The sequence below is a fragment of the Mastacembelus armatus genome, chromosome 13 (genome assembly GCF_900324485.2).
Source record: "Mastacembelus armatus chromosome 13, fMasArm1.2, whole genome shotgun sequence".
Taxonomy (NCBI): Eukaryota; Metazoa; Chordata; class Actinopteri; order Synbranchiformes; family Mastacembelidae; genus Mastacembelus; species Mastacembelus armatus.
In genome coordinates this window covers 924465-1995028 of record NC_046645.1, presented here as the reverse complement: position 1 = coordinate 1995028, position 1070564 = coordinate 924465, and the positions used below count along the sequence as shown (strand labels likewise).

Genomic DNA, 1070564 nt, shown 5'->3' with positions numbered 1-1070564 from the left:
ATGGAGATGGAGCATTCCTGAAGCCCCTCATCAGAAACAATTCTCTGATTTGTGAGAGCTGTGTGCCTCAGAAGAGAAAAAGTAAGCATTTCGGTGCTACACATCAGATTAGTACCCAGAAACAAAGGACTCACTCAGGCTACCTAAAAACAAGTGCTATAACCAATCTGGTCTTGATATTGAAAATCCATCTGCCAACAACATGCTTCCACTAGAAAGTCTTCCCCTGATGAATAAAAAAAAAAAAATGCTTGTTTTGCAAGCATTATACAAATAGAGCCATTTGTGATGGATTTGACTAATCACAGAGACCCAACTCATTACTAAATAGATCTAGGCCAGGCATTTGCTTACAGTATCGCTTTAAACTCTCCTTGGAACTAGTTATTGGAAGGCACTAATCTTTCATTCCTCCCTTTCCTGACAAAGTAGAAAGCTAACCGAGCTCCCCGTGGGCCTCACCTCTTCCAAGAGATACAGTATTGTTCCAAAATGACTCATAAATGACTGCATCCTTTCAAATGAGCAGTTATAGCAGGATACTACATCATGAATTACCTTGGCAGATAATTGCATTTGGAATCCAATTTAACAAAGGCACAAATTTAGAGTGAATGGCAGACTAAGCGTTTGGTGCACCGATGCACTCTATTACAAAATTATCTACACGCAGGTATTTACATGGCATGAGAGAAAAAGTGGTAGGAGGTACAGGGAGAACAACGGTTTTTGTTGAGGTCATTATACTATTCAGTACTAGCAATCACTTACATTCAGACTAAAATGGTTCTGCTTTTTCTCTGCATTGGCAGCCTGATTAGGTTGTCAGAGATGTGTCATTCTCTCCAAACTGTATACATTATGGTCTAATAACTATGTAAAAAATTGTGTTGAGTGACACATTGAACCAGGCTACACGAAACTGCTACCTTGATGTAATTGCCTATGAAATGCCTCCTTTATAATCATTTGTTTATTAATCACAGCTATTTCAGCAGGAAAGTCACTCAACTAGCATCTGTCTTCAGGAGAAACATGAAATCTAAAGAGCTGGAACATAATTGCACATCAGATAGAAGGGGTAGATAAAGAAAACACTTAAAATTTGCTGTAAGCATCTTTGTTTCAAGGTGCTGCATTTCAGAAAATCTGGTTTCTGCATGACACCTGGATATGGCTTTTACTTGCCACTTGATAAATCTTTCACACCAGGTAGGATTGTAGTGTTTGAGCAGACACAGCCATTGCCTGATACTTTCTCACCAAGGTAACTTGTATGTGTGCACTGCAAACACTAACTGTAGCATAATCCCCACTCCACAAACACTTCTATCCTTTGATTTGCTCTAACCCCTTTTTCCTTTTCTTTTGCAAAGTTTCCTAAAGAGATGTTTAGCTCCCAGTTGAAGTGCTATTAAAGAGCTGCTCCTTGGTAGCTCCTTGGGGGTAAATAAAACAGAAAAATCTCGAGGCCTTGTGAGGCCACTGAAAATCGACCGAGGTGGCGTAATGTTTTTTTCTACCTTAGGAATGTGGATTTAAAGTTGGTTAAGATAAATAAATCTCCCCTCCTGATTACGAGGCAAGTGCAGAGTCAATCCCAGGGAGCATCTTAAATGAATTATTGATCCCATGACCTTTCCCTGTGTTAAGGTTTTCACTTGTTCATTCCAGCTCTGTTGACTGGACTCACACTATGGTCAGTTTGGATTGATCAAACACTAGCTTTCCATATTAGAGTTAATTATTCTGCTTGCATTTGCAGATTATAACAGGTGAGGAAAGGGGCAGTGAGCATGTATCATTACACCATGCCTCAGCGCGCACCAACATGAAAGTGTCTATGCATGTCTGAGCTCTTACTTTTGGAATTACTGTCAAACTGATTAAAGGGGTGTTTTCAGCAACATAATTGCACAGTGTCCTTGATATATGAACACAATAAAAAGACAAACTCAACATACAATCTTAAGAGTTCTTGGGAAAAAAAAAAAACACGTGACAAACATTAGACTTAATTATATTCTACATCATACACTGTTTTTGACAAGGCTTGTTGACAGAGAATTATCTAGATTGGGTCCTATTGTGCCAATTTACTGGAGAGAAATGTCAACCAGTTAATCTTCTGCCAATAATGTGATAGATGTATTTTCGCTACAGAAACCTTCTTTAATTTAATCTCCAGCAAGATGACATTTTGCGGATGTTGACAGACTGACATAAATGGTCAGAGGCGGTATGGTCAGGTATAAGAGAGTTTTTCTAATGGTTCGAGCTCTTAAATTGTCTGTCATCGGAGTACATTCAAAACAAAACGGAACAGCCCACAGGCTTGACATTTGGGGTGCAAGCTTTTCTTCTATTGCAGGTACGTTTATTAGACTTGTCCCAAGATGTTGGAAGCATTAAATCTTAGCACATATGAATATTAACACATGGACACTGGACACAGAGGCAGCTTTTTAGAGAACAACATGAGTGGTTGCTGGCAGTTTAAAACCCAAGCTTATCTAGTTAATTACTGTACTGTAAATCATGATGAGACATCATTTATTGCATTTTGATGAAAGGCTGTGATGACCTTTATTGCAGTTAATCCACTGAAATAAAGGATCTCTTTCCCAGAGCTATAATACAGAAAACAAGACCTTGCCCTCTGATGTTATCAAGAGAGCGGAGCCGGAGCTGCTTCAGTGATAAAGAAGAAAGGGATGAGTTTTTTTTGTTTTGCTGTTGATCAGCTTGGAAGCAAACTGGTTGCACAGATATTGACTTTACTCCCATTGTTTAATACATAAACAATTTTGAGCAGGTTACTTTCGTTGAGCATGTTACTTTTTTGAGCTATTAACTTTTTATGTTCTTACAACTTTTACACTTGGCACACACTTAATAATGAACAAATTCAATGAAGATTGTTTTGGCTGATGAATGGGACTCTTATATAAGTTTTTTTTTTTTTTTTTTTTCTTTAGAAGCTGGCAAAACACCGACTCCAAAAGAAAAAAAAAAAAAACTGTTCTTGTGTGAAAAGAAAGATATTTGATGCAACAATGCTAGACCCAGAAAAACAACATGATCCAGCAGAATGCTCAAGGTGAGAATAGTGAGAACAATATCTTCAAAGTAACATAATAACTGAGGAAATTGTAAAGATGGCAGGAGAGAGAAAAAGTCAAAGATGGTCAGCTGTGGATCGCAGCACCCTATGTGAAAGGGAAGATGTTGAGTGACAAAATGCAAAAGCATCACAGACAGCTTTAGATGAATGGCAGTATGCAGATGGATTCCTTCATGCAGCGCTAAAAGAGAAGGGAAAAAAAAAAAAAAGAGACAACAAAAAGGTGTCCATACGCCTTCAAACACTAATAATGCTCACCCTACCCCCACCCAGCTCCACGACACCCATAACACAGCTACTGGTGTTGCCGTGACTCATGACGCCATGTTTCGGCCTGCTGGATTGAGACGACTGAGGGGGTGGTGAGTGTGTGCAAGCAAACCACGAGACCTTCACAGAGATAGTTTGTGTGTCTGGGTAGAACAGGACACATGAGGAGTGTAAAATGGGTCAGGGATAACAGTAGCCAAGACTTCACAGAGGGCCTGGATAGGAATTGGGGTCAGGCCAGGGCCCTTCTGCCCCCATAATTCACCCTAGAGCATGAGGTCCAGCGGAGGGTGTAATAATGCCTTAATTGTGCCATGCATGGGAGTTTATTGAGTTATTCACACAAGCATGGAAGGAGGGGGTGAGGCCCAGGGGTTGTGACCAAGCCTGGAGTCAGCGAAGGAACAGAGAAAGGACAGAAAACAATGAGTCATTTCTCTAATGAGCTCAACATACCCTTTAAGTGCGTCTTAGTCAGATGCACACCATTCACATTACAAAACAACCGCTGATGACATGATGTGAGCTGAAAGTTAGCACACAAAGCAAAAACCAAAGATTCAAAAGAGCAACAGAATGAGTGTTAATCCTGATTAGACTTTTACTTATTATATTGCTTTTTTATATATTTCTCACCTTCAAATATGACCTTAGTGTTTCCTGCAAATGTAGAAAGTCTCAACTGGTACCATGTGAAAATGGCAGATTAGAGACATGGCAGAGGTCAGACATTTAAGATCAGGTAACAAACATAGGGGACTTGCAGATTTACTGTTTAGAAAAGCCTGAACTCTGCTCATATAAATGAGGATGTCACTCATGTGATGATGATTCCATACTGCCCCCCTGTGTTCACAAGCTATGACAACAATTTTGTGTCAACAGATCGGTTCAATGTTCTGTACATTGGTTTGACCAGCAAGTAACTGTAGCTCCATAAAACTCAGCGATAACACCACCATAAATAAAGTTGCTCTAACTTCTATAACCTTTTTTACAGAAAACTGTATTGTCTTGTTACAACACTCCTTTTGAATCATAAATCATACACGTTATTACATAGAATGAGTCATATGTTGTAAAAGGTTGTCCTGGTGCATCACAAACGTTACGAATCTTATTTGCATAATGAAGAAATTTTGAACGCAATCACACACACGGAGAAAATTTTTGACACTCAGGAGTAAAATGTCAAGCGTAATCAGAGTGCAGAATTAGGTGATTGAAGAACACCTCCGTCTGTGACAATAATTAGAGGTGTATAGATGAAAGGAAACTGATAAAAAGTCAGTGAAACACCTTTCAGGTGCTTTAAACAACTTCATTCCTGAGAAGCAATTTTCATCCAAGTAGTCACTTATTTAATTATCTCTCGTTTAATTAACTTTTCTAAGTGTATCATTTATCCCCACACAATCTTATTTATCAAGTCAAAGAAATATCTAGTTTAGGATGGTGGATGTTTGTGTTTCACAAGTTACTTGACTGTGGTGCTTAATAAAAGACTCTCGGAAATTAATATTCATTATGTTAAAATCCCCATTAACTATGTTTCTAAAAGCTTAGCTGGAACAACAACAACAAAAAAAAAAAAAAGCCCATGCCTTGAGTTAGCTTATCAGTGTTATTAAAACACCATGATGTGCGTTTTTTGTTTTTTTGTCAGGCTGCTCCCAAAATCGATTTTGGAGATTCCACATGGAAACCATATAGCGAGAAATTATGTTCAGTAAAAACATGTTATCCTGTACATTTTGCTATCTCTCCACACTTTGCGCTAAAATGGTCATCTCCATTTGCACAACTATGCAAAAACCACTAAGAAAGAAATGCATTTGTCTCAAAGACGTTTTGAAAACCGATACAACTGAATAGTAAAACACAAAATGTACATCAAACCATAGAGAACGTTATGAGAGTTACTAAAAACAAATACATTGGTTAAGGGTTAAATATTACCTAAACCCACTTATCTCCTCACTCACCATATATCCAAACCCAAACAATAACAGAGAGGGTAAAAACTATGGAAGAAAGTAAGGCTCAGAGCTCTAAAAGTAAAAATAAATATGGTTTCTACTGTATGTGTATAATTTCACTGGAGGGTATGATGGAGACAAAGGGTTACACATGGTGTCATGAGATTCACATTCTCAGTAAACACCAACTTTTACTGAAGCTACAAGCCACAAAACACCACGAAGAATGGCCAGAGCGAGATGGGGGCCTCTAGAGGATGAGGGCATCCTAGTTCAGTTTATAAATGAGCACTGCTCTATGAAGGCAACAGCTGACAAGAAGCTGAGTAGATGATAAAGGCTTTAGCAAAAAAAAAAAAACGAGAAGCAACGAAAAATCAGCAACATTTGCAGCTCACACAACATCGATACCAGGACCGGCAAGTAGAAAAAACAAGTTTAAAAGAAGCAGCCTGTAGAAGACAACATCAAGAGAGTGTGGGAACATAATAGGTCAAAATATCCTGCCATAAGCAAAACGAGAAGAAGATATGAAGAAAAACAATGTTTGAAATTTACAATGTCCCAACATCAATTCAAAAAACAGTATTAACAAACATATGGTGTGATGCAGACATGTATTTCTCAGTACAGAGGTAAGTTAAAAAAAGGCAGCTATATATTTTTCATAAAACTTTGAAGTGTGGAAAGTTTTCTTATGTGGTTTGATGGAGGCAATCCTCAAGTCATGGACTGCCCGAGCCTTGCTACCTTTCTGAACATTTCTTACCTCACTGACCTTTAGAAATGAGATTGTTTGGTAGCCTTGTTGACAAGCAGTTCTATAGGTCAGCAAGAAAAAAAGAAAAATTATGTCACTACAAGCAATCCTCATTTAACCAACACACACAAAAAATAAAAGAGTGAGGCAAAACCAGTAAACTCAAAAGCTCTTGTATTTACTGTTAGATAAGTGCAGGAGGCAAATTGGATAATGATCAAATATAGTACTATTGATTGGATTTCTGTCTATGCCAAGGTCCTGACTTTATTTGCACGTCAACATGGTGAGCGATATCATGGCGAGTAACCCATTACACAAAGAAACACACACACACACTCACACATGCTGCCCCAAAGCAATCTGCTGTTATATTTCAGTATTTCGATACGCGCACTAAGAGGTACAGTATCAGACCTCAAGAACATCCACTAATTCACACCACAGTGCAGTGGGTGTGAGGCAAAGGCAAGCCGTCTGAAAGAGATACCTGACGAGCCGAAAGGCCTAAAACTCAATACTGGCAGAGAAGTCTGTGCAATCCTATAAAAAGGAATTAAGAGCTGTTGGAGGGCTAGAAAAGGAAGAAGAAAATGGAACCTGGTTGTATCTGACCAAAACGTCTGCAGTACAGTACTTCACAGTAAATAGAAATTCACTGGAGAAAGAAGTCAGTACTGACAGAGAAATTGATTCAGCATGCCTGTTTCTTGACTTGCAGCTTCTTCTGTTTAATTTTCCCCAAGTATATGAAACTGTGCTTACACAGAAAAGAAGATTTTACATTAATACATTGTACAATGATACAACCTTGGAATTCAGGCATGTGGATATTTAATTTTTGGGTATCACATATTATTAGTCTTTCTTTTGTTTGCTATATGTAAATTCAATAAGAGAAATGAACAGTGATGTTTTAAATGATTACATTTTCATTATATAAAATCGTCATGATAATGTACAGCTGTAATTTACTATACATAAATAAACCTGGAATTTATACAACACCTGTCTAGGACTGGGCATTAACATAATCTCATCTATTACAGTAAAAATACCTTTGAAATGATGAGTGAGTGATATAATTAACACAATTTTCATCCATTAAATGTGTCTGTTCTGGATCTGAGCAACTTGCTACACAAGGATCCTGTTTAGACCATCACAGGTTTTACATAGCTGACACATGGAGGACCAAAACAGGGAAAACACACGTTGTTGAAAATGTAAACCTTAGTGACAGGATCAGAACAGTGATTTGTAAATGGCTCATATTTTTAAAGCTGGATAAACCACAGAGCAACATTCACTGTAAAATATGACCTGTGTCAACAAAGATAATTACATAAACAACAAATCTTTCCCAAATTTGAAAAGGGAACATTATCAAGCATACAGAAAGACAAAGTCTGCAGGCAAGCTTGCTAACAGTAAACCCCTTAAGATTAGCAGTTATTCTAAATCCCAGCAGCAGTCGTGTCTGGATAACAAAAGCTCCAAAAGAAGCAAAAACACAGCAAGGGCAATTTCATATTTCATGGAAAAAGGTATGACGTCCATTAGAACAACAGAAAGAAAAAAAACCAAGTCTGAAAAGTTAATAAAAGAGGCTGCCTCATTGTGTAAAACAGCAGGACAGAAAAAGAAAGTTCACAAACAGCGCTGCCTCAGCTTTATGCACTATGCAAGGGAAGCGGAAGATCAGCTTTATGCACTTCTGTCACCACTTCCATGGGCAGAGTAAGCATCCAAAGGCAAAAACAAAAGGCAAACACACACAGTGTTTAAAGTTTAAATAACTAACACACACAGATACTTTAACAATGACACAGGAGATAGTTCATCCCTACTGTCATCAGGCTGTACAACACCTTAACCCAGTGATTCTCAAACTGTGATTAGTGGGCATAACAATGGATGAATTTGTTACACGGACCCCTAAAAGAGCAGGCGACTCCACGCCAGCAGACAAAAGCACGACAGACAGTAAGGTAAATCAAGCAAAAAGCCAGCCAAAAAGAAAATACGATGACGCCTACCTGGGTCTTGGATTCACAGTGGGGCTGGTGGGGTCAGAGGAGAGACCCAAGTGTGTTGTGTGTCTTAAACCGCTGGCAGCAGACAGCATGAGACCCAACAAATTAAAAAGACACTTAGAAACAACGCACCCCAGTCTCGTCAATAAACCACTCGACTTCTTTAAAAGGAAATTGGCAGAATATACCGTCAGCGGGAAAATCGAATGGTAAATGGTAATCTTTTTTTTTTTTTTTGCACAGAATGCAACATGTATAAGTAATTACACAACTGCACTTTCATTTTATTTATTTTGAACTCTGTATTATTTATTTAGAAGTTATTTTGAATACATTGGAAAATGTTAAGTTCGAAATAAGTTTCATTGTCATTTTTGGGGTGAAGTGGGGCTTGAAACTTTATGCTCGGCCTTAAGTGGGGAATGGCAGGAAAAGTTTGAGAACCACTGCCTTAAACCAATAGCAGATTATGAAGCAATATAAACTGGACTGATACTGACTAAGCAAACTTTTTACCTTTCACCACACGACTAGCTGAATTTCCCTTTGGGGATTAATAAGTTATTAATAAGGTTAATTAAGTTAATTAATGAAGTTTATCTCGATAAAATTCAAGTGCAAAACAAATAATGTGGTTAGTTAGTTCTCAGGAGTGTGAATTCAAATTCAAGTTTGCTTGAAAATGTTCCTGTCCAGGTTTTAACTCACAGGTAACGTCACGCAAGACAACATTTCAGTTCATTGTCTTACCTGTCCTGGCCTCTCGATGACTTGTCTCACAACTGTTTGTAATTACTCACCAGTCCGCTGAAACATGAAGCATGATGAAACTTTTGGCGACGGAAACGCTGAGTGGATTCACCGTTGCTGTTGGCAACCAACGACCTGTCGCCAAAAAACGAACCGTCGCCAACCAACCACCTGTTGCCAAACAACCACGTGTTGCCATGGTCGAGCGAAGTTCGTCTGACGTTACTTTCTCAAAAGCCCTGGACTTCCCGGACTTTCACACTACACTGCCATTTTTACGACCCGCCTCGCTCCTCTGTAATTGGGCTGAAAACAACCGATTAAAATCTATGAATGTCAGCTGAGACAACCTGTTACACTCGGGGTCTAGTTTGCCACAAACTAGTTTCAATTAACTTTATTAGCACCTTGAATTCCCGAACACAGTCACGTGATTGACTCTGCTGCCACTTAGCTTGAAGTGAATCCTGACATGTCAAATTCTCCTCTCACCTAGTGTCAGCCGGGATTGGCTCCAGCTCCACATAAGTTCTGGGTATGAACGTGAGTCAACCTCAGGGGTTTTTGTGGAATTTGCATGTTCTCCCCATGTCTGCATAGGTTTTCTCCAGGTACTCTGCCCCCCCCCCCACACACACAGTCCAAAAACATGCAGACTAGGTTTATGAAAGACTATAAACTGCCCATAAGTGTGAGTGTGAATGTTTGTGTGTTTCCTATTATCAACCCATGTACAGTATAGAATAAGTGTTATAGATAATGGGAAAATTGATGCCAAAATCTTCTGGACCTCTTGATGGCAATTCCAGATAGCAAAAGTTTTCTGGTGCATCTTCTGGCACAATATCTTAATATATCAATATATCTTGTGGTTTGTTAACTGCCAAGTAGTATAATTCATTATTTCATGTAAAGAGATATTTCACCTTGGCAGCAGCTATGTTCTTGTGTGATATCATAGGCCTATTGGTAATAAAACAGTTTGCAGTGTGGAAGCTCGTTCAATTAGTTGCAGCTGTTGTCGGTGATGGAAAGCTATCTGCTGTGTCTAGACAGCCAGATAGAAAGGGAGAGCAAAAGCTGAAAATACAGCTAAAACTCATTAAAGTAAATCTTTTGTTGCTGAAAAACTGCAATCGCACTCGCTTACATTTGAACAGTTGCTGAATTAATCTTCAGTGGTGGCATGTACGGTGTTTATGTTTGTTATTTATTAGTTATTCAAACAATCATATAGAGGAAAATAAAACAACTTCTTCTCAAAATGTGAACATTTCCATGACATATTTCATGCATTGTATATTCTTAGGTGCACTGGTGCTCTTAAACAGTAGGTGACTTACACAAAGCTCTCTAAAAAGCTTTATGTAAACCAAGGTTATACAAGAGCACAAGATTGAAACTGCCACACCCCTCTCATTGTATTTGCATGTGGGTGATATTAAAGACAAGCTGGCTTCTTAAACACAAAAGCCTTCTAATTCAGGTTAAAGCCACGGTCAATAATGACGTATACCTCCAATTGGGAGAATGCTGCAGGTTTTATTGTAGGTTTGCTTCAACGAGACAGTAAATAATAGCATCACATCAGTACGTATATGATATGATATAATATTAGTCTGGATTATACAGAAGCATAAGCTTTGATTCCTGCAGCCTGTTGTGTCCAAAACAAGCCAGAACCAAAGGAGATGCAACATCTGTAGTTTGAAGGATAATTATCAGTATAATTGGATAAAATGAAATCCAAGGGATGAGACGTCACCCCTGCTATATAAAACTCAAAGTGAGGAAAATCTACACAGGCTTTTATATATTACCTGTGAAGATGCTAAAATACATACTAAGACTTTGGCATCTTTCCTGCAAGAAGAGGAGAGCAAACTGATCTATTTGCCTCTTTCGCCGTGCCAGAAGAGGGCTACTGAAATTGCAAAGTTCCATTGCCAGTTCATTTTAGGCTGCCAGACATCTACGCTAAGATAACAGAAAATACCATCTGAGAATGAACTAACCTCGTTTCAAGTAAAAATGACATAAGAGGAGCAATCTGCCAGTCTGAGCCATGGCATGATGGTGCTGGTGTTAGCTGAACTGACTGAAACATGAAACTGATGTTTATCGCATGCAGACAGGCTGAGCAGGGAGCATAAAAAATATGTATGTGAGCGTAAGGAAAAATGAGCACGTATCCGCTGTGCGTGTAATTAAAAGCCAGAGAGTCGTGTAGACTGGCAGATATTGTCCACCTCTGTTTGCAGGTGCCCAGCATGGCACTGTCACTGTGTTTCAGCAGCTCCAAGGTTAATGAAAAGAGCCATCGTCTCCTGGCCGACTCTGCCAGGCTCCAACGAGAGGGCACATAATTAAACTGACACCTGTTCGTTCCCATTTGTGGGCCCCTCACAGCACATCCTGGACCACAGCACAGAGGTTTGGCAGTGGCAGAGAACATACAGCTGTAGAGCATGAGTGGGATCATTTTTAATGTTCGGTGGCATCTACGGGATTCAGTCGTGAAGAATGATGGCAGAGGTGTGTATATGTAGCTGCTGGATGGTTAGCATGACTCAGCTGTGTTCACACAGACGTAGTTTGAGCTCTTGAGTTATGACAATCAGAAAATTGCTACATCCATCAGGTTAAATTACAAAAACATTCTGTTACATAAATGAATTCAGTTATTACATTTGTTCTATTATCTTAAGAGCTTCTGGACATTATGAGAGAAATGTCTGCGAGGCAATATGGCATCCTTTACTTTTGGAGTTTTAACCATTTATCTTTCCGCCTGACATCTTAAACTGTCAGCTGTAATCTCCATAGTGTCGTTGAAGAGTCTTGACTCACTGTAGTTTGTCAAATATAAACGGGATATTTTCATTGAGTACTCTCATAACCTTTAAAAGCTGTCTTTCTGTGACACTATCGCTTGACCTTTTCTGTAGTGTCTTAACACAATAGTTGGTGCTCTGGAAGACATCTCACTATTGTGCACATATTGTTAAGTCACTGCTGAAAATATCCCAGATGTTAAGACACATTTTCCTCATGTCATTTCCTACATGATGGCCCTTGCACACTACCATGGATTGTCTGGCAATAGAAAAGGAAAGCTAGGGTTCATGCTGTGCTGTTATGTCTCGCCAGTCCCTGGTGTGCAATATTCCACTGTGCTGTGTACAGATTCAGTGACCCAGACTGACAAAGAGAGGCCCAGTGGGAGCCAATGCCCTACTCACTACACAACAGGTAATTATCACCACCATCACCCAATAAGTGCTGTATTCAAATGAGGAAAATTGATATGTAGATTAGTAGCTGTGCCTGATACTACCCCATGTGTGCACACATTTGCCACATGCATAAACAGGAATGGGCACAAGTGGATGTTCACACAAAACAACACGCACACACACGTACAACTTAGCCCTGAGATAACTGCCAAGTAGGTAGCTGCACAGAGATGTGGAATCCTAGGCGCGTACACACACACACACACACACACACACACACACACACACACACACAACATTAATTTTGACACCAGCAGATTAGGATGCAGAGGACATCCTGCAGTGCTTTTTATTAACATATGCCATCACACCAGGGGTTCAGCGTTGCTTAGCAGAGCATCACCAGTACTGCAAAAATTATTTGTCAAAACAACACTGCCTTTTTCATCTCTTACTGCTTCCTGTTTTGCTATTTTGCCACTTCCCACTCAGAATCTGAGGGATATGAATTTAAGAGGGGATGTCATACTCAAAAGGTTGAATCTAACTTGTGTCGACTATTTTAATGCAGCTTTAACACTAAAAAACCACACAGCAGCTCATTATCATACACTGCTCAGTTCAGATAGTTCTTTCTTTCCTCAGGCTGGACAGCTTGAAGCTTAATATTTTGTAATTATAAATGTTTGGCATAATGAAGATAAATCATAGCTTGACTTCACCAGAGATTACAGGCAATGCTGTTTTTTTCTACGCAACAGTGGTGTTTTTTTTAGTCAAGTCAGAGTTTGTTTATAAAGCCCAATATCACAAAGCACAAATTTCCCTTAAGGTACAGAACAATTTATACAGCATAAAAGCACCCTCTGAGTTTAGGGTGTAAGAAACCTCATGGGGACAGCAACAAAGAAGAAATCCCTCAACCAAAACAGACAGACATACAAAACATGTTGTGTATCTAGAATAAAATGCATATCAAATGTTTAATAAGAAACATAAGGGCAGCAGTGGTCATCCATGTTGGTCAGGTACTTATGTCTGCATTTTCCTGTTGTTATTGTTATTATTTATTGTTACTAGGTCACTCATCTTTCCTCGTAGGTTGTTGGGAACAATAAGGTTGAGGCAGTATGAAGATAGCTGTGTAATATCACTGTAAGGAATCTCAAAGAAGCGGTTAGAGTCAGTTTTGGGGTTGATGACTGTAACATGGTTTCCCATCAAATCACTGATGTTTCAGTAGTTGTCAAATTATTATATATTAACCACAGAGATGCAGATCATGAAGAGTGGTTTCACTATAATCTAGCTGTTTTGAAACCATGCAAATTGTTGCAGCCCAGTGTGTAAAACCAAAAGCATTGTCTATAATATACCCACCGTCTTGGTGTGTGTCCTGTGTGTGTTTGTGTGTGTATTCTTGTGGACTGGACCTCTTAACAACATCTTACTCGGGACCCTGAAACAGGAAATATCGATCATCATTTACATGTACCAACTATGGGTGTACCAACTATGGGGCTCCTGAATTATTTAGCTTTTTCCTTCCCGTTCAACATCCCCTGGGTAGAGCCCATAAAAATGTTGCTCTGGGGCTGGTCATAACTTTCTGCCATTGAGAGTTGGATTAATATAGAAACATTATCACTGCCTGTGGGAGGAGCTGACATGATAAATAAATTGTTTCTATCCACTGAAAGATAGTCTGCAATGAAAAAAGTATAATATTTTTTTCACATCTAGATTTCCATTGTTGATGTTATCCAGAATTACATTGAACAGAACAGTTACACACAAAGTTTATGCTGAACTTAAAACTCAGGATATGCTTATACACAAAAATCTTTAAAGTTTTACTGTTGTTGACAAGTTTTTGTCTCAGGACAGATTTCAAGCCTAATTTGTCTTCCCTTGCTCCTTTACACTGACCTCAGGTTTACTTCCAAGGATGTATTGACTTTGATTAATGAGCCAAACTACAATTTACTGCCTCGAGGATATTTAGCATAATGAACTGAAGATGAGCATGTCTGTTCAGTCATTGTATATTAGAATATTTTGAAGTTTTACCTGTAAACTTCATTTCATTCCTTGACTCAAAACAGACCTCAGTTGTGTTCTTCCAGTTTCAGTCTTAATTTAATCGGTTTTTGTGTATAATTCATCAAATAAACTACCACAACCGTTTACCTCATCTGCCGTCACAAAGCAGTTTATATTCTGCTTCTCAACCATGGTAGCATCCCTTAATATTCTCACTGGTGGTCATGGTTACATACCATGTGTCTCTGTTGGCAATGCGACAGTGATAAGTACTAGAGAAAGAACTAGAACTAGAAGTGCTTCTTTGGTAATTTTTTAATCTTCCATATTCCCTCTCACACATGTACACGTCTAATTTCTGCTTGGGAATACTAGGCAACAGTAAGTGTTTAACTATGGGAGTGTGTGTGTGTGTGTGTGTGTGTGTGTGTGTGTGTGCATGTGTGACGGTGTTGTAGTGGAAGTGTCTTGAAATAGTTTGTCATCCTACACAGCAGACACTGAGGAGAGGGGCAGTAGATGGAACAATGTGTCCATGTAATAAAAGCCTAATAAGGGCTACAGAGACTTGTTAGTCAGACACGAGGCCCTAGTGGTGGTTCAGCTAAGGGTCTAACGCTTGTGCTCCATAGCAAAAGACGAGAATGAATTTGTTGCCAGGAGTAATGTCATACTGGGATTCCTGAGGATGTAACATTATTACATTGTCATAATGTTAGCACTAAGTATAAAACAACTATCCATCCATTATCCTTATATGCTTAGTCCTATTTAGGGTCACAGGGATCTGCTGGAGCCTATCCCGGCTCTCTTTGGGTGAAAGGCAGGGGTACACCCTGGACAGGTCACCAGTCCATCACAGGACTGTTAATAGGTATATTCTTTAAGATTCTGCATGTAAAATTTATATCCTTGCAGTGATAGGATATAAAAGCATATCCTGTACTAGCATGAGGTGTATTTTTTCCTCCACATTCACGTTTTAAAACTTTTTAAAAATATATTTTAAAAGCAGTGGAGCTTTAAAAAAATTTGAATACATCTCTGAGTTTATGTTTTGAAACAAGCATATTGCAAGAAAAATGTTTTTTACTGTAAAACACATGCATGCTGATTCCTACCCTATGTCTCACCTACACAAACATATAGAGACATGAAAGGATACCGTATAGGAGTCACACACATGCACCCTTAATAGCAAGCCAGATACTGGTGGGTGGTAGCGGACTGGACTGTGGCTTGTTGTGCTCACTTAGCTTCATCAACAGAAAATGAAGAAAACATCAAGACACTGTCTGCAGGGTCCAGGTCTCAGGTCACTAAGATACCTCCCCTAGAGAAAAAGACAGCCACCATCAAATAGGATTAAATTGTTTTCGCCTTGACAGGTACTCAAGAGTTTTCACCTTTTTCTTTTCAAATGATAGAGTCTCAAGAATAAAAATACTATGTGATCACAGAGATGAAATTAGAAAAAGAATAAGAAAGCAGAGCAACAAGTGAGTGCAATAGTGAAAAGCACAATAGCGCAATAATTACACTAATAAACACAACACTTTTCATAAAATGTCATATATTATGCTTTTAAAAATATAGCTATACTGTACACACGTTATTTTATTGCTGATTTATTCTCTCTCTCTCTATATATATACATATATATTTATGTATGCATGTAATAAAACGTAAGTTCAAATTAAGATTAAAAACCCAATTATTGTTTTGACAGCAACGTACTCTTGTGAAAATCAATCCATTATATTAACCTAGAATAGAATTTGCTTCATTTAAATAACTTGCTCGATCATGGACTCACAGTGGAGCATAATGACTCTTTGAATGGGCTCCTCTCTGTGTCTCAGTTACATACTGTAAGGGTTAGGCTCATCACCTTAAGCTGTCAAAATATCTGGTTTAGCCACCTGATCTAGTTGAAGGCTTACCCCTGTGCTCCTGCTCATGCCCCTCCAGCGCTGTCCCCACAGGACCTCCCATAGACGTTATAGTTCAGTGATCACGGCTTGTTCATCGATTCATGTCTTCTGCCATGCTGGCACAAACTAGAGGCACAGAAGATGTCATAAGATGTCACATGGTGCTGCATTTTAGACGTGGTGAGACCAGAAATCATCAACAGTGCACTTGAATGGTAGATAGAAAAATAGCAGTTTGAGGAGGTGAAGGTGAGACCAATGGCACTTGAAGACAGGTGGCTAAAAATAAACACAAGAACACAAGGGTTGTTCCTGTATGGATGAAATGTATGTACGGACACGTGGATTGATGACTCACCCCTCTCCAAAACACAAGGGGGGATTTCCTGATCTACTTTGCGTGTAAAACATGAAAAATGGAAGTCTGACCACAGCTGTAACCGTTGGGAGCTGCAATGATGCGAGACAGACAGATAAAAGAAAGGGTGCATAAAATCCAAGGGATTCATTTTGTTGCCAGGAGTTACCAGACAAGCTAAGAAATCAAACCATAACCACCACTGGTTGGATGCACAGTGCAGGAGTGTTATATGTCTTTCCCAGGGAATGTCCTATCCCCATGGTGGGTTTATATCTGTGACATCTACCAGATCCTTTGAGAAATCAGGGCTCTGTCATGAGAATACACAGTGTAGCTTGAGGACATGTTCAATTATTCGTTGATAATATGCCTATAACAGTATAATAAAATATAGGGGACAAAAAATGTGCTACTAAGTATACAGGGATTTCTCTGGGAGATGGTGCACATGATTACAAGACAAACTATGCAGCTTCTGCACTGGGACAGTCTTTGTGGGATTCCTAAAAAATAATCTGTATCTCTCATGTCCACTGTAACATGCAACAGAGTGGTTCACTCATGTCTTATTGAGAGAGCTGGAAATACATATAGGCCTGTATCACAGAGTCATAAGTTGATTATGATAACTGTAACCATGAGGATTGAACCAGTCTTGTTAGCGTCATTCATTTTCATATTGTATAAGTACACATGTGCACACTGACAAATGCTTAGCAAGATGTCTTGATGGCGGTGAAGCTTAGAATACAAGCTTCATTTTGTAATTTGTGGATATTGTGATATTTTTTTAAAATGTCATTTATTTTACATTTGTTTTAAAAGATTGAGAAATTATGTGAAAGAACAATTCAGAAACACTGTTACACTCCTGGGGAAAAAAACCCATGATGTTTTGAGCAGCACCTAATGTGAGACAGCTTTTTTTAGAGACAGATAAATTACTATATATTAAGTAATAAACAAACAGTGCAGTAAGTTACAGTAAGTAGGAAAGTTAATGGGAAGGATTTAAGAGAAAACAGCACAAACTCACTCATCAAGGAAAGACAGCAAATGAAAGATTGCCAGACAGAAATCCCACATGCCCCAAAAGAGCTCATTAGGAAACACAGAATCGATAGCTGGATTGTTAGACGGAAGCAAAAATGAGCACTGTACAAGGCCAGTCCACCGGCTTACTTTGGATCACCGCTTTAAGCCAGTTTTGACTTGCAGCACCTTTCACCACCTTCACACCTTCAAGTCCATCCCCCGCCTTCCTCAGCCTCTGCCCGTCCATCCGTGTGACTAACCAGCTCTGTGGTTTAGACCGTATCTCTTGTTACAGTGTCTGACCACAGGAGTGAAAACCATCCATGTGCAGAGGATGTTTTTATCCACATTCACCCCTGCCAATTCCTGCTGGCTTGAGATGTTTTTAATAAAAACCCAGTACACTTTCTAAGAGAGAAAAAGCAGGTACATGGTTGTGTGGTGAACTGTAGAGCACAAAATAAATTGTTGCTGTCAGAAAAAATACCTATAAATGTAATTTAGGGGAGGTTGTCTTCATTCTGAAGGCAAGTATTTTTAAGTTTCTGAAAAACATTTTTTGAGGACTCAGGTTTGATAGAAGAGAGAAATAAATGAAAGAGCCGTGTAGGTAATTGTATCACAGAGAAAACAGATAAAAACGAAAACAGAGATAAATTTGGTCTTTTTTTTTTTCACCATACACTCTTACTTTAACACCTGCAGTGACTTTACCCTTACCAGTCACTTTAGCCTCAGGCGACATGCCATTTCAACTTATCGTCAGGATGAGTGGCAAGTGCTAGGAGGTGAACTTTACCAGTTGAGGGAGAGTAGAGTAACATGCACTATGGCACAAGGCGAAATGTATTTCTGCTGCTAAGGTGTAAGCTTCAATAAATATGAAGCGTTAAAGCCTGAGCGAGTCACAAAACTTTTATTTCACCCTCTCATACCAATGAACAATGGACTTGTTTTGCACTAAATGACAAGCTGTTTGTGTTAACATCAATCAGATGGAAGACAGCGTTCACATTTTCCCTAGCAGGGGGTCAGATTGCTTCAGGTTTCATCATGTCTTGGCGTTCACCTTGACTGGTCCCTTATGGGACCAGGGGAAAAACCAGCTGTTGAAGATTGAATCATTTGTAGTACTGTAAGCACAGGGCCTGTTAATTATTCAGTTCTCTGTTTTATGTGATGACTTTTTGTCTGTCCATCTGTCTTTTTATCTGTCTCTATCATCATTGTTTTGCTTGGAAAGTGCCTACTGTTCTCTTATGTTGGATGTATGGCATAAAAAAAGAACAAGTAAGAAAATGGATAAGAGATAAAATGAGTTCATAAAAACAGGGAGGAAAAAAATGAAAAGTTGAAATAAGTTAAAGACACTGCATGTACGTCGACGCATCTGTTGTTGCTAATTATCTTGCATGCCTCATTAAATACATGCTTACGCAACCGAGAGGCTGCTAGAGCTGATGGTGGGACTTACGCATGGGAATCGAGAGTGGAAACCATTCTGGCTCTTGCTCTCAGTTGAGTCATGGGCAAGACATAGCAGCCTCCTTGACACTGTGTTATTCCTCAGGTCATGGCCAATAAGCGAGGGCCCATCCTGGCTCCACTGTCTGTGCACTTTGCTTAAGCAGGGACTCCAGTCCATTAAGCTCATCCTGCCTGTCAGGAGCAGCGCTAAAAGCTTACCTTGGTGACCCATGTCAACCATTAAGATGTAGACTATACTAAAATCCCATGGATATTTACTGCCAAGGTACAACATTAAACTTATATGGTGTCATATACAAATGCTATATTATCACCTCCTGCCTGGGAAGCGCACATAAAGGCAGCCATAGTGCTCGGGCTTGTAGCTGAGTACAATGGAGCTGCTGACCTCAGCCGACACAAGATGATGTAATCTGTCTTTCTGTCCCCATCAAGAGCAACTCAGAGCACAACAAAGACCACCAAAGCTTTATATAGGTGGACATGTGGGATTGATCAATCCAATGATTTGATAATCAGCATCATCACAAATTCTACCATCCTGTGCTGCTTCGTATGTTAGCTACACTCACAGCTACTGCATAGCTAGTGCATCTTTAGAGACCAAATGCTTCCAACATAATGTGAATTGTCTCTAAAATGTAGTTTTGCATAATTTTTCCAGCAAGTTGTCAGGTCTTAGCCAATTGAAGGTGACAAAAGACATTGAGTAACCTTCCATTTTTCAAGCACTCTCCCAGGCTGTTCACAATCTCAAAGGTCAGGTAACTTCCCTCTAAGCCAGATATTCCTGCACATGATCTAGTTCTACTTTGCGTGTCAAGTTTCACTGAAAATACAGTAAATTCATATGTAAAGTAGTTTTGTAAAGCCTGAGCAAGTCACAAAATGTTCTTTCACCCTCTCATACCAATGAACGATGGACTTGTTTTGCACCATAATTATTTTTACTTGTTTGACATTTCATGTGTAAAAGGGGGACTCTAGCATAATTGGCACCATGAATATATTGGTGTTTTTATCCGAGGTCATCATTCCGGCAGCACTTACTTTGTAATCTTTGAGCATTATTATTGTAGGTCAAGTATACTCTGAATAAGAATAAGCAAAATAGCTTTGCAACTGAACGATTGAACTGCAACACGTGGGTACCCACCTGTTCTGGGAATAATTACATACCGTGCATGCATCCGGCCCTCTACTAAAATCTCACACTCGAATACTCAAATTGCATCAGTGATTTGTGCTCGGGCCCTCGCTTCATATTTAAAAGTGTGACCTGACAAAGTGGGTGGGCAGTGGAGGTGTAATGTGTGATGATGAGAAAAGTCGGGTGTTGGGGAGGAAAGAAAGAAAGAGATTGATCGTCACCATCATGCAGCTACTATGGGTAGATAGCAATGGATTTTGGGGCACTTTCCACACAGAAGGGTCATTTGAGGTGGGAGACTTATCTTCACCAATTCCCCGCTCCAACAATTATGAGACAGGGGATCACAGAGGCCATGAGTTGAATCAGTCTGAAACTCTGGCTGGGTCAATGCATCCTGAACCTGAGGCTGAACTGAGCCTGTAGGTGAGTCCATGGACATCTAAAAGAGGAGAGATGTCTGGTACAAAGCAAGCTTGTGTTGACTCCACCTGAGGTAGTTTCCAAACATTAATATATTTTTCAGTCATTTTAACTCAGCTATTTTTCCATCTATATTCTATAATTACAAGAGAACACAGATCGAATGCTATTTTTGTTGTGTAACTGGGCTGCATTATATTGAAAGGACATAACACTTCAACATTTCAACGTGATACTGTTCAAGCTAGGGTCTCAAAAAATATCTTAGGGTTGCATTAACACCTTTCTGTCAGACTTTCAGCAAACATTTCTGAGAACTGAAATTTCATAAAGGTAAGAGAATGTATTTGTTGCAAGGCTGTGGTTTTTTATTTTGCTGCTTACAGAGTAGTGTGGTTCAGGCTTGGATTTTTATCACCCAACACATTTTCCAATTTTTAGCTAGTTATAAAACTCCCACAAATCCAGTAAAACAAATATTTAAAGTTCTTGTTATGAAGTTTTCATAACCTACCCATAATAAAGATTTACTAATAGTGTAAAATTAGGTGTTACACTGTGCTTTATCACTTCAGCTTTCAAAAGTAGAATCAGGTTTACAATGAAGTTATTTGCTAGAATTATGTTCATCTCAATGAAAGATGAGTGAACGTACGTTGTAGATGAGACCAATACACAATCCAAGAGTTTGCTACTGCTTACAGTTTAACACAAACCCCAAAATATACTGATAGGCCTCAGCCGATCAGCGTTGTTTTGAAATTGCACTAGTCATCAGTCTGCACTATAAATGTCTGTTTTGCTTATAGTGGTGTTAACCTTTGACAAACCTTCAGCACAGTAATGCACTGACTTTTGGAAAACGCAGCTGCTCTAATGAATTCCTCAGCTGCTGTTGGGTCCCACTTGCTCTCAGTCCAGTGTGTGTCTTGTCTACAAACAACAGCTCTACCATTTCTGTTGAAATGTCAACAGGTGATGATGAAGGTGCATTCACTTCGGTTCTAGAGAGTCAGACAGTAGACTATGTCAAAGAATCTTAATGAACCTCTGCTGCTCATGTTTCAAACCCTGATTCAACCCTTTCTCTTGAGCAGAAATCAGCTGTCCCATCTAGCTGTGCTAAGAGAAAACATTTGTATGAACAATAGACAAACAAGCTTTCAGGTTTCATCTTGGATATCTATCAGCACTTTTATACAGACCTACCGACCCATCCCCACAGAATTTCAAGACATGTTTCTCGCCGAAAATGAAAAAAATAAAAAAAAAACGACCAACCCAACATCTAACTCAAAGCCTAAACCTAACATCTCTTTTCCCAAATGTTTTTCATTTGAATGCTTGTCAGGGCAAGTGTAAGCTGTTGAATCTCCTTCTACCCCTCTTACCCTTAAACAGTGAAGAGGTTGTCAGATGATGCAAAGAAAACCCTCGTACAGCATAAGCATTAGTGACAGAGCAATAGAGAGCACGAGAGGGAAAAGAGAGAGAGAGAGGAAGAGAAGAACCTGTCAATGAGGTTATTAAGAGAAAAGAGCAATTCAGTTTGACTCTGGGCAGCATGGTGCGAGAGCTGGCAAGAAATAAGCAGAGGGTAAAAGGCACTTTAAGGCATGATTGGTAGCTGATTCCCTTGACTTCCCTACTGCAAATAAAGCGTAATGTAACAGTCTCTGCAAGCAACGCTGAAAACGAGAATAATCCTGCACCGCATACTCAAAGGAGCCAGACTGAGAGGATGCACATTTTGTTGGAAGCTAAATAAAGCACTGGCTGATTTCTACTGTGACATTTTAAGTGAATCAAGTACCAGAGAGCAGCTTAGTTTGACAAATATGACAATAGCATCAGGGCGTAAAAGCACCAGCTTTTCTCTCTTTAAATGCTCACTGACAGTGGACTGCCTCCACTGTTGCTTCTTTAGAGCCCTTTAGGCAGAATATAATTTGAATCAGCTGTCTGATTAGTACGACCTTGGGAACCGTCTTCATTCCACATGGTAACAGACTGCAGCTGAAGATTGGTGTTAAGTTTCATCAACACTCCTCGGAGCAAGTCTAGAATATGTTAATTAACTCATTGATTGAGGTGGGTGGTTCATTTTAAAAGCAGGAGTCGAGGTCTCTGGTGTGGGAAGACAAAAAAAGAAAAAAAAACTGCTGTGCATATCAATGGCTAACATCATTAGCTTCTGCAAACCATATTCTTTCACTGCAAGGACAAACCTAATTTCTGTTTCTCGCTGAGGCCCTACTTACAAAACAGACCAACTAAGAGTCTTTTTGCCTCCAATACTCTTGCATTAATTACTAAATACGTGGTACTTGCAAGTGGGGAAATACAACGGGGAGTTTTGCTTTTGAACTCATTTAAGAAACTGGGTTGAACTTTTATCTTCAGTGCCATTGCTTGCTTATGCAAACATAAGGACAACAGCCACTTTGGAAAGTCAGTCAGCCTTCATCAAGGGGGTTAACATATATTTGAGCTGCATTTTAGCCAGACGCCTTGGAATGTGATGAATCTATGAAGCATTTCATTTCTTTTTTGCGTCAACAGGGTACATCTTGTTTTCTGCTGCTGTGGCATACCGTGTGGGAGATGGACCTTTACGTCATGCAAGAAGGAACTGAAAAGTGCACAAAACAAATCTTTTCAATTAGATTTCGAAGCCATTGTCCTCTCACTGCATGCAAATGCACCAATTGCAAAACAAAACATGTCACATTTTGCATCAGATAACAATGCTAATGTGTTGGGAAAATCACGTAAAGCCAGTCTTTATGGGATGGTTGTGAGTCTTCTGCGGCTTGTTTGTTTCCATATATAAAAAAAATATGCATATCACGAGCACATTCAAATCCAGCCTTCGGAGATGACTTTTTTTAAACTACTCTCATGCTCAGTTCATCGTTCTGTGGAGGAAGTCGTTCGTTATTGCACGAAAGACTAAACAGCTATCAGCATGCACAGCCATGATGATGACTTCCCAGATGTGTCAAATTCCTCAAGCTCACCATGACAGTTTATACACAAAGAGTGGGATTTCCTCAGCCCCTCATTTATCCTTTGGGTGTTCAATATTACATGATGCGTAACACTATATACATTTTTTTTTTTTTGCAACAAAAGTACAACAAAAGACATAAAAAGTTGAGAACCTACTTAATGTTTAAGATGTCTGTGGATACTTTAATTGTTTGTCAGGATGCTTAGCCAGATTTCACATCAATCACATTCAGATTTTATGCATATGTGCATGGACTGTACACTAATTGGACTTTTAATGTATATTTATGAAGACAAAACCAACAAAACAGTAAAATTACTGAAAGTACAGTGTCAGAGTGATTTATGACAAGTGTTTTTACCAGAATGTAAAGGTGTGTGCTGTCTTTCAGGAGCTGCATGTTGATGAAGGATTTTATGTGAATGTGTGTGTGTGTGCTGTCTCTGTCTCTGTCTCTGTCTCTTCTGCGTGACAGGAAATATGAGTCAGTTTGAGATGTGAAAAAATAGCAACATAAATGTCATCACAGAAACAAATCACTTAAACCCACAGACATATTGTTACATAATGTACAGAGACAAAATGAGCTGAATGCAGCTAATTCCCATTAGCATAAACACTACACTCTGTGAATATGTTACAGTTTACTGGCATCGTGTTCAACTAAAATTGTTGTATTTTGAAAAACCTAAAACATGCAACTAATTTGTTTTTCAGCCACAGTCAATTATAATTTCAAACAGTTGTACAGCATATCTCTTTTCACAGTAATAAGCTTAAAGCTGGAGATAAAGTAATATTGCGTAGAGTTAATATAGATTAAAGGGAATGCACTCACCTACAGGCTCAGTTCAGCCTCATGGTGAAAAATACAAAGAAGCTTTTGTGTGAGGATGATATTTAAGGCACGATTACAAAAGAATAAGATATTCTGACTATATGGCAACACAAGCAATACAGCACACAGCAAACCTGTGTATATACAAATGTCACCTCCACAGTTGTAGAGGAAGCTGCTCTTCAAAGTCCTACTTTGACCATCAGTGAAGAATCTGCCTGACAGCAGAGCTAGTGCTGCCTAATGCAGCACTAGCTCCATCTGTAGGAGCAGCCAAGGATAACCACATCACCTCAGACCACAGTTTTTTGTTATGAATTAAAGTGGAAAGGAAGAGAGGTTTATTATGACCCAGAAGGAGGCCAGAAACACTCCTGGGGAACATATTCTACTGTGTGGTATTTTGATATTGTATCTTTCAGTATTGTGTGCAGTCTATGCTCACATGTGTGTCCCAGTGAGCTGATAAAAGTCAGTCTAAGACATTTATTTAAATTTGAATAGTTTATAGGTAGTAGTATTATAGTAGTATTATCTTGCAAATACTAAATAGAAAGTTTATACTTTTCTAGTTATTATCATATTTCTTGTCAATATAATTATTCATGTTACTAGTTACATATTTTTGTTACATTTGATTCTCACTAGGACGGCACAGTGTTGCAGTGGTTATAACTGTGGCCTCACAACAATAAGGTTCTGTGTTTGAATCCAGTGTTTCTCTGTGTTGTTTGCATGTCTGTCCTTTGTCTGTTCACTCTGGCTTTCTCTTGTACTGACTTTAAATTGCCCATGTCTGGAGCTAATCCCAGCTGATCACCATAGTCAACTGGGATTAGCTCCAGCCCCCCACAACCCTTGACAGGATAAGCTATAGATGATAGATGGATGGATGATTCTTCCTTAACCATGGTAGTGGCTGTCATTTCCAACCAGGCATGGGTCCATGGGGGTAAGTGAAAGCTTTAGTGGAAAGAGGCAAAGAGAGTAAATCTTTGCGACCTGCGTTTGATCTTCTTTTTGTCTGAGCTTAAAGCATTTTGGAGAAGAAGATCAAGGTCAAGCTTTTTATTGCTTTACAATAACAGAGAAACCTTCTTGACTTCACAGAGATGGTTTGGTTAGAGCAAGTGTTCCCATGTGCTTTTCTATAGGTGGTGATTTCAAATTATAACCCCACCGTTTGCTGGATCTCATTTAAGCACGCACTGCCTCAAATGGAAATTATCATCACAAGATTCTGAATAAAAGCACTGTTCTCTCAAGGATTTAGGGAATTTTTTAACATGTGCAAACAGTTTATGAATTTTGGAAGGTGTAGTCATTGAATACATTTCGTGCCAAAGCAATGAAACAGTTTAGTCCACCGTGTTCTTGCTGTATTGAATGTGAAGAGACCGTGAATACGTGACTCTAATGAGAAATATATTGAGAAATGTGTCACTAGGCTTTGCTCAATTTGAAAATGTTTTCAGCACAGTTACAACCCCCCGAAAAAGAAGTTTAGACAACTTTCTTAAAACCACTGATCTGTGCCTTGTTCTTACTGTACATAGCTTAGCATCATCCCCCAGGTACTTTTTTTGTTAAGCAGAAAATAACTGATGGCAGATATAGTACATCTGTTGCCAGAGTGATTGTATAACTCCTTGGAGGATGGCTGTTTTTGGACAGTTAGTATTTTCAGGGAGTGCACTTCCATATATGAAATGTGTGTTTTGCTTGTTTCTATTTGCTCAACTGAAATCAGAGTTTCAAAACTGCACAAGGTGACACCCTTCTCTTATATATCTGCTAAACTGGCATGTTTATCAACATACTGTATGTGTCACTATGTAAGTAGTGCATATCCCTTGAATGAATACTTTAAGTGAAGATGTTTGGTGCTGCTGTCCCGGTTTAGTAGTCCTAATATCTGCATCTAAATCCAGACTAAAAGAAATGAAGAATACTTATAATCCATCAAGCATTACTGGGGTCTGGCTGATGTCTACTGTCTGAGGACTAGTTAGCTTCAGGGGTTTACAAACACACTTTTTTTTCTCTGCACACTATGTGCAAATGAACAACTCCCAACTCATAGTAGATAAATACCAGAATTAGCCTGGAGGGATGTGTTCATCTCTAATTAAACGGTGCAGGTGTAAAAACTAGGCTTCACATCTGTTTGCACAAAATACAAATGTTCACTCAATGGAAACCAGATAATGCTGTGTACCCAGCACTGTCTTTTCCCCTAATGATTTTTCAAGAGTGAACAGCTGAAATTATCGTCGTTTTTACAGACAACACTGCATCCAGTAATTCGCTGTGATAATGTGTACACACAGATGTGTAAACAGAGATTTGTATTTTCTCAGGTGTATATTTAAAACTAATGATCTTGGTTTGCCCTGCATACAGGGAATCATGTAGCCAGTGTTTGAAGACTTTACTGCAAAGTGTGAAAGGAAGATGAGTGTTTGCCGTGTACTTTAATTGGAGGTACTGCAGATATTAAGTGTACTCAACTTGTCTTTTAATTGCAGTTCATATTATGCTAAAAGCTACTACAGATTGGTTTTTGGACCTAGTGTGATTCATTATGAGCATAATAACTAGAGCTAAGTCTCTCCAGTTTTACCATTAATTCTAGGTTTGTTTAGAGGGCAATTAAAAACAAGAATCTGTCCAAACACTGCTTCCTTTCATGTGTGAATGCAATCAGTGAAAATATTCACGTTGACTGCAAATTAAGCTTACCAGCGAGTGCTAACAATGCTTTAGTGGTGCTTGAATGCATAATAGCACAGTTACTTTAAGGTTTTAGTGACTTTAGAAGAGGTGTCTATACCTTCAGTTAGAAAACATTGATTTTATTAACTCATTAACAGGCTATTTGGTTTCAAATAAAATCAGTCACTATCATCCTCAAAGCTTTTTATTGGACTGTGCACAGAAACAGGGTCTAGTTACATTAACATCTTTCTTGAGGCAGACATATGTTGCTCTAATACAAGGCTTGTGGTTTTAGAGGATTGTGCACAGAAAACCACGAGACAGCTGGTGTTTCAAAATGTTTTTCTGCTATCTCTGAACAGCTGAGAGTGGCAAGGGACTATTTGTTCTCTTCAATGGCCACTAGATGACAGAGCCACTTGTGGGCCATAGGCTGCCTAATTACTCCGGGTCCTCCCGTCCATGAAAGTGACGATAAATGCCTGAAAGAAGAATTCTAATATGTAAGTTGACGCTGGTTCTGTGAACAGGTGAATTTTAATCAGGCACAAAGAAAAATATAAAGGGTGGCTTTAGTTCTTGGATTTCCCATTGGCCTGTATGCTGAGATATGAGGGTAAAACAAAATACGGCCAGTAGATGGCATTACTGAATCACTCCAAACTGACAACAGCCGCAGACATATCTACAAAGGCTTGTTCTGTGACATCTCTGTTGAAGATGTCTCTGGTTTGACGTTGTAACTAGCTGTATATTCAAACTAAAGTTGTGTTTCGTTTGTGGAAGTAGAACTAAAAATCAAACCGCTCAAATGGTGCTGTAAAAGTGTTTAAGATACATTGCACATAGTGTGGAATGAAAGAGGATACTAGTCATCTCTGCCCGTCTTAGAGGAGCAAGTTCAGACAAACACCTCAGACATCCTAAAACCGCCCAAGACATCCTTTACCTTAATATCAGTGAATGTAAACATGCTTTAGAAATTGCTGTGTTTTTTTTTTTCATAAAACAGTCTGTTGATTAAAATTAGATTTACAGATTTACATCCTCTTCGAGCACAGTATATTGCTATACCCCCCCTCTCCAGCAAGATAAAGCTTTTTAATCCCTGAAGGGAAATCCAGATTTAAAAAGATTAAGTCTCTGACCACAGGATCACAGTGCAAGATTTTAATGAAGTGAACTAAGGGTCTAATTGATGACGGTATTTACTAAAAGATACAGTATTAATTAGTAAAACAAAATTCTACAGTGGTCTGAGGTTTTTAAAAATCTGTTTAGTATCCCATTTTCAAAACATTTGCTATTGCATCCTCTCTTAACTGTAGCTAATATTTATTTTTCTTTTCCTTGTATTTTTACAGACACTAAGAAGCCAATCATAAGCTCCGTTGTCAATTTAATTATTTTTATTTGGAAGTTTGAAAAAAAAAGGTCTGGTTTAGTTTATTCCAAGTCATAAAACAGAGTAGGTTGACTGTGACTTGGCATGGAGGGCCTGTGCCACAGTCCCCTCAGCATTTGGCGACACTATCACACCCAGCCCACCCCTTGCTGATCAGAGTCAAACTTGCCGACGCCACTGTGTCGCATTCTGGGGATAGCTGCACACAGGGACGCTGTGATGTGCCACCTGGCTCTGGGGTCCGCTGGTCAGAAACTCTCCCTGACCTCTCCATTAAAACTAAAACTTGCCATTGAGAGCCACGTCAGGGAGGGTCTCCGAGGACCACTTGCGTGCATTTTCCTGGTGATGAGGACAGACCAGAGGGAGATTGCCGACACCTATTGGGGAAACTTTGCCTGCCTCTTCTTCTCAATGGGCTCATGAAACCGCCTGGTCCCATGAACTACATAGCTGCAGATCAAAGATTGCCCATTTGGTCTGCAGCCAACAGACCACTCTGTGCCTCATTGCCCCATTACTAATAACCATAAGCCCTAAAACATGGTAACAAAGCATGGTATCTGATAGATGCAAAGCCAGAAAGATTTTGAAAGGAATAATTGTTAAACCTGATGAAGAAGTGCAGGATTTTACATTTAAGACTCTCGTTGCTTCTCAGTTTAGTCATATTTCATAGTTGATGTTTATGTTTTTGGCATTAGAAAGTAATTTGAATTTCAAATTAATCATTTTGCAAAGTCCAAAGAGTCATATATGTAATCTCTATAATATACAATAATGTTATTACAGTAGTGTCATATCCACATTGTGTTCCTAAAGACTGAAATTATTCACCCCCCACCCATTTATATATATTACATGACAGTCACTACTCGAAGTTTATTGTCCCTGAGAAATTGTAGTAAGTTCTCCTTTGTCTCTGCGCCCACACTTCTCATTGGCTTCACATTATTCTGGAGAGTTCTAAGTGCAAAACAGGTGTTTGGTTTGTTTTCCACATTCAAGCACCTACTCGAGACCCCTGCTAGTCCCAGACACAGCATTTACACCCAAAATAATGGGTGCTATTCGACCTCACATGTAGTCTACACCATGTTTGCCTGAGTAGTCCTCAGGAAAATGATAATATTTGTCTAAAGGGCTGAGAGGAGATGCTAGCAAGCCCCTGACACTTGGTCCAACTTGTTGGAAAGACACTGTCTCCACCTGTTGCAGGTCAGAGGCTAATGCCTTAAGGTCAAAGGTTGTGTCCACAAGGCTGGTCTGAAACTCTTGCTTTCTCTGGCTGTAACAGAGCTGTAGCCACCCTGAGAGCCAAATGTTTGAATCAACATTTAAGACCTATCAGGGACATGTACTGAAATGGAAGCTTAAGCATACTGTCTCAAAGGCATGCAGCACACACTGCTGTTAAATTCCCACTGTTTTTAGGGCTATATTATATGACTAATACGGTGATTTGCCAAAATATACATGTAATACTGGACATGTTAAATGTCGTCACAGTTGACACCACCCTGTTTGTTATATAATCCCTTGAGCTAAGTCAGAGTGACGATTGTGACAAGGGAAGACATTGTGAGCTACCAGCGTAACAGATAAATGGACCACATTAGAGCAAAAGCAACTGTTGAGTGCTTACCGGGCTCCCAGAGTACTGGGCTATGTTCAACAGAGCAATGTAATGAGCAGATAACTTGGCCATCGTTGAACACATCTCCAAATACCATGGACTTGTAAGGCTCTCTTTAATGGTACCAGGGATGTATGCCACTTTTAGCTGCATTTAACTCCAGGATTGTACACCTCAGAGGATTTGGAGATATGGCCAGAGGCTAATTAGCTTGAAAAACAATAGCTCCCTGATCACCATTCCACTGTGCGCCCCTGTATTGTGCGGCAGATCTGGTTACAAACTTGTGATAAACACAGAGCTAAATTAGATGTGCAGTTGTTGCCATTGTCCCTGATTTCTGATACCTAGACCCCCCCCCCAGCTTCTTTGTACGTGGTATGTATGAGCCAAAGCGGACAAGCCTGAAAGAGTCACTAGTCCCTGATGGAGTATAAATGTATGGTAACTGACAGAGAGGGAGAGCTGATATAGTTGCTTTGCTCTCTGCGGTCACCTTCTTCTGGCAGCTCCTGAGGTAATTAGGACCTTGAATGCAGTCCAAGTAGTGGGCTGCTTAAGACAGAATATTAATGTAGCTTTGATTGATGGAGTCAAAAGTGATTTCTTGCAGCAGAGCGTGGGTTGGGAGCCAGCTGGTCTTGGGTCAGAGAGCTGGATGGTGGGCAGATGCTTACAGGCCCTCTTAGCCTCTGCTGATGGAGCTCAATTGATTAATGCCCCCCAATTAGAGAAACATTAAAAGCCACGTTTTCCAAAGCACAATTCAGTGTCACATAATTCATGTGGGGTATTTTGTGTCGTCCCAGGCCAATAGAGGATGGGGCGGCTCAGTTTGCATGGAATCTACACTTGGCAAATTTCCACCACATTAACTAAATGGTATGTAGAGTGTTGATTCTTAATGGTTCAGGTTTTAGAGACAGCAATGTAGTGAGCATTTTGATTATAAAGACATCATGTCAACATAGATTAATGGTGTTCTGATTTTTAAGCCGTGTACTGTACAACTCTTAAACTTCAAGTCCTTGACCTCAACTGATCCTGATGAGAAAAATGCTAGTTTGTCACATGGCTCATCACTTTTATTCACTGTTCTGTCCGTGACTGTAAACTTGTTTTAATTAATTATTTTGGTATCCTGATTTCACCTACAGCATACCCTTCACAACAGATTTATGATTTTGGCAAAACTGAAGCAGCAAAAACATTAGCACAACATGTCTCTTCCTCTTTTCACTTTTATTGTGGAAACATTTGTAAGACTGTAGGCCTGTCAGGCCCAGGCTTGAGTTGGTTTGACGCTTTATAGCTTCTAAAACATTTTAAAATAAAAACAGCTGTATTAGTCATCCCTCATTTACTTGCTTACATTCTTATTGACTGTATTAGTGTTACACAATGTGCATAGTTCTGGTGAACAGCTAGCTTTGATTGAAGTACAGCTCAAAGGATCCATTACTGAATGTGCTTCAAAATGTTTTTTCTTTTTTTGAGACAAGGTCTAGACAAGCACCCATTTTCTTGCTCCCACCTTTTCATCCTGCTTGCAACTTACATTACTGATTCCTGTACGTGATCCATGGCCTCCCAGAGGACGCGCAAGGAGCCAGGGAATGTGTCCTTGTTACTCACCAAGCAAAGTCTGTTATGGTCTTGTAACAGGAAGCCCCTAAGCTGAGACATCTACTGACCTGGGTGTCAGAAATCCCCAGACTTTCTCAAGAGAAGAGGCAGCAAGAGAAAAAGGGGCGGAATTACAACTGTATCTATCTATCTATCTATCTATCTATCTATCTATCTATCTATCTATCTATCTATCTATCTATCTATCTATCTATCTATCTATCTATCTATCTATCTATCTATCTATCTATCTATCTATCTCTATGACAAATGATGTCTTTCACTCTGCACCAAAATCTCCTTCATACCATGTAATGGAAAACTTGTTATAAAATATCTTTAATGTAGATATTCTTATAGTATGACAGAGTGTAATTGATCATGTCTCTAAGGCTCTCTCCTGTCTAAGCTCCATATGTGTCTTAAGACGAGACAGGGTCAAGGCCAGGGACAACTGCAAGGCGCTTGTTAAGTGTTGGAGGCTCGTGCCGCTGGGACCTCTGAGCCATTCCTGGCATCCTGCTTGAGCAGGCCCCCTGCAGCACGCCTGTGGGGTCCTGCCCCATGCTGTGCCTCTCATCCGTTGTCACCGTCATATTATGTCTAGGTCTCTCCGCACTCGGCGCTCAACAGGCTCTTGATTGTATAGAAACCAAAAATAAACAAATCAACAAAACAAAAGGGGAAAGGTGGACAAAGAGAGAAGAACAGGCGGGCTTTTCCATCTGTTTGGAGCTGTCAGCATTTGAGCTTTGGAAAGATTCCACTCACCAACGCTCAGCCACACACCCTGTGTGTAACTCTGGCACTGTCAACTAAACTCTGACTGAGCATGTAGTGCTTTCACCAGTATGATACAAAAAACTGAGGTAAACAAGTGGAGGGCACGTTAGATCACAGCCACATTGTTTTATCATATCTGTTTTGCTAATTGTTATAGGGTGCACCAGTGACGCATTGCAGCTTTTTTTTTTAGCACGCCAACTTTTAAAATCAAAACATTAAATGTCTGAGATGTAACATAATATGCTGTTTCTGTATGTTTTCATGCAACATCACGCATTAAGAAGTTCTGTTGCTTTAGAGTTTTGTTGCTGGGCTTCATTGGGCTTTTATAAGGACTGGTACAACGGGACATAAACCAGTCCGTCAGTCAGAGAAATCTATGTTTTGCATCGTTCATATTTGCATAGAAAAATAAAAACAGTATCTCCCAGCAACTGGAATCCATAACATGATTACTGATACAACAGGATTTAGCTGCTTGTGTCATATCTGCTAACACTTTTTAATGTAGTACCCTACATTTATTTGTAAACAAAATAATTCAATCCCACAAAATGATTATAAATGTTCGATGAGATGATGGAAATTGTTACAGAGATGTTTGTTGTTGTGGCTGTTGCCATGGAAGTTTTTTAGCAAGCTTATTGAGATGGTTGTAGAGCAAAGTGTTAAGACCTATTAGAGAAAACATTTCATTGGGTGCAGGTTTATGCCTTTTTATTATGTAGATTATTGGAACACACTATTTTGTAATTACTTGGGAATAAGACAGATTTGCATTTCCAAGTTTTCTATGGTTTCAATATTGTTTTTAAACACACTGGGAGGTCAAACTTGGTCCGGATTAAGAGGTCAGTTATAAGAGTCGTCCTTTATGTGGTTTAAGCACAGGCATTCACGGCATACAATTTGCCTTTTTTAATCTCCTGATGATGGATGACTTGACATTCAATATTCCATTAAAAAAGCTTTGTTGAGCACAACTCATCTCTATGGGCCCACAGAGGATAAAGTATGTCTGCCAATCGTCTGCATTAGTAACAGCATGAGTCTAAAGTTTGTGAATGAGTCATGGTAGAAGATATTTTTATATTACATCAAACTTCCCTTTATACACAACTGTGTAATTATTAGTGTGTTTTCTACAGCCTGTTTATTTGACACAAAGGTGTATTGGAAGATTTACTGCCTGTATAAGGTAGCCATAAACTCAGTGTTTCAAAACAGCCAACCATCTGCAGGACAATATAAATTCCCAATAAAAGCAATGAGGTATTGTGAAGATTGATTATTATGTAGAGATAGATAGTTTAAGGTCAAACTCCTGCTTCAACTGGATGTTGTACAGACTGTGGAATCTTTAATGAAGGGTTATCATGCCCCATGTTTGTTACCAACATAGCACACCTGGTAAAGACCCCCACCTACTCATTTTGCAGGCCTGCCTTTATTAGACACCTGCTGTTGTTAGTGTGACTCAAGAGCACTGTGTCAACAAAGGACAAGGGCAATTAATAAGCAAAGAGAAGAAGCGTGCCCTGGCTGTTGGCATGTTACATCTGGCTGCAGATTTTTAGAATTACAGAATCATGAGTGCATTGCACATTGTGTTTCTGATGATTGTTATCAGTGCAGATAACTTGTATAAGAGTGGAAATGTTTTTTTACGGCGTTGTTTACAGTTATTAACAACAGATCCATCTGCTGAACTTTGAGCTCTTGAGCAATGAAAATATGGGCTGTATAAATTGCCCTTTAGTTTATGTGAGTTTCCATTTGATTGGTAGTGTCCACTGCAGGTACAGTATGAGATATGAAGCACTGACATAGTGTAGGCTGCAAATTATCTCTTATTAGTTAAACCTTACAGGGAACAAGTCAACCTGTCATGTCTGGCTACTATAGTTAATGAAAACAGTGACATATCAACCCCATTCAACAGAATCAATTTCTATTTCTCTTTTTGGAAGTAAGCAATATTAAGACACCAGCATTGGCACCAGCCCCTAAAACGTTTGTACTGATGCCATACAGGTGCCTTATGAAGAGATCCAAGAAAAAGGATCCTTGGAGAAACCTGTAATGCCTCAACTGGACCATCACAACAGCACAAAACAATGCCTCTGCCACATCCCTTTCAGTCCACTCAACTGATGGGTAACTGGAGTCGCCTTTAGAGGAGCCCCATGCAGCGTTATCAGGGGTGGGAAGGGGGTGTGAACAGCGGCAGAGATGCCTCCGAGGTCAAGCCTTTAATAATGATTACAAACTGGAGCTGGCTGCTGGAGCGACAGGCTGCAGCTGTGGGCCGGCCGGCCTTTGAAGTACCCCCCGCCTGTTGCAGGGTCCCAGGCCCCCTCGTATGAGGAGACGCTGGAACTATGTGGCTGCCTGTGGGAAAGAATGTCATGCGACGCCAGGGTGACGGAGCACAGGATGGCTGAAGGGTGGACGGCTCGGCTGGTCCTGCCGATGGGCTTGTGGGTCGAACACTGGGGACCGCTGGGGATGGCACAGTAGGATGGGAGAGAGAGAAAAAGACTGTGTGCATGTGCTGCTGTGGCCAAAGTCTGTGTTCTATGGTTACACACACACGGTGGGAGGGGGGGGGGTCCATAAAGACACTGCCAAAAAGCCACACAGAAGCGCACTGTGACAGACACTGTGGCTGCACAGTTAATCGTATTTTTTTCTAATCAGTTTTATAAAAATTAATCAGTGCTTCCGAATTCGGAACATGACGTCTCTCACTCGTAAAAGTCAAGCTTTCTCTTTTTTTTCAAACTTTCCATCATAAACAAGTTATATTGTTAGACTGCACGAATGGAAAAGTGAGCAAGAACGCTTGATATTACGGTCATGGCAAATAATTCAACTCTTCAGCCGACTGCAACAGTGTCCTACAAATGCTCATTCAGACATTTTACTGTTGAGAGGTTAAACGTCGACTGTCTTAAAAAAGCACATTTACTACTACTTAAAATAATGATTATTCATCAGTATTTCAGTTAAACCTAAAATTCACGCTGCCTTAATTTTGTGATACATAAATACAAATACAAATAAATACATGAATTCCATACAGCGTCGACATATGAAGCCTCACACACTGTATTCCTCTCAAACATAATTTATAGCACTCAGCAGGGAAAGAAAACTGAAACCTTTTAACCTCTATTGCAAGATACTTCTAACATGAAGTTCATGGGAAAGATTTATGACTGATCTATATAATTGCTACCTGCCCAGTGGTGCTGCAGGTGAATTATTATACACACAACATACCAAATTATTACTTTGCAAAATGAACACTCACAAAAAGACTGCCATGATTTGCTGCAGTGATGATGCTGGTGGGGAAGAATGTTATTATTTAATTGTTCTGAATGTGTAATAATGTTGGAATCCTGGATTCCAGTATGGTTTCACATACAATACTTTATTTTACGCACATTTTTAAACATATTTACACACCAATAAAAAATAAAATCCCTCATAATCAGTTTGAGATACACTTTGCAATACAACAGGGCCATACACATGACACCTCAATATCTAATTTAGGTTTTCATCCAAGCACCTCAACAAGCACAGATTGGTGGAAACCTTTAATGGACTAGAGACATGACATAATCAAAGATACATACGGATACAATAGGGCGATTTTTCAAAAAAAAAAAAATAATAATAATAAGATTGAGGAAGGAGCAGCACTGAGCACAGCACAGCCATGACTTCATCCATTCCATAATAATGATCCATTGTGTTGTATAGGCTTCTGCTGTCTGGCAATGGATGCCCGTAAGTTTTATTTGCCATTTTATAGCTGTTAGATCACAGCAGCTCAGTGCCATGCTCAAAGGTGGCCACTTGCTGATAGTCCACTGAGACGGCTGCAAGGGGATGGGAGTGAGGGTGGTGGGGTGATGGGGTTAAGGGGATCTAGTGAGGGATTCACTTCTGGAAAACATTATTGAGAGAAAGTGAGCGTGTGAGCGTGTGAGCGAGAGGGATGAAAGAAAAGCAACGAAGAGAAGAGAGACCACCACGGGTAGCCCAAACCCTGGGTTTTCGTCTCAGACTCTCTGATGCAAGAGCTGCTCTTTCATCTCCTGCACAAGGATTTCCAGCATATTTCCCCTTTAACAGACACGTAATTGCAAAATGACAGTGGAGCAAAATGGCTTAATGCACAGCAAATCCTTTCTTCTCTGTAAAGGAACAAAGGAACGTTAGTACGAACAGGGGTTGTTCATACTGGGTTTCATGTTCATTTGAAATAGAACTAGGACTTTCAGAAGAGATGGCCAGGATATTCTGAGGTCACTGAGGATTTCAAAATAATGTGTATGTGTGTGTGTGTGTGTGTGTGTGTGGGTGTGTGTGTGTGTGATGGCATAGTTTTGTCCATGAATATCCACTCGTGACAGCTGATAAAAAGGCTCCTATGCTACTTTAAATACTAAGAATTAGGCTCCTGATCTGAACTCAATAATAATAAATTGTATCTTATTGAGGAAGTAATCACTAATTATTAAATACATTCAAACTCAGGCTGAAATATCCGTCTTAAACAAGTCTTCCATTTTACTCAGCATAATAGCCATGGCTAACTTTTTGACATCATAAATACTTTAACTTGGAGTTAAAATCCATCCAACTCAAATACAAATGCAACCAAGGGCACTTTGACTGTCTCTGTTGTTGTTGGAGGGAACAAAAATCTGTCTGAAATTTGCATGTGAAGTGACCAATTGGACCCAGTTGAGGAAAGTTGTAAAGTTTCACCATCACCAGGAAAAATAGTCCAAAATGCATTATTATGCTGAGGCCAGGCAAACTGCTCTTTTTTCTTTCTTTTTCTTTCTTTCTTTCTTTCTTTCTTTCTTTCTTTCTTTCTTTCTTACCGCATAATCTGTCAAAGTCCTGTTCAGTTTGTTGTCTTATTCTGGAATAATCCAAATCCATTTTAAAAAGCAAACAGAAATGAAAAATAAGAGAGCTAACTTAATGTCGTTACAGCAATGACATGTCCCCCTGCGCAGATATTTTTACATGCCCTGCTACACCAACCCAAAACCCAACTTTTTACGACCTGCTTCATAAATGAAACCATTCTCCGCAAATGTGCCTGCGTCCTCTCCTGTGACCATTAATAGTCTGCATACTGATTGAATGTGCAATAATGTCATTTGGATATTAGACTGGGTTAGCCACATATGTATTGGCTGACCTCTGGTTTCTGTGCTCAATTCAACCACAGGACTTAAGGATAATGTTTCCCCTACCACCATTAATATCAGCGGCTTTAAATACTGCTGAGACTCTGACCAACAAGTAACATTGGGCTACCTGGCACCTCTGTCAGCTGACATTAAATCCTGTTTCTCGTTCAATCTGGTATGATGGCGTTTTGACATTTTCCCTAGTAACACAGAGTGTTTGCTAATACACTGACTAGGGCTGTCTTTAAATCAAAAGGAGGGTGATTTTACACACTTGTGGTTAGAGATTATAAACAATCACTTATTGTCAATTGCAACATTGCTCTTGTATTGCAAATCTTTGGGTTTCTACTAAATCTAGAGCAATGAATGAGTTCTCTAGTAGTTAAAGCATTAAATCATAAAGCAGAATGGGATGAATATCATTTCATCCATTCATCCATATTTGTAATTACATTTATTATGTTTCATATATATATTCCTCATTGATTTTCTTGTTCATGGTAGTTTAGTTAATGTATTGCTGAAGTCATAAGTCAATTTATATTAAAAGCCTTAAAATAGTCAAACATGTTTACTCATAAATTTTTCTTGACTCTCTTCAAAGTTTGAGCGTAATTGTGAATTATTGACAAAGGATATATATTTATTTTTCTCAAAGTGACCTGAATAATATTTCACACTCTGCACCAAAACAATAGGCCCATTCTGAGTTTCCTGGTGTGATTACACCCAGTAATCAGACAGGGTGTTATCAATTGCTGTATAAACAGTTCCATTTCAGCTGTGTGACTCATTTGATGCGTACTGTGTAATTCAGGCTTGGTTTAAATGTACCCTGTTTAAACTGACACTGACCAGCTTTCATGACAGAGACGGATGCATTATCTAGGCATCATAATTCCAATTTACAAGGACCAAATCACATGGTGGATGTTTTTGCTTTAGTAAATCCCACATTAAATCTGTCACCTGAAAAAAAAACATCCACTTCATTTCCTCATTATGGTTGGCTCTGCATGCACCTGCAATAAACTTTGTTATTTAAAGGTCACAGATTGTAGAAACTTGCATGCGTAGCACACATGTATTACTGTAGTTATAATGTGAGGAATGATTTATGGGAGCGATTGGCTGAATGAATCACTGATTGCCCGGCTGATTGATTTATTGATTGAGTAATGATGTTTTTCTTTTTTTGTTTCGCAGGAGACTACTCAATGACAAACACAGTGTGATGCCCCTTTGTGGCAATACAGAGTATGGCAGTGTTAACACCGCATGTGTAAGAAATGTGGCTAAACACAACAAGCCTGATCCGCAGTGACTTACTCAAGAGTCTCTGTGTTTTACAGCTGGCTTTAGACAATAAGTTATAAGCTCAGAGCTTGTTGCTCATCAGACTCAGTGTGTGGGTAAATGCTGTGTGACTGTGTGGACAGTGAAAAACAGAGATTGAGAAGACAAAGAAAAAAAATACAGGAAAAGGTGAGGAAAGGAGAGAGAAATGATAAATTCATAAAAGCCCACAACCTCCTAAGAATTGTCTGGAGGTGCTGTAACTCCTTTTGAGGAGTAAAAGGGAAATAATGATTGTTATGTTTTACCTACTGCAAAGTCACCCCCCCCCCTGAAAAATATAAAGTTTCTCTTCATCTCCTGTAGTGAACTATAGTACTTAACCCACTATTACATCACTCTAACTGGATTTGTGCCAGACAGAGCATGGCCGCCTGCCAACTAACTCTCCGTCTTTCTTTCTTTTTTAAAGCACTGCACATAGATGCAGTCATTTCTTCCAGCTCTTCTTGCAAACTCTTACGCATTTTATCGCCTGATAGCCACCACACTTTCTCCGTGGTGTTGACAGTTTGCCAGTCCTCCATGTAAGGTTGACAGGTTGCCTTTTATTTATGCCACCACACACCTTATATGTGCCACTTGAGAGACAGGTGGACGTGTGTAACAGCAGATTCTCTGCTGAATGGTGAATTGTATGCCTCTCTAAGTAAGCCCTGCAGGAGAATGCACGCTGAAAGATGCTCTCCTCCTTATCAGTCAATGGGCATAAGTCTATCAGCAGCTATGGCCTGGAGGAAGGGGTCTGTTTTTTAACTGTTATGAATAGCTGCTTTTCTTGCTTCCTTGTCCTTGAACACTTTGCCTCAAGGCAGATACTGTAGATGTCTTTGTTTGAACTAAACAAAAGGAAATAGAAGTAGAATAAACACTTTGCTTAGGTATAATGAGTACAAGCAGCCAAAGAAGAATGAAAGAAAAAATTAATGAGGTGTTTTAGTCCATTAAAGACTAATTTAAAAAATGAAAGTAACAAGTAAAAGCCCTGCATTCAAAATTTGGCTTGAGGAAAAGTGGAGAATCAGTGCCTGGCTGTCAGAAATGTACTTATCAGTAACAACTATGCATTATGCAGAAGTGATTGAATTTATCTAAATGTGGTAACTGTTTGCATTGAAGCTAATTTAGTTACTTTATGTATTGTTGTTATCAATATATAAACTGATCGTGTTTTAAATGCCTTCAAACGTAAAGTCAAGTCAAGTAAAATGTACCTCAGAGTTGTACTTAAGATCATGTACTTCGTTACTTTACCACCACAGGGCCCCGTGGAGATTATAAACCACTGACTCCTACGACATTACGTTTTGCTTGTCACACTTTAAATGATTTTCTTTTCATTCATATGGATCACATGGACAAAAAAAAACTATTATTATATTATTATAATAAAACCTTTTTGTTTATTTTTGCTAGTGATGTGATTTGATCACTGAACTCTAGTACTGTAAAACCCACAATAGCAATAAAATTAGATTAGATTTTCTATAGCACCCATGTTATGATAAAGTTACATGGTGATTAATATACCTGCTGACTGAAGCCAAGTCTTTACTGTACTGCGTTTGCTCAGTGAGATGTCCAAGCATCAATCTGTCTACAACACGTTTATCAAACTCACTATACTAAGCAGTATCCTTTAATACTCATTACACTCCTGTCAGAAAACTCCAGTTAATCTCAAATATGCAACTACTTGCACATGGCAAATATTGTTCATTGTTTGGGCAGGATTTTTTTTTTTCCATTGCAGCATATTATTCAGTTCCTATATGTGACTCCTCTTTGCTTGTCAAATAAAATCCTGGCTGATGCCTCCAGATGAAAACTGGTAGATTAACCTCAGGGACCTTTTGTGTTATGATTTTCATGCAGGTTTCTTAGCAATAACTCCTAAATTCCCCTGCATCTTTTGTCTGTCAGGTTTCAGGGGACATAACAATGAGTGGCATGTATTGATTAGTAATGAACTGATCCACTGGGAAAATTGGCATCACAGTGACAGGAGAGACATGGTGGAAAAAAAGCACCATAACCTTCTTGTAAAATGAAGACAACCTTTATTTCACCTGGTGAAAAAGAAGCTGAGCGTGTCCAGTCCTGAGGATCAATGCCAGCGCAGTGATGTCACCAGTTTGATCGAGCTCTTGGAAAATAGTTTATGCTTCATGACAGATTGTCTTAAGGCATTGCACTGCAGCATAGTTTCCTTGTGGCGCTTTGATAGTTTTTGTCGACATCTGATGAATTAATAGCAATGAGTGGTACTGTTAATACTGAGATAACATGAAGAAAGAAAATGACTGCAAAATGACTGAAGTCAAAGAGCTAGTTAGGTATTGTGCAGCAAAGCAATACATCTATCTCGCTTTCTCCAGGGAGGATGATTTGCAAACCAGTGTTCACACCCAGCCCGAGGTGATGACAGCCATGCTAAACTGTCAAACCTTACACATATGCACAGACTCCTTGCTTTGTCAGTCTAGTTGTGTAATTGCTATTTAATTTATAGACACAGAATGCCTTTCAGGCAGACCTCAAGATGCAGGCTGTGAGCATTTTGCAGGGTGTAGTGATGAAGGATTTTATTCATGTGTGATTTCACGTACAACACATATCTCAGCAACTGATGTTGATTGATGCTCTTATTCTGGAAAAACATAAATAAATAAATGTTACATTACATCAAACAGGTGTGTCCATCTCCATGAATTCTTACATTTATTTTTAAAAAGATTTGTCTGTGGTTTATGGTGCAGCTGTTTACCCCCACCCCATTCCACCTGAAGGCAAAAACAGGAACACCACAAAATTATTACTACAACAAAGATATTTTTGACTGAGCTTGCGATTTCTCATTTGTGAGTAAAATAACTTAACCCCTATAAGCTTGCAATGTGTGTGTGTGTGTGTGTGTGTGTGCCAAATGTAATTTTTGAAGATGTGAAAAAAGGTTTTAAAATAACATAACTCCATAGAGAGTTGGAATAATGGGAATTGAAGTTGCACATCTGCTACAGCTGCTTTAAGGGCCTTGCAGAACAGCAAAATGAGCAGCGAAGGAGTGAAAGTTCCACTTGAAGGATACACCTGGGCCTTTAGGAAAGACTTGTCAACGATTCACAAGTAGATCCATGAAATCTCCAGGGATGCTCTCTCTTATGAATGGCTTTATTAGTGCCTCTGCAGTCACTCTGGCTTCTCTTAAATGCAGCAACACTTAGAAGTGCGATGAAGTAACATGGGGCCCATTAGCTCACTCTGCAGCGCAGCACCACACCGCTGGTGCCGAGTGATATTGCCAGCAGCTGGGTTGACAGCATCCAGCACGTATGAGGTTGGGAACTATTATGTGACCAACAAAAGCAACCACCATAAGCCCTTTACTGTGTATGTTTGCTTCAACCAAAGCAGTCAAATTAGCCATCTAATACTTGAAAAGTTAAAATTAATTTAATAAATAACTTCCAGAATTACACTTTTCTCTTTCATGTTCTGTCTTTTTCTTTAAAGAGTCCTGCATGCCAACATTGATTAAATCTATTTCAACACTGCCTATTTACTTGAACTTCCCTTCGGGGATTAATAAAGTTTATCGATCTTTCTATCTAATCTATAAATAGTACGTGATATTTATGAGGATGTTCTTATGATGACTGGAATCAAGCTTTTCTTTCTAATCTCAGATTTAACTTCCTTTTAACTTTTACCTGAAACTCAACTTTGTGAGTGTGTGTCACACATTGAAAAGATACATTGAAAAGGTCAGCAGCAACAGTGAACAGCAGAAGGTGTGTGTGTGTGTGTGTGTGTGTGTGTGTGTGTGTGTGTGTGTGTGTGTGTGTGTGTGTGTGTGTGTGTGTGTGTACATAAGTACATAAAACTGTCTTTTTTTGCACATTCCTCAGCTTAACTTGTCAATAGGAGAAACACATTATGAGATGCTGCTGTTTCTGTGGGTATGAATTAAGAATGTGACAGGGGTGTGTGCAAGTATGTTAAAGTGTGCCCTGTTCATTTGAGGAATGTCCCCAGTCAACCCGGTCAAGTGGAACCGCATCGAAACTGGAGAGCAAGTATCATCTCAGCTGAGCGGTGAAACTGAGAGGCCATGGTTAAGAACAGATACCTACATCTTGCGTTCACTTCACTTTACCCTTTTAACTTGTCTGTCAGCCGCTGGAGCAACTGAAGTGGAAAGAAAATTATATACTAGAAGCTGAGTTGACGCATCACGTAAGGTTCAACTCTGTATTGGCTGTACTCAAATTTGAAAAGCATATCTTTAGCTTCAAGAGGTCAATGAAGCTGTTAACCTTCCATGTGCAAAAGTGAAATGGTTTGAACAAGGCAAGAGAGCAGCAATTTAAATTTATGGCTGAATGCGACAGGCTAATTTGAAGCTGCCACTTTTCCTGAAAAGAGACCTGCAATTGAAATGGATTATGGGTGACTATATTTAACAAAAAAAAAAAAAAAAGTGTATTCACCCAGTCGTTACATGTACAAACTCATCACACTCTGCAGTGCAACTCTAAAATACTTTAAAATATTATGATGTTAAAACGCTTTAAATATTTTTGGAAAAGCTGCGTGGAAAAAGAAATACTGCAAGACTGAATGACTTTTAATAAATACAAGCACCTTAACATTAAAGGATTGATATCTCAGAAAGTGATCTGCATTTGCTGCCCTGTTTCACAGAAGAAAGAGACGGATGGATAACAAGAAATCGAGAAAGAGGAGAAGAGAAACAGAAGGGGAAAAGGTAAACGATTAGTTGCTGGTATTTCACGCTGGATGATACTTGGCTGGGCCTCCCTTGTGAAACTGGCTCTCTGTGCTTCAGTGACTGGGCCCTTGTCCCTGCAGGCTGATTTACACCCAACTACTTCTTTTCTCTGCTCTGTTTGTTTGCCAGTTCCTAAGCAACTGCAGGTTGTTTTTTTATGTACTGTTACCTGTTCTGTTTGTCTTCTGACAAGCAGAGTAAATTGTGTCATCTTATTTATTGCCTAATAGCACTGTTGTTTTTGGGGACAGTACTACTTGATACATCTTAGTGAAGAATGAGCTTTTATATCCCTTTGGACTCACTTGCTGAGTACTACACGTTTGTTACTAATGCCGTGTAGTTGCAGTACTTCAATTAAAGTGTGCCTTGTAATTTGTTTTCTATAAGAGCTTTTACATTATATCATATCCTTTGTTTTCTTCTCATCAGGACAGAGCAAAAAGCAGAGCACTGCTTTGACTGACAAGCTACGGTGCTCAGTGATTCACCCACAGTGCATTAATGCTAAACCATTACAAGCGTGCTCATTCCATGACATGATTAAGGTTTTGTCACTGGCCGTGTAAATACACCTCTGGCGAGTAAAGTTGTTTTAAGAGTTAGGTGGGGCCATTTTAAGGTTGAGCACTGTTGCATTGCAGACCTGCAAAGCCAGAAGGGCACGATCAGCAAATGTCCCTTTTGATCTCATTGTGTTATGAATTCATTTCTAATGTTAATATATCATTAATCTGCAGTTCCTATTTCTGTCTCAGCATGTCCTCACTCGCTGAGACAATAATGTTAAGTCCAGTGGGCTATACTTTTGTTTTGTACAGTATTTCCTTGACTGCAGACTCCGTTGTAAGACACATTGGAAGATCGAGAAATGCAAGCGACCAGTGACTTCTCATGTTTGATTTGATTTTATTCACAGGGCTTTGTAGGTTGCACCTGCAAGTCGGCAGCATTTTTAAGAGCGGTAGTTAATTGTGAGCGCTCACTCTCACCTTCCTTCCATTACAGCAGCATTAGCAGTCATTAGCACAGTTATGCATGTAAATAACTCCCATTTTTATGAACTTTTCTTAACACCGTTTGTTTGAAATTGCCTTTTTTTACAGTCCACTTTTTCAAGATAATTGCCTCTAAGAGAATTACTGCACCTACAGCTGGCTGTAAAGTGCTTACAGGGATAATAAAGAACCTCTTGGGTCATGCACACATTCATGCACTGTTGGAGACATCTTTTGCCAGAGTATGAAGTAATGTTATAAAATTCAAAACTTATTTCACATATGGTGCTTTAAAGTGAAAATACTACTTTGAAAGGTTAAAACAACATCACATTTCATGTTATAAATTGAAATTATTTTTTATTTTCCTTTTTTGAAAATATCCACGATGTATCCTAAATTAGGGCTGGACCGTCCACATCCAAACAGTGGTGCGGTGACAGGTGCGGCCCACTGCCTTCTCTGATGGATATAATAGCTGATCTCTGGCTGGATTTCTCAGAGGCAGTGTAATCCAGCCCTAATCTCCCTGTAATTCAGAGAGGATTGGGTTCTTCAGATGAGCAAGTGGAAATCTTTTCTGCTGTGTGAGAGATGAATACGTCTAAATTGGCCCTACATGAAAACCAAGCACTTTTTTGTTTTTTCAACCATGTCTCTCCTGTTTTAATACACATCCAAACTCCATATTCAGAGATATAAACTGTCAGTGTAGTGTTGCTACTGTCTCAGCATGCCCTTATATTTAACTCTTAAATACTGTATGTGTTTTACATTTGGATATACACTACCACACATGGTTCTTTACTTAACACATTAACACTAATGAAAACTGGGGCTTTCTTAGTGGGAATAAAAGCATTTACCTTGCAGAGATATTCTGCTATCCATGTTAACTTCAGTTCACAATATTAAAAAATGATCATACAAATATAAAATGTGTTTATACAACAACTTCAGTGGAGCAAATTAAACCTACATTTTTGGTCATGTATTTTAGCGTTCTTAATGAATTGTTTAAAACATTTCTTCTGACCCTATTTAAAATATAGCAAAGCTGTTTTTATTCTTGATGTCTTTTTTCTTTTTGCATCTGTCTTTGTACCTCTATTTTTCTATGTATTTGTGACCTTTCATCACCCAGAAAGTAAATGCTGAGTGTTTATGCTACTTCTGAACACGGCTTTTTTCCAAGCTTCACGGCATTCAAAACCAGCTATGAGTCATAGCCATATTTTCTATCATGCACTGTTGGATGAACATGAACAGAGCGGTCACGGCTGTAATGACTTTGCTCTTCTTCTCACAGGTGTCCACAGCAGTTAGCAGGTTACACAGAAAAGTCCAAAAACATGTATGTCAGGTTGATTGGTGACTCTAAATTGCCCATAGGAGTGAGTGTTCATTACCAAACAACAAATATTACACCAGACAACAACATTTTAAAGGATTATAACATGGTCCAATGTAAATGCAGAACGCTTTGGAGAAACTCTCATACATAATGTACATGTGCAGTAAACAAACAGGAAAAAAATATCAGGGACAAAAACTCACTAGTCAATATGATCAATATAATCACATATTTGATACTGATATGATCAGGATTATATTAATATTCTACGAAGTGAGATACAAACCATGGTTATGCCATTCTCTGTAAAGCTGTTAGAGACTGTTTTAAAAACACACATTGCAAAAGTTCTGCATTTTTTTCAGCAGCCTACTTTGAACAGGTTGTCATTTCAAGCACGTTCTTCCTCGTCAAAAGAGAAATGAATAAATGCTCGATGGTATGTTTGACTTCCTGAGTGTGTCTGTTAATAAATAGTTACAAACAACTGCTGAATGAACAGGATGCTTTCTGCTGACATGTGTCAAAGTGCCATCAGTTCAGCTCATTCTGAGTACTAAGGTCACCTAGCAGGTTGCTGTCAACGCACAAGTTCCCAAACCAAACTCACACAAAGACACATATGCAAATGCACACACCTATAAATACACATAGTACACCCACATCAGCCAGGATTACACTCAGAGCGGTTAGTACAGCGTGACTGACTGAGCAAACCATGTTCATGTGCCAACAATTTCCTTTCACTTGGAAACAAAAAAGGGGGAAGGAGGAGAAAAAAAAATGAGAAGATGATGGAGATACCACTTGTTTATTTATATGGAACATCTTTTCCAAGAGGAAGAAAGTGACAAGAAAAAAAGGTTGCATCCTCTTCTGTGTTGTAGAAATGATAGATTTATTGTCTCAATAAAACAAAGAATTTGTAACAAAGATCCTTGCCTAATAAGTGTTGAGAAACTGAAGACCTTCTGAGATGGAAATCTACAATGATCCGGCTTGCTTTCTCCATTGTCTGGATGTGGGAGGTCTCCAAACTCACTTTGAGGTTTTAATCAAATTAAGAAAACAATAATTTATGTGTGCATTACGCCACAAGAGTCTGCAAGACCTTTGTTCTCAGGGACTAATGCTACTTGTATAAATGAGTAGAGTAATAGAGATCTGCACTGACTGAACATTGGGAAAAAACACTTAAGAAACCCAGCATAGCACAATTATTTAATCTCTGAACCATCAGGGACTTGGATTTAAATTAAACCCTAAGCCTCTTTGTAGGACAGTAAAAGCAAAACAGCCAGAAATAAAACCCATGTATTTCAATCTGTGCAGAAACGTAGTATAAAGACATTTTTCTCAATGTGCGGAAAGAGTTGAGTGTCATGGATGACAGTTAATGGAAAACACAGAGGTATCAGGTGTTATTCTCTGTATCTCTTGGCTGTTTCTCTGTTTGGGTAACCCTGCACACAGACAACAACCTACAACAACACTCCAGAACGCCATCATTCACTGTGGGAGTAATGCATGAAAAGGTCCATTATGCAAGACCGAGCATGTTTGTGTGTGCCTGCATGAGCATATATACATGGAGCATATGTCACTGGCATGAAGGGTGCACGCTTTAAAGTCAGCACACGTGTTTGTCAAATACTTGCAGGTTATTTGGAAGTGAATCTCTATAAACCTGTGACTATACAGATACAGTATATTCTTGCTCATCCAGTGTGTCATCCAGCCTAATGTTGCACATGCACAATGCCCAGCCCTGGTATTAAAGGCTGAGTAAATCATTTATGTCTCACAGATTGTGTCAGTCAATAGAGAACACTGATTTCTTTGTGTATGGCTATTCAAGCTAACAGAAATTTACCAGATCTGTTTTGAAGCAGTGTTGATGAAGATAGCAACCATTAGTTTGTATCCAAGGCCAGACCTGAACAATGGCCTCTATTGTAGCTTTTCTTCTACTAACACAACCTGAATATCAGCTAAAATGATAAAACGCCATTGACAGCATTTCACCTTGAAAACTATTTTTCCAAAGTATGGCATGGCATACACCTTTGTTTTTAATGCTTTACTGCATTATAGCAAACTAAAATTAATAATTATTTAAATTAAATAATGCTTCTACCAAATTTTGCAATGGTTTGGATGCCCTTGGTGCATTAGTATCTATGAAGTCATAAGAGAAATTAGCAACAGTGCTTCATCTCATAACTTTACTACTGAACAGTCATTCTGCTGATGAGGATGAGTGGAAGTGAGCCCAGGAAACCGTGGTGCTGACAGCACCGGAGTGATATAACAGCAGGACATGGACAGATTCAAATACCAGCAGTCGCTGAGAAAAGAGTCAGTCAGAAGTGGAGTAGAGTGGAAAACAAGAACAGCAATGAGGCTGAAAATGGTGTTATCTCTGACAAGATGTCAAACCAGGATTATAGGTGTGATTTATTTTTGCATATTACACGTGATAGTTTTTTGTTTTTTGTTTTTATTCCTAACTAGATAAATATGGTCATTCTCATATAAATATTATTCTGGTCAGCTATCAATTTATCTTCTATCTGGCAAAACAAAAAGAAAGTTTCCTTTGGATTAAACCTAAAGTTGAAAAAGCATTTTCTTTAAGACTCACTGAAACTGGAGCTTGTCAGAGGTGGGGAAGGGTCAAAGTTATGTTTGGATAAGTACGTCTGACAACCTGACCTTTGACACCAGCACCCTGCCACTCCGATTTCTGGATGAGAATTAAAACTAAGAAAACACCGTCTTCTACACCTTTCTGTTGTCTTTGGTCTCATGCTCCTGTCCGGCATGAAATTCGTTTGCCCCAGATTCAAGAGGTGTCTGTGACTCTTGGATGAATTTTTGTGTGTGTGAACGTGTGTTTGTGTGTGCATATATCTGTGCATACATTTGAGGGCCCACAGGGTCGTCGGTGTCTGCCATTCTCTTTCTTCCCTCTCCGCCATCCCTGAATGCCACAGCACATGAGAGGACTGAGGATTAGAGAAAGTGTCCTCTCAGATGACTCGTCCATCTGTCCCCAGGATCGAGTTGTAAGGAGTTGTGATATTGGGCTGATTCATTTCAATCAACAGCAGATCCAATTCAAATAAGCCCCTCAACTGCATGGAAAATCCCCCCCTGAGCCTCTGTTATTGGTGGAAGAAAAATAGCGCAGTGACATTTTTTCTCTCTGTCTCTTGTTCTTTCATCTGGTGATCAACAAGCCTGACTGTTCCTTTGCTCCATCATACCCAAACCTAATAGTAAATTCTGTTTCTTCATGTCTTCTTCCCTTTTTTCCTCTCCAGTTCTGTCACTAATCAGGAAGCACCTAGTCCCTATTTATCATGGAAATTGAATCATTACCACCCACACTACAGGAAAGAAAAACATCATCATTGCCTAATGCATTTTGTGACTGCGTTTATAGTGATCCCCATTATGCAATTTAACTAATGCAAGGGGTTAATGATAATGCTTTGATCTTCTTCAAATGAGCTGGCTTGAACTGTGACCTTTGAATATTTCTATGTTTCAGCTCTATTGCAACTGTCTCCTGGGAACTGTTCCTGAATCCCTCTATAAAACTGATTGTTTGCACACTATTAAATTTATATCTATATATAACATATTTAAAACAATCATATATTATTGATCCATTTTCAATTCACTGTCAGTTATTGCTTTTACGTTATTTAGTTGCTATGCTAAATGTATGATTTTTAAATTATTTTAATTTGTGGTTCCTGAAGCCTCAGAAATGAAATAAATGAATTACAGTTTCAGGTTTGGTCAGCCAGGTATACATTCTTTTTTTCAACACTGACCTAAATTCTTCCTTTGCTTATGTGATAATTAGGGCCTACGGGTAACCAAACAATATTGTCTTATTGTTAATGTCAAAAGAAGTTGCTTAGACAAACAACATATAGACTCATTCTCAGCTTTTTGTGCTTTTACAGTGGTGGTAGATTTACACTCAAAATATTTCAAATTTGTTTTAACAAATTTCAGTTTCAGAGTCTGAAATGACAAATGTCACTGGCAGATTTCATCATCTGCTGCTAGCTTGATAATAAGGCTAGTGTTAACTCCATGAGTTGGTTTCCAGCTGATTCACTGTAAATCACAAACCCTCTTTTACATATGCACTTACTACATACATACATACATGATAATACAGCGCTAAAAAGATGTAAAGCACTGTAGTGTTAGGATTTTCCTGATAAATATGATTTTGTTAGATTACAGGCCTAATACTAATGCAGGCTCTAAACTGCCAGCGTATGACCAGTTTTGGACCTATGACGGACAAGTTTAAGTTTTCATGTCCAGGGTGTTTCTTTCTGCCTTCGGCTCAGTGTAGGCTGAGATAAGCACCAGTTGTCGATGTTAGATTAAACAGACATACGTAAAATTATGAATGACCAAAAAAGGATTAAGTAAGTAGAAAAAAGTGTTGAATGTACGGAGGATTGGATCAGGTCAATACAACACTGACGAGTACACGTGTAAACAACATGTGAGAACAGAGCTGCACCAGTGAAAAGGATTAAGATGCAGAAAGATTCAAGGAACAAGCAAAAAAAAAACAAACAAAAAAAACAATACTAATGTTAATGTCAGTGTAATGATGTGTAACAATGTAATGTCAAACAATATATTTCTTTCACTTGTTTTCCTTTTGGCACCTGCTAATACTGTGGTAAAGTGAGCCTGTCTTTTTGTCAGTTAACACACACACACAATGTAGGACATAAACATCCTAAAGTATCTCTGTTCCATCTGCCGTGCCCTCGTATTTCATCACCTTTAGGTGCTTATGAAATTATCTATATTCAGTGATGGCTCAGAGCCTTTCCCTTTTGCCTCACCAGCTAGCAATGTTGTTTGTGCAGTCAATCCACGGAAAAGAATATCTCGTCTGGGCCAAGAACACAAATACCATCTTCTCATTCTTGAAGCACTTTCCTCCTTATCTTTGTTATTTTTCTCCAGTTTTAATTTTCCTCTGCTTTCTTATATTTTTCGAGCTCATTAATGTGTGTTTGTGTGTGCGCGAGTGACTAATTGTGTTATGTGTTTCAGCCTGTGCTTAAACCCTGAGTGCATGGACTGGCGCCAGAAGCTGGCAGATAACATCTTGAAGGAAACAGTATTGCATACTCAATTCAAATTACTCAAATGTTTATAGCAACCAGTGCCACAACAGGTGGAGAGGGATGAACCTTTGGCAGGTCTTGCTCTTCATGGATCTGTGGTTTCTGATGCCTTATGACAGCGAGTCAAGTGGAACTGACTCACTTGAGTATGTCACATATAAAGAAGGTTTTGTCTGCAAGAAGGAAAGACTTAAAAGTGCAACTTAAATGTGCCTAAATGCATACTCCCATATTACTGAAGCTGCAAACAGCTACAATGATTTGATCTACATTTTTTTTAATGCAGGCTTGAAACTAAACGTAGAATAAATTGTATGTTTACATTAATATAACTATTATTGTTATTTCAGCAATTGGTTCTCACCTGCCACTTGTCTTCTATAATCTTTTCAATTATTCTTATTATGGGAATAATTAAAACATCTAAGTGTGAGTAACTTCACTGATGTTGCCCACAAAAACACATAATGTCAACTTCTGTCTAGGATTTGTAATTCACACTTGTGATTTATGACAATCATGAGTAATAGGTGGTATACAGTATTCTTCTGTGAATACCCACAGATGAGTCACATATGCATCTGTCTCACGTGTAGCAGCTTGTATGTGCCTTGGCCATAGGCACAGCTGTTTCAGCACATCTGACTCCAATGGAAGAAGGACAATTATCTATAACCATTAATTAAAATGTTATGATACAATTAAAAGAACATTCTGTTTATTTCATTCATAAAACCACATATGGGATTAAGTGACTAGCAAAGCATGCCTGTTTGCCAGCTCCACCCCTCCCTCTGCTCCACCTCTCAAGCTGATGGCTGACCCCTGGCTGCTCCCTGACATCAGTTTGAGGCAGAAAAGCACGAAGCCCCTTCACGGGATCACTGACATGTGCTGCTGTCAAAGCAGTTGACAGAGGAGAAGCTAAACATGTTGGGAAAATAAAGGCTGCTCACATCTTGCCAATCACTAATACCCATCCTCTGTTTTTACTCTTATTTTTTTGTTTTTTTTACTCTTGAGTGGAAATTTTGGAATTTGAAGAGAGGACAGATCACTCACCTGAGCTCATTACCTGCATGCTGGCCCAACACAATGCAATCTAAGTGACATTAAATCCTTCAAAACAGACACACACACATTTCCACCCATAGTGAAAAAGAAAGAGGCGATTCTGTCAGCGCAGGAAAGCATCCCAGTGCGGATTTGTGTCAGAAAGAAGTCTTATTTTAAAGACATTTTAACAAGGAGGAAGTTTTCTTTGCTCTCTCAAAGAAAAGAAAACATCAGCTGACAAGAAGTGCTGGGATGAAAACACAGAACAAGAAAAACTCTGGGCTAAGGAAAGAAACTCACTACACACTTAAATACAGAGTCAAGCACACACACATACACACACACACACATTGGTCATTTTATTTCAGCTGGGCACAGACCTATGAAATGGGCTTTCAACAAATACGTAATTGCTCAGTCATTTTGCCACTCAGTTGATCCCACATTACACAGCCGGCACAATTGCACTTTTTCCCTGACTCCCTTTGACATTTCCTTGGCTTTTATATGGGCTTCCTTTATAAACTCAAATCTCAGTGTAAAATGTGGATTACAAGCTTATTGAGCTCAGTTTTTCATGTAGCCTAAATTAAGTGCATTAGGAGTTGCTCTTTACAGTTAGGAAATACCCTGAGTGAAAGAAAGAGCAGTGTGAAAGACAGGCACGAGATGGAGTAGAGAAAGAGAAGTTGAGAAAATGGTTTCTGTGATGATGAATCTTGTGTAAAAGTATACAGAGTTCTGAACGCCTGTGAAACAATTTACTCAGGTTTCAGCACAGCTTTTTGGGTTGTGTAAAAGGAAAACCGCTGCATATAAAATATTAAACACTAAAGGTTTACGCAAAGTTGGTGAATATCAGGTACGGCCATTACAACTTTCAACTCTGCCTCACCGGGGAAGCTGGGGAAATACGACTCCTATAGATACATTGTTCAGCTATCGATTTGCCGCCAGCTGCAAACATTCTCCCATATACAATATTTTCTCTTCCTGTAACGTTTGATTTGTGGCCGTAAAGCAAAGCAAAGAACGGAACCATAAAATTCCCTGTGTAAAGTGGTAAACGAGAGCACAACTCTCAAAGGCCAGATCAGGTCACGGCAGAAAAAAAAAAGGAAGAACAGAACAGTAGGCTTTGCTGGATTTTGTATGGATGTCTCCCATGTATTCAGCTGTGCCTGAGAATGAGTTATGATCACAGTGAGAAACTGTGACAGTACCCACCACCCACATGGTCCTTGTTCATTTAGATTTTTTTCTATCCAGTTGTCGCTGTTTGTTTGTGTTTTGTCATGCTGTAAATTATGGAGCACAGGCACAGGTAATGACAGAAAATATTTAAAACCAATGAACTAACAAAGAATGTTTTAATCTCTGGTTGTTAGTTTACACTATTCTAACATGAATCCTTTACTTAATACAGTATCTGCAGATAAGGAGCTAAAACACACAGTGGTATGGTCCTTTAAATCCACACATTTGCAGCCTGTCACCAGTATAGAGGTTAAGTCACTACTAACGTATATTTTCGTGGAGGTCTCTGGGGTAATTTGGACACTGCAGCACATGGTATCTCTTGGCTAAACTCAGCTGGCAGGTCCATTACCACCCATCTCATCCACTGGCAGATCTACACTCCTGGGCCAGCGATCATGACTCCAGTAACGAGCCTTTCAATATCCTCGCAGCAAAAACATGCGTGGAAACACACATACATGCTCACTGGTTGATTTATGAGCTTTAGAGCCTGAAGGTGGGAGGCAGTGTTGTCGTCTCCCAGACATGTTGACCAGAGCATGAGCTATTGAGAGAAGACAGGGAGGCGGGAAGCACTGTAATTAACGCACTAAATACATTAGGTTGAAAGATCCCACAGTACATCAACAGAAGATGCACTGAAAAATGATTTGGGCACTTATTGCTGAAGCATCTGTTTCAAGGGGTGATTGCGTAAATGACAGATTCAAAGAAAATCTGATTCATGAGGTCCTGGCAACTCATGAATGCTTCTTTGGTTTGTTTCCCGGTTGTGAACATAAATTTTAGATGCTTTTTGTAAAGCAGAAAAAAAAAAAACATGCATCCACCATCAGAGCTGATAGGAGGCCTTGCACTGACAGGTTGTACTTTTTGTTTTTGGTTGTTATCCTAAATGATCTTAGTAACATTCTGCCTATTGACTGCGACTGAACAGGACCAAATGACAAACCTGAACATGCTTATTGACTTCCACACGTGGAATGCATATTCACTAATAATACCCTATATCTGTTAGCCAAGAAAAATAAATAAATTACAGACAGTAGTGTGGTTCCTGTACATGACAAAACAGCTTGTCATGACTGCAGACCCGTTTAAATTCAGCTGGATCTCGCAAACACAAGACTGTTTTTTCCACACAGAACTGGGCTGATATGAATTTAACAGTAGATTTTAGATAGCTTAATAATCTTATATTAGTTTGGCAGAGGTCTGCTGGTGCAAATACATACCAGCAACCACAAGAGCAGCAGGACCAACAAGTACCAACCCTGAGCATTAACTCTGAGTGTTGAGGCCGCCACATATTTTGTGTTAACACATTGATGAGACCTTGTGCAGCAGCAGCCACTGAACTGAGACAAAAACAGTCAGGGAAGAACCAGAGACTTAACTAGCTAACTATATTATATTAAACCACAGGTTAGCTAACTAGCTACCAACGAGCAGGATAGACCGCCATGCACATTATTTTAAGAAAACATGAGATGAGATTAATTAATTTTTACCACTAAATTATTGACATAATAAAAGATAATTTTAGTTTGAAACAGGAAGTGACGTCAACACGCGCCGGCGGCCCGTGCTGCGTCATAATGGGCGACAGAAAAAAAAGCAGTAGGTGAGTGTCCGAAACTGTTAAGATAGATAGATACATAAATACTTTATCAATTCAGAGTGTTAGCTAATCAGTGTTAACTAATTCAGTGCATTATGTAGTCCTGCACTATCATAGACGGGCAGAATAGACCGTCATGCATTACGTGATGAAAAAATGAATTAAAAAAAAACCGAAACTTTAAAATGACTTATAAATGTAAGTATTAATATCAAGTTACACCTTTTAAGAAAACATTAGGGATGATATAAATGCATGTGCCTGACTAAATTATTAAAATAACCGTAAAAATAATTTCATGTTGAAACAGGAAGTCCACCTGATGACGTCTACATCCGCCGACTGCCCGACACCCGTGCTACGTCATCATCGGCGACAGAAAAAAAAAAGTGTGTGGGTAAGTGTCCGAACACGTTAGCGAAGTTAGAGTCCACTATATGGTGACTGAGGGGGTTACGGACTAGGGTGGACATTCAGCCCTAGTCTTAAGATATATGCTAAATTTAGCACTAGCTCCTACGAGGGTCTACGGTCATGAGAAAGCCATGGCCCGGACAGCGGGCCTGAGCTGGACGCGTCTCATTTTTGTGTAGATGCTGCTGAATATGCAGCAGTCACACCCTTCATAGCCCCGCCCCTCATATCTCTCCCCTCCATAGTGACAGAAATCTGAAACTGAAAAAAATAACTTTAGCATTGAAAATAAACTTATACCAACAAAAACTAAGAAGAATGTAATTATTTTTCTGTATTAGCAAGTTTTTCTATGTCAATGTTTTTTCTTTTCAGCACAAATGTTCCAATGCCAGTGTTCATTTTTCAGTTTCGATTATGTTTTCACTGCCAAACTTCAACTGTCACTGTTCTGTTTCCATAGACATCTGGCAAAAGAAACTCAAGGTCATTTTTAAAAAAAATCCTGAACCTTGTCCAGCCTTTGCCACAGCAAAATGTAGCATCGTACAGAAAAGCAATGCATTGACCAGTGAAGAATGCAATCCACACATTGCTGATAAACTACTTTTGTCTACATTCATCACTGTCTAGATGAGTGGGGTAGATGACTGCATGTCATCTGTAGCGGTAAAACAAAAACACTGCACATGACAACATCACTATGCAGTTTACCCCACTGTTTCAAACCAATGTTATGTTTCTGGTAAATTATTAACGATTTCACATTCAAAGGTAGTTTGTGCCAGCTCTGCACACATATGTTTACTTTGGTCATGAACTCTTATGTTGCTGATTTATAGGAGTTATAAATCCACAATTATAAATGAAATGTATGCATCATAATGTTGGCTTGATTTGTATTTTAAAATTGACAACAAAAGTCAAAATATTCCATTAATAAAAAACTAACACAAATGTTACAGCTGTCAGCTAATGTAACAGATGAATCATAGAAACAGCTACAGTCTTAAACATGCAGATGTAAAGGAGGTAATCCTCATGCCACTGCATATGGTGCCTGGAAGACAATGTGGAGCATTGTGCATGTCCTAGAAAGCATCCACCTTTATTGACTTAGTTAAGCCCTGCTGTTGCTCCTGCACTCAACATTTAGAGATAACTTCCTCTGTCATAACGCAAATGAGAGCCAAACACAGTCAGCTATGCCCACTCCCCCTCTCACATCAGCCTGTGCTAATTACCTAAGCATACGCTAAGCTGACAGGTGAAGGAGTGTGATGGATGTCTTAGTAGGTGGGGGAAAGGAACTACAGTTGATACCACTTCACTCTTGTGACCTACAGCTGAACTTGGACCTGTGAGAAAATAACAGGTTCCCCAATTAGGCCGCCAGTGTCTCACCGCAGGGCTGTTTCTGGAAGTCTTCCTTACCTCTCCACACAGCAATTAGCCTGTAGGTGCTCACCAGCCTGTGAAGACATGCAAAGTGCAGTTCCTTGAAGACGTGCCTCCCTGCCTGCCAGCCAGATCCTCTGTTATCACAAGCATATTTAGTAGGAAAATGTTTGTGCTCATTCCCTGCAATTAATGCAGACACACTGTACCTGCTCCAAAGGCTTTTGTTTTTCAGTCTTAATTAAACCAGGTGCTGAGGCTGAGACAGAGCTCCATCTACGTGTCACAGGCCAATTCTAAGCAAGCAAAGTTGATTACCTTTCAAACAAATGATTACTTGCATATGCAGTCAGTTAATAGCTTTCATGATCGTCGTTGTAATGTAGTATGATGTGTTACTGTCTTTACTCAGGCATAGCTTCTTTCAAAATTATTCTGTACTGTACTTTTTTTTCATTGACAGAACATATTCATGTCAGTAGTAAAACTGCTTAACATACTAGCTCCTACAATGCTAACCTCTAGGGCGTTTATTATTATCATTTTAAAAAGTAAAATATTTATATGGATTTTTGACAGTTTGACAGGATCTTTTTGCTTCTTACGTAATACACACTGTTTATTGTGTAAGGTTCTTGATTAAAATTAAATTCTATTTATATTTATAATTAGGCTTAAACAGAAATGTAAAAACTATTTTGAAAAATAATTTTCAAGGCTGATTCACTGGATTCAACTTGGACTGTATGTATAGTACATGAAAATAGAAAAAAAATGTAATTAAAGACAACCCAAACACCCATATTTTATTTTCTATACCCCTACGCTGCAGAAAAACAATAATTAAAAGTCATCTGTCATACTTCCCAGAAGTGTTAGGCGTTTTGCTGTTGAACGTACACAAACCAAACAAATGTGAAGTGTTTACACAAGGCGTTAAAGCACCGTGCACATCACTCAATGATAACCTGTGATGTTTGATTTAGAAGGCATCCATGTCCGGTATCAGCCACTAAAGCACACTTCAGACTGTCCCTCATTTGCTTACGGAGGAGGTCACGGAGGAGCCCTTAGGTGCAGCCCAGGACACCTTGTTTGCTGTACAGATAAAGATGATAAATGTCACATTGTGAAGTACTTAAATGCTTTGTTCTCTTGAATGAGATTTATGGCAAACTTTGACTATGGCTTATACAGCTTCAAAAGCTTCCTCAGTAATGGATATGCCTGTACAGTAAACTGCCAAAGCTACTGTAACTGTTTGATTTACATACATTTAACATGACAGCACATCTGAGAATTATTAGGAAAGTCATACAGTAAAATCCTGTAAATGACTTTAATTTACTTTTGAATTGTTTCATTGTAGGCAGACCAAAACAAACGAGTAAAAATAGTTTGAGTGTTTGCTTGAATGTGCAAAGTAGAATAAGCTTACAAAATATTTTGCAGAGGTAGCAAAGCCTTGTATAGAACACGATCATGCCCATTGAAAGTGAAAGCAACTGCACCATAATAATATCAAGCAGAACGTAAATGAAAGATATTTATTAAGTGTATTTAAATACATAAACACACACGTGTATATAGTAAAAATGACTTTAAACAAGCCTAAAAAAACTGCAAACAAGCGTACCAAACAAGCACTATTTACATCAGAAAAATACTGCACTTTTCATATGAAACAATAACAAATAAAAATAAATCTGTATAATCCAAAAAGCAAAACTCTTTAAAATTACAAATCTTTGCAAGAAAAAAAAAAAACTCGGGTTTGAAGCACATAGAGAAGTTAGTGACAGTTGAAGACAGCGTTATGTTAATGCGGGTCTAACATTGACCGCGGTGCTAATGCAAAGCCTGCAGGCTGAAAAACGCTTTGACATTTTAAATGTTCAGCATTTGCCCATGTGCATCTCCAGCACAGGCTATGATTTATTCCCTCTAAGAATCTCTGACAGCTTAAGAGTCTTAGTGGCCTCGTGGCAGAAAGCAGAGTCTTCCCGACTCCCATGAAAGAAAGAAAAAAAAAATCATCATGGACGGCTGTAACATTATACATACAAACTGTTTTAATCCAATTTAAACAGCATTTAAAGATACTGTTGTACATATATATCTGAAAGACCATATATTTTATACTTTATACACATTTATACAGTATGATACAGTGTATGGCTTGGCAGAAACATAGAGTTTTAGATTGAAAAAAAAAAATTAAAAAATGCTAAATGTACTGAGCTAATTATAAACACACTTGTGACTCGAAGCTGTACAGACCTCCAATCTGAACACAGATGTGTTCTTTTTTTAAACTTTACAACTCTCTCTCCAAAAAACTGGCACTTACAATCAAAATCACTGTAAAAATAGAATTGATACTTATTATTATCAACACTTTTAAAAGCTTTCCTCTGAGATTGACAAGGCACCAAAGCCATTTCCATATTGTAGTTTATGGCAGTGAGTAGTGATTTATTATACATATACAGACACTACAGTAAGGCGAAGTTTGGCACATGCACTATGCGAGGCAGCTCTGAGGATCAGTGCTGTGTGTGATCATTCATGGCTGAAAAGTACAGCGAGTTGATGCTGTGTTACATGCCACTGTTTTGTTGATTAAGGCTTGACTGACCTGTTTGGATCTGACAGATTTACACTCCTTATACTATGTACCAAAGGCCAAAGTTTTACCAGTGCAACCAGTGTCTATGCTATTTAGCTCTTTGTATGGTACATTTTCCAGTACACAAAAAATAAAAGGCTACATTAGGTAAAGACTGGATGCAGCTATTATGTTTCCAGTCAAACACCACACAGTTTTTTTTTTTTACAGTGATCCTGAGGCACACATTTGTTATCAGGTTGGCATTAGTCTTTCATTGCTTTGTTCTGGCTTAGCTGGCTCCGTGAGTCTCTGACTGCATCAGGAGCGGCAGTGCTCTCTCAGATTCCTCCACTGCACCCGCTGAATTATGAGTTTCTGAACTGAGATCCTGAGGTTCGAGCTGAGATGCCTCTCTGTGAGCCAGCGCTGCTTCTTCGGCCACACTCCTCATCCTGTCCTCTTCCTCCATCTTCATTCTTCGCTCTTCAGCCTCTATTTCTTCTGTGGTGGGAATCGAGTTCTTCTTGGGTCTTCCTTTGGGCTTAGTCGGGGCCTCGTGACCTCCTTTGAGCACCTATAATAACACACAGACAATCTTAGTGAAGTCTGGTAATAAATGGCAGCAGTAGTCAAGGGCAGTTCTTACTATTATAGCAATTAAGAGAAGACATATTGCTGCTGGCTGCCCCTTGTGCACCCATTTATCTTTAACGATTTCAGGTCTTTTTTTGTTCTCCGAGTTGTTGACCCTTCTACAAAAGTGTTTGCTCTCACTGCCGTCATCATCGGTCACACCTCGAGCGACAATTTGTCTTTCCACACCCTCTCTTCCTGCTCAATCGCTACTTTCCATTCCATTCTTTCCTGATTGTAATCCAAAAGTAACATTACAGGCGGCATCTGGCTGAAAAACAGCATGCTGTATTCTCAATTATGACAAAAAGGATCAATCAAGATAAGACGGCTAAGAGGATATTGCACACGTGGAAATCATCATCCAGTTTCTTGAATAACTGAAATCATTTGGAATTTAAATCTAAAACCATAATCAACTAAGATAAATGGCTAAAACAAACTTAAGCTCAATTTAATATTAATTTTCCTTTAACATTATCATCTCCATGAACGTCCAATTTACTGACAGGCTCTTTTAAAGATTTTACAATTTTAATTGGAATATTTTGGCGCAGCAATATATACGTTACAGTAGCAGGGCAAATTCCCTCACTCTGACAGCTGCCTCAGGGTCTTATTGCTGGTCGCTATCCAAGCTAATATTCTCTCATTTAATATCTCCATGACTGTCACGTCCTCTTGACCGCCTCTCACATTAGTCATGGACAGCTTATAGAAAGACATTTTTAGCATTTAAAGTAATGTAAAACCATAGTTCTCTCACAGGACAGTGCTGTTCATTACAGGCTGTAATATTAATATTTAATAGTTACTTCAGTCGACTGAATAAAAACTAAAAAAAAAAAAACCAATACATACAACCTTCTCTTGTTTAATGTACTGTATGTAGCAGGGCGTTGAATAAGGGCCTCAGCCCAAAACCTGTGTTCTTAGTAAAAACAACTTATTTATTTTAGAGGCGCACTCTCCTATTATATTCCTTTAATCTTATTGTTTGTTGATTTCTGAAGGCAGGACCTGATGTTCTATGGGATGAAATTGTCTTTGGTAACATTTGTGTGGATGAGATCTGCAGAGTATAAGCCTATATTAGCAATTTCAAGGATGTTGAAGACGCTAATGATCAAATCTCATGACTGTGCAGGTACTGGTACTATTTCTCACCATTTTCTTCCACTTCATACGCCTGTTTTGGTACCATGTCTTCACTTGGAGTTGTGTGAGACCAAGTGACTGGGCCAGGTCTAACCTGCAATGTGAGAAACAAAATAGACAATCAACAATCAGATTAAAGTTCCATATAGCCTAAGTAGAATCAGTTCAGGTATTGACAGGAAAATCTAGAAATGATAATAATCTTGACTCTATTTGCAACTTCATGTTCTTCATGCAGCTTTACGTGCATGGGATGTAGATGTTGCAACTTACAGTGTGATACCTCTCTACCCATAATGCTGTCTGTGAATGTCACATCAAAGCTGTGTGCTAGTAACTGGAGTTGGACACAGTACACCTGCAGCTAAGGAAACATCTGGAACATCTGTACTGAAGTCAGTAATCCAATCACAGCACTTGATGACTGCACAGCACAGGGTGATCAAGGCTGTTGAGGAAAATTGTGAATGGATCCACCACATGTGCTGATCCGTGACTAACATGGCTATTGGTTGGTCTGAAATCTGATACCTCAGGAAGGGACAGCTAAAGTGAACACGGCATATATTTGTAAAGGAAAGGAGCGGCTATCCGGGTATTTTAGATGAGATTTCCTCTTCCTCGCTCTTCTCAAAGTCTTTAACAGTCAGATGAAGCATTTGGCCACCCTCCACCCCCCCCCCCCAACCCGTAAAGGACCTGAGTTTCATCTGATGGTAAAAGTGGAAGCCGAGACAGGGAAATAGTGTGAACAGAATCTAAAAAGCAGAGCATTAACAAATCCCTGGGACTCATGGGATCATCTGCATAACCAAATACATTACATGAAGTGCTGTGTGGGTGTTTTTTGTGTGTGTGCGTTAGAAAAATACATCAGACAATCAAGCTGTCTTTCAAACTTCGCTATCATACATGCCTCAGTCTGTATCGGGGCAACAAACTGTAGGCATGGAAAAGTAATTGCAGAAAAGGAAAACACCCCGTTTATTTATGGTCATTAGTTTTCAATAGAGAGAAACCACACACTTACAGCAATAGAAACAATGTTTGAGTTATTTCCTCCAGGCTACTGCAACACCGCCATTTTGTTCCACTCATACACAAGGCCATCTTGGGTATAAATGAATGCCTCTCATAATAATAATAATGGTAATGAGGACAGTGCTAGTGTGGATTATTAAGGTGCTTAATTATTTAAATTGGAAGCAAAAAATGATTATTACTTTATATTATAAATAATTAAAAGTCTTTTTCAAGGATATTTTTGATTTTGGTTCTTCCCACCTACGCACATAGTGTCAATTCAAGACCGCAGAGATTCCAAGCCAAGAAAAAAGGGGAAGAAAAAGTGAAGTTATCTTTGGATCATAACAAACCAAAGTGGGGAGCACGCCACATCTTTGATGTGTGATTTTAAAAGGGGATTTTCTTTGCTGATGTTTTTCCGCCAGCTGGGGCTTTAATTAATTTTCAACACAGTGTCAGAATCAGATATTTTGACAGGACACAGTATTTTGGCACAGTCATTCGTGCGGGTGGTTGGTTTTGATCACCGAGCTGTGCTCTGCCTTGGGGCTTCTGCTTAAAGATGAGGCATGGCACCAGTCCAGTGGCTCCAGGCAAGCCAAGATGTGATATATTTAATAATGCATGGTTGTAGTTTTCCCCACAGATGGGATGTAAATGGAATAACAAATAAATGTGCTTTATTCCAAGTATGCTAATGCACAGATTAGATGTGGTAAGTAGTTACATTGCAAAGAGGATGCATTGTTTTAGACATGTAGCTAATTGCGTGTTTCAGTGAATAAACATGTCGCACATGAAGCCAGATATTTATGTTTTCAGTCACCACTGATTTACTCGTCATAGCTACACCATGGAGTGTGTAAACATTCTCTAGTTAATGCAAAGGTTCACAAGCAGTTTGAAGTTCTTACTGTGCATGTGAATAAAAGCTTTTAACAACATTTCTGGTTCCATACTGTTCTGGGTTGTACTGGAAAAGTAGCCCACAGGCCAAATATAAGAGTGAGACGTACAATAAAACTGGAAAATATAGTCTAACCTCATGTCAGGTCCTAAAAATGACCCACAGAATGGAACTTAAAACACAAATATTAACATGTAGATTACTTCATGTCATTGTAGAAAGCAAAATGTACTTTATATACACCTGCACGTGTGAAATGATTGGCAGTAAATCAGTGTAATACATTTCAGTTTGCTTGCATTGGCTGTGGTCCCTGTTTTCTTGAATAAGGCAGTGTTTCTTCGTTGGAGCGTTTTGCTCTTTGAGAGTTCAGGGTTAAAACGTTACGCTTGTCTCAACCAGATTGCTGAGGTAATGCTCTGGCTTAGAAAAATTCACATTACACGATACAGTCCCCACAGGATGAATCAAAAATTATGAAGTTAGGTTAACCACCGCTTGGTAATTACAGCTGTAACTTTGTGAATAGTTGTGCAAATGTGCAGCACGTACTGTGCTTTCAAAACGCACTCCAGGTATGCAAGTTATCGAGCTGTCACAGTTGAGTGACCCTTACGTCAGCTTGAAATGTAATAACTCTGGTATTAGTCATTGGTTTGTTCTCGTTCAAGTTAGTCACAAAATCATTTATGTACCTGTCAGATTAGAAAAGTCATTTTGTGTTGTTATATGTGCTGCTCTGTTGTGTACTCTTTCAGCTCTGATCACATGATTATTTTGGTTTCTCTCTTTAATTGGTGTATCTGCCAAAATGTGTAACACCTCTTTTAATACAACTCCAATTTGCCTATACCAGTCTATCTAAAATCTGTCCAGTCAGTTTCTCAAACGTACTGACCTGTCAGGTGTGGACAAATACTTCTGTTTTTGGAACTTCTTCTCCAGGCCCATCAGCTGCAGCTCTGTGAAGATGGTACGGCTGCGGCGTGGCTTCTTCAGGCGAGGCGTGCTGTGTTCCGTTTCTGACTCGCTGCTGATGCTTAGGGGTGTCTGGCTGGGCGAGGGCTCGGAGCCGCCTCGCGGGGAGAGCAATGACAGGTGCGAGGGCGCCCCACCTGGAGACGATGGCTGAGGGAGGTGAGGTGGCAGGTTGGGAGGCTGGCGGGTGATCACTGAGAGAAGCGGGTAGGCACGTAGTGACGAGGAGCCTGGAACAGCAGTGACAGTACAGTCAGATGACAGATATAGAGAAAAATAAATTAATGTCCAGTGCAAAGAAAAAGATTAGAAATCCTGAATCGTGGTAAATTTTTAGTAAGCTCTTACAAGCTCCTCAGGATCATTATCGACCACCTGTAATTGCTTAGACAGGTTCATTTTCAGTTGCCCGGTGTTTGCTGTGAAAAGTGTTTTGCTTTTGACCTCCTCCATGTAGAGGGCTGTGATCTTGATGACGCAGGTTGTGTTTTACACCGCTCCTCTGAACCCTCCAAATGAATGATTATTTTTCAGAGCCGAGTTCCCAGCACAAAAACACGAGCACACACCGAGTCCGTCAGCATGATGCACAGACACACTCAGACACATTCAGACACAGAAGGGGCTGTAATAAAATCTGAGCAACTAAATCAAACACTGTTCAAGTAATAAACTTTTTTTTCCCGGTCTCCTCAAGATCTCTTTTGCTCTTGAAGACATATAAACACACACACACACATATTTCTGCTCTTTATCAAAGCAGACAGAAGCAGCAAGACGCCAGAATCAATAAAAAGTAACATTTGTCTGGAGCCGAGACAGGAGGGAAGTAGACCTAGGAGGTTGGCTGAGAGGATGTGGTGGGTCAACCAAAGTGAATATAATATCTGCCAGAAAAATCCTTATGGGTTCAAATATAAAACCAATCCCTAAACCAAAATTTACAAGCAAACAGGGCACAGTGCAGACTGTAACGTGTTGGCTGATAAGAAATAGCAGAGGGGAGAGGGGGGGCGGTTCATAAAAGTAGATGAGGAAGCTATAGAAAGAGCAGAGAAAAAAAGTTTTCACACACCAACACACACAATATGTGTGATTGTGATGTTGTGCAGTAGGGATGTCTCCTTAATTTCCCCCTCGACCGCAACAGACAACATAAATGTACTGACGCACACAAACGCTAACACACATAAACTCCAATGCCAACAGGAAACAAAAAGTCAGGCCTTGACTTTGATTTTTTTTTTTTTTTTTAATGCTATTACTTGATTTTCCATCTTCTTTTTTACTTTCTGTCATTTTCAGCACTTGTGTTTTCCCCTTGAGACTAATAAGAAAATGATATTAGCACAAATGGGAATAATAAGAGCAGGAAAAAGAAGGGGGAGCATATCTACTTTTCTAATCGTACAGGGGAGTAAAACACCAACTTAGCTGCTTACATGTATGCACTGTGCACAAATATGCCCCACTATAATACTGTTCAAGCATGAATACTATAAGCACTGCATGCAAGTACATACACAGGTGCGCTACACACAGACAGGCACACACACATCCACACACCAGACACTGCCTTGGGCTTAAGGTGACATCATAGTAAGGCACTGAGGTCACCACTAATCCTTCAAAGTTAGACTGTTAGACAGGTACAGACAAGAAAACCTCTTTTTTTTTTTCTGGTTCTGTGGTATCTTTCTCCATTTCTGTGTGTTCTGCTCTGCGTTTGTCTCCCTCTGAATCAGATCTGTCAAATGTTGATATCAATGAATCGTCAGATTCATCCTCTCTGCGAGGAATTTCACAAAAATATTTACTGAATTACAACTAACAGTATGGTACAAAAATGAAGTGTCAGTCATCATTCTGAATGGGGGGGGGGGAGTCTCAGTTCGTCTTCACAACTGTCAGGAAATCTCTTGTCAACAAAGAGCTTGAAGTTGTCTCCGGACAGTCCCTCAGAGGGAGTAGGAGAAAGACAGAAAGTTAGAGAGGGGGCAGGAGCAGAGGGAAATGTCAGCCCTTGTGGTGAATTTCCACTGACAGCAAAGCCGTTTCTCTGACATACTGTTGACAAGTGCCAGTGTCCTGTCAATAGTCTACAAATAAACTGTTTGAGTAGCTGCAAGAGCGCAACGCAGCCCCGACGCAAAAGCACACTGATAACACTGATACTGTTGATAATCACAGCTGGTATGTAGGGACAGGCACAAGCGCTTATGGTAACCATTACAGAAGACATACCTGCTAAAAATAGATCAAGACGTGACATTTGTTAAGCAATTCTTTTAACGCCAACAATTTGTTCTACGCAGCTTTTATGGCATAATGCAGCAACTTTTAGCCCGACTTTAAACAGTATTTCCTTCGCTCGCCCACTCCCTCTCATTACATCTACTTTCTTTTTTTCAATGGGAAGCTGAAATAGATGATTCATGGCTTAGCTATGACAAGTGTACGTGAACTTTTGCCATGTTTTGGGTATAAAATCTGTGATGACAGCTACAGAGCCTCCTCAGCTAAACAGGTTTTTTTTTTTTTTTTTTTTTTTTTTTTTGGCTGTGCCTTTTGAGTGCAAATCAAACAGTGTTGGGGTGGGAAGGGCAACAGGCCACACCAGCCACTTTATATGTCCTAACTTATTGCTTTAATTAGAATCATTTACCTTCAGGACATGACAGATTGGAGCAATTTAATGCCAGTTCTCAACAAATGGTAAAGGGAAGGTGTTAAGAGCATCTTGTTAACTGTAATTGTCAGCATTTTCCCAGGCATGCTGACAAACTTCTCCAACTTGAGCTGTGCGTCTAGCAAATGCACTACATTAAACATAAGTATTAACAATTCAATCTGAAACCTGATCCACACAGGTCTTCCTTTGGCAGCTGAAATCAGCCTGTAGCATAAACTACTTTTAGAACTGAGTTATTACTGATCCTTTGTCAAGATAGAAAAAAACCTGATGGCAGAGGTTGTGCAAAAACGGCAGGGAGATGACAGCTTGTCAAACATTACTCTTAACTGAAGACAGAAAATGTGTGTGCATACTTGCCTGTGTGTGTGTGTGTTGACATGGGTGTAATCAACCTTCTCAAGGTAGCATTATGCTTAATGGGAGACTTTGTCTGCAGTGGCTTAGGGTGCAAGATGGGATGAAAATCCTTCTGTTCACTTCGATTTCTACTATAAGCCAGTAACAAACCAGTAAGCAGCAGCCCTCAGGCAGCACACACTCCTACCTTTTTTGCTTTGTTTTTATTTTTCATCATGCTGTCAGGTGAGATTAGAACAGAATTGATCTTAATCTCTTTCACCTCTTCCACTAAAACGCCACTGAAAGCCCTGCCCTGGCCCTGCTGAGAGATGGGGCTCTAAATGAAATATCGTAACCTGCCATTATGTTGTTCACTGCTTTCGCCTCTGCTTCTGCAGTAACTGACAGAGAATTGAAACCAGCCACCTTTACTGTACAGGATTACGGCCTGTATTTCATCACACATAAGCAGAAACAGACTGGGATACGATCAGATTCACAAAACAGTCAGTCAGGGTAAATACAAGAAGAACGTTAAGTTGGTATGTTTAAGTGGCATACCAGTGAAACAATGCAAGGCCAACAATTAATTTGTTATGATCTCTTTCAGGTAATGTTATTAGCAGTACTGTCTTTTAGTGGCCTCCTCTGGTAGCAGAAGGTTATGACATCCCTTATGAAGTCAACTCTCACTGTTAAGGGACCATGCAGGGGACAGCAGTCTCTCTTTGGCTCAGGACCTGTAAGCCTGCCAGCTTCTATATCAAGCACTAAAAGCCATTGATGTTGGTGAATATACTGTGTCTCACACCCCCACAGCTACAAATAAGTGGTGGGCATAGTGTTCTGAAATGCAGGGCGGGTTACTCTATCCAGCCGAACAGAGGGGTGCCAAAGCCCAGTCATAGTGCCCTCTAGCACACACCAATCCATATCAGAGGGATGAGGGAATCGCTTCCCCTATTTTTATCCAGCCACCGCTGTCATCATCAAATTGCAGTGGCTATTATTTCAGACTTTGGAGCAATTATCCTAATGGTTCCAGGAGTGTGCAGTAGTGTTGCAGTTGTTTGGATTCATCTGGAATTACAATTAAGAATGAGGGAAAAGGTTTTGTTTTGATAATAAATCATGTACCGTGTCAAAAGAGATTTGTTGTACTGCTTTAATTTTCAGTAAGTACAAGGCAGTTTTAAAGAGATACGTTAATCATAAACTAAAATCTATCTATCTGTCTGTCTATATCTATGGCGGTCATCTTGTGAAAAGAGAGTGCACTGCATGATATAGTCATTTTTTTAAAATTAAATTAACAAAAAGCTTTGAAGCTTACTGTTGTGGTAGTAGTTCGTCAGTATCTCCTCCGTTATCCAAGAAGCCAATGTGCAGTGTTATTTCTAATTATAAGCATTCTTACAGGCAGACTACGCTGAAAGCCCCAGTGTTTTTGGTGAGCTGCTTTAATTTGTTCTGGGTCACATATATTTATGTGACATTGACGCACTAACAAAACACAACCCTTCCATCTGTCCAAGTATGCCCAAAGCCCAAGTACAGCAAAAGTCATTAGGGGAGGCCTTTGGTTTAGCAGAGCACACACCGGTTATTAATCAAAGCAAATGTGACCAAGAAGAGAAACGGTTAAAGCTTAAGAACCACAGGTTTTATCTTTCTTATCTGCCCTACTGCCTCTTCATTGACTTTTATGTGGGCCTATAACTACACCAGCTTATCAATACAGTCATTTATCATCTTGCCACCAACAAAAGGCCTGAACGATCATTAATGATATCACTGATGATAAAGCTGATTCTGATTCCGGCTCTACAGCATGTGTTTGAATTTCAACACTAAACACTTAACCTGCTCTGATTTATAATGTAAAGCAATGAGGAAGATAAAGTCCTGGTGCAACTTTAGGGCATAACTCGTAAATTAACCGTGGATTATTTTTAAACTGCTTGAAGTACACCTAATGATGCTAATCCATGATATTTAATTAAGCAAAGAATATATGTACTTGGTACAAATAACAATATTTTCTTTTGCACAGTTGTGTGCACGGAAATTGTGATTAAAAAAATAATTATAGCATTCTGGTACCACGCAAATCCTTTCATTACGCGAACGTAACCGACCACACACTTCGCTGCAGACTACACTGCACATTTCACCCATTTGATTTGCAGCAGAGCACTGTAATTTATAGTTCAAACAATAAATAAAACAAAATAAAGTGAAAATGTCATATAGATATACATAGTCTCACAGTTCATAGTGTTACGATTTCACAATTCTCATGCGTAAAATAACATCTCGTGATTTTATCAATAATGTCCTACTGCTAATATTCATATTTGACTTTTTTTTAATAAAGTTGCTACCTTTATTTACTATATTACAAAAGAAAGTTTTCTTACCCGAACACGAATGAAGAGGCTTCGGACGAACAATGAGGGAAGGGCACACAGAGTAGAGAGAAAGTTTCTCAAAGTAATCACAAGTCTCCTTAGAGAGGATCTCGTCAATCATGAAAGTCTTGTAGCGCCTCCTGGCAGCCTTCAGCTGCCCGGGGGAGGAGAGCCTCAACTCGGCTTGACAGTGCATGGTCTGTCCCTGTGCGTCGTGCGCTCTCTCCGCTGCACAATGTGGTGTCTCCTCACTAATAACTAAGCTTATGCTGGTTGGACCGTGTGGAAAAGGCGACTAGTGGCGTTCATGCGCTTAAATAACTCATTGTTTATATTTAAAAATGCAGCGTAGCTTTCCCTGAAGTGTCGTGGTGAAGCTCAGTAGCCTTCAACTTGAGCTGCGCACAGCGCCACAGTTGTGATAAAGTGACTAGGATCGGTGCGCACACCCACTGCTATATAAACCATCCGTGCACACATCGCTGCGCGCTCTCTCTCTCTTTCACAGATAGGCCTACACTCATGCGGTGTACATTTACACACAGCCACCTCCCAAACACCACATCCTCCAACGCAAAGCCCCGCAAAAAAACATTTCTTCTTCTCGCAGGATAGTTGCGTTTACACTTTAGTTCCACAGCTTGTTAATGCGACTCTGAAAGTTTTATTTTTTCGTCCGTTTCAGGTCAAATTTTGACAAAAAAAATCCAATCAGCACAACTCATCTATTTTAAAAATATTTCAGATTAAATCCAAAGACTTCTGTGATATTAATGCATTTGAAATTAACTAACTTCTTTGTTTAACACGCTTTATTCGAATTATTTGTCCCAGTCAATTTAACTATTAACCAAACCGAGTCTAACTTCTTCTTAGGTTACAACTTATTTTATTCAATGTTTAATAAAATGCACCATCAGGTCTATTCGATGTTTTAAGTTCAGAGTTTAAGCACCAGCTGTGTAGAATAAACCAGTAAGGCTAATGGGAGCGAACAAAGCCTTTTCTCTCTCTCTTACTTCTTAAAACACCACAAGCTCTGTGTCTTGTGTTGAGGACAATTTTTAAGGTTTAAGCTTTTGTAAACATTTATTATTTATTATTTTCCTATAGTTGTTATTCTTGTTTATCAGAAAATACTGAGACATTGTCAGTTTTGCCCATAAAAAACATCACAACTGATTGAAGAGGATAAAGTGAGCAAAGGAAAAACTCCTGGTAAAGACTAAGTCAGAAAACTTTACTTTATTAACTTTAGTTTCTTGCTGAACAAACAGACGCAGTTTGCATTTATTTTTACTCAACCAAAGCGCGCACGGCCCATGCCATGAAAACGAAATACCGCGAAATAAAAGCTGTAATTCTTTTTCCAGCTCCTGATTTTGGCACAACACGAGTCCGAGTCAATGAAAACATTTATTTTAATAATATTGTATGTCAGTCAGATTTAATAGGGTCCAGGAAAATGCAGCATCAGTGTCGGTCACCGGCTGATGAGTTTGACATGAATGTGAGGAAATGCCTCACATACCAGCACGTTTACTTGACAGGCTGAATCTCCACATGCTCATTTCCTCAAAGACCCTTTGTGCCTTTTTATTGTTTTGTTTTGTCTAATCTGCCTATTAAAAGTTAATAGAAGAGCAAATATTTATTTTTTTACTTCTGTGAGACTACATCCATATTTTGCAGTTTTGACAAAGTAGCTACTATGAAAAGGAGGCGATAAACGCGTAATTTCACTAAAATGAACAACTGGTTTCGGTGAGAAAAGCCGGTGCAGGGAGAGCTTCATACTTTCAAACTGTGAGGCGTCGGTGTGAAACGATCATCATCACAGGAACTGGGAATAAGTTTAACCCTCTTGCGTCTTGTGCCTTCCGAGGCGGCCGTGTTCAAAGTGTGGAGGAGGATTATGGAAGCGGAAACACGGGAGCTGTGCATGGGAAAGCTCGGCTTTTTTGCAGAGGTTTTGATGCTTGATCGAAGTGGGAGCTGAGAGTAGGTGTTGTGGTGATGTCTGTCGGAAATCACTGCAAAAACGCAACCAGAAAATTAGAAAAACAAATTTGTAAAGCGGAACATTTCAAGGCCTAAATCACATTTTCTTGTTTTTATCAGGGTCATTTCCTAATTGGTTTCAATGAGGGGAGAACATGCTGTGCAACAGTTCAACTTCAGTAAAGCGTTTCAGAAAGCCTGATAATATGTGGGATAATTCCAACTGATTGCGATAAATTTTCACCTGTTTTGGACATTAAGATTGCCCGATAACACGGACCGTGGCCTGAATCTCGTGGCTGCTGTAGAAACAATGAACCCAATAACCTGAAGCGGTGCCAAGATCCGGGGGTCACGGCTGCAGGCATCTTGTCCCTTGTGGTTTACGTTTCAGGGTTGCTACAAGAGATTGGGAGGTCTGTGTGGGTGTTTGGAAGTGGATCATTTCAGGAGACACGCTTCTATATAAGTCCACGCTGCAGCAGCTACTGAGTGGCCTCTCTAATCCGCCCGCTCCAGGGCTGGAGACGCCAAGCAGATCAACCAATTAAAAGAGCTATGTCACGACCAGAAGCGTAATAAGGCCCTTCCTAGTACTGACACCGAACAGAGGATACTCTCTATTAGAGTGATTTGGGAGCATCAGGCTGCAATCTGATAGGACGCAGATTTTAGGCAAGACAGAGCTTAGTTAGAGAAGGTGCAAATGCACATCCACTTTTGGACACTGGGAGATTTATTAGGAGGGTATTGTTGTCGATACAGCGCTAGAGCCGCTGTTAGTGGCATAAGCACTTTCGGAAGGGTAGATTATAACCCTAACAGGGACATTAAGGGATCTGATCAGGACTTTGTTGTAAACAAGCCCCAACAGAGACGGTGGGTGAGGCATTAATGCTGAAGCGATGATCGCAGTAGATGCTAAGGATCGAGATGCTGCTTGTGATTGGACAATGTCTCTGCTTCTTTCACGTCTCTAAACATGCGTCGTTTCCAACGTGGTCTAAAGAGTCTGAGAAATATCAGTGGTCAACTCTGGTTAACAAGAAATAAGCCTAAACGTAATTACGTGTACGAAATGAACAGTGTCACACCTGTGTCAAGAGTTCAGCCCTGGAGGCATTCTAATCCTGTGCAGAAAAGTCAAATGTAAGAGCTGATCATGTGGCTCAGTTATATATATCGTCTTAATTGATTCAATAAAAGGAAGTGTGTGTGGCGCCACCTGTAGATTACTTCATAACCCTCTGCACAAGCATATTGGTTACACTGGGCCATTTATAGGTGCAGATGCATTACAGCATGTAGCATCAACATACAATAGCTCATTGAGATGACTGAAAGAGCTGTTAATAGCATTCATGATATACCGCCAAGCCCCATGCATTTGTGTTTTGGTCAGATGAAAGACAAAGAAAGAGTCAAATGAAAAGAGCTTTATAAGAATGAAAATGTTCATTTTAAAACAGTCAGAATAAAAAAAATAAAATAAAGCCCATCTTTAGAAAGTACAAGTTCAACTGATCTAATTAGAAAGGATGGTGCTCTGTTACAGTAAAAGATGCTGGTGGAATCTTCAGCTGAACATTTTGTTTTTTTTCTTTGCAAAATAAGAATTTAAAATTCTGAGAGCACCATTTGCAGCCTAAGTATAAAATAAAAACTGGCCAATAACCTAAATCTTTTTTTTTTTTTTAAATACATTTTTTTTTTTTTTTGTCTTCCAAAAATGGTTACCAGTCATATTCGATTTGTTGTCCTTGCTCTGCTCGCAGTGCAATAATTTTCTGGAAATATTTGCAACATCTGTAAGGAAAATCTCACATGAAAGTAGTGTACAAATTTAAAAATGCTTTAAAAGTAAATAAAAATCATCCTACGTTACTCAATCTTCAAAATCATGTACAAACGACCTGAGTATACATGTGAATTTGTCAACATAATTCATGATCTTCTTTAGTAAGCTGCTCAGAAATTTGTGAAGAAATAAAGTCTTTACAGACATCCTTAGCCTCGATCAGTACCGTCGCCATCTATTGTCTTGGTAGCCGCGGTTGCTATCCCTGTCATCATGTCTGTCTCCGCCTCTGTTGTGGTGGCGGCTGCCGCTCCTGTCGTTCATGTGGTGATAGCTGTCTCGGCTGTGCTGCTGATGACGGCCGGAACCCGCTTCATCTGCGTAGCGCTGGTTTCTGTTGCCCCGGTTCATCTGGGATGAATGGTGCCGATAGGGGCTGCTGTTGTGTTGCCTTGAGCCACTCCCGCCTGAATTTCCAGCTACAGGTGTCTGCCTTGGCGAAGGCTTGGAGAAAGCACCATTCAGCTCTTCAAGCTGCTGCAGGTGGAGCTGCCACATCATGTTGTTCATCTACAGATGAATGAAACATGATACAAATACTATTTTTATACAGTTCACTGAGGGCAAACCATATGCTGCTATTCCTGTCAAATGATGCCAATTTCTTCATTTTTTTTACTGAGGAACAAAAACATTTTTAACTAAATAACAGGTCAATACAATGCAAGAACATGTATAAATAAGGATGATAAATGTTATGTTATTATGAAAGAATAATAGAGCGACCATGACATTCTTCTGCAGATTATCCGGAGATGAAAAGGACCTCTGCATTTGGGGCGGCGGAGTATACACTGGAGAACTGTACTGCATCGGGGTCCTGTAAAAGTAAAGCAAAGAATTCATATGTTCTGTGATGGAACATTTGAGGAACAAGTCCATCAGGACCATAGACTGCATTTAAAGATGGAGGGCATGTCACCATTTCCTGCTACTATGCAAAACCTAAACCAAAATACTGCAATACATGGGCTGACATCTTGCTGTTGTGATGCATTTTTCCTCCAGATCCTAGACAATAGAGACCAGTGGTGGAGCTGCAGTAACAGGCCACCAAGCAAAGCAAATAGATGACTAAAAACACATTTATCAGACAAATTACCACTTTTACACAAACCAATGTGATAAAATCTACATAAAACAATGACAGTCACCTTTGGGAAAAATACATTGGGTTTGTATTTTTAGTTTAGTTCATGCCCCATCTGCTAACAGGGTTTATGGTGCAGGGTTTGTGGCCTTTACTGCAACCAGCCACCACTGGGTGATTTTTTTTTTTTTTTTTTTTTTAACACAACAGGTCATTGGCTAACCCATTAATCTCACTTTGTGATACAGGGCCCTGGTGTTATCTTTGCCAGCTTGCCATCTACACTGTTCAGTGTTTTATCTGCTTTGGTCAGTAACTAAAACGAAAAGCAACTGGTCATTCCTCTCTCGACAAATCTTGTTCTATTGTGGTTTAGACCTGTCAGGGAATCAGTTATATAATTGGTTAAATATCAGTAACAAACAAAAATCTAATTTTCAGGTTGTAGTAGATGGCTATATGTAGACAAAGATACATGAATTGAAACAATAAAGGCTAGTTATTTTTTAACTATTACAGTTGACCAAGGTGCTTGTTTAAAAAACGACCGTATCTTTTTTATCATTTTTGTAGAACAATCTGAAGGAACTTATGCAACACAGAATGCTCTGTATATATTCATTACACTGCACTGACACAGACTATTCTAACTCTACAGCCAATACTGTTTCCTTTGACAATATGCAGCACTGCTGCATGAGACATGGATACTTGGATATAGTCTTCTATAAATGGTAAATGCAGACAAATCCTATTTCACTGCATACAGAGACTTTTTAGTGCATTCCTACAGTTTTACAGATATAATCTATGCTGCGGTACAGGGCATGGACTGCTTATTCTCTGCAGACTTTCACAGATGGAACTGACCACTTGACCTCAATCAAAAACATGTTGGGAAATCAACACATTACTTTATTAGCATGAAATCCTAGAGCTAATAATGAGCTGTATTTGCAAACTAAACTGACAAAGTTCTATTCAAGTTGAGGCTGAGAGAGAACAGACGCAAGTTACTGTATTGCTATACTGATGTTCATATTAACCAGTTTATTTCTGGAGAAACTGTTTGTTAGATATTCTTACCTCTGCCCATGAGGATTTGGGGTATTTGCAGGACTTGAATTCTGTGAGTTCCCTGGACTGCCTGAATGACTGCTACCTAAAGACAGAAACAAACAAAACAGTAGTTTATTTGTAAATACAAAAAGGATCTAAAACTACTACCACAAGCAAAAAAAAAAGCTGTTTCATTAATAATGTCATGTTTGCGTGGATTTTCTGCGGGTACTCCGGTTTGGTCCCACAGTGGCATTCGTAAATAAAAATAACATGGTCTTTTAGTGTGCATTGGACAGAATCTTCTGGTCTATATCACCTTAGTACCAGTAATACAGCAGGAACATCTGCCATATTGTCTGGAACTGCTCTCCACTTATTAGAGAATAGTGTATTGAGGATATCTGCACTGTCTGGCATAGACTGAGCGAGTACTGATGCATCACATTTTCTGATATTAAGTTAAATAATGAAGGGAACAGACTTTTAGCCAGCAGATCAGCAAAGTCACATAAAGACACAGAAAGAAAGCATATCTGGGACCATTATAACAGCCATAGTAAGACCCGTGAGGGAACATTCTTCTTCATGTGTTTCCGGAAATAAACTCATCAAATTATAACCACATTATATCAATACTAAATACACATAACGTTACATGTTTGGAAATTAAGGGCTTAGAAGTTTAAGTTACATTACTTCGTCTACAAATGCACCTCCATTAGAATAAAATGTTGTCGATGTCACAAAACGTTGACAACAACAACAATAATAGTGTCAACTCACCTGATCTAAACTGCACATGAATACTTTTGCCAAACAGCGGCGTCCCGTTGAGTAGCTGCATGGCATATGGTACAGACACTTCATGTTTGTACACGGCAAAACCAAAGGTTTTCTGTTTCCCGTCCGGGTCTTTTGGGATTTTAGTTTTGATGAGAGGCCCTGCCTGCAAAAACACCCAGTTAATGCAACGTTACCCAAACATAAACAAGCTAAAGCTAAGCTGAAGCTAACCTAAAGCTAACCTAAAGCTAAGCTAAAGCTAGCGACAGCTAACAAGCCGTAGGTGAATATTTATTAACACAGTCCACAGCGTGTGGACAATAAGCACTAGAGTATTTTGGAAAGAAACCACGGTTAAAGCAAAACAGCCTTCCTCATTGTCGCTTCAGCTCTTTCTGTTTGTTGACATTTGCTAAGTGTTAGCTAGCGATCACAGCACCTGTAAAAACAGCTCGAACAAAAGCTCCTCCGTCACTCTCGGATCTAAATTTCTTATGAACAGGGTCCGGTCTGTTTCATCCGCTATTCCCATTGTATCTAAGCAAATAATGTAAATTTCTCCACAATGTGAGCGCTAACGTCCAGCGTAAAATAAAAAAACTTATGCAAAACATAAAACCCTAGGCCTTATGTTGCCGGAAAGTAAACAGCCACTACTTTACGGCAGGGACGGCTTTTTTCAGCAATGGCGTCACACCGAGCTCCAGTCTCCCGCAGCGGCGCTGTAGAGATTTCAGTGTAATGTTGTAAGATAGGAGTTTAAAGTCAGACCTGGTTATTTTATATTATATTTTAGAATGTGGCACTGACTACAATAGGATATTAACATAAAAATAGATGGATAGATGCATTTTGTTCTTTGACTGAATGGCTGGTGCACACGGATGAGGGTTTTGACTTAGTGGCTCAGGGAACTGGTCATTTCTTCTGATTCTGGCAACATCACTGAGCATGGAGGTCAAGTGAGCGGTGTGATGCTTGAGTTCCGCCCTAATCGAATGCACCTTAGAGTCTGTCCTCCATATTAATTGGATGAATTTAAACTGTAATGATATTGTCCTTCATGGTCAGGGGTACCACAGGGATGGCACATTAGCACATTATCACATTATTCTTTGAGTTTTCTTACTGTTTAATTAATAAAAGATAAGAGTGGCCCAGAAGTTATATGTTATACAAGGAATGTACACTTTGCAGTTCTTCTGACATATTTATTTCATGCATTATTTCTGTTTCCATCCCTCATATAACTCACATGGCAATAAACAGTGCAATTTAACACCAGACTCCTGGCTGTCATGTCTTACGGGAATTGTGCTGTTGTGCCTATAGTTAACATTTGACGTATTGGATGTATTGGCGCCTCTCTACAAAATACTTATGATTTAAAATGCTGCAAGATTGCAATGGAAGTAGTAAAAAAAGCCTGAACCATAAAACCACACCTGTGCAGTATAGTATTTGATGACTAAAGCCCTTGAATCTATTTTTGGTCCCTATACTGCCATTACCCCATTCATCTCCCTGATGTATTTCCCCCTTTCATTTTATAACCATTGGAAGGAATTCAGGAGAGCACTGTGAAACTACCGCTCCACAGGACAAAGTATACAGTGTGGAAATGTGGGGATGGTGTAAGTGAAATGGAAGACAGAACAGTCAGGAAAACTGCCCATGGAAACTGACTGGATACAAAACCATGTATTTTTTCTTTGCCAATAAATTTGTGATTCAGAAATCAATTAAATATGCTAACACTAACCCTTTATTTTAAACACTGTAAAATAAGCTGAAGAGTTTAAAGTGAAGCAGTAGATGGCAGCATTGATCCAGTCATAATGTTTATGGCAGAGTTGCACTAGCAGGGACTTCATCTCTGTGGGGATGTGAGACAGTTGCAATGCACTGTGGGAAAAAATGCTGAATTTAAAGAGGTTTTTTTATGCTGAGAAGGGAACTGAATTGAATTGTCATAGGAATATTCTCTTTTCATGTTTCTTCTTTAGCCTGTAGCCCACTTTCAGCTTTCCTATTAACAGTAAAGGGCTCTAAATGGCTTGTTAGGGAGATGGTGTTATTGTCCATTGAGATCCTTTTCTAACGTGGTAATTTCAGAAGAGAGCTTCTGTGTGAAAAGCCAGTGGAAAACATTATGCATTTGGGAATATGTGTATACCATAACATCTTTGTGAATATTGGAACAGTCATACTGTACGTTTGACTCAAAGATCCAAGTTTAAATTCTGGTCTGATCAGTGGTTTGTGTCAAATGTTACTAGAATTATTTTTATTCTTCTGAATGCTCATTATTTTTCATTGCACATGTGCATTCAGCTGTTCAAGTTTAATGTACTGTAGAAAGTCAGAATTGCCCAACTTTCACTTTATGATCCAAGACACTGACAAGCACAGCACTGCCATGCCTTTTAATCTGTCTGGAAACAAGAAGGGCTCAAGCAGAAAGCCATAGTGATAATTTATGGCAATTACAGAAGGACTTTGAAATGTGTATGTACTTTAGCTTGAAAACGCATAACATCCTCAGCATGCACACATCAGCCTCTGTTTTTATAACTGGGCTCATGGATCCCTGCACGCATTAGACTTGGCCACCTTGTTGTAGTTAATAGAGAGGGAGAGAAGTACATGACAAAATGGGAGCAATGCTCAAGGGCAAGATGGTAGCCAGTGACCATTCAGGGAGGGGAGAAGTGACGGGGCAGGACCCCAGAAATAGGCCACCACACCACCAGCCACAGATCTAGGTGGAATTTTATAGCAGTTTATTACTTCAACACAAGGCTGCTATAATGAGGCTACACACACATACACACACGCATATTATACTCATTTCCTATTGCGACCTTTGGCCTGGAGCATTTGGTGGGACTGTGAAGATTGACTGATGGCTTTGTACATTCTTTTCCTTCAACAATATCCACCTTCACTTTAAGCTCCAACCTATGCACACACCCTTGTGCTGCTGTTCCCTCCTGTTCATTAATATTCATAATTCATGTGGAATAAAGTGATTCAGGATCATTAAACGCACATGAATATTGGGTCAGATGAAAGTTTAATTAAGCCATCCCTCTTTTAGCGGCATGATGCCACAGAGAAACTTCCTTTCAACTGCACCCAGTGCCCGATTTAATGACCTGTACCTTTATAAGTGCTACTCAGTGCTTATCATGGAAAAATCCCACACACCCCTCATCTCACCTATATGCAATCTTATTTCACACTTCCTGTGTTGCTATTGGACAAAATCAGTTGTTATTTGAGTGTTTCCTACAGGCCCAGTGGCAAAATGTGGATCAATCATACTGTAAAGCAGGAGAACCAGTTATCTGGAGATTGTCATTTATTATTCAGGAGTGTGAACTCCACATATCGTCGTGATTTTAGATAGCTGAGTAAGTGGCATATGCATTCTGCATACAGTAGTCTACTGTATTTTATGAATAGTCCATTTACAATATGCATAGGATCTGGTATGTCTGTATGCAAGTTGGTGAGTCAGAAAGATTGTTAGATTTTCACAAAGGCTTGAGTATAATGGAGCAGGAGAAAAGCTCCAGTGCACAGATTCAGCCACACAAGTCAAGCATTAGTCATACTTTGCCCAGCAGAATACTAATCACTTTCAATCAATCAATTTCTACAGGTTTGCTTCAAATATTAAGTATAAGACATCGGGGAAATGTTCTCTCCTCACATTGTAAGACACATTTGATGAACTGACTTCCCCTAACCCACACTCACGCACAAAGAGCTCATCACTGGCACCATGCCATCCCATTTCACCACCCCCTAAAACAAATGGATGCAAAAATCTTCTGAGAGGTGTCTGAGACACTTCGTTTCTCCACAGCTCCACGTCTTTCTCTCCTTCTGCAACATACGTGCTTGTTATCTCAATATTGGTGCTGCATGTTGCTGTTGCTGTGACATGCTGTGACTTCATTTTCATTTCTGTGACTTGCGTTTTGGGTCCTTCTCTCAAACAAGCACACATTAGGAGTGAGATCCTTCCTATTGCTACAGTGCTGCAGTGCTGAGTAGTAGCATTAGAAAGAGAGAAAGAGGAGGATACCTGGCATCAGCCCCACACCACAGAATAGGCTGCAGCAGGGTATCCAAACCCGTTGTTTGTTCTGTCATGTAACTCAAACAGTATCACCATATCCTCCACTTCCCTCTAGAGAGGCTGTCCAATAAGCAATATTAACTTACAATGTATGATTAAGAGCATTGAAAGGAGCATCTGTTGCAATAAAAAGAAGAAACATTTCTTGTGCTTACACTAACCCATCTAGCCTGCTCTCCACATTACTGCTACTCCTGTAACTGTTCCAAAAACTGTGGTGTCAGCACATTTCAGATGGCCAGGCTCACCCCTGATGCCGGTCTGTTGAGGAGCAGAATAATGCCCTTTGCCAAAGGTGCCATATGGAAGGTGTTTTATTGCTGAGGAATGGAAGTGACTGTCCTAGAGGCATAATTAAGAAATGCATCCCCACAGTATAAAGCCCATCACATCACAAATTTTCAGCCTCTCTGGATATTCCACCTCAATTTCCTCTGCTTTCCATATCTCTCTCTCTACTGCTGCTGCTTTTTAAAGCCTCAAACACCTTCAGAGAAGATAATGAGCTCTGCCAAAAAGAGACTGCTTCTCTGTTTTTCCCTCTTCCAAAAGTAAGCTTTTGCCGTTTGCCCCACTTCATTATAATCAACAGTGGAGTGTCCCATATTCTTGCTGCTGAGCAGGGCATGCCCTCAGAGACAGTTAATATTGAAGCTCATAACCTGCTACTCTAAGCTTAAACCCCAAAGAAGAACATTTTGCCTCTGAAGATTCTCATTGCGGTGGCGATCGGCTGATCAGATGATGTTACTCCAATTTACCTTACATGCTTAACCTCTAGATTCGAATGCTTTCTCTAATTTGACCGTCAGTGGTGTAATTGCACTAAAGAATTTATGGTCACTAGGTAAAAAAACACTGCAGTCAGTCAGACCATCAGTATACTGAAGAAATTACAAAGGCACTGTAATGTGTTCAAATTTATAGATTTATAGAAACATGAAATGTTTGTGTGATAACACAGCTGTTCTCAAACAGGAGTTCCTCTTGATCAAATACCATTTAAGTGATGGTGTTGTTATCCTTGTATGTTTTATGCGGTTCTAAAATGAAGAATGGACTCCATGCATGACTGGCAGTTAAGCAGTTGTTAAACTACCATGGGCACTGACTAAAATTGCCAACCTCCAAGAAATCTGTGATGCAAAATAAGTAAAATTGAATTTAGCTTTGCCATTTCACAGAGGCTCTGCATGAGTGTTTATGAAGAGCATAAGAAGGTCAAGGCTTTTGTGTATATTTGTAATGCTCATGGTGTACATTAATTGCTTATAGTGGCTTTGTGGAGTACTTGAATTTAATATTGGTCTTATATGCATAAAACTGCACAGCTAACCTTCAAATTCACAGCAAACACTCTGGAGACCTTTGAGTTGTTGTTTTTTTCCTCCTTACCCCCATCCCCAAGCCCTTTATCTTCACTGTCAGGGTAAAGCACATTACTTCAAACATGCACAAGCTGCTCTAGGCTGTACTGTGTTCCTCACTGCAAAATAATCAAAAGAAAAGTTCAAGAGGAGTTTGACAGATCCAGCAAGATGGGACCATGTCAAATCTACTGAAGGCTGTTCCTGGATCTGTCATTGTCAGAGCTAATGTTGTGTGGTCCCTCTTTCCTTGGCTTGTGGGTTTGTCTGTACAGAAATATTCAGCATTTTCCTTGACTTCATCTAATTTATTTATTATGTAATATAATTGTAGACAAGCTACTTCAGAATGGGTTGAGACAGACATTGTGTAGGGCTCAGTGCGAAAATGTACCAACAGTGTAACTGTTATGTTTATATTGTCTGTATGACAGTGAAAACCTCTTGACCTTGAATCATTGTCCTATTGAAAATGAACCATTTCTGTATAGGTACTAGATAATGGATGAGATGATGGATCTATAGGTACTCCATTTGTCTTAGTAACCCTGTGAGAAGTACATTGTCTGTATGCTTTTCATATTAAACAGAACCAAGTTTCTGGTTCAACACTGCCCTTTTCTTTAAATTAACTGACTACTAACAAAGATATTTTCCTATCAATAACTTTAAGTTACAGCTTATATGAGATTATGCCTTAAGTCACAGACTCTGTCCATAAATAATATCCAGACTTTTAGATCTTTTGAGCCTTTACTAAGGCTCCTTTACTAAGAGTCCAGATTTCATGGATGACCATGGGCCTTCAGGCAGCCCTCTGGACACATGCGCTGAGCCTGCAGGTGCAAGACAAATGTCACTGAGGCAGAGAGCACATGAAAAACATTCTCAGTCCAAACGGTCTCAGGATAAGCCAGTTTCAGGATTAAGTTGTACTAGTTATTAGTGATCCTAACTGTTTTGTACCTAGATAATAATACCTCCTTAGGCTGTTCTATTACCCTGCTAGAAAAAAACATCAAAAGCAATTAACAATGTAAATAAAAAAGTCTGCATCAGTTACAGAAGACTATGTGACGTGTTAAACTCACTGATCAATAATTTGTAATGTAGCTATTACTTTGATTTACATATACAGTATTTGGATTGAGTATTTTATGAATAGGATTGCGTCATCTTACTCAGTGGTATTTAGTCTGATGTATTAGCATTATGTTTTCTAAAATTAGGTGTAGCATTTGGTGTTACTTTTTGAATTTTATTTAAAATCAATCTAGTTTATATCAATATTACAGAGCATTTTGTTAAAAAGTCAGTCAGTCTTTACTTTTCAGTCTGAACAGGTCATATGTTGGCAAGGTAATCGTAGCTTTGTCAGCTCCACTGTTGTGCAGATGAACCAGCACGTAACTTATATATATAAAACTTTAGATTCATAATTATCAAATTTACTGATGAAACAATGTCAGATACAAGCCAGACGTGATTGTGCGCAGACTGTGACAGATATAGAACATTCCTGTGACATTATGTCCTTCTGCTTTCCATTTTCCCGGACCACACTGATTCATGAAACAATACATCAGTTGGCTTCCCCCCTAGATTAAAGGAAAGAACTAGGGATCCTCCAAAAATAGCGCTTGTATCAACACTCCCACCAGCTGCTTCATGCTCCACCCGGGGACATCATATTCCATCAATCTTTCAGCGATTTATTGACGGGATGTCCACATAAATTTGCCTGACGGGTGTCGGTGCGCTATGAAATATTAATTTTATGTTCCCTGTCTGATGTTCCTAGATGTGGGGGCAAGTTCTGTCCCTCTGGCAACAAAAAGCAGAGGTTCATGCATTAACTAGCGGATAATGTTCAGGGAATACTGAACAGTAGGAAATGTAATAATGGCACTGACTCAGATCCAATATGTACACAGTGTACAGCAGCTACAAATAACACAAAGGTCAGTAATATGTGCGATGTGGTGTTATTAGAGAAAATTTGTATTGCAGTTACATGTTTGATTCTCTGAACCACACAAGCCTTAACCAGTTTACTCAATGTGCTGTCTGAGCTCAAATCTGTCAGAAGACTGGAGATCTCAGCCATTCATTTCTTTGCATGAGAGAAATGCCATAAACCCACTGAGGTTATCGCTCAAGGAATGTCAGTGTCACTTCAATCTGTTTTTGAGGCCATAACTGACTGGACATACAATTTCTGGTCAGAGTAGTGTCAACAAACCTGATAACATTTGTTGTATTTTCTAATATTATTACAATAAAAGCACCAGAACTGCAGTGGCTCTACTATAAAGGAGCAGCAACACATGGCTCCACTTTATTTTACTACATTATGATCATACAACCAGGATCCTAGAAGCACGTCAGACTGCAGAAGAATATGAAAATAGTAGATCTATTGTTTTCTTCAATCTGTTTTACTAAGAGTCCAGACCAATCATAAACTGCAGCACAGACATATATCAACAGACTGTCAGGCTTTGGAGAAGAAAAATATATCATCGACCGGTACAGATTAAAATTGAAATTCAACACATTCTGAGATATAGCATATGGGGTGAGGAAATTTTAATGATGAAGGACTAATCCCAAATCAATTCTTTATTCAGCAGTGAGGTCAGGAGAGTGTCAGGCTGAGTTTTTGAGGGAACTACAGTGCCTCACAAGAATGAGCAGCAGAATAAGCTGTGCTTATAATGACACATTACTTTAGTAATGTCTAGAATGTGAAACAGGGAAGGGTTGGGACCATCACCACTCTGGTATCAACACGTTCCCCTGCAATCCCAACCTCTGCTCCCAGTGTTTTAATTCCATTATGATGCAGGGATGAGATAAGCATGCTGCTCGGTAGGTCAAAGACCACCAGCACTGAAATCAATATTGTTATCCACTACACAGCAGCACAGTATCTAAATTAACAGTAAGAGACATAAGCATTGTTCATCAGAGTGGATTAAATCTGATTTCAAATTTAACAGCAACAAAAATACTTATTACTTATTAAATGTAACATTCCTTAGGTTGGAATTTACTTGTGAATATTCTTTAATATTCATCTTTGTAAATATAAGCATCTTAACACATGCACATGGGGTGGTCTTCTTATTATGTTATTTTAATCATGTCCATATGGATAATGAGGGCTCATATCCAGAGATGCACGTTTCTATTGTTGTTATTTCATTATTTGGTTAAATGTTAATTGAGTTTTTCCATATCATTTGTGCTGAGTTAATGTCTCACTCAAAGGAATTCTCTCAAATTAGCTGTAAGGGTCTCTGCAGGTGTTGCAATTCCACTCACAGTTCTGGGTTCTGTGCATAATCGTTTGTTGTTTAACCATGTTTCTTTACTTAATGAGCTGCCTGTTAGGTTTGGAACAGTACACGGGACTGACCTACTGACTGTCATAGTAGAGCTATCACTTACTTGGTCTAACCACATAATAGTTTTTATTCCACAGTGTAATCAGGCCAATACAGGATCTCCTTGATTTTACAACCACACCCTGCTTGCCTTCACACATTCACCAGCCCCCACACATTAGATCCTTGCTGTTTAACATAATCAATGGATTGCATTTTCATAACCCTTCTATCTTGTGGCACTCTCATTACTCCAGAGTACTTCACCTACAGCCAAATTAACATATGCTAACCATGCTACAGCTAATGGAAAGACATGTTTGGAATAGTAACAGCATCTGACAAGGGTCTGCATTTTGTTGAACGCTCAGTCAGTATTACACTGTGCTTAGCTCATATACTGTAGCAGAAAAATACTACAGAAGCAGACTTTACATAGAAAGACTTTATTTCACATGGGTAAACATGCGCTACCTGCAAATGGATTCCAAGCTCCGCTCTTTTATAACAATGGGAGCCTCAAGTGGTCTACATGTTTATGATGGGATTTCTTGCTATGGGGGCAGCAGTCAATTAACCAAAATAGTTATGAACATCGGCACTAGACTAAACATGTGCTTCAGCAAGTTTTTATTCATGCACTGCATCATTGAATTTATTCATACTTTCTTTGACTTTGGGCAGATTCAGTGTGTTGAAGTAAGAGCTTCTTGTAAACTTATTATAAAGCCAGTCTTTTAACTGTAAGACACAGAAATAAGTGAACAGAGAAGGATGTCTGAAGAGCATCTGTGAAAGTGAATCTTGATAATAGCACTGTATTTACTAAATGAAATCTCTAATTATCTTGGACGAATGGGCATAATGGGCACGGTGCTTGAGTGGTTAGCACTGTTGCCTCACATCAAGAAGGTTCCTGGTCTGAAACCCATCAGGGGCCTTTCTGTGTGGACTCTGCATGTTCTCCCTGTGCTTGTGTGGGTTTTCTCCAGGTACTCTGGTTTCCTCCCACAGTCCAAAAACATGTATGTCAGGTTGATTGGTGACTCTAAATTGCCCATAGGAGTGAGTGTGAGTGTGTGAGGTTGTTTGTCTCTATGTGGCCCTGTGATGGACTGGGGACCTGTCCAGGGTGGACCCCTGCCTTTCACCCAGAGAGAGCTGGGATAGGCTCCAGCTGACCCCTGGGACCCTGGTTAGGACTAAGGGGGTATAGATGATGGATGGATCTTGGACATATTTTAATTAGAAAGGCTCTGTCAGTATTTTATATTTAATAATATAAGTTCTAACCAACAACAGATGTATAACCTAAATTATGCTTTGCTACATAAATGATAAATATTACTTCCTAATATTTCCAACAATTCAGTGTTTTGTTTTGTTTTTTGCAATGAAATGTGTTAATTATAATAAAATAACAAAATAAAATGAGCCTGACCCTTTAAGTAATAACATTTCATATTACAGTTTCCATTGTTGTTGCAAAGAGTGACCCATGAAATTAGGGCTATACTCATATATTTATAGATAAGCCTAATAATTGCATTACTACTTGGTACAATTAAAACAGTGTCTGGTAATACAATACAAGAATGGGTAAAGAAAGATAGAAAACAGGTAATTACAGAGAAAAGTTAGAGAGGCAGAGACTAACAGGAGCAGTGACCCTCAGGCAGAGAAGTGTTGAGGGAAAAGTTGCTCTGAGCATTGCCTAAGACATGCTCAGGGCTATGAACATGTGACTAAGGCAGTGGAGATACTGCAGTGGCAGCAGTTGGTAATTGCCACTGTATCAGCAACATGTTCTCTGTGTCATCCATTTCATTAGCTATGCATCCACTCTTAATATAGGATGGGAGACGCATTATTACAATCCACCCTCCCCTTTTTTCTTTCATTATTCCACCTCTGGTAAGAGTTAACAAGCTGTGGATGAAGAATAAGCTAAAAGCCTTTTGGAGATATATTTTTAAAGATGTCCAAATCTTTTTCTCTCTCTTCCACTCCCCTATACATAGTCTACACCAGTGTGCAAGCAGCCTCCTTCACTTTTGACAATGAGATATGGCGGAAAGTTTTGTTTAAACAACAAGACCTCTCCAAGGACATTCCTCTGGGGTACGGAGTGCGGCTAAGGTACCTGTGAGTAGGTTGCACAGCCACGAGCAAAAAGCCACAATAAGCAACAGCAGAGGAAACTGCTATAACATGAATAAAAACATAAATGCCAATACTAATGCACACACTTATACACAACCTTATACTCGACCACAGTCACATGCAAAATGTATGGTTGCATCAAAGATTCAAGGGTTTAAAGACAGAGCAGAGTAAGTCCTGTGAAATTACACAAATATAACAGTGTCAAAAAATTCTCCAATGAGAGGAAAATGCCAATTAAAATAATTTAGAACCAAGTGCTCAGTTGCAGTATTAAATAAAAGGAGCTGTAAATACACAGCATAGTACATTATGACAACCTCTTAAGTGTGTGAATGAATCTTGTGTGAGGGGGGAAGGAAAAGTGTTGGAGGAGGGCTAGGGTGAAGTGGTGCAGTAGGTGTCCCTCTCATCATTTCTCTCTGTACCTGACATAAATCATCCTCATCCAATTATGATAAAGTCTGTAGCCTAGATTACATGGTTTTACCGTGGGGCAGGGAAAAGATCATTTTTACAGACGTTTTCTGCAGTGAATGAGAGTGAGATTTCATTTAGGCTTCAACCGGGCATGTCCTTTTAATTAATGGGGCTCAGCTGAGTTGGAGATGGTGCAGCTATTTAAAATGCTAAATGGTTTTTTGGATCTTCTCCCCTTCTTACCCCCCACACACACATATATCCACTCACACACACACACACACACACACACACACACACACACACACTACCTCTGGCTTAATGCTCACCCTTAGTGGCAACTGTGATTAATTTTGCCTGAGCTGAAAGCAGGGTTAGGTTGTTATTACATGGCATCAAGTGTGTGTATTGGTGTAGGTATATTTGTGTAGTTGAGTTGGAAAGAGGTATTGAGCAGTGTTGGGTCAACGGACTGTTTCCTAATGTCATATGAAATCTTGTATTAGGCTAATGTTTGAAACTGGTCCAGATATCAGGCATCTGATGAATTTGTCCTGAAGGAAGCAAAGGACAGGACCTTATGTAGGGCAGAGACTGACAGAGGACTAGAGAAATGGGAGAGTGTCGAAAAAGTTAAAAGTGGGGAAATGTGGTAATGAAAAGTAAATGAGAAGCCATTATAATTCATAGCTATGAAAGTCTAGAAGTCTGGAATTATTGAAAGGTCTCTATATGACTGAACAGTATGAAGTACAGGGCCCAGATGGTAGAACAGCACATGGTAGAAGCTATTAGGAACATGTGTTCAAAGGGATTCCCTCTGGATAAACTGCAAGCCTTTCCGAATCATCAGGATGACAAATCATTGGAAGTAATGATAAAAAGCATAGCAAATTAATCTGGCTATGTTGCAGTTATCCTACCAGGTAGAATCAGTAGGTGCTGCCGGCTTAAAACAGGCTGTTTTATTCAGTGTTTTCAATAATCCTATTGGATATTGCTCTTTAAAGGAATGGCTTTAAGAAAAATGCTTAGCAGTATTTGTCTTCTTGCCAAGGGTTCAGTGGGACGATCAATACCACTTTTCCATCTGTCCACTAAATATGAAGATACACCTAGAAGCCATTTAGCTTAGCTTAAGTCCAGATATCTGCCTAACAGAACTCCTTCACATCTGTTTGGTCGTATGGGGGGTTATGTGCAGGAGTGTTGGCTTGCTCAGTAGCTAGCTGCAACAACCAATTTGGCTCTTGTTATGTTATTGAATAAGCATTATCAGTGTATATCAGTGCCACATATATAGGTCAGCAGGGCTCTACTGCACCTACTGGAGGAAATGAGACTCTGCATTCAATGGCAATTAGCAGCATTAGCACTGGCATAAATATAGTCTGGAAGATTGTTGCTAGTTCTAACTTCATGTTTACCAGAGAGTGGTATTGGTTGCCTGATCAAACTAATTCTTATTTTCACACAGTACAAAACTGATATTGATGAATTTTTACTTTAAGCTTGAGTAGCTTGAAGGCACCACACACGCAGGCATTTGCCATTGACCTTGAATGTTACCTTCCGTAGTGAGGACGTCACACAACTATCAACATGAGTAAAAGTGTTTCAGATGGGTTTTTTCATAGGAAATGAACTAATAAACAATGAATTCTTGAAAACAGTGTTATGTTGAATCAGTCCTATTACCACAGAGGACAGAGAGACAGAAGGTGAATCCTGACTGCACTGCAGATAGGTTACCCTCACTAGTCCTTGATAACCTCCCAACCGGCCCTCCCCAGCATGCACCGTCACCCCCTCACCCCATCCTACCTCCTACCCCCCTACCCACTGGTCCCTGGGGCTACCATTTGTGAATTCATCTCTGCCCTCACAGCCCTGCTCAGCTGTCATATCGCATCTCGCACTCGCAGACAGTCAACGGTAACAGTGTTAGGGCATTTCACATTCCCTACACCCAGTTTCCACCTCCCTCTATAGTGACATACAGTGTTACCCACAGTCTCTCTTTTTAATATTACCCCATCAGAAACTGTCAGCTCACCCACCACCCTGACTCTGGTTAGGTGGTAAGATTTTAGCTTTTCCCTGCTGTTTCTTTCTGTGTTAGTCCTTTAACTCTCCCCCTAAAATAGCTTGGGTTTTATTTTGACTGGGATCTTAGAAACTATGGCCTCACGGTACCTCTGCTACTGCTGCTACTGCTGCAACTGCTGCTACTGCTGCTACTGCTGCTACTGCTGCTACTGCTGCTGCTAAAAAAGTAATTAGAATGAATATTGAATAAATCACCTTAAAAATAGAAAATCTAGGAGGTTTCATGTAAAATAAAAACCTAAAACATCATGGCAACCACTGCCAGCATGCTTAATATAAAAAAACAATTTCTAATGAAGCTGTGAGAGGTGGAAATGTCAAGGATAGGCTTTTATTTTTATGTGATATATTGAAGTGTTAGCATTGTGTGATATGTGGACACTGCCTATCTTAAACCTGAACTGAAAGAAGAAAATTATTTACACATTTTATTGATTCATAACTTTTCTAATGATAATTAGAAAGGCACAGTGCTCAACATCACTTATGTGCACCAAGCTGATTGACAGTGTTATTTTTACCCCATATGTAATACGGATAAAGTCATGGATAATAATAATATTATACTCTTTTTTTTTGGTGTCACTATACATCAGTAGTATCTCTAAAAGAACAAAGTGTCCTATTTTGTTCTAGTTATATATATGAGCGAGAGAACATCAAAAACGTCTAATCAAAAACCTTGGGGATCTGTGTTTAATGGAAAGTAAATTTAGGGCAGAATACAGAAGAATGGGCTTAGCTAGGGGAATGAAAATGCTTTGTAAGGGCTGGTCAAATGCATTGTGGAGAGTGCAGTGTGGGGACAGAAGGCCTAGTGGGATATGCTAAAGTAGAGGCAAAGAGATCTTGAAGGTTTGACAGAAAATGTGAAGCAGGAAATGAAAATGAAACAAAACAGAAAATGCCTGTTTAAGTGAAGATGGGGCAAAATAAATGTTTCATAATTTTTAGTTTTAGTTCAAATATTTATGTTATTCTCCAACTCAAAAGTTAGTCTTCATCACAATAGATAGAATACATGTGACATACTTCGCAGTAGCAACTCACTCATGAATAAAAGGTGAATATTGAACTGGAGATACTAATAATTTTCACTAAAAATGTTGCTGTTGGATAAAAAAATAGAAAATGCTAAATTTATTTTGTCAGTACGTCCCCCATTACAGTATCAGAGAGAGAACACTGCAGGTCAGTAAGATGGAGAAAGTTTAAAGACACACTGTGTGCTGCGGTCTGTCAAAATTGATAACACCTCCAAGTGCATTTCTGCCAAAGCTGTTCCGCCGATTGCACGAAAGGCATTCTGTGGACAGCACAGGAAACTTTTCCTACATGTCATGTGAGCACAGTGGTTCAATTTAGTTTTCAAGTCACTGAACCTTGCATTCAATTGTTTAGAAAACATTTTACTCTAACATGCTGCCAAATGCAAGTGAGGCAAAACTAACTTACCTTATGACCACTGAGCAAAACTGAAGGACCCCTCATTACAGCTCTTAAAAAGGTTCTGGGTGGGCAATGAAGATGTTTGGCATGCAGCAGCTATTTACAGCTATATAACTACCTTTTTACATCTGTAGTGAAAAGGTGTAAGACGAGGAGAAAGTAGGAATCTTCAGGGAACTCCATGGAATTGCTCAAGAGTTTAATAATTTATAGAGTATGGGTGTCTCTGGTAGGCTCCTGCAGATCCCCATGACCCTGGTTACAAGTGGGTATAAATAACGGATGGACGGACGGATGAATGGATGGACGAACGAATGGACGGACAGACGAATGGACGGACGGAGGATGTCCGGACAGACGAATGGACGGACGGAGGATGTCCGGACGGACGGTTGGACGGACGGACGGATGGATGGACGGAGGATGGACGGACGGACGGATGGACAGACAGATGGACGGACGGACGGATGGACGACAGATGGATGGATGGATGGATGGACGGACGGACGGGCGGTTGGATGGACGGACGGATGGATGGACGGATGGATGGACGGATGGACGGATGGATGGACGGACGGACGGAGGACGGACGGATGGATGGATGGACGGAGGATGGACGGAGGATGGACGGATGGACAGACAGATGGATGGACGGACGGATGGACGACAGATGGATGGATGGATGGACGGACGGACGGACGGTTGGATGGATGGACGGATGGATGGACGGATGGACGGACGGATGGACGGACGGAGGACGGACGGATAGATGGACGGATGGATGGACGGATGGATGGATGGACGGACGGATAGATGGACGGACGGATGGACGGAGGATGGACGGACGGATGGACGGAGGATGGGCGGAGGATGGACGGATGGACGGACGGATGGACGGACGGACGGACGGACGGATGGACACTGGATGGACAGAGGATGGACGGATGGACGGACAGATGGACGGACAGACGGATGGACGGATGGATAGATAGACGGATGGATGGACGGACGGACGGACGGAGGATGGACGGACGGATGGATGGAGGATGGATGGATGGGCGACGGATGGATGGACGGATGGATGGATGGGCGACGGATGGATGGAGGATGGATGGATGGATGGATGGAGGATGGACGGATGGATGGACGGACGGATGGACGGACGGATGGATGGATGGATGGATGGGTGTCTCTGGATTAGAGGTCAGGTCCAAAATATTTTTTATCTATGTTGCCACTCATTTGAATTGTATGAACTAAGGCACGTAACACAGTGAACAATTACCAAATTTACATGACAACCAGAATCAAATTTTTGACACAAGCCTGGAATTTACTCTTCTGAACCCAGGTAGATTCTGTTAGCTCAGATGAATGCATTATTTCAGAGATAAAGTCATGCAAAGCAGTGTTTGAAAAGTTGTCGTTGTGAATAACTACTAGGACGTGGTGAACCACTGAACCGTTGCCTGCATTGTGTCCTCTCCTGCTGATATTCATTTTTGCTGACAGTCCCTTCCCAAAACCCCTTTATCACCCATTCTCCTGGACATATTTTTGTTGCATGTCAAATGAAGGTCTCTCTCCCTCAATCACAGGGATGCAACCTTCCATATTCGGAAACAGGTTTTTCAGGTGCCATGAAAGCATGTTTCATCAATCAGCTGTCGCATTCAGTGCAATGATTAGGAAAAAGTTAGGCATCAAGGAAAACAATAACACGGCGTCACTCAACTTGAGTGAGGGACTAACTCAACTTATTATTGAACTGTGCAAAGCTAACAAAAAAGCAGAAGAAAACACAGTATGTCAGTTCTTCAATTTCATGCAAGACTGCCTTGCATCATTGCAGTGTATCCCTATAATAAAGAGCCTTTGCGTTCTGAATAGTGATCACCTTCTCCCTTTTCAGTGTGCCACACAGCTGCTCATCCACCTACTCCAACTCCAAGGATTTTTCACACAATCTCACAATTGACCTCAGTGCAGTCATACAAGGACACCTTGGTGTGTTTTTTTTTTTTGTTTTGTTTTGTTTTTGCCTTCACATTTATATATTTATATATAGATATAGATATATAGATAGATGTACTGAAGCTACAGGTCACTGGTGACATATTAAAGAGGGAGCCACAGAAGCAGGTGTCTTTATTTTTTACCTTTGTCTCTGTCTGTGCTTTCCATACCAACTGGGACACACAGACAGCCCTTTAGGGTGCTACGCCCCAGTCAGAAAATGAGGAGAGGGAGAAACAAAGCAGTGTGCAAGGACTTAGGCCGACAAGGACACCTGTCAAACTAGCAGGCAGGTCGCCCAACATGGTCTTGCAGCTGTAAATGTAATCGATACTGGGCTGATACACACACAAACAAGCAGACACGTACACCAAGCCACAACTATCTCTACTCCCTGATTACCCTGACTCACTTATTTACATGTCCACTTATGCCAGCAAGAAAAATGTCTTGCATCAGCACTGTGCCACTGAGTCGTGTTTGCCATTAAGCTTCTGATTGCATTATGGGACATAAGCATGATTGATGCAGGTGGGGAAAATGGAGATACTGCAGAGAGAAGACAGTGCAGCTCTAAGGCTAAATCCATCCATTTGCAGATTCATTATTTTAATCACTGTATAAATGACTGTTGATAATTGTGAAAAGTGTACAAGGAAAATTATAAATACATAAAGAGCCAATAAATCGTATTTTTAGATAGTAGCTGTATCACATTTAATTCTCACCGATTCAGTTTAGACTAGTAATATGTGATCTGAGAAGTCTGTAAATTTTACAAAATGATCAAGCCGTACTCATTTTGATATGGTTTTAGTTGTGGTCTTTTAATGAAAATATATATTAGTCTATTATTATTATTATTGTTATATTTAGTCATATGTAGTTTGGTCCTTGCCCTGTCATTTCCCCTCCAGTCACCAGGTGTCCCTGGACTTTCCTTTCTCTCCCAATCACCTGACTTCCTGCTCACCTGATTCACCTTCAGCCTGCATATATACCAGACCATTTCCATTCACTCTTTGCTACACGGTTAAGTTCAAACGCATGTTTCACTGAGGACACCTTCTGCTTTTGGTTTCCTGGACTTTATGTAAGCCTGCTTGCTTTTTTTTTTTTTTTTTCAATTAAAAACAGTTTTTCCTCAACTGTTTGCCATTTTACACGAAATGTGACAAATTTATTTATGGAATTATTGTTACTTTTAACCCTTTTTTAGACTAGTTTGTGAAAACATAGGTAAAATCCATCTATATATAATTGCTCTTTGTGCAGAAAATATTTGGGTTATTTTGAGGGGTTTTAAGGTTATAGTAAAAATAAGTTTGCTCAGAGCAGCAACACAGGCTGGAAAAGTAACGATGAACTATTTCAGACAGACTTCACCCTTACATGATGCAGTGGTGCCTCAGGATACCATTGCACTATAAGAAATAATCCCTCTAATAATGTCTTCCAATAATCCCTTTGTAAAATCATTAATTCATAGCCTGATCAGCTGAGTAAGGAGTAATTTACTATTATAATATGGCATTTGCCCTTTAAATTAGACTTGGGTGCTGAGTCATAGCATTATTCTACATTGTTGCTGCTTAAGTCTGATCCTTAGGGCAGGGTCTGCCGATGATGACCACGGCTGACGACTTGGTTGTGCTGCATTTCTGTTTCTTAGACCTAATAGGAGGATTACTTCCATTTCACTTCTAATTAAATCATATATATGCCTGATGTTCTGTTTTTTTCTCTTTCTCATGGTAGCTCTGTCACATTCACTCATCATTGCCATTAAATGTACTCCACCTCTCTCCTGTAGATCCTGTTTTTGTTCTTACAGCTGCAGCTAAACATCAGGCACATTGTCATTGTGTTTGGATGGATATGGTCAAATCTGTAGTTGGGTTCACAAAAGCATTCTCCATTTTGCTTCTCTGCAACCCATTTCCCCCTCTCCTTACCCTGTCTTTGCCTTCTCATTCTCCAGTTAGGGAGAAATGACAAGCTGATGTTCTGGAGCCAGCCAGACACGCTCTAGTGGACGGACCTCAGTGTAATGAGTGACAACTGCATGCTAGTCAATCCCAGCAAATCAACAGTGAAAACAGAGAGAGCTGATCCGCGGGCCTAATGGAAACCACTGGTCCTGTAAGTGCCCATCAAATGGGTTGGACTCACAAATACACACAAACATACACACCCTCAGAACACAGTAAGTCAGAAGGAATCAAATCCGAGGTTACTGTCCGTTCCTGCTAAAAAATATCTCAAATTCTACAAATTTCTGTCACTAGTCCTGGTTAGCAAAGTAAGAGACCTTTTAAAATAGCTGAATGTACCTGTGCCAAGGCTCAAGAGTGCCCATGAATATTTCATAGTCAGACAATCCAAAATGACAGGTTGTCAATTATCAGATTTTTTTTCTTCACAGTGTGAAAACGCAGGATACTCATTGCTGCAGGGGAGGGCGACTCAACACTTTTTATTTCCCCTCAACTTACTCTATTTTTTCATGATGGACCATATGACCAAATCATTTTTTGGTTCCCTAGGCTAGCTGGTGGCAGACAAAGGTCATTACTAACTGTCTGGACATCCTCACCAAATACCTCCCACTATGGGAAAACCACCCAATATTAGGCCGTGCACCTATCATATTGTATTTCCTGCGAGCTGGCGATGGCTGACACCTCTCTTGACAAGTGTGGACTCTTATGTCCCCCAAGCCCCACTCCTGACAACATCCTGAAAATACTAGACACCTTGTCTCCAACACCCATTCAATCATCCCTAAGAGACACAGAGCAATAGTTGGGGATCCAATGAACCACAGAATTTGACTGCAAATCAACTTAATAACTCCTTTTCCCCTCATTTTGATACACAGGACTCTAGTTAAGCGGATAATAGTTTATGTGAGTCAGAAAAAAAAATCTATAATGACTTAATAGTGAGAGAAGATACAGCATAAGATCACCATTTTGGAAATCATTTGGTGATGGTTGAGCTGAGGGTTAGTGGTGTGACACACAGGCAGCATGCAGTCCACATTTCTGTTCTGTTTTGACCGTCAAAACAGCTCTTGTTGACCACTAAGGCCACTTGATTTGACATGGCAAGGCCTGTACAGCACCATTTAATAAATGATGATCTATAATGGTGGGGGCTCACGAGTACATTTAACCTCTGACAAATACTGTCATTTTCTCACTTGTGTGGGTGCTAAAAGGCAAGAGTCCCCATTTGTCCTAAAGGACCAGTGAAAATGGGTAGCTCAGTACTTGGTTTGTGGTCTGTGACTGGCTTTAGGCTGAGCTAAATTGAGACTATCTGTAGGGGGAAACCACTGATCTTCTACTTATCCCAGCTGATGCCGCTCACTAAATGTAAACTGGGAGAAATCCTATCAGAGAGGCATGTAGCGAAACAGTGAGCAATCTGTGTGCCCACCGGCCCAACTTGAGTGTCTATTCCAATTACAACGCCCACTTTAACCTGCTATGTAGAGTGTGTTGCCCTGCTTGGCTTTTTGCTTGTTTGGTGCCATAAAGTAACTGGTTCAATTACAGCTCTCATTGAGAAAGAAAGTGTCAGGTTGTAAATTAAACTGTCTCAAAGAATGAGTGACAGAATAAATAAGGAAGAAAGAAATGCTGTAAAGTACACAATTACCTTTGTTTTTGAGTGGGAACTACTCAAACGTAACCTGTCTTAAGTCATTTTGATGAAATGCCGGCACATGGTTCAGGAAAATAAGGAATGCACTCTGTACCTATGTAAGTAGTCAAAGCTGATCAAGCTGTGTGGTGCTAGTTTGTTCTGTGTTCCCACTCAGCATTTGCATGCATTCACCCACTACATCATATGATATCCTGCTAGTATCAGCAATTTTATTTGCTGCCTCACGAAACTTCTATTCTCACCTTAACCTTCTTTACATCATGAGTTGAATTATGCATGATCACTCCACCTCACGTGCATACAAAGATGCACACACACACATTTAAAATATTAGGTACATGTAAACTGTGAAGGTGAAATCAGGATGAGTTTAAGATAAGTTGACTAATCATGAGCAACTGAACAACATTACCTAAACATTTATATGGGCATCAGTTTAATGTTTGTATTGACCATAGTTTCCTTTAATAAATACACAGTTAAACAAAGTGAAAGTTAACAATTAGTTAACAAAAGAGAGATGAGATCATACCGTAATTAATCCAGGCAAGAACATATGATATAATAATGAATATAATTTATCAGTGTTATGCTCAAACCTCCATTTGCATAGTACATCAGCTCTTTTGTTATATGCCTTTTAAATCATACTATTCCTACATTCTTTTGGTGGACCACTTGGACATACGTTTAAACTGTATAATGAGCAAAAGGAGATTTGTTAGAGGTTTCTAGCTTCTCTGGTGCCCTGTTTGTTGTTTAATGGCTTTATTGACAAATTCTACCAGCAACACACAAGTTGGTCTTCATTTGCGACTGAAAAGCAGAAATTGGTTTTTGGAAGAGTAATACTCAAAAGGAAAGCCAAATTTACTTTACCTTTTACTTTAGTTTTTCTTACAACTACTGTTCATTAATATGAGATGTTGAGTCTACAACAACACAGCCTCAAGCCGTTGGCTATGGTCCATGATGCAATTTGGCTGGCAACATCAAGTAAACAAAAAAAAAGAAAAATGACTGGAGGTGTAAGGAAATAGTAAATCTCTATTAGACTGATGAAAAATGTTGTTAGAGTTAATGTCAGGGTTGCAAAGATTAATAGGAAAATGTGATTTTTTTTTTTTCAGAGATTACTGATTACCTGACGAAAAATATAATACCTAATTCTGTCCACTGAAAAGGTCAGATTTAGTTTTGCTATATGACAGGTTACACATTGGTTATATAAATATACAAGAGCAAGGCTGTGTCTTATTTATATTGCAGGTGAGGTACTGAAAATGACCATTCTCACTTACACTGAACTGTCCCTGTAACATACAGGATAATCAGAGCTAAACGGCAGAGTTTACGTTAAGTGAAACAATGGATTAAGTGTAAACAGAACATTTCCTGTCCTTCTTCAGCTTTTGCTTTCAGTCACTTAACCTGCCATGTAAATGGAGCCCAGTGTCACACTGTGTGAAAGAACACTGTGGCATGTACAGAAAGCCCAGGTCTCTCAGCTCTCTCTGTCTTTTCTCAGCCTCTTCCTCTGTATCTGTCTTGTGTATGCTGACATTTGTGTGAAGACAGCAGAAAACATAGTGAGAAAAGACAAAAAGAGACAGAGACAGTTGTCCTCATATGCCTCTGAAACTGAAACTATTCCTTAATTCACATATCTACAAGGCAAGACTTCAGTTTTATGAAACAGTATCATTAGAGTTGCCATGCCCTCGGGGTCTCCTTTTTCTCTGTAATTGCTTTCACTGCCATTGGGCCGACAAGCTCTTACTATTCTGCGCAGGACGTTGCCTGTCACTGTCACAAGCACAGCACTGACCAAAATAAATAGCCAAACTTTCTTCCCCATTGGCCCATCTCTCGGGACGCCTATACAACAGTTGTCCAGGGATTACCGCATCCCAGTGGAAAGACATGGGCTCTGTCTTTGTTTGCGAGATAACTTTACTCAGTCTAAAATGTCTGGTATTTTTAGACACGACTGTGCTGAAATGCTGGATGAGCTGGCTGCACAGAACACATATCAACACACTGGTCTTCTGTTCTGACGGCAGGTGATGCCTCGTACCAGGTCTCTGCTGCAATGTGACAGCGGTTTTATTAACTCCTCAAATGTGTGCACTGTATATTTTATGCACTGAAATGGTCCATCTCAAGTAAATACGGGCATTCAATCCTGCACATTGTGTGCAGAATTACACAAGCTTTATAGACAGTAAAGACATGTTGCAGCAATCTAATCTAAAGTCTTTTCATTTAAAGTCAGGAATAACATACATGTCTGCAAGACTAACTAGACTAACACATAAATTAATATTATAATTAAAGTGAAATTTGTGTTTGTTTTTATTTATTTGCTGAAATTAGTAGCTATGAAATGAAATTTTATTTTTAGGCTGTTTATTTTTCTATCATGTTCCCAGTGCATTAGTGTTCTCCAGGGGATGTGAGGTTTTGGTTCCAACTGACAGTGTCTGTAGGCTACCGTGATATAATCGGTCCAATATCAGTGTAGGCAGGCAATAAAAAATAGTTCATACTATCCAGTTGTGCCATCTTAGTGATTTTCTCACTACATTTGGCAACTTCTAAGACCCCTTTAGCGACTTTTTGTTGTTTTTTTTTTTTTTTCAGCAAAAGTGTCTCATGGCAAATCTAGCAACTCTTTGAGCAGACTTTAACGCCTTTCATTTTTAATATTTCTCAGTGAACGTGCTCTCGTGTGGCTGTGTATCCACAGTCGGTGCTGGATACACAGCCGCACACACCAGTCCAGTTATTTCTCTTGTTTTTGTTTTGTTTTTTTTTATCTTGATTTTTTTTAAAAAAAAAAAAAAGTAAATTAAGGTCATTCTAAAAATGCACAGTTTGTTTAGTATGAATAATTCGAATGTTTGGGTCCTCTCTGTAATGGATATTTCAGTCTGTAGCTATTAGCTGTATAGCCTGTAAAACACATATATAGCTATTTTGAAAATAGTGGGCAACCCTAACACAGTTTCAACAATCCCACACGCAACAAGCTGTGGGGTGTCATCAGCCATCATTGTAAGTCTTATCTGTGATTTACTCTGTGACTTTGCCTATTTAATTTTTTGAAGAGACACTTAAATCACAACAATGCACAGTCACACTGTTTGGGCAAAAACATCTTGTATCAGCATTTGTAAGCTACAGGGCTATGACTTGCTCCAGACCACAGAGACTGACAGTGTGTCTCCCAGCATCGTCAGACCTCAGACATCACTCAAACGCTGCCATGGAAATCACATCCCAGGAGGCCTAAAGTAGCAGCGTCTCCAGAAATAGTATATGTGCAAAAAATGATTTTATCCCCATTTGAAATTGAACATTTATGCACAATAGCAGCAGTATCATTTTAGATTGTATTTCTTAAACATAGATCAATAAGTTTCATTAGCTGCATATAAGCATGTGACAGCTAACTATTTTGCAACTAGTAGAGTAAAACCTATTTTAAATATGCTTTCTCAAGTAGGCATATAGATATACATATATATGGATATATATTATATAGAGAGAGAGAGATATTTTTTTGTGTAGGTTGTGGTGTGTTCATTGTTGCTTCTGATTCTCCCCCTCTGTCCCCTCTGTCTCAATCTGTCTTAAACGCTCCTCAGCCTGTCAGTTATTCTATTCTCATAATCACTGCCTGTCATATGTCTGCTATATTAATACTGATTAGTGCTGGAGAGATGTATTGCATTGTAAGAGAAAATTTAGTTACCCTTGTCTCATGTTAGAATCCGTTTCTGGCGTGCAAGTTCCTTTGTAAGATATTGATGTTCCTTGCCTCTTACACACCTATTCACCTTTTGTTTCACTCAATTGAATTTGCAAATGATTCTCTTGTGAAGGCAAATCCAAAGATTTCTGCTGGACAGAGGTAATTTTCTGTCTGGCACTGTAGCTGTTTGAAGCAGTAGCTTGTGTGAGGCTTTGAAAATGGTTGTATGGGTGTGTGTGTGTGTGTGTGTGTGTGTGTGTGACAATAAATGCTGTACACACACTCCGGTAAAATCACTCATACTCTAAGAGTTGCTGCTTCAGTAAAAAAAAGAAACAGGCAGGCCGGCAGAGAGGTGACAGCATCCAAGCAAGGGTGACCCTCATAAATCTATCAGCTGCTTGTAAGTGTGTGCACGACTGAGAAATACGATGTGCTCCAATGCAGCAGCAGGCACACCAAGTGTGGTTTCACTCCAGTATAGAGAAATGTGCATCCAGCTTTGGATTAAAACCTTTAGCAGTATACAGATGTCTCATTGCTTAAAGGCTAAAAATGCTGTTACAGTATGGTATGTTTTACTGTGGCATAGGGCTGTTTACATCTGTAGTATATTATATTAAATGTATAGCATTAAAGCTGTTTATATTAAATATTTCTACTGTGTTGCAGGGGCTTAAAGCAGTAGCTGGGCAGTTATAGCCTGCAGCCAGTTAGCTTAACTAAACCTGTAATTTGTTATTCCTAACAATTTAGTGACAGCTCAGATTTATCTTATCAAACCACTGGTTGGGGACTCACTAAATTAGCAGGTTGTTTTTAACAAATATTTACCAATAAATATATTAAAGTGCAGCCAAATTAATGCCTCTCAGCCAAACCGTTCCTTTAATACAGTCATAAAGACTTACATTTCCTTCCTTTAGATGTAATTAAAGTGCTCGTCCATTGGGACTTTAAGTCAAGTCTGCTTCCTCTGATAATTGAGATAATAGGTCAAAGGGCCCCCTACAGTGCAGCCTACAATCAACTTTCAGGTACTAGAGGTTGTGGTTGGTAGTACTATGTTGACAGAGGGATGAGAGTATATTTAATGAACCTTAACCCCTCTGGTTCAGTTTCATTCACGTGGCTGTCCTTGGGTTGTTGTTGAGGGAGGACTTCTATAAGTGATGGCATTTTTCCTGAGTTTGAGCTTATCCTGTTTTCCACGCTTTGAAGCCGGCTCTTCTCTCTTTTCCTCTAACTCATTCTTACCCCCCACTGATGAAAGCACTGGCTCTTTCCTCTAGTTGCTTTGAGCAGACTAATTATAATAACTACACCTACGGGATCCTTTTTTTTTTGTTTTTTTTTTTGGTTTGACACATCGGGTAATAGAGAGCAGCAATTAACTGCTATGATTCATTGTGACATGAGGGAAATTTGGTCTTCCTTCCTGCCCAGTATGAGTTTTTTTTTTTTTTAACTGTAAGCATTATTTATAATCAAACATGTTTAATGCCCATGTTACAAAAAATTGCGATGAGCAGTGATCTAGAGAAAAATCTCTAAGAATATTAACATTGTGTTTCTGACTAATACATAATTTAATATCATCAGTGGATGCCGTATAAACCAACCATAAAATAATATATAAATTGTGTCCCTAATGACATTGGCCAGTGGGCACAATAATGCATTCTGTAATTGTACGCACTAAGTAAACAACACTCAAGCTGAGAAATTAGCCAGAGGAGTGCATAAACAAAATGTGTCCCTAAGCTTGTTAGCCCACCTCCCATCATAAACTAATTAGGCTACAAGAAAGTTGGACTTTTCAATAAAACGGTCACAGCATCTCCCTAGAAATACAAACACAATTGGTCCTCGTGAGTGACACCTGCCAAGAGGCAAGCATCTCCCTACATTTCCATTTAGGTAGATTCTTCAGGGCAATGAGCTCCCCTTCTTTTGTCCTTTTAAAATCAAGGAGGTAAAAAAAATCAATTGTGCTTTACTGTGGCTCTTTGTCCTTACATACCATAGTACAATGGTTAAATAGGGTAGCATCACTAGGGAAGGGGGTGGTGACGTTAACTGCAGGAACTCAATATATTGTCAGTAATAATACTTAAATCAATGAATGACACTACATTGAATGTATGAATATATTTTACTGCAGTCTTTTGTTGAAAGCGTACCTTTTTTGTTTATTGATTTCTAGATACTTATATTTACACCTATTGCAATGTCAGAATGACGAAAGAAAATGTTGAGCTGCCAAAAAAAAAAAAAAAGCACTGCAGTCACTTTGTGTCTCATACATGTTTAATTTTACCACTCCACTAATGGCAAAAGGAATTTGAATTCCTGCAGTCACTCAGAGGGCTAGTCATATCTGCCAAGCTAGAGGTGAAGAAACCTCTTGGTAAGAGGTGAGGTTCCCTCCATAGAGAATGAAAACACTGACAATCAGCTCTTGAATGAAAAGAGATAAGAAGTGGAGAACTGAAGATGTGTGCTGCCAGGGTTTAGCCCACTGGACCTCATGGCCCTTTAGCCCCTAGCAGACAAAGTCAAAGAGTGATGCTAAAGTCATATCAGTCTCATTTGAGAGGACTGTGGATTGTGTCTATGGGAAAATTCAGTGTATGTTATGCAGAAAGCATAATATGCACCATACACAGTTCTACTTCAGCAGTATGTTCAGTTCCTGGATCTTATTTTTACTCCACTACTGTTAGCAAGTCAGCAACAGTGTGATGTTAAGGAGTCGGTCAGCTACTATTGTAGAAACTGCACTAAATGAGGCTGTAATGTTTAGTGCACATCAGAAAAATCATGGAGAATAGACAGAAATCTTTAAATGCAGTGACGATTGAAACAAAAAGGGCTGATTTTTAGGGCTTTGACTGTGTGATTTATCTCACATTGTATACAGTCCTCATAGGTTGAAACCGGAGCTCGAATTAACAGGATTAGTCATTTACCTAATATAAAATCTTGTGCATTTACCTACTTTCCATCCATAAGACTTAAATTCTTCAGTGCCCAAGGACATCAGCCAGCCTGTTAAAATCTCCATCTGTTCAGTCCCATCTGTGTAGAAGATGCTCTCTCTCCTCTTGCTCACAGGTGAACTTGAGTAGTGATCAAGGTGAGCAACCACCTGCACTGTGTGACAGTTGGTCTGAATAGCATTTCAAACCAAAAATGGGATTGAAATGATGAGTCTTATGAAACTGTGCTGTTCCAAAGGTATTATAAATCAGCTGCTATAGTAGCTACTGTACCTTCTGACCATATTACCTGTGTACTGACAGGGTCAATACATATCACTAGAAATCCATATTCTTTTCTGGAGAAATCTCGCTACGGACGACACTTTGTACCTTCCTAAAGATTTCTGCTGCATTTTCCACGTAACCTGGAGATTCCCAGGGTCATTACTAATCTGTACTCGAAATGTGCTGAGAAGACAGAGTGCTACAGGGCTTTTTTTTTTATTAATGTCAGCAACGTGCCAACATGGGGACAGTTCATCAAATTTTCCTCCTAAAGCCATAGTCCTGCTGACTAAGCATTATGATCTTTTTCTTTTAATTCGACTGACTAATCCAGCCATGTTGCTGTATCATTCAGCACTTTTTCCATTTCAGTAGGCGCAGCTGAAACAAGACAAGGTTGTGCAGGAAACCACCTGGCCTTCAACTTAGTCCATAGACACGTTATTGAATCAATCAGCAGCCAGATGCTTTGAAACTTGTCTTGTTCTTTGACAACTATCGGCAGAGGGACTTTTGGATTTAAATTGCAGAAGCAATCCACGCCTCAGTCTGTCTAAATATCTGTTAATGTGCTTTGGATGATGATGCATTTATGTCCAAGCGAATTACTGAACATTGTCTCTGTTTGCTTTGCATTTTGTTTTTAGTGTGGATAGATCTCTGAGCTCTGTTGTTGTCGGTTGTATTTCACTCACCAAACTCTGAGCTGTCATTGTGCCTGTTAGAAAACAAAAGTCTTACAGATTTTAACAAAGTTGCTGTCACAATGTAAAATGAGTGACTCATTTACAGTACATGTAGCTGTGGATTAAAGAGGAGACTGGAACATGGCCTGCAGAGTTTTTTCACTCAGCAACAATCTTACGTATCTTATGAACTACTTTCCACAAGAGCTAACAAAGACGGTCCCTGAGGGGGAATGACTTGAAACAGTTTATCCTAGATTTTTACACTGTTCCAAAATGTTAGGTAGATTTGCAAGAGTGCGAGGATGCAGACTTTTGTCAAGAACGGCCTAAATCATTTCTGGGTCAAAGGCTTTGACTTTTACACTCTTGGTGAGCCACTGTGAGATATCTGAAATATAATCCAATCTCTTGTAGACTTACAGAACCTAGTCAGTATATGGGTGTTTTTGACTTCTACTGTAAATGTTCATTTGCTAGATTTGAGAAAAGGCACTTCTTTGATTTGTCTCTCAGCCACTACACTCCAGGCACATAGTGCTGATTCTTAGTGGTATCAACAATACCAGCAAAGTGTCTAACTTGTCTAATTCTATGTTAATATAAATATTTGCAATTGCATTTACAGCATTTATCTGCTGTGCTATGCACATAGCAGTCTTTTGTTTGGGTATATACAAACCTGATTTCATGGTTAGACCTTTTTTTTATTATTATTATTTTTTGCTTTATTACTGAGATCAACACAGGACTTCAAACATGTTTGTAGGTCCATACTTGAACAATCACACAACCGGGTTTGCCTCTGGCTCATGAAAGTGGAGTCTGTTTGTCAGGAAGTGAAGTTTTAAGCCCCACAGAGGACCAGACTGGAGCCTCATGGCAGCTCTGCAAAAGAGAGCTTTATTTTTAGCAGTTGAACAACAGGATTGAGAAAAGGAGGCCAATTCTACCTGGCATGCTATGTAGGAATGATGACATCGGCTCAGTGGAGTGTAAACTGAGCAAGGGGAGGTTGGTACAGTTTGATAGGTTGAATGCTGTTGGGAGATAGAATAGGGTGAATAGTGAAATGAAAAGAGAAAAGACAGTGGTGCAGGTGACAGATGTCAAACAACATATGACTCAGGTCAGAAGGTTCCTCTGATGAACAACCACAAGAATGATTTATAGGATTCCCAGCATCGCCTGGCAAAAGAAGAAAGAAACATAGAAAAAGTGCAATTACAGTTCATGCAAACATTGGCTCACAACCCCAAAGTCATATTCTCTAGAAGCTATTTTTATATCAATTTAAATATCAAACACTTCTCTCTGTAAACAGCGAGGAGAAAAGTTATAACAAATATTATTCAAGAAAATAAATCCCAGAGTAAACAGCAAGATGGCTCAATGCTTAGCATCCCAGATAACATCAGCATATTTCAGGTTTGCTAATCAGAATATGACCTTTTACTGTGGGCTAGCGTTCACATAATATTACACGGAATACTTGCTATCAAAGTAACATCAGAATATATATGTACAAGAAGTAAGCACAATACATTTTGGTATGATCACCCAAAGTTTTCCCAGAATCTAGTCTATTATTTAGCAGTTGTTTACCTTTGACCTCTTTTTTTTTTTGTGTACATACATGAATGTACCATGCTGAAAGCTCTCTGTATAATCACATTACACGTATACTAAAATCTCAAACCTGGCTCAGTATGTGATTGGTGGTACTGCTCGTTGGAGATAGTGCTCATCTCAGTGAGTTCTGCTTTTTAGCAATTCGTTCAGGTGCCGCAAACAAGTGAATTCAATGCTCCCCTCGTGACAGGCTGCAGATACTGTGCCTTTAGGGTTTGGCATGACAGGCTTTTGTAGCTTTGTTAGTAGTTTTGTTGTTTTGAGCATTGGTGAATTAGTGGATATGGGAAAAATCTGAACTTACTACGTTAGCACTCACCTGCATGGAAAATGCAGTATATGCTTTTAGGAAACCGTTTACGCAGCTTTTTATTTGTCATCCAAGATATCCTACCATTGTGCTTAGAGCAGAAGGAGTGCATTGTTAAAAGCATTTGAGGTTTGTCAGTGTGAGAATGGGGGAAAAAATCAGTTTGACATTCAACAGCCCACAGTAAGTACTCTCCAGTGCACAGCACAGACAGTATGTTCCCAATCCCAAACAATCACAGAGGACCTGCATTATCTTAGCATACATTTCAGCTTGTGTTCCCTCTAAACCACCTGTATCCAGCTAAACCTCTGACAGACCCAACTACACCCAACCATCCCCTTGAAATGCCACCAGCAGTTGAGATGCAAACAACACATCAGGCCAAACTATACAACAGTATGTTTTGGAGGCATGTGTGTAGGTTAGTGAGCTATTTAATGACAAATCCAATCTGCAAGTCACAGGGGTGGCAGGCGTGTGTGTTTACTTGGCTTACAAGGCAGTGCTACACAGGAAGGGCTTCTCTTCTTTCCATTACAATGGGCAGATTGGGAAACGGATCACACTCTGCATTCATTAGTGAGCACACGAGTGATTATGGCGTACTGACCTCCACCTTTCTCATAGGGAAGTATTTATCAAGGGGGAATGAGTGTTCCCCCTTATAAACACCTTTGATTTCAGCTTTTTCCAAGTATGACCACCATTAGCAGTTAAGTCGCATTAGGTGCAATTAAAAGAAATGACAAGGAGGTAATCACTGGGTGCCCAGAGCAATTGACTCCAATGATGTGTCAGAAATATGCATACAGAGAAGAAGACAGTGGCTCTGGACCCAGTTCAATTCAATTCAATTCAATTCAATTCAATTTTATTTGTATAGCGCCAAATCACAATACAAATCATCTCAAGGCACTTTACAAAAACTAAAACTAAAAACCCAACAATTCCCTTATGAGCAAGCACTTGGCGACAGTGGAGAGGAAAAAACTCCCTTTAACGGAAGAAAAAAACCTCCAGCAGAACCGGGCTCAGTTTGGGCGGCCATCTGCCTCGACCGGTTGGGGTGAGTGGATAGAGCAGAGAGAAAAGAACAGCAACAATAAACAACAAATAGACACTGCAAGTTGGTGGGGCCAGTAACTGCACATCAGCGATATACAGCTCCAGGACCAGGGACACCTGCAGAAGGTACAGAGAGAGAGAGAGAGAGAGAGAGGGAGGGAGAGAGCACAAACTAGGGGAGAGAGAGAGCACAAGGTTAGTAACATTCAATGGTGGAATATACATGAGGTCGGAGAGAAGGGGGAGGGGGGGGGGCGGGTAGGGTAGGGGAGCTCAGTGCACCAATGGTCCTTGGGCAGTCTAGGCCTATAGCAGCATAACTAACTAAGGGATGGTTCAGGGTTGCCTGAAGCCAGCCCTAACTATATGCTTTGTCAAAGAGGAAGGTTTTAAGTCTAGCCTTAAAAGTACAGAGAGTGTCTGCCTCCTGAACCCAGGCTGAGAGCTGGTTCCACAGGAGAGGAGCTTGATAGCTAAAGGCTCTGCCTCCCATTCTGCTTTTGAGAACTCTGGGAACCACAAGTAGGCCTGCACTCTGAGAGCGAAGTGGTCTATTGGGATAATATGGTACTATGAGGTCTTTAAGGTATGAAGGAGCTTGATTATGAAGGGATTTGTATGTGAGAAGAAGGATTTTAAATTCTATTCTATATTTTACAGGGAGCCAATGAAGAGAAGCCAATATAGGAGAAATATGATCTCTCTTGCTAGTTCCTGTCAGGACTCTGGCTGCGGCATTCTGGATTAATTGGAGGCTTTTTATTAAGATATTAGGACATCCAGATAGTAATGAGTTACAGTAATCTAGCCTTGAGGAAACAAACGCATGGACTAGTTTTTCTGCATCATTTTGAGACAGGATGTTCCTAATTTTGGAAATGTTGCGCAGGTGAAAGAATGCAGTTCTAGAAATTTGTTTTATGTGTGAGTTAAAGGACATGTCCTGGTCAAAAATAACTCCAAGGTTTTTTACAGTAGTGCTGGAGGCCAGGGCTATGCCATCTAGAGTAGCTATAATTTTAGAAAAGTTATTTCTGAGATTTTTAGGCCCAAATATAATGACTTCTGTTTTCTCCGAGTTTAAAAGTAAAAAGTTACTGGTCATCCAAGCCTTTATGTCAGTTAGACAGGCTTGAAGTCTGGTTAACTGGTTTGTGTTAACAGGTTTAATAGATAGATATAACTGAGTGTCATCCGCATAGCAGTGGTAATTAATAGAGTGCTTCCTAATGATATATCCTAAAGGAAGCATGTACAGGGTGAACAGAATCGGTCCTAGCACAGAACCTTGTGGAACTCCATAACTAACTTTTGTTCGTGTGGAAGGTTCATCATGGACATGAACAAACTGGAATCTGTCCGATAAATAGGATTGGAACCACTTTAACGCTGTTCCTCTGATACCAATCACATGCTCCAGTCTCTGTAATAAGATGTTGTGGTCAATGGTGTCGAATGCTGCACTAAGGTCTAGGAGGACAAGTATCGAAACAAGTCCATTATCTGAGGCTAAGAGAAGATCGTTGGTAACTTTCAACAGTGCTGTTTCTGTACTATGATGTGCTCTAAATCCTGATTGGAAATCTTCAAATAGTTCATTCCTGTGTAAGTGGTCTAATAGCTGCTTAGCAACAGCTTTTTCTAGGATTTTAGAAATAAATGGCAGGTTGGATATTGGTCTATAATTAGCCAAGACACCTGGATCAAGACTAGGCTTTTTGAGTAAAGGTTTGATTACTGCAGTCTTAAAGGCCTGTGGTACGTAGCCTGATACTAGAGATAAATTTACCAAGTCCAATAAAGATGAGTTCATTAATGGCAGGGTGCCTTTAAGCAGTCTAGTCGGGATGGGGTCCAAGAGACACGTTGATGATTTCGATGAAGCAACTACTGATGTAAATTCAGAGAGATCTATAGGAGAGAAGCAGTCTAAACATAACTGAGGTCCTACAGATGATTCAAGAGCTACTGTAGTAAAAGATTCATTTATTGCAGGTATAGGAAGCATCTGCTGAATTTTATCTCTAATAGTTGTGATTTTATTTGTAAAGAAACTCATAAATTCATCACTGCTGAGAGCTAAGGGAACACTGGGCTCAACGGAGCTGTGACTTTTTGTCAGCCTGGCTACAGTGCTGAAAAGAAACCTGGGATTGTTCTTATTTTCCTCTATTAGTGATGAATAGTATGCAGTTCTGGCTTTACGGAGAGCTTTTTTATATGTTAGTAGACTGTTTTTCCAGGCTAGAAAAATTTCCTCTAAGTTTGTGGAACGCCACTTCCTTTCCAGCCTTCGTGATGCCTGCTTTAAGGTACGAACATGTAAATTATACCATGGGGCTAGTCTTCTCTGAATCACTAACTTCTTTTTCAGAGGGGCTACAGAATCAAGCGTTTCACGCAGTGAGGTTACAGCGCTGTCAACAACATGATCAATTTGGTAGGGAGTAGGATTAAGGCAGCTGCCCTCCACTATGTTTATACTTGGCATAGATGCAAATAAAGATGGAATCATTTTCTTAAATTTATTAACAGCGTTGTCAGATAAACATCTGCTGTAGTGGAATTTTCTTCCAGACGCTGCATGATCCATCATTTTAAATTCGAAAGTTATTAAAGAATGATCTGACAAAACAGGATTTGGGGGGAAAATTATTAGATGTTCAATTTCGATGCCATAGGTCAGAACAAGATCAAGGGTGTGATTAAAACAGTGGGTGGGTTTATTAACGTTTTGAATGAAACCAATTGAATCTAATATAGAATTAAATGCAATGCTGAGGCTGTTATTTTCAACATCTACATGAATGTTAAAATCTCCCACTATAATGACTTTATCTGATCTAAGCACTAAATCAGACAGGAAGTCAGGGAATTCAGTTAAAAACTCTGAGTAAGGAACAGGTGGACGGTACAAAGTGACAAGTAGAACTGGTTTTTGTGTTTTCCAGTTTGTATGTCCAGTTCAGGTTCTAATTTAAAAAAAGAATGCCCCCACTAACTCAGATGTCATAGAAACAGCTTAATGTTAAAAAAAACCTCAGGGGATGAAAGGCCAAGCTTGAAACCCAACAAATAACGACTATATTTACACAGGGTCTGTTGCAAAGATCTCCGGACCACACTCTTCAGCCAATTAGAATAAAAAATGTTGTTTGATTGTGCTCTGAGAAAAGCTGTTGATTTCTTTAAGATTACTTTAGTAATAATCTTAATCTAAATCACTCAATGATCTTATTACCCATCTGATATTATACAATTCTTCTCCACTTGTATATTTTTCTTGTTTCAGAATGTTATTCATAAATAATGCTGGCGGCCTCTGAGATAGTGACTGAAATGTAAATGAGAGATGGTTTCTAACTCCCTTGTTCCACCCTTGGTTTCTGGTCTTCCAGGGAGTTATTTTTGAGGCAAATTTAGGTCACGACTCTTAAGGTGTTATTTTTAAACATCAGTCTGAGCCACAATAAATTCAAGCATGCTTGAATTTGCATTTGTAAAAGGACAGCTTGGAGACTGTGTGTGTGTGTGTGTGTGTGTGTGTGGTTTCTTAGCCTATTCTTTTTTTTTTTCTCTTTATTCCTTAGATGTCAATTATTTCAAGAAGATGCAGACAACACAAGCGAATAGTTGTTTCTGGCTTCGCTCGGAACAGTTGTGATGTGGAATGAGACGGTGCTCTATCTGACACCCTCACTGTCAGGATATTGAAGTAAAAGTGCCTGGACACTGTGTGTCATGGCTTTTAGTTTCTAGATTCCATGTTACAACAATCCTCAGCGTTTATATTTGGATTTTGAGGGGCTTACTTCTATTTGTTACAGACTTTAACTTTGCCATTAGTGTTTGACTGTAGTGACTGACCACATTTTGGGATGCGGGTAAATGATATGCAGAAAATGACTTTCGAGGCCACAGCATGTCGTTGATGGCTTTTCCATTTGACCCCTTTTCCATTACTGAATTTGACAGAGCTAGTATTTAATACTGTGCCACTATTCTGGGCTTTTCAAAAATCCAATTAGGCTCCTGAATTTACTGGATTATGACACAACCATATGGGATTTAAAAAGCCTCAGTTCAAGCTTTGCAGAAGAATTATCATAGATATTTTACAGGGAGAAATTAATTGGTGTTCTACTTGTGTGTAAAATCATACAAATGTAAAATAAACAATCAATTTGCCCTCTGGTGTGATCACGCACATGTTTTTTTTTTCTGCAATTTTTACATTTCTCAAAAGAGAGACTGGGCTTGGTGTACTGTATGGCTGTAATCCTGCAAGATGTAAAAAGTGTTTAATATCAGATGACATTTGTACTTTTCCTGCAGAAATCACTGTAACTAACATCAGTGGTTTGACTCCGTTAGGAGACAAGAAAAGTTTTGGTCATTTTACGTCTAACTATTCCCAGGACTCCCCAGAATGACCTTCTAATAAACCTGATAATAGTTAAAGTTAATTTGCATTATATTGCAATTTGCATTCAGAGAAAAAAAAAGTATGCTTGATTTTGCTCCTTACACAAACTAATGTCATTCTGTAAACAAAAAAATTCTGGCCTTAGTTGTTATTGTGGAGGTAGGGAAAAGTGTGGTTCACATATTAACGACAACGTCTACACCTCTAAATTACACCACCAGATGTTTTATTTTCAAAAACTATTATTGCTTTACATTGCCGAGGCAAATAGCAAATTACAAATCTTATTGCCTGTATTTGTTTTCAATCACTTTCTGAATTTCATCTGCTGTGCATGAATGATGCCTCCCTTTAAGTGGCAAAGGAGCCCAGACCATTTGTCTGAGTTTCTCAGTTCTTTATGTGCAGAGGAGGTCTCGCCGCTTTTTTTTTTTTTTTTCTCCTGTCACAATTTGAGTAATTTGTTTGCTGAATCACACAAAAGCCATTCTCAGTTCAAGAAGCATCCCTCATATTCAGCCAGGGAAAAAAAAGTTGTGCTCCTTCAAGCGCAACTTTTATGTCCATACAATGTTCTGATATTCTGATATTTTCCCCAGTTGCTTGCCATGCTCGATGGAAAAACACATTGTGTATTCACCAATCACCAATAGCAAGTGACAGAATATTCTGCCACAATAGCCAGATATGTAAAATCTCTGGAAATGGATTTCAGCCTGTGTGGGCAACAGTGATCTGCAAGTATAATGTCTCTGGCCTGCATGGGTTTATCCAAAGTAAGGGAAGTATTTAATGAATTTAAAAGACCTACTTAGTATTGTGCAGGGAGGCATCCATCATTTGTTGGACTATTTCCTCACAGCCTTCTCTATTTGACCATGACATTGCTGCTGTAGTTGTACCTTAATATGGATGTACAGTAATTAGAGTGATTGAATTTGACAGCCACACAATTAAGTGACCAAAGCATCTGATGCTTTCCTTTTAAAGGTTATCTTCTAATTCAGCTCCTTACTCAGCCTGTGCTTTGATATTCAGCCAGCTTTGCTGAGGACGTCATGCCAGTTTTACCTTCCTCTTCCTCTCCGTGTGCTTCATTTGTGTCTTTTGGAGCTTGTTAAACAGCACTAGGGAACTGAGGAGGAAGCCTGCCTTCCAAAAGCATCACTATAACCTAGCACGTTTATCCTCCGAGCGTGCTGATCTGCCTCTCCCCACTATTGGCCCTGACTTGTGTGAGTGTATTTGCTATTATTAGAAGGTGAACTGCTGGAAGGTATAGAAAAATCTAGAGAGGAGCTATTTTTAACAACTGCTGCTTGGCCCTGATCCTTCTTCTCCCCCTTTTTTTCTTTTCTGACCATGCTGTGTGCTCTCCTGTGAATTGTGCCATGTGCTTGCTGGAAATCAGTGTATACCCCTTCACATAAACACCATACCCTGTCCACTGTACTCCATACCCCTGTGCTGATAAACAACAAAAGGCTATTCCATGTCTTCTATTCCCCACCTGCCAACAGATGAACAGACACAGAAGATGGCTACAGAGAAAAAGAAGACACAACAGTTAGACGTAGAGTTGGGATATCATAGGTTTGTACAGGTGCTATTTTTAGAAAACATATCTCACATCTTTTAATTAATTTCACTCAGCCAGAGGCAAATTAATGAGCTGCATAGCAGGACTTTTAGTTTCTTGCAGGAGCTATAAAAAAATCCATTCATACAGTCAGTAATACACTAGTCCTCACTGACATTGCGGTGCTAATGCAGGCAAGAGAACCCCTCCTCTTCCACTACAAGCACCACAAGCTGAGAGCATCAAGAAGAAATCATTCTCCCTCACGCCCTCTCTTCCTCTTTGTGTTCCTCTTCCACACATCTGCTCTCTCGATCTCTCCTCAAACATTTGTCTTCTCAGTTTTGTTTGACTATCATTTCCTTCGCTCCGTCCTAAAGATACAAAATATTTACCTCTTTCCATTCAGTTTTTTTTCTTTCGCCCTTTCCAACCTGCCAAAGGAGAAAAGAAAGGGGGAAAAAAACTCTTCCCTTTTCCCAGTTTCAGCTGCTCAAACACACAGAGCACAGTGTTATCAACCATTTTAAAAACCATCAGATAAGATAATGTCTTGATTGTTTTCAACATATTGCTTCTGTGGCATATTTGAAGAGAGACAAAGGCACAAGAATGATATGACTGTGATTATATCACCCTCTAAAAATATCCAAATTGTCACTCCAGACCTAGAGAGTAGCAGAACAATGGAACTGTTCTACCCATTCATCTGTAAGAACTGCTTTAACCATTCTGCATCCAGAGAACTATTTTTGGTGCTGAATGTGACGGGTATAATTATGGCAGCCATATGGTGTTTTCTTATCTATATTTTGATGGCAGCACAGAGGTCAGTCCACCACCCATGTTCCCTGCTGAAGTTAACGGTGTTGTCAAGGCTACCACATGCAGGATGTGAGCCCAGTGCAGAACACATCATTTTCTCATTTGAGTTTTAAAGCACAGTCTGCACTTCAAGTCTAACCCCAATGTATTCTCTATCTTCTACGTATCTCTATCTTTATGCGGCTGATCGTTAACCCCACGTGAAGTTAAAAGCAGCTGCAACATCTGTCTCATTTCATTGGTGGTTGTTGGATGCAGGGGGTCAAAAAATACAAGTCCAGATTTTCTGTGGCAGTGACAAAAGGGTTTTATCAAGACTTCATCTGTTACATACACCATAGCAGTGAATGTCATCTCCCACAGAGAGAGAGAATATAGAGTTTAAGAAAGACTTTAAAGGGAAAATGGAAGAGGGAGGGGAGGCTGCACAGCTGGCATTAGCCCAACAAAGTAATTTTGGGGGGCCACAAATCAGTCAGTGTTGTGTGAGTCAGAATCCACAACTTGTGTTTGCAGTGAAAGAGCAGCAAGTGCTCACAGTGTTGGAGCACAATCAAAGTGGACTGCAGTATAAGAGAACACACCCACTGGAGTGGACCTGGAAAGCGTTTTGCCTTTTTATTCACTTAGATTTCTTGTTTGGCTTATTTAATGAGGACTTGTGTTAGAAGCATTAAATACAGCACTGTTATCCACCTACAGCACAGCAGCTGACCCTACATGTTGCAGACCAGTCATGCATAAATGTCAACTATCCCCAGGGGGCATGTCAAATACAAAAAAAATACCTTGTTTAACCTCAACCTGGGAGTGTACATTTAGTAAAACTGACTTTCACCCTTTTATAGAAGAGACTAGCATTAGACCTGACACTTCCTTTAGAAGTGTAATATAAAATTAATGAGTATTGTGTGTGTGTGTGTATATATATTGTATATAGTACAATTTACTGATTCAGCTGTCAAATCAAAAGATGAAATCATCCTTTCTTAAATGCAAGGTGAATACAAACCAGGATTTTTTTGTAGTACTTCAGTGGGTCTTCATTAGAAATACCTCTAGAATGGATTTTTTTATGTTCAGTGCTCAGCACAATAATGAACTAGGTGTTATTTAGTGGGTGGCCCTCCTGACTAAAGGAAAGTGACAGTTGCATGCTAGGTTGTAATTTGTTTCTTATAAAACCCCAGTTCGGTGTCCAAGCTCATTACATGTGAGAATGTGTCACAAGCTGTATTTCACCAGTAGGTAAACAGCAGTTTCAAGCTCAATACCTCACAATACCTCAACTCTCACAGGCTGATGTAAGATGCAATCACATCTCTAAGCTATACTTGGCAAAACTACAGTGAAATGTATCTGACACCTCACATCTCACTGTGTGCTGTCGAAAAAATCGCATTGGTGTAGATGTTGTTTGGTCTCTGAGAATTAAAAAGATCATATTATTTAGTCATTCAGATTTATGCATCCGCCCTAATGATCTATTCCAATCTGCTTTCTTAGATAAATATTTACACAAATGCCACTTAAGAACATGGATTTGTTAAGTCTCCCCCCCAGGGCAGTTTATTCAGTGTATATAAACTTTCACTAGTCTTTCATGATGTTTGAAATCAGAGTTGTGAAATCACTGAAATGTAAAATCGAGATCTGCTCCTACAGACGCTCATATTAAAATGCACTGTAACTCAAATTATACATGGGTAAATAAAATACAATTTAAACCTAAATTAGGTAAATAACACAGTCAGCGCTCCATTTATTTCCCATGGAGCACTGCCAGATTTTACATTAAACAAGAAATGAGACATTCACTTACCACTTTGGCTGATCCGTGGTAAAGCCAAATGTCTTATTTGGGTTTTGAAAGCTTCATTTTGAGGTTTTTAACCACAGCCCATGTTTTTGACGAGTTCTAATGTTGCAATTGCACCATGGCGTCTCTCCTGCCAATTATTTTCTCTCCTAAAAAATAAAACAAGTGTAGAAAGCCACAAAGATACACTCCCTGTCACTAAGGCAACAAGGACATGCATCAGGAACAGATAATCAATACATGACACTTTGAGAAACACCCCACTGAAAACCTAGCTTTAGAGTTTTAAATACTCAGAGCCTGTAGGCTTGAAAGGTGAAGGATTTAACTCAGCTGTTACTAACTTCAATTTAAAGCAGTAAGGATGTAAACTATGGCCAGGAACTTTTTGTCACAGCCACAAAAACTTTTCAGATCTACCTTCTCAGCATTATTTCACATAGACTGCATATTCCAAATACACAGCTGGCTAAATACAACATGCTGGCTATCGACAACATGTTACGGTTTCTACTCGTCATACATGCATCTGTTACGGACGTGTTCACGTGGTTTGTGCATTTGAATGGCACACTGTTGGCACTATGTGGTCAATACTTAGAGGTAACTGCTGGGCTCCGCAGAAGACCATGGACCTTAAAGCTGCATTTGACTGTGCTTCTTCTGTCCAGGCCTGATGGCGTCTATAGTACATGCCATTTTACCTGACTGACACATGAGGCAGACCAAACCTCCATTATCATATTCATTGACTGAGCTTCCCACCGCATATGCAGGCAAGCCTTCCCAGGAGACAAGAAGCTGACCACACCTCTTTTCTCTAGATGATGTTTGTCAAAACGACTGGGTGTGCAGGTGGAAATGTCCCATCAGGAGGTAATGACAGGAAAGAGGCAGAGAATCATTTGATTTCTTGACCTGGATAAAACCAGACTGATGCTGCTAACTGTTTTTAACAGAAAGAAGACTTTTTTTTTTTTTTTTTTTTTTTTTAGTTTGTTTTTATTTTTTCTCTAAGTGGTGATAAATGAAACCTGTACCCATCCCAAAAGGTCAGAAAAAAGATGGGGACTTGTTTTTGCAGCCAGAAAGGTGATAAATGGAAACCGTGATAACCAGAAACTTTTTATCTGGATAGTTGGCTGCTGTGTTCTTGCTAATCTGTTGTTGGAACATCCCATCCATCAGCAGAACCAGATTTGATCTGAGTTGCTAGACGATGGTAATATTTCACACTGTTTGCTGACAACATGATGGAAATGAGAACTGAAAAGAGAACTCTTCTTTACCTTATTAAACCTTATGTTTTTCATTTCCCTTCTCATTTTTTATTTTTGAGATTATATAATCCCCAGACAGTCATATTTTATGTGTGCCTGTGTGTGTTAAATCAACTGCTTGTGAGAGCTGAGGCAGTAAGTCATGTGGAATCAAACGCCACTTTGGTTATGTTATGAATGGACAGATCAGTTAATTGATTTGTGTAAATCCTGGTCACCTGCAGATGGTCCTACAGTCCTTTCAGCATGATTAGAAGCTTCCTACAGAGTCTGCTAAGTAGCACAAGCAGCACACAGAGCTCAGACAGAGAGGTTAAGTATGTGTGTATGTTGAGTTACCGGTTTAGGGTGTTGGCAACCTTTGGTGAGGAATATGGTTCTTCTTTAACCCCTGAGAGGTAAAGATAATTGTAGAACGTCACTGATGTTTTGTAGAGTAACCCAGATGATCATCTGCAGTGTGTGTGTGTGTGTGTGTGTGTGTGTGTGCGCGTGCGCACGTTGTCTACTGCTGCTCAGTAAGGGTGTCATTGCTTTGTACTTAACTTTTTGTTTCTTGTCATTCTGTCTTGGAAGGGCTTGTGAAAGAAATAATCTTGCTTCACTGGTCACTGCATCAGTCATGCCTTAGCGCATTGATGCTATGAAAAATTCTTACTCTTTCTTAAAATAGTTCCCAGCCTGTGTGTGATGACTGCAGGTTTTTTTTCTTTTAGAAATGATATTGTTTCCAATTCTGGGGTTATTCAGGCAGCCTCCTAAAGCAGGGACAACATAACCCTACATCATTCTTTATATCTAGTTACAAAAGAAACACAGTAAACATGACCTAGTTTATTTATTTGTTTATGTTTTACATGAGACATGCTTTGTCTTTATCAGAAATACATGGCCAAAAGCAAAAAAGCATGCACATGTATTGGCACACCATAATCGTTAATACAAAGTGAGGCAGTCACTCCTCACTGTCAATATGTAGCAATAATGCGACTCTAGTACAATAATTCATAAAAACTCATATCTGAATAATAAGACAAGGCATTTTACACTGAAAATAGAAATTTACATATAAACTTTAAAACCTGTTTTTATTTATTTATTTTTTCATATATAAATGCCTTTGGGTTATGTCTGATGTTAGTGACAGTTCCAGTTGGTTCTTTTCTAGATACATAATGATTTTGCAACTTATGTTGGGTGGGATGTAAAGTGACGGCTAATAAAGTCTCAAAAACCTCAGCTATATTCACCATTCATACCTGCATTTAAACCTGCATTAGCTGACGTTTGGTCACTAAAGGGCAGCTGAAAGAGGCTTTAAGTGCACTGGTTGGTAATCAGCTTCAATTGTATGTTTAATCCGGATATTAAAAGTAATTAGGAGTTATATTTGTTTCACTAAAGTCCAATATTTACTCTCCTTTTAGTTCTGTTTTGTTTTCTACCTTTTCCTAAAGGAAATTTCTAGCTGCTAAATGTTTCACTAATAGTATGTGACCAGTATGACTAGTAGTCTGATTGTCCACTTGGTGCTGGACAGGAAGTGTCAATCTGTTCGAGAATTTAAGAAAATGTTTTACCCTCAAGTTACCTAATCCACCTTACTCTAGTATAATTGAAACCCTGCTGAACAGTAATCCTAGAACAGATTGTTCTCACCTTGACTTTTTTGATAAAGTGGGAAATTTCTGTTCACATGACCTTATTTGTATCACACCATTAAAAATTATGTGACCCTCCTGCTGTTCTAAGTTGTTGTATGAAACTTTAGTAAAACTTCTATGTAACTTACTGAAGTTCGTCCTCTGAGTCTGTTTGTCTATTTGTTAAAGGAATTTACCTAACAAACTTTGGGGGCTCGTCCGGGATCCGCAATATCTCCTCCTTCTTCCAGGCTTGGACTCGATACCGTGCACGAGGGAGTCTGGGACTCCTGATCTAAAGACCTCTGCATCGTTCTCTTAAGGGAATGGTTTGGGTGAGTTGAGAGGCCAGGAAATGCTGCTGGAGGAGAGAGGAGTGACGCGATCGAATTTTGAAAAGGGAGACCAGTAGAATTTACCCAACACAATCATAGTGCAAGTCAATCAACACAATAAAGTTGTGTGGCAGAAAAGCAAAACAGCGAGTAAAAATATGCTATTTCAAAGTTTCATAAACCTGAGAGTCAGTGATACAAGTGACTCTTTTCCCATTCAAGTGCCATGTGAACGATGTTATATAAATACATAAGGAGCATAAGTGTTTATCAAGGCTTTACTTATCAGATCACCTTACATCTGTAAACTGAAATAAAGTGGCCTTCACTAAGCGAAGAATCTTTTTGTACAACTAATTCTTTCAAATGGGCAATTACAGATTTGACCTTGCAGGCTCTTCTGGCTTACAGAGGCACCATAAGGTCACAAGTGGAACAGGTTTGTCTAAAAGCCACTTGACATCACACACAGCTAACTCTCTAATGACCAGCATGGAGACCAGGACTTAAAGGAGAGGGCAGTAGTAGTAAAACTTGTGAATAGAATTGGACTGTTCGCTACAAGCTTTTTATCCTATGTCAATAAGCCTGAAAGCAGCAGAGCAATGAATGAAAGTGAAGGCATTCGATTTATATTCAAATCTGAGGATACCCGGTGCATTTGTTTGGTTCAGTACGGTTTCCTAACAAATCTTCTGCTAATGAGCATAAAAAATGTTTTCTAATTTTCCATTAGTCAGTTAACTGTGGTTGGAGTGTGTCAGTCATGCTGCTGCTGTAGTTTCCCATTCTTATGAGCTTATCTGAAGAATATGCCCTTTGAATGGTGAGGGAACAAGAAAACAGACGATGTGGTTTGAGGGCGGGACAAAGTGAGAGACAAAAGATTTCATTAGTGTCCTGGTTGTATTTTTGTTATAGATTATGGCAAAAGTGTACAAATTAGTTTGTTTTACAGAAATTAGGCCTGTCTGTCTTGGACCAGCTTTAAAAATTATCCAGCTTTATTTCATCTGTAAATGTGACTGATTTTGATAGTTCGTTAAATTGAAGATAATTATGTAGAGAAGACAGAATTTCATCTTACATATGACACCTAGATGATGGTAGTATAGTGTTTGTTTATAGCAATGTAGTAAAAAGAAATACTGCATGTCTAAGTCTCCTCTAATTATTACTTTGGTTTACTCTTTTTGAGTCATTTCTATAGACAGGCAGTATAGAGAGTTTTATGTGGAAAATGATGTCGACGGTCATAAAACCAAATGCACCGTGCTATGTGGTGGAAGTCATATCAAAATTTGACTGGTCTGTTTATCCTGGGGCAGAGCAGGCTGCATGATTACCTTCCCCAAAGTCAGGATCATGAGTTAGAATAAATAACCTTCAGTCTTATTTCACTCTTGTTCAAATGACACTATTATGTGTGTTCGCTTTGTTTAGCCATTTACTCTTGCTTTGGGTGATGGATTCATTTGTTCAGTCATTCATTCATCATTCAGGCCCCCCATTTGGCTAATTCAGTTATGAATTTAGAACACACTAATAGATGTGAAATTAAACCACATATGCTGTTGGGTTCCTAGATGTAATTGTATAATCTGTCTGACCTTTTATTAAGGCATTAGATGAGATGGGATAAACTTTATTAATCCCTGAAGGGAAATTCAGACTTGACAGCAAATTCTTGAACTTTATCTTTCTGTGCCTCATGTTCCTTGAGAAGAGCGCATAAATAAATTGAGAATGAATATCTGTTTTTGAAACCATTGAGCTTTTCAGTCCAAGGTATAACTAATGTGATAATCGCAATCAAAGTTTTAGATTTTTATTTATATCTAAATGTCCCATGATCAGGGACTGTTATATTTACAATGGTTTTATATGGTTGTTGATCTGAGAACTTTTTATTCTGTCCACAAATTGTATGTAAAAGTCCTATGACATAGAAAAAGGAAACGCAACATGTACATCAATTCTTTTTATTCATGTTGGGGTCCCGCCACCACATGGCAGTGCTGTTTAATACATTTCTGACTGGCTGTCAGGATCTGCTCTATGTTCAAAAGGAGACAAAAGTAATGAACAGTGAACTGGAGTATATTTATTTTGTTGGCATAAGAGGAAGTTGACAGTTTCAATGTCCCCGAGGTGGGGTTGCATGGTACAGTAGGGAAAGAGCATTACTGGCCATAAACAAACATCAGATTTTTATCAATAAGCCGAGGGGCCAATGTCGCCTTCAGATACTCGCCATAAATCTCAAAGGGCCGCCCTTTCCCTCATTAAATTATAAAGGATATGTGAGCCGTGAAGCACAAACAGTGAAGCATCACACTGGTTTCTAAAAATAGAGAGAGCGAAACATTTTTTCCCCCCTCCACATCCATATTGTTACTCAAGAATCCTTTTAACTATCCACTTCTCTCATTCCCTGAGGTCAGAAGAGATAGGTGGCCAAGCCTGGCAACCCAGCGTGCTGGTGTGTTTGCAGGGTGTCATCCATGCGTCAACAAAACACTAACACGTCTCTGTGATGTCATGATGAGGGAGATACAGCTGTTCCGGCGGACGGGAACACTCTTGCTGAATCTCTCCGTCTCTGCCAGAAGGTCCAAGGTGCTTCTTGTTGCTCAATTTAAATTGCAAATCCACTTAAAGTACATAAGTCAGAAGTGCTCCCAGCTAAAATGCAAGCCGTGTTGGGCCTGGAAGATTTTTAAAAAAATCATGGACCTTGCACTTAGGAGGATTATATTTTCATGTGCTAAGAAAAAAGAAGAGTGAGAGTCCCAACACATCATCATCATCATCATCATCGCCGCAAAACTGAGCAGTCCACAAGGCAAATGATATTTATTCTAAATCAATATCATGTATTTCTCGTCTTATAACGCACCAGTCATGTTTTCAGTGCAGTGAGAAATGAGTGCGTGGTGATTGCTGTGGCTTTGGTGATGTGAAACTAATGCACACGAGTGACTTTTCAAGGCCCCATGGTATAAATATCAACCATCTGTGAGGCCATCTGCATTGGGGTGCTATATCATGCACCAAGGCCAAGCCACCAAACGCAGACAGGTTGCCTCCCATGGCACTATCTACACTGCATGTGTGACACAGAACCTATCACAGAATCATTACTGTCTACAGTGGATCTGCTGTCATATTGAATGCTTTGTGGCCGTTCGTTTATATAAGTGAGGTCACCTTTTAAAGGAGCAACCATGATGGCCTCAGTGCTGCATAAAACACTGTGCAGCTACAGACTCTGCCCTGTCTCCACAACTCATGTTTCTGGAGAAAAAGGCCTGTTCATTCATGGAGACAATCGATTCAATATATGATACATTACATCAGGTGTGTGCTTTTTAATCAAGTATTTTTTTTTATTTTTTTATTAGATTACAGTAGGACTGTTGTGATTGCAGGGGCAAACATGTCTGTAACAAGCAGCCATCCATCATAGTTTGACAGTTTAAAGTAGTTTTTGCTTTTTGTACTTTACTACACTGTGGTCTGGCTCACTTCTTTGAATACCATCTTCTGCAGAGATGAGCTGCAATGAGCTCGTGACCTTTAATAATCAGCTGGAAATGCAAAGGAAAACAGAGCAAAGCAAGCAAAAGAAAAATATGCCAAGTGTTATTATGAACAAAATACCTGACCACACAAGACTGAAGACATCCTCCCACTGTGTCTCATTTGCCTTGTGTAACCTTTTGAATTAGGTTTTGTATCTGTTGCACCCTCATCAACTGTTTCTTGGTGCATGTGCACGTGTGTCACATTGTAAAAGAGAGAAAAAGGAGATGTGTGTGTGTGTGTGTGTGTGTGTGTGTGTGTGTACTTGTGCATGTTTCGAGCTATCTGGTCACTGGAACGGAAAGGAAAGGAGGAAAGCTGGTGCTGAAGAGCAAGCTACTTGAGGGTGAAAGGACAAATGAGAGCGGAGGGGCCACTGGCAAGTGAAAATCCTTTTGTTATTTTTGTAGATTGTTGAGACACAAAAGGGAGAGGGCAGGGGCGGATTAATTTGTCTAAAGGTCTGAGCGACTTCAGCCATCAGTTGCCTTTTGCCACTTGTTTACCTCACTTACACGATGCTGCTGTAGTAAAATATCTTACCCAAAGCTGATGAAGGAATAAATCTGGCATGGTGATTTTGAAAAGCTACTGGACAAATAAAAGATGGTATGCAAAAAAAAAAAAAAAAAAAAGCCTTCTGGTTTAAAGCTGATGTTTGAACTGCCTTTGATCACAAGTGTGTGTCATCATAGCCTGCAAAACATAAATAACCCAGAAAATGTGTCATGCTTTTGAATTTCAAACATGCAACTTTGCCTTTATCTTCTTGGAAAATCACTGATTGACAATCAAAATCCTTATAAATAATAAGACAAACAGTAATCATCGTAGCTTTAGATCATAATAAGGCTACAAATAACGATTATATTCCTTAATGATAGATCTGCCAATAATCAGTTATGATGATTCTAATGATATTAGATTGTAAAGTAGCACTTTCTTTATACTAACAGTGTAATTAAGTGTCAACTCTCACTCAGTGCCATATAAACCCTCCTATGCAGTGCTATATTACTGAACTATTAAAGGTAGCTTCAGTTCCATTCATATAAAAGAAATCAGCTCATTCACTCGGCACCTCGGACCCACAAGCTGCTGGTGTTTGTGGCAAAAATGCTCGAGCTGTGTAAGAGAACTTCAGACTCTAGAGGTCTCCATCCTTCAGCATCCCCTACCATCCACCTATTCGCCCTCCTTCTCCTCCTCCTCCTCCTCCTCCTCTCTGGCATTTTGTGCAGCGGAGGAAGGCAGGAGGAGACACTGCTGAGGAGGAGACAGAGAGGACCCGGAGACAACACGTCCCACGCCAGAACCAGACAGCCAGGGAACTTTGATTTGACGCCAAGTAGCCTGCGATGAAAATGACGATGAAGAGAAAGAGCCACGTTTCTTCTTCTTGGGAGGCTTAGATATGTCGGGCGTGTGCAACATATGATGTCCTTCGACTCATATGCTCAATGAAGATTTATTTCTCTCTGATTTCGCTCCTCAATTTGCTGATGGTGCCGCTTCGTTGTGCCTGCACTTAGGTCAGCCGAATGAATCCGAAGGCAGTCTGAGCGCATTGTTTCCAGCTCCGTTGCATATGGGATTTCCAGCCGTGATGTCTGCAATATTTCGCTCTTTGTTTCTGGGTAAGTCACTTCCCATTCCTTCAAAAGACAATTCATTCACCGTGTTCGGCTCTTCATTGTCATTGACGACGTGGACGTTGATGTCCTTTGTTATTCTATTTACCTGCGATTGTTTTTTTTTGTTTTTTTTACATGTAGAATTTTATTGTTTAACTCGCTCTCAACAAAACATCTGACAAATGTTTTCAGCCTCGATTTAAAATGATGTCAGAATATTTTTATTATTTGTTTCTCTCTGTTGTTTTTCTCACCTTTGTATGTCATGTCATATGTTGAGGAATTCATATTTGGGTTTAGGCATATATGAAAAACAAAAGCACAACTTCGATTTCCCAACCATAGGACGCTCAACTTGAGGGACCTCACAAACAGGGGGAATATTAAAGGGGACAAAAGTTCTCCTGACCTTCTCTTTACATTTGCTATCCAGATATAATGACTATATAGTACATGCCTTCAAATGGGTTTTATGCACCTACTGACACTTGCTTGACAGGCCTTCTGCAGAAGAACAAAATGCTTTTTGCCACAATTTGCCTTTTAGTTTTTAGTGGAACATGAAAAGGTAAATTGAAAATCTTTGTATTTCTCATCATAAATCAAAGATGTCCCTCTCTCCTTCAGAGGAATGAAATCTTCCTTTGCACTATGTCTTACTGCTATTGATACTAACACTGCCCTTATTACCAGTGCTACTAATGCTGCATTTACTATTATTACAGTAATGCACTGAGAGCCTGGAGGAGCTTCCAGGTATGTTTGTTTTTTAAAAAAAATTCCACTGTGACTCCACTGACTGGAAGTTACTGTGAGACAGTGTTTAGAAATGACTTCCAGTAAGAGGTTTCACACTCCTCACTGCTGCCGCCTCACCTGCAGTGAAACAGGAGGGGGGGGGGGGGGGGGGGGATACACAAATTCCCTTATTCGGGTGTAACTGGGGGTAAAACAGAAAAGGGAATTTACAGCCTGAAGTGTCTCTGAGGTTTGGAAAGTTTGGAAATGGCCATATGAGGACTAATGTACCTCAGCCAGGAGGGCTTGTTTGTCCTGGTTTGTGTCCAGAGAGTCATGATGTAGGCTACTTGTTGTTCATGGTGTTGCAGTCTAATTAGAAATCAAAAGACTTTATTTAACATTTGGGTTTTTCATTCCAATAGTTTAGACTGATGTGAGTGATTAGTTGTACATTGTGTGGCTTGTTAATGCCTAAAATGTTCGTTACCTTGCCATTGTTCATTTATTTACATATTCCTGTGACCTCTCAGGACTATATCATACCCTCTAACTCAGTGCTTTCTTGAAATCCTTTAGTAATATAGAGAATGGAAAAACTGACATATTTTGTGGACCTGCTCCAGTGGTGTAGCGGTGGATCCACAATGTGTGCTTAGTGGTGACGGTCACTGATCCTTGGTTTAGCTAAAGCAGCTGACTCGGCAGTGGACTCTGCATATCAACACATTTCTGTTTGGGTCATCAGCTTCGTAGTGTTAGATAATTGTAATTAAAGCTTAACATGCTTATTACCTAAATACCAGTGTCTTACTGATGACGATGACAATGACGATGGGGATGATGATGATGATGAAAACAAATCAACTTCTTAGCTGGCAGAATTGAGCCAGGATGAAAACACTACATATAAAATGACGGAACAGCATTTTATTCCCTAATAAAAATAATAATGGTACATTTTTCTTAAAATAGCTTGTGCCAAGAATATTAAATTACGTGTTGCCATGGTGAGGCATTTTCTCCTTCCTCTATCACATCACAGGATATGATTTTATAAAACAATTCATGCAGCTGAAAAATTATATGAATAGGCTGAATGTTCCATATTTTTGCAAGCTGGGTAATGTATTTTTTAGCAAGAACAAAATATCTACCAGTCAGCTACAAGCAGATGTATGTATGGATATAGGCTAGGCTGCTTTGCTACCCCAGACAGAAGGACATTTTCTAAAAGTTATAGCTTGTATTAATTCAAGATCAACACATGGACCGTGCAAAGAGAGGAAGTGGCTGTTTTATTACAAAAAAAATCAATAGTCATTAATAGGGACTCATTTCCTTTTTATTTGGCTTCGGCCTTGCAAGTCCTGAGACATCCTTAATTTAATATTTGCTGGAGATGTAATATCCACTGTTCACATTACAGATAAGTAGCGCAATTAATTGCCGCAGAGACTTCTGTAACTCCCTTTGGTACTCTGTCGGTACGAAGTAAGAAAGGGAACAAGGTCAAATAAAGTAACTGTGTAATAGTGTGGTACAGTGGTAGATTCCTCCAGGTAAAGACTGGTGATGGATTGCCTATCTGCTTTTGTGCCAAGATTAAATGATTCTGAATGAAGGATTTTTAAAATGACTGTCCAAGAAGTAATAACATAGTGTTAGTCACTTGACAGAAATGTAATTGAAAAGAATGAGCAGCTTTTTCATGAGATCCCAACTCCTGCACCCTTATTTAGTGGTGTTCATTTTTAGCATCAAGCCGAAGACGCAGCGTGTATACAGTAGAGTCACACATTAGTGTGTATCCACTGGTGCTCACGTGTCTACGTGGACGTATATACTGTAGATGTATAACAGTGAGAAGACAGCAGAGCCTACGCATGTATGCTTGTGTTTGATGTAGATAAAGAGAGCAGTGGCTCCAAACAGAAATTCTGTCCCCATTCTATATTTAGCATGTCTGCCGGGGTAGGCAGAGGATCTCTGAAATGTGAAGATGACAGGAGCCTCCTGAGCCAGAGGTTATGAAGTGACATCTTGATGTGTTTGCGCCTGAATCACACTCCCACACACACCCAGCCTCAGACTTCTGACATTCCAACAAACTCGCAGATATTTTGATGTTTGACGTCTAGTTACCATACATTAAGGTTTCGTTTTGATCTCCTTTTGGCTCACATTACTGTATTCTTCAGCGTTATCCCCTATACTCTCAGCTTTGAAAATGTCTGTGTTTTCGAGTGCATGCAATGAATTTGGCAGCTTTGCTTTGTGGCATCACAACATGTGGGATATTTAAAGCATTTGTCAGTTACGTGGAGAGAGTCAGTGTGTGTTGAAGTTAACCTTCGTTTCACTTTGTGAAGAAATAAATCTTTAAGCAACTTCCAATCTCACTTCAACTGGCAAGTAGCATATATTTCCACAGAATCTATTTGATAAATGTGATGTGCATGTACCAAAGCATCACAGTACCTGTATGTTCTCATTAATCAATATATTGCATTCAAGATGTAGAATACACAGTAGGCTACAGTATATAGGTGCAGCCAGTGAGGGGAAAAATAGCAATAGCTAGCTGTGCATTGCTTCAGGCAGTTAAATGACTTCCTTTTCACAGACAATGTCAGCTATTTGACATGCAGAATAAAGTGTAAACAGATTTCCATCAAGAGAGGATTGTATTACTGAAAAACAGAAGTAGCAACTCTGAATGGCTCAGCAAGGGCAGAGCACTCTGGAATACAAAACCTTTGCCAAGAATGACTGTATAGGCCTGCAGACGAGTACAGAGGTCCAGCCGTCCTGAAAACAATTGACCCATATCATTAACAAACACTGATTTGCCTTCCAAGCACTTTCCCCCTGATGTGTATGGCCTTTGAATGACAGCATGCTTCCCTGAATAACAAGCCATCCTCCTTTTGCACCTGAGGCATTCTTCATGTTTCATTGATTGTCGTGCTTTTAGTCAGAAGGTCTTTCTATTCTGTCACAGCAAGCTGGATGCCATGATTTGAATCAAAGTGTTTGGAGGTGAGAGTGTAGCTGCTTTTATTTCCACTAGTGGGGTGGAGGTAGTCTTTTAATTTATCTGTTGTTTCTAATGCTTCTTCATCTTTCTCGTCTGCCTCTTTCTTTCTGCCACACCCATAACTTCCAGACTATCTGAGAATTATTCTGTATGAGCTTTTTGTCACTCGTATCTTGTAAAACACGAGGCACATGCCTAGACAGAGCAGGGTTTGTGTAGTGTTTCTGACCTATAAACCCTCCCCCTTTTCATCCTTCACTGCGAAAATTACTGCCAGATTATTTTGGAACGTATGAACAGGAACTGCCTATTTCACTTTACTTCTAATCTTTGACAGATGTTCTGGAGAGGCTCACATTCACATCGACTGGAGCCACATGCACACTCTACACATGACATGACTCCACACCGCACGACTATGCTGTACTGCTGTAGAGCACGCAAACAATTATAGACAGTCGTTTAAACCAACATGTAACAGCTTGAATCTTTAGTTTTTTGCAACAACCAAGACACTTTTATTTGTTGGAAAAGTTTTCCTGATATTTTGTGAATTACATTTCCGTGCTTAAAGAATTAGTAGATTTTTGGATTACTCAGTTGGTATAAAATGAATCATGTAGGTCATTTATCATACAGCAACTCTGTCTCTAAGAGATCTCTAGATAATTAGTAACGTAAACAATAGCTTTTAGAAACAGAAAAAATACTCGTCTCTGGTTCTCTGGCCTGTTCCTCAGTGGGGTAAATCCCTGAACTAAGACCCTAGAACTGTTTGGTCCGAAAGCACCAACCAACTCAGGTGCAAAATGGCTTCACCCAGCTGCAGTTAAGTTGTTCTTGTAAAATAAGGAACTGACTCTTTAAAATGAGAAATGACTCAGACTCAAACACTTGAGTTCAGTGAAGTTCAGTTTCACTTTTTCATATTTTATCTTCATTTATAACTCAACTTAGGTTCAAGTTTACATTTTCAAAGCAGCAGAAGAGCTCTTTTAAGTTGAACTAGTTGAAATGATTCATAGTGTAATAATATCAAGTGAAGAAGCACCTCAACGCGTTGGTGCCGGTGGCCCTGGAACTCCATAATTTGGAGGAGGAAGACCACACACAGGTTTGCTCTTCTTCTTTAGTCAAACACAATAATGTTGAATTAAAGCCCAGAGTTCCAGCTGACAGGACCAAAGAGGAGTATAAAGTATAAATACCTCTTCATTCACTTCATGTTGTGATAATATGCTCAATTTGTAAGTCCAAAATGTTTCTGGTTTGAAAAGCATTAGATCCAGATTACCACCCCACTTATGGCAATTAGCTTTTTTAATGCCTGGAAAATATAACTTGTATTTAGTCCATGAAAACAATCCAAGAAGGCTGTGATTGATTTCAGTCCATGTGCTGTGTAGAAACTAGATATTAACTAGACACTGAGACAGGTGTCTTCAAAACTAAATAGGTAGCTTTATAGCACTTTTGTTAGTTGTGGCATTGTCATCTCTCCAGCCATGACCATAGGGAGGATTTCCGCCTTATTCGGAGTATGGAATCATCATGAAAGCCAATGGAGCAAGTACAATTACATCTTTCTATTTCCTTAGAAAACATGAAGTGATTTGCTGTTTGTGAGCATAAACATCTTAATCAAGGCCTATGATTATTTTTTTATGCAAGCGGTGAGGAGATCAAAGAGTGAACAGTGGTGAGATAAATGCTGATGCTGTCAGTGAGGTGGAGCATGGAATTGTCTCTCATTGATTCATCCCACTGAAGGTCTGTCCTGATATTTACCTATTTACCTAACTGGCATTGCTGGAAATAGGATTCAATCTATCACTAAACGGGAGCTCTTTGGCTGTAGGTGCGAAGGTGAATAAAATTCATACATCTTAGGAAAATACCATTTAAAATGATTAGTTCATCTGGAGTATGGGTTGAGATGGTATCATCTCAGAGCTTCCAGCCCTGCTCTGTTGCTTTCAAATGCTCTCTGCCTTATTGAAAACTGGCAAGGCAAATAAAGCTGGCATGCTTGTCTTCTCTAAGCAGAACATGCTTTTGATCTATGTTCTCCGTCTCTGAAACCAGGTACATCTCTGTTTTCTGTGCAGCTGTGCGATCCACCTGTACAGGAAAGTAAACAGCTCAAAATGTAAAAGCAGCTTAGCATAGCGCTTACATCACTGACACAAAGGAAGAAAGAGCAGCGGTGACATTTGTTGCGTTGGAGTAGAGGTCAAGCTGTGTGTCTCTTCTGAGATTTTGCCTATTAACATATACCAAGGTGGAACAAGCCTGTTCTTGCTGATTGCACGTCAAGTCAAGAGGATATGACATCATTCTTCTTCCTTTTTTTTTTTGCTTGGCTGACACGTTCAGGAAACCAGTAAACTGTCTCCCGATAACGGATCATTTCTTACCAGTCACTTAGCACTTTAATCGGTCATGGGGAGCACCTGTCAGACCCCAACCTGTATGGTACCTCATCTCACACTGTGTGCATTGATTATCATGTCCAAATATCAATTTGAGCATTCAAACAGCAAGAGAATAGAGCTCACAGCACAAAACCTCGGGAGTCCTTCCCATAAATCTTACAACAAAGGATTGTTTGTGCAGAGAGAGAGAATTCTGAAATATACATTTATTTTATTTGTTCCAATCTGATGTGAGTGCACAAAATATTGACTTTACTTTCACTCAACATGGCATTCAGCTGTAATTCAATTCCCAGAATTGATTGCAGATAAATAAAAGGAACTTGCACTGCACCAAACAATGGCAACCTATGCAAGTTTTTTTTTTTGTTTTTTTTTTTTCACTCTGTCCCTCCAATTCCAATTAGGAACTGACTGAATGAACAGGAGGAAATGTTCCACGTCGCTCTATTTAGACGCCTGCTGCTCCTTTCAGATTGAAGCAGTCTATTAGGCCGGCAAGCAGGACACTCCATTAGGTGTTTTGAACCCGCATGCTCCATTGTCTCACTCCATTTCCTCTTTTGCTTGCCGGTCTTCCCTAAAGCATTAGAGTCTTTAATCAGTAGAGGCCCTTCTGCCCTTCAGACACTTGTCTTCAGCCATGTTGGTCATCAAAAAACAGCCTGGAAAGACCTAAAAGATGGATGTTGTTTGGAAGGTAGAGAATTCCGTGGTCATTGATTAAAGTTGTGGAAGATAAAGTGGTTACTGACACAAGACCTGAACACCATCTGGAGAATCCCCTCCACTCTTATGTTAGCTGAAGTCGGGGCTCAATCAATTTAGATCTACACTGAGTATGAGAAGGAAAAGGATGTTATTGGAGTTGGAGACTCAAAAAGTCAATCCTGCAGTAACTGAGCTTAATCTGTATATTGACTGTAAAAAAAGAAAAAAAAAAAAAAAAAATAGAAATGACCTTTAAAGCTCTACGAGATATGCAGTTGTGCTGATTAATTCTTTACAGGGGTGAGATCCTGGGTCACCAGAACCTTACCTTGTGTAATTGCCATTCAATAAGGACTGTAAATGTAAAATCTTAGCTTGAGTCTTGGGTTGCAGTGCTGTTGTCTTGCAGTGGATGTTATGTGATGGATGGTTTAATTATCCTACCACAATGCCAGCCTTTTAGTCTTTCATAGCACCATGAAAACATTGAATATCACTGATCAATTGTTGGGTAGTCCACTAATTAAGGATGTAATGTCACAGGCTGTACTACAGCACTCCTTTCAGTATTTCATATTAAAGAGCCCTTTATCAGTGTTGAGAAGTTTGATTGCACAAGAGATAAAGTTGCTTTCTCAGGTGCTTAGACTATGAACAGAGTACAGCATGTATTGCCAGTGGAGAAAAAGCTTTTTTCCCCTTTGGTCCTCCCAGTTTTTTTCCCCTTTCCCAGTAAAGTGGCTCAGAACAGATGGCACCACCACCTTTGTTTTTTCCGACTCGTTAGACGTGACTTGTTGATGAAATGGAGCCTCTATGCAATGCTGCCCATGCAGATGTGTAACTATATTTTTAAATGTAGGCCCTGTTGTAAAATGGCCTATAGAAATGGTAGTATAATCTATAACCTACAGTACCCAGAGGGAGGATATCACATTTTTACCTTACAAGGTTCTACTGTATATAGTGTTTTTTTTTTCTTTCCATATTAGGACTCAGTTTCTCCATGATCAGGAAAACAGTACAACAGTACCATTACCTAGACATAAGTGACCATGGAGTGTTTGTTGCTGCCAGACAAACACTGATACACAAGATGGTCTCTGCAGCTGCCGGCTAGTGGTGCTCATGCGGTTGTGTAAACGCACTACAGTAATGGAGTGTACCTCAGAGACTAGCAAATTGATGCCAGGAACTTTGCAATCATAACTTGCAGCTAATTCAGTAAAGATATCAGCATGTTTCCTTCATGTGTTTTTGCAATCCTCTCCATTTCTGTGTGGTGCATGCTTCTGTAGCCTGACCCATTGTGCAGTTTGTCAGACCCAACTTATAGAGCTTCTCTTCCATAGACAGGCAGGGCCTTAGGGCTGCATTCAAGATGCCTGTCATGGTTTGGCATTGTTGTGCAAGCTGTCACATTTGAAATGGTCTTATTGTGGCTGCTGGATGAAGATGGCGGTGCTCTCCACTGTGTGAACGGTGCTTTAGTCTGTGACAACTGGGCCGTACTCTGAGTTTGATGTCTCTCTTAGACTTATTAAACATGAGGCTTTTTTGGACCTCACTTTTTTTTTCTTAGCAGTAGACATAATTTTTATTTTGTGTGTCTTTCTTCAAGAGGGAAATCAAGAGTGTTAGCATTTGGCTTGATTTACTGTCAGGGTTCCAAAGACACTGTGGAGGAGGAAATAGCAGAGTTTGCAAATTCAGGCTCTTAAAATAATTAAAGTTGGCATGATGACGCTGCTTTCTAGATGAGTGCAGGCTGAAAAAAAGACAGCTTTGAGAGTTACCACACAGCAACAGCAAGCTGCGTTGTGCTCTGACATTTGCAATAATGCACATTCGAATATTCAAGTGTGCAGATAAGATGGGATCAACTTTCACTGCTGAGTGAAATGAAGCTTTGGGCCACTGATCCATCATAAAAGAAAACAAACATTTTTCCATCTAGGAGAGGGGCATGTTGTTTACTCTATTAACCTTTCCTCCCTGTTGCACTCTTGACATTGAACAATGTGGAAGAGGCCGATCTTTACTGGCCCTTTTGCTAATGAGGCAATTAAGTCTATCCTGCCTTGGTTGAGCAAGGGGCCAAGAGAGCAAGGCAAGTCATCTGCTGTCTCAGCAAACACCAAGCGTCTTAGCTGTGCTGCAGCCAGTAAACATAACAAGTCCTGCTTTATTGTAGCAGTTGCCCAGTCGTTGTGGTTCTCCCCTCGTCAGTGCCACAGATCAGAAGCGGCATCAGGCCATTTTTATCCATGTGCACTGAGAATGAGAGAAAAGCACTGAAATGATATTTGTGCTCTACTTTTGTGCAATTATGAAGTCATGGTGGGCGGCATAACATAGTGTAACATAGCCACAGCTATTTTCATATTATTTCACACTAACACAATAAGACACAGAGCATTGTTTAGGGAACTGAAAATTAAAGTGCATTTCAGAATAATGATAATAATGACGCTTAAAAATACGAATACAGTTCACCTTTGAAATATTACTTATGGAAAGCAATAAACATAATGCATTTCTAATCATATTTCAGCAGGGAATGTGTGTCTGTGCTGCCTACATTTTCATTACAGCTTGATGCCTGTGTTATTTCTTATATATCTGTATGTCCCTTTGAGTGTTTGCTACATTTCTTTTGTGTTATTCATGCAGCCAGAAGAGCCGTTGCTGTATGAAGCCAGAACAATGACTTTAAACTTTAGTCCTGAATAGTAAGACTTGGCACTGAAAACAAAACCAGAACTGAAAAAGCACTGGCATTGGGAGAAGTATGAAGTAGGGTATATCACGAGAACATAAGAATTGAACGTAGGAAGCATATTACATTATACAACTGAATTTCAAATAATTAAAATAGTGAAATATGAATTAAATAACTCTATTCTGAAGTCTTAAGTGTTACAGGACACTAAGACACTAAATTTGGTCAACTCCAAATAAATAAAACAAAATCTTAATTCAATCTTGAATCTACAACTAAAATATTAAAGCTTTCACATTTTACAGGAGAACAGAAAATAAATTCTTTGCTCACTAAATAAATTAGGTGTGTTGTAGTCATACACGGGTTAGGGCGACCACCAACATTTGCTTGGTCTTTATGTGCTCTAAAAGATGGCAGTGCTTTAGGTGGTAAAAATCGTAGTGGTATTAGCTGTTTTTTTGTGAACATTTGTATATTCTTGTCAAATTTGCAATGCATGCTACGCTGCTTCTTATCAAACTTTAAACATCTGAACTATTTCCACACTGCTAAGGTCCTCTAGACATCTTTTGAGTCCTGGACTGAGTTTGTTTAGGTGTTTTTATGGTTAACGCTGACATTGTTGTCATCAACATTTTCATCTTCTATTGCGTCAGGACCCCACTCCTGACGAACTGGCCATCACAGTGATGGTAGCCCAAACCTTAGCAACAAAATCTGAGATTGTAATTTTGAGATATTTTTCCAGTAATAATACTTTTTGTTTGTGTTTTTATTTTCAGTACCAATGCTACAGTGTCAATGACTAAGTTCTGGTCTTGTTTTCAGTGCCAAGTGTTTTTTTTTTTTTTAGCACCAAAGTTTAAAGTCCTAATTCTGGCCTTGTGTTGCTGGTTGACTGAGATGATGTTGCACTACAGAAGGCCAGTGCCAAGAGTAGTGTGCACTGTGGCTGGAGATTTAATGTAGATAAATGGAGTGACAATGTAGTACTGATCCTGGTCCCACAAGACCCGTGGAAAAAGTGCATTTCCATTCAAGTTGCCTCTGTCTTTCACCCTTGTACTGATAACTGGAAGACAAATTTTGTACTCTATTTGTGTATGGTAGAAACAAGGAGAAAGACATGAATGTACAATCATGCACATGTATGCATGATTGTAGTGGCTGTCAATGTGTGTATGCATTGGTGGTTTTATCATCAGATTCCCTCTCTGACAAGTTGGAGGGATATCCAAGTGCTATCCAGGATAATGTTGATTGTTGCAAAATACTCTGCATACATTAAAAAAACACCTTTGTTACCCAGTGAAATGAGTCTGACAGCAATTAGCATGTTTCTTCCCTCTTAGTTTAGTGGCTTGCTGTTATGAGCAGCTGCTGTGTCATAGAAAAGGGGCCAGCATTAGGGCCTAAGTTAATGTGTTTAAAGGATGCGCAATTCTAACAAATGATAACGGAAGGCTTACTGCTGCTCATAAGGGATTAGGGGACATAGTTGTCTGTCTTAAAGCTCAGGCTTAACCATCATACTCTTTTCCCCTGCTGCATCTCTTCTCCCTGGTAATGAATTGACGGTGCTTCCTGACACAAGGCATAAAAAAAGAACGTCTCATTTGGCAGGGAATAGGGACGGCTGCTCATTAGCCATGGAAAGGGGAACCGAACCTGAAAGAGAAGATGTCCAGACAGATTTGCTCGAAATCAATGTCTGTCTTCTGAAGCTTCTTCTAAAGCTCATCAAACAAAATGCATAGGAGCAAAACCGTGTTTAAGCCTTTTGTACGGTATACAGAATTAAAGCAAATAGAACAAACTGAGCACTGTGTCTCATTTTACCGTCTGATTTCAGCCTGTTTGTACAGGTTCCACTGTCCACTTTAACATTATTTGCCTTTGCTACATGACCGGATCAATTCTGCCTCTGCTTGGTGTGAGATACCGATGCTTCTAAGGAGGTGGGACTGGACAATGACAGAGCTGATGGTTTTCAGTTACAGGACACTAAATATGCAGAGTCGCAAGGGCGCCGGAAAAGTGCACAGTTAGCAGTGGCCTGCACCAGCATCTGACCACGTGGGCTCACTGCTGCCTAAAGTTACTGACACTGAACACGACAGGTTACATGCCTTCACTGCAAGATATACCAAATAACACAAAAACAACCACTGTCACACACACACGCATGCAGCTTTTTCTGTTTCCAGATCAAATCTTTTTCTCCTCATACTGTATACTTATATAGAAGAAAGACCATTTTCACTAAGAAATAGCTTTTTCATTTAATATTTAGCTCACAAAGTACAGAAGCACCAGACAATAGAACACTTGCACATTCTCTTGTATTGTGCATGTGCACTGAGTTCAACTCACTGCTATAGCCAGTTGCTACAACCCCCACGCAGATGATGTAACTAACCTCCTGACATCTTCTGAAGATAGATGGACCTGAGTGCTGTCACTTACCCCTGTGCTGCCCTTGTGAGGTGTAACAGGAGACCTTTTCATTGATGTGCAGGTTAGCACCATTTTGTTACCTGGTCTACAGGGAAACCATAATGCAACAGCACCAGCAAATTTTTGCTTACTGATGAAGGTTATTGCGTTGAAGCACAACCTCTCATTGTGACCTAGTTAGAGCAGCGCCCACTCTGGCATCGCCTTTCATTTCCTTGCCTCACTTCTCTATTGCTTCCCTCCTTCTTACCTAGACCAGCTATATAATCACCTTCTGCAGCTGATGGAAGGGAGATTGGTGGTTAAGTTTAACCTGCTCTGTTGTGCAGGTAAAGATTTTTGATATACTAATACATGTTACCAGATAAATGCATTAGAAGAACAGAGATGCTGAAACATTTAACATATTTGACCTGTAGTTTTGCTCAAGGAATCTCAATTTTTCTTTATTTATTATACAGGATCTGTCACAGTGTACAGGATTTGATCAAAGCATAGAAAAATAGTTTTTTTTTTTTTTTTTTGCACTCCTCATGTTTTCTGTATCGCTATTGTTTTTGTCTACATGGTATCGGAACGCAATAGAACTATGAATGATGTTTCGCCACACTGACCAGCATGGTCATTAATCCTTATATTTAGACTGCCGCCATCCACTCCCAGCCGCGGCTTTACTATAAGTAATCATAGCTATACACCCGTGTGTATTGTGCTGCAGGAACGACACTACAAGTGCAGAAGCTTAGTCCATCAATCTAAGAGACCATTCGTTTTTATTTTTTTTTATTTTTCTTTTTGTCCAGCCCAGTGTTGGAGGATTTTACATGGTGCCCTCCCCCCATCCTGAGGGAATATGTTTATGGGCCTTTCTTTTACTGTCCCGTCTCTTCCAAAGCCCCTGTCCCTGTTTTAAGACGGGGCAACTGAGCGGGCAGAGCATGTATAACTGTCCGCCGCAGGGTCGTGATGGATGCCCACTCAGCTGTACGAGCCTTGCTCACTAGAGGCCAGCCGTATTTCTCCTTCACTCTCTGCATCTGCATGTGGACTGTCAGGGATGCAGCTTTCTGTGAGTTCAGCAGGGCCTTGAAAGAGTATTTGATTAGATGTAATGGAATTACAGTAATCTGATTCCAAACCAATGACATCTGTAATCTGTTGCAGTTACTGTAAATATGCAGTAATCAGATCAAAGATGCGTGTGATGCTTCAGACTTATTGAGTTGCTCAATGCTATAGCAGCTAAATTGTACATTTTTCATGTTTTGCGTAATTGTAGATTCAAATGCAATCTATTGAAGATTTTATAGGATGTGTGATGTGAAGGCACTATTCTACCAGCAGTACTAGCTACATTTTTTTGCACAGAATGAGAGAATGTAGTCCGTCTCATCCTCGTATCTAGTTATGAAGCTATGAATATATTGTGTATTAGCAATGGGATGACCCAAGGGCCTAATTGGAGGCTACTGCTCGGTCATAGAAGGAAAAAATACTGCAGGGTCTCTGTATGACAGCACGCTGCTGCTTTCGGGGCAGAGAAACGAGGGGAGAGAGTGAGAATCTCTCATTGATCCTGTAGCCTTAGCCTGGACTGCAGTCATAATGAATCCAGCACTGTATGCTCTATGTGTGTGTATGTATGTCTGTGTGTAAGTGACAACTCCTGTAAATCTCTTCAACTGCAGTGTTTATATGCCAGTGACTAATTATAACTCATGTGGACACAAATAAATCACTCAAAGTGCATGTGCACATGCATGTGTTTGTTTATTTCCCCAGATGGCCTTGTGTGGGCACATTTATATGTATGTTTAGTATTTGTGCAGGTGTGTGAGTGCATATGTGTATATTTCTACGTGAGCTATGCAAACATATTGCGGGGTGTGTATTGTCATACACACATGATTGTACTATGTGCACGTATCTTCCTGGCTTTTAGTGAATTTCTGTGTGTGTATGGGGGGGGGGGTTACATGTTTATGTATGTGTATTTGTGCAGACTTGTGTGTGTGTACGTGTATCTGTATACACAAACTCAGTGATGAAACAGGAGAGGCTGCTTGGCGACTCATCCATCATTTTTCCCCTGGCCTGCGGTGCCCTCAGAGGAGCGCTGTGCTGTCACAGTGACATTGGGCTCATTTTGGACGAGAAAAATGGTGCATCCTCCCCCATTGTTGCCACTGCACATTGCCTCCCCCCTCCAGCCAGCCAACCAGCTTAGACACCGCAGTAACAATCTCTCTTAACAGTCTCAGACTTGTTCTCCCACCGTCAGCTTTACATGCCATATCCTCGGGGACCGATTGCTAATCAGAGCCAGCTCACTATTGAAGAGCGTTCATTTGTCTATGGTCATTTACTGAAGCTGCTTCAGGTGGGCTGTCACTTTCTATGACCCTCCCCACCCCCACCCCTATTACCCTTCCACCCCCTACCCCCTGCTGGATAACCTTGGAAATGTTGGAGGGGGGGACACAAATGAGGGAGAGAAGGGTAGATAAGACCACTTTATGAGCGTCCAGCAGTTTCTCTGCCCTGTCCTGTTTCTCTCCCTCACTGGTAATGTACAGGGTGAGTCAGCATGAGCAACTGCAGTATAGCAGTCCAATCAATCTGTTTACGCTCGCCTCTGCAGAGACAATGCCAGCGTTGCGCCGCCAAGTCACTGCTACTGCTTCGTGACTCGATGTGGTTGTATGTGTGCGCATGTTTCCTTCAACTCTCCAAAACAGATATGACAGACCTTCCATTATGGCTGGAGACTGATATGTGTCATGGCCAAGGAAACATTCTGGATAATGAATGTCTACTTTAACAAGAGAAGAGGGAGTGAGAATGCAGAAGCACTGTAGCAGATTGTAAGAAAATTGCGTGCTGGTATGATTTTCCTCAGTTCCAGGTGCTGCTGCATTACAGCAGGCCTTATGCAACACACTGTGCCTCTTTCGTTCCCATTAAGTTAAAAAGCCAGTCTATTGTGCATGGATGTATAAATGCGTGTATGTCTGTTTTAAGTGGGGCATGTAGTGCATGGTTTGTATTGCAAGTAGGCAGCTCTCTAAACACGATACTCTGAGGACACCATATAAAGAAATGACATTCCTTCATAATCTTATACACACAGTGGTGCTATCTACACATACAAAAAGACCCCGACTGTTAGAGCAGACACTGTTAAGCACATAAAAACATGCAGACGTGTTTCAACCACCAGCTCCCATTATGTAATTGCAGTCACCACATTTTAATGCCATTCCTCCCAAAATGGTACCTTGTTGTTGGGATGGATGAGAGGGAACCAGAAACAGAGATAAAAAAAAAAACCAACAAACAAAGAGGGCCAAATAAGGGCATAAAGAGAAAAAACACAGGAAAAGAAGAAGAGTGGAGTGAAGAGGGATTGCAGCATGTTTGCTACTTTCCATTCTCGTGTGTGCAGCTAATACAGTTGCTAATCAGCTCTGCCATAGAGAAAAAACACACATGCACTGTATACACACAAATCTACCAACACATCAGGGACACACACAGCTTTTCCTCAATAAGCCTCCTTTCAAAGATAACCCCTCAGCTGACAATAGCAACAATAGCATAAATACTGATCCCTACAACAGCAGCAATGATGGACAGCCCTGTCCTTCACCAAACCCACACCAGCACATTCCCCCCTCTCTGCTTCTTCAATCCATTTTTTATTTTTTTGGATGGGATCAGCTTCCAGAGATGCAAGCATCTTGTTAGGACGTGCCTGGTTGGTGGCCAGTTGATCAGTTTGTTCTGTCGTGATAATTTGCCATTCGTCCTTTGCTATTGAAGATCTTGTTTCTTCCATTCGTCTGTAACGGTGCACCTGAAAACCTTATATTCCCACCTGACCTGACCTTTCCCATAAGTACAACCGAAGGTCAGCACCTGTAATTAATTTACATGACCTTGTTGACTGTAATGTCATATTGAGCCACTTTGCTGTGGTGGGTCCGTATTGTCTTTCATACAGCCCTGAGAATAACTTCCTTCCTGTGGTGGGGATCAATAATGTAGCATGGGTCATAAGAAATATTATGCCATTTTCCTCGCAATAATGACAGGAATCGTGGCCAATATATGCTAAGCAGCCTGGAATCAATAGCTCTAAGTAAATCTAAACTCTTCCCTACCTGTTTCACTCTTTAAGTGCATTTCTATACACTTAACACAGATTTCTATCTGAGAATGCTACACTGGGACATTTTCCTCGGTAGGGTTGCAAATAACACTCTCTTCTTTTGAATATCTCAGCAAGGCATTATGATGCATTGCAATATGGCCTCTTATCACTGACTCTCACTATGATGCAATGGTGAATAGCACATTTCAATCACTCTGTCATGGGAGAACTATAATCTTTTTCTTCTGCATGGCATATGTCCTTCCACTTCTAACTAATCCTTATTATGCCCCAGAAGCGAAGGTCATTGTCAAAGCCGAGGGGTGATTAAGTTAATCCACTTGTTTTCTGAATCCGATTTACCTCATTTTCCAAACTTGGGAACAATGTTCCAGCACAAAGACATCAAGATGATAGTGCAGCTCACATTAAGGAGGAGGGTCCCCTGTATTGGAGAGGCTTCTATTATCTCGCTACATCACCTGCATCCCATTCTGCTTCTCAGTTCTATCAGCAGATTTCTAATGACTGCATTCAAAGCTATCTCTGCCATATGGACATGAGAGTGAAAGCGAGAGGCAGGCACACAAGTCTTATTTGTGAATCGATCTATGTCTCTGCAGTATGAGCCACTAGCAACGCAAGGCACAGTGCCCTGGTGAGCAGGAGCCCCGTGCTGCGGCCGACCAGACTCAGTGAGTTACGCAGTGCAGTGGCATACAGTTGACTTCATTATTAGGGCCCTCCCTTCAAGGGGAGGGGTTATTTACTGCCGCACTGGGCACGTACAGATACTCCACTGATATTATACTATAGAGATTTGTGTAAGTGGGTGAATGTGTGTTTCAGGAACAAATCTGATTGTATCCGCTACAGTAGGTAAATCAGGTCTAACCTATAAATACTCCTGAGCCAAGTGATTAAAATGCATCCATGTGTCAGTGGGTTAATATGTGTTTGTGTGTGATTGTTTTTACCGTAACTCTGTATGTAAGCTCACACACAAGATGGCAAATGCACACTACATGGCTGTGTGTTGTACTGTATGTGTGTGTGTGTGTGTGTGTGTGCGTGCTCATCCATATGTCATGCACATCTGCATTGATGAAATTTGTTTATACATTTACTGTCAGTAAAATAGCAAAACCATTATCTTCTCCCTCTCTCTCTTGATGTTTTCACAATTTTCTGTTTCAGTTAAGTCTCAGTTAAGTTTATCATCACTTGTGATCTTATGAGCGACTCGAGATGGAATGCAATAGTAATATAACGAAAGAAACTGCCAAAAAAGGCAAAGAATTATTACATTTTCATGGGTTTGGGTATCATGATATTGACAACAGTCAATTCCATTGGTATATTTACAGTAACTCTTTCAATATACTTTCAATATACTCTTTATGTATAGTCATTTTGGTAGTTTGGTAGTTTTCCTACACACAAATACTCACTACACTGTTCACAGTATTGGCCTAGTCTGTTATTACACAGGCATTAAACTTTCCATCGCAAAGCATCAAGTAATTAATGAACCAACAGTAAATATTACAATATGGTGAACAATGGTGACCTGGCAAGGTTTGTAGTTAGTGATTATGTTAATCATCAACTCATTCTTTCAATTAACTGATTGATCACTGGATCTGTAAAGTGTATGGAAACATATATATATAGTATATCATTTCAGCACCGTCATTGTGATGTGCACACAGGCAATAGTCACATCGCACAACATGCAACAAACTTTACACATGTACACAAATGCAGATGCTTTGAATTATGCAAGACTGCATCACTGTCATCGTTTCCTATGTCGTCGTGTTTTTCATTGTGTCACTTTGAAATTCTACACGGTGAAAGAGCGAGCATGAAACAACCAGAGACTGTTTACCTCTTCTGCTCCAAACAACCATGGAAATGTTCTGCAATAGGTGTAATGGAGGCAAGAAATGGAACAGACAGAGAGCGGGGCTAAAACAAGGGTAGAAAGTACGACTAAATGTGGAGCAAATGAAAAGGATGAAATCAAAAAGAACAAATGAAATACACATAAAAAAAAGTGCAGATGTTTAAGATTATTTAGCAAATCCTGGTGTAAAGCTCGCAGTCAGTTATAGTAAACAGGACAAATGCACAATTAAAACAACTGGAGCCCCTCCAGCACTTATAAAGTCAAGGTTATAATAACTGGGGGGCAACTCCACTTCAACCCTTTAGCTATGCGTATGTATGTCTGTCACTCCCATGATTTTGCAATTCAAGGTGTGCCCGAACCAAAATGAGATCTCTCCCTAGCCAGAACAAACACCATAAGAGGGATTTCAAGCACAGACCCTGTTATTGTTCTGTAACAGCTGTGCTGAATTTTATGTGATGGCTCTGATTCCTCAGGATCTTTTCTTCAGAAACACCCACTTTTGTCCTTGGACAATTTGAATCATAAAGTTCTTGTCCCTTCATGTACACGTCTTACTCCTACACTCAACAATAATGGTTATATAACAACAAAGGCCTGATCACTTTGAGGCTTGGAAAGAAATATATAAGACAAATTTCATTGAAGAGAAACTGGAGCAAATCAGGGTTTTAACTTTTACTATTTTTGAACCTTTAATTTCACAGAAGTGCTAAAATTCAACATCAGACACAAATTGTGTAATCCAGTATTATTAGTCGGTGTCAAAGCCGTAAACCAATGAGAGAGAATTTTTCTGTCTGAAAATGCCAGACTTTAAAAATGTCTGAGCTACTTCAGGGTTTTTGGGCAAACATCTTGAAATAGAGTTCTGATTTTGGTGCAACAACTTGACAAAACATGACACATTTGTTCTCATTTATTTCAATTTCTGAGGGAGAGTAAACCACATGCATTTTTCTTGGCGTTGGACTGTGAGCATTATGAAGCAGTTAGCATGAGGTGTGTTTGACTTGGACTTATGGAGGGGAAAGCCAGAAGCTTAGCATGTAAGTACAAATGCTCACAAGATACAAAGACCCTCTGTTCTCTGCAGTCCATGACCTCATATGTGCTTGCTATATAGTTTTTGATTATGTATATAGCCTCTGTGGGTAAAAAGAAAAATCATTCAGCAAAACTTAGGGGGTAAATAGAAATACAAAAACCTTTTCTTGTTGCTGAATTTCTGATTTTTTTTTTTGCAGTCCAACACCCAGGGTTTCTGTCTCTGCTCCACTGGGCAAAGCAAGTTGGCTAAACAAACCCTTTGAACTCTGGCTGACTTAGGCTCATTTAGACATGAGGCCAGACGGAATAATCAATCCTAAGATGTAGGAGCACCAATGTAAATATTTTATTACCTCTGATTCTGGAAGATAGCTGAGTCTGAAGCATGGAAAGTGGAACTTTAGCCTCGCTACAGTTTCTCCAAAATCCCATTAATGCAACCACCATGATTATGACTCATTAACTATTATGGAGCATTTCATTAGATAAAGAAACTACATGGTAGGGGCAGCTTAATTGCAGCACATTTCCTTGCTTTATTGTTTTCCGAATGACTGTTGATGAAGTATGAAGAAGTAATGCTGGTAGTGGGAGTTGATCCTTATCACTCCAGTTCCCATGGCTTTTGCCAGATGGAGCTCTTGGTGGCATTTTCTGAGCTACAGCACATTGAAGTAGTCAAGATGACACACTGATCATACAGAGTCCATGGTGCTCAACCTTGTGTCCACACAGTCTTATGGGTTATTAGAGTATATGTTAATTAGCTTGTCTAAGAGCCCTGCGGTTTTAGGTGTGTGTGTATATGTACTTCCCTGAATCCTGCTGCCTAGAAACCATTACAGGTACTTTAATAAATCATTTGGATTTTTAAAGAGGCTGTTACATTACATTAGACCTTTTGGTGAGGTTGGGATGACTTTAATTAACCCATTCCCTTCATCATAAGTTAAAGCACACTAAAGGACCCTGGATATCCAACTAAATCACTGTCTACTTTGAGACTCTGCCTGTCCCTGCAAATTATCTCTTGCCTCACCCTGGGAACTGGAGTGCAATGATCCATTTGAGCAAGAGAGACACCTCCCCCATTTCTCTCAGACTGAGTGTGGCACCCTTCATACTGCCATGCCAGTTGTCGACAAAGCAGAGAGGAGCTTGTGTGGATGAAAATGCATTTAAGTGCATTAATCTGCACTTAGTTGATAAATCGGGTAAGTTCCAGCAGCTGCACCTACATCCTAATCAGACACGACACAATTTACGAAAGCTTTTGCTTCACCGCTGTGCCTTTGCTAATTACAAGGCATACAAATAAACAATGACTGCAAGGCCTAAGACCCAAACATGACTGGTTATCAGATGATTTAGTGACTAACCAAGAGAGCTAGTGAAGACAAGCCGCAGAGAGTAAGAGTGTGTGGTTTACAATGCTTCATCCTTGCCTATCTCTCTGGAAAAGGAAGAAGACACTGCTCAAGGTTTGTGCTTTTACTTATCAAGAGAACAGAAAAGATCAGGGAAACTCTGGTCAGTAAAACACTCTTCTTACAATATCTCTTAACCCCTTCCCTTGTTTCATTTCTGTCTGTTGTTCATTACCCAGCAAGACACCATCAGTTTGGCAAATGTAATTTCTGCAATTATGAAAACAGTGTCTGCAGCAGGGATAAAGTAGAGACAAAGTCACATAAGGGCCTGGAAGTGTATCAGGATCAAGCTTTGCATATTTGACACAGTTACAGTTTACTTCTGTGAAAGCTACTGGTTTTGACACCTCAGCTCCATAGCATCAGTATAGTTGCTAATTTGCTAATCACAATTAAAGCTGCTAACAGTCCTAAAAGGACACAAGAACCTCTGGCATGGAATCAGGGGATTTTTTTTTTGTACTTCTTTTATTATTGTTAATATTATTATTACAGCTCTTCCACATCAGCATTAATCATTTCCTTTAGGTATAATAGTAATTTTTTAAGTTGTTACAAATCATGAATTCACATGAAGCAAACATATACACGGTATATTAGAATTCAATGCAGTGTAACAAAATGAAACGATAAAATAAAATTCTTTAAGCACTTAATGTCATAACGAAACTTTTATATTTAGTTTGAGTGGATTTAATGTTGTTAGAGAGGAAAAGTTGAGACTTTCACTTAGCTGGTACGTTTGAAGGAAGGAGGAAAAATCCATGAGCGTGTGACTTTGTGAAAGCCTTTGGAAACACTAAATGAGAACCCCAGGGGCTGAAAGAATTTGGTTTCTCAGTCACTGATGGGCTGGGATTGGTCAGATGGATTGGGTGCCAGATGTTTGTGGACATGCAAGGAATATGGCAAGGGTGGCTCTTGCAGCATGCTGCAAGATGTGAAAAAGCAAAAGCTTGGCACAGTCAAGGTGGCTGTCTCCTTGGCACAATATGTGTGTGTGTAACTTCGTCTTAGTCCCAGCTCTCCTTTTCCCCAGCTTCAGCCCCAACCCCCTAATCCAAACACATTTATTTCTCACTGTCATATATTTAACTGTTTAACTTCTTTTCTCTTGATATTTTTCCCCTTTCTATGTATTTTTCCTTTTCTTTCCAAATCATGATTTTCTTAAGAATGCCCAAGGATTGTTTTCTCTCTAAAAAGAAATCAAAGCCATATGCCTAAAGTTATGATAGTAGTGTATTTTATTACAAGGGTATGGTATTGTTGGAGCACACCCTTATAAAATAAAGAACGTTATCTGAATTCTGGGAATGGAAAGATGGAAGCCAATCAAGGCAATTAGTAATCACTGTCTTGACTGCAGCACTCACTTCTTACTGTACTGGCATCCGGTGGATCATTGCAATCATCTCAGCAGAGACTCCCAAATGATCCTGATTATTCCTTCTGTCTCAAAGTGCAGAATCAACCTATTTTACAACTTTAACCAATCGTACTTTGACTGCTTGCAACTAATCCAACAAAGAAGAGAGACTGAGTGAAGGTCTATGTCCATTGCACACATCCATCTTGCAAATATCTGGCCTCAGGGTTGTTAGTCCTCTTGACGCATGATTATTTCATCCAGGGTTTATGGTGTAGCATTTTGCTTACTTGTCACTACTATGCCTATGGGTCAACCAGAGGGCTTGATCACTGACCTTCCAGGTCTATACAGCCATGCTTTGACCACCCCACTGAGACGATGAAGAATGGCCTCATGGCATGACAGGGAGCAGCCATGCGCCCCTGAAGCTGATTAAAACACAGGTTGATGGGCATTATTTACTGCAGGGAGCTCAAGTGTGTGTTGTGTTTTCCAGTTACGTGTGCATGCAACTCAAGGACTCTGGCCCCAGCAGGCTCCAGGGCTCACAACTACCACCCCCACCCCCTATTCTTCAGATCATGTGAGGGAATGAAAAATGGGGGGGGGCGTGATTGCTTGTCATTTCTTCCTGCTAGATGTGTCACCTCTTTAGCCTTGGTGAATAGCAGCTTAAAGGTTGAAGGCTGCTGTCTGATATGCCAGAATAAGCTGTGTTTCTGTGCATGTGTGTGTGTGTGTGAGGGCGGTCGCTCATGATGGCTTTGTATGGCCTTTTAGTATATACTGTAGGTCTTTGTACGTGCATGCATGTGCATGTGTGTGTATGTGTGTGTGCACCTTAGACAACATTGCAGCTGATAGCTTGTCACTGATAGTGTCCTCACCATGAAACGAAGGTCACCATACTCTGGGTTTCATCTGGTCCTCTCATAGGAGTAGTGCTGTAGCTGTCAGCTAATGAGACAGTGGAAACAGAGGATAGATAAAAGCACTGAGAGAGAAAAAGAGAGGGGGAGAGGCTAGGTTAATGGAAGACAAGAAAAGGAAAAGCGAGGAAAAGAGAAAACCAGAGAAACACAAATGTAGAGTCATGAGGAGAAATGACTGCAGAAAGGGAAAAACAAGAAAGCGAGAGATGAAGTGCAACAGCGAAAGGGGGGACATCAGAGAGAGATGTTTGCTCATGAGAAAACAGCAGATATTGAAGACAGTGGGGGAAGGCTTGATGAAAATTAAAAGCAAAACTCTGCTTCAACTCCATTTTCAAGCAAACTATAAAATGTAGTACCACAGAGCAGCAAAGAGCTTTTGCAGAAACAGTATGGGAGTGGCCTCCTGCAGTCTGCCATGCACCACGCCTTCCTACTGAGAACATCCTGCCCTATCTCCCTTCTGTCTTCTTGACTTTGCCTCTACGACTCATTGCCTTTCTGTTTTGCTCACTTTTTGACTTCTCCTTTGTTTCCCCCTCGTTCCTTTAGAGAGAGCCCCCAAACAGTGCCACCATACTCAAGAGTGATGGATTGGGATGGAGGTTGCATGGAAGCAGAGGGGGTTGTGGAGAACTGCAGTGTAGCATGACTGATGGGAACATGCATTATTTTCCTGGAGGGCTCCACCAGCAAGGGGGAGTATGTAGTATATAGCTGGCACATGCAAGGCCTGCAGCACAAGCAAGGGGGTGCTTTTTTAATGGAAATTCTGTATCCCTGAAATATGACCTTAAATTCCTATCAGTGTGTATTGGCTTATGGCATTGACAGAGGAGGACATTGGCATGTGTTCAAGGCTACTACAGCACTGTCTCCTTGATGATGCACTAACCAACTCTTGTTCTTCTCCAAAGACTTCAGAGCAGTTAGTGTATCAGTAAAAAGCTGCCTGGCTGAGACAGTATACAGTGACTCACCTGCACCATGGTACATCATCCCACACCCAGTTGCCTCACTGTCATGCATCATACAAATGCGATTCTTTGGCCACCACCTACCTTCGATTCTCAATGTTTTGTTTTTCCTTCTCCAGGGTGAGCACCTAAGGTGGAGTCATTTAGAAAATGGCCATAAACAACCACCCGGCTGCTCCTGCAATGCTCTTAAGTCTCATAATGATGTCTTAACCTAAAATCAATATTCTAGACTGTGAATGTCCTGCTCCTTGGTTTAAAAAAAACATGTGCCCGTCGTGCTGTGCACAGAGTGTATGTACTGTAGCCTCAGCCCAGCTCATTCATTTATAATTAGTCGGTTATGACTCCCATGAGTCATGCTGGAGACTAGTGTCTTACTGTTCAGTCAACCAGAACCTCCTGTTGGAGCAGGAAAGGCAGGGATGTGCCACCGAAACACCATTTGTAACAGAAGAGTGGAGAAATGCTGCTGTGATATTAGCATCTCATGCATAAGTGGGCTGCAAATTGCTGTTCTGTTTAGGACACAACACTTGGTTATAAGTGTAAATTTATCTTCACAGAGCAGGAAAGCTTTTTCAACTGTTTATTTGAAGTGAAGCTTAACATAACCCATTTGAGTGAATTTCATTAAGCCAGAATCTGAAAACCCATAAAAAAGATTTAAAGACCAGTAGGCCTGTTTTTCTAAGATGCTATATTTAAAAATTAAGTCTATACATAGTACACAGCTGCTCTGCTTAAGAGGAGTTGTTGGTATACACACACATAACACTATTTCTTTAATACACTTGCCTATAGGTGATTGATCTATATATCTCCAAGTAAAAGCTTTTAGTTTCCTATCATTGCAGGCTTTTTCATGGCTGTCTGACTTTATGCTTGAGTCATTAAGGTGTAAATTCATAATCAATATTACAGGAAGTACTAAAGGAAATTCACAAGTTTCTTGTCCTTGTGCTTCTTCCTATTAATACATATCTACAACTTTTCTGTCAAATGTGTGCTGTTTGATTTATCTAACATACATCCAAAGCAGTGAGCTGAAAGTGATGTTTTATTGATGGCCTCTGCTTCCTCACATGCTTTTCAAATACTCATAGGTCTTTCCTTCATGTTTTTCAAATGATCTCTAAGGACACCTGAGAACTGTCTGAGAACAGAAACTCATGGGAGCAAAACATGCCAGCCTTTCCAGAGAGAGCAGGATTCAAAGATTGTACTTCTGCTTTTAGGCTGTTTGTATTTGAAGTTGCACTTCATGTGAAGAATTTAGTTGAGTAAAGAAATTTCAGCCCAACTTGCTGTTCCATTTTAGAAACAGGATCATATCCTATAAAAATAATCCAAGAACAACACAGAAAGATTAGAGTTGTAAAAATCAACTGTGGTAGATCAGAAGCGTAGCCAAATCAGATGGCAATTATTCCACACACAATAATAGACATAATAATCACAGGGGTAATAGCTGAGATACAATCTGCCAGTCACATTAACATTGGAAACAATTCAACAGTTCCCAACCAGAAATATCAGATTATGTTAGAATTTGAGCCAAATCTAAAACGTTTACCCATTTAAGTGCTACCACCTACTGTAAATCTTTAATATGTCACAGTGTCAGTTTCTTTGGCTCTTTAGCTGCTCCATGGATTCTGCTTTTGTTTACTGGTATCGAAAGCCCAAGAATGTTGGGTTTCAGCAGGTAATGATGTGAATTACACTTTCCATAGTCAAAAAGGTGTGTACCAATAATGGACTATGGCCCTTTTGCCTCTCAGGTAGACCTTTTTGTCTGATTAAGCTAACCTACTTTAGCTGATAACATTTCAGTGTACCACTGGGACGCTTCTTTGAACTTTCTTCCCTCGAATTTTCTTCTTCCATATTTTACAGAATATAAGTCGCTTTTGGCAAAAACAGCCTTGTTGAACAGAAAAAAAAAAACATATATCCTTTCACTTCGGTGTATTAGTCGAATTTCTAATTATACTAATTATAGCCTAAATTAGCTTATGAAGAACATAGGCTAGGCATTACAACAAGCAGAAGTGCATTATGAAATGAATTTATCTGTGTCAAGTAACATTAGCCAACGTTGGGGTGGGGGAGGCTGATGAAACAGCGTCTCCTCCTCTCTCAGGTTGCCTGAATGCCGACACTCACTCCAAACCGTGTTCCAGCTACAGACTTTATTACCTGCACTTTAAAGTCACAGTATGACTCTTTTGGGTGGCATTTTCTCTTGTGTTACACTTGGAGTTAAAGTTTATCTTCATTTAAGTCAAGAGTGCCATCTAACGCTAGTGACTACTCGATAAAATTACATATAAGTCGCAGTACAAGCCAAAGGAGTAAAAAAAAGTGTGACTTATAGTCCAGAAAATATGGTACTCCTTTAGAAACCAAAATACCAGGTCACTCTTGTTGGTAACATGATACTTCTGCTTAAAATGCATTTTTATTTGAGATATATATTAGTTTGAGCTTTGCCATTTTCCTTCTCAGGTATGCACTGTCAAGTTATTCTAATCTTTTACAATAAACTATATCATGTTTATATAGTAGGGATGAATTTGGCAAGATATTTAAAGTTCTAGGTTCGGTGTGTACTCCAGCAATGTCATGTCTCACTATTGTTCTTCCCTACACCATAACCAGTGTCTGTGCTCATCTGTAAAAGGATAACATCAAATATCTTTACTTTAGCTGTTGAGAAGTTGAATGCACACTGCTGTCACATTCCAGCCAACCCCACCTGGCTTGGATCTGTGGGAGTCTCTCAGGTGTTTTGGAGTCTGGGAACAGAGGCTTTGTGAGGGGAAGAAGCTGGTGCCAAATGACTAAAACCTAAACAGTACGAGAGCACACTTCATCCACTCTATCTCCTGCTTTGTGTTCCTTCATTCTTTCATCTCTTCATGCCTCTAAAATATGCCTCAGAAATAAAACCTTCAGTGACTGGAGTCACAGAAACTGCCTCCTACTGAACACCTCTAAATCAAAGGAAATTGTTGTGGCATTTTCATGGTCTAAGCCTCCCCTCTTCTCGTCAACATGTGTGATGCAGACATTAAAGTAGTGCCAGCCTGTATCTGGACAATAAGTCGGACTGGTCACTGAACACAGACCTACTCCTTAAAAAAGGGCAGAGGTGCAGTGGACGACTCACCTCACTGCTCTGAAGGACTAAATGATATAGGAGACCCTCCGTCCCCACTGCTGTCAGAACATGTAACACCTCAGCCAGTGGCAGATAAATAATGAACATGAATTGAACTGTTGTTGACTATTTATACTACTTAGTGTTTATTACTTAACTTTGTTACTACAAGATTACCTGAATTTCCCTTTGGGGAACAATAAAGTTTATCTTATCTTATCTGCTCTCCCATCTTCACACGTACCTTCACCTATACTCTCTTCCTCCATCCTTACTCAAGATTTTTTTATGTTGCTCCATTTTCCTCTCCCAGTCCTTCTCTCTCTCCATCTCTCTTTTCCCACTGTGAAAAACGTGGGCTGCAGAGAACACAGAGCCCAGGGTGTCAGGAAGTCAGCTCCCATGAAAGGCAATGGGTCACCACCATGCCTCTATAAGGCTAGATGACTGGCCAGTGTGTGTTTGTGCGAGTGTTTGTATGTGCACATTTATCTGTGGGTGTTTGAGTAAATTTACTTACCACTGTGTGTGCTTCTGCATGCGCAATAGTTTTTTGGTTTGGGAGTTTATGTGTGTGTGTGTGTGTGTGTGTGTGTGTGTGTGTGTGTGTGTGTGTGTGTGTGCGTGTGCGTGCATGTGTGTGTGTCTGCCCAGCAGCAGGCTGACATGTGCCATGCAGCCATAGGGACCAAAGGGTCTGCTCTCTCTCAGCCTATCCAAACAAAACTCAGGCTGAGCCAGAATGAGGAATGTCTGCACTGTTGCTCATAGACCACAGGGTCAACCAGGATGAGTGTGCGGGTGGATTTAGTGTGTTTGTTTGTTTGTGTGAGTGTATGTGTGTGCGCAATAGACCAGCTTTGTGTTTTGTCCTTGTATTCTCCTGTATTTGAGGGTGTTCATGCAATCGTATATATGTGAGCGTGTTCGCCCTGGCTGCAGTTCAGTATTCTCTCTGTGTGCTTTAGTCAAAGTGCTGTGTTAACTCGCAGGAGCCGCTTGGTGAGCAGGCTATTCTTATCCCAGACTTACCTGATTGCCATGTATAGTCACAGGAAGATTCACCCTTACTGGAACATATTCTGTCTGAACCACACTGAATGGAGAGAAAGGGAAAAAAAAAAAAACCTGCACATCCAGATACACGTACACACACAGAGGCATGAGGCTTGTATTTCTCACACACACACACACACACAATTTTTTTTTTTTTTCTTATGTTTGTTCTTCAGGTGTTTATTTGAGTGTTTCCTCAGAGACACTAGGTTCTGTATACAAAAACAACTCATTTTATTTCCTGAAATGGAAACCTCATCTAATTTTTTTTTCCATCCCAGTGACATTTGCACAACACATTCCTATTTGGCTCCCTCCTCAGATTCCTGTTGCATTTCAAAACTCTAACCACTGACAGTGGATATGCAGTTTCCTCAGAGTGACTGGCAAAATAAAGTTGAGGTTTGGAAACTTGAATGTTTTCCTGAGCCAGAAGGATCGTTAGCTGCTTGTCAATGACACATTTATTGCATGTCATGGGTTTTCCAGAGTGCTAATGGGTTGTGATGAGCACACTAGGCTTTGAATTCACAGCTAACCCAATGTGAAGATCACAGAAACTGTCACAGCACAATACAGCTTTGTCTTTAAATGAATCACATTATGAAAAGGAGGATCTTACTGCTTATCCTACCATGTGTGAGCAAATAACCACTTCACTGCAGTGTGCTTTAAGCACTGCTGTGGTCAAGAGGCTCTTTTGAGGCCAATAGTCTGGCACAAGTGGATCCACCCATTGCACACATTGATGTCATTGTGGTCAAATGGGAAAAATAGCCCGGCAAGGAGTTTTTTTTATTTTTTCATTTATTTTTTTGTCCAATGAAGTGACACAGTTGGTGTATGGCCTTGTGTGTATGAATAGAATAGGGGCCAAATGGATTGCAGGAATAATGTGGTAACATAACAATAGACATCTAATACATAGCCCTCACTGATCCAGTTAACATTGTGAGGATTAATTCAGTCTTGGAAACATGGCGGTCATGTAATGCTTAGTTCTATAGGCCTCACCAGGTTCTTTTTGTGGTCTATAACGTCACTGATGTCCTTTTTGGCTTTGCAAGGATTTGTACTGTGTGTGCATTCAAGCTTGAGACAGCATGAGACAGATAGTGTGTGTGTCTTATTAGTCTCCATGTGTCTCTGGAGCCCATCAGCCATGGACTTTAGAGCAGCTGTGACTGGTTTGACCTCTGACCTTTGCATTGTTTGCTCCCAGCTTACATACAAGGCTACTGCATTTGTTTCCATTGACTGCATTACCAGTTCAATTGCATAATAAGTCCTATGATTTATTTTGCTCTATACATCATTATTTGTATTGCACCACTGAAGTGCTAGGGGTCTATTAATACAGAACTTTGAGGTACATTAGTGGCCCTGCAGTAGGCATTAATGTGTGATGTTTGGCACTGAAAACTAAACTTTTACATTCTGTGCACTTTCTTTCACACTTCATCGTATAAACTTACTGGCAGTAAGAAAACAATGCCGCAGTGGAGCAGCCCATTTACAGTAGGGACTGGTCTATTTGCGATGGCATATGTTCAAACACTTTTACTACTGTAACGTAGCTTGGTCCCAAAACTGTAACTATGCAGGATAAAATGAAACCCCAGAAACTTTATGTAAACTCCCCTCCCATTCATTCTTAGCTCCCAGTCACAAATGAATCTGCCATTTCAGAACCAGGCCAATTAAACACCAGTGACATTCAGGTGTCAGACACAATGACATTAAAACTAATTCCTGTTAAAACCCAGTGACATTACAACAACAGTCAGCCAATTACAGCACAGGAACCCTTTGACTATCTTTAATTTACTGTGTTCTTCTCTCTGTAGCATTTGTGCTTATACCAGTTGAGATGACCTACTGTAAAGGGGAGCTGGGGGATCATGATTGTGATTGTAACTTAAATACACATGTTAATAAATAGCATTAACATGTTATGCATTTGTGATACATGTATTTAATAACATATGAATACGACTATACAGTACATTAGCTATTCGATTTGGATCTGCCCAGAAAGAGGGGGAGTACCCTTCACCATTTTTCTGTTATATTCTTACTCATGCAGATGTGACTTCCTACAGTAAGTGGGAAATGAACAAGACTGCAATAAGGGACGTTTCAGAGATGAAGGACATTGGGACTTGAAGGTTGTACTGAGGAGTCGGCGGCACATTGCTTAGGGCAGCATTAGTCTCTAACTCAAGTGTTCGTGCACGTGTGTGCTTAGGAATCTGCTGGGTATGCACAATCACAGTACAGGTAGTGTGTATGTGAGTGCATGTACCGTGCCTGTTAAAGTGCTTGCACACATGCATAATTAGGTATGCATGCTCTATCTAGTATATGGGAAGAGAACAGGACATTCTCTCAATACTCTGGATGTGTGTTTGCTCCCAGAGACCTCACTCAGGGCTGAAGTCGTCTGCTCATTAAACCATACAGGAGAAGTCCTCTTCTTCATCACACATGCAGCCAAATAAATGTGCAGTTAAAGGTCCAGTAGATATATACACGTGTATGCTAATGTATATGTAGTGCATGTTAGTACACACATGCACACTCACACTAGCAGTTGTAGAACAAAATCTGTCTCTCTGACCTCCTCTTCTATTCCCCCTTTTAGTCTGGCTTCTCATCCAGAGTCACAAGTGTCACATCACATCAATGGGAGGTTATACCAATCAAAATATTAATATGGAGAAGAGGAGAAAAAAGAGCTTTTTTGCTTCCTCTTGCTCCTCCCCAGCAAACAAATTAGTGCAAAATCCACTGGGGATATGAGGAGATAAATTGTTCCTGATTGGCTACATTGGGATAAGTAAATACTGCTGCAGGTCTACACTGCAGCAGTAATTTCATTTCATGGTTAGTCTTAGAATGTTACTTTCTTTGAGAAATGCACATCCTGCTGACAAAATAACTCCATCTGCTTTCTGGTGTAGTTTTGCTTGTTTTCAGATACATTTGGTTACAACATTTACAGACACATTTCCTGAAACAAATATATTTGCACATGATTCAAATAAAAATATAAAGATCATTTAACATGGAACTTTAACTCTCTTCCTGAGCATCTGCTAAGAGGTTTGGTTGGTCTTTCTCTTGGCTTGGCATTAACAGGGCTGTATCACCACTTCAGACCCTGATACCTCCTGAGATAAAATCAGTGATTAGGGATGTACCAGATCAGCATGGGGCACATAGGAGCAAAACTAAGATGTCGGAAAGTTTCTTTTTCTGGAATAAGGAGAAAACATTGTCATCGCCCTGGCATTGGTCCAGTCATGCATGGCACAGGCATTATGCACTGTTGGCTGAGCAGGCACCATGCAGGGGGGAAAAAAGAGTGTTTTTACGGTGATGTGTGTGTTTTCTATGAGTTCTGATTTACAGCGAGGCTGTGAGATGTGAGAGATATAAGATGGATGTTGATAATGATGGAGGAGAGGGCAACGTGTTGGTGGTAGTTACCTCTTCCTTTAGGTTCCTACCCCATGAGAGAGCAGATGCACAGGGATGGAGAATGGGTTTTGAGACACCATTGCAGTGTAATTCGCAACAGAGATCGGTCTGAAGGAATTCCATGTGGCCAGCGGCACATTTCCTCTGGAGCAGAGAATCACATACAGTGGAAGAGGTTACCTCTTATAACACTCTGTCTCAAAGGCTGCCTGGGATTCGCTTTTTATTTAACTGTGCCTGAAGGTTCATGGTAATCTTGAATATTGTTATTGTTAGCCCCACTATAAGATAGATGCTTACAACTTACCCCGATATTCTAACATTTCATCAGTTGCACCACAGTAGATAAGGACAAGTGTCTGTCTCAACAGTTGCAATTATGAAGTAAGCTTCTGAGGCTCTATCCACCCAGAATCCTCTTGGTTTGCCATAAGTTTAGACGTGTTACCTTGTGTTCCCACAACACAAAAAGACAGACTGTTTGTAAGTCACCTGACACTGACCAGACCGGCAATCGGGACATGTAATTTTCTCCAGGCTCTGTGAATCACTCTTCAAGATAATAACAGCCATGCCAGTCTTCTCCGAACATAGACCATACATTACCCTAATTGTTGTTATGAGTATCCACATCCTGGAAAATGCAACACATAGAAACAGAAGCACACACATAGTGGAAAGAAAAAAAATCTCAACATTAAGCATTTAGGCTAATGGGATTCATTTTGAGGACTGAAATTACATTTGCCAACACAAGAAACACTGAGACAAACATAATAATAGAAAATAGTGTGAAATATTGCTGAGCTTTACTTTGGTATTTATTTGTTGTTCTGGTAAAAATGCAATAGAAAGTGTAGGTTGAGAAAATTACTTCCCCAGGTGAGCAGAATGTTCTCAGTGGTGCACCACATAAACCTTTCGCTGGTCAGAGGCTGTTTTTAAGCTTTGTGTGGGATCCAAAATGCCAAAGAGCCAAACGTTTTTCATTAATCTCAAGACAAAAGCTCCTTGCATCAGCACAACCTGCAGTGTCGGCAAAGTGAGACTCATAGCCCAAACTTTTTAGAGAGAAAGATACATCACCAGACCCAGGCTCCTCCCACCTCTGTTAGGCACACTGACTACACCGTTTTCCTCCTGCACCTTCTTCTTTTTTTAATTAGGAAGGAAATACTGCCAGAGGGGTGATGCATAAGGGACAAAGCACTTAGCATGTCTGGCCCTAACTAAGATTCTACATTCTGGTTCCTAAAATAAATCCATTTATTGCCTTCTCCTGGGTATGCTTTCTCATGCCTAAGGGAGCACGATGTTGATTATAGCTTTAGCTGCCACACTCTGTAGACTACCCAAGCTTAAGCTGTGTGGCCAAATTTAAATGAAAGGACTGTGGGACATTGAATTTGCATAATACAAACATGGAGAAAAAAAGAGTGAGCTTGACGGTAAAGCCTGTGAAAAGTGACTGCTTTTTCTACGAAGCAAAAGTTTGTTTGCTCCCTCCCCAATTCCAGATGTTATCATCTGTTAAATTACTACCTTAACTCAATGACATATCCCCAGATACACCTCATACACATTCATCCTAATGTTTAATTCACTTGAAAGTTGAGCAGAGGGCATGTTTTCCTTTCTCTCCGCTCCCTTTTCTCCATCTCCCTGTGGCGATGTCACAGGGGATTAAGTCACTCAGGCCAAGGGACTTGTTTATGATTCATCTGGAGGGAGGCTGGAGCCGGTAGTGGTACCCACAGGGCAGGCAGCTACTAGGCTACATCCCCCACTTCCCTCGCTTTCCTGTATGCTAACAGGAGACCAAGCACTCAGAGGTGTCTAATGGCTCTCCCAGAGATGGTGTAGAGGGAGAATTCTTATAAAGTCAGTTTATATATTTTCAGGATGGTGTCCAATTCAATGAAAATAGTCTGTTTTGGCAAGAGGATAAAGCATACATTCATTTTTATTCATTGTTTCATCAGTCATTTTTAGATTGACAATAGATTTCCTACTATGCGGGAATCATTGAATTTTCTGAAACCATCCTTCCACCATAATGAAGGAAGTTAAACGTCCAAACACAATAGTTTATTATCTGTTTCTCCACAGAGGCTCACTTTACGGCCATATTCTTAAAACATCTTAAAACACATTTTCTGTAATTCTTTATATCAGTTGATCCTACTGACTAAAATATGTTAGTGCAAAAAGTAAGCATTCTATAGATTACATTATGAGAATTCACGTTTAAAATAACTATATTGTCAATTTCCTGTTGTTTTCTTCGGACTTGTTGACCTAAACTCTCCTTGATTTTTACTTTGTTTTATTTGAGCATCACAGGTTGATTCAAATACAAATGCATTATCCTTACTGGTGACATTTAAAGCTCTTCCAATCCAGCTCCAGCTAATTGCATGTCAAGTTTTTAACTTGTTGGAGTTGATTAACTGCTGTAATAAGTGTTTGTGTGTACTGTGGTGAGGCTTGTGTTTAATAAGGCGCCTCACAGTAGGTAAACCACAGCCTGTGCTAAAGGTTACTTTAAAGCACATGCTCAACCACAAAACAAGCTAATCTGATGCCAGTTTTTTTCTTTTGTTCCACTATTACTAGTCTCTTTTGTGTGTAATGAAATGGGGTTTGTTATTAGTGACAGACTACACTAGAATGGAGTTGCTCAACATCCCTGTGTGTCAAGGGAACTAACATATTACCACAGTTGAGTAAGACTTACTGTCTTCTTTTAATTGCTCATTTAATTAACTTGTGTCTAGCCTTCGTCTTGTCAGAGGATGCCCAGTCATGTGGTTTTAGCACATGGTAATGAAATTAACCTCTTGTTGACCAAGCAAATGTAGATTAAACATTATGGCAAAATAAAATGAGCTGGGGTTTATTTGCTCGTGTGTACTGGCAGGCGGCAAGCAGGCGAGCCACAACTCTCTCAGCGGTAAAATAGCTAAAATGTCAGGGGGGATAGAGGGGAGTGTGTTTGGCATTGAGTCACAAGTGTGGCCGACCAGCTGCATGGGAGAAGAAAAAGAGAGAACTCAACCAGTCCTGGAAAATAGTATGAAAATTCTCCCTCTCTTGCTTTGTTATCTCAGGAAAGGCGACTGCAGACAGTTGATGAAAACAGGTCGCTAATCAGTCAGTCACACTCACAAGTGTTAATCTCCACACACAAACAGACACACATTGACAGCACCCAGGCTCCCCCTCTCTTACTGTCTGGATTTACACATTTACTCAGAAAGAATAAAAATGACACCCTCTCAATCCATTTATGTTATATATACATAAAGACATGCTCATCGGATGAACGTGCGGTTAAGGCAGGAAGAAACAACGCGTGGCATATTTGGCTGTTTTTTCTTTTTCTTTTTCTTTTTTTTTCCTCTTTTCAAGTTAATTCTTGTTGAAAGTTTGCAGTGCTGCTTAACACAGACTGTAATGCCTGTGGACACAAACATGAACATTATGTCTCAGAGATCTTAAAAACAGAGTCACATCCTCTAAGCATTCAGGAAATATTCTTAACATGCATGCTACATCCTGTTCCTCCTGTCTTTATAGGTTACATAATGATTTAGAGGACCCCCCCAATACTTTTAGAAATATACGCTACATTCATAAAAGGGCATTATTTAATCCAGCAAAGGTCCTCTGGTACTTTAAAAAATTGTTTCTAAAAGATGGATATATATTTTTGGAATCCTGTTAAAAATAAAATATGTAGCATAGAGACATGTTTTGTGTATATCACATTCTGTAAGTAACTTGTTTATGATGCTAATAATTCTTGCTCCACAGTTCTTGCAGTTTGCCCTTGTTTCCTTTGGCACACCAGCTAACACATTCCACACCAGTGGCCTACTTTAAACGTCCTCCGCTACTGTACCATCTCAAACAAGCACACACAAATGGAAAGTTCTCTGCGTTTTATGTAGAATCGAATTCGGTCAAATATATTTTGAATGATGAATCATTAGTGTGGATTTATTTATGTGTGAAAATGTGGGAACTGGCAGACACTGAGGAAACCTACGGGGACAGTATGAGCCAATTGAAGCGACTTTAGTTGTGACCTTCGCTCCATTTCCCCCTTGCCCATGATGTCACTTCAAGTAAATGTCCTTCTCCTAGCTGGAATAAGCTTCCTTGGCCCAGCTAGTGCCGCACCTCGTTTTAATCAGGCTTTGGGGAGTGAAATATGGGCCCAGTGAGCAGCCTGTACCCGAGCTCCATTCATCTGGTTTCAATCTTCTCTCCGCCCTCGGATGTGGCCGCGTGGGCATTCGTTTTCTAAACGCTTGAGGGGGTGGGTAGAAGTGGTGCTGAGCAGCACAAAGGGCAGGCGTATTCGTTTGAAAGAGCGTCTGTGCATTTTTGTTTCACTTGTTAAGTGGCTGCAACATGCGGACAGGGACTTAAACAAACTCTTACAATACTGCTGCAAAGTGCCCATGCTGCTCATTTAAAATGTACAAGAGGATACACTTAAACTATCTAGACCCATACTGTAGATTCACTTGGACTTTTCTTAGCTGACCTTTAACATTAAAGATATGCTTTGCATTGAAATGTATTCTACACACATGCAATTACAGCCAAGATGAACATTATATACTGGAGATATTTGCTCTGTGTTTGTTCCACTACACTAATACCAATAATATAAGTGTGTAGCATGTGAATAAAGTCGGATGAATGTGCTTAGCTAATCATAAGGACAGATGTTGTGTAGGTTGGTCCATTACCTGTCCCAAATGAGCCTAAGTGAGGCCTTTCCTGGCGGCTTTGCAGCCTCTGTTAACTTCCCTGGCCCCCATACAGTCACCACTCTGCTTCACTCAGCTGCCCCACTGGTCAACACCTTCCAGTATACAGCTGCCAAAACAGACGTGGCATCTGCTCACCTCTGGGGAAATGGCAGCCATCGACATGTCCTTGCTAGTCACAGGGTTGGCTGAATAGGTTATCTCTTTGTCCTTTGCAGCAACAGCAATAGTTACAGCATGTGTGGCTGTAACAAAATCATCCTCTTACCCCTGCTTTGTTATTTTCCACTTAACTGATCAAGTAAAATCATATGTCAGATGCATGCCATAAGACTGACGACAGCACTAATATGTCAGTGACGCAGGGCTGGGCGGATGGAGGGAGGGAGTTAGTGTCCCGTCTGTTTTCAATTAGCTGATGAAATGTACAACATGGGAGCTGCTCTGTTGGATTTAGTAACTTTTCTCCTGTGGATATAGTGAGGCAGAATGAGTGTCTTTTCTGAGAGACTTTCCCGTATAACCCCAGGTGAACCTAGACTTTAGACAGTGACAAGTAATTGCAGCCACCTAAATACTGGGTTAAATCCAAGTGTGCAGAGAGGCAAGGAGGAGAATATGGAGGGTGTCCAGAATCCCCCACCCCCCCAACACACACTCTTTATTATGTGTTTCCATATCGGCATTGTGGTTATACGATATACTATACATTTCTGCTAAAGCCTATAGCACTACTGCAGCTGTTTTTTCCTGCCATTCCTCGTTTGTCACGTGCCAACAAACTTAACCATACAGCCCATTGTGGCTCTTATTGTCTTCCCACAAGTTGTTAAATGCTTCTTTGAAACCCGACTGCAGTATTGAGTTGCATTTAAATAAAAGTCAGAGGTGTAGTAGTTAATAGCACATGGGGTAGATAGTATTTGAAGTTTCCAGTGGTCTCACACTATCGTGAAGCATCAATCATCAAAGGGAACCTGGGCAACCATGATACATTCTGCTTCCTGTGGTCATACACCTAGTCAGCTCTATTTTCAACCTAATGGACATAAAAAATTGCAGATTGCAGCAAAATGGACTTGGCAGCACAAAAGCTTATTATGTATTGATCCGCTGAGGTCAGTGCCATGTCCAGCCACTCCAACAATGTGAGAGGAGTTCGTTCACACTCTTGCCAGCCACAAATTGAGATTAGACCACATAAATAACTGGGGAAATTGAGAAGCATTTATTGTTCTGGGGAATGGAGAACGGTGCCCGCGTTTGCCTGACGTGACTTGAAAAGCTATAGGAGAAAAGGATTGTTTATATGTTTACTGTGGGCTGTTTATATCATAACTGGCCTGTAATCTGTTCAAACTCCAGCTGTGCTTAACTGATATGATAGCATGCCATACCAATGCCCAACAGGAAAGCTTTAAGTTGATTAGCAGCAGGCGTACCTGTCTTCTACAGTGTTTTAATGAATACAGCTCATCATTTTGCACTGCACCATCTGTCAGCCATGCAGGGTCAAACAGAGCTTGAACTCAGCAAACAACAACCTTTCACTGAGGTGTCTGTACCTACAATGGAGCTCTCTGTGATGAACATTTTCCACTCTTATTCACAAAAATACCTTAATGCCTCAAAGACCAAAGAATAAGCTCAGCCCTGTGACAAAATACAAAAGAATTGGAAAAATGCAGAAATGGAAATTTTCTTTGGCAGAGAAACCAGATTTGACTTTCTCTTCAGTCTTAGATTAAAAAAAAAGAAAAAAAAAAGCTGAATTTCAGAATGAAATATTTTTTATAATCTTAATATATCTTAATTTGTCTAATGTCTGTTGTCCATTGAAATGTGTTTTCTCAGCGGGGAACAGTACACTGATTCAAGACTGCATATATGCTGCAGGGAAGATTTGCCCTTTACACACATGCACGTGCACACAGAGCTCTAGTAACCTTGGCGATAAGTTGCAACAAGATATAAACTCCCTTCGCTTCTTTGCCGCGTGTTTTCCTATAGATTCATATTTGGAGACGCTCATGCAGAACAAAGTGAATGTGCACACACATTGGTTTGTTTAGGCTTTGCCAGATGTTGGGAGGATCTGTTGCTGCAGCAAAATAGAGAGGTCACTGTCCAAGCCCCATTTAACTGAAGCGTGTTATCTCGTGCAAAACAGACTATTTGACATTTGGACCTTGTTCAGTCTAAACACGTTAAATGGAGGAAAAATGAATGGTGTTTTTTGAAGCTGAATGTAGCTGTGTAACACCACACAGCACACAACACACAAGTCAGGCTGAAGTCACTAAGATGCATTGCTGTAATTAACATTTTAAATGGAGACCATCCTTTTCAAAATGATGAATTGGTTTTTAATTAAGAAAAAAAAAAAACTTCGGCCAATAACAATCATTGTTTTCTTTGTGCAAGAAACTGGCGTTAATCTAAGTCTTGATTGTCACTCCTTCCACTCAGTCATGTAAGCCGTACATAAATGATAAAATGGTTGTCAACCAAGTAGCATCTGTTGTGCACCTTGGTGAAAATGGTGCACGAGTGAAAACTGAAAGACAGACAGATGTGTAGCTAATACTACTCTGCTCTTTGAACCATGTCAGAAAGTTTATGGAATCGCTGTAGCATCTTGGACAGACGAACCCCTGAGTATTTGTGGTTCTTCCAGATGCAGCATTGATAAGATACCTATAGCACTGTAAGCAGGTTTAACTGGCTCTCCCTCCCTGGGGGAATGGTGTAATTAGCTTTTTTTAATCTCCTCCTTACTTCCTTATTTTGCTGAGGGAAAATGCAGAATACTTTGGAGGAATTAAAAGTGCTTGTTGTGAAACTAATTTTAGATCTATTCTGGGGATATGTCAGCAGGAGGGCATCCCTATTGCTCGACATGACAGAGGCCATGAAAGAGATGCTAATGAAGGCAGTAAGATCGTCACGAGGTGAACATTTACCGGATCTTTACACTTTTCAGACTTTTGTGGTATTTCATCTCCCTTTTTCCATTCCCATTTGCCCTCCCTCTCTTCCCCGTTTGCCTTCTCTCAGGTTTATAGGATTGTCATGGAAATTATTCCATCCCCTTTTTTAAACTCATCAGACTCACCCGTTACTGCTCCAGCCAGAGTTCTTAAAACCCACTCATCAAAGATAAACATGAACAGGATCTCCCTAACTTTTAAAACGATTCCTCTCTAGATTTAAACTCTCAAAATGCTACAAATGCTTGACACTGGCTTGTATCTAAAGTGGCTATATTAGATGAGAATAATGTGATTTTTTTTTTTATTATTATTATTTTATTTTTATTGATTTATTATTTGTTTTGTGTGTGTAAGAACTGTCAGTAAAAACTTACCAGATGCTTGTCAGTAGGATTTGCTGCTTTCCTTGAGGGGACACAAAACTGGAAAGATACAGTAAGAAAATTCACAAAGAAGTGACAAATATCTACTATCAGTTCAGACTGTATCTTAAGGGTGGCTGAAAAATAGTAAGTTGTATTTAAGGATGAGGTGTAAGGAGAAAACAGTATTTAGGGACTACTTGTAAGCTACTGCTAATGAACAGTTAGCCCTTATTTGCTCCTTACTCATTTCTTGGTAATGACTCTATGAACCTTATTGTAAAATGTTACCACCAAAAGCTCCATGTCAGCAGACGGGAGCATTGGTGGCTGGGTGTGAGGCAAGGAGGATTATGGGATTTTATCCCTTCAAAGTGCCAGCCTCCAGTCAGGGAAAAAAAAACAGCCCTTTTGATTTTCACAAGCTCAATATATTCATGAGTTAGTCCTTGAAGCTACAAGGGGACTAGTGTAGTGTCCCATATGTAAGACATGTGTTTTAATGGGGCATGATAGCTTGGTACATTTAAAGAGACTTACCCCTTAAGAAACCCTAATTAAAAAGGGAACTGTGGATCTATGAATAAAGGACTCTCTCACAGTGGGTGCAGGGGGGTAGTTTTTTTTTAGGTACTCAATTTGCACTAACAACTGGAGGCAGCTTCTGAGGCATCTGAAGAGTTGTGGGCATTTCAAGCAAGTTTGTCCTTAAACCCTGACAGACACTGAAAAGAGAGCAGGGCTAGATGTAACCTGTGAATCTCAGTGCCCTATTGATCAAGTAGAATATTGATAGTATTTGTAGTTTAAATGCATGTTCGATATTTGAATGTCCTCTTCAGGCCTCAAAACAGTACTGACAAATTGGTGAGAGTGGATGCAGCCTTTAAAAAGCACACTCAGATTTGAGTATTTTACAACCCTCTGCTCCTCTGAGCAACTCACCAAGTCACTGTAACTCTATGTTTCTGTCAGCAGTAAGAATAGATGAATTGTATTTTGGTAGTAACATGCATGAAAACCTTAATTTCAGACAGTTCAGATGGAGGCCTTAGCCAAAACATGTATTTTCCCCCTGCATTTAGTCCTGTTCATTGATAAGCCTGTAACTGACAGAGAATAGACCGTTATTGTAGAGTGGCAGGACTGGGAGATGATTGTTGCTTTTTCCTGCTGCAGAGGGGCTGTATACATTACTCAAATCTGTCTGTATGCCTAATGACAGCAGCTTGTATTCCAAATCACTGGTCTGTGTGCTGAGGCACTAACTTACTATTGGCAGGTGATTTTGCATATCTGTTATGCAGATAGGCCGTGGAAGTGCCTTTCTGATGAGCATGTGTTCCCATGAAGTACACCTTGTAACAGTCATGCATTTGCATAGAATATAGATGGGCATTCCTTCCATAGGTGAAAAGCAGTGTAAATGCACATTTCAAGACATTGTCAGAAGGAAAAATAGTAATATTGCCAGTCATTTTCACTTTTTGTGTGTTTGCTAACCTGTGTTTAAAACAACCTTTGTGGTGGTATAATTCTCCCTTCACACCAGTGACTTAGTCACAATAAGTTCTGTACTGGACCATCTCTCTACTCTCCCCTTAACCCATTTTTTAACTTTTCTTTTTATTCCTTTTCCTCCTCTGTCTCACATCCCGCTCTTCCTTTCTGATCTGCTGTGTTTGAGTACCACAGGTCATAAGCTATGAACATGGCAGAGACCCCAGCCAAGCCGTTGTGCTGACTGAGGGGATATGGGGCTTGACTTTGGGCAGTGTGAAAGATCCAGGCCTGCCTTGTTTGTTTGGCTGTCCGTCTCACTGGCCACACTATAATAAGATTGCAGGGCTCTGTAAGGCGGATTTACTGGAGCACAACTCCCCCTAGGGCCTTTTCATAGAAATTGGTTCCCTCTATATTTCACCCTAGCTTCTCTCTCTCTCTCTCTCTCTCTCTCTCTCTCTCATTCTCTCATTCTCTTTGTCAAATGTGTCCACTGTTCTCTCTCTCAAAGCCACTCTTTCTTCTAAACCTCTGGTGTTAGATCCCACTTTCTTTTGTTAATTATGATATGCTTCTTTCTTAGCTGCAAACATTCAGCATTACGCTGAAGCAAACAGAGCTGAGAAAAGCAAACACAATGGAAGATAAAGAGAAAAGGAGAATATGACCTGGGATCTGGCACCAGCTACCATATCACAAATCCCCCACACATTTACAGTGTCTCTCCCTCAAGATGGGCATGTTTATTTACATGGCCTTTTGCATGACTTCATGGAATCTCGAAGAGACGTGTGAATGCATACACGGCACTGTGGCCGGGAATGTTATCTCAGCATACGCTAATATGATTCACAGTTTTTATTATTGTTACTAGGTCACCTTACTGCACTGACTCAAAACCAAGGTCATAAACCCAAACTTGACTGACAAAACAATTTTTTATACTTCGTGAGCATAGCTGCCGCAGAGATGGAGCCTGTTGTGTCTCATAGTTGATGTTGACACAAATGGGGTCTTGCAGTCCAACCATCCAAGCTGTGCACACGGTGGATGAAACTAATCCAAATGCGAGTGCAAACTCACATTAAGGCAGGCTAATTTGGGAACACTGTGTCATCCATTCCACAGCACAAAAGCCCCTCTGCAAGACCATAAATAAATGGGAAAGTAGGGAGCAGTAACTGTATACTAACCAGCCCCACCCTCAATTTCTCTGCCAACATTTTCTGGCAAAAAAATACTCAACTTTCTTTCTGTTGGAGACACAATATATTTTCTATTTTTTCTGTTCAATAGATACAATTTATGGCACTCAAAGCCTCTTGGACAGCGAAGCGCACCAACAGTACCACATTTAGTGAGCTGACCCCAGTCACTGTTTGAAGATCAATTTAAAGTCAGCTAGTTGAAAGTCAAATACTTTGTGAGGAAAAAAAATGGACTGCAATGCCTTTTTGTCTTCGGTCACTCTGGCCCTTTCTATCTTTAAAGTAAACTCCATTTACAGAGCCTGTACTTTAAAAAGTGGGCAGTTAAGGATAAAAAGGGAGGTGAGAAAGGAAGCAGGAAGTTCTTATCAGGTCTGCTAGTCAGTGCTGAGGTCAGCCCCAGGATGCTGAAGATTGTGATTACAGAGGCAGGTCTGGGTAGCCAAGATGAGACATTGGACCTAGGTCTCTCAGCAGACCCATATACCACCATCAAGCATTAACTCACAGCATTAGGTCCAACACAAGCACACACATGGTCTGACCATTGTCTCTCTTGAATATTCTTTACACTGCAAAGCTCTCTCCCTCTTTCCTGACATCCAAACTAATATCAGTGGGGAGCCCACCAGATGAACAGCCCTGCAAAAGCTACATTATAAAGTCCTAGAGGGGATATACTTTCAGGTTCCAGGAGTGCTTCTGTCAAAAAGGTTGGCCCTTATTTTTCTGCTGACTAATGACGTGAACCAAGCAGGTGGTCCAATAGAGCAGACAGACCTCAGCAGTTTGTCCTGTCACTCCTGGGCTATACAAACACTCTGCCAAAAAAAATGAAGTGCTTGCTTTCTTTTCCTCTCAACCAGTGAGTGCCAATGGAAAATCTTCAGCTTGATTGACAGAGTAGCCTGGAGCTTGGGTACATAGTGGAAGGCTCACAAAGTAGAGACCTTAAACAAAATTTGAAGAACTGATGAAATCTACCAGATGATGTCGTCTGTATGGGTGAAGCCTTTCTGGAAGAAGTGGTTTATGTGAGGCTATTCTTTGCCTCTGTGTCCTGCATCAGCACTGACTCATTGGTTTCAGAGCACAGAGCTGACATTTTCATTGGCCCAAAGATCACTTACGGGACCGGGTGTTGGCTCCTGTGAGGGTGGACCAGTGAACAAATGCACAGGCATCCAGTGAGTGCTGATACATTGACAGGCCTCATTTGGCCTCCTGTGGAACATTTGACACATGTCATTTTGTCTGCTGTGCACAAAGGCATTCTTTCAGTGACTAGCTTTGCATAACACTGACGAATGTACCTTTGTTTTTGCTCAAATAAATGTCCGACACCATTATATTTATTTATTCTGTGCAAACTAGAGGAAGGTAACTGTTAAATAGCATCTTGTACATTCCTGCATGGCTCCATAAAAGCTTCTGCCTGACCAGATAACTTCCCCTGGAGTTATTAGCTCATTCAGAGATTACATTAAAGGCAGGTAGTTAAGTTAAATGTTGTAGAGCCAAACGTGTCTGTCACATTTGAGTGTGTACACTCAGCAAAGGTGGATCTCTGCAGTATTGCATAGACTATGTACCAGGTGGAGAGAGTCAAATGTCTCAGCAGAGCTCTACCCCCAAAAGACACACACACAAACACACTAACGTTATCCAAAGTTTCAGCTTCCAGCAATCCCCAATGACGCCTGTGGCTAATTCCACTCAAGCCCACTAGGCTGTCCAGCATCCTCCAGTAAATTAGCTTTGTTGCTCCCCCACTGAGACCCAGGCCCTGCCAGTCTGGCCAGGTTACTTGTGCACAGACGTCACAACTGTCACAACACAACCTTTTCACTGAGACTAGATAGTGATGTTTTAACTTCTGTTCTGTTAGGACACTTTTGTAATATCTGTGGATACTGTCAAAGAGCAAACCTACTTCCAGTTTGTCTATTTTCTCACACATGATAGTTAGAACAAGTCCAGGGCTAAGTGGAAAATCCAGTAAATTAATTGACTGTAAACTAAGTAACTGTACCTCTTCAGTGTCATACCAATGTTATCTATGTACAGGCCCAATAGCTCCACTGTAGTCAAAAGCTTTGTACATGACATTCCCAGACCACAACTCCCCAAAGCTGTTGCTGTGAATAAGAATGTGTTTTTTGACTGCCCTTGTCAAATGGGGGTAAAAAGATCACCATAATGCTTCTCACTCTGACCCCTTATGCCAAACTCTATTTCCTGTAAAAACAGTCCCCATTCTGTCTCTCTTCAATGTCTGGATGACATATCTCAGCATCTGTCAGATAGTGACTGGAATTCTGGGTCATATATCTTGCTGAGTTTTCCATCTCGATTTCCTCCATCGGCATGGTTTTGCTTCCTATCTGCAGCATCTGCCTCTTGTCTCACATTTGGATCAAGCTAGTATCCCTATCTGACATCTCTCTACCTCTCCTTTTCTACTCCCCCCTCTCTTCCTCTCACTCAGTTTTATTCAGCCTGCTGTCAGTGGGTGCCCAGACGGAGATGAAGAAGGTCGTCGGGGACAATGCCACCTTGCCGTGCCACCATCAGTTCCCGTCGTCCAACTCTCTTGACATCGAGTGGCTACTGCAGAAACCAAACTCCAAACAGAAAGTGGTGAGATAAGATTCCCTATGCTTTTTATCCACACCTTTCAATTTCCTTACGACGCCAGTACAATAGTGTTACTGTTAGGATGGTAATACTGACTTATTGCTTTGGCTTTTAGTTCAAAGTAAAATTAGAAAATATGCTGCTTCTGATTCTCGTCCCTCAGAAGAAAAGGTAAAATGGTTTTTATCCTATAGGATAAATGAGAACAATGCATTTCTCACGACTTTCAGTGTTGGAGTTAGAGACATTACTCTTGCTGGAAAACTTAGGAAACAGTAAAACCTTTTTGTATATAAACATTTTTTTATATACCTTAAAGATATTTTTTTTCTACCTCTATCCCTCTCTCTTTTACACACACACACTCACACATTTCACCTGTCTTCCATTTTTCCTCCATCTGGGTCACACTGATTGATTTTCAACAAGTGCCATAATTGTTAGGGTTAGGGTGAGAGTTAACATTAACTAACTCGTTACTCTGGCACTACAAGGTTTAGTGCTTCCCACAAAGGAAAAATCATCCCACAGAGAGGTCCCCAACTCATTTAGTAGTTTTAACATTGGACCCTTTACTGTTATTTCTACAGGTATGCACAGAACAGCCTGAATTGATTTTCAATTTACAGACTTTCAGCACCTGTAACTTTCAGCACCACAAACACTTTGGTTTTAGTTGTTTTTCACTTGAGAGGAGGCTGTTAGCTCATTAGCATATGTAATATTACATAACTAATACTGTTAATGAAGAACTGGGATGTTAAACCAGCTTGTTAACATTAGCTACTGTAAAAGACTGAATCATACTGCAGTATTTCTCCCCCCAAAAAACTTCAGCAGTGACTCCAGGTTCTCTAGAGATTTTTACTGCACACTGTTTAACCAACACACAACAGCTGTGGTAGGACCAAGACTGTGCACACACTCCTTTATAAGCTCTGAGGAAGACACACTGTTTCTAAAATGTTTGGTCTGTGAATAGTCTATACTGCAAAATGGGCTCTGCTTTCTTTGTGTGTTATATATCTGTGTCTAATGATTTTAAGGCTTAGCATATGAAGCATCAGCTATACAGTTATTTTTATTTTATTTATTTCATATTAGCAATTAGGATGTGTCCAACTGAAAGCTAGAAACAGAAAACATGAAATCAGAGAAATGGCACTGTGAGCAGCACAGCTATTCTGTTCTAATTTAAGCATCACCTGTATAAAACCCTTTAAATAGCCTTAGCTTGTCTTTGTGTGTCTCTGAGGAGATTTTGACACCAATTCACCAGTAGTACTCAATTGTTCTTCGACCAACACAGTGTATGACAACAGAGCTTATAATCTCACCAGCTCTGTGTTGGAGGAAATAGATTTCCTCTCTCTTTGGAAGACAATTGTTCGTGCACTGATGTGTTGGTTAGAACAGACAACTGTAACACTGGAAGACAGAAAAGAAAGGGGGGTGTGGAGCAGAAACAGGGGTTAGGAATGACAGAAAGGGGAAAACAAGTGTCTTACGCTTTGATGATTTGGGGGCGCTGCCACATTGTCATGAATATTTAACAGGAAAATAACATTGAAGGCACCATTAATTAAAATCAAACGTCTGAAAATTTGATTAGGAAAGAGACTGTGCCTGTAGCTGAATGAATAAAGGATTCTTTTGTTCTGCTAGAAGGCCGTGCTGAGAGGGGAAGAGCATCTTGTCAACATTTAGCCTCTCTTAACAAACATACAGGCGATATATTTTAGGGACATTGAAGGGCATTGGATGAACTTTACTAAAATCCAATTCCAAAGCTGAAAATCTTAACTTTTTACAAATCACCTTCCTTTGTTGGAAAATACACCAGCAGCAGTGTGATTTTAGGTAGGACTTCCTGTGTGCTCTGCAGTTCAGTGCAAAATCTTTGCCCCTCCAGCATCCGAGTTTTAACGTACTTTCATTACCAGGATAATTGTTGCACACAGAGCTGATTAATATTCATGAATAGTAGAGTACAAAAGTGAAGTCTCAGAAACAGTAGTAAAATGTGAATTGGTCTTCATCTGCATCCACTATACTAATGGATAATTTAAAGATATATTCATTAAATATAATTATAGACAGCAGATTTAGCAAGAACAATTACAGATACTTAAATGAGAATCTGATGCTTTTCCCATACGCCCAGATTTCTGGTTCTGGAGCACATATGCATACATGTAAGCAATACATGTCCAGAGCTTATGATAGCAGCAGCAGCAGCACTGTGCTCATAGGCAGATGTTTTTAAAATACATCCTAATTTATTTAGATGCCAGGGCCATGTTGCTTTGTACCTGTAGCTGTAATTTTTATGTTTGTATTCATAGTGTGTTTGTACTCTACATGTTTGCTTAGAAGTTACCTGTGTGTGTGTGTGTGTGTGTGTGTGTGTGTGTGCGTGTGTGTGCGTGTGTGTGTAAATAGCCAGTTGTCACCTGTAATCACAGCAGGTGCCCCTGTTTCATAGGCACTGATGTACTGTGGCACCGGCATTTAGCAGTCCCCATCTGCAGGCTCTCACTTGCCCTGAGTAATAGGCCACTGTGACAGCTGTGTTTGTTTGTGTTTGTGTTTGTGTATGTGGATCAAGCAAGAGAGAAATTGTGAGAGAGAGAGAGAGAGAGAGAGAGAGAGAGAGAGGCAAAAAGGAACAAGAAGATAGAAATAAGCAAAAATCTGAACATCCAGAAAAGAGAAAACAACAGCGTTCGTGTGTAGGTTTACAGATGTTACACGTCTACAGTGAAGTTTCAGATCATATGATTTTTTTGACTTTGATAACATTCTGAAATGAACCTTGTGCTAAAAATAGAAAAAAGAAAGTATTGTTTCATTTGCAAATTCTACTCTTTTTCATACGAGCCTGCTGTGATAAAGATAGCTCCATCTGATCATTGGTTCTTTTATGATTATTTTATTTGTTTTGTGAAATAGATAAAAAAAAAAAAAAGCTCTCTAATAAGCAAGACACAAAAATTAAATAACTACATATATACCAAAAAGAAAAAGCCCAGATGTCATAATGCATATACCTATATGCTTAATACAAGCCCAATTCCAAAAAAGTTTAAAAATCAAATGCAATTATTTGCAAAATATATAAACCCATATTTTACTCACAGTAAAACATAGGAAACCGAGAAAATGTACCATTTTAAGAAAAGAATAAGATAAACGGCTGTGATTGGCCCGGCTCTTTTGAGGCCTCTCTATGGCAGTGGTTCCAGACCCACATTCTTTCACTAAGAAAGGCGTGGGTCCTGCTGGCCAGCCTACCTTTAATATGTAACTTTCATTATTTTAATGTGATTCATTATAGTTTTAATTATCAAACATTCCCTTTTTTAATGAAATGCTCTCATTGTTATTGGACTTTGACTAAAAACAAAATACCTTAGTAAAAAACCTCTTTGGCAGCAGTACATAGTAATATAATTTATTGTTTGAACATACTGTGTAGAATAGGTTACTATTACTTTCACTATGATGGGTATGAGACATTGGTGTAATTTTCTAGCCAGAGCATTAACATCACATCAGTGCCACCGTGGGTACTTACATTTTTTAGCTTGGCCTCAGAATAGATTTTTATTTGGTCAATTTGACAGCTCCGCTTGTAGAAACAGCGTAAGGAGATAACAGAGCTCAAACATAATCAGCAAATGAACACTGGCAGGATACTGGCATTCCAGCAAAGGCATTCATTTGTAAAATATTATTTCCCAAGTGATAATTAAGAAGTGATCGTTAACAATGTTACTCATGAGGGCCAGTATTATGTTTTTTCTCAGGACGTGCACCCAGACTATGTGGATATATCTGTGCTGTGCATAAACTATCATTTGGGTTATGTAATAGTAAATGTTAATGGCATGCTACCAGGCAGATACATGAAAGGTATTACTGTTGGGATGTAGAAATGATCTTAGCCAGGCCTGTTGTTAAGTCATATGAAAGCTTTATTTCAGGATTGGTCGTGTTAATTAGATCAATATTCGCATCATTAACAATTGAGTTTATTTAACACGTGGAAGAGAAAGTATAAGAACATTTACTCTCAAGAACACATCAGACAGCAATAACCAACGTTAGAATAAAATTCTAACTTTGCTCTTGTCCATGTCTAGATCATTACCTTCTTTGGGGGCCAGGTGTATACCAATGAGGCCACAGGCACTGAGGCCAGCCGCCTGTCCTTTGCTGGGGAGTACCTGGGTGGAGACGCCTCACTGCTAATCAGTGACCTGCTGCTGACCGACTCTGGGGAATACTACTGTAAAGTCAAGACTGGGGGAAAATATCACTGGAGCCAGGTCAACCTCATTGTATTGGGTGAGTGTCCTCAGACAATACACACACACACACCCACACACACACTCATAGACATGCTGCAGACGCGCACAGGTGTATGTCTGCACACATTCCAAAAGTTATGAAGACACACAAATCCATTTGTACATGGAAAAATGGACACACACACACAGCCTTTCTCTCACACACAGTGCTAATCACTGGATCATTAGCCTGGCACATTTCCTCTGTCATGCTGACTGATCTAATGATTCAATTTGATTCAGACAGTGTGATTTGATTTTGCTCATGCTGTTTGGGTTCGTTTAGATTGGTTTGCTGATGGGGTGAGACCAGACATGCGATGGGTCTGGAACAGTACAGAAGTGATTCATTAAGTTTCACTGAGTTACATGGACAAATAAAGTTGAATTCTATTACACATCTCTGTCCTCTATGAAATCTATGAAAAAAACTGAGAATAAATTTGGGGTACAACGTGTAATCAAATTTAGTGTTTAAAAATTACATTTAAAAAGTCCACTGCCATCTATCTGCTACAGATAAGCTACTTAGGAAAATTATTTTTACAAGTCATGTCATAGCTCTGGAAACTATAGAAAAAGCCTGTTTTGGCCTCATAAGCCAGACCAAAGTCATGATGTAAATTTAATCCCCCGTCTTTTCATTCTTTTTGTTTCCCTCTTTTGCCCAATATGCAGATGGTTATAAATGGCTTAGCTTTACAACCAGCTCAGTGGTAATATGCGTCTCTGTCTGCATAACTCAAATAGCTAAACAACTCTGAAGGACAGACAGCGAAAAGGGAGCGGCTGTGCCACAAAGTCCGGCGGGAGGAGTAAGATCGTTCTCAATGTCAGAACTGCAGACGATTTATTAAAACATCATGGGAGATTAGTCCAACCCGTGGTTATTGGTTTTCTAATGGAACAGTCTGTTAATCCTCTCGCTCTCACTCTCTTCTCTCTTCCATAAAGACATTTCAGTGAGTTAGTGCCTCAATTTTTTACAAATTGCCCTCAGCTTTGCAGTGACACTTTCGATTTGGAGAGAGACGAACATTTGCATTTTTCCAAGATAATAGCTTGGCAGTCGCGCTGGTAGCTGGCTTTGGCGTGAGACAGTGTGCGATTGTATGCATTTGTGTGCACACCACGGGTTTATGAATGCCTCCAGTGGTTCTGCATGTGCAACCCTGCATATTTGTGCCCAGCTGCTTGCAAGTATGGGTTGGTTTGCATTTTTGTGTGTGTGTGTGTGTGTTATGTGCTTAAACTGCTTCTTCTGCAGTTAGGCTTAACTGACCCTGACAGAGCTCCAAGATGCACAGATGAAGCAGTGGTGCCCATTCAGCTCCTCTTATTATATTCTTTACTGAGTGCGTGAGCAGAGTGCGCTCTGCTTCTGAGAGCAGGGGATGAAGAAATGGAGGGTTAGATACACACATAAGCTATCTGGATTTATGTACTGAATACTTCTAAGTCACTACATCTTAGCGTTAAGTATTACTTATACTGCAACTATGATTGCGAGCAGCAACTTTCAAATACACAAAAGTTGACGGTGTAACAAAATACAAAATAGATGTTTAAATTTAGCTCACCACTGATCTAATAATGTGTCACTTGGGAGGGAAATCAGTGTTCTGTTTCCTTTTATAGCTTTGCAGTGCCCGTTGCCATGTATCTAAACACAGTATCTGTACATGTTTCAGCAGGCTCTGTCCCCAGTAACAGATCCTCCGACCTCGGCAACTGCATAGGTTGTTTGTCCCTGCCTTAGAACATGATCCGTAGGATCCTTCAGCAGCATGCTTAACCCAATCTTTGTCATAACTGTTGGAATCATATGCTTCATACCACAATACCACTTTCAAGTGTGCCGGAGTGTCATTGTCATGGAAACAATCATAAACTCAGTTTAGCCTCCTGTTAACCCTGTATGGCCTAACTTCCTCCTTTGCTTGTGTCATAATTACACTGGTCATTAGAGCTCACCCAATTATAACACATAATGTTGGTCCTAATAAGCTGCCGGGCCAAACAACGTATGGACTCGTTTTTACAGGAGGACATTCTCAACTCCAGCTGCTGGACTATGACCAAAACCTTTGACCTGTGTAGAACATGTTACCACAAGCATTCCGGGCCAGCTTTGGGGTCACATTGATCCATTCCCTATGACAGTGATACCAAGATACTGTAGATTCAGTTTTCCTATGTTAAAACAGACACCAGTGATGGATATGCATAGACACATTCAAAATAAACTTTATAATTGATGTTCAGTTTTTGTCACACTTTTATTACTTAGCCTTACATTATAGAATAACTTACTTTATGCTTAAGTAAATTTTCTATTTCAAAGAAAATCCATTGTAGAAATTTAGATCGATGATCAATTAAATATCATCAGACCCGTTTATTAACAATTAATGGAACATTTATTTTATTTATTGGGATATTTGTTTGAATTTTAGAGTCAAATATAAACAATTTACAGAATATCCTGTATTGTCACACAGTCAGTGGAACAACTGCAAAATAAATAAATACATTAATAAACACAAGGATAGACTACTATACTCTAAATCCACAAATTAAATAGCTTGACAAACAATGTGATTTAAATTGAACTAATATGGCAAGAATAAGTGTTTTTCTTATTTGATTCACGTTTGTATCAGACTGTTTCTGATTCCCACGTGTTCTTACAGTCAAGCCTTCCAAGCCGAGGTGCTGGATGGATGGCAAACTCTTGGAGGGCAGTGATGTCAAGCTGAGCTGTAAGTCCAGTGATGGTTCCGACCCCATCAGCTACAAGTGGGAGCGAGTACTGGACAAAGGCAAGAGTCTGGGCAAACTGCCAAACCTGGCACTGATAGGTAAGAAAAATAATTGGCACCACGGTGACGTGCTGATTCACCATCCAGTCCTCTGCGGAGAGATGTTATGAAGATTCATTTTCACATTAGCGATTTTTCTAGGCTGCATTTAAACAGGGAAGTGTTTTGCTGAGCACACCACCTTTTCGTCACCTCGTCCCATCTTCACATTCATATGTCTTTAAACACTGTCACCTAAATCTCCACAGTACTGACTTCATTCTTCTGCTGCTGTTCCTGAGATGCTTCACTAGAGTAATTAAAAGTTACAATGCTTTGCTCAAGGGCACTTGGAAGGACTGATCTTGTCGTTATTAGGCCTCTATTATCTTTAGACTACTACCATCCCATTCCAGTCCAGGACCACATTATGAACGTTACATTTTTTTTTCCCCGGCAGTCAAACAGAAAGCAGTGCTGTGGTTTCTAGTCATACTCTGTTGGGGATGTGTTATATAAACACAAGAAGCCTGACTAATACTATGATCTGATGAAGATGTCTGTGACACTGAAATGTCAGCCTGGCTCAAGTGAATTATACCTGCACACATGAAGGCAGTGCACACCGAATGTTTTCTTGGGTTGTGTGTAAAGCATAGAAAATCAAATGTGATGCGCAGAACTGGACTGGCAGCTCCCACTGCATTCTGTACCAATAAAGACATTGACTCTGTAGTAGTCCTGAAGCACACTTCATGCACATTGTGTGGATTCTGGTATTCCTCTTGGATCATAACCAGACATGTCTGCCTCTAAATAGCAACAGAGACAGTCTGTAGCAGAAAAGCTAATGATTGGGCAATTCTCCTAAATGTGTATTCTCTAAACTGGCACAAACACCCCTGGGGTGCTGTTTTCTCTCCGGTGTTAAACTTGCATCCGTGATGGCACGTGCCCAGACAAAACCTTCAAATTAATGACCTCCACCGAGCAACACCTGTTCAGTCTAATTAGTTTTCATTGGACGATAACACACAGCGTCAGCAGCCATTATTTATGGGTCTGGTGAAAGGTAATATCACATGGGTGTCATGGTGCGGATGACTAAATATCCCATGAGGCCGTGAGGCTCCATCACTCTCTCAGACACACACTCCACCCACTCTTTTCAAGTCTTCCTCAATGTGATGGGGCTCACTGTTAAACAAACACTATCACCATCTCTTTCTCTCTTCATCCCACAGCTCTCTCTCTTTTTATGCAATGATTTACTGTGCATTGTTATTTTCTTTCCTGTGCTGTAAATGTAATTGACACTGAAGATGGAAAACATGCAGGGATGCATCAAACAATTTCCAGGAGTCACTTGCATAAAGTGATTATTTGTTTTTATTCCCCAGATCTCAAGAACCCAGAGATTGTGACCCTGAGGAATCTCACCATGGACAGCACAGGTGTCTACAGGTGCACAGCAAGTAACGATGTGGGAGAGGAAAACTGCACCATCGAGGTCACAATGCAGCGTGAGTTTTGGGAAGAAAAGGGGGGTCTCAACCTCATCTCAGACTAAACTACCATACTGACTGATGGTTATTGTTTCAAACTGCAGCAAGAAATGTTTTTATTCCCCTCTCTGACTTTCTATCTACCTCCCCACACCCTCACCCTTGCCATTTTTCCCCACGTGTTCCAACACTAGGGACTGCACTAAACTTAAACTGGTGGCTTGTGGTCACCACCTCTGTCCAACAGTTATGGTTCACTGTCACTCTAATACATTTCCCAAGAGACGCAGGGCAGTTGGGGTCATGTGTCAAGAAAATGGCACATCTAGTAGCTCAGCAGAAAAGTTTGATCTCTCTGGAGTGTTTATGTTTTTTTCCAGTAAAATGACCATAAACCACGAAATGTGTGACTGTAAGGTTAAGAATGAAAACAATATTTGATAGTAAGTGACTCACCTTCTGCTTTCTCTTCACAGATGTGAGGGATGTGGGAATGGTGGCAGGTGCAGTGGTGGGAATATCCCTTGGTGTCCTCATTGTCATACTAATCATCTGGCTCGTCTTCCGGAAGAAAGAGAAAAAGAAGTATGAAGAGGAAGAGACTCCAAATGAGATCAGGTTGGCACATTCTATTTGATTTTTTAATTTTATCTTTTCATTTTTTATCATTTAGTAATAATTTCTTGTTTTAGTTTGTGTTTTCATGTGTGTATGTTTATTTACCTTCCTCTATGAGTCAGCACTGTATCGCTGTATCTCTCTGTTAGCTTTGTTGCGGTTAACATTTGTTCATTAGTTTAAATCTGGGTGGGTATTAAGGAGGTACTATGCTGCAGCATCCCAACTTCTTGCAAGTAGGATAGTATTATAGACTATATATTTATGCAAATCAAGTCACTTGTATCATTTAGATGAATTATCAGTGGAGCAGTAAAAAAAATCAAATACAAAGAAAGTGAACAATAATAATAATAAACAAAGTCCACTTTCCTTAATATTTGATGTAGGTTCTGCTGCAAGTATTATATTATAGATCCACTATTTTGGCCAGAAGAACCTGACTAAGTGAAGGTAATGAGGCCAAAAACTTACTTTGTTTTATAATTATATTTATATATATTTATATATTTATGTTGACTTGCAGGGGTATACATTTTGGGGAATTATATGGGATGTTATAAATTGTATGTAAATTATTAATAATTGTTATTGTAAAGTGGAGTGACTATTCACAGCGTAAAAATTTAAAGGTGCAATGTGTAACATGTAAAAGATATGGTGGCATCTAGTGGTGGGACTGCAGAATGCAACCTACTGAGCACCCGTCACACCCCAGACCCCTGTTTACAGGCACGTCAGAGGGTATTGTGGCTGTCGCCTTCAAACAAAACACTCTATAGAATCAGTCTTTGGTTTGTCCATTCTGGGCCCCTATAGAAACATGGCAGTGCAACATGGGTGCCTCCATGAAAGGAGACCCACTCCCTATTATATTTATTTTAGGGATTATTGTGCCAGCACTTTGGTCAGTGGCTGCTGTATTGTAAAGTGCTATATAAATAAAGTTGGCTTGGCTTGGCTATTCAGATTTAAAAGGCTCACACTAAGATTAAGAAAATGGCACTGTTGGTAATTTTTGGTAATTGCACACTTATAACTTAGAATTTATAATTATTGTCCCAATGTTGTGGTGACATCCCAATGCATTTGTCTCATTTAACAAGGTTTTCTGACTTTCATGGACATTCAGCTCCCCAGTGAAATGTGTGTGTTAAAGAGTATAACTTCAGTTCATAGTACATTTTATTGGCCTGCAGTTCTGCTTAAAACAAACTTATTTTGGTGAACCATTGATGGTGATCATAGTCATAGCTGTTCACACCAGTGGTGATGTGTGTGGCATCCTTGCCGAACTAGTACACTTCAGTTTATCATATTTTTGCCTGTTTAAGGGACTGTTTCAAGTAAATAATGTAGTTATGTGTTTTCTGCTTTTATGCCATGTTAAGACTCCAAGCTGTTCCAGTAATCTGCTCAACCAGACACAAGCTTTAGTGACGTACATCTCTTGGGTATAGATTTAAAACCAACCTGAATGCAGTTTAGAAATTTGATTTTTTTTTTTTCGTCCAAGACTTACGGACACCTCTCTAGTGTGTCTGATGAGGTACCAAGTTTCCAGCAGTGCACAGCTGTGAGATTTCTATTTCTGACTTTCTGTATAGAATCATAAGCCTTACATCAATGGCATAATATTACCTACTGACTTACCTCCAAGCTCCACACACCCTGGTGACCTGGTGAAGCAGTGATTTATAATAACTGCAAAGAGCCCCTGCAATACAACACCATCCAGATAACAGTCATTGCACAGATTAGCAAAGTTTTGGTGATTAATGCTACTCTCGACTGAATTCTTTTAAGCTGTTTTGCGGTTTACAGTTTCTATTCTTTTGTGCTAATTTTTCATCTCCTGTCATGAAAAACAAAGGAAAAAGTAGAATTGTAAAAAAAAAGTTTTCATTGTGTTATCAGCGAAAACTTTTTTTTTTCCTTCTACAGTTGTATCTTGGGAAGTAGTCATTTCAGCAGATTTCATTATTCCATGCAAATATGTTTCACAAAACTCAAGGGCTTGGGGGTATCTCATGAATTACATGAGGTCCCCACATAAAACTAGTCCCATGTGAATACGGCTTTAGGATAGTAGTAGGAAATGGTGCTGTATTGTTCTGTTTTGCATTGTGCATATGTGTGTGCTCATCGTTTCTATTTTTACTTTTCCAGATTATATAAAATATGTGGACCTTTATCATGGTTTGTGTGTGTGTGCGTTTCTAACCACAGGGAGGATGCGGAGGCTCCCAAGGCCAAGCTAGTGAAGCCCAACTCCCTGTCCTCATCCCGCTCGGGTAGTTCACGTTCTGGTGCCTCCTCCACTCAGTCCATGGTGCACAACAGCGCCCAGCGTGGTCATCGTCCTCGCCCACCTGCTGTAGCAGCGCTCAAGGAAAATGGACAGCCTCCAGGTTTCCCCCAGTCCCCTCCAGCCTACAGTGCAGTGGTGCCCCCCAAGACCCCTGAGCCCCCTGCTACTCCCAAATACAACTCGAGGAACATGTCAGGGCCCACACCCCCAACCCTCATGGTGCCCGCCCAGACCAAGGCCTTTCAGACTGTGTAGGACTGAAAGTCAACCCCTTCCTGCAGCCATGTGAGACTACCATCCCTGTCCAAATCCCCCTAGCCCCCTTCCAAAGACTACAACTCTTCCATAAACAAAGAAATGCAACTAATTAAGAGGATGTAATTAAAAGAATCAATACTATGAGTCATAAACTAAAAGTACTTTTAATGAATGCGTAATTAAAAAGGGAAAATAAGACATGTTTGCACAGGGAAGCATGTGCAGTGAGGAGTAAGGAGCCCCCTATTAGAACATTTATTTATTTAACAAATCAAAGAGTTAGGCATGCAGCAGAGATAAAGATGAAAAAGAGAAAACAGTAAAGCGTTGAAATTAAAGTGGATCCAAACTCTGAGCCAAGTACTTAATGGCGTCATACAGCTGTTGGGCTTCACTTGTCAGCAAAGACGAGATGAATACAAGCAAAGCAGAAACAAGGTGGAAGAAAGTGTAAAATTGTAAGAGCTACTGTTTTTTTTTTCAATTGGTGATCGCAGGGTTGGGGTTTTCTGATTCATGTCACCCTGAACCTACAAAATTGCTGCTTCCAGCACCTGCTCTGAAACCACAAAACCCCTTTGCCTCCCATGGGCTGGACCAATTGTGCCCATCCATGTGGACAGACACGGTGCGCAGCATGTGCATCATCTGCCTCAGTGCCCTCGGTCTTTTCATGCTCTCATAGCAAACCCACGAGAAACCAAGGCAGTCCTCAGACTGACTCAGCTGGCTCATCAGCTTTACCAACAGCTCAACTGCTGCTGTTCGTCTACCAACCATCAGGGGAAACTTCAGGTACAAGGATGTAGCACTGACAGCAGAATCAAATCAATGGAGTTGTTACCCCGTCCCACATCCTATCTACACCTATGGATATCCTTTTCTTATCCTAAATATCTTCCCTAAATAATTAAATAGTATGTATTAGGCCTGTAGCAAATCAATACTTTAAATATAGAGGATAAGCATCTACAGTAGTAGACCAGCTAGACTTTTTAGTTTTTTTTTACTTTCTGTTCTCCTGTGTCTCTTCTCTGAACAGGTTGTAAAGGGTGACAGACAGCTGTGTTCATTCATCCATATTAAAAAGTGCCACCAATCCCTAGGATGGATTATTATTGTTTTGTTTTTAAATCCCTATAATTTGTTATTATTGTTCAGTTTGTTTGTTTTTTACTCTTTTACGTACCTGCTACATTTCTGACTGAAACCAAAATCTGTCACCATGAATGTGTGATGTACAAAGATGATGGATCCCAGTATTTGCAGCCTCCTATAAGGTACTGAATCAATTTTCAAGCTAAGGCACAAAGAATTGACTCTGACATTCAGTTTTACATTTCCCATGTCTAAATGAAGGGAGCAAGGAAAATTATTCTAGAGACTTCAGCTGTATAGCGTGTGTGTGGTATAATTTTCAGTACTCTCACTTGATCCATAACAATGGAGTGGCACTCGATCGCTGTCTCGCTGAATCACTGCTTGGTTATTGGTCGAGCTGTGCTATCAGCCAACCCCTCCACCCCACCCACCCCTTTCTTGGTCACATCCTGAGACCAAGTGCAGTTTGATTGAAAGTAGCTGAAAAAAGGGCAAGTAGCCTATCTAGTGTGCCTTTGCAGTCCCTCATCCCTTTGATGGTTTCTTTCTTTGTCCTTATCTTCAGCACACCAGTGGTTAAGTCTCTGCTCACATCTAGCTTTAATGGTCAACAGCAGCAAATACTAGATATAACTTCGCAGACTTGCCCTAGTAATAAAAAAAAAAATTTAAAAAAATGCAGCCTAGGGAGCACCAAGCAGAGTGAACTATCCATGGTGAGAAAGCAGTCCCATGCCACAGAACAATGTATTGTACATTCTGTAATCAGTCTTGTTTTATATTGTACATACAGATAGATATACGCACATGATGTCATTTAAATTAATAAATGAGGGTATGTGAGGGGAGATTTTCCCCCTTACAAAAGAGTCAAACTGGAAACCCAAAAGTGAATTTAAACCATGTGGTTGTTGCGCTCACATGCTGTGCTCTAAGTGAACTACTGAGTTCCTCTTTTCAAATGTCACATTTACCATTTTTATATTTGAACTATATTTGTTTCATATGAAACAATGATTATAATGGCAAGTGTAGAAAAAACCCAGATTGTTTAGTATAAGGCAAGATATTATCACAAGTGCTGTCCAGATTATCATGGGATGGTGCATAGTTTATATTGAACCCTTGAAAATAGTGTCTTATGAGACACCCATTGATCTTTACTCAAGCAACATCATGAGGACAAGTATTTCCTTTTAATTAGCAGCTTTCTTCCATAAAATCTTCTATGAACATTTCTAATAAATAATAAATAAATTCTAATAAATTTCTAATACATAAAGAATATTTTGGTGAACTCTGACCTTTAATCTGGCTCACTCTCCGGCTTCCACTTGTGTAGATGCTATATCAAAATCTAATTTGTGAGCATTTCCAAATAATATAAGCTTTTATTGACTCCATGACCTTTAGTCTCAGGACAAAATTAACAATTTAAGCTCCACAATAGATTTTAACAGTAGCAAATATCAGCATGTTCAACCTTTTTATATTGTTGCCTGTAATGAACATTGCTAGTCTCTCTGGGGCTTAAGTCAACCTGAGTCATACTCAGTTAAAACAGTAAAAGTAATTTAACCTCAGAAGTTCTCTGAAAAGCGCATGGTTTGACTTCACATATGGGATTTCACATGTGACTTCAGTGAAAGGGAAATTAGAAAAAAATGCCTTTTATATATAAGTAGAGACAACAGTTCACATTTGACCAGGGAAGCTACTGTGTGTATACATCAATGCGTGTGTGCTTGCGTGCATGCATGCATGCATGCATGTATGCATGCTTGTGAATGTGTGAGTGTGTATGTGTGGGTGTGTGCATGTAAATTCAGTATAAGCCCCTGGGTCACACCCACACACATTTTCTTGTTAGCCATTCAGTGAGTGAGAAGGATCCAGTCAGGCAACGGCACCTCTATCCACATTGATAGGACTGGAGACTGGCAGTGCTTATTTTTGTTTTCGCTGACTTATATGCCCACTGAACTTGGCTTCACAGGCAGCAGTCAGGTTTTTGCTTGTGGGGGTGGCGTCTTCAGACAAACTACGTCCATTATTCATAACTGTCGTCAGCTCTGGAGGCCACTTGTACACACTCTCTGTGCTCCTGATGGCTCTTAACACTGAATACACTCAGCCCTGGATGTACTGATGACATCTGAGGGTACACAGGCACACACTACACAAACAGGTGAAAGTTGTGTGAGTGTGTGTGAGTGTGTGTGAGTGTGTGTGTGTGTGTGTGTATATATATATATATATATATGTATGTATGTATATAAATATATACACACACATATACACATAAACAGGTACACATGGTACATTCAGTTGCACACAGCAACACAGGTGTGTACGCTTCCTGCACATTCACAGTTCATGCACACATGCACTCATGAACACACACACACATTTGCGAAAACAGCAATCCTTGTTATTTCTGCTCCTTCAAAATCAATTTGATGGATAAACTGTCTGAAGGTATTATAACTGACTGATGGAACCAAGACACTATATGCAGAACAAAAAGGGACACTCCACACTGCATAACCCAGGGACAACTGCACACATCACAGACACACATTCACACATGAGCATACACACATAAACAAAAACAGCTACTGTAACACACACACTGTTGCATGCAAACACACATGCACACAGAAACTGCTATGCATCTTAATCGGGATAGGCTATGCTCCAAGACTTTTCTCATGGGAATCTGCAAGAGAAACACTAGGAATCAGGAGAGGTATAACAGGATTGATATTGAGCCAGGGCTTCAGGCTTCTGTCATTGAAATTCCCTCCAATATACAGACGAAAGTAGCAATGAAGGAGGAGGAAGGGATGCAAGTCTTCCAGCTGTTAAACTCCTCCAACCTTTTTGATTTGCTTTCCAGCAACTGCAAGTCTCAGGTGGCAGATTCCCCATTTTATGAGCTTTCGTGTTGCATCTCTCCTCTCGTGTGTGCAGCTCTGTGGTCTGACAAACCTGTGCTCTTTCCAAAAAATAAATTTGAAGGAGCTTTTGTCAGTTCAATAGAAAGTGGAGGAGGAAAAGTCTTAAGACACCTCAGAGTGATAGCAGCACATCCAACATCTTTAAAACAGTATCCATCAGCACTATATATTGTCTTATTATCAACACTCAAAGGTGCAGTAAACATTAATGGTTATCCTGTGTTATATGATAGGAGTATGAATCTCATGTAGCCACAATGTTTTATGTTCTCTTAAGCAGTTTTATTTCTGATTAAAGCTGTTGCAGGGGCAAAGTAATGCTCAGATTTGTGGTTTGGCCTTGTATATCAGTATAAGGGAATGTGATGTGTTGTTACGTTTAAGAGAGAAGCTGGATGGGGCTGACGTCAACCTCAAGAAGGAAAGCAAAGGTACCTGCATGTCATAAGAGACTGATGAACGGGAATGCTTTGCTTTGATGTAACATAACTGTATTCGGCTAAAAAGAAAAAAAAAAAAAGAAACTCTACAATTGTAAATATATTTACAGAAAAAACAATTATGACGCTTTATTTTTGTCTTCTTTATTTTAAAAGTTTTTCTTCCATGTACTTTGCACTTTTTTGTGTGCTTTGTTCATCACCAGCCTGTGTGGGATCTGTGTGGTTGTTTCTCTTGAATGCATTGTTTCAATGTCAAGAGGATACATGCTCAGCACGGCGTTACTGAAGGGAAATGTAAGACACTATTGTTTTCTTTACTCATCTGTTTTTTCTGCCATGGCTTCTCTTTAGTTTTGTAAAACAGTACAGATTTTTCTTTGTTCATTAGTTTGATGGAAACAATCCATGTAAATATCACAAGTTAAAAAATGTATATTTTTACGACTTCTGAGTTATTACTCTTTCATTTGCAAATAAAATATTCAATGACAACTTAATTGGTCCTTTGGCATCTGATTTAGAGTTCAACCATATATCAGTCCCTGCACTTGCATTATCAAACTGTATTATCAAGGTCTGATAACATAGCATTAGTTTATACTGTATATTATTAATATGGATGTTGCATAGTTTCTCTGACTAAGCCCATCATGATCTAAAGCCTCTCATTAGCTGAAAATGAAGCATGCAGGGGACTCTTTCATACCATTTCTTCTCTACAGCCTCTCCTGGTCCTGAACCTCTCAATGTGACACTCACCTCCATGGCAACAAGGTCAGCAATATCTACTGACCTGTCAGCCACTTATTGACTGACACGCTTCACCTCCCACTGAAAATTTCTTCTTACATCGACTACATCTATGGAGCTGCTCAGATGGAGTGTCCATGTCAGCTTTCTTTAAGAGATAGCATGTGACTTTATCTTCAGTCTTCAAGGATGCAGACAAAACGTGAGACCCAAAAGTGTAAACAGCAGCTTGTGTGAAAGCACCTGAATGAGCTATAGGGGATATTACAATTTCTGGTGTGTTCTCCGTCTGTTTGACAAGATGTTGGTTGCAAACTGTTTGCTAAAGCTTTTCAAAACATTCCATCCATATTAAGCAGACTCAGATTTTCAAGGCCAGATCACATTTCTCCACTCCCTGCTCCATGCTGTGCATTGTCCCACATGGTTAGCCATGTGTGATGACACTGTCTGAAATCTTATCTCATTTGGTTATGGTTTGAACCAGAAGAAAACTGAAGTTGGTGGTTTCTAGTGTAATACATGTTATTTACACTCTATATAGAAAAATGTCATCACACAGATAAGAAATTTTTTGGCTCTGGAGCAGCTTTGTAGCCTAATTAATACAAAATTTTGCTCTTGGTCTCCCTCTGTAATCTGCAAAATAAATACTTCCGAATTGAAGTTACTTATATAATTGCACCCCCTGGTGTTGACTGGGGATAACTCGTATGTTATCTGTATAGCTGATAGGCTCTTAATGAGACGAGAGAAACCAACACTACACATCAGCGGTTGAAATACATGTGAATCAGAAATCTTATATGTAACCTGCAGTGAAAAAAAAAAAAAGGTGGCGATGTTTGGTGCATGATGGTCTGTTTCAGGATGTTTGATCCCTTTCTTCAATGTTCTTAAGTCTGTGAGGCCTGTATAGATATTTTATTTTTTCAATTTTAGATATTGACCTTATTACTAATCTTTACAGCTCATTTCCCACTTGCGCACAGATAACAGATTACTGACTGTGAAGATTGATTGTTCAAAAAAAAAAAAAAAAAAAGAGATAAACAAAAGAATGAAAAAAGCTATTACTTTATGCAGTGATCCACTGTCGTCTTTTCTGGTCCAATGAAAGAAAACAAATGTTTATGAGCGGCTTTGCTTAAAGCTCCCTCTGGTGGAACCTAATGTTTGTACAGGTACAATACAGACAATGAAGATTATAGAAAATGCTAATAGATGATGTGGAGGCTGATTTGCAATGTACAGCAGCATGTATCTACAGGCTCAGGCTAAAATAAATATGCATTGCATCATCTCACCATGTATGTGATGTGTACATATTATCATGTTGTTATTATGCTCTGTTTTGGGTTCCAAGTTCTGATTTGTTATTTTTATTGTGATTGTTTTTTTTGTTTTTTTTGCTGCTGTGGCTTCAGAACTTTCCTGACACGGGATCCATAAAGTGTCATCTAATGTAATGTAATCTAATCTAATCTAATCTAATATAGTCTGATTTGAAACTACTTTCAGGCAGGTGTATTTTTTTTATTTGACTAAAACCTTCAATGTCAGTGTTTCAAGTATTTGCAAGTGAAGCATTTATATATTTTTATTGCTTTAAAAGGATGATGTTAATTTACTTCCAGTGTTGGCAGTAACTTGACTTCACTATTGTCAGTGGGTATGAATAATACTGTGGACTTTTACCAGTGCTTTGTGGGTCTTTGCACTTATCTCTCAGTAATGAACACTGCACTCTGTCCCACATTTAAACTAAATTTCCCTCCCTGACAACTATTCTAATTATAAAATCAGAAAGAGAGGTTAATAGCATGCTATTTTTGACATCCATTCCCCTTTAAAACACGAGTTGTTTTTGTATGTAGATGAATTATAGAGAAAGAAATATGAGGTCAAAATTGAAAACTAACTGATGCTATTCAATCTGACTGCACTGATTTAGTTTAATGCACCTGTGTCATACCTGCTAAATGTGAACATCTATGATATTGTGAATGGCTGAGAAAAGCTGATGCTCAACTGTAAAACTGTGATGTGTTTCATGTAGAGTTTGGATTTCAGTCTGCTCAGCATGTGCCACCTTTCATTAGCACACTCACCGAGTGTTCACAAGCTACATAGCTAACAAGATATCTTACTATTCAATAATTAAAGCATTAGATTTTCTTTGTTTTACAAGAAATGCAAGAAGCGTGAATATCAATTTAGTAAACTCCAATCTTAATTCTGAAAGCTATTAGTCTGTCTAATTGAAAAATTAAGGAAATAATGATAAAGTATAGTTTAATGGAGCATGCAAGTTAAATGAACTGTTGGCTAAATTAGACAAATGAGATCCATAATTCCTTACTCATTCTAAATGAGCAAAACTACTCATCTCAGGAATAACATTTTTTACGTTGACTAAAAAGGTTTGCATCATTTGAGAATCTATTTTTAACATCACACATCCACTTTGACATGATAGTGAATTTCATTGGTGCACCTGGGCACAGGCAAAACCGAGGAACTACTGCTTTTCTGTTTATACTGGCCACAGAAATTAGTATTGATGGTTTTTCAGTAAGGCGTGCAATGTAGAGCACAGCGTTCTTGTGCAAAATGTGACCCAGTTGCCTGCATAAATCTTTAAATGATCTCACCCAGTAGTGACAGTTTAAATAATAATAGGATTGTAAACTGTGTTATTGAACTGGTGATATATTTTATTAAAATAATCGACTACTTTCAGGCAGACAGCCACTAAAAAAAAAAAAATCTTTTAAGAACTTTTTCACCTTGAAAAGTGCCGGGGGTATATCATGTGACACATTTCAGTCAGTTTAGGAAACTTTCTTGTTTTTAAGTAGTTGCAGCCTTTGAAATGCCTTTGTACTTCTGCTCCTCTTACAGTGTCTGCAGTCCTGTATGTCAGATGTACAGCTGCATAATGAGGACAGTAAAGCCCGATAGAATAAAAAGATATTTATATTCATAATGACTGGAGTAGCAGGAAGTCGGTTTCTCACTTCACAGGGAGCCTTAGCAAGGACACCTGCAGGTCCCCATACTCTCCAAGCAGCTCAGTGCAGGTTAAAGCCAGTGCAGCCCACAGCAGGTCGCAGGTAGTCTACTCTCTCTAGTGTTTCCACTGTCAGAGACTTAGCGGTCCAGTACACATCGCCAACACCTGGTCCAGGGGACATGGCCTTTGGGCATTTGATCCCTCAGTTGAGGCTGGAGGAGCCAGCGGAGGACGGGCTGTTCAGGAGCATCGCCTTCCGCCCCTTCCTGCATGGACACCAGCAACGAGGGAAGTCAAGTTCTCCCTCCAGTGACCGAAAACGACACAAGTAAGATTTCTGATCAGCACCGGGCTCGAGGGATTTTAAAACGAGAAAGTTATTAATTCCCAAGGCGATTATTGTGGCTGATGCTGAAAGGATTAAATGTGGGCTTCAAGAGATAGACCCTAGTCCCTTATATACTTTAATGAAAATAAACCAGAATATTTATAATCACCATTTACAGGTTCAGTCTTAATCCGCGGTGTTTGAAATGTCAGACATTACTGAGACACCAGGGAAAGAGCAGGTGAAGACTAAAAGTTTGTTTGCTACCTGCCCAGTGACTTAGCAAACAGCAGGGAAGCTACATGCTAACGCCTGTCATAGCACGTTTTAAAATGAAATAGATTTTACATTTGGACTAGTGCAAAACTACAATGCAATCTAACCCAGTCTAATTCAAATATACCCACAATGACGCTTTTACGTTTGGTCACAATTTGGGATATCCCGAATGGCGTCAGTGACGTCATCGCGCTGCTTTAGCGTTTGTTAATCCGATCGAAGATTACACCTGTAATTTACTTAGGGTGTCATTGATTGACGGTAGCTGCGGGTATCTGTTTGATAGATTAGATCATTAACCCTTTAACATTCACATCAACCATTTGGTAGAGCACGTTCTTGCTGAGAAAGTTTGTTTATAGGATGTTAAAGGGTTTTAAGATAATCTCTTTAATGTGTCAAATTACTGATGACTTTAATGGATTTAGGACTAACCAAAATGTAACCATAGATATTTGGAATTCACACTGAGGATAGTCACGATTCAACTGTAGATGTCTTAAAGCAGTTTTCCCATTCAGGTCAATGAACAGTTATCTATCTTAAATGACACCTTTTGTCATAAATACATTACAGGTGTCTTAAATGTGAATCCTGTCCATCTGTTGTCAACAGCAGAATATTTTAATGGAGGAGCTGGTGGAGACATTGTAAAATGTGTGCTTCGGTGGCTTTGTGTGTGTTGGATGTGTACAGTAAGTCATTAGGTGACTATTTGCTAACACATTTAACAGTAACTGCCAGTTCATGGTGATATTTTTCAGCCACCTGGAGACCAAACGTTGATTAATGAAGCTTTAAGCCTTCTGTTTGCTAGCTAACGTCACTTAGCCTCTCAAATCTGCCTTGTTAATTATACCGGTCTACAGTTCCCCATTTTAACTAAGGACTGTCTTAAATAGTCTGCATACAAATTGCCTTCCTAATTGTGTACCAATATTTGCATTAAAAACACTCGTGTGTGTAAATTGCTATTGATTAATGGAGTCCCGTTCAGTGTGGATGAGATCCAAAGTCAGCCGCAGCTTCTTTTGAGCAGCTGTTTCTCCTTGTCTTGATGACAGTTTCACTTATTGTAAAGTTGTAATTAAATGTGGCAGATTGCCTGTGCTTTAATTAGAAACGTAACAGAACCTGCAAGGTTTAATGAAAATGAATTATGCTCCATAGATTGTCTCGTCACGTAAAAATTATCCTGAGGGAAAAGCTGTGATTTTTTTTTTTTTGTTGTTGTTGTATATTCTTGCCTGAATTTTACACTGTACGGTTCTACTAATGTTTTGACTATGGTGTTAACACTGCAAATATGAAAATCCTGCCGTGTGAATGAACGTATGATTTTAGGTGTCCTGCAGTAAAGGTTCCAATGAGTAAATATTCAGAAGCTACATTCTTGGCTACTAACATGAGTACATAGTTGATTGTGTACTTTATATTGATATATTATCTTTTTTTCTTTTTTTTTTACATAATGCGGTTTGTATTGGCTAGGCTTGATGGAAAGATTCATGAGCTGCATTTCAGGTTTGAGAGTCCTGACCTTTGCAAGTTGTTACAACATGGCGGTGGTAAAAGATATTGCTGTCAAACCGTCCCCGGCTGTTGCCATGGGAGCTATCACCTGGGACAGATCAAGATCTAATTGGGGCTTTGTCTAATATGAAAACTGGCTGTTAGCAGCCGCAGCGGTATGGTGATTAGGCATCCATCTCTTCCTCTGTTGAACAGTTATCATACCCTCCAATGCCATGAATCTATCTTGTGATTCTCTTGGCAGAAGTGATGCATGCCAACTGTGTCAGAGCCAGATTACACACCTCAGTGATAGTGTTAGAGCATTTGTCTAATGATGTGGCTTCTAAAGGAAGCCTCAGGGCTGAAAAACTTTGTTCTGCACAGTGATCACATTAAACCAAAAGTGTGAAATATGTCAAATTTCTTATGACATACACTAACTCTGGGCAGAAATTCACAAGGGCACTTTCTGGCCTAAGGAGCTGCTTCAGTTCAGTGTTTTTGCTTTTATCACAAAGAAACTGTTACCAGGAAAAGAAACTTAGTGTTTGTGTGTGTGTGTGTGTCTGTGTGTTAGTTAGTTAGTTAGTTAGTTAGACTGTAGCTGGAAGCAGTGTAGTGCTGTCTTTTCTGGTCAAAACAACCCTCATCATTACTGCTCTGCTGTTAAGTGGTAGACTATTTATAATAGCACAGAGAATGTCTTCAGACTGGCAACTTTTGGTCATCATGGTGTAATGTATTGCCGCTAATTGCAGAAAGGGTTTCCAGTATCACGAAGTTTAACATCCCCTTCACAGAAGGAATAGGAGACAGTAGTTATCTGTGGACACTGACAGCTCTACCTAATATTAGTGTAGTTGCCAGGTGCCTGTGCTTGTCTCAGGTGAAGGTAATTTCAGGTCTTATATAATTGGTGCCAGTCCCTCTGGCTGTCTCTGTGGCAGTACATGCTGAACCGTCATTACTGCCCTGACTGTTTTTTTGGGTTACGTTTCTCCTGTTTCTTGCTATAGGCTACTTATAAATCTGACATTATTCACCACTGGCATTTTTTTGCATTGCCTGCAAATAAGTTCAAGCAAATGATGGGCAACTTGCACCTTACAAAACTCACATTATATAAGTTTGTGTCAATGCAACTTCTTGCTTGGGCATTATTCAGAAAACCTCTAGATTTTCCTCTGCTGTCTCGGTGCGTACTGTGCAGCTTCAGTCAGCGGGAATTTTACTACCAATTGATTAAATTGCTCTTTGGGAAGCACCAATAAAGCATTCATCTGGTCCATCCCATAACACTTCACCCAGGGTGGCATTTTTCCAAATGGAAAAGTATGGATGCTTTCTTCTTTGCTTTCTTCACTTCACCTACTCATTTCCAGTCAGCAGAATTAATAGCCGTTGCTGTCAACCCCTACTGTGATTTTCCACCTGTTGAGATACTGACATCCTGACAGGGAAGAAAGAGGAATAATTACAGTAAAAGAGCAGTTCCGATATAGTAACTTCTTCAGTGGTACACTATGTTGAAGTACTGCTGTAAATTAAAGTTGGATATTTAAACATGTTTAGTGTTGGTAAGAGGTAAATAGGTTAACCCAATGGGTACAGTAAGGAGGGGGCTATTTAAAGCCCACTGTTGCGTCATCAAACATAGCAAGTCATATACTGTTGGAAAGGCCTCATCATTGGCTGCAAGATGCGTCAGTCATCATTGACGAGCAATGCGACTGGCTGATTCTACTGTCAATCGAAGTTAGACTATGCCCCCTGACTGGGATTTGCTCTGAGGATGTGAATTCTATTGGTTTTACCATTAGTGACGCTGTGAAACGTAACAAACAGGTTTGATTGAGGCCTCATGTGGTTCACAGAAGCTTGCTATGTCAAACTTTATTGAATAAACGGCGAAATCAACCGTAAAACGAAGCGGATGGGGGGGGGTATAGTGTGTATTGCAGTCCAGTTTTTGTCATTAATGTCAGCACCTCTTTGTCTTGCTGCACTTCATTCAGAGCATTTAATCCTTGAACAACCAATGAATTCAGCCACCTCACAGGTAACATGTTTTATCCTGATGGCAGCGGGTCTGGCTGTGGTGATGTGACACACAGGCTACATTAGACAAGGTCAGACGATCCCCACATTGTCAGCAACTTTCTGCCTCAATTGTCATACTGTAATGAGTGTGTTCAGTCTGGTGAGGCAGAAACAGTTAAGGATCTGCTGAGACCTGGCCCACAAATGGATTTTTTCCAGTGTCATGAGTCAGGCCAAATGTTGTGGGTAGTGTGGGACACTTGCTGAATTCAATACTGCGTGTTACATGTGTAGCAAAAGAAAGTACGAACTGGAAGTAAATGAAAAAGTTTTGTGCCAAATAGCATTCATAGGATGAAAAAGGAACAAGGAAGGTCAACCAGCTGCTGCAGCTTGGCAGCTAGTTCAGGTGACCAAAATTTGAATCTTTAACTACAAACATTCGGTACATTATCTGTGTTTACTCAGGCTTGGAGAACGATATGCATGTGTGTACTTAAAGTGCATCAGACGGATATGGGAATCTGTGCATTTCTAACTCTTTGAGCTCTGCAGCAGATTCCGATGCACATTCTCTTTCTCTGTTATAGTGCCCTGCATGGATGCTGTGACAGTGAAACCAGTGTATGTATAAGGATACTAATGAGGACTCAGTCAAAGCTGTGACTGGCAAATGAGGCAGATCCGAGGCTTGGTGGAAGAATTGATCTTTTCTTTTATCCCTGTGGAATCTCATGCAGAAGCTCCCTCTGATAATCCACAAACAGCTAAAATCAAAGCCATGACAGAGCATTTTAAATCTGGGTTTAGGAAGCAGGCTCCCCTGTCCTTTTCTATTTTGGCAAGCAAAACTATTAAATGTTCAACTGTTGACAATAGAAACAAAATCAATTTCATTGCAGACATTCTCATTCAAATGTTGTACTTAAATGAAAATATAAGGCAAAGCAGTTTTTTTTTACCACAGTAGTTGGTGCAAAGTTTTCTTTCATAATACATTTTGTCTAGTACATATATGTTAAAAGAGTTCTGTGCTACATATCTTACTGGTACTCATTTGCATGCTGCAGTGCTGTGTTGGGTCTTAAGTCTTTTTTTCTACAATGCTCTGTGAAGCCTGCTGGGAAGCTGGGGAAAACACTTCTTAAATTTCAAACTCCTTGTGTTTTGAGACCATTACAGGCTTTAAATAAAATGCTTTTTCAACTCCCACAGATATTTCCTCATTTCGGTGGAGAGTCAGATGCTTTACCTTGCAGGTACCATTAAATATGTAGCTTAGTTTTTCAGCTGTCAGTTCATCTGTTAGCCCTGTTTCCTATAACATGGGACACACTTATATGTTGGTGCAAGGAATTAGCTGATCAAGCATATGCAGTGCTTCTATCCAAAGCCCTTTATGGTTTGCCACTTGTTCAAACACACTACGGCAGCATGATGGTGATCTAAGAGGTTTTAATGAATTTATGGTTCAGTCTCTTCCCCAGTAAGAGTAATCAGTTCAGTTTCAGTTCTGTTTTCATGACCAGCATTTCCTCTGACCTAGGCTCTATGTATAAGTGGGTGTTCATTTTCCACATGTTGCCTACTGTTTTCCCAGGTACATCACTCTTAATATCCTGCTTTAGACTAAAGTATTTCGAATTTTTTTCCAGACCAGAGACTTATACTATAAAAGAAGTTTATTTCTGTAAAGCAATAAATTTTTAGCCAGTCTGTTTGGGCCGGTCAAAAACTTCTCACTTGATCCTGGACATGCCTGATCTTGTTCACCTGGTTCACACCTGGTTAGTACTTAGACAGGAGTCCTTCTCGGAATAGGTGTTGGGTGTTGGCCTACCAACCTGTCCCTGTAAAAATCTCATTGCTGCAGAAACAGTGAGCATATCTTTTGAAGAGACCTTGATGTGTTCATCAGCATGGGAGGAACTCAAAAACAATAAATGGTTTGGTCCTCAGTAGTCAGTGAAAGCAAAGCAATAGGCTGCAGAGTCAGTTAAGCTCCTCTGCAAGGTAATTAAACTCAGCTAATCCAAGCAACAAAAGCCATAATCCTAGTCAAATTGACAGCATTCTGTTGGTGTTGAAGTGGCAGACCTGCTAACAAACTGGAGCCAAAGATTATAAAGTTTTATTGTATTACCAGGCACAGGTGTACCCACAGGTATAAGGTTATGTCATATGGCGTAGTGTGAACTGATTAACTGTTACAGGGATGTACTGTATTTAAGTTTTTTACCTGTATGTGTTTGATATTTCACACAAAAACTGTAATGGTAATCATTCTCTTGTATGTGTTGATGAACAAAATTGCAATGTAACTTGTAAATTAACAAATTAATAATAATAAATAATGTCATAAATAATAACAAAGATAATCATTGCTTTGATTGATCGATTTAATCTTTTAGAGTCTTTTTGTGATTATTGCAAGCAGATGTTTTGCATCTTGAAGATGCATCTTGAAAATTTCTTACAGTATTTACAGGTTAATGGCCAGCCCGTAATAAACTGGTCTGTCCAGGGTGCACCCTTCCTCTCACTAAGTGTCCGGTGGGATTAGCTCCAGCCCACCGTGACCCTGAATTGGACAGTGTAGAGAATGAATGACTCGTTGATGGATGGATGGATGGTTTCATGACCTATGGGTGTATTCTGTATCACAATGTCAGTTTTCAGTTTTGTAATACCATGCATTTGCGTTTCCAGCCCCCTACCACCTGGCTCGACAATCCATTCTGCAAGTGACTTGGCTTTGTTTCTCCAAGGGCATCACCACAGAGCCTTGCTCACCCAAGGGCTCCAACTAATGAGCCAACGCAGGGAAACTAATTTAGCTTCCACCTTCCCATCTCCATCTCACACGGGCCAAAGATAAAACAGGGTGAGTCCCCAGGGTCTTGGCTCAGTAAAGCCCTCCAAAGTAATTTCCGTTCCTTTGATTGAAGAGCCAGATTAATTATAGTCCAATAAAACTAGGATCAGGTCTAATTAGAGAGCATATTGAATATATACAAACCTGCTCTACTAGCAGGTATCTTAATGGTTGTAAAGATGCAGCTGTGCTCTAAAGTAATTCCATGCATGTTTCCTCAGACTATTGTAATTTATTCCTCATGTAATGAAAAAAGCTTTTCAGTATTCAGAGCTATTTTTAACCAATACTCTAATTGATCTAAGATGGTAACACGCCTTTTTGCTGATGTCCATTAAAAGCTTTCAAATAAAACCAAATCTTTATTATCCTTCAGGGGAACAGTTTGGAACAGTCACCTCCACCAGCAATAAAATATTTTGCTACAAAAAAACATTATGCAAGACGCATAATAAATAGTAAAAGTAAAAATAACAGGTTTCTGTGGTAGGCTGGAGACAGAGTCCTGCAGGACAACCACAAGTACAATAAACCCAAGCTAGAAGGCCAGAGAAATGTAATAAAATCTATTAGTTTTTCATTCACATCTTGAGAAACATAGTATGGATGTACTACAGGAACAACATTACATTATTAGTCAGTGTTTTCCATGTGATGTTTGTCTGTAATATTGAAGGAAGTAAAAAAAAAAGAAAAAAAAATTAGAGAAGAATATGTAGTTTTAAAAATCTGCAAATATATTTTTAACCTGTAAGAGTTTTGTCAGATGAAAATGAATAAAATGCCCAACTTTACTCAAACCTTTAGCTCCCTTTCCTAAAGTAGTCATCATCACTGTGGTGTAGAATACTGCCCACATGGTGGCACTATAGCATTACTCTAACTTGCTAAGAAATACTAAGGAGTGATTTATGAAGAGACGAACAACCTCAGAAAGTTAAAATCTTGCAAACTCTCAAAGTGAATGAAAAGATTTAAGCTGTTAAGCAACAAATGCAGACCAGGTAACCCTTCAGGTTATCTTCACATAGTGTTATAAATCATTCTGCCCACATTGTCAAACAAGTTAAATGATGTTACAGCCATAGAGCAAACAATAATGCGTCTTTCCCTGTGTGAATATCTGACATCCCTGATAGTACAGACTGTTTCATAGACCAGCTCTAAAAGGTTAACTAGAGTGTAGGAAATGGTCACGAACGTTACCTTGACACACCTTGACACACGTCAGGTACTATAGGGGGTGAGATGCTCTCTGCCTGCTGCTTTGTTGTTTTGGATTATTAATGAGGATCAAGGGCAGCATATTAAAAAGATGCCCATTTAAAGCAAATAGATCATATTCAGCTGCCAAAAAATTCATTTGCAAATTAAAGTAAAGTAAGCCAAGTTTTTAGCAGCATTGAGCAGAATATGCGTCAGTAAATATACCTGCACTCAATGAACCTGTAATTTCAGCAAAGGCTGTCATGACTCCAGTGTCCTCTCAAGAAGAATTCACATTGCGTTCCTCTGAATCAAACAAGATAACAACAGGCTCAAAAGGCATATGAAATATTAATGAAAGATCTGTCTTGTTCTCACTGCAGCTGCTATTATATCATGAAAGCACAACTCAAAATACTGCTGCAGTTAGCAGCTAGTCTTTCAGTTCAGAATCTGTTTGCATGTACGCTGCTGGTGAGGAAGAAAATGATTTGGCATTAAAATATTCAATATAGGTCTGTTTGTCACACTTCAGATTTAATATATGGGTAGATGTTTTGGCTTGTTCTGTATTCATCCTATGGGTCTAAGTAATCAAAACAATTTGTACTGCTTTTATAATGTGTTTTACATATTCCCAAGGAATATGTTGTGAAAGATGAAAGAAATCACAACAAAATGAACCCTTTTTCACCTGCCCTCTCTTTAAGTAACCGCTTTTTTACAGCACATGGATATTTTCACTTTCATGCCGGTGTCTTACTTTAAAGGAACAGTAGAACATATGAGGAAATATGTTAATTTGCCTGTGGGGCAGAGCTGGATAATAACATCAGTACCTCTCATTGCGTAAATATCAGGAGCCAATCAGCTTAACTTACCACAAATACAAACTGATAGATGGGTAGCCGGGCTCTGTCTGGTAACAAAATTTCACCCACCAGCACCTTTCAAGTTCACTAACTAATTCACAGATGAACACAACATGTTATAGGGTTTTGTACCAGACTATTTCTATTTCAGTTGCCAGGCAACCCTTTGGTAGGACATTGGTAAGTAAGTATTTTAAGCTAAAAAGTATTATCTACATTACCCCTTGTAAAACAGCAAATTGTCTTTTTTTTACACTTTGCCCGGATTAAACAAATGAGATATGTGTGAAACAGCTTAATTAGCTTTAGACATGCTGACATTGTTTCTGCAGACAGACCCAGACTGCTGCTAGCCCACTGCTGACTCCCTTATATTTAACGGACACACACGGAAGAAAGTATTATCCAAGATGTCTGACTATTGTTTAAGGCCTTTTATTTCTCGGTCTACTGTCCTGTCATGCTGTCCCAGTCTATATATTTTGTGGATGCAGATGGATCAGTTAATAAACAGGTGATGAATTACTTTAAACGGCATAGTGGTAGAGAACCATAATAATCTTATGTGATTATGTAAAACAAATGGCACAGTGACATGTTGAAACAGCAGTTACCCGTTCTTGGTTATATGTTAGTGTGTTTTCTGTACAGAATTTATTCACCTCAGCTGAGCTAAAATATTTAGTATCTGTCAGCGGAGCCTATTGAAAACACATGCTCACATCTTTTCCCTCTGTGCTTCTTGCGCTACCTTACTCTTCAATAAGAGCACACCAGGACACCTAGTATTATTTAGCTCATGTACCTACGGCTGTAATAGCTTCTCTGTAATCAAACACCATTCATCTACTGTAACAGGAATCAGACAGTTCTGATTATACCTGTCTTAACACTAAATACCAGATTGTGTAATCTAGTACAGAACATAGCACCTCAACATAGCTACAGCATCATCAAGCATCTAATTTTATTCTCAATGCAGATATAATGAAATGCAATGAGACCAGTTTCGTTAATTCTTCTTAAATATATAATATTTTTTTTATCTCTTACCAACACATTCAAGAGAAGAAGGTGGAATAAAGTTTCATTTTGTAACAGTATTTTTGTAGGTGCCATCACATTTATCCTCCTGGTGTCTCGACTGTAATTATACTCCCACACTTGCTTCCCTCTTTCATTAATTTGGAGAGAGAGGTCATGTCAATTATGGTGCTGTTGAATTGAGGGATTTGAGATTGGAGGCAGGTCACATTCATCGCTGATTTCTGTTAAAGCAGAGGATCAATATTGGCACATTTATGTGGACAGCAAAAGTCTATAAACATTTTAAACATTTAGGTGCAGTCAGAAGTTCATATAAATTATTACCAAATTGAAGAATCTAGATTACAGTCAGGTGGAAAAGGCTTAAAAAACAGTGAAGAGTTGGGTAATATTGTTTGGATTTTGTAAGTTGTTTTAATATTTATATAGTAATAACATTCGCCATTGCAGCTTTAAATATAGTCGTTCATCACAAACAGCAGGACATCATCACAGAGGACCAGTGTACTAATCAGCTGACAGTTGGTTGTCTGCCATGGTCTTTTATCAGGATCACTAAGTGATTTGATTGAAAGGACAAAGATGCTGATTGCTATTTTGCCTTTCATTAGTAATTAGGACTTTTTTTAAATAGCATGAAGCTTTTGCACTGTGAGTCCATACATCTAGGTAAGGAGGAGTTTGTTTTGTTTTATTATGAGAAGACATTCCCAGCAAGAAGGTTACAAGTTTGAATCCTGCTCGAACCTGAGTGGGTTTTCTCCGGGTGCTCCAGCTTCCTCCCACACTCCAAAGACGTGGTTAGGACTGGTGACTCTAAATGGCCCATAGGTGTGAATGTGACTGTGATTGTCTGTCTCTGCGTTTCAGCTCTGTGATAGACTGGTAATCTGTCTAGGGTGTACCCCGCCTCTCAGTGTCAGCTTGGATTGGCTCCAGCTCCCTTGTGACACGGGCAGCAGGATAAGATGGATGTTTGAAATTTAAAGTTGCCTTTTAACTGTTTTTTTTTTTTCATTATTCATTTGCGATGATTTTGTATTTAAGACATTTAATCATTATGAGATGCTCCAAACTGCATCCCCACAGGACTCCACAGATTCTTTTGCTCAGCATGTTTCGCAATTTCAGGCAATAAAGCAAATACAGCTGTTCAGTACAATAAATGAAAAATAGTAATACGTGATGTTAATATTTTCGTATTGTTATTTTATGTTCACAGATTTTACAGTGAGTGAGTTTATCTTAATACTTACGTGTTTTCTCTTGATATAACCTATTTCCTGATTAGTCTTCTAACAAGCATCAAGTCGTCAATACCGTCATGAAAGGACATGTTCAGGACATTTTCATTAAATTCTAGTTCACAGGGCAGATTGTTCCTTGACTGTTTTCTATTAACTGTGTGAGGAAAATCTGCCCTCAGCTCACGTCAGAGAAATGAATTTAACTGTTCACAGCTCAGACAAGAGAAACACATTTTTACACTTCAAGAAAGACTTCATAGGAACTGAGTTAATAATGGCCTGTATGTGATGTTGGTTCTGTGCAAAGGATGCACATTAAATGGTCAGTTTAATAAACCACTGCATGTATTTGCTTAGCTGAAAAACCTCTGTGATATATATAACCTCTATCTTATTTAGCTAACTTTCTCTATTTTCTCTGGAGTTACTGTGTTCAGCTATTGCACTGCACTGCAGTAAAATCTAAAAACTAGATTTTGAAAGGTTTTCGGATACAATAAATACAGTGCAAATGGATTTCCCTGCTGAGAGAATGTGATCTGCCAGCATTAGTCTCTTGCTGATTGTGGGAGGGAGGACTCATGCAGACGACTTCCATCGCCGCGTAGACTTTTTAAAGCTTGACCTGATCTAGAGATTAGAGCTGCCATGCTTTACTTTTTAACCACAATGAATTCTTTGTGCTCTTTTAATTCTTGGAAGAATTTTGCAGATTGTTTTTACATGCATTTATTATTTTTTTTAAATGGCCTTATACCTATCTTTGCATACTGGCTGTTTGTCTACATCCAGTTTATTGTTTGAATGGTTCATAAATATCACTGTGCAGTGGGAGGTCAAATAGAGGCTACAGACATTTGTGTATTCATGGGTTTGCTCACATAAAGCTGTGAGCATACAGTAGATGTAAATTGCATGTTCCTTGGAGATTATAATGCATACCCTTCACAGAAAGACCATTCATTATGCTCGTCACATCCGACAGGTAAGGAAATATTAATATCTTTGAGTCAATAGTAATGACCTGTTTGAAATGTCACACCTTTCCTTATCTCGCTAAAGGGCAATGACTTCCCTCTGGCACATTTTTAAGACTTAAAGTGTTGCTATTTATGTGCTGAAGGATGTTTAGTTGAGTCAGATTTTTGAGATTTGAGATTTCCTACAGTGTTTCAAACTCCACACAGTTGCCATAACAATCTGTAACCGCGCCACAACTGACAATCCATCAAAATCTGTGCATTCAGAAAGTCGAGCAATTCAGTTTGTGTCCTCCCTGACATGTCTCTGCTCAGAGGGATTGCATCAGCTGAATCAGAGCTGGCACTATCTTGTGCTCAACAGTCAACATTGTGCCACATCTGCACATCTCACCGCTTTATTGAAGTGATTTTCACAACATTTAAAAATAAATTCCAGAGTGAGTGGTCCAGTTTCCAAGCATAATGTTGTAACTACCTGTCATAACGTTAGCTGGTGGACCTTTCCCCATCACTAATGTCTGTGGTTACTCCAGTCCTATTTATATCTCTTGGATAACTGTGTCCCTCCTTCCCTCCTGCTGTTATCCCCTTAATGCATGGAGATTTTCAGCATGGAGGAACAAAGATGGGGGGTGGAGATGGGAAAAGGGGTGGTAGAGCCTTTAGGGGAGAATCTTATATTACTGCCTTGCTGTCCTCTTTCCTCTGCTGTGCATTACAACTGAAGGCTCAAAATAGAACATCTCTAGAGAGTATCCAGTCGTGCTTATGGTAGCGTTATGTACACACGTAAAAAAATGTAGTCCTCTCTTTTATGTGGAAATAGGATTTGTAAAGAAGAGTTTACTGTACAATGATTCATTGAGCTGGATGTAACCAAATAGGTTTTGGAAAAAGCTGACAGGAGTTTTTATGCATGTGTCTGTGTGTACAGTACAGTGTGTGTCTGTGGGTGCCTGAACCACAGTGGATAAGAATGCACGCCACAGCGAGTGAGCGAGTGAGCAAGTATACAACTGGAGCAGGATCAGGAAGGAGAGAGAAAGAGAGCAGAGAACGAGACAGAAGAAAAACATTTATATAGAGAGAAAGGGCTTTGTGCAGTGGCAGATAGTGCAGGAGGAAATCGCGATTCCCCGGGAAAAGGGAGGTGCATCCTTCCATCTTCTCAAGGGGGATTTAAGCTGGCTTCAGATTGGTCTTCAGTCTGATGGAGGATTCCCCTGCTTGTGTAGTACAGCTCTCTCCTCTAATGTAACACGGGACTTTGTTGTGAAGCGAGAGAGAGAGAGAGAGAGAGAGGTGCAAGGAAGAAGGGAGAGGGACACTTGCTCCTACTTCAATTGTACCCAACCTGCTTGACAGATGGCACTGGCAGAATGATCTTTGACTCTCACCCAGCGACCAGTCCCTGCTCTAATCACTGAGGTAACGTATGTCAGCTCCCCTCCACGGCTCATAGCAAAAGGCTGCGTGCTCATACGTGCATTTTGCTATGCTGTTTACTGTTTGCTTTGGATGTGCTTGAATGAATGGACAAAATAATGTGGCAGGTGTGTGTGTGTGTGTGTGTGTGTGTGTGTGTGTGTGTGAAAATTTAGTTCACATGCAATGCCAAAAGTGATGAGAGGACAGGACATACTGTAGCTTGACCACCACCTCATCAGCACCTACTGTAGTAAGAGTGGAGTTATTTAACATGGCTTAGTTGGTGAAGATGTTTTATTTAGCTTCCTTCGTCAGAGCAGTTTGTTGGTCTCTTGCTGAATGCTGGGGTAACCTGAGCTATAGACTGAAGGGTGGGCATGGCAAACTGAAGGGCAGCACTTTACCGCCAGCACTTTGTTTCCCCTGAATCTGCACCCACCTGCACCATTTTTTTTTTTTCTTACTAGCCAGCTTCCGTAAAGAAAACTGATGTTGCTGTTCTCTACATGCGACCTGCTGTAACGGACTTACAAATCACGGTGGCACAAATTGCAACAGAAGCAGGTGCTGTGTTAGAAGTAACAGGCACTGTCCCTGGAGTGGAGTTGTTGTTGATGTAGTGTGTTGCCGGTTTAGCATTTGGGGTGTGACACTTGGAGAGTTTGAGATTAATGTGATTCCCGTCATAGAAGAAAGGTAGGGTCCCCTTTTAGAATGCAATAATAACTGCACACCTACCAGATGACTAAATCTAAATTCTATAATTATTAATAAACGATCAAAAAATTGAGATATAACAGATTTAACAATTGCACTGTACTTACATTATACAAGTCTCTCGATCATAAAATGACTAAAACTGTTATATATTTAAGATAATCTTTATTCTAACTATAATTATATACTAGAAATATTTGTGATGAAAAACACATAACCAGAGCTATTTTGTTCTACTTTTGTGCTCTTTCAAGCTCATGATTAACATCAGGTGGCTGTTTGGCCACTTGCCAGCCTTTCTTTTAAAACCCATGTTCTCAACACAATGCGCTAGCCTGTCTCAAGGAGCCAGCATTGTTGGAAATGTATTGTTTAAGTTCCTTTGAAAAATAGACGACAGTCTCTGTAATATCTCATGAAAACTGGAGATTTTTTAATGTAGGGAAGTTTGTATCTGAAACAATAGCGGGGTAACCAAGCCTGGTCTGTGTGTAGTAGTTCAGTCACCTTCACTTTCAGTGGTTCTCACTGTCTCTGTCCTATAGGTCTGATCTCAGTGTGAGTTTGGTGTTTAGAGGGATCCTCAGAACTGTAATTGTAGGTAATAAATGAAGGCTTTTAACAGAACTAACTTGTTTATTGAAATTGCCACCCACATTGAAGCTCAGTCTTCCCACTACTTGCGTTGGCTACATCATCACTTACTGGATTGAAGAAACACAGTTTACTAACATTTAGTAGAAAAACTCTTTTCTATTTCATATTTGATAACACACTACAATGCTATTTTTTGATGTTTTGTGATTAATGAATCCCTAAGAATTTAGATGAACAAAAATGAGCACATGACATTGATCACAGGTTCCCAAGGTTCAGTCCCCAGGAGGTTTTGTATGTATCTACAAGAGAGTGGAGGGAAATGATTCCCCACCTGCACACCCACTGCATCATGTTCATGTAGAGAGTCAAAGCAAATTCCAAATTGGATTAACGCAAACTAACTTATCTCAAGACCTATAAAAGTAACTGAATGAGAATTACAAACAAGGTGGACCTTTTCAGATTGACTGCCCTATGCGACCGCATTAAACACTATAATAAGACAGGACCTCATCCTTTTGAGCATTTGAAGAACATCAGTCTAAGTTGAACTAAAGTAACAGGGACCGTCACTGTGTGAAGTGTAACCAGAAAGAGATTGACCCATTGTGCCTCTGTTACACTGCAGCATTGTTTAGGGTTAGGGTAACGGGGAATTTAATTACAGTAGTACAGATTTGCAACCCAGTTCATGATGTGTTTATGTGCCTATCATCAAATAATCTTTTGTATAAAGTCAGTACACCTCTGATTTGAATTTCAGTGAACCCCTGGATTTTTCCTTCTACAATGTTAAACATCCAAAATGTGTAATAAAAGATGAATAGCATGTAGTAAGACCCCAGACTTATTATGCGTATCTGTTAAGGTTACTGAGGCACCAGATTATTATAGAGCCATGTGAGTCCTTCAGCGCTGAGACCGTCTGCATGCCTGTGAAATAGAAATACTATACTTTGAGGTAATAAATATTTAATAGACATGGTGGCCTAGATGTCGGACCCTATTCAATCAGGTATAAGACTGCTCTGAGGTTAATTCTGTATGGGAATATAAGTCAGAGTTTGCAGAGCTGCCTGTCATCACAGGTGAGTGTTTTAATATTTTAGCATGATTTTGCATATTATGCAGTACAATAGTGGATAACACATCTTACAGTGTTCTTAATGTAGCTCCCCCTTTTATGAAGAGGTACAGGTAAATCAGAGTGTGGTGTTTTATCCTTGTCAGTTCAGTGTGTTTATTTTTAGCGTCCATTGACCCCGGTCAGAATGAAGATTGATGTTGGATTCCCTCCGTCCTGCATTCCTAGGGTCGTCCTTCTTCTCGCTAGTAACCATGAGATTAAGGACACTGTGGTTTCCTGTCTTGTAGACAAAGTGCCAAAGCAGGTGATTTGTCGTACTGTATGTGCAGTGTCGTAGTTCAACCAATTCCAGCCTAACAGATAGATCCTTTAGATTGTGTCTGTTAGAGAAATGAGGGTATTGAATGAGGTCAGTGGTAGTGTTTTCTCTGGATAAAGAAATATATTATTTGTCTCACAAACTAAACCTATATTGTGATGTGATGAAATTTTAGTTTTGCATTTTCTCATTTAATTTCTACGGTGTAAGAAGCTGACACATGCTGACAGATTTTCATTATTTTTCTTTTTGCATTTTTTTTAAGATTTCATATAAATAAAATCTTTCTCTCAGCCCTTTGAATGCAAAGTTTAATATTAATATCACCAGTAAACAAGAGAAACATATATGCGTAAATGTGTATTGCAAAACTAAAAACAGTATATGAATTAATTCACATGCTGACTAATTTGGTGGTCATGTCTTTGTTACTTTATGCTATTTGCCTCTTGCTGGACTGTACTGTGTTGATATATACTGTTGTACAGTACTTGCCTTACCTTGCTTTGTTCCCTCTATAAGCTTGAATCCATGTATTTTCTTATACTTAAACTTGGACTATGAAGGTTACGGGCTCAATCATGAACTGTGATACCCTCTATTTTATTTTTGACACTAATTTATCACTTTCCTCACCTCACCCTGTGAGTGTCCACATTATTATTAACTCAGAAACATGTGCCATCTGGAGAGCACACATTCCTTTTGTAAGATTTTTTTTCCTGTTTAAATGTCTGTATGAAGCTCAAAAGCAGTACTTCTCTGGGGTCAGACTTTCTGGTTGCTTAGCTCTAAAGTCCTTTTCCTTCATATCGAGTGACATAGTATGAATTTAATAAACTCCATCACAAGTGGTCTGCATTGCACGTTATCCCCATGTAATCCCTATACTTATAAACACTCTTTATTAGCGTTCTCTGACTAATCAACTGCTTACACCCTAATAAAAATCAAACGCTCTGTGGGTTAGCATAGTTGGCATGTTTGAGTGGTATTAACAAGGGTTACCATAAGCCACACTGAGTTTATTTGTAGGGATTCATGCTGAGTTTTATATAGTTCACAATTAGTACTGCTCTTTGCACACAATGGATAATGACACGTTGATTTACTTTACTGCTAATTTTTGAATTAGTGCGTCTGTAGTCGGGTTCTTTGACGTTTCACACAGGACATGTTCAGTAGATGTGTTCTTATATATTGTGTCAATAATGATGCTGTAGATGTTATGATTTGCTAACAGTAGAGGCATAACTTGAAAACCTGATGAATATAACCTGATTTTTTCAAAGTTGTGTCCACATCAGCACCGAGGATTTGTAAAAGTTACTACTTTATGTTAACATCAAATGATAAAAGATGGCGGTTGTATTTTTTCTCTGTTTTGAAGCATCTGATAAAGACTTTTCCTTGTCTTTTTTTTGTTGGCATTACATTATTATTTTACTAAAGTAGAGATGAATGAATGGAAAACAGGTTGGATGTGGCTCTCAGCTGAATCTCTGGAGGCACTAAGTGAAGTGAGAAAACGTCTTAACATTGATGAAAGAAAAAAACTCTATTTTACATTACAGATCAGTTGTGCTTGAACAAAGTGAACTCTAACTTCAAGCATTTTTATATATAACATTACAAACACTATAGAAAACACCACCTAGAAAACCAACAAAGAAGATGTCAAGTTCATCTACCTCTAGCCAGCGGCTGTTTTTGGTTTGCATGTTCGTTTGTTTGTTGTTTGTATGTTGTGACTAAGTACAACAGAAATTGTATTTGTTTCCAGATATAGTCCGGATATGAGAAAACATATTAGTTGAGTTCTGTTGCTCTGTGCTCTTGAGTTTTTCATCTAGTCGAACAAAAATTATAACATCCAGTGATCATTTAGCTAATGCAAGGAAACTACTTACTTTACCTCTGGGAAATTAACAAGCAACTAATGAGCAAAACCAAATTCCTACATGTCACACAATGGAGAGAATGAGACAAAAACAAAAACGGGCATTGGGCACAGCAAATGCTGTAATTAGGAGATGTCATTGTGATGTGTGTGCAAGAAGTGGTTTTTATATTTTTGCTCACAGCGAGCGGTGGTTGTCTCCTAGAGCCCCTTTAACAACAGTAATTTACTCTACAAGTATTATGTACATTGATGCTAAAGGAACATGTTTGACAAATGAAATGTCTCTCAGCCTTTGTGCATGTGTTGGACTTTTACCATAATACAAAATTAAACCCTTTTCCACTTTGCAGATAACCTCGGTATGTTATACTGCTAGTCATCCCACACAAGAGGACAGAGGAGTGGTCAGTATGGCCTGTAAACACAACACGTCATGGGGTCGTACACACTTGGCATGCTAAAGACTAGATTTAGATGCCCAAACAGATTTGGAAGCTCGCTGCTCTACAGCCTCTGCCGAAAGTAGAGTTGACATAATTAATGGCAGGCTTGGTGTTACGTAACATCTGTTTGAAGTGGCAAATTTCAGTGCCAGATGATGAGAATGGTGATTCAGAGCAGAGAAGGAGTTAGAGGAGGAAGAGGAGGAGGGGTCCAAAATAGAACGGCTGCAGACACTGTCCAACAACTGTTAATCAAGAGATATTTTAAGGATTGAATGTCTTTGTGTCTTTGACGATCCGTTGACTTTACCATCACTATCATGAGAATCACATTTGCAGTTAAGAGAAATTATTGAATAGGTTGGCACAGATTCATCCCATGACAGTCACACCCTTAAACTTAAAAATGCTTACTTGAATAAAATGCCTTCACTTCACAATGTGATTTAGCCCATGACAGCATTAGCACTTTGTTTAAAGGGAAATAAAACAAAAGCAAAGGTGGGTGAAAAACATAAAACATAACATAAAAAAGAACTGAAATTCAACAGAAATTATTAAATATATTGAAGAAGAAATTAATAGAAAGGTGGTTTATAGACTTAATATCAACATATGCCTTTTTTGGAATCTAGTGTAATGGGCTTTGGGTCAGTCTATCAAAACTGTATGGAGCGCTCATTTCAAATATTTAGGTGTTGTTTAGTTACTTTCATATAGATAAAACCTCTTAGTCAACACAGGTATTAACCATTATTTTAAACAAGGTCCCTTGTTCCCATTTTCTAGTTAACCCCTCATTCATTGCTCCAAGACCCAAGCTTCTCATTTTTGTTCACATTTGAGAGAAATGTTTGCCGGATAATCAGTAGTGTGTTGTAATAATCTCCCTAAAAGAACATTTTTAATGTGCACCAGGTGTTAAAAAACATCAAGAGGTAATGATATATGTTGCAAATGTTTCATCCACCATGCGCAGCTTTTTGGAAATAATTGGAAAGATACAAAAATAGACCTGAATGTGATGCGGTGGGATGCAGTAGATGGTTGTAGAGGTTATATGCAGCTGAGTGAATATGTGTAAACATTCAGAAGTGGAAAGGATTCAGGGCGTGACTTTTTGGAGATTTTATTGAGCCTGGGAGCAGGTTCCTGGCCACCAGTTACCTGCAAAGCAAGACTATAAGCAGGCCCCACACACTAAGACAACTGAAGCAGATCCAAAGCTGTCGCATAAATCACAAATGTAATAAAATGGATCGATGACATTGTTCATTAAAGTCATCTAACGTTGGTACACTGGCTGTTGAGGAAGACTAAGGAATTTGCTCAGGACTCTTCCATCTCGTGTCTCTTCTATTCATTTGACACCAGCAAATCTCATAAGTCCCTTGTGCAGTTTCTGGCTCATTAATACAACATGCATAGGCTATCTGACTATGCATTAGTACTATCATGTAATACTATATATATATATATATACTGGGATTATATATATATATATATATATATATATATATATATATATATATAATCCCAGTCAACCTTTGATAAGTCTCAATTTTGACTTGCTACTGTGCTGGGCAGGTTTTTACAGAATGTTCTCACACTGAAATCAAAGTACATAAGTCATTTTTATTATGTCTTGAGGGCCATATATTATCCTGACCGATTAGAACGGTTCACACAGCAGGCTGGTATTAGAAGTAGGAGAGGCCTTTTATGTGGAAACTTTCAGATGAATTGAGTGGACGGATTCCTCATTTTCATTCTGACTCAGAACCAAGGAACGTGATGATTTTTTTCTTCTCCTGGGAGAAGACCTCTGTGAGTAATTTGAAAGAACTGCAACACTTTTAAGAACTGACACTCACCACAGTGATGTTTGTCACAGGGACTGAAACCACACAGTATGTAGCTGTCCATCCAAAATCACACTGAATGAGTGTTTTCTTTCTGGGAGACTGGCGAGAAGGATGGCTGACAGACGGCAATAAGAGCAGGAGGGCTTGTAAAATAACACCGTACATACAGAAGCTTTGTGTTTTGCTCAAAACATCACGTTCTAAGCTGCAGGAGAAGTTTGTGGTTCTATATGCATTTCTATACTTCTTTGTAATGTGAAAGATTTTCACTGTGGGAATCTTTTGTGACTGACATGTTTTCATACTGATGATAGCATAGGCTCTCCTTGAGAGTGAAAACACACTGAAAATCAAAGTGAAAAACTGAAATCACAGGCTCATCCAAGCTACGTCAGTTTCATCACAGCAACTCATAGTGAAATTCAGAGTTTGTATGGCCATCATGTACCTGTATGCACTCCCAACATACAGGGAGTCAATGAGCTCCTGGATTGTGCTGGAACTTGATGGTGTCTGATAGACAGAGACATAATGCCCCATAGGTGGATTTATGTCAAGGGAATGTAAGGGCCAGTCAATGGCATCATTGTCTTCATCATCCAGGAACTGCCTACACACTCTGGCCTCATGAAGTCATGTATTGTCCTGCAACAGGAGGAACCCGGGGCCTCATTTTGTGAAGCGAGCCAATGGCAGATCTGCCAGTGTTGGTGTTCTGTGTCAAATGCCAATCGAGCTGCATGGTACTCGGCTGCTTCTGACGGATCTGGCAGTTTGGTCAGAAATGTGCACATGTCATTTTGTAGTGATCTTGCAGTGCTCCGTCTGTTCCTCCTTGCACAAAGGAGCAGAGTCCTGCTGCTGGGTTTTTGTCTTTCTATGTCCCTGTCCAGCTCTCCTGGTTTATTAGCTTGTCGTCTGGCATCTCTTCCATGTCATGGAGACTGAGCTGGGAGACACAGCAAATCTTCTTGCTTCTGCACATATGGATGTGTGACCTTGGACTAACTGGACTGCGTGTGCAACCTATTCGGGCTGCAGGTACTGTCTCATTCAGTGGCAAACACACTAGCAAAACACAAGACCTGAGAAGAATCAGTCTGGAGGGTCAAGGGCAGGGCATTTGTCTGTGGCCACCACACACAAACCCACTCCCTTTAGGGGGTTGTCCTGCATTTGCCTTTCCATCGCACCTGTTTTGTTTGCACCAAAGCAGATAAAACTGCTTGTGCAAAAATCATTTGTGCTTCCTAAATGAGGAGATTGATATCCCTTAAGCTTAGCTGGCTTGGTGTCGATCTGATTTGTTCTTGTTCTGGCTGTTGAACTAAACAGTAGAGCTAACATGGGGCCATGATGGCAGATTCATGTGGACAGAGAACATGTTAAATGGCAAAGATCCTACGTGGGTCTGAAAAATGTCTTTGTTGTCAATTAGTTAATCATCTGGATGTTGTACTGACACCTCCTCCCCTCCATCTGTCAAGCTTTCATTGACCAGTACAGTATGTAATTTTGACCAGCATAGGTGTCCAATCAAGAAAGATTATGTTTGAGCTAAGTGTTGTTATAGAAATGTAAATGCTTCACTTGTAGTAATTCATCAGGAACCTAGCATTGCTGCATGGTGCACGTTAAAAAAGTAATGCTGCGTGTTTTAGCTTGTGTGATCACCGTCTCTTAAAAACAGCTGAAACGTGTGGCCATTTTGTCATCCTGCTTTTCTGACTCACTGTCCATTTGGTTTTCATTGTGCATGTGCTTTGTCATCGCCTCAGACATACTCACAAATCAATAACAAGTATAGTGTTGGCTAGAGCGTCCTGTACCTTTTCTTCATCTCTCTGCTTTGCATATTCCATATAAATTGTAACCACATTTAGACTAGCAGGGCACTTTCTGAGCATTAGTTATTACTGTATTTTCATATTCAACCAATTACAGCTCATCTCAATGGATAGTGAAAGTAATTGCGACACATTTCATGAATTAATTTTGAATGAATTAATTATACGTCCTATTGGCTTGCAGGTGATACACCTAAGGGTTCATGAATAAGAAATATGAGTTGAAATATTTGTCTTTTGAGAATAAAATGGCATGGATGCCCATTTTTCTGGCACACAGTGTCATTATCATTTGTACAGTGATCTCATAATTCATCTTTCATCTACTGCTGATCCTTCCAGGGTTTGGGGCGTGGGGCCCTTGGGCCAATCCCAGCTGTCTTTGGGTGAGAGGTGAGGTACGCCTTGGGCTTGGGAACATACAAACTCCACACAGAAGGACCCCAAGGTCAAACATGAGGGAGACAGTGCTAACCACTGTGCTGCCCTCTACAGTGCACTACTGGAAAGGTTATACAAATCCTGCACAGTATTGGCTGTGTGTTCTTCTCTCATAAATCAGTATGTCATTATAGCAACAACAAGAAGACTATATATAGAAAGATTGAGTAAAATTGGAGAAACATATTTGTTACTGTCAAAAAGTAAAGCCTTTCTCCATAAACTTCTAATGAGCAGCTGATGCTGTGGACCTCAGAGAGATGCTGACTATAGATGACATGTTCCACGGCTCCAGCTGTAAAAGTGCCTGTTTTTTCAGCTCTAATTACCTACTGGTAGCTGCTTCCAGATGGCTGTTCACTTTTAACGGTGGCTGCTTAATCACCTGTCACTGCCCTTTTTTGCACTGAAACTTTGAGGCCTCAGGTTGCGACTTGATACCGTCGATGTCAAACCTCGGTCTAAAATAGAAATAATATAGAAGTAATTTTAAAAATCTAACTTCTGCATTTACGTTTCTCATAAACTGCTAAATACATTGTTGTTAAAATGTTCTAACAATTTATGAAACGAGTATTTGTAATGTGACACTGATTTGATTATAGCTGAAGTAATTTAGTAACCCAAGGACGTTTTCAGCCTCTAATGTAGAAATGTATTCTAAAAGAGAAGATCCTGGTATATCAGTGTTTTATATCTGATTTTGCTGTTGTACATGGATGACATGTTGTGCCAAAGAAGCAATAACTCATTGACCTCATTTTCATATTATTATTGTAGAATATCTAATTTAAAATAACCCTAACTTTGTTACGAGTGAAATTAGACTAAATTAGATCATGCTAAATTTTGTCTGCAGCTGCACAGTTAAATGTCTGGGCCTCAGCGAAGGGTCATTTAAGGACACGGGTAATTATTTGTATTTATACTGTAAATGCATGTGATTACACAACAGACAATTTCTTGCACTTCTCACGCTATTTTAGTTGTGGCCGAGTTGCAATGGCAACAGACAGTCCCCAGCATCCATTTTCTACATTTAATGGGATTCCAATATTTTAAACAGCACATGGGTTGTAATTTCATCAAGCACTATGAGGACTTCTTGTAGATGTTGCTGGTATTTAAAGGTTCAAATCAAAATGAAAACATATAAAAATCTTATTCAAATCATCAAATGTGCAGTTTGACATGTCATTGTTATCAACAATTAATATTTTGTAAATCAACATCTAAGCAATAATTGAAAGCAACACTGCACAGCATATACAAACTATTAAAAGCTGTATATTCACCAATAACTTACCCCATCCAATCTATCTCAACCATGTCGATTAGACCAAAGGGGCTGTAGGTGATCCTCAGTAATAAACAGTCGGCTATGTAAAGTACTGTAAATTCACACTGTCAGAGCAATTGTGTCCCATTAGTCTCTCACTTTATGCTGGTACGTATGAGGGAAAGGTGTGGAGGGCAGACACACTTGGAAAGTTCAAGGCTCATTATCTGTACAGATGTGACACCCCTGGGCACCATAATGTACGTAGGAGTTAGCCTCTAGTCACTAACAATTAAAAATCAATTTCTCCGATAGCACAAATAGTCCCACCTTCAGCCTGCCAGCCTGACATTAAATATTCAGGAACTCTTCTGTCATTCTATTCAGTCAGCACCTTTTTCTTGATTATTTTCAATCCATGATAATTTAGGCTGATAGATGTGTCACGAATGTGTCTAACAATTCAAGCTTGTGGTAGCTCTGCTATGGAAGATATAAATCATCAGTTTAGTCTGTCCCTCAGCCCCTCTATGATCTTTAGAGAAATGGGAGAAGGTGTAGAGACAAAAGAAGGCCAAGAAGACATACATGTCTTCATCAGATAATAGTCTACATTTATAATGACACAGCCTCTGAATCAGAATATGTTTCAGATATCACAGAGCTAAAATGTCCTTTTTAGAAAGTGCAAAATACACATAGACATAACCACACTAAACATATTGAGCAAAATCACACCTCAGAGTGAGATTTTTGCTCCTGGGACTTCACAGCTTATCAAGGAATATTCTCAGAGTGTTGTTGAGACAACAGATTGGCCCTGTCTGCAGACTCAGCTGCACAGTCTTTGTCATTCTGTAGTGGGAAAAAAAGAAACATTTAACATTTTCCATCACTGAAAGGGACTGGAATGAATTCCTACTGAGTTATTGATTAATCATCAGCTTACTCAAACAGTGGGCAGTCACATTCTTGGAGGTGCTTTACTCTGCCACTATGACACAACACACCAAGGTACATGCAGAATACAGTAGATTTAAAGCCTGTGTGTGTTAGCTGGCCCTGCTATAAGGCCTGTGTAAGATCAGTCATTGTATTGTGGTGTCAGTCCGGTGTGAGAACACAATGCTTTGTCACTGAATAGAAAAAAAACTTAATCGGCTAGTTATCTTTTTCGCCCAGTGACTCCCACCTGGTTCATCTGTTACCGTGGCAGGATATAACATCCAAATGTGATTTCACCATACTCCTAAGGATTTATGATCTCTATTGCACTTTGTAAGGAACCATGGAAGGAGATCAGTATCAATCTCTCAGGCAATACTATACTGACTTCTTCAGGCACCTTCTCATTGCTTGTGTCAGTAGAAGAGGATGTGATAAATTAGACTCTGTCCTTGCTTTGTGGGGCTGCTCGATTCAGTTTGTTTTGCTGACTCGTTAGCAAAGAAATTTGCATATATTTTTGAGCACACTCTGTCTACTCTACTGGCATGAAAACATAAAGAGACGCTGATTTTCAAGATGAGTGAAAACCTGCATATCAGATGACTTCCCCATTCACTAGTGCTGAGACAACAAGGCAAATCTTTATGAGAATGCCTAAATATTCAACTTTACTTTAATATCATGTATTAGTATATCATGTAGATTCATGTCTGTCAAGTGACTTGCTGATTTCAAGTATGTTATTTTCCCTGCTGTCTCTGACCATATTTCTATGTTTATTCAGGTTTTTGTTGAAACGTCAAATTTAGTAGCAGCTGTCAACACTCCTTATTACAGCAAGCCAGATAGCTGCTCATATACTATAGTCAGTTACCATGAGAACATCCATCCATCCATCCATCCATCATCTATACCTGCTTATTCCTATTTAGGGTCACATTGATCTGCCGGAGCCTAACCATAAGAACCTGATAAGATAAGCTTTATTCTATTCATCTCCATTCAGAGAAATGACAAGTTAAATGTACCTATTGATACATTTTAAGAACCTAATTATTATCATTAATATTATTACTATTGTCTATATTTAGACTATTGGCCAAATAGCCCTAATATAATAAATAATATTTGCTTTACATTGTCATTTTATGTAAAACTTACTGAATTTACCTCACTAAAAGGGTCCACTCCACAGCTTGTACTGTTTGTCTATAACAGGATGTCCCAGAAAACAAGTTTACATTCCATGAAGTTTAACAGGCAGATGGGACATGTAGGTCTAGGATTTGTGCCAGTTGGTATATAATTAACATAAAATTAAACAAGACAATGTGTCCAAGGTTAAGAAATCCATATGGGCATTATAGTAACCTCTATTGGTAACCTGTTGGAACTGCAGCATCAGTAACATCATCGTCATATGGCCTTGTTGAAGCTAAAACCAGTTTAGTCACTGATGTTCTAAGTGTTAGTACATTATACTGTGAAGTGTTCCTGCTATTGAGTCCTCCAAGTTGTAGTGAGTGGGCAGATGGAAGAAACACTACAATAGCAGCACCAGCTGAATCAGCACCCTTTTTTATTAGTTTCTCAAATAGGATAGTCAAAAACCAAATTACTTTGCTGACATTGGAAAAAGCTAAAAGACTACATGTTTTAGGGATAATGTCCAGTGTCCCGAGGTACATCTTCTGTACCAGATTTAGTTTTTATAGAATTTGGCTCCCTGGCTGTGCCTTGGTAGAGGTTTTATGACTTGTCTCTATGAGACAGCAAAGATTAAGAAAACAGCGTGTTAATGGAAAAACATAAAATATTATCTTATCACTTTCCTTTCACTTTCCTTTTATAGCTGAGTCGTTGTGTTAATGTTGATTCAATACAGTTAAAAATAATTCAGTCATACTCTTTTTGCAAAAAAGGATAAATACAAAATACATGTGACAACAAACTTTAATGAGGAAAGTGATTAAATTCACCATTTTCCACTGTTGCCATGGAAATGCCTGCTCTGTATATTTATTACCTCATATTTTCTACACAAAACTTATGTGAGAGTCTTTTCCTGAATCAGTGTGGGGGAAGTAGAAAATAACAACTTCAGATTACTCTCTCTCCGTTCCTTTGGAGCTGCCAGATAAATGTGGTGTATGAGCTTACTGAAATGACTTGGTGCAAAGCCTGCAGGTCTCCTACATCCACTCTGTGGGTCTGTCTCATCGCCCTTCTCCATCTGTCTGTTTTTCTTTTTCCGCCCTTTTTATTTCTATTTCCTTCCTATTTATTTATTTATTTGTTTTTGTCTGTGGTGCTGGTAGACTAATAAATGCATTGATCTAAACAGTGCAGCAGGATGTGCGGTATGAGCAGCAGTTTAACAAAGTACATATAGATAGCCTGGCCTGTTTACCATACCACTTGTTGTTGTTGGACGCTGCCAGTACGACAGCTTGAAACCTTGATGGGTCCATGATAAGGTAAAGCCTGACAGCACTAAAAGCTGTCTCAGAAATCAGGCAAAGAAGCTGAGGCATGTTCAGGTTAATGACAGCTTGATTCTTATCACGTTACTCATTGTGTGGCAGCATCGACTAGAGGTTCACATGACTGGTTTATGACCAGAGGAGCCAGTATTCATGTGGTCAGCAAACAGTGACTGGAAGGGAGATGCATCATTGGAAATGGCATCGCTGGCACGATCTCTAATAGCTTGACCTCTTGCAAGTCGTGCCAGAAATTCTAATAGGTCATTTTATATATTCTGCAATGAAATGATAATTGAGTAACCAACTCATTTCTAAAAACCTGAACCTGCCCTGAACTGTCACAGGCTTTCTCCACAACACATTATCCTTTCTGTGACATTAAATGGCAGCACTGAAATCTCATGATGATCACTGATATAACCAAAAGTGGCAATTTAAAGGGGATTCCACCGAGCCAGCTGGAGCGTAGAGGCAGCGGAGCTGTTGCCTGTTAAAAATGCAGCCCTGAGTCATTTATTCACTACTTCCTATAAAATACACACAATAGTTTACTCAGAAGTCAGGCAGTAAATGGAGACTTCAAACACATATAAATCATTATCATTTTGCATCATCGCTCATGGGTGTAAAGTCACACGGTGATGAATGGGTTCAAAAAAGGTTGCACATTGCAGGCAGGCGACCTGTCCAGGGTGGACCCCTGCCTTTCACCCAAAGAGAGCTGGGATAGGCTCCAGCAGATCCCCATGACCCTGGTTAGGACTAAGGGGGTCTAGAATGATGGATGGATGGATGGATGGATGGGAGGCAGGATTGTTAGAAGAAACTGGTGCACAGTACTTGCCAAGTTTTTGTTCCATTGAGAGCATTTCAAAGCAAATTTAACAAGGTTGCATCACACAGTCACTGTGTTATATTGTGTTACTCATATGTTGTTCGCTTTACATGCAAACACGCAGCAGCCACTCTGTAAAAACTAAGATTGGTGTTTTATAAAGGTGTTGCCTGGTTGGAAGTAATGTGGTGTTGTGAATGGCAGTGTAGTCACTGAATATATACCATGAATAACTGTATCACAGCACAATATAACAGCACCTGCAATGATCTTCTATCCCTCATAACAGAATCCTTTCACAGCATATAACTGGAGTCTCGTCAAACAGCAGCTATTTCGGGAGAACCCAACTTAAGAAAACGGACCATCTCCTGTAGCTCTCAATCACAAAAGACTCTCGTACACAGTAATTGGGGTCACGGGCAGTTTCTTGTGATTCAGCCAATCTACCCATGAGAGCAAAAGTTATGTTAAAAGTTGACTGACACTTTTGGGCTGTAGTTTTGGTCAGTTTTCCCAGAAGCAGTACTGTTCCAGTCAGATGTCTTTTTTTTTTTTTTTTTTGACAGTGAATAATGGTGATTGTGATCAGATAATAACTGTAGATCTGTCTCTGCCTATTCTGATGCACTGTCTTTCTCTCTTTTTCTTTCACTTTCCCATCAATAGAAACATTGTTCAAGCTTCTCCATAGAGCAGAAGCTTGAACAAGAAAGAGTGTTTTCTGCCAGACAACACCCGTTTGCATGCTCCGTGCACAAGGCACCAGAAAAAGGCACACTCAGAGAGGGAGGTGTGGACACAGAAACACACAGTTCACTCACACACTGGCAGACAGACTGCCCACACTTTTGTCTGTAACCTTTAACCCTTTGTTCCCAAATTGGCAGAGAAGGTCAGGCTTCATGATGTGTGTCGTAACAAGTCACTACAAGCCACAGTCTTCACATTCTGTCCCGTCTTATACGAGTGATGAGGGTCAGTTTGACTGTGCCGACAAGGATTAAATGAAATTCGGATCAATGTGTTTTCAGTTATCTCTTCGTTTCACACAGAACCTGAAAGGGACACGTGATGGAACATTCAGTCTGGATACAGGAATGTCCACCTGCATTACAGGAACCTGAGTCTTTACATTCGAATGGAAACAGGCAGAATGTGAACGATGACATGAGCGTCTCCAGTATCTCATAACGAAAACATAATGCAGGCTGTTAGAAAGCCTGTTTGATTTCAGGATCAACTCTGAGTGAGTGTGCACCCTGCTGGTGGGTTTCTGTCTCTGTCCGTCACATACTGACACCACACTATACACTACAATGTTTTACTGCCTGTGTTGTGCACCTCGAATATCTTTTTTTTCACTATCCCTGTAATATAATTTTGCTAGAAATGTAATTGTGTTCTTTGAAGCGTAACAAAATCTGCAGTCCCTAGACATATGTCATATATATAAGATATTGAATGAACACTGAATATAATTGGGTAACTGCAGTAGCAGGAGCATTAACATCAGCAGTTGAAGAAGAAAATACTAAGGATTTTTATCTGGTATGTACTTTCACATTCACTTTTAAGGAGAAACACAATAAAGTTGATGCTGGTTTATAAGGTCACCATTTGGAAGAGTTGCTCCGATTGTTTCTTTGTCTCCATGGTTGATGTTTCACTGGTTTATCAAACATTGGCCCTTCCATAATCCACTGACCTCTGTGGGAATATTTATCAAATTTATTATTCGTATACTGGTGAAAATCTCCATCCCAAACCAAGCAGCAATAGTGCTGTACTGTGTAAAATGTGCTGTAAGTCAGACTGCTGATGGTTTTCATGTGACCATAGTTGTGTGTGCCAGTAGTCCCCTGCTGTTTTGACTGAGAAACAAAGATTTTCATCCGTTCATTTCCCAGTGCCTGATGATTAAGAGTTTGGAGGATGCCCCTGAAATCCCCAGTTCGTTGTTTAGGTCCCTCCGGCTGCACTTTGCACACACTGACCCACACCCACTGAAATAAATGAATAGTGACGTGATTAACGAGGAGATGAATAAAGCAGGAGCAGCGTCCGAGCCACTAAGAGGTTAAAAGAAGGGAGGTCAGCTGTGGTGTTTGTCGGGCACTGATAGGTCACTGCTCAGTGGTCTGCTCTCTGCGCCTCTCATCCCTGAAGTAACGGGCTGCGGGTCTCCGCCCTCAAAGATGCACTGATTTGAGTAGAGAAACAAGCAAAGCGACCCAGACTTTCAGCGGATGTTTTGAACCTGTCGGCGCGGATGAGTACCGTCTCTGAAGTTTATCCTCCGGGTTTGGACGCGTGTGTGCGCGCACTGCACGGACAGCTTGGTGGAAGCGGGCGAGAGCGAGTCCAAGGTAAAGACGCACCTCAGTCACTGAGGAAACGTTGAGGACTTTTAGAGGAGTTTTCTCAGCTTCACTGACACCAGTCAAACCGAAACGACGCAGTTAAAGGAAGCGCGTTAAGAAACAGATGGAAACGCAGCGGCGCACATGGAGTTTTATGTGAAATAGGTTAGACGGTGTTTAGTTTCCTCGACAGCAGTCGGATGTGCCGTGATCCGGGCCGAGTGTAGACTATAATTTCCTGTGTATTGACTCTAATGCATTTATGATGCTCCCATGTCACCAAACTTTAGAAAATGTCAACAAATGTCAGTCTGCGTTTGTTTAAAGCCCCATGGCTTTAAAACTGCACCTTAACCCACAGGTTATTTACAGGTTCGATCCCCGGCTCCTCCTGTTTTCAAATGAGTCTGTTTACCTTATGAGACCATAAACTATTATCTGAGCTGTGATGTCTCATGTGTACAGATTCACTGAAAGTCAAAGTACAATGATTTGCCTGGAACTGTTTTAATTTGGGGTCGTAGATTAAGTTTAAGTGGCCAATATATGGGACTAAATATTTTTTAGTGTAGAAGATTTACAGTCTGATGACTTCTAAATGTGCTGCCTCGTTAAATGCTTTCTCATATTTCAGCTATTTAAATACTTGAAATCATTTCCACAGCAGGCTGCTGATCCTACATGTGGTCCTTACATAAAGGCCATAACTTGTTTCCTGTAGCCCACCAGTCAGAAAATGGTTTCGCCTGGTTTAATCTTGACCGTGGCTACTACATTTACCTGGCTTACCTGTGAACAGTGGCTTGAAGTGTGACATTTTGTTTTTCATCTAGTCTATAGACACAGATTTCCCTATTTGTTCCTGACTCGGACCATAAATCCTGTATTTGCTGCCTGGTTTGTCGCCACCTGTCCAAAGTCCTTGTTGTGAGGGTCAAAGTTAAGAGTAAAACGTACAGAGCTCACAAAGAATTGACTTTGTTAAGGGCTCACAGACTAAACTGAGTTGCGTTGCCATATAGGTAACACATATTTTAAATAAAGTGTGACAACACATGTTAACCTTGTTCCCTGTTTTCACTCTATTTTAAGTTTTTGTGGTTTTCATTCGTTTTTTAAAAGTGTAACAATCTTGTGATCAGTTTACTTCTTCTTTCAAAGAAGCCCGGTCTAAAAGTGACATCTGTTTAGTCCCTAGAGATACCCATCTGTTTAATTTGGACATAGATCTGGACCTTAAGGTACAGAACTACCCTGGAGCGGAGAACACAGCCCTGTATTACCTGTGTTCTGCAGCAGAGCATAATCAGTGCTAAGATGAGGGTCGGTCTAGGGATGGAAATGCATTGAACCTATAGATACCTGCATCATATACTATAACAAACAAAAGCAACAAATGTTCAGCTATATGAAGAGTGTATGGTGGTGACTGACACAGATCCTCGGTTGTTCGGTGTTGATGATGTGACTGCAGTTTGCGAGGATGCATCTGCATCTGTTATGCATGCACATGCAGCACAGCACATGTTGGGAAAATCTCCTCTGAGCTGACTGCAGTTTATCCCTGCAGGTCTGTGTGTGTATGTGTGCGTGTGTGTGGCCCTGTACTTCGGCTGCTTGACATGTAGGAAATGACACTAAAACGTCAGACCAACCAAACGCAAATAAGAGCCACAGTCTCAGTTTCTTCTCAGTATCCAGTACATAGGATTCAACAGCCTGCTTATGCATGTAAAACATGTTGTTTTGGAAAACGCAGGAGCAGCGCAGTGACTGCAGCATCTCAGACAACCTGTCATCACAGTAGAGCTGCCACTTTTACACCCCTACCACAAGCTACTTGCAGGACGCTACTGAGTGTACTGCTGTTTGTTACTGTGAAAAGGCCTGCAGATCAGTCGGAGCGAAACAACATGCCCCCAACGAGAGCTGTTGGTACACTCAACGGTTGGTGACTGCCACTGAGGCCGGCTTTCTGTCTGAATGAGACCACTTTGAATGCACCTCACGGTTTCACGTCTTCCAGTTTCCGACAGCCTTTCTTCTCAGCTGTTTGTGACTGTCGGCCTGGGAAAATGCCTCTTAACCCCACAGGAAATGACAGTTGGTGAACAAACTGAACTGTTTTTTGCACTTATCTTTAACTCTGTGTTACTGTAGACAGAGTAGTATTGTGTTCAAAGAAGGAATTCTTCAGGGTGATTTCAGATGGAGGGTTTTATTGACTTGCTGTGTACTGTAAAACTCTTTTCAACAGCTGACAGTGTAAATTATTTATTTGTCTATTCCTCATAGAGTTCATTCTAAACTTACTATCTAACTTACTACCTACAAATACCTTTATTCTTATTATATCCAGTTCCATATGTATTGATACCAGTCTGTTGACAGTTCTGTTAGCCTGCAGTTGACATGGCTGTACAAGCTGGGGGAAGTTTTTTTGCATCATGGATTTGTGGTTTAGTTATTTTCTTGGGTGTCGGAGGTTACTGATCTGGCCTGTATTTAAATGACTGCACTATTGGTTGTGGGGATTTTGCTTTAGTGTCTTTTACACCAGTACTGGAGAATTTGAATGTCCTGAGTTGGGCTTTTTCTGTGTTTTGCGATCTCTGTGGTTTAGGCATGAATTTCCAAAGTACTTATATCTGATCAGCTATTTTCTATATCTGATGGCTCTCACCCTAGTGTTGAAGAGGATATTGTAAAAGCTTCTGGTAATAGTCGCTGATTTCTCACTGGGCCACACTGTAGTAATGAGAATTTTAAAGGGTTTTTGACAGTCAGCTGGAATACCTATCAAGGGCAGGTTAATACGGTAATTCAGAAAGACAGTAAAATAACAACAGCCAGCTATCTGCATCTGTGCAATTCAGGCCATCATGAGTTAAACTGCAAATTTGAAGCAGTGTAAGTTGTGAAGATGAGTTATGAGCAAGGAAATAAAAACTGGCACAGTTTAACACCAGCATATGGGAAAAGATTATTACATTTGCTGCAGCATACCAAGCAACACCACCTGCTGATTTTTCATTTATTTTAGGAAAATGAATTAAAACTTGGATGTTCTCGGGGGGGGGGTGTACAGCACGTTCCTGTTATGCTGGAATTAGATGATGCATCATCTTCTAAACCAAAAATGAACCTGTCAGTTAAAATTTAATTTCAGACGAGGCGACTTTTAAACTGTTAAACAGAGCTCAGAGATTTCATCACAGTTTTAACTGCAGTTTGGGGCCGATTATATAGGGTTAGTGCTTTAGTACAGCCAGATGGAAATCTACAGCTACATAAGTACGTCACCTATATTAGCAACACCAAATGTAAAAGGCAGGATTGCATGACCATAATCCAAACAAAATGTTTCTCTAAGCACTTCACTAACTAACCTCATTTATTGCTTCTAATTACCGTCATAAAAGTGAAACGTAATAGAGCTCTAATTCAGACTAATCCTGCTGTCAGTGTTAAACTAGTCCAGAATATTACGTTACAATTAATTAATTTATAAACTAACAGGCTGTTTTACAGGTTCATATTATATTGTTATTATTTCATTATTATGCTATTCAGTTAAAATGAACTCATTTCACATTCGGTCATTCAGTCAAGATTTCTTTCAATAACTGACTCAGTTTGTGTCGACAGTTGTGACTCTGATTTAACTTAGATGCATCTTCATTTCATATGACATTCACCAAACACCTGTGTCTGTTTCCATAGTGTAACGAGGTTATTTTTAGAAGGAAGGGTGTGGAAATAAGAGCTCGGGTTGTGATCAGTACATAAAGTCTCTCAAGGCATGGTCGAAAGAGAAGGAGGAAGGACAGAGGATACACTCTGGGCACGTCGTAACACTAAAAACTATTTAAGTAGCTCCATCTTTAAATTTGTTCACAAAATTGGAGGAAACCTTCAGCATTTGTGAAGATGCCTTGTAGGGTAGCATGCTTTGAATACTGTTAATGTAACTTTTATTTAAATAATACATTACTAATATGACTTCTGACTGAAAATAACCTAACTTCTATATTGAATTTCACAATGAAGCCACCAAGTAAAGAGCGTAACATCACAGTTGACGTCCACGAAGAAACACCTGATGTGTTTTGAATTTGTAGCAGAAATTGTTCCTTCGTTCTTCTTTGCTGAAAGTTTACATGCAGTTATATACAGGTTAGTCTTACTGAAGCATTAGTAAATTCATACAAAACCATGCAGAAAGGGAGGAAGGTGTAATGAGGTGAAGCGTGGTGAATATAATCTCATCATAGTTTCACAGTGCATGTAATGTTTCCCTCAGTACTGGGATGTGTTGCATGACACACGCCTACATGCGTCCATTATTGCTGAATGATAGGATTATATATGGAGAGCAGGTTGTTTAGTATAGATGTAGCATCATAACAGCAATGAAATCATGGCCGTTAGAAAAACACTATGTAGGCAAAGAGTAAACATTTTTAATGTGGAAATATTTCAAGTTGTCTCAGTTTGTTGTATTAATTCCCTTTATTTAAGGAGGATACCAGTCATCAGAAGTGATTAACATAATTCATTTTAATGGGAGTTTGCTGCTATTATATTAAATGAATCATGAGTCTTTGAATCTTCTTTCTGTAAAGGGACAAATGAAGTACGTCAAACCTTAGGAGCCAGGCTGCCTTTAGCACTTCCTGACTTCATAAAGCTCCTGTCCCATTGCTAAACCTCTGTATCACCCTCTTGGCAATCCTCTGTCCAGACCTTTGCTTGTTTTTCTGCAAATGTTTTCTAACAAAATTTATATGCTAAGAAGAACCATATCTTTACTATTTACAAAGTAGTTTTCCAAATCTCTCCCTTTTCTTTCTGTTAATACTTTATCCAAACTGACAGAGGTTTCAGTGCTGCCTGCTTCATGCCTGTGTAAAGAATTCATTTGACTAATCGGAGCACTTTATGCCGCATGTATTTTCATGAGTGTTCTTTTAATCAGCATTAGCATGCCTCTGTAATCTGCCTAGAGTCTTTGACATTGGGCTGATAGGGACACATTGCTAAGAATAGAGAAGCAGGGAACAATAGAGCTGAACTTTGATGGTCAGTAATGACGCATGAAAGGCAAGTAATCACATGATTGTTGTGTGCCATGTACCCATCACGGTGATGGAAAACTGTCTCAGCTGTAACAGCAAAGCTACTCAGTGGTGGGTCCATCTGTTGACTTCACTGATGTGCACAAGGCACAGAGACACAAAACGGCTAAATCATTAGGGTCCTTCCTGCTGCACACTCACTTTGTTAATATTATTACAGTGCACTTAAACTACACAGGTGTATCGACACAGGTACAGTACAGCATCTCTCTTTTCTGATAAATCAGTGATCTGTTAAGCAAATCTAAAAAGTAGTGAGACTAGGGCTGCACCTTTCGATCATTTTTAAAGTCGAGTATTCTACTGAATATTTCAGCGATTACTTGAGTGATCGGAGAAAATTGACTTTGCGCCGGCTCCGCTGGGTGATCCGGTCTGGTTGACAACTGGATGATTTCTGTCCAGATGTTGAAGCGTTGACAAAGTGCTGTTGTTGTCCAGCTGTTCCACTTCACAATACACGCATTGCACCGTGTTGTCATCGTTTTTAAGTTTGAAATGATCCCAAACTTTGGACATTTTCTGCCTTTTACGGACGGTTTCGCTCTCTGCCACAGCGCCAACTTTCCCATAAAGCAAGTGACAGTGATTAACCGAATCCTTCTCGAGGAAAAGAATTTTTTGTAATCGAATTCATCTATTTCCTCGATTATTTGTTGCAGCCCTAAGCGAAACATACATATTAACTGGCATCACTTGAGTTCAGCTCAGTGATGCCAGTGATTAATCTGAGGCCACTAGAACGTGTGAAACTGTAACAAGAAACGTTGACTTGCCATGATTTATGTACGATGTTCCCCACTGACACACTCAGCCTCCAGCTCACGTGTGTGTGTATGTTGTTGTTGTTGCTGCTGCTGCTGCTGCTGTGTAAGTGTCTCTTTTACCGGTGCAACAACTCTTAATCATTTCTGAGGTACAAGAACAAAATAACATAAGTAATAATGGTTAAATCTTATGTTTGTTTAATATTCAAGAAAAATACTAACTGCTAAATACAGTTGGCTCTAACAGAGGTTTAATTTTGGATCTAGTTTGTGATAGGTGGTGAAATACCTACATTGACTATACTGTTAAAATCTTAACAGCTACAGTGTCTTAATGAACCTTGTATTGAATCCTGTTGTCTTTTTTAATAGCAGTGTGTAGAATATTAGTAGAACAATTTAGCCAAATAGTGATCGTGACAGGATGTAGCACCCTAAAGAATATCTGACTACTGTGCCTAGCAGTAACTATTCCGCTTGAATATTTTATCTATGTCACTAAAGTTTTTGTTCTTAACTCCAACTTTTGTAATAACATAGTCTTTTGTTGCTGTGTATACAATGATAGGCCAGTTTTCTATTGTAGGAATTAAAAGAATAGGAAATGCCCTGTATTCTTGCCTTTTAGCTTTGGCCTTTAAACGGGCCAATTGCTTTAAGTCAAATATTTGTGAATGAGTCGGTGCTGGCGTAATCCAGTGGCTATCTCTGTGACACTGATAACAGTGTTTACATTTACAGCTTTATCTGCAGAGCCTCAGAATAAATGAAAAGAATGAATGAATAATCTGCCTCTAGTAACTGTTCCCTATATATTTTGCTAACAAAGCTATCGCTTCCCAGTCAAAGGAGCAGACAGTCTCAGTCCTACCTCTGTCAGTAGTGCTGCACTGATTATGCAGTGCTCTGTGGCTCGACTGACACTTTGATGGTGATTTTTGAGATGATTGAGTGTTTGTTCTGTGTCGGTGCTTCTTGATCTCGGGGCAGCCTTCAGGGACGCTGATCAGGACACACTGAAGATATGACTGACCGGTCTGTGTCCTAGAAACAGGGTTCAAAGTGTTTACTTCTTAAGGTTTAAGTAGAAAGCGTCTGGTGTATGGTCAGAAACTATATTTGCGTGCTTTGAAAATGACTTGGAGTAGCTCAATTCTGCACGGTTGGTGATGATGGCAGTGTCTGTGTTGAGACCATGATGATTCAGTAGGTTAAATGTTGTATTGCATATTAGAACCAAAAAATGATAATGGTTAGTTTGTTTTGTGTGATGATTTTTGTCTTCTTATATTTCAGAAGTCTTCGATATCTATTTTTAAAGTCCAAGTTTCAAGATACGAGATCTGAGTTTTATAATCACTTAAGCTTCTTGGCTCGTGCTTCTAAACCCTTTGCCAAAGCCCTTGGAGTCATTTTTGTCTTGGCCTTACAGTGCTCTCTGTAGTCAAAGCCACTGAAGTCTTCAAATTCTATTTGTATTAAGCCTCCTGGATCTTTTCTAAGACCAGGCCTCGTCTTACCCTCCCCATTTAATAAAAGACATTTTGATGCTTTCACTTCCTCTAATCGACATCATCACCTGGGTGGTTTCCTCAATAAGTCAGGGTGGCAACAATACTTAGATTTACTGTAGAGATCACACTCAGACAGGTATTACTGTAAATCAATTACACTAACCTTTTCCACATCTCTGATCTGTGACGTCCATAAAGGTTTCTACAGAAAACTTACTGTCTTTTGTTCAAGAACATCCTATCTCAACCTTTAGGCCAGATTGGAAACCTTGATACTCTTGTAAACTTCTTTTAAGTTTTTGTTGACTAGCTTTAATTGATAGTAAGTGTTACCTTTAGGTTTTAGAGTATTTCTGTGCAAACAGGACACACTCTCGCGTCTGTCACTCTCAGCCCTTAACAGTCCACCCTGCTATTTGTTTCTGACCTCATAGCCACCAGCTGAGAAAGCCATATGTGCAGAACAGTCAAGTTGAGTTTTTCTTGTGGTGCTAATGGCACAGGCTGTTTTTCTTCTGTTTGCATGGCTGCTTGCACCTGCATAAAATCAGAGGAAACCTTCCTTTGGCCTTGGCTCACATTCAGCAAAACATCAAGGGTTTATCATTAAACAGACAGGCAGCACATTGTCTCCTGAGTCAAGGTCAAGATGTGTGCTTGTTGTTTTCTGATTTGTAAAGACTCCTTGGGTTCCGTGTAGCCCATGAAGTAGTTGGCGTTCACTCTAGATGGCCGGTGTACACAATGGCAGTGATCTATAGAGGGTATCTGTTATCTCGGATGTGCCTGGGTTTAAAGGTCTGCGATACATTTGAGTGTTTTTTTCATGGTAGAAATGTTTTAGAAATGGATTAATTTGGGCTGGTGAATGGTGGTGGAAAGGCAGGCTACATTTAGTAGATCAGTATGTGACCATGTGTGAGTGTGTTAGATCATCTTGTTTCAGGTACAGCTTGTTTCCTGTGACTGGTTATCAAGTTATCTGCCTGTGTTCCTGTACGCTATGTCTACCTTGTTTATCCTGTGTTTTTGCTTGTGTGTGTGTGTGTGTGTGTGTGTGTGTGTGTGTGTGTGTGTGTGTGTGTGCGCGCGCGTGTGCGCGCGTGTTGCTGCTCAACTTGGTCATTATCACCCTCAGCCTTGCTTGTACCTTGCAGTCCTATCACCTCCCTCTAACCTTTAGGCAGAAACAGCGTGGCGACAGTGACACACTGGGGCACAAGACAGACCTCATCCTCCAACGCAACCTGAGCCAACAGTGTCTTCCTTTGCTGCAGCAATGCCATAACGTAGCATTGCAGTAACCTCCCAGCCTTTTACACAACATCAGCATCAATATTCAAGGGCTGACAGTTGGTGCCTTCCTCTTTCACATTAGCAACAGCAGCTAAGGTAACAGCTTTGGTAGCTCGGACAGTAGCATTGCCAGTGTGTAAGTGAGTGTGTGTAACTTGGCCTGCTAGTCCCCAGGGAGGACCAGCAAAGGAGTTGTGTTACACCCCCTGATAGGACTTATACATGTTTCATCTGCTGCTCTCTGAACAGAAGCCCCCTTTGTTATCTAATCCAGCCCTCTCCTCTCCAGTCTGAGAGACCAAGTTTACAGCCACAAGACTTCTCTTCACAGACTGTCAGCCAGCCACCCAACTGATACATATCAACCAACAGCTGAGCAGCGGCAGAAGGACTTGGTCAGGGCCAAGATATCTGCTATCAGGACTTCTCAGGCAATATTTCAATCCACTGCTTGGTGCGGGGGCAGGGCTTTAAAATAAACGAGGCTGAGGAAGCTGTGTGAGGTCGACCAAAGATTGTCAAGGATCTAAATTTTACCTGTGCAACACTACACCTCAACAGCCAGTCAGCCCTTCAGACTGCAGAATAGCAAAATCTTGTAAGGAGCTCCAAAAATAAGAATAAGAAGTCCTAACATATTTGCAATTTAGGACTATGAGTGACACTCTTAGACCTCCTTCGCTGCAGGTGAGCGTCCCAAATGATGCTCCAGCGTACTCAGACGGAGGAAGCAACGCTGTGTCAGATGGTTCTGTACGGTCCAGTTCTTCGACCCCGACTCTTCGCCGCAAGCGGTTCAAGATGCGCCGTATGAGGAATGTGCCCAGTGAAAGAGAAGCTGAAAGAGGGCGCCTGACTGACGGTCACCTCACAGTGCGATCACACTCTGGCTCCAAAGAGTACCTGCAGCTGCCCTCCATAGAGATCACACCTTCCAGCGATGAAGACACCCCCTCTTCCTGGTCCAACTGCTCTACGCCCAGCGCCTCTCCTCGCCGCAAGCGTTTCCTGTTAAGGAAGTGGCTGAAGGTTCGAGAGAAGAAGGAGCAAGGCAGTGAGAGCAGGTTGGTATGGGCCCTCTCTACTCACCTGTCTTCCCCTCGTCTTCCTACATCTTCCCTAATACCATCATGCTGCTTCACGGCTCCTGCTACCCTCACTAATACGGTGTATCACTAACTAAATAAGAGTTAAGTTGTTGTCATACTGATTCAGGTATTTTAGAAGATTTAGACATTTAGGCTCCTGTTGAGTTTGTTGTTTCTTTACACCTTTCAGAATCTGATGCTTGTTTAACAGAGTGCATACAGTTTAATATGAAAAACCTTTCTCCGAAACCCTGTGTTCAGTCGCAAGTGCTAAATAACTTCATCACTTCATGAAACTGTTGCAAGCATCTGCAACAGCTCTGAGTTGTATGTATGGATGCACTTCCCTTTGGGTTGTGTTTCAAGTTGTTGTGAGAACTTAACTGATGTGCAGCAAGTGGAGGGTAAATTGATTTGATGTCATGATACATGACAGCAGAAAGTAGATTTAGTTCTTGCCTTTAAAGACCTGCTACAGTCTTCATTCCTGTGTTTGGATTGTTGATGGCTAGACTTTACATTCTGATAAGGGAATGTCTGCTAAATTATGTAAAGATTAGAGAACATTAGATTCAGGTTACATTTAGAAGAAATGGAGAGTTCACGCACTTAAACTGCTGAAGTAATAATAATGGTACATATTGATAAATCTTGTTAACAAGAACGGCCTCAGCAGAGTGCAGAGTTAGGCAGGATGCTTCCTCTTGGTAGTATAAAAATAAAAAATAGACTAGCTTCTGTGTATTTAAAACAAAAGATTCAGGAGATGCTGTGGGCTGACTTTAAATGTTGGCCTGACAGCAGTACTGAAGGAAAAGTGATTGGGTTTACAAAATCAATAGGTTTCTCCCTTATTAATGCATGATATGACATACATTACGATGACCTCTGAGATATAGCATGTGCTGGTGGCTCTAGAGTAAAGGTCATAAGGTTGGTAATGTCAATCTGACCTTTCAAAGTTACAGTATTTTAAAAGTTTATGTGTCCTTTTCATTGAAATCCCAAAAAGGGCTAGTAGTTACTGAACATAACAAAAGACTTTAGTAGTGTGACTGAACAGAATGAACAGAAGTACTTGTATCTTGATATACTGTGTCCCTACAAACCCTACAAATTTGAATAAATCCTACAAAAACTTGAAGATTAACTTGAACTGGATTCACTAATGGTTCTGTGAATGAGCGTGTTTGTAGGACTCACTTCACTGTGATTAGTGAAGGCAAATCAGTGACAAGTGCAGGTTTATTAGAAGAAATTTGAATGTCTAGTAGTTCTCTCTCTCCTTGTGTTATTTTTATCACCTGTTTTTGCTGTATTCTCATTCCATCAGTGTGTTATCGTTATATCGGTGGAAGCCACTGTCTCTCCATAGGTACGTGTGCATAACCCAGACAGTGTCCCTAAGTACGAAACGCTGTCATTATGTGCCACACCAGGAGAAAAGCTCCACTCCCCCCTCAGGGTAAAATGTGGACTGTTCTAACAAGCGTTCCTCAGCTTAATCTACTACTGTGGCGCTAAGACGACGTGGCTCCTCCTAAATCTGCTGCTTTTTACTAGCTGCATGTAGCATATAAAAACATTTCCAGGCTTAAAGCTGTGTGGGGCGACATATATAATCCAGCTTTTATTGTTTATCTTCATTTAATTATTGATGAATGACGATGCGGAACACGCAGGTTTCGTCACATAACGTTGTGGGGACACAATGTGCTGCCGTACACCCTGTTGTCTCTGATGATTTTCTCACAGTGGCAGAATTGCTGCCCACATCCCTTTACAGGCTGTTTAATGGAAGACCATTCTATAATAGCAACCTCTGCAATATGCTCTTTGTGACACTTTACATCCAGTAAATATGGATTTTGCTTGAGTACCTGTGATCATGTACACAGATAGAAGGTGTACATCATGTAAATAGAAAATGTGCCTGCACATTCTTCACTACCTATACTAGTTTCTAAGAAATACTGGATAATGTACTTTGCATAAACTGTGAATTGGTTTATACAATGTTGAATGGACATAATCAAAACAGCACTGACACAAGAGGTTTCTTACAGTTGTGCCTTGTTCTACAAACGAGGACGTTAAGTGAAAAATATGATGATGATCTGTGGCCTTGTGTTGCTCAGTGATCCCTTCACTTTTTCATCTAGCTCCACATCAGAAACCAAGTCATCCAAAGCTTTGTGACTGATGAGTGACACTAATGATGATCCAATCAGACTTTGTATGTAACGCTTATTGACAGGTGTCGGCATGTTGACAAGTTCAACTAATATGCTGAAAGCAGTAAACACTGTACTTGATGAACATCCATCCATCATAGCATGCTGATGTTAGCATTTATGTCAAGAAATTACTGTGGCAATAGGAAGTACTACCTTACAGGTGGCTGCAGACTCCTAACATTGCTTTATAAGCTGATGTTTGAGAATAAAGCAATGGAGAAAAATGCTGTACCTCAGTCTGATGGTTAGAGTCTAACAAAAGTGGATGGAAAACCATGTCAGTTTGAATGTTCTGTGTCAACCCGGTGTAACGCTTACGACAGTACATTATTTTTAGCTGCAGCATTTTTATCAGTTCCACTCTTTGAGCTGGACACTGGACTTTATCTCCACCAGGAGCGACACCCATGGCTGCCCAGCACTTTGTCACAATGAATTAGCTTCTAAGCCATGGACCGTCAGAGCTGAACGAATATAATTTGGCTTTGGCTGAACCTGAAAGGTGTGTGGTATTATGACAGATTCACAAATATATGTTTCAGAAATGAAAAATCTCTTAATTTGTACAGTTGAAGAGATTTAATGTACTAATTGCAAAGATGTAAGAACTGAACTCCAAAGGGATTATAACAAAATCATATCTTTAAGCCATGTTCTTCGATCATTGCTGGTCATTACGTGTTTTGTGACTATGTACATGAGCACAAATTGTGCAGTAGCTTCTGCTTAATGTGCAGCACTATCAGATACTCTGGGTTTGTGGCTTTAAACCTGCGGTAATTGCCCAGTTAATATACAAACACGGCAGAGTGGTTATAGTTAGCCAGTGTGCTGGCGAGATCAGGCGCACTCTGAACAGTTTTAACATGGTCTTGTCATCATGGAAGCAATTAAAAATACTGTAAGTATTGAAAAGGTTAATGTAAGATATACATGAGAGGCAATATGCTTTTAATATATATTGTAATTATACTGGCTGCTACTGTGATGGTATGAAATACATTGAGGAATGTAGTTTCTGATGCAGCTATAGCTCTCCTTCACTGTCATTAAACAAGCAGTTTTCCACTAAGGTTGGTTTAAATCCATGAAGCTGTTGTGATGATGGGATAAAATCACGAGTAGTTTCAGTGACGCTCGTGAGTGTCAGTGTTTTTGATTTTAATCTGCTCTGACCTTAAAGTGGATCCTCAGTAAGACGTTTGTAGTCCACCGTGTAATTCTAATTGTTCTTTTATAATTCGTTACATTTATCACCATAGCATTAATCCTGGCATTCTAGTGCTTTTCTCGTTGTATTTTTCAAGCTGCATACCATGTGTGTGCTGTAGGTACTGTATATGTGCATCTGGGCGTATGTGTGTGCATGTGTGTGTCTGGGAACAGTGGAATCTTGCAGATATAGTGGAATCAGCTGTTCTGCAGCCTGATAAGACCAAAGCTATTTTTGAGGAACTGATGCAGTATCTTTGACCAGGCTTCATTTCTTCCACCTTCTCCAAGTATTTAAATATTTCACACATAACCTCTTACAAAGTGACATACGAAAATGTATGTTAGAAACTTTAGTTAAATCTAACAGGTCTTCAAATACTAGTTTTGATTGCATTTCATACTACAGTATGTTATAGCTTATAATAATTTTACATTAATAATATATTTTAAAAACCATGTGACTAAGAAATTCCTTCAAAACTTGTTTCAGACTGGTTTCCTACTTCATCTACAGTAGCTCTGTACTCCCTGTGTTTTTGTCTACTCACAAATTGAGAAATAATGTTATTTCACACATTTTCTGGTATTTGTACTGTGTAGTGTCAGAGGCTATCATTGTTTTAAACAGGATAGTGTTTTGTTACACCTCCTCGCTATCATGTTGTCAAAGTGCATATTCCATCAATTGTGTATGAGTGATGAATAATTCAGTGAGACCCCATGCCATGTCAACTTTCTGTTTATGTGATGTCAGATGAGTATGGCCTGAAGGAGCTCGGGGTTACAAGTATAAACATTAGTATACAGCCAAACATATACGGCTGCTTTTGCAGCAGATATGTTTTACCTTTAACTTTGCATGTTAAACATTGACTTTCTGTCAGCTGAAAGGTGATTTTTTTTTTTTTTTTTTTTTGCAGAGAGCAGCAGCATTTTCGCAATAAAGGCACATCCTTTAACTTTATGTGAAAAGGAACCCTAAATGGTTAGGCAGTGGTTTACTGCTGTATGCAGTATATAGTAATACAGTAGCTGCATAAAAGTTTTGAGTTTGCAGAGTTTGCAGACTAGAGAGACAATTAATTAATGTTGAAAATTTGTTTGAGAGTGCATCTACAATATACCAAAATAATCTCAACCTCCCAAAGTCTGCATTTTTCATACATTCCTGCACCACTTCAGTCTAGCCTATTCCTGCTGTAGGAAACAGATGAGTGCATTCCACAGAGTAAGTGAATTAATGAAGACCTTTCTAAACAGGCCGGCTTTATTCTTAAATGTCAAAGTGTGGACTGGATCGAGAATAGAATCATAAAATAAGGAAATAATCCACTGAAGAAAAATGACAGTCGTGAACTGACATCAGACATTATAACTATTTGTGCATTTTTTGTGTTTCTTACATCCGTGTATCCATATAGCCGTGTCAAGCCTCTGGCATATAGCCCCCTCTAGTGTTATTATTGGATATATGCATAGGCAGCCACACAATTAAAGTAGAGCAAGTTGCTGTATACATGTTGGCAGTTGCTGCGTATCTGTATATTTACAGGCTGTTGGACAGATGATATCAGGTGTATCACCAAAAAATGTATCACAGAAACTGACATTTTTGCCCAGTAGGTCCCTTGATAATATCAAAAATGACCCGTTAGACTTTTATACTAAATTTTTTCTACTTTTATTTTTCTTGTTTCTATGGACAAAAACACCACAGCACGTAGCAACCTACAACTTTAGAAACCCTGTTTATGTGATTTTCTTACAAAACAAATAATGTATATACAGTGTACTATCACATCTACATTGCAGTTTAGTATAACTATAGTGTAATGACTGATATTCCTACTTTGCTCTTGCTCCTCTGCAGCCAGCAGAGCAGCCAGCAGAGCAGCCAGCAGAGCAGCCAGCAGAGCAGCCATGAAGATGACAGCACTCGCTTTTTGACGCCATTAATTCGTGAAGAGAGGTGAGCAATATGTGTGTACCTTCTGCTGCCACTACATGGGCCTTGTTTTTTGAAGACATTTTCATGTTTTTTGCTTGATTAAAAAGTTGGCATTGAATATAATAACAGAGATATGTGAGTCCAGGAAGGATGTAGAATACACTGTGTTTGTTTCATGTGTGCATGTAGTCTATCCGGGCACATGCATGCTACTGGAAGGAAGAATCATCTGAAAATGTCAGAGTATTTCAGTTTTTCTTTTTCAGCATCATTAGCTCTTTTTTCACCTTGGAATTTGCTGCAGTTGTCACAGCTGTGCCAGTGACAGGTCCCCACATTGAATCAGTTACTGAACCTGGTGTGTAATTGCATGCAGGTACCTGTTAAAGTGTGTATGTGCCTTCTGGTGTGGGGTGTGTAGTGTGGTTTCATAATGTTTTATCAGTGAAGTAAAGCCAGGAGGAAACTCAGTGAGTGATCGTTTGCCATCCCAGAGAACCAGGAACATGATGCATCAGAATAGTGAAAGTACAAAACTTCATGCTGTCGTTTTGGCCTGAAACACTGTGTTGTTAACTCTATATGATTAGCATTTAACTAGTGCCTTCTTGCTTGTTCCCCAGCCTAATTTCAGACAGAGTGATGGTACAAGTGAAAAGCAGAGTAGAACAAAGCAACAAATTACAGTCCTCATTGTTGTCTGTGTTATCGGTTGGATTCTACCAGGACTATACTTAGCAGTGCTGCTTAGCTGGGAGCATGTTAGATTTTGCCACCAGCACAAAAAACAAACAAACAAAACAAAAACAGTCGAGTAGTTTCAGGTGAAATCAGCATATAATAGATATCAGGTGCCACAAATGTTGGATGTTTTGATCACAGTTGCATTAACAGCTAAATTAAGCACATTTCATTGTGCTTAATGCAGGAAAGGTAGAACACTTCGTAGTGTTTCATATGAGACAACCACAGCCTTTGTAAAAAAAAAAAAAAAAAAAAAAAACACATCCATACACGAAGGTTTCTCCTTTCACTCTGGCTAATTTCATGCTTTTGATGATGCAAATAATTATGATGCAGTAAAGAAGCTGCAATTTGTTTTCATACAGAACGTCCCAAATTTATCCAGAAACAGTCTTGAAATGTAATGTGCACAAATCTACCTTTGTAGTCTTATAACAACCAGCCACTTAGCTGGTTTTGTCCTCAGCTCTGTCTTTCGTTCACTACACCTCCACTGTTTCTCTCTGTCCTGCACTCTTCTCCATGTTTCTCTCTCTGGCTCTCCCTCCCGCACACTCTTTTTGCTCAGTGTCTGCACTCGCTCGAATTAGGAACAGCACCTGTCAAACCTATGGGATTTCTCACTGTTCTTCTCTTTGCTGTGCTGGTGATAGCTAGTGAGGGGCGTCTGCAGCAGCTGCAGGGAGAGCAGCGTTCTGTAGCCGGCTTTAGAGGGCACGGAATGTCATGTCTCCTCTGCAGGTAAAAACAGCTGCATTTCTGCCTGGAGGATGCACCGCTGCATCTCCCAAACTCTATCTGTCTGGTCGTCACCGTGTCCGTCAGTTTTGTTTTGCTCTCACTGCATCTGTCTTTTGTGCTGCGGTTTGCTCAATGTGCCGTGTGCAGCTGCATTTTCCAGTGAAGTGACAGTAGGTTGTCAGCTAATACTTGCCACTAGCTGTGATTTTAGCTGCCTTTGCCGGATTATCAGGGCGTCTGTGGTGGTTCAAGGAGAGAAGCTGACATAAGGTCAAGTTTGCTCATTTGTTGTCATTTTCCTGCATTTGCATTTGGGGTATCTACTAAGTTCAACTCCTCCAACTGCAGAGGGATTATGTAATAGCACAATGTGACTGTGCTAAGTCAGTGTAATATGACTCATCAGTGAAGATGACGCAGAACATGATTGTGAGTGGTGAATCTGGATTACACACTGCCAGACATGCCATCACTTGGTCAATTCAGTCTGTTTATAGCATAGCAAATCTAGTTACATAACCATAGTAAAACTGCAATGTTTTGCCTTAAAGGCATATGGCACTTTCCTATTTAGCAGGCATTTTAGCAGGTATGATAACATTATATACTTAACACTTTAGTGTATTTGTAAGCACACATACAGGCATATAGTGTGCTTATTACTGTACACTATATCATGTATAATTATGTATGATGATATCTTCCAATTAAGCAACTGCATCTGAATTATGATGAGCTATCTAATTAATAAACTAAGATAACTTTTATCATATTTAATGTATATACTGTATATAGGTTAATTATACACATACTGTGTATTATACAAATCAATTGATATTGATTGATATTATCAGCAGTACACATTTATCATGCATATAATATAATGCTAACAAAGAATTACAGTAATTTACAATCATAAACTATACAAATGGCCTGATATATATTTACAACCCCATGATACTATATTATATGTAATAAGGTATTTGTTTATATGCCATTACTGTTGTTTAAAGCAGTAGTGAAGAGAAATGTGCTAAATTAAAAGTATAATCATTAGTAGCAGATGCAGCACCCCATGACTGAACTCTCTTTTTCTTTTCGTGTAGGTCTGACAGTGCAGCAGACAAAATCAGGTAAGTCTGATTTCTGACTACTATACACACTGTTTTACCTATAGAAAAATACAAAGGTGCATCATACCTTGGTGGAGCAGAGATACAGTGGGACTGGCCTTGTTGTCACCCCACTTGCGATGGCCCACCCATGCCGCATGTGACACAAATTCACAGCTTTGTCCACCAACCAAGGTGTCTGAATGCTCTTTACATTTAGAGAGGCCAGCACTGAATACAGTTGCAAGCCATGGAATTCCATTGTTTGCTGTTATTGGACAAACAACATCAGACACACACACACACACACAGGGCTTTGTGAGTTGGATACTGTTGTGAAGCTTTTCTTCTATGAGCCTAGTTAGCCACAGTTAGGTCAATACTGTGGACACACACTGCGGGTAAAGACACTGTTCTTCAGGGTGTGAAGGCTTTGCTGTCACCAGAGACACTGTGCCAAAGAGGCTCAAGGCACAAGCTGAAAAGGTGAGTGACAGGTGATGATGTTTTTAGTCTGTCCAAATGTTGCCTGGAAACATCTGGTCCTCCATGCTAAACAAGTTGGAGGAAAACCTGAAATATATATTTATTTAGTATTACATTTAGATAACATTTACAGTATCAAATATTGAATGTCCCTTTTAAACTCTTAAAAGACTCTTACGGTATACCGTGGAATCGATAATAGGAAAAAAATAAAGGGTCAAAGCTTTTACCTGGGTTTCCATCACTACAGATCCAATAGGGGAAAGTGTCTTTGATGATACCTACACTTCCCAAATGATGTCTGGTCATTATTATTTAATTATAGCTGTGAGAAGTGCTATCCACAGTTTCCTATGAAGCCCGGAAACTCTTAGCTTTTGCATGTGTGTTTGTGTGTGTAGACTTGTACTTCTATCTTTGGGAAGACATTTTTGAGTGTAAACCTGTGGGAGTTGGGACGTTTTGGCAGATTCATTTTGGTCTTGTGTGTGTGGTATGTGCTGTCAGGCAAAGTGTCACGTAGTCTAAACTGAGTGGACACTGTAACTTTGGTGTATTTTTTTGTGTGTGCGCTCTAGCATGTGTGTGTCTACACTGGTACGCTTTGAGCGGTCAGTTGTGAGTTAGAAGCGTATCAGACCAGGCCAGGTTTGAACCACTAGGAGTCTCTGTACTCACACACACAGCTGGGAGATGGTGTATTGATCCTAGTTTGTGCTGTTTGTGTTCACCACTACAATTGATATCATTTTGTTTTTTAACAGTTCAAAATAACCTGTTAGAGTTAATTGTAAAGTCTGTCTCTTCTGCTGGATTACTTGTATACATTGTCTTTCTTTAATGATATTATGTGAATCGGTGTGATTTTTTGGTTTTGTGTTTTAAGCTGGTAGATTTGCTTTTTGATGGAAATGGGGGGAAAGTCGGTCAAATACATTCTTAGAGGGTGTTGACACAGATCCTATTTGTGGTTTCCACGTACAGGCTCACAGCGAGGGGATTGAGATTGCCTGGCTTTGGGAACTTACAGTGCTTTTCTTCTTTTTGCAGCACATGTGGTGGTGCTGTTGTCCAGGGTTCTTCCTGGACGCCTTCTTATTTTTTGAAATAATGTATGACTTTCACACATGCTGCTTTGAGAAGAACAAACAAGAGCGACGGGTGTAATCAAATGGTTGCCATTCAGAATTTCTATGCCTTTGATAACCGAACAAAAGATTTAGGTAAGTTTTGCACCAATTAAGAAGTGGAGAACTTGCTAATGTTTTTAACCAAAGCCTTTCTCCTCCCATCAGGAAGTCAGATCAACCAAGTGATGTGCAGGTCATGCAGCTTCACACAACACATAGTGTTGGGAGGGTGGGGGGCACATTTGGCTGTGCTGCAGTCCTCAGGGACCTACGCTTACCCATAAACCTCTTTGCTGCATAAATACACGTCAGTACCTACACAGAGTGTCACATATAAATATAAACCTACAGTATTTCTACCCGATAGCAAAGTATTTTTCAGTGCAGTGAGCAGGGTTATATGCACACAAAACAAACTAATTGCATTATTTTTTATATTTTTTTAGAAAGTCAAATAATTGTTGTACCATTGTCTGTACAATGGCCAAGGAGATGGAGGTATTTAAGAGGAAGCAAAATCCTACTTAATATACATTGTTTCAATACAATATTGATATTTCAGAAATTATGGATCTGCAAGTAAAATTATTCCGTCTACCCAAGCACATCTCTGGTTTTGAATCTGTATCCTTTGTAACCCCACTGCAGGTATTTCCTAATTGGTCTTGATTCACACAAACTACGCTACTAGATCAATCCTTTTCATAAGGTGTACTGTAAATAATGGATGTAAAAATGCCCTCTGACTGGATAAAGTGGACAAGGCGTAAGTGCGTTGTGGAAACTTTATAGTTTGCTGTTGGAAGGAAAAGTTTGAGTGAGCTGGTGTCAGTATGTCTACAAGGCAGGAAGAATCTCTGATGTGTTTTATGGCTGCTAAAATGAGCGGCTGCTGAGTCGAATAATGTGACGGTAAATTGTGTTGCCCTTATTATGACTAACACATACAGTGATTCTGATGGCAAGATTCTCCTGAACAGTCCTGCATTTGTACTCTCTGCCCTTTCCGTCTTCGTTTCAACGCCCGCATTGCCCTTCCGCCTTCTCAGTTGCTGGATTATTGATCACTGTCTGTGGTTTGAGACATTAGCTTCTAGTGTTGGAAATCAGCATAATCTGATCTTGCTCTTTACTTGGTGTGTGAGCCTTGGAAAAGCACAGATCCAACATATTGAAAAACACGATACTCAAAAAATGAGAAAAGTTCATTGCATTCATATTTGTGCTAATCTACTATACTGTATGCTGTCACAAATGTTAATATTTTTGAAGTCTGTACAGAACCACATTATTGGGTAACACTTTCCCAGTCCCTAATGTAGACACATCCTACATAATGCTCAAATAATGTTTTATATTTTGTTGTTTTTGGATTATTTCAGGCTACGTTAATTCTAACTTCATCTGAATGTATCATATTTCTGATTAGGGCACATTTTAACTGGCTTTATATGAGCATCATTGTTTTCTGTCTAATCTAATTCCAGATTTGTTAGTAGTATCTGATTTCTCTGGGAAATTTTATCTGATGATTCCTGTAGTTCTTCAACATGTCCACCTCTAGAGTTCTGGAGTTCTATGAATTCATGAAGTAGCTTCCACCACTAATCTGTATTCGTGACTGTATGTGTGTGCATTGGCACGTGTGCAGCTGCCATATCAATAATGCGGTTCCCCAGAAAGACGGCATGAGATTTTGGTCGGGGGTCGTGAATGCATGCCTGCAGCTTGTAACATAGACAGCGAGACAGAGGAGGAGGAGAGATGCTGAAAGTGAAGGAGAGCCAAGTAAGGGAGGCTGATAAAGCAGGGAGAACAGGAAAAGAGGTGAAGGTCCACCCTTTTTAAGCGCTGTCGTTCTCAGGGAGCCTACCAAAGGGACCTTCCCACACACACACCATGGCCAGCCAGCCAATCAAATCGCTCACATCCTTGACCCATCCTCCCCCTTACAACTGTTCATCCATGGCTCAGTGAAGCAGATTTGAGGTTATACGCTAGGAAGCAAGGCTACAAACAACCTGGACAGCAAAGTGAAACTGACTGTTTATAAAATGCAGAGAGGAAAGACAATGGTGTGGCAATAGCTGTGAGGGATTTTCAGCAAGGAAAAATACGCTGCTTTAGGTGCATTTTTAACAGGTTAGTGACATCTAGTCAGTCTGACATCCTGCAGGTTCTGAACAGCTGTTTTATACCTGATACAGACAGATGTCTATATCACCTCTGCAACTTTCTGTGTCTGAGCTGGTGACATGATTTTTCTTCTGGCTGACTGTGGATGTGCTGCATAAGAAGAGGAGGAAAAGGAGGATTTGATGAGGCTTGGCAATGATGACAAAGCACGGTGGACAAGTGACAATCTGACAACGAAACAGAGGGACATTGATTGAAGAGAAGCCATGAGAGCCAGGAGAGAGGCCAGGATGGTGTCTGCCTGTTCACCATGCACAAACATAAGGTCGGGTCTGATTTCTCTTACCTTTCTTTAGCTGCAGTGCATTCTCATCCTTGTCTTCTCAGACTGGAGAAGGTATACGCAATGAATCTGAAACTTCATGTTTTATGTTTGAAAATCGCTGATAATATTTGATAATATCCTGTTATACTAAACTCCACCCTGGTTATTTTCACATAGAGTACTATGTATGACTACATATGTAATCCAGAATTGATCTTCAGGGCTGTATGATTTTCATTTATCTGATTATGTGCTAAGTGTCAATGTAGCTTGAACTGACCAAATCACACAACCTGGCTGACCCTGGTGTTCCTCTGCAGCTGTGACCTTTTCTGTTTGACCTTTGTAGAGAAGATGCATCTGGTGACTCACATACACATACATGCATATAAATGCCTAGCAGTTAGAATAATGGTTCATTGTTAAGTTACTTTAAAAGCATTTAAAGACAACTTACGCTAAACATACATGTTTGTTATTTTATGTATATGCAGTGTGCTGCTATTCAGTTTTACAAAGCTTCAATACACAAATCTGGCTATTTAAAAAAAAAAAAAAAAAACTCATTTACATAGAAGAACATGTCAGAAAGAATAATAAACACATTTACCTTTGCCCGATGAGCTGGCAGGATAATCCACACACATTGGTGTAGGAGGGATCTTCCACCTGCCTCGCTGGGCCTCATAAAGTTCCACGGTGATCCCTGCTCCCCAGGTCCATTAACGGCAGCTTAGTTAGATTAACTGTGCCTGTCAATGGGGATACAGGGCAGTGCATGGACTGCTTTGGGCTTCCTCCCTGTAATAAATACTCCTGGCATGTGTTACCCTCACATAAATATCTCTTTTGCTCTTGACAAAGCACAACTTAAAATAATTAGGCATGACAAGAAATTCCATATTTTATTATGGGGCCAGTAGTCCATCTGTTTAAAAAGTAACTTCTGGACAGACTTTCTCTGTCACATCTCATTTATACTGGGAAAGATAATCCAAAATTATATAATGCTTATATAAGATCTTGTACCATTCATACAGTTGGACAATGAATAATCTTTTTTTACTTCTATTTATTAAATCCATCAAACACTGATTATTGATTTTATTTATAAAATATATAAAATGATCAGGTTTTTACATAATTCAGTTTCAAAGTACGCATAGTTGTACAGGTATAGATTCAAGAGATTATATTGTACTTTTCCATTTTTCCAGCCTTTTCTTCAAATTATGGTAATAAGATCAGGATTTCATTCTCAAACACTCACTCTTTTCCTTTTATCATCAGTGGGAAAATCTGCATAGCTAGTTCAAATGAGTATTTTTAAATGATCTTATCTCAAACTTGGTGTTTAGATTGAACATTATTTAGGAAATGAAAATATGAAGAACCCCTTGTCAGTGCATGCAGTACCCTTTTTTTTTTTTTTTTTTTTTTTTTTTTTTTTTTTTAGAAACAAAGAGTTTAGATAATGATTTTAGATCTAAACCTCAGAACAGGACATGTTATATTATATATATATTCTCTATCCAATTTCAGACAAATCCTAAAAAACTAAAAATAAAGCTTGTTTAGATTTTTAACTTATGTGAACCAGGGAAGTCATCATTATATCATAATCTGTATTTCGGGTAAGCTGTTGACATCTCTCACTGACAGTGATTCATTAAGTACCCCTGTCTGTAGACAATCTGACTGTCATTGGCACACCCACTTAGCGCTTTTGTGAAAGGTCTTGTTTTCTTGCTGGGTGGACATCTGGCTCACTGTAGAGTTACACAAGGAGATATGCCATGCACATATGTCATCTAATGGTATGAAAACTAAATATAGGCACGACTTTGTCTTTCAGTGACAGTTTGTCTGCATCTGTCCACAGATGGAGCTGAAATTGCTTCCAGCCCATTTATTTGTCCAAAACAACTTAATACACTGTCCTGTTAGTGGAGAATTGGTTGCATGGGGGATTTGAGTGTGAGATAATGAAGCAGGGGTTCATTCAAACTATTGAACCTATACCTACTGTATGTGAGGAAGGCTGAGTTTGCCTTTTTTATACATATCAATTTTTCAAGATCCAGATCTTATTATCAGGTTTTAGTAATCAAGTGGTGTTGTTTCTTTTGCATCTTGCGGTATTTATGATCACATACCCACTTTTAGCTTCTTATAGTGAATATTGAGGTGTTTGCATTTATTTTGCCTCTGTCACATAGCAAATGTCATTTAGTCTCAACAGGAAATATCTGTTATTCACTGTCTCCCAGTGTGAAAATATTGAAATTGATTACCTCACTGACAGGCGTAAGATCTGTAGACGATGTTGTACAGCCAAAGAAACTCCTCAATAGGTGCCAGGAAGCTCAGTCATGGGTAGAAGAGTGGGAAGAAATTGCTCTGGCTCGAAAGGCAAATGTATTATCAGGTGTCACTGCAAAAATGAATTGATTGAATAGATGGAGGAGTGGTTCAGGGCCTGTGATCACAGTGATTCATGGTACATGTGGGCGCTCTGTGTTGAGTCACTGGCGGCAGCAGCAGCAACTGGAGCGAAAGGATTGCACTCTGCAAGCCCAATAATCTATTGCTTTGCACAGATGCACATGTAGATGTATTTTTTTTCTAAAATGTTCAAGTCTCAAGCAAATATTGTTTGTTTTAAATGGTGTGGATTGGAATAAAGCAGTGATAGTCAGTCATTTAATTTCCCCAAACAGCTGTACTGAGGTTACTGAAAGTGTAGTCCTTGGTTTTTTGAACAGAGCCTGTGTTGTTCTCTTAAAGTAAAGTAAAAAGGTCATCTGCAGAAAGCCCAAAATAAAAGACCAGTGATAATAGATTACAACAAAGAGTAGAGTCACTTCATGAGAACTGAAGAAGAGAATACCAAAACCTCTCATTTACTCTTCTCTACCTTCACTGATAGGCCAAGCAACAGAAGTGGAAGAAACTGATATGGAAACCTCAAAGGTAGGCTATAACTCACCAAGCAAAAGACACTCCACACATGAGCAATATGTGGCAGCACAGACACACTTCACTTCATGCTCTACACATAGTGTGTATAGTCCTTAAGACGGAGGTTATTAGTCATCAGTAGTTAGCGGAAGCCCTGTAAGTTAGAAAACACCTCTAAACAGTATAAATCCCACAAGGACGACCAGCTCTTATTCACTTTCTTCTGGTCCTTAGATTTCACGGTGTGTGAGACCCAGCAACAAAACTATCATCTCTAGAAACACTGTCAGCACTGTTCTCTGCAGTAGCACCATAGTCATTTTGTCTTCGATACTTGACCGGTCTGTAGTCTACGATATAAATACTTAAAGCTCTGCTAGACGACGACCTTAGTGAGACGGGTGAACACTCAGCTCTGACGTGAGGTACAACGGGTAACCTTAAAGATGCAGTCCACTCCAACAAGGCCAGTCTGCTAGTCAAGAGGCTCTATCATCTAATGTCTTCCACGGGTCTGGATCTTTGACGCAAAAAACTAGAAATGCTAGGTGGACAGTAGTGTACTGTTGAGAATTAAAATTAAGTTTTAAGATTTGAAGGAAAAACATGATTTTAAAAAAGATTTTGGAAAGACGTAATGTGTTTTCACATCAGCTTGTCTGACGTGCAGACAGACGTGACTTGCTGGTTTGAGCACTTCCTGCATGGGATTTACAATATAAAGGCACTTCAGCTCCACGGCACTATAACAGGGCTGAGCAGTCCAGCTCAGAGGCTCAGTGTACCCCTTTAAATCTTAGTGACAATGATCAATAAGGTCAATAAGTCCCATAAACTTTCATTGGAAGGCCTAGCATTTTATGGTACTAAGAATCAGAAAGAAAACTTCAGATAAATGGAAAGTGTATTTGCATCCTGTATGGGAATTGTCATAAACCTGTTCAACCACCTGAGGGTTTCATAAAACAGAGCTTTTAAGTGTGTAGGTTTTGGCCTTAGGACATTAGAGGACATTTTACCTGTCTAATATTTTACCTTGCTGGTGTAATCTAGGATTTCATGTGGAAAAAGCAGTGGGTTCTCATTGTAATTCATGACATTAGCATTGCAGATATCAAAAAATGGAAAGTTGAGGTATTTGAAAGTCTGAGGCCTTGCTGAGTGATTGTTGCTTTGTCACCATGAGTGATGTAGATCATTTTTAAAGCTCAAAATAGCTCAAGTGCTGTCCTTGAAGGCCTTGTGGGTGGTAATGGCATGGCAACCAGTTTTAAGCAACTGTGAAGTCGGTGTGCCTATGTCTTTGTATGTGCTTTTGTTGGATCTGGGACTGTGCACCTGAAGAGAGCTGCCCTCTAGAGTGGCCCTGAAGCAGCAGTCCAGACCACTCCTGGCTTCAGTCATAGCAGGGTCGTCTCTGTGGCCTTGACTGACCAGATGGAAGGTTTGCCTGGGATGTGACAGGCAATATTGCAACAACCACAGTCGTTTAACATGAATAAGTCAATCAAGTCTTCGGAGCATAGGAGTGTGAAAAAATGAGTGGCACTTACGGGAGGGACATGGACGTAATTTAGACGGCATTGTCAGAATTGATGAGCGAACTTCCCTGATTAAATCAAGGTTAAACAAAGGTTCCACTGAGGACAGAGCATGAGGACACAGATGGGGTTGTTCTTTCACCCGGGCATATTTGAGTTTTAGTGGAACCGACAGTGAATAAACCCCTCAGCGACAGCAGATATGACTACGTTGGTTTCCAAACCAAAAAGCCTTATGCTCACTGAGGACGAAGGTGTGCCGGGCTGTTTCATAACTGTGTGGAGACTGAGCTGGAGTCACGTAACTGGCTATAACAAGAAAAAGGTGTACACATTGGGCATTTTTTTAGACGAACACAATTTTTTTTAATACATCACGTAAATATCTAATTCCCCCTTTTTTTGCCGCTTAAGTTGTGTAGATTTATATGACAAAAAGACATTTTAAAAATGTACTAAGTCTTTGAGACTTCTTTTCCAGTAAAGCAGTGTCAGCATCACGGCGACTAAGTGGCAGCTAAAATTTATACCACATGGAGATCAGCAGAACCTGATCTCTCTGTGTCTTGATGTGATTTTTCTAGACAGAACAACTGTGATCAATCAATATGAATGCAGTGTGAGGGTTCTTGTTATCGAAGAGCTTTGTATTGAAATGGTGCAGTAACAGCATTAACACTGTCATGATTAATATCATTTTTTGAATTGTCCATTTAAAAGACTATTTATTCCATTAACAGTCTTTAAATGTGTCCTCTAACCTAAAATCACACATGCATTAAAAGCTAATTAGCCTGAAGTTAATTAGCTTTTAATTATTGATATTAACAATAAAGGTGAATTAAAAAAATATATTAGCCAAGCGTGATTTGCTTTGTTAGCATAAGTTTACTGGATAAAATTCTTTCAATGCTGCTGTTACAGTTTTTACGGTTAGAGAGTTTATACACATAGAAATAACATCACATGCACTCGCTGGTATGATTTTTGTTATGAATACTGGTATTTATTTTTTAATTCTCAGTGATAAGATGATCGTGTTTTCAGTTAAGATAGCCAGACACTCACCCCTTTCTTAATTTTGCCAAATCATTGAAGGTTAAATAAAAAGTACTGTATAAAACTTTCTTACTTGTTTTTGCTCTACTTGCTCATTTTACCAAAAAAAAAAAAACCTTTTGCTGTATCCAGTGTCTTATTTATCAAATTAATAGTGATGGGTCACTATTATGAAGCTTTGGAGCTTTGTTCCCTGTTTGCTTCAGGGCCTCAAACAGATTATTTACAGTGACATCTGGCGGTGTATAAAAGTTGTAACAGCTCCTAAAACAGACTGTAGCTTGAAACACCTCAGAGGTTTTATATGTGTAATAAAAGTCCAAGAAGTCTGCATGCTGCTATTACATCTATAATACTTTTGCTCAGAAGTGCTTCATTACAGGTAGACGTCACCGTGCAATATGTGACAGTGAAATAATTAATATTTTGTCAAAAAGCCACTAAATATTAATGTAGTTGCTTAGTGGAGTTTAGAGTTTTAGTGATTATGGCCTGATGCTTTTTAAATATGGTTAATATTTGCATAATATTTCATTTAAGCTGTAATGTGAGTGTATAATAATATTCAATAAGTGATGCTGTGACTTGACACCAAGTAGAAATGTTGCTATGCTTATGTTATGTCTTTTCAGCGATTATTGATTCTTATTCTACTCATGAGCTTTGAACATCATCAGTCACATTTTTGTTTAATTTCATACAAGCTCTGAAATAATGTCCAATACACACGGTATCGTCTGAGTAAACTAGAGTAACGTGCTTCAGAGCTCATCTCTACTGATAACCTATTTCTACAGTTTGTCAACTTTAGGGCTTTATATGTACCGTAATAAATAAAACCAAAGGTTAGAGTATAATTTAAAACTAACTGGCACCATGTTATGGTACAGTCTGCAGGTTTAGGTAGGAGTGCTCACTGACTTTACTTCCATAACCACTTATGGGAGGTCTGTTGTTTCTCTACCTTAAATTTAGGTTAACAGAGGTAATCCCAAACTCCATTTTCAACATCTCTCGTCCTCTCTACTTCTGCTCACTTCACTTTGTTTAGTAGCTGTGTGGGTGTGTGTGTGTGTGTGTGTGTGTGTTGGAGGTTTATGGAAAAGGAACCTCGGCCTATTTTCATCCTGCTTGCTGCAGCAGAACCAGGAAATCGAAGGCTTTTTTAAAATAAGTGCTTTAATGTCAGCACGTGCTGCACTTTGTTCTTTTATTCATGGTGCACGTGACAGACAAACAGAAGGCCATCCATGTTTCGCTTCGCTTTATCACCTTTTTGGGTCCACCTGATATCGAACATGATATCGATCCATTGCAGTGGTTCTTGTGTTTGCTGTCATTCGTCATCAGTGCCATCATCCTGTCTTTCACCCTCCCTCCGTGTTCTGGTTTTGTGTTTTTGCCAGTGTTCGCCCTGTGAAGTGTCTGTTTGCATAATATTAAATTTACTCAGTCCCCCTGTTTAGCCAGTTTCTGTTATGAGTTGATGTCCCATGTTTGCATCTGTTTCTTTGCTGCTTTCCTTCCTGTTTCCATTTTAGACTTTGTCTGTTACCTGCTAATCAGTGATGTCAGTCTGTCTTACTACTCCATCTGTCTTTAATCCTCCTGATTCAGAAACATCAAGCAACTTGAAAGGTGCACCCTGTAGGCCAAATGCAAGTCTGACATCAGCCTTATTTAAATAAGAGTTAGATTTCATTCTGTCTCATTTTCATTTTTTGCTTCTCTTTTGCATCATTTTTTATATTAGAATAATTTGTGGTTACTTTTATGGGTAAACACAAATATGTTTACCAGCCATGAACGTTGTTCTCTGTACCGCCCACTGTGGCCTTCAAACATGGTCAGGTAATCAATAAACAAACAGCCAGCCAGTCACATGCTCACTCACCATTTCCCTCTCTGATCAGATAGTCAAGATCAATAGCTATACATGTTAAAGGAAAACTGTGTCCAACTGTGACAGTGTTACAGGCTTAGGAAAGCCCACCTGGCAGAATGGGAGAGTCCTACTCACCACGCTATCTAATCCCACAAAGCGTTGTACAGGGATTAATCCAGATTATCTGACAATGCTATTCTTAGAAAGAAATAAAAGAATCTCTTCGCCAGATTAGGCTTCAATGAATCAAAAAAAGATGATGCAGAAATTCCATGACTGACGTTTAGTAATGACTAGTATTAGTCAAAGCATATTAGGTCACTTGGTGATATGAGCTCAAGCATCTTTTCATATTTGCTTGAAGCAACGTTAAAACACAGCGACCTATGTAATCGTGTATTTCCGTTACATTCATTAATGTAAAGGTGACAATGAGAATGAATTCACTGAGAATAAACTCAGATTTGCATGTTGTGCTTGATGTCATTGCAAACACCTTTTCCTCAGTTGATATGCACATATTTTCACCGTGTCAGCGTTCAGTTGTGCTCTGGTCAGCAGGTGGCATCAGTGAGAAGAAACGTCTCTTCTCTAGAGGAGCTGTCCATTCAGCACCAGTCTGCAGCTGCTTCTCCTCGGCAGGCTGGTCAGAGGAGGACATGAATGAAAGTACAGTCACGCACAACATGGACGGAAGACAAGAAAAACAACACAAATACAGCAGGCTAGGCAGGCTGATGTCTCCATATGACTATTTTTCAAGAGATGGCATCTCATTCTTAACATTCTGATTTCAATATTGAATATCTAGTTTTCAAAAAAAAAAACAATCATTAATTCATTTCCAGCAGACGTAGCACAAAAGGTGCATGCTTTCTACAAGTTTTCTGAAATATAGAACCACTAAAATGAAATGTTGCTGTGACCCCTCTGGTTGCAAAAAAAAAAAAAAAAAAAAAAAAAAGCAAAATACAAATATAATAAGATACAAAAATTACCAATGCACACTTCTGGATGTATCAGTCACATTAGCTAGGTCAGCATGTCCTGCTTGTCCGTTACAGTGTGAAATTCTCAGTAGGCAGGTGACATAATACTGTCTGTACTCAGTGGCCTTCCAGCATGTTCCCAGGAATTGTGTCCGGCAATCATCCCTAATGTAGTTTATATTAACTTTATTATGATGCACCCTGGCCGCGGGCATTGTTGTGTCTTGCTTTTTCCACGAACCTGTTCGTAAGCCATGACTAGGTGAGCACCAGATGCACTCTGTGTGAGATGACTTACCATGAAGCCCAGGATACAGCACTCCTTGTCTCACTCTTGGAAAGGATTAGAGCGTATCTTTGCCTTTTTTTTTTTACTATCCTACCTTTTCTCTCCTTCCAGTCCCCCATATTTGCAGCAGCCCATGAAAAGAGATAGTGCTGGTTAACAATAGAGAAACTCTTTTCTGAGGTACTTTAAGGATGGCTAGTTATAGACAATCATATGCAGCCCTGGAAATCCAAGATAGTGAGTTTGGCATGACAGTGACTCTCATGCTGCTGTTTTTCATAGCACCTGTGTCTAATAATATTTGTAAAAGAGCACATACCAGATAAATGTAGATAAATAAAATCTAGGTACAATTCCATGCTACAAGTAGTTTTTAATTTCTTGTACTGTTATACCTGAGACAGGTGTTTTTGTGGGATGCTGGGACAGACTGCAATGAGAACTCTCCAAAAGCTGTTGTAACATAGATAATGTCATCAATGACAGATGGTCCATGTAAACATTACCTGTTCTCGGAGCTTGAACCAGGTGTGGGTCTTTTTTTTTTTTTTTTTGCAACAGAAATGGGAATATTTCCTTTAAGACCAAGAGCCAAAGCAAAACTGCATTATCTGTCTGCCATTAACTTTTCTGATGGGTTTGCTGGCCCTCTATCAGCCAGGCATGCGCTCAGTCTTTCCTGGCACTATCTGCATCTGAAATAGCAAAGTGAATGGATGAAAGTCAGTGACTCAGCAGGCTAAGCTCAAAAACAATAAAAGCTTCTTTATATCGTGCTATACTAAAAGTGATTACTAAGTGCTTTACTGGATATTGCCATCAAAAAACAAATGTATATCAATAAGGGAACCAATGAGGAGCGAACAGTTCTAATAAATCAAAATAAATACCTGGACCATCGGTAATTGTCTGGCCTGGGCAGTCCTGATGTTGGAGAGTAGTTTGCATTAGTGACAGTATTAGCCACTCCTAAAGACGTTTGATTGTACTCAGTGCCTTAAGAATAAAGAATGTGTTGCACTCTAACACACTGCCTGTGGTCAAGGCGGCCATTGTTTATGATGACTGCTTTTATTTAAGCGAATGGTGAATGTTTCTGTCTGACCTGTCAAAAGATTAGATTAAGCAGTTGCTTTTACAGTTGAGAGCGAACAGGTTAACCCGTTACAAATGGTAGTGTGTGCAGTACAGATAATACAAACATACTGCTATAGCCAGTTAGCTGGACATGCTAATCTTTGCAGCTTATGTTAGAGCAGATAAACATGTAAATAGTTTAATCCATTCCTTATGCTTCAGCTTTTGTGTTTTGGAAAGGCTATAAAAAGAAACCATCATCGTAACTCCTGAGATACAAAGTAATCCTGTCATTAGAGCCCCGTGCACAGTGTTGCATGTGGTGAAATCCAAAGCTTGCTGTGCCAGTCAGTTAGATGGATGAGGATGATTTACAAAAGTCCCAGGTTCAATTAAAAATCAGCATATTACAGTTAAAAAACACTGTAAACTCTTAACATGCTGAGTCACCATGATATCCATCTGATTCATCTTGTATGCAGAACACATACACGGCACATAGCTATAAACATAGAGAGGACTTCATTACACATAATGCATTAAGAGATTGACAGGCTGAGCTGCTGACACTCGTCAGGGCTTCAGTCCAATATGGGAGGAATGAATTGCAGCAGGTCACCACAGTTAAGACCCTTCCCATATATAGCATTAGGGGTGGAGGTGGGGCAGGGGTTCGTTGCACAGAGGATGTTATGGCCAGAGGCTACCATCCTGTGTTGGCGAGAAATAGAGAAAGAGAGCCATCTAGGGAAGAGGACAAAGAGAATAGGAGGGAGGGAGGGAGGAGGAGGAGGAGGAGGAGGACGGTAGAGCTCCTGCGCCTGCTCAATGTGAGCGCAGCAAGTGCAGCTTACATCTGCAGCAGAAGCGGAGGGAGAGACGGAGAGAGTTTGAGCCAGCAAGCAGAAGCTTTCCTGTACAATGCTAGACTTCGATAGAAATGACAAAGTTAGAAAGGAACAATTACCAGACATGTGGGCATTTCTTTCAATTCTTTGCAATCGCAAGTCCTTCTCTTTTTGCTGCACGCAGCAGTTCACAGTGTGAATATTGCAGTGCAAGTCACCTCCTTCTCTTTTGGGAAAACTGAAGAACCCCAGAGAGGTGTGAATTTCTGGCACAAGTGCTCAGCACTGCGGCACCTTGAAATAAGCGAAGGAATACAGTGGAAAGGCTGGCAAAGCTGCGGAGTATCTTTCAGGACCTTGGTCCTTAACCATCCATCTGTCTCTGCATCCACTGCTCCCTTATTCCCTCCGTGCATCTCTCCTCTTCTGTGTATGGGAGGTGAGGCTTTGGCAGTCTGTCAGTCAGCATGCGGTGGTGTGAACGGGCAGCCCAGTGCCCACAACATGCTATGGATGTCAGGCACTCATCTCTGTACTAATGAAAGGCTTCAAGCTCGCTTGGTAAGGCTTAACACAGAGCTAAGACTGCGTATGCTTCTGCTTATGAATGTCAAAATGTAACTTCACACTGTATTTTTTTTTTTTTTAACCACAAACCAGCCGGCGGCATGATGGTTTCTGGTATGTTTTTGTACTGGGTCTGCATTCCTCTGTCATTTTAAGGTTATACTCTCTTAGCATAGCTGGACGAACTGTCAAATATCTCTGCTTTTTAAAGAGAGCATGTTAAATTCCATGTCAGTCCATCTTCACCTGTGCATTTCTAAATGGTTATGTAAATCACCCGCATATAATGAAGGCTGGATCAGGACACTGTGTGTGCATGCAGTGCAGTCAGTGTGGACTAGCGTGTTTTTTGGGGGGTTTTTTTTTTTTCACTGTGACTGTGGCAACCCAGCTCTGCTCCCCTCTGGCAGGCTCAGTGTGAGCAGAGCAGCTGAGGAGAAGTGCTCACGTGGCTGCCTGGAAAAGAGCAGGCACATGCTCCCTCTGTCTCTCCCCGGCTTTCTCCCTTGCTGTTTTCCCAAGCTTGTTTTCCTTGTTATAACACATGCAAAAACAGATCCACAACCAGGTGGCCCTACTCTCAGTTTCTTTTCTAAACTGTTTTGCTACAATGTGCGCTCTCTCTACACTGGTCTGTCGTCCCTCATTCCAGCCTCACTTCCCCTTGTGTTTGTTTATGCTCCTCCTCCTGCTGCCTGATATTTTTAGAGACGAATTACAGAGCACTGCAGGAGGAAAAAAAAAACCAGAGGGGGAGCAGTTTCGACCACGTGCGTCCTGCTTCCTTCCTTCTCACTTTATGAGGACCTTTTAGTTTCCCTGTAGGACCGCTTCTTTTCCCTGACGTCTTTGTCTTTCTTTTCTCTGTATTTGTCTGTGTCCTCTCATTTGCATCCCTCTCTTCTCTGTTCTTTTCTTTTATATCCCTCTCAAATATAATCAATTATTCCTCCAGTCTTGTTTTTGTCTTTAGAATGTGGAATGAATAGCTTTGTAAATTTCTCAGCTCTACATAAGACTAATGCATGTGTGTGTTGACCAGTGTGTCTTCCTGTTTGTGTGAATCTCAGACATCCATAAATATCCTGTTTCTCAGTATGTCGAGGAAACGATATTAGACCTGAGTGTGTATTCACTGACTCTGTTTGCAGCACCTTGACAGACACGGGTTACTTGGGCACTGAATCGCCATCTGTTATTGTCCCATAGTCCTGTACAGATTACCTGTGTGTCTGGCTGAGTACGGTTTGCATGCCATGCTGTTACAGTATGTAACAGTATGTAACAGCATTTACATGAATGTGTGTGGCATCTGTATATATACAGTATATATATAAATATATATACTGTATATTCTTTTTACTTTTGAATGAAGAATTTGTTTTGAAAGGCTTTTTTGAGCACTGACAATGGTCCAAGGCAGAACTCTCTCTTGTTATTAGTGTTTAATATACTTCTATCTACACTCTCAGGGACAATCTGCTGTCTAGGCAAAACGGTCACTCTAGCTATCAGTACCTCAGTCAGCAAATTTGTTGTCTTGACTGTTATAAACTACCAGCTGACAGTGAATGTAGCAGTTTATTTATCTACACTAGAAACATTGAGTTGTCTAACTTGTTTAAAGCTCTGTGGTGTCTCAGAAGGACTAGTTAAATAGTCCATAATGATAATATCAGATATAGTATGAAACCAATGATGTGATGTGCTGACTGAAATGGTCATTATTGAAGACGTTTTGTTTTTGCTATGGTTTCTTTTATGATTTACTTTCTATTGAGTTGGTGCTTTTGACACACAGGGTTCCAAAGTAATCTGTACAAATACTAAAACTGCTGAAACTAAAAAAAAAACAAATAAAAACAGTTCTAAAAAAATATTGCTCTAAGTAATAAAATAATCTTAAAGGACATGACTGTCAGATTTCAGCGTGGAAGCCAGGCTGCTTTTAGTTGTCACAGCACATGCTGTGATTGAGAACCAGGTCAGGGGATATTTTTGCAATGTTACCTGCTTGTTAAAAGACAAGGAAGTGATAAGAATAAAAGCAAGACCATGTGCGTGCATGTGCATATGTTTGCATGTGTGTGATTGTGTGTGTGTGTCTGTGTGTGTGTGCGTGCGCATCACAGAGAGAGGGAGATAGCTCAGGGTTTGGCTGTGGCCCCAGTGTGGGGATGTTTGTTCTTGATATGACATTTGGCGTGCCTTAAATCTGCACACAGATACACACACACACACACACACACACACAGATGTGCATGCACAGCCAACAGCAGCAGCTGTAGCAACAACAAGGCACTGACAGGAGGCTCAAGCTGGAGCTCACCCTCTGCACATGGCACCATAGACAAGCCAGTTGTCCCTGCACGACCGAAAGAATGTGATGCAGACGCACAAATGCCTGTGTCTGTCTTTACCTCAAAGTTGACTTTTGTCTGTGACTTGGCGATTGTTGCCGAACAGAGTAGGCAGCTTGTGAGTTCTCCATGTCTTTCTGCTGTTACACCCCTATCACACTGCAGCCACATGTGTCGACATGCACATATACGTGTGCAGTGCTGTGCACGTGCAGTCTGAGTCCGTCAGGCTGTCATACATGCAAACAAAACATCAAAGACATTTGGAAAAGTTTCCACCTCCACCATATACATGGATACTTCAGATACTCACATACATACACACAAACTACTCTCCCAGGCATGTGTTTTCCAGTGCCGCACCACAAGTATGTCTCTGTGCTATTTTAGCCTGACTAGAAAATTGTAGCTTCAAATTAACTGTTGAACTGATGATCTGTTAGTTGTTCAGCTGGTGCTGGTCAGAAAACAAAATCATGAGTTTGTGAGGTCTGTACTTAGGAGGCTTGGACCTAACAGCAGCCTTACAGATAAAGTACTGCACCATCAGACTGGGCCACAGTGGACATCCTAGTTCACAGCAGGGGCTCTGCAGTAAAAAGAACCTGCAGAATTGCTTCCCTCCTGGCCACAGCTTATTAACTCACTCTCTCTCTCCTCTCCTGTCCCCTTTTCTTTTTTATTACCGCATCCTTCCCACTAGCCATTTGTCATCACTGATTATACTCCATATTGCTCCCTACTACACTATTCTACCTGCTCCCAATAGAGCTAACTTTTTTTCAAATGTTGGAATGTGAGGGGATATGATTTTCTTTTATTATTTTCCACAAATCCTGCAGAGACTAAAACCAAAAATAAATTGTGTGTACTCATTATCATGTTGGTGAATACAGACCTTGAACAACTGAGGTCTACGTCAGACAAATAAGCTAAACCAGGGTCTGGATTCACCGACATTGTGATGAGTACATGAACTTATATAACTCGTATAGGATTTATGGCAAATATCAGAAACAGAAAATCATTGGCTTTATCATTTAATGATAAGGTGTGTATTAAGTCTTCATTCATTTTAACATATGATGTACAACTTGCATAAATCCCACTGTGAGGAATAGTTAGACAAATAATTTTTTGTTTTTAATCAGTAAGAAGTTATAAAACACATTTTGCAGACATGTCGTGCTGTATGAGAACACGTCCATGTTTCCCTCAGCTTCTATCAGTCATACTTGACTGGAAGGTGCATGTAGTCACGGCCATGTGTGCCTCTCTCTCTGATGGACGTGTGATGAAAAGGCTTTACATTAGCGATCCATATGCCTGTTACTCCAGTGAAGCCTGTCCAAACAACAGGGCCATGTTTCCATTTAGCTTTTTGAAAACACAGCCAGAACCAGCTCCACTCTGCACTTTCTTGAATCACTAAAGCAGCAAAATAGAATCTTGTTTACCAAGGCCATTTTCTTGTAATTCAGTAAACATTTGTGGCTTTTCTGCGTAGGTATGGCTTGTGCTTTTTTCAGTAAAACATATAGTTAGTAAGGTCAGAGTAGTCAAAGAGACCAGTAAAGTACAGCATCACCTGATGAGGAGTTAGTTTTTGCCACATTACAACCAGCCATGGATCTAAAATACAGGAAGGTGTGTTTAAATACTAAATGGATTTCATAACAATGTAAAATTCACCTGTTGCAGAAAAGGCAGATTTCTTGACCAAAATGTCTGTAAAAAACACAGTGTACTGGAATTCATCCGTTCTCTTTGATACTGGGCTTTCATCTGCTCACATTGCAGCGAATGTTTTCATTGTAAGATTGCAGTATTCTGAGTGTAAAACATAAAGGTATAGTCAACCTTAAACCTCCTAACCTCCCACTCTTTTTTCTGTCCACCCCTGACCCCCTCTGTTACCCAGCCTGTTTCCTTTTGCCTGCGTATCCACTGCAGATGGCAGTGGCTGTGTCCCATCCCACTGGGACAAAGTCACCCACAGGGGCGTAATCCGGTTGCCAGTTTCCTGCCTCCTCCTGCCTCTCTCTGACATCTCCACCAAGTCCTTAAATTACCTCACCGGGTCGAGTTCTGCTGTTGAATTTAAATCAGTGTGTTTAATTATAGCTGCTTTTTAGCCAGGTTCTGGTACCCACAGGTACAGTACGCCACAGTTTTAATGAGAACCCAAGAAGCCTATGTGTGTTAGGTTGCCACACAATCAGGATAGCTAACTATTTTAATTAAGTCTGGGACTAAATGTGTAAGTTCTGCTCTTGGGGCTAGTTCTAAATATTTTTAGGAAATGTAAAGACATACAGCGTAAAGGTTTGACTGTGTGTTTGCTTGTTTTTTAAGATCTGCTTGATGTGTGAGTGATGTCTGAAACTATCTTCTTGCTGTGAATAAAATAGATATATAAAACTCCAGGGCTTTGCAGAAAACTAATCGTGTGTGTGAAGATTCTATGTGGCGGCATCATCCCGTCCTCTCCCCTCGCCCCCCACACCCAAACACAAACACACAACCACCGACAGCTCTCCCTTTCTCCCTCTACTTGGGAACTCTTCAAGTGGCAGTGCACATGAATGGCTTGACGGGCTGCCATGGTAACTGCACGGCCGAGACACAGTCAGGCTGACAGACATTTCCGACCCAGCCAGGCGTCACCACATTGGTGTTACCTTGACAACTCAGTCAACAGCAGTTTTTCCTCTCAAAAACATAGATGAGTCTTTAACATTTGGGGTGTGTTTGATATAAATCTACACCGTAATTCACTGGAAATAAATGAAATTGTTTTCAGGCCTGTCACATCTGTCAATTATCAGTGGTTAAGATGAATGAATCAGCAGTTACATAGCCGTGGATTTTCATTATATATCATGTCTGTCTGTGTGTGTGTGTGTGTGTGTGTGTGTGTGTGTGTGTGTGTGTGTGTGTGCGTGTGTGTGCGTGTGCGCGGTCAATTTGACCATCTTACATGCCCCATGGGTCCAGCAACAATGACTACACAGGTCCCCTAAGTAGGTCAGCTGTTGGTGTGAGGCTGGGCAGGCTTATCTGGGCACATAGTGGTCCAGCTCAGTGGACCAGCTCCCTTTGTTCCACAGCACGCCTCCACTCAGCGCTCCCACAGAGTCAGCCAGCATTGCTGCAGGCCCCAGGGTCAAGTCTTTCCAGGAGCACAGCTTAGGGCTCCATTTGCTTCCTTATAGAGAATACAGGACAATGTAATCCATATGTATGTGTGAATTAATTACCTAGTCAGTATAGGTTAAGGGCTGATAGGTGGACATGCTATAAATATAATTAATTTATTTATTATTTAGTAAAAAAAAAAATTTTTTTTACTTTAATTACATTAAATTTTACTATAGCTGTCATTTATGCAACTTGGTTGTGCAGTATGGAAACATGTTCAACACTTCATAGAGGCTTTAGCCACTACAGTGAATGTGTAATTCACCATAACACTTGTGACCCAACAAGATAAAGCCTTTCAGGGTACGGGTGACATTTTATTTCTAACTTCATTTATATGCATTAATGCTGTGACATATTACTGACACTGCCTTAAATACATAACAGATTTGGATAATTCTGCACTTTTCCTTTGAAAAACTGCAGTTTGAAAATGCTCAAATAAAATTACATGTTCAGTGTAAAGTGACTATCATGAAAGTCATATAAAGCCATTGAAATGCTGGAAGGGAATGCAGGTTCATCTGAATTTTAAATTACCATCACGTTATATATTAAGTTCCTGTTCAGCTAATGAAGTAGTCGTTCCCTCACATACAAAATAAATATGAGTGAAATCAACTGAGCTAAGCACTTTCCTCTGCAGCAGGAACGACTAATGACCAAAGTTGCACTTGGCGAATGCATTATATTGCAGTTTGATTTCTTGTGGGTTTCAATGCAACACAGTTTAAAATAGATGTTAATGATGCATGATGATTAATGTTTCACATTTTCTTTTCTTTTTCTGGGAGGTGAAGTGGAATGACATCCTACAAGTTCAGTCCTATCACACAAAGAATTAACAATCATTTGTTTTTATTAGAAACATTTATTAATTATTATTTCTGTGTTATTTGCAAGGTACAAATCAGTGAATCAGTCAGCAACAATCTGAATTGATATGTTGACCCCAGTGAAATTATATTTTTGAGTCATATCTGGTATAGTTATGTCTTACTTGCATTTCATTTATAATTTACTTATTTATTAGTCCACCTGTCCTGGTAATTAATTTAGCCTGCTGCCTGTTTTCTTTTCTAGTTTTGAAAAGAAAAGGAGGCTGATTTATGCATGTGTCTGCGTGAAACCATGAAATGTGCTTACAAAGACTGGGCTTTCTTATTGTGTAATTTAGAAGGAGCTTCAAATGTAAAGTGACCTGAATGCCGGTGATGTCAGCCCCTCATTCATGAATCACATGAATAATTGAGGAAGCAGCAGGCTCAGTGCACCAGCACCAAGTAGAGGTGGAATGCAAAATGAAAGGCATCTCTTTCCTCATTTGCTCTGTGTCTGTCTCTCACCCTCTCCCTCCCTCTCTCCCTCCTGGCTTGCACATTCTCCCTCAATCTCTTTCCATCTATTGTCAGTCTGCACCCGTGAAATTTTGTGAACGAGGATCAGAAATCGCGAGAGGAGAGCCTTGCTTGGATACTAGTGGCCAACGGGCAGATGATCCAACGGCTGGGAGGGCAGAGGAAGAAAAAGGGGGAATGGAAAAGTGCAGGTTGCTAAGAGAGCATGGGAGCTTATCAGCCTCAGTTAGACAAAGGCGAAGGGAGTAAATGATAGAAAGGAAAAAGCAGAGCGTGATCACCAGCTTCAGTGGTTTATCTTCGACCGTCGGGGAAAATACATTCTTTTTATCTTCTGCTCCTGCATCTGCTTCCACCTCCTTTTTCTCCCATCCTCCTGGAATGCTCCGGAACTTATCCGCCCTCCTCCCCTTTATCCCTCATCCCTCACTCTTCTGTCGTTTCACCCCCCCCCTCTTTCTCCTCTCTTTCCTCCCATGCCTCATCCACGGCTCCCACTGCGTGAATGAAGCCATTTGAAAAGGGCTGATCGCCGCGGAGTGGCTCTCTACATGGCTACATCCAGGTTAGTGTTGGGAACAACTGCCTACCTACCTGTCTGCATTCAGGCAGAGTTACGTGGAGTCTGCATAATGAGTAGGTTCCCTTCTTTGCAAGATCAACATGTACTATTTAGAAATAGAGTCCAACGAAGGGGGGCGGCAGCACCTCAGACCACCAATGGCTCTTCTTTGACAGGTGGTGTTAAGGGCTATGTAAGCTGGTTATTAGGAGATCAGAGCTGGCCAGCGAAGATCAGTGGCCCTAAGCCTCCTAAAGAAAATCTCCCTTCCTCCCTCGTCCATCGTTTCTCTCTCTCTCTCTCTCTCTCTCTCTCTCTCTCTCTCTCTCTCTCTCTCTCTCTCACTCTCTCTCTCTCTCTGTCAAGCTACCGTTCTTCTTTTACAGTGAGAGATAAAAGTGCAGTGTGCAATCCGTGAGATGATCTGGTAGATCAACAGCTCATTACTAGGGGCTGCCTACGAGGACATGGTGGTGTTTGAGTGTGTGACAGTGGTCAACGAGGGCTGTCGCTGCCTTGAGGGCTGCTACGGCGAGATGTTGAGGGACTCTGTCTTTCAGCAGCGGTATGCCAGGCACTGCAATGCATGTACAGGGGTGTGTGTGTTTATGTGTTAGTGCCAGTGTGCAGAAAGAATGGATGGGTGGGGTTTGGTTGGATAATATGAACAGTTCATAGGAGCATTTAAATGTGGAGGTGGGTGGGTTAGTAGTATTTTGCAGACTATGTGTGCAGTGTTTCTTAGTTTCTGATTTCTGTAAAATCTTTACGAGCTGCGATGTATTTCTGCAGTACGGGGGCGTATGTATTCTGTGTCCATGCGCGTGCCCATGTTTATGTCTGCCTCTGTGTACTGTATGCGCATTCCTGTGTGTGCATGCGCAGTGGATGCTTATGAGCGTGGTGCCTCCTCATGGCCTTTTCAAAGCAAAGACAGCCAAAGGGCTCCTGCCAGCCAGATGGGTATTTTCCAGGGTCAGCAAAACTGTGAAAACAAGTGGGGCCCTCAGAAAGGCCCGGAACTCTGTTACACTGTGAAGCTCAGCGTTTGGACAGCTTGAGCTGCTTGGATTTAAAGCTTTAGAGGTTATTTTAAAAAAGACTATAATAACACGGCACATACAACATGCTTGTTCGTCTTTTTTTTACTCTGTATATAAGAGCTTGACCTATTTTGAATGACTCAAACATGCGGGGATCCAATTTGATCAACACCTTGAAGTCGGTCGTGTGTCGCTCTGCGCAGATGAGCTTGAGCCTCTGGGACCAATCTTCCTCATACAGTATGCTAATGAGCACGCTGTGCTGTACAAAATTTGTAATTCTTTAATAATCAAGTAAGATGTTAACAGTATCATATGCATAATTTATCTGGCACTGGTAAATTAATGAATCAAAATAACCACACTCTATAACCCCTGGTCTTTGTTTTTCTTTTTGCAGGGTAAATTACAGTCATAAATTCCAGAAGCTTATATTATTGACTTTGAACTATGTGAAGTGACTGCTATATATCACAAAATATTGTAATTATTCTGTGCAGTATCAAGTTTGTTTACCTAGGTATAACATCCTTGAATTCAGTATTATTATTAATTTATTATTTAAAAATGTTGCATGTTCACATTAAAAAAATTTTGCACACAACTACAAAATGAACACGTGCGAACAGAAAAGTTTGATCAAATATGCACAAGTTTAAATTCTGCATATTTGAATCACAAGCTTTACAAATCAGTGATCAGATATGCAAAAATGAAGCATGGACATCCACTGTCCGTCACTTAGTCTCTGCTGTATATTCTGCTCACACAGCATCTCTGACCGGAGAGCTGGTTTGACTGTATTTAGTCATACTCTTTGAATATTTAAATGTTCATTGTTGCTATAGCAATATTCATTTTATGCTGTGCTTTGTAGCTGTGTGGGCAGTGCCATAAGTGATATGGCTTTTGAATTATTAAATAGTTTGTCAGCTCTCTCTTTACAGAATGCAGTATAATTATAGGTAAATGTCAACTACAGTCTTCGTATCACTAAATGAGTGCAGCTCTATAACTCAGCATCTCATGAGTGTTGCAGGAAACACATAGTGATAATGAAGAGCACTTTCCCCATCATGGACTCCTGGACAGTTATTGTACTTGTAGCAACAGCTGTGGCTTTTATTCTGCAGCTGAAGAAGTCATTGTCCCCGCATTACAGACCAGAGACAAATGCACCGGCAGGTACTGCTGCATTATGTCAAACTGTCCATTTTCTTTCATTAAGCAGTTACTATCAAAGAATCAATGATAGATGCTTTTGTCTACTTCTCTGCAGGATAGCCTCAGCCACATGTTCCCTCCATCTACACCACCAACGCACAGGTTCAAAGAGCCAACTGAATAACTGATTGGGCTCAGTCATTCATATGCTAATGACTGATCAGTGTTGTCGTTGTTTACTGCCATTTATCTGGAAAAGTGAGTTGATCCGTGAATTTCTCCTTTGCCAAAAACATGAAGGGGAGGCTCATGTACTAGAGAGATCATATTAGTTTATGCTTGGAGGGGAAGTATGAGAGGTGATTTTATGTAACACTCGTTTTCTCTTATATTTTTATATTTAGGGCTTTTTTCTATCTAACCACATCTCTTAATCATAAAAGACAATGGCCTTCAGGCAACATTTAAAGAACTTTCCTCATTTTGCTGTTATGTCTGTTTCTGAGTATATAATCAAAGCTGAATGAGACAGAAGTTTCACAATAAATGATAGATTATACATTATTTTTTTGGATATGCATAAAACACAGCAGACATGCACTTTTATTTTGGCTTGTTACACATTTTTACCCAAGTGACCAACCTTTATTCATGTCATTATTTTTAAAGGTGCACTTGTTGGTACTTTTTAAGTTAAAATGGAAGAGAACAACCACAGAAGCTGCTCCCAAGAGTTGATGACCTTGACAAGACATTTGGAACGTTCACAAGCAAATAGACAGGATGCCTCCAGTATACGAGGCTGAAATTATCCTGGGAGAAGATAACACGTTTTATTAATGTGTTGCTCAGACCAAGGAGAACTGTGGCCGTGTAAGAAATGGTTCAGTGATAGACAAACTGAACCGGAGGCCTTCCAGCAGGTAGTAACTGACATGTAAAAGATGTGGCCCGGGGTTCCCTCTCTTATGCGCTGCTGCATGACCTGAATGGCAAGCATTTGCATTATAGACATCCTCTGTGTATATATAGTAATTATAGTTAGTCAGATGTCTCTCTGTGAAATATAACACTGTGTAGCCAAAAACAAGATTTGTTCCAAGAATTTAATAAATTGCACCACAGGGTTTCCCACAGTGCCGTGTTTCATAGTGGAGGCAGGCCACTGGACCTGAAGTAAAGACCACCTCAGTGACCATCAAAATTAGTTCGTACAGCTGGAAATGAAACATTAAGCTTCAAAGAAAATGCACAAGTACTCTTTCACACAACAAACGTCATATATGTAATGATTAATATTGCTGTTGGTTACGACATGGGATCTGAGTGGCTAAACAAATTTGTGGGGGAAACCCTTTCCTGGTTCATTTGTTTGCCACCTTGCATGTGGACTATATTCATGTTTAACCCAGCCAGTCTTCCAGTTCAGAGATTATCATACATACTAAATGTCAATGCTCTATGCTTCCTACCATCTTACTCTAAGCTGTTTGGACTTTAAACCCCATGAGAAACCAGGGATTTTTACACAATAGTTGAAAAGGTGTGCCAAAGTAATAAAGGCATAATATAAACCTGAAGATGACAGTTTTTAACCTCAGCTTGGCAGAAAAGACTCTGACATTCACCTGCCACTGGGCTGTGACAGTAGTGAATGTGCAGTTAAAGGAAAATTTCCTGCAAATTTACTTCTAATCAGGTCATTAGGAACTAATCAGCCATCAGTGCAGAGTAGAAAATGTACAGTGCATTCAAAGTGACCATTCACTGAACAGCAGACCCTTTGGTAAACACATAAATTAATGTCAGAGGTACCTTAATTTACTGTTCTAGACATGCATTGCCTGTCCTCCTGCATTAAAGAGACGTGTCCTTCCTTTTAAAATCAACCAGCTACTGGTACAGCAGACCCTGACAGTTGGACAGAAGCTGTCCACACTTCTCTGTGTGATTCTGTGCTCTAAGCTGCACTGAAGCCCCGGATGTAACAGTAGATCAGTAAATAACATCGGCCATTGGCTGGCAATGACGTAATGGCTTGCATAACGCCATGTCAAATAACCAGGCCTGGTGGGCACACTGCCACACAGATCACTTGCAGAGCCTTTTGTTAGAGCTTCTGCCGTTGAGAGAAGAAGGTTCTTACTGAGCCACTGATGTGTGTGCAGTGTGTGTAAGATAAGGGACTACCTGTCTTAAGACAAGAGTCCTCCCACTTGGCTGGAGAGGCATTAGAGGAGGTATTAAAGCAAGTTTCCATGCAAAGCTCTACATGTATATTCATTTGAGTTAATAGTATCTCATGTTTACAGGCCTGCTGTAAGAGCCAGAATCATGCTTCCCACCTGGTATTGGTTCTCTGATCATTTACTCTTTGTTATGGTTTCCAGAGTTCATGGTTCATGGGAACTGTTTCAGGGAAAAGATCCTTAATTATTATAAGTTCTCATTTTTGGGGTCCACAGCATCAAAAACAACCATATCAGTTTCTTTTGCTTTCAAATTGTGGCATTAGTGAGAAAATCCTCAGGTGGTTTATGGCTGTGTCTTACTGCGTGTTTTCCTAATTACTGTTGCTGCTGCTGTTGTTGTACAGTAGTTGTTGGTTTCCCGCATTAGCTTAGCTGTTATTAGCCCTTTTAGCACAAGGTACTTCAGGTTCTTAAGCCTCAAGTGATGTAAGTCTGAGAAAAGGGGTGTGTGTGTGTGTGCTGTGCTGTGCTGTGCTGTGCTGTGCTGTGCTGTGCTGTGCTGTGCTGTGCTGTGCTGTGCTGTGGCACCATGTCAATATCCAGGTTAGACTATTCTTATATTTGATTTAAGATGCAACAATGAATGACTTTGTAGATTTTTTCCTTATCTCTCTTTCTCTCTTTTCTTTTAGCACTGCCAGTAACTCAAACAAGAGCACACCAGCCTGCTCACCAGTCCTGCGTAAACGCTCACGGTCTCCAACACCCCAGAGCCAGGAGGGTGAGAACATGGTGGAGAAGGGTTCAGACCACTCCTCTGACAAGTCCCCCTCCACGCCAGAGCAGGTCGTCCAGAGAACATACTCCCTGCAGTCAGCACGAAGCGGGGGAAAGAACTCAAAGGTGAGTGACCAGGAGATGCTACTTTTCACCAGCCTGACCCACTGATTTCATACCTGCTGGATAGAAGTGGTTAGCTTCACAGACTGAAGTGTGTTGTTAGGACACTAACTGCGCTGAGTACTAGGTTCCACCGACATAAACAATGGGATAACTATGAATTATCTCTGACCAAAGCACCACACATTGACTCATTATTATACATCCACTTAAATGTAAATGTGAAAGCATCCAAATGATGCTGCATGTTTAGCTTAGGTGCTACAGCCTAAATGTTAATGTGAACTATAAATATAACAAATTATTCCTTTCTTGTGTAGAGTAGAAACAAATCGATAGATTATTTGAATTTCTGATTGATTTTTTTATTTTTTTTCAAGTTGCATTGCATTAGATTCTGCATCATCTGACTCAGGGTGTAATGATTGTTGAGGTGATGTGTAACTCTTCCATGCAGCCATTCATAAACTGTGGCTGTGACTATTGAAGACCCACTGTAGTGACGTGCACGTTGTTATTGGTTATCGACTTCTACATACTGATACGTAACTAGTGAACCATGACCATCACCCCCCTCAGGAGAGATTGCACCCTCCTTTCCATTCCTGTCTTTTGTTTTTACATCTCATTTACTCCTCAGTCTCTAAAGGTTTTATTCCCCCTGCTAAAACCTAAAACGACTTGTTTGAATGACAGTTTGTTGAAACAGTTTGTTATTCATTCAGTCACTATTTTCTAGATTTGGATGTTGAAGCTAATGATGTTGCACAAGAGATGAAGGAAGACCTCTGAACTCTAAGCAGCCAGTGAACCAGGGTCTACAGGGATACAGTTTGGTGCACACAGATCAGTAAGATTTGCTGTAGCCAACTAATGATCGTTCTTCACAGATCTGTTGCATCAGCGTCACTTAGATGAAGGCATTTCCTCAAAGGTTAGTTTTAGGTATAATTAAAAACTTACCATATTAACTTAATATGTTGTCTACACCATACCCTCCCTAAACTTGAAATGTCTCAGCCAGTGTGAATTTGTTGTGGATGCATTAATTTAATGGACATTTCTGAACACATTGCATAGACAGGCCGTGAGCCAAGGTTTTGCTGTTAATCCATGTGTGATACTTAAGATTTTTTAACTAACTGAGATTAATTTTAGTGCTGTGGGTTCCTCTTTTTTATTAAAGATTATTTTTTCCAGGTCTTTTGTACAACAATACTCGGGTGCTCACATGAACCTTCAAACAGAACCTTTTTATTGTCTTACTGGCCGTCAAGCTGTCTCTAGTCACTGGGAGACGTTTTTTCCTAGTCCAGTCTCTGTGCAAAAACACAATCCAAAGTTTATATGAAGCCAGAATGAAAGAGTCATGTTTTGTACGCCAGACACCTGAGCTCCCATAATGTTAGAAATCAGTCACGTCCTTCTCTCCTTCTTTTACCTTCTCATCCTGTTTTCATCTGCCTCTGCTGTTTTCAATCACACTTGTCTTTTTATTTTAATGATTTTTCTCTCTTTGCTGCTGCAGCTACATGCCATGTGATAATGTGTGCCATCTGATAATTACTCTTCAGCTCTTCTGTTGGTACTTACAGCTGTTTCTTCTTGTAGCTGGTTTCTTTTACTTTCATTTTTCTGATTTTTTTTTTTTTCTTTGTGTTTCTCCTGATTGCATGCTAGTCTCACAAGCGACTTTCCAAAGTAAGAATTACTTGTTTTCTGTTTGTCAAGTGCTTCTGTGGCCACCTTCCCCTGAGTGACCCACCTCTTGTCTTGTGAGCCAGAACCTGTTTGCAGTTTTACACCCTGAACCTGGCTTGATCCTGTGCAGCAGTTACAAGCCCCATCTGCATCAACAGTCAGAGCAGATGGACATTTCTTGAAACCAATACAACCTCAATCACTTCCTTTCTTCCTTTCCTTCCTCTCCCATCCCATCCCTGCCTTTCTTTTCCTTTCAGGTGACATGCAATGTGGCAGATTCCTGATTATGTTTTGTTTGTACATACTGCACACGTATTGTACGTAAATGGGAATTTTGTTTAATGTTGGAATAGGCTCCTTTTTGTTGTTCAAGCTAGTAGAAATAATAAAACGCAAATAGACACAGAAAAACAGAATTGAACATTTGTTAATCAAGATTTTATCGGATTTTATAAATGATTGTTTCTGGTGCATAATTGCTGGGCGGGGGCTTAGGGCTGTTTCTCATCCTCCATTTATAAAGCTGTCCCGTTGTTAGATTGTGGTAACGAGAGCTTTATATCTGTCGTGCTGTGTAACTTCTCAGCTGCAGAGGGATAAAACTCTTAAAAATCCTGCCAGCATCCCGGGCCAGAGCTCTAGGACAACATCATTATGTGAGCAGCCTCTCTGTTGCCACATGAGAGAATCCCTTTTGCTTTTTTTTTATTTATTTTTTTTTGTGTGCCACAAGCCCAAAATCTCCTCCCCATCGAATAATTGCACTACAGACTGATGTCACGTTTCAGTGCATCGTCCATACCATAAGTCCATAAGTCCAGTTTGTCCGAGTTCATCCCCACATTTTTGTCACTGTAAATTTACTGCTTACAGGGAATCAGTATATAGCGTATCAGCTGTGTCCTAATTTTACGTACAGATGGTGAAATGGATGGACACAATAAGTTGGAGACTGACGTAAAGAGCAGCTTCATGATGCTCCGTTTGCTGCTATGCATCTGCTGCACACACATAAACACACACACGTCAATGACTCCTCATTTGTGTGCCACTGTCAAAGCACCACTACCCCCCACTCATCCTCCCCACACACACACACACACACACACACACACACACACACACAGCCCCAAACTCTACTGCAATCCTTCCACGTGAGTCTCTGGTCAGCAGTAGTCACATGACCCCAGATATGGCGTGAGGTCATCCCAGAGGCATGAGCTTGATCACCCCAGCCCTAATGCAATGCAAATCAAACAGTGCATTCAGCGAGAGAAAAAAACAAGTGCCTCTCTGCACCAAGGGCTTCGAGATGATAAGGATACAATAGTAATCAATCACGCTTATATGAGATAGATGAAACTTTAATCACTAACACATTCAGACAGTAATCTACTTTGGACCCTCGGCTTCTTCTCCTTCATTTTCTGTTTCTTTCTGTGCTCATGTTGTTCAGTGCTTTGGTTAACATTTTGTTTTCTCTTTAATTTTCTTTCAGTATGACAGACTAAACCTGATTAAAGTAAGCATTTCTTCTTGTATCATTTGACCCATTGACAATCCCTGCTGGCCCCCATCAAATCCCCCCGGCTTCTCCACCGCCTCTGTAGCTGTGCAGGTGTAGGATCCCCTTTGGTAGTTTCAGTCCCTAGTGTACTCTCCAATGCTTTCCATCCCCCAAATTAATGTGAAAGGGCATTGATTTTATGAACAGTGTAAAATGATTTATTTTGGTATCGAAATGCCAAGAAGCTATTGTAATTCAACATTCTCATCAGATTCCTTGTCTTTTTGATTTAGTGACATAAATAGTGACATCAACATTTCTTGAAATGCGATCCCTATTATTACACATTCTTGTAATTCACAGCCACATACGTGGTGATATTTAAAGCAAATAAATGTCATTTAAATTAAATTAAATGCCAAGTAACTGGTAAATAGTCTCTTTCTTGCTTTCACTCTCCCTCTCTCTGATGGATTCATTCAAAATAAATACTCTCTCTCTGTAGACAATGGCTTCATAAATCTCACAAACTCGCTAGCATGGCAAAGTAATTCCTGTCTTGCGTCTCTGTCACCTTCAAAATCAGATTAGCCCACATTAGCCCGGCTATCGTTGTTAACTGCTCGCTAACACACCATAGATAAACGCTAAACCCTGAAAACTCAGACAACGCCAGGCACAGAACAGCAACTGAAAGTGTGTCAGGTTTTGAAAGGACGAAATTAAAATGAACGGTGATGTAAATATGTAGAAATATGGGGAGGCTTGTTTTTGTTAAATGTGATCATTTTATTTATTGTTCAACTGTAATCAGACACTGGATATCATATTTTATCTTTCTATTCCCTCTCTTCCCTCCTTCTCTCACACTCTGAATGATCACATGCATGTTTCCCCCTAGAACTTTTGCTCTTAGACCATTATAGCAAACTGTGCATTTATGTGGCTGGAAAATGTTGTGTCATAAGTGTGTTAAGACATGTCTCTGTCGCCCTCTGCTGTTAGAAAACAGCCACAGACTAAGTCAGTTGTTTATGGTGAGCACACAAAGTCATAGATGTACCACTGAACAATTTCATGAACGTGAACAAACACACATTATACATAATTTAATATGGTGTGGAGTATTTCATCTCAAATCTCTCACACAGAGGGGTGAAATTATTTCACATGAGGCTGACATTATTTATTAGTTTTTAAAATCAGATGATTGTAAAATTGTGCATAGAGACTTTTTTTTTTTTAATAATTTCACAGCACTGGAAAAAGTCAGAAAAGTGATAGATGATATAATGATATAAATGATCTCTTCAGACGGTGAGACAGACATATTGTAATGAAGATATTGGGATAAATGTCTGATTTAAAGGACTTTGTTCTGTAAACATCAGTACCATTTAAGTACCAAAGTGAGTGAAGTGAAAGAGAATTTCAGTCTGCATTTGCCAGCACTGTGAGGTTAAAATCAAGCACAACTGACACAAACAGACACACTCTGGTATTTAGTGTCGATAGCTTCCTGTGATTCCTGGCAGTAAGGAGTGTGAGGCACAGTTTGACCTTCACGCCTGCTGTTGACTGTTACGATCAGGTTGATCATGTTTCACAGCCGAGTCCACAAGCCTGCTGCAGTATTTTGATTCATACGGTTAAATTTATCCTGTGTGTTTCTCTCTCTCTCTGTCTCTCCACAGAAGAGCCAAAGCTGGTACAATGTAAGTCAATCCTTGTTTTTTTTTTTTATTTTGTTATCATCGTATGTGACTTTGTACTTTGTTCTGTATGGGTGGATATGTGTTCACGTCATGTGGGGGACTCCTGAAGTCTCCTGGAGTTAGTGACAAGGGACAAGTGCTCACAAGATGGAAGTTTGTTGTCCTTTATTTTTATTTGATCAACAAATCACTAGTGTGGGTTATAGGTCCTCCTGGCATGAATTAGCATGGGCTTGAAAGAGCAAGATGTGGACCTTTTGGATGCAGGGTATCAAGGGAATCAAAAAATACAGATATAAAATACTTTAAAATGTTAATCAATATTAAAATTACTAGTTGCTTTTTCATGGTTCAGACACTCAACAGCACCAAAGTATTGCAGTTTTTTATTGCACCACCAGATGGTGAGCTAACACTGTATGGCCACCATAAGGCTGGATGGTAATTTGCTGATTAGCTGGTTGTGTTAATTGAGCTTACAGAATGTGTTGGACTCGATATTGTCAAACCCTACTTTATTCAGAAGTATCATTATTGGATCTTTTTATCATTTTGTTTTGTTTTATTCCCTGTATGTATACTGTTCCCCTCTCTCCCCAGCATGAAAGACAACACATCCTGAGAGTAAGCATGACTTGTGTTCTCGTGCAACCCTGGATATCTATATCTGTCTGTATGTCTTGCTCTGTCTCTTGGTTCTCAGACCGGTGGGATGATAATGTCCCTCCTGCCTGCCTGTTTATCATTCCATTGACTTCATTTATTGCTGTTACCACCTAATGCCAAAGCTAAACTTTTAGGGGAAGTGATTTTGACATTTCAAGGTGGACATACATTATCTTAGATGGTTTACCTAATACCCTTTAGCTTCAGAACAGTTCCTGGATATTGCGTGTTTTTGTTACATCACAACTTGGGTTAATGTTAAGGTTGTTCTGGATTTGTATCTCGCAAGTTCCTCAGATGTGGTGACATGCCTGTTACCACACAAACGTCTAATTCTGGTACACAACAGGTGGTAGCAAGCATACTGAGGGCACTAAAGCATACTAAACAAACCGTCAAAAGGGCTTCTGGACAAGCTTTGGATGCCTTTGAACAACAAAAATATGGGGCATGGTGCTTTAAGGTCTCGCTTGGTGCAAAATGTCCTGACAGCTTCTTGAATATTTCTCTAATGCACTCTGCAATAACAAGCCTCTCACATTTCCTCTACTGATCCACTCTCTGAAAAGGAGCATAACAACTACCAATCTGAAGCTGATGTTCTTACTTGTACCTCGTCAATGTCTAACAGATGTAAACGCCACATTTACAGATGACAGCTGGCATCGAGTGCACAAGATACCAGGACCATAAGATACCAGGACCATCTGCTCTTGTCTTCAAATACAATGCAAATATATATTCCCCACTATTGAGACCCCAAATCTTTTTTAATGAGTATAGGTAGTGATATTCCAATTTTGTATTGTCAGCAAGTCTCATTAAAAGACCAAAATCAACATTAAAATGATTCTACTAACAAGTATTACCATTGTGGACAAATGGACCCTTAATCTCTTCCTGTCTAATTCCTCTGTGCCTCCATTGTCCAAAAGACTATACAGATGCACTGGTGAGCCAAACTGTTGCACTGACATTTCTTTAATTACCGTAAACAGTGTAGTTTAAATTGACTTAGTCTTGTTTGTTCCTCATGAATTCAGCTTGTATGAGGAAGAATGTTTTCTCAAATATTTTTGTAGTATCACTATTATCATTTCTACCCTTTTCCAGAGGTGTGCGCTATCTGCACCAATCAATGGGCTTGCAGCCAGTTATTGGTTTTGGTCTGGGATTTGTTGACAGTAAGAAAAATATGAAGTAACACAAGCCTTCTCTTTTAAAAGTTGCCCACTGTTGTAGAGTGTATCTTCTGCTTGCGATGCAACTTGTTTGAAACATTCTGAAATCAATTGAAAACTACATTTATCAAAACACAGATTATATGTGACCACAGTGACTAATAAATAAATGATGACAAATGTTTTGTGCTTTAGGGCTGCGTTCCTGAAATCTTGTACACTCATCCTTACTCACACAGCAAACACAGTATATTAGTCAAAAAATGCTATTGTTTCAGTAGAAACTCACATAAGTTAACGTTTAACTGTATGTGTAGGTGGTGACACCTATGAGGAAGCTGTGTGTCTGTCTGTGTATGTGTGCCCCTCTACATGGCGATGATGACCTCCCATGGCACTGAAACCACAGTGATTAAAAATCTGTCCGTCCTAATGTGAATTCTGAGCCTGTTAGAGATACACACATTGGCCATGTTTAAAAGCGCCTGTTAATTCACTTTGCATCGATGCAAAGCCGTTTCCATCTCCTGTTGTTTGTCCAGCAAGTTAATATTTAACTAAACCCATAAACTTTTGTGTATCCACCTCGCCCCAACACAGATACTGTCACCTGAACACTGTTTGCTAAATCGGCCACAGTGGCTTCTTTCTTTGCTTGATCTCTTGGAGAAAATAAGTGGAATCATCAGGAAATAAAGGCTTATTCCACAAGTAATTTTGAGGAATCATTTTTTTTCTGGTGGAAGTTTTTAGTGTTCCACTGAATTTCATTCACATGAAGCAAAGGCATTCTCAGCGGGGTTGAATGCCTTCTTAGAGCTGCGCGTGAATGATCAGCACTGTTTTCCAAGAGCCCTGCGACTGGAGATTGTTGTGCTGCGTCACGTTGTCTCCCCAGTGTGCAGTTGAAAGGAGGACTGGAAATGTCAATGCCGAATTTCACTGCACAAATCACGCTACACATTTGGCTTCAACAGGAAATTCAAGGCATAGTTAACACTAGTGTTTCTGTTTTGTATTCTCAATCACTGCTGGAACCTCCATAACTATCTCCATCTTCTCGACGCTTGAAATATTTGTATTTAAGAATAGTGGAAGAACACAAACAGCGATTGTGTTTTAAGTGCTTCTAAAATAGGATCTGCGAGCGTTGCATCTTTCTTGCCTTATAGGAGTAAGAGAAGCAGATCAAGTGTCAGGAGCACATGAATGACCTCACTGCTATGGCTGAGAGAAAGAAGGGCATGCCTTCATATCTTCGACACCTTCAGCGCATTCAAATTCTTCTTTGGGGACCTTTAGCCTGATTGCAGCACAACACAATCAGCTCTCTTTACATGAATTCAAGCCAAAAAATATTTACAGTATGTTTATTAAAGCACTTCACCCCAGAATTGATGCTCTGACCTGCAGACACTGTCAAGATTGATGGTGTTGTTTTGCAGGAGGAGGTAACTGGAGGTTATGCTCACATCTGTTCTGTGTAACTCAATCACTCGGCCGGACAGCAAGACGAACCGAGCGCACACTTCGACCGAAGACATTCTTTGTTTATATTAGTCCTCCTCTCAACAAAGTAAACTTGCTTCTCTCTTAGCTGGTCATAAACAGGGTAATTACAAGACCCTCAGACCTGGACAGAGCCACACACTCACACACATGCCCAGTTCACACACTACTAGGAGGAGTAAGCAGAAAAAAAGGAAAGAGCTACTGGCATGATAATAAAGGACTTGTTGGCTGGGGTTACTACAGGGCAACAGCCGTAACTCCTCTCCCTGTGTGTGTGAAAGGAAGAGAGGGAGAGCCAGAGAACGACAGAGCGAGACAAGGATCATGTGGCTGGAGTGTGTCGTGTCCACCGCTCAATGCTGAAAGGAGCAGCACCCAAAACAGGGGGCGGATACTGCAGCTTCCAAACCACTGGACTCCCCAGTTCTCTCTACTCTTATTTTCCAAATCTGCTGTAACTGGCAAGTCCTCCAACATCAGAGAAGTCCACTGGGGCACGTTGTGGAAAACCTGCTTCCATCTGGGCGTCAAAAAGGATCAGGCGCAATGAATATGGAGGATTGTACAATGTCAGACTGGGAGGCTGTTCTGGAGCTAGATGAGGCATTGGCAGGGTGGCTCCTTCAGGGTCCAGCTAGAGGGGAGTGGGGTTGGGAGTGGGGCTGGGCTGCCTCGGACCTTCAGGACCCAGAGTGGGACACTGAGGAAATCCCTGCTGTAAGTTGTCCTGCACTTGTAACATCCAAACGTAGATACAATAGGAGGGGAGTGAAGGAAGCGATGTGGGGAAGTTAGTAAATGCTGTGGTTTGCACAGTTGTGGTCAGATCTAAAAGGAGAAAGCAATGTCATCAGAAAGAGGAGGTCGACTAAAAGGCTTTGTCCTTACTGTGTGCTGCTCGCAGCGTAGTTCTGTGGTGATTCCCCACCACTAAAGGAACACAGCTGGTTTGGTTATGAGTCATAGCTCTTTAGGTTCTCACAGGGCTCGTATAAGCCTGTTGTTTGAGAGCTCATGAGCTGACAAATCATTTGCTGCAGGACGTGTCAGCGTGGATATATGAATAAATGGTGAATAAATGGTATGTTTGTTTATGGATACAGATACAGATGATGGATTTATAAAGAATCACCATGACAGTGTGGACTGTTGAGGCACTCCAATTCAATTCCAGACAGTTAGTAAAGGCTTTGAGATGCCACCCACATGATTTAGTATATCTCATCACACTTGAGAGGTTGTACACTCCCAAACAGTGTCTACACTAGTGATTGTTAATGTGAACGAGCTGCTGCTTCCCCATTATCCCTCATCCAAAGGAATATGTTTTTCTTTGTTTCAGCGTAGCTCTTGTTACTATATTCGCAGCTTTTGTTTCCTGAAAGCTTTCCTGTTGAAGGAAAGCATCTGGCACGGACAGCGAGAGCTCTCACTTCAGCACACATTTGGAGATTTTACACATTGCAGGCTCACTTTGTAAATAATCAAGTCTGCTGAAGACAAGCAAAGGAAAGTGTGATCATATTAAACAGGATGTTCCTGATAGTGCTAAAACGCTTCGCCTCGGTTATTCAAATTACTATGTGCAGTTTTGTTTACACTTCAGATTTCATCAGTTGTCATTCTCCTTATCACTAAACAAAGGCGTCATTGTCAGAAACATGCTGCTCTGTAATGCTTATCTGGGAATGTGACTCATAAATGCTCACAGTCGCAGCAGCATGTGTATTGAATGATGTGCAGCTGACTGAATGTTTTTGGATTGCACTTTAAACCACTCTATGATTAAGTATCATTAATGGCTACAGAAGAGTCAGACCACATACGTGTGCTTGCCATTCACTATATGTCCATTTCTGGCACTTGTCAAAATCCCCCACAGTATAAAAGCCGTGGCAGGATTGTGGTTAAGCAGACGTCCTTTTCAGACCTGTGGGTGGTTTTCACAAGGTTATCTCACATGCTCTTTCAAACAAATAACCCAGGCTGTGATAGAGACAACACTTGTCAATGAGTCTGAGAGCATGAAGAGTGCAAGTTCTGGAAGCCTGTGTGTGTGTGTGTGTGTGTGTGTGTAGTGTGTTATTTTTTTCTGACTCTGGTTGTAACTGCAGGTGCTGAGCCCAACGTACAAGCAACGCAATGAGGACTTTAGGAAACTCTTCAAGCAGCTCCCTGACACAGAGAGACTCATTGTGGGTGAGTGGACTCCATAGACACACTGAGGCCATCTGAGGACTGGCAGGGTCCCTCTGGGTTGTTAGTAATTAGAAAATGATTAATCCTTACCAATATTTGACATTTCAAGTGTCTAACATCACGACATAATTGTAAATATACCTAAAAAAAAAAAAAAAACTCCTCAGCTTTCACACACTTTACTTTTCCTGTTTTAGGGGAACTTATTCCCTGATAATGAACTTTTCCATTAACATATAATGTCAGTAGATGATTTGTGACTGTGGGATTTTTTGAATGCAGTCATTGTCTAAAATGCCTTAGAAACTAAAGCTCTAGTGTGAAGCCTAACTCAGTGTAACACTGACTTTGTTATGGTTTGTGAGTGATGAGTTCACAGCTAATAAATAAGACATACGCTTGACTGCTATGCTGAAATGTCCCACAGCAAAGTTTATTTGTGATAGTACATGGAGTACTTTCACGTCTATTGAAGTGATTTTGATCAAATAACATGTTGTTAGGTTTGATCTATTCATTGATTAATTAATTATTTGCCAATTTGGTTTGTTAATGATGTAGTTTCTCTGCAATTTGTCATCTTGCATCACACTGTGTGTGTTTTGATTCTGCGGCTTCTTTCTGTCTCAGACTACTCCTGTGCTCTTCAACGGGACATCCTACTTCAGGGACGACTCTACCTCTCTGAGAACTGGATCTGTTTCTATAGCAACATCTTCCGCTGGGAAACACTGGTATGCTTGTTAACAGCTCTGGACCTCCATGTATTTCCATGTTTTTTTATATGAGCAGCACTCAGTCATACTTTGAACTACAGTGTGTGTGTGTATTTGTCTGTGTATTTGTTTGCATGTAGCTCACAGTGCGGCTAAAGGACATCTGCTCGATGACAAAAGAGAAGACCGCCCGTCTCATCCCTAATGCCATCCAGGTCTGCACAGACACTGAAAAGGTAAAAGATGCAAAAACACAACATAGTTTTCATTGGGGGGTAGTAACTAGTGTGGACATGTGTAAGACTTGAACAGTAAATGTTTTAAATATAAAGGAAGCCATGATGTATGAAGTTTGAATGGGAAGAGAGATAGGTGATTTAGTCTGTGCTGCCAACAGGAGAAACATGTTCCTGTCTCCCAAGGGTGCCAGGAGGTTAGTCGGATATTAACACATCACTCCCAAAATATATCACAACCATTTAGAACATATCCAGGCTAGAAAGGGTTTTAACTATGCCTTCAACGGTGCTATGTGAGATTTGTTTTACATGATCTCATTCAGGGTTCCGGGTTTGAATCCTGTTCAACCCTGGTGTCTTTCTGTGTGGACTTTGCATGTTCTCCCTGTGTTTGTGTGGGTTTTCTCCACTTTGCCTCCACAGACCAAAGACATGCAGTTTGGGGTTAGGATAATTGGTGACTCTAAATTGCCCATAGGTATGAATGCGAGCGTTTGTCTGTGTGTATGTGTCAGTCCTGTGATAGAAGCTGTATAGAAAATGGATGGATGATCTCATATGTGACGTCCTTTTATTCTTCACAGCACTTTTTCACCTCATTTGGAGCCAGGGATAGGACGTACATGATGATGTTCAGGCTATGGCAGAATGCACTGCTGGACAAGGTCAGCCAATCTAAACTGTGATTATATTCATCTACATTTGCATCATGTAGGTTGATCATACAATAAATTACTGCATGTCACCACTTGGTTTTTCGCTAACTGTACTTTAAAGTGTTTCTTACATTGGTTGATGTCTTTTGCAGCCCCTTTGCCCCAAAGAACTGTGGCACTTTGTTCACCAGTGCTACGGCAACGAGCTCGGCCTGACCAGTGACGACGAGGACTATGTTCCCCCTGATGACGACTTCAACACCATGGGGTGAGTTTGGTTACTCTGAAGCTCCTCCTTTACATGACTACACCTATAATTATGTCTCAGGTTGTTACCTAATTATCTAAATTACAAAATAATTAGAGAGCATAGTATGATCTGAGACAAGGATTACTATCATACAAGCATGCACATATATTCTGTCTCTCAATTCACACTGTGATTTGTGATGTTTCCTTTAAACATATTGGGTTACCAACTCAGCAACTAGAGAGAACCTAAAAGATGAAAACAATGACACACAATGTTGTTTAAAAGCTAAAAAGATTCTTCTCCGTTCTGTCTTTTCCCTTATTTACATGTTGTCTTCAAGTCTGAACTAGATTTTCAAGGTGAACTCAATTTAAGGGCTTGGTGTGAAGCTTGCTTTTGAGGAAACGTGGGCTACTATGGACAAAATAATCTTTTGTCAATATTCAACTGCCTGTACCCTCAAACTGACAGAGATTAATTCACAGGCTGAGCAGAAGTCAAATTCATGCTACGCTGAGGTCCTGGAGTGATTATGGCTTTGTTACTGGGGGATAACAGTCAACATGCAGTATGTCTTAGTGAAGGAAAGGAGAAGTCATTTTCATTAATTTCACAAAAATTGTAAATGAAATCAAAAACATATCTACTTTACAATGGGTTTGATGCCATTTCATCTGTAAACAGATACAAATGCACGTGAATATAGTCCATCTAGCACATAATTAACCCACATCATACTGTAAAAGTCTGCAAACACAATATGAGACAAATTTTACAAGAGCCTCATGCAGGACGGCAGATGGGTGAGTACTTTTCTCTCTTGTCACTGTTCTCTGGTGCCTCTAGGTTCAGTGAAGAGATTCCCAATGAGGAGAACGAGATCAACAATGACAACTTGTCTAAGAGCAGCGCTGAGGCCAAGCCTGAAGGGAGCCCTCCTCCGCTGCATAAGAAAATCATCCCTAACAGCACCATCCCCAACCCAGGCAACCATGACACACCTATCACAGTAAGTAACATTAAATGCTGTTCATCAACACAGAAACACACATTTCCAATGTATTTCCAATGCAGAGCAACATCTCTGTGAGTCAGAAAAATTCCAGGTTATTTGTTTGGTGACATTCAAGAGTGAAAGATTATTGAGGAGATTTATGCCTCTCTTCTACTTTTCCCCAGTTTGACCTCCCAGCAGAGGAGTATGCAGACTGCCTACCAGATGGTGAGCTGCTTACTGTGCCACTGGAAGTGGAAGAGAAGAACAACGATACTAGCGGGCCTGGTGGCCCTGTGCCCTCACCCTCACTTGACTTCAATGACAATGAGGACATCCCCACTGAGCTCAGTGACTCCTCGGAAACACATGACGAAGGTAACATGCACAGGCCTTTTCTCATTAATACATAACTGAATGAAAAGGCTGCTCTTTTATTGATTTAACCGCTCACAAACAGGATTATAACGATGATGCTGGTGAGAAGAGTTAAAAGGGCATCTCCGATTTCTGCCACTGCAATTTCGTCTTTGTCTCTCTCTCTCTCTCTGACATGCAGGTGAAGTACAGGCCTTCCATGAGGATCTTAACGGCAGGCAGTACATCAATGAGGTCTACAGGTTCAGTGTGGACAAGCTGTATGACATCCTCTTCACAGAGTCACAGTTCATGAGTGATTTTATGGAACAGAGGCGATTTTCAGGTCTGTGTTTCTGATGTTTCTACAGCTGACTTCACCGGAAATGGTTCTCCCCCTGCACTGCTTATTCATTCAGTCATGTCTCTCCCTCTGTCATCTTTCTTTGGTTTAGATGTGGTCTACCACCCATGGAAGAAGGAGGATGCTGGGAACCAGACTAGAGAAATCATGTACACAATCTCTCTGTCCAACCCTCTGGCCCCCAAAACAGCCACAGTCACTGAGACACAGGTACAATCACTTCCCATCATTTCTACTCTTTAAAGCTCGACATGACTTAAACACACACACACACACACACACACACACTGTGCTTTCCTTCTTCTATCAGACTCTGTACAAAGCCAGCCAGGAGAGCGAGTGTTACATCATCGATGCTGAGGTCGTCACACATGACGTGCCCTACCACGATTACTTCTACACTCTGAACCGCTACATGCTCACCAGGGTGGCCAAGAACAAGTGTCGATTACGGTGAGTACTGAATTATTTTTCACACCTTCTTTTTCTGATTGTTCTAAGGGTTTTTTTTTTTGTTTTTTGTTTTTTTTACAATATGCTTTCAATTTAATACTTTACCATTACAGGTTTTTATATATCTTATCATACAAGAGTGTGCACTATCTATAAATAGAGATCTATTTCTGTCTGTCTCTCAGGGTATCAACAGAGCTGCGCTACAGAAAGCAGCCATGGGGGCTAGTGAAAGGCTTCATTGAAAAAAACTTCTGGAGTGGGCTTGAAGAGAACTTTCGCCATCTTGGTAAACTATAAAAATCTCATCAGCCATGAAATCAGGCTGTTGGTGTTGTTGATAAATAGAAATGAATAACAAATAAGAGGAGAAAATCTGAATTCATGCTTTAACCCTGCGGTATTGTTCAGCAGGTTTACAAAATGCAAGTATTTAAATTTACTTTTGATTTACAAAAGTATTTGGTCACTGTTAAAGACAAGAGGTGGAAATGAGGAGGATTAAGTGAATAGATAAGCTACTTCCTAATGACGGTGGCGTGTAAATGTTTTAACCATGTGTAGTAGTCTTTAAATCAATCTAGATGATACATCATATACATGTGTTTTTTTGTCTGCTTTACACTCAGAGTTGGAGTTGTCCAAACTGGAGGAGGTAATGATTGAATCCCACCGGCTGTCTCCGAAGACGAAGGTGGTGAAGAACTCCACGGTGAGGCGGAAGAAGAGGCCACTCCCTCACATGCGCAGCCAGCATCTGGACGAAGCCCTCAGCCCTGTTACCACGCCAACAGATGAGGAAGTGATTCACAGGATCAAACAAGTGGCAGGCTCCACACAAACCAGATACCAGAGTCCAGAAAACCATCACCTGCCCGGAGGCCTCGCTCTGTACAGCGTCTCCAAACTGCTGCTCATCATTAGCTTTGTGTACGATCACAACACATACACCAGTGCACAGTCATGGATGTCTGGACAACTCGCCATTAAACATTCTGACACAACCCATGCACATGTCATAGATTTCTTGATTTGATTGCATGACTTCATTTATTTTTTTAGTATGCTCAGTAGTGTTTTTGTCTGCTTTATGATTGAAAATAATGTCCTTATAAATATCTCATTGTTGTGTTGTGTTGTCGAGGGTAACTCCTCTCTCCTCTCCTTTCATTGCCATCCAAAGGATCTGTCTAAGGTACATATGTTGTGTGATTAGCCAGCATGGCCTGACGCATATGTTTACAAAGTCTTCCCATTAGAATTCAGATGTCAGTTTTATTTAGATATTAGCTAATTAAAGGCATCATGAATTAGAGTATAAAGGTGCAAAGGGAATAATTGTTTCTGTTTGTTTGTTCCTCTCTCGCCCTCCTTCAGCCTGGTCCTGCTGGTGTTCCTCAACATGATGCTCTTTTACAAGCTGTGGATGCTGGAGTACTCTGCACAGTCCTTAACAACCTGGCAAGGTCTACGACTTCAAGAAAGGTAAACACCCATACACACACACACACACACACACACACACACACAGATGTGTTTTACTATAGTTTATCTTATAGGACACCCCTTATCCTTTTACCCTAATCTTAAATGCCCCAACCTAACCCTTACATACTAACCTAGCAACCTACCTCTAACCTTAAATCCATATCTTAACACAAACAGTTTGGTAAAGCTCTCTCCACACACTGAGAAACAGGCAAAGATGCACATTCAACACGTTTTCTGCTGTGGTTATTTGACTGTTTACCCAATAAGTGTTTTCACACAAATATATGCACATGCACACACACTGTTACCTTTGCATATACTTTGTGTGTGTGACAGGAAAACACTGAGCTTCTAAAATTACTCCTGCATAGCTCCAGATTTACAAAAACAGTTTACCAGACTGTTTGTTGGCAGTTATTCAAAATGGAAGTCACGCTTCAGTGGCCTCACCCTGATGTTGCTAATGCCTCCATATGTGTGTGTTTCCCAGTAAATTGCCTCAGACACAGATGGAGTGGGCCCAGCTCCTGGAGGCGCAGCAGCGTTACCATGACGCTGAGCTGCAGAAGTGGAGGGAGATTATCAAGTCATCAGTAGTGCTGCTAGACCAGGTGCTCAGGAATCACGTCAAAGCTATGATGAAGATTGCTAATGAATCAAACACTTTACTCTGCACTGTGTGGGTTAGAGGAATGTTGCATCTAGTTGTGTGCTGCCATTTACTATCTACATAGGAACAGAACAGTACTGTCTGCAGTACTGTGATACTGGCCAGTCACATAGTGGGCTCTACACAGTCACCTCAGGTCCAACAAGGTATTTTAGATATTAGGTATTTACTAGTTTGTTTGCTAAGTTCACTGTTAATTAGTTACTTTGAAAGGCATTACATCCTCTACTGAAAGAGAACACCTGTGAGCCAGTAAATGTGATCTACGGCAGGGGTCTCTAACTCCAGTCCTCCACAGTCACTGTCCTACCCACTGCTGATTACCTGGATCAGGACTGGTAAGGACTGGAGTTAGAGACCGCTGATCGATGATTTACACACTACCACTGAGAAGTCTGAACACACTTTTTCAGGTAGTTCGGTGGCAAAGTATTTTCAAACATGTGACTGGTAGTGGATGGCAAGAGGAATCAAAACCAGGCTGCACGTAGTAAAAGCAAAGATCAAAAGAGAAAACACACATTAACACACAGTGTGAAACAGCGAGTCATTGACGCCTGTTGACTCTCATCCAGCAATACCAAATGTTTACTGTGTAACATATTTAAGATTTCTGATGTTTGTTTTCTGCAGTCAAAGTCCTTGTAGCTGCACTTATCACTTATGAAAATATCTTACCATTATATGTTATTGTGTACATCATAAAGTCACGCCAACCAACAAATGAATGCCATAAATCTGTGTATCTGACACTGTATTTGCATCGTGCTCAGTAATAATAAGTCAAGATGAAAGCAAATAAGAATCAGGGCTTTAATGTAGGTCGGTGTAATTGAACTGTCTTTTTATAAACAAGCCACCATGTTTTTTTTCCATCTTGTTTATCTCTCTTTGTTTTAGATGAAAGACTCTTTATTGAACCTGCAGCGAGACATTGGCTTGAGGGACTACAGCTCAGAGACTGAGGAGAAAAGAAGTCACTATCACTGACACAACACTGCAAGGCCATGAGGGCATGCTGTGCAATATAGGACCTGTTTTGTTGGTAAACCAGTGTGCACTGCAGCAACAAGACAGACAGAGGACAGAGGGGGAGGTGGGACCAATAGTGAGCTGGTCCAACAGAGACAAAAAAAAAAAAAAGTAACAGTCGTCTCCAACGCACAGAGGAAATCATAGACAGAAAGTGCCCCTGACTCACACACACACAGGAACTGAGATACCCCTATCATCACTGAGGCATTGTGAGGAGGTGCGAGCTTTGCCCGTTCTCTAAACCTGTAGGATAACTTTTTCCTTCTACTATCTTCATTTCCAAGTGCATCCTACTGTAAGTCGTGTCCAACAGGGGAGTGGCCGAGAGAAAGAAGGAAAACTACTGCATGCATTTAGACAACCTAGCTCCCTCAGTCAGTGTTAATGTGGTCCAGTTCCAGTCTATGTGTGTCAAAAAAAAAGAACAGAAGAGGAGGAGGGATCCAGTACAAGGAAGTGGGGGGGGGGGTCCTTTCGAGTCATAATGGCTTTCTACACTCTCTTGACTGTTCTAAACCAATCACCCCTGAGGTCCTCGCTGCAGTGTCCCTTTAATAAGCCTGCAGGTGATCAGAGAAGCAGTATCATCCCACAACCAAAAAGGAAAAGATGTATTGTAGCTGGAAGCTCCTTGCCTTGTTCGACCCTGGCCTATATCGACTCTGTCGGGGCTGGTCCCCTGTCAGACTGTCGTGTTGAAAGGCTTAGTGTTGAATCTGAAGGTCGATATAAACCATGTACACAATTTACATGGCCATTTGCCCCTACCACAGTCACATTGCATTACTCCTCATCCTTCTAACGAAGTACTGTAGAATGTATTAGCTGGACAAAAAGACAAAAAGACTTTGATCACAGCTTCTTAATCTTGGGAAAAGGGATGCTGCAGCCAGACCAGTATGGAGATCTGTGTTCTTACATGTTTTATTACTAAACTGTGACTATATCTCTTTAAAGATGTTTCAAATTAGAAAGAGTTCTATGAATATATTTGAAATATATAAGAATATTTCATTATTTAATATATATATATTTCAAAATATATAAACATTACCTATATTTATTGTTAATTTATGTACATACAGAAATGATCAGAGCTCTAGACCAGTTAAAGAATTTCTAACAAAAAGTGTTTTCTTCTAAAAATGCATGCCAGATATGTCTGTGACATGTCCAGTGTGCAAGTATGATCCTGCATTCGCGCGATTATGTTCGCGCATGTGTTTGACCGTGTGAGTGTATGTGTGAGAGCGCGTGCATGTGTGCGTGTGTGCACAAGTGTGTACTGTAAAGTGTGACATTTTTACCATTCCACACTTGTATGTTTTTTTTTTTCCTTCTATTTTCTTTTCTGGCTCCTGCAGCCAGGCTGCCTTCTTTAATGCTAATGCATTTGGATGCCGCCTTGCATTGGCCCCACCAGGGTACAGTTTACAACAGAAAATTTTGTTCCACAATGAAGTATCCAGCTTTTGAAAAAAAAAAAAAAAAGTTACACCTACTTTTACACAATTGTTGATTTCTTAAACTGTTCATTAATGTCACATTTTGATTGACAAACGTTTTTAGATTGAATGATGGACTTGATTTTTCTCTTGTCAATGGATATATATTATTTTGAGGATTCATTCTTTTATCTGCCCTCTGTGATCAAGTCTTTGTCCATCTTACCACATTAGTGGCTTGACTCGCTTTACTAAAAGCAGCTCGACATTTAGATATAATTCCCCAATTGGCTTTCTAGTTGAAACTTAAGCAAGAAGATTGACATGAATCTTATGACTGTGCACTAAATATAAATCGGCAGCTGTTAACTAGTCTGATAAGCTTCCAGTCTTTATGCTAAGTTAACCATCTCCTAACTCCACTGACCAGCAACCATTTAGTTTATCTTAGCATAAAGACTAGAAATTGGAGAAACAGACACCCAAGCAAAGAGCTTTCCTGTTTCCTTTCTGTATTCTACAGTAAACAACCAGCTCCTGGTTTCATATTTAGTGTGCAGATGTGAGAGTGGTATTAATTTTGTCATCTGACTCTCAGCAAGAAAACAAATACATTTATTTTCCAAAACATCAAGCCATTGCTTTATAAACTCCCCATTCATCTTAAATTATTCTCTCCCTTGTCCATTTCAAGTGTCTGTTGTGGATGGAATCAAAGCATGAGAGTTAACTTTACACAACCAAGTTGAACCAAAAGAGAGAAGTAGAAATGTACCTTTATGAATTGATGTTTTTTTTAAATGAAGTATTGTTCATGTGTGTCATGTACTTACAGCAGACTTAAGAGATGAAAGCACATCCAAATAAGAAACACTTCCTTGTCTAAAAAGAAGAGAGAGTGAAGCACTTTAAGGCCTTTTCAGAAAACGAATGGTAGTGAGAAACAGCAGTGATTTAGTTTGGAGGTGAATGCAGGACTGATGAAACTGTTTTACCAATGTGTTTCAGTTAATTTAACAATCACTCTGGTGATTTCCAACATCCAAGCTCAATAGAAAAAGCTGGACTTTAATCCCACTGGATTGTTACTGTTCAAAAACTGTGTTATTTTTGCCCAAACGGAATATTGTTGAGATGATCACACGTGAGCAACTGCAAACTGGCATGTCTATTTCAGTGAAGTACATTTAGTGTGCCTAAAGCTTCAGGATTGGACCTCTGCTGTGTGTGTGTGTGTGTGTGTGTGTGTGTGTGTGTGTGTGTGTGTGTGTGTGTGTGTGTGTGTGTGTGTGTGTGTGTGTGTGTGTGCGCGTGTGTGTGTGCGTGTGTGCGCGTGCGTGTGTGTGCGTGTGTGTGTGTGTGTGTGTAAGGCATTTAGAGAAGGCGCTTGACTAATAATAGCACATAGAAACCTTAAGACCTGAATGTGAGTGGTTGGAAGTGTTTTCTGTTTTATAGAAATCATTTTCACAATCCTGATGACAGTTAAGAGCCAAGTTTTTAGTGGAGCTCCATCAGTCACTTCACAAAGTTTTCAGACCCCTTCAGTTTTTTTTAAACAATTTGTGTTGTAGATTTAGTTTTAAATTCATCAAATTGACAGATTTTCCCATCTTCACTAAATAAGGCACAATGAGAAAGTAAAAATTGATGATTTAGAAATACTCGCACAGTTGCATCCTGTTTTCCTCCTATGGCAACATAAAGCGGAGTCCAGGGAACGACTTGTAGGCTTCATGCAAAGTTGTAGTGAGGCATCAATCAGAGCGAGTGCATCATGTTATGGTTGGTGCTTCTCATTATCAGAAAGACTAGTCAGAATTGAAGGAAGGATGAAAGCAGCCAAACACCGAGGTGACAGTTGACCTTTCAGCTGACATGGGCCCAAAGTACCAAATAAAATATAAAATGCAAAACATCAGTTACTGAGCGTAAACTGCATTTAAAATAGAGTCTACAACAAAATAAAATGTGCAAAAAGTGAAGGGGCATTAACACTTTATGAACATATGTGACGGTCCAGAAATGTCATATATATGAAATGCTTTAAAGAATTTGTTTGTTTTGTTTTTTTTAAGTGATTTTTTTTTCTTTTTCAGATGCTTGAATTATTATTTTTTTGTCTAAAGAATGCAAACAGTTTTGAAGGAGACGTGGTTAATACTTGATAAGGTTGGTTTTACTGACACCTGATTTTGTTCCTCAGAGTTGAGTGAAATTTTAACACTGAACTGCTGTAAAACTCAAATCCCCCTCAGGAACCATGATACACGAGACCTGAATGTCCTTTTCTCAGTCTCCCCAGGTGTGCAATTTAAGTTTGTTTCTTTTACCTCCATCATTCCCTTCATTCACTCCCTTTCCTTCGTTGTTGCTACCAGATTCGGCTTAAACCACTGCTAAGACTTTATACCGATAACACCTTTGTTGTTTTTTGCTTTTATTTTTGTTTTGCTTTCAGTCTATCTTTTCTGCGTGCATGCACGGTTATCTGCATTACACCAATGATTGTATAATTGGCATCACTGCACAGCTGTGGAACCAAGGCAACCTGAGAGTTAAAGGTGCCGTCACTACACTACAACTCATGAATTATGCACTTCATTAACTGTATTAATTGGCATTTCCCTTGCTGTCACAGAGCCAGTGAGACATTAGTGCCACCCATTCAACACAGTACTAACTAACATTAAGAATCACAAACAAGCTCCTGGAAACAAACCACTGATCAAACTCATAGTAATCAAACTCTTCTTCAACTGTGTCTTGATTTTAAAAATGTACTGGTGTAGTTCTGTTGAAAAAGACTTCTACTGTCTGATTTTTTTTTTTTTTTTTTTTTTAGAAAATGTTTTGATCTCTAGAGAGACTTTTAGTCAAATTTATACATGAGATAAATATACTGCAAGTATACGTTGTGTGTATCTTAAGTGTGCACACACACACTGACAAAAGAATCCAACCTGCGCTGCGCGTAGGTGTCGACTCGATGAATTTTGCCTCATAGAAAATGAAGATAAAAGTGGCTTTCTGGTTCATGTGAAGTAGAGTTTGGAAGTATGAATAAAAAGATAATGAACTATGCTCCTGTTTGTGGAATGATTACTTTATTTGGACAAATCACTCCATAAAACCTGTTACTTGTTTTCCATTAGATGTGTTTGTTTTCCTCAACGTAAACACATTCGATATCCTTCAAAATCCAGTGTTTGTGTTTGTCCTCGAGAGACTTTGCAGTGAGTAGTAGGAGGAAGATTGTACCTGGCACCAGGATTACATATTCATCTCTTACTGCACTTTAAAGAGTAAAGTGACTGTTATTTTGGGAGCTGTATTTACAGTACACGACACCGTATGTTCAGAGAAGTCTGTTGCTCCTCATTGTTGCACTTTAACTACAGTTGCATATAATCATTTATCAGCAAAGATGAATTCAGGTGATAGCTATAACGCCAGTCCACTCTCACGCTGTGCGAAGGGAATTTTCTGAAATTATCCCCAAAATTAGATTGGTCCTGTTGCATTTCTCCATTTTTGCACAAATATAAAGTGAATGATCAAAACTTATCCTATTCCTTGTTATTTCTATCCCTAATTAGTCCAATTGTTCATGCTGAAACGTTTCCCTTACAGGAATCTGTTCATCCAACTCGGCTTCCTGAAGAAATGCAGCAGCTGCAGTGAGGTGAAGATAATCAAAGCCTTTATTTCTGCTTTCATAATCAAATACGATCAATCAGTATTAATCACGCAGACCACACAAATCTATGATTCATGCCAAATGAATCTGCCAGCCTGTCTAATGTGTCTGTTCTGTCATGGCTTATCAGTATACAGTCAGACTTGACTCCAGTGACTGATGCAGTCCCTACATTGTACTTCATGTCTTGCAGTTCCTAAGAAGTATTTCCTTAATTTACTGCTACATGGTGACTCTAAAACGTTTCAGGATGCCAGTCTCAGTCTTTCACTATACAGCCCCACCACCACCACCACCAGTCCATTAGTCCCAGGCCAAGATGAGACGATGGGTGAGGTCGACGCGTCACTGTAATGAATCAAGGGGGATGGGACAACGGTACTCGCAGCACCCCACCAGCTCTCGCATCCAATAAAGGCTGAGATTGGATTTGCAAAGGGGCGGATGAGTCCCCACTTTCTCGCTGTGGCTGGTCGCAGGAGGCGGAGTTCCGTGCCCGCATCTGACAGCTGCGAAGCAGAAAATGTATAGCGCATAGAAGGTCTGGGAAACCATGCTGCTCCAAGGCAACCACAGTATCACAGGGAATGGGCTGCAGCATGGCCTTTTATAGCCTACGACTGCTCCCGTGAGTGTGTTCTAACTGGAGAAATACAGTCTAAGGGATTTAAATCGCTTTTTATTGTGCAGATAATCCTGCGATTCTGGAGGCATGCACCGGGCGTTCTCGTTCCCGGTGACTGTGGAGCGCAGTCGGACCAAGGAGCGCCTGGAGGCGAGTCTGGCCGGGTTGTGCGAGCTGGAGCTCCGCAAGCAGAGGCAGGAGTGTCTGGTGCTGGGTGCGCTGGCACTGGGTGACCCTCTGCCGCAGGACGACTCCAGGGGAGACCTGGCGTGTTTCAGCAGCTGGGGGCAGGAAAACTTGACACTGAGGCGTCAGCTGGTGAGAAGTTTATGTTGCCTTTTATTGCATGTTTGGATTCCAACAGCTCTGCCATGTGGACTCCACATTAGCACATCCTGAGCTGAACACGTCTTCTCTTGCATGCATGCATGCATACTTTCAGAAATACATTTGCATGAATGTGAATAGATAGCCTTTACAATCCGCTTGACCGCAGGATGGACTCTGGGTTTGGGCTGCGCCTTTTGTGTAGAGATGACCTCTGTCCGCAAAAAAAGTTCCTCCAGTTGATTAATAGAGTCTCTGTTTGAAAGGATGTAACGCGTTTCTGTGCGTTAGGCTGAGATTAATCCCTCAGGGTAACGAAATCAGGGGGTGGAGCACCCGCCGTTTGTGGCACTAGACAGACTATTTAATGGCCCATTGTTCCCTCATCATGCACTTTTGTAGGTTTAACCACTCAACAAGCTTTTATTTGTGCTCTCCACTGATACTAAAGGAATGAGTTATTCCTCCATCTTGCATGTTGTGGCTGCAGTGTCATAAATATCCTCCAGACTATTGCTCACATTGCTTTTAGCTTAAATAGACCTCAGCTGTGTCATGTTCCATTGTGGCGCAGTGACGCTCTATTAACATGAGAAATAAAAACTGGGTTAATAACGACAAATAAAAGTTTTAGTGGCAGCGTCTCCCAGAGAAAGTTTCACGCACCACTGAGCAGCCTGTTAACCCACATGTACATATATATTCCTTTGATTTTTCATGCTGCTTGTGTTAAAGTTTGGGCTCTGGGAGGTTTGTTTGTTTGGCTGCTGCCTGAAAACTGTCTCAACATTGCGACAATAGGAAGCCATTATTAAAGAGAGTGAAAAAGAAATTAAATCAACCGCCTCCTCTTCACACCTCCCTCCCTCCCTCCCTCTGCTCCGCCAGGGGCCTAACAATAGGCGCATATGGAGCTGAATACTAATGATGCTGGGACTCGAGGCCCCAGTGAGAGGATAAGACACACAGTCGGGCTTGAACCCGGGCGTCAGCTACGACAGAAAAAACAAAGACTCAGCTAATGAGAAAAATAACATGAAAGTTGTATAATAGAACAAGTGGCCGAGGATCAAGTGTTTGTAATGTGCCACACGCACGCGTCTGAAACTCATAGCGCAGTGCGTTTCAGCCAGGCTGACGACAAGCAGCCATTTTCAAGGCTGTGAAGGAGTGACGCGCGTTTATCCCGCAGGGCCACACATTTCCCCGTTTTCATTTTCTGCTCATCGGATCGATGTTTATTAACTGTTACGCTTATCCAAGCGTGTGAATAATTACATGTAAGGTTCCTCGGAGAGTAGTTTTGCCCGACAGGACTCTAATTGAAGTCTCAAACTGACTCTTCATAATATCAGGTCACCATCTGCGTTCCAGAGACAAATCCCCAGTCTCATCTTCCATGCGGGTTAAAGCCTCCAAAATGTATAGTTCACAGTGTGACACAGAAACAGCTGACCCATGAGGCCGCCGGTGGGCGTGACTGTACGCGTGCGTGTAGCTGCCTTGAACATGAATGTGGCCCCAGTCTGAGAGGCCCCTTTCCCCTGGATACAGTGTGTTGTGTTGACAGCTGTGGGACATCAGGCAGCAGCTGTGAAAGCAGAAAGCTCTGACCTCTACCCTGCTGAGGAGAGTGGAGCAAAACACATGAATATCTCAGATTGTGCATTTCTTTGATGCATCCTGAGGTCACTGGTGAAAATGATTAATGAATAACAAATGCAAGCTCTTACATTGTGTATTATTATCTGTGTGTGTAATGGCACATGCAAAAATTATGAACGCATTTGTACATGGGTGTGTGTGTGTGTGTGTGTGTAGTTTTTGCTTTTTGTGCCAGGTTGTGTGTGTCCCAGCAGCACATCATCAGTGTGACTATAGAGCTTGTTAGGCCACTATTCAGTCAAACGGATCATTGCATGGTTTCCTCCACAAACACCTTTCTCTACTTTGGCTTTTTTAAATCAGAAATGAGCGTTTGAATAATCTTGCACATGGCAGTACAGATGCATGGAAACAAACCAGGCTGTCTGATATACACTTTCAAGCATTGTGTCCACAGGCACTCTGAGCTGTGAGTCCAGCCTGAATGACTTCATTCACAGCCAACCCACCCTGCCGTCCTTTCTACATGCCACTGTGCACACAGCATGAAGCCCGTGAATGCCATTCACTATGGCTATGTAAACACGGTGTGCACCTATGTGTGTGTGAGTGTGTGTGTGTGTGTCCGCTATACTATTCAAAGTTAGAAATGATAAATTATCAAAATAAGGTATTTTAAATGTGTGTGTGTGTGTGTGATTTTGTGTTTCCAGCCTTCCACACGCTTCTCCATGTGAAGCCAGTCATAACGTTGCTTTAATTATTGAGAGTCCAGCAGTTCCAGCGTTCCTGTTAAATAGGTTTCTATATCCTGGAAGTATAGGTTCACTGGTCTCGTACCAATCTATTCTACCAATCACAGTCTGCTTAAAAATACCTAAGGTCTATAGGTATTATTACTACTCAACACCCCATCCCATTTGTCCATTATATGCACTCACTTTTTCACATACGATAGGACGTTAGAAGTGATGTCACTAAGAAATCAGTCATAATGGTGTCCTGGGTTCACCTGCCGAATGTACCGGTGGTCCTGATGTGTTGTACCAGTAGTGTGTTAACAGCTTAAAGACGAGGTGAGGCTGACTGCACCGTGTCCTCTGTCTCCCCCATCCCCCACCAGCCTGGGGCAGAGGATGCCATAAAACACTAATGATACGTCGTGCAGTGTCAGGGAACCAGTGTGAGACCATTAATAATAGAGTGCAATCAAAGACCAGCCTGCGAAAAGGTCCTGGCTACAGGATGAACCAGTTCTGGAGCTGCTCAACTAAATGTTCTGTATTTTTGTATTTTGTTTTTCTTTGTTTGTTTTCTGCAGCATAATAATTTAATAATGAGCACCATGACGTCCACGGTGTGCATGTGTGTCCATTTGTAGGCATGGCCACGAAGAGGCAGCGAGCAATCAATTGTTTGAAACAGCATCATTGATTAATTGATTTACAATACTCTTCCCTCCTCCCAGCTATTTCTTTACCTCGTGCCAGTGACCCCAGGCGAAGCTCTCCACTCTTCATTTCTGCCACACAAAAGCATATTGATGAAGTAATGCTAAACCTTTGTTTATAGTGAGACAACAAACAACCCACCGAGACAAAAAACCAACAGTGTTTGGAATGAGGAGGTTGTGTGGGAAGCATTTGTCTTTTTTATCTACAGGACCAGGAGATCAAATTTAGGAAAATCCAATTTTCCATTTCATATAGGATTTTTAATTTACTTATTGCCGTTTTAAGTATCCAAAGTGTTGGTTAAGGTTTAATTTTGAGCTGTTTGAGCTATTTTAGAAGAAAAGTTAAAGAAAAGTACATTACAATAGATCTAAAGGTTGTGTTTTTAATAAACGTCACTCAGAACTAAAATGATTAACTTAACGAGGGCGCTACAGCAAAAGTCAGGGGCTCATCAAAGTCAGTATCCTGAGGGCAACATGAATGTGTGATGACCCGAGCAACACACCAACTATACCACTAAATTTCTGTAGGCGAAGACAGTGCACACTAAATGAGACTGTAGCAGTTTTCTGACAGGTGCTCCATCATAGCAGGACTGTAACGCAGAAAATGTCATCTCGTCATGAGGACATGCTCGATCTTCTGGTAACGAAGTCTCCTAATGAGACTTGAGTGTCACAGTATTGTTTTTTATTTTTTATGTGAACCCCAGGAGTATTAGTGACGACTCTGTGGAAGCTAATGAGGATCCACATAAAGAAAAGAATAGGTATCACATCCAAAAGGACAAAATGCAGTACGCTGGTGTACGTGTCCGCAGATGTTAGTACGTGTGCCCGATGACGTCAACATGAGACGCAACTTCACTCTCTTACTAATGTGTGTGTGTCCACGTTTGTGTGTGTGTATGTCCCCGTCGTCCACATGACACGACATCCCCATGGACTTGACAGAGCCCTGAATTATTCATGTTCCAAATGACTGCTTCCTTTGTAAGCCTGCTCACGTAAGGAAGTCCGGTGACAGATATGGATGCTGTACACAGACGCGCTTCAGTGAACACATTGGTGACCTGCAATTTATATTTTTGTATTCTATTAACTTTGAAGGAAAACCTAGATGACAGTTTGTGATTAATCACTTGGGCCTTTACTCTTTACTATCTTATCTGGCTGAAATGGCAGCTACTCTTCTGAAGTATTCCCATTAAGAAAAATACAGTTTTTCCTGTCATATATATATTTACATATATAATGGAAATACTTTATATACATTTAGTATATGTATGTATGTATTCTGAACTAATGTGAGCTGACATGCAACTGGAGAAAAAAGCAGTGAAGGATTCACAGCTGTGCTTCTGCCATTTGCATTTCTTCAAACCAGTAATTTGTAGTTTAAAATTCATGTTTTGTTGAAGTCACTGATTGTTGTTTCTTACCATCTACTTAAAAATGACTTCTCAACAGCACAATCAATTAAACAGCAAGAAAACCGTCTCTTGAATGCCTGTGCGTTTGTGTTTCAGAGCGCTCTTCAGACGTCCCCGTGGGACCTGATGCAGACGCTGGAACAGCAGGTGGGAGAGCTGAGGATTGACACTGACTGTGGCTGTTACGATGGAGCTCAAGGAGACACAGGCGACAGTCGGCCAAGTTCTGGTACTTTCACTGTTTTAAACCTTTTCTTTCATTATGGTGCAAGTTCAGAGATTTCTAAATCTGCACTTTGTAATTTAATCACTTTCATTTTAGCCAGTAAGTGTATTTTTGCATTAAATTGTTGCTTTATACAACAAAAGTCAGATTTTCTCTTCATATTGTAAAATACTTTAAATGAGTTTGAAATTTATTCAGCTCTTCCTGTTCCTTCATGCCCCAGTTGGTTGCGTTTTTTGGGGTCTACTTGTGGAACGTGATAAGACACTGCAGTTATCAGTGAGCCATAATAATTAAAATTGTGATATCTTCTCTCTCTACATTCACTTTAATTTAGGTTTTTATGAATCTAGTGAGGGTCAGTCGCCAAAAGGAAGATCTTGTTCCACCGAGCCCCCAGAGGTGGTCTCATCCTGTCTCGTTACCAATGACAGGCCAAAATCTGTGGGTAAGAAAAACTAGCAGATCTGGAAAAACTTATTTTGCCTTAAAATTCCCACATGCATTTCTGAGGTGTCAACGCATCTTATATAATGCAACAAATGAAGCTTTCTGGTTTGTGCAGTCATTCATGGAAGTACGGTAGTTAAAGTAGTTTTAGGATATAATTTCAGAATTTTAAACATTGAGAGAGTAGTATCTTAAATCTGAGTTTATCTCTTTCTTTGTCTAAAGTACAAAAAGTTTGTTCAAAGATAAAGAAGGTGTGAAGAAAATTAACCAAAATGAACAAAGCCATTTTTCTAGGTGAGCGAGGTAAAAAATAGAATACTATTATATAAGCACATCACATTATGCATTAATGTTTATATCCTAAGTATATGTTTTTATAATGATGCAATATTATAATGAATTATTTCTGTAATTAGAAGACTCCCTCATGCTGAATGGAGAATCGGACGTGCCAGTCTTACGCACCACGTTACCCCGCTCTTTTTCTGCTCCTTACCCACCTCTGGAGGGCATCGCTGAGGAGGGCTCAGGAGTGGACTCCTGGCACTGGGACCTTAGTGTAGCCAACCAACCATGGCCACAGCAGCCCACAGAAGATCAGGTCACTGAAGAGGACTACCAGCAGGTCTTAAGGGTAGAGGGTTACATCCTAAGTCTCATCCAGCGCCATACCCTTTTACCACGGCCTTGTCAGCCTCGCACCACCCTGAGCCCTGAACCTCCATACTGTAGTGCCCCCGGACACAGCTCCCTACACAGGAGAACTCCTTCCCTTACCACAGAGCAACACCTTCCTGACTCCCATTACCAGCCCCAATTTGACCTTTCAGCAAACCCTCAGAGCCAGAGCTGGGGTTGTGACCTGCTTGAGAGGGAGGCCGGTGGGGGAGAGGCCCCATCTTTGGAGGAGGACTGTTATCTGGCTCTGCCCTACCCCCCATCCAGACCACATTCACTAGCTGGTAGGCTGCCATCACCTTTGTCTTCCCTGGACTCCAGCTGTGGTGTTGGGGCGCTTGATCTTTGTTGTGAACCCACATCTCCCTGGCATCCACAACCTCCTGTTCATCACAAGCACAATTTAGTCAGTGCTCAGTATATCCCCGGACAAGCCTGCCATGCCCCTGTGTGCTCCCCAAGACATTACAACCCAGAGTATCCAAAACCCACCCAAGGTATCCCCTCTCCTGGCCACCCAAGCTACAAGATTAAAACCTCCAAGAAGAGCCACAATGAGCGACAGAGAGCCAAGAAATCAAGCAGTAAAACAAGCAGATCCCAGTCTGAAAACAGCCTCCTGGACCACCAAGTACTGCCTGAGCGCAGGTACAGCACAACTGAGAGACACCAAACCAGAGGAGAACACACTGGACCACAGGTTGTCAAAAACAGCCACCATTGTAGCCGACGCTGGTGCTCAAACCTGGAGCTCAGCCAGGACGAGGGGGAGAACCAATCGGAGCAAACACATAGACGACCACCTCGAAAGGTTCGCCACGGTCATACTTTAGCCCACTCCCAACCCCAGAACTACCAGCAGCAGCAGCATCACTGGCATCCAGACTTCCAGGAGAGAGCACCTCTCTGCCAGGGAGAGGAGGGCTATGCTGCTGCCGCCCCTGCAGAATCCGAGTCCAGCATGAGTGAGGTGTATTCCCCGCCCTCCAGCTCCCTGTCCAGTGATTCAGATGAGAGTGGGGGGCTAGTGTGGCCCCAGCAGTTGCCACCGCGACTTGCTTCTACCTCCTCCTCATCCTCACCTTCACCCCAGGCCACTGCCAGCACCCCCTCTCAAGCAAAAACATTTGTCAAGATTAAAGCTTCTCATGCTCTCAAAAAGAAGATCCTCAGATTCCGCTCAGGGTCTCTCAAAGTCATGACTACTGTATGAAGAAATGCTCTGACCTATTTTAAACCCACAACTGGTGTGTGAAGTGATTGTCAAAGTGACACTGTGACTGATGATTTTGGTTACCAGTCCTATCTTACCTAAACAATCCAGTTTTTATACTCTACCTACCTCTAATTACATTTTTGTTCTTAGTGAAACATTTACATTCATGGGCATGATCACAGATTTGCTAGAGATCTTAAATCTGTAGTATGTGGGTGAATTTATCTTGTGACAGACAACCAGCACACATTGGACTAATAGACATTATCCTGCTCTAATTGATTGTAAGCAATGTGACTCCAAATTACACTGCCCTCACTGCACTGAAGATAAGTGACTGAATCCATCCCCCATTTTCCGCATGTCTGTTAGATAGCTAATTGATTAGAGATATACAGCTGATTAATTACTACAGTGTAGAGTTGACTAAATGCAAGTCTACACCGCTATTATGAGAGTCAGATGAAGCTTTTCTAAACAGCAGCCTCTAAAAAGAAGCTGAAACATTTTCATGGCATTAATTTTTTAAGTTCAGCAATTTTTAAGTTCAGGTCAGCAATTTTAAGTTCAGGTCAGCAATTTCCAAGAAAAGAACAATGTATTTTGGTTCTGGTTATATGAGTATTCTTGAAAGAACAGCTCCACTTAACCTAATTAACTGAAATGATTATTGTAAACTTTACTCTCAAAATGTCACATTCCAGGTGATTAGCTGACCTCCTCTGCACTGATTAAAATACTGTGAGATCCTGCCAGTTAATTGGAACGAATTAACCAGAAGTCTATCATCTGAACACTGGTTACATCAAATCTTCCCAGGAAACCTCTTGGTTGCATTATTAAAAATCTAATGTGCGCTGGAGTGAACAAACATGTCAGTGCACAAATGTATGTTTATATTTGGTTTTCCTACATCCTCAAACCTCTGAGCAGAGAAGTCTATGTCCCTTTATTGCCACTAGTTAATATGCTCAGCTCTGCCTTTTATAACCCATTGAATCATGTTGAAGTCGTCACAACAGTACCTCTGTTCTTCAGCCAGGTGGGTTCAAGGCCCTAGATAAAGAAACATCTGTGAGACTGGAATAGGCCTTAGAGGCCCTGTAGGGCCCAGTGTACATATGTGTGTATATACAGTGTGTTGAAGTGGCCAGGATCAGTGACAGAGGGACAGACTATTACACTATTGCAAATGTGTATGTTTTAATACATACCATCATGTGGCCTTGTTTGAAATGAATGTAGTTTGTAAATAAAGGCATTTTTTTTCTCTTGAGTTTGAAACTTTAACCCATTTTATTGTTTTGTTTAATCCTGAATATGTGAGACTCTTATAATATACATATTTATATACATCGGGCCAAATATTTATCCTCAGGCTTTACCCTAAAGCGATGGGTTAGAATCATTTTCGCTCTCGACAATGAATAATCACAGTGTGTGAGTGTGGCTCCCTCTTGTGGTCTATGAATTTCACTGTTACACAAGAAAACGTGACCCACTTACGACTGAGATAAAGCTACTGGCTCTATACGAGCAGGTATTTCTGTGTGTGTGTGTGTGTGTGTGACACGTGCCTTATTGTATTGTGAGCCGTGTGAATATGCATGAAACACTTACAACATCAATCACACTGATGTTAGACGCATTTCCCTGTACAATCGCCGTCAGAGGAAGTGATTGCGTGTTTTCCAAAAACACGGGTGACCTACTCTTAACGTGGTCCCTGAACGCCTCCGGTTAGACACACGGAGCACCGGGCCGTCAGGTGTGCACGGTGTTGGCAAGGTTTGTTTGTTTATCGCCACATGGCCTGTAATATTTGGAAATACTGATCAATCAAAGCCTGTTGGTGAGTAACAAACAACCACGTCCACAGTCTTTTCCTCTGAATCATCAATCTGACACATGAATCCACTAATATTCAGGCTGAATTATCACTGTAACCCGCTTCCCTGCTCACAGTTTGGTGCAGTCGCTGACTCAAACACGGGTTTTACAGTCTGATCTGTTAAAAGGGAGCGAGGAAGTTGTCAAAGTAAAAGACACAAAGCTGAGGAGAAAGAGGAGAGAGTGACAGTTTTCCGTTCATTTGGACTGATTAGAAAACTCATTGACCAGTTTTACTTTAAATATAAACAAGAGAGTTTGTATAATATCAGAAAAGATAAACTTTATTAATATCCAAAGGGAAAACTCAAATGATATACTAATAAATAACGTGTCTGTGGTTAAATAATATGGTAAGATAGTGGATGTTGTTCAAAAGACCCGATTGGATGTGACTTATATTGAACCTGTCCAGCTGCAGTTCACAGCTGCTAACCACTGCACCACTAAAGTGCACTGACCTACATTTCTGTTAAAAACAGACCTTGAAATACTGAAAACCAGAAGTGATGAGATTTTTGTTGCATGTAAGATGAACGTCCGCAGGAAATGTTGTAGATTTTTCTTTCTGTCTTCTGGCTTAGCTGAATGTAGAAAATGCTGGAGGTTCAGTTAGACCAAGTCATTTACTTTTACACTTTCAGAACTCAACTTTGGGATGATGCATCTAGACAGGCTCTGTTAACTCAGATTTCTAACACAACAATGTCACACAGTTAATTGTAAAAAGATCATTTATGTTAAAAACCAAGTGCTTGGTGTAGCTCAGTGCAACCACACTTCTTATTTCTAATAAATGTGATTCTGATTTCTAGTAAAAAAGTAAAAATCACAGCTTCAGGACAACTGTTAGACTGATGCGAGGATATCGTATCTGCCCAGTATATACACAGTCAGGACACTGTTAAATTTTAGTCATCTCCTTTCCATTGCTTGTGCTCTTGGTGTCATTATTTGTGATGCTGACTTTGGCCATAGGGTCCTCGCTGATGAAGTTGAGCATGTTGCGCAGGGAGCGGTTCATACTGTCTTTGAAGCCTCGGCCCAGACACACATAGAGCAGCGGGTTGAGGCAACTGTTGAAATACGCCATGCAGAGCGTTAAAACATGTGCCAGGTAAACTTTGGGGCTGTGGTCGGACTTTCGGGGGGTAATCAAGATCAGAAAGTCCACAATGTGAAGCGGGAGCCAGCACAAGAAGAAGCTCAGTACCACAGCAATGATCACCCTCAGTGTTCGCTTGGAACGTGTCCGAGCACGTGACATTCCTCTCTGTGTTCTCCGGTACACCACCAAGTGACACGCTACGATAACCAGGAAAGGGAGGAAAAATCCCACCAGGAAGCGGAAAGAGGTAATCAGCCAGGCACTGAGCACAGTGTGCACGGTCACACACTCACGCTTGTATTCACCTGCTTGGATCTCCTGTGTGTAGATAAACTGGGGGATGCTACCTATCACGGCCAGGCACCAGACACCGATGCAACCGAAGGCAGCCTGTTTGGGTCGCCTGTTGTTCTGGCACCAGATGGGTTTGCAAACCAGCAGGCAGCGATCCACGCTGATCAAAACCAGCTGCAGCACACTGCAGTACATCACCAGGTAGAACAGGCCTTTGACCAGTGTGCAGGCCAGCGGACCAAAGTGCCAGTGGTCATCATGGGCTAAAGGGACCATGAGGAGAGGCATGGAGAGGCAGCACAGAAGATCAGCCAGAGCAAGATTGAGGAACCAAATGGATGTGACAGAGCAGCGCATGCAGAACCCCGTCACCCACACCACCACAGCATTTCCAGGGACGCCCAGTAGGACCACAATGCTGTATGAGACCAGAGCCACTATTTGCATTGGTTGAATCTTAGGTTTCAGAGGGTCAAAAATATCAGTGTAATTGTAGTCCAGGTCACCAAGATCACTGATGTTAAAAGCAGAGTAGTCTGTGAAATCCATGGTTGGTTAAATCTGTAGATAGAAAAATTGCCAAAAGTATAGCATTAACGTTATAATCTCATCAACATTATAATTAGATGAGTATTATGGATTTATTTGATGTGAGACAGATGTTCTATGTAAAACTAATTAAACAGTTGCTGTAATAATAACCCAACACTGTCATGCAAAAATAAATGAAATAAAACTAAAGAAATATATAACATGTAGTTACTAAAGAGTAGAATATGATTTAGATAATATTACAACTTACCGTCTCAGGGACCTGTTGATATGTCATCTACAACGCAAGCAGGAAGTTATGCAGCTGTTCTGCTTTTAAGTGTCTTTTATACCACACCACCCCTTACACACACAAACACTTGCACAAGATTCCTATCACTGCTTCCACTTGTCTATATATGGTTCAGATTTGGTTTTCCAAGGGAAAGAAGTGTATTTAAGTATTTAACAGATAAATGGACACAACATAGCTGAAATCTTAAGTCTGCTGTATTAAAAACATATCTAATTCACCCTTATGCCTTCAGGCAGCATTAACATTTATACAGGAGACCTATGTGTATTTCTAAAGTATAGTTAAGGTGTAGAAAATACACTTCATATTTTTATATAAGTACTACGTAAATTGTATTTTGTGCTTCCTTTGCATTTATATACTAGTTGACAAATATGCCTCAATTTTTCTGCTGCTGTTTCCTGCTGATGTGCTTACTGCTGCTGTTTGTCCGCCTTGAGTGAATTAAGCTGATCTTATCGTATCATGAACCTGTTGTAAGAACTTGGTTCCTTTCTGGCTCACTTTGCATAATTTTATAGTTTGGAGAATTATTGAAGATATTGAAGAATTTTTTTTTTTTTTTACTGGTGTAGAAGAGAAAGATTTATTAGATATTTCCTATAAATAAAATAAAAGGTGATACAGAAAAAAGTCACTTTAAATGGGACAAAACACTTTATTGTCAAATTCACTGGATTCATTTTACAGAAACATAATAGATTTTTCTTATATACAAGTTTATTCATAAATCAGCCTACACACAAAATTAGATTATTATTAACAAGTACAATTCTGAGTGGCTTCTACGTATGTTATGAAAAGCAACTCAAGCTGACATTTCTTTTTGGTTGAATATTAGCACACTGAATGTTTAGTCCAAAAAGTAACATCAGCCTGCATTTGTCATTCACATAATGCCTAACAAGACTCCTAATATGTGCTATGGCTTCCTCACTGAGAAATTTAAATAAAATAGTGCAAGTTCTAAATGTGAGCAAATAAATCCCCTTTTAAAAAAAGAAACAGTAAAAATTCAAGAGAACAGCCAACACATTTTATAGTATTTTAATAACTACTGTACATACTGAGTTTATAACCAGATATATGTTCTCAAAATGATTATATATATATATATATATATATATATAACAAGCAAAACTTGTATCAACAACAGAGTTTAGTTTTAGAAAAAAAACAAAACATGAGCTAAGGAAGATTTACTGGCATTGCAAGATGTCTTTTAACACTATGATATCACGGAGCCCTTAAAAATGAGGAAATAAGGGGAATGAAAGTTACCCAATCAGCAAGACTCTCTTAACAAGCTGACTCTCTGTATCTGCTTCAGAATCCCAGTTGCTATGTTTGAACACATTTATTGACATACTTGATGTCAAGATGTCCTCCCATTGTGTCATCTGCTGCAATGCAGAATTGTCAGGGCCAAGTCAGTTGAGGGCTGGAGCGCTGCTCGGGGGAAGAGTAGGTGTGTCATCTCTAAATGCATCTGACTGAAGGTCTGCAGAGAAAAAAAAAAGTGCAAAGTGTTTGTTGTGTTATGTTTTCGAACATTTCACATCTACTTTTAAGCACGTACTGTGTATCACATTCCAAAGTTAAAGCTAAATAAATAAAATTAGCATTCTGTTTTTTTCCTCAATCTTAGTAAATGTAAAATAAATAAATACATATACATATAGATATATATATTTGTTTTTTTGGTTTTTTTTTTTAACCTAATGACAACATAGAAATGCCTGCAGAGTCCCAGAGAATATTAGATTTAGAAACTCTTTGTGGTTATTAGTCTACTTTATATGTTTTCGCTACTCAAACATAATTTCCCCAGGTAACCTAAGAATATGAGCATATTCTACTAAACACATCCATGTAGAGAATTCTAAAACTATTTTCCTGTAATAAGTAACAGCTCACCAATAAGTGTAAAACCTTGCTGCTGGTTTAGTATCACCGATGTCTCCTCTTCCACTTCTTCTTCTCCCCAGTCTGCAATGTTGGCTGGGGGGATGCACTGCTCTAAAAACAGGTCCTCCTCATCTTCCTCCATGTCCATGTCCTCTGGAGGCCAACGCAGCTCTCCACTCTCCACCTCGCTCACCTCCGTCGGCTCCACGACGATGGAGGGTAGACGCTCCTTCTCGTGATTGTGGTCCAGACTGTTTAAGAAGGTCTTTGGGCCCAAGACAACTTCAACAGGGTCAGGGAAGATCTGGGAGAAATGGGTCAAGAGCTGACACACTCTCACACTGAAATAAGGTCAGTTTACAACAAAATACTTCCAAATAGATTGTGAGAAAACCATGCAAATCTGTCTTAGTAGTTTTTAAAATAGATGTCTTTTGACAGCTTTCATACTGAGTAGTAATCCTATAGATTGCTCTCTCTCTCTCTCTCTCTCTCTCTCTCACACACACACACACCTATCTACTCAACATGTGCACACAAGCGTGTTGTGAAACCTGTTTTTTGTTATTGTCTTGTGTGATAAATATAAAACAGATTAATGGTTATTTGCGGTGGTCTCAGTATCACAGTATGATCATGGATCATACCTGGAATGGCAATTTTTGTTCCTGCCTTGGCAAATCTTCACAGTCTGGGTTTTGACCACTCATCTCCTCCGTTCCCCTGCAAATGAAACAAGGACATAAGGAGACTAGAGCAGAAACTACAAACACACACAGTGAAGAATTAAGTGTCGGCTGAATGAGAACTATAGCAGGATCCTTTTCTCTTTGCATGTTTGAAGCCTGTCTCTTAAAAAATTAAAAAATCCTATAACAATTTGTTTTATTGGCATCTACTTAGCAACTCTACAGAGATTAAGTTTTGAATTAAAAACATTAATAAATACTGTCACATAGAATCTTTCTTGATACTTCAGACAGGCTGAGATTTGCCAACCCTTTTATTGACCAATGCAGATATTAAAAGACCCATTAAAATCAATTTAGGTCCATCAATCAAATCAATTAAAAAACACATAAACTATTTGTATTCAATGAATAAGCAAATCGTTTGTCTGCTGATTGTGTTCTTCATTTATATTTAGTTGTGTGAGTAAAAAAGGTTACTGTCGTTTGGAATAATAATCTCATTACACTAATTGTAGCACTCTACAATCACATGGCTTTCTGCTTCGTTACAAAACCACTAATGTCCAATTACATGTGCGTCTTTGGATGTGAAATAAATGATAGTCACATCTACGGTAATAAAACAAATGACAGGAATCTGATGTGACTGCCGTGTGCTTGGATGTTGTACAGGAACCTGACTTGTTACTTGGCCTTGTTATTCACACGCTCACATTTGTCTGACTTGTCCACAGCGCTGAGGCCCTCAGTCTGAGATTCATCTGCACTAGGTGAAATCTCTTTATCCGGTTTTCTATGAAATAACATCAGTGCCCTCTTATCCTCCAACACCAGACCTGAATGTCAGTAGCACCACAGTATCTAAAGCCCCTGCCGTTTGATTGGACAGAGATTTTCCATCTTACATCCCATTGGCCAAAGCTGGGCTGACGATCTGAATTACATCACGGGACTTTGTGCGAGTGTGTGAGTCTTCTAACACACACTCTGAAACGCACACTCTAGATCAGAGCAGAGGTCAAGGGTTTGATACCAGAATGGATTATGTCCTCTGATGTGCACATTTTATTTTTTGACAGAACAAATGTGCTGTTTTGTCTCTGTCAGCTCTTGCAAAGAGCTGTGAGCCTTAGTAGCTGAAGCCTTTGAAATCTCTGTCATCTCTCAGCAACAGTTTGCAGGACAAGCCTTCACCTGTACAGCATGCTCTCTATGATCATGATCACTGTGGAAAAACACCAGCATCACATATGTTTTTACAAAAAACCATGATCCTGTGAACTTCATCAGACCTGTGTGCTGGGCCAACAGTGCGTCTGCAAAGTAATCACCTGTTTCAAATACATGCATGAGCCTGTTTCCAGCATCAGTCTGTTGTATGGTCTCCAGAGAAGCTGCCCACAGGATTAAGAAAGACTTAGGATCTGTCTGGATCCCCTTTTTATCCCTGTCTCCTCCCCCCTCTCTTTTTCCTGCTGTGTTCTATCCATAAGTACCAATGATGGTTTGTTGTTGTTCAGTGGTTCTTGTTTGATTTATTTTTTATGTTGAGTGTCTATAATTTTATAATTATCTATCTATCTATCTATCTATCTATCTATCTATCTATCTATCTATCTATCTATCTATCTATCTATCTATCTGTCTATCTATCTATCTATCTATCTATCTATCTATCTATCTATCTATCTATCTATCTATCTATCTATCTATCTATCATCTATCTATCTATCTATCTATCTATCTATCTATCTGTCTGTCTATCTGTCTGTCTGTCTGTCTGTCTGTCTGTCTGTCTGTCTGTCTGTCTGTCTGTCTGTCTGTCTGTCTGTCCGTCCGTCCGTCCGTCCATCCGTCTATCTATCTAATGACATAGTTTGTTAAGTCTTGCTTGCACACTTTAATTAAATTTCAGTTTAAAGACAGATTTTATCCTTAGTCTCTCTATTTTTAGACAGTGGACGTTTAGACCGGTACTTTTTGGTATTTGGTAACAGTGAAAGCAGTCACAGATTACGCAAATCTAAAACTATTTTGAAAGTGCTTGTGAATTCTTCCTGCCCATGCAGTGTTCAGATATTTTGGTAGAGAACAGAATTGATTTAGTGCCACAAACAGGTCAGATTTTTAATATGTCCAGTACTTTGGCTATGATATTGGGCAAAACTGACATTCTCAACAGACTCAACTTTAAACAACATAATCACTAACCACTATCATCATCACAGGGCTGAGTGGGAATGACTAAACGAAATGTCATGCATATATGTGAAATGTAGAAGCTCAGCACTTGTTGACTCATGCCTCAGATGAACCTAAAGCAGTCATCAGGGTGATACCAACACACTAAGGTGGTGACCATCACACTTGCTCAACATTAGCATATTTACCACGTTAGCACAGAGCAACACCTCACTAAACAAGACTAGATTATAGATTAGGTTAAAAACTTTATTTTATTTATATGCTAGTGCACATAGGCCCTCTGTAACTCAATTCAATGTCTGATCTGAGTAGCCAGTTTGAAAAGCATTTAGTAAACTCTAATTTAAATAGCCTAGTTAGTAGTAAAGAAGTGATGTTCATTAAAAGTGTGAATTTCAAAAAATTGCACCCACTCCCCTTTTTCTTTCTCACTGTTCACTGTCTCTCAGATCAAACTGCTCTTACAATTGATTAATTTTAACTTAACTAGTTTTTAACTAGTTTTTAAGTTTTTTTTTTTATTTTAACTAGTTAATTTTAGCTTGATTTTTTTTAGCTTTTTTCGTTTAGGCTGATTGAATTTGACAGATTTTAGACTCAGTGTTTCTAACCAACGTCTGTATTCATTGTATAATCAAACAAATGAGGAAACTCTAAGCCAGTTTGCACATCCGTCAAAACCAGGACGCCCTGTTCTCTTCTAAATAGGATCAGCTCTGGGAGGATGGTATCATTTTTGACCCACTTGTAAACATGTACAGCCAAACAATTCAATTTCTGATATAATGCTGCTGACAACTGTGTCACACTAAGCTTCTTTGTGTGCCACCTGGAATGGAAACTTTCAGCAGCTATTATGATGAAGAAGCTTAACCTCCATGTAATCCCTCTCATATACACATCCACTAAACACCTGCACATTTAAGCAGTCAATAATCAGTCTTTGCACATTGTACTATATTTAGCATGGCAACAAAATCTGTAAAAATACACCATAATAAAAATACGCTATAGTAAAATAATTTATTACAAGATGTATTAAAAAGGCTGGCATGAACTGCTTATTGTAATTCAGTGGAACCATGTCAAAAGCCTCATGAGTATATTTACAAACTTCATTGCATCAGCCTCTTCTATCACTCTTCTGTCTGTGGGCAAAACAGAAATCCACATTTTCAAAATGACTGAAAAGATAAAAGTTAATATCTAAATTCAGATAGTCTAAGATAGTCTTACCAGGAAGAGTAAACTGACAGTTAATGAGTCCCCACACTAAGAGATTTTAAATATATGATAATGAACTAAATACAGAACCTTTTCCTAGAAACTATTTGGTTATCATGCTCTCGATTCTAGTCTTTTTTTTGTTTTGTTTTTTTTGTATTTCTAACTTCCCTATTCATTCAGAAACAAATGTGAGATAAATGGGCCACAATCTGAAAATATGTGTTTCTTTTAGTTTCCTTCCACCATGATCTCATGGCACGGTGTCAGAAATAATTCACCATATGGTATGATGGTTCCCTGTTTCACAGCTGTGTTTACATTTTCACTTCTACATACATATAACCAGGATGACCTCCAGAGAATTCAAACCCCTAGTCAAACTTTAAAACAGTGCCTGAGCAGTTTAATTTGTTGACCTCTGCTAATTAATTATCTCTAGTCTCTAATTCCTACACACACACAGGCCTAATGTTTCTGACATAAGTTAGTAACAACACTGGCTGTAGATGTATGTCCATGCTGTCTTGCTCCTCAGTTGATTCACTTTTTACCTATGAGTTAGCATGTTGCATCTAAAAAAACCTCACACATGAAACACACCCATGAGCACCATGAAAATTGACCCTTTTTACTGTGTACATCTCAATCAGTTAAAGGGCATGTTGATGGCATCAAGAATAAATTGTAGTTCTTTCCTGTATCTAGCAAAAATAGCAAAAATAGACACGAACATCTGCAGCTTCTTACCCCTCAGTTGCAGTCAGGCAGATGTCTTCTCCATCTTGGCACAGCTCCACAGAGGTGAAGCCCGGCTCCTCCACATGTACAGATGACACAACAGGGGGTGCAAGAGGAGGTGAGCCGCTCCCACAGCATTCCCCCTCTGCAGTGCCCTCACAGAGGCTTTTGGCCTCCAGGGCGAAGTCTTTATGGGTGGGAGTCCTAAACCCTTAGGGGTCCCAGAGGAAGATCAGTGTGGCTTCCTGTGGCAGTCAGGACGGCACCTGTGTCACTTGTCCAGATCAAAACTGAGGATGCTAACCTAAAGCTTACATCCCCTGACTCCCATATCCAACTTCCTTTCTCGTGTCTCAGTATGCTTTTCTGTCCTACCCCTGCCACTGCCAGGCTTTGGAGAGGAGTAGGATTAGCGTCTCGTTCGATTACAGAGGCTGCGTGTGTGACGTCAACCGGGCTTGACAGTCCCCTTGATGAGTTGGCACAGTGAGTCGCTGGTGCATCTGAAAAGAAACATATAAAGGACACACAGATGGCACTTGGCCCCACTGTTGACGGATGCTTGATTGTCTCATTGGGAGTATAACTACTTACAAAATGGTCAAAGAGAAGTTCTACATAATGTAATATGAGTTCCTTCCTATCCTCCCCTACCCTGTCACTTTGTCCACCATGTCTGTGCTCTTTCTCTTCCCAACTGTGTGTGGATTTAGATTTGGACGATTCATGGAATTAGCCCAGGGATCAAGAGCTCAGGGTTGGGGAGGGGATATATATATATATATATAAGATAGTCATTAAAATGTGAAGTGAATTAGAAATTACACAAAGTGACTGAGTTTGAATCTGAGTGACAGCAATAACATATTATGCAAACACAGAGAGGAAGAGCTGTCCTGACTGTGCAGAACAGGCTGATGACAGATGTTCCTAACTTTAAGAAGTAAAAATCATTTGTACTTTGTGACCACAATTTTTCAGTTTACACTGTTTACACTGTTCTGCAGAAGCAGAATGCCCTTCATGTTGCATTGCATCCATCACTATCTTCTAGCTTATAACGAAGGGACTACACAATGCTGCAGTGCTCTGTGTATATATATATATATATATATATATATATATATATATATATTATATTATTATCAAGATATGGATGGCAGCTATATACAGCCACTATATATATATATAGTGATCTAGTGATCTAGTGATCTATAATGTTGTACCCTTTAAATTGAAATTGCACATCATGCACTTTATGGCGTGCGTGGTCGTTTATGGTTGTAGACAGTGTGCAGTTTTTACAAAAATTGGAAGAAGGTTGTGTCTTTATATTTCACCAGTCATAGATAACAGAAACCAGTATCAGCAGTGTGGTCAAACCTTCTGAAAAGATCTGACCTAGATTAATTAAACAACTTCCTGCTTGTGTGGCATTTTAACAGGACACAGTCAACAGGCAAGAAGCTCTTTACTTCTGAGTTAGATTTGTTTTATGAAGACCAAAAGTAGCAGCGACTGTAATAAGATTAATAATTGCAAATTATTTTGGAGTTTTTAGTATAACCTTTTTTAGCATTTATTCGAGAAATGCAGCTGAGTTCAGGTTTGTTTTACCTAATATTGAAATGACTTGTGCAAGGACTTGCATAATATTATAGTATTCTGTGTATTGTTTGATGAAATGCATGTGTGGTTAACACTTATGTTAAAACCATTGGCATATTTCACCTCTTTGATTATTATTTTTTAAAATAGCTGCACATCATCAGTTTTAGTCATTGCTTATACAGTAAACAGGACAGCACTTTAAAGATTATTACTGTAAATCTCTTTAGTGTTTGCTGTCCTTTCATAGATCCTGTTGCTTTAAGTTGGAAACAGTGAGACAAACTGTTTACTATAAAAACAGGAGGTCTTTGGATAGGCAGTGCACCCTGCTGGGTGATAAGGCGTTTATGTGACGTGTTTACTGAACAACTTTTTGATATACTTTTGGTTTGGATTATAATTATGTACTGGAACTGTAAGACAGTTAAATTTGATTAAAATTATAAGTGAATGAGACATGCTATAAGGAAGTTATAACCTCTTTGTCCAGTTTGCAATTCATTGTGCAATTTAGTCAGGAAATACAAAAATGTATTTGTGTGTGGCAATTTAATACTTATTTAAGTTTTAAATCTAAATCATTATATTTCATATTGCTTTGGATCTCTTTATTTGAATGTGCCAGTGAAAGAGCGACCCTGGACGACTGCATTTTCATTTATTCGTCAGCTCAGTCTTTTAATTTAATGTTAAAATTCAAGTGGAAATACAAATTGTCAGTCCTGGCATCAAACTGTGTCCCCATCTGGTATGACTCACATGTATTTGCTTCTAACCCCAAGCTAAAATAACCTAACCAATAAAGACACCCTAACATTTTTATGTCAATTCACTGTATAATTATTAGGGTTGTAATGAGAGTTTAAATTAATTACATGGTGAACTGGTTTCAATCTGTGTGCTTATTTAAAAAGTTTTAAGTTTGTTTTAAAGTGTCATGTGTTGTGGGTTGTTTCATTGTTAATAAATGTGCAATGTTTGCAATGTTTGTGCACTGTTGCCTCACAGCAAGAAGGTTCCTGGTCTGAAACCCATCAGGAGCCTTTCTGTGTGGAGTCTGCATGTTCTCCCTGTGCTTGTGTGGGTTTTCTCCAGGTCCTCTGGTTTCCTCCCACAGTCCAAAAACATGTATGTCAGGTTGATTGGTGACTCTAAATTGCCCATAGGAGTGAGTGTGAGTGTGTGAGGTTGTTTGTCTCTATGTGGCCCTGTGATGGACTGGGGACCTGTCCAGGGTGGACCCCTGCCTTTCACCCAAAGAGAGCTGGGATAGGCTCCAGCTGATCCCTGGGACCCTGGTTAGGACTAAGGGGGTACAGATGATGGATGGATGGTAGTTTCACTGAAATGCACTGGGGTTTTCACTTGCCACACACCAATAATACCAACGTTTCTGTCTTCCCGCCACATAGGGGGCGCTGTCTCTGTCATCAGCACATATTCGATAGTACACGCATGCGCGTTTGGGGTAGATGCGATATCCGCTTTAGAAAGTCAGAGAGCATCACATTTTCTGTATTTGTTAAGTTTATCTTTCTTTAAAAGTCTCCCTGATGGATTTAGACGGTGGAAACTACGAGCCGGGGTTTGTTGGGATACGGTTTTGTCAGGAATGGTGAGTCTGTGAGCGGATATATGTGAAATCACTTCGCCTGGCTAACTTACGGTTCGCTACGTGTTCGTGCACGTTAACGTCATTTTGATTTACGTTAGTAACTTTGTCTGTGCTAAAAAAAAAGAAAAAGGAAAGAAACCACATTGCAAACGCTGATTCTTTCTTCCAGTAACAACATGTTATACCCTAAAGAAGACAAAGAGAACCGGGTCCTGCTTTATGCGGTAAGTGTTTTTGTTTTTGTTCCCATTTTTCTCACAGTAACGACAAGTGTTTGGTCTACACAGCTGTGTGCCATCAATCCTCTGCCCTGGAACTATTTGTTTTAGACAAACAGCTTATGGGATGGTTTAGTGTAACACAGGAAGTCAGTGTTTTACTTTTTCCATTGTATAATTTTGCTCAATATGCTGTTTTTATTATCATTATTATTATTATTATTATTATTGCTCTTTGAAATTCCGCCACCCCACAGTGCAGGAATTGTGACTACCAACAAGAGGCAGACAACAGCTGCATCTACGTCAATAAGATCACCCATGAGGTTGAGTAAGTGAAAGAAAGCATGAGTTATTAAGATGTTATTTATTTGAACTGAGCTGTTATATTGTTATGTGATCTGCGTCTTATACAAATCGAAGTCCTCAACCATCTTTGCTCTTTCTTGTAGTGAACTCACACAAATCATTGCTGATGTATCTCAGGATCCAACACTACCAAGGACAGAGGACCACCCCTGTCCCAAGTACGTTTTTCCAGACCAGTCCATTTCATCCATTCTGTCTGGACAGCCCTAATTGTACATTGGTTTTTTAAATGTAGTAATTCTTGTTTTGTTTGTCTGGGGTAAACGCCTATTAGAGCTGAAAACATTTTTGACATCCAAGCACAGAAATCCACCCTCAACAGGCTTAGTTTGTGATTGGCAGAAAGTTGACCCCCAAATTTCTAATTCACAGCAGCACACCTAGCTATAACCTGTCCTGTCTGATGAGTCTAACAATTGCCTGCAGTGTTACACCAATCTTTACTTTGCTTGATGATAAACTGTCTTCATGCAGTGATGGTCTGCTGGGGCAAATGCAAACAAAGTAGACCGATTGAATATAGTTAACAACCACATTTATGTTCATGATTTTACACACAATTCACATTGATTCATAGGGTCATTGCCACAGCTATTAATCATCTCACTACTTGCTGACTTTACACACGTGGTCATGTATTTTTCCATATTTAAATCACTGCCCCTTTGTCATCATTTTGTAGTTCTCTAAATATTTTCTATGTTTCTCTGTTCTCTTTATTTTTAGTTGACTTCTGAAAATTTGGCTTAGTCAGCAAGTTGTGCTCACATAAGTATTACCTTAGTATATCATCACAGTCTGCATATGCCTTACGATATTGATGGATTACAAAGATTCATTGAGTTTTTAACTTCAGGCACTCATACATGTAGAAGCAACTGATTGCAATATGAGACAGTATAACATTGAATAGCTGTTTGTAATTAAGTACTTTCTAACATTGTGTACATGCCATGTGTCTTTCCAGATGTGGTCACAAGGAGGCAGTGTTCTTCCAGTCTCACAGTATGAAGGCTGAGGTAAGGATCACTTGTCAGTAATTACAGTATGGATGACATAAACCTTAGGTGGTTTGTCTATCAATATGCCTAGCAGGCTTCTGTGTTTAGCAGCATGCCAGTTTTGACTCAATTGCAGTAGTATGCATGGGCTACTTCCTTCCAAACACACCTCACATATTGCATTTCTGCAAGACTAGACAATGCAGACACCAAATCTAAACTTCTGTCCATGCACAGCAGTAGATAAAACGTGTGATCAAAAAGTTTAATTGAATTATTAAGGTCAAAAAATGCTAAGCATGAGTTATTATCTTCCTGACAGGATGCAATGAGACTGTATTACGTCTGCACAGCCCCTCACTGTGGACACCGATGGACAGAGTAAGGCTGGTGATGAGGAAGAGGATTAAGCTGCATCTCAAATAGTTCTGGTTTGTTCCATCTTACAAGTCACAAACCCATACAGTCAAACTGATAGCTGTAAATATAATATAATGTGCAGTTTGTTGTCTAATAACAGCACTGCTCATGTTTGCAGGCCCTGAATTGATCTTTGTATGATGATTTAGTGTTCGTCAAACACCATCTCATGAATATAATGTGTTAATAGTTTTGGCAACATGTATTAATACAGTGTCATTTTGTTGTATGAATAATGTTCCACTGAAATGTTTAGTATACATTACCCATTTAGTATACATTTACAAAAACTGCTTTTAGTAGTAGTACTGAGAGTATAATTTGTTTGGTCTTTCCTTCAAATGCTGAATTGCTACTGCCTTGTTCCTACATTTAAGTACCAGTAGGAACCAGTATTTTATTGGTACCTGATTTATATAATTATATTATACTTTGAATTGCAGGGTGGACTATGAATAGTTTTTTTAACACTTGTCATTTACAAATGTGATTTGTTAGAATAAAAGAATGTTTTTTTTCAAATGTCTCTTGAATACTTCATGCAAACATGGAACAAATACTTTCTTTTTGCTCAATGTTTACCTCTTCGGTTATCATACATGTATACTTATTCAGGGTTATAGTACTTTTATTTTCCTTATATTTAAAAACATACAAACTGCTGATATTGCAAAACAGATGGTGCTGATTTCCTCTTAAAGTCACATGATGTTTAACAATTTTCAGGCAGTCATGCCTGATCTCTGGGAAAGGATCTGCCAGCCTTGTTCACAATATGGTAAACTGAGAGTATCAATTCAACTTCCTCTTTTTTCAGACGTATATTCCAAACAGGTTGTTGGGCAAATGTTGACTGTTACTTAGCCAGCATGACCAGTTGGAAAACCTTTTGTGTGCTCATTAAAACGACATGCATCCACATGCCTAAACGAACAAGGTAAGATGTACTTCCCATGACCACACCTCCTCTTTGATAAGGCAGCCACACAATTTGCTGCTGGTCAGTCATCACAGCCAAAGGCAACCGTGTACAGCCCTATGGACTCAAAAGGTATGAGAACAAACAGCTTTATACTCTTGGAAACCTTGTTGCAGTGGTTGTTGTGCAATAGATTTGCAGTTATATCAGCCAACCTTTGATCATCTTTTAACTGCTTTTCAGTGAACGTCATTTCGAGGCTGCAGTGGGGAGCAGCGGCCCCAAAACAGAAGGACAAGCTGAAAGGCTCTGCACAGAGAGTTGTCATACACCACACTGCCCTCCCCAGCTTTAAAGGCTTGACCGAGTGTAAGAACCAGCTTGTCAGCATTCAGAGAATCCATGTGAAAGAAAGAGGCTTCGATGACATTGGATATAAGTGAGTGACTGTTGTCTTTACTCCAAATGGCAAAAGATGTCACTACTTGATTTGTGAAAAAGTGATTTTGTAGTAATTCGTATGTGTTTTTATGTACATGATGTGCATATTAGGGAAAAGAGATATTCTGTCCAATGAGTTCAACTCCTAAGAAACATAACCAGGCTGTATGTTTCAGTTTTCTTGTCGGAGGAGATGGCACGTTGTTTGAGGGCCGTGGCTGGGGTGTGGTTGGGGCACATACCAAAGGCCACAATCATGACTCATTGGGGATTGCCTTCATGGGAAACTTCAACAGTAAGTGCACATATGGACTTTTTTTTACCTTGTGACTGACCTGGACAGTGCCCACAGACACAGGTAGAGTGTATATACTTCATATATAATGTCAATGCTGCTATTTTTGATTTCAGATGACACACCAAGCAAAGAGGCAATTTCTTCAGTGAAAAAGCTACTGCAGTCTGGGGTTTCCCAGGGCTTTTTACGTCAAGACTTTGTTCTGTTAGGCCACAGAGATCTGGGAAGCACAGAATGTCCAGGAGAAAAACTTTATGCTGCACTGCCAAAACTGAGAGAAGTTAAGTAAAACTGACTCAGCTAGATGCTTTTTTATGAAAATTATTTCCCCTTTGCACACATACTTTGGAATAAACACAGTGGCAGGATGAAAAACTTTATATTTGAAATACTTTTTGACAAAGGGATGGTTTGTGGTGTTAACAGGAAGAGTTTTTTTCTGAAGCAGAAGAAGAGGGGTAACACTAATAACATTCAAAATGCTAAGTCACAAATGCTTTCAACATGATTTTTAAGATTGTCTGTAGGTCTTATGTTTGAATTAGTGATGTTGCCTTTTAGTTAATTAAGCACAGGGTGAATGATTATATACATATATATATATATACTACATATGAATCCACATATGGTCTTTGCGAGGGTTTTTGGTGCTTCGGGATGCTGTTGCAAAATCATTCTAAACAACACAAGAAAGCAAATATTGAACAGAAGAAAAAGATCCAAGAGGATTACAAATGTTGAGACTACAGTACGTGCTTTTCGCAATACTAGAAACATTCCCAACAAGCACTCACATGTGCAGCATTTAGATTATGAAGGGAGGCCATCCTGAGATCCTCAATTCCAGTCATCATGTCTGGCATATGAATTAAAAACAATAAAAACATAATACTTTTTGACTGTTCTGTGTTGTACTTGAAAAAGTAAAAAATGGAAATGAGAGTTAAAAAAAATAAATAAATAAAATGGGTGTATGGTGATGTTTAAACCGACAGTGTGAAATATTGAACATAATATAACACAAAACCCCAGCTAAACTTTCCCTTTATACCATGTTTCTTGTGGCCCTGACTAGATCCTGTATGAGATTGCAGGAGTGCTGAAATTGAGTGTATACTGTCTACTGTGCAAGACAGTGAAGTATCTAGCTGTCCTAACATGCTTCGTCTGATGAGATGAATCATTGTCTTCTAGGAAACAATCATATGGTAGCTATTTGTGCTGAAATTATATTTCCAAACATAAATCATTTAATCTAATTAACAAGACATGGCACTAAGAGATCCTGCAGATGTAAATATACAGTATGGCCACAAATGAAGGAGTGTTGGGCCCAGGCCTGTTTCCTATAGTCACTGATGCTCTTTCATTATTTTGAAATCTATTGATTTTCAATGTGTTGACACTTTAACACAACATCCATCTGTCGTTCGCGTTTTACTCTATTTGTGTAGACCTATTACCAACAAGGTCATTTTAGTCATTTCTTTCGACTGGACCTTTTCCAGGATGTGGTGTCAACAGAGGTGCGCGGGGAGAAACAGATAAAGACAGAAAGATTAGATCAGCCCCCGAGGGCAAGGCGCGTGCGACGGGGTTGAGTTTCATGAGTCACGGAAGTGTTTTAATTGAGCCAGAGAGTTCAACGACCAGTCACACAGATTGACAGCACACATGTTTTATCCCGCGCTCAAACGTCTCGTGGCACGCTTTGGGTGGTGGGGGCCGTGGGTTTGGTATAACGGCACATTCTCATTATTGTTTTTACTTTGGATTTGTTCATTCTGGCTCAGAAGTGTCGATGCCACTAAAACATTTTAAGGAGCTGCATTGTGTTCCTTTTTATTGTTTTGTTTTGTTGTTGCTGCTTTCCGAAAATTATGATTTCATATATTATTATTATTATTATGATTATTATTATTATTATTATTATTATTATTGTCTTATATTGAGCTAAAATAGTTCTCTTGTTCCCTCCGGGCCGGTGGAACACGCACAAATTACGCTCCCAAATGTTTGACTTTTTGATGTACGGCTCTTTATAATGCAGTGCGCTACTTTTCGTTGGTAAGGAGTGAGCTGCTGTGATCATGCGCATTGGTTGTCACGCTGTCTGACCAATGCGACTTAAACTCCTCCACTTTGAATCGGCGCGTCTGTGAGTTCAGTGAGACACTCTGCGCTGATCACCTCAAACAACTTTGAGGATTTGCGGGGTGATTTTAATCACTGAGATGGAGAATCTGAAAACCTCGGATCGAGTTGCCCACAAGTCCTCATTCAGCATCAGCAACCTGTTGTGGAGACGAGAGGGGTTGATGAGTGACCAAGAGTTTCCTTCTCCCCCCCAGAAACTGCGCACCGCACATCCAGACAAATCCAGTCAAGAGGAAAACTTTAACAGTGAACAGAAGTGCGAAATTTCCAAACAGTGCGCTAAAGTAGACACCAAACCGGTGAGTGCAAATGGAAAACGAGAAGGACATAACGGCGAATCAAAGAAAAGTGGTGGAGCGGAGGAAAGCGTCACACATGAAAAACCTCCCTTCAGTTACAACGCGCTCATCATGATGGCGATTCGTCAGAGCCGGGATCGACGGCTCACACTCAATGGCATCTATGAGTTTATCATGGACAACTTTCCATATTACCGACAGAACCGACAAGGATGGCAAAATTCAATCAGGCACAACCTGAGTCTGAACAAGTGTTTTGTTAAAGTGCCGCGTCACTACGACGACCCAGGAAAAGGCAACTACTGGATGCTGGATCCCTGCAGTGAGGATGTCTTTATAGGTGGCACATCTGGAAAACTCCGGCGCAGGGCCCCATCTGGCTCCAGGGCAAAGCTGGCACTGAAAAGAGGAGGAGGTCGTCTGATGTCTTCCAATACTGCAACCAGTGTGACTTTGGCCGCAGCCGGTTCTTTTTACTGGCCGGTGTCGCCGTTTCTGCCTCTCCAAACACCAGTGCGCACCCAAATTGGCACGGGGCCTTATCTGAGCGCTCACCCCCGGTTCTCCAACCATACCACATCGGTTCTTTCACAGCGGTCCCGGTTGGCTGCAACAAGTTCAGTAGACGCCGACCGGTTCGTTCAGACTCACCAGGAAATGTCTTACATCGGAGTCAGGTGCGCGCAATCCCGCCGCCATCAGATTGGCACTGCTTGCACCGCGTTCTCCGCATCCCTCCCTGCATGCACCCTGCCGCTGTCGGAGCCCTGCTCCTTTAACATGATCTCCGGACAGGCCAGCTACTTTTACTCTCACCAAATACCATTTGCTGCAACTTTTAATCCGTGTCAGGAAGAATGCGCAACGACCCAGAGGTCTCCGGGGGCATTTTTATCTAAGAGCTGCCACTCGGACCTCGGGGGATGCTGTAATGACTTTCCAAATTGCTGCACTCATGTCAGTTCAAGCCCGTCCTGGAATATTGAAAAATAGAGCGCCGTTAAGCAAAATACTGTAAAACTTTAAATATTGCTGTAGAAGTTCGATGACAATTATGTCAAATAGTATAGATCATAAAGATCTACGAGTTTAAGAAATGCCCGGTTAATAAAAGAATAGACCGCAATATTTGCCTCATAATTTCTGTGTGTTACAGTGATCTAAAGTAAAATGTTCCATCTCTTTGTGGTGCAGCTTAATTTGTGAACATGTAGGCCTAAAAGAGGTCGGGCTTTATAAGTTAATATACCTCATTTTAAAAAATGTGTATTTACTCACCGGTTATTTCACAGCAGTGTAACTTGGTATCTGTTAATCAAATCAGTCTATAGTCCTATAATAGAAACATTGCTGTCCATTCCTTTCTGTCTTTCTCGTTAATTAGTTTTTACATATGTGTATGCACTTGTCAGTACAGAAACAAATAGGCCTAATGTTTGCATGTCACTGTTTCAGGCCTAAGACCGTCATCTGAAATTATCCTACAGTACAATGTCGATTTTAAAAAGGAAATAAAGTAAAGAAATGTGTGTGTGAAGTGATTTTAGCCAACACCTTCAAAAGCCGCTAAGATCTGATATGAGTCAAATGACTATTGGCATGAAAATCATCATTTAATTTAGTTGTATTGTTAAATGACAAACTACTAATTTTCTGCATGTCTTCCACTTTAATATTGAGACCAACAATATCAAGCCTAATTAACCGAAATGTAATTAAAGGATAAATAATGCTTTTTAATTGAGTTTTCACTTCATTCAGATTTACTGTGGATTGTTCTTATGTGGTTGTATTATGAACCTACATATTTCACTCTCAGGCGATGGGGATCCAGATTAGAGCCGCTTTCTGGACGTCACCCTCCGTTAAACAAAGGGCTCTTTGTATCCAAAGACCCCAGGCCGTCACCCTTCCGAGCCCAGTCACATTCACAGTCGCCTGTGGTCGAAACAGACTGGGCTGGATCAGGTAACGTCACTGTTGGCAAACTAGACAGATAGGAAGATGATAATATTTTCATTACTGGTGTGACTAGGAGTTGTGAAGGCAGGGGAATCAACAGGTTTGTGGTGTGAGGTACAGTTTTTAGCCCCAAGGAAGGAGTAAGAAGATACTGTTTGCTGTTACTGTAATAAATAGTCACCTTCCTCTGACGGCTTTAATAATACGGAGCCATAGGCCCGACATCACCCCTGCAAACATTGTGTCTCTTTAACGGACCTGCTGGCTTTGGATTAATATGTGTTGCTGCTAATTTTGTTGATCATGTGCATAAAGTTGTGCCAGTAGCACATAAATATCAGGATGGTTTTATCATAATACATTTTAGTTTTATTTTCATCTAGCCTATATCGTTTAAGGTTAAATTATGTGAGGGGTTGTACAATAATTGCCTCATAGCATGAAGGCTCTGGGTTCAAATCCAGTTGTAGCCCAGGGCTCTTTCTGTATGGAGTTTGCATTTTGTGGGTTTTCTCAGTGTAATCCAGCTTCCTCCCAAAGCCCAAAGAAATGCAGTTTCTAAACTGCTCATAGGTGTGAATGTGAATTTGAGTGTTTGTCTTTCTCTGTGTGTCACTGTGACGGACTGGTGAGCTATCCAGGGTGTACCCCGTCTCTCGCCTGACACCTGGGATTGGCTCCAGCCCCCTCCCCTGACAAATATAAAAATTGCATGGAAGTATTGTATGTTTTTCAAGTGAGCAGGGAAAGGTCTTTTCATTTTGCTACTCATAGAGATGCAGACTCATCAAGATGCAGAAAAGGTGTGTTTAGCCATGTGAAAGAGACACTTGTGCCGTCTCTGTGCCACCACTTCATTTTATCTATCAAGATCAGATTTCAGAACCAGTATGCCCATATTGAAAAACAGAATAGATGTGGATTTTTAAATTTTGTGATTGAATGCTATCTCTCCACATGAGGTAAAGGAAAAGATGTAAAAAAAAATAAAATAAAATAAAAAGTTGTATACTTAAGTTTTCCTAACCAGTGTTATAAAAAGTATTACAATACATCTGGGAGAGGCTTACTTTTAAAATATCAAATAAGAAGATTTAGCCCCCCTCCCAACACAATACTTGTTACTCGGTCCCTAAGTCTGAAGTCAATGTAGGTTTTGGCTGAGCTGTTTTATACAGTTGTAGTACAGCTCTGAAAATCAATCCCCCACACTCCCCTCTCTTACCAACACAGAGGCTGCCATTATCTGCTGCAAGTGGCTTCCACAGGTAGATCCACCACCCTGTGAAATGAAGTGGGTGGGTTGTACACCCTTAGGCGTCTGTCTGTCTCTTTCCAGAAAGCCAATCTCAGTGTCTTATTGCTGCTGTGTAGATAGTGTAGCCTCCACCCCCCCCCCCCCCCCCCCCCCTTTTACACAGACACTTTCCCTCGTTCTTGTGTTAAAGAGCAAAACAAAGACTTATCTGTTTTGGTCTGTGATATGACTTTGGCTTCTCCCTCTGTCATCTCTTTTCCTGCAACGCTGTCATTAATTCGATGCATCTATGTGTTCAATGTGTATAAGGTGACAGTCACTAACCCAAGCAACAATTATAATTATAATAATAATAAATTGCAAACTACTGATGTGAGGGATAATAAAAGTTGTGTGGACAGATTTACGACACTGTGGTGACCCGGTTGTTATTCCAACATTTTGAAGCGCGTACTCCTTGACCCGGAAACAGTTCGTTCCACTCGAGTCCGGTGGAATCGTCGTGGATACGAGTGGGTTAACGTTGCGATCTAAGAAAAGTGTTTTTACACCACCAACCATGTAAGTATCTACCACGACCAGCTTCTATTTGGGAGAATATTTGTTTTTAGGCCTTGAGCCGAAGTAGATCGCAGCTACGATGCTAAGCTGCTTAGCATTTTATGGAGGCAGCTATAGGAGCCGAGGCCAGCTAGCTTCATTTGATCAACCCTTTATATACTTTCTGCTGTGTATTTCCAGACCCAGCTGTGTTACAATAGTCTTAACTGTACTGTTTGAAAAAGCCAAATTCATAATTTTAAGTTTAAGTCTAAAAGTTACGTGTCTGGTGTCACACAATGGCACTGGTTTAAGCTAACTAGCCATATGCTAACAGCTAACATGTTGGAGCATGTGTTCTCTTGTTTGGCATTAGTCTCTTTATTACAACCTCACCCCCACTAAACAAATAAATAATAATAAACACACAAATAAAACGGCATCCAGCAGTGTGAGTGTGTACTTGTACTTCTGTTTTTGTGAGGACCATTTTCAGTATTTTTCTATCGCAGTGAGGACTTTTTTTTTCCGGTCCTCACTTTTTTCCAGACTCCTGTTTGAGGGTTAGGACTTGGTTTTAGGGTTAGGGTTAGAATTGGGTTTAGGTTAGAGTTAGGCATTTAATTGTGATGGTTAGGGTTAGTGTCTAAGGAGTGCATTATGTCTAAGTGTCCTCACGAAGACATAAACACAAGTGTGTGTATTTGTGTGTGTGTAAGACAGCGAATAGGTAAAATCACATGGTACAATACGCTGATCCATTTTCTGATAAAACTCAATTAATTCAAACATTTCTTTATTTATACTAGTGTACTGCACCAGTTGACTTCTGAAGTGTGTATAGTTTCTACATGTGCTAACTAGCTGGCAGCCACATTCTGATATCTAAATTTGATGTTTATTTCATTTTCTCGTGTAAAACGTGACTCAACAAATTATAAAAAAAAAATAATTTCCAACAGAATGACACGGTAATATACGTTAAAACACAGTAGCACAATGGGCAATTTTCTGCAAGTCAAAAAAAAGCAAAGGCTTAAGCAACAGTCTGTTAAGAAGACTTGCAGTGATCATTTGTTAATTCACTGATTAGGTGATAAATGTTTAACTATTATGATAATGAAAGTGATTTTGTAGAAAAATACATATTGTTTGCAGCTGCTTAATTAGTACTTTCTGTGTTTCTACCATTTCAATATAAAAAATGCCTTTATTACTTATTGATTGGCATTTGGTGTTTTTCTTCAGGAGTCTGTTAACAAAACCTAAGTCAGAGATGACCCCTGAGGAGCTCCAGAAACGAGAGGAAGAGGAGTTCAACACTGGCCCCCTGTCTGTACTCACCCAGTCTGTGAAGAACAACACACAGGTTCTCATCAACTGTCGCAACAACAAGAAGCTGCTTGGAAGAGTCAAGGCTTTTGACAGGTACTGAGCCCAGTCACTGACCTTTTACTGTATATAAGTGTATAATATGAGATTACCACTTATTTTTAATAGTTTTGTAGTTGTTCCCCCTTTTCTTTCTTTTTTTTCAGATTTATTAAATTCTGATTCAGTTTTTACTGGTAGTAATAACAAGTTTCTTTGGTTGTTTTTTTATACACATCTCAAACAAAACAAACAAAAAAAAATATATATATATATATATATAATTAATGTACCTCATTGTGCTCACCTTCACCAGTGGATTTCACCTGCTGTAGCATTATAGCTGCAATGCTTATACAATACAAATCCAGATGCCTGAATACACTGTTTTTAAACTCCTGTCTTGATTATTATTGAAAAATATCAGATAGAGCTGCACATATTTAAAGTGAAAGATTACAAGTATATTATTTTTCATCTTTAAACACATTTGTCCCACTGGAAAAAATGCTTTCTTGTAAAATCCAGACATGGGATGTTACTTGAAAATGTTATTTTTGTCATTATCAAAGCAGGAACATTGTGGTTTTTGTGAAGATTTCAAAAGCTTATTAAATTGCACATAAATTCATGCATGAAATTGATCATTTGAATTCATTTGTTGTGTCTTCACTGACATTGCAGACACTGCAACATGGTTTTAGAGAACGTAAAGGAGATGTGGACGGAGGTTCCCAAGAGCGGAAAGGGAAAGAAGAAGTCTAAGCCTGTGAATAAGGACCGCTACATTTCTAAAATGTTCCTCAGGGGGGACTCTGTCATTGTCGTGCTAAGAAATCCTCTAATCACAGGAAAATGAACTCCCTAAAGGCGCCCAGCTAAACTATCTTTTTCTAAAACATTCTTTTTCTGTTTGCTTTGCTTTTTTTTTTTTTTTTTTTTTGAAGGTAATAGTTTATTATTGTTGGATTACTGTTGAGACTAAACTATAGTTTCAACAAGATGATGTTTGTAGTATTCTGAGAGTTAATTAGATACAACAAACCAACTTCATGTAGAGAAGTCTTCTTTTTCATTTTAATAATAAAAGTGATTCAAAGATTCTACAGTTGTGAATGTGTTAACTTGCTTTTAGCCTCTGAGACTTTCGCTGTTCTTACAATCACATTTTAAACTTTAATTTCAATAATAAATACCGATTTCTATAATAATTTATGATTATTATTTGCATTTTACTAATGCTACTCCTACTTTGTCTAGTTATTCAGTACACACTAGATCAGATGCAGAGAGCAGAGAACCTCAGTGAAAAGTTTTTTTCCTCACTTTATTCTTGCCCACCTCCTCCCCCCTCTTGTCACCCTCCACTCTCCCCTGACAGCATCTAAGGTGTCGGGTTTGATTTCAGTCAGCAGCGCTCAATATGCGACAAACTGCCGTTTAAAGGCCCACTGCATTATTGATGAGACCAGATGTGCTGACTGTCACTTCACACCCTCATCTCTCGCCATTTTAGACTGTTCCTCTCTGCCGCTCGGCCCCTCCTGACCACTTTGTTAATTGTCTTAATAGCTTAACAGCTAGTCTCACCTTACCTCTCTCTCACAGTTGGCACCTAACCTCTGCTCTTTAGTGCTCTCAGATTTAGTGGTTAAGTGTACAGGCTTTTTCAATGTGCAAGTAAAATTCTTGTCAGTGTAATACACTGAATGGCTATTTCATTTGCTGTTTTATATCCAAAACATCCTATATTCACTTGATTAAATCTACTATATTCCTTTGAAGTAGCTAAAACCTTTGCTCCTGCTAAAGTCCTCCTTATATTTGGTGTGTCATATGTTCTATTGGACACTTTACCCCTCTCACTGTTAACCCTAGGATGCCTAAGGCCAGCACCTGTGGTAGAGCTGTGTGTGGGCTACAAGGATTCCCTGATTTACAGCTCTCAGGTGAAGCCTGCTGGGGTGGAGAAGGGTGACTAAACCACCAGAAGAAATGAGCTGAGCACTCAATTTGAAATTTGATGAAATTGTATGACCCTCCTGACTAAGGTAATTGTACTTATTGCACTCCTGCTTCGGGCAAATCTTGACTTTGTCTAAAAGTTCGACTGAGATCATGTTGCAGGGGCCGGAAAGCTGACAAGTTTTTGCATTGGCCGCCCAAGGCATAGGGAAATACAGCAGCTGCTTGGTAGGCTCCTAAGTGAGTCATCTCACATCTTTCAAAGTTCAAATACTGAATTTAATTCATCTTTATTGTAAAGGGGAAATCAAAGGGGAAACTTAAATAGACATTAAGCTCCACTAGATAACTAATCCCTCAACAGTCATATTCTGTTGCAGCATTCTGGGGCAAAATGCTGTTAAATAGTTGGTGGGTGTATTTGAAGATAAAGTCTGAGATTAAAAAGAAAAAAAACTCAGTTTTCTTCATTCATCACAAAGACTTTTGTGATGAATGTCCCTCACCTTTCAAATTTTGGGGAAGTGAGATGAGCGATCCATGAGCAGGAAGGCAGATGTTTTATTCAGAAGGTGAGCGATAAGAGGGGGGAAGTGTGTGATTATGATAGCGATCGGCCGTGCATCGATACTCAACCCCCAAAGTAACAAGACACCCTGCAACGCATCGATTGGGCCCGGTAACCGGAGCCTCCGCCACAGTTTGTTTTCAAGCAGAGCCACGGCCCGGGTGTCAGAGCTACCAGGCCAAGTGGAGAGAGAAGAAGAGGAGTAGTTGGGGTTGGTGGTGATAAGGATGAAAGAGAGAGTGTCATCTCTCTAAACACAAATAGTGACTTTACTCATCTCTCTTTAAGTCTGAGTGACAGTAACTGCAAGGATACACTCAGTTACAGCCAAAACACAAGGGATCAGGTGTATCTTGTGGCTGTATATGGACCCAGACCTATTTACAAACAAGCACTGCTGCAGTGGAGAAGCTTTACAGGGTCTACTGGTTTGTTTGAATAAAATAAGATAATAATAAGTCTGTTTTTATAAGCAAACTTTTAGATGTTATGGATTAACATGATTATCTGATGGCTATTCATTGTGAATGTGAAATCACTGACTGTCCATGGCTGGCAGGGCCTTAGCGGGAGTTTATCCATAATCAGTTCAAATTTCCTGTTCAAATACTATCAAACTATATTCTACATTTCACTAGGTTTCACATTGCAGTCACTAAATTTGACCTTTGAATGACATTTTCTACCCCTGGATGATATTTTCTAATGTTGAGTTTTGTGACCTATCATGACAGAACAATCTCAACTGAGGGTCCACTGATTCCCTCTGGGATCTGTCATGGCTCTAGCATGTTCAAACTTTTCAATGTCCTTTGCATATTAAGGACATATCATCAATGCTGGGATTGTATGGTGCAGCCTAATGACAGATTAATGTCCAGATTTAAGATATTTATACTAAGAAATGAGGAACTTTGCCAGTTAAACACAGATTTAGCTTTATAATATATTAAGGCTAACCTATACTGCCATCTAGTGGAACAAAAAGAAATGTACCTAGTTTTGCAACTAGGCCACAATTAAGCTTCACTTGACAATTTTTTTTATATTTAATTGCTTTTAAATATGACATACATTTTGAGACTTATCACAGAAATAACAGACTGTCACTGCTGGAATTTCCCTATTTGCCTTGTGTATAAGTAGCACAATGTTCTGATATTACAATTAAAACATATATTTAAGTTCTAGATAAAAAAAAGCATTTTGTATTCTTCACAACAGCAGATAGCAGACTGTGCCTAATAGTCCCAGTTTGCCCAGTTTGAGAAGTTCAGGGCCTACATTTTAGGACATGTGCTTTTGACTTCTCTCTACAATCCTCCTCTGCCACTTACTCAACTGGCTACCAGCCCAGACCTCTTAGTGGACATTTGTGTCTCACTCCCATTTGCAAATTTTACCCTCTGTCACATTCCTTCCATGTGAGCATTAAAATACTTGAGTAACACATTTTTTCCTTGTGCATTGGATTTCCTCGAAAATACTGCCAAGCTCTGGAATAGTTAATGAGTGAACGTGACTGACACGTTCCCCTGGATTTAGGTCCAGTTGTATAATTCTCTTTATACTCTGTCTTTATAGTGGAGACTTTAAGACACAGCCTTAGGACAGTATGTTTCAACAAAGCCTGGACGCTGATGTAAGTTGCAGAAGTGCATGTTGACATAATAGCCTGTCTGCAGACGCACAGTGATAGAGATATGCAGAAGCATTATTCAGCCTGGTTCATCAAGCACATTCAGTCTGACAAAATCCTGCTGCTATGTGCTTCCTCAGCCCCCCCGCTCCCCATTTTTCAGTTTCCTCATCTGACACATATACACACTTCTATTTTAGTTAAGACTTGTAACACTGCTGCCCTGTCGGGTTGCCAGCTATGGACAGTGTTAACTGAGTGATGGCAAACTGTGAAATAAAGCTGTGGTAAAAAGGAGGAGCGCAGGAGAAACCTGAAATTACTGCATGACTGTTTCTAATTTTTACAGGCTGCTTTCTGGGAACAGGAGTCAAAGCTATAATAAACCAGAGTAAAATGTCCACACATTCCCACACAGGATCTGCTGTTAATGTTTAAAAAACTGCACACTCAGTAAACTGCAGAGTTAACAGGGGACACATGGCTAAAGAAAATGCTAGACCAACATTTGCTCAGAGCTGTTAACTTGTATGTCTAAGTGTGTGTGTTTGTGTGTGTGTGTGTAGTGAGACTAAAGGCATATTGGCTTTCTGGATGTTTACACATGCCATGCAGACATAATGCATTCCTTTCTCATCCTCTCTTTCACTTCTGTCCCCAATAGGAAAATGGAGAGCTTTTAGTCTGTACAATATTTCAGTGTTCAGAGCTCTAGTTGTATGAAAACCTCTTTTTCCATACATAGTTAACAGAGTTAGAAACAACTACTTCTAGGTTTTACATAGGTCTTTAACATATTTCTTACATTCCACTGTTGTTGCTTCTTGTCTCAAGATCTATTTATTGAAGTAAAGTGGTTATTTATTTATTTTAATGACAAGAACGTTACACATTAAATGTTAACAGAACAATCACAAAAGCCACAATAGCTAAAAACCTGAAGTAACCCAGACATCCAGTAGGGCGAGGTGAGGTGCTTGGCTATAGGGCTTTGGATTGGATGCTGCCTTCAGGTACTATTGGGAAAAAAACAACCACCAAACTTACTAGTCTGAATATGAATTGTAAGGGGCAATGGAATGTATGGGATAATATTATTTATCTAGCAAAGGAATGAAAAGAGGCCCTGTGTGACAGTATTTGGTGCCAACACCTACTACAGTTTAAAGGTTTTTATTAACTATTAGATTCAGTATCAAAACATGACAGCCCATTTTATTATCCCATTATAGGCTTTGTTAAATGTTTATTTCTATTACATGACAGTTATCCTAAAATGTTATTCTCTGTTAGAAATAGCACAAAGTGTATAAGATGAGGAGAAAGAGGGTAGCACCATGATAAAAAAAATAGTAGACCTCATTACGTGGCCTTAAAAAGGCACAGCTGTCTAAAATGCATGTAGAAGAGTGTGAACTATGTCAGGGAATAAAATAGTAATCTAGTCTATGTATACTCAGGTTTTTGCTTGAGTCTGACAAAGTTAAGTTTTTTACAGGCTGACCTACTGTCTTCCTTTGTTAAAAGCTTAGCTTTATTTAATTCTTGCACATAGAGTTTAGTGAACCTGTGAAATTCCTTGTTTTTGTGTGCAAATTTGGTCATTAAAGATGATTTCATTTTCGTATTTGTGTCATCACTTTGCAGCATTTGTGTTTGTTTTCTCACTCTCATTAGAGTTCCGGTTTTTTGTGGTTATCAAATCTATTTGTAGCTGATTTGCATGCATTTTTTTCTGCATTGTGTTTTCTCTAGCGCTTCCTGACCCCCTTGGGGCCCTGAGCCCGTCCCCAGTAGGCCCATTAAGTAATCTGTCCATGAAAATATTTTATTTTGTAGTGCAGTGTAGTAGATGTAGTTATTTGGGTGATGTGTCTGTGTGTGTGTAAGGGGGTAGTGGTGCACGGGTGTAACTTTTTTCCGAGGCGCCCCTGAAGGCCTCGTGGGATTGTCGCCTACTTTGAAGCGGGTTGGGCCAGACTCCGGTGAATTTACAGACCTACCGAGCAAAGTCTGGCGCAGACACGCGGGTTTAATCTCCAGAAAGCGACGGGAAAACAGACACGGAGTGTGAGAAAAGAAGTTCCGCTTTAGGCTGAGGCGCCTTTGCTCTTTGCTTTGCCTTTTTTTGTGGGATAGTGATTGGAGTTGACAAGCTCGCTTCACCAGCGTTACCGTATCCGCCCCCCCCCCCTCTCTCTCTCCCGCTCCAAACCAGGAAATCGTCGAGGTGTGCTTCTTTATCCCGCTACTAGCTACCCCGTCTGCGGGTGTAGATGCGCCTTTTCTTTCCCTGTTTGTTTTTTTTAAAAAATATATATATATTGAATTTGTTTAACTTTTAAAGCCGGGCTTCACCTGAGAAGTCAGCCCAACTTGCCTACGAGGAGAGGATCTCCACTCTGGCCGAACAATGAGGTGGGTAAAGCGGCTTGAAATCTCTTCTTCTTCGTTGTGTTTCGACTACTAGTTTCACAAAGGCGACTGCCAAGTGCTTGACCCTGTAGCACCTCTCAGGAGTTGGCCTCGTACTTTTATCTGACTCCGCATTAAATCCTATTTCTCACTCAAGAAAAAAAAATAAATAAAGCCCAGGCTCCTGGTGTTTCGGCTGCAGGGACCCACATGTCACCGCGTAGCGGGTTTTTGTGATACTTCGCTGAACATGATGGTTTGTGTGTCGGTTTGTGTGGTCACTGTGAAAGCCCAGACCCGCCTGTTCCAGCGTGGCTGCCTCGAAGAAATCGTTTACAAGTTGGGGGAGTTAAGCAGGTCAGATGACAACAACGTGTTTTTTTGGATTTGCCTCAAACACTCCACGTTTTGCTCTTTTGTTCAGCTCAGCAGTTCAGTGTGATCATGCTTGTGTCTGTGTTTTACCACTATCATGCAAAAAAAAAAAAAAAAAAAGAAGAAGAAATGATAGCCCCCAGACTTGTTCAGAACTGGGATCAGAGTAAATCAGAGCACCCATGAACGGATTTCAGGGTCCTGCTCAAAGGCACCAAAGCACGGTGTTGGACTCTTTTTGGGCGCATTGGGCTCCTTTAGCATTACACATTAAACCACTGGGCCGCCCCAAGTGCATGTGCTGTTTATATCATGTCATGCATTCCACACACAGCCGCACATTAAACATATCCATCTGGGAACACAGAGGTTTGCACCGGGATACAAAAAAAAAAATTGCTCTGTGGAAAGCTCATGTCCACGAATTCCACATCCTGTCACAGCCTGTGCAGTTGGCAATTACATGCTTTGAAGGCACCGCTCCTAGCCTGGGCTTCTCTGGGCTGACTCCCTTTTTCTTAGCGCCCCACTTGTGTCACAGAACAGCTTTTGTGATTTAGGAACTTAGAGGATGCAAATTTTATTCAGGACCAAGAGGTGCAGCCCAGTATGTGTGGTGGTACAGGGCCGGTAACCTGTGTGACTGGTTCTTTATCTCGTATCTATTGCACTGCCCTTTCTGCAACAATATATCTCAGCTCAAGCCCATGGGTTGGTCCAGGGTTTGTATTTGTTTTGCACATATTTCTGTGTAGTAGCTTTGATTACAGTAGGAACAGGAGGAAGTTGAGCCGCCTGAAAACTTGCCACAGTCACATCAACACATTAAACATACACTGCTTGTTGAGGCCAGGCATTAAATTAACGAAATAATCAGCAAAGACCACGAAGGATCACAAGAAAATGATAAAAGTAGCACAAAAAAAATGACGACTTTGTTTTCTTTTGGATAATCCTGTAACTATAACTAACTCATGATATTTATTAATGTCTGGCACGACTTAATATAACACTGTCCCGCCGTTATGGCTTATAATAAAGTTAAACATCACACAGTGAGATTAGAGACCTGTTTTATTGTTAAGTTGCATTCAGAACACATCCCCAGCTATAAACCATTGCAGGAATTAGACTTCACCACAAACAAGCAACAGAGTTTGTCTATATTCAGATTTCATGCTGCCTGTCAAGATGGTATCTCCTAGAAGCTGATGGGGTAACATCTGATTTGATGATTTTAGTTTGTTCCCCCACTGGCCTCCACTTGTAACCTAAACAGTTTATGTCACCTTTTCTAATAGATAAAGACTGGAATTCAGCATCGTTCATGTTCATTGTCATTTGTCCCTGAGGAATGTAAATGTTGACACAGACGTGCACTCATTTGGTTAGAGTTCAGGAGTTTGACCCAGTTGTGAAAATGGTGCAGCAATGGCCCTGACGTTTAAAGACATTTAAAGATAATAGAGATGTCCTGCTATGCCAGTCATTTAGTGTTATTATTACCTCCACTGACCAACTCCAGTGCCAGTCTATTTGCTGGAAGCATATGTTTCCCAATGAAAATGGATGCTTTTGTGAAGTTAAACCAGCGTGCACACGTGCAATTTTGTGTTTGTCTTTTAACGCAGAAATTTTAGAATTTCACAAGTTAGCTTTACAAATTTACCTCCAGTTTTTCCATGTGTATTTTTGTCGCACCGACTGATTGCATGAATATGTGTTTGAATTAATATATTAGCCTTTCAGACTGAGACTCTTATCTGCGGGCAAGGTGGCACGAGAATTGCATTTATCAGCATTATGATTCTTTGTTATTGTCAGTGAGGTAACTCCTGTCTCCCAGGATGACTCACTGACTGGGTCTCTGTGACTAAAAGACCTGTCCTATCTGACACCAGCGGAACGGCTGCCCGGGGCTCAAGAGTTAAAGCATGTGACGTGAGCATACACAGACAGGTGTAATGCATCTGTTTAACACACAGTTCGCAACCTGTCCTTAGATTTTAGAGGCTGTGCATGCCTGGAAGCGATGCCAAGCTGAGCTCCTCCGCTGATCTCTTTACACTGTTGCATGAACTTATTATTGATCAGCCTTAAAAGCAGGGAAATGGCCTCACCCTCAGACTCCTTTGTGTCTGGACCCCAGCCTGTTTTTTTTTTTTTTTTTTTTTTTTTTTTTTCTGCCTCAGCAGTAACCAGAAGGGATGCAACTTTAACTGTGATCTTCGCCGTCATAACTTCCTCTGTTTAAATGTTCTTTTTCTTTTTTAAATAAGTTTAGCAATATTATTGTGTGTGTCCATGTAGAGATAACAAGATGAAACTCATTGGTGTTGCGAGAGCTGTGTGTTCATACCATGGTGTTGTGTAATATTCATAAGTCTGTGAAGTGTGTGGGGATACTGAAATTGATCATGTCTCCACTTGTTCGCCTAATTCCTTTGCACTCCTTTTTTTTTTTTTTTGATGTCTGATATCACTGGCACAGGCTAAACATTTATTTTGCCTTCGTGCAAGAAATGTTACCCTCTAAATTTAATTTAAAAATTCCAAATATTAGGCAGACTTGCCATTCAGTTTTTACTCTTTGCTCAGAAAAACTGCATTCTTCATAGTGTAGATGAAAAACGTTCTGCACACCTGATGTTATTGCAAATTGCTTTGTGAACATAAGCAGATTTTCATTTGTTTTTCAATCAACAACCCTCTAATATCCACACGTACCCCCACGCTTCATAAGCAAAAGCAATTTGAGATAATTGGGGTGTGCTTGAGAGAACTCAGATTTATAATGGATTATGATTGATAGCCGTATTTTATGCATCGTAAAGAACTGCGTGTTGACGTTGCACTTCAAAAGGCTCCTCAGCGCGCCGCTTTACACTCCACATGCTCTGTTATTAAAATAGTCCTCCTGCCTTATGAGTTCATCTCCAACGACATCACATCACTGGTGCCCTCCCCTCTGAAAGTATTCTTGATCCTCCCACCTCTCATACTCATAAATAAGCCATTATGCCAGCCTGAGTCTTGGATTCGACACTTTATGGCAGGAGTTGCAACAACTCAACATGCAAAACTTTCTGTTGTCTACTCGGTGACAAATCCAGTTTCCTTAGTGGTGGCTGATGTTTTTGTTCTGTAATTGTGACTCTGGGCTGTTAGGTTCATGGTGTACACAATACAGAGCTGAAACAAATACATGAGTTTGTCAACAGACAAGACAAGCACTTTAGAGACATCGCCATGAACTCCAGAATAATAAAATGCAAGAGTCATTCATTTTTTTGTACTTAGTCAAAAATGAATAATTCACTGCCCATAATTATTTGTTGTAGCACATATTGTCATTAAATCTGCTTATGGTTAATTCATTTAATTGAGTATTTAACTACTCATGGTTCTTCACCAGCTTCATAAACTGCATGTTCCTGAAAATCCTTTAAATCCTGCTAAAGGTTTTTCTCATTGATTGGTCTAATAGAAGACCCAGAAGTTTTGCCTTGGGTTAAACAAAATCGTCAGTTTTTACATTACCCTAACTAGCTTGTTAGTCATGTCTTACCTTTACTGACTAGTAGATGAGTTGGCAAAATGAAGTAATTCACATTCTAATGGTCTTGGTCTAATGAGTCATAGGCCATTTTTGATAAAGATGGAAGACAGGATGTAAATATTTATTTAGAGGCTGCCCGATGTCCAGATAAACATTAAAGTGATGTGAAACAGAGGAAACTACACCAGTCAATTTCCAAAGCTTCCAATGTGTAGAACCTCAAATTACAAGCAGGATTTATTGGCCTGATACTCAGCCTGTAATACAATTTAATTCCTTTTGGTCAGGGTTATGTTCTTTTTATGATCGGATATTTTTTGTGTTGTTTTCTTTTTTTTATAATTTTACACAGATGTAGCTGAAAATGATCTTCTATACAAACACTTTGTTGTTGCTTAAGTCTGCAGAAAGAAGACTGCAGAAAGAGTCTCAGTGGACTGCACAGTTGCTCAATGTCTGATCCCATTTATTTTGGTATTTTAGAATATGAATTACTTCTATTCTGGGAAAAGATCTACCCATCATCAGTGTAACATTGAGCCAGGCCCTGCACAGTGGTTAAATTAAACAGAGTGATGTAATCCCAGCTGATGGAGACCCTGGATCCAACACTGCAGCGAAACCAAAGCTTGTTGTGGGCAGAGATGCTATAGTGATGTATTGTATGGCCAGTGCAGCTAATGGGCACAAAGATACATTGGGTTCATCAGAGGGTCCAGTGCTTAATGGAGCGTAATGGATGTTAGTTAGTATAAAAACTGTTTTATTTTGTCAGGCAGCTTATACATTTCTACATTCAGGTCCTCAGAACTTCATTTATCTGGGAATGATGGTGGTTGGTGTATTAGACTGTATTAGATAAAATGGTACTAGAAGAAAGTTAGTAACCGCTTTAGTTTCCTTGCATTATCATTAGCCACCACTTACACTCTGGGCTCATAAGAAGGGATATTAGTGCCACAGGAGACTTTGACCTGATATGGACTGAGACAGGCTTAAAAGGGGAAACTGTTTTGGCTTCTTCTGTTGAGGACCAAACCATTTTCTGCATGGGTGATATTTTTGCGCATGAGTGGTGTTGCGCATAATCCTGTTTACAAAACAGTTTTTTTTGTTCTGGATCGTGCATGAAGCTCCCAGTCTTTGTCTTTCTGACCATTTGTATTATGAGAGACAAACTGGTCTGTCTGAGCGCTCAGTTTGGCAGCTTGGATTTTAAAGTCATTAGAGTAGTTTATTGAGAACCCTCTTCTTTGTCAGTTGTTGAAATATACAACGCTAAGTCATAGGTGAATTTTAGCCTGGTTGTTAGGTGTCTGTACATAGTTTGAGTCAGTAACAAAGCCAACATGGAGAGTTGGCCTGTTTGTGTATACAGTACTATGCAAAGGTTTTTGGGGATAGTTCTTTTAGATGTAAATAGTTTTATAAAGCTGCGGTAAGCAGAAACTCAAATCAGCATCTATGTGATCACCTGTTGACTTCAAAAAAGTCTCCCGGGTCCACTAGTGCAGTTTTTCAAGGTAGTTGGCAGGTAGGTCATTCCAAGAATCTTTGAGAACATGCCACCTATTATTTTGTAGATTTAGGCCTTCTCAGTGTCTTTTCATGTAATCCCAGACTGACTTGGGCATGTTGAGATCATGACTGTTTTTATTGCTGAAGGTAGTTCTTTTTGACTCTGGCTGGATGTTTGGACTCCCTGTCATGCTGCAGAATAAATTTGGGACCAATCAGACACCATCCCCTGATGATATGCGATAAGAGTTTAAACAGTAGGCATGCAATGAATGGGTATTAATAATTAATCAGATGATTAATGTACCATCCATCCATCCAAATGCCTGTTACTGTTTCCCACATCTTAAGATTTTCAAATAGCTTATTTTTATCATCACCCAGTGAATATTTGGCAGTTTCTTTTGCAAGTCTTCTTTAAAGTGTGTCTGGTAGTTATGGTACAGATGGGGGAGGAAAAAGCACAAACCTTCTTCTTTGGTGTGCGAATGTCTTTCACCTTTTTTTTTTTTTTACCAAGGTTGGGTGTCAGTCAGCTTCTTTTTCTTCTTTGAACTCCGGATATTGATTCTGGTTATGTGAAACCCACATCCATGCCTATTTTTTTTCTTCTTAGCTTTAATTTGAGTTGAATGCAGTTTTACTTCCTTTTTTAATCTAAAGAATTGCTAAAAATGATTATTACAATAATTGCTATTATTTTTTGTTTTGCCTAATTGTTGTAACACTACTAAACATCTAAACTGCCTAAGGCATTTGCACAGTGCTGTGTATTTTTGCCATTGTTTATTTTTTTTATGAATAGTGCAAATTATAAGTTTATGGTTGTTTGCCTATATAACAGGGCCTCGTTTATTGTTGATAGTAAAGCTTTCACGCTTGAGGAGCAACAAGAATTATAGAGGTCATTACACACTTATTTTTACTTTTTCAGTCATACATCTGCTTATTGGTGAACAAGTAGCTTTGTTGTCTTGCATCGCAGTGTAGGTAGATTTTAAAAAACAGGCAGCAGTGCAAAGTGGAAGGAGTGTCAGCTGGCCCACAACTGGCATGGCTAATGGGGAGGATTATCTAAGTAGCTGCTATCTGTAAAGTATACTATTGTAAGGGCAAAGTCTGCACACTCATGCCTCAGTGTCAGTGGTAAACAGGAAATATGGTGAAGGTGTTGGCTTCTTTCTTTGTCTCTTCTCAACTTTGGGCTCAGAGTTGAGCAAAGACATCCTGTATTTGGTGCAAAGGAAAAGTGTCTAAATGTCAGGGCAGGAGAGAAAATAGGGAGGTTTCCTCAGTAGATTGTTCTTCTGTAGAGGAGCAGCCTTGCCTCCTCCTTGATCGGACTCTGTGGGGATATGCTCCAACCTGTAAAAGGAATTGAGCTCTGTGAGAAGAACAGAGGTGAGATGGTTCCAAATATGGACATCGAGTGTGCCAGTTGTATCCCCCACCAAACACACACACACACACACAATTCAGCCTCACACTGCCTCAGAAGAAGGAAGAAATTCATCACGCACTTGAAACGGTCAAACAACAAAATTTCTATCCAAGCTATTCAGCTTTTCCACCATGCTCGATAAACGATGCCATGCGAGGGATGAGTCAGCACCCAAAGGGTCCTAAGGTGTTTTCTAAGAATAGGAGGTCCAGCTGAAAATGCCCCACTGCATTTACAAATACATATAGTGGGAAAATTTTTAAGCTGAGATAGCAAGGATGCCCGTTTTTGTGTGGCTGAAACACTGAGGCTGAAAACACTATCCTGCAGCGTGTGTGTGTGTGTGTGTCCGTTTCTGTGCTTTTAGTGGCATGCTGGGACCTGTGTGAGAATAAATGTGCATTGTGCAAAGAGACAGACAAAATGGACTGAAGTTAGATGAGTAAGATTAGGTTCAGTTTGGAAGTTAAGTGCAATACGTGGAAAATAGGACTGCACGATGTATCGTTGAAATATCTTCATTGTGATTTGCCAATGCGCAGTAGTCAAATCTCATGACATGCAATGTGCAGTGGGCCTGAAATGAACTTCACACACAGACTCACATGACAACAGCAGTCCTAACGTGTTTGGTGGTGAATGGTCAACAAGCGCACCTATGGAATGGTACAGTCCACAGGGGTGATATTGGCCAGTTAAAGTGCAGAACGTTCCCATGGTTGTTTTGAGCGGAAGTTAACGCAAGAAGAAGAGGTTGTTTCATGACCACTATCATGACCCCAGTTCAATCTGTGTAATGAGGAAGGACTATACAAGACAAGTGAAAAGCTTCCTATAAACCCTCTTTTAAAGGAAAGTTCAGTCTGTCGCAATGAGAAAATAACTATAAAGCGAATGTTCAGCTCCCACAAACGAGTAACAGTGCAACCTGTCCTGCAGAATAATGTGTACAGAGGAACATTCAAGTGCTGGCACGTGCTGGTTTTCTCACATTGCCTGTCTGCATATGCAGTGACTTCTTTTACTCATTTCTGTTAATGGTCTTTCTGGAAAGTTTTTCATGTCAGTTTCAGGTGCTCTGGTGGAAAGTGTACGTTTCTCACTGAACTTTTCACACGATATTTGACGTCAGCGAGTCTCGTGAGCAATAGGATTCATTTCCTTAAATCAATCAAAAGAAAAAGCTACAGAAAACTTCACTTGTAAATTATTACTGAATGTTCTTTTAAATAATGTAAGGCTTTTAAATGCCTGGCATTTTTATAATATCAGTCTTTATCATGTGTGACTGTCATCTGTGAGATGTGTTTACTGTTTTTAGCAGGCCAAGAAGAAGAGGGAGGAAGTTGTTTGGTTGCACACAGATACTATAAAGTGACTTTTGAAGTATGGTTTAAATTAAATGTTATATATTAGGGCAAGAAGAAAATAAGTAATGAATCATTTCCTCATTTAAGTGGCAGCACAGCTATCTAAGGCTTCTTAATTTGGAAGAGACACCTGTTCATCATCTTTTATTACAGATTTGGCTGAGCGACGTGTGAATCAATTCTCAAAGGAAAAAACATTCTTGACATGGAGCTGTGTGGTTATTTTTGTTTCTTTACAGTAGCTTGTCAAATGTTGTGCATGAGCTACTCCTTCGGGCTTCTTTGCTGTCTATTTAACACAGGGAAAGATCCTTGATACAAAAGCCAAGAGATGCTGAAAAAGCCTAAACACCATTTTTAAAATATGATAGTTGGCTATAGCTATAAGGGCAAAAATGGCCTTTGGTAATGAGGTGCTATGGATTTCTGGTTGGAAAAGCTGTACAATTGTGGATGCAGAGACAAATGGCATTTACTTAGTGTCTTGACAATCCTGTGTCACTTTAGTCCGTCTTTTCATAGCCTCAGGACTGATGTCTTTGTTATGTGTGCTTAGTAAACTATGAAGCATAGGTTGATTGCACAGTTATGTGAACTGCAAGTCAGGTCTACTTGTTCAACAACATATATATTACAGTATTATGTACTGCATGGATGGCACCAACAGGGATACCGGTAATTATCCTATACTTTGTTAGATTGTTTGATTTGCAGACAAAAGCAAAGAGTGGCAGAGCATGGTGGGAGGGTTAGGTAAGGGGAAGAGGAGGGAAGCCACAGTCATTGGGCCTGACTGTACTTGCCAGCACATTTGGGAAAAGCTCTGAGAGCACAGCCTTATACAGACATTTCCAAGTGAGCATGTGCCCCGGCTGTGTACTGCGGCTTCCTGTTAACCCTTTATTCACCAAGAAGCCACACAAGGATGAGGGAACTCACTTAGGCTGTAATAATGACAAGAGAAGATGGGCCAGGTTCAGATTGACTTTTTTTTTTTTAAAGTATAGGGGCAATTGGATCATTCATGTGCTTAAGTATTGTAGGGCTTTTTTTTTTTTTTTTAAAGGTTGATGGCTTAAATCTTCCAGGGCATCATACAGTGACCTATTTGTGCTTAAGAGAAAACTGCTTAGGTCACCTTGTTACTTACTTAGCTTAGCTTCACAGCCAGTGCACTGGTGGTCTTCAACTGATGGAGGACGGGAATAGATTGTTTCTGACTGTTCTTCAAACGCAGACCAATCAAACCCAGCCGCAAGTCTCTTGCAGCCTGTTACACCCATTGGTCTGGGTCAACACATGGACAGGTGTGGGCAGGTCGACAGGTGTGGGGATATGTGCAAGTCCTTGTCTTTATGCGCATACACCACACACGCCTTTAGAGTCTCAGTGTCCGTAGGTCTATCAATAATGCAGCCGCTCACTCTCAGTCCTGAACCCTCACTTTCCCTGCCATTAAATATGCATTCATTTCCCAGTTCTAAGTCTCTGTCCCCTCCCAGTTCCCATAAGCCTGGTCTGCCCCTCACAACAACAGGCTTGATGCAGATGAGATCAGAGAACACTGCAGGACTGCATTTGATGTACAGTCCAACCAGCCATGGGTGATTTTAACCTGCCCTGAAGTGATTGGTTGTCATTTGCCTGCTGAAGGATTTTAGTACGTGCTAAATGCGAAGACCATTTCCAGTGTGCCTTGTAAAAATTCTGTCCCTACGTACTATTGTCAAAATACTTGTGTGACCTAGTTATTGCCCTATTTGGAGACTTTCTTTTAATTTAAGCTCAAGTGTATGGGATATATCCATGTGTATGTGACTCTGGGAATTAAAAATCATAATGTTGCAAATGAAAAAGTAATTTAATTTCATACATTTAATTTTGTTTTAGTTATTGCACATCCTTGGTATTAAAGCCTGAACATTATTGGACATTCACTGTTGGTGCAATTATAAGTCGTGTGCCAAATGACACAATCACAGGAAGCCGTTTGAAGTTTATGTAATATACCTTTTGTGACTGACAGCACACTGAAAGCTGTCTGATGTGTCGTCAACTCCCATATGAGAGACAGGTCACATGTAATATAACTTGTTAAGTGATTCGCTGCTTCTACCTGGAATACCTGAACAGTTTCTAGGGGTGTTTCTAGACCAGAGAGTAGTTCCTGGTTGGAGACGAGCCACCGCATGTTTAATCATTAATCATTAAAATGAATGAATCATTAAAATCATACATATTTCCCTCTCTCCTTTATTTGGTTTAGCCTTGCTGTTGGCAGTGAATAAAATAATCTCTAGTTAACATGGTCATTATCTACTTTAGACCAAGTGTGTGTGTGTGTGTGTGTGTGTGCACACTGATTGTTCAGGCTGAGTCACTCCATATTAGGTAGTGTTGGCAGAAGGAAGTGGGTTGTGGCTTTGGTGTTGTGTCACAGGAAGTAGCAGATTGTATCATGGGTGGGACAGATGGAGGGAAAGGGGGAGAGGTGGAAGAGATGGATTATGGGACTATAGGGAGAGCATGGGGGCAAATAACGAAAGGAGGGGGAGGAAGAGGAAAAAAGATTGGAATTGACAGTTGGCCATCTTTATTTATTTATTTTTCTTTGCCTTCTGTACTTACTTTTAACAGTGTATTTATTGAGCAGCTGTGTTCTTCAAATTTGTTGTTGGCAGAACCTCCTGCACATATGCATGAAGATTTTAAAAATTTGGTGACCAGCGCAATAATACATAATAAAGAAATGTTGATAGTTTTTGTAACCCCTAAAGTGTTTCTGCGTGAGAAAAATACAGATACATACAGGAAACTGGACAGATGGAAGGATAAATAAATGCAAACTGTCTACTTTTGACTGATATTTATTTAATTTATCAGACAACTTTGCACCGTATGTGTTCCAGTTTGTATACACTTAGGAGCGTGCAAATATTTGTGCTGGGTAGATGTGATATAGAACCGTGGTGTTGTTTTCTGTAAGAAAAGATTTGTTTATCTTTAGATCTCACTGTCTGAAATGCAGACGGCTTCCAGTGCTGCTAAACTGCAGAGCTTGCATTCCTGAATGTGTTGTAACTTGTGCGGTTTCTTCCTGCATGGAACTATAAATAAGTGCGTCGTCATTGATCTCAAAACACGTGTCTGTTTTCTTACAGTGTGTTGGAGGTGGAGGTTGATATAGCGCAGGTGGAAGATTCCATAGCCTCATCTCTTTGGCACAATTCGGCACAACTTCCTGTCTTTGTCGGCCTCAATTGTTGTCTCGCCTCCCGTCTTGTTTGGGATCTAATCTCTTTCGCTCCTCAAAGCAACACTTTACTGCATCCCTTCTCTTGACCTTTAACTTCCTATGTCATATATTCATTCAGTGAAAACATGATATTTTTTGCACATGCTCTGCCATGACTCCTTGCACTGATGGTAAACACAGGAATTCTCATGTAGTCAATGATCTGTGATAGCAGTACTGTATGTTGGCATGCTAGCACACTGTCAGACGGACAGTATTGTGACATTGTGGGTGAGATGTGATATCTTGGGGCTACTCTGGCTCTCATTTCTAAAATGGTTTGTTATGGAGTGTTTCTGGTCTGTTTCTCCATCCGATGTCTCCAGTTCCTCCTGACTTCCCTTGTTTGTTTCTTGCCTTGCAGCTGCACATCATCATTTCATAGCACTTAAAACTGGGGGGAAAAAAAGATGGGAAGTGATCACTTTTTTTTTTTTTTTTTTTTTCAAAATTAAGATAAAATAAAGGTTTTACATTATATTAATTAGCATTTAAACTGGGAAATTGTTGGATTCACCAAAACTCAGGTTTTTCATTCTTACAGGTCAAAATCGATCTCTAGCTATAAGAATCTCTTAATCTCCATAGATCTTTAGGAAGTCTCTAGGGGAAAAAAAGTAAACCAGATGTTTGTGGTAGCAACCACAAAGATTGCTTGTTTTGTGTTTGTACATTGGGTGTGGAGTGGTTTAGTTTTTGTGACCATACTTTCATCTTGCAGTTGCCAGCTGTTGTCAGCACATACCTTATGCAGGTATCTTCCTCTTTTTTACGTAGTGATGTGTCGTGTTGTGCATGTTTGCACATGCAAAGGAAATGATACACCACTTAATGTCATTTTACATATAAGTAAGAAGGTTTGTTGTCAATAGCTACACATTAATTCTCAGTTTTGCTAAATGTATCCTCCAGTGAGCTTCTTATACTCTCAAGACTTGGCCCTGCTGACTAAATTGTAAATTAATTTCTATCTTGTTGTATCTTTTGCAGTGAGTCAAGTATTTGCCAGGCTCGGGCCACTGTGATGATCTATGATGATGGCACTAAGAAGTGGTTGCCGGCAGGCACTGGACCCCAGACCTTTAGCAGAGTCCAGATCTATCACAACCCCACCAACAATGCCTTCAGGATAGTGGGACGCAAGATGCAGACAGACCAGCAGGTATGTCTGACTTCTTTTGACACACTATTTGTAAGACAAACTTTGTGATTGGGGCATGTGTGTCTGAGTGGCTTTGCCTCAGGAAGTGGAAGGTGTGTGTGGTTCATTCATCTGTCTGTCATATGGCCTGCCGGCGTCTGTGTTCTTTGAAGGGTGTATGAGTAAGCAAGTGTCTGTCTTTTTGAGTGTGCGCAGTCATTCACATTAACACTCTGATACAACACGCTGGAACTGGGTGATTATAGAATAGTTATACATGTGTATACTGGATATTCTGCTATATGTTATTATATTGTCAGATCCCACTATAGTTTTATTGCTTTTTATGTGCATTTATTTGTGTCAGTTATTTACTTTAAAGGTAGGTTAGGTGATTGTTTCAGAAGCATCTTGTTTTTATTGGCACTGACAATATAAAGAATCTGGTGCAGCAGCTCATAAAAGCCTGACCAATCGAATTATTCAGCCTGAACAAAAACCATCGGATGGCCGACCTGCCTGTCAGTGTACTCGTGCTTGTGCACACTCTGCACTTAGTCTCAAGATGAGTGAAGCAAGAGTTTCCCACAAGGCATTGCACATAACTGTTATGCATCTATTAACCCAACGTTAACTTTAGCCAAGTTACATCAGTATGAGCCAGTTGCTGTGGTCCTCTTCTCAACACTCTGACCTGTGGTAAAAAAAACATTACTCCTTAGACAGTGCAGGTTCATGTGTTCTGGAGGAGTGGCTTTGGAGAGAAGTCTGAAGGTCTGCTGGTTGTTCCAGAATTGCCTACTCTATGTTTAACACTTAGCCTGGGCAGTGTACCAACAAGACATTTAAAGTGCCCTGATACAGCTATTGCCATAAACTGGTGACCTACTGAGCTATTACACAAACGTCCATCACATCAGCAGACACAAGAGCACATGGCCTGGTTTAGTTTATTTAATAAATCTTAAAGTTAGGAGAATCGGTGAGACGGTGCATGGGATATAAGGTCTCTCGCTTGCTGAAATTCCTCTGTCCGTGTGAAAGAAATGACAGGGAAATCCCATTTGAAGGTATTTTCAGAAAAAAATACACGAGATATATAAATAATAAACACACTCAGCTGAAGCTGACTTTCTGTGGAACATGACAGTGTTCATTTTGGGCATGATGTTAGTGTAGCGGGTAGGGAAACTATCCATTAGGAAAGGAGAGGAAAGATGGTTTCCTTGTTGTTATGAGGAGGAAATGACTCACCAGATATCAGCAGATAAAGGTGAGTAGATTTCTAGCTAAAAAGCTGGGTAAACTCAGTTTGGGTGGCTCTTTTCTCGACTACGCCCCTGCTCTCTCTGCTGACTGCGTGTCTTGCTCTTTCTTTAAACATTATTGACTCCATAAAGTGTTCCCCAGAGACACGTCTTAAAATGGATGTTTCCTGTGTGATAGTTAGCCTGTTCAGCCATTTCCTGTGACAATTTAGGGAGAAGCCTGATACCCAGTGAAGGCTCTATATTTGTGTGTGATGGACTTGCAACTTGGTTTAGGATGGCGGTGGATAAGAACAGCAGCTTGGCGCTAATAAACTGTTTCCATGTTCTTCCCTGTTCCTCTTATCCTCTGTCTGATTATCTGGTTACAGAGCAACTTTTCTTTCCAATTTATTTTTTGCATCCTGGGGTTGTTGGCTGATTAAATTCCATGGCATTAAGGCGTTTTCTGCAAGTGTTCACTGTGTTTGAATGTGCTGCTTATGTTGATTTTGAATATATTTCTGGTCACATTCTCAGATTCTCCCCTACTGCCTTTTCCTGTAATTTGACAGGATTGTGGACAATTTAAGAATACTGCTGTTTGCAGTGGCAGCTGATCTTGCTGGCCTCTCTTTTCAGTGCATGTTGCCCTCAATGATATTCACCCTGACAGGGTCTTCTCTCCTCCTCTTTGCTCTGTGGAATCCAGAGGCTGTTAAACAAATAATGAAATGGTGCGTCAGCACATTCAGGCAGTGCTTAAAGCCTAAACATTTTTTTTTTCTTCCTAGTTTATGTACTTCACGCCACCTGCTGGGTGGAATATAATCCAGCAAAAAAAAGTGGACACTAATCCAGTGCATACATGAGTATGGATTTGTGTTTTTTGTTTTTTTTAAATTAGTTTTTCCATTTTTCTAGTAAGCAATGTCCCTTCTAGAAGTTACCCTTTGCTTGTCTATTTATTTTAAACTTCTGACCTACAGCTTTGTTTTTGGTTTAATATTTTCATTCTGAGCTTTAGAAGTATCACCTTTTGTTTGATTACAGAGCCACAAAAGTAGTCATTTTCCTCATCACCTCTACCAGAGGGATCATTGTATTGATCATCTGTCCTCTTCCTCCTCCAGGTGGTTATAAACTGTCCAATTGTGAGAGGTCTCAAGTATAACCAGGCTACACCCAATTTCCACCAGTGGCGAGATGCCCGCCAGGTGTGGGGGCTTAACTTTGGGAGCAAGGAGGATGCTGCTCTCTTTGCCAATGGCATGGCTCATGCTCTGGACGTGCTCAACTCCATTGCAGACGCAGGTAAATGAGTTCTCGCTAGATTTCCCTGATTTACATCAGCAATATGGAGCTACATGGTGCGTTCTTCCGCTTGCTTACACACAAGTGTATGTGGGGATTCTCAATTATCTAGGTCATGGTATATCCAAAGTGTTAAAGATGGCAACTGTGTTTGCTTGAGGTTCTTGAAGATGTTTTACCTCTCATGCAATAAGCTTCTTCAGTTCTCAAAGCACTGGCAGGCAGCAAAGAACAAAAATTGTAAGTGATGAATTATATTTTCAAGCCTTGGAATAAGAAATAAAACACTTGGAAAAATGTTTGGTCCAGATTATGGTATATGAAAAGTTAAGGTCGGTTTTAGGCCCCTTCTGCTAATTCAGGTCAGTAGTCTAGTACCTGTGTCATGCAACTCCTGTATGGCAGAATATACCATATGCATAATAAGGCTTCTTATCACTAGCTTCAACTTTTGAAAATGAATATATTTCTCTGGAAAGTGTGTTGAGAACAAGAACAAAAATGAATCAACACTTTCTTTCACACAAGAAAAACAAATGACTTTTTGTCTTTTGCGGTTTTTAAAACTGCTCCTGGTCCAATCTGTGCTTGTGTTGGATGCAGTTGTAATGAATTTGAATTTGCTCACATGTTATCAAGTAAGTAAGTAAGTGAGTTTTATAAGATAATATAAAATTCCATCAACACCTAGCGATATCCTCTCTTGTTGATTATCCTTCATGAGCCCTGTCTTGGTTTCCTCTGTGTACATTTATTCACACCTGGAGGCTGTTAAAATACAATCTGACCCTTTGTATATCTTGTACTGGTGAACCATGAATAAAGGAGAAAAATACATATTTGAAGAGCTCTGGTGCTGTCTGACACCTAGTGCAGTTAAAGACTATAAATTCCTTTAAGGTCCAGTCCTTGGCTGGTGTAACCAACCATGTTTGGTTCCTTTTTGGTCATGTTGTAGCTGTCTACTCCGGCTTTGTACACTCACCAGCATAAGTAGGAAGGAGAAAAGCATGCAAATTAATGGATACCATTCAAAGCTTATTTAAGAGTGGTTATAGTAAATTGCATGCTCTATACATGATGTTTTTGTGCTATGTTGGCAGGCTATGCAACTCTCCCCCGCCCAGTGTCAAATGGACCATCTCCAGAAGAGCTTGAGCAACAGCGAAGGTACCTTTTAAACTTTTTCTATGAAAGCCACCTCATTTTTGCATTGGTAATTCTAATTAACATCTGGCCACATTTTATTGTGAATCCCTTAACATTTCCACAGACTGGAATAATCACAAGACATTAGCATTGTCATTATTTGTTTAGAGCTGTTTTATAAGATATTTGTTTAACCATGTAGACAAGGTAGCTGCTCTTTCAGGCAATGTGAAGTTTATGTTACTAACAGAAGCAAACTGTCCCCTGGGCTAAGTTGCACAACAATCAATTTCAAGTCAAGCTGTCTTAGCTTTGCATTAGCCGTGTTGGCACAGTTTTGCACACACACATATGCAGAGGATTTGATGGCATTAGCCTGACCATGCTAAACCCTCAGTCTTTGCCTTGGGTTAAATGACGACAACGAGGCAGGCACCCCACACATCAAACTCACCTCCTCTCCATTCATTTATAACCCAGTGAGACCCATTATGTTGACACAATGCACACCTGAACAGGCTAGGCATTAACCTTGTAATCTAATTTAGACTAAAATGTAAAATGTTGCACGGTCAGGAAGCTTTGTGATTGGGCAGAGTCACTGTCTGTCAAGTCACTAGCTATCCCAGTGGCTGCCTACAGGCTGTGGCTTAGGGGGCAGTTAAAACCACTGAAACCCAGCATAGATGTGGGTATATTCAGTTGTGTAGAACATAGATTCATAATATTTATTGGTATGAAAATGTGTCCCAGTCTTCCTTCTCAATTTCCTTGGCTCAATCTCTCCAACTCTCATGTTGCGTGTATATTTACATTAATAATCTGTGCATTTTTGAGTGGCTGTGTGTGTGTGTGCTGCTCTGTGTACAGCTGTTGCGAGTAGCAGATGTGTTTTTGGAGCAGAGAGGGAGCAGAAATGAGGCAGTTGAAATTAGGCCGTCTTGTCCAGCTGTGGACTTTTCAGTTAGAGGCTAATCAGAAACCGTGAAACCCACCTCTCATCCTTTTACTAGAGTTGGTATATCGAATACAAATGTTTTTTTTATGCAATACTGTAATTAGTTCAAATTGTTTCAAAACAATGGCTGTGTCATTAATAATTCAGTAATCTGAATGGTATTTACATGTTAAATAAGGGATAGGTGAGATGTTACTTATTAGGTACCTTTACCTATTTTCAGCTTTATGGTTAGCCTGTCTTATTCCAGCACTCAACTGAGTTGACCTGCAAATTAATTTGTCTCTTTCATTCAGTTTTTTTCTGCCTCTCCTCTCCAAACCTCACCTCTGTTTGTTGCTGGCACATATGTTTGTACGCAGGTTGGAGCAGCAGAGATTGGAACAGCAGGAATGGGAGAGACAAGAGAGAGAAAGGCAGGAAAGAGAGAGACTGGAAAGAGAAAGACAAGCTGCTGCAGGTCAGTTAACATCTGGTCAACATTACTGGACTGAAGTTTAAACCATTCCTGTCATAGTAGTTCCTTTTTTAAGTTCCTTTTTTTTTTATTTCTTAAGTGAACACCATTTTCTGTGATCCCCCACACTGTGTGATTGGGATCTTTTAAAATAAGGTCAGACTGTATGATACCATTTCTGAGGCTTATGCTATAAAAGTCATTGTGTGATGTAAATAGAAACAATGAATACACATTGTTTCTATTTACATCACAGAATGGCATCACAGAAGCACATGAGCAGTTAACAAAAAACAAGCACATATATTCCAAAATGTTGTGGTTTTGTGCTTGGTCTTGACAGAATCAGAATTTTGATACAGGCCTTCTTTGGACACCTATCAAATCTGCCATTTGTGCACGTCTTACAGTACGACTGAATTTTTGACCGGCATTTTCACCACCTTTCTCCCAAACCTGTCAACTTCTATGTTACCTGTGTCATACTGTTAGTTGGTGTCTGCCTCGATTCTCAGTTCTAAATTGTCAGTACTTACTGCTAGTCCTCTTGGTTTTTTCTGTTTTTTTTGTTTTTGTTTTTTTTTTTAAAGTCCCTATTCCGCCAGCTCCACCATTGGCTTCTGGGGGTCCTCCTCCTCCACCGGCCCCTCCTCCACCCCCTTGTCCTCCTCCAGCCCCTGGCATCCCTCTTCCTCCAGCCTCTGGTATCCCTCCTCCTCCAGGACCACCACCCTCAGGACCTCCACCGGCCCCACCCTTGCCCACTGCAGGAGGAGGTGGTATTGGTGGTGGCGATGGTGGGGGAGGTGGGGGATTGGCAGCTGCCCTAGCAGGAGCTAAACTCCGAAAGACATCCAAGGTAAGAACGTAACAACAATTTTATAGACTTGGACTTCACTGTTACTATGTTTCTGCTTGTAAAGTCAAGATTAATATAACAGTCACTGAATCTGTTACGTGCTTTGCAAATGTTACAAATGTGTTCTTCTTTTTTTGGTTTGTTTTTTTTAAAAATCAGTCATAAAGTCGTCCTGCTCATAGAGCTATGATCACTGCTTCATCAGTATTTGAGTCATCCTGTCTATATTTTTTGGATTACTGTATCTTTTTGCTATTTGCTGCCCTCAGCAGGAGGAAGCAGCCCCTGCAGCTCCAATAGGGAGAGCTGACCCCTGCCGCACCAGTAATTCTTCCATTGGAGGAGGAGGAGGAGGAGGAGGAGGTGATCTGATGGGTGAGATGAGTGCCATCTTGGCACGAAGGTGGGTGGGTCCTCACAATGAGACTTACTTTATTTCAGGCTTTCTGTTAATTAGTTTCACCTTCATTTTAAGCCTACTTCATACTTAAATTAATCATGTTTATAACCGTACACTTTATAACTAAGTCTTTTTACATCAGGAGAAAAATTGCGAACACTGGAGAGAAGCCACCTGTAAAGACACAAGATAATGTAAGGGTATGCTTCTTGCTATGTTATTTTTCAAAAACATGTGTTTTACATGTAACACAACACTGTAAGTGAAAGGTACAGTGGGTACGGAAAGTATTCAGACCCCTTTAAATTTTTCACTCTTTGTGTCATTGCAGCCATTTGCCAAAATCAAAAAAGTTAATTTTATTTCTCATTAATGTACACTCAGCACCCCATCTTGACAGAAAAAAACAGAAATGTAGAAATTTTTGCAAATTTATTAAAAAAGAAAAACTGAAATATCACATGGTCATAAGTATTCAGACCCTGTGCTCAGTATTGAGTAGAAGCACCTTTTGAGCTAGTACAGCCATGAGTCTTCTTGGGAATGATGCAACAAGTTTTTCACACCTGGATTTGGGGATCCTCTGCCATTCTTCCTTGCAGATCCTCTCCAGTTCTGTCAGGTTGGATGGTGAACGTTGGTGGACAGCCATTTTCAGGTCTCTCCAGAGATGCTCAATTGGGTTTAGGTCAGGGCTCTGGCTGGGCCAGTCAAGAACGGTCACAGAGTTGTCCCGAAGCCAGTCCTTTGTTATTTTAGCTGTGTGCTTAGGGTCATTGTCCTGTTGAAAGGTGAACCTTCGGCCCAGTCTGAGGTCCTGAGCACTCTGGAAGAGGTTTTCTTCCAGGATATCTCTGTACTTGGCCACATTCATCTTTCCTTCAATTGCAACCAGTCGTCCTGTCCCTGCAGCTGAAAAACACCCCCACAACATGATGCTCCCACCACCATGTTTCACTGTAGGGATTGTATTGGGCAGGTGATGAGCAGTGCCTGGTTTTCTCCACACATACCGCTTAGAATTAACGCCAAAAAGTTCAATCTTGGTCTCATCAGACCAGAGAATCTTATTTCTCATAGTCTGGGAGTCCTTCATGTGTTTTTTGGCAAACTCTATGCGGGCTTTCATGTGTCTTGCACTGAGGAGAGGCTTCCGTCGGGCCCCTCTGCCATAAAGCCCCGACTGGTGGAGGGCTGCAGTGATAGTTGACTCTGTGGAACTTTCTCCCATCTCCCTACTGCATCTCTGGAGCTCAGCCACAGTGATCTTTGGGTTCTTCTTTACCTCTCTCACCAAGGCTCTTCTCCCACGATTGCTCAGTTTGGCTGGACGGCCAGGTCTAGGAAGAGTTCTGGTCGTCCCAAACCTTTTCCATTTGAGGATTATGGAGGCCACTGTGCTCTTAGGAACCTTGAGTGCTGCAGAAATTCTTTTGTAACCTTGGCCAGATCTGTGCCTTGCCACAATTCTGTCTCTGAGCTCCTTGGGCAGTTCCTTCGACCTCATGATTCTCATTTGCTCTGACATGCACTGTGAGCTGTAAGGTCTTATATAGACAGGTGTGTGCCTTTCCTAATCAAGTCCAATCAGTTTAATTAAACACAACTGGACTCCAATGAAGGCGCAGAACCATCTCAAGGAGGATCAGAAGAAATGGACAGCATGTGAGTTAAATATGAGTGTCACTGCAAAGGGTCTGAATACTTATGACCATGTGATATTTCAGTTTTTCTTTTTTAATAAATTAGCAAAAATTTCTACATTTCTGTTTTTTTCTGTCAAGATGGGGTGCTGAGTGTACATTAATGAGAAATAAAATGAACTTTTTTGATTTTGGCAAATGGCTGCAATGACACAAAGAGTGAAAAATTTAAAGGGGTCTGAATACTTTCCGTGCCCACTGTAGTTTGAAAGAAAGATACACAAGCTGAGGATGACTAATTCTTACCAGATGGTTTTGGTCTTTTGTATACAGGATGATTCAGAGCCTCAAGGTCAAAACGGTAAGAACTAAACATTTTCATCTGTATCATGCCACCTACATTCATTCAGGTATTCATTACACAATATACAAAATGAATGTAAACAGCACAGGTTTTATACATTTTCTCTCTCAGACACCATCAGAAGACCTTGGGAGAAGTCTTCTATGACCAGGTAATCCCTGATTTGCTTATTTTTGAGCTACCGTTATCAGTAAATCTCTAACCCCCAGGCGTTTGGTGTTGCGTGTTTGAACACATCTTGAGGAGTAGTTGATCATCGTGAATGTGGTTGTGTGAACATATGTGTATCTGTGCTTGCCTGTGTGTGTGATTATCATCCATTTCTGTTCTAAGTGGAGAGTGTGTGTGTCTCACTAACAGGAATAACTCCATCAGCAAGAACATGGACTCCACTTCCACATTGTCCCAAGGTTCCAGGTATACATACCTCCCTGTTCACTCATGACCTTGGCTCCCCTTGCTTTTCTCTTCAGGTTAGCACAGCATCACTGCAACCTACGTGCTAGGGTGGCATATTTCACAGTTGATAGCACCATCTAATGGATCAGAGAATGGCATGCACCCAAGGGACTTACAAGCCGACCAGCAGAATGCGTTATCTCTGAAAACTAAATCATAAGATGGAAGTCTGACAGTGTGATTAATGTCTTTTCTCAGTGCTGGGGCTGGTGCTCTCTTACTGTGGTGAACTTTCTGATGGCTTAGCTGGGTTTTCCACATATAGTATAGCTGAGGTGTTTGTACAGAACTGTAGTGATTAAAAGATGAAATCTAACTGGTATGTATGTAAATGCAGACACTCATTGTTTTCATAATATCAACAACTAGGTTTATGTATACCTGCACCATTCAGTTAAGAATTGTTGTTTATTACTTAAGGGCAATAAGTTAATGAGCTGAGATAGGTTCACTTTCATTCCATCTCTGGGTCTGTGTTCATGCTAATTTCTGTTCTCTGTCCCATCCTCCTTGTGGTCCTTTGGTGAGCTTGATTGACAGTGGGCATGTCAAAGCAGTGCCCTGGTCCTTCTTGATTTGTTTTTTGCATAAAAGAAACATGAAATATTTGTCTGTATTTGTCTATCCTCTTCTTACAGGGTGAAGCCTGCAGGCAACAGTAATGATACTGGTGGAACAGATGACTCAGATTTAGAGAAAATGAAACAGGTAAATTTGCCATCAGCCAAGTGAACCAAAAGAGGTGAACTTGAATGAAATGAGATGACCAACGCACCGTCTTCTATAACAGCAGAGTTTAAAGTAACCAAACCATGCTTCTAAAATATGGTTGAGGGCAGGAGAGATACCCAATCAGTCAGCTCTTACATGTATACATGGACTTACAGTAACCAGGTTAGGTGCACGTAAACCTAATCTTAAATGACATTCATAATCTAGTTTTTCTGGGTAATGTGGTTATGTGCATATTAGCATCACATTAAACCATTGTATCGTCGTCACTGATGGTCTATTTTTCTGCAGGAGATCCTGGAGGAGGTGCGGAAAGAGCTACAAAAAGTCAAGGAGGAAATTATTGGAGGTGAGATTTACTTAAGAATGTATTTAAAAATTAGTTTTGCCTTAGCGTGTGGTGTATAGCATTTGGGGTTCTTAATGCTTGTTTCTCATCTCTCTTGTCACAGCCTTTATTCAGGAGCTGCAAAAAAGAAGCACATAGTTCTGCTGAGTATCAGGTGTAACAGAGGGATATGAAAAATGGGGGTGGGACGTCTCCTCCATTACACCTCCCATGTAGCCCAGGGATTTCTTTTTCCTACACGTTTTGTCTTTTCTTTCTCTTACGCAAACACATGAGGATACTTGCTTATGTGTACAATGTGCATATTGACTTCATGTAAATGGTAACCCAGGGAATCTCCTCACAATGCCAACGGGCACTTTTGCTGATCACACATTAATATTGCAGCGGTGATCCCATCTGTCCTGTTTATCTTTTGTTCATTCATCCTATCCCGTGTTTTGTTCATTTGAACCTACTCAGAGCACTCAGCTCACAGACTTTGTCACAGTTGTTCCAATTCGTCATGTACACTCGTCATATAACCCTTTTTTTTTCTGCAGAAATCCTGCTGCTTGTGTCTTCTTCCTTCTGCTGTCAGATACAACACTTAATGAGCAGTCTTCAGGGACAATGTATTAGTCACATTTTTACTGTAATGGCAAGATCCTGGCATGCTAGGGTTCGTTACAGGAAGAGGAGACAAGCAAAGGGAATTTGGACAACCTGAGTGCTGTGAAAGAGGAGTGCGTTGTAGTTTTATGATGTGAGAAATTTACTCTCTTTGCATTGCACTTGTACCAGAGGAAGTGTGTCTGTGTGCCACACTGCCTTGACAGACTATTCCCTCACTCAAAATGAGATCCTATTTGATGGCCAGTGCGGTGGTCGTACACTGTGCGCCTGCTGGTGTTTCTTCCATTCTAGAGATGTTTTCTAACTATGAAACATGAAAAATGGCCAGGATGAGGTCAATTGATTTGGCCATGACCAACTGCCTTGAGAATAAATATATAAATAAATATATATATATATAAGGAAAATATATATTTGTTTAGAGGGAGAATGTTAGTAAAAATGAAATGGTGTTTCTATTTTAATTGAAAATAACTGGTGAATGGGGAATTTTTTTTTTTCTTTCTTTTTTTTTTTTTTTCAATGATTGTTTTCTTATAAAATGTTATTTTGGGTTTACTGTTTCTTTTTTCTAATAGAAATAGAGGCTTTTTACACTGAAATATAAAAACAGCTTAGAGACACTGGATTAGAAATGCCTTTATAGTCAAATACAACTGCTTCTTAAAATGCATTTGTTTGTCTTGAGTCATCTTTTGCATCTTGTTCTAAGATTTCTTTAGATTCAGCATAAATGATATTTTATTGACTGTGTTGTACACTGAAATCCAAACTCACCTGTTTGGTAGAGATCTTTAAAAAAAAAAAAAAAAAAAAAAAAATAGTGAACTCGATTTCTTTGCCTTATTAAACTAATGTTAGGCAAAATTTTTGTTAAGTAATATTTGATCACAATTGGTATTTGGGGTGCAGCTGTAAAAAATATACTCAGATTTAAAAAAAAAAAAAGTAAATATCAAGTATGTAATGGACGTGGATGGTTGAATTGTAAGCTGTCCTGGTTAAATCCACTCAGGCTGTGGAGCTGAAAAGAACAGAGACCCAGAAATGTGTAAGATTTGCCAGAATAGAGAAACTTAGTTTCTCATAGCCATCCTAAACACGGGGCCAGACCCAGTGTCCTTCCAGAGCTCCCTGGATGCTTCCGGACTGGGAAGGCTGTGAGCCGTTTCCGCCGCCATTGCGGGTTTTGGACTGAAGATCAGCCGCTGCTATCCATCGATGCAGTGCGGACGCACACACAGAAGAGGGGGTTTATTTAGCGTTTTTACTGGCACTGGGTTTTGGAAACGATTGGCAGTAGCCTACTGAATATCACCTTTTTATTGTGTTTTTCGTTTTCACCGTGTGGCTCCGACCGACACATACAGTGAGGAGGTCGTAGCTAGCTCGGTGCTTCAGCCTAGCTAGCTAGTTAGCTGTAGAGGCTAGGACTCCGGAGAAGCTCAAGGAAACCACCATGGCTCAGATCCTACCTATCCGCTTCCAGGAGCACCTGCAGGTATGTTGTGTAATTGTTACTTGCAGATTTCTCAGATAAACAGTGGTTTGACAACTCACTAGCCAGTGTCAGTGTCAATACCCGCAGCAAATGAATGACCTCCCCTCCCCCGTTTAGCCAGCAGCTAGCTACTAGCTTTCCAGGCTAGCAGCTCTCATTCATTGCACTGATGCTGTTAGTGTAACGTTAGCCGACCTAACCTAGCTGTCAGTGACTGAAGGGGGCGGCATTTGATAACATTTAACACTTAATATTTTTATTCACCAGTTTTTTTGTGTGTTTATAGTCGTATTGAGTGGCTTCGTTTGAGGTAGTTGGCTAATACCGACCGTTATTTGCATCGCTAGCTAACCGTTAACGTCAGGTCGTCGTGAGGGATGTTGTAGTCACGTCATCTAATCGTAGCTATATAACTAACGTTAAGCTGCTGGTTAACATGGAGGATTATCGGTGTGATGGCTGTTTTTGATGCAGTCATGGTGTAATTATATCACACCGACTCGCTGATGGTGGTGGTGTCAAGTGGTTGTACCACTAACGTTAGTTGGTTAGAGTGTAAACCCGCTGCAGTCTGGCTCGACCCTGTGCCATTCACGCCAAACGGTGTCACGACAGGCCATTGGTACAGCCATAGGGAGACTGTAAGATGATTCTGTAAGGGTTTCCAGCTGTAAAACTGTTACCTCCTCCACCTATCCGAGCTTTGGTGGATCACACATCACAGGATTTTTGTCTCATACTTGCATCATATTTAAAAAAAACACCTGGGGAGGGATTAGAGTCCGTTCAGGCTCAGCTGGTGTATCTCAGCCTAATTATGTCCATGCACCTTGAATGACCTTTCCTTGTGGGACAGTATAAAGCCATTTGTGAGTTTATTAGTTACTTCAAGCTAAAATAAATGAATTTGTCCTGTAAAAATCTCAACTTTATTAATGTAACAGTGTTGTTTCAACTATATTATCACTTTGGGGGCTGCACTCTGTTGGTGCTGATAAACTATTTCCTGTTCCTGAGTTGTTTTGTTTAAATTTGCATAATATGGGTAAGCTGAGTGATTGAAACTCCTGTCAGTCTAGCACAATTTTAGTTTAACAAACTACTGCTCTCACGGTGACTGTACACAGCTGAATTAACAGCCCCTTTAAACAATTTAGACAAAACCTGTGTTATAAATTTCATGAAGGCTGAATTTATTGCAGGCCAGTTTTGATATGTTGCATTCATTTTAAGTAGATGTGGCTGATAAAGTGGTAGCTCAGCCTGTTGCATAGTCCATAACAAGGGAGGGTACCCTTCAAGAATACATCACATAATAAAAAAAAATAATAAAAAAACACCTTTTGTAAAGGAGAGATTTTTCCCACCAGTCTAATAATAATGAACCTATGGTAAAGTTTATGTCTGCTGTTTACTACAGCATATTTACTATCTTTACAAAAATGAATATAGTGTAAATGAAGCTTTAATTCTTGATGTTTATTGTCTAAAACAGTTCATGTATTCTTCACAGCTCCAGAACCTGGGAATCAACCCAGCCAACATTGGATTCAGCACACTGACCATGGAGTCTGACAAATTCATCTGTATCAGGGAGAAAGTGGGTGAGCAGGCCCAGGTTGTCATCATAGACATGGCCGATCCAAACAATCCCATCCGCAGGCCTATCTCTGCAGACAGCGCCATCATGAACCCTGCCAGCAAAGTTATTGCCCTTAAAGGTAAGTCCTAGCTAAAATGCATATCTAGCACTCTTAGCACATAAATGTATGTGCTACAGAAAAAGGAGTGCGCTAGATTTCTGCAGGCATGTAACTGAAACGTAAACCGTTAAAGTTTTGGTCAGTCACATACCTTGTTACGATGCTTTTCAATTACATTTGGCCATTTGTGTAAATTTTCTTTGTGTTGTTGATGAGTTATGTAGCTGTCACAGTCTGCTTTTCATTTTTGATCTTCATATGTAGACCACCCCATTTGTTTGTCAAAAAAGTTAAGTAGTGTAACAACTTGAAATGTACAAGACACTGATATTTTAGGAAATGTAGCTGTAGTACCAGTGCTAGTAAAATGTCATGCTGTCATGAATGCTTTGTCTATTTTGCTTGTTTTTGCTCTTTTTTCATTTCTTACTGCTTGCTTATGTTTGCAGACGGTGAGTTGAATTTTACATATCATGAGTTGTTAAAGTGTAGTCCTGTATGCACTGTCTTGAAATGTTTGCACAGTAATGATGGTTATTTTAATGAATGCTTGAATTTACGACAACACAAGGAGAGCATAGTAAAATTGCAAAGGCATCTTAAAGGGCTGCATCTTTCTCCTTCGTTTTTGTGGATGTGTGTACTTGTCCTATTTTCTTTGATATACATATATTTTAAATTACAGCTGACCGTTTTCTAAAACGTGTACAGTGGTTTGCATTTTTTAATGCTTTCTTTTTCTTTTAAGTGCAACATGAAAATCAGTACATAAAGGCTTAAAACTACCTTCAGGGTGGTTGTAATGACAGTAAGCATTCTTTCAACAGATGTTTTCTGTCAAATATTGTTGTTTTGGGAAATTTTAGACTGTAGAAGTTATTTAGTTAAATATATAGACTTGGTGTTAAAAACCTAAAAAAAAAAAACAGAATTTTTATTCATTTATTTATTCATTTTTAAATGTAATTTTAGGAACTCGGTTCTAGTATGAAGAACTCACTACCGTTCATAAAACCTCTTTACTGAACTTATATTGTGAATATATTTGTTAAAAATAATATTTAAATGAGCTGTGATGTAGTTATGTCTACCAAACCTTTCATTGCCATATGCAAAACTAGAAAGATTTCCCATCGTGGAGCTCCCAGTGGCACTTATACAAAGGATGCTGTAGAATTTAGCTAAGCGCAGAATAATGACATTGGAAATGTGCTATTACTGATTAATTAATAAAAATATATAATCTATCTATAAGAAACGAGGTTGAAAAGCACATGTTAATCATTTACATTGCTTTCAACTTAAGGGTCTGTTCCACCTTTCAGTAATTAAATGAAACAAACCTGAAGCTTCACTGAATACTGTGCTTTAACACTATCATGTATGCAACTACAGATACAGTGCAAATTTCCGGCCTGTGCTTGGACAGTGCTCCCTTCATTATTCTTCTATTGCAGATAGTAATATTGCTTTTGGCTCATTAAAATTCTTACGTGTTTTTCTCCCTATGTTGCCAAAGTATTTATTCAGAAATTTCACTCTATTTCATTATTTAGATCACGAGGCATTGCTATTCATCAGCTGTATTATGTAATGGTTTGGCTTGTTGAGGCCTGAGTGAACCTAAAATATATGTCTTGGGCCCAAAGAATTGATGTGTCATTCCTCTGAGATTGAACTGGAGGAAGAAAACCGACTTGGTGTCAGTGCATCCATCTAGCATCCTTCCCATCATCTGTTTCTGTGCTTTGTCGTCTTTTGCTAATCTGCATTCAGACCCAACCCAAAATCCCATATAACTCATTTTTGGATTAAATTATGATGTGACTCCCTTAAGAGGTATAATAATGTGGGGAGGTGGAGGACTGGACACAGGCCATAAAGCCTCAATTTGACATGCACTGAGTTTCAGTTTTTTTTGCAGACATTGATTACTATATCTGATTACTATATTGATTACTTGATCTGGTTTTGGTTGACAAATTCAGTAAAGAATTGAACCATTTTACCAAAGCAACAAAGATCATCATTATTTATTCAATTGAGAAGGTGCTGAAAGTAGTAGTAGTAGTAGTAGTAGAAGAAATAATATTTCCAAGTCAGCTTTCAGGCCTAAAATAGTACTGTTAAAAAATACAAGGGACTGCATTGATGCATGTTTGTGTTTACAGGAACTGTTGAAACTATGAGATTAGATTCAGTGATTGCATATGTAGCAGCTGCAACACTCCATTCATGTTGATAGTTAATCAACACAGCTCCTTGCTTTATGATGTTGCAGTGTGTCAACACAGTGGACTCAGTGAGAGGAATGAGCACATCACATTTTTTTGATAGTCTGAGCACTGTCAAGTCTGTGTGAGCTTCTCAAATCAAAATTTGTTTTGTAAATGAATGATGATTTTTACAGAATGTGTCACATTAAAAGTTTCTTGCATCAGATCTACTGAATGCAGATACACCACCTAAGTGGTTGCCCCTTTGTTAGTGTTGCCTATTGCTTTGACACTGGTATTGGCTTTTTGTATGGTCCTTTGCTGTTACTCAGTCCAAACCCTGACTACCAACATTTCTCCAGCATTTGGAATTTGGTATGCCCAAATCGTACGTTTCCTCCTGAAGTCTGCTGTGGTTTGTGGTAGCTTTAGTCGCTGGACTGGTTTGGTTCATTTTTTTTTTTTTTTAAAGAGAATTTTTTGATGGGGGTGGGCGTGGTCACACCATTCACCTGTGTCATTGTACAATAACCTTGGCTCTGAATATTTGCAGCGGCAAAGACCTTGCAGATCTTCAACATTGAGATGAAGAGCAAGATGAAGGCTCACACGATGACAGATGATGTGACGTTCTGGAAGTGGATCTCCCTCAACACTGTGGCCCTGGTCACGGACAACGCTGTCTACCATTGGAGCATGGAGGGTGACTCTCAGCCGATCAAAGTCTTTGATCGTCACTCCAGCCTGGCAGGCTGCCAGATCATCAACTACCGCACAGATGCCAAACAGAAATGGTTGCTACTCATTGGCATCTCAGCACAGGTAAACAAACTGTGACTGAAGAGCAGCATTTTGAAAAAAAGCCGTGAACACGTTTAATAAATACTGTCATTAGTCTTGTATTGGAGAACAGCAGAGCTGCAGCTTAATAGTATTCTGTGTGCCTATTAATTTGCTGTTGAAGATTATGTTGTGATTAAAAGCTTGTGTGTAGTTTCAACTTCCTAAAGTGAGGAATTATATATTTGTATTGACATTTCATGTTGCATTTTGAGTTATGTAATGAAACGGCAGCTTTCATCAGATTTCAGTGGGCTCAGTGATCCTGGAAGCAAAGGCAATGAAGAATCAATAGACATATATCCCAGACAGCTCAGGGCTAACCTGTGAGCCCTCTCTCCTCTTCAGCAAAATCGTGTTGTCGGAGCCATGCAGCTTTACTCGGTAGACAGGAAAGTATCTCAGCCCATTGAGGGACATGCTGCTGGCTTTGCACAGTTCAAGATGGAGGGAAACACGGAGGAATCAACTCTGTTTTGCTTTGCTGTGCGAGGACAAGCGGGAGGAAAAGTAAGATTTACTGGCACTGCAAACAGCAAACAAAGTGATCAGGATAGACACATTTGAATAGTGGAAATCAATGTAATGAAAGGTGTTTGAGAGAATCTTGTAACTTGACTTTGTCTGCTTTTTGTATATATTTTTTTTTCTAGCTGCACATAATTGAAGTGGGGACTCCGCCGACTGGGAACCAGCCATTTCCAAAGAAAGCTGTGGATGTTTTCTTTCCTCCAGAGGCCCAGAATGATTTTCCTGTTGCCATGCAGGTACAAAAACCACCTCTCTTTGTCTTTGTTCTTTAAACAGTAGTGTTACGGCTAGTGTTCATCCAACAAATGCACTGAAATGTCACATTTGGAAGGGGAGGGTCAGTGTGAGCAGTTCTGCTGGACAGTTAAGATAGTAAATTCAGTCTTGCTTCCTAAGGCCAGTGTGACAGTGGTCTGTCTTTTTATGTGCCCTAAAAGTTCTGTTCCTATATTTCTAGATCAGCTCCAAGCAAGATGTCGTTTTTCTCATCACCAAATATGGCTACATCCACCTGTACGACCTGGAGACTGGAACTTGTATTTACATGAACAGAATCAGTGGGGAAACCATTTTTGTCACTGCACCCCATGAGCCGACAGCTGGTATCATTGGAGTCAACAGGAAAGGACAGGTAATGTTCTAACTCTGCCACTCCCAAAATACTTTTACATTTATGGTTGTGTAATATCCCCATTAAGGACTGTATACAGTGCAAAGGCACAAACACACATAAACATAGGTGCATGAATACCGCTGGAGTAGTTTGTCTCATTCAAATTTTTTTTTCTCTGAATGTCGACGTCATGTTTGCTTTGGCATATTGGTTTTCAAACTGATGTTTTTGCTTTAGGTTTGAAAATGGACAAAAATAAAGCCAGTTATATCTGAGTCTTGCACTAAAAATTTGTAAAAGGCATAATGTTTAAAAAATATTTGAATGGACATCTTTTATAAAATCAGCATAGTTTTGCACACAGATGACTGACACATGAATATTCATGATTATTTATAAATCAGTGCTAGTATGACCACATGACTACACTACATGTGTTCATACTAGATTCCTCTCTGTTTTGGTCTGTTATTGCTGACATTTGATAGTGATTCACATTGCCTGTGATATATCAGTCCTTTTCTGTGTCAGCATGGGTCATTCAGTTATGTAGTGTTGTGACCTTGACTGAGGAAGTGGAGCAGCATCTTCAGTGTGAGGCAGCATGTGAATCACAGCGGGGGGGGGGAAGCTTGGCTGGGAAGACTATGCAGTCTAATCCTGTTACTGACTCTGACCTGCAGGTCAACCACATACAGCTCAGTGTATTCTCACATACACACACGTTCAATATATAACACTGGACTCCACAACATGAAGTTATCCCTCATTGTAGTTTAGGAATGTGACAATCATAGGATGTAATACACTTAAATCTGTTTTTGCATACAGAGGTGTACACAGAGAACTTGTGCTTGGTTTTATATCCGAATGTTTCAATATTTCACAGTCAATTAAATGTGCACTCTTCACACAGGGTGTGTGTTCTCTTTCATGGGTTAGCTTGTCCACTCTGGGTGTTCAGGGCAATCAGTGATTCCTTGTGGACATGCATATTACTATACATGTTAATTTGCTATAGTGGTAAATGTTTTTCGAGTGCACTGAGGAATAAAATAAATATTACATGAATATTGACTCTTTGTGCCTGCAGGAATAAATCTCATTAATTAGGTAAGCTCTATTCTCTACAGATAATAAAATATTGCAAATGTGCTTTTCCAGGTTCTGTCAGTCTGCGTGGAAGAGGAAAATATCATTCCCTACATTACAAATGTACTCCAGAACCCTGACCTGGCCCTTCGCATGGCTGTTCGTAACAACCTTGCTGGTGCTGAGGAGCTGTTCGCCCGAAAGTTCAACACACTCTTTGCAGCTGGGAATTATTCTGAAGCTGCTAAGGTGGCGGCCAATGCACCCAAGGTACTGCCACTACACTCTCTGAGGGGTCAAACAAAATGACACTGCTTACAGTTCAACTAGTATAGGCTACAACTGAGCACTTGTGTACTTCAAAAGCATGTATAAGAAAAAGGTTTAACCATGATAAGAGACTATGGGATATTTAAAACTAAAACAGAATAACTAGCGAGTCTTTCAGTGGTGAAAGAATCTTCCCACTGTCATTTAAATCCTTAGCCTCTGCATCTTCTTTCAGGGCATCCTGCGGACTCCAGACACAATCCGTCGGTTCCAAAGTGTTCCAGCTCAGCCAGGCCAGACATCTCCCTTGCTTCAGTATTTTGGCATCCTGCTGGACCAGGGCCAGCTTAATAAGTTTGAGTCTCTGGAGCTGTGCAGGCCTGTTCTCCAACAGGGCCGCAAGCAGCTACTGGAAAAATGGCTGAAAGAGGACAAGGTATGTCAGTACTTGTCAGCTTGAGGATTACATATAATTTTCTTCTGTGCCATTGTTCTGATTTTCCCAAATTGAGTTGCTGAATTGCTCTTATACCTGTACTCAGTGACACTGTGTGTGTGATTACAGTTGGAATGCTCTGAGGAGCTTGGGGATTTGGTGAAGTCTGTAGACCCTACTCTTGCCCTCAGTGTCTACCTCAGAGCGAATGTCCCCAACAAGGTCATTCAGTGCTTTGCAGAGACTGGCCAATTCCAGAAGATTGTCCTTTATGCGAAAAAGGTATGTGACAAGGCCTTACTTTCTGTTATTCCATTTTTTCTTACATTAGACTAACGTGCTGGAGAGTCGTATGTTGTTTTAGTGTTGTCCTAACATTAATTTACATTTATTTTTGTTTTATGTGGTTTTGCAGCAGTTAGGACACACCCCAGTTGTAGGGCTATTATGATTAAAGGTCTGTTGTCCCTGTAGGTGGGCTACACTCCAGACTGGATCTTCCTGCTAAGGAATGTAATGCGAATTAGTCCAGAGCAGGGCCTTCAGTTCTCCCAGATGCTGGTTCAGGATGAAGAGCCACTTGCTGACATTACACAGGTAAAAACACATGTAGCATATAATCAGAAGCCCTCACATGTCATATTAGCAACAAACGGTTTTATTACATTGGGTGATGTTCAGCAGTTAACAATGTAATAAAGTAGTCAGCTGTTATTTGATTAAAAAGACCACAAAACATGTGTTTTTGAAGCGTTTTCATCTGTGATTAATGCTTTCTGTTTTGTTTTCAGATTGTGGATGTGTTCATGGAGTACAACCTGATCCAGCAATGCACATCCTTCCTACTAGATGCCCTGAAAAACAACAGACCCATGGAAGGACCACTGCAGACACGCCTTCTGGAAATGAATTTGGTTCATGCACCTCAGGTACAAAAACGTGTATACATCAGATCTAAAGATTCAAGTTACTTCATTTTAATCTATCTGTATAGTTAAGTAATCAGATTTATTAGACTTTTTTTCATAATTTTTGACACTAACCTCTCAGGTTTGTTTCATCTTTGAAAAGCACCTCACTGTTACTTTTTCTGAAAAGCTAAATTCCCACTATTGCAGTGTTTCCTATTCATAGCAATTGAAATGTCTCTATCCTTTGTTGTAGGTTGCAGATGCCATCCTGGGCAATCAGATGTTCACCCACTACGATCGTGCACATGTGGCACAGCTGTGTGAGAAGGCTGGTCTCCTGCAGAGGGCGCTGGAGCATTATACAGACCTGTACGACATCAAACGTGCTGTGGTGCACACACATCTTCTCAACCCAGAGGTATAACCAGAACAAGGAACATTAAAAATACATGAGACATGAATAACGTGTCACTCTAATTCTGCTTTCTACATATGCTCATATGAAAAAGGTGTTAATTTATTTTATTTTAATTTATTTATTTAGTTATAATACTGGGTGTTGTATTGCTGACATTTTTTTTTTGTTTCTTTCTACAGTGGTTGGTGAATTTCTTTGGCTCCTTGTCAGTGGAGGACTCTCTGGAGTGTCTGAGGGCCATGTTGTCCGCAAATATCCGCCAGAACCTGCAGATCTGTGTGCAAGTGGCCTCCAAGTACCATGAGCAGCTCACCACTCAGGCACTTACTGAGTTGTTTGAGTCGTTCAAAAGCTTTGAGGGTAAGCTGGGAATATAAGAAGTTCAAAGCAGCCTTGCCTTTCCTGTTAATTCTGAGAAAACAGCAACAGTTTTAAAAGATAGCTGCTCTTAGCTCTCCTGTTAATGTTGCCATTTTTGTTTTCCAGGTTTGTTCTACTTCTTGGGATCCATTGTGAACTTCAGCCAGGATCCAGAGGTCCACTTTAAATATATCCAGGCTGCCTGCAAGACGGGACAGATCAAAGAGGTGGAGAGAATTTGCCGAGAGAGTAACTGCTACGACCCTGAACGTGTGAAGAACTTCCTTAAGGTTGGAACTGGTCTAGTGCAGAATAAACATTTAACTATAAAATCACTTCACTTTTCTTTAGAACGTTGTTGAGCAACACTAGCATGTATGAGCCATTTCCAATTTAATATTTTGTCTCTACAGGAAGCCAAACTGACTGACCAGCTGCCTTTGATCATTGTGTGTGACCGCTTTGATTTTGTCCATGATCTGGTCCTGTACCTGTACCGCAACAGCCTGCAGAAATACATTGAGATCTATGTGCAGAAGGTATGTTATTAGTGGAAAATTGTTCCAGGCCTATGCAATCAGAAACCTTTCTCTACCAATTCTGTATTACATTTTTAACTGCAACACTGAGTTAAGAAATAGATATGATTTGCGCTACTTAACATCAGCTACTGTTGTGCGTTACTCTTTTCCTGAAAGGTAACGTGTGAAAATGTTATAATTTATTCCAGGTAAACCCAAGCCGTCTTCCAGTAGTCATCGGAGGGTTGCTGGATGTAGACTGTGCTGAGGATGTGATTAAGAACCTGATCATGGTGGTGAGAGGACAGTTCTCTACAGATGAACTGGTTGCTGAAGTAGAGAAAAGAAATCGGTAAGAAGAAAAGAACAAGTTAAACTACCAGGCTGCAAAGATCGTGTAGCCATAAGTTCAGGCAAACATGCCTCAGCAGTTCGAGTTGAAAGAGTAATGACAAGTCCTTATGTGTGTCATTCTCCAGATTGAAGCTGCTGCTGCCTTGGTTGGAGGCTAGAATTCATGAAGGTTGTGAGGAACCTGCAACCCACAATGCTCTGGCCAAGATCTACATTGACAGCAACAACAACCCTGAGCGCTTCCTGAGAGAGAACCCCTACTACGACAGCCGTGTGGTGGGCAAGTACTGTGAGAAGAGAGACCCCCACCTTGCCTGTGTGGCCTATGAAAGAGGACAGTGTGACCAGGAACTTATTCATGTGAGTTTAGATTGCAGTCATATTTTTATTAAAAGCTAAAAAAGGACAATGGGAAATGATTGTACTTTTTTCTTATGTTCGTTTTGTCTTGTTTTGTGACATTGCACATAAATTATGACTTGACTTGCTAGGTTAACACTTTGGTTAACACTTTGTGAATGTCATCCTTCAGGTCTGCAATGAGAACTCACTATTCAAGAGTTTGTCCCGCTACCTTGTACGTCGCAAGAATCCTGAGCTGTGGGCAAGTGTCCTGTTGGAGACAAACAATTACAGAAGACCACTGATCGATCAGGTGGAAGTCTTTGCTTTGTTTAATACCTCTAAATTATGCTGCCTGTGTTAGTTGACTTAGCTTGTTAATGAAACATAGCTGGCAATGTATTGAATTTCATTTTAGACCTGTACCGTTTTGATAGTAGTTGTAAGTTTTCTAACTACATCCATCTTTACTTTTCTCCTTTAATCTTATATCTGCCTGTTTTGTTGTAGTTTAGCTAAACTTTAAAGTAAGTAAAACTATTTCACCTAAAATACCATATCTAGCATTGTCCATCTCGACTGCAGGTTGTGCAGACAGCCTTGTCAGAGACCCAGGATCCCGAGGAGGTGTCTGTCACTGTCAAAGCCTTCATGACCGCCGACCTTCCCAATGAGCTCATCGAGCTTCTTGAGAAGATTGTCCTAGATAACTCTGTATTTAGTGAGCACAGGTAGGAAAGAGATGATGCTACCTGTGTACCACCAAATGCTTCTGTGACTGTGAATCTAAAGAATACATCTGCAATCGCACTATGCAATATAAGGCACAGTAATCCAGTGTTTTGAGCCTGTTTTTAAAATTTTGATCATATTAAACAAAGCACCCAGTTGAAAATGTGTTTGTAAGATCCTCACTGAAAATCATCTGTCTTGGTTATTTCAGAAACCTCCAGAATCTGCTCATCCTGACAGCTATTAAAGCTGATCGGACACGAGTTATGGAGTACATCAACCGTCTGGACAACTATGATGCCCCAGACATTGCTAACATCGCCATCAGCAATGAGCTGTTTGAGGAAGCCTTTGCTATCTTTAGAAAATTTGATGTCAACACCTCTGCTGTGCAGGTAAGTGCCTTCCTTCTTCACTGTATATGTTTTAGGGGTGTATACAGCTTAAGGCAAGGCATATTATTTTGGAATCAGAACCTTGACCTAAAGCTGGATTTTTGTTGCTGTGTTGTTCATCTTGATATTCACTGATTTTATGTTTTCCTTGTGTCCAGGTTCTGATTGAGCACATTGGTAACTTGGACAGAGCGTATGAGTTTGCTGAGCGCTGCAATGAGCCTCCAGTGTGGAGTCAGTTGGCAAAGGCTCAGCTTCAAAAGGGCCTAGTCAAAGAAGCTATTGATTCTTACATCAAGGCTGACGACCCTTCTGCCTACATGGAAGTGGGACAGGCTGCAGCGCAGAGCGGTAGGATTACCTTTGTTGTAACTATATTGTATGTGCAGATCGGGTGCTTAGACTGAAGAATTTTGGATAAATACCTAAGTGTGTTGAATAGTCTTAAATTATGTGTTGTGGCAAATATATATATATGAGACTAATGTGCTCATGACACTGATGGGATCTAATTGTGTGCAGGAAATTGGGAGGACCTGGTGAAGTTTCTGCAAATGGCCCGCAAGAAGGCCCGCGAGTCCTATGTTGAAACAGAGTTGATCTTTGCCCTGGCCAAGACCAATCGCCTGGCTGAGCTGGAGGAGTTCATCAATGGGCCCAATAATGCCCACATTCAGCAAGTAGGTCCTGGGAAGCACAAAAACATGAAACTCACTTGCATATGCAGTTGTTATTTTGTTGACAATTTCTACTTTGCTGATCTGGCTTTTTGCATTCTGTAGGTGGGTGATCGTTGCTATGATGACAAGATGTATGAAGCAGCCAAACTGCTTTACAACAATGTGTCCAACTTCGGCCGTCTGGCCTCCACTCTGGTGCACCTGGGAGAGTACCAGGCTGCTGTGGACGGAGCCCGCAAGGCCAATAGCACCCGCACGTGGAAGGAGGTGAGGAATGACAACACAGTGCAGTGATGGAGTACTGATTTCAAATGAAACACACGTTTGTGCTTCTCTGTCTGCCACCAAGCCTTGTTATAAACAGAACAAACTAAAAAACCTCATGAAGAAAAATGACTGTAGACAGTGTGTATGTGGAATATATAGTTTGATTTGATTCTCTTCCCTTCCAGGTGTGTTTTGCTTGTGTGGATGGGAAGGAGTTCCGTCTTGCCCAAATGTGTGGCCTGCATATTGTCGTCCATGCAGATGAACTGGAGGAACTAATTAACTACTACCAGGTACATGAGTTAACTGGAGACAGTGTTAAACATGTCACATGCGCTGTCAGTTCAGAGTAATCAGTGAACACAGAGTACCTGGAAACAGACATGTTCCCAGCACTGGACAGTAGAGTGTTACCTTGAGTTGAATTTTAATTTAAAAGGACAGTTATGAACAATATTTGATTTAATTTTGTGTGTGTCCTTTTTTTTTTTTTTTTCAATTGTCTTATTGAATCCATCTGTATCCTGCAGGACCGTGGTTACTTTGAGGAGCTGATCACCATGCTGGAGGCTGCTCTTGGTCTGGAGCGTGCTCACATGGGTATGTTCACTGAGCTGGCCATTCTGTACTCCAAATTCAAACCCCAGAAGATGAGGGAGCACCTGGAACTCTTCTGGTCCCGCGTTAATATTCCAAAGGTATGCAAAGGAAACAGCTGCAGCTCAAATGAATCATTATTTATGATCAACTTCACAGCACACGTGACAACTCCTCTGGCATGAGTACCTGAAAAGGCATGGAACAAGTTATATTTGAACAAGTCTTAAATAGCTCCCTCTCCATTCTTGATTAGTTAATTAACTAAGCTGTGTGTGTGTGTGTGTGTGTGTGTGTGTGTGTGTGTGTGTGTGTGTGTGTGTGTGTGTGTGTGTGTGTGTGTCAGGTTCTCAGGGCAGCAGAGCAGGCTCACCTCTGGGCAGAGCTGGTTTTCCTCTATGACAAGTATGAGGAGTATGATAACGCCATCATCACCATGATGAACCATCCAGCTGATGCCTGGAAGGAGGGCCAGTTCAAAGACATTGTAACCAAGGTAAAAAAAAATAATAATTAGTGGCAACAAGTTCTTCTGTGATAGGCTGCAGCAAATCCCTGTGACCCTAAATAGGACTAAGTGGGTAAAGATAATGGATGGAGTTCTGCTTTTAACAGCAGTGTCACAGCACAGTTTTTGCCACAGAAATATGTATAGCTGCTATGATGTGCTTTTCTTATTATATGAGTGTATATTTGATTTTTGTTTCAGGTGGCCAATGTGGAGCTTTATTACAAGGCCATCCAGTTTTATCTGGAGTTCAAACCCCTGTTACTGAACGACCTCCTCATTGTCCTCTCTCCAAGGCTGGACCACACACGTGCTGTCAACTACTTTAGCAAGGTCCTGATACATTATTGTTTTTTGTAAACATATGGCTGCTTTGTGTTTTAAATATGTGAGATTAGAAAATTCACATAGTTGATTATATTTCTAATTGTTTGTTCAGGTGAAACAGCTGCCGCTGGTTAAACCTTACCTAAGGTCTGTCCAGAATCACAACAACAAGTCAGTAAATGAGGCACTCAACAATCTCTTCATCATTGAGGAGGATTATGCGGTATGATGTGATGTGATGCTAATCTTGTCTGCTATGTATTGTAACTGGTGGTATGGTGATCTATGTCCTTTAGGTGTTTTCATTTTTGGTAAAGTTTGGATTTGCTACTTCCAGCAGCAGTTCTTCAGATGATCTAAATTTTAAAAGTTTTCACAGAGCTACTTTTTCAGTTCTATATTTTAATCCTGCCTTCTCTTATTCAGGCCCTGCGTACTTCCATCGACGCCTATGACAACTTTGACAACATCTCACTGGCCCAGGGCCTTGAGAAGCATGAGTTGATTGAGTTTAGGAGGATCGCAGCCTATCTCTTCAAGGGCAACAACCGCTGGAAACAGAGTGTTGAACTCTGCAAGAAGGACAAGCTCTACAAGGTGTGTGGCCACTGAAAAATAAACATAACTTCCAGTATAGATGCTGGTAAATCATGTCATCACATTTCACTCCATAAACCAACAGAGCAAGTCTAATTGTGCCCTCTTCTCTGCAGGATGCCATGCAGTATGCATCTGAGTCCAAAGACATTGAGCTGGCAGAGGAGCTTCTGGCATGGTTCCTGAAGGAAGATAAGAAGGAGTGTTTTGCCGCCTGCCTGTTCACCTGCTACGACCTGCTGCGACCTGATGTGGTGCTAGAGACCGCCTGGCGACACAACATCATGGATTTCTCTATGCCATACTTCATCCAGGTCATGCGGGAGTATCTCTCTAAGGTGAGTAGACTAGCGGTAACCAGGGTGTGTGATTTTCAGAACAAAGTAAATACTGTAGATCTGTGAGAAGGTTTCTCAGAAGACAAAAGTGTATTAATGCGTGTTATTGATACCTACAGTGAAAAAAGTCATTTGAAGGTAGATGTGGTCTTCATGTTGACTTTTTTCCTCCTGCTGTTAGTTATTTACACTTGTGAAATAGTATTTGCCAACCTGCACGTATCTATCAAGACCCACAAGTCTGAGGTTGACAGTGCCAGACCTGTTCAGATGGTTTCCTACAGACCTCTTTAACTTTTAAACTGAAACTGTAAATAATTTTTCCCTGATTGATGTCAGGCATTTCCATCCATCTGAAATCTAATAAAACTATCAACAGATGCTGAGATGTTTGCAAATACTATTCGTTGACAGTGTCTCCCCCAGACTGTATCAAAGACAAAGCCCCCTCACTACTTGCCCTTTCTTTCTGTCATATGTCATCACTGGTGATTTCTTTTCTGTTTGGCTTTTCATCCATTCAAGCTACTTTTCCATACAAATGTGTTCCATAAGAGATTCATAATTTCTGTGTTGCTCATCACACCATCTCTTTGTTACGTAGCAAAAGTATGACCTATTGCTTTTATAGCTGAAAGAAGAGAGTTATAGATTTGTAAAATTTATTGCATTTAATTGCCAAATTGGTGCATTTTACTACATCCAGCGAACTGTCATTTAATCAGTCAACTTTATTTTAGACTCCATATAAAAAATGTTTTGTAATTACTTTGATTATTTCTTGGCACTTGATTGATTATGACTGAGTATGTGAAACAGGGACAAACATTTTTTTTTTTTCCACTTATATATTATAGACTTAGTTTTAGTAGATGTCATTTAAATGTTTAGACTACCTGGTCATATTAGTATTTAGTTTTTTACAATACTCTATATAACAAAGTAGAATTCACAGTACTAGACTAATCTCAAGTTTGCATTTGTATCAAAAGTGGCGTTATTACTCATGTCTCTTTTCAGGATTTTTGCATTTTTCTTTAAGTGACCAGTCCTGTTTGCTCTTTTCTGTCAGTTTCTATTTTGGGAGACTTCCATTTGTTTTTTTCCTCCTTAAGTTGCCTCTCTGAATTTCCTTTCCAGGTTGATGCGATAAAGGAAAAGGTGAAAGTCGAATCCATTTTCTAATCATTCTTTTTGACCCCTCTCCCTTGTCCTACTTAGCTTGTAGATTGGAGGAGCAAAATTAGCAGAAACTGCATGCCCCCCTTCCTCATGTCACTCTGCCGCTTCTGAATGTAAACATCTCCACTTGACAACAGACCAGCCCACAAGACTCCAGAGTGGAGCTCATCATACCCACCCTGCTAAGTTTGCTGGTGTGTGTGACTGCCTAGAGTTTGCAGCTCAAAACGAAAAAATAAAGAGCTAATCATTGAATTAGACAAAACTCTTGTGGTGTGAGCAAGAGGAGGTGTGAAAGTCCAATCTGTTTAGGAACTATTAATTCTGTTCCTTCTTGATATCACATCCAGTTTATCATTAGTACTAGCTAATAGGATTCATCTACTGAGTAATGACGTGTTTAACATTGATCAATGGAAACAGCTGTTTTGTTGGTGGTGTGTTGCTGACAGGTGTCCATATTTGCCCAGGTATAGAAATACAGCATCCATCAGTTTTGATGCTTTGACTAATTATTCTCTGCAAGTTCCTCACTACAAAAAACCCCTTTTGACATATTTCTGTCAAATGTGCCCCATCACGGCCTTTCTCCTCAACCACACTGAGCAATCCACTTAAACCAGCATGCCCATCAGGTGTGGGGGAAGAGCACCGCTCTGGAACTGCGTCACCTGCTGTGGTCAGGTCCTTTTCTCGCAGACTTGTAGATGAATTCTAATGTTAAACTGTCTTATAACAGCACTCAGCTGCAGTCTGCTCCTAGCCATTATCCTGACTTGGTTCAGGATCATTTCAGCTACAATATGCATATTTGTAGTCATTATAATTGTAGTTTCAAGTTCTATTACGAAGCTAGTTATTAGTTGTAATTTTATACTATACCAAGATGGGGTGAGGCCATGTTTATGTATGTTTAGACCATGGAGGAGGAGCACAGACTGCAGCTAAGTGTAAGACTTAATTTTAGTAATAAAAGAGCCAACGAGGCATTTTAATGAAGTGACCATTCTTTCAGAGATCTTTCCATGTCTGTCTGTACTACTGAATTTATCTGCTAAAGAGCACAGATGATACAAACCATTAAAAAGTAGGTACAGGAATTTTGGGAGGGGGGTACGTGCTTCTGAGTATTCTCTGCCACTGTAAAGCATGGTCTCTTCAAGCACCGAACAACTTGAGTGTATGGGAGCAAATAATATGTAGTTTGAGTGTGTTCTTTGGGGGGAAAAACACAATCTACACAATGTATAGAGCGACAAGCATGCCCCCTCCCCTGGTAGCATCAGCAGCACTCAGGCCAGGCTAGAAAATATTGTTGTTGGCTGTGCCTGCTTCTGGAAACCTTGAACTGGCTGTATAAAACCATCCCCTCCACCCTCTTTCACTCTCCCTCCACTACGGCTCTCTGCTTCTGTCTCTCTTTCTCATGCACTCCTCAAGAAGAAAATAACTAAACTGCCGCTTCAGCATGACTCTCAACCCTTCTCTTCTAAAACCAAACTACAACCTGTCTTTTTCTTGAAACAGCCTGCTTTAACAGACTTGAGTGACTGTAGTAGGAAATCAGATAGTATGTAGAGAACTGAACCCAAAACTGCCATAATGGGGTTTGGGGGGGTGGGGGTCCTGTCCTTTGGCAGCATGTATCCCTGTCCTTCACTGATCAGTTTATCTGTATTTAATCTGCACACTGTCATAGCTGAAGGCAATATCTGAAGCTTTTGCTGGCTGCTTAATCTCTAGTACTGTCTTTTGTTCTCTCTCTGAAGCCATCTGCCTCCACACTCCCTAGCATTTAATAAAGCACCACAGAATAACCAGGCAGTGTTGAGATGCTAAATGCTTCTTGTAGATATTCACACACAGACATTGACTTTACCTGGGCCCATTGTAAGACTTACTCTAAGACTGTTTTAAGCAAACACAGAAAGTAGTTTTTTTTAAATACAGTGGCAATAGGAAACGAAAGACTAAACAAATGGAGCAATGATTGTTTGTAAAATGTTCTTTTGTCTGCAGATATTTTTTGATATTTTCAACTACAGGTAAAACAAAATCAATTACTTGATTAATCACCAAATATGTTGTTGATCAGTTAATTGATGACTTTTAGGCAGAGTTTTGGAGTATGTGGTGATAAATTGAAGATCTTCAGGTTTTGGACTGCTGGTCAGACAGATCTTTTATTAGTGATCTTTTCTTTGAGTACTACACATGTCCTGTGAATGTTTCGGTATGAAGTAAGTCTGGATAAATATTTGTTTATGGCACCCACAAATATAAGGCATAAACACAGGCACATGAAGCATTTTCTGGCCTCAGGTTTTGCTTAATAACCACATTGTTACTCTGGCACGTTAGTACAAGGACACCTCTGGACATCAGGTTTTCAGAATCATGTTTCATGGTTACAGCTTCAGCTACAGCTGAATCCTGATTGCTAACTGAGGGTAATCAAGTTATGTCTTGGTCTTCTTCACCTTTACTGCAAACATGGAAGAATGTTTTGATATTCAGCTGAGAGATGGAAAGACTTATGGGGTAAACACATGTGTATTGGTCGTAGTGCTTAAAGGGTTGGTTCTCTACATACTCTACATTTCCAACATGTTAGAGTAGATGATTTGGGTGGCTGGATGGTGGGACCATTATTGCCCAGTAGCTGTTTGTCATTGTCTTCCCTCCTAATTCCCAACACTTTCCACAATTAAGTGGATGTCTTTCTGACAGACTGTAGTAGCCAAGCTCAGTAGGGTAGCCAGTTTCTCCGTAGTTCTAGTTACTCCTTTTGCCTTATAGAGGGCCTACAACATATTAGCAAGGCCTGTGTCCCGCAGCCTGTTTCTATTTAATTCGGGACTGTATTGATCTTCGCCTGTCAGGAATGGTCCCATCCGTCAGCCAGTGAAATAACCCAGAGGTCAGTTGTTACAAACCCGGCGTCTCAGCCCTTGCTCTTCAAGACCTCATCACTGACAGTGTAGCCGAAGTCTTGACACCGTCACTGTTGTTGTGTTTTCCCCAGGTGGACAAACTCGAAGTCTCTGAGTCTCTGAGGAAACAGGAGGAGCAGGCTACAGAGTCTCAACCTATTGTTTACGGTACAAAAAATCCCCACACAGACGATAATTGTGTTCCTGTAATGCGGTCTTCACCGGTTTCCAGTACATTTCAAGGAAATCTAGAGAATATTCATTCCAGCGACCAAAGCTGTACTCATATAACTCGTTATTGATGTTTTTGTTGCAGGCACACCCCAGCTCATGCTCACAGCAGGGCCCAACGTGGCCATGCCTCCCCAGCAGCCCTATGGCTACGGCTACACAGCAGCACCAGGCTACGGCCAACCGCCACAGCCCAGCTTTGGTTATGGCATGTGAAGCCTCAACAACCCTAACCCTCATGACAACTTTCCCTCCATTTGTCCTTCTCTCTTTGTGTTCCTCACCAGCTTCCCATGGTCTTCTACTCACAACAGGGGCCACAAGCAAGCAACAAACCACTCTCGTTTTGAGTGCTGATTTTTTTTTTTTTTTTTTCTATCATGTTGTCCTGTTATAAGAGAAAACATTTAACTGCATTGAAGGACTTTTATTTGTATGTTTTGAAAAGAAATTGAACCACTTGTTTCTTTGTATTTAAAACATTCCATATTTATGACTACTTGTTTAGATTTTGTTTGTTATTGTCCTTTTTTTTTTTTTTTATCAGTTTGTTTGCGCAGAAGTGGACTTGCTAAAGCTCAGCGATGAACCTTTGAAGTAGGTGGAGGAGCATTGGATTTTGCACTTGAAAGAAGAAATTGATGTAGAGAAGCTCTTACTTTTAATGTACTGAACATGTGAACAGCTTACATTGTCTCGTTTGTCTGTATAATGCATTCCTCATTGTATATTCTGAAAAAGGTTACATATAATATTTGAACATATATTGCCAATTCAATGGCTATAGCTAGCAACACTAAGTAATGATAGTATATTCTGCACAGGCGTGTAGCTTTATGGAGTTTTAAATGCATACAGACGTATGTCACTATTTGAATGAGGGTGTGTCTGTATGTATGTATGCGTGTATGCACGCACGTGTGCGTGTTTGTGTGTGTGATCTGATGTCTAAATAAGAATTTTAACCCCCTCACAGCCTGTACTGGGCTACCAATCCACCTTACTAGATGTTAGCTCTCTTTCATTGGCGCCATGTATTTAGGTGACCTCTTGTGCCGTGTACAGTGGTTGTGAGTGAGACTGTAACTGTATATGTGCAAGGATGGGATCACGGCTACCAAACCCCTGTGCCCTTAACCGTACCGTGTGTGTGTGTGTACGTATGTATGTATGTATGTGTGTGTGTGTGTTATTTACTCTGAACCCTCCTTGTGCTGAGGTCTGTGTATGCCAGGTGTTGTGGTGTTTCCCCTCGGTCATCATTACTTTTTTGCGTGTACAGAAGTGAACATGAAGAATTGAATACTTTTAGATGGAGACCCCATCCATATGTCCTCCATCCATTCCCCTGTCCTGTTTCCTCCACCGTTAAAGCTAAGTGGCAAGAACAAACACGGAGGAATAAGGCAACAGGCTGGTGGAACCTTTGGTGTCTTAACTACAGCTTGAATAGATCCATAAACACTCCTGTAGTTTGTGTGTTTAGGTGGTTACGATGAAGAAATTAGGTCTCAGTACGTCCAGTTCTTTGTCAAGAATGGTCTGAAATAAGAGCTTGTATTTACCTTGATGTACTTAACTTCCTTACATGCTTTGAGCTGTGTATGTAAAGTGTCATCCTAACCCTAACATAAGTTGAATTCCTTTCTGTTGTCATGCATATTAATAATAAGGGGGCTCTCTCACTGATAAGTGGAAGAATATGACTTAACTGAAAGGGAAATACTAGCGTAAATAAAAAACAAAAAATTGTATCCGGTTTGCTCTGGACTCAGTTTGTGTGAGGCAGTAGAATTGTCTCGGGTCCCATTATACTGGTGAGTTGTTTTTTCACATAGTCTAAAACACTATAAACCAACAAAACATGCTATAGTAATGATCAAAACTTCTAAGAGAATTGAAGTTTAACTGAAATCTTTATTGGTAGATTGAAGTTATATTTCGGCTTGAAATGTGTTTTTCCTCTTTAAGTTAAACCCTGTAAAATGTGATGGAGTCAGTCAGATTAGGCAGGTCTGGACCTTCCTCTCCACTTCGCTGCAGTATTTTTCAGAGAGCCCTGTAGCCCTTTAATAGAAAAATACATCAGGTTTATAGTTAACATCTGCTTAATATAGAGTGAGATTATGTTGTTCAATAGCATAGTGATGTCAAAATATCAACCACAAGAAAGGTCCATTAACCTGCCCATACTTACTTGAGCTCCTTCAGTTTCTTCTCTTTGATCTCATTGAGACGTGCACGTCTCTGCCGGGCTTCCTCGTTCAGCCGATCAGCTTCCTCGAAGATCTCTCTACGCTTGGTTATGGCTGAGAGTTCACGTTCTTTCATTTGTTGTCGGATGGCCTCTGAGTGACGAAGAGCTTTCTGATGCTGCTTCTCCTCCTCCTCCCTTCGTTTGACTATGGCTTCCTGTTGTGCTCTGTGGGGATAAATGTTAATACACAATTCATACAATGATACAGCTTGAATGCATCAAATAATATTAATAAATGGAAACTAAATATTAAAGCCTTAATAGTTAAATATTTTTAATACAAGTAATCTAGGCTGTAAGTAATATTTTCCTTTGCACTAAATCTTAAAGGAATGTCATTTGATGATGTGAAAATTGAAGTTCCTTACTTCAGCACCCTCTCAAACGTGGCCTTCTCCCGGCCAGCCTCAATTGACAAGAGGTGCTCTTTGCGCTGAACCTGCTCCAAGCGAGCCGCCTTCAGCATTGCTTCTTCCCGGGCTTTCTTTTCAGCCAGTTCTTTCTCTTTTTTCCTCCATTGTCTCTCTGTAATTTCTTGGTTCCTCCGAGCACGGAGCTCATCCTTCCAGTTGTGCAGGCACAGGAAATTACGACATAGTGAATGCTCAGAATGCTTTAATGCCTATGAACCTCTGAGAATGTGATTGTTGGGTTTTAATCTATAAAAGCAGCTGGTAGTTTTTACCTGCTCAGCCTTGTAGTCTTTTACTTTTTCTTGCTGGGCCCTCAGCCTAGCAATCTCCAACTCTTTGTCCTTCTTGATTCTCCTTTGCTCTGCTTCATATTCAGCCTCCCGCTCCTTCAGAGGTCATGTAATGTCAATATGAAAAATATATATATATATATATATATATATATATCTTTTAATGATGAAATTAGCTAAAATGTGTGCATGTGAATACTGACAGTTGCTGAACTGAACCTCATGTATGTATTTTCCCTCTTTCACTGGTTTGTCTAATTGTTTTTTGTGAATGTGTATGGTGGTAATTTGCTTTTCTTCTTACCAGTTTTTTTTTGACAAATTCCATATCTCTCATGTCAGCCAGCTTCTCCTCTTCTCTCCTCTGCAGCTTGGTCCGCATGGCCTCAGCATTGATACGCATGACCTCCTCATGTAGACGCTGTTGCTCTTGTCTCTTTTTCTCCAGGGCCTGGAAGAGGACAATCATGAGTATGCATGCGAATTTTCTTCCTTTCCTGTGTATTTTATATATTGTCTCTGCATGGGCTGTGTCTCCCCCTTGTGTCTGCACCTTGAGGTCTTCCAGGTTTATTTTGTCCTGGTTCTCTCGTATCTGCTCTCTCTCCTGCTCTTTCACCTCGTTTTCCAGTTGCTTCTCCTCCATACGTTGCTGGATCTGGTTATAAATTTCCTGCATTCCACTAGAATTAAGACATGCACAACACACACAATAACTATGCTAAACATTGTCTACAAAAAGACGCTGTCAGGTTAAAAAGTTTTTTGTTTTTTTTTACTTCATTCATGTGCAAATGTGCCCAAGAATTATTTTGTCTTAATGACCCAGCAGACCTCCCATTACCCGATCCTCTGCTGTTTGCGCAACTCAGCGATTTTCTCCATGGTCTCCAAGGCCTTGCGCCGCTCCACCTCCATCATGGCATCCAGACGCTTCTCCTCCTCTAACAACTCCACCTGGATCTGTTTTTTCTCTTGGATCTGGGCATCACGAGTGGCTTGACACTGAGCACTGAGAATCAGCTGGAGGCACCACACACACACACACCACAACACATAATCATTAGTATCAGTGTTCACTGTTTTGTGAAAATCAGTAGTTCTTCTGAGCACTTCTGAGTTACAGATACATATTGAAATGTTCACTGTCTACTTTATTGAGATTTTTAATCTCATCCTCTTGCTCCATCCTCAAGGTGTTGGCCCGCTCCACCAAACGCTGTGCACGGTTCTGGGCCTCTAGCTCCAGTTCAGTCAGTGCGTAGTTCTCTTTACGGCACTGGTCTGCCACATAGATTTGATGTTTCCTTTCTTCTGCTGCTTGCTGGAAGACCAGTAGATGAAAAAGGTGTCGGAGGAGGATCATTGTTTTATTGTTGTTAGGACAACTTTTATAAGAGTTTATTTATGTTTCCTACCATTTCCTCTTCTTTCCTCCTCTGATAAGCCTCCTTCAAGGCTTCCCGGTCCTCCTTACTGAGAACCTGGGCTGCTGAGTTGATCCTCTCAAACTCATCTGTTGGAAGAATGATGGACTCTCCTGATGGATCCTTCAATGGGATTCTGTCAAATTAACATGATGGGATTGTATGTTAACTGTCCATGTTGGGTCTCCTGATTTGTCTGTATAGTATATTTCTCATTTTACTCATTTTTACTTCATTTACTCTGTCGCAGAGATTGAATATGTATCAGTGCATGAAGCTGCTCATTCTCAGTCAGTTTTAATTTGTATCTATTAAAATCTGCATGGTGCTTTCAGCAGGTGCTCCTTGCTGACCTGTGCAGTTTATTAGTGGGTGTCAATCTACCTGAGATTGCGAATTAGGTCTTTGGTGATAATCTGAACAGTCTCTTCTTCTTGTTTCCTCTGGGACTTCTCCTTGTTACTGAAGGCTGAATGTCCACGCTTGTCTGCTGATACCTGGACAGAGTTCATTTCAGAAACCCTCTTATAACCTGAGTGATGTCTCCACTTTTTCAACTAACGTTAGTACTGTACTTGTACTGATATATCACCCCACTGATGCTAGAAGACCAATTACAATGGTCTAGAAATATAACTACCTTAGAAATATAAAAACAGACAGCTAAATTTTTATTGGCTGGTCTCAGCCCAAAAAAACTCACCGGGTTTGGACTCCCAAACAGGGTTTCGTCCACCTGAGAAGTGGGTGCCCGTGTACGGTACTTCTGGGTATAAGAGCTGCTCCTTGAGTTCGTGGAGCTGGATGCTAGTCTCTAAACGGATTGGCATTAGTTAGTTAGCTACTTATAACCACCCTCCATTACCTACAACAACCTGAGTTAGTTAGCGTTAAAGGTTAGCATGTCATGTTTCTTATTTCAGCCCAAAAACTTACCATGGTCCTCTGTTTTTTGCTATCCAGGACAACGGCGATAGAGAAAATGAGTCTAGAAAAAAAGACTAAAGTTTGCAGCCGGTTTACTCACAACATGGACTTGAATTTAACGACACAAGTTGAAACCTGGGAGATGTTTGTTGTCCGTTGCCATGGGAGCAAATGCTAGGCTAACGTGTGAGGGGGTGGGGGACATAAATTTGATTAGTGGTTCGTAATTAACGCTAAATATACCTTTTTTTTACGTGCTAAAATTGAGAACAAGAGCAGTGAGTTAGTCTAAATGTATGGTCCTTATCGCTAGCTTAAAATGCAATATTAAATTAACAGTCATTATTTAGCTAATAAGGTTAGCTAGTTAGCTAGCTAGCTCTCATATTAAATTTATTTCAAACACTAACGTTAGTTACTTTGCCTGGAAACGATCAGGTTTAACGCTTATTTATTTTTCACAGCGGTCTGTCACAGTTAAGATGAAAAACTTAACTAGCTAGCTAACTAACCTAGTTAACTGCCGCAAAAAAAAAAAAAAGTTCATTACTGGGCGGCGCCTGTTTACCCACGTGATGCGGAAACTTCACACACTGCCCTTCTCTCCCATGCCCTAAGCTGCCGAGGCGAAAACATGAGGTGGTTCAACACTCACACAGCTGCAGGCGCATAACCTTCCTGCACACTAATTAGTAAGAGCTACACATACACAGGAGGTGGTTTGCTTAGGCCGCTGACTGTGGCTGCAGAATAAACATACGTAGCTAGTTACTTCAGATTTTACACGCCTAATGTTTAGTATCCGTCTGTGTGTAAAGTGTCATGTATTGCCCGGACACTTAAACTGGGTAATGAGCTTTTTTAATACTGTTTATGTTGGTACTTAATACCTTCTTCAGATTCACTACACACAATGGTTGTGTAATCTTTTTCAACCTTTCACACAGTTGCAGGCAACAACAGATAACTACAAAATCCTGCTGCCAGGTCTTTGGCTGTTGAGGACCACCATCATTCATATACCCCTGCACATGGAGGGGAGGCTACCTGCGGTTTGCAGCAACTACCAGACGCCCCAGTGAATCATTAACTGCATTAATGTGAGGACTCCATTCCATTACATCCTCAGATGGACAAATAGCAACAGGGGAAATGGCACCAAGATTATTCTCCAAGTATAAATTGATGCCTGAAGTGAACAATATAGCATAGACGGTGTCGATGTCACAAAGTGAGATCCTTTTCCAACTCCTCTGGCTGGCCTGCAGCATAAAAGCAGCTAGTCTGATTAAATCAGTTTTGGAGCAGAGAAGTTGACCATTAACCTCCCCTACTGATTGCAAACTCCTCTCCGCTCGTCAGCAGCTGCTTCTGTACAGTGGATCCTGAAACAAAGTTCACTGTCACAGACAGCCGAAGTCTGTGAAGAGGCAGCAGCGTGTCTCTCCTCTGGATTGTCATATATTTTTCTCACATTTTAAATCTGAAGTCATGGCTACCACAAGTTATGGGTACTACAGAACAACTATATTTCTGGCCATGTTTGTTGGCTACACACTGTACTACTTTAACAGAAAGACTTTCTCCTTTGTGATGCCTTCTTTGATGCAAGAAATTGAGCTGGATAAGGATGACCTGGGTATGTGATGTCTGGATTTGCATTGACTTTGGACTTTCATTTGCTTAACGATTTTTTTTATAGTTGATGAATTATTTCCCCCTGTCATGCCAACATCATAAGCATAATGTCTGACAAACCTCTAGCTGTGAGTTTTGCAGGAAACTATATATATTTAGAACTACAAAATCCTGCTGCTTAATTTGCCCTATGCACACTCCTTTTCTCTTGTCCTCTCTTTGTTCAGGCATGATCACCAGCAGTCAATCTTTGGCCTATGCTATCAGTAAGTTCATCAGTGGTGTGCTCTCAGACCAGATCAGCGCTCGCTGGCTCTTCTCCATTGGCCTGTTCATTGTGGGAAGCATCAATGTGGTCTTCTCTTGGTCTTCCACTGTCACACTCTTCTCTATCTTGTGGTTCGTGAATGGCCTAGGCCAGGGCCTTGGCTGGCCTCCCTGTGGCAGAGTGCTGCGCAAGGTACTTGAGCTACACACACAAAAAATAAGACAATTTATACTACTGAGAAAACACAGAATATGGTATAATATCTGTTAGATATTAAAGATTTGTGTATTTGTGTTTTACTTCCACCAGTTAAAATCAAAGTATAACATATAATTAGTTATTGTGATCTATTTATGACATTAATAACATTAATTAAGAAGAACAACACCATAATAAAGCAAATCAAGTTTTCATGCCTGAAAGGTGTTTCAATTTGTACTCTGTTTATGAGGTGTGTTCATCTTCAAAAGCCTAAAATACAGCATATGCTGTATATTGCAAGTAAGATCATGTTTATAATGTACACAGCCAACTATTGCCATGTTAGAATCCAACCAGGCATTTTAATGCTGGAACAACAATGACTTTATTACATTTTTTTATTCCAATGTTGTGGTTAAATGTGAAATGAAGAAGTAATAGTGGAACAAAATAAAAACAGTGGATCAGCAAAGGTCAAGTGGAACTTGTCCACATTAGTCACATACTCCCAAAAGTACTTTTCTTTAAAGTCCCTGAAAATCTTATGTCTTTCTGTATGTCATTAAATAGTCATATTTGACAGTGGTAGAGCAACATCAGAAAATAATCTCAAAACTGGTAACACCAGTGCTATATTTATGTGTTTCTTCTCCTCTGCTGTCAGTGGTTTGAGCCCTCTCAGTTCGGGACATGGTGGGCAGTTCTCTCCTGCAGCATGAATCTTGCTGGAAGCTTGGGCCCCATTATTGCCACAGTGCTTGCCCAGAGTTACAGCTGGAGGACCATACTGTCAGTCTCAGGGATTATTTGTGTGGCGGTCTCTTTTGTCTGCCTACTGGTCATCAAGAATGAGCCTAAGGATGTGGGGCTGCCCAATATTGAAGTAGCAGCCAAGAAGAGCAAAGGAGGTAAGGCTTATTTCCCCCGTTTCTTCAGTCAATCAGAAACAAGTTTTTAGAAGCTACTCTTCTCAGAGGGCAATTAAAATCAGGCCTGGTATGCAAAAAACAGGCAATACTCAGTAAACGAATCACAGCATCATCCAGATGTGTGTTTTTGTACAGCATGTGACTCTTGTGTTGTGACTAAAGGTCAGTGACTCACTGGACTCCGTACCCAGTTTGCCCCTCACGTGCAACTTGTGTGAGCTGTGTCTACCTCATGTGCAGGCACATTGAGAAAGTAGTATGTGTGGTGAAGAGATGTTCTGTGATTGACTTTGATTACAAGAGTTATGGGGATATTATGTTGCACCCACTGTGTCACCTTCATGGTATCATGTCATAAGAAGAGCTTTAAAAAAAAACACTGGCTTAGCAAATAAACTCAGCCTTCTGTCTGCTACCTGTTAAGGAACTTCCAGGGATGAATGCACCCTGTCTGAGTTCCTGCTCTCACCCTACCTGTGGCTGCTGTCTGTGTCCTACCTGGTGGTGTTCGGGGTGAAGACGGTCTGCACGGACTGGGGACAGCTTTTTCTCATTCAGGACATGGGCCAGTCTACACTCATGGGTATGGAAGAGGGGTAGAGTGGACACCTTATATATCTGTTGAGAACTCAGTTTGGATACCTTACTGTTTCTTTTGAATCACTATGTTCCTCTACACAGGTAGCTCATACATGAGTGCCCTGGAGGTTGGAGGCCTGTTGGGCAGCCTCGCAGCAGGTTACCTCTCTGACAAGGCTGTTGCCAAAGTGAGTTTATATATTGTACACCTCTAAATTAATTACTTTTCTCATGTTTTTAAGACACGCTTTGATTATAACTGTTCCCACAATATGACAAAATTCCCCTACCTCAACCTACATTCATTTAGGAAATGAGATATCCTAAAAGTAGCATCTTCTATCCTAGTTCCCTTTTATCTATTTACTGACATGAACTAATTAAAACTAGATTATTTGTGTGAAGAACACACTGGTTACTTTTGGATTGTCTTGTAATAACCTCCAGTGAAATTCTGCTAATTTTTTGTTGTATTTGTTTTTTTTTTTGTACAGCAAGGCATTAGAATCTATGGGAATCCTCGTCATTTCATTCTGATCTGCATGATGGCTGGAATGTATGTGTCCATGTACCTGTTCAGAGCCACAGTTACTCCTGACAGTTCAAAGGTAACACTAACATCCCACTGAACAAAAGATGCCTGCTGATATTAACACAGTGTGCTGCAAGCCAAACATCCTCGTTGACGTTATCTTTCATCTGTTCATTCAGATGTGGATACTCAGCTTGGGTGCTGCTTTTGGCTTCTCCTCTTATGGACCGATTGCACTGTTTGGAGTTATAGCCAATGAAAGCGCCCCATCCAACTACTGTGGGACATCACATGCTATTGTTGCCCTAATGGCCAACAGTAAGTTGACTGGTTTTTGTTTGAGAATCATCACATTGTCTATCTTAAATTCTCTAATATGCCTCTCCCCATTTATGTTCTGCTCAGTTGGTGGCTTCCTGGCAGGACTTCCATTCAGCACTATTGCAAAGCACCACAGCTGGGATATGGCCTTCTGGATAGCAGAGGTCATCTGTGGTGCCACTACTGTTGGATACTTCCTAATGCGCAACATACGAACCAAGATGGGTCACGTGTCCAAGAAGGCAGACTAAAGCGTCTTATCCTCTGCGCCCAGAGGAAAACTAAGCCATGACTGTATTTTCATGTATTTCTTGTGTTTTTTATATACCACAGTGTTTTCTCAGCCAGCCTTAGAGGACATACAGTACGTACAAATGAAGCTCAGAAAATTGAGCAGTTCAAAAACATGTTATGCTGGGTGCTTCTCCACAAACAGTGTTTATAATCTGTAAACAGTGTATCAGTTACTCAAAGGACTGTAAATGACTATACATTTTGTATGTCATACAATAAAATGTGGCAAAAACACAACTAGATAGGAGTTTCTCTCCTAAGGCCACTGAAGTACTTAAATGATACAAGCACAAACAGGAATCTGATTTATAAACTGGTATGTTATGTACAGTATCTGTGTTTCTAAAAAAACATTGTTATAATTACGAATGCAAGACCGTCATGATGTTACTTTTTACCGAAAGCACATTGTGTGGTCTTCATCCTGAGAGCAAGCAAAGACTTTAATACATTAATGCTTTTTTCACTCATGTTCGTAGTTTTTGCTGAATTCTCACTAGACCATATTCAGATCATGATGAAACTCAATATGCATGCAGCTGTGAATGAACTCTCTTTAAGTATTTACAAACATCTTATATTTACAATGTGTCAATTCCCGATCCAGAATAACAAGATAATCCACTTAATTCCCCTCAGGTGCAAGTGTCAGAGAACTTCAGACCAAACAGATTCATGTCGCCTCTTCACTCCTCTGATTCAAGATCCAGCTCCAAAGTTACTGGCTTTCTCAGTTACCTCCAAGGCACTCTTCAGATTCTGATCGAAGAGCTCACACCTGAAAATCACACAACCAAACATTTACAGGAGCCACAAAGTAGTGTGAGATGTTTGTGTCAAACCTCAAACACTGCAATATGTAAACTGAAACATCATCTCTGCAGATGTGGCCATTTACCTAATTGGCATTTCCAGAGAATAAAACGGATTCTTCAGGGCAAAATCTGAATAGATCTCATAAATCTTCCTCAAGAGCGCATCGATACCAGACTGTCGAGGGTCTGCCAGCACGATAAACTTTATCCCTGAAAGAATGACCAGTGAGAGAGGCATCGCTTGAATAAGTCAGATATGAAAATAGAAAAGCTCCAACTGAAACTACTGATACTTATGTGGTCTTTCTTTCACCAATGATGACACTTATTTTCCCCACTGACCCGTGAGAGTCTGGAAGCAATGGAGTTTGAAGACATCCGTTTCTAGCATCTCGATCCCTGAGCTGCCGACCTCAGGGGACAACTGGGAGCCGATGGCAAACAACCTGGTGGGGGAAAAACAAAAAAAAAAACAAAATTAAGAGACAAGACCCAAAGTTCTCTTGTTCAGCAGAGCACAGACAAAAAAATGTAATGTTCACTAAAGCAAGTGCTCAGTTTATCTGACCCATGTCCACAGAAAGACTAAAGAACTAGATGCAGAAAAAAAAAAAACCCTTGAGCTTGTGAAGGTTCACCCAGTTTCACTTCATCAGGGTGACTGCTAAAGTCCAGGGTGTGACTTACGAGTGGAACATGGATGCCAGCATCAGCTTCTCATTGGAGCTCAGCCGGGCCCGTCCAAAGCGAATAGACACTGGATAATTAGAGGCATCTTTCAAATATTCAAGGATGTCTTTTCCATCCGCTGTGCTCTTTCCAATCACATCAACTCCATTGATAGACAGCACTGCATGACCCACTGCAGAGAGACAGCACAAGCGCTTTAGCTTCAGAAAATACACGTCAGGTTCTAAAAACGACCGAAACTACAGATCAGGCGGGGTCATTTTATTAGTAACCTACATTCCTTTTCCTTGAATCGTATAGCTGACACATTTTAACTCTTACATTCCCATCGCAGCTAACAAGCTAACGTTACAAATAAAGTTAGCCTCTACCTCTAATTCCGTCCCGCTGTCCAAACGACACGACGACCTTTTCATCGTGGTGTTTGAGCACCAAATCTAGAGGATAGCTAAATGTTTTCTCGACCTCCGTTCTCGGGACGTAGTTGTCATACTGGTAAATTAAACCTCCAGCCTTATTCACCACATACACACTGAAGATCACCATCTTTGCAACGTCCTTCCGGGTTCTGTCATGTGACCTCAATTGAGTCAAAGGGCAGGGAATATCTAAATCACCTCCGGTTTTTTATTATTTATGTCTTTATCTTAATGTCATAACTATCCGTGTAATAGTTTGGTCAACTGATATTAAGTGTCAAAATCGACGAAAACTACGAACGATAGGAAAAACTCAAGTTCCCATAATTCCTCACCGCGTTTCCGCGTGTACAGGTTGTCTAAGGGGCTTTTGCACGGGTGAACTTCCTTTCGCTCCGACATCTTGACGAGGAAACATGGTGAGCACAGTTATTGCACGCTTTGCCGAAATAAAGTGAAATTCCCTTTGTTTAGAAAACGTTTCCTAAGTCGTGGTTGTTGGAAGCATCTTCCGATAGTACTGTGCTTTTCTGCCTTGGCACAACAGCACGTTTAGTTTGACTCATTTAGCTTCGATTAGGTTGGGCTAGTTCAGCTAGCTAATTTGCTAATTCCACCATGCTTTGCTGCTGTACTGTGCTGATCTGATCGATAACAGGCCGAACAAAAGTGGCCACATAAATACAAAGTATGCGGACGTAAGGTTAACAACAAGAACCACTACGGTGTCCGCTTATCGCGAGGACGAGAACAGCTCGTTGTGAGGCTTAAAGCTTTCAGAAGACAAGGCCTTTACATGCCTGCCGGCCCCGCTAACGCTAACCTGCGGTGCCGTATTTCCACATTCATACATATATGAACACACGAATGCTGAAGACATACTCAGACATCTGTTCTTGTGTCATTAGCCTCCTAAACAAGACAAGAAGAAGGACACTGGGAAGTCCAAGAAGGACAAGGATCCAGTCAACAAGTCTGGAGGCAAAGCCAAGAAGAAGGTAGGCACTTGTTAGTATTTATCCATTGATGGCCTTTCTATGTGATGTGTTACTGGGGAACAGCCATGACTAGATGTGCTGTGTGATTTTTGTGAATACTAAAACAATACTCCTGTGTTTCTGAGCAGAAGTGGTCCAAAGGAAAAGTGAGGGACAAGCTCAACAACCTGGTCCTCTTCGACAAGGCGACCTACGACAAGCTGTACAAAGAAGTTCCCAACTACAAGCTCATCACCCCCGCGGTTGTATCGGAGAGGCTGAAGATCCGTGGTTCCCTGGCCAGGAATGCCCTCCAGGAACTGCTTGCCAAAGGTGAACTTCATGTTTTCAGTTCTCAAACCCCAAATTATGTTTAATGAAAAAAAAAAAAAAGGGTTCAAAATAAGTACAGTGTAAGGTTGTTTTTTTTTAAAGGTTTCTTTGATTTTTTTTTTTTAATTCTTAATTTTGGTAACAAGTGGTATTTGAGCTGAGGAAGTCAGTTTGGTTTTTTGCATGTTGTTATTTAAATAAGTCAATCAAGTCAGTCAAAATCCATTAGGTAGTGTTAAAGAAGACATGCAGAGTAATTGGAGTAATTTCATCTGATATAACTGAATGAATATGGTTCTAACTCTACAAAACAGTAACATGCTTTGCTATTTTCAGTATTGCGATACATGTAGCTCACGTGATCTGTATCACACAGTCCTTCAGTCTTGTTTGGTGCCTGTGCATTTACACACTGAGTACCAGGCCTAAGTGTTTCTTTATGTGTTGTGGATGGTACATGTGCAGCGGGACCTCTGCTGACAATTCTCTTGAATGACAAATGATAAATTGCTCGATGAAAGCGAGGGTCTACGAGCGAATGCCATTTTAAAGTGGGCCTTATTCCTTGGATAATTGTGATATTTTCTTATGAGCACTGGCACCTTTATATAATGAATACACGTCACCTAAACTACATTAATGTGTAAAGACTGCACAACTTTGTTTTGAATTTGTAATTTCTGTCCCATGGCTGGCAACATCATTTGAAGACAGTCCAGTCTTGACACATGGAAGATGCTCTGCATCATTTCAAATGGCTAAATTTGGGGTTAATCTGCAAAAAGATCTATTTGACATCTTTTTGCCAACATTGGAGATGCTGTGGCTGAACCCTTTGCAAATCCAAAATAAACACTATAATCTCTCTCTTCCTTTATTATAAAACACGTATCCTGCTAGCACAGAAGAGAAATATGCTGTTATGATGCTTGAAATCATCTGGATTTCAGGCATTCAGTGATCAAGTGTGTGGCAGTGCAGACTAAATAAGAAATGAAGACATTAAATCATTAATGCGAGTGAATGGATGAAAATAAGACTGTATTGATGGAGAACGTGGTTCTGTTTTGTCTTCCAGGCATGATCAAACTTGTGTCCAAACACAGAGCACAGCTGATTTACACACGTAACACCAAGGGTGGCGATGAGGAGGCAGCAGCAGAAAAAGCATAATCAGGTACAACTGCAGAAACTACATCTGCATGCATTTTATCAGCTCTGGGTATTGTTTAGCTGCTTTCACTGACCTACAGCGTTTTTGTCTTGCAGGTTCTCCTGTTTGTTTCCTGTTTGTAATGAAAGGTGAATAAAAGCTGAAAAGACAAAATTTGTACTGTGTATTTGTCATTAACTGATTTATCTGCTTATTTGGTAAATGCAGGTAGATCTTTTTTTTTTTTTTTTTGTCATATTTTGGTTGAGAAATTAAAGCACCACACTGTTGACATCTGCTACTAAATGTGTGCAGTGTCCAGGCAGCATAGTATTGTAGTTTCCATCATCATCCCTGTCAGAACTGGATTTGGGCTACATGTGATTCACTGTCTAATGCTCCTTAAAGATGGGATCTGTTTAACTGCAGGAAGAAATGAACATGCAAAACATACTGTAAGATGTGGGGAGGAGGCTACCTGGGTCTGGTAGCAGTAATAACTCAAACCGTGCCCTTGCAGTAAACATGTTGGCCATCAACCTTCCATGAGGAAGGAAACGTTCCTCCTTAAAAAAGGTACATTGCTTAATGGACAAAGTTAGGGCAGTTGTGGGCACAATGAGTCATGGTGGATTTTATCTCTGCACAGTCCAGTCCATTTCCCTCTGCGTGGACACTGGAAATTAAAAACTTAACTTTACAACAGACAGACATTCAAAGCTCTTGAGACATTATTCTGTTCAGAACAACACACTTGGGATGAGTGTCGTACCAGCTTGAGCCTGTGCTTGTGGATGTAGTCACAGCTCATTAGTGTACCTTGCATTCAATTACCATTGAACACATTTTACTATCTTTGGTAATCAGACTCCTGCGTTCTGCACCTACACCGTGTACTTAATGTTGTCATCCAATAAATTATGTCCTGCCTCAACTAATCATGTTTTTAACTTAAATGGATCCTTTCTAGCTCGATGTGAAAGATTAATCATTTATATCTTCCATTTCTGTCTTAAAAGCCACAGGCAGTAAGTGGTTATGGGATATTGAAAAGAACTGACATGAATTGAATAAGCTATCTCTGTTGTCAGGTGTTTGCTCAGGGCATGATACACACTGGAGTCTTGTGATAGATGCTGTTAAATATCCTTTTGTGGCTACATGGAGCTACCTCTAGCTGCCAAACAAACTGCAGGATGTTCTCCTCTGACAGATGTCACCTATCAGCTCCTCCGGCCTCTCCCTGCCAGAGCCCAAAGACCTCTGTTTTTCATTGGAGGTTGCTTATCACTGATTTTTTTTCTAGACTAGAGAATACTTTTTCAACAGACCAGCTTAAATATTTAACCGAGTTCTTCATAATACAGTTTATCTACAGAACAATTTTATACTGTGCACCCACAATGAAGGTGCATGTTTGGTTCAGACGAGTCATTTTAACCTCAAACTTGCATTTCTGTTATTGTTAGTGCAATTAGTGTTTGGGATCATGTGAGACCTTTCTAGTAATCAGCAATTTAGTAATTTCCCTGTGGCATCACTAAAAATTAATGGTGGGCAAGCTGTGTGATTTCTTTATAAATGAACACGTTTTAAAGGCCCTGCACACCCACAGTGGTGTTTTCAGTTTAGTGTCTGTGTGACTTACCATTGATGTGCAGTGCCTTTAATGACATTTTTAACAATTACATATATGGTTTTGAATAGAGAAGAGCCATTGCTGATGTTATTAAAACCTGCTGTAACTAGTTCAAATAGATATTTTTTCACAGATTTCTTTATCTTGTCATAGCAGCCAAATGCCAATGAACATTGATGTATTTTCAGGCTTCTAATATTGTTCATCATATTGTTGATCACTGTAATCACTTACTAGGACACAGGCATCATTACTGAAATGCCTTTCACCTGTGCCTCTCCTGCTTTAAGTCCAGCTGTGCAGTGTGGAAAGGGTTTGTTTCCAGCATATCTCCACAGGCCTGTTCAGCCAGTAACTGAGAACACCAGTGTGGTTTTTATTAAGGAAAAATGCCTTCGGAACAAAGCCCCTCAGCCCGGCAAGTGCGAAATGTGTTTGCATGGTCAAATGTGGTTTAATTTCTCTAAATTTTCTTAAAACAGCTTTTGTTCTTGAACATGTGTGATGACCTTTATAATGGAAGCTTGTTTTTCTATGGAAATCAGAAATGGTAAATGTAATTGATTAGAAAGAGCCTTTGCAATGAGCAAGAAATGGGTGTAGACGAGTTGTATCTAATTTGTGATTTATCCTAGAGGCTTTCTGCACCTGGTGCTCCTAGTCTGTTCTCTATTATACATGTCTGTAAATGTATCTAAAACTAATAAGTGGCTCTACAGAATAAAGGTTTTCAGAATATATTTTAAAGCCATTGTAGATTTCATCTGTCCTGTCCTCTCACCTTGTTTTCACTAAATGTTCTCTATGGTTTTGCACCAGGATCTCCTGCTTCTGCTAATTCATTAAATGAGTCTACAAAAATCTTTCTAGTGTAAACTGAGAAATCCTTCGTGTACACACACACACACACACACACACACACACTAACGTAACAGAATGAACCTTAATTAAAATCACTAATGGGGTTAAATTTTGAAAGTTGGAGTCCAGAATGTGTCAATACTTCAATCACCTATGTTGTAGCAATGTTTTTAGTATGTTTACTGAAACATCTCTGCCTCCTGTTTATCGCTGTGTTTACTGCCCGTCTCTTCTGTTACTCTGACCCAGTACCTGCCCTCTTCAAGGTCCAGCCGTCATGCTGCCTGCCAGCTGACACAGACCAGCTTAACTTCATGTTGAGAGCCATGACTGAAGTCCCAAATTAGACCGTACTGCATCGAGCCTTGGGTTGGGCAGTCAAAGTGACTCACTGGTATGCATGACAAATAACTGCCTCTGTTATGGATGGTCTCTCTGTATATGTATGTATTTGATTGAACCTCTAATTCTCCTCCTCTCTCTCTCTCTCTCTCTCTCTCTCTCTCACTGATGATATTCAAATGACTGCAGACAGGCTAAAAAGGCAGAGGGAGGCAGAGAGAGAGAGAGAGAGAGAGAGAGGGAGGCAGAGAGCATGCAGGGGAGTGGGAGCGCCGTCTTGTGGTGATTAGCCAGGGCACTTCCAGTGCTGGATTTATGGCACGCAGCTGTTGAGTGGCTGACAGACGTGTGAGGAGCTCAAGAACTGCTGCTTCTCAAGCTGCTTGTACCAGCTCCAGCTCTGCATTCAGTCGCATAGGAAAGAGGACTGCTGAGCCTCAACAACAAGGGTGAGTACTCTGCCTGTTCTTACAGAAATAGTCCTTTGTTTCTTTCATAACCTCCCCATTTAGAAAGTTTCACTGCTTTTGTAAACGTGTTTTTATAATAGCAACCTTCAACCTATTGGACGTGTTCCCCCCACCCCATTCAGGACATTAGACTTGAGTCTAATGTTGTGTTGTGATTACTTTCTAGTTCTTACAGAGGTAGTTTGGGATTTGGAAAAATGTTTTTAGTTGCCAGCTGTCAGCAGTTTTACCATACATGGCCAGCAACACTGAAATATAAAAATAACTCTGCCAAAGAGCTTCTCACTAAGGTTTTGTGTGTGTTATGAGTGATACCCCAGTGTTTAATCGTTGTTCATTAGTTACACCCATGCAGCATGTGTCCTTTGGAGCTTTTTTTTAAAAAATATATATTTAGTTCACAATCCTGAGCCCTATTTTTAGCAGTTAAGGCATCACAGTAGAGTGGAGACGTGATGCCGGCTGCTTACTAGACAGACAAACTTCAGCCCTGTGCTCAGCTTTCGATCTCACTTCCCTCCACATGCCGGGCTCCTCTGAGTGTTCCTCTGCCAACAACCTCCAGCTGAACAATTTGAGCTTTTCTGACTCACTGAAACTTCTGGCATTTGGTCAAGTGAAGCCTCAGCTCAGAGGGAAGCCCGGATTCTCAATTCCAGCCAGTCCATGTGGGTTTAAAGTGAACAGTTCACCTGTCCGGCCCAGCCTCTTACTCACACTGAAAGGTCAGAGACAGAGCCCGGCAGGGAGCATCACTTCTTCAAGCTTAATAGAGAGGATGCACTGGGATAAATAGCCCTGCAAACCACTGTTTTAGAGAACAGGGGACTGTGTTAGAGGTCTGCAATGTTTTTGAAACTTGGATTTAAGTTTCTTTCATAGAAAAGCTTAAAAAAAATAAAGGCGCCTAATTCCTTGAGGCTCTATGGTCAGGCTGTATTTCCGATCATAACATCCCATAAATTGAGCATTCCTGGCACTTGAGCAGTGTGGCTGTTCAGGCAGTGTTTATTTGGGTTGCTATGGAAGGATCGGTCTGTGGCTGAAGGGCTAGTGGAAACTGCAGCTGGAAGACGCCTTTAAAGATCCAGCCACAAAGCTGCTTCCTCTTCCAACTGCTGCTGAAGTAAGGAGGATTCTTAATGCTTTCATTTAAAGCAATTAGTCTGGGTTAGATCAAATCCATTAACATTATAATGAACAAATCCAGAGCTCCTTCATCTTCATTTCTCATTTGTCCAAAGCTGAGAGTTGGGCTGATCAACATGTAAACATGTAAATACATAAATGACCCGGGGTTGTTAATAGGTATAATGTGGGGGTAAAAAAAATAAAAAATAAAACCCAACTGAATCAGTTTTAATGAAATGAGCAGTTATCAAAGTGTTCCCTTCACTAAAAGTTGCTGCTGCATTGCTCAGATGCAATTTGTCATTAGGACTCATTCACACAAGTGGTTAATAAATATAAATGATGGGAATATTTGTGCAAAAAAAAAAGAATATTTCTCACAACGTTCTCTTTATCAGCTTTCACTCTTCTCCCCCTGAAAAGAACTTTTTTCCTCCTTTTTCATTCCTTTGTTTGGTTGTGAAATAAGGGCTATTTATCACAGCTGGACCTGCAGGCTGTGTGACGGGTCTTGTGGAGAAGCAGATTTGGACATAGAAATGCTCTCAACCTTTTATGCTGATCCAGAAAGAGATGAGCTATGGAGACTATAGGTTTTCATCCTCATCTGCCTGAAACATCTTCTCCAGAACCTCAAAGAACTCAGAAAGCAGTAGCAAGCGCCCTTTGGCTTTGTCCAGCAGCCCTTGTTGTGAAGGCAGATTGATGATTTACCTCCATCACTTATAGAAGCACAAAGTTTTTGCTTTTTATGCAAGTTGTTGCTCTCAGTCTTCTGCTTGTATCATCACTGTCTACATGGGAGTCACACTGGAATTTTTATACCTGCCTGAACATCTTAGTGTCAAAGAAGAAAACTGGCTCCTTTTAACATGATGGGAAACATGTTTAGTGTGGCAGAAAGATGCAACATCTGTCCAACATCAGCCTGGCTACTGGAGTTTGGGGCCATCAAGTTCAGAAAACACTGCTGAGATAACTTGGATCTAGCTTTGGTTCTTATAACTTTATGGATAATTGAGATGTGGTGGGTCCAAAGAATTGAAGAGTTGGAGCAGTTTGTTGCTTGGAGAAAACTGCAGTCCGTCTTTGTTTTTTGCTGTTTTATTGACTCATCATAATGACAGCATTTTCTTCAGGCCTTGTCCTCAGTGAAAACAGCTTTCTCTGCAGCCTGTGTCTAGTTATTAATGGCCATTAATCAATAGAAAGCGCTCTGTCATTCCTCTCTGCAGCCCTGTGAGGCTGAGCAGTCCTTGGCTCCACTGTACTCACACACACTTCCTGTATTGTTGTGAAATCTGTCCCTGAGGTTCCCTGTTGTCACTGTGTTGGATGGTCTAAATATGCTGACTGGGGGGGGGGGTTCACAGGTTCTGCAGTCCTGCAGTTAGAGCTCTTTCATGTGAACTAAATACAGAGAACTTCAGGTGTCATAACTTATACTTGCTGTGTTTTGAAATATGCTGACATTCACCTTTTTTGATTTTTGTCATTGCTAGCCTGCTGCTGTGTGGCCAGAAATTACACAGCAGAGTGCCATTTTTCTTTGCCTTTTTGCAGAGCTGCTGGAAATTCAGTCAAGTTTTCCATTGGTGCAATGAGCCTGTTATCCACTGGGTCTGTGGACGGGCTCTGGGCTCATAAATGACATACTCTGTGAACAAGGCAATGTATAGAGGTGGAATTAAGCAGCATGTACACAGTTTATTTTGTAGTCTGGACAGGTGAGTTTAAGTTCTTCAGGACATGTGAAGGCCATTTGTCAGGGATATTTTACCCAGAATCAATTCATCCTTCCTCCTTCAATAAATTATTAAGAGCTCAGACAAAGCATTTGCCTGAAAATAATGAAAGAGCCTCAGAAGTGCAAGAAAAGATTCATAACCTTCCACTTTGGCAATAAACAAATACAAGAGGGCAGAAATTCAACTAAATATTGTTACTAACCATGTACCATCATGTTATTAATATTGCTCTGACAGACTTTGCAGCTATAATGAAATATAGTATTTGTTTTATTGAACAAATGTCTTACTATATACTGTTAGTATATAAAGTTGCTTTCGATGTCTTTTCTCTCTCACACACTCTGACACGTCACGTCCGATATCTCTGACCAGCCCAGATGAATGTCTGTATTTTTTATTTATTTTGTTTGTTTGTTTTTTCCCCCCTTCCTGTTGCCCATGTACCTGTCTCTGTGTTGAGCCCAGGCAGCAGATGGTGCAGGAGCAGTACGTCACCACCACCGAGGGCAGCAGCGTGCCCAGTCCGGTGCCTGACCATGATTACAAGATTGGCATCTATGGCTGGAGGAAGCGCTGCCTCTACCTGTTTGTCCTGCTGCTCATCATCATCCTGGTGGTCAACTTCGCCCTCACCATCTGGATCCTCAGGGTGATGTGGTTCAACACGGTACGCGTGACTCACCTTGGCAGCTTGTGTTTTCAGCGGGCATGGTTTTTGCTCCTTTCTTCCCTCTGTGCTCTTCCATGTATTTTAGTATAATTTCTCAACAAGCAATGTCAGGCCTGTTTAATTCGTTTTCTAGGTTTTGACAATGTATCCATGACATTCAGTAATAGTGTTAGTATTATCCATCAATACTTGGCTGTCTAAATATGATGATGATTCATATGTTTGTCTTGTCTGCTTTCTGTCTAAACTCCAGATGGCATTCATAGATTTATGCAGAAGCAGAACAAGTGATTCCACAAACACACATACACATATATATATATATATATATATATATATATATATATATACCGTGTGCACAGCTAAAGCACACGGCTGCTTTATAATGAGACAGCCCTAAGTCCAGCAGCAAACTGCTGCATGTCTTGAACCTGCCTCGCTGAATACTTGTCTAATTTTGGCTGCTATTGCAGGAAGGGATGGGACTATTACAGGTACACTCAGACGGGGTCAAGCTGGAAGACGGAGAGTCAGAGTTTCTGTTTCCTGTCTATGCTCAGGAGATCCACTCCAGAGACGTAAGATGATCAATAACACACATCTTTGCTCATATTGTAGCCTTATACCCCAAAATCTAGTGTTGTAGAGACTTTTTATCCAGCTGCATATCTGTGACTTGTTTCCTGAGAGATGAGTCAGAACAAACTGGATTTGGCAGACCCACACAGTGCACGTGGTGGTTCAGTGAGCTCTCCATTAACCTCAGGATATTTGTGGTGGAAAGTAGTTTATGGCCTGCCTTCTAGCAGCAGATGGGAACACTTTGCTGCAGTTGTTTACATGTTATGGCTTTTCTTGCTCATTGCAGCAATTTTTTTAGCATTCCTTCTTATTTTATGGGTCTCATTAAAAAGGCAGTGTGTTCCGTGTTTATGGATGGACACTGTCTCTCAAGTATTCTGTGGATTTCTAGTGAGAGTCAGGATGTACTGTGCAGTCGTCTCACCTTAGACATGTAAAGGCAGTTTCTTAGACCTTGACGTCCTTACAACTGTGAAATAACAGAGGTGGCCTAAGGCTGCCTGATACAAACATCTGAAGTCTACTTTCTAAATTACCTGGTGTTGTATCTTGTGCTAATATTTCTATAAAGAGCATCAGTACCACTTATAATAAGGCACCTTCATGAAGGCTTGAAGAAGGAACTGATAACTATAAATTTGACTCTAGTCAATTGTTCAATTTATACATTTTTATAACAGTTTAACGAAATGCTAAGACACTAAACGCATTAATGCACAATTGTTTCATTGCTATGACATTACTGATATTTGGGTAGATAATGTTTAGTATTAATATTTTCACCGTCATAGCTGAGTTTATTTTAACATTTGCTGATTAGCATAAAAAGTGAACCACAGCTGAAGATGATTTTTTGCAGGCACAGTATTTATTGATTTAATCATTTTCAGGATTTATTTTTTTATCTTTTGGTTCAAATCCATGAATGTGAATGTCTTGATGGAACTAGAGGGAAAGGTCAGGTGGACCAATAAATGACATTCCATGCTTTCATGTACTGGGAATAAATTTCCATTTTTATCATGTTTCAGATGTGCAGTGTATTAGTGAGATTGCCCCCCCCCCCTTCCTTCTTTTTGCAGGACACTTCACTTCTTGTGCACTCGTTGGAAAATGTTTCCCTTAATGCCCGCGATGAAAACGGTGACGTCACAGGGAGGACATCAGTGGGTAAGAGCCTGACAGAGGGTTCATGTACACCACCACACACAGCAGTCATGCATCATAACAAAATATCCCACTGATGTATGAGGGTAATAGTAAAGTCATTCATGCACTTGCCCTGCAGCAGTTTCTCATCCCATATTAACAGTGACAAGAAACCGTCTTTCCATTTATAATCTCTTAGATTTTCATTTAAAATCCATAAAATGCAACATCCCTCTCTCTACCATGGCTGCTGGGTTGTTTTATATTACACAGAGGGCCAGAAGCCTGTGGAGGGTCATATCTGTGTGTCTTTTATGGCTCACCAGCGGCTGCATTGGGCTACTTTGTCATACTTAAAAGGCCAGCAAATGACCCAACTAATTGCTGTGTTCCACAGGGCTGTTGTGTGTCCTTGATCATTAAGACATAAAGACCAGAGCCTGTATCCTCTGTCCTCTGTGAATAAAATGCTTTTTAGCCAAGTTGTGTGCGCTGAACTGGGTTAAATACTCCACTGGTTGATTTGCCTGCTTTATATTTGCTTGTTAAATGACTGCAAACACTGATGTAGTGTCGGGAACATTTGGAAAACCTTTATTTCATTTTAGTAGGTGCTTGTTGTTCCGCTTTTCTCCCACCACATCATGAGTAAGGAGGCTCAGATTTTCACAGTAAAACATGTCTTATTACACTTTCTAAGCACATGTTTGAAAATAATTATATTAAAAGAAAGATTTAATTTGGATTATTGTATTTAAGTCCTTCATGTGTTCTTGTTGTTGTTGTTGTTGTTACAGGTCCAAAAGAGGCTCAGGGACATGTTCGAAATCTGCTCATTAACTCGCACAATGACAACATGCTGTTCACTGCAGATGGTGACCAGGCTGTGATTGGACCAGACAAACTCAGAGTCACAGGTATAGCAATGGCTGCCACCTGCTGTTTCCATGGAAATATTGCATACTTCTGTGCAAAAATATTTCCCACATTTGGAAAAAGGTGATACTGACAACAGATGTGAACTCAATAGCAACAGTTTGGTTTGATGGGGGATAACCTGTGCTACAACCCAGCAACCAAGGAAAAGACTAATGCAGTGAAGTAATAATGTCATACACCTGAGTGCATTCATAGCTCTTAAGTACACTAGATGAACAAAGTGTCAGGAGCTCGGCTGTTTAAACCTGAGCATGCATTAATGCCACGTAGGTGAGACACATCTCATTACCTGAAGGTTTTCATTTATTATAGTTTTAAACCCACAAAAGAACTATCACAGAACAGCAGTCAGGTTTTCTAAAATCCATGAAACAAAGCTTTGTCCAGTCCAGTGGTTACAGTCTCCTGTAGTCTCCTGTAGTCTCCTGTAGTCTCCTGTAGTCTCCTGTAGTCTCCTGTAGTCTCCTGTAGTCTCCTGTAGTCTCCTGTAGTCTCCTGTAGTCTCCCTTTGTCCGATTTACGAAAGTCAAGATGAGCAGACAACCCACTCTTTAATAAAAATGTTTGTGTTTAAACAAACCAGTATGTTAAGGTGTGTATAATCGTCATTTAGGATATTAAGATTTTCTAGTTGGCACAATCCAAGTGTCTGAGGATTGTATTGGGTCGTGTGTGTGTCTTCCTGACTGCAGCTGAATCTGTAACACATGTTGATTTGACTTCAGTTAAAGTCTGTGTGTGTGTCTGTCTCTGGCAGGTCCTGAAGGGGCGCTATTCCAGCATTCAGTGGAGGTGCCTCTGCTAAGATCAGAACCTTTTAAGGACTTGAGGTCAGTATTTCAGGCGTCTTGTATGGGTTATATTGTGTGATTTGGCAGTAACTGCCTCAGACTTCACAGGAGAGAGAAAAATGACGTGTAACATATTTCAGACTGTAATTTCACCTTCATAAGGTTAAACCTAAGGGCCCTCACTTTGACTGAATCTGAAGATTAGTGCTTCATTTAAAAAGCAGTAGATGTTGATGTTGATGAAAGCTTTATTTATTTTGCTGAGATGTTTTTTTTTCCCTAAGGTTGGAGTCTCCTACTCGCTCCCTCAGTATGGATGCACCAAAAGGAGTTCATATCAAAGCTCTGGCTGGCAACATTGAAGCTGCTTCCAACATGGATGTTATTCTGCAGTCGAGTGTGGGACTGGTAAGAAAAACAGGGTCCACTTCCTGGAGTCTGCTATACACTATCTTTGGCTGTGTTTTCTTTTTTTTTTCTTTCTTCTTTGAGTTAGCAAGGGAATATATACTGTATGTCTTTCAGCACCGTGCTGCCTCATGCTTCTATAATCTGAGTCACACCTGGGAGTTCAGGTTTTAGCAGCAGTTTCAGCTTTATCACATTTATTGGACAGTTTTGTCCAAAGTACTTTACAGACCCTTGGAGAGCTTCTGAGTTTTACTTTAGATTTATCTATGTATCCATCCTGCTGCAAAACATAACGTGTCTGTTGCTAGTGATTCTTACTGACTGAAAACTGACATTACATTGTTCTGTGTTAACTTGTATTTGTGAACATGAGTTTTTACTCAAAGAAATGAATGAGACTTGTATATAAGCCATATTGACTTTGTTGCCTTCTAAAAATACCAAACGTTGTTTGGGCTCTGAGTCCTGAGTATTCGTTACTGCTAACAAGCTGAACGACAGAAAGCGTTTATGAAATAAATTCTCTGACGAGATAGTTGCAGAGTACTTTTTAATTTATTTTTATTCCTTTCCACTGGGAAGAAAAATGGATGTGTGAACATGTCATAGTAGTAAAAATAACTCTCGTGTGTGTGTGTGTGTGTGTGTGTGTGTGTGTGTGTGTGTGTGTGTGCGCACTCAGCTTATGTAGAAAGAATGACAGTGACATTTCCTTGTTGATTCAGTTCTTTTAATCGTCTTTGGTCTCCACGTTGTCTGTGTGTGCAGCTGGTGCTGGATGCTCAGATGGTGCGCATGCCGAGCCTGCCTGTAAGCAAAGAAGGAGTCCCTGGATATGCTGAAAATCTCTACGAGGTCTGTGTCTGTCCTAGCGGCAAGCTCTTCCTGTCCAAGGCGGGGGTCACCTCTACGTGCAGTGATAACCAGGACTGCTAAATAAACTCTGACAAGGTAATCGATTATAGATGCATCTTTTGGGAGGCAACAAGCACAACAGTTTATATCCAGACAGTTTTTTAAAATCTTTATGCCACAGTGGATCAACAATGAGCTCAGTGCTCAGATCCCACTGGCACATTGAGGCCTGTAAAAATGCAAATGCCTGCTGGCATAAATGAAAGGGATGTCATGAAATGCATTCTCTGCACTTATGACCTAACTATTCAACTGAAACAAATGGGCAGTCAACTTCAGAGTTTTGTGGAGATCTTTTATTAAAACACACAGTTTCATGGCTGGGCAATGAGGAGCTGGTAACGGCTTACATCCTATGCAATATTATCTTGTGGTGCAATAAATGAAATTGACAGATATGAAAGGTTTGAAATAAGGCCTTTATTTGTGTCAATACAAAATGAAGAATAATGTTGGCAAAAAATATTTATTTTTGGTTTGTGTGTTCTGGCTCCAAGCACTTATACCAAGTGCTGTTACCAGTAGTGCTTTTGTTTTGGTGTTTAGCATGTTTTTATCTGACTGACTGGGGAAAATTTTTTTTTTCCACTTTATCATAAGGATATCTGTTGTTTTTAACCCTTTAAAGAAAGTGTAATCATACATTAGCTACAAAGCAGACAGGTTTTATTTCAATTAAGCTGTTCTGTTTGTTCAATAACCTCATCTACGGCCAAAGGGTCTATGACTAATAAAGCATCAAATTTGACCACAGCAAAAACAAAACAGTTTTAGTAAAGGTACTTTGGATGTGTGTGGTTTATGAATCTAAGTGAGAAAATGAGGTTAATCAGTTTTAGCTTTGCCATATGGAGCAAATATTCCTTGAATTTATTTTCTCTGTGCAGAATGTGCATGAGAGATGGTTTGCCTGCGTTTAGATTTAGTTCATTTCAGTTCATTCAATCAAAAATGGCAATAATTTGAAAGGATGGTTATATTGAGTCTGGCATAAAGTTTTCCTACATCTCTTTTCATACCATTATCACTGTTAGTGTTAACACAGTTAAATGTAATTGTCACCTATGTACTGGCAGATTTTGATAGTGTGTAATGTGTATTTATTAATTTTGTATGTTGAATAAACTTTGTGCTATTCTTCTATGATGTGTCTGTCAAATCCTATGGACAGGAGGGCACCTAAGGGTGGACAGCAGCTCCCACTGTTTACTGCTGTGTGCTAAAGCTGCATAGTCGAGGTGCATACTTTTACTTCCTATTCATGCTTTTTGGGGTCAGTGCAGCACTTTAGTGGAAGCCTCTGCAGTACCACCATGATGTACAGCAGTCAGTCTGCCCATTAACACAACTCTCTGATCTTACTCCTTAAACCATAGTGTGTATGTATGGCCTTTTTGCACATCCACGTGATACTGATGAAGAATGAAATAATTTGGCTCTAAAAATAATTCCACAATTTAACTTTTAGAAAGTCTAAAATCAAACAAAGCCAGTTCTGCAGGCTGTGAGAACCTGATGTCAATAGTGTCAATCACAGTAAATTATTACTGTTAGTATTTGTTCACTGTCTTTTTAAACTTGGAGTACAAAAATTGTCTAAAGTATTGACACATTTATTAAACTTTAAAATAACCTTAGTAACAAAGTGACACAATTCACTTAAGGGGATTTTATTAGGCCTTCTTGTGGCACAGTGTACATCATGTATGATACATTTCTCCAGCTTTTATTCAAGGTCACAGTCTTGACTGAATTACCTTAAGCTTGAGGTGTAATAAGACAACAGTTGCCAAGAAGCACATTTTAAGTTATGTTTCAAAATGACATTTACAATATGTGGTCACTGTACAGATAGTCCTTCAAATCAAAGGTAAAATAAAGCTGTTAAAACAGTCTGGTGACGTTTTGTTCCTTAAACCAGAAAAGTTCAAATTATCAAAAGGACAGGTTTAATGCTGAGAGAGGTTAACATGCTTAATGATTGTGCCCAGATTATAGCATAAATATGGCTTTTTATTTTATTACTGTCTTAGTGATTATTCCCAAACAGGCCATCACTGCTTGAAAAGACTTTTGGATGACTGTTTAAGCAGAAGCTGAGCTACAGTCGCCACTGTCCCATCTAAAACCTTTAATAATCAATGCAGACTTTGCACTACACAGTCCACATGTCGGTTTGAACGGCTAATGATTCAGAATAAACACCAGCGTACAACAAACGTTCAACATAGTTATGACTAAGACAAACATATCCCCAATTAAATTAAAAGAAAGAACTGCATTTACAGTAAGAGTTTTCCATTCACAGTTGCTGGAGTGAAACGGTGCTACACAAGTGCAAGTGTAAGTATATGAGTTTCAAAAAAGTGCTTTATCCAACAAGTAGCTGGCTTTGTTACAGAGAATGTACAACTTTTACAGAAATGATATGAAATGAACCATAAAAATACAAAAAAGAACATTTTACAAACATGATTGTATTTCCTTGTATTTCTAGTATTTCCTTTCCTATCTCCTTGCTGAGATCTTGTGAACAGGACCCACTACACGACAGTAACCGCAGTACTGACATTTTCTTCAATAAGCGCATTGTTTAGTACACTGAACAGGTTTTTTTCATAGCAAGAAAAAAATATATATTTATTTATATATATGTTTTTATAAAAGATAAAGTAAAAAAGCAGCATATTTTAATCTAACTCAGAGCAAATAGGTTCAATGCTTTGGTAAGCAAACATATTGCTGAGGCATTTGCATGTAGAGCATATGCAGATGTTTTCACATATTACAGAAAATGCCTATTGACACAGCCTAATGAGTTATGAGAGCCATACATTTATGCACTGTGCATGGGCCACAGCACCACCATCACAGATAGAAACTGCATATGTACCATCAGCTGCCAGCTTGATACTTCAATTCAGAGTGATATACAGGATCTGTATTGCACAAAGCCACGGGTGTCCTCTAGTCCAGAGGATCTATGCATACTGTAATTTCATTGTCATCTTTTAAACCTATTATATTTTTTGCTGCACAAAGGTTTCAAGCTTTATGATAATCCGTGCAGTACATTCCATCACTCTCATTGCTACCTCAGATGTGTATCTGTCATTGGGAATCTGTGGAAATGGCAGGAGATCAGGGTAGCGAGTTCTCAAACTGTCCACACCATATCCTTCGAGGATCTGAACGTCATTAGCCAGGCCAGTTAAATGGGAGTTGTACTCCTCCACCTTTTGAGCCAAAGCAGTTGGTTTTACATCTTTGTCTGACTTTCCTCTGACTGCATAGTCAGCAGCTATCAGTGCAAGCTTTGTGGCCAGGTAGCATTTGAAACAAACCCACTCATTAGCATTTTTATGAAGATCATTGCGAGCAGCCGAGTAGTTCGCTCTAGCTTGCCTCAGCCACCTGCGGGCTTCCACAGGGTTTCCAACTGTCTTGAAGGTTGGGGGCACAAAGAAACGATGAGAGTGTGATGAACCCACATTACTTGTATAATGTTCCCGGAACTGTTGCCTTTCTGACTTGTGACTTGTCGCTTCTTGGTTCCATGATGAATAAAACCTTTGAAATGAGAACTTCTCTGACTGGAAGCGGGTTGATGATGTGGAAAAGGTTCTCCTGGAAGCTCGGTCTGTATTTTGCTGATCAGCCAAAGACTGTTTCTCCATCCTGTTGATCTCATTCTGCAAGTGCTTAAAAACTTCTGTGGCAATATCCAGATTCTCTGCATTTTTGTCCGGATGCCACTTGAGATACAATCGGCGGATAATCTTTTTTCTCTCTGTCTCAGGGAGTTTCCAAGCTTGTTCAACTACTAAGGTCACTTCTTTCAGAATTTCAGGCAAAGCATTAAGCTTGATTTTTTTTGGTGATTGTTTTTGAGGGGGGGGTCTGAGGTTTTCTTTGCCAGCAAAAAGTGGAGGAACCATTCGTAGGCCGGAGGAACGACTGTCAGAGCTTGTAGAAGTTGATGGGGCACTGGTGTCTCGCACATGGGTATTTTCATCCTGTCTTGAGAATTTGTACAAGTCAAGGGAACTGACTATTTTATATTCACTGTAACCAATATCAATCTGGAAGCATTTTCCAAGGAAACTTGTGTTGTCTTCCTCATCTCTTTCTACCTCTTGAACAATGATGGCGTATGTGTAGGTAGGCTGGTAGGATCCATATATGTCTCCACCCTCAGAGTCTACAAGGTAACCCACATATTCCCCTGGATAGAATACATTCATTGGATCCATGAGGAGTGTGTGATGTATTTCAGGTGGTATAGGGGTTCCAGGGAGGGGTAGCTCGAGTTTTGAAGGCTCTGTTGAGTCATATTTAACACCAAGGTTGTCCAGCTTCTCTGTGATTCTGTAGATGTCATTGCAGCCAAGCATGGCAATCAGATATGACGTGTCAGAAATCAAATTGTCTGTAGCAGACTTTAATGTCATAGCAAGTGCTAAGAGAAAATTGATGTCTTTGCTGTCTGAATGCTGAATATAGAGGTGAATCACAGCTGTCCCATACCTCTTGAGGAAAGCAAGTGTTTCACTGCGGCTGTGTGGGATGGGGCTACATCCTTTCACTCTTAATGTTGTCTGGAGTTTCTCAAAACATGAAACTTTCAGTCCTTCACAAAGTGCTTTGCAGAGACGTATGGCTTTTTCCTCATTCACAAGGTATGCATTGTCATTCTCATGTTTCATTATTCTTATCAGTCCTGTGATGAACTGCTCCGAAGACAGTAACAGCTGAAGGCGACCTTGAAGTGAGCAAAGAGCCCCAAACTGGCACATTTTTGGAGAATCTTCATCTAGTTGCTCTTCAAGAATGCTACTTAGCAGTCTAGGCCTTAGCTTCTGTGGAAGAAGCATGATCAGCTTTGTGTGGAAGGCATGATCTTTGCCGAGATAACATTGGCTCATGTCCACAAGCATCTGAACGCCAACATTACCCTGAATTCTGCTCTTGTAGTGTGGGGCATCATCAAACACCAAGCCATTGGATTTTGCCAGTCTACCATCATGGCTTGGAAGATAAAATGGCAGATCTTTGAGACACTCCAGATCTTTGCGAATTTCCACTGGGTCATTATGGAGAGACTTGAACAATCCTGAAACAACCCTTTTAACAGTTCTCATTTCATTTGGGTCAAGCTGCTTTCCCTCTGAACTTCTGTAAATTCGCCATAACACTTCAACGTATTGTTTGGTTGACACAACATCTTCTGTTCCAAGAAGTTTGAACAGCTGATGAAAGGTACCAAGTTCTAGAGGTAATTTATATAAGTATGGTTTGAAGTCAGATTCGTTGTCCAAATTAATAACAACCTCTTCAGGTTTCAGCAATTTCCAACCATCTTCAACCATGACAAAAGTCACCCCACGGAGCTGGTAACGGAAATCTCTTTTATCTGCATTGAGAAACTCGTAAGCGGACCTTAAAACTTTGTTCCTGGTTTTCACCATTTCATCATCTGGACTGGATATGTTGCAAATGTTCTTGCAGTTGCTTATAACTTTCTCCAATGGTGGGTCCAAGTTGACACCTAACATGTTAAGCACTTGGTCAAGTTGTTCCTGTCCAGTTAGCGTGCTGCCCTCCTGGTCCTTTATGCTGGATGGTGTAGCTTTTTCAGGTAGAATCGGGCAAGATGTCCAAAGCAAGTGAATTATATCTGTTTGCTTGAATTTTGGATTCACCTGAGACCCACTGAAGCGAATCAGAGGAAGTGTGCCACTCATCTCTTGGTACTGAGAATGAAGCTTGATGAGTTCTTTCGGGGCTCTCTCAGGACACAGGAATGGTATCATTGAGAGCTCTTTGAGAAAAGTACCCTGGAACAGGTCTGTCCTCTCTTTGAAAATATGGTTCAAGAGAACATCGACAATGGTCTGCACTTTTTCTTTGGTCCAGCTCTCTGTTTGGGCTTTGATACTGACCTCTTTTGCAAACTGAAGAACTTGCTGCTGGGACACTTCATACTTGAGACCAATGTTTCTCAGAAAGGTTATCCATGAGGTGAGCAACAATGTTCCATTCTTGGGTTTTGACACTTGCTCAACTTTTTTAAAAAAGTCACCAGGGATGAATGACTTTGCAGGTAGCATGACCTCAAACACCTTCACTGTCTCATCATAGAAAAACTTGGCTGGTCTGAGTCTGTTTGAGCAGTCATTTATGAATGACAGTCCCTCCAATTTCTCATAGAGCTGATCCTTCATCTCACATTGTTCTTCCATTGACAAAAGTCTCTCCTTCAAGTAGACAATGTGTTCAACTTTGGCATCAAGAGAAAGGCTCTCCAACTTTGGAAGGAGATGTTGAAGGTAGATCTCTAAATCATCAATAGGCATGCAACCAAGGAAGGTATACAGTTCTTTCAGCTGTGGACTGTCAGCAAGGAAGGCAAAGGAGGCTGTATGAGCCCATTTGTCTATGTCTGCAGTGGGAATAGTTTTTGCAAGGACATAGTTTGACCCATAGTTTGCAATGCTGATGTATTTCCCACTAACTGATTTAAAGCATGGGAGGAGTTTTAGGCTCTGTGCATCCTGTTGCGTAAGGTTACCTAGGTTGCAGTTGAAATACAACAGAATGGCCTCACAGTCCTTGTCGGTCAGATTTGCGGCTTTGAATGCAGATGTCTGAATCATGTACTCTATAGCTTTCAGAACACTTGATGGATTTTCAATATTTGCTGTGTGTTGTGCCAGAAAGGGAATGATGGGATTCTCTTTGACACAAATTTTGTTCACTGCAAGTTGAATGCACCCTGCTTTCATTAGGGTGTGAAAGACTTTGTCATGTTGGCCATGTGGAAATATGGCTACGTTCATCAAACTTAGAGGTAAAAGTACATCATGTTCAGGAACAACTATCTTTTCTCTTGCTATGAATTTCATTCCAGGTAGCAAAGCCCAGTCTTTCAAAATGTCAAGGACTGTGTCGAAATTGGGCTTGATGTCTACCTGATCCTCCTTAACAGCGATATTCTCACTGATAAAGTTCCACACATTTTTCAGCCAAGATTCACTTGCAAAGGTGTCTCTCCACTTGACAGGAATCCTTGTTCGATACTCCCTTGGAAGAACGGATCCAAGTAGGTCACAAAAGCTGCTGATGTCAAAGATCTTTGCAGCTCCTGTCTTCAATAAAATACTACTGTACCTGGTGTACAGTGTATTCATGAACATTTCTTTCCTTGATGAGATTAGCTCATGATATGTTGTCAGGAACTTTGGTCTCTTGGAATCAAACACCTGAAGCATGTTGTCCATTGTTATCAACAGAGGTAAACCCTCAATTTTGACTTCATCTGCTTCTATGTCTTTGAAGCAGTAGTCCACTAGAAGCTTTAAGTTATGAACTAGCTTGTAGTTAGACTGTTGGAGACGACAGGGAAGTTTTCCAATATGACAAGATGTGTCTGGTGATGAGAAAGTGTGAAGAAAGCTGCGAACATCCTCTGGTGTCACATGACTGACTGGTATACCCGCATCTTCCAAACAGAAGTAGAGATTTGCAGTCTCATCACAACTGTGAACCAGGTTGAAACCAATATCCAGAAGCAAGGTTTTCAGTCTGTAGACATTTTCAGCCACAGACTTCCTTGAGGTGATATTGTACTCTGTGTTTTTTAAGTGCTGAAGCTCATCTTGAAGCAGATTATCAAAAAAGGCTCTGCCTTTGTTTGCAGTGGATGTATTCACCCATGAAATGTAAATGACAGAGTGCATGTCAGAGTTGTCAATTTGCGCTGCTCTGACTACAGGCAGAAGACGCTTCAGGTCAGCATGGATACTGCTGTACACTGCTTTAACCAGACAGTACCAATCTGGTTGTATATCAAGTCTGTTGACTGGGAAGAAGAACAGGTATTTTCGCAATGTATCCTTAACAGCGTGAAGTGGTGTTCCTTGTAGTACTGTCATGGTGGGATCAGGACCTGGGAAATATCGACGCTTAAGCTGAGTCAGCAGTTCCACACAGGCAGGGGCTATCAGTGATGTCATTAAGTTGTTATTCCAGTCACTCCTGACCCCCACTCCATTGTCATCTCTCCACAGGTTTCTTCTTGCAGAGTCTAGGGCAAAATGCCCATTGACATGAAAAGGTAAGCCAGTCTCTAGTGAAAGGGGCAAAAAGCAGAAGGCCCTGTGGGCTTTTTTGTAGTTGTGGCTTACACATGCAGCTACCCCTCCACGTGGAAATAAAGTTATGTCTTCATTTTTGTGAGCTGAGATCACACTTTTTGAGACATTTTCAATGTTAGGGAAGCCAGATCGGTTGCAGATCATCCATGTAGTCAAAGTTCCATCAGTATCCTCTATGTCCATTGTGTAAGTTATCTGTTGGACTGGGATAGCACTGAGCTGTTTCTTTTTGGTCACACTATCAATGACTGAGGCATGAAACTGTTTGCGTTTTAGTCTATCACCATCTGTTATTTTAGCAGTCACAGAATAGAGCACTTTTAGTTCTCCAGATGCATTATCAATTTCACAGATGGATATTTTCTCCATGTGGTTGAGAAACATCAGCAGCTCTGCACCGTCGGTTTTAAGTTTATCCAAAAGGTTTTGCACCATTCTGTCTGATGCAGGAACTGAACTGATCTCTGATGACTTTGCCATAACTGTAGAGCGAATGGGGAATCTGAACATTGTGCTGCGTTCTAACTTGAAATGAACTCCCAAGTAAAGATTTAGAACATCTGAAAACTGAGATCTGAAGTCAGAGTCCAAGTCTCGAAACATTCTTCCAGGACTCACAGATGTAGCACCAGGTGCATATTGTGCATGTGGATCAAAAATGCACAAAATGTCATTGTTTGAGATGAAGGACGGGCAATCAGTGATGTGATAGACAGAGTTGAATCCTATGCCATACTGACCAGTTTTGCCTGGATTTGCCTCTTTTGTCCCTCTGCCAAGGTTCTGTATACCTCTAATATCATCCTCTGTGAAAGGCTGGTTGTTATATACACAAAGTGCAGGCCCTTGCATGGGGATCCATTTGTCATCAAATATTCTATCTGTGGGGTGTGTTCTGGAGTCAAAAACAAAGTAAATTTCAGTGGCTTTGGCATCATCTGCATTTTGAAGCAGCTCTTTTAGCATTTCCTTTTCTGAGGGGTAAGCATTGAGAATGCTTTTAATTCTGCTTGTAAGTTTTTCTTTCTGTCCAAACTCACTCCCAAGTGGAGTGAAGCAAACATTTGAGGCATACCTCTCCAGGGCTTTGTGACGTTTTGGTACTGCTCCTAATTTCACAGCAACCTCTCTTGGAATATCCCCGTGACAGTATTTGACAGTGGTGTCTCTGACCTTTATCCAAGGGCAGTCATTGTAGCAGAGTGATTTTGATGGCTGCAGTGTCAGATTAGAGTCAGGTAACAGAATCCCACCAAAATTTGCTTGGCAGTATTCTTGGCTCTTGTCTCGTATCAAGCTCCATATTCCCTCACTAATAATTCTGCGACACAACTGGAAGTTCTCCTCAGTGAGCACTCTTCGTCCACATTCTTGCTTCACAGTTTCAAGAACTGTGGACAAGCCTTCCACTGTGAAGCTGGGCTGTACACCAACATTTTCAAAGAGCTCACGACAGCTGTTTCTGTACTTGTTAGGGAGCTGATAAAGATGTGGAGCTGCATCAAAATTCAGGTGGAATGCAACTTTTGAGGGATTGACATAAGTGTTCTCAACCAGGATGGAACTGAATGCTTTTAGTTCCTCGGATATTTGCCCTCTGTCATTTTCATCCTGTAGCATTTCCTCATGTAGATACTTGTAACAGGCGTTTGTTATGTTTTCCTGATAGAGTGTGACACCATCAAATGACTCAGAGAGTTTCTTGAGTTGACTGATGACCAGTCCAATTGAGGGCTTCCTTATTAGACCAAGACAGTCTTTCACAGCCAGTGACATTGCCCCACAACCTTTGAAAGAGGGGGAGTTCTCATTCAGGATTGGCTTCATCAGACACACTGTATCCTGGTGCTCAGTTGTAAAGAGCTCCCTAGCAGAGAACATTGTTGTTGGGGAGAAGTTGTTTCCATGCCATGGTAATGAAAAGCCTGCAGGTCTTGTCAGGAATGGAAGGAACCTAATGTCCTGTAGCTTTTCTAAGAGCTCAGCTGCTGCTGCATCTCTCATTTTCAGTTTCTCATCGATGAGACTGAGTAATATACTGCTTCGAAAGCATGCAGCTGTGTGATCAGTTTCATTGAGATCAATAACAGACTGGGCACGTTCAATCAAGTCCTCCCACGAGAGATCATCTTTCACCATGCCTAACTGCACCAGTTTCACTAAACACACTGGGTTTAGGTAGTCTTTAGAAGTCCCTTCTGGAAATCTTCCATCATCACTGTTGTAGAGCTTAGCAACTCTTCCTTCTGGATGAATGAGTCTGGAAGGTAAAACCAGTTCCTTACTGGGACCAGAGCATGGGATACAAGGAGTTATCCTGAGGATTGATGCAAAATCTTCCAGTTTCTCATTTAAAACATAATGCATTAGGGGATCACAAAGTTCTTTGTCAATTTCCTGAATGTGGGGGAAAAACACATCTGAAAAGAACTGCTTCTCTGTCAAAGTGTTTTCCATCAACTTCCCTTTACATCCAGCATCTTCAAATCCCTCCTTCACCCAGTCAGGCAGTTCAACAGCACAGAGGTTCTGGGAGCTGCTCTTTTTGAGGTATTTCAAGAATATTTTGAATGCGGCAGAACCAATGTCTGGCCTACACAGTAAGGCATCATCCAGGAATCGGACATGTTTGATTGAGACCCATGTTTTACCATCTGAGAAAACCTTTGCATGCTCACTATCACCTCCTTTGGCAATTTCTTGGTAGACACCCTGGCTAATCAGTGTGAAGTCATCATGCACCTGACTTGGATCTGGCCATGCTGCGTAGTAACTGTACTCAAGCAGTTCTCCACTTTCAGCCATGGAACGTAGCATTGTGAGGGCTGCTAAATAGGCCTGGACAATGACATGCCTCATGAACACAGAGTTCCATTGTCCTTTGGTGTCAGTCTTCCAGATTTCTTTGCGATTGGAAGTCACAGCAAAGCAGCCATTAATATGTACTGGCAGGCCTGTTTTGATTCTGAGAGGTAAGTAACAAAACACCTCTCCAATTGGTGTGGTATTTGTCTTTACTTTCCACTTGCGATTCTCTTCCTCTGAGAGTAGAACAGCCACTCCTCCGCAAGGCACAAGTCCAAGTCTTTTTCCACTGTCACTGAGGGAAAACTTGAGTGCCTCAGTTACATCCATGCATGAGCAAATGAGCCAGTTGGTGACCTCGACTGCCTTTTGGGGCATTTCATCTGTGAGTCGTCTTGTCTGAATACCTTTAGCAGCCATCTCAAAGTACTGGTTAGGATCTTCCTCTGAGCCTCTGAACAGTGGGGAGTGGAGATCGACAATGCGCTTGAACACATTATGAAACTCCTCCACCAAAATGCGTATGATACAGCCAGACTTGGGAACATCAGCTGGTACTCTGTTGGTGCTAGCTACTTTTTTCATAACCTTTGCTGCTGATTTTAGGATACTCAGAGGTCCATATGAGGCTTTGGAAGGCCACACACTTTTGTTGATACTGACAACATCTTGTGCTCCTGCTGGATTTGGTTCCTCATATTTCAGGTATTTTAAGACCATACTTCCAACATGCTGAGTGAACAGAATGAACCGATGACCACATATGCTGAACTCATCAACCAGGGAATATATGTCTGTGGTGTTGTAGTACAGACTACTGATTTCACTTACAGAAGCTTCCTGCTCTGTCCTGAATGGGAGTCTGAACAGTGTTCCATTGTATTTGTATGGGGAGTCCTGAGCTAGAGGGAGCTGGCAGTTGAAGACATTAATGAAAGGTTTGAACTGGTTGGGGAATTTTCTCAACCGTTTCTGTTGCTTGCTCCAGTTGATTTTAATTCCTGGATTAGACCTGTCTCTGATGTGTTTGCTGATGTGATTGATGTTTGGATCAAACATGATCATGAACTCTCTGCTCATTATGATGGGAATATCAGTAATATGATAGACTGAGTTAAAGCCTAAACCAAACTTGCCCACTTTGTCTGCTTCACATCTCTTGACTGATCCACCTAGCCTTGTGATGTTGAGAAAATCTGTGTCTGAGAATACAGAGTTATTGAAAGACCACAACGAGGGCCCGTGGCAAACAATCATGCCAGGGTCAAGGAGATTCTCTCGAATGTCTGTGTTTTTTCTCATGTCAATAAGGAAACTGCACTCTGTTGCACTTGCATCATCAGCATTCTGGAGGAGCTCTTTAAAAATATCTGCTACAGATGGATATTCCTCCAAGATGTTCTTTATTCTCACTGTTAGAGGTTCTCGTTGACCTGACTGTTCAAAGCCAAGGTTCTCTGGATTTATCAACCTTGTACTCAAACATGGCACTTTTAGCCACTCTGCAGTTTTCATGGGGATGTCGTCATGGACTAATATAATGGGCTCTGAGGAATCTTCAAGCAAGTCATTCAAATCATCAACCTTGATGTCACAATAGGTACATTCATGAATGGGTTTCATTGCTAATTTGCTTGGATCCTTATAAGAAAGAATTGGCACATGCATGTTTGTATCCACAGGTATCTGATTGTTGTACAGCCATCTCAGGATATTGATCAAGAGTAAGATATCATGTTTGCTTTCCTCCTTGGTAATCTCACCTTCAGATCTTTGTTGGATGGTACTGATGACTTTGAACACATGGCTCGGGACAACCTCTTCAACTGAACCACAGAACTTGAAAAGCTTGTGAAACTTTCTGATTGTCTTTGGCAGCGAGTACAGGTAAGGCTGCAAATCTAAATCAGGGAGAGGTTTTAGGACTGTCTGGCCAGGTGATGAGAATGTCTTCCCTGTCCAGACCCAATCAAAAGGCAACGACTTCATTGCTTCTCTTGCATCCTCAAGATGAGCCTGCATGAAGCCATATATCTCAAACAAGATCTGCTGGAACTGATACCAATCCTCTGTGGTAAATGCTTGAGATTTATGCCAGTCATTCACTGCTTTCAGGTGTTGTAATACCTGATCCACCTGTGGCTCTATAGTTAGTTTCAGTGCCTTCTTCATGCCAGCAGATGTGTGCTCAACAAGTGCTACTGAAGACCCTACAAGCACTGCATGGGATTTGTCACACATCTCAGACAGGGAGCAGATGTTAAGAGTATCCCCAACCCAGGCTAGTGACTTAGGGTAAGTCAGGGGTCTTTCCTTGCAGACAGGTACCCATTTCAGTCTTAGCAATGATGTTTGAGCATCAGCTGATTTTATCAGCTTGGTTTGCCTGTTAAGTATTTGCAGGAGTGTTTTTGCCTTTTTGATTATGAAGTCCCAGTCCGGTTCGTCACTGCTCTGTAACTCTTCTATCTTATTTGCCACTTTGAGTACATCTTTTTCACTGAGCTGTACTTCATTTCTTAGTCCCAGTTGTCTGAGTGAATGAAGAATATCAGGGGAAGATGTGAATGTACTTGTGGGAAACCTGATTTTTTCTTCCATGTAGAACAGATTTTGTAGAATCTCCAGCTCAGGATCAAAAAGATCAGAGGCTTTGACTGACTTTCCACAAGGCAACTGAATAAATTTAAGAGCTGAAAGCCATGTAATCACATGTGAATTCTCATTCTTTAAAAACGCCAGATGTTTAAGTGACCAAAGCATGATTTGGGTTGTCTCATCTGTTGTGTAGAAGCCCCTCTCAATATCCTGAATGATCATCTTCAGACATTCTGTTGTTTTCACTTGTTCTATATTCAGCATCTTGATGAGGCGAATTGATTCTTCGTCACAGCAGCCCACAAGATTTACAGATAATTTCACATCTGGCGGATACTTGGATCTGTGATGTAAAGCTCTGGCTCCTCTCAGTGATGTAAATGCTGAGATGCCCTCAGTACAGGTCCCCAATTTCTCAAAAATTGAAAGCTCAAGTAGGGTATGTTTTTCTTTCTCTGTAATATCAGACAGTCCTGCAAGAAAGTTTCTGAGTGTAATCTTCTCTGTGACTGAGAAAGAAGAGACTTGGCTGGATAATCGCTGTGTTGACAATCTATCCATAATTTGCAGGAGCAAACCAGGAGAAGAAGGATGGATGTAGTTCTTTAGCAAAGGGTGCTGCAAACATGAATCCAGACTTTTTATCACTACTCCTCCAAGCTTTTCCATGATATCCAGAAGGGTTCCAGACAGTGGTACCTCTTCATCATCCACAAGAATTATGGGGGATGGAGTTTTGAGACGTAGAAGTTTAACTGTGTCCATGCTTTCCTCCAGGGGCACATTTGGGATCAAAGGCATGTCGTCAAACATACTTAGGTCATCAGCAAAATGTATATATAGATGTTTCCAAATCATCTTTAGCCACAAAACTGAAGGATGCTTCAGTTCTCTGTTTCCAGGTTCCCACTGGACAATGAAGTCTCTAGTTGGCCAGGCTGTTGATAGGATCTCTTTGATGAGTCGAGCTGATCGTTCAGGGTTGAGCACTTGTAGCTGAGTGCAGGGTCTCCCTGTTTCAATAATGACAATAAAAATTTAATCAAACTCAGTTATTAGTATAAAAGTTACCAAATGTTAACTGTCATAGGTGGATTAGTCCAGATTGTTATTAAAACCTACAACTACAAAACTTAATCCTACCCATGCAAAACTGCTAGTGTTTTCATAATCAGTATGAAGATGTTTTATTATTATTTTTCTTACACTCAGTTTTTCTTAACTAATTTATATATGACAAGGCACATTTTTCTACAAATGCAAAACTTGCTGGCTCGTGACCAGTCTTCAATTTAAAACTGAAAAAACATTGCAGCTGTTTTGGTCATAAACATCTTAATCTATCATAATATGTTTCTAAATAAATTAGACAGCAACACTGCACAAAGATTCACTTCAAATACATTTTGTTAAAAAAAGTAGAAATCATTTATTCATACATCACAGTAAACAATTTTGCAGAACATACTTCTTATTTAAACCATGCAAAAAAGAGTTGCACAAGCCATGTTTTAACCACACACACACACAGTTTGTTAAATATATTATATTTGTATTAAAACATCAATTATGAACCCATGTGTATCACTTCAGTGCAGGGGAAAGCATTTTTTAAAGCAACTAGTAACTAGTAAAGCACTGTCAGTGATAAAGAGCACCATGACTCACTACAGGCAACAGGACTTAAAGCAAAATGTTACAGTCTACACATGTAAGTTGATTATTTTTCTGTGAGCTCTCTCACCGCAGATGCCATAGTGCTCATTTACAATCATGCATTAGTTTAGGTTAATAGTAAAAAAGTTTAACATTTGACACTCTTTGATAAACCTACCTGAGCACCCCCAGAGATATTGTTGCACTGTAATTCAAGTGAAAGTTTTTAGAGAATGGCATGAATTTTACACTGTTTCCTTGTCTTATTTGTATTTCAAAAACAAAAAAAATATGAGCAGACATTTTGATTTGCCAGAGTCAGTATGGAAAATTTAGAAAAATGTCATGAATGACAGAGGAAGATTGGGTGGAGAGAAGAAAGACAGGTGATGTCTGAGGATCCAAGTAACTCTAGTGGGACTCTTACATCATGAACAGGAATAGGGTTGGTTTATTTAAGTAACTTAAAAAAAATCAACATCCAAAGTCAAATGAAGAAGAATGTATGTGTGTATGTTTATTAAAGTAAAATATTACCTATGTGTAATTTTAGAGCAAATATGTTACTCAGTAGGTTTTCTATGCCTGGCCAACAGCCCTCTTGCCATGATCATGGCTGAGTATGACAGGGAGTGCAGTCGGGATCTGATCTTGTGGATCGGGTGGAATGTGTGGCACAAAAACAACTCTTCCATAAAACAGCATGCTCAATCTTGTCCTTCTGTTGCTGGCTCCTAAATTATCTGTCAGCCGTGTGCCAGATTTAATGCCCTGCTGGCACTAGAGGAGAGCAGGGTGACCCAGTGTTACTACAACATGACTGAAACCCAAATAACCCATATAATCACCACAGGGACTGCATTTTACGTGTTATACTGCAGTATAAATCATACTGTGCACAGTGCTTTAAGCTAACCCTAAAAGATTCAGTATATTCACAGCTTCCCAGTCAGATCCTATTGTTAATATTACAAATTAAAAAACATCTTACTGTTTAGAAGTCTCCCAGTCAGTGTTTGGGACCAGAAATGTATTTAAACGAAAGAAATTTCACATAAGTTAAAAACGTTACATTACCTCTGCTTTTGGCTGCTTTCTTCAAACTCTGCATCACTGAAGGTTTAATGCTCTCCAAAATAAACCGACCCTCAAGTCCCGGATACAGAGACCTTAAGACAAAGAAAAAGAAAAGTGTTACATGTGTTTTAATGTTGGGTAATTTCCAACAATATATAAGTCTCTCTCTCTCTCTCTCTCTCTCTCTCTCTCTCTCTCTCTCTCTCTCTGTTGTTAAATAATTTCATTCCAATTGAAAAAACAAAAGAACAAAACAATGCCACAGAGATGGTCAAAAATACTATATAAATGAATAGTGGCAAGAAGATACATGAAAACATACACATAATTTACACATAATTACAAATTTTTAAAAGCAGAATCTTCCAATCTTCAAATATGGATCAGTAAAGTGTGTCTCAAAATGTTACCTGGGGTATTCTTCAGATGCAATGTAAATGGCATCCTTCTCACTGACAGAGGATGAAAATGTTGTAAATGTTTCATCTTGCAGTGGCAGGAGCTCCAGTCCTATGAGGTCATTGTAATTTTCATCGCTGAGGACAAACTCCAGCAGCAGCAGCTTCTCCTGTGAGGAACCCTTGTGTTTATACTTCCTGATCACCTGCCGCAGCAAAGATGAAGTCACCTTCCTCACTTCAGTAGACTCGGGCATGTATGCAGCCAAGACAGAGTCCACAGCGGCAGGCACTTTTGCCACATGCTTTCCTGAGCTTTGGAGGTAGTTGATCACTGTCTCTGAAATGTCCTTGTCTGTGTCCAGCTCTGAGAACACAGCCTGATCCACCCGGATCCAGCTCTCACTGAGGGAATAGATGACTTCCTGCTGTAGCAAGTCATGAAACAGTGGCTGGAGAATGGGTTTCCAGCGGGACTTGACCTCCTTAGGGTCTGGCCAGGCCCCATAGGTCCCAGTAGGGGACAATGGAAAGTCTTGGTCCTTTTTTGTCTGTACCCTTTTGATGGCCTCAGTGATGAGGGTGAAGTACGCCCTAGGGATGACAGTGATTATAAGTAGCTCATTCCACAGGGCAGCTGGATCCCTCCACTGGTCAACCTCTCGCCACTTAATGCTCCTGCGGTTGTCTGTGAGACCAAAGAAGCCACTGACATGAACTGGAAGCCCTGTTTCACTCTCCTCGCCGGGTGGGAGAGGAAGGAAGCAAAAAGCTCGTCCTGAGAAACCACATGTGGCACCTATGTCCTCTTTGTTGATCAGAGTAAGAGGCAGGGCAATGCCAATGGTGGGCATGAACTTCAAATCATCAGCCAGAGAGTCTAACTCAGCACACATCCCTCTGCCCCCAACCCCATTACAGACCAGCCAAGTTGCTCTCTGAGTCTCTTTAGCTGTTTCATCCTGAGTCTCTATGTTGACCTGGTAAGTGACACAAGTGATGGCAGAACTGGCAACACCATTGCTGTAGCTGTCTATCGCCTGACCGAGAGTCTTCAGTGCATTTGGTCTTTCCAGCTTATCATCCGTATTCTCTGTTGCTGTAACCCGAAACAGCATGCGTTCTGTACCATCAGACTCACGCACATGCAAGGAGATCTTCTGAACACTCTTGAGGAAAAGGAGCACTGTGTCTGCATCGGCTTTGAAAGACTCAAAAAGCTCCAAAACCTTTTCTTTGTTGTAAATGTTGCCACTGAGCTGGGAGGGTTTCATGCGGAGCGGGAAGCGGAACAGTGTCCCAGGAAAGCTGCCGTCCTTAATGGTTTTCTCAGAGCTCCCAAACATCCCAATGAAGGGAGCAAACTGGTCAGCCAATTCTGTGATCTCCTTAATGTCCGTCTTCAAGTTCCAACACTGTCCAGACTCATTCACTCCAAACAGGGTCTGATGAGGGTCTAGCATGGCAATCTGCTCTCCACTGAATATACTGGGAACATCTGAAACATTGAGAAGAACAGCATCAAACTATAAGCTGCCATATACAGGACTTATCTTGCATTCTGATGTGTATACTATATATAGAAGTTTATGCAATATGATATGTGGCAACCAGCCAACTCCTTCCATCATATAAAACCACACTGTTTCTGTCTAAACAAATTTGCTTGTGGTTTCATGTAGTTTTTTTTTTTAATCTTGACCCAAGCCTTTGGATCTAAAGGAGCAGATGACGGCTGTGTGGATGGAGCTGCAGCTGTGCAGCAGATGATGTCCAGTGACTCGCTGCTCACTACGTTATAGTCACTTTTGAGCAACCAAATGTAAGTCCTTAACAATTTGATCAAATCACTCTTAAGATGGTACTTTCTCACATTATATGTCATATTATGGGCAGTTGATATGCTCCAACTGCAGTTTGGCCTAAATGAATATACAGACGAACACCGACACATATGTACTTAAACTGCTTTTAAAAGGCCTTCAAGGAAAAAAAATGACTGCACAAATTATTTCAACATGAGAAAACAGGCCTTAAGCAAACATTTGGTGACATATATGATCATTTGCATTTCAAGAACACCTTCACCTGTTATATGGTAGACAGAGTTGAAGCCAATCCCAAATCGTCCGACTTTCAAAGGATCCTCTCTCTTCCTGCTCCTCGCAATCTCCTGAATCCCGTTCCAGTCTTCCACAGTAAACACAGCATCATTGTAGACGTACAGTGCCGTACCTGTGATACAGCGAGGTGGAGGTCAGCATAAACAACAGAAACAACAAAAATACATATATTATCAATGTATTGTGTGATCATCTATTATTTATAACAAGCTGTCGCTTATTACTTATTAACTGGAAGCAATGACCTTGATGCTGAGCCATGTCAGGCGACCACAGTGACTCCACTCCGTACTCTGTCTCATCGTACATGAACTTGACTTCTGTGGCTCCAGCATCTTCAGCATTTTGAATCAACTCCTTGAAAATAAAACAAGAGCAAAGACAGGCGTTTATGAAGGCAGCATGTTTACAATAAACGAGCACAAGGACACTGGTCATTGTTGATAACCCCACTAAGACATCAACCCTTTTAATCTGGCAATAGTGCCACCAGATTTGATGATATTATATATAGAAAAATACAGGCTTCACAAGATTTCTCATTTCATATGAGAAATATCTGTACAGAACTGCTTATTATTTTGGGTCTCTTCACTATGCTAAGATTAAACTAAATAGATCAAGTCATACTTTTTCCTCTTTGAAGTGATTATTTTAATTGATTGATAGGGGAGAGTTTTAAGCAGAAAGCCGCAGCATAACTTTAGCTTAGACATCAGAGTGTGAGGTGAGTGAATGCAAACCTTTACTGTCAAAAGTTCTCTGCTCTTTCTCATCTCACCAATACGTAAAATGTTAAAGTGAACTTGCTTTTTAATGTTTTTAAAGGCACAATTCTGAAAATGCTGATTTTTATCACTTTTACTGTTGCTCAGGCGATTTGTCAACTAAAAAGCAGTCAACACTGCAGAACATTCATAAACGCTGTTTTTCAGTCAGTACATAATGCAGAATGATACTTACTTTCAGAATCTGTCCACCTTCAGGATACCTCCTCAGAATATCTTTCAAAAATTCGACCAGTGGTGGTGTAGTCTGTCCAAACCTCCCTGTAAAAGCAGAGACAGGTGAGCTTCACTCTTGTACAAACTAGTTTATTGCAGAGATGTGGTGGTTTTAATCCTACCTCCCCCTTTAAGGCCTCTTCCCACCAGGTTGACAGATACTTCTGGGCTTCCAGTAGGTACCAAGGAACCAATTTGTATGCTGTCATCCAGCTACGAAGCATAATTTAAATTAGAAAAAAAGCTTTTTACTGGACAAAATATTCATAGCTTGGTTTATTATATGGAGTAAATGTCATATAGAGATATATAGAATAAAATAACAGCATAAATTGGATTGGCTCAATTAAAAAATGCTTTGAGAGCCAATAACTAATTTCTAAGGTCATGAATCTTATGAAAGATGAACAAAATTTCCCTCTAGCCTGTTTTATTACTCAGTGCTCTCATAAAACTATACGTGATTGAACCAACTTGTCCTCCCATCAAGATTAAAGCCTCTCCCTGCTACTGTTAAAACCTTTCGGACAGTGTTAGAAACATTAATCTGACTGATGATCTTTTCTTGGTACATTTTTCAGACCACGTGCAGCAGGAAGCCAGAGTCCATACCAGACCGGATACTGCTACTGCTGCTGCTGCTGCTGCTGCTGCTGCTGTTTGAGGCTTATCCAAGGTGACACTGTGACCCGCTGCACTCAGCACTCTTTGCACATCAACATGCTGTCTGGCAAACTGACCTCTTCAAAAAGCAAAACTCAGTCATCATCCTCATCATGGTCATTGTACCATGCAGTCATTATTTGTACATTTCAAGATGAAGGACTGAAGTGTTTTAATATCATATTAATATTTAATACAGGACCAATATATGGTGTTTACAGCAAAGATACAGTTAAAGTGATAAAGTGCATTACACTGAAGATGCTGAGGCACTGTGGTTAAAGTAAACATTCTTGTGTAGTCAAAGCAAGTGAGAAAGAATGAAATGTTGTAATATAAAGCATATGATATTTCTCATGTTATGTACATTTAATTATACATTTGTCTCTCCTAACAAGGATGTATATACACAAACATAATGGTTTGTAGTGTTTTGCTCAGTTTGGCTTCTGCGTCAACTGTTGTATTGGATTTAAAAGCATCAATAGACTGATGATGAATAATGCTTATATTACTCACAGATAACAGGATGAATTTGCCTTTCAGCTTCTCCTAAAAAGCATACCACTCCTCTGCTAAGTACAGTGTGTGGCACAGTGCCTCCTCCATCAGTACTGAACCAGCCAGAGCCGGTTCCATTTTGGTTTCGGAAAACTGGTGAAATTCCCAGATTCGTTAAGATTTGCAGCCCTGTGTTTATTTCAGACTACACAGAGACTACAGGTATTGTAAAGTTAAATGGGAAATTTAAATGCTGGGTCTGAGGGTCATTAACAGACAATGTAGTGACAAATAAATGGAAAACAGACGCTAATCACAAAATCATACTATTAAAAGAAACAAGCTGATTATTAATAGACCATGTGATAAGTGCAACAACTTCAACCTCGGGTAACAGTACATACACGGTGCATGAAAAAAAAAAAGTTATTAAAGTCAGTTTTATTTTATATTACTGTTTTTCCCTACAGCTCCTGCAGGATTCACAGTGGTGAGGAGCAAACGTAGCAAAACAAATCCTGTAGAGGTTGTAATGAATGTCACAGAACTCTTCAGCACAGCAGAATGTCCATGGCAGCAGGTCTTGTAGTGTACATGGCATTAATCTGTATGCATGGCTTGCGGCTAATTCCGAGTATGAGATCAGGGGGTCTGTGAAGCTCTAACCACCACCTGGTGCTTTCAATCAGCGAGCCACAAGATACTGGGTCGACTGCAGTCAGCCCACACACAGAGGATCAGTGTGTGATCAGTGTGTGATCATTGTGTGATCAGTGATCACAAAGTAGCACGCCAGAGCTGTGCTGTAGCTTCATCTGCCAAAAAATCAAATTAACACTATCCGCTTTTATTTTGTAAATATTTTTATATCACAAAAATTAACAATCACAAAACCCATCTATCCATCATCTAGACCCCCTTATTCCTAACCAGGGTCCCAGGGATCTGCTGGAGCCTATCCCAGCTCTCTCTGGGTGAAAGGCAGGGGTCCACCCTGGACAGGTCCCCAGTCCATCACAGGGCCACATAGAGACAAACAACCTCACACACTCACACTCACTCCTATGGGCAATTTAGAGTCACCAATCAACCTGACATACATGTTTTTGGACTGTGGGAGGAAACCAGAGTACCTGGAGAAAACCCACACAAGCACAGGGGGAACATGCAGACTCCACACAGAAAGGCCCCTGATGGGTTTCAAACCAGGAACCTTCTTGCTGTGAGGCAACCACTCATCCGCTGTGAGGCAACCACTCATCCACTGTGCTGCCCAATCACAAAACCTTAACTTATAAAACAATTTTAATTAGTTTTTAACATGGCATGTTCACATAAATGATTTTGTTTAGTAAGCTATGAATGCAGTAAGTAAATTCTTTCGTTCAATACACTGATGATGAGGTGCCTAGTCATCTTGCGCACAGCACGAATTAGATCATTTGACTGCAGTCATCCCAGGATTACACAGCATTACTCTACAGATAGATAGATACTAGATGGATGGATAAATAGACAGAGCGGACCATCACCATGCTCAAATTAGTCATAAGATGAATAAATAAAAAACAAAAAAGAACTATTAATTACTCATGGAAATAAATCTGCAAGGGAGACTCATGTCATTTCTAACAATGAAGGCTCTGTTAACAGTTCAAATGACTGTCACATCATTTGCCCTGTAGTTATGGCATGGGGTCAGTGTCATGGCTGATTTCTACTCTTGTAGTTATCTACCATTAGAGAAAGAAACCTCAGTTCCTCTTGTTTTTGTCTGATACCACTGATACCAAATGTGACAGAATCATAGACCAAACAAACTAAAATAACAAATACCAAATTCTCCAGTTTTAAAACAACCAAACAAAGAGCAACAAAGAGTTACTTTACCATTTTATCTTTCATATAGCTCTGGCTTTATAGAATTATTTTGTAGTATTTAATCGTGTTTACAGTAACAGCACTTAGCAACTTTAAACCATGTCTGTCATCTGGATAAAAAGCCTGTTTGTATGAATTTATACAGCTGCTTCCGTGACCTGCCCCCTCTAATAATTTTGTATCTGAAATTAGTTTAGTAATGCTTGTCCAGTTCACAACAAACCAATAAATGAGTAACCAGAAAATGAAAAGCATTTAAAACAACAGTCATGGAGTATATGAATTCACTTAATCACGTTTCTGTTGTTGATATGTCTCTTTCACAGAGATCCAGCACGCCAATGATGAAAACTGAGGCGTATCCTACGATGATGTTTATGCTCTCACCTCTCTTCCATTGTGGGTAAGCCTTTGCTCTTTGACCGGGAGGTCTGTCTCCTCGTACAGCAACTGTTTGACATCTTGAACAGATGTGAAGGGAGTTACCTGGTAGGACCTCAGGCCAATATATTCATGACGGACTGTCACCCATGGCAACCTAAAAAATAAACTAATATGTATTAGTGGTTTGACCAGAAGCAAAATCATTATGGAAAACATATTACAAGGCTATTACCGTAATGTTTTTAATAAAGGTTTCAAGAGTCTGTGTATATACAACAACAGTTAAACATAGATATAGATTTTAATCCTTTACTTTTGATTCACCTGGAGCATTTCCCTGAGTGCACAGTTCAACAGCAGAGAAAAGGTGTCAAATGTTATCTCTACTGTAAAGGACATAAGAGTCTCAGAGTCCTTATTGATCAAGGTTTAGATTTGGAAGAAACCTGAGAATAGACACCTCAGCAGATCCATCTGTTACTGCTCCATTAGTGACATATATACTGTATTAAGTGTCTAGATTAAAGTTTTGAGAACATAACTGTATACCTGAACAGTGAGCCATATTGCAGTAATGCGCAGGAGGCTGATATGCAATTGTTAAAGAGTAAAACCTTTAAAAATGTTGTAACTGTGATCACAAACAAGATTCACCCTGAAGAGCATGTTTGTTTGTGTGATGGGGACCTGCCATCTCATTCTGGTGCATAGGACAACTATGACTTCATGGACAACACATTGGCTAGTGTCACTCTGTGCAAATGAATTGTACTGTTACGTGAAACAATTACTTATACACAACAACCCAGTGAGTTATGCTCCAAGCATATCAGCTGCAGCAAATCACCCATGGACCCATGCAGCCAAGTCTACCATGGTGCATTCACTGGCAAAGGAGTGGGGTGGGGCAGCCTGCACTGTAAGGCTGAAAATCTCCTCAGCCCAGACTCAATCATCCTGGACTAGATGGACCTTGCATCATTATAATGCATGAAAAAAGCACAATTACAGGAAAATGCTGTTGCTGCTTTTGTATCTTTGTTGGTCAGTTCAGTTGAATTTGACCAACCAGGACAATCACAATCAGCGGATGATCAGGTGCTAACCTTCAATGTGAGATCATGTTTACAGTAAACTCACCATGGGACTGGACAGTTGGCCATCTCGTTGCTCTTATGCGCCCCAGCTCATCGGACTATCTCGTGCACTGCGCGCAGGAATACTCCACCGGGAAAACAGCTGTCGCAAAACCAACAATCCCGTTATTTTCACACCAACGCCGTCTGTTGAGAATAACTGTTTTATTCAATACACAGCACAGCCCGTTTGGGATAAGAGGCTTTGCATTTGACCGCCGGTGCCGGGTGTTTTGTTTATCCCGCTATCCCAACCAAACCGCACTTACTTGTATCGGTCCAGTTGGTGCCGTTGACGGTCCCGTCGAAAAGCGGATTCATGTCACGACAGCCTGTGTTCCTGGAAACAATAGCAGCAGCAGGTGACATGCCTGTTTCCCTCTAACAACATGCTGACTCCTTCAAAGGCCATGTTCTAATAATAATGAATTACACTGAGACCGAGAGCACAAACTGTGCGGGCGGAGCGAGAGGGTTCCCTGCCGGTTACTTCCGTGTCGTCTTCAGTCCAGACTGACCCGCGTCGGCTATCTCGGTGTTTTACTGAAAATATTCAATATGTATTTTCTTTTATTGTGTAATAATAAACTATTTTCTCCTCATAAAACTCCCATACCAATGTAAAAGCAGTATACACGGTGAGAAATATTTTGCGCATGCGTACTAGGATAATATTCATAATATCAGAATAAATACCGACTCTTGTTACTGTGCATTAACTATTGAAGGTTAGATAGTTAGAGCTCCTTCTACATGTATTTTAACAATGTAAACCTACTAACTAGTGTGCACATAGTGCGGGTTTATCTGTAGTTCAGTTAAAGTCACACGGTCAGCAGAGACCATGAGGAATCAAAGAGGTCTCACTCTGTCCCATTCTGCTGGCCCAATGTTCCGAAAGTAAAACTATTGATATTTTGCATTGACAATGATAAGTGAGTATTGAGCATCAAGCCATTCAGTTAAAACAAGGAGCAGGATCAAAATCAAATACGAGGTGGACTGTAACAGGCAGATATGATGTAAACAGGGCACAGTAGGAAACGAAAAACTTTTTACTAAAAGTAGCTTAATAAAAACGTCTATTATTATGAATTATTATTATTAATAATCTATTGTTTTCTGTTTCAATCAGCATCCAACTAAAAGCTGTTGACATAACACCGTAGATCATGGGTGGCACTGCAAGAGGGATAGTGACCTGCACTTGCCGCTGAATTGTGGGACTTGTAGTTATGTCATCAGATGCCAACACACTGCAGTCAGAGATGCGCACAAACAACTTTGCAGAATCAGTGGCTGAACTAAAGGCCTGTCAGCATCCTTCTGACCCGCCACATCTGCTAAAATAAGATTAAACTCATATAACCTAAATCATATTAGACATATCAGTCTATATTTAAAAAATCTGCTCTGATTTCATCTTGGATCTTACACATTAACCTCTGCAAAATCTTTATAGGCCCAACTATGTTTGGAAATCAAATCACAGTGTTGTGCAAATAGTAGGATTAGGTGGAAAGGTGACATTTATCACTTCAATGCACCTTAAATATAAACCTGCTCTGAGAAGCATCATACTGGGATTCCCAAAGACCCTACTCAAACCTAGTGAATACCATCCTTCTATACCATCAGAAAAAACTGTGCAGCAGTCCTATAATGATAAAAACACGATTAAAAAAGACAAACCCGGCATGAGCAGAAATACGTCAAACTTACCAGAGTAGTGTTTCAACCACGCAAAGCTATATTATAGACTTTCTCCGAAGATCTTTTCTATTCAATGAGCGAAAAAGTGTATTGTTAAACATCCAAATGCGTTATGGTTAAAAAGCCATTCCTCACCAGAGGAGACCACATCTCAGTGCCGCATTGGAGAGAGAGAGGGAGAGAGGACACTCACATTAGGAAACCAGCAGGCTGGCAGCAGCATCAGTGCAGCAGCATCAGTGCAGCAGCATCCCCGTCCTGTCCTCTGCACCGCAGGGGAGGGCGAAGGTTCCTTTAAATTATGGCTGAAATAGCACGGTGCACTTAAGACGTGGTATACTTCTGACGGAATCTGCTGTGAGACGAGATATATCGAACAGCCGTGGACACCTCTGGATGGTTTGGTGCAGGTTTAAACGCACGGGACTCTTAAAGAGACAGCTGCTGTATAAAGCTCAGAAAGGACACAACATGCCAGCAAGTTTGGGATGGGCGAACAGAATAAAAGTCAAGGAGAGATATGGTTAATAGGCTGAATAAAATAGGTTTGGAGTCCACTTGTGACAGAACATTATGGGCATGGAGGATACAAGAATATAAAAGTATAGAATAGAATCAGTCCACTTTAGATTAAATAAAATAAACACTGTGATAATGTAGATTAGACTGGAATTATATAAAATGAATAATTCAGTAATCTAAAATTAATGATTTAGATTTAGCAAAAATATGATATAATATAGTGGAATAAAATAGGCTGATATAAATATGTTACATACATATTAACTGCAGTGTCTTTATTATAAAATTATTATAATGTAAAAAAAAATCACTCATCCATTTGAAGCATGTGGTGACATGAAGATATTACTGGAGAATAGAGTAGATAGTAGTAAATAATGTCCTAACACTTTTTAATGACAAAGCAGCTCACTAAACACACACACACACACACACACACACACACACACACACACACACACACACACACATACACACACACACACACACACACACCCACACCCACACACACATAGAGTAGTACTAAGATTTTAGGGGATAAATTGACTAATAAACAATGACAGTAACATCCAGTAGATGGCGCCAACAGTACAGTTTACAGCTCCTGCTGTAGGAGGTTGAAGCTCCGGCCTCTCACCACTAGATGGTTTATGTCACATTGACACATTCATACCAGTTTACACATTTGACCTCAACAAAGTGGGAAAACAAACAAGCATCACCAGGATTAGAATACGTTTATATTGACTGCTACAGTGTGAAACTACTGTTTTAAAAACAGCAGAACTCATAAAGGTGACTCAAAGTATTTTAACTCAGACTTCCATGATTGTGCATGATTATGGAGTAATGTTATATTTGCTGTCATGCTGAATTTGAAATATGAAGCAACTGAAAATAGCTGACAATCCACAGCAGGTTCGGTAAAAGCTAATTACATCTGCAAAGTGTACAGACTGATTTCTTGGAATTGATCTCCAACATGTCCAGACATGCTCAGTATAATTGGCCGCTTTCATTGAACGCAGCACTGAACTTTTGTCCTTTGTGTCTTTGCTTTGGTTCATGCACACACCAGCGCGCACACAGCGCATATTCTTCATGTACCTTAGTGTAAAATCAGTTGATGCACTTCTTGCTACAAACGAGAGCAATGACGACAGTTTTCATTCACACCTTATGTTGCTTGCTGTTTTGATCCTAATGCGCATGAAGAACTTTACTATTTACTTGCAAATCTAACATTTTATAAAACAGTGACTTGACTGACTTGTAGAAGTACCAGTGAAGTATGAATGTCCCACCGTGCTACCACCAGAACCAGTTAAGTGTGAACCCTGCTCTTCTCCAGCAGATGTGAACCAGCTGAGGGAGGTGCGCACTGACGTCCTGACATCTGCAGCTTATAGTCATGATCTTCCCAGATGATTTAATGCGGACAAAAGTTGCATTATATGTCATAAGGAGTCACGTTTCAAAAAAAGAAAGGTTTGCGCCTACATATCTTTAGAATTTCGATCTTATGATTTGTTTTTGGCTTCACTTTCAGTCATTACGGTAAATAACATGATTTTGCATCTTTTTGTCAGTGAGGACCGCAGGGAGCCTGTCCGGGTCCAGTTGAGGTCCCCGGACCACGGTTTGGAGACGGTTGGCTTGTGCTCAGAATCAGAGCAGAGAGAGAGAGAGAGAGAGAGAGAGAGAGTTGCTCAGGAAAACAGACATTTTAAACATTTTTTTCCGCCTCGACTCTGTGTAAACCACCTGAATGTAAACGATCGATATAACGACCTGCACACTCCGGCAGGGCTGAATCAGTGTGTTTGGCTCTCAGTGGGACCGGGTCTTTGATGTAGGCAGGCTGATCACAGATCAGATACACTCACATAAGCCCATCCATAAGCCCTCCCCCCCCCCTCTCTCTCTCTCTCTCTCTCTCTCTCTCTCTCTCTCTCTCCGCCTTTGATCTCGGCGCTGACTTGGTCCTGGCTGTGCCGCCGCGGCTCTGTGCGCGCTGGGCTGGGGCTGCGGCGCTGACATGCTGAGCAGACCGGTGCGGGAAACACACCACCACACCTCTCACCGGTCTGCTTTCGACTGTTAGGAACCAGCACTTTGATCAGCAGGCTCCTTTTGTAGCAGGTAAGGAGGCATTTTGCACAGTGTGAAGTATTATAGCGACACTTTAAAGACGAACTGAAGTTACGCGTTAAGCTGTGCACGAACCGCATGGACATTTTTGTGATTTCATGGTGACACTGATGGGATTTGAGACTTTTTATGCAATGGTCTTATGACAACCACAGTCTTCCTGCTGTAAAGCTTCTAAATCCGGCTGGTTTTTAATCTGATTACTAATCAATCGGCATCAATTAGCCCAGTCTGCACGTGCGTGTGGTTATATTTTAACCAGCGCTTCATAGCACGCGCCTCTTTATTATAGAAGACATGTCTTTAAATCCAGCTGTCCTCTACATTGTCTCTTTGCCTTTGTGGTCTAATGTCATCATGTTCCATATTATATGACAGAATTCTAGTTCACCACTGAAACTATATGATATTCGCTATAAATATCAACAGATCTGTATTTCAGCATTTGCTTTGTTTATGATTTGTGAAGTGTGTGTGTGTGTGCGTGTGTAGAAACAATATGACAACAGTCTCCTGTTGTTGTGCAGGCAGTAAGTGGCTCATCAAAATGGTCTGGATGCTTCATTACACCTTCTCACTTGTACTGACTGTACACGTCATGTATTCAACTCTGGTAAGTGTTTTATTTCATTTTTCTTTCATTGTTCACTTTGGTGCTGAAGGTTTGTCTGTTTTAGTTCAGGCTCAGTGTAGCCTGGTTTTATTGGCTGAGTACTGTGAATGTCTGTTACTCAGATATTTTAATTCGGTTGTGCTCTGTCTGATGTTCGTTTGTGGTTATTAAAAATCAGTCAGAACTGAAAGCCCCCTTTACTTGTTCTTTCTGGAGCTTTTAAACGCGTCATGTTTTGTCCACATGAAACTAAACTAATCCCATGTACAGGAGTGAGCTGTGATTGAAATCTCTGTGCTAATCTCATCAAAAACACAACCTTTCACAATTGTGTGATCACATTCTCTCACTTATCGTCTGTATTTCTGAGTTGTAAACCTTTCACTGTGGGGACAACATGTTTTTAGTTTTTTAACAGGACTTTCTCTCAAAACCTTTGCAGGTGACACCCTGACAAACCTTAACTCCGTCCACTGTGCTGTCCTCACTGATGGTGTTTGTGACATAGACTCTAGTGTCTGGTGTTGGTTTTCCCTGTACCGCTGCTTCTGACTTCTGTTCTGCTGCTGCGTCTATGCGATTTTCCCACAGGGCTCATTAAAGTTTCATCTTATCTCAGCCCAACAGAATCAGACTTGTTTTCACGAAGACTCCAAGGCGGAGGTTGACCCCCTAAAAACTATTATAAAGGAAATTATAATGCATATTTCTGGATTCAGAGAGTCGGCTTTATCTCTTATGGATGAATGTGGTGATGAAATGCAGGAATTTCTAACTTTCACCAACCGACTGTCCCTCTCAGATTCCTGTGAGGGCCGAGGACGACAGCAGAGAATGCAGAGAACAGGAGTACAAGGACCGGTTTGGGAACTGTAAACCCTGCAAGCAGTGTGATGCAGGACAGGAGCTCTCAAAGGTTGGAACACCTCTTTACCTGTATGAACTGAAATGTGTTTTAAGCAGATTTGTATAAGTAATGCCTTCAATCGGGAGCATTTCCCCATAGATTCACTTGTTTATTTGGGAAAAGGAAAGTGTAGCAACACAAGGGATTCATCAGATGAGCTGAATCAAGTTTCTCAAGCTGAAGGCAGATGGATTATATCTGTGATGGGGAAAAAAAGTAAAACTGTTGAGCTCATGAAAAGAATGGACATCACTGTTTATTAAAGTGTACCTTATTCAGAGAACACACATTATTTATGACTTCCTCTCTTTCATGCTGAGAACAGCCAAGCTGTTATTAGCTTTTGTAGAACACCGACCCTTCTTTAATCAGTCACACCCATACTTTTGACCTTCGGCAGCTGAATGGCTTCCATTGTTTTTCCCCATTGCACCCATTCCAAGTTATTGTCTTCACTGTTTGAAGCAAGCCATGCCTAAGCTTGCTGCTCTCTCGGCTGGGAAGAGAGTTTTTTCCACTATCTTAGCCACAGGTTTTTGTGTGCTTTGTACAAACAGGCCTCTAAAGTGTTAGTTTAGGATGGTAAGCAAAGGGTTTCCTTTGTTTGCAACTGCTATGCACCTACTTTTGCAAGTGTAGGCAGTGATGTAAAGACAAGCAAACTATAAGAAATAATCCTTCTGCAGAAACCTACATATTTTGTTAGAGAACTAAACAGTGTGACTAATGGCACGCTGTAAAAAAAAAAAAAAGTGTTTTTACGTAAATATTTGGCTAATTCTACCTGTTCTAAGTCTACGTTTCCTTCTCATACTTAACAAGCTTAGTGCTAGACAGCAAAAGCCAAGTCGGTGGTATAAACATAACGTGATGTTTTATCACCATTTATTTTGGAAGAAAGTCAGATAGTCTCAATCCACTATAAGATTTTTTTTTTTCCTTGGTTTGTGTTTTAAAGGCACAATCTTTCAAAATAAAAGAACAAAAGAGGAGTAATCGTCACCCATCAGCAAAATTTAAAACATCTTACTGGAGCTTTTTGTTGCATTTAAACCAACTCACAAAGAGTTGAAAGAAAAACGGAACATTATAACCTTCGTAATGTGCCATAACAGACAGATTCAATAGTTTCAGAAGCAAATTTTTGCCTCTATAATGTAATTTCAGTTCATTTTTATTAGACAAACGTTTACATCATATACACTGATTGCAGCCTTAAGAAAACGGCGTTCTTCACATAAAGAGGCTAATGAATGGACTTAAGGTGGATTTGTACTTCACTGCATCTTTGAGTGCAAATGAAAAACTCTGTGTCTCATCACCCTTGACATCTGTTGCACACATGCATTCAAAGCCCAGTTGCCTTTAATCTCAGTATACACAGACATGCACTCTGTGGTTGGTAAAACGCTTCAGTAGTCCTCTGCCAGCCCAACAGGCATGAATGCTGCTAGCCACCCTGGGGTCCTGGTTAATAATTGGCTGCCTCATTCTTTCTCTGAGGGTAGCGGGATACTGGCTCACAGAGGAGACCTAGACCCGCACTCGGGGAAAGTTTCCCAGAGAAACAACTTCTGATCCGAGCTCTGTGTAACCAGGACGATCTGTCCATATTCTGAAAGGCAGGTCTGACTCTTGGGAGGGAAGCAGACTTTTGGAGTCCCTCTGTGCAGCTGCCATAGAGATCCCAGAGGAATGTGGCCCAGTTTGCTCTGGAAGTTTGCCTCTGGAAGCTGCTCTGAGGCAGGCTGACAAACATCAATTAGTCCCTTCACACCAACTGTAGCTAAAAGAAACACATCCACTAAAACCAGTTATTCTTTTTTTTTTTTTTTTTTTTGCAGACATATTTCATTCTAGGTTTCATTCATAGGTAGCTGCTTAACCTCTTGTGTTGTGTGAAGAGTAAAGGAGCAGGGGTGAGTTGCTTTGCAGTGCAGGCTGGAAAACTGCCAGTTGCAAAAAAAAAAAAAAAAAAAGGCAGGAACACAACTTTGATGTGTCAACATTTTGTAGTTTGTAGCAAGAGTGTTACATTTCCTTCAGTCCAGGGCAGAGAGCTACTGGATGGTACGAGCTAAAGAGGCAGAGGGAGTTGCAGGGATTGCATTAACAGCAGTGTCCAAATGTCCAAGTGTCCAAATCACAGTGGCAAGACAGAAACTGCAGAATTTCATGTGTGTAGAGAAGCCACTCTGTGATAAAAGTCTCAATAAGTATAACTGGAACAACGAGCTTGAGAGAGTGTTTTGGCCCAGACAGAACTGTTTCAATTAACTTGCATTGTTTTCAGTGTTGTTTCATTACCAGATCAGATGGCTGTTTGTGCCCTGGCCGTGATTCCTTCCTATCTCAGAAGAATATCTGCATCTGAATATGTGTCAGGTCCCAGCCAGCTCGGCCCCCCCACTCGCCCCGTCTCGCCCCTCCACGCTCCTTATTATGTTTGGCAATCTCATCCAAAGTAGATCAGGAGATAGGACAAGCAAACGGGATGTTAAGCATCTGGTTTTTGGATGGCTTTGAGGTGAAACCACCACAAAGTAGGATATGAAAATGGAGTGACTGCCACACATGCATGTTGATGTGCTTCATTTCCACTTTATTTTTTAAGGGTGGATTCCTTTACTGCTGGTGTCCTCCCCTCCCCAAATGCTTTATCTCAAACATTTAAATAGACACCTACAATGATCATTTATACCTGTAGAGGAACATAAGAAATATTTCTCTGCCAGCAGAGGTTTGATAGAGTGGCTTGTTTTGTGTGTGTGTGTGTGCGCGTGTGTGTGCACGTGTGTGTGTGTGTGCGCGCGCGTGTGTGTGTGTGTGTGTGTGTGTGTGTGTGTGTGTGTTGTGGTATTTTTGCCACTATAACATGTACACACCCTAAGAATCTGGCCTTTTCAGGGGAGCTTAGCAGATTGAATATGTATTCTTTTTTTCTTTTATTGATATTCTTGGCTGTTATGGTAATTTACTACTGCAAAGGGCTTACATTGTGCTCTAATTTGTTCATAAAAGACTAACTTCATAACATCGCAGATTACCACAGGGTATAGTCTTTGTTTTGGCTGCAAACTAGTCTCAGTCAGTACTGGTTGTAGCAGGGATTAAAGAAGAAAGAGATCCCTCCTTGATGTTCTGTACTGCCTGGATCACAGGGGCAGAAGTTGGCTCCATTTTCCCTTTGTTTCCTTGCTCTGACCTGCTTGTGTGTACGTGGCATCTGCCCCCATCCTGCCATGTGGTGCCACATGGACAGTGCTAGTGATGGTGCCAAGCGGCTGTGAATTGTCCCTGGGCCCCTTCATGTGGAAGTGGGTCATGGAACCACTGTGAGCTACCCTGACAGGGCTGGGTCTGCAGCACCTTCAGGGTTTGGTGATGTGGGACCTTTATTGCCTCCACTGGTGCAGTTGGAGCTTTTTTTTTCTTGAGAAAGGCAAGATCATGGCTTGTAACTTTAGGCAAACGTATCTTTTTTTTCCACCTTTCCGCTCCTTATCACTCATCAACCACCCCCTCTTGTCTTTTCACTCTTTCTCTGTCTCTTTCTTTCCCTCCTACTGCCCCCACCTCCATGGTTCCTTGCCCTGCTGGAAAGCAAGGCCTTATATGGAGAGTTCATAACAACAGCTGCAATAGTCCAACCCTAGCTGGTCCACCTCAGGCCAGCCCTGGCCCGAGGGTTCAATGTCAGGCTTACATGTGTTTGGCTGGAAGGACCGAATTCCTCATCTTCTAGCCCGACTCCTCGGTGCCATCACGAGATCACATCTTTGCCTCTAGCCTCTCTTTTCATTTCTCGCCAGCCTGCTTCTCCAGACCCAACCCCCATATCAGACTCTTGTGCCCACATTCCAGGAGGACTGCATGCCCAGGCAGTGAAATGGGACACGGGTGAAGAGAGAAAGAAGAGAGAAGCCCTGTTTGAAGCTGACCTTCACTTTAGTAATATATGAGAAACACTGGACAACAGCAGGGCAGCTGCTGTGGAGCTGATAACGGATGATCAATGTATGAGGTCATCCCTGTCCTTTCACTCAGCGTGGTGTACAGTAATGTCAGCTGTCATGTAAATGTCAGTTTGTCATTGAGGGAATCAGCCCAGTGATGTGACAGAGATCCAATTAGGAAAACGACAAAAGAAGAAGAAGAAATGTGCTGTAAATTAGAAATAATGTTCTGGTTGTTGATTCAGTGTTGAGATTTTGTTCTCCTCACTAAAAGTGTGTACTTCACACTACCAGACTTCAGTGTATCTACATTGCCAGCTGCTGTAAAAAGACAAGTGGTGTTAAATCTGAAAAATAATGAACCTGACTCTGAAATCCATAAAACAAGATCTGTCTATATTCTTTTCTTTCATTGAAAACAATACTAAATGCTTTATTTCATATTCTTTGAAATCTCTTCCATAAATTAGGGTTTGCTTGGTTCAGGTGGTTCAGCATTAGATCATTCACACAGTGGTAGGAAGCTGTGCTTTTAACTGCATTTTCAATTGCTGAGCACAAAAGAGTATTCACCTTTTTTCTCCATATACCTCTCCACAATCCTTGCCCCCTTGCTGAAGTGTTTCCTTTGCTTGCTGGCCTCTCAATCAACGGGACACTCACTGAGTCTGCTTGGAGAGGGAGTCACACAAAAACACAGCAATAAACTTTCAATAATACAACAGTGGGTGTCCCCCCGGGTCTTTATTATTCAAATGCCTGGCCTTTCTGGGTCTTGCAGCGGAAGGCCACTCATTTATACTGAGAGAGTCAGGGAGATTATTGCCAGTGTAAGATGGACTCTCAAAAGAGGCAGGCTATTGTTCTCTTCTGATCCTGCAAGCCAAGATCATTCTTTAATTCCAGACCCCCAATAGTCGACATTCAAGTCCTCTTTTCACCAGCTGTACATCACCCCAAACCACCGACCCCACCTCTTACCCGGTGTATTTCTACCATTAATCCCCTCAGGAATGTGGCTTTGGTTATGGAGAGGATGCCCGGTGTGTGTCCTGCCGGAGTAGTCGCTTCAAAGAGGACCGGAGCCTGCAGAAGTGCAAGCCCTGTCTGGACTGTGGACTCCTCAATCGCTTCCAGAAGGGAAACTGCTCCACCACCACCAACGCAGTGTGTGGCGACTGTCTGCCGGGGTGAGAGGCGAGACACAACCTCCCAGACAGCTGTGTTAATAAAACTAATTTTTCACAACAATAGTCCTACAAAGAAAGGAAACCTGTTACAACATGCGAATATCCAAGTTTCTGTTCATGACTTTGTTGAAAATGTAATTTTGTCTCTTCAACAGATATTACAGGAAGACGAAATTAAGTGGTTTCCAAGACATGGAGTGTATACGATGTGGAGACCCCCCACCTCCTTACGAACCTCACTGTAAGCATCTTTCCTTTGTTGTACCTCTTCTAACAGTTGGCCCAACATCACTGGGGTATTCTGGTAAATATTCTGATGAATACAGGCTATTCATCCCAGCTCACAATAGGTGATGTATTAAGATGAATCAATAGTGATACAATAGTCTAAAAGCAAACCATAGCACACTATTGAACTCTGGGCACAATGCTACTAGAACCAAAACTCACAATAGCAGTGCCACGGCAAAGCCTCTATACACACAACATGTCCGCACAACGCACTTGGAGTAACCAGAACCACAACCTTTAAAGGGTGGAGCGAGTCATAGTTCATTCACCAAATCTCACTGAGCCAAGCCACTGTGCTATATGTGCAAATAAATCCTTGGACTTACAAGCTGTGCAGACGTAAATCTGATATTAATATTACTAACACAATGGCTGATTTGCAAACACTGGATTATATTAGCTCAGAACATGTCAGTCATTTTCAGCACTCAGTTTGGATTAACAACCTGAAGAAACATTTCCAGACAAAATGAATAGGAAAAGTTTTTTCTTGTTTTTTTTTTAAACTATGACGCTGTAGAACATGTTTTTGTCTCAACAGAGTAAACATCAGGGAGCGTGCGGGTTCAAGCAGCATAATTTATTACCTTTTGGCCACATCCATTGTGTGAAAAGGAGTCAGGAGGTGTGTTGTAGTATTTCCACAAAGTGGGACTCACATTCCATTAGACTACAGATCCAATTAACGTCTCTCTTCTGGTCATTATTAGTGGTTAACAACCTCATGCTTTCCACATAAAACCATCACGCGAGTGAACTTATACCTTTGGTAATTGAGTGTGACTTCCTGATGGCAGAGGAGGCTGCAGCTGTTTCTGAGGAGGTTTTTGGCAGTGTGAGCGTTAGAGCAGACCCAGACAGGGTTAGCGCCACTGTGTTAAATAAATGGAGACAGCTCAGGGATATCAAAACTTGTTTGCGCTTTTCTCACGAACCCTAAATGTAGAGAATTATGGATTCATTAAACCGTCCACTGAGTGTTCGTTTTTTCTTATTGTGGCTTTTACAGTCTTTTTTTTTTTTTTTTTTTTAGAATATATTATATAAACCCATGTTACAGTTTGTAGAATGAACACAAGCCCTGGGAAAACAGGCTTCCCTGTGTCTGCTCATTTGTTCATCTGTTTGATACTGGAGCAGGCCTGAGAAACAAAATGTCCATTGTGTCTGAGAACACACATTGGTAGTTAGCTCCTACAGGGACTCTTGGTGGAGTATTTCCAAATGTTTCAAAGTCTTGATCCCTCCTTCTAGTTTTATCTTCGAGGAGGGTGGTGAAAACTTAAAGGGCAGATCATTGTAATAGGCCACACTGTCTTGGGGCAATGGTGCAGCTGTGCAGGGGAGGCGGTCGCCGTCCGGGGTGGACTGTAAATCTTAAACCACCCCGTCTTTCTTCTCCTTCCTTTCCCCAAGTGGCTTTTTAGAGAAGGGAAAAACGACATTGTGTTTTATGGATTCCTCCAGCGTCTTTAATGTGTTTCATCTGCTGGAGTTTTTCACTGTCACTGCAGATCTCATAGAGCTGCCTAGACCATACGGACGCATGCACACAGGGAGAAATATTTCTTACCCCAGGATTGCAATTATAATAATTCTAACTAGATTCACCCAGAAGTTTTAACTACTAGTTCAGTGATAAAGACAAGTGTAGCCATGTAGCCCAGTTATATATATCATATATCTTTTTACAAATGACTTTGACTTTGTAAATGTTAACATGCTATTGTAAAGTTTTAAAATACAGCATAGCTGTAGAGCTGATAATTAAATGGTTTTGCTCCAGTACAAGACCTAGGGCATAACCTTTTTGGATATTCATTCCTGCAGACATGCTGTTTTATTTTGAAAGAATGCAGAATAGGGATTTAATATGCTGTTGCTGTATCTTCTTTATTTGTCTCTCTATCACTTAAGTATTTTTTTTTTTTTAAAAAGTATCGCTGGATTTAAATATTAAAGTTGTCTACTCTCCTGAGAGAATTGAGATGTCTCCAGCCACAGCTTATTTTAATGCACAGCCCTCAGAGATGCTTTCAAGATGCCTGTTCTGCCCAGGAAAATCTCCATATGCCAGGTGTTACAACTAGATCCACCTTTCCTTTATTTTGACATGCTAACTAACTAACAGATCGATCAATTAATAATCAATTGATGAACTCATAAATTGAGGTTTGAACCACTAAAAATGGCTTTGCAAAAGGTAGAAAACACTGTCGTTAAAGGAAAAAAAAAGTTTTTAAAAAATTAAAATTTCTCTTTTCTGAGTAACGAAGTGCTGAGTTCTCATAGAGAACATCTTAAAAGAGTTTGCTCAGACAAAAAGATCCTTCAGAGGTGTAAAGAGGTGCTTCTATTATTTGAAGTATGTGGTATTTTTTAAAGACAACAGGCAGGGAGTCTATTGAAGGCTGTGGTTTGTTGGTCTGGTTTGTATGGAGATAATATCAGCAGGTGATGTCTCTTCAATGGACCAGTGTTTGTGTGTGCTTGCTGCAGCTGCTGGGCCTCTGATAACAGGCTGCCTTTGTGTTTGTGGGGCAGATGACGCTCACCTTGGGTGAGCTCAGTTTGACCTTGACAGAGAAGACTGGGCTTAAACACTGTGGTCACTCATATAGATTAACAGGGTCGTGCAGTGTTTGTCTCTGAAGATGACCGCTAACCACAGAACATGGTGATCCTCTGTCTTTGTCAGAGATTTATAAGTAAAATTTGAAATGAAATCATTTTAATATGCATATATATATATATATATTATTATGTTAGGTTCTTTGTTTCTCTTCTGTGGCTTAATATGCATTTTAAGTCTACATGGATAACTTTAATAATTTGCTGTTCAGTGTGATCATGATTTTTAAATGAAAATAAATGATCAGCTTCATTGAACATACAGCCATTTCATGTTATTTGCAATGATTTTGATGCACCTTGTTGGCATTTGTGACAGTTTTTATAATCTGGCACCAGAAAGTGGCATTATTTTTTAATAAGAATTCATAATTCATGTTATGACATTATGTACCTTCAGTGCTTATATCAAAATGCTCGATTACTGTGCCCTCTGGGTCAAAGTAAGTTTGGAAGTGCTGCTGTGAGTTTTTCTTTTTGTTTCTTCTTTCTCATAGAAGGAATGTTAAAATACCCTTATCCCCTATCTGGCTGAATAAAAATCTGCCCAGAGCTAAAGTAATGTTTACATTGCATAACAAAGAGCTCTTGGACTGTGAAAAGGTTGAAACCAGTTCCCTTTATGATTCATGTAGTGAAAAGCAAACAGCAAGGCTCACTGAAAAAGATTTTCTCCAACAAAACGAATTTATTATATTTGCCGTATTCATAAAAACGTCTTTCAAAATGTATTTTTCCCACATGTTATTAACTGGTCGGTTTCACGGTCATTGATGCGTACTTTCAGTGTTTGCTTAGTATTAAGTCACACCCTCTCTGTCATCCAAACATTGATCAGGAAAATTATGTTTGATTACTGATAATTACCAGAAACGGCTATGTTAAGCTGCATGTGCATGGCCTTGGAGAGAAATGTCACTCAGTTTTAAAATTCAGGCACGCTGCTGTTTTTCTTCCAAATCTGTCTCAAAGCTACAAACCTGTCTGTATACAGTTTCTGTACTTCACACTTTAAGATACTAGTTAGGATTTCCATAACCCTTTTCCTCCAACACAAAATGTTATCTTTCTATCATGGTTCAGTCTCAACCTGCATTTCAGGAAAAGCATGTTACTTACAAACCTCAGATTACTTGGAAACCTCAGAACCATAATGTAGTTCAGTAATTCAGTATTTTGACACCAGTGATTACTAGACTGAACGATTTGTCCTTGACTGGAATGTAAGGGATTCATTCGAAAAGCATTCCCCCCTGCGAATATGCATCATTGGATTGTTGTGATTTCATAACTCCTGATTTAAAGGCAAGACAAACCCACAGAAAAGTATCACCTGACTGCAGTTCCCATCAGCTCTACAGAATCCTTAACCTTCTTTTCGCTCATTATTTTGGTTTTATGACCCTCCAGCTTTATTGGATAAGTGAGCAGGAAGAAGCAGCAGGGAGCTAGCTGTGGAGCATTTAGCGTTGGTAGAGACCAAAATAGAGCTAAAAGGTGAGAAACTATTGGACTGACATCATTCTGTCTGCACGATATGCAAACTAGCAGTTGTTTCTAACATATTTGCACAAAGTGCCCCAAAAAAGTCAAGTAATGCTGCTTTAAACATTTAGTTTACATTTGGAGCAGATTACGCCTTTCTCTCTGATGAGTGTTTGAAAGGATAATTATATGTAGCAGAAGCCAATTTCAACAGTGCCAGTTCAACTGTCTTACATCTTGATATCTAGTGTTAAGCCACATTAAGCCTTGATGTTCTGATTTGTGGGAACTTGTATAATAAACACCGTTCTTGAAGCCAGAAAGTCTTTCCATGTAAGTGTGTGTTGTGCAGGGTCCTGAAGGCTGGGCGAGCAGTGACATCACATCTCCTCGGACAGGATGAGAACTGTAACAGCAGCTTTTATTGTGAAATCAGCACGTGTTCACACAACCCAGACACCACGACACTCAGAAGCATAACAACACACCATGTCTGTTCATATGTTTTCCTGGGTCCACCACAGACACTCATATCTGACCTATTTAAATCTTAAGCAGCGTGCCTGCGTCTTGACTTCAGCACTGTGTGAATACATAGCATGTGAGGGAGCTGGGGGCAGTGCCTGTAAATCATCTCCTGTGGGGAACGAGGCAGAGGTAGATAGACAGAATCCACCACAGGCATTTTCCCTTTGAACTCCCCTGCTTATTTCATTAGACTTTAAGCGAAGAGATAACTAGCTGGAGGCGAAAAGGAATAATTTTCTCTCGTTACCTTGTTCTGATTGGCTGAGGTGTGTTGGATAATATGAAAAGAACACACTCTGTTCTTTTCATAACTATTTTTGTTGTTTAAGGCACTTTTGTGTAAAGCTCTCAAATAAGTTACTTCTGTCTGATATTAACAGGACTCATCATCTGGCAATAAACTGTCATTATGGTCAGAGAGTGAGTCATTTGATCTCCCACCACCTTTCTCCACAGGCAGCGGGCGCGTGAACCTGGTGCCGCTGCCCTCGGTGGTAACCAGCTCACGGGACGTGGCCCTGGCCGCGGTAATCTGCAGTGCTCTGGCTACGGTGCTGGTGGCGCTGCTGGTCCTGTGTGTCATCTACTGCAAGAGACAGCTGCTGGAGAAGAAGCCCAGCGGTGAGTCAGGTTGCTGGATGCACCACGTTTTTCACAGGTGTTGAACAACACATTTCAGAATGAAGACACATTCATTACATGGCAAGGACCACAAGAGCTGAGTGAGAAAAGACTTAAAACCAGTATAGAGGCCTAAGGTTAGGTTTTCTACGGAGACAGGGGTCCACCCCCACCCCCAATAAATTAGGGTTGCATGCATTTCTTTGCAGCAACTACTGAACTTTGTACCCACTTCCCAGGTGCCACTGAATTCTCAGTACAATTTGTACTCAAGTCAAGATTTCTGAGGTTAAAAGCTCATACTATATGTTCCAAAACGTATTTATACAAACAAACAGTGAAGATAAGATGGAGATAAGTTATCGCAAATGTAAATCACTTGTGTGCTTTGAGATTTGCTGAGCAGGTAGTTGCATGGTAGCTGTAGTTCCAAGGATATTTTGTGAGTTTTGACTCTTTGGTAACTGCAGAGGCTTCAATTTCTGATGCTGAATATATGAAGTAATTATTATAGCCCCTCATCAGGCGAATGAAGAACAGTATATACAGCTGGATAAGCATGGTTTCATTGCTGCTTTAATACATACAAATAATGGGGGCCAGTTAATCTGTCAGTTGTGATCTCCAGTGGTGAGCCTTATTAAAGCTTGATGCTGCATATTTGTGGGAACTTGCATAATTAACAGCATTTTTGAGGCTAAAAGTCTTTGAGTATGTGAAAAATGTCCTGAGGGGGAAAAAAAAAAACTGATATTGAGTGACATCATGTTTAAGCTCACCTGAAACAACTAGAGTGGTAGAAGTTTCTAAGGTGATATTTTGTCAGTGGTTTCACTCAGTCTAAACATGCACCCCACCTTTAACCCAAACCTCTAAAGCACAGTTGTTGTTTTTTTAATTATCCAAAGGAATTTTGAGGCATTTCCCAACACATAGGAAAGTGTCTGTGTTTAGTCAAATAACCACAAGTGAAGTTGTAAGGATTTTATTTGACAACAGCAATTATACTTCAAGAAAATGTCATAACAAAATGTTTTCCGCCTGTTAGCCTATAGTTTATTTCTATTGAAGTGGTTCTAATTCTAATTAGGCACCTTTTGTAAAGGGTTTATAAGTTAGAACCAATGGATTTAATGATTTTGGATTTATTGCTAAAGTGATCAGCTAGCAGTCACTGATGAACACAAATTTGGAGTTTCCAGGTTGTTATCCCTTTTGTTTGGTAAAGGTAGTTATTCAATTCAGTTCTATTTGTATAGCACCAAATACACAATACAAACAACACAATCATCTCAAGGCACTTTACAAAAAAAACCCAATAAATCCATTATGAGCAGCACTTGGCGACAGTGGAGAGGTAAAACTCCCTTTAAGGGAAGAAGCCTGGGCATTTGGAAATGCTGACAAGCTGTTACTAAATGATTAAAGCTGCTAATAAACCTGAGGAAGACAGTGCTCATGCAGTCCATACAGTTAGAAAGTGACACCAGTAGATCTGTGCTTTGGGCTGTTGTGTGTATTGTTGTTTGATTAGGTCCAACATGTCTCCACACTCCACAGCGACCTCTCTGAGGTCCCAGGACTGTCCTTACAGTGGGGCCGAGCTGTCCTGCCTGGACCCTCGCTGGCTGCACGACTTTCCCCAGAGACCCTGCTGCCAGTGTCACCTGGGCCCTGGACACACCTGTGGTAGGTGGCAGTTCAGACTGAAGAGACTTTATGCTACAGCTCTGTTAAAATGTACTGCATGTAAAAATACAATGATGTTTCTAGTACTGTTTCATGAACCCACTGTGACGTGGCCTCACTATCCCTTAATACCAGGGATGGAAAGTAACAAATTACATTTACTCATGTTACTGTAATTGAGTAGGTTTTTTTTGTGTACTGGTACTTTTTAAAATCTGTAATTTTACTTTAAAATATATGTATGTGTATATATATATATATATATATATATATATATATACATATATATATATGTTATATTGGTTATAATAATTAGTAATTTCCTAAACCAAAACAAGACGTTTTATTTTTTAACCCTAACCCAACATGTTTTAAATACGCCTAAATATAACTTAGTTGTTGTGCTTAAACTTGACATGACTTTACGTAATGAAGACAATAAAAATCTGTAGGATAAAAAAAAAACTTCTTTTGTATGAAAAGTAACTTTTACTTCGAGTACATTTTAAATTGGCTTTTTACTTTTCCTGAGTAGATTTTTACAGATAATTTTACTTCTACTTAAGTAAAATTTCATCAAAGTAACAGTACTTTTACTTGAGCAGAATAAATATTTTTGTATTCTTTCCACCTGTGCTTAATGCTGCATCAAGGACTTTAGATGGTGATGAGAAAAAGACAAAATTTCATGTGTGTGATCTTCAGGTCCAGTCCACTTGATCCCATCTCTGTGCTGTGATGAGAGCTGCAGTCTGGGCCGCAGTGAGGACAACAGTCCCTTCCAGTCCCAGACGAGCCTCAGTGACAGGTAAGGACAAATTCTGCAGCAAATGTATGCAGGACCCCATTGTGACTGACATTTATAACACTATCAATACTGTCTGGATGGAGTATGAACTATAAACTCTTGACGAACAGCTGCTGTCAAACTTCACACTGCATTTATTAGTATGAAACATAACACTGTTTGACGAACACCTTTATCCAAACTGACAGAGGGGCTTTATAGTTACTTCTCTCTGGGCTATGTTTACGCTACACTCTGCTGACTGAGCTGGTTAATGGCTAAACTCAACATTAACCTTCTAACAAACCTTTGCATGTTTTCTTGTATAATTACATAATATTCTCTGATGGTTAAATGAGTTGAGCTACAAAGTAGTTATTCACATTACAGACACATATGTCTGTTTACAATATACATATGAAAGAAGTGACAGTCACAGCACTGGCTCAGCCTTCAGTAAACCTGGAAACCATGGGCAGGTAAACACAAAACCACTGCTCATCATTTTAATTTCTGTTGCTATTCAAGGTGCTGCAGACATAATTTAAGGTGTTTAATTAGATTCTTTGAAGTGCTGAGAACAAACAGAGGCATCGTGCCTAAAAGTGAAACACCACAGGGTATGGCTATAAACAGAGATTGTTGTTGATAACCACAACTTTCTTTATCACGTTCCTCTAGAAATACAAACCCAGATGAGGAGGGCACCCCTATGCAGCTGGAAGGACATCCTGAGTCTTTCTGTAACCAGGCAGGTTGGATGGTGGGGAGCTCAGAGCCTGCAGAGTGTTTTGGACTGCCCGAGTGCACCCCCGAACCTGCAGGGCTATGGAGGTTGGAAGGGGAAGAGGAGCATGAGGGTGTCGTGGAAGCAGAGGAGTGCAGTTCAAAGGAGAAGTCACCTGAGAAAGCCATCCAGAGCTACAGTGAAGCTGTGACAGATGCATTTCTGGCCAACCAGTACTCATCGAGTCAGTAAGGTGAGCAGACGTTTTGCCAGTACGGTGTAGTTTCATGCAAAAGATCAGAAATGACAGGATCCACATGTTCAGGAAACTGATGGAACTTTTTTTTTTTTTTTGGTAACTTTTATTGACACACATGCTTTTCCTCACTTTGACATTTCAAACCTTCACTTTTTACTAGAATAAGCAACGACTAAATCACATGGCAAGATTCAGCACCGCTCAAAACGCTACAAGCATTTTTCCAGCAGCTCTACTCTGTAACTCATGGGTTTCTATTTTATGGGCTGGTTCGTTGCTCTGTGTGTCCACAAAGAGCAGCTGGTAAAAGAAACGAGATAGCACAAGTTATTTGATGTAGACAAGACTATCGTGTTTTAAGTCTGCCCCTCACTGGCTCTGGGTAGATAAGTTACTAATCACTGTGTGTCTATGTAACTCTTCCTCCTCTCTGTACAGGATGACATGGATTTCTTTGGCTTGTGTTCCACCCTTGAACCACCCTGGACTCAACAGCAGCCGCGGGCCAGATCCCGTATCAGATTACTCACAAAGGCTCAAGTGTGACTGCGCTGCCTTTTTTGAAATGCCGGCCGCTGACCTCCGAGCTTCTTGTCAAAGGAACAGATACATACATGCAACATGAAACACTGCTGAGGAAAGCAAAGGCATAGAGAAATATATACACACACACACACACACAGAATATCATCTAGCTGGCCCAGAAGGTGAAATCATATGAAGTTGGAACATTGAGGAGTATTGACTTATTTCTGTGGACAAAGGGAATCAAAGTGAGCCTGTACCACTTACATATCTGGTGTTATGAAGCATTTGTGCATAAAGGTAACAGCTACAAAATTTGAGGTCTGTAGAAAAGCATCAAAAGTGAGTATATTGCACATTGAAGACAATCTTAATATGGGACACGTTAAAATGAGGAATGTTTGGTAAATATGTTGTAGATACTGTAAAATAGTAAATAGGTCAATATTTTTGTAACATAGACTTGACTGTTTGCTTTTCTTCGCCAATTATAGTGTTGATGGTTGTGCATGGTCACTTCCGTGTATTGTTTTTGTAAATAAAGCACTTGAACACGTTTACATACTACAGGGTATATATGGTCTCAAGTCTGTATTGAATTCATTAAAGCAAGAGATAATGAAAATAATAATCATTACTTATAGCCCTACAACGAAACTGTCTTCTCAGTCTGTGTCTTTTTAAACCCCGAATTTTATTAAACTTGTTCCCTCAGTTTGTAACTTTGAGGAGTTCAGAATAAAAATTCATCTGAAGTAAAGACTTCTCCTGATATAATTTGCCTCAGGTTCAACTTTAGATAGATCACAGAGGTAAAAGAAAAACACATGACAATAAGCCATGTTGGAGAGATATCGTAACCAAATAATGTCAACAATCAAACTGCGGTTGCAGTCGCTGAGGTTAGAGCCACCCAGCATGCTCAATCTCTCTGATGGCGTGTTCGCCCGTTAAAAAAACCATTTGAAGCAGCTCCTCACAGGCTGCCTCAGGTCTCGTATCCAAGCTGGGCAAGCAAGGACATTGTTACAGGGAGCAGCTGCAGCCCCAGCTCAGCTGATAATTACAGTCTGAGTGTTCTGAAATAGAGAACGTACAGTCTGCTCTGCTTTGTTGAGGAGGGTGTACGTTCTGGGGTGTCTGTGAAAAGGCGACAAACTTTAAAAACTCAGCTTTACAGATATGTGACAGGTTTAAAGCAAAGTACTTATGGTTTAAGAACAAATGCAGCTTCTTCACATATTTCTACACTCTGTCAGTGGCAGCTATGAATAAGAATCTAGATAGAAGCAGTCGTAACTTTCCTGTTGAGTGAAAATTCATAATACAAACTGCTGAATTTTTAACCTTCACCTTTTCTACCCACCTTCTCCAAAAAACTCCCTACAGACAAAACAAATGAAGCAGTATTAATTTAGAGCCTAAACAATGAGCACGTGACAGGAACAGCAGACTAGTTATTCTTCCTCACACTGATTTGATCAGGAAAAAACAATGTTCTGCCATTAAGTACACAGAAAGGGATATTTAATGAGAGGATATGAGTTAAATTTGATGAATTAATCAGAATTAATGCAGATAAAACTACATACAGTATGAAACTGGTAAAACGTATAGGGGTATGCTACGTAACGTATAATTTTTAAACTTCAGCTCAGAGAAAAGGTGAAGAAACATACAAATCTAGCTTGTTTTCTGATATTTAATGAGTTGGAGTATGGAGCCTGGCTCATATTACTGGTAATCTGCTAAAATACTATTAATGGTGACAAACAACTAGAAAAACCAGGGGATGGGAGAAATCATTTTAAATTAATTTATTAATCTTAACAGGTTTGGCAAAAAAACAAAAATCAATTAAGTCAAAATAATGTTAAACGTTATATAAAATGCTAACTATTCATTTACAGTCAACGATGTTTTAGAAAGACTCAGTGTGTCCCTTACTGCCACGTCTTGTCCCAGCACCTGTGTGCATCACTGGTGCTTACACTTCACCTTGTAAAGGTTTAAGTCCGTTTCCAAGCCAGTAGAAACATTTTTCAGCTTTCTGAGTCCATGATGAAGGTCTCAAAGTTCGGGTTGAGCTCGGACACCAGTGCGTCCACAAAGTCCTCAATGGTGGGCTGTCTCTGCAACATCCCTGTCACAGAGAAAACACAGAGCAACAGCCTTTGATTTTCTGTTTTCCATCTTGATAACAGGACAAGCACAACAATTATGAACATCTCCAAGTCTTTTACATAACCTAACCCTAACTCCAACATTAAACCATAACCTAACCCATAACCCAACCTCAACCCTAACTCTGTTAAACAATAACCCAACCCTAACTTAACCTAATCCTAACCCTAACCCAAAAACCCAACCTTAACCCTAATTCTAACCCCTAACCCCAGCCCCCTAAGGCTGGGTTAACGTAGGTTATCCTTGGGTAAATCAGGCTAAAAGGGACATTAAAAAAATGCTTTGATGCAAGTGAGATTTTTCTCCCAAATTAAATTAAAGTCCAATTAAGTCCTGGGATACCGGCTGTTGCTCCTGAGTGATTATTCACTTTAGAATAATATTAAAGATTGTTCGACTTTTAATATTTGAATCTTTCAATTTGAAGTTTATATTGAGCAAAATGTTACATTCTAAATAAGTAAAAGTTTAAGGAAATGTTTATTTCATCCAATCACTAAATTGCATAAAATATGTATGAAGCATGGTTTGTTTTTCCAAACTATACCCTCACACTTTCTCCCCACATTGACAAAAGTAAGCAGCCACATTAACCTTGGGAAACCTTTAACAGGCCTAAAAATGGTAGTATGATCCACTATGATCTGTCATAAAACAAAGCTATAAACTTCTCAACTGCTTCTATTCCTGCCAAAACTAAAAGCTATATTGCACATTTTATAGGTCTGCATACTGAGCTCACATCTACACGTGCTGCACAAGACTGACTAGGTGCTATGGAGCAAATAGGACTATGCAGTCGTGAGCAAGCACTGGGAATGTCTGTCTGTGTTTTGAAAGCTTGTCTGCCAGCTCATGCATGGAGGACTCCCATGCTCGCTTTTCAATTCAGCTACACAGAGGCTTTGAAGTCAGTTCATTTCCCCTTGTGTTACTGCCAATGTAAATACATGCTCTCTCCCTCCCCCTCTTTCCTGCATGGGTCAACTCCCAACACGCACACACGCACGCACGAACACACACACAAACACACGTACACACACACAAGCATGTCTGCACAGTCAACCATGAATGGAGATGCAAAGAGCGATCACAGTGATCCTGAACGTACAGACACACACATCAAGATATGGCCAAACACACAAACTGATGAATTTACGACGCTACCCTCCTGAAACTGGCTCAGCAGGTAGGAAAGTGAGAGCAGGTCTGGCCCAGCCTGCAGTGAAGCGTTTTGCATTAGATCACTGGAGAAGGGATTATCATCTCCTCTTACCCACCAGTTGCACCCTGCCCCTTGGCTACAAGATGATATCAATGTTTGGGTGTCCCTAAAACACCACAACCACATGGGCCCTGGATCTCTGGGAACAAGGCCGTCACATGAAAGCAATGATGTCCAACCGATAATGATTGCCCTAATTAAAGAGCTGCAGGATGTTTTTGCTGCGGACATCACTGATGCTATGAACAGCTAAAGCTGCATGAATAAATGTAGACAGAGGACACTGAGGCTAACTTATCAAGCCTCAGTAGTGTATGAAAACGCTGCTCAGGCACCTGGCTTTTTAACGAAATGCAACTTACAGAACAGGGAAAAGTCTAAGTAATTTAATTTCTGTTTTGAATTTCAGTCTAAGATAAAGTCATGGTATCTGAGGTGAAAATGCACAAATTTAGACCTACATTCCTGCATAGGACATCTGTCTGTTCAAGTTAATTTTTTTTCATACCTATTTATTGATGAAAAACGTTACAGGGGGTGGAGGAGGATGAAATACTCCCCGAGGTCGCTAATTTAACTCACCATTCCGGACAGGATTTTAAACTTGAAACTACCGGATATGGTGTGAAACAAAAAAGGCCTCCCAGGTGACACAGGAAAGACAAATGCTGCATGAGGTGAATTTGACTCAAAAATTACAATCCTCAGAGTGAAAAGTCAAACATGAACACACACATACTGCTACTGATCGTTAACGACCCCCCAACTCCACAAATTATACAAGTGCATGACATGAGTATTTAAAACAGAAACTAATATTTTACTTGTGCACTGTCTGAATCATTTTTGTAGCTTTGAACTTGAAGGTTAAATGATCAAAAGTCCCTGGCTAAGGAAGGATCATTTATGGCTGGTCACGACTCATTGCATATCGATGGGTCACTTTACTAATTTTTGCTTGAATATCTTGTTTTCAACTGGTCAGAGGTCTGGGTCAGTCACAGCTCAGAGGTGATGACTGAACAGCATTCATCCCCAGTCACTACACATGCATGCAGCACCAAAACAGCAACAAAACAGACACACACACATTCTGACACGACAATTTGCGTTTTACAGTATGTGAGTAAACTGAGCTGTGGGCTCAGTTATTGATTTGAACTTTTCATACAATGTCCTCAGCATCACTAGCATTTTCTATAATATAAGTAATTTCCCCTGACTGTCTGCACGAGGGGATCTGATGTCTGAAGCCTCGCCTGCCACAGGTTAGTGTGTTGAATAAGCAAAGTTAACAAGAGTGATGAGAGATGAAGAAAAGAGTGGGAGGAAGGGAGAGAGAGAGAAAGCGATGGAAAGGCAGGAAAGATCATGAAAGTGTGGTTTGTGCATCTCATCACCAACAAAACCAAAAGTAGACGAAGAAAGGATCAACAATAAGCAGCGAGGAGTGAGCCTTCTCTCAGCCCATACCCCTGGGAGAGTTTGAGAGGAATGCACAGATAACCTCAAAGTCAAAACAACGCTGTGGACGAGTATCTGATCTGAGAAGCTGCTTTTATAGACCCACACAGGGAGGTGGGGCTGAGTCAGACAAAACAGACCGGCAGGGAACAATCAGCACACGGGAAAATGGATGCATGGCTTTTGCAATCACTGCAAAACAGAAAAATAGTGTCCACAAAGGGTAAACTATTCTTTGGAACATATGAACAACATTTACCCAAGTGACCCAAAGTAAAAAGAATTATTGGTGATGTAGAGATTTAATGGGACTCTTGTAGGTTATTACCATTACTATAAATTACAATGTCAAATGAGATGGCAAAATGAAAAACTTTCACTTTTTTTTTTTTTTTTTACCTAGTGTTGTTCCAAAAACACGTTCTGACAAGAGAGCGATAACAACTAATTATTTGATCAGCGATTAATCAGCCAATTACATATTTTCTCAATCTGTAAATGCTTCTTGTTTTTTAAAACTGAAAAAACACCATTCACATTTCACAGACCATTCCATTAATCCACTAATCGCAGCTTTTTTTGGGACGACCATTTGCGGCGGAGCTCGACAATACAGGCTGGATCAGAGCAACTAAAATCTACCCTACAGATTCACATCCAGACCATCCAGCTACTTGTGGGTTACTGTGTGAGTGTGTGTTTGCTGTGAACAGCAGAACAGTGCTCCTGGCTACACACCAAGGAAATAACAGCGCCAAACTAAACACAGGCTGTGCTCTGTGTCCATTGTTGGGAGAGCCTTAGGACAGAAGCTCTGCCGTGTGACTCACCTCGTATTTAAGAGTTTCCATTTCCATTCATAATAGCACTGAGACAGACACTGAGGACCAAGGCTCCCATTACAGTTTCATGGCCCCCTGCATTAGTAAACCTGGCCAACAGAGTTTGGGTAAAACAGAAGGTGCTGAAAGACTACAAACAAGGAAGATACCAAAACTATCTTTCTTAACTGGACCTTGAGACAAATTACATTTTTTCCTTTTCACTTTTCAATCCAAACCTTGAGAAGAGAATCAGAAGAGTAACTGGCAGGAAAGCACCTTAGGCCAGGGTACTTCAAGAGTACGTGGAGGACAGAAAGTGCACTACTCAGTCCCCATCCCTCCCCAGTTTCTTCCAATCACAGCCCATCTTCTTTAACTTCCACATCTCATTCTTGTCTATAATATCAGGTCATCTTCATCTTTTCAAACTTAGCTCTTGGCTTTCCTGCGTCTTACAGGAGTACATGCACAACATGCACAGAATAACTTGTTTATTTATTTAAAGGGTGGTGGGTGATGGGTATCAGTCGAATGAAGCCCTTTGTGGCTGGCTAACAGCTCTGAGTCTTGGTAATGACAGCTCTGGGGACAAGAAATCAGACCAAATGTTTCAAAATTGCTGCCCAGCCTGCAGCTAATGCTAGCTGAATATGTCAAACATCAGAGTTATCTCACACATGAAGTTCAGCTATCATGAATAAATAAATGAGGAGTAAACTGCTTGATGACCCACATTCTTCTATGAACTGATAAATACAATGGTATAATTTAAAGGCTTAGTTTTTTTTACTTTAGTGTTTCAATTGGTTTTTCCATTGCAGAATGAAAGTGATGTGTAGCAAAGCAATTATTTTCTACCCACATCTTGTTGTTACAGCTCTAATCATCGATGTTCTGCGTCTTAGCTGAGGGTGGCTGTTATACAAGAGTTACTGATCCCATTCCCATGGGCTTGGTTGTGTTCTGCTCATAAATGATTTAATTAGGAGCTTTCATAGGCCAATTACACCCACTTGCAATGTGAAGAGAGCAGCAGTGCGCCACATCTGTACATTTAAAATCTTACCAAATTGTAGCATGCAGTAACATGGGCCTCAGCCTCACCCGCTTTCTAAAATCATATTCACTGTGTGTATCAATCAATATTTACATTCTACAACTAGCACACAGAGGTCCAAGGATTTTTCCAGTAGGTGACTTGAAAAAAAAAAAAAAAAAAAAAAAAAAAAAGTTTCGGATCACACATTTCAACATATTTCTGGCTGCTTCAGTGGCTGTGTAGCTGCTCATAACCATTCAAAACATGTCAAGGTGTGAAAAGCTGTTACCCCTGTCAGACCTGGAGGCAAACCCTCGGCTCACTGCCTTTGTAATTACACCTTTGAAGTTCAGGAAGCTTTTTCTATAAACCACACTTAAGACCGGCTCAGAAAGCAAGCAAGACAAGGGTGATGACAAACACTGAACTGGGAGGCTCTTTGTTGAATAAGTGCCTTCACAAAAGAAAAAAAAGAAGAAAAACCTGCACAGTTAATGATGATTAACCCTACCAATCTAAACTCACATAAAACGAATATATCTTAAAATACTCAATCGCATTATGCAGCTTCATTTGTTTACAGCCTGAGAGTCTAAATGCTAGGATACTGCACAAAAACACAAAAACTAGTGCACCTGAAGTGTTTTCTGGCCTTCTCCAAAGACGAGCAAGACAATCAAAGAGACCTGTAATCAAGTAAATACAGATTGTTTGACATGATCTGAGTCAAACAATCTGTACTGTAAAGTGCTCTGGGTGGCATTCAGCTGTCCACAAAAAGTGCCAGAACAAATAAAAAGGAAACAGAGAGACAAGTTCAAACTGCTTCCTCTCTCACCTCCACACATCTGGCCAATCGCCGTGTGAAATGGGTCTGACTGCCAGTTTTGGAAAGTTACTGAAATTGGGGATGGGGATGAAGCTGTGACAAGCAGTCTCTAAGAAGTATACTGGCACGTTAAGCATAAGCCTATAAATGATGTATTTTCTAGCTTTAAATCTTAGCTGTGTAGTTCATCCAAGCCTCTCCTCACACTCAGACAGACATACATATATCACTGTCATAAAAGTGCTGTGGGAGTGGACAGACCACCAGGCTCTTGGAGTTTATTATCAACTATGCAGGCAGTCATACGAACTATTCAGTCAAGCTGCCTCTAGACAAAGAAGTATCAGGGTCCTGGGACTCAGCTACAGAGCCCAAGTGGATCCATTGTGAGTGTAGTTCAGACTATGGGAACAGTGTGGGCCATGAAAGCGCTCTCTATAGCAGGACTTGAGGTTCAGTTCAGTCAGTCACCTTTCCCTCTCTCCTTCCAGTTCTCTCCTTTTCCTTTCCTGCTACTCTCATTTTTTCTCTGACTCCCTCACCCAGTCCTGATGCTGCTGGTCTTGATTTCCTGCTCAGGTTTACATTTCAACACCATCTTTCCTGGGAAATATCCAGTAGCGGGCAGGGAGCCATGGAGATAAAGACTGGCCTCTGATTAGCCTTACCACCTTGCCAAAGTGGATAGCAGAGTAAATGTTACACACCTCCATTTACAAGGGTCTTTGTTAAAAAGTATTATGTGCAATAGGTTGGATCTGGACTCAGTGTCCTTCCTCTAGTCTTCTGGTCTCTTCTGGCCTAAATACTCCTTTAGATATAAAAGGGCCCTTCTTTTTCACATCACAATCCTTCTCCATTCCCCAACAGGAATTCAAGATGGTTGCTCTGAACCTCTCAACCTCACAGCATAGAACAGTAAAAGCTAAATGTTTCAACACATGCACTGATGTGGTTTTATAACTCTGACTTTAGCTTTCATGATGTTAAATGATGGTAAAGTAAATTATGATGACGCATGTAACCATGAAAATGGCGAGGCGGCTGAATGAGTCTACTTAAAAATGGAGCCTGTTCAAATTTAAGCTTTTCTCCAGACGTGGAACATATTTTATTATAAGAAAGAATTGTTTTAACATGACTATCACAAATGCAGATGCAGAGTGTGAAACCTGACTAAAAACTGTATTTTCAGACTCTGCCAAAAAGACTGGAACTAACATCAAGCCACTTCAAGGCTCTCTGAATATGATCTGCAGTTTATGTTATAAACATGAATAGTTTTGACTAACTATGTTTCCCAGTGCAGACATTTTTATAGTCTTCAGGCCTGTACAATGACTTATGACTGGGAAAGACAACCAGAGGGATCAACATGACCCTGATAAGTATTCTTCACAGAGGACCATGGCCTATAATTAGAGTAGCATTCACTTCAAAGAGACTCATAAAAGCAAATATTGTCAGTCCAACAACAGTTAACTGGACAGTAGATCTAATAACACAGATGTGATCTGTTAGCGGCTGTAATTTCAGAGGCTGGGCACAGCCCTGGTTGGAGCTGTCAGGGGGACAATCTGATGGAGGAGGGAGGAGGTGACCCTGAGGGAGAGATTTACAGTACACTCCCGAATGTCACCTGATCTTACTGCTCCCTCTCTCTGTTTCCCTCCTTTCACCTTCTCTTCTGCTGGCCTGCCCAGACATGCCATAGTGACTGTTCAAGGATGGGAGGGAAGGAGGGAAGAGATGGGAGGGAGAAGTGAAGAGGGCAACAGAAGGAAGTCGTTTCTCTGCCTGTCAAGGCCACATAAACTATGGCTTCTGTTGCAATGGCCTAAACTCACTGACTACACTTTGATGGTTGCAGACTCAGGGAAAAGAAAGTCAGAGTTAGTATACTAACATCCATTTTTAGTTTGTTTTTAGTTCAAGTGGTAATTAGTAAAAGCACAGCTTAGACTGATGGAAATCATTCTAGTCATAAACCAACCTCCTCCTGACAAAGCATCAATGTTTGTAACAAATTTCATGGTAATCTTTCCAGCACTGTGGAGTCAGCAGTGTTTACTACTTAAACCCGTAATCATCCATGTCTGTCTTTTTCTACTCCTGGTTTTTGTATCTGCACAGAAAAGCAACACGATACCGTACATAATGTCATTTAGTTCGGCTTTTTTAAAAGCAGATGAAATAACTGATGTCAGAAAACGGCTGGCCTAGCATGAATAGTGTTTGGTTGCCAGTTGGAGCTGACTCAACAATTTATAGCAGAACAGTCCACGACAGAAGGACTGGCCAAGTCTCTTGAGTTGACAGAGCTCCTGTAAACAAAGATATGAAACCTTGAGATTTGTGTTAAACTGATAAATATATGCCGTCGTAGAAGCTCAAGCACAGTTTGAGCCAAACCACAACAACAGCTGTGAATGCCTGAAAAAAATCTCCAACCTGACTCACAGCTGCTCTGTCTGATGACAAACTCAAGTTAACAATAAGACTCCTGTCTGGTGATGGGTGAGGTCAAAGAACATTAAGAAACCAATACAGAAACATCTAGTTGTCCTTAATAATTGCTGTTGATTGATGTTCCTTATCAATCCAAAACACTGCATCTTATTTCTATGCTTAAAGGTTTTTAAGCATACACATTTTGTATGGATTTATCAATAAGGCAAAAGCCTGACCCTCCAGCTGTCCAGGATGTGACAACTAATACAACAGCACTATGCTGCAGTAATTCATAAGCATATTTTCTGTAGGAAATGAGAGGACTGACACTTCAATCCCAAACTGGAGGAAACCCGACGCTCAGGGTAAATCTAAAACTAAAAAATAAAGCTGTGGTACTAACCAAGGAAACATGCCAGGGGGTTGATCTTGTGAAGATGGGATGACCTAAAAGGAGAGGTGTCTCATAGATCTTGTGCAGAACTTAAAGTGCTAAGTCCTAAGTCTGATGCAACCCAAGCATTTAAAGACTAAGAGCATCACTGTGAGATTAAAGTGAAAAGATTCATTTAGTGTTTGGGGAAAAGAAGTTAGATGTGCTAAGTTACCTTCCACCATGAGCATGGGCTCCTTGGCTCCTCCATGGGCCAGCATCTCCCGACGGTAGCGCTCACCCATGTCCCTGATGAAGACAGAGCAGATTGGACATTTGAAATAATAATTAATAAACAGTATATATCTCCTAGGTATGATGAGAATGGTCAGTTTACTTAAGGACAGATTACACTGACTCAAATTCTCATTTCTGAAAGCTCAATCTGAATTTTGTCAGTGAATTTTGTAGCCTCAGCACTTGTCTCACCTGTTTAAAGGATCCTGAATGAAACACTGCTTCCAGACCATTGAGGCGACAGCCCGTGACATGAGGTAGGAGTAATACTTGGCTCCGTAGCTAATCAGGTGGCTGAATCTTAACTGCCATGCCTATACCGAAAATGAAAAACAAACAAACAAACAAACAAAAAAAAAACATCACTTCTACTTGAGTGAAAAGGCACCACAACTTAAAATAATCTTAACATCACTGGGTTTTATTTCACCAGACTTCATCAAATCAAGAAATCAAACAAAGAGAGCATGCAGTTACCCTTCGGCACTATATTAGCTCTGATTAAAAGAAACAGGTGATATAGCTGTTGTATACAGTGTTTACACCCAGGGTGATGTGTGGCAGAGGGTAGGAGGTTTCAGCTTGTAAAACCAGTTGAGAGAAGCTGTTCCATCACAACTGTAAATCACTTCCATAATAAACAAACCATCCAGTGACCCCTGGTGACCTAAGGGTGGGGACTGTGAGCCTGGAAGACACAACTCCCACCAGGATAGAAATTTTTCATCAACACCACCAACAACAATGAAAACAAGTTTCACAACCTTAAAACTTTCGACACTGCAGCTAAAGTGAAGTAGATATTAATAAAGAAATCCTAAAATTATTCATGTGCCGGCCTTTCAAACATCTGCTTCCATTGTGTTTAATAATAATAAAATAACTATATATCATTACGGTGGAAAATATACAGCTTTCCTCCAACAAACCTTTATAACAGAATATCACAACCTGCGAGCCGCTGCTTTAAAGAACAAAATGTAAATTCCTAAACAGGAGGAAGCCCCCTTCTCTTCTCTTCTCCCCTGTAGTTGCCTGCAGGGGCCCCTGTCCATATCTATAAAGACAAACTCTTTTATGATCTCAGCAAACGGGGACTCTGGGGGAATTCAGCTGGCAAACACTCAAAACACTCAGCCTTGCAGAGAAAATAGCAGCTGCCATAGTTAACAAAACCGTAACAGACTGCAGACACCTCCATCTCTACATTTAAAAATTCTTTAAACACGTCCATGATTCAGACTCCGTTTATAAGGTAGTAAATAAAGGTTGCACTGTGTTTGTACTGAGATGAACATGCTTCAGTACCAACGTTTTATTGTCTAGTGACTTCCTAGTTGGTAATTTTGCCTGTCTCTCATTTGGTGCAGGGCTGATAGTGTACAGTGGGTTTTAGAGCATTTACACTGAACCTGCCAGTTATGGCTAACCCCTTTAATTCTAATAACATATTTATAAACGTATTTTAATTACATTTCGAAATTAAAATACCGCATAATTTAGCTCATTTAAAAATACCTGACAAAATCATTAATAAACATGTGATCAAAAATAAACTTTCACAGTAAATAAATAGTGTAAAAATAATGTCACAAGATAACAAACAACGTAATTAACTGTAAATGCTCATCTTTACTGTTGTGGGAGAGGGCTTAGGGGTCTGATCTGATCTCAGTGAACCAACCAGCTTTAAAAACACTTAAGCACCAAAGTGTTGACTTGATGAGAGTCTTCTGGGCCATAGTGGCTATAATAAGACTAAATAACACTCCTGAGAGGAATTATAGCAGAAAACTGCAGGAGAGCTTAAGATGACTGAGTCTGCTTTGTCAGCTGAACGCAGCCATGATACACTGCCTGAGGTCATGTAGGTTAGAAGTCTGCTTTAGCCATTTAGAGTCATATTAATATAACAGGGAAAGTGTGGGACTTACTGAGAAAAGCTGTTCCCAAATCCTTTTGATTAGGAACTAAGTTAATTGATAAGATTATGCCATTTGTGTTTTTGTGCTCAAAATTCATTCATGTTTTGAACCTATGGATATGCCATCCTTTCATTTGAAGACACTTTGATTACTGTGTATTTTTTATGTGGTTGATGATATTATGGAAACAAATGGGCATCTATTGAAGATGTGTTTGGTATGCGGTATGAGTCTTTGACATGACGCTTTAAACACTTGTCACAACGTGCCATGGAAATGATTTTCAGACTTCCAAGCTCCTTTTTGTTTCCAATCCCATTGCCACACATCAAATGATTAATGTCGACTTCTGTGAGAGAGTGCATGTGGGTCACATGTCAGGAAGATATCCTTTTGATCCTCATATACAAAGAAGACAAAGTCAGCACAGGCTTTTTACTCAGTTCCTCTTGTACGTGAGATAAAAGCCTGCTTTCGTTCTTTCCAAACTCAACTCGTGATCTTTGTTCATGGTGCTAAGGTGCAGCTACATATTTATCCAGGGAAATGAGGAACAATATAAGCACTTAAAAAGAGGAACATCTTTAAAAGGAGGCGCAAACACTGGGTCCTAAAGCATTAAAGAAATGTCAACACAGAGAGAAGAACATCTTGCTTTCTGCTATGTCTTTCCAAATATTATCTTCGGTTCAAGGGTGAACATGTGGTCTCTGTTACTCACAGCTGATCCTCTCTCTCAGCGCACAGCAGGAACTGATAGCCCTGCTCTATAAACTATACACATGTCAGCGTCACCCTTATGTTTATAATCTGTGGCTCTCTGTAACCTATTAGCCACTCAAACTTCGCATTACTCTGGAAACTTTCCCTAAGATGTGTTTCCATGAAGACGTGCACAGAAAGAGATTCAGAGGAGGAAAAAAAAAAGTTAAAGAAGGGTCTGTCATTGAAAGATCTAAACAAGTCTGCTTTCACTTGCTCCGATCCAATGATGATTCTATCCCTGATACTCAAACACTGCAATCATTCTTATTTCAAATGAAATGAAAATGATCCTGTTGTGGTTAGCTGCACACACAGAGTCAAAAGTAGCTGTTAGAGCTTTCAGTGTGGTTTGAAAAGTTGAAGAAAAATTGACTGTGACAGAGAGAAACTGTATAACATTAACCACAATATCTGGAGAGGGAGCCACAAAGCAAGACACAAGCAGAAGTGTGGGAGGACTCCTGTAAGAAGAAACGCTGGCTAGGACACTGACGTTTGGGAGAATATACAACAGTTCTGTAATCTCTATTCCTGATGGCACCCCACATAATTACAGCTCGGAGTAAATGCTCTATGAAGGCCATTCCTGCCTAAATCATGTGGTGTTTTTAATTCCCTATTCCCTCCTAGTCCCATCCCATCACCTTGCTGCAAAAGCTGGGGAAATGGTGAGCTTTTTCATTAAAGGAATGGGAAGAAAAGTTTCAAGTATTTCCCTGAGGGAGAACACATTCAAAGTATACCTCAGCTTTGTTATTTTAGCAGGGCTTCAAAAAAGGCTTTAATCCCTTAAATGCCGCTGTGCCTGGGTAAAAGATATAAAACCAGAAAAAGAAAGGAAGGAAGGAAGGAGAAAGGAAAAATTGAGTCGAAAGCTGAAAAAGTCCTCAGGTTTCTGTAGTTTCTGTACTGTGATCAACTGAGCAGTGACAGACGTCTTCAGGGAACCTTGCTTTCCCTTTCCCCAAGCTATCATCAAACTCTAAAACTGTTATTAATCTGAAAATAGGAGACCCAGTTCATGAAAGAAAATAAGTCTGTACATTAAACAGCACAAGATGTACCGTATTGGGCATGTAAGGCAAGCCGTAAAATTTCTGCTGCATCTCCTTCAGGATTTCTGTGGTGGAGCGGTTCTGTGGTTTGCCATGGTAGATCTGGTCCAATGCTGCATAGAAAATCTGCCCAGAGGAAAAAAAAAAAAAAAAATTCAGTCCTGCACATGTAGTAGTGACTTAACAACAAAAAGAAAAGGACACAGCTTAAACCATGTCCAAGAGCATAAAACCAAAAGTCTACTACAAAAATAATAATATAAAAAAACCATTGAACTGAATTGAAATGCTTATACTTGTTTATCATAGGTGGCATTTCTACATCGTTCATCCTCATCCTACTTAAATAATTATTAAAACATCATATTTTCAGCTTTCTGTCTTTAAGAAAGACTGCAGAAGCTAAAGGTCAGTGATGGCTCTCATTCTTTCTTATTAGGTGTTTCTATTGTCATATTTACTCCTATTTGCTTGGCATATTCAAAGCGTTTTGGGGACAGAGCTTCAGTAAACGTGAAACACCCCAAACCAAAAGCTCCTTGTAAAACTCGACTTGAAGGCCACAAAAACAAAAACTACCAAGCAGAAGTTGTGAACACATTCTGCAGTTCTGCGTTTCTGTGAAAGTGACATTTCGGAATAATTGCGAGCTCATGTGTGAGGTTGGTGACTGTACCTGGAGCTGGGTGTCTGCAGCGCCGCACACTTTCTTTGACTCGCACAGGCGAGCAACCATGCTCTCAGGCAAAGGCTGAGGAGACAGTGACACAGATTCTGTAAAACTTTCATCTAATCTCTAAACCCAAGTCTACTGCATCTTTTAAACATTTTAATATATCAGAGTTTGATGAATAGAGCACTATAATAAAAATAAATTGAGTGATTTGCATAATATCAGCTCATTTATAACATCACAGCTAATACTGATATCACTGCAATTAAGAGGCACTGGAAAGTGTCTTTGTACAGCCATTAAATATTTTTAATACAAATCTGAATTTATTTTGGACTTTATTCAAAGGGCTTAGGTGTACCTGTCCAGTTTCATAATGACGTGCAAAATGGCTGATGACTCGATAGTCAGTGGCAAAGTACTCCATGAGGATGGAAGGGACTTCAGCAAAGTCAGTTGGGCATCTGGTTCCTGGAGAAGAGACGTGAGATCTTAGAAGAACGTCTGGCTCAGTTTATTCTTCCCGTGTGGACAGATCTGCTTTTTACAATCACATTCATACTAAGAGACAGTGTGGTGATAAAAATGTAATCGCAGTGTTTTGCAATGCAATGAGAAAATCAAGATCAGGTCTTTAAATCCCCTGACACAAAACCTTTGTCATTCCTTCATATTCTGACCTTTCACAGATGTTTGACTGTAATATCAAGTGCAACATATGATACATTTAAAATATATCCTCAGAGTGGATATAGAAAGTATAGCATAGAGTTACTGGTAATGCAACTGTCTTGGGCTTCCAGCCACAATATAAACCTCAGGTAGCATGTCTAAACGGGTGTAAACACGGTGTCCACTAAAGAAACTGCCTCAGGCTGAGTTAAGGGATACTGTTATTAGTGTAAAATAAATACTTTTGGGATCTCGAATTACTAGTAAAGGTATCCATCAACTTTATCTGACAAATGAAAAGGTATCATATGTCGGCTCAGGTAGTCAAGTATAAGTCTCTCCTCAGGGCTTACATGTAGTCGGGCTTACTCTCTATTTTCAATTCACCACGCAGTAATGAATAACCTATAGCTCCATATCTAACTACATACAGTGGGTACGGAAAGTATTCAGACCCCTTTAAATTTCTCACTCTTTGTGTCATTGCAGCCATTTGCCAAAATCCAAAAAGTTCATTTTATTTCTCATTAATGTACACTCAGCACCCCATCTTGACAGAAAAAAACAGAAATGTAGAAATTTTTGCAAATTTATTAAAAAAGAAAAACTGAAATATCACATGGTCATAAGTATTCAGACCCTTTGCAGTGACACTCATATTTAACTCACATGCTGTCCATTTCTTCTGATCCTCCTTGAGATGGTTCTGCTCCTTCATTGGAGTCCAGCTGTGTTTAATTAAACTGATTGGACTTGATTAGGAAAGGCACACACCTGTCTATATAAGACCTTACAGCTCACAGTGCATGTCAGAGCAAATGAGAATCATGAGGTTGAAGGAACTGCCCAAGGAGCTCAGAGACAGAATTGTGGCAAGGCACAGATCTGGCCAAGGTTACAGAAGAATTTCTGCAGCACTCAAGGTTCCTAAGACCACAGTGGCCTCCATAATCCTCAAATGGAGAAAGTTTGGGACGACCAGAACTCTTCCTAGACCTGGCCGTCCAGCCAAACTGAGCAATCGTGGGAGAAGAGCCTTGGTGAGAGAGGTAAAGAAGAACCCAAAGATCACTGTGGCTGAGCTCCAGAGATGCAGTAGGGAGATGGGAGAAAGTTCCACAAAGTCAACTATCACTGCAGCCCTCCACCAGTCGGGAGTTTAATGGCAGAGTTGCCCGACGGAAGCCTCTCCTCAGTGCAAGACACATGAAAGCCCACATAGAGTTTGCCAAAAACCACATGAAGGACTCCCAGACTATGAGAAATAAGATGCTCTGGTCTGATGAGACCAAGATTGAACTTTTTGGCGTTAATTCTAAGCGGTATGTGTGGAGAAAACCAGGCACTGCTCATCACCTGCCCAATACAATCCCTACAGTGAAACATGGTGGTGGGAGCATCATGTTGTGGGGGTGTTTTTCAGCTGCAGGGACAGGACGACTGGTTGCAATTGAAGGAAAGATGAATGCGGCCAAGTACAGAGATATCCTGGAAGAAAACCTCTTCCAGAGTGCTCAGGACCTCAGACTGGGCCGAAGGTTCACCTTTCAACAGGACAATGACCCTAAGCACACAGCTAAAATAACAAAGGAGTGGCTTCGGAACAACTCTGTGACCGTTCTTGACTGGCCCAGCCAAAGCCCTGACCTAAACCCAATTGAGCATCTCTGGAGAGACCTGAAAATGGCTGGCCACCAACGTTCACCATCCAACCTGACAGAACTGGAGAGGATCTGCAAGGAAGAATGGCAGAGGATCCCCAAATCCAGGTGTGAAACACTTGTTGCATCATTCCCAAGAAGACTCATGGCTGTACTAGCTCAAAAGGGTGCTTCTACTCAATACTGAGCACAGGGTCTGAATACTTATGACCATGTGATATTTCAGTTTTTCTTTTTTAACAAATTTGCAAAAATTTCTACATTTCTGTTTTTTTCTGTCAAGATGGGGTGCTGAGTGTACATTAATGAGAAATAAAATGAACTTTTTTGATTTTGGCAAATGGCTGCAATGACACAAAGAGTGAAAAATTTAAAGGGGTCTGAATACTTTCCGTACCCACTGTAACTCTAGCCTGAGACATTTAGGAACTGCATCCCTGTGGTTTTAAGATACAGGGCTCATAAAATGCCAATCCCATCCCATGTTTTTGGACTGATATTACTTGGTAAACACTTTCAAAAAAGACAGGTGTCCAAACCTAGCTCGACTGAAATGTCTTACTTTTGAAAGTTGGTGTACATTAACGTAAAGCTTATAAACTGTACAGTGTACAAGCCGTTCAGTGTGTGTGTGTGTGTGTGTGTGTGTGTGTGTGTCTCAAGCCTAACCTGTAACATGCTGGTAACGTGTGCGCCCAAGCATGGAGTGCATGGCGTGTCCCATCTCATGGAAGAGGTTCTCCATCATGCCAGGAGTCAGCAGGGTGGGGGCACTCTTGGTGGGATGAGGGAGACTCAACATCAACACCACAACCGGCAGCTGGTACTGACCTGTTTCCTGGCACCAACGGCCACCACGAATGGTGAAGTGACAGTCCTAGGAGGTGGACATGGAGGTGAGACCAAAGGTATGTAGGGAGGCAGATTCTGATTTAAAAAAAAAAAAAAAAAAAATGCATGAGTATGTATACACACCTGATGAGGTTTACCTGGTCGGTGGAAAAAGTCACAGTAGATATATCCCAGTAATCCCTCTGTCTCATGCACCACAGCCTAGGCACAGACAGCAACACACAGTAAAACACAATTTTTGTTTTTGTTTTCTGTAGTGATTGTATTGTAAAATGGCGCTATACAAATAAAATTGAATTGAATTTAAAGTGTCTTAAAACTGTGACCTTTAAAAACTGTCTTTGGCTTGAAGGATATAGCATCAAACAGACCAAAACACAACAAAATCTAAGAAAACATATTAGAATGAGGGACTGAAGCCTCATTAGCACAAGAGTCAAGAAAATACCAGACATTTTCATCTACATAGTAAGATTTACCAGTTTGCGGACATCTTCGCTCCACACCTCTCCAGCGCTCGGATATTCAGACATGAGGGAGACACCATACAGCTGAGAGAAGAGGTTGTTCAAACCCTCCATACAGGTGCCCAGAGATAAGTAAGGACTGTACAGACTGGGCTCTATGTTATACCTGACAAAAAACATAGCACAAAATATAGGAATGAAAGAAAGAACCATTTTAAATCCTCAATCTTGATCCTCATACTGACAGTCAAGGCATTGATATTAGTATCTAAAATAAAACGTGCTGTGTTTTCTTGTCAAAAAATAGACTTTCATCTTCAAGCATACTGCGGAGAGTGTCGAACTATCAGAGTGAAGTATTTTAAAAGGCCTTTCTTGTTGCAGAGCTAATATGCACACAAACAGGGCCAGATAAAGAAAGAAGAGCAAGCCTACCCTGTTTAAATCAGGCAGGTTATTAACTGTAAATGTTATGTTTCAGCCCACTGAACAGTCGGGCTAAAAGTGTGTGATCTCCACTACTATGGCAAAGCCACAGACCTGGCAGAGCTCAAGGTAGAGGAGCTGCTCCTGCCCCAGGGCCACCCAAGCTTCAAATGACTGCATTCATGCTGCTGTAAGGTACATTTAAATAGTTACAGAGACAAATACAAAATGACTGAGTGAGTGACTGAGACAAAATGAACGAGCTTGTTAGTACTCGTGGCTCTACATGTGTGTGCAATAGAGAACAGAAGCAGTTCTGGGGAAACCTTTTTTTTTTTTTTTAAAGCAACCAGAGCGAAACTTCAATTTCTTTAGGGATGTCCTGCCAATTAGCAAAACACAAAACCGCCAACAGGAGATGACTAGAAATTTCCTCTGCTGAAGGCAGGACAGGTTGAAAGAAAGAAGGACAAACCACAAGATCATTTTCTCCTCAGAAATCCTGGGAACAGTCACCAACACATGTTAATATGCACATCCAATTTGGTGGCTGTTTAAATTCCAAGAACTCACAAGGGATCTATAATGTCTGCTTTAAAGATCTACTTAAAACTTCTCCAGAACATTTGGCCTGCGGCGTTATTAGTCTACTACGAGTGCTGGAGAGGAAAAACACAGTTCATTAAGAACAGATACCTGTAAAAGGTGTGACATACTCAATGGCACTAATAGCAGCTGAACTTACAGTAGAGGAGCTTCAGTGTTTAAGATTGAGTTGCTAAGTGCCAAACATGATCGCTGTTCTGAAATGGGAAACAAGTTTCAGTGCCCATGGTGGCCTAGTTTCCCATCTTTATCTCCACGCTCATCTGCTGAGGTTCTCTAGTGTTTTTACAACATAAACTCTTACTACTTTGAATTTTTATTTTCTTAATTAATCGTTTAGCGTAACACTCCAGGAAAAACAAAAACATATCACACGGATGTGCAAAAGTCAAGTAACCATATTCAGTAACCATATCATCCATTAAGAAAGTTATAAAACAGAAAAGCAACGACGTCTACACTTATAAAATATTATAAAAGCTAGAATTCATGGCTGATGTATCCAAACAGATTACACAAAAATAACCAAAACTGCAAACGATAAAAACGACAAACTGATTATGCCAGACTGTATTGTCCTGAATCAGAAAAGGAATATAAGAGAACACTCCAGCAGCTCCCATGCACGTTTGAAATGTATGACACCTGAGAAAGAGCTGCAACTCAATAAAAACCTGCACCATGCAGGAATATGAAGTTACAAACATCTAAAACTATCACAAAAATCCAGATTAAGATGTCCTGATCAGAGATGATGGCAGACTGAAAGATAAAGTCATATGGTGGCAAATACTCACCTTTCAGCACGCAAAACTCCACTGAGGAATGGATGATCCCATGGCATGAGCTCCTATAAATCAAAATCACAAACATTTTATTTATATGTGACAGGAAAAAAATATTAAAGGGAATCTAAAACTAAATTGATATATAAAGTAAGTAAGCAGAAAGTCAAAGAGATGGATTTAATATATAAAAGTTCAATGTCTAATATTTAGAGTGCTCCTTTTGCATAAGCGGAATCTAATATTCATAACAATGTGGTCATTACTGTGTAATCACTGGGAAATAACAACCAGTGCATTTTCTTAGAATGAACCTTTTAAATCTCCTTTCAGGAAGGCGGCCATGTTGTGCCCCCATGTTTCTACAGTAGCCTAGAATGGACAAATCAAACACTGGCTCTAGACAGGGAGTATTTTATTTTTAATGGTGATGTCCACGGTACCCTAACCCTAACATGAAAATTGGGTGGGGGTGGGGAGTGCAGAAGGTTGCATTCTGTAATCTCACCACTAGATGCCACTACCTCTTTCACGTTTACACGTCACACCTTTAATATGTTACAGTAAAACTAACATATCAAACCTTGGTACAATTGACACTGATAAAGTGATCAGAGATAATGTGCAATATTTGTAAGAATCAAGATACACTAATATTGTGTAGCTGGAAATATGAATGATCCTTATATGTAAAGAATATGTTCTGAACAAAACAAAATACTCACAGAGTTTCGAGGACTGAGTTTCTTCTTCATGTACCTCATCATCTTAAAGTCTGTGGCTGTTCTGTGAGATAAAAAGGGAAAACATGCAAAAAAAAAACAAACAAAAAAAAACAAGTTATGAGTTAACTGACTGGAGGCACTCATTCCAATCTTCACCCACCTATTTCTACTGTCAAGGGGGGACAGGACCTATCCCAGCATGCATTTGGCTGAAGGCAGGGAAACACCCTGGACAGGCTGCCAGGCTAACAGGCTAACATTTATACATATATATATGTGTAAGTTAAACTCCTAGGTCCACCTGACTTGCATAAGTCTGGACTGTCCAAGGAAGCCTGAGCTTATACTAGCAATGAAAAAATAAAAACAACAAGCAAAAGCAGAAAAAGCCTGAGCCCTGCTAAATGTGACTCAACTGTGTAAATGTTATGGGAACTAATAAAATCATCTCCCATAAAAGTGGATGAATGTGCGTGTGACTCTCAGGCATCATGTTTAATGCCCCATCAATTTACAGGTAACTATAAAAGGAATCATTGACTTAATGGCATTTTTAATGACACTGCAGGTTTATTAAAAAAAAAAAAAAAAAACGAAAACCAGGTCATGATAACAACCACTTACACTGGCCAACTGAGAACTAGATCTTTACATCTTTGGGAAGATATTTAAGTGGACACTGTACCTTTCTGACAGCTTGTCTGTTAACAACTGAAGAAAGCTCATCACCGTCTCTGCAAAGGGAAATAAAAATAAAGCTGGAGCATGTAACCTACTTGAGACAAGAGCATGCAGCTTGTATTGAACCTCCACGATCAGAATTAACGCCCATCTGCTCAAGTCATAAGCAACTACTATACAGCAAATACTGACACACTAGTGAAACACTCACACAGCAGTGACTAATGGTAACAACTGTATTTTGAGTTTGAACCATGCATTAACCTGGTGTTTTGGCCATTGTTCCCTTTAGGGCTCTATGTCCATAGGACTCATAGCCCACCAGTTTGGCCAGTTTGTATCTGCATTTCAGCAGCTCTTCCAGACAGTCCATCATATCTGCATTGGGATAGAGGTAAATCCGGTAGGCAATCTCTCGCACCTGTGAGTGAAAGACAAACAAAGTGACATTTATGACACAACATATTGTGTCAAAAGGAGCTAAAACACCAAACACATTATCTACGAATGAATAGTTAGAAGGGAAGGCTTACAGATCCTTGGACACTCTGATGAAAACAATAATCACTTTTCTGTACCTGCACTATCCAATTTTTAGGATTTTATGCATAATTGCATCCCTTTTTTTAAATCAGTGTGCACTGTTGTATCATACTGATCCCATCTTTGTGACAGTATTGCAAACGCTGACAGGGGGATGGAATAAATATCTTATTTATAAAAATGCTCTAAAAAATAGTTAAGACAATTTGATGCCTTATCAGAGCAGGGTAGGCTACTAATAACTTCAACCCCACCTTACATTCAGCACTATCATGTAATGCACAAGGCTAATGCGCCACCTGCTGAGCAAAAGGGAGAAATATTTGAGCAACTCAGGCTAAATACAAACCAAGTCATCAGGGGAATCAGCATGTAATCCGCCAACTTGGATGAAGCTGCCTTCATTTTCAAAATACAGGTGTAGATGCTCAGGAATTGCAGCCCTCGCAATTCTGTTCGGCATGTGAGAACCGACCAGAAACTCGTTGTTCAGATCCAGCAGCTTCACATGCAGAGCGACTGCCTCCTTCCTCTTCAGGGAACAGAGCAGAAAACACAGTAAATATGTTACACTGTTTAGGATTGAAGGGGCTGTGTTATAATGGTGTCTTTATGTATTGTTGATTACTATGTTCACATCCATCTGCTTTAAGTCTATTATGAAGCTGGACAGTCTGACTAACTCACCAGGTGGTCATCTAAATGGATTCCACTGATCTCAAAGTCGAACAAGAACAACTCTGCCACTCGCCTAGAAAACACAAATTAATAATACTCAGTGACGCTTAGAATTATCGTTAGACAATAATACAATTGTGGAAAGACCTAAGTAATAAATACCCACAACGGTGTCAACGCCTTTTGCAGATCCTAAAGTAGAGTCCCAGACTAATACATTTAAAATTACCTTGTGTCGGGGTCAAGCTGAGCCACAATGTCCGGGTTGTCCAGCAAATTTTTTAGGCTCTTGCATAAGTCAACATTAGTGTTTAGCCTGAAAAACAGAGTTAACAATCCTGAACATCTCCAAAGTGCTAATCAAGGTGTGTCTCTACCGTTTAATGACCAGCAGTGTCTCGGTGTTGTAAGCAGCATGTGTTCTTTGGAATCGTGCAGCTTTGAAAGACATTTGTAAAAATTAGATCAATATATTTTCTCTTACTTCTCAACAACTGTTCCAATCTCTATGCAGGTTTTCTCTGCAGCTTCTCGGAACGCAGGATCTGGATGAGCTATTTTGACAAAGTCTGCCTGGATATGAGAAGTAAAATCAAATATCACTCAGAGCTGATTAGAATAATGAGAATTTACAAAGTATAACAGCCTTGCTTTACAAATAATGATGCTCATGTACTATAGCTGTATTTGCAAATATCAGACAGTACATCATTCCAGCTAATTTATCACTCCAGTCAACCTGGTAACCAGTGCTGAATGACATCTTCCTAAATATCATCTGGGTAAACTGGGGTGGCATGATATATAAATAAAATCCTGATGCCTTCATCAAATGCTTGGCCTGTTGCTGTTCCGAGTTTTCGTATATTTGGGATGTTGAACTCACCAGATCTGCCACTTTACATAAACCATCTGAGAGCTGGTCAAAGGTCTGGACTGTGTCAACCCCTGGAGGACACGAACAGGCTTTTTCCACCAGGAGCTCAGTGTTTTTGAGAGCGATCCTTGTGGCTACCTGGAAGCCTGCAGGACAGCTGAGCTCTGGCACCCCAAACAAACCCTGCAACCGAGGTCACACCAATATCATCATATGTTTTTCACAAACTGTTGCAGCCCCTATTCACATTATTTCACTGAGGCTCTAAAGTGAAATAGTCAGAACAAATACGAACCACGTTTTTCTCGAAGAGGTCCAGTCTCCTGTGAGGCTTAGCGTTGAAAGCAGCACCAACAGGGGTCCATGTGGTGACATTTCTCCGGACATGCGCCCACAAGCTCCTGTTCTTCACAATGAACGACAAGCTTTTACACGCAGACATGCTAAACTTTAGCTTCGTTGTTTACGTTAGCCTGTTTGCAGAGGCTTGTGAATTATGTTAATATATGCTAACCCCTTTCCTCCGGGGGAAATATAAGATAACTGTTGTTTAGTCATGCACGACACGACGCTGCCATCTCAGTAAACAAATAATTCACACGTTAGCTCCACAGCTCGGCTAACCAAGTAAAAGCTAAATGATGTTTGCGGCTCGCAGTTTCAAAACATTAAAAGCAATAAATAGATATTGAAGAAAAATCACTATCACGGCACTGACGTGGAACTACGTATATCGTTAACGCTGCGATTTTATAATGTTGCAAAGAAACTGATAAAAAAAAATGTGCATAACAAATCTGTCGAAAGTGCGATAAGCTAACGGAGACCATTTACCTTAGATGACGCTATACGTCACCGCGGCCGCCATGTTGCTACGGTCAAGCCAGTGTCCACTTCGTAACAATAAATAAAAACAAACTACTAGATAAATAAAAAGTGGTGGGTTTTATTCTTGATCCTTTGTAACATGTTACTGATAATGTCTAACTTTATAAATATATTTATATATACAAAGCATTTTAATTCAGCTGAGTTTATGACACTTCATGACACTTCAATAAATAGACTTTAATGCAACATATAAGGTAAAGTCTTACCAATGAAGTGTTTGTCCCGGTTGCTTGGCCTTGGCATTTCTTTTCAAAAAACAGCTGAGATCGTGTTTTAAAGCTCCTTCACACACACACACACTAAAAAAAACAGGTTAAAGCCTGATAAGTTGGGCCCCTATCCCAGGGCCCAGCTGTGTCATGATACAACATCCACAGGTATTTTAATGAAAATAATAAAACAATTTCCATCTTAAATCTTAAGAAGTGAATATGCGTTTTAGTAAATTGCTTTAGGAAACATTTTGTGAAATACAGTTAATAAGACTGTTAACATACATTTCCCATAAGCAGAGAAGCAATCAGACTGTATCTAAAGCACCTCTCTGCAAGCAATTAAGATCTCTTTAAATAATCCATTTATTTCACTTACTTCTTACTGCTAACTTTATACCCATACACAAACTGTACAAGGTAATTTCCTTACTGTGTAACTCAAGTTACATTAGTTAAATGACAAAATTAGAAACATGAAAATTATAGCTGAGACCTACACCCACATAAATGATTTGCCATAGTGCAAAATTATGAGCAGACAATGTTCATGGTGTCAGTGTATAAGATTAAGTCCAACACATAGAACACCTTGAAAGGGCTGTCTTTATTAATACAAGTGTTAACTCATTCTTGCACTCCACAATCACACAGAGTTCAGTTTTACCTGTGAAATCTGTTTATTAAAGGTGTAGTACGAAAAACATTAAGCAAAATGTCATAAAGCGACTGTATTTAGAAACCTCCCCATAAACAAAACTAAACCACGACTGGAAAAATGTTTTAAGTCAACTCTGAAAAAGAATTTAATACTGAAAGTAGGTAACACAGAACAACAATAAAGGGTCTTCCCAATATGAGAAATCACAGTATTTTGCAATAAGTACTTTTGGTTACTTGTACTTGGCAAAAAGGTACCAATTTGTGACATATGGCAAGACGATGCAGTTAAATGTAAAAAAACCAAAAACAAAACAAAAAAAAAACTCAAAAATTTAAATAAACGCTTTGCTACTTACTAAATCACCGAACCTTTCAGGAGCCATTCTTGTCTCAATCACATATTTACATCTATTCACTACAATACAACACAAAACTAATCAAAAAAATGAAATGGTATGGGGGGGATTCATATTCGTTAATTTGGCTCATATCAACTCATAATACAGTCAAGTGGATTTACAAAGGAGTGCTGTAGTCAAAAGTCTGAACATGGATTCAATTTGTCCCAGTGAGTGTGCTCGGACATCTGCCGACCTGGAATTGTTTCTCGTCTTACCTTAGCTCAAAAAACAACTGCATGTCTGAGACTACAGTAAACTTTGTTGACCCCTGAGTTTCTAATGCAAAACTAGTGTATGAAATACCTCATTTACAGTGTATCTTAGTGCAAGCCAGCAATATGCTTGATTAAACAGAGGTAATATTAAATAGCACCCAAGCAGACAAGATTCCCCAGAATGGTTACTCCGCTGGCCAAATCACAACAAGCAGTATGGGAGGTGGTGTTTTGCTCTGTATCCTTGTGAAAACCAGCAGCTCAAATGCTTGAATTTGTATTAACGTGTTTTGTTTTGTTTTTTTCATAGAAAATATAAATATCCCTGAATGAAACAGATTCACAGCATTTTCTCTCGAGGAGTCCAGTGCTACTACCATAACGTGGCCATCAAGTGTCTAAGGTCTCCAGTTAATGTCTGTCCATCTTTCCTCTAAAGCCTGTAGCCGCTATATCCTTCATTCGCTGTCGTGGTAGGTTACCGTTCGCTTCCCCCTGTTCCGGGTGTTCACGCGCGTCTTTCGCAGCGGTTTGCCACACAATCCATCGCTGTACTCCTCCTCTGAGGCAGCTCGTTGGCGGCGCTGCCTTAGTTGGCGGCTCGTAGTCCTTTCACCAATCCTAGACCATACCTGACTTCTCTTCACTGGACCGCTTTGGGACCCTGAGCTGGTGAATGAGTTTTCAGAGGCTGAAGACGAATGCTCGCTTTCGGAATCAGAGCTGTGGTTGCTGCTGCTGCAATTTTCCTTTTGTTTTGGCTGCCTCACATTCTTCTTCTTCTCTAAACGTTGAACATGTTCCTCCTCCTCCTCGCTCGAATCAGACTGGGAGGAGGTGTCTTCTGTGTTGCTGTCACCGACTTTGTGTTGAGATTCCCTTTTTGGATGTTTTGAGGAGCCCGACCTGCTACTTTTATTGTTCTTGGGCACTGGCTCCTTCAATCCATGCTCCCCTCCATCTTCAGAGTCTGAGGTGTAAATACGTTTTCTCTTGGAAGACAGCTGATTCCTGGTTTCATTAGGAGAGGTCCTGTTAGATCCTTTCTTGTTATACATGTCCTCCCTAGAAGCTCTGGCTGTTTTGTTACCGTTCTTCTGTTTACCCTGGCTTGCAGAAGCAGAATCTTCCTCAGAAAGAGAGTTCTCACTGATGTATTTCTTTTTTGGTAGGGCTCGGAGACTAAAACGTCTATTTGATGTATTATCTGAATTATCCGACTCTTCGTCCGATGAACCTGTGGAGTATTTCCTCCTCGACTTCGTCTTGGGTTTGTATTCCTGTTCTGAACTCTCTGAAGCCGAGGTGTCACCGTGAGGTCGTTTTGACCTACCCCTGTTTTGCGTCGACCTCTTTGTCCTTGTTTCCACCTCAAACTCTTCACTGGAGTGATTGCTTTCTACTTCATGTTCATCTTTTTTCAGCCTTCTCTTGCGTGTGCTGGATCTCTTTGGAGAATCACTGAGTTCTTCTGATTCTGCACCTTCCAGTTTATTAGTTGAGGCAGATTTTTGTTTTTCTTGGCTTTTTGACGATGCAAATCTAGTCTTTTTCTTCAAGTCCGTGTGGATTGCTTCCTCCACATTTCTACCATTTTGCTGTGGGTGTTTCTGGGATGTGTGTTCTTTGTCCTCATCATCTGAGCTTACGGGAGGTTTGTGTCGTGTGCTCCTACGTTCAATGTCCTTTACCACCTCCTCTTCCTCCTCACTTGTAATCCTCTTCTTCCTGACTGCAGTGGTCGCTGTGCTTCTAATAGGTTTCTGAGACATGGCTTCCTCTTCCTCTCCAGAAGTCTCTGCAGCTTCCTCCTGCTCAGAGTTGCTGTCAGAATTGTGATGTTTCGCACTGTGTCCGTTTACATGGGACAAAGTATCTGCAGAAGATAGAATAAAAATGATGAGAAACCTTCATCACAATTTAAAGCACAACCAGAAATTGAAAGCTTAAAGTAACTAATGACACTGCTCACCATTTCCCTTAGTCTTAGCAGCTTGTCTTGACTTCTTCTGTTTGTTGGACCTTGTTTCTCCGTTCTGCTGATTTTGGGAGGATGAAGCACCACTGCCATCGTCCTCGTTCTTGGATTCACCATCTGATTCTTTTGTATTCTGAGAAGCTAGAAAGAGAGATGACAGCAGAATTATCCAATGGTTGGTCATAATCCAAAATAGAAGCTACTTAAAACGTACACGTGCATGAAGGATGGTGTACATTTTAAAGATCTGTACACAAGCATTTGCTTACCCCATGTTGCAGACTCTCCATCTGAATCTGAGCTGCTCTGGATCACTGCTGTGCGTTTGCTGGCCCGGGTTGTTTGGTGGAGGCGGCTGCTGCTCCTTCTTGGCTTCTCCTCCTCGTCGTAGTCTTCATCCGACACTTCAAGGAGTTTCATCTTATTCACAGCTGCCCTTGCCGTCTTCCTCTTGAGTGACCTGCGGCCCGTGATTTTCTCTTCCACTTCATCCCTGTCTGAGCCCTGTGGTGTGGCCCTGTCAGAGTCCCGGTGGTTACGTCTCTCCCTGCGAGATGCCCGGCTGCTGTGACCATTCATCTCCACTCTGCCCTCTGAAATCAAAAAGCAAGTTTAATGCACTGGCTGGAGAGTTTTGGGTTTGATGTTGAAGACAGTGGTCATTAGTGTTCACCTGTTCGCTTTCTGTCCGCAGCAGCACGGTTTCTGGTCAGCCGTGTACTTCTGCTGCTCTCTCTACTCCTGCTAGGGTAGCGATGACCTGAAGACTGGGAAGACAACCCTCCATCGTCTTGCTCTTCACTCTCACTGTCAAACTCCTCCTCCTCATCATCATCATCATCATCATCTTCCTCCCCTTCGCTATCACTCTCTGTAACTGGTAGCAAGAAGATAATTCCAGGGAAATCACTTTTGGGTTCTTGTTTGAAATCTTGTCTTTATCCAAACAGAAGTGAAGACATGATATTTGAGAACTGTATATTAACTGGAAAAACTAATTCCTGACCTTTTTTCCTCTGTTTGGCACAACTCCTTCTTGTAACTCTCACTTTCTGTTTGAGTTGATGGTGCCTTGAGGAACCTGGATGTTTTTCTTCCTCAGACTCACTCGGCTCACTCTCACTCTCAGACTCTGAATCAGAAAAAAAAAAAAAAAAAAAAAAGCTTGATCATGTCAAGATTCAAACTGAGTTTTTCGACACAATGCTTATGATTACTATTTTTTGTTTTACTTTACTTTACTTTACTATAAGACCATAATGCATTTCTCATCAAAAGTCTGTACCTGGTGTTGAAGAAGCAGCTTTGAAGTCATCCTCTGTGGAGCTGTGACCTGAGCTGCTGCTTCGACGACTCCTCGCTCTCTCAGGAACAGACACTTTGGCTGAGGTAGATTTGGTCACTGAGACTGACTCCACTTTTTCCTGAGTTTTGACTGCAGGCCTCTTATGACTTAAGAAAAGAAGAATGCAACTTCTCGTCAGACAGTGCCACGGAGAAGTATTTGACTGCAAGTGTTGCATCACATGAGCTTTAAACCCAAGCCATTCTGACTCCCAGACAGCTATGCTGGAAAGCTTTTTTTTTTTGCTGTATTAGTCAATGCACAATGATGACAAAACAGTTACAGCTAAGTACTTAAGACAGGCAGCTTTTAATCCATGGTCTTATATGTACATAATGTGTACAAAGTGTGTCCACTGATCTACTCATTGTTAATTATATGAGCTGAGGACAGGCAGAACTCAAACCTTGTGGTGGTGGACTGATCTTGTTGCTGCATTTTCTTGCGGAACCTCTGACTGCGACGTAGCCTATCGCTACTCTTGACAGCAGTCTTGTATTCAGATATGATTATTCTGATTTGCTCTTCGAAGAAAGCAGAGAGCCGCAAGGTCATGCTGTAAATCTATAACAGAGCAAACGAACCAAAATCCCAAATCAGTCAATATAATCGTGCAGTTAAAGTATAAAATCGCTTCTGAACCCAGACTCTAGCCATTTACATCATTATGTCCTGCAGGGCAGTTATTCTGATATTCTACCACAGACTTCAAGTACTTCCCTACCTTGGAGCGTTTATTGGGTGTGTAGGCTTTAGCATTGGCAAATATTAATCTGGTGTCTTTGCAAAGCTCCATAGGGTTTTCGTAGTGGTCCTCCCCCAAGGTCCTTTTTACCGTGCCGAAGTCCATCGGCGTATCAATGATGTCATGGTAGTCCTGAACATGCACACAAAACATGATTTAGATGTCCCGTTTACCCAAGCATACAAACACACACAACAAAACGTAAAACTACTGATGGTGCTTGATTCGACCGCATGACCTCAATGTGCTGCATTAACTTACTGGATAGTTCTGAGGATCCACAGGCTGTCTGAATGGCTCTGAGTCCTCACACTCAAGTATGTAGTTGAGCAGATTCTTGCACTGTTCCTTCCAGGAATCTCTGTCAGGCAGCACATCTACAGAGCGCTGAATAGATTGGGAATAGTACTGCTATTGAATCATTGACAGCAAAGATAATGCAGTACACAGTATTTATTTAAATATTTACCTGACGTAATCGATGTCCAGAGGAGGTTCCTGGTGCTTCAGTATCCTCATCCTACAGACATAAATGTAAATTACAGGACTTTGGACATTGACATGTTATGTTTCTGTCAATTATTAGCCGATTAAATATTAAAATGTTCTAACTATATATGGGCAATCTGTGTATCCCACATTATCTCATCATTCCTTCTATAACTCAAGAAAGAAATAAATCACAACACTGTATATTAAAAAACTGAAAAAGTACTTCAGGTGCTCCTCATGAAATCATTTCTACATTTGCTGGTCAAACTAAAATATAGCAATCTAACCAGTACAGTAATGTGACCAATACGACACGTGATTTATGACAGTTATTTAAATGGAGACAATACATATTAATAAACATGAGCATTATAAGTCACGTAAGGCATGTAGATACGCCAGATTTAGCCATACAAGCTAATTTTTATCTGCAGTCCTATGTGGTACATAAAAATTAATAAATGTCATTAGACTTAACAATAAAGTTGCTGACTTATCTAGACTTACCTCTTCATCATCATCCATCTCTTCAACAGCATTGTAAATTTCCATGATATCTGTGCAGCTTGGCTTACTAAGGAAATTAGGAAAATATTAGAACTTTCAGTTTTGTAAAGTGTTGCTGTGCCCATACTTTGGGTATCATCACATACAGGATATATGTTTACTAGCCGACACTAGCCTAGACAAAGTAGAACTTACTTGACAAATTTCTGAAGGACGTTTGTGATAATTTTTGCAGAGTGGGCAATCTTGCTCCTTGGCTCATTGAAAGTGCGAGCATTATGTGCAATATACCGGGCATCCCAAATTAATGCTGAAAGGCGTCTGTGGATCACCAAATGTGAGCAAATATAAAATGTCACTCAAAATACAAGTTATACAATTTCCCAAAAGGAAAAAGCAATACAAGGGCTGACTGAGGGATCAGCCAATGATTACAGAAATTAACTCTGACCAGCATTTTCAGGTAGGTAGAAGAAAGACTGGTGGGTCTGACCTGTAAAATCTGTGGATGAGTCGCAGTCTGATGGTGCCCAGATCAGTGGGGTAGGCAATCACAGTGCAGTACGCGGGATACTGGGTCAAGTCCACAGGACCAGAGAAGGGAGCTGCGATCTCTGTAGCAGAAATGTAAAAAGTTTACAGTATACAGAAATTCATTCATAATTTAAAAAAAAAAAAAAAAAAAAAGATGATTTCCCCTATGTGACTGAATGACTGAAAAGAACAGTGACCGCAAATATAGTGACTTAAAGAACATCTGTGTAGGTCTACGCACCGACAGTGATGAGGTGGTTGATGCCAGCAATGATGCGTTCACACTCCTCATCCCTGCTCCTCTCCCCCCACTCTCCTGGTAGAGGCTTGTACATCAGTTCACTCATCTCATCTGCTGTCACAGGGATGCCGCCTCCTTCTGTCTCTGGCTGCTGGGCTGCTCAAGCAGAGAGACTTGCTCACTATGCAGTGAAACCTGGTAAACCCTACTTTACAACAGATGCCAGTACAATGATGTCTGAGTGCTGATGTGACAATTTACCATCATCTGGAATAGGTTCCACATCCCAAGGACTTAGTTTCTCAGTTTCTCCATTGTCCCATCTGGTACAAAAATAATTAAATAAATAAATCGATCAATGTTGCCAGAGTATATAGTCACACCCTGTTAATATCATACTGTCATTATTATGTTTGATTTGTTGATATGAAATAATACTATAAATAAATAAATATGTCATTATTAGAAGAATAGTGTCAGATACTGTAATGCCTCTAAATAACCACTCGGGGACAAACGAACTAGTCATGACTGATCATTGGATATGTTGCAAACTGGAAGAGTATTTCTAAATATGCAACAATATAAAAAAAAAAATGTTACATCTAATATCAAATACAGTTTTGGGAAAGAAAGTGTTTGGGAGCTGTTTGTATTTAGTCCTCACTTCGATTGTAGCAGTCTAAAGTCAGCCAAAAGTTTCACTTTACTGCTGTCGGGCATAATGTGTCCAAGTCTTACTTCAAACACTGAGTAATATGTCGTAGAGAGTGGCTCATATTTTGCACTGGTGGAATTTATGTTTTCTCCACCTGACTTTGAAGCACTGGAAGAGGCTGTCTGGGTATTCTGGCTGGTATGGCTCCTGACACACAATGGTCCCAAACCACCAGGCGTCGTCTATCACTGAGCGGAACCTGTCATCTGCACCAGAGAAAATATGATCCATTTCAGGTGAAGCATAAAAAAAATAAAATAAAAGCCTGACACTTATTTAGAAAGGCAGCTACCCTGACAGATCATATGAAACAGAACACCACCAAAAGGAGTGAGAGAATGTGCAATGCAGAAATTATAAAGCATCCGCAGACTGGTGTGTGACATGCTGGCAATAATTCACCAGAGTATTAGAACTTCTGGATCCGTTCAAACAGAGGATGATGCTGCTGTGTGGGTGTCGAGACAAAAGAAACATCTCTAACAAAGAATATTGCACTCGCTTACTTGGTTGCCAGTTTCGTCGGAGCGCCTCGTCATAACTCTGCCTCAGCACCAGGAAATCAATCACATCTGGCATGTCGTGATACCTGCAGTAGAAATCAGTGTCACTTTGACTATAACGTGTAATAATCATTCAAGGATGTCTGGAACTGATGCTGAATGAAACAGATTCATAAAAACACTGTGCATACTAGAAACTTTGCCAGCAAAACCAAAATCTAACTTCTATTTTTTTGTACTTATCCTTACCAAAATAACAAACCATCAATTGATTATTTTGATGTAATAACATTTTCATACATGTGCAATGTTTTCATAAGGGCAAATATCACCTTGAGCCTGGACTTTGAACAGATTAAAAACTGCTACCTAATGGAAACTGAGCTGCTTACTTGACAGAAAATGACTTGTCTGTAATTTTCCCTGTGCCGTGGTCAATAAGAGTCAGCTTCAGACAGCAAAGTGTTGGGGGGCAGACTTCATATTTGATCCCAGTGATCTTCACGAACTCTTGGTCCTAGGAAACATACGAGATTTCCATTTAATTTAAACATCCCAGAGTTCTACTTGTATTGTACATCATGTTGATTTTTTTCTTGACCTCAGTGAAGACTGTAGATTATTCAACATCTTGCACTGAATCCTTCAAAGGTTTATGTGTCCAAACTCTTCTACCAGCAATATTTTACAATTGCTACTAGATTGCATTATACTTACCCGCAGCTCCATTTTCTTCCATGGCTGCTTGTCTAAGTTGATGGGGTACAGTTCACTCCGGCTCACTGCCTCAACGTAGGCCTCGTGGCCCTGCCGAAAGTAGATCACCTGGCAGACAGAGATGCTGGGTTTAGAAAGTAAATGATCAATGTGATGCGATACAGGCTGATAATTGTGATGTCCTGCTAAGCTACCCAAAGAGCTGCCAAGTGTCTACACCACATCTGTTAGGCCACAACATATTTTTTAAAAATGGCCATATTTCTAACATCTATAAATCACGACCTGAGCTTTCCAGTTTTGCAATCTGCCTTACATGGTAAAATTGACTACAAAATATTTTTATGAAAACTCACATTATTATGTTTAATGTATAATGTTCATATGTTATTTTTTCCCCCATTTTTTAAACAATGCTTCTGTTCTGCTGTGGCAGTGTCCTTTTATTCCTTAAAAATAATTAAAAAATAATAAAATCTAATTATATTGGAAGAGCATAATTTCTTTTTCTTTTAAATAAACAAGAGTATAAAATGTTTCTCATTGTCTCCAAGTGACTCTCCAAATGTCTATCCAACATACCTCATCGCCCATTTGTGGAACAAAAGGAGACTTCCTGGGAAAGACATCAGTGATCCAAAGTGAGGGTCTGAACTCATTGGAGACTTCTCTGTTAATGGATGGTCTGGCCTTAGGACGCTGATCAGAGAACCATAATGCAAAATGTTAAGAGTGTAAACATAAACCTATTTGTTATAAAAGCCATCATCTAAAGCAGAATCTGGGTCACGACGACTCACACAGTGACACATCAGTTAGTCATCTCGTGAGTGGAGTAGAGTCTAACAACTCACCCTGAGCGCCTTGCTCTTTGCTTTCTTGCTCTTCTCTCTGCTTTTCTTCCAAGGTTTTTCTTCCTCGTCACTCTGCTGCTTCTCCTCCTCTTCCTCGTTCTCTTCCTCCTCCTCTTCAGAGGTGCTGAGTCTGCGCTGCACTCGTTTCCTTGACGACAGAGGGGTGGAGGGCTGCAGGTTGATACCAGCGTCTGCTGTCCAGTCTGAGTACTCACTGGATGTGTGGCTGTCAGAACAAACATATAGATGATAACGGGCCACACAAAGAGTTAACTTGAGTATCATAAAGTTTGAACATAAAAGTGAACTCAGGCTATATAATATTTTTAAGGTTAAGAAAGCCATTTATCTGGTGCTCCAAGTTCAAACAAATGCTAATAATTAATCCTGCATAGTATAAGACCCTTGGCAGGTAAACGTCACACCTTGAGCTGTCACTGTTCCACTCCTCCTCATCATTGGAGGAATCCAGGTCACTGCCATCCAGTTCATTGTCCTTAACAGAGTAAAACCAAAAGCAATAAATTGCTGAAATTTGAAAAAGGTGCTGTTAAAAAACACTTTTTCCATAGTCACAGGAGAGTGGAAGATGATACCTCAGTGTGTACCTCTGAGCTTGCAGTCTCCTCTCCCTCTTCACAGGACAGATCGATGAATTCCAGCATGTCACTGCGGCCGTGTGCTCGCTTTGTAGTGGGAGTCTCATCATCTGAATCATCCTGGGGGCACAGAAGTGACTGACTCAACACCAGTGCAAACATTTTTGCAGCATACGGGGGAAAAACTGAAATGTCTGCTTATAAATCAATAAAAAAAAAAAAAAAAAAAAAAAAAAAAAAAAAAAAACATGACAACTTCCTATATATGTACATCATGCATTCATCATTTCAACACAACAGTGTGAATATACCGTTATGTGCAAACTGCAGATACTATTCCATTTCAGATGTCTTATGGACAAAAGAAACCTACACGACAGCTGCTGTAGATAGTGCGTCTCTTCTTTGCATTGTACAGAGCGACCTCTTCATCTCCTCTGGCGGTTCGAATGTCCTCCTGATCCCTGAAAAATCGTTTCAATAATATTTTAAATGCAGGCAGCAAAATTAGAGCAAATTTGATTCAACCACACTCCTTGATGTTTGATGGGCAGTTTAGCCATAAGCGCCTGTCACTTTTCTGTTAATGTTAATAAACCAACAGTCCAAGAACTACGGTATTGAACATATTCAAATGTAAGGCTGGTGTTTTTTAAGTTTTGATTAAATTCAAATGCCATACAGAGACCAACAATGACATTCATGGATTCATTATGTCGGGGAATCCACACCATGGTTGGTCGTATTCATCTCTGACATCAACCTCAACCATTGTCTAAAAACTATAAAAAACACTGAATTTACATGGGTTTTTACATGAACTTTGAAATTGATGCAACATGGACACAGTATAATGGGAATTACACCGTTTTCCACTATTAAAATAATAAATTCCACAAATCAACCACTTTTTTTGTATCTTGAAAACAAAACCTAATATGATGCACTACAAAAGAGTCTGGTTCAGCTGTTGATAGAGCTAATACTGCCATCTCATGTCTCTACCTGTAGCTGTTAGATGCCAGTTCAGGTACCACCACCCTACGTCTCCATGCCTGCAGGTCTCTCTCTGTGGCCATCTGGCTGCGAGGAGCATTCTGGTGCATTTGCCGAACACCCTCCACTTGTCCACTGCGACGCAGACCCACATTAGGTGGAGACTGCACATCTGCTCGATCATTCACAGACACTGTAAAGAAAAAAAAATATATATACACATGTATGTATGTATACGTATATATATATATATATATAGTGAATTATTTTGTGGTATTTTCGGAACAGTGTGTGAAACTTTCACAGAAGAAACTACACACAGACAGCCTCCAATAGATCAGATCAGTATGCATACTAAAACGATCCAATACAAAACCAGTTGAGTATGAATACCTCTGCGTGGTGTGCTTGGTGCTGGTGCCAAGGCTGGGCCCTGTGCCTCAGCTTGCCCCTCTGGTCCTGCTCCAGACCTCAGTACTGCCTCCGTTCCAGGCTGGTTCTGGCGGTCCTGTTGCTCTTGAAGTTGTCGGATGGCCTCGTCCAGAAGGCTGCTGCGTCTTACTGCAACCTCCTCATGTTCTGCGGTCTGCTGGCTGATCACCTGCTCCACCACCTCACCATCACCTAAAGACACCATCGAACAAGAACATAAGGCAAATGTTGCTACAGCTTCATAATGACCGAAGACTGACAGTTGACTGTTTTAGTAAGCTTTTCATGTTCTTAAATCCAGCTGAGTGAGAAAGGTGGATTATGGACTTCATCATTTAAGACCTAGTTAAATTCTCAGTAAGTCTTAGATGGGGATAATTATAGTCAAGCCTCTCCCCCAGTGTCAACTGTGATTGGCTCCGGCCCCATAGTTACATTCTACAGGAAAATCAGTATAAGCATGGATGGATAATCGTAGTCAATTTAAGGACTTACTTGTGGCTACATATCCCAGCTGTGGAACCAGATGTTCAGCAGCAATGTTCTCTCGACCTGGCACAAGACGCTGGTACCTGAACAGCAGGCAGAAAAAAAAAAAAAAAAAAAAACTAATTTAAAGACACTGCATGCATTTCAGATTTTCTTAATAAAAACAGGAAAGACCTCACTATAAAGCACATACATATAAAGGTAAAAAATGAAATTGATGGGAAGATTAAGACTTGTAAACCAATCGAAGAATTTAACTGCTGTAATCTACTTAGTAAGACATTATAGTGCCCTAGGCCATAGAGGACCACATGACTACCTTGGTGGATGCGGGTTTCCATCCACATCCACCAAGAAGGGTGGGGGCATGAGATGGGGTGCTTGCTGTGTCTGTTCATCCAGCACAAAGCCATTGGCATCCCTGATCAGCGGTCTGTAGTCTGTGTGGAAAAAGACCTGGTCTGGAAGCTGTGTGGAAAAGAAACAAGGTAAGATGTGGTGTGGGATTATTACACGTTTTTCTCACCAATGCTACATTCTGTAAAATCTGTAATCTGTAAAATTCATAACTAGACATTTAACAACAACTTGGCAACACTAAAGTGTTAACACTGAAATATTAAATTTGTGTGATTTATTCTTGCCTTTTCGTAAGGTTTGGAACTACCAAAGCCAAAGATCAGTAGATGTCCATGGGAGTCTGTGCAGGCAAACCGTTGGCCATCAGGAGTAAATTTGCAGTCAAAAACAGCTCCATGACCCTGGCCCTCAATCTAGATATAAAACATAAAAGTCAATCCAGATACACAGAATTGTAAACCAGGGAGACACTAAGATCAGCATAGCTTAAATGTTTTGTTTAACTGCAGTTCAAATGGGTTTTTTGCCTTTTAGGTTTTCAACACTTGTTCAGAATGTGTCCCCAGATGATCCTGCAGGACTTGAAGGTTTAAAAAAAAAAAAAAAAAAAAAAAACATTTTGTGCAGAGAACAATAAAAAAAATACACAATAATTAGGCAGTCATACTCGTCAAACCACACAGAGAGATGAAGGTGAAAACAAACCATGCTGTTTATTGCTGTGCTTATTTTCTATGAGGGTGTGTCTCTAAATGAGTCTTGTTTGTCATGCTGCAGCACTTTGTCGATCACCCAGTAAATGCCATGTTCTGACAGTGCTGAGTGTCTGTGTACCATGTTGAAGTAGTGCTGTGTGTTGGTCCCCCGCAGCAGGTCCCATATGTAGACGTTCCCATCGTGGCCAGCAGACAGGATGATTCTGGGGTCAAAAGGATGCGGTTCCAGGACGAACACTTCAGCCTCATGGCCCTGAAAACAATGTTCATGTTATGCTCTTCTTTAAAATTAGACCATTTGTGGAGGTTAAGTTGGGTGATTTTGATGTCCACTATATTTTACTAAGAGAAAGGGAAAATTATGGTAATTACTTTAAGGACATGTAGCAGCTGTCCTGTGTAGGAGTTCCACACTTTGAGGAGATGGTTGTTAACAGCCGTGATGACTGTATTGTCATGGCGATCCCACGCTACCATGGTGACTTTGGGTTTGAAGTAGGTTTCCTCTTCACTCATTGGTTCAGCGCTGAGAGGAACAAAAATAAACATAAAATTAGAAAATAAATCAGATACATGTTGAAGCTCTATTCAAAAGAAAAAACAGTAAAATAACACTGTGCATATAACGCTGCAGTGGAACTGTAAATTAAAGCCTTGATGTCAATGCAATGAGCATGTTGCTACATGTCCCCACAGCCACCCCCAACAGCATTATTCTGTTTAGCTGTGTTTTCTCTTTCACTTCTCTTAAGGCAAGGTAGTACTTTTGTTTTTACTGAAAGTTCATTTTTTTAAACCACAAAACAAGCCAGTCCGACAATCTAAATCTCTAACAGACTCAATCTATGTGGTGCTGATTACTTACACAATTCTGGCGTTCAGACTGTTACAAAGTAGATTAACAACAAACAAGCAAAACTTATTTTTAAACTGGATTATTTCATATCTCACGATGAATACAGATATCACAGTGACTGCCTTTAAAATGTAACACACAGCACCAAATTGAATGTACTCCAAAATGTGACTTATTTTAGCCATTATCAAACATTACTTGTGACAGACAGAGAAGCTCTGGGTGTTTTTGAGCATAGTGATATTTATATTTTAGTGACACACTGTGCTGGCACATATTATTGTGCATCTACAAACAGACTGAATAACAATGAAACGAGCCCTGAACGGCTGGAAACACTCCAGGTTTGACACTGAACAAACTGTCCAAAAGCACACTTGGCTAGAAAGGTACACTGCAGAGAACACGAAATCCCTCCGGTAAGTCAGCATAACCTCAGGTTAACTAGGCCATGATAAATATAACATTTTAATCAATATTTTATTAAACACATCAGAACCAATAACCACTGTTTGTTATAAAACTCACAGCACAGTTAATACAAAGAATCTTTAGTCAAGGTTTTCAGAAATCTTGATTTCATATAATTATATAACCCGTTATACGAACAGATGAGAGTGGTAGGACTCATGTCATCTGACAGATACACAAAACAAAAATGTGAGCAAATGGATTCCTTAGCTAATATCAGCATCTGGTTCACTTGGGCATGCTCTGACAGCTCTCTGAGGAACCCTAAACAGCAAATGGTTGCGACTCATTTAGCAAATTTTCCAGGTACTTGTTATAGCAAATGAGAATCTTGTTCTTGCATATTCGGCAGCATTTCTCCATTTTCTTAGGCACTTAGACAACCCAACTCTGAAGGTGTTTGCTCCAAGACCAATTCATTTGCATCCCCAATAGGTAACAAAAGCAAAGTTGGCCCTTACCCTGGAAGAGTGGCAGACATGTTGAGCAAGATGCACCTCCACTGTTGCCGCTGATGGAGCTTCCAGATACGGGCTGTTCCATCACGACTTCCACTCACAAACCTGAGACAGGGCAGTCATTGTTAAATGTATTGTACTTTAATAAATGCATGATGCAATGGTCAGGTGAATATACAATCACTTTGTCATACCTTTCACTAGTGTGGCAGAACTGGATGCTGTCAACTTTGTCCTACAGAGAGAGAGCAGAAATATGAAGGAGGACTGCTATACACAAATTAAAGTGTATGTGAATATGTGGGAGATTTCTTACCGTGTGCTCGTGGAGCTCTGATATCTTTTCTGGAACCCCACTTCCCAAGTAATAGATTCTGATCACATCATCGGTACTGCCTGTTACTAAGAACATCCCACCTGAAAAATGTTTCAAAAGGGAAAAACAGTTTGTTTAACCACATATTCAGAGGTTAACCTTTATATGTTGATAATTTGCCATCTATATAATCATAATGAGAACCGTACGATGCTAAAAACACATGAAGTAGCAAACATGCAGGTTTGTTTCACAATCAGCACCATCTGTCTACCCATAAGGACTAATTACCTGGACTGAATGAGGAGCACACAGTCTGAACTCCTGGCCTCGGCCGCTCTATAAATTTGTGTGGCCGATCACTTAAGGGATAGCAGAGATTTAAAACGTTACTGACAGAAGAAGTAATGTCATTCAAACGTTCATAGTATAATTAGAACAGTGTTCATGTGGCAGTATTGTCTTTAGAGGATTTGACTTGACAATTTTCTCACATTTAAAAAAAAAAAAAAAAAAAAAGATCTAGTCTTAGGTAGCTAGTACCAGGAACAGGACCAAAACCTTCAAAAAACACAAAGTTGCCATCTAACCGAACCAGCATCTCAAATTTGCAGTAACAGATGTGATTACAGTCAGGTCAGACACTGGGTTTAGTTCAATTCTCTTCATAAATTACTAGTTTAGTTCTTTTTTAAGTTTACCTGGTTATTTGCTGCACAATTTGCTGCTTTCTAGTTCACATTATGAATACTGAGCAAACACTCAGTATGCACCTATAAGAAGCAGCCTTGTTAGTAACCTACTGTAACAGTCACTGTGAAAACATATGAAGTGTCAACCCAGTTTGGGTTGTTTTCCCAGTGTTTGATGTAGATCTACACTGAACTTACATTTGGAGTGATGCTTTTTTTTAAACTCCCATTTGACAGCCTACATCTTAACATGCTTTCTAAAAGCCTTGCTGTTTTAACTGAAACAAACATACATTTCTTTTCTCAAATATCCAGTGTGTGTCCTTTCCATTCTTGTTACATTTTTCATTCCCTTCTCAGAGATTTTTTGTAATAGTGCTAAAGCCACAGTATTTATAATGAACATTATTCAAAAAACGGATTATTTATTAGATTATTTGTAAAAATTCACAATTTCAAAAACTCACCTAAAGTTGATATTGTTGACGTCCCACTGCCAGAAGCAGACAGTAGCGTCAGTTCCAGTGGACAGCATGTAACGTTTTGAGCCCTTGGCAAATGGTGAGAACTGAAAACACAAGACATTCGGAGATCAGGCATCTGAATCCCTCTGACTAAACTAAACAAATCAAGACTTTCATTCTACATGAAGAGTCACATATTAACTGACTGGCCTAAAAACACGATTGCAACAACAACAATCTTAAATTCTTAATGTTCAGCCATGACAAATAATTACTTAGGTCCACTGGACCCAAGTTATTTTTTACTAGATTCAGACCAGAGACCCATCTTTAATATACTGACACCCAACAAGGTTATGGCCGCCCAAACTGAGCCTGGTTCTGCTGGAGGTTTTTTCTTCCGTTAAAGGGAGTTTTTCCTCTCCACTGTCGCCAAGTGCTGCTCAAGGGATTTGTTGGGTTTTTAGTTTTTGTAAAGTGCCTTGAAATGATTTATATTGTGATTTGGAGCTATACAAATAAATTGAAAGTGAAGAAATTGTAACTTTCTGCTCCATTATAAAACTTTGCCTAGCTGGGACGCAGCAAAGAGATGCACAATGTGCCAAAATTATATACACATTCTTAATTATTAAATCTTTTCATAGGGTAGAATAAAGATATTAACCAGAGGCAATATGAGAGCTGCATGGCTGGAAATACTCAAAATATATAAGGTAGTTTTGAATCTTGCTCCTTTGCTTTGATACCAGCAACATACTTATAGCTGTAAAGGTCATTCAGACAATTTAGTAAAAGGAGGCAACATATCTTATTTGGATCATGATAAATTATTTTTGTGCAGAAAAATGCACCCTGCTCTAGTTTGTCTTTTTAAACACAGGACAGTCCTCTAATTAAAATGATGAGTATATATTATCATGACATAGAGCTCTTTACCTGTAGAGAGGTAATGGATCCACTGTGCCCCTGCAGCACAGCCATAGGGGCACAAGTACGAAGGCACCATACACGGATGGTCTTGTCACAGCTTCCTGCAGCAATTAGTGTGTTCTCGTAATTAACTGCTAGATCTGTGATCTCTGCAGAGTGTCCTCGCAATGTCGAATGAAGCCTTCCATCAAACGAAGACCAAATCTTCACCAAACAGTCATCTGAGCCCTGACAAATAAAAATTTCAATATTTAATACTCTACAAAGTTAAGTAGCCTGGCATTTAAAGACATAAGTGACTTGGATCTGACCCTAACAAAGTTTAGTATGCACAGTTAATAAACAGTGTTCAAATTCACTAATGTCATTTTAAAATGCAATGCTAATCTGTGTTTTAAAGAGCCAAGGCAAAGTTGAAATCTCCAATCACAGCTCACTGTATTGGAGGTTATTTTTGAGCAGGCAGGTATGTTGACATATTTCATCTTACTGTGAAGATCCTGAGACCAGTGCGATCAAATGCAATACAGTACACTGCTGACAGATGCCCCAGGATCCGTCTGTGCAGCCGCATGTGCTCATAGTTGCTGACAGGATTGATGGAGCTGAAGCACTGCACTCCTGTCAGCTCTCTCCCTTGATGCACCTTCACTGTTGATGATAAGATGCCAGTCAACTGAGGAATGATGAAATTAGTGCAACAGTACTGGGATCAGCACAAATACAGTGAGCATGATATATATACACTGATGTCTGCAGGAATGGGGGCACATTATAAAGACAGGATGAAATGAAATACATGAAGATGCAAAGGACCATTATTCTTGGGTTTAACAAAGCATGCCAATTCATCATCTTAGGTTTTTGTTTAATTTGCCTCAATAACTTGCTTTATTATTTTACACTTATGTTGCAGCTGCATAAATTATATGCACGTAGCTCAAGTGGTTTTAAGCATTTATAACATGGCCAGTTTGGCTAGTGCTATGGCATTTTTAAATAAGCAGCTGTTGTATTATTTTCCCAGAGGATGGCCAGGTTTTAAAAAAGAAAACACCAGCCAGAACAAGAATCTATGCAGCAGAATGCTTGAGACAAGTGCCTCGACTGTGGGAGTAAACAGAAATCTGTAAAAATCCTGATGAACTGGATGGGTAAAACATTGACAAACATAATTCCAGGAAAATTTCTGGGTGAAATTATGACTTATGATCAATTTAATATCAATAGAATACATCATATCAACCAATATGACTAAGTCCTGGCAGCATAGCAGAGTGGTCTTTTTGTAGCCTGACAAAATGCCTACTAGTCAAATTGGAAAAAGACAAATAGTTAGGAGATGTGTTTTGAAAATAGTATGTGACAGCTTCAAGGACATACATTTCTCCAAGCAATTTCTTAACACACACAAGAATATTGACTGAGGCTGCACCTACCAAGGTGCAGAGGTGTGTTGCAGTTCAAAGGCCTCTCTGGTGGTCTGCCCCGGTGAAGGGCTGCATATGATGTAGCTTTAAACCACACACTGTCGCAGTCTGAAAAACAAAATGAATACCTCACATGATGATTCAGCTGTATATGGGGAAAAAGAGCAGTATAAGTTCTGCCAACTGCAGAAACCAAGAAACTCAAAACCTTTATGCCAAACTAATACAGTATTCACTTAACAGACATGTATAATTTCCTAATTAAGGACTGTATGGAAAAGAAAGCTTATTATAAATGTATGGCCCCAGAAATAATAGGTGTCTTAAAAATTGCGTACCTTTTGCGGTCCTGAGCATTGACTGCTTTCCAGACCCCAGAAGAGAGTGCACACCTGGGACACATGATGGCACCTCTTTGTCAAGAAGTGGTCCAATCTGCTTACATATCTGTAACAAATGGTCTGGTGCAATATGTCTGTTGGCTGCAACCTATCATGGCAAACAAAGACAGAGGAGTGTTACGAGACTGAACATAACAGATGCCTGCTGAACCATGCAATTAACTGATGAAGAGATTAATCAACAACACTTTTGATATTCGATTACGATGAAAATGTTGATCAACCTCCTGAACTGTCTTATATCATTGTAATCGGAAAATGTTTTCATGTTTCCTCAAACAAAACAGGCATTTTAAGGACATTTTTTTACTAAGATTGGTTTTCAGGTGAAAAACAGTGTGAAAACAAAGTGCCTGAAGATGATTTCATAACAGAAAAACCAGCCACCAAGAAATCACAATACTTATGAGATATGCTGCTTATTTTGCAGCTCGTGTATATGTAATCGATAATACGTTATGCAATACTAGCAGTTTAAATATTTTGTGAAAATACATGTCTGACCAGGTTGGTCTGTGGTTTCCTCCTGAACTCATATTCAGAGGAGGCGTGGCTTCTTATGCAAAACGTTTTGTTTTTATGGACCAATCAGAGCGCATGTCACATGCAAAACAACGCAGAAACAGCGCATCTCGGCCTCTGATTGGCCAGCGCAGCAGTCTCTACGTAGCGAGAAGCCGAACGACCCACCCTATCTGCAGTACAACAGTCGGGGCTAAATATTATTAAACCCTACGCTAAAATACCAATTCCTGAGCGAACATGTCACAATTCAGTCTGAAAAGAGAAGCCTGTGGGCACGAGTTGTGACCTTGTCCAACATCCCAACTCAAGATTATTCACCAGTAGCCAGGTAGAAAAAAAAAAGAACAAAGCCCGTAAACAAGCAGAGAGCGTGGACACACAGTCCCCCTGTCACAAGACAATAACAACCGCCGACAATCACAGAGATGAAGTTCAATCTCACCACATCTTCATATGTTCTCGGGTGCTCGTTTCCCAGCCAGTCCAGTCTCCCGGGTAAGAGCTGTGGAAAACAAGAGTCGGGTAAAATCGGAGTCAGCAGAGAAAAGAGCAGCAGCTGCACATTAAGCTAGTAAAAACCGAGTGATGTCAAACGAGTGAGACGTAGAGAGGTATTAAAAAGTCGACTGAGTGAGGCAAGTTTATGCCCGGAGCGAGTCGAGACCGACGGACAGCAGCTAGCAGAAAACAAGCTGCGGAGACACCGAGCATACACACCTCATATTCCTCCAGTTCGCTCGCCAGAACCTGCAGCGGATTAAAAGAGGCGATTCAGACTGGATTGTCTTTATTAACTGTGTTATCGAGTAGCTAGTCAACTATTTGGAAATACAACACACGGTGCCAGTCAAGGCACGCCAGCTCACCTCAGCCGCTCTCCGACATGGACCCGTTGTTAGAAAACGAGAAATCAAGTAATAGAGCTCTGAAATTGAACAGGGAGCAGGTTAACCACAAGAAAAGCAGCTGCCTTTTCAATCAGCACGAACCGTATCGCTGTAAATTAAGCTATCGTTTGGGTTTACTTCTGCGGCTTACCCGACTCAAGGAGCGAAATGTTCCGATTTTTGGCCATTGAGTCGGCCGTGATTTGGAGAGGTGAAACAAATTTTAGGCTAACTTTAGGACTACAGAGAATAAGATATATTTATTTAATTTCGGCTACACAACTCTGACCCCCTCCACGGTTGCTCCCGCTTTCTATTATGCCCGTTTGCAGTCGCCATTGGAAGGATGAGGCCTCGGCGATACGACTTACTTCCGCCACAGCGGAGTAACACAGGAAAAGGGGGGTGGGGAGGAGCACTCACTCCGCACCACACAAGTATACGTTCGCCCGTAGGATAGCGACCTTTACATTATTTCAGTGCGGCATCGGATATCGATACGATTTCCAACGTAATGTTTAATAAACAAATAAATGTATATTTTTTTAATTACAAACGACGCGGTGGCCAAACGGTCGCCCCCCGTTTTACTGACCAAGGTCGTGAGTTCTGCACATGACGTCATAGGCGGTGATTGCCAATTTGCTGAATCAATGTGTGGATTGATCAAGTTGTTTTATGAAAAAGCTATTTGCAAAACAGTCAAACGTGCACTCTGGAGGCGTTATATTAGTTAAAGTATAGCTGACCTCATTCTGTTTGTAGTACTCGTCAGTGTGACAGTAGTTTTTGTTTATAACTTGAGGGGTCAGAAGTTAAGCAAGGACGAGTTTTTCAGGATTATTCAGCGTTTTACAGATGCAGTGTAAACAATATTAAGAATGAAGTTATTTTTAAAAGTGTTCTACGATTTAATTTATAACCCCCACACACACCTATATATGCAATTACTCTAAGTGACAAAGACAACTGGAATCCATACCCAATTACAGTGACTTGTCTAATTTAAGGTTGAATTGAACCCTATGTCAAATGAGCTAAAGCTGCTGTTTCATTTAAATTGATGTTACTTTCATTATTCTCCCATATTCTTCAATACGCATTAGGTGTTACAAGATACTACTTACTGTTGTTTCCAGTTATCAACAGGAAATGTATGAAAAATTCTGTTCACATTTTTACATAAATTACATCAAGTGGTAGCTATTTTTGCTGACAGACCAGGTTTGGTTAACAGGCTCCTTAATTACTGAACCCCCAAAACAGGGTTCAGGAGATGACACATTCTTAAATGAATTCATTTTAAATTTAATAAAAATAGCACACGGCAAACCTGGGACCATATGGAAACACACTGAACAAAAAATCCAGGGGATGACAAGGGGCCAGCAGTTGTTTTTTTTAAATAGTGTAACACGTACAGTATTCTGGTTCCACTGCTGTACAAGACTAAAGTGACAGATTTTCAGTCAGAGGTATGATGACGCTATCAATTTAGTTTTACCTAACTATTCTTTACAAAAATTTTACACATAGTAATATGCATGTAGCATCTGATTTTAGATACTTTATCAATAATGTATTCTGATATTCAGCTTAAAACAGCCGCTATTTTAAATTGTTGAAACAAAGACACGTTTTAGTTTTACATACCAATAAAACTGCATTTGAATTGTATATAAAACTAAACTAACGGGTACATAACCAGGCATCATCTTTTCTTTTCATTATTTGGACAGCCTGGCACTTAAAGCTTAAAAAGTGACAATAATTCACTTCAGATTAATCACTGTACACGAATGCAATAAACTCTTAAAAGAAATCCCCACTTTAATAGGAATTTTATACCATTCTTAAAGAAAACATATTTAAAAAAGGAAACTGTACATTTGGTAGAGAAATCCCCAAACCACCATGGATATATCCACAAATTAGTGGTATGTACATATTGTTGACTCAAGTGACAATAGTTACCCTAAAAGGATAAAGCACACCAAGCATAATTAACTTTGTAATGAATTCTGTTGAGCATGACTGAGATAATTGAATGTAACTATAACTCGAAGAAATAATAATACAAACATATTGTATGTTTTTTTTTTTCCTTCCCAAATTCCAAAACACAACAGGTTACAAAATCCCTCAACATGCCTCAGGAATGACACAATTAAACACTCCCAGGATTAAACACCAAATTCCCGATACAGGTATGACTACATGCCATACAGAAACTACAATCTAAAAGAAAAATAAGAAGCCAGAATGACATTAAAAAAAAAGACCAAAAACTTTCCCTTCACAGAAGCCATGAAATTGCATGGAATTTGTAATTAAAAAAAAAAAAAAAAGCTTTGCTGCAATTACATCCCTAAAAACATCACAGACTTAAGAAAATAGTAGATAAAATATTTTCTGGATTTTACAAGGAGATACAGGGAGCACTGGCAAGTGAGTTTAGGGGTGTTACTACTACTCTGCTGCTTTATCTTCAGTCTTGGCCTCCTTTTTATCTGCCTCCTTTGCTGCTACAGTCTCCTGCAGGACAGAGAAAACATGCTTAATCATTTTGTTCCATCGATATAATACAAACTTTATACATAAAGAGTCAAACTTATGATACCTCGTCAGCTTTGGTCTCCCCGTTCTCTGCAGGAGCCTCTTTCTCTGCCTGAGGTTCTTCTTTCTTCTCCTCTGGCTTGGCTTTTGCTGCCTCCTTCACCTTTTTGTTTTTCGGAGGAGCCTAACATTTTTCAAAGCAAAGCAGGCAGCATAAAATGCACTGTCAAATGTGTGCAAAACACACACACACACACAAAAAAAAAAAAAATAAATAAAAAATCAGTTGATACATGCACTGGCAAAAACTCTTTTACCGTTGTCTTCTCTGGCTGTGGTTTTGGTTGCGTCTCTTTCTGTAACACAGAAAAAAAATATGCAATGTGTAATTTAAAACACCCCCCCCACCCAAAAAAACATGTATAGTAATAGTCCAATGTGTACTAATTTTAAAAAGGCCCCTTTGATTCTAGGCTTGGTACAACTTACCTCTGACAACCTCTGAGACTTTCTCCGGGGCTGAAGAACAGAATAAGGTGTTACTTTAGTCGTTTGAAAGAACAGAGGTTCTTGGTACACTCATTCACTTTTCCTGTATCATTGTATTTTGTACTGTCTTACTAGGTGGGTGAAACGCTGCAAAATGCAATGCTTTTACTCTGGACTGAAAATGAATTGTAGTCTTGTTAAATATAAAACAAAAGAAGTATGCCACATACAGTAAGATTCTTAACTCAAAATCACAACAAACAATTTAAAGTGCAAAAGTACCAGTGACCAATAAGGACTGCAAATTAACCAGCACCCCCTAGAGGATGTGCAAGTTCCTCAACCCCAACAGAGTGATTGGATCATAACATGAGAGACTGACCATCATCCTTAGAACCTCTCTTCCTCTCTTGCATGATTAAAACAGCACTGCATTATGTAAACTGCATTTTACTAATGAACAACCGTTCTTTGTCTTGGCATACAGTCAGAGATAATCTGAGTTTTAAGACACGAATACTAACCTCTGCACTTGCATCTGCATCACCAGTAGCCTGTTAAAGACAGAAAGACATTAACAAGCCAGGAACAACCACCATTCATGACTGAGCTACAGTGGGTGTGTAATGCAAAGGGGGGGGATGGGCACCTCTCCCTCCCCTTAAGTCACAAAGAAATTATGCAATCAAAAGTGGGGAGGGGAGTCTGACACGCTTCTGGTTTGATTAAAAAGGTCCAACTCTAGTTTAGGTCCATGAAGGACTCCTGCGCATCACCTCAATAGACAGAACTGTTGCGTTCACTAAGCATGGACAGATAGATACTTTATTCATTCTCCATGGGGGCAAAATTATGTGCATTGAACGACTGCTGGTCCCTCTACCTTCCAACAAGCATTTCCATGCAATACAGTAAATTGGCTTTATGTTCCAAACGTGGATAAATCTCACAAAACGTGCTTACACGGGCTTGATTTAAACGTCCAGATGCGTCGCTGTCTTCTGAGCTGCCATGACGCTCTTAAAGACTACACCTCAAGGGTGACGCGCACATTACGCGCAGAGGTCAAAATCTCATCGCCTACGAGTTGAAAATACTCTTCTAAGTGCTCCACGCATCTTAATCTTACGAGCCTCAAGATGCCCGAACAGTAAACGGGCACAGACCAGGTAAAAACATACCCGGGCAATTACGCATGAATTTAAACAATTTCCTTGAAATGGCAACCTGTACATCGACGGCGGTTACACCCCTGTCTTTGATCTCAGCACACAACGAAGACTAACCGTTGTTAGACCACGACTAGTTATATAATAGTCGCATTAGTTAGAGGAGACTAAACAATTCGCCAACTTGTCCGATGAAAACGCGTGTTGCGCCGAACTAAGTAAAAAAAAAAAAAAAGGCGCCACTTCCCTGTATCGCACATGGATATTTGGACCATCTCAAACACACACACACACACACACTGCGTCGAAAATAGAAACGCGGATCATGCTTTTAAACAGCCTTATCTCGCTGTTTACACTGACAACCCGCAACGTTTTACTTACTTTTTTCCTTCCCATCGTGTCTCAGCGCAGCAGCGGTAGAAGAACAACACAAGCTTTTTTTTTTTTGTTTGTTTTTTTTTTTTAGTTGGTGTGTGTGTTGTTTTGTTTTTTTACCGTTCAAACTAAAAAAGCAATGAGTCAGCCTTACACCTCAGCCTACACCTCCACAGGAATATGTAACTTAACATAAACGCCTGACCAGTAACAGAACCAGCTCAAAGCGGATTGGTTCCCTCTCTCGGTATAGTTTATCTCTTATCCTACCAACTAACCAGGAGGAGCCAATCCCCGCCCCGTGTTTGCAGTGATTGGCTTTGAGGTTGAGGCAGCACATTTTTGAACCATAACATTTTACCTGTGTGGGCAGGATTGTTTGCCAATCAGTGAGACCAGCTACCGCTCACTTTTTAATCACAGGGTGTGTGCAGAGATTTGAAAAAAAAAAACAACAAACAAAACAAAACAAAAAACAGCAAAAATATGATGCTAAATATGAGTAATGCATAAACAGAATAGATATTTAAAGAGCATATGAAGGGTTTAGGTGTTATCTTGGTTTAAAAACTTACCAGAATCATACTTGTGTGGTTTTTAATAATATTAGGTAACATTAAGATGATGTGTTTTATACAATCTAACAATATAAACTGAATTAATCCTGATTATTAGGTAACTAGACTGTCTCGTAGCTCCACCGCTGCAACAAGGAGGCTGCCTGGAGGGGAAAAAACATGGCGGCTGGCTTTGCCTGGTTCCTTGTGTTGGGGTCCGTTTTTCTGTGCAATCTCATGAAAACACTTCTCCCGAGCATATCCTCTTTCGTAAGTATAATACACACCGCGTCTGGCCTCTGGGTACAGGTTGTACATTCGTATCACGGCCGCCTCGATTCATTGTTGACTAGCTCGGCGTTAGCTCAGTGTGCGGCTAATGAATAATGCTATACGGCTAGCTAGCTAGTTAGCCTTAGCTCGAAGTCAGGTGGTTGCTCTGCTACAACCACAGGGTGGGGTTTATTCAGGATCTCTGTGTAGGTGAAACACATGTACTTTGACCTTTTGTGCTGAGGCATTTTAACTAGAAGAGGCCCACAGCAATGTTAGACAGTTGTGTGCGGTGTAAAGGAGTTAGCGCTAGTGCTAAAAACAACGTTACCTTAAAAATCTGTGGACTAAAACCCTGGGACATTAATAATTGACGCTTCTATTGTCTGTCGCTTTAGTATTGATGCGTTCATAAACAGCAACGTTAGCCTACTGTACAGTGAGAGAATGCCTCTTTGCTATTTCAAAACCGGTGTGTTTTATTCTTTCAAGCTGTCAAAGATGGTGCAGAAAGACGCGGAGCAGGAGAGTGAGATGAGAGCTGAAATACAGGAGATGAAGAAGGAGCAGTCCTCAATCAGCATGATGGATGAGTTTGCTCGATATGCCAGGCTGGAGCGCAAAATCAACAAGATGACAGACAAGCTGAAGACACATGGTGAGAGACAAAAGTTCTTTGACTGACAGAATATAGGCATTGTTACATTTTTAATTAAAAAATGAACATGGGTGTTTATTACACGGATGTTCTTAGGGAATGGCTTTAACTTTAGAGGGTACATACTGTGTCTTCCACACCTTCACGGTTATTTTGTGCATTATTCCTATGTGACATTAATGTACAGTACAGCAACGACTGCTTCAGATTGTTTCCATGCTGGTATCTCCCACCAAGCTGTATAAACCCTGTCGTACTCCATAGAATTTCAATCAATGTTTCAACCAAACACTATTTTCCTCTAGTTTCTGCTGTGCTCATGATCCCTAAACAGCTGACCCATAGTGGAACTGTGCTGTTTTTCAAAAATGATTAAAAAATAATAATTTGGAATGTACAATAAAAAGTGCTTTTAGTTTTAAACCTCACAATCTTTGTCAGATATTATTAGATAGTGTATTGAGTCTAACAGTTGCATATTTACTTTTTCAGTGAAGTCAAGAACTGCCCAACAGGCCAAAATGAAATGGGTTGTGAACATTGCCTTTTATATACTGCAGGTATGTAGCAATTGTCAGTAGAAGCACAAATGCATTTAGTTGTAGGTTCTAGTGTAAGAATGAGACCCTCACAGTTTCAGTACCATTGATATAAACATGGACTAATGCTTGATACAGAATCTACAGTCAGTGGTTTTTAAGTACCATTATTCAGACCATTTGGAATTCATGTTAGAGTTGACACTGCAGCATGATGAGCTATTAAAATACTTATTTATGAACACATGCTTTCTGTTATTTTTAGGCTGCTCTGATGATCTCTTTGATATGGAAATATTACTCGGATCCAGTGACCGTGGTCCCCAGTAGATGGATTGCTCCTGTGGAGCGCCTTGTGGCCTTCCCAACAGGAGTTGCAGGTAATCCAGTTTTATTTTATTTTTATTTTTATTTTTTTAAATAAAAAACTAAAATGTAGATACAAATATATAATAGGCTTTTCATAGAAACACACTAACTGGGTTTCAACTCCATGTCTGTGCTGTTGTTTTCTTTCAGGTGGAGTGGGGATTACATGCTGGTTGGTGGTTTGCAACAAAGTAGTGACATTGGGTCTCCATGCTGTCAGCTAGTCGTTTAAGACGCTTGATCCTGTTATCACAAATGTTAAACTTATTGTTTTTCTAGCTCATTGCTCAACATTGATGAAAGCTGTTGTTTTCTGTCATCTGCCCCCAGTCAACATGTAAAAATACAATGCATTTTGTTATAGCCTGTCACATATTGAAATATACAGTAACAATTTTGTTATGATTTGATTTTGTGACAATTGTTTTAGCTCTGTTATTTAAGAATGTAATTATTTTGAAATGCCTTTTAAATAAAAGATGGCAAAAGAAACAATTGTATTTACATTAATCTAGTTTTCTTAAAGTAAAATTGTAATGGATTATAACAAAGTAGGTAAGCACATTTTGCTCTAATATATGTATATAATTGTATTATATTATGTATATAATTAATATATATGTATATAATTTACCGTTTCAGTGACCTCAGATGGACCAAACATTCATAGTCTGAGCTTTCTGTCTTTTACTCCCACTGAGGGTTGCCTACTCTACTAGTCCTCTATTTCCCAACTGGTTTACAATAGAAAGATCACAAATGTCACTGCTCAGGGTTTCCACCTTTATAGGTTTGATGGTGTTTTTACAGGGACTCAGGTCCACACTGCTATAGGCAGGTTTTCCACTGTGCAGGTTCTCAATAGTTTGTTTGAAGGTGTAGCTGTGTTTGATTTTAGGGAGCTTGTATTCTTTTTTTTTTTTCTTGGGTTCAGTTGTATTCAGAGACTGTTCTGAAATGTAGGACACCTTGCTTTCATGTTCCCCTGTTTCCTGTTCCTCATCTAACACCTGTGGGACAACTGATGTCTCATTTTCTTCTGTGCAGTCTCCCTCAGTCTGATGCTCTGGGCTCTCTACTAAACAACTGTTCTGCACATCTATATATATGGAAACATTTGTTTTGACTTTTTTATTTTAAACAAAGGTGTTTGGTGGTGTTATAATGTCTGGGTGACATTATGTAAGTGCTCAAATGTCTTAGTATCTTGATGGCTGTCTTCTGACCTTTGTAGAAACCTCAGCCTGTCTCATTTACAGAGGCTTTCTGGCATAAGAATGACATCTTAAATTGTTTGAATTATGAATCAAACTCATACAGGGCAAAATATAGATTTGAAAAAACCTCAGGAAGAAATATCTTCCAATGTCTTATTGCCTCAAATCCATTCAACATACATCAACAATTGTAGTAAATGTGGATAAATAAGTAAAATAGATTTTAAAAACCTTAAAGAAAACCCTGTATGCATTTCAGTCACATACCAAATTCACAAAGCTTTCCTGTTCCAGTATCTCCTCAGTCTCCAAATATTCTAACTCCAAAAGTCTTGTGGCTTGAGTGGAGTGCAAGGATAATCCATCTGTTTGAAGCATCTTACTTTTACTGCCTTTACAATCAGACAAAAGTGACAATTTGAAATTGGCCAAATTTGGAGTAGTACTCTGTCTGCTTGTTCCTTTTAAGAATCTGTGGGAGTAAATATTGTGCATGTCCAGTTCTGCCTCTCTGTTCTTTAGGCTAATGGGGAAAAACAACACCAGCTATTTATTGCTGTCTTTTATTAGCCAACTAAAGTAACCATGTAACACTTCATTTGGGATATCATTAAAAGTTCTAAGATATTTTAAAATATATGCCTACAAAACACTTGAAGCATTAAGATCAAATTATAATGTTTAGTTTTTGTAGGATCATTGAAACACAAGCCCAGAGCCCTTGGTTTCTGCTAATTAATGGCCATCTTCTGTGGAAAATAATGATCTGCACATCTTAACCCAATTCTCTCATCAGTGGCTTTAGTTGACATGTGCGCATCGTTATTATTGGATGGCTTGCAGACAGGGACATTGTGTTGTGAAAGACACTGATACCATCACTGCTCCATACCCGTATCCTCTTGTCCTTCTCCTCCAGCTCAGCAGTGGTTTTTTTCAGCCTGAGGGTGAGCTCCTCCCTCTCCAGCAGTCTGTGATCCTGGCTGAGAAGCTGCAGGTGCTGGGGCCTGGCTTTTGTGTTCAGCACCTTATTTTCTGTGGCCTGTAGCTGCTTTGCCAGTTGGTCACGGCAGGTGTGGGTCTCACGAAGCAGCCCCTGTAGAGCTTGGGACTCATTGTTGTGCTTAGAAAGGATCTGGGGAAATTGGTGACACCAGGGTGCACACAGTGACTGGGGATGATTAGAGAAGGACTGAGCAGAGAGAGCAGAGGGACATAACCAGGCAACCAACCTGTGAAATGCTGCCACCATGTGGTGAGGCTGCAGTCTCTTCAACAGATTATTCTCAGTCAGGGCGTCACTCAGCTGCTGCTGCAGATCCCATACCTGGCTCAGGTGAAGTTTAAGCTCAGTTCATCAGGAATTTACTTTAGACTGGGATTATTATAAGTTGCTTTCTTCTGTAAATGTTGCTGGTTTAAATAACAAAACCATATATGTAGAGCCGCCAAGCTTATCTTTAAGCAGCTTTGGTGATCCTGGAAGGTGCATATAATTGACGGCGCATTAAAAAGATGGATGTTCAGCTGCTCAATAACATGTTTATTTATTACCTTGTGCATAGTGTGTATCATACAGTGTGGTATATTGTATAGTGAAGCAAAGCGGTCAAAAACTGTGAACACCTTCCCTCCAAAAACACACCAAGTGAGGGAAGGTTCCTACCTTTATACCAATTTCCACAGTGACACCTAGTGGTGGTTTAAAATATTATCATTTCTACATGGCTCTTACAATATATATTTTGTAATTACACTTAATATATACATTTATTCCTCCTGTTGTTTTCAGGTCAAAAATGACAGTAAACTGTGTTTGACAGCAGAGAAAACCCCTTAAATGTTGTTTTTCAGCTTGAAATTTTTTGACTTTTCCTGAAGTGTCCCCAACATTAGAGAAATGGAAATGTTGCCTTTATTCATATTTCCATGTAAGCTGCACAAAGATTGTCTTTGGGTCACTTTTGACCCGGCAGTTGAAGTCCCAGTCAAGGAGTCATTTAGAGTCAACAAAACAAGCCAGTAGGTCAGTGTGTGGTTTTACTGGGTGGTTTCCTGGAGTGAAGGTGTGCAAATGTGATTGTGGAGTGAGCAGGGCATTCCTGGAAAACAGAGGTGGCCTCTTCACAACAGCTTTAAAAGCTTGCTACAATGGTGGATGTACTTGCTGAGACACAGAGGGTTAAACAGGATCTCCTTCCATCGCAGGGCTGAAATATTCCGTTACCTAGATATTAGTATTGATATAACTCCAGCAACCAGTGAAACTTTCACATCCTTCTTGACTCTTCCTCAGTCTGTCAATGCTCAGTGTGTTTCCCACTTGCCACACAAACAAAAAGATCCCAGTTAAACTGTTAACAGCAATACTTACGTATTCATCCATCCATCCATCCATCCATCATCTGTACCCCCTTATTCCTAACCAGGGTCCCAGGGATATACTGGACCCTATCCCAGCTCTCTTTGGGTGACCTGTCCAGGGGTACATCCTGGGCAGGTCACCAGTCCATCACAGTATTTACATATTCATAACATCAGCTATTTACATTTGTCCCACTTAAAACTTAGAAAACAGAAACAGTAATTTAGTTTAACTTTGACAAATGAAACAAATCTGGTAGAAAAAGCAATTCAGTGTAATAAATCCAGTATTTTTTATTATAATGAATGACAAATTTATCAGTGCAGACAGATCTACTGAATTTCCAGATGGTGGAGTGATGTGGAGAGGATAGGAGTTTAGGACCAGGACAAGAGGAAAAGGAAAAGGAAAACTTGGACTGGGCACTAGAATGGGGTTTGAACTGTCAGTGGGAAAGCCAAAGTCATTTACTTTACATGGATGTGTTTATTCCTCCCAACCACCACCAACTCTTATTGGTTATTTATTGCTATTTATGTTTGTTTATGTATTGTTGAAATTTATCCAGCAGAATTTCAGACTGAGATAAATATGTAGTTACACAGCAAAATAGAAGAAAAACAGAAGAAAACAGAAATTTAATTTGATTATTTTATTGATGCCAGTTAATTGAAATGTGGGAGTAAACCCATCATGCAGCTGTGTTGAACATGTGGCGGCCTGGAGAGCTGAAGTCCTGGTCAAGTCCACATCCAGGTGATTTCCTGCTTTAGACAGAAGGTCACCTGGATGATTTTTACAGAGATCCAGTCTCCTGGTTTCACTCTAGAGTCAGGTTCAGGCTCAGGACCCTCCTGTTGTGCATTAATCACAGATACAACATTTTTATTAGTCAACATTTTTGCCACGTAATCAGTAATGGTCTCAGTCATGTGAGCATCATCCTTAATGAATGGTTTTAACTGAGGTAGATGGTAACACTGCAGTAAGACGTTTAATTACCTGGTTTTCAAAATATGTACCATTATCACAATAGATTTTCTCTGGATTTCCAAGTCTGGGAATAATAGTAGTTGTCAGTGTTTTAGCTGCTGTTAGTGCATCAGGATGCCTTGCTGGAAACACTTCAGTCCATTTAGTTAATGCATCAATGATCACTAAACAGTATTTCTTTCCCTCACAGTTATTTAATTCCATCCATGCAAATGTGTTGAATGGATATTCAGATAGTGGAAATGTTCCACTATTTCTTGTCGCAGTCTGTCCCTGTGGGTTATTTTTGCACATATTTCACATTGTTAATTTTATTTTAGAGTAGTTTGTAAAACCATATGTTGTAAACACTATGTTTACTAATCTACCATCCCTCCTGCTGACGTCTGCACATTAGCATGCGTCAGTACAGCTGTGTATCTAAATAAACTTTAAGGTAACACTACTTTTAATCTTTACATCTTCAAACGTTATTGTCATGTAATTCACACTGTTTTCTCTTTGTTTTTGTTGTTACCCATGAGCCTTTTCATTTCTAAGGTTCACTGTTCTGCACGTCTTTAAGTATCTGCTCATCAGGATGTTCAACTGTAACTGTAGCTTGTAAAGCCAGTGGTTTCTGTGCTGCTGATTTAGCAACTTCGTCAGCTTTACAATCACCAGAAGAAATCATGTCTAGTCCTCACATTTGTGTCACACTTACAATTAGCAACCTCTTTAGGCAGCTGCACAGCATCTAACAGCTGGAAAATAAGATCTTTGTGTGTGATGGTCTTACCAGATGATGTGATCATTCCTCTGTTCTTCCACTGCTGAGCAAACACATGTACAGTTGAAAATCCATAATTGCCATCAGTGTAGATATTAACTACTTTTACTTCTCATAATATACAAGTTTCAGTCATGTGACCATTCTTACAATCAACAGTTTGCATAAAACATTTTTCACAGTTAGGCAGTCCAGTGTTTCAGTGTTTTTAAGACCATTAAAGGCTTTTCCTGTAATCTCAGTCATTTTATTTTATCATAAGTTGCCATAGGTGTGTCATAAATCAGTTTCAACAATAGACTAGACAACTCTGAATAGTCTGGTATCCATGCTCTGCAGACATTTTTCATACCTAAGAAACACATCGTCTGTCTGTTAGTCTGTGGTTTTGGTGCTTTAGCTTCTTTTCTGTCTGAGTCTAGAGCTCTCGCTTGCTGTGAGAGGTCGTGACCTAGGTATTTAACTCAGATACCTGGGTATTTAACCAACCTTTTTCCACAACTGTAGTTTGGTCTTGTGTCCCTATTCTGCTAGAAACATAAGAAGAGCTATGGTGTCTGCTTTTTAGTGTTCCTGTGTTTCAGAGCATATCAAACTATCATCTACATACAAAAGTATTTGACTTCCTGTAGGAGAAAACTTAGCTAAGAATTGATTTACAAGCTTTTGTACCAAAAGGAATCTAATCTTAAAGCCTTGCACCAGCAACGTTAATTCAGCTTTTTAAAAAAAAACATAATTTAAGTTACCTCTTCAATTAAGCAGAGGAGAAATTCTTTCAATTCACACGCGAGTTTTAATTTAATTGAAATTCCAAATGCTTGTACAAGGACCCATTTCCTGATCACATGAGAAAAATCATCAGAGGATGCTCTTTATATTGCAAAACTAAACTATAAGCTGCATCTCACTGCGCAGAAATGAGACGAGACTTCTATCACTACATGTGTCTCTCTCGCCTCTGTAAAAGTTCTTTGTTCATAGCATCCCTCAGTTCGGGCTCCCCCTATCGGCCTGGCGCACTTCCGTTGTGTTTTCTCTATTGCGCGTTTTCGTTATTGCAGCATTTCTTTCTTGCAGGTGTTTTCGTTGTTGCAGCGCGTTTGCCCTTGTCAGCCACCGTAGTTCAGGTATCCTCGTAAGAGCCTAATTCTTTCACCACACACTTGCACGGGTAAAGCTGTATAAATAGTAAATCTTCCTAACACCAGCGTGATTATGGCTTTTGTTTGATTGAAGAATTGTCACAGCATCTTCTTTGATTCTGTGGGACTAGAGAGACAAGACAATATTAAAAATGCATTTGATTTAGTCATTAATTTAACTATATTAATGCATTTAAACATAACAGGGAAATAATATAATTCATAATACATAAGTGCATCATACTATTTTAAAAAGACAACAGTAACCTATGAAAAACATTTTGTGTACTATGGAATGGTCAATTGTTATGGATGCGCTTTGTATATCACTTGAATTACTAATTGTTCTATATCTTTAAATGTACTTAAACTACAATGCACCAAACACACTTTGCATTTGATTTTGTTTTGCTTTTTGAAACAAGTGTGAGTGTGTGTTGTTTACATTTTGTCAACGTTTTCCACAGTCATGGTTTCAGTAAATATCCACATCTCACTGCTTTTTCTGCCTCTTGTGTGGTTTAGGAAATAAATAACTCTGTGACGCTCAGCAATTGCATGATGTGACTACTTTTTTATCTCTGCCTAAAATGAGCACAAGGAACAACTTGGTTTAGATTCCCTTCTGAATAACAACAATATTCCTCATATTCCCCTTTCTATCATGTCAGAGTCAATTAGTCCTGTCATTTTTCTGTCACTGTTTACGTAATATTAAAGAAGATACATTTACTAATTTGTGCAGAAACTACAGTTATTTCTAATGACACTAAAATTTGCTATATCTGTTGCTATATCAGTTGCACAAAGCCAATCTTTAACAATTTTTTATTATGGCTTATAGTTTAAACAACTGCTATTTTTAAAAAATGTTCAGCACATTGTAGAAATGACTTTATTTTACAAAGAGAAAAAGTTTTTTTTTTTTCATGTGTTATTGAAGGGAAAGTGGAAAGATTCCTGTGGTGTGTCAAATGCCACCTCTCACTCACAGCAGGGGGCTGCATTGACACTGTGCTGCTAAACGATGACTGTCCAGACCTGGAGCCAGGGTGATATCAGACTGCAGACACCTCATGCAATAAATGCATTGTTGATGGTTGTTCACAGCAGAGTAAATTGGATCAAGTTTCCTGTTTGTCAGCAGCAGATATTCAGAATTCTATCTGGTATAGTACAGCTGTTAGGAATTAAAGCAGTGAGGAAACAGCACCATGTTAGTGTGACTTCTTTCTAATCTCTTTACACAGGCTTTCAAGCATAAGAGGGCAGACGAGGGAAGGACTGATCCAACGTGACTGATTTACTTCTCTGGTCCAACAAATAGCAGCTGTGTTTCTACACTGGACTGTGTAGATAATTTTTAACTCTTTGATGAAACACGGTGCCAATAATGCAACAAGTTTCCAAATATTTTCTACTACTGAGCATAGATTTTCCTCCTCTCCAAGGTAAAGTATCTGTCTATTACACATTGTACTATTTAGTATTATGCACATATTATTAAATAAAAGTACATCTGATAACGTATATATTGTATTATGTGACATTACATTTGACTGTGTATTCTGACTAGTGTCTCCATCCTGTGTTTGTTTTGTCTTTAGTGTGGGCAGATTGGTTTTACAAGCAGGTTGAATGAACTCTACGTCTTAGGCAATAGTAGCTTTAGAATTACAAACAGGCCTTGAAACTCGGATGACCAATGCAACACCTACACACCAAACAAGATAATAGACCGGCCTAATGCTACCAACATATTACATATTCATAATGAAATACTGCAATGTGTCTATAAGCTCAGTATTTTAAACATGTGTCATACACTTTATGTGAATGAGCTATAACTTTTCCTGTGTCGGTGAAGCCTTTTTCATTCATGAATGTGGTAGATGTTACATCTCTGTTGTTGAAATCTAGAGGCCTCATGACCAAATCCATTTAATGAAAATTCAAAATTTAAATCAAAGCTAATAAGCAATAAAATAAAATAGAATAAATTTAAGATACTCAAAATTCAAGCTGAGAAAGGAAGAACTGTGGAATAAAAGGGGAAGTTTCAGTATCATAAAATACTCTTTCCACTCAACCATCCATCCATCTTCTGTACCCGCTTTTTCCTGAAAGCCAGGGTCACGGGGATCTGCTGGAGCCTATCCCAGCTCTCTCCACTCAACCATGATTTTCTTTTTATAACAGTGTCCTTCTTGAAAGGACATGTCCTGTGACCTGTAAAGAATTACACTGTGCTTTTTTAAAATGTCCATTGTGTTCATTTAATAAAAATGCTTTTGTTATGTCACCAGGTCCTAACATTTAACTGTGTACATTAATAAACTATTATCTTTCTTCATCTCTATCTTTTAAGTCTTAAAAACAGCAAACAATAAAGAGCCTTCACTGTCAGGCACTAAAGCTGCCCTGCTGTGTCCCCATTCTTTTCTGATTGTGTGTATATGTGAGAGTGTGGATTATTTTATGATTAAACAATAGTTCGTGGTGACAGGATGTCAGCCTCATTTTACTCCTGGAATAATTTAGGTTATCTGAGTTCAGGGTAGTTTTACTTGGTTTGCTGGCAAGCTGTACAACCCACAGGGTGATGCAACCTACAGTGACACCCTACGAACCAGGGCTTTGGTCCAGATATCTGTATTAAAGCAGAAGGGACCTCAGCAGATGTGACATTGCAAAACTTGTACATCTGAAGTGGTGTGTGTGTTAGAGAAAGTGAGAGCAAGAGCTCCACACTGTTGCTTACAGCTGAGATAACCACCCCTGCTGGTTTGAGAACAGCGCTCCATCATGGAGACAGCTGGAACAATGACGTGACCTTTGAACCTCAGCCAGAGCCTGATCAAATGGTGGATTTGCTGATTAAATATTTATCAGCTTGAAGCAATTACCCCACATCTGTCTAGCTGTGTGATAGTCACTGTAAAAACTGATTGTTGATCATGTGTTAGCCTGGATATCCTTATTTTTATGTAACTAGGAAAGACAGTAGAACTAGACCAGCCTCTTATTTAAATACATTCTTGTATCTGTTCAGCAAATATATTGTCTTGAATTAAACCCAGATAGTGTCTTAACCCTTTGGTTTTGCTACCAATAAGATGAATTTGTAATTTAATGCAAAACCATTATAAACCAGGAAATATTCTCCATTTAATTGTTTGAAAGTGTCTCTAATTTACATGTTCCCAACAAATTTGACCACACTGTGAATGTGCTTCTCACCAGTCTTAGGCATGGATGATTCAGTTGTTTTAAAGTGTTATGAAATATGGAACCTTAGAAGCCGTTTTGCCAGCTAGCAGTTCTGAGGTCCTATTGATAACAGTTATGACGGCAGTAATCTAGACAGACGGCTCCATGTGAATGCTGAATCAATGCTGCAGTGCAAGCAGTCTCAAAGGTTGTTGTTCCAGATAAGAGTCATTCTGACAAGGTCTGTTTCACTCTGGGTCAGCTGCTCTGAGCAGCTAATATGTAGAACACACTTATCTCACAGGCCAGGGCAAATGCCCTAATGATTACTGTACAATGACAGAACAAGCTGAAGCCATTGAGTGGGCTCATGTGCTTGATTTATTCTACCCCTTACCGTGCTTCATGTGCATAGTGGAGGCCTGCCACAAACCCTTATTTTCATTATTGATTTATGGATTCATATGGATATAGATTTTTTAACAACTTCTTGAAAAATGCCCCTCACAAAGTCCAAGACAGCATCTTCAAGGTGCTTGTTTTGGTAAACGAATGGTTCAAAAGCCAAAGTACGATTTAAGGGTCTTCAAAGTTCTCATGAGATCTTATTTTGGTGACTGACCTAACTAGTATAGTTCTTCTGTCATTACATTTTTTACTTTGTCTGCTGTGATTTGCTAATTGGTGTCAGACGAATGACTACAGTTGTCACTGAGTTGTTAACCTGTTGTGTGTTCATGTGAGGTGTGCATAGGTGACAGCACTGTCACCTCAGAGTCTTCACAGAGTCATGGGCTCAGTATGGCTCCTGTCACATCTCACTCTACGTGAAAATGCAGTGAGGTTACTAGTCTGGGATCAAGAGAAAAGACTGACATCACAGTGTCAAAAGATAAATAACAAAGATAAACTCAACTGGGATAAGACAAGTCGTTGCTAAAATATCATCTGGCTTTTGCACAGAGGAATTGCTGCAGACAAACACTAAAAACTATCACAAAATGAAACCAGATTTTTTTTAATTTGTAGTTCAAATAGCAGAAAACAGAGATTCCTCAATAATGTAACAAAGCCTACTGAATGCAACAAATAATACCTTTAGAGACGGGCACACAAGAGACCACATGCAAACAGTTTGATCCACCATATAGGTACGTTTTCTATTACTTTAAAGTGCAAGTTCAGCATCACCTGTAAATATTCAAAAGCATATACCTGGTACACTGCTACTGTTGGCTGCACTCTAGGAAGCAGTTGTTACTATTTGACAGTGTTTTCTGTAGAGTTACTTAAAAGAGTATGAAGAGATTTTTCCAAGTCTTAAACATTATTGAGGAATTGCTAAATCCATCTTAGTCTGTAGTTCAAATCAGATATGGGAGGATGTTAATCCACCCCATTTTGGAACTAAATTTTAGACATGTTTTCAGTGTACCATCAACATTCCCAAAATTGATGTTGAGTCAAAACCTTCCTAAAAACAAAACTGAACATAATTTTTCTAATCACTGTGTGTTAGAGATAGAGTGGGGTTTTTTTCTATAAAAACTACAGTAAAATCTTCTTGTATAGTCTTAAATACTGTAGATATGTATGTATTTTTCACATCCAGGCTATAATTTAGTCTTGTTGCGTGTTGTTAAAAACATGCAATGTTGCAAGCAGAGCGTGTTTTTCTAATCCTGGACTTTTAAAGCAGTAATAGAGAAAAACCTGACTGTGTCCTGATTGTGTGTAGGCTACTGCAGCTACGTTATGCAAGAAAGCACAGACCAAACTCTTGCTTACAATCGATTTCCACTGACCACTGATGACAATGATTAACCTTGTACCTAATAACCCTGTGCTATTAGACTACAGTAGCTTACACGCTGCCGATTACTGGGTTCTGATATATAGAAATACTTTTCCTCCCATCTCGGTACAGCCATTGGCATAATGTATACAGACGCTTGTGCAAAGGGATTTCCACACACAAGTTAATAAAACCTTTTGTCAGTTTTTTATGTTTTAAGTAAAACTTTTACAGAATTTTACAGAAGCAGAGAATGTCTTAAGATATTTTTCACTAATTACTCATTATACCACACACTTTAATTTTGCATCTGTTTTTTTTTTTCCATTCAATCTTAAAATTATATGCACAAGTAGTAAATTTCTATGGATAGTGCTTGTTTAACAAAAGACATTATATCTATCAATGGTATGGGCATACTTGTGAATAATTACAGATTACTCTATATACTATAATCATTCCTATTCCTTGAATTACATGAAGCCATGGTGACAAAGTCCACTGGTGAGAGGACAACAAATAACAGCATGGCACACACAACTCTTTGACCTAATAATCATTGTGCACACACCAGCTACAAATTTAGCTATCTGTAAACTGCGATACATGTCCTGATACTCTGTTCTTTCTAGATTACAGCACTATGTCACACAGTATTCTTAGTGTTTGTAAGTGTGTGTGCCTGTTTCAGAATTTCTTGAGTGGATATATTACATTTCAGAGGGCTGATTGCATCAAATCGTTGTCTTCTGTTTGCTCTTGTTCTTGTGTGTTTTTCTTGGCACCCATTTGGGTGGACTAGGTCTGTAAATAACATGGCTCTCCTCCTCTTCTATAAGAACACAAAGAAAACCATTTAGCGGTGTCACACTAAGATGCCTATGTAATTATATGTTGCAAATAAAAACAGGACAGAGCACATTTTTTCAACACCTATTCACCTTTTTTCTGTAGCTTTTGCTTGTTGTCCACTTTTTGCTCTGCTTTTGAATTGTTTGTCTTATCTTTTACCCTTTCCCCTATTTTCAATTGACATGTCTTTCCTAAGTTAACTATCACCATAGCTCCAACTTCACACCAAGTTGGTTTTAATGCCTTTAAAGTCTTTCCCAAAATAAGAAAAGCTGTGAGAAAAACAAAACAGAAAAAAGTTAATACCAACAGAAAAATGCTTTGTGAATTTTGTCTTTACAAGAAATGTTTGTACTTGTGTAAAAGCTGCAAATCATGTATCGTATTGATGACGTATAGTAAATCTGTGACTGTGCGTGCACCGAGTGATCGCCTTCTAGCAGGTGACCATTGAACTCCCAACTCAGTCCCCCTGCTGAGGGAGATGACTGGGGGTGAGGTCCACCTCCACGGAGACACATAGCACTCAAACCTCCACCCCACCCCCTTTCCTCCCCACGACGACTCAGCCCTCACTTAGGCCCTATAAAAGTCTGCTCTTGCTGAAGTTGTTCAGTCGCGTCAACAACTCCATCAGGTAAGACGAGACCACTGGTTTGACTCTAACTGGGAATGAAAAGAACGAGTCTTGGAAAAGTTTTTCAGCTGGGCTCTGATGAATATGCGAACTAGTGCCAAAAAAGGTTTCGCTAAATGGAAGATAATTTGTAGTGGAAACTAGACTTTAAGATATTTCATTTAATTCCTTTCAATTTAAGAAGAACGGTGTTTAGCTTGTGATACTGTTTAGCAGTTATCTTTATTTGAAAGAGATGTAAAAACCAAACTCTAAACTTAGTTACCTCTGAATTGAGATTGGATCTGAAGAGCCACTTTGCTCATTCTGTGACTTAGTCTTACTGTAAAGCCTGGATCAGGATTACACAGCAGTTCAGAGCTAATCTTCTTGAACCGTTGTTCTAATCTACTCAGATTAGAGGTTCTTTTAATAGATAGTCATATGTTTAGTATGAACTCCTTTAGGCCAAGTCACAGATGAGTGTGTAGCTTTAATGGTGTGTTAAGGCATTCTTACTTTTAAGTCTACTTATCTGGTGTTCACATTGCCTTAGGTGTGGGACTTTTTGGATTAACAGGCTTCTGTATTTAAATAAAATTTTTGGTCATTTCTGTATCATTTAAAGATTTGTGTGGAATCTCCCTAAATGTAATATCATGAGTGTAACGTGTCCACTCAAGTAACGTGTCCACTAATGTTTCCCTCTTTTTCTACTCTAGACCACCATCATGAAATTTGTGGCTCTTGCTCTTGCTCTTCTGCTGGCTGTCGGTGAGTTGTGAATATGCCTTTCTGTCAGTAATTTAACCTACATGTACAGCTTCATTTAGCCAGTAGATCTATTTTACAAGACAGTTGAAATATCTAAAATATAATTTCTCTTTTGAATCACGACTGCTTACTGTTTCCCCTCGTCTCTCTTTCGGTTCCTCTCTTCTTCAGGCTCTCAGGCCGCTTCCCTGCAGGCTGATGCACCAAGCAGCTTGGCCCACGCCCGGGCTGCTGTTGATGTCTACCTGATCCAGGCAAAGGAGAGTGTGAACAACGCATTGGCCCAGCTCGATGACGCTGAGTACAAGGAGCTCAAGTAAGGCTAATAATTCTCCTCAGGCAGTCTCACTTTCTGTAAGTGGCTGTTTCTGACTGTTTCACTCCACTTTCTGCCTTAATTACTTGGAACAGTTCTCACAGTTTACTTGTTGATGTGTTTGTTATTTATCTCCCATTTTTGTTCTCTCCCAGAACCAAGATATCTCAGGGCCTGGATAACCTGCATACTCAGATTAAGACTTTGCAGGGTTCAGTTTCCCCCATCACCGATAATGTTGTCTCTACCATCGCTGATGCCACAGCCGACTTCCGTGCCAGTGTCATGGCAGATATTGAGAGTGTGAAGGCCGAGCTTCAGCCAAAATATACTAAGCTCAGGGAGGTCATCGACAAACACTTGGAGGAGTACCGCACCACCTTGGATCCCATTGTCACAGAGTACTATACCAAGCACATGGCCGAGATGGAGACACTGAAGACCAAGCTGGAGCCTGTTCTGGAAGATCTGCGTACCAAGATGACTACCAACATTGAGGAGACCAAGACTGCCCTGATGCCCATTGTGGAAACTACACGTGCCAAGATCCAAGCGCGTCTCGAGAATCTGAGGGAGATGATCAATCCCTATGTTGAGGAATACAAGGAACAGGTGAAGCAGGCCGTCAGCCAGGCACAAGCCGTCAGCACTGATGACCTCACTGCCATGAGGGAGAAGATTGCACCTTTAGCCGAGGAGATCAAGAATAAGTTCCAGTCTATCTTCGAGATCATCTCTGCTGCCTACGCCAAGAGCTAAATCCTCTCTACCCTGTTCCTGTAACTAAACTCATCTACCTGTCTGCCCTAGATCCATTCAACCTTTCCCCTAATTTCTTCTTTCTTCCCATGCACATACAGACCACCTCCCACAATGAAGCCAATGCCTGATGCACTTCTTTGCAGAAAAATGGCAGGACTCTTATTCTATCTCTCTCCCAATGTGCACATGCTCAAGCATATGCAAGCAAAGACATACACAGACACATATAGCACTCACATGCTTTACTCTTCACATGGCCAACTTCGTATATGAATTGTAACAAGTGCTCGAATCTGTGTAATGATGCTTGTCTGATAAAAACTGTGCTTTGACAAAATACGGCTCAATAAACATCTGACTGTTTATACTATTTTGCTCTCGTGTCTCTAACTTGAACAGTTTCATTAACCAGTTAGAATCTGAAATTGTTTTCCTAAATAATCAGCCTTTAATGAAACAGAATTGTAAATTATAACACTTTGTAATTCACTTGGTTATTACAGCCCGGTCCTCCTCATTGGAAGCAAAGATTATAATATGGTTCAAGTTATCTACACTATCAAAATATATAATGCGGTTCAACACCTGATATAACAGTACACCTTCAGCATTATGGGGTGTTTCTGACCTCAGTGAGCCTCCAAGGCCATGACACACAGGCAGCATTTTGAGAGGTCATCATTGAACTAAAGGTCCATTGGAAAAAAACAATATTAATACCATCAGTTTAGCTTAAGACAGGCAACCAATAACATATTCCTGTCTGCGGCCCTCAGAGCTGTGATTAATGAGTTGATTGGGGGTGTGAATTAGCCTATTGACAAACTTATGTCTAGTTGTGTTTTATTAGGAAAAAGTCTTCCTTTTTGTTTTGAAACACCTCAGGCTGGAGCCCTTCAGCACCATTTCATTATAGAGTCACATGAGAATAAAGACACGTGTACACATATATCAACCACAGCCCATCACCACAACAAGTACATGCACTCACAGTTGTAAGGAGGCAACTTTATCTACCTTATATCATTTGAAAAATACACTTTCAGCAATCTAGCATTAAGCATGCAAGAGTTGAAAAAAATATAATAGTTTATCACTGTATCCCTAATGCAGCCTGATATATGGTGTTAAATATTCTCCTATATATATATATATATATATATATATATATATAAATATATATAAATATGCAACAAAAAAACTAAGCCAGAAATATCCACCCTAGTTTACGTGAATAATAGACTCTACAATTAGTATGGTGTTGAAATTGTGCTTCAAGAAAATAAGCTATGAATAATAAAAGCAGTTTGTTGCTGTCTGCATCTGTCCACACCCAGCAACAATGGGCTGGTTAGGATGTTATTAATGTGCTACTGGTTGGACAAGTCAAGCTCCACTGATGCCTCCAGGCTAAAAGAAACAATAGAAAATCCAGAGAGGTTTTGTGTGTTTGCAAATTTATGTATTCAGTTCTTGGGGCCACATGCATGCCTGTGTGTGCAGTTGTGATTAGTGCATGTCAGTGGCACTATGAGTATTGTAATGGATGAGGCCAGCATAGAGGTCCCTAGTGAGAGCCTCATGGTGTATAAAGCCAGCTTGTTCCTAGAAACAACAGTCACTCCTATCGCCTGGATGTACATCTACCACAGCACCTGGTACTGGACTAAAAAGAACCATAAGAGTCGCCACTTGTGATTAGATTATACTATTACATCACACATTATAACTCACCTTGAAGGCGTTCAATTATGGATGGTAAGTTTATGACCAAACTTTACACATTCATGTAATGAAGATTTCAGGCAAATCTGTGGTCCAAGCGACAACTAAAATAAGATCTCTCCTCAGGTCCTCAGCTGTCTCAGAGCTGTGAACTATCGCTGCCCTCCTGTGCAGACGGGGGGTCACTCTCGAGCACAAAGGCCCCTCAGATCAGCGGGATCAGAGTTCAGCTAGAGATGCAAGCACTCTGGCAGCAGTTCGACCAGCTGGGCACAGAGATGATTGTCACCAAAGCTGGAAGGTGACAATGATCCTCATAATTACATGTCTTAATTACCATATATTTCACTTTCTCTTTCTCCAATGTCTCTCACTACTTTCTGTTCCTTTATGCGTTCATACATTGCAGGAGGATGTTTCCAACATTCCAGGTGCAAATTTCTGGGATGGATCCTGCTGCTGAATATGTCCTGCTCATGGACTTCATCCCTGTTGACAACAAAAGATACAGGTCAGACAAACATACAATGACTTGTCAGTGCGTATTGTGCAACAGAGAGAATTATTTCTTCTAGTATTACTTCTCATTCGTGATCTGTTCTAGTATTTTGATCATTTTATTCAAGGCCATTGTTGCCTATGTACAATCCCAGACTTCAGCTAACCTTACAAGTAATTATCAAAAAATGCATGTGTATGTGTGTCAGATATGCCTTCCACAGCTCATCCTGGTTGGTGTCAGGGCGAGCAGATGTTGCAGCCCCAAGCAGGATGCATTTCCACCCAGACTCACCAGCCCATGGAGCTCAGTGGATGAAGCAGACTGTGTCCTTCGATACTCTCAAACTCACCAATAACCTGCTGGATGACAACGGACATGTCAGTCAGTGTCTTTAATGTGACTCCTGTCATTCAGCGCAGAAAAAGGAACATAGAACATGGAAAACAAAGTGCATTATTTTGATTTCCATTTCATAATGAACATATAGACGTGTTTCTTTTTTCACTCTGGTGTTTTTTCCCTCTTCCTCATTGACAGATGATATTAAATTCCATGCATCGCTACCAGCCACGCTTTCATGTAGTGTACGTGGATCCAGCACCCAACAGCCAGCTAAATGCATACAGAAACTTCTGCACTTTTTCCTTCCCAGAGACACGCTTCATGGCTGTCACGGCCTATCAGAACCACAGGGTAGGAAAACCAGAATCAGCAGGTTTCAAATTAAAATGTCAGCTATCTTTTTGGCATCCTTGTATTAAGCAGCTACTACCTGACAAGAATAAATCATTATGCATTATATCTATTAGCCTACTAGCATGACATTAGAGAGCAATGCCTTTGCTTTTTGTCTTTAGATCACCCAACTAAAAATTGCTAGCAACCCGTTCGCTAAAGGCTTCAGGACTACAGACCCCCAGGATTGGTGAGTGACATGCAGTCAAGTCTGAATACAATTTGCCTGATTAAGAAACTTCTCTTGGATAGGCCAGTTGAAATCATGAATACATCACAGTGTCTCTTTATCAGTGTTATCAGCTGGTAAGGGAGCAGCCACCCTGACAGCTAATCTCTGACCTTTGTATGCAAAGGGGGTTCACACAAGGGAGGCCATGTATGGTGAACAGTGAGGGTCATAATCATTGTGACTCATAGGAAATTGCATATATATTTGTATATCTGTATGGCGTGAATACTTATCTCTGTGTTGGGCGTTTGCCTGGTACAGCTCACATCATGGAGACTGAAATCTGCTTACACCTTAACATTGTAGGGGCTCAGCCTCCCTTGTGGGGACCAGGTGTAAACCACTGACTCTTAGCCAACTTAAGGCTAGACAAGTGGTGGTTATGGTAAAGTTTAGGATAACCTCTGGGAAATTAATGTAAGTTGATATAAAGTCCCCATGACGCAAACAAATGTGTGTGTGTGTGTGTGTGTGTGTGTAGGGTGGGTAATTCCAGGCCCCTGGGAATGTGGTGTCCACCAGAGGGCAGAGCTGAGCGCCTCACTACCAAACCTGAGGAGCAGAAAAGCAGTAGCTCAGCTTCCACCAGTGAGTATCCCCAGTATATGCAACAATCCTGTTCTGCTCTAGTTGTTACCTTTTTTACTATCACTCTTTTCAGTCATTTTCATCTACAGGGACTGTTTAAGGTTATTTACAATTTTCATTGGCTTTTGGAATAATAATTTTAAGTTGGCTGTATTTGCTGAGTAGATACCTGTTACAATAGGCAGGTTCTGAAACACAGACACAATATTAAAATTTTGATCTAAATACTGATCAATTTACACTTGTCCAACAATCTTCTACTGCAACCAGGACAGGAGGATCTTGCCCCATTGTCAATGGAGCAGTGTGGACTGTTTCAGCACTGTAAGGACTCAGTGGGACTTAGCATGGACAAGAAGGATGAAGACAGCTTATTAGCACCTGCTTCTTTCCTCCCACTCAGTTCCTACTGGGACTGTACAGGATCATCTCGGGATAGAGACAACCTGTCATAGGGAAAGAAAGACTAAATGAACCAAAAATTTGTCTTGCTTCTTCTTTTGAGAGCAAACAGCTTCGTTGTGTGTTTATAATAATTGTACATTGTTTCTAGTCTCCCTCTACAAATAATTTTTATGGATACTCATTATGCAAGTTGTTCATTGTGCAGGTGCTAGATACAGGCCTATGGACTGCAATGACACCATGTGTTATAAATAATGCCAGAGCACATGATAAAAACACACTAGTAAATCTCATCTATTGTTTTACCATTTCTGCAACAGCAATGCATCTATAACCTTTGTTCTCTGCCAATAAAATGACATAAGATGAACATTTTGGTCTCACATCATTTACCCTAAATTTTGTTTATAAGTACTGTTCCAAAAAAATACAAACAAACAAGGTTTAGCTGTAGTTGTTCTGGGTGAGAGCAAATGACATGGGAATAGAAATCCCTATGGTCCGAAGAGTGAAAACATCATTACCCAGAAGGCTTGGTATCCCAGGTTATTTCCTTGAGGAAATGGCAAGAGCCAAGACATGACAGCGAGTCTGCTTTCAAATTAAAACACTTTATGACTAAAAGAACAACCTATGCGCGAATTACGAACAACAATACGCGTTAATTTCAGTTTGTTAATCTGCTACCTAATGTAACAAACAGATTTTAGGGGCAACTTTGGTTTTTCGCTTTTACAGCTGTAGTCTGGCTAGTTCACCTAAAACTAGGTGAGGGTTTAATCGCTGTCTTATTTTGAAAAGGATTACAGGAAGTCATGTGGTTTGTGTTTTACCTTGATGGCTCTCTCGCAGCTCTGGAGGATGCAGCGGGGTGGATGGAGGAGGAGGAGGAGGTGAAAGACTGGAAAGCGGAGAACAGAATGAACGGATCGGATAAAGAAAGGGGAAGGATGCGGATTACGGTAACCCGCCGTCCGGCGTGTCTACCGACGACGGTCCCGGGCGTTTGACACGAGGATGTGCGGAGAAAACGACACGGGCCTGCGGTTTGTTGATAAAAGGAGCTCGGAGGGAGAGTGTAGCTTACTGACGTTATAAATCATCCGTGACAGGGCGACCTGGCTTGATTTGGTTTCACAGGTATGCTGCTTTGTATTTCTTCGTGTTGTCGTGTTCTGAAGTTGCTTCGTTGTTAAACTCAAGAAACACACACACACGCACACGCACACACACGGTGGCCCCATCCCCGCTGTTATGGTTCAACTGCCATGATGGGTCTGTCCGTCATTTTAGCATCACCGCCGCCAAACTGAACGGAGCCGAGTGAAACCCGAACGAAATCTCAACCTTACCGTGCGTCGACATGGATGCGTCGACGTTACGGCCTCGCTGGCTGACAGGTCTCCTCGTCTGGGCGGCTCTGTGCTCGCTCGGCCGCGGTCAACCCGCGCCGGACGCCTCGGGCCTGCCCCTCGCCATCCGCGTGCCACTGCGGCAAGGCGCTCGCGCCGCACAGTCGCCCGCCACCGCCGCAGCCGCGGGGACGTATCCCGCGCGCAGGCGGAGAGGAGCGGCTGCGGGCGCCGTCAGCTTCGTGGATATGATCGATAACCTGCGTGGGAAGTCCGGGCAGGGGTACTACGTGGAGATGGCCGTGGGCTCCCCCCCGCAGAAGGTAAAAGTTTCCTCAGCACGAATCCACAACCATGTGCTTTTCTTTAAGGATGAGTTTTTGTCTCTGGGCTGCATGTCCATGACCTGTCCCTGTCAAATGTCCTCTTCATCTTTGACCCCTCTGTGGTTAAATTATCCATCTAACATGAAAACCAATGAAACATGGTGCATTACAGTTTTTTTCACCTGCTAAAATTAATAAAACTGGAAACCACTTGATCTTCATCATCACCTTCCCTTGTGTGCAAATGTCTGTTTCATGCATTTTCCACCACAGATCTCATTGGAAGTTGAACAACATCTATTCACAGCTGATAGAAAGAACTGGCATAATTATAAATATCTATTGCAGCTGCATGAAACTCCTTTACACAACTATTCAATCAGCAATCAAAGGATGGATCAAAGAGGTGAAAGGCATGAAAGTGGGTTATTACATTTTATTTACAGTAGTGCTATGAAAACATATATAGTGTTAAAATATTTATAGTATTTGTCTGTGTTCAACATTTCTCAGCGGTATTTTGGATTTTGTTGTCCAACGTGCAGTGATTGATTGATTAACTACAGTAATTTGAGCACGAGTTGTAGAGTCTGGTGGAAACGTGAAGTTTTGTTTTTGCAAACAAAATGAGTCACTTTGGCCAGTGAGCTTCAGTTTCAGTTGCCGGTGTGTTAACTGTTTTGAAAATGAGAAGTCAGAGCGGACAGGTGTGTTTAAGCAACTGAGAAAAACCATAACATTGAAGACATTTAACTTTTCATGTGGGACCTCGCCTCAAATTTGTAAAAGTGTTTCTATCTGAGCAGGAGTCTCTTAAAATGTTTCGACCATCTACATATAACAGGTTATAACAGTGTGAAAACACCAACAGCTCAACTTAACACACTTTTTAAGTAGCACAGATACACTCCCGGGGCACACAGTCGTACTATAATTGTACTTTAGAAGATACTACGCAACTGAATGGGAGGTGAGATCACTATAAACTTATGACACCTTGAAAATTAAAGTCAGTTCAAGGAAGAGTACGTCGAATATATTGTCCAATTTGTCTCTTGTCTCTTGTCTTGCAATGACAGATGGCCTGTCTGTGTGTGTTTGTGTGAAAGTGAGAGAAAGGACTGAATGACACAGGCAGATAATGGCACCATTAATTCTGCAGAGTGAGGCGTGCCAGCTGGGTGCAGCTGCGGTGTGCAGGCCGGCACACAGAGGGTGACGGATACAGGGAAAGAGAAAGTGATGAGGTGGTAGAAGAGGAGAAAGCGCAGAGAGTGAAAAACTGATGAATGGCAGGAGAGATGCATGGAGTGAATGAGAACTAGAGAAGAAGGAAAAAGTGTGGGAGTGAGAAATCACTGTGCCCACTTTGTGTGACAACATACAACGTGGGCGTAAGAAGCAAAGGGAAGAGTAGAGAAGGATCATGAGCACCCTAGGGTGCTAAGTGGAGGTGTCATTCTGATAATTCCAAGTCAACAGTGTATCAGAGAGTGAGAAGCAAAGAAAGAGGGAGAGATCTGCCAGACGGTTGAGGCCATTCACCCTGCTGGATGCCATTTGAAATCTTCTATTTTGATTTGGCAATATTCTACCAGAAATGTGATGTTCATATTAAATAAATGATTTTTTTTTAACATATTTTTTGTAATGACTGTGAGACGGTTTCACATTTTTATCACAGGCAAAAAAACTTTGCAATATACATGGGGAGTGTTTTGATGGTTTTTCATTTTACCATTTTAAGCTGCAAAAAAAAGAAGTTTCTCATGTCTGACAACACATTTAAAGCCTCTGAAAACCTAAAAGTCTTTGTATTTGTAAATACATAAATTATTTATGCAGCACAAAAGTGCTAGTCAGGGGGTGTTCAAATGACCGGTCAGGATAACGATGATCCATTATCGTGCGCTAATAGGCCATTGTCTGGAGAGACATCCTGAATCAAACTTAGATAAATGTATCTAAGGCTTTAAGAGCTTCTGCATCCATATTAGAAAATATTTATATGAATAAATAAATGTACCTGTGCGTAAAATAGAGTGGCATTAGATCAGAGCACTGTCTGCTTCAATGGCTCAGCAAGGGCAAAATTTCCTTGAACTTTTAATTCAGATGCAAAATTGTAGAAATGACCTTATGTCGTTTAGAGTGGCTTTCAGATAACCTGTGTTCTGTCTGCGTGACCACCATCATTTCTCCTCCATGGCAGAGGGGGGAAGGGCAAATGTAATGGCTGCAACAGACAGGCACTCAGGACAGGAAGAGAGAGTAAGCAGGGAAAGACATGTGGTCTCAAGAGTGTCAGGATGCAGCATTTACCATGTGTGAGTGTTGTTTTTGTGGCCGTGCGGATTTTTATGTCCAGATTCAGTGTGTGTGTGTGTGTCCACATGGAAAACAACATCTATTCAGAGCAGTCAGCAAATTTCTCTCCAAGAGAGGCCTTAGTGGTGTTTGTAGAGGGTTGTGTGTCGTTGACTTTGATATCATTGTCATGGATCTACTTTATATGTGTATGGTAGAAAAATGTGAATTAGATGGAGCATTTATTCTGGGCTTTCAGGCCCAACCCTTGAGACACTAGCACTTCTGTGGATATTTAAAGAGCCAATCCATTATTGAACACTTTGCTGTGGCTCAGTTGCTGTCTCTCTTCCTCTCTCTGTGTAATTTCTCCGCTGTGTTGGGTCTTTCACCGTATTTTTCATTCAGTGGAATAGTACCATATCTGATTATGCTCATCTGTGATTGTGTTATGGATTTTTTTCTCCAGAAATCAAATTTGTAACCACACTGCTAGTGCATGTTATTCAAAGCCATATGAATGAAAATGTGTTCATTCAGTGTTGTCATGATAGGATGTAAATACATGACTCACATACAGATTGTGTTTTAAAGGAGCAGTACAACAAAAAAGGGATCATAAAAGACATTAATGGCTCCTGTGATGATCAGCACTTTGTGTAAATTGACATTTGTGGTCTTCATTGAGATGCATTTACGATATGCAGTACAGTATATAGTATATTTCTGCATTGTATTTCTCATTGTGCTCCATTCACACTTTCAGTAACTGTTTGGACTGATTGTACAAAATCTGATACTCACATAGAAATGCAGAAAGAAGAGGAGGAGAGGGGAGAGAAAGGCAATAGAATGGGCAACCTGAGAGGAGTGGAGGGGTAGAGTGGAGACACACAGGGGACAGAGAAGGACATATAGGGCACCAGGAAACAGCCAAGGACTATACAAGGAAGAGAAATACATAGGCAATGACTGAGAGATGAAAAATGAAAATTTGTATGATAATTGTTTTACAAATGACCATATCTGTTTCCAAGGAAGCAGAGATACAGAATTTAGTCCATTCAGAGACTAAACATAATCAGTTTCACAATGTAAACCCAAGCATCCATTTTACAAATGTATTGATTTCTGCAAAATGCACACAGCATTTATTTAATAAATTGCTCTCTGTCTCCTCTGTCTGTTTCATTAGTTGAACATCCTGGTGGATACAGGAAGCAGTAATTTTGCTGTCGGGGCAGCTGCTCATCCCTTCCTCCGCCGATATTACCATCGCTCACTGTGAGTATTGTAAAAAAAGAAGATATGTAAATATTTCACTCATCACGTTCTGTTATTTTCTGTATTTAATGATGTTCAATGAATTTTGTTTTTACACTGTGCCTATGAGGCAGTTTCAAACTAATCTAGGTGAAATTATGAATGAAAACTTCTGTGTGTTTCTGCTTGTTGTCTTGCCATCCTTTAATAGCTCCACCTCATACCGTGACCTTGGCAGAAGTGTGTATGTCCCCTACACTCAGGGTCGCTGGGAAGGGGAGCTGGGCACTGACCTGGTTTCTGTGCCACATGGCCCCAATGCGACGCTGCGAGCCAACATCGCAGCCATCACCCAGTCAGATCGCTTCTTCATCAATGGATCCAACTGGGAGGGAATCCTGGGACTGGCATACGCCGATATAGCCCGAGTAAGAATGGCATATGTGTTGGTCCTTCTAATAAATTGTTGTTTCATGCTATGCAGGACACTTTAACACGCTGGCACGTCAGTTGGCAAATAACTGGATGTCAGAACTTAAAAAAATTTTGCTTTTGAAAAACAAAAAACATTTACACTACATTAATTTAAAATATTAACAGTAATACTGTTGTAACTGCTGGAGGAAAACAGGGGTTAAACTGGATATGACAACAAATATGAGTTTGGGTTAGGAGGAGGATGTTTTATAGGTGGAGGTTGGTTTACTCTTCCAGAAATTTAAAACCCATGGCTAAAAACAGCAGCTCGTTGTGGACGTCTGACTCTTTCCTTCTCTCTGTCACTCTTTCCAGCCTGATGAGACACTGGAGCCTTTTTTTGACTCTTTGGTTCGCCAGACTCCTGTCCCCAACCTCTTCTCTCTCCAGCTGTGTGGAGCTGGCTTCACCCAAAACTACTCCCTGGGCAGCGCTACTGTTGGCGGCAGCATGGTGAGACATGTACACACAGACACACAAATCGTCTGGTATTATATTTGGATTATTGGGTTATATTTCCTCTGCGCTCTCAGATCATCGGAGGGGTGGACCCATCACTGTACGTAGGAGAACTTTGGTACACTCCCATCCGCAGGGAATGGTACTATGAGGTCATTATCGTACGTATTGAGGTGAACGGACAGGATCTCAACATGGACTGTAAAGAGGTGAGATCTGATAGATAAACGTGCAAGTTCACAGAAAGAAAGATTTGAGTTTGTTAATCTGTGACTGTTTCTTTAACAGTACAATTATGATAAGAGCATCGTGGACAGTGGCACCACCAACCTCCGACTGCCTAGAAAAGTCTTCCAGGCTGCAGTCAAAGCCATTGAAGCAGCCTCTTCGGTGAGTTGGGATGCTTTAGATGTTCTTGTATCCTAAGTTTAATCTCTATTACAGAGTTGTGTTCCTAATTTCCCCTTGCTTTCACTGCCTCAGTTATTACTTCTTTCTTGAGATATCTGATGAAAACAGATGATGAATGCATATCAATTGATGCAAAGGCTGTATGTTGTCCTTGTCATGGAAGATAAGAATCACAGTCCTTATGTGACTGAATTATTTATTTTTTTTGTAAAAGCACCAGATTCCCCTCCTGATCCTGTAGTCTGGTATAGGTAAGTAAAGAGCTGAACATCCTCCTGACACTGTTTTTCAGACGGAACAGTTTCCCTCTGGATTCTGGCTCGGGGAGCAGCTGGTATGTTGGCAGGCTGGGACTACGCCCTGGCACATTTTTCCAGTCATCTCCCTCTATCTGATGAGTGAAAACCGCAACCAGTCCTTCAGAATCTCCATCCTACCCCAGGTAATGCACAGTATCTCGTACAGGATCTGACTCTAGTTTAATAAAACAAGAGTTTACTTGTGTCATCAGATAATATGATAATAAAAGTGTCAAATTCTGTCCAGATGAACATGGCTACTATCTTTTCCTTTACCTGGATTGAATATGTGCAAATTGAATCAAATTTTTGGTCCAGTGCTTAAAAATGTGTTAAATACTGTTAGAAGACCTTTTTGATATTTACTTAAAATTAATAAATAATTTTGTTCTTACTGTGAATCCAAAGTTACACAGGGTATGTCATATACATCCTCTGGCAGCCTACAATAAACATCTTTAATAAATGTAGAGTTTTCATTCCATCCTGTCCTTCAAACACTCTTTTATTTAGTCCTTAATAGCTTAGCTAGGTGCAACAAGGAAACAAAAAAAGACTACATATCAAAGGTTTTCGCAGAGACATAAAAAATTAAGTGGTGTTTATTCAAAGGCACTCAGAACAGCCTTGATGCCAGTGGAATGAATAGAATATGAACATATAGAAGCCAAGGTTGGTGCTTTAAACCTGGGGGAGGCTTGTGACCTTGGTTCCTATGGTGTGAGAAAAGTTTTAATTTTCTTTGACTTTTCATCTAATATATATAGCAGGTATGTAGTAACAGTAAGAGAGAGTGAAAGACTGACAGTGCAGTTATGAGAGGACTAACTCATTTCCTACTTTATACAAAGAATTCTTTCACTAAAAAAAGAGTGTGTCTGGCTGGCCACGCTAAAGAGGGAAGACAATATTTGACATTTAAAAAACTGCTGACATACTGGTGAAAAATTTGTTTTTAACCTGAAAACACAATATAAAATGACAAGGATGACTTAAACTTATTTAGAAAGAAAACCAAACAATATGGGCTGAGCAGGACATCTTACAGTTGGAAAATGGACATATCAGTGGTCTCTGGTGGACAAACTGTGTAATGGTGACACTATTTCTAGATTAACTCTGAACAGAACCACCTTCCACTATACCTTTGAACATAAGGTACTGGGACATTTCTGCAAGCTATTCAGTGTCTGGTAGTGAGTGTAATTTTGTCTAGTGTCATATTGTGGACAAGGTCCACACATTCTCAGATTATCTATCAGGGCAACATACACACTGTGTTCTGGACATCCCATTAAGCAGAGCTTTGATAAGGGTGTTTGGTTGCCTTCCTTGTTTGTAATGTTTCAAGTCTCACCCTTGTTCCTCTTTCTGTTTCTACTTAGCAATACTTGCGGCCAGTAGAGGATGTGGCCTCTGCCCAAGAGGACTGCTATAAATTTGCTGTCTCCCAGTCGAGCACTGGGACTGTGATGGGGGCTGTCATCATGGAGGGCTTCTATGTGGTCTTTGACCGTGAGAAGAAGCGAATTGGTTTTGCTGTTAGCACCTGCCACGGTGAGGAGGAGAGGAAGCAGGGATGATGGGGAAGGGACAAGGAACATACTGTAGAATAAATATCATGTGAAAAAGAAAGAAATGTCCTGTAGACACTGCCAGGAAGAGGAACTACCTAATAGATGAGAAAGAAAAAGTAGAAAATGTAGGATAAATCTTGAGGATATCTCATTGAAAAACTTTTTTATAATAATGATATCATCCATAATTGGTTATCCTGTTCACTGTGTTTCTCAAATATTTGAAAATTCGCAGTACATGATGAGTTTCGCACAGCTTCTGTGGAGGGACCATTCCATGGCGTCGACCTGGAGGACTGTGGCTACAACATCCCTCAGACAGACGAGTCCACTCTCATGACCATCGCCTACATCATGGCGGGTATCTGCGCTCTCTTCATGCTGCCACTGTGTCTCATGGTGTGCCAGTGGCGCTTTGCCCGCTGCATCCACCCGCATGGGGACTTTGCTGATGATATATCACTCTTAAAGTGAATAGGAAGAAGAGAGAGACAAAAGGAGTCATCGAGATCTACACCTGAAACACAGGACAGAGTTGGATTATGGTCAAACAGATATATGTACAATGTTACGAAACATTGGTGCTGCTGAAAGACAGCTTTGAAAATGTTTTTATATATAAGATAAAAAGTATAAAAGATGGCGACATACAGTGCAGTGAAGAAATATGGTGCTGGAGAGAATGTGGGGATAACTAGAGAAATGTTTAACCTGAAAGAATAAGTTGGTGTTGTCATTGTCAACTTTGCTTGTTTAACCTACCTATGCAGATCAGCATAGCTAGAGGAACAGAAGTAGAAGTCAAATGCAAAACAAAAGTTTATCTCTGTTATAAATATTGAATTTGGAACGATTTATGTCTTAACATTAAAGAGCTCCATACAAAGTGTTTGGGGATTTAGGGCAAATTAAGGAGCAAACAGATCAATTACAAACATGAACAAATGAAGAAACTCCCAACCTGAATGCGAGTACAGGATGTGAGACCATTATGTTGGATGTGCAATGGTATGACATGAACTTGTGAACGTGTGGTTACATGTGTATTTATAGATCTTCTGTTTGTGGCTTATGAGTGAATGAAACATGTTTGTGTGAGCATGCCTGTATGTGTGCAAAGCTGTACTGTAAGTGAAGCGTATACAGAAAGATTTAATGAATATGAACAATGATATTAGCATCTATGAAATTACACTATTTTGCAAATGCCAGCAAATAATTGTGCAATGTTAATCAAGCAAGCATAAAGAGGCCCGTTTGATGAAATATCAGATTGTAATGGCACTGATATAAACTCAGTTTTGCTTAGTGTGGAACTGAAACTACTGAACACAGTCAACATCAGGTATCGCTCTGATATTGACAGCTTAAATCTGTTGTACAGAAAATCTGTACATTCCAAGATCTTACACACACACACAGAGAACACACATTGCTTATCCTACTGCTGCATCATTGGACGATTTGCACATGTAACAACACATTATATGTTAATGAACCAAGACTTAATAGGGCTTCTTTCACATACACAGACACAGCCTAACTCACCACATTTTTCAAAGGGGACCATATATGCTTCAACAAGGAAACCAGCCCAAAGTTATGTTATACACTAAAGAACACTATGTATGTCTACAAACGACAGTTTATGTTGTCTCTCAGCAAGCTATACATAGATAAAAGTCAGAACTGTATATTTATCTGTCAGGCGCTGGCAGCACTGTTGAACCAATAAAATAATTATTGTAACTGTAAAATCTGGTGTCACTTTGATTTCTTTCCACAAAGCATTACCCACAAAAACAAAAATATGTTACAAAAATAATATAATATGTACAAACGATTTGACGCATTATGCTGTTGTGGGTTCATTTTTCCTCTGGACCAATCAGGGGGCACGGACGACGTTTGCGTAGCAACTGACGTAATACGTTCGGGTTCTAACTTGCTGGTTGCGGAAATGAGATGACAAGCTCAACATTAGTCAACGTTACTAATAAATTTCCCAGGGAACAGATGAGACAAACAAATTCAGCGCAGAGGTGAGATATAACTGTGTTATCGCAATAAACAGGCACAGGAGCTAACTGTGTTATTTCACAGAAGAACAGCGATCTTTATAGTTGGCATCGGGATACTAGCTAACTCACTGAGCTTTGACAACAACAACAAAAACGTTTCGGCTGAAACTCAAGTTCCGTTTTTCTGAGTTTAGTTATTTATTGTTCTCAGCTAATCCTGTCTTATGTGTTTTATTAAAGCTGTATAAAGTCACTCAAAGCTAATTGAAAGGCTAGCCCAAGCTAGCTGCCCAAATAGCTGTTAGCTAACTTACTGGCCAAGGTTAAACAAAAACTAAGCAATCAGCACATTTGAGGTAACTAGCTAACATTTGCTGACTACGAGCTAAAGACAAACTGTAGCTGGTTAAAATCCGGCTTGTTGTTGTTTTTAACATATTAATATTATCAGTTCTGGATCTGGATCGCAAACTGTTTTATTTTATGTGGCTATATCACAGTTTAAGCAATAATATTTTATTCAACATTATCGGTTGGTTTTAATAGTACCACGGTTACTACGTTTCTAGACAGGTTAAGTGGATTATTTAACAAGGTAACCTGTCTTGTAGGACATGTTTTACTTCTTTTGACTGTGGGTGTGGAAACTGTGACTCTGAAGAGACAGCACCAGGTTTATAGATCAGGACTTTCATTTAAATCCAGAAGAAAAGTTCATTGATAGTGTCCTTCTCTTTCTTAATACTATTTGTTGTCAGGTCTTTAACTTTCTAGCCAGCCATTGCTAATAGAGTAGCATTCATATGTAAAAGGTTCTTTACTGTAGTGAGTGCTACAACAGAGTAGTATCACATTATCATCAAATGGCCTGTGGCTACAGCTCTCTGAACTGGTGTCCAGTCAGCGGGATGCTGTGAATCTAATAAGTAGTGTCTGAATGCAGCACACAGATGATAAGTAGTCAGCCACATATTCTCAGATTGTCCTCACAATTAAGACCTTCTTTCCTCCCTGTCTTTGTCTGGCATCCAGGTTGCTGTTCAGATGAGAAGGGCTCACCTGGCTGGTGTTGTGTGTTGCCTTCCTTTGCCATGGCAACATCCTATTTTCCCACATTCATCTTCCTCGTGTTTCTGTCCTCCTTCACCCTCTTGCTGCTGACCCTCCTGCCCTCTGTCTCCACACTGATTCCCTTTTCTTCCTCATCTCGTCCCTCATCTTGGCCGTTACCATCCTGTGGTCCAGGTCAGTCTTGGGCTGTCCGGCTCCACTCTGACGCACATCATGAGGAAGATTATGGTGAACAGGGTTCTGTGCACCTGGATGCTATAGCCAATAGGGTACAGTACATCCACATCTCTTTCTCAAATGGGTCTGATTGTGGTTTGCCAGTTTTAGTTGATGTTTACTTTTCTGTATATATATATATATATATATATATATATAGCTTAATGCTGTTATTTAAAATTTTCAATGTATATTTTTTATGTGTATTAAATGCATATTTTTTAATTAAGTCTCCCCTGTAGTAAGCCTTTCCCCAGACAACACCATTACTTCATGTTTTAAAGCCAATTAGTTTTAAAGATATTGGATTTAGGTAAAGAGCATACGTTGCCCTGTGTTTGAAAAGTCTTGTCCCATTTTCATTTGTACTTACCGGTATTCTTTTTTTTATCCCAGGTAGCAGAGCAGGCAGGTCTTCAGAATCAGGGTCAGATTGGACAGCTGGAAGGTCACTATTTGCTGTGTTCTGTAAAGCCTCATCCTGGATCTGTGGGAGGGATCTGGAGAAAAAACGTCCAGCCAGGAGATGTTCTTGCGGCCCACCCTCACGTCCTGTGGTACTCCCAGGAGAGAGTGCTCAGCCGCTCGAAGAGATCAGTGGCATTCAATGATCCCCGCTACCCCAAACAATGGCACCTGGTGAGAATGCATCACAGACCTAACAGGGGGAAAGTTTTATAATAATTAACACACCAAAAACTTTATCTAGCCAGCCAACAAATGTAAGAAGTCAGGCTTATTTAATAGTAAGCACAGTTTAAACAAATAACATTGGTATTTGGCACATCAGACTCTGTCAGAAAGTAAGTTTGCTGCAGCCTCAAATTGTTAGACTGGTATTTCCCATGATTCATGTAACATATGGTATGTTTATACAAAGCTTTCTTTGCGCATACAGGTCTGGGTGCAGTGTAATTAATCATTAGCCCCTTTAGTTTAGATATTTCTAAACATTAGGTCCTTGTGCCAGTGTACACTATGTACAAATGACATTCACAGTAGCAAAGAATGTGCTTATTGTACAGCAGCTAGGAGTTGGTTGTGTCAAATGAATGTGGAACTGACAATTGCCATGGCACATTACAGGTTGAACAACTATTTAAAGGCAGCAGAATGGGTCCTCTGTTGTAGAGATCAATTGCAGATGAAGATTGGTGCAGTCTAAAAGCAGCAGATTACATACACCAATAACCATATCCCATTAACCTTTAGCTAAGTATAGACTGCTTCACTGGAATTCCAGTTATACCTGGCATAGCACTGAATGTAAAGCTGGTTTTTTTGGTTGGACAGTGTGTCTCTTGGAGTAAAAACACATCAGACAACTGAAGTACATTTCAGGATAATGAAAATGCTTTGTCTCTTATGCTGGCAAAGGTCACATCCTGCATTTTTGGACACCCTTTCCTTCACATTATAATCTCACTCTTTACATCCTTGGCTTTTTTAGTCTGTCTTTTTCTCCTCCATCTCTTTACATTATCTCCACGTGGGCCTGCTTTTCTTGTTGCAGCACAATGAACTCAATAAGGGCATGGATATCAACGTGACAGGATTGTGGGAGCACAACATCACTGGCCAAGGCGTTACAGTGGTGGTGGTAGATGATGGGGTGGAACACACCCACCAAGACATTCAGTCCAATTATGTAAGTTAACACTAACAATGGCTCCATTCTGTTCTTATTAATGTTATTTGCCTATGAAATATGTATTTATTCTTTTTCCCCAAAAAATATAAGTCCTAGAGCAAGGGCTGTCTTTTATACTTTTTTCTTTTCTTTTGTTTTTTTTTTTTTCCACTTGTATACCCACAATTATTTTATGGTTTCCTCAGTGTCCAGAGGGAAGTTATGACCTGAATTCTAACGACCCAGACCCCATGCCTCACCCAGACATCCACAGCGACAACCACCACGGGACGCGATGTGCTGGGGAGATCGCAGCTGTCCCTAACAACAGTTTTTGTGCCGTCGGGGTGGCCTATGGCAGCAAGGTGGCAGGTGCAGACGAGAGAATTTAATTGAGCACTGTCGAAAGGTTCCAGAGTTACGAATTGACATGTAGTCTGCAACTTCAGTTAAATATCTGTGGTGAAGCACGTCTCTCTTGTTTGATCATTAGGCATCAGAGTCCTAGATGGCCCACTAACAGACAGCCTTGAGGCCATAGCCTTCAACAAGCACTATCAGATCAATGACATCTACAGCTGCAGGTAAAAACATGTCTTTCTCCAGTCATACTTGGTATTTCCACTAGGAAAGTCATGTTTCTAAACAACACAATAACACAAACGTGTATGTGTGTTGGTTTTCCTTGCGGCTAAAAGCATACCTTCACTTGATACCCTGCTTTTCGATAATATATGTGCTCACATATTTGTTATTTCGGTAATTCAAATGTAATTTAGTGTAATAATTTTTAATGCCTTAATGTTACAGTAATATTGTAAAAGTCTTGCCTGGATTCTGAGTTTGGCTGTTATCATTTCTAGCTGGGGTCCTGATGATGATGGACACACCGTGGATGGACCTCATCCCCTGGGCAAGGTGAGACACACTTTGTTTGCAGAACCTTTGTGTCCTACAGAGGGCAGTACACTGCCACAGATCAGCTGTGTAAAATAATGAGCACCGTGTTTTCACTCATTTCTTTAAAACTTTTCCTCCATAGGCGGCACTGCAACATGGGGTTATTGCAGGCAGACGAGGGTTTGGCAGCATCTTTGTGGTTGCCAGTGGAAATGGAGGTCAATACGATGACAACTGCAACTATGACGGTTACGCCAACTCCATCTACACCATCACAATCGGTAAGACACACAGACTTTTCAGTGTGTTGAATCCCTGTCTCTACCAGCTCACTTCTGTTTTGCATGTGGATATACGCACGTTTGGGCATAGATAAGCATTATATGAGTGTGTGTGTTGCAGGGGCGGTCGATGAGGAAGGCAGGATGCCCTTCTATGCTGAGGAGTGTGCATCTATGCTTGCTGTCACTTTCAGCAGTGGGAGGAACAAGCTAAGGAGCATTGTACGTCTCACAACAAACACACACACACACGAGATGACAGAACACATAAATCAGAAGATTAGAACGTGTGACCTGACCTGCTGTCCATCACATGATTTTACATTAATGGTAGTTGAAGTGTTAAAGAAGTTTCAGCCAGTGAAAGAGCAGCTCCGCAGCTCCACATTAACCACAGCAGAGACTGTTTTCATCAGAAATCAATGATGGATGATGACAGGAATAAGTGCCTGTTGAAACTCTCATGACCTCTATCTCCCCACTGTTTGTGGTTGTCACCATGGTAACATGGAGTGGACCATGCATGTCATCTCCCGGGAGGAGAAGAGCTTAACCAGGAGAAGAAGATCCAAAAGTGACCACAGCAGACTCACTGGCCAAGTCTTACTATACACTCATTGCCCATTAGCATATTAAGCAGGACTCAACAAGAACAACTGCCTCTTCAAATATGTTTGATCTGATTTCTGAGTAAACTGAGTCTGTAGAGCCTGGACAAGTTGTGGGAAAATATGAAAATCAGTTATCGCTTTTGATTAGTTGTTGGCAGCTTTATTCATTTTATGTCCCTGCCAGACTGTTCTGCTGATTGACTGAGGTTCTTCTAGGAGTTGATTCATTGAATGTTTGAGACCACGTAGGCCTTAAGGAATGGTTGTGGCTAAGTACAACAGCCTGTCTGTGATGCATATGGACATTAGATGGACATTATGGACATTAGAAACACAAAAATGAGTATAAGGTGCAGAAGCATCTCTAATGATTTTTGTATACTAATGCAACATAAACATCTGTTCCAGTACATTCACAGCACTGAACCTTTTACATGACTGGAACAGCTGCTGGAAAAGGCCCAGATTTCCTCTCCATGTAAACACAGTCACAGTGTGTGTGCGTGGGAGGCATATGTGTGTTTGTAGGTGTAGGCTTTGCAAATGGTGATTGGAAAATTTTCCACTAGATTCTACAGTTATGATAGAGAATAAGTTGTAAAAGTGTTAAGAGTTGGCTTTTGTTGAAATGTGTGCTTATAAAGTTAATCTTCTCTCTGAAGTTTTACTTTCCTGGCCATAATTTGTCAGGGTGTCAATCTTCTCTGTGTCCACTCTCACTTTATATACATTTTAAAGTATCCATTTTGTTATTTTTATTGCTACAACTGCTTTCTCCTTAAGTCCTTGACATTTTCTTAAAGCAGAACCTTCCCAGGGCCTCTGCCGTGTCTCATGTACTCCATTAACTGCATGCAAACACTGTTGAACTCTGCCCGCCCGCAGTAAATATGTCGTTTTGTCAAGATGGCTTCAAGATGCTGGAGCCTGAAAAAAGTTCATGACACAAACCTCCATGCTCATGAATTAGATCATTTGTTTTGGATATACCCTGTAGTCGGTATGTGCCTATCTGTAAATGTATACCTATGTATGTAAGTGCCCTTACAGTTTATATCTGGACTGCTGCCACAGCTATTATCCCCTCAGCACTGTTTCTAGATGAATTGCATTTCGTCCACTCAACCCATATGTGTCTGCAGGTGACATCAGACTGGTCCATGCAGCAGGGAACTGGCTGTACAGAGGGCCACACCGGCACGTCCGCCGCAGCCCCCCTGGCGGCAGGAATGGTGGCCCTGATGCTGCAGGTCCGACCCTGCCTTTCCTGGAGGGACGTCCAGCACATCATCACCTACACTGCCACCAAGGTAGAGACTAATGGTTTTGTTGTTAATGGATGGGGTTTGTTGGACCAGTTACAGATTCCCTTTTCTTTTGGTTTCAGTCTTTCCTCATTCAATCATTTCTTTCCATCCTTCCATTTTATTGTCTCTTCTTTCCCAGGTGTTTCTATTCTGTTTTATCTTTCATTCTTTCCAGTCCTTCCTTTCTTTTTTCTATTTCTCTATCATCACTTTCTCTCTAATGTCATATCATCTGTGTGTAATGTGCAGTGTCTTGCAGGAGAGAACCTGCTCCATATAGTCCTAGTTCAGTTTTCTGTCTTTTCAAGCACTAGCAACTCAGATAACATTAAAACACTTAATCAGACCGAGGAATAGTTTGACATTTTGGGATATACAGTGTTCCTTATTTTACCCAGTGGTTGATGTGTGAAGTTTGATACCACTCTCATATGTGTCCAATAAAAATGGAGCTAGCTTAGCAAAAAGACTGGAAACAGTTGTTTCTTTAAAGTGGGTCATTGTGGCTGTCTTTTAGCTCTCAGGGGAGGCAATGGTTCTGATTTGTTTGTGTATTTTTATTGCCTCATAAGAGCAAATGTGGCCACATGTCAAACCTGTTTTTGTTGTAACAGTGTGACAGCAGTGTGGACTGGAAGGTGAATGGAGCGGGTTTCCATCACAGCCACCAGCATGGCTTTGGTCTGCTGAACGCATGGAGACTAGTCAATGCTGCCAAGGTATTTATATGCACATAACTAGGGGCTGCAACTTCTAGCCGTTTTAACAATGAATAAATATATTGATTGTTTGTAATGAATCTTTCAATATGAGAAAAATAATAATAATCTTTTCCACCCCCTACGTTTTCATCTCTCTCAGGTGTGGGAGTCAGTGCCGTTCCTTGTGTCCTATCAGAGCTCAGTGATTAAAGATGAAACGTCCATCCCGACCCATCCTGACAAGCTAATCCATACCTGGAAAGGTGACTTTATCTGCTCCTCTCTCTCAGCTCGCTATTGACAGTTGCTTGTTGAGTTTACACTCTGTGCTACGTAGCTGACTCCCCCCCTGCTCCTAAGTCAGGCTGCCTGTCCATATTAGGTAACGTTCTCTTGCTGGTGAGTTCCTGCATCCTGGAAATACTGGGTGCGTTTTTTTTTTTTTCCCCCAAGTTGATTTTTCTTTTTTCTCCTTTTTCTTTCTTTTTTTTTGCCTCATCTGTCTCTGCGTTTGACAGCGTCTCTTCACTAACTTTCTCCTTTTCCACTTTGATTCTCTTGTCTATGTATGAGATCTTTCTTCTTGCTCCCTCACACACTTTTTCACATGATGACCTCATAGTAGCAGAACCATTTCCTTCATTTCCTTCATCTCTTTTCCTCTCCTTTTCCCGATCTGTATCTTCCCTCTTTTATGGTTTAACTTGTAGTTGGAAGCTCAGTGTGTATGAAATCTGTCACACAAACAAATGGAGCCAAATCAAACCATGATAACACACATTTTCTCAGTTAAACTGCTTTAAATCATTCATGGTCAAACCCCTGACGGGTTTCTTGTCACTGACAGTGTTCAGGTCTGCCTGTTGAACTATTCAGCTGTGTTTGTTGTTTTAGTTCCTGTGTGATTTGGCTGCCTTACTGGTTAATGCCCTGCCCCAGAAGTCTTTCAAACTGCTGGCTTCCCATGTGAACACAGCCATGACAAATGTGTGTTTGTGTGCTTATGCACATGTACACAGTGGCTGGCTTTGATCTGATATTGACTGGAGCGTCCACATGGCACTGTCAGTCTAGTTCTCGAGGTGCGGGTCTAACTGTTGTATGAACAGAGTGTCTGAGTGAGAAGTGTGCATGTACAGGCAGCCATGAACCTGGTGTGTGTCTAAACTGAAGGAAAGGAGAAAGATTGGCATTGAAGATTGTGATAAAAGTTAATTAGAAATATGAAAATGTTCAATGTTCTGGAATTTGTTCTCAGAAAATCAAAAACACATGAGGGAACAACATGAACAGCTGCAGTGAGCATCTCCTTACTGCTTAGTGCTTATGATCACATTACGTTTATTTTAGTGACCCACCCAAATTTTTCCTCATTGCAAAAAAAAGATTTTTAATCTTTTTGTGTATACAAATCTTCATTTGCAGACCAATATGACAGCTGCAAATATGAATGTTTTTCAGGCTCATATACTGCACACCTACCCACAGCCTGTAATAAACTAAAGTGTAATATACTTTTTTTTAAAATTTGCACTGGTGCATGTTAGCACATCCCCAAAGTGGTAGGATTTCGCCTTATTAATCCTGGAAGTAGACGGCTCGAGTAACAAAATGTCATCAAAATATCTCAGCCATTTTCTGGTGCTAAGACAGCTGCCGTATTTGGACTTAAAAGTTTTTTGGTGGCTACTGTTCATGAGTTAGCAAAGTCGGTGTGTATGGTATGTCCATGGCTGTTAGCTCCCACCTCCCGTGTTTATGACCAGTGAATAAAGTTGGCACATCCTACTATTTGGCACGTGTCTCATGCAAAACCTGTTGATATTATTGGGTTGTCTGGATGGTAGTTTGCCCTCAGAGAGGGTAGGAGGGGGGTATTGTTTATTTTTAATGAAACAAAACCAGGAAATCACATTAAATGCATGACTTAATCACAAGTTAAATAAACTCTGCAAGCTTGAAATTACTACACACCACCACAGAAATGTATCTCCACCAAATCTTTCTTTCTTCTTCTCTATTTCTGAATTAAATTTTTTTTCTCCCTGCAGTCAGATTTTCTCCATCCCTCCCTTCTTTCCTTGTAATCATCCCTGTAATGTCTCTCCTTCACTTGTCTCTATCTCCTTCCTCTCACTGTACGTCTGTCCCCTGACTGTCTGTCGACGACTTCCACACCTCTGTTTACTCTCATCCCTGGGCCTCCCTCCCTGCCTCAAGGATGTGTGCAGCCCTACATGGTCAGGGAGCACCATGGCTCATTAATAGTCAGAGCCAAGGAAATGCCAAGAAATTACCAAACACTTGCAGTAGGAGGACGGGAGGTTGTCAGGAAGACTGATAACAATTTCATGGAAAGAAATTCGAAATCCTCAGTCTGGTAAAAGGTTGAATTTCAAGATTACTGATTCCCACTTTAATGAACTGGAGTCTCTGCCAGATATAAGTCAGTCTATCAGTTGTTGACATCTGGACAAAAACCATGGACCAACCATCAGTGTCATGCTGCTAGTGTGGCTGAAACATTTTAGGTTGTTAGTACGATGGGTCATATTTTGCCATTGACAGGCCTGTGATTGTCCTTATCGGTCTGAAATGGAAACACACACACACACACACACACACACACACACACACACACTCAGACTAAGCTGCTCTCTCCTCTCCCTCAGTCTCTGCTGCTGACCTGCGACAGTCTGGAATGCAGACACTGGAGCATGTGGCCGTTACAGTGACAATAACCCACCCTTGTCGTGGTAACGTGGAGATTGTCTTGGACTGCCCCAGTGGTATGACATCAGTCATCGGAGCACGCCGTACCATCGACAAGTATATACACTCAAGCGTGCACACACATAATACACACTGGAGAGTAATGGATGTTTAATTAGAGCATCTGCAAAGGAAATGAGAGGAATTAATGATCAAACTATATTTACCTCAGATGTTGAGCAGTTGTTTGTGTGTGATTTTGTGCAGTGACCCTGCAGGCTATCAGGACTGGACTTTCTCCACTGTGCGCTGCTGGGGAGAGAGAGCTAACGGACAGTACACCCTCAAGATATCTGACCACAGTAAGATGCTGTTACACACACTCAGGCTACCAAAACTCTCAGCAAACAGATGAGTCAGAAAGACAAACAAAGATCTTTTTATTGGAGTCGTTATTATACGTGTGTTTTGCCTGATCCTGTAGAAGAGCTGTTGTCTGAGCAGTGTGCTGGTGTGGGAGTCCTGAAGGAGTGGAAGTTGACCCTGTATGGCTCTTCTATGACCTACGCTGAGGTCAAGGACAGACAGAGGTAGGCCTGATCTGTTTTATGTTTTCCTAATATGCTGAAAGTTTCAGCGAGCCTTGTTTTTACTGGAGTTGTGTGCTGCCATATAAACTATTCATTGATTTTATTTCATAATACAGCAACATCAGCTTTCATCAGCTTTCCTGTACTAGTTGATGCTGTATAATAAAGACTGGCTCAGTGTTTTGAATGACCCGCCAGCTAGGAGGTTGTTCTGTGCATTGATTGGCTGTGTACTGATTGACAGGCTGGTGGAAGAGGCTATGAGTGGCAAGTATCTGGACAGCAACTTCTCTCTGCCCTGCCCTCCAGGCCTGGACGTCCCTCCAGAGATCGTCAGCCCCTTCACTTCCAACAGCCTCAAGGTAAAACCAACACCCATCACACAAGATGTTTGCCACCTCTATGGCACTTCAGCCGTTATATCTTATCTTCCTCATCCACACATCTGCCAGAGGCAAAAAAATTCAATAATTTACTAACAATTTATTTGATAACTTCTGACATTCCTACCTAGCGGTTCTGTGATCCTTAACATGTGTCAGGTATACATGTTTCCTCATCAGGTAGTTTGTAGAATATTATTGATTTCCATCCATTTTCTTCCACTTTATCCGTGGACGGGTCGTTGTGGGCAGTAGCCTAAGCAGGCATGCCCAGAATTTCTTTTCCCTAGATACTTCCTTCAGCTCTTCCAGGGGAATGCAAAGGCGTTCCCAGGCCATCCGAGAGACTTAGTCCCTCAAGCGTGTCTTCCCTGGGGTCTCTTCCCGGTGGGACATGTCCAGAACACCTCCGCAGGGAGGCTCTCAGGAGGCATCTGAGCCACCTCAGCTGCTCATCTCAATGTGGAGGAGCAGCAGCTCTACTCCAAGCTTGTCCTTGGTGACCGAGCTCCTCACCCTATCTCTAAGGGAGCGCCTGGCCACCATGACCCAAAGCTCATGACCATAGGTGAGAGTTGGAACATAGAGTAACCACTAAATAGAGATCTTCGCCTTTCGACTCAGCTCCTTCTTCACCACAACAGACTGATACATCGACCGCATTACTGCTGTCGATGCACCAATCTGTCAATCTCACGTTCTGTCCATCCCTCACTCGCAAACGAGATCCCAAGATACTTAAACTCCTCCACTTGAGGCAGGGTCTCTCCCCCCCTGACCTGGAGAGGGCAAGCAATCTGGTTGAGAACTATGGCCTTGGACTTGGAGGTGCTGATTCTCATCCCAGCCGCTTCACGCTCGGTTGCAAACCGCCCCAGTGCATGCTGAAGGTCCTGACTCGAAGGATCCAACAGGACATCATCTGCAAAAAGCAGAGATGCAATCCTGTGGTCCCCGACCTGGACTCCCCCCGGCCCCTGGCTGCACCTAGAAATCCTGTCCATAAAAATAATGAACAGAACCAGTGACAAAGGGCCGCCCTGCTGGAGTCCAACATGCACTTGGCACAGGTCTGATGAACTACCGGCAATGCGAACCAAGCTCCTGCTCTGGTCGTACAGAGATCGGACAGCACTTAGCAGAGGGTCCTGGACCACATACTCCCAGACCACCAGACCCATTTCTCAGGCCACGATTTCCCAGATCTATATTCCCCACAGTAAGAAGTCAGACTTTATGAATACTCTGAAATCAGACAACACAATAAAATTGGGTTAGATCCAGTACTAATGATTCACTGTTTTCTTTAAAGTGAGCTCAACACACTGGAAACCACTTTGCAGACTTTGTTGTCGTAACCTAAACATAGCTGGTGGAGCTGTTGAAAATAAGAGAGATACCAGCTGAGAGGATGTTCTGCAGTGCCAGTCTGGTGGAAAAAATGTTCAGACAGATTAGTGTTTCAAAAGTTAGGTTGCAATGTTAACTGTCGAATTTATACCATCTGTGCATCTATGAAGTATTAATGTGAATTTCCATACCTTTTTGCAGAGATGTCAGTTAACGCCATGAACGTTCAGTAATAGATCCCTGCTACGTTAATCTCTTCCTTCTAACTGCATGTAGAAAAATAAAAAATATTTGTATGTGTCTGGTTCAAAAGGAAAATTCCTCAAATGATCTCTGGATGGAATAATAACATCATGGTCATTTAGTGCTGTTGTTATTGGGATTTCCTCCTCTGTCTGTCCTCCCATCTAGTTCCTGCTATTGCTGGGCTGCTTTGCTCTCTTCTGGTCTCTCTACTACACGCTGGAGGTCGTGCTGGCCCACCTGGACCTCAGGGGCCTTTTCTGCCTGGATAGGAGATGGGGAGGTCACCGGGCCAAGAGGGGGCGCCGAGGGAGAGGGGTGGAGGAGGCACTGGTAGGGGGAGGAGAGGAGGATGGGGAGGAAGATGAGTGTGACTCAGGGGTGGAACTGAATGCAGTGTTGGACTCTGAGGCCCAAGCGTCACCTCTGAATGGCGAGCAGCTGATAACCAAGCAGTAAAATAAAGACGTATCTGTTTGTATTCCTGGGGATGTGCTTTCACCTTGTCCGCCACACCCACCCAGCCTCCTATACTGCTTCTGACCCAGCACTAGCTGCTGGCCTGGGTTACAGAGTAGACTGTAAACGAACCCGACTCAAGAGTGGACTCTTTCTCCTTCTCTGCATTCCCAAAACCTGTGGCCTTGATTGATGATCTGTGTGTTTTTGCTATGACAGCGTGTGTGTGTGTGTGTGTGTGTGTGTGTGTGTGTGTGTGTGTGTGTGTGTGTGTGTGTGTGTGTGTGTGTGTGTGTGTGTGTGTGTGTGTGTGTGTGTGTGTGTGTGTGTGTGTGTGTGTGTGTGTGTGTGTGTGTGTGTGTGTGTGTACACTCTCCTGATGGTACTCACACTGTAAAGGATGAAACCTGTTTACACATTCATTGTTTCAACTTAACCTTCCTTATGGGGACCGGTATCTGGTGCCCAACATTAAGTTTTTGACAAGTTGGTTTCCATTAGGTTGGGGTTTGTTTAATTACGGGGTTGGGGTTAGGCAGGTAGTGGTTGGTTCAGATTAGGATGAGTCTCCAGGAAACGGAGTCAATATAAAACTCCCATGAGGAATGAAACAAACATATTTAGGTGAGTGGATGCCTTTCGTACACCAGCTCCTCTTACTAATGTTCCCACAAAGAAAACAAAACATGTGAAAAATCCTCCAAACTGGGAATATCCTTCCAGATCGGGGTTATGGCTCCCCTCAGGATTAGGCTTAGATTAGAGTAAGCACCAGGCATGAACTGGAGAGGGAACTTATGGGCTGTAATGTATATTTCAGCCTATAATGTATACATGTGCGGCCTTGTCTATGTGTAAATCTTCACCCACTGTTTACAGACTGAAGGGATGCAATGTACGAGCATCTGTTGGGTCTTTAAAACACTAGGTAGATAAAGGTGATAAAGGTATCGTGTGTGTGTGTGTGTGTGTGTGTGTGTGTTGTGACAAGAGTGCTTGTAATCTGAAAGGTCTTCCTTGCAGTGTGCTCGAATGTGAGGTTTTAAGAGGGTACTGATGTATTTTAAGAAGAATATTTATTTTCTGAGGTGTTATTAGATTTAAAGTCGGGTTATTTTCTGTGGCTTATCAACCAACTACTGACAAACTTGAAGTGGTATTTTCCAAGTGTGGCATTTACATAGGTATTTTTATAAACTATGATAAACACACAGTGTGTGCCTGCTGTACAAACATATACCAACTTTAAAAATGTTTATGCAAAGTATTTTTAAGAATGAAATAAAGATTTTTTTATTTTTGAATGTAAAGTGTTTGGAGTCAGTGGTTTGAATGATGATATCCTTTTACATTGTTCATATGCTTTGTGAGCACAATTGCACTCAGCTAAACTCATAACGACTTGATCCCAGGAATTATGGCTGAAAAAAAGATGGTAAATATTAAAAGAAGCAACACAATTGTTGTCTAAAATATTATTATTTGGCTTGTTTACATTTTATTTCTCATTATTTAAATGTAATATTTATATGCGGTGTAAGTGTACACTTTCTGATAAACCAATTTTTTAAGTACCAAGAGTAGAGGTGCATCTCTATAGAAAGATTGTCTGGAAATGTAAAACCTAATGGGATCTCACTCCTTCCTTTTGCCATGTGTTTCAGTCCAGTCCTGTCACAGAACTAATGACAGCTACATAAATCTGACCAGCTGCGATTTTAGTGTCATTTCTCCTCAGTGCTGCCGTCCATGTCTGCCTTTTAACCTTATTCCTCTGTGTTAATTTTTGTGTTGGATTTTGATTTAATTTTAGATTTAGTCTTAATAAAAAGTATATAAGTTTTAGTCAATATTATACTGTAGATACTATAGTGTTTTGATTTTTGTCAGGGCTAAACAAGTGAAGTGTTTAGCAGAGAACAATAAACTCACTAAACATTCAGTGAACGGCTTAAAGGGTAAAATCACTGCTGCAGCCACAAACCTGTTTAAACACTTTATGGCCACTTAAGACAATATAGTCACAGCTCATTGATATCATTTACAGCATGTCACTAATAATATCTACTGGCACAAACCCTAAACACCAAGTACAGTTTGCAAGTATTTGCTACTAAACCAATGCATTGACAGTAACATATTAACATTTCCATGGCACTTTGCTAACACAATTAAGATAACAAACACCAAAAAACACAGGGATGTATTTCAAAGTCATTTTTTAATAAGACAATGTACAAAAATATTGGCGCTGATACAGCAGGCGTAGCATTGTGGAAAGTGTTGGGTATTGACCATTATTGTAACAGTATACTTGGGAAGAACTGGTATGCTGCTCAGGTCCTTTGTAGGTTTCATGTAAACAAATTGATACTTGTGTCAAAAATCCAAACCCGGTATTTCTAAAATGTAGTAAACAGATGCCACGATTCATTGTTACATACCAGAGAGGAAACGTGTCAGTAGCTAATATAAGAAGTAACAGCTCGACTTTGGCACATGGTTATCTTGGTATTTTTACTTCCAAGGCAACGTGTTGGACATTTTTATGATTACAGACTGCAAATGTTCAGTTGTACTAGTCATAACTGTAGTGGCGAGGTCAAAGCATGGTGAGCTTTGTAGTTGTCACCAGCGTAAGCACAGAAGGGGGTCAAGGAAAGTGCCAAGAGGGGGGTACTTGTTAGAAATGAACTGAAAGGGGAGTTGTAGTAGACCGATTAGCAACTACAGGCTCTAAGAGGGGGTCAGGGCCTGAAGAGGTTTTGGGTATCCGTGGCTCAGTGATTTTACAGAATCTGTCGAGGTCTTCCATAGCTCATGCCCTCCTGACTGGCTCCCTTATTGGACCCCATCTGTAGACCAATCACATTTTTGCCCGCCTTCAGCTGCTCATCACTGAAATCACGCTTGTTCTCCTGTGATTTCCTGCAACACGTAATTGAAAATGTCACTCAGTTATTAAAACTAAAGTCCAGTGTTTGATGAAAACACGTTTGAATTGACATAAAACAGGTTCAATTTTGTGACAGGACTCACTTGAAGAACCAGTTGGGGTCTCCGTTGTATGTGCCTTCATCTTTGGTGATGGCCAAGCTGCCCAGAGCTGACAGGGTCCTCTGCACCGCTGCCATGTCCTTTCCTGTCCCAGCACATGCAGACGTACAGTCACAGGTTTAGTGACTCTAGCATTTGTCACATCATTATTTTACATTGCAACACCATATTGAAACTCAGCCAAGCTTTTCTTTCCTGTTTCATTCAACCAAATGCTTAAAGCCAAGCTACACTTCGTCTACGCTACGTCTTCTAGCAGTAAACAAGGAATGAAAACCATGAAACCCCTCTGACCTTCCCAGAGGTCCACAGTCTGGAACATGTCAGTCTTGGTGACGCCGTACTTTTCCGCAGCATTGAGGAATTGGGAAATCTGCTCCATTTGTTTGAAGGCCATGGGAGAGCTCTGGATCCTCTTTACAGGTTTCTCTCCAGCAAACAGAGTGTTAATCAACTCAGACAGGACCTGGGTGGATGAGATGGAGTGACAGAGGGTGGAGCCGGAGAGAAGGGCAAGAAGGTGAAGCAGAGAAAGATAATTAATCTTCATGCAGCTTCTAGTAAAAATAGATTAGTTGGATAGATTCTGGGAACTCACACATCCATCTTTCAGCCAGGCCTGGAAGCCCATTTTGCCAGGCTCTGGCCTGCCCACACTAGATCCACACTGACGGGTGATCCACTCCACCAGGATCTGCTCCAGCTCAGGGTCATACTTGCTGTCGATCTTATCCTGAACCTGCCGGCTCATGCCGTAGGATGGGCCTTTGTTAGCCATGCTGACTCCCTGGTGGACGTGAGTGTTAGATGGAGTAGGTGAGTTGGACAGAGAAGGTGGAGAATACAGTAGATGAGTAAGAAAGTCAGAGTGGGAATAAACAGGGATACAATGAAACAGAGACAAAGAAAAAATGTCTCACTAAGGCAAGAAGCTTATAAAACATCAGTAAATGTGATTATCTGTAGTTGGATTCTCATCATCATCTCCCAGGATCTACCTCCATAACAACACACAGATACTATAGACTTACTGTTTTCTTTCGCATATGCAGTATTCTTACCTTTTATAATAATATTATTACTGTAGTAATATAAACAGTCATTGCAATAGGATAATTTAATGTTGCTTTTTGCACAAACATGCAGAGGTGTGTGAATAACCTAGATGACAGCATTTTAACGTACAAAGGCAAATCTAAATATTTATTCCATAACTGTATGCAATGAACATAACATAGACTCATACAAACACACTGAAGTCATGCAGGTCACAAGCGTGTATATAAGCGTAGATGCTCAGCACTCAGTTTCAATACCCGCCCTGGAACAGGAGCGATAACAGCGTTGTGTCTCCTAATGCACATCATTAAGCTCCATCAGGACACGTCTCCGAGGCCAAGTGATGTACAGTGGGAGCTCTGTTTCAGCCAGCTGTCATACGTCATGTCACTGCCAGCGCTGTTACTGTTTTATGCTTCTGTATTGCCTTTGGGCCAACAGCCAAGTGCAAAACCCATATCAAAGTACTGTCTGCATCATCCAACCTTTGCTGCCATCTTGATCTCAGGTCACTTCAACTTCCTGTTCCTGGAGAGGTTCAAAGTTCAAACGTTAAAGGGTTAAACCCTGGACCTGACTGGAGGAAGTTCACCTCGGGTCTGGGTCGCTGCTCTGTGATGTACTGGTTTTGGTGGTTACTGTATTTTTTCTAGCATCCAGTGCCAGAATATCAAGTCAAAGCAAAACTGATGTATTACATTTTATTTATTAACTTGTAAGCTGCTCACAAATGGCTACACAGACATGGAAAGTCATTTGTACCGTAACGAATACTTAAGTATTTCTTTCTTCTTAATTGCTGTTGTTTTGAAGTACTAATAAATATTTGAATTTGGATGTTTGTTCAACTACTGCAAACAGATATATCACATGTTAGAATATCAGAGTCTGCGTGCCAACAGCATTAATGGAGTCCTGCCCAGAGTGTCCACAGAGTCCAACCCTGTTTAATATTCTTTGCAGTCCCTGTGGTGCTTTTTCATACCGCAGGAAACCAAACACATATGCTGGGCAACATGCTCACTTACATGCAACCACTGGTTCAGATACTACATTTTATCTTCATCTGCCTCTCTCTCTCTCTCTCTCTCTCACACACACTCACCCACACACACACTCATAGCCCTTTGTTATCCTCCCTGACATGAGTCATTATATAATCGTTATTACAGAGCAATGTTTGTCTGGTGTGTTGTTAACTTCTCTCTTTTTCCATTGGCTCCCAGATCTTTTCCTCATGAACTGCTCTGGACCACAAATGCAAATCACACACACTGCGCTCTTTGTAGGAACAGAAATAAGAGCTATGTCGACCATGTTGCGTACTCAATGCCTTCTTGTGTCTTCCTCACAGAAGAGAAGACATTATGTTCTCTTCCCCCATAGGTTTTGTTGGCATGTTCTGCATGATAAACATACAAAGATCACATAATATTTTTAGAGCTTTAATAAGCCTGTTAGGGCCTCGCCTCTATTTCTGGTATTTATGTGTACCAAGGGAGCTGTTGTTATGTTTGGGACCCAGCCCAGGTCCAATAACTCAGGATTATCAAGCTTCTGTGCTGTTTGTTTGCTTCTCCTTAAATATTTACCTTAATATTAACAGTATGTTAATGAATAACCTACAAAACTGCTACCACTGTATTAGTACTGTCATTTTTATTCAATTCTACTCCTAATAGTAATTACAGGAAAAAGTATTTATACATAACACTTATATTATTTTGTGTTATATTTCTATGATTCACTAAAACAGTGAGTGAACACTAAATAAAGAAAAAGGAATCTAAGAAAAATATAAAGGAAAAAGACCAAAAATAGGACAAAACCACAGATGTCAAATAAAAGAAAGCCTCAAAATGCTGTATCCACCAAAACCATGACTTCATCACCTCCTTCTTTCCACCATCCGTCTCTCTCAATTGTGTTTTTCCTATTTTGTTTTGCTATTGCCATGGTAAATCTGCCTAATGCCAGAACAGGAAACCACAGCGAGGGCTGTGGCTGTTCTTGTGGCGTCCCACACAGCCTCACCTCCTCTACAGCTAACCGCCAAATAATCATTTCTTCTAAATAAACTGCCTGGGGCTTGTCCAGGTACTAGTCAACTTAAACCTTTTCATGTTATTAAAGGCTGGGGGGTTAAAGTAAAAGTACTTAGGGGCAATCCAGCAGTGCTGCTGCCGCTTGACTAATGTCCTCAGATGTCTTTTGTTACATGAGTCTGGCATCTGTCAACTGCACAGAAAACTACTGCTTTGCTCTGACCTGCCAAACTTTTATATGCAAAGAAAACATTTTCTTCAGCCGCTGCCAAAAGGCGTCATGGCTCTGATTATTCTGACAAACTGCATGTCTGAACCGATGTATTCCCACTCACTGCGATGCAGATAGTGCTGTCTGACTGAGCTCAGTGCCAGGGCCCCTTCGTTGTTACATGGATGTGGTTAGTGTCTGTCTTAATAAACTGTGTCTCTGTGTTCTGCTGTGTTTATGTGCTGCCCCAGGATTGGCAGTGCAGATAATGTTATCTGCTGGTGCTGCCTGGAAACCCAAAGGCCCACTTCCCCTCCGCTGTTACTGTTACTGGGAATTACCGCGTGTGCCGTCATCTTTAATGCAACAGTAGTTGTCTTCAGTCCAAACGTCACAGCAGGTTTTTGGACTTTACAGCTAATGTTCATGTTTCTGCATCTGCACCTGTATCCTCTTTAGGAAGCGTGGCTTCCTTTCCCGCATTGAGAACGCATGTTTCCAAAGCCCATGTATGGCAGGGGCTGATTTGCTTGTTCAAACAAAAGTATGTACTCTGACAAAAAGATATGCAGCACTGTCTGGCTCACCTCTCTGCTTCCTCTCTATTCGCTTCACATGGAAAACCTTCCCATAACATCTGAATCGTATTAAAGGTTATTAAAGTTCACTTGCAATGAGATAATTCTCTGTCAAAATGAGGTTATTGTGGAAAATCCAATAAAAGCAAATGGGCTTTATTAAACCAGACTCTATGTCAAACACCAGATGATTGTTCTTACAGACCTAAACACCTACGCACGACTGAATATATGATTCCCATGTATCCACACAAAGAACTTGAGGAAACTTCAAACCAACTTGTAGGTATATTAAACAACCTTCGATATTCTATGTGTTTCTGTTCTTCTCATTTTATTTTCGAGCGTATATAATAGAGACACATGCATATTTTTGCTATGAAGGCCTCCTGCATACAAGTATAGACTAGCTGTGACGGCCTCTTGACAAGCGACAGTTTCTGAAGGTCCTAAATCCACCTCAGGAGCTTCGTCCCACATCGAGGAAGAAAAGAAAAGTATACTCACTGTGTGAAGGAATAGGTCAGTTCTCTGCTGGCCACTAGTGCAGCGTGTGGGCTGAGTGTGGATGCTTGACTGAGTGTTTGTATATGCCTCGAAGGGACCTCCCTCTCAAAAATGCCAGCTTAAAAGGAGCAGATGAGGCAAGATGACTTCACTACAGTCTACCAAAACAGAAGGAGGGAGGGAGGGAGGAGAAAGGGGGGAGAGTGAAGGAGAAAGAGGAGGGAAAAAGGGAAGGAATAAAGGAAACTTCATCCTTAAAAGGGCATGGCCTTTCAGCAGCTCTCTCCCCCAGTCTGTGCGTCTTTTCCCCTCACAGCTAGTTAAAAAGCCCAGCCTTATTTGGGTAGAGCCGTTCCATGTAGAGGAGGGAGACAGCAGCCAGGCAGCTTTGGTTTGGTCAGCAGGAATTCTCCAAATACTTTCACCATGGCCCGCCTCGTTCAAAGCGGCTGAGAGACGGTGAGGGAGAGGATGGAGGCTGGAAGGAAAAGGGGGAGAGGGAGGAGTAGAGTTGAGAGTTAGAGAAAAGAGAAACTGACTGGGGTAAGGAGAATTAAGGAGAATTAGGGAGTCAAACCTAGTCCACATTGTAGGAGAGGAAGAAAGTCCAAAAAATGGAGCAAAATTACATTTTGGCACAATGAGGCGGGAGGGGAGCAAGTAAGACAGGAGGGAAAGAGTGACGAGGAGACGAGAGGACGGAGTGATGGAGAGGAACGGCCAGAGGTGGAGTAGAGGAGGAAGGAGAGGGGAGACAGGAATGGTTTGGAGTAAAAGAGTCATCATTCAAACGGAGATAGCTCCATTTAAGTCTCGGGTGCTCGTCAGTAGATGTGCCCAGTGTGTGTGTCTGTGACCGTTGTGCTTGTACTGGAAATCAGCTTCCCTTTGGGGACACAACGCAGATCCCCAGAATGTAACCAATACATTTTAGGCTCAAGACTTGGTTTAAGGTTAGGTTTAGGAATAGCTAAGTCACGATCATGGTTAGGGTCATCCACAGGAGATAAATGTAAGTTAATATAATATCTGAAGTGAAGGAAACGTGACTGCATATGTGTACTTCTGTCTTTGTTAGGACCAGTTCATTCTGTGGTAATGAGCATATGTTTGTCCTTAGTTTGTCACACCCCTGTTTGAGGATTAAGACTTGATTTCAGGTTTAAGGTTAGAATTAGGGTTCAAATCTGAAGTTAATTCACACTGAAACTACCCTGACTCTAACATGAGTGAGATTTTATTCATTTCCAATCCAGTGGTTAGCAGTGTTGCCTCACAGCAAGAAGGTTCCTGGTCTGAAACCCATCAGGAGCCTTTCTGTGTGGAGTCTGCATGTTCTCCCTGTGCTTGTGTGGGTTTTCTCCAGGTCCTCTGGTTTCCTCCCACAGTCCAAAAACATGTATGTCAGGTTGATTGGTGACTCTAAATTGCCCATAGGAGTGAGTGTGAGTGTGTGAGGTTGTTTGTCTCTATGTGGCCCTGTGATGGACTGGGGACCTGTCCAGGGTGGACCCCTGCCTTTCACCCAAAGAGAGCTGGGATAGGCTCCAGCAGGTCCCTGGGACCCTGGTTAGGACTAAGGGGGTCTAGATGATGGATGATGGATGAGCTACTCACTTTTTTCTTTATATTGACCATTAAATGCATTAACTCAATAAAACAAGTCTCCATCACTTGTATTTCACAATGTGTACAGAACTGCATTCATATACACACAAATTAATTGATACCAACTACTGACTCTTAAAAACAACCTTTTCAGGATGTGTCTCTAATGATCATCAGGAAAACAATATTTTTAAATATATTTTATTGGCTTTATATTATGTTGTGTTATTGGTTTTCCATTGGAAGTGGAAAGCTATGTAAGAGTGATAATCATTGGATAATAATAAATGACATTATTTCACAGTAGTGTGGAGTAACTGTCCTCAGTTATTCAGTCTTTTCCAGTGCTAAGGTAACATTTCTAAAACGTAAACAGGAAGATATGAGCGTTATCATCTCTATCGTCCTTCTCATTGAACTCAGTAAAATATTAATAAGTCGAGGACAAGCTCTTTTTAACGTGACATCATGGACGCCTACATCATGTGTTTATTCTACGCAGGGATTTTTTTTTTTTTAATCTGACAGTAGTTTATGTTCATCTGTAATGAGCTTCCATGAAAGGTATTTGTTTACAGTATTATACAATACTGTCATAGGCCGAATGAGAGCAGTAGCAGCGTTATGATGTATTGCTACCATTCCCAAATTATATCCACCTCTCTGTCTGCTACCCATTTCCATTCATGGGCCATGTGCATGTGTGTGTGTGTGTGTGTGTGTGTGTGTGTGTGACATACAAGTCAACATTAAAAACAAACATCACCTGTGAAATAAATTACGTCCAAACAAACACGTACACAGATGAATTTATTTAGTTGTGGTAGTTTATTCACAACCATGTAAATGTTTCCAAACACACATCTGTCTCAATATTATTCAAAATATACGTACAGCTTATCTTATGTCTACTGCAGGGGTTCTTAAACTATGGGCCTGGTCCCATGACAGGCCACAAACCTACAGCTGGGGGGGTCAACATGTGCCAAAGAGAGACAGACTGTTGATCTCAGTGTAGCAGGAGTGTAAGGATTCACAGAATAGGAAAGTTTAAGTGGCTCAGACATGCAGCTCATATATTACTCATTAATGTAGGGGTAGATTATGTAACCAGTGAAGATATTATACTCCAGGTATTTACAGATCCTCCTCCCAGATAGTAGCTCCACATAGACCTGATCGCCTCTTTGCAACTCCAGTATCACGACCTGAGAACATGCAGAGTATCATGTTACAAAGTCATATCCAATCCCACAGCTTTTCCCCATATTTTCAATCTGATCTATAAGTGAAATGTGCGTGGATTTGTTAGTAGCAACATGTGTGCACTTATGTTACCCCAGCCTTGTTTTCGTTAATTACCTGAGTGGCACTGTCTTCACTATCCTCTCGATTGTTTTCCCACACGCTGACTATCGGCCTCCCATTCCAAACCAGCTGGACCTACAGATACAACAAAACACACACACAAAGATACAAATGACTTGCTCTGCAGGTAAAACAGTTGAATGTATGAACCCAGATATTTATTCGGCATGATTTGGTTCGTTTACTTTATGGTAGAGGCGTCCATTCTCTTCCACAGATGAGTAGACTGTGAAGGAAAACACGTAAACGCCAGCACGGGGGGCAATGAAGACACCTGCAGAGGGAACAGTTAATAGAAATGCAGTGGTGTGTGTGTGTGTTACCTGGGCCTTGGTAAAGAGTTCATAAATCATTTGATTTTATTGTGTTTTACCCAGTGAGGGGTTGTAGCCCCTGTCATCATCAAGAGTGACGATGGCGTAGGGAATGGGCACATTAGTGTTGAAAGGACCAAAGCAACGTTCAGTGGTTCCAAGAATTGTGGTGCCAAGATTTGGGTCTATGGTGGCTTTAAAAGCAACCCTGATGCTCCCTGAGAGTAAGACCGAGAAAGAGAGCTTATTATACAGGACACTGTTGAGTGATTTACCACACATTGCTTTGTCTTCCCATCTATCGGTATGACTGTGTGTTTACCTTTGAGCGCCTGTACTCTTCTACTGAGTGAGCTGATATGCTGCCACAGATATTTAATCCTTGTGAATGTGTCGTCTTCTAGCTGGTACAGCTCATTGGCGGCACAGCAGCAGCTGCTCTGGCGATTGAAAGCACAGTTGCAGTCCCATTTAGCACAGGTCAGACTTCCCTTCCACTGGACTGGGATGGGATGGAGGAATAAAAGAAAGAAAGGAAAAGGGAAAATAGCAGAATATTACACGAAGGATGGGTTAAACATGCTGTAGCTGTCAGGAGGTTGCTGTGTATGAGCTTCAGCTGGATAATCGAAAGAGAAGTAGCATATTTTTGAGTTGCAGAGCAGCTACAAAAGATAGACCCAGGAAAACATGAACCATGAACCTGGACTAGATATGCATGTACTGTGGATGTGATAGTTTAAAGGTGTGGCTTACATGCAGCTTGTTTCAGTAATTCAGTGGTGGACTGGGCCTCCACATGACTACAGAGAAACAGCGACCCCAACAGGAACAAAACTGGTAATACAACCATCTGAAAAAATCATGTTCAGGATGAGTTTTTACCCTAATGGTCAGAAAACACATAATAAACTGATAAAAATAATCGGCACCTGATATAAATGTAAAATAATCCAAAAATAAGTGCAGACATCACAGCTGATTTAATGGTTAATGCACTAACTGTGCTCTGTAATATAATCTAGTTAAAATGCATCACATTTAGTAAATGGACCTTAAATTCCAGATGTGTCGTATTAACTGTTAAGCCAGACCCGTTTTTGTGTCTCAAATCTACATCCCTTTATTATTAATCAGCAAAAGTCATTGTAAATGAATTATTTGGTGAGTTCCATCTAAGGATAGAAACTTAAAACTTACTGTTTTTTGTTCCTCCCTCCTCTTGTTCTGAAAGACTCTTTGACGTTCTGGTGAGTGGGTGAAACTGAGGACAGGTTTTAAGCAGGTGATGGTTTTAGCTTCTTATTGATGCGCTGCAGGTGATCCTCCCATTGAGGAGGTGAATGCCAGAAGCTCCACCTCACACATGCACATGTTTGTTTCCTCGTGTGAGGTTGACTTACACACTGATCATCTGGAGACTTGACCTTTAACCCTAACCGCTTACCCAACTTAACTTAAAATTCAGTGATTTACAGGGAGAGGACCAGCATCAAGCCCTCATTGTTTCAGTGCGTAAAAAGGTTTTGGGCCACACTGCATGAGTAGTACCAGGTGCACAATGTGGCGCGTACACACACACACACATGCACATACACACATCTGTCAAACACTCATGATCCAGTTTCCTCCTCCTGGTAATGCAGTACACAGTTTTCCTTTATTGTGAAAACAATAACACTCTTGCTGGGAGATAATATCCCTTATTAGGACAGTGGTGTCTGGTTGCCCTTCATCCAGAAGGATCAGGGCCCAGAGACAAGAAGATAAAAGAAGCTAATGTGAAATTGTTATCAGTCCATCAACAAAGACCTGGATTTGACAGCAATAAAACAGCGTCGCCTGGTTCTCATGCTGAGATAGAAGGAAGAGCGATGTGATACGGAGGGTCACAACAGATATTGTTGGACACACAGGTGTTAGTTATTGTAGCTTGTTGTGGGCTATGTGATAGCTCCTTGGATAAAGTACGCTCCATGTTCTCGTGTTCTGCAGCAATATTAATGCAGTAATAAGACACAGAATAGAAGGTGTTGCCATATTTTGTTTTTCAGTGACAGTTTTTGTTGGTTGGTTTGCACTGATGCTTCATAGGAAGAAGGTTCTGGTGGATGGACACTGTCTGTCTGGAGTTTGCATGTTCTCCCCATGTCTGTGTGGGTTTTCTTCAGGTACTGATGATCAGTTTTAGCCCAAAACCCTTCATTATTTATAAAAAAGCATAGACCCACTTTATTTTATATTATATTTGTGAAGCAAAATATCATGTGTGTGTGTGTCCAGCAGCTCCTGCTGTCATTCTTCTCTTTTTTCTTCATGAAAATTGCACAGTAATGTTTCCTTGTGTTTTCTTCTGGCCCTATTAAATAACCAGGTGTTTTCTGTGTTGACACTTACATTTAAAACCATCTTGGCTCCAGTCACAATGCATTGTTTGCCAGCTGACCTGATTCTTCACATAGCCTTATCTGCTAGATGGAGGCCATGGTGAGTGTATCAAGTGTTTTATGTCTGCTTTGTGCGGAGCTCTTCAAACCAGTCTGCATTACAGCATGAGATAAAAGTGACATGACACGCACTGGACCTTGACCCTGATGGGATTTCAAACCAGAGCTTTGAAATCCTATACATATTCTACATAATAGTGAAAATAATAGTGACCATCTTCCTGAGATCGACTGATATGGAGGAAAACATGCCAGGGTTAATTTCTTTGTAATGAGTATTGAACTAATTTCTTTTAAGGGAAATTGCTTCCTTCTTCCTAACTTGGGTCGTATGTTTAAAAATGATTACAGCTGCAAAATAATTATTTTCTCTAAAGTGGTGTTTCATTATTTTCATGACTTTATCCACTGTGTATGAAATATATGGTAGACCTGTCTGACACAAGCTAAGCTTGAACATTTATTGACATGTTTGTTATTACACATATGGGAATATTTCATGTTATGTGTGTTTTATGGTTTATACATGAGGAAATAGACATGAGGGCTCATGATGGTCATAGGCTCCAGATAGATGGATGGATTCTTGAGGGGCAGCAATGCTCAAAAAGAAGCATGTGTGTATTTAACCAGTGTTTCAGTCTCCAAGCAATAATACCACCTGTACTGGTTTGGAAATCACAAGTATTATTACTTTCATGGTACCAGTCGAAGTTGTTTGCCATTTCTGCTCTTGTTCTCACAGTCCTGACAAAGTTCCTTTTCATACCCAGTGACAGCAGCATCTTCATTCTCACCTCAAGAACATCTGCACTGCCATGTTTCTTTATTTGTTGGCTTGAATGGATGTGATGTAAGCTGTTTTTTAATTAGTCTATGGGTCTATGGGTCTATGGGTCTATGCATCTATGCGTCTATGGGTCTATGGGTCTATGGGTCTATGAGTCTATGGGCCTATGGGCCTATGGGCCTATGGTTCTATGGGTCTATGGGTCTATGGGTCTGTGAGTCTATGGGTCTGTGAGTCTGTGGGTCTATGGGTCTATGGGTCTATGGGTCTATGCATCTATGCGTCTATGGGTCTATGGGTCTATGGGTCTATGAGTCTATGGGCCTATGGGTCTGTGGGTTATGAACTGAGCAGCCAGAACATGTTTATTTGGTTGGGGTTACAAACAGTATTTCCATGATAATAACAAATGACTGGACTAATTGTATGTAAAAGGTGCTGCTTATAATGATGAGCCCAGTGATCATCGTTCAGCTTATTGTTGTTTATTGAAAAGTACAATGGAACATTCACCAAATAAAGAATCTGATATTTTCCTCAGTAATTTGTTGAGACAACAGAAAGTTCTGCAGTGTTTTAATATAGAGAACATTCAGCACATGCAACTTAAAATGACTAATTAATCTCATATTAACTAATTGTATAATTATTGTATGTATTATACTGTAATCTATATTGTACACCATGAGGCTGCTGTTTAATTTCATACATATACACGCTAACCAAAAGTGTAAATTTAAATCAGCTAAAAATGAAACAGTTTAGCTCAATGAAAAACATTTACTCTCTTTCAAAAACAGGCAGCAAAGTAATATTTCATAACTTTAACTTAAAATGACAGTTACAATGCCAAATGCTGTGTGTAAACCTTTTATTTATTCTGGAGTCATTTTACAGGAACATGGGTGTTTAGCATAAAGTTACACTGCATCACTTCAGCAAGCAAAAGATAAGCTGTTTAAGGACAAAGACATTGTGAGGGGTGTAAGCTTTGAAAAGATATGGTCTGAGTGTGTATCAGCTTCTAGCAGGTTCAGCTCCCTGACCTATTCAGTAGGATACAGCAGAAAGCCACTGAAGGTGTTATAGTAGCTGTCCTCACAGAGGAAGCAGCCTTTGGTGAGGTTGACAGCCACCTGGTTCCCAGCCTTCAGCTGCAGGACTACAACAATATTGGCACTGTCCTCTTGGTCGTTTGTGTTTTTGTCAGTGGATGCAGCCACTACCTGGCCATTAACCTGCAGGCCAGCACAGGCAGCCAGTGTGTTACCAGGACCACCAGCGTCACTGTAGACAGTGACAGCCAGGCTGTAGACACCAGACTGGGGAACAGTGAAGATGCCAGTCCCCACGTTGTAGCCGCCGCCCTGGTTAAGGAGGACGTTTCTGTAGATGATGCTGCTGTTGTCACTGAAGGGGCCGTAGCATTTAAAGCGCTCGTCACTGAGCAGAGTGACAGAAAAGGCTGCGCGACTCGCTGGAGATGCAGGAGGGAGAAGTTAGAAATGTAAAACATAGATTTGTGTTGTCTCATTAAAATCAGGAAAGGTCTAAAGTATGTGTACAGATATGTCTTATTCTTTCATCTGCAGTCCTTCCTGCCTTGTGTGACTCATGAATGTGCCACTCACCTTCAGTATTGTTGAGACTTTGCATGGTCAGTGAATATTCCTTCTCCAGCTTTGTCAGGCTTGTGTTGAAAAACGCCCTCAGCCTGTTCACCTCTAGCAGAGTCAGGCAGCAGCCGCAAGAACCTTGGTCCGTACTACAAGCTGAACGCAAACACACGTTATAACGTACATGCAGGTACAAGAGATATGCATCCACAACGATTGTGTAGCCACAGTATCCTCACCATTGGCTGCGTTGGGGTCTGGATCTGGTGCTGATTTGCCAGGCCCGTCCCATGAATAAGGTAAATTAGCAAAAGCTGCTTGCAGCATACACAGCAGTACCGTAGCTGGTGGGTGGGGGATAAATAGCAAAGGCAAATACCATCAGACAGATCTTTGCATTAGGTGCCTGTATATCTGAAACACTATTAGCTCTGTAAGTGTATTTAGTCTCACCTCTCATGTTGAAGCTAAATGACGACAGCTTCAGAAGGATGGAAGGTGTGATAGACTCATCAGACTCATCAGGAGAGGAAGTGTCATGGATTTATATTTTTCTCAAAGCTCCTCCCTTGTTAATTCCTCCTCTTCTCACGTTGCTCCTCCCTGTTTAGTTTTTGGGTTTTATCCATCTGTTTCCTTTGTGATTGTAACTTGGGAGGTTTTATCTTCATCACCAGGTGCCGACTCTTTCTAATTTCATACACACACACACACACACACACACACACACACACACACACACACACACACACACACATCCTCCAGGGTTTTATGTAGCTGATACAGGTCAGGTGTCACCTGTGGTCTGGGGACAGGTGTCTCTGCAGGTTCATCAATAGACATAAAGTACTGCCCTGTCCAGTTTGATGGAATGAGTTCACTCTTTTGCTCAAATTATATTTATCAGATCTCTTGCTGTTTCAACAATGAAGGCAGTTAAGCATGACTCTATGAAATGTAGAAATTTCTAAGTTTTATTTAATCCTGGCTAACTACAGACGTGTGTGTGTGTGTGTGTGTGTGTGTGTGTGTGTGTGTTCACAGTTATTATAAAGAGTGAGAGCCCTTAAACATCCACAGTAAATATGAGTTATTGTTAGATAATAACAATGTGTTTGGTTACTGCAGTTTATTTAATAAAGCATCCATTTAAGTCAGTCATCAGTCTGTGTGATGAAGGTGATGACACTAATTCAATAAAATGCTTTATAATGTGTTTATGATGCTTAAACCCCCCAAACACCAGACCATCCAACAGTGTTAGATATTTCTCTTTTATTTGTTTCTTGCTTTTCAATCCAACTTTGTCAACAGCAACATCTGCACAGGGAGACTTTACTTTCTTACCTTTAATTTATTTAATGAGGATTGAATAAAACAGTTCACAGTGTTTGTTCAGAAGTTTATTTTATTTTGTTTGGTAGGTTCAGTCATATTTCTATCACAGTTTATCACATTAAAGTCACAGTAAATAAAATCTAAAATCTTTTCCAAACCAACATACTCAAACAGTGAACTTTATAAAAAGACATAACTGTTTTGATGTTACTGTCACTAAAGGTAATATGATATGGAAGAACTGCAGTCAGCTGTACCCTAATCAGGAGAGCATTGTGATGGTGTGGGTCAGGCAGAGATCATGGCTGTCACCATTTTTCACTGAGCAGATTTAAACCACGTCAGCACAAGATCCAAGTTTGTACAGAGCCTGAAGCTGCTACACTTTTCTAACTCAGTCAGTAGCGTAGAGCAGGAAGCCAGTGAAAGTGTTATAGCGGCTGCTGTTGTCGCAGATGAAACATCCTCTGAGCAGGTTGACAGCCACCTGATCCCCGGCCTTCAGTGACACGGCCACGACAGCGGTGGCACTGTCTTCAAGGTCCTGGCCATTTTGCTCAGACAGCGTAGCCACGACTTGGTTGTTGACCTGTAGATTAGCACAGGTGGCCAAGGTACTAACGGAAAAAGCTATGCCGTAGATGGTGACACTGAGGCTGTAGACACCAGAGCGGGGAACGGTGAAGATACCGGTCTGGATGTTATAGTTGCCACCCAGGTTGATGAAGACATATTTGTAGATGACGAGCTTGTTGGTAGGGAAGGGGCCATAGCAGCTCACAGCCTTGTCGTTGTTTAGAGCGACGGAGAAGGCACTGCGGCTGGCTGAAAACACAGAAAAGAAGAGGTAGTGAGTTTAGGGGTTTAAGGTCTGAGTCAGTTTTGTTCTTTAAGGAACTTTGATGATGCTTTGCACTGTCTGCTACATGATGAGAGTCATGGACGTGCCACTCACCTCTGATATAGTTGAGGACCGTCTTAGACCCTGTCAGCTCCTTGTTCAGTTCTTCAGTAGTCTGGTTAAACAACAGCTCCAACCTCTTCATCTGTTTTTGAATTAGGCAGCAGCCACATGAAGCCTGGTCCACAAGGCACACTGCACACACACACACACACACACACACATTAGGATTCTGATGAGAGCATTTGCAGACACAGTGACTATATAGCGTATTGACAGCAAAGACAGAATTATTTCATAAACAATCTCTCACCATTGGTTATATCAGGCTCTGTTTGCACTGTTGTTCGGCTCGGTCCATTCCAGGAAAACCCCGGGTCCCCACCAAAAGCTGCCTTCAGCAGACACAGCAATACAATACCTGCAGGAAAAGGTGCAAAGACACTGTCACTAAAGCGCAGAAAGATTTTTCACTTTGCTTTTTCAAAGGAATAAACTTCAGTATTTTCCATTTTTTTCAGTTTTAAACTTTTCATTAATTTAAAAATGGTAACAGCCTTGAAGAATTTTATTTGACATTTTAAACTTTAAACAACCTTCATCAGAATCTTTCTACCCTGAGCTACACTGATAACATCGTATTTTAGTTTTGAATAGTCACTCTGGAGTCTAACTTCTAGCTTGCCTCACCTCTCATGGTGATGTGAATGAATTAGTGGCTTCAGACGACTGGACGGTGCGAGTGGTCGACAGATGAGATTCAGGAATATATAGTTGTCTGAGAGACCCTCCCCTGTGACCTCTGTTTCAATCCTCCTCTTTTCACATTGCTCCTCCTTGTTCTTTGTTCAATCTTCATCCTGTTTGCTTTTAGAACTGGAAATGCATTTCTTCATCACTTACGGGCTCTCACTTACTAAAAGCCACACATGAGGACACACACACCTCCTCCGGGGCATTGTTGTTGATTCCATCCTGGTATCGTCTATCTGTCCCCTGAGTTGAAGTGTATTGTATGTGGAGTTCAGTTTTCTCATCAGCAGCCAAGTGTCAGGGCTGGTAGATCTGCATGGTTGAGCCTTGTGCACATCATTTTTTAGCCTGCACTGTCTGACACAACCACCCACTGGTCCACAGTTAAGCAACAACAGACTCGTCTACAGAAACTGCAGCATATTTCTAGCTCTATGTTCCTTAGCCAAGTCCAGACTGTGTTATTAGAGGTCGTTCTCTTTCTGAGGGACAATCTCAAAGTTGCAGTTAAAGCACGCTCCTCTGTGATCTTTATATCTGCAGGACACTCTCTTGCTACTGTGCATTTCAATTAAACACAGTCTTTTTTTAGTAAGGAGAGAAGGTCAGAGCTCATATACAGACTAACATAAATAAACGGTCAAGACTGGAACCATCACCAGTCGGAGGACTGGTGACACTTTAAGAGATGTTTATTTAGAAACCATCCCTAAAGAAAGATAAATAGATGAGATGTGTTTATTATTCCTTTATTAACACATTTTAGAAGCTTCACATAGACATTCACATAGACTATTAAGAAAATCAAGCATTTCCTGAACATTTGTTTTTCTTATCTAGAAGAGTCTCTGGATCAAGCTGAGACATTTACTTTTTTATTGAGGCTTTAAATGTGTCACATTTTATAGAAGTGGGTGAGAAACAACAGCCATCACGTGTCACGTACATTTTAATCCAACTCACAAACAGTCACCGTGGTCCCCACTCCAGCCCCCAACCTGAACCCTGGGTACAGTGGGCCTGTGAACTGGCTCTGGTGCCGGTGGATGAGGTCAGCCTGGTTCTTGGTGATCCGGTAAAAGGCCAATATCCCTGCATGCTGGTCCAGATAGACACCGATATGTTTGGCCTTAGGTGAACCTAGCAATTTTTCCTGGCCGTCATGCCAGAAGGAGAAGCCGGTCCCAGACCAGTACAAGCTCCAGGACAGGGAATTGTGGCCCAAGCGGCTTTTATCGTCAGAACTTTTTCGCTCCATCTCCTTGTAGGCCACACCAACAGAGATCTGCATGGTGCAATAGAAAAAAGTAGATTGGTCAATTATGATGACAGGGGGGGGGGGGGGGGGGCTCTAGAGTCAAATAACAAATCTACTCTTTCAAGTTTATGATAAAGTCTGTTTTTACATTTTGAAAACACCCATGTCCCCAAAGGAGGAACTATCAAAGGATTTACCTTTTGACCAGTCCACTCCACCTCCCAGTAGTAAGGGCTCCCTCCCAGGGGCTCACTGCAGAGAACCTGTCTCCAGAACTGGAAGCGTTCTGGATGGTCTGGTGGATTGCGGTTCTCAGCCTTTAATGTGGCCTTATGACCTCTATTTGAGAGCTGCACATGCCGATACGCTGTGTTTGGGTCCATGGTGGGTTCAAAGCGAACTGAGAGGAGACGACACATTTTAGTGAAGACTCTGGACTGTGGTGGACAGTATATTCTGTTTTATGTTAAAATCACAGACTCACATTTCAGCAGTTCTTCTCTAGATGTCGGCTGTGGATTTACAAGACCCACCGTTGCTGCAGGAGGTGCTAAAAGTCAAAATGAGCAAATCAAATCAGGGGTCAAAACTCAACCATGTCAGACTAGCAGTTTCCATGCTAAGTGCATACCTTGTGGTTGACAGGGAGGCATGGTATGGAGGGGGACTGGAGGTTCATGTCCAGGGAAGAGAGAAAATAAAGAGAACAGGTAAATCTTTATTCTTACCTTGAGGACATGCAAAGTGTTTACAGCTCAGAGTGTCTATTTCACACACAGACTGTACTGTACCTGAAACTTACCTTGAGGTCGTGGGGGCAAAGGTGGAGGGTTCATAATTTTACATGCTACAGAAAAAGAATAGATGAGTTATGAGAAGCACATCTCCTTCAATAGTTATAGATATTAATCCAAACACTGTGTGATTTGAAGTTACTGTACCTGTATTTTCTGCAGCGGCCTGACCTCTGCCTGCTGTGTCATCTGCCGCTGTGCCATTGGGTGTTGAAGTTATGGGGTCACGATTCACTACAAAAATGAAACGTTTTGAGGAGGAGGAGAAGGAGCAGAAGAAGAAGAAGGAGCAGAAGAACAAGAAGAAGAAGAAGAAGAACAACAACAACAACAACAACTGACCTAATGTGATGATCCTGGCCAGGCTGGCTTTGCAGAGGTCCTGTATTGACTCCTGCAGTTCCTTCATGGCTGAGCGGACAGAGGCAACCACTGCTTCCTCCTGACTCAGCACTGACTCTGCTGTGGCACCAGTCTGACCAAGCGGCTCCATGCACAGGAAATTCTTGAGAAGAAATGACATAATGACAGTGGTTTGATGGTGAACCATATCCTTGATTTGTCCAGTGAAATCTGGATTAACATCCTTTTCTAGTAACTCGCTGCTTGACACTCATTACCTTCAAGAAGCAGATGTGGTCCTGCATGTCAGCCAGTTTGTTCAGCTCTTCGTTCTTCCAGCGAAGCTGCACCATCTCCTGCTCCAGTTTTTGGATCTGCCCCTCCACCCCACTCCCCAAGGAGCTCTCATGGGTGCTGAGGAGCTCACTGACCTGGGTGCCTGTTAGATTCACATCCTTAGCTAACTCTGAAAATAAATCTCTGCTCTCTTGCTCTAGAGCCTGGACCAAGGCCTGGGTGTGAGAGAGAGAGGAAGATGACCAAGGAAGCAAATGACAAAGAAAACAACAACACAATGACAAGCAAAACATTAGAAACTGACTTGATATAAAGGCTTTAACACCAAACATTTGTAATTGTTACTTACTTTGTGTTGGCGAGCAACATGTGGGAGCACCTTCAGATTCTTTTCAGTCTCCTGGATTCTCCTTTGTACCTCTGCCTGCATCTGAACAAGCTCTTTCTGCTCACACAACAACACACACACAGGCACACTTGGCTTAGGTCACACACACAATAATAGCCCTGGATCAGGGGTGGGCAGCCCATGTTTCTCATTTGTCCCTGCCCTAACCCACAGCTGATTTCCAGGTGGGTTCAGTCAGTCAGAAGCTGGAAGATACCATGTCAAATGAGGGTGGAGTGTGGGAAGACAAAGTGAATTGGTATCTTCCAGCTTCTGATTAATTGAATCAGCAGTGAGCAGGGATAGTAGGGAAAAAAGGTAGGACAAATGACCTGCCCAACTGTTTCTTAGTTTGTTCTTATTTGTGACACTAAAAATATTTTAGGCAGAAAATCTCCACAAAGAAGAACAAGTTTCATGTGCGGCATGAATACACATTCAGCATAGTTGTTCTACAAGTACTTCAAGTTCAGCTACATTTTGCAAAAGTCATTGTTTTATCCGCACGTCATCTAATACACCGTGACTGACATTAGAATAAAGAAAAACTACAAAAACTGCTCGATTATTATCCTGATGAACATTAGTCGTCTCCATTTCATACCTGTCTCTCCTTTCTCTCTTGCTGTGGTTTGAGCACACGATGTCCCTCGTGGCCATGCTGGTAACACACCTCACACACACACTCCTTGTCTTCATGGCAAAACAGGTCCAGGGGCCGTTTGTGTTGAGGGCAGAGTAGTGTTGGTTCCACTGTAGGAAGCTGAGGGTACATGCTGCCGTGTTGTCCTGTATTTGGCAGGACCTCCATGTAGACATTTGTCGATGGTGGGGCCGAGGAGGCGGCTGTGGAAGAGCTTTGCTTCAGGCTGTTTGTTCTCAGTTTCTCCATAGCCTCCACAAGGACAGTGCTCTTGGCCAGCGAGGGTCGAGGATTGAAGACCTGCCTGCACTGAGGGCAGCTGTACTGACCTTTGCTGTCTCTCTTGTCCCAGTGGCTCTGGATACAAGCCAAGCAGTATGAATGTCCACATGGTAGAGTGGCTGGGTCCTTCAGGGGGTCCAGGCATACTGAGCAGACAAAGGTCTCCTCTTCGGTCCAGGCTGAAGCCATATGGTGAGGAAGGTCAGACCTGGATATACAGAGATAACCTCAAGGTTCCCTAATCAAGTAGTCAACAGAAAAAGGAAACACACACAAAGATGTGACGTTTAAAATGCCAGTACAGATGAATCAGGTGCTGCTTAAAAATGGAGGAAACCTGGGCTCTGGGAGGGGCCAGTAAAACAGGTGTGGTGAGGAGTTTACCTCTCTGAGGTCATAGGTGCTTCCCAGTGTGTCTTAATATATGTTAAGCTTCATGAACTAATGGAAAATATATGTCCCTAAGAAAAGGAAATACTACTAATACTACAACTACTACTAATAATATTTATTTATAAAGCACTTTTCAAACTATATAGAACCTGCAGTACATATAAACAAGTAAGGATTCAAATGAAAGAACACAGTAAAGGCATATAAGTTTCCTAATAACGACATTAGGGTCTTTATGCTCTAAAAGTGTCAGGAAGACTTGTTTTATTCCACCTAATAAAGGAAACGGGGACTGACAGATTGAATATATATTAATGGTTTTGTTAAATGTTGTAAACCTACTTTCTCACCTCACACTCATTAAAACGAGCCAAACGGAAGATTTGAGGTTTTTGTTTTGACGTTGTGGCTGCGCAGTGAGGGCAACGGTGACGCGCATGAAGCCACTCGGCGCCATATTGGTTAGTGGCAGCCTGCTAACCGGGGCAGAGAGTATCGCGGTGAACTTTCAAGGTAAGTCGTGTTTTCCGCTCTCAACTAACGTTTTATATTTCAAACTCCGTTAGTGGCGCAATCCTGAACTGTAGGTTAAACCTTTAGTCGAAGACTAGTTAAATTAAAACTGTAGCATCGGGAAATGAACGCGTTAACGCGAGTTTTCCGTTTCGCCAACGTTAACACTTTAGTTGGCTAGTTAGCCTGCGAAAAGTTAGCTAAGACTTTGGCAGCTAACGTTCAATCCAAACAAGACTTTGTCGGACATAAACCACATGACTTTGGTTGACTGTGGACAAGTCACTAACTTGGTACTTTAACCAAACGTTGACTGTTTTTACACAGTGAGTCCCGATAGCAAAACCTCAGCTAGCTAGTTAGCTAACTTAGTACCTAAAGTTTAACACTTTAACACAATAGGTGTGATAAATATTTTAACTAACTCAACAGCTGGACTTTGTGGTTCTGGAGAATCTGAGCTAATGCAAAACAAGTCGTGACCCGTAACACGTTTACATAAGTATTGACCTCAATATTAGAGTATCACAGTTGTGATGTATGAGTTTATGAGTGTAAATCTCCTCGTTTGCTCACCAGCTAATTCAAACGTCGCCACCAAGCATCACTGTTGTTAGAGACGGTGGTATTTAAGGTTCACCTGAGCCCAGACATAGACTGAACAGCACATGCTGGTGCAATTAGCTGATGAGTACAATTAACCTCAATGCAGTGATGCCTTTGCTACTCTGGTTGTCCTGGTTTTTGCAGGATGTTTAGGGGCCATCAAATCCTGGCTGGGTCCTGCCCCATAAGGTCATTGCTGCTCTTGAGAGAGTCCCACCTTTCTGCTCTCTCTGAACACACTGGTGCTGTATGGCAGGGTGCAGGACATGGGAAAGGGAGGAGATACGAAGGGATTCCTGGGAGAGGGAGAAGTAACCAGGACTCATGGTCGTCCACAGAGACTGAAGCCTGTTCATCAGGGCTGTCTTTGTCTAGATTTGACTGTGAAAATAACATGCGTGCAGAGGCTTCTTTTCCAAACCTCGTATCTAAAGCTATTCTCAGCAGCCATCATCAGCCCCCACAGATTTCTGCTTCTGTAAAATCCAAGCAAGCCTCTGATTCTTGGAAATGCACTATAGTGGATGATTTAGGTCAAAAGCCTAAAGCTGTGAACACTTACTGTGACTGTTTAACCAACACAACCTGCACTCAGCCTTGGAGAAGGCCTTGGGACTTCTGCCAACATTCACTCATTGTCAGCAAGACTCGATGTAGCCTTCTTCACAGCTGTTTGTCTTATAGACGACACTCTGTCAGACCTTTCAGCATGTCAACACATACAACATGGATATTAAACCGCTTTCATTGTAGACCACAAGCCTTCAGCTTCTCTGTGCGGCATATAAAAGCTATTCATCAGGCTACCCCTCGTGTGCATCACGCCTGGAAAGACTGTCTCTCTCCAGAGAATGAAAACAGGTGTCGACAGAACCTGGGGCCCAACTTGAAGCTCTATGAGGTGGAAAAGGGGACCAAAGGGGCAAGTCAGGGCCGAGGAAAGAACCAGAGTGCGTGGGCATCTGTCCTGGTCTCTCTCTGCTCTGTTGAAGAAGAGCCGGCGTTTCTCTTCACCCTGCGCTCCTGTAGACTAAAGGGCATCCATAAGGGCGATGTCAGGTTAGTGGCAGTAGAAACAGTCTAAATCATGTGACAAACACTCAGTGGAGTGTTTATCCTTATTTCCATTGATGTTTAGCTTTGCAGGAGGGAAGGGTGATCCATCAGACAGGGATGTGGTGGCCACAGCACTAAGAGAAGCCAAGGAAGAGCTGGGTATTAATGTGGCAGCAGAGAACGTCTGGGGCGTATTAAAGCCTCTCAGGGACAGGGTGAGTCGGACTTCAGTTCTGTCCAAAACCCAGATACTTGATTTACAGTTTTAATCCACTGATCCATTAAATTATTATTTTTTTCAGGGAAAGCCTTAAATTCATCATAATTAATCGCCTACCTGTCTTTATGTTCACTACTATACACAAAACTGTATAAAGGGAAAAGAACATCACCAGCAACCAACACTACTTCACTACTATTTTAATCGTCACAGTCTGTTTTGCTAGTTTCACCAAATCGGATGCAAAGTCTTTGTCTGATTCTGTTGAGCTTGTGTGTCTTGTCCATCTGTCCAGTCGGGGATGATGATTGCGCCTGTGCTGGCTAACCTTGGTCCCATAGAGCAGTTGTCCTTCAAACCAAACCCTGGGGAGGTACCGCCTTGCTATTTTAAGCACTTAGCTGTATTTCATATTTGCATGAAATGGCAGGTTCACCCATCACAAGATATTTTGTTTTGAAGATGGTGGCTTTGTAGTTATTAAGTCGTGTTTAATAGAGTTTATGTTGGTGTGTCTGTTTAGAACTAAAGAGTTACGCTATACTTCCTTTGTCTATTTACATCTCAGGTGGAGGAGATCTTCACCTTGTCACTGACCCACTTGTGCAACCCCCAGAACCGTGGCTATACACACTTCCGCACCGGTGACACATATGGATACACACTTCCTGTGTTTCGGAATGGGAAGCATCGAGTGTGGGGCCTGACCGCCGTCGCTTTAGATCATACCCTGAAACTCATCATCCCTTCTTAGCAGCTGCTTCACTGTTTACAGACATAAAGAACAGGTAATGTTTGAATCAAAGATTGGATTATGAGAAATGTGGAGTTAAGCTTTGAGGAGCAAAATTATGCCAGGAATCAGCATGAACAGGTAAATTCTTTTCTGTTCTGTTAGTACCACTGTAAGGAGAAACCTGTTTCCACTCAAGCACTTTCTGAGCCTGGGATGTATAAAAACCTCTATTGAATGTGTTGGATGTATAAAAACAGACCAGCTAGGTTGACGTCGCTGAAGAAGAGCAGTTATTGAACGTTTTAGCCAAAAATTTGTAGAACTGATATGAAGTAGGAACATCAAAAGGCAGGTTACTTATATACCTCAGTAATTCTTACCCAAACACTATTTATATTTTATGAACATAGATCCTGCTTTAATTCAGCTTAATCTCTTCTGTGTCCCCAGTTATGAGTTAAGTTGACCTTTATGAGTTAAATGTGTTAACTTTTGCCATCTGAGTTTCAGAGGAGGCTTGTGTTTATGACGTTTCATCATGTTGGCTCAGCAGAGCTGTAGCTGAGTTTTTGATTTTTAGTGTGATTCAGCTCATTCCTTTTTCCTGTTTGTCGCCCCAGGTCAAATGTGGACTAATATAAGCACTTAAACAGTAACAGCACATATGAGTTGTTTAAAGAACAATGCAATAAAGGGTGTTTTAAAGTATTCTGTCTGTTGTTCATTATTTTGTTTCACTATTGGAAAAGGTTAACATCAAAGCAATAAATAGATAAAATATTACAAGTGATATTTCTTTTGAAGAGGGAGATTGCAGTGCATTAAATTAGTTTAGTGTCTGAATCACAAAAATGTACCTTTATTTAGGAACTAAGCTCTTGTTTTAAATACCAGCTGTGCCACAGTTTTCTGTGTACTTTATAGGCAGGAGTGTGAAGTGAGGGCTGCAGTCCAAACTGCACTGTACAACAAAGCTCTGGTCTGAGGCCAGAAAATGGTCTCCACCTCTGTAAGGTACAGACTTCAGTTCTCAAATACCAGTGCAACTCTGATGTTAAATGATTTCAGACAAAAATGTTATATTGAGTGGAGACAATCCTCTCTCACGCTGCCAACACATCTGTAAATTGAAATCTTGAAGCATCAAGGCAGCGAGCACTCCACAGGGTCCTGTGAGTCAGGTAGGAGGTGGCAATTGAAGGGCCAGCTGAAGGAGAAGAGATCCAGAGCTTGGCTGCACTGCTGCTCGGCCGAGGAGCAGACAGAGCGGCAGGGCTGCAGGACGCCACCATGAGGGCTGCACTGGGGCAGGAACATTCCACAAACCAGCCGCTGCAAGGGTTCGAAGCAGGCCAGTTCCATCAGGACCTGGATGAGAAATCAGAGGAGTGAGAGTAGGTATGGCTGTAGGGTCATGCCACTAACAAGGGGCTCAGTTTTTGAAGAGTGTGTGGCTTTATTGAGAGAATCAAGGTAGATTGTACCCGGTACTGTCGCAGAAGTGTGGCAGCTTCTCTCTGATCAGCAATGGACAGCCAGATGTTTGGAAATGAGGTGAAATTGTAGCTGAGGCCTTGACACATCTCTACCTCTATGACCTCACATGACGAAGCTGAGGACATGGAAGAAAGAAAATTGTTCCTATTTTACATTAATGGCGTCCGATACTTGGTATTCAGAGAACAAGTACTTTCTCCCTTTAATACACAATGAAAATTATATTAAATCAAAGGTAAGTTACTTATGTTTTCTAATGAGTAGTCATTTTTTTTTATTTTAAGATTGATTTTAACAGCCAGTCTGGCTCTGAGAACAACAACTACTGTATCTGTCCCTGCAGGGCAGCTGATGGAGGTCAGAGATAACACGGGCTCACTGAAGGGAGGGTAGGTGGAGTTGCCACAGCTCTGTTCATCTGCTCCATCAGGGCAGTCGTTCCATCCATCACACAACCACTGTGGCTGCAGACATTCCCCAGTACTGCAGGTAAACTGGCTGGGACCACATGTCCCTTTAGAAAATAAATAAATTACACAGGTGAGGGAGAGTTATGGGAAACTAACAGACTATTTGAAGAACAAAAAACAGGAATAGCAAAAGCAGCAGTAAAAAACAAAACTAATTGTAATAAGTCACTTTTTCAAGAATAAATTTAGGCCAAATGAAATATGGAATGATGGTTAAAAAGAACTTTTGTTTTTTTTTTTTTTCAGGAAAGAAAGAGGAAAGACATGAAAAAGGGGGATACAAATGAAAACAGAAGACATAAGGAAATTAAAAGGCGAATATATGGAAATAAAGTTCAGAGATGAGGGGAAAGCAAGAACTCACTGTCCTGCACTGACACAGCCTGGTAAGTTGCATTGAAGCCGCTGTCGGCCACTCCCTCATCAGCTACAAACACAACAGTCATGTGGGGGCCAGAGGAGGTCAGGTCTGGGGGGAAGGTGGCACCACAAAACCTGAGACAAAGGTGCAGGAAACAAAAGCTGCTTCAAAACATTGTGCTTATATTACTCACATAAAGGAAGACACACAGTTACCCTTATTCACTCTTGACATAAAAGCTTTGAACAACCAGGTTCACTGAAGTTACAGTAATTGTCCAAATGGCTGAAAACATTTTAGGACAATAGGGTGCACTTAAGAAGTCTGTGGTAGCTCTCACCTTCCCAGGACTCTCCCAGCTCCGCTTTGGACTCCATCATGCACCTCCACATAGTCAAACTCACACACATCCTGAGTCTCCAGGCTGAAGTTGCTGAAGGTCAGTGCGATGACATGACCCTCCTCGACGGAAATGTGCCATATACACAACTGATGCATAACAGAACATGGGGTCAGGCAACAGAACATCCAGCTAAGAGTATTTAGCAGCCCAGGGTGGTTTTTAGGTGTACCTGCTGGTGAGGATAAGGCCTGGGGTGGTTGGGACTTGACAGGTAACCATAAGGACCAGTCTTCTGCCCACCACATTCTGTGAAAAAACAATAGAACACACAGTAATAATGTTGAGGAGTTTACTGTTGTGTGTTGTAGAGCCATCTTAGTTTACACGCTCTCACCCGTGTGTTTATGGCTGCAGTTCGCCTCATCTGTTTGGTCGTAGCAGTGTGGATGACCGTCACAAACGGACACAGGCAGCAGGCAGCGCCCACCGTCACACATGAACTCGTCTCTGGAGCAGCTCTCTGAGAAAACACACAGTAAATGCACGCACAAATGCACATGAATGCAAATGCACCAGAGCGTGCACGACTACTGACTGTGTCCAGGTAGTATGGCCCTGTACTGGGCAGTGAAGCCAGTGCCTGTGATGCTGCCGTCAGAGCGGAAGGTGACCCACACTGTGCTGCTGTTTGTGTTCACAGTTGGAGGAGCTACGTTACCGCAGAACCTACAGGAGCGAAAGACAGAATAATCTCTAGAATGTTTCCTCATACGACAGCTTTGTATGTGTTACTTTAGTCTGAACTTTGCACTTTAAATTCTTAAAAGGATTTGTAAGCTAGAGTCACGTAATAGCTATTATGTTTTTAAAATTCCATGAATTATGTTACACCACTTTCCAAGAATGGAGCCCACTAAGCAAAAAGGTCAAAGTATTCGTGCGTACTGAAATCTTTCCATGGAGCTTTCAGTACCTAGAAGTACTCTACCAATCATTCACAGACCGTTGGTGCCATCTACCAACAATATGAGGTAATGACCTGAACCTTAGTAAAATTATTTTATGGAGGACATGTAAAATAACGATGCCCTGATAAAATCAATTCATTAAAAGAAGCATACAGACTAATTTGAGTTCACACTTTGCCTTTTCTTTAATAGTCCTTGACATTTGAACCACTGGGGTCAGATAGTTGAAGCGTAAGGACAAACTGATTCCGTTTACACTGTGAGATTCATTTTCTGACAAGTGACAGTAAGTGCAACATAAAAATCTACAAGCAGCCAAGGATTGCACAGTCCACGTAGTGTCATGAAGGGAAACTGTCAAAGGCCCTGAACGTGTTTAATTCCTGGACATCACTTGGGATCTGACCCACCTGGTGACCACAGAGACCTGCTCTATCTGCTCCTGTACCTCCAGCCAGTCAAACAGACAAGGAGATGGCCCTTCAATAGCCAGAGAGGACACATGGATCTGGACTGAGGAAGGAGGTGAGACCTGGATTACCCACACACACAGGGAGTTGGGGGGATAGGGGCCGGGATGGTTTGGTGAACTGAAAGTGCCCTCTGAGTCAGTCAAGACACCTCCACAGCCTGAGAGAGAGAGACAGGCACAACTAGACTCAGATACACTTTAGGAACTGGCCCCTACATTTATTCAGAAGGATATTTTTTCTGAGTGAAGACAGACAGTTTTGTGTAACACATTCCAATGTTGTATAGAACAAGTTGGTGTATTTTTTTAGCCTTACTTGTTTCAGATGAGGGGATCCTAGTAGGCTGTGGTGCTGCTGGACTGTCCTGCTGACTTCTGTTGGAGGGGATTGTGGGTAAAGTATGGGACTGTCCATATCCTCCATCCAGTAGGTCTATAGGGCTGGTGGACAGCAACGGATCCTCCACTGCCTGGGTTTTCATCTCTAAACCAGGGACCCGAAGACAAATTACAGAAACATGTAAGTTAAATGTTTTGTCATTGCTACTAAATGAAAATACTTGTGAGGCGTCTTTAAAACCATGTATAGAAAATAGAAACGTTTTCGAGGATGATGAAAATCTAAGAATGACGTGTAGGTGGGAATAAGGTAACCAACAACAGCACTGATCTGTAACGTCACCCTTTGAGAAAGTAAAGTACTGTTTATTGCTCACGTGTGAGGATGAGGGCCAGTGCCAGTCCAAGGCCCACTAACAGGAGCAGCGCTGCAGCAGAGGCTGCCACCACCCCCCAGCCACAACCCGGACCTCGCAGACGCATCACACACACTGCAAATAGACCCCAGCCTAGGCCTGAATGACAGAGTATTCATGAACACGGGTGTGTGTGTGACAGGGCAGGGGAGATTGTGATTCCTACCAAAATGAAAACTGTATAATTTAATGATTTTAACTTTCTGGTATATTTGAATAATTTCATGCTTCATAAATGTTATTCTCCTTTTGACTATTCCATTCAGCACCATACTGGTGTTAAAGTTGATGGTTAAAACATCAGATGCAGCATTTTCCATGATGTGTCTTTCATTAAAACCTACATCTGTTAAGCTTCACAGCAATAGTTTTAAATTCTCACTGACTGACTCACTAGGTGCTGGAGGTTTGGGTGGTTCAGGGGTGGATGATGATGTCCTGTATCCATCCACCCTGTCCTCTTGTTCACCTTCCAGCTCAAAGGCAGGATTGCAGAACACATTCTGTGGAAAGTAGAAGAGAAAAAGCAGAAATGAAAATGAAATCATTTTCTGATCAACCATACCTACCCATAAAAATTGCTTGTGTAACTTTTAAAATCATAAATTTGTCCTTTAGTGTTGTCTTCTATGGCAGATAGAAGACACCCCCCCCCCACACACACACACACAGGAAGACCATACAAAACTAATGTATATAATACTGTAAATTTTTAGGTTGTGTTTGGCAGGACGGTACCTGTGAACACTGGTGGAATAACATAATTAAGGTTATATCCAAAATTAATTTAGAAATGTGCCCTATATAAGCATATAGTATAAACTAAAATAATCTGAATCAGAGTAAAAGATTGTTCTTGGTTTTGTAACAGCAGGTCCAGGTTCCAGGTCACCATGGATAAAATGATGCATAAAGTATTTTATAGAGGCAAAACTCATTCCCAGTCAGGTGAGGGAATTTACATTACATGTCATATTGTCATTAAAATACTCTCATCAAACATCAATTTATTTGTTCTTACAAATGGACCCTATCCATCCATCATCTATACCCCCTTAGTCCTAACCAGGGTCCCAGGGATCTGCTGGAGCCTATCCCAGCTCTCTTTGGGTGGAAGGCAGGGGTCCACCCTGGACAGGTCGCCAGTCCATCACAGGGCCAGATAGAGACAAACAACCTCACACACTCACACTCACTCCTATGGGCAACTTAGAGTCACCAATCAACCTGACATACATGTTTTTGGACTGTGGGAGGAAACCAGAGTACCTGGAGAAAACCCACACAAGCACAGGGAGAACATGCAGACTCCACACAGAAAGGCCCCTGATGGGTTTCAAACCAGGAACCTTCTTGCTGTGAGGCAACAGTGCTAACCACCAATCCACTGTGCTGCCCCCAGTGAACTCTACATAGAGTCTAATTCAAATTTAGGCTTTCCCACCCTCATTTTCTAGTAATACCTATATTATCACCCTTACCCACCTTATAAATATCTGTAGAGTCTGAGTATACAGCGACTTGGCTGAGGTCAGACATCTTTCTCTGCTGTCCCCTCTTTCAAGGAACTCTAGTCAGCGCTCCTCTTCCCAAAGAGCCTTCGTTGTCGTAAAAACATCCAGGGTTGACACAGGTTGAGAGCTGCTGCCCTACGACGAAACGTTACAGATGTTTTCCTGGGGTTTTGTAACATTGTTCACTTTCTGCTCCAAGATTCTGTTGTGCAGCAGCAAGGCCTTCATGTCTCCACCAGAGCAGAGCTGTTTGTCGGACTTCCTCCAGCATAATTACAGATCAAAATGAAAAATCAAAATGCACCGTAATCTAAAGAAAATCAAAGCCCAGTTATCATAATATCCATGTTTGCTGCTGTTCTTCTTCGTCCTTTGTCAAGTTTAGTGTGTGACCTGTATTTTTGTTGTTTCTCTGATGGTGTGTGTGGTTACAAAGGACTTTTAGAAACTCCTTCACAGTGCTGAACAAAGCCGAGTCAGCTGAGAGGACTGAGCGCTAACAAGGGCGATGATGGAGGGGGCAGGGAGTGGGAGAAGGGGTGAGGGTGGAGGTGGGGGTCCCTATTAAGTCTCTACAATCCCATAATGATCTTTTCAGTTCCTTAAAAATGCAAATACTTGTGATGCCAAAACAAATCATTCAGTAATAACAACAGTGTTAGGGTGAGGTTTGGTTTGGGAATGTGAATTATAGCACATAGTCAAAGTGTGATATTTGAAACTGAAACTCTCTCTTGACTTTGCAGCTGAGTTTAAGCTTTGGAGCAGTTTTAAAAGAACAAATCAGGTTAAAATGTCACAGACCTCACAGGATCCCAGTGCAAGAGAAAAATATAAAAATAGTGTAACCAAAAACGAAACTAAGAGCTCGAGTCTGTCCTTAAATTGCTCAATTCCTCCTTTTCTGTTTGTTCCAGCTTAATGGATAATCAGTCATCAAATAAAGCAGCTGACTGCAGTTTGATACTGACACTCTTGCCGAGATTTCTGTCACTGGAAGAGACAAATCCAGCTGATACAGAGTCATGTATGTCAAGTCTATACTCTGGATTCTGCTGTTTATCTCTGTCCCACAGGGTGAGAGTATAAATTTGTGTTTTTGGTTTGTTGTATGTGTGTGTGTGGGTGTGTTTTAAATGGATCTGTGCCCATATGCCTGTACGGTCATTTTGTGTGTGTTTATCACCAACAGTTGTGTTGTTTTTGCCCCAGTGTCCCTGCAGGAGGACTATGATTATGAATACGTAACATATGACTATCCACAGCCTCTGAACTGCTCAACCACAGAGAGCATCAAAGGCGGCCATGTCTCCTACTCCCAGGTAAAACTAATACACGATATCACTGCTGGAATTGTTACTTTTGTTAATGATCCATAATTGTTTTTTATAAAACACCAAACATTTTCTAACTCTGGTCCTCGAGGGCCAGAGCCCTGCTGCCCTTTGTCAATTTGCAATGAGCATTTTCTATTGATCTGTATCAAGACAATAATTAATCCATAGTAAAAATAACATTCAGTTGTAGCCCCACACATTCATTTGGCATAAAGTGCTCGTTAAAATGCTAAAAGCTTTGCTCCTTTAAAAGTGTAAATGTTCATGCCGTGATGTTAAAGATCAGTTAATAGAAAAGTATAATATAATTGACCTAATATGATTTCAGCTTAAGAAGCTATAGATGTTTCTTAATAATACTGGTTGGTGACACTGTTGTAGGTTCATTTGATTCTGGACTTTGTCATAACTTGTTTCATCTGATATTCTGTCAGTGATTGGGGTTATCTTGGTTGTTTTATGTTACAGAAATAAAGGTTGGTTGATTGTGTGACATGTGTTTCCTCCACAGGGAGGGCTGGAGGGCAGTGTGCTGACCTATCACTGCGGCCCAGGACAATACCCTTACCCGGTCAGCTCCAGGCTCTGCGGTGCTGATGGGGACTGGGCACCCATGAGATTGCCCAATGGCAGATCAGTATCACGCGCCACATGTAAAGGTAATATGCAGATGATGATTTTTTCTTTCCTGCATCCTCTTCTCAACCTCCATCCTTTTCTCTGTCTGTCCCAGATGTGCTGTGTTCGGCTCAGCTCCAGCTCGATCATGGTGAGTTCTGGCCCAGGGATCAGTGGTTCCATGTCGGGGTGACGCAAAGCTTCTCCTGCCAGGAAGGGTTCACCCTGTTTGGCTCAGCCCAGAGGAACTGCACCCTCTCTGGAGAGTGGACAGGAAGCACTCCTGTTTGTGACAACCATGGTGAGAAAAGACAACACTGCAAGTCATGCTCATGATTAGGCATTAATTGTGTGTATGATTAAGTAATGCACAAATTTTACCTTCTTACATAGAATATCCACTTCCATTCAGGCCCTGAGCCCAGTTCATCAGGTGTATTAAGAGCTTATGTGAGGGTTTTAGAGTATGTACCAATTAAACATGCACTTACTGAGGTTTTTAAAGTATTAGAGAGCAGCTTTTGATAAATACAAAAAAAAAAAAAAGGTCTTTATACAGTAACACAGGTTTTATTAACATTACACACTGACCAAATCTGACCACATTCATCCACATATACTTAAAATGGTATAAACATATTTTTTAGCATTTATTATTACTTAATGAACAATGAACTGCTGTTATATATTTTATCTCCTGTTGTCCCACTGTGTTTAAATGCAGCTGATGACTGTAATGACCCTGGGGTCCCACCTGGTGCCGAGAGGTCAGCAGGTCGGTTTCATGTGGGAGAGAAGGTGGTCTACAGGTGTCAGGCTGGTCTGGATCTGCTCGGGTCGGCTGAAAGGGTTTGCCTGGAGAACAAGGAGTGGAGCGGCTCAACACCGCGCTGCCAAGGTGTTTTAAATTTATGTTTAAGTAGCAACAAAAATGTTACTGCCAACTGTGCACCTAAAAAGTCTGGGGGGAATCGTTATAATGTGGTAAAGACTTCATTTATGCTTTACTACAGGTCCAAGTACCTTTGACTCCCCCAGCTTCGTGGCAGAAGCCATGGCAGGGTCACTTGCAGGAGTTATGGATGTTTTCTCACCAGACTTGAAAAGGACAAGTGGGTATAACTTTGGCCGCACCATCCGTGTGGATCAGGGCAGTCGTATGAATGTCTACATTTTACTGGACACATCAGGAAGCATCAAACCTGAGGACTTTGAAATATCCAGGAATGCAACCATTGCTCTAATCAAAAAGGTCTCAGGAAAACTATTCCCATTTATTCACAATGGTCTACTGGTTTGTGTCATTGCCTCTCAGTGGATGTGAAACTTACAGCCCATGTCTTCGTGTTCTGCCTAGTTGGACAGTTACGAGGTACAGATGAAGTTTCATGTGCTGTCGTTTGCCACTAACGCCATAGACATCATAAACATCACAGAAATGGATATAAGTAGTAGCATCGACGAAGTGATTTACAGTCTGTTGGAGTTCAACTACAATAGTAGGATTTATTATTCTTTCATTTATCTATTTCCATTGATTTAATGTCCATATCTTTGTATCTTATGCACTAACGTGTTCAACAGTTAAATCATTGTTTATCGATGTGTTTCTCAGTCATTCAGTCGTTGGTTTATCTGCAGGTCATGGGAGAAAGACAGGCACCAACCTTCATGCTGCTCTGCACCGTGTCTATCAGCTCATGAGTTTCTTCAAACAAAACAGTGCCACCAACCATTTCAATGAGACGCAGAACATCATCATCATAGAAACAGATGGTTTGTGTTTGTGACACTCACGTTCAAAATCAATCAGCAGTACAGCTCAGAAAAAGATTTTAGAGTCAAATAGAGGTATTTATCAAAGCTTTATCGTTTGGATGCAGGTATCGATTATCTGGTTCTGTCTTTGACCCTGCAGGTTACTCTAACACAGGCAACAAACCTCAAATTGCCCTGGCCCAGATCCGGCACTTGCTGGGCTACAGCACCACATCCCCTGATCACACAGATGAGCGCATGCTGGGTATCATAATACAATAAATGAATTCATTAAAAATGTCTTCAATCAGGAATTCAACTCACACCAGTAACAACAACTCATATATTATTAAATTACAGGCAATCAAATATCACTCAAGTGGATCAGATTTTTACTGGGTATTAATGCGTGCTGGTATGCTCGCCTACGCAGTATAAGTACGTGTGTGTGTGTTTTCAGATGTATACATATTTGGTATTGGGAACAATGTGAAAAAGGAAGAGCTGAACTCTTTAGCCTCACAGAAACGTGGTGAGCAACACCTCTTCATTTTGAAAGACTTCGAGACACTGGGAGTGGTGTTCAACAGCATCATCAGTAAGTAGAGACAAAACTAAGGTGGGAGATATTCCTCAGCTGCCAAGGTGTTTTCTGATTGCTGCTGTTCTTGTGTTGTGACAACTGATGACAAAAAGACAATCAGTGCTGCTTTTAGAATGGCAAAAGTACAAAAATGCTGATTGTAGATTCATTATGATCAAATTTCATAATAAAGGTGATAAGAGTGTGACAATGTGCGGGGTGGCTCAGGAGGACATCTCTAAGGCCCAAGAGAAGGATGGAATACGAGTCTACAACAGACCCTGGCATGTCACTCTGAAAGCAGTAAGAACTTTGCACACTCACTCACTAAAATCATAATGGAGATTATGATTTTCTATCTGTGGGATGTTTTAGAGTTCATCTTTACACATATATAAAAAGTTTCTCTCCTATAGCCTCAATGGGGACGGGATCGGACGTGTTCTGGATCCATCCTGAACCAGAACTGGGTGCTGACAGCTGCTCACTGCTTTGCCAGAGTGAGCACAGTGGAAATCAATTACCAAGTGGATATAGAACATGGTCAGTGTCAATATAGGAAAATATTTAGAAAGTGGAGGTTCTTATAAGAGAAACTAAAGATAGTGGTATAAAAATTAAAAATGGGGAAGATTTTAGCCTCTAAAACTTTCTTTAAGATCAAAATGCTGGTGGTTATTGGATGATTTGTGGTGCTAGGACCTCAAAGTGCCTGCTATAGGTTAATGTTTGAAGCAATGTGTTGAAAAACACCCGGTTTTGGTGGGGGGGGGGGGTTAAAGTTCTTCCTGTTAACCATCTTTCTGACTTTACACCTTTTTATATTGAAATAACTAACAGCTTCTTTGGTTCCCAGGTGGGGGCATAGTGAAGTCCAACAAAGTGATCATGCACCATAAGTACAACGTTTATGCACTTAAACACAGAAATGTGTCCGAGTTCTACGACTACGACGTGGCCCTGGTACAGCTGAACAAGAGTATCCCACTCTCCTGGAAGGCCAGGTCCGTCAGTCCAAACAAAGATACGCCTTAGAACATTCCCCACTGATTTTATTCATGTCCAACACTTATGAATTCCTTGTTAAATGAAGACAACATGCAATATTCCTAAGTGTCATTATTGAGCTCACGTATGTATAATATCATACAACAGACCGATCTGTTTGCCATGTACTGTACCAGCCGGCCGAGCCATGAGAAAAATCAACTCTACCTGTCAGCAGCACAGTACGTGACATTTTCACCTTTACGCTGATGACAGGGATGTTTTTGTGTGACCACAGCTGGGGCTGATATCAATTCTCATGTCCACTAAGTACTGTGTAATCAATGTGTATACAGTGAAGGAACTGGTGCCACAGGAGGAGATGGCTGTTTATTTCATCCACAAGAATTCAGACCGCAAAAAGACACATATTCACACAGGGAAGAAGGTGAGAGCTGAGTCAGGCTGCTTTCATGCACATATTCAGTAAGGTGGTGGAAATAACCTGGTTTAAATGTATATGGTGCTGTACTATATTATTTGACTCTATATTGCAGAGACATGGCTGTGTGGAGAAGGCCAGGCAAACACTAACAGAGCCCAGCGATGTGACTTTGGATGAGTATACACCTGACAGATTCCTCTGCTCTGGGGGCAGCTCAGGCCATCAGGATGCTATCAGCTGTAAAGGTCTGGACTCTGCATTTACTGCATGACATGCATCACAGACTGACCAACATGGGATTCACATTGCGTATACATATTGTCTCTTTTTGTATAGGTGACTCTGGTGGATCCCTTTTTTTGAAAAAAAGACAACGCTACTTTCAGGTCAGCAAATGTCTCATTTCTAAAGAGCCTGACACATGTTCGGTGTGATCAGGATCATTTTCAGCATTTCCCCTTTCTTCCCTAGGTGGGCGTTTTGAGCTGGGGCACCATAAATGTGTGTGACCAGCTAATCCCAGCTCTGAGACGTTACAGCACTGACAAGCCACCTCCAGATGCTCGAGACTTTCACATAAACCTATTCGAGATAATGCCTTGGCTGAAACAGCATCTGGGAGAGGAGATCCAGTTCCTGCAGGGGGTTGACTAAAATCTGCTTGGATTGAATCGTGAGAAAAAATATAAAGAAAGAGGAAATAAAAGGTTAAAAACAGCCTGTCAGCCTGTGCTTGCCTCATGTTGTCCTTTTCTTATAAAATGACTCATTGTTTTTAAATCTGCTTTGTTATGTGAAATTTACATTTGCTTCTCCTTTCTTTGAAGCTGTGAGTTGGGGAAGACACGTCCTCTGTTGTTGCATAATGTCAGCTAGGAGCTTGTCCATTCACACTGCCAGTGGGAACACTGAAGTCTGTCCATTTGAAAGCTGCTGTTTACGCTGCTGAAATGAACTTTTAAAACGGTGGCTGCCGTTGTTGCATTGGCTTAACTTCACCTTCACAAACAAAAAAGGAGCTTCCTTCCAAAAATATGAAAAGTTCCTCTGGTCTGACAGTGTCTCATGTTATGTTCTCAGTACTTAAAACAATAGAAATCTTTAATGTGCTAAAAACACATCTGTCATCTGTGCATGTGTGAAAGAGAGACTTGCAGGTCTGGCCAGTATAAATGGCTCCTGCATCAGACCATGCCTGGTTTGGAGTAACTCTCCAAACAAATAATGCACAAATCAGTGACATTGTCTGTGTTTTTTGTTTGTAATAATTGCAGCCTTCTGCTTTCTCTCTTGCTTTTGCATGAGGTCATGGGGTCTCAGGTCAGAAATCTGTATTGGTGCTGTTACAACAGGTAAAGGCAGCACAGTGGCAGTGGCTGAACTACACACAGGTGGAGACAGGACAGTCAGGGCGGTGTATTTGGATGGTCTGTCTCCAAAGATGATGCAAATCAACATGTTGAGAGACCTTCCAATTAAATGGCCAAGTACCAGTGCTGCCAAAGGTGAGGCCAACCTGACAATGCCACAAATCCACATTTTCAGGATGAGTGTGTCTCTAGCCAAGATTCACAGAAAGAGCTCACAGCCCATTTTGGAGAGATACTGAGATCTACCAGCTGTAGTTGGAGAAAGCAGTGGAATGAGAAAGAAAACAGGACAATTCCAGTCTCTACAGAATTTTTTTCTTCTCAAACACAGATGGGCTCTTCACTGGGTTTGAACTGAAAACACATAACATAGACAATGTACAATACACTGTGGGTTAGTCTGATTTTTAAAAAGCTACTAAATTACATGTGATACGTGGCTGCTGAACATGGTTCTTTATTATTTAGAAAAATGACATTTTTATAATATGACATGGTTTTACAACATCATCCTGCAACTTGCAAGTTGCAACATGTTGCAATATGATTTTGCAATATTACATGCAAATAATTTACATAGTATGAGAAATTTTCAATTTTTTTTCACCTGGTCAAGTATGTTTTGCAGAAGTAATGGTCAAATGTGGCTGCTTTCTCCATGATTGCTTATGTCACCATACACCCTGTTTCAGCCCTTCATATGAAAACTCCTCCTGCTGCACAAAAAGTGTTTAAAGGTCACAGGGATTAATATTTAATTAAAAGTGTGTTGGACCGTTGAGATCTCAAACTGTGAAACAGGTCAGTTTTCACTTTTTGCATTATGAAACTTTACTCAATGAATGTTGTATATTTGCAAACCTTACCCAGAACCTTGGAAGGTAAGTTTTATTTTTGTGACATTATTCCAATGTGGTATTTGTAGGCCAGTATTTGTAATGTTATGATAAATGATATATTTTCTGGTATAGCTTAACAAATGGGGAAATCATTCTATGATGGGGCTATCTGGATTAGAGGCTGTAAATATACTGAAAAGAACATGCAGATTATATTAAATAACATAGAAAAGTGGATGAGAAAATGCAGCTTTAAATGATCAGTCAGTAAATCACAAGTTATTTGTTTTATGAGGAAGCATGAACCAAATATTCTGCATGTATAAGCTGTAGGAGGAAAACTGGAAGTTTCAGGGGGTGATATTTGATGAAAAACCGATGTGGAAAACTTACGTTAAGAATATAAACGATAAATAACACACTAAGGTGTCTGTCCGGATGACAATGGGCAGATAGTAGGACAGCTCTAATAAGGATATTTAGATCATTAATGAGATTGTTAATAGATTTAACGTGTACTGCTTTTATAACAACAGCTAAAACTGTTAGTGAACAGGCCTAAGCACTCAGGATGTGTTGTGGAGCAGTGAAAACTGCAGAAGGTACCGAGAGAGACACCACAAAGTTAGTGACATTCAGTGGTGACATATATATGTGAGGAGGGGAGGAGGGCAGGGTAGAGGACCTCAGTCCACTGATAGAGTCCTCAGGCAGTCTAGACCTATAGCAGCATAACTAAGGGATGGTTCAGGGTTACCTGAAGCCAGCTCTAACTATACGCTTTGTCAAAAAGGAAGGTTTTAAGTCTAGCCTTAAAAGTACAGAGAGTGTCTGCCTCCTGAACCCAGACTGGGAGCTAGTTCCACAGGAGAGGATCTTGATAGCTAAAGGCTCTGCCTCCCATTCTACTTTTAGAAACTCTGGGAACCACAAGTAGACCTGCACTCTGAGAGCGAAGTGGTCTAATGGGATAATATGGTACTATGAGGTCTTTAAGGTATGAAGGAGCTTGATCATCATTTGTATGTTAGGAGAATTCTATATTTAAACAGGGAGCCAATGAAGAGAAGCTAATATAGGAGAAATATGATCTCTCTTGCTAGTTCCTGTCACGACTCTGGCTGCAGCATTCTGGATTAACTGGACGCTTTTATGGAGTTACTGGGACATCCAGGGAGTAATGAGTTATAGTAATCTAGCCTTGAGGTAATAAATGCATGAACTAGTTTTTCTGCATCATTTTGAGACAGGAAGTTCCTAATTGTGGCAATATTGCGCAAGTGGCTGCAATATTGTGCAGTTCTAGAGATTTGTTTTATGTGTGAGTTAAAGGACATGTCCTGGTCTAAAATAACTCCAAGGTATTTCACAGTAGTGCTGGAGACCAGGGCTATGCCATCTAAAGCAGCTATATTGTTAGAAAAGCGATGTCTGAGGTTTTTAGGCCCAAATACAATAACTTCTGTTTTCTCTGAATTTAAAAGTAGAAAGTTACTGGTCATCCAGGCCTTTATGTCAGTTAGACATGCTTGAAGTCTGGCTAACTGGTTTGTGTTATCCGGTTTAATAGATGCAACTGAGTTTCAGCTGCATAACAATGGTAATTACTACTTCCTAATAACATTGCCTAAGGGAAGCATGTATAAGGTGAACAGAATTGGTCCTAGCACAGACCCTTGTGGAACTCCACACCTAACCTTTTTGAATGTGGAAGGTTCATCATGAACATGAACAAATTCGAATCTGTCAAATAAATAAGACTGGAACCACTTTAATGTCTTTCCTATAAACCCAGTCACATTCTCCAGTCTCTGTGATAAGATGTTGTGGTCCATAGTGTCAAATGCAGCACTAAGGTCTAGCAGGACAAGTACAGACAAGTACAGTATATTCACAAACATGAATATCACCAGAGAATCTGCAACTCCAATAAAATTGGAACACCAGTTCAGGTTTTTCTCGGGTTGAAGCCAACTTGAATTGATATGACTGGAGATTTTGGAGGGAAAAGTCCTCCACCTCAAAAGACCCCTGTGTAGCATAGGTGCCCTGTTTTTGTGTCACCCTTTTTCTGACCAGTCATACTGACCAACTCTGCACACCAGTGTGTGAGTGAGTGTGATTGTGTGTTCGAATGGTGTATAGTGTATGGCGCTCTGAGTGTAGAAAAGTGCTACATTGGTAAAAGAACATTTCCCACCTAAACTACAGGTCTATTTTTATGGTCATGGTCATAAATTACAACCTGACACTGTTTGTTATAAATAAAATTCCTCCTCTTCCTGTCAGTTTCTTTAAGTACTCCATCGTGTTCTTGTCCTCATCTGTATGCTCTCCTCTGCCCTGTCAGATAGACATCCTGTAGGACTGCTTGTCTGGAAAACCTTTGTACTGCAGACGAATAATACAAGCTGCAAGACCACTAAACTTTCAGGTAAAGCACTTAATGCTTTTATGTAGTATTTGGTTGTTTATTTGGTTGTTTAGTATCCAGTTTAGAGTACATTTTATCTGTGAGCCATTTCTAGATGAACATTTTGCTGTTAGCTATTTCCATTTCTACAGGGAACCCTGTCTAATATTATAGAAATCTAGGTGCAACTGTTTAACCTGTAGTGCCACTAGTGCAAATTATATCAGACTCAACAAATCTTTTTCTGCCTATTTGCTCTCCACCTTTTTCACCAACTTTCAGAGCATCAGTCATTCTCACCATGACCAACCAGCCCATCCAACACCAACATGACGGGGACTACATGAGCCTGCTGAACGGCTTGAGAGAGCTGGACTTCATTGACACCTCTGTTCCCAGTGCCCTGGTGCTGACTGGAGAACATGCCTTCCCTTTGGCAATGAACAGCCAAGGCCAAGTCCTGATGGCTGCCTCGCTGTACGGCCATGGAAGAATTGTGGTCTTCAGTCATGAATACTACCTGACCGCCTTTCCTGATCTGGTAAGGAACGCTCTGACCTGGCTGAGAGGAGATGGGTCTGACAATCTGTCTGTGGGGGTCCATAAAAATGTAAAGGCAGTTGCTGATAAGCTCAGTAAATCCGGTTTCCAAGTAGAAGTTGTGGATTCCTTCAGTCAGAATCAGGGGTTTGGTGTGTATGTGACCAATGCCTACAGTGTGGGTGAAGACCCAAAAGACCTGGTGGCATTTCTGAAAGCTGGAGGAGGAGTGCTGATAGCAGGCCAGGCATGGAGCTGGACTGCAGATCACCCTAAAGAGAACACCCTGCTTCAGTTTCAAGGAAATAAGGTTTGTGGTGTGGCAGGGATCTACTTCTCTGCCTGTTATGGTTTGGTGGAGTGCCTCCCTGTCTACCCTGAGATCCCAGCATCCTGGATGTCCATATCGTGAGTGTGTATTATACTTCACTTTTATTGCACATTTAGAAAGGTTCCACTTCACTGAAGCTGTTAAATTATTTTTAGATTTAGATTTTAGAAATTATGTTTTGTAATAAATTACATTAATATTTAATTAGAGTATATCAAAATAATACATGCATATTACAAACATATTATGGTTGTACTCACTGTCTTTTTTGCTAAAATCTTTTATAGTAAAACAAAATCAGACACTGCATCTCTCATTCCTGACATCTCTCTGTTCTTCTCCTTTTCCCCCTTTCATATACAGAGTCGGTAAGGATTTTGTGGATGACTTGGAGTTCTTGCTCAAAGGGGTTTCAGAATTTGACCTCCAAGGTGATCAGATAGCTTCTGACATTCTGGTCCATGGACCACTGGCCTTTCCCATTGGAACCACAGGCGATGGACGAGTATTCCTGGCAGGAACCTATTATGGAAAGGGACGAGTCATTGTGGTTTCACATGAAGTATTACTGGAACAAGAGGTAGAATCTACATTAAAGATTGATATATGAATTTCTCTGAATTTTTAATGATAGAATTTATGTTTAAAATGATCATATACAGACCTTTCTGTGTGGAGTTTGCATGTTCTCCCTGTGCTTGTATGGGTTTTCTCCAGGTACTCTGGTTTCCTCCCACAGTCCAAAAACATGTATGTCAGGTTGTTTGGTGACTCTAAATTGCCCATAGGAGTGAGTGTGAGTGTGTGAGGTTGTTTGTCTCTATGTGGCCCTGTGATGGACTGGGGACCTGTCCAGGGTGGACCCCTGCCTTTCACCCAAAGAGAGCTGGGATAGGCTCCAGCTGATCCCTGGGACCCTGGTTAGGACTAAGGGGGTATAGATGATAGGTAGATGATCATATACACATAGTATGATCTGCTTTAGAGATAATTACTTTCCAAATGTAATTTTCCAAACCTTACCCTTTTCCAAATGAACTTCTGGCCATCAGCAGATGAGCATCTATACTGAGGTAAATAACGATAATATGCTGATCTGCCAAATAATTTGATATCATTAAGAAAAACGACTGCTGTTCTTATCACAGACACTGGCTCCATTCTGGAACAATGCCATTCATTGGTTGGATGAAGGTCGGCAGGGGGTCGTTGGTGTTGTCCCTGATAATGCCCTTAACATTATGAGAAGGTCGGGGTTACAGTGTGAGAAGACGAACTTCAGAGACGACCTCAGTGTATTTGTTTGCACAGCGTACAGCAGTGATTATATGAAGGAAATCCAACACTTTGTGGCAGAGGGAGGAGGACTGCTGATTGGTGGACATGCCTGGTACTGGACTCAGACACACCCTGGGCAAAACCCATTAACAGATTTCTCAGGTATGACAATGTAGAATGTGGTATACAAATATATGGCAATGATTCTATGACATGATGCATGCTAACCATATTCTGCCTTATACACATGTTGGTGTGATAATGTACAAGACAATGATACAAACACAACTCAGAACTGTTGGTTAAATCATGACAGACTGAATTCCACATTGTTAAGTAAGAAAGTTAAGTAAGTTAAGGTATGAAGATTAATATATAGATAAGTAGTTCTACCAAGGTTAATAATGGGTCACCACACAGTGAAAACAGGCTTGGCTTGGAGTCAGAAAAGACATGCTCAACATAAACAAATCGTGGTCAACATATAACTCAGGAAAGATCAGGAAACTGATGATTTGCCAGGCTGTAGAGACGTAAACTGCTGTAAACTCAAATGAGGCATAGGGACCTCAGGTAGACGGGCTCTGCAAAGGGAAACATCTGAATACTGATGACTAAGGTGACTGAACTTCTAGACTGGCTGAGGAAAACAAAGGAAAATACCGTTCTGCTCATGTTTACAGACAGTCTTTCCTGGAAGGTATTCCTAGTGTTGTACTCACTCATACTCACAAAAACATCTCCAAAATGTTTTTAAAACACTCGTGAGAAAAATTCAAACCCTGTTTGATTTTTTTTTTTTCCATAACTGGCACAAGGTCATGCCAAGAAAATGGTCAGCTGTTCCTTCAGGCATTATGTGGTGCAGCTTTCTGCAAGGGAGGTTCAGTGGTGGTAAAGTAAATTTGATTAAGTCAGTTTTGTTGAACTGTATTTCAGGGAACCAGATCCTGAACAAAATGGGTTTGAGCCTTTTGGGGGAAACTATTGAGGGAAGTATATACAAGGCCCCTGTACCCAGCCAGGCCAAAGACAGCTACCATTTCCGCCACCTCCTACACCGCTTTGCTGGTCATGTATTCAACAGCGAAGAACTTACACAGCAGGAGGAAGGGTGTCTTAGAAAGCTGGGAAAGGACTGCTCCTCCTTCTTGAGAATGAAGCCTCAAGACTGCACTGCCTATCACCAGGTTGTATCCACCCTCACTGACATCTTAAAGAGGTCAGGCATGCCACAGGTGAGGGGACAAAATAATATGAACACTTGATGACTCATTTTAATAGAACCACACAAATGTTCTTTGGTTGATTCTTATGATATAGAACTGTACCAGAGTACTCTACTACAGATCACATCAGCGGTCTATGGTTATTTTACCAAGCTAGTAATCAATCACATGTTAAACCAACTTCTTCATTTAATGTTTCCTTTCAAGGTGTGTGACAGCTGCCCTGTGAAGACTCCCAAAGACCATCTACTCCTCAATTTGGGGGGGGCGGTATATAAGGTTTGCCCAGATCCTGATGCTCTCCTGCCCTACCTCATCAAGGAGAACCCCTTTTTGTCAGTTGTCTATAATCAAAGGATCAAAATTAATGTCAACACAGCAGGTACAAACTTGTTCTTATGGACAAATGTGTGAACTTTTTATGAGTATCTGCAGTTTTGTTCAGTACAGTATGTCTGGTAGATCTTATACAACTACAGTGTAACATTTCCTGCTGCTGTTTGTATGTCAGATGGGGAGGAGTGGATCAGTACTGGTCTCTATCTCTCTCCTGGTATGAAGACCTTCCTCTCCATGCCACCAGAGATTGTCAACAATGGATGGAAGGTAGTTTTTGCTTCTGTTACTTTTGTGTCCCCTATGGCTGCCCCAGGCTTCTGAGAGTTCCTGTGGTGGCCAGCCCCACCCTGGGCTCTATCTAGGGTTTGCCCCCCTTTAATGGCACCTGTGCTGACAGCCCTGTTCTGCAAATGGTCTAAAAATCCAAGTATGAACCTATTGGCATATCCCTCTCTCTGTCACACTGACACATATTTCATGTCTTCCTCAGATTCAGATTGGCTGTCAAAGAGACTATCTGAACCATGAGGAACTGAAGAGAGCACCATGTGTTCATGAACGATTCCCCATAACCACAGAGATGATGCAGGTGTGGAATCTCTGGGGTGGACTCATCTACCTGGTGGCCCCACCCAAAACACAAGTGAATGGGGCAAAGGTCATTGTGCAGATGGCTGTGCCAGCACCATATTATAAATCTGGTAAGTGTGTGGTGGTTGGAACTCTGGTAGGTTTTTGTTGGTGTATCTGTGTCCACAAGGACTTAATGGGGGTGTCTGATATTTTTTTTCCACTGAGGTCTGGGATACATATGAATGTTCTGGGCTTTGGGGTAACAAACAGTATGAATGTTGTGTTCAGTCACAGAGGTTCATAAAAAATTATTTTTTTTTTATCATTTTGACATGGTTTTGTTAAGTTGCAATGATACTTCATGGATGCTCATGGATGGACTGAGAACTTACTATACAATCCTCAAGCAGTGTAGCTCACTGTCTGTGACTGTAAAGACGTGTTCTTAGAAATGTAGTTCTTGGCAGGACAAGTTTGTACCTGGAGAATTTTACACAATAGTCATGTAATTATTCAGTGCTCAGTTTTGAACCCACACATCCATTTATTCTCTTCAGGTGAAACAACTCCAGCTCAATGGGCCTTGCTGCGCACAGCTCCCTCACCCTGGGCAGAGCTGGAGTTTGATAACATCATCATCACTGTACCATCGGACGATGTTCGGAGTCTGGAAGGCCCTGATGAGTTGGCGGCGCTCTGGGATGCCATCATGAGGGCCGTTGCTGATCTGGCCGTCATACCACACAAATTTCCTCGCAAAGAACGCTTTGTAACTGATGTGCAGATTTCTGCAGGTAAGGGTGTCTGACTATGATGACATAAATGCTTGTTTTTTTTTATTTATTGCCATATTGAGCATTCAGAAAATCTGCTTAAATCTTCTTAAATATGCTCAGGTTGGATGCATGCAGGTTATCCGGTCATGGCACACAAAGCTTCAACATATGAGCTGATCAGCATTAAAAATGCCAGGAGCAAAGGTGTGTGGGGCCCCATCCACGAACTTGGACACAACCAACAGAGAAGCTGCTGGGAGTTCCCACCACACACCACAGAGGGTACATGCAACCTGTGGTCAGTGTACGTGCATGAAGAGGTGCTGGGGATCAACAGGGAGCAGGTGGAGTAATTCAGTTTTGTTTTTGTGATTAGTGGAAAACTTTACTTTTTATATCACACAAAACAACAAAGTTTTATCCTTTACTGAAAGAAATATTTACCTTTTACTGACATTTCATTTGTTCATTGCAGGCTCACCCAGAGATGGCTTTATCTGAACGAAACAAACGAGCTAAAGAGTACGCTGAAGGGGGCAGGAATCTCAGCAGCTGGGACATGTGGGTGGCCCTGGAGACATATTTACAGGTGAGAGAGAATTTCTGTACATTACACTATGGGGAAAAGTTCTGTTTGAGACATGCTGCAGTCATCTTTCCAACAGAACCACACATCTTCATAGTCAAAATAAATGCAAATATGTCTGAAAGTCTCTAGCTACAGTCGACCCAGAGAGACTCTATTGCACATTACACATCAGACAACAAAACTGTCAGAACAAATTTGTTTCACATTTCCCTGAAACCTTTGTTTTCTTCCTTGTAGCTCCAGGAGAAGTTTGGCTGGGATGCCTTGAAGAAAGTGTTTGCTGCCTACCACAGGATGACCAACTTTCCCGGCGACAACAAAGGAAAAATGAACCTGTATGCTGAGACTTTCTCCCAGACTGTGGAGATGAACCTCTGTGGATTCTTTAAGTCCTGGGGCTGGCCTATCGAAGCAGCCACTGAAAAGAAACTCTCCAACCTGCCTCCCTGGAGTGACCACCCCATGGTCCAGTATGGCTGAAATCCTTGACTTAGCATTCAGCCACTTGTTTTCTTTGAGCTTTCAACTTTGCATGTTTAGCTCCCTAGTACTCAGCACTAACACTGTAAACTCAATAAAAAGTAAAACCTAGTCATTAAAAACAGCACACAAATACTCTTAAATGCACGTATATGTTTCATGTGTGAATGTGTAAACTCATAGACACATAAATGTCCTTACCTGGGATTAATATGAAAAATAAACTTTTCATGGTCTACAGAGTCTGTCATTATAACATTATAAACATTATATGGCAGGTCAAATATTTCACAAAGTTTTATTTTCAAAATGCACAAGTTTATGTCACGAAGCCCAAGTAGATCAGTCTGACTTCCTGTTTTATTTTGATATCATGTGGCGTGTTTATGTCTTGTCAAGTTACTTCCTGTGAATCCATTATCTTTGTGTGTCTAGTTAGTCTAGTTCAATTACCCTACCTCCTAGTACGACCTACTGACTGATTAGCGGTGAGAAGGGGTGATGTACTTCACCACCCGGACCACTGCAAGCAACTCTCACTTGGTGATGCAGTAATTGTGTTCAGCTTGGCTCAGGCTACAGCTGTAGAAGGCCCCCACTTTTTCCCCATTGTCCCTCCTCTGGGAGAGCACCACTCCGACACCCACACCACTATCATCGGTTTCCAGGACAGATGGCTGTTGGAGGTTGGGATACGAAACTAACCCTAGAAAGCTCCAGAGCTTGGGGGGTCAGCCAGTCTCGCACAGCAGCCAACTTATTGGGGTTTGTAGCCATCCCATGACTGCTGACTACGTGTCCCAGGAACATTGTCTCCCTGGTCATCAGGTTGCACTTGACCGTATTTAGCTGCAGCCCAGCCCATCTGATGGTGGAAAACACCTCTTGCAGATTCTGTAGAGCCCCCGCCAAAAGACGCTATTGTACACCAACAGGTTGTCCAGATACACCATGCAGCGACTACTGGGAGTGCCCGTGAGCACCCAATCCATCAGACGCTCAAAGGTCGCGGGGGCATTACATAGTCAGAACTGCTACAGTCCCTGGCTGATGGTGAAAGCTGTTCTGGGTTTTGCCTCTAGCGTCAGCTCTACTTGCCAATATCCATTCTGTGAATGGAGAGAGCTGAACCAGGACGACCCAGTTACATAGGCCACAGGGCATTGTCAATGCAGGGCAGGGGTAAGAGTCCTCCTGGGTGACTGCATTGAGACACCTGTAGGCAAGGTAAGACGGCCAGCCAGCCCCTTTCTTCATGGGCTTTTGGATGGCTCAATAATACCGTTGTTGGCCATGGCCTGTATTAGTTACACAACAACTTGGTGTTTAGCAAAGGGCGGCCTATGGGGTCCCAGGGACAGTGAATACATTGGTAAAAGGATGCTGAGGTTAGAGCTGCCAGGAAGGAGGCCTAGAGGAAGACCAAAGAGGAGGTTCTTGGATGTAATGAAGGAGGACATGAGGATAGTTGGTGTGAGTGAGGAGGATGCAGAGGATAGGGTTAAATGGAGGCACATGATTCACTGTGGCATCATGAGATGCTCGAGACTTTCACATAAATCTATTCGAGATAATGCCTTGGCTGAAACAGCATCTGGGAGAGGAGATCCAGTTCCTGCAGGGGGTTGACTAAAATCTGCTTGGATTGAATCATGAGAAAAAATATAAAGAAAGAAGAAATAAAAGGTTAAAAACATGTCAGCCTGTGCTTGCCTCATGTTGTCTTATTCTTTTATAAAATTACTCATCATTGTCTTTAAATCTGCTTTGTTATGTGCAATTTACATTTTCTTCTCCTTTCTTTGAAGCTGTGAGTTGGGGAAGACACGTCCTCTGTTGTTGCATAATGTCAGCTAGGAGCTTGTCCATTCACACTGCCAGTAGGCAAACAAATAATGCACAAATCAGTGACATTGTCTGTGTTTTTTGTTTGTAATAATTGCAGCCTTCTACTTTCTCTCTTGCTTTTGAGTGAGGTCATGGGGTCTCAGGTCAGAAATCTGTATTGGTGCTGTTACAACAGGTAAAGGCATCACAGTGGCAGTGGCTGGACTACACACAGGTGAAGACAGGACAGTCAGGGCGGTTTATTTGGATGGTCTGTCTCCAAAGATGATGCAAATCAACATGTTTGTCATAATCAGATTTTAAAAAGCTTCTAAATTTATAAAAGGAGGTTACCTGTCTGCTGGACACAGTTTTTATTAATCAGAGAAATCACAATGTTTTTTATAATACGACAAGCTTTTACAACAGCATGTTGCAATTCGCAAGTTACAACAACATGTTGTAATATGAGTTTGCAATGCTACATGCAAACAACTTACACAGCATGAGAAATTTTCAATTTTTTTTCACCTGGTCAAGTATGTTTTGCAGAAGTAATGGTCAAATGTGGCTGCTTTCTCCATGATTGCTTATGTCACCACACACCCTGTTTCAGCCCTTCAGATTAAAACCCTTCCTGCTGCACAAAAAGTATTTAAAGGTCACAACAATAATTGAAATGTCGGTTGAACCTACATGAGAATGAGACCTCAAACTGTGAAACAGGTCAGTTTTCACTCTTTGCATTATGAAATTGAATCAATGAATGTTTTATATTTGCAATCCTTACCCAGAACCTTGGAAGGTAAGTTTTATTTTTGTGACATTATTCCAATGTGGTATTTGTAGGCCAGTATTTGTAATGTTATGATAAATGATATATTTTCTGGTATAGTTTAACAAATGGGGAAATCATTCTATGATGGGGCTATCTGGATTAGAGGCTGTAAATATACTGAAAAGAACATGCAGATTATATTAAATAACATAGAAAAGTGGATGAGAAAATGCAGCTTTAAATGATCAGTCAGTAAAGTACAAGTTATTTGTTTTATGAGGAAGCATGAACCAAATATTCTGCATGTATAAGGTGTAGGAGGAAAACTGGAAGTTTCAGGGGGTGATATTTGATGAAATACTGATGTGGAAAACTTACGTTAAGAATATAAACGATAAATAACACACTAAGGTGTCTGTCCGGATGACAATGGGCAGATAGTAGGACAGCTCTAATAAGGATATTTAGATCATTAATGAGATTGTTAATAGATTTAACGTGTACTGCTTTTATAACAACAGCTAAAACTGTTAGTGAACAGGCCTAAGCACTCAGGATGTGTTGTGGAGCAGTGAAAACTGCAGAAGGTACCGAGAGAGACACCACAAAGTTAGTGACATTCAGTGGTGACATATATATGTGAGGAGGGGAGGAGGGCAGGGTAGAGGACTCAGGCAGTCTAGACCTATATACCTATATACCTATATATACCTATATATATAGACCTAGACATGTCCTAGTCAAAAATAACTCCAAGGTTTTTCACAGTAGTGCTGGAGGCCAGGGCTATGCCATATAAAGTAGCTATATTGTTAGAAAAGCTATGTCTGAGGTTTTTAGGCCCAAATACAATAACTCTCTGAATTTAAAAGTAGAAAGTTACTGGTCATCCAGGCCTTTATGTCAGTTAGACATGCTTGAAGTCTGGCTAACTGGTTTGTGTTATCATGTTTCATAGATACAGCTGAGTGTCATCTGCATAACAATGGTAATTACTACTTCCTAATAACATTGCCTAAGGGAAGCATGTATAAGGTGAACAGAATTGGTCCTACCACAGACCCTTGTGGAACTCCATACCTAACCTTTTTGAGTGTGGAAGGTTCATCATGAAGATGAACAAATTCAAATCTGTCCAATAAATAAGACTGGAACCACTTTAGCCCTGCGACGGACTGGTGACCTGTCCAGGGTGTACCCCTGACTTTCACCCGAGAGAGAGCTGGGATAGGCTCCAGCAGATCCCCGTGACCCTGGCTTTCAGGAAAAAGCGGGTATAGAAAATGGATGGATGGATGTAACCACTTTAATGTCTTTCCTATAAACCCAGTCACATTCTCCAGTCTCTGTGATAAGATGTTGTGGTCCATAGTGTCAAATGCAGCACTAAGGTCTAGCAGGACAAGGACAGACAAGTACAGTATATTCACAAACATGAATATCACCAGTGAATCTGCAACTCCAATAAAATTGGAACACCAGTTCAGGTTTTACTTGGGTTGAAGCCAACTTGAATTGATATGACTGGGGATCAACATCATCCTCCCCCACACTGCCTGCTTCAGGAGATTCTGGAGGGAAAAGTCCTCCACCTCAAAAGACCCCTGTGTAGCATAGGTGCCCTGTTTTTGTGTAACTCCTTCTGCACACATTCACTCTCCCAACCCCACCCTTCTCAGCCCCAGGTCCACTTTACTGGAATGTTTTAATGAGGCAGCGGGTGGAGTTAACCTCAGACCGTGACCATCATAGTTATCTGAAAATGTTGACTAAAGCTGGATAAGCTGGTTTCAGATACCATCTAAACTGCGACCAAAAGGTCTTTAATTCTTGGCTTTTTCTATGGCACTGCCGCCACCAGTGTGTGAGTGAGTTTGATTGTGTGTTCGAATGGTGTATAGTGTATGCCGCTTTGACTGTAGAAAAGTGCTACATTGGTATAAGAACATTTCCCACCTAAACTACAGGTCTATTTTTATGGTCATGGTCATAAATTACAACCTGATTACAACCTTTGGGATAAATAAAATTCCTCCTCTTCCTGTCAGTTTCTTTAAGTACTCCGTCCTGTTCTTGATCTCATCTGTATGCTCTCCTCTGCCCTGTCAGATAGACATCCTGTAGGACTGCTTGTCTGGAAAACCTTTGTACTGCAGACGAATAATACAAGCTGCAAGACCACTAAACTTTCAGGTAAAACACTTAATGCTTTTATGTACTATTTGGTTGTTTATTTGGTTGTTTAGTATCCAGTTTAGAGTACGTTTTATCTGTGAGCCATTTCTAGATGAACATTTTGCTGTTAGCTATTTCCATTTCTACAGGGAACCCTGTCTAAGATTATAGAAATCTAGGTGCAACTGTTTAACCTGCAGTGCCACTAATGCAAATTATATCAGAATCAACAAATCTTTTTCTGCCTATTTGCTCTCCGCCTTTTTCACCAACTTTCAGAGCATCAGTCATTCTCACCATGACCAACCAGCCCATCCAACACCAACATGACGGGGACTACATGAGCCTGATGAACGGCTTGAGAGAGCTGGACTTCATTGACCCCTCTGTTCCCAGTGCCCTGGTGCTGACTGGAGAACATGCCTTCCCTTTGGCAATGAACAGCAGAGGCCAGGTGCTGATGGCTGCCTCGCTGTACGGCCATGGAAGAATTGTGGTCTTCAGTCATGAATACTACATGACCGCCTTTCCTGATCTGGTAGGGAACGCTCTGACCTGGCTGAGAGGAGATGGGTCTGACAATCTGTCTGTGGGGGTCCATAAAAATGTAAAGGCAGTTGCTGATAATCTCAGTAAATCCGGTTTCCAAGTAGAAGTTGTGGATTCCTTCAGTCAGAATCAGGGGTGTGGTGTGTATGTGACCAGTGCCTACAGTGTGGGTGAAGACCCAAAAGACCTGGTGGCATTTCTGAAAGCTGGAGGAGGAGTGCTGATAGCAGGCCAGGCATGGAGCTGGACTGCAGATCACCCTAAAGAGAACACCCTGCTTCAGTTTCAAGGAAATAAGGTTTGTGGTGTGGCAGGGATCTACTTCTCTGCCTGTTATGGTTTGGTGGAGTGTCTCCCTGTCTACCCTGAGATCCCAGCATCCTGGATGTCCATATCGTGAGTGTATATTATACTTCACTTTTATTGCACATTTAGAAAGGTTCCACTTCACTGAAGCTGTTAAATTATTTTTAGATTTAGATTTTAGAAATTATGTTTTGTAATAAATTATATTAATATTTATTTATATCAAAATAATACATGCATATTACAAACATATTATGGTTGTACTCGCTGTCTTTTTTGCTAGACTCTATTATAGTAAAACTAAATCAAACACTGCATCTCTCATTCCTGACATCTCTCTGTCCTTCTCCTTTTCCCCCTTTCATATTCAGAGTCGGTAAGGATTTTGTGGATGACTTGGAGTTCTTGCTTGAGGATGTTTCAGAATTTGACCTCCAAGGTGGACAAATAGCTTCTGACATTCTGGTCCATGGACCACTGGCCTTTCCCATTGGAACCACAGGTGATGGACGAGTATTCCTGGCAGGAACCTATTATGGAAAGGGACGAGTCATTGTGGTTTCACATGAAGTATTACTGGAACAAGACGTAGAATCTACATTAAAGATTGATATATGAATTTCTCTGAATTTTTAATGATAGAATTTATGTTTAAAATGATCATATACAGACCTTTCTGTGTGGAGTTTGCATGTTCTCCCTGTGCTTGCGTGGGTTTTCTCCAGGTACTCTGGTTTCCTCCCACAGTCCAAAAACATGTATGTCAGGTTGATTGGTGACTCTAAATTGCCCATAGGAGTGAGTGTGAGTGTGTGAGGTTGTTTGTCTCTATGTGGCCCTGTGATGGACTGGGGACCTGTCCAGGGTGGATAGGTAGATGATCATATACACATAGTATGATCTGCTTTAGAGATAATTACTTTCCAAATGTAAATTTTTTGCAAATGAACTTCTGGCCATCAGCAGATGAGCATCTATACTGAGGTAAATAACGATAATATGCTGATCTGCCAAATAATTTGATATCATTAACAAACGACTGCTGTTCTTATCACAGACACTGGCTCCATTCTGGAACAATGCCATTCATTGGTTGGATGAAGGTCGGTAGGGGGTCGTTGGTGTTGGTTATCAGGGATAATGCCCTTAACATTATGAGAAGGTCGGGGTTACAGTGTGAGAAGACGAACTTCAGAGATGACCTCAGTGTATTTGTTTGCACAGTGTACAGCAGTGATTATATGAATGAAATCCAACACTTTGTGGCAGAGGGAGGAGGACTGCTGATTGGTGGACATGCCTGGTACTGGACTCAGACACACTCTGGGCAAAACCCATTAACAGATTTCTCAGGTATGACAATGTAGAATGTGGTATACAAATATATGGCAATGATTCTATGACATGATGCATGCTAACCATATTCTGCCTTATACACATGTTGGTGTGATAATGTACAAGACAATGATACAAACAACTCTGAACTGTTGGTTAAATCATGACAGACTGAATTCCACATTGTTAAGTAAGAAAGTTAAGTAAGTTAAGGTATGAAGATTAATATATAGATAAGTAGTTCTACCAAGGTTAATAATGAGTCACCACACAGTGAAAACAGGCTTGGCTTGGAGTCAGAAAAGACATGCTCAACATAAACAAATCGTGGTCAACATATAACTCAGGAAAGATCAGGAAACTGATGATTTGCCAGGCTGTAGAGACGTAAACTGCTGTAAACTCAAATGAGGCATAGGGACCTCAGGTAGACGGGCTCTGCAAAGGGAAACATCTGAATACTGATGACTAAGGTGACTGAACTTCTAGACTGGCTGAGGAAAACAAAGGAAAATACCGTTCTGCTCATGTTTACAGACAGTCTTTCCTGGAAGGTATTCCTAGTGTTGTACTCACTCATACTCACAAAAACATCTCCAAAATGTTTTTAAAACACTCGTGAGAAAAATTCAAACCCTGTTTGATTTTTTTTTTTTCCATAACTGGCACAAGGTCATGCCAAGAAAATGGTCAGCTGTTCCTTCAGGCATTATGTGGTGCAGCTTTCTGCAAGGGAGGTTCAGTGGTGGTAAAGTAAATTTGATTAAGTCAGTTTTGTTGAACTGTATTTCAGGGAACCAGATCCTGAACAAAATGGGTTTGAGCCTTTTGGGGGAAACTATTGAGGGAAGTATATACAAGGCCCCTGTACCCAGCCAGGCCAAAGACAGCTACCATTTCCGCCACCTCCTACACCGCTTTGCTGGTCATGTATTCAATAGCGAAGAACTTACACAGCAGGAGGAAAGGTGTCTTAAAAAGCTGGGAAAGGACTGCTCCTCCTTCTTGAGAATGAAGCCTCAAGACTGCACTGCCTATCACCAGGTTGTATCCACCCTCACTGACATCTTAAAGAGGTCAGGCATGCCACAGGTGAGGGGACAAAATAATATGAACACTTGATGACTCATTTTAATAGAACCACACAAATGTTCTTTGGTTGATTCTTATGATATAGAACTGTACCAGAGTACTCTACTACAGATCACATCAGCGGTCTATGGTTATTTTACCAAGCTAGTAATCAATCACATGTTAAACCAACTTCTTCATTTAATGTTTCCTTTCAAGGTGTGTGACAGCTGCCCTGTGAAGACTCCCAAAGACCATCTACTCCTCAATTTGGGGGCACTGTTATATAAGGTTTGCCCAGATCCTGATGCTCTCCTGCCCTACCTCATCAAGGAGAACCCCTTTTTGCCAGTTGTCTACAATCAAAGGATCAAACTTAATGTCAACACAGCAGGTACAAACTTGTTCTTATGGACGAATATGTGAACTTTTTATGAGTATCTGCAGTTTTGTTGAGTATCTACAGTATGTCTGGTAGATCTTATACAACTACAGTGTAACATTTCCTGCTGCTGTTTGTATGTCAGATGGGGAGGAGTGGATCAGTACTGGTCTCTATCTCTCTCCTGGTATGAAGACCTTCCTCTCCATGCCACCAGAGATTGTCAACAATGGATGGAAGGTAGTTTTTGCTTCTGTTACTTTTGTGTCCCCAATGGCTGCCCCATGCTTCTGAGAGTTCCTGTGGTGGAACAGTGCTGATTAAAATCTGTCCCCCTGCAACACCAGCCAGCCCCATCCCTGGGCTCTATCGAGGGTTTGCCCCCCTTTAATAGCACCTGTGCTGACAGCCCTGTTCTGCAAATGATTTAAAAATCCAAGTATGAGCCTACTGGCATATCCTTCTCTCTATCACACTGACACATATTTCATGTCTTCCGCAGATTCAGATTGGCTGTCAAACAGACTATCTGAACCATGACGAACTGAAGAGAGCACCATGTGTTCATGAACGATTCCCCATAACCACAGAGATGATGCAGGTGTGGAATCTCTGGGGTGGACTCATCTACCTGGTGGCCCCACCCAAAACACAAGTGGATGAGGCAAAGGTCATTGTCATTCAAACAAAATCTGACTTCTATGCCTCTCTTATTGTATCCGCCTCTGGCTCCACGCGTTCCCTCTTCTCCACTGTCAAAAATTTATTGGGCCCTCCCGATACTCCTCTCTTCCCCTCACTCTCCACCACCTTGTGCAATAACTTCCTGGATTTCTTCTCATCAAAAATCGAAAATATACACCAGCAATTTCCCCCCATCTGTGACACTGCGAACTGCCTCCACTGTACCTTACCCTGTCTATCAGTAACCTCCCTGCTTTCGAGTTTTATCATTCCACCCACCACGGTTATCTTTTCCCTGATCCTCAAATCCAAACCCTCAACCTGCAAACTTGACCCCCTACCAACCAACCTTGTCAAGCTCTGTCTCCCCTCTCTCCTTCCTCATGTTACCCACATTATTCACACTTCCCTCAGTTCTGGTATCGTACCCCCATCACTCAAGACAGCCATCATCACACCAATCCTAAAAAAACCTGGTCTCGATCCTGCGAACCTTAACAACTTCCGCCCTATCTCTAATCTCCCATTCCTCTCTAAAATTCTTGAAAAAGTTGTCCACCACCAGGTCCATACCCACCTTGCCGCCAATAGCCTATACGAACACTTTCAATCTGGTTTCCGCCAACTTCACAGCACTGAAACTGCCCTGGTCAAAATCACCAACGACCTCCTAGTAGCCGCAGACTCTGGCCTTGTCTCCATCCTCATCCTCCTTGACCTAACTGCAGCTTTTGACACCATCTCGCACAATATTCTCCTCCATCGCCTTGCTTCCATCGGCATAGCCGGCTCGGTCCTCTCATGGTTCACCTCCTACCTCTCTGACGGCACCCAGTCCGTCCATCTCCAGAACTTCCACTCTCAGCCCTCTACTGTCAGTTGTGGCGTGCCCCAGGGCTCTGTCCTGGGGCCCCTCCTCTTCATTATTTATCTCCTTCCTCTCGGACATATCTTTAGGCAACATAACATCAATTTCCACTGTTATGCAGACGACACCCAGCTCTACCTCTCTGCTGCTCCATCTTCTGCCCTCCCCCCTCCCTCCCTCCTTACCTGCTTACATAATATCAAATCCTGGTTCACCCATAACTTTTTGAAACTCAACCCCGACAAAACTGAAATTCTCCTCGTGGGCACCAAATCCACCCTTTCTAAAACCAGCACCTTCTCCATTCTAATTGACAACAATACTGTCCTCCCCTCCCCCCAAGTTAAAAGCCTGGGTGTCATCCTAGACAGTACTCTCTCCTTCACTCAGCATATCAATACCACTACCCGGTCGGCCTACTCCCATCTCCGTAACATAAACCGCATCCGTTCTTCACTCACCATCGATAGCACGGCCATACTCGTTAATGCCTTTGTCACCTCTCGTTTGGATTACTGTAACTCACTCCTCACTGGTCTACCTCTCAAATCACTTCATAAACTACAACTTGTCCAGAACTCTGCTGCCCGAATCATCACCAGAATTCCATTCTCACATCATATTACCCCTGTCCTTAAACAACTTCACTGGCTCCCTGTGTCCTTCCGTATAAACTATAAAATCCTCCTTCTCACCTACAAAGCCCTCCACTCTATTGCCCCACCATACATCACTGATCTACTTCATATCTATTCTCCGCCTCGTACTCTCCGCTCCTCCAGTTCCACTCTCCTCTGCACCCCTACAGTGCGCCTGGCCACCATGGGCGCTAGATCCTTCAGCCACACTGCGCCCCGCCTTTGGAACATTCTCCCTCATCGCATCCGGTCGTCTCCGGACTTATCAACTTTTAAATCATCACTCAAAACATATCTGTTCCGTATAGCGTTTTCCACCTAACTCTCTTAACTTCCCAAAGCAGCCCGTGATGTTCTACCACCCTCTGCCTATTTCATATTGTCTCATATTGTTTCATATTTGTTGTTCTGTCATCTGGGTTTTTGTGTTTCAATTTGCTTTTGCTGTACATCGCCCACTTCCTGGATGCTCTGCACTTTTGCCTTTACATTCTGGCCCTCTGTTTATGCATTGTTGTTATTGTTGTTTTAATGCACTCTATGTATTTCATGCTGTATGCTTCCTTTTTCTCTCTGTAAGGTGACCTTGAGAGTTTGAAAGGCGCCATGAAATAAAATTTATTATTATTATTATTATTATTGTGCAGATGGCTGTGCCAGCACCATATTATAAATCTGGTAAGTGTGTGATGGTTGGAACTCTGGTAGGTTTTTGTTGGTGTATCTCTGTCCTCAAGGACTTAATGGGGGTTTCTGATATGTTTTTTCCACTAAGGCCTGGCATAAATATGAATGTTCTGGGCTTTGGGGTAACAAACAGTATGAATGTTGTGTTGAGTCACAGACATTCACAAAAAATTATTTTTTTATCATTTTGACATGGTTTTGTTAAGTTGCAATGATACTTCATGGATGCTCATTGATGGACTGAGAACTTACTATACAATCCTGAAGCAGTGTAGCTCACTGTCTGTGACTGTAAAGACGTGTTCTTAGAAATGTAGTTCTTGGCAGGACAAGTTTGTACCTGGAGAATTTTACACAATAGTCAAGTAATTATTCAGTGCTCAGTTTTGAACCCACACATCCATTTATTCTCTTCAGGTGAAACAACTCCAGCTCAATGGGCCTTGCTGCGCACAGCTCCCTCACCCTGGGCAGAGCTGGAGTTTGATAACATCATCATCACTGTACCATCGGACGCTGTTCGGAGTCTGGAAGACCCTGATGAGTTGGCGGTGCTCTGGGATGCCATCATGAGGGCCGTTGCTGATCTGGCCATCATACCACACAAATTTCCTCGCAAAGAACGCTTTGTAACTGATGTGCAGATTTCTGCAGGTAAGGGTGTCTGACTATGATGACATAAATGCTTGTTTTTTTTTTATTTATTGCCATATTGAGCATTCAGCAAATCTGCTTAAATCTTCTTAAATATACTCAGGTTGGATGCATGCAGGTTATCCGGTCATGGCACACAAAGCTTCAACATATGAGCTGATCAGCGTTAAAAATGCCAGGAGCAAAGGTGTGTGGGGCCCAATCCACGAACTTGGACACAACCAACCGAGAAGCTGCTGGGAGTTCCCACCACACACCACAGACGGTACATGCAACCTGTGGTCAGTGTACGTGCATGAAGAGGTGCTGGGGATCAACAGGGAGCAGGTGAAATAATTCAGTTTTGTTTTTGTGATTAGTGGAAAACTTTACTTTTTATATCACACAAAACAAAGTTTTATCCTTTACTGAAAGAAATATTTACCTTTTACTGACATTTCATTTGTTCATTGCAGACTCAGCCAGATTTGGCTTTATCTGAACGAAACAAACGAGCTAAAGAGTACGCTGAAGGGGGCAGGAATCTCAGCAGCTGGGACGTGTGGGTGGCCCTGGAGACATATTTGTAGGTGAGAGAGAATTTCTGTACATTACACTATGGGGAAAAGTTCTGTTTGAGACATGCTGCAGTCATCTTTCCAACAGAACCACACATCTTCATAGTCAAAATAAATGCAAATATGTCTGAAAGTCTCTAGCTACAGTCGACCCAGAGAGACTCTATTGCACATTACACATCAGACAACAAAACTGTCAGAACAAATTTGTTTCACATTTCCCTGAAACCTTTGTTTTCTTCCTTGTAGCTCCAGGAGAAGTTTGGCTGGGATGCCTTGAAGAAAGTGTTTGCTGCCTACCACAGGATGACCAACTCTCCAGAAGATGACAACAAAGGAAAAATGAACCTGGATGATGAGACTTTCTCCCAGACTGTGAAGAGGAACCTCTGTGGATTCTTTAAGTCCTGGGGCTGGCCTATCGAAGCAGCCACTGAAAAGAAACTCTCCAACCTGCCTCCCTGGAGTGACCACCCCATGGTCCAGTATGGCTGAAATCCTTGACTTAGCATTCAGCCACTTGTTTTCTTTGAGCTTTCAACTTTGCATGTTTAGCTCCCTAGTACTCAGCACTAACACTGTAAACTCAATAAAAAGTAAAACCTAGTCATTAAAAATAGCACACAAATATTCTTAAAGGCATGTATATGTTTCATGTGTGAATTTGTAAACTCATAGACGCATAAATGTCCTTACCTGGGATTAATATGAAAAATAAACTTTTCATGGTCTACAGAGTCTGTCATTATAATATTATGAACATTATATGGCAGGTCAAATGTTTCACAAAGCTTTATTTTCAAAATGCACAAGTTTATGTCACGAAGCCCAAGTAGATCAGTCTGACTTCCTGTTTTATTTTGTTATAATGTTGCATTTTTACGTCTTGTCAAGTTAATTCCTGTGAATCCATTATCTTTGTGTATCTAGTTAGTGTAGTTCAATTACCCTACCTCCTAGTACGACCTACTGACTGATTAGCCTACTGACCTGAAAGGTCAAAGGTCATTGCTCACCTTGACTCCATGTCACTGAAAGCTACAAATCAAGCCAGAAACCTTGGTGTAATCATTGTCTCAGACCTGAATTTTAACAACCACATAAAATCCATCACTAAATCTTCCTATTACCACCTGAAAAACATTGCTAGAATAAAAGGTTTTCTGTCTACACAAGATGCAGAAAAACCTGTTCACGCATTTATCTTCAGTAGGTTAGATTATTGTAATGGCTGTTCACAGGTCTTAGCAAAAAGTCAATCAGGCAGCTGCAGCTAATCCAAAATGCTGCTGCCAGAGTCCTTACAAACACCAAGAAACTGGACCATATCACACCAGTTCTTAGATCACTACACTGGCTTTCCGTTAGTCAAAGGATAGATTTTAAAATCTTATTTCTAGTTCATAAAGCACTAAATGGTTGTGGACCAAAATATATCCAAGATATACTAGTTCCCTATGAGGTTTCCAGACCCCTCAGGTGATCTGGGACAGGTCTATTGTGTGTTCCCAGAACCAGAACCAAACAAAGTGAAGCAGCATTTAGTCACTATGCTCCTCACTTGTGGAACAAACTTCCTGAACACCTGAGGTCTGCTCAAACTGTCAGCTCATTCAAATCAGGACTGAAAACTCTGTTGTTTACTGCTGCCTTCGAATAATTGTTCATCCTTGTTTTCTTAATGTGCTTTTACATTTTATTTTAATTTACTTTACTTGATTTAAATTTATTTTATGTTAAATGTCTTTATTTTTAAATGCTCTTTTCAATGCTTTTAATGTAATTATATGCCTTGTAAAGCACTTTGAATTGCGTAGTGTATGAAAGGTGCTATACAAATAAATTTGCCTTTGCCTTTAGCGGTGTTGAAGTGGTGATGTACTTCACCACCCGGACCACTGCAAGCAACTCTCACTTGGTGACGCGGTAATTGCGTTCGGCTTGGCTCAGGCCACCCCTGTAGAAGGCCACCACTTTCTCCCCACTGTCCCCCCTCTGACAGAGCACCACTCCGACACCCACACCACTAGCGTCGGTTTCCAGGTGGATGGCTGTTGGAGGTCAGGATACGAAACTAACCTCAGGAAGCTCCACAGCTTGGGGTGTCAGCCAGTCTCGCGCATCAGCCAACTTATTGGGGTTCGTAACCACCCCACAACTGCTGATTACGTGTCCCAGGAACATTGTCTCCCTGGTCATCAGGTTGCACTTGACTGGATTTAGCCACAGCCTAGCCCAGCCCATCTGATGGTGGAAAACACCTCTTGCAAAGTCTGTAGCGCCCCCCCCCCAAAAGACACTATTGTACACCAACAAGTTGTCCAGTTGACTAAAATCTGCTTGGATTGAATCGTGAGAAAAAATATAAAGAAAGAAGAAATAAAAGGTTAAAAACAGCCTGTCAGCCTGTGCTTGCCTCATGTTGTCCTTTTCTTTTTTAAAATGACTCATCATTGTCTTTAAATCTGCTTTGTTATGTGCAATTTACATTTTCTTCTCCTTTCTTTGAAGCTGTGAGTTGGGGAAGACACGTCCTCTGTTGTTGCATAATGTCAGCTAGGAGCTTGTCCATTCACACTGTCAGTAGGCAAACAAATAATGCACAAATCAGTGACATTGTCTGTGTTTTTTGTTTGTAATAATTGCAGCCTTCTGCTTTCTCTCTTGCTTTTGCATGAGGTCATGGGGCTCAGGTCAGAAATCTGTATTGGTGCTGTTACAACAGGTAAAGGCAGCACAGTGGCAGTGGCTGAACTACACACAGGGGGAGACAGGACAGTCAGGGCGGTGTATTTGGATGGTCTGTCTCCAAAGATGATGCAAATCAACATGTTGAGAGACCTTCCAATTAAATGGCCAAGTACCAGTGCTGCCAAAGGTGAGGCCAACCTGACAATGCCACAAATCCACATTTTCAGGATGAGTGTGTCTCTAGCCAAGATTCACAGAAAGAGCTCACAGCCCATTTTGGAGAGACACTGAGATCTACCAGCTGTAGTTTGAGAAAGCAGAGGAATGGGAAAGAAAACAGGACAATTCCATATATAACAAGCTTTTTACAAGGGCATGTGGCAACTTTTGAATTACATCAACTGCCCCATGTTGCAACTGTCCCCACATTCCCTATTAAATTGCCTACGTCACCATTTCTGATGAAAACTCCTCCTATGGCACCAAAGGCCTTTAAAAGCCACAGGGATTAATGGAAAATCGGTTGAACCATTGAGACCTCAGACTGTAAAACAGGTCAGTTTTCACTCTTTGTATTATGAAACTTTAATCAATGAATGTTTTATATTTGCAAACCTTAGCCAGAACCTTGGAAGGTAAGTTTTATTTTTGTGACATTATTCCAGTGTGGTATTTGTTGAGGTTCTCTCTGGCAGTAACAAGGCTGGATAGGATTAGGAATGAGGACATCAGAGGGACGGCTCATGTTAGATGTTTTGGAGAAAAAGCCAGGGAAGCCAGATTGAGATGGTTTGGACATGTTCAGAGGAGGGACAGTGAATACATTGGTAAAAGGATGCTGAGGTTAGAGCTGCCAGGAAGGAGGCCTAGAGGAAGACCAAAGAGGAAGTTCTTGGATGTAGTGAAAGAGGACATGAGGATAGTTGGTGTGGGTGAGGAGGATACAGAGGATAGGGTTAAATGGAGGCATATGATTGGCTGTGGCAACCCCTGAAGGGAGCAGCCAAAAAAGAAAAGAAGAAGATTCCAATGTGGTATTTGTAGGCCAGTATTTGTAATGTTATGATAAATGATATATTTTCTGGTATAGCTTAACAAATGGGGAAATCATTCTATGATGGGGCTATCTGGATTAGAGGCTGTAAATATACTGAAAAGAACATGCAGATTATATTAAATAACATAGAAAAGTGGATGAGAAAATGCAGCTTTAAATGATCAGTCAGTAAATCACAAGTTATTTGTTTTATGAGGAAGCATGAACCACATATACTGCATGTATAAGCTGTAGGAGGAAAACTGGAAGTTTCAGGGGGTGATATTTGATGAAAAACTGATGTGGAAAACTTGTGTTAAGAATATAAAAGATAAATGTAAGGTCAGTCAGACACTGGACAAGATATACTGAATGATACGGAAAAGAAAGGAGTAGAGGCTGATTTTTTGTGGATATCAACTCATGTTGGTGTCACTGTCACCTTCTAAATCTGATAATTGTTGAAAGTGGGAAATGTCTTCCATTAAACTCCCTTTAACAGAATAAATCTCCAGAAGAACCAGGCTCAGTTTCGGCAGATTAAAATCTGCCTCAATTGGTTGGGGTGAATGGATCGAGGAGAGAAAAGGTTTTTAGGCCCAAACACAATAACTTCTGTTTTCTCTGAATTTAAAAGTAGAAAGTTACAAGTCCTTTATGTCCTTTAGACATGCTTGAATTCTGGCTAACTGGTTTGTGTCATTGGGTTTCATAGATATACACAGTGTCATGTGAATAACAATTGTAGTTAATAGAGTGCTTCCTAATAACATTGTCTAAGATAAGCATGTATAAGGATTTAAGAATTGGTCTTAGCACAGAACCTTGTGGAACTCCATAACTAACTGTCTAATAACTGTCAGTTTCTTTAAGTCCTGTTCTTGTTCTCATCTGTATGCTTTCCTCTTCCCATCCTGTAGACATCTTGTAGGGCTGCTAGTCTGGAAAACCGTTGTACTGCAGACGAATAATACAAGCCGCAAAAAAACAAAACTTTCAGGTAAAAAAAAACAAACACTTAACTAATGCTTTGATATGGTTTCTGGTTGTTTATTTGGTTGTTTAGTATCCAGTTTATATTTTTACATTTTATCTGTGAGCCATTTGTAGATGAACATTTTGCTGTTAGCTATTTCAATTTCTACAGGAAATGATATTATAGAAATCTAGGTGCAACTGTTTAACCTGTAGTGCTGCTAATGCAAATTACATCAGACTCAACAAATCTTTTTCTGCCTATTTGCTCTCCACCTTTTTCACCAACTTTCAGAGCATCAGTCATTCTCACCATGACCAACCAGCCTATCCAACACCAACATGACGGGGACTACATGAGCCTGATGAACGGCTTGAGAGAGCTGGACTTCAATGGCCCCTCTGTTCCCAGTGCCCTGGTGCTGACTGGAGAACATGCCTTTCCATTGGCAATGAACAGCCAAGGCCAGGTGCTGATGGCTGCCTCGCTGTACGGCCATGGAAGAATTGTGGTCTTCAGTCATGAATACTACCTGACCGCCTTTCCTGATCTGGTAGGGAACACTCTGACCTGGCTGAGAGGAGATGGGTCTAACAATGTGTCTGTGGGGGTCCATAAAAACGTAAAGGCAGTTGCTGATGATCTCAGTAAATCTGGTTTCCAAGTAAAAGTTGTGGATTCCTTCAGTCAGAATCAGGGGTTTGGTGTGTATGTGACCAATGCCTACAGTGTGGGTGAAGACCCAAAAGACCTGGTGGCGTTTCTGAAAGCTGGAGGAGGAGTGCTGCTAGCAGGCCAGGCATGGAGTTGGACTGCAGATCACCCTAAGGAGAACACCCTGCTTCAGTTTCAAGGAAATAAGGTTTGTGGTGTGGCAGGGATCTACATCTCTGAGCGTAAGGGTGAGGTGGAGTGCCTCCCTGTCTACCCTGAGATCCCAGCATCCTGGATGTCCATATCGTGAGTGTGTATTATACTTCACTTTTATTGCACATTTAGAAAGGTTCCACTTCACTGAAGCTGTTAAATTATTTTTAGATTTAGATTTTAAAAATTACATTTTGTAATAAATTACATTAATATTTAATTATATCAAAATACATGCATATTACAAACATAACAGTTGTAGTTTGTTTAATTGTTTTAGAAAAAACAATTGTTTAAGAATAAAAGAAAACATTAATAAGGATAAGTGACTGCATCTCTCATTCCTGACATCTCTCTGTCCTTCTCCTTTTCCCCCTTTCAAATTCAGAGTTGGTAAGGATTTTGTGGATGACTTGGAGTTCTTGATCAAAGGGGTTTCAGAATTTGACCTCCAGGGTGATCAAGTAGCTTCTGAGATTCTGGTCCATGGACCACTGGCCTTTCCCATTGGAATCACAGGCGATGGACGGGTATTCCTGGCAGGAGCCTATTATGGAAAGGGACGAGTCATTGTGGTTTCACATGAAGTATTACTGGAACAAGAGGTAGAATCTACATTAAAGATTGTTCTATGAATTTCTGCCTTCATTAGTAAAACTGAGCACATCATGAGAATTTTTTTCATATATTTCATGTATATAGTATGATCTGCTTTAGAGATAATTACTTTCCAAATGTAATTTTTTGCAAATGAACTTCTGGCCATCAGCAGATGAGCATCTATAGTGAGGTAAATAATGATAATATGCTGATCTGCCAAATAATTTGATATCATTAACAAACGACTGCTGTTCTTATCACAGACACTGGCTCCATTTTGGAACAATGCCATTCATTGGTTGGATGAAGGTCGGCAGGGGGTTGTTGGTGTTGTCCGTGATCGTGCCCTTAAAAATCTGAGAAGGTCGGGGTTACAGTGTGAGAAGACGAACTTCAGAGACGACCTCAGTGTATTTGTTTGCACAGCGTACAGCAGTGATTATATGAAGGAAATCCAACACTTTGTGGCAGAGGGAGGAGGACTGCTGATTGGTGGACATGCCTGGTACTGGACTCATACACACTCTGGGCAAAATCCATTAACAGATTTTGCAGGTATGACAATGTACAATGTGGTATACAAATATATGGCAATGATACTATAACATGATGCATGCTAACCATATTCTGCCTTATACACATGTTGGTGTGATAATGTACAAGACAATGACACAAACACAACTTAAAACTGTTGGTTAAGTATGTACTGAGACAGTATATTCGACTGTCTGGATGCCTGCAGAGGTGGCTGGCTAGGTTACCACAGGTCAGGTGATACCAGAAAAGAAGTTCCTACAAATATGCTTATATTGCAACCACACATGAAGACAGACATGCCATTTAAATATGAGGATAGTGGCTCATTTTTACAGACAGTCTTTCCTGGAAGGTATTCCTAGTGTTGTACTCACTCATACTCACAAAAACATCTCCAAAATTATTTTTAAAACATTCGTGAGAAAAATTCAAACCCTGTTTGATTTTTTTCCCCCATAACTGGCACAACGTCATGCCAAGAAAATGGTCAGCTGTTCCTTTAGACATTATGTGGTGCAGCTTTCTGCAAGGGAGGTTCAGTGGTGGTAAAGTAAATTTGATTAAGTCAGTTTTGTTGAACTGTATTTCAGGGAACCAGATCCTGAACAAAATGGGTTTGAGCCTTTTGGGGGCAACAATTAAGGCCAGTATATACAAGGCCCCTGTACCCAGCCAGGCCAAAGACAGCTACCATTTCCGCCACCTCCTACACCGCTTTGCTGGTCATGTATTCAACAACGAAGAACTTACACAGCAGGAGGAAGGGTGTCTTAGAAAGCTGGGAAAGGACTGCTCCTCCTTCTTGAGAATGAAGCCTCAAGACTGCACTGCCTATCACCAGGTTGTATCCACCCTCACTGACATCTTAAAGAGGTCAGGCATGCCACAGGTGAGGGGACAAAATAATATGAACACTTGATGACTCATTTTAATAGAACCACACAAATGTTCTTTGGGTTGATTCTTATGATATAGAACTGTGTCAGAGTACTCTACTACAGCTCACATCAGCGGTCTATGGTGATTTTACCAAGCTAGTAATCAATCACATGTTAAACCAACTTCTTCATTTAATGTTTCCTTTCAAGGTGTGTGACAGCTGCCCTGTGAAGACTCCCAAAGACCATCTACTCCTCAATTTGGGGGCACTGTTATATAAGGTTTGCCCAGATCCTGATGCTCTCCTGCCCTACCTCATCAAGGAGAACCCCTTTTTGCCAGTTGTCTACAATCAAAGGATCAAAATTAATGTCAACACAGCAGGTACAAACTTGTTCTTATGGTCAAATATGTGAACTTTTTATGAGTATCTGCAGTTTTGTTCAGTACACTACAACTACGGTATAACATTTCCTGCTGTTGTTATGTGTATGTCAGGAGGAAAGGAGTGGATCAGCACTGGTCTCTATCTCTCTCCTGGTATGAAGACCTTCCTCTCCATGCCACCAGAGATTGTCAACAAGGGATGGAAGGTAGTTTTTGCTTCTGTTACTTTTGTGTCCCCAATGGCAACCCCAGGTCCCTGAGAGTTCCTGTGGTGGAACAGTGATGATTAACACTGGCAACACCAGCCAACCCCACCCTGGGCTCTATCCAGCGTTTGCCCCCCTTTAATGGCACCTGTGCTGACAGCCCTGTTATGCAAATAGTCTAAAAATCCAAATACAAGCCTACTGGCATATCCCTCTCTCTGTCACACTGACACATATTTCATGTCTTCCTCAGATTCAGATTGGCTGTCAAACAGACTATCTGAAACATAACGAACTGAAGAGAGCACCATGTGTTCATGAACGATTCCCCATAACCACAGAGATGATGCAGGTGTGGAATCTCTGGGGTGGACTCATCTACCTGGTGGCCCCACCCAAAACACAAGTGAATGAGGCAAAGGTCATTGTGCAGATGGCTGTGCCAGCACCATATTATAAATCTGGTAAGTGTGTGATGGTTGGAACTTTGGTAGGTTTTTGTTGGTGTATCTCTGTCCTCAAGGACTTAATGGGTGTGTATCATATTTTTTTTTCCACTAAGGCCTGGCATAAATATGAATGTTCTGGGCTTTGGGGTAACAAACAGTATGAATGTTGTGTTGAGTCACAGACATTCACAAAAAATTATTTTTTATCATTTTGACATGGTTTTGTTAAGTTGCAATGATACTTCATGGATGCTCATGGATGGACAGAGAAATTATCTCAAGTAGTCTAGCTCACTGTCTGTGACTGTAAAGACGTGTTCTTAGAAATGTAGTTCTTGGCAGGACAAGTTTGTATCTGGAGAATTTTACACAATAGTCATGTAATTATTCAGTGCTCAGATTTGAACCCACACATCCATTTATTCTCTTCAGGTGAAACAACTCCAGCTCAATGGGCCTTGCTGCGCACAGCTCCCTCACCCTGGGCAGAGCTGGAGTTTGATAACATCATCATCACTGTACCATCGGACGCTATTCGGAGTCTGGAAGGCCCATATGAGTTGGCGGTGCTCTGGGATGCCATCATGAGGGCCGTTGCTGATCTGGCCGTCATACCACACAAATTTCCTCGCAAAGAACGCTTTGTAACTGATGTGCAGATTTCTGCAGGTAAGGGTGTCTGACTATGATGACATAAATGCTTGTTTTTTTTAATTTATTGCCATATTGAGCATTCAGCAAATCTGCTTAAATCTTCTTAAATATGTTCAGGTTGGATGCATTCAGGTTATCCAGTCATGGCACACAAAGCTTCAACATATGAGCTGATCAGCATTAAAAATGCCAGGAGCAAAGGTGTGTGGGGCCCAATCCATGAACTTGGACACAACCAACAGAGAAGCTGCTGGGAGTTCCCACCACACACCACAGACGGTACATGCAACCTGTGGTCAGTGTATGTGCATGAAGAGGTGCTGGGGATCAACAGGGAGCAGGTGGAGTAATTCAGTTTTGCTTTTGTGATTAGTGGAAAACTTTACTTTTTATATCACACAAAACAACAAAGTTTTATCCTTTACTGAAAAAAATATTTACCTTTTATTGACATTTCATTTGTTCATTGCAGGCTCACTCATTTTTGGCTTTATCTAAACGAAACAAACGAGCTAAAGAGTACGCCGAAGGGGGCAGGAATCTCAGCAGCTGGGAAAAGTGGGTGGCCCTGGAGACATATTTGCAGGTGAGAGAGAATTTCTGTACATTACACTATGGGGAAAAGTTCTGTTTGAGACATGCTGCAGTCATCTTTCCAACAGAACCACACATCTTCATAGTCAAAATAAATGCAAATATGTCTGAAAGTCTAGCTACAGTCGACCCAGAGAGACTCTATTGCACATTATACATCAGACAACAAAACTGTCAGAACAAATTTGTTTCACATTTCCCTGAAACCTTTGTTTTCTTCCTTGTAGCTCCAGGAGAAGTTTGGCTGGGATGCCTTGAAGAAAGTGTTTGCTGCCTACCACAGGATGACCAAGTTTCCCAAAGACAAGAAAGAAAAAATGAACCTGTATGCTGAGACTTTCTCCCAGACTGTGGAGATGAACCTCTGTGCATTCTTTAAGTCCTGGGGCTGGCCTATCGAAGCAGCCACTGAAAAGAAACTCTCCAACCTGCCTCCCTGGAGTGACCACCCCATGGTCCAGTATGGCTGAAATCCTTGACTTAGCATTCAGCCACTTGTTTTCTTTGAGCTTTCAACTTTGCATGTTTAGCTCCCTAGTACTCAGCACTAACACTGTAAACTCAATAAAAAGTAAAACCTAGTCATTAAAAATAGCACACAAATATTCTTAAATGCACGTATATATTTCATGTGTGAATGTGTAAACTCATAGACACATAAATGTCCTTACCTGGGATTAATATGAAAAATAAACTTTTCATGGTCTATAGAATCTGTCATTATAATATTATGAACATTATATGGCAGGTCAAATGTTTCACAAAGCTTTATTTTCAAAATGCACAAGTTTATGTCACGAAGCCCAAGTAGATCAGTCTGACTTCCTGTTTTATTTTGATATCATGTGGCGTGTTTATGTCTTGTCAAGTTACTTCCTGTGAATCCATTATCTTTGTGTATCTAGTTAGTGTAGTTCAATTACCCTACCTCCTAGTACGACCTACTGACTGATTAGCGGTGTTGAAGGGGTGATGTACTTCACCACCCGGACCACTGCAAGCAACTCTCACTTGGTGATGCAGTAATTGTGTTCAGCTTGGCTCAGGCTACAGCTGTAGAAGGCCACCACTTTTTCCCCATTGTCCCTCCTCTGGGAGAGCACCACTCCGACACCCACACCACTAGCGTCGGTTTCCAGGACAGATGGCTGTTGGAGGTTGGGATACGAAACTAACCCTAGAAAGCTCCAGAGCTTGGGGGGTCAGCCAGTCTCGCACAGCAGCCAACTTATTGGGGTTTGTAGCCATCCCATGACTGCTGACTACGTGTCCCAGGAACATTGTCTCCCTGGTCATCAGGTTGCACTTGACCGTATTTAGCTGCAGCCCAGCCCATCTGATGGTGGAAAACACCTCTTGCAGATTCTGTAGAGCCCCCGCCAAAAGACGCTATTGTACACCAACAGGTTGTCCAGATACACCATGCAGCGACTACTTTGAGTGCCCGTGAGCACCCAATCCATCAGACGCTCAAAGGTCGCGGGGGCATTACATAGTCAGAACTGCTTCAGTCCCTGGCTGATGGTGAAAGCTGTTTTGGGTTTTGCCTCTAGCGTCAGCTCTACTTGCCAATATCCATTCTGTGAATGGAGAGAGCTGAACCAGGACGACCCAGTTACATAGGCCACAGGGCATTGTCAATGCAGGGCAGGGGTAAGAGTCCTCCTGGGTGACTGCATTGAGACACCTGTAGGCAAGGTAAGACGGCCAGCCAGCCCCTTTCTTCATGGGCTTTTGGATGGCTCAATAATACCGTTGTTGGCCATGGCCTGTATTAGTTACACAACAACTTGGTGTTTAGCAAAGGGCGGCCTATGGGGTCCCAGGGACAGTGAATACATTGGTAAAAGGATGCTGAGGTTAGAGCTGCCAGGAAGGAGGCCTAGAGGAAGACCAAAGAGGAGGTTCTTGGATGTAGTGAAGGAGGCCTAGAGGATAGTTGGTGTGAGTGAGGAGGATACAGAGGATAGGGTTAAATGGAGGCACATGATTCACTGTGGCATCATGAGATGCTCGAGACTTTCACATAAATCTATTCGAGATAATGCCTTGGCTGAAACAGCATCTGGGAGAGGAGATCCAGTTCCTGCAGGGGGTTGACTAAAATCTGCTTGGATTGAATCATGAGAAAAAATATAAAGAAAGAAGAAATAAAAGGTTAAAAACATGTCAGCCTGTGCTTGCCTCATGTTGTCTTATTCTTTTATAAAATTACTCATCATTGTCTTTAAATCTGCTTTGTTATGTGCAATTTACATTTTCTTCTCCTTTCTTTGAAGCTGTGAGTTGGGGAAGACACGTCCTCTGTTGTTGCATAATGTCAGCTAGGAGCTTGTCCATTCACACTGCCAGTAGGCAAACAAATAATGCACAAATCAGTGACATTGTCTGTGTTTTTTGTTTGTAATAATTGCAGCCTTCTGCTTTCTCTCTTGCTTTTGAGTGAGGTCATGGGGTCTCAGGTCAGAAATCTGTATTGGTGCTGTTACAACAGGTAAAGGCAGCACAGTGGCAGTGGCTGAACTACACACAGGTGGAGACAGGACAGTCAGGGCGGTGTATTTGGATGGTCTGTCTCCAAAGATGATGCAAATCAACATGTTTGTCATAATCAGATTTTAAAAAGCTCCTAAATTTATAAAAGGGAGGTTACCTGTCTGCTGGACACAGTTTTTATTAATCAGAGAAATCACAATGTTTTTTATAATACGACAAGCTTTTACAACAGCATGTTGCAATTTGCAAGATACAACAACATGTTGTAATATGAGTTTGCAATGCTACATGCAAACAACTTACACAGTATGAGAAATTTTCAATTTTTTTTCACCTGGTGAAGTATGTTTTGCAGAAGTAATGGTCAAATGTGGCTGCTTTCTCCATGATTGCTTATGTCACCACACACCTTGTTTCAGCCCTTCAGATTAAAACTCCTCCTGCTGCACAAAAAGTATTTAAAGGTCACAGGGATTAATATTTAATTAAAAGTGTGTTGGACCGTTGAGATCTCAAACTGTGAAACAGGTCAGTTTTCACTTTTTGCATTATGAAACTTTACTCAATGAATGTTTTATATTTGCAAACCTTACCCAGAACCTTGGAAGGTAAGTTTTATTTTTGTGACATTATTCCAATGTGGTATTTGTAGGCCAGTATTTGTAATGCTATGATAAATGATATATTTTCTGGTATAGTTTAACAAATGGGGAAATCATTCTATGATGGGGCTATCTGGATTAGAGGCTGTAAATATACTGAAAAGAACACGCAGATTATATTAAATAACATAGAAAAGTGGATGAGAAAATGCAGCTTTAAATGATCAGTCAGTAAATCACAAGTTATTTGTTTTATGAGGAAGCATGAACCAAATATTCTGCATGTATAAGGTGTAGGAGGAAAACTGGAAGATTCAGGGGGTGATATTTGATGAAAAACTGATGTGCACTCAGGATGTGTTGTGGAGCAGTTGAAACCTGCAGAAGGTACAGCGAGAGACACCACAAAGTTAGTGACATTCAGTGGTGGCATATATATGTGAGGAGGGGAGGAGGGCAGGGTAGAGGACCTCAGTCCTCATGAGAGCTTCCTGACCACCCTTCCTGGTCTGGTAGGGAACGCTCTGACCTGGCTGAGAGGAGATGGGTCTGACAATCTGTCTGTGGGGGTCCATAAAAATGTAAAGGCAGTTGCTGATAATCTCAGTAAATCCGGTTTCCAAGTAGAAGTTGTGGATTCCTTCAGTCAGAATCAGGGGTTTGGTGTGTATGTGACCAGTGCCTACAGTGTGGGTGAAGACCCAAAAGACCTGGTGGCATTTCTGAAAGCTGGAGGAGGAGTGCTGATAGCAGGCCAGGCATGGAGCTGGACTGCAGATCACCCTAAAGAGAACACCCTGCTTCAGTTTCAAGGAAATAAGGTTTGTGGTGTGGCAGGGATCTACTTCTCTGCCTGTTATGGTTTGGTGGAGTGCCTCCCTGTCTACCCTGAGATCCCAGCATCCTGGATGTCCATATCGTGAGTGTGTATTATACTTCACTTTTATTGCACATTTAGAAAGGTTTCCTCCCACAGTCCAAAAACATGTATGTCAGGTTGATTGGTGACTCTAAATTGCCCATAGGAGTGAGTGTGAGTGTGTGAGGTTGTTTGTCTCTATGTGGCCCTGTGATGGACTGGGGACCTGTCCAGCAACCTTCCACACTCAAAAAGGATAAGTATGGAGTTCCGACTTGAAGACTTCTGGCCTCAGTTTTCCTTTAGCAATCCCCAGCTGGTTAGTGAAGAACACCACCTGCACAAAGCCAGCAAGCACAGACTAGGAATTCCAGTGACACAAAAATATTTCAAAATATTTACAAAGTATGAACAAGTGCTGTAATCTGCTTTTCCCCAGCCCACCTTGTATCCTTTCTTAAGCAAGCTGGCCAGCTTAGTGTAATGTAATGTAATGTAATGTGTCTGCAGCCTGAGATGAATTACTGACTGTGACTCTTGGCTGGACTGTTTACCTGAGTAACAACCACATCCTGGTCTGCATAGCAAGCCACCACCTTCACTGGAGCAAACAGAGAGAGATTATTACCATTAAAAACACACACTCACTCTCTCTCTCTCACATACACACGAGAAATTAACTGATCATCGGAAAATTAATCAGCAAAAAGTTTACTTTACTTTTATTAATAGTTTTTAAAACAATTTCACTCATCCCAGCTACTCAAATGAGAATATTTGCTAGTTTTCATGGAGTTTTTTGGACTATGGATTGGACAGGACAAGCAGATAACTGGGGCTTTTGTAAATCATCCACTTATAATATTAATATTGTGTGATTACAACAGTATTTACTTGCGTCAACACGCAGAGGGTAACCATGAAGTCACCCATAGGGTGACCCCACTGGGTGCTCAGTTGAGATAAAACCGTTCGCCCTTTTAAAATGCACTAGACTCGTCCTCACCCTGGTGCCTGGAGCACTTCTTGTCGCTAACCCCGGTGTCCGGACCCCGGCCCAAAATCACAGCTCGTCCATCCTCCAGAGGAACCCGAGCTCCGGAGGTGCCAACAAGCGTGCACGACATCTGAGCGCGTAACCACAGCGAGGCTGTTTCAGCCTAATGGTGCGTTTGTCTGCGACTGGTTTCGTGGAATTACGGTACGAAACACAAACATAAAAATACTTATATTTAAATAACTGCGTATATTTTCACCGTGTAACGCTGCATGTTTGTCGACACTAATTCTGTGTATCTGACTGTTATGGGACTAAAACTAACCAAAGGAACGTTTGTTTAGGCAGCGTCCACCGCAAAACATGTCCGTCTAGAAACGTCCTCCGCTTGAATGTTCCGCTCATAGCAAATGCGTAGTGGTACTTCGTAGTAGTAGTAGTAGTACTACAGTATTGTATTACTACTACATGTGTAGGCCGCCCGACGAGGAGACTCAGTCCTCCACTCGAAAGAAATCCTCCTACAGCACAAAAATATTTTCTCTATAAGCCACAATGATAAATAAAAAGTTTGTAGGACGGCTGACCGGAAACGTCGAACTGTAAAAAAAGGTCAGTTATAGCTGCTTATGTAACCAATGGAAGGTTTTTATTTTTACGGTAGAAATGTGAGTTTTATTTTAATGGCGTTATTCCAAAGTTAAGTCTACGAACTGGGCGGAAGCAAACTAGTTTGGCTTGTCCCCACCGACGAACAGTTTTCAGTCAGCTGATGGGACACCATTTTTGAGGGTTTTTATTCGTTTAGTTTTGGCAGTAAATGATATTCCATGGTACATTTCAAATAGTTTCGGTTTTGCAGCTTGAGAAGAAGCGAGTGTCACACATCTACCGTATTTTCTAGACTATAACTCGCACTTTTTTTTTGTTTTTCACTCCTCTTGCTTGTCCTGCGATTTATACACCGAAGCGACTTATATGTGTATATTTACTGTCTTTTTGTCGAGTTGTCACTAGCATTAGATGCCACTCTTGACTCAATTCAAGATAATATTATACACGCGGAAAAAAAATTAAAAACACTTATGTTCACACTAAATTACAACTCTTAGTGTAACACAAGTGAAACTACCACTCAGGTAACTCAGGTAAGTTTACAGCTGAAACAAAGTTTGGAGTGTCAGCATTCATTCAACCTGAGAGAGGAGTTGGAGACTTATAGTCCGGAAAATACGGTACCTGTGTGACAAAATGTAAAAAGACTGGGCCTAATAAAATAAAACTAGTTATAATTAGTAGTTTTTTCTGATGTAACTATTATACAGTGATTCACGTTTGGAAACACTCCTCAGCTGGAAGTCAACATTTTGACTGATCATCTATTGTATTTTTCTATAGACCTGCTGTATTTGTCACATTTCTGTGTATCTTCTTCTTCTCCTCTGGGCTGCTCCCTTCAAGGGTCACCACAGCGAATCATCTGCCTCCATTTAACCCTATCCTCTGTATCCTCCTCACCCACACCAACTATCCTCTAGGCCTCCTTCACTACATCCAAGAACCTCCTCTTTGGTCTTCCTCTCGGCCTCCTTCCTGGCAGCTCTAACCTCAGCATCTCCTATGGGGGGTTTCATTGGAATCAGACCAATTGATGAATTGTAGACCCCGGGGGCCTGAATCCAGGTGATTGAACAAAATCACTGTAGGCGCTATAGCGCCCCCTGTATAAGAATTTGAAAATTTGCAAAAATTTGAATGGAGAGCCAAACATTTAGTTTGTCAAAAATGGACTAAATTTTGCACACAAATCCTTTAGGGCATTCTGAAATAAAAAGCCAGTGAGAGCCATGCTCTATTTTCCACGCTGTTGCCTTGGAGATGACAGACATCCACCATTCATTTCCTATGGGAGTTTTAAAATTAAAAGGGATATAACTAAATAAATGTCTGCTGCTGCTGCCGTCCTGCATTTCTGTGTGTCTGTATGTGTGTCTGTATGTGCCTGTATCACTGTGGCCGCAGAGACGTGACCTCTGCAGCTGTTAAAATCCCACATGCCTCACCTTTCCGGGTGCAAATTCTCTAAATAAATGTCTAATGCTGCTGCCGTCCTGCATTTCTGTGTGTCTGTATGTGTGTCTGTATGTGTCTGTATCACTGTGGCCGCAGAGACGTGACCTCTGCAGCAGTTGAAATCCCACACACCTCACCTTTCCGGGTGCAAAATTCTCCTCTCACTTAAAAGGCTCCCAGTGAGGTGACTGGATCCCCAGTTTGACTTTGGCATTGAATAAATCTTGTGTTTTCTGAGAGACAATACTCTTTTCACTGTGATGTTGTGACAAATGTGAGCTTTTGATCTGTACTGTGGCCTCAGAACGTATTCTGTTAATGTCTTAATATGTGTGTCAGTGTGTTTTTGTGTCTCAGTACATCTAGAAATGTATGTTTACAACTGGTGCACTGTCAGTGAGTGTTTGTGGAAAACTAACAAGCCAAGCTGGGCTCCTGTTTTAGGATTGCCAAAACCATCTAAAATAATGAAGGAAAAAAGCTTGAGCTGGGTTTTACTCTGCTGATCAACAGACTTTTGACTTGTGTTGTTTGGGAGCACATCCTCAGTTCTGCCATCAGATGGCAGTAGAGCTCTATTTTCAACACTCTTTCTGTTGCAATGAATCAACATACTTGACTTGAGTGTTGTTTGGGAGCACATCCTCAGTTGTGCCATCAGGTGGCAGTATAGCTCTATTTTCCACACTGTTTCTGTGGCAATGATGATCAAATCAGCATTGGATGTTTTTAACTTAAAGGTGCAATGTTGAATGAATGTCTGCTGCTGTTGCTCCTGCCTTTATGTGTGTCCGTATGTGTGGCTGTATGTGGTCTGAATTCTGCGTCCAGTCAAATTAACATTTACAATGATAAGTGTGTAGGTTTGCTGGTCTGCGTGTGTCCACAGGTGTGTGCAACGGATTGTGCGGCTGAATATGTTTGTTGATGTCTGTATATGTGCGTCTGTGTGTTTTTGTGTCTCGGTACATCTGGAAATGTGCAGCTGCGCTTTCAACTGCTGCTGTTGGAGATGTGAGGTGTTTTGCCGTTTGTCTCTAAAGCGCACGTTGACCGGGAGAAAATCCTCCGCCTCGGCTCTCCGGATAGGACTCGTGCCGTCCTTTGAAGGGCTCCCGGTGAGGCGGCCAGCGACGCAGTTCGACATCGGCCTCGCGGTTCGAGGTCGGCTATATTATTTTATTTCTTTTTGACTTGCATCTACATTCACACACCAATGTAACCCACTTTACACTTTTCAAACCAGAATACAACATAGATTCTCCAAGACCTCTGACAAAAGACAGTCAGCAGTGTCACCTCTGCCCTGTCGGACATCCTGTAGGACTGCTTGTCTGGAAAACCTTTGTACTGCAGACGAATAATACCAGCTGCAAGAAAACTACACTTTCATGTAAAAAAAAAAAAAAAAAACACTTAATGCTTTTATATAGTTTTTGGTTGTTTAAAATCAGGTGAAAAGTATTTGATTAACTTTTGCCTCTGAGTCCTTTATAGACGAACTTTTTGCTGTTTTAACTTATTATCAAGGTTTTAACGAACCATCTGTAGTATCTATATGGTTACTTTAATCTGTTGTTCTGTTCCCATTGGAAACCTGTATGACATGATAGAAACTGTTTAACCTGCAGTGCAACTAACGCAAATTACATCTGACTCATATCTTCCTTCCTATTTGCCCTCCACTTTTTTTTTTACCAACTTTCAGAGCATCAGTCAGTCTCACCATGACCAACCAGCCCATGCAACACCACCATGAAGGGGACTACATGTGCCTGATGAAAGGCTTGAAAGAGCTGGACTTCAATGGCCCCTCTATCCCCAGTGCCCTGGTGCTGACTGGAGACCATGCCTTCCCTTTGGCAATGAACAGCAGAGGCCAGGTCCTGATGGCTGCCTCGCTGTACGTCCGTGGAAGAATTGTGGTCTTCAGTCATGAGAGCTTCCTGACCACCCTTCCTGGTCTGGTAGAGAACGCTCTGACCTGGCTGAGAGGAGATGGATCTAACAATCTGTCTGTGGGGGTCCATAAAAATGTAAAGGCAGTTGCTGATAATCTCAGTAAATCCGGTTTCCAAGCAGAAATTGCGGATTCCTTCAGTCAGAATCGGGGATTTGGTGTGTATGTGACCGATGCCTACAGTGTGGGTGAAGACCCAAAAGACCTGGTGGCGTTTCTGAAAGCTGGAGGAGGAGTGCTGCTAGCAGGCCAGGCATGGAGCTGGGCTGCAGATCACCCTAAGGAGAACACCCTGCTTCAGTTTCAAGGAAATAAGGTTTGTGGTGTGGCAGGGATCTACATCTCTGAGCGTAAGGGTGAGGTGGAGTGCCTCCCTGTCTACCCTGAGATCCCAGCATCCTGGATGACCATATCGTGAGTGTGTATTATACTTCACTTTTATTGCACATTTAGAAAGGTTCCACTTCACTGAAGCTGTTAAATTATTTTTAGAGTTAGATTTTAGAAAATATGTTTTGTAATAAATTACATTAATATTTCATTATATCAAAATACATGCATATTACAAACATAACAGTTTGTAGTTTGTTTAATTGTTTTAGAAAAAATTTTGTTTAAGAATAAAAGAAAACATTAATAAGGATAAGTGACTGCATCTCTCATTCCTGACATCTCTCTGTCCTTCTCCTTCTCCTTTTCCCCCTTTCAAATTCAGAGTCGGTAAGGATTTTGAGGATGACTTGGAGTTCTTGCTTGAGGATGTTTCAGAATTTGACCTCCAAGGTGGACAAATAGCTTCTGAGATTCTGGTCCATGGACCACTGGCCTTTCCAATCGGGACCACAGGCGATGGAAAGGTATTCCTGGCAGGAGCCTACTATGGACAGGGACGAGTCATTGTGGTTTCACATGAGGCATTTCTGGGACGAGAGGTAGAGTCTGCATTAAAGATTGTTCTATGAATTTCTGCCTACATTAGTAAAACTGAGCACACTAATGGTGTTGTGTGATCAAAAACACCTAAAGTACCTAAAACCTCTGCCCATTACTGTATATTCTGATCTGCCAGATAGTTTTGTATGATTTAACAACAAATGCCTTTCTTGCAATATCACAGTCGATGGCTCAGTTCTGGAACAATGCCATTCATTGGTTGGATGAAGGTCGGCAGGGGGTCGTTGGTGTTGTCCCTGATCATGCCCTTAACATTATGAGAAGGTCGGGGTTACAGTGTGAGAAGACGAACTTCAAAGACGACCTCAGTGTGTTTGTTTGCACAGCGTACAGCAGTGATTATATGAAGGAAATCCAACACTTTGTGGCAGAGGGAGGAGGACTGCTGATTGGTGGACATGCCTGGTACTGGACTCAGACACACTCTGGGCAAAACCCATTAACAGATTTCGCAGGTATGGCAATATACCACCTGGTGTGTGTGAATATAAATTGTGATAATGTACAAGGCAAGGACACATAAACAAAACCAATAGAGTTGCATCACACCAACCAATGTGGAATTCAAATCCCACATTGTTAGATAATAAATTAGATTTCAGTATTTCACTTTGATTTTTAGTATAGTCCTCCATGGCTTCATGATGTTGATTTTCTTTTTGTTCAGAGCAATTAGAATAATGTTGTTCATCAAGAGCTGATATGTGATTTGAAGTGTGCCATTCATTTTTTGAGCAGTATTTAGGTGGAAGGTGATTTGTTGTCATGTACTGTTCATATTGAATACAACAGGCTCTCACAACAGAGCAATTAACCATTTAGGGGCAATTAACTCAATTATGGGCATTGGTGTTCTCAGAGACCACCCATATCAGTCCAATCCAGACATAGGTTCAATGGTGGTGAAGTAAATTTGATTAAGTCAGTTTTGTTGAATTGTATTTCAGGTAACCAGATCCTGAACAAAATGGGTTTGAGCCTTTTGGGGTCAACAATTAATGGGGGTGTATTCAAGGCCCCTGTTCCCAGCCAGGCCATCAAAGACAGCTACCATTTCCGCCACCTCCTAAACCGCTTTGCTGGTCATGTATCTGATGGCGAAGACCTTACGCAGCAGGAGGAGGAATTCCTTAAAAAGCTGGGCAAGGACTGCTCTACCTTCTTGAAAATGAAGCCTCAAGACTGCACTGCCTATAACCAGGTTGTGTCCACCCTCACTGGCATCTTACAGAAGTCAGGCATGCCACAGGTGAGGGGACAAAATAATGTGAACACTTGATGACTCATTTTAATAGAACCACACAAATGTTCTTTGGCTGATTCTTATCAAAGTATTTTACTGTGGAGAAACTTTTAAAAAAAGGCTTGATACTTACATTCCAGGTGAGTGACAGCTGCCCTGTGAAGGCTCCCAGAGACCATCTGCTCCTCAATGTGGGGACACTGGTATATAAAGTTTGCCCAGATCCTGATGCTCTCCTGCCCTACCTCATCAAGGAGAACCCTTTGTTGCCAGTTGTCTATAATCAAAGGCTCAGAATTAATGCCAACACAGCAGGTACAAACTTGTTCTTATGGTCAAATATGTGAACTTTTTGAGTATCTGCAGTTTTGTTGAGTATCTACATATGTCTGGTAGATTTTATACAACTTTATACAGTGTAACATTTACTGCTGTTGTTATGTGTATGTCAGATGGGGAGGAGTGGATCAGCACTGGTCTCTATCTCTCTCCTGGTATGAAGACCTTCCTCTCCATGCCACCAGAGATTATCAACAAGGGATGGAAGGTAGTTTTTGCTTCTGTTACTTTTGTGTCCCCAGTGGCAGCCCCAGGCTCCTGAGAGTTCCTGTAGTGGGATAGTGACACTTAAAATCTGTTCCAAGTCTTTCCCCTTCCAAGAGAAGCCAGCCCCACCCTGGGTTGTGTCCAGAGTTTGCCCCCCTTTAATGGCACCTGTGCTGACAGCCCTGTTTTGCAAATGATCTAAAAATCCAAGTATGAGCCTACTGGCATATCCCTCTCTCTGTCACACTGACACATATTTCATGTCTTCCTCAGATTCAGATTGGCTGTCAAACAGACTATCTGAAACATAACGAACTGAAGAGAGCACCATGTGTTCATGAACGATTCCCCATAACCACAGAGATGATGCAGGTGTGGAACCTCTGGGGTGGACTCATCTACCTGGTGGCCCCACCCAAAACACAAGTGAATGGGGCAAAGGTCGTTGTGCAGATGGCTGTGCCAGCACCATATTATAAATCTGGTAAGTGTGTGGTGGTTGGAACTCTGGTAGGTTTTTGTTGGTGTATCTGTGTCCACAAGGACTTAATGGGGGTGTCTGATATGTTTTTTCCACTAAGGCCTGGGATACATATGAATGTTCTGGGCTTTGGGGTAACAAACAGTATGAATGTTGTGTTCAGTCACAGACATTCACAAACAATTATTTTTTTATCATTTTGACATGGTTTTGTTAAGTTGCAATGATACTTCATGGATGCTCATTGATGGACTGAGAACTTACTATACAATCCTGAAGCAGTGTAGCTCACTGTCTGTGACTGTAAAGACGTGTTCTTAGAAATGTAGTTCTTGGCAGGACAAGTTTGTATCTGGAGAATTTTACACAATAGTCATGTAATTATTCAGTGCTCAGTTTTGAACCCACACATCCATTTATTCTCTTCAGGTGAAACAACTCCAGCTCAATGGGCCTTGCTGCGCACAGCTCCTTCACCCTGGGCAGAGCTGGAGTTTGATAACATCATCATCACTGTACCATCGGACGCTGTTCGGAATCTGGAGCGACCTGATGAGTTGGCGGCGCTCTGGGATGCCATCATGAGGGCCGTTGCTGATCTGGCCGTCATACCACACAAATTTCCTCGCAAAGAACGCTTTGTAACTGATGTGCAGATTTCCTGTGGTAAGTGTGTCTGACTATGATGACATAAATGCTTTTTTTTTTTTTTTTATTGCCATATTGAGCATTCAGAAAATCTGCTTAAATCTTCTTAAATATGCTCAGGTTGGATGCATGCAGGTTATCCGGTCATGGCACACACGGCTTCAACATCTGAGTTGGTCAGTGTTAAAAATGCCAGGAGCAAAGGTCTGTGGGGCCCAATCCATGAACTTGGACACAACCAACAGAGAAGCTGCTGGGAGTTCCCACCACACACCACAGAGGGTACATGCAACCTGTGGTCAGTGTATGTGCATGAAGAGGTGCTGGGGATCAACAGGGAGCAGGTGAAATAATTCAGTTTTGTTTTTGTGATTAGTGGAAAACTTTACTTTTTATATCACACAAAACAAAGTTTTATCCTTTTACTGAAAGAAATATTTACCTTTTACTGACATTTCATTTGTTCATTGCAGGCTCACCCAAACATGGCTTTATCTAAACGAAACAAACGAGCTAAAGAGTACGCCGAAGGGGGCAGGAATCTCAGCAGCTGGGACGTGTGGGTGGCCCTGGAGACATATTTACAGGTGAGAGAGAATTTCTGTACATTACACTATGGGGAAAAGTTCTGTTTGAGACATGCTGCAGTCATCGTTCCAACAGAACCACACATCTTCATAGTCAAAATAAATGCAAATATGTCTGAAAGTCTCTAGCTACAGTCGACCCAGAGAGACTCTATTGCACATTACACATCAGACAACAAAACTGTCAGAACAAATTTGTTTCACATTTCCCTGAAACCTTTGTTTTCTTCCTTGTAGCTCCAGGAGAAGTTTGGCTGGGATGCCTTGAAGAAAGTGTTTGCTGCCTACCACAGGATGACCAACTTTCCCGGCGACAACAAAGGAAAAATGAACCTGTATGCTGAGACTTTCTCCCAGACTGTGGAGATGAACCTCTGTGCATTCTTTAAGTCCTGGGGCTGGCCTATCGAAGCAGCCACTGAAAAGAAACTCTCCAACCTGCCTCCCTGGAGTGACCACCCCATGGTCCAGTATGGCTGAAATCCTTGACTTAACATTCAGCCACTTGTTTTCTTTGAGCTTTCAACTTTGCATGTTTAGCTCCCTAGTACTCAGCACACTAGACACATAAATGTCCTTACCTGGGATTAATATGAAAAATAAACTTTTCATGGTCTATAGAATCTGTCATTATAATATTATGAACATTATATGGCAGGTCAAATGTTTCACAAAGCTTTATTTTCAAAATGCACAAGTTTATGTCACGAAGCCCAAGTAGATCAGTCTGACTTCCTGTTTTATTTTGATATCATGTGGCGTGTTTATGTCTTGTCAAGTTACTTCCTGTGAATCCATTATCTTTGTGTGTCTAGTTAGTCTAGTTCAATTACCCTACCTCCAAGTACGACCTACTGACTGATTAGCGGTGTTGAAGGGGTGATGTACTTCACCACCCGGACCACTGCAAGCAACTCTCACTTGGTGATGCAGTAATTGTGTTCAGCTTGGCTCAGGCTACAGCTGTAGAAGGCCCCCACTTTCCCCCCATTGTCCCTCCTCTGGGAGAGCACCACTCCGACACCCACACCACTAGCGTCGGTTTCCAGGACAGATGGCTGTTGGAGGTTGGGATACGAAACTAACCCTAGAAAGCTCCAGAGCTTGGGGGGTCAGCCAGTCTCGCACAGCAGCCAACTTATTGGGGTTTGTAGCCATCCCATGACTGCTGACTACGTGTCCCAGGAACATTGTCTCCCTGGTCATCAGGTTGCACTTGACCGTATTTAGCTGCAGCCCAGCCCATCTGATGGTGGAAAACACCTCTTGCAGATTCTGTAGAGCCCCCGCCAAAAGACGCTATTGTACACCAACAGGTTGTCCAGATACACCATGCAGCGACTACTTTGAGTGCCCGTGAGCACCCAATCCATCAGACGCTCAAAGGTCGCGGGGGCATTACATAGTCAGAACTGCTTCAGTCCCTGGCTGATGGTGAAAGCTGTTTTGGGTTTTGCCTCTAGCGTCAGCTCTACTTGCCAATATCCATTCTGTGAATGGAGAGAGCTGAACCAGGACGACCCAGTTACATAGGCCACAGGGCATTGTCAATGCAGGGCAGGGGTAAGAGTCCTCCTGGGTGACTGCATTGAGACACCTGTAGGCAAGGTAAGACGGCCAGCCAGCCCCTTTCTTCATGGGCTTTTGGATGGCTCAATAATAACGTTGTTGGCCATGGCCTGTATTAGTTACACAACAACTTGGTGTTTAGCAAACTCATCATTACTCATCATTGTCTTTAAATCTGCTTTGTTATGTGCAATTTACATTTTCTTCTCCTTTCTTTGAAGCTGTGAGTTGGGGAAGACACGTCCTCTGTTGTTGCATAATGTCAGCTAAGGGCTTGTCCATTCACACTGCCAGTAGGCAAACAAATAATGCACAAATCAGTGACATTGTCTGTGTTTTTTGTTTGTAATAATTGCAGCCTTCTGCTTTCTCTCTTGCTTTTGAGTGAGGTCATGGGGTCTCAGGTCAGAAATCTGTATTGGTGCTGTTACAACAGGTAAAGGCAGCACAGTGGCAGTGGCTGAACTACACACAGGTGGAGACAGGACAGTCAGGGCGGTGTATTTGGATGGTCTGTCTCCAAAGATGATGCAAATCAACATGTTTGTCATAATCAGATTTTAAAAAGCTCCTAAATTTATAAAAGGGAGGTTACCTGTCTGCTGGACACAGTTTTTATTAATCAGAGAAATCACAATGTTTTTTATAATACGACAAGCTTTTACAACAGCATGTTGCAATTTGCAAGATACAACAACATGTTGTAATATGAGTTTGCAATGCTACATGCAAACAACTTACACAGTATGAGAAATTTTCAATTTTTTTTCACCTGGTGAAGTATGTTTTGCAGAAGTAATGGTCAAATGTGGCTGCTTTCTCCATGATTGCTTATGTCACCACACACCTTGTTTCAGCCCTTCAGATTAAAACTCCTCCTGCTGCACAAAAAGTATTTAAAGGTCACAACAATAAATGAAATGTCGGTTGAACCTTTGAGATCTCAAACTGTGAAACAGGTCAGTTTTCACTTTTTGCATTATGAAACTTTACTCAATGAATGTTTTATATTTGCAAACCTTACCCAGAACCTTGGAAGGTAAGTTTTATTTTTGTGACATTATTCCAATGTGGTATTTGTAGGCCAGTATTTGTAATGTTATGATAAATGATATATTTTCTGGTATAGCTTAACAAATGGGGAAATCATTCTATGATGGGGCTATCTGGATTAGAGGCTGTAAATATACTGAAAAGAACATGCAGATTATATTAAATAACATAGAAAAGTGGATGAGAAAATGCAGCTTTAAATGATCAGTCAGTAAATCACAAGTTATTTGTTTTATGAGGAAGCATGAACCAAATATTCTGCATGTATAAGGTGTAGGAGGAAAACTGGAAGATTCAGGGGGTGATATTTGATGAAAAACCGATGTGCACTCAGGATGTGTTGTGGAGCAGTTGAAACCTGCAGAAGGTACAGCGAGAGACACCACAAAGTTAGTGACATTCAGTGGTGGCATATATATGTGAGGAGGGGAGGAGGGCAGGGTAGAGGACCTCAGTCCACTGATTGAGTCCTCAGGCAGTCTAGACCTATAGCAGCATAACTAAGGGATGGTTCAGGGTTACCTGAAGCCAGCTCTAACTATACGCTTTGTCAAAAAGGAAGGTTTTAAGTCTTGCCTTAAAAGTACAGAGAGTGTCTGCCTCCTGAACCCAGACTGGGAGCTGGTTCCACAGGAGAGGATCTTGATAGCTAAAGGCTCTGCCTCCCATTCTACTTTTAGAAACTCTGGGAACCACAAGTAGACCTGCACTCTGAGAGCGAAGTGGTCTAATGGGATAATATGGTACTATGAGGTCTTTAAGGTATGAAGGAGCTTGATCATCATTTGTATGTTAGGAGAATTCTATATTTAAACAGGGAGCCAATGAAGAGAAGCTAATATAGGAGAAATATGATCTCTCTTGCTAGTTCCTGTCAGGACTCTGGCTGCAGCATTCTGGATTAACTGGAGGCTTTTTATGGAGATACTGGGACATCCAGAGAGTAATGAGTTATAGTAATCTAGCCTTGAGGTAATAAATGCATGAACTAGTTTTTCTGCATCATTTTGAGACAGGAAGTTCCTAATTTTGGCAATATTGCGCAAGTGGCTACAATATTGTGCAGTTCTAGAGATTTGTTTTATGTGTGAGTTAAAGGACATGTCCTGGTCTAAAATAACTCCAAGGTTTTTCACAGTAGTGCTGGAGACCAGAGCTATGCCATCTAAAGTAGCTATATTGTTAGAAAAGCGATGTCTGAGGTTTTTAGGCCCAAATACAATAACTTCTGTTTTCTCTGAATTTAAAAGTAGAAAGTTACTGGTCATCCAGGCCTTTATGTCAGTTAGACATGCTTGAAGTCTGGCTAACTGGTTTGTGTTATCCTGAGGTTTTTAGGCCCAAATACAATAACCTCTGTTTTTTTCTTAATTTAAAAGTTTCTTTGGTGAAAGAAAAATTTCTGGGCCCACCAACCCCAGCAAAATTGCAACAATAGGTCAAATGTAACTTTTACTGAAAGAAACATCAATATTATAACCGTTCTTTTCACTTTTTTGTGCAGAATTTGGTGTGCAAATTTAAACAATTAAACTTTATGCCTAAACAATGGAAAAAATTAAACAAGACTGTTCCCTGAGATAATACTTTTACAACTAAACATATGAAAAGTGCAATTATCTTATGATAATAAAAAGAGTGTATAATATTTTCAAAAACAAAAAAAGATTTTTAGCAAATAAAGATGAAAATAACAGTATCAGTGGCTGCAATTAGCCCATTGTACATATTTTTAGAACTCTACAAACTGTGCAAACACAGATGGGATCTTCACTGGGTTTGAACATCCCCATATCTGCTGTGCCTTTCCTCTCTCACAGGTTACTGAAAACACATAAGATAGACAATGTACAATACACTGTGGGTTAGTCTGATTTTTAAAAAGCTACTAAATTAAATAAAAAGGGAGATACCTGCCTGCTGAACACGGTTTACTATTAATCAGAAAAATCACAATGACAAGCTTTTACAACAGCATGTTGCAACTTGGAAGTTACAACAACATGTTGCAATTTGAGTTAGCAATGCTATATGCACACAGTATGACAAAATTTCACTTTTTTTTTTACCTGGTGAAGTATGTTTTGCAGAAGAAACGGTCAAATGTTTCTTCATGCTTTCTTGTCAACACACCCTGTTTCAGCCCTTCAGATGAAAACTCTTCCTGCGGCACAAAAAGCATTTAAAACATGTCAGTTTTCACATGGGGCTCTCTGTATGTACCCCCACCCAGTTCCTCCGGGTGGGGCTCGCCCCACAATTTCAGGAAAACTGGCCTAAGAGAACAATGTATAAGGTGAACAGAATTGGTCTCAGCACAGAACCTTGTGGAACTCCATAACTAACTTTTGCAAATGTGGAAGTTCAACATGAACATGAACAAATTGGAATCTGTCCAATAAGCTGGCTGACTGTTGGATCAATATCATCCTCCCTCACACTGCCTCCTTCAGGAGATTCTGGAGGGAAAAGTCCTCCACCTCAAAAGACCCCTGTGAAAGCATAGGTGCCCTGTTTTTGTCACCCTTCATTTTTTTCTGACCAGTCATACTGACCAATTCCTTCTGCACACATTCACTCTCCCAACCTCACCCTTCTCAGCCCCAGGTCCACTTAATTGGAATGTTTAAATGAGGCAGTGGGTGGAGTTAACCTCAGACCATTATCATCATAGTTAATTACTGTTTGGGATAATTAAAATTCCTCCTCTTCCCATCAGTTTCTTTAAGTACTCCGTCCTGTTCTTGATCTCATCTGTATGCTCTCCTCTGCCCTGTCAGATAGACATCCTGTAGGACTGCTTGTCTGGAAAACCTTTGTATTGCAGACGAATAATACAAGCTGCAAGACCACTAAACTTTCAGGTAAAGCACTTAATACTTTTATGTAGTATTTGGTTGTTTATTTGGTTGTTTAGTATCCAGTTTAGAGAACGTTTTATCTGTGAGCCATTTCTATTTTCACCACCCGGTGAACAGTTTTTCATTTCTACAGGAAACCCTGTCTGATATTATAGAAATCTAGGTGCAACTGTTTAACCTGCAGTGCCACTAATGCAAATTATATCAGAATCAACAAATCTTTTTCTGCCTATTTGCTCTCCACCTTTTTCACCAACTTTCAGAGCATCAGTCATTCTCACCATGACCAACCAGCCCATCCAACACCACCATGACGGGGACTACATGAGCCTGATGAACGGCTTGAGAGAGCTGGACTTCATTGACCCCTCTGTTCCCAGTGCCCTGGTGCTGACTGGAGACCATGCCTTTCCATTGGCAATGAACAGCCAAGGCCAGGTCTTGATGGCTGCCTCGCTGTACAGCCATGGAAGAATTGTGGTCTTCAGTCATGAGGGATACCTCACCACCTTTCCTGATCTGGTAGAGAACGCTCTGACCTGGCTGAGAGGAGATGGATCTGACAATCTGTCTGTGGGGGTCCATGAAAACGTAAAGGCAGTTGCTGATAATCTCACTAAATCCAGTTTCCAAGCAGAAGTTGTGGATTCCTTTAGTCAGAATCAGGGGTTTGGTGTGTATGTGACCGATGCCTACAGTGTAGGTGAAGACCCAAAAGACCTGGTGGTGTTTCTGAAAGCTGGAGGAGGAGTGCTGCTAGCAGGCCAGGCATGGAGCTGGGCTGCAGATCACCCTAATGAGAACACCCTGCTTCAGTTTCAAGGAAATAAGGTTTGTGGTGTGGCAGGGATCTACTTCTCTGAGCATCAGGGTGAGGTGGAGAGCCTCCCTGTCTACCCTGAGATCCCAGCATCCTGGATGACCATATCGTGAGTGTGTATTATACTTCACTTTTATTGCACATTTAGAAAGGTTCCACTTCACTGAAGCTGTTAAATTATTTTTAGAGTTAGATTTTAGAAAATATGTTTTGTAATAAATTACATTAATATTTCATTATATCAAAATACATGCATATTACAAACATAACAGTTTGTAGTTTGTTTAATTGTTTTAGAAACATTTTTGTTTAAGAATAAAAGAAAACATTAATAAAGATAAGTGACTGCATCTCTCATTCCTGACATCTCTCTGTCCTTCTCCTTTTCCCCCTTTCATATTCAGAGTCGGTAAGGATTTTGAGGATGACTTGGAGTTCTTGATCAAAGGGGTTTCAGAATTTGACTTCCCGGATGATCAAACAGCTTCTGTGATTCTGGTCCATGGACCACTGGCCTTTCCCATTGGAACTACAGGCGATGGACGGGCATTCCTGGCAGGAGCCTATTATGGAAAGGGACGAGTCATTGTGGTTTCACATGAAGTATTACTGGAACAAGAGGTAGAATCTACATTAAAGATTGTTCTATGAATTTCTGCCTTTATTAGTAAAACTGAGCACATCATGAGAATTTTATTATAGAATTTATGTTTAAAATGATCATATACAGACCTTTCTGTGTGGAGTTTGCATGTTCTCCCTGTGCTTGTGTGGGTTTTCTCCAGGTACTCTGGTTTCTTTCACAGTCCAAAAACATGTATGTCAGGTTGATTGGTGACTCTAAATTGCCCATAGGAGTGAGTGTGAGTGTGTGAGGTTGTTTGTCTCTATGTGGCCCTGTGATGGACTGGTGACCTGTCCAGGGTGGACCCCTGCCTTTCACCCAAAGAGAGCTGGGATAGGCTCCAGCAGATCCCTGGGACCCTGGTTAAGGAATAAGTGGGTATAGATGATAGGTAGATGATCATATACACATAGTATGATCTGCTTTAGAGATAATTACTTTCCGAATGTACTTTTTTGCAAATGAACTTCTGGCCATCAGCAGATGAGCATCTATACTGAGGTAAATAATGATAATATGCTGATCTGCCAAATAATTTGATATCATTAACAAATGACTGCTGTTCTTATCACAGACACTGGCTCCATTCTGGAACAATGCCATTCATTGGTTGGATGAAGGTCGGCAGGGGGTCGTTGGTGTTGTCCCTGATAATGCCCTTAACATTATGAGAAGGTCGGGGTTACAGTGTGAGAAGACGAACTTCAGAGACGACCTCAGTGTATTTGTTTGCACAGCGTACAGCAGTGATTATATGAATGAAATCCAACACTTTGTGGCAGAGGGAGGAGGACTGCTGATTGGTGGACATGCCTGGTACTGGACTCAGACACACTCTGGGCAAAACCCATTAACAGATTTCTCAGGTATGACAATGTAGAATGTGGTATACAAATATATGGCAATGATTCTATGACATGATGCATGCTAACCATATTCCACGTACTGCTCTCTAAATACACGTTAGTGTGATAATGTACAAGACAATGGCACAAACACAACTCAAAACTGTTGGTTAAGTATGTACTGAGACAGGACATCCGACTGTCTGGATGCCTGCAGAGGTGGCTGGCTAGTGTGGTTGTTGTACGCAGCATGGAACAGGTGGTCAAGGGTTACTTAAATGTGTTGGGCTAAAGAATGCATGGTTTTAGTGTTTTAGAGGCCTGTAAATAACTGCCAACAATTTGTTTTAGTGCTGATAAAGGCCTGAAGATAGAGGACACCTGAACAAACATGTGGGGTCTTTTCCAATATGAGTCCAACCTGAGATGATTCATCACACGTGTGTTTGTTTTTGAGAATAACCTAAATGACTTTCTACAACACTAGGTTACTACAGGTCAGGTGATACCAGAAAAGAAGTTCCTACAAATATGCTTATATCTCATCCAAGCAAACACACATGAAGACAGACAGATGCCATGTAAATATGAGGATAGTGGCTCATGTTTACAGACAGTCTTTCCTGGAAGGTATTCTTACCGTTGTACTCACTCATACTCACAAAAACGTCTCCAAAATTGTTTTTAAAACACTCGTGAGAAAAATTCAAACCGTGTCTGATTTGTTTTTTCCATAACTGGCACAAGGTCATGCCAAGAAAATGATCAGCTGTTCCTTCAGACATTATGTGGTGCAGCTTTCTGCAAGGGTGACGGAATGTGTGATTTACTGTAATATACTGTTTATTCTGAATACAGGAAGTACATCAAGGCAGAGCAATTAATCATATAAACCGAATCTTTGACTTAAAACCAAAATTCTGCTTCAATGGTGGTAAAGTAAATTTGATTAAGTCAGTTTTGTTGAACTGTATTTCAGGGAACCAGATCCTGAACAAAATGGGTTTGAGCCTTTTGGGGGAAACTATTGAGGGAAGTATATACAAGGCCCCTGTACCCAGCCAGGCCAAAGACAGCTACCATTTCCGCCACCTCCTACACCGCTTTGCTGGTCATGTATTCAACAGCGAAGAACTTACACAGCAGGAGGAAGGGTGTCTTAGAAAGCTGGGAAAGGACTGCTCCTCCTTCTTGAGAATGAAGCCTCAAGACTGCACTGCCTATCACCAGGTTGTATCCACCCTCACTGACATCTTAAAGAGGTCAGGCATGCCACAGGTGAGGGGACAAAATAATATGAACACTTGATGACTCATTTTAATAGAACCACACAAATGTTCTTTGGTTGATTCTTATGATATAGAACTGTACCAGAGTACTCTACTACAGATCACATCAGCGGTCTATGGTTATTTTACCAAGCTAGTAATCAATCACATGTTAAACCAACTTCTTCATTTAATGTTTCCTTTCAAGGTGTGTGACAGCTGCCCTGTGAAGACTCCCAAAGACCATCTACTCCTCAATTTGGGGGGGGGCGGTATATAAGGTTTGCCCAGATCCTGATGCTCTCCTGCCCTACCTCATCAAGGAGAACCCCTTTTTGTCAGTTGTCTATAATCAAAGGATCAAAATTAATGTCAACACAGCAGGTACAAACTTGTTCTTATGGTCAAATATGTGAACTTTTTATGAGTATCTGCAGTTTTGTTTGTTTTTACTCTTTGACAAAGCGTATAGTCAGGGCTGGCTTCAGGCAACCCTGAACCATCCCTTAGTTATGCTGCTATAGGCCTAGACTGCCCGAGGACCATCGGTGCACTGAGCTCCCCTCTCCTCCTCTCCTCCCCCCCTCACATGTATATTCAACCATTGAATGTCACTATCCTTGTGCTCTCTCTCTCTCTCCCCTAGTTTGTGCTCTCTCCCTCTCTCTCTGTTCTCTCTGTACCTTCTGCAGGTGTCCCTGGTCCTGGAGCTGTATATTGCTCATGTGCAGTTACTGGCCCCACCAACCTGCAGTGTCTATTTGTTGTTTATTGTTGCTGTTCTTTTCTCTCTCCTCTATCCACTCACCCCACCCGTTCGCCATGTTCTTTTTTTTGTTTTTTGTAAAGTGCCTTGAGGTGATTGTCATTTGGCGCTATACAAATAAGTTGAATTAAGTATCTACAGTATGTCTGGTAGATCTTATACAACTACAGTGTAACATTTCCTGCTGCTGTTTGTATGTCAGATGGGGAGGAGTGGATCAGCACTGGACTCTATCTCTCTCCTGGTATGAAGACCTTCCTCTCCATGCCACCAGAGATTGTCAACAATGGATGGAAGGTAATTTTTGCTTCTGTTATTGTTGGGTCCCCAGTGGCAGCCCCAGGCCCCTGAGAGTTCCTGTAGTGGGATAGTGACACTTAAAATCTGTTCCAAGTCTTTCCCCTTGCAAGAGAAGCCAGCCCCACCCTGGGTTGTGTCCAGAGTTTGCCCCCCTTTAATGGCACCTGTGCTGACAGCCCTGTTTTGCAAATGGTCTAAAAATCCAAGTATGAGCCTACTGGCATATCCCTCTCTCTGTCACACTGACACATATTTCATGTCTTCCTCAGATTCAGATTGGCTGTCAAACAGACTATCTGGACCATGAAGAACTGAAGAGAGCACCATGTGTTCATGAACGATTCCCCATAACCACAGAGATGATGCAGGTGTGGAACCTCTGGGGTGGACTCATCTACCTGGTGGCCCCACCCAAAACACAAGTGAATGGGGCAAAGGTCATTGTGCAGATGGCTGTGCCAGCACCATATTATAAATCTGGTAAGTGTGTGATGGTTGGAACTCTGGTAGGTTTTTGTTGGTGTATCTGTGTCCCCAAGGAGTTAATTGGGGTTTCTGATTTATATTTATAATTTTAACATGGTTTAATTAAGGTGCAGTGATACTCTGAGTCCACCATGGCTCCTCTCTCCTATGAGATCCCACAGGGCTCGATCCTAAGCCCTATCCTTTTCACTTGATACTTCTTGCCCCTGGGCTCTGTCCTCAGAAAACACTGCATTTCCTTCCACTGCTACGCTGATGTAAACACTACATAAGTGTTTAGATGACATTAAAGCCTGGATGGCTCTGAATTTTTAAAAATTTTAATAACTCAAAGAACTCAAAGACCGAAGTGTTGGTGCTTGGTCCCAGTACTACTAATGGGATCACCTCTGTAGTCCTGGGACCTATGGCAGAATATGCCAATCCTGAAATCTTAAACCAAGGGCTTAAAATGGACATTGATCTTAAGCTTGACAGCCAGATCTGATCGGTGGTCAAGTCCAGTTTTTTCCACCTGAAGCAACTGGCCAAAGTTACGCACTTTCTCACACGGCAGCATTTTGAAACAGTAATCCATGCCTTTGTCACCACCTGACTTGATTATTGTAATGCACTTTTTCTTTGGCTTCAATCCATTTCTCGACTGCAGCTCGTACAAATATGAGCGTATTTCCCCGGTTTTATCCTCACTCCAGGGGCTGCCTGTGCACTTCTGAGTTCATTGTAAACTCCTTTTGTTTTTAAATGTGTGAATGGTGTTGCCCTTCCCTACCTGTCTGAGCTCCTGCATGCATACGCTCCAACGCTGTTGCTCAGGTCAGGTGACCAGCTGTTCCAAAACCTAAACGTAAGCTCGAAGGGGACTGAGCTTTTTTGGTGGAAGCACCAAAACTGTGGAATGAGCTACCCTTCCACATTAGACAGGCCTCCTCATTACCTATTTTTAAATCTCTTCTTAAAACTTCCATGTTTTCAATGGGCTTAGACACAGTCTATGATGTTGACATTATTTATCTTATTTATTTTGATTTTACCTGTTTTGTGGTTTAAGGTGTTGCTTTTACTCCTATTTTAAAATGTTTGTTTGTGTTTGTTTGTGACCACAGTCCCCGTCTCCATCCTTGGAGACTAAGTAGAGATTGTGGACTCCTACAAATACCTTGGAGTCCACATTAACAACAAACTGGACTGGTCAAACAATACAGATGCACTCTTCAAGAAAGGACAGAGCAGACTGTTCTTCCTCAAGAGACTCTGTTCCTTTGGCGTGTGCAACAAGCTACTGAAGACGTTCTATCAGTCTGTAGTAGAACGTGCACTGTTCTTTGCAGTTGTGTGCTGGGGAGGTGGCATCAAGGCTGGTGAGGCCAACAGACTACACAAGTTGATCAGGAAAGCAAAATCTGTTATTGGACTGGAACAGGACAGTCTGGAGGCTGTGGCAGAGAGGAGGATGGTGGACAAAATCTGCCCACCCACTACATGAGGAACTGTGGCTAATGGGAAGTTCATTCAGCCCCAGACTAATTCCTCCTAAAGCCAAGACTGAGAGATTCAGGAAGTCTTTTGTGTCCACGGCCATAAGACTCTATAATTCCTCAATATAAACAATAACACACACATACATACACACATACACACAAACCCCCAAAAATAAGTAATTACTTTATTCATTTTCTACATACAAATACATAATTACTATTAATTTATATATTTAAAATATTATTAAATTTAATAACTTTAAATGAGAATAACTTCTGTAACAATTTAATTTCCCCTTGGGGATTAATAAAGTACTACTTCTTCTTCTTCTTTATTTGATGTTTTTATCTTGTACAGCACATCGGTCAACTTCAGTTGTTTTTAAAAGTAAAACAAATAAAGTTGCAGTTCATGGATGCTCATTGATGGACTGAGAACTTACTATACAATCCTGAAGCAGTGTAGCTCACTGTCTGTGACTGTAAAGACGTGTTCTTAGAAATGTAGTTCTTGGCAGGACAAGTTTGTATCTGGAGAATTTTACACAATAGTCATGTAATTATTCAGTGCTCAGTTTTGAACCCACACATCCATTTATTCTCTTCAGGTGAAACAACTCCAGCTCAATGGGCCTTGCTGCGCACAGCTCCCTCACCCTGGGCAGAGCTGGAGTTTGATAACATCATCATCACTGTACCATCGGACGATGTTCGGAGTCTGGAAGACCCTGATGAGTTGGCGGTGCTCTGGGATGCCATCATGAGGGCCGTTGCTGATCTGGCCGTCATACCACACAAATTTCCTTGCAAAGAACGCTTTGTAACTGATGTGCAGATTTCTGCAGGTAAGGGTGTCTGACTATGATGACATAAATGCTTGTTTTTTTTTATTTATTGCCATATTGAGCATTCAGAAAATCTGCTTAAATCTGCTCAGGTTGGATGCATGCAGGTTATCCGGTCATGGCACACATGGCTTCAACATCTGAGTTGGTCAGCGTTAAAAATGCCAGGAGCGAAGGTGTGTGGGGCCCAATCCACGAACTTGGACACAACCAACAAAGAGACTGCTGGGAGTTCCCACCACACACCACAGAGGGTACATGCAACCTGTGGTCAGTGTATGTGCATGAAGAGGTGCTGGGGATCAACAGGGAGCAGGTGGAGTAATTCAGTTTTATTTTTGTGATTAGTGGAAAACTTTACTTTTTATATCACACAAAACAACAAAGTTTTATCCTTTACTGAAAGAAATATTTACCTTTTACTGACATTTCATTTGTTCATTGCAGACTCAGCCAGATTTGGCTTTATCTGAACGAAACAAACGAGCTAAAGAGTACGCTGAAGGGGGCAGGAATCTCAGCAGCTGGGACATGTGGGTGGCCCTGGAGACATATTTACAGGTGAGAGAGAATTTCTGTACATTACACTATAGGGAAAAGTTCTGTTTGAGACATGCTGCAGTCATCTTTCCAACAGAACCACACATCTTCATAGTCAAAATAAATGCAAATATGTCTGAAAGTCTCTAGCTACAGTCGACCCAGAGAGACTCTATTGCACATTACACATCAGACAACAAAACTGTCAGAACAAATTTGTTTCACATTTCCCTGAAACCTTTGTTTTCTTCCTTGTAGCTCCAGGAGAAGTTTGGCTGGGATGCCTTGAAGAAAGTGTTTGCTGCCTACCACAGGATGACCAACTGTCCAGAAGATGACAACAAAGGAAAAATGAACCTGTATGCTGAGACTTTCTCCAAGACTGTGAAGAGGAACCTCTGTGGATTCTTTAAGTCCTGGGGCTGGCCTATCGAAGCAGCCACTGAAAAGAAACTCTCCAACCTGCCTCCCTGGAGTGACCACCCCATGGTCCAGTATGGCTGAAATCCTTGACTTAACATTCAGCCACTGTAAACTCAATAAAAAGTAAAACCTACCTTAAATAACTCCCCCACCTTTCGTCCTTGTGTCTCTGTCCGCTTGTACAGCTGTGATATGACAGGTGTTTTTCTGTAGATGTTCCTATTAGTGAAAAACTCTATTCCAATATATTTGGCTGGGCAGTTTCTATCGGTTGGATGTGGTTTCATTATCATTCGTGTATTAATTCCTGTTCTCTGTAATTATATTTGAATATATTCACTTAAATGAATTCCCATTTTACCTGCATTGTGATGTTTTTTAAGTAGAAACATAACCAAACAGAGAGCACTATCAAATGTCTGACAAAGCTTTATTTTCAAAATGAATGTAATATTTTATATATTATAGCTGTGTTGCATTAGTTTACTTGAAAATCCAATGCAGACAATACTCAACTTATATGGGTGATTCTGTTTAACACACTATTCTTTCTAAATGCAACATTTAAAAACACACATATTCACTTTCTGACTGCATACGTATTAGCAATGCATCTGTAGTTACCTTGATAGGTTTTTCTTACATAGTTTGCATGGCAGAACCTGTTTGTTGTCAACCTCACCTGTGTAATGTGAAACCATTAGCAGAGCAGACACCACACCCATACACCAGACAGCCTGTCAGCTGACATTAAAACATCCCTGTCTAATGACTAATGTGGTGTGTTGCTTATATTTAACAGCTCAGCTTCTTCACTAGCTATCACCTGTGGTTTTTCCTGTGTCAATATAGTCAAAGAAGACTGTTAGAAAGCCATCTGTCCAATCAGCCCTCCGAGAACTGTCTGAACAGGGTTTCTGATTGGCTATCTTTGAAGGTTGGGACAAAGTGGATCTGCAGGATCTCAGAGAATCCCTCAGAGAGAGCAGGAGCCACAAAGTGTTTCCTATCCAGGGAGGAAGAGAGAGATTTGAAAGGTCAGAAAACACACACACACACCCACACATCTAGCACTATAAAAGCTACAACCTTATAGGTGTTATTACCACCAGAACTGAAAGTCAACATTGTCTGACTTTTTTATTAGACTAACACGTGTAACTTACTTGTAGCTGTGAAACACCATATCATTGACTTTGACGTGTTTGCTGTCTGATGGGGTCATTTCACGAAACTGTGTGGAACAATAAAGCATTGAAAAATGCATGTTATTGCCAGCCAGGATAAAACAAAACATTACGTGTTGAGCGACAGGGTGGAGAGGTGAGTCATACTCTGTTGTTGTGCTTGGCTTGTTCCAGAGAGGCGGAGAAACGGAAACAGCGACAGGGCACTCCTGCTGCTTTGGCCACATCCACATATCTAGGGAAGAAAAACAAACACAAACAGTACTACTTACTTCAGCATAGTAAAATAAATACACATGCACGTAGCAGCTATCAGTATATACTTGTACACAGCACAGCAGTATAATATCAGTACCCACATCATTAAACCCATCCATTTGAGTAGAATGTGTTTTTTTGGTACATTGCAGTAAAAACTGATATCTGTCAGACTAACACACGTTTTTTTGCTACAGTTGTTGGTGCTTGTAGATTATTATGTTTGTTCTTAGGCAATTAAGTGAAACATAGAGCTATAATCTGCAGTGCAGCTCATCGGCCCATTAAACAGCATCATAGTGAGCTACTGAATGTGAGTCATCCCTGCCAGGTGTTTAACCTAAAAATACCTTTGAGTGATGGTGTCATTCTTGGTGCACTGACACAATTAAAAAACACACTAATCCTCAATACAAGTGACTTAAATCAAGGCTCAGTGGATAAAATAACTAAAGCTCTCCACCTCGCATGTAAATACACTCACATGTCTGAGTCATTTTTCAGTTATTTATGACTCATGGGTTTTATAAGCCTGTTTGCATGAAGATGATCAAGGTGAGGTGGATCCTGAGAATATGATGGACACACTTTCCTACTGAATGAGAACGCGTGTCCAAACTTCTGACTGGTGCTGCATATGCACACTGAAACATGCACAGAAACACACAACATGCATCGACCCAGAGCATACTGAAACAGCTGCGCTTTACCTCTTGCGAGACTCGGGGTCTGGGTTGGTGTTGTCTACGGCGATGCTGTGGCCGTCCTCCAGAGCACGCTTACAGGCTGACACGCAGTTCTGCCACGAACCCAGTGTGTCCTGATACAGGAATATATATTAAAATATAATGAATTTAAGAAAGCATGCAATTTATTTTAAATGCATTTAAGGCAGTTAAAAGTTTATGTATGCACATGCAGAACTGCAGCACTGTTGATAGAACCCTGCTGATGTAAGATCCACTCACCCTGTTGACATAGACATAGCCGTGGGGAATGATGTGAGTGTGGAAGAAAGTGGATTTACCCGCTAAAGAGAAAGGGTAAATGCAACAACATCAGAATGGTGTTGGTGTGCAGCAGCACCAAAACAATCATATAGCATTTTCACTTACCTGCAGGAAAACCCACAGCAACAATGACTTCAGTCTTGCTGGAGGTGAGACGGGCGGATGGTGGGTCATACAGCCTGGCAGTGGAGTCAAGCTTTCTCTAGAAGTTGAGATAAACATAAAACATTAACAAAATTACTGACACAGACCAAACCCACAGATGTATTGTCAAACTTTACTCACAGGGTCAAAATCAGGCAGATTGTAGGTGGCACACTTCCAGCCGAGAAAATACTCCTCCGGGGTGTGAAACTGCAACCCGATGTTCAGAGCAAACTAGAGACCAGAGGGAAAACAGGAAGTAGGAAGTATAATCATCATATTTGATCACCTTTCATTAAAATATCATTAAGGAGTCAAATATACGACCTTTCAAATGAGACATAACATGATTCATACGGTAAAGCGAGAGATTAAAGGAGTGGCACACAGGTAAAAACAAACATTTGAGATCGTACCAGTCGATCACTGCATGAGAAATCCTTCTTCTTTCTTCCTGGAGCCCAGTTCTCTGGCCTACCTGCAGCGTCTGTGTACAGAGGTAAATTAAGCAGCTGAGCGTATGTGTATGCTTGTGTTTGCTCTAGTATCTTGCCCTTTATGGAGATCAAAAGTTCTTAAAGAACTGGTCATATTTGCCAAAGACGAGGTTACCTTTGGTGCATTTCTGCACTTTGAAGAGATCCAGATAATTTCTGGGTCAAGTTAGGTCTAGTATTAAGGATTTTCAGGATTTCAGACATTTAGGGACTGGGTTTAGGTTTGAGTTCATTTTTTCTAGTTTATGGAAAAAGGGCTGAACCTGTGTTATTATTGATCATCATATGTTTATATGTGCATCTGTGTGGTATTAGATCAGAGGACTGAGAACAGATACAGACAAAATCCCATTTACTCACCTCCTACATAAAAACTCTTTGTCTTATCAACAGTCACGCCATCATTAGCCTAAACAGAAACACACATCCTGTCTCAGCTATATTTACATGTTTGCAAACATGAAAATACAACAATGCAGTGAGGAATGACAAGAGGCCTAGAGGTGGTTCCTGTGACTGTAATTGCTCATGGCATTTCCCTCTGTGCAAACAGAAATAACATATTGTCTCAAAGAGGTGTGGTTCTTAAATAATATGGGCGTATGTCTGATGTCCATACAACTCTAGTAACAACTACCTGGTCACACAGGTGATTCCACATTCCCATAACAGGTTTCCTGTAGATACCAGGACCAGTTGCTACAAACACCTAAAACACAGGCAAAAAAAAAAAAAAAAAGACATACACACAACAAAGTGAGAAATAATATATAGAAGAGAAATGACAGCCAGTGTACAACACGACCTACCTGCACAGGTAGCTGCAGCACGGTGAGGATGTCCTCCACTTTAGACTTGAAGACTTCTGGCCTCAGTTTTCCTTTAGCAATCCCGAGCTGGTTAGTGAAGAACACCACCTGCACAAAGCCAGCAAGCACAGACTAGGAATTCCAGTGACACAAAAATATTTCACCGGCTTATTTACAAAGTATGAACAAGTGCTGTAATCTGCTTTTCCCCAGCCCACCTTGTATCCTTTCTTAAGCAAGCTGGCCAGCTTAGGCTGAATCTCAGGGTAGAGAATCCTGGTTATTAAACACAAGAACAACCACAACAGAACATTTAGAAATGAAAAGATTTAGAAATGAGATCAGAAAACTGAAATCAGAAAAATGTGAGACATTTTGGATTTACAAAAAAAAAAAGAAAAAAAAACTATTTAAAATAAAAGCTTCAGGAGTGCAGACATACTTCCAGTCGTCTGGTGAAGTGGGGAAGACTTTCCCCGACTTGGTGGTGATGATGCAACCATCGATGTCAAACCCAGCAATCTGGACAAGGACCAGGGACAGAGACATGTTCAGACATTTTCATGATCTGTTCAGCTCAGTATCCAAAACTACCGGTTTGGATTGTTCACGTCCTCTGACTGGAGTTGACTGCTGATTACTTGGACACTAACATTATTTCCTGTATAAAATATTTAAAAAACAGTATAAAAGGGCTTTAACATTTCCACAGTTAGTCAGAACTCAAACATTTGTATTTTTAATGTCTCGTTTTGTCCCACCAACAATCTAAAACCCACTCATCTTAAGATCTTCCCTATGACAAAGCCATGTTATTCTCTGAACAGAAAGAGAAATGAACAAATGAATACACAGATAAGAACAATCATTCCCACCTGGTCACTGCCTCTAACACCAGCAGCAGTATAAATCATCAGACTGCTTATCTGCTGCCAGCTGCTCTTTAAACTGGCCTTTGATGATAATGACGAAGGTGAAGGCTGGTTGCTGTTGCTGCTGTCGCTCAAACACTTCTCAGCCAGCTGCTGCAGCTGCTTGAGTTTTTCCTCTGCCAGTCTCTCCTCTTCACCCTCCTCTTCTCTCCTTTGACGCTTCAACTCAGGGTCCCCTCCCTCTGGGCTCCGCCGTCTTTTACATGACTAAACAAAAAAATCACGTTGTCTCTCATTTTGACTTCAACCAATAAATATGGTCCATGTTGTGACATTACAGGAATTAACAGAAAGAAAAAACAAACAAACATGAAGTGATAAACCAAATAGGTTTAAACTCAATGACCAAAACAGTGCAAAACATGTTACCTTCATGGGAGAGGTAGAAAAGAAATCCTTTATGCTGCGTTTAGGCGTCGGACTCGACTGTGCCTCTGGTTCCTTCCCGTTGCTCCGTCCTTTTGTTTTATCTGTGGCTTTCAGTCCTTTCTCTCCAGAGCTAGTGGCAGCTCCACCGGAGCTCAGAGAGTAGTGCAGTTTAAATGGATGGTCCTGGTTAACCAGGTAGAGGGTACCTCCACGGGTGAGTTTACCAGACTGACCCCGGCCCAGCTTCTCACCGTCCAGGAAACTGGGATTGGGGCCGAGCTGTGGAGGAAAACAGGACATGCATAGACATTGTACTGCGACAGTGAGTTTATGTGCTGTAAGATAATCAGGGTGGGTCTGGACAGTAAAAAGAAAACGTGGTGACACTGGACAAAGTTAATATAGTTTGATTTTAATGTGTCTGCAGCCTGAGATGAATTACTGACTGTGACTCTTGGCTGGACTGTTTACCTGAGTAACAACCACATCCTGGTCTGCATAGCAAGCCACCACCTTCACTGGAGCAAACAGAGAGAGATTATTACCATTAAAAACACACACTCACTCTCTCTCACATACACACGAGAAATTAACTGATCATCGGAAAATTAATCAGCAAAAAGTTTACTTTACTTTTATTAATAGTTTTTAAAACAATTTCACTCATCCCAGCTACTCAAATGAGAATATTTGCTAGTTTTCATGGAGTTTCTTGGACTATGGATTGGACAGGACAAGCAGATAAATGGGGCTTTTGTAAATCATCCACTTATAATATTAATATTGTGTGATTACAACAGTATTTCCTTGCGTCAACACGCAGAGGGTAACCATGAAGTCACCCATAGGGTGACCCCACTGGGTGCTCAGTTGAGATAAAACCGTTCGCCCTTTTAAAATGCACTAGACTCGTCCTCACCCTGGTGCCTGGAGCACTTCTTGTCGCTAACCCCGGTGTCCGGACCCCGGCCCAAAATCACAGCTCGTCCATCCTCCAGAGGAACCCGAGCTCCGGAGGTGCCAACAAGCGTGCACGACATCTGAGCGCGTAACCACAGCGAGGCTGTTTCAGTCTAATGGTGCGTTTGTCTGCGACTGGTTTCGTGGAATTACGGTACGAAACACAAACATAAAAATACTTATATTTAAATAACTGCGTATATTTTCACCGTGTAACGCTGCATGTTTGTCGACACTAATTCTGTGTATCTGACTGTTATGGGACTAAAACTAACCAAAGGAACGTTTGTTTGGGCAGCGTCCACCGCAAAACATGTTCGTCTAGAAACGTCCTCCGCTTGAATGTTCCGCTCATAGCAAATGCGTAGTAGTACTTCGTAGTAGTAGTAGTACTACAGTATTGTAGTACTACTACATGTGTAGGGCGCCTACCGACGAACAGTTTTCATTCAGCTGATGGGACTCCATCTTTGAGGGTCGCATCCAGGTGTTTTAAATCCAAATCCATAGGCTGTAGATTAGTAGCATTTAGCAGTTTTTCAACTTTTAGGCGTGAAGATTTTCTGAGTGTCGCACAGTGCGATTGGTAAAGTAGTTTTTATTCGTTTAGTTTTTGGCAGTAAATGATATTCCATGGTACATTTCAAATAGTTTCAGTTTTTGCAGTTTGAGAAGAAGCGAGTGTCACACATCTACCGTATTTTCTAGACTATAACTCGCACTTTTTTTTTGTTTTTCACTCCTCTTGCTTGCCCTGCGATTTATACACCGAAGCGACTTATATGTGTATATTTACTGTCGTTTTGTCTAGTTGTCACTAGCATTAGATGCCACTCTTGACTCAATTCAAGATAATATATACACGCGAAAAACTAAAAACACTTATGTTCACACTAAATGACAACTCTTAGTGTAACACAAGTGAAAATACCACTCAGGTAATAAAGTTTACAGCTGAAACAAAGTTTGGAGTGTCAGCATTCATTCAACCTGAGAGAGGAGGTGGAGACTTATAGTCCGGAAAATACGGTACCTATGTGACAAAATGTAAAAAGACTGGGCCTAATAAAATAAAACTAGTTATAATTAGTAGTTTTTTCTGATGTAACTATTATACAGTGATTCACGTTTGGAAACACTCCTCAGCTGGAAGTCAACATTTTGACTGATCATCTATTGTATTTTTCTATAGACCTGCTGTATTTGTCACATTTCTGTGTATCTTCTTCTTCTCCTCTGGGCTGCTCCCTTCAAGGGTCACCACAGCGAATCATCTGCCTCCATTTAACCCTATCGTCTGTATCCTCCTCACCCACACCAACTATCCTCATGTCGTCCTTCACTACATCCAAGAACCTCCTCTTTGGTCTTCCTCTCGGCCTCCTTCCTGGCAGCTCTAACCTCAGCATCCTTCTGTGTGTGTTATATTTTATTTCTTTTTGACTTGCATCTACATTCACACACCAATGTAACCCACTTTACACTTTTCAAACCAGAATACAACATAGATTCTCCAAGACCTCTGACAAAAGACAGTCAGCAGTGTCAATTATCCACAAATGTTGACTTCAACTGGACAAGCTGGTTTCTTATTCCATCTACTAGGGTGTAGCCTATATTTGTTTGATCTTGGTCATCAATAACAACCTGTCGCTGCCTCCTCTCCCTGTCAGTTTCTTTAAGTACTCAGTCCTGTTCTTGTTCTCATCTGTATGCTCTCCTCTGCTCTGTCGGATAGACATCCTGTAGGACTGTTTGTCTGGAAAACCTTTGTACTGCAGACGAATAATACCAGCTGCAAGAAAACTACACTTTCAGGTAAAAAAAAAAAAAAAAAACACTTAATGCTTTTATATAGTTTTTGGTTGTTTAAAATCAGGTGAAAAGTATTTGATTAACTTTTGCCTCTGAGTCCTTTATAGACGAACTTTTTGCAGTTTTAACTTATTATCAAGGTTTTAACGAACCATCTGTAGTATCTATATGGTTACTTTAATCTGTTGTTCTGTTCCCATTGGAAACCTGTATGACATGATAGAAATCTAGGTGCAACTGTTTAACCTGCAGTGCAACTAACGCAAATTACATCTGACTCATATCTTCCTTCCTATTTGCCCTCCACTTTTTTTTTTTTACCAACTTTCAGAGCATCAGTCAGTCTCACCATGACCAACCAGCCCATGCAACACCACCATGAAGGGGACTACATGTGCCTGATGAAAGGCTTGAAAGAGCTGGACTTCAATGGCCCCTCTATCCCCAGTGCCCTGGTGCTGACTGGAGACCATGCCTTCCCTTTGGCAATGAACAGCAGAGGCCAGGTCCTGATGGCTGCCTCGCTGTACGTCCGTGGAAGAATTGTGGTCTTCAGTCATGAGAGCTTCCTGACCACCCTTCCTGATCTGGTAGAGAACGCTCTGACCTGGCTGAGAGGAGATGGATCTAACAATCTGTCTGTGGGGGTCCATAAAAATGTAAAGGCAGTTGCTGATAATCTCAGTAAATCCAGTTTCCAAGTAGAAGTTGTGGATTCCTTCAGTCAGAATCAGGGGTTTGGTGTGTATGTGACCGATGCCTACAGTGTGGGTGAAGACCCAAAAGACCTGGTGGCGTTTCTGAAAGCTGGAGGAGGAGTGCTGCTAGCAGGCCAGGCATGGAGCTGGGCTGCAGATCACCCTAAGGAGAACACCCTGCTTCAGTTTCAAGGAAATAAGGTTTGTGGTGTGGCAGGGATCTACATCTCTGAGCGTAAGGGTGAGGTGGAGTGCCTCCCTGTCTACCCTGAGATCCCAGCATCCTGGATGACCATATCGTGAGTGTGTATTATACTTCACTTTTATTGCACATTTAGAAAGGTTCCACTTCACTGAAGCTGTTAAATTATTTTTAGAGTTAGATTTTAGAAAATATGTTTTGTAATAAATTACATTAATATTTCATTATATCAAAATACATGCATATTACAAACATAACAGTTTGTAGTTTGTTTAATTGTTTTAGAAAAAATTTTGTTTAAGAATAAAAGAAAACATTAATAAGGATAAGTGACTGCATCTCTCATTCCTGACATCTCTCTGTCCTTCTCCTTCTCCTTTTCCCCCTTTCAAATTCAGAGTCGGTAAGGATTTTGAGGATGACTTGGAGTTCTTGCTTGAGGATGTTTCAGAATTTGACCTCCAAGGTGGACAAATAGCTTCTGAGATTCTGGTCCATGGACCACTGGCCTTTCCAATCGGGACCACAGGCGATGGAAAGGTATTCCTGGCAGGAGCCTACTATGGACAGGGACGAGTTATTGTGGTTTCACATGAGACATTTCTGGGACGAGAGGTAGAGTCTGCATTAAAGATTGTTCTATGAATTTCTGCCTACATTAGTAAAACTGAGCACACTAATGGTGTTGTGTGATCAAAAACACCTAAAGTACCTAAAACCTCTGCCCATTACTGTATATTCTGATCTGCCAGATAGTTTTGTATGATTTAACAACAAATGCCTTTCTTGCAATATCACAGTCGATGGCTCAGTTCTGGAACAATGCCATTCATTGGTTGGATGAAGGTCGGCAGGGGGTCGTTGGTGTTGTCCCTGATCATGCCCTTAACATTATGAGAAGGTCGGGGTTACAGTGTGAGAAGACGAACTTCAAAGACGACCTCAGTGTGTTTGTTTGCACAGCGTACAGCAGTGATTATATGAAGGAAATCCAACACTTTGTGGCAGAGGGAGGAGGACTGCTGATTGGTGGACATGCCTGGTACTGGACTCAGACACACTCTGGGCAAAACCCATTAACAGATTTCGCAGGTATGGCAATATACCACCTGGTGTGTGTGAATATAAATTGTGATAATGTACAAGGCAAGGACACATAAACAAAACCAATAGAGTTGCATCACACCAACCAATGTGGAATTCAAATCCCACATTGTTAGATAATAAATTAGATTTCAGTATTTCACTTTGATTTTAGTATAGTCCTCCATGGCTTCAGGTTGTTGATTTTCTTTTTGTTCTCAGCAATTAGAATAATGTTGTTCATCAAGAGCTGATATGTGATTTGAAGTGTGCCATTCATTTTTTGAGCAGTATTTAGGTGGAAGGTGATTTGTTGTCATGTACTGTTCATATTGAATACAACAGGCTCTCACAACAGAGCAATTAACCATTTAGGGGCAATTAACTCAATTATGGGCATTGGTTTTCTCAGAGACCACCCATATCAGTCCAATCCAGACATAGGTTCAATGGTGGTGAAGTAAATTTGATTAAATTAGTTTTGTTGAATTGTATTTCAGGTAACCAGATCCTGAACAAAATGGGTTTGAGCCTTTTGGGGTCAACAATTAATGGGGGTGTATTCAAGGCCCCTGTACCCAGCCAGGCCATCAAAGACAGCTACCATTTCCGCCACCTCCTAAACCGCTTTGCTGGTCATGTATCTGATGGCGAAGACCTTACGCAGCAGGAGGAGGAATTCCTTAAAAAGCTGGGCAAGGACTGCTCTACCTTCTTGAAAATGAAGCCTCAAGACTGCACTGCCTATAACCAGGTTGTGTCCACCCTCACTGGCATCTTACAGAAGTCAGGCATGCCACAGGTGAGGGGACAAAATAATGTGAACACTTGATGACTCATTTTAATAGAACCACACAAATGTTCTTTGGCTGATTCTTATCAGAGTATTTTACTGTGGAGAAACTTTTTAAAAAAGGCTTAATACTTACATTCCAGGTGAGTGACAGCTGCCCTGTGAAGGCTCCCAGAGACCATCTACTCCTCAATGTGGGGACACTGGTATATAAAGTTTGCCCAGATCCTGATGCTCTCCTGCCCTACCTCATCAAGGAGAACCCTTTGTTGCCAGTTGTCTATAATCAAAGGCTCAGAATTAATGCCAACACAGCAGGTACAAACTTGTTCTTATGGTCAAATATGTGAACTTTTTGAGTATCTGCAGTTTTGTTGAGTATCTACATATGTCTGGTAGATTTTATACAACTACATTGTAACATTTACTGCTGTTGTTATGTGTATGTCAGATGGGGAGGAGTGGATCAGCACTGGTCTCTATCTCTCTCCTGGTATGAAGACCTTCCTCTCCATGCCACCAGAGATTATCAACAATGGATGGAAGGTAGTTTTTGCTTCTGTTATTGTTGTGTCCCCAGTGGCAGCCCCAGGCTCCTGAGAGTTCCTGTAGTGGGATAGTGACACTTAAGTCCCAAGTCTTTCCCCTTCCAAGAGAAGCCAGCCCCACCCTGGGTTGTGTCCAGAGTTTGCCCCCCTTTAATGGCACCTGTGCTGACAGCCCTGTTTTGCAAATGATCTAAAAATCCAAATACAAGCCTACTGGCATATCCCTCTCTCTGTCACACTGACACATATTTCATGTCTTCCTCAGATTCAGATTGGCTGTCAAACAGACCATCTGAACCATGAAGAATTGAAGAGAGCACCATGTGTTCATGAACGATTCCCCATAACCACAGAGATGATGCAGGTGTGGAACCTCTGGGGTGGACTCATCTACCTGGTGGCCCCACCCAAAACACAAGTGAATGGGGCAAAGGTCGTTGTGCAGATGGCTGTGCCAGCACCATATTATAAATCTGGTAAGTGTGTGATGGTTGGAACTCTGGTAGGTTTTTGTTGGTGTATCTGTGTCCACAAGGACTTAATGAGGGTGTCTGATATTTTTTTTCCACTGAGGTCTGGGATACATATGAATGTTCTGGGCTTTGGGGTAACAAACAGTATGAATGTTGTGTTCAGTCACAGAGGTTCATAAAAAATTATTTTTTTTTTATCATTTTGACATGGTTTTGTTAAGTTGCAATGATACTTCATGGATGCTCATTGATGGACTGAGAACTTACTATACATCCTCAAGCAGTGTAGCTCACTGTCTGTGACTGTAAAGACGTGTTCTTAGAAATGTAGTTCTTGGCAGGACAAGTTTGTACCTGGAGAATTTTACACAATAGTCATGTAATTATTCAGTGCTGAGTTTTGAACCCACACATCCATTTATTCTCTTCAGGTGAAACAACTCCAGCTCAATGGGCCTTGCTGCGCACAGCTCCCTCACCCTGGGCAGAGCTGGAGTTTGATAACATCATCATCACTGTACCATCGGACAATGTTCGGAGTCTGGAGCGACCTGATGAGTTGGCGGCGCTCTGGGATGCCATCATGAGGGCCGTTGCTGATCTGGCCGTCATACCACACAAATTTCCTCGCAAAGAACGCTTTGTAACTGATGTGCAGATTTCTGCAGGTAAGGGTGTCTGACTATGATGACATAAATGCTTGTTTTTTATTTATTATCATATTTAGCATTCAGCAAATCTGCTTATGCACAGTCAGTCAGCAAATAAGGGCACCACTCAGTGCTGCTTTTAAAAGCTATATACAATCTATTGAAATAAAATGACTGAAAATCGCAGGACCATCAGATGATATGTTGTACAGAACACAGTCCATCATGTTAATGTTTTACAGTTTAAAAAATTGCTCTACTTACATTTGTACAGTGAGGGGGCCTCTTAATCACTTAAGCTATTATGAGTTATAGGTTCTGTGCTTTGCTTTGATTGCATGGACTTGCGACAGTATGAAAGTTTTTTCTCTGTCCTACAAAGTCATCACTGTAAAACTTAGGATAAACAATTTTCTGCATTTTTTTTTCCTGCTCAGGTTGGATGCATGCAGGTTATCCAGTCATGGCACACAAACCTTCATCATCTGAGCTGGTCAGCACCACACATGCCAGGACCGCAGGTCTGTGGGGCCCCATCCATGAACTTGGACACAACCAACAGAGAAGCTGCTGGGAGTTCCCACCAAACACCACAGAGGGTACATGCAACCTGTGGTCAGTGTATGTGCATGAAGAGGTGCTGGGGATCAACAGGGAGCAGGTGGAGTAATTCAGTTTTGTTTTTGTGATCAGTGGCTAGAAAAAGTCTTATGGTACATTGTGACCTACTTTTATATCAACATATATCATGAAAGGCAACAACTCATTTCTATCCTTTGCTGAAAGTAATATTTATTATTCACTGATATTTCATCTTGTTCAATGCAGGCTAATACAGCTATAACTTTATCTGAACGAAACAAACGAGCAAAAGAGTACGTTCAAGGGGGCAGGAATCTCAGCAGCTGGGAATGTTGGGTGGCTCTTGAGACATATTTGCAGGTGAGAGAGAATAGCGACATTCAACCTGGTGAATCCTTATTGCGCAGCAGACAACAAAATTGTTTGTTTCACATTTCCCTGAAACCTTTGTTTTCTTTCTTGTAGCTCCAGGAGAAGTTTGGCTGGGATGCCTTCAAGAAAGTGTTTGCTGCCTACCACAAGATGACCAAGTTTCCCGGCGACAACAAAGGAAAAATGAACCTGTATGCTGAGACTTTCTCCCAGACTGTGGGGATGAACCTGTGTGGATTCTTTAAGTCCTGGGGCTGGCCTATCGAAGCAGCCACTGAAGAGAAACTCTCCAACCTGCCTCCCTGGAGCGACCACCCCATGGTCCAGTATGGCTGAAGATCAGACTGCTGCTGCTTTAAAGTTCAGAAAGTTAGATTTCTGACACACTAGTAACCATACAGATTATAATTTCATTAGTTCTACTTCAAAAGAAATAATTTACCACCAAATTTAAAAATATACAGTATATAAATATGTTGCATGAAATGTGTTTTGAATGACCAAGATAAAAACCATACGCTTTATACTGTACAATCTTTTGGTGTTTTGATCTCTTCAGAGTAGTTTCTCTACTTCATGCACCCTGCCAGAATTTCCTACTCTGCTTCAGCTCTCTTTTACTGACACTGTCACTTTACACTCAGAACATGCATGTGCAACAAAAAAGCCAGAGGTCCATAATCAGACACAATATTTTTCAGATGCATTACATGCAGTTGTTTTTTTAACAGCACAGTTTTAAACCATTCAACTTTATTTTAGGGGCATATTAAGTCTAATATTGCCCTTCTTTTGTTTTTTGTTCCAATTAATACTCATTTTGTTTTATCTTCATTTAAATTGAGAAAATGTTTGCTTAACCGTTTGTCATTAATACAGTCCAATAAATTATTTAGTGAGTCATTTCATTATGGGTTTAAAGGTTTAAAGGTAAGTAGATTTGCAGAATGTCCGCATAGCTAGTAGCTGACCTGAGTGGTAATAGATAGAATGAAAAACGAGTAGGACCAAGAATAGAACCTTGTGGGACTCCACAGGAGAGATTTGCAATACCAGTCATTACAGAAAAACTTTTATTGGACAGGTAAGACTCATACGACTTAAGTGCATTGCAATGGATACCACAACAGTGATTCAGCCGTGACAGGAGGACAGTATTCTCCACCCGGTCAGTAGATCACTTGGCAACAACTGATATTGCAATATCATTGTGCACCTTTAGCAATGCAGACTCAGTGCTGTGGAGAGACCTAAACCCAGATTGAAATTTCTCAAAAACAAGAATTTTCTTCTAGAAAGGACTGTAATTCTATAAAAAGGTTCTTTCTAGAACCCTGTGGGAATGCAGACACTCTGTGACTAGTATTGCAGTATAGTGTAATCCTATATGTTTAGACACGTGACAGGGTCACCGCTCTTCACTGTCTTTACCATGAGGGAAGGTAAAGGGAATAACAACTCCATATATGGTAATGGTCCGAATTCCTTTTGTGGGAAAGTACTGGTATGTAGGGCGGTGGCCACCAGCTATATCTATCCTATAGATTTCGCCTAGAGCTCAGATCTCTCCGTGTGCCACATGAGGGTTGATCTCCAGAGCGCTCTGTATAGTTTTATTAAAACCTGTAATCAGCTGAACCACCCCAGCCGCCTCTGTGTACTTCCTCATCAACGGACCTGTGTAAAACATGTGAGAATTCAACAAACCTTAGATAAAAAAGGGAAAGTGAGAAACGGATCTAAAATTAGATAAAGTGAGGTTTCTTAAGAAGGGGTCTATAGTAATATTTCCCTTGTCTATCACTACAAAAATACCAATAATCAGACCTTACCATGTTTGTGTCTCCCTTGCTGCTTGATTGGAAACTTACTGGAAGTATCTTCACCCATGTGTTCCTCCTTGTGACAAAGGCTTGTCAGAGCAAGGCACCGGGGAGTGTGTAAACAGGCATAGGTGTGTACAAGCAAATAAAACCGAAGAATATAATTTTGGTTATAGATGACAAGGCAGTATGTGGATACAGGCTCAGTTTATTCTGTGCACACAGTGACTCCTGTGTGTGGAAGAACCCTGGCTGTATTAAAATAGCTGTGTTCCTGTAGAAAATAATCTTATTTATCTCACTAAATTTAATTGTACCGCGCTCCACGTGCATATAGACGTCCTAGTCAGTCCTCTTAATCTGATTGGACTTTCGATTATTTTTCGCCCGCCTTATGTTGACTCTAATTGGACCAACTGTCGAGATATACTCGTCAATCATCTATGTTCTTTGCATCCATTGGTTAAAGGAATAACCACACCTCTTCTCCGTTCCGCCTACCTTTTCAGTGATTGGTTCCCGGTCAAGCCAGTCAAATTTGAACTTCCGGGTGTTGAGGTTGTACAAACAGTCCAACCGGACAGTGTTGGAAGGAAACCTCGGACATCACAGCTTTAGGACAAGTAAGTAGCTGGATTTGTTATTTATTATGTTTAATTCAATAAAACAAATGTGATCTAGAAGAAGCAACTCGGGGAATAAGTGTTTGAATGCACATTAGCTAGCTTGTAATATTCAGCCAGCAGCTGCAGGAGCTAACGTTAGCTCAGCTATTCTGAACTTTATTATCTTAAATTCTTCGTCTTGTATTTATTTTACTTTTTTTATTGCTCTTGTGCACGTTTCAGTAGACGGCACGTGTTTATTGAGCAGTAAAATGTCCATCCGTTGCGACTAATCCCACCCAAGGTTGAATCCCGCTGCAGGGGAAGGGCCTTTGGCACATTTGTTTTTGTTTTTAAGTATTTACAGTGATCTGCCACCTACAGAGATGATCATCATTGTGTTGGTTCATCAGTGTGCTGGATGTTTCTAGTACTTTGTGTAATTTCCCTTTAATGTCAGTCATTTATACTAATTTAGTGCTTTTTGACTGCCTCTTCTCACTCCATCTCTTTGCAGGAAGAGATGCTGTCAGAAGTCGTGCAGGTGCTGCGTGGGGCTGGTAAAGTGGGGTCTGCCCTGATTACCACCCAGGGAGACCAGCTCAGACTGATGGCATGCACCTCAACCCTGGGAGCAGGAATCAAAGTTGCTCAGGATATGGTGGAAGGGCTGGCCGGTGCCTTTATGGGCAGCAGTAGTGGGGTAAGAATAATTAATAACTGATAATAAAAGTAACTGTTTAGTGCTGCCTGGAGTGTATGTCCATGGATTAATCATGTGGATAAATGACACTCTTGTGTCTGTAGCAGCAGTCGGTAAATGAGGACGTGTTTCCGGATGCGGAGGGTTTTGAGAATATGGAGCCTGATGAAGCCGCTAACTGGTCTGTGGGATCTGAGTTCCCCCCTGATACCATGCAGCAAAGCCAGACACAAGCTGGAACTGCAGAGATGCCAACAGGTATTATCACGTGTCAGCTGTAGAGGAAGTGATGTAAACTGAGGCACTTTAAGAATTTTGCTAAATATGAATCTGTATTCATTTCAATGAGTGTCGCTTTTATTTTTCTTTCTTGTGGGTGTCACACAGGCCAATAAGATTAAACTTCAGAAGAGTCATATTATGCTTCTCACATGTTCAGGTGGTATATTTATTAATGAGGAACCTTTACTCTCTCTATTGTAGGACTACATCCGCCCCCAGAGCCAGCAGCAGGAGGGGCAGGCTGGCCTGGACAGACTGCTCGCTTCCTCCACACTGCTTCTGGTCCCTACCAGTACTATTACCAGACGAGGTCTGTCCATGACACCATGGTGGCCAGACTCACACCAGAGGACATCAAGAAGGCCAGGGAGACTAAGCAGGTCCAGGTCAAGCCTGTTAGACAGAAGGTTGGTTGGAGGACTCATTTTATAACTTTGTAGTATATATCTATAATGTTGTAATACTTCTAATGTACACTAGGTCTAATTATTTGTTTTATTTTTTAAGTTTATTTTCATTATTCATATTTTAATGGTGCACATGTGCCCTTCAATTTTCAACAAACAGTAAGCATAAGGTAATATAAAGTATGTACTTTATGTATTCATAGTTTTAGTAGCGCACATTATTTTATATTTGATAATATGATAATAAATATATTTATTTTTCAAGTTAAAAGTGAATCAAAACAGATTAAGAAATTACTAATAAAATCTACTCATTGTTCCTGTTGTCTTGCTTCAGCTGAGCGACCGTGCCAGGGAGAGGAAAGTGCCTACCACAAGAATCAGCAGACTGGTAAATTTTGGAGGTAAGAGCAAGATACTTTTATTTTAATTTGTATGTAGATAGAAGTGCATAGCATATTTAGCAGGAGAAATAAGAGCTTGTATAATAAAATCATGAAGCATAGATGGTAACTGTTTATAACATGTTCAAGTGTTGTCACTGCTTCATCTATTGATGTGAACAATATGAAGGAATACAAATTCTAAATATGTACACTCTGCACTTTATTAGGTACACCCAGCTAAAGCTAATGCGTCTAATACAGTCCTACTGTAAATTCACTGAGTGAAGGTTCTAATAGTTTGTTGAGAGAGTTTAGATTTTAATGCTTTTGATGTGTGTTGCATTGTGCAGATGTGCTTCTTTTATTTTGTCCACCTGATTTAAATAAATGAGGGCAGGCTATAAAGAAGATAATAACCCTGCAAAATGTTGTCTTTGTAATACTTTAAAGTATTGCTTTAGTTCATTTCTAATCAGAACTTAGGAATGGCTTTCTGTTCTGTTCACTATCTGATATTTCTGGAACATTCTCATTAGTAGCTGCTGCTGTCCAAGGGTCTTAATTACTTACAGTTGAATATCAGTTGTTCTGAATTAAAGTACAAATTTCTCAAATGCCAGAAGGATAAAAAAGAAACTAAATGTTTAGCAAAAGATATCAGACTTAAAATTTTAATGTCATTCAGCGTGGAGCAGTATCTGTGTCAAATCACCACAGCCCTAAATTCACTCGTCTCTCTGTCTCTTCGCTCCAGGGCTGGCAGTCGGACTGGGCATCGGCGCCATCGCAGAAGTTGCAAAACAGTCTCTAGTAGGGAAACAAAAAGGAGGTAGAAATATTCTGTTTTCACTTGCCTTCCTCTGTGCTCCCATTCTGTGAAATAGCTTTTGGCCAGAGCACGCTGGGCAGATCCAGCAGACATATGGACAGCTGGTCAGCCCTGGAGACATTTTTAATGTGTCACAACATGCCATGCACTGAGCAGGTTTTAAATCAAAGCTGTTAACAAGAATACAGGGGCTGTATGTGTTAAATGAACACTGCTTATTGATGTAACTCTGCCCCAGTTTTTGAAAAAGCTTAGTAATTTAGATGCAGTCGTTTGGATGGTAATTGCTAAGACAAATGATGTCATCATGTTTATGATGTTTTAGTACTAATATATTATATCTAATTATTCTCCTCATGTCTCTGTCTGTGCTGCCCTTATCATAGAAACAAGTGCCTTGCTGGACTCTCCTCTCCTGTCAGAGGCCAATGCAGAGAGAATAGTCAGCACACTGTGTAAGGTCCGTGGGGCTGCGCTTAAAATAGGCCAGATGCTCAGCATTCAAGGTATGCACTGTATCAACAGCATCAGTCCAAAGTGCTGTTCACATGTCCTCTCACTCAGAGGTACTGTACACAGATAAAATATTTCTCTGTTGGCTTCTTTACCTTTTTTTTCAGACAACTCCTTCATCAACCCACAGCTGCAGAAGATCTTTGAGAGGGTCCGACAAAGTGCAGACTTCATGCCCACATGGCAGACGAATGTAAGCATGAACTGACCCTCCTGTCCCTGACATTTATAAATAGTTTTAAAAAACCTCAGAGGCAAATTCTGCAGTATGTGTTTCTGACTAAATGAGATGGTTTGATCACATCTTTTCACAAGTATCTGTGAGACTACAGTTGACATCTTTAGATTGGACATGTCTTGAAGGCTTGCTGTCAAGTAAGACATTTTTTTTTTAAAATCTGGATTTCACTGTGTAGAAAGTTCTAGAAGAGGACCTGGGACCAGGCTGGCGAGACAAGCTATTATTCTTTGAAGACAAACCGTTTGCTGCAGCTTCCATTGGCCAGGTGCACCATGCAGTGTTAAAAGACGGTAGAGATATAGCCATGAAGATTCAGGTAGGTAGATTCATACACACTCTGTTTCTCTTCTTTTCTCTTTCTGCACTGATTTGACTGCCTGTCATTCCCATGTCCATCCCAGTATCCTGGAGTGGCAGAGAGCATCCGCAGTGACGTCAACAACCTGATGTCTCTGCTGAAAATGAGTGTGGTTTTACCAGAAGGTAAAAACTCTTGACACATACTGGGAAAACTAAAAGTATTAGACAAATTCTACTATGAATCAAGGTTAAATAGTTCATTAATTACATAAAACCAAATCTAGCTTAGATGATACATTTTAAATTTCTCAGGAGAAGTGGACCTGGATGTTTTTACCATTTAGAAGGTTTATGATGTATAAGTAACAACAGGTTACTAGAAATAGTTTTCCCATTAATTTGTTTCTTTCCTTTTCATTCTAGCATTTTTACTATGACAGTTTAGACCATGAGGTGGTGCTGCAGTTGCAGGTCAAAAGCTTGACAATGAGGATGCATCATTAACACGGATTTCACTTGTTTTGCCCAGTCATGCTCACTGTTTTTGGTATTTGGTTCTAAATAAAGTGCTCTTCACACACAGGTTGCAGAAATATGAATGTCCATGTTAAAGATGAATACAAATCACAAGCATAGATTTACTTTACACCGTAGGTTTCATGTCCTTTAACCTTAAACCAGAACCTCATACATCCCATGAATTATGTTTACACAGTGTTCATTTGTAGAAACTGCAGTCTAAGTTGACAGTTTTTCACTGTTTATGTTTCCACAGGTCTGTTTGCAGACAGCAGCCTGGAGGTTCTTCAGAGGGAGCTGGCATGGGAGTGCGACTATAGAAGGGAAGCAGAATGTGCCAAGAAGTTCAGGTAGGTTTATGTGGGGTATTGAACCATAAAACCTCCTGCACTGAAGTAAATTTAACTGTACAGAGTGGACACCCCACCAGCTCAGCTTTTACGTTTCAGTATGGTTACTCTGTAATTAGGTAGAGGTTTTTCTGAATAGTTTCCACTTCTACACCGTACTGTAATTTTACTCTTTTCTGAGACATGCTATCTCAAATATTGGTTTTTATTCATGGTTTCCTCAGATTAATATTCCGGTCTATTACTTTAATGTTTTTATTAGTGTTTATGGTGGTTCCTGGTTGAAGATTTGTACACAGAGAAGCCTACTACTTCCTGTCCTTCTATTATATATGTTAAAATGAAGTATAGTTACTGTCATTATAATTAAAAATGTTAGCCCTGCTGTGTATTATAATTATTATGAGGAAAAAGAGGCGTACCATTTCTAGGGGTTAGGTCACGATATTTACAGTTTCTCTAGTCTGCAGATACAGAAATCATTTGTCATGAATTGGGTGTTTTCATTGTCTTTTTCTGACCTTTTGTGTTTGGTCCCAGGTCCATCCTGGAGGGAGATGAGTTTTTCCAAGTGCCTGAAGTGATTGATGAACTGTCAGGGCACAGGGTGCTGGCAATGGAGCTGGTACAGGGAGTCCCATTGGACGGCTGCGTGGATCTGCCGCAGGAGACAAGGAACCAGGTATAGTTCAAAAGGCACATGAAGTTTCCTCAGTGTGACTAAAATGTCGGTGGTTAACAGAAGACAGTTATGGAATTTGGTGGATTCTGTGACCTTCTTAGGTATTGCTAAAGATTTTACAAATGATTAACCTTTTGGGAATACATAACATTATCATAGAATTATAGAACATCAGGAAACCAGGGAGACATAACTACTTTTAGGTCACTGATGTGCTTCAATCTATCAGTTTGGTGAAGTGAAGGAAAGAGCTGTGGTGAAAACTGAGCACATTAAACTACCAGGCTGAAAGATTTAAAACCCTGTGAGAAGAGAACAGACCGGACAGTGAGGGTCTTGTTATTGTCTCAGTTTCATAAAGATGAAAATGTACATTACGGAGGGTTTTTACATCAGAGCCCAAGCATGAAAATATCACATTAATGATAACATGACTGTAGAAAACATCTCTTCTCCTTTGCAGATTTGTTTCAACATCCTCCAGTTGTGTCTCAGGGAGCTGTTTGAGTTCAGGTTTATGCAGACGGATCCAAACTGGGCCAACTTCTTCTACAACTCAGAGACCAACAAAGTGAGAGGAATAACCGTAAAGTAGTTTTCTGAGACAGAAGAGAATGGCATGTTGTGTAAGTATTTATATAGTACCAAACAAAATCATCAACAGATTCTCTTTTCTTCAGGTTGTTCTGTTAGACTTTGGAGCGTGCAGAAGCTACCCAGAGTCATTCACAGATGACTACATACAGGTATGATGAACCTAGAATTATAAGACACCCACCAGTGAACCTCACAGCATCATTTATTCAACATGATTTCTGTGAATAATTAAATCTTAGACTAAATTTTGCAACAGCTGAGGGAAAACAATCATGCACAATCAAATGCAGTGCACCCCCGTTCCCTTTCACTTCAATCTGCTGAGTTATTTAAATCAGAGCTCTTTAGTAAATGTGATTACCATATGCATGTCATCATTATGTGTGTGTGTGTGTGTGTGTGTGTGTGTGTGTGTTGCATGCTCAGGTGGTGCACGCAGCATCCGTGGGTGATCGAGCTACTGTTCTTTCTAAATCGAAGGACCTGAAGTTCCTGACAGGCTTTGAGGCCAAGGTAAGGTATTTTGGTCTCTGCTGCTGTGCTCATCTATATTTGAAATGGTTTATCCTCCTCTGGCTCTTACGTCTTCTCAGGTTATTTGTCTTTCACACTAGCTCTGTCTCACCGCTTCTCTGCACACATTTATATCTTTACTGAAAAGGTCATATTTCTCACTCTGTTTGCTGTACAGAAACTGGGTGGACACTGGTGAGTGTGAGTGAGGGAACGACTGATTAACCTCCGACTGTGGTTGTCAAACTAACTGTGAAACTTCTGGATTTCATTTCAAATAAATTTCATTAGCATTGTAAATGAAAGTATCTTTTGAGCATGTACCCTGAGAAACACCTGCTCTTTATTCTCTCATATTTTCCTTATGTAAAATCTTTATCTTAACCAATGAAATGTGAGCATTTATTGAGGAAAATACCCAGAAAAAAGTTTGGAATCTAGAAAAATACATGCACGTACCATGGTAATGTATACAGTGTGACTACTTAACATTTGAAGTAAACACCTCCTCAGGCTGCTTCAGAGAGTACACACTTAAAAATGCAGCTTAGTCTGTTTGAGTTGTGTAAGTGTACACTATACTGCACAGCTTTATAGCTATTGGTTTCTGTCTTGTCTGTCTCTGACATTAGAAAACTGAATTCAGTTGAATATTGCACACAAACATATGTCTCTCCATGCTCCCCACTAGGCCTTCGAGGAAGCCCACGTGGAGGCAGTGATGATCCTCGGGGAAGCCTTTGTGTCCACAGAACCCTTTGACTTCGGCACCCAGAGCACCACCCAGCGCATCCATAGCCTCATCCCCGTCATGCTACACCACCGTCTCACCCCTCCGCCCGAAGAGACGTACTCCCTCCACCGCAAGATGGCTGGCTCCTTCCTCATCTGTTCCAAACTGAAGGCACGAATCCCCTGCAGGGACATGTTCTTGGATGTGTACAATGCCTACAACGAGAGGAGGCAGGCCAAGCAGGCGGCGCAGGCCAACGCTCAGACCCTGAGGGGCTAGGTCACTGCCCAAATATGCTTTGGACTTATCTAAGTAAAGGAACAGGTAGGATGGAGTCAATCCACAGGTGGAAACACAGGATCAGACTTGCCAATGACTCTACGTGTCAAAATGTAACTGACTCTTATTAGTGTGCTTGAGTTTCCGTGTCCGTCTCCTCAGTGGTACAGTCCACTGACGTCAGTGTAAGGGTGTGACTCGTCAGCTGAGCTCCCACATGTGAAAATAAACATCTGTAATTACAATGAACATCATGGTGATAATTCTGTCATAAATGTGTTAGAGACCATATGACTTTATTACTTATTATTCTATGTGTTAATTGAAGTGAAATTAATTCATCTTTGGTGTGTGTGTGTGTTTGGTCATATTGGACCAATGGTTTAATCTCTTCATCACATCAAACACAAAATGCAAAGCTCCAGTTTCTCAGTAGGTAATGTGTGTGTTTGCTTTGTGTTCAATTCATTCTTTGACCTCGAGGTTACACCGTATTTCTAACAGAGCGAAATATCTTCTGTCCAAAGGATTGATAATAAGCCGTGCATTGCCAAGCCGATGCTGCCAAACGCTCTCTAGTGTTGGAAGGTCTGTGTGTACTGCCTGATGAGTTGGCAGAAACGCTTCCTTATTAATGTGATGACAGGCTGAATGGCCTGAATGGGCCTGTTACCAGAAGAATGAGAGAACACAGGCTAATGGAGCCCCACTGACTAATGGACTTGCATCATAAGGTACTGTATATTTAATATCAAAGTACATCATTTGAAGTGTCAGTCCTTTGCATGCTTTAACCCTCCTTTATGACGGAGGTGTGTGCTGTGCATTGTTTCTTATTAAATAAAACATGAGGAAGATGTAGATCATCTCAAACTGAGCTTTAATGGCAGGTGTCAAGAAAAGGCTCTGAGCCAAGGTTTGTTTTTTTTCTTTTGCATATTGATGTTTCCATTTCAGTTTTAAAACTCTGGGAAATATCAGTGACTGAAGGCCGGTCCTACACCGCTCATGTATCGATCATTGAGCATCACAGTGAAATAGTTTGGGCTCGATTAATGTAGGTCTTGGTGTGATGGTGGCATCGATTTGGTCCTATATTAATTCCAAGGCAGCTCTGTCTTATTTTGCCTTCAATCAGGTTGTTGCTGCACCACAGGCCTGCTCACAAAATGTTACTGTTCACAGCGCTGACATCTTAAAAACATGATGGAGATACCCACTGCCACCTTTTACTGTATCTCCATTAGTCCTTGCTGTTAGCTTCCCTTCGCTGAGCTCTGTTACATCCTGTGGAGTACAGCTGCTGAACTTTTCCTACAGTGAGGTCTGCTCCAATGCACTACATCAAAATCAGTTTGCTTTTCTGTGTTGTGGGAACAGGCCACAGTTAATGAGTTGCAGCACATGTTGTGAAAAGAAGCACATTCTTCTCTTGTAGTTTCACGCAATGGAAAGTTGGAGCGTTTCTCTGCACTGAAGAAGCAGCTGGTTTCAGTTTATTGGAGAGAAGACTCGGCTCCTTGTGGCCTTATTGTCAAACTTTTCATTAGGGCTCACGCTGCACTCGTGTCAGGTGACCAGGTCGTGTATGAAGCCTACAACACAGTGCACGCCAAGGGCCACGCTCTGAGCAAACGTCTTAGTGTTTACATTCTGTTTACATTCTGTTTGAACAGAGAAAACCGGATATTCAACATATGTCAAGTAGGTTTTTATCATTATGGTGTCGCCGACTTAAAAATAATGTGATATTGTTCCATTCAAAATCTCATGGGGACCAGCAGGCCACCTCTCTACCCTGTATACAGAATATGATACAGGCTGAAACGGCTGCATCTGTTGAATTTTACTGCTTTCTCTCTGGTTATAGTAACTTCTTTAATTTGTGTTTTCCTACTTTAACTCTTCCTACATCATTAAAATATGAATCATCATGGTCATAGCTACCACAGCTACTGGTTTTCTTGGAATTTGGGGTTTCCAGCAAGAGTTAATATTCTATAATTAAAAAAAAAAAAACACCTTCAGGATATTTCACGTGCTGATTCCTGTAGTTTTCAGATTGAATATATTTCTAACAAAAAACTTGTACTTAGGTTGAGTATCTTGATTATATTCTACTTTATCCTTATACCCTAACTACTGTTCTGAGGGGGATCTGACAGCTGTAGTTCAAGTATTTTTTTATACAAAAGCAAAGTACTACGCATGCCGACTGAGTACAATATTTAAAACTAACTTCACTTTGCAACAAAAAAGGTATTTAAAACTAAATGCATTAGTAATAGTAACACAAAATAACAAATACAGTTTCCATGTGGGCATTTTACTTTTGTTACTTTAAAAACATTTTGCTGGTGATATTTTTACTTCAGGACTTTAGTGGAGTATTTGTTTTGTATTATGCAGTACTGCGACTTTTACTGTGTAAATGCTGACAGTATGTAGAGGTAGAGACTTTCAAATATTAAAATGCAAAAAAGAAAATATAATTGAACGATTGACCGAATAGATAAAATATATCACATTCAAATAAAACAAATACAGCCTTTCTTTTTAATCTCTTGTAGGATGAAGGGACACAGACTCAGTGTTTTAGTATTTCTAAAATCCTGGCCAGGGTCCTGCTGTGGGTCTTTATTTTTTTAGCCATCACATTTATAAACCTTCAGTGTTGAGTGACATCCAGGCTGTGACACTGAGCCATAACTTCCCTATTCAGCCTTTAGCTGCAAACTGCTCTGTAAGCAGGAGGGGAATGTCCCTGCAGGGCTTGATCATAGTAGGTCGTAGCACCGCGCGGTGGCGCAGTGGAGCCCCTGAAACAAAACCCTGCACTTTTTTTTTTTTACTTTCTGGAAAACATCAATGGGAAGAGTAGATTTGCATGTCCGGCCGTCTGTGCCAATGGGCGCACTGGGAAGGCTGAGTTAGCGGGTGGAGCCGGGGGAAGCAGCCCAGTAAGTGCACAGTCAACAACTAAAGCATCCGACAAGAGTCCAGACGCACCAAGACCAACGAAATCTCCTCTTTTTGTTGTGTTGGACTGTATGAGTGAGACTGAGTCGCTGTTGTAAACCTTTTTTTTTTTTATTTCGTGTGCGTGTGTGTGTGTGCGTCTGTGTCTGTGTGTGTCTGTGTGTGTCTGTGTGTGTCTGTGTGCGCGCACCGACCAGGTTGATTTGCGGATCCACATCGCCTCCATACACCGCCTTCACAGCGCGGACAGAGAAGATTTTGTTATATTTCTAATTACAGATTATTCTTCTAGTGTATTTGTGGCCGGGGTCCTGGATTTACGCAGAGACGGAGCGGGGAGCCGATCATCCGTCGTCCTCTTGGGTGAGTTCACTGGATTCATCCCCATTTACTGAGACTTCAGGGACATTTGGAGACCCGGTAATGTCTTTGTAATGGTTTAATCCCTCAATGATTAGTGACCCGGCCTCTCAAAATCGTGTTTAATTCTTGATTTGTGAGCTGGAGGGTAATTATAGTGTTTGGATCCACCTGCACCGCTTTTGGATCACCCATGGGCCCAAATGTGTGAAATGAATGAAATGTGGCAGCAGCCTTTAGTAGCCTCTGTAATAAAACTACACACACACACACACACACACACACACACACACACACACACACACACACACACACACATTGCCTCAGTGGTTCTCTCCTATAGATATATATTAAATCCAAACTTTATAAGTTTTATTTTGAAACATAGCTTTTATGATCCCATGGCAGCAGGAAGTGAATGTATTATGTCATTATTAGTGAGAGATAATGTGATATTGACTGAGCTGTAAAGAGTCTCTTTGACTTCTGGGTAATTATCTTTTTAGGTATCCCCCCATGACACACGGCCACTGACTGAAGCAAACACCCTGAGTTTGACTGTGGGCTAAGACCATAATTCTACATTTCCTCGTGCTGTGCGATGGATTGTGTCTTCTTGGTGTCACTGCCTTATTCCTAGGGTTCTTCAGGGCTTGTTCTTTGTTGAAGAAGGTTCTGCAGCTCACTCTGATCGCTCCTCCGATCTGAGTGGGAGACTCACAGAACACAAGCAGAAAGAAACTATGTGGTTGAAGTGACTGGGAGGCTGGAGTCATTATGTATTCACACACACAGTGAGACACTGGGCACATGCCGTCATGTAGGGGCCTAGTAAACACATGCAGCTCCATTGTCTTTGGACCTCCATCTGTTGCATGCCATGGTATTCCTCAGACAGCCGGCCAGGCTGTTAGGGGGTGGTCTACCCTGACCCTCTACCTCAGAGACCGTCACATGGGGTGTGGTAAGAGAGTTGGTGCAAAGAGTAGGGTGCGTTAGCCCACAAGTCCTAGACCACCTGTGTGGACAGCACCTGGGTCAGAATGTAGGGCTAGGTTTGGGGTTGGGGCTAGTGGATCACTAATTTTGGTCTGAGGTTGGGCTGTCTGGTCTGGAGCACCGGATACATTAAATCAAGGTTTTTCTAGATCTGCAGTAGAGAAAGGCTAGGTTTGATCTGGAGCTGGACCTGGATGATGGTTGTTTCCACTAAGAGGTGGGGCTAGAGGAGGCTTAGATTTGGTCTAGATCATGGACCAGCTGGCTATAAAGGAAAGCTTGGTTTAGTTCATGTAACAATGAAAGGCTGAGTTTAATCTAGAGCTGGGCCAGAAGGCTAGTTTTGGTCTGGGGCTCAGCCTAAGAGGGGCTAGGTTTATGGACTAGTGAAACAGTAGGCTACCTTTGGAGATGGGTTAAGAGGAAGGCTAGGTACTGGGCCAAAGCTAAAGTGAGACCATGTCTGGTCGAAAAGTGGGGGCTAGAAGAAGCCTGTTCATCTAGAAATGGTTGCAAAGAGAAGGCCAGATTGGGTCTGGAGGTGGGGTCATAGGAGGCAGCTCGCTGTGCTAGGATTTGAAGGCCAAACCAATGACTGCTGGATCTAAATTGGCTCTGATGTAGCTAATCACTGCTGCAACTCAGGCATCACAAGTAGAATGTAATTACACCACCCCCAGTCACACACACACACACACACACACACACACACACACACACACACACACACACACTCACACTCCATTTCCCTTTAGACCACTTCCCCTCTTCCACTGCTTTGATTGTTGCATTTGGATTTGGTTGTCTTTTGTTGTCCACACACACATACAGGCGGGAGGGCTGGCCCAGCCGAGACCATAATACAGCGGGGATCAAAGGTCATCCAGCTGGCCAATCAGGGTGCTGCCTGGGTTGGCTGGTGGTGGTGGAGGGCGTTGCCTCCCTTTTGTGCTGGTCAGGGTGGGTCCGCTAAACAAGCGGCTCCACTTCCAGCCCAGGCCCTGCTCTGTCGGCAGCCACACTGTGCTTCCTCAAAGCCAGGCACACCAACCTTTATTAGACTGCACACCATGGTCCTTTCCAGTTCAGAGAAAATCCTGTATTAGTTTAAGACTGGATATGTGGTTGGTAATCTGCTGCTCCTTGAAAACCTGAACCTTGGGGGGAAAGACTGAAAGCACAAAAAGTTATGATTTAAAGTCTAAAATATATGTGCAGATGTACTGAGGTATACTGAACCTGAACACTAGAACTAAAACCCTTAAATTGATTGATTCTGTTTCTGCTGGTGGGATTAATAAAAAAAAAAAAGCTGAGTACGGTGATAAAATCTGAAGCGCTGGAAAGAAGAATGATGGAAAGACGAGTGGAGGAAACTGTGAGCGTTAAAGAATTAGAGCACGACGTTGAGGAGAGAGAAAGGTGAAGTAAGAGACATTAGAGAAAGACTGATACTGCAGGACAAACAGAAAACAAGAGTGACACCGCACAAGAACAAGAGATGGAGCGAACGGAAAGTGGAAATTAGCCAATGGGGACAGTGGAAATGATTTGTTTTCTGGTTACTGTCTTTAATTTGTGGCAGAAACTCCTCTCCTCATTGGATACTGTCATGCCGGTCTGCACAGGCAGAAGATGCGCTCGTCTTCTAGCGTTTATGTCCACGTCATCCTCCCTCGTCCTTTCTCTCTTACACCCACACTTCCTGTCTGATGCCTGAGTGCGTTCACTATGTGCTGAGTGGAATTATCTGATTTCTGCAGGATAGTTAAACACAGACCCCTTTTACCCTTATATAGTCCCATTACTGCACACACTAATGGCACGCCTGTTGTTTTCGTCCGTGCTTGAGATGTGTGCACTCTCAGTGCTGCTGCTTTATGTTTATGTGCTTTGATAACTGGCTGTGGCACTGGATTTGAATGCCTGTCTCGTGGACACTCATGTGAAGATGGTTATTTGTGTTTGACCATGCGTGTGGGCAGAGGGATGCTCGGTTGCTAGTGTGTGTGTAAGTGTGTGTGTGTGTGTGCCCGTTTCCCTGGCGATCAGCAGTGTATTTCTTTCTTTCAGTGACATTTGTCTCTGCAGATAACAAGGGAAGTGGAAATGGGTCTTTCTCAGCAGCCACAACTCAAGAGTGTAGGGCTCCCTGCAACTAATAACTGTCACTTTAAGTTGGGAGGGTTGCATTTTTTTCTGTCTCACATGGGTATTGATTTATTTTCTGCTAGACTATTTCAACATGCTTAGCTGTTGGAGCTCAGATGCAACAGCTTGATGAAGAATGTGCATCTAAAAAAATTTAAAAAGCCACTGAAAACACCACATCCCTCTCTCTTGGGGTCTGATTTGATCTATAACATTTTCCAAAGTTTTGGCAGCTGCTTTAAATGTTGCTTGTCCATTTTTTTTTCTCATCATTTGTCCCATTTACACCTGAGAATGTCCAGTGCTGCTCTGAAGTGTGAACACAGTCGTGTGCTGCTTTAGCATGAAACATGTTGACACCTGTTAACACAGCCTGAGTGTGAGATTCATGGAAGAAAGAACAAATGATGAACAATAACCTTCAGTTACTGCACCAGTATCATTTGGAAAGGGAAATACAGGCAATGTTAGATTCAGGATCCAGGGAATATTTTGAAATTCATGGAATTATTTTCTTTCCTGCTGAACGTTAGATGAGCCGACTGATAACTCTCATGTCCCTGAAGTCTCATGTCAAAGACTGGAGGTCTAGTGTTTTTGTATTGATGAAAATAATAAGATATGAGATGTTAATATGTGATCTTTGAAGGAGTTTCTCAGCTGATTTGGTTACCTTTGGACTGTTCCTCCTGTTTCCAGCCCTTATGCTAAAAGAAGCCAACTGTGTCTTGGCTGGAGCTTTACACAGACTTGAGAGTGGTATCGATCCACTCATCTAATTCTCTGGAAGAAAATGAAGAACAAATTTTCCAAAATGATGGACTATTGCTTAAAAGAGATTATGAAGAGACAATTATGAGGGCTGTCAGTATGGATCCTCCAACTGGGCAGGAAAATCTAGGCAGGGAAATGAACAAGGTGCTATTGTCCCTCCAGTGAAGGGAGCCAAGTTAGGTGTCATTTCACTGTGCAAGACAAATAAACACATACAGATGCTTTCAACTTTTCCTGGAATAAAAAACTCAGAATTGCATGATCATCATTTTCCATTTGATCTATATGGGGATGTAAATGAGCCCAGATGTCCTGACTGCACTCTTCATTTTTATTACAGGACCTAGAGTCCATCTACAACGACTTTCTCCCTGCACCGTGTGCTGAGCTTTGGTTTCACAGCGTGGAAAAAACACAGTTTAGTACGACGGTGGCTTCTCCGCTGCTCTATTTCAGAGTGACACTGAGGAAGAGAGATTGTTAGCAACAGACACAACCCAAGTTAAATCTTCCAGAGGACAGAGGGGCCTATTCACTGCGCGACGTGAAGAGTGAAGAGGGAGAGAGGGGTGGCAGAGAGTGAGTTGGGGGTGGGATGAAGGAGCGGGGTGACAACACTTAAAGCATTTTTTCACGGTTGATGGCGTGCGTCTGTGTGCTGTGTGTTGTATAGCTCCCCGGGCCTGTCTGAAGCAGTCAGAGACGCAGAGACGGAGTGAAGAGTGGATGACAGCTGATAGCAGTCTACTGCTGATATAGAGTCACATATAGGAATGAAGCTCTAATGCTGTGTGTGTGTGTGTGTGTGTGTGTGTGTGTGTGTGTGTGTGTGTGTGTGTGTGTGTGTGTGTGTGTGTGTGTGTGTGTGTGAGTCAGTAAAATGGGTACATGTCTGCGCTTTTGTTTCACTGGAAGCATGACTGTGTGTGCATGTACTGTGGAGTTAAATGTGTGACTGCTTACTCACTGATGTGCATGTGACAAAACAAGACAAGCTCTGACAAATGAAAGGTCAAGTGCACGTGTGATGGTCAAGACTGGTGGAAAAATCTACACAGTGGGTGTAGGAAAAACATATGGGAGTGAAGGCTGTGCTCACGTTTTCCTATAAGGCTCTAAATGAAATACTATAGTTGGCAATGCTTGTTAGGGCTTCAGTTATAAATTGCCAAGGATGATATATCAGCCAATATGACTGTATTGCTAATTGTATTGTTTGCTATGTCAAGCTACAGTAACTATAAATAATTTATAAAAACTTTGTATTGTTTTCAGATCATTCCTTTCTGCAACTTTTAGCTATTTTTGGTTATTGCATTAAATAACTTTTAGCTTAAAGTTCATGACCATCAATCAGATTAACACTGGGGTGTTAATCTGATTAAGTCTAGCCAAAGAAATGTTAAAGTTATTTTGTTGTTGTTTTGTTGTTTGTGTCATCACAGACACCAGGTAACAACAGTTAAACATTTGTTCTGTTCCTTTTGTAAAGTTTTCTGTAATCTCAGTAAGAAACGACTGAGGGAGGAACATCTCCTTGCAATAAGCATAAACATGTTATTTTTCAATGCAGATGTGTTTCTGGACGACTTCCTGTCATAGTATCCTTGTAGGACATAGAGTGATGCCACAGCGAATGTAAAAGTGCAGCTTTTGGTTTACAAAACATTATCTATGTTTATGACTCGTGGTTGCTATGACGAGGAGCTCCAACAGCAGCACAGCAGATGAGGAGCATTGACTCCACATGACTGAACCCCCTTCGTCTCTCTCTCTCTCTCTCTCTCTCTCTCTCTGCCCCCATCGCTTTATCGCTTTTGTCTTTCTATCTAACCCTGCAATTTTTTTCTCATTGGCTTCTTTTATGCAGCTCTCTGTTTTTGCTCTTCTTCTGAGTCAGAATTGCAGGTGTCACCAGTTTTTGTTTACGTTCTTTTCCTTCCCTTCTCCTTCTCCTCCTTCTGTTTAGTTCTGCAGCAGTCAACAACCTTTAATACACCTCATATGGATTTTCTATCTAGATTTTATCACACCATCCTCCTGTGCAATTCCTGTCCTCCTTTCTCCCACTTTCCTCTCGGTCCCTCCCAGCTGCACACCAGACAGGGCCTGCTGTTCCAGCTGTAGGCATCATGATCATGAAGCAGGGAGGAATAAAATGGAAACGATCCCTCATGAAAAACAAGGCACAATAATCAGTTCAATATGTGAAAATATCAGAAAAATGGGAGGAAAAGCCTCGTAGCCTACGTACATATCCTGCTATATGAGATTAAAAGAACTGATTAGGCTCATTAGATTTCAAAGAAATCAATCATAAACACCGCAGTGTGCACAACAGGAAAAAAATCTAAAGCCCTGTAGGAACATTATAGTGATTAAATGCTATTAAATAGAGTAAGGTCACGGTTAGTGCCACAGAAGTGACAGTAATGTGATAATACAGGTTTGCATTTATTATAGAGACGCACAGCAAATGTGACAATGTAGAAAACCAATATAATGATTGAGTTCAGTGTATAGAGGACTAGGAGAAAGTAACAGGAGTTACTTCACGAGAAACTAGAAAAACTGTATACGTACAATTCAGCTTGACTTGTTATCCTCTTTACTGTTATCTATGTTTTCTTTTTACATAATTGAGAACTTCATCCCAGTACTTCCTGGCAGCAGAGGAGTCATAATGAAAACAATAACTCTGCTCATTGTATAATCTTTTGACCTTCAGTAAGTGCTTCTCTCCTTCATCCTGTGAGAAACAAGCTCCTCTCTTATCTAATATCAACAGACAAACATACAAAACAGCGGATGAGTTACTTCAGCTGCGCAGGTATTGTGTGATATGGGAATGTTGTTGTGCCATAAAAATAAGGAATCGATTAAATGTAGATTTTCCGCTATAGTCACAACAAGTATCAGTAAAAATCTATTATTCTAGATAATCCCAAGCAGTTTTCACACAACAGCAGCTACTTGCTGGGGCAGATGGGTGAGGCTGGAGGCCAAGAGGAAAGAGGTGATGAGCCAGTGTAGGTGCTAGAGGGATGGACAGAGCGGAGAGAGAAATGAAAGGAGGGCAAGATGGAGGAGAGAGCGATATCTGGTTTCACAAGTGAGCTCCTGTAAAATGCCACAGCCGCTGTGAAAAGAAAACCAAGCATATTGGACATGAAGATTGTTGATAGTGTTAGCATTTAGAGGGGACCGTACCTGTCATGACCGCTTAGGGGCCGTGAAGCAAATAGTTTGGGAAAAGGGCAATTGAAAGCAACGTTTTGATGAATTGTAGGTTGTTACACCAGAAACATATTGGACGCCATATGTCTAATAGACCTGCAAACCTTTTCTGTACAATTTACCTCCTTTTTTCCTTCTCTGATTTTTTTTTTTTAATAATCTTAGATGCCTTTTGTCTAATTTCCTCTCAAACTTGCTAAAAGGCTCCCTCTGTCTTTTCCTTTTTGCTCTTTATCTTTCCCAGTCCCCTCTGTTTCCGTTCAAAACATCCATTTCTTCATCCATCTCACTTTCCCCCCTCCTTCTCCCCGTCTGCCTCTGTCGGTCAGGGGAAGTGGCACTCTAGGCCTGCTGGCTCCCAGAGGAACAGACCTGCCTTTGTCTGTCTGCACTGTAGGAAGATGAGTAGCCAGTCCTCCCAGTAAACCCAGCTAACCCAGTTGGGATCCAGGGTTTGTCTGTGGCAAGTCAGCCACACAGAACGCCTGTAAATCAGCCAGCCACTCAAGCCAGGGCCCTCCTGGTCTGTACAGCCAGCCTGTCAGGTATTATGTTCTGCACTCATGACTATCTGGAAGAATGGATGGGCAAGCACACTGCACACAGAGACAGAGAGACAGAGAGACTGCAGGCCTTGGCTCGGCGTTTTTCAAGCATAACCCAAATGTACAATGATTTTTGAAACCTGAACAGGAGCCTCCCCTTCTTGGTCGGATTCCAGAATGTGAAATTATTGCAGCCCAATTTATTAGTTTATGGCATGAGCTGAGAGCTACCAGTGGGAACTGTCAGCTCCATTTACAATGCTACATGAAATTACAGCACTCAAGAGCTTCTGCTTTTTGCTCTTACTTTATTTCTTGCATCTAATGAAATAATATTTTTTGGGCTGTTTACTTCCAAAATGTAGTCTCCTTATACTAAGCAGGTTTTGGACTATGCTAAATCTGATATTTATCAGTGTCAGTGTGTGATTAATTAGAAATAGACATTTTGGGGAAATACGCCTTAGACCTGAAGACTGAGGACAGGATAGCTGTTAGCTTTGTGCTGACTCGGCTAATAGTTTTGTCTGTAGCTCACAATAAGTGACATTTTATAGCTGCACAAAAACTAATAAAAATCAAATATAAAAATGAATACACGACAGTGGCATTGATTTTCTCATATAACTCACAGCAACAGGGTTAACCTAGTTCCCATTTCGCCACTGTTGGGCAAAGGTACAGGGAATATAGAAGCTTTTTACTCTTCTCTTTAGGTTTCAGTTGTCTGGAGGGCAGTGTCGTTTACTAGTGTCACTAAAATAATAATTCAGTATTCATTCCCAGTGGCATTCAGGTTTAACTAAACTAAATATACTCAATAGAAGCAAGTGAAGGAGCAGAGGTACTTACGGAGGCCTGGAGAAGCAATGAACATCGTTTTAGTGGCAGCTGGTTTGCTTGTTATCTGTCTGTAGTGGTTCACGTGATCACATTTCTCCTTCAGAAACGGTTCCTGTCTGCACAGAGTTCTGCTCCCAACCATATCGGATCCCTTTTGGAATAGGAAACCAAAAACATCCAGTAACATTGATTTTTCTATTATATTTCCAAGCTGAAAGGACTTTACATCATTACTCACAACACAATCCTCCTTGATATCATTTTCACAGCTTTGACTACACTCTGAAATGACTCTACAAGCCTGATGAAATTGAAGATAAAGCCAGAGTGCTTTCTGTTTTTTTTGAACTTATGTTTTAATGGATGAGGCTCCGGGCACCTCAGGCCTCAACAAGTCTTAACAAGGAGATCAATAGAAAGTATATAGACCGTTCTCCCACGGGCTGTGTCTTCTCTTGCCTCGGATCACAGAGGAATATTGTGGAGATGCCAAGGCGACACCCAGCCAGCGCGGAAAATTATTTGATGTAATGGGAACACTGTGTTGTGATTAGTGGAGTCTCTCTCCCTTCATCTCTCACCCCGTACTTCGTTTCATTCCCTGTGAAGTCAATATGTCAGGGAAGGTGAGCGTGCATTTGCCATTCTCTTTAAGCCTTCAGCTCCCCTTCGACACCCACCCCGTGTCTCCCTGTTTTCAAAGGGGTGGGGGGCACTTTTGTCGTTTCTAAGGAGAGGAGAGGATGATCGAGTATATTTGTGTGAGGAGAATAAAAATAAATGGCTGCAGGGCAGAACAACAGTCCGACTCAGTCACGTCCTGGATCGTCCAGTTCACCAGATGGCTGCTTGATACGTGCAGGGAGAACAGCTCAAAACACAGCAGAATCTGTGTGTATGTGTGTGTGTGTGTGTGTGCATCTATCAAACCTACTGTATGTTCCTCACTGTGTGCCACATAGGGAATGTGTTATTGCTCTTGCTCTGCATTCCTGAGAGCTAGAGGAAGATCTCTACCCTTTTTACCCCCACCCCACCCGCCCCTCTTCTCAGCTGTAGACCAGCTTTGAAGCATTTTATTCCCATCTCTCACATACACACACCACACTGCTCCTCTCCTCACAGATTTTGCTTATATCCAAGAACTCCCATAGTCCATGGCTCACACACAGGATGTATAGGAATATATGCACAACCAAGCTGTATTTACATGAGACCATAATGTGGTGCACAAGATATTTGAACACAAATGCATTTGGAAAGATTTTTGAGACTGGCTGGGAGTTAGCGTCCTAATGTGTTAGTTTCCTATCATCTCCTTGCCTTTTCCCTCGAGTCTTGTTTTAATGGCTCCTCAGCACACGGAACGGTATGTTTATGCAAACCCTCTATGTCTGTGTTGTTGTGTGATGCTTGCTGTGGAAAAACAACTCCTGCAGGCTGCTTCTATAGATGTCGAGGAGGGTTTCTAGTCGACATGCTATTCTCTGGCAACACCATAATCAATTCATCACCTTATTATCTTTACACTAATGTAGCTCTTTACATGAAAACCCATTTGCATGCATGTGTGTGCGTTTGTGTCTCATTTAGCGGGCGAGATAAGATGTTCAGAGGGCTGAGGAGGCGCATACAGAAACCATCCTACACATGCATTATGCATACACGTTCATGTTCCCATTATAATGCCTTATCCTCATTTCTGTCACTCTCAGTCTTCTGCAAAAATCCCCCAGTGCATATCGACAGTTTTAAACCTTTTAATCGCCTGAGGCTTCAGTTTTACAAAGTAAAGTCAGAGAGATTTGGTCAGGCCCCACAATGTGCTGTGTGGGCCACTCCCTCAGAAGACTGTCCTGTCTGTAAGTATTATAAGATATGAAACTCAAATATGCATTGTTTTGAAAATAATGATGAGGAACTACACAATGTTCAATTAATGTTATATGACAAAATGTAGAAGCAATAAATAAATTATCATCAGTTCCTGTAGAACTTTATCTCTTTCTAAAGATATTTGTTATAATCAAATTAGACAAGGCTCACCAAATGTATTGTTGAACAGGCACCGTGAGTCACAATTGTGAGACGTTCTTCAAGTAGTAAACACTGCGCAGGCGGCCTGTGTATTAGTCATAGAAGGCACAAAACTCCCCATGTGTGAATCTGTGCGAGGCTCTATGTAGGTCTGTATTATCTAATACAATCTGTCCTGATCTAATATTCACACTGCCAGCCCTTGGGGGTAAAGTGACTGGGAAGAGACGAGGAGAAGAGAAAAGGGCAGTTCATTTTGCATGCCAATAAACAGAACTCTTCCTGGAAGTCTCCTGGCTTTAAAAGGGAATCCTACACAAAACACATTTAATACACACACTCCAAAAACATTGCATAAGCGCACACAGGCAAATGTTGTGGTGTTCAGTTGTTATCCAGTACCTAGTCCAGAGAGTCTGAGTTGTACTGCAGACACTTAAATATGAGTTGGATTAAAATATTAGATGTATAATATGTGTGTGTGTGTGTGTGTGTGTGTGTGTGTGTGTAAATGGCTTGTATGTGTTGGATCCAAACAAACACACACACACACACACACACACACACACACAGACATGCTCAACAGAACCAGCTGCAGAACATTTACTATGAGCTTTAAAGAACATCAAGACCTGTTGTCATAATTTTCCTGTAAGTGAAGGCATCGATTTTAGTGTTTTACTTTCTCTGTGCCCTTTTTTCATTGGTCTCAAATGGGCAGGACGTAGTTGGAAAAACATGATGTCACCCTTTGCCGTGACGTTTTGCTCCATTTGAGTCGTGTGATGACGTTTGTTTGTTGATGTTCACCAGCAAAAACGGATTAAAACACACTCCTAGGTCTTGTGAAACTGAAAAACACACATATTTTTTAGATAATGCTAGAATGGCAGAAAAGATAGAAGGACAGAGGAAGCAGTTGTAGATTGACCACTTAGGAACAGAAAACCAATGCTTCCCTCTAATAGAGTCCATCTGTCCTGCACTGTGCTATAGCATAAGCCAATCATGTTTCATTTTGACCAAGGTGTATTGTTTGCTGATGCTAAGTATGTAAACGTGTGTGTTCTATGGGGCAAGACAAGTAAACAAGAATGAAAAATAGATTCTGTAATTTATAAACTGCTTCCAATTAAAACTTAAGAGATTTACTGCAGCTCTGCAGTGACTTTTCTGACCAATGCTTTGCTCTTCCACTGATCCAACCTGGGCCTGATATCACCTGTTTCTTTTCTCAAAAGAAATGAACGTTTTGGGCCTTGGCCTTCTGGCTCTGCTCTCTCTGTCCTGGATCTGGACACAGCAGATTCACCCCACGGGCTTCACATGGCAAAGTACAAAACAAGAACAGAGCTTGAATCAATTAGTCCGTGGATGCACTTGGTTTGGTGGTGCTCTGAATAAGCACTTCTGAAGTGTTTTCTAAAAACCAGAGCTGATCGACGCTGATCTGCAGTCAGCCTGGATGCACATCACAATGCGGGCAAAGAGGAAGATGGTGGGATCTCAGTCAGCAACTCCTCTCTCGTTCCAAGAGGCTTGATTTGAGAAATATGAGACGAATGAATAATGATTCTTCCACTGAGTCGTCATATTTTTGTCAATTAATTTGGCATCAACTGAGGATTTTTTTCCTTTCAGATTTAATGAAAAGCATCAACTTTAGGCAGCTGAAGTATGACCTGTATTAAGTTCTCATCATAGGACAATTGCTGCTTGTTTCCCGCTCTCTAGGCCGATTGATTCACATCTTATAAAAATACAAGAACAGTACTTTTGTCCCTTTTCCAGCACTGCTGAAGATAATTTTGCTTCTCGGCGTTGCCTCACAATCGTGTATGAGTCACAGCCTTTGAGCCGTAGTGATCTTTCCAGGGAACCCATCTTTGGGTTGGAGACGTCAGAGGAGGCTTGTTGGAAGATGTTGGGTTCAGAATAGTTTCATCTCTCCAGAGCTTTTGTTCGGGGTGTGGTGTTGTGTTTTACTAAGACTCTCAACCCCATTATGGAGCAATCAGAGAGACAACTCTCCTCCTACTGACAGATGGCCGTGTGTGTGTGTGCCTACATTTGGGTGAGGTTTCTGGGTTGTGGGGGGAGGGCAAGTGGAGTTTGGGGAGGAAGAGGAGGTGGAGAAGTGTGGGGAGAGGTCAGCAGAGGCACAGCTGGTGAGACCCCCACTCAAACCAGCTGCTGCTGCCTCAAAAGAGCCCGTCAGCAGCCTGTCTGCCTGGCTGCATGTCCCTGCCCCTGTCCTTCTCTTTCGCTTTCCGTCCTCTCATCCCTCCCACCCTGCTCTCCCTCTGTTGTGTCCCCCTGCAGACTCAGCCCAGCTGTTCCAAGCTGCTTAGCACACCCCCACAAAAAAAGTACAACGCTTCCTGCATTTACAAACAAACATGTATGCTCTTGAGTCCACACACATGCACACAGGTACCTATAAACTTCCCCATGCACAGGCAGTAATCCAATAAGTCACATCAAAGGTGTCCCAGGAGTAGTGGTGTGTCTGTAATGCCACTGTTGAACTGAATTGAGGCCTGAGGCTGGAGTAAAATCACCAGCTGGGTCTGGGCCCTCCAGGCTGGACTTGGTTTCCTCTGAAATGCCACCGAGCCTGATGTGCGTCTTTTGTGCCTATTAACTACAAATTAGTCAAATTGTTATGTATTTCACTGCTGAGGTTTTACTGGAGGTTTCATCAACTGGAAACAGACTTGAGATCAGTTAGTTTGCACCCAGGAAGCTTCATCATTGTGTTACAAGCAGACACTGCAGAAGCTTTTTATTTTACGCAGTCATGTTCTCATATCTGACATTTGGATGTCCCCTAATAAAACGTGGTGGTGGATTAGTGATGTGTTTATTCAAGAGCAATATACCGAAGTGAAAACAAAGGAGAGAGCAAACAAACATCTAGCACTACATCATATATCAGACACATTCATTGTACAAAGAAACATACACTGCATTTATATTTTGAAGGTAAACATAAACTGAAGTCAAACCCTCATATGTTCTGGTATGGTTACCATGCTTGCTAATTTCCTGTGGGAACGTCATTAGTTTTGCAGCCATTTTGCCAAACGATTGAAATTTCGACCTGAAAATGGATTTAAATTACAAGTTACCATTCCTCCTCTGGGGAGCATAAATCCATCCAGTGTTTGTCGAAGTACAAACTTTGCTGTGCAGCAACTGAGCCTCAGATTCAATATGACTCTAGTTGCACACACAGCAGCAAAAAACCTAAAGTGAACTTAATCGTGTCGAATCTCTGATCTCATGCATGTTTTATGTCCGTGCTGTTTTTGAAATCAAGGGACTGGCTGGAAGATGGGAAGTAGGTCTGAAAACATATGACATGCTTTGCTGGCATTCATGTCACATGTACATCATTTGGAGTTATTGGGCTGAAATGTTCAATACTAGTATTATTTTTTCAAACTAATGAAGTGAAGGAGTGACTAGTAACTTTAATACCTTAATGCGACCTTTTCAGAGGAATTACTGCTGCTGGATGCTTGTTCTCTTGATTTATTTTTTATCAGATTGCCCACTTATTGATTTCTGGTTGTTTTGTTAATTATTTGCTCTCCATTAAAAGAACTAAACCCTGCAAGTTCAAATCTGAACTCAGGGCCACCCAGGCTGCACCTTACCATCTCCAGTTGCAGTGGGTGCCGGGGTGCCACACCCTCTCTTTCCCTCTCTCTCCTCCAATGCTATTGTTTCTTCATTGACAAGGCCCACGTGCCCCCCTATTCAGCATCCTGGTGGGGGGTAGGCGGGCTCTTTGTCTGGCTGCCATTGTTCCAGACACACGCTTCCATTTGACGGACACACGTGCTGACAAAAGAGAAAAGGAGCGGAGGAGGAGGAGGAGTGGCCACCGCTGGCCTTTATTCTTGGCGGTGGTGGCGGTGAAAAGACGAGACGCGCTGGCCATCTGTGGTGCGTGTCTGTAATCTGTAGTGACTTGGGGGGGGGGGGCGACACTGCACAGAGACAAACATACACACACTTCTGTTTCTAAAAGGATCCCTCGCTTTTGTCTTGCCACGCTTTTCTAGGGGCGTGAGGCCTATTGAGGTGGCTTCCTTTTGAAGGTGTTTTGTTTTGCTCTAAACTGGGGCGTGGAAGAAGAAAAGGAGAATGTGTGTCGAAGAAACCGATATGGTTGAAGTTGTCTTTTCTCCTCTGCATGTCAAAGTACATCCGTCGTGCACGCTTTCTAGAAACAGGCCGTAACACCAGCTCACTTGTATTTCTCCTCTGTTTCTCTCTCTGGCCTGGGACGACTCTCGTCTCCTCCCCAGTGTTTACTCTGCTTCTTCCCAATCCCCTACCACGTCCTTTCTTTTTTCTAGAGACACACAAATGTTCTCACAGCTTAAGGCTTGTGAAGTGTGAGTTTCTGAAACTCACTGGAAGTTTTCATTGAGCTGAAATTCAAGATGACTGTCCAGACTTGTTCACTGGCTGATTTCTTGTTTCTTTTATTTGTTTAAAATTCATTATACTTTTTTATTCTAAAATAGGTCAATGAAGGAAAAACAATATCCTGTCACATATTTTATAATTTGATGAAGATAGTTAGAGATCAAAGCTGCTGTTAGTAATGACTGAGGGCCTTCAGTGGAGAATGCAGTCCTGATCATTAGCAACTGGAGTGTCTTTATTGGTCATTATTATCCATACTTTAATTATTATTTAATATTTTCTGTCAGACATAACAGTTCAATAGCTCTGGTGTGTGTAGTGCGTTGCAGCATCACCACAGCCTGCCTGAATTTCCAAACCCATTTCCCCTGCCTGTGTTTCTGCGTGAGCAGCTTGGGCTTTTAAAGCTGGTCGATAAGACACGACCACCCTGTGAAGGTCATTCCGCCTTGACTCTGCACAACAAACAAAAGTCCCAAATCACTGCAAAACTGGCCAATGATATGGTTCATCACCACAGTGATAACACAGCCTGACCATATAATGTGTCTCTGTTTTTTTACTATAAATGGTAATCATTCTGCCTCTGTTGTATATTTATTTCTTTGTGTGCAGTAAGTTTCTGTGTCACCAGATGTTGCTATAAGTATGATTGTTTCCCTCTCAGCACAGATTTGAGGGTAGGGAGACAGATGGTTGGTGTCACACACACAATTAGATTGACAGACAGATGGATAAACAGGCCGATATATTATAAATGCATATATACATACAGAGGGAGTATCTGGGCGTCAGTGTGTAGGAGGTGGCCAAGAAAATGTAGAATTATATCTGAGGCACAAATGATAAATTTAGCAGGCGTTGTAACTTCAGTTGTGGAGCTGTATTGTCAAGAAAGATTGTTATATTAAGATTTGGAAATAAATGTTCCAAATGTTTCCCGTTCAGAAACACACAGATAAGACACAGACAGTGTGGACAAGCAGTCAGACAGGGAGTGACGGGGCAGATGTTAAAAGCAATATTGATTTTAAAGCTCTGGGCTTGTATCTAATTGCTTTACATGCATAAACATACAATATGCATGACTGCTTTATATTGACTTATATTGTCACTTCAAATCTGAAGCATTTTTCATGTTGTTCACATTAAAATAATACAAACATTCAATATGGACAAAAAAAAAACAAAAAAAAACAACCTCTTCCTGTCTGGACAGATCTGACAGGAGGTCAGAGGGCAGAGGTTAGAGAATGTGACCTGCATAAAAGCACACAAACAAATACACAACATGAAAACACAGGCAGCTGGTCTATTGCCATGACAGTGTGTTATGCTATTACCAACCAACAGGGGAGCTGTTACACAGGCAACAAAGATCTGTCTTCCTCTTTTCTCCTCCAGGCCATTAATGGACATTTTACTATCAGCATTATCATCAATGTGAGGTTCAGTTATACTTTAGTTAGATTATTTTGGACATATAAGGCATTAGTAAAACACTTATATACAAATATACAGACTGCAGGAAGACAACGGGTTAGGGAATAAAAACTTTATGATATCATATAGTTTAATCCTACAATATGTGGCAAACCTATATTTTATAAACATGTAATACACTAAAATGCAGCTGTAAATATTTATTGAGGTATTTATCAACAACGGTACCTTCTCTTGTAGGGAACCTAAGTGAAAAGTGCCCCATAAACGGAGAATGCAGTTGTAAAAAGATAAGATATGTCTTTATAGGAGAAAGTCAGAATTGCTGACAAAATGCTGCATTTTAATAAGCCCTTAAAATATTTGACAATGTAGAACATTTAAAAATATGTAGAGTGTTATTGTTCCTGGAGAACAAAACATATCTCTCTCTCTCTCTCTCTCTCTCTATATATATATATATATATATATATATATATATATATATATGTACTTCTGGATGTGCACCTTTGGGTGACTCCCCTATTGTGGTGTAATTACAGGCTATGGTGACTATAAAACAAAGTGTCACTTGTTTTCTCCTTTTAATTACAATAATTACATTAATTAATCACATTTAACTACACACCCTCTAAATAATTACAGGCTGTGTGTTAGCATAGGAGCTAATGGCTGATAGCGCTGACACCAGTACAGTGAAATGAAAATGTGGGTGAAAGTTTCCTTATTACAGTGTGAGTATGTACAATAAAGCAGGTACTTGTTCACCTTTGATATTACTGCTTATTTACATGGTAGGAGCTAATTTGTTTTTGGTGCCAGTATTCAAAACGTGGCAGAAAGCCGCCCCCCCCCCCTTCATGGACAGTGAGTTAAAGCTGCTATTTACATTTCTGTGTAATTACAAAATAAATGTAAAGGTGTCACCCTGTGTTTTGTCAAGTTGTTGTCGGAAATGGTAGTTAGGATGACTTCTTCATCTCATTCTGTCGCTCCCTATTCATTTCATTTCCTGTGTATCATTTGCTTGCCCCTGAACAGGAAGTCCTCGTTGTGATTTAACTCACAATGTTGTCACTGTCTCTCTCTCTCTCTCTCTCTCTCTTCTCTCAGCACAGTGAAAGAAATGTGTGTATTCATGCTACTTCCTCTGCCTTCCTCTCTCTTTCTATTTTTGTTCTTTTCCATAGTTGCCATTTTTCTCCCAAATATCTGTCACCTCCCCTTCCTCCCCTTCCCCTAATCTCTCGCTTGCTGTCTCTCTCTCTCTCTCTCTTTTGCAGCCCACAAAAAACCCATACCGTTGGTTGCCATGGGATCTGGTTGCCATGCAGCACCGAGGTTTTCACATGGTCCTTGTGTGCATGCACGTCTACTGTTGCGTGACGGAGTTAGGATGCCATGTTGATTGGGAAGACTGAGAGAGAGTGTTTGTGCTTGGATATTAGGCCTAACAAGTAGCTGCACCTAACCCACATAGAAACACACACACACACTCACTCACAGACACACACACACACACACACACACCCCTAGGGCGAGCACACACTCACACTCTCCTCCATCATCTTACAGCTCCATCATCTCACAGCTGGTCAATGAGGCTTTGCCTGTAACTACAGGCTTCTCTGTGGAGAAAGATAAGTTGGGGATGGAGATATATGATGATGAAGACTCACTGAGGAGAGCAGAGATGGATGAGAGCGGGGAGAGAGAAAGTTAAAGAGAGTGGTATTGACCAGAGACAGAGATCAATGAGCAGCCCGTCAGGGTAAGGCAGTGGATTTGGCCGTCATGCCTCGCTATTAGACAGCCTGCCCAACTGGGTGCAGTTTTACAGAGTGTGACCAGATGAAAAATCTTGTTTTGGTTTTGGTGGATTCTTTGGAAGAGCTGATTGGCTAATCGAAATCTATCAGGCTCTCATATCAACACACTGGTAATTTTGTGTTCGGTTTAGTAGAAGTGACAGAAATCTCCTTTGTGAACTAGAGGAGCATATATATATTTTATAATACTGTGATAAAATAACTAATTTAGCCTGTTTAAAGCTGCCAACAAAACAGCTAAAAAATTCAAGAAGTGCAGGTTTGTGAAGTAGTTGTTCTCATCTGAAAGTAGATTAGGTTTTTGTTTCCCGTTACTGTGTCATGATAAAATCTTAAAAGTGGTATCTAGTATCTAGACCGGGGGTGCCCAATCCTGGTCCTCGAGGGCCACTGTCCTGCTTGGTTTTTAACTGTCCCTACCCTACCCACTGCTGATTACCTGGATCAGGTGTGTTCAGCCAATCAGAAGCTGGGGGAGACCATTTCACTCTGACTTCCCTCACTTCCACCCTCATCTGAGATGGTATGTTCCAGATTCTAATGGACTGAACACACTTGATCCAGGTAATCAGCCATGGGTAGGGCAGGGATAGTGGGAAAACAAGCAGGGCCCTCAAGGACCAGGATTAGGCACCCCTGCTCTAGAGGAACATCTACCTGGATCACTCCCGACAAGGAATACATGAATTCCTTCGATAGCGACGTAAAACGATATCCCTGCTAGTGCCATGAAAGAGTTTTAAAACTTAAGTTGAATTATTCCATTGGGGAATTTTTGAGTTCACCATGTAGTAGATAGAGTTACACACTCTTGCTCTTGTGCAACAGACAGAGAAGTGAAATACCTGCATGGATTTCACTCAAACGTTTTGTGTGTAAGTGTCATTTCAGTTTCCCATGAGGGAATGTTATTGCTTGTTATTACAAATTGAGGCCCTTGTGGCCACTGACGCCTTGGCTGGTTCCTTATTTGTTCAAAGTTAGATTACTGAGTATTTGTAACCCCACAGATCATTAATTGTGGTTGTGTGTGTGTGTGTTAGAAAGAGTCTAATCTACATTCAGGCAGTGTTGGTTAAAATAACAGGCTGTTATGGAATCACTGAGGCATGGTGGTTGTAAAACCACAGTCTCAGATTTAACATGTTAGTAGACACACACGTGCACACACAGAGAGCACAGTTATGTTTGTCTATTCCTGTTCTAACTGGTGGAAAGACTCCTTTCAAACATATGCCATAGGGCTTATTTAGCGTTAGCAGGAAGTGTGTCTGCTACTGAACCACCTGGCTGATATGATCATCATGTTTCATAACAACACAGCAGCTTTAATAAGCTTATGTTAGTGTCTGCCCAGCAGTCAGCTATACACACTCAGACAGATGAATATGCATGCACAAGCAGATGTCCACATATACACACAGCTACAGCCAGAGAACATCTATTTTATTCACTACAGTAGCACAGAGATAATATCTAATGAACTTTCCTCTGACTGTTTTAAAATTCTGGCCGTTTGTCTTCTTCTATGGCTTTGTCTGCTTCTCTCACAGCTTATTTTTAGATCCTTTTCTTTCGTCCCCTTTCTGTGTGTGCATCCCACTCCTGGAAGAAAGTGCAAAAGAAAAGAGGAGGAGGACAAGCTAGTAATGCTTAAGACAAAAGGTCTACAGAATACAGAGCGAACGATGGGAATGAGCAGCAGCCAAATTTGCAGCACCTTCAGTCGCCTTTCTGTCGGCCAATTATACCATTATACTCTAGCACTAAACAGTCACACTAATCACCAAGTTGGTTTTTGTTGTCGAATAACTGCCAAAGCAGAAAATCTGATTTAATTTAGATTGAAACAATAATTGGCAATTATGTCCCTCGATCACAGGCACCAAATTTACAAAACAGAGTGACAACATTAATACCACAGTGACATTTGTGTGGGTTTTTATCTGTTTTTGTAAATGTCACAGATGATGTTGTTGTGCACCTACCGACAATAAAACAAACACATACCTGAGAGGAGAGTGACAATATAATAATATAAAGTGTTTGGGATTAGATCTGATTGTTTAGACCTTTATATTAGCTGCACAGGTATATGCACTTATGTTTGCTGGTAATATACAAATAGCTTTTGCAATTTGAACAAATCTCTTACTTGATGTCAAGTTTCTCCAGAATCCAAACATTAGGTCTGTCAGTATTTAATGACACTCCTGTCAGCAGACAGTGATGTGCCAACAGGGGACATTAAACATAAGGAGAGATGGTGTTGCATTTTCTTCAGTTAGCTACAAATAGCCAGAGTGCGGTATCTGTAAGAGACACGTGGACAAAGCCAGAGCACAAGAAAGACATTGTGAGCCCTCTCAGTCTCATCCATTGTTGATCTCTGTCTCGGGGTGTTGGATGCTAATGCTTAGGGGATGAACTGGCATCATGCAAGGCTAGGAATGCATGAGAAGAGAGAGAGATTTCTCCAAAGTCAGCCTCAGTTCCCCCCAGTCCCAGCCTTCCTCAGTCTGAAACGTAGGTTAAAAACCCCTAGATCAGTAGCAGTTTACGTCGCCAGAAGGACATCAGAGGTGTCTCAAATACATCCTCACCACCTCTCCACTCGCTTTTGACTTGATCTGGGTGGAAGCTGCTAAACTGCTGCCGTAGTTGAGGATAGTGGTTATTGTCTCACAGCCATTTGTTGCCTTTAGTACCAATACTTTGCCTTTTTAGGTAATAACTGGTTAGTCCTTCATTAAGGTTAGGGACAGTTTTGCATAGTGCATATACGTTCGGATGCGTATTCCTGAACTTCCTTCCCTGACTGTTTGACTGGATCTCTCTGCATATAAGGTGCATTTACACTTCTGGTTTGGTTTTTAGCCTGCTCCAGTTGTTCCTGGTCCCACCAGCACAGCCCAACCCCCAACTGCCAATAAGCTTTTTTTTTTTACCTCACTCTAAGCCATCAAGGTCAGTTTATCCTTCATATCTGCAGCTTTCTTATCTCTTAATGCCTGAAGTACTGACCTCTAGAAACAGCAATTACCAATCCTCAGTCTGCTTCACCTCTGAATGTTCTGTGGCTTCGCTTCCTGGTTCAGCAACTCCGCTGTCTGCCCAGTTCCCCAGGCTTTTCCCAAAGTGCCTGTCACCAGGTCTGTGCTCAGGTCTGTGGCCCTCAACCTAACCAGTTGTCATCTGTCAGGTCGTCCCAGACATTCAAAATAGACCGGTGCTACAAAAATACAAAGCAGCACTGATGGAGCAATATGATTCTGTGTGGCCAGGTTAATGCACAGATCTGTGAATTTGAAGACTTACCGTGTGGCAAAGTCTGCACAGAGATTTGTTATGTTGTGAGGAAAGATGCTTATCTGGACAGTTGTCACAGCAACAACCTTATCCTTATCCTCAGCCTGTTGTTAGTTGTTAGAACTATGTTAATGCATAACATATTTGAGTGGCCTGCTCAACGTCTTACAGGATGACGTCTCATTGCATATTTCCTGTTTAGCTTTGACCGACTCTTAGAGGGGCAAGGCATCAGCTACCTTGTCATTTTTGGAGTACAGTTTGTTGTAACCCATGTTTTTCATTTGCATAGTAAGACGTTATGCAATGATTTGACTACTCCACATCTGATAGACAATAGAAGAGTTGACCTAAGCAGTGAGTAAATCAGGGCTGTGCACGACCTACAAACCTCTTGGACCATGCAGCCCTTGTGGAAAAACATTTAAATTAGCTTCACTGTAACTGTAGCTCTAAGACAAAGTACAGTGCAGGCCACTTCTCATCTCAACACTTCATCTTCAAAGTTTAGAAAAAGATTGCTCCTAGATTTTTATGTTTTCCCAGCTTGAAAATCTGGAAGACAAATCAATGGATATCCCAGAAATATAAAGTTCATACAACCAGGTGATGGTGGGGTGTGTGGGTTTCCTCGGTCTGATAAGGGAGTAGAGCACTACTTAGTCATCTGCTGGGAACACTTCTTGCTGAATTTCTGTTGTCTGCTCTTCATCAATCAAGAGTTGGGAAGCAGGACTCTCCCTCATGTCCAGTACCGCCCCTGTGCACTCAGACTACCAGGCTGAACTCCAGTACTCACATTAAACACATCCTGCAGCTCTGGCCCTGTTTCCCAGTTCCAGCTCCAGCACCTGTCCCCAGGCTCCAGCCCCAGTTCTCGCCCTCTCCCCCAGTGCACTCTTGACCAGTGCGCCCGTAGCAGATGGAGAGCACAGAAAACTGTGTCACCACCCGCCATGACTCGCTTATTCACCCCTCCCTTTCCCTTTCTCTTTCTCTCTGTTACTGTCTTTCTATCCTCCCACTCCCTTCTTTCCTCAGTTGCAGAATTTGGAGCATCAAACATTGATTTGTCTTTATTTTTAGAGCAGCTGTACGCGTACACGCATGCACGTACAGTATTTGTGTGTATTTGTATACCGGACGCTCATCCGTGCAGGGTGATTGTGTTTGGGTGCATCACTATGCGTATATTTGCGAACGTGTCAGGGCTCCTTTTTTTTTTTTTTTCCAAGTTAATCTCCTAAGAAGAGGTGTGGTTCTCTCTTGCGTGCTCTGCGCTCCCTCTCCTTTCTGTTCCTCACTCAGAACCAATATCATCACATGCTCACTCGCTCCTCTCCTCCTCTCATCTCTTTCTTGTGCTGTTGTTATTGCTGTGGCCACTAGTCTCAGGGACTTTTTCCTCTCAGTCATTTTTGCATCTTCTTTCATCTACTCTTCTTCCTGGGTGAGATGAGTTCCAGTGGTGAGATGGGGGAGGCCATCGAGCTCAGGTGAGTCAAATACAGGGCAGAGGGTGTGAACATTGGAAATGGCAGCTAACATTTTATAATATGAAGACATATTCATTTTATGTGTACCTGGATAAACATTTATCAGGTTTGTGTGTGTGTGACTGTGCACCTTGGTGTATTTTAGTTTCAAACTGGGCTCAGTGTTACCGTAGCAAACAGCACCCAGGGCTGTTTTCCTCAGCCTCACCTCTTTTTCTGGCCGTCAGGTTGACCCTGTTTTTAACAGGAGACCTGATGGTTCTGTGATAGTAATAGCTGTGGTTTGTTCTTGTTGTTGGGTTATTAGCTGTGGTGGTATTTTCAGTCTAGCCTGTATCCACAAGGCTCATAGCAGCTAATAGCCTTTGCAGATGCATTAGCCCTCATGCCCATATGGAAGAGATTAAAGCTGCTAAATTGATACAAACACCCAACAGTTTTTTCTTGCAGTGTTCTTACAGTGTTTGAATTTGCAGATGTTTTCATGTGCACATATTGATATGAGTGTGTTCACTCATATATATAATGTTCTGAAGTCTTCGGTCAGACTGGAGGGAGGGACTGGTTTGCTTAAAACCCCACTTGAATTCAACACGTCCTCTCTTTTTCATGCTTTCTTTCTCCCTCTGCCCTTGTGGGTATGCAATTGAAAAGGATAGCTCTCTCGTGTGTTTCAAAAAAGAAAAAAGAACCAGAGTGAGAGTACTGCAGATGACAGGTCTATGTAATGTGTGAAATGAGGACAAGTGAAGAACAGCACGACAGAGACTCAGCTGGTGAGAGAAGATGAGAGGAGGGGTGTGAAAGTGAAAGCTGAGTTTGAAAAGGCAAAGGTGAGAAAAATGCGAATGTCCTCCACTTTTAGCCGAGGAACCGGGAGCTAAAAAACCGAAGGTCTCGTTACTTGGTTAGAAAATTGAAGAACAGTGAAGAAACCGTGGAAGTTCAGTGTGTGTGGATGCAGAGTCACAGTGGGTCACTTGGCATTCTTCTCTGCCAGAAGGGTTTGACGTAAAATCTGCACAATTCAAGCTCAAGGGTTGAGTTGACAGGACACAGAACTCACAGCAGAAACAAAAGGCTCTTCAGCTCCGGGATATTTGACTGAAGACGCGTTGTGTTTAAAGTCTTGTGTTTAAAAACTTATTATTAAATAGAACAGATGAAAGTGTGTCATGTCATCTCAGACATGAGCTGGCCTGTGGCACTGGTCTAGACTGATATGATGGAATACAAAGTGGGAACAACAGCACGACACCATGATATGGATCATATCGACCAGACTGCTCCACTTCCCGCCTGGTTGCACTGCGTTTAGATTAGCGTCCACACACAGACACACACTTTAGCTGTCGTGGTTACAGACGCCCATTGGCACGCCGTCACGGACATGCTTTGACACAAATTCACGTCATACAGATATGAATGCACACACACACACACACACACACACACACACACACACACAGTCGCTACTCCAAATAAACCTAGCTGGTCTGTAACCTCTTTGCCTGCTGGTCCAAGGGCAGAGGGGGATTTAGATATTGTTATGTTAATCTTCCTCGCTTTGTGTCTTGAAACCCATTCAGACACACACATGCACACAATCACATTCAACGTGCACAGAAAAATTGTGCACAAATCCATACATGCATAGACACGAACACATTTGCTTACAAATCTGGAGAGGAAGAAACATCCCAAACGTACAAACACAGTCAGTCTTTACTTGGCTGGCTGCAAACTGTGGAAAGAAGAGGATAGTAGGTGCACAGCTGTGTGTGCATGTGTGTGCACACACAGCTGTGTAAAGGTGATGTGTACATGGCTAAATGTGTGTGTGTGTGTGTGTGTGTGTGTGTGTGTGTGTGAGTGAGTGCAGCAGCGCTCGTGCGACTCCCAGGCGTCACACTCTCCCTGCAAAGTTAACACACTGTAATGTAAAGTTTCCAATATAAACTCTATTTGCAGCCTGAGCTCTGAGGCAGATCATTTAAAGTGCAGGATGTTTTGTTACAGCCAAACTCTCCTCCTCATTCAGCCTGTTCATTACTCTACCTCTCCGTGTCTTATCATAGCTGTGAAATGAATTTAGCTGCTTTATTTTCAGTGGAGTTCAGGCTTTTGTTGAATTTGTCTGATCCCACGGTGAATGAATTGTATTGTATGTATTGTATGTGCTGAGCCACACGCCTATGTGTGTATATCTGCTCGTACGTTTGAGCGGAAAAATGTTTTTTTCATATGAGTGCCAGTAAATTGCATTTAGCTCTAGTGAAAGCATAACTCAATTGCTGCTTCCTGGATCTGTTCATCTTCATAGTGTTAAAAATAAAATGAATTTCATTCCAAGTACCTTCCGTAGAGTCCAAACTCGCCCAAGTTTTCTTGGCACGAGCTTCACAATTTGACTCCAAGAGCCCAACACTATCTTTCTATGTCTTTCTTGTTTGGCTTCACATCATATTAAACTGTATCTCGTCACATTGTGACAACATGTTCCTTGTTTTTCATTCGCCTGTTATCGTTATAATGAACTGAATTCTCGCGCTGCACAGTCAGACGTAGTTATTTAATCCCAACCACAGACACAATCACAGACATGCTGACTGTAACTGTACTGGGACAGCTCTCTGTGCTGCTTCAGCCTGCCAAGAACCTCCACTGACAGATCATATTGAATTAGAGGGTCAGAGGAAGGACAGGCCATGTGTCTGTGTCTGTATCTGCCAGTCCATGTCTGTTTTAACTATGTGCCACACACGTCCACTGTCGCTCTGTCCCATTCTCCTCAGACACTGCTGTGATAAATACAACACAATCAATATCTCAAACCTGGTGGGTGGGACTGGGAAAACAAACTATTAATCATGAGTGTTAGTTGATGCCTTAATATATTACCTGTATCTGTTACATAACAGGTAGGCTGGTAAAAAAAAATCATTAGAAAAAAATTACACTAAATCATAATGTTAATTATGATTTACTTCAAGTTTTTAGTTAAGGTGTATTTTTCTATCATCTTTATTTCAGCCTTCAAGTTGAGTCAAATGTACCATGAAATGAATTTGAAGTGTTTCCTCACACAAAAAGTGAAATGAATGAAGGTTGTTATGTCGGTGTGCTCTGTGATATCGAATTATTTAAAGTCAGACAGTGAATGCATCTTTTTTAAAAAGCAGTACTGGAAAACTAATAATGGATTTTAATAATATAACTCAAGGACATGCCTATGTATTGTGTATATTACACAGTGTTACGAGCAGTACTGACCAGTACTACAGCTTGGGGAGCACTACATAAAAGCTATTATGGTTTGTGGAGTGGTTCTGAAATACAGTGACAAAGGAATATAGGAAACCACTAACCTCTTTTTATGGAGTGGACCTGTTTTATGGTACAAGTTGAAGTGTAAAAGTGTGTGAGTGTGTGAAGGAGACGGAGAGAGGACGAATGACAGAAACAATAGTCACAGTGGGTGTCAGGCTCCTGGTTAAACACATGGCTGCCACTGTACATCAGTCTTCACACACACACACACACACACACACACACACACACACACACTCCTAATCTCGACCATTACTGACACAATATGGCTGTGTGCGCCTCCTACACATCCTGCTGTATACAGCTCTTAGTTGTGCAGTACGTAGTGTCGCTAGAGAGGCTGCGGTCCTTAATGTTTGCTCAGTGCAGCTGCTGCACCCAAGGCCATTTATGTTTCTTAAGGGCTGAGATGTGCAGCCTCTACATTGCTTTTACATTTCTTTACTCATGCTTTCAGTTGGAGCAGCTCGTCTGACTCTGGAAGTGATGAAAGAATGAGCGATGAATGTTTTTATAGAGCAATGACTGATTTGTTCTTTAGAGAGTGTTTAGGGAGGTTTTAGGATAAGTCCAAGTCCAAGGCCAGCGATTTGTCTATATACGTCTTGGCAAGTCAAGATAAAAATCCATCTCTAAATGCTAAAATACTGCAACACATTTTGTTTTCAAAGCTGTGCCAGTAGCATTTTAGTCACAGTGACAGATACAAATCTGTGCATGGCTGTGGCAGTGCTGTTTGCTGTGTGTTCACTATTTGTCTGGTTCATTCTGTCTCTCTGTTTCAAATATGCTGTTTCCAGGAAGGTGCAGTGACCTTACAGGAGCATGTCGCACACTCTCTGCCCCCTGTCTGTCACACACACACACACACACACACACACACACACACACACACACACACACACACACACACTCATATTCATACACACTCTTTCACAGCCTCCAGAATCACTGCAGTGAATTAAGCCGTCCTGTCCTGGGTCAGGCTTCAGTCTAAACACAAGTGTCCTGGTTTGTCTCTGCTACGTCACACACCTTTATTTTTTAATCACACACAAACACACACCACCTGTTGTATTCTGTGCGTGTGTGTGTGTGAGAGAGAGAGAGAGAGACAGTGAGTTTTAGATAACAGTAGATATCAGTGTCCTGATCCGGCTCACTGTGTCTGCATGGGCCAGGAATTGGGTCAGTTTTCTGTGTGTGTGTATCAGCAGAATGTGCCTGTGTCTAATGTCTCCTTCATTCAATGTTATTAAATAGGTAACTATATATTTTCTCAGCTCAGAAACGAGTCAAGACTAAAGTGACATTTAATGTGGGTGGTACATGGAATAGAGAATATTTGTGTGTGTGTAAGTGTGCATGGTTTTTTTATTTGTTATGTGGCTAAAATGAGACTATCGATCACAAACTTTATGAAGAAAATGTTCTGTCCCAGCAGAGAACACAATGTAAGTCACAAAAACTAGTTCTAGAAATCTAACGAAATTCAACAAGATGTGCTCTTTCTGTCACCAATCCCATCTGCCATTGGGAAAGGGGCTGGGCTATTTGTAAATCACATGGCTTGTTTATATGGTGATTCTGTTTCCAGAATAAACAATTTGTCCTAAATGTAGCAGCAGTGACACTGACCGTTGGAGCTTTTTCTTCCACTGTATCGTAACATTTATTCTTACCCTGAAAGCTTTGACAAAACGCATCAGTGTCTCAAGTCGCTCAGCCAGTAAGACATGACTGCAATTCAACAGAACACAGAGGGAGGGACACGGTGTCCAAGTGGTCAGTTCAGTGATGACTACGCCAAGACAATCTCCTGTTCCAACACACACACACACACACACACACACACACACACATTCTTGTTTGCTCCACCCCCTCTTCACATATATATGGTTTACCGTAATGCGAGGTGGCGATGACTCATTGTGTGTGTGTGTGTGTGTGTGTCTCTCCCTTCCTGTATGCGGTGTGTTGTGTGAGCATCTGGTTGGCCAGAAGTGTGAGGGCGGAGTGTGTCCCGATTTGCCAAAAACCTCTGAGCTGCTGTTGAACACAGAACATCTGGATCAGGGAGGAACACTGTGTGTATTTGAGCGTGTGGGAAAAAGGGTTTGTGCCAAACATATCAATCAGACTCACATCTGGCGAGCTTGGACACACATGAGTTCATGCAGTCATAACACAAATTGTATGGAGTGAACACAGAGGTGGCACATTTGTACAGAACACATAATGGCATTTTGACACTTTAAATACAAGCTTCAAGACTGACACACACACACACACACACACATTGTTAGTGACAGTTGTTTTCATCCACTTCTTCTTCTCCTCCTTAGTCTGTACATGCTAAATTCATCCTTGTGAATCCCATTTCCTCACATCTGCATCAGCAGAGCTGCAGAGATTTAGCTCCAGGCCCATCTTGTTTTTCTTTTTTGGCGTCTGTCACTGCATCCTTAGGACGAGAACGACGCTGAGAGGAAATTGAGGGGTATGAGCAGCAGTGAAGAGGAAAGCTAGGAAGCAGCAATGAAGGGAGAACAAATTTGAAAGTGCATGTCATAACATCGTACTGTATGAGCGTAGGGCCATCTCCTCTCTAACAATGCATTCCAGATGGCTGCTAACTCAAACACTGGATGAGGAACAAATATGTGTCTTCTGGCACCGGGCCTCCCGTTTGTGTAGTCTACACTGAAGTGCTTATGAGTTTTTCGTGGGTTTATGACGACAGTGGGATTTAATTTGCCCTGTTGATTTATAGATCTATTCTGATGTTTTGCATCTCAACCATCCAGACCAGCCAAACCTCTGTTTTTTTTTTTTATCTTCTCTTCTCGTCTTTTTTTTTGACTCATGCAGATGGTTCTTGTTGTACAGGGTGAGGTCACAGTTAAGCAAAGGCCCTTGCATATTGCATGCTGGGTAATGTCTCCACCCTAATGTGTCTCTATAGACTCCATCAAAGAGCATTTATGACCAGATTTCTGGTTCTTTCACATTGTGCCGCTCAGCAACAGGAGTACTGTCTATGTTTTCGCTGCAGTCTGGACTAGGTCAGATTTTTATGTCCTGCCACCCTGACATGTAGATTTTTGTACATCTGTACATTAAAACAGATTTTCCACACAGGTGTCATCCACGCTGGCATCTGAATATTTTTAGGATTTGAGTATTTTCAAAGTTTTTCAAGAAATTCAATCCTTGAAGGTTTTTTTTTTTAATCATTTAAGGATTTTCTGGGATCATTTATTTGTTCTTCTTAGATGAGAAGACCATAGAAGAACATTAGCACAAATGTTCCTTGTAAGGTGAAGCTGAGGTCAATGTGTTTCAGTGTTATAGCTTCAGTTACACAGAGAAATATGACTTTTCAAGGTTTAAAGCTGAAGTTTGATTCTGCATCTATTCACGTGACGAAGAGCATCTTCTTTTTAATAAAAACCTGTGAGTCTGAAGTTTGCCATGACATCTTTTAATAGCCAGATGATTTACAATGATATATTTCATCCGAAACACTAGTGTTTTCCTTCTTGTCACTTTACAAAGAGGGAACATGTGTTCAATTGTGTTTTTGATCATGAATTTTCAAGTGTCAACCTTCACTACAGATAGAAATTTCCATAAGTGTATATATATATATTTTTACTGTTTTTCAGTGTTTCATTTATTGTTATTACTAGTTTGTCAGTCTGTTTTTCCCTTGTCTGATCAAAGTGCATCAAATCCCTGCAGCCCCTCATGTTTCTGTTTTATTAGAACTGATGACGAGCGATGATGAACACGATAATTTGCTGTTTCAACCCCAAATTTCTCACCTCATTTCTTCACCTCTTTCAGTGATGATTCCCTCGTCCCACTACCCTCAGTTTACATCATCTTTCCCCTGTGGCCTGGCATCAGATGCCAGTCCGATTCACTCACTCACTCCTCCTCCTCCTCCTTGTCCAAAAACCATATGAGGGCAGTTACACAGCATCGTGTATTCCCAAACCAGCACCTTCTTTCCCCCACCCAGCCCTCATAACTCTCCCTTGTGGGGTATTACGCACCAGCTTGCTTTCACCCCTTTCGCACACTCACATTCACACCAGCTGCAGCAGTGCCGGTGCCAGCCAGGTGCCAGTCATTTGGCTATTTGCCCAGAAATGACTGGCACGGTCCGCGACATGTGTACAAACCTAGCTGCAGATTGGGTGTGTGTGTTTTTTTTTTTTTTTTTTTGTGTGTGTGTGCGTCTGTGCCTGCATTTGGCAGAGGACGTATGCTCCACATGCCAGGAATGAGTAAAGCCACTTGAGCTGTTGCATTTGAATCCTTTGCATTACACACACATCTGAAAGTGTGTGTGTGTGTGTGTGTGTGTGTGTGTGTGTGTGTGTGTGTGTGTGTGTGTGTGTGTGTGAGAGAGAGACATGAGACACACTTCCAGCACACTCTTTTAGTTATGAGAAGTGATGTGTATGTGTGTGTGTATATATTCACATGTAGACCCACCATGGTCTGTATGTGGAAGAGCAGGGAGAAGGTCAGTGCTTTACATATGGACATTACCTACATTTGTACATTTACACTCTAAAAGCCACGATGCCGATTTATGGAGCAACCAGACGGTAAGAATATGATTTACTCTTCACTCACAGTCAAATGAGAAATATATGGAAGAATAAAAGCAGTGAGGGACAGTAACAGAACATTAACTCTTAAACCTTCAGAGGGTTTTGTTTCAGTTTGCTCTTGAGTTTGCTGTATTTACGAGAATGTTACAGTTATGTTATGTCATGAGGCTCTGAGGTCCTTATGTTTGATCTGCTTGACTTTGATATTGTGAATTTAGAAATTCAAGGTTGTTAGTGTGCCTCCTCTATGAGATCAGAAAATGCTTTGCTTGTGGAGAATGTGCCCAGAGACAGTAAAGTCAAACTGAACACGTCTCACATGAACAGCAGAGGAGCTGGTGGTGCAGTTAATTCAGTCTTGATAAAGAAAGGAGGCACATGAGGACATCTGTGTTTTTTTGTATCCGGATCTGCTGAGAGGGGCTGTGACTGCGGAGGAATGAAAACAGTAATTATCATTTTTAAGCAGGTCATGTTTTGATGGCGTCATGTTCCATTATGCTGGGAAATTAGCCTTCGCCAAACAGGCCAGAGGGCTGAGCGGTCCAATTAAGCAGCAGAGAAAGGATTGCAAATGTTCACAGAAGAATCGGAGTGTACGCACGTGTGTGTGCTGATCAGTATTCACTCAGCATTCCTGATGTTTCTTGGAGAGATGAAATGCTTGGTGCTCATTAGCGTTAGCATCCTACCTGTGTTATTTGTACAGCATGGAGAATCAATGAAGCATCGTGGTGGGAAGCGTTTATGACACTAATGTAACTGCCTTATTAGGTGTGATTACTATAATGAGCTTGAGCTAATCAATGAAATCCATCCAACATCCCTGATAATCCCACATAAAGCACAAAACTAGTTTCAGCACAAGGCCCTCAAGTGGCTTTTACACTGTTAATTCGAGAGTAAACAAATGTTTTTTTATTGTTTGTGTGTGTTATAAAGACATTCAGTTGGTTATGATCTAAACTGTGGCTGCACAATGAAACCAATGTTCTGTGTGTGTGCACAGTACCAGGGAGCACGTGACCCCGGAGATGAACAAGCTGCGTCAGAGCCTGAGGAGGAAGAAGCCCACCTATGTGCCAGAGGCCAGCAGGCCGCATCAGTGGCAGGCTGACGAGGAGGCTGTACGCAAGGGCAAATGCAACTTTCCTGTTCGGGTGAGTATCTACACTGTGATTTGTTCTTTTTATCCCTGTAAGCTCAGGCTGCTACAAAGAAATGAATCATTTATTTTTAATCTTAAACAAACCTTAATTCTCTTAATAATTCAGTCGTATCTTAATACGACTGAACAATAACATGGTCCTGACTCAAGCTTGGAAACGTTTTGTTCTGAGTGTGAGGCCATAAATACAAGAATCCTGGCCAGATTTTAATAAAACAGTGATATCAGATATTCATGAATATATTGAATTCAATTTGGGTGAGACGTTAAACTTTTCTCTTTATTTATTAACATGAACCTGAACTACATAAATCAGTGGGCCACACAAAAGGGCAAATGAAAGTTTTCTGTGTTGAGGTCTGCAGCACAGCACATTCATCATCACTCACATTAGCTCCTCTACAGGGGTGGACCACAGCTGCATCGGATCCTCATTTATTCAGCTCTTTATCCTTGAACGTCACACGGAGAGAGAGCAAAGTCATTTTGGAAACAGGCTGTGTGTGTGTTAGATGCTCTATTTGCAACTTATACTGCACATGTAGCTCAGTTACAGAACAATAGTAGGACCACACAGGTGTAGTTAACATGCAAACTATTTACCATGCAAAACAAAACTGCATGTTTTATTTGTTGCTTAGAAAGACTTTGGTAAAGAGTAAGTATCATGTAATTCTAATGGTAGGATTCATTGATGCTCTTAGAAATTGTTTTGATGAATCTGCTAATTCCCTAAAGGTAAAAATAATCCACCAACCCACGAACTCACACGTTCAACTATATCTCTTTAGTTTAATCTATATAAGAAAGTGTTAAAATGACTAGTACAGTCTGGAGGCCTTGTACTGGACTGTACCTTGGTCTGGCGCAGCATCTTCCTGGACTCCCAGGCTGATGTTATGACATTCAGCGAGAACCAGGCTAGTCGAGTCCCCTGTTTCCAGGCTTTGTGCTAAACTATCCTGAAGCTTCATCTTTGGTGTGCAGGTTTGAGACTGATATCATCTGTTCTCTCTTATGGCCTCTCTTAGTATTTGACTATTTCTTTCAAAAACGCATGAAAGCTGATTTGACTTTAGACTTGACTTTGGACTTTCAACTAAATAATATATCTGCACTTTCACGCCCACCTTGTCATGAACATACTGTAAGTGCATAAAATTCATATCTTATTGTAAAAGAACGTGACGTTAGAAGAACAATGCACTGACTACAGACCTCGACTTTGTTCCCTGTGATATCATCAACATGGGAATTTAAGGTCATGCCACTTATCATACTCGGGCCAAATAAATCTAAAGATCTTGATATTCGTAGGATTGAAAACAATTTGATGCTCAATAAAACCATGTGGTATTTCAAGTACATCTGAGTGAAGCACATACTCAGCTGAACGCCTCACATGCAATAAAGGCTAAAGAAACATTATTAATTACCCAGTTTACTGATAACCAGCTCCAGATTGAGCGTGTACTGCATGGCTATCGCTGAGAGCTGAAGTGATTTGTCGAAGAGCTGGAGAAACAATGACAGAAGAGATGGAGGGCAGAGAGGGAAGAATGACAGCGAGGGGGAGTTATAGATTACAGAGACCACAGGAAATGACAGGGTGAGGGATGAGGGCACACAGAGGGGACGGAGAGACATTGTGAGATATGAAATGAGAGAGCAAGAGTGATATGGAACTGGATAGGAGAGGCAAAGAGAGGAGAGTCTGCAGAATGAATGGAGAAAAATGTAAGGACAAAAGGAGAATGTGAGTGTATGAAAAGGCAGCATGAGTTTTTTAAAGCGTGCTGCTGGAAATGGTCCTGATGGTGATGCTTCACAGAGTTGGTGATGAAATGGGCTCAGAGCTTTACAGCAAAATATGGGAACATAAAAGCAATGTCTGTCTCTTTGTTGTTGCATTTCTTCCTGTATGTTCCCTTGTTCGTTCTTTCGTTCTCACTTCTGTGCCCTCTCCTCATTTTCAGTCCAAATGTATTCATGGGTCATGCACTATTAATGCCTCTTCTGGCGCTGCTGAGCCTGTTCCACAGGAAAACAAAACTGTGATTATGACCTCAATGCTGAGAGAAAAGAAAATAGTGAGTTGGAAAGAAAACAGGCCTGTTTGGAGGTTGGAGACTAAAATGACATATGCATGCTAAAGTTTTTCAAGTAGTTATTTTGCAATTTATAACAGTTTATAACATAAAATAATTGATCTCCTCATAAACTAGGTTTGTTTTTTACTCCTCACCTGTTTGTGCATCTAGTCTCAACGTTGCCTGGAAACCTGGTGGCTCAAAACAAAAATTTTTTCACGTCATTTGCAAAATTGTCCAGTTGGGTGCAAATGATCTAAAACGGGTCTTTAAATAAAGAGCCAAGTCTCTCCGCAGCCCAGAGCTCTCCTTAAAACTCTGAAAACTCGTCTTCCTTTATCCTTGTCACTTGACATCTGACTCCAGCAGAGCTATGGGAGCTTTAATTGTGTCCCTGTGGGCTCTCCATACACCACAAAGCCAAACACTGGAGAGACAACAAAAGGGGATGTGAGGCTATAAATTACCCCAATGCTCTACTCTCTCCTGTCCCTATTATCAGCAGCAATGTGCTGCTGTAAATCCAGAACAGGGGCTTATTATGTACTTCCCAGTCAATTTGATAGCACTCCTAGAAATACTGATAGGGATTAATGAGGTTGTGTTGGTGTCACTTTGTCTCTTTCTGTTGTTTTGACAAAGTTTTCAGTTCAGCCATAAAGGGGTTTTTTGGCAAGAAAGTCAGATGAAGCGTAGTACTAAAACATGAAACCACCAGACATCTGTTTGCTTGTGAATATTGATGTTTCTGTTTCTTTGCAGTACCTGGGGTTGGTAGAGGTGGAGGAGTCTAGAGGGATGCATGTTTGTGAGGAGGCAGTGAAGAAGCTAAAAGTTGTGAGTACCACACACACACACACACACACACACACACACACACACACACACCTCCTCTCCGTGCAGCACTGGTGGTTCACGTTGATGTTCATGTAGAGGCAGCTACAAATACTCACCCCAAGGATCTACAAACAGTAGCTCATTACAGGCCCAGCTGCACAGAGCTCACACAGCAAAGCATCGACCAAAGCTTTACAAACACACAAACACACAGATGGTCAATATTCTCTGCCGTTACCGCTCCCATCTCGTTATATTCCTCTTCTTTTCCACTTTCATCTCTCATATTTTCCTCCCTGGTGGGTTTTATTCCAGGTCTGCCTGTGTCTTACCCTACTGCACCCAGGTGAAGAGAAAATGAAATCTGGGCTAACAGACACATGTATAGACACACCGTTTGTTGCCCTAGGAAGCTGTGTGAAGAGAGTGACACAGACTGGCCAGTGTCAGACACACACACACACACACACACACACACCCTGCAGTGAAAAACACAGGAGTCTGTCACATCTTCACATCTGTAGGGCTGCTGTTGCTTCTTCTTCTTCTTACTGCATTAAAACTGCATTAAACTATCCAGCAAACTCTGTGAGAAAAGCTGTTAGAACAGGATCACAGACTAATGCATACTAAAACAATTCATGCATTCATTATTTTCCATATTTCCTTCTATTAATTATTTTATTTTATTCTCCCTGTTGGTTAAACTCAATTTCTCTCCATCTTCCATCTTTAGTAGTACTTTTCTTTTTCTGCAGTTGTTCACTTCTCTTTTTTACATTCCCTACTCCACCTTCTAATTTATCCTTCTACTCCACTTTTCCCTCTATCATTTTCAGTCTCATGGCTGCTACTCCCCTGTTCCCACTCCATCTCTCTTCTTGTCAGTTGGATTATGCAAAAATTGAGGCTCCTCATCGTTTCACTGTTGGTTTCAGGCTCATTTCTTGCAGTGCCTCAACTTTCTTACACACAAACACACACACACACACACACACACTTTCTCGCTCACATGGAGTTGTTGCTTTTTTAGCCCATGTATTTTTAGCCTGGCCCATGCTGAGTGTGTTATTAGCTCTGCCTGGTGCCCTCCTCTGGAGAAATTACTTTCAGCGCCAGCTGGCACAGTTTTTACCCACTTCTTCACTCATGGTAGTAGCTTGTTTACCACACCTCTGCAAGAACTGCCTCAGAATATCAGGTGGAAATAGGCAAATGATTGAAAGACCTTTTACAGTGCAAGCTGGTCACCTGCTTCCTTAGTTATAAATTATTTACTTACTTATTTTTTTCTGTCTTTCAGAGTGGGAAGAAGACAGTAAAGGCAGTATTGTGGGTTTCCGCTGATGGACTCAGGGTAGTGGATGATAAAACTAAGGTAAGAAAATTTTTTGTTGTTGTTTTTTTTGTCTTCTCACTGGACAATGAGGGCAAATTTGGGTCTTTCAGTTATTTTATTCATGTCTTTTGCCTCAGTGTGTGAAGGCAGCTCAAAAGCACAAACACAATGAGTTTGGTGGTAAAATAAAAACCAAAAATGTCTCCTCCAGCCCTGTGATGATCTGGTCCTGTCCATCTTTGCAGGATCTTCTTACAGTTGTATTCTTATGTTCATTTAAGGCACAAACCTTTTCTCTCCCCTGACACACAACAAAAATCCCTTTCTGTCCCAGTTTGTCGATGCCACCTTAAGGCTGACAGCAGAAGGACCCACGATGCATTCACTGTCTTCACGTTGTCAGGCTGAGTATGGGCAGTTTCAGAGTTGACATATGTGACTCATGGTTGCTTGCTGAAGGTGCTTAGTGGGGGAGGGAAGATCGAATAAACACAGACACACACATGCACTTGAGGACTATTGTCTAGTGTCTATGTAGGCCTCCTACAGAGTGAGTACAGCTTGCAGTGGTTCTATTGAAAGCAGAGCGGACTAAAGAGCAGCGGAGAATAGAAAGGACGTATCCAACCCTATGGACCGGCCTCTCTGTCTCGTTTGCCTTTTTATGTGTATCGGCCACACACGTGATCTCCTCTCCTTTCCACCGTTTCTATCTTAACATATTCATCGATAAGGCTTTTCTTGTTTGTCAGAACAAACAATGAAATAATTCTACTTTCAAGTCTGAGTAGTCAAAGTCTGATGTGTTATTATTCTGTGCCACAGAGCCCATTGCATTGGTGTTTTATACTCACTGTATTTACATGTTAGTTTGAGCTAATTTCACACACATCAACCCTCTGCAGGAAATATTTACTGCACAAAGTTACTCTTGTTTAAGCAAACATTACGCTGCCCAGCAGGCAGACACACTTAACGTCCAGCTGGTAAAAAATCATGGAGCATTTAGCAAAACCAGATATTTTTTTCTCACAAGAGTAAAAGTTTGTCAGGTGGCAGAAAACAGAAACTCCATAAGCCTCCATCTCTGAGTCAGCAAGCACCCCATTGTTAATGCCCACATAGCGGCTATTCCAACCCTTTCCCACAGTCCATGAACGTACATTGTATGTGGCTTATTGTGTGTGTGTGCATTAGAGACAGAGCTCTGCGTGACCTTCATGATGCATCAACAAAAAGAAACAGTGAAGTCTTTCTCTCTGCAGCAGTGTTTTGTGCTTAAGGCTTCTCTGACTCACATGCTGCTGTGATGTGGTCTTCCTTTCACTGTCGTAAAGACATGATCTGAGTCACTGTGCACACACACACACACACACACGCACACACGCACGCACACACACACACACACACACACACACACACTTTTTTGCTGCAGATGTCATTAAAAATACATTTCAGATGAAGCAAGTATAGATCTCTAGAAAACACCCCAATACATAAAGTATTATGTGTTTCTGCTAATGTAGAACAACTTACTGTACCAGTGATGAAGAAACACACACACACACACACATTTGCACACACTCCGCTCTCTGCCCAGCCTTTCACCTCGGTACCAGCATACCCTTCATTCACTAATTGGCCCACAATGAATAGACTGTTATTCTTCCACCCCCCCCCCCCCCCCCCCCCCCCCCCCCCCCCTCATATCCCTCCTTCTTTTCTCCTCAGCCTCCCCTTCCTCTCTTTTCATCCCTTCTTCTCTTTGTTCCTGCCATCAGTGGACGAGATAAAGGAAGTGGGTGGATGAGTGTGTCATCTCTCTTTCCGCCTCTTATTTTCTTTCTCTTTCTGTCTTTGGTGAGTCAGAGGTGAGCTGGGGGCCTCTTAATGTACACGGTGAAAGGGAAGGGGCCCCTCTTAGTTTCCTCTGTAGTGACTATAGACACTGAGACAGGCTGAAAAACCCTTTGTATAAGAAATGGCAAATGGAGGAAACATCCAAGAGATTCAAAGAAGGTTCAGTGTCATTAGGCTTTGGTCAGTTTCTTTTGCTCAGTTGTCGGTGTGTAAATAAGTTGCATTGAGAGGCTGAAAGCAGCGTGTCAAGTATGGATCAGTCTACAAGCTGGTGTCCTCAGCACTGAAGCAATAGTTCTTGTGTTACACAGCCGCTGTTACACAGACAGAACTATGTTAACTGTGATTTGATGTAACCTCCAGTGGACTGAGTGAGATGTTAAGTCTGATTCTCTCTTGTCACTTTTCCTCCGTGTCTCTCTCAGGACCTCATTGTGGACCAGACCATAGAGAAGGTTTCATTCTGCGCTCCTGATCGTAACTACGACAAGGCCTTCTCCTACATCTGCCGAGACGGGACCACTAGACGGTGGATGTGCCACTGCTTCATGGCTCTCAAAGACTCAGTGAGGAGACAACCACCCTTCCACTTACTGTTCAGGGATTTTCTTTAAATAGAAAGTCAACGTCATGACGTCAGAGCCTCGCAGTTTTTTTTGCAGCTGCTGTAAATCCAAGAAATCTCTCAGGGAATCATTCAGGATTCTTTCCTGAAATTAAATATGCTCCAACAATAAATTTTATAATTAGTTGATTTCTTAAAGTCATTTATGTAAAAATACAGTTTTATATGTTTTATGTTTGGGATTGGTTACAATGACAATAATCAATAACAGTAATAAAAACTCAACCCAATACCAACATACTGTACAATTAACCACTGATTTCTAACCTCTAGTGTGTCTGTCTGATTAGCTTTGTAATGACCAACCAGTGCCATCGTGGTGCACGGAGGCGTCAACCCCATCCTGGTTTCATCAGCTTAGACTGTGAGGTGGATATTAATGTGGAGGGATGGGAATGTAGCACAGGCCTGTGGGATTAGGAGAGGGGATTAGACAGAAGCCTGTGGAGTTATCTGTCCATCTCTGTCTCTCTCTGCTTCCACAATATTCACAGCATATCTCTAACTGAACGGACTCTCCCTGTGCTGCCAGCTGTCCTTGCTGCTGTGAGGGAGGCGGTGGGAATGTAAGAATTAATGGAAGGACACAGAGGTGAAATAGTTGTGTCCAGATCCACGGGGGCATGAACTCGTGCTAACGTGTGACAACAAGAGAGATTTGAGATCAATGACAGCAGCATATTTCCATCCTTACACGAACAGCAGCCACATGTCACTTTAAAACACTCACATTAAGGAAAAGCAGTAGACACAGATTTAACCCTAATTCTGTTTGCAGACGGTCTGACAAGTATCAATCCAGTGTAAGTGTAGATGTGACTTTAACCAATTTAAGTGTTTTAATTGCTGTCTTCTCCTCTAACAGGGAGAGAGACTGAGCCATGCAGTTGGCTGTGCCTTTGCCGCCTGTCTGGAGAGGAAGCAGCGCAGGGAGAAAGAGTGTGGCGTGACAGCATCCTTCGACGCCAGTCGCACCACGTTTGTTCGTGAGGGCTCCTTCCGTGCAAACTCTTCGTGCAGCCAGCAGGGCAGCAGCAGCAGCGAGCGAGATGACAAGCTGCAGGACAAGAAGAAAGGTAGGACGATATTATCACTCCGTACACATGGCTTACATCAGTGCTCATAGAGTTGGAAATGTTACTTGATCCTCAAAATGTTAATAGTCGAGAACGTACAGAGATGTTATAGATTACAAACTTTACAAAGTATGTCCTGAAGGGCACTGGTCATTGATCCCCACTTTCTCCTTCAGACCAACCTTGTGCTATCCCAGCCCTCCCACCTGGCTCAGCCTCTCCACCTGAGGGTGCGGCATCCCCGATGGAGCGCCCAGAACCAGGCGGGCCTCACGCCATCCCTCGTCGCCACGCACCCATCGAGCAGCTGGTGCGTCAAGGCTCGTTCCGGGGATTCCCAGCCCTCAGCCAGAAAAACTCTCCCTTCAAGAGGCAGCTGTCGCTCCGCCTCAATGACCTGCCATCCACACTGCAACGCAAGACCGACTTCCAGGACAAGAAACCTGGTGAGCAGAGAATTATATAGACTTAGAAATGCCGATCAGTTTTGCTCAGCTTGATGCTGTGGCCTCTTAGAAGAATGTGTTAAATAGTGTCTGTCAGTTGTCATGGAACAGATCTGGAGTTAGAGACTGACGTAAAATGATTAAGGGAGAAATGGAGGTTAGGAAACGGGAGAACGATGCTGGACAGAGGACTGTAGATATAGCAGCTGCTAAATCCATCGGACCAGCAGGATGCGGTTTTCACAGATCTGTTGAATAATCCTCCCACATCACACCGGAATCGTTTTATATACACCTGGTGCTAAATAAAGTGGATTTGCTAGAGGCGATCCGAGAACAATGTCTATCATGTCAGAAGGGAATGCAAGTAACTTGCTAATGCAATAAGCTAATATTAGGCCGTGACATAACAAACTTTATTAACACTGGTATCATTCTGACAGTTGACTGATTAACGTTTAATTTACCCAGGGAATCAAACTCTCTTCTCAGTATACAGTGAAATCAAATGGGATCTCCCTGGCAGAAGGAAAAATTACTTTTTACAAAATCAAATCCCTCAAATAATTTCAAGCAACATTTTTCTTCAGTTTGTTCACTCAAACAAGAAACCACACTGTGCACAGGGACTGTGTGTTGGCTCCCCTCCAGCCTGTTTGCAAATCATTCTTAGATTTTCCATTTGATTTCACTGTGGCGTTATTGACCACTGTCTGAAGGGACCTGAGCAATCACATTACAGAGTAAACCTTCAGCACATTCATAATCATGTTTTCATGCAGATAATTCCACAGTTTAGTCCTGACGCCTACCTTCCACTGAATGTGGGCCAAGCTTAAAAGCCGTTATCTGAAGTGCTCTTGTTGTTGCTATTAACAGCAGTATTGATGGCTGGGCATTCGTGATCCTGAGAGCTCTTTGCTTTATGCTAAGGACAGTTGATAGTAATGGACTTAGCCCTCACAGGTTGATGTATACATGCAGACAGGAGCACACACGTAGACACACCCACTCTGTGTGGTGCTCTCAGGAGTGAGGCTGATTACAGTCATTAAGAGAGATGAGAGAGTTGACTCCTCTGACTGGAATATTAAACCACAACATTCACCTCCTGCTCTTACGCTCACATTCTCACGTTCTCCCCTTTCATCTCTATCTCTTGTTCTACCATGATGCTGCCTGTGTCTCTCCAGGGGTTGGTGGGTGTGATGCAGTTTGAATCCAATCTAGACAGTGTTCTCTCTCCCTCTGTCACACACAGACATGCACACAGATGTGGACACTAAGCACCAGCAGCCAATTCCACTGCCTTCCTGCTCCTTTGTGACTCTGAACAATGTGTGTATTGATTTGCACGGTCAATCAGCAGTCCTAGTTAGCCTTCAGCAGCCTTCAACCTGCCAGTGTACTGGGAGAAGCACAAACACACACACACACACAGGCGTATAAACACACATGCTCAGGGTGCTACTGAACTCTGTGGGACTTGGACAAAAATACGGAAAGGGAAGGATCACAGGATTTGCAGAAACAAAGCACAGAGCAACCTTTAATGGGAGATTTTACCCTGCAATGCTGCTGCGTCCTCTGCACACAGCTTTAAAATAACTTTAATACAGCGTCAAAGTCATCAAACTCTTTGTGAAATGTTTCAGGATATGAGAGGAGAAAAGAAACAAAGAAATATCTGAGGTCTTTGTTTGAAAGGGAGGGAACAGGCAAAAGGAACAGGGAATTAGATATTATATCTATTTATATCTGAGGTCTGTGCAGGAAGGCTTTAAAGCTGTAGTCTAAACCAAAGCCCAACAGGAACATTGTGCCGCCTAATCCCTCTGTGGTCAGATCAGTTACAGTATAAAACATGGATAAACTAAACCAAATTCACCTCCGTCAGTGTCATTCCAATGCACAAGAGACACCAGGTAACGATTAAACATGACCCTGTTTATTTTCAGAAAGGATGCCTTGATAATCACAATAGTTTATTTGTCATGAGGATCCTGTGTTTTTGAGGCTTTTTGCGTCAACAGCATCAAGTCTTCATCCTCTCTCATTTCTAAGCTTTTTTTGCTAACTGGGTCTGAAACACATATTTTTTCTTTGTTTGTCCTTCTACTAAATCATCCTCTTACTCTGTCTCTCCTTTTCATGATTTTTCCCCATTGTCCTTTGTTCTTTCCGCACGTCCCCTCCTCGTCTCCTTCTGTGCTTCCCTTCTTTGCTAGAAACAGAGATGGACATGGGGTTGCCAGGTGAGGGAGACTGTAGTATTAATGCTTTGTGTAGCCAGATCAACACCTCCTTCGCCACGCCATCAGATGAGCTCTTCTCCAACCCCTCGATGGCTGCAAATGGCCCTCCAACCTGCACTGTGCCCCCTGTCCTCCCTCCACCACCTGCATCGATGCACGGTAAAAAAGACTCTTATTTATTTTTTATTTGCTTTTTTTTTTTTTTTTTAATGGCACTGAGGAAATTCTTAGACTTTCTAAATCTTTCATTTTATCGTTCTAGCCCCTTCTTCCTGGGTGCAGCCAGAGCCTCCTCTCCACTCTCCTCCTCCAGTGTCTGTGGCTCTGCAGATGCAGAGCGGACACAAGAGGACGCCCTCCGAAGCAGAGAGATGGCTGGAGGAAGTCTCCAAGGCTGTCAAGGCCCAACAGACCCCTCCCCCAGGTCCCACCATCCCCACCATCCCTGGACCACCCTCCATGTCGGGTCATCAGATGTCGAGTCAGGCAGCCCAATCAGCTGCTCAAGTGTGCTCTGTCTCAATGTCCCTTGGCACCATGGCCAAACCGCTCATTTCTGGCCCCTCTGCTCTCTCAGGTCAGGCTCCAATTCCCCTTCCACCTATGCCAATATCATCGGTTCCTCTAATACCAGGCCCTCCAGTGTCAGGCCCCCCTATGTCTCTCCCTTCCATGTCTATCCCCACAATGTCAGGTCCGAGCATGTCTGGGGCGCCCATGATTCAACCTTCTCTTACTGGACCCCCAGGCTCACTTCCAAGCTCCATGCAACCTTTCCCCTTGGCTTTTGATGCCACTCCAGCCCCTGTGGGAATGTTTGCCAGCCAGCCTGTCCAGCCTGCTTTTGTGCCCATGCAGACCTACATGCCAGGTCTGGCCAGCAGTATGACGTACCCCAATGCCAGTGTGCCTGTGGTGGGCATCACGCCATCACAAATGGTGGCCAATGTCTTCTGCACTGCCACAGGCTCATCAGGCTCAAGCAACGCAACAGGCTCGGCCGGAGGAGGATCCAAAGTGGGGGCACTTGGCTCAGTCGGTCCACACCACACTTATTCAGCAGCACCTGGTGGAGTTGGGAACACTGGAGGGTTTTCCACACCACCATTCTCTTCCACTCCACCATTATCAACAGCCATTAATGGCCTCGCCGTGCACAGCACTGCCGCACTGGCACTACAGAACGGGACCTCCGGCGGTGGTGGAAATGGTGCCTGCAGTAGCAGCTGGCCACCAGAAGGCAGCCAGCTGACGGCCCCAGTGGCCGGCAATTCCCAAGATGATGATCGATTTGAGGCCAAGTGGGCAGCACTGGAGTCCAAACCAGCACCTCAGCAATCTGGGAATAAGGTGCCAGCTGCAGCAGCCAACCCGTTCTCCAACAATCTGCAAAAGACTTTTGAGATTGAGCTCTAAGCCGGACTCGTCCTCCCAAAGCTGAAGCACTATCCCTGGAGTTAAAGCCTGGGGAAGTCGGGCGCTAATTCCAGCATCTCTGCTTAGAATGGGATGCAGGTCTCTAAAGTTAGTCTAGCATTCGACCTGTGGCAGCCTAGCAACTTCCTCAAAGCTCTTATAGCAGTCAACACTATAATGATCTTAATTGCTTTCTTTACACTCCCATGAGAGCTTGAAGGGCAGCAGGCAGATTGCTGGGCTGCCATTGGAGGGTAACGTCTTAAGCTCACTAGACTTGATGGATTGAATCCTTCTCCTTCACCTGCTACTGCCTCTCTTCCCTGCTTTCACTTCTCCATTCTGATTTTTACTTTATGTACTGCAAGTCCCCTGGATGTACTGTACGTGCCCCTTTGAGAACATTGCGGGGGGCACAGTTCTGTGGTTTCTTTCTTTAAAAGGGGACTCCACTCAGATGCATTCCAATCCCATGAGATGTTTTTAGCCGTTTTGTTTCTGAGGGCGATTTGGATATGGCTATATCACAAGATGTGCAGAGAAGTAGAGAATCAGTTTTGTTGACTGACAAACAAATGGATGCTGATCTTAGCCAAGCACAGCAGGTGTTTGGATACCTGAAAGGACTGGACAATGATGTAAGCCCCAACCTTACCAACCCAAAAGGACTCATTGACCAGTAGTAGAGATTTATGGCCAAAAGGATTTTATTTATTGTATTTTATTTTTTATTTTAACAAGGTATATATACTTAAAAATCACAATTTTAAAGCAGTATTTCATGAGCATATTGTTTTTTTTATTCCCTTTACTGTATTTATTTTTGTTGAACCATAAAGAGGAGGCAAACAACAGGTAGCAGACAGGTAACAGGTGTGATGGGGCAGCAGTAGCAGACGTATAAAGCATCAATGGAAAACTGAATCATGTGACAGGAACCAAATAGCCAGGGCTGACATTACAGCTGTGTGTCATGCAACATGTGAAACAGTACATGTATATAGCAGCATGTTTCTTCTGTTAGCCCTCACATATATACGCTCCACTGCTGCTGAGGCCAGTTGAGTTAATATGGCTTCACTTTAGCTCTGTAGCTCATTTCTGTTGCTGTGTGCTGCCTTCAAGGGCACTGGGACATGAGAAAACACTTCAGGATATCCAGCACGCTGACACTCTGGACAGTATAGCACAACAGTTCTTTGGTCTACATTTACTCCAGACAAACAAAAAAACAAACAAAAAAAAACACTCTACACATTATAACACTGTGCAACTTGTTTAAAAAATTATGCACTACATTTAAACGTTCATAAATCTTTTAACGTTTTCAAACACAGGGTATAGTCTCATCACTTACAGTATTACTGTCCATTCACCTCTAGTGTACTACTGCATCAGTTACAGTAGTACTACACTCGTTACAGATGTTTGGACTGATGATTTGGGCTGAAAAGAGCAGCTACAGACTCAGGCATGGACATCATAACGGAGAAACAAAGGATCTATTCTGATGGAGCATACAGAAAAAAGAAATGCAGAACAAGAGAACAGGTTGCTAGACAGATGAAGGAGGGATACCCTGTATGTGAGAGACTGGAGGAGAGAAAAGAGTTTTACCTTTTAAAAAAAAAAAAAAAAAACGAGATGAAGGACGTCTGACAGAAGGAAAGTTGAATACGATGTAATAAAAATGAAAATATTGAGAACAAAGGTACATTCATCAACAATAGAGCACTGTTCCTCAGCTCTGAAAACCTCACAAGTGATACTTTTAATCAAGTTTTTAAAATGCTGCTTATTATATAATTTGTCTCATAAAGTTTTCAATAGTTTTTTTTTTTCTAAATAATGTGAAACTTCCTATGAAGTTAAAACTCCAACAATGTCAACAAAGATCTCTGTGTTTTAATTTGAAAATCTCTGCCACAAGTTCTAAAAGTCTATTCAGAAAAACAACATAGAAATGTTCTTTACAGAAGATGCTCTTTCTGGATGTCACGTAACCTATAATATGACCAGAGATGCTCCTGTTATGCTCCTTGAAATTAAATTGTATGGCTGTGGACTGCCACTGATTAGGTTTCCTGCTCATTAAGTCCTCACAGTTTAATTAGGTTTCTTCCTGTGGTTCCCTCCGATACGCCGCCTTCCTTAAGAAACCTGAATTTATGCACCACTGGCCTAAGTTACAGTGTCTTGGTTCCTCCCAGGGTTTTCTCCATTGTTTTTGGAGGAATAAATGTCTAGACTCCATCAAACAACCCAAACTGCTCTCTCCACCAGACAAGACTGATTCATGACATAGACGCTTTTATTTCATTGGAAATATATTTCAGCCCTCAACTCTTGTTTGCACGCCCTTCAAATTCTAAATGTAGGTTAATTGTGTTCTGCATTGAAGCAAACTAAATGACCTCATAAACTTGATTGTAAAACCATAATTTAGTGATGGTAACAAAGCAAACCAGTGGAGTTTATTTTTAATCTTTATTTACAGAATTTTTGTATTTAAACCTACATATTTGTATTGTAATTACATTGTACAAAAGATAAATAAAGTAATATAATATTATATCTGCATGTTTTGTCTCTTCTGGTAGCTTTTGTTTTCCTGTCCCTTCTCTTCCTGTTTATATTCTTTTTATGAACATTTCATTTTTCCAGTTTATTTCCATGGTTTTAATCACTTCCATCTCCTTGGATCTAAACTTCTATCTGTTCTTATTCATTTGAATGTTCTTATTGGTACTTTCCATTTTTGCTTCTATGCTTCAATAGTTCAATTGATTTTACACTGAACATTTTTGTACAGATGAAACAAACAAGATGGAAAATGATCATTTGTGAACTTTGAAGGTTTTGGTAAGTACTTTTATTTATTTTTTTTACTTTGGACAGAACCTGGCTGCCTCTTTGCTTAATTATGCTTAGAAAAAGACTCCATGCTACAGTGGTATTGCTGCCCTCTCATCTAATTCATTTCTTGAAAGCCAGAAAGCCATTAAGTGTATTTCCCAACAATTTCTCTAAGGTTTATTTTTGCTCTGCAGTGCCAGCTCAGCTACACCCTGGCCATATACCATTACGTCTAAAGACAAAAACAAAGAAATGGCAGAGGGGAAAGACAAACTGTTGACACTTCATCACCTTTTCATTCTTACACCACCTTATTCTTCTCCTTTTTTTTCTGTCTGAACCTTTTCTGTCTCCTCTCAGACGGATCTCCCCCACCCCACTGCTCCTTGATGTACTGCTGTCTAACCGGCGCTGTTCTTCAGTCAGCCAGGCTGAACGGTGCTGCTGCTGCAGCTCAGGTCACTAATGGAACAAGACAAGGCCTCTATTCTTCTTAAGGGCCGTGAGAAACGGGAAAATTCACACACACACACACACACACACACACATAGATCTTGAGCAGTGGTAGCAGCAACTCTCACCCAGCCATTGTCTTCTAATCTGAAGAGTCGATGAGTGTGTGTTGCTCAGAAGTCAAAAGAGCAGAAGAGGGAAAATCAGCAGAGCTCTGTAAGTGCAGTCAATCTCCAGTGTACAGACAGTTGTTTTCTCATGATGCTGGATGTGCCGTTGTCTCAACATCGTCTTTGGTACGTTACTGTAGTTCATTCTGTCCTTCGTGCTACATGAAAGTAACATGAACGTTTTGTTTTTTAATTACAGCCTGGAAATCAAATGAAAACTGTGATTCTAACAAGTCTGTTTGTAGTTTTCCATATAGTTAATTTCTTTGGAAATATTGATCATTAATAATTATCAATAATAGCATCTTTAATTATATAGTTGATCCAGTGATGCACTGAATTAGCTTCTGTGCTTAAAAATCAATTGCACTGTTTTCAAGTAATCTATTACTCTGAGACCTGTTAGCTGCGTCACAACCTTTTAAACAAATGGCGTTTAGTAAGTTTCTGTAATCTGTCACTGTCATCAAAGTATTAATAAAAGATGAATCTTCACTGTAATTAATAAAATGTTCATTCCCAACTTTTAGTGCAACTGATATGTTGTCACATTTTAATAAAGCAAATGCTTAACTATCATTTCTCAAACACAATTACACCAGCACAGGGGGCGAAACTCCATTTTACATTAACACCTGTACTCTGTGTATCATACTCTATAGTAAACCTGGTTACAGCAGCCTACATAGGAGATGGAGATACTTGGTTGCCATGGCTACGCAGCAAAAGACTAATTTATAACATCTGAAAAGTGCCGGAGTCTGCAAAACTTGCCTCTTATACATATAAATTACAGCGCTAGAAAGAAATGACTGTAGCCAGAAATACAATCTCATCCTTCCCAAGGCAGGCAGGACAGATATGTGTGTGTTTCCGAGGGCATCCCCTAGTCAAGTAAAGAATCCAGGGCTTAAGTTTAAAGTGTGTGTTTGCATTCTGATCCTTCAGAACAGATTATTTCAAACTAATCATACAGGAGGGTGTGTGTGTGATATTTTTTGTGCAGTGCGACTCGTTGCGACTAGTCCTAGCAGACAGGCAGAGATCTTTTAGTGTGTGGATGAAAACATTACTGTGGGCTACGCTGCTCCACATCCAATTAGTGCTCTCTCTCTCGTCACTGATTTTAATGCATGTCAGCAAAATGGAGGTGGTTGCCGCTTTGAACTCTTTGCGTCACTGTGTATATGTTCATACAGTTAATAAGCTTTGGGAAGGAGGAGTGAGGTTGAGTGTGCCATACGTCAGAATGTCTGTATGCATCTGTCTGTGTAATAGCAACGTCTGTTAGCAGTGCGAGGGCACACTCAGGGATGGTGTTTGTGTAATGAGCCGTGTATAGATTGTCATCAGCACTTATCCTTCTTAAAACAATTGCAAGCCCATGCATACACACACCGTCTTAGACTCTGCTGAGATATATATCTGATATCTGATGATAATTCCAGCATTTTATGTTTTTCCAGTCTTCTGATACTGTTGCACACACACACACACACACATAGTGTTGGCAGTGTGACCCTGTAGTCCTTGAAGCTAAGAGGAAGTAATTACATTGAATAATTGCATGTGTTTGCTATTGATTAGTGCAGCAGCCTGCTCGTTGTTTAGTGCACAGCTGGTTCCAACAGTGTGGCAGTAATGTAAATGTTAAGGATAATGCTTGAAAGAAGTGAGGCAGTGATCCATATTAATGTGTGTATTGAGCAAACAAGCTTCCACACAGTGTTGAAGCACGCGGTGTGTGTGTGTGTGTGTGTGTGTGTGTGTGTGTTTACAAATGTGCAGAAATTACTGACTTTGGCCCTCAGGGTTTGAAAGAAACGTCAAATGCCAAGGCAACTGGGCAAAAATTTGGCATCATTATTGTCCCGTGTGGCACAGCAGACCTATTGCAAAATATGAATCCTGTCAGAGATGCGAGCAGAAGGTGCTGTAATTGGCCCAGTAGACCAGGTCAGGCTCAGGCAGAATTAGGCTAAAATCTCTACACATCAGCTGGTTCTATTGAGGTTGAAAGATGAAAAGTTTATGTTTAGGTTAAACTCACATATGATTTAAGGTTTATCTGGTTAAGGATTCGGGGAAAAAACTGTTGAGATTTCCATCTTTGGCCAGTTCTGCAGTCCACACTCACACTCACACACACACACACACACACAAAAACACACACAGTGTCGGTGTCTACCACTCTCTGCCAGCAGCTGTCACTCATGAGCACTGGGTTCCAGAAAGGAACAGAGCCAATCTGTCCACATTCACCCATTGTTTGCTCCCCTCAAACCATCCAAGTGGTGATGTAAAGAGTCTGTTTATTATGCCACTGAATCAGAGCGGGCTTTCCTCTATGCTGTGTTATACCTAATAGGCCTAAAGGAGACCTAGATGATCAGGCTTGAAAATGAAGTCACTCCCTTCACTGGAGTGCTTAGTCACAAGCTTCATCACTTTCTCGCTCACTGTTTGGCATCATGGGGATGACAGATTGAAAATGAGTCAGTTCTGTAATATTTATGCCTTCCCATTAAATGATGGTTTTGTTATGATGTTGTAGTCAGTAGGGCTCTGATTGCATTCATAACACAAACCCCACCATATAAAGCTTTTCTCTGCGAGTGTGATGATTGTTACTGCAAACAATACTTATAAGCAGTGATAACAGATCAAAACGCATCTGCTGGCTTTGCATGTGATTCATGTACTAGGAGACTGGATTACACACAGTGGGTACACACAGTCCTCTGCACCGTCTTTGTAGTGTCAGCCCTGTTTGTGAAGGGTGCTCTGGGAGTCTTAACGCATGAATAACTTACTGCTAGAGAGGATGCAAATTTTTGACTTCCAAATAGGACAGCTTTATAGTGAAACCCCCTGCTGGGATTGACCCAGGACAGTTACCAGTAGGTGGTCTCATGTAAAATTTACTATAATGACGCAACAATATTTCTGTTCATCTAGCGCCACCTTGTGTGGGATCCATGTGTCACAGCATGACTCTAACAACCGATGTTAGGCTCTAAAGTAGATCCCACCAGATTTGCTGATGTCACTATTCTGGGGTTCTTTTAAGGACTTCATTTAAACTGAGTCTGTCTGAGGGCTAGCAGTAATACCAGTAACATTTAAAGACTGCTAAATGGCTCTCATATTGCTTGACTGCAGGCATAACATTGCGTGACAAACACACTTTCACATCAAGCATGCTGTCCTGAAATCCGCAGAGGCTCAGCATGGCTCAATTAGCTCAGTATATTAAACTAATAATCAGTTTTAAAGGTGCTTCCTGGTTTGTGAGTTCAATTATTATTTCTAAACCTCAATAATACCTACAGTGCAAAATAATCCGTACTAATCTTGTAAACTCAGCAGGACGGAAACCCAGCAATTTTTGCAGCTATAAGCCATTTTCACAGCAGACATCTGGAACCGTCACAGTAGGAAAAGCACAGGTGTTGCTAATAAGATTTCCATTACCAGGGCCCTGAAACAAAGCAGCCACAAAGAATTTAGCCATGATTAATTGTATCATTTACGCACGTGATCTCCTACCGTAGCAGAACAAAATATTTTGACTTCATAGATACTTTTAAACCTTTGACATGATGGACATTTATTCATACAGCACAGGTCTAATGATGGCAAGTGAATAGACAAAGTCAAAAATGCTAATCACTGAAAATGTAATTCACTGCAAAATGGAAGTCCTTTTATTTGTTTAGACAGCCTTACATAACAGAACACCTGCAGAAAGCAACTGGCTTTTTAGTTTATGTTCCAACTAGAACTGTCAACTGTCTTTATTTTATATGTTTGTTTAAGAATATATATTTATTATTAGATATTTATTAAATGTAGTATATATTAAGTATAGCATAATTACATTCAAATATTTATATTTTATATATGTATTATTTACAATTTGCTAATTTTGAGTAGAAACACACTGTTGCAGATATATAATATGTAACTTTTGAGTGCTTTTGTGTTTTGAGTGCCTCTCTGGCTTGCTCCATCTCTGTCTTTCCACATTGACAGCATGCAGTCAGTGAAATCAATTTAGGCTTGCATAAATGGTTTGTGAAGGAAATGAGCACTGCTTCATGGATATTAGTGATGCATTAGTGCACTGGGCACCGTGGCCTTCAGATAATCTTGAACTGGAGGCCAGAAGGAGACAGAGAAATAAATTGATCTGTTATCTAATGCATTGTAAAAAGCAGCAGTATTCTCCAAATAATCTGGCTAGAGACCAATGTCAATAGACAGAACGAGCGTAATGTCACATAGTTTTACCCCACCAAACAGAATTTGTACGTAGTTAAATCTGTCTGACTGGAAGGAATTAATTTACTGCTACTGAAAACACACGGGAGCCAATGTTCTCCAGATGTTTTATCAATGTGAAGAGTTTATATAGAGCAGGAGAATAAGCTTTGGCAGTCAAAGCCACACACACACACACACACACACACACACACACACACACACAGTGCCAAAAAATGTGTATGATGGAAAAATAGGATTGAAACAATTATAGACTACATGACAACAGACTGCACAGACTTACATGTATCTTGCCCCAAAGTGCATCAGCTTAAGGAAAAGGAAGGTCAAGGAAAAGAGGAGATATGCAAACATTATGATAAAGGATATAGAAGACAGGCAGCATTCTTCAGTCAAAACATAAATACATCAGAAGTGTATTTCCACACATTTCTAAATATTTAATGGCTGCAGAATGGTGACTAAGTAGTGGGATTGGATGTTAATCTTCTATTGCAAATGCGTAATATCTACCTGCATGTAAAGACTGTTATATTTTAAGGGGCTAGTAATGACTAAAAATCCAAAACACATTCAGGGACATTGAATCTGTGAGAAAGAAAAGCAGTAAATTGTAATCCAGGTCGAAAACCGTCTTGGTTAGTATTATTTCACACTCCCGAGTCCCTGAACGCACCATTACTTTGACGTTTATTGCCCGAGAGTCATGTGACTCTGCTAGCCAATCACGTTTGATGCAGCGCGATTTACAAACTGTTTCCGGTTCCCTGTCCAATAGCGCGAGGTGAAAGCTACAAACGGTATGTACACAAACAAACAAACAAACGCTCATTTTAGCTTCGGTTCAATCTTAAAAACACTTTAAACTTAAGCCTGCTGTTCTATACTCTTAGCAACCAACTACCGTCGCTGTAGAAGCCGGTCGGTGTCTCGGTGCATCGTGTATCAACTGGAGTTGGTGTTAGCATGTTGCTACTAGCATCAGTGTGTCGCTATTGACGCCAATAATCTTTCCGAAGTTTTGTTTTGTGTTTTGATGACTTGTATTACCAATCTAGCGCTGTGCTATTCATTGTTATTGCCTGGTTTAAGCCTGGCATGGTATTGACTTCAGCTAATGCTATGGAGAGCCGTGTTACTGGTTCATACTGGGGCATGTACACTAATTTAAAAAGTGTATTGATTATTGTGCAGTCTGTACAATGTGTATGGTCTTTGGACGTAGTATTTATTATATATTTACTGTGTACAGTAAAACCTAAACTAGCTAGTTGAATAATGAATAGTGATTGTATTTTTGCCTGGGGTTTATATTATCATATGGTGTGTTTTTGTTGTATTTGTCAATCTCACACTCGACATAAGGTACCATCACAAATCAACTTCCTCTTTGTGTCATCTTTGCTTTATTTGGACAAGCTTGATTTAATAAAAAAGGGTTTGTCAGTTTATATATTACAATGAAAAACACCTTTAAAATGGACTAATCTGTAATTTACATTGCAGGTGATTTAATATGGATGCCTTTCAATTATAGGAACATCATCATTGTCCAGTCTAATGCAGGTGTATTTGTTGTAAGTACACAAGTGTTTCTATATATTGGAATGTCTATAATGTGTTAGGCTACAGATTTTATTTTCCTATTCATTTCACCATAATGTAGATACAGCTTAAGAGTTAAGAGCAGCGAGACAGTCGATTACATTGCTCTCTGATTAGGCACACATAATCTCACTAGTCTTTGCTGAAGTAGCTAAATACCCAAAAAGAAGGAGGAACAGAACTGGGAGTCAAGATTCCTATGAAGGCACATGCTGCTGTTGCTTGTGTTTTTACTCTCACGGCCCTGAGTAATGCAAAGTGACATTTTCTTCCAAATATCTGAACCGCTCTGACTGGGATCTACTCCTCGCCAGGCTCTGCAAGTCAGAGAGATGGTTCTGAAGCAGACAGTTCAGAGGATAAAAATTACTTCTCATTTCTTCTGAGTGCTGTCTAAAACAGAAAAGTAAGTTTAACTCTTCCTCATACTCTAAAATCTATCATGGTATCTGACAGTACAGCTCTTTTACTTCTTCCCGTTATTTTGAACAAACTGGGAACAGGCAGCCTGCTCCTGCTCAAAACTGAAATGAATCAACAAGGAAGACTACACTTGCCTGCATTAACAAGTTTAAAATTTCCACCAGCTGCTTTATAAACGTGTCCAGCTTTCCACTTGTCCAGTTGTCTTAAAGCAGTTTGGCTGTTCCAGTCAGGCTGTAGTGAAGGTGATTAGTTTTATTTTTGCTTTGAGGCAGAATCTCTTGGTCAAGGAAAGCAGCTGAGATGTAAAGCAGATCCTAGGTCAGTGGTGATAAATGTAAGGAAACCCGATAAGAATTTTAAGCATCTGAACAGCTTTTCTTTTCACACCAAACAAAGCTGATTCCAGGTCTGCCATTTAGTGGTGTTCAGTCAATCCCCATTGTTCTCTTGGAGCAGCAGTGCCAGGATTCACAGTGTTTTTGTGGATCATCTGAGCAGGACTGAGTACACTTTTTTTTTTTTGGATAGTTTTCCTGATTAGAAAAAGTCACAAACTATCGTTGCGGGCATGGCAGCTGTCACATACTCTGACTGGGTGGTCCCAGCCTCGAGAGGGGACAGGCTTGAAGTGTGTGGAGCAGGGCCCGCATACACCTTGTCCACAGGCCCTGCAGTGGTGCTTGGACATGGCAGGAGTGAAGGTTTTGGAGCACTCGTGGCACCGGGTGATGTCGTGGTCTGGCACCCAGTAGTCCGGTCGAGCCACATCCTTCACAAAACCTGCAGGATTAGACAAAACAGTAAATCATTAAATTCCAAGCTTTTCAACAGGGAATGGCATTTTTTTCTAACATAATTATGCAAATCCTGAACAAACGTTCCTGTGAGACTACTTTATTTTATATACACCAGTGATGATGTAAATCACCTTATAGGATCCCAAGGTCCATTAATGTTTATGGAGTGAATTTCCAAACAACTATTAAATATCAGAGAGCATGCAGATCATTAGATTTTTACTCATACTGTATATTCCTTGCAGGTGAACCATCGATTCCGAGTGGCCCCATGGCTCAATATGTTCACCTCGTTTACAAGAATTTAGAGGTGGCTATTTGTCTTTATCAGCGCAAAATTGGGGTTTGTTGCAAAATGGCTGTTGGTGTGTTTTGTTTGAGTCAGTGGGGTTTACCTACTAATGGTCTGAGAGTTTTGCAGCTTTGATACTCAACCTAACTAATAATAATAGCCAATCAGAAGCATAGCAGGTCATGGCAAACAATCCCATCATCAAATCCAGCTATGCTGAGTAAGCATGTTATGCATGGCTAAAGAATGGAAGGCAGATTCCTTAAACCTGGCAAACATGTCTTAGTAAATAAAGCACATAAAAGCAGTTGGTGCTGGGTGTGGACAGAAGAAACCAGTATGTCACTAGGAGTGACAATTATGGTTGACAGTCATCAATGCCTGACCATTGGAATTCACTTCCTCTTAAGCTAATCAAGAAAACAAATACAACCTTGATGAGAATCTCACCTGGTGACTGTAGTACACAAGAGGCCAAATTAAATGGTTAAAAAGCAGCTGTACTCACAGAGAGGATAGTCCACAGCTGTGGTGACCATGTCCAGTGTGGACTGAGCCACCTCCGTCACTCTGCGAGCTATTAGACCACGAGGCTCCACCTTACACACTGAAGAAGAGAGACGATTGTGGGTGAGAAAGATGCCATAAAGCAGGTGTCACAGATAGAAACTAACCTGCAACTTATTAGAGAAAGGGAAGCAGCTAAATTATTTACATGCGTGTGTCTTACCCTGGCTGTTAGTGTCGGGTGGCCCTCCCTGGCGGTAACAGGCCTTACATACCCTGACAGGACCACTGCCCCAGCCCCTCTCTGGTACTGGCATTCTATGGCTGGAGCAGGGATGACAGAAACCCTCGCCACAAGATCGGCAGTGATGCTTCCTGTCTGCCTCTTCGAACACCTTCTGACATCCATGACAGGCCTGAAGAGGAGACGACGACAGAAGGACATAAATAAAATATTACTGACGCGTGGAAATATTTTATATTAGTTCCTTCTGCAGTTTTTGCCATGTATCTGAGCTTCAGCTCTTTCTACTCACAATGATCTCCGTGTTGGGTCTCCAGTAGGGTGGTGCCACCTGGTCAGTGAGCCAGGCAGCGACAGCTTTGGTGGGGCCAGTGCTGTACTCCGACACCGACTGGATCACAAAGTTCATGCCATCCAGGACCCTCTGGGCAGCATTTTGGTGGCTGGTCAGGAAGGTGTCTGACTGAAGGGACAGAAAGGGATGAAAAAACAACACAGAGCACAGAAGGGCAGATGCACATGGGCAGAGTAAGAGACAGCAGGAGGGGAAAAAGGTCAGTGAATAACTGTAAAGATAAATAATTCATATTGTAGCAGTCATCCAGTAAATGCTTATTTTTTTGTTTTTCCTGTGAAAGCAAAGCTACAAAACTGCAAGATGTTAGTTTAATGTTGTCTCATTGCAAAATGTTACATATGTTGTACGTCACATGTTGAGTATGTAATGTATGTCATCACCCATATAACTACATGTATGCTCAACCTATATATCATTTCTTTATACAAAACATAATGAAAGCTGTCAGGGCAACTAAAACCACACAGTGCTATGACTTTGACAAACCACAATAGCTGATCTCTAGTTTTCCTACACCTACAAAATAATATATCAAGTACTTTGATTTTATCTGTGAAATTGCTGCCAAATTAAATCGTAAATGTATGTCAGATTCATAGGAAAGATTCAAATTTCTGCAATACTCACTCCCTCCCAGACATGTTTGACCTCAGATCGCACCACACTGCTCTCAGGGTCCTGGTTTCCCATCCAGTACTGTCTGCTACGGTAGATTACACCACAGCTAGGACACTCCAACACATAGCTGAGGGAGGCAGGTCAACAGAGAGTCAATATGAGATGACTGGCAGAAAGGCATTGAAAGGTGAATGTGTGTGTTTGTGTATTTACCTACCCTGACCAGGCATACTTGGCCAGCCCAAACCATGGGTTGTCAGTGGAAGCTGATGTCTTGGGCACAACAATCACCTCTCTGCCTCCTTCATAGCATCTCTATAGACATAATACAGTGATTAAAATATAAAAAATAACTTCAATAATGTATAATGTGTTATTTTTTATAAACTAGAATATCAAGAATAATTAAAAAAGAGACAAAAAACCAAAAACAGCTGACACCACATCAGCATCATGAATTGTGAAGCTGCCTGGTGATACCAGTGTCATGAATCAGTCTTACCTTACAGATGAGGACCTTGTTGTTGTACTGGTGTGCATACTGGCAGAGCCCATCTGCCATGTGTGGGACTCGGTCTCTCAAATGGTTCATTCCGTTTTTACAGCGAATGCTGGAAGTGAGAGAGAAAACAAACATGAGAGATGTCAGAGTCAGCGATGAGGTCACAGTTCGCTCTGACATTTCAATATCGTCCATCAGTGCAGGACCGAATCCTCTCAGAGCCATCCATATTTCCAAAAACACGGAAAAGACAACAAGTGTTGCATGTCCCACTGGGAAGACATCGGATTCCTGATTTAAAAGAATAAACTGATTTTGTCTGTGCCATCTGGCCTTGTAATTTATAACAAATACACTGCTGTGAATAATTCAGTTTCTATCTGACATCTTTTTTCCACAAAAGCTGAATCAACTGGTTAGTAGATTCAAGCACATCTGTCTGTCTGCAGTGTAATTCGAAATTTTAGAAAAAATAATGGAAACTCTACCTGTGTTTTGTTAAAGAGCTGTAAAGATGCACATGGCAGATTTCTGAGCATGTTCATGCTGAGGTTTGACCTGACCTGTTTATATGCAACTTACACCAAAGTGGAAAATGGCTGTTTTTACCTCAAAGGATTTGGATCACAAAGAATAAACTGGACATGTGACACAGCCATACCCCACATTCCTGGTTAGTGCTAATAAATCACATTAAAAGGAAACCTCACACCCTTAAGTGAGGTCTAAGTCAAAATCTTTCCATGTGTAATCCAAGCTTCAAGTATCAGAGCCAATTCCATCTCTGAAAGGAGAAGACCTGAAGACAAAACATAACTTACTTGCAGCTGAGGCAGAGAGCGGAGCAGGTGAAGTACTCATCGGGGAAGAAGGAGTACAGAATCTTGTCGTCGGACAGCTCCCCACAGAAACGTTCACTCAGGGCCTGGTCAGACATAAAAGAGGAAGGAAGGTGTTACAAAGAGGAGAAGCCTCAAAACAAGGCTACAAAAAACGCTGAGCAAAAATCAGATTCCCTCAACTTTCTTTCTCTTAAATGTGTCTACTTGTCGTCTATTTAATACCAAATGTTAAAGTCCACCACTTACTTCCAGAGCGTGAAACACTATCCCAGGCTGGCGGGGGGAGCGTGTGTGTGTGTTCTTCACTTGCTGCCTGACGGCCTCCAGCAGTTTGCTGTAGTCAGTGGGAGGCGTGATGGTCTGGGTGCCTACGTACTGCACAGAGCTGAAGGCTTCTGTCCCCAAACCCAGGTCGTGAAAACGCTTCTGCAGAAGTGTGTCAGGGTTCCCGGCCACCTTTGAGTCTACAAGGGAAAAGAAAAGACAAAGTCAGCTTAGGTATTGGATAGAAGAAACCACAGAACAGAATTAAAACCCATAAATACAGATAAACTGATGTTTTTTTTTTCTGATCACATACAGGATGGTGATGTAGGTGTATTTCTCTCCCCTACCCTACCTTGACCAAGCAACTGAGTGTGGGTCGTCTCCTGGAACACAATGACAGCAGGCCCGAGAGAAGAGAGGGGCACATCCAGACCACAGCGGCTTGACAAGGCCCTGAGCTCTGGGGTGAAGTGCTTCAGGTAGGCCCCAGAGGCGCTGCTCAGGAAGTGGAACATGTCATTGTGGAGGCGTTCGGCTCGTGTGCGATAAATTACTATATCAGACACTGCCAGTACCTGGATAAGAGGTGAGCAGGTGTATACAGAAATAACACAAAGGTAGGTAAGACAAATGGAAAACAAATGGCAAACTGATATAAGTGTGCAGGGTCCTGCTAACAGATTAGGTTATATGAGAATGAGAGGTAGAGAAAGAAGACATTCTTACAGCTGTTCTTAGACCTACAGGCTGAGTCGTGGCAACTGGACTTCTAGTTTTTAGGTCAAAACGTTATCATTGGTGGAGTGACACTAACCTGAAGGATAAATTTGAGTTTCCACACTTTCTCTGACTGATGAAGCTACTTGGATGAGTAGTGAAACATCCAGTTGTCATGACTCAACCTCTAGATAACTTCACCTGGATGGAGCCCACAGACTGATATAATTGACAATGCGTCATTACAAATAAATAAACAAACATGTTGGACTGTGTGAAAAGGATTGAACATTTTCTCTTGAATGGACGCCTGCTCTAGAAAAGTCTTTTCCTGTGCCTGTGAAATCAAAACTTTCCAGTTTCTTTTCTTCTTACTAAACAAAACATTGTATCATGCCAGAAATAAATTCTTGGCTACACCTGTGCACAGCCCTAAAGCAAAACAGAGCTGTAGCAGAAAACTGGAGGTCTGGAGATGCTATAATGTAATTTATGATCTATTAAGAAAGTTACAGGGCCTATAAAAGATTTGTCTGCACTGAAACCCACAGCCAAAATTTCTCAGTGCCTTATTCTGAATTAATTTCAGATACCAAAATGGAGCTAACGACACACTTTGTGATGCACAGGTAAACTTATCAGTTACTCCCTCATGTAAATGCAGAGCTGTCACTTAATGCCAACAAAACCTCCCAATAACCACTAAAATTACCTTCAAGAGAAGCCGCATTCTCTGGTTCTGATTGGCTGCAGCTCCCAAAAGGCCCTCAGTATCCAGGGCGAGCAGGCTGAGGGTGGGGTTGTAGGCAGCCCACACCCCCACGGTACAGGAGCTAGGGGACTTGGAGGTGTAAAACACACTCTCACCATTGAATAGGATGTGGTTCAGGGTGTGAGACTTGCCATCGCCAGTGTTGCCAAAGATGGAGAGAACCTTGACACCTGCCACATCCCCACAGCCGAGTCTGTCCACAAACTCTGACTCATCACGGACCTGCAGGGAGAGAGAAGAACAGTCGAGGAGCCACTTATGTACTGAAGATGGATTGCAAGGCTGTTTTAACATGACAGCAACTGCCTGCCTAACTGAATCAAGGGAAAACTTCATTGAATTTGAGTCAGCGATACAGGCTGGAATGACAAGTATTAACATTCAATTGAATGAAGAACCCTACTATTTATGTTCTATTTACATTCAGTTCGGTAAAACATAAATGATAAAAACCTTAAATTAAAGCAGGGGCAATTTTAGGGGTGTTCAAGCACACCTAAATTTCATCTCATCACCCCTAAAAAATAATGAATCATTAATCATTATTATTAACTAATGTCAGATTTGACAAACACGTTCCACCACACAACGTAGGAGAAGAAAGACGTAGCAATGGATAAATCCACAAGTAAGTTGAAAAGCAAAGACAGTTTCTGAATGTGAACACCAGGTTGTTATTACTGTGACTTAGAAAGTGCTGGGATACTGCTCCATGCTGTGGACATATCAAACATTAGCTGACTTAGCTGCACACTTGCCAAGTAATGAGCTACTGTAACTGATGCACTTTTTCACCTGTGCAGTATTAGAAAGTACTGCAATTATTATTCTTCATTAACAAATAAAAGAAAGTTCAGTTTTATGTTTACATTAAAGGTAAACAAAGCAACCAGGTTCAGGTGAGAAAGTGAGGTCAAAATGACACTACTTGACTACATTACCCATAACACCCCAGTATTTAATTAGTCATATAAATCTATATGGTTCAATTTATGTCTTTCCTAAGATTATAAATTGTGATTGGATGTTAAATTTGCTATTTGTTTGACAGCACAGAGAAGGAGAGAGGACAGTGATGGAGAGAGCAGGGTTTGGTCTCCAGATAGACCACTAGGTCCTGTATAAATGCACATTCTCCTCGGGGGGCTGAGCCCTAAAGGTCTGATCCTAGAGTCGCCCCCACCCTGAGGACTACCTCGGTCTGCACACATCCAGACTACTTAGGTAAGTAAAGGAGACTCGTTATCGCCTGCACTTCGGACTTTTGCAGCAACACATCAAAAACAGCGTGTCTGCGGGTCAGCTGTGCTGTGACTCTCCCCATGACAAACCTCTTCGCTGCCTCTGTTCCTTTATTTGTGCTGTCGTGTCAGCTCGTTAGCTTAAACATTTCCTCAAAGCTAACGCACATTAGCGAAAACTGGATCCGAGGAGAGAACCGAGTCGAAAAGCCCAGTTTGTTGACGAGCTGGCTGTCAGCTCGGTGTTTTGTAAGGTCTTTGGACTATCAGCGTTTGAGGAGAGTTTGCGGCCTTCATCCCGATGTGAGTCGTCTTCCTCGTCTTAGCCTAGCATCTGTTAGCAACCCTTAGCGTTAGCTTAGCGGAACTTTACCTGCAGGTTTTCCTGCTCGTCCACAAGCAGAAAGCTCCGGACCCCGTCCGGACGCTGCTCGGGCTTCATCGGGCTGATCGATACGCTCTCCATTTCTTTCATCAATATCTCGGACATCGTCGTTTAGCTGCCTAAAGCTGGGACCAAGCGAAAGTTCACCATGACTCCTGCCCGTCCGTCAATCACAACAACAGCGCGTGTACTGCTGACGCTGCGGGAGGAGCCAAAGGGGCACGCAGGCCGTGACGTAAGACGCACGCACGTTTAAGTCGACTGATGCATTAGCGCCCCCGTGTGGCTAAAGCGCAGCACGACACGCGATTTGCCATTGGACAAACTTCGGAGATGAGGGAACAAGAAAACATAAAATTTCATGACATGTTGATCTAAGAGACCCATAAAGTGTCGGAGTGGTCTGCATTTGGTTGTAAGGTTTAGTTTAATCATGCAAACGCAATAAAAATGAGCTCCATATATTTAGTTTACAACGTAAAGTAGAAAATTATTAGTATTCTAAAACAGCAACTAATTCACCATCACATCAATTCACAAGGGATCAAATTTTTCATTTAAGGGCCCGAGAGTGTTTTATTGGAGCAGGGCTGCCATGTTGGAGCAGCTTGCTAATGTTCATTAAATATTTGTTAGCACAGATCTATAAATATCACATGTCACTGAATGGCTTCAGAGCGGCGCCACTGCTGCTAACATGACATGGAGAAAGAAATTCCAGCATTGCTGCTCTAAGACTCTTGGCTCTGGTCCATCCCATCTTCCTTCCTTCTATGTTTCCTTCCGTCCCTCTTTCCCTCCTTCCTCCCTTCCCACACAGAGAAAGGATTAATGTTGAAGACAGATGAAAGAAATACAAATAGCTGAAATAAACCATAGTCCTGGGAAATATATTTCATGTTTATGTAATAAAAACTACGCCATCTGATGTGGGTTCATTGAAAGATACGGGCAAACAAGTGAGCAACTGAAGAAAGAAAAATAAAGAAAGGAAGCAGATGGGAAGGACTTAAGGAAGGAATGAATAGAGGATGGAGGAGTAAGGGGTTTGGAGAGGGTCCCAGGCTTTCTCTGGGCTCAACCATGAGAGACAAATGTCTGAAAGAATCAATTAAAGGCCTACTCCCAACCCATCGTCCCTGATTAATGAATAATTAAAGCTACTCAGTGCAGGGCTACCTAGCGTTGAAAATATAAGATCAACCATGGGTCTATCAACACGCCACCATTAAAGTAAGATTATGTAAACGCTGCTTCACTTAACTTGCCCTAAAATAGACAGAATTCACTTCTTATTGAAAGGCAATAGCCTATAATTTAATATAGTGGACTATAGTTTCCTCAACCTTTCTGTACTAGGTTCTGTTTGGCCACCTTTGTGTATTAACTGCAAGTTTTGGGGAATTTTCTGAAAATATGATTATGTTTTGCCCTTAATGCTCCCTTTGTCCCTGTTGCTTTGCCTGTAATAAGCACACAGGTAATGGGCTTTTTATTATAATATTTAACCTGTACTTCACTAAATGTATCCTCGTTCCCACCTGCTATCCCTGTGTGCACGCACATGCAGAGAAAAATAAATTATGAATGATATTTTATCTTGAAAATGAACTTATCATCAGTCTTTACTATCTAATGTACCAATCAAGTTGCTCCTTTTATAATATGATGCAGTTTTGGGGCAGGACAGAGGAAGGAGACATCCCCAGACTGACAGTCCTAAACCCTTACCTTCAAATAAATAAATAGAATTTCTTATTAATAAATTCGGTCCTGGGGGGGGGGGGGGGGGCTTTGCCCTTACAGGTCCAAGGCGGGACTGTGGTCCACTTAAACCGCTATCCCCGCTGGTATTTGTAGTGCTCCCCTCCTCGGCATGTTTCATGTTGACATGCGTAAAAAACTACACTTCCCCAAAGCTGTCACAGAGCGCTCCCGCGTCCCATTGGCTGCTCGCTCCAGCCGCAGCCCCAGAGAATGAATGAAATTGAAATAGCTGCTACATTACATGTACAATACCGGGGTCTGCAGTGTTGCATTCTATCATACTATATCAAAATGGCCACAGCGGTACAGAACCCCCTCAAATCGTAAGTACAACACGTTTCCTGAGCGTTTGCGGTGCTTGTATTTGTGCATGCTGTCAGTGAAATTTAAGATGCTTTAAATTCCCAGATATTTCTCAGCATGATTATGAGCAGCTCTATACATGCGATGCATATAACCTACAGCGGAGAATGTCAGGGGATGTGAATCAGACCTAAAGAAAAGTTGGATTTAAAGCTGAAGGGGGTTTCTGGGGTTTTTTTGGCATGAGGGGATTATTCTGCGCTCCGATGCAATTTCTATAATCGTTTCCATGAGCCAACAGCAGCGTGTGTGCAGGGATATGGAGGAATGCTGGAGGTAGATTTGGGTGACCCGGTATGTCCCTTGGCAGTGTAGTCAGCCAAGATCACGGTCAAAGCCGGGCTGGAGTGGCAGGCTGGCCGGGAGCTTAGATGTCTTTACAGTACCTGTGTGCACAATTTTTGGACAGAGAGGGGGGTAAACAGGTAGGCAGAATCCGGCTCCCTGCTTGGCTTTGAGGCTGCAGCGCTACCTTTACTACCGGACCTCTCGGAAATATATAGATTGAGGTAAAACCGCTGGTGCACGACTTCTGCTCCGGACTTGCTATTATGTTCAGCGCCTATAATAAAGCCTGTAATAAATCTTAAATGGCAATCCGGTGTTATTGACTTAAAACGTACATCTTAGTGGACATTAATCTCCACCGAGAGGTCTTTTACCGGGTGGATTTCCCGTGAAGTTTCTCCTCTGATCATCGCCTTTGTGCAGGTTTTTGAGACCTTTTTTTTGTTTGTTTTCCCTGAGACTGATTTCAGCGGAATGCAGACGCCTGCTGCCCGCCTGGGCTCTCGGCCAAAAAGGTAGCTGATGTGCGTCTGTCAGCGGGTACTTACACAGATCTGGCCAAAAAATAATAATAATAATAAAAAAAATCGCTCCAGTAAAAACACACACCCGAGGAGTGTTTGAGCACACAAAAGATCCAGCTTAGGCAGTTTCAAACAAAGAAAAGTCACAAGATCTGTGTGCAAAGCAGAGACGCACATCCGATGCTGCCCAGGTTTTAGGCTACCTGAGCAGGGCTACGGGATATAGACTGTCTGTCTGTCTGTCTGTCTGTCTGTCTGTCTGAGATGCAGACACAGGCGACATTAGTACAATTTCATGAACGACTGCCCTGTACGTGCCTGCTTTGAAGAGCCCTTCACAGGATAGAGGATTGCAATGATACTGAATGGGCAACTCTGTGCTGCCCTGATGGACTGTGGTGGTATTTAAATGCATCTTACTCATATCACAACACCGGCTTCAATAATAGTAAAATAAAGTGTGAGGGTAATAATTCTAAGGTTTAATTGGGCCTATGCTCTAACATGCTGGTATTTAGTGGATGGTGGGACTGTAATAGACAAGTGGACTGGATGGAGGCTGTAATGTGGGACCTCTGAGTCCAGAGCATCATCTCCTTTCTTCCCCTCTCCTTATCTCTCTCTCTCCTCTATGGGATCCTCATCCAAGCACAGCCAAAGTGCAGCCAGATTGCTCCCAGAGGCCCTCAGCAACACCCCATCTAGGGATTAAATTGACTGATTTGCATAAAATATATACCAGGAGAGAGAGAGAGGGAAACAGCCTGTGGAAGAGAATACGATGGGGAAAGAGTAAACCGAGTAAATGGTTAAAAATAAGGCTCAGGGCCAGTGACTACTGAAGCAGTGCCCAATTTCCAGTCGTGGTCTTACATTGATTTTTTTAAATGCTTAGAAAGTTAGACAAAAGAGAAGAAAAAAAAAGAAGACGTGTAACAAAGCAGCCAAGTTGTCAGCCAGATTTAATCCTGCAGGGATTCTGGTACACTGTTTCACAAAAGCAACTGACGCTATGCATGGGGAAAAAAAGCTGAATGTATTTATTATACAAGGCCGCAGCAATCAGTGCTGGCCTTAACATCTCACCAACTGCATAAATACCATCGTCATGCAGTATGGGTTTAACTATGTTCCACTTACCACGCTGCTATCAGCTTTAAAACAAGCTCTGGTAATTAGCATGTCTACAAACAAACTTGCTATTAGAGGCTTACAAATTAGAGGCCGATCCTGTAAAATGGGTCCAAACAACTAAATTTGGTCCGATGTCAGCCCTGATAGTGTGGCTGGCTGTGTGCCGGGGACAGTACCTGTTGTGTCCCTGACTGTCCCTAAATCTGTTGAATTTCAGCTATAAATTTTAATTAATTCAGTGGATGTAAATTCTGTGGGAAGCATTTACAATTGTTGTCCATCGCCCAGCCAAGTGGGTGATGTGGTACTTGGAGCGTGGTAGCGGGTTGATGTGCATGTGTGTGTGTGGAAGTACAGTGGAGGGTTTATTTGTGTGCGAAGGCAAATCAGTAGAGGAAGAAGCAGCTATAGCTCCCATCTACTGGGCATTTCCTCGCCATCCCTCTCTCTGCCCGAATCTCTGCTGGATTAGAGACTCGTTTAATCTCTCGTTCTCTCCCTCTCCCGTACTTCTCGCTCCGTCTCTCTCCCACTTATTTCCTCTCTGTCCTCCCATCACCCCTGCTGCCCCGTCTTCCACGTCCCTTCCCTCCTTCTTCATCACTTTCTCCATCCATCACTCTTTTCGCCGTATCTCCCTTTTGTTCAGCCATTTTCTGTTTTTCTATTTTTTTGCTGTTTTTCTTCTACTGGGCCTCAAACCGTCTGAGCCCACCAGTCCCTTACCCTAAACCCTCCTAACCACCACACATTGTGAGTCGAACAGTGTCACTGCTTTTATATACAGCAAATACTAGCGAGGGAAAATTTCACAGATCCCTTTAAATCTTTTTGGATTGCTTATTCTGAAGAGTTCCTTTAGAGGGATTTACTGTAGATTTGGCCCATCAACTGGCATAAAGTTGTGCACACTCCATTGTTCACACCAAATTATACAGTCTTTCCATTTGTTGGTTACAAGGAAGATATGAAGGTCCCCTCACTAGCACTTGCATTCATTCCTGATGTTTCCTGTGAATGACTTTATCCCTAATAAAACCCTTAGAAATGAAAATGTTTTAAATGCAATTAAATTAACAGTAAGATTTTGATTTCGTGACTATCACTTTAAAGGCACAGGTGGCAGAATTTGTCAAAATGGCAGATGACGTGGCACATATTTCAGCATTATTACTTCTTTGTGCTGGATAGAAGGGGAGATGTAGATAATCATGTGCTGTGGTATTGGCAGCGGTTGTGGCAGGGCCTATATAATATCATTTCTGCCCTGCCTGACTGAGCCGAGCTAAATGAGTTCCATGTAATAACCGGCTCTGTGTGCAAACAGCCCTGCGTGATGGCTGAAACCACAGCCTGAGCATCCATTTCTAGATCTTTCTTTCTCTTTCAGTCTCTCCCTTTCTTTCCCTCACTCGCTCATTTGTGCAGCATCACCCGTATGGATGGAGACACATCAACACAAACACGCACGTATACGCACAATGGGAAACACACACAGTTGTACTCTCGCGTTCCCTTTCTTGCTCTCTGTATTTTCTTTATTCGTATGGGAGTAAGCCCCAGGTCTGATGTTTTTAAGGGTATTTCTTTTTCCGAGTTATTCCTTTCATCATCCCCTCATTTAGACTTTCTATCTGTTTTACTTTTTTAAGAAGACAGGATAGGGAGAGACAGAGAGAGAGAAACAGAGAGACATAGATAAGTATTTTTAGCTCTGTGACCTATTTCTCCAGTGCTACCTAACTGACTGTCAGTCAGCTCCACTTTGCTTTGGGACCTTGCGTGATTTCCAGGCAGGACATTTGGAATTTGTAGTTCTGTGGGGTTGCAACTTGTAGTCCAAAAAGGAAAAAGGTGTGTTGGAAGCAGCAACAAATAAATGTTCTCTTGTGTCCTCAGCTTTACTTCTCATTCCTCATTATATTATTCCCAGTGCCTGTGCGTGTCCGTTCGATCCTTATCAGGAGTTGTTGAGAGTGGAGCAACACAAACAAATGGCTGTTTCCCTTTACGTCACTTTAATAAGGATGCAGACACACACACACACACACACACATGAACTCACACATGCACACTGAGATACAGAGGTAGGAAATCCATCGCCATAATAAGAGGCCAAGTGCAGTGGTGATAAATCTCACCTGAAGGAGCTGTTCAGAGGCAGATTGCCTTACCCTGATGTACTGCCCTCCATGCACACTGCAGCTAGCGACGGGTTATATACAAGCGCACAGACTGAACAGCAATGCATGCACAGACAAATGTAAATACTCAGCATGCAAAAATAGGCATGCACTAATTGGAGCATGTGTATGCAGACACAAACACATGCAAACCCACAATCAAGAAATGTGCACACGGAGGGCAGAGATTCATAGAGTTTTATAGTGACTCTGAGATTACCACACCCAGGGGACGAGAAGGGAGACAGACCTAGGAAATGGCATGCACCTCTTCATTAAAATCACACATAGCAAGCAACACAAAGCGCAGAGAGACATGACATGATCTGTTGCATAGCGCTTTCTGTCTTCCCCCTTCACTCTGCCTTTCTCTGTCACATCTCTCGTCATGTTCAAATATGCAGTCAGTCGCAGATGCACACACACATATACACACAAGCGTAGATGCCGTGCTGTGACAGTGTTTCAAGCAAACTGACGTTTTCCAGCTGGTAGTGTGGCGGACTTCCACTCCTGCAGAGACACTGCCACGCACACACACACACACACACACATACATGGCCGTCTGTCCATCTGTCTGTCTGTCACTGTCAAATCATGTGTCCTCCCATCACCCCTCTTTGTTTTTCTGACATACACTCTACCGCTACACACACACACACACACACACACACAAACATCAACACAAAGGTATGTCTGTACATGTTTTCATTAGCTCACACAAGAGCTGGACTGGACCATGTGTGTATGAGCATGTCTGAAGACTTCCCCAGACCTCCAGCATTTTTTCTTGGCACCGCATCATAGTGCATGTGTATTTATGTGCAAGGGTGTGTGTGTGTGTGTGTGTGTGTGTGTGTGTGTGTGTGTGTGTGTGCGTGCGTGCATGTACATCCCATCACTAATGACTGCACTATGGGACAGCACATACACATGCATACTTGTATACGCACTGCATCTCTCTCTCTCTCTACAAATATATATATATATATATATATATGTGGCACTGCAGCCTAGCAATCTTCTGACGAACTGAAGAGCAGGAAAGTGTGTTCACGTGCACATGCACACGCAAATTGGGAAAAGACAGAAAAAAGACAAATCATTTCACTGAGAGTGAGGGAGAGAGAACGGAGCGGAGTGAAGAAGAAATTGAATTGAGGGAGGTGGGGGGGTGGAGACGGAGTGGGTGGGGGGGAATTGTAAGGGTGATATTGCATAGTTTAATCTGTTGAGTTCAGCCATGGAAGGGGCTAGGCTGGGGGGAGGGGAGGAAGAGTACAGTAGTAGGCCGCCTGATATTAGGTCTCCACAGTGCACACACACACACACACACACACACACACAAGCTCCGTAGGCCAGACAATAGCAGACAGCACAATGTGTGTTTGTTTCTGTGTGGATAACTGCACAGATGGACAATGGTGGAGACAGGTGTGTGGACCAGGTGTACAGACTTGAGGATGTTTTTACAGGCTTAAAACAAACCCATACACTCACATTCACACAGAGTTAGCAGCCGTACTCTCAGTAGCATTTGCTCACAAACCTAAAGTGGAAAACATTCCTATGCAGTCTGCCCTTAGCCCTCATAAAGACATCTGCATGTGAACTTCTTAATTTCCTTTCAGTTTAATTACCTCATTTCACCCAGTTGGAAACCACCATCGAAATTAAATCCTTTGTCGGCGTTGACGGCTTTTGTAATTGTGGACTAATTTTTATGCTTCCATCATATTTCTCTTTGGCTTTTCCAATGATGTGATTTCACCTCTAGGGGGAGCCCTCTGTTCCTCTATTGGTTGGGAATCCAGCTAATTGATGTGGTTAATTGCAGCGTAACCAGAAACTGCTGCCAGCAGTGTGTGTGTTTTAGCAGAGTGTGGCTGCATCACTGGACTGAGACTCAGTATGTGCTTGAGCAGACTGGTTCTGCTGGATGGGACTTGAGGGATCACCCTGAGATTCAGACAAAAGCTTAGGCTCTACATTTAACTGCCTGCGATGAGCATGTGTGTGTTTATTGTGTGTGTCAGTCTGTGTCCTCCCAGTGATACCAGTTTCTTCAGTGTTTTGTGGAGGCCTCTCCCTCCCTGCTGTTTGCTTAGTGCAGGCTGAGGCAGACAGCTCAGTGTGGGGTTAGGATTCATACATACACAAACACACACATGCTCCAGGCGCTCTCATTTTCCTTTTTTTCCCCATCGAACCTTGATTGGTTGTGTCTGTGTGTGTGTTTGTGGTGAAGGGTTTCATTTATTGTCTGTAACATGTTTGCATGCGTGTATCTGTGTGTGCATGATAATTAGTATCCGTCCTTTTTGCTGGGCATAAATACTTCGTACGTACATGTGCATGTAATTGGCTGTATAAGGATACGGCTGCTGTGTGTGCACGTGCGTGCATGCGTACAGGTGTCCTTTGTATTGTTTTCGTGCCCTTGCATAGTGCAGGCCTGGGTGATTGTCATTTCCGTCATGTCTGCCAGGACATTTTTGGTAGTCAGCTCAAGTTTGTTAGAGAGCTGGCTCTATGCCAGTTAATTACTAAGGCAGCTAGTTTTCCTCTCCGCGCCCGTGGATCTGTGTGCATCTGTTAGTGTAAAATAAAGCTGGAATAAACCTGAAATAGAAATAAATGTTGAAAATAGCATGATTGGAATAGCGTTGGTCCAAATCAGGTCTTGGATTTTCTTCATCAGCAGTGTGGTTTGATGATGGGCAGTTTGATTTCTCTGTGCCTCTTTGTGGTCTGTGTTTTAAGCAGCTTGCTTGGCTAATAGCACCACAGTGACCACAGGCCAGAACGGTGCAGCTGCAAGAGTTTCCCTCCGTGTGAAGGAAAATCCTCTATTGACACACAGATAGAGCCAAGACTTCTTTTCTGAATCGTTCTGTTTTTGTAAAGACTCTTATTCACTTTGTTAGATGAGAAGACTGATGCCAATCTCACACATGCATAGCAAATATGACACAACAGCCAGCAGCCAGTTAGCATATATTAGCAAACACACTGGAAATAAGGTAACAGCTAGTTTAAGCCTGTAGAAATGAAAGAAAGGAGATAAAATATGTTCATTTGTGAGCGTTAGAGAGGCAAATAGGTGGATTTAGACAGATTTACGCTGGTTGTTCCCAGTGTCTGTAGTATACAAAGCTAACAGTGTCCTTGCTTTATAATTAGCGGATGGATAAAAGAGCGGTTATCAATCGTCTCAAGTAACTCCTGGGAAGACAGAAAATAAATGTATTACTCAAAATGTATAATTAATGTGTGATGGATTCATCAGTGCTTTTAACTTCAAAGCCACCATGTCACAACTTGCATAAATGAATTAACAGAGCAAACTTTCTATGGTTACTCCTTATATCGTGTGTGGATGTTAAAGTACTATGTTTGTTCCACATGCGGAGCCATCAGGAAACAACAGGACGTCCCTTGCTGAATTAAAAACAGGTTTATCTCTCTGCTATTAGCAAGCTGGCCTCGTGATCACAAATTGCACCTAAGGCAAAGTTTGCTAATCACACGCTTTCCACTGATGCCACCTCCTCAATGCAATGTTTGAGTCAAATCTAAAAACAAGAAGAAGATTATTTGACACATCAATGTTGAAGTACATTATTTTCTTCGATGTCTATTTTCAGCTGAATTTGGAGTTTCGTGGGCCAGAAAAATAATCTGCAGCACCTCTAGTGTTATCTGTGAAGTCTTCTTCCAAAATGAGCTCTTCACAGGGCATCCTGGTCTGGTACTACAGAGCTCAGTACTTCAGCCTCTCTCTGTCTTACTTTTGATCTCTTTTTTCCTCCCTGTCTTTCTGCCTCCCACCTTCCTTGGTTCCTTCAAGTGTCTTTTACCAACTTTCTCTTTGCAAAGCTCCCTCTCAGCCTCCACCTTGAGTGCCTCGGCTCTTCTCCCAAACAATCCTCCAAACAGGCAAACAGTCAAGCAGCTCTGCTATCACAATATAATGAGATTGGGAGCACCCAAATTGAAAGAAGCCATTTTCTACAGCTGTCAACTTATTATCGAGGGGGGCGGGGGGCGACTTATTCCAGCACCTCTAAAGGCATCACAGGAGAGAGGGAGGGAGGTGATGGAAGGATGGATGGGTTTGAAATGAGGGGTACTGAGGGAGACGGTGGTTGTGGAGCTCAGGGATGAGCTATTTTGCATTTTGAATGTTTTCTTTTTCTCCCCTCAGCCTCCCTCGCTGGCATTTCAGTTGGGTCAGTAGTGCAGCCTTGAAGTCCAAGTTGTTATTTAACACGTCCCTCTTAATATTTTTAAAAGCACCATGTCAGGCTTTTTGGACCTGCGTTCTTTGAATGTATGTGACTGTCTCAGCATATCTCAGGGTGTGTGTGTGTGTGTGTGTGTGTGTGTGTGCTTATCCTCACTCCTCATGAATATTTATATTCCAGCAGTAGGTATATTTGTGTCCAAGAGAATGGCTGCCTTTCTATTTTGGCCAGAGCTTTGCTGCTACGAAATCAGACTTAAAAATTCAGGCATTGTGGTGTTTTTATCCATAGCTCCTTGTAATGGTTAAACAGTGTCTGACCAGCTGTGTGGCTCTAACCTACTATTTACTGGACAGGCCTCAATTCTGCTCCATTCTTCATTGTGAACTGCAGGGAGGATGAGTGGCACAGCACTAAAGCAAAGTGAAACGAGGTGAGGAAAAGTTCTGGTGACGCACCTCCAAAGCGGCTATAAAATCCTCTAATGGTCATCTACACTGCCAGTTGCAGGCGCTGAGCTGTAAAGAAACATATTCTGTTGAGCAAAAGCTTATTTCCAATGTCACATGAACGGACATGAGCACAGCATGCCCCAAATATTGATGCCCCAAAATGTCACACGACCAACAATGACGGTTTAGGAGGTTTTCAAGATGCCACACAAAACCTGTCGGATAGTAGAGTTGAATTTGTTCTTGTTTTCAAGCAGGATGGTGAACTCTGCTTTTTCCTCTACCCTCCTTCGCTTTTCTTTTTTGGTGTGAAAACTCTTTAATCCCACTTTTAAGGACATTAGCCGTATATAATCTTTTTGTTTGAGAGTCTTGTCGAAATGTCGCATCTTCTCAAACCTAATTTATCCTGCCCAAAGATGATTATATGCTGTGTTTCTACCTTCACATTGTGTTGTAGTATATTGTGGCAGATTTCAGTAATTACCGCAGCCAACTAGGCTTTTAGTCCCCTGAGTTTGTTTGCTTTTTGTCTGTTAATTAGCGAATATCTCAAAAACTGTTAAACAGATTTCTTTGAAATTTGGCAGAAATTTAGGCCTTGGGCCAAGAAGGAACTGGTTAGATTTTGGTGTTGATGGTGCTACTATGTGATCATTTTTCTAGTTTTTTCAAACTGTGTTTTGGCCATTTAAAGCCTGTAAAAATTATTTTTCTCCTGGATTCCTCGAATTTTTCTCCAACATGTCTCAATTTAGATTTTACTTGGTAATCTTATTATTTCTATCCAATGATTACCAATATCATAGTGTTTTCATTTTTTCTGCATCTTTTGCCTTATTTTCATTTGTATCCTTCAGGTGAACTCTGTTTATAGGAGAAGCGTGTTGATGTTCCACTGCGAAGTCTGTTTGGGAATTCTGTGTCATATGCAGAAATAAAAGTTGCATAAAACCTTTTGTGAAGGTTGTACAAAAACCAAAGTGCCTCTGGTGATGTAGCACGAGTGAGTATCAGTCGGGGCTGAAAACTTGTTTAAAAAGTTTGAAAATGGAAAAAATGTGGGCTTGTGGAAAGCTAAAAAAGTGGTTATCAGTAGCCTCATCTCTGCTGAGACTCGTGACTGGAGGCTTCAATGGCAGACGCCAGCAATAATACACCCGAATGCATTGACTACAAAACTGTTTATCTTGTTCTGCTGCTCTGATTGTGAGCCTTTTTTTAACTATCCATTGTGAGTCTGAAAACGTCTTAGGAGTGCAGTGTGCACGGTGCTTTGAAAGCTAGCTAGGTTTTAAAAACTGTTTGATAAATCAAGTGAAAATGGGACTGGAGCAGGTGTCGCTCTGCCACAGCACCTCCTTCCATGACACCTTGGCCTGTTGCTATTCCAGCTTCTCGAACCTGCGTACGGTCCATAAATTAGCCCAACCTGCCAACTAGTGATGGTTCAAACTACAGGTGGTCAGCCATGGAGGAGCTAGAGACTGAACGGATCCTCACACACACCACCATTCTCGTCTGGGCGCTATTACTGGTCAGGTGCCGTTCGACGTCCCCTCTGCCACCACAATGTGACCTAAAGGCTGAATTAGCTCAACCTGACTAAGAAAATCTAGTCTCCTTGCATATGATCTATCATAAATTACTAAACTGTCAACCTCATCAACCTGTTGCACTGGGCCTTGTTAGTCACCTGACAGTAACTTTGGGACTGGAGGCTGCGTTTTGTTGCAGCCAAGCGTCTGTAGTTCATGTCGTAGTTAAGATGGAGGGTGCGAAGAGATGGTGAGGAGCCATTTATGGTTGGAGTTTGTTTTGAGTCTCACTAAACCCTCTGGGGTCTGAAAAGAAATTCAGTATAGTACAGGTAACCTATTATACCTTCATGCATAAACACATTGGGCAATTACAGCCAGATTTTATTCACATCTACTTTGAGTATTTCTGCAAAACTCCAAAATCAATCAGTCAGTTATGTCTTTTAGAGGGTGAACAGATCAGAGCCAAGAAATCCTTATCAGCAGCTGCACTGCACTGTTTCTGTGAGGCTCTGTGTGTGTGTGTGTGTGTAGCTGTAGTTATGTGTATCTACTGTCTGTATAGCAGTGTGACCTTGATGTCTGCACTCAGCAGGAAGACCCTAGAGAGGACTGATTAACAGGAGAGAGACAAAGAGAAGAGAGAGAGAGAAGTGAGAAGAAAGATGAAGATTTAAAAAAGAGGTGTAGCTGTTGATGGGCAGAGTGTGAACATTAAACAGGCATGAAAAAACACTGAGGAGAAATAATTCAGAGAAAAGTGAAGGCGCGTGTGAGAGAGAAGAAAGATGTAAAGAATGAGAAGCCAAACGAATGGTGGGTGGGGTGTAGGACTGACTCACCACACATCTATTGTTTTTTTTTTTTTCCTCTTCTTCTTCTCCCTACAGGCAATCTGGAGGTGCAGTCATCAAGAACAGGTAAGAGGGAGGATGAGAAATTGGAGGGAGGAGGGTAGTGAAAGGAAGGAGGGAGGGTGGAACAAAGAGAAGAACATTACACTGCATGTTAATCAAACTTACACTTGTACAGGTGAGAAAATACAGTGCACACATTGCCCTCACAGTGAAGAATGTGCTACTGTACTGTGTGTGTGTGGTTCAGTGTGTGTGTGTGTGGTTCAGTGTGCAGCTGCCAGCTCATCTGCTGTGACCCAGGTTAATAGGAGTGTGCATCTCCATGGCTCGCCTACACCTGCACACACACACACACACACACACACACACACTCAAACACACTCCACTGTCCACTCACTGCCCCGTTTGACTTACACACATGCATTCAGAAGCGTACAGCTTTAACACACACACACACACACACACACATACAACCTGCCCTACAGCTGTGCAGAAAACTAGACGAAAACTAGACTTGCAGCCCTTCTTCTTCTTCAGACCACACACACATAGAAGTATCCTGTGGGTTTGGTTTCCCCCCTGATATTGGACTGACCTTTGACCCCCACACCACATCCTTTCCCCTCTCAGTCTGGGTGAGGAGTTCTACAAGGAAGCCATTGAACACTGTCGCAGCTACAATGCCCGCCTGTGTGCCGAGCGCTCCATGCGTCTCCCGTTCCTGGACTCCCAGACTGGTGTGGCCCAGAGCAACTGCTACATCTGGATGGAGAAGAACCACCGTGGACCAGGTGTGTGTGTGTGTGTGTGTGTGTGTGTGTGCGTGTGCGTGTGTGCGTGTGTGTGTGTGCGTGCGTGTGTGTGTGTGTGTGTGTGTGTATGAGTGAAGTGTCTGGCTGGCGTGTTGTGTTTGCCAGCTCTTGATCTGCACAAACGATCCTCTCCAGTCATTCGTCCTGTGGCGGCCTCCCTTCCTCGTCTCTCTTTCCTTCCTCCTCCTCCTCGTTTCCAGGCCTCCTACCTTTCACACCTCAACTTTTTTTTTTACTTTCCCCAAAGGGAGTTTCCTCACCGCTTTCTCTTTCTCTGTAACATCAGTGTATTTTGGCAGTGAATCAGACACTCCTTTAGGCAATGATATGCTGCTGGCACCAACTATTCCAGGGAGAATGCACTTATGTGTGTGTCTGTGTGTGTGTGTGTGTGAATCATTGTAGTTTGTAGACATTGCCTAGTGTTTGTTTTTAGTCATGATTTACACAGAATAGTGTTGCATTATATAGACAATTCAGTAGATTAACATTGTGTGTCTGTGTGTGTGTGTGTGTTAAACAGTGAGAGAAAGTCAACAAAAATAGTTTTATTTAAAAACTGTATAGGAATAATGACATTTTGGCTTTAGATCCATGTGTTGTAGCTTAGACACATTAATTGTTATCATTTTGTCGATCCATTTTCTAACCTATAATGTGTATCGCTGTGTGTTTCAGGTCATGCTCCAGGTCAGTTGTACACATATCCCGCTCGCTGCTGGCGCAAGAAGAGACGATTAAACATCCTGGAGGATCCACGTCTTGTACCGATCGAGTTCAAGATCGGTAAGGAGGAGTGACCCATTAAGAACTTTCACCGTCGTCAGCATTGTGAAATCTAATTGAGTGAATTAAAAATTGATGTTAAACCTCTAACATGCCATATAAAATTACTAAAATCAATAAAAAGATATTCAGAGAACTGTGCAGTTCACATACAGTGGGTACTGAAAGTATTCAGACCCCTTTAAATTTTTCACTCTTTGTGTCATTGCAGCCATTTGCCAAAATCAAAAAAGTTCATTTTATTTCTCATTAATGTACACTCAGCACCCCATCTTGACAGAAAAAAACAGAAATGTAGAAATTTTTGCAAATTTATTAAAAAAGAAAAACTGAAATATCACATGGTCATAAGTATTCAGACCCTTTGCAGTGACACTCATATTTAACTCACATGCTGTCCATTTCTTCTGATCCTCCTTGAGATGGTTCTGCTCCTTCATTGGAGTCCAGCTGTGTTTAATTAAACTGATTGGACTTGATTAGGAAAGGCACACACCTGTCTATATAAGACCTTACAGCTCACAGTGCATGTCAGAGCAAATGAGAATCATGAGGTTGAAGGAACTGCCCAAGGAGCTCAGAGACAGAATTGTGGCAAGGCACAGATCTGGCCAAGGTTACAGAAGAATTTCTGCAGCACTCAAGGTTCCTAAGAGCACAGTGGCCTCCATAATCCTCAAATGGAAAAAGTTTGGGACGACCAGAACTCTTCCTAGACCTGGCCGTCCAGCCAAACTGAGCAATCGTGGGAGAAGAGCCTTGGTGAGAGAGGTAAAGAAGAACCCAAAGATCACTGTGGCTGAGCTCCAGAGATGCAGTAGGGAGATGGGAGAAAGTTCCACAAAGTCAACTATCACTGCAGCCCTCCACCAGTCGGGGCTTTATGGCAGAGTGGCCCGACGGAAGCCTCTCCTCAGTGCAAGACACATGAAAGCCCGCATAGAGTTTGCCAAGAAACACATGAAGGACTCCCAGACTATGAGAAATAAGATTCTCTGGTCTGATGAGACCAAGATTGAACTTTTTGGCGTTAATTCTAAGCGGTATGTGTGGAGAAAACCAGGCACTGCTCATCACCTGCCCAATACAATCCCTACAGTGAAACATGGTGGTGGGAGCATCATGTTGTGGGGGTGTTTTTCAGCTGCAGGGACAGGACGACTGGTTGCAATTGAAGGAAAGATGAATGCGGCCAAGTACAGAGATATCCTGGAAGAAAACCTCTTCCAGAGTGCTCAGGACCTCAGACTGGGCCGAAGGTTCACCTTTCAACAGGACAATGACCCTAAGCACACAGCTAAAATAACAAAGGACTGGCTTCGGGACAACTCTGTGACCGTTCTTGACTGGCCCAGCCAGAGCCCTGACCTAAACCCAATTGAGCATCTCTGGAGAGACCTGAAAATGGCTGTCCACCAACGTTCACCATCCAACCTGACAGAACTGGAGAGGATCTGCAAGGAAGAATGGCAGAGGATCCCCAAATCCAGGTGTGAAAAACTTGTTGCATCATTCCCAAGAAGACTCATGGCTGTACTAGCTCAAAAGGTGCTTCTACTCAATACTGAGCACAGGGTCTGAATACTTATGACCATGTGATATTTCAGTTTTTCTTTTTTAATAAAGTTGCAAAAATTTCTACATTTCTGTTTTTTTCTGTCAAGATGGGGTGCTGAGTGTACATTAATGAGAAATAAAATGAACTTTTTTGATTTTGGCAAATGGCTGCAATGACACAAAGAGTGAAAAATTTAAAGGGGTCTGAATACTTTCCGTACCCACTGTAGGTTCTACTCTGACAGTATCACATATACTCTGTAGATTCTCTATCAACTTATACAGTTTTGATTGAAGCCGTGTTGGATCATAGACAAGTCTCCAAAATGCAGCCTGCTGTTTTTGAAAAGTTTGGAATATAAGTTCTGTGAAACTGAGCAGTGCTGGTTCTGCACATCAGACTAAAGTGTCCCTTGTTCTTCTAGGTCAGAAAATATCACCACTTCCCAAAGAAAGAAAGAAAGAAAGTTTTATGTGTAGTCATCTTTTTTTTTTAATTAAATGTGTGTAGGTGACTTCCATGAAGGGTAAACACCTGTAACACACACCTGCACAGATCGACAACGATCAGTCCAGCCCGTTCACTGCAGAAGTCCTGGTGCCTTCGTGAACCAGCCAAATTTCATGTCCTCAGGGCTCTGTCAGCGCAACTGAGCATGTCAGCATGAATGTGAAATCTCAGCTGTTGTCTGACTGTAATTGTCTCATTTTTCAGACTATGAGGCTTCTCTAAAGAAGGAGGGGGGGATCCCAGACGGGCCTGTGCTGGAGTCGCTGCTTGCCGGGGAAACCCTGGACAAAAAGGTAGAAACCAAGGAAGAAGAGCCAATGAGCGAGTGTCAGGTGAGACTCGTTTCTTTCTCTTACCTTTTCTCATTTTTACTCTCACTCTTTCACTTCTTTATTGCTCTCTTTGTCTTCCTCTTCTCCTTGTTTTCTTCTTGTATTAGCCCATCTATCTTTTTTTTCTGTCTAGATTACCATCTGTGTTTGTGTTTCTTTGTCTGTCTCTCCCTTTGTCTCTCTCGGAGTGTGTGTTTTGGCTGTAACATAGGCTCCCCACGGCTCTGACAACTCCCTCCTGGCACAGAGCGTGTGTGTGTGTGATTACACTGCAGCCAGTCTCGGGTTTTACGGGGATTTTGCTCGTGTGTTTTACAGACCGAGGGACATTTGAGGGAAGTCCACCTCGCCCCTTTATACAGCATGTTGCACTCAGTAACTTCTGAGCAACAACTTAATGCTCATCTGGCTGGAGTATTTCACCAGCTCGGGTTTGCTGCTCTTGAACTCAGATGGACAGCTAATCAATCCACAGTTGAGTGAATGACCCTCATGGTGGCCCTCTGAGAGCTGGAGGACTGTTTAGAGGCTCTAATCTGGGGATTTCAAAGACTGTAGCCCAGATTGAGACTGTCCAAATCAGGGCTTTATTTCAACACTCTTCCCTTTTTGCTAACGCCTTTGTATTTTTTATGCCTCAGAATCATAGATCATCAAATCACAATGAACCTTTTAACAAAAAAGACACAACCTCTTGTCTTAAAGCGTCGATTTTCGACATAAAGTTCAGTTTACTTGTGATAAGTACTTTTATCCAGTAGCACCCACAGTGATGGCTCTGGTTGTAACAACATGACCCTGATGCTGTTGATTTGTTCTAATAAAACATTACTATGAGCAGTTTGAAATAAGCTGTGGGTAAGTCTCACAAAATAACTGAATGTAGTATCCCCCGACTGAGATGTCTGGTGGAAATGAAAGACGAGTGAAGGAAAGTCATGGAAACAGACTAACCTGTCTGACAGTCCTCTCTCTTTACCTCACCAATAGAAGTTGCTTGTCGGGGATTTCCCTCATGAGCTGGAAGTGGACGAGATGGACGAAGACGTCCCGAAGCGCAAGAACCGTACCAAAGCACGGGTACGACAGCAACGAACTTTTATACTTCATCTCTTTTTTCCCCCCTGATCATTTTATGCTGAGCTAATGAACCAAGAAAGACATTTTTGGCTGAGTGTTGAAGAGTGAAGCCAAGAAAACCAAAATCAGCAAAAGTCACCCAGAAATGACTTCCTCTGAAAAAAAAATGTCTCTGAGTCAAACTGTGGTGGGCCTGATATGGACGTACACTCTGAGTGTAGACTCAGAGTGGAGAAGGTTCTGCATTAGATGACTGTAGGGCTGTATTAAGAGGGAGCTGTCTGCTAAATAAGCACAACCAGAGCTTTATCTGAAGGTTTAGTTTGACTTATAGAAACTGGAACTGCATCTACAGAAATGGCACATCTCTGTTATCCTACACCTGAGAATATGACGGTTTCGATTTGTAATATTTCACATGATGAATGAGTCTTTGCTTCAGTCTGCAGTAAAATGTCATTAAACAAACCAAAGGTTGTTACAGAGTGAGTGCAAACAGTTCCAGAGACTGAGACCATGCTGGGATGACCTTTTTTTTTTAACAACTTTGATTAGCTCAGACAGGTTTCCCCCCCCCCTTTACTCTTTTGGGGCATCCTATGGGAAGATAATCAAGTGTTAACAATATTCTGAAAAGCATCTCACACACACACATACACACACAAGTGCACATGCTCACACACAGACCCCAGGGTTGCTAATTGGAGCTGTTGCCCCCCTGCTAGGTGTCATCAGCCCCCTCCTGCTGGAAGTGGAGCTTTACACTGAGAGCAGATGATTAGAATGGAAACGTGTGTGTATGAGTCAATGTGTGTGATTGTGTAGATGCAGACTCTTGAGCACAAATGAGGGGTGTGCTGTTAGTTTGTTTATTCTCTGTGTGTGTGTGTGCATACAGGACTTGTGTGACATGTGTGGAAGTTCAAACTTTTTGTCTGTATCTTACATGTCTGATTTTACTTGCGTGTGTGTGTGTGTGTGCGTGTGTTCGTGTGTGCGTGTGTGTGTGTGTGTGTTTTGAATGCAGGCCCATGGTGTCGGGGGCATGAGAAAGAGACAAGAGCCGCCCGCCATTGAAGACAGAGACAAGCCTTACGTCTGCGACAGTGAGCACTGCAACTTTTTATTCCTACTCTTTTATATCCTGTGTTTTATTGGTTTTAAAACTTAGACATACAGAAAACTAACCGAATACTCTCCGGCTCTACGGCTTCCAGTCTGTGGAAAGCGTTATAAGAACCGCCCAGGGCTGAGTTACCATTACACTCACACACACCTGGCAGATGAGGAGGGAGAAGAAGACTCAGAGCGACACACGCTACCCTTCCAGCGCAAGAACAACCACAAGCGTGAGTCTGCTGCCTGAATATTCATTTTACTTACTGCTAGTTGTCTTTCCATCCACCGTCATCATCGTCCTTTATTTACTTCATGTGGGGCTTTTTGCTCGGCTGGACGGGCTGATTCTGGATTCTCTGACATAGACAACATATAAGTTCCGCAGTCATTACAGGTTCCTTCCAACAAAATTATCCGAATATTATCAAGAAGTATTGATCGTCCCTGAGCTCCCCCTGCAGCGTTATACATAACTTCAGTGCTGACTGAGCTAAATCCAAAAGTTTGCACTTGTGTGGATGGATAAAGGATTAGATTCCTCCCAGTGCAGGGCTGATTTAGCTGATTCAGACTGATGCAGTGATGCAGATTTGAACTTCTCAAATCAAGGGTCGGATGTTAGCTTTGGCAAACACATGTTCCAGTTACTGATGCAGATTTTACCTTTGTTTGATCTTTGCAAAACATTATTAGTGTGTTTATGGAGCCACAGTTGCAGCTGAGTGTCTCTCTAGACACAATGACAGTGACAACAAGGATTATGTCACAGCACCCTCATATAAATGGATGGTGATCGTCACACGATGCCAAAAATTGTTAATCCAAACCTACTGATGGTTGCACATGACTCAATATTTGCATAATTGCCCCAAGGCTAACTTTGCTCAAGGGTAATTTTACCCCAGCACCCCCCCCCCCCCCCCCCCCCCCCCACCCCACCCTCTTTTTTTTTTTGCAGCGTATCATTTAACCTTTCACTCCCTGAGCTGCTTTAGCCCAGGGCTGTATTAACGGTCTCACAATCACAGCATGCAGAAGCTGATAACAAGCCCCGAGAATCATATAGACAAAGCACAGAAAGTGTTACAGTAACTATTTACATTAAATCAAGTGGTGGAGGAATGATCCCTTCTTACTCTGAGACCTTAAAGGTGAACCATTTCTATCAGTCACCACCTTTCTGAATTCATTTAACACTATAACACAGTTTCAACAGCTGCTGAGAAGATACATCAGTTCACTTGTCACTTCGAAATACACCCCATTAAATTTCTAACAAACTCTACATTTGTATTTCAACTTGTACTTCATGTATTTCTCAGTACACAGCACTCAGTAAAGTTACAGCTATGAGAAGCTTAATGAGTATCCATTAATGCTGTGGTCCAGAATATCATGAGGTAGCTGGAATGAAGACCCAGGGTGTTGTTAATGTCTCCAGTGTGTGTGTGTGTGTGTGTGTGTGGCCTATGTACTCTATGTACTCTATGTAGATGCAGAAGAGCATTACTACAATCAAAAATTAAATATTTTTAGTCATATTATTGGCACGGTGCTGTTGGTTGGTTAGTTGCTACACCACTGTGGTCCAGGCTGAAATGATGATGGATTGTCCTGAAATTCATGAAAGATATTCATGACCCCCACAGGATGAATCCTAATGACTTTGTTGATTCCCTGACCTTTCCTGTAGCACCACCATGAAGTTCATATTTATGGTTTTCAGTAAAATGTAATGGATTGCCATGAAATATGGTTCAAACGTTCATGCGGCCTCCAGTCTGAATTCTAATCACCTGGGTGATCCCTTGACTTTTCCTCTGGCACTTTTATCAAATGAAAACTGCAGTTTGTCCATGAGGTACGTTGATTTATGAGTAAATACCTACAAAACAATTAACATTCCCATCAGGCCGCACTTTTGAGTTTAGTGCTAATTAGAAACTGTTATACCTGCTTAGCATCAGCATTGTTGTTGTGAGCGTCTTACTTATGCCTTTATTATATATCATAATCCCCTTTATGAAAACTGTCTCGTACATGTGGCTCCTGTGCGCTTCCCAACGTTGAATATCAATGTGGATTTCATCTCACACCACATCGTTCCCTGTGGGACCTTTGACTTTGATTAAATCAGCTCACCTGCAGGCAGTGTGTATGAGAGTTACTGAGTATTGGCAGATATCCTGAAGCTGTAAAGGGCCCTAGTGCAAAACCTGGAGGGACTTCAGGTTGTACAGGGATTTAAAGAGTAGAGTAAGATTGAATGATCACCCCTGTAGTAAATTATATGCACGTCAGTGCATTATAGGGTGTTTTAAATGTAGCATGGCCACAAGTATCAGTAAACTTCAACATAAATATCATAAATATTTAGATTTTTTTTATTTTTATGAACAGGTCATGAATCACATCTCAGATGTCCTCCTGTCACCTGCAGCACAAGAACCAAATTGCTTGCAGCCTTTGTTTCTTTCTGACTTTATATTCTCACCCCCAGGGCCAGTTTTCAATCAGCATGTGTGTTTTGTTTGGTGTTGTCTTTTGTCTGAATGTTTTGCTTGTTCTGAATGCTTCTTCCAAGCACAATGGTGTGCATTTATCAAGCGCAAGATTGTGTTTTGGTCAGTAATCATCAGTAAAATGGCTACAGTTGTTCACACTCATAAAAACCAAGAGAAATAGCTGTGGGCTTTACAAGGAGCGCAGACAATTCACCCATTTTCTTTGTTCCTCCCGTTCTTAAAACAAGCAATTTGCCCAGAACAGAACACAAACACACAAATATCCACATTATCTGTGTACGCTGCACTGCCACAATGTCCACACTGAAACTATGTCGCTTCTCACTTAATTGGTAGTGTGTGTTTTTAAATTGGCCTGTCTGAGAGAGCAGACCGGCCCAGTATATATACTGTATATGTATATGTGTGTGTGTGTGTGTGTGTGTGTGTGTGTGTGTGTGGCCATGGTGCAGTTTTAGGTCTCTCCAGTGGAGGAGAGCAAGAGAGACAGCATTTGAATCGTTTAATATCCCCCACCACTCCCTCCCAAACAGTCAGTAATCACACACACACACACACACACACACACACACACACACACACACACACAGCCTCAGAAAATGCAATCTTCTCTGCTGAAATGAAAAAGGAAGCTTAGCCTTTTTGGTTGGTGTGTATGCGTCCACATGCACAAGTGCACATGTATTTGCAAGACTCTGTGAGTGTGTACTGTACAAACGTGCGAGTGTTCATGCATTAATGTTTGTGTGCGCGGCATTATAGCTTTCCTCATTCTGCTGGGTGTCATGAAGGATCTCCACCACCCTCCACCCTGCACATTTTGGTATATTGCCACATATGTAATAATATTAATATGGCTCCCCCGAATGAGAGCAACCCTGCATGCATAATTCATGCTATACTCTTGCTCCAAAAGCAGACTAGATGCCAAAGTATGTATGCAGCACCCACAGCACATGTGCAAGCTGAAACTTATCACAAAAACTGTAAAACTGTCTTTTCTTAACCTTATCCAGCTCCAGTCTCCCTCCCTGTTTTTCCATCAGCATGATAAATGACAGATTATTCCACCAGCAGATGAGATTTTCCTTCCCTCCTTCTCTTCGTCCATCTTTCACCTCTTTCCTCTGCTCCTTTTGCTCTGCATCCTCACTCAACCCTCCTCTCCCGTTCCTGTTCTGCCTCCTGTTTTCCATTCTCTTCTCTCTTATTTTACTTCATCCATCATCCGGCTTTTAGTTTCCGTTTTAATCTGGTTCTTTGTTTCGTATCTACACTCCCCCAGATCACCATCACCAAAATCAGACACCACTGTTAAACAGTCCCATATATCTGGAACCCAGCCTATATACTGTTTGCTCAAAATAAGCAGAGGCATTAAAATTCATGACTGTCCCACATACTATGGCATTTCTTTTTTTTTTTTACTTCTTCTACCCCAAACAGGAGAAGAAGAGGTTGAAGGTATAGATTGAGGGAGGAAGAAAGAGAGGAGCTCTTTTGGTGCTGATGTGATGGTGGGAGGGGTGGGGGGGGTGAAGAAGAAGAAGATGAGGAGGAGGAGGAGGAGGCTGAGGAGAAGTGGATGAATAAGGGGGATGTTTACTTTAGAGGTCGGTGCTGCAGTGCCCACCTGAAAATTGGTTTTGTGAGTATGGTGAGAGAAAGGAGGAGGAGAAGGAAGGACTTAGATGAGAAAGAGAAAGTAAAGTAAAGAGAAAAAGACAATAAACAGATTGCAAGAAGGAAACAAACTGTGAATGAATGAGTGAAATAAAAGAAGGAGACAGAGAGAAGGGGCAGAAGGGGAGGTAGAGAGAGAAAGGGGGTGGGGTAGTTGTCATTAAATCCCCACTCTCAAATCAGAAATGAGATTCAGAGGCCACTTTATCTGGACGGACAGACGGTCCTATGGTGTGGAGCAGCAGGGACGCTCTGAGGGTGTGTGCTTAAAAAATGCATACAAGACACACACACACACACACACACACACAGACACACATGCATTTCTTTTGGCGCTTGTGTCTGCCTGTGTGTCTGTGTACCACGGAGTTGTGTGAACGTGCCGAATGAGCAATCATGCCCAACTTCGAGTGTGTATGTGTGTGTGTATGACATGTAACTGAGCCCTTTGAAGGTCAGCATCCCTCTGTTCCAGCCACCATTGTTGGACATGATTTTTTCCCTTCCCAGTTTTTTGCCATGGGTCTCAAAATGGCCTCCCTGTCCTCTTCACTGTCTGCAGATAGAGGAATGAAGGCTGAATTTTGATCAAGCAACATCAATATAACCCAAAGCTGAGAGCCTAAAATGGCCACACCCCACCTTTTGTGTCAATTGTCACTCCATATGTGCTTCACCGCTCCTGCTCTTTCCCCTCTTGCTGCATCTACAACATCTGTCTTTCTCTTCTGAATAACAGCAAAGGTGATTTGAAGTGTATAAAGACTCCAGCCCTTGCCTTTATTGCTTTGGCTGTTACGGTGCCATTTATAGCAGTGTCAGTGGGCAGGTACAGATGTGTTTCTCTGCCGGGACTAGTCTTTGTTCACAGAGCCTTGTTAAATTGTTTGCCATCCAAAACTTAGGAAACTCACTCATTTTGACTGTGACGGTAACATTAAGCTTCACACACTGTAATCTGATCGATGTGAAAAATTCTTCTAATTAATTCACTGTTTTTTTTTTTTTTTTGCTGTCAATATTTAATAAAATTTTCCTGCTTCATATTTGAAAAAATGAAGCTCATAATTTGAAGTACAGCAAATAAAGCTTGTCAAATCGTCCAAATGCTCATGTTTAATGAGTCATCTTTTAAACTTCTTTCTGGTGTGTGCACACAAGTGTAAATATATGTTAATGAGCAGATGTGGGCCTGCTATTTGTCTGTGTGCGCTTGTGCACGGCAACAGCAGGAAAACTACCTTTGTGTTTCACACTGAGAAGAAATAAAAGCTATTTCTAAATGTTTTAAATGAAACTAAAGACCTTTTCCAGGGCAAAGCCTACTCTATAGGTCTATAATAGCACGCTGTCAATTTGAATTTCCTGTTTTTCAGCGCAAAGATGGAGTGATATGATTCATGTGAATGTGATATGTCTCCACCTTAAGAAAACACTTGTGGAAATAAAAAAGCATGCAGTGCTTTTCAGTGTGTGTCCTGAACTTTTACGTACACCGGCATTCCTCCTCAGCTTTTGATTGGTTTATTGTTGCCGCTGCTGCACGGCGCAGGAAAGGAAGGGAGAAATGGCTGTTGCCTAGCAATCCGGTTGCCATGGTTACCACCAGGGCTCCCTCCTAAAGAGTACACTGTTATGTACATTGAAAAGAGAGAGAGAGAGATGATGGTAGGGGAGGAAGGAAGGATGGGGAGGGATGGAGAAAAGGACGGAGGACGAGAGGAGAAGGACAGAAGGAAGAAGAAGAATTGAAGAAGTTGAAGTATATGAGTGCAGAGAAGGAGTGGAGGGGGCACAGAGGAGTTCATTAAAAATAACATAAAGAATGAGAGGAGAGAGAGAAAACAGACAAAGAGACAAGCAGAGAGAGAAACACTGAGTTATACAGACAGAGAGAAAAAAGAAGAAAAAAAAAATCTCTTCATGATTCATCATATAGATTCCCCCAGACAGTTGGACTGGTGAAGGCAGGGTAATATTGGAGTCTGCTTCATTTGCTATTCTGTCTTAAGATGTGGTGCTGTGGCTTGCTGGCTGGTTGTTTTGTGGTTCCACAGTTGTCTTGGCCATGTTTAGATAAGCCCCCACACTACCACAACACTCCCTGCCACCATTACCATCCTACACCCATCCACCACAAATCCTTCTTTACCTTCTCCCCTTCTCCTGTTGTCTGTTTGTCTTTCTGTGACTGAATGTAACTATAAAACACAGAGACACAGAAAAGGAATAAGACTCAACTGCATAATAAATTTTCATTTATGCGCTGTTATAAATAATGTATTCTCTCATATATCTATATCTATATGTCCATATGTCAGTTGAAGTCTTCTAGATATGAGTTTGTCAAATTACAGGTTTATTCCTGGAGAATATTCTTTGTTGCTTACAAATGATGCCTGGTTTGTTTGGAGTAAAATTCTAATTGGTAGTTAGCACTAGCAGTGATAGCCACCATGACTGAATACACAAAGGAAAGGATACCACCTACAGAAACTCAAAACATCCCACTTCGGTGTACAGATACCACAGATGAAGGACAGATTTTTTTTATTTCTTATAATTCTTCCTTTTCTGCACTTATGTTTTGTTTTAGACTGACTGGTCTTTTGACATTTCCGCATGACAATGCAGGGGTGACACACAGTAAAGTGGACCATGTGAGGCTGCGTACAATTCAAACAGGATTTCACAGTCACATTCCCAGCCGGCTGTCTCCCTGGGACAAAATAGGATTATTAATTTGCATTTTAACTCTTCATCGACAGCGACACAGCCATGGCTAAGTACCTTTTTAAAAGGGTGTGCACATGCGAATACATGTGCACAAAGTCTCCAAACTCACAGGTGTAGGTGTGGTGTGTGCACTTGTGTCTGAGTGTATTCTTTGCATACATGATTTATGGGGAAGTTAGTGTGTTTGTACACATGTGTGATTTATTTTCATATGTGTCTGTTTGTTAAATGTGCACACATCTGCAGACTGCAGAGCCTGATGGATTTTGTGTGTGTCTGTTTCTGCAGGTCAGTGTGATTACAATGCAGCCATAGATCAAGTTTTATTATGCACCAAAACTGCCTCTGTCCTCTTTACTTTGCAATGTCATCTCTACACACAAGCTCACATTGCCCACAAACACACGCACACACACAAATGGATGCATACAGACCCACAATGCCCTGGGAGTTACGCAACCTGCTGACTGGACATGAGTGACTATGGTGGTTGTGTATTTGTGTGTGTGTGTGTGTGTGTGTCTGCATAAGGGATAGGGGTGGTGGGTGCAGAGATGGAAAAAGGAGCAGAAATTAGGGAGAAACAGAGGAAGAACAGAGCATTGCACTGGTGCAGGCATTAGTGTGACAACAGATGGATTGCAGGAAAGAGTTCCAATTTCCTTTTTGAGAGTAGAGCAGAGCCGATGGAAAAAAGAAAAAGAAAAACAGAGACCAAATAAGGAAAGAGAAGTGAAAAAATGAAGCACAATGAAGCGCAGAGAAGAGATCAAATCAGAGGCAGAGAGAGTAGCAGCAATAATGAGAATGTGTGAAAGTGCAAAGAGGGAGAGAGAGGAAGCGGATGGAGGAAAGAGTGAGAAGATGAAGCTGGAGAGAGATAGAGAAAGGAAGGCAGTGACTTTTCATCTGTGACTGACAGTTTCCATCTGACTGCATATCTGCCTCCTTGTCTGCATAAAAACCTGAAGATGTCTTCTTGAACATTTGGGATTTTTGTGTATGTGTGAGTGTATATGCTTTGGCTTTCCATATGCACACTTGTTTATTTTTATGTTTCTTGGTAGATTCTATACAATATTTGTGACTGTAATTATGTGAGTGTGTGGCTGGACGAGGTTATAGGGACATTCATTCATCACATTAAAGAGCAAGTGGGGGATGGGACTAAAACTGGATGGCAAAAGTTATTATGCTTGGTTGTAAATCTTTGTGTGTCTGTGTGTGTGTGTGTGTGGTTTCTACTGTATGTGTGTGGTTGTGGGTGTGTTATCTGCGCGTCTGTGTGCTCACTGTGTGTGTGTGTGTGTGTGTGTGTGTGTGTGTGTGTGTGTGTGTGTGTGTGCTACTCCTGAGAGGCTCTCCTCATTAAGCAGTGAGGCGACAGGAGTGCAGAGTGTGTGTTTTCACACACCGTTGCTCCTTTACAACAGGAGCCACTTTTTTTTTGCCTCCCTTCCTTCAGTCTCTTCCCTTTATGCCTCCTCGTCATCTTCTTCCTCCTCTTCGTTCTTTCTCCAGTTTTCTCTCCCCCCCACTTGTCTCATCTGTTCTTGCAACCCTTCCCTGCTCTCCACCTTCATGCCTCCTCCTCATCCTCACCCTTTCCCCCCCATCTGAACCTGCGTTAGTGGAGCGTTCACTGCCTTTGGTAATTGTGAAGAACAGATACACCGAAAGTGAAAGTCCTCTCACTAAACTGTCATTTGTTCCCATTTAAACCTCAACCTTGATTAACCACGTTTTGTGTGTTTGTGATACTGGTAACCATGGCAACACGTCTTTTTTTTTTTTTTTTTGTTAGTGGGGGAGCTTACCTGTGTAAAGAATCAGTTCAAGTAAATGTCATGTAAATGTTAATATGCTTTAAAATGCAACAAAGCAGAGAGATAGAAAAATGTAAAAAGAAAATATTTGATAAGTGTGTGAAAGAGAAAGTGACAGAAGTCAAGAGGCACTGTAGGTCTATTTGTTTGTGTGTGTGTGTGTGTGTGTGTGTGTGTGTGTGTGTGTGTGTGTGTGTGTGTGTGTGTGTGTGTGTGTGTGTGTGTGTGTGTGTGTGTGTGTGTGTGTGTGTGTGTGTGTGTGAAAGTAATTCTCTCTGGATGGAAGCACTAAGTTGATAAGGCTTCAACTGCGGCCGGACGGACGATGAGATTATTGACTGGCCATGTATCAGGTTGTTGTAATGTTTCCAGGTTAAAGTCTGGAAGGGAGACAGAGTCAAGAAGAGGGGAAGGAGAGGCAGATATTAAAGGGTGAAAATAAGGTACCATGATGAGAACACAGACTTGAGATCATAACACTGTAATTTGTGTTGGTTCTGTACGCTCAGTCTATTTCTTAATTACACACTATAGGAAAAGGTCACCGCTGGTCACGTGAGCCCGAAATGAACCTTTTCTAAATTGTTCTGTCAACGGTTGGAGATAATTAAAGTTGTTCTCTCAAGTTTTTCTCTATATGAAAAGTCTCGTCTAAATAGTTATAATGGTTTTGACTTGCTGATGAGAAACACAATTAATTTTTTTCCTGTTAGAGGTACACAGCTTTCAGACGACGGTGATGTAGCTAATAATAAAGCTTTTAAAATGATGTTTGAGGACTTCTTTACAGGGGGACTTTAGTGTAAGGGCTTTTGTAGTTTCATTCCTTCTCCAGTTTCCTGTTTTTGTTGTCTCCACTTCCACTTAGAAGCCACAGATAATCAATTTCTTCTAGTTTGACAGACAAACTTTGCATCATTGTGATGTTTTTGGTGGTGAATTAATAATAACATGAGCATAGAAATAAAATAAGAACTAATAACAAAATAAAAGAATATACGATTAGTAAAAAGTGAGATGAGACCTTTTGTAAAGGGAACAAGGCAAGAGGCAGCTCAGAGTGAAATAACAATGCAAGGTAATGAAAGAACAGCATGGAGGAGGGAAGGAGAGAAAATGAGATGGGGAGAGAGAAATTCTAAGCATAGAGGGAAGAAGGATGGGGAAGGGTAGGTGTTGGGGGGGAGGTAGGGTGAGGAGGTAGGGTGAGGAGCATTTGAGGATTCATCTCTTGCTGGATAATTCCCAGGAGGATCTCTCGCCAACACTTGAAAGCTGTGAAGTGTGCGGTTCTGCTCATACTCCTCCTGGTAATTGGAAGAGGAGAGAAGGGGAGGGAGGGAACGAGGGGAGGGTCAGGTAAAGCAAGGAGAAACTGAGGTAAAAAAGAAAAGAGAGGAGAGGAGAGGAGAGGAGAGGAGAGGAGGCTAAACCAGGTAAAGATTTGGAGAGGAGAGGGACAGGAGGAGAGTTAAATGTCACGAGGGGTTTCGGAGGAAGAAAAAGCAAGAACCACCGGACTCCTGCCATATTTCTTTCCTCAGTCATTCCTTCTTAATGCCAAATTTATTTTACGTTTGCTCATTAGCTCACTCCTCTTTATTCTTTCTCTTTCTATCGCCGTTCTCATCCCTCCCTCTCCCTCTCTCTCTTCCTCCTTTGCCAGCAATGGCGTGTCTGTGGTTACAGGCGGCTTCTGAAACATGGCCGCGGGCATTTAATCATTGATGGAGTTTTTTTCCTCCACGCAGGCAGGCCAGCGGGCAGCCCCAACTCACTCATATGCGTCAGGACCTGCTGATTCACTCTCTGGGGCCTCCTATCACGCACACACACACACACACACACACACACACACACACACAGACACAATCACAAGCACGCCCGTTTACACAGGCAGAAATACAAAGGGAGCGCTGCACGTGCACGCACATAACCGTACCACACAGATAAAATGCGCTTTGAAAGTGTTTCATCTGTGTGTTTCTGTGTGTGCGACTATCCACGTGTGTCTGTGTCTGTGTGTGTGTGTGTGTGTGTGTGTGTGTGTGTGTGTGTGTGTGTCTGTGTGTGTGTGTGCGCCCGTCTAGTGTAACCCACCAGGGATTGTGATACCCAATCAGAAGCAGCGAGCCCAAATAAAAGCAGCCAAGATAAAAGCAATTTGTTTGACCAGACCAAGAAGACAAAAATGTGTTTGCACTGGCTCCAGGGCCTGCACGCCCCATATGTCTCTACAGCTTTAGACGTCCTTCTGCTCCACTCTGTAAACATCTGGCTCTGTTAGTTTCTTAGAAAGTAAACACACTTATAGAGCTACTGTATGCTCATCCAATATCATTCTGTTCATCATCTATTCCGTTCTGGTCCCCACACGCACTTTTCACTCGAGGTTCAGTGTCCCAGCGTTTAGCCATGCCAGCACTTACGTCTCTATGGTCAGACCACCACTCTGGTCCAGACTGATCCCGGCAACATTTGCCATGAAATTCCTTTGAGACCATCCTGTTCCTCTCGAGATGAAATATAACCTGTCCTTTTCATCAAGTCACAGTTTTCATTTGTTGTTCATTAGCAATTACCCAAAGTTCAATTACCTCAAGTCACATTATATAGAAACCCAACAGCAGCAATCCCTCATGAGCAGGCACTTAACAACCTTTAACGGAAGAAACCTCCAGTAGAACTGGGCTCAGTCTGGGCCGCCATCTGCCTCAAATTCTAGCTCAAAATAACCAGGAGGGTGGTAAACAGCCATATAATAGACTTTCAGTACTTTACAGTGAGCAGCAAATTCACATTTCAAACACCTACTAATTATCAACAATTTGCAAGAGGCACAACTAGAATTTTCACATTTATAAAACGGGACTTTGTCCAATTACACGAACGCGACTTTTTTCAATTATGCAAATTTTTGAGGGTGTGATACACTGCTTATTGTGCGACACTGAAAAGATGCGGCATCCTGGGAATACATTGCCCTATATGGTTACTATGTAATGACACATGTATGATGTGATATATGGTATATGATATGCTATAATATGATCTATGATATGATATGTGATATATATTGATCTGATATATGATATATATGATATATGATCATGTATGACAGACAGACAGAGATATTTCCCAACCCCGAGTCGAGCGTAGGTCTGATATTGTGAAAGCAGTTTCATTTTTTTTATAGCAGCTCTCTCCTCATTTGAGCTGACACCAGCAAAATGTCATAATATTATCAATGGCAAAATAGCTAATTCAGAAATATGAGGATGGGACCATCTGTGCTGAAATACTGAGTTATGAATTTCAGGTACAAGGCTGTTTGTTTGTTTGTAGCCCCAGAGTTCAGTATAACCACCAGTTTCAGTTTCGAATAAACAGTAAATCTGTAGCTCTGAATGTCCTTGTGTACATCCTTGGGAATTATTATGTTTTAAGATCATTTGATTATTTTTCTATTGATGATCCCCTGCTGCAGTCAGTACGGCTCTTTCTCCTCCTTGTTATTTGTCGTGGCACCACTTATGAACTATAAAGTCCAACGCAGTTACATTCTTACAGTATAAATGACAATCTCATGCTTGTGATTTTCGCTCAGTGTAACCTCAGTTGAATTCTGCAGCAGCAGGTACAGCTCATCGTTCCCCTCCCCTCCACTGTTCTCTCTCTGTCTCTCATTCTGATCAGAGAATGATTATTTATTATTTTATTTCTCAGAGGATTAAAGTCAGACTCTGTGGAGTAGCAACCCGATCTCTCCCTCTCTCCCTTCCTCAATTCCTCACCCTCTTTTCCATCAAATTCACCCTCATGTCACCACCTTCCCCTTCTGGCCAAACAAGGCTCCACCCTGAATTGGATGGATTAATGACCTCTCTCTGTTTCTTATGTGAACACACACACACAAACACACACAAACACTAGCAATATCACCTACAGCACTGTCTGTTGTCTTTCTGACAGATTAATGGCTCATATATATATATATATAGACACATATATATATATATATATATATGTCTATATATATGTGTGTGTGTGTGTGTGTGTGTGTGTGATGTTTATTGTATTCGCTGCCCTGCCTGGTGAGTCATTGTGAAGGAGCCGTCCAGTGCATTACATCCAAGAGAAGAAAGCACACATACAAAACAGTCTGCAGTGGTTATGTGATTGCTTCCATTAAAGTGATTATGCAATCAGCAGCGGTGAGACAGGCAGGAGACAGACCAACAGTCAGACAGACAGGACGAGATGCCGAACACACACACACATGGATACACATCATCCAGGCAGGCAAGGGGAATTTCTCTCTTGTTAATAATTATTATGAAACGGCTTCATGCGGAGCACTTGCCTCTCCGTGCTCAGCATGACAGCAGGTCTGTCCCGGCAGCCTGACACACACATGCACACACATTTCTCGCATCCTTTTAAAATCCTCCTCTTCCTCCTTCTGTTCCACTCCTGACGGTCTTTACCAGACCTCGGAGGACGCCTCCTCTGTCTGTGCCTCCTCTGTCTTCTCCCTCTCACCCTCTCACTTCCTGGGTGAGCTGGGGTTTGGCGAGTCCCAGACTCCAGTGCGAGTCGGCACTGGTGCTTGTTTTTTAACCAAAGCAAACAGATGGAAAGAGAGAGAGAGATTGTGAGTATTGTGCCCAGCTGGGATGGTGCATAGTCTCGCAACAGGGACTTAGTTACTCATCTCCTTTCTTCTGCTTTGTCTCAACATGTTAGCTTTAATCACTCTGTCAGTACACTACTTTGTCGACAACATTTTCTCTTTCTCCGCACACCTTGGTGATGAATGCTCTGCTGATATGTTAGGACTGTTTTGGCCTCTCTCTAATCTGCCCTATGGTCAAGAGATTGATGCAGGTCTTTCACTCCGGGGCAACATTTCACTAACACTTACTTATGAGTTCACACTTTTCATCCACTCCTAAGAGCCTGGGTGAGCCAGAATCTGACTCACCAGAATCCCCATTTTCCTTACATGCAACTCTTCTCTTTTTCTTCTTCCAGCCAAGAAAGCACCAGATGGTTCAGTGATCGCTAATGGCTACTGCGACTTCTGCCTCGGAGGCTCAAAGAAGACCGGATGTCCCGAAGACCTTATCTCCTGTGCGGACTGTGGACGCTCAGGTAGGGCACCGCTGAAGGGGATGAATGACAGGAGGAAGGCAGTCCTCTGTTGATGCACAATCTTGAAATATTTAATGTGCTTAGTGTAGTTTTCATATCTACTACTACTATAAATAAATGCAAGTTTTGCTTCCTCTAGCATGAATGGACCATACCAGTGTTTTTTTGTTTCGTTTCTTTTAGCCTGTATGCTACAAATCATGTACCGTATACATCATCATATTAATGCTCATTTGCTGTAATGTTTTTCAAGTATCTTTACTCACTTTCCAGGTAGTCATTGCTTTCCATTTTATACATTTGAAAACCAGTTTGCAGACACTTGAAACTGACCTGAGATTGTGATAGTCTATGCTTTAAGGGATGCTGCCCAAAAAAGACCAAACACATATAGAGAACAAAGAGAAGCATTACTGAAGGTTCTCCACACAGACATCCATCTATCATCTATCGCTAATCCTGGAAGATTCAGGGTTGTGGGGGGACTGGTGTCAGTATCACAGGGCTGACCCGTAGAACCCTGCTCATATTTAGAGTCACCAGTTAACATAACATAAGCTGCATGTCTTTGGACTGTGGGAGGACGACGGAGCACCCAGAGAAAACCTACACAGAAACTGGGAGAACATACAAACTCCACACGGAAGGTCCCTGCGGTCAAACAGGATTCGAACCCAGAACCTTTTTCTTCTGTTTTGGCCTGTATTTGCTGTATAAGTTAAGAAATTAGGTAGAAAGTAAATCTAACTTCCATCCATCCATCATCTAGACCCCCTTAGTCCTTAACCAGGGTCCCAGGGATCTGCTGGAGCCTATCCCAGCTCTCTTTGGGTGAAAGGCAGGGGTCCACCCTGGACAGGTCCCCAGTCCATCACAGGGCCACATAGAGACAAACAACCTCACACACTCACACTCACTCCTATGGGCAATTTAGAGTCACCAATCAACCTGACATACATGTTTTTGGACTGTGGGAGGAAACCAGAGGACCTGGAGAAAACCCACACAAGCACAGGGAGAACATGCAGACTCCACACAGAAAGGCCCCTGATGGGTTTCAGACCAGGAACCTTCTTGCTGTGAGGCAACAGGGCTAACCACCAATACACCGTGCTTCCCTGAATCTAACTTGTTAATAGTAATTAATAAGTTAGTGTCACTTCACTGTGTCTGTTACTTCTACATTGAAGTCGACTGTAGCCTGGGAAGCTGCACAGTTTCAAATTGAAGATGTTAGTTTTGTAAATTATTGGCAATAAAGGCCGCTGCAGATAAGAGGAGAGAAATTCATGCCTGATTTAATTCAGGTTATGTTTTAGTAGTAGTTGTAAGTGCAGATTCATTTGAAAGTTTGTGCTGTATTACTATTCAGCAGTAACATAATCTACAAAATAAAAGCTAACATGACATATTGCCCTTTCTTCACTTATTCTCTGCAAATTGATTTTTCTAGTGTGTATGGAAAGGAATAGAAAGCCTTCGCTGCCTGAAAGGTAGAACACACATTAAAGCGGTGGATATAAAGTAAAATGTACTGGCATCTTCCCTGCAAGACGGACATTTCATTCTTCAAACAGACTTCTGTTGCTTGCTGAAGTGTGAAAATGGCAGTAAAATTTAAAAATTCAAATTAACTTTAAAATCATACTTACAAGATGCAATAAGAAAGTATTGCACTATATACGATATCATCCATTTACCACGAATGGCAGCACTTTTAACATAGCTGTCTAGGAGATTTTAGATTTTATAAGGTTTTATATAATAAAAAAAAAAAGTGTGGATACATCACATTAAATGCGATTTAGGATATTTAACAAACTGCGTATAGAGGCCAGTATATGCAATAAATATGGTGACATCTGCTTTGCATTATGCCAGAACTGCAAAAACACTGTTTCCAAAGGTGGGAATGAACTTTCACGCTTAATCTGGCACTTATTTTTATACAACATGGTCATGTCCATTAATCACAGTGTTGTCAAACGGAAGTGTTAAAATATTAATGGATGCAATAAAATGTAATTTTGGTGTGACCCTCTTGTCTGGCAACAAACACAAAATTGTTTAGGATCTTGTACTCTGCATGCCATTCAGTTCTAACTGTGATTTTATAAACCATTGTGTATTTCTTTTGAGAGAGTGCTCTATGTGTTGCAAAGAACTTGAGTTTGTGAGAGAATGGGCTCCCATTCGTATGTGTTTTGATGGAGAATAGTGAAGTAGAGTAATTTGATTTTTTTTTTATATGGCTGTATTATTTTGTGTATATTCTGGCTATGTATACGCACAGAGAATTTGAAGTGTATATGTTACAGAATTTGTGTACCTCATACTTCATTGCATGTACTGTATATTTATCCCACACATGTTGCTTTTCATCTGAAAAATAAAAAAGAGAACTAAAAACATGTACGTGATTTGTAGTGAATGGGCTAAACATTGGTATGGTCCTCTTCTTTATAATCATGTATACAAAATAATAATAATATTCCCATTGTCATGATCACGTAACAGCAAATTTCAGGTATTTCATATATATATACATATATATATATATATATATATTGGCGACTTCAAACTACATCCACAGAAAATGTGTAGAAATAATTTTAAATAAATACAAAAATTCTATACTCTGTCCAAAACACACATCATGTAATGTTCACAAAACACCACTGTCCAATTCCTCTTCTAGTATTAACAAATCACCTGTGAAGCAAACAAATTAAAGGAAATATAGAACAGGTGCATGATGGATGACTGTCCTCAAATACAGAAAGCCATTGTGAAAAACATTGTGTGGGTGTGTGCTTGTGTGTGTGTGTGTGTGCGTGTGTGTGTGTGTGTGTGTGTGTGTGTGTGTGCACCCAGGCCACCCATCCTGTCTGCAGTTCACAGTGAACATGACAGCTGCGGTGAGGACTTATCGCTGGCAGTGCATCGAGTGCAAGTCCTGCAGCCTGTGTGGCACCTCTGAGAATGACGTAGGATCTCACTTTATACATGTTAACACATGTGGCTGCACACACACACACACACACACACACACACACATACAATTACATACATACAATCTATAGCTGATTTTAAAAGTTAGTGTCACTGGGGGTGAAACCGATTTAAAACCCGGAATAAGGCAGATATTGGTTTTTACACACACAGTAAAACAGACAGGGACCTTATTTCAATTTGTTGTGTAAAGAGAATAAAGGAGAATTTATTTGAAGAAAAGGTTCCAGTTCTCCATGTTTAATTTCACACCAAAGGTCCATGTGGTTTCTGTGTCAAAGAGATAACTGGGTTCACAATTTAAAAATAACCACGGGGTGTGTACCGTCTATCCCACCTCAACATTTTGATATATATTCATACGAATCTGTCCCCACATATGTTTACATGAATATTCTCTTCTGTTCCAGGACCAGCTGTTGTTCTGTGATGATTGTGACAGAGGTTACCACATGTACTGTCTGAGCCCTCCCATGTCTGAACCACCAGAGGGTATGTACAATTACAGTCTAAGCAGATTACAAGCATCGTCACCTAGAGGTGCCGCATAGCAGGAGTTCTGCGTTTGCTCGAGGAAGCAAATCTGGGAACATTTTTGACTTTAGGACAAGATGATGCAGCTGTTTGAGTGTAGTATCTCAGCTAAAATATAACCCATTGTTGTATAGCAGACCCTCGGGACTCTTTCCCACTTTGTTGGAGCATCTCAATCTGAATCCTGGGCCTGGGATCCCAGAAATGAAGCGGGACCATGTTTTTAAGTCAAACTGTCATTTGCCTACTACACATAAGATGGCTGCCTTAGGATGTTTGATGGTGTTGTCATGGAAATGAGTAGTGGAAAAGATAATCTGTTTCCATGGCAAAAGTGTCACTTGGCTGAACATACAGCAGCAGTGCCACTTGTGTTCAACACTCACTAACAGTGTCATGCTCTGCCCACACATGCAACGCTTTTGATTTACAAGAAACGTTTTTCAGCAGTAGACGGTTATTTTAGGTTTTACGCGGTCTCACATGGGTGGTAGTCCTGTGCCTTTATGCGGTGCGTGATGCTCACACAGCACCTTTAGGTGCAGCACAGCAGGATCTATGTTACGTTTGAAGCGTAAAGGTTGAAAGTTGCGTTTTACCAGCCGTCTGAAGTGGATGTTTAATTGATGTCACAAATCCTGTGGCCAAATCCAAACCAAACTGGTTGTCAAATCCCCTGCATCTGCACAGCACAGGCACAGCATGTGATGTTTCAACATAGAGCTTTAATTTACAGTGTTACTTAATGCGCTGTCTTAAATAAGGGATTAATTCACAAGGCTTTACAATAGGAGCGATTGAACTTCCGATCTGTGATGTGTTATATGTGTGTGTGTGTGTGTGTGTGTGTGTGTTGTGCAGGGAGCTGGAGCTGTCATCTGTGTCTGAGACAACTGAAGGAGAAGGCCTCAGCCTACATCACCCTCACTTAATCTGCAGGGCTGCGCCTCATCCTCTCGGCTCTTCATCCTCTCCCAAACCACCTCTCCGTCATCCCTCTCTGTGCCTCAGCTGCCCCTCCTCCTCTGAGCTCCTGGCTGCCACATCCTCTCTGAGCCGTCCCCCGTGACCTTTGACACGACTGAGCACACAGCACCCCCTGCTCCCCCCTCACCCCTCCTCCACCCACCCCCGGGGCTGTACCCATTCATGAACGTCTCTCCAGCGGTGATCCAACCTCTGTCTTTTCGTGACTCTTACATTCCCTGTTGTGCTTGACCCAGCCCCCCCGCCCTTACTGCTCTGTCTCAACAGAGGAATTCATCAGCTAGCAATAAGTTTGCTAGCGAGACACACACTCTAGCCTGCCAAGGGCACTTCAGAGGCATTCTACTCCACAGGAATCCTCTTAAGGGCCCTTGGACGAGCCCTAATGATCTTCAGCTGCAACTCAGTCAAGTAGTGCGCGAGAATTAATAAGATGGATAGGTGTTAGGCTGAGGACAGCGCTCGGAAGACCCTGGATAACCACGGAGCAGTACGTTTCGGTGTTAGCCAACTGTGAAATACACACAGAACCAAAATTTCATTTACTCCCTCTGTCCTTTATGGTGTATGGCAGAGCAGAGATGCTGAACCTGCTCCTTTATTTGTCTGCAGGGCTTACTGCCCCGTGCAAAGTGGGCGTGAACTGTACAGAATTCATACTGGTTCTCTATCTACACACTGTTGAAAACTTGCCTCACTGGGAAACAATGAGCTTCTGGTCAGGAACTCAAACCATCTTCGACCTCACCCTCTACTCTCTCCATGCATGGAGTTTCCACAAATTAATGATGCAGTTTGGGATTGACACTGAAGGTTTTAGTTCTGAGCGCCATCCTTAAATAAGCACAGAGATGGATTTTTTCTCTGTTCGTCTGTCTCTGATCAAACTGTGTATTTAAAATGAGCATTTAGGCTTAGCATCTCTCTCACAAATCCTTCCCCTGACCTTCGTTCGCCCGTCTCTTCTATGAAACACTGACTGTGAAGCCAATGCGAGACTGACAGGCTCCTGGTGCTCGGTGCGTAAGATCTGTGTGTTAAGAATGTAGGATACATGTGTGGACAATGCAGATCTTTGTCTGGCCCATACCGAGGCCTGACAACTTCTTTTTTATGATTCCTTTTTTATTTCTTATTTTTCATTTGCATGTCGTTATTTCGATTGTTTTTAAAGACTTTTAATTGAAATCGAAAAGAAAGCACACTTAATTCGCAATAACGTGTTTGTGATATGAACTATTTTGGCCAAACTGCGTGCGTTTTAAACTTTACGTGTGCCTGTGTGTCTATGTGAGTTTATCTCAGTGCTACAGTAACTGTAGCCAGTACATGCTAGAGGAAAGCTGAGCAGCAGGAAAGTTATGGTGAATGTAAGGAAAGTTGATATGTTCCTGTTCAGCCATTCAGACAGAGGTAGGACAGAGTGATGATCTAAGTCAAGGCAGAAGAACAATTAATGGTATAGGCTGATGTTTTGGGAAAATCAGACACATCCAAATCTAATATGAATAATAATAATAAATCATTACGGTGATGGTTTTACTGTGGATTGTGCTGAATAATTTTTTAGAAGTACAGGAGCCCAGCCAAAAACAGTCTGGCACATTACTCCTTATAAAACCATAATGTGTAGCTTTTACTCTTTCACAGTTTGACAGATTAAACAAATGAGGTATAACGTGTTAATTGGCTAACTCTGGAGGTGCTTGTAGGTGGATTTTTAAAAAATCTTTAGACCAAGCCAGGTTAGCTGCTTCTTGTGCTCTTCAGCCAAGTTCGCTGTTTCCTGGCTGCAGCTTCATAGACAGACATGATTATCTCTCTCTCTCTCTCTCTCTCTCTCTCTCTCTCTCTCTCTCTCTCTCTGTGTCTTTCCCCAAATATCAAACTATTTCTGAACAACAAAACACTGAATTTTGAGTCATGATCTCTGCACCAAATGTAAGGCTTTTCAAAATCTGCTTAGTAACATCTGGATTTTACTTACAGCAGTCATAGCAGGGCTCTACCTACATAAGTACTTTCTTGTCTCTCAATCTGAGAATTGACTACATTGGATAAATATCAGTACAACACAATGACTGTGTCAAGGGTCAATATGTTTATGTTTGCACAGATGCTAAGATTTTTCTACTGGTTTAAAGTGACACTCCACTTAAAATACATCTTTTTAGGATCAAATGCACCTCAAACAATGCTACACAATCAATCAGTCATCTGATCACCTAATATGGTTAAATACACAACTTCTGTTTGACACATGCTGCCATGGTCAAGATTAGAAAAACATTGGCTTTAATGACAATTTTAATTCTGGCTTGATGAAGGAACCTCAGACATTAAACTTCCCAACGATTTGAGAACCTGTTGGACAGAGCTGATTGATTCTGTCTCACTTTTCTTCTCTGTTTTACAAGCTGGAATTAGATATACATAACTTTTAAAGTGACAGTCAGTTCAAAATTAGAATTTCAGTTATGGGTTGGTTAGGAAAAAGCCAAATGGCAAGTTAGGTTTGCTTGCTGACTTGCCATCTCTGTTTCTCACCAACTGCAACAAGTTCTGTCCTGCAAAACATCAGGCCACCTGTTTTGTGAAAGTGAAACACTGGTAGTACAGTAACAGAAAAAACAAACCTGCCAATCTGCTCTGCACATTAGTAGCTGGTATAATAAATCAGTACTTGAAGACCTAGCTGAATATTTCATGAAGGGATTCATCTAGCCAGCCAGCATGTAGTTTTGTGAGCTGGCACTGAGAAAAAAAAGTCTGTTTTTTCTTCATCCAAAGGCACATTATGTTATCCTCAACCAGTTTAACTGGACTTCTCAAGGCAACTTGAATGGGGACATTAGGAGATATCTGTGCAAGTGCTAATTTAGGAGGATGTTTTCAACCTTTCTGAGAGAGCATCCATCCAGTCAACTTGTAAGCTTTAAGCTTGGGGACAATAGCTGTAAATAGAGGAATAAATTACGGGCAACAAATTGCCGTTTCATACCAATTGTTGTGTACATATCAAAGTATGAACAGGTCAGATTCAGTTGGTTTCGGTTTGAATGACCTTCTCATTTTAATGCTGCATCACGTCTCTAAAAGGAAACTCACAAGATCAGATGGCTTGCGAATGAGTTGAAACTGTGTTTGCCATCTGTTACAGAAAGACATTAGGTGCAAATACTGTGCTATCCCTCAATGCAGTGTAACTCTACTGATGCATGAATGACACCTGAAATGTTCCTGATTCCACATTTTGATATCATCAGGCTTGATTTTTAAAATAACAATGAGAAATAACCTTTAACTTTGGTTCACTTCCTGTTTGTTTTCCTTGTTTGGTTTGTAATCTGTGTTGTTTCATATTTTGCACAGCGTGGCTGCATTTGCTCTCTGAGTGTGTTTATGCCTCTGTGTGTATGTTTATCTGTGTATGTGTGTGGGTATAACCACTTGTGATTACTCAAAGGTCAGACAAAAAGCAAACTGAACCAAAACAGCGAATTATTCTTGTTCTGCAGACATTCTGATCTCAGCAAAACCACATGCATGGCACTGCACTGCTGGGGGTTTGTATTGTCGGGTACAGATTACGACAAAAAGTCTACTTAACTGCACACATTTCACACAAGGCACTTGGATTAGAAAAATCCTGTTTCTTGCATCCGTGTTGTTATATCAGTGTTATATTTGCCAACAAAACAGTTGTGTGAAAAAAAAAAAAAACGTTTTAATTCCATCAACCAATAAGAGCTAACATCTAGATTTGAAGTATGTTTGAGTGAAAGTAGTTTGAGGATGAAATGGATGATGATGATGATGATGATGATGGTGACTGAAAAGCCTTTATATTGGAAGCATTCCTGGCACTTAATAGGAGAAGCATGGCGGAGTCAAACTTAAGTTGATTGTACTATCTGGGGAGGGTGTGGAAGCCATGTTTGGGGTTTGGAAATGTGGGCATCATTGTGATTATTTAATGAAACTTGAGCCTTCTCTTTGTACAAATGGACAAACCGAGGTGCTGGTGACGATAGAGCTGGAGGTGTGGGGGCCACAAATTGACGCCGTCTCCCTTCCAGGCTGTGGGAGTGGCTCGGTCAGAGGGTTGGCACATCGGGCCATTCTTGGCCTCTCTTGTAAATTGTTGTTCTGTGATCTTGCTTGCACTTTTTTTTTTTTTTTTTTTTTTTCATTTCCCAAAAACAAGAAACTAATTGTAAGTATGTATGTGAGTGAGTGCGGGTGCACTTATTATTTTTTATCTTGACATTTTTTCAATGTGATTGTCTGTTGTAAACGACACTGGATAAAGATGAGTTTTTAATTTGTATTTTTTACCTTGAGAGGAAAATGAAAATCTTCTTGGACATTTTTTAACCACCGCTCCCTCCCTCTTTCCTCTCTCTCTCTCTCTCTGTCTCTCTCTCTCTCTCTCTCTCTGTCTGGTACCTGGGAATGCTTTGAAATGTGGACTGTGACCGCATTGCTGTCATCACTGCTGTCAGTCATTCTCTGTGAATTCATCTGGCTTTCTCAATTTGCCCAGTTTTTTCTCTCTTCTCTCGACTCATTTTTTTCCATTAAAAAGATGAGATTGAAAAGATGACCTCTACCTTTATGTTGTCATTGTGTGTGTGTGCGTGTGTGTGTGCGTGTGTGTGTGTGTACAGTATGTGTTTGTGCATTTATTTGCTCTAGTTCCAGTGGTATAAATCACTGATTCTTTGTGCATTTTTGGACTGTAGTCAGTCTGCCTGTGTGCTCGCCTGGTTGTCTGTGTTGTTGCCAACTGGGGCAGCTTACTAGTCACTTTAACATTTTTTGGAGAGGACTTCGTAGCCCACACAAATCTACTCTTACATGCAGTTACACTTACAGGCTGGGACCATTTTCCCTCTTTTTGCTGTGCAGATAATCAATCACAGCAGTGCATTCAAAGTCAGCTTTCAAACCCTGAATAACTAATTAGTGGTTCCAATTTAAATACACTTTGCAGCTAAAACCCTTTCACCAGAACCTTTTTTTAATTTTTTTTTTTTTTTTTTTTGCAGAACGCTGCAATAATATCCCTTTTCACCTTTTGATGTGTTTTAAAAAATAAATAAATTGGTTATGAATTGACAAAAGATTAAGTGACAGCATTGTTTTGCTGCTGTAGCTGGCCTGAAAAATTGGGAATTTGGGACAAAGGAGCCTCATTGTCCACAATTGTTTTCGAACCACACTGCAGAACAGAACACACTTTGCCATTCAGGGCAGGTACAGTTTTGCTATTTGTGATGTATTCCTGGAGATGAGACATTCATCATAGCTACTGTGTTGGCCAGACCTGGCTGAGCAACAGCAGCAGGGTGAAGTGAAGCTGATCAACAATTCCATTTTTTTCCTTCCCTGCTTCCTTCCAGAAGCCAGAAAACCGAAAACTAGCGCATACTAGTTTCCTTGGGGGAATATAGGTATTTTTAACAATATGCTCTGAAAAAACCAATTCCTCCATCCATCCTTTGGCAGAGCTCCAACCTTATCCAAAATCCTGCACACCACCCCAACCCCCACCATGCTGTGCATACAGAAGCCTACACACACGCCACAACACACACTCCACTCAGACATGCGTGCACGCAAACATGCACTTTTACACACGTACTCTGGGATCCTTGCACCCACTCACACACATACACAGCCTAGAGCCCCCATCTTCTTATGAGCTTCATTACTCTGACCCCGTCTCCCTTTCATGTCTTGGAGGATGTTTATGCTGTGTGTGTGTGTGTGTGTGTGTGTGTGTGTGTGTGTGGGTATCTGGGTGTTTTCTGTACTCAATAGCCAATAGAATATGTGTGTGTATATTTATTTAGGCCCAGAGTAAGCCCAAGTATGTTCATGTGTTGGATACTGTATGTTGGAGTGTGAATACTGTACTATGTGTATGTAGTGCGTGTTTGTGTGTGTGCCTGTGTGCATATATGTGTGTGTGTATGTGTGTGTGTTTGTGTGTGTGTGTGTGTGTGTATGACTTCCCAGCCAATTACCACATCTCCCAGACAGACTGAGACTGCCTAGGTCCTGCCAGCCAATCAGAGAGGGGCTGCGCACTGCCGGGCCGGAGGTGGTTGCTATGGTAACCATGAGGCCTGTTTGCATGGTGGCTGATGGAAGAGTGATGGATTACAGTAATGGGATGGAGGGAGGCAAGGATGGAGGAAGATAGGGATGGAGGAAGGAAGGAAGGAAGCATGGGGAGAGGTGAGGATGGGAGGAATAGAGAGAAAAAAGAAAAGAGGGATGGGAGGAGGAACCAGGGGAGGAGGGACTGGGGAGGTGAGGAGGAAGGAGACAGATTCATACATAAAGATACTGGAAATGTATGAATGCATCTGAAACGAAGCAACTTAAAATGATGAAAAAAGAATGAGAGAAAATGAAAAAGCAGCAGAGTAGGAGAGGAGTGTGTGAGAGAGAGTGTGTGTGTGTGTGTGTGTGTGTGTGTGTGTGTGTGTGTGTGAGGGGTATTGGGAAATGGGGTTTGGCGGTGGAGAGGGTGTGATTGAATTCCTTTCCCTCTTCTCTCTGGGCTGAGATGTGTGTCTGTCCATCTGTCCTTGGAGCAGACGTAGAGGTAGGTGTGGGGAAAGATGCAGTCTCACCTTTTTGCCTTCTCAGCAGCACTGCAGTCAGACTGTACAAGAAGCACTTCACTGTTTCCACCCAGTCACTACATTACTTCAAATGTCAGGCCGAGACAGCGCACTTCACTAACTCATATATACACCTGTGCAAGTCTTTCCAAATGCCACCTGATAAACTGCTGTTTGTGAAAAATCACAAACAAGTTTTAAATGCAATGATGCTATTTATCTTATTTTTACTATTAAATCGTACGTATTAAAAAATTAAATATAAAGTTTGCAGGTCTTGAATTTTTGATGAAGGTGGCAAAATATGGAGATGACCATGAAACATTAATATACTAGATGCTTTTTCTCTATCATTGCCTACTCATGAACAGGTATATATTCATTTTGTTTGCACAGACTCACTCTGAGACAAAGACCTGTACAATATGTTATCCTGCAGATTACTAATGTTTTAGGGCAATCACACTAAAATGAAGAAATGACATCTACTGCTGATACTGGTACATCCAGGGTCCTGGGGGGGCTGGACCCAATCCCAGAGAGAGGTGGGGTGCACCCTGTTTGTCTGTCTCTGACAGGCAGAGACAAACACTCACATTCACACCTACGGCCAATTTAAACCCCACACTGAACGTCTTTGGACTGTGGGAGGAAGCTGGACCACCTGGAAACCACCCAGACTTGCAAACTCCACACAGAAAGGCCCCACATTCAAAGTGGAATCAAACCTGGAACATTTTTTTCATGCATGGCACCAATAGTAACCACTGCACTACCAAGCCACCCTCATTTCATTTTGATTTAAAAACATTCTGCAGTAAGCACGTTGCTTTGCAGGGGGCAAAGCATTAAAAATGAGAACCATCTATATGCAAAGGTCTTCTCTCAGGGTCCATTTAGTAGCTGTCATGTGGTTTTTGATCATACTCAGAAATGAAGGTGGAGACATGTTTACATTCTGGATCTTAACTTTTCAGTCTAGATACTAGATAGTTAAAAGTATTAAAATACAAACAGATCCATGATAAGTCTACAACGTGTGATATGATCAAAAGTTACAATTACAAAACAACATATTTGGGTACAGTTGTTTTAAAAATCGAGATATTAAAATCACTGGTGAAACACTCAGTCTTGCCTGCAAAGAGAACATCAACTTAGAAAATAATCTTCTGAACATTTTTGTTCAAATTCACAGAAATTCAAATGCTGACCACTTAACATAACCACCAAAAACAATCATCTTAATTATCCACATTGACTTTATATAACAGCAGAGCCCAAAGGCAATTATCGGGCAGACTGGTTAATTAACATTCTATCTAGCCAATCAACGGTAATAAAGTGACCATAATCAGTGCAAATCAATGCATGTGGTTTCTGGACACCAGTGACTTGTATCAGGTTCCATTTAACAATCTTTAAACAGTGATTTTTATTTCCTGGTCTGTCACACATGCAGTTTTCCTGTCGGCCCTCGGTGACAGACAGCGGCTGGAGATGCTTTTGAGGCAGGGATTAGGCTAAATCTGTGTCTGGGGAACCTAACTCCCTGTGATCTTCTCAAGCAACAAAGTTCTATTCAAGCCAATTAAAGAAGCAGTCCACTCAAATTAACTCCTGGACCAAGTCAAAAACATAAAAGACTAAATTCCGCTATAGCAGCAATTCGCTTCATTCAGAGCGTCATTTTTAATGATTATCTGCCACAATCTCCACTTGAAGGTGTTTTATGGCTTTGAAGTTGAGACAAAACTCTAATCTACATGTTTTGAATGTTAATGGCCCAGCCGATCAATGATTGGATCATCAGTTTGCGGAGCGAATATTTTCTAGGTGGATGAACACTTGAATAATCTGCAATAGAAACAGTGTTCAAAACAACAAAAAGACTTGAAACTTGAAATCATTATTCAACACTGCAACCTAGAGGCAGACCTCAGCAACAACACCTGTGTTTTCACAACAAATAAAGAAAGTAATATCTGTGTGATGTCAATCAGTCGAGTTCACACATGGAAAAATCCACTGCTTAATAATTAAATCTAAACAACAGTTTACTAATTTATTCATTTTGCTTTTGCTTCACTTTGCCCTCTTTCAACAACAGCTTATAAAGGCTTATCAAATGCTTAGGGCTCTGGTCGTTTTATTGATTCATATCTGAGTCCTTGGTCTGACTGCCGTTTCTTCTCTTTCTGGGTATTCACACTATTTACATCTGAAATTAGAAAGGAAGCCAAACAGCATGGCTCATTATTTACCACATTCATTTTTCCCCTTATTAATAAAGCAATTACACTAATCAAACACAGTTATACCACTGTGTACTGTCATGTAATGTCTTGCAGTCATGTACTGTGAGATTTACACTGATTGGTTAATGTGAAAAATGAATGTCAGCAGAGTAATGGGAAAATACAAGGCTGATTAAATAAAGCCTCAGTGTCTTTATCTTATCCCTAATGTTCTCTGTGTTTCCTCTGGTATTAACCAGCCTTCGTAGCTTTATTCACAATTCAACATTATGCAACCTTAATTGTCCACTTTTTTACCCTGTTTAAGGTTCGACTGACAGTAACTTTAAATATTATGCCAACCTGAGTGATGCCTGTAGGTGATTGTTTCGTGTAGCCTCAAAATCATTACAAATAAATAAAAATAATTTGACGGAAAAGCAACAATTCCTTCGTATTAGCGAGGCTCTAACCATGAGGGGTTGTTTTAGGGAGATGAAGGTGATTTCTAAATTGAATGCTTTAATGTATACTGGGTTACATGAGAAACTGTTAGTCATTTTCATTTTGTGGAGTATTTTTATTCTTAAAGAAAAAAAAAACATAAATATGAAAGGAGATTTGAGAGCACTGCGTCTTTAAAAAAAAATGACACCACCCTTATGAAGGCAAGATGGCTCAAAACAAATGTGGACTAAACCGGTGACTAAAGCATTATACAAACATTGCATGTAATATTTTCATTTTGAGGAAATGTCCATGAGAACAAGCCTCCAGTCTCTACCTCCTGAATTCTCCTGACATGCGAAGAAAGTTAAAGTAGTAAATTATTCACAGAGATCTCAGGTTTAGAGTTGTTTTGTGTAATAGGAGTGGAAGTCTTAAGGCTGGGAGGAATCCAGATGTGTTTACTCACAACCTGCACTGCGATGGTGGGAAAAACAACACATGAGCAGATACCAGTTATCTAACCGAAAACCGGCACGTGCACATTTTGTAAATTTTCCAGGAGCCGATCAAATAACTGGAACTAACACACGATTGTCAATGAACTGAGTTACACAAACAGTGACTAATAAAGTGCATTGATACATACTCACCTCACCACCATCACACTTAGTGTATAACTGTAAAATTATCTTGTTTCCAAGGAATTAGACATCAGCCAAAAATAGACAGTTACATATTGGAAAAGTGCCTGATTTCATACAGTATTAGATAAGAACATACACTCTGGCATTGAAATGAGGGAAGAAGTATCAGGTCTTATAACTGTTCTTATCAAAATACACTCGAAGTAGCAGTAAAATCAAACCTTTTCAGAATAATTTACATTACTAGCTTATGATTATTGATCTATTACTGTGTACACTTTAAAAATGCACTTTGCAAGTGCTACTAATTTTAAATAAGTGATATCCTGCTGGTTAGCTTGTGAATCCCCCTAACTAAAAGTAAATATCTGCAATATTTCTTCCTGACTAGTAGCAGAGTAAAAGAACAAAATAGCAAAAGAGAAAAAAGGGAAATGGAAACACAAAAATTGTATTTAATTACATCCAAGGATGACATCAAACACCGTCCCCTCATGATAGAGCATTTTGTCATTCTTCCACCGGTGCTAATTTTAGCCATTTCTACATCTTTGTTTCATTTTTACCCAATCTCTGCTGGTCATCCACATCCACACCAAATTCTGGTTCACCTCACACAAATATCACATGTTAGCAGGAGTCAGATAAAAGCAGAGGACAAACAAAGTGAAGGGTGAGAAGAAGTCATATGTTATAAGCCAGTTTCTGCTGTGTGCAGACTGTGGAAGCAGACAGGTGCAGCAACAGGTGAGTTAAAACACAAACATACCAACACAGATACAGCACAAATAAACTCTTTATTCTTCCATGTATTCTTCCTGCTCTTTCACAGTGACCTACATATAGTGAATGTATTTAATCCCTACACTAAACTTCTTCAATGTCCTGTTATACTTCATTCTCCTTTCTCTACAGGGCCGTCGAGAATATTTGACACCAAAGGTTTTTGTCCAGGATGCAAACCTTGGTGACTTTCTGTGCTTTTATCTCAGCCCTTCTTTCGGTCCATGCAGATGTTGTAGAACGTTTTGAGGTTTGTGACCTTATTTCAGTATATTCCCGACGTCCATTTTTAAATCTGTGATTGTTGTGGTTTCCTTTGGAGAGCCTAATTTTTTTTATTTTGCCCCAGGATGTACCAGACTGCATTGAGTATTTCTACAAAGAGAAGGTGCCAGAGTGGGGAGCTTCTACAGCCGGTGCTGCCCGTCTTTGTCAGCGCTTCGTCAACAGGTCCTTAAAGGATAAATAGTGGAATATATACAGTATCACTATAATGCCAGTGTGTTCCCTGTTAGCTGTATGTAGCTTGGTTTCTGGCCTAATGCATCCTTTTCATTCACTTACTATTTTCAGCACATACTTGCCAGGCCTTCATTTTCCATAGTAACACTTCTCCGCCACTGTGCTTCATCAGGTACCACTTTGCCACACTGTATGACACCAACCATCGCATTGCTGTCTACTCTGCCTATCGTTTCCAGCCCAGCAGTGGAGGTGGCAGGGAGAAAAGGTGGTTTGTAGAGCCTCAGGTTAGCACGCGTACACATGTATACATCTGTAACATGAATGTGGTCGAAATAATGAGAGTATGAATGACACAATTCACGAATATAGATACTTAATGTATTTATTGTGGTATGCTAAATGTGTATTATGGACAGACATGTAATAAATGATATTACAGGAGGAGCAGTGTTCGTTTTTTCGCTATGATAACATCTACCTGTTAAAAGTTGAGATTTTGGTGTTTCTTATAGCTGGTAAACAAATCCTGGCAGGCAGAGATGAAGGATGGCTACTGGCTGGGGCAGGATCACCCTGGGGTCTACCTAGGAGACCGACAGGCTCTGAATGAAGACTATACACACTCTGGCTATGACCGTGGCCACCTCAACCCTAACGGACACCATGCAGGTTGGAGAGGTTGACGCCGGGTTTATTTTTTTGCAGAGGGAAGACAGCAGACATCAGTTAAACTGTGTACTGCTTTGGCCTTACACTGTTTTACCATTTCGCAAATAGCTCAAATATTAAGTGTGTAATAAGCAGATGGATCTAGTAGTTGTGAATAGTGGCATCTTTAATAACTAACGAGTCAGATATTTTAATGTTAATTGATGTCGACTGCATTAACGATGTGAACAGAAGCACAATTACAAATGAATGATAATGTTTTTCTGCTGAATGTTTGCCATATAAACTCACCTAGTGATGATATGTCAGCCTCATGTTCACAGCTTGTTTCTGCTGCTCCCATGTGACAAAAAACAGTTATTACATGTTTAGTGTTGAGGAAAAAATGGTGCTGTAACCTTTAGCTTTTGGTCTTTTCCTGTAACTGTACCTCCAAGTAATTAATGAATAATAACTAAGAATAAATTTAAAGTATAATTCTGGTCAAATGTTTAAACCTTGTGGAATAAGGATAACCCCACCTCTACTAAGTTGAACCCACAAACGTTCTTGCCTAACTTACTGTAACTCTCCATGCCTCTGTCTTACAGTCCCCAGCCGCAACGCTACTTTCAGCCTGACCAATGTGGTTCCTCAGAACCCCACGCTGAACCAGAATGCCTGGAGGACCCATGAGGCCAAGCTTGCTGACCTTTTCCTGAACAAGTGCTCGAAGGCCTACGTGTTGGTTGGTGCCATTCCCTCTGCAGACAACTGGATCGTCAAAAACAATGTGAAGCGTGTCAACATCCCAGACCACATGTGGAATGCCTACTGCTGCGTAGACAACAATGACAGGCCTGTTGAGAGTGGCGGCGCCACAGCGAGGAACACAGAAGAAAACTGGGTGGAGAAGCTCAATCTGGACGAACTCAGAATATTCCTACAGCAGTTCTCCAGTCAACCTGTGGGGGAGCTGTTTCACAACAACTGCGGTGCATAAGGCACTAACAGGGTTGATGAAGAAAGGATTTTAGTTGCTGTTGCTCTTTAATTGTATATTCGATTTGTATAAACAACGCAAGAATAAATTGTCTATCAGTGATACCAGAAATACTTAACTGATCCACAGAAGAAATAGCCCAGATACTGTATGTAAGAGTATCACAGTTCATATGACTCTGGATAAAGTCTAGGTTTACTTTACTTTAAGTCAGAAAAGACCAATTATTCATGAATGACAGATAAAAGTGGTGTGAAAACTCTCTGATGTGCAGCTACAGTGGCAGAAACTAAAGCTGAAGCTGTGAAGTGGAAACGATGTGATTATGCAATAAGTGATTATTTGTGTACAGTTTGGCACCAACTGCTGACAGCAACAAAAGAATTAATACTGCATCAACAAACAAGCAGAAAATCATCACACAAATGAAGCGTGTGGCTTCAGCTCCACTGAAACAGGAAACATGGCAAAAACATCTGACCCATTCTATTAATATATTAAATAAAAATACCATATTTTAATCACGTTTCCTATATTGTTTTTTTATGTATTACAGGCAGAGGTAGGAAGTAACGAAGTACAAATACTTTGTTGCTGTACTTAAGTGGATTTTTCAGGTATCTGTACTTGAGTGTTTATATCTCTGAGGACTTTTTACTTTTACTCCCTACATTTAAACACAAATATCTGTACTTTCTACTCCTTGGTAAGGGAGTTGAGTGGGTACATCTACTTTTACCAGTCTTTTTTCACACAAGTATCTGAGCTTGTACTTAAGTATAGAATGTGAGTACTTTTGCCGCCTCTGATTACGTGCTAATGTACAATAACAAATTTAAGTTACATATTATATTCAAAATGTTTATACTGTCTGTGATAAAGTGTCTGTTTTGCATAGCAGCATCACCTGGAAGTGAAGAAAAGCAAAGCAAAGAAATAACAAAGAAAGACGCCTTGTCCAATATGTCTTGATTTATAATTTATAATTTAGATAATAATTAATATTTTAGAGGACATTTATTTCATTAGTGGAGAAAATAAATGCAGAAGAAACACATAGTTTATAAAAGTTGTCATGATGATAGATTCCAGGGAAATAATTACTGATTCCCAGCTGTGAGATTCACCTGTACACACCTGTATTTGCACATTAAAGTAGTCTCTAGTGTTAAACTAAATCTAATCACTGCGCAATGATAATGCAACAAAAGCTGCTGTTATTAATAAACTGGGAATAACAATTATTAGTGATTGTTAAATAGCATTTTTATGATTACAACCTGCCTAAAATACATGTATGGAGACAGAAAATTACATTTGTTGAATATATCATCACAATATGGAAAATGAATAATGAATTATTGCCCAGCCTTACACAGAGACTGCGAGACTTATATGTTACAGTCACTGAGCAGCAGTATAACATTTTTTCTCCTGAAAGCAGATTGAATTTTTAGCAGTCATAGGCCTCCTCCAAAGATTACTAGTAATAATTTAACAATGTGATGGTAACTTTTGTAGGTCTACACTACAGAAATACTGTTTGCTTGATGAACATTTCTACACACAATACAGTGATGTCTTGCCCTTTGCTGGACTGAAAAAATACTGCTCTAAGGTTTTGCTCTTGAACATGTATAGAACATGTACATATACATTTTAATGTGTAGTGTAAAGGTACTATTCAAGAGCTGGTGTTAAAACATTCCTGTATGGTTCGTTTTGAACACAGAAGCACCTTGAGGTTTTTGAAAATGAAACTTTAATGATTCTTTCTGGCAAAGTGGGTCATTGCAGCAAATAGAAAAATGCATGTTGTAAAATTTAATATTAAAGCAATGGCATAAAGCCGCAACAGCAACGCAGCTTAGCAGAGAAACAAATATGAAGATGCACAAAATAACATGAATTACAGTGAAATAGAAAATGCCTTTCACCCAAAGAGAGCTGGGATGGGCTCCAGTAGATCCCTGTGACCCTGGTTAGGAATAAGGGGGTATAGATGATGGATAAAAAATTTGAGTGTTGGATGAAGTGTTAAAAATATGGAAAATACACCAGGGGCAGTTCTAAACCCTTTTTTAGGGGGGCTTTAGCCCCTCTGTCTGTCATTTCAGCCCCCCTAAAATGATCAATTATAAAAATTTATTAAAAGTATAATTTTTACTTTTTAAAATAAAAACGAAAATAACTAAGAAATGCAGGACATGTCAATTTAAAAAAAAAGGCCAGAGTTTTTTTAGTATTTATTTATTTTTAATTCTCTTTGCTATTCTGCAGATGATGATCCTTAGAAGTGCAACGGCTTGTGCTGTATGTCAGACGCGTAGATGGTTATAGAAGGTAGGTAGTGTTATCAGCATCAATCGTGAGGGCTAAGCCCCCCTGAGGATGAAATCCTAGAACCGCCCCTGAAATACATGTTGCACAATAATATTAGTGAAGGAACATAAAGACATGTGGCCTATTGTATGAAATAGATAGAGAATGGTAATACACACTGAGCAAAACCTGCATATACAAGTGCAGGACGAGTGCAAATATACCTGTTGTGTGTGTGTGTGTGTGTGTGTGTGTGTGTGTGTGTGTGATTTCCCACCTGTCTTTGGCACAGTGACCTTTGGGTTTTACGTTGTGCTCCAGCGGGTGCGTGCGTGAGGGGGCAGCGGGAGGGAGGGGCCTGAGCGGACGCCATATATGGGCACACCACCGACTCTGCGTTGCTATTGGCTGAGGGCCTTATGCAGCTGCTTGTCAACAAGATGGCCTTCCTCCTCCTGTCGTTTTCACACTGATTATTTTGGTATCCCCGAGAACATACCGTAAAAGCTTGTGTCACTTCCAAATAGATAGTGCGAGAGCGACTGCTGAGAGTCCTAACAAGGCGAAGAGTCAGTGAGACAGTTTTCAGACAACTGACAGGTTCACGGGCTTCGACAGCAGCCGCCGCTTGACGAGGTTGATCCTGGAAATTAGCTGCTGGCTAATGTCGACGTTAGCAGGCGAGTGAGCTAGCTTAGCTACGTGGACACGGATAGTTACCAAACAAACTGCTCTGGGCAGAGGGAAATACGGCGAGGAAACACTTTGTCATCGACAGTTTCCAAGTCGAGGGGGTTGTCTGTTGAGATCCACACGGCAAAGGTGAGTTGAATTTAACGTTGAGGTTATTTTTTAACCATGGTAGCCTGCTAGCAAGTCATGTTATTATGCAGGTAAAGTTGTGCTACCCAGTTAGCAAGCTCGTTAGCTAACGTTAATGACGGCTCTGTTTAGGTAAATACTCATGAATTAAATGGATGAAGTATTTCTTTGTGGGACCGTAGTTGGTTTAGACCTAGTTAAACAACATATCAGCTAGATGTAGCTTATCTCTCAAACATATTGCTTGACTCTCTGTAAGCTAGCTGTTAGTGTTTGCTACTTGTTAACCAGCTAACGTTATTGGGTAAGTCAGACAATCTACCAGGCGTTCAAAGGTGATCGCTGCAATTAAAGTTGTAACCGGAAGAATACTGTCGCCAATATTTATGGTGTTTTTGTAGAACCACACTCGCAGGTTGTCACTACAGAAGTTGGCAGTATTCCCGGTTGTTTTGTCAGGTTATAAGGTTATCTAAAACATGATGAAGTGACCTGCAGGCCTTAGCTTTTAACTTGGAAATTTGATTCACAGTAAATACCAAGTATTGAGAGATCCTGTGTTTTATTGTGTGTTGTGATATTTAGAATAAATGATAACTAAATTGGTGCACTGCATAACACAACTCAGAATGGAACTAGAGTGATCCTGCACCATATTAAAATATAATGTTTCGCTTTTGTTGGGCTTGAAGCAGCTCACTTGCATAGAGTGCGATCTGTTTTGGTATAGCTCGTTCGTTCACATGTTCAGGTAGGATTATATACTGTGTGTGGACACAGTGGCCTTTGTGATTGTATTATCAAAAGTCTGTGTAGCTTGTGACAAACGTGCAGAGGCTCACAGACCTGCAGCCCAATCAGCCACTCTCCCTGGGTGTCCAGTCAGGGAAGCTACTCCTGATATAATTCCTGGGCAAACTGCTGGAGTGACGCACTTAACACTATTGTCTATTGGCAGTTTGCACTGGAGCTGCCCTGCTGCTGCATTGTTTAGGCTGCACATGCATAGAGGGAGATTGTGCAAAGATTTTTTTTTTTGACATGCTTCATTATCATTTGTTAGCTTTTGGCTGTCTGGCAGAAATGCTGTGAAACGTAGTGCAGGAGAGCTGGAAGATAGTATGAGGGGGCTGAGTTGGAGTCCCACTGTTTCACATCAATGAGGCTGACTTTAGTGAGAGTAGCCTAAGACCTATGAGATGATTTGGGTAAAACCACTTAAAATTTTAAATTCCAAACTTTGTGCACCATTTGCTAATACAACTAGTTAAATTGTGTTTTCTGAACTGTTTGCACCTACCCTAGTGAAACCATCATCCTGGTGAGAGTGAAGGTCTGGATTTGTATAGGGAAATGACCCATTCCAGCAGAAATTCAGTTTTAATGTAATGGATACACCTGTCAATCTCTCACTATGCAAACATCAGGGTAGTGATTATGAACAGATCAATACATTTGTGTGTATATGTTCTGTGCAGTTGTGTATTCATTTTTATCTGGATATCCACATTTCAACTGCACAGACCACAGATAAGCCACAGGTATTCGACTCACAGAACAATAAGAAAGCCATTTGTAAATCTTGACATGTTGCACTATGTTTGAAAAACGTAGAAATCAGAATATAGGCACACTGTCTTATTGGCAAAATGTGCATGTATGTAGTTTAAATAGTTCATCTTATGTGTGGTCATCTGTCACACAGGTTTGGTACCCAATGATGCAGTTTCCAGCACTGTAGTGCTGCTGCAGTGTTGCTGGCTGCCACTGTGCTGGGACAGGATTTGAAGGATTAGGTTGAAGCAGAATGCTTAAAACCAAACCTGGGCCTCCAAGCCTTCATTTACAGAAACTCTTTCAAAAGAAGAGGGGTAAAAAAAAAACAAACAATCAAAGTAGCCCAGTAAACTGACTTTTGGGGGGTAATGTGCAGTACTGAAACCTGAATTAGACTCTCCACGCTGAGTCTGGATGAGAGATAGTGTATGTTAGGTTTCAGAAAGACATATCTTACAAGTGTCTACATGTACATCTACATGTTTTAAGTGTCTTATTTAGTTGTTTGTTTTGGTGACATGTTGCATTGACTTGCATTGTATTGTATAGTGTTACACCTGCCACCTAACCTCCACAAAGCACCTTTGGAAGTGAGTAGGATCAGAAAATAGTGGCTGTGGACAGATAAAGCGTTTCCAAAAGATTAAGCTTGGGTTGAATTGTGATAAATGTTTTTGTTGACAGGATGGCATCTCAAGCATGAAACAGGGATTTGATCAACAGCGCCTGTGAACTAATGCAAAAATTGTCGTTCACTTTGTTTAACTAGTGGCATTTATGCACTATTAAATACTTGGTTCAGTCATCTGACAACAATATCAGTTAAGATAATGTTGGCTCTACTAAACAACCCCACGGAGGGGGAAGAAGAGATTTTTTTTTTTTTTTTTTTTCCCCTTTAATTGCAGATATAGATAAAGTGAGAGGTAATAATTCTGGTCTGTAGTTTAAGCTGGCTGATATTCTGTGTGTGTCACTTTGGACTGGAACTCTGCAGTGGGCAGACTCTTCTGGCCCCTGTTATAATACCGTCCAATCTGTCATGAGACATAGATTGTATGATGCAGTGAGTGGGAGAGAGCTATAAAGGATCATGGAGAGAAAGGGCAGCACAAAAAGGTTCTCTAGCTCTTTTTTTTTTTCTCACAACAGTATAATCTGCCTCCTCTTAGCTGAGTTGTTGCTGTGTGATTATAGAGGAAGCATTTGAATTGGTTCACCACATTGTGTGGGTGGTGTTTTCTTTTTGCACCTCTCTGAGCCATTCCATTAGTTCATATGTACAAGGCACCATCCATTCAGTCTGTCAGAAAGATAACTTATATTGTCATTAAGATTAAAATATATAGACTACAACAAAACTCAGCATGATACCTGGGAATGTCAGTAACAGTATAATGAAAATGGGATACTGTGGGATAAAAACACCTTATCTAAATTTCGGAACATTCTTAGTTGGTCCGGAACATCATTACAATTTAACACACAGATGCTAAGACAGCATGGCTAGTGCATATCCACGTGGTTGTACTTTGTATGATCACAATGGTGTATATTGAGGTGATGATGAACATCTTAAATCTATCAACATTAAACTTTTGGATATATTTTTTTATGATGTGTTGGAGCAGTAAAACTACTGGGGAACTAATATTGATGTTCACTGGTTTGTTGAAGGTTATGAGAAATTTTAGATCAGAAATTGACATGAAAAGTCTTGTCCAGTTTAATCATTGAATACAGTTTTATATGTTCATATATAATGCATAAAAGGTATCTGCAAAGAGAACAGCTCAGGAGTGACAAATGAAGTGCAACTATGAGTTCAAGATCAGCTGTGAGCCAAGCATGTTACTCCATTGCCTCCCTTAAGCATGCCGGCACGTTCCTGGCAGCCCCAGCAGCCCTTGGCATAGCTGCAGAAGCAAAGCACACTGGGTGGACGAAAGGGCCCCCCCCCAATCTGTAACATTGGCTCTTTGGCAGGGAGAAAGGGGTGAGGACAGCTACAGCATTTTCACTACTACCCCCACCCCCTTTTGCTGTTTGCTAAAAATAAATCCAGCATATGCCTGCATGCTCCTCCCTGTGTTGCCTCCTATTAAGCAAGTCCTCTTTGAAGCACTGAGAAGCAGGAGAGGAGCAGAGAGAGAGAGAGGCGGGTCCATTTGGAGCTTTTGTGCTCCATCCTTCGTCCCTTTCATCTGCCAGCAGACACACTAAACCTGAAATGGAATCCCTTTAATATGATTTAGAGGCTCTGAAGCCTGGGAGGTGATCTTGGTACACAGTAGCAAATGTAATTGCTAATTGAGTTCGAGCAGAGTAGGAGGCAGGCCACTTGTGATAAGGTCAGATAGTAGTATCATGGTAGTTCTGTTCTTTCCAGTCTAGTGGCTGTGTTGCTAATGCTCAATGCTAACATCCTGTCTCAGTTGTAGCTCAAGGCAGGTATTCAGTACAGCCTCAGTTGGTCATTGATTGATTGAATTGATCCTGGCACTGATGAGGATTGTTGCTGTAGTGCTGATAAACTGTTTTCAGTTACTGAACTTTTATCTCACTGTTGTTTTTCTCTTTTCTCTCATTCCTTCCCTCCTTCCTGCCTGTACTCCACCCTTTCCTCTCATCTCTCTATTTACTGTTGATGCAGGTTGTATGCCCAGTGTTGCTGGTGACCTGACAGTGCCCATCGGGTTGGCGCTGGGACAGGGAGCCAACAATGAGAGCTCTGACTTGGGGAGTTTGCTGGCCAGCGTAGATGCAGATATGCCCCGGTGGTCCTCATCCTGATGGACCGAGACACCTTCTCCCATATCCGGCTGTGGTGCCCACGCCCCTTTGGCACCTACTCCCAGAACAAAGCTAGGAGCATAGGTTCGGGGGGCAGTGGTGGAGGTGGTGGTGGTGGGGCAGGTTCCCCCTCCCTCTGCAAGGCTGAGGCCTCTCCAGGTGCCAGAAGGACAGTGGATGGAAGTGAAGATGGAGGGATGATAGTTGGGGTGCAGGAAGAGAGTGGTGAAGAAGAGGATGTGGGCTCAGAGAACACTCCACCTGAACCGGAGCCTGACACCAGCTCCGTAACACAGAGCCAGGTCCCTCCACAGTCCACAGCCCCTTCTTCACTTCCCTCTTCGGGGTCCCAGTGTGAAGATGGCCGTGTGCTGTTAGATACCTGGTATGTTATTAAACCAGGCAACACCAAGGAGAAGATTGCCTTTTTTGTTGCACACCAGTTCAGTGGAGCAGGTCAGCCCAGACCCAGCGCCATGAAGGTAAACAGTATGTGCAGCAGTAATTTGTGAAGTTTCATTTTTTTATTATTTCAATTAAATATGAATTATTGTTCTTCTTTACAGGTTAAAGGTAACTGGGCAACTGATTGCAGTAAAGCCAAAAGACGAAGACGGTGCTCCTCCTATGACCCTCCTACACGCTCCCAGTCCTCAGAGCCACACCTTAGCCGTGACTCCTCCCTTGCACCTTCTAGCGCCGATGAGCCACCACTAGGAGGGGTGAATGAAACGGACCTACTGTCGGTGGCAGAGATGGTTGCCTTGGTTGAGCAGAGGACCGCCATGGCCCTCCAGGGGATTGTTGCTGTTCATGGGAGCCACCACCACCAGCCCCCTTCTACCACTCCCAGTCAGGTTCTTGCCCCCCACCAGCACACTCTACTTCGGGGCACAGTGTCAGACCCTGCACATATGGTGTTTGTTTCAGACAGTTCAAATGGCCAGCCCTCCAAAGAGGCCAAGGAGTCATCATCTCCCATCCAGACAGACCAGGAGCTGGAGGAGCAGCAGGAGTCATGCAGAGTAGCCCAGGCCATTGCACACTTTGAGTCCCAAAACCTGGAGAATAGGCTCCATCTTGGCACTGGTTCAGGAACAGAGTGCTCTAATCGAGACAGAGAAAGGCCGTGTAGACAAGGAGGAGAGTCTGGTGTTGTAACCCCTCCTCCACCCCCCAGTCACAGTCACGGTGAGGTTAGGATAGCTTTCCGAGTGTCAAATTTGGACCCGCGGTCTCAGTTGGAGCCAGCTGGCAGGTCTCGCTGTATGTTTATGAGCTGTGGTGGTGGGGGTAACCAGGCAGCAGCCAGGTCCAAAGAGAAAATTACCTGTGACCTCTATCAGCTCGTCAGTCCCTCATCAAGAGACCCCAGCAGCCTCCTGCTTGCCGCCACAACTGCTGCCCCCAAAACAGATGGAGATCACCATCACCCGGACAGGCCAGCTTGTGGCAGCCCAGATGCAACCCAGGAGCTTTCATCTGGGGAGAAGAAATCTGTGAATGTGGGGAGGGAGCGAGTAACTGGCTTCCATGTGGAGGTGGTGGTGACGGGTGCTGTGGACCAGTGTGTGTTTTATGGCAAGGACAGTACAGAGAATGTGCAGGAGGAGACGGTGTGTTTGGCTATGCCTAGTGGGGGGGGGAGTGGTGGGGGCGTAGGAAGCTCCACTGACCATTCATCAGATGATCCCCCCCCTGGACAGCTCTTCTTCCTACAGCCCCCTCGGGGCTCAGAGGAAGATGTGAAAGGAACAAGCCCAGGTACTGGGTCAGGAATGTGTTCTTTGGACTGTGCCAACAACAACGGTCCTGGGGCAGGGGGGACACTGGGATCAGGGGAGCGGGCAACTCGACCAGACTCTCCAGGTGTTGGAGAGGACTGTTCAGACCCTTCGCTGTGTCGTCTCTACCGCCATGTGTCCCATGATTTCCTGGAGATTCGCTTTCAGATTCAGCGCCTCCTTGAACCCCGCCAGTACATGTTGCTGCTGCCCGACCACATTATGGTGAACATCTTCAGCTATCTGCCGACACGCTCACTGGCAGCCCTCAAGTGCACCTGCCACTATTTCAAGGCATTGATTGAGACATATGGGGTGCGGGCAGTGGATTCACGCTGGAATCAAGACCCTCTCTACAAGGATGACCCTTGCAAGCAGTGTAAGCGGCAATATGAACGCGGGGACGTTTCCTTGTGCCGTTGGCACCCCAAACCTTACCACCACGACCTGCCTTATGGACGTTCATACTGGATGTGCTGCCGACGTACAGATAAGGACACACCGGGCTGCCGTGTTGGACTCCATGATAACAACTGGGTCCAGCAACCTGCTGATGGCTCTCAGCCCATCCGCTCTAAGAGGGAGGACAGGAGGGAGGAGGCCAGGTAGAGAGGAAAGAGTACACCTCACACATTCTACTCTCATCTCCTCCTGTGTACCTCCTCCTTTCTCCCCTTTTACCTCTTTTTCAGAGGACAAACGGGAAAACAAAGAGAATCTAGCACTCCTGAACTTGAGTTTTTCTTTGCTCCAGCACTCCTTTCTCATACCTGCCCTCAGTGGAAGGAGGTTGAGAGGTAAAGAAGGAAGAGAGGTGTGTCGCTCTCCTTGCCTTTTGATCAAACCCTCTGTCCCCCACTGTGCTCTAGAGTGGCACCTTTTAAAAGTTTGCATACCAGGGTTGGGGTCCCCTCCTGCTGCTGTCAGTCAGCCCTCTTTTGCCTCTTAGTCATTTGGGTTTTTGTCTAACTCCATACATGGTTATTAGGTAATTCATGTGAAAACTCTGCAGTGTATTTGATTGAGATTAGCATTCATAAAGTGACGCATAGAAATGTAATGCCCCAGACCCTGCTTACTATTTCCAGTACTTGTTTCATGTTCTTATGGTATCGCAAACTTCCAGTTAGCTGTACAATGGTGCTTCAAGGAATGAGCTGCACCGAGTCCAACAGGTGTACAACTTTTCAGTGGCTGAATGTTCAGCGTTGCTTTGGAAATGTGATTGTATAAAGCAAACTTGATTTTCCTTTGTACAAGATTGCCATTTATACCTGTCCTGTACCATGCGTTTCTATTTCTCTGAATGTGCTGTAACGTTGTACTATGTTGATCAGTCCCCTGATAATGCTGCTGAAATCATTGCCTGTGTTGCTAATATTATTTCTGAAATAGCCATACCATTGGTTAATGATACAGTCTCTCCATACTGGCCAGGCCCCGTGGCCACTGAGATCTGTTGTCATTGTTTCAGAGTGGACCCTAACCTTGCTGACCATCACGTACTCTGGTTTACAGAGAATTATGGGAGATGAACTTTGTTGATTAGTGCAGTGGGATTGAATGGGATGAAAAAGAGAAACTTGATGTCACTTTGGAAAGGCCTGATGTCACTTTGAATGGTTTGATTGACTTGCTTGTTTGCCGTTTTGTTTTGTTTAGTTTTTGGCTCTTTTATTGGGGTGTGTGTCAGAATGCTGTTGTCTGCTTTTATTCTTGAGGACTGTGTTCTCCCTGTATCGGTCTGTCTCTTTGGTCTACTCAACCTGCAAAGATGTATTTTTTTAAATACTTCTTTGTTTTAACCCCCCTCGCCCCAGTTCTCTTCCTTTCCTCCTCCCCTCCGTCCTCCGATTCCACAGAGGGCAGTGTTTGCCAAAGCTGTCATTCATGCTTTGAAGCAGGTGAAACAAACATCCACGAACTGCAGAAACTCCACACCAGCTTCCAGCCTTAAAAGCCCCCCTACCTCTTACCCACCCTACAGGAGACTGAGGCGTCAGATACCTCACAGATGATCAAGAGTATTGGGAGTTGCACAGGACCCTGTAAGTGGCGCAGTTTAAGATGCTCGATGGACTCTGTCCAGCTGTGTTGGATCCACCCATGACTCTTTGTGTGGGATTGTAAGATGACCAGTGCCTGGTGATGGCTCTGACTCTTCATTCTTGGGGGGAAAAAAAACCCTTTCTTGCTCTTCCCTCCTCTCCCTTGCTTTTTCACCCCCCCCCCCCCCACCACCCTTAGAAGCTGACAGACTGGACATTTAAGATTGATGTGATGAATGATGCTGAAACTCTGCATGGAGGTGGAAAGATGATTATGGTGATAGTTATGGGAGAACTCTGTAGGTTCCAGACGTGTACAATGCTATTGGGAAATATCTGCTTAAATAAAACAGAAGTGATGGTTTAAACTGGAAATTACTTCCTGGTTTGTGTGATGTGTGATAGATAAATACCAGGACTGAAACTCACATCAATCATTTCTCCTTTCAAATGTGAGGAAAACTTAGCAGAGCTGTATTCAGTCTGACAGAAGTAACAGCTTTCAAGAGTATATGGGACAAAAAAAACAGCAGTGCCTGTATTTTTCTGCTTTAACCACCAAATATTTGTTCAACAATGACAATCTTTTGATTACACTTTACTAAAATGCACATAGCCCTACAGTTTGAATACTTGAGTATTAATTAGTATTCTAGTGTTGCAGAAGTGTGTAGGTGGGTGTTGTTTCCATTCATTTCTTGAGCCAAACTTTGATACAAATCTTATAGCTACTTGAGGCTTTATTGAGTTTGCACTTTACCTGGCTTCAAAATATGTAATTTTATTGTCTCACACCTTCATTTGATTGCTGCCAGCAGGCAAAGATTGACTTGTGATTGAATCAACATGTAACGGTATACAGTAATGGCATTCTAACGTCATAAAACCTTTTTGGTCTGCATTACAGGTGCACTTTAAAAGCTGAGACATGCAGTGATGGATCACAACCTCTAGTTCTCTCAAAAAAAAAAAAAAGATCAATTGCATGATTATTTTGACTTTTGTGAGAGATATCGTCACATGCAGTGTAGTGAAAAGTCACCACCAACAGATGGCAGCACTACTGTATTTATCTTTGAGTTGTTTTAACGTGGACTTGCCGAAAACTGATTGTCCAATTAAATCGAGATAGAAATTTAACATCGACTTTCTGGTAGGAACAAGATGTCTCTAAGCGTAGTATCCCCACAGAAAAACAGCCACAGCCATCATAACGAGAGCATTAGCATCCACAGCATGTTTCCACACAGGGTCCTCACTAATGTCAGGCATCTGCTCTGTAGCCTCAGGTGCTTCTTGGTTGAGATCCTGGGAGCCCTTGGACCCTTCACAGAGACGGCTAACCAGCTGACAGATACCAGACTTTTCCTCCTCCTCAGCCACTGAAGGGGAGAAAGAGTTAGTACTTTACGTAGGTGTATGTTTAATTTTTCTATCTTTGTGCATATGAGTTCCTGTCTTACCTGTGTAATTATTCTCCCTCGTCCTCTCCTGAGTCTCCCTCAGGGCTCTCCTCGCTTTTTCCTCTTGTTCACCGTCCAAATCCGTCCTCTCCTCTTTGGAGTAGCGCAGGCTGAACACTAGACGGTGGAGCTGGAGGGGAAATGAGCTCAATCTCATAAGGCACAAAAACAGGCTATTTGTGAATTTTATATTAACCCTTTCATGCATGAGTAATTAAAGCTATAGTCAGAATTTTTCCCTCTGGGCTTGAAAAACAAAACCTTTTTTTTTTTTTTTTACATGCCTTTCATCACAGCATGTCCACTCAGGTAAGAGTGCATGTCTTTAATTTTTTCACTGAAGAAACGACTTCACAAAACAGAAAAAAATATATACGTAAAAACTATGAAATGATATTTAAAAATGTTAGGTGTTATATATTTGAACTAATTCTAACACTGTTCAGTGCAAAGCAAAATCCCTCCTACTCCTAAAGCTGCTGAGGGTTTCTGGCTTCCTGTTAGCCAGCTTTTTCTTACAGTGGGGGACCAGTGGGTCACAGAATATTGGATGACACACTAGTGTCCACTGTAGTGGGTGATGTCCAACTACACAATCTCATGCACATACAAGAAAACAGCTTTTAAATAGCTGTCTACTATAGTGACCACATTGCAGTAAAGGGTTAAAGCCACTACTCCTGATCAGTAATTATGTTTTCATGTCATGGACATGGACATTGTCACTGTTTTATTTTTTGAGAGATTATACAGTATTAAACTGTGTACACAAACATACAGGATTTAAGGTGCAAGTCACTTACATGTTGATCGTCTATAGGCTCAGTGCAGTAACTGACCAGCAGCACCAGCACTGATGTACAGAGGAAGAGTATGATGGCAAAGTAGAGGTAATGGATCCCACACACCAAAAAGGGGCAGTAAGAAGGGAAAATACAGCTGCCAGTGCCGAACCAGAACTCGGGCAACATCCGGCACAGGCCCATCACCAGACCGCCTATCAGGCCCCAGAACGCGCCCTGGAGGTGAACGCAGACAGAAAATGAAACTTGACATGATCACATGTTACCTGTATGCAGATGCCATCTCACCATTTCATTGACCCTTTTCACAAACACAGCCAGCAGGAAGACAGATGCAATAGGGGGAGCCAAATAGCTTGAGATTGACTGGATGTAATCGAATAGCTGACCACTCTGGGCCGCTTGGACAACTGGGATCCAGCAGATGCTGATGGCTACGATACACAGCACCCAGATTCTGAAGAGAAGAGGGAAAATACAGAAAACCTAGCCATGTCAATTTACAATACAACTATTATTGTATATATTATCCTGAGGCATTTCACGGGGCACACTTCATACATATTGCTTGAGTTAGGTTATTTGATATCCAGAATACAACAAAGAAAAAAGAATATTTTCATATTTAATGGTACAGAATATTAGCTACTGGCCTGTTCCATGCAAAAAATAATGTAAATTTAAAATATTGACCTTCAAGAGTCACATCAGACAAGTCCTAAAGTGTCCTAAGCAGTGTCAATGTCATTGTCTAGGATAGGCAGCATTTACTTAGAATCCAATACTTAGAATCCATTTACCTGCCTACAACAATGAGCTCTCGCTCTGTGGCCTGTGGCCTGATGCGAGTCCAGATGTCCATGGTGAACAGAGTACTGCTGCTGTTAAAGATGGAGGCCAAAGAGGACATGAGGGCAGCTAACATCACAGCCAGCATCAGACCTCGCAACCCTGCAGATACACAGCAGGAAGGACGATGGGTGAAAGAAGAAAGGGAGCCAGAGAAGAGTGTAAAACAGGAAGAAAGGTAGAGATGGGAAAAGGATGGGAAGGGAGGAGAAATTTTCCTTCTCCTTCATCTTCTTTAAAGGGAGTCGTTGTGTGCTTACCGTTTGGCATGATTGACACTACTAGTTTAGGATAAGCAATGTTGGAGCAGCCCACCTCTGTCCCGCACACCTGCTTACATAACTCAGGGACCACACAGCCAACCTCATCTGCAGGTGAATAGAAACAGACACACAAAGTAAAGATAAAGATGACCTCTAACCCAACTCTAACCCTATCCCCATAACCTTAACCGTATCACCCTAACCCACTCATACATAACTCATAGATAACAGTAGTGGTACAGTAACAGTCACGTTGAGTGTGTCTTTTGATAGAAGTGAAGCCATGCACCTGGGTAGAGGACCCTGCTGATCATGCCGGGGAACACCATGAGGAACATGGGCAGCAGTTTAAGGTAGCCACACATGATGCAGCCAGCCTTTACATGGGTGAGACTACGAGCTGCAAGGCACCGTTGGACTATCACCTGGACAAACCCACAGATGGGATGAAGGTAATTTTAATACAGTTTTCCTTATATTAAACGTATGAATGGAGTCCTTTCATTCTAAAGTCTACTATTTGTACTTTAAGGTTGGGTAAAGGTGCATGAGGTCACTAAATGTAATTAAACCTGATTGAGGTTTGAAGGGTCTTAGGCCAAACTGTGAGACTGACTTTTATAATGTAAATACTTCATTTTATATCTTTTCAGGATGATTATTAATCACTGCCAATAACTATGCAAAAGCTCAAAAATGACTTATCTGGTGTTACTTATTTCTCCATGGAGACTAGTTACTGCCTTACTCACATGGTAAAGCTAATTTGATCACTATTGGAGCATCAAAGGTGACATTCACCTGGTCAGTGCACCAGTACCAGCCTCCCACTATAGCAATCCCAAACAACACCCCAGGCCAAGGTAGGTCTCCTGTGGTTGGGTCCCTCAGCAGGCTGAAGGCGTCCTGTCTGGGGGTGTAGCACTGCTGGGAGATGTTGTAACGCTGGGGGTCCATTGAAGAGAAGTTAGCTGGCACAGCAGAGCTGTATTTGGCCAGCAGAGAGTTGTAACCTCCTACTTCAGCAAAGGCTAAAGGGGAGGGGAGAGAAAAGGGTCAGACAAATTATAGAAAAGGAATATTTTTGCGTCGTACTTCTCCATGTAGACTGATTATGAAAAAAGAAGTATTCTATATTTGTCCAGCTCAATAGTCCAGCATGTTGTGTGATACTGAAGCTATGAGTCAGCTGCTGAGTCAGCATATCAGTTCATTGGATCACCAATTCACAACAGGATGAAGCTGTTCTTCCTTCAGCGCTGGTTAATTTCCTACTTTTACCTCGTCTGCCTACTTGTTCGACTTCACACTATGAGTGGACTCTGATAATGTGTTGACCTTTTAGAAACCAAACCAGTGAGGTTGTTGTGTCAGCTGAAGGTGGTGAGCTTTGTGGTTCTGCAGCATAAACACACTCAACACTGCTGCTGTGACATTAATGATTAGTGACCTCAGTTAGTCTCTTTGCTCTGGGGAGGGACACACATTAATACAGACCTGGAGGTACTGACAGGAGGCAAAAACATAACAGAAGGAAAAATATCTATTGGATGATTAAATATGATTTAGTCAAATTTGTACTTACAGAATCCAGTGAGGACAAAGGCTCCGGCAATGATGACGAAGGTTTGAACTGTGTCCGTGTACATCAACGCAGCCAAGCCGCCTGGTAAGACACACACTGTGACATTTAAAGGGATATTCCACTAAAACAGTGGTGCTTTTCCTTTACGCTGTGGGAATTACGACAGATTTGTGTGACAGATTTACAAATAATGGTTAAAACTGAAGCATGAGGGGCTTTTTGTCTGTAGTGTGGATCAATCCGCCTCAAACACTTCATCCTAATCTTTTTTCCCACAATGCAACCAGTCACACATTTTCATTAAAGCATCTCTGCCTTCACATCCGTTTGCCACAGAGATCATCTGTTAAAATGTTTAGTTTCGAGGGCCCCTTCATGGAACAGGGTCCATATTAATACACAAACACACATACCCGTTACAGTGTACAAGGCTGTGATTAACAGAAGAGCGATGACGGCCACGTAGATGTTCCACCCTAAAGCCTGCTGGATGAACACAGCTCCTGAAAACATATCCACCTATGGAGAGGGAGGGAGGCTGTAGAGAAGAAACAGAGACACAGTATGTTCCTCTAACTGTGCAGACAATGACTCACTGAGATCTTGGTGAAGATGTAGAGAAACAAAGAGATAATGGAGAGGTACAGGCTGATCCTGGTCCCTCCAAACCTCTTCTTCAGGTACTGGGGCATCGTGATCACCTAATACAGCACATCACATACAGTGAATGATACACGTTTGATGCTGACAGTAAACCTGCTGAGCCAGGACTACTTACCCCAGCTGTGAGGTAGACAGGTACAAACAGCCAGCCCAGCAGCAGCACGATAAACAGAGCCTGACACGTTAAACAACATATAACACGTGATACGTTAGACCAGGTGTGTCCAACCCTGGTCCTCAAGGGCCACTGTCCTGCTTGTTTTCCAACACTCCCTGCTCTACCCACTGCTGATTACCTGAATCAGGTGTGTTCAGTCAATCAGATGCTGGAAGGTACCAGTTTATTTTGTCTTTCTCCACTTCCACCCTCATCTGAGATGGTATCTTCCAGCTTGTGATTGGCTGAGCACACCTGATTCAGGTAATCATCAGGGGGTAGGGCAGGACGGTGGCCCTCGAGGACCAGGGTTGAGCACCCCCCTGTATTAGACCATGCCTTCTAGCAGTCCACTCTGAATCACCATCGAGATGAGCTACTGTAAATAAGATGCTGTATGCTCCATCTATCAGTCCAGTCTTTAAAGTGGTGATTAATGTTATGTGAGTACAGATATATAGATATGTAGAGTTGATATACAGTCCCTCTTACATTCCACTCAAACCCTCCCACCGCGATGCCACTAGCTGCTCCAGTGCCTGCCAAGCCCACAAAGTGACCACTGCCAATGTTGCTGGCAAACAAAGACGCACCAACCTGCAAAACGAAGGCATTAAAGCAATGAGGAAACATTACAGTGATTTCTTACCGGCCATTAAGAAATCTCTAAAGAGAATTCTGCAGGAAAAAGAATTCATTTGATTTTTATCTAATTTGGATGGAAGTCTCATATTGGCTCAAATGCAGGGGAAACTGGATTTTGTCCCCCATTACGTACATTTAAAGCACATTAGGAGGGATCTTTTAATATCCAGCATCAGGGGAATGTTTACAGCAAAAACTGTGTCAGCATCCACATGAGCACTTGACTATTGTTTTAAGACGGACTTTCAAAATTGTGGATCTATCCTTTAAAATAGTCCAGTTACCTGAAAGTTGACGTAGATCGATTATACTGAGTCGGACCATACTAGACTTTTCAGATCAATATTCAAGTGATGATAAATATTCATTCACATTAATACGTAACATAAGCAACTTGAAATGACGACACTACTTCTAAATAGCCTCAAAAGTACATGTATCTTTGTTATGCCTTAGTATTCATAAGCTAATATCAGCCTATAGGGTGTATTTACCGGTCTAGCTCCACAATAAACTCACCGGCCACCAGGTCATTGTCCGTCCTGCCAGGAAATATCCTCCAACCGTCCCACGATTGGTGCGGAACATTGACTACAACACAGACAGGACAGTTTAGTGGTGTTACCTGTTCCTGTTTATACTTGACATATATATATTTTATTCAGTCATCACTATGTCCTGATGATTACACTCAGTTACTCACATAAACTAACACTCACCCAAATGCCGACACTGATGACCACGATGAAATATCCAATGATGATAGTGATATCTGCTGGGTTGTTGATGGTCACGTTGTCTGATGAGGGATTCTCCATTGTGCCACTTACACCTGCATCAATCAATATATTCTCAGCTTCTAATAAAAGGTTTGTGCCCAAAAACACCCTTATCTACAAAAACAAAGATATAAGAAGTCCCAAGAAATCAAATAACGTGATGCAGGAGAGCTGTGGTGCTCGGTCCAAGTGAGAACTTTGACCGGCAGCGACATGAGCAGATTTAGCAGTTTATTAAATAGAGTAATTATTAACACCATACCATGAAAAACAAGGTTTCAGTCATGTAGTCTTTTATGCCCAAACAGCCACAATCTGTGTCCCCAAAGAAAACATTAACCAGAAATGCTAAAACCTTTGTCTACGGACATATTAACTTACTTTCTGGATTAATATGTCTTCTTCTTTCATTGTTTACACATTGCTGCATTGTATAACTTTGCTTCTCAGTCTGATCAGTGACCAGCAAAGTGCACATACAGTTGTAATAAAGTCACCACTAAAAACATGTAAGCAAAAAGTCCTTTAATCTTTTGATAGCACTGCTTCCATCAAAACATCCATTTGCCTTTCAATTCACAAACTTCATTAGATTGCACAAATGAGGGCAGCTTTACTTCTCTGAATAAACACACAGCACATGGGTGTGGATGTGTGCAAAGAGCTTGAGTTGAACAGATTTACGCCTCGGCATAGAAAACATGCATGCGCACACAATCACTTTTCACATCATACAAGCTGAAAGCACACGAAGGAAAAGAAAAGCGACTTGATGATTGTGGGTGATCATTCCGATATGGAAAATAAAACAGTCTAACATTAATTTCTAGAAACAGAAAAAAAAACCTCATTAAGTGCAGGACTAGTGAAAACTAACTGAATAAGTATTTTTGCTACTTAAGGATTTTTTTGGTCAGTTTCACAATCACAAAACTCTTGTCAAGTGTTGAATCCTGTGGATAGCATCAAATGTCACGAGCCCAGACGTTCTGCTTACTATTCAAACTACTACAACATGGCTCCTCGCTGAGCACAGGAGTGCAGCCTCACTATAAAACCAACACTAGGATTTCATGTTGCTTTAAATATCTGCTCTGCCATAGTAAGCTCTGACCCAACAAAAGCAACTTCCACCTGACACCGAGTGATTAGCGTCTGCTAATGGCAACGGCACGGTAACAGGCAGGAAAGAGCAGCACCAACACCCCACTATCACCACTCCTGCCTGAGGGCACTGAACAAAAAAATGCTGCAATATTGTTTTTGTACTAATTTCACAAAGCAAAACGATACAGTGTTCTGTATCATCCATTGTTTCTGAAACAGACAAGCAGAGATCACAAGGTTTAAGTTAAGTGTGTCACTGGAGAGTTTCGCTCACTAGAAATAAAATTATCTGCTGTGGAAGTTTCACCTTTTTGTTCTCAAGTGAGTCTGGAAAGTCCTAAACAGGAGGTTTGACTGAAAGCTATGAAATAAGTTTGATTCTATTGGTTGGTTGATTCAAAACAACCAAGTGGAAAGTGGTGAAAAGCTGAATTATAAGACGAACATGGCCACAGACTAATTTAACTATCACCCAATTATTGCTTCAGCAAAGCTAAACAGAAACACGTCATGAATCCTGATTCTTTGTCTAGTCTGTACTTACATCAATGTTCAAAATTCTACAGTTCTGTCAGAGAACAAGTACCTGGTGTGCTGTAATGAAAACATGATGGCGAGGTTAACTGAGCCCTGACAGAATAAACTACAAAAATAATCAACTGCTGGTTTTATTCAATTTGAAACCTATTTTCATGTCAGATGTTCAGTAATTTCAGACACAGCTGGCAGTGTTTTCCTACTGCACTTCCCCTCAGAAGTATCTGCATTCGTTTAATTTTAATTTAAAAAAACATCACAACTTACAGCTAAACGCTGTGCTTGCACATCTGCTCAAACATTCTGAGCTTTTCAGAATTTAAAGAACTGAGGCACTTTAAAGGCCTCAGTCACTTGAGCTCTAAACACATTTGCTCCTGTTGGTCTTGTCTCAATGGATAGTACAGCGCCGGCATACGGACACTCATGGTTTCTATGCTGCAGCGAAAACAAAACAAAAACTAACTAAACTTCAATAAATTATGTGCAATGCAGATGTGTCCAGATTACCCATAACCTCCATGCCAAACACATTCAAACGTCTGATGGCAGGAGCAGTTGAATAATTCTGACATGTCTGAATCAAGTAAAGTCAAGTGTTTAGTAAAGAAGCTAAACTGAGCAACAGTCCAGACACAAAGCTAAGTCATCTTGACACAGGGCTGCATGACACTATCATATATTCAAAAACGCTCCCTGTATTTGTTCAGTCAAGTCTTTAACTTACTGTAAATGACGTCACACAGATTTGTAGTCAGAAATAACAACACAAAGAAATTAGTAGGTTAGTATTCCTCAGAATGATTTTCTTCTCTGGCTGAGAAAAAATGGCCCCGAAGGTGTTAACAGGCGATTTGGTGTCTCTAAAACCCATTTTGTCATATTAAATTATTACATATTAAGGTAGGTAGGTAGGTTGGAAGGGGTTTTTAGTTTTTGTTTTTTTTTTTCATGTCATCCAGCCCCATCTGCACTCATCCCCAAAGCCATGCTCCAGTTTTTTGACTTGGTCCATTCAAAACATTAAAAAAATTTAAAAAAAAGATAGTTTCCATCTCTTGAAAAACACATTTCTGACCAAAACATAACACACGTGATGCCACACTCTGGATAGGTTGGTGGATTTTGCACCAATGTTTAGGTTGTACCAAATTTTTGGTAGGTTTTCTGCTGTTTTAAGGGATTAAACTAAAGTCTGAGACGGAAAGATCAGCACAGGGAGACTTTTTCACGGGATGAGAAGCAGTTCTGTCTTCAAGTTAGTCAGTTTTGAGTTTTAAGCCTAAAACACACAGAACATGTTGTACCTCTCCTTGCTGGTTCATGAATTTAGTAGTAAAATGTACACTAAACTTTGTAGTACAGACTTGTAATTCATAGGGTTTGTGGTTGTTTAAACTATGCCCAAACCTGATGAACACTGTTTTTATTTTTTTTCACAGTAGATTTAAAAGACTGGGAGTTCTATGAAAGTAAATCAGCAGATATTATTATGAGACAGTGTACTAGTTCAGAAAAAAGAGGCTCTGACTATGTTCAAATGAAAATGGGCATAAATGTTTATGATGAGTCTCTAATGTGCCAAAGCACAAAGCGCACCATAAAATCTTTCATTTTCTGAGAATTACTCAAAGGACACATTCCTTCATTCAGAGAAGCATCAGCACGTTGCAACAGAATCGATATATCGCCGCTTCCATTTCCAAGTACCGAGTGGAACCCAGGTGTCAGACTCTAATATAAAGGTTGTCTGGTGCAAGTTTAGCCAAATCACTGGAACATAGCCTAAACAGAAATGTGTGTGTGTAAACTAAACCCTGCTGAAAAATTCACATCATTGACATATTTAACCAAATATTACACCAGCAAAACAAAAAAAAACTGAAAGCTTTACAGCTTTAAGGCCCTTTACTCTCTCAAAGGACTTTGCAGTTCTGACAACTAGTGGATTAGGTTACATTCAGGTGCATATTGCCTGTTTTTAAACCAGTTTCTGGTCCACTTGCTCTCTGCCTGTACATTTGACCATCCATAGTGAATTTCACAAGATCTGTGTGAATCCAGTCCATTATAGGCCTACTCTGTGGCTGCACTCCACATGTATAAAATGGTCTTTCCCTTGTGATTTTGTCTGAAGACCAACATTTCATGAGGTCATGGAGGAGCTAATTCAAACTCAGCCTAGAGCTCATCTCTGTGTCACATGAACAGCAGCCTTGACTTCAGTCATACTGGTCCCTGTCGAGCTAGTCGGTGGCCTACTTGCAGTTTTCTTTGGCTAGTCTCAGTCTGGACAGGATGTGTTTCTTGGGGAATTTTAAAGTGGTACACCCGAATTGGCTCACCCCTCCAGTATCCCCAGGGAGTTTTTCACGTCTCTGCACCCAGCTGCGCCAGCCGGGCTTCCAGCAGTACACACTATCATAGAACCGTGAGCCGTTTTCACCGCCCAACACATAAATCCTCCTTTTCCACCTGGCCACACCTCCAGCTGCAATCCTCCGTGGTAGCCCAGGGAATACCACAGGGCTCGGGGCTCGGTCACTTCCACCACCTGCACCCCCACGTTGCTCCGCAGTGACCATCACCCCTCCCCCGGTCACCTCCCTCTCTACCCCAGACCCTCTGCCCTCCCTAAAAAACAGCACACGCCCAGTGGCGTCTAAAGTCTCCAGATTGGTGTAGTTTCCATCCAGGAACTTGGTGGTATCCCTCATGTATCCCCCAATTGCACAGACTCCGCCTCGCACTGCTACTCCTCCAGCGAGACATGTGGCACCGGAGTCCAGTGCCACACGTGTCCAGCAGTCTGTCAGGGTGTGATAAATAAGCACGCCCGAGTGGACCACAGCTCGGTTCTGTTCAAGCGTGGTTCCGCCCAGAAGGTAAAGTCGTCCACGCAGTGCTGCGCAGGCAAAGGCGCGCAGAGGCAGTGGTAGCCGCGGCCCCGGAGCCCACTGTAACGTATTCAACTCCAGGGTCTCACTGGAGTCCAGCAGGGCTGAGCGGTTGCTGCCACCTAAGGCATAAAGTGAGTCTCCACAGCCCAGAAGACCTAGCATAGCTCTGGGCTGGACCATTGAAGGCCGCTCTATCCAACGGTCCAACACTGCATCATATTCATGAACAGCTGCAGACACAGAGCCTGTCCGCAGGATCCCACCAGCTACAAACAGCCTATCACCCACTGCCGTGCAGCCGGGACTAACAAGTGAACCCAGCGGTGCCAACTTCTCCCACTTTCCTGTCCGAGGATCAAAGCAGTCTACTGTGTAGTCTCTTGTAGCTAAATTCTCATCATCCCGAGGTGTAAGGTCCACACAGACGATCTTTTTCTCAAACATGCCCTCCCGTGGTCTCAGAGGGCCCCCAAGGCCCTCACCAGCTGCAGCTGGTCCCAACTCCTGGCTCAGTCTTCGACTCTCTTCTTGGGACAGCAGCCCCGGGCGCAGGTGATGAAGCAGCGCCGGCATGTGGGCATAGCGATCCAGAGGTTGGTGCTCAGCCCAGCGGCGTGCTGCGTCATAGACCTCTGCTTCTGAGTCCACCCCCAAGCGGTCTGAGCTCAGAAGGCTGCCTAAGGTGCCATGGTCAAGTAGGAGGAAGTCTTTCTGCCGGGCTACCCTGGGGAAGTGCTGAGCTACCAACCGCAGGGAGGCACGCAGCAGCAGCTGGTCATGGTGAGAGCGAGCCAGAGAGTACATCCCCAGGCAGTTATCCACTGAGAGGTGCTCAAACAGAAACCTGGAGAGAAAAGACGAAGAGACGGAGGAGAGAAAATAAGGGAAGGACTGATTGTACTACAAAGTCTAATAACTTAAAATATCTGTCACTCATATGGCAGCTGTACCTGGAACACAGATCTTGAAGGGGCATGACCTGAAGCCGGTTTGCAGCCACAAACAGATCTTCAGCTGTGTCCAGAGACAGCCCAGCCTCACCAGTGTACACAAACTGGATGACAGTCTCCATCACAGAGGGCGTCACTTCCTCCAGACGGATCTCAGTGAGGCGAGACTCTACCAGAGGGCTGGTAAACATGGCTCGAAAATAGGGGCTCACAGCAGCTAAGAGGACTCTGAGGACAGAAAAGGGATGGTGTACTATATTAGATGCCTGCTTCTCTCAAACTCACCGAACACATGTGAGCAGAAGTCTACACAAATCATGTTTCAATACGTGTTGAAAGAGCAACAGCTTTCTGCAAACCAGCAGGGCATCTTTCTCTTTTTGCCTCTTGATCTGAAACCAAAGCCGTAACTCACTTTCATCAGGAACAAAACTGGTTTGTATCACAGCTGCTTTATCACAAGTTACTTTTTCCTCCTCTCTCCCCTCCTTCACCCTTTTATCTCTGCTGGGTTCTCTGTTGTAACTGGTGCTGAAATGATTATTCATTTGATCAACATTTCAATAAGCACAACATCAAGGATAGCTCTCTTATCTTTCAGGTTATTTATCAAATTCAAAACTGATGGTTTTTGGTAAGAGAGGAGTTACTTGCTTTCCTTGATTTCATATTGTTGGATAGAGTCTCTCTTTTTAAATCAGTTCTTCTCAGATGAACTCATCAATAAGTAAAATACAAAAAAACAATCAATGTCTTGTTTAAAGATTATGGGGGCACCTGGGGTCAGTCAGCACAGGGAAAAGGGAGGAAAGAACAAATCATTCTACTTGCAATAATGTTTTAGACCAGAGAAGGACGCGAGAAACTTCATGGAGTGACTACATATAAACTGTGTTTTGCATATTCAACCTTGAAGACTCTAATGTGGCTTTGTACAGTCTCTGGGAAAGACCATCAGTAAAACTCCCCTACAGCTAAATTATCCAAGTTCATGAATGAAAACCGTTCCCTTTATTTTCCATCATATATTCTGCAACAATAGTTGATTCTAAGGCATGACAGTAATAGCAACGTACAACTGGAATATGTCATTATTTGTACATTTAGATATTTTTTTCTTTCTCTGGATGCATAATTGGAGTTGATGCAAGCAAATGTTTGGAAACTGACTGAAAATTCAATGAAGATGTATTTCCTGTGAGCCTGGAGGATTAAACACACACAATATTAACACTCTAGGAAATATTTAACACAAATTTCTCTCCAATAGACAATTTGTTTCCATGTTTTCCCCTCATGTAAGGTCTATAAAAGCAGCAACTTAAGTCATCAAATTAAATAAACACAATTCTCACTGCTCATACAATGCCCATGGTCTCAGAATTGTTAGCTGTGTTTTATACAAAAACATGACAGGGCTCCAGCTTCTATCAGTTTCCTCTTCTACATCTGTGTGTATGACTGGAGACACAGTGTAACAGCTGCCTCAGTTCAGAGCCCTGATTTAACACCGGCCTTCAACTGAACGAACAGTACAAAGAGTGTTACAAAGCTTTATCTTTTATGTCTCACACAGGCATTGTGTTATTCTAAGCAATTGAAGAAATAAAATGACTACGGGTTTATTTCATAAGGAAATTAGCGTGACCAGAAAAAAAAAATTAAATCATGTGACATTTTATAGAGTAAATTATTGGCTAAAAATCTATAAATCATATTAAGCCCTGTCTGTTTGACTTCTCTGTGTATGTGTGTGTCCATCAGTGTACAGCTCATAGACCCTGGCAGATGTACCTGTGACACATGAACTTCTTTCCCTCAACAAGCAGAGTAACATCGCACAGCTGCTGAGCATCCAGGAGCTGCTTTAGTCCTAAAACAGCAGAGAGAGGAAGGAAAAACAGAGATAAGGGTGAGTAAGAATCAGAACCAGCAGAAGTGTAGAGATAAAAGCAGGATTACACCATTTCTGTCTTGTCACTTGCCTGAAATGAAGATAAAAGAATCATCCTACTAATCTCCAAAATCACCAAAACATCCTGTCAAGCAGTCAAGCCCCTATCTTTTTTTATTTATTTTTGAGTTCCTATTACCATGTGTAATGTAGTCGCCCAGCGGGGTGGTGCTGTCATCAGGGAAGTCCTCCTCCTCTGAGTCGCTGTCCGACAGAGGCTCCCCTCCTCCCCCGTCCCCGTCCTGCCATGGCTGGGGACGCCAGGTGACTGTGCCCCCACGCACAGCATTCATCTGAGGTACACACACACACACACACACACACACACACACACAGTGAGACATGATAATTACACACATGCAGGTTAAACACTGCACTCAAGAGCTATTACTAATTGTGCCTATGTGTTATAGACATGTAGTTAAGACTTATTTCTAGACAAGGTTCATAAACAGCACATGAGCATTGACCAGATTTATTTTCACCCAGACAAATAACTGTTGACCACACATTTACTCCTGTTTCCATTTATATTATGGGAAAAGGCTCATGGGTTATAATACCAGGTGTTGCATCATGACTTCATCGGTCTGCTGTCATTTTCAGCCTTTACCTTTGCTCTTCTTCTCGTTTCCACCGTGAAAGCTGTTCGGGTCTCACTTTCAGCAGGAATTGATGAGGCACTTTGCAGCCGGCTACCCGTATCCGACGGCCCCGTTAACCACCGGAAGCGTGCAGATGCTTTCCCGGCTCACGTTTGCTTGACCCGGGTCTCCGGGCTCAGCCGAAAGACTCGTCCCGGCCTGTGGTGGAGACGCACCAGGCTACTCGCTGCTCATCCAGCGCCCCGCACAACAACACCACCACTAACTGACGGACCAAACTAGCTGACAAAGGACCGATTTCCGTCCGGTACAGAAGCTTCTCGGAGCATCACGTACGAGCCCGGCATGGTATTAAACAAACCGGGCCAGCTCGGCGGCGGAACGGCGCAGAATATAGTTTTTAAAGCCTAAAAATGTAGAAAAGACCCGGACTGAGTTCAGCTTCTCTCGGCCGCACTTGTCATGTCTGAACCGGATTACCGCAACGTTCAACTTCCGTTTATCTGATTGGCTGACCTTTGGCTCGTGACGGCAGTTTGGCGCTGAAGTCGTTTCCTGTGACCGGTTAAACTAAAATATTTCCCGCTCACACTTGGACATTTTTTACACGTGTTGCACGAAACAGCTGCTGTTTTATTTAAAATAACAATTTAAATGCGTGTTGTATTTTTTTTAATTCTAGTTCCGGAATACTTATGTTGCGTTCACGGCAGCCACGACGCTTTAGAGCCCCAAAAAACGTGCTCCCTGGTTTCATTGTCATTTAAAAAAAAAAGTAAAGTAGAACGACTTAGAAAGTGAATGGTGGTAATTTTAGTCATACATTCTGGATTCATTTAGGTGATAATACCCAAACAGGCTGGCTAGGACACACAGCTAATACAAAGCACGCTATTTTCCTAAACCCTGTGGACGCATCATCGAGTACAGGACAAACATGGCGACGTGCGTGTGCGTGGTCCTGAGAGTGGGTGCCGCTGCGTTGAAGCCGGTAGCCACGCACTGTTCACGGCAAAGGTTACGCGTGTGCATCCCGCACCGCTTCACGCACGGAGTTCGGAGCAGTTTGTACGAGCATGCGGTCGAAGGCTACAGCGACAGGCCCGAGCTGGACATGAGAACCGTGTGCGAGCAGACCGACAAAGTCATAGCCAACGTGGAGAACAGGAAGGGCGACCTGCGAGGGGACGATGTCAGGACAATTGCAAGTGTCCACTCAGCTGCTGATCCTGTGCCATTAACACCAGTTTATCTGAAATAGCTGACAATCTGTGTTTATGAATGGAAACGTCTTTTACAGCAATTTGACTGAGGTTATTAATATGTTGATGAGCTGAACATAAAATAATCTATATTAATAAATCTGCAAGCTTAAGTTCCAATGCTTATTATAGCATTATTAATATTATTATTATTATAAGAATAATTTATTGTTAAACCTGCAATGGTGACACATTGATTCAGTCAGTTTGATACAGCCATAAATCTTAGTGAGGGTGAAAGTATTTTAGAGAGGTGTTGGTTTATCTCTAACACTAAAACACTTTGAACAAAAATGTTCTCATTAACATTATCACCTTCATGAAGGGAGAATTAATCGCATTATTGAAAACAAAGGACATAAAACATAAAATTAAAACGCTAACAAACAAATGTAAACTATTGCAGTACACAGTTTATGGAACTGTCAAGGTGCTGAACAAATAATTCAAGGGAAACAAAAGAAAACGCATTTAGTTATGAGTTTAAGTTGAAAGGCTTATTCAGTTTCACACCCACTTTTCTACTGTTTTTAATTCAGTCCCTGTGTGTGTGTGTGTGTGTGTGTGTGTGCGTGTGCGTGTGCGTGTGTGTGTGTGTGTCCATGATGTAGGTCAGTGTGTGGCAGGAACTCCAGGCCGTGAGGTCCGAAATCTCTGAGCTGGAAAAGCAGAAGACGCACATCAGTCACACAGTCAAAGCGCTAGTGGTCAGTAAAGGTCATCACAGCAAGTACTCACCAGTTTAAAAAAAAAAAAGATGTTTGTGGAGACTGTTTTTTTGAATAGAAGCCACTTAGAAATCCTTATTTCTCAGAAAAGCATCTCAGAATAAACACATCCATTCAGAATTTCAGTTTTCAGATGCAGTTTTAGTCTTTTTCTCTAACTTTCCTCACAGACCAGCCATGACAAGAAAGCCCTTGCCAATGTAAGTTCAACTTCAGAACCTCTTTTATTGCTTTATTATTGACTCGGTCAATCTCGGCTTTCACTGCTCTTGTCAGAGGTAAATCACATTTGGTGCCACTTCTGAGTCCTTGTTGTTTGTTGTGCAGCTTCCAGAGTACAGCCAGGCTCTGCAGAAAGGTCGAGAGATCCGCAGCAGACTGAACGAGCTCTACACCAAAGAGACTGAACTGGATCGGAAACACTACGGACGAGCCCTCAGACTGCCCAACAGCACACACCCCGATGTGGTGAGGATACACACACACACCTTACCCAGGGCATCTGGGGAGGGATTTTCTGTTAAGCAAATCGTTATTACAAGTTTCTCTCTTTTCTTTTGCAGCCAGTTGGAGATGAGAGTCTGGCAAAGGTGGTGGAGCTGGTGGGTGAGAAGCCAGGTACTGTCGTCATTAATAACTTAACTGATCTGAGGCATAGATGAGTAGACTTTGAATAAACATTATTCACCCTTATAAACATATTATTGAAATAATCTGTTGTCTCTTTGCTGTAGAATTTGACTTCACACCCAAAGGCCATGTAGAGCTGGGGGAGGAGTTGGGTCTTATCAGGCAGAGGTGAGGATGATTCTGTCAGGTTCTTGTTCCATTCAATATTCTGCAACTTTTCAGTTCATACAACAAACAGACTGAGAGCAAAGGTTCAGTTTTATATAAATGTAGTAGTAATATTATTTATCCTGGCTAACATTTAGCCTGCCCTCTTTGATATGAATGGTATTTCATTCTCTTGTCCTCTTCTACAGGCATCTGTCTCACATCTCAGGTCATAGGTCGTACTATCTGAGAGGAGCAGGGGCCAGACTTCAGATCGCCCTCCAGAACTTTGCCCTTGACACACTGCAGCAACGGGTAAGTGTGTCTGGACCCTTTAGCTGTGGTGTGTGCAAAATGAATTTTTGTTAATACTTGTAAGGAACAAGCTTGTTTGATTTTGATTGTTACAGGGCTTTATTCCCATGGTTGTGCCTGATATGCTTAAGGGGGCAGTGTTTGTAAGTGGCAGGAGCATTCATTCCTTTTTCACTCTGTGCCTTTGTTTATTAGCCTGACCAGCCAGACTCTGTCCTTTCTTAGCGAGAGAATGTGTAATTCTTTGTGTAGAATAGAGAAACAGTTAGTCTGGCTGGCCAAGCATTTCACTATCTGTAAGTCTTTCCACAGTTAAATAATTTGGATCTCATTGAAAATACTGAATTTAATAACAAGATATTTGAACATCATGACTATGAATAAATTACACATCAAATGACATAATACTATTTTGAACTTCACACAATGTCTCACGGTCTCTCATCCATTCTTTTGTCTGCTTCATCGTCCAGGAGGGCTGTGGGATGCAGCCCAATGCCCATCGCTCTCAGGTCTACTCACTGGACCCGGCCCGTTTCCCAGACCTCAACCTGGCTGGCACTGGAGAGGTCGGCATTGCAGGTGACGCTCAGTTTTGCACTAATGTTAATGCACCGTCTTAGTGCATTGCAGCCACAATGAGATTTGTGTCCTTGCTACACCCACACGGTTGTTTTTATTGACTTTGCCTAATTGGGCCTCTCCTGAGGGCTGTGTGTGTCTACACATTGTGCTTTTAGCTTTTTTAGCTTTCTCCCTGTGATATGGAGACATGAGCTTTATTAAATAAAAACTTTTAGAGAGAGCATAGTAACTGACCAGTGACGTTCAGGATTCATGATGTTCACTTCATCAGTCCTGGCTTTCGACTCACTGTTCAACTTAGGCTTGTGCCTAAACTAACTGGTATATCATGCTGTCAATCAGAATATCAACAACAAAATGAGCTGTGGTGCTTGGTTGGGCTCCCTCCTAGTGTTTTGTTATGCTGATCTAAGTCGTGTGTGCATTTCAGGTTTGGTTATGTGTATCTCTTTAATTGGGAAATGAGGATGTAACCATAGTGTATTCATTTTTGTTATTTATTGGTTCTTATTCTGTTTTAAGTCCATAGTTGCTATTGGTACTGTTCTTTAATATAATATAATAGTATCATCATTTTTTGTTTTTTCTGTGATGTCTTATAAGTGATTTTATTTTCATCTAGTTACCAGTTATTCTAATAAAGAGCGTTCAGTATGTCCATATTGGAAACTAATCCAAGACTGAGAAGAAGGAAGTGGTTTTAAAAGGCAGTTTTCTGGCCTGGGACATGGAGGATTTAACAACTGATCAAATTTATTGAACAGCTGAGCTAATGGTCGTCTCATGAGAGCGTTAGACTGAACACTGACAAATTATTCTAATGAGTGCTGATATTTGAATGATATAAGAACATTGTTAAATGTGTTTTATAATGATGGCCGGTGCTGAATAAGGCTTGAAATTTGCAAAAAGTTACTACCTGCTTTGTTTCTCTCTTCTTCAGGCTATTTCATGGATCATGCAGTAAACTGGAAGGACTTACCTGTCAGGTTAGGAGCACAGCTCACTCCTAGTCCAGTACAGAGAGTTTTACATTAGGATAGTTATAGCTGACATGAGCTGTCGTCTCTCTCTTACAGGACAGTGTGCAGCAGCACCTGCTACAGAGCAGAGACAGACACAGGCAGAGAAGCGTGGGGCCTCTACAGAGTTCACCACTTCAACAAGGTCACAAGAACAGCAACATGCTGGCATGGATGGATATATAAACTTCACACAGAACTCGCTGGCTGCAATCCTTCATTTTCCAAGTGTAATGTAAAATGTAATTATGTTGAAGAGCTTTGTCGCTTTATAATCGTGTGTCTGCGTGTACGTGTTTATTCAGGTAGAAATGTTTGGGGTGACAGCAGACGAGACGGGAGAAGAAAGCTCTCGGCTCCTGGAGGAGTTTGTGTCTTTGCAGAAAGAAATGTTCTCTGCACTGGAACTACACTACAGGTCAGTACACACACACAGAGAGTCATATGAAGCCTGGTACACAGTACTCTGCACATGTTTTAGAAACTCCAGATGTTGAAGGTGCAATATTGTCGAACATCAACCTGATTGGTCCCAAATTGATTGTGCTGTATATTCTTTCAGTTTCACATAACATTCAGTTGTAGTTGGATTTTGGTTGTACATGTAATTATTTTCCTCAGAGTGCTGGACATGCCAACTCAGGAACTGGGTCCTCCTGCTCACAGAAAGTATGACATTGAAGCCTGGATGCCTGGGAGGAACAGCTATGGAGAGGTCAGCCCCACTGTGTCACCGTCACCTACTCACCTGCTCTAAGTCTGATGTGTCTTAAAGTGACAATATAAACTGTGGGGTGTGTGTGTGGAGGGATACACCATTGTCCTTGGTTGGAAAGTGAAATATTGAATGCAGTATATTGGTAATAGCAGAATCTGAAGCATGCATGTGCGACCAAAGACTGGAAAGGTGACATGAACACCTGAACTTTATCTCATTATAAAAAGCTGCACAGGTTAACTACCAGGTGTTACAAAGCCTGAAAGAGGTTCACCTGCCTGTGATGAGTGTAATGACAGTTACTGCCTATATGTGCGTACTAGATTTCCAGTGCATCCAACTGTACAGACTACCAGAGCAGACGCCTCAACATCCTATATGAGCGAGACGATGGCAGCCTGCAGTACGCCCACACAGTAAGACTACAGACAGGCAGCACTGCTCTACATCGCTGCTGGTTTAACTTCTATCATCCTTTGTAATGTTCGCTTCCTCTCTAGGTCAACGCTACGGCATGTGCCATCCCCCGAACCATCATCGCCCTCTTGGAAACTCATCAAACCAAAGTAAGACATCAGCACAGGGACGCACCTGACACAGTTTGAAATTCTTTAATGTTGATTTCCTGGAAGGCAAAATTAGCACAATCATGACGTGGTTGTTATAGCAACCGACATATTTCTCTGAATGGCAGCTGTGACCAGCAGCTATTAATGATGAGCTAAATTTGAAGTGACACGTGCAGCTCAAAATGGTGGTTTTAGGCATGTGCCAGCAGAAACCGGAAAACAAGCTGACAGTCCTCACACATTATTAGAACACAAGCATTACAACACAGTTTTGTGTGGAGTCGGTCCTGTTTTGTTTTTTTTGTCTGTCTTTCCAAAACTTTACCTATCCTGTTTTCTTGAAAACAAATGTTTCATAGTGTTGATGCCATCTGGGCTCCCCCTAGTGAGTGTTGGGGGTTAGTTGCCTCAAACTGGCAACACAGGGGGAGAACAGCTAATTTAGAAGCCAGATCTCAGTAATTACTCAGTCAGATTAATCAGCTGTGAAAACAGTTAATACTTATTTTCCTTTTGATTTCCTCCACGCCTTTTTCTAAATCTCCTCAGGAGGGAACGGTGCGCGTCCCCCGAGTCCTGCAGCCTTATTTGGGTCTAGACGTGATCGGGAAACCGAAGTACACTCCCCTGAAATACATCGGACCCAACCAGCAAACTCGGCCCCCCAGGCCTGCTCCCAGAGCCAGATGACGCCAACACCAGTGTAGTTCTCCAACGGCAGCCGTCGTCCACAGACACTGTGCCAGTTCATATTCAACGATACTTAACTAATGCCCTTAAGGATGTTACATACATGCTGTCTGACCTCAGCAGCTCAGTGTCAATTGGAGGCATCAGTGTCTTAAGGTGACGGACCAGACCTCAACCAAGTAACATAGTGAAACTGTAAATACAACAACGTGTCTGTTAAAAATCCTGAAACTCTTTGAGTTTGAGCCTCAGTGGTGTCCAGATAATTTGAGGAAAAGAATCAGTAAATAATAATAAATAGTGTTTTGTTTATTCATGTTTTAAATGGTTAAACCAGTACCGCCTGCCACCACAGTGTCACCCACTAACACCCAAACATCCTGAATGACACCGTGACCTTGAGGTGACGCTGCACCTTAGAACATGTACTGTCTCCCTACAGGCCTGTCAAGGCTTGAGACATAACAGCTGCTGCAGAATCACTGGGTACCAGTCACTGACGTGCAGATGTTGATGGACCAGCACTGATGATGTTTGCACAGAGCCTGACAACAGTATTGTCGCTGGGCATGTTTAGTTTAGTTGAATGTGTTTAGTGTTTAGTTTGAATGTGTGTGTGTGTGTGTCTGTGTGTTTACAGCCTTTAAAACGCTCAGATATTAAAATGCAAAGATAAACATTAAATCTTGCTGAACATTTATTGCGCGTACACGACGATCACCTGACTCTGTGGCACCTCACCAGGGTTTGGGCTTTGATCTGGTCTCGGTCACCTGACGCCACATGCACACACACACACACACACACACACGGCTGTGCTAAGCAGCCGGCTCCACCTCGCTCGGCGGGTGTGTGTGAAGAAGCTCCAGTTATTTCAAGGTTATCTCCTGCAGGAGCGTCACCTCTCGGATCCTATGGGGCTTCTGGTGATCGGGCTGGTTCTTTGGGCTGCGGTCGGAGGCAAGTATCCGTCACATTCATTCTACAGCTTGTGTGTTTTGGGGCGCTTGGTACAAAATGCGAGTATGGCTCTCAGCGGGGCAGACTAGGCGCATCTTTTACACACTGCTGCCTCAACTGAAGCCCCTGTTCTTTCTACTGGCATGAAACCGGCTCTGTGGTGAAAACAGGCGAAACAAAATGCGCTATAATAATAGTTGATGAGCGGACCAAAGGTGTGTATGCTCACCTAATGAGGAGAAAGCCTCAGGGCTTTAGACTAATAGGCTCAGCAAAAGGGCTGTTACATAATTTGTTATGCGCCCACCTTTCTGTTTATCTGCTGGACTAACGCTGTTACCGGATGGGATGGGGATTTCACACACTGGAGCATATGACAAACAGTCCTGTTGGACAGCATTAAATAGAGCTGCGCACAGGTGAGCTTAAGGCGCACATGTGTGCGTGCCGCAAGGTGACATGCGCCAGCTGCTGTCAAAATCTGGTTCATTAGTTAAAATAAGTGCTGCTGCCTTCAGGGTGTCAAGTCTACAAACCGGGTTAACGTTTGGATGCGGGGTTGTGCGGCAATACGCGTGATAATGTAGATGGAGCAGACTACACCTGTTTGTGAGGTCAAGCTCGATTTAGCTGCAGTGTGGCAGGTCTGTAACAGGCAGACCCCACCCGACAGTAACAACACCTACATATCTACTCAGGTAATAATAGAGTTACTGTGCCACTAAATGCTTCACTTTCAATTTGCCAAGAAGGGGAGAAATAATATCATTAGGCATAAATCCATTGTTGTGAATCACTCAGAGCATATAAATATACTCCTGACTCATATTGGGTCCAGGTTTTAGTATCAGCAGCATGTTAGAGCCCAGGGTAACTCACTTTTTAGTTTTACATTTTTAACTTCAGTTGACATTAGGGGAAGCCAGTTAAATAGAGTCAGATCACAGTGTTAGTTATGGTGCCAGGGTGTCGTATTTCTGTCTTTATTAGGACACCCATAGACATAATGCAGTCCCTAGCCCCTAACCCCATCCATCACAACTAAATCCCAAACGTCAGCCTTTCAGCTAAACCTAATTCTAACAATAACCTTAAAATCAAGTGTTGACCCTTAAACAGGTGTCTGATGAAAGTGAGAACCGGATAAATGTCCTAACTTTGCCAAAAGCTCCTTATTTGGGTTCAGTTATGTTCAAAATGGTCCTAACAAAGGTAGAAATACAAGTGTATACACACACACACTGTCTCCTCTCTTCATCACATGGACTTGCAGAGTATTACAAGGCCAAAGTGTCGGCAGCTCACGTGTCTGTATGGCCAAAGGTATCAATTAGTCCTATTGATCTTAATCTGGCTGCTGTGCTGACACAGAGCACAGAGTTTGGGTTAAAGTACATCTTGTACATGTATATCAGTGAAAGGACCAGATGCATGTGAATTATAAACCGTGTGTGTGTGTGTGTGTGTGAACCTGTATCTACAAGGTCCACGATGGATCAGTTTGTGAATCTTAGTTTTAGTTTGTACACCCCAATTTAATTAGGGTGATGTGAAAGTAATGGGTTTAGTTCATACAGACATAAACAGTTTAAAAAACACTGATCACAACTACCGTAAAATGAAAACAGTTCATTTGATCTAACTCACATACTTTGTTTAAGCTAGATTTGTTTGGTCATGGTGTGTGTGCAGAAAGCAGAAAAACCTTTATAAATGAATGGAAGTGATGTGGCCTGACATTTGGATCCATGGCTAAATGAAGGTTCAGTAAATGAGCCGTGCCATATTTTGTGATTCATCCCACCCTTACACCCAATGAATAACAATAGAAGAAAAGGTCACAGGCTGCAGCACGAACATGGATTGTGCTCTATACTGACATTTAGGTCCTTGTTAGGTTCTATGTACAGTATCTCCGTGAGAAAAGGCACCAGTGGAACTGCTTAGGTTGCCTTTAATGATCTACTGGCAGGCAGGAATTAGTGACTGATTTAGCCCCGGAGAGAAATTACCTGTGAGCTAAGGCCTTTGGGAATATCTGCATCCTGGATTGAGAGGGAGAGGGGGATAAGCTTCTTTGCTGTGTCACTTTACCAAGGTAACTGTGCTTACCTTAATGAGGGAACAGTTCCACCCACGCCCAAGCAGGACAAACCGTTCCTGTGCTGTTCTGTAAGGTAGTTTGGTGCCATGCTAATGCTACAGAAATGTAAACTATATTGATTTTTATTTCCACTTTCTCTTTACTCTTTTTCCATCCTTGTTTTGTGCTTCAGTGGGAAGCCGGCCAGCAACCTCACCCCTTAATGATGCAAAGGTCAGAAGCAAGTGTTTTTTATTCTCCCTATTATTATCATGTTTTAATTACAAGACCAATAGTTGTGTGTGTGTTTTTTTTTTTTTTTTTTTGTGTTGTGCCTCTAGGTTGAATGTATTATTCAGGAGACACTGAACGGAGACAGGTCACAACATGAATGTGGCCCACAGCTGGCAGGTAACATCTGACTGAACTTAATAATATTACATGGTGTGTCGATAAACAGAAAATTAACTATGAACAGTTCTGATATTTCATGCACTGAGTCAATTACCAAATATTTCACTTTATGAAACATGAAATATGATGCCTTACTCTGTTTAATATTGTATTGCTCTAAATGAATGTAAAAACAGGTTTTGGGATGTGCTTTGGTGTGCTTTCCTTTTGAAGTGTTAATGTGTCTTATTGTTTGCAGAGGAACTTGATGAAGTTCAAAGACATCAGGGTCTGTTGAGGGAGCTGCAGACGTTGGCTGATGATGGTACCTACATATTCATTGCTCGCACATCATTTCTGATTTAAGTCAGCTTTTCAGTGCTCTGTGAGACAAGTGATGTCTTCACCACCAATTAGTCTCATATATTTTGACATCACTCTGTGTATAGCTCTGACTATTGCTGTCTGGCTGTTGTAGAGAGAGAAAGGGAGAATGAGGACGAGAGGGAGCGTTACGATTACAACCTGGCTGATGATGAGAGTGACTTTGAGCAGCATGACAAGGAGGAGAGGGAGGAGAGGCATGTGACCGATCTTGTGAAGAAGACAGAGGAAAAGAAAGAAGACAAGACAGAGGAAGATAACACCAAAGAGATGATGATGAAGGAGCCGCGAATTGAAGAACGGGGGAAAGATGATGAAGAAGAGAGAGCCAAGGAGCTAGAGGAGCTGCTGGCTGAAGAAATCACCAAGACAGGGAAGGAGGAGAAGAATGATGAAGAGCTCAAAGAACTGCTGAAAGAGCTGAAAAAGAAACGACTCGAAGCAGTGAAGGAGAGGGAGCTCCAGAAAGGCTCTGGAGGGGAGCAGAAGGAGGACCAAGAGGACAAGAAAGAAAAGGATGACACAAAGGACGACAAGGAAAAGCAGAGGGCTGAAGAGAGGAAGAAGAATGAGTTGGAGCTGATGGTAGAGAAGGACAAGGTGGAGAAAGAGTTGAAGGAGCTGCTGAAGGAGCAGGACAGCAAGAGCAAGCCAGAGCAGGAGAGGGAGAGAAAAGAGAAGCAGGAGGAGCTGGACGAACTTGTGAGGAAGATGAAGCGGGTGCAGGAGGAGGAGCAGGAGGTAGAGGGTGGGAAGAAAAAGGACCAAGTGGATGGAACGATGGCAAAGGAGAAGAGTGAGAGGAAGGAGGGTGAAGGAGAAAAAGTTCCCGATGAGAAAGCAGAGAATGAAGTCAAAAAGAAGGAGGAGGCAATGGAAGTGAAGGAGCCACAACAGAAGAGAGTGATGGAGAAAGCGAGCGATGAGGCCACGAGGCAGTTTGAGCGAGAGCGGTACAAGGATGACGAAGAGGAAGAAGAAGATAATGAAGATGAATATGTCAGAGAGGATGAGGAGGGGCAGGAAGGGGAAGAAGATGAGGAGGGTGATGCAGAAGATGAAGGGGAGGTAATTCAGTGCAAATAATGCATGTATGTATGCTTGTTATATTGCAGCCCAGAAATTACACTTCAATTATTTATACATGTACACATAGCATGTATATACATACTGTATATATGTCTACACATGTATGTAATTAAATACTGACTGTGTAACTGCCAGTCTGTGTTTAAAGGAAGGAGAAGGCAGCATCCCTTGCTCATCCAGGGCAAGGCAAATGTATTTTCCATTCACCATGGAAATTCAGTGTTTTCCATAATGTGTTAAAACATTTTAAAATGGCATAAAACATTAGGATGCAAATCAAAAGGATAGAAAGCTTTGCATAGGAAAATAAAAAGGACCAAGACTTGAGCCTTGGGGAACACCACACATCATACTGAGCCACCCAGATGAATAATTACCAACTGAGATCTGAGATATCACTTGGCATCAGTTTCTAAACAAAAATCCTTATAAACCCTTATTGTTGAGCTGTGCTAGTGGTGTGTACATGTCAAGCAGAAACCAAATATTCACTTAAATTTGAAATCAGACGTCAAAAACAGTAACTAAACAACACTGCATGTGATTGTTTGAGCATTGGTGGCTCTGACCCACAGTTGGATTTCACTGAATAAAGCTTTGTTGGCCTAGATTCACTGGCATGATGATCACTAGCATCTATAATGTTAGCATCCTCATATCCTTGATATTAACCATTATTATTATTGAGATTCAAATTTTGGTAGTTATATTTTTTTCCCTTTGCTTAATATTTACCAGGTAGTTAAGATAAGGTAAGATTTATGAATCCCTAACGGGAAATTCAGGTCTAAATAAGTATTTACAGTGTAAAGTATTTCTGTCCTTTTTATAAGTTCTTATCTACTAAGTTGCATGAGTATCTCATATTTACAAAATATTTGCTCTGTAATTTACATGAGATGAGATGCAACTAGATAAACTTTATTAAGTTCAGGAATGCTATATGCTATAGCATGCTAGCCCCTATAACATGCTATAGAAGCTAGCATATGATATATTACTGTGTTCTCTAACCCTGTGTTGTCCATTCTCACCTTTTATGCCTCCAGGAGCTGCTGGAGATTGAAGCAGAGTTGCGCAAAGTTGCTGCAGAGCTGAGGGAGCTTCGCAGAGGATAAGGCACACACACACACACACACACACACACACACACACACACGCACACACACACATATATATATACACATACACATCAGACTGACAAAGCCCTCTGTTGCATTCACAGTCACACATCCAGCACACACATTTTCCATTTAGCAGCCTTGAAATACTCACAGCACTCAGAGAAATGTCTTCAGATTAGAACCTGTAAATGGATTGTAGTAGAAACTGTACATACTGTTCATTTTTGCTTTTAGATTCCCTGGACAAGGCTTTTGCTGTTGCCTCAATGCTCATTTGAATGTTGAGGAAAAGCGAAGCAGTTTTCTAGAGAATCTGAAAGCTTGTTGTGTCATGTCCCTGTTTTAGTATCTGTAAATGCTGTTTGTAAGGTAGACAGATGATTTCACTTCAATCGTAAATGGCTATGAATGCAAGGCATTCATCACTTTCATTCAAATGTTAATTTTGACTGCAGATTGCAGATCACAGAAATGCAAAATCATCTTTAAAATCTGAGTCATGGTTACTGGCAATCAGTGCTTCTTCTCACTGAAGGTATCATCCTTAATGGTGTGTTGTTCTTGATGGGAAAAACAGATTCCCTACTACAAGTAATATGTGTATTTGAATATATATTTTGTGCAATAATTAATAACTTAGGTGTATATTGTTCTGACTGTTAAAGATACGTATTACTGATATTTCTGCACAGGAGCAGATCTTTATGCCCTCTTTATTTCTTTGATGATAAAAGTAGAGAAAAGGGTTGTGTTTCATTTGGCTCATACACTGTTAAAATCAGACTGTTTGTGACGAAATGGGGTGACACCAAAAAAATATTCAGAGTAAGTTGATTGTAGTTCTGCACAGATATGTATGTCAGATGTACGTATGTCAGATGTTAAGTTGGTCTTGCGCGTGGTTAGTGTGTGGCGACAGGACGTGATGTACTTACAGCTTACAAGGTCTAAAAGTGTCACTTCAGGTTCTCAGCCAGCTTTGCACTCTTATCTTAATAAGCCAAGGAGTCGAGGGAAGAGGGAGACACTAAAGCCATTCTGTTGTCTTTTGGTAACAGTAACACTGACAATACAGCTGATAAATGTAGTGTTACATCACCGTTTTCATGGCTGTCATGTCATTTGTGTAAATATCAGATATCACAGTCTGCAAGCCAAGGTCATATGAAATATGAAGCAACAGCACCCCCAAGAGGACATTCGATAAAAATGCACAAAGTGCAGGATTAACAGGGTTACCACTGGAGGCCCACTTACTGCAATAACACAATATAGACTACAGCACATGTGAATGCAATAATTAGCCAAATAATTAGTAATTCCATGTATTTTAATATGTAATCAAAGTTCATCATATATAGTATACTCCTATAGCAAATATCTCTTTTTCTACACAGCCAAGATTTACAGTACATTTATGTATTTGAACACTGGAGAAGTACCTGGGCAACTTGTGTATTAATAACACACATTATGAGTCAAGACTTGTAAACGGTCTGTTCCAAAGAGGAGATGTTTCTTCACTTCAGATTAAATGAAAAATGAATGTACTTTCTTTTTCTAAAGACGGGCAAAACGTTTCCGCAAAATGCATCTTACAAACCAGCAAGGAAGATGTTTAAATGTCTCTCGGGGGAGGCAGCGGAGGGTTAGGGTTTGACATGTTTGGAATAGAGGAGATTCCAAAAATGAAAAAAATATATAAACAAATAAAAACAAAAAAACACCATTTGTAATATTACTGGCCAATCAGAATGCTGTATTTTGTGCCTGCTGTATCTTCTTATATGCTACCTGTCAATCAATAAACACAAGGTGTATTAAACCATTTTGTCCCATAGGTTTGATTTGTTGACTTGTAAATAAAACAGGATCCTTTAAAAACATACAATTGTTAGTGTGGCTTATAGAAGATGCAGTTTAAGATCAAGTCATATTATAAATACAAATAAATACTTATTACAACTGAAGCAAAAGCTCAAAACCAGCTGAGTTTGATCCCTTCAAAACAGCAAAAAGGTTTGCACCTTTTACTTTTTTGTTCTGCGAAGCCGATGAAACACTGCACAGTCCGTGACCTGTGACTTAAAGGTCAGTTGTAGCAGCAGACGAACCACATGTAGCATGTGTGGAATCAGGAACGCCATTATCCCGGGGGCACGCAGAGGTCCGTTTGTCCAACACTGACTCAATGTGGCTGAGCAGAGAGGAGAAAAACTGGGGCACGCCCTCGTAGCCTGAAGGAGAGACGAGTATCAGAATCCTGCTGTGTCTGTGTGTGTGTGTGTGTGTGTGTTAGCGCATCAGTATGTGTCTATTACCTGGGAAGATGTTGACGTCAATGACAGTGAGAGTGTGTGTGCGTATGTTGATGATGACATCCACGCCGAACAGGGCCATGCCAAGCCGAACTCGGAGTTCTCTGACCAGGGCGGCAACGGCCTCAGAGCTCGGAGGAGGCAGGCACGGCATCTGCTCATCCAGCTTCGAAGACAAGACAAGAAAGCGTATTTTTAGAACAGATTTTTGACCCTGACGGACTTCTGGTGCTCTGAGCTCATAGGCCTAATGTTCACTTCATATAAACATTAGGTTTGGAACTTTTTGAGCATTTTAAGCCATTTCTGACACTCACAGCTGTAAGATCAGAGCTTGACTCTGGTTTGGACACCTGATGGCTGTTGAAGAAGATTGTCTTTCTGTCTGGAGGCAGAAAAAAAAGGTGGATAAAGGGAGCAGAATTAGGTAACAAAGAAAAACACAGTGTTAGACACAGCAGGACAATGGAAGGAAAGGAAGAAAGTCTGTTGGTGGGATGCAGACTGACCACAAGGACCAGATGGGAAGTTCTTGAGTGAGGGCCTCTCTACGCAGAAGTGTCTGTCTCCTACCACAAACACCTTGTGCAGGACAGCTCCATGGTTGACGAAGCTCTGAAGCACACAGGGGGGGTGGATATCAGCCAGACCGCTTGCACTGAAGATCAGAGACATCTGCAGTACAGAGTTGCACAGACTTTGAGTGCAAAAATACAGTTGCACAAAAACACCAGTGAAAACAACTAATGGAAATGTTCACAGAAACAAGACACGGGAAAACAAACCACTCACCTCATGGGAAAGTGAGCCATGTGCCACTCTGGTTTTACAAACTGGGGTTGACAGAGAAAAAGAGCAAGTGTTTGTGGTTCTGTCATACTTCATGAGAAAGGAAAAGGGACAACTAAGTCCACTGGTCTGAGACCCACAATAAACTGAGACACATTTAGAGGCTTCTCTCTCCCAGTCCTGTTGTGTGGTTACAAATACAACAGCTGAGTCTTTTGGCTTGACCCATGGACAGAAGAAGCTCAGCACTTAACATTCAAAACTGCAAAGTGGTTACATATGAAGTGCCTTAATATATATTACAGAAATGCACATTATCACACTGCTGTTTATGAATTCTTCTTCTAAATATAGGAAGATAGAAAGTGACAGAAAATGAACTGACTGAGAGGGAAGCTCAGGCCCTGCTCCACCAAGACCTGTTGAATGGACGGGAGGTCGGTGGCGCTGTGGATTTCAAGGTAGGGAGGACTACAGATACGCCAGTCTGTTAAATAGAAAGAGAGGGCAGGTGTTAAATCTATAATCAAGAAATAATCTGCAGTATCTACACTATGGAGCTACAGTTCACCTCGTAGGGAATTGTGCAGCTTGCTCATGATCTGGTAAGAGGCAAAGCGGTCTAGGAGCTGGGTCATGGCAGGCAGGGGGTCCAAAAGAGCTGTGCTGGGATGAGCAGACACGTAGCTCTGTAAGGTAACAGACAGAGGGAACGTTTTCTTTCACATCACTTTCAGCATGACTCTATGGATCACTGAACAGCAGCTCAGCCACACTGCGATTAATAGAAATAAAATCAGCACTTTGCAAACAGGAATCTACCTGTTACTCAGTCTTGATGCTGCCAAGAGCACCAGGTGTTCCAGTACCTCCTTTTCTTCTCACAGAAACATTAAGAAACAGTGTTTGTTTTTGTTTTCAACAGCTGTACCTGGAAGTTGGCGAGAAGCTGCTGCGATTGGCTGTCATGCTCCGCCTCCACGATGACGTCAGACAGCTTGTGAACGATGACGTCGAAAGGTCCCTGGTGAACCAGCGGCTGAGTGAGGTCAATCTGGCAGAATTAAAACACACCACCTGTACCAAACCTTTCAAACTACAGTGTTACAGTACTTTCCACACTGTGGTGACATTTATTGGTGCACGCCACCACTGTTACGCTTTACATGTTAAAAGAGACCATTAAATCCTTAGTTGTGCAAAATATAGAAAAAAATGAGATTTTTACACATCAGCCCTCTTTAAATATCAGGAAGTGTGTGTGAACCCTGAGTCAGACGACGTTAGACACAGTGTAGAGGCCGACTGCAGTGAGCTCACTTCTGTATAACTGGACTATTTTGGGTGATACCAGTGGTTATTTATGGCTATAACAGGTAAACTGAGGGGAAATGTGCAGTCATCATTTATGCGTAACAATGTTAACTCATGCTGAGGTACAGATATCTATCTTGATGCAGTGAAATGCCCGAGCGTTTCCAGTCAGCCATTGTTTTTTGGCTCTGAGCAGATCAGAGGTGGCTGCAGGTGGCTGTGACATGGATTACTAAAGTTGTGGACATCTGTACATGACTTGTTTGTCTTTTTTGTTTGTTTCCTACTGATGCACTTTAGCTTCCTCTGCAGCTTTTGCTTAACCTGGAATGAAAAGACATTCAGCTATTTGTGTGGGTGTTACATGGCATGTATACATTCATTCAGACTTAGTCATGTCACGCGAGGCTGCTGGACTGCTTTGTGCAGGTGTGTCTACGAAAGTGCAGAGTAGGAAAAACACGTACCTCCACTATTTCCACCCCATGGCCCCTGAAGAAGAAACATAATGTTTATAATTAAGGAATGACCACAGTCCAGTCAGCTGATGCTTCTAGCTGAGCTCATCTGCACTGTGCTAAAATAACATGAAATCACCACATCCCCCTATTTACCATGAGCCCATGCAATTTGGGATTTCTGTTAAGGAGCTCCACTGTAAGAGCCTGAAGGAAGTCCATTAACTTTTACTGAACAGAGACACACTCAGAAACTTTACTTAAGTGAAAATAACTGTACTACAAGTATAAGTGCTCCACTCAAATCCTACCTAAGTGAAAGTGTCTAATTATTATCAGCGAACTGTAGTTAAAGTATAAAAAGTAAAAGTGCAGAAGAATCTGTTGAATGTTTTTACTGCTGCGTTAATGTAGATGATGAACTTTACTGTTGTAATTGGACTAATTTGAAGTACTTTAAAAACTGTAAATAGTATAATCTGCAGCAGTGCATATATTCCACAGTATGTTGTATTTTTGACCTTTTCACTGCACAGGAAAAATATGAAAAACTGTAACAAACAACTTCAGCTGTGAACCAGACTGAGTGGAGTAAAAGAGTCAAATATTTTTAAAGTATAAGTACCTCAAATTTAGTAGCGCAGTACTTGATCAAATGTACTGTGTGTTGCCACTCCATATTCTTCAGATCTAAATTCATTTTCCATATTTATGTTTAAAAAGTCAGAAGTCGCCATTTACTTACGCACAAAACTCCGCAAAAGCGTCCAGGTTCAGTTTCCTGCGCTTCTTATCGCTGAGACAGAAGCCAACCCGGCGGCCTGACATTTAGTTGTGTGTCTGTGTGTCTGTGTGTCTGTGTGTGTGTGTGTGTGTGTGTGTGTGTGTGTGTGTGTGTGTGTGTGTGTGTGTGTGTGTGTGTGTGTGTGTGTGTGTGTGTGGGTGGGCGCTACCAATAGCCAAATGACAACACACACACAGAGACAGGGGGCTGTGCCTCTCCCATCCATTCAAACTCCCCCTAAACCCGACACAGCTTTTTCCTCTCGCCTGTAAGAAGCGCCGCGCACAGCGCAGGTTCATAGTGTTGGTGACAGACACAGACCAGTCCGCCTGGTTGACTTCCTTATTGGTGGAGCTGCAGCTCCCTGACTGAACTGCAACTGAAAGAGAAAGTAAAAAAACCAAACCCCGTGTGGGGGAAGTAACTCCATTATTCTGCTCTTATCGTTCAGACATGTCTCTTATTGACTGAGCGTCAGACAGAAAATAACCCTCGATCAGGCATAAAGACGCGTCAAGTGCGGCGAAGATCATCTGAGGAAAGATGTCCCGCGGTTCAAACGCAGGTTTCGACCGACACATCACCATATTTTCACCAGAGGGCCGCCTCTACCAAGTCGGTAAGAGACATTTTGGGTTGGTGCACAAAGCCTCTAATGTTACAATGGGACATGATCAATGCAGCTTTAGCGTCTTTCTTTTTCACTATTTACCTCTCAAACCTAAATCTGTGTTAAACCTAAACTAACCTAATTCTGCTCCTTTTAAAGGAGTGTTATAACTTAACCCTCAGTCCCACTAATATATGCACTGTTCTCTGGTTATTAACAGCGTTTGATATGAAGTGCTTATTACTTTATTCTGACCTGTGTGACCTGTGTGTGTGTGTGTGTGTGTGTCCTGCAGAGTATGCCTTCAAAGCCATCTCCCAGAGTGGGCTGACCTCTGTGGGTGTCCGGGGCATAGACTGTGCTGTGGTGGTCACGCAAAAGAAAGTGCCTGTAAGAAACGACACACACACTCAGACATCCCTGTGATCGCAACTCAGATATGTAAAGCATTCCCCAGGCTCTCACTGTAAACCATAACCGCCACGACTGAACCCCTAACCCCAGATCTGACCCCAAACCTGAACCTGATTCTAGCCTGAACACTGAAGAATCACTCAGCGTGTTGAAGGTGTGAGGACTAGAAATACGATCCTCACAAGGATCATAACAACTAGAGAGACACGCACACACACTCGCTGATATTTGCAAAGTTGGTGATAATGTGAGTTGAAGCGACGCAGTGAAGCGTCACACGAGTCATGACTCCAGATTTTTGCTGACCCCATTAACATGATGCTACCCTAACTCTGCAGCTACGCTGTCAAGTCTGGATCAGAGACGACCGGTAATTTTGGCAAAAGTCTATAACATATGGGAAGACGGCAAAGTTAACGTACTTTGGTCACCACCTGTAAATTTCACATTCTAGGCGTTATAGGTAAGATGCCTGAGTGAGTCTAGCTGTTTGAATATATATTCTTACAGTGAATATGACCAAGGGCGGCACAGTGGGTTTAGTGGTTAGCACTGTTGCCTCACAGCAAGAAGGTTCCTGGTTTGAAACCCATCAGGAGCCTTTCTGTGTGGAGTCTGCATGTTCCCCCTGTGCTTGTGTGGGTTTTCTCCAGGTCCTCTGGTTTCCTCCCACAGTCCAAAAACATGTATGTCAGGTTGATTGGTGACTCTAAATTGCCCATAGGAGTGAGTGTGAGTGTGTGAGGTTGTTTGTCTCTATGTGGCCCTGTGATGGACTGGGGACCTGTCCAGGGTGGACCCCTGCCTTTCACCCAAAGAGAGCTGGGATAGGCTCCAGCAGGTCCCTGGGACCCTGGTTAGGACTAAGGGGGTCTAGATGATGGATGGATGGATATGACCAAGCACCTTTATTTAAAGCTGTATGTTACATGGACTTAGTATAAAGGTGTTGCCTCTTTAGACAGATGCATCTGATTTATATAACACATCTGTTTCTATTTCAAATCATCAATTACTTACTTGTCAGATGAAACAGACACTTAATGTCTCTCAACTGCAGGACAAGCTGCTGGACTCGTCCACTGTTACCAATATGTTCAGACTGACCCCTCGTATCGGGTGTGTGATGACTGGACACAGTGGTATGTATTCAGGAAACACACAAGGTCAAGAAGAATTTTATTTTGGGTGATGTATACAATATGTTCATGCTAAGTGGACAATGGTGTAAACTATGAATAGTCTTATTGTCATCACACTCATCATATTGATTAAATAACATTAGAAACACCAGGCGTTTATGTTGCTCAATCGTCTCTTCTGTCCTCTGCAGCTGACAGCCGTTCCCAGGTTCACCGGGCACGAGTGGAAGCTGGAGAATGGAAATATAAGTTTGGTTATGACATCGCAGCGGACGTGTTGTGTCGTAGGTTGGCTGATATCTCCCAGGTCTACACGCAAAACGCTGAAATGAGACCTCTAGGCTGCTGTGAGTGGACGTCACGATTTGAGCCCCTGGGTGTTCGTCTCTGATGCTTTTCTTGATTTTATTTTATCAGCAGCACAATAGATCACACATTCACTGCACATTCTCACTGGTGTTTCTCCAAAGCTTCTTATTTATCTATTTATCTTTTATCTGAATTTGTTCACTTGCCTGCCCAGGTATGATCATGGTGGCTATCGACCCACAGCAGGGTCCGGTCCTGTACAAGTGTGACCCGGCAGGCTACTACTGTGGCTTCAGAGCCACGGCGGTCGGAGCCAAGCAGACTGAGGCGAACAGCTACTTGGAGAAGAAACTGAAGAAAAAGCCTGAACTGACCCACGACAGGACAGTGCAGGTAGAGTGAAGTGTAATGATGTTTAGTGAGATACGTGAATTGTTACTAGTTGAATCCTCAGATGTATAAACATAGTCTGGGTGGAGGATGATCCTTCAGTGAGTCTGTATCCTAATGAAGTAACTTTGAACTAAACTGAACACCTGTCTATTAAGACATTTATTACATATGATCTAAGAACAAGTAGGTATCTTGTTGAAAGCCAAGCGGGGTGGCACGGTGGAGTATTGGTTGGCCGCACCATGAAGGTTTTGGGTTTGAGTCCTGTCTGAACTAGCCCCAGCCTGTGTGGGTTTTCTCCAGGTAGGCCGGTCTCCTCCCACAGTCCAAAGACATGCGGCTCGTGGTTTGGCTAATTGGTGACCCCAAAGTGCCGCAGGTGTCAGTGTTTGTCTCTGTGTGTCAGCCAAGAGACAGACTGACGATCTGTCCAGGGTGAACCCTGAATGTGTCATCTGTGTTTGGCTCCAGCCCACTGTGACCCTGAATTGGACTAATATAGAGAATGGATAGATGAAAGTCAAAGTCGTTGAGACTGGAGTCATGTTGCAACCACATGTCTGACTACAGGAATGTCTGTGGAACAAAAACAGTGTTTTCCATGAGATCAATATCCTTCTCCTCTATAAACTGTACAGCTGTGATCACTGAGGGGAAAAATAACTCCCAGGTTTGTCAAGGTATCTTCAGGGTAATGTCCTAAGTAAATCCATCCATCATCTGTACCCACTTAGTCCTAACCAGGGTCCCAGAGAGTCACCAATCAACCTGACATACATGTTTTTGGACTGTGGGAGGAAACCAGAGTACCTGGAGAAAACCCACACAAGCACAGGGAGAACATGCAGACTCCACACAGAAAGGCCCCTGATGGGTTTCAAACCAGGAACCTTCTTCCTGTGAGGCAACAGTGCTGACCACTAAACCCACCGTGCTGCCCTGGAGTAAATCTACAGCTGAATAACTTTTAACAAAGAAAATAAACCTGTTAGCATGATCCAGTCAGAGCCCAGACCTTAACCCAACAGCGATGCTGTTTACATCCCAGTAAAACCACTGAGCTGAAGCAGTTCTGTGCAGGACACTGTCTGATCCACAGCTACATGAAGTACAAGGTTCAACCAGTTATACCAGCACTGTAAATAATTTTATTTTAATGGGTGTGTTTAATAAAGACACAAATTATTTTTGTTTTTAATTCATGTGACTGTGATATTCATGGAATGGACTGATTGCCCCAGAATCACTGAGTTAAACTAGTTAATACACACCACATCCTTTCATCCACAGCTGGATTTTCAGTGTTGCTTTACCTAAAAATCCAGTTTAAAGGTCTGACAGTGTTTGTTGTTTATCTATTTAAGATTATTAGCACAGTAACCCCCCCCCCCCTCTTCACAGATGGCTATATCCTGTCTGTCTTCTGTTCTGTCCATGGACTTCAAGGCTGCAGAGCTGGAGATCGGTGTGGTCACCAAAGACAAACCAAAGTTCAGGTAACCGGACTCCCACGTTTGCTGTGTTGAATAGTCACAGCTGCCTCGGCTCTGGAGTTTTATGTTTAACATGACACACACAGATCACACATATTTTATTTATTCCAATATTGTCATTTGCTTTTTTTCTGTAGTTTTGACTTTATCTTTTTTTTTTGTAGATGTAATTGTGAGCACATATCACCATTTTGCTCTGAAAGCATTAGCCTGATGCTTTTCCAGTGTCTTAAAATAGGTGGAATTAACCTTTTTTTGAATTGATCTAAATGCTCCTGTGATTGATGCACTAGTTTATTTTGAATGTCCATTTTATTTAGTTTTTTTTTTTTTTTTTTTATCTATCTTGCATCACTTCCTTCCTTATTTTCTCTCCTGTTCCTGCAGGACACTGTCAGAGGCAGAGATAGAAGAGCACCTGGTAGCCATAGCAGAACGAGAGTAGCGATGCTTCCTCAAACATCAGAACATGACTCTTCGTTGTATTTCATTTTTAGTGCAGTTTAACAACCCACTTACCAACAGTCTAAACTACAGAATAGCACTCACTGTTACACATGTCTCCAGAAAGCTAAACCACAGACCAACAAATAAGGTTTGAATCATTATAATTTACTAAACATTTCCAGTGGACTTTTTAAATTTAATTTACAGGGGACGCACAATGTTAAAAAACAGATCTGGCACATTAAAGTGTCTTTACTGGACAAAACAAACCACCTCAAGACTTCAGAACATACTGTATTTCTATGTTTTTAATGGGAAAATATTTGGGTCCAAGTTATTCTTTATGAGTTCCTCTGCTTTTGTTAGGATGTGTACAAAATATTCTCATACAGTTTATTTATACTGTAAGTTTGTAACACCATCATTGTTGTCCGACTCACTGAAAACCATTTAATAAAAATGATAGAAAAATAGACTTGAACACTGCTTGATGTTGCTTTGAATTGAAAAGTTAAGGAAATTACATTAAACAATAAAACAACATTCCCCTTATTCGTCAGCAGGTGGCATCAGTGAGGCGATAACATTACCAGAGGAAGGACTGAATTAATGTAAAACATCCATCCATCCATCATCTAGACCCCCTTAGTCCTAACCAGGGTCCCAGGGACCTGCTGGAGCCTATCCCAGCTGTCTTTGGGTGAAAGGCAGGGGTCCACCCTGGACAGGTCCCCAGTCCATCACAGGGCCACATAGAGACAAACAACCTCACACACTCACACTCACTCCTATGGTCAATTTAGAGTCACCAATCAACCTGACATACATGTTTTTGGACTGTGGGAGGAAACCAGAGTACCTGGAGAAAACCCACACAAGCACAGGGAGAACATGCAAACTCCACACAGAAAGGCCCCTGATGGGTTTCAAACCAGGAACCTTCTTGCTGTGAGGCAGCAGTGCTAACCACTAAATCCATCATGCTTCCCTATTTAAACATATTTCCCCAAATCAAATCATTGTAGGTTTGTCCATGTGTCCATGAACATGATCTATATCCATTTACCAGAAAGTCTTCTTCTCCTCTGGGCTGCTCCCTTCAGGGGTCTCCACAGCCAATCATCTGCCTCCATTTAACCCTATCCTCTGTATCCTCCTCACCCACACCAACTATCCTCATGTCCTCCGTCACTACATCCAAGAACCTCCTCTTTGGTCTTCCTCTAGGCCTCCTTCCTGGCAGCTCTAACCTCAGCATCCTTTTACCAATGTATTCACTGTCCCTCCTCTGAACATGTCCAAACCATCTCAATCTGGCTTCCCTGGCTTTTTCTCCAAAACAACTAACATGAGCCGTCCCTCTGATGTCCTCATTCCTGATCCTATCCATCCTCATCACTCCCAGAGAGAACCTCAAGATCTTCAGCTCTGCTACCTCCAGCTCTGCCTCCTGTCTTTTTCTCAGTGCCACTGTCTCTAAACCAGACAACATTGCTGGTCTCACCACTGTCTTGTCCACCTTTCCTTTCATTCTTGCTGACACTCTTTTGTCACACATCACACCTGACACTTTCCTCCACCCGTTCCAACCTGCTTGCAAACGTCTCTTCACTTCTTTTCCACACTCTCCGTTGCTCTGGACTGTTGACCCTAGGTACTTAAAATCCTCCACCTTCTTCACCTCTGCTCCCTGTAACCTCACCGTTCTACTTGAGTCCCTCTCATTTACACACATGTACTCTGTTTTACTGCGGCTCAGCTTCATTCCTCTCCTTTTCAGAGCAAACCTCCACCTCTCTAGATTTTCCTCCACCTGCTGGTCTGTCCACTGCAGGTAACAACGATGTCAGTGAGCTACTTCATGTGACCACAAGATGGCGATGTTGTGCTTTGTTCAACTTCCACTGTTTCATAACAGAATTCAGTGTTTCTGCTTCCACCTTTGGAACCAGGGAAACCAATTTTGACTCTTGTGAACAGTTACACTTCCGAGTCTTTGCAGATTGCATGTGTGTGTGTGTGTGTGTGTGTGTGTGTGTGTGTGTGTGTGTGTGTGTGTGTGTGTGTGTGTGTGTGTGTATCCGTCACTGAATTTCCACCAGAGTGACACAACAATCTGTGGATATGGATCACTGTCATATTTAATTACTAAATGTCACCAAGCAGTCTGAATGTATAGGCATTCCTCCACAGACACACACACACACACACAGTGACATGTACAATAACTACTCACACAATGACAGAACAGGTGTGTCACTCGGCTTTTACTTTATTAAAATACATGAGAGGGAAATGCTGTGGCTTTACAGAACTTCAATACAAAACTGACACTACATCAAACATTTTATCAACATCATTATATGTTAACGCTTCGTTAAAACTATCAAAAACTTTTATAGTTAATTATCTGAAAGCCAAACACAGTAAGTGCCTTATTATATAGTGTCCCTGTGTATTTGTGATAGTGGATGTAAACCACTAGGATCCTTCGTATAGACATCCTGCAGGTTTGTCCCAATTCCACACAATAATAATACTGTAGGAAAGAAATTTTAGAAATGTTGGACTAGTACGTAATAAACACCTGAGGGACTGAGAAGATGCATGGGTCAATAGTAGATCTAGGCTGGGAGGCTGGTGTCAGTGAGCACCAAAAAGCCCTGCTGGTCTCAGTCTCAGTGTAAGACTGTTCTAACCTACACTGATCCTTTGACTTCATACTGCATTTCATGACAAATAGCTTTATCCAGAGGACTAAAGTAAAAGGTTGGTTTTGAGGTTGGGCATGTTCCACGTTGGTTTCTTCGTCCCTATGTCACTTCATGTGCAAGTCAACCTGGAAGAACACAGAACACAATCCTCTGTTTAGACCGTCGGCCATCCAGGCTGCAAAAGTGCAAACAAACATTGAGGACAGATCCAGAAATCAGTCACTCAGAGGCGTTTACAGTAATCATGCAATGAGCTGCAGCAATGAGACACCATGTCATTTGACCGTCACGGAGCTGGGTGTGCCGACTCTATGGTGTCCTTATTCAGATGAACTGTCCGTACTGGACATGTAATTGGATCACAGGTTCATGTGTGTGTGCCCAGATCAATAGATGATGAGTGGGTTCTCTTCAGGTGTTTCAGTTTCAGGGTCCTGGTATTGTGCACGCTGACTTCCTGTCACACTGTTGTGTTTTACTGGAGCACTTGAACTTATCAGAGTCATCATTAATGTTACACAAACCTTGCCAGTTCTTATTTTCTCAGCTAATCACTAATTAATACATAACCTGAAAGTCTGTGTGGTCTTTTAAGTCAATGAGACTCTGAGTCCTCCTGACCTTTATGAATGTTCTGAGTCTACTATCCAAAATCTGCCAGTAATAAACTCACCTGGGTTTAAAGCCCTTGGACCCTATTATAATCTTTCCCTCTTGCCTTCACCTTCCTCACTTCACCCCTTCACCACATCTCCTCTCTCAACTCTGTTATATCTCCACTACCTCTGTCTTCCTCGATCTGCACTCACCTCACATCACCTTAACCGCTACTTCCACCTATTCAGCACCTCCTCACCCAAACGCCTCACATTGCTCCACTCCACATTCTCCTTGCTCTCCCCCATCACCCCCTTTAGCTGAAAATTTGACCCTGTGGCTGGCGTCTCCTGGTACAGAGACTGCTTGCCAAGCTGAATGGACCCAGAGCATCGGGTAGCCAGGCTGTGTGTGTGTGTGTGTGTGTGTGTGTGTGTGTGTGTGTGTTGGGTCACGGCGTGGGGATTAGGTGTGTGTGAGTGATTGAGGGTGACAGCGGCCCTAGCATTAGGGGCCCTGTGGCAGATTTCCTAGGCCTGTTTTAGACACACTAAGCTGGATTTACCAGCAGCAGTGTGTCAGCAGTGATGTAGCCTGCCTGGACCTCCTACAGAACTTGCTCTCTCTCACACACACACACACACACACACACACACACACACACACACACACACACACACACACACACACACACACACACACGTACACCCTTGACCTCTGACCCTGTCTATCTACCTGTAACCAGTCTGACTGTCCCATCTTCCATTTCTCTGCATTTCCATGTTCATCTCTTAGTGGCCTCAGTTTAAAATCTCAATCTTATGTTTGTTCTAATTTTTTTCGTAGTGCAGCATCACCGGACACTCGACCCCAACACAATTAAAAGCTCCTAACAAACTCAAATTTGCACAGAATCAAATTATTTCAGTTTGAATCAAATGAAGTCCAACTTCCTTTGGCCAAGTTTTCCATGAATTTGCACCACTGACTATTAAGGTAAATATTGCAGTTTGTGCAGCACATAGTTAATTGTGATCATGGTCAGATAGTTGGTGTAACATTGTTCTTCTCTGTACTTTGCTTTCAGTCAGCAAACCAGCCGGGCAGCTAATTTTGATTGAGCTGATTATGCAAATCGACTTTTTGTGCCTCCTTCTGATGTAACATTCTGGTGCTTGTGGTCTGGACAGGGCTCTGTAGAGACAGCAGCGAACTGCACATGCACCATCCAGCTAAATGTGCCAGTGTCACGACATGGAAAGGGCTGTTCATTATGACTTTAAACCCAACAGCTTCTCAGAGTTTGAAGCCAAATTGTTTTTGTTCGTCCTCTGCACAGTAAAACTGCATGCTGGCTAGACCGTGTGTGTGTGTGAGGCCACGTATTGATCGATTGTGTGTTCTTTGTGCGACTTGTACACTGTGAATATTTAAGTGCACACCTTTGTCTGTGTGTGAGCTGGTGTGTGTGCATGGTCCCAGATCTCTGTTACAGCCTGTCCATTGTGAAGGAGAGTGTTGAGCAAGATCCTGACCCACCAGCGGGCACTAATCAGACGCATTCCTCGGGATTAAACAGCCAATTAACAATAAGAGAACCATTGTGGCCCCGTCTCCGTGTGCGTCACAGTTAAAGGGTTTTGTGTGTGTACCTGTCACAGTGAGTGCATGTGTGTGCAAGAATGTGTCTGCGTATGTGCAGTGTGCTTTGGTCGTTCAAAAAGCTCTGAGATCTTCCACAGTGTGTTGCACTCTCTAAGTTTTTGTTCAATATGTATTCAGCTTCAAAAACAGATCCCATTCACACCATGTGCAGTTTAAAATATGTCAGAGATCGTACTCTGTGTGTCCTGCATCCAATATAGAGGCTCCAGGTCACATGACTGTGTGTGTGTGTGTGTGTGTGTGTGTGTGTGTGTGTGTGTGTGTGTGTGTGTGTGTGTTTTAAGACACTATTCCTAATGACGCATGTTAATCCAAGGTTTGTTCAGGCACTAGTGGCAACTTTGACTTTTATATGTTTATAGATTTATGTAAACAATGCAATCACCATTCAGTTCAGTTTAGTGGTCTATATGTCGTGGGTCTGTTGTGCTTATATGCATACATGTGTGTGTCTTTAATGACTGTGTGTGTGTGTGTGTGTGTGTGTAGAGTGGGTATATGCATCAGTGTGGCACGTGTCAGAGTGTGGCTGAGGATTAGTGAGGCTCAGGGCCTGTTGCTCCACTTCCATGATTACTACTGCTGTCTACTGCCATATGGGGTGGTGGGGTTGCAGGTGGGGGCTGGTGGGGTGTGCAAGCTACTGTACCATGTTACACACACACACACACACAGCTTGTTTCTGTAAGAATGTGTGCCTAATGTAATATCAATAGTTTTCAAAACAGAAATAATTATTTGTTTGTTGATTGTGTTTTTTCATGATTTAGTTATATTTCTTTCTATTTTTCTATTTTTTCTATTTGATTTATAAAATATTGATAAAACTGCATCTATACATATAATTATAAATCAGATTTTTGAAGAAACTGAAGAGAAAAGTTACTTAATATTAGTCATGTATAAATTTTATCACTTATGCTTTAGATACGTTGCTTTCGATTAAGTTCAGTTTTTATTACTCAGGTTATGATTATGTACTAGACATTTTGGTGTGTTTGACTATTGGAACAAAAGGTTTTCTAGTGTTTTTATTTTTAAACTCTAAATATTCAAACACAACTGAAATTGCTCGACTACAGGAAGTGTATGAGTATGAGGCCACGAACAGGTGTTAACTCGCTAAAACCCCAGACAATGGACAAGGCGGGGGCTAAATGATGACAGCAGACACACACACACACACACACACACACACACAACATACAGACCCCCTTCTGCTGTCTGCAGTGGATTAGAGGTCTGTCTACCCGCAGAAGACAGCAGGACACACACATGCACACAGCAGGAGGTCTGAAGTCTGTGAAATTGATCAAGATGCTGGCTAGACATTATTTTACAGATCTGATGTTCAGGTTAATACACACTGTCCCACCACTGAAAGACCTTTGAGAAGCTGGTCAGGATTTTATCTAAATGCAGATGCAATCATTAAAACATAGATTCTGTGGGGTTTTTTCCAGTAATAGACAGAAGGAGAATCTGTTTTATAAAAAGATGAAGTCTCATCAATGTAAATCTGGAATTCTCCAGAGTCCACAGATCTAGTTGTCAGCTGGTTAACACCCCTGGGGTGAAACTCCTGCTCACAGGTTATATTCTCAAAACAGTAAAATAATCATTTAGCCTGTTTCTGTGTCCAACTCATGGATACACACATTAAAATTAGCTTTATATTCAGGATACAGTGAATAACTGGTGGAAAATTATAAGTAATTTGAGTAATTTGTGCAAATTTTTGCAGTGGACATTGTTTTTCTGGATAGAAAACATATTTAATTGCAAGATGAATAAACTGATTTTATGTTTGTAACATGCAGACATACTATTAATATGAAATAACATTTTAACATGGCATAACGTAAATGGTTTGACTGGTAGGTAAACAGACACACACACAGTGTATATACCACATATGTAGGCCTAGTTCATCACTATACAATTGACCACAGCCAGGAGCCATGACAGATATTAGGCAACCCTCATAAATAAACACCTGTGCTCGTGCACATGTGCTCTAAACACGTATACACACACTGTTGGTGTGTGTTGTCAAGCTAACAGCAGGGCCAGTTGATGTAACCTGTCTGCAGCATGGAAATTCATTATATATACGGCACATTGTGTTACTGTAGATGGAAAACTAGAGCCGTGCAGGGAGACACATGGTCTGGCCTGGACTCACGCAGAGTAATCCCCACATCACTTTAATGAAGAGCTAACACACAATGACCTCAATATCCACACACACACACACACACACACACAAACAGACACACACACACACAGACACACACACACACACACACACACACACACACACCAACACTAGAACTATGTATGAACTCACAACATTATAAATACATGCTGAAAAAACAAAACAAAACAAAAAACAGCTTATGAATAATTTAAATAAGAAAAAACACACAATGTTGAGCAAGACCCTCAAACAACTCAGACTGGGTCTACCCTGATGCCCCTCCCATACCCCCCCACCCCATCTGCCTCTCTGTCTTTCTTCTTCTGCTTATATCTGCCCTGTTTTATCATTCCTCTCCTCAACTCTTCTTTCCTTCCACCCCACCCCGCTCGTAACTTTCCACCCAATTTCCTCCATTAAGAAATTCAACCTCGACCAGTCAGAGCAAGCACCACACGCCGTCTACCTCTGGGTCACAGCCTGCTGTCTCTGCACACACACACACTCACTGTGGCCCTCTCTTTCAGCACAGCTCCTTCCACTCCCATAATTCTCTGTTACCTTATCAATAACGATCGATCCAGCCACAGAACTGAAGGTCCTGCTCTCTGTCCCTCTGCAGCTAGAGCTCGGCGCTTTCCATCCACCCTTCCTCTGTCAATCTGGCCACAAACCCCTCTTTCCTCCCTTTATCCCGAGGTAAGATACTTACTTTTCAGATAAAGCATATTATGATAAATCGGCTGAACTCTGTGCGTGTGTGTGTGTGTGTGTGTGTATGTGTGAGTGTGTAACTGTCTCATACACACACACACACACACTATAAGCACACAGTGAGCACACACAGACATACAAAAATACCCTGTGTGTATCGAACAACATGATGTCAGAATTACTTAACAGCTGGAAAAGAGAATATGTGTGTGTGTGTGTGTGTGTGTGTGTGTGTGTGTGTGTGAGGGGAACTGTTGTATATAATGTGAATGAGTGTGTTTTGGATCTTTGGGGATGTGATGGTTTTTGGATTATTCAATACCATAAATCAATCAATACTCAAGACATGAAGATAAATGATTAATAATCTTTCCTCTCCTCATGGCTCACAGTAAAAAAACAAAAAATGTAGGGAGGTTTCTGGGAAAATTTAGTTTCATTATCGTAAAACAAAATCAAAAGAAAAAGTCTAGGCCTGTAGTTTTTCTATAAAATAACAATAACATGGGCCCAGGATACTCCATCAAAACTGTGATTGGGTTAAAACAATGTCTGAGCTGCTTTTCAGTTTTAATTTACAATCCTCTTTTTTACTTTTCGATCTGTTATACAATTGATTTAATAGTAAAACATTCAGTATCACACAGATAAACATACACGTACTGACCAAACCAAGGAAGAGGATTTTTTTTCTATTATTGTCTACGAGGAATAAGTTAGTACTCAGCTTCGTGGTTCATTGAAGGACACTTGGAAACACGTTTGCTAATAGAATGGGATGAGAGAAATAGTGGAGCATATGGACAAATGTTCTCCAACAAAGTGGAAATGGAGTTAAGGTCACCAGAGGGAACAAAAGAGTTTGGAGAAAATGAAAACTAAATGAAAATACAATGGCTGTGTTTGCCTTTGGGATGCGTATGCGTGCTTGTTTCAAAATGGGATGTTTATTAAATGCTGTGTGTGTGTGTGTGTGTGTGTGTGTGTGTGTAGGAGTATAGATTAGATGTACTAAGCCTCTTATGTGCTGGTTGTCCTTAATTTGCTTCTGCTCTGGGTCCTAGTGCGTCCAAACCACAGCAGTCCCTCATCACAGAACAATTTCCATGCAAACAACCCAGAAAACATCACATGTCATGCAACAATAAGCTACAAAGCCTGGATCTTTAATCATTAATGTATAGTCCTCATCTAAGCCTCTATAATTATGTTTATGGCTGTTATAACTAAAAAAACATTAAACTTTTGACTTGGAGTGGAAAGATAAATACTTATTAAATTAACAATCAAGCGGAATCATCAATTTATTGTCTTATGTAGAAAATATGCAGCGTGTCAGGTGACTCTGATTGTTTATTGTGGGCAATATAAATATAATGATCAGCTCAGTATTTTATGTCCTCTTTATAGGAACTCAGCCTGAGGTTCCTGCTCACTGTCAGATTTCACTAAAGAAGGTAATAGTTCCCAAACTCTATTATTAATCACGTTCATTGTAAAGCGTTGGTCAATAACATTCACGTTTTCTCGATATTTCATGGTCTAATAATATTTCAGAGCCTTGAGAGTTTCGTTTTTAGACTGTTTGGTTCGCACAAACACTAATGTCAGTTATCTGAACTTGAATGAGATGGATTTTCGTTCTCATGCGATTTTACTCGATTGAAAAACGTATTGGGCTTATTAGCTATTGATCGATTTTTCAGAATAATATGACGTTAACGTGTCTTGTGTTATTGTTAAATGCAGTGGCCACCAATGAGGCTGCTGCTGATTAATCCAGTCGTAGGAGCCTTTCTAGAAATAGCACAGATCTTTATTTAATAGAGTCAAATATTTGAGTGTTGAAATAGGATGTAGGCCTCTCAAAAAGCAACAGAAGAAGAGTGCCAGGGGGGCAATTGCATCATATGTGCGCGTGCACAAACGGGTGGCGCGCGCACTGAGACATATCTGAAGTCAGACATTGCGCACTGACGGTTTGTCCTGCGCTCCGGCAAAATAGCAAACAACAAACAAACAAAGCAGGTGAGGCGTCTACTGGAGACACAAATGTCAACACACGCACACACACACACACACACACACACACACACACACAAAGGCCTGGCACACTGAAACAGTAACACACACTCACCTGAGCAGGTGAAGACATTGTCTTCGAGATTTGGAAACGTTCAAAAATGCCGTTAAAGTGTCTGTTGCTCTGTGTGTGTCTTTATATCTCAGCTTTGGCTTTACAGCGCTGGATAAACCCCTTATACAATTTGGGCTGTAGCTACATGGGTCTGTGGGTGTGTGTGTGTGTGTGTGTGTGTTTTGAACTATAAGAAATCCGATTCAATTAACAAGCGCAGAGAATCGGCTTTGGACACTGTGAAATTGTCTCTCCCTGGAGGATGGCACAGGCCAAACTAACTAACCCGGAGACAAGACACACACCGAGTTTGTCCAAAACCCCGAGGCCTCTGGAGAAACATCGTGTAGGATTGAACCATAAGCTAAGATACAAAATTCATCCTAGGCCATATAGTCTATAAATCCTAATGGATATGATATAAATATGAAATAGGTTTTACAAATGCAACTTAAGAAGAAATTATTTCAGTGCAATAAATCATTTTTTATATTTTATCTTAGGATTTATTTCAGGTTTGACCTTACCTTACTAACTAAATATGATAATAATACTGACAATAATAATAATGATAATAATAATAATAATAATGACCGTATGGATGAACGGGCCAGAGGGATTTAATAGCAGAACAACGCGGTCTTTGTGCTGCTTTTAATCCGGCCTGTAGGGCCTACCCCCTTATCCGCCTCTGTCTCCACATTCAGACCCAATTATTTTAGAAAGCCAATTTCTAAAATGGTTTATAAAAATAAAACGTTCTTGCTGGACTCGGACAGCCTTTCATAGTTAGAAGAAGCACATGAAGCCCCCAAGAAAAGTTTCTTTCTTTTTAATTCTTACTGTTCTATATTGTTCTTTGGTCAGGGTGTGGAGGCTGCACTCTAAAAACATATCAAATCCAACCTTAAAACTAAAGAATAATATGAATCTTATATCCAATTATCTTAAACAGCATTAAATCACAGCACTGAATGCTCATACAGTGACAGCGTGTGCGCGCCTACGTTTGCGTTTGCGCGCCTAGGAGAGAGAGAGAGAGAGAGAGAGAGAGAGAGAGAGGGAGGGCTCTGGGTGTCTACTTGGGTAAGAAGTTACTTCTAATTAGCCAGCCTCTTCTTGTTCTCTTCACTTGTCCACACCGCAGATCCACATCCTCTACTCGGGAACCAGGGACCGTCAGGGGCCCCTAGACTTTTCAGCGCCCATCAGACCGCAGACGGCAGAACTGCTGCTTTTGCCATTTTTCACCTGGCGAGGTCGGTGCGCACGGCAATTACGCACGACTTGGATGGAAAAACTGCGTCTTGGCACGAGTCTCATTTAGTTAGACTTTATCACTCATCTGATTGGTGTCTTAATTCTTAGTCTTGGTTGGTCTGAGTTGTTGTTTAGTGCTCGGAGAAAGTTTAACAGCAGATCAGCCTTTTTACGCATCAGGCAGAAACAGGTGTAAAGGCTCGCAGTTACTTTTACTCAGTAACTCAGGTGCCTGGCTCTGCAGCACTAAGTCAGAGTAGCCTCCAAAGGTATTAAAGGAGAAGGCAAGCTAGTAAAAATAAAAAAACAACAACAACTAAGTGACAAACAACTCAGGGTAAAGGACAAACAAAGAGGGAGGGACAGAAAACAACGAGAGAGAGAGAGAGAGACACCCCCTGGAGACTAGCTAGAAGACCCGGCCCCCGGTCTGAGAGAGGGAGAGAGAGTGAGGGAGTGAGGGAGTGTTTTAAAGCCGGCAGGAGGCATGATGTCCTACATTAAGCAACCCCATTACGCCGTGAACGGGTTAACTCTGTCCGGCCCGGGCATGGACCTGCTCCACACCGCAGCCGTTGGATACCCCAGTAAGTAAACACCTACGACTTTTTACTTTATGTTTTAAATCCATTTAAGTCAAGTGAATGCGTCACTTTGAAATGCAGAAACTGAAGGAAGAATCGATCTTTCTTTCGCTTAAAATTGTCATTCAATAAGCCTGATTGACTGTGTGTAAAAGTTTTTATCTTTACGTGCTGTGCTCGGATTCTTCATCCGTCAGAACATGTGCTCACCTATAGGTTTAGCGGATTACGGTAAAAAAAAAACAAAAGTGTGTGTGAATGGAGACGCAGCCTGTTCACACACAGACTTCAGATTAAAAACAGACTCCAATCTGTTGCTCCTACCCTGTAACCTATTTTCAAAAAGATGCTCATTGTATTTTATTTTCTGCCATAATGTTTTATTGAACATTTCTGCTCATACTGTTTCATATTGTTTGTTTGGGCACCGTGACCCGATCAGCATCTGCCATGTTTCACACGGCTGGAATGAAATGATGCCGAGTGATGGCAGAAGGCGCTTTACAAGCAGTTTGGCCTTCTGGCTAAAATTACACCTAAGAATCTTTAATATGGAATAAAATTCGTTTCTACACTTTGTATATTTCATATAAACAGTCTCATTTATCTGAGGCCTGCAACAGGATTTTATTACATCCATTAAAACGCAGCAAACATCGAGACGTCCTTTGATTTAACTTCTTCTGGTATATGACATATCAGACTTTATCTTTATATTTCTCAAGTCGTGTTCGGGGAAATAATATCTATAAAAATCTACGTGTATAAATGTAAAATGTAGTCAAGTTGCCGTATTTTATTTATTTCATTTTATATTTTATTTTATTTGTAAATGGAAAATAAGTTTTAAAATAAACTTTCGTTCTTCACTTTGTATATTTCGACTTAATGATAATTTACTTTATCTCTCTCTCATATCAATGTTTGTCCTTGTGATGTTTGTGTGACGGTGTTTTAATAGTCTGATTGGACCTTTAATTATATTTCCAAGCCTATAATAATAATATCAATGATAATAATAATAATAATAATAGTAGCACTAATAATAATAATAATATTAACCTTATCGGTGTGTTTTTCGTAGGCACCCCGCGCAAACAGCGTCGGGAGCGCACCACCTTCACTCGCGCACAGCTGGACATCCTGGAGGCTCTGTTTGCCAAAACCCGCTACCCAGACATCTTCATGAGGGAGGAGGTGGCCCTCAAGATCAACCTGCCCGAGTCCAGAGTCCAGGTGATGTATGGTATTCGTACTGCGTAGACAACTTTAGTGTGTGTGTGTTCGGTATGTGGTGTGTGTGAGAGAGAGAGATGAATAAGAAAAAAAGGACAGAAAATATAGTGACAAAATAGTTTGATAACTTTTCAGCACTTGGTTTAATAATGACATGCAGGTTTTATAATGAGCCCCCCCCCCCCATCCCATCCACTCCCATCCTCCAGGTCTGGTTCAAGAACCGTCGTGCCAAGTGCCGCCAGCAGCAGCAACAGAGCACAGGCCAGTCCAAACCACGGCCTCCTAAAAAGAAGGCATCCCCTGCTCGTGAAGCCAACACCGAGGCCAGTGCCAACCCCACCAATGGACCCTACAGCCCCCCGCCCCCGCCTCCAGGCACCGCCATCACTTCCAGCTCCAGCGCAGCCAGCGCCACAGTGTCCATCTGGAGCCCAGCTTCCATCTCTCCGCTGCCAGACCCCCTGTCTGCCTCCACCACCCCCTGTATGCAGCGCACCACCACCTATCCCATGACCTACACCCAGGCCCCGGCCTACAGCCAGAGCTACGCAGGCTCCTCCTCCTACTTCACTGGCCTGGACTGTAGCTCCTACCTGTCCCCCATGCACCCACAGTTGTCAGGCACTGGAGGAGCCCTGAGCCCCATCACAGCCTCATCGATGGGTGGGCCCCTCAGTCAGTCCCCTGCCTCGCTCTCCTCCCAGGGCTACACAGCTGCCTCACTGGGCTTTGGAGCTGTCGACTGTCTAGACTACAAGGACCAATCGGCCTGGAAGCTCAATTTTAATGCCACTGACTGTCTGGACTACAAAGACCAGAACTCCTGGAAATTCCAGGTCTTGTAAATAATAAGGAAGTGGGAGGTGGGGAGGGAAGGGATTGGGGGAAGAAGTGAGAAATCAAACAAAATCAAAACAGGGTGAATAACCCAAAATTACTTTGTGTGTGTTTTAGAAAAAGGAAGAACTGGGACACAGAAATCAAATAATCAAACCAGGTGAAGAGATATTCAGCTGAAACTATTCATTTTAGCTGTCTGACATAAATGATCTGTTGACGCTGGTGATTGTAACAAAGAGACAGCAGTAGCGTTTTGTACGTTTAGGGAAGAGCCTTACAATTAGGGAATTAAAAGGAGAAAATAAAACTGCAATGTCTGAACAATAAAATCTAATCAGTGTGAAAGAACAACAGCTTCATTTTTCCCTCCAGCTCAGAGGACTAGAAGGCTGAGATTGTGATTTAAATGCAGCTTTACTACTAGTGATCACAGCAGAATTCAAAGTGAACATGTAGAAACAAAAGAAGTCACTTTTCAGATGCTGAATGCCTGAACAGTTTGACTGGTCATGACTTGGGTTAAAGTTGAAACAGCCAGTTTACTGCATAGACAGCCTTGAAACGTTAAGGACGAAAACCCAGAAGCTCCTAAGTCCCAGTCCAGATTCTTCCTTCTAGACTCTGTCTTGTATTTTCTGTGCTATTTTTCTTTGATTAAGCTGCTTTTTCATCATCGAGCTGACTCAAGAAGCTTTGAGCCAAACGCATTAACCAACCCAAACTGACATCCGAAAGAGGAGTCCTTACAGGGTGGCCGCTAATTCAACACCGTGTGAAAACTGTACAGAGAGAAGCTGATGATTCCCAGTAGCCTTGTGTGATACTGCCCCTCTGCAGCCTGTGTGCAATACAAGCAGAAGGGTGGAGTTGGTCACTGAAGTGACTGCAGTACAAACCCGTTGCCTTTGAGCATGGTTGTAATCATTAGCAGAATGGCTCATATGTTGTGTGTTTAATAGGATCACGTCCAGATGATTTGGGCAACAATGGTCACGTTGTGGCTGTTGGCAGCTGAGTACTTCCCCCCCGTGTTCCAACTCATACTGTTTGCATGAAGGTAGCACCTTGCCGAAGCAGTTGTTGAATCTACAAATGACGTTTTTCGCAGAGAAACTGCTCCAGTGAGGAATTTGATCGGAGAGAAGACTGCGCCAGAGAAAGGGAAGGGACCGAGCCGCCGTGCAGCTCTCCCTTTGCACAGAGAGTTTGGTGCCTCTCTCAACTTCAACCTGTAAAGATGTGATGGGTATCGCTGTATGTGTTTGATGTTTTGTTAGACTCTTATTAGAAGTAACAAATATGTTTCTTTAAAAATCTGTGAATTCGTTGAAGTAAAAGTTGTGATAATTTGTTTTGAAGTTCATATTATTATCATCAGTATTATTACTATCATCATTAATATTATGTCTTCAGCTGTCATGGACACATTGCTAATATAGATTTTTGTTGTTCTTTTGTAAATATTTAAGCTTGGAAATGCAATCATGTCTGGGATCAGCAATGAGATATGACGCAGGCGCTCCATCCAACTGAATCTCTCTTTCTTAATTTCTTGAAAACTGCCAACTTTTTATTTTTTTTCTGTTTATGTTTTTCTGATTTCTGCTTCTTCTTCTTCTTTTTTTTTCAAACTCAGGGGTCTATCCAATAAAAGTAGCAGAAATAGGACACGATGCTGTTTATGCTTCCTGATCATTTAGTATTACTATTATTTTTTGCATTACTAATCTTCTCTGCTTATTTTTCTGACATGAATTATTTTGTATGTTTCATTTGTCTCCTGTGTTTGGCCAGTTTCACCTCTACCATGCTAGATAGCTATAATGTTTCTGAGACATTAAACAACTTCATTAAACCTCTGGGGTCAGCGTGTTCTGTAAGTCATTGAAACTGAGTGTTTAATCACCGGACGCTGGCTGTCGGTGTGGACTCAAGGTAGGGCTGTATCTGTGACATGTGTTATCCTTCCAAATCTCTGGCCTCTAGGGCTGCAGTAGGAGAAAAAAGGAGTGTCGGACATCCACGTAGGGGGGGATTGGGAGTCAGTTTCTGGGAGTGCTCCACTAATCCATACAAGAGGTTGAGTGGGTATAAGGCAGCGATGAGAGGAAGCAGGGCAGAGAGGACAGAAAACAGATTAGAACTGACCATAATACTGAATCCCATCGCTCCAGCATCCCATAAACTGAAGTTTGCGAGATGGGCAGATTATTTTGGATTGCGGAATGTTTCTGTGTTTTCCAGCCACCGATCTGTCAGGTTCAGCTCCACGGGCTGTATGAAGGGATGAAGGGTGATGGATGAAAGGTTTCAGGCTGCGCTACCTGCTCACTGTCTGTTGATAATCATAGTACAACATGGTAAACGTTATTCCTGTGTAGCATCAACATGCAAGCCGATGCTGATGTTAGCATTTAGCTCAGAATCAGAATCAACTTCACTGGCTAAATTTGTGCACACAAAGAATTTGACTCCAGTTCTAAGTTGTCCATAGGTGTGAGTGTGAGCATGTGTGGTTGTTCGTCTATGTGTGTACTATAGCTTTCACACTGTGTTACACGATGCAATAATAATCAGTATTATTTGTCCTGGACCCAGCTCCTCATGCTGCCCAGTAACAGTGAGACTGCCTTCTGACTGGGATTTATCCTGAGAACACAGAGCTGGGGTCAACCTCGTGGTGACACAGCATAACACCGACCAGCCTAAAAGCTCATTAGCAAAGTGCAGCGGGCCACAGCCAACAGGTGTTCATTTCTCACTTGAAGTAGAAATGCTACGCTGTGTGATATGCAAAGCTCTGGCAATTACATTTTATTCTTAGTGTTGATATGGGGAGCAGAAAGTCAAGTATGTAAACTTAGATTCAGACAGATAGATCCCCTCCTGTGCTGGGCGGGCAGCGTGCTCCTGTAATCCCCCAGCAACAACATATGGACTGTGAAGCACAGAGACACAGATACAGTGAGGACTTAGAAATATGATTCATTTCTTTCCTCTCTCTAATCCCGTACAAACAAGCTGGTGGCCGACCTGCTCTGGAGACACACTGTAATCATGCCGCAGGCTGCTGCTGCCAGAGTTGACCAGCCTCCCCATCCCTCCCTCCCTTTATACGCCCTCCCTCTCCGGCCTGCGGTCCAATTTCCTCTTAATCGATTCCTAATCCCAATGCCGCCAAGCGTACACGCGCCAGCACATGCCCAAGCACACACACACACACACACACACACACATGCATGCTGGCACAGACATGGACATGTTTACAATCATCAGACATACATTTACTAAAATACATGTATGCATGCACATGCAAACAGAAAGTCATTACGACAACAGACAAAAGACACAACTGTAAACTCATAAACACATTTTTTGGGGTTAGACTCTAATAAAGTGAAAAAGAAATCCTTTATGAAATAATTTCAGAGACATTAAATTGAATCATAGGTTGAAAAACATTTTGCACTGGGAAGAAGCCAGAGTCACACAAGGTTAAAACAAAATTAGTGCATATTGTACAAGCCTGGTTTTATTCAAGTAGAACTGAGATTATGCATTATGAGATAATAATGATATATATATCCCAGTAACAGACGCTCACCAATAACACAACCAGGACAGTTCTTTCAGCTTCCATAGACATGATCCATATGACCCGTGTATTAGCCCACACACATGCTAATTAGCACCAGAACCACTTTTTATACTCTTTAAACATGACATTGGACTTGGTTTATTTCTGAGACAGCACAGCCCAGTGCTGTTTGTGTAGCTGGAATGGGAAAAGGGTGTTTAAACATTTTACTGCTCATGTGTGATAAAACTTCTGAGGAATGGGGTGATGGTCACTAAATGTAGATTTTGCATCCAGTTATAAAAACCTAATTACTGTATAACTCAAGTTTAAATGGTATCAACCTTATGGGAAGAAGAAAAACAGGGAAGCAAAGATATAATTTTTGCACATACAGTTCTTGAATTTTGTAAAAATACATTCAATTAATAGTTTTGTTTTAAAATTATAATATCAATATAGAGTTGGCCAATGGTGCATTGCTTTGTTGTCCGTGAAAGCTATTCCCCCAGCAGACGTCTTAATTCATTCATTTCTATATTTTGTTTAACTAAAAATGAAACTGCATATCCAGAAAAATAAACATAGCTAAACAAATACAACAAAAACATAACAAAGACACATCATAAGTTTTGTGAGTGGCAGCTATTAAAAAAACACATCTAACGTTGATTCTATTTAAGTTGTAACATTAAAACTATGCTGTTCGCTGACCCTCCTTTGAATATAGATGAATATAGATGCTATTGTGTTTTTAAATCAAATGAAATATAAACTCCAAGACCAGCGATAAATATTTTATAACAGCCACTCCACAATAAACCTTTTCTACATGCATTAAATGTTTTATTAGCTGCATTGGAATATTTATTGGCATATTTACTTCAGCCTAGTAAAGGACTTATTTATATACGTTAATCTGATTGCTCTAATTCTGAACATATAAAATCAGTAAAATAAACAAGCAGATACAAAAAATTGTCATCCAATCAATCATTCATAAAAAGCAATGTAAGAATTTGCATAAGCAATTAAATAAGATTTGTAATCGTGCAGTAATGCTGCTAAATCAGACTGTAGTGCAGTCTAAGCAGGTGTGAGCGATCAGCAGCTAGTTGTGGTAACAGGATCAGTATTACAGTATGAATGGATCAACCAGCCACTGTCAGTTCTCAGCATACACTTCTGCTAAGGTCTTTACTGCAGATTACAATTTAACACCTAGTTAATATCTCTAATAGTAAAAGTCAGAGTTTAGAGCCACAGATTAATATGTTAGTCTTAAACAGTCGTCAGGATTATGGCAGCGCATGGTGTTCTGTGCTGCAGCGTCAAACACAAATGTGACTGGAGACGAGATAACAGATATTAGGCAACAGGTGTCAGTTCTTCAGTGTGTGTCCATCGGTAGGTTAAGCTTCTCAGACCCTTTAAAAAATCTTTTCAATTGCTTTTGGAGTTTCTTTAGGGATCGAGTGCCTTCAGCAAGGGCATGTCAACATTAGTTTATTTTCCTCACAGCTCCCATCAAATGTTTTATTACGTTATTGCTCTGCATGGTTCTAAACTCTCTTTCTGTCGGTTTCTACCTTCTCCTCTATTGCCCTCTTTCACGCCACCTTCACACATCCACCTCTCCCAGTGTGCCCCCTCGTTCTCTCCGCTCCACCTCTCCTCACAGTTTGTTATTCTTGCTGATCTAATTTAGAAAATGTCCCAAATCCTCTTAGTGTCCTGCTCCCTCAGCGCAACACTAAGTGAATTAAACAGGATTACTGTGTCCCTCTTCCTCTTCCTTCTCACCCTCCTCTTCCTCACTCCTCTTCTTCTTTCCTGTGCTGTTATTCCCTCCTCATCATCTTTCAATTTGTATGTCCATCTTTCTTTGGACATTTCTCTTTTTTTTCATCTGTAGGATTAAAACCTTCTCCCTCTCCGGACGACAAATTGGTTTCAATGTTCCTCCCCGGTGACAGATGCTTTAAGAGGCCCAGTGCACCATGGGACATAAAGTATCGTTAATTAAACTTTGACCTCTTGCAAATAAAAATAGAAGCGAAAACACTGACATAACACTAGATGAAGTTCCTGAAACAGCATGTACAGGCAGATGAAATTTGTTAGCCAGGCTCTCCAGCCTCTCTCTGCACTTCTTTCTACTTTTTCCTCCCACACAAACATAAACAATAACCCTAAAAGTGAGTGTTCACCACCACAGAGGCCAACGTTACACTCTACATGTAGCTGACTGGACACCAGGCTGGACAGAGCGCCATGACCAATCAAGCCACCCAGTTCCAGTTTCTTGCCAGTGCAATGTAGTCTAATCTGCAGACTTGCTCCTGCAACTTCACCCTGATCGCCGCTGTGCCAGTGCACGGTCTCTTCAGGATCCCGAGGATTTACCAGGACAAAAAACAAAACAAAACAAAACAAAAGCAAAAACCACGATCCAATTTAATTAAGTCTGTTCTCACTTTTTACCATCCGGGAATCAGAGAATACTGTTCATCTTGAAACAAGTTTAATTCTGTACATTGTCTCCTGTCACATTTCTATCAAAAACATTGACTAAACTAACACATGCAGCCCGGTGGAGATACAGCGTGTAGGCAAAGGGAAAAGTGAAATACATGTTTGAGATGAGATGTAATATTTTAGGTCCTGTTTTGCCTTCTGCTATTTCACTTCTTTGTTCAAAAAAACAACTGGACCAAAAAATTACGGATGAACATGAAAAATACGAATGAACATGAAAAATACAACTGGTCTTTGAAAAATTTGACTAATCTCTTAAAAATACAACAAACTATGAAAAACAGGACTGATCACTGAAATATATGACTGGGCCTGAAAAATACGAATGGTCTGAAAAATTTGACTAATCTCTTAAAGTTTTAACAGGCTATGACAAAATACGACTGGTCTAGGAAAAATACGTGTGATTCACTAAAATACAACTGGTCTCAGTACAAGTTGGTCAAAAATAAAAGAATAAACGTCATATTTAATTGGCCCAGTCGTATTTTATTTAACCAGGTGAATTGGAAAATCTGACTGGTCCAATAAACTACAACTTGTCATATAAAATAAGACAGGTCTGAAAAATACAGCTGGTCTCAGAAAAATATGTTTGTAGAATAAAATACAACTTAAAACCTTCCTCTTTGACAAAGCGTATAGTCAGGGCTGGCTTCAGGTGACCCTGAACCATCCCTTAGTTAGTTATGCTGCTATAGGCCTAGACTGCCCGAGGACCATCGGTGCACTGAGCTCCCCTCTCCTCCTCTCCTCCCCCCTCACATGTATATTCAACCATTGAATGTCACTAACCTTGTGCTCTCTCTCTCTCCCCTAGTTTGTGCTCTCTCTCTCTCTCTCTCTCTCTCTGTACCTTCTGCAGGTGTCCCTGGTCCTGGAGCTGTTTATCGCTGATGTGCAGTTACTGGCCCCACCAACCTGCAGTGTCTATTTGTTGTTTATTGTTGCTGTTCTTTTCTCTCTGCTCTATCCACTCACCCCAACCGGTCGAGGCAGATGGCCGCCCAAACTGAGCCCGGTTCTGCTGGAGGTTTTTTCTGTTAAAGGGAGTTTTCCTCTCCACTGTTGCCAAGTGCTGCTCTTTTTGTAAAAGTGTGAGACTGGTTGTCACTTTTTACTTTTTTTTCCATTTGTACAATGCTTTCCTGCTTTCACTGCAGAGATATGGCTCTTTCAAAATAAAATTAAATATAGAATTTTTTATCCCAAATCAGAGGGTTTGGGAACCATTGATTTAGGTAAGTGGTTCCCAAATAAGGATAAGGATTGAAGTGGGAAAGTATTAAAAATGCATGAAACAACTATACATTACACACATATCTATGTAGATGAAATGTTGCTGTGTACTATTTTTGTTTTCTGGCTAATATATAGGCAAATGCACAGGTAGTAATTTAAAAAAGAAACTTTCCACGTTTCCATTGCTTTCCAGATACCAATTAGAAGCCACAGTGGACAGTTTAGCAAACTTCCTCTCTCAGTGGTCGGTGGCAGACTTGTGCTTTTGAACTTTGCCCCCATCACTCCACCACAATTATGTGTCCTGCTGTTTATCTGACGTCATCAGGCCGGGACCTTTGGATTATTCAATCTGCACTGTCTATATCTTTATTCCCCTCTCTGCCTTCCTGTGCTCCTCTTTCTTTGTCTCAGTCTCTCACGATTTTGCATCTCTCTTCCTTTCACTCTCTTCATCTGTGGACCATCTGAACCCCCCCCACCACCACCACCACCACACTTTTCCTCTCTTACTTTCAGTAATTCCAGCGTTGCCTCTCTCTCTCTTGCTGGAGTAGCTCTCCCTAATCCAGCTCTGACCTCAATCCCGTGGTGTAACGGATCATGTGATGTAGGGAGAAGGAGTGAAAAATAGAAAAGGGAAGAGAGAGCAAGAGAGAAAGAGAGAGAGAGAGAGGAACCGGGCACGTAAAGTGGGGAAACATGGTCTAATCCCTTATGCTGGAGCCACAGACCAATCACAAATTGATGGGGTGGGGTGGGGTCAGGGGGTGCCTCCATTAAGTTACAAAATATTAGTCAGACACACAGTGATGCACTTACATGCACTGACACACACTGACAAACAGGCGTATATGAGCACACACACTCCTGACAACAACACGACAACATGTTTGTTTCAGCTCTGTGGCTATTTACAGACCAGTTTGTCTGCATCCTGCTAACAAACACACCAGCCAGTCTGTTTGTGACTATATATGAGTCTGTATGTGTATTTCTACAAATGTTGTTGTGGTATCAGTGTTTTATGTGGCAAACCATAACCATCAAATCAGTCTGATTCAAATCTTGTGTAATTTGCAAATGTTGCTCTTTAATATACAGTAAAAATTTGGCTGTTTGTCTACATATCAAAAAATGATATGCCTTCATAAAATACTTAATATTTATTAAAATACTTAATACGTTTACTTAACTAACCAATAGAAGCCAACCATGTTTCACTTAAAGAAAAATCCACCACTCAGGGTTTTTTTCATTATTATTTCTCATTATGTTCTAACAATATATATATAATTTCAGATTAAAAACTTGTATTTATGACATAGTCTTAGGCATATAATATTATATACTATAGTCAATCTTTCGATCAGGGAATTATCTTATTTCCTTGTTTCACCTGAAATGTATCTTGGGTTCTTATGACCCAATTAACAAACTATATTTGGGTAGAATGGCACAAAGTGAACCTGAAATGTTTGAGTGATGTAATGCAATAATTGGTTCATTAGGGGGAGCTGTAGAGCGACAACGCTGCATAGTAAGGGTGTGTGTGTGCGTGTGTGTGTGCGTGTGTGTGTGTGTGTGTGTGCGTGTGTGTGTGTGTGTGTGTGTGTGTGTGTGTGTGTGCAGAGACTTGTATACCTTCTCCTCTCCCTCCCCTCTTGTTTCCTGTGGCAGTGTGACTACAGGAGCACATGGCCTGACAGACACAGGCCTGCACCCACACACACATCAGGACACACACTGGTGGGCTGCAGCATAACAACACAACTTGTAGTCATGAACAGCAAGAAAGAAGGAGACTTGGAGTGAAGGGAAATGAATTAAATGATGATCTTACAGCACTGACCTGTCCAGGGTGTCCTCCTGTCTTCCACCCAAAGAGAGCTGGGATAGGCTCCAGCAGGTCCCTGGGACCCTGGTTAGGACTAAGCGGGTACAGATGATGGATGGATCTTACAGCACATTTAACATCCTGCTTCTCCTGTGTTTTGCTTAATTTAATTTAATCTTGTACTAAATGATGCGTGCACAGAGTCTGAGACTGGAAGATTGGTTTAATCATGCCATGTCCATGACAGTTTGCCAGTTTATTCAAAGGACTTTGTAAAAACATGAGGGGGAACCTACCTGCATGTTGACGGTTGCTGCTACCTGAAGTGTTAGCAGTTAGTTTAGGTGCAGCTTTGACTAGAAGAAACAGGCTGGTGTAATTGAAGAGTTAGCCTTTTGTTTTTAAGGTTGCCGTTTCACTCTATAAAAGGTCGATTAATTATTTTAGCAGCTAGCTTCATGTCAGGATATAATGATAGTAAGAATTTGCTGCCTGACTACCAGGTTGTGGTCATGGCTGCACATGGTTAATCCCTGGAAGCAGACCCTAACTCCCTCCATACCCCCATCCTTGGGCTCCCATCCCTCCCACTCAACATGTCTCTTTGTACACTAGTACACTACATTAATCTGAGTAGTGTAGTCTGAACCCACTCACCCCCTGCCATGAGCCACTACCATCCCACCATCACTACAACCCCCTTTACAAACAGACAAAAACACCCCCCATGTCTTTCCCATCTCCTGTCAGTCATCCCACCTGGACTTTGTCTCATTGCTCCACAGGGACAGGTGAGGGTAAGCAAATCATAACCTCAGTTCATTCAGCTCTTAACACCTCCATTATTTTGCAATTTCTCTGCAAATAAAATTAAATGTGTGTATTTCTTCCTCTTTTCAGTGCATTTATTTGATGGACAAATCAAATGTGTCTTCTCACTAACAGGACTTCTTGCTCTTAATGGTGCTAATTCCTGCTTAATAGTGGGCAATGCCCTTCATTTTTTCATGCCTTACCTGAAGGATGTTACGGGCTACTCAGATCCTAAAGTCATGGACTTTCTCTCTGTGGTTGGTTCTCCTCTCCTGATTTGAGTCTGTATGAAAGCATCAGCTATTAGCGCATCTCTGTAACACCCGGTTGCCTTTTCTGAGGACAGATATGTGCAGTTTTTCCTAGAGATGGAAATATTTGTGAGAAAGTTGTAAAGACACTGGCTTATTTTCTTTTTTTCTCTCTGTGTACCTGAATGCAACACCAGAAATGCCCCATTTTCTGCATATTCTCTAAACACTTCTCTGTTTACAGCATCTTTGAACAGGTGGAACATTTTTGCTTTTGCATGTAGTCACATACCACATACAACATGTTCAGAGTATACTGAGGCCTTTTTAATGCAGTGCTCTGGAGCTGGGGAGTATTTTTGCTCACACTAAAGCTGTGGGAAAACCATTTTTTTCAACCTCACCCAAACCTAAACTCTGTTTATCATGTGGCGTAAGGTCTGGCCTCCAGGTTTTGTATCAACACAGGAAATATCTGAAACCTTTAGAGATTAAAAATGAATCTTTATTGCAACCAAAAATTGTTTTTTCCGCCACAAACTCAACTTCAGCAGCTCCTCATTCCACTGGAGTTTTGTGTTAACTACAATACCCCCCCATCCACCAACCATATACATCTGTCCCTCTTCCTTCTTCCCCTTCTGTCCATCTATACTCTAAGCCCCCTCCCTTCCCAAAGACACACACACTGTACCAATTGTGTACTAATCTGGGGTCAACCTCTCAACCTGCCCCCTACCCACCCTCTGCCATAACACACACAGACACACACACATCTCTCTCTCTTCCTCAACGTCCACCTCTTTCTTCCACCCGCTCCCCCATCACTCCATCTCTCCTCACCCATGCCCCCCACCAAACCCCCTCGTCTACCAATCCCAGCACTGTGTTAATCTGGTGCTGGTCTGACGGTCAGCACTTTGAGCGGCAGACAGACAGATTGGCTTTAATCCCCTGAGTGCCACAGATGGAGCACCACTACACAGACCTTGGGGAAGGTGAACACACAGTCGTGTACACACCCACACACACATGCACTCAAATACACATAGACAAAGATGCATAATTCATAAAAATAACTATGGGCAAACTTATTTATATGTCTCAACATGTAAAATCCATTATATGAAGAGCAGTTAGAGCAGAGTGTTGCTTATGAGCCTCACATAGAGTCTCACGTCACAGGCTGACACGACGCTCCTTCACTCCACTGAGCTCTGGTGATGATCACTTACAGTTTTACACAGAAAAACCAAAGGCCCCTTTGGCCCTATTTTTCTCATTTTGAGGCAAAGCTGGTAGTTTGCAAAATATATTCAGTTTAGTCCAAGTATGCAAGCTAATCCAGTCAGCATAACCGATCATTATTAAGGCTTATTTAGAACAATAAAAGCCTGGCTCTCCTAGTCCCACATGATGCTAATCCTGAAAGAAATGATTCCTTTGATATGCCGGCATATAATCCTGCAATTAGATTAGCAAAAAGTTAGCTATATTTTTCCTTCTAATCCAAGTAATATCATGATTTCATGTTGAATTATCTGATTAGCTGTGTGAAGCCAATTTTTAGTGTAATCAGGGGAAATGTGCAGTATTTTGTGACACAACTGGGGAATAACCTGACTGATACTGGATTTTTTAAGGTCATATTTTAAAGGGGATTTTTCAAAACTTTGATTATAAGACACTGAGTGAAATAATGACATTTAAACAAAAACATCAACAACTTTGATACAAATAGATTTTTTTAACGATTATAGACCAAGATATTTACTCAGGGAGACTTAACATATACATGTCATATAGATAAATAATATTATTTATCTAACAGTGGCTGCTAACTGGGGAGAGTTGAGCAATTTATATGAGAAAATAGTCGATTGCATAATATTCACTTTATATTTAATTGTCAACATAAAACTTAAAACACCTGTATTAATCAGAAACGACACCAAGCTGAACGGAGAGCGAGCTGGACTTCACCCTGACAAACTCACTGGTTGTGAGGGTGAGGTTGTGTGTTTATGTGTGTACACGACTGTGTGTGTGTGTGTGTGTGTGTGGAGCTCATTCAAAACAACAGGATTAAAGGCTGGTGTTTGATTAGATGTTTGTTTGTCGATGAGTGTTTCATTGTAATGAGTATATGAGGGCAAAGTGACATGGGTAGATGTGTGTGTGTGTGTGTGTGTGTGTGTGTGTGTGTGTGTGTGTGTGTGGGCCATTGCAATGAATATGGCTGAGGGCATGTCTTTATCCCTTTTAATCAAGGAAGTAGAAGGATAAAATGAAACACTGATGAGGGGAGTGATGTCAGCCCAGAGAGAGATATTAATTGCAATTCTGCAGTGTTATGTCTCTGTGTTCCTGTGTTGGTGTGGGTGTGTACATATTAAATTACTCAGCAACATTAGGACAATGGCTAGAAAGTTTATTTCAAGGTAAAATGAGATAAGATAAGATAAGATAATTCTTTATTGATCCCACAGTGGGGAAGTTCAAATTCAAATGGTAGGATTGCTGTTAGAATTTGACTTAAATGGATGAACATCGGATAAAAGTACAACTATTATGAGGAAATGCATATTCCCATGTGTATATGTTGAAATGTTTTAATAATACTATTTATCTAACACAATTTTAAACATAATACTGTAATGCTGGAGGTCCATGTCTCAATGTTAGGTTTCTAACAGTATTTCATTTACAAAGTGTCTTACTGCCATCTGGTGGTGTAACTGGTGTTAACTGGATTCTCATTGTTTTATTGTACTGGTAACATACACTGTGATATGTTTATTGAGCTACAATAATGGGTCATGTTTGTTATGAGATGAGATAGACTTTATTATTCCCCAAAGGGAATTTAAGGTAGTCTGGTAGTGAGCGTAATAAGTGGTAAGTAATAAAGGCAGAAACAGTCCAAGTTATGTGAATTAGTCATCTGCCATTGGTTAAGTTGTCGTATATTCTCTGACCTTAATTACAGAGTGTCTGTGCCAGAGATGCAGTTACCCAGCCTGACAAACTGTGGCCTTTCTGTCAGGTAATCTGTGATCCAGGAAACACAGAGCCAGGACTCACGTTAAAGAACCTCTGGAGAGGTTCACACAATATATACCATATATTTTGGTGTAGTTATGTTTATGATAGGATATTTTATTTTATTGTAATACAAATGTCTGTAAATGTTACAAATTATTATAATGAAATGAGACACACTGAGACAATGTGTGTGTAACATCTATTTATTACCACCTTATATGACAAATCTGGAAATTACAAACATTTTTTTTATTGAGTCATTATCCTCAACATTTCAAAAAGGAAATCATATTGAGCAAAAACCAAAACCAAATTAAGTTAAAAGGGTGATAAGTCAACCTGAGAAACGGTATACAGATGATCAACTGAACCGGAGGAAAAAAAAACCAAAAAAAAAAGACACACGGGGGGACGTTTACAGAAAATATGACCAATATTGTCATTTAACACTGATTTATAATACACTTTCACATTTTAATCAGTTATTTTGTTTTTTTTTAAAAAAAAAATATTTTTCACACTTTGTGAACGTTTGGTTTTAGAGAACATTACAAACGTTTATGAACCTTTCTCACAAAAAGGTTCTGTGTTAAAAAAATGAGCCACTGTTAAAAAAATGATCTGTGACACCACACTTGAACTCTCAAGCTTTGGCTTTAAATAGTTAGATGAAACCAATTTGAACACCACAAGAACAGGCGAGGAAAAGAGCAACTACAAGAGGGTCAAACTTTGGTGCCAAAATGAGCCAGCAGCATTACATTTCTGTAAAGAAAAATCTCATCTGCTTTTTTGTTTTTGTTCTCTTTGTTTTAATCTGATTCATCCCCCCTATCTCCATAACACTCCACGAACAAGTTTGAAGTGGAAAAAGAAATCCCATGCATGAAACTTATTTGGAAAGAAAAAAAAACTTACATGACAAATGACAGAAATGATCAATATGGTAATCAACTTTTCCAAAGATGCTGATGGATTGTATACAATTTGTTGTGGTGATCAGAACTCATGCAAACGCATACAGGGACCAAAATTCCAGCCTTGAGATGAGTCTCTACTTGTTTCTGAGTAGAGGCTGGCAAAGGACAGGAAGCAGAAGAAGAGGACCAGATAAGTTCTTCTAGCACCCTGCTGCAGAAAAGAGACAAGAGTCCCTCAGCAGACAAATACCCATCCTCTCCTCCTGTCTGTCCCTCCCAAATTTGCATTGTTCCAGACTACATTTTGTCCTTACTCGATCCACAAATCAGCCTTTACCTTAAAGAGTCAGTCGAAACAGTGCAAACTAGTAGACGTGTGCTTGAAGAGATCTCATCACCAAAGTTGGTACATGCACAAAAAGAGAGTACCCTAGAAGTCTGCTGCCAAGAGCACTAAGAAAAACACAACTATACACTTTATTCATAATATAATCAGTTTTTCTCTACATACTACTAACACAGGGTGAGAGGGAGAAAGGGATGAGGTGAGGGGAAGAGGGACGGAAAGACAGACTGGTGGAAGGGCAAGAGAAGGTGAAAAGGAGAAAGACCATAAGGAGGAGAGAGTATTTAAGCACGCTCCCCACGGATACGACGTGCCAGCTGGATGTCTTTGGGCATGATGGTGACACGCTTGGCGTGGATGGCGCACAAGTTGGTGTCCTCAAACAAGCCCACCAGGTAGGCCTCACTGGCCTCCTGCAGAGAACGAAAACGTAACAGTCAAAGGTTAGTTGATCGATTAACTGTTGACTACTGGCTTTAGACTAAATTATTAGTTGATTTAGGAAACTAAAATAATCAATAGAAAAAGTGATGAGGAGCCTACATAGAATTAATTAGGCTAATATACTGACCTGCAGAGCTCCGATGGCTGCACTCTGGAAACGCAGATCGGTCTTGAAGTCCTGGGCGATTTCTCTCACCAGGCGCTGGAAGGGCAGCTTGCGGATCAGCAGCTCAGTGGACTTCTGATAACGACGGATCTCACGCAGAGCCACAGTACCAGGCCTGGAAATGAGAAAAAAGGAGCGGTGAGGTGGAAAGCCCATGAAAAACAGAGCTTGGTTGTAGAAAATCTTTTCATACCAAAAGTGCACAAAGCAGCCTAGACATCTTGTTAGGTGACATTGAATAATTGTAAAGGCATTAGGAACTTTGGTATATCTAGTTTGAACAGGCTGAAAACACAGAGTTTTTCTTGTGTTTTGCCTCACCTGTAGCGATGGGGCTTCTTCACACCTCCAGTGGAAGGGGCACTCTTGCGAGCGGCCTTAGTTGCCAGCTGCTTACGTGGGGCTTTGCCTCCAGTGGACTTACGAGCAGTCTGCTTGGTACGGGCCATGGCTAATGATCACCTGAGGATGATGGAAAACAAAGGACAAATAATTCAGTAACTTTTATGTGCATGACTTGTCCCACGGTCACGGGTTCTCACTAAACTGTCTTCTTTCGTTTTTTCTTCACCCTGAACTCTAGAGAAAATAACACTAATAATGCAAACATGCATCTCATCTAATACAGAAAGCTAACTACTACTTTTGGTTCTGTTCAATGTTGAACAATCAATGAAGAGGTTGTGAAAAACGCTTCCTAAAAAAGTGTTTATTAACATTATCAACTTTTTATTATTATCAACATTAGTATTTAAATACAAATAGACTTAAGTCACATTTTTAAGTAAACACACAAGAAAGTCCGGTCACAATTAGCCGGACAAACATCAATCAATGCTGAACGACGACACAATTGGCTGGAAGACCAATACGTAGCTAAAAATACAACGTATGAGCCAATCAGCTTGCAGAGCCTGTGCAGGGGGCGGGTCTACAATGCCTTCCACTGCTGCTAGGTCCGCCCACCCCGCTCTGGTGATGGCGGCGGTTTGATGCGCAAACGGGATAAAGACCATGGCAGAGGAGCAAAGGACTAGCACATAAACAACTTCAATTTCACAAACAACCGCTCTTCCAGCGTATCGGGAAACACGAGAACAACACAGAAGACATTTCAAGGAACTCATTGATACACATAGGAGAGCCGAACGGTCCCTAACGGCTGCGTAGAACCGAGCTGAACCGGCGCATAATTTGAAACGGAATTTCGCCTCAGCCGCAGAAGAGACTGCATTTCAACCGTCGCTTCGACAGCCCTGTTTATTTTCTCACACGACAAAATTAGAGGTTTTCCTCTGTTAAATGTCACTATTAACCCCACGCTTTACTACTTAAAAACCTAAAGTTTGTTGACGAACGCGGTGACAGGTTCCGAAAGGCTTACCGAGGGGAAAAGTGAGTAGAAGTGGTGAGAAATGTTTCGCTTGTCTCTATTTTCTTCTTCCTATCCACAATGGGAAGCAGCGTCCAGCGGGAAAATGGCCGCCGTGTCAATCATCTGTCCCACAATGCAACACAACGTTTTGGTGGTCGCTCTTATCGGGCTGACACATGCGGCTCAACTCGTCTTAGATTATTATTATTCCTCATATTTATCCGGCAACACACACATAGTTTGACTTTTTAAAAAGACCCAGTGTAAATGCAAACTCGGCTCGAACTGGAAGCGGCAGTGAAAAGTTAGTTGCGAAAGGCGGTTTGAAAACACCGATGGCTGCTCTGAGTCTGTTTAGGGACTTTTTTTGAAGTAAAAAGGAAACTAAACGAAAAATAAATTTATTCCTTCCTTATTTCTACCTCATGCTGCCGTTATGTGCCCTGTATATTCTAACATATCGACCGGTGCTTGTATGTTATACCTGGATTTTGACTGAACTGTATCATAATCAGCCCAAATAATAATTTTCTCAATTCTTATGAAACATTTCCCAGTTTTTTTAGGTTGATGAAATAAAAGTTACACAATTTTAACATGTGAAGAAATGCTCATTTTTCAATGGCTGATAGTTGCAGGAATTCTAAAAATTAACAAAACATGTAGTTTTACCAGGAAATCCTGCCACTACTATGGACATTTAGACATATGCATAAGAATATTAATTAGTAATACAACTATTAATTAATCGCAAATAGGTTTTTTTTTTAAATTTTGTACAATATCAGAAATTTATGAATTTTAAGTGTAAAATCACTGAAATATTGTGTTGTACAACCAAAAAGAAAACAAAAACACAGCAGAGATGGAATTAGGAAGTATTTTACAGATTTGCTTGAAAAATATTTAGATTATAATTGCACAATAATTTTCTGTTCAATTTACGGTACCAATAGTTTCAGCTCTAATATGTAGTTGATACTCATACAGCTCATTTAACCACAAGAATCAGTTTATTACGTTTGAATGTGAATTCTGGAGTACAAATATTTTGCTTTTAAAAATGACCAAAATTAAAACAAAAACACAGTAAAAAAAAAAAAAAAAAAAAGATTTAGGTTATTATATCAACCTGAGAGAGGAACAAAAAGTCATAACATTATCTGGACATAATAAAATGGCTGAAAATTATAACATGATCAAAATAGTTCTGCTACATATATGCCCCTGTTGTCTGTCAAACCATGCAGTGTCACCATAGCACAATGACAACTAAAACAAAACTTTTGTATTTTGATACATTAACCAGTAACAGTAGAAATACACCATTATTGTAGAAAAAGAAAAAAAATTACTAATTTTTCAACTAATTTCTATTTAAAAAAAAAAAAAGATCAGAAGACCCATTATGTCAATGCGTGTCTGTAGATGAAAATCTTCTTAATGCTATTTCCTATACTCATTTCAGATCATACCCTACTGTTGACTGGCAAAAACACCTTATTCATAGAAGTGAGAGGCATTTTTGTAAGCTTGCTAGTTAGAAGTGTAATTGATCCAAAGTTGCAAACATACATGAAGATATCTCCAAGGAAACTCTGCTACTAGTAGCACCAAAGAAGACATAATCACACAATTTACGGTTATCACAATCATATGATATATATAGAACCTCAAACCAAACTACTAAATATAGAGGAAGGAAAAAGACAGAAAGAGTGCTGAAAGGACAAGAGGACAGCATATAATAATAAATCAGAAAAACATTTTAAGCACGCTCCCCACGGATGCGACGTGCCAGCTGGATGTCTTTGGGCATGATGGTGACACGCTTGGCGTGGATGGCGCACAGGTTGGTGTCCTCAAACAGACCCACCAGGTAGGCCTCACTGGCCTCCTGCAAGGGCCAAAACATTTAATTTTAGTCAGAATGTTAAAACGTGGAATTAGTTTAGTACAATTCTATAGTGAGAGCTACTGACCTGCAGAGCTCCGATGGCTGCACTCTGGAAACGCAGATCGGTCTTGAAGTCCTGGGCGATTTCTCTCACCAGGCGCTGGAAGGGCAGCTTGCGGATCAGCAGCTCAGTGGACTTCTGATAACGACGGATCTCACGCAGAGCCACAGTACCAGGCCTGGAAATGAGCGGCACAAATTACATACACAACGTCTGAGGTGGAAGCAGCTGAACTGACCTGCATTTTCACGTACTTGTGCAACACCTAATCTTGCATACATACTTTCATTCACACCCTGCACCTCTGCTCACTGTTTATAGGGCTGACGTGGACTCTCTTGTGTTGTTTCTATTTCTTAGAAGAACCCAGTGTGCTTTGCCTCACCTGTAGCGATGGGGCTTCTTCACACCTCCAGTGGAAGGGGCACTCTTGCGAGCGGCCTTAGTTGCCAGCTGCTTACGTGGGGCTTTGCCTCCAGTGGACTTACGAGCAGTCTGCTTGGTACGGGCCATGGCTAATGATCACCTGCAGGTGCATTACAAAGTTTGCTTTAGAGACAACTAAAGTTTTTTTATACACATGCAACAGAAAAATGAGGTACTACATTTTTTTTCATTTATATTTAATCTAATTTTAAGATTACAGGCTCTACTCTTCAATCATAGCGGGCTAGAACACAAATCTGAATCACGAGCTTTATGTTTTCAAATTATGTCCAAGAAAACTTCTGCAATAACTGCAACAAAAACTGACAGCGAAGACGACGAATCGTAGTACAGCTCTTTATCATGCAAACCAATCACAGTTCGTATAACGGCCAATTGGGCGGGACGTCGCGAACCTTTCGACCAATCACAGCACGGCGTTTGCCCAACGTACCCCGCCCATTGCGCACTAACGTGTGTGCGTTCGTTTCTTCACACCGTGCTCCCCGGTTGGAGACGAGCCTTGATTTTTTTATTCAGAATGAGCTATTTTAAAGTAAAACCGGGCGAACCCGCCCGCGCGGGCTGCCCCGTGTCAGCAACCTAGCACGCCTAAAGATGATGGCTGGCTGCTGGCTAGAAGAATGTAAACGGGAAGGGAAAATCGTTGTAGCAAACGAAGAGGGCGATGATAAAAACGACGGAAGAATATAAAAACCACGGCATGAAAGTGGGATATACTTTTTGAAGACGACACTAGACATGTCAGAGGATCGGTTGGTGAACAATATTTTGTCAGATGACCCCTCACTTTAGGCGCATTTCCGAGTCAAATTCAAGCAGATCACAAGGAGCTTTTTAGATCCCCGACTCCCCGAGCAGGCAGATAATAGCTCGACTGCTCTGCGTTTTCGTTTTCACCGAAAATAAACCAAAAAACACGTCCATCCGAAAACTAAGATAACACCAAGTGATAGATTGGTCATTTATCGAAGTGGAGATACTCACCTCTGAAAACTTGGGCAAAGATTGCGGCTCAGAAATGGGAATTTATTCTTGAGTGTCTAAAGCGTTGTTCTCGCAATAAAACGAAGGGAGGAAAAAAAAGGAAAAAGAACATAGGAAAGCAATAGGAGACACGTTTCCCATGATGCATTTGGAACAAATAAATTACACGCATGCAGCAACATGACAAATAGTTGCGTGACCACACTCACGTGCAACAAGTTTTTCTCACTCGTGATTTGTTTTGACAGTTTTTGTAGTTTATTTTTATTATTTAAGCTTTTTATCAAACGTGTTTTACCCCTAAAGGAAAAGTCAAACCAAAGCACCGACACTCTCGAGAGAGTATAAGATACACGAGGTTCAGTGTTTCAAACATTTAAGACCGAGTTTACTGTTTTATTTTGTTTATTATGTAATAAATATAAACAATCAGTAACCAACATAACAAGGTTCGTCATTGTTCTTAGCATCACGCCAAAATAACTTTGTATCATATTCTAATTTCGTTCTAATGATGAATTATTATTATTATAGCCTGACAAAAGGTGATACAGTGGGAAAAAAAGTTAAATTACTATTATTCTGTTAAAGGCTTTTACAGCAGCTACACGTCAGTCCAGCAGGGGGCGTCACCCCGGAGCTGCAGCACTAAATAAGAGAAGAAGAAGAGAGCGTCAGTCCTCCAACATGGCGGCCAGGAGGTTGAGACGCGTGGTGGCTTCACAACCAGGTTTTATAAATTTAAAGTCCTCGTCAGGCTCCGCAGACTCGCTCAGCAGTCGGAGAAAACGTGTGAACAAGAATAAGAAGAAGAACTGGAACAAACACAGCGACATAAATGACGTCGAGGAGTTTTTGGACGACGTGAGGCTGCAGGAGAGGACCACAGGGTAACTTATGTTGTGCTAATGTGGGGAAGAACTAACTTAACCAGCGGATTAATCTAAAAAAAAACAAAACAAACTTTATCATCAACTTTACTCGTTTGTGTAATTGTGAATCTGGTCAGTGCTCAATATGTTGTTTAGTCACACAAAAATTAAACAATATGCAATTACAAGACAGAACCAGGTGATGATGTGTGTCATGATCAGCACCTGAAGTTATTGATATGTTTTGTCAGAGTAACAGAGCAGACAAAACTCATTGTACACTGCTTGGTCACTGTGGATGACGGATTAAATGATGTTTAATTGGTTAGTTAGTAGTAAAATGTTTGAAAAAGCTGTTTGTTGACTTGTGAACCTGAATGTGACACGGTGTGATCTTGTATTTCAGGGGCCTGTTGTCTGAGAAAGCAGATGACAGTTTGTTCTTTGTGGATGTGGGACAGCCAAAGAAAGCTGAGCAGAAACCTGAACCGAAAGGTAAATATATAATAGTAAGTGTGGTGTATGACATATAGTGCACTCCTGCATGTTGCACAGCAGATACTCCAAAATGCACAAGTATCGTTAATGGAAAAAAAATGTCTTGGGACTTTTAGTTGTGATAAATAGCTTATTAGAAAGAAAGAAATATATAGCATTGCATTTCCCAGAGTAGTTTGTGTTACGAGCCACTAACCACTTCGATTGTCTCTTTGTGTTTTTAGATAAAGACGAGTGTGTGTGTTTGTGTGTGTATATTGGTGAATAATCAGTGTTTTTCTTTTGTAAAGCAGCAGAACCTGTTGAAGGGAAGAAGAGGAAAAACAGAGCATCCCGTCCTCTAAGGATAGACCTGATCCTGCAGCACGACTCCCTCGTCCCACCGCCTAAAGAGTCAGTATCCGTTACACCCGTGTGCTTTACCCTCCCGTCATGAGTAGATTCATTATACTGAACTGTAGGCTGAGATAAAACACAACTTTATTAATCCTGAAGGAAATGCTTTTGCCAGGGACTTCTTGAGATAACAAGAAAATTGTATAAATACTAATATAAAATGATATATAGAAATAAAGTAAGTGAAATAAAATATTTGATATATACAAAAATGTGTGAAAAATGTATTTGAGTACATAAAAGGGTGTTAGGGAACTAGAACATATTGCATCTAATAAGATATTACACTTTGTATTTTTTGCACATGATGCTATATTAACATACACTGTAGTTATTGCAGAGTTTTGATACAGTCAGTGTTGATTGTCAGCTCTGCTTCCTACATAACGGGAGCAGTTAGAGAGTTTGATGGCTACTGGTAGGACTTGAGGGTTGTTGAAGTCCCTGTCAGGAAAATAAAAAAACAATCCACAAGTCACAGTTGAACTGTTTTTATTTTTCCCAGTGGATTCAGTTTTAGGTGAATGGTCTGACTGTGATGAGAAATCAGCCTTGCACTGGTTTGTTGTAATGTTTGAGAACTGTGTGTGTCCTGTGATGATCTCATCCTTGCGCTCCCAGTATTTCCTTCGTGGGAATGTGAAGACGACTCACAGGAGCTCGGGAGACTGTTGTGTGAATAGTGTCCTGAGATCTGAGGATGTACAAACACAACACAGTGTAGTCGGTGTTGAATCGAACAGGACCGCACATCTCGCGTGTTAGCAGTTTCCTCTACCTCTTCATGACCTACATCATCAAGTAATTGTGTTTTTTTCTGCCTCCCTCCCTTCAGTGTGCTGGCCTACCAGCAACCAAATGCCAAGAAACTTCGCCGCATCGCCCAGAAGGCCGAGCAGCTGGCAGCCAAAGGTGTGGTGCCCCGGAGGCAGAAACAGCTGCTGAACAGACGGACGGTCGTCAGGACAGCCAAGAAGGCAGCGACAGAGACCAACAACAACCCAGACAGAGAATATTACAACATATGGGGACAGGAGAGTGAGTAGTCGGTCTCTGTGTGTGGGTCTCTCTGTGTGTGGGTCTCTCTGTGTGTGGGTCTCTCTGTGTGTGGGTCTCTCTGTGTGTGGGTCTCTCTGTGTGTCGGTCTCTGTGTCATGTCAGTGTTGATGCCATCCCTGTGCTCCCACTCTTGCCTTTTGAAACCCGACATGGTGCTCAGACGACTGTTGTCATGTGGGATCTCTGCACATGTAGAAATTTAAAGCAGGGATTGTTGTTGGTAATAAACTGTTTTTAATGGTTAAAAAGACTTTGATTGATAATATCTCACAATGTGCGAGAAACTAAATTTCACTAGAAAGTTTATTTTAAAAAAAAATCTGTATTGACGTAGTTATTTTTGCAGCCAATCATCTGACTGACCTTTGTACCTGCCTGTGCTTTGAAGAACTGTTAATCTACCACTTACCGAATCTACAGATGTTTACAATACACAAGTAAAAGAAATGTCAGGGCAGCCATTAAAAAGCGGTTGTGGTTTTTTGTTTTTCTCACACAGCCAAAGATTCAGCTGACCCCTGGTACCTTCAACAGACTGGCAAGAAGCTTGTAAAGGTAGATGACCACTCTTCCTCACCCCATGTAATCTAGCCTGTTTCCAACATGGGCCTATTATTTAATAAAGTGGGATGATTTGAGTTGAACTAATGTCCCTGCATCGATGTCTATTCAGCGTCCAGAGAAGTTGAATGAGAAGCCGTCCATGCTCCCGGCCGTGGAAGTGATGGCCCCTGGAGGATCCTACAACCCAGACTTTTTCTCTCATCAGGTAAGTTGCACCTCTACAACCTGTGGACTTAGCAATAGCTGTAAATACTAGAACTGCGTATTCATATTTGAAATGAAGTGACACTTTAAATCAAGGCTGTATGTTTTGAAATAAGGTTATTTGTATGTTTGACCGACTTTTGATCTTTCCCTTCTCTTTCTTCCCTCACTTTGTGACCCCAGTCCTTGCTGCAGGAAGCCCATGAGGTGGAGGTAAAGAAACAAAAGGAAGAAGACAAAATAGAGCGACAGCTGGCTGTCAACAAAGAGGACACAGCTACTGAGGTACAGACGATCCATCTGGCTCTATCATCGCCTTATCGTCTGATCTTAATTTAGTGGAAACTTTGATCTTCTGTTATTTAATGATTGGTTGTGTTTTCTGCAGGAGACCACCTTACAAGAACAGGTGGAAGGTCTGGTGGAGGAGGAGAAAGAAGAAGAAGAAGAAGAGACAGCTGCTAATGAGGAAGAGTCGGAGGACGTAGCAGTGGGAGCCATCGCGCTGGCAGAGAAGAAGACAGAGAGACAGAGGAAACGGGAGAAAGCAGAAAAAATTAAGGTGCATACACCAAACATACTTGCACCTTTTTAAAAAATAATGAATTATAGAAATGTTGTAGTTCAGTGATTTCAGCTATTTGTCATCTAGTGTGGACTGTTTTCAAACATAAAAGATGGTGCTTGGAGAATTCCTTAGAAATAACTAGGGTAATTTAATAAAATGTCACAAACGTGGAAGATTTAGTCATGTTTGACTTTAAATCTGAAAACTAACACTTGTTAGTGATGCTTCTGACTTTTCAGTGACAAGTGTGGAAGTGCAGACTTTGCAATTACTGAACCATTCAAAATACAACAGTTGCTCCTCTTGTGATCTACGTATCCAGACTAGTGTTTTTCTTCACCTTCTCTCCACAGGAGCAGCGGCGACTGGCTGGCAGACGACAGACCGACCAGCGGCAGCAACTGTTCCAACTTCGCTCCATTAAGGCGTCCATCAAACAGCAGGAAGAGACGACCGAGGCCAGACACAAGCAGCGCAAGGCCAAGCAGGAGGCTGAGAAAGCCCAGCCCAGACGCCTCGGCCGACTAAAGTACACACCTGACACTCTCTTACTACCAGCACGTTGTGGGGGCTGCTCCAATGATTTTAGTGCTATACCCCCAGAAATATATCATCACAAGAACATGTATATTCATATATAAATATATTATGATTATATTAATATGAATTGCACGTTTTAGTTCTTTTGATTGGAATATGCAGCTCACCAAGGTGCACGTTCTGAAGTTGATTGTCATTTATAAAGGGAATTTGGTGAAAGTGTTTGTATGCACAGTTTTATTTAAAAAAATAATTAGATGATTTAAAAAAAAAACAAAACTTTTGTTTCCACTGATTAAATAAGAAGATGTTGGACATGCATGATTTTTGCAACTACCATATTTTCAGTAGGCATCATGTCAACATGAACAACATTTTTTTATTTTTTGCAGGTTCCAGGCTCCAGACCTGGAGGTCCAGTTGAGTGACGAGCTGGCCGGCTCCCTGCGACGGCTCAAGGTACTTCACAAACTGCTGTGATGTCTACTTGCAAATCTGCTTTGACCTTTGCCAGTGACAACAGTGTCTTAATCTGTAATGAGTTTTGGTTAATTTAGTTGTATTGTCTTGAGCTCTTTGTATTGTCTTATTCTAAGCTTTATCCTACTCTCTAATACGGCCATGACCCACTTCTCCTCACAGGGATCATTACAGTTTCATTTTATCTAATTGCCAGTGGAAATTTCCCAGCCCTTTGCTCTTATATCTGACTAATACTTCAGTCAGCTATTGTCCGAATGGGATTTGTGGGAATGGCATTTTATAATTTGTGAGGGAATTGTGTATTGGGCCAGAGAGGAGTATTTGTCTGGGCTTCTCTCACCTCTTGTAATGCTGTAACCCTGCAGCCAGAGGGCAGTGTCCTCAAGGATCGTTTTAAGAGTCTGCAGAAGAGAAACCTGATTGAACCCAGGGAAAGAGCCAAGTAAGAACCTCTTATGTAACATCTCCTCAAAGCCTCGCAATCATTTACACATTCACGACAAGATGTGCATCGATTAAAATGTGCATTTCCACTTGTGTCTTAGGTTCAAGAGGAGACACAAGGTGAAGTATGTGGAGAAGAGGGCTTTTAGAGAGATCACTTAGTGCCAAGCTACTTAACGCAGGAGCAGAAGAAGCTGGGCAGCGTCAACATAATGGAACTGTGTACATACAACTCAATGACTTTTGAGGGCCTGCTTGACCCTTTCAGATGTCTAAAAAATAAATTCTGGAGACAAAAAAAAAACAGTAGTGGTTTGTATCTTCAAGGATTTTATTTCCCTTCTCATGATGAAATACAGAAAAAGTATCTTTCACTTTGTGTCCTGGAAATGTTTATCTAGAGTTTATTGTGCACAGGTGGAGCCAAGTGTCACTGTGTCACCACTCGGACCACTTTGCATGTTCTTCCCGTGTGTGTGTGTGTGTGTGTGTGTGTGTGTGTGTGTGTGTGTGTGTGTGTGTGTGTGTGGTGTGTGTGTGTGTGTGTGTGTGTGTGTGTGTGTGTGTGTGTGTGTGTGTGTGTGTGTGTGTGTGTGTGTGTGTGTGTGTGTGTGTGTGTCCCAACCGCTCCAGCATCCTCCCACAGGCCGAAGTCATGCTGCAGATTAAGTGATGACTCTATTACCTGCAGGTGTGAATGTTCATCTGGGTGAGTCTTGTGATAAACTGGTACCTCAGTCAGATTGGACTGACTCCAGCCACACCTGTAACCCTACATCTTATTAGTATTTCAGAATAATGTATCCTGGACGTTTTTCTAGGATGGGTCCCAAGGGTATTAAACTTATTATGGTCATTTTAAAAAATGAAAAGCATTTTGTGATGTCTGGATTAACCCCATGGTATGTGCCTAGCACTGATTTAAAAAGTTGAGAGAAATTAAAAATATATTTTTAATCCCCGTAATTAGACTCCAGGTTTAATTGAAGTAGACTAATTATTATTTTTTTTGTATCTTAAATGCAGGGGACAGATGGGTTTGAGAAAGTTGGCAACTGACTTCAACCTGCTGCTTTAAAACCGTAATTGCCTTCAGTGTCCTACTTGTGTGAACAAGGACATGCACACCCAAACACTGGTGCATGGTCCCTGAAGCTATGCCAAAGCTTCTTATCCGTTAATCGGTATGAAATTTTAATCTCTTAAACTTCAGGGTCTGAAGACCCCCAACCCGTTTGCCCCGAGACAAGCGTGTACTGGACCACCTTCCATTTCAGCGGCTTATCAAAGTCTTTGCCAATGAACTGTTGATGAGTTAAAGCCACAGTCTGACCCTGAAGAATCTCATCCCTTGTTTCTGTACTTAAAAAACGAACGCAGAATATACTAAAACACGAGTTGTCCGTGCAGTAGGTGGGTTGATGTCTTGGACCTCTCTGGATGTTTGTCTTTCCACTCTGATTCCTGTGTTTGTGAATTTACAGGACACAACAGGAACAAAACATATGGATGATCTTTAGCATTAATCCTCTGAGGACTGAGAATTCATCCTAATAGTTACTGAACAGCCCAACATTGCCAACCCCTGAGCCCCACAGTCAAGTCAAATGTCAATTATCTTAAAATAGTAGCGCTAAAGAAGAACCTAAAATGGTCTATGACACAACCTTCAGTCAAATAGAAATATATTTTACATTTATTGTATGTTGGTGCCAGATGGAGGCAGATTGCAGCCTGGCTGTTTGTGTTTTTCTCCCCTTTCGCTTTACTCTCTTCACGTGTGAGACACGGTGCTGCCAGATTGTCTTGGCATGGGGTGGGATGGATTACGCGTGTGTGTGTGTGCAGTCGCTCATTATCTCCTTCAGAATAGATTACTACTCCTCTGGTTTGGGGAACTGGTGAGTGACAGAGGAAGCCACTAAACCGCTCAGCTGCGTGGAAATGACACTGCCATCAGGTTTGTTATGGATGAACCATAACAATGTGGAATACCTGCTTCTTTGGCCACTTAAAAATAATAAATGATTTATATCAAAACCAAAACGGGATGAAAGTGAAAGGAGCTGACAATAAAATCCTGTGTAGAGCAGGTGGAAGTGCAGAGTTGGGAACTTATTTTCTGTGGCTTTTTCTAAATTCTCTAATTAAGTCTATCTTTTTAATGTCCAAATACATGAACTCACTGACACATCCCCCTCCACCACAACACACACACATACACATGAATAATATAATAGGGATTATCTTTGCTCGTAAGGTTTTACATACTGTGTATATTCACGATGAGCTCAAATCAGTTGCTATGCAAGTGTTTCATATCTCACATATCTGTGCTGCAGTGGCATTTTGGCGAGTAACAGCTGTAGCTCATTATATCCTTATTTGTAGCTAACACTCAAAACTGCAGGCAGGCATGCAGAACTGCACAAAGCATCTTATCTGTAAGAAGCAAAGAAAGAAAAACACTAGCAAAGTAGCAGGAGGCGCTTCGACAGCTTTGCAAGCACATGAGCAGTGCTGCTGGAACAAAGTCTGCTCTTCATAGCTGTCAAACTGCTCCTGCTTCTTATGTTCTTCTTTTCCTGTCACATATTTATTCATAATTAATAGTTAATCTAAAAATATTGACAGTAAACTGAAGATGCCGGGCAGTAGGCTGACATTTTAGAAAGACTCTCTCTGTAGAGACTAGTTCAAACTCAACCTGAGGGGCACTTGTTTTCTACACTTTTAATTACCTGATTAATAAAAATCAATGAACAGTTTAGTCAGTAATGAAGTAATACCTTGGGATGTTGTATGGTTACACTGTGAGAGAAAGAGCATCCTCCATGTAAATTACTCTAAATCTCACTAATGGCTTTTCTAACACACACACACACACACACACACTGATTCTATCACATTCTTGCTCTGCCACATGCTTCCCCTGTGCCGGTTCAGGATCTCCTTTGACGTGGCGCTGCCTCCCACATCTCCGTCTGCATGTGTGTTGGACATCATGAGAAGCCTGTGCTGTGAGAGGGAATTGGGAAATGGTTTGTGTGGTGTTGGTGGAGAAGCAGAGAGATGAAGAGGATGGAGGAGGAGGAGGAGCGGGGGTAAACACCGTGATGGAGAGTGAGGGAGAGGAAGCGACGAGAGGGGGAGGAGCAGAGATGATTCCTCTCCATAATCCCTTAGACACACGCTTGGTCTGGCTGCTCACTGGCTCAGAGAGAGACACAGGCAGGTGTAAGACATAAACAGAGAGAGAGAGAGAGAGAGAGGAACTGAATAGGAAGAAAAAAACAAGATGAAGGGAAGAGAAGAAAGGAGAGCTGCCTCTTCTAAACCACACTAGGAGAGAGAGAGAGAGAGAGAGAGAGAGGCTGAGAGGAGCAGGAGGAAACCAGCGATCCTTGCACGGTTTAGAGCAGAGGGAAGGAGACGGTGGAGGAGGTTGAGTGAGATGCTTCTCTCCAGAACTGCCTGAACCAAAACCAGGTGAGAAGAGGAGGAGCAACAGAGGAGGCAAGAAGGAAAAATAGCTGGAAGAGACAGCAAAGAAAGAGCAGATAGATGGAGGGAGGATGGGGGAGAGAATGCACTGATCCCTGGTTACTGAGGCTCACGTGAGTGTACGGACCTGAGCCTGACCAGAGTCACTACAAGATGCTGTCAAAGAAGCAGCGCACAAGTGCAGAGCGTTAATGTGCAAGTGATGGAAGATTGTGTCCAAAAACTACAGCTGCTCCTCGAAACTCGAAAGTAGATGGTGTCACGGTGTGTGTGTTAGACCAGGTGTGTGTGTCTGTGGGAACATATGACCGACCAGCTGTTTAGTAGGTAAACAGGGTCAGGTGCACCCAGGGGGAGAAAACAAGGAGCAAAGCAGGACGACATGCTGACTTGAGCAGGTGCATGGGCAGAGAGGTGCACACGCACAGACACTTAGGAGTGTGTTTGCAGCGAGTATAGAGAAGCATCAGTCCGACCATCTCAGGTGCAGCTAAGGGTGTGAGCGTGTGTGTTTTGGGGCGAAGAAGAAGAAGAAAGTGAGATCACAGTGATGTGCCTCTGAACTTCTTCAGAGCTCCTTCTGACTCCTGAAACCACTGCCTACCTCATCCCAACCCAGCAAGTGGACTTGAAGACTCTGAGAAAGTCTTCACTGGTTTTTTCTCCTGCTGACCACAAGTGGGGTCGGCTCTGCTTTCCTGCACCCAGTGAATGCTTCCTAACTCCAACCATGGGAGAATGGACCATCCTAGAGCGCCTTCTGGAGGCCGCCGTGCAGCAGCACTCTACTATGATCGGAAGGTGAGTTTTTGTGTGAGTGTGGTCTTTGGGATGACGTCTGCATGTGGGAAAGTTTAGGAGCTTCATCTGAAATTAAGATTTAAAAAGATACTGCTCTCTTTTGGTTTTATCACGTGCATGTGTCTTTGTTAGTGGATATTCTTGCTGCTTGTCTTACATAAGATATTTAAAATGAATAAATACCAATGCGTCTGATATGTGCAAACAGAAAATGAACCGTTCCCTGCTACCGCTCAGTGATTCCTGTTCCAAAGTGCTTGATGGCAAACCAAGGGGGGGGGCTTTAGCTTCTTTAATCCCTCTGAGCGACATGATTGGAGGGTTAGGCCACCAGGAGGGACACTGTAAACCCACAGAGAGATTTTGAACACTGGATTCAGTGTGTGGACGTCTCACCTTAAAATGCCACAGTGTCTCCATGAACAGTTTTCCACTGAACGTCTTCATTCCCCTCCCTGCCACTTTATCATCAAGTCTGCTTCACATCATTTTACACAAGTGTGGCTCATTTGAACTCCCCCCTTATTCTATTTTATTTGAAATAAAAATGCACCAGATCAGTTCCGATCTATGCTACAGGCTGAGATGTCTCGTACTTTAGTGTGAATAGCTCCTTCCTGTTGGCCGCACAGTGAGCTATTATTCATGAGCGTTTTTAGCCACTGACGTTCATCAGCTCTGGAGAGAGGTGTTAAACATGAATTTACTAAAGGACATCTTTCAGAGAACCTACAGGTTCAGCGTGGGTTCATTAGACACTGTCTGAACTGGCAGTTCAAACCAATCTCCTCAAGCCACTGACTCATTCTGGCTCATCGTAGTCTTGAATTAGTGAGTGAACAAATCTGAGTTTATAAAGTGAATGAGGTGAAAAAATCTTATTTTTTGGCAGAAGATGAGAAGCTTCTGCTGAGAAAGCTCAGAGTGTGAATTCTGTCACATCGAGCTCTGAAGCCGAAGTGATTTTGAGCCTTGTTCTGAGTACGGCCCGATGGTTGACTGGTTTACTTAGAGTTGTTTCCTTTGGTGTTGTGATGAATGATTGGTCAGCATTCCCTCATTCATGAGACACAAACTCAGCAGCGTCGCTCATCGGCTGGACTAGTCATACGAGCATCAGGGTCTCAGTGACGGCGGGAAAGAAAAGACCAAGAAAAATGAAATCAACAGAGACGATCCAGGAAAACAGAGGAACAAATAGCAGAACAGTTTGGTTGCAGAACAGAGAGAGTGCAAGACGTGAGAGACAGGAACCAGATGAAGGAGAAAGTAAAAAGACAGAGTGAAGGCAAAGGCTGTGAGTTGCAGTTATTCACAGACAAGTGAGCAGACACATGGCCACAGTCTGCAGGGCGTTGGTAGGAAGCCAGGAGGACTGTCTCGTCACGAGATGGTGCTGCATGTCATGACCTGAGCAGGGCAACCAGGACACCCGGCGGCAACAAGCCTCAGATCATCGTCCTGCAGATTATATCTGTTGTCCAGACAGTTTGAGATGATGGGAGGAACAGGAGAAACTTTTTCATAATATCACAGAGAGATTTAGATTTACTATAAAATGCTCAATGTTCAATTTGAATCTTATTTTAGCTGTGATAGCAGCAAGGCAGTGGAGATGTCACCATGTCGGTTAGTCCGCTGCCTTTGTCCACACTGAAATGTCTCAACAGATACTGGGTGGATTGTTGTAAACCTTTGTACAGAATTTAATGTGGACATGAACATAAACATTCAGGCCCCCCCCCCCATTGATACTTTCTCCTTGGACTCCTCTGGTGTCACTATGTGGTTCACATTTGTGGTTTTGAATAAACTATGTTTGGACAGATTGCTATGAAATTTGGTGTGTTATCTTGGTACCTCAAAAAACCTATTTATCTCCCAAATGTTGTTAATCGGAAGTGCTCCTAATATCTTAATGCTATTACTGATAATATGAAAAGAGACGGTCGACCATTTATAGCTTCTATGTGACAGTCTGTGACAAGTCCCTTCTCTGCATCTGGCTTTTTTACAGCTCAAAACCATCTAATCTGGGCCATCGCTGCTGACATTAATTTTTATAAATGCACGCTAATACTCCCTCAATCCTAAAACCTACTGGTCTCTGCTGCCATTTTACTCGTCTCATTGGTTAGCACAGGTGCCGTCTTGCGCGGGGAGGAACCTTGTCCAGGTCGCTGTCCCTGAGGAGATGCTGGGGTTTGCCCTCACGAACCCACCACAGCAACAACAGCCTGAAGGGCCTTTATCATAACTGAGTCACACATAAAACTCTTGTTTGTGTAAGATCACAGATGCTTCTGGAGATTCCCTTCTATGGTCAGGGTTTGTGTGTGAGCATAAATACTCAGATATGTTGTGGACATATCACATTTATTTGGGCTTCCATACTGTCTACAAGTGTAAGTGTGTATTCACCTGCTGCTGGTGATTTATTCCTGCCATTACGGGCCATGAGCCAGGTGTAAGTGGACTGTTGGTGCACACAGCCTCAGAGGATGAACCCTAACGAAAACAGCTTCTGACCAGCTACTGTCCACAGGTCACTCACACTGTGTGTCCCAAACCCATAGTCTGTTAGCTGCTTTGCTCCGAGTGGGATTGTTAAACATGTCGGTCCATCCTCTTACCACTCAGATATTGATCTCCAATAATGGAATAGGAAGTGGAGTTTGATAGAAGACAGGGCACTTAATGAAACAGTCTTTAGGCCTGTCCATTTGCAATACAAATGGGCTCATGGGCTGCAGACACTGGAATGTTAACTGAGTGATTAAAGCTTTAAGTACCTCATCGACTTTTTGCCTGTTAATATAAACCTTAATAGTAATTAGCAGAGTGGAGCAATACCTTTGTCAGTGAGAGAAGCAGCTGTTAAACACCTTGAGGACAATAAAAGAGATAAACAGTTAATGTTAGTTATTGCAGAGCTAAAAACAGTCAACTGTCCCTCAGCTGCTTCTTAAACTGGCCAGGACACCAGGGGACTATTCTACTTTTTAAAAACACTTCAGTAATACGACAGCGCTCATCCTTTAAGTCCTTTTTCTTCTAAAGCATGAAATGCTTCTAAACATAAATCCCACGTTTTGCTGCTTTGTCCGTCAGTCAGACACTCACACAATCTCCTGTAGGCCTTGTAAAAGCTGTCAGAAGCTTCTCTGGCTGTGAGCTCAGGCTGTCGTTTTCAGATCTATATCATGTCATTTGGTTGACAGATACTTTGACACCCGGTCTGTTTCAGCAGACATCAGGAAATGTGTTGGACTGTAATAATGCTTGAGCTTGCGAATACTTAAGGTTTTTCAAACAGATTTCTCAGAAAACAGATTGTGTCCTATGGGTCTACAAAGGCTTCATTGTCCTTTAATTACATTACGATGCAGAATGTGGTGTCTGTCCATTTCTTAGGGTGTGTGCCTGCTCTAAATGGACACTCTCATGAAGACAGAGGAAAGACTTTTGTATGTTTTTTCCTGGTGTCGCATCTAATTTCATGTACAAACAGTGGAGGAAGTACATTTTCAGACACTGCCTGTTTTTGCACCTCGTCACACCTGCTCGATTGCTTGTTTGACTCCTCAGCACGGCTGAGTGAAATGAGTGTCAGTCAGAAGCTGTCAGCTCATCTGTCCACCATGAACGTGTGTGTGTGTGTGTGTGTGTGTGTGTGTGTGTGTGTGTGTGTGTGTGTGTGTGTGTCAGCAGAACAGAACAATGCCAATAAACCAATAATCAGCGTTTATGCGCGACTCAGCATGTCTGTGTTGGTTGACAAGTCAAAGCTGTGTTGTCACATGACCTTTTATCTCATCATGCCTTTATTTAGCAAATCCATGTGGAGAGTTCACGGGCCCTGAAGAGGTGATGGATGACTTTGTTTGTGTAGAGTCAGGCTTATCTAACAAGTGTATGCTATATTCATGGACGAGAAGGGAAAGACGAAAGCCAGGCTGTGATATTGCTTTGCCTGCAGCAGATTCCCCTGAGATACTCTTAAAGAGTGATCTCCAACTGCTGTTCGCTCCATCCCTCTCGGTCTCTGCTCTCACTCTTCCTCCATCCATATGTAATGACCCCCAGGATGCTGTCAGCTCTAATGTCACTGCTTTCCTCATGCTCTTAAAATGACCTCCCATCTTCCATGGAGAGATTGTGACTCTCTGGTGGAGGCAGATGCATGAGTTATACTTCCTGCAGCTCCTCAGACTTTTAGACAGAATACGCAGCATCCAGCTTCTGGTAAAACCTGTATTTATGAACACCAAAATACTCATATTGTCAAAGATTTCATGTTGTGCATTAGTGTTCATGTCAGTACTGACAGTGGGGTTGATATATTCCAGCTCTGCTACTAGAGATGCAAACATCCTGGAAATGAGCACAGGGAGCAGCAAGGAGAGCTGGTGCGTATCTGCTCGCAGCGTTTCATGACTGGAGTACTACAACCAGCCTCCGTAGGGACTGCTGCACATTCAGAGTTGTAGCTGGAGGAAAAAGGAAGAACAACTGCAGAGTAATTAAATACTTATTTTCATTTCTTTCCTCCTTATGCCCCATATGCATTTCTCTCAGTCCCCTCTCTGTCTCTGCTGCTTGTTCTTTACCCTCACAGTCCATACTCTATAAAGTCAGGGATGCTGTTTGCTGAGGGATTAATCAGTTAAGCTCTGGTTTGTATCTGCTCATCAGACATTATAAAAGTAGATCTAAGTCCCAATTAATATATGTAGCATCAGTCTTACATATTTTAACAGCTACATAATGCAACACTACTAGCAGGGGAAAAAACACTCAGGTGATACCTAACCGCACTGCAATAACATGGATGAGCACCGAGAAGAGAGAGAGAGAGAGAACTGAATGTATAAAGATAGACCAGGCGAAGGGGTCAGAGGTCAGACAGATTTCACCTTGCAGGACCTCAGGGATAAGCTGTCTCTGGCAGGTTGACTCAGCAAGGCTTATAGGTTTAGTGTTAGCACCTCGTTGGAGGACAGAGCAGGTCAGTGTTAGAATGATACCTGAGGGTTAGTTTTACCCAGACGTTACCTCACACAAGCAAATGTAGGAGAGTGGCCGCGAAAAAAATGCCACCCAGACCAGTTGTTTAATCTCAGCTTCACTGAAAGATGACACACGTCCACTGCACAAACATTTTGAGGTAATGCCTTCTGCAAGGCGCCTCAGAAGTGCATGACCAATCGATATAGGTTTACTTTTGTGCCAGAAGCTATTTGTATTTGTAACATAAATTATTATGTATTAATGGCTTTTTATTTATTTATTTTATATATGTTTTTGATTGGTTCTTGTTTGTGGTTGGATTTAGCATGTTGTACTGTTGCAATCTGTGTAAAAAAATGTCTTTTTAAAAGAAACAAAACAGATTTATAAAGTATATTTTCTTTTTAAACATCAGTCTAGCACTAATTAGCAATAGCCATAATTTCTGTAGAAGTGAAATTATAGTTTAAACTACACGTTTCACTTTAAAAACTTCGCCCTGTTGGTGCATTCAGGGACCTGTGCTCACATGAGCTACTGCTGCACTAAAAATGATCTGCCAGTTAGAAAATCAGTACTTGAATACATCAACATGAAAAGCCCTGCTCTCATTACCGCATGATGTGACGTGATGAATTATTTATCTCAGGGAAGTTTTACATCTCTGCAAGTTTTCATTTTCATACTTAATTGGCATGAGCTGGGTGCAAATTAGGCAAGTGTTTCTCCTTTTAACAGGATTGTGCATTATTAAACAGGAGAGCTGATGAATGTATCTCAGTAATAAGCCAGAGGACTGTAACTACTGCTACTACCACTATAAAAAATATACAAATGTTATGTGGCTATTTTCATCACAATCGTGTGCATTATGCCTCTAAGCATTAAAGCACATATTTGGATTCTCTTAATATTAAATGTGGTAAAGGGATCCTTTAGTTCTTTGGCATAAGATCTTAAAAAGCATTAAAAATGCATAGAGTGCTAAGAAAAGCTAGTAGTTAAAAATGTCGTTCAGATTTATGCTTAGCTGGCTGTTTCAGCAAGATAAACAAAACTACATGTAATGTGGGGAAAATTAAGACAAAGAGCCAACTTTGGTCTTTGGTACAAAGCAAACACTGCTGCTTTTGAAGTTTCCCATCGTTGGATCTATTTGTGACTGTGAGATTATTGTCTTATTCCTATGATCTACTTTTATTACACATGTCACACTGTAATTCTGTGCAGGGGTCATAAAACTGACATTCTGCTTTTGTCTGATGGATCATTGTGCGTGCCTGATGATGTTCTGATAAGACTGCTCCTCTACACATCTCCTCACATCTTTCTCTTGCTCTTTAACTCTGTGACACCACATTTATCTCGTCTTCAGTCTATCTCAGAGTATAGGAGTCCCATAGACAGCAGTACATGCATCTCTTTAGGCAGGTCTGAGTGTGTGTGATTGTCATGGCTGTTTCCTAAAGGCAGTATCAGTGTGACTTACTCAGCATGTATAAAGAAAATATAATGAGTGCAGTCAAGCACCTTTCACCTTGCTAAAAACACACCATCTCCACCAGGACCAACACAATGATTCACTGCCCCTTCACACGTGTGCACACACACACACACACACACACACACACTGGTAACCAGATGGTCATCCGAATATACAAACGTGCGTAATCAAACGTGGAGCGTGGTTTCTATATTTATTCATGAAACACACATGTACACACATAATAATAACAAAACTGTCACTGTCCATGTCTTTGCAGCTGATCATATGAGCAACCAGATAGAGTGTGATGATGCATTCACACCTCACCGCACACACACACACACACACACACACACACACACACTATCCCATTCGCAGATTCTTCAATTAAGCAGTGAAGTCAAGCTGCAGGGAGTGTGTCTGACTCAGTAGATAATATGCTAAATTCACACCGCTTTCATGGCCAATTATTTATTTCACAGTGCTGTAGTGTGAAATGGATAAATTCACCCTTCACAACCTGTAGAATGGCAGTAGCAGGATCCACGTTTGTTGGCTGCTCTTTACTGGAGGAAGCTGCACCTCCCAGCAGGCGTTGGTGCGACATTTTGAGAATATGAAGCTACGTTCAGGGAGCTGATAGTCGCAGTGGAGTGTGGCATAAAAATGTTATTTATTTCAAGCTTACACACAGTAAAATGGGAGCGCATCGGTTTGATGGGTTCTAAGTTCCATCAAGGCAATTTAGGGAATTGGATGTTAACTTAAAAGACATTACAAGTTCTGATAGAGTGTAAAACATAAAACATAAACTCAGATTGGTCCAGTTGTTCAGGAAACAGCAAAGGAGATTTGCGTAGTTGAAATTATACATTTTCTGTTTGTGGCTTCTCATGCATGTTTGCTTCAGAATTGACATTGGAAATTGTAGATGTTGCTTAAAGGCTCCTTAAACAGACATTAGTTATCTCCTTTGTAACCAGTGTAATAAATCAGCAACTGTGTTTGGGATGTTTCCTGCACAGCCATGTGCCTCCTGCTTGTGTGTCATGATGGAGGCTCCCTGCATGTGCCAGAGTGGCTGATTTGGGTTGGTGCTTGGCACGGGAGAGCTGCGGTGGGTGGGGCGTTGGCATGGACACAGCAGCCCTAACTTGGGATTGTCAAAAACCCACCGATTTAATCCGGATTACACCCATCATTTCTCTCTCTCTCTCTCTCTCTCTCTCACAGTCTCTTTCTGCGTTTCCCTCTTTTGACCTCACTCCATCCCTTCTTTCCCACCCACTCATTCGCATGTCTTCCTCTCTCCTGCTGCTCTTTCTCCTGCTCACGCCTCACCCCTGCATCACGACCTTACCACCTAACCCAAAAACCAGTGCTCCCACTGGTTGGTCTGTTGCCATGGTGACCACTCATGCCATTGCTGCCCTGTATCTGTTGTGAGTGATGTCTCAGTAGATCTCAGAGAGTCTATTTTTAATGTCTCGGCCCCCATTTCAGTCCTACTTGATCTCCTAATCTGTTGCCAAGGTAACTGCCACCGTTATCATTGTCATGGAGACCACAGGGCGCCCCTCTGAACCAGAGCGCCAGTGAGGATGCACTGAACCTCCGTCAATCAGGATCAGTCTCCTTATTAATGTGTTAGAAAACACAGACAGTCTTTTACAGTCAGCCGCACTTTATACTTTGTGTGTGTGTGTGTGTGTGTGTGTGTGTGTGTGTGTGTGTGTGTGTTCATGATGTGTATGTGAGCCGTGAGGATCTTCAATTTATCTCCAGTGTGTCAGTACAGATACATCAACCCACCACTTAAAAACCTCTGTCTGCGTTTGTGTGTGTGTGTGTGTGTGTGTGTGTGTGTGAGGAACAGAGAGATAGATGGATAAATGAACAATATACTATTATTAGATTTCTATTTTAGTAGCTGACAGACCCAGGATCACACACTACAGTAAATCATAAATAAATATAGCCTAGTATACAGTGTTTACTAAGCCTAATGATTCTGCAGTTATGTTCAGTATTATATGATAATACCATAAAATATTTGATCTATCCTACAACACACAGACTGTATAATCTCATATAGTCATTATATTCCTAATATTGGCCCATTTTGCTGTTGCAGCTGACTGAAGCAGAGCCAGTTATAGCCAGTTCATGTCCCTAATTCAATCTGAGTCCAGTGTTTCCCAACCTAAGGTTTTTACAGGGTCACAGGTTACGTCTGAAAGGTCATGAAATGAGATAATTAATGTGAGAGAGAGAAAAAAGAAAAACCCACAGTATTACTGCACAAATCTATTTTTTTGTTGGACTTATAATTATAAACGTTGCACCACAATCAGTGAAACCATCTGAGGAACCCCCCCCCCCCCCCCCCCCCCCAACTAAATAAAAACAAGTATAAATAAGCTACTTCAAAACTGTACAGTACTACAGTTACTCCTCGACACTACATATACTGTGCATATGTTGCGTTTATGACAGATGCTGAGATTGTTTGATCATTTGAATATATATGATTTACCTGAACTGAACCAAACTGAAACCACCTGACTGATGATGATACAGTAAAATCATTATCACTGGTTGGTACGATAGAAAATCACCTTCATCCTCTGCCAAGAGGGTGGAAATAACAGCCGGCGATGTCAGACACAATCGGCTTTGTGACGCCCCGCAACAGCTGGAAGAGTGTGTGCGTTTCTGATTATAATGTGTGTGCACATGTGCATTGGAGAGGTGTCTTTATCCTGTGTGAGCTGAGAGACTCATCCTCTGATGCAATGCAGTTACACGCTGTATATGTTATTTGAGTATGACAGTGCATGTGTGTGTGCTGGTGCATGTGTGTAGAGAGGTTTGTGGTAGAAAGGTCCGTCAGCAGGGGAGGGTGCAGCCCCCTCAGTCCTTCTGTCACTGGCCTGAAGCACCGGAACAGCATTTCCTGGTGGACGTGAACGTGCAAGGGCTCCTGTGTGAGGTTGGACGCAGCCTGGTGCCAGGTGACCTGCCGTGACCTACCAGCTATTGATAAACCTTGGCAAAGGAACACACAGGCTGAGAGAGAGAGAACTACAAGTGTCTGTCCATATTTAATGTGACGGGATTAGAGTTGTCAGAGCTGCTGGTATTGCTTGTATTTGGGTTACCAACTGGCACCAAAGTCAAAACATTAAGAGAGAAAAGGAAATCAGAAGCAGGATCGAGGTTGGAGTAAACAAAAAGGACAGATGGACCGAGGAGGGACTTTTCCAAACCAGTAACACAGATAACAAAACATTGCTGCTGGTTTGGTATCGCTATACACAAACTAAGACACGTCTTTTATTTTTAACAGTTCTCCGTATATAAACTAAAAGTACTTGATTATGTTTAGTGAAACTGAGACGTCACCTACCAGACAACATCAGCTTTTTGGACTTAGATTCATTAAACATTAAAAGCATGTTTGGCATTTTACAATTTTTTTCTTTAACATCCTTTTATGGTTTAATCTGGCATGTGAACTGGCTCAGGTATTAACTGTTAGGATCTGATTAGACAGAGTTTGGCACAGCAGAAGCAAAGTCAGCAGCAAATGTTTTTTTTTTCAAGTCCTGAGAAAACTGTGTCAAATGTGAAAGTCAGTTCAAGAGAAGCATTTTGTCTGAAAATGAAAATGTTTTATTTTGCTCGCATCAGCCATTGTGCTGTGCTCGCATGGTTTGGTCTGCTGAGCTGAGAAAAGGAGTCAGCCTGGTTCCAGACCCTTTCACTTAAAGTGACACGCAATTCAGTCTAATTATCGAGCTAAAAGAGAGCAAACCCATTTGAGGTTGTGAAAGGAAGAGGCTGATCTGTAAATATTTCAGAGATAGAAACTAGGAGGGTGAATTAAAGAGAGAAACATGTCAGAGATGTAATTAAAGGTAGAAGCAGTGGGAGCAGGAATGGAAGGGGAAGGGAACCGTGCAGAGAGGAGGCCTAAGCAGTGTGGGGACAGGTATTGACGGAGGCTGAAGGTGAGACTCAGAAAAGGTTTAGCAGGCCGTCCATTGTTTACATCACAATCCAGAGCAGGTAATAGACTCTTCAACCTGGAGCAACTAAACAAAGAGCCATCATTTTTACTCACCAGTCATCATCCAATCCAATCCAAGAAGGTTGTTTTCAAAAACACTGATTGTTGCTGTTTTGTCAAAATCAGACATTTAATTTTGAGGCTTTGCAGCCACATTTTAAAATGATTTCTATTATTAATTAAATTCTTTTTTTTCTTCTCACTGGCTTCTGATCGCCAAAAGTGACACAGTTTCCTTCCTCTAAAAGAATATGTCCCACTTTTCCTCTCGGGATTGTCTTCCCAGCAGCCTTATTTAGCTTCAGGTTTTTGTTTTTGCATGAATCTCTGTGAGACACCCCAGTGACACTGTAGCTGCTGCCCTCTTCAGCAGAAACATGCTGTTCTTTAGTTTACTTATCTTCAAGTCGCCACACTTCTCTCTCTTTTCTGCCCCTCGCCTGTTGCCGTGGTAACCAGCAGAGGGAAGTTCAATGGTGGCGAGTTTGAAGAGAGGGAGGGAGTGAGGGAGGCGAGATGAGAGGAAAGGATGGGGGGGTTACATCGGGTTTCTGGGTAAAGGAACCGTGGCTGCTTTTTCTCCATCCTTTACTTTGTCCTCGCTCTCCCCGAGATCTTCCAATGTCTGAAAAACATTTCTCTCCTTATTGATCCCTGGCCTGTGATTTCACGTCTTCATCCCCTTTTTCATTGTCCTCACACATTTAGTCTTAACTTTTCTGCTTTTCTACTCCATCATGTCAACTTCTGTCCCTGTCTCTACCCACATCTCCAAGAAAAACAACACACTCTACACTTTCTGGTGGTTCCTGCTGTGCATCTTCCATATGCTTTGCCTCATCAACTCCTAAACCCAGTTATACCGATTTCCACCTCCCCACTTCTGTTTTTCTGCAGCTTATCCTTTGTGTTTATGTGAACAGCGATCAGAGACTGGCATCAAACATAACAAGGAGCCTATCAAGGGAGCACTGTGCACTGTGAATGCAATTTCACATTCTCTGAGACTTGAATAAAACAGACCACTAAAGCAACAACAGTGTTACGTGTGTGAATGCATGGGTAGGGAGGCTGCTGAGCTTTCAGGCAGATACAGAAATTCATATTTGTTTTCACGTTACATTTAATTTTCGACAGTATGTTGTGTGATAATGAGAGGGTTGAATTTAACAAACACCCCCTTAGTTCAAGATGTCCATTGTCAGATAATGAGTAGGGAGCATGAAAGAAACATAGTGGGTCGGGGTCACACACTTGCTGGCGGAGGCGTTTTGGAGTTGTGTTGCTATAATATTTTTGCATAATCACCTCCGCCTGTGTGGTAACACCGGCAAAATATTAGTCAAAGGGAACAGCAAACACTGCTGGGATCACAGGGTGTGAGTGTGTTGAGCTATGTGCCAATATTTCTGCCATGTGTGTGTGTGAGGCGTATGTGTAAAACCTGGACCCTGTCATGCAACTAATGATTATATTTCCAGAAGGTTCATTTCTTTGTTTAGACTCATCATGAAATTAAAAAATCTGAGAACACAAGAGGAAGATTTTTAAACCCAAAAATATTCAATTTACATCGAGACACGTTTGAGAAGCGGCAACTCTCCTTGACATTTTTATTTCTGTTCACTGATGAATGAATGAATTAGCCAGTTTATTCAGCAGGGACACTGCAAAAGGAGCATGACCTGGTGAATGCAGCATTTGAATGTCTGGAGACAATAAACATAAGGCAGAGATCCCAGGGAGTACAGACGAAGAGATGAGTTCTGGTTCTGGAGATGAGAGAAAAAGCAGGTGGGAGATGCTGTGTGGAGTACAATAATCTAAAGCTATTCGATGGCATTAACAAAAAAAAAAAAAAAAAAAAACCTAATGCAAGAATCCTCCCTTGGCCCAACCACAGATTAGAGCAGTGGGTTTGCGTGTGGAAGCCATTATATAATTCATTCTCTACGATGAGGTTTTCCTCCATTGCTGGTTTTCCTTACTACCCCCCTCTATCTCTCACACTCTGTCCCAGCATTGGCAGGTCTTTATTTTAATTTAAGGAGAAGATGTCCAGGCCACACTAGGTTTTTGGTGACTTTATAATCTTTTTATCCCTGTCTGGAACTAATTCATCTCACAGCATTTTGATGTCTTCTTTCAGTTTGCAGTCAGTGTTGAGTACTCACTGTTCGGATGGTGTTTTGCTGCATGGATATGTGTGTGTGTGGCCATGCAGAATATGTGTGTTTGCGTGCACACGTGCCGACATTTAGTGCAATACTCTCTCACTCTGGTATTGTGAATTCTCTGCTCACTAAGCTCCTTAATGGAGTCACTACAAGGGCAAACGCAGCTTTTATTTATTTATTTTTTGCTTTATGCTGCTCCCCCCCCCCCGTGTCTGCGGCCGATCACAGGTGGGCAGATTATCAATGACTATTTTGTTTTCCGTTTTGGAGGTCATCACTGGTGATCTGACTTTTTGATGAGAGCTACATGTGAACTGCACACCGTCAGCCTGTGGATTAACTGTGCCCTTCAACTCCACATCTGCGCCACGCAGGACTGGCAAAGCCACCGTGCGATTGGTAGATTACCTTTCACAAAGCCAAATGCCATCTAATGATTATCTGGCAGTGTCTCAGGTGCAGTAGAGTGGACCTCCCCGGGATCCACTTTCCTTTCACAGTGGTGTCCAGATAAACAGGTCTTCTGATTGAGTTTGATTTGGTTAACTTAGATTGATTCTATGTAAAATAATAAATCCGCACGTACCCTGAGGGTGAGTAGCTGGTAAATTGTATGAAAGACTTTATGGTGGAAGTTTAAATGGAAAGCTGTCCGCCAGAAGAGAAATATCTTTGTATAAATTCATATAGGACGTACTTGTTAACGAGGGACTGAGATTTAAAGTGATGTTTTAGGTTATTAAACCATATGTTACTCAAACTCTGCATTTTTATCTGGTTAGTTGTCACCTGAAATAATGCCAATGAGGCATCGAGCTAAAATAAGCCACAGCTGTAATGCAGCTCTGCTTTAATGAGCCTCTGAATTCACTGTAAAACAGAGTAGAATCCAGTGCATGTGTATGTGCATGTCTGCTCTTAATATTCGGTGATGAATCTATTGGATTGATTGTTTAAAGCAGTAACCTGTGTTTTACACACGCTGCATCTATAACAAGTGTTCACGCCTCAAACATAATTGGCCCTTTAAGCCTTTAACTGCAAGGCTCTTATCATATTTAACATCTGGCACATGAGACTATTAAAAGCAGGAGGAAGCATAATGAACAAGGCGATCGTCTGCGTTCTGAAACATGCCCATGTCTAATACTGACACTTCAGCAGTTGTAGTGTGGCTTGTGCAGCTTACAGGGTCATTGTGTAACTTAAGGGGCAACACTTCAATGTAATAAGGAATCTATGCGATAACATCTTGATGTCCTGGCTCTTGCTTTACTTTCACTACCAACCTTTTATAAAAGCTCTCAAATGTAACGTAATGTACCATCTACAAGTGGCTGACACATGGTTTACTGTACCGTTAACGTCTGGAGAGCATTCACAGTGTCGCTGCTGTAGGGATTTATCTCTTATATCTGAACTGCCCATGTTACACACATTGACCTTTTCTCAGGAATTAATTGCTTCTCCTGTCCCGCCCATCAGCACTGCCTCCCAAGCCATTTTTATATGTCACCATCTATTGACTTATATGCACACAGGACCCATAAATACATGATAACAGTAATAAGGTCATTTTTCGATGGGCTGGTGAAACAGCATGTGCTCTGGGTTCAAATGAACAATGGCAGCGATTTATGGGATTATCGTTTTTATAAAAGGTGGTGATTAGTGAGAGTTGAACTAATTCAGAACTCCCTCATATATGAACTAAAAGAAATCAATCAATCAACAGATTAAAAGCTGTTTCTGCAGGCTGCAACTTTGCCCAGGCTTAGTCCAGTTGCAGATTATATTGCGAGACAACCTGCTATCTGAAGCGCTTGCCTGGTCTCAGATTTGAAAAATAAATGAGGGATGAACAAAGTAGGAAAAGAACAAAGAGAAACAGGAACCTGTCGTCCATCTACGTAGTGTTTTGCCAAGTCAGCACGTGTAAACACACACTCATTCACATGTACACAGACATCCAGCACATTTTCAATAAAAACAATATATCTGCCTCAAATCGCACTAAATCTGCAAACCCAGTCTCACCTGTGCAGTGAAGGCAGAGAGGGAGTGTGTGTGTTGTTTATAACGGTCAACAACTGAGAGATGCCTGGATGTGTGTAGATGAATCACAGTTCTAATTTAAGTGTTTCTAAACTGAGGTTGCCATGCTAACTGAACCTAATGATGCAGAAAAGACTAAATTTAGATGAAGAGATGTGCTACCTCACCTCTTTTTACCTGTAAACAACCTCAGAGAGCACACACACACACACACACACACACACACACACACACACACACAGGTACCAGTACCAGGCTGTGGGTTATCACCTAGTGACGACACTCATAACTTGTCTTCTTCTCACAGGTTTACATTGGCTGATAAATGGGATCAGTCTTTGCTTGTTCTCATCGTGAGGACCACTGACCTATTGCCACCTCTCCTGGAGTTTTTCCTTCGACTTCTCTTGCTTCTCCCTTTGATTGAGCAGTTCAAAGTCTTTCCTGAAGGTCCCAACTGTGATTTCAACCCCCACAGCTCTTGAGTCTGAATTTTTTATTCTCACTCTGTATCTTTTATCTGATTTCTGCACTTCCTTCCCAAATTTCTTGCCCTTTTATGTGATGAAGTGAAGCCTGGATGTTCAGTTTACTTTGACTTATTCATTCATTACTGCCTACAACCCAGCTCCTTCAAAGTTCTCAGAATTAACCTATTGATTCTATGGGTAGATGCATTTTAACAATGAGAGAAGGTGAAATCTATTTGCATGGAGCATGTAAGTCAATATGCAAGGATTTCTTCTCTTGCTTTGGATTCCACAGCTCTCATTTCCCTCAGAGTTCAGCTTTATTGAAAATGTTCCTCATCCCTTTGAGCCACTCCACGTATCATGCACTTTCATCTGAAGTGCATTTTAAGTTGTCACAAACTTTTTAAACTTTAAACAATGACATGATCAAGCCTTTGGGGTTTGGCCTAATTACACAACTAATTATAGTTCAGAGAGTATTTTTGTGCACTGACATTTTTAATACTGTATATTGTTTTATTGTCTATTTTCAGAAGCTGATTATCCAAAGTTTTAAATTGAAATTCTTCATTCTGTACATTTACATTAATCTGGTGTGGTCGCTCTTATCTATGTCATTTTCTTCCATCCCTTCTTGCACAGCACATCTGCACAACCTCTGCTGGGAAGCACATATCAGGACATCTCAACCTTTCTAATACAATAACTCCCTGTGTGTTTCTAACCTCATTTCTCTCTCTGTTTCTTTAGGATCCTGCTGACAGTGGTGGTGATCTTCCGTATCCTGATCGTGGCCATTGTAGGGGAAACTGTATACGAAGATGAGCAAACCATGTTTATCTGTAATACTCTGCAGCCGGGCTGCAACCAGGCCTGCTATGATAAAGCCTTCCCCATTTCCCACATCCGCTACTGGGTCTTCCAGATCATACTGGTATGCACGCCCAGCCTCTGTTTCATCACCTACTCCGTCCATCAGTCGGCCAAGCAGAGAGACCGGCGCTACTCCTTTCTTTATCCCATAATGGAGAGGGACTACGGGGGAAGGGACGGGGCACGGAAACTCCGCAACATTAATGGTATTTTAGTTCAACATGGTGGCGATGGAGGGGGAGGGAAGGAAGAACCTGACTGCTTGGAGGTGAAGGAGATCCCCAACGCCCCGCGGGGCCTCACCCACGGGAAGAGCTCCAAGGTTCGCCGCCAAGAAGGGATCTCCCGCTTCTACATCATTCAGGTGGTGTTTAGAAACGCACTGGAGATTGGCTTCTTGGCGGGTCAGTACTTCCTTTACGGCTTCAGTGTGCCTGGGATTTTTGAGTGTGACCGCTACCCATGTCTGAAGGAGGTGGAGTGCTACGTGTCCCGGCCCACAGAAAAAACAGTTTTCCTGGTGTTCATGTTTGCAGTGAGTGGCATCTGTGTGGTTCTCAACCTAGCTGAGCTCAACCATCTGGGCTGGCGCAAGATCAAAGCCGCCATCAGGGGCGTCCAGGCCCGCAGGAAGTCTATCTGTGAAATCAGGAAGAAAGACATGGCACATTTGTCCCAGCCTCCCAACCTGGGACGCACACAATCCAGCGAATCAGCCTACGTCTGACGGTGAAGAAAAGAAAAAGAGGAGGAGTGGGATGAATGTGCAGGAGAGAGAATGAATGAATTACTATTTTACTTTAATGAAGACGGTGTGGAGGTCAAACACGATGACCTCTCTTCTGTGATGATGACATGAAACTGAATGTAAAAAGACCAAACCTGCTCAAGCTCCTCGACCTTCAGAGTCAAGCATGACCAGGGGAGAGAAAAACGACAAAGCACTGAGAAGAACACAAAGTTCTCTTGTGCAAATGAACACGATGAAAACATTTCAGTCTCCCTGAGACATATTCCAACTGCCATTTTATACTCATGTCTTTTTTAACTAATTACCTTCCCCTCTGTCCCTTGTTGCTTTTAATGGGATGAATGAAATGCTCAAGGGGCTGGAAAGGGAGGGACTAGGGAAGAAGGGAAGAGAGAGAACAGGCAGAGGCAGGTTTGTGTTTGGGGATATCGGAAGACGACTGTGATGTTTGACGCATCCCATGGTGCTTTTCTTCTGGATTGTGTCAGCCTCAATGAAAAAGGAAGACGAGAAGGGACGGGATGGGGAGGACAAACAGCAACATCAATAAAAGAGGAACGGAAGAACAGTCAAAGCCATGACAGGGTCTAAAAAACGAATGTGTGTGAAGAATAGATGGAGGGGAGACATCACTCTGGGAAAACACATGAAGCAACTGAGGAGGGAGGGAGGGAGAAGAGGGAACATTTTTCTTTTGCTTCCTCTCGAGGTAGACTGAAGCCAAGAGAGGAGAAGCTGCCTCTGAACAGTGTCAGCCTTCACTTCTACAGGAACATCATCACGAGCCAAAACCGAGAGAAAAAGACTGATGATGTTTCTGTTTTGTCTCTTGGCAAAAGATGATTTTAACACAAACACAGCGAGTACCATAAACACTTCTTTTCATTGCCTCTCCTCTACCTTTCGCTCTCTCTGCTCCACGGTTGGCAGCTGGTTAGGACCTGGGGGCTTCGGGTGACAGCAGTGACCCTCGCTGCTCTCCTGCGAGATGAACCAATGAACAAACGAACAAACGGCGTGTAAACGTCAGCCTCTCCTGAAACACAAACCAAACATCATTCCAGCGTGCTGAGATGAAGGAGAGAACATAGGAAAGAGAACGGGAGCTCGTAGAGGAGAGGGACAGATGGCTTTATTACAACTTTAAACAAATTTTATATAAGACATCACCAGGAGTTATGATTTTTTTGTTTTTTTTTGAGACAGAGATGGTGCCATCCTTGAGATATTTAATTATTGTTGAGAAGTTATATAACGTATAACACTATAATATTACAGTATGTATCCATTTAGAATATATCCAAATAGATTTATTTATCTTTACAGGCGGGGTTGGTTGGGACATGATGTTGCTGTTTTTTTCAAATGTAGAAACTGTCTGTTCTTTTTTCATATTTGTTTATTTTAAAACATTTCTCACTGATGGAAACGATTAATGAAATATGGGGTGAGCAGGAGCAAGTGAGCTTTGAGGCTGTGCAGCTGATTTTTATTTGCAACAAAAACTTCACTGTAGTTGTTACTTAAGTGCATTCAGATGCAGAACGGTGCAACTGGCAAACGCAACATCTATATACGTTTCTTACAGAGAGCCTTGGTTTTCCTTCAGAATCACCTGCACAGCGTCGCCTGTGAGCCGTTTGATAAAGTCATGTTTACACGACGCAATGTTCCTCGAAGGATCGAGCTGTGTAGCCTATGAGTAGTGACTCGTTGTGTTTTTGAAACTTAGTGGTTTTCATTTTGCATTTCTTCCCTGACTGGATTTGAGCATGCATGCTTTGTCAGAGCAAAGTAAAAGAATGGCTTGAAAGATGACAGAGAGCATTGCACCTTGATTAATGTAGGCAGGTGGCTGAGTGGAAGACTGAAGGAACTTGGAATAAAAACTGTGTTGTTGGACACATTGGACATACACCATTACATAATTTGAAACAGAGACCTAACACTGTGAGTCTGTGGAACCAGATATAGAGACACACTGGTGGACTAGAAATGCTATCCCTAAAAAAATGAATGTTTAACTTACATAAGACAGTAACTCATCAGACCAGCATATTGTGTGAGGGAGGCTTGACTGAGACAAGCGCAATATAAAATATCAAACTTTTATCCAGTTAGATCAGTTCAAATCCTTTAATTTAATAAAATGTACCAGTGTGTTTAGGTACAGTGAGGTCATAGGTTTGAACCTTCTGTAGCAGATCAGTGGGTTGGGCTTTAGCTCTGGCCTTTAGGCATGTCAGCAGAGATTCCTATCAGCCACTGAAATGTGAACGGCCTCATGTAGCTCATTAGAATAAACACATTTTCCATGTGGCTGAAATGTGATAGTAAACTGCAGCTAGGGTCCAATTAGATCTAAACAATGTGGCATCAACTGTTTAAAGTGTGGATACAGCTCTAGGAGAAGATTTATTCATTTTTTGTTTTAACCAGTTTCCACTAACTTGCCTTATATGCTTGCATTTCAGTTAGTGATTTCCTACCCTTCCCATGATGCTTCTGGTCAACCAACATGTCAGCCATTTTGACTGTTGTCTCTATTGAATAGGCATTATCAGCGTACATCAACCCTATTTATATAGGTCAGTAGGAGCCTACTACACCTACTGGAGACAATGCGAGTCAATGGCGATTAGCATTAGCATTAACAACATCAGTTGCTAATGCTAATGCTGTGAGTTTTTGTTTATTTCCTAAACCTAACCAACATGTTTTAGTGCCTAATATAACTGAGTAGTTGTCGTACTTAAAGTTAAGGACGTAACTTACATATTCTATGTAATGACGACAATGAAGATCTATGGGACAAAAACGACCTACCGAACCTACTGGTAGGTTCCAATAGGTGAGTAGGGACCTACTGACCTATATAAATATCTATATAAATGGTAATGTTAAATAAAAAGGTGGAAGTGTTGCAGCAGTGCCACCTATAGTTAATTAACTATAGATTTTATTGTCCTAACAACAAATGATCATGAGGTTTTTTTCCAGCTCACTAAAATGTTCATGCTCTTTATTCTCTCTTATGTATTTTCTAAAAGAAGAGTCATGAGATGCCACTGTAGCTGCTCTGAAAATAACAAGGCTTGACCATAAGCATCCTCACACTGTATAAGTATGACAAACACACATTAGTCAGAGGTTTAGCAGCAACAGCTGATGCAGGAAATCCCACCAACACTCTCCATTCACTGCCATTGTAATAATCTCTGATTCTTACAGGTGATTATCCCCAGATTTAGACTCCTTTGAGTATCTCTATGGGGCTCAAATGGATTGGTGCAGTCCACTGTATGCACTGGGAAGTACAAATACGCTAAGGGGGTATGGCAGAATGCCTAATAATAGAGGCTGAGTCTTGGCTTCCCACAGTTACTGAGAGCTTGTGCTTCTAGCGAAGGCTTAAACGCTGACCTTGAGCTTAAAGGCCAAGCCAACGTCCTGTACTATACGCAGCTCCTGCCGGAGAGTCCCTGCACAACGCAGCACCGAGCTAATCTCCACAGAGCACAGGTCAGTGCTTGTGTGAGCACTATTTTTAGTGAATGGTACATTCACAGATGGTGGACATACATTCATTGTAGAAACAAAAACAAGCAAACCTGAACGCAGGAGCGGCAGTTTGAGTTCATGTTACTCTTCCTGGATTCTGTCGTTATGTCTGGTTTCATTAGGCTCAGAGACACAAACAGTGTGGAGGTACAGAGGGCCATAAATGTGTCCTGGTTTTCTTCGGTTTACATTTATCCAGCCTTCATTAGCGACTCACGACTCCTGCAGTGCTGCAGGCAGTAGTCGCACCACTATCCAACGGAAAAGCAGGTCCAGATCTTCCAACAGTCCACTACTCTGTCTGCACTGTCTACTTTTCTGTTTGTCAGTGTGAAACGAATTATGCAACTTTTTTCTCGTTTGCTTATCATTTTGACTTGTGGATTCATTTTGTTGTCTGTTGCTCTTTTTTGTGCAGTGACATATCAAAAAAGAAAGATGTTTTTTCTATGTAAAGGAACAAAAAGTTTTTCAGTGTAAAAAAAATCAAGGGTAGAGTATTGAAATCTAATACTAGAAGAAAAACATATTTCCTCCCTTGCCAAAGTTATATGCAAAATTTCATTAATTTTCAAAGATTTTTTTTAACTGCATGTGTAATGGCTAGAATAAGCATGTTTCTATGTTTTTGTCAACAGAAGCTTGTAGAAAGACTTTTTTTTTTTTAGTCCAAACTTTGGATTGAAACTATTAAGTCTTGATGCCAAGTGTGTATATTAATTACTCAGTTTTTCAGATGGTACAGAGCCAGGCAGACATTAACAACTCAGTGATGTCAGAACTACCTAGCACAGATTCTAAGATTTTGAAAAACCACTAAAACAGTAAATCTTAAACTTTGAGACGTTTGCACATGAATATATCCGTTTATAATCTGTTGTTACGAGGTGTTTCAGTCTGTAAGACAGTCAGTCAAATGATATAAACCAGGCTACACAGGCATACAGGTTAAAGACAACAGAACATTCCAGGGTTTAGTCCCCAGCACAATGTCTAATTAATACCCTACAGTTTACACCTTTTCAGTGTGTTAAATATGATCCTCAGCGAAGCTCCTTATGGACCAGTCGTTACAGTTCACTGACAGCAGACTCAGGAAAGACAACAATGCTGAATTTTACAGCAATCTTTTCTAGAAGAACACTTTTATAAAATGGTATTGCAACATGTCAGCATACTTTCCATATACCATCTAAGTTTGTACTGTAAAGCACAGCCAAGAAAACTGTCTTTAAGCCCATTAATTTAGCTGCTGGTGCTACTGAGTTTGGCTTCACCGCCGACAACATGAATCCAGATAGATTTTCCTCATTCCTTCGTCTCCAGCACGATACTGCCCCACAAACCACAGGTGATGTAGCAAAGCAGATAACAAGCTGTTACCCTTGACTGTTACTGACAAATGATCATGTGCTAAAAGGCCTGAAGCATGTAAGGGAATCATTGTCACGAAACTCTCCATGAATTTTGTAATGCAAAACAGTAGCATACAATCAGGCTCCTCAGGAATGCGACATGTAATTGAGCTATTTCGTTCATTAACACAGAGCTCGTTGAATAATCACATTGTTCTATACAGCTGCTGTCAGAAGGAGCTTTGATTGCTTTAATAATCACATGATGTGGCCATAAGGGCTGGTTAGTGGCCCATGAGCAGGTTGTGGAAATGATGCCCTTCTTATATACATACAAGGGCTTCTTATTACAAACAAAAAGCCATAGTTAAAAAAAAAAGAAACTTGACTGCAGTACTTTCAGTACTTTGAAATACTACAAATATGTATTCATGGGTCAAGTTTAGTCACTTTAAATTAGATGATATTTTTTCCATTTAAATTGAAAATTACGTATCTTGTTTCAAACGAAAAGTGTAATAGTGTATTTAACTGAATGAGGGAAAATGTAAATTATAAACCTTTTATCCAAATGTTCAACTACAATTTTCACTTTTTATTCCGAAAGAAAATGCTCCCTCCTCCTCCCACATCCCTGTCTGACACTGGTGCTGCTGTCCTGCGGGCTCAGGAGAGGACCTCTTGGCCTCTTACCAATCTGTCATGATATCAATCACGGATACTTCATCTAATTACACTGAGCGCCAGACCAGAATTAAAACCACCACCCAGATTTGATCAAATAGCTTCTCCTGTAAGACCAGCACCTTAGGGGCTTTAAACCAGATCACGTTTATGTCACGTCGTGTGTCTGTGAGCAAGAAGCTGGTTGCTACAAAGTGAGAGGATGTGTTGGGGGAGCAGGGGAGCTTGTTTAGCCAATATTTGGCATCCTATAGCGATAACCAGAAGAAACCAGAGAAAAGTTCAAATCTTAACCCTACGAACTCGTCATACTGCAGCATAGCGTCTACTGTGACATCTGTATAGACAGAAAGTCATTTACCAAAAACAGGAACGATGAACTTCACACTTCACACACATTCACGCTTTGTAAACTTAACCTGAAAATCTGTTGTTTCGGACTGCGGATTATGTGGCGTACCTCCCTGATGGACCTTTGTTAAAGGTTCGATGTATATTTCTGACTGGTGTACTGTATGTAAAGACTGAATAAAACCTTGAATGTTATATGAAGCCTGAATTGGCCTCGTGCCTTCTGATTTCTAACCTGTTGGCTCATGTTCATGTATTATTTTGTTTCCTTTACACTTCGTATGTATAGAAAACATGAGCGGGTGGATATTTGAGCACGTGGCAGTGATGGGATTTAGTTAAAAAAGCATCATGTGGTGTGATAGGACCTGAACGAGGGTGTCTACAGTTCATACTGATGCAGGTCTGTGTTGACTGAATTTGCAGATATACTTACTGCATGTGTGCAGCCCAGTTGGTGGGTGTAATGACATTTCTGAATTCAATACATGACACTGAGACCTTTCAGCAGGATTAAAACCTTTAGACCATGGCACTGATGATAGAAGCGGAAACATTTGTGTGTGTGTGTATGTGTGTGTGTGTGTGTGTGTGTGTGTGTGTGAACCTACTCATATTTTATCTTATATCCCCCTCTCATTGAGTGTTTGCCTTTATTCAGGGGTATGTCTGCAAAATACTGTATATGCATGTATGCATAATATTATTGAACCTGTCACTTCTGCATGTTTTGTGTATGTACTGTATGTGTGTGCACCCTTGTGCATTGTGTGTGTGTATCACCCCCACCCACCTTCCTCAACAAGGTCACATGGTGGCTGTGCTGGACTGGGATTGAAGGCTTGTTGCCACGGTGATAAGCCAGCCGGTAATATCTCTAAGCACAGCCAGGATTAATCTGCCGACAGATGGCTGGCTGCTGAGCGGTACTTCCTGAAACACAGTCTCTCTCTCTCTCTCTCTCTCTTTCTCACACACATGATTCATATTCACCATCACCACCATCATCATCATCATCATTGTCCTCTTATCCTCTAACCTTAGCATCACCTTCATTTCCATTGACATACAATCACAGGACGTCCTCTCCATCAATCCCAAGATCGAAGCCCTCATCTCTGGCACTATCGTTATTACTGCAGCATCCTTCATCATCACCATCATTACTCATCCTCCTCAGCAGCCCTCACTACCACCACCACTTTTCTTTCTTCTCATCATCATATCTATTAACACCACTGTCGTCTGAAAGACCACGGTCATTACCTAAAACGGCCTTCAGGGATCAATACAGCAAGCAGCTGTTAAATCACCTTGTGTGCCTCATCCATCACCTCGGCCCCATGATAATAGAAGCAGGACCTGAGTTCACGGTTCAGTGAGTGTGCACCTCATCCATACAAAGACTTCTTGATTTACTTCCTTGAGAATTTCCATACGCCTAGACATGAGAAGAATGCAGCATGAATAGTTACGGATCAGTCAGGTCTAAAAAACTGAAGGTAATATGTAGTGTTCAATAAGCTGTGTTCTGCAGTGATTCAGCAGCTCTGTGCCTTTGCTCTGTGGCTCTCTTAACAGGTTCATTCATACGGCTCACAGGTGACTGGTTCTTTGGTTCCCAGCTGCATAAATATGATGTAAGTAAATGCAACTGTGCACATCAGAAACACACAGATGTGCAGTGACTGAGCCCTTCTCTTTAGCATTATAACTGCTTTATAGTTAATGAATCTTTGTCTTCAGTGTCAACATTAATTTCTTTCAGTTGTGTAAATGAAAACATTATGACAATTGTGCAAACTCCACCTGCTGATAATAATCATGAAAAACAGCAAAACATTCCAGAAACAAAAACAGTATTTAAACCTTGAAAAATCATTAGTTTAGATTTTTGATTAAAGATCTCCTGTATACCTGCTTTAAGACAGACAGAAAATATACTTTGTTCTGCTCAAAAAGGTTTAATTACCTTGTTAAAACATATTCAAATTACATCTCCTTCTTTTTCCTCAATGGACTCTCCAGACTCTATGAATAAACTGATGTAGTTTACTTTAAAAAGTCTTAACTACTGGACACAAGATGTCTCCTACTTTACTAAATGCCCATCGTCAGCGTACGGTCTTTGGAGGTTTGAAGCTGATGAATCATAATTTTGTGTCAGTGTCAGGTTTAACACAGATTTCAGATGAGCACAGAGACTCAGCAGCTGAATGTGAAAACCTAAAATCCTTCATCATCAGCTCAAGTATCATTCAGCACAGAGAAGCTCTAAAAAAAAAACCCAATGGAAAAAGGTGATTTAATAAAATGTTATGATTGATTTGTGTGACACTAACATCACAGTGTGATATATATAGCTCTCATTAATCAATTCATTAGTGTATAGACCACTGCATGCGGTTATCCTAGCGTGTGACAGTATGATATTTATTCGTATTTATCTATACTGAATATTATGTACCCATCAGGCCTCATCCAAAAATGTTTTGGATTAAAATCAGTTGCACCAGCCAACTCAGTGTCTCAGCATATGGGACAACCAAGCAGGACATGAAGGGGTAACTAAAAACGTGTGTTCCAGATCCCAATATTACATTACATTCATTTTTATTAAATCACAATAACAGTGTTTTTAAGGTGAGGAAAATTTCTGCTTACTATCTTAACAGTGGAGTAAAACTGCTCTAAACTTAATCAAGTGTGAAGAAATGACCGAACAATTTACCACTTTATAAGCATCTCGCCACAGACCTAATTAGCAACACATGCATGACCTGTAAGTACATCATACCAGTCTTATAGCACCGACTATGTGCAAATGAATTTCTTGGTGCTTTTTAATTTGACTGGGTGCTCAGCTGTTAAACCCTTGTAACATGCATAGGAGCTGCATTCATGCACGCCACGATTCCTGCCTCGGTCCAGTTTGCATTGGCCTTAATTTGTCTCTCCTCACATTTAACCCAGATTTTCCCACCCACCTGCACACCTGTCCCCAGTTCCCTCATCAGTGTTCCACTCTACATAACCAACCCATGCTCCTCGCCAGATTGTGTACCATGTTGTGGTTTATGAACCTTACATGTACACCTTACATTTGTCTGCCCAGTTTGGGTTTCCTGCTTGTTAGTGGATTTTCTTTCTGATTCTCCCACCTGTTTGTCTGGATTACCCACCCGTCTGCTGCTGATCGGTGTAATTTCATGCTCTTGATGAACTTGTATCCTGCAAACCTGCAGGTTATCTGTTTTACCTGTTGTCTGTTCCTATTAACTTGTACCCTATTTTTGCTCCCACATGTGTGTAGGTGTCGACATGTGCATACGTTGCTGATGATTGTAGATGGTCCAATGGTGACACCACCCAAATCTCAACTACATGTTGTGCAGAGCTGTGCATCCTGCATGCCAATTGGATGATCTGGTTCCTACTGGGCGGCTGGAGAAGGCACAGGGTGCATTCACAAGATAAAATGGAGCAACTAGAGGAGAGACTTGCCGACAAAGTGAGCAAATGTAAAGATTAATTCCTCATATATATATATATATATATATTTTACTGGCGATCTGTCCTGAGGGTGTCCTGCCTCTAGGATTGGCTGCAGCCCCCTGCGACTCTGGACATAATAGGATAAGCACTAAATCATTGTTGGATGGGACTAATGATTCTTTAACACTGTAGCAGGCGTGTTATTGAGTGTGGTTGCATAAAGCATGTTGCACATTGTTTACAGTGACACAGACCTCAAAGAGAGGCATCGGAGAGACAAAGAGCTGAGAGAGGCAAGTGAAGAGAGCTGGTTTCAAATCAGCAGCCAAATAACTGAATCACTATGACTGTAACATCTAGAAGACAGCCTCTACACACTTATTTAATCCCCTTAAGTGTGTTTGTCTCTGTGTCTTTTATTTAAATGAAGATGTTTTTCTTTTGAACTGAGCCACTGCTCCTCAAAATGCCACTGTATTTGTGTGACAGGGCTGTGGGCAAAGTAAACAGGCAAGAAAGTCATTACCATAAAAATGAATTCATGTGTGGTGCTGAAATTAACTGAAGAAGAAAGGAGGGAGGAGAGGATGAGAATCAAAGAGTAAATAAAAACTGTGCATAGGGCAAATAGGAGATCGGGAGAGTTGGTTAAAGCAGAAAGGAAACAGTGAATGACAGAAGGAAAGAGGAAGCAGAGAAACCATACTGCTAATGGTAGAAATGAGAGTTGAGTCGGTCTGAGGATGGGAGACAAAAATGGCCTGGAGTTATGTTTAGTGGCAAAACATAGACAAGAAATGCAAAGACCAAGAATAAAGCTTGAAGGCAAGGGACAAGAAAGGAGGCAAACACAGTGGAGGAGGAGAAAATGAGGAAAGTTAGACGACGGGGAAACGCAATTAAAATTAACAAAAAGAATGGGGATGCCAAAAAGCACAATGTGTGCCGAGGAAAATGAAGCATGGAGGAGAAGAAAGGGGGTGATGGAGAGAGAAGCGGAGAGGTTTAAGAGGGAGTAAGAACAGGGGAACATGCTGGCTGTTCTGCCTGGCTGCCTCTGCTCTGTCTTCAGGGGGAGCAGCTGAGGAGAAGGAGAGGAAGCGAGTGAGGGAGAGGGGGAGGAGGAAGATAGAGGTTTTCTTTAGGATTAAATAGAGAGCAGATATGGAAGGAGATTAGGGTGGGGAGAGGGAGAAATCCGAAGGGCTGAAGGGGAGAGAAACGGAGCAGGAGGTGAAGAAATGATTCATTGAGGATGATGAAGTGGTTGTCAGGTTGTTAAAACAAAAATGGCCTTGTGGGAGTTAGGAGGGAGAGTAGAGAGAGAGACAAATGGACAAAGACCACGGGGAAAAGGAGCGCTATCATAGTGCCACTGAAATGGAAAAACGAGAAGAATATGGGGAAGTGGATCAGTAAAAAGAGAAAGATGGAGAATAGAGTGAAAAGGGGACATAGATGCAGGAGACGTTTAAACAAAGACTCAACGAAAGAACAACAAAAGGACAAAATAAGGACAGTAAGACATGAGACGAGAGAAACAGAGAGAAGAAGACCAAGGAAAAATAAGGAGATGAGAGGGAATCGTGTCAGAATGATTGTGAGATGGCGAGGCAGTAGCTCTGGGCAGGGTGAGAGGAAGTGATGCGTACACTAACAGGAAGGAGCAGATCTCGGCGGCATGCGCCAATCACACACCAGTCCTCCCAGGAGCCCTGCTGACCGCCAGCACAAACACACAGTACCACCACCTGCACACACATTACACACATTATTGAGAGGAATCCTGGAAACACTTCTTCTACACACAGACAGACAGTGAGTGCACACACACTGGGCGGACTCTTGCATGAACCCTCTCGCACACACACACCAACACACACACAGGTCACTCGTTACTCTCTCAGTGACGTTAGTGTCCGAGAAATGTCTACGGAGTATTAAGCACCAGAGTCACGGTCAGATAATAGACTCTGATGAATTTTAACTACTAATACAACAAAAACAAGTTTGAGGTAATCTACAATACCTTTTCACTTATGTTGGAGCTTTATTGTTCACTGTATATGTGTGATGTAATGTTAGTCGTGCCCTTTCTGAATTTAAAGTTGGGGCAGAATATAGTTTTCTATTTTAAGAGACTCACTGATTCAGGGCCCAACCCTGTGTTTTAGCATTGAAATGACATAGTCAGTGTTACTGCCCTGGAGAAATATGAATCATTATACTTTTAATACTCTCTGAACATAGATCATCAGCTTTCTGTGACCTCAGTTTAAATCATCTGTCGCTGACTAGACCAGGTTTCATGCAGGTTTCAGATCCGTACTAGATCAGTGCACTTAGTTCTTAACTTTTCTCTGATTCATTCTTGAGTCAGAAGAAGGAAGAAAGTGGCAGATAACTATTATTTCATTTCTTGTATATACAATAATATTGAGATCATGTCCAGCACAGGAAAACCTGTAAGACAGTTATTAACAGTTTATTATGGCAAAGATTTCGTGGGAGATGAGAGAATAAGGAGGCGTTTGCTGGCAGTGGGAAAATGTTATCATTTCTGGTGAAAATAATGAGAAATTCAACTTGCACCAACAGTCGTAAAGATCAGCAGGTAGAACACAATCTCTTCATCATACACCAGGAACCTAAATATAAACAGAACAATGTGCCAGGACCCATGATGCTGTTTTTAAACATGTACACTGTAAGTCCCCAGGCTCAGCAGGGTTTACAGCTTACTGTAAGCTTTGTGACTGTAATATTCAACATTTCTATTCACATCTTAAAATTTTAATTTACAGATTGACTAAAAATATATATCACAGTTTAGTTTGTATTATTTAATCCTGATATTCATGGTGTCATTTATAAATCGTGCATATTAATGAATTATACTAAACTGCTTTTAAACAATTGATATTTGACATTAGCAATAATTATGTTTGAACAACTGATGCTTAAAAAAGGTTTTTCTGGTCACTGTTGTGTCCTTAAACTACTCGTTGTGAATTATTGACCATCTCTGAGGGAATCACTGAAACTCTGCATTGTACTGTTTCTCCCTTTCGTTGGGCTTCATTGATAAAAATGTTCTGATTTCTGATTTATTATCTAATCCAGTCCCAAGATGATGACTTCAATAAAAAACTGTACAATGCAAAGTGCAGAGCTGATTTCCTGCTAAATAAAGTAAAAGGCTTTTCAACTAATTATCGTTATGCCTTTTATATCTTTTCTTCTCACAGTTACCAGCATGTGTGTATTTCCAAAAAGCTCACACGCTGAAATTTGTATTTATGATTAGTGTTCCTCTTTTTCCTTTTCTAACAAAAGCTAAAGATAAATTCTAGTACTGTCTGATAGTTATCTTGTTAAAGTGATTGCACAATGAAATCCAGGATAAAGTCAAATTGCATGTTTTCCAAATGAAGGCCCAGTGTTTCCTTACATAATACAGGAGGGAGCAGAGGGACAGTGGACATTAGACAGCAGCTATCTCCACTGGGCCGCTGGACAGGTTCTGCTAAGTGCTTTTAGAGAACCAACAGCAGGGTGACTTACTCTGACAAGCACAGATATACACACTTAGACATATATATCTGTACATAAACACACGAGCATGAACCGGTTCCTGTGCCCTCTGAACTTACCCTCCTTCTCCTGCACATATACATAGAGGAGAGAGAGATCTGCCATCCATCGACATGACACGCTCTCCTTATATAACTCTAGAGAGGCTTTAAAGCTCCAATCCGTCACTTTTACATCTCCAGCCCCTGTCACTTTGTTTAGGGTAGGCTGAAGGACGAGGCATGGGCAAAAATCTGCAGACCATGCCAGGAAATCTCCCCTCATTGCATTGTTCACATAGTGCAGTTTAATATGTATCTGAAAGAACAAAGATCCAAAAGGTAATATCTCAACTCTGAACCTTTTAAGTCAGCGTATGGTTTCTGGTGTGGCACCTTGTTCCTTCATTAAATTAAGTTTCTCTGATGCTTCACTAAAACAAAACGATGCAAAATTGCTGCTGTACTAGTAGAAGCTCTGCACACACTAAGCTACTGAAGTAAGAGCAGCGTTTACTGAAAGGATCAAAGCTATTACACAGAAAATCGGCCCTTGTTATTTAAATGGGGCCAAGTGACAAGCTTAGAGGGAAGTGCTAAGAACTCATCATGACAAGGAGCCCAAACTGCAGTGTATTGTGTAAGTCTGCCTTTGTGTAAAGTCTTAATTCTCCTATATCTGTCAAATAAATGAAGCCCAGTATTTCTATCAGCAGTGCAGCAGAGTAGAAGTGTGAAGAAACATAAAATGGAAATAATCAAGTAAAGGTCACACATGGGAAGGTTCCAGCATTTACATAGTGTCTTAAAACCAGTTTTTAATTAAATCATAACGTTGGGACTGTGTTAGGTGGTTTTACAGCATGAATTAAAACATGAAGCCTGTTGTGTGCACACCACCACAGGGGAGAAATTAACGTTGAGTCTGTGTTGCAGTGAATTAACTCAGAGTTTCTTAATAATTCAAATTTAGGGTTTGGGGTTTTTTTTTAACACCAGATCACAAAAATCAGAATCCGAGCAGTGATGTCTAAGGGATCACTTGAGATATGTTTGATAGATTGTGCTAGAAGTTATTGCATTTTGCAGTTTTAGTGGAATAACTGGACATTTTGAGGAAAAGAGGGAGGCCACGTTCACAGTCAGCAGCTGGTTAGCTTAGCTCAGATTATGCTCAGATTATGGAATACTACAACATCGACTACCATACCTATGCAGATGACACCCACTTTATATATCAGTATCATCTCATGATTATAGTCCTCTAATTTCATTATGTGAGTGTATTAATCAAGTCAAAGAATGGATGTGCCAGAATTTTCAATACAGACAAGACAGAAGTGATTGTTTTTGGCCCCAAAAATGAAAGGTCAAAGGTCATTGCTCACCTTGACTCCATGTCATTGAAAGCTACAAATCAAGCCAGAAACCTTGGTGTAATCATTGACTCAGACCTGAATTTTAACAACCACATAAAATCCATCACTAAATCTTCCTATTACCACCTGAAAAACATTGCTAGAATAAAAGGTTTTCTGTCTACACAAGATGCAGAAAAACCTGTTCACGCATTTATCTTCAGTAGGTTAGATTATTGTAATGGCTTGTTCACAGGTCTTAGCAAAAAGTCAATCAGGCATCTGCAGCTAATCCAAAATGCTGCTGCCAGAGTCCTTACAAACACCAAGAAACTGGACCATATCACACCAGTTCTCAGACCACTACACTGGCTTCCCGTTAGTCAAAGGATAGATTTTAAAATTTTATTGCTAGGTCATAAAGCCCTAAATGGTTGTGGACCAAAATATATCCAAGATATATTAGTTCCCTATGAGGTTTCCAGACCCTTCAGGTCATCTGGGACAGTTCTATTGTGTGTTCCCAGAACCAGAACCAAACAAAGTGAAGCAGCATTTAGTCACTATGCTCCTCACTTGTGGAACAAACTTCCTGAACACCTGAGGTCTGCTCAAACTGTCAGCTCATTCAAATCAGGACTGAAAACACTGTTGTTTACTGCTGCCTTCGAATAATTGTTCATCCTTGTTTTCTTAATGTGCTTTTTTTTTATTTTAATTTACTTGATTTAAATTTATTTTATGTTAAATGTCTTTATTTTTAAATGCTCTTTTCAATGCTTTTAATGCTTTTAATGTAATTATATGCCTTGTAAAGCACTTTGAATTGCGTAGGGTATGAAAGGTGCTATACAAATAAATTTGCCTTTGCCTTAGCTTAGCACAAAAAGTGGAAACAGGCTCTGCCCACAGGTAATAAAATCAATACAAAACAATCTCTTGGCCTGTTGCATGTTGTTGGTCATGATGTTTGGCAAGTCTCTGGTTTTATATTTTTCAGACCTAACAAAGTTAATTTGCCAACAACTATCCCTTTAATGATGACAGATATTCTCAGGTGTTTGCAGAGCTGCTGATGTTATATTAACGCTGATCGTAACTGTGACTGTTCCTGAAGGTTGGGAGTTATTCATCCAAGTGTTTTTGTTCTTCTAAAGACGTTGATTCTTGCATGCGTCTTCACGAACAAAATGTTTTTGCTGAAAACGTCTAAAAGGACACTCGCTGTCACTTCCCCTTTCTGTTAGTTCACATCAGGGTCTGTAGGCAGTTAGTCATCTGACTTTGGATGTAGCTATAAGCCAAAACACCATCAATAATTCTTCCCCTCCAGGGCGATGGAAGTACGAGTGGATAGGCAGACAGATGGACGGATGAGTCAGCTGCTGCTCCGACAGGAAAACGCTGAATGTCAGGAAGTAGTGGGAGAACTGTACATGAGCTCTGCGCAGGGCTGACCTGACCACTGAGATGAAGGTGAAATGAGTCCACACACACAGTTCACACACACACACACACACATTATACATTTATGCATATTCATCACCAAATGTTTGTCAAGCAGGATGACAAATCTGGATTCACTTGAGAAAACCCACTAAAAGCACTGCAGTGTATATAGTATATAAATATGCCGGAGAGAACGTGTTGTATGAATTATTCACTTTCAAGCTGCAGTCCGCTCCAGCATATGTTGGCCTTCCAGCCTCTTCTGACTCAGAGACTCACTGTAGGCCATCAGCACTGTCAGTCACTGCTGTACACCTTTAGCCTGTGCCGGTTCATTCAGTAGATGGTGTGTGTGTGTGTGTGTGTGCGTGTGTGTGTGTGTGGGAGGTTAAAGGGCTGATGTATGTTATCTCTCTGTCCGTCTGTATGTGGGCTGTTACTGCCACATGATTATAATGTCATTTAATTATCAATATTTTAAACATTTACCTTAAGTTTAGTCTTAAAATTCCCCCTCACTGCATTTTTAACAGAAAGGATGTTCACAGGATTGAAGCTGCTGTAAACAGAGTGTGCTTTTGTTTGACATCAGACATATACGACTAGATGATGGAGAGTAAGTCATCAGCAGAGTGAGCAGGCAGCCCAGACTCTCTTGGTTTATTTTCTTAATTCTTCAGACTGAGCATAAAACAAGCATTTGCATAAGAAAAAGCCTGAGATGTTGAGGAAAATATGATACAGTTTGAAGATTAGAGCGAGCACAGTGGCAAAGAAGCTAAATCTAATCAGAATAATTATGCAGACCTATGCAAACTAGAGTCAAAGAACAATAAAAATAAGAGTGAAACAGGAAAGTTACTGTTAAAAAACATTGTAGTTGTAATGCAGTGAATGATTCCAGGTCAGGTTGACCCACACAGTAACTCTGTGCTTGTTAAGAGCTACTGTGGGATTTCAGCCTCTAAATCAATAAGTTTACAGATTGACTGTGCAGTGATTTGTACCAATCAAAGTCTGTATGTGTTACCTGTTGGACTCTAAACGGTACTAATGTGTGTTTTAGTATTTATAGTCACTGAGGGGAGAGAAGCAACTAAAAAGATGGTTGATGAAAAATAAGAGAGGAAAATACTATTTGCAGATGAAATACAGAAATACTGCATGGTTCAAACATGAATCTTTATTTTGCCTCAGGGTCTTTACTGCAAGGCTGGAACTTGAACTTGGATCACGAGATGTGGGAGATTAAATAAGAGACTGACTGTACCCTGTGACATTTAAAAGATTTTGATTCATTTTTATTTTATTTGAATAAGTTGCATTAGTGCTCCTGGCATATAAGTTATATCGTTTGTGTTATATTTATATTTTTAGATTTCTTCTAAAGATGATCTCACTTTATCTTAGAGAACACATCTTCATTTACAGTGTCGTACATTGATGTGGTTCTGGTTTCTAATGTGTGAATGAATTAATGTCATAAAGGTCCAAAATGACTAAAAACAGGTGGTCACATTCAGCCGATGTACAAGTCACGTACAGCACAAAACTACTGCACCTTAGAGAAGACTAGGACAGGAAGGACTGTTTCATGTGACAGGAGATCATGAGGCAGAGGAAGATGAAAACATTGAGTAGACAGGCTGATGGTTGAATATCTACTTCCTCTGTTCCAACGCCGCTGGTGCCCACGTGGCAGGAAAATCATGACTGAGCACCGTTATGGATGAGCCCCATTAATTAGTTTTCACACTCTACACGATAAAGAAGGCTCTGAGGACATGTATGTGGGTTGGATGAGAAGAGAGGAGATGATTTCTACTGCAAATATTTTTGCATTATTACTTAAAGTCAACCTTCATTTGTAATGGAAGTGAGATCAGTGGTTTGAAGGCATGAGAGTGATTAGGAAGATGGTGAAGGGGATGAGCAAGGTTGAGCTGCATGGATGGATGGGTGCACGGTTGGGTGAAGGGTGAAAGAAGATATTGAAGAGACAAAGGTATGTCAGGGGTAACAAATGAGTGGGGGAGAGTGGACAATGATAAAACTGCAAGGGAGGTGTGAAGGACAGAGACAGGTGACATATTGGCAAGTGGAGAAGGCAGCGAGTGTGTGTCGGAGATGAGGACTGACTGGGGCCACTCGTATCCTACAACCATCATAATGAGTGATGTTGTTTTTTCATGCCGCAGTGTATGAGCTACTCTCTGACATGAAAACCATCAACACATGCGTTTGATGAATTGTGTTTCGTGTGGCGTTCAGCGGCAGTCGCATGGAGAATCAGTGAAAGACATATAACACTTCATGAAGCGAGGAAATAACAAATTGCTTTCCTCTTGGCTAATGGTTTGTGGATTCACGTTGCCATATAACTCATTCATATATCCTTTGTGATTATGTGATATGTGGCACTGTGTGAAAGTGGTTAGCACTGTTGCCTCACAGCAAAAGGTTTTGGGTTTGAACCTGAGCCAAACAGATACTTTCCGTGGGGAGTTTGCATGTTCTCCCTCTGTCTGGATGGGTTTCCTTTAGGTACTCTGGCTTCCTCCCACAGTCCAAACGCCTGCAGGTTAGATTACCTGCTGACTCTAACCTGCCCATCGCTGTGATTATATGTCTGTCTCTATGTGTTGGCTCAGTGAAAGGCTGGTGATCTACCCAGGGTCTGCTCTCGATCAAGTCACCTGGACTGTGCTCCAGCCTGCCCTGCAACCCTTGATAAGACAGGTTATATATAACTTGTTGCACCTTAGCTCAATGCATTTTAGAGTTTTTATACTCACTGTTCTGGTTTTATGATCCATAAATGCAGCTGTGATTTTCAGCATGTTCACACTTACAGTCACACTAAGGCAGCAGACTGAGGTTGAATACGCTGAAAATAGGTCCATGGTAATGACGTCGCCCCATATTTAGGCATGTTACAGTGCGAAGGTTATGACAAATATCAAAGTGTCAAAGATTTGTTGGTTTTATTCCTCAAGAGACTCTCAGCACATAGAAAACACAGCTGCAGCTGATAAACATCGTTGTGTAGATACTGTGATTTATGTACTTTTCTGAGCAACAGGAGTCGACAGGAGTCACAATCGGCCGGCGCTTGCTAATTGGCACATCTATTGCAAGTCAGACTTAACCATCATTCATCTCATGAGCTGCAGCTGGGTTCGCTCAGCTACGACACTGTGAAAAGGGTTCGCGGGTGTGGAGAAGCAGACGTGTACTGGCAAATCAAGTCAGTGTTATTTATAAAGCTCAAAGTCACAAGTCTGTCTCAAAAGGCTTTTACTGACGTCACTTCCAGTCAGTGAGAGAATATGTCACTGTGCTTTCCAGTCTGTTTCAGGGGTTTTCAGGGCAACTGGGGCGGCAGCAGCAGTTTTTAGTGATGGAAGTGCTGAGAACCATCCAAACAGCTATGGCTCAAATAGTCTGGTCACGACGGCACCTGGCAGACTAAGAAAGGCCAGAGGACTCTTATAGATAATAATAATATAGATAATGAACATCAAATCCGTTGTGTTATATATGTATATACATAATATATCCTAGAGAATAAGAGGCTCAGAGTGGCTTAATAAATTTTCTTATATTATTACACACAACATGTGCTTGAGAAAATCCCTGCTGAGATGTAGGATTAGTGCCAGTTCAACCTGCATGTGCTGGTCATCTTCAAAAAACGAATTTGAGCTCAGCATTGAAATGATTTTCTCGAAACAGAAGGATAATCTTCCAGAGAATTCTCAGACCTGTGTGTAGCTGAGAGCAGAAAGCAGAATCAATCAGGGACTTGGCTGAGCTTCATCAGACCTCCCGCTGTGCGTCTGTCCGTGACAGGAAGCTGTCATCTCACTAATCAGCTTATCACCTGAAGGAGCACAGGGTCCTGCTTTAGGTGCAGGGTGGACGAGGAGAGAAAAATTGGTACCTTATAGCTCATAGTCTCCTCATAACAGATTTCATGCATGTATTAATGACCATTTCAGTGATGTTTATGCATGATACTGACACCAATGACACCAAACTCTGTGACATAACAATATATTTGGAATATGCCTGCCTGAGGAAACTGCAGTGGTGTACAGTAGTAGCATTTATCAGCCAGATTACACGGAGTCAGTTTGGCAGCTCAGAGTTATTTAATCTTAATTTGAATAGAAGAAGATATTGCCTGGCTGACATGCAGCTTAGAGTCCATTATCAGCTTCATAAGACTGTAGTGGGGTAAAAGACACGACTGTGGATTAATGAGGATATGAACATGTTATTAGTTTCCAGATCAGACTGGGAGTCATTTTGATGCTTTTCTCTCATTATCTTCTTCTTTTTTTAAATTTTCTGACATCTGCATTTATATGCATGTCTCCATTTGAGCTGTGCTCATTACGCACCACAGGCTCAACTCAGTATTCTGCTGACAAAGGGAGAGGTGGGAAGATTAGGGAAGAACATGAATGGAAACGATAACACACGGGCTGAATTTCTACATTAGAAAACCTGACTTACATGTTGCAGAAGACGACTGTGTGTAGAAGCGAGATGAGGGGGGGGGACGGCTTTGGGTGTGAAGTGCAAGGAAAACAATGGAACAGAGGAAGCTAAAGAAGAGGCAGGAGGAAGGAGGAGGCTAAATGACTGAAATGTATAATGCATTCGACCTAACTACGTCTATTTATAACCTGATGGGAGGCAATAATTCATTTCTGACAACAATGACTGAGTGCGTAGTAGAAATATATTAGTTTACATGTAAAACTACTACCTAAGTCAATGGTCTATCATAGATAGGCTTTTTACTGACTTAAGTGAAATTACTCACACCATTCACAATGGATAGCCCAGACATAAGTGAATCCAAGGTGTTACACAACATAGATGGCAAGTCACACAGAGGTTTTGAGGTTAGCGTCGGTTTACAACTTACATCTGCTGTATCATACCTCATGTAGCTGCTGTGCAGTGAAAAGCCCTTTATTTCTTTTGCATTATTCATCTGCTTTTATGTAGCTGACACATCAGAAACTTTCTCCAACCTGAGGGAATACTCATACAGCATGTACAGATGCTGTCATACAGAGATAACTAACTAGAGTGCATTGCATTTTATTGCATTAATAGATATATATATATATATAAATTTTATATTCAGAGCCCAGTTTTCAGCATTTTAAGGTGATTGTGTGTGTAGGTTTCAGCTTGTATTCAACCTCTACATTTTTTATAATGATCCACATCCATTACATCTGCTCACTCAGGTCCATGCACACGGGAGAGCGCTGATCTCCAGACAGCAGCATCTGATCATGTTCGAATCTATTTGGAGACAGCTGCTCGTGTCTGTACAGCACCAACCTGAATGAACCGCAGTGATTTTAGGTGTATACTATGACACGCTCGGCTCAGCTCCTGCTATTTTTGGCTGATGTTCTATTCTGAGTGGCGCCTCCCTGCAAAATAATAGTGCCGTATAATTGCACAGCGTGTATAGCGGAGGGTTGGGTTGGTGTGCTGTTTATCACCATGGTAATTCATTCTGTCTGAAAATTGGTACAGATGTATGGAAACGGAAGATAACGAAATGATGTGCTCTAGTACAGGCACACACACACACACACACACACACACACACGTACGGTATACAAAGGTGTTTGGATAAAAAGCTGCACAAAAGATACACAGACACATGTCACATTAATAGTCTAACAAAGGTTTGTGTGTGTGTGTGTGTGTGCGTGCGTGCGTGCGTGCGTGTGTGTGTGTGTGTGTGTGTGTGTGTGTGTGTGTGCAATAAGGTTATATCATAAGCAAAGGAAAAAAGGTTCATCCATGACAACATGTACCTATTAATCCTAGTAGGTCACATGAATTTGACAGCTCATTCTCGATTTAATTTCATTTCAAGCAATTATTGAGGATGTTTGCACAAATGTGCAATCAGCAGTCTTGATATCTACATATTTATATCTGATGTTTAGAATCAGAACCAGATTTATCGCCAGGTACGTTGGACACATGTTGGAAATTTGATTTGATTCAAGCATCGATTCAGTTGTTAGTTGTTCTCTTTATTTCCTTTGTGCCTTCTGTCGTCCTCCGAGTGACTGTCCTTCAGTGTGAGCATTAAGCAGCCAACCCAGCACAACCCTCCGTTAATGACTTTCCTGCCAAGACTGTAGAGATTTTCAGAGTCCACTGGCCCTATGGGAGCTGGTCAAAACAAAACAACCCTGACAGCCGCTAATGGTCTGCAGAGGTTTGTGCATGTGTGCATGTGAATACAACATGTGTGCCCACCACATCTCTGCAGAAACAGAGGGAAGAGGTGGGAGCAAAGAGAACGAAGGAGAGAGACAACCGGTGGCTAATGGCTTTCCCACTAGGCCATCACTTACTGCGACTCAGTAAAAAGTGGAGCGCCACAGGGGGACAGCTATTAGGAAACCTCAGACTTCATCTGCTAACAAGACTGTCGAAGTAGTTTTGCCTTTTCCCACTTAAGAGAAATAAAATAGTTGCAGACTGGATTGACATTTGACAAGAGCAGACTAAAAGTAACTACTCATAGTTGGACAATTGTTGCCAATATCATTTGCTGTCAGTGACAGTCTGCCAAGCACCGCAAGGGAATAATAGGTTCATTCAAGGATTAAACGGGTGGCAAAGTACAATAATGAGAAGATTGTGGCTTTATTTTAGCGTTTTCTTTATAATCTACTAATTATCCATCCATTAGCTGTTCCTGCTTATCTGAACAATACATCCAAAACAATAAATAAAGGCTTCATTTATTCTGACATTAGACCCTTATCCTCACTTTGGAGGGGAACAAAGGAAAATCAGTGGAGCACAAACTGAACAGTGTTTTGCAGAAACAGGTCTCTGGTGTTGCTGTGTTGACAAAATCCTAATTGAGCACAAATTGAATCACTGCTTTAGCAGCATTTGTGATGTTCGCCTCTCATGACCCTTCAAAAACCCAATTTATCCCTTTTAATGCTTTGGATTGATATCATGTCACTGTTCTTGGCCTTTCTTTAAATGTGATGGTTGCACGTTAGGATGCTAAGAAGCTACGGCATTAAAGCATTTTGCTTATGTCAACATTTAAGAGGCTATACTTTGTCTTTATGGCACAGAATTCTGCTGCACCACACACTGCACTACTCCTCAGGCTATTGCATGGTTTGCTTTAGGACCCAATCAAAATTCATGAGTACAGGCAAACACATGGGGGTAGGAATACAGTGCATCAAACCCCATCTGAATCCTATCATATCATGGTTCAGAGGTGTTTCCAGCCAGAGCGGCATGGAGAATATTTCATTTTTTAAACCGCAAACAGAACAGAATCAATGATCATTAATCTCAGGAGTCAAGATGCACACGCACAAACACCGACAAACGTACCTGTGCACAAACGCACACACAGTAAGGCCTAGGTGTTTGGAGGTACTTTCACCATGAGCACATTGTTCGTCTTCTGTTAAAGCACTGAAATTCTGCTCCAGTAAACAACCCACCTGTTCCACCATCCATCCCCTAATCGATTCATTCATTCTCTCTGGCTCTTTCTTCATTGGTCCACATGTTCATTCAATCAAGCCTCCAATAATTTGATTTGCTTGGACTCTACACAGACTCGGCCTCTTTTCTCCATCTTTCTGTGGCTTTTACAAGCGCTCTAACTAATACCCATGAGCTAATGACTTGTGAACAGTGTTCCTGGCTTTGTATTTCACATGTAGTTAAATATGATGTAAATCCTTCATCCCTTATTGTACGTTGTGTTTATGTTAGTCACTGTGGTATTATATACTGTAGACTATTCACTGGAAACGCATAAAACACTGAACTTTCATTATAACTATGATACCAAACGCTCACCATCCACAAACACACATGAGAAGCATAAGGCATCTTCTCATTTGCTAATTATTTGGACCAGCAGGTGTGATCCGTCTGTCACCGTGAGTGCTGGAGCTCGAAGAGGTCTACACGTGAATGTGTGTCTGAGTGTGTGTGTAATAGTGATGAAAGAAAAAAGCTTGTTTTTCAGTGGCACATCTGTCGGACTGGTGATGTTTCAAGCTGCCTTTTCTTAAAGAGAAAACCCTCAGAATCACTGGAGGAAATAAACTCATAATATTAATCTGGAGATGTAACACAACATACAACATATGCAGCAAACTGAGGCTGACAGCTGACACCATGATGGAACCGATTCAGTTAGGGCATGATTTTTTTTTTTCTCCGGCCAAAAATGACTAAAGTAATTATTTCAGGAGTGATATGTCAGTTGTTTTTTATTTCAATAGCATCATAAATAGCATTACTGACTGCTGAAGGTCAAGTGAATATGGTATATTGATAGCATATTAATAAAGTACCTTGTGAAGACCATAGTCACCAGTATGATTAGGACCATCATCACCATCTTCTAATTCCTGATAAGCTAAGTCCATTATGTGTGTGTTTTACTGTACAGGTTGTTTATTATGTGACACATTTATAAATGCTTGTGAGATATAAGGTTTGTAAAGCAATAGGTTTTTAAATGGGATCATTTTACTGTAGTTTTTGTCAGTTTTGACAAATGACAAATGACAAAAAAGGCTCGTACAAAGAAATGACCCTTCATCATAATAGTTTTATTACTAATACGCTCCATGTTAGTTCTAGTCAGTCAGATTAAAAGAGATATAGCAGGTTCTGGTCGTGTGTTTTCAGTTTTAATATGGAGGATACTTTAGTTGTGTCTTTTTAATTATTGAATATTAGTTCACTTTAATTTTTTAACAAATACACAATTATCAATCTTTATTATTTTTATGATATGATCTGATATGATCTTAGCTTCCTAATATCTACATACAAACATGCTCCTAATTTCTTTTATTTAGGCATCACAATGGACTTTGTGTGCATGGAGCGCCACCATGCGGTAAACAGAGTAAATAACAGCCTGAAAACGCGGAGGGGTAAGTTTGTCCTTCGTGAGTTCCCGTACAACGGTGCTGTCATGGCGGCCCGCCTGACGGTAAGTTGTCCTTCACGTTTTCGATTAATTACCGGACTCATCTAAACCCAAATGGAAATTTTTACTCGCTCATTAAATGTGAGAGTAAAGTTTTTCCAAAGGCGTGTTTGCGCTGAGCTTTTAGACTGTTTGTTTGTGTTGTTGTTGGGATTTTGCTATGAGCATGTCTGTACTGATAACTGAAATCATTTCCATCCCTCTGGTTTGACTTTTAGATAGAAACTTTTGAAGCTAAAAATGGTTTTACCAAAAGGTCCAGACAACAAAAACTGCTGGCATCAAGACATTGTTTGCTTTTATTCTCTGGTTAGACTTTATTTGACAGGACAGGAAGGAAACTAGTCGCTGTTTCACTTCATTTAGTGTTTTTCACAAGCAGAATTCAGGATGGTCCCAACTCTCTGAGCTCTGTAAGATTCAATTTACAGGTGTTGTTGAGTTTTATCATCATCACAGTAAATGAATGGACACTCTTGGATACTGCAGCTGTTATTTGAAGCCTACCAAGACAAATCAGCTCCTATTGTCCTGCAGTTTTTAGTCATAATTTAACATCTCTGTCGTTTTCTGTCTGCACAGTCTTTACACAGATGCTGCCAGCGGACGGCCAGCCTCCTTGTTGCTAGGCAACTGTGGAGCTCCAGCTCAGCATCTCCACCTCCTCTGCATAGGAGGTTTCTCCTTTTCCTCGCTCAGCGTTTCTATGATATAGAAATGCTGCTGAGCTGGGTGGGCCAGATGAGGAGGAAGAATATTAACAAGAAGAATGCGTAAGAAATGTTCTGTCTGGTTTGTTCTGTTCTGTCTGTAGAGATGCAGCTGCTGGTGACGTCTGTTCCAATGAAATAGGGCTAATGGAAAGAAAAGATGTCATTGCTGAATATGTGACAAATTCACAGTCTTCTCTGCATTGTAGCTAAGAAATCTATATGCATAACCAAAGATTCTCAGTCTATCAAATACACTTTTAAGTGCCTGTAATAACAAAAACACAAAACACATTAAACTGTAGGTGAAATTATGGCTGTGGACAAGTGCATTGGTCGAGTCGAGATGCAGTTTGTAAAGTTTGTGTCGATGTTTGACTCAGTGATTTTTCCCTCTGTTTTTCACAGGTATTACGGCTACACCAAGAGCTTTTATGGCTCCGACATAGCAGCAGCATATTATGTCTTGAGCCTGAAAGGAGGATTTAGGTAAACGACTCATTCCCTTGCCTCTCCTTTTGTTTGTATATATGTAGATTTAGATTTTACAGTATAACATTATTCTTTTGTTAAATTATTGTTAATGGCTGCTGTCCTGTTGTTCTTGGATATAAGTGACCACACAATGTGTTTTATTTCAAGTGACGACACGCTGGTGCTTACATATGAACCTGTTGTTTTATGCTTGAAAGTTGCAATGTGTTTTTTGTTGTATTTATAAAAATACCCATTACAAGTCCCCAGAGCCCAAATTAGCAGTCTTGTTTGGTCTGAACCACAATCCAAAACTCAAACATATTGAATTTATATTTTAGTATAGGTGTAGTATAGTGTAATACTAAGACATAATGTATTTATCTGCAACAGCCATGTGCCAATTGTGCTGCTGTGATCTTGTTTTCATGTGATTGTGTTGTGTCCTCAGGTATGCTGGCCACACGGACTGGTTCCGTTCAGACCGGAGGGGCAAGTTCAACTGGGACTTTTTGAATCACAAAGACACACCCCTAGAGGAGGTAGACATGAGCTATACAGTCATCAACTACACAGGACTGGGGAACCTGGGTACTGAGCTCCAGATCACTTTTAAGTTTCTTTCTTTTTTCCTTTCCAAGATAGATTTTTTTTCTGCTGTTATGTTGGTGTCTCTGTGTCCTACCCTGTCAAGCACATGTACTGTGCATGTACTTCATTTTAATGATATTCAACATGTGAGTCCTGTGTTTTTGATCTGATTTCTCTCTCCTCAGAGGGGCAGCAGTCTTTGAGGACTCTGTTATTACGAGGATGTCCTGAAGTCGATGATTGGTTCCTGGCCAGGCTCCATATGTTCCAGGATTCTCTAGAGGAACTGGACATTTCTCACTGTCCATGCATTACTGTAGGAGGCCTGACTGCACTGCGGAATCTCAAGTAATTACCCAGACACTCACAACATAGCTGAGTAATTATTGCCAATTCACTCACGCAGTGTTAAATACCCCCACAAATACCTCTTTTGTGTATTTTGTGTGTGTTCTGCAGAGGACTGCGGCGTTTGAACATCTCATCGCTCCCAGGGATTTCAAGTCCTGGGTTGGTCATCATCCTGCTGGAGGAGATGTTACCAAAATGTCAGATCACTGCTACTGGCTACGACTACAGCCTGAGGCAGTAGGTGAAGAGGAGAGGAAGGAGCACATGTAAGGGCTAGTGCATGGACAGGAATCAGGCATCAAGTGATACAGGGCAGGGAGAGAGAGAGAGGGCTGAGAGAGCTCTGCTGTCCTTTCACTATAGTCTGTAGTAACCGATCCAATGGATGATTTGGTACATGCATCCAATGCATATGCTGCTGCACTTGTTTTGTAGTGTCTTGTTTTTCCCGATAATCAAATTGTCAAGACATTTGTGATGTTGATCTCGTCATATCGGTTACAAGAAAACTGCACTTTGTGTGCACGTGTGCTAATGGATTTATTTGTTGTTGAATTGTAAATATGGTTGTAAAAAGTACAAAATAAAGATTGAACTGTTCAGTATCATGATTATTGAACTTTTACCTGTGAATCTCACTACGTGTTAAAGAAACAATGAAGACCACGTGGCTACGTATCTTTGTGTGGCTGTATAATCTTCACTGTGGAAGATTATATGAGGAAACTAAAGCCCATAATCCAGTGTGAGCCTTGTCCTGCTGTAGTGTTGTGATGAAGACTCCAGTGGAAATGGGAAGAGAGTGAAGGAATCACTGGTGGTTTTGTATGTAAGGACACATTAAGTCTATGCTCATTTGGTAACCATCTTGTTTTATGAGTAAATTATACACAAATATCTATTTTATCATATTACGTATGTTTATTAAAGTGGGTTTGTTAAATATATTGAGTTTAATATTTTATTTAACAGAACATCAAGTAGGAACGAAAGTGTGTTGGGAAATGGGTCACAATAAACACGGACCTGTTTTTTGACGGACGACAACAGGATGGAATCCGTAGATTGCTAAGTTAGCTGAGTAGTAAATACCTGCCACAACTTTTTAAACTATAGGACTTAAATTGATTGTCATTCGGACACTTGAGCCTAAAGGGTCTCAGCAGGCGGATAAATGTCTGATGCATCAGGTAGGATGACTGTGTGATGTGAAATTTTACTTAAAACCGATAACTGACGACGATACAAGGCGTTAGTCAAGTTAGCTTTATAGCTAACTTTAGCTAACAAGTTAGCTTCATAGCTAACATGTCTATTTTTACGGAGAAACGCTGTTCTGGTATTTACCGATCCTTTTAAATTAACAGAGCACAATAAGAAAGAAGAAGAGGAGGCGGTTACACCCGAACCTGAGGTAAGAAAGACGGTTTATGTGTCGGTAAGCTAGCTGGGTGTTAGCATGTTACTCAGCCGGTTGCCAGGTTTGACATCAAAATAAAGCCTGACACAGACGATGTGCAGCCAGTCACATGAATTTGCTTTGCACTGCTGCTGAGTTTATCATGTCATGTTTTATATGCAGGAACAATCCGACGACAGCAGCGAGGAAGAGGCTGCAGGAGACACAGGCAGTATGTAAACATATTGTGTAACATGCTAAATTAAAATGTATGTGAAATAAAAACAACTGTGCTGCTGTTAGCACCATATCTGGCACATTTATTGGTTGCATTCAATAATTGGTTGACTAGTTCAGTGTTTTATTTGATTAAGCTTGGTTACTAGTTAATGCTACAACCCTGAAACTTCTCCAATCACTGTACAAACGAACTGTTAAAATTCTGGACAGGAAACATTTACCATTGTTGTCCAGTGTTACAGAAAACATAGGTTACTCAGCTGGGAAAACATGGTCAAATATGCAAATCTGTGTCTGATCTATAAAATCATTCATGGTTTAACATCTTAACCTCTTGGTCAGTTCATTATTATTCGAACAGTTGATTACAGCAGAACCAGAGGTGCAGCGAGAGGGGACTTTATTATTGCCTTCAGGTTTGGTCAAACTGCTTTTTCGGTTCAAGCTGCTACTGAATGGGATCTTACTCCCATCACTAACAGAAATCAGAGCACATACACCACATTTAAGGTGCAGTTAGGAAAATGGCTCATTGACAATCAGATCTGTCAGCACTGACTTTAAGACAATTGTCTGCTCTTGCTGCCACCTGCTGCCATCTTGTATCTTACTGTTTTGTTTGTCATTGTTGTGTCTGGTGTTTTTGTGTCCTGTGTTTGTATTCTAACATTTTAGCATTGTATTAGCATTTTACTAATATTGCCATGTTTTTGTAAATTTACTCTTGTTGTTTTGGCTGACTTTTAACATCTGTCCAGGGACAGAAAATAACCTTCTGGCCAATTCTGGCATATTTGCAGAAATGTTCATTACTATGCATTGACATTGACATGAATTTAAAAAAAAAATAGCTAAAATATGTAGTTGCAGCCAGCTGTGTTATGTGGAAGCTACTTTGCTACAGCACATCCTGATGATTGGGACTTGGTTTTGGATGAAACTAAGAGTAAATGTATTGTTACCTTGCACTGCATTTTTTTAAACCAATCATCTGATTCTCTTCTGTGTTCATGTCAGTGGACTTTCTGCGTAACTTCTTCTCCAGCACCCTTGGCCTTGGTTCAACAGACAAGGTTCTGGATGAGCTGAGTTTGGAAGGAGTGGCCCGGTTCATAAAGAGTGGCAAATGTGAGTCGTTGTCTGTTTTCTTTGAAACAGTCATTCAGCATGTAAAATCGTTTATTGCTTAAAGGCTTTTTACCACAATACACTTTTTTTGCATTCTCACAGGTAAAAACATAATCTGTATGGTTGGAGCAGGAATATCCACATGTGAGTATATCAGCTTTTATATCACAGTAAAAGCATTTAAGCCCATCTCAACAAATGTTTTATATGTAATTTTTTAATGTGTAACACAGTCTCCCTCTACAGCGGCTGGGATTCCTGATTTCCGTTCACCAGAAACAGGGCTGTATGCAAACCTGCAGAAATATAACCTGCCCTACCCCGAGGCCATTTTCCAGATAGATTACTTTAAGGTTTGTGAAAGGCTGCTTTGGACAGGTTTGAAAGATACACAGTACAGAATAGAACAGCTCTCAAAGAACTGTAGAATTTCCTGAGGGTTTGGCATTTAGATTTTCTTTCTTCCTTTAAATCAATTTACAGTATTAATAATAAAACATTATGTTATGAGCAGTTTCAACCCTAACAATAATATTGAACATTTGTCTCCATCTTGCATATCAGAAACATCCAGAGCCATTCTTCGCATTGGCCAAGGAGCTTTACCCTGGACAGTTTAAGGTACAGCACATCCCGCTCATCCTGCTGCCAATGAGTTGCTTATTACTTGTCTTCTCATATAGAAAACTAAGAACTGCCTCACAGGCATCTTCTTCTCTCATGTTTGGCCTTTATCGGTGTTTAGCCGACAATCTGTCATTACTTCATGAAGATTATGAAGGACAAGGGGCTCTTGAGACGCTGCTACACACAGGTAGAAACAACCCTCAGCTTCACATAGTTGAAGTCAGTATTTCTGTGTTGACATTAATGTGCATGTTCATTTAGAATATCGACACCCTGGAGCGAGTGGCCGGGCTCGAAGGAGAGGATCTAATAGAAGCTCACGGAACATTTTACACGTCCCACTGTGTCAGCTTCTGTTGCCGCAAGGAGTACAACCTGGACTGGATGAAAGGTGTCTCTTGTTTTTTTTTTTTTTTTTTGCCTTCACATATGAAAAGAGGAACCTGAGACTGTTGCACAATTTCAAGATTTCAGTCCCTCAGGTGCTTTAACCTCCTCTCTACCTCGTAGAAAAAATCTTTTCTGACGACATTCCCCGGTGTGCGAAATGCAGCAGTTTGGTCAAGCCAGGTAAGTTGATCTTTGTCTCTCTCTCTGTGTTGTTGTTTTTTTATTTGCATTTCTGTACCACATCTTTTTTACTTTACAAACCTGTTTGCTATATAACTGCATTGCCATGTATCTCAGAGTATATTTGTACCTCTGTGTCTCTTGCTTCTCTTCACCCAGATATCGTCTTCTTTGGTGAAAATCTTCCTGCCCGGTTTTTCACTTCAGTGAAGACGGTGAGCACATGGTAGTTGTGGAGGGGGTATGATGGAGCACCTCAGCAGAAATAAACTATTTGCACTGCCTTTCTTTATCTGTTAGGACTTTCCTTGCTGTGATCTTCTCATTGTCATGGGGACATCACTGCAGGTCCAGCCATTTGCAAGTTTAGTCAGCAGGTACTGCAGATCAAGTTTCCTGTTCCTGAAATATACTGCTGAATGCAGACACTGCTACAGTAATCGTTTACAGTATGCCGTACACTGGCAGCCAGTAACAGTGTTTGATTTTATGAAAAATTGATCTTGATTCCAGAAACAATCTCGTCTTGTTTAAGTGTCTCCATGGAAAATGCTGAGTCCACTCATTCATATTTTAGAACATATTGTAAATTGTCTCTGTGAAGAGCATCAGCTGAATTGCTGAAATATTGTGTAAGTAATTATGTGTGTAATCCGTTTCTGTGTTCTCTCTCTCTCTCTCTCTCTCTCTCTCTCTCTCTCTCCCTCTCTCTGGTGCTTATTTCTTATTTTGTCCTTCAGGGTTTCCAAAAGTTGCCCAAGGCTGCTTATTAACATGGAGAAGACAGGACAGGTGAGCCTTCACCCCTCCAATAGCTCTTTTCTCTCTTTATCACTCCTCTGATTTTTGTCATAGAAGTGTTTCTCGGCTTCTTTATGCAGCGATGTCTGTGTGCTTCTCTGTGCAGGCGGATCCTCTCTTTGGGTTGCTTGGTTTTGGAGGAGGGATGGATTTTGACTCAGACAAGGCATACAGGTGATGCAGAGATGCTGCCAAACCTCTTCATGTCTTTTACTGTAGTAGCTTTAGCCTCTCACTGCAACTTTTGGAAGTTAAAAAAAAGTCCGTAATGATTGTTTTATATTAAACGTTTTTATTATTTGTATGAAAATGACATCATGCAGTTTATCTTTGCTCCACCAGGGAGTGCTAAAGCATCATCTGTGATAAAGATTTAGGTACTTCATGCTTTACTTGTTTTTAACACTTAACATAACGTGTCTTTAGTGTAGTAACCAAGTTACTTACTTATTCAGTAATTAGCCAGTCTCTCAGTAGTCATCATGCCATTAAAAAGCATCTCATATGCACATGACTGGTGCCTCCATAGAACTAAACCTGGATTTGTGTTAGTGTTGGAGGACATTATGTTATGTTCAGTGTTATGTTTGTCAGCACATGAAGAAGAGTTTGTTTTTCTCTTCAGAGATGTAGCTTCCATCAGCACATGTGACGATGGCTGTTTGGCTCTGGCTGACCTGCTGGGGTGGAAGGTAAATTACACAGACATCTATGTACAGTAAATCCTGTGCTTGTGTAAGGTTTCACATCTTGTTTACGCACAGCCACTGAACACAGAACAATCACCTATGAAAGCACAGTAGAAATACCAGTGGACCAGGCTGTAATTAATATTGTAATGACTTCAGTTATTCAAACACAAACACAGAAGAAGAAGAAGAAGAAGTACTTTATTAATCCCCAAGGGGAAATTTTGTTACAGCAGTTATTAAATTTGAGATTAGATTAGATTGTCACTGTTTCCCTCATGTAGGTCAATAAGGTTTGACTCACCTCATACAGTACACAGGTATTTTAAACTAACAACAAATAATCTAAAGAAAAGGTTTAACGTAGGATCACCAGTGGTAAATCCACTAAATAGCACATATTTCAGTAGTTAAAAAAAACAACATGCAAACCATATGTTGGGGGAAGTTACCTGCTGAAACCAGTTTTATTCTTGTCGTGACTGCCAAACCAGCAGAGAGGCTGCACCATGTAACCACAAAATAGTTGTTTACCCTATTGTGTCTGAATCGAGCAAATAAAATACGCAAAATAGAAAATAAGAACCGCATTAGCCAAACTACTCATCCTAGTTTGAGCTCTTAACCGCCTGCTGGGTCTAGTTTCATATTTAGTGCACAAACATGAGTGTGGTGTCGATATTTGGGAATCAGAGTGGTCTAGTTTGAAGATACTGAATATGACGTGATCAGCCACATCAGTAGAACTTCCTGGTATTTGTGAGTCTTGTCATTGTAAAAGTATAAACATAAAAGGGGAGAGCTTTGGAAATGTCATGTTAACATATTTATGATTTTCCTGATGTGAACACTAAGCACAAACTGTTTTTCTCTCGTCTTGTCTTCCCATCATGAGCCTGTGCTCCATATTTTAACACAGCAAGTCAAGTCTCATGTTTGTCCTTGACTTCTCTTTCCGACCCGCTCCAGGGGGAGTTGGAAGAGTTGGTGAAGCAGGAACATGCCAGGATTGACAGTCAGGACCAAAAGGAAAAGGCCAGTGAGAGCAAAGGAGCTGCAGCCAAGGCGACTGCTGCGTCACCAGAGGCACCAGAGTCCAGAAAGGAAGAGTAACTAATAAATAAAAGTCACTGTAGCATGAGACAGTTTAGGGTTGGCCCTTAAATTACACCAACAACAAACTGAGGACAGCTGATATCCCTGTGTTATATGCTTTTCTTTTTATGCACTTTACTAAAAATTGATAAGCTTGCCTTTTTTTTTTTTTTTGCATCAGTTCTCATCCATCTCAGTTGTGTATTTCTGAGGATGCATTTTACTGCAGCAGACATTGGCATTCGTCAGGTTAGAACCATTTTTTTCATGTCTGAAAGATGATGATGTTACAGAAGAGGAAAGAATGTCTCCAAACAGTTACCCAACAATTGTGATTCTGATTTGGGGCCAGGCCACGTCAGCTGTCTTCACCTTTATTATCTGATTTCTTTTGAGCTTCTACAAAAGGTAACCAGGATGATTCCTTTATCTGACGTCTCCTCCCCCAAGCCAAAAGCTTTTGGTCTGTTTGATCAGTGACCTCATGAAAGCATCATAAAAATCAAAACCGGGACTTCCTGATTGGTGAGCTGCAGTAATTGTAAATATAACAATAGAATAACTGGGAATGTGGAACTTTTAAAATGATCAGATCGTGTTAACCTTCCTTCTCTTGTTGGAATTGATTTCTCTAATTTCATTTAACACAATATTCTTGGACATGCATGAAACAAATGATGGTTTTTTGATATTACAAGCTGTACATCAGTGTATTGCACATAATATAACAGTAACTTTGAACTTTCTAGATTTGATCAGAGTTGCTTCTTAGTTATTTTAGCCTTTTAAATCTTTGGGGATAGATAAAGTGCTGCAGAGACAATAACTTATACATTTACTTACAATCTGTTTTGGAAAGCTGTATGAGCATGAGTTGTTGCATTAAGAAATAAAACACAATAACATTTACAAACAAAACCACGGCAACCAATGCAAAAACCTGCAATAAATTGAACTTTTTTAACACTGGTTATGTTCACTTTTGTTGCAGCTGTGAGAGAGGGGCTGGTTTAACTGGTCACTTTTTCAGGTTTCTGTTATTGGCAAATCACTGGACAGAGGTTTATAAAAAGCTAAGGCAAGCTAGTGACAGCTGCCATGATATTACTCCAGAAAATAAATAGTAAAGGATGTTTAATTCAAATTAAAAAATGTGAATGTGGACAACCTTACTTCATCCAAAAAGCTCCTAGAATAGGGCGCTGTATGATTTAAAGTGGTTTCAGGTCTTAGATACGCATTTATCTAACATGTTAAATATGAATGTTTAAATATGCTACAGTGAATGTTAAAGTTTGGATGATCTGTTGGTTTATTTCACGATTGTGTGGGTACAGTTTCAGCACATTTTTCTGACTCATATATTTCTTAACTCTGGTTCATTGAAAGCTCTCTGACAACATTTTCCCCTTTAAAAAGTAAAAAAAACTTTTGAAAATCCTAAATCCTTTCAGAAATGACATTTTCTTCTGTAAGACCATATCACTTCTGATGAGAAGCTTAATGAGAAAATAGGTTTTAACATTTGACGCTTTGCTGCAGCTCCACCATCTGGAAAAATCACTATCGTAAATTATTCCACATACATTTCCATTTACGGGAGTTTCTCAATGCGGTGGTTGACTGACTCAGCCGAGTCGCGTTGTGAAAAGTCTGATAGATGTTTGAGGCTGATTATCCTCAGAGTCTGATTGGACACTTTAGTGCCACTTTTAGTGAGTATCAATAACCTTTTACCCTGATTTATACATGGAAATATTCCAATTTTAAAGCTTGTGTTGTTTCCAGGGCTTCGGGCGGCCTGTTCATAATCTGTTTTGACAAGAGAAACGTGACATTCTGCAGACACCAGTCAGGTCATTAGCTGGTGCGCGAGCTCCATTGTGGCTTTATTGGTGCCGGTTGTGTTGCTCATTGCAGTCGTACAGATCACGGTGTTGACAAAGAATAGTTTGAACAGAAAGTGTGCTGCGCTGTGCAGAAAGCATAAGAAGACTGACCAGTCAACAACACCTTTATCTGTGGTTTGTGTGAAACACAGGGCAAACATGAATTCATGTATTTAAGACACTGCTGGATGTTAATTTGCATCTGTGTGTGCATTTCTGCAAGATACAATCTGTACCTCTCTACAACAAAGATCATCTCATATTACCTTGTGGCAAAACATTTTGAGAACCAGTGTTTTCAATTTCTTGTACCATTTATTTTGACAGTGAAAAACAGACACGGTGCTGCAGAGAGAATAAATAGACACCTGTCACTCTGTAGTGAACATGAACATGTGCACACTGCGCATAGAGCAGGGTTAACCACATCAAGGAAGAGGTGGGTGAAATGGAAATGCTGTCAGAATTTAGCTGAACATTTTCACATGAAAACTGAAAGTACAATAAACGCCAGCATGGAGAGGATACAGCCATACTGTTACCTGACTTTTGAAATACAGATGATTCTGCAAATTACACTTCTGGAAACTTCTGGATGATATATGTGTGACGAGAATTTCAGCTTCCTATTTTAGCCCTCTTGGTATTCTTAACACTTGAGCAAACACTTTGTGCTTTGCATAAAGGAAGAGTTAAAAAAGCAATTGCAACATGTGGATTAGTGCATAGGAGAGAGAGGGGTGAATGAACTAACTGAACACATGTAAGTACATTTTGCTTTTTCATCATTTCTACAGTTTTTTATATATGAAAGTTGAGCATTAATGCACAAAAAGCCAAATCCTGCTCCACCTGAAAGACTAAAAATGTGCCCCTATGTTTGTACCTAGGGCGGTTCACAGTCCAATCAATGGGACAACAGCCATCCCGTGGAGGAGCAGCAGGAAGAGACTGTCGCTGCTGGAGCAGCTGAAGGGCTGCGAGGAGGCCTGGTGCCCTGGGGCACCCTGGAACAGAGAGGAAGCCCACGCTGCGATCTGTGGAACACCTGCTGGGGTGAGCTGTGCTCCTTAATACAATCAAGTGGTCCTCTTGTCAGGACGATGTCAGACTGTGTCAAAAACCGATTCACTTATTTAGGAAAACTCCTTTTTAAAATGCCCTTTAAACTCATGAATCTTAGATATTTAGTTTTTGTGAGTGGAAGATAAATCTTGATCCCACTGTGTTTGTTTTCACACATCAACTACACTGATTAATAATTTTACTGTTTGGGAAAAGCTGCAGTCTTCATGGTGGTTTTATTTTTCCTATAATGCAATGAAGTGGAAGAGTAATATCAAAAATTCCACATCTACATTATCACTGAAACGTAGCAGGTGAACGCCCCAGTCTTATATTCCAGTTTAACTTTGTCGATCTTTAGAGTTTAGAGTTTCCTTATTGTTTTCCTTCTTTTTAATCTTCCAGTTTGTTTTTAGAGGCTCGAAAGATATTTCCTCCATCATCAGCTCATTCCCCCCCATTACTGTGTGTCCTTATCTGTGACCCTGTGTTTTGCCTCCTCTCACCATACCCCTCATTTGTGTGTAATCCAGTTTCCATCATCCCACCTTGACTTGATTAGTTTGTGCCTCACGTTGTACGAAACTAAGCTGCTTTATTTGAGTTGGGTCTCGAACAAGCACAGAAATCATGGCGTGTGGATTCCACCATGCAACGCTTTCTTTCCCAGCAGAAGTGTTACCTAGACTGACCACTGACATGCATGCATCTGCAGTACGAAAGCAGTTCCTTTTTCTATGTGGTGCCTGATAAATGAGCCAACTGCACTTTTGGGGCTAAATGCAGAAGTAGTGTTGAATAAAAGCAGGCGCAGATCAGTGAAAGGACTCTACAAATGGATAGGACTGCAAAGGAAGAATGTGAGTAGAAATAATAGATACATTAAAAATAGATGTTTACTGTTTGAAAAAAATAACATGGAAGTAACAATTTCCCATAAATGCAAAACTGTAGCTGAAAGCAATAAGTCGTTGATGCATGAGGAGCCTAATCCTAGTATTAAAGGAAAGTTTCACAAATTTATTACACAACAAGCTAACTGTATGTTTTTAACTGTAGTTAACTGAAATGTGAAATAAAAAAGGCGTGTTCATTTCTACTTCAGTAGTTCTGTGAAGGACTAAAGGTGATTGTTATGAGTCAACAGAGTTAAATTTGTTCCTGTAACATCTTCACTGCCCATATTGTGTGTGACTTGCTGTAAACTCATTTTTATTTCTGTGCACACTGAGCGTGAAAGCCACTTCCTCTGTGCATGTACAGACGTGTAATGGTGTTTGAGAGAGCCTCTAGGTTAGATGCGGTGGTGTAACTACATGAGCCGTTGGTTCGTTGTGTTTGGGAAGTTAATCGTGTCTCAACCAACAGTTTTTCTGGTTTATTTGTCATTTCCTAAAGAGGCAATGTGGCCTGTGTATCCGGTCACTGGTCTTTATGCAGTCAAGGCAAAATGATCAGTGACCAGCTGTAAAAGTTATGTTTTATGACAGTATTATGTCGCCTACAGTAGATATTTATATGTAAAAAGATTAGTATCTAAATGTTTTAAACAACTTCACTTTTTAAAATCTAACATAAAAAACACACCTTTTTGTTTTAACGGTGTGAGTGTGGTTTGGGCAGCACAGGCAAACAACCCACTGACACATTTTGTTGTATCCAAAAGTCTTTTATGTAAAATAACTAAAACTGTTCTAATTTAGAGCAAAACTGCACGTAGCACCCAAATATATAAAACTATAAACACATGATTGTCTTTTAAATGACGTCATTGGTTCAGTCAATAACGAACATTTACTAATGAGCTCTAAACAAAGGGATGACGGATATCTCCGCATGCGTTTGTTCATGCACCAAGATTCTGGACAAATTTCAATTCTCAGCGAAGCAGGCACCGCTCGTCTTGTGGCTGAAACCACATCTATGGTAAACCATGGCAGTCGTGTAATGCTAAGGGGATGCATCTGATGCCTTTCAGTAATGTTCAGTGCTTCTTCAGATGTCAGACAACTGGACTGGGGCAGACACAACTTCAACTTTACTAAAGAGACATGAACTTCTTCAGTCTTCTTCTTCTTCTCCACCAAATCAGACAGTTTACGAGCATCTGCCTGGAAAAGTGGAAAGCTCGAAGCTGCTATCACGGCCACTATCTATCAATGTATATCTACAAAAGGCATGAGTATAGCTCTCGCACCATATGCCTCTTACACATTACACTCATATGTCACATACATTTTGAAAGTAATATTAATAACACAACAACAATATGTGCAAGCTAAGAGATCCTGTGCCACTTCTGGTCCACACCCAGCTTTAAACTGCCTCAGCAGCACTTTTTAAGAAATGCCCTTTAATTTCCTCACATCAACGGTTACAACCAGGACCCGTTTTCAAGATCTAGTCCATCCAGTCTTGTCATAAACATAGTGACCTGTTTTTTCTTTTTAATTCTTGGATGTTACATCATCTGCATTTTTTGTTTTTTTTTTTCTTTTTGTTTCCATCCAACTTACCGGCTGTTCCTCTCTATGCAGCCTGTTGCTGTGGAAACACACTGTTTATTCTAATAATGTGTTGAGGACAGAATGGATTCCCACTCAACAGGTTTCCGTGACACCTCAGTACTGAAATGAGTCATTATGTTGTGTGTGTGTGTCTCTCCAGAGTTTCCTGGTTGTGCGGGACTCCGTGACGTCTCGGCCCAGCCTGCTGTGTGTGTCTGCTGGAGGACACGATGGAGTTGTTCTCGACTATAGTATCAAAACCACAGGCACAGGTAGGTGTCAAGGCCTATTTATGTGTGCACCATGTTTTTGCTGCTTTGTGGGGATTCAAAGCTGTTTACAGAGGGACATCTGGGGACCTGGTTTGCACATGGGAACAAAATCCAGGGTCCCCACATTGTAAATTACTGAATTTACCGTAAAGAGACAACTTTAAAGTTAGGGTGAAGTTTGACCAGGGTTAGATTAAGATTAGGGCAAGTCTGCAGAAAATGAATGTAAGTCAATGTAATGTAGTGTAATGTAACGTGTGTGTGTGTGCGTGTGTGTGTGTGTGTGTGTGTGAATGACCTAGTCATTAAATTCCATGTGTCATTTTTAGTAGTTATTTTGATGATTCACCTCCAAATTGCAGTAACACACAAATGTCAAATGTCAGATAGTTTTTCATTGAGCATATCCACAGGACAAAGTCGTTACACATGTAACACACACACACACACACACACACATATCCAGGGCACTTTTACACTGCAAAGTTTTATTCCTTAAACTGTTCATTTCCTTAGCTACTCGTCATTACTAGCGTTTTACTGTGTGCGCAGTGTCTGAGACCACAAGCTGAAGACACAACTGACTCCTCTGACCTGAAGTAACCCTGTTACTGAGCATTAGGAACCACATGGCATCAGAAACCTAATGGCTAATAGAGCTGCTGTGATGACATTAGTGGAACCGTCACACCTTCATATCTGCAGAAGTCCCCTTTTAGTCTTCCTGGTTCAAGTATCGCATGTTTCCAGGAATGTATATTTTTCAAGAGAACTATTTACAATGAGACTAAAACTACCCACATTTTCTCTGTCTGTCTCAGTTTTCCAGCTCTCTGAGTCTCGTCTAAGTTTCTCTGACTTGGCTCAGCTAGTGCTCTTCTACTCTCTGACCAGGTAAGAATGTGCTGCACCCCTGTATGTCATTTTGTTTTGTTGTGTAATTGACTTAGAACTTGTTTAAGGTGTGTACTGGTACTGCTATAATATCCTTTAATACCAGGGTTAACCATGTTAATCATGAGGTCTCACAGAAACATCCTAACGTTTTTAATTATAGACCTAATTTGAAAGAGCTTTGACAATGACAGAACTGCAGCCATTAAAGTCTGTGTAAACCATTTCAATTTGTGGGACAAAGTTTATTCATCTCTTTCATACCTTCCTCTGTGTTAGGGATGTGCTCTCTGCTTGTCTGTCTATTCCTCAGTGGATTTACGGTGTAACCAGCATGAACAAGGACTGTCTCTCACAGCTTGAACCCAGTGAGTCTTTTTCTTAAAGTCTGTTTGGCTCATTTCCTCATTCAGATGTTATCTCAAAAATCTGACAAGATAAAAGTGTCGTTGAGCCAGTAAACGGTTTTTACAGTTTCACATATTTTACCAGAGAACTGACCGATTTCATTTCTTTCTGATGCAGAAACTTGGCTCTGCACACCAGCCGACCAGCAGACTGATGAAATGACCAACAAGGAACCAAGCAGCATAATGTGCTCCATACAGGTATGTATAATGTTTGTGTGTCTGAGTGTGTGTGAGAGTGTGTTAGATATTTAGATTCTTTAAGCTCAGTTTTCCATCACCATCACTGAAACTGAAAACACTGCTTTTAGCAGAGTCCAGTAAGCTCGCAGCATAGGAGCCTCTTTGCCACCTAAACTGTGTCACACCGTCTCTTCACAGTGTTTGTGTGTGTTTTTTATCAGCTGACTTCCACAAACGGGGCCCTGTGTATCATCAATCCTCTCTACCTTCGTGAACATGGAGACGATTGGCTGACCCACAGAGCAAATGTCACACAGTCCACTATTTCGCCCTTAAATAAAGGCCGAGAGCGGCGCCTCAGCAGCACCCGAGTATGGCCAGGAGCAGGATTACACAGTAAACGAGCCATCTCATTGGACCAGGAACTCTCTGCAGCCAGTACAGAGAGCTCAGGTCAGAACCTGCTATCTTCATGCATGAATTCTGATTTTATGTAGTTTAGTGTTATACCCAGGAAGCAAGGGCAACCAGCTAGCCTGGCTCTATCTAGTACATCTAAAGCGTATTAATTCACAGGTTATATCTCATCGGCTTAAACAGAAGAGATATAATGTGTTAATTAGTCTCATTTAGAAATACCTGAAGGCTTTTAGCTGTTTCCATATGCTTCCATTCTTTATGTAAAGCTAAGTTAACCATTCCCTGCCTCTAGCTTCATTTTTGGCATAAAGACATTTATGTTAATTATCTGCTCATCTGACTCTGAGAAAATCTCTGAATTGCTTCACAACAAAGCGTTTTTTTAAGAATTCAATCATAAATAGTTTAGATATCATGAAGTATAGTTCATTAAACAGAAACGTCATGGCCAGGTCCATTAGTAAGCAGGTAGAAAATTGGGTGAATTGACCCTTTAGACACAGAATCATGTTTAACTGATGGGAACAACGTGGGGGATCGGCTTTATTAGGTTTCTGTTCTCAACAATATATGAAAGGTGTTTTTATTAGTTCAGCTGAAGTCACTGAAACATAGTGTCCATATTCCATGTGTCCTTTTCTAGGTCTAAGCTAATGTTAATCAGCAAAGCAGCAGTGTTTCTATATGGTACAGGTCTTAGGGTTCAGGCACTGACAACAGGTGTCCTGTGTTCTCCCCGTTTCTAGGTCTAACCAGAGCCAAGTCGGCCGATTCACCGCACTGCCCTTCAAACCCCTCAGATGCTTCAGCAGGGGTCATCCTCAGGAGGCCCAGCCGTGACATCGTCAGCAGCCCCCCATACAGAGCCAGCACAGGGAGCATTCCTTCATCTATTTGCTCCACCCCACGAAGTTTATGTAGTTCAGCGTTCGAACTGCAGTACCACGGCAGCCCCGTCCCTCAGTCTCCTCACAGGGTATCTTGGATCGAAGATGGTGTCTGGCTACCTCCACCCAGGCCTTCCTCCTTGCTCCATCCGCCCTCTCTTGAACTTGACTCACTGTCAATCAGCAGCATAGAGGAAGAGCAGGAGACCCAAATGCCAAGCCCTGCACCCCACCACTCGTCGCCGCACCGGCTGGCTGACAAGGTCAAGAATCGCATCTCTGCAGTGGGCCAGGCTCTTGGTGGGCTGGTAAGTCAGAGGAAGCGACTGACCAATCGCGTGCAGGAGCTGAGCGAGCGAAAGGGAGGAGCCTTTGCAGAGACTGTGAAGGGATTTGTGGAGACGACCCTGAAGAAAGGTGTCGATCCTGGGGGGGTCATGATGTCGGAGTTCTTACAGGAAGTGAGATCTTCGCTCACGACACTGAGGGAGACACTGTTGGACTTTTCAGAAATCCAGATGTTGTTAGACAGCATTACTGACATCAGTGACGCAGAGATCGGTGAGTGAGCTGACAGCAGACTAATAAAAATGTACATTCAGCAGTGTTAAGGTAACTGACAGAACAAGTCACTGTGTCTTCACATACCTTTCTGACTCCCATCTAGACTCCCTGGTGGAGCTCTCCCTCCACAAAGTGGCACTGAAGCCCGTGTCCGAGCACCTCTGCTCCTGTATTCGCCACTTCCGCACCAATGACGGCACCCTGGAGCGTCTCCAGAAGAACCTGTGTGTGCTGGAAAAGAACCAGGTGGAGGACCTAGGGGGGTCAGCAGGAGTTGGAGTTCCTGACTCTGTAAGCCTGGAGCGGATCCAGCAGAAGTGGATTAGTATGCATGAAGCATATTCCCCGAACAAGAAGGTCCAGATCCTGCTAAAAGTCTGCAAGAGCATCTATCACAGCATGAGTGCTAACGCTAGCTCAGGTAAGGTGGCAGGTGGTCTGTTGTGATTATTACTTCTGTGGTTGCAGTTTTCTGGACTGGCACCTTGTTTGTCTCTTAATTTCCTTTTAAACTCACACCTCCCTCTTTTCTCCTGCAGGTAAAGTATTTGGTGCAGATGATTTCCTGCCCTGCCTGACATGGGTGCTGGTCCGTAGCGACGTGGCCACCTTACATGTCGACACAGACTACATGATGGAGCTGCTGGACCCCACACAGCTACAGGGAGAAGGTGCGGCAGATACAATCAAACACCTTCGCGTGCTCTTACACACCAATCTCCATCACAACAGACTGGCTAAGTCATATGTTTCCATGTTCCAAGATCCTCATCACTCACAAGCTGCCAGATATATCTAGTCAAACAAACATTATCTTCCTAATATGACGCCTTTGTCTGTGTTGACACTCAATAAAATGCTGCTAATATGATGGAAATTGGGAGATTGTGTATTAAACTCCCCAGCTAATACTGAGTTACTGGCATGAACTGGGTTTTAATCACTTACACTTAGGACGAAATGGAAATGAATTTACAAATAACTGCCACTCTATATTAGTCCAGGGGTATTTTTTAAAACCATGGTATTTCCTATTACGACACTCAAATAGTCCCTGCTCATGCTCAACACTGCTCAGGTATCAAAGCTGCTTGCACCCAGGCCACTGTACTGTAGTCCACATTCAGGTTTCAGGCTTATAAGACTTTCACAAGCTGTCAGGGGGAAGAAAAAACTGTGTGGGCCTTTGTGCTTATGGCTTTTTTACACATTCACCGTGGGGTCAGCTTTGTAAGGAAACAGAACGGTTTGTAAAAGCAGCCGGCCCAGACATTCAGATTTTGACATTGTCTTTGGAATAGCTACAAACACCACAGTGGCCCAGACAGATCCCAGGCCCATTAAGGGCCCCGTTAGAACAAGATAATATCTCATGGCTTTAAAATCTGAGAGCAGACCTGCTGTTTTCAGCACGATCATAGCAAATGTGTGCACAAGTGGGAACTATTTAAGTGTGAAGACAGAGATTTAGGAGGAAGAATCACAAAATGTCAACATGAAATCAACAAATGATGCTCTCAAATAAAAAAAACAACTATGTTCTGGACTAAAGATACAAATAAAGGTGCAGGTTTGATTCCCAACTTTTCTGATTTTGTAGATGGTTTTTCATTGAATACACAGATTTTGTTGCTGTTCAATTTAAATCAAAAGTCACAGACAACCCTTTTCTGCATTTCCCATATCAACAGGTGGCTACTACCTTACAACTCTATACGCCTCGCTTTACTACATCAGCAGTTTCCAGCCACGACTGGCCGCTCGGCAGCTCAGCGTGGAAGCCCAGAACTCTCTTAACCAATGGCATCGCAGGCGCACTATGCATTGCAACCAACCTCGTCGCAGCAAGCATCGACGGACCATCCGCAGGCAAGCGTGTCGGGACACGGGCTCGCAGGACTCTGGGGTGAAAGAAAACGATTGTGTTGATGTTGATGAGACACAGCAACAGACAGAAAGCAGCACAGAGGCTCTGCAGCCACTGGGGGGAGGGGGAGGGACAGGACAGGAAGCTGAGGACCCGAAAAAGACATTTACTCCCCCATCAGATTGTCACCAGCAAGACATAATAACAGAAGACAGACAGATTCTGAGAGAAGAGAACCAAAGAGGATTGTAAATGAAAGATGAGATAAACAAAACGTGATGACCTGTTGACCACACATTCACACATGTCTGGGTAGCACTCACCTTAAAGCTGCCAGATAAGCTCCTAACACGTCCTGTCTCGCTCAGATTCCTCTTCCAAAGAGACGAGAAAACTTCAGATCAGGATCATTAACGCACAGATGTCAGGTAATTAGGAAAATGTGCCGTCCAGTTCAGTGGGTGCTCTCTTGGGATCCCCCAGGAGTTTCTAACAAAAGAAAAATTCACGGAAAAAAGAAAAACCCTCTGATTTCTTTGGGGAGACCTTCAAAGTTATTCCATCCATCCATCATCTGTACCCCCTTATTCCTAACCAGGGTCCCAGGGATCTGCTGGAGCCTATCCCAGCTCAGTTTGGGTGAAAGGCAGGGGTCCACCCTGGACAGGTCACCAGTCCATCACAGGTCAATGTTTTTGTTTAATTAAATTTAAATGAGGAATTTGAGTCACCCTGGTTAGGAATAAGCAGGTATAGATAATGGATGGATGGTATGCGTATTAATTTTAACGTTATTTTAAATGTGTAAATATGTTATTATGAAGCTAAAACTTTGAGAGATTTTTTTAGAATTTAAATAAGTAATAAAATAAAGCCAGTGTTTGTTGTATGCCTTGTCTCCAGCAGCAGAAAAGAAGCTCTGATAAACCTAGTGTCAGTCTGTCTCTCTCATATGATTTAAGAAATAAATAGTCTTATACTTACATAGTGCTTTTCCTACACTCAAGTGCACTTTACACTATTTCCAATTCAGCCATTCGCAGACACAGTCACAGCTAAATGTTAAACAGTACACCATCTATTCAGTTCAATTCAATTTATTTGTATAGCAGCAAATCACAATACAAATCCGTTAAATTATCTTCAACTCTGTTGAAAGGGATCAACTTTTTGTTGTTTCAGAAAAAGCTTCACTGAGTTAAGGCCAAAACAAAACGCTTTAAGAACAAAGACACATCAGTTTGAGTGTTTCCTCCGAACACCACAGATGTAGTTTCCCTTTGCACCACGAGGGGGCAGCATTAAACCTCCTAAGACATGTACAGCTCTTGCTAGTTTTACTTGTGTGTCTGCAGAAGATTGTGCACGTTATTCTTTTCATATTCTTTTCAGAGTAAAGGTGGGACAGTATCTGTGCTGGGAAATATATTAAAGTAAAAAATAAAATACACACACCTGCATGCTGAGTTAAATAACTGCAAATATTTGAAATAGCAGCTGAAAGGTGAAGGTTGAAGAAGAAGCAGTGATTGGACAGCTGAAGCATAAAGCATTAAAGGAGTTGAGGTGATTAGAAGTTTAGCTTTTGGCAGTGACAGCTGAACTTAAAGCAAAAACATGTTTGAAATTTGTGGAAGTGGCAGCTGCACTGAAATTAAAGTTAAATCTTAAGTAGCTGAATTTAAAACTGTTGTTACTGTTGAGAATGTTGATTATTTCACTTTCCACCTTTTAAATGTATTTTAACGTCGGAACAGTTAAACTGTGTGTAAAATGTGCTGCATAAAAGTTCACAGTTAATTAAAATAATCCAGGCTGTAAACATCAAAGCACAAAAGTGCCATTTAATCCATTTTAACTTGACTTTTGGTTCATTTTCATGTTTTTTTTCTTTACATAGATAATTGTTGTCATTACTGTGTGATTAACAACCTGAAAATGTTATTTAATGAATGCACATACATCAGACATGTACACATGTAGATAGTTATTCTATGGAAATGTCCACACACACACACACACACACATATGGAACCATCTCATCCCTGCATTTTAGATGACCGAGCCAATCAAATTTGCCTAATGAGACATCTGGCATTCTGCCTGCATATGGACATCGAGCACAAAAACAGCTGGGCCTTAAAACACACACACACATTTACTTTCCCTTCTCACACTTTATCAGCGCTGCTTTATCTGGCGCAAGACTGAGAACGAAACGCAGAATCACACGTTATCATACACACACACACACACACACACACACACACACAAGATACAGACTCTCGCTCGCACACACACACACACAGTTCTCTCGCACATGTGATATATTATGCATACATGACTGTGTGTAATGCACTCACCATAGCCATAAATTAGATATATGGCTGTAGTGGAGGCAGGGATGCAGAGAGGAGTGTGTGTGTGTGTGTGTGTGTGTGTGTGTGTGTGTAAAGGAGGGAGGGGGGCACAGATGGCTCTGGCCTGAGGCATGTGAGGTACTGCAGTTAAACACGGAGACTGCAACACACACACACACACACACACAAATGAATGATGGGGAGGGGGCGTATGGACAAACACTTAATATTTACTGTGTAGGAGGAGAAATCAGAGCCACATAGAGATTACAAAACATAGTGGCCCTGTCAGAAACAAGGACTGAACACTAACTGACTCAGAAGTTGTACGTTGACAAAAATAGACAATAATATTCAGATGCGTTGATGCCGTTTTACTTATTACAGTGGAAAGTATTTTACTTTCTACTGTAATACAGTTATTACAGTATATATAACAGGTTAATCTATTACATACAAAACATATGACGCATCGTTTAATCTACCCAAGAGCATAACTATCAAAACTAGTTTCACTTTAACAAAACTACAGTAAAATTCAAAGAGGCGAATTTTCTGAATTGGGCATTTTTAAGTTTAAATGCAGGCTCTTTACTTGTTATGTAGTATCTTCAGTACTGCTACTTCTTAAAATACTTCTCCGCCACTGCTCATCCTCTTATTATTACCTGCTAGTACAGTATCTGTACAGTATAATATTAGTCACTCTTATTTCATATTAGTATGAAATCCAGCAGTAGACTGCAAAACTGTCATGATTCATTTGCATAAGCATAGTAGCATTACAGCAACAAAGAGGCTTCTGTTATACCGTCCGTTCATTAAAATACCCTTCACAGAATGAAATCATAGTTATTCATTTTTCATTAACTGCATTATTTTAGCATATTTTCATCTAATCAGTACAGAAATAAAACTTACATCATCTTCTGTATGTCACATACTAATGCCTGATTTTAATAATTATCAGAAATTCAGTGTTGTGTTTAAAATGCCCTAAAGCTGCTTCTCCTTTAAGCTCAGTAATCCTCTTAAATCAGTCTGGATGAAGTTTGCATCTTCACTATCCTGCCCTGCCTTGTCCTTATCTGTCGCCCGTCCCCTATAATGCATGTAAGTGCCTTTGTCTTTGCCGTGGCCTCTCAGAGGCTGTCACAATCCAACAGCTTGCCTCTGTCACGGCTCGTTCACGCACCCACAATAAAACTTTCCCCCTTTCTTTCACTTTACAACCCTCCTGGTGCTTTTTCATTCCCTCTCTCTGCCATTCAGTTTCTCTTCCCTGCTCTTCCTCCTTCTCCTTGCTGCATTCCTCTGGTCCTTTCTGTCTCTTGCCCTGCCTCTTTTTTTTTATTTTTTACTCCCCCCCCACACTTGTCTGAACTCTGACAGGTGTGTAATTGAATGATTAATGACCACCAGACCAACCCTGACCCCTCCCACACACACAAACACACACTTTATATGTTAAAATGGAATCGTACATATTTATGCACAGACGTTTTCACATTACACATGTGTGTTCATTTTGCTTCAATTGCCCCAATGGTCCAATGCAGACCGGTGGGAGTCTTGAAATGATGAAAACATTGTAAGGAATGCAGCAGTATATATGAATCCTACTGAGACAGTAGCTGTGCTGCAGGGAGGCTCATATAAAATGACAATCATACATTTGTATTGTGTAACGTGATTTATACACATCAATCATTTTCTAAAAAGAAATCCACCAAAACTTCCAACCTTCAATATGTGGAGCTAAATCATTTCCTGCAGTATCAACACATAACCGCCTCCGTCTACTATAGCTTCATTTTCTCTGCCAACACAACACACACACTGAAACATAAGACACATAAATACGTTCGAGCCCTCTCTCCCTCCCGTCTCCTTTCCCTTTGTCAACATAAAGGCTGGCTTTATGCAGTGTAATGCCCACCGTCTAATGCAGACTGTGTTGGCTGGCAAATCCTAAATGAGAGATATGTAGACTGATGTATGAACTTTTCCGTTTAGATCTCTGCCTGGATGCGACATTGCAGGATTATTATTTTTAACACAACAGAAAGCAAAAGAATCTCACTACTATGAAGGTCGAGGTAACTTTTATTGTCTCTCCTGTAGAGGAAACCTGTCTCAGATAGACAGATAAACTCCAACCTTAAATAAAAGCACACATACAAACACCACCCTGAGATTAAAGCCAATCACTCTGTTAAATACCATTTAAAAAAATCAGGCGTACATCTAAAAGCAAGCACAGCGTAAAAACACACTTTCCCAGCTTACAAATACCAAATCAGTGGAAAGCTGCAGTTATCTGAGCATCTTCCTGCGTTGACCAGCTGCTCAATAGTTCATTTAACTGTCAGAGGGACAATAATGATTGTGGTCATACTAAACTTTAACTAAGAGAAATGGAGACACTGTTTTCTAGCACAGACACTTACAAAACGAGTCTGCCAGTTAAGTTCACTATCAGTGTGAATGCCAAGATATTATAAGACACACACGTCATGACCATGTATGGCAGCAGAACTATGATCTCCTGCTGATCTGGGACCCAACGCACCAGTCCACAAACCTGTGCGCTTCAAATTCACAGCCGCTAATGCTGGAGGTACTTAAAGCTGCATAAACTGGGATCAACAGTATCGTCTGACAGAATTGTTTATTTATTTATTATTATTATTGTTATTTATTTTTTAGGACTAATGTGATCAAAAAAGGATTCACCATTAACTGCACCAATTTTTAAATGATGTATGGATAAATAAGCAGAACAAAAATCAATAAAACACTGCCTGGCATTGTTCCAGGCTTTGTTAAGTGTAGGAGTTGCATCATTTGTGCAGTAATTTCTTATGTAAGGAAATTAGTAGTGATCCGGGGCTGGCTCCACTGCCCTGTCAGGATCCTCTTTAGTGTGTTTTTGCTTCTCAGAATCCACTTTCCAATCGTCAGAGGTCGTACCGATGTAGAAACAGTTTAGACTGAAGCAAAGGTTGGTTCACCGTTCTTCATAATGTTAAAAAAGAAAGTGTGGAGGTGAGAGAGTAAAAGTGAAAGTCTCGTCCTGACTAACATGGCAGTGAGTGTGTGGAGGGACAAAGAGAAATGAAAAGTGGAGGGGTGCTGAGGTCAGGGCCTGGGTTCCAGGGAGAACAGCCATTTCCTGTTGACCTCTGTTTGAACTCTGGCCCCTGACCCCCTGCCTGCTTCAGGACAAATGGGGGCAGGGTTTTAGGGGGTATTGAGGGTTTTCTGCATGTTTGGGGTATTATGAGTGGAGGCAGGGTGGCAAAACGTGGAATTATTGATGCAGCAGAGAGGTGAAGGTTATAGATAGGACTATACATCAGGGGCTGGGATGGGGAAGTTAGGAGTAAAAAAAGCAAAGGGTGCACTTGTTGATATATTGTCCTTCATTTTAGTGACGAACTAGTAGGAAAAGAAGAATGTGATGACTGGAAAAGATCTGCATTAGCCACACGGAGCTCTGGTCTGTGCTGTAAAACATTAAAAAAACATCAGACTTCTTTCCTCTCTGTGATAATCCAGGCTGTGTGACAGATTAGCTGTGGCTGCAGCCTGAGGCCTCCATCAGAGTTAAACAGATAGTCGGAGGAGGGGACGGACCGAGGTGACTTATGACTGGAAAAAAGAAGGAAGATTACACTATTTATCAAAAAAGCTCCTGTGAAGTTGAGTGGCTTGGATGGTGGTTTATTATAAGTGTTTGAACATCTCATAAAGGAGTGAAAATATTCCTGAGTTGTGTGGATTATGGTAAATCGAGATACCACAAGCTGCTTTGGGCTGTTTTTAAATCATTTCTGCTGACTCTGCTCAGACTGTACTTGGGAGGCTGCACATCAGCATAATGAAAAAATGAATGAAATTAGTTTAAAGTCTTAATATTTGTCTTATATGTCTGATAATCCTACATCGGTTCCTAGGAGTACTTAATGCTGAATGGTTAAACATTTAGTGTTGGAAGGAGCAAATACATTTACTGATATTATATTTCATAGATTTTCTGTTACACATAGAGTCTTTGACATTAGGTATGTATTAATTACATACAGAATACTAATACTATATAGTATAAAGGTGTACTGCACATTACAAACCATGACATTTCTAGGATTTCATAAGATAATAGTGGGAATTTCAAAACATTAACGTAAATGTGACTTAATTCCACTCTGGAAAAAGATTGGATAAAAGATGGAAAATCAGGCTCAGTAGAAAGATGTTTACATGGACATTTATCCTTAAATATACTATACTATATACTATATACTATATACTACTTAGCAAGGTGAAATCTTTACTTTGTATGGAGCATTTGTTTGCTGTTTTTCCAAACAATGTAATATCATTGATGTATAAGTATAGAAAGTCTGTTGATGTGAAGTACACACCTAAATTATGAGCATATTGTCTCTTACTTGTAACCAAAAGTCAAAGATTTCTATGTGCAAAGTTCCATTTTCTTTAGCTTTTGTTATTTTACAGATTTTGTGGTCTCAAGGAAGAGAAAATGCTTTATTTATTTATGTATTTATTTGATTTAAGTGCAATTGAAAATAAGCCAAATTTATGTTTTTTGTTCATTATGCAGGACGACAAGAATCTGGACTGTTGATCCCATATTTTCCCTTTTAATAACCAAGGTTCTATGCTTGGGCCACTGTTATTGACAATCGACATCAACTTTTATGCAGATGATACAACGTTTTATGCACATGGGTCCTTTAACTCAAGCTATGTCTCAATTACAGTAAACCTCATGTGCAGTCTTCAGAATGAGGTGTGTAACCTCAAATTTAAGCCTAATGCCAATAAAACAAAAAAATTGCAAACATCTTTTACAATTTAATGATAGTAAAATTAAAGCTGTTCAGTTTAATAAATACTTTGAGTAAATTGCAGTCGTACTTTAAAAGTCTTGCGAAGCAATTGGTGCAGTATATAGATAATAGAGATATTATCCTGTGTAGCTCAATCCACCTCAAAGCAACTTCACACAGATTACCCTGTGTTTCATTTCATGTTACACAACTATCACTCTCATTGCTTAGGAAGAAATAGGTTGATACTCACTAGCAATGTGCATGGGCACAGTAAATAACACAACCAGCAACTTAGGCTATGATGTTAGATCTACAGCAAATGTACAAGGTATAAATGTATTTTACTATTTTTAATGAGAAAAAGAAATACAGAAAAAAATTCCTTTTCCTCCCCATATTTAATCACCAAAATCTGCACTTTGCTTTTGTGCAGTGTGTAGTTTTCAATCAGGTTTTTACCCACTGCAGACTTAAAATTCTAAATCTAGTTCCAATTTATCTAATCTGATTAAGTAGTTTGTTAGTTTTTAAAAACTGTACCTATTTTTTATTACTACCAAACAAATTCTAATTGTTTTGTGCAACAAAAGATAAAACATTGTGTTTAAAAATCCACATTTTTCTAATACACAATGAATTATCATGCGTTTATGTACATTATCTGTGTTTTTATCATTGCTGATGTCGTAAATGCACGACCTCCCACCAGACAAGAATACAAACAAGAAATGAATGCAACACCTAGCAATCCACTACCACCCAACTGCCCACTTCCTGGTCTCAAGTAGGCCTAAGATTAAACACACCAAACACACAAACAGAGGACAAGTCACAAGTCTTATAAAAAAACCTTTTTAATATTTTAACTGTATTTCCCATCGTCATTCAGAAATGTTTCAGCAGTCTGAGCAAAGTGGAGAGGGAGCCGAATGTTTGAAGAGTCCTTTGGCTGCAGCTCCCCTCACACACTGCTGTGTCAGACCAACATGTACAAGAAATGCTTACACAAGTTTGTGTGTGTACGTCTGAGTATGTGTGTGTGTGTGTGTGTGTGTAGAAATGCCTTAGAGTGGAGTTAGTGTTCTGCTATGTGCGTATTTGCAAGTGTGCAGGAAAGATCCTTAAGGTAATGGACGCCTGTCGGCATCTTAAGGAGGTCAGTGGTACGAGCGAGGCAGACTGGAAGTCGTTCATAGTGTTTAGCTTCATGCTGAGGAAGAGCACTAACATTTCAACAAGCTCACATGAAGCTGCATCTGTCTGGAGTGGCACACATAAATATAAAAATAGAATAAGAAAGGCGTCAAACAGCTTTAAATAAAGTGTGTGAAGGTGGGCGTGTATCTTTGACAGCCAACGTGTGCAGGAAGACAGGGAGTAGTGAAGAAGGCGTATTCACAGGTTCAAGTCCCATCCAGTAACGTCCGTGTGCTGCTGTAAAAAGTCTGGGGATAAATATTCATATGTCTCTCTGATCCGGTCCAGAGTCTTCCTGTGGTTCAACAGGCATGATGGGAAGTGTAGTTTAAAGCATGTGTCTCACCCACAGCACACAGTGGAGACATTTAAAGAGGAGGAAGCACTTCTACTCTGAAAGAGGTATGGCTTAAACCTGTGGGTCCAGACTCTGTGTGTGTGTGTGTGTGTGTGTGTGTGTGTGTGTGTGTGTGTGTGTGTGTGTGTGTGTGTAAATTTATTGTTTTTGTCTGCTTGTGTGTGTGTGTGTGTGTGTGCGTGTGTGTGTGAGTGTGAAACAGCTACATTGAGGTCAGTGTCTTTCACTGGGGAATGTAAACTTTCAGAGCAATGTGTCTTTTTACTTTAAATAGTGTGACACTGTATGTGTCAATACACATACGCAGCCAACCACACACATATCTCACCGCACACACTCACACATTCACGCAGTAATGATCCCTCACTCACACTAAATCCCCCCCCCCCCAAAGCTAGTGTGCATGTATGTCCAGTCCCTGCGCGAGGAGCGGCTCTGCGGGGTGTGCATGTGGTGGCGGGTGGAGCAGCATGGCGGCGTGGGGGTGTGGGCCCGGGTACGGGTGGAGGGAGGGTCCCGGGTGGGGAGGGTATCCTGGTTGGGATAGGAGAGCTCCAGGGTAGTCGCCCTGCAGTGAAGACATCCCCTGGAGACCTGGTGGGACAGGTTTATATTTTCAATGTCCATTTCCAGGGTAAGGACTGGTGCTAGTCTGCATTTTTCACAGCCCATCTGTTGCCTTGAGCCCCAAGACCATTGATTTTTATTTACAGTGTAGATCCTAAACAGCTGTTTAGTTTTTAACAACGAGGAAATAGTGCAGTTGTTGGAGATTATTACCAGCTGTGGACTGTGCTCTAGTGAGCGTTTCTGACAGTGTATGTGTGTGTGTGTGTGTGTGTGTGTGTGTGTTTATACTACAGTCGAGCTCTATGACACAGGCGAAATTATATCAAGCTGAATATAAATACTTCATTGCTGCGTTTGGTGTTTTCACAGGGTTTGTTTACACTTAGACATATAGTGAACTACCAGACCTGTCCATCAAGTGGAGACGTGTACTGTGTGCACGCTAAGTGTGTGTGTGTGTGCAGAATTTCCCTTTCGGATACTCTACCTGCTGTTCGAAGCCCAAGGTGGGCTTGTCCGTCAAGCCCGTAGCCACCGAGAGCTGCTCCCTCTGGACTGTAGGGACCCCCTTGACCTGTGGGACCACAAACATAGACACGCCATGAGACACACATGGGCTATACAATAAAGCCACTTTCATAAAGTTGTGTACTGACTGACTCCTAAACACCAACCTGAGCGATTTGATTGGTCAATCATTGGCTGAACTATTCTCCTCCTGGCATTGATAAACCTGCACAGGGGAGAGAGACATAGAGAAAGAGTGTGATCAGAGAGAGAGAGGGGGACGAACAAGGCCACCCACTGATGCAGAAAAAAAGCTGACTGGGAGACTATTAACCTTTTTCCTTTTTACAACCACTTAACCCCTTTCAGAGGGTAAGGTAAATCAAAGTTGGGGCAGAGCAGATATTGATCATTCTGTGATAATTGATTGATCTGAATTGATTGGGTCACTGTATGAGCTGCGGCAAGAGTGCATTTATAAACATGTACGTTACCATATTACAGAATCTTTTGTTTAATCCACACTTCACGTTTTTGTTGAGTTCGGCCTGAGAGTGTGTGTCCATGAATAAATAGGACGTTGATAATTATAAAATAAGTCATTGATAGGTGGAAATGCTGTGTGTGTGTATGTGTGTGTGTGTGTGTGTGTGTGTTTTGCCGGTGCAGATTCATGTGTGCCTGAGTAAGGAATAGGGAATTTTTCAGCAGTAAATCATCTGATTATTGGACATTGATTTGCTATTTTGTTTTATGTGCATGGAGCAAGTGGATTTTATTGCTCTTCAGCTTCAGAAAAAGCTGCTTAGTAGGACATTTCTTCCTCTGTTACAAGCTGCTCTCTAGTAAAGAAGATGCCACCTTTTATTTAATGCACATTTATTCACACAGAATATGAACAATAAAGACCTAATAACCAGAAATATGCAAACACGTGTTACTGACATGGAAACAGAGGTCGCTGTCAAATTGAATGTTGATGCTTTTTGTTTAAACGAGACAGTTGGACTAAATATTAATAAGTCACGGGGCTAGAGTCAATGTATTGATCAGGGTGCACTGACCAGTTGTTGACCTGTAAAATGGTCAGTCCCGTGTCCTGTGACAGCTGCTTCTTCTGCTCCTCAGAGGGGTATGGATGCTGGGAGAGGACACACAGTCAGGCATTAAAGAAAGCAAAACACAGCAGACCTACAAATGGTTCCTGGTTCTTGCAAACATGTAAGTACGTGGATGTGGAGAAACAGGAAAATCACTCTGGGGCTACTTGAGTCTCTCACTGTAAATACTGACAATCTCCCATCTGAATTCATATCTACACTCACACTTCCAATCTCAGCCACCTCTCACATCTCTCTGTGTTCCTCTCTCTCACACACAGACACTGTAATAATTGAAGTGAAGCAACATTTGCCCTGCCTCATTTAGTAGCTAATTACCAATCTAACCACCTCGCCAACAATTACTCACTCCATTTCTATCACTTCCACAATTATTCAATAGAGTGCATATTCACATAATCACTTAATCCCCAGATTTTTCATTTAATTTAATTGACCTCCATTATACACTCCCTTCCCCTCGCTGCCTGTTCTTGTCGCTGAGGTTTTCCTGGCACCAAATCCTCTTTCAGTAATTATTCTCTCACTCTGTGCTTTACACAAGATAGTGCAAGCTTTCTAACAGTTTAGCAAGACAGTTTTAATTATTTTCCAAATATGTTTCTTTTGTGCACGATAAGAAACGGGAACACGCTTTCTCACCGACAGATGCTGGAAAAGCCACGCTCTCATGATGTTTGTGGCTACTTTGGGAAAGATCCCTCTTTTCTTGTTGTTCCTCCTGTCTCTGTCTGACTCATCCTCCTCTCCTGTACTGGGAGAGGCCACTCCTCCATCCAGACCATCGCCTGCAGGGAGGCCAAGGAAGCATTCAAGGACTTTGTGTGTGTGTGTGTGTGTGTGTGTGTGTGTTTACTGGGGTCATACAGATGCAGGCTCATGGTGATTATTATTAGTTTTTCTGATAATTTGTTTCAGCATTTATAGATTTCCGCTTTCCAAAAGTCCAGTTCAGCACATTCAGAACCTCTCCTCAATATCCATTAAACCCACTAACAGTATTAATAGATATATATTCAGTTCAACAGCAGCACAAACATCTTCCAAAGGCATTCAGTTGAATCAATACCTCTCTAAAATAATTTCAGCAAAATTGAACATTATCGTCCTTCACGGTGGGAGGAGCTGTTACAGGACTGATACTGTTACACAGCAAAGGACTTAGGTAGACGTAGCACCGGAGTGTATGGAAACATATCAAAAATGTGAGATTACAATTAGTTGAGAAGAAATATTGTAATGATAATCAGCAAATATTAAACTATGGATAATGTTCATCACCTCAGAGCTGGGCTGCATCTGCTGATTAATTTCATTAATGATTTATCTGCTGATTATTTAACTGTTTAAATATTTAGTCTATGAAATATTTTTAAAATTGTACATTTTTGTTAGATATTTGTTTGCCATTCTATTTACTGTTATGTGTGATGAGGAAAAACATCTACACTATTGCACATGGTGCATTAAAATAGGGAGTATGAATGTTGCTGCAGTTGCAGTTGTGTGCATGCACACCTTAGTTTCCCTACACGTATCTTTGCTCTGCATTGCAGTGTTTGTGCAGAGGTACAGTCCAGTGTTTTCAGTGGGTGATTTGTGCACGTGCATCTATGTGTGTCTACCTGTGTCACTACAGTTGTCGGCTGTGCTGTGTGAAGGCAGGCCACAGGTGCCTGGTGTTCCCAGAGGAGTAGTGGCACATTCATCCGGCTCCCGTAACCATGATGCATTCTGGAGAATGAGAGGAAGACAGAGAGGAGGTTGGAGGTAGAGTAATGGGAAGAGAGGGAATTCCCAGCAGGTGGAGAGGGGCGAGAACAGGGAGTCATAAACCATGAGGTCATTATTCTGACATCCAATGGATGCGGCTGGACAGAGGAATGATGGAGACAGTGTTACAGCGTGCTGTTAGACATTTGGTGCCTTGGCAGCTTTTCTCACCTGCTCTGACAAACTGGTGCAGGATCCAGTAAAGTCCTCCATGTCAGACTTGGAGCCTCCCTCCCGTTCATCCAGCACAAGGTCTGTGGGCATTTTGCCCTTCAGACAGGTGATGTAGCGATGGCAGAAATTATCACACAAATCATGCACCTTTGGAGACAGATTTTTCCCCATCAGTACATATTGTTAACACCACTTCCTAACCAGCGTCTAAATAGGTCATACCATTTCTCTGAGCATTAAAGGACACGTTCACGGTTTTTCTTGCCAGGTTTCCAAAGCACTTTGTAAACCCATACACATTCACATTTTCTTAAATTAACTTTGTTAAGATGCAGAAAGACTGTTCTTCATTGATTTTATGACAAAGACTATTTGATTATACTGCTGTTCGGTAACTGACACATAAGACTCTCTCACAAGCCTGAGAACACGTAATGCGGATGCAGTATGCATACTAAAAAAGTCCATTAAAATGTAAGAACAAGCAGAAAGTGGTCAAATAAAAGCACAGCCCTGAACTCCCAACCTTCTCTAACTCCAGCAAATGAAACCGAAGAACCTGTATGGCCTGGATCATCTGTGGAGCAAAGAATGCAGATTTATTACAAATTTAATACATATCCCACAATGCATGTGTGAAAACACATTTTATTGTGATGTCTATCGATGCGTCATACCAAGTTGTCCAGCTCAGGATTAGAAGAAAATATGGGCTTCTCAGAACGAATCTGCAACACAAATTCAACTAGTTACAACAAATAGGAAAACTGGCGTCGGCTAACGTCTGTTCTCTGATTGGCTCCCACAGGTGTCACTCACCTGCTTAGCGAAAGCAGCAATGTCATCGTTGAAGGACTCGGAGGAGCAGACGTCGCTGTGATTGGTCATGCCGGAGAGGTGGGAGGTGGCTGAGAGGGAGGTGGAGTCTCGAGGGGAGCAGGTGGCGAGCTCGCACTTCTCGAACACTAAAGCCAGCAGTGGAAACAGTGGGTGACTTCACACACACACACACACACACACACACAGAAAGAGACACACATACACAGTTAACATACCATACATAAACACGGTAACAGCTGACATAGTGTACACATGATCCAGGGTATAAAAAAAACTTTAAACCACAGCATTTATGAAACAGACAGGAGTGAACACTTCACATGTATTTTCATATACACTTGACATACATGAATACTGCATGTTAAACCGCTTTAGAGTGGCACATGTAGTTTAACCTGTTTATAACAACACGACAGGCAACACACATGACACGTGGATCCATGCTTACCCATAAATCTGGTCTTTGTGGTGTTTGAGCGAGTCAGGGATAGTGGGTCCGTACTGTGGGGGAGGAAGCGACCTGACATCGTCCCCGTACCCCCCCACCGACATGCCCTCCGACCCTGAGTAGTGCACCAGCTCTTCATACTGAAACACAATTAGATGGAAAGACAGAAAACATGAGACACGTTCGACATCTGTGCCTGTCTGACATCAAATCTTATTGTGATTTTATTATGTGGCGGAGCTGTCAGGGGGTTTCAGTGGCACGGCTTACTGGGCTGACGCTCGTCTGCTGTTGCAAACATTTTGTGCTGCATTTAATAGAAGAAAGTCCTGCCGCTCGACAGGGCAGATAGTCGTGTGTTAGGTCTGCAAAGATAACATTTCAGACTGTTTTCTCCATTGATCATTTGGGCGTATAAACGCACAGACGAAAGTCAAAAAAATCTAATCCTGTCACAATTTTCCAAAACCCAAACTGACATATTCAGTTTCTTTGTCCAAGGATATTCTACTTGTGACTGTTTTGCCTAAAACATGTCTCAAACAATTATCAAAAGTGTTAGGATGAACTCTGTTAATCCACTAACTGGTTGACTGACTGTTTTCATCAGATGAAATGTGTTTATCTAATTATTACTGAACGCCTCAGAGTGATTCCTACAAAACCAACGTTAATATCAACATTAGTTAGAAAAACAAACTAGCTTTAATGGAATAACTGGGCCTGTGTGAACAAATACCACAGCAGTTCTGTGTGTCCCCATTCCCTCAAAAGAAAAACCTTGGTGATTTCTTTGTTTTCACGGATTTATAAGCTGACGAAAATTCCCCCACTCCCAGGATTATGAAACCCTGATGAAATTCTCTCCAAAGTGCTTGGATAACCTAAAAATGAAGAGGTGTCTAGATAAAAAGAAGAGTTTTTTTTCTCAGTTATGGAAAAGTCCACAGCACAGAGGAGACAAGAAACAAGGGAGGTGAGACCGTTAGAGACAGTGAGTCTGTAGCTGCTAATGTGGTCTCCTCCTTCCTAAACTCAGACTAGACAGGAGTCGTGCTGAGACGTCCCTCACGACCCGCTGTGACAGCCTCACAGGGCCCGCTCACACACACACACACACGCACACACACACACACACGCACGCACACACACACACTCACACACACACACACACACACACAGACCCAAACGTACACATCGCAGGAATCACACATGTAACATCATGAATATACATGCCTGGCTCTCTCTCTCTCTCTCTCACTGTGTTCTGGAGCTAAATTGTGCTTCACTGCAGCTTCACGCTTTGAGGAAACATTGCTCAGGTCAGCAGATCTGCTTCTGTTTCTTTTTCTGCTGGATTAAAAGTGACTCCCAGAGCAGTCCCACAGGGCCACCAGGATCACACACAGCACCTGTTATGTGGCCTGGCCCTAACACCTTTCACTGCTGTGTTATTTTAACCCAACCATAAATGTTGTGATCTGCTTAGCCTAGATTTTCTGCAGACTATTCAAAAGGCTGACAAACACAAGAGGTTATGATTTACTGCAGAAGCGTGTCACTAGAGGACACTGATTCCTTTACATTTGTAAATACTGTTCAGGTTTAATGTTCAATCATTTGAACATTAAAATCTTATTCTTGTTTATTTTTACATTCTTCATATGATCAATTTTCAAATAGCTGACAGACACCAACATGTTTATCTCAGGGTCAGATGTGAGATAAATGTCTACATTTTACAGCAAAAAGCTATTTTTCTAAATATTCTCTATATTTTGACTTCTCTGAATTAAATAAAAGATAAATTCAATTACTCCTCTTTATGTGCGGGCTCTGTCCACTGCTGCATGTGCATGACCCCTGCAGGTCTCCGGACCCCACTTTGAACCACTGTCCTAAATGGCTTATCAAATTGTTGTATTTCAGAGTCCCATATGGCCACCGGGATCACAAAAGCACCTGCTCTGAGGCCCTGGCCTGAGACACCTTCTAGTTTTTATGGAGGCTGGCTATTAACACAATCACTGCTATCAGATTGCGCGTCTCTCTTTGCGCACGGCGCCTATCGGGTTTCTGTGCGTCAAAGCGGATCAAAGCGCGCACGTTGAGATGACAGATTCCGCGAATTTGCCCACTTTTTTTAAAGTCACGGAGCCTTCAGATGGCAGGAAAACATTTTCAGGTTCGGCCTGACAAGCGCTTTCTTCTCCTCCGAGCCAAGAACATGAATAACTGCACAGCAGCAACAAACATTTTGTAAGAAAAACAGCAAACCAAGACGAAATTTGTGTCCACATTTAGATTTCAGATCATTGGGCGTGTAAATAAATCAATAAAGCCTTTTTCTATTAATAAAAAGTAACCGATCGATAGTTATTATTATTAAAATCCCTGCGAATTAAATATTCTTGGAAAAACATCCAAATAACTCGGGAACATCTTCTGGAAAATAAAACCGTGACGGTGGGAATTTGTTTGCGGGTTAATTTAACTCAAAATTCAACAAGTTAGAACAAACCGACATCCACGTTAAAGCGACTCGTCCTGTTTCTATGAAGTCAGTAAAAAAAGTGATCAGTTATTAGTTAAGTTCTATATGTTACAGACAAACCTGTTGAAAACAAAATATACAGAACCTGTTGCAGATCTAAGGTCGAGTTCTGCACAGAACTGTAGGTCTTGGACTCATGTTGGACCAGTGTCCGTTTAATTTTCTTAAAATTCTGCTCAAAGGAACCGGAAGACTTTTTATTACAGCGTGTTCTGAAGATAATAAAGAACAGAATAGAGTTGTTTAATATCATGTATTCCCATTACACGAGTTCTCACTGTGCAAACCAGCGTGAATCTATATTATTATCTTTGCTGCTTGATTTGAAATATCTGTAGGTACAAGTCTGGTTTTCAGCTGGTTCGGTGTCTGGGTCTAAAAACCTTCGTCCCTGTGCTGTTTCCCTACAGCGGCGAGTCTCTTCACACTGTCCATCTCTACTTGCCAGTTTGAGGCTGCCTGCTGCTGTCAGCCTCGTCTCCTCCACCACCATCATGCCTCTGAATCACTGTAGCAAAAAAACTGACCTACTTACCGAGTTGAAGAGCCGCATCTCGTTTCCTCTGCCTCTTAATGACCCACACTAACCCTCGTGTGCCATTATAACGCCTCAATGACATTACACAACAATAAATCCACATTACTTGAAGGGATGGATGGAATATTAGATACAAATCAACTGTTCCCTGTGAAGCATCTGAGACAGTGTTTGGCCTTAAGTTAGACATGAATCCGTCTCAGCTGCAGCCCAGGATAAAGTGGTGGATTTAAAAGTTGTTCTTTGTTGCTTTTATGAACATATTAAGAACATTTCTTAGGTTTTATAGCACAATGTGGCTGTGCTGCGTTTTGTTTGTTTGTTTTCTGTTGTTGTTTCTGTTTCCTCCTAAACATTTAGTCCATGCCAGCACAGCCCTCTAGTCTGTCTCCACTGGGCCCTCGTACAGCCGCTGAACCCAACCAGAGACTGGGCAGTGCCAAGAAAACCCCCAAACCTCGACCTTCCTGATTAACTTTCCACCTTTTCCTCAGGAAAATAAAAACTGGGATCCCAGGCGGGTCTGAGGGAGCAGGTCCTGGCCAGTCCGACACAAACAGAGATGAAAAACAGCAGACTTACCCTCTTCTCCATGCGACTCGACAGCCAGTCCCACACCGGAGATGATGATGCGCCGCTCGGCTGGTTCAGCGAGCTTTGCTCCCTTCGTCGGTCCCTGGAGTCCTGGAAATAAAAGTGCATGTGTTTTTTTATATGCATGAGCAATGAAGTTGTAGACACGGTTAACGTTAGGAGTCTAAGGCTTCAACAACAGCGTTAGGCTGTACAGAAACAGTCAGGACCTGCTCCCTCTGTGGGTCTGTTTACTCCGAGCCCATCGCGTTTTATATTACAACATAATGACGGGACTGGAGGTTTATGAGCGTTAATACGCTGATATCCTATTGCCAGTGTAAGCTCTAATACGCTAAGAGGCAATAAACGCTCCAATAAACCTCGCAGCCTATTTCATGCTATTGTAAAATCTATTGATGATGATGTTGAGTAACACAAGGCTCCGGTAAATGGTGTAAAATGTCCCACCGAGACGTAAATATCCAGTCCTGTTCCGGGCCGTGTCCGGTGTAGTCCAGAAACCCTGGAGAAAGGGGAGCAGCGGTTTCCTGCAGCGCCTCGCCTCCGCCTGGTGCGCCTCTCGCTCCGGCTCGCAGAGCGTCGGGTTGCTCGGTGCTGAGGAAGGCGAACAGAAAACGTCCCTTCCCCTTTTTGGCTGCTTGTGCTCGCTGTCCGCGCAGCATACGGCGACAGGCTGGAAAATGTCACGGCCGGGGATGAGCGATGGTGTTTTCAGTCTCAGGAGGAGTGAAGGAGGAGCAGCAGGAGCAGCAGGAGCGGGGTGAGTGGTGGCGGTGTGCGGGGAGGTTTCGGAGGGTCAGAGCGCGACGGGGTCTCTGGCACCCCCCTCCTTCCACCTCCTCTTCCTTTTACTCCTCCTCCTTATCACACACACAAGAGAGAAGAAGAAGACCCATTCGATTGTTTTATCACTCCTCCATCATCCCTCCATCCTTTCTCCATCCGCGCTGCAGCTGCGCTTTTATCGTCTCGGGATAACTCGGGAGAAGAATCGTGAAGTCTCTGGCTCTGCTGGGATGGATCAGGTTTTACATGAATCTCCTCACTTCTGCGTAATCAATGAAAGTGATAAGAATATGTGAGGTATTAAATCCCTCCCAGAGAAGCGTCTGCAACTTTCAAAACAGATCTTTCTTTGGCGAGTTTGCTTCAGTTTCTGGTTTCAAACGCTTCGTTTTCAGGACGACTGGGCCCATTTTCAGCCCAAATAAAGAGTTTCATTGATTTGATGACCATAAATAAGTTCGGAGCGTGCTCGATGACAGGAAAGTGCTGACTGCTAAGTGTCAGCCTTTGGACACAAATGTCCCTCTTTGGTTTCCCCTTTGTTGATTGCGAGAAGTGAGAAAACAAAACCATTATTGTGAGAAGGTTTAATTTTAACTGTAGAGAGAAAAAAGCTTTCACATGTTGGTGGAATACCTAAACTCCAGTCTTGTGTTGTAAATGACACCTAAGTAACATAATAATTATTCAGGACGCTCCTCGCTCCCGGGCCCCGCTGTGAGGGGCCAACAGGCGGCTGCATTTCAATCAGCAGCGGCTCGGCGGGCACCAGCAGGCCGGGGCAGGCGTCTCTGTGGGCGGCATGGAGTTTGACCGTGGGGTCGCCTGTGAGGTCCGTGCACCGTCCCTGCAGCCAGGGGCCTTTTAACTCCGCAGGGTGTCGGTGTCCTACAGGGGTGATCACAGCGCTCAACCCCCTCCGACACTGAGCCACGAAACAGCGTCAATGGGCTGGAAAAGGCTTGTTTTCACTTTGTTAACAGGCTGAATGAGAAGGATTAACGTTAAAGTGTGTTTCATCTGACCAATTCATGTTCACAGGGATTTAGATCTTGTGTCTTAATGGAAAAAGCTTTATACTCAAATGTGCAGGGGAACAGAAAGAGCTGATGTCAGTGTTTTTCTTCACCTCGTTGCTTTAAATGAACCATAAATCTTCTTCTGTAACATTTTACAGAGTATTATCCAAACATGGAGATTATACTCATTTACATCACAAACACTTATCTGTCACTTTCATCACATCACTGTCTCTGGACCAACACCTACTTTTCTACACTTTTAACATATGTTGTTAAGTTTGTGCTGAAAGGAAAACTATTATTCTTACAGACCAGTCCTGCAGGTCTTTAATAAGATGTGAGAGGTTTGATCCAAATACACAGATTAAGGATTGGATGCAAACAAAACATATGTTCATTAGTTCATTAGTACAGGCTAAAGAACAGACGTATTTAAAATCCTCAGTGGTCATTAAATGTTCTCCTGGTATTAGAGAACCTTCACTCGTCCAACAATCAACAAAGTCACTCCTATTTGGTGAAAATGGTTTTGAATTGTTGAAATATTGTAAATATAAACATTAATGATTAACAGGACTGGAAACATTATTGTTCATATTGATCTAAAAGGAACAGAAACATTTACGTGAAAATTTACATGCGGTTCATTCTGGAAACAATAGTTTTTACTTAAACTGAAATATTCAATTAGCATAAAATTGATTTCCTTTTAGTTTTAGAGCATCTTCTTGTCTTTGTAAAATATTAGTATTAGTGTTGATTAGTAAAATTAGTAACAAATATAATTATCTATTTATTATATAAATCTCTAAAGGATCATGTCATGTTATAAGCAGAATATCACATGTGACTGTCCACAACATTTATGCTCACACAAACGTGTGTGCGCTGATTAAAACAGATACTCTGGCTTTAAACTATTGTTCTGCCATAAGAAACAGTCTTGTCTCCTGCACCACACAGTTGAATATTAGTCAGGCAGGTTTGCTGAGGGACCATTTTGCATGTCAAGACTGCTGCAGTTATTTGTCACCCCCTGTCAAGACTCAAATGCCCCCTCCCCGCCCAAGGCCTGTTGAGTGTGTGCGCTCATTCTAGCCTGCAAGAGCGTGCATGACAGTGGACAAGAGAGCGTGCATGACAGTGGACAAGAGAGCGTGCATGACAGTGGATATAGGAGTGTGCACGTGTGTTTGTGTCCAGAGCTTTGTGGTGCTTGTTTACTTGTTTGCTTGTTTGCTGGAGCATCAGTGTCAAGGTGCTGATCTGGTAAGTCAGGACTCACTGCCAGCTGCTAGACAACAGGAAACTGTGTTAAAGGAAGAATGTTAGCAACTGTGGGTGTTTACCTACAAGACTGCATGTAAATTATCTTTGCATTGTCTTGTGTGGTATCTGAAACACAACTGGCCTTTGTAAATCCCATAAGATCCAACTAAATTGCAAGTAAGAGATGTTCTGACAGCCGCACTACAAATTGCTCCGCCGCCATAGCTTCTGCTGAAATTGACACTGTGCATCTAGAAATATGGAGCTGCCCGTTATTGATATTTTCTAAATGCTGGTATCTAATCAGATGAAATACAGCTGCTGACCTCGCCTCGCTGCAACAGCTGAGTTTACGTGACTTTACCCATGAGGGATGGAAGTTGGGGTACAAGGCCACGCAGCCTTGTTGACTTGGATGACTTTGCCATTAGAAAAATATGGCAGCCTTGACCTCTGGGAGACACACACAACCACCCAAAACATCAGAGAGCTGTGACCCTCCATCACCCGCATTAGATGGAGGGATCAGAGTGATGGAGGGAGGTAAAACGAGGGGATGAGGGGAAAGAAACAGAGTAAGGGCTAGTCAGGGGGTGCAGAGTGCATTTTTATGAGTCTGCCTTTCTAGTTTCTGGGTCGTTTGGCTGCATAGACATAAATTTTCTACCCTCCCTCCCTCCATCTCCCCTGTTTTCTTCAGGCACGCTCGTCGAGCAAATCCACCTTTATTGACCTGCTCTTTCAGCCTGTTTGCAAACTTTCCCTCCAATTTCTCTCATTCTCCCCCAGTTGGGTCATTCCTCTTCCTATATCCCTCTTGTTTCTATTCTTTTGGGCATGACCTCTCTCTTCAGCTCTCTACCATCCATCCCTCCCTCCCTCCTTCTGCCTTCCCCTCTCCATCTCTTTTTGTTTATAGTAAGCCAACACTACCTTTTCCCTTCTGTTATTTTGCTCCTCTCCCTCTCTGTCCCTCCCCTCCCCTCCCTTCCTTCCCCTTATAGATGGAGATTAACTGGAGAGTGCAGCGCCATCCGTCCTCATGACTGTTTGTTGTTAAGGAGATGGATGGAGGCTCCCTCTGCCAGCCCCACGCAGCCGCAATTACACCAGCCGCCATGATGGATAGAGGGGAGGGAGATGGGGGAGATGGAGAGAGGAAGATACAGAGAGGGGCATCTATCACACCCCTTAATCTACCTGTCACTGCACAGGCTTGTGGGGGCTGGGGGTGTGGGGGTATGTCGGCTTTACCCTGACTTCTGGTCAAAGGTTTATTTCTTTTCTTTGGACTGAATTTCTTTCTTTGCTTTTTTACAGAATTAGACCTGTGAGGATTGGAGTCATTAAATGTCCTGATCACTCCAATTGATTTCCCAGAGCTTATTGGATCCTGTAGAACATACTTTGTGTGTGGGTGTGTGTGTGTATTGAAGTGTGTGTCTTTATTACAGGCAACAGGTAATAAGATGTAGTTAATGTTCCCCTTTTGCACAAACACACACTTTGCATATAAATATGTTTTTTGCATAAACTTCATTTTGCCACATCAAGCACCACATAGACATGCAACAACTGAGAAGCACACACACACACTCCTAAACTAAGTTGTTTACCATTATTTGTAGTTATTGCCTATGTGCTCCACCTACACACAGTTCAGTTCATCTTCAGCTCTTACCCGCTGAAGGTATCAAAGCATTGAGCTATCGTCCAGTAAAATCTGCATACATTATTTGTAAAGCCTCCATATCTTCCCCACAATGCTACAGAAATATTATGAAAAGTAATTTGAAGTATCCTGCCCTCTTCCTCTCCTCCTCCTCTTTCCATCCCCAGCTCCCTCCCTCCCTCCACCTCCTCATCTGTCCAGAGGAGTGAGAGATGGGATGGAGGGATTAATACTCTTCCGCCCAAGCCAACCCTGGGAATGATAGATGGACAGATGCAGGAAAGGAAAAGAGGAGGAGAGGGGGAGAGATTAAAGGAAAGAAGTCTGAGGGTTCATAAATTCAAAGTGGGAGACCTGGTCTGCATCACACACTAATAAGATCTGCAAAAAATCCATGATGAGGGAGAGAGAGAGCGAGGGAGAGGTGGGGTGATGAGGAGAGAGGGACGGGAGCGCTGTAATAGCATTAGATGTAATCTAATCATGGCAATAAGATGTGAATAGATGAGTGTGAGCGTGGTGATTATGCAGAAGAAGGATTGGAGTGCACTGATGAAGCTTTGAGGTGTGAGGACAGGCCTCGTTATTGGACAGCAGATCACCAGTGTTATAGTCCACGACGGCTTCTGTCGCAAAGACTCCATGAAAACTGTTTCTTAGAATTTTTTAAAGATTCTTGTCACCAAATAAAAGCAGTGCTGATGGTTGGGTCTAATAGGTGCTACATGGGTGCAAAACCTCTGATGTAAATGTGACTCAGGAGCAAACTTCGTCCAAAGGATTATTCTGTGGGCATCGGTCATGAAACTCGTTCACGTGTGTGTGCTGCAGTCGTCCTCATGTTAAGAACCAAATATAAGCGTGTAAATTGCAGTCATGCAGCTGTGACCCGACTCGGATCCGACAGCATGCTCCTTCACCTCCCTCCTCCACTCCACGACCTCACCCCCACCCCCCAAACCTCCCCACCTCTCCTCCATCTACCAGGCCACATTTTTCATGGCCCAGCTGTCGGAGGACTGTGATTGGTTGGCTCACCAGACAGATAGCCGATAGGCTCTGATTAATAGTTGAGGCCCAAGAACTTCCTCATTGATCACCAGGACAGGCTGCAGGAGGAGGAGGAGTGGAGGCAAGAGAAAAAGCATGCCCTGTCGCTCTGCAAGTGCTTGCTGATAACCCTGATAGTGGCTTTTGGAGTGTGTGGAAGTGTGTGTGTCTATTTGTGGGTTTGCTTGTTTACAATTGCGAAGAGATGAGGGGTTGTTAGGAACGAATGAAACGGAAGAGCAGCAGTGAAAAAGCACTTCAGCTTTACTCCTTTTCTTTCCATCTGTTCTGCTGTGATAGCATCTCTGCATCTATATTAAACAAAACACACAGCGCCTGGTTAGCCAAGATCACGCGTCTCAGAATAAATTTCTGTTCATCATCAAGTGTTTGACTCAGATGGATTTTGTACTAAGTTTGTTCCCCATGACTATGTCGTGTATGTGTTACAGTATTTAGGCATGTGTGTGTGTGTGGGTGTGTGTGTTGTGCATCTCCCCTCCTGCTGCTCTGTCCAGCCTCTAGTTGATTGATGATCTCCCTCTCCCACGGGGTCAGCAGGGTCATGACCTCCCACTTTTGACCCCCCTACTGAGAGGGTCACTCGAACACACGCACCCATGCATGCTCACACACACACAAACAGATGGCCTTGCAACAACTGGTGTTTCCTCACCTTTCTTCATATCTTCATGATTTCACTCACAGATATATTGTACATACATATAATGCATTCAGTTTCCTTATTAACTCATGGACAAACGCCATATTGATAAAATGATTGATGATTTAATTAATTATAAAGATTACCTTTTATCAACAACATAAATGTTAAGTTTGGCAAACCTGATCTAAAGAAATAAGCTCAACGTACATGTTGCAATATCGCACCCTAGTGACACTACGACGTTATTGATAACTTCTGTAAAACACTAAACACTATACTGCTGCGGCACAGAAAGCTAATGAATACCAACAGAATCTGTGTACGTCAGAGGAAAGGAAAGAAAAATAAAGCATACAGGAAGCTCAATCTGAATACAAAGTTTTAAAAAAGGCACAAAAAGCCCTTAGAAATAAAAACCATACAAACTCACAGTATATATGCATTGGTGAAGAACAGGAGGGACTAAATGAGGAGGATAAAACAGCATCAGCTTATTAACTGGTTCTTATCGGTTTCAGAGGAGAGAGAGTGATCAGACCTGATCAGATTATAATGATGATCTGATCAAACCGCTGTTTTCTCCATCTTCTCCCGGGCAGCCGCCTGCAACCAGCTGGTCACATGGTCCTGAATGTCCTGAAAGATGAGAAAACAATGTGAGCAACATCAACACACACAGTCTACACCACACTAACTACCACATCACCATAATATATATATGTAGTTTAAGTGCTGATATTTTCATCTGCGGTTAAAACCTTTTAAAAAGCTCAAATTTGGCACCTTAAGAATATTGTGAATATATATATATATATCTCAAGTATTCAGGCCTTGAAGAGTAATATGTATATATATTACGGGTAACGCTCCTGTTAATGATTTCAGGGTGAAATCGACTCACATTAAAGGATATTAAGGTTTTCAAGTACATGTTGATAATAATGAAGAGTTATCAGTGTCTTAATCTTCTGTATTTAGGCCTTGAAACTCACTGATGTGATCCCAGTGTGTGACAGAAAGAAACTGCAGTGCAAAAATGTATTTAAAGGTTAAGCTGAAGTTAAAGTGATTTATAATATTGAGAAAATATCACAGCTGTAATCACCTTGTCTCTTATACAACAACCAAAAGAAGGTCAAAGTAGAGGCAGGTTCAGCCTTTTTTCTTTTAGTGCTGGACCCTCTGCATCGACTCCCCCACCACATAGATGGAGTCTTCCCATTCATTCATATGAATGAGGGGCCTGTGCAGGGCTGAAGTGTGAACTCAGCCTTAGTCAAACCAAACGGGTTTCATTCAAAGTTCTAATAATTTTCATTTAAGAGTTTCTCTCTGTGTTTCTTCTTGATCTGCAGCAGAGACAAGAACTAAAAAGTCAATTCTGACTTTATTTTTGAAGATACTTGACCAGCTGTAACTGCTGGAAGCTCATTAATGGTTTAGATTTCTGAATGTATTTTTGTGCACAGGCTGGAATCTGAATGTTTGCTGTATATATTATAAAAACCCAAGATGTTTTAGCTGTGACCTTAGCAATGACATAAGGGGGAAAAATAATAGCTGTAAAATCTTCAGACCTTGGACAAATCTCAGTGTTCATCGTCACAGAGAGATTCTGTAACATGAGCAATATTATAGATCTTATATTGATTATCATGAGATGTTGCTGAGGGCCGCACCAAGTTTCCAGCAGGTGGACCTCGTCTTCAAAACATATTTGAGATCTTTACAATTGTAAGAGATTAAAAACATCTCGGTGAGGTGCGGATACCTGTCGGGCCTTGTTGAGGGACCTGCGGTCTGTGGCTCTTCTACTCATCATATCAGCACAGTGAGCAGTGTCTTCAATGAAGACAGTCTGGGCTTCTTGTCCTTTCTCCGTCCTGTCCTGGACCACTGACAGCTCCTTCCATGGGTCAATTCCACCTGTGCCAATCATCATATAGATCATTTCCTGGTTCACTCCTCAGGGTTTGTAGTATTTCCTAGAAAATTTAGTCTCACCGTTGACATAAAGGACCCTGTGTGTGTGAGCACAGTCTCCGCCATAGTAAGTGTTCGTGAAGTTGATGCGTGCAGGCAGGGAATGCTGGGAAATGCCAAACAGCATGGGACAGAGCTTTGTATCGGTCTGCAGGGTCAGCATCCCAGAGAACGGACAAGTGGCATCCTCACAAGTCTGGTCTACACACACACACACACACACACACACACACACACACACACACACACACACACACACACACACACACACACACACACACACACACACACACACACACACACACACACACACACACACACACACACACACACACACACACACACACACACACACACACACACACACACACACACACACACACACACACACACAGAAAGTGGTTCGAGATGTAGAAAGGATGATGGTAATGATGTATGTGTGTGTGTGTGTGTGTGTGTGTGTGTGTGTGTGAGTGTTGCTGTGTGTGAGTGTGTGAGTGAGAGAGAGTTTTACAGAAGCCAAACTCAGTGCAGGTCTGGTAGATCCACCGTCTTGCTGATCTCCTGCCTGAGTGGAGGGACATGTCCATCAGATCCTTCACTGTTTTCTCATGGGAAATATCCATACAGGGTTCCTCACTGGTGGAATGGTAAACCTGCCACACACAAAGAAACACACAAAGAAAAAAAACAAACATCATAGAAAGCCCCGTCCCTTGGGTCCATGGCTGCACAATTGTGCTGGCAAGAGAAAATCCTAAGCAGCTGCACTTCTTCATTTTCTCTTCGGGGACTATACCTCTGTCTCTTATGAGGATTTCATGAAAATGGTCCAACAGCGACATCTGGTGGATGTTGCTGTGTCTCTTCCATACCTGTGCCACCTCAACAAGGCGGTTGTAAGCTTCCATCTCCGCGTCATGTGTCTGGCTGTTATTGGTCATAACACCACAGAGCTCTTCAATAGACATAAGCGCCCCTTCTTCATTGTACTGCACCGTCCCCATGAAGATGTCAGCCAAATTCTGCATCAGCTCAACCTGAAGTGAAGGTGAGTGGTGAAAGAAGCATTTAGTCTTCAAGTGAAACAAAACCAGAACAGAGATGATGATTTACACCCAGGTAATACCTGTACATGTAAACTCTGGAGTCTGAATTTGAAGGAATTAGAAATGACAGCTTTCCTAAAACAAACAGGTGAACGTGTTGCAACTGACAGAATGTAAAAATGAGCAGGCAGATGTCTAACCAGCTAAAGAAATAACTGCTGAATGATTGCATCCTTAGCTTTATGGATAAATGGTTGCAAAGAGCTAAAAAATGATTGAAACAATAAGCTAAAAAACTGTGGATGGAATAACTAGTAGTCCAAACTAATTTCACTAAAATAAACATTTCCATGAAAACTATTGTTTTATAGTTGGTAATTAGTGTTAAATGGCATTTTAACATAATTTGAAATGTACATATTTACAATATAATGGCTGATGGTTAAGTACTCCATAGTCAAGGAATTAAAAACACATCTGTAATATTGACTGGACACAGATTGTGCCCTGCTCCTCTTACTTTTCTCCTCAAAAGTCTCAAAAAAAACCCCAAACCATCACCTGATCGTCAGAATCCTTTGGGATCTGACAGCAGCCAAAGTCCACGGCCAACTGGCTGGCATTGCCCCCCATCAAAGCTGCTTCCACAGCAGCAAAAGCTTCTCGCACAACCGCCAGACACTGCAGGAAGAAGACGAGGGCGAATTTAACACAAGCGGCAAACAGGAATTTAAGGCCGGTCATGTGACGTACAGACAGGTGGCTGCTTCACACCTTTTCTGAGCCACCGACTGCTTTGTTCACAAGACTCGAGCCAACAACCTGAAACAGAAGGAGCGGCAGGTGTGTGAGTGAGAGCATGCTTATTTAAAAAAAGAAAATGTGTAACTGGTGTGTTAATTAGTCCAATAGGCTTTGTGTAATATGCAGGGACGTGGTGTAAACGAGGACACTAAGGTCATATCCTTGGTAATGTTTCTGGGAATTTAGGGGGTTTAAGGACCCAAAAGAAGTTCCATTGTATGGTTACAGGTAATTTATGTTGGGCATTAAAGACTGGATCTAACAATTAGTTTTAGTTAGTTTTTTATTTTTAACTTCTTAGAATTTTTTGGGTGCACACTGGAGGCCATTAAGACCAATAGCCTGTAGTGTAAAAACCACTGTGACCACAGATTGTGCCAGTTTACACTGTTGTATGCAGAGAAGTCCAGCTTCGCCTTTACAGGGGCAGATGAGGCCACAGCTCCGAACACCAGATGGGGAAACTGCAGTAGGACAGAGAGATTAATTAACATCAAGGTGTTTGCAATTATAAAATGTCTAATGTACTACACTCAATACAAGTATATACCACATTATAATAAAAAAACTACTATATTAGTCTATTTCAGTGGAGCATTAAAGAACACAATAAGTGCAATGTCAATATTTTTCCATAAAAAGATCAAAAGTCCAAAAACTAAGTGCTGAAATGAAAAAAAGTCCTGTTCCTAAAATCTACAGGCTCTATATAAACACTGGTTTTGGTGTTCGCACAGGATTTGTTCACAGTAAGAAAACAGCAGCCTCATCCTTTAAATCTGAACAAACAGCTTATTAATGGTCTGTCTGATATGCAGGAAAATGACTAACTTTACACTTACAGTTGCTGCAGTGGCCATAAATCAAAGCCAGACACTGTGCTTGGTGTTTGAAACATACTTTCTGCAGCCGACATGATAAGCATTTTCAAATCCACTAACTGACAGAAGGAGGCTCAGTACACCTTTTCTTATCTAAGCTATGAAAAAGTGCAACTTTCATGACAGGAAAGGAAATATTGCCTTTCCACAACTCTCTACTTACATTATCTGTCTGTTCATGACCAACTGATTCTTCTATGTTAATACAAAGACTAAGAACCAAGACAAAGCTCTTCACATCCTCCAAAGCATTAACGTCTGATATTACTGATTTTTGGAAACACCTAATCCTTAAAAATCTGTCAGTATTTTACAGAATTAATTAGTTTGCAAGGAGCCATGTTTTGAGGCACAGAGCCTTGAGTTTTGTTTATCTTGCTTTAGTTTACTTCTGTTTACACCTTTGCTCTGAACCAGGCGGAGAGAGCTCCAGCATAGGAGCCTCCAAAGCTAATCCAGGTGTTGCTGTGGCTTAGATTGAAGGTTCGGCTGATGTACTGGTGGAACACAGCCAGGTCTGCAAGTCTGACAAAGAAAGACAAGTTCATCATTTTTGACCTTCAACTTGACACAAATATAGACACACATCTAAGATACATGGACACAGAAATAGAAATAGGAGGAAACTGAATGAACCAGAAAAGGACAAATGTAGACGCATTTGTCATGATGAAGAGAAAGTGAGAGAAAATCACACACACACGCGCACACACACACACACACACACACGTAATGAGCGATCACTAACGCTTGCTGACTGCTCAAAAACACCAGGTTCTCAGTTTCGAGGCCATCAGGGTTGATGCTGTTGCCATAGAAACGATGCTCCAGAGCCAATAGCAGGGCCCCGTGCTTTTCTGCCATGTCAACATGATGACCTGGGAAAATATGATCCCAGCATGAAGATAAAGAGGCAAAGTTATTTTTAATGTGATTAATGCAACTGCAAAATAATAAACATAACCTTAGAGCAAAATGTGCAATGAGGTGATTTTCAAAAACACTATTGAGCCCTGACGACTACAGAATGGACAGTAAAACTGATCGTGAATCATTTCTTGTTTATACAGTGACTGGGTGAAGAGGTGTCACCTCGATCACCTTCCTAATGCACAATATGATGCTTCACTCACAGTGTTTCTAGATGTTCGGCCAGTTTATTAGTTGATTCATACATTTCCAGCACTTTCAATCCACTGTTTTAAAATGTGATAGAAAGGTGAGGACATACGCTACATCCTGGTGTACCTGCCAGAACGTCAAACTCAAAGATGGGCCCTTCTCCTCCGATGAAGAGGAACACTGGACCATGAGGTCGCTGCCAATATGCTTCATTCACAAAGAACCTCTGGAAGAAAAACACAAAAGGAAAGGTTGATTCAAAGCAGCAGCCCTGCACATCCATGGTCTCAGGAAGAGTAAGAGTCTTTAGTTTATGCACACTGGAAACCTCCAACGGCAAAAAACCAAAGCTGAACATTTAAACTCATGTTGTCAACACTGCCCGGCAGAGTCGGGGAGGTGAGGAGGTTCAGGCCTCTCTAGTCCACCTGTCTTCTTGGGAAAGACACTGAAGCCCAAGTTGCTCCTAGTGTCCCCGGACAGCGCCCTGCGGTGCTGACATCAGTGTTAATGTGAAAGTGTAAAACACCAAGTGCTGTTGAAACAAACGTAAATATTTAAAGCACCAATCTTTCTCTACCTGAGGGAAGGTTCTAACATCCCGTCGGTTGAAGTGGTCCAGCGGCTGGTGAATCTGTCCCTCATTCACGAGTTTGAGAGGCTGATGACCACCGACCACTTGTATCAGCAGATGCTGCTTGGCTTTCTGCAGCTGCAGGTCTCGCACACGCTCCTTGATCTTCCACAGAATCCGTCCTGGCATTCAAAAAGATGGTGCAGTGGTTTATGTTACAGCAGCACTACTGACCTGCACCGAACTTGATCCAAGAAGCCTCAAGTCTGTTTATATTTCATTTAGGTGTTGATGTGCATGACACTAATTGGTTGGCTGACAAAAAAAAAATTATTAGATTCACCTACAAAAATCAGATACCTATTTCAGGAACACATCAACCAACAAAAGCATAGATCCCAAGGGCCTTTCCATCAACACTACGATCTGGTCCGTTTCTTTCTTCTAGCTCAGCACTGACAAATGAAAATAATTAAGACTTGAGGTCCAACCACCTCAACACAACTGGGCCCCAAAGGCTCATCAATCCAAGTTTATTGAACATGCTTTTGTATGGTCGGGCAGATACTGCCAGGATGGGGGCCAGACCTGAAGGACCCATCAGTCCATGTCACCCAACAAAACTACTATCAGTACATTATGTATAAAAACAAATAAGTACTGTTGTGTACTTAAGTTTAATTCTATATAACAAGTTTTGTAGTTTCATTTTCAGGACAATAGATAAAACCAAACAAATATAAAGGAATAAACCACAAAGAGGAACATTCAACTCACCAGCATCAACATGGTACAGGAGGTGCAGCAGGATGAGCCATCGGGCTGACGACAGAAGCATCTTTAACAGCACCTGGTTATCTTCACCTGTGCAGGAAATGTGCCGTTTAAAAAGAAGCTCCCTTGCCTCCCATCAAATCAGGATGCTTTAAGGTCAGCGTGCAGTTAGGAGGAGATCAAGCACACATCAGATCCTTATATAGTCCCTGAAAATGACTGTGGAAACTGACCTGTGCATCGTTATGATCTCCACTTGCCATAACATGAGAACAGTGACAATGATTGTCTGCCATGTACAAACTGCTCAGCAAAATAGAGCTTCAGCTCAGGGATGTAATGAGACCTCTCTGCCTTGTAATGGCTTTTTTTTTCTTTTGGAGTGGTTGTGTTACAGGAGCCGTTTCTAACACTCCCCTCCTCACAAAACAATCAGAGGCACAGTCCTGTAACTACACACACACACACACACACACACACACACACACACACACACACACACACACACACACACACACAGACGCTCAATTCCAGCAACACACACCGTATCTGCCGGAGACCGCGTGGTTACAAGTGTCAATACAGAAACACTAAAAACGTTCCTGCTGAGTTGTCATTTCCATCAGTCCCCAAACTGAACACAAGCATACTCCCACAGCTGATGTCAGCACACCTGGAGTATTGGCTGATAGGAATAAACACTGAGCCCAAACAGTCCAGTGGTCAAATTAGCCTGAATAACACCCACTGAGCAAACCTCAGACTGGAAACTGCCTCTCAGATAACTCCTTGTAAGACCTTAACATCTTTTTGCAGTTCTGTTTTTAATAGTGGACTATATTCCCAGGGGTCATATCACATTACAAATTACAGAGCCTGATATGTAATTTAAACAAAACTGATCAATAATCACTTTGTGAGCCCAGAAAAATAAAACTCACCACAAACATGTCATGTGCATGTGCACTGGACATATGAAACCCACAGCATGAAGAGACGCACTAAGACATAATGCAGAAGAAAGCAGGTGAACTGGCAGAGGACAGATGAGCAAACTGGGAACAGGTGTGTTACTGGGTGGGGACAATCAGGTAAGTTTGAGGACACCTTGTGGTTGGATGGAGTATGACAGGAATCAGACTCAAAATGGCCAAAATGAACAGAGCTGAGACAGAAATCAGGACAGAGGCTGTTTGTTGGTAAATTGTCAGATCTAGAAAGAAGTTTCCTCATGTCTGGACAAGAACCTGGACGTTCCAGTTTAACTTCAGCTTCCAGTTAGTACATGTCCTGAAATGTAGAATAGATGAAAACTACCAAAATCAACTTAGAACAAAACACATTGAACTCTGTGCACTTTGTTGTTTTTCATTCATGTCTTTGTTAAGATGAACATTAAGAATATTCAGCCCACAGGTTTATTGATTATCGTCATGTCATGCAGCTTCTCTCTAACTCAACACTGATGATTAAGATCTGCTGTGCACAACTTTCTCAGAATACCAGACGTATTTGTACCACTAACATCAGATGCACTGGAGGTTGTGGGAAATTTCCATTAAAACACTCCCTATTAAAAAAAACTTACATTTGTGTGACCAGCTTATGTTACAGAAACCAGATCTGCAGTCAAAGAACTGATGCTCTTCTCTTCAGGTAGACGTGACGGACACTATGGACCCACAGCTGGGTTACGCTGTGGTCCAGGGATCACCTACCCTGGTCCTCAAGGCCCACTGTCCTGCTGGTTTTCCATCTGTCTCTGCCCTTCCAGTTCCTGATTGGCTGAACACACCTGATCCAGGTAATCAGTAGTGGGTATCTGGGAATATCTGGAAAACAAGCAGGACAGTGGGCCTCGAGGACCAGGATTTGTGACCCCTGCTGTAGTCCTTGGCTGCATGTTGGCACTGGGTCTGCCTCTCAACCATGTGTCCCTGTGGATTCTGTTACGCCGCCACAGCCTCAAATCCCCCCGTGTTGTCTTCAGGGTCAACCTGCCGGCCTCAGACTTGCTGCTCGTCATCTCCTTGATCATCTTCTCATCAGAACCGAACCCTGAAAACTTAAAACTGAAAGATTTGTGTGTTTGCATGTTAAACACAGCTGCTTTATATGCTAAGTTTCCTTCTCTCATCCTGTCTTTTGATTTTTTCGTGCATTAATATTGTGTCACTTGTACTTTACTTTAGAAATCTTTTGATGTGATTCAGCCTTTCGTCGTGTTTGACACCGTCTCAGCCCTGCAGTCTGCAGATCTTGAGTCGTAAGCCCCACCAGATGGAGGGGCATCGCCATAAGCCTACGACAGACTGCACGGATCTAGATTACCTCATCTGCAGATTCTGATCTGCTGATGCAATTAGATATTGAAGGCTGGAAAACTAGCAGTTCTCTGATAGAAAGCACTTTTGTAACTGCTAGAACACAAGGTGAATCTGTGTTGTGTTCAATAAAAACATCCAGAAATAATAAACCGTCTCATGCATCATCTGTAGCAAAGCAGGAAGGTGTGTGATGCAAGTGCTGATACAGATGACGACATTAGAAACAAGTATCCTCATTCCAGTTACATCAGCTTCAACAAACAGATTTATAAAAGCTGAACCCCCCATTTAAATAGAAATTGATTTGTGCTTAATATGCCCAAATCAATTTAATGCCCAGGGTTGGACTTTAAAAAAATAAAAACACAATGATATACAGAATTAAGATGATATTATAGAAGCCAGGTCATTATGGTTTTACTGGTCTGTGTGAAATGAAGCATTACCAGGGACCAGGGATTTTCTCACTATTTTAATCACAGACAGATTTCATCAGCAGACGAAATATACAGATCAAAGTTTTGTTTAACGAACAGATCATGTAATATGTTCCCGTTCATTGTTACTGACTTTAGTCCAGTCTCTGACTCTGGACTAAGGCTTCAAACATTGTTTTACAAAACATCCTAACAGTGATGCTTTTCTTTTCTAGATAAACACATGCAGGGAAGAAAACTAACGTTTTACTGTGAAAGGATCCACAAATGCAGCGATGAGGAGTTTGCAAGAAAGAAAAAGCTCAGTAAAAGAAGATCTAATGACAATGTCAGAAACGAGCACAGGTCCTCACTGGTTTTTAAACTCTGAAGGAATAATATACAAACAAATGAGTGCAGCCTAACGCACGCTGTGCTCGCTCGCTTTTTGAGAAGAGCATGAAAAGCAAAAAGGGGTCGAGGAAACAACGGGCAGGCAACTAGTCATCAGCAGCTACGTGTTTACATTAGGGAGAACATGAGAGAGGAAAAGAAGAGGGATCTACAGACTGTGGCTTTCATGCTTTGAACTGACACGCCGTCAGCGACTGTCCTCCAGGTCGGGTGGGGAAAAAACAAAACAGTCACCTTGACAACACGTGAAGACAATGAGCTCAGCCAACAACAGTAACCATAACACAAATCCCTAAGGAGAAACAGGACAGCTCTTGGAGTTAGAATTCAGTATTGGCTTAAGCAGTCTGCTACATGGAAAACTGGGTGGTAGGAACAACAGCATAGTATTGCATCACACTCCAGGATAAATATTAGCTCAGGGAAAGAGAATATGCAGGTAGTGAAATAAAAAGAAATTCTATTACAAAGGGCATCAAACCAAAATCACAAGTAAAGTGCGACTGAGACAGGATCAAATCCACAGGAGGGTGCTACAGTGGCTGGGGAAGTGACTGCACATGTGCCTTTGGGTGTGTGGGATGACACGGATTACCATCGTGTTCACGCCTCAGCGCAGATGGTCGTCTCCACCACAAACGTGTTCTCAAAATGACGGATGTGGTGGCAGTCCTTCGCCTCACGCTTGTTGATGCCTGTGAGACATTAAAGAGGGATCAGGGATGTGACTTGGTTCGGTTCGTGCTGAGCTTCCAATCTGATCACAGCAGTTTTAAAATAAAATAAATAAATAAAACCCTTTTCATCCCTGACACAAGAAGCACAGACAGTGCTGCGCTCTCCCAGGTGACTCTCGAGCTTTTTTGTAAACGCCTTCTTCCGCTAACCACAACTTACGTCTGTGGGTGACGCGGCGGCTCAGGCGGTACGTGTCCTTCCCGTTGCACAGGCGAGAGATGAAGGGTCCCAGTTGAAGTATGTTGTGCACTTTGCCAGTCACCACCATCTCTTCATGGATGATGTAGGTCTGAGGCAGGTATGTTCCCTTCTGCAGAGACAACAACAACAAGCTGACTGGGATCATGTTCACACCAAGAGGTGAACACATTAGGTGTCTGCACATGCAACGTGTTCACACATCGGTCAGGGCTTAAGCCAAGTGGTCAGTTCATTAACCACGACAACGGCACAAAATCTTCACTGATGACTTCACCTGGACTAAACACTGACAAGCCAAAACTAATATCTGATGATAGAGACTGACAGAATCTATGTTTCTTTTTTTTTTTGCTTGTGCGTGGTCAGTCCACGGGTCAGTCCACGGGTCAGTCCACGGGTCAGTCCACGGGTCAGTCCACGGGTCAGTCCACGGGTCAGTCCACATCTAAGCAGTGCAGCCATGTCACTGGATGGGATAAGGGTCATGTACAGATGTAATCTCAGGAGGTTGATGATAAATTATAAATAAACTATAAAGGATGTTAAAATGTGGACTTACAAGGTTTCAACTGAAGACTAAGACTAAGACTAACTTCACAATAGCTGCCAAATCACAGCATCACTGAAAGCAGCATTGTTTTCTGACTTTGCTCTTCACGTAACTCCAGCTTGACACAACAATCTGCACCGATGACCAACAGCAAATTGGCTTGACAGAGCTGACCTTTGAGGGAACGAAGGGCTGGAGGGTCCAGATTGGAAATACACGTTGCACTATCCACTTTTATGTACGCTCATCTGTCAGAATATAAAACCGCTCCACCACAGACAAGCTGGTTCACATGAGGTTTACTGGAGTCCACGCTACATATTTGCTGCGTGAATTTATTGCCCCGTTAGCGACCGAGCTTGGGAGCAGGACGCTTCTTCAGTGACACTTCAATAAATTAAATTATGCTCAAGAATAAAAAGTCAGACTGAAGAACGGACAGCTGTTGGAACTGCCAGGTTTTCCTGGTACAGACGGTCAGCTGGTACTTCAAAGAGCCACCAGTGAATAAAGGTTTTTTTGTTCCATTTAACTGTACACTGGTGCGTATGAAGGTGCGTTACCTTCACGTTGATAAGAAGCTCCCAGAGGTTGCGTGGAGGCATCACGATGGTGGTGTTGAGCTCAATAACATAGCACTTATCCAGAGCAATGTCATGATAGGCTGTCAGTCCCTGTAAAATCAACCAGCTTATTAAGGAGAAACACTAGAGACACGTTTTTCCTTCTAATGGGTCAATTGTTAAATGCTGATTCAGCATCAAAGTCAAACTGTTGACTTGGTCTTTTATTAAAAAAATGATTAGTTATTGTAAAGACTGAATTGTGTGTTCCCTTTTCAAGCTGTTTATGTGAAGTGTGTGTGTTTTCTGTCCTGACCCTGTGGAAGTCATGGATTATATCGGCGGGGTCGCTGCCTCCAAAGTGAGGCACGGGCACAGTGATCTTCTCATAGTTGTCGGCCAAGTAGATGCCGACGTGTTCCTCCAGCTCCTGGCGCCCACGCAGGGGGGCGTACACAGAGTCTTCATAAAGAACCCGGCAATGGAAAAGGTTCTCCTCTGGGATCTGCACACACACACACACACACACACACACACACACACACACACACACACACAATCAACACACCTGCTGCAACAAACAAGTGTGTGGCATATTTCCTAAAGGTGACAGTGAGGACATCATATCATTTATATAATGCCAGTGTTTTATGCAAAGACCAATCACAGGCATGTGTCTTACATGAGGTATAAAGTAGTAGCGGTAGACATAGATGGAGGCCAGGACCAGGCCAGCCATAAAGACAACCAGGCCAAAAGTCAGGCAGCACAGGCCGTTGAGGGGAGACTTCTTGGGCCGCAGCGGCAGGACCAGCTCCTCCTCATCCTGAAAAACACAGTGCACATATTAATACTTCAACGAGACACAGAAAAGCATCGGTCTGACTTTCAGCTTGCTCATCTCCAACGTAACGAGCAGCTGAAAGTGACCTGAATTAACTAACTGCTAAAATAGAAGCTCATATAAATGGCAACGCTGCATTCAAAGCAGGAATTAGCAGCACCGAGCCCAGCCAGACGAAGGCATGATGGAGCATTTGATAATGAAATCTAGACTGAGGTGGTGAGTAATCCTCCCAGACGCCTCCAGTCTCGCAGCCCATCTGCTGGTGCCACGCGCCCAACCTGCGTTGGCAGGGTGGCACTACGCACCCATAGTGGCCACCCACTCTGTGCTTCCATTTACTGATTTACTGTGGCTGCTTACTGCTCGTAGCAGGTAAAATTAGCTCATGAAGAAGAAGAAAAAGAGCCAGCTCTGGAGGAAACAACAAAAGGTTGTTATTCTTAGCCGGAGCTACAGACGGAGCAGGAGAACCAGGCTGTGTGAAGCAGCTTCAAAGTGAAGAATGACAGTTCAGTCGTTTCCAAAAAGGACAGGGCCTGTGTCTCACAGCGTTTGCCTTGTACCTCCAGTATTTCTCTGACTCGCATTAGGAGGCTCCAGCTCGACGTGCTGTTCTTTGTGGGAGCATTTGGAGGCAGAGGGTGCACGAGGACAAGGCGACAACTGTGCACGTACGAACACACACAGTCCTGTGAGACTTAGCTCTTTGTGTTCTTCCACCCCACTGTGAGAGATAAAGGCTCTTTCACACCAGCTGAGAGCGTGACACACCAGGACGGCCGTCTCCTGTCTACTTTCAGATGACACACAACACTACAGCTCAGTACTTCTGCAATATTCACTTTACACACACGCCTGGTGTCGTATCTACAGCCCGTTATGGTTCATCACCTCGGAGGCCTGGTCATGTCTCTTGGATGAGGTGCTGCTATGGCAAAGTTGAGGACTCCTCTGCTCTGCCTCCTTTAGAGCTGGAAATATATATATATATATATATATATATATATATATATATATATATATATATGTGTATATATATATATATATATATATATATATATATATATATACATATATATATGCATGCACTGCAAGCCACAACAACCCATCTACCATTTTGTCATCTAGTGCTTGTGCATTTCGTCCATGCTACATTTTTTTAATAAACGTTAAAAAACGTCATAAAACCCAATAAAAAGACTTTATGCTGTTAAACTGCTTTTCCCCTGTGTGATGCAAAATGAAGCGCATGCATTTGCACATAAGTCGCGTCAAGCCTCCAAAAAGCGCACTGGCGCAGTGAGACCATCAGAGCAATGACAGGTTTTATTCCAAGCAAATGGCGAAAGATGCTGCCAGAAAAAAAAGATCCTGCAGCTCACGGCTGTGCAGGTGCAGCTGCAGGCATCACATTACATAAGTGTCTTATTCTAAGAGCGATGACAAACATTTAGAAATAGGAGAAACAGCAATAATTATTCACCATCGGATGAGGAATGAGAATTTCGGTCTTGTCGCCATCGGTCTCCTTCTCCACTTTCTGTCCCGACACAGGCTGGAAGCTGATCTTCACCATGGCTCGGTGCTGGTCTGTAGGTGCCTCCTTGGCTCTCCGTGTTGACGACAGCTGGCCTGCCTCCTGAAACTGATCCTCTTCTCGCTGCTGAGCTGCTTCTCTGTCTGTTTTTGTCTCTGTCTGCCGGAAGTGCTTTTTTTTTTTTTTTTTTTGACTATTAAAGGACAAGTCCGCTGTTTTCTCGACACTTGTTAAACACTTAATCTCCCTATATCATGCTTGTTAACCAAAACTTAAACAGTGAGTGATGAATTCAAATGTGTAATATTGCAATGTGTCTGCAGACAATGTGTTTTTATACGGTGCAAACAAGAAAAAACTACAAAGCAAATGTCAAAAACACAAACATGTTTTCAAATTATGGAAAAATGAGGGACAATGTTATAGTTTCCCCACAAATTATAAATGCAATTTTAAAATATGATGCATTGTTATAGAAAAGAATTAAAAGCAGAATTTGCTCCCAAAGTCAAAATAAAAGTATTTTCTTTTAAAATGTGTTAGAAGTTGAATAGTTTTAATAACATATATCTTTAAAAAGAATTGAATCAAATGTGTCACAGGTCATTAAAAACGGTGGGCTGGTAAAACTGAAACATCCATTTAGTTATGTTCTGCTTTATGACAAGTCAGTCTGCATAATGCATGCTTTTACTTTTAACACCATTTGTGCCGATAATAAAGAACTGACTTTTGTAAACCCGTCAATGGGAGGAAGTCATTTTACACTGCACAGCATTGACATACAGGTCCCACCTGAATATATCATGCTGGTGCACGTAACCCAGTATCACCCCAGTTGGTCTGTACACAGTAAGATGACAACAGTTTCATTTTATTCCAAATGTTTTTGTCCTTTATTTGTATTGTAGGGCTCAAGCCTTTGACACTTCTGAAAGCACCCACACACTCTATGCTGAAACTGGAGTCAAAGTCAGTAAACAGCAAAGAGTTCAGTTTGACTTTTCAATGTTTGTTTAAAAATAAAAAGGAACAATTCCAGTACAATTTGTTAATCACAGCATCATGCACAGCCATTTGAGGAACATGCAATGTTCAGTGCACATGGAGGAACTGTGCACTCTCTCAGTAGAGATAGTTTCTTATTTGCAGGCATGAATGTGTACGTGTCTCATTACATGGACTCTCATTTAATGCAAAGGAAAATAATCTGTGGTTTTATCAGGTTTGCAACATGACACCAATCCAACATGGCACAAAGTACTCTGCTACCCACAATGCTTCACACTTATAATTGTACTGGAATTATAAACCCTCTGAAGAGAATGGCTCAAACATTAGGAGGGGGTGGGGGGGTAAGAATGATGTGCCGAGTTGTCCTGATGAGCTCACCTATGAAGTGCACTTAGTGCGGGGTGCCGTGGCACACCCAGGCCACCAGCAGGGTGGTGAGAATGAGTGGGGGGAAACATGAAAAGTAAAAGAAACTGAGGAGGGTAGAAATCATAACTGTCCTGGACTCCAGTTAGATGATGCTGATCGCTCAGCACGTCACAAAGTGCACAATCACACAGGTTTTAATGTTTCAGTTGATGCTAATCCCAGTGCCTTCCTTCCCCTTATGCTGTTCACACACCTGCACATATCAGCAGTCAGAGATAATCAAAATGTAGATGAAGAAGAAAAAGAGGATTAACACATCCAGAGCTAATACAATGACATTCTTCTGCTGTACAAATTGTTAATATCCTATAGGTTACGTAAATGTGAGCTGGCCCTTTAAATTATGTACAAAGAAATCCACCAGCAACCATTTCAGCAGTACAATGAAATGCAAAAACAATGTCACTTATCTTGCATGTTTTTTTCTTTTATGGTTCAGAAATTAATTTGATTACAATTAACCAAATATTTTTAGATGTCAAGGTTAAAACAAAATTCTACAAAGCAAAAAAAAAGAAGGCATATGTACATGTTCACCCTGTCGCAAACAATGAAAAGAGCCAACTGCTGGGCTAAACCAAATTCATACCTTGCATCCCTTCCTCCTGTCCTCATGTGCTTCAAGTGCTGCGTCGTAAACTAAGCACAGCAGGAGGTAAATGGTTCTGTGTGATGGCATCTGGTAAAACTGGTAAAACGAACCACCGCTGCTTTACTGGATGAGGCATAGGTGCAAACTGTAGCAGTTTGCTGTGATGCACACACATGTCCAAGTCTGTGGCACTGAAAATGGGAGCCAGACTGGGCAGGCCATCGTAGAGCTGACGCCGGGTACAGCCATGGATCTGTCACATTTCAAGGCATGCAACAAACACACCAAAATTCAACTTGCTCGTACCATTTCCATCGCAAGGTTTTAGCTGATATTCTTGCAGTGTGTGTGTGTGTGTGTGTGTATGCATGTTATTTAATACATATATGTGTGTGTAAACTTTTTATTATTTTTGTTGCTTGGTGTGTGTGTCTGTCAAGACGTCTGCATTACTTTCAATGAGCAGACATTTTCTATCACTATGTTTGATGGACTGGTATGTCATTATATTATACCTTACATGTCTCAAGGTGCAAGAAAGCAGCAGCATTTATTATTTTCTCTTATTTCTTTTGAAAGAAAAAAAAAATCTTAAAAAGAAAAAAGAATAAGCAAATGTTCACTGAGGAGCAGAGAAGCTGGCAACTTCCTGATAAGTTGATATGGGCATGTTCATTTTTTTTTTGTTTGTTTCCTCAATTTTTGTTCAGTAACCAGAACAACAGCTGCTGATGGGTCCATTAAGCAGATGCTGTCTGGATGTTGTCCAGACACAGTCCCTGTGGCTCCTCCCCCACCTCCTCAGGCCTCCTGAGGGGCAGGCCGCTTGAGGTCCCTGATCTGTTTGATTAGGTAAGTCTTTTCATCATTGAACTGTTCGTCCTCTGTTCTGTCGTTCTGGAATTTGCTGAGAAACTCGATGAGTTTGGTCTGGTTCTTCAGCAGGATGTCCAGGATGGGTTGTGTCTTGTTGGGGTTGGCCACAAAAACCTTGTTATGTAGGAAGGGGACACGTCAGTACACACATTGGAAGATACTGTGCACTTTGTTCAACGTTGACGTGCATGTCCTTCCTTAAAAATGTCCTTAATATTTCATGAAAGGATTGAAGCTTCACTGTTTAACACAGTTACAGACTCAATTACTAAACATTAGCTAAATTTACTGGTAAGTTTTTGTCCATTTGTATTCATATATGTTTGTGTTAGCACAAAGCTAATTGCATTACTCTTCAGGTAACATTATGATCCTCTCTGGTTCTCCTAATTTTCCTCTAAGTGCTTTATTGTTTGTTAAATTGCACATGGACACACACTTTATAAACTGTACTTTGATTTTTACCTTAAAAACGTGAAAAGCCTCAAACTGGATATTGCGGCTCTTGTCCCGGAGAAGATTCATCATTAGTTTGAGATTCTCTGGCTTGCTGATGTATTTTGTCATTATAGTGAAATTGTGCCGGTCGAGAAGCAGCTCCCCCAGTAACTAGATCATTTCAGTGTGAGAAACAGAAATGTCAGTCTGTATGGAAGTAAGGAACATGCACAGTATTACAGGGACTTCAAAAGAATTGCTTTTTTTAAATCTCACCACTAGGTGGCGGTCATGACAAGGTGATGGAGATTAAAATGCTTTCAAGAAACCCAACACTGCACAGACCTCACCTTTAAATAGCTTTGAATACAGTTGCATCACTACATGAGACCTGATTACTGGCACGACCCAGAGTCCTTACCTTAAGGGACTGCCTTTTAGTCACGTAGTTTTCTGAGTGGAGTAACTTCTCATATTCACTAAAGAACTGGAAAAAGAGAGAGAAAGAGGTAGTGAGAAAAAGAAGACAGAAAAAATAGAAGTGGGCCGGGGAGAGAGAGTGTTATCTGAACATGACAAGCAGTGACTTTCACAATTGCATCTGTGTCTTCTACCAAAACACAATGACAGGAAAATGAAGGATCGTGGCTCACAGGCTGACAGCTAATTTGTGTTCACAGCCTGAAAATGACGTCCCAAATGGCTGGTTTGATGTTGTCAGGAAAGAGGCTGCCATTTAGAATTTCAATAGGTCTCCAGTTTAAACAACTGGAACGTACAACAACATATAGCAATGATTTCTGGCTCTTTTGTTTATGATGATTGTGATAATTTTTGCTTTAAGATTTGAAATGCTATCTGTCGTTTCAGCTGCCAATCATCATAAGTAACAAAAACACAATCTACCGTAGTGTGTGCTGTCACGGCACACTTACAGCACATCTTCCTTTAACGTCTCTGTCTAGTCAAATACTGGGTGTTAAGTGTGGACTTACTCTGTCATAATGTTGCTCCAAATATTCGGCACTCAGTAGCTTGTGTCTTGTGAGGAGGTCCTGGAAACAGACAGAAATAAGTTAAGCTAGTTAATAGGTTAATGGTTATTATTTAGCCTGCTGCCATTTGTCTCCTTTTTGGGCAATGTAGGTTTAACGAACAAAAGCACACAGAAATAACCCTTAGAACTGCATTACAGCTTCATCAAAAACCTGAGAAGTCCTGAAGGGTTACAGTGTGATCAATACTTTTTATTTTGAACATAAAGTCAAATATGACCACCATCACTCAATGAGCAGTGGTGAAAATGTGTCCAGTCTAAGACACCAATTTAAAATCAAGCTCATCTGAAAAGAGCCTCTACATTCAGCAAACTACATGTAATAATTTACACTATAGTTGCATTGCAATTTTGGGGCCACGTCGTTTGCAGGATGAGGTGCAGGCAGTCTCGCCGGAGACCATTAGGCCATTTGGGACACAGCCTGTGACTTAGTATACACATTAAATGTGTAACCCCACCTGCTAAGTGCAAAGATGCAGGATATGGAAGTTCCCGCAGACATGGTGGAGTGGATCAAAGACTACCTCACTGGGCGGCCACAGTTTCTTCGCTTAGATGGCTGCATATCTGATGTGGTGATGAGCAGCACCGGTGCACCCCAAGGTGCTGTACTGGCACCATTCCTGTTTACACTCTACACCTCAGATTTCTGCTACAACTCAGGAACCTGCCACCTCCAGAAGTTCTCTGATGACTCTTCAGTCATTGGATGCATCAATAATAACGATAACAATGAGGAATACAGACACTTGATAAAAAGCTTTGTTGATTGGTGTAACAACAACTGTCTAAAGCTCAATATCAAGAAAACCAGAGAACTGGTGGTGGACTTTAGGAGGAGCAGGAAGACCCCAGTCTCTGTCTCCATCCTTGGAGACGAAGTACAGATTGTGGACTCCTACAAATACCTTGGAGTCCACATTAACAACAAACTGGACTGGTCAAACAATACAGATGCACTCTTCGAGAAAGGACAGAGCAGACTTCTTCCTCAGGAGACTCTGTTCCTTTGGCGTGTGCAACAAGCTGCTGAAGATGTTCTATCAGTCTGTAGTAGCGAGTGCACTGTTCTTTGCAGTTGTGTGCTGGGGAGGTGGCATCAAGGCTGGTGAGGCCAACAGACTACACAAGTTGATCAGGAAGGCAAAATCTGTTTTTGGACTGGAACTGGACAGTCTGGACAATCCTCCCCACCCAGTACATGAGGAACTGGGGCGAATGGGAAGTTCATTCAGCCACAGACTGATTCGTTCTAAAGCCAAGACAGAGATTCAGGAAGTCTTTGTGTCCACGGCCAATTACTATTAATATAATTTAAATAATATTAAATTTACTAACTTTAAATTAGAATAACTGTTGTAAGAATTGAATTTCCCTCTGGGGATTAATAAAGTACTTCTTCTAAATGCTATGAATATGAAATTTGTGACACTGATTATGTGACCGATTTGTAATCTTGTGTTTAATCAGAAAGTCATTTGCATGGAACATACTGGAGATTTTGTTTCAGAGTTTTCAACCAGGATTTTCTGTTTTGAAGATGCAGACTCATGATTTGCATTCAAGACTCTGAATCATAAACCTGTCCTTCCCGTTGTAATCACCAGTCTTAACCTCTGTGTTTTTATAGGTGCAATATTATAATCAGCAGCAGGTACTTGTAATCAGTGCATGATCACATTAGCATTATTTGAGCTGTCAATGTGACATTACAGTGTGTGAAATTATATAATGTAAACAAACCACCAAGGAATATAATGAAATCAGGAAATAAATGAGAAAAGTTATAAAACTGTAAAGATCACTGATAGCAGAGGGTTAGTGCTGAGCCCACTTACTTTGAAAGTGGCAAATGCATCTGAGGCGATGTCGAATGTGGACATCTCAACATATCTGAAGAAGTCATAGAACTGCTCTGACCACATAGTGATTTTGGCCAACGGTTCATGTCTGATGCACTCCCTTAACATGATACCACAGTTTAGGGCAATCTCTGGAGATTCATACCTGCACAGAACAGCAACATAGAACCAGTTAAATGTTAAATATATATATAATATATATAGCAAAGGCTGGTAAATTAAAACGAGGTAAGATCCTAAAATTCCCGGGGATTAATAACGTTTATTAAATCTCATCATATACAGCTGTGAAATTATGTTTTGTAATTATGAAAAAATATTACACGACTATAATTATGTCATTATTAAAGGTAACTGATTCCTTACTTTGTAAATACAGTATTTACTTATTTCCTTAACTATATTTTTTAGCTTATCCTTGAACAGTAGTTGAGTTAATACTGTCAGTAGTCTGTGATCCACCAAAAAACTATTCTACTGACAAAAAATACTTCTCTCGTTCTAATGGACAATTCTAGGTAACGTCTTAGTTTGTTTTCTGAACACATAGAAGAACTTTGTATTGTTTTCTAACATTATGTCAACATAATGTTTTACATGCCAACATGCAACCTTTCTTGACAGTCTTGAGGATTTAAGGATAGTCCAGCTGTGGAATTACTATCTGCAGAAAAATGAGGAGCTACGCCCAAGGTGGGTGAAGGAGGATGGTACAGACCACTTATTAGCAGACCATACTCTGCTGTTTCTGTGTTTGCATCCACTGTTCCTTCATACAGAAAGAAGACTCCTGGAGCACAGGCACAACTGATCAAAATAATAATAATCAACAATACTTTATACTCAAAGTGGAGGGTTCTAGATGGGCAGAGCCTCTGGCTTAATGGGTTAAAAACATTTCAGCCTATTTTTATTCTTCGTCAGGCAGCAGTCAGACTATTTAAATACATGTGCTTTCGTTTCCCCATTATGTTAGAAAGTTACCTAGGAAGTTGCTAGGCCTTCATAGTGATCTTTTAAAAATGTGCATAAACCTAAATGATCAAGGGAAAAATGACTGCTCTGTGGTGTGTCCTTACCCTTTAAGCAACATAAAGAGGATATTCTGCTGGGTGCAGAGGTACTCCACTGTGGGCGTCCGAGTGCCAATCTGACGCCTCAGGATGTTATTGAAGATCTGAGCCACATCTTTCTTACCCTGGTGGGAACAGGAAAAGAATGCGAAAAAGCTTGATAATGCAGAAGTTTATGTTATCTCAGAAACACAACAACAACAAAAAAAGGTTTTAAAACACCTTTTCTTACTGACAATTCAATCAGGCAGTAGTTCAGGGTAGAAAGCTGAAACACCTCTAAACATAAGAGATTGTGTTTTTAGCTGATACATGTTTGTGTGTTTTGTTTCATTTCTATGCACAAATTTGCCTGTTTAGGTTACGTATTTTGGCATAAGGAGAAGAATGATACTAGATATCTCATGAAGATAACGACAAAGATATTGAGAAACTGCTGAACAAAAGGGAAAAAGCATTAAAAATTCAGCACACACTATTTTTACATATAGTCATTTTAAAAATATCCATTGAATCATTGTCATATTTCTCTGGTGCACCCTTGTGATTTGATTTGTTGTTTGTTGTGAGTTGTTCACCAGCTTTTCCTCCTGAACTGGTAGGGAGGACGAGGCAGGGTAAAGCGGAACAAGAAGAAGTCACACAACACAGTGAGTCATGCTGTGATCGGGTGAGTCAAGGAAGCCTGCAGCAGTCGTTACCAAGCAGCACCAGCATTACATATGGCAGGGAGACATGCGCTTGCCCACATACCACCACAGATGGGTTTGTCACAGACAGCCAACTATGCTTACTCACACCTACAAAAACAAAAAAAGAACACATGAAGTCTGACCTCAAAATCGATGAGCTGCAGGTCTGCTATCAGCGTGCTGAGTAAGCCACTGTTGTAGAGTTCCTGGGCTAGCTGGGCCACTGCTTCTGTCTGGGGCTCTTTCTCATTAGTTCCATACAGGATCTCCTTCATGGCCACCAGGCTCTTTGACACCTCCTCTGTGGCCTGATATAAACAAATATAAGTACACAGACATGCTATAAAGCAGACGTCATTTCAGACGTGATGTATCCCACAAGTGAAAGTGAAGAACAAGTGAAGCTGTGTGAGAATAACATTACCTTCTCTGCCTTTTTGTCAGAGATGTCATGCTTCTCAAGCACTGTCATATTGTCCTTAAGGTTCTTGACGATGTCCGCCGGCGACTTGTGGGACTTGCCAAAAGGGAAAGGCATGGCGGAGAGTTACCACGAGCAACCAGGCAGCGGACTGTCCACCTGCAGAACGACACGTGAAACCTATTTTAATGATGTTGCACTGTACATCGTCTTTCCAGGTAGCATCTAATGTAATGTAGAAGAAGAGTACAAATATATCATTAGTGACTGACTCAGAAGTCGTATTTTTGCAGACATAATGATAACAGCATGTCTGAACAGAGGCTGACTAACAGATCTCAGGATAGATAACAGTAGAAACAGGACAACACGTATACCTCATTTGTGTGGTGCTTACGCAAAGAAAGACAAGCTGAAGTTTATACCAACTTCATGTCAGACTAAGAGGTTGATAAGGTCAGGAAACATTATGTTTAAACATACAGTGAGAAAAGAGAACCACCAATTGTATTTGGAAATATCACACAACCACAATTACCTATTAAAACACTGAAGCTCTCTGTTATACTATCTCTCCCCTACTTGCTCATATGGTAGAGCACGTATTTAAGACCCCATAATCTCCTTAGAATAACCCTTAGTGTTATTTATTCTGTGGCACCTGTGTGATGCTTGTGTCAATTAGGCTGATGTTTTCTACAGACATTTAAACTTCAGCTGTGTAGATATTTCTTAGTTTTTGGCAATTTAATATAATAATTGAAACGCATTCATGCTGCTGTGCCTGTGAGGTAAAATACTGTTTATATGATTCTCTTAGCATTGATACGACATTAAATACAATACACATATAAATACTGTGCCTTTCAGAGATATATTTTCCCCATAATAAAGTATCTATCAGATGTACTGACACTGCATCTTACAGGCGTTTCGTGCTAAGAAGCATTTGTAAAACACTGCTGTGGTTATGTGCAACTTATCTTGAGAGCACTGTCAATTACTCAGGAATTTCCATCCCTAGTGTTGCATATCAAACATATCAAACACAATTTCAGACCCAGATAGCGAGCAAGTGAAGTGGTTCTATTTGTGGGTCAAGTCTAGTTTCAAAAACTTCAGTTCATCCTGCAGATTTAGTGCAACTGCTGCTCTGGTATGGTGATCTGCAGCAAAGACAGGTGCAGTCAAACTATAGTGATGGCAGATAGTTCTGATGCCAAGTTAAGCCCTGATGAAGAACCCACTGTTTTTTTAAACATTTGTTATAAAACAAAGGAAGGATTATATATTTATAACTTGTGGATGTCATATCTAGACATTTTGTGCTTCACTGTGGCTCTTCTGGTCAGTGTCAGTAAATGATTAATCATACAGTGTTGACTACAACATAGGCCTACGTACACTGAGAAAGCCTGAGACCTTTGTATGAACCACTCCCTGTATAATGACTTACATATCCAAGTAAACTCATTATTAAACATACTATACTCTCTCAAATAGCTAATTTAGATCGGTTTACATACCCTTAAGAGAATCCTCTTTATACAGCCACTAACCCATATTAAAACCAAACCATGCTACAAAGACCATAGCAGATTCATGAGCAAAGCAACTGACACGTCAACTATATTTCACTGCTGCTCTTTACAAGTGGGCTACGTCACGAGGAGCATCATCTGCCCAATTCTCTGAGCCGCCCAAGCACCTTAATTGGACTACAGGGCAAAAACCAAACCTTTTTGGACAGACAAGAAGTAAGCTGAGAAATCATTGGTTATCACAGAGAATAATTAGGAACCCAGCAGCCTAAATGTGCCTCTTTGGTAACAGAATAGGTCATGTGGGATGATTGCACCATATATTCAGAGAGCATTACATAAAAACTTCCCAGTCTCGTCATCATTATAGTCAAATTCATTAAATCCAAGATGATAATATGAATGATAAACTTATTTATTCAGTAACTGAGGTAAACATCGATCACCAAGAGATACTAATTTCATGGTAGGACACCAACCTGCTGTGATTCTCTAAACTCAGAACACAAACCCTGGAGCAGTCACACGCAGCCTCCCATGTCTTGGCAAAGAATCCACATTTAGGACCAAGAATATAAAACAAGCAGCAAAGAAGTAGGAGGTGCAGTCCACTGGTCATACATGAAGGGTCATCTGACTAAGGTCAAACATAAGGCCTGTCCGGGATTCACTGGAGAACCGACCAAGTTCTGTTTGCTTTACATCTGTATTAATCCAGACACTCCTCAACTTGCCTTGTGGCCAAATCCGTCTTTGACACAGGCTAATGCTCGTTAACTTGGCCAGCAGGCAGCAGAACCGCCTCTCTCCTTCTGACCCGCTTCAGTTACCTGTGACGCACATGGGGAGGCAGCGCATATGGCAGGTCCAGAATCAGCTGGTCACCTCTGACCCACAATGACTCAGTTACTAATCAGGTATGGTGCGCTGGAGTAATGTGAAGCCAGCCGACGTCAGAGGTGCCGCTGGGCCTTGAAAACAAAGTCCATGCCCACTCGCTCCAAAACAGATCAGCGTCACGTTACGCAAAAAATATTTACGCAGCAGAAAACAAACAAAACTGCGTCCGAAAACAGCTTCAGTCCAGACAGAAGCTGATGCTGCGCTACCGCCTCTCAGCCATCGGGGGCAAGTAGCACATGCTAGTCCAGTTATGTGGCTAACACACGTATTTGTGTCGCAGATCTGTCTGTCACACGGTTTATCCGCACAATTTAACGTTAAAACAGTTACAAAGCTCCGGACGAGTGAGCTAACTAGCATGAAGCTGACAGTGAGCACCGCCCATCGGTTTCACCCATGCCTGGTTTGTGATGGACTTTGCGCAATGCTAACAAAACAGACATCTGCTCAGAGAGATTGTGTGTTTAGCAAATGCACAGTTGCTTTAACACACACACACACACACACACACACACACACACAGAGCCGCAGTAATAGATAAGTTTTAAAGCTAACTATCGGTGTGTGTAAGCTAACGTGGCCTGTAACACCAACACAACGGTGCTAACGTTACTGCTAGCTCCCTTGTTAAAGTGTGTGTTGTGGACACACAGGCCTGACTAAAGCCCACGAACCTTATCCAGCGGCTTTGGCTTCGTTTAAATTACCGAACAGTGCCGGAAGTACATCTACAGCAGCCAGCGGTGTAATGTTGTTAACGTTAGCTGGCTAGGTTAGCTTAATGCTAACCAGGCCATGTCATTAACAGGCTAGTTCGGCTAACGTTAGCAACCGTGGCTAACAAACTTACCGTTCAGGGTCAACAGTTTTTGACTAAAACAGCGTTTACTCTATAATCTCTGCACATATTCAGTGACATAAAACACACACGACATAACGTTACTACCTCGTAAACGGTGTTTTCACTACTGTCCCCCTATGTGGCAGTTCAGGTGCTGCTCGGAACAAACGCGGCTTTGTTTCCCTGCTCGTCGCCTCCTCTCGCTCGGACCGTCACGGTAACGCTGCCTGCTCGTTTCCTTCTTCTCTCCGAGAAGCCGAGTCGTGGTCACTGTGGCGGCGGCGGCGGCGGCGTCTACCGCCCCCTCTGGCCGCCCCGTGTCACTGCAGCGTGGCCGGTGACCGTAGGGGGGCGCGCTCGCCCTGTGGACAGATCTATTTACCGCGACGTGACCGCTGTTATTACTGCGGTTTGTCATGTTTCTGTGCAGCGTGTGGCGGCATAACAGGAGCAGCAGCTTTAGCAACTGAGGCACAAGAATCCCTAAGACTTAATGTGTGGTAGTTTATTCATCTATCCATTATCTGTACCCCCTTATTCCTTAACCAGGGACACAGGGATCTGCTGGAGCCTATCCCAGCTCTCTTTGGGTGAAAGGCAGGGGTCCACCCTGGACAGGTCCCCAGTCCATCACAGGGCCACATAGAGACAAACAACCTCACACACTCACACTCACTCCTATGGGCAATTTAGAGTCACCAATCAACCTGACATACATGTTTTTGGACTGTGGGAGGAAACCAGAGGACCTGGAGAAAACCCACACCCACATTTGGCTCAGAGCCAAATATTATTATATAATAATATAATATTGTACTTTAACTCCACCACATTAAGAGCCATCTGATAGCTTCCTATCTGATTCTGATTCTGTTAGTTTATAATGAATGAACACATTGATTGTCACAGTAAAGTTAAATAAAGGTCAACAAGTCTGATAACTGATAAATGAGCGAGTTGTCTATTTGCTGGACTTTACTTAGTGTGACTCAGTTAAAATGTAGTCATGATATTTTTAGTTTTAGTCCAGTTTTTGTCAGAAAACTTTTTTGTTGGTGACATTTTCATTGTTTGCTGCATTTTTAAGTATTTTGAGGCTGCTATTGTCTTTTTACCTGAATGCCATTACAGATCAATAACTCACAAACTCTCTGACACTGTTGAAACAAGAGGCCTCAAATATTTCTAAAATGTAGCTAGGCCTAAAGGAGCTACCTCAACGATCATCACTTCAGCTTCATGTGACCATAACAGAATACAGTCCTGACAAATGTACGAAAATGATCTCAAGGCAAAGAATGTTCTTGATTACAAACCCAACCTCCAGAGTACCTGACATCTACTCTAGTCAAAAGTCTATTGATTAGGCCTGTTGTGTAAGATATGGACACAGCACAGTTGCAGTAAACATACATAAACATAATATAAACACAATATAAACATATGTTTATTTGTTGTGTAGGCCTCATAGTGTAGTTAATACCATTCCCCATGCAGCTACTTGGGAATTAGCATATGGCTGCTCCTAGAAATCGGGGTTCTTGTTGCATTCAAATAGGCCTAATTATTAATTTTCAGAAAGTATGGCAGCCTAATTGATTCACAGCATTTGGCTGTATCCCTGCAGTGTGCTGGACTGTTTCGCACCTGGCTACGGCACTGCTCACCTGCCAAAGCCTTGGTCCTCATCCTCCTGTCCACCCTCTCTGAAGGTTATTACTCTCTTCATGCTTATTAGGTTTGGATGAATAGTCTTTGTTCGGCTCCGGTTCCCACGACCCGGCATTCGCCTGGCAGTCGCGTGGCTCTAAAACAGGGGCCCCCATTTTAAGGGACCCGAAGGTGGAGGGGTTGGTGTGGGGCATGTGGTCAATCTGACATCTGCTCGCTAAGAGTTACCAGCAGATGTCTGACATTTGAAAACACGCAGTCTGATGAAAGCAGGCTAAACACTGCAAGATGTTTTCCACAGTAAACAAGTGTTTGTGTTACTGCCAAAGTGATGTTTGTTTAGTTTTGGGAGACTTTAAGCTGCTTTCTCAGGAATCAGAGTTAAAACTGTCCTAATACTAACAGCTGACACCTGCCAGACCTGTGCAGACAGACACATCCCCAGGTGATTTGTCAGCACATTGTGGAATAGCTTTGGCCTTTTTGCAGGTGATGCAAAAAGAATAGGCGAGGTAACTGCACACTCTTGTTCATCCCTGGGAGAGGGGGAGGAGAGGAAACTGCAGTTTTTTTTTCTGAGGGGGGGGTGGTGTAAGGGAGGTGCATGGTTTCAGGCTGGACATCTGTCGCTTGTGAGTATTTTCTTTTTCTAGGCCGGGTCTCTCGGTTATTGAATGGAACCAGTGACCTGTCAGTCTTGACTGATGGGTCCCCGTGTGTGGGAAAATCCCGCAGCCAAAGAGTTGGGGCATTCACATGCTAATGGGGCCCTATAAATAAGAGGGCCGTGCCGCGCCGAGGGCCCTAGAGACGCGCTGAGATTCAGAGGAGAAGGGAAAGAAACACACGGCCAAGAAAAAAAAACATGACCGCTTCATCTGTGGCGCACAACGGGGGGAAACATCCCAGTGCCAAGGAGGAGAGAAAGGTATTTTACACTTGGAGGTACTATAGATCACACACTTTGTGCCCTGCGCTCCAACAGGTGCCTCCCCGTCGTGACTGCATTTAACCGAGCGCTCTGTCTTCACCTTTACAGCTGAGAAAGCCGCTCATCGAGAGGAAGCGGCGGGAGAGGATAAACAATTGTTTGGATCAGCTGAAAGAAACTGTGATCGGAGCATTCAGGCTTGATGTGAGTATTTCCTCACGTTGTCTCCGCTCGTCTACAAGGAAACGGTGGAGGCTGAACCGTTAACTTGTTGCTCGTCTCTCAACAGCAAAACAAACTGGAGAAAGCAGATATTCTAGAGATGACCGTGAAACATCTGCGGAACATCCAGAGCAATAAGCTTCACGGTAAGGAAACTGTCCTCGTATTGAACACGATGTTAGTGGCAATATATTTACAACGTGTGTTGAAATAGTTGACGTTGTGCAGCAGAGGGCAGCATCACCTGCGACATCAGGCTTTGTGCTGTTTGACATTTCTCCAGTGTAAATGGATTCAGGTCTAAAATGAGGATTAGAGGAGTGTTGGAATCTGAACACTGTGTTTTTATAGTTACATGAAAATGTCTGAAACAGCATTAGTTAAAGCAGACGTGTAGTAACCTACTACCACCACCAGGTGTTGCTGTAACTCTCCATTCATTTTCCCCTTCAGACCCCACACTAGGCCTGGAGGCCCAGCAGAAATACAGCACGGGCTACATCCAGTGCATGCATGAGGTTCACAACATGCTTCTCACTTGTGAGTGGATGGACAAGACTCTGGGTTCCCGCCTGCTCAACCACCTCCTCAAGTCCCTGCCCAGGTCCACCGATGAACACCCTTTCACCCAGCACACACCCAGACAGGTCGTCCCTCCTCCGGCAGGCCGAGGGATTCCAGACACACCCCTGAGAGACGAAGCCCTGTCTGGGAGGCAGCTCCAGACGGAGGGAGCCAGCTGCCCTCCAGAAAGAGCAGGGCTCCACAGCTCCCACTTGGGGATGCTGGAGATGTGGAGACCCTGGTGAACTGGTGGATTAGTTCTCTGTTTTCTTAGACCATCCTCTGTTATGTATCTTATAGATATGCTGTGCAGAAGACAAAGCTGTGGGACGGTCTTGTTCCAGTGATTATTATTGTAGATGTGCTATAATGATTCTAAACAGACCTTTTTCAGTACTTCCCTTCAGAAGTTGACTTCCTGTAGCCTGCATTATAGAAGGCTCTTATTAATCTTTCTTTCTATTTATTGTATTAACATTAACATTATTTATTTTATATTATAAGGCATGACTTAGACCATTGCATAGAGTTTAATGTCTTCCTGTGTTATAATTAACCTAAACGTTAAGCATAATAAAAACCTGTAATTTGATTTTTTCAGCTTTGTGAATGATCTTCTTCATATCGCTCTTAATGATGTATTGACCTTTCTGCTACTGTGGCCATGCAAAGGATGTAGGTTTATGTTTACGGTATTATTATAAATGTATTATCATGTAAATGCACTGAAATATAAATGGTTACTGACGCCACTTTAAATTGATATTACAATAATAGATAAGGCAAAATATCAGCACCAACAATCCTGTACCTTACAAAAATGAAACAACACCTAAAGCAGCATTGATCATCATTTTTAATTTACGTATTCAGTCAAAGTCATCCACAAATTAGAACTAAATTCTGCAGCACGGTGCATCTCTGAGCCTCTTTAGCTCCTTGTATTGAGAAGTTGAGTCTCACCACATTTGCAGCAGCTGTTCTTCAGTAATTACACTTAGATAAACCCCCCCCCCCCTTTACAACAACAGACAAACACAGTTAGTGACTGACAGCTGAGAGCTGAACACCCTGGTGCTGGCAAAAATGGACCTGACTTGTATTAGAAGGTGTATTAGGCACAGGTGTTGGTAAAATGATCACTATTGGTCCATTCTTCTGATTTATCAATGTGACAGTCAGCCTGTGATTAAACTGAAGCCATAATTTTTTTTTATACGTCCTGGTGTAAAATAACAAAAGGACCATTTGCTTTACAACAACTGTCAGGACTGTTTTGGAGGTAACATCAAAATGTGCTTTTGTAGAGCTTTTCTGCCCCCTAGTGACTGAATCACAGTCCAACTGCCTTTTTCACCTTAGCTGTGTCTGGGATGCTTCAGTTTTGTGACACTAACCTGGTTATTTAACCTGCTGGGATTTATTGGTTATAACAAATTGGGTGCATATACTAGGCTGACACCAACACACAGTGTTAGCTGTATTCGACCTGTTGAATTTGAAAAGGATTTGGATCATTAGATTTGGGCGCAGCGGTAAAATAAAGGATTTAGGGATTTATTGGATCAAGTCCAGACTGTTTTGTTCCAGCACGATGTAACTATGGTCACAGCGAGTCTTCTGAGATATTTGTGGTTTAGCTGAGATGAAATTTATCTTTGGGTTATACAAACGAGAAACATGCATATGGCCCATTCTTCAGCTATTATTGTCGGTATGACTGGCCGCCACATGGAGCCAGGCAGCGGGTCTGAAGAGAAGGAGCGACGAGGACGCCTGGTCCCTCAGCGCCGCTCACCAACAAAAGCGAGCCGAGACAGCTGCTCTCTCCACAGTCTGCACACCATTAAAGACCTGGAGCAGGGGTCTGGGGGTGGCGAGGTGCCAAACCCCCCCCACTTCAAAGGTCTGAGTCTCTTCCTTCGTTTTAGGGCACTACGCTTTTAGTGGCGTGTTTCAATCCGGAAACACTGCGCGTAAAAACATCAGTGCATCTACCTGGAAGGTGGCACAGATACCAGGAAGGTCCTTTTTTCCAACACACACAACTTCCCTGTTGTTTTTCTCTATTTGCATCATAAAACCGTGCACAAAACGTGTGTAGTAACGAGGGCAGAGGGTTGAGGGACATACACATTATCCTCAAATGACTAAACCGACACACAGGAATATAGACAATCCCATAATAATCTGTATGCATCGCCAGATTCCACACAATCCAAATGCTGTTTACACCATGACTCGAACTGATCCAGTTTTAATACAGTCACACATTTAAATAGGATCTTATCAGCAGAGCAGCTAACGTGAGAATGCAGTTGCACACAAATCAGAAGTCACTACACAACGAGGAGAACAAACGAGGTACAGGCCAACACCTGTCGCTTTCTTTGGAGAAGGGCCCTTAATTCCCCAGGCTGATTCAGTCTGGGCCGAGAGGCCGCCAGCAGCAGCTGCCAACTGAAGGAATCGCGTTACATCCGCCAAACAGTGCGGTAAATCTGCAGAGGCTCGGACACAATGGCAGGCAGAAGGGACGATGGGTAGGGCGCAAAACAGACAGGCTCTTATGTGGAGATGCTCTGAGCGTAACAAGGAGATGAAACACAAATAAACACAAAACCACGTCTGATTTTTAAAATGACACAGCAGAAGACATGTTCTTCTCGCTGTCACGTGTTTAATGTTCAGGCATCACTCTGTTTTTGCGTGACCCTACGTCGTGTAGCGCTGAATGAAACGACACACAGTTGATTGGGACCAGCAGAGAGGAAAAATCAGAGCGGTCGGTCACCCAACCCAACAAACTGTCTGATTAAAGCCCTGAGGCTCCTCAGGGCGCAGACCGGGGCTGGCCGGAGACAAAGGGAGTGGGCGCTCATTGGCTCTGGCCGTGTGCGCTCTGTTGTCCCCCAGCGAGAGCAGCTCAGCCCCTATTCACATGTTAATAAGCCCCTATAAATACTAACAACAGCCACTCGGAGCCAGCAGCACGTCTCACTTGGCTTACACAATAAACACAGGGCGCCTCTCCTACCCTGAGAGTTTATCGATTTTTTTCCTTCCTGCAACCGGGTCCCCGTTTGCCAGCTGCCCTTCCCGAGCAGGAAAAAGCAGCAGCGGGATAAGCCACACAAGCTGCGATCCAACCAACATGGCCCCCTCGGCTCGGCCCAGCAGCACCGGACCTGGGATGGAGGACGACGAGTCCTACTTTGGGATTCAGAAGGCGGACAGAAAGGTAGATGCGGGTGGAGGATCAGGCACTCTCCGGACAGCCTCGGCAATGACGCACTTGTCACGCCGGTTTCACATCAGTCTGCACTGCGTTTTGCATCGCAGCGAGTTTTGTGCCAAGAGTTTTTTTACACCGCACAACGAGGAACGAACAGACACGGTTTGGTCTTTATGGTTCTCTTACTAAAGTGTGATTTCTGTGTCCCCGCAGTCTAGGAAGCCTCTGGTGGAAAAGAAGAGACGAGCTCGCATCAATGAGAGTTTGCAGGAGCTGCGGACTTTGCTGGCAGATACAGAAGTGAGTACGGAGCGCACGTCCCCTCTCGGGATTAGGTAGATGTTGTTTGTAACGGGGCTTTGCTGGTTGTTTCCACAGTTACATTCCAAGATGGAAAATGCAGAGGTGCTGGAGATGACGGTGAAAAAGGTGGAGGACATCCTGAAGAACCGAGCCCAAGGTGTGCACAGCTCTGTTCAAGACCCAGTCCAGAATTTGCGACCTTTTATGATGATATGGGAACCAAATAAGAATCTGTAATCAAGAACTGGAATATTTCAGCATTGGTGAAGTGCAGATATCTTGGAAATAAGTGTGAGAAACATTTATTAGCTATATGGAGCTAATGAGCCAACATGTCTCAGGTGATGCCATGATACTGACACCTGTGTGTGCTGCACTGGGAACAGGTTGGCTTGTTTGAAGTGAGGAATAATGAATATTAGATAAATCAGAGATGCATGATTGAAGGTCAGTAAAGGAAAGGTAGAGAAAGACACTGGAAAGTAGCAGCAAAAACGCTGCTGCTGCATTTAACACCTGACCTGAGTAGATCAAGTGCTTTAGTCATGATTCTCTCTCCTCCCGCAGAAACAGACACACTCAGTCGAGAAGCCAGTGAGAGGTTTGCAGCCGGCTACATCCAGTGCATGCACGAAGTCCACATGTTTGTGTCCACCTGTCCTGGAATAGATGCGACCGTGGCAGCCGAGCTCCTCAACCACCTGCTGGAGTCTATGCCCCTTAACGAGGACCACCTCCAGGACGTGCTGCTCGATCTAATCACAGACACTTCCGGGAGCAGTGGCGGCACTTGGCAAGGCGGCAGCGACGTGCTCTGCACGAGTCTGGCTTCACCGGGAGGAAGGAGTTTATCCAGCTACTCGTCCTCTGGCCTCTCCCCGGCCCCCTCTCCCACATCCAGTGAGGATCTGTGCTCCGACCTAGATGACACCGACAGTGAACACAACCAGAGCTCCACAGAGGGCACAGAGAACAGGGAAGCCTTGAGCATGCCCACCATGACCTATCCGCGGTCTATGTGGAGACCCTGGTAGTGGACTGAATGGGATATATGGAATCAGGGTTTCTGGGTGTCCCTTTAAGATCTGGCACTGGCCCTCCTACTCAATACATGAAGGAAAATTGTACTTTGCATTTACCTCTGCAGATAACTGGACACTTGCATGGATGTTCACTAATCAAATCTGTTCCATAAGAGGCACAGTTGTGGTTCTGACAGGAGTCACAGATCACTTTGCATGTGAGGAGGGGCCATGACTGTTGCCTTTTCCTTTCACCTGCGATGAAATGCTGCAGGTTTATGTCCTTCCTTTCTGGACAATTCAGGACATGATGGTGACTCAGAAATAAGCAGCACAAGTTGAGAGATCATCATTTCATTGACCAATTTTGGATTTCCCTTAAAAAATATGCATCAGGGTGTTATAGGGTGCAGTTTTCCTTCCTTTCATCAGAGGTTCCATGTTCTCAGGGGGTCCTTCAGGGTGAGGCCTCCTGAAAGTACTGCTCCTCTCTTTTGACCCTTCCTGTCAACACACTTATAGCTGAATAGGCAGAACACAGACAGTTGGGATGCTCACACTTGTTTTGTCCATAAAGCTGTGTATATAGACTCACATGAGGAGAAAAGCTCTTTTAGAAGTTTGGCAGTGCCTCTGATTGATATAAATATTTCTATTGGATTTCAAACAGGCCTGTAGTTTATCGGACCAGTAGGTTATTTCCCAAATGTTGTAATGATGTTTAGAAATGTTTTGCTTGTCTAATGTTTGAATTTGCTAAATAAATGTAACTGAAGTGCTGTTTGTGTGACGTGAAGTAAAAAAAGAAATGTTAAATCCTTGTGATTGCTGCTCTCTGATTGGACATCAGCTCAGACGCTATTAGGACTGATCACCTGATTGATTTGCAGCCACATTAACATAAGGTCTGACTTTGAATAACACGTGTGGTTAAAACTTCATATGCTCAAAAATGGGAATTATTTCATCTCAAAAGAAAATCGCCTTGTGTGAATTACTGCACATTAAGTTAAATAAAATTATGCTCGTATCCTCAAGGTATGTTCTCTCTTCTTTACGCATCCGACCTGCAGTCCCTTCACACCACGACGACGCGCGGTGCGTGTGCGCACAAGAAAGTGTCCTGACTCTCACCTCTGATACAATGGTCGTATTAACAAAGGCCTGTTAGATCCTGTCTGGACCCGGTCATCAACCTACAGCGACACACCGGTGTCCCACAGCAACACGATCCCTCCCTCCTGGTGGGGCAGGAAACCAGTCTGGAACAGACGCACTTTTCTGTTTCATGGCATATGCGGAACCAATAGGCTGCATCTAATATTTGGTAAAAAACTCACGTTGTTCATTGTTGTCACATGATCCTGAAGCAACAATTAACGAGACCGGGTGGAGGAGGTGGAGGAGGTGGGGAGCCTGGGTGTGAACGTCGGAGGAAACACATTGAAATGGGAGCGGACGAGACACAGTGATCAAAGCTGCGGGCGACCATTTGACAGAAGGCTCTGGCAGACAGAGTCTTCAAAGGGACCAGCCAGTACGCACGCACGCACACACACACACGCACGCGCGCGCGCGCGCACACACACACACACACACACACACACACACACAGACTCTGCTACTGGTCCTCATGACTTCAGACTGACGCCCAGACATCAGGGACGTGGCTGAAGCAAAGACAAATCATGGAAAATGCATTCAGAGCCTTCACTTAAACAAAAGTATATCCAGTTCACTTTAAATACACTCCACCTACATTCAGATGCCATAGTGCAAATATCAGTAACGTCCCATCCAAAGCAAAGAAAAAGCTTTAATAAACACATTAAAAAATGAGCTTCATAAACCCTGTTGTGTTATTCCAGCATGTTAATGTTGGCTGACGTCCCTCTAATCTAATGTTGATGCATAAAGTGCCATAAAATACAAATAAACAGGCTTTTAAAACTGCAGGCATCTTCATCTCTGAGTAAATGGAAAACAAACATGGTGTCCAGCACTGACTAGTATAATTTCTATGTCAGGCAAACAGGTTTTGATGGAAAAAGTGGTTGTAGTCAGAAAACTATACTCTTCCAACAGCATGAAGCAAAAGATGTGCGTTTATAAATCACTGGCCCGTCGCACAATTAATCCAAGTGGACAGAAGTTGGTGTTTGTCAGTCCACAGTTTGTTAAGGCCCCTTGAACGCAGCTTTGATTTCATCAGTTAAAACATCCAGAATGCAGCCACAACAGGATTTATGTCTATGGAAACGACTTAACGTGAGAAAACGTTACATGTTATCACATAAAAATGACCCAAAACCACTTAACCACATTTTGGTTTTGTAGAGAAGATGGAAAAAAATCAACTCACACAAGAAGGACGACTTCTGACCCTGTTAGCTGTAGGTGTGTGACTGTGCATATGGATTCTGAGGTTAAAGTTCAGTGAAACGCAACAGTTGGTGTGAGAAAGATTCAGCGGTGCAGGGGAACATATGGCGCTGAAACAGATCCCCGGGGAACCCTGCTGTCAGAGAACTACCAGAGGGAAGCAGAAGCATGAATATATGTTCTGCACGCAAAACCCTGAACTTATGTTCTCATGAGAAAACATTTAGATCTACAATGAAGAATGAATTATTTCCTCTGCTACAACAGTCTGTTGTGACTCAGGTGGAGCTTTGTCAGGGCTGAGAAAAACCAAAAACACTGAGAGGAGTCACGTCTGCGTGAACCTGGTGGCCTGGAGTTTGAAAGACACATTTACCAAGAAGTGAGGGTCTGTCCAAAGAGAACTGTTGGTTGCATCATGTGACAAACTTCATAAAGGGTATTTATTTAAATGTTTTACTGTGCTCAGATGGGAGTGACCTGCAGAAGATTAAGATCTAAAAAGACTAATCAGGCTTAAAGTTGCTTGGTACATGTGTCTTACTGGTCACTTCTTTTCTCTTACACTGACTCTTAAGACTAATTTCTTACTATCATTTAGCCAATTGTTGTAATAATTAAGCAGGAAAACAAACACTTGTGTCCACATACACTTTTTAGGATGAAGCCAAGTCGACTGGTGTCACCACAAACGCATCACACCGGCTCTATTTCTGTACTTTTATTACAACATCGGTTCCATGTCTCAAGAAACACATCTTGTCTGCAAAAAAGCACAGAACTGTGCAGGTTTAATATACTCTGACAGTGGCAATGAAACAGATTTACATGGTCATACACAACATCATGTGTCAGTGTTGCGTGTGTGTGTGTGTGTATTTACAGCCGGTGTGTAACGCATCTGAAATGGATTCCATCTTTTAGAGGGGTCAAAAAGTCTTAAAAGACAAGTGCAGCACTATGTTATTCTTGCTCTCAGCATTCACAGCTATTTATTTCCACATTGCAGTTTTCAAATGAATGATTGAACGATATTCTTGCATTTTATTTCAGTCATTGTAGTTTATGCACATGAGAAGCGGAGAAACAAAACAGAGATAGGCTGCAGTTGTCAAAGGTGGTGGTGTCATCTCAGTGCATTTATTTATCGAGACAAAAGTAGTCCACAAACCTCCGACAGCCCATGGCGCACAGTCTCTGTCGAGTCCCGTCACCGATCAATAAATCTGATCACTCTGTCCGTTGAGTTTTGCCCACAGGCATAGACACAAACACTGTGTTCTGCTTTCAGTAACATGGCCTGGGATTTCTTAAGGTTCTGCCACGATGACATACACAAACTCGGACCGTTGTCAAATAAATAAAATCCAGACACAGAAGAGAAAAAACAGAACAATAAAAAAAAAGTGCTGACAAGGAGTTAAAAAAAAAGAAAAGCCAGTGAGACGCTCTTGGTCCAGTCTGTGTCACATTCACAACAACAGTTTCTCATTAGCACCAGAGTTGTTCCCAGTTCTACAACATGGAATCAAGGTGTGTCACAGTTCTCTTAACACTTCATGCAAGATTACAGATTATGGATGTATAGTATACAGCATATCACCATTTCCTGTGGTTTCTACAGACCTAATAATGCACCATGGTCCCCTTATATCATACAACTAATACTGTTTTCCCACCACACTGCAAATGTCTGTGCTGATACTGACCTCACTAGCATTGCTCAGCTTTCACAGTACTGCTGCATACACACCTACAGAGACTAATGGTTCTCCCTCTGATGGAACCAGAAATATGCCAATACTGAAATAAATCATTTTTAGTGTGGACGAACAGGTCAAGACATGCTACTTCCTATTTTGTTTTTTCAATCCAGAAGAGGACATGTGAGAAAACGAGTGATGAAATATTCCAGGGAAGGATGCAAGTAATTTTGTGTGATGTATAAATATCTAAAATAGCAGATTTGTTCTAAAAATATAATTTTGTAGTAAGGTGGCACCATATCAACAGCTTAAGGATATTACTACATTTCTGCAATATTCTGTCATTTACATGCATATAACTTTCTTTTAAAAAGAAAGAAGAAGAAAGCAAAATGTACCTTTTAAAGATACAAACTGGAGGCAAAACAGAAATTGTAATCCAAAGGATTTTGTTAGTCTGAATAAATAAGATTATTATTTTGTCTTCAACTCAATTTGTAGCCCCCAGGTTTCTATAACATCAGTTATCTGACGCTCATCGTTTTTTAAATAATAAAAATTAGCAGCTTCTGAATCTGCAACAACTACTTCTTCATAGCACCCGTACGATTATAAGGTCTCCAGAGGCCCACAACATTTGGAGGTGATTACCTTTGAAGTCTAAATATATATATATATAAAGGCTTTATTTTAACTGAATGGATTTGGCTTTGGTTTAAAAAACTAGTGTAGAAAATGTGTTTGGTAGAAAATAAATAAAGATACAATGAACAGCTTACGCTGTGTGGCAGATTGTCATTTGTGAGCAGCATCACAACCAGGTGCTAGCACTGCTGTGTGTCCACATACTGCTAATACTCAGGTCTGACAAAAGTACAGCAGTAGGATTAAAACTCACCTGTGATACAAAGGTGGGAATCTCTGCCCTTTTACCTGCTTAACATCACCCAGTGAGCACCACAACTAGTCTACAAAGACCCTGATGGGAAAACAAAGGGGATCATGGGGTTTGTGGGCCTCAGATAAGGACCGTGTGACACGAGAAGAAAACACAAACATAATTTCTGGCAGCACAGTATTTTAACAGCAGTGCTGGGCTGTTTGTTAGTAATATATTGTTTAACTATAATTATTTATTGTCTTAAGACGAGAAACAATTAAATTAAAAAAAATATCACAGAGGCCAAAGACTACCAACCTCACAGGCTGGTCCCAGATGACTGTGTGTGTGATTTTATGTGAACTGGCATGAAGACCATGCATACTAAGGTCCCCATAAAGCACTACTGCCCCCCAGTGGGTGCATGAAGAATTGCACATTAGAAGTCTTATACCCAACACAGAACAGATGAGCAGCACATCCTCATAGCTGTCACAATGGCAAACAGAGTTCTGCTTGTTGTGAGTATATGAGGATGGTCAGGCACACAACTGTCTCACACCCACAATATGTGTGTGTGTGTGTGTGTGGGTCCATAGCATGTCCTCCCTTTGGCAGTGTGCACGTTCAGGTGTTCTGCTGAGGTTGCTGCTCCTCTGATTGGCTCTGGGCATTCTGGCTCTCTTGGGCAAGATCCTCCTCCAGCTCACCCATGTCCATGTCTGGCAGGTCCTCCTCGATGGAGGCCGGCACCGCATCCTCACAGTACACACACTCCTGAACACAGAGACACACATACATTGATAATAACTATGTCTGCCACAGTGGATAGTAAAAGCAGAGTTTGTCCTTGGTTTAACCAAATCTGAAGGTTACGTACTAACAATTAGTTCACTGCAGTTTGAGGGAAAAGGCCTCTTTTTTTAATATATCTGAAGAGGACACCATTTACTCAGAGACAATAGTGTGTGTGTGTGTGTGTGTGTGTGTGTGTTCATCCCTCACCTTCACATTGATGGCAGCAGGTAGACCTCCCCTCCTCATCCAGGGGTGTTCCTCCACTAGCTCTCGTCGCTGATCTGAAGTGAAGTGAGGCTGACTCTTCTGCATCTGCCTGAGCCTCTCCTTGTCTTCTCGCAGAACCTTCTGAATGTCCCTGTTTGTGAGGAAAAACACAAACTACTGTTTAGTCTAAAAACATAGGAGCAAACAGACGCACTTGACAATTTGAAATTCTTCAGCTGGCTTGGGGTGGAAAATGCCTTTGCTTAGAAATCTGTCATGGTCTTACCTGGATGGCATCTGATACGTCATCATGACCTTGTCGTCAGCATTGGCCATCAGCAGCCACAGGGGCTCTTGAAGAACATATTTAATGAAATGCTCTCCCTCCCCTTGAGTTGAGACTTTGGCCTGCGACTGGCCGCCTTCAGAGCCTCCTTCGCCCCTTGTCTTGGCTTTGGCCTTGGGGTCGTGTTCCAGGGAGTCAACGCTGCCAAAGTATTTGCTGGTGTTGCTGCTCCCTATACACAGTTTTAGACGGGCAGAGAAACAGCCAAAAGAGATGTTAAAACATGCATTTTTATAGGAGACACTGACCAACCAGAAACAAGTAATATCATGAAGTAGAAGTGAAGTTTAGTCAGTGGGTAGAAATGCTCTTATCAAGCTACGATGTTCCTCCACTGACCCGTTCTGCTGCCTGAAGCTCCACTAGCTGAGGTACCACAGCCATTGCAGCCTGATCCCGATCCTGAGCCCGACCCAGAGCCAGATCCTGACCCCATAGAGCCAGAGGTAGCTGATCCGGTCCCAGAGTGGGAGTCCTCCTGCTCCTGAAGGAGGATGTCCAGCAGGTCACAGGATGAGGAATTACCATCACTGTGAGCCCCATCTGCTGGAGACTCCACCTGAAAGACGAGGGGGAAAACCATCAGAGATGAAGGCACACATTACACAGACACTGGCTTTAGGTGAGAGGCTCAAGCTGTTACAACAGAGTTCTGATGTTAAATCAGATATGCTCTGTCTATCACACGGTTAACTGTGTCTCTCACCTGTTGGTGGTTTTCAGGTTTGCCTGTGCCTCCGGTCTTCTCCCCTGCTCCTCCTGTTGTCACTGCTGTACTGCTGCCCTGTCCTCCAGCAGAGGGCGCTGTGCTGTCCTGACGTTCCACAGAACGCTGCCCCTCCTCCATGCTCAGCAGATTGAGCTGCAGTGGCGAACTGCAGCGTGACTCAAACAGCGGTGGTGACGTTGCCGGCTCCCGTGCCCCGGAGGCCGGAGTGGAGGAGCGTGATGCTCCCCCTTCTCGGGGCTCCATGGCTGGGGCTTTGGGGGCCTCTGTGGCTAGGCTGTAGGGAAAGGGTTGAGGTGGGTAAGGGGCTTGGGCCACAAACTGAGTCTGCACTGGGAAAGAAGGCTGGGCAGCAAACAGCTGCTGCGTAGCGAAGGCAGTCTGAGCGGCCTGGAAAGGCTGCTGGGTCGTATAGGGGGTCTGAGCAGCTTGAAATGGCTGCTGGGGGGTAAAAGGAGTCTGTACAGGGAACGGCTGTTGGCTGGTGAACGGGGGCTGCGTTGGCATGGTGTAGGTCGACTGCGGTGGCTGAAAGGGCTGCTGGGTTGTGTATGCAGGTTGAGTTTGGGCCTGTTCAGGGAAAAATGTTGGTCTCGGAGCAGTGGCCAGCTGCCCCATCTGACCTAACTGTCCTATTTGGGGGAAGAGGTAATTTGGTAGCACCAGAGCTACCACAGGTGTAACAATGGGAGCGGGAAATGGAGTTGCAGTGGGTGGGGCTTGGGTGCTCTGACCCTCTCCAAAGCCGGTGGAGAGGGAAGGGTCAGGTCGGGGGGCCTGGGCTGTGGTGGCAGGTGCTGGAGGATAGAGCGGGTACGCAGGCACCATGGTAGGGTACGAGACGTTAAAGGCCGACTGTGAGGCTTCTGATGGGGACCACGAGGTCTGGTTGAGACCCTGGAGCGGGGGGCGGGGTTTGCGGTTAGATACGGCGCTATCTGATGAATCAGGATGCTTCATTCGCGGCTTCTTGGACTTCCTGTTGCGGTTGCCCTTCTTGGCAGTAGCCTCAGGTCTTGCGGTGCCCTGTTTGGAAGCACCTCGTGGTCCGGGTGACTCTGAGATGACACACGGAGAAGTCAGATGGTTGTTTTTTCAGAGTTAACAGAACTCTGAAAATTAGTGTTTAAGGTTAGTGAAAAGTTTAGCTGTGTAACTAACATAATATGAAATAAAAGTTATTTTCGAGGGCATTTTGAAACTCAAAACTGTCTGATCTGATCAAAGTGATGACAATACTAAGAAAACCTTCTGTACCTTCAGCATTGGTTGGACCTCTCTGCTTGTGTAGATATGTGGAACAGTCCTTCTGGAAGCTCCTGGCATTGCGGAGCTCCCGGCAGCGGTTGAGAAAGGCCTGTTCTTCTTTCTGGGTGTGAGCTGCCAGGACCTGTTTGGTCAGTCCCAGTCTCTTGTAGGCCTCCTTCTCTTGGCTGGGTGGAGACACTACACTGACAGGTAGAGCTGGGGGAGCTGGGCTCTCTGCCACATCTTCGATTATCTCTGTACAACAGATCCGAGCCATATGGATCAATCGAACAGATGAAACACACACACAGCTAATATGGTTCCAGACATGCTTCCACATGTGTGTTCCTTTTTAGAAAGGACAGTAGACAGAAACTCACCAGACTCTGGCTGAGGCTTCTTGTCTCCCACATGGACGATGGTGCTGCTGTAGCTGCACTGGGAGGTGATGGACACCACGCTCTCAGCCTTACTGGGCAAAGTAAGTGGCGCCAGGGGGGCTCCCACCACAGCAGCTGCCCCAGATGGAGGCTTCTTAGGTGCTTTCATGTTTGACAGTCCAGTCTGGGCATCCAGCATCAAAGGATCTGGATGGATAGAGAGATATTCCTCTTTTAGCTCAAAGCCAGAGATGAATATAGTCTAATTCCTATCACCTCTTCATGTGAAGCAAAAAAAAGATGTTTCTTCTTCTATGTTAGCATAATGTGTGATTATTAAGAGACGGGATCAAATGTCCTAGATGATATTTTTCAACATGTGCATACAGTTGCATGTTGTGTACATGCCTGTGTTTGCATCCTGAGGCATTTGCATGCCGTCCTCTGAGCCCTTCTTGTCATCGTCCGAGTTGGATGAAGTGGTGTTCGAGGAGAACTGGTACTTCCTCTTCACTGTGATGGGGATATTACAACTCTCTAGATACCTGCGGAACAGAGAGCGGTCAAACCAGAAGCATCTTTTAACTGTCATTATTTATGATACACATATGGACACACCCATACCTGATGACGCTGTCGAGACAGCTGATCTGCTGGTAGGAGCAGACAGTCTGGTCTTTGCAGGTGAAGTCCTCCATGGTGGCTGCAGTACTGTCTCTGCCCTGCAGAGGGGGTGCAGAGTCTTTCACACGGACTGCTGGACTCTTCTGAGTTACGGCTTAAAAGGGAGTGATGAGAAAATGTCAGAAACACATGAATTCAGGCAAGTAGACACAAACATAGAACCTTTCATGGGTTTAAAGTTTTGATCATATTTTGGTGCATAACGTCTTAGACTATTTGAATTTGTGCTTGAGGAAAACGCATGAAAAAATTGCATTTTATACAAATGCAATCTGCCACTTCAGTGGTTAGAGCTCACATGCTCACCACGCTTTTCTGCACTAACAGATGTGTGAGGTAACATGAAACTAAACTCACCATCAGTGATCTTCTTCTGCTCTGGCCTGGATGCTGTTGGGGAGGGTGAAGGGGAAGGAGAGCGCAGACAGTCCTGGTTCTTCAGCATGTGGACCCCCTTACAAATCTCCTGGAACGTCCTGGCAGGCTTGGCCTTGCCCGTCTCCTCTGCCGTGTTACCCGTGGTCATGTTCCCGTTGCTCTCGCTGGATGAGCCGATGCTCACCAGTTGCTCATGTGAGCCATTGCTGCCATGGCTTCCATAACCGCTGGATCCCATGTTGTGGACCGGCTGACAAGAGAAAGGTTGTTACAGCAACTGACAAAATGTGCACATATGAAAGCATCTGCTGTGTGTTTGTGTGTATATACCTGAAGTAGCAGCCTGTGAATCTGTTCACTAATTTCCTGGATGTCTGAGTCCATGATCTTCCCTCCATGGAAAGCAGGTGCCGCAAAAACATCTTCATTCACAGGACCCCTGAAACACACGCACCAAGTATTTATTCAAGCGCCAGATATTCCAACATACCACTACTGTGAAAAAAGAGCATGAACTGCAACGTCACTTTGGTTGTACTTACATGCGGACTTTGTGCCTGCCAATGACGAACGAGACCTTGCGGCTCCAGGGGTTAACGAAGCTGGACCAGCTGGTGTCGATGGTGATGTACTCACCGTTTCTTGCACAGAAACGTATGGAGGAGTGGTCAAAGGGCTGGCCAGCGTACTGCAGGACTGTTGTCAGCAGAAAGTAGTGTGTGAGAGAGAGACAGAGAGAGGAGCAACACAAACTAACATCTCAGCTGTCAAGAATAGTTTGTGGTTACAAAACTCACGGCAAAAAATGTTTTTGCATAAACTCTCTGATCAGTAAAGAGAATCACATAAATGACATCGGTTCTTACTCTTGCGATGGACAGCCAGCATTAAGGGGCGGTCACTTGGGTGCAGATTGAGTAGTACAGGGGTCCCAATCAGGTCTTGAGGGAGGTAGCCTAGCAGAGGAACAGCCCTGATGGAGAAACAACAACAGCGACTTTTTCTAACTGAACAGCGCAGGTTCACACATATGACACCGATACCTCAGTATGTGCTCTGAGCGGCTCAGTCCACTCACCTCTCATCCACGTCTTGGAACACACAGTTAGGTGTGTGTGTGGTGGTGAAGATACGTTTGTCGGGAGGGATTCTGGGCGCTGTGGAGAGAGGAAATGAAGAAATAAACAGCCAGTTAATAAATAAACAAAACAAAAAAAAACATCCTTGGTGCTTTTCATTAACTTAAAATGTCTGGTATTAGTTATATTACCATGCTACTCATCAGAAGAGTGCAATCAGAATAAAAATGTGCCACATAAACACTTGAGCTCTAAAATGTGTGTGTTCGTAGTCCCAGGTCTCACCTTCGTATCCAGAGTGCACCCTCTCTGCCAGCAGGAGGCAGCAGAACTGTTCCTCAGCCAGCTCAGCATCCTGCACTTTCATCAGGTAAGGAGTCATTCGGAAAGGATAGTACTGAAGATCTCCCTCACGCTCCTTACCACCACTACAGCACACATGGGATACACACACGCAGTTATAATACAGTCTGACAGCTTTCAAAGTAAAATTCAGGACCTTCACATCAATTAACATTTTGTTTTTGTCACAGATATAAAGTATAAGCTGAACAGAAACGTCCCATTATATACTGGACTAAAACGTTAATGCTCAGCTCCTGAGACATTTAGTCTACAATTGTTAAAATTGTTTTATTATCATGATTCTGTAATTAAGACTAATGAGCTCCAGTTCTTATTTCAATCTCGTCATACATTAAAAAAATGTCCAAGTCAATAAAAAAGGTCAAATCCGCAGACAAACCAATCTATCCAAGTGACACATTACAGAGACATATAGTTTTGTTATATTTAAAATATCCAAGCAAAATATTTTAATTTGTAACACCCTGTTCAGCCACTAGATGGAGATAAAGTTGAAAGCTAAGAGCTACTGACTTCCTCCCATTCATGCTCTCCTGCTCATCAACCTGTGCTGAGTCAGTGAAGCTGCTGGCACTCACCTGATGCGGCAGAAGAAGGATTTCTCCTGCATGCACTCCGTGGGAGACGACTCTGAATAAGAAACAGGAAGAAGGTGGGATGAATATAATAATCGCCAAATGCATTATATAGTTTAATTCCAGATGATATTAGACCCACTGGTCATAGGACATGAGAAATTTGTCTCTTCCATAAAAGAAAAAGTCTGATTTAAGAGGGAAAACTGATGGATTACATCACATCTGACACAACCACATGCCCCTCAAAAAGTCTATTAAAACATCACCATTAATAATAACTAATAGCAACAAAATTTGCACTGGTTTGCATTAGATTTATACAGAGATTCAGAGCTTCTGACTGTGATTATATCTTCAACAAATATGCAGCAGGTGTTTGTGAGAAAATGTGCGACTGAGCAAATATCTGCTATGTGGTGAGCTTGTGTGGGTCAAATGAAAGAAGCACGTGTTTGTATACGTGATGTCGGTATCATGCTACTTGTGAGTGGCAGCTTGTGCTCCGTGTGTCCTTTTCTCCATAATGTCCAGTACCATGGTGACTTATTTCAATGAAACATTTTCTTAAACCTGTAATTGAATTTTATTTTTTGCAAAGATAAGTGGTACCTGCTCCGGTGCACATGCTCCATGAGGGCAGGCGGTACGGCGTGGTGAAGCTGTAGAACACGCTGACGTCCTGTGGAGTTAGAAACTCCACAAACTTAGCATTATTGAACACTTCACGTTTGCAGTTCAAGATGGACGCCGCCTGGTCCGAGATGTAAACGATCTTCCCCGTGATGAGTGAAACGGCCACAGCAAATATATCCTACAGGTAATAAGACGAAGTAGTTTCAAAAATATTGATTGGTTAAGTGTGTTTTTGTTTAAATATGTCAAAAACACTGAAGATAAATCATCTATAACTGAACAATAAGATATTTGGCATTTGTGTGTTTACTTGCTGATGTATTACTGTGAGGTACTTACAGTGTTTTTGAGGGTGTATTCAGAGGTGATGCTGTTGATTTCCTCAATGGTGTAGGATGATACATCAAACCCTGGTGGCTGACTGTCATTAATCATCAGCATCTGGTAGTATTCTTCATTGGCTGCACAACAAAATGAACATGGATCAGTCGGAATCAAGGAATATGATTCAGAATTTATGCCCCAGATTGGCCCAAATTCCACAAGTGTTCAAATAATTATCTAAGAAGAATTATCTAACTGGCAGGACAAGAGTCACCAACTTTGCTGATGTACCTTAACAGTGATGTGAAAACATGAACATGTGCATGAATGAAGGGACAGAGAAGAAAGACTTACCTTTCACCTGCTTGACACATCGCAGAGCATATTTCAGCGTGTTGACGGTGCTGGACTTGCCCTTGCTCCTCTTTTCCGATGGCAAGTGCATCTTCAGCTCTTTGAGGGTCTTGAAGAGCTCCTTCTGTGTCTTAGCTTTGGCTGACTGTTCGCTGCTGCAGGGCGTGCATGAGATAGATACATGTGCATCAAAATCACAGGGAGGGAAGCTTGGACTGGTGAACAGGAGGGGGGACTGGCTATCAATACCTAACAGGGATGGGGGCTAAAGGGCACTAAAAATCACTGCATCTCATTTTTGCATCTCTCACTTTCAGAACTTTCACCTGCTACATGTGAGTAAAAACTCCCACTGCCAACATATTCTACATCTATGGATTTATTTACTAACCTGCAGCCGCTGGTTGAGGGGTTGTCCTGCTCGGAGCTCACCAGGCTGAAGGCGTTGGAGCTGCTCGGTGGTGAGGGGCTGTGAGAGTTTGAGCTGTAACCAACAGAAACATGTTAGTCATGAAGGACCACAATAGGGTTTTATCATAGAACAGCTAGAGTGAAAAAATAAAGGGCAAGACTAAACATAGTGAGTCAAGGACTAACCCAGGATGGCCCAGACATACTATTTCTATGTGCTTCACTTACAGTATAAATCTATACAGACATGGACAGTAGCCAACAATGAGCAAACATTTCCTTCTGAGATCTGATATCTAAATACAACAAGGACAAGAAGTCAGGACAGTATTTACACTGCTAAATGTGAGCAGCCCATTTTATCTCCACATGCCTTTAGAAGATAATTCCTCTAAAAGAATAAGAATAAAAACACAAAATCCCCTTTTGGGATAATGAGACCATATTTAAACCTTAAAAAGATGACAGAAAATAAAACAGGAAATCATGAAAGGCAAATTAGGAAATGGAAAAATCAACAAGATGATTTGACAAAGCTATTTGTTCTTGGGTAAATCATTTCTTGCAGGAGTATTTTTTTTTTTTGCACAGAAACAGATACAGTACTATTAATGAGGTTGCATGGCGAGAACTGGTCTTCTGCTTTTTATTTATATTTGAAATCCTTCACAAAACAGAACTTGGCTGTTTTAGCGCCTGCATGTTGTCTCTTAAAATAAGCTCTTAGACAAACATTCATGCAAGAACATCCAACTTCTAAATACATCACCCTGGACAGGCACCAAACGCACATGGCCTGAAACGTTTGGCCTCAATGTTTACGTGCTGAGTCAAACTGAGCCGTTTCTACTGGCAGCGATTCACTTGTCATGCAAGTTTTTTTTGCCTGTGCATTTACTGATATTACGCGACACCCTCCCAAACAATGTCAAAGTCAAAGGCCAGTGAGAAACTGCACAATGTACAAACCGCAAGGACTGTGATTGGTCAACACGGGCCGCTCGAACGTCTGAGTGTACCACGTTCCCACGGCAACCGGAGATTGTTGACAGCGACAACAACACGAAACCAAGTTCAGGAAGCCCCAGAAATCTTATCCTTTTCTGTAGCGTCTGATCTACCCTCAAAGTGAATAAGAATATAACCACGATTATCTCTATTAGCTGATTTTTTTTTTTTCACAGACATTTTTAAAACCCATTCAACTGACTGCAAACTCAGCCATATTAGATTTTACAGTAAACAAGCTGAATCTTACATAGTGAAGACATTTAAGAAGAGTTCAGTAATTATACTGACATTTGTGAGGATAAACAAGCCTCAGTAATTTAATGTCCATTAACAAGGTGTGATATAGGTGTTAGTTTTATAAAACATGGTACAGGCCAGTGCAACACAATAAAGCAGCTCAAAGCGCCTGTGGTCATCAAACTGAAGGCAGTGGCCCTCATCTAACCTCCATGATTAAAAGTGCTTGACATATTTCTCATGTTCTTCAAGTGTGTTAAAGTCCTGGACTTGTCTTGTCAGCACATTCCCATCATTTATCAAGTTACACACCGGCTCTAAACTCTGGCTCACCGCTGGAATGTCTGTGCAGCATTTTGTGCATAAAGTACCAAAAACATGGACTTTACAGTGACATTAGATGGGAAACTGTTTTAATTCTAATTCTATTAAAGGCCGAATACGTGCAGGTTTTGTAGTTTCTTCCTGAGCATTAACGTGCAGTGTCTGCACATCATTTGTGCACATTTCTCCGAGCAGAATAAACATATGTGCCTCAGTTGATATGATGTGTAAAAAAATAAAGCAAATGTTTTGCTTTAACATCTGATATACGATGATCCTAAGTTTGGTTTAAGCTAATTCTCCACCAATGTACATGAATATGGGTTGAAGGACAAGCAATAACTGTGATCAAATGTAATACTATGATATGTTGTTTACTATATTCAGGAACAGTGTGAAAATGTGCATTTAATAACTGATACTGGAAAAAGGATGGTGCTACAGTAATGTAGGACGATGCAGGACCACCCAAAATGATTTAAGAATAAGGATAATCCATCACCATTATATATTATTAAACCTACAATAGGCGTATTTACAAATCAATAGAATCTCTTCAATGTAGAAATGTATTGCATTAATACTCATTTTTGTTAGCGTGTCGCATTGGATTGCACCGCAAAAGGTTCCAGTATTGTAAATGGAGAAAGAAAACATTAGCGCTTTGTTATGTAACCGCTGACATTCAGTTGGTGCTGTTTTCTTCAGAGAAGAGATAAAATTGATAGTCAAACACATGTGGGGGGTGGGGAGGGCCCTTATTCAAAGCCTGGCATCTCTAAATTGCACAGGATTAATTAACAAGGAGTGGGCTGCAAATTACACAATTTCAAGAGTAATGCAGATTTCTTATCAAAACTGGTTAAGGGTGTTTTTGCGTATTTAATCCCACACACCTTATAACACCTACACTAATAATAAGACAACTAATCCACTGAAGTGTTGAGACTGAATCATGTCATTTTTTTCCTGACGTTATTTCTGTTTTCTTCTGAAGGCAAAAACTATTCTATGCCAAACGTCATTGTCTTCTTATGGTCTTTAAGTAGGAACAACAAACCCAGTGACTCACACTGGAGAAAAAGGTCCTTCTGTTATATTTAATGAACCTCACTTCCGTGACCTAGATGGTCTGCCCCCCATGACGCTGGGTAAAAACTTCATTTTCCATGATTCAGAGCATTTGATGTGCACTCACCTCTTGTTGCTCCCCGAAGACTCCAAGAGAGCAGAGTCCTTGCCATTGCCATTTGAGCTGCCCACAGATTCATTGCCATGAGACTCATTGCCATGCGACTCGTTACCATGGGATTCTGTCCCACTCCCACTCGAGCCGCTGCCACCCATCTCTACGTCCTCGTGTAAGGGTCGCGGCCGCTTTCTGTCGTCGTGGGGGGAGCCCAGGTGGTCGTGGCTGCTGTCGCTTCCCTCTGAGGCCAATCCCAACTCTGGCTCCAGCTCGACCCCATCCCTCCCACTACAACCCTCGCTATAACTGCTGGCCATGTGGTGAAGTTGGCTAATGGAGCCGCAGGGAGAGCCCCCCTCTTCCTCCACCTGGAAGCTGACTGGCCGTTTACGCCCGTCCAGGGTTGAGTACAGGTAATGCTTTGGATCACTATCCTCAGACATGGGATGGGCCAAAGGGCAAAAGATGGGAGATCAAGTTACCTTCCACATGGCAATGCTATGAAGTGCGTGGCACAGGGATGCAAATGGAGGTGATGCCTCAGGAGGGAGGAAAGTAGCCTGATGGAGAAACACAAAACACAGGTGAAATTACTTAAGACAAATGATTTACAACACAGTACACCTCCACAGAGAGGAGCAAAGAAATGCTGGTCTAAAATTAAATGCTACCAGTGGGATAGGGGAAAAAAACATCCATCAAAAATACAATGGCCATGACTTTGATCTGATCAGCCAGTGCTGCCTTAGATCTTTATGGATTTAAAAGTCAATGATAAAGAAAAGGGCACAGCAGCACAGCTATAGTGGTGTTGTGTGTGTGTGCGCGCGCGCACACACACACACACACACACACAACCAAGGCTGCTGCCATCCATCTTTCAAAAGGTCTGCACAGTAAATAGGCCGTTGTTTGCCCTTTCCAGGTGGATTTAAGCCCCAGACCACTGTGATCTGGTTCAATTTTTCAAAAGAGCTTTTTCAAATGAAAGGCGATTGTGTAGAGATGAAAACGGTGCCCTAAAGATGCAACACAAACAGTAACCTTCACCTCACTCAAACTATTATAACTAATGTGGTTGCTGGAGCATTCGAGGTGTCTCCTCTCATCACCCCGTGGCTGTTGGGTACTGTTGCTCCACAGATTAACTAATAAACAGCCAGCAGGACATACTGGCAACCAGTCTCCAAGGATGAAAAAAACAGTCCTGGCTCCCAAATAACAGTATTATCAATAAGCCAAGGATACGGATCCCACACAATCGGATGTGCTGAGGCATTGTCCATGTTCACTTAAGCCTAAATCAAATAAAATAAACATAGACTTATGTAACACAGCACAGGGTCCCTGAATGGAGAAGCAATATATAAGAAGATGTTAATAGTTACTAAAAGACCATCTTTTGTTTTATCACTACATTATATTATCCAGTAATTAAATTAGTCACTTTAAGCCAATCTCCATTAACAATATAAGCAGAATGAGCACTCTCACTGAAAATACAGGTTAGATCTTGTGGCAAAACACCATTTGACCATTCAAACATATTCAGTGTGTTTAAAATAGTTGTAGAACACCCGTTTCTAAAGATCCCTGTGGCCTCCTCCTCCTCCTCCTACAGAGAACAACAGTAGTCCAGGCTAAATATGTCTGTTAAAGCCCTAATAGGAAATGCTGGCAACAGGTACCGAAGCCAAATCCAAAATATTTCAGGGTTTTCCTGCTCTCCACGATCAGGTTGCAGCTATTTATGTAAGTGTGCACATTCAGTGACATGACTGCTCGCCTCTGTCTTTACATAAGCAGTTTTGCATAACTTGTCAAAGTTTGTGTAGGGAAGGATTGTCAATGCTTTAAAGAATAAAATAGCAGACTTTCCGACACCCACACACTCGCTGCCGCAGATGGAAATGACCCACTCTGAAGTTTAACTGAAGCGGTAGCCGAGCGCTCACAGGGGCTTTTCTATTGGCTGCAGCAAGTGACCAACCAGGACAGAGCAAGAAGTCAGAATGATGTCAGTGGGAAGTTAAGAGTTAGGAGGAGGCTCTAATCATGTCAGCGAAAACACAGGGTGCTATTATTATCTTTACAAAGAAGAAAAGAAAACAGTATGTTTAAGTTCATGACACAATACCATGTCACACAGAATTTTAAAACTGTTTACTATAACCCAAGGATTCATTATCATTATCGCTTTACTGGAAACTGTGTTAACTGTATGAAGCAGAGAATTTAGGCCTTGAACACCCAAGCAAACAATAACTTCTAGAAAATATTTTAAAATCAGGTCAACACAATGAAATCGCCGCCAAACACAATATTTATCACGGTCTGTGGCACACACAGATTTGTCCTGATATTCTAAGTGTGTGCAAACAACCATATTATTGACCTGCCTGTTAATAATAGCATAAAACAAATACAAATCCACTATCAGCTGAACTAGACTTTGGAGCATTTAATGTATTCCTGATTGCATAATGAATGCACAAGCTTATCAAAGACCGTTTTCTCAGTAATCATTACTTACCAGCCCAGCAGACAGGATTTTACAAGTATCCAATTACAGGCTTTTCCCCAGATCTCCAAAAATTCTCTGAGATCAGTGCACATGAAGATGCAACTCTCCAAAGTGAGCACAAGAATGACATAATGAAACTGAATTCCCAGCTCAGACCTGTTTCAGCTAGAGCGCTGATACACCCAACACACTAGCACAGATCTCAGGCATTATACAACGCTGCTCCAGTCACATGGATTTGGCCATAGTGCGCTGCAAAGCACTGGTAGCCTTGTTTCATAAAACCACATGCTTTGTCCTGTATCCAGCTACTCTGAAGCACATTCTTTAATAAAACATGACAGAAATTACGTGAGCACGCTTAGAGATAGGATACAAAAGGCTGAGGATAATCATTTAAACAAGCCAGAGAGCAAAGTACCTGCAGATGACTGCAAATGAAATGTACATGTGTGACTAGACTATAATTTATGAATGATTAGTTTTTTTATGTTCAGTCATATTAAAGTTATTACACTTCTTATTCCTTAGATGTGTACAAACAGTACTAATATATATATATATATATATATAAACAATATTATGATGTGATACAATATACCATCAATATATTATGTGTCCAAAAGTGAATCTCTCTTGTCTACTCTCTATGCCAGGTGTGATCACATTTACCTGCACAAAGTTAAGGGTCAAAATCAGTGAAAGATGTGTGTCCAGGATCATATTGAGAATAACAGCAGGTACAGTAATGTGATTATCACATTGACCTGAAGTTTTCTCTCTCTGACTGTGACCAACAGGCCTCTAAAGAGGAGGCTAGAAATAAACCTACTTACTTGATAAATATAACCCGTCTTTTAAAATAACATTAACCCAATTACATCTGATACAAATCGACCTGATATGGTGACATCAAGCCATTTTCTCAGGTGATGCCTGAGAACATAAGGCACATTGCTGTCAATGCTCGGAGAATCTGAGTCCTAGTCAGTTTTCATTCTCTATAGCTAACATCTAATCTGCCAAATCACGGGTTAGATTGCGCTTTATACCTCAAACATAGACGACACCGCATTAAATGACAGATTCATTCAAGAAAACGTCCTAAAATGCTTTAATAAATGACACAAACGTCCCTTCCCCCATCTAACTCCCATTGACCTGCTATTCAAGATGCACACACACGTTGACCTGCAATCCACTGCACGGTACACTGACACAGTTATGTAAAAGTGACGGTATCGTTAAAAAACCCCAACAAAACGGCAACCGCTTGGCCGCAGAGGAGCCCGTCCACAAAACCCTACGTCTTTCTGTCCCTACGAGTGAAAATAAACTTCGAACCGGCATTTTATTCGTTATAAAACTACAAGTAGAGCAATCCCAACCTCTGCGCATGCGCACATCGGGTACAGTTATGCAACTTATTTTTTCTTTTTAAACGCCCGGTTTTTCATTGTTGGTACAACTAGAAGGTAGAAACGTGGGGAACACCGACCTGTGCAGCCGAAAAAAAGCTCTTCTCCGGTCGTCTCCGGTCGGAAACCAAAGAAAAGCTGACGGGAAAATAAAACATCCACAGTCCTCAATGAGACGCCGCTCCGGCGGGTTGACACACAAGCTCGCGGACCCTCCCAGGCTCCGGCCCGCCGGCCAATCAGCGTGCTCGGCGCGCGACCTCAATTCAAACTCCGCCCTTAGAGAGCCCCAATTGGCTGGAAACTACGGGTTTCCAAGGAGACCATGACGGAATTGCAATAACACTCGCTCATTGGTCCAGAGCGCTGTCTGTCGCTTTATATAAACAAGGCACACAGTGCACGTGGAATCCCATGTTGTGGGGTAGTTACGACGATGGCGGCTCCTCGACGACGTATCGAGTGTTGAAATTACATAAACGCTCAACTTTGAGGAAGAAACGAGAAGGAAACGAAGAAAAACGCTAAATATCAAACGAAAACACCTTTAATTTGCTTTGACTCTGATGATCAGTGGCGCTAAATTGTAGGATGCAGAAAATAAACGAACACAACACATATATCAGCTAAATTACGTTTTACAGCCTTAAAAACACGTCGACGTGACTTTGTCTTTAGGAATAACTTTATTCAGGAGTGTGTGTGAAGAAGCTGGAGCCTGGAGTGTTTGACAGTATCTAAACATGTTCCCCAAAGCTGCGTCACGTCTGTTACACGAAGACCAGGCCGCTTGTCATTCAGAAAACATGGACAGATGGATGAATAATTCAATATTAAAAATAAATTCATGCATGGATGAAATGTCTGCCAACAATACGGATATTTGTTAGGCAATAAAGTATGCAAGTGTAGATTTGTACAGAATCATATAATTTCATATAAAGAAAGTTATAAGTGTCATAAATGATCAAAGTCTCTTGCAATCATCATTTAAGGGAGATGCTATTTTCAGGTTCTCTACCAGTTCCCGACTAAAACCTTTATTTAGCAGGCTGTTGTGATGAATGGGACCAAACTCACTGCAGTTCGTCACGAGTGGCTCTGACTGGGGAGCGAGCTGTGTAATGTTTGGCAGCACCAACACATATTTTCTCTTTGCAAGACAAGAGGCTCGGGAGAACAGAGATCCGGACTAAGTGCAGAGCAGTAAGTGCCAGTTTCATCTGGCAGCCACCCACCCACGCTGAGGTGGCAGTCTAGTCAACAACAGCCTGCTGTCAGTCTGTCGATGCTGGGTCTGAGAAGTCTCTCACATCCATGACTCTCAGCTTCCCTCCTTGCCTGCAGTCACCCAGCAGTTAAAAAGGCTTATTTGATATCAAGAGCTGGATCTGTTGTTTGCTTTTGCTAGTTTGGCATGTTTGCTTTGCGTTTTCCATCATTTCAGTTCACATTTCAACAGTCTCTGTTGCATTCAGCTGCGGGCACAAGTGTGTGTGAGATTAATTCATGGCTCATTCCCTTCTCCACCCTCCTTTAGCCACCTATCCATTACATTTCCTGGCATGACAGCAGCCGGGGGGGATCCTACAGGTGGGTAGAATTCCCTAAACAAGTGTGAGTCATGATGTGGGCGGCATTCTGAGCTTTGACTGCAGTCATCACTCTTATAATTATCTAACCGGAAATCCTCTTCATTTAAAGATAGATGTTTACTGTACATATGAATTATGTTTCACTGTTAACTTTCTGCAGTCGCATGCAGGTTGAAGGGAGGTCACTACCCCTTAGTCCTAACCAGGGTCACAGGGATCTGCTGGAGCCTATCCCAGCTCTCTTTGGGTGAAAGGCAGGGGTCCACCCTGGACAGGTCACCAGTCCATCACAGGGCCACTGGTTAACGTACCATGTAATATTAATTTCCTGCATTAAAAACACATGTACAGTCCACGCCGTCAGAACTGGGCCGGAGTTCACGTTTTGATGTTCTCAAGTTCCACGTTTCTGTTTTAATTTGAGAAGATACACGGAGAAAGATCTGTGTGAGATTCTGCTCTGATTCAATGGCAGTTCAAACGTCACACCTCGCTCTGTTGCTGTGACTTTGCGTTTACGCTATAATTCACATCAGAGAGGGCACTGTGCGCAATTACGCACGTGGCACAGCGGCGGCACCTTCATGAATGAGGTGCATTTTCTGTATGTACGGGAAACGTCTTAACCTAGATGTCTTTCTGCACAGCACACAGGTAGTGGGTGCAGCCAGTGTCACGGTTTATGCTGTGAAATCACACTGTTCTCAGGATGACAGCTTCATTTTCAGAAAAATAGGCCTTCCGTTTCCATTGAGGAATCACAATATTTTTCCTGGTTTGTACGTAGGCTATTAGGCTGCTGGGGATGTTTTCTTTTGCCTTGTGGATGTAATATCACTTACAGAAGTGGCATTACTTCAAGCGTGAAACAAGATTTATCTAAGCAAGTAACTAAATTAAAATCTGCAAATACTAGATAAAACAATGAAATCATTGTTGTATAAGCTACTACTGCTGTAGGGCAAAGATTAGTCTATTTTATGGGCAGGAAAAGGGATTTCATGTAACATCCATTGTACAAGACACAATCTTTTGGTTTTAGGTCTGTGTATTTGGGATTTTATCATGTTTTGGGACTTTACAGGGCTTCTTTGAGTTGAACCTTTAGAGGCCCTTCACTGAAATTATACCAGCGATTAAATAAATCAAAGATCTTCATGTTTCTCCATAGTGACTTTGTTAGATTCAATCTGAGACATTAGTCCACTGCTGTGAAGATGAATTTAGTTTAGTTAGATAGGACTTTTTAGAAAATTTAACAGTAACATCTTTATCCCTCAATCAAACAGCTGGAGACCAATAATAAAGAGGCTGAAAAAGAAATAATCAGGTTGTGCAATTTGCCCAAATCAACAGCTGGGTGCCTTCTGAAAAACAGGTGCACAAAGGAAAAATCTAAAATGAACTGGTAGGAACTAGAAGTCAGGTTACCTCAGTCCTCTGCTGCTCTGATTTTTTGTTTTTAGTCTCCAAACATCATGTAAGCACAGAAATAAACAGCTATAGCGTCCCTTTAAATTTGTGAGAAACAGTATTATGAAATACCAAATACACATTATTATGCATGTTTTACTCTGAAAGTAGGCCAGCACCAAATGTGTGTAAGACAAGGTTAAGGAAGTGGAAACCGTGTCACGGACGTGTCAGTGGAAGTCGGCACACACAGAGTTAATTGCTCTGTCCTTGAACACCTGCCTGTTTTCTGTGTGTGGCTGACGTCTTTATTCATGAATGTCAAAATCAGGAAACATCAGCCTCTTAGTTCATTCATGAATATCAAGGGGAAAGGAGTGAGTGTGGAGGTGGTAAAGAAAACCCTAGCTCTCACCAGCTGTAGATGAAATGAAGATGAAATAAATGATTTTGCTTAAATTTTCAGATGTTGCATAATAACATATATTCTCATTTAACTGTGCTTTCTTACCTGATATTGAATATCACTTGATTACACTCTCTCTACAGGATATCTGCACACAACCCTTCTGCCTGGTTACTGTATTATGTAACGGCTGTGAACAACACACACACACAAATGGCAGATGATTCACCCAGAGCAATGACTGTAGCTTCAAGTAATAAGAAAATCAATAAAAGATGATCACTCAAGGTAGAGACTTTGTTAACATTCCCCACAGAGTAAAAAGAAATTATCATGAGTCATAGCAATATAAGAAAAAAAGAAAAATGTTTTTCTGACCTTCAGAAGATAAACAGGATTCACACAAAGGAGCTTCATGGCGGGGAGGGTGGTATTAGCCAAGATCCCCCTTAATATCCTTTAATTTTAGCCTGAGACAGGAGCCGACCAGAGGCAATGTTGGAAGTATATACACAAAAGCTTCAGTTTCCATGAAACATAATATGGAAACGTGGCGGAAACAATTTGCACTTCTAAATGCTGAGTATAGACAAGGAGAAGGATCTTTGTGTTTTTATGTCATCGCACTGAGCAGAACAAAAATGCCCTTTTCACAGTTGACAATGTGGCTGAAATCCATCTGGTTCATTTTCAGTACAGTCTTATGAAAGCTGCCTCACTCAGTATTAGGACAAAGCTGTTGTTAGTAGTATTGTCTGTGTAGTATTACTGTATCTAATTTAGTGAAGTATCTGACTCTACAGTTTATTTTCAGCTGAACAGAAGCATTAAAACAATGACTCAGTCTTTTGTTGAGATGTTCAACCAGGAACTTTTCCCTCTGAGTCTCTGTGATTACTCGTTAACTGCTTGTTGTTGTGTTGCCTCTGGGTTTTCTGCTCTGAAATGACTCCAAGCAGCAGGTCTTCTACATTTAAGCACTGGTGCAGTGTTTCTATCTTGGCCCCAGTGCTGGGAATAAGTAACAGGTCTGAATGTACAATTGAACTGTGTAGGCTTTAATGTTATTAAGCTTATTCTAAGCAGAAGAAGACCGTGGTTGTTGTACACAGCATGGTCACTTAAATGTGTTGGGCTAAAGAACGCATGGTTTTAGTGTTTTAGTGTTTTTCATGCCTGTAAATAACTGCCAACACTGAAGCTCTGTTAGCTACAACTGATATTGTGGCCATGAGTCCTCTTACAGGTCATGTCCCCCATGCGGTCCACTCTCTCATTCTGCAAAAACAGCTCATCTTACGCCAGCTAGACAGATGCACTGGCAGAATGTTTTATTAACACTATCACATGTTACTATCAAACGCTGCACTGGTCTTCACCCTTCAGCCTGACGACAGAGAGCCACATTCATGTCTAGAGCTCGTAGAAGCTACAGCAAACCCATGTGGTAGTTTATTTGACACACCTTTGGTAAATGCTGAAGCTGTATTTCTTTTGTAGATGGGTCTTCAATGAAGAACCCAACAAATGGGTCACCATGTGTTGCTTATGCAGTCTGTACTGAATACAATATAATTGAAAGTGCTAGATTGCCTTCTCACTTATCGGCCCAGGCAGCAGAGTTGTTTGCCCTAACCCGAGCTCTCATTTTAGGAACCGGAAAAAACATCAGAGTGTACACTGACTCTCAATATGCATTTAATGTTTGTCACAACTTCCATGCTTGGTGGAAAAATCGAGGTTTCCTCACCTCAACAGGCAAACCTATCGCTCACAGGATTCTTCTTATTAATATTCTCCCTGCTCACACTGGTGCTACTGATCATATCTCGCAGGGAAATGCAAACGCAGGTGGGGCAGACAGGGCAGACGGGGCAGCTAAAGCAGCAGCAAATGCCCCTGTCTATTCAGGAAAATGTTTTCTCCCTTGATGTCTCCTTATTACAAATGGGAGCTGATGTGGGTAAGCAAACTGCCTGGATAAAAAAAAAAAAAAAGGGGTGCACAAAACGTCCCTCAGGGATCTGGGTAAACCCACATGGGCTCCCAGTGCTCCCAAAATCCAAATTTCCCTTCCTGGCAAAATTGATCCCTGGGCACTGTAAATAGATTTTGGTATGCACCAGGGTTTTCAGTGCGTGCTGAACGTTTTGGTAAAAAATGTGTGATTTGTGCTATTAACAATGTAGGCAAAAGTTCAGAAATGACTACATCAGCACATCCAAAACCAGAAGGTCCATTCGAACCTTTAATGACGGACTTTATTAAACTCACTCCATGTAATAGCTACAAATATTGGCTAGTAATATTGGATATGTTCTCATCGTGTTTTCCATGCAGAAAGGCTGCTGCTGTTTCAGTGGCAAAGGCATTACTGAAAGAAATCCACGATGGGGGGGGACTCTCTTCCAAACTAAGTAGCGATAATGGATCACATTTTGTAAATAAAGTCTATCAGGAAGTCTTCAGATTAATTTATGAATACATTGTGCATATCATCCAGCCAGTGGAGGTGCAGTTGAGCTAATCAGACACTAAAAACAAAACTTACAAAATTAATGGCTGAAACACAACTGCCATGGGTCAAAGTCTTACCTTTAGTGCTGATGTTTATTAGGCCGCCCACATAAAACAACTGGACTCTCTCCTTATGAGATACTCACTGGACGACCCATGCAGATGACAAATACACCTTTCCCCCAGAATAAGTTAACTTTAACAGGAATGGATGATGAGATGTTACAATACTGTTGTGCACTCAACCAGACTCTGAAGCTCATTTCCCCCTAAGGTAAAATCTGTCCTTCCTGAGCCTGTGGTAGGACGACTCCACACCATCCAGCCAGGAGACTGGATAGTGGCTAAAGACCTTAGGAGAAAACATTTGCACCAGCCCCGTTGGACAGAACCATACCAGGGGCTACTAACGACTCCAGCTGCCGACCGGATTTCAGAGAAGGATACGAGGATTCATGCACAATCAGTTTCTAAAACTGGTCGGGAAATCGTAACTGAATATGGGACTAAGCACCAGCCAGCTTCTGGCTCAGTAAATATCACTTTTAAAGACAGACGAACAATACTAGTAAATGATTTCCTTCATGCTCCTGCATATATGGGTAAACCTATTGGCAATTTTTATTGGCTTTGTGGGACTAAAGCATTTCTTTTCCTACTGTCAGGATGTTGCTATTTTGTTAACCTTACAATTGTTAACTTAGCCTTAGTTCCTGTTAATTTAATGCATGATGTAAATCACATAGAAAAATGAGAGATGGCAACATTCTCGACCCTTGGAGTTTCCATTGGCGTATTTCTTTAGGTGAAAAATGGGGAATTGGGTTGTTACCATGGCACGGTGTAACATTTTTAGCTGATCACATTGATATTACCTATTCAATGAAACCATAAAAGGTTTTTATTTACTTCAAGCAAATGACAAATCTCATAGACTAACATTATTAAAAGTTTAAATTTAACAGGAGACACTTGTGTCACTCTCATTCCTGACAATTCTGATAATATGACAAATGTTACAGCAGCATTACAAAGGATTCAAGATGCTTTTGGGCCAAATCTGCAGGTTTTAGTTTTAGAAACAGGTTGTCAGATAAGTTCACACTTTGTTTGTTCTTGAGAATAACCTAAACGAAATTTCTACGACAAGACACAAACCTTATAACTCAGCTCTGTAAGTCTGAAAAGATCATATGAACATTATTCTTCTATCTGGCAACAAAACTCCTTTCAGTTCCTATTCTCTCTCAGCGGACGAGCAAAAATAGGTCTGAATATATTTCTGATCTGGAATCAATAAATATTCCTCACAACTCAAAGAGAGACTAAATCCACAGTGCTGCCCTGAGTGGGTGGCACAGCCACACAACCCACCACATCTACAGCGAAACAAGTCAATGCACCACAGGCAGATTCAGCGAAGTGAAAAATAACTTTAATAAAACTCCTATGAAAACAAAAATCAGCAAAACAATAAAAGCCTGTACATTTGACAATATCCAGTGTCTGCGACATTTGAAGGCTAGTGGTGCAATATACAGTTGCATCACACATAAACAGACAAAACCAAGAGAGGCTCCAGCCTGGGCCCAAGGCTTTTATATAATAAGATATGGAACATGTACTCGGATATTGCACAGAAACCAAACACAGATGCAGATGCATCGCACGTCAAAATGAGGAAGTAGCTTTGCGTCGCACTGTAATGTCCTCACTAAAAAAAACCCCGTCCACACGGGCCCGTGACATCTACACCTGCTTGTATAAAAACAAATACGCTTAAAGAGAGCGGCACATATTTGCACATTCATTTCGGAAACAGATCATTAAAAACACAGTATAAATTATGCATTTAATAAACATCTGCCTTTTGTTTTGGTCCTACCATGTTAAAATCAGTTACTTCTTGTGAGTTGGCGTTTTAAACAGCTGACATCTTTGTAGATTTTAAAATGAATGGGGTAGTGATAACTCTTTGTCCAACAATGCTCATGATTTGATATAATGCACATTGTCCTTTCAAAGTAAAGAAACTAAAAAATAAAGTGTTTAGTCCATTATAAGACTGAGTATTTTCATTCTTCTACAGAGAAACTCCAGTGTTCAGTGGGCCAAACAAACTGATTCACACTGGACCCAAAAGCCTCATGGCTCTTTTTTCCTGTATTCAATTCGTCTCTTTCATTATTTCCCCTCACACAAGTTTTCTTTGTGGACTAGTAAAGTAGTCTGGCACATAGAAGCCTCAGGATAATTTCTTAAATGGCAAAATAAACAGATAATCAATTAAACAATACAACGGTCCCACTGTTTTCAGGCACACTTAGAGGCAGTGGGAGTGGGACTGCGAAGATGCACTTCCTGCTTTAAGACATGGGGGGTCATTTTGACTCCACCCTTTCAACACCCATCTGCTGTTTCAGCTCTGTAACACAGTTCAGGTGGGTGGTCAAACCAAGCGACCCCCCTTTAGAGTCCAAACACGCTCAGCTTCAAGTCTGTCTGTTGTCGGCCCATTACGGTTCCTCCTCGGCGTGGGCACAGCAGGTGCTACAGTTCCCTTCCTTTGGCCGCGTGCTCCATCAGCTCTTGTGGCTGTGCAAAACTTGCAATGACGTTACCCACCCTGATTCTGCAGAAATGTCACCAGACCACAGTTCTGGACTTTTAGGAGGCATCATGTCAGAGTGTTGCAGGGTGAGGAGGGACATACTAAGTAAGTAGTGCTGGGTAACTGAGCAGTTTCAGAGAACAGGTTTACTCTGGATGTACAATATATGGGATACTCTAATTCCCTTCTTTAAACACAGGTTTGTGTGACCCTGCCACCTTGGCACACCCTCCTCCACCCAGACACTCCTTCACTGTGTCCTCTTGGCCCCTGACCCCTCACCTTTGAGGGGTCGCGGCTGCTCTAGGAGCGGTTGTCTTTGGCCACATTGTGCGCCATCCAGTTGACCTTGGTTGTCCAGCTCTCTCTCAGGGCCTCGTCAAACTTTTGGCGAAACTGCTTCAGAGCCTCCTCGTCCGATTTACCCAGAGCCAGAGAATCCTGGAGGAGAGAGGGATGGCAGGAAAGGAGGGGATTGGTTGTGAGGGCAGGAGGATGGAGAGGTTCATGAAATGGACTTAACTCTTAATTTTAAATGCATTTTTCAGTCCAGACAAGAAGGTCGGGGAGTTCTGGTTCTTGTCAACTGGAAATACATTGTAAAAAGCTGCTTTTCTTTTTACAGCCTGGCATCATGAAAATAGTTATTGGCACTTCCTGTTTCACTGGATTCTTTTGATACTAAAAACTTTATAATGAAAGTTCTACACAAATTCTGTGGATTCAGAACAGTTTTTTTTTTCTGAAGTGGGACATTTATGCTCATCCTCCCTGTCTCCTCATTTTCATTCACTTCTCTACTGTTGGCTAATAAACGCAACAAAGTTTGACAGAACAACATTTTAAATACTCCATGCACTGAATGTGAAACAAGCAGCTTTGTTCATTAGACGACCTGATAGGAAACTGACAGCTCGTGTTACTTTTAAAGCAACTATGCAGTTTTTTCCCCTGCATCTTTTCTTTTGGCAGAATTGAGCCATCGAGGCAAACGCAACAAGATACGTGCTGTGATAAGGTCGGTTGGTGGTTCGTACAAACCTCCGATATAGATTCTAACTGGTTGCAGCTGAGAAAACATCACAGTCCATGAGGTGCAAACGTTTTGCACTGCAAACTGATCGTTGTCTTTGAGTCGACACACATTTTATATGCATGAAATGGGCATGTTGGTGTGTAATACCTTTAAGTATTGGATGTCTTTGACTGAGGTGAGCTCAGGCAGTCCAGCTGTCAGCATGAGGGCAAACAGTGTGATAAAGAGGTTCCCGTTCTTCCTCAAAATCAGATAGGCTTCCTCACAGTACTGACGGAAACTGAAAGAGCAGCATAAACATTTGGTTATCCTTCCCCCACAGACAAAGTCCAGTGTCAACACTTATTCAATTCTTAACCATTTTAACAGATTTACATTTTTCCAGTAGTGGGACAAGATATTTCGAATACTTTATAATTGAATATGTAGTGAAGCTACTTTAATTTTATTTGTCCCAAACACAGAATTTATAAAATCTGGTTGCAGAACTTGTTACAGTCAGCAGACGGGCAGCTAAGGTTTGTTTCATGTTTTAACCAACTTTATTCATTATAGGAAGTCAAATTGCAACAGTAACAGTAAACCTGAACCGCGTCTCTGTATGTGTGTATGATTATTTTAACTCACATATAAACTGGGTTGCAAACATGCATGAAATAAAAACTTAAAAGAGCAGCAGGGCTGTGTTTGGGGCTGATTAGCAGGTCAGTGGGGTCGGATGTGTCTGGTTAGTGCTGAACATGCTAAACCTTTTTCAGATTTATGACTGAACTAAATAGGTTGCACACACACACACTGATCATGACAGGTGACAAACACATCCTTCATGTTTCCACTGACTCACTGCACCATGACTGTGTGTTAATGAAACTGTGCACAGGTGGTTTCAGGCCTGATGGGGGCTCTGACATTTAAGATCTATACGCTGCTAATCACAGTGCATACATTTGCTAATTTGGCATTTAAGACTTTAAAAGACACGAACAGCTAAATTATTTTAACCGTCTCACCTCTATCTGTTACTTATGTTATGTCTATTACATAATCGGATTATTGCGTGTAAAGAAAACACTTCACACATCAAAGGGTATGTTTCCACTGGGGTATATATATCAATAGTAAGAAAATTTGCGTACGTGCTTTTCCTCTGATCTGGTACATAGTGTACTATTGTTTTAAACCGCACAGACCACATGTCCTGATGCAGGAAAACACCATCACTGAACTTCCCTTTTTACAGACACATTCTTCTTTCTCTCATATAGAGTGGCATCATTAAATATTCAGGCTTTTGCACATTTTATTCTGCTGCAGTTTTCATTTAAATGGGTGAAACTGCTGCTGTATTTGCTGTGGCACTCCAAACTGTGTTCAGGTGCGTCCTGCTCACATCAGTCTTCCTTGGGATGTGCCAGCAACTTAAATGGAGTTTACTTGTGGGAAATAACATCGGACATAGTTTCCACAGACACACACTTGTGTATATAAAGTCTCATTGCATGTCGGAATTAAATCCAAAACACAAAGTTTGCAAAAAGGGAAAGGCTCTGGATAATTTCTGAATCCACTATGTACAAGACTGCTCTTCACTAACACCCGGCAGTGAAGCCAAGCTGTTAGATAACCGGGCAGTTTTCATGCCACATGAACATGCACAGTATTATACAAAAACCCATTTACTCAGTGCAATTAAAAACACAGGGGATGTGCATCCTCCTGAGACCTGATAAGCTTTTTCCATAGTTAACAATCCAGCACTCTGTTGTCTCAAGTTCAGTAGTTTGGGCCCTGTTAAGGAAACACATTCACAGTGGATCAGGGAATTATGTCTTCGATGGTTTCTGGACTCCAGTGAGTCTTGGTACAGAAGCAGCTGGTACCACACATGACTTGTTTACTCTCCTGTGGAACAGTTATGAATGTAGGTCATAGCAACACAGATTACTGTACCACACTACCACATGGGTATTTCCACCATCATAACAAGATATGCCATCTTGTTTCACTACACATTTCAGCCGAAGAAACAACGTATGGTGTGTCCACGCCCATTTATACAGCCCACGTTCGCTTCTTCTGCACATGCACATCAATGTGACAAAATAAAAGACGCACGTTTTCAAAGAACCTATGGAGGCTGACAGCATTTATGCCAGCTCATCACATCACATGTTTCAAAGAGCTTCTGTCTGTTTGCTGGCTTAAAGTGTTTGATTAATATTCTTAAACTTTTACGTCAGACAACGTGTTTCTCAGCACACTCGATGTCTTTGAAGGACCAGGTGATTAAAACTAAACGTTAACATGTAATTACGATACAGAAAAACAAGCAGATTTGAACTTGATTCTGTTTTTGCCTGAACAATCGTGTGTTTTAACTTTTCCAAGTAAATAACATTTTCTTTTTAAACCACACATGTATATGAATCTTCAACAGAGATTTTCTCCCCAGGGACACTTGGGATGATTTTGATCAGTGCTGGACGTCTACTGCCAACTAGTGTTGTGAGACGGTACTACACAAACAAACTTATTCTATACCATACAATTGAGCAACACAAGCAAGAGTGTAATTCAACTGCATGATATAAGATGGCAGCTGTAATTTGGTTTCACTTCCAAATGAGTTTAATTCCATGTATCATATCTATATGGAGAAGGCAGAGCTGGGCCATGGAAAGAGGTGCAAAGTGCAACAAACCTGCCAAACTTTTCTGTGTATCCCGTCTTGCCCTGCTGTATGACGTGGATGAAGTCATGTGTGAGGATAAATGGTACACGCTCCCTCTTGATGCCAAACTTGGATTTGAAGTTTCCCAGGATGTGGCCGAAATCTATGTGGAAGAGCTGAGGGACAAGAGCACAGATCAGTGAGCACGGGGGGGGGGGGATGAAGGGAAAAACAAGTGGAGACTTTCCTACAGATAAAAACACAGGCCTGTCTAACCTGTCCAGTACTGCGGACCATGATGTTGTCACTGTGCCGGTCTCCAATGCCCAGGACGTAGGTAGCTACGCAGTAACCTGCACACGACAGAGTGAACTCCTCGATGGCCCGATCAAGAGCATCGCTGGCAACACAAAACAAACATTAACACACTTTTCAGTGGATTTTCTTCTAAATAAGCCTCTACCATCTGTAACACACCAAAACAAAGTTAATTAAAGGTTCATTTAATCAGCAGGCAGGATCCTACCCAGAGTTCCTCTCTTTGAGCCAGTTGAGCAAGGCATCTTTGTTAAACGCTGCAGCTGCTGCCACGTTGCTGCTGGTCAGCTGGATGTTGGCGATCGTCTCTGCTGATGAAACGACCTCTATCAGCCCTGCACGGTCGCCCGTCGCTAAACAACCGTACGGTACGATCCTGCAAGATACGTACAAAAAGAGAATACAGGAAATCCATCCTGGAGTAGTTGGTACATTTCTAAAGGGCACACATGACAATTCCTATTGATGCAATTCCTACTGTTTACATTTCCACAAGGAAATTATAGTTAACATTATTTCATAATACTAATCATTATCTTGTTGTACATGTACCACCTGAACTTCAGTCAGCACATAGATATTATGACAAATGTCTGATGTGGTCATGACCAACAACCCATGTTTTTTTCCCTCCTATATTTTTGAACACACAAATGAAAACAGCTGTTAAAAACACGATAGAGAAATCTGGGCCACATGAAAGCTGAAATCTGTAGATTCGTGTGCACCCCCGTAAAACCACTTCCAGTGTTATGTATTTAAGAGATTACGATATTAGACTGTGGTTATCTTGGAAGTTAATTCATACAGCACTTTTCTGGGTAAAAGCTACTCTGTACTCAGAATCCACCAGTGTTGAGACAGGGCAGATGACAAACGCAGGATGTGAGGAAGACATGGGGATTATGGGATGGGATGCAGACCAGTCAAATAATACATTATATTTACCATTGCTTCCATAAGATGGCACCAGTGGTTCATTTTGCAGAGTGCAGGATAATGTGATCCAAAAAAACATCCTCAGAACGCCTCCTTTAATCTAATAATTCACTGACATACTTCCCCAAGTCATATAGATCAGACAAACATGATCCAATGCTCAGGGTAGCTGCAGCTTCTAGATTTTATTAGCAGCTGGACAGAGGCCTAAGGGAGGACAAACGACTTTAAGGCGTTTCTTATTTAACTTAATGGCTGTTAAGTAAAGGGAAAAAAACAGACAGCTGGCAAGTACGATTACCTGCAGTAAGACGTACCAGATCATAGTGCTTTCATTACACTGTTCCTGCCTTCGTTCACAATGTCCTTGTGTCCAAACTCTGAACCCATGTCCCTGTAATCTGAAGCACCGTCCTCAAACTCAACTGTCAAAACAACCCTCTCCACCGCACAGCTCCAGATGTAGCAGTGCACGACGGAGGAGGAAAAACAGGTTTGTAAAAGTGCGTAAGTGTGGATTCGATTAGGTTGTAATGCAGATATCGCATGTGTGTGTTTGTGGATGGATGTGTAGGGCGTAAAAGGGTTGGAGGTCAAACTAGCATGGGGTGATTTAGGGTCTCCCCTCCCTCTGCTGCACCCCACCAGAGCTTCCCATTCCCTACAGAGAGCAGGAACAAACAAGCCCACAAAGTCTGTGTGTGCACACAGACACACACACAGACACACACAAACAGACACACACACAGACACACACACAGACACACACACACAGACACACACACACAGACACACACACACAGACACACACACACAGACACACACACACAGACACACACACAGACTCACCTGAGGTCTAGACTGGCCTCCTTCCATAGTAAATCCATCAACCTCAAAATCTGGAGGGTCAACATGTCTTGCCTTAAGTCTAGAAGGAGTGAGTGAGGGAGGAAGGATAAAATATTTATTTACTTAGAAAATAGAGAGTGATTTCATTCCTTTCTCATCGTGACCTTGTCCCCTCCTCCCACCCTTTCATATCCTCCTTCCCAGCCCTTTTTTCCTCCTACCGTCTCCATTCTTGAAGATGATCCCCAGGGTGTCTCCCCCCAGCAGTTTGTTGTTGTAAACAATCCAGAGCGGCTTCATCTTCGAGTCCATGTAGCGACACTTCTCCACACTGAAGGGAGAATTCAAGAGACGAGGAATGAAACCGAGCGAAATATAGGAAATAAAAAAAACAAAGTAGATCTGACAGCTCACACACTCTGGCACGAACACTAGTGTTGTCTTACTTGATGTCAGACAGCATGACATTGGGGTTTAGGGGGGAGTGCAGGTCTGAAAGAGTCTCTGAGTAGCCACTCTGCCTCAGGCAGGTCATCATGGCCTCCTTGGTTAACATCGCCTCCTTGGTTTTACTCCGAGCGTTCTTGATGGTTCCCAGCTTAATTAGCTCATTGACTGACTTCAGCTTACTCAGGGCTTCCACCTGATACGGATGGATCATGTTAGCACCGGAACAATATTTCATCATTTCAATTATTCTGCTGTTTTACACAATGTCAGAGCTACAGTGCCAAACCAGTGTGTATCAAAACAGGAAAGTGGTTGAATAAACGACTGCGCTGATGAGGAAGTGTCCTGAGAAGTGACTGTCAAAGCCAACACTGCTGAGGGCAAAGGTTAGAGGGCAGGAGGTTATTGTTGTTTTTGCTGTGATGGGCTAAAAACACCATGAATCTAACTGCACCTATTCTGGCCCCAGAGAGTAAAAGACTGAAGCTGTCTAGAGTTAAAAATGCAAAAGAAGGAGGACGTGTGTGTAGACAAGACAAGAAATAAAGCAGATTGTGTGTGGGGCCTACTTGTTTCTTTAGAACCTCAATATGAGGGATGTTGCATCTGCAGTAGGCTTCCAGGATGAGGGCAAACTGGACTGAAACAGCTGGCATGTGGATCTCAGACCTGTAGAGGGCAGCAGAGAGGAGCCGTGGTTCAGAAGAGAAAGGACTCCAAATTCAGTTTGGCTGATGCTTTTACATTCTTGTGTACACACCGTAGGTGCCAGAAGAGGAAGTGTCCGATCTTGCGGTTCCCCTGGGCACGCTCTAGCAGGAAGTGGGTGAGGGCACAGTCATAGTAGGGCTCATAACGCAACACCTGCACCAACTGCAGTAGGTACTGCAACAGCTCCTCATCACTGGTGGAGGGAACAGAAACGAGGTTTTCTGATTGGTTTCTAGCTTTTAGTTTTTCACTTCATGTTTTCATAGATATTAAAAATAGATCTGTTTCTCTGTTTTAAAGAAAAACAGAACAACAGTCATTGAAATATATGAAGTCACTTCATCCGTTTTCTGACTTATTAAAAATATAGAAATAAGAAAATGTAACGGATTATAATAAACAAATGTAGAAGTTTTCATGTAAAACAACTATATTACATTATATATATATATATATATATATTATATATATGTGTGGGTGGATACATTGGTGTTTTACCTCATGTCACGCAGACAACACACAGCATATTCTCTGACATACTGGTCAGGATAGTTGAAGTCCAGCAGCTCCAGAGCATCTCTGGGACTGAGTTTGGGCCAGATCTGAAGCAGTGCCTGGAGCTGAACACACACAGCCAAACCCATGCTCAGAAACTGATACACACTTATGCAATGCTTGTGTAACTCAAGTTGAATTACCCTTGGGATCACTCATGATAAGGCCACGCAATAATAACAACAACTCATAACTGTTTAGATTCTGCACATCTGTTTTCCAGTAGCAGGTGCGAGTGACTGATCTCTGCTTCTCAAACAGTCTTGACACATGTAACATGCAGGCGTCACTTATGGATTATAAAACATGTATTTGTTTGAGGCAATATTTCACTTTTTATTTTAAGACTGGCTGTTACACTGAAAACAAATGGCTCGGCCGACTAAAAACAGCGGATACGCCAGCTCACCTGGGCCATGTCCTCATGCTTGCTCCACTTGACGGAAAGAAGTAGTTTGGGCAGTGACTGGGGGAAATTCTCTCGACAGTCATAGCGTAGTGTCCAGATCAAATCCTTCTCGTTCTCACACAGCTGAGAGAGCGGGTCACGCTCCATAATCTCCTTCAGCTCTATGTGGAACTTCTTACCACCACGACCCTGAGGTAATTGAAAAGGAAGAATGGTCACTTGAGTGGAGGCATGTGAGAAGGACAGGATGAGGGTGAGAGGATGAAGCAGGGGAGATGAAGATGAACTGGAAGGAGGAAATGAGCAGCAGAGACTCAAAAGAGCCACAAGATGGCAGTAGTGTGTCAAAGTATCCCACAATTCCCCATCAACTGCCTCAAATTCAATTCTTCCCAACCCTCAAACTAACTATGACTGAACTGTCCCCGTTTTAAACAAGTTAAATAAAAGCAGCTATAACATGGAACCAGAGCTAATGGGTAGTTTCACACACACCTAACATTAAGGAGGTTGTGTTCTGGCATGCCCTGCCGTAGCGCAGGATTACGTAACCTCTGAGGGGTGGTGAGACCAAAAGACAAATCTCTCACCTTATTTTCACCTGTCTTGCCCTCGTTTGTATTCTGAATGCATGTACATATTTAGGCATGTCTGCACACTTACCCCTTACTGAATATTAACTCACCATGGGTGCACAGTCACTTGCTCCTGCAATCTCCGCAGCTTTTTCCAGTATCTGCAAAAAAGTAAGCGTGTACCGAATGAGTAAACACACACACACACACCACCGGCTGCTGAAGTGCATCAAGCAGGCCAAGCACGTCCTGATCCTCTCATGCTACCAGTCACCACTTCATCATAATCACCAGGCACCATTACGAAGAGCAGTGAGCCACCACGCTGACAAACTCAGCTGCAGGCAATTCTTTTAAAAAGGCCACAGAGGTCCCATCCAATTCTCTAAGTTGAGACACTTTCTATTATGCAGGATTAATTTGTTCACATACATTAAATATCTAAGTTTACTGGGAAGCACAAGTGCTGGCAAAAAGGTACATTTTCAGTGAATGACTGATGTCTGTCTGACCTTGTCGAAGGGAGGGAAGACGATGGGGTGTGAGGAGTACTCTGGGAAGAGGATGTGCAGTGCTGTGGCATTCTCAGTATACGGGTTGGTCTGAATGGTTCCTATAGGGTTCAGCATCTCTTCAAGTTCATCTGGGCAGGACACATAGATGGTGTATTTACTGCACGGTGCCAATGAACACGGAAGCTCATTTAAGTTTAATTACATCACTTGTGTGTACCAGGAAAGGAAGACCAGCAGTGCAGGATTATATCTCCGGTTTTCAGCTGGCCTTTGTAGTCAAATACCATGGTGTTGACCCAAGCTATAGGATAGTGCTGGTTGGAAAACAGTAACAACAATTAGAAGGCAATGATACTATGATGTTGGTGCATATGTGTTGGAATCAAAGAAACTTTTATATAGTTTTTTTGTTATTTGAACTGCAGGCGACGTAGATTCATGCACAAGCCTGTTTCTTACCACTTTTCCTGCTTTGCGGATGGTCTGGTATTTGTTTATGTAAGCATTTTTGGTAGACTTCTGCTTCTTGACCTTATCCATGACAGCATAGATGGCGAAGCACAGACGGGTCATGCGTGGTAGGTCAGAGACAGAGATTTCGAACTCCAGCGTGCTTTCTTTCCACGTGTGCTCCGAGCGTCCACTGCTCTCACTGCTCACTGCTGGTTTGCACAGTAGCTCTGTGCCATGGAAGAGCCCCGCCCTCACCTGGACCTGGGTGGATGGGAGGTTTTGGTTGTGTTGGGGAAGGGACACAAGGGTATACATCATTTTGTTAACCCTGTAATAAATTTGCATGTTCATTCACAAGCTAACCTGCTTCAGCATCATGAAGAATAGTCTTCACATTACTTAAGAGACATATTTAGCAGTGCGGTACAGAGTGGGATTTGCGTGTGCAGAGGCGTACTAACAGGAATATAAATGACTGTTTGGTGGAAGTGAATGAAGCGAGGGTTTACCTTGGCAGTCTCCTCTGCGTTCACCTTGCTGCAATTCACTAGGACTATCTTAAACGGGCTAGACACGTCCCACACACAAGTCTGTACTTGCTGTTGAGAGAAAGTGAGAGAGCAGCATTGGCATAACACACTGTAAAATTATGTAAGTCCAACATGCTGCTTCTTCATACCCACACAGACAAAGTGGGGGTTCAGGCAGGTCATTCTGGTGTCAAGCCAAGTGGATTTGCGAGGATCAGCAGTCAGCAGGACAAACAGCATCACATGACACCAAGAGACTATGAACATGACTAACTAGCACACTTCCTGCTGATTGTTGCCTCTCCCTTTGTGTGTGGATATGTCTGCTGATGTGTTTAAATGCTTGTGTGTGTGTGTGTGTGTGTGTGATATGCCTCTTGTCAGATAAAAGAGTGCATTTGTCTGCCACTACAAGAGCTCCATGTACTGTATCATCACAAAAACATCCTGTACTTCAGTCGGTGCCTCTCTCGATGTTTAGTCAGTCACGTTTCTTACAGCACAACATAAGCATCAATAAGAGGTTCCTTTCCTGAAAATAAAGCTCACTTCTCGTTATAGAAAACCACACTGCTACAGTAAATGTATCGCCATCTGACCAGAACGTGTTCCTCCATAGCAGAGTGTATTTAATGCACATAGAACATTTCAAAAACACATTCACAAAATAACCGCTCAGTAAAACGAACAGGACGGGCAAAACACCACATTACTGAACAAAATGCAGGAACCTGTGTTGGAAATAGAGGATTTAAAAGAAGAAGAGACATTTTCAGCCTTAGTCTCCACATTTTACTTATGATTTAGAAAATCTAACCGCAGAGGCCCTAAAACAAAACCATCAGGGAATACTGGAAACAGAGGACAATTATAAGTTTGAGAAATATTACCGAGTCGTTCCTGGTTCTAATGCAAGTAAAATATTCTAATCAGTTCTAGGATTAACAGTCGCTACACGAACGCAACGACTGGTGAGACATGTTTTAAACAAGAGAGATATTCGCCAGAAAAAGCACCGTGTTACAGCGATCTAGTCAGGAGGCGATGAAAGCGTGAAAAACTGTTTCTAACTGTGATGTGGGGAGAAAAAAAAAAAAAAAAAAAAAGGTGTAATCTGAAATATTTCTGTGGTGATGAAAACAAGGCTGAACAAGAGCAATTACAGAGAGGGGGAAGTAGATGAAGCTGATGGACCCATCAGTCAATTAACTGATGGGTCCATCAATGGAAATTGATTGTCACAATTTTGCAATGTCCAGGAATAGATTCCCAGCTGACGACAGTGGTTACACATCATAGCCCTCACTCTCCCTGCCTCTCTCTCTCTCTCTCCAGCAGCACTTTAAAAAAAAAAATCCTTCAAATTCACTGAACTCATGAATCATTTAACAATCATTCATATTTTCATCTTTGTTTGTCACCCTTACCTCCCATACGTGGACTAAGTTTTTATGTTTTTATCCCTGAACGTACCACAAATCATGATACACAATGATTGTGACACCCTGTAATGCCTCGAGCCTTATTACTGGACAGTGAGTATACATGCAGTCATCAAAAATGTGGAAGTGCAGAGAAACTGGCGTCTGTTACTGTAAACCAGTATAAAGTAAACATTTAATCATAAGATGAGAACAGAACAAGTTAGAAAACTGCATTATGAATCATTTATGACTATATATATATATATATATATATATATATATATATATATATATGATTATATGTGGTTATGTCTCACATGGCAAGTCAATATTTACCGACACTCAGGCAAATTAAAGCTCCAGGAGACTTGCTAACGAAGGCCAATTAAACTCAACCTGACATTTAAAATGTGGACACACACATCAAGAAGTGATGTCACTGTGCACCTGGGGGGAGCAGCAGCGAGGAGAAGGCAATGTTTTCTGACAACGTGGCAAAACGCTGGCAGTGCAGTGCGAAATTCGTCCAATGTGCTCAGAGCGCCGCGTAATAAACGACAGACGGCGGCTGCCAAGTACATGTTTACTTGGTAAACCTCCACACCTGCACCGCTCAGCGCAGGTGAATCAATCAAACCGTGAATCTTTTACTATTTAGGTAAAACAAGAACACTACTCAGCAAACACTGGCGGATATTAACTTGTGTTATCTAGAGAACGGTACACGAGAACATTTTCATATGTGCGTTACACACTTGGCCGTAGTCGTGGTAACGTCAAATAACCGCTGATCAAATTTGCACGTAGAAATTACACAGAGCACATCAGCTTAACTCAGTCTGAACTCAAACATGCTAAAAAACAGCATGTGGAAGCAACAAAATTTGTTGTTAACCACTGAAGACTCAGTCAGTTGGCCTACGTATGTGGCTGCCAGTGAAACAGCAGCATAGGTCAAATAGGCAAAGAGGCACCACAACACAAAATTGAGAAGTGCATTCGTTCACACAGCCACACACACACTCCTGGACTAACCGTGGGAACCCTTCTCTTGGGAGGTAGTGGTAAAGGTAGGTTGCAGGACTTGCGGGTAACCACAGCTCTGATGGTGGAGATTTCCTTGTCAAACATGCCCTTGATGGTGCTAATGTGAACCAGGGTGAGGTGTGGAGATTCCTTGGCCTGCATGCATATGCGGATGTACTGCGGACAAGACGGGACAGGAATACTTTTTAGCTGTGTGCATATTTAAACATTTAAGACAAAAATGCCAGATGCTTTATTGATGGTCATGATGATTTTGTTCATTTGAACCAGGCGACAAAAACGTCACAGTCAAGTGTGTGAAATCATTTCAGTGCTAGAAGCACAAATTTCAGGGAAAACAGCTAAAAATAAAAATGTTTAGGATAGAGACAAACAAGCCAAAACAAGTTCATAACAAATTCATTCACAGCTTGCACAGAGGCCGCACAGAGAAACTGATCCAGCCTCTTGGTATTATCTCCATTTAAATCATGTTTAAAAAGTGAGTCACACAATCAATGACAGCACATACCAGGAGACAGAGCAGTTTCTGTCTATGGATTCACTGTGTTTCACAGCTGCATCGGTCCACTTGTCAAATATCGTCGACAGGTGTTGGACTTTGATTTGAAAAAACCTTAATTCCAAAATACTTATCTGATAATAATGAGAATAAAGATTAAAAGCTGCAATGGCGAAGCAAATGTCTCAGTGAGGTTTTCTAAATACTTTCCTTCACTGTGTCGTTCCATTTACACTGAGTTAATAATAAACTGAGAGCCAGGGTCACGTATGTGTTGACTCACTAGCATCTTTTTTTCTGTGCCTTAACTCTGGTTACCTGAATCCATCCATCATCTATACCTCCTTAGTCCTAACCAGGGTCCCAGGGACCTGCTGGAGCCTATCCCAGCTCTCTCTGGGTGAAAGGCAGGGGTCCACCCTGGACAGGTCCCCAGTCCATCACAGGGCCACATAGAGACAAACAACCTCACACACTCACACTCACTCCTATGGGCAATTTAGAGTCACCAATCAACCTGACATACATGTTTTTGGACTGTGGGAGGAAACCAGAGTACCTGGAGAAAACCCACACAAGCACAGGGAGAACATGCAGACTCCACACAGAAAGGCCCCTGATGGGTTTCAAACCAGGAACCTTCTTGCTGTGAGGCAACAGCGCTAACCACTCAGCCTACCTGAATCCTTACAGTTGAAAACAAGTTACCGATAAACATAAAAAACACAAACAATCTCTATGCGTTGAGGCACCATCTGTCTGGTTCAAGTCTAATAATTTTAGTTTACACCTAAACTTTTCCAAGTATAAACTGACGATGTCTGTTCTTGGAAGAATAAATGAGGCTTCAGGCTGTTACTGTCACACTAATGTGACACTGTGCTATAGAACAATAACACAGAAACGAATACAACAACAACAAAAGGCTGCCATATAAGGTTCTGTACATGATTGTGTCAATCAGTGACTGACAGACTCTTTATGAAGCCACTGACCTTGTAATGAGTCAGGGGGTGGTCTCCACACAGGAACTCCAGACAATGGCTGACCCTCAGCACATACTGACCCCTGCGTGTCTCCTCCTCGGGGCCGTGGGTGGTCAACCACTTCCTCACGGCCAGCTCTATCAGCTCCATGGTGGTGCTGGATGATGGCACCTTCAGACTGATGGAGTCCTGCGGGACGAGAAAAGAAAACAGAGACCGGTTCAAATCAATCATCAGAGTGTAACCCTAGTGAAATAACAGCTACTGCTAAAAACTATTTTTTTGTCAAGTCAGGACCAAAATATGTCAAAAACAAAACAAAAGGGAAGAAACATAAAAGCGTGAAGACTTGACCAGCTGAGACACTGGTGTTGGATCATAGAAGATAATGTTAAATTAGTGTTAAGATGATAAAACAACCAGTTAGTGCAGACATACACAGTGACTTATGCACAGAAAATGAGAATATACTGCACATGGACAGACAGGACAGTACATATAGTAGAGTGTGTCCTGCACACATTATCACAGCCAGACTAATTCGTTCCCGAGTCCCACACCGAGGCTCTGCTTCAGCCTATTTATAGCTCCGCACTGACCTGATAGCTGAGATGGAATCATCATTTCCTGAAGGTTTAATAAAAATACCGTGCATCAATAATTAATAACAAAAAATTAGCTACAGCTACATTACAGTTAAACCGCAAAATCAAAAGCACCATACAGCAGCTTTCCTCAAAGTGCTTATCTGATTTGGAAGTGGAAACATTTCAAAGTTGAAGTTAGATAAGATTTGAATGCTAACGCAGAAAAAGAGATCAACAACCTTTCGTCATATTCATTTTACAAGAATACACCACACCAGCACACTTCCTGTCTAACGCGCCTTATTGTGTACGACCTCCCGAATAAGACTTCCTGCAAATGTCCACCTGAGGACAGGGGCACAGATGGCTTATCTTTGGATATGTGCATGTGTGTGTCTGTGATGTTGATCAAAGCTGATACACAAGAGTCTGGAGGGACATGACCATCTGTTTTATGATTAAATAACATTATTTCTATTAGAGAAGCAAAGACACAAAGACAGATGGAAGGAGACAGAGTTCAGAAAAGGAACTGAAGGGAGTTCATTTTCATTTTAATCAGCGTCTCGGTCCCCTGAGCTGTCAAGTCAATGCATGTGTGTGTGTCCAGGAGGATGGCATGATTTCACTGATGATTTTGACCCATTTACATGTTGTCACATGACATGGGCTCAGTCATGTGATTTTTGTGGAGCTGCCAACTGTGAGCAGAAAAAGAGACTGAGCCTCAGCACATGTGCCTGCACCGGAGGAATCACATGACAACTTTTGCTATTAAAAATGTTGATTTTCTCTGCTTTAGTGGAGCAGTGAGTCCCACGTTTGCCTTATAGGTTTATTACTATACTAGGCTTTTGTCAATTTGGTCTTTGTGGATAGAGTGATTAAAAGCAAACAAAAACACAGCTGGTGGTGCCTTATTATTTCTGGTACAGGACATAAGAAAGTTGTGTGCACAACACACAACTGTTTGTTAATGGTTTGAATGTTTTATTTTTTTTGCTAAGCTGTGTTAATTCAGGTAGAAACGTGGCACAAAACACAGGTGAACCAGTCCACATTCTGCTCATTGCATAACCAAAACAAATATTAATGAACATGTCAAACAGGGGCGGTTCTAGGATTTCATCCTTAGGGGGGCTTAGCCCTCACTATTGTTGCTGATAACACTACCTGGTGCTGTGGTGCCTCACATAAGAGATGAGATAAGAACCAACATGATCTCTGCTCGTTACATGCTGCAATATGAATGCAGTCAGTCATTAATGACGCATGTTAAAACGTAAAAATTATACTTTCAATAAATTTTGATAGTTGATCGTTTTAGGGGGGCTACAGCCCCCTTAAAAAGGGTCTAGATCCGCCCCTGATGTCAAACGTACTGTATATCCTGAATAAACACCTGGTCATACTCTGCACTCACACTGCAGCGTCTAACGGTCTACAGACTCACCTGAGACAGATCGAAGTGGATTATGACTTTCAGGTCGGATGGCCGGTCGTTGACCCCATCAGTGATGGCTGACCCAGCTGCAGGTTCCAGCTGTGGGGAGAAGCAGGACTGCAGCCACTCCGTACAGGTCATCATCTGGACTCGTTGCATCCTTTCTTCGCTGAAACGAAACATCTTACTGCGAAAGTCCTTCACCTCCTGCTCATTTATGGCATCGAGTTCATGGAGACCTTGACGAGGATAACAACGGACATCGAAACAAAACAAGATGTTTGATATAACAACTTAGTCCAACAAAAACAGAAACAGTTTTGTGTGTGTGTGTGTGTGTGTGTGAGATAACTTAGCACGAAGCTTGTGAAGCTCTAAGATTTATGAATCAGGAACTATGTACAGTATATACTAGTTAAACCTGCTCTAATGCACAGGCTCTAATGTTTATGTATCCACCTCCAGACTGTACCAAAGCTTCACAAACTGCAGCCTCCCATGGGATTAGCACTAATAGTCACATTAGGACGAAAGGCCGAAAGCATAAACTGCTGTTTAGCTGATCATACTTTATCTCACTGCTCCCTGTTGAGACTTGGTCCAGTATTTTAATCTCAGGGGGTGCTCCACGATACTTTCTTGGAAATGAAAACAACATGTTGACATTTAAAGCCATTTAACATTCACATGACCCTCAGCGTTCAAAGGAGGGCTCTGGACCACATTAGCTGCATTGTGTGAGTGTGGAAGCTGGTTTGTGTGACTGTATGTCTGCAGGGGGAAAAACAAACCAAAACATGGTTAACCATGTGAGTGCGAATTAGTTAGTTACTGTGAACTGCACGAGGTGCTTTTGTGAGTGTGTGACTATCCAGACATGCCTTCTTTTGAAACACCAATTTACTCTGACAAAAGCGTTTAAAATCTGCTTCTAGCGGATCATGTCAGACAGAAGTGGAGCCAGGAGGGAAGAATATCAATATAGTCCGAGTCTCCTTCAATTAAAGTCACTTTCTCTCCCTCTCTGCATTTCCTTGATATGACCATAAGTCCCATAATCCTGTATAGCTCCATCAGAAGAGGGCTGGGTGTTTGTTAGGGTGTGACACGGCCTGTTAAAAGAGCAAAAAAGAAATATTTTCTTTTTATAGCTGCTCTTTAAAGTATTTATATGTCCCTGTGCTGTATTTAAAGCTATTTTGGGGGGCATTTGTGTCCCATTTGGACAGTGGAGAGATGACAGGAAGTGTGTGTGTGTGTCTCTGTGTGGAGGGGGGGGGGGCTGGGCCGGGAGTCAAGCCAGCGTTGCCACGTTCATGGTCAGGCGCGCTAACCACTGCACCACATGCGGCTCCTAAAGTGGCTGTATTAACAAAATTTCCCACAGTCCAGGGAGATGTATTTTATTTGCACACCTTATCTGATCAACAGTCCAAAACTCCAAGAGCGTTTGGCCTCGTTGCTATGAGAACAACTGAAGTGATTCATCAAAACACTCGTGGATTAATGTTCTTCCAATCAATTAAATGATTGACAATCGTTACAGCTCAAACAGCTCCACTGTCTTATTGTGATGATATAGATTTACAGGTCTAACTTAAGAGCTTTGTAAAGTAAGCAGGTCTTTCTTTTCATTAATATATCCTGTCAGTGACTCTGAGCTTCAACAAATGTTTAATCACTGGACTTTTCCCCGTAGTGATCGATCCCCTCTGCTCAACAGGCCTAATCTTCAGAGATAATACAAAGTGACAGGTGATGGAAGACATGTCAGGAACATGTCCGGTCGATCCAAACGCCTCTCTATCAGACAGCAGAGCCACTGATAGGAGCCAGCTGCAGATGGGCCTCGGGTGTGACGGCTGGAAAGAGCTACTTAGCATACATAAAGAGGCGCTTAAGGCTCGTGGTGTGCGAGAAAGATTTACTGCCCCACTCACCAACTCTTCAAAAAGGACAGTAAACAAATCAGTCAGGGAGGGAGTAATGTGTCTAAGAGCTGGCATGATGATCTTCCACTTCAAACTGAGGAAACGTGGCGCCGCCTAACCTTTGCCAATGAGCACACCGATTTTGGAGTCCAGCAGGCGCTCTGCTCGGCCACAGTTGCGCGTCACCAGCTTGAGGACCGGCAGGAATGGGCGAACATCACACAGCCGACGGGTTTCGTCCTCCAGCTCTTCGTGCACCGCTGCCTGGTTGACGCACTCGAACATGTGGCTCTCCATCTCACCCAGGGCGGGAAACAGTGGGAACGTCTGAGCCTGCTTCCATAAGAGCTGCAAGGGAGAAAAACGAACTCGGGTTTCACTGAAGTGCTTTTTGCAATACAAAACCACAAGGAGTGTTTTTATCATATCCATTAGACCAAATGAAATAAATTCTGCTTTCAATGTGTGCAACCGGAACAAACAGCCTTCTTTTTGCTTGATGACCACGCACACTGTATATACACAACGTTATGTGACTATTTATTAGAACAACAAGGCTTACTGCTCCTTCTTACATGATGAACAATGACATATCTCAATATAAATACATGCAGTACATATGTTTCAAGCCGTGTCATGGCAGCACCTTGTAAGAGGATGTGAATAATATGCCAACAATATGCCAATGCTGCCGTGATTCACAGGGCTGAGTGAGTCACGTGTGTTTTTGTCTGAGGTTATTAAAGCTATGCTGGAGCAAAACGGAAAAAGATGCATTTGGCCTCTCAACAAATAGTTTCTTCTCCAGCAAGTCACAGTGATTTTACGTTTATCAAATGTCTCCACCAACGACCTACCTAACAAACCTGCTTTGTAACGTTACTGCTGTGTTATCGGTCAGTCAGATACTTTCAATTTGTACATGTGGTAATGGGCTCAAATGATAGTTGTTGGTTCAGAACAACCAGCTTTCTGGGAAATTATCACTCATAAGCTTACTCTGCTCGGCTGCAAAGGTCAAAGAAACGCTCAGTCCTCTTGCTAACATAACACTCGTCCTGGCTTCCAAATTCAAGTTTGTCCTCTTATATTTACTAGAAAAATCTGAGGAGTCTCACTTTCCCTGTTTTCTTGCTTCTCGTCAGAGCTTTTCCTTTGCTTCTGTACGTGTTTCCCTCTCACACACGTGCACGCATGCAAATACATATATATGTACATACGCTTACATGCAAAATTATCAAACACCACCGTGCTAGACACACATTACTCATCTATTTGCTATCCAGAAAAACCTCTTCAGGTTTGAATTACTAGTGCCTGCCTGGAGAAAACATGTGTGAGGGGTTGTGTGTCCATGCAGGATAAAAACAAGAATGCACAAGAAACTTCATCTGTGAGAAAGATGTGCCCTGATTAACCAGAAGAACAGAAATAGTCTAAACTGTAAATACTGATAATAATAATAATAATAATAATAATAATAATAAGGGCTTCTTTTATTGTTGGAAACACGGAGCTAATTTTTAAGGCTGCTCTTTGTGATGATTCTTTGAATTAGATTATAGTGTAAGATAATGCAGACGTTTAGAAGCAGCTTCCAAAGTCTAAAACAACAGTCAACACAGTAAAGCCTTAATTAGTAGTTACTGCAGGCCTGTTGTATTTTCACCGTCTGGGCATATGCAGGTGTTTTCATTTCTCTAGTTACTCTGCACAGATTCAAACACACATCACAGTCGCCGCCTTTCCTTCCCAATAAGGGTAAGGAAGAGTTAACAACTCCTGAAAAGGCTCATGACGTCTGCACCTTCTTACCAGCCTTTCACACTGTTACCTAGTGTCATGCATGATGTCATGAGCTACTCGCTGAAACCAAGAGCTACTCACAAACAAAAAACACCCAGCCAGCCACAACAGCCATTTCTGTCAAAACAGGCATTAGATAATGTCTAACCAGCTGTGTGACTGTGTCTTTGTAAGTGTTTGTAAGGCTGCAGACTGTTTTCTGTTTTATTGGGCTCACGGCTCTAACGGATCTTTTGCTCTGTAACAACATAATTGGCAGCAGCAATAGACAGTATAGTTTTATGTACGACAAATAATTGGCAACGACTTTTTAGCCCAGACCAATGTTGTCACCCACCAGTTTGATGTGCTGAATGGTGGCCTCGCGTGGAACATCCATCTGGATGTAGATACCGGTTGGTAGCAGAAAATCCACAGTGATATGGGCCGGAGCTTGTCCGGCCAGGGGCGAGTGGGCCGCCCATATGTCCAGGAGGTCTGTCATGGCAGGCGGCATGGCAAGGGGCACCACACACCACCTGAACCATAAGGACCTGGTGTCAAGAGAAGAGGGGGAAAAAACAAAAAATAAAACATTTTACACTGTCAGTGTTGATTCCCATTTATTCAGCTGTGCTGCAGCTGTGGGACAACAACAAATCAGCACAGTTACAGAGGAGAGAATGACTGCTGCTAACACAAAGTGTGAGTCCATTCAGAGTAAAGTGGCCTAAACAGGTTAATGAGAATGTGTTAACATCCCATGTTCTCATGACTGACTTCCTTGAAACCCTGCAGCTGAGGATGCTATTCCAGAAAACCATTAGGCCGTCCTCATAGTTTGAAGAAAGTAGTTTGAAAAACACTCAAGGGCTTATAATTAAAGACAAATGACATATTGTCTATCCATACATTTCCATAATCATCATCAATAACTAGTCAAAGGCTGATCACTAGAAAGCTGAAAGGGTCTCTCTCGTTTCATCCTCTCATCAATATGAACGACCAAACGTCTCAAGCCTTTTCTCCTATGCCTTTGATTTAACAACGACGTGCAGGTACAGACGAGTCAGTGTCACTGTGCCCCAGTTGCTGACTCTAACTTGAGTGAGTGCCAGCGCCCACTAAGGAAAACAGACCAAAAGGTCACCCTGCCCTCCCTTCTGATCACATACACACACACACACACACACACACACACACACACTAACCATTTGCCTTTTTAAAATCAAAATATCTGTAATTACTAAACATACTATGTGAATACTTTGCTTATAAAAGAAAATTTGTTTGTGTGATCATTTTTATCCATTTTAAAAACCTCAGGCTGTTCCAGGAGCATGTGCATCTATGAGCACAACTGGAAAAGCCTGCTGCATGTTAACTGCAGGGAATTTCACTGAGCTGCAGTAAGTGGCTTCCCAGCGGTTGGTATAAAACGTCCCACAGCCTGGTTTCCATTTTGGCTCACGCCTGAACCACAGCTATACCATCACCGTACCACTTCCACCTGCCTTTGTCTCATTACCTAGTCCTCAAGTGGCCCAGTACATTAACTCTTACATGAGGCCACAGGTCCACCTCCATTTCCTCCCAGTCTGCCCATTGCAAATGACACCCTGATTGCCTTTAATGGTCTTTCCCTTCTAAGTTAAGTGCTCAAGCTGCTGCTGCGTCACATGTCTAAGGAAAGTGCAATATCTGCAGTGCATTTGGAGCCACAATCTCAGCCACTTAACATTATCAGCCATGCAAATGGAAAACAATCTCGTGCATTTCTCTGTGTTGTTCGCTGTACGAACATCTCATAAAGGGACTTCTGCAGTTAGTGTGTGACATACTGTGGAGAAACTCAGTTAAACACATACTGTAATACAGTACAGGAATGTTTATATATGCAATAACACGCCCACACACACACACACACACAGGACAATGATTTACTCAAAGACACAGGTGGAAACAACACAACGCACAACAATAAAAACCATTCAGATGAACAGTTACAGGAGCAGACAATGGAAAGTCTGAAATGTCACAAAGGTGCAGTTACACAAAGGAAAAGTAACAGGACACCAAGGTGTGTCTGTCTGGTGGGCTGACAACACAGGAGGGATGAACACGCAGACGGCGATGAACGTCTACGCAGATCAGCAAGACGTCTTCAAGCTAGACAGCTGGAGTGTGTCATTCTGCTGTCACACACACACACACACACACACACACACACACACACACACACACACACACACACACACACACACACACACACACACACACACACACACACACACACACACACACACACACACACACACACACACACACACACACACACACACACACACACACACCAAGGTTATTCAGGATGTGGTGGCAGACAGCCAGAGGTCTGCTGCAAGGTCAGGTTTCACTGGGAGGATCAGAGAAGAAACAAGTGCGTTTGCCAGACCAGGGAGAAAGAGCCAGTTTCATGTGACAACAAACAGACGAGCCTGAAGGGATCTGTCCAGTCAGTCAACATCAGAACACGTAAAAGGTGTTATCACTGTCCTCAGGCAAACTCCGATGGCCGCTTGTGTTTGAAGGTGCAGAAACATGATCCCACTTACATGTGCGTTACCTGCTCTTTGTGCAGAATTTAGCAACTTTTGTTTTTATCTAGCAGTTAGAAAAACAGCCGTCATGCAATGCATCAGTGGTAATTTAGTGGTTTGAATTGTCTTTATGCAGGAGACGTGACAGCGCCTGTTTGCTTTCACCAAGTCAAACACAGCTGCATGGGATGAAAAGAGAAGTGCTGTCATTCACATCTGCGAATCCTGATGTCTGATCAAATATCAAATGCATTGGAAAGAGGTGTGTCATCGAATCAAAGGAGAGTGAGCAGATCAGAGGGAAGCATACTTGAGGAGCAAACTAGCCTGGTTTCATTACAAAGGCTAATGGGAACACAGGATATCATCACATCCAGCAGTATCCAGCATTTTACAAGCAAACCAGCCACTGACTCATATCTCATGATACAGACGAAGCAAAATGTTGTTGAGTAGTTCCGCTGAATATGTGACAGCCTGTGTGTGTGTAAATGGCCATGTCTGGTGATTAAAGGTCCTGTGACACATTTTCTTCCAGATTCTGCTAAAAATATCAATTTTAGGGAAGATCGTAGACCCGATGATCTCTGTACTACAATCACTGTTTTCCTGTAAATGAAAACACTCATACTTGCCCTTCAGAGACTGCCTGAGTAAGCATATGTCTCTGTCTGTGGGATGGTGTTTTGTATAGTCTCACGTCTTAGCGCTGAACTGATGAGTCGATTAATGGACAAACATTTAAGAAGCAGAACTGCCAAATATTGGCTGGTTCAGATTATTGTTAAGGACCTTAGTTCTGCCTTTTTTAAATTTTTATTTAATTTATGGGTATTTTTCATGTTTTTTTTTTGACATTTTATAAATAAATTACACTCAACAGATGAATCAATGTGCAATCATCATGCACAGCCACAGACCTAATCTTATTATTACATGATTTTAAAGTTCATAGTCAGCCCACTACCTTTGGCACAATAGTGCCACCACGAGATGTCTTGTTTCGCTTTCAACCACAAACCACAAAGGCCCAGAATTAAAACGCCACTCATGAATCTGCAACCCAACAGAGCTAAATGAAGCAGCAAGGGCAGACTGAAATGTTTCCGAGCAGCAGCAGACAGTATATCAGTAAGTGTTTTGTTTTTCTTCGACCACAGTGATTATGAAAAAACATGCAACAGGTAATAGTGATTGCAGCATTGTGCACAACACACTGTTGTGTTTTGTTGTGTGTGTTGGCTTGTAGGTTAACAAAAGCTGTGTGTGTGTGTGTGTCTGTCTGGCTGGTGTGTGGATAAACAGCCAGCTGGGGTGTGTTTCCATATACTGTGGCTGGACAGTGAGTCACCATTTGAGCACTACTAGTACTTATTGCATTTAGGAGTGGACATAGGTGGAGGCCAGAGACAGTAAACACATTGAAGAGCAAAGGTCATTTTAAGTTTGATTTACTGTGGCTTTTTGCTGCTGCTCTAATGCACCACTTAATGTTTTGATTTGTTATTTCACGTTCCTCCACAGGGATCAGGTCTATCTGCGGCGAAACATCTAATACTCCTTTGAGTGTCGTTTCCTGCAAAAAGAGAAAGATGCATCATGCTCAAAAGTAGAAATGAGGAAATGCCTCAGAATCCAAACCACCGTAAAAATAATCTCACAGGAAGGTCAAATTATCTCCATCCAGTCTGTGGGAGAAAATATGAAGTGAATGTGTTGGTGTGTTTTTCTAAGCTTGGAAGCTAAATGCATCCGGAGAGCTAAGAGAGCTCCATCACACCAACCACCTCCAGTGACACAGTGGGCACTCGCCCACTTCTCAGACAGGAAGCAATGACTGCAGACAGGAAATGAATGACAAACAACAACCAGAGCCAAAGTCCTGGCCAGTCATTCATAAAAAGCTAATCCAAGTTGAATCAGAGAGAGGCTGTTGCTCTTATTCCTGCAGACTTGTTTATTGACATTTACTAAACTAAAGCAATATAATCTTATCAATTAGTGTAGAAGACAAAATATCTTGGCATAGCTTTTGTGCACAACAACAATATGTTTATGCAAATGAACAATTAACAGTTAAAAATAATCCACTGCTCAGATTACCAGTGGGATATAAAATTTGTTTATCATGACAGAAAATATTGAAATTACAGTGAATTTGTGAGGGGATGTGATTCCATACACAGTAAAGCAAATCTTGGGATATTTCTCTCAAGGATGTATAATTTCACTACATCCCTGTAGGTACAATGAATAAAACTACAGCTGCCAAACACATGATAATAAAGTAAAGCAAGCCTCTGTCTGAACCCACCTTACAGTGTAGTATGGATCAGATACAGTAGATACAGCATGTTCCTCTCATACCTACATTTTAAAACCACATTTTCTTTTCCTTCAACAATGTTTTTGTTTGTTTCCTGTCTGAGCTGGAGCCTTCAGACCTGCACATCTCACCAGCATGTCAGTAATCTCTGGTTGCAGCAGAAGGATGACTCAACTCAACGCAGGAAGCTTTCTCAACCATCTTACTGTTATCAGGTCGGCGGCAGAGGGGAAAGGGGGGGGGGATTAGCTGCCACAGCATCACTGTACCATAACAATCATGACTCCATCATGAACGTTCATCTTGTATAATGAACTATGACATAATGTTTCCTCTAAGGCATCTTTGTGCTGAGCAAGGCTGAACATCCTGCTGCGTTACTGTGAAGGTTATAGACTCACTTGGAATCAACGTGACGTTCGTTACATGGCCATTAGTCTATTGTGACACTAATCATATCTAATCCGTTAACTATGGTTACGCCACAGGCAAGGAAGGAAAAAAACAAAAACAAAACCAAAACCAAAACCAACACAGAGTTAAAGTTACATCCCACTACATTAAACAGCCTGGTCTGAAAATCTCCTGTGACACTGCACACCAACACGTCAAAGTAGGTTTGTCCATGACATCATAATAAGTCATTCTGCCAGACAGACTGTCACAGGGCGAGTTTGCTAGTGACAGTCTGACACTGGGTGATTTAATGTGCCCCGTGTCTCCCATTTCTGCATCTTCATCAGAAGGACCAGGTCGTTCAGTTGATGCAGCCATTAGCCGAGTGGATTAAGGACGGAGCAGGACAGACAGACACAGGGAACAGGAAGGGAAACGGCGCTCACATATACGCTGCACATCTGTATGTTCACAGCAGCTGTGAACATATAGTTCAAATTTAAATAGTCAGATTAATTAACACATCAGTTTTGTTGTGATTGTTCCTGCACGGCTGCTCATACATTAATGAAAGTAAACGTTTGCTTCAATAAGCACATGCTGGTCATCTGCCTACACAGTCTGTAAATCAAGGCCCATATATAGTTTCTGTGAGTGTCTGTAGTCTCGAAAGGATACCCAACGTAGTACAGAGTGTATTACTTACTGCACACAACCTTTTTCTGTAGGATTTCCTGTAGTACTTTGTGGACATGCATTTGTCCTGCTGCCCACAGCTAATCTGTGGCTTCCAACCCTTCCAGATATTTCACAGCAGGTGCTGCGCCTCCTCACAACTGACGGGAAACACCTGCACTGACATCACTTGACCAAACCCACTGGTGAGCAAATGCAGAAACCATAATCGCTCACCACTTTTCAAAAGCAAAACAGGGCCACGTTCATCTTTTGGAACCAGTTGCCTAGCAACCATGCCCCTCTTGCGTTCTAGCACTCGAAACACCGAGCGAATTACGTACCAAAACTTTCCACGTCAAAAAACATGATCTCACAAGTTCCACTCAGAGGCAGCATCAGCCTGGACCTGCCCAGCACAGACTGTCCACACCGAACTGTGTCATGCCTGAGTAAGCACCGTATGTGTGGGAGTAACAGCAGAGCGATGGCGAAGAACCACTTACACCAGAGGACACAACACTTCAGAAGATTTTAGACACAAATTTAACTATTTAACCAGCAGCTTCTTGAAGATCAGACGTATTACAGGCCTGTTTTATTATGTTGGATGTCTATGCATCATGGTAATGATACAAAATGTGATACATTATTAGGTTCATGCTAAAACCCTGTGTGCACCAACTGCTAATAGCATAAATAATAAGAATCATGACCTTAAAATGAAAAGGTTTAGCAAAATATCTACTGATTGACTTTACTGTGTTATTATCATCATGTACAGCAGGTTCAGTCTTTTGGTTTGGCTGCAGTTTCCTGGTATTTGGTGCTTGGAGCACCTGATCGGATTTACAGGTTATTTTAAGCATTTAATCTACGGTAGGCCAACCTCGTCATCACGGGCTCCCCGACCCTGATGCCGGTTCACCGTTTGTCCTTCCTTAGACAACTTATGGTCAGTGCTAACCACTGCAGACCGAAAACACCCAACAAGACCCAGTCCTCTAGCCACCACAGTCTGGCCCTTCTCAAAGTCACTCGGTGGGTTTTTCCTGCTTCCAACACATCGACCTCAAGGACTGAACGTTCTCTTGCTGCCTAATAACCCCTCAAACTGACAGGTGGTCTGCCAAAGAAGCAGTTAACATATCTTTAGTAAAGGAAGGAAATAATTACACCTCCGTGTCATCACGCTGAGAGCACTGATGCGGCAGTGAAACAGAGCATGTTTCCTACTTGGGCAATACAAAGTAAAGTGCGGAGGAGAGGTTAGAATTAGAGGGAGCAATTGCATTGTTGGTAATTCAAAAGAATATGACTAAATAATCCTTGTGCATACTGAACACGGATTATGAATTCATTTTGTTAGCTTCCATCTCCGTCTGAGTATGTGAGGAGCAGGGGTGAGAGAGCGACGGCTGAGCAAATCAGATGTGCAAGTGTGATGTTCCACAGAGCCCGATTCACTTCACAGACACAAGACAAGTGAGGAGAAGCACACAGGCTACACACAGAGGCAAAAATAAGCTGCACTCGCATGCATCTGTCTCCATGACTCACGTGTAAGACTTTTCACGCCTCCCCCAGAGATGAGAAGGAAAGAGGGCACGGAAGGAAGACGGAGGGAGACCGGAAAAAGGCGTCTAATCGTGAAGCAGGAGAGAAGGAAAGATGAAGCAAAATGGGACTGATGAACTAGTCCTACAAGGGAAGTATAAAATGTGAAGTCATGATAAGGACAGAAACTTAAATTAAAGTTTAAAACACTGTGGAAGGAAGTGACAGAGAGGAAAAATAACCAGAGTAATTTGTGGTAGATAGTGAGAGAGTGATAGAAAGGCAGTGTGATACAATGTGTGACTGTAGTGGGTGGACCCAACTGAGCTGAGCGTCCACAATAAGCCTCTGTTTTTGGCAAGTGTGTGTGTGTAAGTTTGTATGTGTGCCAGCAAGGACGGTCCCGTGCCCTGCACAAACACTGTCCTTGTGTTACCCTTGTCCCCATCAACCCTCACAACCACCACCACCCCCACCCTCCAACATTCCCCCCCCCCTCTCTCTCTCTCTCTCTCAGACACACAAAGCCCTACTAGCTAGGCCTCAAACGCACACTGAGCTCCAGTAAAAACACAGAGGCTACAGGGGGCAATGAGGTCACATGGCCCTGGTGAGTGCCCTCCCACAGCAAACGGCTCCACTCACATGATTTACTGGACTTTTTGCAGTCAGGGATCTGCAGTTTGATGCGACTTAGTCACACTTCCAGTGATGTTCACACGCCAACGCACGCCACCGACAATAGTTGATGCAAATAACCCGATTTCTAAGGCCAAGCCTTCAACGTTACAGTAAACACAGAGTGCACCAGCTACTTTTTGCAGGCAAAGAGACAATGCCCAAACATAGCTCAAGTTCACCACACCTTTACTGAAAAGCTAAAGAATATGCAAAGTCTTATCACAACAGATCATTATTCAAAGTAAGCTGTGACGCACTCACACCACAGGGACAAGTAACCTCCAGGAAAAAAAAGCCACATATGCAAAGTTTATCACAATAACTGATTATATGAAACAGGAAATGAAGCGGAGGCACATTCACACAGAGACTACTAATGTTTAGTTTGTTCGCTCGACAGTCAATCAAAAGAAAAACAAAAAACTGTTTCTTCTATTAAACTTTGGATGCCAATAAACAATTAATTGATTTTTCTTACTATATTAAAAGGCTACTTCATTTTTCTTCTCTTCACAAATGATATTTGAATAACTGGAGGGTTTGGGACCTAAACTCCTCACACCTTTGACTCAGCATCCAATGCACTGATGCATGCACTGATATGCTGAGGTGGCCAACATGGTTCCTCCTGTTTTGACGTTAAGTGGGATGGTGCACCAGCAGCTGCTCTATGAGGATGATATAAGGAGGAGCCTTTGTTCCATTTGAAACAACAGCTCCTTTTTATTTTTTTTAAAAGGACAGAGGAAGCTTTCCCTGGAAATTCTGACAAAGAGGAAACAATGAACAACTATCATCTGAGTCACAATGTTGTGGACGCTCTTGTTTTAATCTCTTAAGGTCAATGTGTTACTTCTGAAGACAGTATTAAACTTTCTTTTACTTAATTACTTAAAGCAAACCTGTTTTTAACCGACCGTCACCACCTCAGCCCCATAATACCAAATATCCAACACAGTTTATGAATCTCATTATCTCCTGCAACTTGTTTTTCAGTTTTTAAACTTGGCCTAATAGTTTCAGGTATACTTGCCATTATTTCACCCACTCTTTAGCGCTGGTGCCAACATCATTTACAGCTACACCACAGACTGATAGAGCCACATGAAAAACAACTGGAGCAGAGGAACAGAGTTGACGGAGGGTGTAAGGTCACTGGTAAAGGGCACGACTCTGCAATAAGATTCGTAAAAAACGGGAAGTTTGAAAATAGATCTCAATAAAATCCCGGCCTGTCACACGAGCTCCACAGGGCCACAGCTGCGGATTATGTCATGAAACTGTGGCAAGACTGGAGAGAAATGAACAAAAATAACACAGAGCTGTTGTGAATGTTGCAGGGATTGCTCCCACACACACACACACACACACACAGCTGATTTTTTTCAGTATTTGTCTGCCAGCATCTTGCCAAACCACCATTTATCTCGCTCGTAAACAAAGGCCCACACAATGGCACTGAATGACACACACAGACTGGAAACGGCAGCGATTTTTTGGCCCTGACCATCATCTCACCATAGAGGTGACTGGGTTACTGGGAACACTAGCAGTCTGCTGATGCTCCTGTCTCCAGTTTATGGACTGGAAATCCATCCATCTGTCTGTATGTGATGCCACAGCATCTCTCTCTCTGCTTTACTATTAAAGCACACACAAGCCAGTGTCACCCACAAAAATCAATGCAGATAGGAAATACAGAACGCAAGTAAACTGCCTTTCTGCAGCCTCCATTTATAATTAGATATCTGTAGCAGTACATATTCCATTGTTCAGCAACTCTAATTATACACAAACTGTGATATCTCAGGAAGCAAGTTCAGTGCCATAAGCATAATGCCACCCAAACACACTCCTAAGAATGTGTCCGAGGGCAGGGTTTCCTGGGATTGTGTGAGTCGAGGGGTTTCAACACACTGCTTGATGTTAATACTCAAAGTGAGAAAGAGATTACGTCATTTATGGGAAGAAAAAAAACCAAAAACAAACAGTAAAGATGTTCCTCATTTCTTTAATAACACGCAACGTGATAATGTCTCTGTGCTATTAAAACACCTTCTGCTCATGGTGATAACGTCACAGTGTTGGTGGGGAGACCACCAGAGACAGGACATGGACGGAGGAACTGAATCGAGCTATTTTTCTTATATTTGAGTAGGAGTGAAGGAAGGGGGAGACAAACAGAGAGTGCAAGTGGGAGGCATCTGCACCAATTATTGGTGGTTACTGGCCACCGGTGCTGATTGACGGCAGGAAATGTGGTTATTATGCTGATAGATGTCAAAGCTGCACCTCTCCTACCTCATATATAAAGTATTATATCTGGACGTCAAGTCTGTTTGACTCTGAAGCTGGAACACATTTTACATTAATATTTAATATTACTCTGAATATTTTTGTCCTATAATGTCAATTTCCTGAATACAGCAGTTTTTATTTTTCCAATCACCGGTTGAAACACAGATAAACAAGCAGCAAGTCAGAGATTTTCAGAGCTGAAGACTAATGAAGAGTGAAAATTAGAGTTGAACTGTCAAATTGGGTCAGTACTTAAATGGTTAAATTTATATTAACGTCTATCCAATCATCACGTGTTCTAGAAAAAAAAAAAGGCCCTGTCGACTGGGCAGCTACTTACTACAGTTAAAAACAACAGATATATAGATATAAACAATTCATATACACACAGTGAGTTTTGTAAATACTGCACTATTAGATTGTATGGCATTGTGCAGGTGTACCTAATAAAGTGGCCTCTGAGAGTAAAAGCCTGTACATTACAGCTGTGGGGGGGTGTTACAGATCTCTGACATGAAACTAGCGCTGGCCGACTTCCACACATTCCCTGCCTGTCAGGACGAGGCCTACTCTCCCAGATTCCAGCCAAGCCAGTGCTCCTGCCTTCCTTTCCCGCTTTCACACAGTAACACACAGTAGCTTCACAGGTAAAGTAGGTCAAGATAATTACAAGTAACAAAAGGCCCAGATTCACAACAACAGAGGTTTTACCTGCTGTTTCGTGAAGTCTCCTATTTCCTGCGCCTCTTCTCCTCGCTGGGGGTGTCTGGATATCTTCTGGGACCTTCCATCTGATGGGAGGACGAAACAAAGTGACCGTTAGGGGAGAGAGAGGGGGAACTGCAAAATGTGGCCCACAGTTTCTTCAAGCATGTGTGTTCTCGTACTGTGTGTGAGGCCAAAGTGAGAAAGTTCAATGCAAAGACTGGAAACGGAGCAAGATGAGTTCAGTTCCACAGGAAAGACACCAAATACGTGTGTGGCATCACCTGCTGTCGGCTCCTGCTCGCTCTAAGAGGCCCCAGTGCCCTGTCATTTGAGATCAGACAACACAAAGTACACGGGGCTCAAAGGAAAGTGCCCTATCTGACCCCTCTTCTCTTACCATCTAAATATTGATATCTGATCTCAAGGTCATGGTGGAGATAACTTTAGAAATAGAGAAAGCTTTTTGCCTGAACAAGATTATTCATCTGTGAGACATTTTTTTCAATCTCTGGATAGACTGAAAAGTAAAACAGTCAACACTGAAACAACAAACATGTGTCAGAGCAAGATGGTTTGAATAATGACCAAAAAAAAGCATTTGATTCATCTTTATCATTTTGATCATGTTCACCACCTGACTGCATGTAGAGATGTCAGAGTATAAGAATGTTATCACAGTGACTATGAGGAAACACTGCATGCAAATCCAAACCTTGTGATTGGATTTTTATTCTAGTGCATGTTCATATGACAACTGTAAATGTTTTGTTTCTGCAAATCTCATTTTATTCACATACGGGTCAACAAACGTCTTTATTTAAAAAGACTCAAATCTGATTATAAATAGGAAGTCAGGGAACAGGAAGTGTAGTGACGGGACATCTGTATGTGGAGACAAATTGCACAGGCCTCTCCATCAGTACCATCTGCCTACAGCTCAAAGAGACATCTATGGAAATCAAGATGCGAAACGGAAGTTATGGTAAACAAATCTACTGTGGGTAAAAACACACAGAGAGGTCATACATGCTGATGACACACAATGCACAGACTCCCAGGCCAGTAAACTTCCTGTTTACTGTGGTTAAGACGCTCTATCTCGTTTACCAGGGTGTGACACGTAGATGCTTGCAAAAACAACTGTGGTGACTGTGTGTGAGTCGGAAAAATTTCATGTTCAGACAGTGATTTTTTTTTTTTTTTTTTATTCATTTACAGTAGGTCACAAGTAAATTTGTAGGAATGAGACTCTGGGTTATGAAATTTATTTTGTGTAGACTCTACTAGTAAAATACAGGAAGACCAGTTCCAGGAAGCGGGTTGTTGGACACAATCATAAAATCTCAGGCCACAGAGAGTCAATGCTTAACTCCTTAGCTGGGTTCAGATCAAAGTGCCACATGATCACACACACACACACACACACACACACACACACACACACACACACACACACACACACACACACACACACACACACACACACACACACACACACACACACACACACACACACACACACACACACACACACACACACACACACAAACTAGTGTTTATGGGTGTATCTATGACAGAAAAAGAAAAAACCCTAGAAGTGCACGACAGACAAAGGGTTCACTAGTTGTTTTGTAATGACAGTTACACCATCACATTTCTAAGCATTTGGCTCTTTAAGTTGTAATTTCTCATTTTGGGACAATACTTTTTTTTTTTTTTTAAAGTCAACTAAATAAAACCTTAACATGACAGTTTTTTTGCATCTTAGAGACTTTAATAAAACACACCGGTCAAATCTCTCATTGCTCAAGTTAAATAAGTTTAGTTTCTTTCTTCCTCAGTGGTAACTTTGCTGCAGACGCTGAATTTGTAGCATGAAGTGTGTGTTAACTACAGACGGACACTGCACCAGTTTGTTAAGGAACTAAAGCCTTTTGCTAATCTCAAGTTATTCCACTTGGAAAATAACTTCCACCACAATAAACAGAGCAGTCGTTAGTGATGTCGGCTTCATGTGCATCTAGTGTGGTTTCTTGCGCAAAAGGATTTAACCTACTGCACGTACCCTCTGACACACACACAGATGCATGCACACACATGCATGCGCCGCACACACACCCACCCACCCTTCCTCTCCTCCACCCATCCTCTGGTAAAGGAATGTGAGGAATGCACAATCCAAAAATGACTCGGGATTCATCAGCATTCAACACCAACTCTCCCTCACCTTGGAGCACCTACACACACGCACACGCACGCACACACACACACGCACACACACGCACGCACGCACACGCACACACACGCACTATCCTTGGTCGGTCACATAGGTCGGTCACTGGGGAAACATGCTTTCACTCCTTACTTTCCTTATGACCTTGTCATAACGTGCAGCTGTAAACAGGTGGGCAGTCAGGCCCTGACAGGTGCACACTAAACCAAATCCCCTGAAGTGCTTGTGTTGTTCTGACACTGTATCGCTGTACCTGGAAATGACTTAACCCCAGGGCTTACATGTAAATAAAGACAGTAACACGCCAACACACTGGCTAAAACAAATAACAGACATCTCCACTTATGTTGTGGGACTTTCCAAAGCACTTTGATGGATAACTTATCTCAACTAAGTTTTAGTTGTTTCTTTTTAACAGCACATGGTCATAAATGAGAAATAAAAGCTTCTCAGAAGGGGAAGAGATCAAACTTACAGTACGCACTAAAACAATGTCCAGTAAAGATGATTTAGGTAGAGTCAAAACATGTGAACGGTTCCAAACGCACCCGTGCACACTCCTCAAGCCAAGTGTGGTCTGAAGGGCCATTACTTCCGACCATGCGTCATCACTGCTGCACCGTAAACAAAAGAGCGCTGTCCAGCCATTTCTAAAAACAATACACACCCACTCGGTAGCACAGTGGGATGTTTATAACCCTCCAGAGAAACATGAGAAACACACACAAAGATTAGGTTTACTGTCATCACAGCAACGCTCCAAGTATTTTTATATAAAGTCTTTCAAACTGTGCGTCACTTTCTAGTGTCTGTGTCCAGCCCTGGGCTTCACCAACTCCTTCCCTCCGTCTCTCTCTCTCTTTCTTCAGCCACTTGCCTCCATCTCTATTTATAGCGGCTGTTATGAGGCTGCCCTTAGGTGGGTGGAGTGTGTCTGTGTGTATTCTCCAAAGATCTTCTCCAACGCTGTAAATCAGTTACCTTCTGGCTGTGTGACTGAGCAAAGGTTTGTCTTAGCCTGAGGTATTGGACAGCTTATCACTCTGGAGACATACAAACAGAGACACACTACCCATACACTGGTACAATTGAGGACAACCCCATAAATACTACAGTCTGGCTGGAATCAGTCATATTTCATACACTTTTTACAGGTGGAAGGAAAACAGAAGCGTGAGAGTGTGAGAGAAAACAAAAACCACGGGCGCATTGAGGAGAACTAGATACAGAAATAACAAAATGGCAGATTCCAGTGAAAGTTGCTAAGTGGCGCATGATCCCAAAAAATATCGTCTTCGTTCCTCCCTAAAAATCTCCCAGATGTTCTGCACACTCCTACGTTTTTGGGCACACAGAGCGTTTGCACTCGTGTCCTTCTGCAGTCGAGCAGAGATTCAGATGACTGAGCCAGGTGACTTCCTGTTGGCTCCTCACACACATGAATGAGCCAACGGATCAAATTGTGATAATAGAGTTTATTTATTTATTTTTTTGCAGGGCTCAGAAACATTTATTCACTGTTTTGCAGCCACATGTTTTCTAACGATTCTCTGTTTCGGGACCAGTGTGCAAACGTGATGAAAACAGAAGTTTGACACCTACATTAAATTTGTGTCACAGCCTAGCAGTGCCCATGAGGGCTGCTCCTCAAGACTGTCCAGACATGACTAGGACAACAAAAAAGTTAGAGGACATTGATTGCAATTTAACACACTTCCGATTAAAGGTCTCTAGGCGTTTGGTGCCAAACTAATTAGAAGCCAGTGAAGACAGTGCTCATTTTACAGTTCTTATGAGGACACTAACACCTGTCCTCAGTTGCAGGTGTGACAATTTTCATGCAGAGGTAAAGCTTAGAGAAGCAACCCCTGGCATCTATCACGTCTTTAAACAGAAAACTACGTTAACATTTACGCGATGCTAAGATATCCCAAGGCTCGACAGGTGCTCACAGCAGCTGTGCAGGTATCAGCAGATGCAGACAGGGACCTGCACCGTGAGGAAAAGTTACCATAGACACATAAAGCTGAGGTTTGGGCTTCTCAGGTTACAGTGTCACGGCCGGACCCCCTGGGGTGTCAGCATAACATGACGCTGGTGTGGTTACTGCATTAAGCCAAATATGTAAAGAGGATGAATCCCAGCAACCACAGGTGCCTGTTATGTTTCTGTATAGCCCATTAAACACAAGAACATCTGGTTCTTCTCTATCTTGGCTTAGATACAGACTATGATAAATGGGATTTCTAGTGTTTATTTGAACATTTGAGTTTGAGCACCTGCACTTAAAACGACCAGGAGACTTCAATTACTACTCAGCCATGTGCTTCATAACCGAGAGATACAACCAAGTAGATTCAAGTGGGTTTTATATTTTCTGTAAAAAACAACCTGCTGTGCATCGTATCGCTGTGACATAATTTCCAAATGTCATTCGTCTGAAGTAGGTTACACCTGTTTCCTTAATGAAAAACAAATGTAAACACACAGTAGGTGTTTGTTGGGCTTTGTTGACTAATGTGCATCTAGTCTCACCTGTAGCCTAAATAAACATTTCACCTTAAACAAGATGGAGAGTGATGGACAGTCTGAACCTCATATCAAGTCTCATATATCTGTGTCCAAGGCACCATCCTGTTACTTATCATATATTTACTAGACGATCAATAAAGTAAATCAATCTTATGATCCATGCTGGAGCTATAGATAGCATTATATTAAATGTGATAACAGATACTTTAATATCCAATATCGATCCATGTCGCAAATACGGACCAATAACCATCTGGTGGAGCCTGTGCATGAAATGGATTCATCATATTTTAATTCTGCCACTGTGGATTTTTAGAAAACGTTCGTTTTAGAATCAGATTTAGCCAAATGATCGCCGGCATGTTTTCATACAGGCAGGAATGTGGATCCACAGCTCAGATTAGCTTTAGCTTTAGAGTATCACAATCCCATTAAGACCAATCAAACTCAAAATCACTGCTAATAAACATGTTTTTATACTGCTACCATCCTTATTGAGCATCTCACTGGCAGAACAACTCGGTGATCTCCACTTTAAGGAACAGGCAGGCTAGAGAAGATAACGAGGAACGACGTCAGGAACCTTCTCACTTTTTGTGAACATTTCTAATAATAGTTAAAAAGGTTTGATTTTCAGAGAGGAGAGCTGCTGAATGCAACGCTGTTTAGAAGCCAAGTCAACACTATGCAATTACAGAAGTTTGACACCTTCCCTTTGTACAAACACAAACGTCTCTAGATGCTGTTTCAATGCCAACAACAAAGTCTGGTGTTTTCAATCGTCGCTCACATTTGACTCGAGAGAGAGAGACTGTGCTCGCTGCTGCAACAACGTAGATTCATTCGATAGTGAGCAGAGGGATGCTCTCATGCCCCGAGCTGGTATGTGGCACTTCCACATTAAACATGACTAACTGGATCTAGTTCAGTACCATTTAATGCACCTTCACAGGGAATGAAGTAGAGAAGCCATTAGTTAAAGACGACATTTAACATTTCTCCCTCGTATGTTTCGCTGCAGCTTCTCTGGCTTTTCTCTCTTGGTTCATCTCCCTCTATCTCTCTCCTGCTGTCTTCTCTGCATTCCTTGGCAGGTCCTGACCTGCTGTGCACCAAAGTGGAGAATTCCAGCAAACTGCTCTCATTTCACAGTCAGTCACATTTCTTGCTAAGCCAATTTCCATGTATGTTTTATAATATGCTGTAAAGTAAAACGTGCATTTAGATGAAGTGAATATTGAACGTTCTCTTTCCTGATGAGACTGTCGGGCTTTAAAACAAAACAAAAAAAAAAAAAACATACAAGTGTGATCATGTAAGAGAGTCAACATTGTGAAAGGAAGCTTGTGTAGACACACGCATAGAGAAGGAAAAAAAAAAAAGACGTTTACTTTCTCTCTTTCATATTACGCTGAGCTGATGTTACGCAAGCCTTCATTGAAATGATGGGAGATTACAGCAGGAAATGTGAGTGAGACAGAAAGAGCGAGAAAAGGAGGATAACTGGGATTGTGCAAATATAATAGGTGACAACAGCTACGACACAAACAGGTGTTTCACTCAGACAAAGGAACATACAACTAGATTACAAAGGTTCATGGGAAAAAAAAAAAGTGTAGGCGTTGATATGAACGTGTTTTTTTAAGACATACATTGAGAAACAGAGCATTTTATCTACATATTGCTGCTCCGCTGCTCAGACACAGCAGCAGACAATCAGTGAAACAGAAAGTCAAAGAGAAGGCAAAAATAACCACGGCCTCAACGAACACCGAGCCTGTCTGACACCACACGAACACCTTAAATATTAAGCTTCCACAAAACAGCTTTTCTCATTTGTTCCTTCCGGACTTAGACTTACACCCTTTGCCTTGCTGCTGTTATTTTTTCCTGAAGCCTCTTTAAAGCTTCATTTTTCTACACGGTGTTCAAGACCATGTCCTCAAACACACTGGGTCTGAAATGAATCAATGCCAAGCAGGTTGGAAGTGCTGGGTTAGAGCTTTCCCACACTGTTCCCCCAGTGTGGATGAGAACAACCTTAAAGCTGAAAGTCAACATCTTAGTCATTGTTTCATTTGAAATCCAACCTGTGGGAGCAGGGCCAACATCACTGCTGAAGTACGTACTTAACAGAGTGTGTATTTCGTTTAAACATGCTGACACCTTGATGATGTGACGAGCTCTGTTGTAAGACCTGGAGAACCGAAGAGGCTCCTTTCTCTCGTCTTCACCTCAGTATTTCACTTTTCTGTCGGTCGCTGAGACCAGCTGCAGTCCACCTTCCCCTCTCTACAAACACCTGCTACGCTTCAGGTAGCTCACTCCTAAACCGAAACCCTCCACAGAGACCGACCTCGCTTTACACCACTGTTCACTCTTCTTGGTGCACACTTACTTAGAACCCTGTTTTCATTTGTGCCCAGTTTCTCAAGAGAGGCCTGCTCTGGGACTAAATCTGGCTTGGAGTAAATAGCTGCATTGTTGGCTGATGGTCTGCAGAGTGACGTCAGTTAGCCTTATCAGCGTTCCCTAACTTTACCTCAGAGGAGGCCTGACAGCAGATACCACCAAAAAACAGAGCTGCCAAGACCATCCCCCGATCAACACAACATCCCCGTCCGCACCAGTTGGCCAACAGTGCTCTGTTTCCTAAGGTGGTAGTGTCATGCCAACACAAACCTAAAGTAACAGCAAATATTGGCCAATTCTCTTGGGAAATTCTCCTCCATTTTTCTAACACAGTGTGGCTCTGAGAATCTCTCTCCTAAAAAAGACTTAAGTAATCACCAGCCGAGAGGGGCAGCACACTGGTGTGTGCAGCTTTCAAATGAGCCGGGCCGACAGGAAACCGGTCGACCGAGGAGTGAGACCACCTTCGAGATTATGTGAGTGACTTAGGTTTAAGAAAATGTGAAATGTCAGATTGAGTCTCATCACAGGAAATACCCTGAAGCCACAACTGTTTCCCCATTTCAAACATTTGCTTCAGGGTAAAACAGGAGAAAAGCCCTTTGTGCTGTTTGTCAATACTTACTGTAATTAAACTGCAGAGAAATGAAACAGAAATTATTTATAGTTAAATAACTGAACTTTGTTTTTTGTTCATCTGGAGAATTAAATTTAAAACACAAATCCAGAATATTCACAAAGAATTTCTGCTCTTTGCCCTGTCACACTCCCTACGACGGCTTAATGCAGCCTAACATATACATCACCACACCGCTGATCTTAGTGCACGTGACAGTGCACATGGACACCTGTCCACGTTACACTGTCCCTCCTGCTCCCTGTGGACGGTTGGTTGGACAGTGGTGGTTCAGTCTAGTGTCTCATTCTGGATGAAGAGGGACTAACAGGAAAACTGAGTCACAGCACAAACAAACTGAATCAGACACGGTCACAGTTTCCTGCCGTACAGGTACGGTACAGGTGAGTTTACATCTGACACATCAGATGACTGGTTTGATAGACACATAACACGAATCCAAATCATGGCACTTCTAAAGACGTAGGCAAATCAGCGATCACCTGCCAAGCTCTTCTAACGGCCTGTTTTATCATAACAGTTTCTAACGGTTCTCAAAGGTCCAGGGTTCAAATCCCAGGCAAGTCCCCGTTTCTAACAACCTGGCTCAAAGGGGCTAAGGTGTGTCCCATGGGGGCCCAGGTGAGTCTCATGCTGCTGATTGATAAGTCCACCCCTGCAATTAGATCAGAGCAGACCAGGACAAAGGCAGGGGGCCGTCACAGAGCTAACGAGCACTGGTCCCAAAATAAAACTAGTCTCCAACCACCCTAGGAAACATGTTAGGGCCTCTGCCAACACCTGTGTCTGAAGGAACAAAAACCAAAACTTTAATATGATGAATTTAATATGACAGACAACCTGACTACAAGAATTACTCTCCAAAGTTTCACATCCTCTTTATTTGGCTGCTGTCAGTTGGTTTCTCAACAGCACAAGAGGCGCAACAGTGACACAGCCCAGAGTCAGTAGAAAGTCCCCGTGGCCCCTTTGGCCTGAGTTTGGCTTTATGGACCAGTGCTGTCCAAAGTGGGGACCAGGAAACAGGGGTCACAAAAACACACCAAGAGGATCTTCAGCAGAATGAATGACAGACCTCACTATAAATGAAAATGAATGTAGAGAGGAGGCCGTCGCTGAAGGGGTTTTATAAACCACATAAATTAATGAATTAAGTGAATTAATAAAAACCTCAGCAGCGTCCAGGTAGAGAGAGAACAGGACGAAGATTTAACACGTGTTCCTGTGGTTAAACCGGGAAAAGGTAACAGCAGAAACTGCAGTTTTCAGCCTCAACGCGTCCTCACATGGACAAACCTCAATAAACTCATTCTCACCCCGAACAAACCGACACAGTCTCCGGCAGATTCTCCAAACAAACCTCGATATTGATCAACTTTCCCACCACGAAGCATCGAGCTGGACTAAACAGTGAACGATCCTTGTTTATTTACCTGAATAATGTCTAAAAATTAAAGAGTTTGCTGCTTGAATGTGGAAGTGACATGTGGCTGGTGTGAATATCCCCGGGGAGACGCTATGATTTGAAAAGCAATGAACAGATTGATAAGCGGAGTTTGGCGTGACGCATTAACTCGACAGGTGAGAAATAGGTGACGGGCTGAAATCAATCGCCTAGAAACAACAACCGAGGACTCACCTTTAGTCGGTCTCTGCTGTGAGGTCGCTGAACAACATACCGGGGGAAAGAAAAAACAGCTGGAAGTTCCGCCGTTAAATCTTCACGACTGGATCCTTTCACGTGGAAAAACTGCGTGACAGTGACGAGCCGCCGCTCAGGTGAGACGGATATCGCAGGTGGACAGTCTGGCTTCCTGTTTAACCTATTTCAGAAGGTGAACCGCCGCCGCTTTTCCTCCGCCAGCTCGTCGCCACCACGTCAAGTCAGACACGACGGAAGAAAAACAGGACTTCCGCTCGTCTCAACAATAAAAGCCCCGGAAAATCCAAAACTTGGTTTTATGAAGCTTGAGATGAAAGAGCAGCTAATGTCTGATACGAACAGACACGATGTAGAAAATGTTCATTCATTATGGATTTACTACATTTATTCTACAGCAGCTCAAGGGTTTGTTTCTCAATTAGGCTGCATCATCATCATCATCATCATCATCATCACAGTACAGTGTGTGTGCTCACTTTCTTCAAGTAAAACAAATCTAAACACACTTGTTCTGCGTTAAAGGGGAAAACAAATCAGATAAATAGCCAATTACGCATTTATCACTTTTATTAAACTATCAAATGAGGGTCTGCGTTTATTATTTTGATGGTTCCTGCATTTACATTTGTTAGAAACATCCCTTCACTGTGAGCATGTCGTTTCGTATGTGACACTGTGAGGCTTTTATTGTGAAAGCCACATCCCCTTTCCGCTGGTTTTATTCTGTGACTGAAGCGGGTTTGATGCAGCCCTGGAGGGCAGCCGGTTTTCTTCCAACAACCACATACCACATCGGTACAAAACTTCAGGGCAGCGTTTTCACCCGGAAAACAATGTTTTCACGAAGAACAGCGCATTTATTAAAAACAGCATCGCATTGAAATGGATTTATACTTGATCCTATTAATAAACGTTGAGCTGTTATCAACCTTTCATTTCGTGTTCAAACGTCTAATGGAGCAAAACTGTTATCTAAAGGCTGAAAATGCACAAACGCATATTTGTCAGTGAAATAATATCTTTGCTGTCCTCTGGTGGCCATTTGGATTATTACACACTCATGGTTATTTACAGCAGAACTATGCTGTACAATGTGTATGACAGGTAGTTCATTCATCTTTGTAAACACTGGTGCATCAGACAGAAACTACGGTGGTTCAGAGTCACAGCTTTATACATCAGACTTAACAAAGATCGTCTATTCAGAGTTGTTAAAACCAAACCCAATGTAGGAGCCACCTGGCGATGCGCGTTTTCTCTGTTGTTCCCAGCTGGGTTCACTAGGTGTCAGTCTTTGTAACTGGGTGCAGGCACCATGTAGGGAGGAACTTTGACACAGGGGTCAGAGGTTATAAGAGGTCGGAAGCAAACCGTTTTTGGCTGTTTCGTTATGTTGTGTATATGATGATAAACCTGTTGGGATTTATGGGGAAGCTCGGTGTGGACGGTACGGATCCACTGGACCCAAGGTAGGAATGCTGACACTGAAACAATGGAAGCTGTGTGATGGAGACATTAATGCACTGATTGTTCAGCACATACATGACGTCTGGGATGTTACTTCGTAAATATGTTTATATGTGCGGCTTTAAGTTTAGGCTCAGCCGCCACTCAAGGTGGTTTGCAAAGCAAATGTTTTGACTTGTCAGTTGTGGGAAAATGTACAGATGTTACTAACAAGTGCTCAGGTGTATTCAGGTGTATTCAGGTGTATTCAGGTGTATTCAGGTGTCAGTGACAGGAAATTCATGTATTTTAGTTTTTGGTGTTTAAACCTTTTTATTCTTCAGAAGTTCAACTATTGAAAAACGAGTCCTTGTCTCACCTCCATTGAGAAGTAGCTAAGTCGCTTTGGGCTTTGGGCTTGATTCCTGTCACTGTCCATGATAATGTCACAGCCAGAGGGTTTAACTGTGTGAGAGCTCATTCATCAAGACTCCATGTGGGCTGTGTGTGTAAAAGCCTTGGGTGGCTGTTAAACTATTCATTCATTCTTTTTCCATATCGTAGCTATGATTTTGGCCAGCATGGTGGATTAGTGGTTAGCACTGCTGCCTCACATCAAGAAGGTTCCTGGTCTGAAACCCATCAGGGGCCTTTCTGTGTGGAGTCTGCATGTTCTCCCTGTGCTTGTGTGGGTTTTCTCCAGGTACTCTGGTTTCCTCCCACAGTCCAAAAACATGTATGTCAGGTTGATTGGTGACTCTAAATTGCCCATAGGAGTGAGTGTGAGTGTGTGAGGTTGTTTGTCTCTATGTGGCCCTGTGATGGACTGGGGACCTGTCCAGGGTGGACCCCTGCCTTTCACCCAAAGAGAGCTGGGATAGGCTCCAGCTGATCCCTGGGACCCTGGTTAGGACTAAGGGGGTACAGATGATGGATGGATGGTGTTGATGATGCTGTTTCTAGACTGTTTACTGTTCTTTTAGTATATAAACAACATCGTTCTCAGGCCACATGGGGGCAGCAAAGACCCACACAGTGGAGCTTGTATTATCTGGAGCCAGTCTCAGGAGAGAAGCAATTATTCCTCTTTCAGAGGAGCATCGGGGTCGTTGGTGCATGTTGCTTGGCCACAGTGCGTTGTAACACAACAGGCTGGAAAAGTTCTGCATGATGACCATGGTCAGGACAACAACTAGATTTTTCAGAGATGTGTGCAAGTTCAACAATCACCTCAGGCAACAGATACGTGTGGTACAGCTCTTCAGTGACAGAGGCCATGTCATGTCCCATGCGCTTTACTTAGGTGGGCAGGGGTTGAGCCTCGCCCTCAGAGTTCCCCTCATAACGTTTTCATTGTCTGAAATTTGCTAAACATAGGCTGGGCTCAAAGGGAGAAGCCTATGTGGTGTAGTCCTGGGTCCAGCATGCTTCCATTACAGCTCCTCTTATTTGATTTAATGTACCCTAACTCATTCCAAACCCACACTGTGCATAATCACATCACAGATGATAAGCGTGTAATAAAAAGCACATTTAACTTGAAAGGGTACCTTATGCGAATGCGTATAACGATGGATATCAAAATATAATCATTTGTTTAATTGTGAGGCCTTGCCAAGAGGTATGTAATTGCTTGAAAGAAATATGGTTGAAATTGGATTGCAGTGTCTGAGATCTGACCTGGGGCTAGGTTTGGCATATACGTAAAGGCGAGGTGAGGGTCAGGCCTAAGGCCAACTTCCTGTTTTGCATGTGTATATAATAGCCAATAGAGAGAGAGAGAGAGTTACTTCCCAAACCATATGACTTAAAGTCAGCAGAATCTGTGTAACACACGTTGGATGGAAAGCTATTACAATAACAGTCTAATGAGTGACTGAATCACCAGGCGACCTAACCCAAGAATATGTCATTAACTTTGTGAAACATCTCTCATGCACTTTGTGTCCCAACTGGACTCTGCACTGCCCTGTTGTGAAATTCAAGGAACCCCTATAAAATAGGAGGCCATGGGATTGTTTGGTGGTGAACTAAGCTCAGTGTTTGGTATTCATATCCGACTGAGGTTATATGTCTTTTACTGATAGCGGGTTGATATGTTTGCAGTTATATTGTCTCCCACCATCCCCAGAGGTCAGCCAAAGCCTGACCATGAGGTTGTACTGGTTTATAATACAGCCCAGTATCAGAAGAACAGGTGTTGGCCCTTAATGATCCCAGTGGGAATTTGGTTTCATCTTTGATTAATTGGAATGTTAACAGGAGAAGAGCTATCCTAATAGCTTCTTGTTGCCAGCCCTGCGGAAGTTTTTAGGGGGGTGAGAAAGGAAAGGGGTTTAAAAATAGACTCCATCAGTGCACGATGGGAAAAGACTTGCCATTTAAATCCCGACAAAGCAATTTGCAGCTCATAATCAAGAGAACGGAAGCATTTTATCGCATTTCCCTTTACAGTATAAGCCAACCAGTTCCGCCACATTCACATCAGCCAAATGCTGCTAAATGGTTCAAACTGGTCCGTGGGCATCTAACCAGTTTTTACTTGGAGGTTGTGAAAACCTGTTAGTTTGGTGAAGTCGGTTATCGTACAGGTGATAGCAAGAAAATACATGTGCATGTTAGAAAATGTCCATTTCCCATCATTTGTTATGCAGCTCAGTGAAACTACACTGACAGAGCTGAAGGTCTGAGTCTGGACCCCCCTTCATCTGAACACAGATCGGACAGTTTGTGACGTTCAAGTGGCCCAGTGGTGGCTGGAGGGTAAAAAGAGGTCAGTGCTGATGGTCTTTCTCAGTGAATAGATGAATATTTATAGACGTGGTATTTCTAGACATTTGATGAACCTCTTTGGACCAGAGGTCCAGTGAACAAACGCACGGTTCCTATTTACAAACGTGTCAGCACACCCTATTGTACTTCTTTGGCCTTATTAAGGAATTATTGCATGTAATCTATTGTTTCGCTCGTTAAGATAGAAATCAGCAGTCACTGCAAACATCACGTAGATCACCGTGACGAGCTGCTTACATTGGAGATTCACCAGAGGACGCGTTGAGAAAACAAACAGCTCTAAATTGGGTAATGTCATAGAAATAGCACAGACAGAGTGAAACTTCTAGTATTTCTGCTGCAACAAGAGAGAAAGAAAAAAAAAACATGCTGATCCGAACAATTGCCGGATTTTATGCGAATCAAATCTTTGCATATTTTCCTGTTTGGAGCAGAGCACCAAACAGTGGTGACCCCCCACTCTCCTTTTCAATGGGTTTGGGGTGATGTGCGCTGCTTCGAGGTGGAAACTGTTGCTCTTCAATCTCAAACATTAGCCAGAATGACAGGAATTCAATTGTTGTGCAGGCATTGGGAAATCTGCAACCTGCGTGTGACTCGACCGGCCGGGTCGCATCGCCGCTGCCCGGTCGAGCGTGCGAGCTGCCAAACCCGGAACGAGTCCAGGTATATGCTCCCCCGCGTGTGCGCGCCTCCCTCGCTCGCTCCGTGTTTGTGACGAAGAAGACGCGAGGGTCAAATGTGTTGCTCCTACAATGAGTTGACCTCATTCGTCGTGTTGACTCTAATCTGTCATCTCTGAGAGCACAACAAAGGATACAATCACGGTTATTCAGTGCGCGCTCGGCGGAAAAGACGCACGAAAACAAAACCGCACTTTGCGCCAAACCTTTTCACCTTTTGCAGAAATAATTGGAGATGAATAGAAACAAGTCTTCTTCACCTGCAGCCATATTCAACAGCAAAGAGATTATTGCTAAATGACAGGCCTGTTGTTGTATAACCACTAACTAAAGCTGAATTTTTTTTTAGAACATTTGGTTAAAAATGAGCGTCTATGGTTTTTAATTTTTGGTAAGAGTTTTAATAATAATAATAATAATAACTTTTAATAATGTGATAAAATAATATTTCCATTGGCCTGCTCCATTAGTTTAAATAGTCACTAATAGTCAGTTATTTATTTTCTAAAGATCCTAAACACTCCAGACACAGTGAAGCGTATTTTAAATAAATAAACCAACATAAATATCCACGTTGATGTGAATCAGCTAATATTATAACGACTGTAAAAGAAGCCAAGGCTCTATATGAACCCGGGCCTGTGCTGGAGCCGTGAACCTCGACTGGCCTTTTCTCCCTCAACCCCGGGAACATCCTGTATGCAGGCCCATTGTTCCCGGGCCGCCACGCTGAACTGTCAACCTTTCTGCGCAAATGCACACCTGCCGTGCCCGAGTCCACGCGCATACATGCACTTTATCATTCACTATATGGTCTTTACCCTAAGTTTCACACACACACACACACACACACACACAGTGTGTTATGCTACTCGGGTGCATGCGTTTGTGAAGCAGCGGTGGGAAACTAACATTTTTTTTAGCCGAGTTGTTGAATGAGCTGCTCTGACAACAATAAAACAATAAAAAGACTAAACACAAAATAAAACAAACCGAAAAATATGAAACTCAACGACTCTACTGAGATTATTGCTACTAATCAATAACCAGCCTGGGGATCAATACAGCCAACATCAGTTGTTTGTTTTTGCTTTTTTTTCCAAAAGCAAAACCAAACAAAATAAACATTAAATCGTTGTATTAACTGAACGTGTTATGACTCAGGGTTAAAATCATTCTGTCCATCTCTGCCTGAACAGTTTATGTAAAGGTTAGTTACACTCGCTGAAACATTATTTCTTGTAAAACACTTTTATTTATTATTTTTAGAAGAGTGTTTACAACACAGATGCCTTTCAAACGCGCCCTTATCTCCTTATTGTTTACAAAACATTAATGTGAGGAAGCAGCGAATGTACACAGCTACATTTCAGACTCGCCTTGAGCCTGAGCTCTGCGCACAGGAGCACCGACAAGTGTCAGGTCTCTCCGGCTGCAGCTGCAGATGACCCGTCCCGGTGCTGATGCGTTTCCAGTCTGAGATTCTGTTCGTGCAGTTTCAGGTTTTTTTTTGGATGAACGACGCGATGATCAGGCTGCTCGGTTCTCTAGTTGATCTGTTTACTGGAGCAGACACGGAGCCGCTTAGTTTACAGCCGCGTGTTTAGCTCTGAGCAGAAGCGCAAACGGAGGGATCGTGTCTTTATGTTGAGCTTAGAAGTGACGGACTCTTCCTTTAAATCTCAGTTGAAAACAAAGCAGCATGCGCGTCATTGTGCTGGGTAAAGTGTAAGTTATTATCTGGACTTCATTAACTCTTAGGCCCAATAACGCGAGGGTGGATGTGATTTTATAAAATGAAACGAGTCATTTGAAGGAACCTTAGGACGCTGATGTTGCAGAAAGAACCAGAACCTTTTGCTATTAAACAACTTTTTGAGAAATAAATTTTAGTTTGCCATGAAATAAAAGTGAGGTTACACACAGGTGAACTTAGTAGAACAATCCTTGTTAACTAATCCAGCGTTGATCTGCCATTTAAAAAACCTCATGAGCTTCTTTCCACTTGATAAATTTCTCCATTAAAGCTGTTTTGTTAAACCTTTAATGCTGCTTGAAATTAAGTGGAAGCAATAATCAAGAAATCCATTTTTAAATTAACGCATTATCTGTATTATATGTCATTGTTATTCCCGCTGCCGTTGCTATAGCCAAATGTTTCTTGATTTGAATTCAACAGTCGCCTTTATTTTGTCGGGTCATCGATTTCCTGTCCAGCACAAGGCATGCCGGGTGCGTATGGGTGTGTATGTTTGCAGGGTGTATTGTTTTCTGGATGATGAGCCTGTGTTTGACAGTCGTGCAGCAGAAAGGGTGGATCAAGGTGAATGTGTGGATACAGCTCGTATCAGGAGACACAGTCTAATTCACAATGAGCTATTAGATCTTGGCCCCACTGAAAATACTGGTTCAATGTGCATCACAGCTGCGGCGGGTTGTTAGAGCTAGATCTAAGTGAGACACGCCTTACATGTCGAGGTCAAAACCAGATGGCACTAATATCCCGATGTGCTGTGATCATGTGATGGCGATAATAAGAGGGACAGGGTTGAGATCACTTGGTGCATTAAGAGTTTTCACTCGCCAACATGTTTTGTTTTTAATGTGAAGAAGCTAAACTGGCTCTCAGGGCGCAGGATCGTCCTCTGGGGTTCACGGGGAAGTTTCTGCGTAATTCATCAGTCTGAGTAAAACACAGCGAAGAAGGAGGAGCTGTCTGTTTGAATTTCAGCTCACAGCAACAAATTTGTATTGTCACATCTTGCAACTTTAGAGAGGCTTATTGTGACGACCTCACATTGCCAGTTGTTATTACACTTCCTGGTTTTGTTTGGTTTATTGCCTAAAATATAATTTATTTAGTGGAGAAACACTAACGGTCTATTGTATTTCTACTGGGCCGCTGTCAGGAGAGAAAATTATTTCTGTTGCCTGCAATACTTCACCAAAATATTACTATTATTATTATTGTTATTGCTGTTCTTCTTCTTCTTCTTGTTATTTCTTCAAACCAAAAGTAAAATAATTTGATGGTAACTTTGGTCACATCCAACACGAAAGACGTTTTAAACCGAGCGGATTAAATGTGTATTTTTTGGTTCCTTTGCTTGGAATTAAGTTAATATATAAAAATCAGAATCGCCTTGTCTGTATAGCTGCAGTGGATTCGTTAATAATTAAAAAAACTATATACAATTTATATTTAATAGAAAAAAGTCATTACCGTAAAGCCATCTATAGGGGAGCACAAAATACTTTAATATAAATAATGCCCGATGCACTTTTGTTGTAGACCGCAGTTGTACTGTTAATGTGCAGGTACATTTACACAGACCGTACAGAATAGATTATTATATTATTATAATAATTATTGTTTTTATTCTTATTAGCCTATTATTGAATTCATTAATTTATTTTTATTTTATTCCTGGGATAAAATATCACCTAATAGATTAATGGTTAATCTTGTTATGCAGATATTATATTATGTACATTTTAAAACAGTAATTATATATTTTTAAAATGAGACGTTCTTCCAGAATATTAGACATTTTGCGCAGTAAAATAAATAAAAAGATTATCTAAGATTATTATTATATCCTTGTTATTTCTGCAAAAATACTAAAATAAAAAAATGAAACTAGTAAAAACTAGGCTGCTGTTTGTTAGTACATTACTTTCGTGCTGCATGACTTACAGAGTTGTTTGCTGTTTGCTCTTTGTTTGTTGTTGAGTGGGAACAGTGGTTACTATCACAACCTAAAGCATAGAAGACATTACTTCATGACCACTGTTACTTTAACAAATACAAGTTTATTAAGAAATTCACAAACCTAGAAAAGAGGGAAAAGTGCTAATTAAAATGAAACATGGCCCCAACATGAATGAAACGATATAGCTAATCACGTTTATAAAAAAATAATTAAGAGGATTAACAAAACCTGGCACTTGACGGCGTCATATTGGAAATGATATCATACATAAACATGGGATCAAGGAATAGGAAAACCCTGAATTGTATTTTTGGTAGTCTGGATCTCTACCCACTCTTTGGGCGATGTGTCACCATGCAGGCCTTGCTCAGTCCATGGTGCTAATAAGGCCAAAATGTGAGCTGTGACTCGATTACATATTAAAGCTCTGACTTAATTAGGGCATCATATGTTCACGTGTCATTTGGCAATAGTCAGGAAAAGCCGTGCGTAAAGTTCAGAGAAATCATTGCGCATACCAGTTACACACAGCAAAAACAAGGTCAGCAGAGTCTGTCCCGGTCAAAGTGAAAGGTTTTTCATAGGCACAGTTTTGACTACAATACCCAGTCACGGCCATCAGTCCAAGTGTAAAAGAACAGGCGCACCAAATGGCTCCCAGAGGTCGTGCTACCTGATGTGTCCTGATGACTTCTTCACCTCCCGTTTCTCAGCCTCACCTCGCAGATACGTCCAGTTTGGTTTGTCTGCTGGACCCAAACAGCTCAT

At 41.2% G+C, this 1070564-nt stretch overlaps 70 protein-coding genes and 2 pseudogenes across 130 annotated transcripts; 42 read left to right on the top strand and 30 right to left on the bottom strand.

Annotated features, from left to right (window-relative positions):
- Window positions 1-60110: 60110 nt before the first annotated feature.
- On the bottom strand, window positions 60111-70456 carry barx2 (BARX homeobox 2). The gene is made up of 4 exons (XM_026299320.1): window positions 70036-70456; window positions 64502-64811; window positions 61680-61764; window positions 60111-60453 (listed from the first exon to the last, which is right to left on the bottom strand). Exons 1-4 carry the CDS (start codon window positions 70220-70222, stop codon window positions 60169-60171), a joined length of 867 nt encoding a protein of 288 aa, XP_026155105.1. The 5' UTR covers window positions 70223-70456; the 3' UTR covers window positions 60111-60168.
- A 3253-nt stretch (window positions 70457-73709) lies between these two features.
- On the bottom strand, window positions 73710-77479 carry rbm7 (RNA binding motif protein 7). Of its 2 annotated transcripts, none has more exons than XM_026314027.1 (5): window positions 77260-77479; window positions 76821-76983; window positions 76062-76137; window positions 74612-74705; window positions 73710-74395 (listed from the first exon to the last, which is right to left on the bottom strand). In XM_026314027.1, the coding sequence occupies exons 1-5, from the start codon at window positions 77350-77352 to the stop codon at window positions 74045-74047; spliced, it is 777 nt and encodes a 258-aa protein (XP_026169812.1). In that variant the 5' UTR covers window positions 77353-77479; the 3' UTR covers window positions 73710-74044. The 2 variants fall into 2 exon arrangements, with proteins under 2 accessions (XP_026169812.1, XP_026169818.1); XM_026314033.1 differs by having other exon boundaries at window positions 74618-74705.
- Window positions 77480-124947: 47468 nt separating this feature from the next.
- clmpb (CXADR like membrane protein b) lies at window positions 124948-183955 on the top strand. 2 transcript variants are annotated; one of them, XM_026299053.2, is made up of 7 exons: window positions 124948-125409; window positions 170385-170536; window positions 174679-174883; window positions 177579-177746; window positions 179087-179209; window positions 179668-179809; window positions 182039-183955. In XM_026299053.2, the coding sequence occupies exons 1-7, from the start codon at window positions 125226-125228 to the stop codon at window positions 182373-182375; spliced, it is 1311 nt and encodes a 436-aa protein (XP_026154838.1). In that variant the 5' UTR covers window positions 124948-125225; the 3' UTR covers window positions 182376-183955. The 2 variants fall into 2 exon arrangements, with proteins under 2 accessions (XP_026154838.1, XP_026154839.1); XM_026299054.1 differs by lacking the exon at window positions 124948-125409 and adding an exon at window positions 145776-145844.
- A 37495-nt stretch (window positions 183956-221450) lies between these two features.
- Window positions 221451-289715, top strand: gramd1bb (GRAM domain containing 1Bb). 14 transcript variants are annotated; one of them, XM_026318860.1, is made up of 24 exons: window positions 221451-221607; window positions 230204-231380; window positions 236727-236825; window positions 239396-239422; window positions 267267-267477; window positions 270677-270700; window positions 272380-272400; window positions 273001-273024; window positions 277874-277958; window positions 278589-278692; window positions 278815-278910; window positions 279498-279578; window positions 279722-279837; window positions 280669-280831; window positions 281002-281194; window positions 281376-281519; window positions 281629-281747; window positions 281848-281990; window positions 282176-282279; window positions 282620-282920; window positions 283174-283185; window positions 283368-283475; window positions 283972-284092; window positions 285052-289715. In XM_026318860.1, the coding sequence occupies exons 2-24, from the start codon at window positions 230971-230973 to the stop codon at window positions 285139-285141; spliced, it is 2796 nt and encodes a 931-aa protein (XP_026174645.1). In that variant the 5' UTR covers window positions 221451-221607; window positions 230204-230970; the 3' UTR covers window positions 285142-289715. The 14 variants fall into 14 exon arrangements, with proteins under 14 accessions (XP_026174645.1, XP_026174739.1, XP_026174637.1 ...); XM_026318852.1 differs by lacking the exon at window positions 221451-221607 and adding an exon at window positions 229751-229818; XM_026318954.1 differs by lacking the exon at window positions 230204-231380.
- A 583-nt stretch (window positions 289716-290298) lies between these two features.
- dact3b (dishevelled-binding antagonist of beta-catenin 3b) lies at window positions 290299-299626 on the top strand. Of its 5 annotated transcripts, none has more exons than XM_026297538.1 (5): window positions 290299-290316; window positions 290581-291274; window positions 295874-296006; window positions 296341-296451; window positions 296873-299626. In XM_026297538.1, exons 2-5 carry the CDS (start codon window positions 291044-291046, stop codon window positions 298345-298347), a joined length of 1950 nt encoding a protein of 649 aa, XP_026153323.1. In that variant the 5' UTR covers window positions 290299-290316; window positions 290581-291043; the 3' UTR covers window positions 298348-299626. The 5 variants fall into 5 exon arrangements, with proteins under 5 accessions (XP_026153323.1, XP_026153332.1, XP_026153342.1 ...); XM_026297547.1 differs by lacking the exon at window positions 290299-290316 and having other exon boundaries at window positions 290558-290872; window positions 291022-291274; XM_026297557.1 differs by lacking the exon at window positions 290299-290316 and having other exon boundaries at window positions 290558-291274; window positions 296876-299626.
- Window positions 299627-300503: 877 nt separating this feature from the next.
- On the bottom strand, window positions 300504-302487 carry c5ar1 (complement C5a receptor 1). The gene is made up of 2 exons (XM_026297587.1): window positions 302445-302487; window positions 300504-302203 (listed from the first exon to the last, which is right to left on the bottom strand). The coding sequence occupies exon 2, from the start codon at window positions 302189-302191 to the stop codon at window positions 301145-301147; it is 1047 nt and encodes a 348-aa protein (XP_026153372.1). The 5' UTR covers window positions 302192-302203; window positions 302445-302487; the 3' UTR covers window positions 300504-301144.
- Window positions 302488-303741: 1254 nt separating this feature from the next.
- On the bottom strand, window positions 303742-309818 carry lbhl (LBH regulator of WNT signaling pathway, like). 3 transcript variants are annotated; one of them, XM_026297599.1, is made up of 4 exons: window positions 309269-309818; window positions 305045-305120; window positions 304407-304722; window positions 303742-303990 (listed from the first exon to the last, which is right to left on the bottom strand). In XM_026297599.1, exons 2-4 carry the CDS (start codon window positions 305105-305107, stop codon window positions 303920-303922), a joined length of 450 nt encoding a protein of 149 aa, XP_026153384.1. In that variant the 5' UTR covers window positions 305108-305120; window positions 309269-309818; the 3' UTR covers window positions 303742-303919. The 3 variants fall into 3 exon arrangements, with proteins under 3 accessions (XP_026153384.1, XP_026153401.1, XP_026153393.1); XM_026297616.1 differs by having other exon boundaries at window positions 304407-304701; XM_026297608.1 differs by lacking the exon at window positions 309269-309818 and adding an exon at window positions 308409-308436 and having other exon boundaries at window positions 304407-304701.
- A 2519-nt stretch (window positions 309819-312337) lies between these two features.
- On the top strand, window positions 312338-315015 carry polr2i (RNA polymerase II subunit I). Its single transcript, XM_026312373.1, has 6 exons — window positions 312338-312485; window positions 312655-312709; window positions 312961-313034; window positions 313156-313230; window positions 314040-314091; window positions 314396-315015. Exons 1-6 carry the CDS (start codon window positions 312424-312426, stop codon window positions 314456-314458), a joined length of 381 nt encoding a protein of 126 aa, XP_026168158.1. The 5' UTR covers window positions 312338-312423; the 3' UTR covers window positions 314459-315015.
- Window positions 315016-315086: 71 nt separating this feature from the next.
- Window positions 315087-317026, top strand: pglyrp5 (peptidoglycan recognition protein 5). The gene is made up of 4 exons (XM_026312361.1): window positions 315087-315544; window positions 315656-315851; window positions 316030-316148; window positions 316265-317026. Exons 1-4 carry the CDS (start codon window positions 315532-315534, stop codon window positions 316438-316440), a joined length of 504 nt encoding a protein of 167 aa, XP_026168146.1. The 5' UTR covers window positions 315087-315531; the 3' UTR covers window positions 316441-317026.
- A 1092-nt stretch (window positions 317027-318118) lies between these two features.
- foxg1c (forkhead box G1c) lies at window positions 318119-319759 on the top strand. Its single transcript, XM_026297944.1, has one exon. The coding sequence runs from the start codon at window positions 318386-318388 to the stop codon at window positions 319598-319600; it is 1215 nt and encodes a 404-aa protein (XP_026153729.1). The 5' UTR covers window positions 318119-318385; the 3' UTR covers window positions 319601-319759.
- Window positions 319760-322280: 2521 nt separating this feature from the next.
- snrpd2 (small nuclear ribonucleoprotein D2 polypeptide) lies at window positions 322281-324841 on the top strand. Its single transcript, XM_026293206.1, has 3 exons — window positions 322281-322388; window positions 323616-323795; window positions 324423-324841. Coding segments are annotated over exons 1-3 (357 nt in total). The 5' UTR covers window positions 322281-322386; the 3' UTR covers window positions 324598-324841.
- A 5005-nt stretch (window positions 324842-329846) lies between these two features.
- Window positions 329847-354039, top strand: vaspb (vasodilator stimulated phosphoprotein b). Of its 7 annotated transcripts, none has more exons than XM_026298642.2 (14): window positions 329847-330328; window positions 342874-343045; window positions 345405-345585; window positions 346689-346755; window positions 348055-348152; window positions 348740-349008; window positions 349281-349411; window positions 349551-349602; window positions 351385-351412; window positions 351527-351566; window positions 351776-351832; window positions 352513-352582; window positions 352898-352955; window positions 353059-354039. In XM_026298642.2, exons 1-14 carry the CDS (start codon window positions 330324-330326, stop codon window positions 353091-353093), a joined length of 1263 nt encoding a protein of 420 aa, XP_026154427.1. In that variant the 5' UTR covers window positions 329847-330323; the 3' UTR covers window positions 353094-354039. The 7 variants fall into 7 exon arrangements, with proteins under 7 accessions (XP_026154427.1, XP_026154425.1, XP_026154428.1 ...); XM_026298640.2 differs by having other exon boundaries at window positions 349551-349608; XM_026298643.1 differs by having other exon boundaries at window positions 329848-330328; window positions 348755-349008; window positions 349278-349411; window positions 349551-349608.
- Window positions 354040-354721: 682 nt separating this feature from the next.
- LOC113136588 (clathrin heavy chain 1-like) lies at window positions 354722-376219 on the top strand. The gene is made up of 32 exons (XM_026317535.1): window positions 354722-355071; window positions 356585-356792; window positions 359544-359812; window positions 360179-360340; window positions 360484-360597; window positions 360819-360992; window positions 362139-362336; window positions 362572-362772; window positions 362902-363054; window positions 363247-363369; window positions 363564-363701; window positions 363937-364101; window positions 364281-364461; window positions 364588-364751; window positions 364875-365000; window positions 365192-365334; window positions 365462-365696; window positions 365869-365991; window positions 366264-366409; window positions 366622-366805; window positions 366964-367156; window positions 367328-367485; window positions 367588-367752; window positions 367938-368045; window positions 368283-368450; window positions 368696-368845; window positions 369059-369190; window positions 369297-369407; window positions 369611-369781; window positions 369898-370119; window positions 374327-374402; window positions 374551-376219. The coding sequence occupies exons 1-32, from the start codon at window positions 355030-355032 to the stop codon at window positions 374679-374681; spliced, it is 5034 nt and encodes a 1677-aa protein (XP_026173320.1). The 5' UTR covers window positions 354722-355029; the 3' UTR covers window positions 374682-376219.
- A 143-nt stretch (window positions 376220-376362) lies between these two features.
- cfap45 (cilia and flagella associated protein 45) lies at window positions 376363-380283 on the bottom strand. Its single transcript, XM_026317547.1, has 12 exons — window positions 379789-380283; window positions 379556-379666; window positions 379237-379349; window positions 378844-378988; window positions 378579-378749; window positions 378270-378448; window positions 377979-378108; window positions 377730-377876; window positions 377408-377521; window positions 377091-377284; window positions 376663-376887; window positions 376363-376532 (listed from the first exon to the last, which is right to left on the bottom strand). Exons 1-12 carry the CDS (start codon window positions 379789-379791, stop codon window positions 376466-376468), a joined length of 1599 nt encoding a protein of 532 aa, XP_026173332.1. The 5' UTR covers window positions 379792-380283; the 3' UTR covers window positions 376363-376465.
- A 96-nt stretch (window positions 380284-380379) lies between these two features.
- On the top strand, window positions 380380-384788 carry slc37a4a (solute carrier family 37 member 4a). Of its 2 annotated transcripts, none has more exons than XM_026296939.1 (9): window positions 380380-380471; window positions 380727-381418; window positions 381645-381877; window positions 382551-382794; window positions 383240-383398; window positions 383497-383582; window positions 383889-384002; window positions 384106-384244; window positions 384332-384788. In XM_026296939.1, the coding sequence occupies exons 2-9, from the start codon at window positions 381271-381273 to the stop codon at window positions 384496-384498; spliced, it is 1290 nt and encodes a 429-aa protein (XP_026152724.1). In that variant the 5' UTR covers window positions 380380-380471; window positions 380727-381270; the 3' UTR covers window positions 384499-384788. The 2 variants fall into 2 exon arrangements, with proteins under 2 accessions (XP_026152724.1, XP_026152714.1); XM_026296929.1 differs by having other exon boundaries at window positions 380392-380627.
- A 175-nt stretch (window positions 384789-384963) lies between these two features.
- On the bottom strand, window positions 384964-386592 carry trappc4 (trafficking protein particle complex subunit 4). Its single transcript, XM_026296955.1, has 5 exons — window positions 386418-386592; window positions 386044-386218; window positions 385699-385802; window positions 385440-385566; window positions 384964-385319 (listed from the first exon to the last, which is right to left on the bottom strand). Exons 1-5 carry the CDS (start codon window positions 386590-386592, stop codon window positions 385241-385243), a joined length of 660 nt encoding a protein of 219 aa, XP_026152740.1. The 3' UTR covers window positions 384964-385240.
- Window positions 386593-386813: 221 nt separating this feature from the next.
- Window positions 386814-389102, top strand: rps25 (ribosomal protein S25). Its single transcript, XM_026296969.1, has 5 exons — window positions 386814-386884; window positions 387374-387463; window positions 387592-387775; window positions 388854-388952; window positions 389045-389102. Exons 1-4 carry the CDS (start codon window positions 386882-386884, stop codon window positions 388946-388948), a joined length of 372 nt encoding a protein of 123 aa, XP_026152754.1. The 5' UTR covers window positions 386814-386881; the 3' UTR covers window positions 388949-388952; window positions 389045-389102.
- A 2960-nt stretch (window positions 389103-392062) lies between these two features.
- Window positions 392063-401722, top strand: sgcg (sarcoglycan, gamma). 2 transcript variants are annotated; one of them, XM_026299242.2, is made up of 8 exons: window positions 392063-392219; window positions 395588-395789; window positions 396266-396370; window positions 397457-397544; window positions 398321-398440; window positions 399220-399292; window positions 399538-399661; window positions 400433-401722. In XM_026299242.2, exons 2-8 carry the CDS (start codon window positions 395595-395597, stop codon window positions 400598-400600), a joined length of 873 nt encoding a protein of 290 aa, XP_026155027.1. In that variant the 5' UTR covers window positions 392063-392219; window positions 395588-395594; the 3' UTR covers window positions 400601-401722. The 2 variants fall into 2 exon arrangements, with proteins under 2 accessions (XP_026155027.1, XP_026155028.1); XM_026299243.2 differs by having other exon boundaries at window positions 392075-392219; window positions 395583-395789.
- Window positions 401723-402176: 454 nt separating this feature from the next.
- sacs (sacsin molecular chaperone) lies at window positions 402177-425390 on the bottom strand. Its single transcript, XM_026299237.2, has 11 exons — window positions 425231-425390; window positions 424966-425064; window positions 423829-423979; window positions 420519-420609; window positions 420356-420441; window positions 419638-419749; window positions 419358-419504; window positions 417282-418767; window positions 416872-416963; window positions 415973-415999; window positions 402177-415151 (listed from the first exon to the last, which is right to left on the bottom strand). The coding sequence occupies exons 2-11, from the start codon at window positions 424986-424988 to the stop codon at window positions 403600-403602; spliced, it is 13767 nt and encodes a 4588-aa protein (XP_026155022.1). The 5' UTR covers window positions 424989-425064; window positions 425231-425390; the 3' UTR covers window positions 402177-403599.
- LOC113125650 (tumor necrosis factor receptor superfamily member 19) lies at window positions 422842-446130 on the top strand. 2 transcript variants are annotated; one of them, XM_026299239.1, is made up of 12 exons: window positions 422842-423844; window positions 428551-428684; window positions 428786-429338; window positions 429875-429960; window positions 430763-430876; window positions 435835-436013; window positions 436169-436254; window positions 441405-441569; window positions 443130-443258; window positions 443964-444066; window positions 444727-445025; window positions 445470-446130. In XM_026299239.1, exons 4-11 carry the CDS (start codon window positions 429895-429897, stop codon window positions 445022-445024), a joined length of 1140 nt encoding a protein of 379 aa, XP_026155024.1. In that variant the 5' UTR covers window positions 422842-423844; window positions 428551-428684; window positions 428786-429338; window positions 429875-429894; the 3' UTR covers window position 445025; window positions 445470-446130. The 2 variants fall into 2 exon arrangements, with proteins under 2 accessions (XP_026155024.1, XP_033181390.1); XM_033325499.1 differs by having other exon boundaries at window positions 428551-429338.
- A 1219-nt stretch (window positions 446131-447349) lies between these two features.
- LOC113125724 (mitochondrial intermediate peptidase) lies at window positions 447350-470078 on the bottom strand. The gene is made up of 19 exons (XM_026299383.1): window positions 469932-470078; window positions 469646-469819; window positions 469244-469332; window positions 468989-469075; window positions 468769-468832; window positions 468431-468613; window positions 467803-467959; window positions 467543-467591; window positions 466858-466918; window positions 466145-466197; window positions 464328-464481; window positions 463972-464049; window positions 463666-463873; window positions 461025-461134; window positions 460667-460741; window positions 460000-460116; window positions 456438-456559; window positions 456184-456257; window positions 447350-447699 (listed from the first exon to the last, which is right to left on the bottom strand). Exons 1-19 carry the CDS (start codon window positions 470076-470078, stop codon window positions 447599-447601), a joined length of 2103 nt encoding a protein of 700 aa, XP_026155168.1. The 3' UTR covers window positions 447350-447598.
- Window positions 470079-471400: 1322 nt separating this feature from the next.
- Window positions 471401-492082, bottom strand: brwd1 (bromodomain and WD repeat domain containing 1). 4 transcript variants are annotated; one of them, XM_026320325.2, is made up of 44 exons: window positions 491829-492074; window positions 491657-491715; window positions 491508-491537; window positions 491233-491292; window positions 490203-490353; window positions 489874-489972; window positions 488925-489085; window positions 488441-488662; window positions 487505-487605; window positions 486637-486707; window positions 486346-486446; window positions 486224-486264; window positions 486033-486134; window positions 484617-484770; window positions 484363-484497; window positions 483813-483941; window positions 483488-483636; window positions 483175-483251; window positions 482641-482871; window positions 482257-482440; window positions 481625-481715; window positions 481249-481371; window positions 481078-481148; window positions 480653-480878; window positions 480381-480497; window positions 479799-479906; window positions 479474-479598; window positions 479085-479167; window positions 478673-478784; window positions 478122-478183; window positions 477861-478016; window positions 477579-477699; window positions 477281-477406; window positions 477086-477152; window positions 476556-476606; window positions 476348-476473; window positions 476066-476218; window positions 475748-475905; window positions 475282-475448; window positions 475003-475128; window positions 474670-474873; window positions 474266-474589; window positions 473991-474137; window positions 471401-473894 (listed from the first exon to the last, which is right to left on the bottom strand). In XM_026320325.2, exons 1-44 carry the CDS (start codon window positions 491863-491865, stop codon window positions 472477-472479), a joined length of 6756 nt encoding a protein of 2251 aa, XP_026176110.1. In that variant the 5' UTR covers window positions 491866-492074; the 3' UTR covers window positions 471401-472476. The 4 variants fall into 4 exon arrangements, 3 of the variants coding, with proteins under 3 accessions (XP_026176110.1, XP_026176121.1, XP_026176129.1); XM_026320336.2 differs by having other exon boundaries at window positions 481261-481371; XM_026320344.1 differs by lacking the exons at window positions 490203-490353; window positions 491233-491292; window positions 491508-491537; window positions 491657-491715; window positions 491829-492074 and having other exon boundaries at window positions 488925-489080; window positions 489874-489959.
- Window positions 492083-493484: 1402 nt separating this feature from the next.
- LOC113125603 (non-histone chromosomal protein HMG-14A-like) lies at window positions 493485-497018 on the bottom strand. Of its 2 annotated transcripts, none has more exons than XM_026299158.2 (6): window positions 496845-497018; window positions 495247-495276; window positions 494723-494752; window positions 494551-494589; window positions 494298-494417; window positions 493485-494212 (listed from the first exon to the last, which is right to left on the bottom strand). In XM_026299158.2, the coding sequence occupies exons 1-6, from the start codon at window positions 496884-496886 to the stop codon at window positions 494147-494149; spliced, it is 327 nt and encodes a 108-aa protein (XP_026154943.1). In that variant the 5' UTR covers window positions 496887-497018; the 3' UTR covers window positions 493485-494146. The 2 variants fall into 2 exon arrangements, with proteins under 2 accessions (XP_026154943.1, XP_026154944.1); XM_026299159.1 differs by lacking the exon at window positions 496845-497018 and adding an exon at window positions 496276-496514.
- Window positions 495741-499160, top strand: get1 (guided entry of tail-anchored proteins factor 1). 3 transcript variants are annotated; one of them, XM_026299155.2, is made up of 5 exons: window positions 495741-495891; window positions 497592-497757; window positions 498250-498317; window positions 498562-498676; window positions 498816-499160. In XM_026299155.2, the coding sequence occupies exons 2-5, from the start codon at window positions 497601-497603 to the stop codon at window positions 498887-498889; spliced, it is 414 nt and encodes a 137-aa protein (XP_026154940.1). In that variant the 5' UTR covers window positions 495741-495891; window positions 497592-497600; the 3' UTR covers window positions 498890-499160. The 3 variants fall into 3 exon arrangements, with proteins under 3 accessions (XP_026154940.1, XP_026154939.1, XP_026154941.1); XM_026299154.1 differs by lacking the exon at window positions 495741-495891 and adding an exon at window positions 496975-497096; XM_026299156.2 differs by lacking the exon at window positions 495741-495891 and adding an exon at window positions 497177-497305.
- Window positions 499161-511568: 12408 nt separating this feature from the next.
- Window positions 511569-513849, top strand: LOC113125736 (apolipoprotein A-I-like). The gene is made up of 4 exons (XM_026299398.1): window positions 511569-511648; window positions 512350-512401; window positions 512573-512717; window positions 512873-513849. Exons 2-4 carry the CDS (start codon window positions 512359-512361, stop codon window positions 513474-513476), a joined length of 792 nt encoding a protein of 263 aa, XP_026155183.1. The 5' UTR covers window positions 511569-511648; window positions 512350-512358; the 3' UTR covers window positions 513477-513849.
- A 1381-nt stretch (window positions 513850-515230) lies between these two features.
- Window positions 515231-516635, top strand: LOC113134079 (T-box transcription factor TBX1-A). Its single transcript, XM_026313306.2, has 6 exons — window positions 515231-515237; window positions 515319-515505; window positions 515614-515715; window positions 515912-516083; window positions 516244-516399; window positions 516564-516635. The coding sequence occupies exons 1-6, from the start codon at window positions 515231-515233 to the stop codon at window positions 516633-516635; spliced, it is 696 nt and encodes a 231-aa protein (XP_026169091.1).
- Window positions 516636-518524: 1889 nt separating this feature from the next.
- Window positions 518525-527894, top strand: bace1 (beta-secretase 1). 2 transcript variants are annotated; one of them, XM_026298705.1, is made up of 10 exons: window positions 518525-518806; window positions 518960-519341; window positions 522847-522935; window positions 523126-523342; window positions 523707-523844; window positions 523925-524059; window positions 524139-524240; window positions 524554-524703; window positions 525946-526117; window positions 526373-526611. In XM_026298705.1, exons 2-10 carry the CDS (start codon window positions 519030-519032, stop codon window positions 526609-526611), a joined length of 1554 nt encoding a protein of 517 aa, XP_026154490.1. In that variant the 5' UTR covers window positions 518525-518806; window positions 518960-519029. The 2 variants fall into 2 exon arrangements, with proteins under 2 accessions (XP_026154490.1, XP_026154491.1); XM_026298706.1 differs by lacking the exon at window positions 518525-518806 and having other exon boundaries at window positions 519030-519341; window positions 526373-527894.
- Window positions 527895-528053: 159 nt separating this feature from the next.
- pcsk7 (proprotein convertase subtilisin/kexin type 7) lies at window positions 528054-541916 on the top strand. The gene is made up of 17 exons (XM_026332827.1): window positions 528054-528179; window positions 529191-529498; window positions 529842-530084; window positions 530959-531093; window positions 531282-531447; window positions 531569-531659; window positions 531939-531993; window positions 532118-532256; window positions 532378-532478; window positions 534010-534177; window positions 534789-534893; window positions 535036-535138; window positions 537548-537704; window positions 537855-537949; window positions 538072-538177; window positions 538422-538539; window positions 540322-541916. The coding sequence occupies exons 2-17, from the start codon at window positions 529250-529252 to the stop codon at window positions 540610-540612; spliced, it is 2322 nt and encodes a 773-aa protein (XP_026188612.1). The 5' UTR covers window positions 528054-528179; window positions 529191-529249; the 3' UTR covers window positions 540613-541916.
- An 898-nt stretch (window positions 541917-542814) lies between these two features.
- On the bottom strand, window positions 542815-548225 carry tagln (transgelin). 3 transcript variants are annotated; one of them, XM_026332797.2, is made up of 6 exons: window positions 548070-548222; window positions 545214-545256; window positions 544268-544456; window positions 543964-544135; window positions 543652-543754; window positions 542815-543540 (listed from the first exon to the last, which is right to left on the bottom strand). In XM_026332797.2, exons 2-6 carry the CDS (start codon window positions 545223-545225, stop codon window positions 543402-543404), a joined length of 615 nt encoding a protein of 204 aa, XP_026188582.1. In that variant the 5' UTR covers window positions 545226-545256; window positions 548070-548222; the 3' UTR covers window positions 542815-543401. The 3 variants fall into 3 exon arrangements, with proteins under 3 accessions (XP_026188582.1, XP_026188591.1, XP_026188599.1); XM_026332806.1 differs by lacking the exon at window positions 545214-545256 and having other exon boundaries at window positions 548070-548225; XM_026332814.2 differs by lacking the exon at window positions 545214-545256 and having other exon boundaries at window positions 544268-544513.
- Window positions 548226-550584: 2359 nt separating this feature from the next.
- cbln18 (cerebellin 18) lies at window positions 550585-552622 on the bottom strand. Its single transcript, XM_026298759.1, has 7 exons — window positions 552560-552622; window positions 552116-552212; window positions 551682-551861; window positions 551419-551577; window positions 551231-551319; window positions 551040-551120; window positions 550585-550885 (listed from the first exon to the last, which is right to left on the bottom strand). Exons 2-7 carry the CDS (start codon window positions 552210-552212, stop codon window positions 550757-550759), a joined length of 735 nt encoding a protein of 244 aa, XP_026154544.1. The 5' UTR covers window positions 552560-552622; the 3' UTR covers window positions 550585-550756.
- Window positions 552623-555419: 2797 nt separating this feature from the next.
- On the bottom strand, window positions 555420-556866 carry LOC113125357 (cerebellin-4-like). Its single transcript, XM_026298743.1, has 4 exons — window positions 556666-556866; window positions 556452-556556; window positions 556228-556368; window positions 555420-556073 (listed from the first exon to the last, which is right to left on the bottom strand). The coding sequence occupies exons 1-4, from the start codon at window positions 556670-556672 to the stop codon at window positions 555643-555645; spliced, it is 684 nt and encodes a 227-aa protein (XP_026154528.1). The 5' UTR covers window positions 556673-556866; the 3' UTR covers window positions 555420-555642.
- Window positions 556867-557602: 736 nt separating this feature from the next.
- Window positions 557603-559504, bottom strand: LOC113125084 (C1q-related factor-like). Its single transcript, XM_026298370.1, has 4 exons — window positions 559142-559504; window positions 558765-558872; window positions 558506-558646; window positions 557603-558375 (listed from the first exon to the last, which is right to left on the bottom strand). Exons 1-4 carry the CDS (start codon window positions 559146-559148, stop codon window positions 557945-557947), a joined length of 687 nt encoding a protein of 228 aa, XP_026154155.1. The 5' UTR covers window positions 559149-559504; the 3' UTR covers window positions 557603-557944.
- A 520-nt stretch (window positions 559505-560024) lies between these two features.
- On the bottom strand, window positions 560025-563483 carry ftr86 (finTRIM family, member 86). The gene is made up of 10 exons (XM_026297174.1): window positions 562888-563483; window positions 562245-562340; window positions 561877-562110; window positions 561599-561761; window positions 561404-561490; window positions 561265-561309; window positions 561094-561129; window positions 560947-561012; window positions 560660-560862; window positions 560025-560489 (listed from the first exon to the last, which is right to left on the bottom strand). The coding sequence occupies exons 1-10, from the start codon at window positions 563395-563397 to the stop codon at window positions 560154-560156; spliced, it is 1776 nt and encodes a 591-aa protein (XP_026152959.1). The 5' UTR covers window positions 563398-563483; the 3' UTR covers window positions 560025-560153.
- A 523-nt stretch (window positions 563484-564006) lies between these two features.
- nudt8 (nudix hydrolase 8) lies at window positions 564007-568134 on the top strand. 4 transcript variants are annotated; one of them, XR_003295130.2, is made up of 7 exons: window positions 564007-564114; window positions 564865-565779; window positions 565859-565991; window positions 566292-566369; window positions 566565-566784; window positions 567657-567746; window positions 567899-568134. XR_003295130.2 is itself a non-coding variant. In XM_026298546.1 (5 exons), exons 2-5 carry the CDS (start codon window positions 564866-564868, stop codon window positions 566748-566750), a joined length of 1311 nt encoding a protein of 436 aa, XP_026154331.1. In that variant the 5' UTR covers window positions 564007-564114; window position 564865; the 3' UTR covers window positions 566751-567440. The 4 variants fall into 4 exon arrangements, 3 of the variants coding, with proteins under 3 accessions (XP_026154331.1, XP_026154333.1, XP_026154332.1); XM_026298546.1 differs by lacking the exons at window positions 567657-567746; window positions 567899-568134 and having other exon boundaries at window positions 566565-567440; XM_026298548.1 differs by lacking the exons at window positions 567657-567746; window positions 567899-568134 and having other exon boundaries at window positions 566292-566365; window positions 566565-566732.
- mfrp (membrane frizzled-related protein) lies at window positions 567577-573726 on the bottom strand. Its single transcript, XM_026298545.2, has 13 exons — window positions 573084-573726; window positions 571993-572101; window positions 571560-571697; window positions 571160-571327; window positions 570782-571001; window positions 569999-570129; window positions 569798-569923; window positions 569633-569709; window positions 569401-569549; window positions 569064-569194; window positions 568609-568743; window positions 568217-568344; window positions 567577-568100 (listed from the first exon to the last, which is right to left on the bottom strand). The coding sequence occupies exons 1-13, from the start codon at window positions 573135-573137 to the stop codon at window positions 567876-567878; spliced, it is 1791 nt and encodes a 596-aa protein (XP_026154330.1). The 5' UTR covers window positions 573138-573726; the 3' UTR covers window positions 567577-567875.
- Window positions 573727-574041: 315 nt separating this feature from the next.
- LOC113135929 (complement C2) lies at window positions 574042-579547 on the top strand. The gene is made up of 18 exons (XM_026316298.1): window positions 574042-574189; window positions 574325-574434; window positions 574961-575108; window positions 575183-575368; window positions 575792-575965; window positions 576081-576319; window positions 576425-576566; window positions 576709-576843; window positions 576986-577090; window positions 577286-577423; window positions 577602-577711; window positions 577825-577951; window positions 578265-578412; window positions 578564-578637; window positions 578752-578843; window positions 578953-579085; window positions 579177-579226; window positions 579312-579547. Exons 1-18 carry the CDS (start codon window positions 574138-574140, stop codon window positions 579492-579494), a joined length of 2346 nt encoding a protein of 781 aa, XP_026172083.1. The 5' UTR covers window positions 574042-574137; the 3' UTR covers window positions 579495-579547.
- A 1360-nt stretch (window positions 579548-580907) lies between these two features.
- Window positions 580908-589833, top strand: LOC113135917 (TRPM8 channel-associated factor homolog). The gene is made up of 13 exons (XM_026316272.1): window positions 580908-581011; window positions 583400-583483; window positions 583745-584410; window positions 584697-584913; window positions 585482-585773; window positions 586551-586849; window positions 587048-587222; window positions 587352-587446; window positions 587670-587880; window positions 588310-588546; window positions 588649-588872; window positions 589004-589117; window positions 589355-589833. The coding sequence occupies exons 3-13, from the start codon at window positions 583764-583766 to the stop codon at window positions 589595-589597; spliced, it is 2754 nt and encodes a 917-aa protein (XP_026172057.1). The 5' UTR covers window positions 580908-581011; window positions 583400-583483; window positions 583745-583763; the 3' UTR covers window positions 589598-589833.
- Window positions 589834-592030: 2197 nt separating this feature from the next.
- On the top strand, window positions 592031-602839 carry LOC113135949 (TRPM8 channel-associated factor homolog; annotated as a pseudogene).
- Window positions 602840-605300: 2461 nt separating this feature from the next.
- LOC113135923 (TRPM8 channel-associated factor homolog) lies at window positions 605301-612589 on the top strand. The gene is made up of 13 exons (XM_026316286.1): window positions 605301-605354; window positions 606756-606835; window positions 607106-607771; window positions 608067-608283; window positions 608542-608833; window positions 609406-609704; window positions 609904-610078; window positions 610193-610287; window positions 610541-610751; window positions 611169-611405; window positions 611508-611731; window positions 611863-611976; window positions 612212-612589. Exons 3-13 carry the CDS (start codon window positions 607125-607127, stop codon window positions 612452-612454), a joined length of 2754 nt encoding a protein of 917 aa, XP_026172071.1. The 5' UTR covers window positions 605301-605354; window positions 606756-606835; window positions 607106-607124; the 3' UTR covers window positions 612455-612589.
- Window positions 612590-615550: 2961 nt separating this feature from the next.
- LOC113135941 (aprataxin-like) lies at window positions 615551-617300 on the bottom strand. The gene is made up of 3 exons (XM_026316326.2): window positions 616948-617300; window positions 616496-616542; window positions 615551-616278 (listed from the first exon to the last, which is right to left on the bottom strand). The coding sequence occupies exons 1-3, from the start codon at window positions 617066-617068 to the stop codon at window positions 616189-616191; spliced, it is 258 nt and encodes an 85-aa protein (XP_026172111.1). The 5' UTR covers window positions 617069-617300; the 3' UTR covers window positions 615551-616188.
- A 2957-nt stretch (window positions 617301-620257) lies between these two features.
- On the top strand, window positions 620258-639452 carry LOC113135889 (TRPM8 channel-associated factor homolog). Its single transcript, XM_026316222.1, has 13 exons — window positions 620258-620404; window positions 620720-621385; window positions 621687-621903; window positions 622089-622380; window positions 622873-623174; window positions 623309-623483; window positions 623621-623715; window positions 623988-624198; window positions 624625-624861; window positions 624964-625187; window positions 625317-625430; window positions 625668-625925; window positions 639409-639452. The coding sequence occupies exons 2-12, from the start codon at window positions 620739-620741 to the stop codon at window positions 625908-625910; spliced, it is 2757 nt and encodes a 918-aa protein (XP_026172007.1). The 5' UTR covers window positions 620258-620404; window positions 620720-620738; the 3' UTR covers window positions 625911-625925; window positions 639409-639452.
- On the top strand, window positions 630841-639460 carry LOC113135878 (TRPM8 channel-associated factor homolog; annotated as a pseudogene).
- Window positions 639461-639725: 265 nt separating this feature from the next.
- Window positions 639726-645820, bottom strand: pnkp (polynucleotide kinase 3'-phosphatase). The gene is made up of 17 exons (XM_026316312.2): window positions 645438-645820; window positions 644990-645036; window positions 644519-644797; window positions 644093-644356; window positions 643660-643739; window positions 643436-643493; window positions 643218-643325; window positions 643046-643117; window positions 642769-642817; window positions 642328-642398; window positions 642053-642145; window positions 641873-641969; window positions 641726-641787; window positions 641468-641577; window positions 640647-640734; window positions 640479-640546; window positions 639726-640318 (listed from the first exon to the last, which is right to left on the bottom strand). The coding sequence occupies exons 1-17, from the start codon at window positions 645556-645558 to the stop codon at window positions 640198-640200; spliced, it is 1788 nt and encodes a 595-aa protein (XP_026172097.1). The 5' UTR covers window positions 645559-645820; the 3' UTR covers window positions 639726-640197.
- LOC113135895 (TRPM8 channel-associated factor homolog) lies at window positions 640212-653218 on the top strand. Of its 4 annotated transcripts, none has more exons than XM_026316234.1 (13): window positions 640212-640349; window positions 647217-647296; window positions 647625-648290; window positions 648592-648808; window positions 648994-649285; window positions 649777-650078; window positions 650213-650387; window positions 650521-650615; window positions 650883-651093; window positions 651522-651758; window positions 652178-652401; window positions 652569-652682; window positions 652788-653218. In XM_026316234.1, exons 3-13 carry the CDS (start codon window positions 647644-647646, stop codon window positions 653028-653030), a joined length of 2757 nt encoding a protein of 918 aa, XP_026172019.1. In that variant the 5' UTR covers window positions 640212-640349; window positions 647217-647296; window positions 647625-647643; the 3' UTR covers window positions 653031-653218. The 4 variants fall into 4 exon arrangements, with proteins under 4 accessions (XP_026172019.1, XP_026172045.1, XP_026172027.1 ...); XM_026316260.1 differs by lacking the exon at window positions 640212-640349 and adding an exon at window positions 645611-645632; XM_026316242.1 differs by lacking the exon at window positions 640212-640349 and adding an exon at window positions 645921-646064.
- A 1826-nt stretch (window positions 653219-655044) lies between these two features.
- Window positions 655045-663315, top strand: coq8b (coenzyme Q8B). 2 transcript variants are annotated; one of them, XM_026299177.1, is made up of 16 exons: window positions 655045-655140; window positions 655640-655825; window positions 655933-656083; window positions 656309-656514; window positions 656852-656918; window positions 657655-657729; window positions 658116-658235; window positions 658350-658435; window positions 658659-658799; window positions 658885-658966; window positions 659559-659652; window positions 660193-660334; window positions 660798-660905; window positions 661015-661080; window positions 661358-661444; window positions 662136-663315. In XM_026299177.1, exons 2-16 carry the CDS (start codon window positions 655646-655648, stop codon window positions 662454-662456), a joined length of 1926 nt encoding a protein of 641 aa, XP_026154962.1. In that variant the 5' UTR covers window positions 655045-655140; window positions 655640-655645; the 3' UTR covers window positions 662457-663315. The 2 variants fall into 2 exon arrangements, with proteins under 2 accessions (XP_026154962.1, XP_026154961.1); XM_026299176.1 differs by having other exon boundaries at window positions 655930-656083.
- A 1991-nt stretch (window positions 663316-665306) lies between these two features.
- On the top strand, window positions 665307-712551 carry numbl (NUMB like endocytic adaptor protein). Of its 3 annotated transcripts, none has more exons than XM_026331662.2 (9): window positions 665307-665798; window positions 697869-698019; window positions 700880-700954; window positions 702258-702332; window positions 704579-704719; window positions 705644-705854; window positions 706031-706300; window positions 708529-708714; window positions 708818-712551. In XM_026331662.2, exons 2-9 carry the CDS (start codon window positions 697894-697896, stop codon window positions 709969-709971), a joined length of 2238 nt encoding a protein of 745 aa, XP_026187447.1. In that variant the 5' UTR covers window positions 665307-665798; window positions 697869-697893; the 3' UTR covers window positions 709972-712551. The 3 variants fall into 3 exon arrangements, with proteins under 3 accessions (XP_026187447.1, XP_026187440.1, XP_026187432.1); XM_026331655.2 differs by lacking the exon at window positions 665307-665798 and adding an exon at window positions 688725-688901 and having other exon boundaries at window positions 708535-708714; XM_026331647.2 differs by lacking the exon at window positions 665307-665798 and adding an exon at window positions 688725-688901.
- A 6580-nt stretch (window positions 712552-719131) lies between these two features.
- LOC113137194 (zinc finger FYVE domain-containing protein 1) lies at window positions 719132-727505 on the bottom strand. The gene is made up of 12 exons (XM_026318678.2): window positions 727296-727505; window positions 725622-725903; window positions 724545-724767; window positions 724172-724389; window positions 723905-724008; window positions 723084-723192; window positions 722799-722896; window positions 722591-722708; window positions 721898-722068; window positions 721585-721777; window positions 721363-721461; window positions 719132-720545 (listed from the first exon to the last, which is right to left on the bottom strand). Exons 1-12 carry the CDS (start codon window positions 727410-727412, stop codon window positions 720313-720315), a joined length of 1965 nt encoding a protein of 654 aa, XP_026174463.1. The 5' UTR covers window positions 727413-727505; the 3' UTR covers window positions 719132-720312.
- Window positions 725903-769405, top strand: dpf1 (double PHD fingers 1). 5 transcript variants are annotated; one of them, XM_026318717.2, is made up of 12 exons: window positions 725903-726905; window positions 740697-740726; window positions 741294-741454; window positions 742154-742261; window positions 744534-744622; window positions 745652-745741; window positions 746769-746847; window positions 746959-747090; window positions 760665-760784; window positions 763659-763771; window positions 764207-764288; window positions 765192-769405. In XM_026318717.2, exons 3-12 carry the CDS (start codon window positions 741370-741372, stop codon window positions 765260-765262), a joined length of 969 nt encoding a protein of 322 aa, XP_026174502.1. In that variant the 5' UTR covers window positions 725903-726905; window positions 740697-740726; window positions 741294-741369; the 3' UTR covers window positions 765263-769405. The 5 variants fall into 5 exon arrangements, 4 of the variants coding, with proteins under 4 accessions (XP_026174502.1, XP_026174477.1, XP_026174495.1 ...); XM_026318692.2 differs by having other exon boundaries at window positions 744534-744661; XR_003296351.2 differs by lacking the exon at window positions 763659-763771 and having other exon boundaries at window positions 744534-744661.
- Window positions 769406-775876: 6471 nt separating this feature from the next.
- Window positions 775877-779081, top strand: LOC113121795 (endonuclease domain-containing 1 protein). The gene is made up of 6 exons (XM_026292608.2): window positions 775877-776033; window positions 776202-776319; window positions 776419-776519; window positions 776704-776818; window positions 777047-777203; window positions 777794-779081. Exons 2-6 carry the CDS (start codon window positions 776242-776244, stop codon window positions 778183-778185), a joined length of 843 nt encoding a protein of 280 aa, XP_026148393.1. The 5' UTR covers window positions 775877-776033; window positions 776202-776241; the 3' UTR covers window positions 778186-779081.
- A 1842-nt stretch (window positions 779082-780923) lies between these two features.
- fbxo46 (F-box protein 46) lies at window positions 780924-789879 on the top strand. Its single transcript, XM_026291982.1, has 3 exons — window positions 780924-781329; window positions 785540-786161; window positions 786246-789879. The coding sequence occupies exons 2-3, from the start codon at window positions 785679-785681 to the stop codon at window positions 788070-788072; spliced, it is 2310 nt and encodes a 769-aa protein (XP_026147767.1). The 5' UTR covers window positions 780924-781329; window positions 785540-785678; the 3' UTR covers window positions 788073-789879.
- Window positions 789880-790220: 341 nt separating this feature from the next.
- slc5a2 (solute carrier family 5 member 2) lies at window positions 790221-796932 on the bottom strand. The gene is made up of 15 exons (XM_026298801.2): window positions 796659-796932; window positions 796459-796530; window positions 795787-795891; window positions 795253-795312; window positions 795071-795175; window positions 794888-794993; window positions 794475-794555; window positions 793691-793920; window positions 793179-793314; window positions 792887-792994; window positions 792578-792728; window positions 792066-792234; window positions 791778-791993; window positions 790975-791104; window positions 790221-790893 (listed from the first exon to the last, which is right to left on the bottom strand). The coding sequence occupies exons 1-15, from the start codon at window positions 796755-796757 to the stop codon at window positions 790682-790684; spliced, it is 1980 nt and encodes a 659-aa protein (XP_026154586.1). The 5' UTR covers window positions 796758-796932; the 3' UTR covers window positions 790221-790681.
- Window positions 796933-797228: 296 nt separating this feature from the next.
- LOC113133703 (kelch-like protein 12) lies at window positions 797229-805243 on the bottom strand. The gene is made up of 5 exons (XM_026312567.1): window positions 804780-805243; window positions 804306-804459; window positions 804007-804085; window positions 802213-802440; window positions 797229-802106 (listed from the first exon to the last, which is right to left on the bottom strand). Exons 2-5 carry the CDS (start codon window positions 804457-804459, stop codon window positions 800621-800623), a joined length of 1947 nt encoding a protein of 648 aa, XP_026168352.1. The 5' UTR covers window positions 804780-805243; the 3' UTR covers window positions 797229-800620.
- Window positions 805244-805533: 290 nt separating this feature from the next.
- sars2 (seryl-tRNA synthetase 2, mitochondrial) lies at window positions 805534-812121 on the top strand. 2 transcript variants are annotated; one of them, XM_026312570.2, is made up of 16 exons: window positions 805536-805975; window positions 806645-806740; window positions 806932-806961; window positions 807089-807229; window positions 807325-807379; window positions 807496-807559; window positions 807748-807853; window positions 807949-807996; window positions 808327-808435; window positions 809382-809427; window positions 809518-809605; window positions 809766-809878; window positions 810082-810175; window positions 810502-810594; window positions 810679-810744; window positions 811297-812121. In XM_026312570.2, the coding sequence occupies exons 1-16, from the start codon at window positions 805709-805711 to the stop codon at window positions 811435-811437; spliced, it is 1557 nt and encodes a 518-aa protein (XP_026168355.1). In that variant the 5' UTR covers window positions 805536-805708; the 3' UTR covers window positions 811438-812121. The 2 variants fall into 2 exon arrangements, with proteins under 2 accessions (XP_026168361.1, XP_026168355.1); XM_026312576.2 differs by lacking the exon at window positions 807949-807996 and having other exon boundaries at window positions 805534-805975.
- Window positions 811471-819290, top strand: LOC113133733 (trichohyalin-like). The gene is made up of 7 exons (XM_026312587.1): window positions 811471-811593; window positions 812331-812397; window positions 814674-814714; window positions 814822-814891; window positions 815133-815198; window positions 815352-816325; window positions 817396-819290. Exons 2-7 carry the CDS (start codon window positions 812352-812354, stop codon window positions 817462-817464), a joined length of 1266 nt encoding a protein of 421 aa, XP_026168372.1. The 5' UTR covers window positions 811471-811593; window positions 812331-812351; the 3' UTR covers window positions 817465-819290.
- On the bottom strand, window positions 819251-823220 carry LOC113133740 (inositol-tetrakisphosphate 1-kinase-like). The gene is made up of 10 exons (XM_026312598.2): window positions 823095-823220; window positions 822359-822383; window positions 821509-821631; window positions 821149-821266; window positions 820963-821064; window positions 820581-820621; window positions 820298-820463; window positions 820106-820173; window positions 819792-819954; window positions 819251-819707 (listed from the first exon to the last, which is right to left on the bottom strand). The coding sequence occupies exons 1-10, from the start codon at window positions 823175-823177 to the stop codon at window positions 819556-819558; spliced, it is 1041 nt and encodes a 346-aa protein (XP_026168383.1). The 5' UTR covers window positions 823178-823220; the 3' UTR covers window positions 819251-819555.
- A 198-nt stretch (window positions 823221-823418) lies between these two features.
- On the top strand, window positions 823419-828416 carry LOC113133749 (proteasome subunit alpha type-6-like). Its single transcript, XM_026312611.2, has 7 exons — window positions 823419-823752; window positions 824039-824133; window positions 825218-825299; window positions 825491-825646; window positions 825823-826001; window positions 827403-827497; window positions 827882-828416. Exons 1-7 carry the CDS (start codon window positions 823677-823679, stop codon window positions 827937-827939), a joined length of 741 nt encoding a protein of 246 aa, XP_026168396.1. The 5' UTR covers window positions 823419-823676; the 3' UTR covers window positions 827940-828416.
- Window positions 828417-839715: 11299 nt separating this feature from the next.
- On the top strand, window positions 839716-841896 carry LOC113123598 (homeobox protein otx5-like). The gene is made up of 3 exons (XM_026295791.1): window positions 839716-839815; window positions 840897-841048; window positions 841258-841896. The coding sequence occupies exons 1-3, from the start codon at window positions 839716-839718 to the stop codon at window positions 841894-841896; spliced, it is 891 nt and encodes a 296-aa protein (XP_026151576.1).
- A 13807-nt stretch (window positions 841897-855703) lies between these two features.
- On the bottom strand, window positions 855704-861986 carry LOC113142220 (histone H3.3A). Of its 2 annotated transcripts, XM_026327130.2 has the most exons (5): window positions 861838-861986; window positions 860789-860929; window positions 860428-860581; window positions 860213-860342; window positions 855704-856743 (listed from the first exon to the last, which is right to left on the bottom strand). In XM_026327130.2, the coding sequence occupies exons 2-4, from the start codon at window positions 860914-860916 to the stop codon at window positions 860214-860216; spliced, it is 411 nt and encodes a 136-aa protein (XP_026182915.1). In that variant the 5' UTR covers window positions 860917-860929; window positions 861838-861986; the 3' UTR covers window positions 855704-856743; window position 860213. The 2 variants fall into 2 exon arrangements, with proteins under 2 accessions (XP_026182915.1, XP_026182908.1); XM_026327123.2 differs by lacking the exon at window positions 855704-856743 and having other exon boundaries at window positions 859440-860342.
- Window positions 855830-858610, bottom strand: LOC113142228 (histone H3.3A). The gene is made up of 4 exons (XM_026327142.1): window positions 858455-858610; window positions 857392-857532; window positions 857032-857185; window positions 855830-856873 (listed from the first exon to the last, which is right to left on the bottom strand). Exons 2-4 carry the CDS (start codon window positions 857517-857519, stop codon window positions 856745-856747), a joined length of 411 nt encoding a protein of 136 aa, XP_026182927.1. The 5' UTR covers window positions 857520-857532; window positions 858455-858610; the 3' UTR covers window positions 855830-856744.
- nop53 (NOP53 ribosome biogenesis factor) lies at window positions 861425-867840 on the top strand. 3 transcript variants are annotated; one of them, XM_026327093.2, is made up of 13 exons: window positions 861425-861559; window positions 862429-862727; window positions 863116-863204; window positions 863498-863600; window positions 864439-864641; window positions 865162-865217; window positions 865336-865431; window positions 865614-865715; window positions 865819-865992; window positions 866352-866527; window positions 866931-866997; window positions 867387-867463; window positions 867567-867840. In XM_026327093.2, the coding sequence occupies exons 1-13, from the start codon at window positions 861518-861520 to the stop codon at window positions 867625-867627; spliced, it is 1545 nt and encodes a 514-aa protein (XP_026182878.1). In that variant the 5' UTR covers window positions 861425-861517; the 3' UTR covers window positions 867628-867840. The 3 variants fall into 3 exon arrangements, with proteins under 3 accessions (XP_026182878.1, XP_026182886.1, XP_026182896.1); XM_026327101.2 differs by having other exon boundaries at window positions 861426-861559; window positions 863501-863600; XM_026327111.2 differs by having other exon boundaries at window positions 861434-861605.
- Window positions 867841-871699: 3859 nt separating this feature from the next.
- Window positions 871700-888665, top strand: gjd1b (gap junction protein delta 1b). Its single transcript, XM_026298513.1, has 2 exons — window positions 871700-871770; window positions 887794-888665. Exons 1-2 carry the CDS (start codon window positions 871700-871702, stop codon window positions 888641-888643), a joined length of 921 nt encoding a protein of 306 aa, XP_026154298.1. The 3' UTR covers window positions 888644-888665.
- A 24848-nt stretch (window positions 888666-913513) lies between these two features.
- On the top strand, window positions 913514-916614 carry dmac2 (distal membrane arm assembly component 2). Its single transcript, XM_026298888.1, has 6 exons — window positions 913514-913544; window positions 914124-914314; window positions 914660-914740; window positions 915177-915316; window positions 915502-915664; window positions 915776-916614. The coding sequence occupies exons 1-6, from the start codon at window positions 913527-913529 to the stop codon at window positions 915906-915908; spliced, it is 726 nt and encodes a 241-aa protein (XP_026154673.1). The 5' UTR covers window positions 913514-913526; the 3' UTR covers window positions 915909-916614.
- An 80-nt stretch (window positions 916615-916694) lies between these two features.
- On the top strand, window positions 916695-923180 carry sirt2 (sirtuin 2 (silent mating type information regulation 2, homolog) 2 (S. cerevisiae)). The gene is made up of 16 exons (XM_026298887.1): window positions 916695-916857; window positions 917035-917081; window positions 917250-917298; window positions 918324-918434; window positions 918537-918578; window positions 918681-918787; window positions 918999-919055; window positions 919180-919248; window positions 919323-919452; window positions 919572-919631; window positions 919791-919846; window positions 919932-920008; window positions 920372-920423; window positions 920539-920606; window positions 921058-921124; window positions 922091-923180. Exons 1-16 carry the CDS (start codon window positions 916842-916844, stop codon window positions 922232-922234), a joined length of 1152 nt encoding a protein of 383 aa, XP_026154672.1. The 5' UTR covers window positions 916695-916841; the 3' UTR covers window positions 922235-923180.
- A 659-nt stretch (window positions 923181-923839) lies between these two features.
- Window positions 923840-933675, top strand: rinl (Ras and Rab interactor-like). Of its 3 annotated transcripts, XM_026298555.2 has the most exons (11): window positions 923840-924868; window positions 924996-925161; window positions 927838-927949; window positions 928771-928843; window positions 929123-929211; window positions 929369-929451; window positions 929655-929886; window positions 930600-931301; window positions 931408-931725; window positions 931844-931975; window positions 932996-933675. In XM_026298555.2, coding segments are annotated over exons 1-11 (2337 nt in total). In that variant the 5' UTR covers window positions 923840-924866; the 3' UTR covers window positions 933424-933675. The 3 variants fall into 3 exon arrangements, with proteins under 3 accessions (XP_026154340.1, XP_026154339.1, XP_026154341.1); XM_026298554.1 differs by lacking the exon at window positions 923840-924868 and having other exon boundaries at window positions 924982-925161; XM_026298556.1 differs by lacking the exons at window positions 923840-924868; window positions 924996-925161 and adding an exon at window positions 925871-926030.
- An 8664-nt stretch (window positions 933676-942339) lies between these two features.
- meis3 (myeloid ecotropic viral integration site 3) lies at window positions 942340-951694 on the bottom strand. Its single transcript, XM_026292423.1, has 13 exons — window positions 951515-951694; window positions 951053-951154; window positions 947379-947518; window positions 946910-947084; window positions 946768-946818; window positions 946617-946667; window positions 946088-946237; window positions 945769-945877; window positions 944786-944931; window positions 944087-944163; window positions 943190-943248; window positions 943003-943089; window positions 942340-942539 (listed from the first exon to the last, which is right to left on the bottom strand). Exons 2-13 carry the CDS (start codon window positions 951062-951064, stop codon window positions 942340-942342), a joined length of 1257 nt encoding a protein of 418 aa, XP_026148208.1. The 5' UTR covers window positions 951065-951154; window positions 951515-951694.
- prss16 (serine protease 16) lies at window positions 951118-964784 on the bottom strand. Its single transcript, XM_026313295.1, has 16 exons — window positions 964724-964784; window positions 963953-964128; window positions 963499-963598; window positions 962999-963128; window positions 962652-962775; window positions 961756-961833; window positions 961340-961387; window positions 961127-961246; window positions 960392-960556; window positions 960031-960172; window positions 959538-959717; window positions 959305-959459; window positions 958104-958169; window positions 952584-952778; window positions 951515-951714; window positions 951118-951154 (listed from the first exon to the last, which is right to left on the bottom strand). Exons 1-16 carry the CDS (start codon window positions 964782-964784, stop codon window positions 951118-951120), a joined length of 1977 nt encoding a protein of 658 aa, XP_026169080.1.
- A 2720-nt stretch (window positions 964785-967504) lies between these two features.
- Window positions 967505-972455, bottom strand: itm2ca (integral membrane protein 2Ca). The gene is made up of 6 exons (XM_026331344.2): window positions 972260-972455; window positions 970612-970755; window positions 970246-970434; window positions 969930-970040; window positions 968775-968925; window positions 967505-968572 (listed from the first exon to the last, which is right to left on the bottom strand). The coding sequence occupies exons 1-6, from the start codon at window positions 972350-972352 to the stop codon at window positions 968481-968483; spliced, it is 780 nt and encodes a 259-aa protein (XP_026187129.1). The 5' UTR covers window positions 972353-972455; the 3' UTR covers window positions 967505-968480.
- Window positions 972456-973184: 729 nt separating this feature from the next.
- On the bottom strand, window positions 973185-984312 carry cab39 (calcium binding protein 39). Its single transcript, XM_026297671.1, has 9 exons — window positions 984161-984312; window positions 980774-980929; window positions 980493-980657; window positions 979664-979782; window positions 978561-978729; window positions 976658-976717; window positions 976084-976149; window positions 975690-975833; window positions 973185-975338 (listed from the first exon to the last, which is right to left on the bottom strand). The coding sequence occupies exons 2-9, from the start codon at window positions 980885-980887 to the stop codon at window positions 975150-975152; spliced, it is 1026 nt and encodes a 341-aa protein (XP_026153456.1). The 5' UTR covers window positions 980888-980929; window positions 984161-984312; the 3' UTR covers window positions 973185-975149.
- On the top strand, window positions 983015-987920 carry her8.2 (hairy-related 8.2). Its single transcript, XM_026297684.2, has 5 exons — window positions 983015-983228; window positions 986380-986654; window positions 986766-986861; window positions 986947-987025; window positions 987333-987920. Exons 2-5 carry the CDS (start codon window positions 986592-986594, stop codon window positions 987686-987688), a joined length of 594 nt encoding a protein of 197 aa, XP_026153469.1. The 5' UTR covers window positions 983015-983228; window positions 986380-986591; the 3' UTR covers window positions 987689-987920.
- A 2464-nt stretch (window positions 987921-990384) lies between these two features.
- Window positions 990385-992672, top strand: her13 (hairy-related 13). The gene is given in 4 exon segments (XM_026296303.1): window positions 990385-990684; window positions 990892-990978; window positions 991057-991138; window positions 991549-992672. Coding segments are annotated over 4 exon segments (936 nt in total). The 3' UTR covers window positions 992016-992672.
- A 2419-nt stretch (window positions 992673-995091) lies between these two features.
- LOC113137742 (period circadian protein homolog 2-like) lies at window positions 995092-1012405 on the bottom strand. Of its 3 annotated transcripts, none has more exons than XM_026319575.1 (22): window positions 1012268-1012405; window positions 1008255-1008805; window positions 1005465-1005557; window positions 1005074-1005228; window positions 1004735-1004856; window positions 1004372-1004573; window positions 1003763-1003814; window positions 1003104-1003246; window positions 1002818-1002896; window positions 1002606-1002712; window positions 1002282-1002435; window positions 1002070-1002178; window positions 1001719-1001989; window positions 1001302-1001455; window positions 1001086-1001222; window positions 1000678-1000884; window positions 1000307-1000552; window positions 999029-1000107; window positions 998662-998881; window positions 998263-998494; window positions 997977-998127; window positions 995092-997748 (listed from the first exon to the last, which is right to left on the bottom strand). In XM_026319575.1, exons 2-22 carry the CDS (start codon window positions 1008686-1008688, stop codon window positions 997599-997601), a joined length of 4497 nt encoding a protein of 1498 aa, XP_026175360.1. In that variant the 5' UTR covers window positions 1008689-1008805; window positions 1012268-1012405; the 3' UTR covers window positions 995092-997598. The 3 variants fall into 3 exon arrangements, with proteins under 3 accessions (XP_026175360.1, XP_026175370.1, XP_026175367.1); XM_026319585.1 differs by having other exon boundaries at window positions 1001302-1001452; XM_026319582.1 differs by lacking the exon at window positions 1012268-1012405 and adding an exon at window positions 1010779-1010911.
- Window positions 1012406-1019536: 7131 nt separating this feature from the next.
- On the bottom strand, window positions 1019537-1061398 carry pik3cb (phosphatidylinositol-4,5-bisphosphate 3-kinase, catalytic subunit beta). The gene is made up of 24 exons (XM_026329584.1): window positions 1061138-1061398; window positions 1051688-1051767; window positions 1040805-1041000; window positions 1038781-1039009; window positions 1036740-1036969; window positions 1034709-1034888; window positions 1033200-1033367; window positions 1030720-1030809; window positions 1030217-1030471; window positions 1029975-1030071; window positions 1029755-1029885; window positions 1029353-1029403; window positions 1028668-1028856; window positions 1028202-1028323; window positions 1027753-1027896; window positions 1027562-1027661; window positions 1026989-1027185; window positions 1026764-1026873; window positions 1026543-1026621; window positions 1024963-1025130; window positions 1024713-1024836; window positions 1024467-1024612; window positions 1021913-1022045; window positions 1019537-1021170 (listed from the first exon to the last, which is right to left on the bottom strand). The coding sequence occupies exons 3-24, from the start codon at window positions 1040961-1040963 to the stop codon at window positions 1021033-1021035; spliced, it is 3240 nt and encodes a 1079-aa protein (XP_026185369.1). The 5' UTR covers window positions 1040964-1041000; window positions 1051688-1051767; window positions 1061138-1061398; the 3' UTR covers window positions 1019537-1021032.
- Window positions 1061399-1070564: the final 9166 nt, after the last annotated feature.

Excerpts from the sequence above, each read along its gene's own strand:
- barx2 (XM_026299320.1), bottom strand. The coding sequence starts at position 70,222 with ATGCACTGTCAAGCCGAGTTGAGGCTCTCCTCCCCCGGGCAGCTGAAG. Across the intron at positions 61,765-64,501 it reads TATTTGTCCACACCTGACAG|GTTAGACCTGGCCCAGTCAC; the intron begins GTCAGTACGTTT and ends CTCACATTGCAG. Across the intron at positions 60,454-61,679 it reads GTATGAAGTGGAAGAAAATG|GTGCTCAAAGGAGGTCACGA; the intron begins GTGAGAAATAGT and ends GTGTTATTATAG.
- rbm7 (XM_026314027.1), bottom strand. The coding sequence starts at position 77,352 with ATGGGAATAGCGGATGAAACAGACCGGACCCTGTTCATAAGAAATTTA. Across the intron at positions 76,984-77,259 it reads TGTTCGAGCTGTTTTTACAG|GCAGGGCCTCTCATCAAAAC; the intron begins GTGCTGTGATCG and ends GTGTTTTTGCAG. Across the intron at positions 74,396-74,611 it reads ATCTGCAGAAGAATGTCATG|ATGAACAACATGATGTGGCA; the intron begins GTCGCTCTATTA and ends ATTCATCTGTAG.
- clmpb (XM_026299053.2), top strand. The coding sequence starts at position 125,226 with ATGCTCAATGAAGATTTATTTCTCTCTGATTTCGCTCCTCAATTTGCT. Across the intron at positions 177,747-179,086 it reads GCCAAACCTGGCACTGATAG|ATCTCAAGAACCCAGAGATT; the intron begins GTAAGAAAAATA and ends TTTATTCCCCAG. Across the intron at positions 179,810-182,038 it reads GAGACTCCAAATGAGATCAG|GGAGGATGCGGAGGCTCCCA; the intron begins GTTGGCACATTC and ends TTCTAACCACAG.
- gramd1bb (XM_026318860.1), top strand. The coding sequence starts at position 230,971 with ATGAGTGACACTCTTAGACCTCCTTCGCTGCAGGTGAGCGTCCCAAAT. Across the intron at positions 231,381-236,726 it reads GAGCAAGGCAGTGAGAGCAG|CCAGCAGAGCAGCCAGCAGA; the intron begins GTTGGTATGGGC and ends GCTCCTCTGCAG. Across the intron at positions 277,959-278,588 it reads CACAGAGAGACTCATTGTGG|ACTACTCCTGTGCTCTTCAA; the intron begins GTGAGTGGACTC and ends TTTCTGTCTCAG.
- dact3b (XM_026297538.1), top strand. The coding sequence starts at position 291,044 with ATGCACCGGGCGTTCTCGTTCCCGGTGACTGTGGAGCGCAGTCGGACC. Across the intron at positions 291,275-295,873 it reads TGACACTGAGGCGTCAGCTG|AGCGCTCTTCAGACGTCCCC; the intron begins GTGAGAAGTTTA and ends TTTGTGTTTCAG. Across the intron at positions 296,007-296,340 it reads CGACAGTCGGCCAAGTTCTG|GTTTTTATGAATCTAGTGAG; the intron begins GTACTTTCACTG and ends ACTTTAATTTAG.
- c5ar1 (XM_026297587.1), bottom strand. The coding sequence starts at position 302,191 with ATGGATTTCACAGACTACTCTGCTTTTAACATCAGTGATCTTGGTGAC.
- lbhl (XM_026297599.1), bottom strand. The coding sequence starts at position 305,107 with ATGAGTGGTCAAAACCCAGACTGTGAAGATTTGCCAAGGCAGGAACAA. Across the intron at positions 304,723-305,044 it reads AACAAAAATTGCCATTCCAG|CTCTTGACCCATTTCTCCCA; the intron begins GTATGATCCATG and ends AGAGTGTGTCAG. Across the intron at positions 303,991-304,406 it reads GCAAGGTTTTACACTTATTG|ACCTTCAGTCAGATGCATTT; the intron begins GTGAGCTGTTAC and ends TTTTCTCTGCAG.
- polr2i (XM_026312373.1), top strand. The coding sequence starts at position 312,424 with ATGGATTTAGACGGTGGAAACTACGAGCCGGGGTTTGTTGGGATACGG. Across the intron at positions 313,035-313,155 it reads AAGATCACCCATGAGGTTGA|TGAACTCACACAAATCATTG; the intron begins GTAAGTGAAAGA and ends TCTTTCTTGTAG. Across the intron at positions 313,231-314,039 it reads GAGGACCACCCCTGTCCCAA|ATGTGGTCACAAGGAGGCAG; the intron begins GTACGTTTTTCC and ends GTGTCTTTCCAG.
- pglyrp5 (XM_026312361.1), top strand. Across the intron at positions 315,852-316,029 it reads TTCGATGACATTGGATATAA|TTTTCTTGTCGGAGGAGATG; the intron begins GTGAGTGACTGT and ends TGTATGTTTCAG. Across the intron at positions 316,149-316,264 it reads CTTCATGGGAAACTTCAACA|ATGACACACCAAGCAAAGAG; the intron begins GTAAGTGCACAT and ends TTTTGATTTCAG.
- foxg1c (XM_026297944.1), top strand. The coding sequence starts at position 318,386 with ATGGAGAATCTGAAAACCTCGGATCGAGTTGCCCACAAGTCCTCATTC.
- snrpd2 (XM_026293206.1), top strand. Across the intron at positions 323,796-324,422 it reads AGAGTCAAGGCTTTTGACAG|ACACTGCAACATGGTTTTAG; the intron begins GTACTGAGCCCA and ends CTGACATTGCAG.
- vaspb (XM_026298639.2), top strand. Across the intron at positions 349,609-351,384 it reads AGACACAAGATAATGTAAGG|GATGATTCAGAGCCTCAAGG; the intron begins GTATGCTTCTTG and ends TTTTGTATACAG. Across the intron at positions 352,956-353,058 it reads CAAGGAGGAAATTATTGGAG|CCTTTATTCAGGAGCTGCAA; the intron begins GTGAGATTTACT and ends CTCTTGTCACAG.
- LOC113136588 (XM_026317535.1), top strand. The coding sequence starts at position 355,030 with ATGGCTCAGATCCTACCTATCCGCTTCCAGGAGCACCTGCAG. Across the intron at positions 366,410-366,621 it reads TCTGTATTTAGTGAGCACAG|AAACCTCCAGAATCTGCTCA; the intron begins GTAGGAAAGAGA and ends TGGTTATTTCAG. Across the intron at positions 368,046-368,282 it reads AACTAATTAACTACTACCAG|GACCGTGGTTACTTTGAGGA; the intron begins GTACATGAGTTA and ends TGTATCCTGCAG.
- cfap45 (XM_026317547.1), bottom strand. Across the intron at positions 378,109-378,269 it reads CGCAAACAGCAGAGGATCGG|TGGAATGCAGGAAATTTATA; the intron begins GTAATGGGAGGT and ends TCTTAATTCTAG. Across the intron at positions 376,533-376,662 it reads AAGAAACTGAAGGAGCTCAA|GGCTACAGGGCTCTCTGAAA; the intron begins GTAAGTATGGGC and ends TTTCTATTAAAG.
- slc37a4a (XM_026296939.1), top strand. The coding sequence starts at position 381,271 with ATGGCTACCACAAGTTATGGGTACTACAGAACAACTATATTTCTGGCC. Across the intron at positions 381,419-381,644 it reads GCTGGATAAGGATGACCTGG|GCATGATCACCAGCAGTCAA; the intron begins GTATGTGATGTC and ends CTCTTTGTTCAG. Across the intron at positions 382,795-383,239 it reads AGCCAAGAAGAGCAAAGGAG|GAACTTCCAGGGATGAATGC; the intron begins GTAAGGCTTATT and ends CTACCTGTTAAG.
- trappc4 (XM_026296955.1), bottom strand. The coding sequence starts at position 386,592 with ATGGTGATCTTCAGTGTGTATGTGGTGAATAAGGCTGGAGGTTTAATT. Across the intron at positions 386,219-386,417 it reads ACAGCGGGACGGAATTAGAG|TGGGTCATGCAGTGCTGTCT; the intron begins GTAGAGGCTAAC and ends GTCTCTCTGCAG. Across the intron at positions 385,803-386,043 it reads CTGGCATCCATGTTCCACTC|GTTGTTTGCCATCGGCTCCC; the intron begins GTAAGTCACACC and ends TTCCCCCACCAG.
- rps25 (XM_026296969.1), top strand. Across the intron at positions 387,464-387,591 it reads GAGGCAAAGCCAAGAAGAAG|AAGTGGTCCAAAGGAAAAGT; the intron begins GTAGGCACTTGT and ends GTTTCTGAGCAG. Across the intron at positions 387,776-388,853 it reads CCAGGAACTGCTTGCCAAAG|GCATGATCAAACTTGTGTCC; the intron begins GTGAACTTCATG and ends TTTGTCTTCCAG.
- sgcg (XM_026299242.2), top strand. The coding sequence starts at position 395,595 with ATGGTGCAGGAGCAGTACGTCACCACCACCGAGGGCAGCAGCGTGCCC. Across the intron at positions 395,790-396,265 it reads GGGTGATGTGGTTCAACACG|GAAGGGATGGGACTATTACA; the intron begins GTACGCGTGACT and ends CTGCTATTGCAG. Across the intron at positions 396,371-397,456 it reads AGGAGATCCACTCCAGAGAC|GACACTTCACTTCTTGTGCA; the intron begins GTAAGATGATCA and ends TTCTTTTTGCAG.
- sacs (XM_026299237.2), bottom strand. The coding sequence starts at position 424,988 with ATGGCCAACTGTCCAGTCCCATG. Across the intron at positions 420,442-420,518 it reads AAGAGGCCTTAAAGGGGGAG|GGAGGTTTGGACAGACTACA; the intron begins GTAGGATTAAAA and ends CTGCTTTTACAG. Across the intron at positions 419,505-419,637 it reads TGACATGGCTCAGCATCAAG|GTACGGCACTGTACGTCTAC; the intron begins GTCATTGCTTCC and ends GCTGTATCACAG.
- LOC113125650 (XM_026299239.1), top strand. The coding sequence starts at position 429,895 with ATGGTCTGGATGCTTCATTACACCTTCTCACTTGTACTGACTGTACAC. Across the intron at positions 441,570-443,129 it reads GCTGGAGAAGAAGCCCAGCG|CGACCTCTCTGAGGTCCCAG; the intron begins GTGAGTCAGGTT and ends CACACTCCACAG. Across the intron at positions 443,259-443,963 it reads GGGCCCTGGACACACCTGTG|GTCCAGTCCACTTGATCCCA; the intron begins GTAGGTGGCAGT and ends TGTGATCTTCAG.
- LOC113125724 (XM_026299383.1), bottom strand. The coding sequence starts at position 470,078 with ATGTCTGCGTGTAAAAGCTTGTCGTTCATTGTGAAGAACAGGAGCTTG. Across the intron at positions 468,833-468,988 it reads CAGCTTGACCCCGACACAAG|GCGAGTGGCAGAGTTGTTCT; the intron begins GTAATTTTAAAT and ends TGTGTTTTCTAG. Across the intron at positions 464,482-466,144 it reads GGAGTTTTGCGTGCTGAAAG|GTATAACATAGAGCCCAGTC; the intron begins GTGAGTATTTGC and ends GTTTTTTGTCAG.
- brwd1 (XM_026320325.2), bottom strand. The coding sequence starts at position 491,865 with ATGGCCAAAAATCGGAACATTTCGCTCCTTGAGTCGG. Across the intron at positions 489,086-489,873 it reads CAACACACCTCTGCACCTTG|TGAAGGTGCATCAAGGGAGA; the intron begins GTAGGTGCAGCC and ends TATCATCAACAG. Across the intron at positions 478,785-479,084 it reads CCGACGAAACTGGCAACCAA|ATGACAGGTTCCGCTCAGTG; the intron begins GTAAGCGAGTGC and ends TCTCTGGTGCAG.
- LOC113125603 (XM_026299158.2), bottom strand. The coding sequence starts at position 496,886 with ATGTTACCTAATATTATTAAAAACCACACAAGTATGATTCTG. Across the intron at positions 494,590-494,722 it reads AGTCTCAGAGGTTGTCAGAG|AAAGAGACGCAACCAAAACC; the intron begins GTAAGTTGTACC and ends TCTGTGTTACAG. Across the intron at positions 494,418-494,550 it reads CACAGCCAGAGAAGACAACG|GCTCCTCCGAAAAACAAAAA; the intron begins GTAAAAGAGTTT and ends GAAAAATGTTAG.
- get1 (XM_026299154.1), top strand. The coding sequence starts at position 497,007 with ATGGCGGCTGGCTTTGCCTGGTTCCTTGTGTTGGGGTCCGTTTTTCTG. Across the intron at positions 497,758-498,249 it reads AGACAAGCTGAAGACACATG|TGAAGTCAAGAACTGCCCAA; the intron begins GTGAGAGACAAA and ends TTACTTTTTCAG. Across the intron at positions 498,677-498,815 it reads CTTCCCAACAGGAGTTGCAG|GTGGAGTGGGGATTACATGC; the intron begins GTAATCCAGTTT and ends GTTTTCTTTCAG.
- LOC113125736 (XM_026299398.1), top strand. The coding sequence starts at position 512,359 with ATGAAATTTGTGGCTCTTGCTCTTGCTCTTCTGCTGGCTGTCG. Across the intron at positions 512,402-512,572 it reads TGCTCTTCTGCTGGCTGTCG|GCTCTCAGGCCGCTTCCCTG; the intron begins GTGAGTTGTGAA and ends TCTCTTCTTCAG. Across the intron at positions 512,718-512,872 it reads GCTGAGTACAAGGAGCTCAA|AACCAAGATATCTCAGGGCC; the intron begins GTAAGGCTAATA and ends GTTCTCTCCCAG.
- LOC113134079 (XM_026313306.2), top strand. Across the intron at positions 515,506-515,613 it reads ATTGTCACCAAAGCTGGAAG|GAGGATGTTTCCAACATTCC; the intron begins GTGACAATGATC and ends CATACATTGCAG. Across the intron at positions 515,716-515,911 it reads GTTGACAACAAAAGATACAG|ATATGCCTTCCACAGCTCAT; the intron begins GTCAGACAAACA and ends TATGTGTGTCAG.
- bace1 (XM_026298706.1), top strand. The coding sequence starts at position 519,030 with ATGGATGCGTCGACGTTACGGCCTCGCTGGCTGACAGGTCTCCTCGTC. Across the intron at positions 524,241-524,553 it reads CCATTGAAGCAGCCTCTTCG|ACGGAACAGTTTCCCTCTGG; the intron begins GTGAGTTGGGAT and ends ACTGTTTTTCAG. Across the intron at positions 524,704-525,945 it reads GAATCTCCATCCTACCCCAG|CAATACTTGCGGCCAGTAGA; the intron begins GTAATGCACAGT and ends GTTTCTACTTAG.
- pcsk7 (XM_026332827.1), top strand. The coding sequence starts at position 529,250 with ATGGCAACATCCTATTTTCCCACATTCATCTTCCTCGTGTTTCTGTCC. Across the intron at positions 530,085-530,958 it reads ACCCCAAACAATGGCACCTG|CACAATGAACTCAATAAGGG; the intron begins GTGAGAATGCAT and ends TTCTTGTTGCAG. Across the intron at positions 538,540-540,321 it reads TCACTTCCAACAGCCTCAAG|TTCCTGCTATTGCTGGGCTG; the intron begins GTAAAACCAACA and ends CCTCCCATCTAG.
- tagln (XM_026332797.2), bottom strand. Across the intron at positions 544,136-544,267 it reads CCTGGCTGAAAGATGGATGT|GTCCTGTCTGAGTTGATTAA; the intron begins GTGAGTTCCCAG and ends TCATCCACCCAG. Across the intron at positions 543,755-543,963 it reads GACTGTGGACCTCTGGGAAG|GAAAGGACATGGCAGCGGTG; the intron begins GTCAGAGGGGTT and ends GTGCTGGGACAG.
- cbln18 (XM_026298759.1), bottom strand. The coding sequence starts at position 552,212 with ATGGTTGTATTACCAGTTTTGTTCCTGTTGGGGTCGCTGTTTCTCTGT. Across the intron at positions 551,862-552,115 it reads ATTACTGAAACAAGCTGCAT|TCCAGTGGAAGGGAAGTCTG; the intron begins GTAAGCCACACC and ends ATCCCATCCCAG. Across the intron at positions 551,320-551,418 it reads GGGCTACAACCCCTCACTGG|GTGTCTTCATTGCCCCCCGT; the intron begins GTAAAACACAAT and ends TTCCCTCTGCAG.
- LOC113125357 (XM_026298743.1), bottom strand. Across the intron at positions 556,369-556,451 it reads AGACCCCAACGCAGCCAATG|CTTGTAGTACGGACCAAGGT; the intron begins GTGAGGATACTG and ends GTTTGCGTTCAG. Across the intron at positions 556,074-556,227 it reads AAGTCTCAACAATACTGAAG|CGAGTCGCGCAGCCTTTTCT; the intron begins GTGAGTGGCACA and ends CTGCATCTCCAG.
- LOC113125084 (XM_026298370.1), bottom strand. Across the intron at positions 558,647-558,764 it reads AGAGCCTGATATAACCAATG|TGTGCCTTGTGGACCAGGCT; the intron begins GTGAGAGATTGT and ends GTGTGTGTGCAG. Across the intron at positions 558,376-558,505 it reads GGTCCTCAACTATATCAGAG|CCAGCCGCAGTGCCTTCTCC; the intron begins GTGAGTGGCACG and ends CTGTGTTTTCAG.
- ftr86 (XM_026297174.1), bottom strand. The coding sequence starts at position 563,397 with ATGGCTTCAGCCTGGACCGAAGAGGAGACCTTTGTCTGCTCAGTATGC. Across the intron at positions 561,310-561,403 it reads GGCCGCTGCAGAAAATACAG|CATGTAAAATTATGAACCCT; the intron begins GTACAGTAACTT and ends CTTTTTCTGTAG. Across the intron at positions 560,490-560,659 it reads TGGAGTGGACTGGTCAAAAG|ATCTCTGTTGGTGTGGCCTA; the intron begins GTAAATCCTTTG and ends TGCACCATGCAG.
- nudt8 (XM_026298546.1), top strand. The coding sequence starts at position 564,866 with ATGTTTAGGGGCCATCAAATCCTGGCTGGGTCCTGCCCCATAAGGTCA. Across the intron at positions 565,780-565,858 it reads ATCCATAAGGGCGATGTCAG|CTTTGCAGGAGGGAAGGGTG; the intron begins GTTAGTGGCAGT and ends ATTGATGTTTAG. Across the intron at positions 566,370-566,564 it reads TCAAACCAAACCCTGGGGAG|GTGGAGGAGATCTTCACCTT; the intron begins GTACCGCCTTGC and ends TTTACATCTCAG.
- mfrp (XM_026298545.2), bottom strand. The coding sequence starts at position 573,137 with ATGTCTGACCTCAGCCAAGTCGCTGTATACTCAGACTCTACAGATATT. Across the intron at positions 571,698-571,992 it reads ACCCAAACCTCCAGCACCTA|GCCTAGGCTGGGGTCTATTT; the intron begins GTGAGTCAGTCA and ends TCTGTCATTCAG. Across the intron at positions 568,101-568,216 it reads CACTTCTGCGACAGTACCGG|GTCCTGATGGAACTGGCCTG; the intron begins GTACAATCTACC and ends TTTCTCATCCAG.
- LOC113135929 (XM_026316298.1), top strand. The coding sequence starts at position 574,138 with ATGTATGTCAAGTCTATACTCTGGATTCTGCTGTTTATCTCTGTCCCA. Across the intron at positions 575,109-575,182 it reads ATCACGCGCCACATGTAAAG|ATGTGCTGTGTTCGGCTCAG; the intron begins GTAATATGCAGA and ends TGTCTGTCCCAG. Across the intron at positions 579,227-579,311 it reads AAAGACAACGCTACTTTCAG|GTGGGCGTTTTGAGCTGGGG; the intron begins GTCAGCAAATGT and ends TTTCTTCCCTAG.
- LOC113135917 (XM_026316272.1), top strand. The coding sequence starts at position 583,764 with ATGACCAACCAGCCCATCCAACACCAACATGACGGGGACTACATGAGC. Across the intron at positions 587,447-587,669 it reads TTGTCAACAATGGATGGAAG|ATTCAGATTGGCTGTCAAAG; the intron begins GTAGTTTTTGCT and ends TGTCTTCCTCAG. Across the intron at positions 588,873-589,003 it reads TGGGGATCAACAGGGAGCAG|GCTCACCCAGAGATGGCTTT; the intron begins GTGGAGTAATTC and ends TGTTCATTGCAG.
- LOC113135923 (XM_026316286.1), top strand. The coding sequence starts at position 607,125 with ATGACCAACCAGCCTATCCAACACCAACATGACGGGGACTACATGAGC. Across the intron at positions 607,772-608,066 it reads GCATCCTGGATGTCCATATC|AGTTGGTAAGGATTTTGTGG; the intron begins GTGAGTGTGTAT and ends TTTCAAATTCAG. Across the intron at positions 611,732-611,862 it reads TGGGGATCAACAGGGAGCAG|GCTCACTCATTTTTGGCTTT; the intron begins GTGGAGTAATTC and ends TGTTCATTGCAG.
- LOC113135941 (XM_026316326.2), bottom strand. The coding sequence starts at position 617,068 with ATGTCGTGCACGCTTGTTGGCACCTCCGGAGCTCGGGTTCCTCTGGAG. Across the intron at positions 616,543-616,947 it reads GAAGTGCTCCAGGCACCAGG|TGAAGGTGGTGGCTTGCTAT; the intron begins GTGAGGACGAGT and ends TGTTTGCTCCAG. Across the intron at positions 616,279-616,495 it reads AGGATGTGGTTGTTACTCAG|GTGGTGTTCTTCACTAACCA; the intron begins GTAAACAGTCCA and ends GGCTTTGTGCAG.
- LOC113135889 (XM_026316222.1), top strand. The coding sequence starts at position 620,739 with ATGACCAACCAGCCCATGCAACACCACCATGAAGGGGACTACATGTGC. Across the intron at positions 622,381-622,872 it reads CCCATTAACAGATTTCGCAG|GTAACCAGATCCTGAACAAA; the intron begins GTATGGCAATAT and ends ATTGTATTTCAG. Across the intron at positions 623,484-623,620 it reads AATTAATGCCAACACAGCAG|ATGGGGAGGAGTGGATCAGC; the intron begins GTACAAACTTGT and ends TGTGTATGTCAG.
- pnkp (XM_026316312.2), bottom strand. The coding sequence starts at position 645,558 with ATGTCGTGCACGCTTGTTGGCACCTCCGGAGCTCGGGTTCCTCTGGAG. Across the intron at positions 643,494-643,659 it reads ACTTCACCAGACGACTGGAA|GATTCTCTACCCTGAGATTC; the intron begins GTATGTCTGCAC and ends TTTAATAACCAG. Across the intron at positions 643,118-643,217 it reads TGCTGCAGCTACCTGTGCAG|GTGTTTGTAGCAACTGGTCC; the intron begins GTAGGTCGTGTT and ends CCTGTGTTTTAG.
- LOC113135895 (XM_026316234.1), top strand. The coding sequence starts at position 647,644 with ATGACCAACCAGCCCATGCAACACCACCATGAAGGGGACTACATGTGC. Across the intron at positions 651,759-652,177 it reads TGATGTGCAGATTTCTGCAG|GTTGGATGCATGCAGGTTAT; the intron begins GTAAGGGTGTCT and ends TTTCCTGCTCAG. Across the intron at positions 652,683-652,787 it reads CTCTTGAGACATATTTGCAG|CTCCAGGAGAAGTTTGGCTG; the intron begins GTGAGAGAGAAT and ends TCTTTCTTGTAG.
- coq8b (XM_026299176.1), top strand. The coding sequence starts at position 655,646 with ATGCTGTCAGAAGTCGTGCAGGTGCTGCGTGGGGCTGGTAAAGTGGGG. Across the intron at positions 655,826-655,929 it reads TTATGGGCAGCAGTAGTGGG|CAGCAGTCGGTAAATGAGGA; the intron begins GTAAGAATAATT and ends TTGTGTCTGTAG. Across the intron at positions 660,335-660,797 it reads CGCAGGAGACAAGGAACCAG|ATTTGTTTCAACATCCTCCA; the intron begins GTATAGTTCAAA and ends TCTCCTTTGCAG.
- numbl (XM_026331647.2), top strand. The coding sequence starts at position 688,861 with ATGAGTTCCAGTGGTGAGATGGGGGAGGCCATCGAGCTCAG. Across the intron at positions 698,020-700,879 it reads AATGCAACTTTCCTGTTCGG|TACCTGGGGTTGGTAGAGGT; the intron begins GTGAGTATCTAC and ends GTTTCTTTGCAG. Across the intron at positions 706,301-708,528 it reads CTTCCAGGACAAGAAACCTG|AAACAGAGATGGACATGGGG; the intron begins GTGAGCAGAGAA and ends CTTCTTTGCTAG.
- LOC113137194 (XM_026318678.2), bottom strand. The coding sequence starts at position 727,412 with ATGTCCGAGATATTGATGAAAGAAATGGAGAGCGTATCGATCAGCCCG. Across the intron at positions 724,768-725,621 it reads GAATGCGGCTTCTCTTGAAG|GTACTGGCAGTGTCTGATAT; the intron begins GTAATTTTAGTG and ends CCTCTTATCCAG. Across the intron at positions 722,069-722,590 it reads TCAAACATGTCTGGGAGGGA|TCAGACACCTTCCTGACCAG; the intron begins GTGAGTATTGCA and ends CTGTCCCTTCAG.
- dpf1 (XM_026318710.2), top strand. The coding sequence starts at position 741,370 with ATGCGTCTCCCGTTCCTGGACTCCCAGACTGGTGTGGCCCAGAGCAAC. Across the intron at positions 745,742-746,768 it reads AGAACCGTACCAAAGCACGG|GCCCATGGTGTCGGGGGCAT; the intron begins GTACGACAGCAA and ends TTTTGAATGCAG. Across the intron at positions 746,848-746,958 it reads CAAGCCTTACGTCTGCGACA|TCTGTGGAAAGCGTTATAAG; the intron begins GTGAGCACTGCA and ends TACGGCTTCCAG.
- LOC113121795 (XM_026292608.2), top strand. The coding sequence starts at position 776,242 with ATGCAAACCTTGGTGACTTTCTGTGCTTTTATCTCAGCCCTTCTTTCG. Across the intron at positions 776,320-776,418 it reads ATGTTGTAGAACGTTTTGAG|GATGTACCAGACTGCATTGA; the intron begins GTTTGTGACCTT and ends ATTTTGCCCCAG. Across the intron at positions 776,520-776,703 it reads TGTCAGCGCTTCGTCAACAG|GTACCACTTTGCCACACTGT; the intron begins GTCCTTAAAGGA and ends GTGCTTCATCAG.
- fbxo46 (XM_026291982.1), top strand. The coding sequence starts at position 785,679 with ATGGACCGAGACACCTTCTCCCATATCCGGCTGTGGTGCCCACGCCCC. Across the intron at positions 786,162-786,245 it reads CCAGACCCAGCGCCATGAAG|GTTAAAGGTAACTGGGCAAC; the intron begins GTAAACAGTATG and ends TCTTCTTTACAG.
- slc5a2 (XM_026298801.2), bottom strand. The coding sequence starts at position 796,757 with ATGGAGAATCCCTCATCAGACAACGTGACCATCAACAACCCAGCAGAT. Across the intron at positions 796,531-796,658 it reads TCATCAGTGTCGGCATTTGG|TCAATGTTCCGCACCAATCG; the intron begins GTGAGTGTTAGT and ends TCTGTGTTGTAG. Across the intron at positions 793,315-793,690 it reads GGTACTGGTGCACTGACCAG|GTGATAGTCCAACGGTGCCT; the intron begins GTGAATGTCACC and ends GGGTTTGTCCAG.
- LOC113133703 (XM_026312567.1), bottom strand. The coding sequence starts at position 804,459 with ATGAATGCTGTGCGTGGGGGCACAGTCACCTGGCGTCCCCAGCCATGG. Across the intron at positions 804,086-804,305 it reads GGGCGACTACATTACACATG|GACTAAAGCAGCTCCTGGAT; the intron begins GTAATAGGAACT and ends CTGCTGTTTTAG. Across the intron at positions 802,441-804,006 it reads AAGAAGTTCATGTGTCACAG|AGTCCTCTTAGCTGCTGTGA; the intron begins GTACATCTGCCA and ends TTCTGTCCTCAG.
- sars2 (XM_026312570.2), top strand. The coding sequence starts at position 805,709 with ATGGCGACGTGCGTGTGCGTGGTCCTGAGAGTGGGTGCCGCTGCGTTG. Across the intron at positions 807,560-807,747 it reads TTGGGTCTTATCAGGCAGAG|GCATCTGTCTCACATCTCAG; the intron begins GTGAGGATGATT and ends CCTCTTCTACAG. Across the intron at positions 810,595-810,678 it reads GCCTGCAGTACGCCCACACA|GTCAACGCTACGGCATGTGC; the intron begins GTAAGACTACAG and ends CTTCCTCTCTAG.
- LOC113133733 (XM_026312587.1), top strand. The coding sequence starts at position 812,352 with ATGGGGCTTCTGGTGATCGGGCTGGTTCTTTGGGCTGCGGTCGGAG. Across the intron at positions 814,715-814,821 it reads CACCCCTTAATGATGCAAAG|GTTGAATGTATTATTCAGGA; the intron begins GTCAGAAGCAAG and ends TTGTGCCTCTAG. Across the intron at positions 816,326-817,395 it reads ATGCAGAAGATGAAGGGGAG|GAGCTGCTGGAGATTGAAGC; the intron begins GTAATTCAGTGC and ends TTATGCCTCCAG.
- LOC113133740 (XM_026312598.2), bottom strand. The coding sequence starts at position 823,177 with ATGTCAGGCCGCCGGGTTGGCTTCTGTCTCAGCGATAAGAAGCGCAGG. Across the intron at positions 820,622-820,962 it reads GGGCCTGAGCTTCCCTCTCA|TTTGTAAAACCAGAGTGGCA; the intron begins GTCAGTTCATTT and ends TGTCAACCCCAG. Across the intron at positions 820,464-820,580 it reads ATGGCTCACTTTCCCATGAG|ATGTCTCTGATCTTCAGTGC; the intron begins GTGAGTGGTTTG and ends TCTGTACTGCAG.
- LOC113133749 (XM_026312611.2), top strand. The coding sequence starts at position 823,677 with ATGTCCCGCGGTTCAAACGCAGGTTTCGACCGACACATCACCATATTT. Across the intron at positions 825,300-825,490 it reads TGTGATGACTGGACACAGTG|CTGACAGCCGTTCCCAGGTT; the intron begins GTATGTATTCAG and ends TGTCCTCTGCAG. Across the intron at positions 825,647-825,822 it reads AATGAGACCTCTAGGCTGCT|GTATGATCATGGTGGCTATC; the intron begins GTGAGTGGACGT and ends TTGCCTGCCCAG.
- LOC113123598 (XM_026295791.1), top strand. The coding sequence starts at position 839,716 with ATGATGTCCTACATTAAGCAACCCCATTACGCCGTGAACGGGTTAACT. Across the intron at positions 839,816-840,896 it reads CGCAGCCGTTGGATACCCCA|GCACCCCGCGCAAACAGCGT; the intron begins GTAAGTAAACAC and ends TGTTTTTCGTAG. Across the intron at positions 841,049-841,257 it reads TGCCCGAGTCCAGAGTCCAG|GTCTGGTTCAAGAACCGTCG; the intron begins GTGATGTATGGT and ends CCCATCCTCCAG.
- LOC113142228 (XM_026327142.1), bottom strand. The coding sequence starts at position 857,519 with ATGGCCCGTACCAAGCAGACTGCTCGTAAGTCCACTGGAGGCAAAGCC. Across the intron at positions 857,186-857,391 it reads AAGAAGCCCCATCGCTACAG|GCCTGGTACTGTGGCTCTGC; the intron begins GTGAGGCAAAAC and ends TCTCATTTCCAG. Across the intron at positions 856,874-857,031 it reads CAGCCATCGGAGCTCTGCAG|GAGGCCAGTGAGGCCTACCT; the intron begins GTCAGTATATTA and ends CGTTCTCTGCAG.
- LOC113142220 (XM_026327130.2), bottom strand. The coding sequence starts at position 860,916 with ATGGCCCGTACCAAGCAGACTGCTCGTAAGTCCACTGGAGGCAAAGCC. Across the intron at positions 860,582-860,788 it reads AAGAAGCCCCATCGCTACAG|GCCTGGTACTGTGGCTCTGC; the intron begins GTGAGGCAAAGC and ends GCTCATTTCCAG. Across the intron at positions 860,343-860,427 it reads CAGCCATCGGAGCTCTGCAG|GAGGCCAGTGAGGCCTACCT; the intron begins GTCAGTAGCTCT and ends TGGCCCTTGCAG.
- nop53 (XM_026327093.2), top strand. The coding sequence starts at position 861,518 with ATGATAAAAACGACGGAAGAATATAAAAACCACGGCATGAAA. Across the intron at positions 863,601-864,438 it reads CTCGTCCCACCGCCTAAAGA|TGTGCTGGCCTACCAGCAAC; the intron begins GTCAGTATCCGT and ends CCCTCCCTTCAG. Across the intron at positions 864,642-865,161 it reads CAACATATGGGGACAGGAGA|CCAAAGATTCAGCTGACCCC; the intron begins GTGAGTAGTCGG and ends TTTCTCACACAG.
- gjd1b (XM_026298513.1), top strand. The coding sequence starts at position 871,700 with ATGGGAGAATGGACCATCCTAGAGCGCCTTCTGGAGGCCGCCGTGCAG. Across the intron at positions 871,771-887,793 it reads CACTCTACTATGATCGGAAG|GATCCTGCTGACAGTGGTGG; the intron begins GTGAGTTTTTGT and ends CTGTTTCTTTAG.
- dmac2 (XM_026298888.1), top strand. Across the intron at positions 914,315-914,659 it reads AATATTAACAAGAAGAATGC|GTATTACGGCTACACCAAGA; the intron begins GTAAGAAATGTT and ends TGTTTTTCACAG. Across the intron at positions 915,665-915,775 it reads ACTGCACTGCGGAATCTCAA|AGGACTGCGGCGTTTGAACA; the intron begins GTAATTACCCAG and ends TGTGTTCTGCAG.
- sirt2 (XM_026298887.1), top strand. Across the intron at positions 919,249-919,322 it reads TGAGACGCTGCTACACACAG|AATATCGACACCCTGGAGCG; the intron begins GTAGAAACAACC and ends ATGTTCATTTAG. Across the intron at positions 919,453-919,571 it reads CAACCTGGACTGGATGAAAG|AAAAAATCTTTTCTGACGAC; the intron begins GTGTCTCTTGTT and ends TCTACCTCGTAG.
- rinl (XM_026298554.1), top strand. The coding sequence starts at position 924,982 with ATGTTTGTACCTAGGGCGGTTCACAGTCCAATCAATGGGACAACAGCC. Across the intron at positions 927,950-928,770 it reads TATCAAAACCACAGGCACAG|TTTTCCAGCTCTCTGAGTCT; the intron begins GTAGGTGTCAAG and ends TGTCTGTCTCAG. Across the intron at positions 929,452-929,654 it reads GCATAATGTGCTCCATACAG|CTGACTTCCACAAACGGGGC; the intron begins GTATGTATAATG and ends GTTTTTTATCAG.
- meis3 (XM_026292423.1), bottom strand. Across the intron at positions 946,668-946,767 it reads ATCCTGAGCTGGACAACTTG|ATGATCCAGGCCATACAGGT; the intron begins GTATGACGCATC and ends TTTGCTCCACAG. Across the intron at positions 944,932-945,768 it reads CGACAACTGTAGTGACACAG|GCGATGGTCTGGATGGAGGA; the intron begins GTAGACACACAT and ends GCCTCCCTGCAG.
- prss16 (XM_026313295.1), bottom strand. The coding sequence starts at position 964,784 with ATGCTTCTGTCGTCAGCCCGATGGCTCATCCTGCTGCACCTCCTGTAC. Across the intron at positions 961,834-962,651 it reads CCGCCTGGTTCAGAGCAAAG|TTTCCCCATCTGGTGTTCGG; the intron begins GTGTAAACAGAA and ends GTCCTACTGCAG. Across the intron at positions 952,779-958,103 it reads AGAAGATGGAGAAAACAGCG|TGTCGGAGGGGGTTGAGCGC; the intron begins GTTTGATCAGAT and ends TTCGTGGCTCAG.
- itm2ca (XM_026331344.2), bottom strand. The coding sequence starts at position 972,352 with ATGGTGAAGATCAGCTTCCAGCCTGTGTCGGGACAGAAAGTGGAGAAG. Across the intron at positions 970,756-972,259 it reads TTCTCATTCCTCATCCGATG|GATGAGGAGGAGCTGGTCCT; the intron begins GTGAATAATTAT and ends TGTGTTTTTCAG. Across the intron at positions 968,573-968,774 it reads CCGCCGCGTCACCCACAGAC|GCATCAACAAGCGTGAGGCG; the intron begins GTAAGTTGTGGT and ends AATGTCTCACAG.
- cab39 (XM_026297671.1), bottom strand. The coding sequence starts at position 980,887 with ATGCCTTTCCCTTTTGGCAAGTCCCACAAGTCGCCGGCGGACATCGTC. Across the intron at positions 980,658-980,773 it reads CTGACAAAAAGGCAGAGAAG|GCCACAGAGGAGGTGTCAAA; the intron begins GTAATGTTATTC and ends TGTTTATATCAG. Across the intron at positions 976,718-978,560 it reads ATGCATTTGCCACTTTCAAA|GACCTCCTCACAAGACACAA; the intron begins GTAAGTGGGCTC and ends GTCTGTTTCCAG.
- her8.2 (XM_026297684.2), top strand. The coding sequence starts at position 986,592 with ATGACCGCTTCATCTGTGGCGCACAACGGGGGGAAACATCCCAGTGCC. Across the intron at positions 986,655-986,765 it reads GTGCCAAGGAGGAGAGAAAG|CTGAGAAAGCCGCTCATCGA; the intron begins GTATTTTACACT and ends TCACCTTTACAG. Across the intron at positions 986,862-986,946 it reads TCGGAGCATTCAGGCTTGAT|CAAAACAAACTGGAGAAAGC; the intron begins GTGAGTATTTCC and ends GTCTCTCAACAG.
- LOC113137742 (XM_026319575.1), bottom strand. The coding sequence starts at position 1,008,688 with ATGTCTGAGGATAGTGATCCAAAGCATTACCTGTACTCAACCCTGGAC. Across the intron at positions 1,005,558-1,008,254 it reads TCTTCGGGGAGCAACAAGAG|CTCAAACTCTCACAGCCCCT; the intron begins GTGAGTGCACAT and ends TGTTGGTTACAG. Across the intron at positions 998,128-998,262 it reads ACGTATCAGATGCCATCCAG|GGACATTCAGAAGGTTCTGC; the intron begins GTAAGACCATGA and ends CCTCACAAACAG.
- pik3cb (XM_026329584.1), bottom strand. The coding sequence starts at position 1,040,963 with ATGCCGCCTGCCATGACAGACCTCCTGGACATATGGGCGGCCCACTCG. Across the intron at positions 1,039,010-1,040,804 it reads CCATTCAGCACATCAAACTG|CTCTTATGGAAGCAGGCTCA; the intron begins GTGGGTGACAAC and ends TCTCCCTTGCAG. Across the intron at positions 1,028,324-1,028,667 it reads AGCATGAGGACATGGCCCAG|CTCCAGGCACTGCTTCAGAT; the intron begins GTGAGCTGGCGT and ends GTGTGTGTTCAG.